Source organism: Tribolium castaneum, chromosome 9, assembly GCF_031307605.1.
Source record: "Tribolium castaneum strain GA2 chromosome 9, icTriCast1.1, whole genome shotgun sequence".
NCBI lineage: Eukaryota > Metazoa > Arthropoda > Insecta > Coleoptera > Tenebrionidae > Tribolium > Tribolium castaneum.
The window spans coordinates 61556-1160098 of record NC_087402.1 but is presented as its reverse complement, the minus strand read 5'-3'; the positions used below and the strand labels follow the sequence as shown (position 1 = coordinate 1160098).

At 35.2% G+C, this 1098543-nt stretch overlaps 158 protein-coding genes, 12 long non-coding RNA genes and 6 other non-coding genes across 327 annotated transcripts in view; 80 read left to right on the top strand and 96 right to left on the bottom strand.

Moving 5' to 3' along the window:
- Positions 1-4195, bottom strand: part of LOC135267138 (uncharacterized) — an 11848-nt gene extending 7653 nt beyond the window's left edge. For all 5 annotated transcript variants that reach the window (XM_064358977.1, XM_064358981.1, XM_064358978.1 and 2 more), the window contains exon 1: positions 4061-4195. The gene's annotated coding sequence lies outside the window, so the exon portion shown is untranslated. The remainder of the gene's footprint in view (positions 1-4060) is intronic.
- A 127-nt stretch (positions 4196-4322) lies between these two features.
- On the top strand, positions 4323-7836 carry Nrt (Neurotactin). Its single transcript, XM_008193488.3, has 5 exons — positions 4323-4471; positions 4615-4857; positions 4906-5441; positions 5495-5988; positions 6320-7836. Exons 2-5 carry the CDS (start codon positions 4618-4620, stop codon positions 7228-7230), a joined length of 2181 nt encoding a protein of 726 aa, XP_008191710.1. The 5' UTR covers positions 4323-4471; positions 4615-4617; the 3' UTR covers positions 7231-7836.
- A 310-nt stretch (positions 7837-8146) lies between these two features.
- On the bottom strand, positions 8147-10978 carry LOC663740 (hyaluronan mediated motility receptor). The gene is made up of 3 exons (XM_008193487.3): positions 10816-10978; positions 10620-10768; positions 8147-10569 (listed from the first exon to the last, which is right to left on the bottom strand). The coding sequence occupies exons 1-3, from the start codon at positions 10859-10861 to the stop codon at positions 8323-8325; spliced, it is 2442 nt and encodes an 813-aa protein (XP_008191709.1). The 5' UTR covers positions 10862-10978; the 3' UTR covers positions 8147-8322.
- A 994-nt stretch (positions 10979-11972) lies between these two features.
- Positions 11973-13715, bottom strand: LOC107397852 (odorant receptor 4). The gene is made up of 7 exons (XM_015979619.2): positions 13430-13715; positions 12897-13381; positions 12747-12848; positions 12597-12699; positions 12393-12551; positions 12164-12348; positions 11973-12112 (listed from the first exon to the last, which is right to left on the bottom strand). Exons 1-6 carry the CDS (start codon positions 13640-13642, stop codon positions 12283-12285), a joined length of 1128 nt encoding a protein of 375 aa, XP_015835105.1. The 5' UTR covers positions 13643-13715; the 3' UTR covers positions 11973-12112; positions 12164-12282.
- An 8073-nt stretch (positions 13716-21788) lies between these two features.
- On the top strand, positions 21789-26106 carry LOC663686 (uncharacterized protein). Of its 2 annotated transcripts, none has more exons than XM_008193484.3 (3): positions 21789-21946; positions 22551-22665; positions 24343-26106. In XM_008193484.3, the coding sequence occupies exons 2-3, from the start codon at positions 22562-22564 to the stop codon at positions 25979-25981; spliced, it is 1743 nt and encodes a 580-aa protein (XP_008191706.1). In that variant the 5' UTR covers positions 21789-21946; positions 22551-22561; the 3' UTR covers positions 25982-26106. The 2 variants fall into 2 exon arrangements, with proteins under 2 accessions (XP_008191706.1, XP_974815.1); XM_969722.4 differs by lacking the exon at positions 21789-21946 and adding an exon at positions 22002-22479.
- Positions 26107-30709: 4603 nt separating this feature from the next.
- LOC663676 (potassium voltage-gated channel subfamily KQT member 1) lies at positions 30710-62011 on the bottom strand. 7 transcript variants are annotated; one of them, XM_015979575.2, is made up of 12 exons: positions 61795-62011; positions 58254-58347; positions 58082-58192; positions 55076-55271; positions 39850-39940; positions 39626-39752; positions 39401-39576; positions 39089-39346; positions 37023-37259; positions 34007-34187; positions 31567-31702; positions 30710-31517 (listed from the first exon to the last, which is right to left on the bottom strand). In XM_015979575.2, exons 1-12 carry the CDS (start codon positions 61798-61800, stop codon positions 31133-31135), a joined length of 1998 nt encoding a protein of 665 aa, XP_015835061.1. In that variant the 5' UTR covers positions 61801-62011; the 3' UTR covers positions 30710-31132. The 7 variants fall into 7 exon arrangements, with proteins under 7 accessions (XP_015835061.1, XP_015835062.1, XP_015835063.1 ...); XM_015979576.2 differs by having other exon boundaries at positions 61799-62011; XM_015979577.2 differs by having other exon boundaries at positions 61849-62011.
- Positions 62012-62296: 285 nt separating this feature from the next.
- On the bottom strand, positions 62297-62689 carry LOC107397841 (uncharacterized). The gene is made up of 2 exons (XR_001574860.2): positions 62555-62689; positions 62297-62508 (listed from the first exon to the last, which is right to left on the bottom strand). It is a non-coding gene; the product is annotated as an uncharacterized LOC107397841 (long non-coding RNA).
- Positions 62690-62877: 188 nt separating this feature from the next.
- On the top strand, positions 62878-66098 carry LOC663632 (uncharacterized protein). The gene is made up of 7 exons (XM_969670.5): positions 62878-63251; positions 63300-63575; positions 63621-63976; positions 64041-64269; positions 65175-65409; positions 65463-65628; positions 65682-66098. Exons 1-7 carry the CDS (start codon positions 62878-62880, stop codon positions 66044-66046), a joined length of 2001 nt encoding a protein of 666 aa, XP_974763.2. The 3' UTR covers positions 66047-66098.
- A 95-nt stretch (positions 66099-66193) lies between these two features.
- On the bottom strand, positions 66194-84388 carry sdt (stardust). 2 transcript variants are annotated; one of them, XM_015979243.2, is made up of 14 exons: positions 84008-84388; positions 83868-83953; positions 83707-83816; positions 82978-83035; positions 80127-80266; positions 76863-77290; positions 72974-73196; positions 72816-72923; positions 72569-72766; positions 69163-69373; positions 68468-69033; positions 67689-68337; positions 67311-67624; positions 66194-67259 (listed from the first exon to the last, which is right to left on the bottom strand). In XM_015979243.2, exons 2-14 carry the CDS (start codon positions 83932-83934, stop codon positions 67077-67079), a joined length of 3255 nt encoding a protein of 1084 aa, XP_015834729.1. In that variant the 5' UTR covers positions 83935-83953; positions 84008-84388; the 3' UTR covers positions 66194-67076. The 2 variants fall into 2 exon arrangements, with proteins under 2 accessions (XP_015834729.1, XP_015834730.1); XM_015979244.2 differs by lacking the exon at positions 72816-72923 and having other exon boundaries at positions 72569-72751.
- A 214-nt stretch (positions 84389-84602) lies between these two features.
- Cep164 (centrosomal protein 164) lies at positions 84603-89647 on the top strand. 3 transcript variants are annotated; one of them, XM_008193478.3, is made up of 7 exons: positions 84618-84804; positions 85352-85463; positions 85511-87187; positions 87244-87594; positions 87658-87870; positions 87928-88205; positions 88266-89647. In XM_008193478.3, the coding sequence occupies exons 1-7, from the start codon at positions 84750-84752 to the stop codon at positions 88538-88540; spliced, it is 2961 nt and encodes a 986-aa protein (XP_008191700.1). In that variant the 5' UTR covers positions 84618-84749; the 3' UTR covers positions 88541-89647. The 3 variants fall into 3 exon arrangements, with proteins under 3 accessions (XP_064214819.1, XP_008191700.1, XP_008191699.1); XM_064358749.1 differs by having other exon boundaries at positions 84603-84804; positions 87244-87870; positions 88314-89647; XM_008193477.3 differs by having other exon boundaries at positions 84621-84804; positions 87244-87870.
- Positions 89258-90148, bottom strand: LOC663562 (small ribosomal subunit protein eS19). Of its 2 annotated transcripts, none has more exons than XM_969601.5 (3): positions 90019-90148; positions 89727-89800; positions 89258-89680 (listed from the first exon to the last, which is right to left on the bottom strand). In XM_969601.5, the coding sequence occupies exons 2-3, from the start codon at positions 89795-89797 to the stop codon at positions 89284-89286; spliced, it is 468 nt and encodes a 155-aa protein (XP_974694.1). In that variant the 5' UTR covers positions 89798-89800; positions 90019-90148; the 3' UTR covers positions 89258-89283. The 2 variants fall into 2 exon arrangements, with proteins under 2 accessions (XP_974694.1, XP_008191702.1); XM_008193480.3 differs by having other exon boundaries at positions 89973-90025.
- On the bottom strand, positions 90100-91775 carry LOC663544 (KICSTOR subunit 2). The gene is made up of 8 exons (XM_008193476.3): positions 91636-91775; positions 91442-91588; positions 91245-91393; positions 90922-91198; positions 90647-90828; positions 90485-90602; positions 90335-90433; positions 90100-90290 (listed from the first exon to the last, which is right to left on the bottom strand). The coding sequence occupies exons 1-8, from the start codon at positions 91714-91716 to the stop codon at positions 90120-90122; spliced, it is 1224 nt and encodes a 407-aa protein (XP_008191698.1). The 5' UTR covers positions 91717-91775; the 3' UTR covers positions 90100-90119.
- ArfGAP3 (ADP-ribosylation factor GTPase activating protein 3) lies at positions 91635-94482 on the bottom strand. Of its 2 annotated transcripts, XM_969566.5 has the most exons (9): positions 94325-94482; positions 94042-94233; positions 93865-93993; positions 93672-93782; positions 93414-93554; positions 92929-93215; positions 92599-92876; positions 92363-92548; positions 91635-92311 (listed from the first exon to the last, which is right to left on the bottom strand). In XM_969566.5, the coding sequence occupies exons 1-9, from the start codon at positions 94394-94396 to the stop codon at positions 92166-92168; spliced, it is 1542 nt and encodes a 513-aa protein (XP_974659.1). In that variant the 5' UTR covers positions 94397-94482; the 3' UTR covers positions 91635-92165. The 2 variants fall into 2 exon arrangements, with proteins under 2 accessions (XP_974659.1, XP_015834728.1); XM_015979242.2 differs by lacking the exon at positions 93672-93782.
- Positions 94483-94761: 279 nt separating this feature from the next.
- LOC663507 (spindle A-like protein) lies at positions 94762-96085 on the bottom strand. Its single transcript, XM_969547.5, has 3 exons — positions 95872-96085; positions 95144-95830; positions 94762-95093 (listed from the first exon to the last, which is right to left on the bottom strand). The coding sequence occupies exons 1-3, from the start codon at positions 95953-95955 to the stop codon at positions 94848-94850; spliced, it is 1017 nt and encodes a 338-aa protein (XP_974640.1). The 5' UTR covers positions 95956-96085; the 3' UTR covers positions 94762-94847.
- A 90-nt stretch (positions 96086-96175) lies between these two features.
- Positions 96176-96390, bottom strand: LOC107397724 (uncharacterized). Its single transcript, XM_015978911.2, has one exon. The coding sequence runs from the start codon at positions 96388-96390 to the stop codon at positions 96202-96204; it is 189 nt and encodes a 62-aa protein (XP_015834397.1). The 3' UTR covers positions 96176-96201.
- On the bottom strand, positions 96176-96963 carry mRpL53 (mitochondrial ribosomal protein L53). The gene is made up of 3 exons (XM_969529.4): positions 96778-96963; positions 96582-96704; positions 96176-96533 (listed from the first exon to the last, which is right to left on the bottom strand). The coding sequence occupies exons 1-3, from the start codon at positions 96921-96923 to the stop codon at positions 96392-96394; spliced, it is 411 nt and encodes a 136-aa protein (XP_974622.1). The 5' UTR covers positions 96924-96963; the 3' UTR covers positions 96176-96391.
- Positions 96964-96983: 20 nt separating this feature from the next.
- On the bottom strand, positions 96984-99942 carry LOC663466 (zinc finger protein 354A-like). The gene is made up of 7 exons (XM_008193475.3): positions 99753-99942; positions 99287-99621; positions 98364-99230; positions 98107-98313; positions 97569-97823; positions 97234-97519; positions 96984-97165 (listed from the first exon to the last, which is right to left on the bottom strand). Exons 2-7 carry the CDS (start codon positions 99615-99617, stop codon positions 97069-97071), a joined length of 2043 nt encoding a protein of 680 aa, XP_008191697.1. The 5' UTR covers positions 99618-99621; positions 99753-99942; the 3' UTR covers positions 96984-97068.
- A 173-nt stretch (positions 99943-100115) lies between these two features.
- Positions 100116-109402, bottom strand: Ac13E (Adenylyl cyclase 13E). 3 transcript variants are annotated; one of them, XM_015978880.2, is made up of 5 exons: positions 109079-109402; positions 108299-108593; positions 105996-107233; positions 103000-103982; positions 100116-102801 (listed from the first exon to the last, which is right to left on the bottom strand). In XM_015978880.2, the coding sequence occupies exons 2-5, from the start codon at positions 108556-108558 to the stop codon at positions 101080-101082; spliced, it is 4203 nt and encodes a 1400-aa protein (XP_015834366.1). In that variant the 5' UTR covers positions 108559-108593; positions 109079-109402; the 3' UTR covers positions 100116-101079. The 3 variants fall into 3 exon arrangements, with proteins under 3 accessions (XP_015834366.1, XP_064214805.1, XP_008191696.1); XM_064358735.1 differs by lacking the exon at positions 109079-109402 and adding an exon at positions 108645-109046; XM_008193474.3 differs by lacking the exon at positions 109079-109402 and having other exon boundaries at positions 108315-108446.
- A 95-nt stretch (positions 109403-109497) lies between these two features.
- On the bottom strand, positions 109498-117316 carry LOC663433 (protein lava lamp). Its single transcript, XM_015978877.2, has 5 exons — positions 117179-117316; positions 115939-117127; positions 115791-115889; positions 110133-115739; positions 109498-109686 (listed from the first exon to the last, which is right to left on the bottom strand). Exons 2-5 carry the CDS (start codon positions 117116-117118, stop codon positions 109607-109609), a joined length of 6966 nt encoding a protein of 2321 aa, XP_015834363.1. The 5' UTR covers positions 117119-117127; positions 117179-117316; the 3' UTR covers positions 109498-109606.
- Positions 117317-117422: 106 nt separating this feature from the next.
- Positions 117423-118695, top strand: LOC663416 (uncharacterized protein). The gene is made up of 3 exons (XM_969462.5): positions 117423-117563; positions 117614-118147; positions 118299-118695. The coding sequence occupies exons 1-3, from the start codon at positions 117497-117499 to the stop codon at positions 118610-118612; spliced, it is 915 nt and encodes a 304-aa protein (XP_974555.1). The 5' UTR covers positions 117423-117496; the 3' UTR covers positions 118613-118695.
- LOC103312555 (uncharacterized) lies at positions 118633-119611 on the bottom strand. The gene is made up of 4 exons (XM_008193470.3): positions 119414-119611; positions 119043-119182; positions 118920-118994; positions 118633-118872 (listed from the first exon to the last, which is right to left on the bottom strand). Exons 1-4 carry the CDS (start codon positions 119414-119416, stop codon positions 118719-118721), a joined length of 372 nt encoding a protein of 123 aa, XP_008191692.1. The 5' UTR covers positions 119417-119611; the 3' UTR covers positions 118633-118718.
- An 89-nt stretch (positions 119612-119700) lies between these two features.
- On the top strand, positions 119701-120360 carry SkpA (SKP1-related A). The gene has a single exon (XM_969431.5). It carries the CDS (start codon positions 119779-119781, stop codon positions 120265-120267), a length of 489 nt encoding a protein of 162 aa, XP_974524.1. The 5' UTR covers positions 119701-119778; the 3' UTR covers positions 120268-120360.
- Positions 120361-121766: 1406 nt separating this feature from the next.
- mRpL23 (mitochondrial ribosomal protein L23) lies at positions 121767-123858 on the top strand. Its single transcript, XM_001815700.4, has 3 exons — positions 121767-121872; positions 121921-122200; positions 123634-123858. Exons 1-3 carry the CDS (start codon positions 121859-121861, stop codon positions 123790-123792), a joined length of 453 nt encoding a protein of 150 aa, XP_001815752.1. The 5' UTR covers positions 121767-121858; the 3' UTR covers positions 123793-123858.
- LOC663348 (1,5-anhydro-D-fructose reductase) lies at positions 122193-123591 on the bottom strand. The gene is made up of 3 exons (XM_969400.5): positions 123178-123591; positions 122968-123135; positions 122193-122916 (listed from the first exon to the last, which is right to left on the bottom strand). Exons 1-3 carry the CDS (start codon positions 123295-123297, stop codon positions 122212-122214), a joined length of 993 nt encoding a protein of 330 aa, XP_974493.2. The 5' UTR covers positions 123298-123591; the 3' UTR covers positions 122193-122211.
- Positions 123859-123882: 24 nt separating the features above from the next.
- TTLL1B (Tubulin tyrosine ligase-like 1B) lies at positions 123883-125311 on the top strand. Its single transcript, XM_969381.4, has 5 exons — positions 123883-124055; positions 124104-124463; positions 124508-124709; positions 124757-124987; positions 125033-125311. The coding sequence occupies exons 1-5, from the start codon at positions 123883-123885 to the stop codon at positions 125270-125272; spliced, it is 1206 nt and encodes a 401-aa protein (XP_974474.1). The 3' UTR covers positions 125273-125311.
- Positions 125280-133615, bottom strand: ATP8A (ATPase 8A). Of its 26 annotated transcripts, none has more exons than XM_015978881.2 (13): positions 133474-133615; positions 133406-133422; positions 132272-132362; positions 131772-131928; positions 131541-131724; positions 131175-131335; positions 129556-131128; positions 127963-128769; positions 127624-127877; positions 127528-127575; positions 127378-127476; positions 126633-126712; positions 125280-126534 (listed from the first exon to the last, which is right to left on the bottom strand). In XM_015978881.2, the coding sequence occupies exons 3-13, from the start codon at positions 132330-132332 to the stop codon at positions 126437-126439; spliced, it is 3522 nt and encodes a 1173-aa protein (XP_015834367.1). In that variant the 5' UTR covers positions 132333-132362; positions 133406-133422; positions 133474-133615; the 3' UTR covers positions 125280-126436. The 26 variants fall into 26 exon arrangements, 24 of the variants coding, with proteins under 24 accessions (XP_015834367.1, XP_015834376.1, XP_015834371.1 ...); XM_015978890.2 differs by having other exon boundaries at positions 131772-131922; XM_015978885.2 differs by having other exon boundaries at positions 133406-133425; positions 133474-133613.
- Positions 133616-133640: 25 nt separating this feature from the next.
- mRpL21 (mitochondrial ribosomal protein L21) lies at positions 133641-134445 on the top strand. Its single transcript, XM_969342.4, has 2 exons — positions 133641-133812; positions 133859-134445. The coding sequence occupies exons 1-2, from the start codon at positions 133641-133643 to the stop codon at positions 134281-134283; spliced, it is 597 nt and encodes a 198-aa protein (XP_974435.1). The 3' UTR covers positions 134284-134445.
- Positions 134276-140048, bottom strand: Btk (Bruton tyrosine kinase). 3 transcript variants are annotated; one of them, XM_008193465.3, is made up of 12 exons: positions 139872-140048; positions 138599-138803; positions 138358-138513; positions 136574-136787; positions 136457-136522; positions 136276-136404; positions 136025-136218; positions 135804-135975; positions 135578-135746; positions 135291-135528; positions 135110-135243; positions 134276-135032 (listed from the first exon to the last, which is right to left on the bottom strand). In XM_008193465.3, exons 1-12 carry the CDS (start codon positions 140046-140048, stop codon positions 134931-134933), a joined length of 1956 nt encoding a protein of 651 aa, XP_008191687.1. In that variant the 3' UTR covers positions 134276-134930. The 3 variants fall into 3 exon arrangements, with proteins under 3 accessions (XP_008191687.1, XP_008191689.1, XP_008191690.1); XM_008193467.3 differs by lacking the exons at positions 138358-138513; positions 138599-138803; positions 139872-140048 and adding an exon at positions 137629-137767; XM_008193468.3 differs by lacking the exons at positions 138358-138513; positions 138599-138803; positions 139872-140048 and adding an exon at positions 136923-137599.
- A 418-nt stretch (positions 140049-140466) lies between these two features.
- Positions 140467-143777, top strand: IntS6 (Integrator 6). The gene is made up of 7 exons (XM_969303.4): positions 140467-140607; positions 140662-140810; positions 140898-141192; positions 141247-142291; positions 142367-142947; positions 142996-143329; positions 143382-143777. The coding sequence occupies exons 1-7, from the start codon at positions 140558-140560 to the stop codon at positions 143634-143636; spliced, it is 2709 nt and encodes a 902-aa protein (XP_974396.1). The 5' UTR covers positions 140467-140557; the 3' UTR covers positions 143637-143777.
- Positions 143766-145484, bottom strand: M6. 2 transcript variants are annotated; one of them, XM_015978910.2, is made up of 7 exons: positions 145338-145473; positions 145107-145279; positions 144907-145063; positions 144701-144860; positions 144502-144652; positions 144309-144457; positions 143766-144237 (listed from the first exon to the last, which is right to left on the bottom strand). In XM_015978910.2, the coding sequence occupies exons 2-7, from the start codon at positions 145210-145212 to the stop codon at positions 144112-144114; spliced, it is 849 nt and encodes a 282-aa protein (XP_015834396.1). In that variant the 5' UTR covers positions 145213-145279; positions 145338-145473; the 3' UTR covers positions 143766-144111. The 2 variants fall into 2 exon arrangements, with proteins under 2 accessions (XP_015834396.1, XP_008191691.1); XM_008193469.3 differs by lacking the exon at positions 145107-145279 and having other exon boundaries at positions 145338-145484.
- A 142-nt stretch (positions 145485-145626) lies between these two features.
- Positions 145627-147860, top strand: LOC663197 (NEDD8 ultimate buster 1). Its single transcript, XM_008193451.3, has 7 exons — positions 145627-145852; positions 145901-146160; positions 146206-146762; positions 146811-147111; positions 147159-147390; positions 147432-147567; positions 147611-147860. The coding sequence occupies exons 1-7, from the start codon at positions 145715-145717 to the stop codon at positions 147778-147780; spliced, it is 1794 nt and encodes a 597-aa protein (XP_008191673.1). The 5' UTR covers positions 145627-145714; the 3' UTR covers positions 147781-147860.
- LOC663146 (uncharacterized protein) lies at positions 147076-160313 on the bottom strand. 2 transcript variants are annotated; one of them, XM_064358734.1, is made up of 15 exons: positions 160183-160313; positions 155425-156305; positions 155219-155381; positions 154166-155170; positions 153823-154119; positions 153507-153777; positions 153233-153458; positions 152413-153180; positions 152327-152347; positions 152074-152260; positions 150651-150839; positions 149737-150601; positions 149519-149687; positions 148437-149471; positions 147076-148393 (listed from the first exon to the last, which is right to left on the bottom strand). In XM_064358734.1, the coding sequence occupies exons 2-15, from the start codon at positions 155592-155594 to the stop codon at positions 147814-147816; spliced, it is 5946 nt and encodes a 1981-aa protein (XP_064214804.1). In that variant the 5' UTR covers positions 155595-156305; positions 160183-160313; the 3' UTR covers positions 147076-147813. The 2 variants fall into 2 exon arrangements, with proteins under 2 accessions (XP_064214804.1, XP_008191675.1); XM_008193453.3 differs by lacking the exon at positions 152327-152347.
- Positions 150880-152022, top strand: LOC103312551 (proteasome inhibitor PI31 subunit). Its single transcript, XM_008193452.3, has one exon. The coding sequence runs from the start codon at positions 151180-151182 to the stop codon at positions 151993-151995; it is 816 nt and encodes a 271-aa protein (XP_008191674.1). The 5' UTR covers positions 150880-151179; the 3' UTR covers positions 151996-152022.
- On the top strand, positions 155254-159891 carry LOC663118 (G-protein coupled receptor moody). Of its 3 annotated transcripts, none has more exons than XM_064358757.1 (3): positions 155254-155388; positions 157122-157262; positions 158950-159891. In XM_064358757.1, the coding sequence occupies exons 2-3, from the start codon at positions 157135-157137 to the stop codon at positions 159779-159781; spliced, it is 960 nt and encodes a 319-aa protein (XP_064214827.1). In that variant the 5' UTR covers positions 155254-155388; positions 157122-157134; the 3' UTR covers positions 159782-159891. The 3 variants fall into 3 exon arrangements, with proteins under 3 accessions (XP_064214827.1, XP_974272.1, XP_015834395.1); XM_969179.4 differs by lacking the exon at positions 155254-155388 and adding an exon at positions 156332-156914; XM_015978909.2 differs by lacking the exon at positions 155254-155388 and adding an exon at positions 156963-157045.
- On the top strand, positions 159942-162425 carry LOC663091 (uncharacterized protein). The gene is made up of 3 exons (XM_969152.5): positions 159942-160126; positions 160807-161167; positions 161217-162425. Exons 1-3 carry the CDS (start codon positions 160106-160108, stop codon positions 162389-162391), a joined length of 1557 nt encoding a protein of 518 aa, XP_974245.1. The 5' UTR covers positions 159942-160105; the 3' UTR covers positions 162392-162425.
- Positions 162426-163096: 671 nt separating this feature from the next.
- On the top strand, positions 163097-164483 carry LOC103312549 (hypothetical protein). Its single transcript, XM_008193450.3, has one exon. The coding sequence runs from the start codon at positions 163313-163315 to the stop codon at positions 164429-164431; it is 1119 nt and encodes a 372-aa protein (XP_008191672.1). The 5' UTR covers positions 163097-163312; the 3' UTR covers positions 164432-164483.
- Positions 164422-172014, bottom strand: LOC100141870 (mucin-2). 4 transcript variants are annotated; one of them, XM_001813840.4, is made up of 5 exons: positions 171506-172014; positions 171155-171453; positions 168438-168558; positions 167788-167885; positions 164422-166025 (listed from the first exon to the last, which is right to left on the bottom strand). In XM_001813840.4, exons 4-5 carry the CDS (start codon positions 167877-167879, stop codon positions 164645-164647), a joined length of 1473 nt encoding a protein of 490 aa, XP_001813892.1. In that variant the 5' UTR covers positions 167880-167885; positions 168438-168558; positions 171155-171453; positions 171506-172014; the 3' UTR covers positions 164422-164644. The 4 variants fall into 4 exon arrangements, with proteins under 4 accessions (XP_001813892.1, XP_015834389.1, XP_015834390.1 ...); XM_015978903.2 differs by lacking the exon at positions 164422-166025 and having other exon boundaries at positions 166101-167885; XM_015978904.2 differs by lacking the exons at positions 164422-166025; positions 171506-172014 and having other exon boundaries at positions 166101-167885; positions 171155-171455.
- On the top strand, positions 169219-170556 carry LOC103312550 (uncharacterized). Its single transcript, XR_511387.3, has 2 exons — positions 169219-169970; positions 170020-170556. It is a non-coding gene; the product is annotated as an uncharacterized LOC103312550 (long non-coding RNA).
- Positions 172015-172123: 109 nt separating the features above from the next.
- Positions 172124-173478, bottom strand: LOC662986 (spindle A-like protein). Its single transcript, XM_969053.4, has 3 exons — positions 173235-173478; positions 172507-173193; positions 172124-172456 (listed from the first exon to the last, which is right to left on the bottom strand). The coding sequence occupies exons 1-3, from the start codon at positions 173316-173318 to the stop codon at positions 172211-172213; spliced, it is 1017 nt and encodes a 338-aa protein (XP_974146.1). The 5' UTR covers positions 173319-173478; the 3' UTR covers positions 172124-172210.
- A 50-nt stretch (positions 173479-173528) lies between these two features.
- On the bottom strand, positions 173529-178034 carry ktub (king tubby). 4 transcript variants are annotated; one of them, XM_969025.4, is made up of 9 exons: positions 177764-178034; positions 177508-177700; positions 176970-177437; positions 175972-176060; positions 175600-175907; positions 175421-175544; positions 175279-175368; positions 174811-175230; positions 173529-174757 (listed from the first exon to the last, which is right to left on the bottom strand). In XM_969025.4, exons 5-9 carry the CDS (start codon positions 175639-175641, stop codon positions 174231-174233), a joined length of 1203 nt encoding a protein of 400 aa, XP_974118.3. In that variant the 5' UTR covers positions 175642-175907; positions 175972-176060; positions 176970-177437; positions 177508-177700; positions 177764-178034; the 3' UTR covers positions 173529-174230. The 4 variants fall into 4 exon arrangements, with proteins under 4 accessions (XP_974118.3, XP_015834394.1, XP_015834393.1 ...); XM_015978908.2 differs by having other exon boundaries at positions 176970-177308; positions 177355-177437; positions 177508-177847; XM_015978907.2 differs by having other exon boundaries at positions 176970-177291; positions 177355-177437; positions 177508-177847.
- A 93-nt stretch (positions 178035-178127) lies between these two features.
- Positions 178128-184690, top strand: LOC135267077 (uncharacterized). Of its 4 annotated transcripts, none has more exons than XM_064358753.1 (4): positions 178128-178247; positions 182379-182434; positions 182658-183782; positions 183840-184690. In XM_064358753.1, the coding sequence occupies exons 2-4, from the start codon at positions 182402-182404 to the stop codon at positions 184596-184598; spliced, it is 1917 nt and encodes a 638-aa protein (XP_064214823.1). In that variant the 5' UTR covers positions 178128-178247; positions 182379-182401; the 3' UTR covers positions 184599-184690. The 4 variants fall into 4 exon arrangements, with proteins under 4 accessions (XP_064214823.1, XP_064214820.1, XP_064214822.1 ...); XM_064358752.1 differs by having other exon boundaries at positions 178133-178247; positions 182658-183562; positions 183611-184690; XM_064358751.1 differs by having other exon boundaries at positions 178133-178247; positions 182658-183562; positions 183608-184690.
- On the bottom strand, positions 184578-185299 carry LOC135267078 (uncharacterized). Its single transcript, XR_010335341.1, has 2 exons — positions 185019-185299; positions 184578-184971 (listed from the first exon to the last, which is right to left on the bottom strand). It is a non-coding gene; the product is annotated as an uncharacterized LOC135267078 (long non-coding RNA).
- Positions 185300-187513: 2214 nt separating this feature from the next.
- RfC4 (Replication factor C subunit 4) lies at positions 187514-188990 on the top strand. Its single transcript, XM_962854.4, has 4 exons — positions 187514-187834; positions 187881-187992; positions 188034-188648; positions 188706-188990. Exons 1-4 carry the CDS (start codon positions 187743-187745, stop codon positions 188928-188930), a joined length of 1044 nt encoding a protein of 347 aa, XP_967947.2. The 5' UTR covers positions 187514-187742; the 3' UTR covers positions 188931-188990.
- Positions 188991-189016: 26 nt separating this feature from the next.
- ric8a lies at positions 189017-191716 on the bottom strand. Its single transcript, XM_962776.4, has 7 exons — positions 191562-191716; positions 191423-191510; positions 191230-191369; positions 190649-191066; positions 189792-190380; positions 189518-189741; positions 189017-189403 (listed from the first exon to the last, which is right to left on the bottom strand). Exons 2-7 carry the CDS (start codon positions 191495-191497, stop codon positions 189227-189229), a joined length of 1623 nt encoding a protein of 540 aa, XP_967869.2. The 5' UTR covers positions 191498-191510; positions 191562-191716; the 3' UTR covers positions 189017-189226.
- A 158-nt stretch (positions 191717-191874) lies between these two features.
- On the bottom strand, positions 191875-196430 carry LOC135267071 (uncharacterized). 2 transcript variants are annotated; one of them, XR_010335328.1, is made up of 4 exons: positions 195388-196430; positions 194293-194410; positions 193091-194239; positions 191875-192071 (listed from the first exon to the last, which is right to left on the bottom strand). It is a non-coding gene; the product is annotated as an uncharacterized LOC135267071 (long non-coding RNA). The 2 variants fall into 2 exon arrangements; XR_010335329.1 differs by lacking the exon at positions 191875-192071 and adding an exon at positions 192967-192986.
- A 7071-nt stretch (positions 196431-203501) lies between these two features.
- On the top strand, positions 203502-222982 carry LOC662899 (fatty acid synthase). Its single transcript, XM_064358682.1, has 6 exons — positions 203502-203635; positions 205233-206346; positions 208232-208853; positions 211507-212405; positions 217214-218965; positions 221314-222982. Coding segments are annotated over exons 1-6 (5979 nt in total). The 5' UTR covers positions 203502-203633; the 3' UTR covers positions 222904-222982.
- Positions 222983-228011: 5029 nt separating this feature from the next.
- Positions 228012-229218, top strand: LOC135267142 (uncharacterized). The gene is made up of 3 exons (XR_010335461.1): positions 228012-228726; positions 228781-228969; positions 229029-229218. It is a non-coding gene; the product is annotated as an uncharacterized LOC135267142 (long non-coding RNA).
- Positions 229219-241075: 11857 nt separating this feature from the next.
- LOC662869 (uncharacterized protein) lies at positions 241076-335500 on the bottom strand. Of its 8 annotated transcripts, XM_015979579.2 has the most exons (8): positions 333678-333816; positions 306423-306500; positions 298778-298912; positions 295806-295869; positions 253634-253759; positions 251160-251381; positions 248829-249273; positions 241076-247511 (listed from the first exon to the last, which is right to left on the bottom strand). In XM_015979579.2, the coding sequence occupies exons 5-8, from the start codon at positions 253757-253759 to the stop codon at positions 247099-247101; spliced, it is 1206 nt and encodes a 401-aa protein (XP_015835065.1). In that variant the 5' UTR covers positions 295806-295869; positions 298778-298912; positions 306423-306500; positions 333678-333816; the 3' UTR covers positions 241076-247098. The 8 variants fall into 8 exon arrangements, 7 of the variants coding, with proteins under 7 accessions (XP_015835065.1, XP_064214997.1, XP_015835066.1 ...); XM_064358927.1 differs by lacking the exons at positions 295806-295869; positions 333678-333816 and adding an exon at positions 335214-335497; XM_015979580.2 differs by lacking the exon at positions 295806-295869.
- Positions 301758-303193, bottom strand: LOC135267156 (uncharacterized). Its single transcript, XM_064359028.1, has 2 exons — positions 302265-303193; positions 301758-302208 (listed from the first exon to the last, which is right to left on the bottom strand). Exons 1-2 carry the CDS (start codon positions 302929-302931, stop codon positions 301784-301786), a joined length of 1092 nt encoding a protein of 363 aa, XP_064215098.1. The 5' UTR covers positions 302932-303193; the 3' UTR covers positions 301758-301783.
- Positions 335501-336232: 732 nt separating the features above from the next.
- LOC662842 (uncharacterized protein) lies at positions 336233-337947 on the bottom strand. The gene is made up of 6 exons (XM_968918.5): positions 337516-337947; positions 337192-337466; positions 337016-337145; positions 336870-336958; positions 336504-336822; positions 336233-336460 (listed from the first exon to the last, which is right to left on the bottom strand). Exons 1-6 carry the CDS (start codon positions 337709-337711, stop codon positions 336285-336287), a joined length of 1185 nt encoding a protein of 394 aa, XP_974011.2. The 5' UTR covers positions 337712-337947; the 3' UTR covers positions 336233-336284.
- Positions 337948-338271: 324 nt separating this feature from the next.
- LOC103312546 (uncharacterized) lies at positions 338272-343598 on the bottom strand. Its single transcript, XM_064358634.1, has 6 exons — positions 343309-343598; positions 342200-342974; positions 339874-340151; positions 339061-339415; positions 338639-338871; positions 338272-338590 (listed from the first exon to the last, which is right to left on the bottom strand). Exons 2-6 carry the CDS (start codon positions 342972-342974, stop codon positions 338471-338473), a joined length of 1761 nt encoding a protein of 586 aa, XP_064214704.1. The 5' UTR covers positions 343309-343598; the 3' UTR covers positions 338272-338470.
- Positions 343599-343867: 269 nt separating this feature from the next.
- On the bottom strand, positions 343868-347136 carry LOC662818 (DNA mismatch repair protein Msh3). Its single transcript, XM_008193447.3, has 4 exons — positions 345611-347136; positions 344562-344768; positions 344216-344509; positions 343868-344162 (listed from the first exon to the last, which is right to left on the bottom strand). The coding sequence occupies exons 1-4, from the start codon at positions 346909-346911 to the stop codon at positions 344054-344056; spliced, it is 1911 nt and encodes a 636-aa protein (XP_008191669.1). The 5' UTR covers positions 346912-347136; the 3' UTR covers positions 343868-344053.
- A 215-nt stretch (positions 347137-347351) lies between these two features.
- On the bottom strand, positions 347352-347804 carry Nop10 (Nop10 ribonucleoprotein). The gene is made up of 3 exons (XM_968869.4): positions 347662-347804; positions 347567-347609; positions 347352-347515 (listed from the first exon to the last, which is right to left on the bottom strand). The coding sequence occupies exons 1-3, from the start codon at positions 347713-347715 to the stop codon at positions 347418-347420; spliced, it is 195 nt and encodes a 64-aa protein (XP_973962.1). The 5' UTR covers positions 347716-347804; the 3' UTR covers positions 347352-347417.
- On the top strand, positions 347644-349013 carry Nup37 (Nucleoporin 37kD). The gene is made up of 5 exons (XM_064358635.1): positions 347644-347779; positions 347852-347922; positions 347999-348057; positions 348105-348287; positions 348384-349013. Exons 1-5 carry the CDS (start codon positions 347721-347723, stop codon positions 348996-348998), a joined length of 987 nt encoding a protein of 328 aa, XP_064214705.1. The 5' UTR covers positions 347644-347720; the 3' UTR covers positions 348999-349013.
- Positions 349014-349787: 774 nt separating this feature from the next.
- On the top strand, positions 349788-360569 carry LOC662763 (high mobility group protein B3). 2 transcript variants are annotated; one of them, XM_064359071.1, is made up of 6 exons: positions 349788-349920; positions 353091-353319; positions 355411-356034; positions 358646-358806; positions 359010-359184; positions 359580-360569. In XM_064359071.1, exons 2-6 carry the CDS (start codon positions 353230-353232, stop codon positions 359715-359717), a joined length of 1188 nt encoding a protein of 395 aa, XP_064215141.1. In that variant the 5' UTR covers positions 349788-349920; positions 353091-353229; the 3' UTR covers positions 359718-360569. The 2 variants fall into 2 exon arrangements, with proteins under 2 accessions (XP_064215141.1, XP_973934.2); XM_968841.5 differs by lacking the exon at positions 349788-349920 and having other exon boundaries at positions 352766-353319.
- Mir3866 (microRNA mir-3866) lies at positions 358811-358899 on the top strand. The gene has a single exon (NR_038720.1). It is a non-coding gene; the product is annotated as a microRNA mir-3866 (primary transcript).
- An 869-nt stretch (positions 360570-361438) lies between the features above and the next one.
- mei-P26 (meiotic P26) lies at positions 361439-369974 on the top strand. Of its 6 annotated transcripts, none has more exons than XM_064359065.1 (9): positions 361439-361578; positions 361997-362197; positions 362246-362390; positions 363876-365169; positions 365317-365666; positions 365720-366077; positions 366127-366359; positions 366460-366573; positions 369276-369974. In XM_064359065.1, exons 2-8 carry the CDS (start codon positions 362037-362039, stop codon positions 366562-366564), a joined length of 2646 nt encoding a protein of 881 aa, XP_064215135.1. In that variant the 5' UTR covers positions 361439-361578; positions 361997-362036; the 3' UTR covers positions 366565-366573; positions 369276-369974. The 6 variants fall into 6 exon arrangements, with proteins under 6 accessions (XP_064215135.1, XP_064215136.1, XP_064215140.1 ...); XM_064359066.1 differs by having other exon boundaries at positions 366460-366603; XM_064359070.1 differs by lacking the exon at positions 369276-369974 and having other exon boundaries at positions 363876-364952; positions 365037-365169; positions 365485-365666; positions 366460-367872.
- Positions 369975-370069: 95 nt separating this feature from the next.
- Positions 370070-374693, top strand: LOC662701 (uncharacterized). Its single transcript, XM_008193438.3, has 14 exons — positions 370070-370991; positions 371043-371336; positions 371384-371557; positions 371610-371789; positions 371836-371975; positions 372020-372401; positions 372445-372607; positions 372657-372834; positions 372879-373167; positions 373216-373375; positions 373424-373620; positions 373671-373811; positions 373859-374012; positions 374556-374693. Exons 1-14 carry the CDS (start codon positions 370143-370145, stop codon positions 374606-374608), a joined length of 3354 nt encoding a protein of 1117 aa, XP_008191660.1. The 5' UTR covers positions 370070-370142; the 3' UTR covers positions 374609-374693.
- Positions 374694-375977: 1284 nt separating this feature from the next.
- On the top strand, positions 375978-386893 carry PCB (Pyruvate carboxylase). Of its 5 annotated transcripts, none has more exons than XM_008193436.3 (10): positions 375978-376153; positions 378540-379041; positions 379092-379186; positions 379705-380232; positions 380285-380777; positions 381776-381808; positions 381919-382316; positions 383126-383385; positions 383432-383817; positions 385817-386893. In XM_008193436.3, exons 2-10 carry the CDS (start codon positions 378558-378560, stop codon positions 386707-386709), a joined length of 3570 nt encoding a protein of 1189 aa, XP_008191658.1. In that variant the 5' UTR covers positions 375978-376153; positions 378540-378557; the 3' UTR covers positions 386710-386893. The 5 variants fall into 5 exon arrangements, with proteins under 5 accessions (XP_008191658.1, XP_015834584.1, XP_064215176.1 ...); XM_015979098.2 differs by lacking the exon at positions 375978-376153 and adding an exon at positions 376208-376357; XM_064359106.1 differs by lacking the exon at positions 375978-376153 and adding an exon at positions 376614-376701.
- A 108-nt stretch (positions 386894-387001) lies between these two features.
- Positions 387002-407135, bottom strand: LOC662668 (uncharacterized protein). Of its 4 annotated transcripts, none has more exons than XM_008193432.3 (9): positions 406837-407135; positions 401787-402149; positions 401148-401734; positions 389734-389950; positions 389472-389683; positions 389078-389423; positions 388127-388737; positions 387803-388074; positions 387002-387643 (listed from the first exon to the last, which is right to left on the bottom strand). In XM_008193432.3, exons 1-9 carry the CDS (start codon positions 407021-407023, stop codon positions 387541-387543), a joined length of 2898 nt encoding a protein of 965 aa, XP_008191654.1. In that variant the 5' UTR covers positions 407024-407135; the 3' UTR covers positions 387002-387540. The 4 variants fall into 4 exon arrangements, with proteins under 4 accessions (XP_008191654.1, XP_008191656.1, XP_008191657.1 ...); XM_008193434.3 differs by having other exon boundaries at positions 387803-388065; XM_008193435.3 differs by lacking the exon at positions 406837-407135 and adding an exon at positions 406500-406730.
- A 16-nt stretch (positions 407136-407151) lies between these two features.
- IFT57 (Intraflagellar transport 57) lies at positions 407152-409931 on the top strand. The gene is made up of 5 exons (XM_008193431.3): positions 407152-407335; positions 407383-407543; positions 408779-408894; positions 408936-409537; positions 409749-409931. Exons 1-5 carry the CDS (start codon positions 407167-407169, stop codon positions 409907-409909), a joined length of 1209 nt encoding a protein of 402 aa, XP_008191653.3. The 5' UTR covers positions 407152-407166; the 3' UTR covers positions 409910-409931.
- Positions 409932-411952: 2021 nt separating this feature from the next.
- Plc21C (Phospholipase C at 21C) lies at positions 411953-425582 on the top strand. The gene is made up of 13 exons (XM_064358687.1): positions 411953-412399; positions 415538-415684; positions 415735-416006; positions 416054-416239; positions 418382-418756; positions 418809-419068; positions 419616-419812; positions 419864-420074; positions 420327-421196; positions 421339-421732; positions 422122-422184; positions 422576-423083; positions 424036-425582. Exons 1-13 carry the CDS (start codon positions 412277-412279, stop codon positions 424108-424110), a joined length of 3681 nt encoding a protein of 1226 aa, XP_064214757.1. The 5' UTR covers positions 411953-412276; the 3' UTR covers positions 424111-425582.
- A 1651-nt stretch (positions 425583-427233) lies between these two features.
- On the bottom strand, positions 427234-429020 carry LOC662571 (uncharacterized protein). The gene is made up of 4 exons (XM_968661.5): positions 428552-429020; positions 428297-428502; positions 428149-428246; positions 427234-428108 (listed from the first exon to the last, which is right to left on the bottom strand). The coding sequence occupies exons 1-4, from the start codon at positions 428844-428846 to the stop codon at positions 427382-427384; spliced, it is 1326 nt and encodes a 441-aa protein (XP_973754.1). The 5' UTR covers positions 428847-429020; the 3' UTR covers positions 427234-427381.
- A 273-nt stretch (positions 429021-429293) lies between these two features.
- Positions 429294-432451, bottom strand: LOC103312544 (myosin-11). Its single transcript, XM_008193429.3, has 6 exons — positions 432134-432451; positions 430888-431098; positions 430692-430835; positions 430454-430645; positions 429707-429849; positions 429294-429650 (listed from the first exon to the last, which is right to left on the bottom strand). The coding sequence occupies exons 1-6, from the start codon at positions 432376-432378 to the stop codon at positions 429377-429379; spliced, it is 1209 nt and encodes a 402-aa protein (XP_008191651.1). The 5' UTR covers positions 432379-432451; the 3' UTR covers positions 429294-429376.
- A 1806-nt stretch (positions 432452-434257) lies between these two features.
- Dl (dorsal) lies at positions 434258-446123 on the top strand (the record flags this gene model as incomplete). The annotated part of the gene is given in 9 exon segments (NM_001039418.1): positions 434258-434412; positions 434495-434567; positions 437024-437080; positions 440425-440910; positions 440965-441200; positions 443017-443257; positions 444329-444412; positions 445307-445366; positions 445412-446123. Coding segments are annotated over 8 exon segments (1671 nt in total). The 3' UTR covers positions 445900-446123.
- A 53-nt stretch (positions 446124-446176) lies between these two features.
- On the top strand, positions 446177-448413 carry CCDC53 (Coiled-coil domain containing 53). The gene is made up of 4 exons (XM_968561.5): positions 446177-446358; positions 446419-446583; positions 446655-446893; positions 446944-448413. Exons 1-4 carry the CDS (start codon positions 446308-446310, stop codon positions 446984-446986), a joined length of 498 nt encoding a protein of 165 aa, XP_973654.2. The 5' UTR covers positions 446177-446307; the 3' UTR covers positions 446987-448413.
- RpL36A (Ribosomal protein L36A) lies at positions 447028-447732 on the bottom strand. Its single transcript, XM_968530.4, has 3 exons — positions 447593-447732; positions 447251-447424; positions 447028-447204 (listed from the first exon to the last, which is right to left on the bottom strand). Exons 1-3 carry the CDS (start codon positions 447593-447595, stop codon positions 447067-447069), a joined length of 315 nt encoding a protein of 104 aa, XP_973623.1. The 5' UTR covers positions 447596-447732; the 3' UTR covers positions 447028-447066.
- On the top strand, positions 448205-451965 carry LOC107397762 (acidic leucine-rich nuclear phosphoprotein 32 family member B). The gene is made up of 3 exons (XM_015979114.2): positions 448205-448412; positions 450613-450772; positions 450825-451965. Exons 1-3 carry the CDS (start codon positions 448308-448310, stop codon positions 450884-450886), a joined length of 327 nt encoding a protein of 108 aa, XP_015834600.1. The 5' UTR covers positions 448205-448307; the 3' UTR covers positions 450887-451965.
- A 36-nt stretch (positions 451966-452001) lies between these two features.
- Positions 452002-454502, bottom strand: LOC662367 (serine/threonine-protein kinase 33). Of its 3 annotated transcripts, none has more exons than XM_008193422.3 (7): positions 454253-454499; positions 454028-454207; positions 453747-453984; positions 453527-453700; positions 453144-453478; positions 452232-452347; positions 452002-452185 (listed from the first exon to the last, which is right to left on the bottom strand). In XM_008193422.3, the coding sequence occupies exons 1-7, from the start codon at positions 454343-454345 to the stop codon at positions 452086-452088; spliced, it is 1236 nt and encodes a 411-aa protein (XP_008191644.2). In that variant the 5' UTR covers positions 454346-454499; the 3' UTR covers positions 452002-452085. The 3 variants fall into 3 exon arrangements, with proteins under 3 accessions (XP_008191644.2, XP_008191646.2, XP_064215004.1); XM_008193424.3 differs by having other exon boundaries at positions 454028-454204; XM_064358934.1 differs by lacking the exon at positions 452002-452185 and having other exon boundaries at positions 452262-452387; positions 454253-454502.
- A 680-nt stretch (positions 454503-455182) lies between these two features.
- Positions 455183-460471, top strand: mlt (mulet). Its single transcript, XM_968430.5, has 7 exons — positions 455183-455335; positions 455388-455458; positions 458560-458818; positions 458871-459539; positions 459596-459780; positions 459826-460057; positions 460102-460471. Exons 3-7 carry the CDS (start codon positions 458567-458569, stop codon positions 460204-460206), a joined length of 1443 nt encoding a protein of 480 aa, XP_973523.2. The 5' UTR covers positions 455183-455335; positions 455388-455458; positions 458560-458566; the 3' UTR covers positions 460207-460471.
- Grp170 (Grp170 co-chaperone) lies at positions 460450-463431 on the bottom strand. Its single transcript, XM_968397.4, has 2 exons — positions 463280-463431; positions 460450-463185 (listed from the first exon to the last, which is right to left on the bottom strand). Exon 2 carries the CDS (start codon positions 463178-463180, stop codon positions 460562-460564), a length of 2619 nt encoding a protein of 872 aa, XP_973490.1. The 5' UTR covers positions 463181-463185; positions 463280-463431; the 3' UTR covers positions 460450-460561.
- A 234-nt stretch (positions 463432-463665) lies between these two features.
- LOC662252 (uncharacterized protein) lies at positions 463666-469402 on the top strand. Its single transcript, XM_968363.4, has 5 exons — positions 463666-463914; positions 463971-464115; positions 464848-465059; positions 465690-465960; positions 469246-469402. Exons 1-5 carry the CDS (start codon positions 463816-463818, stop codon positions 469299-469301), a joined length of 783 nt encoding a protein of 260 aa, XP_973456.3. The 5' UTR covers positions 463666-463815; the 3' UTR covers positions 469302-469402.
- A 3892-nt stretch (positions 469403-473294) lies between these two features.
- LOC135267065 (amyloid-beta-like protein) lies at positions 473295-503391 on the top strand. Its single transcript, XM_064358695.1, has 8 exons — positions 473295-473454; positions 489955-490155; positions 493826-493973; positions 496576-496797; positions 498924-499579; positions 500361-500876; positions 501110-501304; positions 501357-503391. Exons 1-8 carry the CDS (start codon positions 473389-473391, stop codon positions 501615-501617), a joined length of 2265 nt encoding a protein of 754 aa, XP_064214765.1. The 5' UTR covers positions 473295-473388; the 3' UTR covers positions 501618-503391.
- Mir3897 (microRNA mir-3897) lies at positions 501398-501479 on the top strand. The gene has a single exon (NR_038757.1). It is a non-coding gene; the product is annotated as a microRNA mir-3897 (primary transcript).
- A 706-nt stretch (positions 503392-504097) lies between the features above and the next one.
- On the top strand, positions 504098-514621 carry LOC103312514 (uncharacterized). Of its 2 annotated transcripts, none has more exons than XR_010335429.1 (4): positions 504098-504282; positions 514215-514276; positions 514323-514399; positions 514450-514621. It is a non-coding gene; the product is annotated as an uncharacterized LOC103312514 (long non-coding RNA). The 2 variants fall into 2 exon arrangements; XR_010335428.1 differs by having other exon boundaries at positions 504098-504286.
- Positions 514622-559262: 44641 nt separating this feature from the next.
- Positions 559263-567372, bottom strand: LOC103313302 (uncharacterized). 2 transcript variants are annotated; one of them, XR_010335430.1, is made up of 4 exons: positions 566989-567372; positions 559608-559669; positions 559485-559561; positions 559263-559434 (listed from the first exon to the last, which is right to left on the bottom strand). It is a non-coding gene; the product is annotated as an uncharacterized LOC103313302 (long non-coding RNA). The 2 variants fall into 2 exon arrangements; XR_010335431.1 differs by having other exon boundaries at positions 566993-567369.
- Positions 567373-567935: 563 nt separating this feature from the next.
- Akt (Akt kinase) lies at positions 567936-571203 on the bottom strand. 2 transcript variants are annotated; one of them, XM_008193302.3, is made up of 6 exons: positions 571037-571203; positions 570572-570936; positions 569854-570205; positions 569129-569518; positions 568668-568901; positions 567936-568599 (listed from the first exon to the last, which is right to left on the bottom strand). In XM_008193302.3, the coding sequence occupies exons 2-6, from the start codon at positions 570895-570897 to the stop codon at positions 568369-568371; spliced, it is 1533 nt and encodes a 510-aa protein (XP_008191524.1). In that variant the 5' UTR covers positions 570898-570936; positions 571037-571203; the 3' UTR covers positions 567936-568368. The 2 variants fall into 2 exon arrangements, with proteins under 2 accessions (XP_008191524.1, XP_008191525.1); XM_008193303.3 differs by having other exon boundaries at positions 570572-570928.
- A 188-nt stretch (positions 571204-571391) lies between these two features.
- Positions 571392-572801, bottom strand: LOC103312515 (RNA-binding protein 41). Its single transcript, XM_008193304.3, has 3 exons — positions 572483-572801; positions 571564-572441; positions 571392-571519 (listed from the first exon to the last, which is right to left on the bottom strand). The coding sequence occupies exons 1-3, from the start codon at positions 572608-572610 to the stop codon at positions 571422-571424; spliced, it is 1104 nt and encodes a 367-aa protein (XP_008191526.1). The 5' UTR covers positions 572611-572801; the 3' UTR covers positions 571392-571421.
- Positions 572802-572939: 138 nt separating this feature from the next.
- Positions 572940-573666, bottom strand: LOC103312516 (uncharacterized protein). Its single transcript, XM_008193306.3, has one exon. The coding sequence runs from the start codon at positions 573492-573494 to the stop codon at positions 572961-572963; it is 534 nt and encodes a 177-aa protein (XP_008191528.1). The 5' UTR covers positions 573495-573666; the 3' UTR covers positions 572940-572960.
- Positions 573667-573678: 12 nt separating this feature from the next.
- LOC103312517 (26S proteasome non-ATPase regulatory subunit 10) lies at positions 573679-574623 on the top strand. Its single transcript, XM_008193307.3, has 3 exons — positions 573679-573922; positions 573970-574215; positions 574261-574623. The coding sequence occupies exons 1-3, from the start codon at positions 573818-573820 to the stop codon at positions 574591-574593; spliced, it is 684 nt and encodes a 227-aa protein (XP_008191529.1). The 5' UTR covers positions 573679-573817; the 3' UTR covers positions 574594-574623.
- LOC103312518 (uncharacterized protein) lies at positions 574261-581013 on the bottom strand. Of its 4 annotated transcripts, none has more exons than XM_008193310.3 (8): positions 580875-581013; positions 579775-579972; positions 579664-579715; positions 578298-578944; positions 576997-578145; positions 576121-576809; positions 575247-575370; positions 574261-575184 (listed from the first exon to the last, which is right to left on the bottom strand). In XM_008193310.3, exons 2-8 carry the CDS (start codon positions 579880-579882, stop codon positions 575122-575124), a joined length of 2832 nt encoding a protein of 943 aa, XP_008191532.1. In that variant the 5' UTR covers positions 579883-579972; positions 580875-581013; the 3' UTR covers positions 574261-575121. The 4 variants fall into 4 exon arrangements, with proteins under 4 accessions (XP_008191532.1, XP_015834671.1, XP_008191531.1 ...); XM_015979185.2 differs by lacking the exon at positions 580875-581013 and adding an exon at positions 580056-580443 and having other exon boundaries at positions 579787-579972; XM_008193309.3 differs by lacking the exon at positions 580875-581013 and adding an exon at positions 580056-580442.
- Positions 580978-586742, bottom strand: Bap111 (Brahma associated protein 111kD). 8 transcript variants are annotated; one of them, XM_015979187.2, is made up of 11 exons: positions 586567-586742; positions 586174-586218; positions 585746-585786; positions 583923-584012; positions 583326-583532; positions 583201-583276; positions 583046-583141; positions 582478-582959; positions 581669-581692; positions 581123-581600; positions 580978-581069 (listed from the first exon to the last, which is right to left on the bottom strand). In XM_015979187.2, the coding sequence occupies exons 1-11, from the start codon at positions 586625-586627 to the stop codon at positions 581026-581028; spliced, it is 1644 nt and encodes a 547-aa protein (XP_015834673.1). In that variant the 5' UTR covers positions 586628-586742; the 3' UTR covers positions 580978-581025. The 8 variants fall into 8 exon arrangements, with proteins under 8 accessions (XP_015834673.1, XP_015834672.1, XP_015834674.1 ...); XM_015979186.2 differs by having other exon boundaries at positions 583192-583276; positions 586567-586741; XM_015979188.2 differs by having other exon boundaries at positions 583192-583276; positions 583923-584000; positions 586567-586741.
- On the top strand, positions 584041-584486 carry LOC135267133 (uncharacterized). Its single transcript, XR_010335450.1, has 2 exons — positions 584041-584319; positions 584381-584486. It is a non-coding gene; the product is annotated as an uncharacterized LOC135267133 (long non-coding RNA).
- Positions 586743-587314: 572 nt separating the features above from the next.
- LOC656677 (protein stoned-B) lies at positions 587315-601467 on the top strand. The gene is given in 15 exon segments (XM_064358967.1): positions 587315-587483; positions 589316-590060; positions 590113-590347; positions 590452-590681; positions 592132-593035; positions 593037-593374; positions 595252-596281; positions 598119-598396; positions 598599-599189; positions 599354-599579; positions 599759-599873; positions 599924-600090; positions 600141-600292; positions 600381-600591; positions 600640-601467. Coding segments are annotated over 14 exon segments (5331 nt in total). The 5' UTR covers positions 587315-587483; positions 589316-589342; the 3' UTR covers positions 600776-601467.
- A 469-nt stretch (positions 601468-601936) lies between these two features.
- On the bottom strand, positions 601937-604222 carry CCT5 (Chaperonin containing TCP1 subunit 5). The gene is made up of 3 exons (XM_963262.5): positions 604010-604222; positions 603327-603863; positions 601937-602984 (listed from the first exon to the last, which is right to left on the bottom strand). The coding sequence occupies exons 1-3, from the start codon at positions 604115-604117 to the stop codon at positions 601998-602000; spliced, it is 1632 nt and encodes a 543-aa protein (XP_968355.1). The 5' UTR covers positions 604118-604222; the 3' UTR covers positions 601937-601997.
- Positions 604223-604448: 226 nt separating this feature from the next.
- FIG4 (FIG4 phosphoinositide 5-phosphatase) lies at positions 604449-607402 on the top strand. The gene is made up of 4 exons (XM_963345.4): positions 604449-604632; positions 604680-606775; positions 606902-607081; positions 607133-607402. Exons 1-4 carry the CDS (start codon positions 604558-604560, stop codon positions 607374-607376), a joined length of 2595 nt encoding a protein of 864 aa, XP_968438.1. The 5' UTR covers positions 604449-604557; the 3' UTR covers positions 607377-607402.
- Positions 607403-607600: 198 nt separating this feature from the next.
- Positions 607601-608482, top strand: RpL40 (Ribosomal protein L40). The gene is made up of 2 exons (XM_963426.4): positions 607601-607710; positions 608043-608482. The coding sequence occupies exon 2, from the start codon at positions 608051-608053 to the stop codon at positions 608438-608440; it is 390 nt and encodes a 129-aa protein (XP_968519.1). The 5' UTR covers positions 607601-607710; positions 608043-608050; the 3' UTR covers positions 608441-608482.
- A 68-nt stretch (positions 608483-608550) lies between these two features.
- trpl (transient receptor potential-like) lies at positions 608551-619466 on the bottom strand. Of its 3 annotated transcripts, none has more exons than XM_015979513.2 (12): positions 619351-619466; positions 613604-613728; positions 613305-613542; positions 613112-613254; positions 612884-613064; positions 611852-612043; positions 611571-611805; positions 611114-611522; positions 610717-610974; positions 609881-610603; positions 609752-609832; positions 608551-609670 (listed from the first exon to the last, which is right to left on the bottom strand). In XM_015979513.2, exons 2-12 carry the CDS (start codon positions 613687-613689, stop codon positions 608626-608628), a joined length of 3591 nt encoding a protein of 1196 aa, XP_015834999.1. In that variant the 5' UTR covers positions 613690-613728; positions 619351-619466; the 3' UTR covers positions 608551-608625. The 3 variants fall into 3 exon arrangements, with proteins under 3 accessions (XP_015834999.1, XP_064214847.1, XP_968598.1); XM_064358777.1 differs by lacking the exon at positions 619351-619466 and adding an exon at positions 617544-617562; XM_963505.3 differs by lacking the exon at positions 619351-619466 and adding an exon at positions 613773-613931.
- trp (transient receptor potential) lies at positions 614090-620698 on the top strand. Its single transcript, XM_015979514.2, has 14 exons — positions 614090-614252; positions 614556-614706; positions 614762-615000; positions 616479-616680; positions 616728-616942; positions 617129-617319; positions 617369-617521; positions 617792-617937; positions 617984-618090; positions 619370-619503; positions 619551-619671; positions 619717-620071; positions 620202-620424; positions 620471-620698. The coding sequence occupies exons 1-14, from the start codon at positions 614155-614157 to the stop codon at positions 620683-620685; spliced, it is 2550 nt and encodes an 849-aa protein (XP_015835000.1). The 5' UTR covers positions 614090-614154; the 3' UTR covers positions 620686-620698.
- A 271-nt stretch (positions 620699-620969) lies between these two features.
- LOC657178 (odorant binding protein 18) lies at positions 620970-621864 on the top strand. The gene is made up of 4 exons (XM_008193402.3): positions 620970-621270; positions 621317-621611; positions 621661-621731; positions 621777-621864. Exons 1-4 carry the CDS (start codon positions 621223-621225, stop codon positions 621804-621806), a joined length of 444 nt encoding a protein of 147 aa, XP_008191624.1. The 5' UTR covers positions 620970-621222; the 3' UTR covers positions 621807-621864.
- A 1589-nt stretch (positions 621865-623453) lies between these two features.
- On the top strand, positions 623454-624226 carry LOC657254 (odorant binding protein 17). The gene is made up of 5 exons (XM_963722.4): positions 623454-623585; positions 623635-623719; positions 623764-623976; positions 624021-624091; positions 624138-624226. Exons 1-5 carry the CDS (start codon positions 623460-623462, stop codon positions 624165-624167), a joined length of 525 nt encoding a protein of 174 aa, XP_968815.2. The 5' UTR covers positions 623454-623459; the 3' UTR covers positions 624168-624226.
- Positions 624227-625041: 815 nt separating this feature from the next.
- Positions 625042-625850, bottom strand: LOC100141522 (general odorant-binding protein 19d). The gene is made up of 6 exons (XM_008193316.3): positions 625736-625850; positions 625606-625690; positions 625471-625559; positions 625308-625425; positions 625191-625261; positions 625042-625141 (listed from the first exon to the last, which is right to left on the bottom strand). The coding sequence occupies exons 1-6, from the start codon at positions 625781-625783 to the stop codon at positions 625103-625105; spliced, it is 450 nt and encodes a 149-aa protein (XP_008191538.1). The 5' UTR covers positions 625784-625850; the 3' UTR covers positions 625042-625102.
- A 172-nt stretch (positions 625851-626022) lies between these two features.
- LOC100142425 (odorant binding protein 13) lies at positions 626023-626844 on the bottom strand. The gene is made up of 6 exons (XM_001808850.4): positions 626721-626844; positions 626586-626670; positions 626449-626537; positions 626285-626402; positions 626169-626239; positions 626023-626120 (listed from the first exon to the last, which is right to left on the bottom strand). The coding sequence occupies exons 1-6, from the start codon at positions 626769-626771 to the stop codon at positions 626091-626093; spliced, it is 444 nt and encodes a 147-aa protein (XP_001808902.3). The 5' UTR covers positions 626772-626844; the 3' UTR covers positions 626023-626090.
- An 878-nt stretch (positions 626845-627722) lies between these two features.
- Positions 627723-628564, bottom strand: LOC657484 (odorant binding protein 12). Its single transcript, XM_963942.4, has 6 exons — positions 628413-628564; positions 628280-628364; positions 628140-628228; positions 627974-628091; positions 627856-627926; positions 627723-627809 (listed from the first exon to the last, which is right to left on the bottom strand). The coding sequence occupies exons 1-6, from the start codon at positions 628551-628553 to the stop codon at positions 627780-627782; spliced, it is 534 nt and encodes a 177-aa protein (XP_969035.4). The 5' UTR covers positions 628554-628564; the 3' UTR covers positions 627723-627779.
- Positions 628565-629255: 691 nt separating this feature from the next.
- Positions 629256-698330, top strand: spri (sprint). 9 transcript variants are annotated; one of them, XM_008193322.3, is made up of 12 exons: positions 629256-629405; positions 633443-633510; positions 639129-639232; positions 686758-686939; positions 689060-690307; positions 692507-692650; positions 692706-693004; positions 694803-694893; positions 694941-695410; positions 697306-697437; positions 697492-697972; positions 698018-698330. In XM_008193322.3, exons 2-12 carry the CDS (start codon positions 633448-633450, stop codon positions 698140-698142), a joined length of 3339 nt encoding a protein of 1112 aa, XP_008191544.1. In that variant the 5' UTR covers positions 629256-629405; positions 633443-633447; the 3' UTR covers positions 698143-698330. The 9 variants fall into 9 exon arrangements, with proteins under 9 accessions (XP_008191544.1, XP_064214874.1, XP_008191545.1 ...); XM_064358804.1 differs by lacking the exon at positions 629256-629405 and adding an exon at positions 633240-633285; XM_008193323.3 differs by lacking the exons at positions 629256-629405; positions 633443-633510 and adding an exon at positions 634971-635061.
- LOC103312519 (hypothetical protein) lies at positions 631178-632437 on the bottom strand. The gene is made up of 4 exons (XM_008193326.3): positions 631804-632437; positions 631652-631757; positions 631436-631602; positions 631178-631384 (listed from the first exon to the last, which is right to left on the bottom strand). The coding sequence occupies exons 1-4, from the start codon at positions 631897-631899 to the stop codon at positions 631223-631225; spliced, it is 531 nt and encodes a 176-aa protein (XP_008191548.1). The 5' UTR covers positions 631900-632437; the 3' UTR covers positions 631178-631222.
- LOC107397778 (uncharacterized) lies at positions 634422-635024 on the bottom strand. Its single transcript, XR_001574806.2, has 2 exons — positions 634908-635024; positions 634422-634859 (listed from the first exon to the last, which is right to left on the bottom strand). It is a non-coding gene; the product is annotated as an uncharacterized LOC107397778 (long non-coding RNA).
- Positions 634574-634663, top strand: TRNAY-GUA (transfer RNA tyrosine (anticodon GUA)). Its single transcript is given in 2 exon segments — positions 634574-634610; positions 634628-634663. It is a non-coding gene; the product is annotated as a tRNA-Tyr (tRNA).
- Positions 636543-637184, bottom strand: LOC107397777 (uncharacterized). Its single transcript, XM_015979219.2, has 2 exons — positions 636997-637184; positions 636543-636951 (listed from the first exon to the last, which is right to left on the bottom strand). Exons 1-2 carry the CDS (start codon positions 637077-637079, stop codon positions 636588-636590), a joined length of 447 nt encoding a protein of 148 aa, XP_015834705.1. The 5' UTR covers positions 637080-637184; the 3' UTR covers positions 636543-636587.
- LOC100141947 (attacin 2) lies at positions 640496-641114 on the bottom strand. The gene is made up of 2 exons (XM_001809585.4): positions 640976-641114; positions 640496-640927 (listed from the first exon to the last, which is right to left on the bottom strand). The coding sequence occupies exons 1-2, from the start codon at positions 641044-641046 to the stop codon at positions 640561-640563; spliced, it is 438 nt and encodes a 145-aa protein (XP_001809637.1). The 5' UTR covers positions 641047-641114; the 3' UTR covers positions 640496-640560.
- Positions 650469-651097, bottom strand: DptB (Diptericin B). The gene is made up of 2 exons (XM_001809164.4): positions 650945-651097; positions 650469-650892 (listed from the first exon to the last, which is right to left on the bottom strand). The coding sequence occupies exons 1-2, from the start codon at positions 651058-651060 to the stop codon at positions 650511-650513; spliced, it is 498 nt and encodes a 165-aa protein (XP_001809216.1). The 5' UTR covers positions 651061-651097; the 3' UTR covers positions 650469-650510.
- A 100-nt stretch (positions 698331-698430) lies between the features above and the next one.
- On the bottom strand, positions 698431-700259 carry LOC100141872 (tudor domain-containing protein 3). Of its 2 annotated transcripts, XM_001809343.4 has the most exons (7): positions 700086-700259; positions 699951-700035; positions 699836-699901; positions 699473-699788; positions 698748-699427; positions 698570-698699; positions 698431-698524 (listed from the first exon to the last, which is right to left on the bottom strand). In XM_001809343.4, the coding sequence occupies exons 1-7, from the start codon at positions 700112-700114 to the stop codon at positions 698478-698480; spliced, it is 1353 nt and encodes a 450-aa protein (XP_001809395.1). In that variant the 5' UTR covers positions 700115-700259; the 3' UTR covers positions 698431-698477. The 2 variants fall into 2 exon arrangements, with proteins under 2 accessions (XP_001809395.1, XP_064214877.1); XM_064358807.1 differs by lacking the exon at positions 699836-699901.
- A 43-nt stretch (positions 700260-700302) lies between these two features.
- On the bottom strand, positions 700303-703005 carry LOC658115 (nose resistant to fluoxetine protein 6). The gene is made up of 11 exons (XM_008193327.3): positions 702777-703005; positions 702546-702715; positions 702281-702498; positions 701964-702234; positions 701754-701914; positions 701539-701707; positions 701308-701492; positions 701132-701261; positions 700745-701077; positions 700587-700695; positions 700303-700536 (listed from the first exon to the last, which is right to left on the bottom strand). The coding sequence occupies exons 1-11, from the start codon at positions 702970-702972 to the stop codon at positions 700469-700471; spliced, it is 2010 nt and encodes a 669-aa protein (XP_008191549.2). The 5' UTR covers positions 702973-703005; the 3' UTR covers positions 700303-700468.
- A 317-nt stretch (positions 703006-703322) lies between these two features.
- Pld (Phospholipase D) lies at positions 703323-708035 on the top strand. The gene is made up of 13 exons (XM_008193328.3): positions 703323-703475; positions 703524-703690; positions 703736-703892; positions 703948-704154; positions 704200-704320; positions 704369-704520; positions 704666-704946; positions 704994-705480; positions 705531-706239; positions 706650-706861; positions 706913-707038; positions 707088-707667; positions 707711-708035. Exons 1-13 carry the CDS (start codon positions 703453-703455, stop codon positions 707810-707812), a joined length of 3324 nt encoding a protein of 1107 aa, XP_008191550.1. The 5' UTR covers positions 703323-703452; the 3' UTR covers positions 707813-708035.
- Positions 708036-710143: 2108 nt separating this feature from the next.
- Positions 710144-737716, top strand: jing. Of its 2 annotated transcripts, none has more exons than XM_964677.4 (7): positions 710144-710735; positions 732544-733009; positions 733067-733984; positions 735065-735244; positions 735300-735444; positions 735550-735745; positions 735800-737716. In XM_964677.4, the coding sequence occupies exons 1-7, from the start codon at positions 710491-710493 to the stop codon at positions 735957-735959; spliced, it is 2310 nt and encodes a 769-aa protein (XP_969770.1). In that variant the 5' UTR covers positions 710144-710490; the 3' UTR covers positions 735960-737716. The 2 variants fall into 2 exon arrangements, with proteins under 2 accessions (XP_969770.1, XP_008191554.1); XM_008193332.3 differs by lacking the exon at positions 710144-710735 and adding an exon at positions 730482-730980.
- A 143-nt stretch (positions 737717-737859) lies between these two features.
- On the top strand, positions 737860-771726 carry Prosap (prosap). Of its 11 annotated transcripts, XM_008193335.3 has the most exons (15): positions 737860-740215; positions 740267-740313; positions 759003-759093; positions 762670-762840; positions 763020-763037; positions 764733-764858; positions 764917-765097; positions 765161-765742; positions 766976-767188; positions 767345-767536; positions 767680-767905; positions 767969-768978; positions 769032-769464; positions 770080-770342; positions 770401-771726. In XM_008193335.3, the coding sequence occupies exons 4-15, from the start codon at positions 762691-762693 to the stop codon at positions 770664-770666; spliced, it is 3660 nt and encodes a 1219-aa protein (XP_008191557.1). In that variant the 5' UTR covers positions 737860-740215; positions 740267-740313; positions 759003-759093; positions 762670-762690; the 3' UTR covers positions 770667-771726. The 11 variants fall into 11 exon arrangements, with proteins under 11 accessions (XP_008191557.1, XP_064214872.1, XP_015834869.1 ...); XM_064358802.1 differs by lacking the exon at positions 759003-759093; XM_015979383.2 differs by having other exon boundaries at positions 737860-740313; positions 767366-767536.
- Mir989 (microRNA mir-989) lies at positions 743596-743687 on the top strand. The gene has a single exon (NR_038719.1). It is a non-coding gene; the product is annotated as a microRNA mir-989 (primary transcript).
- Positions 771727-773985: 2259 nt separating the features above from the next.
- LOC103312520 (uncharacterized) lies at positions 773986-776437 on the top strand. Its single transcript, XM_008193341.3, has 2 exons — positions 773986-774138; positions 775161-776437. The coding sequence occupies exons 1-2, from the start codon at positions 774127-774129 to the stop codon at positions 776310-776312; spliced, it is 1164 nt and encodes a 387-aa protein (XP_008191563.1). The 5' UTR covers positions 773986-774126; the 3' UTR covers positions 776313-776437.
- A 3923-nt stretch (positions 776438-780360) lies between these two features.
- LOC658418 (zinc finger protein 512B) lies at positions 780361-781155 on the top strand. The gene is made up of 2 exons (XM_971190.5): positions 780361-780513; positions 780570-781155. The coding sequence occupies exons 1-2, from the start codon at positions 780502-780504 to the stop codon at positions 781032-781034; spliced, it is 477 nt and encodes a 158-aa protein (XP_976283.1). The 5' UTR covers positions 780361-780501; the 3' UTR covers positions 781035-781155.
- A 1297-nt stretch (positions 781156-782452) lies between these two features.
- Positions 782453-783165, top strand: LOC103312521 (uncharacterized protein). Its single transcript, XM_008193342.3, has 3 exons — positions 782453-782600; positions 782646-782931; positions 782992-783165. The coding sequence occupies exons 1-3, from the start codon at positions 782589-782591 to the stop codon at positions 783081-783083; spliced, it is 390 nt and encodes a 129-aa protein (XP_008191564.1). The 5' UTR covers positions 782453-782588; the 3' UTR covers positions 783084-783165.
- A 247-nt stretch (positions 783166-783412) lies between these two features.
- smg (smaug) lies at positions 783413-786162 on the bottom strand. Its single transcript, XM_964951.4, has 4 exons — positions 785985-786162; positions 784782-785927; positions 784534-784729; positions 783413-784274 (listed from the first exon to the last, which is right to left on the bottom strand). Exons 2-4 carry the CDS (start codon positions 785917-785919, stop codon positions 783920-783922), a joined length of 1689 nt encoding a protein of 562 aa, XP_970044.2. The 5' UTR covers positions 785920-785927; positions 785985-786162; the 3' UTR covers positions 783413-783919.
- Positions 786163-786359: 197 nt separating this feature from the next.
- LOC658657 (zinc finger matrin-type protein CG9776) lies at positions 786360-790949 on the bottom strand. 5 transcript variants are annotated; one of them, XM_064358786.1, is made up of 8 exons: positions 790844-790949; positions 790486-790612; positions 790326-790433; positions 789979-790105; positions 789497-789681; positions 788422-788928; positions 787509-788371; positions 786360-787161 (listed from the first exon to the last, which is right to left on the bottom strand). In XM_064358786.1, the coding sequence occupies exons 2-8, from the start codon at positions 790498-790500 to the stop codon at positions 786462-786464; spliced, it is 2505 nt and encodes an 834-aa protein (XP_064214856.1). In that variant the 5' UTR covers positions 790501-790612; positions 790844-790949; the 3' UTR covers positions 786360-786461. The 5 variants fall into 5 exon arrangements, with proteins under 5 accessions (XP_064214856.1, XP_008191566.1, XP_064214857.1 ...); XM_008193344.3 differs by having other exon boundaries at positions 790486-790647; positions 790844-790936; XM_064358787.1 differs by having other exon boundaries at positions 789741-790433; positions 790486-790647; positions 790844-790935.
- A 155-nt stretch (positions 790950-791104) lies between these two features.
- asp (abnormal spindle) lies at positions 791105-797467 on the bottom strand. The gene is made up of 5 exons (XM_965083.4): positions 797324-797467; positions 797089-797268; positions 796839-797042; positions 791741-796673; positions 791105-791684 (listed from the first exon to the last, which is right to left on the bottom strand). The coding sequence occupies exons 1-5, from the start codon at positions 797333-797335 to the stop codon at positions 791140-791142; spliced, it is 5874 nt and encodes a 1957-aa protein (XP_970176.1). The 5' UTR covers positions 797336-797467; the 3' UTR covers positions 791105-791139.
- Positions 797468-797522: 55 nt separating this feature from the next.
- Positions 797523-800949, top strand: Tnpo-SR (Transportin-Serine/Arginine rich). The gene is made up of 6 exons (XM_965145.4): positions 797523-797765; positions 797820-798175; positions 798372-799289; positions 799339-799871; positions 799956-800781; positions 800839-800949. Exons 1-6 carry the CDS (start codon positions 797649-797651, stop codon positions 800897-800899), a joined length of 2811 nt encoding a protein of 936 aa, XP_970238.1. The 5' UTR covers positions 797523-797648; the 3' UTR covers positions 800900-800949.
- Positions 800950-800973: 24 nt separating this feature from the next.
- Positions 800974-802144, bottom strand: Dnz1 (DNZDHHC/NEW1 zinc finger protein 11). The gene is given in 4 exon segments (XM_015979115.2): positions 800974-801358; positions 801482-801759; positions 801761-801956; positions 802004-802144. Coding segments are annotated over 4 exon segments (849 nt in total). The 5' UTR covers positions 802117-802144; the 3' UTR covers positions 800974-801096.
- A 48-nt stretch (positions 802145-802192) lies between these two features.
- LOC658931 (ubiquinol-cytochrome c reductase, complex III subunit VII) lies at positions 802193-802786 on the top strand. Its single transcript, XM_965278.4, has 3 exons — positions 802193-802326; positions 802443-802596; positions 802653-802786. Exons 2-3 carry the CDS (start codon positions 802443-802445, stop codon positions 802745-802747), a joined length of 249 nt encoding a protein of 82 aa, XP_970371.1. The 5' UTR covers positions 802193-802326; the 3' UTR covers positions 802748-802786.
- On the bottom strand, positions 802780-804098 carry LOC103312522 (slit homolog 1 protein). Its single transcript, XM_008193347.3, has 2 exons — positions 803942-804098; positions 802780-803805 (listed from the first exon to the last, which is right to left on the bottom strand). The coding sequence occupies exon 2, from the start codon at positions 803795-803797 to the stop codon at positions 802853-802855; it is 945 nt and encodes a 314-aa protein (XP_008191569.1). The 5' UTR covers positions 803798-803805; positions 803942-804098; the 3' UTR covers positions 802780-802852.
- Positions 804099-804593: 495 nt separating this feature from the next.
- On the top strand, positions 804594-806690 carry LOC659084 (uncharacterized protein). Its single transcript, XM_965416.4, has 6 exons — positions 804594-804963; positions 805478-805629; positions 805678-805916; positions 805966-806062; positions 806114-806369; positions 806418-806690. Exons 1-6 carry the CDS (start codon positions 804894-804896, stop codon positions 806663-806665), a joined length of 1062 nt encoding a protein of 353 aa, XP_970509.1. The 5' UTR covers positions 804594-804893; the 3' UTR covers positions 806666-806690.
- An 85-nt stretch (positions 806691-806775) lies between these two features.
- Positions 806776-808070, bottom strand: LOC659164 (thymidylate synthase). Its single transcript, XM_008193348.3, has 3 exons — positions 807916-808070; positions 807094-807868; positions 806776-807044 (listed from the first exon to the last, which is right to left on the bottom strand). Exons 1-3 carry the CDS (start codon positions 807921-807923, stop codon positions 806835-806837), a joined length of 993 nt encoding a protein of 330 aa, XP_008191570.1. The 5' UTR covers positions 807924-808070; the 3' UTR covers positions 806776-806834.
- A 527-nt stretch (positions 808071-808597) lies between these two features.
- On the top strand, positions 808598-810672 carry RASSF8 (Ras association domain family member 8). Its single transcript, XM_008193349.3, has 7 exons — positions 808598-808794; positions 808846-808923; positions 808976-809086; positions 809138-809572; positions 809622-809738; positions 809785-810099; positions 810144-810672. Exons 2-7 carry the CDS (start codon positions 808852-808854, stop codon positions 810369-810371), a joined length of 1278 nt encoding a protein of 425 aa, XP_008191571.1. The 5' UTR covers positions 808598-808794; positions 808846-808851; the 3' UTR covers positions 810372-810672.
- Positions 810673-810805: 133 nt separating this feature from the next.
- LOC659310 (uncharacterized protein) lies at positions 810806-812015 on the bottom strand. The gene is made up of 3 exons (XM_965627.4): positions 811758-812015; positions 811498-811707; positions 810806-811448 (listed from the first exon to the last, which is right to left on the bottom strand). Exons 1-3 carry the CDS (start codon positions 811891-811893, stop codon positions 810898-810900), a joined length of 897 nt encoding a protein of 298 aa, XP_970720.1. The 5' UTR covers positions 811894-812015; the 3' UTR covers positions 810806-810897.
- Positions 812016-816480: 4465 nt separating this feature from the next.
- Positions 816481-817871, bottom strand: LOC100142558 (general odorant-binding protein 19d). Its single transcript, XM_008193354.3, has 6 exons — positions 817678-817871; positions 817548-817632; positions 817408-817499; positions 816754-816874; positions 816632-816702; positions 816481-816581 (listed from the first exon to the last, which is right to left on the bottom strand). The coding sequence occupies exons 1-6, from the start codon at positions 817768-817770 to the stop codon at positions 816546-816548; spliced, it is 498 nt and encodes a 165-aa protein (XP_008191576.1). The 5' UTR covers positions 817771-817871; the 3' UTR covers positions 816481-816545.
- Positions 817868-820253, bottom strand: Hiscl1 (histamine-gated chloride channel). 3 transcript variants are annotated; one of them, XM_008193300.3, is made up of 7 exons: positions 819661-820253; positions 819477-819545; positions 819053-819424; positions 818920-819002; positions 818632-818867; positions 818284-818444; positions 817868-818230 (listed from the first exon to the last, which is right to left on the bottom strand). In XM_008193300.3, the coding sequence occupies exons 1-7, from the start codon at positions 819726-819728 to the stop codon at positions 817942-817944; spliced, it is 1278 nt and encodes a 425-aa protein (XP_008191522.1). In that variant the 5' UTR covers positions 819729-820253; the 3' UTR covers positions 817868-817941. The 3 variants fall into 3 exon arrangements, with proteins under 3 accessions (XP_008191522.1, XP_015834301.1, NP_001103422.1); XM_015978815.2 differs by having other exon boundaries at positions 819477-819531; NM_001109952.1 differs by lacking the exon at positions 819477-819545 and having other exon boundaries at positions 817942-818230; positions 819661-819728.
- A 143-nt stretch (positions 820254-820396) lies between these two features.
- On the bottom strand, positions 820397-822667 carry LOC659639 (heparanase). The gene is made up of 10 exons (XM_008193353.3): positions 822524-822667; positions 822375-822473; positions 822112-822328; positions 821690-822063; positions 821414-821642; positions 821233-821363; positions 821007-821185; positions 820817-820958; positions 820651-820768; positions 820397-820603 (listed from the first exon to the last, which is right to left on the bottom strand). Exons 2-10 carry the CDS (start codon positions 822421-822423, stop codon positions 820441-820443), a joined length of 1602 nt encoding a protein of 533 aa, XP_008191575.1. The 5' UTR covers positions 822424-822473; positions 822524-822667; the 3' UTR covers positions 820397-820440.
- Positions 822668-822847: 180 nt separating this feature from the next.
- LOC659712 (cytochrome P450 334B1) lies at positions 822848-825129 on the top strand. The gene is made up of 5 exons (XM_965990.4): positions 822848-823269; positions 823318-823563; positions 823616-823853; positions 823903-824908; positions 824957-825129. Exons 1-5 carry the CDS (start codon positions 823122-823124, stop codon positions 825065-825067), a joined length of 1749 nt encoding a protein of 582 aa, XP_971083.1. The 5' UTR covers positions 822848-823121; the 3' UTR covers positions 825068-825129.
- Positions 825114-831324, bottom strand: LOC659774 (calpain-D). Of its 2 annotated transcripts, none has more exons than XM_008193355.3 (11): positions 830963-831324; positions 830261-830909; positions 828687-829108; positions 828430-828639; positions 828049-828137; positions 827025-828010; positions 826772-826974; positions 826548-826723; positions 826213-826493; positions 825932-826161; positions 825114-825881 (listed from the first exon to the last, which is right to left on the bottom strand). In XM_008193355.3, the coding sequence occupies exons 1-11, from the start codon at positions 831187-831189 to the stop codon at positions 825407-825409; spliced, it is 3948 nt and encodes a 1315-aa protein (XP_008191577.1). In that variant the 5' UTR covers positions 831190-831324; the 3' UTR covers positions 825114-825406. The 2 variants fall into 2 exon arrangements, with proteins under 2 accessions (XP_008191577.1, XP_008191578.1); XM_008193356.3 differs by having other exon boundaries at positions 827025-827998.
- A 420-nt stretch (positions 831325-831744) lies between these two features.
- mRpL17 (mitochondrial ribosomal protein L17) lies at positions 831745-832494 on the bottom strand. The gene is made up of 2 exons (XM_966116.4): positions 832215-832494; positions 831745-832163 (listed from the first exon to the last, which is right to left on the bottom strand). Exons 1-2 carry the CDS (start codon positions 832410-832412, stop codon positions 831792-831794), a joined length of 570 nt encoding a protein of 189 aa, XP_971209.1. The 5' UTR covers positions 832413-832494; the 3' UTR covers positions 831745-831791.
- Positions 832495-833481: 987 nt separating this feature from the next.
- Positions 833482-835284, bottom strand: LOC103312525 (helix-loop-helix protein 1). Its single transcript, XM_008193357.3, has 3 exons — positions 835180-835284; positions 833864-833989; positions 833482-833801 (listed from the first exon to the last, which is right to left on the bottom strand). The coding sequence occupies exons 2-3, from the start codon at positions 833935-833937 to the stop codon at positions 833555-833557; spliced, it is 321 nt and encodes a 106-aa protein (XP_008191579.1). The 5' UTR covers positions 833938-833989; positions 835180-835284; the 3' UTR covers positions 833482-833554.
- A 197-nt stretch (positions 835285-835481) lies between these two features.
- Positions 835482-841180, top strand: LOC103312526 (uncharacterized). 3 transcript variants are annotated; one of them, XM_008193358.3, is made up of 5 exons: positions 835483-835668; positions 838567-838774; positions 838824-838993; positions 839148-840194; positions 840312-841180. In XM_008193358.3, exons 1-5 carry the CDS (start codon positions 835642-835644, stop codon positions 840423-840425), a joined length of 1566 nt encoding a protein of 521 aa, XP_008191580.2. In that variant the 5' UTR covers positions 835483-835641; the 3' UTR covers positions 840426-841180. The 3 variants fall into 3 exon arrangements, with proteins under 3 accessions (XP_015834747.1, XP_008191580.2, XP_064215197.1); XM_015979261.2 differs by having other exon boundaries at positions 835482-835668; positions 839148-841180; XM_064359127.1 differs by lacking the exons at positions 835483-835668; positions 838567-838774 and having other exon boundaries at positions 838858-838993; positions 839040-841180.
- Positions 836067-836607, bottom strand: LOC659975 (larval cuticle protein A2B). Its single transcript, XM_966239.3, has 2 exons — positions 836486-836607; positions 836067-836437 (listed from the first exon to the last, which is right to left on the bottom strand). Exons 1-2 carry the CDS (start codon positions 836495-836497, stop codon positions 836120-836122), a joined length of 330 nt encoding a protein of 109 aa, XP_971332.1. The 5' UTR covers positions 836498-836607; the 3' UTR covers positions 836067-836119.
- Dbp45A (DEAD box protein 45A) lies at positions 840900-842550 on the bottom strand. The gene is made up of 4 exons (XM_015979263.2): positions 842411-842550; positions 841665-842367; positions 841215-841570; positions 840900-841167 (listed from the first exon to the last, which is right to left on the bottom strand). The coding sequence occupies exons 1-4, from the start codon at positions 842475-842477 to the stop codon at positions 840950-840952; spliced, it is 1344 nt and encodes a 447-aa protein (XP_015834749.1). The 5' UTR covers positions 842478-842550; the 3' UTR covers positions 840900-840949.
- Positions 842551-842760: 210 nt separating this feature from the next.
- Positions 842761-844412, top strand: RIOK1 (RIO kinase 1). Its single transcript, XM_966422.4, has 2 exons — positions 842761-843888; positions 844018-844412. The coding sequence occupies exons 1-2, from the start codon at positions 842761-842763 to the stop codon at positions 844393-844395; spliced, it is 1506 nt and encodes a 501-aa protein (XP_971515.1). The 3' UTR covers positions 844396-844412.
- On the bottom strand, positions 844397-845919 carry LOC660230 (nonsense-mediated mRNA decay factor SMG9). The gene is made up of 3 exons (XM_966480.5): positions 845785-845919; positions 844675-845737; positions 844397-844595 (listed from the first exon to the last, which is right to left on the bottom strand). Exons 1-3 carry the CDS (start codon positions 845842-845844, stop codon positions 844402-844404), a joined length of 1317 nt encoding a protein of 438 aa, XP_971573.2. The 5' UTR covers positions 845845-845919; the 3' UTR covers positions 844397-844401.
- Positions 845920-846126: 207 nt separating this feature from the next.
- LOC660348 (inositol-tetrakisphosphate 1-kinase) lies at positions 846127-847543 on the top strand. Its single transcript, XM_008193360.3, has 3 exons — positions 846127-846261; positions 846312-846410; positions 846563-847543. Exons 1-3 carry the CDS (start codon positions 846160-846162, stop codon positions 847334-847336), a joined length of 975 nt encoding a protein of 324 aa, XP_008191582.1. The 5' UTR covers positions 846127-846159; the 3' UTR covers positions 847337-847543.
- A 161-nt stretch (positions 847544-847704) lies between these two features.
- On the bottom strand, positions 847705-956360 carry rsh (radish). 5 transcript variants are annotated; one of them, XM_064359123.1, is made up of 15 exons: positions 956206-956360; positions 949168-949193; positions 871407-873058; positions 869624-869899; positions 856382-856579; positions 855518-855758; positions 852811-852991; positions 852143-852335; positions 851885-852094; positions 851539-851832; positions 850492-851040; positions 849515-849819; positions 849288-849454; positions 849059-849233; positions 847705-849007 (listed from the first exon to the last, which is right to left on the bottom strand). In XM_064359123.1, the coding sequence occupies exons 3-15, from the start codon at positions 873052-873054 to the stop codon at positions 848834-848836; spliced, it is 4611 nt and encodes a 1536-aa protein (XP_064215193.1). In that variant the 5' UTR covers positions 873055-873058; positions 949168-949193; positions 956206-956360; the 3' UTR covers positions 847705-848833. The 5 variants fall into 5 exon arrangements, with proteins under 5 accessions (XP_064215193.1, XP_015834744.1, XP_015834742.1 ...); XM_015979258.2 differs by lacking the exon at positions 956206-956360 and adding an exon at positions 874877-874998 and having other exon boundaries at positions 949168-949195; XM_015979256.2 differs by lacking the exons at positions 949168-949193; positions 956206-956360 and adding exons at positions 874877-874998; positions 875339-875474.
- On the bottom strand, positions 856667-856774 carry Mir971b (microRNA mir-971b). The gene has a single exon (NR_161862.1). It is a non-coding gene; the product is annotated as a microRNA mir-971b (primary transcript).
- LOC135267183 (uncharacterized) lies at positions 861427-862020 on the top strand. Its single transcript, XR_010335533.1, has 2 exons — positions 861427-861691; positions 861739-862020. It is a non-coding gene; the product is annotated as an uncharacterized LOC135267183 (long non-coding RNA).
- LOC135267180 (uncharacterized) lies at positions 862600-866238 on the top strand. The gene is made up of 2 exons (XM_064359125.1): positions 862600-862708; positions 862760-866238. The coding sequence occupies exons 1-2, from the start codon at positions 862651-862653 to the stop codon at positions 866143-866145; spliced, it is 3444 nt and encodes a 1147-aa protein (XP_064215195.1). The 5' UTR covers positions 862600-862650; the 3' UTR covers positions 866146-866238.
- On the bottom strand, positions 866287-867307 carry LOC107397788 (uncharacterized). Its single transcript, XR_010335532.1, has 2 exons — positions 867062-867307; positions 866287-867016 (listed from the first exon to the last, which is right to left on the bottom strand). It is a non-coding gene; the product is annotated as an uncharacterized LOC107397788 (transcript).
- On the top strand, positions 867438-869605 carry LOC660593 (helicase SRCAP). Its single transcript, XM_971260.5, has 2 exons — positions 867438-867576; positions 867622-869605. Exons 1-2 carry the CDS (start codon positions 867513-867515, stop codon positions 869523-869525), a joined length of 1968 nt encoding a protein of 655 aa, XP_976353.1. The 5' UTR covers positions 867438-867512; the 3' UTR covers positions 869526-869605.
- LOC103312527 (uncharacterized) lies at positions 897968-902219 on the top strand. The gene is made up of 8 exons (XM_064359182.1): positions 897968-900089; positions 900150-900206; positions 900262-900345; positions 900422-900520; positions 900578-900625; positions 900675-900743; positions 900799-900923; positions 900984-902219. The coding sequence occupies exons 1-8, from the start codon at positions 899888-899890 to the stop codon at positions 902217-902219; spliced, it is 1920 nt and encodes a 639-aa protein (XP_064215252.1). The 5' UTR covers positions 897968-899887.
- Positions 903514-909848, top strand: LOC135267127 (uncharacterized). Its single transcript, XR_010335420.1, has 3 exons — positions 903514-907988; positions 908321-908932; positions 909758-909848. It is a non-coding gene; the product is annotated as an uncharacterized LOC135267127 (long non-coding RNA).
- Positions 956361-956516: 156 nt separating the features above from the next.
- On the bottom strand, positions 956517-983732 carry LOC660870 (E3 ubiquitin-protein ligase TRIM33). Its single transcript, XM_064358859.1, has 19 exons — positions 983047-983732; positions 971767-971993; positions 969260-969593; positions 968919-969205; positions 968605-968858; positions 968208-968545; positions 967509-967797; positions 965236-965431; positions 961976-962342; positions 961718-961928; positions 961408-961668; positions 961077-961187; positions 960716-961023; positions 960228-960509; positions 959438-959583; positions 958591-959375; positions 957639-957822; positions 957440-957592; positions 956517-957380 (listed from the first exon to the last, which is right to left on the bottom strand). The coding sequence occupies exons 1-19, from the start codon at positions 983117-983119 to the stop codon at positions 957225-957227; spliced, it is 4962 nt and encodes a 1653-aa protein (XP_064214929.1). The 5' UTR covers positions 983120-983732; the 3' UTR covers positions 956517-957224.
- san (separation anxiety) lies at positions 962854-963688 on the top strand. The gene is made up of 3 exons (XM_064359133.1): positions 962854-963012; positions 963063-963386; positions 963432-963688. Exons 1-3 carry the CDS (start codon positions 963005-963007, stop codon positions 963595-963597), a joined length of 498 nt encoding a protein of 165 aa, XP_064215203.1. The 5' UTR covers positions 962854-963004; the 3' UTR covers positions 963598-963688.
- Positions 963612-964965, bottom strand: LOC103312528 (derriere protein). Its single transcript, XM_015979052.2, has 4 exons — positions 964748-964965; positions 964321-964698; positions 964103-964274; positions 963612-964013 (listed from the first exon to the last, which is right to left on the bottom strand). The coding sequence occupies exons 1-4, from the start codon at positions 964946-964948 to the stop codon at positions 963694-963696; spliced, it is 1071 nt and encodes a 356-aa protein (XP_015834538.1). The 5' UTR covers positions 964949-964965; the 3' UTR covers positions 963612-963693.
- Positions 965080-966596, top strand: Mulk (Multi-substrate lipid kinase). The gene is made up of 4 exons (XM_064359128.1): positions 965080-965216; positions 965262-965608; positions 965653-966049; positions 966198-966596. Exons 1-4 carry the CDS (start codon positions 965107-965109, stop codon positions 966571-966573), a joined length of 1230 nt encoding a protein of 409 aa, XP_064215198.1. The 5' UTR covers positions 965080-965106; the 3' UTR covers positions 966574-966596.
- Positions 976614-980826, top strand: LOC135267182 (uncharacterized). The gene is made up of 2 exons (XM_064359130.1): positions 976614-980056; positions 980111-980826. Exons 1-2 carry the CDS (start codon positions 979655-979657, stop codon positions 980765-980767), a joined length of 1059 nt encoding a protein of 352 aa, XP_064215200.1. The 5' UTR covers positions 976614-979654; the 3' UTR covers positions 980768-980826.
- Positions 983733-984546: 814 nt separating the features above from the next.
- mkg-p (monkey king protein) lies at positions 984547-990477 on the bottom strand. Its single transcript, XM_008193366.3, has 7 exons — positions 990033-990477; positions 989689-989985; positions 987998-989515; positions 986197-987452; positions 986077-986137; positions 985646-985687; positions 984547-985559 (listed from the first exon to the last, which is right to left on the bottom strand). Exons 1-7 carry the CDS (start codon positions 990145-990147, stop codon positions 984658-984660), a joined length of 4191 nt encoding a protein of 1396 aa, XP_008191588.1. The 5' UTR covers positions 990148-990477; the 3' UTR covers positions 984547-984657.
- Positions 990478-990569: 92 nt separating this feature from the next.
- Tpt (tRNA 2'-phosphotransferase) lies at positions 990570-991241 on the bottom strand. Its single transcript, XM_967119.4, has one exon. It carries the CDS (start codon positions 991155-991157, stop codon positions 990594-990596), a length of 564 nt encoding a protein of 187 aa, XP_972212.1. The 5' UTR covers positions 991158-991241; the 3' UTR covers positions 990570-990593.
- A 15-nt stretch (positions 991242-991256) lies between these two features.
- LOC103312541 (uncharacterized) lies at positions 991257-999607 on the bottom strand. The gene is made up of 10 exons (XM_064359122.1): positions 999355-999607; positions 999139-999300; positions 998339-998584; positions 995468-998263; positions 994129-995424; positions 994030-994077; positions 993943-993978; positions 992180-993822; positions 991915-992005; positions 991257-991860 (listed from the first exon to the last, which is right to left on the bottom strand). Exons 2-10 carry the CDS (start codon positions 999251-999253, stop codon positions 991388-991390), a joined length of 6744 nt encoding a protein of 2247 aa, XP_064215192.1. The 5' UTR covers positions 999254-999300; positions 999355-999607; the 3' UTR covers positions 991257-991387.
- Positions 999608-999765: 158 nt separating this feature from the next.
- On the top strand, positions 999766-1003802 carry LOC661146 (acyl-CoA:lysophosphatidylglycerol acyltransferase 1). 2 transcript variants are annotated; one of them, XM_008193369.3, is made up of 7 exons: positions 999766-999900; positions 999954-1000402; positions 1000451-1000994; positions 1001207-1001415; positions 1002420-1002634; positions 1002690-1002951; positions 1003010-1003802. In XM_008193369.3, exons 3-7 carry the CDS (start codon positions 1000981-1000983, stop codon positions 1003384-1003386), a joined length of 1077 nt encoding a protein of 358 aa, XP_008191591.1. In that variant the 5' UTR covers positions 999766-999900; positions 999954-1000402; positions 1000451-1000980; the 3' UTR covers positions 1003387-1003802. The 2 variants fall into 2 exon arrangements, with proteins under 2 accessions (XP_008191591.1, XP_064215199.1); XM_064359129.1 differs by lacking the exons at positions 999766-999900; positions 999954-1000402; positions 1000451-1000994 and adding an exon at positions 1001043-1001159.
- A 605-nt stretch (positions 1003803-1004407) lies between these two features.
- LOC100142421 (uncharacterized) lies at positions 1004408-1004967 on the bottom strand. The gene is made up of 4 exons (XM_001811556.4): positions 1004826-1004967; positions 1004650-1004778; positions 1004539-1004605; positions 1004408-1004491 (listed from the first exon to the last, which is right to left on the bottom strand). The coding sequence occupies exons 1-4, from the start codon at positions 1004934-1004936 to the stop codon at positions 1004472-1004474; spliced, it is 327 nt and encodes a 108-aa protein (XP_001811608.2). The 5' UTR covers positions 1004937-1004967; the 3' UTR covers positions 1004408-1004471.
- Positions 1004968-1005080: 113 nt separating this feature from the next.
- Positions 1005081-1006968, top strand: Tcgr2 (gustatory receptor 2). 2 transcript variants are annotated; one of them, XM_008193301.3, is made up of 7 exons: positions 1005081-1005272; positions 1005398-1005710; positions 1005758-1005996; positions 1006048-1006197; positions 1006245-1006454; positions 1006502-1006591; positions 1006643-1006968. In XM_008193301.3, the coding sequence occupies exons 1-7, from the start codon at positions 1005081-1005083 to the stop codon at positions 1006715-1006717; spliced, it is 1269 nt and encodes a 422-aa protein (XP_008191523.1). In that variant the 3' UTR covers positions 1006718-1006968. The 2 variants fall into 2 exon arrangements, with proteins under 2 accessions (XP_008191523.1, NP_001161916.1); NM_001168444.1 differs by having other exon boundaries at positions 1005398-1005554; positions 1005758-1006197; positions 1006643-1006717.
- LOC103312534 (uncharacterized) lies at positions 1006740-1010372 on the top strand. Of its 4 annotated transcripts, XM_015979338.2 has the most exons (14): positions 1006740-1006869; positions 1006923-1006978; positions 1007028-1007220; positions 1007270-1007473; positions 1007520-1007899; positions 1007951-1008158; positions 1008212-1008326; positions 1008375-1008704; positions 1008752-1008857; positions 1008908-1009160; positions 1009201-1009722; positions 1009767-1009867; positions 1009914-1010026; positions 1010077-1010372. In XM_015979338.2, the coding sequence occupies exons 1-14, from the start codon at positions 1006813-1006815 to the stop codon at positions 1010250-1010252; spliced, it is 2814 nt and encodes a 937-aa protein (XP_015834824.1). In that variant the 5' UTR covers positions 1006740-1006812; the 3' UTR covers positions 1010253-1010372. The 4 variants fall into 4 exon arrangements, with proteins under 4 accessions (XP_015834824.1, XP_015834825.1, XP_015834826.1 ...); XM_015979339.2 differs by lacking the exon at positions 1010077-1010372 and having other exon boundaries at positions 1009934-1010024; XM_015979340.2 differs by lacking the exon at positions 1010077-1010372 and having other exon boundaries at positions 1009921-1010024.
- LOC103312533 (serine/threonine-protein phosphatase PP1-alpha) lies at positions 1010021-1011674 on the bottom strand. Its single transcript, XM_064359132.1, has 7 exons — positions 1011562-1011674; positions 1011151-1011513; positions 1010924-1011100; positions 1010594-1010742; positions 1010413-1010547; positions 1010278-1010333; positions 1010021-1010231 (listed from the first exon to the last, which is right to left on the bottom strand). Exons 1-6 carry the CDS (start codon positions 1011608-1011610, stop codon positions 1010301-1010303), a joined length of 906 nt encoding a protein of 301 aa, XP_064215202.1. The 5' UTR covers positions 1011611-1011674; the 3' UTR covers positions 1010021-1010231; positions 1010278-1010300.
- Positions 1011675-1011677: 3 nt separating this feature from the next.
- LOC661367 (polyamine-transporting ATPase 13A3) lies at positions 1011678-1016097 on the bottom strand. 3 transcript variants are annotated; one of them, XM_015979337.2, is made up of 16 exons: positions 1015876-1016097; positions 1015606-1015830; positions 1015328-1015556; positions 1014849-1015270; positions 1014480-1014793; positions 1014028-1014423; positions 1013877-1013969; positions 1013539-1013820; positions 1013292-1013409; positions 1013060-1013235; positions 1012818-1013012; positions 1012561-1012767; positions 1012432-1012516; positions 1012209-1012381; positions 1011906-1012157; positions 1011678-1011858 (listed from the first exon to the last, which is right to left on the bottom strand). In XM_015979337.2, exons 1-16 carry the CDS (start codon positions 1015892-1015894, stop codon positions 1011724-1011726), a joined length of 3321 nt encoding a protein of 1106 aa, XP_015834823.1. In that variant the 5' UTR covers positions 1015895-1016097; the 3' UTR covers positions 1011678-1011723. The 3 variants fall into 3 exon arrangements, with proteins under 3 accessions (XP_015834823.1, XP_008191593.1, XP_064215196.1); XM_008193371.3 differs by having other exon boundaries at positions 1011906-1012381; positions 1015876-1016096; XM_064359126.1 differs by lacking the exons at positions 1011678-1011858; positions 1011906-1012157 and having other exon boundaries at positions 1012242-1012381; positions 1012432-1012506.
- Positions 1016098-1016246: 149 nt separating this feature from the next.
- Positions 1016247-1018231, bottom strand: Tom70 (Translocase of outer membrane 70). Its single transcript, XM_008193370.3, has 2 exons — positions 1016595-1018231; positions 1016247-1016540 (listed from the first exon to the last, which is right to left on the bottom strand). The coding sequence occupies exons 1-2, from the start codon at positions 1018103-1018105 to the stop codon at positions 1016378-1016380; spliced, it is 1674 nt and encodes a 557-aa protein (XP_008191592.1). The 5' UTR covers positions 1018106-1018231; the 3' UTR covers positions 1016247-1016377.
- Positions 1018232-1018778: 547 nt separating this feature from the next.
- Positions 1018779-1022133, bottom strand: LOC103312535 (nose resistant to fluoxetine protein 6). Its single transcript, XM_008193377.3, has 9 exons — positions 1021809-1022133; positions 1021566-1021753; positions 1021302-1021513; positions 1020243-1020522; positions 1019863-1020189; positions 1019633-1019820; positions 1019277-1019587; positions 1019068-1019213; positions 1018779-1019017 (listed from the first exon to the last, which is right to left on the bottom strand). Exons 1-9 carry the CDS (start codon positions 1022005-1022007, stop codon positions 1018880-1018882), a joined length of 1989 nt encoding a protein of 662 aa, XP_008191599.1. The 5' UTR covers positions 1022008-1022133; the 3' UTR covers positions 1018779-1018879.
- A 63-nt stretch (positions 1022134-1022196) lies between these two features.
- On the top strand, positions 1022197-1024958 carry LOC661415 (nose resistant to fluoxetine protein 6). Its single transcript, XM_008193406.3, has 8 exons — positions 1022197-1022498; positions 1022543-1022990; positions 1023040-1023116; positions 1023160-1023532; positions 1023855-1024023; positions 1024071-1024261; positions 1024309-1024732; positions 1024784-1024958. Exons 1-8 carry the CDS (start codon positions 1022342-1022344, stop codon positions 1024937-1024939), a joined length of 1995 nt encoding a protein of 664 aa, XP_008191628.1. The 5' UTR covers positions 1022197-1022341; the 3' UTR covers positions 1024940-1024958.
- Positions 1024959-1025212: 254 nt separating this feature from the next.
- LOC661499 (nose resistant to fluoxetine protein 6) lies at positions 1025213-1028410 on the top strand. The gene is made up of 9 exons (XM_008193378.3): positions 1025213-1025431; positions 1025478-1025698; positions 1025748-1026007; positions 1026057-1026678; positions 1027281-1027471; positions 1027529-1027628; positions 1027673-1027996; positions 1028053-1028158; positions 1028203-1028410. Exons 1-9 carry the CDS (start codon positions 1025260-1025262, stop codon positions 1028226-1028228), a joined length of 2022 nt encoding a protein of 673 aa, XP_008191600.1. The 5' UTR covers positions 1025213-1025259; the 3' UTR covers positions 1028229-1028410.
- On the bottom strand, positions 1028245-1030227 carry Traf-like (TNF-receptor-associated factor-like). Of its 2 annotated transcripts, none has more exons than XM_967693.4 (3): positions 1030116-1030227; positions 1028902-1029882; positions 1028245-1028627 (listed from the first exon to the last, which is right to left on the bottom strand). In XM_967693.4, exons 1-3 carry the CDS (start codon positions 1030182-1030184, stop codon positions 1028280-1028282), a joined length of 1398 nt encoding a protein of 465 aa, XP_972786.2. In that variant the 5' UTR covers positions 1030185-1030227; the 3' UTR covers positions 1028245-1028279. The 2 variants fall into 2 exon arrangements, with proteins under 2 accessions (XP_972786.2, XP_008191601.1); XM_008193379.3 differs by having other exon boundaries at positions 1028478-1028620.
- Positions 1030228-1030270: 43 nt separating this feature from the next.
- Positions 1030271-1033671, bottom strand: LOC661585 (caprin homolog). Its single transcript, XM_967736.4, has 4 exons — positions 1033390-1033671; positions 1033003-1033337; positions 1031240-1031444; positions 1030271-1031179 (listed from the first exon to the last, which is right to left on the bottom strand). The coding sequence occupies exons 1-4, from the start codon at positions 1033525-1033527 to the stop codon at positions 1030586-1030588; spliced, it is 1272 nt and encodes a 423-aa protein (XP_972829.1). The 5' UTR covers positions 1033528-1033671; the 3' UTR covers positions 1030271-1030585.
- Positions 1033672-1033759: 88 nt separating this feature from the next.
- On the bottom strand, positions 1033760-1039378 carry LOC661629 (uncharacterized protein). Its single transcript, XM_967779.4, has 9 exons — positions 1039117-1039378; positions 1037606-1039068; positions 1036450-1037405; positions 1036198-1036397; positions 1036012-1036149; positions 1035716-1035962; positions 1035388-1035671; positions 1035150-1035332; positions 1033760-1035096 (listed from the first exon to the last, which is right to left on the bottom strand). The coding sequence occupies exons 2-9, from the start codon at positions 1039036-1039038 to the stop codon at positions 1035010-1035012; spliced, it is 3528 nt and encodes a 1175-aa protein (XP_972872.1). The 5' UTR covers positions 1039039-1039068; positions 1039117-1039378; the 3' UTR covers positions 1033760-1035009.
- Positions 1039379-1039445: 67 nt separating this feature from the next.
- pns (pinstripe) lies at positions 1039446-1044936 on the bottom strand. The gene is made up of 8 exons (XM_008193384.3): positions 1044659-1044936; positions 1044503-1044612; positions 1043420-1044457; positions 1041779-1042965; positions 1041045-1041551; positions 1040609-1040991; positions 1040364-1040559; positions 1039446-1040103 (listed from the first exon to the last, which is right to left on the bottom strand). The coding sequence occupies exons 1-8, from the start codon at positions 1044732-1044734 to the stop codon at positions 1039905-1039907; spliced, it is 3696 nt and encodes a 1231-aa protein (XP_008191606.1). The 5' UTR covers positions 1044735-1044936; the 3' UTR covers positions 1039446-1039904.
- A 191-nt stretch (positions 1044937-1045127) lies between these two features.
- Positions 1045128-1053957, top strand: Sbf (SET domain binding factor). 4 transcript variants are annotated; one of them, XM_008193381.3, is made up of 16 exons: positions 1045128-1045434; positions 1045485-1045570; positions 1045617-1046363; positions 1046420-1047108; positions 1047171-1047185; positions 1047985-1048833; positions 1048890-1050029; positions 1050324-1050743; positions 1050795-1051157; positions 1051210-1051882; positions 1051930-1052259; positions 1052635-1052844; positions 1052893-1053046; positions 1053105-1053308; positions 1053355-1053437; positions 1053492-1053957. In XM_008193381.3, exons 1-16 carry the CDS (start codon positions 1045380-1045382, stop codon positions 1053582-1053584), a joined length of 6111 nt encoding a protein of 2036 aa, XP_008191603.1. In that variant the 5' UTR covers positions 1045128-1045379; the 3' UTR covers positions 1053585-1053957. The 4 variants fall into 4 exon arrangements, with proteins under 4 accessions (XP_008191603.1, XP_008191602.1, XP_008191605.1 ...); XM_008193380.3 differs by having other exon boundaries at positions 1048881-1050029; XM_008193383.3 differs by lacking the exon at positions 1047171-1047185.
- Positions 1053936-1056622, bottom strand: Traf6 (TNF-receptor-associated factor 6). Its single transcript, XM_967862.4, has 5 exons — positions 1055204-1056622; positions 1054837-1055149; positions 1054640-1054782; positions 1054208-1054588; positions 1053936-1054153 (listed from the first exon to the last, which is right to left on the bottom strand). The coding sequence occupies exons 1-5, from the start codon at positions 1055371-1055373 to the stop codon at positions 1053964-1053966; spliced, it is 1197 nt and encodes a 398-aa protein (XP_972955.1). The 5' UTR covers positions 1055374-1056622; the 3' UTR covers positions 1053936-1053963.
- Positions 1056623-1056839: 217 nt separating this feature from the next.
- Positions 1056840-1063012, bottom strand: LOC661755 (breast carcinoma-amplified sequence 3 homolog). Of its 3 annotated transcripts, none has more exons than XM_015978966.2 (9): positions 1062867-1063012; positions 1062726-1062786; positions 1062269-1062610; positions 1061503-1061718; positions 1061183-1061440; positions 1060207-1061130; positions 1059285-1059882; positions 1058417-1058851; positions 1056840-1057698 (listed from the first exon to the last, which is right to left on the bottom strand). In XM_015978966.2, the coding sequence occupies exons 3-9, from the start codon at positions 1062557-1062559 to the stop codon at positions 1057076-1057078; spliced, it is 3345 nt and encodes a 1114-aa protein (XP_015834452.1). In that variant the 5' UTR covers positions 1062560-1062610; positions 1062726-1062786; positions 1062867-1063012; the 3' UTR covers positions 1056840-1057075. The 3 variants fall into 3 exon arrangements, with proteins under 3 accessions (XP_015834452.1, XP_008191608.1, XP_008191609.1); XM_008193386.3 differs by having other exon boundaries at positions 1062269-1062569; XM_008193387.3 differs by having other exon boundaries at positions 1058417-1058623; positions 1062269-1062569.
- A 448-nt stretch (positions 1063013-1063460) lies between these two features.
- Positions 1063461-1064055, bottom strand: LOC135267184 (uncharacterized). The gene is made up of 2 exons (XR_010335534.1): positions 1063918-1064055; positions 1063461-1063853 (listed from the first exon to the last, which is right to left on the bottom strand). It is a non-coding gene; the product is annotated as an uncharacterized LOC135267184 (long non-coding RNA).
- On the top strand, positions 1063674-1068702 carry cmb (combover). 6 transcript variants are annotated; one of them, XM_064359124.1, is made up of 16 exons: positions 1063674-1063808; positions 1063894-1064002; positions 1064051-1064235; positions 1064296-1064394; positions 1064579-1064774; positions 1065130-1065828; positions 1065879-1066005; positions 1066053-1066388; positions 1066501-1066974; positions 1067071-1067406; positions 1067455-1067659; positions 1067710-1067808; positions 1067860-1068059; positions 1068109-1068367; positions 1068426-1068555; positions 1068602-1068702. In XM_064359124.1, exons 1-16 carry the CDS (start codon positions 1063683-1063685, stop codon positions 1068643-1068645), a joined length of 3624 nt encoding a protein of 1207 aa, XP_064215194.1. In that variant the 5' UTR covers positions 1063674-1063682; the 3' UTR covers positions 1068646-1068702. The 6 variants fall into 6 exon arrangements, with proteins under 6 accessions (XP_064215194.1, XP_015834451.1, XP_008191614.1 ...); XM_015978965.2 differs by having other exon boundaries at positions 1064296-1064400; XM_008193392.3 differs by having other exon boundaries at positions 1064284-1064394.
- On the bottom strand, positions 1068693-1070287 carry LOC661835 (uncharacterized). Its single transcript, XM_008193390.3, has 2 exons — positions 1069359-1070287; positions 1068693-1069199 (listed from the first exon to the last, which is right to left on the bottom strand). Exons 1-2 carry the CDS (start codon positions 1069606-1069608, stop codon positions 1069084-1069086), a joined length of 366 nt encoding a protein of 121 aa, XP_008191612.1. The 5' UTR covers positions 1069609-1070287; the 3' UTR covers positions 1068693-1069083.
- A 421-nt stretch (positions 1070288-1070708) lies between these two features.
- Positions 1070709-1072072, top strand: LOC661876 (uncharacterized). 2 transcript variants are annotated; one of them, XM_064359131.1, is made up of 4 exons: positions 1070709-1071045; positions 1071091-1071392; positions 1071439-1071794; positions 1071842-1072072. In XM_064359131.1, exons 1-4 carry the CDS (start codon positions 1071039-1071041, stop codon positions 1072020-1072022), a joined length of 846 nt encoding a protein of 281 aa, XP_064215201.1. In that variant the 5' UTR covers positions 1070709-1071038; the 3' UTR covers positions 1072023-1072072. The 2 variants fall into 2 exon arrangements, with proteins under 2 accessions (XP_064215201.1, XP_008191611.3); XM_008193389.3 differs by having other exon boundaries at positions 1070726-1071041.
- Positions 1072066-1075772, top strand: LOC661964 (uncharacterized). The gene is made up of 7 exons (XM_064358858.1): positions 1072066-1072260; positions 1072305-1072959; positions 1073008-1073176; positions 1073217-1073394; positions 1073441-1073742; positions 1073795-1074150; positions 1075541-1075772. The coding sequence occupies exons 1-7, from the start codon at positions 1072179-1072181 to the stop codon at positions 1075722-1075724; spliced, it is 1926 nt and encodes a 641-aa protein (XP_064214928.1). The 5' UTR covers positions 1072066-1072178; the 3' UTR covers positions 1075725-1075772.
- Positions 1075773-1077035: 1263 nt separating this feature from the next.
- Marc (Mitochondrial amidoxime reducing component) lies at positions 1077036-1079047 on the top strand. Of its 2 annotated transcripts, none has more exons than XM_008193399.3 (5): positions 1077036-1077143; positions 1077550-1077815; positions 1077873-1078242; positions 1078300-1078592; positions 1078641-1079047. In XM_008193399.3, exons 2-5 carry the CDS (start codon positions 1077559-1077561, stop codon positions 1078762-1078764), a joined length of 1044 nt encoding a protein of 347 aa, XP_008191621.1. In that variant the 5' UTR covers positions 1077036-1077143; positions 1077550-1077558; the 3' UTR covers positions 1078765-1079047. The 2 variants fall into 2 exon arrangements, with proteins under 2 accessions (XP_008191621.1, XP_973258.1); XM_968165.4 differs by lacking the exon at positions 1077036-1077143 and adding an exon at positions 1077178-1077335.
- senju lies at positions 1078935-1080524 on the bottom strand. Of its 2 annotated transcripts, none has more exons than XM_968199.5 (4): positions 1080391-1080524; positions 1080078-1080331; positions 1079912-1080029; positions 1078935-1079861 (listed from the first exon to the last, which is right to left on the bottom strand). In XM_968199.5, exons 2-4 carry the CDS (start codon positions 1080163-1080165, stop codon positions 1079039-1079041), a joined length of 1029 nt encoding a protein of 342 aa, XP_973292.1. In that variant the 5' UTR covers positions 1080166-1080331; positions 1080391-1080524; the 3' UTR covers positions 1078935-1079038. The 2 variants fall into 2 exon arrangements, with proteins under 2 accessions (XP_973292.1, XP_015834983.1); XM_015979497.2 differs by having other exon boundaries at positions 1080383-1080484.
- A 1453-nt stretch (positions 1080525-1081977) lies between these two features.
- Positions 1081978-1084897, top strand: CCT4 (Chaperonin containing TCP1 subunit 4). The gene is made up of 8 exons (XM_968230.4): positions 1081978-1082216; positions 1082363-1082415; positions 1082468-1082557; positions 1082604-1082771; positions 1082828-1082981; positions 1083035-1083342; positions 1083689-1084393; positions 1084701-1084897. The coding sequence occupies exons 1-8, from the start codon at positions 1082108-1082110 to the stop codon at positions 1084716-1084718; spliced, it is 1605 nt and encodes a 534-aa protein (XP_973323.1). The 5' UTR covers positions 1081978-1082107; the 3' UTR covers positions 1084719-1084897.
- TBC1D23 (TBC1 domain family member 23) lies at positions 1084810-1087232 on the bottom strand. Of its 2 annotated transcripts, none has more exons than XM_968263.5 (3): positions 1087074-1087232; positions 1086855-1086963; positions 1084810-1086797 (listed from the first exon to the last, which is right to left on the bottom strand). In XM_968263.5, exons 1-3 carry the CDS (start codon positions 1087100-1087102, stop codon positions 1084926-1084928), a joined length of 2010 nt encoding a protein of 669 aa, XP_973356.1. In that variant the 5' UTR covers positions 1087103-1087232; the 3' UTR covers positions 1084810-1084925. The 2 variants fall into 2 exon arrangements, with proteins under 2 accessions (XP_973356.1, XP_064214769.1); XM_064358699.1 differs by having other exon boundaries at positions 1086855-1086980; positions 1087074-1087188.
- Between the last annotated feature and the right edge of the window lie 11311 nt (positions 1087233-1098543).

Below are 1098543 nucleotides of genomic sequence, written 5' to 3'. Positions count from 1 at the left end.
ATAATACTGTTACTTGAAAGTTTATGATCAAGACGTATTTTTCATATTAGACAATGATAATCAACCTTTGTTTAAAGGTAAAGATTTAGCAGAAATATTGGGTTATGAAAAATCAACAAATGCTATAAGTAAAGACGTAGGTAGGTGTTGATTTTAAGAGAAAATTGATTTTTTTGGAAATATGTTGTTTTTGCAGAAAAAGAAAAATATTAATCACAAATAATTTGCTTCAATTCATGAGATTTATTGAAGAAATAACGCGATTTTAAGAACTTTTTAAAGGACTAGGAAATCTCATACGAAGAAATAGATTATAAAAATGCTAAAGCAAATTTGTATAAATATATACAAAATGATTAAAAATTTTAAAGAATTAATAATGATGTTGAATAACAATAAGGCAAAAAAAGTTAGGAAATATCATTTTAAATTAGAAGAATTGCTAGATAAATAGGAAACTAACGTTAACGAATATAATCTTTTAAGGCAATACATAATTATAAAATTAATGCTAATCCATTAAACCTGTTGGACTTTATAAATAAAAATAACTACTCCTATAAAATTAATTTGAGTACGTGGTTGACCGATATATGGTTTACGTTATTTAAAAGAAAAATATAATAATAACAAATGATCTTTTATGCTTTATACAATATGGAATTTCAGTGGGGGGTGGCTATCCCCCACTGAATTTACGCGATATTAAGAAAGATTTAAAGAAAATTTTAGAAAACTATAAAATAGAATACCAAATAATAAATTATGATAAGATTAAAAATGAATTATCATATTATAAAAAATTAATAACAAAATATATTATAAATATTTCGCCAAATAGTTAATTTAAATAAAACAATATGGATTTTATTGAGTGTTCGTAATATTAAATCCCTAATAATAACATTAAATACAAAAACGGATCAAGAAATTAAAGAATATTATATTACTTTGGAAGAAATATTTTATTCATATTTGGAATACACTAAAAAGTTTTATTTGAATATAGGAGAATCACTCGAAAAGATAGTCAGATAAAGCAAATTGAAACGATAATTGAAATTAAGAGAGATGATTAAAAATATTATCAAGTTAACCAAAGAGCATATAATAAATAGTATAATAGTTTTATAGCAAAGATTCGGTAATAAACAATATAACAACAATTGTGGTAAAGACATGTTTTCATTATAATTTAATCGATGATGATAATGTAAACAGATAACTCATCTTTGATAACCTAAGCACAACAAATTGTGCTTAAAAAAATCCAACTTTTAGATTACTTCAATATATATATATTTTTTTTTTGGAATGCAACTAACTTTGAGAGAAATTGTGTTGTTGATAGAATGAGTAGGTAAGTTTATTAATGGTCAAGCTTATTTGCCTGTAAAGTAGCTATTATAAAGTAACTGCGAAAGGCAATTAGTTAACTTTAACAAACTAGTTGAGTTTAATGAATAATTGGTATTCTGAATATAGGTATGCCTTTCTTCCGATAAATGAGATTATTCACTTACTTCCAAGTATAAAAAAAAAATACCTATTGTGCGATTTGGACCTAAGAATAGTGTTGTATCCACGATTTCGTGATACTTCAGAAAGGGGAAATATTAATATACTCGGTATAAAATTCAACAGATTTATTCTCTACAAACTTCCAACAACTTACAACGTTACAACAATTTACTTTTATAGTAGTATTCTTTTAATTTTGGTCGAATGTTGTATAAGTGTATCAAATAACACTTTCCCATCTGCTACTAGTTTTGTCTTTGTTGTTACTATGCGAATGAGTGAAACAAAAGTACAAACCGTCAAGCGTAGCGGAAAATGGGAGGGTCTACCAGTCGTTCCCAAACTATGGGATACCACTTTGGTATTTGTTATGTTATAGGAAGACATAAAAAAACAAATTTGTCTTGACCAGGTGCAAAAAGAAATTGGTAAATTTTTACTTTAGCTACTTCTGGATTTTTGAAAATTTTTTTTTTGCATTTTGCTTTAAAAAGCCTCTAGATCAAAGATATGACCATGAAAGTTTGTGCAAATGCCCCGTTTTCGAAAAATTCGACTTTGAATGACCTTGACCTAGACTTTTTAAATTTTATTAACACTCTAATAAATGATATTAACCGTAAATATAACTATAAATGAGGCAAGGCGCCTACAGATGATAGCCCGCAGGCTGGGGCTTCGCCCCAGCGACCTAAAAATAAACATACCCCACGGACGATTAAACTCGAAAATGTTGAACTCGAAACGTGGAATAGTGATTTTTATGGATCTACAGCGCGTACAGGTCGTAGGGTACAGGCTGGGGCTTCGCCCCAGCAAACTAAAAATAAACATACCCCACGAACAATTAAACTCGAAACCGTGGAACTCGAAACGTGGAATAGTGGTTTTTATGGAACTATGTTGCGCGTGGCTGGGGCTTCGCCCCAGTTAACTAAAAGGAAACATACCCCACGACCAATTAAACTCGAAAACGTGGAACTCGACACGTGGAATAGTGTTTTTTATGGAGCTAGGGTGCCGTACAGTTCGTGGCCGGAGGCTGGGGCTGCGCACCAGCTAACTAAAAGGAAATATACACACCACGATTGGTAAATTAACCTCAAGAACGTAGCACTCACAAAAAAATACCTTGTTCACCACTAGTAAGTAAAATGCATGAAGGGAAATGCGGAAATGCATCCCCACTTCCGTCAATCAGCCAATCAGAGCACAGAGACATAAATTCAAATTGCAAAATATGAAAAAATACACCTACTTTTTAATGAAAAAGGTATAATACGTCATTTAAATTCATTCTGGGAATACCCGAAGGTGTTATAATCATAACAAACACGCAGGTGCGATTCTTACCTGTTGAAGCTAAACAATAACAACCAATCAAAAATAAGCACACGCAACGCATGCACACCCTGGTGGCGAACGTTGTATCCCTTAAAATCAACAAAAATGGCGATTCAAGTGAAATGAGTGAAAATAAAAATTATTTTTGTAATGTTATTTTCAATTTGCACAAGAAAATTCATAGTGTACGGTCATCAGGGCACTCAGAGGAATCGTTTGGCGTAAGTTTCAGCTTGAAAATCCAGAAGTAGTTAAAGTAAAAAATTACCAAGAAATTATCATTAACGTGAATTCGGATAATGATAGTGATAGTGATTTCGGAGAATTTGACGATACAGCTAGTGAAAGTGAGAGTGAAATGTTAATTAAATTGTAAATAGATTTGTAAATATTGTATATTTAATATTTTTATACATTTTTTGTAAATAAAATTCACTTTTGTCTGCGCTTGTTGCATTATTTGAACATGTTGAGAATCACTCATATATTTTGGGTCGGTGGCGTAGTTGGGCTTGCGAAAGTTTCCTGTCTCTTTTAAATGACCTAAGTGCGAGAAAGACAATATACCCTTGGCTCGAGCCGAGAGCGGCCCATCGTTTATCTTACTTGCTCCTAGCTACTTTCTCGAAGAGTGAGAAAGACAACAACGTTTTACAACATTCGACCAAAATTAAAAGAATTTTACTATAGCTCTACATCGCGTCTTCTTCCCTCATTTTTGTGACGGTCCTTTTTAAGAAGGAAAAACTACCTGCTCCCAGAAGGGGGGCGTCACGAGCGGTTAAGGATTGAGGGTTGCACATTTAACAGGAAAGTGAAAGTTGTACATTACAACAATAGAAACAACTTACAGTACGAGTCAGCGTTAAGCAGACATTTTCTTTGCGATATTTAAAAACCTTTACAAAAACATAAATTCAGATAAGCAATTTTGCCTACCGTACAACACGTGTTACAACTTCCTAGTGATAACAGTATAATAAATATAATTATTCTAGTTATTATGTAATTACTGCCATGTTTTGGACGCGAAAACAATTACAATATAAAAATCACGTGGTCGTGGGTCGTGGGTCAGGATTCAGTTATTTGATTTACTTTAATTTTAGACACAATCGTTGAAAATAAACATAATGTCAGACGAATTACATTTTACTTATAACATTTAATAAATATCAAGACAATCAAGACTTACCTGTTAATCGATGCACAACACGCTCACGACGCTCACACGCTGCTACAAGGTGTCAACTGTCAACCCTGTAAATAACACCACTGCCAACCCAACAAAGAGAAATCACCGTCTCACTTGTACTTTTTTTGAATTATTCATTTAATAAATTGTTTTTTTCACGATTAAATATTAAATATCACTTTTCTGGGCAATTCGCGCCCAAAATATGTCTTTCTGAGGGTGGCTGCGCTATTATTAGTCAGCCCGCCTCTGGTTTCTTCGGCTCAGGTCAATTGCTTTTGCCCCCAGCTGTGAGGACAAAGAGCCCGTGTTTGGGCCGTATAGCGGGGCAAAGGGGGCAGTTGCACGCTTTTTTGTTGTGTGAAGAGCTAACGGTTCAAGCCAGTGCTGGAGGCACTATCGAAATAAACGGTGAGTCTTTTAATAGTTTGCACCCTCAAAGGGTGACGCCACACGAGGGATGCGTACGGTTTTAGAGCGCAGGGTGTAATAGAAAATCGATAAAATTGCATACAAACCGGCATTTCGGCGAAAAATGCGTTTTTACGTTTTAGATAATGAGTGATAAAATTGAGGGAAACGTTGAGAAAAGTGACGATAAGAAGGACATCGAGATGGAGGAGAGGGAGAAGATGTTGAATGCGGAAAACAAGGCTTTGGAGAAGGTGGAGGAGAGTGCCGACAAACCCAAGACTGAAAACAAAGAAGGTATGGAAGTGAAGCCCAAGAAAATCCCCATCGGCGGGATACAAATGCCGGGGTTTTTCACCAGGAGCAAATCGCGGGAAAAGTGCAAGGTAAGCCCCATTTTCCCGCTTCATGGGCCTAAAACGGTATGTAACTAGGATGAGGAGCAGGAAGTTGAAGGAACGGAGTTAATCGAAACTCGAGCTGCAGGTGAAGCAGCCCCCAGTCAGACCCGGATAAAGCTCCCCAACCCGTTCAGAAAATCCAAAGGGGGCGAAGAAGACGAAAAATCAGCCGAACAAAAGGAAAAGAAGAAGCTTTTGGACACAATCCGACTGCCGCTTGTTTCGGTCTTCCCCCGAAAGAAGAAGGAAGAACAAAAACTAGAGTCACAAACTGCTCAAGCTGGTTTAGCCTCGATGGAAACCCTCGACGATAAATCGACCAACGACGAGTTGAAAAACGTAAATCTGGACGAGAAAAAAGACCTGGAGGCGCAAGAAGTCGCCGAAGAAGCGACCTGGCGACAAAAACTCAAAACATACAGAGTGGCAATTGGGGCCCTGCTTGTTTTTCTACTCCTGACGCTTATCATCGTAATTGTGGCCATTCCTGGAAAGGACGTTCCTCGAGTGGCCCCCATTAAAGATGGGGGTTATGTGGAGGCAGTCACCGGCTGTGGCAAAGTCGAAGGGTAAGACACAAAATGGTCCTCCGAGCCGGATAGTAATTTTTTTTCTCAAATAGATTAGTAGAAGACAGTGCAGTGGCCTTCCGGGGGATCCCCTACGCTCGCCCCCCTGTTGGCAACCTCCGATTCAAGTACGCACAGCCCTTAAATAACATTGACTATTGCTGGAATGGCACTTTCCTCGCCCATAATTCGACGGAAACTTGCCTCCAAATTCACAGCAATGGGAGTATTTCTGGGACTGAGGATTGTCTCACTCTTGATGTGGTGACACCGTATGTCCGGTATCACGATCCGCTTCCTGTTATCGTTCTAATTGGAGCGGAAAGTTTCATCGGGGGTTCCCCCGGAAAAACGCGGCCTTCGGCAAGGTACGCCCGCTCCAAAGATGTTGTTTTCGTGCGACCGAATTTCCGGCTGGGGGCGCTGGGTTTCCTGGCTTTGGATATTTTGTCCAATAATGACTACCCCCCAACTTCCGGGAATTACGGGCTGTCGGATATTATTGAGGCCTTGAAGTGGGTCCAACTGAATATTCGGCATTTCGGAGGTGAGTGAAATTAGTTGAAAATTTCATGTTTTTGAAAATCACAATTAAATGCTAATTTTTATTTTATTTAATCAGTTTATGAAGCATCCAGCTCGACAATAGTGATAGTAATTGTCTAAGAATATTGATAAATCATTCAATAAAAAAAAAACAGTAATAAAGTTTTGTACATTTTTTTCGAAAATGTGAAAACAGTTTTTCGTCGATAAATTAATTCGTAGTAATTTTAATAAACGAAGTCAGGCCCACCTTTGATTTATTTTGAAAAATAAAGTATTACGCGTTGGCGAAAAATTTTTTTTCTTGAACTAATTTAATTTTTCACACCTAGGTGACAACAGCTCGGTCACACTCCTGGGGCACCGAGCTGGTGCAACTCTAGTAACAGCTTTGGCGACCCTCCCCGACGCCAAAAAATACTTCTCCAAAGCTTGGGCCTCCTCTGGGGGCGCCCTTTACCCCAACAAAACCCGGCGCGAGGCCGAAATCGATAACCGAAGTTTCCTACAATACGTCGACTGCCAAAACATCGACTGTCTCCTGAAACTAGACGCTGAGAAAATCGTACGTTCGGTGCAAGACACCTGGAGGAAACCACCTCCAGACTTGCCCACCCCAGAGGAAGACCCCAGCAAACGCCACTACTGGCTCACCCTGGACGGGCACATCCTCAAAGAGCACCCGGCCACCACCTGGACCCAGAACAAACTCAAACTAGTGATCGGGACCACAGCACATGCCGGTGCTTCCGAAACACTCTTATTGAAACATAAGGAATGGTCGGAGTTTTTGGTCAGGAAACACATTCATGAGTCGTTCCTCACCTCGAGGAATTTGTCGGAAAGTGCACTGGAGATGTACCCCAGGAGCTACAAGGGTCTGAGTGCCATGATTTCGGATATACGTACAGTGTGCCCCCTTATGGCCATCACCAGCCAAATGCACGAAGTTCCGTTTTACGTTGTGACACAAACGAGAGGTGAACAAGACGTGGCGGATGTTGATTCAGATATTGATGCGATTTTGGGGCGCTATGAGCCCAAAACACCGGAACAGAAACGGTATTTTTCGGCAATGCAAGGGTTGTTCTACCATTATGTTTGGTCCGATCGGATTGAGCATAAAGACGTGACGAAGAAAATTCTCCTTGTGGGACAAGACGTTCTGCCAAATGCTACATATTCACATTGCGCTTTTTGGATCAATAAAGGCGTGGTTCTCCCGTTCGCCGCGCTTGATTAAGTTATTTTTTCCAGTTATCTTCAACTTCTTTTAAGCTATTTGGAGTTTCTTCAATTATTCGACTACTTTTCTCTAACTCCTACTCAAGTAATGCAACTTCTTCCAGACTTGCCCAAGAATTGCTCAACTCCACCTGATTTTGACGAGATTCAACATAACTCAACTTTTTATTTACCATTATTTATTAATTTTCTTTGTGTTTTTTTCTTCAACTGACCGCAAATTTTCGCGCTTTTTCACTCAAGAAAACCTACTTGTGGGACAAGACGTTTGCTGCTCTTGATTAAGTTATAGTGTGTTGGTAGTGGTGTTATGGGGCACTGCTACCGGACAGGGTATTAGGCCTAAATTTTTGATCTCTTATACATCATTGTTGAAAATTTGCCAAATGTAAGACACTTTTTATACTCATTAGGTTAGGTTTAGTAAATGTGAAGCTTAAGGTGTGCTAAAGACAGTCCAGTAGTTACTTGATATTATATTTTGTATTTTATTTATATGAGCTTTTTGTAATGATATACACCTTGTACTTGATTCTATGAATCGTTTTATTTATGACGAAATGTACCATTTTTCTATTTACTTAATAAACAATATCGAACGACACGCACTTGCTTGATTATTTTCCTAATCCAACGAATTAGACGAATGGGTTTTTTGGGATAATATAAACAAATACAAAATTACATAAACAACTTTTTAAAACACATATTTCTTAATTGTTTCTGTAAACTGTACTTTAATGATTACGACACAAGTTTGTGGCCAATCAGAATGCGTTACGAAAACCACGGGACAACTTGTGACCAATGAGAATATGATTATTAGATTGCCTTGAGCGTTTGACAGTAGTCTGACACTTTGAACTAAGTATTGTTTTTTTTCTCGTTGTTAAAACAGTGGATAAATAAAACGGTTTAATAAAAAGTGCATCAAATATATTTTGTACTTCATTGACATAAAACCTTTGGATTCCACGAATCGCAGCTATGACTAAACGGAGTTACTTGTATAAAACCTACAATTCTTTTAACACTAATCAGCCTTTTTTAGAACACAATCAAATAATAAATTAAAAAAGTGAGCCTTATCCTAATTTTTATCCTTGAGGGGTCCCGGACTTTGCGTCCCTTTCAAACTCTTGGGACTAGCCAAATTCTCCTTATCCTCAACGAGTTTATACTTCTTCCCTGGTTTATTCATATCTTCAATTTGCCTTGACAACTTATCAATCAACTTATTCAGCTTCAAGTTTTTCGCTTCGAGATCCACATTCTTCTTCGTCTTTTCCAAATATTTGGTCTTCAAATCTTCGATATGTTTGATCTTCTGACTGTGGTTCTGGTGTCCTAAAATTTCGGCGTACTTCAAACTCAACTCTTTGGCCTCATTCTCAAAGACGTTTTTCTCGTTTGTAAGCACGACGAGTTCGTTTTGGTACGCTTCCAGTTGCTCCTGATACGGGCCAATCAAATTCTCCAGCTCCTGGATGCGGTCCTTGGCCTTGTCCAGCTCCTGAAGGAGTTGCTCGAATTGGTGGGCCAACTCGTCGTATTTCCCACTCTTCTCGATGTATTTCTTCCTGATTTCGGCGGCTTCTTCCGTTTCTTCATCCAGTTTTAATTTATACGAACGAACTCTATCTTCCAACTCTGATTGTCTGTTTTCCAAATCGTAGATAAGTGAGTGCGATTTTTCGATAGCTTTTTGTGCTTCGTTTAGTAGCTTTTGTTGGTCGTGGTGTTGCGATAAAACCTCGTTTAACAATTGCTTGTCCTTCTTCAGTTGTTTGGCCTCGTTTTGAAGAACTTCAACTTTGGATAATAGGTTTTTTTCGATGGTTTGGACCTGATTTTGCATAAGTTTAGAGGTGGATTCGTACTGCATTTCCAGTTCTTCATTTGCGGTTTGAGTTTCGAGCAATTGACTCGACAGTTCCGCAATTTTTTTCTCATACGTTAGGATTTTTTCTTCACATTTTTCCAGTTCTTCCTTCAATTGTTCAACATCACGGTCCGAATTGAACAAACGTTTCTTCAAAACTTCAATAGTGTCCTTGAATGTGCTGATTGAAAGTTGGTATTTGTGTTTCTCGCTCTTCATAAAGCCAACTTCTTCTTCCAACAGCTCAAATTTCTTCACCAAGGCCTGGTGGGATTGTTCTTTCTCTTCAAGCAATTTCTTCACTTGGTTCTTCTCCACTTCGCTTTGAATGATGGTGTACTCACTAATTGCTTGGCACTCTTTTAGAATTGCTTCATGTTCTCTTTGTTTTTCTTCAAGTTTTTGCTTCCATCCGTCTTCAACTTCTTTAATCTTGTCGCATATTTGAAGATCAGTCAGAAGTTTCACATCTTTGAAGTTCTCTTCAAGAAGGGTGACCTTAGCTTGGCTTTCTTCAAGTTTCTTCAAGAGAACACGTGTCTCCTTGCTATGTTCTTCACTGTTCTTCCGTTCAAGCAGTGCGATTTTAGCTTCACTTTCTTCAAGTTCTTGATTCTTCTCTTGTAACTTCTGTGAAAATTCCTCTTCAAGACGTGCAGCTTTAATCTGGCTTTCTTCAAGTTTCTTCAATAGTGTGTCATGTTGAGCTAGCAACGTTTCGACTTTTTTGCTGTGTTCTTCATTTTTTTCCCGCAACTCATTTTCATTATCTTCGAGTTTCTTCAACAGTGCTTCGACTTCTTCATTCTTCTCTTGTAGCTTCTGTGAAAATTCCCCTTCAAGCCGTGCGGCTTTAATCTGGTTTTCTTCAAATTTCTTCAATAGTGTTTCATGCTGAGCTAGCAACGTTTCGACTTTTTTGCTGTGTTCTTTATTCTTCCCCCTCAATTCATCTTCAAGTAGCACAACTTTGGCTTCGCTATCTTCGAGTTTCTTCACCAGTGCTTCAGTTTCTTCGCGACTTTGCTTCACACTGTCGTCGTACAACTTCTGAAACTTGGCAATATTGCTCAACAACTTGCTCAACTCGACCAAATTTTGCGACTTCAGTTCTTCATATTCTCGGCGAACTTGACGCAGCTGTTTGTTTACATTTTGAAGATTGGTGTTTATCCCCTCGTATTTTTTAGTACGTTTAAGATTATCTTCAAGGTGTTGTTGCCTCAAATCAGATAAGGCTCCCTCACACCCGTTTTTTTCCTCAAGTAAACGTAGATTCTCCCGTTCCAGATTATTAACTTTCCCGGTCATTTCTTCAATTTGTTCGATTAAATCCCTGATGTATTGATCTTTATTACTACATTCGACTATTTTTTCCCTCAGTTCTTCTTGTTGACTGCTGGTTTTCGCGCTTTTGAACGATAAAAACTTCTTTTTCTTCAAGGGCAAAGTAGGCTGGAAGTAACAAAAAACAATAAGACCGCCTACTGTGATTTTTCACTCACTGTTTGAAAACAAGGTGTGCTGTGAACTGAGCCCGTCTCTGACCGCGTGGGGCTCCCAAGTTTTGAGTACGTTCCTGGTTTTGAAATTAGACCGAGTTTGACTTTTTCTTGCAAGGAAACATTGTATGTTGCCGGTGATGGAGTACACTCTAACGTATTTATTAATTAAAAAATTAATTATAAATTATCGGCTCACCTTTAACGTCATTAAATCTTTGGATTTTGGCTTTGGAGAACGACATTTTAACAATAAAAACACTAAGATAACAAATAAACTATAAAAAATAACATTGAAAACGCGAGCACGACCAGCTGAAAAATGATTAAACTATCGTAACGGCTGTGACGGTTGACGTTCGACCAATCAGACGAGCATATTATGAGAGGGACGAGCTTTTATTGGTCCAAAATTTGGCAAGGACTGGCAGATGGTCCATATCAAGGACACAAATTAATAAGGTGGTCCAATTGGCACAACTGCCACACGTTTCATTTTGCTTAAACATTAATTTCACAAATTAATTTGAAGTTATTGTTGTTTAGTTGCGGCCAATTTTGGATTAAAGATACGAAGTCCGTTAAATTATGGTCGTCATGGATCAACCTTAGCCTGTTTGTCCTTGATTTTAATTTGTATTTTGTGTTGCCTATGCATAACAAACTTCAAACACATGTTTGAAAAAGCGCTTCTCTAACAATTCAATTTGAAATCACATATTGTAAGCCCGATCAGGTATATTTGCGCTAAAGAAATTGTTATTCGTTTTTTTTAGATAACAGTTTAGCGCAGCAAATGTAAATTTTATTACCGATTACCTGTTTATTACCTGCTTTTGGGAATTAAGAAAACAAAGGATTTAAGCGAAACTTTTTCAAGGAATTTATTACACTTGGCATTTATACAAACAACTTTCTCTTTCATTTCAAGCTTTGTTATAATATAATAATTTTTAAAAAAAGATGGGTATTAATTATGACCTTACGTTTTATTTTATTTTTAAAATAAATGATGGGGTTGGAAAAATTAATAAAACAAACAGTGAGTGCTGAAAAAATTTATTACATCTAACTTTTACACAAACATTAATTATTACGAACAAAAACAAGACGCCAAAATTTCCGGATAAACTCTTTCAAACTGTTCTTCCGTGTTTTCTCTGATTTTTCACACAACTTCTCCGTTACTTGAGCTGGGAGTTGGGTGCAGAACTCGACCAACTCCTCATGGTCTTGAGGGCTCATTTTCAATCTGGACTCCTGCTGCTTATTGGACAAGGTGATATAGTCCAGGGTCTCCTTAACACACGCTATGCTGATGTCTTGCAAGTTGTTGATTCGTTCCTGGATGCTGGCGTTTGGAGATATTTCGTTTCGACTAGAATTGAAGCTTTTATCAGTGAGCCGATTTCGCATTTCTTCAACTTTCTGGCGTTGGTCGTCAATTTTCTTCTCCATGGTGTCCAAGTATTGGAGCAAATTAACTGGTTCTTCACCTGTTGATAAACCTTTGTAAAAAAAGTAAAAAAAAAATGGGTTTGACTTACATTTAGGTTTGGGGTAATGGACCAGCAAACGTTTAGCTCGTGAAAACATTTTTTGTGCTTGTGAGGGTTAAAGGGTGCAAAGGTGCATTATAAGGGTGAGAGTGGGAGGAGTTTTACCCCTACTCTCGTGACTTATCGTCCAAAATTTGCAAAGAAGTGTAGAAAGACAGCGCCATTCTGAACGCCTGAAAAAAAACTTACAAACAATCAAATAATATTTCATACCAACATTAGTGCATGTTTCTAGATTGATTTTGATCATTTTTCCAGCCGTCAGAAGAGTTTCTTTTTGCATTCGTTGCATCATAATTATCAAACTTTTCCGAACCGATAAAAAATAGCAGTTTTCCCAACCCGAATTATAAACAGTTGTGATCATCAGTTGGGTCTAAAAATTTAACTCGATTTATTTTTCTACAAACTTGACTTTTACCTGAACCATAAGGTATGTAGCAGGGAGACAGAAAAAGAAAAACAATTCGATCACAATTCCCAAGATGTAGACACACGATTTTGCAATTTCGGCAAAGTTTGAACTAGAAACCTAATTTTTTAGGGAAACATTTAACGTAAAAACAATCACCTTTTCGACATGAAAAATAATTCAAAGCAAAGGACAATTGGGGCAATTGTGAAGTACACAAGCAGGGCCGGACTTACAATTGACGAAACTTTAGCCAAGTATCTAAAATAATCTTAAGGGATCTTTTCCAATTTAGTTTTTTAATTATACCTGTCCAAAAAATCATGATAATCTACGATGATTTTGATTTTCTTTTGGCAAAGTTTTTCGTCGTTTTCTGTCACAACTTTGCCCAAGTCTAGTCCCAAAATTGAATAATTCAGAATTTTGAACTGTACTGTAATCAAAACGACCATAACACACACAAACATATCAAACGATCCAACCGCAAACGCGGAAACTGCGAAAACAGCATTATTAAAGACAATAAAAATCGCTCTTGGGATAAACTCCGGTACGTAACAATGAATGGCCAAAGTGTCGTCAAAAATGGGCCTTATGGCAAACGTGACAATTACAATACTGACAAAAAATAGAAAAAGGCGCAAAAGAAGCCCCAAAGTTCGCAAATCTGCATCAACTTCGTGTCGAAACTCCTTCTGGAAGGTTTTCCCCAGCCAGAAAGTGTTGGTAGTTTCGAACAGTTTTTTAATCGTGGGTTTAATTATCACAAGTGTGATGAATTTGGCAAGGACCTGGAAAAGTCAGGTGTGATCGTGTCGTTTGATTTAATATTTACTTACATGGACTATGGTGAAAGTAGATTCGAAGGTGTCGGAAATTAGTCCGAAAGTAATTTTTTCGTAAAAGAATCGTAAACACACCAAGGCGAATAAAATCAAATGGGAGCTAATTAGGCACAGGACAGGAATTTTGCGCAAGGTTTTCAGTGGATGTATGCCCAAAACTTTGAAAAATGTTAGACTGGTTTCGATGATTGCTCTTTGTTGCTCCATGGTTCAAACTGCCTTATACACGACCAAATTAATTAATAAATCAAACTGTGAATTTGTCTAATTAGCAAGTCAGGAAGAAATTTCAAGTTTGCTTCAGAAAATTAAATAAGTGATAACGTAATTAGGGTTTCGTTGTTCACTTAAAGTTATGTATGTGCGAAAGGAGTAATTGATTAATTTAACTTGGGGTAATTGGTGGAATTTTGCATTATTTATTTGTTTTGGGAAGTTGAGAAATTTCCAATTATACCTAGGTGCTGGAATGGTTTAAGCCGATTAGTCGAGTGGTAACCGTAATGGCTCTAATCCTATTTTAGGAAAAGGGATTTCGGGGAAAGTGAAAGTGACTTTGTTCCCTGATTTCACAACCCTTGTTGTCAAGCCATTACATTTAAACATGCTGTTTTGTTGTTTTTCATTATTTCAATATGAAATTATTAATAATTGTATGTTTGTTATAACTGTCTTCCTTTGAATAAATTTCTCTAAATACTCAAACACCTACTTAAATAAAAATTTATCGATGATTAATAACTTAAAAAATAAAATAAAATATTTCAACTTGTTAGACTTTATCTGAAGAAAATGGGAGTAAATCATTGAAATATCGTTCTATAAACCACAATTTGGACTTGATTTGTTTAGATAATAATGAGTTTAATTTTGCCTTCGGCTTATGAACTTGTGCTGCATTTCATGACTTCTATTTCCACCTATTTTTTTTAAGACATTTTGCTGTGTTTCATATGAATATGTAATAATAAAAAAATAGAACCAAAAGCTTAAATTATGCAGAATTTAATAGGTATATTATTATTAGTTTAACGAAATCATAAATTGCATCAAAGCATTACAACCAATAATAAAAAATATAATGCATAAAAAATAAATTTTAGAATATGTGTCTTTTTAACAGTATCTTTATTTATTGGTACAGTAGAAATATCTGATTTAATGAATATTAGGAATTCACTAAAGTTTCAAGGTGTTTTTGAAATTCACATGTGTTCATAAAAATTAGCAAAGTTTAATCGGATATAATTTCTTTTTAGTCATCTAATTGTTCTAACTTAAATAATTTTGAAATTTCACCAACAAAAAAAATTGTGGGGATGTGTTATTATTACCGTACCTACTTACCTATATTTCTAGTATAATTAATCAAAACACAGTCAAAGATTTTAATGATATTTTTACTTTATATTCTTTTAAACAGACATCGTGTAAAGCAAATGAGAAAAGTTTTTTTATTGGTTTTAGTGGTAAATAAAGATTATTTGTTCTGAGAACATTTTTCTTTGATTTTATAGAACAGTCGACCAAATGCCAAATACAATAGCAGGTATTTTGTTTATTACGAACCTAGCTTGTCTTTAAAAGATTATAACATCGCATTTCTTGTTTGTATTTTTAGTTTTTGAACTTTTTGAATCATAGTATGAGTAGTTCACTAGGAAAGCGTTATTTTTAACCTGCTTTACAATTTTTCGTCCCAAACCTGTAAATTTTCGCATTGCTATTAATTTCATGCTTAATTGGTAAAACTTGCCCGACTCGCTAATGATAATGTAAAATTTATTCCTGTTCGAAATTTAGAAAGACCACTTGCTGAGCGTTCGTCCTCTTCAGCAGGCCACCATATTTGGCTTAAATGCCTCGTCATTAGCCTCCTGCTGAGTTTAATGTTAGCTAAGTTTCACGAAATTTATTAACATCTTGTGAAATCGCTTTTCTATTAAACAATTCATTAAGGTCTAGGAACAAATTGCATTTAGGTCCGCTTGAAATATCTGGTAGGCGATACTTTATCATGCTTGAATTTATAACAATGAAAGCGATTAATTCCAATTAGGAGAAAATTGGTACTTGATTGGAAATTTATTCCGGGTTTTTCGTTATGCAAATGAAAAGTTGTTTTAGGCTTGTAACATGTTTTTTATAACATAATTGACTTACTGGGTGTTTGGGTTATTTATTACACATTTCCATTTTTTAATGCAAATTGTCGCCTAATTTCTAATTTTGTAAACCGTTAAATAAATTTTTTCCAACCCTTCCACCACCCCTAACTGTCCCATACCTACCTGCCTATAAATACTCCCCCTTTAGCACCCCTAATCACTTGTTGTTTAAACCCCACAACAATAATGTTCTCGAGAGCTAAACGATTCGATTACTACCCCCGACCTGAAGGTAAGTTTTTCCCATTTCTATAACTTGAAAAAAACTAAGTTTTTTTTTCCTAGTCTCCACTCCCCCGTGTCATCGCTTCGCGAAAAAACACGCAATGTCCACCCCCAAAACCAACCCGAAAAAAACACCCGACATGACCCAGTTACTGGAACAGTTGGAACAGACAGGAAAACGTATCCAGGACCGTTGTGACACCATTGACGAGTTATGTCGGGATTATTTAAGTCTTGATGAGGGATTTTTCTCAACCAGGAGCTCATCTCCAGAAGAATTGGCTTTGACACCGACTTTTGAGGAAGATATGTTAGTTTCCGAAAGTTTGGTGCAATTTTGTGCAGAAACTGTGGCCGATTTAGTGTGCAAAAAACTGGAGCAGCGAAATAGTGAAAAAAGTGTGTGGAAAAAAATGCGCAAAAGTGGAGAGACTGTTTGGAATTTTTTCTGCCCGAAAATCATCGACGGCCAATTGCAAACCACAGTGTGATAAATAATGTAATAAATGGAAACTGTTTGACGGAGAATTGTAATTATTTTTAAATGAAGACTGCATGTAAATAAATGATTTTGACATAATAATTTTTTTTTTGATTACCCAAACAATCAAATTATTCCATTGAATTTTTTTTATTGGGAAACGCAAGAGTCATTAACTCGTATTTAAGAACAGGTAGTTTGTTTATTGTCTGTAAATACTAAGAAAAAATCGTTTAAACCCTTGTTTTCTTGATTCCGAAGGCAGGTAAAAGTGCTGGCACCTGACCTCTGGTCTTGCTCAATAAACAGGCAATCAAATTGCCATTTGAAGAGAGTACAGGTTGGTAAGGCGTCAATTTCGATACCTAATGAAGTCAGCATCCTACGCTTAACGACCCAATCCAATTTCTAAACATTTTTATGTACCACTCGCACATAAAAAAGAGACAATTACGATGTGGGCAGTCGCAAAACCAGTCTGAAAATTGCAATATTTTATGTATTTAAAGATATGCCGTATTAGTGCAAAAGTGTGGGCACCGATGTCCTTTTACAACTCGCTGAACGGCTGTTTGGCTTCGATCGGACCAATTTTATTGATCGCCTTAAAATACGAGGAGAAATTCTTTCCCTAGAGCTGACCAAACTGTCATATTCTAGTACATTTCAATTCGATTTCTCTCCGACGATCCAAATTCAATTATCACGTAGCCTCGTTATGATTTATACGAAATGAAAGTACTTCTGTATCCGCCCACGCAGACCCATTTTCCCAAACTTTTGTCACCTCTTCTCTCCAAAACGGAGAAAATCGTTGGCTATTGAAACATCTCCGTTTTTATTGCGTCACATCATCGTGATGGAGCAATTTTCCCAAAGTTTTGCGCTTTTTACAATCGACTGGCTTACGTCCAAATACGGTTATGGGCATAAATCAGAACAAGTGGAAATATGCACCTGGCTAATACGTTGACCTCGGCGCCCACACAAAAATTAACATTTTTCATCAAAGGTGTGTCGCCAAGCGCTTAATCTACTTACCGATAATTAGGTGGCTGGAAGACACTTAAACAACAAGCGACAAATTGTACGTTTTCACAAAGCACAATTAAGCAAGACATGAATGGCATTCCGAGACCTTGCAATAAAAAATAATTGGACCATTCATGAAAATACGGTTCATTCAACAAGCGCTGACCTCCTGACCTTAAGAGCAACAGGCGAATGGCGACGAAAACAACTTCGTATTTTTCAAAATTTGGTAACAAGAATATACTAAACACTTTTTGAATTGCTAACTGTCTTTATTTTTCATCTACAGTTAACAGTTTTTGATAAATTTTTGACTAAAAGAATTAATTTAATTGAAATAAGTCAGTGCAAACAATTATTACTCCAACCTTTCATATGCAAAATTATTCAAAGATTCGAAATCTGTTTGTATTTTTCGTCTGCGAGTAATATTTTTGAAAAAATATTCTTTTTAAAAAAGTGGAAAATCAAACTAAGTTGGAAGTAAGTTTTTCTTACGTAAAATAGTCTGAGGATTCCGAAACTGTCATTATTTTTTATCTAGAGCTAACAGTTTTTGAGATATTAGTCAAAGTTTGAGGAACTAGTTAAAATTTATCGTTTGACAAAAACCAAACTCTTTTGAATTTTTTTTTGACAAAGTGAAGAATTAAACCGTGTCAAATGTAAGTTTTTCTTATGTAAAATTGTGTGAGGATTCCGAAACTGTTATTATTTTTTATCTAGAGCTAACAGTTTTTAAGATATTAGTCAAAGTTTGAGGAACTTGTTAAAATTTATCGTTTGGCAAAAACCAAACCCTTTTGAATTTTTTTTGACAAAGTATAAAATCAAACCAAGTCAAATGTAGGTTTTTCTTATATAGAATTGTGTGAGAATTCCAAAACTGTCATTATTTTTCATCTAGAGCTAACAGTTTTTAAGATATTAGTCAAAGTTTGAGGAACTAGTTAAAATTTATCGTTTGGCAAAAACCAAACACTTTTGATTTTTTTTTGACAAAGCAAAGAATCAAACCGTGTCAAATGTAGGTGTTTCTTATGTAAAATTGTGTGAGGATTTCGAAACTGTCACTATTTTTTACCTACAGCTAAGAGTTTTTGAGATATCGGTCAAAGTTTGGTTTCTCAAGATAAACATTAGTTGGAGTAAGATATGAGTGTCTTTAATTACAAGACAGTTCAAACAATTGATACTCTAACTTTTTATATGCAAAATTTTTCAAGAATTCAAAGTTTAGAATCAATCTGAGTCAAAAGTAAATTGTTCTTACGTAAAATTGTCTGAGGATTCCAGAACTGTCCTTATTTTTCATTGACAGCTAACAGTTTTTAAGATATCAGTCAAAGTTTAGTCCTGCTGTAATTTTTTTTAATTAGACAGACCAAACAAGTTTTCTTGTAAAAAAACATTTTTTAAACAATTTCATTCAAACAAACAATATAAAAACCGTTTAATTGCGTCGAAAATGTGTTCTTTTGAGTAAAAATTTACATATTATTTTATGCAATTGCGTCAAAAATGACCAAATTAGTTAAAAATTGAAATAAATTTGGCTTATTAGTTAGAGTAATTTAGCATGTTTTCTTGAAATAATAGGCAATTTTTTTACAAAATGGTATTAAAAACACTCCAAAAACCATCTAATTACGTAAAAAATTCATTATTTTTGAGCTAAAAACTAACTTTTCTTTAAATATTTTCAAAAAAATCTTCTAATTTGTTTTAAAATAAGTTAGATTTTAAATTTAGGTATAACAAACCCTCTAATTAGGTCGATAATTACATTATTTTGATGTAGAATTTATATAATAATAATAATAATAATAATAATAATAATAATAATAATAATAATAATTTATAGCCTTAAAACACGACTACTAAAAACTCAGTTATGTTCCAAATTTGAGAAAAACAGAAATACTTTTGAACAATTGGGTGTGATTTAGGTCCTTTTCATGTAAAAAAAATATTTCGTTTAAATTGTATTAAAAAACACAATAAAAACATTTAATTACATCGAAAATGTATTATTTTGAGCTACAATTTTAATAAATTTTAATAAATAATAACAATTTTAATAAAAAAATTACCAAAGTAATTACAATTAGTTTCTATTTATTGAAACTAATTGTAATTCAAGAAACATCACGAGTGTTATAAGTTAAGGAGGCTTGTACATTACTTCTTGACAAATTAATAACAATAAAGATTATCTTTAAATGTTGTGCCATAAAGACGTAATAATTGGACACCAACTCCATTTGAAAGACTTTAATTAATAACAGGTCCACTTAAACGGATTTTCCACATAACTAGAGGCCGTTTACACCAACACAATTACGGTTTTTGTTATAAAAATTTGTCTTAAACTGCAATAACTGAGTAAATATTGTGTTAAAGCGCTAATTTCCTCAATGAGTCAGTAATTAATTACACCTTCGCATTTGCACGATTTTGGTGTAAAACTTTTGAACAAAAGCCACGTTTCCACTAATAAATAGATTTTCTGTGTTGATTAACACGTTATCGGTGGTATTAAGGCGTCAAGACCCCGTTACCGCTCATAAATATTAACAGCAATCCGGCCTGAAATCGTGATTTATCGGCCGAAATGTTGAAATGTAATAAAAATCATCGATAGGTGCGCCTATACCATAATCCTAGCCTACACCATCGTTCCAATAAGGACAATAAGTAGGCCCGCGAGTGTTTGGCAAACAAAAATAAACCAAGCGTATGCTGCTGCCTTGAGGTTTGTTTACTTTCTTGGTGGTGGAATTGGAAATAATTTGGAATTTTTTTGAGTGTACCGCGCCTGGTACATACTTGCGACCTTCTCTTACGGCAGGCAAGCCTTTGTCTTTATACGGTCAGAACGGCCGCCTCCGCGAGCCGCCCCCGGTGCAAAAACATCAAATACCAGAGTTGCACGATTTCCATTTATAAACGCGCAATGCCTTTCCTACGTAACTTCCTTCTGGGGACGATCTGAAACCCATTTGGGACAGTTATGCGCACCGGCGGATCCACGGGGTGGACAATAAAAAATAAACAGCAAACCAAATAAAAAATAAACATTTTTATTGAGTATGAAATAATGAAAAAAACAACCTTATTTATGTCGTCAGGATGTTAAAAACCAATTTAAAACACATTTAAGGTTTGAAAACCTGAATCTCGTAAAATGAGTAAATAAATTTTTTGTTATAGAATTTAACCCAGTTGGCTGTTTTTTAATCATTACCCAAGATATCACCCTGTATGTTAAAAAAATCAGGATATAATTATTAATCTTTAATTAAATGCGACAACTTTTGACGGAATAAACGCTAAAATGGTAAAAATTCTTTGTACACCATAAAATTTTACAACAGATAATGGTGTTTTAAGATAAATAAATCACAATAGGCTTGCCTGAGTGATTAGCTTTAAGAGTCTTTGTGGTTTGGGATAATCATAATAAAAATTTAATGGTATACAAAGAAAATGTTGCTACAATATATATTGTTTTTGATCAAGAATTACGTTTCAAAAATTTGTCTGTTTTAGCCAATTTCAAATTAAGAAAAAAGAAATACAAAAAATTTGTTTTGTCTATTATTTTTGTCATTTTTTTTTACTTTTGTCTCGACTCTAGTTAGAAAAATGGCTTATAAAAAATTCAAAATAATTATTGTAGATTTATTTTTACACTTGTCTAATTAGATTTGTAGTACCTTCTTTAGTTGTATTTTTTTTGCTATCTCATTTTGTATTTTTTACATTTTTTTAAGATTATATTATCTTTGATATTAGTAAAAAAATATTATTTTTATTTATTCTTAATATTATTTATTATTTTTTCTTTACATGTATGTATTCTGTTTTTAGTTATTATTTTTTGACTTATATTTTATAGTTTATTTTTTTATTTTTTTTTGAGAAATTTTTTTAAATAAAAGAATTTGTATTTTTTTTTATTTTTAATAAGACACGCCACTGGTTTTCGCCCAAAGTGGGCCCATTTTCCGGAAACAAGCGCAATCCAACGTAAACACCCGTTGGACGAAAGCCATTGAACAAGTTCACAAGTACGAAGGGCGATATTTTTGCGACATAAGCAATTGGCATTCCTGCGGAAGGTGCGAAGATTCTTTAATGAGCGCTGGAGGGGGGACGTTGGTGGTGGAGAACACTGGTCCACCCACGTGCTCACTTGACAGGTCCACGCAACATCCATGCCACCATTTCCAAAGAGCAGAACACAAACACATTCACAAAACCTCGAAATTTCGGAAAAATTCGACCACGTAACGATGATTCGCCTTAAGGGTGGCGGTCACGTGTGACTTAGGGGCGTTTTAGCGGTCACGTGGGGTGTGAAACTCGCTCCGATTGGTCGCTACGTGTTTATTGTAAAAGTTGGCGGAAATTCATGTGCCGCTCGCTCGCCCTGAATGAAAACCTACACATTCTCAAAGTATTTACGTGATTAATGCAGTAAATTGAGCCTTGCAACAGAACGGAGACGTTTTCGCAGTGCGACTTCAACTTGTCACAATGTGAGGTGTTTTTCGGGTGATTATTTCAATTAGTGCCATGGATTATGTTTACGAATTTAAGGCAAGTGTGTTTATTGACTCACGATTACAATTAACATTTTTTGCGTAACCCAGTGTTACTTGCCTCCCCTCCGGCGGCCATTACGGTCACGTGACGGGGTAGCAACCCGCCTGCTTTGTTTTTTTTTCGAAAATTGATCTCGAGCGCATATTTTCGTCTCGCTTAAAAATACCGCAGCTTCAATTAATTGACAAGAAAGTGCGCTGTGAGAGAAAAAATGAACGCATGCTGTTAATCCCGAAAAGCGACGGAAATGCTCGGAGGAACATAAGAACGGGTTAATAATAAACCGAGTGAGGCCGGAGTACCAAATATGGTTCAATCTCGTATTACACCAACGGCCAAATTCAGAATATACCACCTAAGAGGAGAGAGGGCGTCCCGACGCCGAAAATAGCGCCGTCGCGCGCCTTCTACGGCCAAAGTCGGCTTAGCGCTCACATAATAAATAATAACAGAGTGTGAACACCACGAAAAATTTTGCGTGTGCGGGATTTTTTTTTATTGACAGAATGCAACGGAAATGAACGAGAGTGAGTACCGCGACCCACCGGAAGTTGAATGCTTTTTCCGGGTAGTTTTTCACAGAGCTGTTTCGTTACAGAGGGGGTTAACATGCAATGCGAAGAAGTAGAGGCCCCTGCACCGGAAATGACCTTCAATGACAGCAGAGAATCGCCGGAAACCAAGACGGCTGCTCAAATTTTAGAAGATTCCAAGTGAGTTTTTTTACTTTTTCCAAAAATGGATACGCAATATTAATGTTTTCTTATTTTTTTTACTTTTCGGACGGCTTATGTAATTAGGGAAATATTTAATCAAGGTCAAACCAACATTTTGGTCTAAATTTTTAATAGATTTATCGTTTTCAAGTGAAAGTCCTAAAACCAAACAGGCTTATTATAAAGAATATGATTAAAAAAAGTGATTAGCAAATAGTTAGCATGCGTCAACCGCAGAGGAAATTGGTGTAAGAGTGAGGAAATCTCCAAAAATAATTTGAAAAAGTTAGAGAAAATCTTGGGGAAATTGGAGTTTACTTCTCATCATTTTTCCAAAAAACCCTCAAAATTTCGCTTTTTATTGTTTTCGTTATTATTATTTTTGCAAAAGTTTTCATGTTATTTAAAAGATTTAAATTGGGATTGTTTGAATGTTTATATATTTTCAGGATCTCAAGAAAATTAATAACACTGCCTTTGTTGTAAGAATGTAACATTGTAACTTTTTTGCGTAAATTGAGAATTTGTGTTTGTTAATTATATTGTATTTTTCAGTTGGTTTTTTTATGTTCTTTGAGAATTATTATTCTATAATTCCTTAAAAAAAAATTCAATAACAATTATTTTTTATTTCGTTTTTTTAGACAATCAATAATTCTTATGTCATGCAATTTTCTGGAAAATTAAAATATTATATTGTTTAGCTATGTTTTATGTCTCAAATTTCGTTTTTTTTTGTTACGTTCTTCTTTGGTAATCTAATTTTTCTCGACCTTTTTCTGAAGGAGCTTACGATAAAATATAAAAATAGATAAATATGAAGAAGTAAATTTTTAATAAATAAGTAAAATCTGCTTATTTGAAGGAATACTGGTTTTTAATTTTTCTTAATAAAGTATTTTTTTACTATTTTACCAGTTAAAGACAATTTTCTGATATTAATTAATAAAGTTTTGCGTGAATGATTTTTGTTATTTTTTTTATTAAGATTTATTTAAAATCAAATGATTTCAACAAATGTGGTTTACAAATTTTAGTTTTCGAAGCTAAAATAAAGTGATTATATTTTCTACAGCGAGTTTTTTCTTTTTTGAGCCATAAATCGTCTAAAATAAATTCATTTCTTGAAAACTGGAGAATGAATTAATGAATTTTATTTTTCACATAGTCTTAAGCGATTTTAGCTTTTCGGCAGCGAATTTTGCCGTTTTTTTTTGCAAAAAATCGTCTAAAATCAAGTGCTTTCAATTAAACTGGTACTTTAATTGTGGTTTTTGGCGTCAGAATAAAGTGTCTTTATTTTTTCAATGGCAAATTTTAACATTTTTCTGCAATAAATTATTTCAAATCAAATAATTTCAACGAAATTTATAAATATGTCGCCTTTTTCAGGCAGCGTAAAGCGATTTTATTTATTTATTTAAATAAATTTATTTACCATTCTAGAACGCCAAAGTACTTATTACCGTAACAATAATAATAAACTAAGTAATTGTATTTTAAAATACAATTTTAGTTTTTTAACGTGATATTAATCGTTTTGACCGCCCATGAGAGTAATTAACCAGTTAAAAAAATTCCAAATTTCAAGTTGTTTTTAAAATTTTGCTTATTTCTTACAACATTACTAGAAAAAAAAATCAAAGAAAGGTTTCCATGCTTTATTTTTTTCAGGTTCGACTCTCGCAAATTTGAAGAAATCAACCTTGAAGATGACATCGAGAAAGTCGAGGTATCTTCTGGAGCTTCCTCTGAGACAAACGAAGAGGAGTTTGTTGAGCCAGCTCAACACCTGCTCCCGGAGCAAAACCCCAACGAATCAATCAAAAGTTGGCTACAAAGAATCACCGACCTGCAGAAACAACTATCTTTCGACCCACCTCCTGGACCTTTCCCCCTCAAACCATCACCACAGCCAACCCCAAACCGCGTGGTCAAATTCCAGGACCTCCCCTACATGGGCGAAATGACCCTAGACAATTCCAAACCACGCCGTGGTCGAAAACCGAAAAAAGCGGACATTTGTCACTTAATTTACAAAAATTACGGGACGATTTTTCCCGGCACTCCCAACCCGAAGAGCTACTTGGAAAAAGAGACGAATAAAAAAAGCGAAGAGCCCGCCAATCGAAGTGACGTCCAAAACCGGATCATCAGTAGCCTTCTGGAGAAAAGACTGACTCAGGAAATCAAAAAAACGGACGTTGTTGTTGAAAAAAGTGACCAAAACGAACCGTTAAACTTGTGCATTCGTGACTTAAACCACTTGAAAATCCGTCTTTTGAAGAAGAACGAACTAAAGTCGGAGCCAGGGAGTGACGACGACGTGGAGTTCGTGCACGAAACCCCATCCCCTGGGAAGCCCGAACCCTTGGGGACGCCGCCCGAAGCCCCAGGTGGTTACGTCTACTGGCCCAATGCCGGGGTGTTCATCCACCCGATGGCCCTCCAGCAGCAGCTAATGTACTACCAGAGGATGGCGGCCAACAACAGCTACACCCTCCCCAGCCACAGCCCGCGGCCCCCGCCCCCCGACCCCGAGCCCGAACTCAGGAAAATCACCCCGAAAGCGCGCAAAAAACCCGAAGAGACTGAGCCCCAACCTGAGCAAAAGACCAAACGCAACGCCTCCACCTCCTCGGACAAGACCCCCACCAAGCGGAAACGCTCCGCCATCTTCATTCCTCCCATCCCCCCCGAAAACAACACAAACTCAGCCACCGAAGTCAGTATTTGCAAGTTTAAATTCACCGGAGGTGCGAAACCTAGTCTACAAGAAAAAAAAATGCTGTCGGTCGATTCCGGCGGCAATTTTCGCTACTACAGCGGAACGGGGGACAAGTCAATGCGCGGCTACGAGTTCTTCCCGCGGGAAACCCTCCAGCAGCAGATCAACAACTCGCAAGGCTCCAGCACCGGAGCGTTCCTGCAAGCGAGTGGGGAGAAGATTTATCCGGTGGCTCCGGTCGATTTCACCGGAACTAAGCCGAGTCAGGAGTTTCTGCTGGCTCCGGAAGCGCCCCCAACGCCTGACTTGCACCGGCATAAGAAACGCAAGTCCAGGAAGTCGCTCCAGAGGGAGAAGCTGGAGCAGACGTTCAAGGAGAAGGGGTTTCTGATACAGACGCAGCAGCTGGAATCGGCTGAAGGCGCTACTTATTGCAAGTTTAGACAGTTGAGGAAGTTTACGAGGTATTTGTTCAGGAGTTGGAAGGATTATCTGCCGGGGAATGTGCGCGAGTTGCAAGAGGGGGAAAAACCGGATGAGGAAGATGGTGATAATTTATCCAGACATTCGAGTGAGTTGCAGTGAAACGACCAAAGATTGCGCTGTTTTGGGACGCTGAGTGGTGCTAATTATTGATAATCTAGTCGTAATTCATTAATGTTGTTAATCGTAAGGGAATTGTTAATAAAACTCGCTGTTTCACGTGGAAATTGTTTATTTCATACGACAATAATACCGAGAACTATAACGTAGGAGACGAAACAAAAAATCGCACCCAAAAGGTCTAGTACGGCAAAATAAAAATGAGGGCGCTTTGAACGCTATACCACCAAAATCGTTTTAAATTAATTTAAATTCAACCAATTTTCGAATTATTTGGAAAAAATTCAGAAATGTTGAGCTTCGTATCCTTAACAGATTAAGAAAAACTGACAACAAAAAAATATTTAAAGTTTAAAATTTTGCGCTTCGTTTCGTATTTTTCAAGACGCTGCGAATACGGTTAAAGACACAAGAAAAATGTTAAGAAGAAATTTGTAGAGAATTGAATTTCCTTTAAAAAAGTCCCCGATACCGTATCTCTATCGTCCACGGTTTAGGCCCTAAAGGCCTTCAAAAATGCTGAAACAACGGATCCGTTTTATTTTACCGGTGGTCACGTAACAAAAAATTAATTTATAGCAAAACCGTTGAAGATAGAACTGTAGTGGACTTTTTTATAGGAAATTTAATTTTCTACAACTCTGTTCCTTACAATTTTTTTGTATCTTAAACCGTATTCCCAGCGTTTTGAGAAATATGTAACGGTGCGCAAAAAGTATCAATTTGCGTTCCAATTTATATTTTTGCAAATGCTGCGAATACGGTTGCAGATACAAAAAAACTGTAGGGAACAAAATTGTAGAGAATTAAATTTTCTACAAAAAAGTCCGCGACACCATATTTTTATCTTCAACGGTTTAAGAATAAATTGACTTTTCAGCGGCAAATGAAGTAAATCTAGCGCTTGAGCGTCTTTGAACGACTTTGGGGCCTAAATGGCTGAAGATAGAAATATGGTCTTGCAGACTTTTTTGTAGGAAATTTAATTTTCTACAACTTTTTCCCCAAGATTTTTCTTGTATCTTTTACCGTATTCGCAGCATTTTGAAAAATATAGGGCAGAGAGCACATTGGTAAAAGTTTGGAATTTTTTAAACATAGTTTACAGCAAAATTTTTGTATTATGCTTACATCAGACTATTGAGAATTTAATGCTCTGTATTTTTGTATTTTTTTAATTGCTGTGTTTTAAGCGTTATAAAAATCGTTTTTTCCAACTCATTGCTCTGAAACTTAGGGCGCTCTCTAGCGACATTAACTGAACTATCGAGGACGGGAACGATTTATTTGTACGACGTTTCACATCCTAACCTTTAGAAATCCGTAGATGAGAGCTCATAAGATAAGGAGCAATTCGTTTAGTTTTTTTGTAGGGAATTGTTAATAAAACTGGGTGTTTCACGTGGAAATTGTTTATTTCTTACAATATCATTTTTAATTATAATAGATCAAGTAAAAGCTTTAAATTGCTATCATAATAAATATTGCGTCAAGAGATTTCTAAATTACAATGACATGGAATCTTGTTTAAAACGTTATTACATCCAATAGATGCTTTATTTATTGATCACGAACTTTGTGAGCATACTATAACTATATCAATAAAAATATTTACAATAAAATACAACAGAGTGATTTAAGTCAAAAACGTGCTTAAAATCTATCACAAAATTATTATTACGTTAGTACCGACGAATTACGCCATACTTTGATAGTAGGTAGCTGCTAATTGGTTAAGCAAATCGCACCAAAAACTTAACAAAACAGGAGAGACGATTTCACTGGTATTCACACTCAACTATTAAAATATCAAGGGAGTAATAGAGGCAACTACGGTATGATTGAAATGTAGAGACTTAGGGCACTTTTGTAGATTGGACCGAACGCCCAAACATCACACCATTGATTTTCCCCTGAAGTGACATGTGGAGGGTTCGCCCCAGACACAAGGAAGATTCGAGATACGTTTGAATAAATTTAGAATATCCTTAGAGCTACTGAATAAACGAAGGATCTTTTAACAATAATTCGGGCAGACTGAGTGTGGAAATAGCTCAACCTGTCCGCTTTGATCGATTTCGGCGTGTGTGTGTTTGTATGAGTTGGAAAAGTTTCAGTTGGCAAAAGCGACTCGGCCCATCTCAACAATTCCCGATTTCGATCAGGTCAAGAATCGCTCTCGCTTTGGAATTTCATTGTTTTGGTCCAAACGTTCGATAATTCGGTCGTATCATATAAAACAGTGAATAGTAAGATGTGCAAATCACAGATGCAGAGGCACTCTTTAAATAAGTCATGAAGAATCATCTATGTACAAAAGTCCACCAGCTGTCTGGGAAAAGACATTCGTTGTTTCCGCATCGGCTGTGGCGTTTTTATTAAATCAAATGCATTTTTTTTTCATTTTAAGGCTTACTCTAGAGCGAACTACAAGAGAACATTTCGTTTTTTTGGACCCCCTTTTGATATAAATCGCGAAAAGTCCAATTTGACGAAGCTGTGTGTAGGTTACAAGAAAGTTAAATATTTAAATCTTTCTTATTAGCTAAAGTTCGATCGATATACACAACTCGGTACGAGTCAGAAAATAGATTGTCGACAAGTTTTTTTTACTATACAGGGCAGACCTTGTACTACAATACGGGCGTCTCGAACACAAATGCTTAAAATAGGAGACACACATGAGCACGCATATATCACCCACTTTTGATTTTTTGTTAATAACGTGTCTAAATAATAAACAAATAACCGTTGTTATAATTGTAAAAAAATTAGAATCAATAAATTATTAAATATCTACTCTTTCTCCTACATTTTTATTTGGTTAAATTTAATAAGCATTTTCCTTTAGGCTCTTTCATCATTAATTCAGTTAATTTTGATTTTCAGTAGTCATTATCAAGATTTTCAGTTCTGACTGAACCATGAATGTCCACTTGTTAAATTTTTGATGGTCTATGATTCTTAGTTTTTGAGTTATGAATTTTTTAAAATTTCACCAATTTTTGCATTTATCAGCAATTTGCTCGAAAACTATAAGTCGGAGAACAATAATCTTTTTTGAAAAAAATAGATAATCTAAAGAGCTTTCCAACGATAATACACTTCATGGGGTTATCTCTGATAGTTCCGGAGCTATTGCTCGACAAATGTTCCGGGTACCCAAAATCGACAAAAATTGCGACGAAAATTGAAAAAATCGAATATATGGACTTTTTGTGGACTTTTAACTACTCTAGAAGGATGTAAAGGCATATAAAAGTCCAAAAAAGTATTCTAGAACGAGTTTAAAAAAAAAAAATTTTCACCTTCTTGAAGGTAAGTGTAGTTTTCCTCAGGAAATTTTAAGCAAAAAATTTTAAATTTTTAATTCTTGTGAAAAATTGATATAATATGTAAAATGAGCCGCTAAATTCAATGGAATAAACCGCAGTGCTCTACGACTTTTAGTTTTTTTTTTTATGAATTTTTTTAGTGAAAAACTTTGATCGCCTCTGTAGCCGGAACCGTTGCCCGGAGCGGCTCCGGGTTTAATCGAAAAAATAGAGAAAATTAAGCGCTATCAAATGATTTTTTGTTCGTTGCTCTAAGTCTTACAGTTTCCGAGAAAAACGCAAAAAAAGGTTTCCATTTTCGCTTTTTTTCAATTTTCAACCGCCAATTACGGCCAAACTATTAGAGTTATCGAAAAACGAAAAAATTAAGAACCACCGGAATAAAAAGCTCTACAAAATAGCATAGAACTCAAGGCGATATCTCGCAAAAAATTTTTCAATTTTCAAACGCCGATTACGGCCAAACTAAAAGAGCTAGCAGAAAACGCTTTTTTAGATCGGAAAGAGCACATCAAAATCTATAAGATAGAATCGGTTTTATTTGATTTTGAGACACTTTAAAAAATGACCGGTTTTTAGGGGGGGGGATAACTTTTTTTTAATTTTTTTTATTTTCCCAATTACGGCAAAATTATTCTAAAAAGTGAAACTATTTTGATCCATATCTATGCAAAATGATCCGGGGAATCGATTGGCATCGAGAAAATTACCAAATTCCGAATAGTTTTTTAGTTATGAATTTTTTAAAATTTCACCAATTTTTGCATTTATCAGCAATTTGCTCGAAAACTATAAGTCGGAGAACAATAATCTTTTTTGAAAAAAATAGATAATTCAAAGAGCTTTCCAACGATAATACACTTTATGGGGTTATCTCTGATAGTTCCGGAGCTATTGCTCGACAAATGTTCCGGGTACCCAAAATCGACAAAAATTGCGACAAAAATTGAAAAAATCAAACATCAAAAAATTGAATATATGGACTTTTTGTGGATTTTTAACAACTCTAGAGGGATGTAAAGGCATATAAAAGTCCATAAAAGTATACTAGAACAAGTTAAAAAAAAATTTTTTTTTCAGCTTTTTGAAGGTGTTCCTCAGGAAATTTTAGCAAAAAAATTCAAAATTTTGAATCTCGTGAAAAGTTGGTATAATACAGAAAATAAGCCGCTTAATCCACTGGAACAAACCGTTTTGCTCTACGACTTTTAGTTTTTGAGTTATGAATTTTTTTGTTGAATAAAATTTTTGACTATAAATAATGGCTACTCTAATTTTAAGCCAAAAAATTTAATTTTTTTATTCTTGTGCAAATTGATAAATGAACAAACCGCGTTGCTCTACGACTTTTATGTCTTTTATTATAATTCGTTTATTTTATTTATTTTTTTTGAGAAAAGAGCTCTATCAGAGAGGTTGTTTTATAATAATTTCATGTGAAACCAAACCTACCTTGTCTTGCATCAAATCTTATCCCTAACTTACCTCGTAACGATTGTCTGCAACATGAAATTTTGATTCCGTTATGAAAAACGCCTGCATGTGTTCGAGACCGCTCGTACGCTCCCTATTTTAATTCTCATATAAATCTAGTAAATAGGCACGGTCTAGATATAGATATGGAAATAATCTAAAAGTGGCTAAAAATATAATTATATTACAATTGATCCTTGATCAATTTACACGTGTGCCCCATAATACCATGCTTAGTTTTGAATATTGACTAAATTCCCTTAAACTACTCATATGTACAGTAAGTTAGCCAATCCCACTGGATATGTAGTTGCAAGATTATTGCTCAGACATCATCTTCGATCGACCTAAGTGGCGCAGCTTGATTTTTTTGTGCCAACGAGTTCAGAATGTGAGTTAAGGCGTCCAGCTTCTTGTCCATGGTCCCCAGCTGCTGTTCCACTCGGTACAGTCTCGCACCCACCGTCATGGGTTTGACGTTTCCAACGCGATCGATCCCCGCTAGGTAACTCCCAGGTTTGCCCAGCGTCTGGTCCAGCCGTCGCTGTAACTCCTTGATGCGGACCATCATGTTGAGGTGGCCTTGGCTGTACTGCTCGATGACGTCCCGCACGTCGTAGGGCTTGCGCGCCTGCTGGAACTTGCGTCTGGCGACGAAATATTTGATTTTTCGTATCGCTCGGATGGCGTTCTTGTGGGCTTCTGTGAGTCTGGAAAAATGCAGTTAGATAGGAGTAAAGAGAGAGGTGGGGGCTGTACTGTGTCACCCGGGGGAGCTCGCCGTCGAGGTCGTCGATGTCGTCGCTGGCGGCCTCCGTGACGGTGCTGGTCTGGCTGGTAAAGACGGCTCCACGGGAGCTTTCACGTTCGCCTCGGCGGACGCGGTTTGGGGTGCCTGGAAATTATTAAGGAATAAAAATGTTAATCCTATGTAAAATAATCCGGGGAATCGATTGGTGTCGAGAAAATCGCCAAATTGCTAATAGTTTTTTAGTTATGATTTTTTTTAAATTTTACCTATTTTTGTTTTTATGTGCAAATTCCTCGAAAACTATTAGCCGGAGAATAATGATCTTTTTTGAAAAAGATAGATAATTTAAAGAGTTTTCCAACGATAATACACTTCATGGGGTTATCTCTGATAGTTCCGGAGCTATTGCTCGACAAATGTTTCGGGTACCCAAAATCGACAAAAATTGTGATGAAAATTGAAAAAATTAAATATCAAAAAATCGAATATATGGACTTTTTGTGGACTTTTAACAACTCTAGAGGGATGTAAAGGCATATAAAAGTCCATAAAAGTATACTAGAACGAGTTTTTAAAAAAAATTTTTTTTTCACCTTTTTGAAGGTAAGTAAGTAGTGTTTGTTACTCAGGAAATTTTAAGCAAAAAATTTTAAATTTTTAATTCTTGTGAACCGTTGCCCGGAGCGGCTCCGGGTTTAATCGAAAAAATAGAAAAAATTAAGCGCTATCAAATGATTTTTTGTTTGTTGCTCTAAGTCTTACAGGTTCCGAGAAAAACGCAAAAAAAGGTTTCCATTTTCACTTTTTTTCAATTTTCAACCGCCAATTACGGCCAAACTATTAGAGTTATCGAAAAACGGAAAAATCGAGGACAACCAGAATAAAAAACTCTACAAAACGGCATAGGACTCAAGGCGATATCTCGCAAAAAAATTCAATTTTCAAACGCCGATTACGGACAAACTAAAAGAGCTAGAAGAAAACGCTTTTTTGGATCGGAAAGAGCACATCAAAATCTATAAGATAGAATCGGTTTTATTTGATTTTGAGACACTTTAAAAAAGCACCGATTTTAAGGGGGGATTTTAAGTTAAGGGTGTTAACTTTTTTTTAATTTTTTTTATTTTTTCATTTACAGCTAAACTATTCTAAAAAGTGGAATTATTTTGATCCATACCTATGCAAAATGATCCGGGGAATCGATTGGCATCGAGAAAATTACCAAATTCCGAATAGTTTTTTAGTTATGAATTTTTTAAAATTTTACCAATTTTTGCATTTATCAGCATTTTGTTCGAAAACTATAAGTCGGAAAACAATAATCTTTTTTTAAAAAAATAGATAATCTAAAGAGCTTTCCAACGATAATACACTTCATGGGGTTATTTCTAATAGTTCCGGAGCTATTGCTCGACAAATGTTCCGGGTACCCAAAATCGACAAAAATTGCAATGAAAGTTGAAAAAATCAAACATTAAAAAATCGAATATATGGACTTTTTGTGGACTTTTAACAACTCTAAAAGGATGTAAAGACATAAAAGTCCATAAAAGTATACTAGAACGAGTATAAAAAAATTTTTTTTTTCACCTTCTTGAAGGTAAGTGCCCGGAATCGACCAAAATCGCGGTAAAATTGAAAAAATCAAATTAAAAAAAAGTTCATAAAAATTCATTTGATATTGTTATTACTAAAAACCCATTTTCCTCGTTTTTTTTGGACAACTAGCATTCAAAAGCCCCAAAATCTTCAAGTCAACTTAATCCCCCTCTGCTGGAACGGAAATCTGTGCAAGCGATTGTGTGTAGAAAACGGTATCGATTTTACCATCAGACTAATAAAGGCCTTTTTGTGAAGGCTTTTTACACAAAACGAGAAAAATGATGATACGTTTCATACACGTGCTAAATACATCAGACGGTGATTAATAATCCGCCAAGTCGATAATGTTTGTGCACTCGGGGTTTTAACGTCAGCTTCGTTTTGCTCTTTGTGTTGCGAGATTTTGGTGAGAAATAATGATGGAAGTTTCAAACTTGAGTTCAAATCAATAGTTGCATTATTCATTTGATGGTAAAAACTGTGAATAAAACATTGTTGCCAAAATCAAGTGTATACTGAGTTGATTAATTAAATAGTTAAATAAAAATTAAAAATTCACACTAACGTATTTTTTCCACAAAACCTTCCGACACTTCATTATTGTACAAATATCTAGTTATTTATTAATTAATTTCTATATAAATAAAATCATTACGATTTGCACATTTTAAACAAATTTACTGGATGATTTAATTTAAAGCGCATTAAATATTGGAATGTTATATATTTTACTGACACATTTAATAAGTAGCCTAAATAAATTTTGTTGTTTCATAATAATAATTAATTTTTATTAACAAGTATAGAAATAGAATTTTTTTGTATTTTTTTTTGCAAATTGCTTACCGGCTTTAGGCTCCTCCATGTAGAAAACAACGTCGGAATCGGACTCGCACCTGGAGGGTGCATTGGGGGCGACTGCTTGGACGGGGGTGTCGCCCTGTGGCGTTCCAGGCGCCTCCATGCGATTCCGCGATTTCCGACGTTTCAAAACGGACGCTTTCTTAGCCACCTGCAACATCAGGGACTGACCCAACCCATGGAGACTTAACACCGAGACACCAAACACTGCATCTAGAACTAGCCTAAGAAAACTGTACACTAAGTGCCCCCACTCATTATAAAATAAAACCCCCGATATCCCCTACAATATTCAGTGCGTTCGCCTTTTTATCATTCAAGCCGATGAATTATTGATGGACGCGCTCTTTTTTTCCCGACAAGTTGACGGCTGCTGCTGCTGTGCACCTTCGTCAAATATTCACTTTGTTATTCAGCTCTTTAAACTAGCTTACGTCTAATTCTGTTTCTAACATGCAGAGGGAAACTGGGACGAGGAAATTTAGATAAATTGCTTTATTGGAATTGGATGTGAGCACCATTTTGTATCCAACGATAAAAACAAGAAGTTTGCCACAGCTTGGGGTTCGTGTTGGTGTGCTATTAAGCGAATCGTTTCTGGCATTTCGTGTGCACTGGTGATCCACTTCTTGTTCGGTGAAATTATTGGAGTGGATGCAAAACGGGGCTAATCACTAATCTTTCACGGAAATTGATTCAAAAATTTACTGCTAATGCGGATTAAATCAACTGTGTAATGCAGCGATTTTGGGTGAATTCGCCCCAATTTTTACTTTAGGACGGTATTAATTTTAATTACATTATCATTAAAATTTCATATCCATTAGTTACGCTTTGAAATATTACGTACATGTATTTGGTTATTTTAATGAATCGACCTGGAAAACTTACGTGGTGATTGCATCTTTGTTTACAAAATGAGCTGAATTAAAAATGTTTCTCTACTTGTTTCTGTAATGAGGCTTTTAACAAAAGTTGTTTAGGTCTAAACCTAAACCAAACTGTAAAAATTCCTTTTAGAAACTCACTAAATTGCTTTTGAAGATTCGTTAATTTTTTTGCTTACCATCAAGTGGATTAAAACAAATTTCTACTGTGAAAAATTTCTGGAGATTGTAAATTAAGTTAATTATTAAAAAAAAAACTGACGCTACTGAACAAGTATGCAGTTCTGTAAATTCTACTGACTGCGCCAATTAAGTTTCTAAAAAAATCTATGAACAAATTTTGATTGAATTTTTCTCTTCTATAACACATTTTGCAAAATTCTTTATTATTTTCAATATTTTCCTTCTTTTTTTGGTCAGTGCTAATAGTTAAAGTTCAAATAAAATTAAAATAAAGTAAATTCTTCAGTTTTTTTTAATATTTCAGTGTAAAAAAATCCCTTGTCACAAAGAATATTTGATTAATTATACGAAAAATTCGAAGGGTTCAGGAAATGGGTGTAAAAAGTTGGGGAAATTAGGCGAAATTATAAGGAAATCACTTTTAAAAATTAGGGGAAGTTTTAGGGAAACCTTGAGAAAATCACGATTCAATCAGGTGAAATTTGATGTACTCTGTATTTGGAATTTTTTGCATAAGCACAATTTTTTTCTAAAAATTCCTTTTAGAAACCTTCACCAAATTGCTTTTCAAAATTTGTTAATTTTTTTGCTTACCACCAAGTGGATTAATACAAATTTCTACTGTGAAAAGTTGCTAAAGTCTTCAAAATTTTTGGAGACTGCAAATTAAGTAAAAATTACCTTTTTAAAAAAAATGACGCTATTAAACAAGTATAAAGGTTCTGTAAATTCTACTGAGTGCGCCGTTTAAGTTTCTAAAAAAAATCTACGAACAAATTCTTACTGGATTGAATTTTCTACATTATTTTCTTTATTTGATGTTACTTTATTGCTGGATATCAAGTGTAATAACTTTTCTATAACAGATTTTGCTAAATTCTTTATTATTTTCAAAATGTTCCTTTTTTTTGGCAAACGAGCCGGTCAGTGTTAATAATTAAGTTCAAATAGAATTAAGATAAAGTAAATTCTTTAGCTTCTTTGATATTTTAGTGAAAAAAAATTGCTTCTAACAAAGAATATTTGATAAATTATACGAAAAATTCGAAGGGTGTAGAAAATTAAGGAAATTATGGGAAATTATAAGAAAGTCACTTTTAAAAATTAGAGGAAGTCTTAGGGAAACCTTGAGGAAATCACGCTTAAATCAGGTGAAATATGGTGTATTCTGTATTTGGAATTTTTTGCATAAGCACAAATTTTTTCATAACTTTAATGAAAAAAATTGTGGAATCAATAATATTCCCCATTATTCGTATCGTAGACAGAATTCCACTCTTGCGAGAGAGACCAGTCCTCGAATAATTTGACCAATCAAAATTATCTCCGTCTTGTTTATCTACTGCACAAAAAACTGCAAGGTGTTTGTCATTGGATATTGATCGGCAAATGCACTCCCAACTATAAAATGATCCAATCGGAATCACAAAGCGTTTAAAAGGTCGATAATAATTTAATTTAGTTTTCTGTGATATTTGAAGTTGAAAAATTGCAATAAAATAAAAAATAATGATTTAGGCTCGCAATTAATTCGGTTAAAACTTGGTAGTCGTAGTCAGACTTGGAATTTATTATTTATAATGAAAAACATGTCTTTATTATTTATTATTAATTAATTAATTGCAATTGCAATTGCAATTGCGAAACTTTTTTGAAAAATTATAGTTTTTTATTTTTTTAATGTAAAGTTTGGCCGTGGCTCAAGCTTTAATTGGCCACTAGTTAAAACAGAATAATAAAAGTTTGTTACGGGTATTTAGGTCACATTCCTTTAGTTTTCAAGTTTCCGTCTCTAAAACTAAAGTTTTTAATCGTTTATCTAATCGTGCGGTCCCAATTTTTAAATCAACTTCCGTCCGGTTTATCCCTTTCCCCCTTCTTATTTACCAATTTGATTAAATTAGGTAAGTCATTGAAAAAGTGAGTCTCACCTTGGAAAGAGGTATGTTACAATTGGTGCCGCTCCCACTGGAAGAGTTGTTGGTGGTGAAGCCGTTCGTATCCTTGAGATAAATCTGCCACGTTGCCCTCGAATTGAAACTTTTGTCGGCGGCGTAACACCGCCACAAACACTGGATGAGCATGGCGGCGGCAGGAATCTGCCGATTGAAATGCTTCTGGCGTTGCTTCTGCTGCACCTTGAGGGCGAAGCCCGAGCCGAGGATGCCCTGCACCAAAAAAATTTTTCAAAAAAGAATAAACAACACTATTATCGAACTTTCGACCAAGCTTTCAACTTGACAAAATTTTAATGAAAAACGCGTACAAAACCAATTGCCAACGAATTTGGATTTTTCCGCCTTCTTTTGTACATTTTTTTGATATTTTGTTATATAAGATAGAAAGACTGAAAATCTTAGAAAAGAAAATATTAAATAGCTAATAAGTCAAGAAATTTAATTAAAAAATATGTCTCCATTTATTATGGATATGGTGCAAATAATTGCTCTGTGTGGCTTTTTTTAGCTCACGTTAACGCTTAAATTTTTATTGCTGCGCGTGACCTCTTATTAGGCTTTCAGTTCCTGAAACCAGACACTGAACGTCCTGTGTGTTAGCGTAATTTTCAGCCATATCACTTGAGTAGTAGTTGTCATTCGATATTTTTCATGTTAAAATCACGTCGCTATCGTGTTACACCTAAAAATAATCGAGCATTAATCTTCATTATTATTGACACGTGTTCGCCCTGATTTTAGTGAGATAAATGAAAGTCAATAAGCAAAAGACTGACGAGAAAAAATGATCCAAATTAAAATAAATGGCATGCAAACCCGGTTTGTCGTCCGCTTGAACAGGGATTAAAGTGTTTGCCCCATTATCGATCCCTCTGCCCGAAATTTATGAATTTTTGATCCCTCTTTGTGTACTCGCTTTAAAAACCTCCTCAACTTGATTATTCCCAACCCGTTGTTTACTTGAATTTAGCAGCACCTGAACCCGCGCTTAGCACAACAAAGGCGCCACTACGGAGATCGAAAGGGTAGGAAGCGAGACGATGGACGAAGAAAATGTCCCGGCTTCGATAGTTCCGTTAAAGCCGCTAGAGAGCGCAGACTTATTAATTGAGTTTAATTGATCTGAATTACCACAAAGAGTTTACACGTTACTTTCAAACTTTTTAAACATTGTTTTCTCAAATTTTTTTTAAACTAAAGCCAAAAAAACAAAACTTTTTAAAAATAACTTTATTTATATCTTTTTAGAGCATTTAAGTACGTTTTCTCATCGCAATTATATAAAAAAAAATTATATAAAATATTATAAAAATATATATTATATATTTTTATAATATAAATATATATTAAAAAAATTATATAAAAATATAAAAATATCTTTTTATATTTTATATGTTTTTTATGTTTTTATACATAATATATATATACAGCGTGCTCAAAAACTGGCGCACCAACTCAATGGTGTGTGGTAGAGAAGTGATTACATTTAAAGGTATAAATAGTAAAAAAATTCTTTGTATTAAAGTTATTGAAAAATAACTAATTTTAGGTAAATGATATGTGGCAACGTTGTCTAACAGTCATGATCGCAATAGAATTTGAGCAACAATAAAAATAAATTATTTTTGAAACGGTTTTCTAGGAAATAATTCCCAGTGTTGGCACATCTACACATTGTGATTTTTTGGATGAATTTTAATTTTTTTAAATTAAAAAAACTGCTAAAATCTGATAGTAAATTTTAAAATAATTATTCATCGTTTTGTTACGGAACGATTACCTGGTATGAAACATAAGAACATAAAAAAATAATGAAAACTAAAGAAGTTAACACAATAAGTTTGTAGCTCCAGATTTTTTAAAATATAACTTTAGGAATTTTTTCAACATTTTTCCCGTAATCTGCACTTGCTTCTCAATAACGTACCACTGAGTTGGTGAGCCAGTTTTTGAGCACCCTGTATATCAAAAATAGAATTTTTTAAAAATAAATAGAAATATTAGTTAGTAGTAAGTAATAAAATTTGGTGTTAACTTACGGCTGGAAGAGCGAAGAAAGATATGGCAAAGACGCTAAAACACGACGCTACAATCTTGCCCATCCAAGTCCTGGGCACAGTGTCCCCATATCCAATGGTCGTAACAGTGATAACCCCCCACCAGAGCGCATCCGCATAACTCGAAAAATCCCCCGTATTTTTTCCATCAGCACCCACAGCGTCCTTCTCCGCCAAATAAACGAAATAACTGCTGAAAATTAGGCCCAGAAATCCGATGTAAAGAGTCGTTATTAATTCCTACCCCAAAAAAACACAGTTAAATTAAACCAAAACCAGTAAAAATTGCATTACTTGTCGATGTATGAACACAACTGAACCCAGCAGCCTCCACGTGCCCCCTTGCCTGTCCACGTGGAGCATCCGCAAAATCTGCAGGAAGCGAATTCCGCGGATAGCCGACGTGGCAAACACTTGCCCGTTTGAACCTAACGTTAGAACTACAATCGAAGCTACCACTACAATTAAATCTGCAAAAAAATTGCTGTAAAGTGTACCAGTGTAAAATGGGCAACTAACCGATAATGCAGATGGGTTTGCGTATAAATCGAAGGCGCCCCCAAAAGCCCATGTACTTTGACCTGCAGCCTGCCGACCACAGCCGCACCAAATACTCAACGCCGAAGAAAACCACCAGGCAAATCTCCTGCAACGGAATTATTAAAAGCCCGAGTTTGAGCAACTGCTCTGTGTAAATAGAGATATTGCCGGAGGTGGATGTGCAACTGTAATAACAAACTCACCATCCAGAAAAGGGTCTCGTTGGCAAAGCTTTGGTACGTGTCGATCGTTGACAACACGCTGAATATTAGGCAAACGAGGACTAACATAAACCTGAAAGGAAAAATCGTATTAGTGTCAACAGCATGTCGAAGAAATGCGACAGCTCGTGTAAATAAATCCGGCCGGTTCGGACGAACGTCCGGAGGGAAACATTACGAAAGAAACAAGACGTTAAACGCGAAGTAAATTCTAGAATAAATGGACCAATAATAAATTTCACATTTTTTGGAATTTGTAAAAATGGTGGATGCGCCGGGAAAACAATATTCTTACAAACTGTTTATTTTTTAATACAAATATGAGCACAAAGTTTATGTAATAAAATAATCTTTTCCGATTATTAAGTAGAACGTGTGCTCGCTAACAAGCTAAAGGATACTGATTTTATTATTAAAAGTACGAAAACAAAATCAGCTTGTTACATTGTGTATTCATTAAAACTGTTTTCAGGTAAACAAACCATTGTTCTAGTTGACTTTTTTAACATTTCTATAACAATTTGTACGTTTGCTGGATCAAAAACTAGTGGCAATGTCAAGTTGTCCATTTTTTCCATTAAAGTTAATTTTTTTCAGGTTGGTATTTGATACATGGATCGTGTCAATTAAAATTAGTAAAATCAAGTAAAAAAACTACATATCATTTATAGAAATCACTTCCAATTGAGCGCATTTTAATTTTACTAAAAATTATTTCATTGTCAAAAATGGTGGATGCGCCGGGCTAAAAATAATTTTATGCAATTAATTCAATTTATGGTTTTTTAACAAACAAACCTTAACACAAACATTAATAAACATACCTTTTATTGTATTTGGCGTTTGTTACCAAAGTAAATTGGAAAATATTCAGAGTTCGTGTAATAAAATAACCTTTCCTGATTTATTAAGTAGAGCGTGTGTTCGTTAACAAGCTAAAAGATTTTATTATTAAAAGAACGAAAACAGATTCTGCTCCAACTGCATTCATTAAAACTGCTTTCAGGTATTCTAGCAAAAAAGTTAACATTTTAAAAAAGTTTATTCGCTATTTCAAAACTACAAAAATGCCAACGTTAATCAAATAATTTTTTTAATAAGGCAGTTTTATAGCTAGACTAAAAGCTATTGTTGTTATTGCTGTCAAATTGTTTAATTTTAATAAAATTGGTGAGAAATTCTAGGACTAGAATTATTTTTTTTCGGTTGGTGTTTGATACATGAATTTTTACAGTTAAAACTACTAAAATCGAATAAAAACATTATATCAATTACAGAAATCATCATCAATTGAAGGCATTTTAATTTATCGAACATTGTTAAAAATGGTGGATGCGCCGGGTTAGGCACAATTTTCTGCTATTTAAAAGCACGAACATTTTGGCTTAGTTTTTTAAACAGTAAAAATTTACTAATCCAAACTTTAGTTTATTGTTTATTACCAAAGTAAATTCGAGACAAATTAAAACAGACAGTTTTTTTAATAAAATAATATTTTTTTAAATTAAACTAACCAACATTTTTAAAAGTAAGAAAACAGTTTTTTGTTTGTTACATTTATTAAAATATCATTCGCAAGTATTGAAAATATTCCGTGTTATTCCAGGTTCGTACTCAACTTTTTTTCTCAAACATATTCATACAACTTTTTTCATGATTTTGTTTGCTAATTTATTCAACTTTCGACGCATGTAATAAACACAAGCCTTGAGTTAAATGCTATCACTGTTAAAAAAAATATACCAACAGTTGAACACATTTTAATTTTTAAAAAAATTCACTATGGTGGTAAAAATGGTGGATGCGCCGGGATAATCAATTTACTTTTTTCACAGCAAAAATTACTAATCTAAATTAATTAGACACATTGTTTATGGTATTTGGCGTTTGTTACCAAAGTAAATTAAAACTAAAAAAACATAAATTTTTTACTTTCACCCTTATTTTTGTGCTCTATTAACGACTTTCATCCTAAATTCATTTCCATTTTGCTGATGTTTTTAAAAGCCTAACGTTTCGTAATGTTTTGCCCTCACATTATACGCTTTTTACCAAACCATGGGTGGTGACACAAACAAGTTTTCGTAATTTACTTATATTTGCGGTTAAATTATTTAGTTATTGTAACAATAAATAATGGTAGTGACAAAAAAAATAAGTAATAGTTTTTTAGTGGCGGAATTTTTCGGTTTAGTAACAACGGAATCAATATCATTGTTGTTTACGAACTTGCCTTGAAAATACAAACAGAAAAACTGGGTTATAGAAAATCGAATCATAAACCTTGACTGGTTTTCAGACCTATTAAAATAATGACGGGACATAAATCATCGCAACCCTTCTAATTAGTCTAATCGGGACCTGGTCTAAGATTAATACAAGTCAACAGGTGCCCGAAAATCGGGCTTAAAAATACCTGCACGTATTGATAAGACATAAAAAAGTTGATGATAAAATTTTTACGGGAAATTACGTTGCGCTTTGTTGACAATGTGTTCCGGCAATAAATTGGTAAAATCGCTCAAGGACTTAATTACATAAAAAAATTGCGTGTTATTTATGCATTCACGGAGCGACTTAATTGTAACAAGTGAGATTGTGGGGATTAAAATTTAAATCCGTCCCTATCTCGCATTTAAATCTCAGAATAAGCAGCCCAATTTCAAGCGATTAATTACGTTTAATTAATAGCATACTAATGAAAGGGCTTGAAATTATTACTTTGTGTTTGATTACATTGTGTGATATCTAAGTAAAGCCAATTTACATTTAAGCGATTGTTTGCGCACGTGTTGGTGCTATTAGCGAAATTAATAGGCTATTGAAGGGACGACTTTTGCCTCATATTTATTATTAAAACTGAAATCGAAAAATAAAATCGTTACACGGAAAATAACCAACTTTAATGGTATATCCTGGGCAGAAAATGCAAAATGCTGCCGGCTGGAAGCGTATCAAAATTGTATTATAAGTTAAATTTTCCACAACTGGAATAAAACAAAGACTAAGAAAACGAGCGGAGCATTAAATCCACTTTTTCGCTTAGGTGGACTTTTTTCGCTGAGGAAACAGAAAGCGAAGCTTTACGCCCATTGGTTCAACTCATTAATATAACGACTGAATTATTTTATATCTAAATTTATAATTTTATAACTAGGATTTTCTGAACCCAAAAAAATAGTACGGCGGAGTAAAAATGAGGACGCTTGAAGCGTTATACCGTCTTTGTGCCAAAACCTTTTAATTAATTTAAATCAAACCAATTCACTAATTTTTTGAAAAAAAAACTGGCACAAAAAACTATTTAAAAAATAAAAATCTGTGCTTTGTCTTCTATTTTTCAAAACGCTGCGAATACGGTTGAAGATACAAGAAAAATGTAAGGAAGAAATTTGTAGAGAATTAAATTTTCCATAAAAACGTTTAGGTTGGTGTTTGATTTATGGATTTTTACAGTCAAAATTACTAAAATCGGATAAAAAACATTATATCAATTACTAAAATCATCATCAATTGGAGGCATTTTAATTTATCGAAAATTGTTAAAAATGGTGGATGCGCCGGGTTAAACACAATTTTATTCTGTTTAAAAGCACAAACATTTCGGTTTAGTTTTTGAAACAACAAAAATCATTAAACTAAACTTTACTTCATCGTTTATTACCAAAATAAATTCGAGAAAAATTAAAACACGCAGTTTGTTTAAGAAAATAATATTTTTTTTTGGATTCAACAAGCCAAGATTTATTTTATTGTTAAACGTAAGAAAACAGTTTTTTGCTTGTTACATTCATTAAAATATTATTCTCAGGTATTGAAAATGTTATTCCAGGTTTGTACTAAACTTTTTTTCTCACACATATTTATACAACTTTTTTTATTATTTGTTTGTTAATTTATTCAAATTTCGACGCATGAAATAAACACAAGCCTTGAGTTAAATGCTTCCACAGTTAAAAAATTTACCAACAGTTGTGCACATTTTAATTTAAAAAAATTTACAAAGGCGTCAAAAATGGTCAATTTTTGGAAAAAAAACTGGCACATAAAACTATTTAAAAATAAAAATCTGCGCATTGTCTTCTATTTTTCAAAACGCTGCGAATACGGTTAAAGATACAAGAAAAATGGTGAGAAAAAATTTGTAGAGAATTAAATTTTCTTCAAAAAAGTCCGCAAGACCATATCTCTAGGGTCAACGGTTTAGGCCCTAAAGACGTTCAAAGTCACTGAAGCGTCGGATTTGTTTCATTTTACCGGTGGTCACGTAACAAAAAATTAATTTATACCAAAACCGTTGAAGATAGAACTGTAGTGTCGTGGACTTTTTTGTAGAAAATTTAATTCTCTACAACTTTGTTCCTTACACTTTTTTTGTATCTTGAACCGTATTCCCAGCGTTTTGATAAATATGAAACTGCGCAAAAATTATCGCTTAAATTTTTTCACCGTATATTTTTGCAAACGCTGCGGATACGGTTAAAGATACAAAAAAGTGGAAGAAAAGAAATTTTAGAGAATTAAATTTTCTACAAAAAAGTCCGCGACACCATATTTCTATCTTGAATGGTTTCGGTATAAATTATCGTTCTAATACTTGACCACCGGCAAAATAAAGTTTAGGGCGCTCTCTGGCGACATTAACGGAACTATCAAGGACGGGAACGTTTTATTTGTACGCCGTTCCTAACTCTTAGATATCCGTAGGATAATAACACAGTTACCTGTGCTATGTAATGTTCAGTAAAATAAAACCCCCACTGTATACTTATTTAATTTATTTAATAAATTTATTTTTTGAGTAAAGTGGTAACTAGACATTAATCATTTCTTGTAAGGTTCCGTTATGCTTATTCAAGCTATCCGTCCTCATAATCCCTTGCATTAACCCATCCCGTCACCAAAATCCCTAATCCCTTCGTCACGTTGACGTATTATCTCCAATAACTCGCCTCATCTTGTCCGAGGTGTGTCCCATATATTATTGAATCGAAAATCGACGAAATAGCCAACCTTGACATTTCCCCCAATAATCCGGAGTGTTTAAATCGCCCAGTGATTACCCGAAATGAGTTAATTTACACTTTGTTTCCCATTCCGTTAAACCAACAGCTAGTAGTGTTTGATTAGGAGAAAAAGGGATGTTTACTAAGAACCTCCGCTACTATTCCACCTTTTTCCATGTTTGCTCTAAGCCCGAAATGGGATCGATACGCGTGCTTTGCCTATTCATATTCCTGCCACGTAGATAAAAATGATGCGAATGTTTTCGCCACTTGAATCGATATTTATTTAGTCTAAAATTTGACTATCAAGTGAAGGCCACACCGATTTGCATAATAATCGCGATTTTGGCCATCATGGCATTTTCTCGTTATCCGGAAGTCGCGTGACTCCGCTGATTTATTGCGATTCGCCGATTCTGAGATTTGGAAATTGTCGATGTGATTTCCCAGGGGATTTACCAACAAAAGCTGCGTTATGGTATAAATATATGTATAGGTGGAATAATTGTCCATGTGTTTTATCTATTAATAATAAATCAGATGTTTATCGCATTGAAAAAACATGCTATGACTGGCGATACGACAAAATGGCGACTAGAAACAGGAAATTAATAATTCTTGTTGATGTGTCACGAAACGGGAAAACTAATGATGGAAAATTGGACGACTGTTGGACTCTAACAAGAATGTGGACACGTGCAAGACTGATCGTTTAGATTACAAAATTTACAATTAAAACAGTACGAAATTTTTATTAAAACATATTTGCCACTGCCCACTAGAGCCATTAAACTTTTGTCTTTTCGAGCATCTTAAGACTAAATTGAGTAAAAAATAACGAGAAATAAATCAAAACAATTAATCAATAAATTCTGTCACAAAAGGTGTAATTTTTGCCTTTTTAAGCCAAAATGTACAATTTTATGCTAAAAATTTCGTTATTAGAGAAACTGTACATTGAGTCGGAAATAACATGATTTCGTCGTTTTTGAACGTTTTGGATTTTTTTACAATATTTTGTTCAATAAATATCATGAAATTAAAACTAAAAGTAAAACTTAACCAAAATCAAAAGAAAAACGTAGAGTAAATAATTTTAATTTAGGCACTTTTGAGTTCGATACAAAATTAAATAATAGTTCAGAAATGAAATAAAAAAAGTTTTTTTGGAACCTTTCTGAACTAAATAATATGTACAGCATTAGAAGAATGTGGACACGTGCAAAACTGATCGTTTAGATTATAAAATTTACAATTAAAACAGTACGAAATTTTTATTGAGAAAAATATTTGCCACCTGAGCCATTAAATTTTTGCCTTTTTGAGCATTTAAGTAGGTTTTCGAAATAAATACTCAAGTGTTGCAAAATAAAGACGAAAAATTACTAAATTAGGTCAAAAATAACGTTATTATCGAGAAATAAATAAAAAAAATTACTTTTTTTCAAAATAATCAATAAGTTCTGTCGCAATTGATTTAATTTTTGCTTTTTTAAGCCACACTGTACATTTTTATGTTGTTAGAAAAACTGTACATCGAGTCGGAAATAACATGATTTTGTCGTTTTTGAACGTTTTGGTATTTTTTTTGCAATTTTTTTGTTGAATAGATATCATGAAATTAAAACTAAAAGTAAAACTTAACCAAAATCAAAAGAAAAACGTAGAATAAATAATTTTAATTTAGGCACTTTTGAGTTCGATATAAAATTAAATAATAGTACTAAAATAAAATAAATAAGTTTTTTGGAACCTTTCTGAGCTAAATAATATGTAGAAATAGAAGCTTCCAAGAGAATCTTATTTAGGTAACCTTTTTTTTTGTAAATTATTACTAAACTGGTCTAACAAATAACGATAAAATAATAATAAATAATAATAAAATAATTATAAAGTTTATTGTCATAGTCAAAAATTGTAATCATGAAACTAAAACAAATTTACGTAAAGCAATACAGAATAAAATAATTAAAATAATTAAGTTTTTCAAAGAATTCTTCGTATTTAAATTTAAATATATTTGGTGTCTTTTAAGCGTTCTCGAGCACTTTATTGAATACCTTTTCAGTTAGTGTTATTTTTGTAAATTTTGAGCGGTTAAGTACGTTCTTCAATAAGAATTATTTCACAAAATTTCGTCAAAAATAGCCTGGAAATAATGTAATTTTAAATACTGAAATTGTTTTTTTTTTATTGAATAATTTCTTAATAATATGACACTGGGGTTAATCCAAGGTTAATGCATTCAGGAATGCACTTACTAATGGCATCGAAATTGTGTCTAATTTAGTGCTGGAAGCCCCGCTTAATTTTTTGCTTTCGGTGTGTTATTAGGGCACTTGCGTGACTTGGAAAACGCGAAATAATATTCACATTATCACCCACAAATAATTCGCGTGCTCCTGTCAGAGTCATGCAATCAGGGATGTGTACACCAACACACTAAAAACAATCAATTTGTGAAGAAATAGGTCAATTTATTTGATTTTTTCCAAAGTAGCAATCGATCGGAAATTTCACCTCCATTAAACTGATTGCGATTAATAACAATTTTTCGGGGGAGGTGTCATTTAAATGTAAAAAGCGCCCATCCTCCTTGACCTTTTTGTATCAGCTGCGGTTTGTGGCCGGATCGATATGCACACGACTGGGAATAAATTCATATAAAATTATGGTATTGCACTTGACGATATCGTGTCACTTCATGGCTGGGAAATTGAGACGTTTTCGTAAATTTCTTAGTACGCCAACAGGCGCGCACTCAATTAAAACAGGTGTTCGATAATAATTGTCGAAAAGAAGGATTGATGGCTGAGGTAACGATTGCTTCATTCGGAATTTAATTAAAACGGTTTAGATTCGAATTCGCAGAAAACGGAGCCCCGATGAAAAATGGAGTTTTTAATTGGGGCTGAATTAATTTTTTGAGAATTTGTGCAAAAGTTTACAAAACGAAAAAAAATTCAATTTCTACGAATTAAAAAAAAAGTTTTATTTAAAAATTACACATTAAACTGTCGATTTGTGGTAAAATTTTTAATAACCTGGAAGCCCGTGTTTTAGGGTAATTACCGGCCCCTTGCTAATGAATAGGTAATCATAATGAATCCTCGCGTGAAAAACCGTGGGCATCCCCGGGCGTGTCCGCTTTAATTCGCCCCGGACCCGCCAATGTTCACTCCGCCTAATTGTCCATCAATCCATCCAAGTCCCAACCCTCTCGGCACTTACACAGTAAAGTGATAGATAAAGCACAGCCATCCTCCGGGATGCTCCAGAAAAACGTACGTCCTCTCCTGGCACGTCTTCCCCTTCTTGTGGTGGAAAACATACTTGGCCTTGAACGCCTGATCGATGGGCAAATAAATGGGATAGTAGGGGTCGGGGACGCCCCTGGGCTCGTCCGTCGGCGCCGCCACGTCCTCCTCCTCGTCGACGACGTCCTCGGGCTGCACCACGTCGTTCTTGTGGCTGCGGAAGCGCTGCTTGCGCTTGAGCGGCGTCGGGACGCGCTTGTGGTGCGCTTCGCCGAAGCGCGGCCGGTGGCCCCGCAGGCGCTGCAGGAAGGGCAGGCGCTCGGAGCACTCGTCCTCCTCGCTGGGCACCTGGGGCGCCTCCTCATCGCGCGCCACGTGGTTCACGGGACTCTTCAGCACGCTCAGCACCAGGTCGTCGGAGGGGGCGCCCGCGTGCGGCGAGCTGCCGATCGGCACCAAGCTCAGTTTGCGGGACGTGCGGTACAAGCTTTCCTGTTCAGACCGATTCATCTCGCTTAACATCACTAATGACAGCATTTGCGAACGGGGGCCGGGCCGACACGAACGGAGGCATCACGACGGCATCGTCGGAGGGGGTGCTGCCACCGGGAATGAGACAAGGAGATGAGGCTTAAAGCGTTTTTCTAACTTAAATTGGGGCAGCAGCGAGTGTTTAATACAATTTTTTTGCGTTCGTAGTTTAAAAATCACGAAAAAATACAAGTTATTTATTACCTGTCCTCCACAAAGAAGATTTTCTAAAGACGTCGGTTTAACTTTCTTAAAATTTTAATATTACGTTGGAAAACGTAAATTTTTTTCTAATAAACTCATATATGAACACACTGTATAGTTAATACAAGTTGCAATTAAACAGTGTCTTAGCTGAAACATTGTGTAAATATATTTAAAATAGTGGTCAACAGCTTTTAATTTAATTTTCTATTATTGCCAATTATTGTAAAAATTAACAAAAAAGATTGATACAAAGCTGAATAACGTTGGGAATTCAGTCCATAAATCAAGTTAAAACAAATTTGTAATAACAGGTGTAAACCCCCAAACGCAATTATTCCGTTTGATTAATTTACAACAACATTTGTTATCTTGAAAATTAAAAGGCATTTTCGACATTGTATTTATGTCCGCAAAATAATACCCCGTAATTACAGTCCAACCAATGCAATTATTGGTAAAGTAATTACAATTAATTCAAATTTCATTTAATCTACATTTGCTTATACAATCTCTAAGCTCAAGGTTTCAGAACACACGCAAAAGAAATTACCAGTCACAGAATAATCACTTGTACTTAATTTAATGCAGATGCATTTGAATTACGTCTAATTTTCTTCGTTCGTTCTTACACAAATCGAAGAATTCATTCAGAAACTTTCTGACATTAAAACCAAATATTGACAAAGTAATTACAAGTATTTTTAACTTTGTTTCTATAAATTATCACCAGTGTGTCCCTGACAGCAAGGCTTTAAAAATCCAACTCAATTTTCAGGCATCACTGTGTTAAACAAATTTTCGAATAAATCGTACAGGGTTTTCCAAAAAATTGGAAAAATTTGTTACTGGTCTTTAAATAATTGAAAAATTATTTTTTTTACAAAAGCTCTGAAATAATTGAGATAATTTAATTTTTTGACAAAAACAAAATTTGCCATAAATATTAAAATTTTAGTTATTTAACTGTACTAAATAACAAATAATGCCTTAAAAGTAACATTATAAAGTTGTCATTAGCTGAAAATTTCACTTTTCGACTACTGATAACAATAGTTAATAATTTTTTGATGTTTAAAGTTAAATATTTTATTTAACTGTTTAACAATTTTAAGGTCTTTTAGATGCAATAATAATAATAATAATAATAATAATAATAATAATAATAAAATTTCCAACAGACTTATTAGTCTGAAGTAGACAAGTAACAATACAATATACAAAAAAAAGAACAAAATTGAAACAATTAAATTATACAAAACATTACAAATTACGAAGAAAAATATTCAAGAAGCTTGACATTTACAGTTTTAGTTTGGAAATTATTGAAAATTATTTTTTATTTAAAATAAAAAATAAGGTGTTCCATTTAAAAATTTTAACTTATTTAACTTCAAATAAATATCTTGATTGTTTTATCTTCGTGACAGCAGTGAGCTAAAAAATATATCATTTAAGTTTCTTTTTTAAAGTGATGAAATTTTTAAATAATAATTTTTTCAAAAATGATTGATTTTGTCAAAAAAAAATTTTTGATCAATAATAAACATGAATGTATTAAAAGCTACATCTAAAAATACAAAAAATATAAGGAGTTTTGTTTCAAAAAACATAAGTTTGTAGTGTGGTTTATTTTAAAAAACACTCTGTATACTTGTAACTTGTTTTTCTTGTAAAAAAAACTTAAGGTTGGTTTTATAAACAAATTTAATTCCCCAGTTAAATTTAATGTCGACTTTAACTCAATACTTCATAATCACTTTAATAATTGTACATTTAAAAAAAATTAATGCTTCGTTAAGTTTAAATCCACAATTTTCGCCCATTAACGTTTTTAATTGTTTATTTAAATTATGTAAAAAAATAGAAAAAAAGATAACTAAAAGTTTTCAATTTTAAATTTTAGAAAAAATTGCTTCCAGTTTTTTTTTCAAAGATTTAGGGTCGGCTTATAGAAGCGTCATATTTTAATCCTCAATTAAATGCCTGATTAACTGATCACATGACCAAACTAAACCAATATGATTGGTCCATTCGCGTTGTTAACTTTTACCAACCTGTTAAATTTTAAAGAAGCTTTCTATAAACCGGTCCTTAGAATAAAAAAAAATCCAATGGTTGGAAGATATTTATTAATACAAAGAATAATTTGGAAAAGAAAGATTTTTTTCAGAAATCGCAAATGCAAGTGTTTGAAAAATTTTAATTTTAGAGCACTTTGCTAGATTATAAAAAAATTACTCTTTAACATTTTTTTCCAATTCCAGACGAAGTTTTTCGTGATATTATTATTGATATCCCGCAATTTTTTTTCTCCGCAGTGGTATTGTTTTAACGTATTTTTTTAACAATCTTTCACTATCACAATTAGTTTATGGCAAGATTTTTGCAACTGTTATTTCAACAAAAATGTTACTGTAGAACTGTTACTGTTTCAGCTATAATTTTAGCAGTAATGGAGCATTAACACAGTAACTAAACTTTTATAAATTGTTGAGCCACCTTGATTATAACAATGACTGTTAAATTATAATTGTATCACCACTCTCTGCCCCAAATAAGTAATAACATCCATGAATCGATTATAAGCTATTTTACCGTGATCACCTCAACCAAAAGCCCACAGTTCGAAATTGGGCGGCAAAAGCCCCACATCCGTAACCCGTGTCATACCGCGAGTCGGGCCCCCTTATCCCGGCGCCTCCGCCAAATTAGGGCGGCGCGGGGGGCAGAGCCCCCGATTTATCGACGAAACAACTCGTAATGGTCGCGCTGAATAATGCAACGGTGGCGGCGGCGGCGGCGGCGGTGGCGGTGGCGGCTTCCAACGCGTCCGAAAACCAACTGTTGGTCTCGCGCAGGGACGCTCACACGATGACGACGCCGACGACGCTCACATCGATCTAAGCCACGGCGGAATCAAATCAGGTAGGTCGACTTTAAGCGCCAGGAAGCCAGGGGGTGACAACTTTAGACGCTAATTGCCGGATAAAAATCCTTGGCACAACAATGTGCACTGGATTATTCAACGACAAGGGGATATAGTGGCTCGTTAGCATGTGTGGATAGGGGGTCCTGGGGGGAAAGCGGACGAAAATAGTACGAGCGATTTAAATTTTTATTACGACAAGTTGGAAGGAAATAAGGACGAGATGGAAGTTTGCGGAAAATGGGGCCTGGGGGACGGGAGTGCCAGCTTTTACTAGCTTATTAATGATAAGTTTTGGGGATAAAGCTCCCAGAGATGATTTGGGAAAAATACAGTTTGGTGAATGTGAGGAAAGTGTGCAGGTTTTGCAGCTTTAGGGGGGAAGCACTTGTTGAACCACTTGAATTATCTCGATAGATAATGAAGGTGATGAAGGGGTCAAAGTTTTAGATAAGAGAGTGATTAAAGTGGCTATTAATGACAAAATAATCCATTGTTTTAAGTGTTTTATTTTATTACTTAAATTGTTTGCGATAAGGTGATTGTTAAACTAAACCGTATTATTAAGTAATTAAGCAATTATTTAATTAGTTTCATGTTCCGAGAAATTGTAAAAGTTTTAGCTACGGAGGACTAAATTAATTTAAATGCAACCAAGTTTTGCGCTCGACTAAAATTTTCACAAGAAACATGCAAAAAAAATTATTTAAAATTTAAAATTGGCGCTTTGTCCCGTATTTTTCAAAATGCTAGAAATACGGTTAAAGATTTTTGAAAGATAGAAATACAGTGTCGCGGACTTTTTTACAGGAAATTTAATTGTCTATAATTTTGATCCTTTCATTTATTTTTTTAACTGTATTCCCAGCGTTTTGATAAATATGCCAGGTGAATTATCGCTTAGAATTGACAATTTCCGTTCCACCGTAAATTTTTGCAAACGCTGCGATTACGGTTGAAGATACAAAAAAAATGTAAGGAACAAAGTTGTAGAGAATTAAATTTTCTACAAAAAAGTCCGCGACACCATATTTCTATCTTTAACGGTTTAGGTATAAATTAACTTTCCAATACTTGACCACCAACAAAATGAAGCAAATCGGTCCTTTGAGCGACTTTGGGGCCTAAATGGTTAAAGATAAAGATATGGTGTCGCAGACTGTTTTGTAGAAAATTTAATTCTCTACAACTTTTTTCTTAACATTTTTCTTGTATCTATAACCATATTTGCAGCGTTTTGAAAAATATGAGGCAGAGTTTCAATTGGTAAAAGTTTGAAATTTTTTTAAATATAGTTTAAAACAATTTTTTTGCATTATGTTTATGTCTTGTTATTGAGAATTCAATGCTCTATCTGTCAGTATTTTTTTTGTTTCCTATTTATTAACTGTTATACATATACAACCATTTTTTCAAATGCATTGCTCTGAAAACTTAGACGGTCATGGAACTGCGCTCTCTATCGGCATTAACGAAACTATCAAAAACGGGTACGATTTATTTGTACGTCGTTTCACATCCTAACCTTTAGATATCCGTAGTTTTAATTTTGAATTTTTTTTATTTTATTAGTCGCAGTTTGAAGGTCAAATGATAAATTTGTTAGTTTGTTTGGAAATTTAATTCACAAATAAATTAGACTGAAGTTGAGGCTAAGTACTTTAGCCTGTTCCTCTTGGATTAAAATTTATTTTTGATCAGCAGCTCATTTATTTTACAAGATTTGTTAAAAATAATAACATCCGTAACTTTTCAAGCCTTCTGACTAAAAAACACAAAACTAAATCAAAGTTTAACTAAATGAGCTAATTTTTTGCTCTGTTTTGCTCGATTTTGAACAAATTTTCTTGAAAAATCAGCCGAACAACTATAAAATTTGGTCAAAACATGTTTTATTTTTATATTTATCATGCAAGTAAACATGTATTCCCAGTTTCTTGAAAGATATACAATGAAAAATCATTAAATTTACTTGTCATCACTTGTCAGACAAATATAAATATAAACAAAATAAAAATATTAAAAAAAATAAAAAATAAAAAAAAATAAAAACATGTTTTATTTTTAAAAATTTACTTGTCAGAATTATAAAAATACAAATTTCACGACAGAAAAGTAAACTAACAATTAAAAAAGTTAAGAGATAAGTAACTAAAAAATAAGAGATTTTTTTACAGTAACACAAAAATATTAAGATTAATAAAAAACTCATACTTTAAAATATAAATAAAATTTAGCGCCATGCACAATAAAAAATAATTGTGCAAAATAGGTTTTACACTTTATTACATAAGGTAACGTAAAAATTTCACAGCTAATTAGTATCCACATTGTTTTGTGTTACATTTCTTAATCAAAATAACATTTCCTCCAAATCCCACTTTACTCATTTTCGATCCCAATCCCATCCCAACCTAATAAAGCGTCATCGATTATTTAGAAACGGTGTGTTTTAAACATGTATTGTGTTTATACACGCCAATAGTCCTTAACAAACATTTCACGTCTAGGAATTATCTCGTTATCCTTCCGGTGTAACAATTTCTCGGCTCGTTTTTCAAGAAATGTTTGCGTAAATCATGATTCGATAACAGCTGGCGCTCGCAAACAAAGACAAGCCCCTCCATTAATATTATATTTCTCCATTTAACCGCTAATATATCATGTATCATTCGCGGTAGTGCCATTAAATGCCGTCTGAAATAAAGTTCAAAGGTCAATTCTTTGCCTTTATTATTGCGATAAAACTTGTAGTGGTGATGTTATTTTTACTAGCCCTCTAACAGTGGACCTATAGGGCTATTAACTACGGCCAACTTTATTGTAAATTTGATTTTGATTTACTAGGCGGCATAAATTTTGATCGTTTTCCTTTAGCTTGATAAGAAATGATTGTTAGATAAACACACTCCTTGTATTGAAAAATAACAGAAAATTACCCAGGGGATGATTGGACTTTGTTGATTCAAGTCCGGGTCAGGACGAACTATTTAATCCTTCAAGGATTTTCATTAATTGCGCCGCCATTTGTGAAAACACTTCTTTTCATCCCTTCATCCCTCGGGATCCTGTCACAATTCTGACGATAATTACAACAAATGCACGATTGGCTTACAACCTTGCCCTCTTGATGTCGATAAAATTTACAACATCGGGGGATACCCGAAATGACGTAATACCCACATGCGACTTTCAATATTTGATTAAAGGCAATTCTCGTGAGAGTTATGGATATATTTTTTATTTGTTTTTATTTTTTTTTGGGAAAGAATGTAACTCACACAACAATGTGATAGACGAAACATTTCCAGTTGTCAGGTCGTTCCAGGAAATTGTAGACTTGTCCCTGGAAGGTCGCTCGGCCTGCTATTTTGCGATGTTGTCGGGAGGCATAACGGGCGGCTTCCCCCCATTTTGGGGGACTCTCGATGAGGAGAGAGGCGGCGTTAAGGCCCTGGCAGCAGGTCGTACTAGGAGCTAAAACACAAAGTGGGAAATAAAGCTTGTTAGAAAACTATTAGTCGGAGAACAATGATCTTTTTTGAAAAAGATAGATAATTCAAAGAGCTTTCTAAAGATAATACACTTCATGGGGTTATCTCTGATAGTTCCGGAGCTATAGTTGCTCGACAAATGTTCCGGGTACCCAAAATTGACAAAAATTGCGACGAAAATTGAAAAAATCAAATATCAAAAAATAGAATATATGGACTTTTTGTGGATTTTTAACAAGTCTAGAGAGATGTAAAGGCATATAAAAGTCCATAAAAGTACTCTAGAACGAGTTTAAAAAAAAATTTTTCACCTTCTTGAAGGTAAGTAAGTGTAGTATTGCTCAGGAAATTTTAAGCAAAAAATTTTAAATTTTTAATTCTTGTGAAAAATTGATATAATATGTAAAATGAGCCGTAGAATTCAATGGAACAAACCGCAGTGCTCTACGACTTTTAGTTTTTTTTTTATGAATTTTTTTAATGAAAAATTTTGATCGCCTCTGTAGCCGGAACCGTTGCCCGGAGCGGCTCCGGGTTTAATCGAAAAAATAGAGAAAATTAAGCGCTATCAAATGATTTTTTGGTCGTTGCTCTAAGTCTTACAGTTTCCGAGAAAAACGCAAAAAAAGGTTTCCATTTTCACTTTTTTTCAATATTCAATCGTTAATTACGGCGAAACTGTTAGAGTTATCGAGAAACGGAAAAATGGAGGATAACCGGAATAAAAAACTCTATAAAATGGCATAGAACTCAAGGCTATATCTCGCAAAAAAATTTTCAATTTTCAAACGCCGATTACGGCCAAACTAAAAGAGCTAGTAGAAAACGCCTTTTTAGATCGGAAAGAGCACATCAAAATCTATAAGATAGAATCGGTTTTATTTGATTTTGAGACACTTTAAAAATTAACCGATTTTGAGGGGGGGGGTGTTAACTTTTTTTAATTTTTTTTAATTTTCTCATTTACGGCTAAACTATTCTAAAAAGTGGAACTATTTTGATCCATTCCTATGCAAAATGATCCGGGGAATCGATTGGCATCGAGAAAATTACCAAATTCCGAATAGTTTTTTAGTTATGAATTTTTTTAAATTTCACCAATTTTTGCATTTATCAGCAATTTGCTCGAAAACTATTAGTCAGAGGACAAAGTTCTTTTTTGAAAAAGATAGATAATTAAAAGAGCTTTCTAAAGATAATACACTTCATGGGGTTATCTTTAATAGTTCCGGAGCTATTGCTCGACAAATGTTCCGGGTACCCAAAATCGACAAAAACTGCGACGAAAATTGAAAAAATCAAACATCAAAAAATCGAACATATGGACTTTTTGTGGAGCTTTAACAACTTTTGTGGGTTGTTAAGACATGTAGAAGTCCAAAAAAATTTACTGGAGTGAGTTTAAAAAAAAATTTTTTTTTCACCTCTTTGAGGGTAAGTGGATCACTCAGGAAATTTTAGCAAAAAAATTGGAAATTTTAAATCTCGTGAAAAGTTGGTACAACACAGAAAATGAGCCGCTAAATTCAATGGAACAAACCGCATTGCTCTACAAGTTTTAGTTTTCGAGTTATGAATTTTTTGTTGGGTAAAATTTTCCACTATGACAAATGGCTACCCTAAATTTAGGCAAAAAATTTTAAATTTTTAATTCTTGTGAAAAATTGATATAATATGTAAAATGAGCCGCTGAATTCAATGGAACAAACCGCAGTGCTCTACGACTTTTAGTTTTTTTTTTATGAATTTTTTTAGTGAAAAACTTTGATCGCCTCTGTAGCCGGAACCGTTGCTCGAAGTGGCTCCGGGTTTAATCGAAAAAATAGAGAAAATTAAGCGCTATCAAATGATTTTTTGTTCGTTGCTCTAAGTCTTACAGTTTCCGAGAAAAACGCAAAAAAAGGTTTCCATTTTCAGTTTTTTTCCATATTCAACCGCCAATTACGGCGAAACTATTAGAGTTATCGAGAAACGGAAAAATGGAGGATAACCGAAATAAAAAACTCTACAAAATGGCATAGGACTCAAGGCTATATCTCGCAAAAAAATTTTCAATTTTCAAACGCCGATTACGGCCAAACTAAAAGAGCTAGTAGAAAACGGTTTTTTAGCTCGAAAAGAGCACATCAAAATCTATAAGATAGAATCGGTTTTATTTGATTTTGAGACACTTTAAAAATTGACCGATTTTAAGGGGGGGGTGTTAACTTTTTTTTTTATTCTAAAAAGTGGAACTATTTTGATTCATATCTATGCAAAATGATCCGGGGAATCGATTGGCATCGAGAAAATTACGAAATTCCGAATAGTTTTTTAGTTATGAATTTTTTAAAATTTCACCAATTTTTGCATTTATCAGCAATTTGCTCGAAAACTATTAGTCAGAGGACAAAGTTCTTTTTTGAAAAAGATAGATAATTAAAAGAGCTTTCTAAAGATAATACACTTCATGGGGTTATCTCTAATAGTTCCGGAGCTATTGCTCAACAAATGTTCCGGGTACCCAAAATCGACAAAAATTGCGACGAAAATTGAAAAAATCAAACATAAAAAAATGGACTTTTAACAACTCTAGTGGGTTGTTAAGACATTTAAAAATAAATAAAACTTTGCTAGCGTGAGTTAAAAAATTTTTTTTTTTCATTTTTTGGTGGTATAGGTAGTAAAAAAAATTGCTGTCTGTTTTATAATTTAAATTTGTTAAAAATTGCATCCACAATCAGTTTTGCAAACCGACTAAAAAACTGTATTAGGACTTCCGCCCGTAACCAAAAACAATCAGAATCCACCGACCTGTGTCCAGAGGCGTTTCAAGTAGTTGTTGAGAGCTCCTGTCAGATAAAGGACTAGGCTGTGGCGTTCCGCCCACTTCCACAATGGTAACGGAAAGCTGCGACCGTCCACCTTTAAAACACGATTCAAACAACTCTCATTCATCTCAAGCTCCCGACTTTATAATAATTACCAGCTGTATTCAGAAGTTTTTGTTGTTCATCTAGGGCCATATCCAGAGACTCCGGGAACGCAGCGCCCAGATGAGGCATGTTATTGAGACACACCTGCAACAATTACCCAGCATTTGTAGTCCTACCGACTGCGCCAATTAAATAAAACTCGAATAAAATCTCAAGTTTATTGTTTTTTTCCGCCGTTATTTATTAAAAGGCGGATCAGAATGGAGCGTCAGCCTGTCTTCTTTATTCCCCTTTTCCTCGTTCGTCGTAAATCTATTTCGCCGAGTGTGCAATCGCACCTCGCGTCATCATAAATCAGTGGCAGGCCTGCCTTCAAACTCAAGCAAAATTCGCCAAGCGTTAGTTAAAAACAAAATAGAAAATTAAAAAAAAACGCTGTTGCCTTTCATAGCTATTTCTAATTTCATGAGTTTTTTGAATATATTTTTTTTTTATTTATTTTGAATGCAGCTAGGGTTCTGTCGAGCCGCCACTGCAAAAATTGATCCTTCCCAAGCCCAGAATCGGAGCGAATTCTCGAAAGAGCACGCAGATTTAATGTACTTTTAAAATTCATATCAATGCCGGGAATAAAAAGGGCCCCTTTCACGCGAGATTCTCTCCCCTGGCGCCATCTCCCGGCAATTAGTTCCGGAAATGTAAAATCGACATCGATTTCGCATTAGCCCTCTGCTAATAAACGGTGACAAGGACTGGTATCAGCATTAGACAGTTTGTTGACTCAAAAAATTGCATTTTTGAGTTTGATGACTGCGCCACGTCATCGAAATCGAATCAATAAATCGATTTCCGTGCTGCGAGATAATACAATGGTCAACAAACTTGACCCAAAGATAACAAGTTTTCGAGGAAAACGGCGCACAATGCTGACCGGAATTTTCTTCACCCGAATAATACGGGACACACAAAGGATGATAATTGAGGAACGCGACCTCGAATATAAAATCGAATTTAAACAGCTGCCTCAGACGGTTCATTATTAATGAGGAAATTTCACAATAACATAAATTGAGGTCGGCTTTAAAGCACAAAGATGGGGAAGGTCAAACGAGCTTTAAAAATTTCAGTGAAAGCAAAAGGGGTTGAAGACACACGTTTGACATAAGTGCCTCTTTATCGTTTTTATTTGATGAGGATATGACAAAATTTTCCTTGAACGTTAGATTTATTTCCCGGTTCTGAATGTTAAAGCAGAAAATACAGAAAAACCAATTTTCTACGTTAATTTTTTTAGTGCTGCCTACAAGCTTTAACTAGAGAAAATCACAGAAAATCTTGAATAAAAGTTAAAAAAAATTAGAAGAGATCATGGGAAAGACTTGAAGGAATCAAAAAAATTTAAAAAAAAATTTACACGAATTTATTATTACCAAAAAAATTCACGAGCTTCTAGACTAGTAAGGATAATTGAGAGACACGTCCTTGAATATAAAAATGGAACAGCTGTCTCAATAACATAAGCTGATATGGGTTTGAAAGCATATTGAAAAAAGGAAGAAGGTCAAACGCGCATTAAAAATTTAAAGCCGAAAACGGACAATAAATTTCCGTGAGTTTTTAATGTTTTTTTATTTTATTGAAAAGTTTGAAAAGTTGGGAAAAAATTAACTTGCAGGTTCATTTGAAATTTGGACAATTAGAAACAATAATTAGAAATAAAAATTTTAAAATTAGATAATTGCAAAGCAAAAAAGTTAGACCTGGTCAGGTCAGGTCAGGTCAGGCTTAGGTTAAGATTTATGTGAGTATTGTAAATAAAAAAAAATTAAAATAAAAATTTCGAAAATAAGTGAATGCAAAATAAAAATGTCAAGTCAAGTCAGGTTTAGGTTTAAGTGGTTTGTAATTTAAACTGCTTTAGAATAAAAATTAAATAAATGCAAAATATTTTTTTTTAATTGGTTAGGTAAGGTTTAGGTTTAGCTAAGTCATATAATTAAAACTGTTTTAAAATAAAAATTTCGAAAGTAGTTGAACGCAAAATAATAAGTCAGGTCAGGTCACATTTAGGTTTAAGTGGTTCTTGTAATTAAAACTGATTTAAAATAAAGAGTTTGTCAAAATTTAATAAACATTAAATAAAAAAATCAGGTCAGGTCAGGTTTAGGTTTAGGTGAGTTTTGTAATTAAAACTGCTTAAAAATAAAAATTTTGAGACAAACACAAAATAAAAACGTTAGGTTAGGTTTAGCTTTAGGTGTGTAAATAAAACTTTTAAAATAAAAAATCGAATTAAAAATTTTAAAAACGTTAATTTTTTTCATCAGAACGAGATAAAAGTTAATAATAATGTCTAAAAATAAAACTGCCAAAGATGTAAAAGGTAGGATTTAGTACAGTTCTGCACGAAAATTTTCAAAATTTTAACAAAAAATTTGGAGTCAATACAATTTTATTCTAGATAAATGCAAAATAATAACTAAAAAAGTGACTATTTCATTTAAAAATCGGACTTGTTGTTACCGTTTTTTTATTATTTATTAACCAAGTTGTAAAAATTCTGCAGAAGCAAACAAAAATAAATAAAATTCCTACAAATTTTGAAAAAAAAGCGTATTATTTTAACAATAACTATTAATGCAAATAAAATTTATGTGAGTTAAGCAGTTCAAATTAATTAATGAAACATAGATAATAAACTATTAAAAAAGTGTAATTTAAAAAATTTAAAAAGGCAAGGATTAGAAATTCAACTTACTTACACATACGCTCAAAATGTACAACTTACAAAGCAAATCTCAAAGTGCAATAGTAGGCAAAATTTAAGCGACTTGGTACATTTTTTGAACAAAAGCCGTCCAAATTTAGCACATTTTTACATAAAAAATATCCGTTTTTTAAACTTTCGCAGGTTTTTTTATTCGTTTTATCCTCGATTTCATCATTTCCAGTCCTTGAAAAAAGTAGGATACAGTTATATATCTTTTAATTTTCCTCTAGTAACTTATAAAATATTAATATCCTCTCTGTGTCTATACTTTATGTTAATAATCCATATGTATGTTTAATAAATAAGTTTGCGATAGTTACACAAAACTTATCACCTATCTAACAAATTAATAACGTCCTTATCAAGCCGAATTCTACAAAATCCAATCGATCAGACTAGAAATTAGTGAAGACGACCGCTGAAAAATCGTGCCTTCCTCTCCCCCAGTTGTTCATCCGTTGAAACATTGTAGCGCCGGGGTTGAAAAACGTGTAGTAATCAAGCCTCTGGCCGTTTTATTTTTAATCATGGCCATAACAATGAACTGTTGTAATATTCGGACGAGTCCACGGCTTGTAAATTCATTAATCGGAATAACTAATGAATTATTCCGCAAGGGTGCGGCAAACGCACCAAACTGAATTATTTCATTCGCAAACTATAGATACGACTATTCAGGAGGTGGGGCTCTACTGGGTATAGACATAGTCTTATTTGCAGGTGCTCGCTGTCTCTAGCTACTCCTCCAGTGCAAAGCGGGATAAAAGCAGCAGCAAAAAATACTCGGAAGCGTAAAATAGCAAAAGGCTTTTACCACGTACATACATCAAGGAGGTGCCCCCTTCATGGTGCACACGTCAGCTCTAACACCGCACCTTTATAAATGCGCATCTTTTCCGTGCTAGGTTAACTGTCTTATCTGAGAGAGTGGCGGCTGCTGTGGAGGCCTGCGTCGAAATGCCGCCGCCGCCGCCGCCACCGGACAGCGCGAAATTCAGGATAATCAATAGGAAATTTCAAATTGTGACGCGCTCCAATAAGCCAACATATTGATCGGCTATCGGCTAAGTTAGACAATTTAACTCTAACTAGATCCTCTCGCCAATATATTAGTTTGTAACATTTTAAGCCGTTTTTTAATAATTTTAAATCAAATTTCCAACAAAAAAAGTTCTGGGGTCTCCAGGAATGCAACTCGCATACGCTCGTTGCATAACGAGCTTTGGGCTTCTGTTTTCGCACTCGTATTATTAATAAGTAATAACTGTTACTACACCGAAGGTGTATTTAATGTTTTTTAAAGGGGAAAGGAAATTCGGGGAAGAAAACGCAAACACACAACTATAGTTTAATGAGCAAAAATAATATTAATAGTACAATAGTAAGGTGGCTGTGGCGACTTGGCGCCGAATTGCACAGATCCGTAGTGCAAATTTTACAATTTTGGTGCGTGTCTGTATTAATAATTTTGCAAAATTTTAAATATTTAGCTGTATGGTTTTGGTCGTGCCGGACACAGTCTTTGAGTATTGAATCTGAAAAAATCCTTGATTAAACCACCGAAACGTTTGAACAACTCACTTTCCAGAATAATCTTAATACAACTATCAGAGTCCGGAGGGCAAACCCATTGGGCCGGCTTAGCACAAGAAACGATTTTAACCAATGGATTGTCAATCGCCATATTCACATTACAATAATAGCACCTTATACTCAACGTTAGCCCAAAATTTAGCAACAAAATTATAAATATTCTGACATTTTTCATCATTTGAAGTTTGAATATTCTGGAAACTTTGTAGCGGCTACGTTGGTAGCGCGTGCCGTTCTAACCTCCAATTCAAAAGTGACCTTCACCATGTTATTTTCGCTTTTTTCGTTCCGTTTTATCTAATTTGGTCATCATGAGGGTGGTTGCCCTGATCAGTGGGGGCAAAGACAGCTGCTTCAACATGATGCAGTGCATCGCAGCGGGGCATGAGATCGTAGCCCTGGCCAACATCAGCCCCCATAACAAGTCCGAGTTGGACAGTTACATGTACCAGAGTGTGGGGCACGAAGCTATCGAGTTTATTGCAGCGGCGATGGACTTGCCCCTGTATCGGGAGGCCACCAGGGGGGTGAGCACCCAACAGGGCAAAATCTACGAGCCCAGTCCGGACGACGAAGTGGAGGATTTGTTCCGGGTGCTGGGGCAGGTGAAGGGGGACTTGGAGGTGGAGGGGGTGTCCGTGGGGGCGATCTTGTCGGATTACCAGCGAGTTCGGGTCGAAAATGTGTAAGTTGAGGCTGTTTATTTTTTGTAATTTATTTTTTGTGTCTAAAGATGCGTAAGACTGGGGCTTGTGCCCTTGGCGTATTTATGGCAACGCGACCAAAAGGAACTACTTGACGAAATGATCAAATGCGAGGTGGATGCGGTTATAATCAAAGTTGCAGCTTTGGGGCTCGACCCCGGGAAACACCTGGGGCGCACTTTGAGTTCAATGCAGCCCCATTTACTGGCAATGAGCGAAAAGTACGGGTTGAATGTTTGCGGCGAAGGGGGCGAGTACGAGACACTCACACTTGACTGCCCACTGTTCAGGAGCAGATTAGTCATGTAAATAGCTAAAAAAAAATTTATTATTCTGAAGTAGCCTTCCAGTGATGAATCGGACGTAGTTTTGCATTCTTCTGACCCCATAGCTCCCGTGGGTTACCTCCAGTTAAAAAAAATCAGTCTTGAAACCAAACTGCCACTTCTTGATTTACAAGATCGCCTCAGTGGTTTACCCTTGAAAAATAGTGACGGTTATGTGACCGATTACGGGGTCGAAGCGTCCGATTTTAGCGATGATGAGTCGGTGAATTCGTTAGAAAACGCCACTGTCACACTAGAGACCATTGAACAGGAACCAATGGGTGTGAAAAGTCGTGATGGGTGGCTTTGTATTGCTGGTATTCAAGGCCGATCTTCCGATTTTCGCCAAGCTATGGAGGAAGCAGCCGCCAAATTAAAGTGTAGGTATGCGACAGACCATCATGGGGTCAATTGGAAATGAACTTTTGACCCCCCTTTTAATAGCTATTCTGGGTCAACATGACCAAACCGTCCAAGATGTATGTTCTTTGGTGATGTTTATCTCCGATATGTCACGATATGCGGAACTTAATCAAGTCTACTGTGAGACTTTTAATCATGTAAATCCCCCAAGTCGGGCCTGTGTTGAGGTGCCATCGTGTTTTCCGGTTATTTTAACAGCGTTGTCGTGGAAGGAGCCGCATAATCAAGCTGGGGATTTCCCCCTTGAAAGGTGATTTATCACATTATGTCCATACTTTTAGTATCTTGAACGCTTGGATTTAATAAAGGTCTCTGATTAATTAAATAATCAATATCTTACGTTAGAAACCGAAAAAAAATCACATATTCCATCAGAAATTTTATCATTTTTTTACCGAACATCGACAAAAGCTGACTACGGCTAAAGTATTCGAAAAAGTGGAACTATTTTTATCCTTACCAATGCAAAATGATCCGGGGAATCGATTGGCATCGAGAAAATTGCCAAATTCCCAATAGTTTTTTAGTTATGAATTTTTTAAAATTTTACCAATTTTTGCTTTTATTTGCAATTTGCTCGAAAACTATAAGTCGGAGAACAATAATCTTTTTTGAAAAAAATAGATAATCTAAAGAGCTTTCCAAAGATAATACATTTCATGGGGTTATCTCTGTTAGTTCCGGAGCTATTGCTCGACAAATGTTCCGGGTACCCAAAATCGACAAAAATTGCGACGAAAATTGAAAAAATCAACTATCAAAAAATCGAATATATGGACTTTTTGTGGACTTTTAACAACTCTAAAGTAAAGGCATATAAAAGTCCATAAAAGTATACTAGAACGAGTTTGAAAAAAAAATTTTTTTCACCTTTTTGAAGGTAAGTATTTCAGGAAATTTTAGCAGAAAATTTCAAAATTTTAAATGTCGCGAAAAGTTGGTATAACACAGAAAATGAGCCGCTGAATTCACTGGAATAAACCGTTTTGCTCTACGACTTTTAGTTTTTGAGTCATGAATTTTTTTGTGGATGAAATTTCGAAGCTTCAACATACTTTTCGATGGAATATCTGTTTTTTTTTCGATCCTGTACTAAATGACTAATTTTTATTTCATTATAGTAATTTAAAGTTTGCATATTTAAAAAAATTGTAGACATACAATGCATGTCCAGAGCCGGTCTCACTGGGCCCCTGCCAATATCGGGCCCTACAGTCAGGCTGTAAGAGTAGGTGAATTGATACACCTGGCAGGCCAAATTGGCATGATCCCAGGAAGTTTAGAAATGGTCAAAGGTGGGATTAAAGCCCAGTGCCAACTAGCCTTAAGACATGTGGGAAGGCTCCTTAAAGCAGTCGATTCAAATGTTAATCTTAGAGACGTCGTACAGGTAGATAATCCCACTGTTATTTAGTTTTGAGATTATTTTACTTTTAATTGTAGGGAATTTGTTACGTGACTGATGTTAGTTACGTCGAACACGCTCGTAAATTATGGGAGGAAAAAACAAATAATGCCATAGTGGACTACGTTGTAGTGAGCCAATTGCCAAAAAGTGCTTTAGTAGAGTGGCACGTGTGGGCACACCGTCACAACAACCAATTTGAATGTAAATTAGTAAATTATTGGTTGTAGAAAAAATTACACGTAGCCTTCTTGTAGATGAGGAGACTGGAAAGTGCTTCCAAGGTTATTCCATCTCGATTTATCGACGCTGGAATTACGAAAACGACATAGCGGCAGTCGTTTGTTACGTGCATAACACGGAAGAAACCGAATTAAGTGAAGATATTTTTATAGAAACTGTAGATTACGTTATACAGAAACTAAATCAGGGCCATGAAAACGACGCAACTTCGGTCTACAATCTGAATATTTTTTATCCCCGAATGAAAATTCGGACTCTTAACGTGGACTATTTGCAAAAGCTTGCCGAAAATATTGCGCTGGTTTACACACTGGTACCTGTGACGTACGTCAAGAGTGAACACACCTATCTGTCGATTTGTGGCGTCCGAAACCAGTAATTGTTGTTTTATTTTGACTGTTGTTGTTTTACAAATATACATTTATTTAGTACTTTGTGGTTTTTTCTGAACCCAAACCAATCCATAACAGGCAATTAAATTTTTCGTGAGATATCAGTAGGTAAGGTAATAAAAAAAAAGCGTGTCAATAGTGAGAAATGTTTATTTCTGCAATTCTAAAACAATGATTTATGCATAATAAAATATTTAATAATAAAAGGAACCCCGAAGTCACGTTTCTAACGATAAGTATTTTAATATACACGACATTTCTACAGACACCATAGGGTCTGATTTTATATACAGTTGATATTTCTTATTTACAATTAAACAATAACAAAATAAATAAATGACTTCAGATCTATAATTACATATAATAGGAGAATCCTTAGCTGGGTTTTGGGTCACTTTAAGGAAAACGGGGGCAAAGAAGAAAATTGCACCTACTGACTATCTTTAAAATTTATATAAAATATTAGGTAAATAAAATTAAGTACACATAATCACATCGTTATGATACTAAACCTACAAAGTTAAAGAAAAACATTACCGTAAAATGGAAAAACGCTTTTTCCCTCATGTGTTTTTGAATAGACTCGAAAAATGTTTTATTTTTTTAACTAACACCAATTAAAATCTCTGAGCGATTCAAGTCGAATAATCTAAGACAAATATGTATAACTCTTATTTACAATACACTCGATTTGCTAAGTACATAGCTATAAACAATTAAAACACGATTTTAAACGGTCCTATTTTTTTGTATATTTTCCAGTGTTTTTTATTTATTTATTTACAGTCATTATTGCCGTCTCTGTCGAGAAACACCGTTTAAATTTTGCAGCATTGGATCACAGCACAATCGTGATGTCTAAGTCTTAAAAAGGGGAAAGACGATAATCGGACGCAAACGCGCCCCTTTATAAATTTCAATTTATTAAGGACTAGCACCTTCTTCAATCGTTCACAACCTCGCAATTGATTAATTCAGTCGAATTTAAACAAACCTCAAGCTCTGGCCAATTTTTTCCTAAAGTGCTTTGACCCAAGCTGCTGGCACCCACTGTGGCTCCCTCTCCAGGCTGTTTATCTCGCTCAGCAACTGGTGGTAGGCCCGTTCCGTGTCGTTATTTATTATTATCATGTCGAAAAAGTGGCCGTATTTGTCCTCCATCTCGCGCGCCTTTTCGATTATATCCTTCAGCTCCTCTTCCTGCAACAAACACACCAAAATATTTCACCAACTTCATTACTCAAGTCGTACCTTGTACGCTTCTCCGTTCCGAATTTTCTTCTGTCGCAGCTTTTCCAGGCTGGGAGGGGCCACAAACACCACGTACGGTTTCAAGTCGGACGTTCTAAGTATTTTCAAGCTTTGAGGATGTAGGTTTAAGACACATATTTTCCCAGAGTTGACAACTGATCGAATCGCGTCAAGAGAGGTCCCATAGTAGGCTTTCTCGTACTCTCCATGCTCCACAAACTTTCGTGATAAAATATCGGCTTCGAATTGAGCGCGTGTTATAAAATGGTAGTCTTGGCCGTCGACTTCGTTCTCTTTACGGGCGCGGGAAGTGTCTAAACAATGACAAAGTTACGATTTTTTTTTTTTCAAATTTTTTGTTAAATTGAATGTACTTACGTGGAATGGCAGCTGCAAAGCGCTCCGAGTCCTCCATAAGCCTCTGCCTCAGCTCATGCCTCCCAATGTTCGGTGGCCCAATTAAAACAATCGGTCGCTTGTTATTCGCTCGCGGATAATACAAGGAAACTTCCTCATAAGTGAGAATTTCCTCCGGGTCGTGTTCATCCACAGCATTGGCATAGATCGGATAACCCCCTTCGGCATAAGCCCCTTTTTTCTTCTTCCGTTTCGCCGTTTTGCCGCATAATAACGTGGACGACTTCCTCTGAGGTCTGGCCATTCGTTCTTCAGCCGCCAGTCTCATACTCTCCCTGTAGTGTTGGAACGACTGCGAAGGCACCAACCCGGCCAAAGTCTGGTCCTCCTCGCCCTCTCTATACGCTTGCCACCAGTTGGGGTCATCTTGACTTATAACGTGGAGGACGTCTCCTTTCTGGAAACTGATCCCCAACTCCCGACACGGGATGTACATGTCCTCCTCCGGGTCGTAATCGAAGTGAGCTCGCACGTGGAGGACCGAATCCCTCCCGGAATGCGACCTCGCTTGTGACGCTGGGACTATTAGGAAAGTCAAAGTTCCCTCCATCCCTTGGAGGATATCACAAACGGCGTTCACGCTCTTGCCGCGCATCTCAATACCATTGACCTTGCCAAAAAATTGCGAGCTAAATTAAATTTTCTAGCAAATTTTAATCACAAATTATGAACCAAATTATTGTTACTCAGTGTTATAAAATTAATTAAAATGTAAAATAAAAATATTTTTCCAAGCATACCTCCAAAATCTCGTCGCCTTCATGAAGCAGTCCGCTTTTGTCGGCCGCCCCTCCCCTCACCACCCTCCCGATGACCACAGCATCCCCCTCGTTGCGCACCGTCGCCCCCAGCGGTTCCGTACTCTTCTCAATTTTAATAATTTTGATGTTTTCCTCGTGGAAGCGTTCGGGAAGAGCTGGCGGAGGTTCGACGGGTGGAGCCCCCGGTGAGGTTGAGTCTGGGGGTAAAGTGGACGCCACACCGTCGTGGGCCACCATGAGGGCTTCCAGTTCGTACCCTGTGAGAAGGCTGGCCAATTCCACGGCATAAGCACTTTGCGAGTTCCCTAAGGCATCTAAACAGTCTCTAAGGGCAGTCTGAGCAATGGGAGCCGGTCGTGGAGTGGTTCGTGAACGCACTGTTTGGACTTTATTGTGAACGGCCAAAGCACGACCGAATTGAGGCGACAGGAGGAGGGACTGGACGGCGGCCACGCGGCCCTCCAGGCCCCCCAAACCGCCCCCGGCGCCGGCCTTCTTCAGCTGCAGCTGGAGGCGCTGCACGGACGCCACCAGGTCCCCATAGCCTGTGACAAATAACAAAAAAAAGCATAAAAAAATTCGTCTTGGAATGCTCCGGCAATAAAATTCCAATTCGATAGTGGCAGCGTTTCCGGCGGAAGCGCGCTCGTCCCTGATTGTGTTTTTCAACTCACCGTAAACCGTATGCACCACTTCCTTTTCGAGCGTCGGCGTCGTGGACCTGGAGGAGTCCTGAGCCTCGTCGACGGCGAAGCCGTCGTTGACACTCCCCTGCGGCCGACTCTCCAACGCTTGGAGTTTCCTCGAGCCCCTGAGCGACCTTTTAAGAAAATCATTCTGAGCAGCGATCCGATCTTCCTCCTCTTTCCTTTTGCGGATCTGCTCCTAAACAAAAATACACCATAATCAACAGTGACACCTCCACCACCACCATCACACCTCATTGTTATTATTATTATTGTTCAAATTGAACGGCCTTCCGTTCACACACAACATTTTTTCCACCGGCCACGTTAAAAACAAACTTTAAATACGCACAATACTCACACACCTGTGCTAAGTGATCGATTGAAAAAAGAGGGATAACGGCGGATGTGGGTGTAAGACAGAGAGGGAATAAGTTTGTTAAGTCACTTATTTCGTACAGGTAGAGGGCCCCCCTCTACGTATCACATGCATGGAAGTAAATATAGATAATGACGCATAATAATAAATAATGAGTGGCGTACGATGGTCACGTGAATGGAGGAGATTCACTATAGTGGACACACCCTGTATATTGCTCCAGGGGACGCCAACTGGTTTCGAAAATGTGCCGTGATTCATGACAGGAATGTGGGACCTTTACGGACATTTTTACGACTTTTGACCTCGTTTATGAAATACATATCAGGCAGGAAAGCGAGGATTTTTGCACCGGAAAGAACTATACAAAAATACAGGGTGGTGTAATTAATTCCATTTGAAATAATTTGTTAATGCAAGAAACGTTTTTCGCCCAAGGAAAACACCACGAATAATTGCATATTTATGCTAAAGTTGATTTTTAATTGCAAATTGCTTTTCTATTATTATGTGATTGTGTAATAATTGTTTAATTCAAAAAGAAAACGCACTGCTGTATTTTTTATTTTATTTGCTATTCTTTGATTGTTACAATTTCAAATTTTGTTTTAGACAAATAATCGAATCGTCGTGCTAAGTTCATCGTTTACAACCAATTGACCCCAATTATATTACATAGTTAAAAAAATTTTCAAATAAACATTTTAGCGAGCTGTCGCACCTGGAAGACAATATCTTTAGTTAATTGGTTTTGTATGAAACAATCTGTATATTTTTAATTTAACAACAGTGACTTTCTTATTTATTCATATAATGAAGTTTGAGGTAACAGTTACATTACAATTTAAAGAAATAAAATTGGAGGAAAAGGTTTATACGTACACATGAGTAACAAATAATAATCTTGTTATAAGTAATAAAAAATCCTTTAAACAACACAAATAAATTTGTTTATTTTTAAAGTTGTTTGCATTTTTTAATGACTTGAAATTTCTCGCTAATAACGTCCTTCCTTTCTAACGAAAACACATATAAATCTATATACTTTATTATGCAAAAAATGTCTAGAATTGCAAAGGATTATTGTTGTTTTTGATTCTTTATTTAGTTCACAAGATAATCACCACCTTGCAGTTAAAAAAAAACAATGAAAATTAAGGGAAAAAATTAAAAACACGTAGAAGGCCTTGACCATTAAAATGTGTTAACTTTTTTTTTTTTTTATTATGGCTAAACTATTCGAAAAAATGGAACTATTTTTATCCTTACCTATGCAAAATGATCCGGGGAATCGATTGGCACCAAGAAAATTGCCAAATTCCCAATAGTTTTTTAGTTGTGAATTTTTTAAAATTTTACCAATTTTTACCTTTATCTGCAATTTTCTCGAAAACTATTAGTCGGAGAACAATAATCTTTTTTGAAAAAAATAGATAATTCAAAGAGCTTTCCAACGATAATACACTTCATAGGGTTATCTCTGATAGTTCCGGAGCTATTGCTCGACAAATGTTCCGGGTACCCAAAATCGACAAAAATTGCGACGAAAATTGAAAAAAATCAAACATCAAAAAATCGAATATATGGACTTTTTGTGGACTTTTAACAATTCTAGAGAAATGTAAAGGCATAAAAAATTTTAAATTTTTAATTCTTGTGAAAAATTGATATAATATGTAAAATGAGCCGTAGAATTTAATGGAACAAACTGCAGTGCTCTACGACTTTTAGTTTTTTTTTATGAATTTTTTTAGTGAAAAACTTTGATCGCCTCTGTAGCCGGAACCGTTGCCCGGAGCGGCTCCGGGTTTGGTCCAAAAAATAGATAAAATTAAGCGCTATCAGATGGATTTTTGTCTGTTGCTCTAAGTCTTACAGTTTCCGAGAAAAACGCAAAAAAAGATTTCCATTTTCGCTTTTTCTCAATTTTCAACCGCCAATTACGGCCAAACTATTAGAGTTATCGAAAAACGGAAAAATCGAGGACAACCGGAATAAAAAGCTCTACAAAAAAGCATAGGACTCAAGGCGATATCTCGCAAAAAAATTTTTTATTTTCAAACGTCGATTACGGCCAAACTAAAAGAGCTAGCAGAAGACGCTTTTTTAAATCGGAAAAAGCACATCAAAATCTATCAGATAGAATCGGTTTTATTTGATTTTGAGACACTTTAAAAATTGACCGATTTTAAGGGGGGGTGTTAACTTTTTTTTAATTTTTTTTATTTTCTCATTTACGGCTAAACTATTCTAAAAAGTGGAACTATCTTAATCCATATCTATGCAAAATGATCCGGGGAATCGATTGGCATCGAGAAAATTACTAAATTCCGAATAGTTTTTTAGTTATGAATTTTTTTAAATTTCACCAATTTTTGCATTTATTAGCAAATTGCTCGAAAACTATAAGTCAGAGAACAATAATCTTTTTTAAAAAAAATAGATAACCTAAAGAGCTTTCCAACGATAATACACTTCATGGGGTTATCTCTGATAGTTCCGGAGCTATTGCTCGACAAATGTTCCGGGTACCCAAAATCGACAAAAATTGCGACGAAAATCGAAAAAATCAAACATCAAAAAATCGAATATATGGACTTTTTGTGGACTTTGAACAACTCTCGACGGATATAAAGGCATATAAAAGTCCAAAAAACTATGATAGAACGAGTTTTAAAAAAATTGATTTTTTCACCTTTTTGAAGGTAAATGTATTACTCAGGAAATTCTAGCAAAAAAATTCAAAATTTTAAATCTCGTTAAAAGTTGGTATAATAAAGAAAATGAGCCGCTGAATTCACTGGAACAAACCGTTTTGCTCTTCGACTTTTAGTTTTTGAGTTATGATTTTTTTTTATTGATACGATAGATGCACTTGAGTATTATCTCTAATCTTACACCTAGATAACTGTGTTTATTTTGCATTTTTTTATTATTTGTTTGCTTCGATAATATTGATGCAATTCCATATTTGCATTTCGCCACACAAAATCGCACACATCACACATTCCTTACCTGATATTTCTTAATACTATCCAGCTGCTCCCTCGTAGGCTCAGCCTGAGCCGGTGTTGCCGGAGCCGGAGTAGCAGGAAGCTGCGGTGCCGGCGCCCTATTCACAATCCTCCCGTCCTTCTCCAGCTTGAGATGATCCCTTGGAGGCGGCACCGGCTTGGCAGCCGTCCCGTTGACCCCACTCTGCAACAAAACCCCCTTCAGTCCCAATTTCCACCACACTTTTTCCCACTGCGTCCTTGTTTACCTTCGCCGGAAACTTCGGAGGTGCCTTTTCGCGCTCGATGAAGTTATCGGGAACGTCGATGGCGCGCTCTTGGTTCACGTCAACGGCACGCTCCTCGAAGTGGCCTACCTGTGTGGCACGTGTGCAATTTGGACGTGGAGGTGCAGGAAAGGGCTTACCTGCAGGATGGGCTTCGGAGGAGGGTAACGTGGGGGCGTTTTGTTCCGCGCGATGAACGTGTCGGGCACGTCCACGGCCATCTCGCGATGGGGGCCGGTGTCGCCGGACAGCATCATCACCATGTTGTAGTCCAGGTTGTCGTCGAGCTCGTCCGGGGGCTTTTTCACCGGGTCCAAGTCACCGTCCAGGACAACGATGCTCGAGCCGGAGCGTCGCCGTGGCCTGGAAACGGTTTATTGTCGAGCTTGTCAACGAGCTATTTTAAGGGTGTGGGAGAGAATTACAATTCGCATTTCGAGAAATTCGGAGCGATGTTGGTATTAGAGGGATTTTCAATTATATTTCCAACTAATCTCGCCTTTTTTCCGATTGCGATGGAAAAATAAAACCACAAAAACCAAACTAAAATATTTATTATTTTCTTTCATAAGTTATTGAACGCTTAAAATTTCTTCTATCCAAAAAAGACGTAAAAAATTCTCACAAAATCACAAACTGCTCTTACACTGAAATAAAAAAGCAACTATTGTGAGACGCATTGTAAACTTCACATAATAATAAAATAGCTTCTCCGACCAGTGTCTTTATAAAAATTGTTGCAAATTACTTTTATTTATATTTCCAAAGCCCCGTTGCACGCAGTCATTAACGGCACGTAAAAATAAAAAAGAGAAGCATAATAATGCGGGAAAATTATACTTTAAGTTGGTAAGGTATTGTGTATTTTAATATCAAAAAAACACAGATGAGACAGTCACTCAGACACTTGATGTGTGCTATTCCATCATATTATTGACATTTGCAGGAAAAAACGAAAATATAAAGTTATTAAATTACGTCAGGTGGAAACCAACCAATGGTGTTCCAAGATGTAAATGGTATACAATTAAACTAATTAGTGTAAAATAATTACGGACTAATTCCATACGAAGTGGAATTCTCTTCAAACACGGACTTTTTTAAATTTTGTTTGCGTAGGCGGGGAAAAAACCGTCCCTTATTTGAGTTTTTCCCCCGTATAGAACATGACGCCGAGACTACCTGTTCTTCAGGTAGCCACCTGAGTGTACACAATAGACATTCCAAGAACGTCCATTTCGATATTTTGAAGAAGCCTGATAACATTTCGTGCAATTTCATTCAAGTCATTACACCGACCTTCAGAATTTTTTCTGTTTTGGTCCAGTGCTTCCTGATGCGAATACTAATTGCAAAATCTATCCTTGAAGCCACTAAAACCCCCAACAAACGCATCAAAAATTACAAAAATTCGAAAGTGCCCCTTCTTGCCCACTTTTACTTTTCTCTAGAAACTCGTCTTAAATCTCATTGTTCCGCTGCGCGACTTTCGTCCGGATTCCGCTAATTAGCGCTTCTAATTAAATTGGGGAAAGTGCAATATTCCGGAAAATTTCCGGGCTCACCAGTAAAACTTAAGTATCCTCATCCCGGACTATGATCACATGAACATTATTCCCATCACCAAAGCCACTCACACCGACTTCTTCGCAAGACTGACTGACTGGAAAACAAGTGGGTGTGCTGGGCAGGTACACGGAAAGTAGTTTTGTCCGCAGTGAGGCGCAAAAGTGCTATTCTGGGAGGTGCCTCACTCGATATTTACCACCAATCGACCAAACAAGTAGCAAGGGCATTCCTTCAAGTCGGAGGAAAATTCAACATTTCCCACAATTTGCTCCGGAAGGTGCGCAACGACTTCCGACGACGCTAAGAAGAGGGACCGAGACAGAGCGCTGCGGCAAGGGTCAGGGCCGGACTAGGTTCAATCATTCGGATTCAACGTAGAAAAAACCGTTTGTGATGACAATTATTAAAATAGTGAAAACTTCGAAGGTCCGGCCCTGTGCGCTATTATGAATTCTCCAAGCGTTCGTCATCCGAAAAGACCACAGTGGCTGGCCTTGGGCATTTTTAGCCCCCGATTCGGGAAATTCCTCCGGTGAAGAGAGCGTTGAATCCGTGATTGGTCACGGAGGGAGTAATTAATTAGATCTTCGAACGATGAACTTCCGATTAAAAAATGAGACGAATGGGATTATGCAGAGATGACTGGCTGACGCTCGAAATATGGAACAATGAGTTAAGAATTAAGGGATCCTACGCATGATTTGTCCATGGTGTGGCTTTTTTCGTAGTTAAACTACGATGTTTAATGGCAAATGTTGGTTCCGGAAATACAAGGAAAAAATATTATCTGCGGAAGTTAGTCAAGTACCAAACACAAATAAAAGAGAAAAAATAGATGCTAATCTTCAATAAAAAAATAAATCTGCAAATTAAACGATAATAATAAAAACTTCTATTCGGTTTTAGTCATTTAAACAGATCACTGACACATAGTTATATCATTTATGGAAGTTACACAATCATTAAATCCACCTACTCACATTTGTAGACCAATAATTCCAATGCCACTGTATATTGCAAGACAAATATTTTCTTATCAAACAATAAAAATAGATGGTTAACATTAAAGTTTTCAAAGTTGGTGCCAATTCTTCGTAGTTCCCGAAGGGAAATCTTTAGAAAATTAAGGACAATAAGAGGAAATCGTAATTAAATCAGAAAAAATGTGAAAACCTCTCGTTTCAACATTTCGGAAAAACGTAGTAAAAAAAACTTCAATAAAAAATCCAATTAAAATTCTGTTTTCTGTCTTGCTCTTTCCTTGTATTCTGTTCCACTTTTTCAGTACTTTAGTCTTTTCTGTGTTATTATTATTTTCTGTTCTCTATTTTATATCTTCCTTCTATTTTTTAATAGAAAAGAATTTCTCTCTATATTCCAACTGTTGCGTCTTTCTTTCCCTTGTCCTTGGTTAGCATATCGCTGTTCTCTATTCCATCTTCTTTCCTCTTCAATCACCTTTGTTCAGTCTTCTATTCATTATTCTTTATTTACTGTCCTCTGCGTTTTTCAACGTTATCTCATCGATTTGATCAGTTCAGTCTTCTTTTCTCAGTTAAAGAAAATCAGTATTTCCGAACGTATAGGTCAATAAAAACTTTTTTCTAGTTTTTCAGTTTTTTATTAATGGGATATGACTGCGATATTAGATTTTCACACATAATGTAAGACAAGTTAGCATTATTTCCACTACAACTGTTAGATCTTAAATAAATCTTAATTTTAAAGGCCCGCAAATGCGCTAGTTTTCCTGACGCGGAAAAAAGTAGGAATTTTTTCCCAAAATACATCATACTCTGTGTATATCCTTTGTAAGTTCATTTTGATTTATATGAGGAACAGGTCTAAGCCATAAACCTAACAAACGTCAAGAATGACATTTATCAAACACGCCAAGCCGGAAACTAACACTCTGATCTGCAATTATTTTGAACACACAGTATTATTATTGTTCCGCCTCGCCTATTTGATTTATCATCAAAAAGAAAAGTGCGGCTTCTGGTTAAATACCTTAAGGTAATTTAACTATTTTTTCTATCATACGAACGTAAAATATTACCAGTAGTTCATCATACGATCAGTTAGCTATGAATAGTAAAGTTTTTTGCGTCAGTTATCAAAATAAAAAGTGAATGGGAGATAAAAAATTGTAAAAAGATAGTGCTGATTATTGTTACAGAGATAACATTACGTCGTATTTATTTATTATGGTGAATAATCCAAAACTAATAAGCGACACTTGCAAACTGGCTGAAATTATTTAATTATCTAAATTTTTATTTTGAAAAAAATGCGATTTTTTAAAAAATTGTAAGAAATTTCGTGGCATTCCTCAGCTTCTGTGCGCCACACCTGTCTGGACCCGTCTCAACCCCGCCCCTTGTAACCTATCCGGAAAGCTAATCCGGTGTCACATGTCTCTCATTGTATGCAAATCCCGCCCCCGGCCCCGCCGCCTACCTGCTCTCGGCGTCGACTCCCAACTTGTTGTTATTGCTCTCGACGATGGCCGTGGTCTTGAACTTATTGTCTTCGGCGCCGATCAGCAGCTCCGTGCGTCCATTCTGAAAGGGCGAAGAGGCCCTGCGGTCGCCCAAATGGGGCACTTCCAGGCCCGGACTGGGGGCGTCCTTCACTTCGACCCGCACATCGTTGGCCACGATGTCGTGGCCGTTGGGCAGCGATGACTTGGGGGCCACTTCCTTGGTGGCCACCACCGAGATGGTGTTGGAGAGGACGTTGCCGCCGCCGCCGCCGCCGCTTTGCGAATTGCTGCTTGCGGTGGGGTTGTTGTTTATATTTTCGGTGGCTGTTAAAGACGTTACGTAGATGGGCGTGTTGTTGATGAAGCCGTTCAGTTCTTCGCTCGATGTGGTCTGTTGGTTCAACTGGAATGATGGAAAACAGAACGTGGTATCGTGAAATTGATACAGGCGTGTGACTGTGCGGTGGAAATCGGGGAAATGATACGCGGATTGGGTTCGGGTGATACGCCACTGGAGTTTTTTATCTAGACATAATTGGACTGAAGAACACTCAACGGTCCCTTATCTTTTAGGGACAAGTAACTGTTCCTTTACTTATTTTACCCACATGTGTACATCAACAACTTCTTCACGTGCAAGATAAAAGCCCGCTTTGACATTTAACAGATTATTACTGCTGGCAGAGTCGGATTACACGTCAAAGGCACTCTAGTTATGGACACATTTTTTCTTCCGTAAAACCGACATTGACCAAAAAATCCAAAATATCAAACTCAATTTAATTGCAATTTTTTACTGTATTAAATCATTTCTTACAGGACAGAAAATGCTTTCCACAAAAGATTCTCAACGTGCTAACAAACTATAAAGTGTCATTTTGAACAGAATTTACTAAATTCTTTCCGGTTTAACAAAATCTCGCGGAAAAACTTGAAAAATAACAACATTTTCGATACAATTCGGCGATTTTTTGGATCATTTTTATAAAAATCTTGCCAGATACTTACGTTTTTGGACGAAAAGCCAAACAGAATGGGGAAATTTTTGATCAAGTTTTGTGAAAACTGAGTTTTAGCTCAAAAATATGGTTAAGCGCTTGAAAAAGACTAAAATATTTACACGATTTGGTGTTTACTTGAATAATTTTCGACGAAATTTCTGCCAGGTTTAGCAAAATTTCGCAAACAATAACGTGGCTAAACGCTTAAAAAATGGCCAAATCAATTTTTTAAGGTAATTTTCGGTTAATTTTTGTTGAAAAACAACGTTTCTGACTGAAACTGTGCTAAAAACAGGCAAAATAATGCAGTTTTCGATTCAGTTTAGTAATTTTTCAGTCATTTATTAACGAATTTTCGGTTTATTTTGAAGGAAATTATCAAAAATAATTGCGTTTCAGGTTTAACAACGTGTTTTTCAATTCAATTTAACAGTTCAACTGCCGAAACTGACTTTCCAGCTCAAAAATATGCTTAAGCTCCCAAAAAAGACAGAAATAGCATAATTTCTGACACGGTTCGGTAATTTTTTTGGTAATTCTTGACGAAATTTTACTAAATAATTGCGTTTTTTGAAGAAAATGTGCTCATATAACGCAAAAATAGTAAAATCATATCATTTTCGATTCAATTTACTTTTTCATTTTAAATTTAAACAATGGTTCTGACTGAAAATGTGCTAAATACAGGCAAAATAATGTAGTTTTCGATTCAATTTAGTAATTTTTCAGTCATTTATTAACGAATTTTCGGCTTATTTTGAAAGAAATTATCCAAAATCATTGCGTTTCAGGTTTAACAACGTGTTTTTCAATCCAATTTAACAGTTTTTTAATGGTTTTTAAGGAAATTTTTTAAATTATCGATTGTCTGACTGCAAAATAAGAATTTTTCGATCCAATTCGGCGAATTTTGGTTTAATTTTATCAAATTTTTTTGCCGAAACTGACTTTCCGCTCAAAAATATGCCTAAGCGTCCAAAAAAGACAAAAATAACACAATTTTTGACACGGTTCGGTAATTTTTTTGGTGATTTTTGACAAAATTTTACTAAATAATTGCGTTTTTTTGGAAAAAATGTGCTCATATAACGCAAAAATAGTAAAATCATGTCATTTTCGATTCAATTTACTTTTTCATTTTAAATTTAAACAATGGTTCTGACTGAAAGTGTGGTAAAAACAGGCGAAATAATGTACTTTTCGATTCAGTTTAGTCATTTATTAACGAATTTTCGGCTTATTTTGAAGGATATTATCCAAAATAATTGCGTTTCGGGTTTAACAACGTGTTTTTCAATACAATTTAACAGTTTTTTTAATGGTTTTTAAGGAGATTTTTAAAATAATCGATTGTCTGACTGAAAAATAAGGACGTTTTCAATTCAATTCGGGTGTCTTTTGGTTTGTTTTAGCAAATTTCGCAAAATGTTTGACGTTTTTGAACGAACTTTTGCCAAAACTGAATTTCCAGCTCAAAAATATGTTTAAGTGCCCAAAAAGACAAAAATAACATAATACTTGACACGGTTCGGTAATTTTTTTTGCTGAATAATTGCGTTTTTCGTGCTCATATAACGCAAAAATAGTAAAATCACATTATTTTCGATTCAATTTACATATTTTTCAGCAAAGTTTAGTAAAATTTCGCAAAAATTGCATGTGATTCCCACTTTTGAACTAATTCTGAGCTTACTGATTATTTAGCTGATTTATTTAAGAAAAAAGACAAAACTGTAAATAGCTGACTCTCCGGCTTATTTTGAAGAAAATTGTTAAAAATAATTGCGACTGGTTTAACGATCCAAAAAAAAAAAAAAATATTGAAATGTAGAGAGGTAGAAATGTTGAACCCAGCCAGTAATAGTCACAATACGGAAGACAACTTTTGGTGTTAAATTAAGGTGTTAATTAATTGACAAACAACAGTTTATTCATAACATTTTTAGACAGAATCTCTCCCAAAACTATATGTAAGAAAACCATTCTTAGTTTTTTCAGGAAATTGTATTTTTTGAATTTTAAAAAGTTCTCAGTTTAGCATTTTGACCCGGAAACCCGTGAAGTGGGGTCATCCCAGCCAATTACCGAGAAAAATAGCCATTCAAGAACTCATTTACAAATGCAAAACCACCCCTGCCAGTCAATTTGTCTCAAGTGGCGCCAAACCCCGTCTGCTACTTTCCCCATAACTCAACCACTTCTTCCACATGTGGCCCCATTTTACCAAAACCGACCTACCTGTTGCGACAGTTTGGTCATGTCGACGGGCTTGACGCGCTTGAGCGCTGTGAGCCGCTCCAGGCGTTCTTGGGCCTGCTGCTCCACGGCGATGACGAAGGCATCTTGAACGTTGCCTGCACACAAGTCTAAATCGACCGCTGCAACAAACATTTTCCAACATCAAACTCAAACAAGCGCCGAAACGCCTAACGGCTATGCAACTCCGCGACCGCATCCCCGGGTATTCACAAAAAAAACTTGCTTGTTTTCGTAAACATTGTAAAAATCTGTGACTCATTTAGGTGCCCCCCGTAACCCAGTTCGACCCAAAGGGGGCACCACCACGGGTTCGGTGACCGGCTCTCTAACTGTACCACAGACTCGCCTCTGTTGTGCAAGCACGTCAAAATTCAGCAGCGATTTGCATGGGATAAAAGGGCGCAAATTGGTCCATGTCGCTTTGGCATTCATGCTTCGAACAACAGTTAATTACTCCTTGTGTGAAAACGTTTGGACTTTCATTGTTTGCATTTTTACGCTGAAATTGCTCAATGGATTTTTTCCAAGTAGGTCGATCACATGCCGAATAATGAATGGGAAGGTGCTAACGATGCATTCTAATAAAAAGAGTTTCACTTCCGAGGGTGGCTTCTTGTCCACTTCCTTGGCACAGTTTACGCAATCATTGCCGACACTTTATCGAGCAATTATTGCACTTTATTGCCGCAAAATGGCAAAATTATCAACGGATTATTGAAATACACTGTTTCGAAATTCCAAATATAGCACCCAAACTGTGTAGGTGTTCAAAGTAATGTTCAATGTTTAACCTTGATGGTGACTAATTTCCTATAAAGTTCAACGAATAAACGTGACTTTATAATTTCGTTTACCGATTTATGCGATGTAATGACCAATCTCGGGCCAAAAATACTGTTGTTATCTACAATTTGTCATCTCTACGAAGAATAAGCAAATAAATTTTTCGAAGAAATTATTACGTATGTTAACTAAATCAGTTTGAAAATATTTCCTCCAAAACATCCTCGTCCTTACATAATTTTCAGAATATTTCAGATCTCTGTTATGTTAAGTTCTCATACATTTAAAAAGCATGTCGTTTCAATAAGTGTGGGTAGTTACACAATCTTTTCTATACATTATATGGTTCGGAAAATAAACCAATACATGGTTGAGCCATTAGTTACGATTTGTTCCTACTTTCTATTGACTTGTTAGAAGTCATAAGTCGACTCAAACTCGCATGAACAGTTGTCAAATCTGCTCAAAAGGGTTTTCAGTGAGAAAAGAGAAAAATAAATCAGTATAAATTATCCCTGGGTAAAAGAAATTGAGGTAATCAGAAAAAATCTTAAGAAAATTCGAAAAATCATCAAAGGACATTGGGAGAAATTAGTGTAAAAAAGGATTTTTTTTTGATAATGCGAATCTTCTCGTAAATCTCTAATTGGAAACATGCTCCAACGTGCGGAATTTAATTTGTTTTGCATTACACGTTACGGATAATAAATAATCACTTTTTATTAAACAAATTAGTCAGTCAGTTCCCAAAATGCAATTAATTCCAATATTCCAATTTTTGTCTCATTAAGCAAAAGCGCCAGTTTATTTATTGAGGACTTCAGTATCCCACCCACATTTGCCAAAATTAGAATGCGAAAAACTCGATCAATAAACCGAATTAGTTACAGTCCCATCTCTAAAATTATACCATTGTGGAATGACAGGTGGACAATAGCACCAAACGATTAGCCCAATTAGGGTCATTATTCGTGAATGGTTTTAGAAATCTGTAAATTTTCACTACATGATGGAACCGTAATTAACCCGAACTGTCATTTAAGACAACCAGTAATTAGTTCCGCCTGAAATGACCACACGAGAACACTATCGGAAAATTTTACCGGCCCAAAAATGTTTCATTTGAAAAATAATGAAGAAAAAAAATGATTTTATTCCAACGCAAACGATAAAATGGTACTTGATCTACTGTTTTCTGCATGATAAATTAATATAAAATGATTTTTTTTTGGCGTTTTTTATAATTGTCAATCAAAGTAAGTTAGTAATTCAATCGAAATAATGGAAAATTAAACTTTACTGTCTTGTACAGGGTGTGTCACCTAAGTTCTTCGAGCTTAATAAAGTTTAGGGTCAAATAAAGCTATAGAAAAAAACCAAAGCACAATGAATAAAATAGGAACGAGAGCATTTAGGTTGAATGGTGTCATTTGAGTCACCCTGTGTGCAATGCATGGTTTCGCGCGTGAATGTCGGAGAATGTGCGGAATGTTTGTGTATGTTTTCCATCCCGTGGGTAAATAACTCCGGCTTTAAAAATGGCCGTGCGTCCGAAATCGCCTCTCTAACAGTACCGGAGCGAAAAAGTGTCGATATTCCGGTTAGCCTTGACTCTCGCGCGTCTCGAAAAACGGCAAAGGCAACGATACAACAACAACAACATATCGATTGTTTCCACATTGCATAATCCGCATCAATGATGATGACATTTTAATATCCGGACCATGATACTGTCCCGATTTGGGGCCTATTATTGTGCGCAATGATGAGTCACACTAGTGATCGATTTCAGTAGCGTACCAATAAGAGTCTAATCCGATATAGCTAGTTGGGGGCGATTTCACATATACAATGCACTCGTTTCACTCGAAACACCTCCGGTTCGCCGATCGCGGACACTGATGGAGAACGTGTAGGTAATCCACCTTTACCTGTGGCCGAAAGCCGACGAACACAAACGAGGCATGGAATTAGCGCTTTAGTATGGGTACTGCTATTACGTAATGGACATGGGATGGATGATGGACCTTTGGTTGTTGGTACTCACCCAGACGGGCGCCGCTGCGACGCTTCACACGGAGGCATATTGTGCGCGATCGGATGCACTGCGAACAAATTTTTAACTCTAGATTTTGTCTAACTCTAAGTTCTACCACCAGAATAAACATTATTACACAAAAAACTTACGATAAAAAAATCATAAAAACACCTGCGTTTTTGACTATTATTTTTTAACATTCCTAAAGAACTGAACATAAAATACAACTAAAATATGTCTAAAAGAGCGAAACTACTAACTAAAATAAAAAATCAGTATTTTTTTTGTATTTTCTGATGTAATTTTTAACACTTATGTTTTTAAACTATCGGTCGATTTTGATTTCTTTTGAAATAATTTAATTATTTAATTTAATTTAATATTTAATTAAATTAAAAAATATATAATTTTGGAATTAATCATTAATTAAAAATCCAATTCTGAATGAAAAAATCCTTTGCCCCCTCAGTGATTTCTGAACAGGACCTCCCTGATATATTTTAATAAATGTGGAATAGTTTTGAAATGGCCGGAAAAATAAATTATGAATTCGATCCGAGCCAAAGCCTAATTTTCAGCAGCTGAATTCGAGTTGGAATTTTCGTAACTGCCTGCCCCTACATTATAAAAAAGCTTTCGAAAAGTAGGTCAACATGTCAAAACTTCGCAGCACTTGAACTACGCTCAAAAAATCGGGTCAAGCCAACCACAAAAAAAATCATTTAGTTAAATCCTGACCTGGTGTATGTGACTGATGACTTCAGCGTGGCAAGCGTCTTCTAGCGTTTTTCCGTTCACTTCCAAAATCTCATCTCCCACTTCCAAGTTATCGTTATCTGCAGGTGAACCTGGAAAAGGTCAAGATTGGGGTTTGGTTTAGGTGGCCGCCTTACCACTACCATAGAGTTTAATTTTCTTGTCCTTGGTTTCGGCCAGAATGATCACATAGCCTCCTAAATCCACCATGATTTAGATGGCGAATCGTCTGAAAATTTGTGAAATTCCCAAACAATAAGTTTGGGAAAAAAAAACGACTCACCTACGTCGTAAATATCACAAATGAAACGATACGTCTAACATTGTGCGTTACCGGTCGAAAAACAACCAACCAAAACGTGAAAAAAAACCAAAAACACGCGAAATTAAAACAAAAATTTCGAATCTCAGGTACTGGAAACGTATCGAATTTGTTTTAGGTAGTCCAAGTGCACGTAATATTTCCACCATTTGAATCGTTTTCTCAGTCCCATCGCATTTACCAACGATTTACCGTCACTGGACGTTGCCATTTTATCACTACATGGTATCATAAACGTTATGTGAGGAAAAAAGCCCGGATTTGCGAACGTGCGACCAGAGTCATGACCGGGTTTATGGAACGAACACCACGGGTGTGATCCCTCTGAGGAGAGGAACACTTCGAGATCAATAAGGTCCTTCCAGCTTCCAGCTATGCGCTCCCTCCCCCACCCCCGACGCAACCCGGACTCGAACCGGAAACCAACCCCAACGCAACCAACCCCAGAAAATCACAATTCTGGGCAATTTTCCCAAATTAAAAAAATCTGGTGTTCCAGGGGGGCTAAAACCAGAAGGGCCCGGAGTCCCGGAGTCACGCTCCGGTGATTGCACAACCCTCAGTTCCTGCCAGTGGCGAACAGATGGCGGCGCACAACCACCATTTGTTTATTTTTACCCTCATTACCCACTCCCCGCACCTGTCAATGTCCTAATATCAGCTGTCTGTTCCGACAAGCGATTATTATGCGAAGCCTTCGATAATGTCCATTGTTTGCGAAGAAGTGTTCGATGAGACGAGCCACCCTTCTGCTGAAGGTGAGTACAAATCATCCCATCACTCCTGGACCTCGCTCACAATTTTCAAACACTTCAAGCTCGCAAAACCCAAATTAGAATTTGTTTACAGCAAATTTTTAAGTGAAAAAATACGGTGTTTTTAAGCAGCTTTTATTCCGAGATCTATTTTTTCGAGAAATTCGAGAAAAAAACAAAGTGTGAAAAGTTGTAGTCCATATCAGCACAGACATCACTGTTTAAAAAAAGTTTTTAGAAAAAAATAAAATAAAAATATGAATCAATTGGGATTTATTTAAGTCATAGTAATAAAATAGTAATAATATATAATAATATAATAGTAATAAAATTGATAAATTTTAGTAATAAAAAATATCCACATTTACATTGTCCTTTTTTCAAACACTGAGAATATCCTTTTAAAACCTAATAGAAAAAATACTGAATAAACATTGATAAGTATCAAGAAACTTCAACTTATTCAGTGGAACAAATAATTGCACACACGTTCGGTTAAAATTACGAAAAATCCCGATAATCCCCTTTGGTTTCTTTTAATATTGTGCAGAAATCCGGGACTATGCCACAAAAATCGGGATCGACCCGGACTCCGAGCCCCAGCTGCTCCCGCTTGCAGCCGAGGGCCTCATGAAGGCTTTGCCCCCCGGTTGGAGACCTTGGTAACCCCAAACACCCCCTTACAATTAATCATAACCCGGAATTCCAGCTATGACGACAAATCAAAATCATACTACTACTACAACAACAACACGGGAAAAACACAATGGGAGCACCCTCTCGACGACGTTTACCGCGGTTTGGTGAAAAAAGTCCGTGCCGAAAGCCAATCTCTAAGTCTTGGTGAACCCACCGAAGATGCAACTTATGCCAGAGATGAAATTCCAAGTTTTGAGGAGCCTCCAAAACTCACCAAACTCAAACTTTCGCCACTCAAAACCAGCCCCAAGCACGAAGCCAAACTCCTCAAACAACGCTCGGAGGAGCATTTACTTTCGTCGCGGAAAATTAGTCTCAATATTTTCAATAGTTTCGATGAGAAAAGCAATTTTGAGAAACATCCACGTGTGTTGGATAAACCAGAATTGAAGATAAGTGGTGGAGGATCAATGTTTCTGAAGTGTAACACAAAGAAAGGCGCTGATTTGGCCCCAAGTCCGGCAAAGAGTGATTCCCCGGATGTGCAAAACCAACCAAGGAGTATCCTCAGGGAACGCAATTCCTTGGAAGTCTCCCGGAGTATGGATTTTGATAAGGTTTCTTTAGACAAGTCGGAGAAGGACGATGATGATAAGAAAAGTGTGAGGTTTAACCTCGATACGAACACCGATGTTGGCTTTACATTTTCGGATAAATCAACTTCCAGTGATGATGACATAGGGAATGACATCATCAATGTTAAAGTGACTCCAAATAAGCCAAAATCACGATTTACCGTAAGCCCGGTCCCCGACTTAACGAACGAAAAGAAACTAATTAAGCCAAACCCAACCGACTTTATTAAACCAAAATTAACAATAAGTAAAGGTTCCGACTCCGAAGATGACTCTCTTAAAAGTAACGGTTCGGACGAAAGTCCTCTCCACACCAAAATGTTGATCAAATCGAAGAAACTAGAGGAAAAAGCCGAGAAAAAAATTGCCCAAATGAAACAAAACATCTGGGAGGAGAAAAACGATGAGTTGGTGAAATTCCGTGACGACTTACAAGAGTCACAAAAGGAGGAACTTGAACGCATTTTAATTAATGCTAAAAGTGACCACGAAGATCGGATCAAATCAGAGTTGGAGAATTTGCGAATTGAGATGGAAAATCGCAACAAAGGGGCGCTAAACGAGGAAAGGATCAAGTTTGAGAAGTTATTGGAAGAGACGAGGGGAAAGTTTGAAAAAGATTTTGAACAAGAACAATCGCAAATGAAGGAAAAGTTCGAGGCAAAGAAAGAAGAGTTGGAGAAGTACTACGAGGAGAAATTGGTCGAAATCGAGAAAGACTTGGCCGAAAGAATGGAGAAAAATCGTGACGAGATGATTCTAACGCACAACTCAAACGTCGAACAATTGAAACAGAACCATGCTATAATTATCGAGGAGTTGAAAAAAGGGTTCAAGGCTGAGGAAGATGCCTTGAGACGGGACCACAAGGCTGTGATTGAGGAACTAAAGACTAGTAAAGTAGACGATAGGAAAGACGATAAGTTTGAAAAAATCCGTTGTGAGAAACGACTGCTAGAAGATAAGTACCGATGCTTGAAGGAGAAATATTTGAGACTGAAAACCGACGTGAAAATGTCAATCGAGAAGCGGAACAAAAGGAAGGAACAAAGCGGGGCGACAACAACCACAGGGTCGGAAACGGAACGCAGTCACTCCAACAACAAAGACAGGTCGGTGTTTGTCTCAACCATGACGTAAACATTTATCCCATTAATTATCATTTCAGGACTCCGCTGAATTCCCCCATACGTAAACCCCCCCGTTCTGAGACGAAAAAACCCGAGCACCGAGCAACCCGCCAACTAATCATCCAAGACCTGGACACTTCAATCAGCGATAAAAGCGAAAATAAAAAAGATTGTGATTCGAGTGACTCCACAAATCCAGGTCGCAGCCGAAAAAAAATTTTCTCCCGCTTGAAAAGCTCCTCAACTTCGAGGATCAACACGGGATCGAAATCACGTCGTAACCAACGTTCGTGCTCCCCTGTTGAGAATTTGCGGCGACAGTTGCAGAAATTGGAGGATTTGGAGGACCAGTTCCCTCAAAATCCACAAGCTGATACGTATCATTTGAGGTATCCATTTTCCGATGGTCAAAAATTTGAGGGGAGTTCCGAATTGGAATTTTTTCGGCATAGGATACACTTGGAGCGGGATTCGATTAAAAGGGCCAAAGAGAGTTTGAGGAATCAGAAATCGCTCTTCCAGCAGAGACAGAAAGAATTGAAGTTGAAACACGGGTCTATGGCCAGGCACACGTTGCAACAGTTGTGCCAGGAGGAGAAGGAGTTGACTGATATGGAGGTGTCGCTTCACCGAACGAGGAGTCTTCTGGGGGAGAAGGTTATCAGGTTCTTTAATTATTTTTGTTGGTCGTACAACCCATTATTTTCTTATCTTATTATCAGGTTGAGGCACTTGGAGCAGTCCTTGCAGAGGGCCACCATGACGGCGGAAAACCGCCAAGAAGACGCCACTCTGAGCGACATTTCCTCCCACAGTGCCAGTTCAGGGATAAGCTCGACTGAGTTCGCCACCGCTGACCCCAACCCCGGGAAGAGTTTCATCCACGGGGAGCACCTCCAAGAATCTTCCGAAATAATCCAAAGCTTGGAGAACTTGAATTCGGAAATTCGCGAAATCTGGGATGTTTTACGCAAACAGCAACAACAAGGTGGGATTTCGGGTAAGTCCCCCAGGTCCCTGTCCCCCAATTGGCCACTGATCAAAATTAACCCTTTCGCAGTAATACCACCCCTAGTCTACCCTGACTTAGGTTGGCCGCTGTTAGCAGGGGCTGCCACCGTTCCGGCGCCACCGTCCATCCCCACGTTGGCCGATCGTTTGCACAATTACCGCCAACATGTGGCGCTAGCTAACGCTCAAAGTACGGTAGTGACGCACGCTAATCAAGGGGCTACTACTACGCTTGTCGAAAGAACGAGGAATTTGAGGCATTGGCTGAGGCAAGCGGGGGTTGATGGGAATATGGAGGGTAGTACGCCACAAGCAACGCTTTGAAATGTTGAACAGTACAAATTTTGTTGGGGTTTTTAGATTTTATCGGCCGGGAAGGCCATTTGTTAGGATAGTCAAGGCCAATTCAAATAAAACTTTATTGTTTCAAGTGGGTCCGAAAAGTTAGCGGACTAAAAACAGTACATTTTTTATAGTTTCGTTAATGTTGCCAGAGTCTAGCAAGAGCACTCAAAATTAAAAAAAAAATATAACATTAAGTACAAGACAAACCAATAATACAATCAGATGGAAAATTAATTTAAACCTTAACCGTTGAAGATAGAAATATGGTGTCTGGACTTTTTTTTCTCTGCTTTTTCACAGATAAAAGGGGGAACGCAAATTGATAATTGCTTATAATTTTGATTGTTTTTTGTAAGATTTTGTATGTTGTTTGGGGACTTAAAAAATTGTTAGCCCGCTAACTTTTGGCCCAGTTCCAGGCCTATAATGCATGCCGTTTCTCTTTAGACGCTTCATCTACTAAAAATTTTATACGCCTTGTAACGGACTGACGGGAAATCGCGATGTGATAGCCTCATTTCAATTATCAATCTCCCAAACTCTTGCCTTATTCATTTACAAGTCCATCGTACCTAACTAAGAACACGTGAAAATAGTGCCAATCATATTCAGACTGTTAGGAAAGGTTTAAAGTCTAGTCATTGTATCCAGCACATGTAAATATCAATGTTTAAGGTATAAAAGAATCAAAATAAATCTCTTAAAAAACCTTATTTATTCACTCATAGCGCAATAACAGCAGCGGCAGACTTTAACGCTTTACGCTCTTTAGCCTTCACCTGAGCCGCAATCCGGTCCAAATCACGTCGTCCTTGCTGGGTCAGCTCCCTACCTCCTGTTGGTGTCTTCTCAATAAGCTTGAGCCCTTCCAGACTTTGGAGGACTTTTCGCGCTATGCTCCCGGCAGAGCGGCAAAAGTGTGACGGCTTGGTCCCGTTGCGTTTACGCGTTCCGAAAATTTTAGTCACAGAACCCACACCAATGGGGGACCTCATGTAAATGTGTCTCACAACGGCGGCACACCGGGTGTAGTACCAATCAGGGTCGTAGGGCGCCAACTCCTTGGCTCGCGAAGTCTTAACTAAATCGACCCATTCAGGAACACGCAATTTGCCAGTTCTGAAAATTAAAGTTGGTACGGAAAGTGCGGTTAAGTGCAACTCACTTTTTGAGAAACTGGGCAAAAGCCTTGACGAACTTGTGCTGGTCGACGTCCTTCAGCGTCACAGACGGCATTTTCTGCAAAAAACGTACACTTATTGGGGTAAAACGCACAAAAAGTTATCAAAACGTGCGTAACCATGCCGTTTCACTAACGCAAATAAAAACTCATTTAACTCGATTTAACACCGGAAAATACATAAATAAGGAGCAAAAACGTTAAAAATGTGACCAAACACACTTAAATTACCTTTAATTTCACAAAAATAACCGATTTAAATGAGTAAAATACACACCTGTCTACTTGCGTTTCAAGATGGCTGAAAAGGGATTTTTGTGTTTTGTTGGTACCATGGGAAATAAAACAAGCGGCAAAGTGAATTGATACAAAATTTATTTATTTTGAGGTGTTTTTCAAGGCTGTAAACACCTTAGTGCACCTCAGATTGGTGCAAATCTCAGTCACAAAATTACCAATGAAGGCGTCCTTTTCCGATTTTTTGCTTTCGAACAGTACCACTAAATAAATGTTTGGTTCCACAGTCGTTAAAATGTAGGTGCATTGGCTCTAAAATTTTTTTTGCGAAAAAACTCGTTTATTATTTCAATTACCTGAGAGCTAAATTTGTAAATGATTTTATCGACAATTGCAAGCTCGTCGGTTGTTTCCGATATCATTTTTAGAATTGTGTCTAATTGTGGAGGACTCCTCTGGAAAATTCTCAACGTAAAAAAATATTTAATTAATTTTGGTCGTCTTACGGGAGGATATGAGACTATGATTGGAAAACTGTCGTAATCAGTAGTATCACAACTGACTTGGTTGTCCGAGAGCAAAATTACGCAAGCCGCTTCATATTTTCGGTGGAAACTCACCATTCTACGATTAAAAAATTAGGAAAAATCATAAAAAACACAACTAACTTTTGGTAATGGTCGTGATGTAATTTGGCACACAAGTGCCTCATATCCGTTGGTGTGGTTTGCTGGGCCAAAGTATCGTGAAAATACAAACTAAATTTGCTCAAAACGGACCCTTTTAATTTTTGGAGCCATTGGAATAAGGCTGGGAGCGGGTTATTTTTGAGAAAACTTATTTTCCAATTCTGAAAAAAATACAAGGTGCGTTAAAATGATTGTCATCTAGTCGCCTCGTGAAAATTCTCAAAGCTAACTAGATGAGAATCAAATGAACTAACCTCGCGATTTGGTATTTTGCTCTCCCACAAGGCTAGTCTTGTATGTGCCCCATGAATTAGGGCGAGAGACGGTAAAAACTGTAGTCTTTGTAGCTCAGTCAAGGCTTTAAAAAGTTGCTCCAAAATTTCAATTTCCAAGCCAAAAGTGGCTTTGACCGGGGTTAGACTAATGTCAGTGAAGTCAAGCGAGTGTTTTTCGATAATATTTTGGACGTACTTGAGCATGTCTGCGTACATGAACTGATTGTTGAGCCCCATTGTATAAATTCGCTCGTATCTAAAATCACAATTTTTTGCGGGTTTTACTAGTTAGGGTGACTCACAAATCGATCATATTGATACGCGCATTTAAAAATTGGTAAATGTTTTGGCAATAATGTTGGACCCTTCTGTCGGTTACAGTTGATTTGCAATTGTCTTCCAGTTTACGTAAGTCTGACCTCAAACTCTCATAAATCGAACGTAAGGAATTCTAAAATGTTCAATTAGCAAAAAATCGCTTTAAACGGGAAATTAATACGTCTTTACGCAAAAAACTTTTATTTTTCGTTTGGAGAAAACCTAACTCTATGTAACTCTTCTCGGTTAAAATTAGATGATGTAAGAAGTTTAAAAACGTGCCCCACAACGACAATTGTGCCCCCTTGTAGATTTCTTTCTCTTTTTCCTACAAATTCATGACAGGGATTGAGGTTAAGTCAGGTGTCAACATACGACGTGTTCCTTGGCTTTGTCATAAGATATTTGGGATAAATGCGTAAAATAAGTGTGTAAGAACAAATCTTCCTTATCCATTTTTAAAATAAATAATCCTTTTTGTTAGAATAACAAAAACACCAGCTGTCAAGTTGACATTTTCATAACCTTTATTTTTGGTGGGGAAAATAAAACTGCATTCATGTTTATAGCATATTTATTCAAAAAAATATATAAACTGAAATGTCGAGGTAAACAATTGCATCGTCACAATAAAATAAATTTGATACATAATAGAGAAAAAATAAAACTTTAAACAAGACTTAACAAAGTAGAACAAATGGCACTGTCTAACTCTTAAATCTTGTTTAGGTGATTTTGATAAAAATGTCACAGTGCTATTATCCGTGCCTACATAATTACAACATTAACCCCCTTAATAATAAAATCAAGGCACATTTTCAACTGGATAAAATATATAATCATTTCAACGATTTATTGTAAATGTGCCAAGATAAAGCTTAGTTTTTTTCAATTTTCACTAACTGCTAGTTACCGTAGCGATCTTGCAACGAAGACATGACTTCATTAGCTAAATAACTGAACTTGCCGGCGATTCGCGTCACTCCTTGTCTCACGCTCTCCTTGACGTCGTCCAAATCATACGCTTGCATGTGCGAACTTGGAGTGGCTTCTAACCCAAAACAAAAATTTCACATAAAAAAATATTAAATGGTAAAACTACCTTTGCCATTGCCGAAAAACTCGGCTGATGAAATACTGGAAGAACCCTGAAATCGATTCAGATTCGCCTTCGTCTCGTAATCGGGCTCCCGATCGTTGAAAAACTGATCGGAAGAGATGGCTTTAGCATTGCCGAATTTTTTCTGGGCGGCGTCTGAACTCAAATCGAAACTTTTCGTTACTTTTTCTACGACAAAAAAATAGTAAACCGATCGGTGATTCCCACAAATTTAATACCTGGGGTACGGTAAGTCGGTTTCGGTTTTTCGACCGGATCCTCAACAATGACCCAATTATCCTTTTCCTTGTCACGTTCCCGACTACTTTCCAACCCAAACATGTCCATTTTATTGGCGCGGTTTATATTAAAACCGGAACTAAACGAATACTCATCAAAGAAGCTATCGCTGTCGGAAATTCGTAATTTTCCCAACGAACTCAAAGTACTAGGAGTCGGTTGAACGTTCTCTTGTTCAATCTCTGTCATATCGCTTAAAGCCGAATGGCTGACCCCACTAAAGTCATAATAAAATCGTAGAGAAAAAAACTGAAGTGAGAAACAAATACCTTCTAGCGTTCACTCCCATCCCTAATCTCTCAACCTGTTCGGCTTTTTTCGGGTCTTGCCTTCGTAATTGCTCTTCTTTCTTCATTTGTTCATTGCTGAGATCTTTGTAAGCCAATCGGACGGCAGCTTCACGTTCTTCTTGCTCCTTTAAAGACAAAGCTGCAGCTTTCGCTGATTCTTCTAAAGCCCTGAGACGACTTTCTTCAGCAATTTCGGCCTCACGTTCAATTTCGGCAAAGTTCGTCTTCACTTTCGTCGCTCCCAAGCCGCCTTTCTTCGCCCCCAACTAATACAATAATTTTACATCAAAGTGGCCTATGACTTTAAAATTCAGTTGGCTAAAGTAAAATAAAAACGGTTTTTATTCGTATTTTTCAGTCAAGGTCGCGTTGTTTCTTGCGTAAACAAGTGAATAATAACAGGTCTTATCTCATAATTTTTATAATGGCAATAAATGGATTATTAGTTGAATGGATAAACCTACCCCTGATTTTTTGTTAGGGGGCTTCCTGGTGGCAATGGTTGATTTTCGTGGCTCCGGATTCGCTGCCGGAGCACTAAAATCAACATTGGGGCCCTCGTCTGGATTTTTATTGTCCTTTTGTAGTGACTGTGATTCTTCAATCTAAAAATTGATTCGTGTCATTTCCGCAAAACCTACCTAAACTATTTAAATTACTAAACAAAAACTTGAAAAAGCAAAAAATAGAAAAATGAATGATGCTATTAGTAAGTGACCTACTTTGTGTTGGTGTCCTTGAGGCGCGTCTGGGATGGCAAAATTTTCCTGTTCTGTGAAGAAATCAACTTCTTTCTCTTCACTACGCTCCTCAACATGTGGATGAATATGAAGCTAAGAATGTTAAATAAAAAAATCACAAACCAACGTTATGCGGTGTTAAAACAAGCAACCACTTAGAAACAAGAGCACAAACCTGTGTATTACTTTTAAGCGAGTTTAGAGCCGCTTGGTGCAGTTTATCTTTATACAGCTGAGCAGCTCGAGAGTTATATTTTTTCTGAGCATCTGTTGTCATGCAATTGTGTTGCGAGAAAAATTGGATCTGTAAAAATCGCTTAATTTACGAAATCGCGACACGTCAAGACATTACGGCGTTGGAGTTGCCCCCCAGTTGCATTTGTCTCAGCTGGACCCATGTCCAGTTGGTGTCAAGCTGGGTGGACCTAACAAATGTCAAATGAACACCGAGACTTCTGTGAACTGCGGAGCAGTCAATGCAGATGAAAACGCCGTATGTCACGCTGGCCCAAGTCGGGTTCTTGGCATTGCAGTCGAAACAAACCTGAAATTGGGGCGAGAGACACGTCATGGTAAATAATGATATAACCTAGTTTGTGTACATATGGCGATTTTTTCCGATACTGAGTGCTCACCTTATTGGCAGGATTGGCTCGTAATCGGTGAAAAACAGCCTCGATATCTGATTTACTAGGTTGTGGGTCCATTTCACCTAAATTTTATCTACAATACGATGACAAATTGATACTGTCAGTGGATTTGACACGTTGGGGGAGTTGTGCCATTGACCGAAATCGCATTCGTTACCACTTACGATTTTCATCCGCAAATAAAAATTAAAACGCGCAATGATTTTGGTACTTATTCGCACAATACAAATTATTTTGCTGTTAATAAATGGGGGATTATAACAACATTACAGCTGTTTTAAATTGTACAATCGGTCTTGTATGATTTCGAACGCGTGCAGCAGATGGTCTAGGTGGTCTGGTGGATTCAAATAAGCTCATATTCTCCACAATCAAATTAATAAATAAGTTAAAATTGATTAGTATTTCGAAAGAAAAATACGTTTTGCAAAAGATATACTATCAAATAATTTTATTTTATTCAAAAAATTAAAAATAACGCCTATTTAGTTAGTAAAAAATAAGGTATTCACTCCTGAACATCGCCAATTCCATCTGGACGAATGGCAAAAATTGCCTCGGATTCGGGCAAACACGGCGAATCGTATATTTTACACACTCTTGCTTCGCCTCGGCCTTTCCTCAAGGAAAGTCGTGTTGTGGATGAATGTGCCATAATGTTACCACCGATTGGTTTCTTGGGGTCTGCGTTAAACATCGCAGCGCCGTCAACTTGGGCAACCACTTGGTTCGTCAGCACAACGGCAACTCCAAACTGAAAGCGATTTTTAAACTCCCAAAAATAGTTAATCTGACACAAAATACCTCATCAGCAAGTCGCAGCAACATCCTCAGAAACCTCGCCAGATGATTCTGCCTTGCTGACAATTCCCCCCTTCCCGAATAATCCGTCCGATACAAAGACGTGGCACTATCGACAATCAAAAGACAGTACCTTGACTCCATCATCATTGCCGCGGCATGAACCAAAAGTTCAGTCTGATGATCGGTATTAAAAGCTCTCGCAAACACGACATTATCCAGGACTTGTTGTCCGTCCATGTTGTACCTCTCAGCCACCGGTAGCAAGCGTTCAGGCCTGAACGTGCCCTCAGTGTCAATATAAAGACACTTGCCTTCGCCTCCGCCACTTTCAAGCGCCAATTGGCAAGTCACAGCCAAAGTGTGGCAAATTTGGGTTTTCCCCGTTCGAAATTCGCCGAAAATTTCCGTAATTGAACCAGTTTCAATACCGCCCCCTAACAACTTATCCAATTCTTTCGAACCGGTGGTCAGTTGGATAATATTAGCCCTTCGTCTGTGAATATCAGTGGCTGTGGTGAAACCCATATTGACAAATTTCGCCGCTTCGGCGAGGAGTTTATCGACTTTGGCTTCAGAGATGCCTTTAATAGCCCCAAGAACTTTTTTAGGAGTGTATGCAATTGATTCAATTGAGTGAAAACCGGCATCTTCTAGCTTCTTCAAGTCGCCAGCTGTGATCCCGTTGACCTAAACCGAGGTTAGGGTGGATTTGTCAAGGGGGTTGTTACCTGAAGCTTGGAAAGGGGCTGAGGGCCGCCGTTTTTGGCCTCGTCTTCGACCACGGTGTCGGTTGAGGCTAAACTTGCTTCCATTTTTTGTTAAATTATAATTAAAAAAATAAATTGGTGGCGTCTGATCACTTTCACTGTTAATTGTTGTGATAGTGGGCTGTGCTTTTTGGTTAGAAATTCAAACTTTTAAACAAAAACCAACATCAAGCAAGTAAAAACCCGAACAAAAATTAAATCATGGCGCCAACTTAGCATTATGTTGTGACTCTGGATTGGGAAAAGGGCAATAAAACAGGTCAAATTAATAAAAAAAACATTTATTACGAGTTAGTCTACAGGTTTAAGGGTAACATAGCGTGAAACTATAACTACTACCACTATGGTGCTTATAACAACGGCCACCACAGTCATGTAAAACGTTTCTTCAGTGAAAATATCCGTAAAAGCTGGAATTTGATTATAGACGTGATCTATCAACTTCAGTTGATAATTTTTATGGTTCACTTTCATGCCCATGTTACCGCTTCTTCTTTTTCTCTGATTTGGTGACCTGTGCTGGCTTTGCCTCCTCTTCCACTTTGACTTTGCTACTGATGTGTTTATTAAACTGTTGCAGTATTTCCAGAACTGTTAAATTATTAGCAAGAAACGTGACGCTCCTAAATTATCGTAAATAAGATTTTGTGGGGTATGGATGTAGATGTTACCCTGAATCAAGTAAATCAACTTTGATTTGTGGCTCACTCCTGTCGCAAACAACGTTAGGTCTAATGATACAACTTAAGTTGGTTTCGATCACTTTTGGGTTTGATATATGGAAAAGGAAGTCTCTAGAATATATTGATTAAGAGAACGCTTGCGCTCCTACTAAAAATAGGCTCTGGTGCAGCAAAGTGAGGTTACCTTGCTGTGACGGCATTTGGGTGAAACGGATCAAACTGCACTTGAATTCGTTTCACAGGTTTTAAATTAACACTTTTTAGTAGTTTTGTTATTGCACTTCCCACACCCGAAGACCGCGAAAAACTTCCACTGAAATAAATCGACATTTTCGTACCCTGTTTCAAAAAATGAGGTTAAATAATAGGTGGGGGAGAAAAAGAGGCAAGTTCAAAATTATATAATTTATTTATTAAAATACTTCATATTAACTTAGTTTATATAAAAAAAATAGAAATAAAGACGCTAACGAGATCAAGAACCGGTTTGGATCCACGTGGAGGCCGAATCCACACTCCTAATGGGTACATCCGTGGAATAACTAACTAACAGTAACTGATGTCCTTGATACCTAATAAACCAAAACCAAAAACGAAATAAATTAATGAAACGAAAAAAAATTAACTAATCATAACGTACAAGGTGCCACCGTCTCTAACGGTCTCCAACTGGTCATGATCGTAACTTAAAATCTGCCCCCCAGGAGCATTCTCCGCCTCTTCCACGTTCACATTCAACTCATACACATCCTCAGATAGGTTACTCCCAGTTTCCGATTTTATAACTTTATCGTTATTCTGTGGCGCGTTATATCTCATCGGTTTTCCCAAAATAGAGCGCTTTGAGTGCGTTTTCTGGTGACGTTTCATGTCGGACCGCACCCTAAACGGCTTACCACAAATGCCACACTCGTGTGGCTTCTCCCCTATACAAAAAAACCAATCAAAATGCTCCGGAACCTAACCACAGCCAACCTGTATGAATCCTTCTGTGATTTTGCAAATACGACGATGCCCTAAACGTTTTTCCACAAAACTCACACTTGTAGTTTTTCTCACCGGTGTGAATCCGTCTATGGACGATAAGAGAGTATTTGCGGGCAAAGTCTTTACCGCAGTATTCGCACTGGAACTGCTTCTCGTTGGAGTGGAGTGAGGTCATGTGGTACTTCAAGTCGCCCCATTGGCGGAAATTCTTGCCGCAGTCCTGGCAATGGTACGGTTTATCGCCTACAAGACAATTCAATTTTATTATGTACTACCTTGTAGTAAAAAAAGTTTTTTATTTTATTTATAGATGACAAAGTGCTGAAGAAAAAAAAATGTTTTTTTATGACAATATCATACGTAATGGAAATATTCTGGTGCTTGAATATTTTATATTTTTAAAAAATCATGAAAATCAGCATACCTGGGTACATAAAAATTAAGTAACAATTGAATTTGACAGTTACCATCGCCAACTTGATTGAAAAACCAGAGGCCACTCTGATCAGAAATTAAAGATGTTTACCTGAATGTAGGCGCAAGTGCACTTTGAGCGCACTTGACGCGAAGAAGCTTTTTCCGCATTGGTCACACTGATGTGGACGTATGCCACTATGACTCCTCATATGATAAACCAAAGAATTACGATGGGTAAAAACCCGGTCGCACTCCCGACAATGCATGCTCCCTTTCTTCTTGTTTTTTCGTTTAACGAGAGATGGTGCTGTGGGTTCTACAATCGTAAAGTTAGCCCTAACTGGACCATAAACCATTTTACAAGACCTGTATTTCCCGTATCAGCTCTACAAGTCACTAGATGTTGCAAAAGAATCGCTCTAAGCGGAAACGGTTGTTTACAAATGTGACAAACGTGCTCTTCCGCTTCCAATTCTTTAAGATCTTCCTCGGTCTGGTGCAGCTCATCTTCTCTGTACCAAGCTTTCGTGTCGTTGTCCGAATTGGTTTCGTGGTCCACCACCACATTGATCCCTTCCATCAGATCTTCAGTTTCGCTAAATTCGTTCAAATCGTCTTTATGGTGCACTTCTTTCATGTGGGTTTCAAACGCTTTCTGGCGCCGGAATGTCTTATTGCACTGGATACAAGTCAGGTTTAAAAGAGTCGAAAAAATGTTGTCTTTTTCCGAATCCACCTCGTTTTTTTCAATCGCAGTCGACTGTACTTGATTATTGGGTTCGTAGTGTGATTTCAAATGCTCGAAAAAGCGGAGTTGGTCGTGAAAATTGGCGTTACAAATTTGACAAGAGAAGGCCGTATTGTGGACCGGTGTGATTGTAGTTTGGCATAGAATCTCATGTTGAGCAAAATCATCGTTTGAAGTGAACGTCTGTTCACACAGATTGCACTGGATTTTGGTGGGATTTTGTTTTTTCAATTTGCGCGAAATTCGCTTCTTGTGGGGAAGACTTTTACGGGACGTTCGATGGTCACCGTCTGAGCCGCGTTTCTCATCTTCGGATTTTTCCGAATTATTTGCGGCAAAACTAACGAAGCGACTATTTACGATTTTGGGCACAGCCTGCTTCTCCACGTATATATTATCAGAGCCGACTATTTGCAAATAACCGTTGCTAATCGACGCCTCCTTATCACTCAAAATCAACTGCTGTTCCTCCAAAATCTTATTATCTAAAAACGCATTTGTTTGATTCACACTGTAAATAATGTCCAAAAATTAAACCGACCTAGACCCGCGTTTGGTACAAGTGAGGGAAGCCCCGTTTCGTGAAGCTGCTGCTGTTTCTGGTGCTGACTCAACTGAACGGCCACCAAAGCCGCCGCTAAATTCCTATCCTCCTCTGTTAAATCCTGCGATAAGAGAGCTTCCGAGGGGTAACTAACTGGTATAAAATCGGTTCCGGCAAGATCCACAACGAGACCGTTATGGTGCTGAAGTAGTTCCGTTCCTAATAGTTGCGAATTTTCGGGCATTCTTTGTAAAACGTATTGCGGGGTCGGCACGTCGCTTATGACGACATTCTCCAATAGTTCGGAGCTCGTTTCCGAGTTCTCCATCGTTCTGAAATTTGAATTAATTCAATTGGCGCCATACCGGAAGTCAAGGTTGACACGACGTTTCAAGGTTGGCGATTTCATAGTTGCTTCCACTTGGATAAATCGAATTTATTGTTAAAAAAACTGCTACCATACCTTCAGTTTTTATCGATATTGCACGTGTGGACGTTTTAGTGCCGTAATAACACCATATTTTCCATTATTCGGGGTTTTATTACACTTAAATCACATCGACACAGCGAAAGCTGACAACAGTGGGACATAAAACGGAAGTGCACTTGCGCCATCCACACAAACATGGCGGAGGAGAAATTTTTTGTTTCGTCTTTTGGACCGTAATTATTTTTTGTTCTAATAAATTATTATTATTATTATCTAAAACGGTTACTAATAAATATTTTGGGTGATAATGTTTTTTTAACTGCTCCTTTCGTTTGTATTATGAAAACGGTTTCTGTTTTGATTCGGGGTTATGTTTTGTGGTGGTTGGAAAAAAAATAATTAATTACATGTTTTATTGAGATAATATCAGTATTATACATGATAGGACGGTGCACAAACATATCTAGTAGAATTTGTTACGAATTTGAACGAAATATCGTTAAAATAACTGAAATGATAGAAGGCACTTATGGGGATGCAAGTGAAATAAAACTTTGACTATTTACACAACTCAATAAATAAATACAACATTCAATTAAAACAATTAGGTACGTTAAATATAACGGAATACGTAACCACCGCATGCGGTCCATACGAATATTTAAAAAATTAAATAAAACAAATGTTAGGAACTCCACTAACAAATAAGCTAGTTATTTTAAAGCTACCGCATAATATCATATACAATTTCCACGTTACACGGGTTTGTTTTCGTCGAGTCGACGATTTTATCCACAAACAACAAAACAATAAAATCGCAAACCAGTCGAAAACACTACAAAAACAACTAATCACAATAATTTTTACATGGTCCTTAGTTGGTCAAATTTCTGAGGTAAAGACGAATGCCGACATCAGTCTAACATCAAATTTGCCAAGCGATAATAAAATCCCACTCTTTGGTATTACAATATAAAATTACTGTATAAAATAATGAGTATAAAATACGTCCGCACACCTTACGGAATTTTACAAATCGGTTTGTACTTATTGGCAAGAAATACAACTAGGTGTTTGTCCTCTTGCGTCAAATAAAATAAAAATCAATTAGGGCCTTTAACTACGCTAAAATCACTAAGTGAGAAGTTGATTATCACAGTTACTTCGAAAATCTCTCCAAAAATCGCCTCTTTGGTAACGCAACCATCCAACAAAATTGACATTTTCCTTACACGACTACTCTTTGGTAAGACTAAAAATCGGCCGACAAACACCTATTTCTGGCTTTAAGGCTACACTTGGTCACTCTTAGCTAAAAGCAGCTATGGAATGCAATTTTGCAGGCACACAAATAAAATAATTAAGCTTCAATCTCATCATCGGTCTTCTTCCGCTCCAACAGATACACACTCATGTTATCTTTACCCTTGACATAGACCGAACCCCGCGGCCGAAAAACGTACCGCGTTTCGAGAACTTGCAGACAATTCTCCCCGATTTGAATACAACCATTGACCCCAGTCGAGTCCATTCGTGAGGCAATATTAACCGCATCACCCCATATATCGTAATACAACTTCGTATTACCGATAACCGCAGCTGTCACCTCGCCAAAGTTATAACCGATCCGAAGGATCAGATTAAATTCGAGCAAATCGCGGTTGAAATCGGTTATAACGTTTTGCATTTCTAACGCAAAATCCATAAGCGCGTACAAATGCTCATTAGGGTCTTTCTGGTTACGACGCGTGGTCGAGTTGAGACCACTAGCTGCCATAAAAGTGCTACCGATAGTTTTAATTTTCTCCACACTTGCAAATTCGGGACGATCGAGCAATTCGTCAAAATCGGCAATCAGTTCGTTCAAAACCCTCAAATATTCCTTCCCACCCAAGTAGCTCTCGTCATACATTTCGTTAAAGTTAACAATACTCGCGAAAATAATCCCCACGTCTTTGAAATTCTCCGAATACTTTGCGTTCTTTTTCAACTGTTCGGCCACGTGTTCAGGTACGATGTTATAAATGAGATAATCGGCTTGCGTTTTGAGATTCTGTACGTTGATTTTGTCCCGGTTTGAGACGTAGTTGGCGTGGAAACTCAACCGGTAACCGATCTCAAACTCCCGGTTAAGTAACCAAACCAGCACCAACAGCAGGAACAAGTCCATTAAAATCTCCGATTTGTACAGAAAACTGTAATGTTCGAGACTTAACGACTTAACTTCGGTCCGATTGCGATCGTCTAGAATCGCAACGATCGGATTGAGTTCGGTCCGTTCGGACTTTTCGACGAAAAAGTTCGAACAGGTGCCGTTCAAAAACAACGGAATAAAAATAAGAGTGAACGCCACAGCGAGACAATTCTTCATCCAGCAATTCAGTTGTGTAAAATTACAGAAATGTATGACTCCGACAAAAAGCAGATAAGTGTATAAATAGTTGGACGTTTCCGACGTTGTGAATACTTTCGTACAAAAATTTATCAAAACGGTAACGAGCGGCAAACTTACCAAAACAGCACCGAACATATTCCACCTGTAAAATCGCGAAACGCACCGCAGACACCGATCCGAACATTCGACGACTTTTCGCGAACACAGCGCCCAACCACACGCTTGAATCGCAACGAAAACACCCGACATGACCAACCATAGGGTCGTATGTCCGTACAAAAGCCACAACGAGATCGAAACAATTGCAAAAACGAGACTCGAAACACACACATCAAAGTACGTATTGAATTTCGAATCGGCAAGTGTTAGAATCGAGTCGGCTTTTTCAAACAACGAATGGACATTTGTTCGGTAATCCTGCTCCATTTGTTTGTCCTTGAAGAATAACGTCAGCCGACGCAACGGCGGCTTGATAAAATAGGAACCTCGCGACTTGGAGTTTTCTTGTACGCACTTGATTAATTGACGATCTGATTGTTTACGCAAGTTTTGAATACATGTACCAAACTTGTCCTTGAACACACCAGGCATTCGGACGTTGTATTGGGGCGAAGTCACCGTACTCTGACTCGAGGTATAATAGCCAGAAACACGGTGTTCCGAATTCGGGTGCGTTGCTTGCTCCAACTGAAAAGCGGCGTTTAGTCTGCGGTCCGCCTCGCTATATCAACCAACCAAAAGTCCTATCAAGTAAGCATAGAATTAAAAAAAAAAACAAAAAAGTAAGCGCGTTATTTACACAATACAGTAGAAGTTTTTTTTATTATTTTTATATTTTTTTACGCCTACTTGATTGGATTTTTGGTGGCTGTGCACCCCGCCCACCTGCTGAATGCTACTCCTGCGACTGTTGCTCCTAATTCCCGAATCTTTGCGACTGTAGACCGAGAAATGATCGTCAAGGACGGAGATATTTGTGAGTCTTCCGGGGACTTCAAGCGACATTTTCGGCCGTTCGAGATTACCAACACACACCGTTGTACTTCTCTGTCGTTCCCCGGGAAAAACATCGAAATTCGGGGAACGACCACGTCGAGATCGGTTACTTCCGGCACGCTGTAGGAATGAAAATTCATTCGGAGATCTGCCGTATTGTGAACGGTAACTTCCAGTCCTCATAAATTGATTCAAGTCACCTGGGGAATAATCATATTGGCCGATATCGCTCCGCGATTGGCTGATGTACGATTTGACATCAATTGTATCTTTCGGATCGTCTAGAAAAATACTACTTCTTTTATTATCATCATCGACGTCCGTTACGCTAATAAACGAATCTTTCTTTTTCCCATTCGAAACATTCGAAGTTTCAATGATGGTCGGAACTTGTTGGTAGCCGCCCGATATTCGGTCTTCCGAATTGGCCGGAACTTCAATATCCAATTCGGGTTTTCCGTCGTTTTTTCGAAGGAATTTCGGCATTTTCCAGTTTTTCAGCTTGACACTGTATTTGCCGGAGCTGGCTGTCGAAGTTGGCGTTTTAATATTATCACAGTCGGATGTTTCTTTACAAATATCGCCGCCGTCTTGTTCGTTTTCCGAATCAAGGATACTTGGGAGACTACTCGCTTTGATTTTACAAACATCAGGCGATAACATATTCGGATTGTGCGTTGCTTTTATGTGAGTTGTATCGCAAGAAAGGACTCTAGGTCGGGATTGAGGCGACATGGAAGGCGACGAAGTTGGCGGTGAAACGAATAATTGCAACGAATTTGTGTACTTTTGACGGCCTTCAGCACGAAAACTACCACTGTAGGAAGGCGTTTTGTCTCCGGTCCGACCCAAAATAAAATACGTTTTCATCCCTGCAATATCGTTGTGTCAATAACAGCCACAGCCAGCTATGAATTAACAATTAATTAAGTAAAAAAGAAAATTTTCGACTGTGCAATGTTACAACTGTTTAAATTAATTAATTCTCCATGATTTAATTTATTTATTTTTGCGCCACCCTGTATATGATTAATTTCCACCTGTTCAGTGGCTGTTACGAAATATTTTTTTTGGGTAGATTGTGCCGTTTATCCGATAAGTAAGTAAGTAAGAAGTTCAGCAGCCGCGTGGGCGTTTGACGTTGTAAAATCAATTTGCAATTAATAAAAGTTTCAAAAATGAATCTGTTGTATTAAAAATTTAAAGTTAAAATGTTTAGTCTTCTCGTGTATTCTTCTGATAAGTACCACAAAAAAACGTAAAGTGACGAAGCCGTAACAAAAAATCAATGAATCAGACTTTGTTTCCCACCTTGGAATTGGCTATCTTGCAGATTATATTTTTTGTTGGTGACTTTTTATCCATATTCTTACACAAGTAGTTGGGCCGTTTAAATTAATCAGTTTATTATTGGCTGTTGTCGTGAACGGACGCGTCGTAAATAAAATCACAATTTTGCGGTTTAAAAGTTTCAAGTTTGGTGAATAGTGTGTGTGTGAGTGTGTGCTACTCCAGGGTAAAACGAAGAATAAATCCGGATTAAAGGGTTAGTTTGCAATACTTTCTTTTAGAAATTACATTAAAAGCCGTTTTACTGAACGTTTTAATCGCGTTAACTTTTAAGGGATTAACTTGACGTTTGTAAATGCAATGGTAACTTAGTTTAATTCGGAATTAAATATTAATTTCGACCGTAAATATTATTTTACTTTTTATGATTTAACGGAAATTGAAAATATCGTTCGTTTTGTACCATTGGGTTCTTTTCAAATTTTCTGCGATGAAAAATAAGCGAGATAATCGTGACGTCACAACCGCCTCTCATCATAGAGTCCTCTGATCACTGAACCCTCTCAATCAACAGACATTTGAGCATTTTTCACACAAAATCAAAAATTAACTACTTTTCTCAACTCCTTTCTGCTCTTTTTGTCTTGAACACAGTAATTTTTTCAAATTTTGATAAACTCTGACAGTGTCACTTGTCAAAAACCATTTGATCTTAATATTGGACCAAATGCTCGAGACGATTACGTCATAATTTCAAATTTAAATCGAAATAACTTGAGTTAGAGAGCAGATATAGAGAAACGGTTTTCACTGTTGTAATAAGCGTTTTCAGTACTATGATTTAAAACAAAGTTGTTTCTTAAATTGCCAATGCCTTTAATATTTTCAACTAATTTACTGACAAATTGTACTAATTTCACCTTTTTATTTCAGTTTGTTCGTTTAAGAAGATGATGCGATGGGTGATAAACTGATAAAGGTCAGAGTATTTTTTTCTATTTTTGTGGTGTTGGTGTTTTTTCTTAGTATCGCGAAGTAAAAGAAAATTATTTCTCAAACCAAAGTTTAATTCCTTTATTAATATCTTCGAGATGCTTAATTGAAACTATAATTTCAAAAATCTGATTCAAATCGGTCAATGAGCTGATATAAAGCATATTTAAAAAAAAAGTACATGTCCATTATCAGGGTTTTGTTAATTTTGTAAATTCCAACAAGCAGACAATTAATGTACCTAATTGCTAATTTAATCAGAGGTGATTATTTAAGCACATAAGACAATTTTGAAAAATAGAGATTTATTTCATTTATATTTTCGTCTAGTCGTCTGTGAATTTCTCGTGTAAAATCAGAAATGCTTAGACACCGAATATCACCATTCTCTAATTCGGAAATAAACTTCGACAATTTTTGCACAGTGTAACAATTTAGTCACATTTTAACGAAATTTTTAAAATTAATTAACTGACAATTTGTGAATTTCACAACTGACAGTTATGACATTTACTGACAGAGCGCCCAATTTCAAAGTTAACTAGATGACCACAATAATCAAAATAAACACGAAAGTCTTAATAATAGATAATTATAATCACCTAAAACCGGCTCCCCTTCCTCAAGCAAGTACATATCCTGTAGGAACTCGCATGTTTTCTCCGACACGTGCACCATTCCTGGTTTCCCAGTCGATTCCATCCGATTGGCAAGCGTAACATCATTACTCCAAACATCAAATTTAAACCTTCGTGTCCCCACAATACCACAAAGAACTGTCCCCGTATGCACCCCAACTCTCATATTCACACCTTCGTTTTTCTCTTGATCGAATTGTTTAATAGCTTGTATCATACTAAGCCCCATTTCGACGCAACATTTGGCATGATCATGTCTCGGTTCCGGACAACCAGAAACACAATAGTAACAATCACCCAACGTTGATATTTTCTCGCAATTGTGGAATTTGCACAAATGGTCGAATCTTTGAAATAAATTATTTAGGATTTCCACGAGTTCTTCGGCACTTTTCTTGCTGGCCATTTTAGTAAAACCGACAATATCGGCAAAGAGAATGCTTACGTTTTCCATTCGGTTCATGTTAAACGGGCGAAAAAGTGATCGAATGTCGTTGGTTTCGGGGTCGGAATTGCGCTGATCGCTTCGTGTGAATGTCTCCTCTTCGGAGAGGAGCCATTCGGCGACGCTGGAAGGCATCAAGGAGTGAATCATGTTTTCTTTTAACTTTTTCTCCGACTCCAATTGGCGGCGGACGAGAAGACTTTGCCCCACTTTCATGAAAGTGTTTCGCATACGGACGTTTGTCATAATAAGGATGTGGAGGCCGATTACGTGAATACAAAAGTGTGATAATAACCGGACTGTGATCGTTGAAGCTTCAAGCGATTGGTTTTGAAGTGAAATCGTTAGTGTTTCAAACGCGGCAGAGTATAAAAAACCAATCGTGATGCTCATGTACAGTTTCAAAGGAATTAACGTGTAAATCAACATCAGAATTTCAATGCATATTGAGAAGTGACCGACTGGACTTATATCGGAAGTTATTGGGAAACTAAGCGGGTCTGTCTTCATTGGTACCAATACGACGAACGAAAGACTTATCACACATAAAACAAACGCCACGATTAGTGACATGAGGAGCATGTGGTTGTTGTAAATGTCGGTATAAGTGAGGAAAAGTACTGTCGTCACTGACAGTATCAATGTTCCTAAGACAGTACACAACATGGGCCAATGGTGTGTCTCTGATACCAACCCCGTGACCAGAAAATACACCAACCACGATGACGAAATCAGCAACATGTACCATAGTGCGTACCTGTCGAAACTAGCAGTTTGAATTTGGCACTTGCAAGGGACCAAGCCTGCAGATTATTACCAAAGTAGCGACACAAGTTAACACAAATAAAAAAAATTTATTAAAATAAATTTATTAAATAAATAAAATAAATCCTAAAAAAATCACTGGCATAGAGAAAAATAGAACGAATTTAATAGCAAACGCTGAAATCAGGGCGATTATTAGTTGAGATATATTAATAATATACTTTTAACAAACTAACAGAGTGTTCTAAAATAAAATACCCAACAAATTTGTTTTTTTTTTTTTAATAAAAACACAAAATTTTTGTTACTTAACCAACTTTTTTCCAGTCGATTTATTAATCTTTCCAAATAAAGGCGAACTCGGAGTCGGTATTTCAACGCCTACTACGATTTTCTGAATATAACAAATTACAAATGCCAATAACTCGATTTTTTCAAATGCAACACCGTATAGTTTACTGCATCATTGCATGGGATTTTTTATCCACTTTTAGTTGATAGGGATTTGTGGAATTTACTTTGTAAAATTTGTGTGATTTTTGCAAAATAAATTTATTTTTTAGAAAAAACGAAAATCGAGTAGGCCTAGGTCACCTTGTATTTCTTTAATTTTAATTGAAATATGATATTTTCGAAGCAATTTTTATAACGCGAGTCAAGATAAAAGTGAAAAAGAGATAATAGGTAATATGAGTAATCCACAAAAATAACATTATTTAAAGCTTCTTGGAAACTTGTCTTTGAATTTCTGCGTGATCTCTCAGTATAAACAAAAGCGTAATTTATGAAAGAACTTTTTATAGTTTTTTAAAAACTAAAAAGTCCAGAACCATGATTGGAATTATTCGCAATTTTCTGTTATTTTTGTCCTTTAATTGTTGGATGTAGACAGACTACTTTTACTACACATAAAGTCCAAACTTGTTCCCTGTTTCACTTAAAAAAAATCAGACTTTGATTATTTTTCAATAAAATCGCGTGCTTAAAATCGGTTTAAATTCGTCGCGTCCGTGTGGCTACTTGGCACATCCAGCGGCTTGGTCAGGGGGCCCTTTACCTAAATTTGAACCTACTATGCGGGTTAGAGCTCCTCCTGTACTGCTCCTCTAGAATTTCCGAGTCGAACGTGGGGTCCCACCATGACTTTTGCGCTGCCCGTTCGAAGGGAATGGGAAAAAAGCGTCCCCAGCAGCCGTTCTGCTGCGACAAGTGCGCGAGGTAGAGCTGCGTCTGCGGATCCAGCGAAAGCTGGGCGTTCTCGTCATCGGAGGGCTGCTCCGACTTGTAACTCACCGACGAGGGTCTCTTCTCCGTCATTGCGAAACGTCTAACACATTATCTCGGCAATAATTCTGTAACAAAGCCAAAGATAAGACCGGTCACACTTGTTTACATTTCGTTACCATTGCATATGTTGGAGAACACCCTCGTCATGTTTACACTCAAAATCAAACATTACCGCTGTGTGTCAACACCGATGTTTGGCTTGCGCTTTTCGCGGATTCGCTGCTAATTTTCATAATTAGGAGGATAAACAGGTGCAGAGGAGCAGCACGGGGGCTATCGTAAAAAATTCAAACATGTGTTTAGAAAGTTGACAGGAGGCGGACTGAATTGACAGTTGGAGCGCAGGAGCGGACTTGAAAGAAATGGGGACGGAATTTATACGTCGCCAGCGAGTCAACAAACGGGTCAAAAGCAAATATGTTACGAAATGCGGCTTCTAATGACTTCCGATTGTCATTTGCGCGAAATATCGAGCCCGAAAGTGGGAAAGGCAGGGCCGGTTCGGGGCAGTTTTGACAAAGGGCGCCATTTTTGACTGGGCTCAACTTACCGTCTAGAAGTTTTCAACACAATAAACTGTCGCGTTTCGTTTATGTAACGCTTAGAAGGACACACCGCGTCATGATTATATGAATTAGCCGATTTCAGAGTTCCGGTAGCGATATTTTTGCATCAGCTGTTTACATTTTTACGGCTATTTCATGATGAGATTGATCAATTCACTTACAAAGTAAACACTGACCGTGTAAACATCCACATATAAAATTTTCATCAGTGCTAAAAGGATTAAATAACTCCGAAAAATCCATCGGTTTATTTATGCTAATTTCAATAAGGGTCACGAACATAGCGATAAGATAAAACCAATAAAGGTACTCACTACTGGTACTCAACTCGAGTGTTTAATCACACCAGGCAATAAATCGAAAGCTGCCGGAACTCATTATCCCCCAATCAAAAAACTTAAAATACTATAAACTCTTTATTGCTCAAGCACACTAAATGCGTATGTTACAAATTTTACAAAAACATATACAACCATTTAAACCTTATTTTAAATATTTAGGCACATTGTCGACTATATATTATTAACCCGGGGCGTACTCCTGCCCCATAACCAGTTCAACAATACTTTAGACGGACTTTGGACATCACGAGCTGAAACAAACCAATCAAATTACAACAGGGTCAAGTAATTAATCGCAACTGAAAACTCAAATTGAATTACTTCAATTAAAAACAAGGAAACCAAGCGTCAAATCACAGTTTTTTATTTTTATATTCTTCGAATTAAAATAATAATAAAAAATTAAATGTAAAGGGAACCACTCATAAATTCGATTAGCAATTCATTTCGTTGCAAAAAAAACTGAAGTTTTAGCAATAGTGACATAATTATATAAGGGCTAGGGCTACAGCTACGATAGCAAAATTTTAAAAGCGGCAAAAATATTTTATTTTGAATAAACACAGTCCAACACAGTTAAACGTTATCCAACGTAAAAAAAACAAAGTATTTTTGGTGTTTTCTAGTGTTTTAAAGCAAAATTTAATGCTGTTTTTACGTTGGACAACTTTGCGTGCGTAAATTCTGAATTACTCACATAAGGTATAGCTGGCATCCACCAATCGGGCGGCCGCTTCCGGCGGTAATCTCGAAGCGACATCTCTGTGCTGTTGCATAATAGACAACTGTTGCAATCGGCGCGTTTCTTGCTCATCAACTATAGTTTTATCTTTCTTATACCCAACCGTCTTCAATTCGGACAACTTATCCGTTAAAGAACTCTCAACTTCAACCGGCTTTGGCAAAACTTCCAAACTCCCACCTTCGCCACCCACTTTCCTCCCCAACTCTTCCTTCTCACGTAAAACATTCGACAAACGCAACTGTAACGTATCACGTTCTTCCAATAATTGTGTCAACTCGACTGTCAGTTCCTCACAACGGACGTCTCTTTGGTGTAACATATACAGAGCCAAGTCGAGTTCGGCTCGGCTTACTGGCTCGGTTAAATCTTCAGTTTCTTCAGTTTTGGGTGGTGGTGCCGCCTCTGGTGCTTTGACGTTGGTACGACTGATGTCCATTTCGGCAATCAACGAATCGTAATCGTTGCTCTTCTCGTACAAATCTTTCTTCAGTTCTTCAATTTTTAATACTTGTTCCTCGATAATTGCCCTGAGTTCAGTCAACTGTTTAGTTTCTTCAACTTGTTCCTCGATTTTGCGTTGCAAACTCTCACATTCCTCGATTTTCGTATTTAGTTGAGACGCCAAGCCTTCAATTTCTTTGCTTTTTGAAACCATAACTTGATTCAATTCGTACTGAACACCTTCCAAATCTGATTCTTTAGAATGAAGCAACTCTTCGTAACGATTCTCATTTTCGGACAATCGGCGCTTCAAAACCTCGATTTCGTGAACCTGTTCATTGATCGTCACTCTATACTCTTGAGTTAGATTCTCAACGGCATAGTCACACTCTCGTTGCTTTTCCTCAACCAAATGCCTCAAATTATCAAGTTCGCGGTCTTTAGCCTCAATTTGCGCCACTTGTGCCTGAACTTGCGCACTCAAATTATTATTAATTTGTTGGTAATCGTGCAAGTTCTGTTGTAGATTTTGCACATTTTCATTTTCGTAATCTTTCAAATTTTGCAGTTCGCTGACTTGGCTTGTAAGACCCGCAATTGTTTGTTCCCTTTCCTCCAACATGACCCTCAAACGTTGCACGTCCTCCAAACCTTTGGTTTTCTCCACCTCAATGTCCTCAAACCTGGTTTTAAGACTCTCCAACTCAGTTTTCAACCCAATTATCACATTTTCACGATCTTTCAAAACTTTAATCAAAGAGTGATCACGTGTAACACCACCGTCGTAAAACTCCACCACTAGGTGCAAAACCCCATCAACAATCTCCTTATCAATCTCCAGACTTTGTTTGGTCGTCTCCAACTCCATCTGAATCCCTTCAACTTCACGTTGTTTCTCTTGGAGGGTTTTCGTCAACTCATTAATGTACTGTTGCCGATCATTGATTTGTTGTTGCAAAGCTGCGACACGATCCACTTCATTACGTATCTCAGCATCGACATTTTTCCTCAATTCGTTATTTTCATTAACTAAGGCGTTACATTTCTCCTCCAATTCGTTGATTTCCTTGCGTAAAAGTTGCTCGATTTGGGTAAATTCACTTTCGCGTGACTCTAAATGAAGTTTCCAGCTTTCAGCAACGTCGTTTCCTCGTTGATCGATTCTTAAATCCCACTCTTGAGTCATTTGTTCCATCGTTGCCGATAATCGAACAACTTCACTCTCTTTCTCTTTGAGTGTTTCACTCAAAAGTGTTTTCTCCTCAAGTAAGTTTTGAGCGATTTTGATTTGATTGTCGAGTTCGTCCTTCAATGAACCGATTTGTGAGTCGACACTTTCACGAAGTGTGTTTATTTGAATGTTTTTCTCTTGCAATTCGTTGAAAAGAAGTTGTTTTTCCGATTCGATTGTTTTCAATGTGGCCATTTTTTCTTCTATTTCATTGGCGAGTTTCTCACGATCGTCTTGAGCCTCAAACGAAGTTTTCAATGCTTCAATTTGGGAATTTTTCTCTTGTAGTTCAGTCGTAAGTACGGAAACTTCCTCCTCAATTCCTCTCAAAGTTTCGTTCAATTTTACAATTGTTTCGTCTTTACTTGACACTAGTTCGTCTAGTTCGGCCTTTTGTTGCTCGATTGTTTCAAATTTCTCGCTCAGTTCGTCATTTTTCCTAATTAATTCGTTTATTTGTTCTTGCAACTGTTTTTTCTCCTCACAGTTTGTTGTTAATTGTTGTTGCAAGTGTTTCAAGACTTCGGGATCAACTGTTGTTTTTTCCGACTCGATTCTCAACCGTCTTTGCTCCTCTAAAAGTGCCTGAAGTTCTTCATTATCAAGTGTTAAATCTTTGATTGTCTCGTTTAATTCTTGGATTTTCTTTGCCAAATCTTCATTATTAGTGGAAACAACGGTTGGTTTTTCTTCAGTTGTAAAACTATCATCGCCCCATTCAAATTGTTCCAATTTAGCGCTCAGTTCCCGGTTTTGTTGTTGCCAACCTAACAACTCAATGTCCTGCTTCTCTTTTGCTTCAACCAGACGCTCATTTGTCATTGACAACGACTCGACTTTCTTGGCAATGACAATTTTCTCGTTTTTCTCCTTTTCCAACTCATTCATTGTTTCTTTTAACCTTTTTTCAACTTGTTCAATCTGCAACTTCAATTCTTCCTGAATCGTATCATCCAAATTGAAGAAATCATCCGGTTTCTTCTTGGCCAGCTCTTCATTCTTCACCTTAAACTCCTTCAATTTTTTAATAAGTTTGCCCGACTTGACTTGCAATTGTCGAATCTCTTCCAAGTGATTTTCTCGCTCCAGCTCAAGAACCCGAATTCTCTCATTCAAACTTTCATGTTCTGTTGACTTCTGAACGTTTTCCTCTTCCACACCACAACCCCAACCATCGTCATTCTCACCAAAAATACTAACATTTCGGGAATCGTCATTGTAACACAAGTAGGCCTCTTTAACCTGGATTGGTTCTTCGACTACAGGACCGGCCTCAAGTGATGAAACTAAGGGGGCTTTAGTTGGCTCAAATTCAATCTTTTCCAATTGTTTGCACGTATCAGGCGTGTCTTTAATGTCGCTCTCTTGCAATATTTGTGACTCGATTGGCATTTGTTTCTCGTAAACCAATTGTGTCAATTCGTTTGTTAGTTGGGCACATTGATGCAAGGCATCTTCTTTTTCTTTTTCCGTGTTATATAACATGAATTCTAGGGTTTTTATTTTTTCGAGTAATTCCTGATTGGTGTTTTCGGTTTTGGTGTCTTGTGCGACGAAATCAAACGGATCGTTAGTTTGTCCAGACCAAACAAAAGTCGGAATTGTTTCAACTTGTGCTTCATTCTTCTTCTCCGGTACATTATCGAAGAAAGAAGCCAAAGAATTAGCTTCAGGCTTAGGCTCTTTATCAGACAAAAGTTTCCGTAATTCGTCTTTTTCAACGATTAGTTGTTTAATCTCTGATTGTTTCGTTTCCAATTCGACTTCTTTTTCCTTTAGTAGATTTCTAAGCCGTTCAAATTCCTCCTTCTCGAGCGTCAATTGTCCAATTCTCTCCTCGTATTCCCTGATTTCTGATTCGCTCTTTTCCAACTTTGTCTTGTACTCAATTAATTCGTTATTAAAACCAAACTCTTTCTCAGCTATTGTTTTCAATTCTTCGGCAAATTTCTCACACTGTATCATCAGTTCGGTCCTCTCCTTGAAAACTTCATCAAATTGCAACTGCCAATCAGCATTAACCTTATCAAAGTCATTTTTACTCTCCTCCAACATATCATTCGTTTGTTTTAATTCATTTTCAAAATCGTGCACTTGTTTCCTCAACTTTTCATTCTCACATTCTAACTCTTCAATAGTTTCTTTTTCCCGCTCCAATTGCCTAAACTTCTCCCCTAAATCTTCAATCTTCTTCTTCATTTTCTCCCCTTCTTCCTCCAACTCTCTATTCCGCCCCAACAACTCTTGATTCTCCACAATTGCTTCTTGTAATTTCCGTTCGATGGCTTCATCATGTGCAGCAAGAGCTACCAACCTCTGTTCTAACAAATCCTCACTTCGGGTCATCTCCTCACACGTTATTTCCTTCTCCTCCAATTGTGCCCCCAATTCATTAGCTTTGCGTTCCAAACTCAACCGTCGCTCCTCCACAAAAGAAAGCCCCTCTTCTAGTTTATTAACACGTTCTTTTGACTTCACCAATTCACTTTCTTGCGTCTCTACTATCATTTCGAGTTCTTGGATTTTAGTCCTTAGGGAATTTTCCACGCTTCCGAGATTTTCACGAGTTAAAAGTAACTCCTGTTGAAGACTAACTTCATTCTTGACTTTCATTTCGGTGATTAGATTTTGCAACTCGACGTTTTTCTCTTCCAAAATTTTGATTTGTTCAATTTTTTCGTCCAATTGTTGCAAGGAAGTTTCATGTCGGGCTTGTGTTTCCTTAAATTTGTCTTCAAGGTCTTGGCATGCTTGCGTTTTCTTTTTCAAATTGGCGGCGATTTTTTTCATTTTTTCGAGTTGGTCTTTGTTTTTCGCCGTAAGTTCCTCGATTTTGGCTTCAAGTGGCGCTGTAATCGCCTCAAAGTTACTCGAGTTCTCGTTCAACTGTTTCTGGAGATTTAAGTACTTGGTTTTGAAATCGGAAGTTATGTGCTGGAAGTTTTCTTCTTTCTCTCTAATCGTTTTGTGTAAGTTTTCAATCACGCTTTCTGTGTTTTCCTTCTCTTTGATTAGTTTGACGATTTCGTTGCCTTTGCTTTCGACTAGTTGGCGATTTTCCGATTCTGAATTCTTGACAATTTCGAGTTCTTCAGTCAAGTGGTTATTGCTCTCTTCCAACTGTTCGATTTTCATTTGAAGACTCTTATTATCATTTTCCAAGTCGGCAAGAGTTCGATTCAAGTCGATAATTGCATTATTAAGACGAGAATTTTCCTCCAAATCTCCAAACTTCTCCAATTTGGCATCGAGTTGCTCCTTTTCGCTTTGCAATTGTTCGTAGGTCTCGGCTAAAACATCACGGTTATTCTCAATCTCTTTAATCTTCATATTCAGGTTCAAATTTTCCTGCTTCAATTGTTCCATCTTCTCCATGACTTCTCTTCGTTCAACCGTAAACAACTCGATTTTCTGAAGCAATTCGGACGTTTCTTCAGTCAATTCGTTAACACTTTCGTTCAAATCGACTTGTGGAAGATTCTCTTCGCTTGCTTTCAAATTACCACCAACCAAATCTAAATTCTTGTGATAGGCTTCCAGTTCGAGTTTTTCCTGCTGGGTCAGATTTTCAACAATTTCGATACTTTCAGCCGACGAAACTTTTTCCGCACTCAACTTTTCCAATTTATCGATCAATTCCATATTTTCCTGAATGTAGTGTTCCAATTTTGTTGCCACTTCTTGTTTTTCCTTCTTCAATTGTTCCAACTGTTCACCCAACTGTTCTTTCTCTTTACAAATTCTTTCGTTTTCTTCAACTAACTGTCTCTTCTCACTTTCAACACGTTCGAGTTGCTCCTCAAACTGAATGGAAACCATTTCAGACTTGACTTGACCGTTCAATTTCTCGTTCAGATTGTCGATTTCGGTTTTCGATCGCGAAATTTCTACCAAAAAAAAAACACTTAATTATTGTACAAGACATTAAAACAACTCACCGGATTCTAAAATTGAAATAATCTTGTCCTTTTCCTCCAACATTCTCTCGTGATCTTGGATTTTATTTTCCAACTCATTTTCACGTTCTGTTTCAGAACCTAAAACCGGTAATTCCCCCAAATTGTTTAATTTCGCACAATTTTTTACCTTTGTTGGAATCAGATTCCACCAACTTCAACTGTAGACTTCCCTTCTCCTCCTCCAATTCGGCGATTTTCTGACTCAAACGGCTATTTTCCGCCTCGAGTTTAACAATTTCCGCATTGGCGTCGCTCATTTTTTTGAACGACTCGATTTTCTTGGTCAATTCTTTAACTTTGGATTTGTGCTGTGCCTTGACCTTGATCATGTTTTTATTGGCTTCTTCCAATTGTTTTTTCAGCTTGGCCACCTCTTCGCTTTCTTGACTCTCCTCCAATTTCACCTCCAACTCTCTTATTTTATCCAAGAGACGCGAATTTTCCGTCTTTAAATCCAGTTCTAAATCTTCGGCTTTCTCACTTATTTGTTTTTCTAAATTGGCATTGGTTTCCTGTAGTTCGGCAATTTCGTAATTTTTGAGCCTCAAATCTTCGAGGAGTTTCATTTGGCGAGCTTTCATTTCCGCCTCCAAGGCCACAAAGTTCTCCTGCATTTTCCTCATCTGTTCCTTGGTCTCGTCCAACGTATCCAGAGTGTTTTTCCCTTTCCGACTCAAATTTTCCGTCATCAAGGTGATAGCTTTAGTTCTGGCATCAATGACCGAATCCTTCTCCTTCAAATTTTCTTGCAAGTCAAGGACGTTCGTTTCCAGTTTCTGCACCTTAGCCAAAAGGTCACTAATGCGTTTTTCCTTAGTCAATAAAACAGCATACAACTCCTGGGCATTGGAATTCTCACTATAGTCAATTTTCGGGTCTTGAAGCGATAAATTAAGAGGCGACTGACTGATTAAATGTTGCGAATCGTCTAATTGTGCCTTGAGCTGCGTCACCATTTCCTCAATCCCTTTCTGACTCTTCCCCCTTTCAGCAAGTCTCACCTTATTCTGCTCGACTTGCTGTCTCAGGAGGTTAATTTTTTGGCTTGCGGGAATGTCTAGTGTTTTTTTGGCGCCGTTATCGCTGGACTTCTTCGCCCGACGTTTCGACAAAGTGTTCATATACTCATCGACTTTTTCCTGCGTTACGTTAGTTTGCTCATTTTTCCGGATCATTTCCTTCAGTTGTGCGATCAAGACTTGCTGTTGCTCGAATTGGTCTTTAAGATCCGACAGTTCTTGACTGGAACCGGGGGGCGCCCCCGGATCGGGGCCCCCGCCTGGGTCCTGTCCAGGACTCTGAGACATGCTTGCTACCTTAAAGCACCCCCCAAATTAAGGCGAGACACACCAAAGGGCCCCTAATACCTTATTTTCGCCACAATATGTTAACTGGAAGAAAAGTGGTGTTTATTTGCTGACACTTGACGTTACACGTCACGTCGCTACCAACAAAGCGGCCCGAAAATTACTAATTTGACACGGAAAAGGGGGCTGTTTAGGTTGGGTTCTTTGTGGTTTCGCTTGATTTTGGCCAAATTTGCGTAATTCTGGCCGCGGGGGCGCCAAAATGGGGGAATTGGGTCAGGGTTTGAAGCACACGTGACATAACCTCTCGATCAAAACAATCACGGTTTTATCGGATAAGTTAATTGTTATCAGTACTTCACATGCCATGCTGAAGAAATGTCCGAATCTAAGAGGGACAACCATGCTAAAGACGGAATCATTGATTTCACGGCCGGTTTTTTGGGTAATTATCACGTGTTAGGGGATTTGAACCCGAAAAAAGTGTTTTTCAAGGGGGCATCGCGTTGGTTTACGTCGGCCAGCCCCTGGACACCGTCAAGGTAAAAATGCAGACGTTTCCAAGCTTATACAACAACATGATTGATTGTTTCATGAAAACGTTACGCGCAGATGGAATTTATCGCGGTTTGTATGCCGGTACAGTCCCGGCTTTGGCGGCAAATATTACCGAAAATTCCGTTTTGTTTCTTTGTTACGGCTTTTGCCAGAAATTTATTCAAAAAGTTAGTTATACCGAACACGTGGCTGATCTAAGCATGATGCAAAATGCCACAGCGGGTTTTTTGGCCTCGTTTTTCTCTTCGGTGGCGATTTGCCCCACGGAACTTCTCAAATGTAAGCTCCAAGCGATGTTTGAGACGCAAAAACAGCAAGAAATGCAAGGGTTCAAAGTGGTCAGAGTGGGGCCCATGAAGCTGGCAGCGCAAATATTGAAGACCGAAGGGCCTTTGGGGTTTTTTCACGGGCTTGTGCCCACGTTAGTTAGGGAAATGCCGGGGTATTTTTTCTTTTTTGGGACTTATGAAGGTAAAATCATCGAGTGACCCGTGACTTCGAAATTAAGTTGGCAGTGCTCAGGTACCGTTGAGTGATTTGAAAACAGTTACGTAGTTTTCATGTTGCCAACTTAATTGCGAAGCCATGGGCCCTTCGGCAAGTTGGTAACTGTGTGATTTAGGGACTAGGACTTTGCTAGCGCGTCCGGGGGAGTCCAAGGACGATATAGGCTTGTTTAAGACAATGGTGGCGGGGGCTTTGGGGGGCATGTCTTTCTGGACGTTGACTTATCCAGTCGATGTGGCCAAAAGTCGGATTCAAGTCACTAATAGTAAAATGAATATGGTTGCAATGATTTTGCAAATATCGAGGCGGGAAGGCTTCAGACAGCTTTATAACGGGTTGACTCCAACGTTAGTTCGGACTATTCCATCCACTGCCACTCTTTTTGCAACTTACGAGTATTCCAAAAGATTCCTCCACCAAATTTTCTGATTAGAAATAAAACTCGAACATAGTTTTTATATTTTATTTTTATCCAATAAATAAATAAATAGGAATACTGGGGTAATACTGTCCGGCCTGTCTTTTATTATTCTCCTCACTTCAGATAATTGCTATTTTCGGGATCGAACTCGGGGGACGATTCTATGGCTTTTTTCAGTAGTTCCCCGAAAAGACTCGGACTGTTAAGGATTGTAGGGAAATCGCGGGACCGGTCAATCCCCGAAAAATCGGAATCCAGGGCTGGCACCCTAACAAATGAATCAAACTTTTGCACTTTAATTGTTTTAATGACTACCTGTACTCGTCACTGAGACGGCTTAAAATGTCTCGCTTTTGCTGCCCGCGGCACACGGGAGAAAAAATGTGTGTCCTTAAATAATTAATTAATTAAATAAACCTGATATTATGTAATTAGTACCTGCAATGATTTTTTTTCAGCAAGTTGGGGTTTTTGACCAAAGCCCCGTGGGTAATTTCAATAGATAGGAAAATAATGCTGACGAATAACAACAAAGTGATTCGGTGGTCCGTAATGGACTTTTTCATTGTTGTGGAACCCTAAAAATCAGATAACAATTTGTTTGTGTTTTGCTCCAAAACACTTGAGAAGTCAAGTTAGATAAGAATTGGAAGTTTTCAAGTAATAAAGATTCGGTCAATTGTTGCGTCAGATTGTTACAATTAGTTGTTTTTATGCAATAAAGAGTGTTATCGCAAAAATTTCAAAATAATGTGTAAGAAAGAGGGTGATAAGGAGAAAATCAAAAAAGACGACTCAGACAGACTTACCATTGTTTGGCTTGGAGACAGGCGGTGAAGACGGACAATCTGGCTCCCAAATTCTTGGGCCACCTCTTTTAAATCAAGAGCGGGGTCTTGCGCAAACCAAGTGCAACAATTTTAACGCACAATTAAGCTTTATATTGCGGCTCTTCCCATATTACATTATCCGAGGCAAATAACGCGCTACGTGTTTTGATGAAAATTTTGCCGCGTCATTGCGTATTTGCTGCAATAACTCGTTTTGAATTAATTTGTTTATAACAATTGGTTCGAATCTGGCGCCCGTGTGGGGACGCTTGCGCGTTACACCTGTCATCCACCATTATTGCCGTCTATTGTCATATTCTGTCATCGAAGAAAAACCGTGAAAAATGCCGAATATTAAACTGCGTTCCTCCGACGGTGAAACGTTCGAGGTGGACGTGGAGATCGCGAAATGTTCAGTGACCATCAAGACCATGCTGGAGGACCTGGGGATGGACGAGGAGGAAGAGGAAGTGGTGCCTCTCCCCAATGTCAATTCGGCGATTTTGAAGAAAGTTATCCAGTGGTCCACTTATCACAAAGATGATCCTCCACCGCCCGAAGACGACGAGAACAAGGAGAAACGCACGGATGATATTTCGTCATGGGACGCCGATTTTCTCAAAGTGGACCAAGGCACTTTGTTTGAGCTGATCCTGGCGGCGAATTACCTGGACATCAAGGGGCTGCTCGATGTGACTTGCAAGACAGTCGCCAACATGATCAAGGGCAAGGCCCCCGAGGAGATCCGCAAGACTTTCAACATCAAGAACGACTTCACAGCCTCCGAGGAGGAGCAAGTGCGCAAGGAGAACGAATGGTGTGAGGAGAAGTAAACTCGTATTTTTTTTATTTAAGATTATTTCCAAAATTGCGTTCATTGTTTTATTGTAATATGATTATTTAAATCAAACGCCATTTCGACCCAACTGGTTGTTTATTTGCACCTTAACCAATTATAATAGGTGTCGGATAAAATATAGTATACAAGTGTTAAAATACGCCATAATCATCGCAAGACCCCGCCTCGTTCCCGCAAATGCGGGCCCCCATAAACGCCCCCATTAAAACCGCTACAAATATCATCGTTAAAAACCCTAAAAAGTACAGCCACGTCCTGGAGGAACACAAGGACCACCAACACCTACAACTCGCAATTAATTGGCAGCTTTTTAACCACAACTAACCCTCGGGTAAAACACCCATTTCGCTTGATTTCATCCTCCACGAAATTTTCCGACTTGGATAGTTGTTCATTCATTAATTTAATAATTTTGCATTTGATGTGTTTGAGCTTCTGTTTCGTTTCCAAAACGTCGCAGTCACAATCATCATCACGGCTCATTAAACTGGAATTGTGTTAGGATTAAGGAAATTCAATTTGTAGTGTGCAAATTGAGATTATGACGTTAAGGTGTCATTTTGGGCACGTAACTTCAGTGTCACAAAGGGACCCCGAATTACGAGCTAAACCACTGACCTGGTTTCTTGCCAATTCTGTTTGTTTGTCAGTGTACATCAGCGATTTTTGAATAAACTGTTTTTTATCAAATAACTAGTTTTTTAATTTAATAATCCCGCATTCTTGCATTTGTTCCACAACAATGATTGTATTATTTTAATTCTCCAAGTGCAAGTTTTTGTAGTTTTGAAAAAAGTAGGAATATTTTCGGCGTCAGCAGGGTGGTGAAACCTAAATGCACCAAGCCAAGTATAGGCGCCAAATTCAAAATCGACTGTAGTTCGGCTTGCTATCGCAGATGTCGCACACACGTATAGTCAATTTTAGCGAAGCTACCTATAATATCGGCAGAAATTAACAGTGGACCTGTGACAGTTGCCATTGTGTAAATCGCCATTTTGTGCTTGGTTTGTTTGGTGTTCGCCCTCGGCTTTGTTTTATGTGAAATTAGTACTGTTTTGTGGTTTTTTTCGTGTGTGTGCTTTTTTGAACTTTTTTATTGTGGGAATATAAATAATTTGATGGATCAATCATTAGTTTATAGTTATCGTATCGTGTATATTGACTAGTGATAATAAATTTTTATTACAAGTTTATTGTCTTTATTTATTCTCATATTTTATTTTTCGTATTCTTTGTAAATATTCAGCAACAATAGTTGTCTAACATCAGAAAGTGTTATTAGCAACTATTGTTGTGAATATTTACAAACAATACGAAAAATGCAATCAAACTTTAAAAGAAAAGTAACTACGGGCAATTCAAATCGCCCGCCGATAACGCTTAGTACGCGCTGGCAACAATAGATGTGCTAGTGACACTTTCGCTCTATCCGGACAAGGACAGATGCGTTTCTGTAAAACCTGTTATTCTGTGGGCGTCAGGTTGGTAGCACGCGCCATAGTCAACGTAACCTCAACTTTAGTCTCATTTAATTCAAAAATATCTCAACAAATCGAGCGAGAATGTCCACAAGATGGTAATTTTCGAGCACATTGTTAGCCCTAGTGCGAGTCTTGCCCCTTAGGTACCCCATTTATCAAAGAGGGGGCCCGCAGTTGCGCGTCTTCTTGCCCAACTTTTGGCTCAAATTGGTGCGCCCCACGCACGAACAGCCGCCTAACATCGTCCAGTTCTCATGTTCGATGCAAATGACCAAATACGACATTAGGAATTATTTAGAAAAAATCTACAATATTAAGGTGGTTGATGTGCGGACTCGGATCGCTCTGGGGCCAACGAGACGCGTCCCGGCCAAGGGTTACGTGGTGAAAGACGAGGATATTAAATACGCGTACGTGACTCTGGTAAGTGTTTATTAAAATTCGATTTTGAACGGGAAGTATTTGTGGTCGGCGTGGTTGCTCTGGGGGCTGCATCTTTGATTCTTGTTGCACGCGTCCAAATACGCAATGTCGTCGGTATCTAGCCGAAAGTCGAAAATGTCGATGTTTTCGGCGATGCGTGACGGGGTGACCGATTTCGGAATGACCGAAATCCCCAATGAAACTAGATAGTTTAAGACGATTTGTGCGGGCGTTTTGTTGTATTTTTTCGCCATTTCGATGACTTTGGGGTCGTGGATCGTGGGGGTGGGGAAATTGGGGCGCAGGCCGACGTAATTGCTTCGTCCCAAGGGGCAAAAACCGACAACCACAATGTCGCGGTCTTTGCAAAATTTGATCAGTTTTTTCTGGTTGATGTTGGGGTTGACCTCGACTTGGTTAACCACCGGTTTGATTGTGCAGTTTTGGAGAATTCGGGTGATTTGTTCGCTGTTGAAATTCGATAAACCGATACTTTTGGCTAGGCCTAGTTTAACACATTCTTCCATCCCTTGCCACGTTTCGATGTAATCGACGTCACTGTACCCGGAAGAATCCGGAGGGAGTGTCGGTGCGGTCTCTTTGAACCCCATAGGCCAGTGGATTAGGTACAAATCGACATAGTCTAAATTTAGCTTCTTGAGGGAGTCTCGTAACATGGGGACCACACTGTTTTTCGCATGGAAATTGTTCCATAACTAAAAATTAATTAATTAACTCGATAATTTGGCTTGATCCAAGTGTTTTACTTTGCTCGTTATGAAAATATCCTCGCGTTTGATTGTACCATCGGCGATTTTTGCGTGAATCCCCTGACCTACTTCTGCCTCGTTTTCGTAAAACCAGGCACAGTCGATGTGACGGTAGCCACACGTAATTGCAGCTTTGACAGCCTCCTGGACTTGACCTGGGGGCGACTAAAAATCATTTATTGTGGCTATTACATAATCAAGGTCTACCTTGTACGTTCCTAAGCCCACAATAGGAATTTCGTGCCCGTTGTTCAATTTTAACGTATGACCCATTTTTGGGAAATGACAGTTCGTTATTAGGGTTAGAAGACGAGTGGGGACTGTCATGAAGGTCACCAATTATCGCGATAAAGCATTCAAGGTCGTTGGGTAATTTCCATCATTACGCAATTTTCAAGCAATCGGAAATCAATTCGACAAAATGCAATTGATTTTTTCAGTGACAATATTGTGTAAAAAAATAAATGCTTATAGATTATTACAAATTTTTATATGTAATCCAAGTGCATGATTGTTTGTTTTGTACCTTCTTACGTATGTCTCAAGGACTGGTTTCGAGAAATTGAAAGTATTTTTTTGTTGTTTTCGATTGAAATAATAACAATTAACAAAAAGCTGCAGAATACTGAAATAATTATCTAACGCCTTCGCTTCTCATTTAAGCCGAAGGACGAGAAATTCGTCTTTCCCGACCTTTTCCCAGTCGATAATAAAGCGAAAGAGGAGGAAGAGGCGACTATTAAGCAATCCAAAGAGGGTTTCAAACAATTCCTCGAGAAAAACAAAGAGCGACCCAACATGCCGGGCTGGTTTAGCATTTAGTAGAATTTTTTTGTATAGATTTCCATAGTAATAAGTTTGATCAATAAAGACATCGAAAAACCGTCATCCGTTTATTAAATTCCAGTGACAATGCGGATAACTTTTTGCACCGATCTCGACAAAAGTGTCGTTGTGGCAAACTGTGAAAAACGCGGTTGGATACAAGTGGGGCCCGAAGATGATTGGAATATTTATTGGGCGGGGACTCAGACTTGTAGGAGTTTGTTTAGTGTGGATAGTGGATACCGCATGCACGATAATCAGTAATTTTCGACCTCACTTGAAAAAAAAACACCCATGAATAATTTCAGATTAATCAATCATTTCCCCAATCATTACGAAATCTCCCGTAAAGACTTGCTCGTGAAAAACATCAAGCGCTACCGACGCGATTTGGAAAAAGAAGGCAATGTTTTGGCCGAACGTGGAGATTCAAAATACCTCCACCTTGATTTTATTCCTGTAACTTTCGTGCTCCCAGCTGACTATAACATGTTCGTTGAAGAGTACAGAAAGGCGCCTCAGAGCACTTGGATCATGAAACCGTGTGGCCGATCGCAAGGCTCCGGTATTTTTCTCATCAATAAATTATCAAAGCTCAAACGCTGGTCACGCGAGGCCAAAAGCCCCTTCCAGCAGCAACTCACCAAAGAGAGCTACGTCATTTCCAAGTAAGACTCCTAAGAAGGGAACAGTGTGGCAATTATCCTTGCAGATACATCGATAATCCTCTCCTAATCGGCGGCAAAAAATTCGACTTGCGCCTTTACGTCCTTGTTACGTCTTTCCGTCCCTTGAAAGCGTACCAGTTCCGGTTGGGTTTCTGCCGCTTTTGCACCGTCAAATACGACTCAAGTGTGGCAGAGCTCGACAATATGTACGTCCATTTGACGAATGTGTCCGTACAAAAACATGGGGTAATTAATCCCAAGTGCCCCCAAATCAATTGATTGGTTGTTTCAAGGGTGAGTACAACTCGCTTCATGGTGGCAAGTTAAGTGTGCAAAACTTGCGGCTCCATTTGGAGAGCACACGAGGGAAGCAAGTGACTGAGCGTCTTTTTGACCAAATCAGTTGGTTAATCATTCATTCACTCAAAGCTGTAGCTCCGGTGATTGCCACCGATCGACACTGTTTCGAATGCTACGGCTACGACATCATCATTGACAACAAGCTCAAACCGTGGCTTATTGAAGTAACAAAACCGAAATTGCGTGGCGAAAAAATTGCAATTTTTTAGGTAAATGCCTCACCGTCGCTAACTTCAACCACGGCCAATGATCGTATTTTGAAACACAAACTCATGGATAATATTTTCTCGATTGTTGTGCCCCCATCTGGGCTACCTGATGTTCGTTGGAATAAAATTCCGAGTCAGGAGGCGCTAGGTGACTTTGAGCTGCTGATAGACGAGGATTTGATTCATTTGCACGAAACTGAGAATAATAGTTACTTGTTGAAGAACAATAGGTGGAAGTAAAGGCGTCTTTGTGTTAAATAAATATACATTTATTATAAATTCTGGGATACACTTTATATAACATTAACATGAATAATTTAATAACGTAAAAACGTAACTGTCGTTGCGTCGTGTCCAACAAATTTTACCGACTTTAGACGAAAAAGTGTGTACAAAAAAATGAAAGGTACATTCCCCAGTTTATTTTTTTAGAAAATAAGTTGTGTTATGTTTTCGACTTATGAACAAATTATCGACTCATTACAAAAGATAATATTTAAAAGTCAGTGTAGTCAGTTACTAATTTGTTTTGCTGTAATAACAATGTATTTTTTAAATATAAATCATAGTTCACATTTTTGAAAAGTTTATTTTTCGTCAATGCAGTCCTTATACATTTTTAAAACAGTCATAATTATTTTGATTCTTATTTAAGCTGGTTTTCAAACAAAGCATTTAACAGGTAAGTTACGAATTTTTTGAAATTTCGCTAATACGTTAACTTTTGTTAAATGATAGCGTGATGTAGTTTTGTTAATTATTTTTAAAAAAACGAACTCGAGATAGTGCCACTTATTTTTTTGAGATGCGAAATGCACTTTGAAGTGCCCCCTTTTCGTCTAATGAGGTTTTTGGAACCGACAATTTCAAGTATAATAATTTGCAACGTATATCAACTTTAAGTAATGTTAAAATTGGGATTGGATAACAGACATAGATTCAAAATTACAACAACTATTTTGAAATGTACAGCGAGTCCGTGATAAGATTTTTCGCCCAATTAACCGAGAAATGCTTATTTGGGCCCACTGTAAGTCAGACTGGAGAGATCACTTGGTTGTTTAGGCCGAAAAGAAAATCCAGTCCGTCCACTCTAACAATAAAAACCGATACAAACCTTCGAGACTAGAAGTTAGTAGAAAAAAACCTCGCCGAAAATATTTGATTTCTGTCCTATTTCTAAATAAGTCTCTCCAGTGAAGTGTTATCACTAAATGAATGAAATTCAGAAAGGCACGTGACAGAGTGACTTACTCAACTAAACTCGTCTAGACAGTGATTGTAATAATTTGACACACTTTAATTACCCCAAAAAAATCGGCTCGTTTGGCACGACACTGAAAGCTATCCCCTGTTAAACGAGACAAGACTTACAAGCTAGAAAAGCACACATTTTGGCTCCTACTACATCCCGTCCGGCTTGGGAATGTTGGTGTCGTAGGCTCTGATGACGGCCGTTTGGGACACGGCGCCGCCCTCTTCTTGCGAAAACGCAAACCCATCTGGCAAAAACAAGCATTAAGGACGAGGCGAAGCCGAGTGCGCGCAAAAATTAATGTGAAGTGAGTTAGAAGCCGGCGTGAAATGGGGTGATACTCACGTGACAGCTCGACTTCTAGATCGATCCGGGGCGTCCGTCGCGAAAACACGTTCTTCAGCAAACGGGCAGTCTCGGACAGTCTGCAACCATTGTAACTAACGCTTCTGGCCTACTTACAGCGACTGCATGCTAATGTTAGTCGAAGCGAGTGCGGTTACGTGCTCTAAACGACACACATGCGAGGTACTTACATATTGCGATCTGTTCCAGTGCATGCATTGTTCTTGCAACAGACAACCAGTTAATTACCAATTGGCGCATAGAAACACAACAAATTAATAACACATTTATTCAACTAGTTACAAATGTCGAGTATCAAAAATAAATCCAATTGTGCGTTTTTTGTACGTATCTGTTTTTTTTTTGAACAATTCCAAACTAAAGTTAATTCTTGGATGAGGTTAGATGATCCATGCATGATTTATGCTCGAAGTGCTTCACCCGGAGTCACAGCGTTCGGTTTCCATCTGATACCAGTAACCGTTCTGCCATGAAAAGAAAACTATTTCTAACTAATACGGACGACTAAGTGTTAGGAAGCGACACGACGTACAACCACAGAAAGTCAGCTTGTATCTCGTTTCGCCTCCTAGTAGTTTTCCGTACTAATTACCCAATAATCACACCACAAAACAAGTTGTAATTGTTCAAAAAAAAACCTCAAGTGCCTAGCGTGCACAAGAAACAAAACAGAAAAAACAACCGGCGATAGCAACACGTGCACACCAACCCTCTAGATACTTACGAATTTTTCGATTCGCCGCGGTATACATCGGTCCCGGTTTTGCGAATTTCGCCTTCACGAACTGCGTCGGTTAGGGATTTAAAAACTGTTCCTTGCACACTGGAAAAAACATTATGTAGCTCAGGGGAACAAAAATAGGGATGGGTTTACATGGGACAAGGACACCACTTCTTGGGCTTAAAAACGGAGAAGGGGCAACTACAAAGGGTTAACTAACACCAACAATGTCACATTTTTCGTACTTACACTTTGACGAGAAAATCTGGAATGATGGCAATTATCGGTATAAGGAACATTCCTAACCAGAAGACGGCAGTGCTGAATAACATTAAGTACATCCCGGTCATAACACTCCCAAATGGTACAGTCGGCCAAAACAAACTGTAGATGGTGACGAAGAGAAACCAAAGTACGATCGAACCCCAGATGGCGCAATGCGTCAGCCAAGTCCACGAATTCGTGACCAAACCGGCTTTCAAACACACGGTTATAACCACATACTGCAAAAAAGTGATCATTTATTTATTAAGTATTTGTTACGTACGTAGGCAAAATTTCAGTACGTTCGTACAAATAGCGACTTACTGTATAAACAAAGTTGCCGACCACCAGATAGCCCCCATCTTGCCCCGCCATCCACAAAATATCATGTTCGCAGACCAGTAACGGCAGCCAGAACAAAATCGCCGAATGTATCATCCCATTAACCACCCACAACCAGAAAACCTTAACATTGAACAATTGTCCATTCTGTGACGGTTTGTACAGTTTCGGGTGCGTCATCATAACTTCATCGCTGCACGCTTTATCAAACAGCCCCATTGCCAGCGGTGGCAAAGCCGTAAACAAAACATTATACAACCCGATCGACCACCGTTCGAACAAAATCTGCCCGGACCAGCCGGAATAAATCGCAAACCATAACTCGATCACATAAAGACAGATATTTTTATAAAAACTATACAAAATCAACTTGCACATACGCGAGTAATTCCACGCGCCGTGCACTAGCAACAAACGTAACAAAAACCGGAATTGTGCTATACTGTAGTCGGAGGCGCAAGCGGCTTGAAGCCCCTCTGCACCTGATATGCCCACTCCAACGTGGGCTTTTTGGATCATTGCGACGTCGTTTGCCCCATCTCCGATTGCCAGAGTTACGGTTTTGGTGTATTTGGTGACGTATTCGACGACTTCGGCTTTTTGCATCGGGGAAACACGGCAACAGATGACCACCTTGCACGAGATGCAGAGCTGGAGGAAGTCGTTGCGCAGTTCGCAACTCAGGGCGTATTTCAGGGTTTTGCCGTCGATTATGAGCGCGATTTCGTTCTGGCGCTGCAGGTTCTCGCCCAGTTCGGCGTTGTGGCGCAAAATTGACTCGCGAGTGCTCTGGAAAAAATTAAACATTAATTTTTATTTTTGTTACCCGGCGCCTCCACCATTTTTCACACACAGAGATTAAGAACAAATGGGTGGTTTTTATTAACAAATTATTTATTTACAAGATAACTACTACTTCTACTAGCTGGAAGTTCTGTTTTCTTCTGTAGTTTTAATTCATTTTTTGAGAATAACCAAGATTTCGTAAAAAATTTTTGTTTGTTCTGGGTAACTTTAGCTCTGCTCTTGTTTAGGTTTTTTAACAATCATTTTTAAGTAGTGTGCGTTTCTTTATTATGTTATATGCAAAAACAGGGAAAGTGAAGGACAGTTTTGAAAATATTATCAACTCAAACCATAGCAATTAACCGTTCACGATTGTTTTAAATTCGGACTGTCTATGAAAATCTGACATTTTATTTGACTACTGTGAGTTGTCATAAGAAATTTATTTTGGGTTATAATTGATGACAACCAAGGACTGTTGCCAGTTTGCTTCGTTTTTTAAATAAATAAATGAATACGGTTTTATTGTTATTCTACTCATTATCATTAGTTAAAAAAGTCGGGTCTGTCTTTCTTGCATCCTTCAAAGCATCTTTTGATGCACACTTTCTTATCAACAGAAATTATTTTCGACATGAACTGACAGCACAGCGAATTTTTGACAAGACAACGTCATAAAGACAGTACCTGACAGGACCTGAGGCCAACCTAACAAAAATATATCTACGCCTGCTGAGAATTTAAAAGAATCGTGAACGGATATATTTGTTAAGGCTTTAAGGCACTTACGTCCAAACCTTCCTCGTTCAGAATAATATGCTGCATCCCATGTGACAACAGCCGACACGAATACCCGATATTGATCGCCGTCTCTTGCTTATCCCCTGTCAGGACCCATATATTTATATCCGCCTTCAACAGCGTCGCTATCGCTTCCGGCACCCCATCTTGCAACTTATCCTCAATAGCCGTGGCTCCAATCAACTTCAACTTCCTCTCAATCAAATTCGCCGCTTCTTCAATCTTTTCTTCGCGATGTTGCATCGAAATCGTCGCCTTATGATACAACTGTTTCCAGTCCTCATACTCGGACTTTTTCAATTCTGCTACAGCACAACACAACGTTCGTAACCCTTCTGTGGCAAAACTTTCCAAATGTTGGAGAAGCAACTCGCCATGTTCACGCCCAGAAGCATCAAGACGCTCATAAATCACGGTGTCAGCCCCCTTGCAGAAGAGTTTTATTTTACCGGACGGGTCTTTAACTATGACCGACATGCGTTTCCTGGCCGAGGAGAATTCCAAAACTGATAGAATTTCGTAACGTTCTGTTACCCCCAAAGCGTCGATTTCCACATAATTGGGCGTTCGGCTTTGGAAAACGTAACCGAAACGGCAAGCACCGTAAACAAGAGCCCGTTCGTCGGGCGAAGCTGCATGGTAGACTATACTACCATCGGGCATTTTTTCCGGAATTACCGTATGACAGACTGACAATAACACGAGCAATTCTTTGATTAGTGGGGCATTTTTGTGGTCTTGCCTCAAATGTTGGACTATGAGAGCGTCCTCTGGACTATCAGCACGCGAATCGTACACATCATGCCCTATGGCACACCTCTTAAACTCCATCACGTTCCGAGTCAAAGTACCAGTTTTATCGGAAAAAATATACTTGACCTGTCCGAGCTCTTCGTTCAGGTTTGAAGTGCGTGCCATTGCCGGTGTGTCACTTTCAGCGTGATACATTTTAATGTCCATGTTGATAAAAATGGCTTGGATAAAACGCACAACTTCAAGTGTGACTTGCAACGAAATCGGGATAAGATTATTGAAAAGAATCAGGAAAGTGAGGAGATTGTAGGCGAAATTTTGGGTCGAATTGGCTTCACCACCAATGTAACTATTCGCACTCTTGTTGTTGTTGTTCCAAATCACGTTAAAGATGGCGCTGACTAGACACATGATGAATAAAATGGCGAAAAGTAGCAAAATCTGGATGTTGGTTAGTTTGTCCACACTTGAGCGTTTCAAGGGGGCCGTGGTTGAGTTTCTCATAAGTTTGGTCTCATGTCCGGTGTATATAACAATGCCGAAGATCCACGAAGTGTTACGTAACATAGCGCCACGTAATAAAATCTGGTCGGGTCCTAAAGGCTCCGCAATTTTATTGGTCTCTTTGAGAACGCCGTTAAATTCGTATAAATGTTTATTGGGTGGTTCGCATTCGATCGTCCCCGAGAGACTTTTAAGGTCGTTAATTGCCGTTAGTTTAGCTGTGCTTGGAAGGGCTTGGCGGATTTTTAGGTTGGTTTCGCCGTCCAGATTCGCCGTTTCGATAAAACTCATGCCTTGTGGTTCGCTGCAAAAAATTATTATTGCTTGAGTAAGAGAAAAGTGGGGCTAACCTAGACGATAAAAGGACGAGATCTGCGGGAAAAAATGTATTGTTGAGGACTTTGACGATATCGCCGACTATGACGTCCATCCAGCGGACGGAAATCCAATTTTCGCCTCTTAGAACTTCGATTTTGCGGTGGTTGGTTTCGTCGTCAGCTCGGTGTCGTTTCTGCCAATTGTCAATTGATTATTAAGGGGCGAAGCCGAATAACATACACTATTTTATCCACAAGCTTAATTATTCAGATGAATAATAATTAAATAAATAATAATAACATAGTTGAGATATACTTTTAGTATAAACCTTGCTAATAAAAATGATTCAAATGGCTCATGGCCAAAAAACGGCCTAGAAAGTTAACGAAACGACTTACGATGTCTTCGATTATCTCCTTGATAGCTGACACTGAAAGAATGAAAATAAGAGGCACTAGTGTGGTGTAGCGTCCAGTCGGAGACACGTCCGGTATTTGTTGCAATAGGGCAATCATAAGAAAAAAAATATTCGCCCATCTCCGAAACTGTTCAAAAAGGAACAACGGAATGAAACGTAGAATACTACAAACACACAATCACTATAATTACGTTTCATTTGAGCATCATACCTATATTTAGCAGTCGAAATTCTATTGTTTACAAACTTTGGTACCGGTGGTTGTGCTCGATTGATAAAAATCACACGATCATCGGTGGGTGCATGCACATCCCCAGCTTCGGTTTCGCGATCCAAAGCCGACGACGATGCTGTTCCATCTTCTTCATCTCCAATGAAACAAAACGTATGGTTAAAAACCCGCTCATTCTCACATAGGAAACTTACGATGAAACAACCGGCCGCGTATCAAATTATACAATTCCATTGTTCTCACATTTTCCGAAATTTTAACGAGAAAAGCGACATTTTCGCACGGCCACGCCACCAGCAGATATCGACCGAGGGCGAAGCGCGTGCTCCATTTCCACGGCAACGCGAAAATCGGAAAATTTTCGAATTTTCAAATGGAATTATTACGCCCACCGCTAGTAACCGCCAAATAATATTTACAGCGCTTCGATTTTTAAAGAAATAAAACGTGGATTCGGGGGGAGAATGGGAGATAGGTACCTGGGGCCGCTGCTTCGGGACTTGCTGAAAGACGTCCGAGTTCTATGTTCTGAGCTGGCATCCGTCTCGTGAACTCCCCTCAGAGGCCACCCTGAACAAGCACATATTCAATTTTACGCATCTTTTAACACACTGAACTGACAACTGCAATCCGCATAAAAATCCTAGACCAGGCTCAAGCCTGATTAAAGTATGAATAATTCCCGAAATAATCGATAACGCATGAAAGATTTACAAGTGGGTTTATTAATTAATTTTTATGGGGTTGTTGACGTAAGGGTTGTAAACACCCTGATAACTATCATTTTCCTAATATCACTGCGGAACTACAAAGCCCACCTGCAACGTCCACCGACCAAGGACTAACTAACTGGGTGAGGACACCCCAACCCCTGGAAATTCGACCTTTCAGTGGTGATTTTAACGATCCGTATCCGACATTTCGCAAGAAAAGGTGATGATCGATATTGATAACAATAAAAAACCACTCGCCCCATATTTCATTCGCAACAAATACCGTACCTGCGTTTGAAACCAACTTTGTCAACTCATCTTGGACTTATCTCTCTAATTACGATAAGAATTAGCCGATAAAGCTGTGTGTTACTAACTTTACGAGGAAAATGAAACAATAATACGAGCGATAAAAATTACAATTTTAACTGGGGCACGTAATATTGCGTTCGACCGCGCCTTGATGGGGCCGCTCCCCAAGAAATGTCATCCTTTTTCAAATAAAACTTTTGTTTCATGTTCTAGGCGTCACCCACACGCAATTGATTGCACGTTGTCACACCTTTAATTTCCGGATTTTGAGTAGTGAAAACGCCACTCACCCCCACCACAGGGGCGTGGCTTGATTCAAATTCACCGCCGTGGCGTGATTGGCCCATTTGGGCGCTGGCAAACTTTCGAAAAATTAAAGCCTCACCTTTGACACCAACCAGTTAATTACTGGACGAGTTTTATGTGCTTAGGCGAGTTTTACAAGTGTTTACAAGGACAAGGACGTAAAAACTTTAATGTTGTTTAATTGTTATTAAGGGCCGTGTCACATTGCGCATGCGTGCCGAAATTTTCCAAAAATTGAAAACTGAATTTGCATACAATTCTAAACCGGAACGCGTAACAAACCATAAAAGTCTCGCTGTCTGCTGGAAATAATGCGGCGTTATAATGAGACGTAAAAGTGTGGCACCTACCTAAATAAGCACCGTCCAAGTGAATATAGCCATGACGGAACGTGAAAAACCTCAACATAACTCTCCAAACACTTTAAACACTTCTCATTTCTATTTTTCAACTTCCAAAACACTGAACGCCTGTTGATGTTGTCACCTGTCAATTGTCAAAAACTTAACCTCGGAAAATGGCGGGGGTAGTGCGTCGAATTTTTGCAAATCTCCCCCGAATTAACACGTGTAACTACGTAAAAACCCCCCTTTTGTCTATTCTACCAAGCGTTACTTCGAAATTTTACTCAAACGTGCCCACGCCGTATGAAATAGTGGACGCACAAGAAGACCGCAAAACCTACCAAGGTAAAGTCCCTGACCGCACTTTGCCCCCAATAACACCACATTTCAGGCGTTATTGATAATGTTAACCGACAAGTGGCGGAAAAAAAACAGGGGCGCCTGTTTGCGGTGGTCCACGTGGCCGGGAAACAAGTCAAAATAACAGAAGGGGATGTCTTCATAGTGGAGGGTTATTGGCCCCCAGATGCTGGCGATAAAATTAGCCTTGACAAGGTTTTACTAGTTGGGGCTAGTGATTTTACGCTGATTGGGCGCCCTCTTGTCCAGAGGGGCCTTGTGAGGGTGGAGGCTACTGTCATTGAGAAGAATGTCTCGCACACCAAAACTCACTTCAGGAAGAAGAGGAGGAAACAGTACATGAGGATTAATTTTTATAGGACGCCTAGGACCATGGTTAGAGTCAATAGGATTGAAATAGTGGGTGAGGTGAATCACCCGCCTGCTGTGACGGGCTTAGAGACGCGCATTTTTTAAATTAATATGATTTATTTACTAAAATACACAGCATTACAAACTGAACACAGTTATATCATGGATATAGTCGGTAGTAGGTAAAAAATTGTATAAAAAAATTGATACAAATCCTAGTCGTACAGGCGTTTCGTGTTTTTCTTTTGGAATAAAAAGTAACGGAAATGATTGTTTAATTGTCTAGCCCAATCTATCACAATTACCATAGATTTCTTTAAGTAACTAACAGTCAAATGCCAATTCATTGTGCGTCGAGTAACGCGTTTTACACAATAAAGTCTTATAATAAATGCAACAATACTTTGATTAAATACATAAACTTGGTATTCCTACAGATCACAAACGACTGGCTTATCAAGGTTATATACGCTCTCTATCGTCACTAAACTAAAACGAATATCACAAAACCTAACATAATCCCGCCGACTCTTTAAAGCACGATTAAAAGGACTAAATAAATAACCAGCTTTTCGTCTCAATTTTTTTTTCGATATAAAAAGCTAAGAGAGTCTTTATTGTTTGGCTTTGCGCGCCTCTCGTCTGAGAGTCTCGCAGATTCCGATCCAGGTTTGTTCGTAATTGCAACAAAGATCACATGAAGACGTCGAAGTTGAGCTCTTTGACACCGACTCGCAAACCAATTGCGCCAGTCAATCGACCAGAATACCTTGCGATGCGCTGACCAATTGCTCCTTTAAAACGCGGAAAGACGGCCGGTTTTCCGGTAAATGACTCCAACATTTCCTCATTATCTGCAAATTAGCGCAAAATATTTCATGCAAAACATTATAGAAACAGTGCTAGAAATAATAAAAAAATCAATACTCACATCGTAGACCTCCTTGTAGCACGCTTTCGGCTTTTCCAAAATTAGGCCTTTCTGGACACGCTCCACAACTTCGGAATTTTTTAATCTACCGTAGGGCATTTTCCCGCACGTGAACACCTCCCACATTAACACACCTACAATCCTGTCCTTGATTTTGATTCGTTTAAAATGGGGGATTTACCGTAAGCCCAAACGTCCGATTTGGAGGAAAACCTCGTATAATTTAATACTTCAGGCGGTGCCCACTTGATCGGGAATTTCGACCCTCCTGATGATGTATATTGATCGTCCAAAACGTACCTAGCCAGCCCAAAATCGGCCACTTTTACGATATTTTCAGTACCTACTAGACAATTACGAGCGGCCAAGTCACGATGTATGTAATTGTGTCGCTCCAAGTAGGCCATTCCTTTACAAATCTAAAATTGGACCAATCAGAGGGGCCCTAACATTGTCATAACAACATACTTGAATACACATATCAAGTAACAAGCCTTGATTAATCGATAATGATTGCTCGTGTCGTCGTAAATGATTCAACAATGAACCATACCTCATGTATTCAGTCACGATGAAAATGGGCCGATTCTTGCTACACACCCCGTACAACTGCACCAAATTCGTATGTTGCAGTTTCCTGTAATACCGATATTTGTCAGACACACAGGGGGGAAACCCCGCGAAAATCACTTACGTCATGACTTTTGCTTCCTCAATGAAATCATCCTCAGACATCGTCCCCTCTTTCATCATTTTCACAGCGACATCGATCGAACCCCTCCATTTACCCCTTCTGACTACTCCAAACTGTCCGCTACCCAATTCCTCCAATAGCATCAATTCGTTATGATCAATTTCCCACTTGTCTATAATTTTGCGATTAAAAAATGATAATCTGAGTGTTTTTCAACGAACCGTGGCTAAGTCCAGCCGTTGCGGGCGCTGGCCTATCACAAGGACTAGTTTTTAATCGTGAAGCCAAACCACCACTGTTATGTTTGTGGTAGTTGATAAGGTCAGGGATTGAATTACAACAGTGCTTTTCCGATAAGTAGAATTCGCCACGAGAGTTCTGCTTGATGTGGTAGTGTTTAACATGGGGGTGAGGTCTAAAATTATTGGAAAAATAATTAATCTCAATTCATCTAAAGACTGTTAATACTCACATTTTGGTGTATAGAGACAAAGTGTAGAGACCTTTCGTTGAGGAGTTTCTCACAACAAAACAACCTTCCTTATCTTCTTGTTTCAGCAGAGATTCGGATCTTTGTCGTGACATATCATTAACATACCATCTTAAAACACAAAATTAGTAACATACAAATTACGACAATTACAATAAATTACTCGTATTGTTGTAATCCTAGTAATTCTTTCTCTTTGACGTAATTACTCGGAATGAATCCGATATTTCTGCAAAAAAATAATCACATAAACTGGAGGATGTTGGTAACTAAACTGTACCCTTTCGAATCTTTAACTTTCCACCAATGCTCTTGCGAATCATCGATAACTTCGTATTCCTGATTTTTCTCCAAGGAGAGATCCCCACTTTCGATCGCTTTGTAATTATAAAGTGCCACAACGACTTTAGTCCGTCCCATTGCCTTTTCCTTTTGCTTGGTTGAAGGGGTGCCTGGAGTAGCACCACCTGGCATTATCGGACTGGACTGTGCACCTTGAAAAAAAACCGAAAAAGTCAAAATCGTGACCCGAAGATGCGCAGCAACAAATGGCAAGGATACTCCCGTTCACTTTGCCATATTTACGAAAATTGCCAATTTCCAATCACTCGAAAAACTGGCCAACATACCAGTGGCACTCCGGAACACGTTGACCAACATATCAAACTGCATTTTAACCCCTGGTAACAGGTGGTTGCACCTCACAAAACTCTCTTCAAATAAACATGGCGGAGATAGAAAGAAGACTGCTTTGTGCCAAGGTAACTTGCCTCACCGTTAGATCGTCAGGTTTTCGAATGCGTTCATCGGATGTCGATTGAAATGGATTAATTTAAGCGACAGGAAGGTTTTTTCGTGACGTTATGTACACCAAATGCGACACACATGGTGTGTGTTGCTGACACGTCGTTAAAACTATGACGGGTTGTTTGAAATGTGGGTTAATGACTTTGGCCGATCAAGGGATAGCATTCAATGAACGGACTGCTTCAGCAGCAACAAAATGAAAGTTTGTTAACAAGTAGGAGAAATATGGCGATGGACAGGAATTATGTCACTGAATGCATTCGACAATGGGCGAAAAATCAAAGGCCGATCAAAACTACAAGGAGGAATGTCTTGTGCATTTTTTCAAGGTCGCACCTAATCACAGTTAATTATTGATTAACATCGATGAGGCGGACCGCAGACTAAACCCTTTGTGTCAATTAAAAACGCCGATTTTTTTAATCATCTCGGATAAAAACCATTACGCCATAATTTGAATAAAAATCAATTGAACCAATCATCCGTCCTAGAAATTGCATCTCTTTGTGTGAAGAAAAAAGCATTAACCTGCGGTCGCATTCCAGAAACCCCACCGGCAACCGCCGAAAACTCTCATAGACGTGCCGTTCAGTAGATTCATTGTGACACCACCACCACCAAGTGCAAGAACCCCACACACAGCACTCTAAAACAAAACGATTGCGCCACACACCGGTCAAGCATGACTTGTTGTTGTTGATGATGAGATGGACTCTACTCCTCCTCCTCTTCGACGCATGTGCGACTGTTATGTGGGAGGAAGAACGAACGCACCTGAACGACGAAAAAACGTAAAAATCCTGAAGGATAGGGCGAATAAAAGACGATCGATGCACATTTCTGCCACGAAGCTAAAACTGATTAGGTGTTTTTTTTTGGGGGGCGGTGTGGGAGACAACAAGGTCGACAACCTTTTAATTGAAAATTTGGCACGATTCAATGATTCTAAATAGGGTTTTTTGCTATCGGAATTGTTTCCACACGCCGGTTGGATGCACACATGTGAAAAATTTCGCGTAATACAACCGATTTGCGAAATTACGCCGACCGCAACCTAAACACTTAATTAAGCATGACTCCAGTGGCGGCTCGTGGGCTCTTAACCAGCTGATAAAATATGTTAACTTAATGAGTCGCCATTGCGTGATTTATCGCAAAACCGTTCAAAACTTCCTTTCCCGATGTGAAAAATTCAGGCCGCAAAATATTCATTCCATTGTGTGATATGATAACGCTCCCGTTATAATTATAACTCACTCGAGTTGTCCTCGTCTTTGATTTCGTCCTGTAGCCAACTAGTGCAAGTCTTGCAGCCTTCGTTCCCTTTGAAATTCTTCTGGCAACAGGTCCACTTCTTACCGTTCCAGAATCCGGAATGATGGAAATTTCGAACGTAGAAATTATTCGCACAGGCTGGAAGAAATTAAACCATTTCTTTCCGACAACAACCAACAAATCTATAACGCTCTGTTTAACCGGCGATGAAATTTGTATTTACCTTTTCTTAATGCTTGGATCCAGTCGGAGCGTTCGCAGTCTTTCACAGCAACGAGATAGAGGATGTAGTGGTCATCGGAGACATAGCCAATTTGAAAGGGGTAGAAGTCACCCTGGATGCCCGTCTCTTCAGGGGTTGCTGAAAGCACGGCCGGCTCGATGCAGTAGACCGAGTTCAAATCAATTCGGCCCTTTTCTTTACGTTTCTGGAAAAACAATTATTAATAGGAGAAAAAAATCCTTACTTTACTTCTTAATTGAGAGAGAATTGAAAAAATCCCCGAAAGAAAAATGATATGAAGTCACGCCAGACTCTTGTATTTACGTAATAAATTATGAAACAAAATATGGATTATGCAAATTAAGTGGCAAAAATCCATTAAACAAATTGTTTTGGTTAAAAATTCCGGAAGCGACAAGATATTTTTATCAAACGCGATTTTCCCAAGCAATCTGGTAATAGTTGAGCGGATGTGGAGGGAATCTCCACGGGCCGTTGAATCAGCAACAATGATTTAAATCTTTATAAAAAAACGGCAAAGGAAGAAAGTAAATTAACCGCTCTAACAAAACGCTGCAATGACTAACATTAATTTAGCCAAACAGTATAATTCAATCATGCTCTGTTAAAAGTCGAGAAATATCAATTGCGAATTCCTGTTTTAAAAGGGATAACTAACTAAGAGACCTCGAAATAAAACACAGGTCAACATCTGTGCCAGTCTTTTAATAGAACCGACTTCTAAATAAACAAAGAGGGTGTAAAATTGCGACCCGAATCGATTATCGTACTTTATCATCATCCAGCCTCCGTTATCTCATAAAATCGCCCAAAAAAAAAACGGTTTATTATACTCATGCAAAAATAAAGACGAGTTATTTCAAGCACGCACATAATTAACGGTTACATACCAGTTGTAAAACCCCCAAAATCGCGATTTTAACGCACGAAAAGCAATGGACTCGCGATCTGCTGTCCCACCCTGTGGCGTGCGCAACCTGGGGGTGGGAACCACCCCTATTTAGGGGTGATCATAGAATTGGATTACTGTGCAAAAACTGCCATCCTATTGAGACGAACACTTTATTTTCCAAATGTTAAACGACCTATTAGAGTTTGATACTTTTCTTCGTAAGTACTAACAAGTAGCTTTTGTAATTAAATGAATAAAATAGGATTTACTTTGTGATAACAACTTTTCTGCAAATTACTAAGTGAATTTGTCGGTACACCAGCTTACAATTGGGGGCCAAAAGGGGCCTCTTATACTCACACTCTCATTCTGCATGTCGTAGTAGATGAGACTCCTCCTGGTGAGGACGAACCAGCGCTTCTTGTAGTTGACCAGCGTGTAGACCTTCTTGTTTTGCGAGCGCTTGACCATGTAGCCCTCCTTGAGGAGCTTGTCGGTGAGGAAGGCCATTTCGTTGGCATTTTCCTGGCCGAACATCGACACTTAGGTTAAGTCGAGGCATTCAAACCATTTCCCGGCCACCACTGGGTATTTGAAGGTCGACACTGTTTGATAACAAACCGACTCGACTCGTTCACGAATTTAGAACGCGAGCTACGTGTGGGGCGGACACGTGTCCGGAATAATTCCAGGAAGGGGTGCGCGTTATTAGGGGGCCCCAAATAACAAATTGTCAAAAATGACAACACTAGTTAACCTACTAGTCACTACCCGAGTTGGGGCTCACGTGGGGTTGGTTTTACGACCAGAACGTGAAATAAATCGGGCGCGAGTTAGACACAGTCAAATTTTGCGCAATTTTTTGGAAAAAACGGGTAGTTCAAGTGAGTGGTAGTGCAAACGCGCCAAAGTCGGCCTACTGCGTGATCGCCAAGATGTCCGTTTGTCAAATCAAATCGCACTCGAGAGGAGTGTGCGTCGGTTTTCGAAGAATGCCTCAGCCGATGTAATTTTTCCGGGAGATTTTAACTCGTCGCATTGTTAAAATGACCATAATCGTGTTCCTGATCGACACTTCGGCGTCAATGTTGCAAAGGTAAAGCCAAAAGTTTCGATTAAAAAAAAGGTTAACTGGTTGCCTGCCTTTCAGGACGTACATAGGTGGCCGTACTACACTTCTCGACGTCGCGAAATCGGCCGTCGAAACTTTTGTTAAAATAAGACAGCGGAGTATGGACAGTAGAATTGACCGCTACATGCTGCTAACTTTCGAGGAAACCCCTAACAATATTAAAGCTGGTAATTAATTTTTTTACAACGATCACTTTGATCTACTGTCAAAAGCCGCAAGTGTGGTACGTACTGACACGGCGCCAAATTTAACAGGTTGGAAGGAAAATCTCGCCACTTTTATGAACGAGTTGAAAAACTTGCAATGCTATTCGATGACCACGATGGGAGTCGCAGTCAAACAAGCCTTTGATATTCTTAATATCAACAGGATGACATCCGGGATTGACACTTACGGTCAAGGCCGGTGCCCCTTTTTTCTTGAAACCTCGGTCATAGTCCTCATAACGGACGGAGGCAAGCTCACGACCATCAATGGGGTCCATGAGGAGTTCAACTTGCCCATGCACTCGCCCGTCCCTGGCTCCGAGTTGACCAGGGAACCATTCAGGTAATGCAATCGTAGATAAAGTAGAGTATTCAATTCGTGTATAATTATTTTTAGGTGGGACCAACGCCTGTTTGCGCTGGTTTTGCGCCTTACGGGGACTCCGGCCATCGAACGCGACACTGGCCTTGTCCCCAGTGACTCCAGCCCCATCGATGCCATGTGTGAAGTGACCGGTGGGCGTTCCTACTGTATCACTTCCCACCGAATGCTCAACCAATGCATCGATAGTTTGGTCCAGAAAGTCCAAAACGGTGTTGTAATAAATTTCGAGAAAATAGGACCCGATCCACCGCCCCCTGTCATGGAGAAGGGCGAGGACGGGAAAGAGGAGTCGAAAGATGACGAGTTTGATCGAATGAATCCCCCGATTCTATCAACGAATTGGCACAACTGTCGCAAAATGATTTATGTGCCAAAATCGAGTAAATCGTACTGTGTTGGTTTCTGGCCGATTCCTGAGTCCTTCTGGCCTGAAGTGACCGCCTCAGTGTTACCCGCACGTTCAGCTCACCCTAACATCAAATTCACTTGCACAAATTCCGAACCTTTAGTAATCGAAAATCTTCCGTTTGATAAATACGAACTTGAGCCTTCGCCCCTGACTCAGTACGTCCTATCACGGAAACAACCCAAGACTTGTTGGCAAGTTTTCGTGGCCAATAGTTACAAAAACTCAGAGGTTGGCCACCCTTTCGGGTATCTGAAGGCCAGTACAAATCTCAGTTGTGTTAATCTCTTTGTTATGCCGTATAATTATCCCGTACTGTTGCCACTTTTGGACGAATTGGCGAAAATACATCGGTGGAAACCGACGAATGAATGGAGGACTCAGTTTCAGAATTATTTAAGGACGTTACCGGCGTACTATGCGGGCCCTCTGAGACGTGCTTTAACACGAATGGGGACGCCGCTAGCTTTGGCACAAACTTTAATACCGGAAAATTCCGAAAATTTGAGTTATTCCGTCTCGAATTATCTCAAAAGGCTTAAAAATCAAGCGAAAGTTGAGTACGATAAGCTTTGCAGCGAAATCACGTTGAGACAAAATGCCCAATTAAATATGAAGCAAAACTCGGAGCAGATTAGAGTTATGCCCAAAGTGAGTTATTTCTTTTTTCTATCCAAAAATTTGTTTTCCTCGTCGGAGGCTTATCAAAAAAAAAAAAAATTCCAGGTTACCCTGAAGAAGGAGCTGATCAGTCACCCCCTCCTCATGGACAAGTTCAACGCCCACCGCGACCAGCTCCTCGACCAATCCAATCCCTTCCACGTGACGCTCGATAAAGAGCGTCAGAATGTCAGTTTCAAAAATCCCTTTGATATACCTCGTAACCGTCTCGTTCAACAAGTCGTCCGTATGCGTAACAATTTCCTACAACCTGATTGGATCTCCCTAGACCAAGATAGTGCCCATTCGTTGCCCATCTCCCAGATGGGCAACTACCAGGAATACCTCAAACGTCAAACACCTCAATTGCGTGAAATCGAGTCGGCCCCAGTCCGACAACACATGTTCGGAAATCCGTTTAAAATCGACAAGAGAATGATGGTCGATGAGGCCGATATTGACTTAGTGGCGTCACCTGGTGCCAACAGAAACAACAAAAGGCCGATACCTAATGCCGATATGGGGGGCCGCTTGCCCCTCAAACGCAAACCAGGGCCTTTACCTAAGAATTTCTCGATTCGGAGACCGAGTGGCGGGGCGACGCCCCCCCTGAGCCCCATTCCCATGGCCCCCTCCCCAGTGCCATGGTATGCGGTTTATAAAGTAAAGTAATTTTTTTGCAATGCGAATTTTAGGACGAGCGTGATCGAGAAGGAGTTGCCGTCCTTTGACGAGCGCCCGACCTTGGTCACCGTCAACGGCCTTGACAGCCCCTCTTCCAGCGAAAGGTCGCGTTCGCCGTCCCCCACTATGGACATGCCGTCCTATAGCGTGAACGAAGTGAATTATGCGCGAAATTCGAACCCTTACAGTTACACGAATTCAGGTGCCTTAGATACGGTCACTACGAACTCGTTGAACGATTTTTATCCCAGTATTTGTGACGATAAGCAGAGTATTTCGCAGATTTTGAAAGAGGCGAATAGTGTGAGTGTCGTTGCGAATAGTCAGCCAGAAGTCAAACCCAAAGTACGTATTTTCATTTAATTTGTTTCAAAGTTTTGCAGACTTTGCGTTTTAGATTACGGCCGAAGATCTCCAAGAAATCGAAAATCAGAATAACGAAATACGCAAACACTTGCATAAGTTAGTGCGAAGGCCTGGTAAAAATTTCACGGAACTTTTCGATAACATAAAAACGTTGAAAGGCAATATTGAGATACAAGTGAAAATGGTGGAATTGATTATTAAAGAATCGCTAAGGTTCAAGAGACAGCATTTGGCGCATTTGTTAGAAGAGTACATCCAGAATTTGTTAAGTTGTGAGAATAAGTAAGTTGTTATGTACATATTTCTATTTGAATTGATTGATGTTGAATTATTTATTGAAACGATTCCTTTAGTTCTTAGGGAACGAAAATCCTATTTTCTTGTAAAGTTACGAGATTTTTATAAGAATTAAATGTAATTTTTTATACTGCTTTATTCAGTGCGCCTTAGAAAAAACTACGACATTAAATAACATAAAAATACAATACAAAATTATAACTAACTCAGAATCTTACCCTATTTACAATGATTGGAAGATTTCTTATCAAAATACACCGTTTTGTTTGCTCGAGAAGGCCACAAATCAGCCTTTAATACACATTTGATATGCTACCATGGAATGCCTTAACCTAAATGAACCTTGGACGGTCTTTATAGTACGTAAATACTGACAGTACCCAGGAAATACACCCTTTTTACAAACCCTCACTCAACATATTCCCCCATCTTATCTCCGGCAGATGTATTTCCTGGGCCGTATCCTAGAACCTATCTTTCCCAGCTAGAACATCGTTGTCGCTCAACATCTGCAAGTCTTGTAATTCCTGGAACTTTTCATGGTCCCGAATGTGGGCGTAATTTGCCGCCAGACACATCAAATAATGCACCTACAAGTCAACCTCTTAGAACTAACCTTAGCGCAATAATTTTCGTGAATGGTTAAAAAAAAGAAGCTTACCAAACTCAATATTACTAAAACTGACGCAACCGTTGCTAGAATAACCATGATTTCGATTTTTTCCGTATAATCCTTGCAAAACACTTTCACATTGTGTTCGCCACACACTTTCATGTGTTCTTGCTTCGTCCCTTGTGGAAACATGAAATCTGACCGAATTTTATTACAATTCTCGCCCCAAAAACCAACTTACAAAATTGAGTAAAATCGATGCAATCCTGGAACGTCGCGACTCGTTCATTTGTGCACATTTTCCAAAAAATCGTAAATAGAAACGTTGCAATCACCAGAAAGCAAAAAATGACAATCCACAACAATTGTAAGATGTACGTGATCGCCATAAACTAAAAACACCCACATAACACAAGCCAATTAAAAAAGTTAAGAATTACAATCGCACAGCTGACTCTGCCACCTACTCGTGACCGCCAAGCCCGGTAAACCTTATGTCGGGTGGCCCCCGTCGCGAGACACCCCACCGTAAGGATCATTAACCCCAGGGCCCCCATACACGCCCCTATTATCACAAATGTCATTTTAACAGCATCGACCCTAAAACCCCCAATCAAACAAACGATTCGCTCTATTCGTAACGTACCAGAATAATTGCATCTTGAAAACATCGCTGAACATTAGAACGGCAAGGGTCGCCCCTCGGTACATGGTACCGCAGAAAATAACAACCCCTAAGGCACATTGTATCGTTGCAATGAGTGTAGCGTACGGGATACGAGTCAAGCATGAATCACAGAATCCTACGAGAGAATTAGATCAAGTGGAGGTGTAGGACGGACGCACCTTTGTCAGGATTTGTGACGATGGTGTTGAGACTTAGGCGGGACCGAATCAGGGCATCTTGCTGTTCTAGATCAAAATTGGTCTCTTGAGGCGGAGGCCGAGCCATTTTTGCGCGAATGAAACAATTTAAATGACTAAGACTGATAATGATCGTAGAACAGCAGGTGCCACGCCTTCAGATAAGATAAGGATAATTTACGATTGGCGAGGATAAAAGTGGTAAACACTCACCCATTTTGGCAGTTGTTTGAGCTAAACGTTCGTTTCACCTAATTAAACTTAAATTAAACGGGGCATTCTTGGGGTTAATGACTTTTTCGTTACACAACTGTCTTCTGTCAAATTATTCTAGGGATTTTTTCTTCCCTTTATCATTTCACCGGCGTTTTAAAAATTACATAAAGACCAAATAGGCAAATAATTGTCAAAATATAATGTTACGGTTCATTACGAAATCAAAAATATTTAAATTGACACCCGTTTGTTTCGCTTTATTAACGTAAAAGTGATCGCATCCTGGCTTTAGCACGTGGCCATAGTCACGTGACGTTTGACATGATGTAAACAAACACTCGTGTGTCAAATTTGATGACTTGAAAATTGCAAAAATGAACCCGTGTTCTTCTCATCTGCAAAAAGAAGACATTCTTTTGCAAATCAGGGATAATTTGCGTAAGAACAATGTGAAACTTTGGCTAGATCCGTATTTTAGTGAGACAAGTGGTCCCTCAGTAAACACGTTAAAGGTGAGCCCCTTGACTTGTCACGCCTTAAATAACCGTCTCAGTGTCCAGAATTTGGCCCAAAATTACAGTCAAGACATTAACGCTTCTGTTGATAATTGTTACGAGGCACTTCTCGAACTCCAAAAAAATTCACTGGAGAATTTAAAACAAAACAACCATTACAAAGAATCAGGCGAGGCAACGCTTAAAATCAAGATCTTGCATCCGAATAGCCCCCCACGAATGCTCACGAAAGAATTGTTATTGTCGTTACGGGGCTCCGATGTTAAGGAAATTATTGCGAAGGAAATAAACATGAGTCGTGATAAGTAAGTCATTTTTTGTAATTAGCCCCCGTTTAGGTTTTTTTAAAGATTGAAGTTAATTCACGCCGGGAAAGTATTATCCGATTCTGAGAATTTGAGCAGTCAAGGTGTGAAAAACGGCCAACAAATTATGGCAATCACATTTTCGGAAATGTCTCCCGAGCTTAAAGAAACCGAAAACCAGATCCGTGAACTGGAGGGAGTGAAAACCGACTCGCGCCTTTTAGCCCTCGATAATGAATATCTTCAATTGGAGGATCAGTTTGGCAATATTGTCAAAATTCCTCCTGAGGAAAAACGGGCCTTAGTTGTGGCAATGGCCTTGCATGAGAAAGGGCGAAGCGCTTTAAAACGTGAAGATTACTCGCGTGCTTTGATTTTTTTTCTTGAAGCCGACGAAGAATTCAAACGCTGTACTTCGCAAATTTTAAATAGTGTTGATAATTACGCTCTACTAGACCTCGATATTGCCTGGTGTTATTTGTGTTTGCAAAGTGTTGCGAATTTACCGGAGGCCTTTGAGAGGCTTAAAAGGTGCGAAGAGCGGTTTCATGCCAGTTATGGGCCGAATTTGGAGCGGCTCAAGGCTGTAAAAGGTGTCACAGGTAATTAAAATAAATTTGTGAAGTCGGCCCTTAATTTTGGTTATTTAGGCAATGAGGCGACTTTGTTTATGCGCCTCCACCTGCTCCAGGCCATAGTTTTGTACCACAAAAACAAGCGAAATGAGGCGTTAAAATTACTGAAAAAGGCACAAGAGGAGCTTTCGGCCCTCAAAGTCGAGGATGATAGTGTTACAATGTTGGTAGAACTGGGCTATTCTATGGCCGAGGCTCGGTTGGGGTTGCGAGCCACTGGCGGTGACGTTAATAAAGCGGCCAATTATATCGACGAGAATAGAAATCAAAGGTCGCAAGCTAGACAGAAAGCCTTGGCTGAGGAAATTTTGCAAAGGTGTTGTTAACTGTCCGTTACAAAAATTACTGTTACACGTATTTTAGAAAAAGAATGAAGTTGGGGAAATGTATTGACGGTAAACAATACGTGGACCCCAACTTTGTTAAAATTCTAGTCAATATGGGGTTTAACAAGGAGGCGGCGCGCATTGCCTTGAAACACACCAATAATGTCATTTCGGATAGTATTCAGTATATTCAAGAGCACCCACAGCCTGGTCCCAGTCAGAGCAAGAGTATTGAATTTTTGGCATTGATTAATGATCTAGTGCCGGAGGTAAGTTGTAGTTAGGCGGACCGCAGACTAAACGTAAACAGTTGGAAGCGGCAGGGTTTGATCCGACCATGTCCAAGTTAGCGTTGCACAAACATGGTGGTGATATTATGAAAGCAGCTGAGGATTTATTGGCCAATAACGGGATTATCGATGGGGATTGGTCCATTTTGAAAGCTGGTAAATAATTTTTTTGCACCATATCATGTACTTATTTAATCAGATTCGAGCTCGCAAGTAGTTGATGTGGCAAAAAAAGAAAAAAAGGACGAGGCGTTCAAGCGCATAGCTGGTGATATTTCCATGGTGGATGATGACCATTTAGATCTGACTTTGGTTCAGGAAGAACTGTTCCTCAATCAATACTTGTCGCTCCTCGCCAATGATAAATAAACCCGTTACGCATTGTCTATTTTTATAGAATTTTTATTCGTCTTTAATCAAATACAATAAATCAAGACCCGAATCGAAAACAGTTTGAATTATTTCATCCAAAATTTCCCGTGCTTCCTTGCTCCGTAACAAGCTCATAACATCGGAACGGTTCAACTTGGTTTCTAATTCGCTTGTTACCATTCTTTTAACAATATATTCCAAACTAGACTGCTCTTTGAGAAAATCAATCGGTAATTGCTCGACTAGTTTCGTAATGAGTCGGGCCATAACCGAATGCGGCTCCCCTTTAACTAGTAGAATTTCATCAACGATATCTTCGAGAATTTCCCGACAAGAAAAGAATTTATCTTCAGCTTCAGCATCTGGTTCTTGGACCACGTACAATTGCTCGGCTGTAGTCTCAATAATACCCCTTTGAACATCATCGGGTTCAATCGGCAAGTTCCGGACCAACTCTTCGACAAGTTCCGTCATACTTAAGCCACGCATTACCGACCCCAAAATCTCCTTAACGAAATTCTCATTCGATCGTTTCGTCAGTTTCACGTCTAGCGCTTCAAGCATTTCTTGGATCAGTTCAGTAGCGACCTCTTGCGATTTCTCTTGCAAACTATCAGAAATTATACAATTCATAACAACACTACAAGACTTACGTTGTTGGGATCACAATTTCCGTCGAGAACGGTTTCCTTAAACTTTCCTCCTCCTCTTCCTCAATTTCCTCTCCCCAGTCCTTGATATGCTCCCAAGCCACTGGCTCTTCTTCCGGTTCTTCCTTCTTCACTTCTTTCGGCTTGAGGACCATTCCTTTGGTCCTCAATAATTTAATTTCGTCCTTCAATTCTTGGATTTGTTGGTTTTGTTCCGAAATAATCGCTTGCAATTTTTCGATTTCTTCGCTGTATCTTCGCGTAATGTCACCAACACTGGCAATGTGTAGTTTCTTCTTCTCTTGACTCATCAGACTCTGAGCCAACTCAACTTTCTCATTCACCAAATAAGTCAACAGTTCTTGCTGAGACGTATTGTGGCGTAAAACATAAGTCAGTTCCTTCTGAGTTTGCGAGATTTTTTCCTTCCAAAAATGCAACTGATCAATGTACAAGCCCTTAATATCCATCATGGATAAGCGCAAATCATGGACGATTTTCTTCAAGAGGACTTCTTCCAAATCGTGTAAATCGTCTCGCCCAAAAGTGCGTTTAAGCATAGCTACTTCAATTTCGTTAATATCGATCACTTTACCAAATTTCATTTTCATTTTATCGGTGATTACTTCCTGCAAGTATTTTATTCTTGTTGCCATGTATCGGCAATCGGTTTGCATGCGAGTGTAGTGCTTGACATTGAGTCTGTGTCGGCTCACTTGGTGTTCAGTTTCAATTTGCAACTCTTCAACTCGTTTATAGAGATAGGAGAGACGCTCTTTGGAAAAGATAAGAGTGTCCATAATCCCGCTAGTTTTGTATTCCTCTGCCAAATGTTTCATTTGATCCAAACGCAAGATAACGGTAGTCCGGACTTCGTTCAATTTATCCTGTTTCTGTCTTTGATACTTTTCCAGTTCGTCTTGACACGTTTGCAAGTCTTTTTCAATCACTTTCACTTTCTTGTTGTGTATTTCCAGGTCCTTTTTCAACACTTCAATCATTTTTAATACTTCTTTGATCAAAAGTTCGACTTGATGTCTACATTATCTATGATTAAATTATAATTTTTTTAAATTTTTTGTTACCTCTCCGAACGCGAATTGATCGTATATTCGTAAACGCTAGGGTCACACCCTTTAGGACAAACGTTCAAGTCCTGTTTTATAATCCCGAAATCCCGCGAGTCGATACTTTTGCCATCATCGTCAGATTCCGTCGATGACGTTGACGATGATGATGATTCGGAGCTCGATTCTGTAAAAATACTTACGTTTTAAAACTTGTAGATTTTCATCAATCTCACCATCATCCTTGTGCACTTTTGGCGGTTTGTATTTTTTCCGAAACACTTTCCTCAAAAAATCAAAAAACTTGTTATCTTGAACCGCATTTGTGAAACTGACTGTTATCGATTTAATCTTCTCTTGTGCCTTCTCGATGTCGGAATTATGTTCGACGATTTTCGAGCTGATCTCGTCGATAATGTCTCTCATATCTAAAACTTCGGACATTTTCTGATTAACTTTCGACTGAAGTGTGTACTCCAAAGCTTCAAATTCCTTCAGAATGAGCAGTTCTTGGTGCACTGTCACCATAAAAATATCAATGATTTTTGCGTCCACCTCGGCTTGGAATCTTTCAGTGTTCAACTTTTCGACTTTATCATCAAAATCGGTGATTTTTCGGTTCATTTCATCAATAATCACGTCTTGCTCGAAAAGCTTCCTTTGAAGTCTCCGCGTGCGAATATCGTGTTCCCACAAAGTGTCTTTTTTCTCGTTTTTGGAAAAACTACACAATGATTCGAAATCAAGCAGTGCAACATCGCATTCTTTCGCGTCAAATTTTTTGGTATTTTTCGGCAAAACATGTTTTTCAATTGCATCGAAATCTTTCGATTCGGTCACAATTACCGGTTCTTTCCTACTCCCTTCATCATATTCCTCCTCTTCCATTACCATAGTCACGGTAATTTCAAAATGCCTTTCGGGAAATTCGCAGTCCTCCGGTTCTCGAACAATCGGAGCTTCTTTTCGACAATCATCCGGAATTTCTTTATGTATTTCGTCCAATTTCTCGTTCAACACTTGTAGTTCATCCCTAATCGCGATTTTTTCCTCGCGCAAAGCCCAGACTTTTTCATTAAAATTGTGCCTGGTGTTTGATTGCTTAAAAAAAGAAATTAACCGAAAATTGGCTCAAATTCAATTGAGCCACCTTAACTCGCGACAAAAGCAGCTCTTTGTATTTTTTTACTGTTGTTTCTCGCTGATTTTTGGACGCCTTGTATGTTATATCCGATTTCAGCTTGTAATTGCCGATTGTGACTTTGGCGTCTTTTAACGCAACATCATCGTCGGGGTGATTCACCCCCGGCAGGGGCTTTCTAGCAAGAAATTCTTCCCACTATTAGACAAAAAAAAATCGTGTGCCCTTTTGAAAATTTCAAGCCGGCCCTGTTGCTTGTGCAACAGTTGGACGGTCCAAAATATTAAAAAAAACTAATATAATTAACCAGTTAATTTGAGTATGAATGGTTAATGTTAGAATTCCATGTTTTTCCAATAAAACTGAAGGTAAAAAATCGAAAAAAATGGAAATAATCGCAATGATCATGTCCTCCGGTTAGGTAATGACCTGTCAAAAAACATAAACATAACCTTATTGCAAAACAATTTGTTTGTCATCATTTCTAACAGTTTGAAATCGTCAAGTGCGAGTGTTAAACTCGGTTAAAACGTGCAAAATGTCGAGTCCTCTGTTCGGTTGGGACCTTTTGCTGAAAAGCGTCGAGTCCGAGATAAAAACCAACGAAGACATCCTCCTCTGTTTCACGCACTTGGTGCTCATCTCGAACGACTTTAAATGCATCGGTTTGGGCGAATCTAAAATCCTCGATGGTTCCGAAACAAAAACTGAAGCCCTACCACCAGGTTGGACCGAATCGTATTCAATTCGTTACGTCCACCAGGGCCGGCTTTACCTCCTCAAAGCAACCAAAGTTGACGAAGGCCTAATGCTTAACTTGATCCGTGTCGACGAACGCACCACCTCTCTCATCCAACTCAATACGGCCCTGGTGGCAAGTCGCACAGGAACCCTATCTCAGATCCTCCCCAAACACTCGGACATCCTCCAACAGATTAAAACCGAACTGATTGATAAAATCGTTGTTTCGAAAAACACCAAAGACAATTCGAGCCAAACACCGGCTGTTTCCAACCCGCCTCCGACTTCTCCGCCACAAGTTTCGCCGCTATTTGTGGACCCTATGCCACGTGCGGGGCCTGTGGGAGTGGGCGAATACGATTTGAATCCTTTCGGACGGAATCCTTTGGCTTTTCCGGCACCTATGGGCGGTGGTGGCATGCTTTTTGAGCCGCCCAGAGGTGGGAGATATCCACAAGGACCAGGGCTGGGAATGCCCCCAGGTGCTGTACCCCCAGGGGCAAGATTTGACCCGTTTCGACCACCTGACGTCGATAGGTTTCCCAGACGGCCGAATAATCGGCCCGATAATGACGAGTTCCCACCGCCCGGTTATGACGATATGTTTATGTAAAGAAATAAATTGGTGATTGTAAGTTAAGACGTGTCTTTTCCCTGCCTTGTAAGGCAAGACAAACTCTCAGTTAATTACCTCTTCTTCGCGTCGTTCCCATTTGAGTTTCCTGTCTCTGTACTTGTTTAGAAGACGTGTGAGTTTATTATGTTTTTGACTTTCCAATATTTTTGGATCGAGATTGACGAGGAAATATTCAAGACCTTGTTCTTTGACTTTTTTCGGTTGGATGGTTTTGGGAGCAGGGGGTGCACGTTCGGGGGGTCTAAACAACGTAAAGTTTTGTACAAATTTGTAAAAACACGAATTTCAAACGTGGAAAACTACTCACTTATCTATTTCCCTAACTGTCCTATCTGTGGTGTAAGCAAGTAGGAAAAGAAATGTAACACGTGAGTGTTTTGTGTTGATATTCACCTGCCTTTGACCTCCTCTTCGAGGATTTTTTCATCAACAATTTGTAACATTTGGTCATTGAGTGGCGAAACTTTTCTCTGACGTAACATTCGGACCAGTCTTTCGCTCCGGAGGCCGCTCACAATCAACGGAATAAAACACAAATTATCGATGAAATAATTCCGTAGTTTGTTCATCCGCAGTTCGGATTTTTGTACATCGAACGCCAACTTCCGCTTAACTAAAGCCTGTTCTTCCTCCAATTTGTAATCGAGATAATCGGTTACACGCTTATCAACTTCTAAATCTTCAACTGGAATCATCTGACTTGGGAGAAGCTTTTTGTTGCGTTTCAAAAGTTTGAAAAATCTCTCACGAAGTTTACGCAATTTTTCCCGATAGATTTCCCGGTGTTTGGCCGCAAGTCTATCAATTCGGTCTTGTTCTTTCTTCAAACTGGCCTGTTCCAGGCTTAATTTATCGTAATTTGCTTCGTCTGGTACACTATTCGGAAACGAGGTTCGTTCCTCAACAATCGGATAATCCTCTGGTGGAATATAATCATCATCATCCGGTTGAAAAGTGTAGGAAAAAACATTCCCATCGTGTCCGCACGTGAAAAAAAATTTTTCGTCGTAACTGAAACACATATTCGGGACGAAACCGTTCTGATTATCATGCATGGCCAAGGACCAATAATCGGAAAGGTCATGATAATCCCCATCTTTGATTTTATTCACCCGAATTTCCCCATTTTCCATGGCGAAAATTAAATATTTACGATTGTAACTGCAAATAAACTTCAGTCAAAACAGGAACAAAAAACAAGGCCAATTATCACTTGTAAACAAAACTACTAATCTCAGTATCGTCAGCTTCGTCCACCATTTTAAAAAAATAGGGCACATCTGATTTTTGCTCAATTTTATACTCGTAAATATAACCAGCGTCGTAGCCACCCATCGACAACCAAAGGACATCGTCTTGGGTGCTTTGCATCCAAATAACCCGATTCGGAATCTCGGGAATGTACAAAGGTTCCAGTTCTTCTTCGGTCTCCGAATCGGCTAAAATTCACAATAAATCGTGAATTTTATTCGTGAAAATTCACACACCGAGAAAAACTTCCTCGTCGATGTCTAAACCCGGATTTTCCGCTTTCAATTTCTCCATTTCCACCCTTTTCTTGGCGACTTTCTCCGCCTTACGTTCCTCGATCTCCTTCAGTTTGAGATCTCGCCGAATCTGCGCTTTGTACGTCTTGAATTTGTTCGTTTTCGGCTCCAAATCGAGCAAATACGAGACAGTGGTGTACGGTTGTGGTTCTTTCGGTACCTCAACTTGCACCATTTCGCCTCGGAGACAGCCAACGAGAATTACGTAGGGCTAAAGTTACATAATAAAATCGCCAGATTTGGAAAAATCACTCACATTGACACAATGCCAGGTCAAACATGTCACAGGGTTTGGTACCCGAATGTACCCAATGGGTACCAACTCGACATGAATGGTAAATTTGATCTGGAAGAAAAATATAGTCGAGTCTTCGCCACCGCTCACTAGAACACTATTCGACGGGTTGATGCTAATCTGGGTGATGGGTTTGTCGTGCGGTTTGGTCGTTTGTATGACCCTGACTTCCTTTTTATCTTCATTTATTGTCAAAATTGACAATCTCAAGGTACCATCGTCGAAACCCATCAATAGTTCGTCACCGTAGATGGCAAGCTACGGTAGATTTTGTCACTTCGTGATGGTCCCTAAATGGTACTACCTTTGGTGGAACCCAGATCATGCAAGTACCTTTCGCCGGGTACTGATAGTTAAAAATGAGCCTTTTCTCCAAATAAGCGTAGACATAAATGCGCCCATCTTCGCCCAAACTGGCCAAATAAGGCCCATTGGGACTTGTGGCAATTGCCACGACTTTACCAGCGTGACATTTGTACAACTGGACCGATTCTTTCGGTGTTTCTTCAGTATTCAGGTCTATAATCCATAAACCCCCATTGCCGTCTTGACCAAAATAACTCGTGTCTTTGGGGTCGGGGTACCTTTTTCGCATACACATCAACATAAGCCCCTCGGTGTGAAAATCATAAGTCGGTTCAATTTGAATGACTCTGTCATCGTCTGGAGGGTCGGCTTGGTCGATTTTTTCGTACCACCAGACTTTGACATGCCCATCCATTCCCACAGTCATCAATTCGCCCTCATTGTACGAAATTTGGACGATGGGACCATCGTGACACTTCCTCCTTAAGGTGCGAAACACCTCCAATTTAATTAATCCAGCGTCCCAGACCAAAATATTGCCCCAGGAACAACCAGACACGACTTTTTCGTCCGGCATTGGTAGTACCCCCAAAATGTCCGAAAATTCAGTCTTGCCAAACCGCCCCAATTCACCTTTGAGTTTAAGTCCGGTGAAAGTCCGGGCCATTTTCCAGAATTTAATGTGGGAGATGCCACAACTAGTCAGTTGGCCGGGACAGTAGGGCGAGAATTTCACCCTATGGACGTCGTTGACGTAGGATTTGGTCCTCAGTAGGATCCTACGTTTCGGCCAGTTCCAGATTGTTATCAAATAGTCGGGTTCTCCGCCTTGGGAGACCAGTAATAGTCCGTCGGGACTGAAATCTAAATGGGAGTAAAGCCTTGAGGAGCCCCCTTTTAGCACACAGTTGATCTCCATCGAAGGCCACTCGTAGATGATAATCAAGGGGATTTTGCCGTTCTCTGCTATCGCAACGTGGTTAAATTCCGGGTTGGGATTCGCCTTAAAAGGCCCACTTGAATGAATATTAAAAAGCTAGCCGTACTCTACCTTAATATGTGCGATTCCCCCTCCTAAGGCGCTCCGCCGGAAGGAAATGGTTTTCGTGAGTACGTCGAAAAAATTGATGAAATTTCCCGAGGCGAAAATCAGAGTGTCGGGGTCGGGTGCAGTGAGATTAAAGTATTTGCGACAGTTGTAACCAAACGAAAAACTACAAGGTGAGTTAATTGGGGAAAATAAATAAATAACTTTACTCGAATTTTAAAACACCCTCGTTGATTGTACATTTCTCGCTTTGATACGGTCCGGAAATAAACGTACTAGCATCGTAAATGCTCCAATGGTCCTCCTCTTCCTCCTCTTCTTCCTCGTATTCCTCCTCATCTTCAGGAAGATCTTCGAGACCTTCGTCAGTTTGCGACATCTTTCAAGTTTGATCAATCGTTGCCAAGGTGATTTTAACATACAGGTGAAAGCCCCAAATGATTAATTGTTGTACATGTGTGTGACACATTCTTCATGACTAACAGAGCAATTACAGAAACTGCTTTTTTCTAATTAAAGATTGTCTTTAAACGCGCTGAGGTCAATTACTCTTGGCTCATTTAATTTTTAATTGGGATGTCGTAAATGTTGCTTTATGCACTTGCTGAGAGACAAACGAACTTTATCACTGACGTCGGAACGGAATAAGAACACCGCAAGATTTAGAAGAAACTGATAGAGATGTCGGTGACTAACGTCCTGGGTGTCCGGCTTAAAACCGCAATTTTTATTCAATACGTGCCAGTGGAAGTCGTTAAAAATGGATGGGAATGGAGTGAAATAATAAAATTACCGGAAATTATGCAAAAATTAATTTTATTGCCGTCTTCATCGATTTTTAAAGACAATAAATTTGTTTCCAACAAAAAAAATTGGACTTGTAATCATTTTATCGCAATTTCTCCGGCAGCCAAGGAATGGTGAAATAAGCTATAAAAAAGTCGTTGAATGCTGATAAGCTTCCAATTGTTGAAATGGGAAAAACCGTAATTGTTCACCCATTCATTGTAGCAATGTTGCCTTATCCGTATTTGCCCAAGTCGAGCCCTTATCACAAACCAAACCTCACACCTCGTGTTAGGTGAACGCCCTAAGTTTAAATAAAATATCGTTAAAAAAATCAACAGTCGACGGAAATATAACTCATGTTATTTCTTTAATTTGTTTCAAGTGGGTGTTAGATCACTCTAGTGTAAACACAAAGTCATAAATTCAAACATATTGTTCTAATTATGTCTTTTCTCGCGATGTCTTCACGACCCAATTGCAGCAACTTTCAGTTTTCTTCGCACGCAAAAACAAAAATTCATCGTTACAGTTGCGAGCACAGGTATTGGTGTTAGGCCTTTCAATGTCAAGGTCGATTGAATGAATTTTGCGCGTCTTTTGCTTCGTTTTCTTATCAGTTTGCGTCCAGAGCGCCTGGAGGCAGGATGGAGTGCTGCTTAGTCATAAAATGTGTGAAGGATCCTCGCTCGTTCCGCTTAACACAATGATTAATAAAATGACTAAGTCTGGTAAATGCGGGTTTTGGTCACTTCTTCCATTCGACGACGTCGGCCGACTCGACGCAGTTCACTTTTGATTAGTCCCAATTAAAATTAATTTTTAACCATCCTGTGTTTGTGCACGAGGGAGCGCCCCCTTAATCAGCCATGGACGAAGACACGACGCGGTCGCAATTTTCCGAGCTCGTCCGGTATGTTTTCTATTTTTTTTTTTATATGCCAACCCTGTGTATATTTGTATTTGGACCAAGACATGTGGAGTGCATCTGTGACCGAGTCGTCGGCGGTGTTTTGTGTTGTTGCGGCCGATTCGAAAATTTTTGTGCGTTTATTGCTTTCGATTTTTATTGGTTTCTTGCCCTTTGGCCCCGATAACGTTGCCACTTCCTCATTTCCAGATATTCGAGGGCGATGCTGACCGCAGCCGGGATTGTCACACTCGTCATCATGGTGGTGGGTGTGATTGGGAACTTACTCACGGTTTTCGCGCTCATGAGGAACTCCAAGATTCGGACGGTCGCCGCTGCTTTTATTGCAAGGTGGGATAATAAACAAACAACTTTCCAGTCAAAAACATTTCTTTATTTGTCTTCAACTCAAATTAATCGTATAATTCTAAAAATTATAAGTACCTACTTATCGTATCGTAGTATCAGGAGTACTACTTGTCTTTTGCTTCCTGAATTATATAGGCACGATAACATGTGATATAATTCCGTTATTGTTTTCATAACAGAGAGTTTCAATTAAATTAATCAACAAAAATAGGTCGGGTCGATTTTTTCGAACTTTTTTTCCCTAAATAAATACAACTTTCAACGGCGATGCAGCCATTGATAAATGAAGAACGTGACAAATTTCGTGTAATTTACTTAATTGTCACTAAACACAAATAAAAGAACGTGACTGTTTTCGTGTCGTTTTCAATGAAAATCTGTGTACACGAAAGTGTTACCTGCGAAATAACTTTTGAATTTATTGTCATTCAAACATTTTTTGTCAAAATCTTAGAAAATATTGCAATAACAAAAAAAATTAACTACATTCGAATTTAAGTTTACTAAAAAAGCAATCATAACAAATGCAGTTAATAATAATCTTGGCAAAATGTGAAAAATTTTTTGACATGGATATTTGTAAAAAAAATTATTCAACAAAAAAATTCATATCTCAAAAACTAAAAATCGAAGGGAAAAACAGTTTGTTCCAGTGAATTCAGCGGCTCATTTTCTGTATTGTACCAGCTTTTCGTTGAATTTTTTCGCTTTAAATTTTATTGGTCAAGGCACTTTTTTACCCCGTCTTACCTTTCCAGATGTATTATTTTTTTAAATGGTTATACATCGTCAAAAATCATTTTATTTAAAAACCAAGCAAAACCGGCCAGTAAAGGTTTGGATCAAAATTATCAAGGTCCAAAAATAAAATTTTAGTTGCTTATATTGATGCCTGTTAGTAACTACGGTTTTTGTAAAAAAATCTAACATTTAAAGGTCAATAATGGACTTATTTACGAACTCGCTAGGACCCCTATCTACTCTGATTTGTAGATGTTTAATTAATTGTCTAACACTCACTACTATTCCAGAGGTGAATCAGGAGGACTTTGATTATCATTTGAATAAGGCAAAAATATTTTTGAACTGAATTCATGAATAACTCTTTAAATATGTCATACATTTCTTTGTCTTTCTTAGAATTAATTCACTTGAATTAAAGTATGTGTATCTTTTTCATGGAATATCAATTGTAAAAAATGTAGTAGGAACCTAATTCATAATTCCGATCAAATGAAAAAGACATAAGAACTTTTGTTTGGCAGATTTTTTTATTACAGAAAAAAACTAAGAAATAGCGCAATTTCCAGGCCTATGCAAATCAGTAATTACAACAAAATGACTCATTACGTATTCAAATTTAAAGTCTCATTTCCTTCGCATTTTTAATTATCGCCAACTATGGGCGATTAGTAAGTTATTACTTCAAACGGCCTTGTTACGAAAATATTCATTATCATTAGGGCGAAATTTATCAACGACTTATCAGTGAAATTTCCAAACAAGCTACCATTTTCCAGCTTAAGCGGCTTCCTGCCTGCTGACCCACTTTGTTCATCTCGACCCCTATTGTATGCTTTGGCCATAAAATTTAAAAGCGTTACAATCACTTCTTCGGCCAATTACTGATACATTTATCGCCAGCAATCGAATCGAATGAATTTTCCAGCCTGTGCATCTCCGACCTGATGTTCTGCTTCATCGTCCTCCCGTTCGCCGCGAGTCAATTCTTCCACGGTACGTGGATCCACGGCGACGTCCTGTGCACCATAATCCCCGTTTTGCGCTACGGATGCGTGGGAGTCTCCCTCCTGAGCATCGCAATGATATCAGTAAACCGCTACATCCTCATCGCTTGGCCCCACGTCTACGGCCAGATTTACACCAAGGCGAAGGTCGCCATCTACATCACGGCCATCTGGCTCTTCAGCTACGGCCTCCAGATCCCGACTTTGCTCGGCCAATGGGGGCTGTACGGCTTCGATAAGCGACTGGGCACCTGCTCGATCAACAAAGACGCAAATGGGCGCTCGTCCAAAACGGCGCTTTTTGTGATCGGGTTTGCGCTCCCATGTGCTGTTATCGTGGTTTGCTATGCGAATATTTTCTGGGTGGTGAGGAAGAGTCATAAGAGGCTCAAGCAGCATAATTCAGGGGGCGATTACAAGCGCAGCGAAATGAAAATAACGAAGATGGTGCTGGTGATTTTTGTGTGTTTTGTTGTGTGTTATCTGCCGATTACTATCGTGAAGATTTTTGATCCGGAAGTGAAACAAGCACCGTTGCATGTCCTGGGCTACATCCTAATCTACATTTCCTCTTGTGTGAATCCAGTGGTGTACGTTACAATGAATAAACAGTACAGACAGGCCTATTTGGACACTTTAAGGTGTCGCATGACAAGTGCTGGGGACTCCATGCATACGCCGAGCCCCCACAGTCGGACGCACCTTTCGGTGGGGTACCTCAAAAACGTGGTAAACAACTCGCCGAAAGTGTGATCCTAATATCTATTCCCTTAATATTTATGTAAATACCAAAGTACAAATACCTTACATTAAGGCTTTTTATCGTGTACATAGTTTTTTATTAAATAAAATTTTATCGACGAGTCCCTCATTTTGGTCAACGTCAAGGTCGCACAGATCAATAAGAGCGCATTCTCTGAGATAAACATGTTTTTCACTTGATAAAAATAAAATTATACAATTGTGTAAATCGCGATAACCCGAAGTCGCACGACTTACTTAACATATCGTAGTAATCGTCAAGGGGGGGCCTGATTACACCATTTACATCACAATCGAGTTCAATTAAGTGCGGACATGGCAATGCAACGGACCTCTGTGAGTATTTTTACATAACCTCAATCAGAAACGCATGAGATACTAATTAAGCTCACCTGTGGCTGGCTCACTTTCATAGTTTTTGAAGCCAATTTCGGGAATTTCATGTAAGGGGGCTCCAGACATTTTTCAAGGCCAAACCTGTTGCATTCATTCATTTGGGTTACATTAACTTCTTGAACTCGACCTTATCAATTTTTATCAGTTAGTAACAAGTTTTTGCATAGACAAATACCCACCTGTTGGTAGATTAAATAATAATTTAATAATAACAATAAACAAACAAACACACGAAAAATTCGAAATGGCGGCTCGGTTTTTTTGTTGCCAATCGTGGGTGGAAAAACACCCCAAATTAAATTGCGAATTGGGCGAAAAAAACGCGGAAAAACCACTTAAATCGTTAATCCTAACGCGTTATTATAAATTATTAATAATGCGGAAGTTGGGTTTTTCGATTCCGATGCTCACTTGTTCAATTTCCCCGAACGATTAAATGGCGCGTTTTTTTAAACGTGACTAGCAATTTCCGTAATATTTTCACCGAAAAAACCATATTTAAGTATCTAACAGTAAAGCAACAAGTTTTTTAAATTAATAACAACCGTAATTTGCTTCACCTTGAGGCTGTAAATTAAATCTAGCTATTAATTTTGTGGTTTTTATCTAATCACTTGTAGACCCCTTTTCTCACCCTCCTCAAACGGCACTACTCTAATGTAGCCCCCACAACGAAACTCTTCATCGATGGCAAATTCCTCGATTCGCAAGCCACCGACTGGGTGGAGCTCCACGACCCCGCCACCAACGAACTGGTCACGAAAGTGCCCCAAAGTACCAGAAGTGAGATGGAGGCTGCGGTAGAATCGTCAAAAAAAGCGTACGAAACGTGGAAGAATACTTCAGTATTAACGCGACAGCAAGTCATGCTTAAACTTCAGCACGTTATCAGACGCGATATTAAAAAAATCGCGGCAAATATCACCACAGAACAGGGGAAAACCCTGGCAGACGCCGAAGGCGATGTCATGCGGGGCTTGCGTGAGTTTCGAAACGTTTGTCTTAGAGCGATTCTTATTGAGTTTTTCAGAGGTTGTTGAGCACAGTTGTGCCGCAGGAACCCTCCTCCAAGGAGAGTCGCTACAAAACATAGCAAGGGACATGGACATAGTCTCGTACAAGGTCCCAATCGGGGTCACTGCCGGGATCGCCCCCTTCAACTTCCCTGCCATGATCCCCTTGTGGATGTTCCCTCTAGCCCTAATCGCCGGCAACACCATGATAATCAAACCCTCCGAACGCGATCCTGGAGCGACCATGCTCCTGATGGAGCTCCTCAACGAAGTGGGCTGTCCCCCAGGTGTCGTCAACGTGATCCACGGCACCCATGACGCTGTTAACTTCATTTGCGACAATAAAGACATCAAGGCTATTAGTTTCGTGGGGTCGGACACAGCCGGGAAATATATTTACGGGCGTGGGGGCGCCAACGGCAAACGGGTGCAGTCCAACATGGGGGCTAAAAACCACGCTGTTGTGCTTCCAGACGCTGACAAGAGCGCGACGATTGATCAGCTGATTGGCGCCGCTTATGGGGCCGCCGGCCAGAGGTGCATGGCCCTAAGTGTGGCGATTTTAGTCGGGGAAACCCGCGACTGGATCCCGGAGATTATCGAACGGGCGAAAAAACTCAAAGTGACAGCAGGGCATGAGCCGGGGGCTGATTTAGGCCCGGTGATTTCGCCCAAAGCCAAGGAGAGAATTTTTAGTTTGATTGAGTCTGGGATTAAGCAAGGGGCCAAGTGTCCGCTGGATGGGAGAGGGATTGTTGTGGAGAAGTACCCTAAAGGGAATTTCGTGGGGCCTACACTTTTAACCCATGTCCAGCCATCGTTTGAGTGCTACAAAGAGGAGATTTTCGGGCCGGTTTTAAGTGTCATGTTCGCCGATACTTTAGACGAGGCCATTAAAATGATTAACTCGAATCCTTATGGTAATGGTACTGCAATTTTCACGAGTAATGGCAGTCATGCCAGACAGTTTGTTAATGAGATTGATGTTGGGCAAGTCGGGGTTAATGTTCCAATCCCGGTGCCGTTGCCCATGTTCAGTTTCACCGGGTCCAGGGGTAGTTTTCACGGAGATTTGCATTTCTACGGGAAGCAGGGCTTGAACTTTTACACCGAAACCAAGACCATAACGTCGTTGTGGCGCAAAGGCCAGGCGGCGTCCAACAAGTCTGTCTCAATGCCTGTGCATAATTAATTTTTGATTGTTGTTAATAAAAAATATGAACGAGTTTGTGTCCTTAATTGAGCCCATCCATGAAACTAAGAGTTTTGTCACGGTCCGAAGAGCACAAAAAAACATAAACAAAAATATTTCGTGTGCTAGAAACGGTTGTTCTCCTTTCTTCAGTCACGACAATGCGTTTTCATTTTTCTTCATTTCACTAAATTGCGGTTTGCATTAGCGCGTGACCTTTGGCCCGCTTAACTGGGGCAAAGTCAAAGTTAAAATAAAAATAATTATGAAGGAAATGGTCTAGTTTTTATTGCGTTTTTTACCATTAAAAAATTTTGGCTGAGAAAAATTTAGCGTTTAAATCATAACAAAAGGATTAATAAATACAGCCCACTCAGTCGAATTTAATTTTTGTTAAACTAAAAAATTCCTAACATTTTACGTTACATATTACAGCTCTGTCTGGTTCTCAAAAGTACAAAAAAAGTCAAAATTAAAAAAAAATTCTTTTCCAAATTATTTTAATTTATTTTAATCCGAGTGGGGCGCAACATTTGGGCTGAGCTCGGCCCTGCGTTGGAACTCGGAAGGGGCGCATTCCCGCTGAGGAAGTGCAAGCTAACTGTTCGCCGCCATAAAACAAATCATCCGTAACGGTGCAATTATCTGATATAAGATAACGGTGTTTAAATTTATCACAATAACGCATAATATAAACAAAAGCTAAAAATGCACGAGCGCAGAGAAAGCCTTTCTTTACGGCACACAAATCCACGTTGACTTTCTACTCGACAAAGACAGCATCAAAACGTGTCATTTTTTCCTCAGAGAATCTTTGGTAGGGATTGGTCTGTACCACATTTAAACTTATTGTGGCGGAAAGTTATATTACAAAGACCCGACCGAGAAAACGGCCAGTCAGGGTTGCCTCTCCGTGGTACAATGTTCCCAGTGGTAGTACTATTCGCGATCGCAGTCGCCGGCGCCTCTGAACCCACCACGACCAAAACCTACGACATTGAAGTACCCGGCTCCGAGCCGATCCGCATCGTCGAGGGCGAGCCCTTATGGAAGACGTCGCGGTTCGAGCACCGCTCGTTCAACACCCGGGGAAGTACCACCGAAGACCCGCTCCACCAGTTCCTCACGAACTACGCCGAATCGGTCCGACACAAAAACCAAGAGGCGGAAACGCCCGAAAAACCCAAAAGTTGGGACGTGCTCAAGTACCAAAACCACCACCACCCCTACGACGACAAGAAGGGCTGGGTGAGTATGGAACCGGTGCCGTGGTCAGTCTCGAAAATCTCAAAGTGGCAAAGCCACCACCGGCCCTCCGAGCAAGAGACGCAGGTACGACCATGGGACAGACCCCACCATTACGACATCTACAACCTGGACCCCAAACCCACGGCCGTCTACGGCCAAAAAGTCCAAGTGGATTATGGCAACCGGTACCACCACAAGCACAACGAGAACTGCAAACACAACTACGATGACATCATCACCGACGGACGCCCTGCGGACTTCCCCCAACCCTACGAAGCCAATCGGCGCAAAGGGACGGAAATCAGCCACGATGGTCACCCGTTTTCCGGCGAGGGCGAGTGGGTACTGCTTTCGACAACCAAAGGGTACAAGTACCCCCAGAACAGGCAACGGGCGCTCCAAATCAACCCTGACTCGATCGGAGCGCACCGCAGTGTCCGTCTGACGGTACTTCCCCCTTTGAAAAACTCAAAAGTTAACATGACCACGTCCCATGGAGGCCTTCTCCAGGTGGAGTCAAGCTTCCAAACGGTCGAACAGGCCCACAAACAGTTCAATAAGAAGCAAAAAATGAAGAAAAAGCCGGTTAAGGCGCAGCCGGTACGAGTCGTACCGACTTTGACTACGACTCGCCGGAACAGTGCGCCTGATAGTTCGGCCGTTCTGGCCGCTGTGGGTGCTGGGATGATCCCGGCCACCATGGCTATGTTGGTACCCATGGCGCTAGGGGGGCGCAAAAGACGGGAACTGAGTACGCCGTACCCGCAAGTGACACTCCCGCGTAGTTTGTAATTTATTTATTATACAGTCTTATTTTACATGAATAAATATAAGTTTTGGTTTTTATGGTTTATTCCCGACGCCTGCCCCAGTAAACTAATCTACGTACTCTCAAGAATACTGTTAAGTGTAGACAGGGGAGTACATAAATCCTGATAGTCCAGGAGGTAGTGACTTTGTCTGGTACCAAAAACATTACCTCCTGGACTAGCTTCACATAAATAATCAGTTGGTACTATTGGTAAGGGTGTAGTTGCGGTAATGCTCGTCCAGGCGTTTTTGCACGTGAGAAACGTACTTTGAGACGGCCTGAGTTGCGTTTTGTAGCAACTGGAGTCCAAGGTTTATCTTCAAGTGGAACAACTCCTTGAACATGTCCACCAAAGACTTGACTTTGTCCGGCCTGTGCGTGGTACTGGTTGTGGTGGTGGTAGTACTGGGACCATCATCCGTGGTAATACTACCATCAAGTTCATTCTCTCCATCGTTAACTTGTCTGCGTTTTCTGGGCCCGTGTTCGGGTACCGCAGCCGGAGTTGCCCCCTCTCCACCAACAGTACTTTGCTCAATTACCCTATGGTTGTTAAAACTGTGTCTGGAAGTGGGCGTTTTGAAGTTGCTTCCGTACAAAGAGTTGGACGGCATTCCCGCTATCACTTTCCCGATGGCTTCCTCCTCAGCGATCCCACCCGAGTACTCATCCGAGTAGTAAAAGTGGTTGTCTTTGTCCCGTCTGTCGATGTCGTACGACCTGCGAGCGACTCCAAATGGGTACAAAAAGTACCCAGCAAGTCCAGCAGTGACCATCAAGCCCACGAGACCGACCCCAACCGTGGGCATCACTTCCCGAGACAAGTAATTGTAAAGTTGGGTTCCGATGGGTTTTTCTTTGGACTGGATGGGTTTGTCAATTTTGGTACTACTGTCGGTTTTTTCGCTAGGGCGTCTGCGACGGTTCTTATTCTTCTTCCTTTTGGTGGTGGAAGGTCGGCGCGTTTTCTTCTCACTTAAATCAGTCTCGGAATTTTTTGCTTCAATTGGTAACGTACTGGAGTTAGTTGTGGTGGTGGTACTACTAGTTGTTGGTGTTGTCATGGTTGTTGTGGTGGTGGTACTTGACTTGGCACCCGACAAGACTGAAGCCTTCACCTTGGTCAGTTTGGTGGTAGTTGGGGCCAGTGTTGTGGTACTAGTAGTGGTACCACGTTTTTTGAACAAAGGCTTGATGATTTTGTTAGAATCCACCACAACCGTGACATTTTGGCTCTCATTTGGTTTCACGACCGGTTTTCGGGACGGTTTGGCTGTTGTCTGCCCGCTTAACAGGATCCAAGTCGATAGGCCACTGTTAGTTGTGGGTTTTTCAATCTTGTAGAAGAATTTTTTGGTCGTTTCTTCGAGATTTATCTCGTCTTCGTTGACCGGTATGGCAACCCCTGCATGTGAATTTTCGAGGGTTTCTGGTTTTTGTGGCTTCTTTTTCGCGTGCTGTTTGATTTTGGGCGGTGTTCGTGTATCGAGTGTGACTATATCGGGTGAGGTTGCATTTGCTTCCATTAGCTGACTAGTCACTTGCTTTATTGTTTCTCCAATTTGGCTCGGAGATCTAAAACAATAATTCATTTCGAAAAACAATAACTAAAAAAATCTCACGCAACAGGTGGGGAAAAAAACACGCAAGGTTTCAACAATCATTTTATTTCTTTTTCCGTCTTAGTAATACATATGATACAGTTATGGCGACTTTTGATAAATACAGATAAATAAATAAATAAAATAAATAAATAAATAACTACGTACAAGAGATTCGCGCGCCTACCTCAATCAGCTTTCCGACGAAATCACAGCAAAATTTACAATATTTACACGATTGACTAAAAATCTTGACCACCTTTAACCACTACCTGACCCTTCTCCGCCACTTCCACGACTGACTACTACTCTCATATTTCCGCGAGAAATTTTCTATAGCATCTGTTATTTCTTTATAATTATCTTCACCACTGTCACCATCACCATCCGACCTTCGATGATGATGATGATGATGCACGATTTCGGCCAAATTCTGCCAGGTTTTAGTCTCATGGTTCCAAAACCACCCATCTGGGTGATGCACCGGTTTATGGACATGTTTATAAAACGCGACATTTTTTTTCTGTGCTGTTTTCGCACTGGCGAACAAAAACAACGCCGGGATCCACCAGGGGAACAACAAAATGACCGCCAAGAAACCCAGCAAGAAAAACAGTACCATTGGTACCAGATACAAGTAGGGATTTTTCAAAAAATTGAAGAGGTGGCCCAACTTGTCCCACAACCAGCCCAACAAATCCATCAAACCTTTCAAATCTGGTAATTTGAGACCACCTCCATCATCGCCATCGCCCCCATTACCGCCACTACCGCCGCTCCCTCCGGTACCACCACCGGGGGCCGCGGGAGCGGCGGCTTGTGAGGCGCCGCCGGCGCCGCCCCCAGGATCGGCTTGAGTTTGCGGGGGCGGTGCCGGGTCTTCCTGCTGGGCCTGGTTGGCTGCGTCGTACGTTTCGGGGGTAAGGGGGGACCGGTCTGTTACTGAATTTTGATGGAAATGGGAGTTTATGACGAGGTTTAAGTCGGAACAGTCTTGGCGTTGTTGGGGGGTTAGGACCGAGCTTGAAATGTGGACTGTGGGGCAAGGGGAACCCCCGGCCCCATCTCGGATGTTGGAGGGGTCGGGGGCCATGTCCAGATTAAAGGTACTGATAGCATTGCTTAGGTCAGTCTGGGGGGGTTCTGAGACCTGGCCAGGGTCTGAAGCGACCTCGCTGAGGGAGTAAGGGGGCGAGTGTGAGTTGATTTCGGGGTTGGGGGTGGGGTATGGTACCCCTTGTTCGTACCAATTCTGTTTGACTTCATTGGGCCATTTTGTGACAACGCGTCTAATTGTTGGTTTTATTTTGGGTTTTTTGGTGGTTGGGGTTAGTTTGATTTTGAAAGGGGGTTTGGTTACGCGTACCACCTTTGTCGGTTTTTTGGGGGGTGCAGTAATGTTAATAACTATAGGGTTTGGGGTAAGTTTCGTGGTTTTCCGAGTGGTGGTACCAACACGAACCTTGTTTTTGGTACCAACTTTGATCGTTTTGTTAGGGGTGTTTAGATCTTCCAAATTATTTTTGACAAAGTTTGTGAGTAGTTGTTGGTCTTTTCGTTTAATTTTGCGCATATTTTCGCCGCGAAAAGTGGGCTGGGTCAAAATTTTCAGTACCATGTCTGTGTAAAACGTTTCGTTTTTGGGTCGTTTTGGGTTTCTAGTGACCGAGATCAGTTCTGTCGTGTCGGAAAATTGAGGTAGGTATGTTAAATGAGTGTGTCCTCCTAAAGAGTACCTTGCTGTTGTGGTGGTTCCAGATGGTACCGGAGTTGCGGCTATCACAGCCGATGTCACTAACACTAACACTAAAGGTCTTGGGCACTGCATTTTCACCTGAAACAAAATTTTCAGATGAGTCATCTGGTATGTGGTACCGTTATATTGCATTAAGTGGTACCGAATTTGTTCATCATTTTAATTGGTGGCTAAGCAACGGTTTCTGGCGCGATTAACCGGCAATTAACAGTAAAAAATTGATCAACGAAAACAAATAGTACCACCGACAAGGAGGTACCTATGATAGCGTGCGTGGGTCCGAGGGAGATGGTAATGAAGCGGTACCGCTACGGTCAACGACTTTCCCTGACCATTCGAGATTATTCACGAAATTGGACCAAAATTCAAACATCTGACGGTGGTACCAAGGACAGTACCACCAAAATAATAAAGAAAACATTTATGCCAAATTTTTTTTGTCTTTTTTATTTAAATAAAGAAATTATAAAAGATATTTAATGAGTACCATCAATTTTGGTACCACCGGAGGAAAAAATTGATGAGTTTTTTCAACCACAATTGAATCAAAGCAATTGGGAGTGGACGCCTATTATACGATCGGGTACTACTTTGCCAATTTCAAGCTTCGCTGGCTGAAAAAAGACTTACGTTTTAAAAACGACTGGTCGAGTTTAAGACACTGTGGGCACTGTAACATCTGAAGAACTACTGTTGGCAGGAACCCCTGAGCGGCCGGTGCGCTCGGCATAGCGGTACCCATGGCTGGTACCTGAAACAGACACAAATAAGATGAACCTATTCACACTAATGACCTCATTACTGCAAAATCTTAAAATTAATCTTCCGTGCGTGTATTCTTGGTTGTCTAATCAGCTACACCAAGAAGATTTGCATTTTTGGGGTCACAAAAGTCGAGGAGACCTCCTGGCCACATATCCAGGTTAGTACCGTCACAAAGTCAAGGTCAATCCTTTCAATGACCATTTGCACAATTATTCCGATACAAAGACCGTGAAAAAATTATTCTGCAAGTGTAACTGAGATAATTCGTTTTTGACGAAAAAAGAACAATGTGTGAATTGTCGCGGCAATCAGAGCGTGGATTTGTCTTAATGAGGAATGATTTTTAACAGTTCATTTTACACTTGCTAAATATGAAGCTTTGACCACGTCCGGTGTTGCGATTTCCTCAACGTGTTTGGAAAGTTGGCGGAAAAACTGGATACAAAAAAGGTTGCATCATGAGTTATCACAACAGGTGGCATTAAATTTTTCCTCAAAAATAGTTTAATGGATTTTTAAAATTTTTAATGAGACTGCATGCATATTAATGGGCTAGGAGCGCCCGCTATGACATGTTTTCGAACGAAATTAATGCCAACATCCATGTAGAGAAATGCGTTTTGGAACGTTTCGATAGAATTGGTCAATTAGACCGAATAATTAATATTCTATGTTAAAGAAATGTGTTTATCAATTCCAAACAAACTGATTTACGTTTTAAACTGGTTCCGGTTGGAGGACTGATGGCACTGATACAAAAATAATAAAATTAGGTACTTTTCTGTCCATTATCTTGCGATTTTAACCAACTGTTCAAAATTTAATTCAAATGTTGTTTTGAGGAAAGAAGAAAGAGATAATTCTGTTAACTGTTATTTAGAAATAATCCCCAAAAGATTTTTTGCATAAATTGAGATGAGATAACAATACAATGCTTAATATTGCATCACAGTAATTTTATATTATTCTATTATGTGCATATTACGATGCTAGAAAGATCGCAAAATTAAGTCCAAGCTTTTCCATTATGATAATAAATTAAGTGTATTGTGTTTTATTCGCACTTTATCATAATTAACTGTTCAGTGTAGTTCATTAAACTACGGCCAATTTATTCATTTCTAAAGTCTTATTATTTAATTTTTAACTGAGTTTGAACAAGTGAAGTGAATGAAAAAAATTGAAAAAAACTCGAAAAAAGTTATTGGACCCTTCTTCAGCAACGCCACTGCCGTCTTGCTTTAGGGATTTTTGTAAGGGAAAGTTTTTCTGTCGCGAGATTTTCTCTGTTTATCTCTGATTGTAAACAAACAGCTAAACAATGTAAACAAATTTTGTGGTCTCTTAAACTAGCGTAAACCGCTCAGCGAATAGCTATTTATTGAACTAATTGAGACAGTAAGTAATTTTAAGATTATATTAGTTAGGATCTCTGTTATTATTTTAGGTTAGCTTGGGATTAAAATGACGACCAAAGTTGTAGATATGGAAGCCCTACAAAAACTGTTTCAGTTTCAGTTTTTGTTAAAACACAAAATGGTGGATTTTGTTAATTTTAAAATGGGGGGGTGTATTCACGATTTTTTCTGCTTTTCTGTTTACCATTGAAAATCTGGGTGTTTCTCAAATAAGGCAATTTAGCTGATCATCCTGGTAATAATGACCTACTACTGGAGAAACCAAATAAATGGGCAGCGATGAGTATTTAATAAATCACCTGTGAGGCAAAATATGACAATTTACACAGCAAAGTTGTCGCTTAAAAGTCCGCACTTGTAACTAACTACCTATTTCAGACATCTCTCCGTCATCGAGATGAAGAATTTAAGCTTTCTCTAACGGTTTTTATTTTTTCCTCGAAATTTAACAAAATAAAACGTCTTATATTACAAACCCATCTCATCCAACTTTTACTAAATGGCATAGCGTGATTTGTTCTCAACGGTAGTTTGTTTATTACAGGTCAATAAATGATGCGCTCGTTTCTTTGATTTTTTTTACACGAAAGTTTGCACGTAACTGTTTTCTTATCCTTATTGGGGTGTCAACGCTTAATTAAAAACCGCGCAATTTTCTCTTGTATCCAATTAAAAATCCCAGTCGAATATTCAAGTGAAACTCATCAATTGTGAATGTCGAGTGAGTTACTGAGATATAATTAAGTCATAAATTGTCACGCACGACTCATCTCCATTTAATAAGTGTGCTTAATTAAGAGTAATTATTTAACCTGTGCCTTGCTGACAATAAATACACTTGGAGGAATTTTACTACAGCGTAAACAATACCTTGACCTGACCCTTCGTGTAAATGCTTGCGTAATGCGACGCTTGCTAATAAACTTTCCGTTTCCGTTTCATTATCAAATATTTAATTCAAGTGTGAATTGGTGCCCAAAGCCAATATTTACGGAGCGTCTGACCGAAATTCATTGCAAATATCGGAGAATTAATCCGCATCCATCCTACAAACGGAACTATCTAGTTCACCTACTCTTTCTCTGTTAATCTCATCTAACACACAATCGGAAAAAAACAGTTGTTGCACTAATTAAACGGAATCAAGCAAACACTTGTACTTACTTCATCCCCAAAAAGAGCCCCGATTTAGCCCCAAATGCTCGTCCAAAAATTTCCAAATGCAGTAGACACCTCACTTGAGTCACATCACAAGCCGAGCTCTCGGAGCGTTGCAAGTGTTACAAACTCGGAGAAGTAATAGAGTTTGCAGATGGAAGGCGGCCACTTGCTAGAGATTGTATAGTGGGGGCCACCAAATGAATTGGGATGCACGGGATTTCGTAATTTCGGATTAATTTGAATTTGTTTGTTTTGGGCTTGACCCGGATCAAGCAAAAATTTCGGCTTTTCGGTCATTTATCCTAGAATACAATGAATTTTTCAGTTAGGTACTTGTGAATTTCGTTATATTACAGTGGTTCCCAGACTTGTCCGCTGATTCAAAATTCCAGCACGTGTGCGGCCCGCGTTGCGCAACTCGAAATAACGTCCCAGTTTTCGCTCAGGCCCTTGTCCATAAATAATTCATCGCCTCGTCATTTGATAAAACGTTATTTTTTTCAAACAAAATACTTAAGATGAAAGTCTAGCCACGCGGAATTGGGTTACTATATTACGGTTATTGCCTCGAGAAATGGCGATTGAGGATTGAAATGACTCGATCCTCAGTCGAGATGGAAATTCATCACGTGAAAAAGTGACAAAAACGGCCAATTTGTCGCGCCACGCGGCCAATTTCCACCGAAAATTGTTATATAATCTGGGCAATTCGACTCACACCAGCCGGAAAGAGTAGGTACACTTGCTCAGGGACCTTGAAGGGAGATGGAGGCTATTTGCGATTTTTTCGATTGTGTGATTTATGAAACTAGCAGCGTTTGGGATTCCGTTACATTGTGGAAAACATGGGGGGAATCGGGGACAGGCTAATGTCACGGGTTATTCAATTTGCATAGGTTTTACTTTTAACACCCTGAGAGTCAAATATTCGTAAAATTTGAAGGGAAATTGGCTGGACAAATTTAAGTTACCTATTGTGAAATATATAATATCAATTGGAAAAATACTTATTATCAGCAAAATTAAAAATAACGCACAATCTAGTAAAAAAATAAAATATCATTCCTGGACATCCCCGATTCCGTCCGGACGAATGGCAAAAATTGCCTCGGATTCGGGCAAACACGGCGAATCGTATATTTTGCACACTCTTGCTTCGCCTCGGCCTTTCCTCAAGGAAAGTCGTGTTGTGGATGAATGTGCCATAATGTTACCACCGATTGGTTTCTTAGGGTCTGCGTTAAACATCGCAGCGCCGTCAACTTGGGCAACCACTTGGTTCGTCAGCACAACGGCAACTCCAAACTGAAAGCAATTTTCAAACTCCCAAAAATAGTTAATCTGACACAAAATACCTCATCAGCAAGTCGCAGCAACATCCTCAGAAACCTCGCCAGATGATTCTGCCTTGCTGACAATTCCCCCCTTCCCGAATAATCCGTCCGATACAAAGACGTGGCACTATCGACAATCAAAAGACAGTACCTTGACTCCATCATCATTGCCGCGGCATGAACCAAAAGTTCAGTCTGATGATCGGTATTAAAAGCTCTCGCAAACACGACATTATCCAGGACTTGTTGTCCGTCCATGTTGTACCTCTCAGCCACCGGTAGCAAGCGTTCAGGCCTGAACGTGCCCTCAGTGTCAATATAAAGACACTTGCCTTCGCCTCCGCCACTTTCAACCGACAATTGACAAGTCACAGCCAAAGTGTGGCAAATTTGTGTTTTCCCCGTTCGAAATTCGCCGAAAATTTCCGTAATTGAACCAGTTTCAATACCGCCCCCTAACAACTTATCCAATTCTTTCGAACCGGTGGTCAGTTGGATAATATTAGCCCTTCGTCTGTGAATATCAGTGGCTGTGGTGAAACCCATATTAACAAATTTCGCCGCTTCGGCGAGGAGTTTATTGACTTTGGCTTCAGAGATGCCTTTAATAGCCGCAAGAACTTTTTTAGGAGTGTATGCAATTGATTCAATTGAGTGAAAACCGGCATCTTCGAGCTTCTTCAAGTCGCCAGCTGTGATCCCGTTGACCTAAACCGAGGTTAGGGTTGATTTGTCAAGGGGGTTGTTACCTGAAGCTTGGAAAGGGGCTGGGGGCCGCCGGCTTTGGCTTCCTCGTCAATTACGGTGTCGGTTGATGCCAAACTAGCCTCCATTTAGATGATTTAGTAAAGAAATTTCGTTTTTTAGTTCACTGCTGATTGTTGTGATAGTGGGCTGTTTCTTTGGTTAGGAATTCAAACAAAAAGTCCCGCCAAGGCCAGGCAAATAAAACCAAAAACCATAACAAAATTTAAAAAGTGGCAGCAACTCAACTAAAAAACGTTCCTATCACCCTGTATATTTTAGGTTAAATAAAACTTCAGTTGTGGATCACTCTTTATTAATGCAATAGGCATAAAAACGTGTACAATACTGCTAAAAAACAAGTTGAGAATCTCGTAACAATATCAAAAAATGTTTGATTCAAGAATGATTGGAATGTTCAGCTCGAGACTACTAATAAATAAATAAAAGTCACACAAGCAAACCATTATCTGGTAATTACAAAAATACATCGGATTTAATTATTTTTTTTTAAATAAATCCTGAGCCTCTTAAATACACAAGCGGACCAAGTCCGACTTTTGAACTATCGATAAATACTGATTTTTCGTGAGCTTATATGCACGATTTGAACACAACACAGAGTGTTAACGTTTATTTTTGGATCGTGAATTGACAATTCCAAGACACTGAAAACACGTAATTTGATTGTATTGTGTATCGTTAAACGATCTACCATCTAAACAAGTGAAATTTGCAAACAATCCTAAGAGTACGAATAGTTAAGGCAAAATATAAGGCCGCACTAAAGTATATTCGAATAAAAATAGAGAGAAAGAGAGAGAAAACTATACTTAATAGAAATGATCTATGATTATAAAATCTTAAAAAATAACATTTCGTTTAAAAAACGGACTAGAATTACCTTAACAACGGAACTTTTGTCTCTTTCCAGTGTATATAAAACCTTAAGTACAATTAGCCGTAAGCTCAATAAATTCGTGAGGCACATTGAAATTCGATTATTCGCAGGCGAGTTTGCTATCAAAACTGCTCAACGCGATGGCAAACGCCTGCAATGCACACATGGGGTACCTGTAATCCATGGTAAAGGCATCCTCTGCCACCCTTCCGAACTGCATCACCACATACTCCACATCGCTGTCGTGGACAATTTGGAAATTCTTCACCGATGCTTGCGTCACACGCCCGTGAAAATTCAAAACGTACGATTGCGTATCGTCATTCCATACCGGTGTCTTGTTGTGCAACTCGATCAAATTATCCATATTTTTCGACTTCCAACACTCGATCAAACTCTCGCTTTCGTCCTGTGGATAAATTGCCACTCGTTGCTGATCCAGCGTCATTCCCGGCAGAATCACCGTCATTTTTCGCGGTCCTTTGAAACCCAAAACGTTCGTATCGTACGTCACAGCCGCCAACTCTTGCCGGGGCGTCACACCCTCCTTGAAATTGGCCTTTCGGGGCGAGATGCCATTGTCGTAAACGGTGAACTGGGTGCCAAGGAGGTTGGAACGCAACTTACCTGCAAACGACATTTTTGCCCAAGCTGTATTTATTTTTTTCCAAAAAACTTACCAACGAACGACTCAGCGCTGCGTGAAAGATCCGTTGGGTCTGTCGAAATCAGGTAGTTGCTTGTGGCGCTCTTTTTGCGTTTTCTGGCGGCCAGTAGGAACACTTTTTTGCCGTAATCCCTCTCCAGATGGAGATAATAAGTGGGATACAGCCCCCTGTCCATGCCTTTCCTATCCCTAGTTATCCTACATTTGTACAAGACTTTCTGTTGCGCTGGTTGCAAAACAAACTTCTCCACATTCCCTTCAATATCGCCCTCAATTTCTCCCGTTCCATTATTGATAAAAGCCGGTTGGTCAATAATGGGGTTGACTGGCATGTTGCCATTGTTGGGGGTGGAGGCAACCGGGGACGATTCGTCGTCTTCAACGTCCATGAGGTCATTTGAAGCCGTGTTTGTCAAGTCTTCAACTACGGTGTCTAAAAAGCCAAACTGAAACTCTAACTTGGAAAAATTCAAAGTGTTACCGTCAGCACTGTCAGGACTTGACAATATCGATATAACTTGATCAGGGTTGTTGTCCCTGGCCATGCTGTACTGTAACGGACCGTCATAACCTAGAACCATTCTATTTATAGCAGATTTCGTGCGTTCTGCTGATAAACCCACCATGCAATTCTCTCCTATTGCCGCTGTTTGTCCTCAAAGTGGCCGAATTTTTTCGGACGTCGGAAGCCTGAATCATGCCGGACGTCATTCGTTTCTGCTTCATTTTTTGCTCCATTATTTGCCGCTAAAAATAACGTTTCAATTGATTATTGCTTTGCTGAATAATTAAATGTCCTTACTTGTTGTTCTAATTTTTGATTTCTCACGTCCATTTCTAACATTTCTCATGCCAAATTCTCCAATTGTTGATAGTAACTCGCTTTGTAACTCTTGGAGATGCACCGATCGATCTTATTTCTAGCTAATTCCAATAAAAAACGATTAATTCACGTTTTGTTTACAATCGGACGAACCCCACTGGAATGACAACCACTAACAACTGTCATCATCACGTGAACTAACAGGCCACTTTGATTGGCCAAGGCATTTAGTCCAAAATAAGCGCTGTTTTTAATTAAAAGAAACAACCATAAGCATTAATAACGCGCTAAAAGAAAGGCACACAAAGTTTATAAAACTTTTATTATTATTATTATTATTTTTACTATTACTCAATTTTCTGGCGACTTTTGTCCCCTCCTGGCAATGAAATTTTTGACGCAAGGTAGAGATTTCTGCCCTAAATATCCCATCATAGTCTCTGAAAGGGCAAAAACGGACCCAAAATCCATAAAAGTGAAAATTGTATCATTTATAATTTTTTGTAACGCATGCGATTTCGGTCAATGTCAAATTTGTGTGAAGACAGCTCCCCAAACCAGCTCCTCGAAATTCCGAAGAAACCCGAACATGAAGCCAGTTTCACACTAGCAAAATACGTTTCAATTTGCGTAGATGTATGTTTGGTTGTCAGCTTTGAAACCGTTTAATAAAATAAAAATCCGAAAAAACACTAAACACCCTCTTAAAAATGACATTTTAAGAAAGTCACTTTGCTAATAGCGAAAAACTCAATTATTTACCACAAATTGCTTCTTAATTTTTCCCACTTTTTCACCTAATTTCAATATTTATAGCTCCGCAAATGCACTATTGCAGTTTTCGCCCCATTTCACCCCGAAATCGGTTTTGTCACACAATGCCCTTTTGACCACCAATTCAACAATAAAAAAGACGTTTTTTAAAAATAAAATTATGGCCTTTTAGTTGTCGGAACAATGTTAAAAAAATTTATCTTGTCCAGCTCCGCAAATGCATTATTGCAGTTTTCGCCCCATTTTTTATTTCACAGAATTTTTTGATAGTTGATAGCGATCGTCAGGATGGACCCATATGCAACTATACATTAAAAAATATATCGGAAATTGAATTAAAATCGGAAATAAATCAGGCTGAATTACCGGGCCTGCTAACAGATTATCATTTATACTCAATTTATTAGAGCTTTACATGAACAGTCAGACTACAATCAACTTGGTACTATCACTGTTTTCATTAATTATAATTACACAACAGTGTGATAAGTGAAAAGAATTTTCGGTAGAATCGTTTACTACGAGTTCCATATGTCCCAATTTTAAATAATTTTTCATGAACGAAATGTACGTACCCCTCATTTAGTTTATGATCCCTAGCTCTCCTTTTCTCCACCGACAACAAACGGTTTAAAGCTATTTTGCGCATCAGGCGGCGTTTGCTTAAAAGGACCGTAAACCATAAACCATAAACCGCCCATCTGGGAATCTCCCATGTGTTTTGTTAAAATGTTTTTCACAAGAATTCTGTGAAGGGTGTCCAGTAAATTATCATTTATTGCATCTTTATTTTCTATTTCCCAAAATCGGACAATATTATCACCAAAACAGGCGAGTTATGATAACAGGCGTGCATAAATTGGGCACTATTGAATCCCCAAATACCGGGCACCCTCTCTTTACGTGTTCGAGTCCTAGAAATTCGGCACCGCATCTTATCAGGTCAAAACGGATTATTACCTGATCACCCCTTTTCGGACATCACAGAAAAAATAGGCGAAAAAGACAACTTTACCAAAAAAATTTATTAAAGGTGTGAACATCTAAAAACAAGTTATTTTGTTTTCTTGTAATACAAATTTACGTAGTGTGTGCCATTCTGATACAATATACCTAGATGGCATTGCCACATCAGCGACCCCACTTGGTGCCTATTTCCAAGTCCCTGTACCACTTATCACTGATTTTTTTCCCTAATCGGGACAACAAAGCACATTTGTTGGATATTATCGCAAATTACGTAATCCTACCAGCTGTTCGATAAACTTGCGGAAAGTGCGCCAGGGCACAACCCGGCAACGCCGCCCTACAGTGTGGCCAAGTTGCGTTTTTGAAAATTGGTCCCAAAATCGAATCAAATTATACAAACCAGGCGTTCTTCGCCCGATAACGAGAGGCAACAGCTGGGCGAGCACGTCTTTTTCCAGTCCCCGACCTTAGGGTTAGGGTCGTACTGCAAGCGCCTAACTTCGACTTTGGGTTTTTCAGTTTTAACGTCCGAATCTCGTACTTTGGGGTACCCGAACTTCTTCTCCTCACTTTTGGTTAGAGGATTTTCCATCTTATGATCTTATGAGAAAACGAACCGATCTTTAGCACTTATTTTCTCGCATTGTGACTATGACATTTGTTTTGGAAAAAAAGACAAGTACGAAACGTCACTTGATTTATTGTTGCCAAGTTCCGGTTGTTTTTCCCGGAAATTTTCATTTCCCCGGATTTGGGACCGGGTTAGGGTTTTTGCGTGCGACCGTTGGCAGCGGTTTGAACTAACCCTTACTGTTCTGTGGTTGACAGTTGACACCTTGTAGCAGCGTGTGAGCGTCGTGAGCGTGTTGTGCATCGATTAACAGGTAAGTCTTGATTGTCTTGATATTTATTAAATGTTATAAGTAAAATGTAATTCGTCTGACATTATGTTTATTTTCAACGATTGTGTCTAAAATTAAAGTAAATCAAATAACTGAATCCTGACCCACGACCACTGGTTTTTATATTGTAATTGTTTTCGCGTCCAAAACATGGCAGTAATTACATAATAACTAGAATAATTATATTTATTATACTGTTATCACTAGGAAGTTGTAACACGTGTTGTACGGTAGGCAAAATTGCTTATCTGAATTTGTGTTTTTGTAAAGGTTTTTAAATATCGCAGAGAAAATGTCTGCTTAACGCTGACTCGTACTGTAAGTTGTTTCTATTGTTGTAATGTACAACTTTCACTTTCCTGTTAAATGTGCAACCCTCAATCCTTAATCGCTCGTGACGCCCCCCTTCTGGGAGCAGGTAGTTTTTCCTTCTTAAAAAGGACCGTCACAAAAATGAGGGAAGGAGACGCGATGTAGAGCTAAAAGTAAATTGTTGTAACGTTGTAAGTTGTTGGAAGTTTGTAGAGAATAAATCTGTTGAATTTTATACCGAGTATATTAATATTTCCCCTTTCTGAAGTATCACGAAATCGTGGATACAACACTATTCTTAGGTCCAAATCGCACAATAGGTATTTTTTTTATACTTGGAAGTAAGTGAATAATCTCATTTATCGGAAGAAAGGCATACCTATATTCAGAATACCAATTATTCATTAAACTCAACTAGTTTGTTAAAGTTAACTAATTGCCTTTCGCAGTTACTTTATAATAGCTACTTTACAGGCAAATAAGCTTGACCATTAATAAACTTACCTACTCATTCTATCAACAACACAATTTCTCTCAAAGTTAGTTGCATTCCAAAAAAATATATATATATATATATTGAAGTAATCTAAAAGTTGGATTTTTTTAAGCACAATTTGTTGTGCTTAGGTTATCAAAGATTACCGAATCTTTGCTATAAAACTATTATACTATTTATTATATGCTCTTTGGTTAACTTGATAATATTTTTAATCATCTCTCTTAATTTCAATTATCGTTTCAATTTGCTTTATCTGACTATCTTTTCGAGTGATTCTCCTATATTCAAATAAAACTTTTTAGTGTATTCCAAATATGAATAAAATATTTCTTCCAAAGTAATATAATATTCTTTAATTTCTTGATCCGTTTTTGTATTTAATGTTATTATTAGGGATTTAATATTACGAACACTCAATAAAATCCATATTGTTTTATTTAAATTAACTATTTGGCGAAATATTTATAATATATTTTGTTATTAATTTTTTATAATATGATAATTCATTTTTAATCTTATCATAATTTATTATTTGGTATTCTATTTTATAGTTTTCTAAAATTTTCTTTAAATCTTTCTTAATATCGCGTAAATTCAGTGGGGGATAGCCACCCCCCACTGAAATTCCATATTGTATAAAGCATAAAAGATCATTTGTTATTATTATATTTTTCTTTTAAATAACGTAAACCATATATCGGTCAACCACGTACTCAAATTAATTTTATAGGAGTAGTTATTTTTATTTATAAAGTCCAACAGGTTTAATGGATTAGCATTAATTTTATAATTATGTATTGCCTTAAAAGATTATATTCGTTAACGTTAGTTTCCTATTTATCTAGCAATTCTTCTAATTTAAAATGATATTTCCTAACTTTTTTTGCCTTATTGTTATTCAACATCATTATTAATTCTTTAAAATTTTTAATCATTTTGTATATATTTATACAAATTTGCTTTAGCATTTTTATAATCTATTTCTTCGTATGAGATTTCCTAGTCCTTTAAAAAGTTCTTAAAATGGCGTTATTTCTTCAATAAATCCCATGAATTGAAGCAAATTATTTGTGATTAATATTTTTCTTTTTCTGCAAAAACAACATATTTCTAAAAAAATCAATTTTCTCTTAAAATCAACACCTACCTACGTCTTTACTTATAGCATTTGTTGATTTTTCATAACCCAATATTTCTGCTAAATCTTTACCTTTAAACAAAGGTTGATTATCATTGTCTAATATGAAAAATACGTCTTGATCATAAACTTTCAAGTAACAGTATTATCTATGTCAATAATTTAATTTTTAATTTTTCGCTTCTTCTTTCTTGGAAGATAAAATTCTTTCCATACGTTATTTGTCTTCATCATATAATTACATCTAATAGTTTTATTTATTTTATTTTTTATAATACGTAGGTCCCATATTGCCTCGCATATTGTACTAGATCCCTTTTATTACAAGTATTTATTTTTTTGACAATTAATTAAATAAACATTAAATTGATCACCTCCTCCCTATACCACACATATTTTTTTGAATCTCGAGGCTTATCACAAGTTTACCTCAAAAGGGACAGTGTGTTTTATCATGCACTGTTTATAGATAATTTCTTATGAAAAAAATGTAATAAATTAAATGAATTGCTCACATAACGATGACCAAGAAGCACGACAAATGTTTCAGAAAAGGTTAAACGATATGAGAATTATATATAATGTATGAAAATAACGTATTAACCTTGGCAAAACTAGATTTTCTTAAAATACACTTTCGTAATCTTGAAGTCTTTGATGAATAAATTTTCTAATAAATGACAAGTCTTTGCTCCATTTGTTTGGAATTAAAATGTCCAGATGATTTTTATAACTATAGAAATAAATATGAAAAAACATGTAAACAATGTTTAATTGCAGTTAATTCTACTCGGTTTATTATGTGATTGTGGTAGATATTACACTAGAACTAATTTTAAAAGGCATATAAAAACAGATTTGCATAAAAATGGATTGAATTTATTTATTTACTAAAAATTGTTTGTTAGATTTTTTCCTATAATAAATGGAACGAAGGAACTTAAGTAATCTTCGTTTGTCTGAACTGTTTAATGTTGCAAAATCATTAGACATCAAATATATTAGAAAATATAATAAAGCAGACTTAATAAAAGCTATTAAGAAATAAGTTTTGAAGATTACAAAAATTGCTTGTTTAATCAAAAAGAATACTTTCATAGGCAGAAAGTGATCAGGAGTCATAAACATGATATATTTACTGAAGAAGTAAAGAAAAAGTCTCTAAGTTGGAAAGATGATAAAAGATACCTTTTACCTAATTCTACAGATACATTAGCTTATGGACACGTATTAGTATCATCATTTATAACATAACATAATCGCTATTTTTTATTAGTGTTGAAGTAAGAAATTAAGAAAACAATAATTACAATTACGATAATAAACATAAGAACAAAAATAATAATTTTTAATTTATTAACTTGTTGAATGAGACTTGAAAACTTTTTTCGGAATTTTGGATATTCTTCATTGAATATATTTAAATTCTTGAATACAGTACTTTCCATTTAATTTACAATTTTTGAATCTTTTCATTTATTGCTCTCATATTTTTAGTATGTCTTTCAAATATTTTCAAAGTTCTTTTCTTTACATCATCGATGTTTGATGGTATTACTACTGTTTTGCTTCATACTACTCGGATTATAATAAACAAATATATGGTTTATTGTGTAAATTAATATAAAACCTTATTGTTGCAAGCAATGTAAGAAATAGCAATTAAACAAATCGTAATTCAAAAAGGTATTTAGATGTGAAAAAAAAGTACTTTTTGCACAATTTATAAGTTCATCGAGGTTTAAAAATTAAAATTTACAAGCAAATCTGAAAAAAATTCTTAATTTGATTATTAATTTAATCTTGTTGAATTAAAAAATTAGCAATAATAACACTGGTGATGGAAGTTTTACTTCATAGTTAGTATCAACCAGTTTGTTTCTAGTGGTCTGCGCGATGTCTTTCCATCTGTGCAATTTAATTGGCGAGTAAAAGATTGATACGCAATGACCTTGCTTGTTCCTTTTTGTTTCATTATCTTTTAGGGTGTGGGGAACTTCAGAGGACGAGTAAAAAATTCCACTTTACAATAATACAGTTGTTTATTTCAGAACAAAATACAACACTTTAATAGGCTGCTGTTGAGGTTTTTCTATACTTTTCTTTTGTGTACTGCTCTCATTGACAAAAGACTTAATTATTTATATGCTTATTTGTATTACAGATTGTAGCCGAACCAAAGTAAAAATGAACGAGAGTTCTTCTCTAAATGATTCTAAGGTGAGTCAGTCAGGTTTATTGGTGGAATTCACAATCATTAGTAAAACTCTCCTGTATTAGAAATTAACGGTGGCAATAATTTATTATTAGTAATAATAAGTACATATAATATAATTTTCAGAAACTTTCAATTTAAAAACCACAAAAATAATCCTAATCACTTTATTTATAACAACTATGCTAATGCATTTAGTAACGAGTTGTAATTTTTTTCTGTTTTTAGGATTCAGAAAAGTCGCTGTGCAAACTGGCAAGTCATAAATTCGCCACAATCAAAGAGACAATTACCTTTGTGGACAAGACCTTGTTTATCAAATGTCTCTTAAGTGATACTAGTAAAATAGTACTACTAACGGCGCCTAGAGCTTTTGGAAAAACTACCCTCATGGATATGTTGAAGCAGTTTCTACTGGGACAAAAAAGTTTATTTGAGAACCTAAAGATTTGTACTGAAGAAACACAATTTTTTTCAAAGCACTGCAAACTTCATCCTGTGATACATATTGATCTCGGGAGTGTTCGTGGTAGCAGTTTTACTGATGTTAAGCAAAAATTGGCGTTGGCTATAAATTATACATTCAGAGAACATTCATACCTGGTGAAGAAGACTGATGATGGTACTTTAGCCTGGGCAAGCGACAAGTTGAACATGTCTAGCATTGACGTTGAAGACTTCGAAAATTTCTACGTTAAAAAAAAGTGCGCCTCATCAAGTGAAGCTGATTTGGTAGATAGCTTAAACTTTTTATCAGAAGTATTACATACACATTATGAGGAAGATGTTTTCGTACTCATCGATGAGTACGATGCTCCTGCGGTAGGCCTGGTATTCGAGTCTTGTCCGAATAAAGATGACATTGGATTAATTAATGATTTTCTAAAACGTTTCATGGCTAATACGCTAAAATTCAATGATTTCATAAAACGCTCATTAATTTTTGCTTGTGTTCGGTTGGCCGGAGCCTTCTCAGGGGATGCAGCAAGAGTTATAAAACATTATCCGTTCCTAAGTGATCTTGGATACGCACCGTACTTAGGATTTACGGATGAGGAGGTAAAGCAGCTACTTGAGCTTCCAGAAGTTAAAGCTGCTTGTGGGAAAGTAACATTCAAAATAATTACGAAATGGTATGATGGATATATGGTATCTAATAGCCCATTGAAAATATTCAGTAGCTGGTCAGTCTTGAACCTTTTGGAAAGTGTTTATACAACCGGTACGCTCAAATATTCATCTTTCTGGATTGATACAGGTCATGTAAGAAATCTGGGGAAGCTGTTTGCGGAACCTTCAGTTCGAGAAAAAATTGAGGAACTTATTTCTAATGGTGAAGTTAAGATAAGAACAGTTAAATCGGTGAATGTCGATCATCTAACGAGTCTAAAGGAACTTATTTGTTTGCAGTTTGATGAAATATCGAAGGAAAATGTGGAGTTATTTTTGCAATTCTTGGCTGATTCTGGTTACTTTAATATATTGTCAATTGATAAGAAAACAGATGAAATTGAAACAAACACCGAAGATGAAGATATAGAAGAAGGGGCTGATTTTGAAAATGACTCGACATCTTGTGTTTTAAAAATACCTAATTTTGAAATTAAGCAGCATATCCGCAACGCTTGTTATAGTGAAGTACTGGCAACTGTATCTGAATTCCACTTGAGAGCTACATCTATTAAAAATTATGTAAGTGCTCTGAAATTACTATTACAAAGTACAAGTGAGAGGGCATTTGTTGATTTTGCAAACGCCGTATTGGTATTACTCTCTCAATCACAGAAGATTATGAACGAAACAGAACTTCATCACATCTTGTATACTCTGGTATATAACTCCAGATACTTCGAAACACACAGTGAGGTCCAGATCAAGAAAAAAAGAAAACGACCAGGGATAGCCAATACCCTAGATGTGGTGATAATCAGTAAGAACGTTGGAATCATTTTTGAATACAAAATGTATTCCAAGTCTGCAAATGAAGCTTTACAACAAATTTTTGAGAAGCAATATTACACTAAATTTGATGAACCTGACTATAAACACATTTCAAAAAAGATTTACGCTGGTTTGACATTCGAGCCAGAGGAGAAGAAAGTTTTTATAACATATCAAGTTGGAACTGAAGGAATAAGTAAATCTGTCTGTAGTGATACACTATTATAATTTATTATGTTAAAAAAATTAATACTTATTTTATTATTCTGCTAATGATTTGTTTATAGTGTTAATAATAAAATTCTATTTAAATTTCCAAATGCTTGGTTTGTTCACCAAGTTCAGCTAATTTTACTGTCCTGTTGATTCGCCAAAGGCCAAAGGCTCATGAGTCGAAGACGAATTCAGGATTGATGGTCGTGCCGATGATTCTCCTCGATAGACACATACCTATAAACGGTATAAGCTGTCGTGAAAGAGGAGATGCTGTAAGAATAGATCGGATTGTAGTCGGGGAATGTTTTTCGTACGACTGTCCGATTGTTCCTAGAGTGACAGTGTCGGGGTAGTCTTTAGCCAGTTGGGCCAAATAAGCATTAATCTTTAAAACAATAACTAAAAACGGGAGTTATTTTTTCCAAGTGTTACCTCAGCGTGGCGTAAATATTGGTCAAAAGTAATTGTTCCCAAACCTAAAGCTTGTCTCGATTTGTGGTAGTGTTTTTCAGCCTGAATGGCGGTTCCAACATTTTCGATTTCAATGCTAAACTCAAGATTGTTGAGCCCTCGTATTTGGCACTAGACAAGCCCACGAGGGCTAGTACTATCAGTACTGGCACTTTCATTGCGATATCTACTGAGGTATCGAGAGCAGAATCTCTTTTATAAACGTGGTGGATAAACAACAGTCTAATCTGCTGATTCTTCGATAAAATTGAATTGAATTTGTTCTAATTCTCTTTTAATCCAGTGTTTTAACGGATTACGTCTTCAGACGTTTAGTTTAGTGGTTAAAAATCCAGCTTCAATAGTTTAATCCCGTGATATTTCATCCTTGAGTGATACAAGACTTTTGTCTATTATTATTAGTTGTGACAAAAGAGCTAACAAAAGTGAAAACGAATAAAAAATTAATCCTCGATAAAAATTAGTTTCATCAATAATTTTTTTAGAAATGTGTAAAAAGTGCCATAAATTGCGACTTCATAATTAATTACCCGATTTTAACAAATTACTGAATAAAAAATTTCTCAATTATTTTATATCGTACATATTTTTGAATCAATGGTCCGACTAATGCCATTCAAATACTTTCGTGTTAATTATTATTTATTACTTCTTGTTAGTGTGATTATTTAATATAACGTTTGGGGCCCGTTTATAAAATGGTTTGTTAAAATTTAATTCGTTGTTAAAAGTTAACAACGCAAATCAAATCAAATTTGCTAATTTGTTAGTTGCAAATTAACTTAATGGCCCTTAGATATATATATATATATATATATATATATATATATATATATATATATATATATATATATCTAAGGGCCATTAAGTTAATTTGTTAGTTGCAAATTAACTTAATGGCCCTTAGATATATATATATATACAAAAATAAAAGTGTCTCAGATCAATGCAAAGCGCAAACAACATTCTTTTTATCAAAACTAAATTACTTACATAATGAATTTGTAAATGGTTTCTAATAATCTTAAGCAAAAAAATTTTTCTTAATTTCTGGGTCCATTAGTTATACTATAACTATAAAGTCTACTTTTGTGCCCTATTTCAATAAAAAAAATGCAAATCCGCTGTTGCTATTTTCATTAAAAAGGTAGATCTTTAAATTTAAACAGTCAGTATACAGCGTGCTCAAAAACTGGCGCACCAACTCATTGGTGTGTGGTAGAGAACTGGTTACATATAAAGGTAAAAATAGTAAAAAAATTCTTTGAATTAAAGTTATTGATAAATAACTAATTTTAGATAAATGATATGTGGCAACGTTGTCTAACAGTCATGATCGCAATAGAATTTGATCAACAATAAAAATAAATTATTTTTGAAACGGTTTCCTAGGAAATAATTCCCAGTGTTGGCACATCTACACATTGTGATTTTTTGGATGAATTTTAATTTTTTTTAATTAAAAAAACTGCTAAAATCTGATAGTAAATTTAAAAATAATTATTCATCGTTTTGTTACGGAACGATTACCTGGTATGAAACATAGAAATATAAAAAAATAATGATAACTAAAGAAGTTAACACAATAAGTTTGTAGCTCTTGATTTTTTAAAATATGACTTTAGGAATTTTTTTAACATTTTTCCCGTGATCTACACGTGTTCTCAACAACGTACCACTGCGTTGGTGCGCCAGTTTTTGAGCAGCCTGTAGATAAATCTAGATAATTCTTTTGTTCTACACACATTCACTGAAACTTGGTTAGATAATAACTTGATAATATCGGGTGATTCAAAAATGTGTGGCATAATTTTAACCACGAATACCCCTCTACAATTAAGAATAGATAGGATAGTATTTACTGACCCACCACAAAAAATTGGAAAATTACAATTTTTCAGAAATTGGTATGGAAAAATGGTTTTTTGAAAATATTTTTGTTACCGTTCATGCGATTATTATGAAATTTTGCATGTCAAGAGACACAAAGACGCTCTTTGATATGGTGTAAATGGAAATCTTGTAAAAGCTATACATTTCCGGTGACAAGGGGACCCTTCCAGTTTTTAGGTGATAACTCAATTTTTCGGCCTATAAACACGTATTTTTGATGTCAAAAATCAAAAGCCCAATTATTTTTTAATAAAAAAGGTACTCTTGCTTCATGTCGTCAAACTGTACCGTTCTCGAGTTATTTGGGATTAAACTAAACTCTAAAAAAAACATCTTTTTTATTGTTGAATTGGTGGTCAAAAGGGCATTGTGTGACAAAACCGATTTCGGGGTGAAATGGGGCGAAAACTGCAATAGTGCATTTGCGGAGCTATAAATATTGAAATTAGGTGAAAAAGTGGGAAAAATTATGAAGCAATTTGTGGTAAATAATTGAGTTTTTCGCTATTAGCAAAGTGACTTTCTTAAAATGTCATTTTTAAGAGGGTGTTAGTGTTTTTTCGGATTTTTATTTTATTAAACGGTTTCAAAGCTGACAACCAAACATACATCTACGCAAATTGAAACGTATTTTGCTAGTGTGAAACTGGCTTCATGTTCGGGTTTCTTCGGAATTTCGAGGAGCTGGTTTGGGGAGCTGTCTTCACACAAATCAATGTCAATGACACCCGAACACTAACCTACAAAATTTAACTTTGGAGGGAAACTGTCAATACGTTGTGTTAGTTGATTATGGAGACAATGGAAGTAGAAGAAGCCCCACAGGCGGGCCCTTCGGCCGAACCCGGCCAAGGCCCGTTACAAAAAGCCGATAACCTCCCTTGGTAACTCCCTCACTTCCAACCACAATCTCTAACAGTTCGTTAACAGGATCGAAAAATACCGCCCCCAGACTTTCCAAGAAATCGTAGGCAATGAAGACACCACCAATCGCCTGTCAGTCATCGCCAAACAGGGCAACCTCCCCAATTTAATCATTGCCGTAAGTGTAATTTTCCCCCTATCCACTCCACAATTAACTAGGGGCCTCCTGGCGTGGGCAAAACCACCACAATCCTGTGCCTGGCCCGAATCCTTTTAGGCCCAGCGTTTAAAGACGCTGTTCTCGAACTCAACGCGTCAAACGACAGAGGTATAGACGTTGTCCGTAACAAAATCAAAATGTTTGCGCAACAAAAAGTCACTCTCCCGCCTGGACGCCACAAAATCATTATCTTGGACGAGGTGGACAGTATGACCGAAGGGGCGCAACAAGCCCTAAGACGCACGATGGAAATTTACAGTAATACGACTCGGTTCGCTTTGGCTTGTAACTACAGTGAAAAAGTGATAGAAGCGATTCAGTCACGGTGTGCTATTTTGCGGTACTCCCGCTTAACGGATGCCCAAGTGTTGGCAAGGGTGATACAAGTGTGCCAACAGGAGAGTGTTGAATATACGCAGGATGGGCTTGAGGCGATTGTGTTCACAGCTCAGGGGGATATGAGACAAGCGTTGAATAATTTACAGTCGACTTTTAACGGCTTTGGGGTTGTTAATTCCACTAATGTGCTGAAAGTGTGCGATGAGCCCCATCCTATGTTAATTAAAGATATGCTCAACAGTTGTGTTACTGGTGATGTAAGGAAGGCGTTCAAGGTCGGTAACAATTTGAATACGTGTTTTTTTTTGTTATTTAGTGGAGTTTTGTTGCAGATTGTTGATCATTTGTGGAGTTTGGGGTACGCTGCCGAGGATATTATTAAGAATATTTTCAAGGTTTGCAAAAATATGGACATGGAGGAGAGTTTGAAACTTGCTTTTATTAAACAAATTGGGGTCACACATATGAGGATTGTTGATGGTTTGTGCTCTTTGGTGCAAATGTCGGGACTTATATCGAGATTATGTATGGAAGCTAAAGGAGTGAAGGGTGAATGATTACTTTAAAATTTGCTATTGTATTTAAATAAGTTTTTCAATAAAAAATATACAACTTAATTGGTGTTTATATTGAAACAAACAAATCACATTCAGTGCGACTTTATTCGATCATTAAAACGGAAGTATCACAACATAAATAATATTAAATAAAATACGTACATAAAGAAATAATCTCACTATTTTTCCTAACATCGTTTCGTTAAAAATACAAACAATAGAATAGTAAACGATTTGATTCAATCATTTTAAAATGCAGACTAGGTTTACGACATTTATTATTTATTAAAAATAAATTAATCATCGCTATCGCTGTCATTGTTGACTTGTTGCGCTTTTATACCTTCCTGCAATTGTAACACATGTTTGATGGGATGAGGTTTCCCATCCTCGCCTACTCTACATGGTTGGATGGTCCCAGATCTGGTCAAACTGTCCATTAATTCGACCAACTTCATGGCCTCATACTCTTTCTGCAAACAAAAAAATTACCCTGATTATTTTTTTCCTCAACAAAAAAAAAAAACAATTTTTGTTGTGGGTCGCCAGGAGCCACAATAACCGTTTTTTCAACAAAATCAAATTACCTGTTCCTCTGTCATATTTTCCATTGCGTTGGGATGCGGTTCTTCGTAACACCCAATCACTGGATTAATCCCATGTTTAAATTCGGCATATTCTTCAGTTTCGCTTCCCTCACTACCTGAACTATAATCAGCCTCGCCTCTATCTGAGCGCCCCCCTAAGAGCCCCCTTTTGGCAAAGAGACCCGCAGCATTGCCATAACCCGTATACTTAATCATCCTTTTGACTAAAATTATAATAATTATTTAAAAAATAAATAAAATGAATTGTTTTTACCGCTTTTTTTGCACAAAATGAACAACAAATCGGCCACCAAATCCCTCAACTGTGTTATCGGCGTGGTTAAAAGCCGACACAAGTGATTACGAAGTGTGGAGCCTTGTTCAGGTCGACTGTGCACATCTTTCAAAGGTGGAAGAATTTGGAGACGGAGATATTTTCGAATAGCACGTTCACTGTTTGCACTTTTCAATAAAATTGTTACGACAGGACACAAAATTTCGTATTGTTTTGTGACACCTTCAACGTTGTTAAATTTGCTTTTTAGCACCATCAGGATTTCGTAAAAAGCCGTCATATTCTGGCCTTCGAATTGAAATTTGGGTTTGAGGTTTTGGCCAGGTTGGACAGGTGTTATCAGATTTTTGAAAGTTGAATCAGGCATGTTTGTTAGTAAATTGATTACGTTGTTTTTTAATGCCAGGCCTTTTTCTTTATCTTGTGTTGGTACAAGAAGATACATTCTTAAGAGAGTGACCAAATGGTCACACTGTTCGTTTTCTTCTTTATCGTCATAGATGCCGTAACTTAATGTTACGTTAAATAGGGCTTTCAGAATTTCGCAAGCCAGGTCCACTTTTTGGTCCTAAAACAGAAAAAACAAGCAAGATAATTAATATTACTTTATTAAAACATCTTCCACTATTTCCCTACACATGTGATTTTTTTTTAGATTTTTTCCACACTTCCTTATAATTAAAATTATTTTAATTAATGAATTAATAAAACGATGCCTACAAACTGTTTTTGCACAAAGAAATATTCTTCATTGAATAAACAACAAGTTGTCTTAAAAAATTTATTATACAGGGTGTCTCAAAATAAATTGTTAAAAAAAATATAACTATACTTACATCCAAAATAATTTTTTCGGGTGATGCTTGGGCCGCTTCTTTCAGCATCTCATCTAGCATTTTAAGCAAAGATTCGACCCCTTTTAATTCTTCCTTTACTTTTGAGCGAACTTCAGAACACAGTGCTGTTAGTAGGAAAATGAGCTTAACATCGTAAAATCTGATTTCTTCCGGTATTTTATTCTCTTGGGGATTTTTGATACGTTCAGTTAACTGTTCCAAAACACCATTTTTGCAACACAGTCCTGCAGCAACAGGACTGTTGAAAATCACATTGCATAAACATTTTTCCACTTCAATTGCCAATAATAATTTACTAGCATCAAATTTGTACTGGGGATCGTCCAAACCGGAGTGTTTTTGCATGAGTTTGAACCATTCGTCTGTTATTAACTCGTTCAGACCCATTTTTTCCCGACTAAAATTTTTTGCATGTTATGAATTATCACCGAAATTGTATTGATTTGAATTGGCATAGGTGGCTACGGAAATTTAAATTTCTGTTGGTAACTCAAATCAATCAAATAGTTTAGGATTTAGCTACCATATGCCAATTCATTTCGGAATAATTCCGCAAATACCTTAATATACGAATTGCGATAAAGCAATTCATTAGTGTAATCTCACTATTGGCTGTTTTGGCCAATGTAAATAATGCCTCCCATAATTCTTTCCGTTGGTTATTTTTATTGAGTTCTGGAAACTCGAATACTTGTGAAGCCTTCAATACAAGATTGTTGTTTATTGTAACTGTCATTAAATATTTATACATACCTCTTCAACGAAACATTGTAGCGATTCTGCTGCTTCTTTTCCTCCTTTTATTATAGTTTGGATATGTTTATCCATTATTATTCAACACCTGTTAGTGTCTCTTGTTAGTTACTTCTGTACAACAACCACGTTAACGTACCTGAATATTTCGTTACGGTTTTATTGAATGTTTTCTTGTTGTTTACACACAAATTATGTTTTTCTGCTAAACACCACAGATAAAATTAGAGAAATTGACAGTTTTGACACCTGCGCACTGACAGCGTCAAAACTGGACGCCCCTTTTTTACAGGTATCTGTAACTTAGAAGCGCAACCTGTAATTTTTTTTTTGTTACGAAACGTTCTAGCATTTATTACAATGTTTTTTGATGTTTTTATGTGTAGTTGGAATTTCAAGCAACTCGATTATAGATTTCTTGTGCTAAAAAAATAATTTTATAAACATACAATCACCGTATTAGTGTTGTGAGTGTCGCGCCCTCTGATTGTTAATTGTAAAAGCACTAAATTTCTTTATCGAGTCTACGGAGGACTATAAGTTAGGAGACGAAACGTACCAAAAAAATAGTACGGCCGAGTAAAAATTCAACCAATTCACTAATTACTTGGAAAAAATACAGAAATGTTGTCGTAGCACTTGAGAAAAACTGAAAGAAAGATGAGAAAAAAATTATTTAAAATTTAGAATTTGCGCAAAGTTTTGTATTTCTTACGAAATACAAAAAAATTATAAAAATTATGTTTTTATTTTCAGCGGTTTAAGTATAAATTAAATTTCCAATACAAAATGAAGCAAATCCGCGCTTGAGCGTTTTTGAACGACTTTGGGGACTAAATGGTTGAAGATAGAGAACTAGTCTTGCGGACTTTTTTGTAGGAAATTTACTTCTCTACAACTTTTTTTCTAACATTTTTCTTGTATCTGTAACGGTATTCGCAGCGTTTTGAAAAATATGGGACAGAGAGCAAATTGGTTAAACTTTGAATTTTTTTTAAATAGATTACAGTAAAATTCTTGCTTATGTTTATGTCTTACTATTGAGAATTTAATGCTCTATCTGGCTGTGTTTTTTTTGTTTGCTATGTGTTAACCGTTGTACAAATACAACAATTTTTTTCAAAAATTTAGATAACTGCGCTCTCTGGCGACATTAACGAAACTATTGGGGACGGGAACGTTTTATTTGTACGTCGTTTGTTATCCTAACCTTTAGATATTCGTAGTCAAAATGTTTTAATTAAAAATTAGACCGAAATTGATGTAATTTAAGCCGCTTTTAAGCGATTTAACTGTTTTTTGACTCAAAAAACAGCTTAAAATAAGTGTTATCTTTATATTCTCATGTTTTCACGCACATTAATTACTAAGAGCGTCTCAAAATCAAAGATACCTTATGTAAAATCGTCCCATACAAACTTTTTTCGTGTTAAAATTTTTTGTTTAAAAAAATCGACCCAAAACACTTCTTTATCCGGAATTATTACCCACGGTTTAACACTAGTTTTGAACGTTTTTTTTTACTCATTCTGCGAGACCTACAGATGGCGACCACGACACACGTCTGTAAACAGTGCCGTGAAACAGTAAATATAAACATCGACAAAGTGATCCTTTGTTATGGAAAGTGCAACACATGCATTCACTATGCATGCAGCCCATACAAACCTGGAGAAATCAAGGTACTAGATAACTACAAGGAAAATATCAAATGGGTGTGCGACTCCTGCAGAATCAGACCCTCGCAAGAGGAAGCGATGAGACACCTTATAGATATTGTAAGTAACCTTAAGGGAAAAATTGACGACTGTCTGAAACAAATACAAAATCAAAACGGAACAATACAAAGGTTAGATCAGCTGTTAGCGGAGTCACAAACCAAATCGTCCAAACCAATAACAAGATCCAACAAAGGACACACAGATGTCATCACAAACCAAGAAAGAGAAAACCTGACGAACGTAAAAGCTCAGAAAAAAAGTAACAAGCCATCTGACAGGGTGATAGAAAACAACAAGCAAAAAAAACAAGTTGACAAGGAGGGTAACACAGTCCAGGACAAAAAACCCGAAACAAGCCAATCATTAAACCAACGAAACGACGAAAAAGAAGACCCCAACAAATCGGTAGGTTTTGAAAACCTAACCACAATAATAAACTATAACATACAATCACTATCGAAAAAAATAGACGCACTGACTATACAGTTAACAGAAGACGAAGTAGACATTGTAATTATCACTGAGCACTGGTGCAAGGACAACACCCTGGAAAGCTTAACCATCCCAGGATATAATATTATAAGCCACTTTAGCAGATCACTTAACCAGCATGGCGGATCCTTAATCGCAACAAGGGAGGGTATTTCCGCAAAAAATATTGAAGGCATTAGACCCCTATGTGAAGAATTCACTGCAGAAATCTCAGCTGCTGAGATTCCTTCAAAAAACTTAATAATAATGGCGGTATATCGATCTCCAAATCAGAACTTCAAGCACTTCATAGATAAAATTAATGAAGCACTAGAAAACCTGACACAAAGGAACCACTCTAGACGATACATTGTCGCTGGGGACTTTAACACCAATATTCTCAAGGATGGCGTCGAACAATCTTTATTAATCGAAACTTTCACAACATATGGTATGCAACCACTAATGAGAGAGGCATCTAGAACAACTGAAACTTCTTCTAGCTGCATAGATAATATATTTTCAAATATTAACATAGAAGAAATCTTCTCAAAAGAGACAAAAAGTTGGTGCATGTCTGATCACTACTGTCAAGTCCTGAAGATTAAGAACCCAGTGCAAGAACCTAGAAAACCAGAAAAACATATATACAGAAGAATAAATGAACAGAATACTTACTACTTTAAGGAGTACTTAACCGGAATTGAGTGGGCTCGTGTCTTCAAACACCGTAATGCAAAAGAGGCCTACACTGTCTTCCATACAACTCTGACAGCTGCCTTTGACAAATTCTTCCCTAGAAAAGAAAAAATTAATAAACCAAAATTCAATAAGAGACCTACGTGGATTAGTAAAAAAATCATGAGTATGAAAAATACACTAGAAGCTCTACAAACAATAGCAAGAGTTGAGAAAAGCCAACAATCAGCTGAGGTCTTCAAGTCATATAAACGCAGCTACTTCCAAGAAATTGAAGAAAACCACAGAAACTACAACGCTTATATCCTAAACAATGCTGATAATAAGCAAAAAGCCATTTGGAAAATCATCAATACAAAAACGAAGACAAGCAATACCAAAGAATGCAAATTGAATGCCGACGAACTCAATCTCTACTTTGCCACGATAGGAGAGAAAACGTCAGACAGTATAAAAAAAATCGACAAAGATCCTTGTGATTTCCTCAAGGCGTGTAAAAGCAATGCAAAATCGTTTTGGTTAGCGCCTGTTAGTGAAGAAGAGGTCACAAGACTGATAAGATCCTTAAAATGCAAAAACTCCAAAGATGTGTACGATATGTCTACGTCATTTTTGAAAGAAATACTCCTAGAAATTACAAATCCACTTACTATGCTCATAAACAAAAGTTTTATTGAAGGATACTTTCCTGACGAGTTAAAGGTGGCAAAAATTATTCCGGTTCCAAAAGAAAAAGGCGAAGTAGAAAACATCAACAAATTTAGACCAATCTCTATTCTACCTACAATTTCAAAAGTCTTCGAGGCTGCTCTGAAGAATCGTTTAATGAAGTATCTTGAGCAAAATGACTTATTTAGTGAGTCACAACATGGCTATAGAAGTGGTAGATCAACCATTACTGCAGCATTGGATCTATACAAGAAAATAACAAGAGCCCTAGATAACCGAGAAATGGTAGAAGTAGCGATGTGCGATCTAAGCAAAGCGTTTGACACCCTGCCACACAAGTTGATTCTACAAAAATTACAACACTATGGGATACGAGGGATCACGCAAGAAATTTTTAAGTCCTACCTTGAAAATAGAACCCAGATAGTAAAATGGAATGAAAAATGGTCAAAGCCTCTGCCAACAAGGTGTGGAGTGCCCCAGGGATCAATCCTCGGTCCACTGCTATTTATAATCTATGTAAATGACTTGCCTATCAATATGAGAGTGGATGGACAGTGTCTATATGCGGACGACACTTCCTTCTGCATCAAAGAAGAAACAGAGGATACGCTAAAACCAAAAATGAGAAAAATCCTTGAAGATGCCAATGAATGGTTCACAGCAAATAAACTGAAACTCAATGGAGACAAGACTCAGGAACTATTTATATCTTCAAAACCCACCAACGTCACATCGGTAAAATTCTTGGGATTTTACCTAAATAGCAAAGCATCTTGGAAGGACCACATTCAGGAAACCTGCAAAAACCTAGCATCAGCTTTATTCAGTATCAGAAGAATCAAGAATATCTCAACTCCCCAAGCTGCAAGGGTGACATACTTTGCTAACTTCCACAGCAAAGCCACCTATGGTATACTTCTATGGGGTACTTCATCAGATGCTGACAAGATCTTCGTCCTGCAAAAGAAAGCAATCAGAATCCTGTGCCAAATGAACTATCGGGAAAGCTGCCGCCCAGCCTTCAAACAACAACAAATTCTTACCATCCCTTCCGCGTACATATTGAGCTGTCTGAGGTACGTCCACAACCACCTCCACGAGTTCATCAAGAATGGCTCATATCACGAGCATAACACAAGACACGCTGACGCGCTCTCAACACCGTACCATCGGCTTAAAGTGTCACAGCACAGCATTGACCATTGGGGCCCGAAGCTTTATAACAAGCTTCAGGACCCGATGAAGAGACTAGCTCCGGCTCTGTTTGAGAAGAAGGTAAAGGACGCACTATTAGAAATGAGTTATTATTCTATCCAAGAGTTCCTGGATAACCCTCCAGATTTAAAATAAATGTATGTATTGTCCCATATACACTTACATGTACATAATTATATGACGCGCCATGTATTATTTATTGATGGCAATAAATCTAAATCTATTATTATTTTCGAGAAAAATTTTTTCTTAAAATAAAATGTAGCTGAAAACGCGTTACTTACCTTGAAAAAGCCCCATTTCATTAACGGTCATTTGATAATATAAAAAGGAAAGTTGGTCCAAGTACGATAAAAGATGAGAGTGGAGATTGTAAACAAGAATAGGGAGGCAGAAAAGGAAGAAGGACATTAAGGTTGAGATAGGTTAGAAGGTTTATTGCTCCGATTACGAGCTATTCTACAAGAAAGATTGGAGAAGACGTATTGTTGATGGAATTTTAAAGGACACGCTTTATCGATTATTTTTACTGCATTTTGTGGCCGCAATTAAACAATAATTGTACAGAAAGATACAGCAATTTATCATTTATCTTATTTGAGCGCTGGGGAGATTTATAACTCGGTTTGTAACTCCCAAGTCTGGAGCGGTATTATTGTACTTACTGTGTTTTAAATTGAAAACACTTTTAATGTTTTTATAGCTGGAGGAAGAATTACATCGCCACATAAATTTCGGAAATTTAAAAGCCCGACGATATGAATTTTTGTTTCCAAATACATAATAATAATAAAACGTTACGAGGCAAAGTTGCGCCAAACGAACAAACAAAATGAGCCAACACGTTTGTTTGTAGTTTGTAGAAAGAGATAAAATGTCATACACAACAAGAATAGCAATGCGTTAATTGATCATTAAAAGTTTCCTAATGATCCCGTCAGTTAGTTGCCTTAATAATAATGCCTGCCGTCCGGTTTAATCCCCAGATTAGATATGAACCAGCTGAACATTCGTTTATCAATAATTCGCCCGATTCTTTTTCTTCCCATCGCTTTCAAACAAGTAAATTCATTTGCGCGCTCTCGAGAGCCGTAAAATAGACATCCTTTATTAATATTCAAAGTGTTTGTAACTTTGTAAAGTTATAAATTAGAAATAAGGTTTTAAGCTGTGCGGCCTGAATTAATACTAACATAAAATGAATATGTGGGGTAATTCTCCCGGCGCACAAAAACACCTCCTTCTTCCCTGTTTAAAATTCATTCCATACAAAGTACTTAACAACATAATTGAGAAACTTTAAATACGAAATGACGTTATTACCCATTTAGTTTACTAATTGTGGAAGGATTGCCGCTATCCGCAAAAAGTTTGAGCACGTTTTTAAATTGGAATTTTTCGCGAAAATTGGGAAACGGCCTGTTGGGAGGTAAGACTTTATTAAGACTATAAAGAATGTTGATTACAACAATGCACCAAGTCAGGGGGAATGTAAGTTTCGTAATGTGAAAATGCGGTCGGGGTTTCCAGCAAACAACTTGCAAATTCAACATATATTAAAATTTTCAACAAACAGGTCTGCTGTTAACGTACAAGACTCTCTAATTTTTTGCGGTTTCTACAAATGATTGGCATAATTTCATCCAGTAACTTTCAAAAAACAAACCATGAAAGTATAATTATTGCTAAGGCTTTTTTTGAGGGAATTCTGGTTGGATCTTTAAAATGAAATTAGAAGAAAAATATCTGAGAATTTTTTTTTACAGTATTTTGAAGGTTATTTTTAATAGGTTATTGGTTAAATTATGAAAAAAAGTGTTTTATTTTTTATTTACGTCACATTCTTAAAATAAATAAATAAAATAAAATTTCTGAAATTATTTATAAAAAAAAATCTGCGTTATTATTTCATCCAGTAACTTTCAAAAAGAAAAACCATGAAAGTATAATAAATGTTAAAGCTTCTTTTGAGGAAATTCAGGTAAAATTTTTAAATAAAATGGAATAAATAAATAAATTGGTCTTCAGAAGCGATCTACACAGAAGAAAAATATGTGAGAATTATTTTTATAGTACTTTGAAGGTTAATAACCCTCAAACTATGAAAAAAAATTTTTAATTTTTTTATTTACGTCACATTACTAAAATAAATAAATAAAATATATTTTCAGAAAAGTTTTTTCAAAAAAAATCTGAGTTATAATTTTATCCAATAACTTTCAAAATGTAAAACCTTGACAGTATAATTAATGTTAAAGCTTTTTGAGGAAATTCAGGTTGGATTTTTTAAATAAAATAGAATAAACAAATCAATAAATTGGTCGTCAGAAATGATTTACTGAAGAGAAATATGTGAGGGTTATTTTTATAATATTTTGAAGGTTATTTTAAATTAGGTTATTAATTTAAACTATGAAATAATTGTTTTAATTTTTCCTATGTTGACGTCGCATTCTTAAAATAAATGAATAAAACAAAATTTCAGAAATAATAAAAGAAAAATCTGCATCCAGTAACCTTCAAAAAGACAAACCATGAAAGTATCATTATTAATGTTATATGGCTTTTTTGAGGAAATTCAGGTTGAATTTTTGAAATAAAATAGAGTAAATAAATAAATTGGTCTTCAGAAAAATATGTGAGGATTATTTTTATAGTACTTTGAAGGTTATTAATAATTTTTACCTACTATGAAAAAAAAGATGTTTTAAGGTTATTTTTGTTAATTGTGGTCGAATTCTCAAAATAAATACATTAAATAGATTTTCATTTAAATAAAAAATCTGTGTTTCAACTTTATCTTATAAATGTTTTTGCAATAACTTTCAAAAAAAAAACAAAATACGAATTTTTAGTTTCTTCTTAAGGCTGTAGTGGGTAAAAAAATATAAGAACTCACAAAAATTGTTTGCAATTTTTCCTCACTGTGTTGTTGTATTGCATCACCATGCCATTTTTTTACTTTTGTAATAAATGTATGTAGAAAATACTATTCTGAATAATTACCATTTTGCATAAAATGTGGGGAAATTTTGCATACACTGGTTGACCCACAATTATAAATTATTCATTCAGTTGCTGTTGCTGGAATTTTCAGGCAAACAACTGATTAAGAAAATATCGTCTTTTTGTTTATTAGTTGTGTACGGAAAATCATAAATAGATTTCGCTGGAGCGCTCTGAAGTCGGCTTAGCCGAACTAATGAGTTTAATAAGGAAAAAAACTTTGGACGGAGCGAAGAAAAGACGAGAAATCGAAAAAGTGTAGTCGGGCTCTCAACTCAACTCATTGAAATTATCTGGATTGATTACAATTGATTAGTGGCACTTTTCAATTTTAACTGGAATTATCGAAAACTTTTAATAAATGACGTCGATCAATTAGAGAACTTTTTGCGAATGCAAGTGACAAAGAAAAATGTAATTAAGAAAAATCCTCGGATTAAAATTCCCGCACTGGTCTAATTGATTGATAACTTAAATTTCGCGCTAACATAAAAACAATTTCCAAAGTTCGGCTTCTTCGGCATCGATTAGAGTCCCACTAAGGCAAACAGAAGCTAATCCTTCATTGTTATCCCGGCGGAAGACAACGATTGTCTTGCTTATTCTTGGCTTAAGGCTGCATGAAAATAAATTAATCTTGCCTAGAATAGAACTCTGATCCGAAATTAGAAAAAGCCAGAACTTGGTTCAGACAATAAAATCTTTGCAATACTCGAGGATTACTCATGTTTTATTTCGAGCAAGAGCGAGCTTCAGACTGCAAGTACTTGTAAGATATTGCAACTTGCATTGTATTGGTTTTTAATCCGATCGCATTTATCGTCTCAAGTATTACCAACACTATTTTCAAACACGCTTTTATTGGCAAGTTTTCACTTGATGGCAAATTTACTGTTTTGCTTAAACACAACTTTAAAACTTGTTTTTGTGAGTAAGTGTCTAAAAAACTGAGAACTAAAAAAAAATTAAAAAAAAAGTGTCAAATATAATAAATGTGGTTAAATAATTTGAGCTTTGTAACTCGTTTGTTTGCTGCTTTGGAATAAAACTCTTTTATCAACACCTGCGACAGTATTAATTATTCCAGTTACCCAATATTTGTACAGGTCATGTCATTGTCCGAACAATGCGTCAAGAAATTCAAAATTACATTGTGCTAAACTACCTTTTTGAGTTGTAGCAAGTTTTTAACAGAAGTGGAAGAGACTAGTTAGTGAAATTTTTTCAAGTGTTAGGTGGTGTTAGTTGAAATTTCTGGTGGATTTTTGATCCTGAAATGGTAAAATTTTGTAGTTTTGAGCAAACCAAAAAATTCATTAACAAAACTTTTTGTCGGTTCACTATTTTTTAAGCCTGATATTAGTTTAGTTAAATAAATAGTACAGCGTGTTAGGGAATGGTTTAGCAAGAATTTATAGGCAGATAGAGAATAAAGAGATAGAAAAGTCCCAAATTTTGAGAACCGCTGAACTAGACTTATAAAAAGTAGCGTAAATTTTAATATTATTAACAAAACAGTAGAGATAAATTAATTTCTTGGTCCACTACGTTTGCGTTTTGTTAATAAATTTTACGGAAAAAAAACAAAATTTTTATTCACCAGAACCGGGATGCGAACCTCCCACCCAAATGAACAAGTTAGTCACAATTTTGAAGAATTTTTAAAACGCTTCTGCGCCACCATCTCTATTTTGTTTAATGAAAAAATTAACTGCTAATAAACTACCATAAGCCGCACAGTGGCTCTCAACAGCTGGGTTAATTAAAATTTCCGAAGTACTCACTATTTGGAAAATGATATAAGGGTTTTTCGTTTTTAAAATGTTGTTACTTATTTTATTTTTAAATAAAATCTTATAGAATTTTAGAGAAAAATTCAAGATTAAAAATCAAATTTCCTCAAAAATTATTCTCAAAATTTACAAATGATAATACAAGTTGTTCCAATTAAACAAAACTGAGAGCCGGTTTATAGAAAGTTTCATTAAATTTTAATCCGTTTTTAAAAGTTAACAACGCGAATAGACCAATAAAATTGTTTCGATATGGTCACGTGATCAGTTATTCACGTATTTAATTAATGACGCTTCTATTGACCGGTCTTCAGTGTCTTTATTTTAGTTATTAAAAAAATATTATAGGAAAAAAAATTAACAGAATTTTCAATTTTATTAAATATTTATTTCAAATTTTACAAACGTGACAAGTGACTACTTGATTCTTTGCTTCTAAAATTAAACAAGCGACAAACCTTTGCTTGCTCACGTGTTTCATGCATAATTTTTAGCCGACCACTGGATGAGTAATAAAGAAATAACGCTGGTTATTACATAAGTAAAATCGAAGTGTTGAAAAATTAATTTTTAAAGTATTGTATTCGATGTAAATTCCTATGACTTTATTAGAACAAGCAATGCACATGCTAATCGAGGCCAGATTGTTAACACATTTTATATAATTTTGTGGAGTCTTTCAGCCAACATAAAATATAATCGCCGTTCAAGTTGTTGGGTAATTGCCTCTTAGGAAAGGATTTGTTTCTTTTATTAATAGGTCTCGGAGAAATAAGGCAATCAATTCACGAAGGCTAACAAATGCTGGCAATCTGCAGCAATTATTCAGGCGTTAGATAAACGCCAAGATCAATTTTGTGTCTCTCTACTCGCTGTTTTTATTATTGATAATAATTTCTAACCAGATTTATGCGTGAAATTGCCTCGAGGGCGATAAAAATAAAATCTGAAGCTGTTCACACGAGCAAAAGGAGAAATATAACTGATATATGCAATAAGTTACTAACGTGTGGGCTTTCGAGAGGAACCACTTAGTATTCGAGTGAAGCCTGGAACATCTATCAAAGATCCGGGTCTGTCCCGGAGTCGACTCCGCACGCATCATTTCTTATTTTGTTTCAGCACATATGTGCGGGAATGCACCATTTTTTGAATAATATATTGACCGGAGTTTGGCAAGAAACCAAACTCTTGTAATTATTGTGACTTGAATTAATTCCAGTTTTTGGAGGCGGTTTGAATATTCATTTAAGGCGGATTTGCATACGTGATCTACGCACGTCAATGAATATTTTATCTCTTTACGTGATTGGCTGGACGATACAGAACGAAGCATTATTTTAATAATTTATACACCTTGGTGTTATGCAATAATGGTTCGGTTTAAAAAATATTGACGGTTTTTTTGGAAAGAAATTATTTTGACTTAATATTTCGTTAAAAAATTAATAATTAATAAATAATTTTTATGGCCGTTTGTACATAAAAATGGATAAGTAAACAAATGAATATTTTGCTCGGGAAAAAAAAATAAAACCATTCATTCAATCAGAAATTGCCATGAAATATAAATAAAATAACTGTGTTTAATTTATTTTTAAATCAGCTGGTACCCATTTATATTAATAATTTGGTAAAAAAACGCTGAAAGTCCACAAAAATAAGTCCTAATTTCGCTAAATATTTTGGATTAAACTAGAAAATTATGGTCAAAAGCAGCTTCTGGAGTTAAAATCTTAGTTATTTTTAAACCAAAATCTAAATCAAAAATTATTTTATTTATTTTAGTAAAAACATATTTTTATTTTATTGTTTTTTAAATCTGTTATCATTATCTATTTATATCTAGAACTGTATAAGCGAGGTTCTATTGTAATACAAATCATTAACAAAAATTAATCAAAGAATGCCTTCTCAGAAGTTTGTCTGCTGTTGTTGTTTATTGGTTTATAAACGTTTATTAACCTTTTACATTATAATACAAATTAAAACAACAAACAATAAAGTAAAAATAAATCATGATTTAGTGAGGGAAACAAAAATATGGAAAAATACGTACAATGTAAATTAACCGATTTATTAAGGTTAAAGAAGAGCTAAGTGAAATAGCTAAACTGACATATTCATAAAAATCAAAAATGTTCAGCCAGCTATGCGCCAGAAAATATAAGTAATTGGAAAAAATATATTTGAATATTAAACATTTTCTCCAAGCATTTAGGATACGTTCAATTATTTGGAGAGAAAATTAGTAACATTTATTAAAAGTTGTCAAAAAATTAAGGTCCAATTTTCAAAAAAAAAATTGATATTGAATTCAAAGTGGATTTTGCAATATTTGAAGAAATTGCCTCTCTGCTAATATAAATATTTGCACATAATTCTCGCATCTATTTACAATCACGCATAATGAATAATAAAAAAACAGTCTCCAAGTTAAAAGTGCTAGGATACCGGATGGTCATATTAATCACTAAAACAATAGTAAATTGCAAAAATTAAAACTAAATAGAGAACCTTGTGCTTGCTCTTTAACCTGGAAAAAATTAGCGCTCTATATATTGGCACATTTTGCCCGAGAATAGCACTTTTAGTTTCAGTGTGGTTGAGCAAAGGTGCACTAGAGCAGCAAACATGTAAGTACTCACTTACCCACCAAAGAAATATTTTTTTCAAGATTAAACTATTTAATTGCACATTTAAAATTTAAGGTCTCTTTAAGTTTAAAGCCACAATTTTCGCCCAATCACGTGCTGTTTAAATTACGTAAAAAATTTGCAAATCAATTGGAGTGACTGTGTGGTTGTTGCAAAAACGAAAAAATACATTTAGAGGAAAAACCACTTCCAAATTTACGTTTTTTTTTTCAAAAATTTTGAATGCAGACAATCTATGATTTAAAGGAGATGTTCAGAGAACGAAAATTTTTTGAAAAAAACGCAAATCTCTACTATCAGATTGTCCTAAATATTTATTATTCCCCCCACTTACTTTTCTGTCTTTGTTTTTTTTTGTCATAAATTTTCCTAATTAATTTATATTCAATTTTGTTCTATCGTACCTTTCCAATTATTAATTTTATTTTATTTATTCTAGTTCCTTTAGTTCAAGGATATTTAGAAATTAAAGTTCCTTTATAGCGACTATCATTTCATGAAACAAAAATTTATCAACTCTAGTTAAAGTGGTTTTATGGAAAGTTGGTAGAACTGTTTTATTTTTAGCTACACTTATTTTTTTTTCAATGTATTTTCTAACTTTATCACGTCATTCAAATAAAATGAAGCGTAACAAATTTTTCAAAAAAAAAGAAATTTGTCAAATTCGAGAAAAATTATGGTTTAAATGTGTTTAAAACGAATTTAAAAGTAAAAATTTGTAAAAATTTCGAACGTTAGAATAATAGTTATTTATTTAATGAGTTTGAGTGTAAATCGGACGCTTTATTTCACGAGTGGATTTTTAAACCACGAGTGAAAACGAGTGGTTTATCATCTACGAGGCGAAATAAATGAACCGATTTACACAAAAACGAGTTGAATACAACATTTTATTCTTCGAAATAGATTCAGCAAGGTTTAAAATTGCTCTAAATTTGTTAAAAATAATTTGACGTTTCGTACTGAGAAATGCCAAACAGTTGTCAAAACTTCCTTACACAGGAGAAAAACCGTAAATTTTGTCAGTGTCGAAGAATAAATTAAATTAATTTTTAACAAACATAAAGCTTAAATAGTACAGCGTGTTCAAAAAGTTTTTAGATCAACTATTGCTGTGAAATTTTGAACGTATGTTGATTTTTTACGAAAATACCGGCATTGGAGATAATCGCAGGTAGCGCATTTGACAGTTCAACAGAATAAAACGATAATCTATCAAAGACAATAAAAATCTGTCAATCTAAATTCCACAGCAAGAGTTGATTTAAAGGCTTTTTGAACCGTATATTATTATACGAGTTTTTTTTAAACGTCCTATTGTGGCTCGAATGGTTTTGGAGCACGACGAAGGAGTGCCACAATTAAGTCTTATAAAACTAATTATTTTTGTTGTTTGTTCTTGTTTAGTTTACTTATGAAAATTTGTTCAAACTATTATTTTCTCTTAATTTTCTTAATTATCAATGACACACTAGATTACGCATTTTTTAAATTAAAGTCACTTTTAAAAGTTAATAAAGTTACTTTAAGTTTATTTTCTCCCGTGTTTTTTGACCAAAAAAAATCCTCCCAGGCCGATCAATGCTGAACATATCGGAATCACCGGCGTCGCCGGCCGCTTCCCCAACTGCGCCAACGTGGAGGAGCTCAAAGACGCCCTCCTCGGCGGCGTGGACCTCCTCTCCAACAGCCACGACCGCTGGTCCTGCGAGAGCTTGGAAACCTCCTCCCGTCTCGGCATAATCCACGACTTCGAATACTTCGACGCCGCTTTCTTCGGCATCAACCCCAGGGAGGCCAACACGAGCGACCCCCGTCTCCGCAAAATCCTGGAGGTCACCTACGAGGCGGTGCTGGACGCTGGCATGAACCCCACGGACCTCCGTGGCAAAAACGTGGGCGTTTTCCTCGCAGTCACCCAGAACGACATCTCCGACTTGAACTACCGTGGCGGGATCATCGCCAGGTCGGCTGCCATCATGGCCAACGTCGTTTCGTTCTCCTTTGACTTCAAGGGCCCGAGTCTGGCTGTGAACACGGCGTGTTCGAGCGGGTTTTACGCACTGACCACTGCCGTAGATTGCATTCTGGCCGATAGGTGCGATATGGCCATTGTTGGGGCTGTCCAGCACCAGTTCGACCCGGCTGAGAGCATGGAGCTGATCAAGCTGGGGGTGCTGCACAAGGAGGGAGTTTGCAGGTCGTTTGATGCCAATAGGAAGGGTTATGTCAAGTCGGAGGCGATTGCTGCTCTAGTTTTGCAAAAGATCGATGATAGTAAAAGGATGTATGCGACTCTGGCTGGGTTCGGGTGCAATGTGGAAGGGTTTAAAAGAGACGGGATGGCACACCCTTCACATAAGATGCAAATGGCGATGTTCCAGCAAGTTTTTAAGCATTTTAATCTTGATCCCTTGGATGTGAACTACGTGGAGACGCATTGCACGGGAACTAGGGTTGGGGATGTGGAAGAAGTGGCGGCGATTGATGCGTTTTATACCAAAGGGCGCAAAACGCCAGTGTTGATTGGCTCCATTAAGAGTAATATTGGACATACGGAGACCACGTCAGGGTTGGTGTCCTTGACTAAGGTTGTGATTGCCATCAGGGAAGGGGTGATTCCCGGGAATTTGCACTTTAAAACGCCCGATCCAGAAATGAAGGGCATTTGTGAAGGGAGGTTAAAGGTAAGTGTGAACTTTTGGTTTTGAGTCAAATTTATGTAAATCATTCCCAAAAAATCGTTCTGAAATTTTGAGAACCGCTGAACTAGGATTATAAAAATTAGCGAAAATTTTAATATTATTGACAAAATTGCATTAAGTTCTTGGTCTACTACGTTATTTTTTATTTCAATTTTTGTTGTGTTATTAAATTTTACAAAAAAAAAAAACAAAAATTTTTTTTGCCAGGACCTAGATTTGAACCTTCCACACAAATGAATGAGCTAGTCACAATTTTGAAAAATTTTCAAACCGCCCATGCGCCACCATCTCCGTTTTGTTTGGTGAAAAAATTAACTGTTAATAAATAATAATATGACATTCAGTGGCTCTCAACATGTGGGTTAATAAAAATTTCTGAAGAAAGTACGCAATTTTTGGAAAATGATAGAGGGGTTTTTAACTCGTCTGATCATGACAATTATTATCGTTTTTTTCTTTTTCTAATACATTTACATTCACGAATATTATTAAGAATATACACTTAAATAACTAACTTTGTTTCTTGTTCAATTTTCTTTTTTTTTCTTGAGACACTGGCAATGTTTTTAATTAATAAGTAATTTCCGAATCTATTTTTGTATATATCTTGTATTGTTTATACTTAGTTGTTATTTTTATTCTTATTATTACTATTTTCTACAACAATTTTTTTAAGCTAGCGAAATTTCTGTGTGTTTATTGGGTTTTAAAATACAGTAAAAAATACTTTTAGCGGACACACACTGTAATTAAATATTTCAAAAAGTTTAAAAGGTTTTTTAGTTTAACAGTTAAAAAATGGGTAGTATATTTATTTCATCAAACAGTTTTTGATTTTTGCAAAAAAGAGCTTATTAAAAGAGTAATTTTCTGTAAAAATAAACACTGACGTAGTACTTGAACACGTAACAACTAATAAGTACTAGATTGGGAGTAAAAGTAAAACTTGAATTTATTCAAAAATAGTAAATACTCGTATTTATTGAAATTATTTTTGGAATTCTTGAAATAATGGAAATTCTTTTCGGAATTAATCGATTGAGTTGTTAATTTCATTGTTAGATTTAATGTGGAATTACTCAAATTTCGGTAATTTTTTTTAATATATCTAAAATAACACACATTTTATTCAAGTGAACAAGTAAACTGTCCAGAATACTTGTATCTTCCAAATCCTATAATTACTTTAAAATGCGTATTTATTATTGATAATGAGTTTACAAAAATAAAAAAAAACCTTTAATAATTATTTTTAAAATATTTTTTGACGAACTTTGTATATAGTTTTTCTGTTTTCTATTTTTGGAAGACAAAGATTACATAAGGGTTTTAATCGTTTCGGTGAAAAAATGTTTAAAATATTTAGTGAAATTAATTAAATGTTGTAGACCAGAGAAATTTTCAGAACGTTTGACAGATGTATTAAAGATTTCGCTCCAAAAAAATACCCTTAATGATTTTTTTTGAATATTATAGTCCTGGTTTATTTTTTGTCGAATCATACGTAAAGTTTTTCTGATCCTTTTGGGGAAAACAAGCATAATCAAAAGGACTTTAATCAATTTGGAGAAAGTGTTTTAAAATTTTAGAGAGATTAACGTTTTTTCTAGATATTCTAAATGAGAAAATAAAAATTATGAAAAGGTCTTGCGCTTTTTTCTCGTTTTCTGCGTATATTTTAGCATAGGCTTTTAACATTTTCCCGGTCTATTCACACGTAAAATTTTGCCAATTTTTTGGGTCTTGACAAAAATGCTTCCAACTTAATAATTTTATCGTTTTCGGAAAATATTTTCACAGTAGTATTTACTGACTTAAGAACAAAAGTTACTGTGCAACACTTCAGTTAGAAAGTGCAAATTTGTAGGTAATTGACAAAAACATGCCAATCCCCGAAGGCCTCATCTCCGTCAACGTCTTCGGTTTCGGCGGCGCCAACGCCATGGTGGTCCTGCGCCCCTTCAAAGACCGCAAACAAGTCATAAACAGCCTCAGCCACCGCCTGGTGCACGTCTCAGGCCGCTCAGAAGAAGGCGTCAAAGTGATGCTAGACGCTGCCATTAAACACAAAGCCAATGCACAATTCCTTTCCCTTCTGGACAACATCTTCCACAAACCCATTGACAACCACAACTACCGTGGCTATGCAATTTTATCCAACGATAGTCACATGCAAGTCACCCAAACCTCGACCAGGAAACGTCCAGTCTGGTTCGTCTATTCTGGCTTTGGGGCCCAGTATCCAGGCATGGGCAAGGATATGATGAAAAACGAGGTGTTTAGAAACACCATTAAAGTGTGTGCTAATGCTTTGAAACCACATGGTGTGGACTTGGAGGACGTTATCATGAATGGGACCGATGATACGTTCAATAATTTGATCAATACTTTCACTGCAATCACTGCGATCTCTGTGGCTTTGACTGATGTTTTGGCCAGTTTGAATATCACGCCGGCTGGGATTATCGGACACTCGTTGGGGGAAGTTGGTAAGATTTGTCCGGCAGTTTATTAAAAATATTGCAATTTTATCACTAATCAAAAATTAAATAACGTCAGCACATGGCATTTATTCTGCTTAGAAATAATATCATACAATTGACTCGCTAATCTATGGAATTTTTCCCAGTAATTATTTAACCGTATTTAAAAAAAGTGATATTGGACATTGGAAATTAGAGATGAAGCCGACTGTTATGTGTATTTTCAAAAATCTTAAAAAATAGTGGTAAACAGACACGTATCTTTTTTATAGTTATGATTATAAATGTGCTCAAAATTTACAAATTTTACAAAACTTTGAAGACAAAAATATTACGTTTTTTTTCTTATAAATCATGGAATTCTTTTTGAAAATTTTAGTAACTTCGAACTTTAGATTGTTTCATATCATATCTATATCCAAAAAAAATAATTACCTTGTGGAAAGACTGGAACGAGCTTTAAAAAAATTCTTCAGAGTTATATAACAGAGCCTTTACTTTTTATCATTCCAGCGAACGGCAAAATTATGGAATAATTTTAATAAAATTAAAAAGATTTTGTTGTGGCAAAAAATACATCAATTTTCTTTTTAAAAAGTTAACTATTTCTAATGAAATTTTATACTTTTTTGGAATTTGAGTGAGTAATGACGACATGAACATTTAATTTAATGGAAATTCTTATTTTTATTAATTATATCGGTAATTATTTTAATTGTTGAAAAAGCAATACCAAAAAATTATAACAATATTTTTGATAAAAATCTTCAAAAAATGGAAAATGCAAATTTTAATATCAATAAAAAACAAATAAAGTTCTAATATCTAACAAACTTTTGCCAATGATAACATATGTGGACACAATTTTTTTTACAATCCAAAAGTTGTTCTTAATGTGCCTATATTATGAACAATTTCAGGATCAATATTTTTCTAAATATATTCTAAATTTGGTTGTCTCTTTAAAAGAAAAACGAAAAAATTGTTTTCTTTTCTTTCAAACTGAACAAATATCGAATTGTTTTGCAATAAATAATATTTTTCATAAAAAAGTTAATATGAAAGTTATTTTTTCCGGGAAATAATGACATAATATGTTTGTTTTTTTATTAGTACCTACTGAAATTTTGGTACAATATTACGTAGCAAATTCTTTATTTAAAACATTAAGAACCAGTTTACAACAAGTCATTAATTTAATTCACAATTAAATGCGTGATTAGCTGATCACGTGACCAAATTGGAGCAATTTGGTTGGTCCATTCGCTGTGTTAAGTTTTAACAACGAATTAAATTTTAACAGGGCTTTCTATAAATCGGCCCTAATACAATAAAAAAAATTATCAAAATTTTCAAAAAAAAACTAGAAATTGGTATAAAATACATAGACGACACAAGCTTTATGGTTTGTATTCAAATATTTCTACACAAATTCGTAAATAAAGTTGAAGAATAGTTTTCAAAAAACAAACTCATTCTTAATAAAAATAAGTCAATTAAATACCTTTGACGAATAAATTAAATAAAAAAAAATAAGTATCAGAAGAATTTGTAAAAATAATTCTGCAATAAAAGTAACAATAAATCTTTTAGAAGACTGTTTAAGTAAATGGCACAACATTACCTGCTATATTACTGATTTATCAATTAAAAAAAAAATATATTTGATTCTCATATTAAGCAAAAAAATCTTCAACATAATTTAAAATAATTGCTATAACTACCCAAAATATAATCTTACTTTTAACCAGATAATAACAGTTTTTCGGCCCCAAAGATACTAAATTATTATACCCCACCTAAATTTTTGCAAAAAATGAAAATTTCAAAATATTCAAGAAGCAAATTTTTCATTTGCTTCCATTGAGCCATAAGTTTCTAACTTCGATTTTCATTAAAAATCGCAATCAACAAACACAAGGTTTTTAATGTTATTAATAAAATTACTGGGGTGACAGTTACCCGAAATCCTGAGGTAATAATTTTTTTGTCAAAAAAAAAACACACAGAGTGTTACAATAAAAAGTGCGGTCTCTGATGGTTCATGTGTTCAAGAAATGGGCACCGAAATTATTTATAGAATGTCTAAAAAAAATTAAAAAAAGAAAGTCTAAACAGTTTCAAGTTATTTTGAATTGGTTATAAAACACTACACAATGTCAATAATTTAAAAAAAATCTGTATAAAACTTTAAATATGTCAAAGAAAAAGATTCTAAATCTATCAGCTACCAAACAATGATCCTAAATAACAGAAAAATAGATTAGTTGTGGTTGGATGTCTTCAGAAGACAAAATAAATGGAAATCTTCTTGGTTTTTATGAATAAAACTAAGATTTCACGGTATAGTTTTCATTAAAAATACATTTTGTAACTATTAAAAGTTATAAAACCAAGGTTCCAAGTAAAACATGAGTAAAAAATAATAATTAACATTTAGTGCACACTGTTTATGTTTATCATAAACATTTCAGGTAATTGAGAGAACAAAATATGATATTTACAAATTTTGTTAGCTTCAAACAATTTCTCAGATCATTTTACTAGAAAAAAGTTGGACCACAATTGCCAAAAAATTTGGATTTTTTTGTAAAAAGTTTGCTATTTTTTCCTGTCGAACAGTTCACTCAAAAATACCAATAAATTAATAATTTTTAAGCTTGTGCCTACGCCGATGGTTTGATCACCGCCGAACAAGCCGTCTTGATCGCCCATGCCCGAAGTTACGCCACAACTTCGTCCAACTTAATCCCTGGTGCCATGGCAGCTGTCGGCCTCTCTGCCGAAGAATGCGCCAAACTCCTCCCTGAAGGAGTTTACATCGCTTGTGACAACTCCGACGACAACGTCACAGTCTCTGGGCCTGACTTCGCAGTCAAAGACTTTTTGAACCAGCTCGACGTCCGTGGCGTTTTCAACCGACTGATCAGCAACGCCAACTACCCTCTCCACAGCCCCCACCTCGAGCCAGCCGGCCAAAAAATGTACAGTTCCGTGAAGAAAGTCCTCCCGGAAGTCAAAGCCCGGACTTCACGGTGGCTGCCTTCGGCGGTTCCGGAAAGCGAATGGAACACAGATTTGGGGAAATACAATTCGGCCGAATACCAGTTCCACAATTACACCAACCGGGTTTATTTCAGACAGTTGTTGAAGCATGTGCCTAAGGATGCCATTGTGGTGGAGGTTGCACCTAGAGGTCTCCTTCAGGCGATTTTGCGCCGCGGGCTTGATAAGAACGTGACGCTTGTTCCTTTGCTTAAGCCAGGTGTGGATAATGTTGATTTCTTCTTGTCGAGTGTTGGGAAGTACTATAATGCTGGAGGGCCGCTGGATGTGACACAGTTGTACAAGCCAGCACAGTTCCCTGTCAGTATTGACACGCCGATGATCAATAATTTGGTCAGGTGGGACCATAGGGTGAAGTGGCACAAGTTGAGGTTCAATCCGAGGAGTTACTTCGGGAAGAGGATTGATATTGATATGACGGACCAAAGCAACCATTATCTGGAGGGACATATTGCCGATGGGAGAATGATGTTACCAGCGGCTGGGTATATTGTAAGTATACCTTTTCCAAAGAGAAATAACTTTATTTTTTACCATTACTTGCTCCAAAAATTTTTCGTACTTAAAAACACTAAAACTCGCTGTAAATAATCTAAAACTCTCTTAAATTGACTAAAAGCGATGATTTAATTTATTATTCAATTTATTTTTCAAGTTTCCTTGCTCGAAAATGTTAAAATTCTTTGGAAATCTACTATTTATGGACCAGTTTTGTTAAAATCAGTTGTTTTCGGCGCCTCCTTGGTTAAAAACAGTAAAATATTCTGTAGAAAAAGTAAAATCGTCTTAGACTTTGTGAAAACATTTTTGTTAAAATCACTTGATTTGAGACAAGTCGTTGCTTAAAAGCTGTAAAACTTGCTAAAATCGGCTGAAAACGACGTTTTAATTAACAGTTTTATTGATATTAGTTTATTTTTGACGATCAATGATTTAATCAAGAGTTTTATTGAAATGAATTGATTTTAGACAGTTCCTTATTTAAAAACAATAAAACTCGCTGTAGGAATACTAAAATCGTCTTAGATTGACTGAAAATGGCTATTTAATCAACATTTTCGTTAAAATCAGTAATTTTTTGACGATTTTTTGCTCAAAAATGTTAAAACCTCCAAAAATCTGAGATTTAAGCACGAGTTTTGTTGAAATCTGTTGATTTTAGACGACGAAACTCTCTGTTAAGAAGCTAAAATTAACTTAGACTGCCTGAAAACGACGACTTAATCAACATTTTTGTTAAAATCAATTTATTTTCGAGGCTTTTTTGCTCAAAAGTGTTGATACTCTTTATAAATCCACTGTCTAAGCAACAATTAATAATTAAAATCTGTTGATTTTCGACAACTTGTAAAATTAGCTAGAGAAAAACTAAAATCGTCCTGGACTGCCTGAAAACGACGATTTAATCAATTTTTTTGTTGAAATAAGTTTATTTTTGCCGATTTTTTGCTTAAAAATATCAAAACTTTCTCTAAAAATCTGAGATTTGGGCACGAATTTTGTTGAAATCAGTTGATTTTAAACAATTTCTTTTGCTTAAAAACAGTAAAATATGTTGGTAGGAAACTGAAATTATCGTAGACTGACTGAAAATGAAGCTTTAATCAAAAAGTTTTTTGAAATTAATTTATTTTTGAGACTTCCTTGCTCAAAAATGTTGAAAGTCTTTAGAAATCCACTATTTTAGCACCAGTTTTGTTGAAAAATCAGTGTTGTTTTCGACGATTCGTTGCCTAAAATTAGTAAAACTTGCTGTAGAAAAACTAAAATCGTCTTAACGTCGTGAAAACGACGATTTAATCAACATTTTTGTTAAAATCAGTTGATTTTAGACAATTCCTTGCTTAAAAACCTAAAAACTTGTTGTTGAAAAACCAAAATCAGCTAAAAAGTACGTTTTAAGAAGCATTTTTGTTGAAATTAGTTTATTTTTTAACAACTTTTTGCTAAACAATGTTATAATTTCATCGACAGTCTGTTGAAATCTGTTGGTTTTAAACAATCCTATACTTAAAAACGCAAAATTTGTTGTTGAAAAACTCAAATCGGCTCAAGTTTTAGTCAACATTTTGTTAAAATTTGTTTATTTTTGACGATTCTTTGCTCAAAAATGTTAAAACTCTCTAGAAATCTACGACTTAAGAACCAGTTTGTTGAAGTCAGTTGATTTTGGACAATTTTTTGCTTTATTATACTAATTATAAAATTAGTAATACTTGTTGTTGAAAAGCTAAAATCGGCTGAAAACGACGTTTTAGTCAACAGTTTTGTTGAAATTTTGTTTTTTTTTGACGATTCTTTTCCCAAAAATGTTTATTTTTGACGGTTCTTTGCTTAGAAATGTTCAAAACTGTTGTAGAAATCTACCATTTAAGCACAAGTTCTGTTGAAACCAGTTGATTTTTGACGGTTCCTTGCATAAAAATGTTAAAATCCTCTGCGGAAATCCACAATTTAAACACCACTTTTAACGAAAACACTTGGTTTTATACGATTTTTTTGCTTAAAACAGAAAAATTCGCTGTAGAAAAGCTAAAAGTGCCTGAAATCGACGTTTTAGTCAACAGTTTTGTTGAAATCAGTTTATTTTTGACGATTCTTTCCCCAAAAATGTTAAAAAATCCTGTACAAATCTACGATTTAAGCACAAGTTTTGTTGAATTCTGTTGATTTTGGACGATTCCTAGCTCAAAAATAATAAAACTCTTTTTAAAAGCTATCGAAAAATTATAAAATTTTTGTTTTTGACTTGCTATTAAAGGAGAAATCGAATAATTGCTCTTTACATTGGCGTAAAACGACGATTTAGGTACAAGTTCTGTTGAAACCAGTTAGTTTATGACGATTCCTTGCATAAAAATGGGAAAACCTTCTGCGGAAATCCACAATTTAAACAGTACTTTGTTCAAAAGACATGGTTTTATACTACTTTTTTGTATAAAAACAGAAAAATTCGCTGCAGAAAAGCTAAAAGTGCCTGAAAATGACGTTTTAATCACCAGTTTTATTGAAATTAGTTTATTTTTGACAATTCTTTGCTCAACAATGTTAAAACTTTTTGTAGAGATTTGTAAAAAACAGTAAAATTGTTTATTTAATCGACTGAAAACGATGTTTCAATCAACAGTTTTGTTGAAATCAGTTTATTTTTGACGATTCTTTCCCCAAAAATGTTAAAAAATCCTGTACAAATCTACGATTTAAGCACAAGTTTTGTTGAATTCTGTTGATTTTGGACGATTCCTAGCTCAAAAATAATAAAACTCTTTTTAAAAGCTATCGAAAAATTATAAAATTTTTGTTTTTGACTTGCTATTAAAGGAGAAATCGAATAATTGCTCTTTACATTGGCGTAAAACGACGATTTAGGTACAAGTTCTGTTGAAACCAGTTAGTTTATGACGATTCCTTGCATAAAAATGGGAAAACCTTCTGCGGAAATCCACAATTTAAACAGTACTTTGTTCAAAAGACATGGTTTTATACTACTTTTTTGTATAAAAACAGAAAAATTCGCTGCAGAAAAGCTAAAAGTGCCTGAAAATGACGTTTTAATCACCAGTTTTATTGAAATTAGTTTATTTTTGACAATTCTTTGCTCAACAATGTTAAAACTTTTTGTAGAGATTTGTAAAAAACAGTAAAATTGTTTATTTAATCGACTGAAAACGATGTTTCAATCAACAGTTTTGTTGAAATCAGTTTATTTTTGACGATTCTTTCCCCAAAAATGTTAAAAAATCCTGAACAAATCTACGATTTAAGCACAAGTTTTGTTGAATTCTGTTGATTTTGGACGATTCCTAGCTCAAAAATAATAAAACTATTTTTAAAAGCTATCGAAAAATTATAAAATTTTTGTTTTTGACTTGCTATTAAAGGAGAAATCGAATAATTGCTCTTTATATTGGCGTAAAACGACGATTTAGGTACAAGTTCTATTGAAACCAGTCAGTTTATGACGATTCCTTGCATAAAAATGGAAAAACCTTCTGCGGAAATCCACAGTTTAAACAGTATTTTGTTCAAAAGACTTGGTTTCATAATATTTTTTTGTATAAAAACAGAAAAATTCGCTGCAGAAAAGCTAAAAGTGCCTGAAAATGACGTTTTAATCACCAGTTTTGTTGAAATTAGTTTATTTTTGACGATTCTTTGCTCAACAATGTTAAAACTTTTCGTAGAGATTTGTAAAAAAACAGTAAAATTGTTTATTTAATCGACTGAAAACGATGTTTTAATCAACAATTTTGTTGAAATCAGTTTATTTTTGACGGTTCTTTGCTTAGGAATGTTCAAAAATGTTGTAGAAATCTACGATTTAAGCACAAGTTCCAGTTGATTTTTGACGGTTCCTTGCATAAAAATGTTAAAATCCTCTGCGGAAATCCACAATTTAAACACCACTTTTGTTGAAAACACTTGGTTTTATACGATTTTTTTTGCTTAAAAACAGAAAAACTCGTTGTAGAAAAGCTAAAAGTGCCAACAGTTTTGTTGATAAAATCTAAAATTGCTTTAGACTAATTAAAAACGACGATTCAATCCACAGTTTTGATGAAATCAGTTGATTTTAGACGATTTCTTGCCCAAAAGTAGTAAAATTCTTTTCAAAAGCTATCAAGTAATTCTAAACTTTGACTTGTTATCAAAAAGGAAGTCGAACAACAAGCCAAACAAAAAAAATTGCCGATTAATTGATAGCTCATTACATTAGCTTAAAACGACGACTTAAGCACAAATTTCGTTAAAATCACTTTATTTTGAACAATTTCTTGCTCAAAAACGTTAAAATCCTCAATCGGAATCTAGATTTAAACACCACTTTTGTTGAAAACAACAGGTTTTATATAATTTTTTTGCTTAAAAACCGTAAACTCGCTGGGGAAAAGTAAAAACTGCTTAAAAATCAACAGTTTCGTTAAAATTAGTTGATTTTAGGAGATTTCTTGCGTAAAAACAGTGAAACTTGCAATAGAATAACAAAAATCACTCAAATTGACTGAAATGTACAGTTTTGTATCAAAATCAGTTGATTTTTGACCATTCCTTACTCAAAAATGTCACAACTCATTGTAGAATTGTATGAATTAAGCACCAAATCAATTGATTTTAGCCGATTCCTTGTTTAAAAACCGCAAAAATCGCCTTAGATTGACTGAAAACGCTGATTTATTGATTACAAGGCGATTTCTTTCTAACAAATGACAATTTTTTCCAAACTTTGTATTTGATTTGTCATCATTGGATGATTCCTCACCCAAAAATGTCACAACTCTCCAAAATGTTTGCACTTGTAGGTTCTAGTCTGGCAAACCTACGCCCGCATGTTGGAAATCCCCTTCGACTCCTTGCCTGTGGTCTTCGAAAACGCCAAAACCCTTCGTCCCGTCATCCTCGCCGAGAACGCCATCACAAGCGTCGTCGTCAACCTGTTCCGCTCGACCGGCAAATTCGAAATTTGCCTTGAAAACGACGAAGACCACCCTCTGGCCATCGGCCAGATCCGCGCAGCGGCCGACACCATCGACGAGGAGTTCCTGGACTACTCCTCCCTGCCACGGCCAAGCCAATACAAGCTGAAAATCAGCAGCGAAGACTTCTACAACTGCATGCATTTGCGTGGCTTCGACTACGACGGCCTGTTCCAGGGCGTGCAAAGCTGTGATCTCGACGGCCGTTCAGCCACTTTGAAATGGAACGACAACTGGGTGGCGTTCATTGACAGCATGACCCAGTTTATCCTAAGTATTGAAGCCACAGGGCACAGTCTCCCAACAGTGTACGAAAAAATCGTAATCAACCCACAAGAGCACCTGAAATCGATCAGCGCCAACCAGACTGTGACGCTCAACTACAACAAGCATTTGAAAGCTGCCAAGTGTGGTGGTGTTGAACTGAGGAGTCTAACTGTGACCAATGTGAAGAGACGAGTGGCTGATGTGGAACCGTGCTTGCGGAAATACACTTTTGTGCCGAATAACGACACCAAGAAAGAGGCAGATTCGTTCCACCACGCCCTAGATGTTGCCTCCCAAATTGTAATAGAAAACACCACCGAATATTTGAACATTAACATTGGAGAAATCAAATCAGACGCTGCTATACAAATTCTCCGAACGATGATTGAACCCGTCAACTTGAAAAAAACCACCTTCCACCAACTCAACTCAATTGACGACAACATGGAGGCGAAGTACGACATGCTAATCGCCCAGGAAATCACAAAGGATCAGAGTGACCTCCTCAAGGACTATCTGAGGCGTTCGCGTTTTGTTTTCGCCAAAGTGCAAAACACTGACTTGAAGGACGTCGACTTGATTTACCAACACGTCACAAAAACTGGTATTTATGTTTTACTGAGACGTCCCCAAGACTTGCCTGAAAATTACACGGTTGTGATGGCAAACAACAACAACTACAATTGGGTCAAAGACTTGAAAATGGCAGTGAAAAAATACCGTTCCTCCCAATCCCGCATTTATTTAATCAACGAAGACTTCAATTCGGGAATAGTTGGTTGGTTTAATACAATAAGACACGAACAGTACTGTCCCAACATTCGTTTGTTCCTCATCAGGAGCTACAAAGAGGTGGAACCGTTCGCCCTCACCTCAAAATTCTACTCCCGGCAGTTGAAGAAGGACCTCACGGTGAATGTGTACCAGGACGGGGCTTGGGGGACGTACCGCCGGTTGCCCCTGGAGCCGTTCCAGCCCCGGCTGTACGCCGATGCCTGTCTTATGAAGGATAACAGTGGGGTTAAGTGGGTGGAGAAGTCGCCGTATGTCACCAAGTGCGAGATTATGGTGCATTTTGCGAGTCTGAGTAGTTGGGATTTGGCGAAAATCACAGGGAAGGGCGGGGATGCCGAGTATGAGTTGCTGGGGTTGGAGTATTCGGGGGTTGATAAGAATGGGAATAATATGATGGGGTTGGTGCCTAAAGGGGCGCTTGCCACGTCGGTGCAACCGCACGAGAAGCTGACGTGGACGTTCTCGAATAAGTTGTCGGCGGAGGAGGCGGCCACGATTCCTCTGGCTTATACTTTGGTGAGTGCGAAAAATACATTTAAAAAAATAATGAAAATAATAATATAAACGACTGGAAATTACCGCTAGAATTTTATAATTGATTAGACGAGACGATTTTTTTACACAATTAAATTGGTAGTAGTTGTTGAAATTATTAGTCTTTCTTTCATACAATATATTAAAAAAAATATTAAAAGAATTTCAAACAAACACACATAAGTAAAATACCAGATTGGAAACTAAACTGAATAAGAAATCAAAAGAAAATAAGAAAATAAAAAAAGTTTAAAACAATTCTTAAATACACAAAAATTGTCTTTGTACTTCAGAACATACAAAGAAAACAATTTTTTTTGAAAAATGCGCAGTTCTTAAGTAATAATTTTGTTATTGTGATTAAAATATCTAGAAAATGTCAAATGAAAATTATTTACCTTTAAATTGCCAAAAAAGATGTCATTTCATCATCTTACAAAAACGAAACGAAAAGTAATCCATGAAAATGACAAAAGTACGACTTAGTGAAAAGCTGCTGGAATTGATAAAATTCATAATTTTTGAATAAAAAACTTTGTCAGTTTGTTTAAAAATCAGTAAAATTTTTAACTTATTTGAAACCAAAAAATTCAAATAGTAGCCAATCCATCTAATCCCAACTTTCAAGAATTAATAATATGATGACGTCCGGTATTATCTAAATTTATTTATTGTCATTGCTTTGAAAATAATATAATTAACGAAATTATCTTAGAACAAAAATTTTTTTGTAAAGTATCATTTGGATATAAAAATAAATTCGTCTATTTATGCTGTTTTTATGGTTCGTAAAAAAGGTTATGATCCTGTTCCTCATTATTTAATCTCTTTTCAACATTATACAGCGTGTTAGCAAAAATTTGAAGGTAGATAGAGAACGGAAAACCGAATCATTCAAAATTCGTTTTATTTTTTTGCAAACCGCTGAACTAGAATGTTAAAAATTACTCCGTACTTTTAAATTATTGACAAACAGCAGACGTAAATTAATTTGTTTTTTTATTATTAAATTTGGGAAAATAAATTAAAAAAAAAGTGTTCGAATTGGGATTCGAACCTTCCTCACTGATAAACATATTAGTAACAATTTTTGAAAATTCTCAAAAATGCTGATAAGCTATCATAAGCCACAAAGTGGGTAAATAAATTTTTTGAAGAAAGTAGTTATGCATTTTTAACATCTTGTATAATGAACTATTGTAAAACCACTTTAAATTTAATTCGTAAAAACCAAATATTGAAAACAGTTTTTTTTCCATTTTTCAATGTAATTTACTAGTGCTTTAAGATTTCGTTTAGCTATAAATCTACTTTCTGATTTTTTATTGTAAAAAACTACAAGTAATAAATTTAGAACATACACGTGTGGGTTTGGGATAAAAAAAACAACAGTGGATATTTTGACGTCATTTCGAAATTTTATTATGACCGAAAAATTTATCAAACCTTCATTTTATCAATTAACTAAAAATGGGTGAACTAAACATTTTATTGACAGCAATTCCTGCTTTAATTTATACATTTGGCATTCTTAAATTGTTAAAATATTAAATTATTTATATTTTGTTTATTATTATTTAACTATTTTTTTAGAGCTCGAGGTTTTCTACATATTTGACTAATTACTTTTTTTTTAAAATACTTAAATTATAGTGGTTAAATTGATAGACAGATTAAAATTGTAGTCCATTAAATTGACATGATTCCAACAGTTTTGACTTTAAAATTTTAAAAGAAATGCCTTCACATGAAAAAGATATTTCAAAAAGTTAGAAAATAATTGGATATATAAAAAAGATTCACACTTTTAGTTAACAAAAACTAGGATTTTTTCAAAGACAGAAGGTTTTATTTTAAGAATTCAAGACCAATTAATTAATACAAAAAACTATAAATCATTTATAAATAATCACAAATAAAAATGCGGAACAGATTATAAAGTAAGACATGATAACATGGCTAAAATTACCAAATTAAAACATAATCCTGATTCAATTCTAGAAAAATTTTTATTAGTACATCTACTTCAAAAAGAAAATAAGCGAAATAATCAAACAATTTTCGCAAAAAAGTTATAATTTTTTTTAAGTAAACAGACAAACAGCATATAAAATATTAATAAAAAATTTATTATTTTTTTACTAATATTTACTTTCCTCCTTTTATTCCCATTTTCTTTTCTTGTTTCGTTCTCCGCATTTTTTTTTCAATTTATGCATGGTTGTAATTATTTTATTCTCCTTGTATTTTTTTGAATTGTTTGTAAGCTGGAGTATTTATTGTTATTTTTTTGCTATTTTTTATAATTTTCTGTTTATTATTATTTTCAGAGTTACTACGCCCTGTTTGTGCAAACCCACCTCTCCCCCAAGGACTCAATCCTCATCCACAACTCCGGCACTGACGTCAGCATGGCCGCTATCGCCCTCGCCACCAACAAAAACTGCACCGTTTACATCGTCATCAACTCCTCCAACCGGGACGTGTTACGCAAATTCCCCAAAATCCAGGAAAACAACATCATCTACGACAGCGAAGGCAGTCCCTTCTACGAAACCCTCATGACCAAAACGAACGGCAAAGGCGTCAACACAATCTTCAACTGCAACTCAATCGAACTCCTCAAACTCTCCAAAAAATGCATCGCCAAAAACGGCCGCTTCATCGAGTTCGGCAACAGCTTAGGCACGTTCTTGGAAACTGAAAGTTTGATGGAAAACAACTGTTCCCTGTACAACATCAATGTGAACGACGTCTTCGACGAAACCCCCGAGATCCTCGACATCATAGCCAAGGATATTGATAGATATGTCAAAGAGGGCGTGGTTGTGCCGCTCAAATACTCGGTGTATGGCAAGGATGACATCGAGATCGCGTTGAAGAACCTGGAGGATAAGGACTACGTGAAGAAGTGTTTGATCAAGATTAAGGACAACGGTGGGTTCTTCTCCAAGCCGGAGAACCGCATCCTGGCGTTCCCGCGCACTTACATGGACCCCAGCAAGTGCTACATCGTGATCGGGGGCTTGGGTGGGTTCGGTTTCGAGTTGACCAAGTGGCTGATTGAACGTGGTGCCAGCAAGATCGTGATCAACTCGCGCCGGGAGGTGCGCTCCGGTTACCACGCCAGTTGCCTGCAGAAGTGGAACAACCAGAAGATCACAGTCTTGACCAACACCTCCGACACTGCGACGCTCGAAGGCGCCGAATCCTTAATCAACTTCGCCACGAACTTGGCACCTGTCGGTGGCATCTTCAACGCCGCGCTGCACGTGAAGGACGGCTTCATGACCGACTTGGGGCCCGAGGATTTCGCAGCGGTGGCCGGATCCAAGATTTTCAGTGCCCAGAACATGGATATCCTGTCACGGAAACTGTGCAAGAAACTCGACTATTTCCTCATGTTCTCTTCCATTGCGTCGAGTATTGGAAACGCGGTACAATCCAATTACGCGTTCGTCAACTCGGCGGTTGAGCGTCTCTGTGAGACGCGCAAGGCTGAGGGGCTGCCGGCGCTGGCGTTGGAATGGGGGCCGTTGGCCGATGTTGGTATTTTGGTGCGCTTGAAAATGACGAACCCGATTCTGGAGACTGTGAGGCAGAAGTTGAGTTCGTGTCTGAGGGTTGTTGACCAGTATATGCAGCAAAGTGAGCCGGTTGTCACCAGTTGTGCGTATCCAGATCAGTCGGGGGAAGTTAGCGAGAAGAAGACGCTGGCGGAGTTGGTTGCTGGCTTGTTTGGGATCAAGAATTTGGAGGAGATTGAAGATAATACGACTTTGTTGGAGTTGGGAATGGATTCGTTGCTTGGGTTTGAAGTCAAGCATATTATTACCAAAGAGTCGGGCTTGGATGTTAGTGTGAACGATATACGAAATATGACCTTCGAGAAGATTAAGGAAATGTCGGCACCTGCTTAAGTGGGGTGGGGATGGGGTTGGTTATTGGTTGTATGTTATATACAATTACTGATTATTAAACAATCTCATGCACAAACAAGTGGTTTTATTCCTACTTACAATACCCTACTTTCATCGTCAAAACATAGAATATTCTTTCCAAGTTGTTAAGTTTCAACTTAAAAAGCGACAAAACAATAATAATTGTCCTAATTATGGGCGAGGTTTAGCCGAAGCTACTCCAATTTAACCCAATACAAAAGAATAAATGTGATAAACAAAACAAGAAAAAAATTGTAAAAACGAAAAATAATAATAATTATAAAATAATTTGTGCGTTTACTTAAAAAAATAAAAAGTTATTGTTGTGTGTCTTATACAGTGCGTTCAAAAAGTCTTTAGATCAACTCTTGCTGTGAAATTTTGAACGTATGTTGATTTCTTACAATTACTACATATGACGTAAATTCCACAGCAAGAGTTGATCTAAAGACTTTTTTAACAAGGTGTGTAAAAATGATTTTTATCTAGTAAATTGTGAATTTGTCATGTAAAATCAGAAATACCGCTTTATAGAACTACTAACAGTAAGTATTTTCTTACATTTTTAATTTAGTTGTTGTTTATTTTTCAACAAAACTTTTTAATGCAATTACAATTAACTGACAATTTTTAAATTTCACAACTGACAATTTTGATATTTATTGACAGAGAATTCATTTGTGTAGAGCGGCGCAATTTTTTTACGTGTGTTCAAGTTCTAATTTAAAAGCATCATTTGGAAGAGAATTCGAAAAATCAACGACAGTCGTCTAAGTAAGACGAAAAACTGATTATCAAATGATGTTATCAATGCCCTTTTGTTTTTGAAAGCTTATTTTTATTAAAAATAGATACTATTGCTTAGTGGTAAAAAGAGTTTTCCCTTAGATTTCGAAATATTTTTCACAGATAGTTTTCAAAGTCGAGTCTTTAGTTTCTAAAGTTAATTCTTTTTCTAAATAATTGTAAAACTTTCTTTTGGCTTCGATTCTATTTTCTGTTTGTTTCTCTTATTTTCTTATTTTTTTCTCTTTTCTTCTTGTCCTTACCTTGTATTAATAGCCGCATTTTTTTCCCCCATTTCATTTAACATTTCACTCTCTCAGTGCAATTTATAAAATCCAGAACTAAAAATGTGATCTTAAAATTCGATCAAATGCTTGCAAAATCGTTGTGACAACTTGAAATAACTCAAGAACTCAGAAATAAAAACAATGTTTACGATACTATTATTTAAGATAAAGTTGTTTTAACAATTTTATAATTATTTTTTGTTAGAAATTTTTCAAATTTTAAAAATTAATTTGTCAAAAAGTTCCTGAAATCGAAAACCTTACTGATCCTGACCAAGTTTAGCTCCAGAATCAGCAGTTAATTTTTTAAAAGGGTTCCTTTTCTAAATAATTCTCAAACTTTTTTATCTTCGTTTTTCTTCTACTCATCTTTTTGTTTCTATTTTTTTTTGTTTTTTCTTTCTTTTTTCTTCTAATGCTTTTTATTTTTCTTCTTTTTTGGCATCTTTTCCGTTACCCTCGTCTTTCTTCATCTATTTTTTTATTGTTTGCCTTTTTCTTCTTGTTTTTTGCTTCAGTTTTTACAGGGTTTCCATTACTTTTCAACTTTGGCTTTCTTTTTCTTTCTCTTCATTTTTTTCTTTTTTTTTGTCTTTTTCCCTTCGTTTCTTTTATTGAAAAGATCTTTCTTTATCTTCTTCATTTCCTAACTGTTTCTTAAATTTTTTGGGGCTCAAAAAAGGTTTTTTGTTCGATTTTACTAAATTTACCACCATTTTATTATTCACTTATGTGATTACAAAACTCGCGTTTGGTTTAATTTTTGTGTAACTATCTTAATTAATTTGGAAAACGCTAGAAGTTTAATTGAAATCGGTTATTTTTTACCAATTAGTCAAATTAATGACTCTGAACCCATTGTGAGTTAAAAATAGTACATCTCGTGCATAACATTTCCGTCTTATTGAGTAAAGCCATGTTCAGCGCTAAACACCTTTCTCTGGAAGTTTTGGTAATTTGTTAGGATTACCTACCGCAAATAATCCAAGATTTCCGTCTCCGATCCCTGGTATGATCATCAGTTGTTCATTAAGGCTGGCTTGTCTGCTTTTAGCTCACGTTCTCGCCGACCCATCCTTCAGTGCATGTCACTGCACGTAAGTTGAGGCCAGGATACGAGGGTTTGTTGCAAATCTCTCGACTAACAGTTTGAAAAAAATACTTGTTCTAATTGCCAAAGTTACATGAAATGATTAAAGTCGTTTCCTTTGTGAGTCGGCAATAAAATTACGGAAACATTTCATCGCGTTGAATAATTTGGGGAAGATATTGAAAAGATTTCCAACAATTCAGCACAAAAGCATGAGCTGTCGATATCCCACAAAGGCTTTCAAGAGCAGAAACTGTTTCACGCTCAGAACTCCGCTTTGTAACCATAATCTGATTAAACCAACAAAGTTTTTTATAGCCGCGCGTATCGGTTATGTTGGCGGCGAACAGCTACATGAAATGATTCTTTTAAAGTTAGGACGTGACAGAGACTTGATTTTGCGACAACACTCTAATAGTAACAAGCTTCAATGTTTTTCCTTGGCTGTGGAACGGAGTCGGAACGAATATCTCCTTATCGGCATTAATGGAAGCAGAATGTTCTCTCACAGGGAGTTAGTTTTAGGGACAATGCTTAATCGAGAGACGTCAAGAGGAGAAGATGAAGCAGCAAAGTTAACAAACTCATCGCTAAGGAGGTTGCTCTCGTATTTGTTACTAGGGGAGTGTGCCTTGTACCATTATAAAACGACGTACTACAAAGATATTGATTTGGAGAAAAGCAAATATTTTTCACTCGTTATGTTCCTTAACTATCGATTGGGTTAAATTTCTAATTTCATTTTGTTTCGTTTTCGTCCTTGACCGCTTAAAACAAATTACACAAATAAATATGCAATGAGAGAATAAAACAAGCTTTGGGCTGTGACCACTACAAAAGAAATTTTGTCAACACAAGTCTCACGCCTTTGGTACGTTATTGAATTAGTGAAACGGTCTAACGAAAATTAAACATTAGATAATTCATGACGAAAATTTCCTAACACGCAATTTTAAGGGCTTTTCTTAAAACTCGAAATATTTTTTTGTTAAAAATTAAAATATTTGACACCCATTTAATCTTAAACCCTACCTTCAAATACAATTTTTTTTTCATAGTTAATTTATTTTACATGTATAAGTGTTCCGGCATTTCAGCTTTTTAATTTCTTAATTTTTTACAGTTTTTCAGTTTTTTATGGTTTTACTATATTATCTTAATAATGTTCTTATTTTACAGTTCCATAGTTTTTCAATTATCACTCTGTCAGTCACTTAGATCTATAGAATTTTAATCTTACTATTATTTTATTTTAGCTTTTTAATCTCTTTTAGTGTAATGGTTTTTTACTCAGAATCTAATGTTTCAATTTATTAGTGTTTCTCTTTCCTAGTGCAGCAGTTTTTTTAGTTTTTTGTGTTTTTAGTTTCTCACCAGTAAAGTTCTTTTGCCAATGTTTAAATTTCAGTTCTGATTTTGACATAAAAAAAATATTTACGTAGAAGCGTATAAATTTTAATTAATTATGTGAAAGTCTTACTTTACTAGAATTCTTAGTTTCCGTGTAAATAAATTAAAAAAAGTACGTTTTTGTCAAAAAAATCAAAATTATTTCAAAAATTAAGCAGAATCGACCATTCTGAGGCGAAATCCCGTTCTGTGAAAAAGACCAGCCTGAAAACCAGTTCACTGGTGTCTCATTTGTCCCAGGAATGAGTCAAAGAGCAATAAAAATATAGGTTTATTCTCAGTATTTCAGATTTTTAGTTTCTTAATTTTTTACGGTATTTCACATTATTCTTTTCTCAAGTATTTCAGTTTTTTATGCTTTTATTATCTTATCTTAATTATGTTCTTATTTTGCAGTTCCATAGTTTTTCAATTATCACTCTTTCAGTCACTTAGATCTATAGAATTTTAATCTTACTATTATTTTATTTTAGCTTTTTAATCTCTTTTAGTGTAATGGTTTTTACTCAGAATCTAATGTTTCAATTTATTAGTGTTTCTCTTTCCAAGTGCTGCAGTTTTTTTAGTTTTTTGTGTTTTTAGTTTCTCACCATTAAAGTTCTTTTGCCAATGTTTAAATTTCAGTTCTGATTTTGACATAAAAAAAAATATTTACGTGGAAGCGTATAAATTTTAATTTATTAGTCTAGTTATTAATTTTAGTGTAATGGTTTTTTACTGAGAATCTAATGTTTCAATTTATTAGTATTTCTCTTTTCTAGTGCTGTAGTTTTTTTTGGTTTTTTGTGATCTTAGTTTCTCAACATTAAAGTTTTTTTGTCAGTGTTTGAACAATTTCAGTTCTGATTTTGAAATAAAAAAAATATTTACGTAGAAGCGTGTAAATTTTAATTAGTTGTGTGAAAGTCTTACTTTACTAGAATTCTTAGTTTGCGTGTAAATAAATTAAAAAATGTACGTTTTTGTCAAAAAAATTAAAATCATTTCAAAAATTAAGCAGAATCGACCATTCTAAGGCGAAATCCCGTTCTGTGAGAAAGACTAGCCTGAAAACCAGTTCAGTGGTGTCTCATTTGTCTAAGAAATGAGTTATTGACTAATAAAAATATAAGTTTATTCTCAGTATTTCATCTTTTTAGTTTCTTTTCATATATTTCCTAATTTTTTCAGTTTTTCGTTGTTTCACTGTCTTATAATTTTAGTTTTCTAATTTCTTAATATTTTTATATTGTAGTTCTGTAGTTTATCGCTCTTTCAGCCTCAAGGAATTTTTTATATGTTTGTTGCAGAATTTATTGCAATAAAAATTATGTTTTTATTTTTATTTTTCGTGGCACCTATTTATCTTGAAATAAGCTAATAATAAAAACTTATCCTTCCAGTTTGAAAAGCTAATTTTTAACATAACTCAAAAAAAAACAGTAGCTATTTTCATAAACTGTAGATAAATAGAGAAACTTTGCGACCGAAGCTGAAGAGATTAACTCAAATAATAATAAACTTCGAGCTGCGGGATCTAGCAAGCTAAAAAGTTTTGCAATATCTTTGACGTGTGCCACTAAATCAATCATTAAGAGACAAGTTATCAAAAACCAGTGCTACAGTTGTACAAATTTTTCCAAAGAAAGGACAAATCAAAAAATAAAATAAAATCAGCGACAAAATGCAGTGTTTATTCCTCCAAGTTTACGAGTTTCTTCTGTTCGCAGATAAGAAGACTGCAGTCCCCGAGGAGACGTATTCAGAGAGGGTGTAGCTTATTTGTTGTAATATCTGCCGCAATTCCGGCCTTCACAACTTCTTACGTTAATTAAATCTTAACCTCACAAGTTGCAGAGTTGTGTAGTTGTGGTGACAGTCGTCAAACGTTTGCTAAATTGTAACGAGTTTAAACTCGTCTGTTTCATACACATAAATGCGTAAGGACGTCTATTTCGCATATCATTCGTGACAGACGTTCGCTCGCATCCTTATTACAATGGAATATATGGTGTGTCAAGTTGAGACGCTTTTGTGGCCTCCCTCACACGCTTGCTTCCAACTGATGTGTCTAATTCAGGCTCGGCTTTTTACCGAATTCATTCACTCAGACGGCTCTTTAATTACGATTTGCCATTGTTTTTCTAAACAAGACTGCGTCTGCCACGAATTTCATTTAAATATTTCATTTTTAGTTAAGTGCAATTATGGTGGAGGCGCCGGGCGAAAAATTGTACTTGTAAAAATTGGGTCTGTTGGTGAAGCTAATTCGTTTTCGATCGCAATATTAATTAGAGTAATTAGGAAGGGCTTCCAGCGCGAGTGTTGGCATCCTGTCCGTGTATCCTTTAATGATCTGTAGTAATCAGGCTGAGGGCGTATAAGCTGGACCTTTTCAGGGGCCATCGGTGGTGCATATTGATGTTGATTAGCGTTGAAGGGTTAGTGAGGAAGGCGTGTGGCATTTCGCAGCTACAGAGGCTTTTGTGCGAGGTATTGGTGGCTCAGGGGGCGGGTTATTGCTTATTCCGGTCTCAACGCAGCTCTTCCAGGAGACCTAATGAACTGCAGGCCACCCGGCTGGGAGGACTAATGTATGCATCATGCACTGGGTTTAGCTCAACCGAACGATTGCCTTATTGAAAAAGTTTGCAATAATCTAGCAAAAAAATTTCCTCTATCCTCAACACCACTGCTAATTATTCATTAATAAAAATTGTGAAAAACAGAAATTAGGTATTAAAGTCTGGTAATTAAAGATAATTTTTTAGGAATTTCTACTGCAGGAAAAATCAAAACATGGAGTATTATCCGTTCACGATTGTTTTAAATTCTCAGCAGGCGTAGATATGTTTTTTTAGGTTGGCCTCAGGTCTTGTCAGATACTGTCTTTATGACGTTGTCTTGTCAAAAATTCGCTGTTTTGTCAGTTTTACTGCTTATTAATTTAAAATGTCGAAAATAATTTCTGTTGATAAAAAAGTGTGTATTAAAAGATGCTTTGAAGGATGCAAAAAAGACAGACCCGACTTTTTTACCTAATAATAATGAGTAGAATAACAATAAAAACGTATTTCATTATTTATTTAAAAAACGAAGCAAACTGACAACAGTCCTTGGTTGTCATCAATTATAACCCAAAATAAATTTCTTATGACAACTCACAGTACTGCCAAATAAAATGTCAGATTTTCATAGATAGTCCGAATTTAAAACAATCGTGAACGGTGTATATTTTCACATGGATAACAACCAGCTGTTAAGTTGTTAGGTTGATACGCCGTGCCTAGTTTTTTTAGTGTACCGATTGGCAGTACTAATTCACTGTCAAATTTTGACATTTGACACAAGTAAGGAAAATCGTAATTTCAAACAGAAATTTCAACAAAAATGTTGATGGAAAACAGGCAATTATAAAATGCCACGCAAAAATTGAGCAATTGAGGCGCTTCGAAGAGTACATTGGAGACAACAGTAAAAAATGTTTTCTCGGTAATTTTTTATTTTTTTTTGTACCTACCATATCTGTCCTTTATCTAACTCCTGCTAAACGTTTTTTACCTACCAGTGCTCAAAATTTTAAGTTCGAAAAATTTTAACGCAATTCCATGAACGGGGAAACTTCTCTCTCTCCACGCGCAATAGAAATTTTTATTAAAACAAAGTATTAGTCTTAATACCCTGTTTTTATAGTTTCATAACTTCACAGATTTAATTTAAGTGAATTATTAACAGATTTTAAAAACTTTCAGAGCTTCTAACCTATATTTGTAGACACTGTCAATTCTGACAAATTTCTCACTAGAAATTACTAGAAACAAATAGCGCTCGTTTAAAGACCGAATTACACAGACCAAATATAAAGAACTTACATAAGCAACAATAATCTAGTAAATTTTACTACTTCAAGTGTGAAAAAAAATTACACATTTGTGGAAAAAGCGACTAAAAACTGCTAAGTACGAGTAGTTACGCTTTCACAAACAAGAGCTCGTCCTTGGCGTGATTTTTACAATTAGGAAAGTTTGAACGGGCCGCCTAACCTTTACTTTAATCATAAATTTGAAACTTTTCGGTTACCTTGCGACGAGTCGAGAAGGCGGTAAGACACTTTTAATGCATACCAAACAGTCTCCGGCTGCAAATATCCTGCTGATTTTCATGTTAACATAAGGAAAGGCTCTTTATCCTCTTGCCCGTCTCACACACATATGTGGGAATCAAAAACGTCTGAATATGATTACAGCCGCGCTTTTCGCACTATCCGCAAACACAGATACAAATTGAATTTGCGTGCGGTTCTTTGGGATTTTACATTTTCAAAGTGTAATTTCAATCCGATCTATTGAAACGAAGATTAAGGATAAGCCGTTACAAAAACACACAATGATGTATCAAAGAGAGGCAAGTTTACATATGGCATTTGACAGTTGGACGGCCTGAAGCTAATCCCTTTATTGAGGACGACAGTTTTAAAAGCTGCCATCACGGAATTGGCGGCTTCATCTTTTATTTATGTTTTTAAAGGCGATCTGGATCCAACTTTTCGCTGTTTTTAATTTCAAATGTACGCATTATTTTAAGCCCGCATTTTAAAGGCAAATTTACGACCCCGATAATGGGCAAAAATATTTCTGCGTTTGTTGCCGGTTTAATTAACCAAACTGTACGTGTGTGAACGTCTTAACTCAATTGAATTTGGTTAAAGTCTCACGTTTCTAAAATAAACATGCATGTCTGCGAATAGTTAATGTGATTGAACCGAATTCTTCGTCTTTTTACCTTTGATATATCGAACATCAAAGCAGGTTTACAAACTCAATCAAAAAATGTAACAGGAGCGCATTCTTTATCTATTTTTTTTTAACACAAAATTGTTCTATTTTTCTTTTCTTCTCAGTGGGTTTGTTATTTTGCAAATTAGCAAAAAACTACGGATGAAGTAAAAACAGCGCTAAAACCAATCTGACCTATTTTAAGCCGTAAGTGCAGCTCTTGTTCATAAAGTATAATTTGTAATTCAACAAAGAGAATAATAAATAGGGTTTTATTAAAGCAACGAAACTTGACATGACTGAAAAATGTTAAAAGGCAACGTGTGAAAAAAATAATGATGGGTAATAAAACCTATTAAATATTTTTAAAGAGAGCAAGGCAGAAGTGTTGTTAGTTGAAGCTCGTTTTGTTTGGTTTTGCTCTAAATAAGATTCTTTCAGTAATAGCAAGAATCGGCGTTTGAAAATTGAAATTTTTTTTGCGAGATATAGCCTTAAGTCCTACGCCATTTTGTAGAGCTTTTTATTCCGGTTGTCCTCGATTTTTCCGTTTTTCGATAACTCTAATAGTTTGGCCGTAATTGGCGGTTGAAAATTGGAAAAAAGCCAAAATGGAAACCTTTTTTTGCGTTTTTCTCGGAAACTGTAAGACTTAGAGCAACGAACAAAAAACCATCTGATAGCGCTTAATTTTCTCTATTTTTTCGATTAAACCCGGAGCCGCTCCGGGCAACGGTTCCGGCTACAGAGGCGATCAAAGTTTTTCACTAAAAAAATTCATAAAAAAAAAACTAAAAGTTGTAGGGCACTGCGGTTTGTTACATTGAATTCTACGGCTCATTTTACATATTATATCAATTTTTCACAAGAATTAAAAATTTAAAATTTTTTGCTTAAAATTTCCTGAGGAACTAGACTTACTTACCTTCAAGAAGGTGAAAAATTTTTTTTTTTTAAACTCGTTCTAGAGTACTTTTATGGACTTTTATATGCCTTTACATCCCTCTAGAGTTGTTAAAAGTCCACAAAAAGTCCATATATTCGATTTTTTGATATTTGATTTTTTCAATTTTCGTCGCAATTTTTGTCGATTTTAGGTACCCGGAACATTTGTCGAGCAATAGCTCCGGAACTATCAGAGATAACCCCATGAAGTGTATTATCGTTGGAAAGCCCTTTCGATTATCAATTTTTTTCAAAAAAAAATATTGTTCTCCGACTTATAGTTTTCAAGCAAATTGCTGATAAATGCAAAAATTGGTAAAATTTTAAAAAATTCATAACTAAAAAACTATTCGGAATTTGGTAATTTTCTCGATGCCAATCGATTCCCCGGATCATTTTGCATAGATATGGATCAAAATAGTTCCACTTTTTAGAATAGTTAGCCGTAAATGAGAAAATAAAACCACCAAACAAAAAATAAGCGAAGGTAACAGGTATTTTCTTTAATAGAAAAGTTTCTTACATCTCAGCATCCCACTCCTAGTTCTATTCGTAAATTAATTTTTTTCTTAAAAAGAACATTACTTATTTTAATTTGTTTTCATAGAAAAAATACGTTATATTACTCATATTAATTAAAATAATTTTTTTTATACGCTTAATTGGCGCAGTCGGTAGGAGTAATAAAAAAATCGTACAAAATGTGAAAAAAAATTCAATGGTTAGACATGATGTTCTTTAAACGAAACATAATACGTAAAACAAGAATGTGTCCTTTTTGTGAAGATGCAGCTCGTCGATGGCTAATTGATATTCGCGAGACGGGCAGTGGAATTATCGTTAAAAGCTGCTCGCATAGCATGTTCGTAACTCCAGCACTATAATTTAAGCTTAGCTTAGTTAAGCCCGAATGACCAGAGTCGGCGGCTTCTTTATTGTTGAATTTGACCTCCGACCGCAACTGCTGAGCTCGCCGGCGAGACCCACAGTTCTGCCTAAATCTCTTGCAAAACACGGGATTAAGCCTGTTTCACTTCACCGTTCATCTGAAATATGGCTCCGGTTAATGCTCCATGTTCGAGCTGGCTCTTTGCTAATTAAAATCGGCCATGAGCGCTACAATTATATTGCAAAAAAATAGCGCAACTTGGCGAAACAATTCTTATGCTTTTTTTAAATTAGTGATTAATGGGATTATTAATGGGCTTCAAGTGGAGATTTGGGAAAAAATGGATTACATAGTTAAATATTTCAGAAACCAATCGGTTCTCGCGAATAAACCAATTCGTATTTTTAATGGAGCACGGGAAAGTCTTTAATCTTATTACAATTACAGCGTTTTATTTCCTGTGAGAGATGAAGCGATGATAGTTTGATTTTCCTCGGAGTCGGCAGATAATGGCACGAGTAATTTACACTGAATTCGGAATTTTCCATAAATTTTTATAGGACTTAAGAATACGAAATATTCTCTTATCATAATGGTAGTGATTCAAAATCGGCCATTTTGCCCATACAACATTGTTAGAGTAAGTTTCAATTTTTTTTACTTTTGTGATAAGGTAAGACAAAATTAAAATTTTTTGCAAAAAAATTCAAAATATTAAATCTCGTGAAAAGTTGGTATTTTACAGAAAATGAGCCGCTGAATTCACTGGAACAAACCGTTTAGCTCTACGGCTTTTAGTTTTTGAATTATGAATTTTTTTGTTGGATAAAATTTTCCACTATGACAAATGGCTACCCTAAATTTAGGCAAAAAATTTTAAATTTTTAATTCTTTTGAAAAGTTGATATAATATGTAAAATGAGCCGTAGAATTCAACCGAACAAACCGCATTGCTCTACGACTTTTAGTTTTTTTTTTTATGATTTTTTTTAGTGAAAAACTTTGATCGCCTCTGTAGCCGGAACCGTTGCCCGGAGCGGCTCCGGGTTTAATCGAAAAAATAGAGAAAGTTAAGCGCTATCAGATGGTTTTTTGTTCGTTGCTCTAAGTCTTACAGTTTCCGAGAAAAACGCAAAAAAAGGTTTCCATTTTCACTTTTTTTTCAATTTTCAATCGCTAATTACGGCGAAACTATTAGAGTTATCGAGAAACGGAAAAATGGAAGACAACCGGAATAAAAAACTCTACAAAATGGCATAGGACTCAAGGCGATATCTCGCAAAAAATTTTTCAATTTTCAAACGCCGATTACGGCCAAACTAAAAGAGCTAGGAGAAAACGCTTTTTTAGATCGGAAAGAGCACATCAAAATCTATAAGATAGAATCGGTTCTATTTGATTTTGAGGCACTTTAAAAAATGACCGATTTTAAGGGGGGGGGGTGTTAACTTTTTTTATTTTTTTTTATTTTTTCATTTACGGCTAAGCTATTCTAAAAAGTGGAACTATTTTGATCCATATCTATGAAAAATGATCCGGGGAATCGATTGGCGTCGAGAAAATTACTAAATTCCGAATAGTTTTTTAGTTATGAATTTTTTAAAATTTCACCAATTTTTGCATTTATCAGCAATTTGCTCGAAAACTATAAGTCGGAGAACAATAATCGTTTTTGAAAAAAATAGATAATCTAAAGAGCTTTCCAACAATAATACACTTCATGGGGTTATCTCTGATAGCTCCAGAGCTATTGCTCAACAAATGTTCCGGGTACTCAAAATCGACAAAAATTGCGACGAAAATTGAAAAAATCAATTATCAAAAAATCGAATATATGAACTTTTTGTGAACTTTTAACAACTCTAGAAGGATGTAAAGGCATATAAAAGTCCATAAAAGTATACTAGAACGAGTTTAAAAAAAATTGTAAAGTGTATTACTCAGGAAATTTTAAGTAAAAAAAATCAAAATTTTAAATCTCGTGAAAAGTTGGTATTATACAGAAAATGAGCCGCTGAATTCACTGGAACAAACCGTTTTGCTCTACGGCTTTTAGTTTTTGAATTATGAATTTTTTTTGTTGAATAAAATTTTCCACTATAGATATTGCCTAACTTAATTTTTAGCAAAAAACTTTAAAAGTTTAGGTCTCGTTAAAAGTTGGTTTAGTACAGAAAATGAGTCGCTGAATTCAATGGAACAAACCGCATTGCTCTACGACTTTTAGTTTTTGAGTTATAAATTTTTTTGTTGGATAAAATTTTCCACTATGACAAATGGCTACCTAATTTTATGCAAAAAATTTTAAATTTCTCGTGAAAAATTGATATAATATGTAAAATGAGCCGTAGAATTCAATGGAACAAACCGCAATGCTCTACGACTTTTAATTTTTGAGTTATGAATTTTTTTGTTGAATAAAATTTTATACCATAATAATAAAGCTTAACTTTTTTTTAATTTTTATTATTTTCTCAATTACCGCTAAACTATCTGAATAAGTTGAAATATTTTTATCTTTCCCTATGTAAAATGATCCAGGGAATCGATTGGCGTCGAGAAAATTGCCAAATTCCCAACAGTTTTTTAATTATGAATTTTTTAAAATTTTACCAATTTTTACTTTTATTTGCAATTTTCTCGAAAACTATTAGTCGGAGAACATTGATCTTTTTTGAAAAAAATAGATAATGAAAAGAGCTTTCCAACGATAATACTTCATAGAGTCATCTCTAATATTTCCGGAGTTATTTCTAAATTTTTCACCAGGAAGGTTGACTGTCGTGCTGAATTTACAACGTTCAAATACCAGCAAATAGCACAATATTACACGAAATGAAATGCGAAATCATATGAAACAGAAAGTGGAATATGGTTGCAGGTTGTAAAGTTTATAAAGGCAATAAGAAAACAACAAATCCTGAAATACCGTCTGAACGAAAATAGAACTTTATGAAAAAGTGTGAGCATAAAGCTAGAAATTCCCGAACCAAAGCGAGGAATATATCGCTTATTTTTAACGCAACGAAATTATCGAAGAGAGAACCGTGTGTATTGATTTGTATCGGCATTGTCTCTGATATGAATAAAAGGGGCTAAGAGCAAAAAATCCTTCGACATCTATAAATTCTTTATCGGAAATGCTAACTCACCCGCGCTGTAAAAATCCCGGCCTGAAAATGTGTCACGTAAATAATAGCGGTTTCAGACGCCGCTGCAGATTATTTACAGCCAGCGATTCCAAATACATAAGAGAATCTCCACAGACCATAAGCAAACAATCGAATTTATATTATTGTCAAAAACAGAAAACCACCACTTATCCTAGCCGCTTTTTTCCCTTTTCTTTCTTCTGTCATATGCAATAACAACGTTCATCTTTATTAATGGCTGGCTGGACTTAATTAGGATACACTTGGTGCCCTCTCTCTCCTAAATTGTTTATTTACACTTCTTTCAGCTGAAGCGAAATATACAATGACGAGGAGCAGATGCTGCTGCTTTGTTTGACTGTTTAATTAAGTGGCAAGTTTAACTCGGGTCTGCAGGTTTTTAGAGCGACGTTTTAATCGGACCGATGCATATGTGTCTGCTTTTTCCGCTCGGCTGTCACACTTACTTACGGGCTAATTTTCTCAGTGTTTAACTAATTAAAGGAGGCGCACATTTTGGCGATAATTTGTATGTTGTTTGCAGGTGACATTAATCTAAATATGTTGGATAAAAAGCTGATTTTGTGCTGACGGGTTCATGGTTTTATTACTTTTAAATTATGGGTCACGCATGCACGGTGACATTGCCGGAAACACACACTTTATTGATTTGTTTGATGCAACAAAATGATACAAATGTCTTCATTTTTAAGAAACGATTTAGGCAAATAAATTAAGCAATTGAAAAAAAAAATTATGTGTTCATCAGTGAAATAATGACCAACATTTTTTGAGTATTTTCATAACTTATTAATTATTGGAGACCGAATTATTATGAAACAATGATTTTATTTAAAAAACATTTCTTTATACAGCGTGCTCAAAAACTGGCGCACCAACTCAATGGTGTGTGGTAGAGAACTGGTTACATATAAAGGTAAAAATAGTAAAAAAATTCTTTGTATTAAAGTTATTGATAAATAACGGATTTTAGATAAATGATATGTGGCAACGTTGTCTAACAGTCATGATCGCAATAGAATTTGATCAACAATAAAAATAAATTATTTTTGAAACGGTTTCCTAGGAAATAATTCCCAGTGTTGGCACATCTACACATTGTGATTTTTTGATGAATTTTAATGTTTTAAATTAAAGAAACTGCTAAAGTCTGATCGAAAATTTAAGAATAATTATTCATCGTTTTGTTAGGGAACGATTACCTTGTGTGAAGCATAAAAACATTAAAAAATAATGAAAACTAAAAAAGTTAACACAATAAGTTTGTAGCTTTAGATTTTTTAAAATATGACTTTAGGAATTTTTTCAACATTTTTTCCGTAATCTACACTTGCTTCTCAATAACGTACCACTGAGTTGGTGCGCCAGCTTTTGAGCACCCTGTATAAAATTTTGAGAATTCAAAAACGGTGCGACCTTGAAAATTATTTACTATTCCACTAGAGTACCTTTAAAAATTAACGATTTAAAAACTGAAAAAGTAACTGAAAAGCTAAAAAATTACGAGAAACTGAAAAAAGTACAGAACAGAAATGAGACACCAGTGAACTGGTTTAAGGACCGGTCTTTCTCACAGAACGGTATTTCGCCTTAGATGCGAATAAAATGTTCGATTCTGCATAGTTTTTAAAATAATTTGACGTTTTTTGTCAAACACATTTTTTGTTAAAAGTTTATTACACTAGGATACAAAAACCAAAAAACGACAAAAATTTAAAACCTCTTATATAACGGGCATAAAATAAAAAGCAAATGAAAATGTATGAATGCCATTTGTGCTTTAAACCAGAAACAAGACTAAAACCGTCTCGAAACGTATCTCCGTTCCTTGAGGGAAATTTGAAATAAAAATGCCAGTCAGCGAGTTAAAATTAAATGAATTTGTGGCTGCGTGACAATGAAACCGGAGTGGCTGTTGTAAAATAAATACATTGCATTAAGTCGGGTATGCAGCCATATTACAGGCATCTGGATGCAGGCCCTCGTTTTCCCACGCTTTGCTCGTTCTTTCCGGGCCGTCGTTATTCATTGTTATACTCCGGCGATGATAGGAGCCCGGAGTTTGGTCCACTTAAGTGCGATAACTCCAGCGCCACCATCAAAAGAAATTAAGGAATTGGAAGAACTTAGTCCTAGAAAAGCAAATTTTCAGCGAGATATGTAATTGTGGTCATAACTCTAATTAATGTGTTTTAATAATGATAAAAATTTTCATTTGCACGTTGGATGGTATTTTATTGTGATAATAATTTTCTCTCGTGTATCCTTTTCCTGTGTCATTTGTTTTATTTATTGTCCTTCGCCGAAACCGGCAGACAGTGTGCTTTCTTTTATTTATTATTTGATATTATGTGGATAGCATGAATTGGCGACTTTTGTGACATAAACTTGGAAAGTTTTTCTTCATTGAGACAATTCCCATCTAGAGCACGACGTAACAAATGATATACACGCGCGGGAAACTTAAATGAAATTAGAAGAAATAACTTTTATGTGTTCGATAAGCCCGTAAAGTACGCATACAACTACAAACTTAGAAAACAGCAAAAAGTGTTAAAAATTAAATAAATCAAAATGTAATAACAAAAAAAAATTATGAGAAATTAAAAAACTATTAAAATTAATTTTTATTTAAAGAAGAATTTTGTGCCAGATCATTATAATAAATTGGGCTTTTTCTGTAGAATTAGTCCCAGGTATAACATAATAGAAAAATTTGCCAGAAAAATAATTCATTTAAAAAATTTCACAAAGTAATTATACACCGTTCACGATTGTTTTAAATTCGGACTATTTATGAAAATCTGACATTTTATTTGGCAGTACTGTGAGCTGTCATAAGAAATTTATTTTGGGTTATAATTGATGACAACCAAGGACTGTTGTCAGTTTGCTTCGTTTTTTAAATAAATAATTAAATACGCTTTTATTGTTATTCTACTCATTATTATTAGGTAAAAAAGTCGGGTCTGTCTTTTCTGCATCCTTCAAAGCATCTTTTGATACACACTTTCTTATCAACAGAAATTCTTTTCGACATTTTAAGTTAATAAGCAGTAGAACTGACAACACAGCGAATTTTTGACAAGACAACGTCATAAAGACAGTACTTGACAGGACCTAAGGCCAACCTAACAAAAATATATCTACGCCTGCTGAGAATTTAAAACAATCGTGAACGGATAATACAATTAAATTCATTTATTACAAGAGATTTTTTCCAAACAAGCCGAAAGTTTAGCGTAATTCTAAGTAGCTTAGCTCATTCTTGAAGTAAAATATCTCCATAAATTTCCGTGAAAAAAAGTTAAATAAATTACGTTCTTTCATTAAGTGTTTGAACCAGAGCCTTCTTGAAACAAGATAAAAAAATCACCAAACTAGAAGTAAATTATTTCACACATAAAGTGCACATATAACATGAGAAATAAGTTAAACAGTTCAAAATGATGTGTCACAATATTCTATAAAAAAAATTCTATAAGAATTTTTTTTGAATAAATAATAATAGAAAAAAAAATTAAATTCGTTCACAGCACACCATTTTGAACCCCCAATAATTTTTAAATTAAAAAAACTGCTGAGATCTGATATTAAATTTAAGAATAATTATTCATCGTTTTATTAGGGACAATTACTTAGTGCGAAACATAAAAACATTAGAAAATAATAAAAATTGAGGAAGTTAGCAAAATAAGTTTGTTGTTCCAGATTTTTTAAAATATAACATTAGGAATTTTTTCAAGGTTTTTCCCGTAAACGAACAGATAATTAAAATTTTAAAAGAACTTAAACTAACTGACAATTATTGAGCTGTTTATTATTTTTCTGTTGCAAAAAACGTAACAAATTCGCTTGCATTTTGCGTCAACTGTTTGTCAATTATTTGGCAATTGAACTATTTACTTAACGCCAATGTGCATGGTTTCGCGTAAACATACGCCCTTCGGCAACAATCCAAAACAATATTATTTCGACCCAGTTCAGTTTGCATTTAAACAAACGCCATAGCAGCAGTGGTGAGAAAGACAGTTGCTCTTGGCCGCCGTAAGCTAAGTTTTGCCTAAGACTAACAGTTTGAATTGGTATCCCAGGTGAGTCGTATAGTCTGGCTTGGTTTTAACAGAGCAGAATTCAACGACCACAGAAATGTCGTGGTCTCGATTTATTGCATAATTAAATTGGCGCACACTTCATTAATATCCATTATGAGGCTATAACTCTGTTTACGACGATTGTTAAAATTAGGGCCGGACGAGATTGCTCCCTGATTCAACAAATCTTACGCAAGCAGTGAAATTCTAACACAAAAAAATGCTAATTGTATTTCTTTCCTAGTCTATTTTTTTAACAAACTGTTAAAAAGTTCAAACAGTTTCAATTTCAGTGTCTTAATAATAACAGTTTCGGGATAACGTTACGTGTATTAAGTTAAACGTCACTACAAAGTTTAATATGCACGTGCAGAGCTGGGATATGCAGTTGGAATTTATTCCTTGTTAAATTAATACTGTTGTTAGGAACTCAGGTTATGAGCAGTCAGCTTCTACCGAATTACGTTAGTTTGTCTAAACTCACACTGATTCAAAATTTTCATCTTAAATTAGCGGGCGTTTAAATTTTTCTAACGTTGACGAATTCTCGCCCAGAAGCCCTTTTCTTTTGTGGCGTTAAATGTGAAGGGCCTGAGTGTGAAACAAATTAGAGGTACTGCTGCAGTGCGACGAGGTAATTATGTGGCACTAAAACTGTTTATGAGAAGGTCAGCAACGAAGGGATTCCAGGGTTTTGTGTAATAAAACGAAATGGGAGAAAGATTCCTTGAAAATCTTTTTAATAAACAATATATTACAACGAAACACATCGATATTTTTATACACAAGTATTTACAGTAATTAGTTGACATTTTTATTGACTACGCTATCAAACAGTGAGAGGCACTGACCTTATAATTTTTATTTATTTCGTCGGATTTTTTACTAAATTCGTCGCTTAGGTCGTATACAATTTGCTACAATATGTGACAAGTCAGTGGCGTAGACTTACGCAAGTACACAGCACATTTACGTACAACGAAAAAATCTTACAAACAACTGAAATTTTGCACACTGCAAAAACAAGAAAAAATTACACAAAAAAGATAAGTATTTATATACATGTTTATTATTTCTGGCTACAATTGCATCAAAAATTTATTGTAAAATTTCTACATTCATTGTTTTTTTAAATAGTTTTTTTAATGGTAAAAAGTAAATTTTATATTCCCGAAAAAAAATTTTTAGCGTTGTGTTTCTGTAACAAATCTACAAAAGTTGTTTAATTTGCCTTCCAATTTATTCCTTGACAAATTATTAACGAAATTAAGTCAAATTTGAACAATCAGTTAACAAAAAATTAGATTTCCAGATTTTTCGTTGACTGTATACAATTTTTACTGTAACTTATTTCTCTTAAAGCAAAAAAATATGTCAAATTTCTATCTACAAAAATTTTCAAATTTTCTTCTTTTATTTTCTTCGTTTTTTAATTTTGCATTACTGAAACAAATCTACAAAAAATGTTTAATTGTCCTCCCAATTTATTTCTAGACAAATTATTAACAAAATTAAGTCAAATTTGAACAATCAGTTAACAAAAAAATTAGATTTCCAGATTTTTCTTTGACTGTACATAATTTTTACTGTAACTTATTTCTTTTAACGCAAAAAAATATGTTAAATTTCTATCTACAAAAATTTTCAAATTTTCGTCTTTTATTTTTTTCGTTTTTTATTTTTGCATTATTGGAACAAATCTACAAAAAATGTTTAATTTTCCTCCCAATTTATTTCTTGACAAATTATTAACAAAATTAAGTCAAATTTGAACAATCAGTTAACAAAAAAATTAGATTTCCAGATTTTTCTTTGACTGTACATAATTTTTACTGTAACTTATTTCTTTTAACGCAAAAAAATATGTTAAATTTCTATCTACAAAAATTTTCAAATTTTCGTCTTTTATTTTTTTCGTTTTTTATTTTTGCATTATTGGAACAAATCTACAAAAAATGTTTAATTTTCCTCCCAATTTATTTCTTGACAAATTATTAACAAAATTAAGTCAAATTTGAACAATCAGTTAACAAAAAAATTAGATTTCCAGATTTTTCTTTGACTGTACATAATTTTTACTGTAACTTATTTCTTTTAACGCAAAAAAATATGTTAAATTTCTATCTACAAAAATTTTCAAATTTTCGTCTTTTATTTTTTTCGTTTTTTATTTTTGCATTATTGGAACAAATCTACAAAAAATGTTTAATTTTCCTCCCAATTTATTTCTTGACAAATTATTAACAAAATTAAGTCAAATTTGAACAATCAGTTAACAAAAAAATTAGATTTCCAGATTTTTCTTTGGCTGTACACAAGTTTTACGACAACTTATTTCTCTTAAAGCAAAAAAATATGTTAAATTTCTATTTACAATAATTTTCAAATTTTCTTCTCTTATTTTCTTCGTTTTTTATTTTTAACATTACTGAAACAAATCTACAAAAAATGTTTAATTTTCCTCCCAATTTATTTCTTGACAAATTATTAACAAAATTAAGTCAAATTTGAACAATCAGTTAACAAAAAAATTAGATTTCCAGATTTTTCTTTGACTGTACACAAGTTTTACGACAACTTATTTCTCTTAAAGCAAAAAAAATGTTAAATTTCTATTTACAATAATTTTCAAATTTTCTTCTCTTATTTTCTTCGTTTTTTATTTTTAACATTACTGAAACAAATCTACAAAAAATGTTTAATTTTCCTCCCAATTTATTTCTTGACAAATTATTAACAAAATTAAGTCAAATTTGAACAATCAATTAACAAAAAAATTAGATTTCCAGATTTTTCTTTGACTGTATACAATTTTTACTGTAACTTATTTCTCTTAAAGCAAAAAAAAAATATGTTAAATTTCTATCTACAAAAATTTTCAAATTTTCTTCTTTTATTTTCTTCGTTTTTTAATTTTGCATTACTGAAACAAATCTACAAAAAATGTTTAATTGTCCTCCCAATTTATTTCTTGACAAATTATTAACAAAATTAATTCAAATGGAAATAACCAATTTACAAAAAAAAATAGATTAAAATTTTTTTTTATTATCTACAATTTTTACTGTAACGTATTCCTTCTAATGTAAAAAATAAAAAACATTAAAAACAGTACTTTAAACAAAAAAATTAAAATATTCTAATACACATCCCTTTCTTATAAGAAAAAAAAAATTAAAAATTATTTTGTAAAAAAAATTTTCATTTAAACACAAAAGGCTGTTTATCTAAATATTTGTGCCTTATTTTATAAAAGACAATTGCTGTTTATGTTTTTTAATAATTAGCAAAAAACACAACAAAAAAAATCACCTCAAAAAATAAAGCAATTTGTATAAAATTTTCAAAAACTTTTTCTTTAATTTTTTGGTTTATTTTTCCAATTTACCACACATATACCATTAAAAAAAATGACGTCATAAATGTCACTATAATGCCAAGATTTAAAAAAACAGAAAATCGACCTGTACGAGATTTTTTTTAATGACTCGTAACAAAAATATGAATTATTTATTTATTCAATATTATTTAATGAAACAGTAACATTTAATTTATTTAATGAAATTTAACGCATTTATTACATAATTTGTGTGTATTTTTAAGTTGAAAAGTTCTGTTGAGTGTGCAAAATTTTCGTGATTCGTTCAAAAAACAGCAAATAAACCCCCGAACACGTAATCCTTATCTAAATTCAGCAGCTTTGGACACTTAAACTAGTTGTAAAGTATAACGAAACAAGCGACACTAAACGCTGTGACTTATGCGCATAATCCATACTGAATATTTCATGGCAACTCTGTATAGTATGTAAAAGGGCGCTTCGTTATGTACAGCTGATATGGACTCGAGTGGACACGTTTATTACTCTACATTGCCGAAAAAACGTAATTATTGGCAGTGTGTTATTAAAACCGAAAATTCGCCGAGCGATCAATAATTTATTCAATTCGTTATTATGACACGCCATAATTCCGTTGCTTAAACAAAACGGTCCCCTTGTGGATATTTTTGGTTACATGTTGTACCCGAAATGTGGCTATCCTGTGTCGATAATAAACTGCTGTTCGTTTCACCTCGGAATGGATATTAAATTGTCCCTCTGAGTGTGTAGTGGATGAGGTGGCAAGTTTTCCAAACAGTAACAGAAAATTGCGACAAATACTAACTGTATAGTTTGTAACTATAACTCATTGCGGGTGGACTTAATCTAGTTCGCGGTTTCGATAGTCCTGGTTTAATTATATTGGGATTTAATTGGTTGCAATGGTAATTAACTAGATTCAATGCAGGCGTTTTTATATTAACAATCGGATATTGAGCTTTGTTTTGCTGGGGAAAGCTTTGTTTTCTTAATTAGGACAACAGCGATAGTTTAATGAGGACCACAATTCATTATGACTACACATTGTTTGGTTTTGAGGAGCAGAAAAACTTGCACCGTTTTGCTAACAAGACTACAAATTAAATTTTTTATGTAAATTACTGTGAAGTACGTATTAATTAAGAAGATTTTTTTTTGAAATTATTAAAATTAACCGAGTTAGGGTTCAAAAATCATAGAATAAAGTCACAACTGTCTTCTGGATAAAATTTGGAACTTTATTTTTTGCAATTTTTTGACCAAAAAAATTGAGAAAATTGCAGTTTTCCTGTCATGTTTATATCTTGTGATAGGATGGAATAAAGCTTTTAAATAAGTTTTTAGTACAAAAAATTTCTCAAAAAATCTGAAACTGTAATTTTTTTTTCTTAATTAATTGGAGTATTTTTTTTACTAATTTATTACAGTTTCGTGTCAAAAGTAAACTGAAAAGCAAATTAATTAATTAATAAATTAATTCAGACACAATACAAAAAAAAAAGGAAATGATTCTTAAAATACCATTTAGAAATCATCTAGAAAAGATATGAAAACTTTACTTCCTGACTTAATTTTTTGGATAATGTATTAGAAAGTGAAGGGGTCTTAATTATTTTTTTTTAATTTTCTCAATTACGGCAAAACTATTCGAAAAAATGGAACGTTTTTTATTCTTACCAATGCAAAATGATCCGGGGAATCGATTGGCATCGAGAAAATTACCAAATTCCAAATAGTTTTTTAGTTATGAATTTTTTAAAATTTCACCAATTTTTGCACTTATCAGCAATTTGCTCGAAAACTATAAGAGCTAGCAGAAAACGCTTTTTTAGATCAGAAAGAGCACATCAAAATCTATAAGATAGAATCGGTTTTTTTTGATTTTGAGACACTTTAAAAAATGACCAATTTTAAGGGGGGGGGGTGTTAACTTTTTTAAAAAAATTTTTATTTTCTCATTTACGGCTAAACTATTCTAAAAAGTGAACTATTTTGATCCATACCTATGCAAAATGATCCGGGGAATCGATTGGCATCGAGAAAGTTACCAAATTCCGAATAGCTTTTTAGTTATGAATTTTTTAAAATTTCACCAATTTTTGCATTTATCAGCAATTTGCTCGAAAACTGTAAGTCGGAGAACAATAATCTTTTTTGAAAAAAATAGATAATTTAAAGAGCTTTCCAACGATAATACACTTCATGGGGTTATCTCTGATAGTTCCGGAGCTATTGCTCGACAAATGTTCCGGGTACCCAAAATCGACAAAAATTGTGACGAAAATTGAAAAAATCAAATATCAAAAAATCGAATATATGGACTTTTTGTGGACTTTTAACAACTCTAGAGGAATGTAAAGGCATATAAAAGTCCATAAAAATATACTAGAACGAGTTTAAAAAAAAATTTTTTTTCACCTTCTTGAAGGTAAGTGTTATTACTCAGGAAATTTTAAGCAAAAAAATTCAAAATTTTAAATCTTGTGAAAAGCTGGTATAATACAGCCGCTGAATTCAATGGAACAAACCGCATTGCTCTACGACTTTTAGTTTTTGAGTTATGAATTTTTTTATTGAATAAAATTTTTCCCTATAGATATTGCCTATCTTAATTTTTAGCAAAAAACTTTAAAAGTTTAGATCTCATTAAAAATTGGTTTAATACAGAAAATGAGCCGCTGAATTCACTGAAACAAACTGTTTTGCTCTACGGCTTTTAGTTTTTGAGTTATGAATTTTTTTGTTCAATAAAATTGTCCACCATAAATAATGGCTAACCTAATATTAAGCAAAAAAATTTAAAAATTTTTATTCTTGTGAAAAATTGATAGGATATGTTAAATGAGCCGTAGAATTCAATGGAACAAACTGTTTTGCTCTGCGACTTTTGTATCTTTTGTAAATTTTTTTTTCATATTGTACCTCTCTGTGTTTATTAATAATTTTTTATTGTCTTTAAGATGCTTAGAGAAAAAATTAAGTCTCAGTTTCGATTTGCAGAAAAAAATATGCTTTTATCAGACTAACCCTGTATATGTTAAAATCTCTATTCATTGCAAAAAAATTAAATTTTGAATTCAAAAAACAAAGATAATAAGTAAAATCGTGTTTGAAGTGTTTGACAATTTTTATAAAAAAATATTTTTTCTTAAAAAAACACTTTATATTTTTGGATTCAACGACGCTTCTTAATAATTCACAGTAATTTACAGCAAAAGTTCCGAAAAAAGTGTTCTAATTTAAAACACTGCTTTCGCAGAAAAACAATTGAATAAATTATTGATAGCTCTCTATTCGTTGTCGCGCGGATGAATCTATTAGCACGTAATGATTTACCCTTGACCTGAAACCTAGTAAAAACTCTCTAAAATATCAGTTAACAATTTCAGCTAAAATTGCCGAAAACGGCAAATAACCACCATAAAAGAATCGATATTTGCGGCTTCATTTTCCAGCACATACTTGTTGAGTCTTTGGAAGCTTCTAAATTACCTCTGGTGACTTCCTCCTGACACCGTCCTATCGAATCAATATCAATATCACTCATAGGCCTGCCATTAACTTCCAACGGCGATATGCAATAATTCTTTGATATAAAGTCGAGTAAACTACCGTTTGCTAAAGGTCCCTCTAACAGGGCGTGGATGTGACAATCACAAGGAAAATGATTTGCTATCACAGTCAACTTATCGACACCGATATTGAGAGTTTCGGCGCGAGGGATTTCCAAAATGTGGTTGCCTTGGAGCTTCAAGTAGCCGATCCGCTGCTCTTGAGTTAAATTCAGTTCTTGAATGCCTAATTTTAAGGGGTGATCAGTGACTGAGCGGACACGCTGTATGTGCACTTTTTGCGGACAGAAAATAACCCAATAATTTTTAAATTAATTATTTTGAGTCTAGTATAAATCAAGCATTTATTAAAAAACTGGGTACTTTATGAATGATAGAATAATGTGCTTTTTTCAAAAAAAATGTAATTAAAAAATAATCAAAGAAAGTTTGTTGGCAAAAATAAAATTTGTAAAAAAAGTAAAAAAATGTCCAAACTATGTCTAATTTATGTTAATTCAACGATTATTTCAAATGATTTCAATTGTTTTTGAGGCAGAAATTTCACTTATTTTGGGAGATTTTCTCAAAAAGTCATGAAACAAGATGTGAATTACGTTATTTTAGCCAACTCTGATTGATTTTAGCAATTTTTTACGCTAGGAACTTTGAGACAAACCAAATATTCGTAGAATCTAGAAAGAAAAGAAAAAAAAGGTAACCTATAGAATAATATAAATAACATGCAAATAAAAAAGCAAAAAAAAAATACACCGTTCTCGATTGTTTTAAATTCGGACTATCTATGAAAATCTGACATTTATTTGACAGTACTGTGAGTTGTCATAAGAAATTTATTTTGGGTTATAATTGATGACAACCATGGACTGTTGTCAGTTTGCTTCGTTTTTTAAATAAATAATTAAATACGTTTTTATTGTTATTCTACTCATTATTATTAGGTAAAAAAGTCGGGTCTGTCTTTCTTGCATCCTTCAAAGCATCTTTTGATACACACTTTCTTATCAACAGAAATTATTTTCGACATTTTAAATTAATAAGCAGTAGAACTGACAACACAGTGAATTTTTGACAAAACAATGTCATAAAGACAGTACCTGACAGGACCTGAAGCCAACCTAACAAAAATATATCTACGCCTGCTGAGAATTTAAAACACTCGTGAACGGATAATACAATTAAACTCATTTATTACAAGAGATTTTTTCCAAACAAGCCGAAAGTTTAGCGTAATTCTGAGTAGCTTAGCTCATTCTTGAAGTAAAATATCTCCATAAATTTCCGTGAAAAAAGTTAAAAACCAGAGCCTTCTTGAAACAAGATAAAAAAATCACCAAACTAGAAGTAAATTATTTCACACATAAAGTGCACATATAACATGAGAAATAAGTTAAACAGTTCAAAATGATGTGTCACAATATTCTATAAAAAAAATTCTATAAGAATTTTTTTTGAATAAATAATAATAGAAAAAAAAATGAAATTCGTTCACAGCACACCATTTTGAACCCCCAATAATTTTTTTCTTGTAATATGTACTAACCGTCAATTTTATTGTTTAAAATATAGAAATTCTTAATGAACGTCAGGCCATCGAAGGCGTCCCTTTCAATAATTCCTAAGTCTGATTCTTGTATCGATAGAACACCGACGTTCGTAAGGCCTCTAAAAGTGCCTTCTTTGAGCGCCGGCAGGTCCATAAAGGCCAATTTTAAAAAGCCGACAGTGTCTAAACCGTTAAAAGCGTCCGGTTCTAAAATGCGCACTCCCGACGGAAAATTCAGCCTTTCAACATTGGTTAAACCGCAAAACGCGTTACTTTCAATCTTGATTATGGGGTTATTAGTCAGCACCAACAGCTTCAAGTTCGAAGTGCCGGCGAACGAATAGCCCTCCACTTTCTTGATTTTGTTGTGGCTCAAGTAGATCGAAGTGATGTTTTGCAAGCCGGCGAACGCGAACTGCGCCACTGTGGCGAGAGGAGTTTGCTAGAACAAAAAAATAATAATTTTTAGGAAACGATTAACTGTTTAAAGCTAAAAATAAAAGAGATTATTCATCGCCCACTTACAAATATTTTAAGATTGACCGCAAACTTTTATGTACTGCTAATGAAATTGAAATAATCTGACATTTTCATTAATAATTATTAATAATCTGTCAAATTTATTGATAATTTGTCATAATAATATTAATAATTTGTCAAATTTGCCCATAATCTGTAATATTTATCAATAAACTGTCAAATTTAGCGATGATCTGTCATTTTCTTTAATAATCTGTCACATTTACTATTTTAATTTTAACCCAAATTTTCAAAATAAAAAATTAATTAAATTGGCAACTTTGAGTGCTAACATTACATTTTACCAAATTGTTTTTTAAATAACGTTGATCAAAGTGTAAAATAGTCATTATAATCGGTCACACCTGTTAAAAATCTGCTATAATAATCAATTAATCAGTCATAATTACTATAATCTGTCAAACTTACTAATAATTTGTCAGATTTGTCAATATTGAGTCGGATTTACTGATAAAAATCTGTTACTATAATCTGCCATATTTATTACTAATCCGACAAATTTACTGGAAACCTGTCATACTTACTAATAATCTCTGTCATTTTAGTAAATTCAGTCAGATTTATAAATAATAGTCTGACATATTTATTAATAATCTGATAATCTGTCAGACAAAATGTCTTATTTATAGTAATCTGTCATATTTAACTAACGATCTCTCATTATGAACTGACATATTTATTAATAATCTCATATTTTCATTAATAATCTGTCAAATTAACTGTTAAACTATGACAGCTATTCACGATTTCTCATTAAAATCTGCCATATTTATTAATAATCTGTTCAATTTACTAAAAATCTGCCATGTTTACCAATAGTCTGTCATACCATCAGTCAATATTCTATCAGATTTACTAATAATCTGTTGCACCTGTTAATAATCTGTCAAATTTTCTGAAATTCTGTCGTATTTACCAATGATCTGTCATACCAGTCAATATTCTGTCATATTTACTAATAATTTGTCACACTTGACAACTAATAAGTCTGTGATATTTTCATTAATGGTCTGTCAAATTTACTGAAAATCTGTCATATTTACCAATGATCTGTCATACTAATCAATATTCTGTCAGATTTACTAATAATTTTTTGCACCTGTCAATAATCTGTCATATTTATTAAAAATTTGTCGTATGAACTAATAATCTGTCATACTTGTCAATGGTCTGTCATTACTTGTAAAATGTGCTTAGGATCGGTTTACAGAAAAACACTTAAAATTTAATTCCGAATGAAATAATTTGATATTAATGTACCATTTAAAATGCCTTGACGAATGTCAAGTTAATCGGGATTTAAAATTGTAGCAATTAATTTTTTTTTGTAAAGGTGCCCGTGACCTTTAAAGTCTTAAAAAGATAAAGATAACACCACTTTTGACTAGATTTTGTGGTTTTTGGCTTGACTTTGACAATTTTTGCTCAAAAATCGAATAAAAAATGCAACTTTTAGTAAAATATTTCGAAAAAAAAGCCTTCAAATGGGTTCTCTCAGAGGTAGAAATAAATATTTTTGATCAAACCCGATAAGATTTTGCTTCTTTTTGACAAAATTTTGTAAAATAATTGCATTTTTGGCTATCCAAAAAAAGGTTCTAACGTCTTTGTTTAGCAAAATTTTGGAAAATTTTAAAGGTTCGAAGACAAAAAAATACACCATTTTTCGACAAAATTTTATTGTTGAAATATGCTGTACTACATTGTATGTACCACAAGTGGAAAAAAAACACTATTTCGACTCTTGTTAATTTACTTTGATTTTTTCGAAAATAAGTGAACCCCCACCTGTATCGACAATTCTCTAAGTCGCGGAAGACCCCTGAAGGCGAACGGTTTGATGATTGATATGTTGTTGCCGTCTAAAGACAGCTTCCGCAGAAATCTCAATCCTGCAAAGGCATCGCTTTTAATGACAGGAAAGTGGTTCCTCGTTAGTGAAAGGTGCTCCACTGTGGAGGGTAGCAGTTTAACTGGAATCTCTCGTAATCCGCCCGAATTACACAGAACCTGAAACAAAAAATCAAATTAAGAGGGTCCGGGTCAGAAGTCAATTGGGGTTTCTCTCTCCTATCAGAGGCGTTGTTTTTCGGATGCTGCTAACGATGTGTGGAAAAATATTTTTAGGTTTATTCGCGTCGACATTATTCCATTAAATATTTATGACGGGTTGCGTGTCAAATATAATGAGAATGGATGCTTTGCCATGTATTTTGCGGATTAAACCCCGTCTATGCAAGTTTAACAGCCGCCCCGCCGCCACTGAACACACGTTCATCAATAAGTCAACAAAGCGGAGGCGATTGAAAATTTACGGTTTTACATCAGCACAAAAATACATATGCAAAACTGAAATCAGACTCAAGCGATGTGCTAAACTTTTAAACGCGCACCAGAAACATGCATTTTTACTCCGAAATACAGAAAATTCCAACTCACATCCAACAAACAAATACGAACAAAAAATAAAAAATTTGACTTTATAATTACGAACTTATAGATATTTAATAATGAAAGCGGTAAATAATCGCAATTGTTCTTTTATTCTGGTGATAAAATATGAAATTAACAATAAACTAAAATTATATCCACAAACGGGCCGCCAGGAGCCACAATAATTAACCAACTGTTTCGAGTTATTCTTTATACATGAGAAACATGTTATTCGAGCATTGAAATATATACAATCAAAATCGACCATTTTGTGTTGAATTAAGTTGATTTCAAAATGGCTGAACTTCCGAAACTCAGAGAAATTGGCACCAAATTCTCAAAATTTTTAATAGTAAGTACTTTTAATTAAATTTTTGAATTTTTTTGTTCATCGAAAAACATGTCTAAAAAAATCTCCAAACTAAGCTGAAATTACTAATCATTCCCATTCAATACAAATGCTAACATTTTACAAATTGTTTTTAAATAACGTTGATAAAAATGTAAAATAGTCATTATAATCTGTCACATCTGTCAAAAATCAGTTATAATAATCAATTAATCAGTCATAATTACTTATAATCTGTCATACTTACTAATAATTTGTCAGATTTGTCATTATAAAATCTGTCATTATAATCTGCCATATTTATTACTAATCTGATAATCCGTCAGATAAACTATCATGTTTATTAGTAATCTGTCATATTTAACTAACGATCTCTCATTATGAACTGGCATATTTATTAATAATCTGATATTTTCATTAATAATCTATCAAATTAACTGTTAAACTATCAAAGGTATTAACGATTTCTCATTAAAATCTGCCATATTTATTAATAATCTGTCCAATTTACTAAAAATCTGCCATATTTACCAATAATCTGTCATACCATCAGTCAATATTCTATCAAATTTACTAACAATCTGTTGCACCTGTTAATAATCTGTCAAATTTACTGAAATTCTGTCGTATTTACCAATGATCTGTCATACCAGTCAATATTCTGTCATATATACTAATAATTTGTCACACTGGGCAACTAATAAGTCTCTGATATTTTCATTAATAGTCTGTCAAATTTACTGAAAATCTGCCATATTTACCAATAATCTGTCATACCATCAGTCAATATTCTATCAGATTTACTAATAATCTGTTGCACCTGTTAGTAATCTGTCAAATTTACTGAAATTCTGTCGTATTTACCAATGATCTATCATATTTACTAATAATTTGTCACACTTGACAACTAATAAGTCTGTAATATTTTCATTAATGGTCTGTCAAATTTACATGAGAAACATGTAATTTGAGCTTTGAAATTTTATATACAATCAAAATCAACCATTTTGTGTTCAATTAAGTTGTTTTCAAAATGGCTGAACTTCCGAAATTCAGAGAAATTGGCACCAAATTCTCAAAATTCTCAAAATTTTAATAGTAAGTACTTTTAATTGAATTTTTGAATTCGTCTTTTGAAACTGAGTAAAATGTATTTATTTACTTGTTAAATAAATGTAATAATACGTAAAAAAATTAAAATTGTGTTTTTTCACCTTATTAGAAAACTACGATAAGCTATAAATGAGAAACAAATTTTCGAAGTTTGTGTTTATATCGCAATGGCACACATTCGGCCAAAATTGTTTCGCGATTCACTGAGAAATGAAGTTTGCTAAACAAGTTTAAAATGAAGTTCTGGAACATATTTTCCCAATAGCTCTCTTTGTGTTGATATTACGAAACAAACACTGAATTTCCACACAGTTTTCCAATGCATAGCAGCGATTTTTTTGACAACTAATTGATCAAAAATGCTTACCTGTGTCTGAGAAAGACAGATACATTCAGGAGGACAAGATGGCGGCAGTATCATGTTAAGTGCAGCAAAATGGATGAACGCAAGGGCCAAAACAAAACTAGTCACCGAGTTTCGGGCCACTAGCATCTGAAACAAACGATAATTTCTTAAAGCCAAAAAAATTTAATAACTTAAGAAAATAAATAACTTAGTTTTAAATATTAGTTGAGTGATTAAACAACAAATTGGGTCGCTTGCAAGCTGCAATTAAAAATTAAAGTACAAGCCTTGTAAGTTAATCAAATTAGCTCGAATTAAATAAAGTGGTTTTTCGGTAATCTTAATGGTTGGCGTGAATGTGTTTTAACAGTGTTCCTCGCCTCCCTTGAACCATAGTCGTAATTATCACCCGGAATAAATCACGGTAGAAGTCAAGTATGAGAAACTTACAACTAAACTATCCTGAAACCACACACACACAATTAACTCGAGTCAGTTAAGCGAATTTTTCCTAATCGATTGTAATTTACAAGTGAAACAAATTTTCAGCAGTAATAAAAAACGAGCGAGCGCAAAAAGTGGCTGCCCTCGAGCCCTTAGTTCGTTCTTTTCGGCACTTTCTCAACCATTGTTTCCGGTACATTTGACGTGTTTCCGAGCCATATTCTTGTCCCAAGCCCCTTATCACTTCCTCTTCGATTATCACGATGCTTCTATTTTATCTCATCTTGACGTCGAACGCACTCAACATCGCGACTGAAGGATGACTTTATATTTGCGAAAAAAGTGACTCAAGGATTCAATATTTACGGTGGAGATTATGTCCAAAAAAATAAACTTTTAAAACTTTTCTGAAAAATTACGTTGGGTACCAACCAATAATTTTGTTGTTTTGGGCCCTTAAATGTAACTTGAAAAATCTTGAGTGTTTAAAAATATTTTCGAAATAAAACTGACCGGTTAAAAAATATTAAAAAAAATCATAGACAGATGTTTTCATTAGAAAAAAAAACATTAAACAATTGTGTGTATTATCCGTGTTTTAAATTCTCAGCAGGCGTAGATATATTTTTGTTAGGTTGGCCTCAGGTCCTGTCAGGTACTGTCTTTATGACATTGTCTTGTCAAAAATTCGCTGTGTTGTCAGTTTTACTGCTTATTAATTTAAAATGTCGAAAATAATTTCTGTTGATAAGAAAGTGTGCATCAAAAGATGCTTTGAAGGATGCAAGAAAGACAGACCCGACGTTTTTAACTAATGATAATGAGTAGAATAACAATAAAAACGTATTCAATTATTTATTTAAAAAACGAAGCAAACTGACAACAGTCCTTGGTTGTCATCAATTATAACCCAAAAATAAATTTCTTATGACAACTCACAGTACTGTCAAATAAAATGTCAGATTTTCATAGATAGTCCGAATTTAAAACAATCGAGAACGGTGTATTTTCTTTTTTTTTGCTTTTTTATTTGCATGTTATTTATATTATTCTTTAGGTTACCTTTTTTTTCTTTTCTTTCTAGATTCTACGAATATTTGGTTTGTCTCAAAGTTCCTAGCGTAAAAAATTGCTCAAATCAATCAGAATTGGCTGAAATAACGTAATTCACATCTTGTTTCATGACTTTTTGAGAAAACTTTCCAAAATAAGTGAAATTTCTGCCTCAAAAACAATTGAAATCACTTGAAATAATGGTTGAATTAACATAAATTAGACATAGTTTGGAAATTTCTTTACTTTTTTTTCACAAGTTATGGCAAAAAAATGTCAGATTTTCATAGATAGTCCAAATTTAAAACAATCGTGTACGGTGTATACGTTTAAACAATAATTCCATGTCTATTTTGAAGATGAATAAAATAAGAACAACTCCCAAACATAAAACCAACTTTTTATAAACACAAACACGTAGTTTGCGTAATTGTTTTGTCTTGCAGACGCCATCTGGTCATTAAAGTTAACTAAGAAAATGTTAGTTAAAGTGAGACTGCAAATATTGCTCTACTTTTTGGTCAAATCAGTGATAAACTAATCAAAAAAATTGTGTCGAAAGTGTGATTTCCTCCTCGTTGATGTTTAGTTAATTGCAAACGTCGTGTCGGGCTTGAGACTATCCTCGAAGGAATCCCGATCCCTTATATTAGTTAACTTTAGTCCATGTGCACTAATGTATGTTCCAAATTTATTCTAATTATTAAACTTGAAGCGCTTTGCTCTCTCCCTTCGCGTATAACTTTTGATGGCCCAATTAAACGTCACAACTTCCAATATTTACAAAAATATCGATTTTCAAACGGCATTTCGACATAAAACGCGTTAGCTTGGCAGCTTGCTAGACCGATCTGGGTTTACAAACTAATTACATTTCCATAATTCGGTTAATATGCAAATGTTGCCATGCTTTTGCCTTTTAAATATGTTTATAGTCTCTGCCGTGAATTCGAAAACACCACCAAAAAATATTTTTTTAACTGGATCTCTGAATCAGAAAAAGTGTGACAGAAAACGTAAAATTTTCTTTGCGTCTGCGAATTTGTGCAAGACGTTTCGCGTCCCCCACGCAATTTCCCGTAAAATCCAAACCGAGATTTAATGAAACGAGAAAACTTGAAGCTTACGGTAACCAATTTTAACTAGTTTAATTACAGAGTCCGGTTTCAGCAAACTAAGCGTTTAATTAAAAATGTCTGTTACACACTGACATGTCTTGTTTGCAATGTTTCCCTTTTGTTTTACTGTCACACAAAGATTATCTCGTTGTATAATCGCGATGGTTTGGGTTTTTTATAGGGATCTTAAGTTGTGCCAATTTATTCCTAAGAGGAGGACGTGCTTATGGTCAAATGGGTTCCAAGTTTTATTTTTGTTTTATGTCAGGAGTTTGTTTCCTGACTCCCAATGGACACGACGAGGAAAAAGCTTTCGATACCGAGGCGAAAAATCCATTAAACAATTTTTTAACAAGCACTCTCACTTTGCTCGCTCGTGCTCCCAACAATAATATTCCTTAAAACAGATAAAAAAAAATTTCACCTTTTTGAAGGTCTCAGGAAATTTTAAGGAAAAAATTTTAAATTTTTAATTCTTGTGAAAAATTGATATAATATGTAAAATGAGCCGCTGAATTCAATGGAACAAACCGCATTGCTCTACGACTTTTAGTTTTTTTTTATGAATTTTTTTAGTGAAAAACTTTGATCGCCTCTGTAGCCGGAACCGTTGCCCGGAGCGGCTCCGGGTTTAATCGAAAAAATAGAGAAAATTAAGCGCTATTAGATGGTTTTTTGTTCGTTGCTCTAAATCTTACAGTTTCCGAGAAAAACGCAAAAAAAGGTTTCCATTTTCGCTTTTTTTCAATTTTCAACCGCCAATTACGGCCAAACTATTAGAGTTATCGAAAAACGGAAAAATCGAGGACAACCGGAATAAAAAACTCTACAAAATGGCATAGGACTCAAGGCAATATCTCGCAAAAAAATTTTCAATTTTCAAACGCCGATTACGGCCAAACTAAAAGAGCTAGGAGAAAACGCTTTTTTAGATCGGAAAGAGCACATCAAAATCTATAAGATAGAATCGGTTTTATTTGATTTTGAGACACTTTAAAAATTGACCGATTTTAAGGGGGGGGGGTGTTAACTTTTTTTTAATTTTTTTTATTTTCTCATTTACGGCTAAACTATTCTAAAAAGTGGAACTATTTTGATCCATACCTATGCAAAATGATCCGGGGAATCGATTGGCATCGAGAAAATTACCAAATTCCGAATAGTTTTTTAGTTATGAATTTTTAAAAATTTCACCAATTTTTGCATTTATCAGCAATTTGCTCGAAAACTATAAGTCGGAGAACAATAATCTTTTTTGAAAAAAATAGATAATCTAAAGAGCTTTCCAACGATAATACACTTCATGGGGTTATCTCTGATAGTTCCGGAGCTATTGCTCGACAAATGTTCCGGGTACCCAAAATCGACAAAAACTGCGACGAAAATTGAAAAAATCAAATATCAAAAAATCGAATATATGGACTTTTTGTGGACTTTTAACAACTCTAGAGGGATGTAAAGGCATATAAAAGTCCATAAAAGTACTCTAGAACGAGTTTAAGAAAAAATAAATTTTTCACCTTCTTGAAGGTAAGTAAGTGTTAGTATTGCTCAGGAAATTTTAAGCAAAAAATTTTAAATTTTTTATTCTTGTGAAAAATTGACATAATATGTAAAATGAGCCGCTGAATTCAATGGAACAAACCGCAGTGCTCTATGACTTTTAGTTTTTTTTTTATGAATTTTTTTAGTGAAAAACTTTGATCGCCTCTGTAGCCGGAACCGTTGCCCGGAGCGGCTCCGGGTTTAATCGAAAAAATAGAGAAAATTAAGCGCTATCAAATGATTTTTTGTTCGTTGCTCTAAGTCTTACAGTTTCCGAGAAAAACGCAAAAAAAGGTTTCCATTTTCGCTTTTTTTCAATTTTCAACCGCCAATTACGGCCAAACTATTAGAGTTATCGAAAAACGGAAAAATCGAGGACAACCGGAATAAAAAACTCTACAAAATGGCATAGGACTCAAGGCGATATCTCGCAAAAAATTTTTCAATTTTCAAACGCCGATTACGGCCAAACTAAAAGAGCTAGAAGAAAACTCTTTTTTAGATCGGAAAGAGCACATCAAAATCTATAAGATAGAATCGGTTTTATTTAATTTTGAGACACTTTAAAAAATGACCAATTTTAAGGGGGGGGTGTTAACTTTTTTTTAATTTTTTTTATTTTTTCATTTACGGCTAAACTATTCTAAAAAGTGAAACTATTTTGATCCATACCTATGCAAAATGATCCGGGGAATCGATTGGCATCGAGAAAATTACGAAATTCCGAATAGTTTTTTAGTTATGAATTTTTTAAAATTTCACCAATTTTTGCATTTATCAGCAATTTGCTCGAGAACTATAAGTCGGAGAACAATAATCTTTTTTGAAAAAAATAGATAATTTAAAGAGCTTTCCAACGATAATACACTTCATGGGGTTATCTCTGATAGTTCCGGAGCTATTGCTCGACAAATGTTCCGGGTACCCAAAATTGACAAAAATCGCGACGAAAATTGAAAAAATCAAATATCAAAAAATCGAATATATGGACTTTTTGTGGACTTTTAACAGCTCTAGAGGGATGTAAAGGCATATAAAAGTCCATAAAAGTATTCTAGATCGAGTTTAAAAAAAAAAAAATTTTTCACCTTCTTGAAGGTAAGTAAGTGTAGTATTGCTCAGGAAATTTTAAGCAAAAAATTTTAAATTGTGAAAAATTGATATAACATGTAAAATGAGCCGTAGAATTCAATGGAATAAACCGCAATGCTCTACGACTTTTAGTTTTCTTTATGAATTTTTTAGTGAAAAACAATTTTAAACAATTTTTTAACAAATTAAAGCACTCTCACTTCGCTCGCTCGTGCTCCCAACAATAATATTCCTTAAAACAGAGCAACGTGTGCCCAAATTTGTTCTCGTTTCGGATTAATGTAATTATCCGTTGTGTTTGGAGCTCGCTTTAGGCAACCGAAATAAATAATTTTCCTCATTAAAAATTTACATTGGGGTGTTTTTCTCGTAAATATTTCATGGTTAATTGCTAAACAACATCAAGAGTAACCGAAAAAATAGGGTTTCTTTTACAATATAAAGAAAGCGAATTTCCCAAAGCTGCTTCCTGTTTTTCTCTCTTGAGGTATTGTTCCGAAAGGAATTAAAGACGAGGGTTAATTTTATGTAAATTATCTCAGTTTTGATCTTAATTATGACGGCAAAATAAAAATTTGCTCACTCTCTTATTAAAACGGACTAATCCTTCGGGGCTTACTCTCACGCTATAAACGATTTTAATTAAAATACATACGAAAAGAACAGCGAATTAAATAATCAACTGCAATAACGGAAAATTGTAGATAAATAATAAAGCCTTAGAAATAATATTTTATTTGATTTATCAAAAGCCAGTATATTTTAGAATCTACTGAATGAAACTAAAAAGTTTTGAATGATGGAAGTGTTGAAATTAACTTGTCGTTCTTAAGGAACAGTAAAGCGCGTGAAAACTAGGGGGAAAACAGACAGTAACTGAATAAGGACGTTGAGAGAAACACAACTAGTCTGGGGATCATGTGGTCCAACAATTTCCGCCTGCTTAAAAGGAAACAACGGTAAGAGATTAGAGGTAGGATAGTTTTATTTTCCCAGGAAAAGACAGCCTAATAAATGAGGTAAAGAACATTTGCAACAGTTTCTGTTCACCAAATGAAAACGCACTTTGAATAAAATAATCAATAATAACCAAAATTTGTTAATTAAAAATTTAACACCATTACTTGTTTTGTGTTTTTGTTCTAAGACGAAAAATTGCGTAAAACACACGTTTCCGACTTATTATCTCTCGTGCAATAAAGATACCGTGAGCATTGTTCTGGTACACAGAAAGTCAAATATTTCAAATGAGGAAATTCCAAATGTTTATACACTACCACAACAGAGCAACATTCATGAGATTACAGTACATTCAAATACAAGTGCAATACAGCGGTTTCATCAAAAATGACCAGCTTTCGAGACTTAATCGAACTGAAGAAAGAAACACTTTGTATTTTTTTTGTAGGAGAAGTTATGAGCATTTGCACTAATCCTCATTAAGTCTGAACGCCCTAATGAGAATTGTGCTGAAAGCCTCGTCATCGATTTAACCCCGAACCTTTGTGCAGCCAAATACAGAATATTACATCAAATATTTACGGAGGAAGGAGTTGTGTGTAGGACGACATGACTCTATAATAATAATAATAATAATAAGACAGTCTGCCATGTGTGTGTGTGTTTGCATTCAGAAAGGGTGATTGCGGTCGGACGCTTGAGGGTGAGGTTTTAGACATAATGATGTACGCATACCCAACGGTAACCGACCACTGGACAGGATAAACGATTGCCTTGGATGGGGGGCTATCAGTTTGCCAACCTCTGCTGTTATCCCGCCACTTAGGCTGGGGCCCAAATGCTCAACATAAACACGTTTCTTGATTAATTAATGTCAGATGGAACGCTACACGGAAAAATTTACAAACCGGCACGTAATTAGAGGGAGCTGATCGACGAAAAGCTCAATTCCAGGCCGATGTATTTGCTGGCAAATTAAAACTAAATAAATTTTATTTATTATTAGAGCAAAACTATTCAAAAAAGTGAAACTATTTTGATCCATACCTATGCAAAATGATCCGGGGAATCGATTGGCATCGAGAAAATTACGAAATTCCGAATAGTTTTTTAGTTATGAATTTTTTAAAATTTCACCAATTTTTGCATTTATCAGCAATTTGCTCGAGAACTATAAGTCGGAGAACAATAATCTTTTTTGAAAAAAATAGATAATTTAAAGAGCTTTCCAACGATAATACACTTCATGGGGTTATCTCTGATAGTTCCGGAGCTATTGCTCGACAAATGTTCCGGGTACCCAAAATTGACAAAAATCGCGACGAAAATTGAAAAAATCAAATATCAAAAAATCGAATATATGGACTTTTTGTGGACTTTTAACAGCTCTAGAGGGATGTAAAGGCATATAAAAGTCCATAAAAGTATTCTAGATCGAGTTTAAAAAAAAAATTTTTTTTCACCTTCTTGAAGGTAAGTAAGTGTAGTATTGCTCAGGAAATTTTAAGCAAAAAATTTTAAATTTTTTATTCTTGTGAAAAATTGATATAATATGTAAAATGAGCCGCTGAATTCAATGGAACAAACCGCAGTGCTCTACGACTTTTAGTTTTTTTTTTATGAATTTTTTTAGTGAAAAACTTTGATCGCCTCTGTAGCCGGAACCGTTGCCCGGAGCGGCTCCGGGTTTAATCGAAAAAATAGAGAAAATTAAGCGCTATCAAATAATTTTTTGTTCGTTGCTCTAAGTCTTACAGTTTCCGAGAAAAACGCAAAAAAAGGTTTCCATTTTCGCTTTTTTTCAATTTTCAACCGCCAATTACGGCCAAACTATTAGAGTTATCGAAAAACGGAAAAATCGAGGACAACCGGAATAAAAAACTCTACAAAATGGCATAGGACTCAAGGCGATATCTCGCAAAAAATTTTTCAATTTTCAAACGCCGATTACGGCCAAACTAAAAGAGCTAGAAGAAAACTCTTTTTTAGATCGGAAAGAGCACATCAAAATCTATAAGATAGAATTGGTTTTATTTAATTTTGAGACACTTTAAAAAATGACCAATTTTAAAGGGGGGGTGTTAACTTTTTTTTAATTTTTTTTATTTTCTCATTTACGGCTAAACTATTCTAAAAAGTGAAACTATTTTGTTCCATACCTATGCAAAATGATCCGGGGAATCGATTGGCATCGAGAAAATTACGAAATTCCGAATAGTTTTTTAGTTATGAATTTTTTAAAATTTCACCAATTTTTGCATTTATCAGCAATTTGCTCGAGAACTATAAGTCGGAGAACAATAATCTTTTTTGAAAAAAATAGATAATTTAAAGAGCTTTCCAACGATAATACACTTCATGGGGTTATCTCTGATAGTTCCGGAGCTATTGCTCGACAAATGTTCCGGGTACCCAAAATTGACAAAAATCGCGACGAAAATTGAAAAAATCAAATATCAAAAAATCGAATATATGGACTTTTTGTGGACTTTTAACAGCTCTAGAGGGATGTAAAGGCATATAAAAGTCCATAAAAGTATTCTAGATCGAGTTTAAAAAAAAAAAAATTTTTCACCTTCTTGAAGGTAAGTAAGTGTAGTTTTGCTTAGGAAATTTTAAGCAAAAAATTTTAAATTTTTTATTCTTGTGAAAAATTGATATAATATGTAAAATGAGCCGCTGAATTCAATGGAACAAACCGCAGTGCTCTACGACTTTTAGTTTTTTTTTTATGAATTTTTTTAGTGAAAAACTTTGATCGCCTCTGTAGCCGGAACCGTTGCCCGGAGCGGCTCCGGGTTTAATCGAAAAAATAGAGAAAATTAAGCGCTATCAAATGATTTTTTGGCCTCCAGTACTGTAAAACGTGAATGACAGTTGCCCATTCATGAAAGGTAACTTGACCTTTAAACACGATGCTGTAAACTGGTAGCAAACAATTAGGTAAAGTAACCACAAAACACTGGACGATTAGACATGTTTAAGATACAAACCGTGCTTACCATAATTAAGTTCGTATAACGAAATACTTGTTACCTATAATTATTTAATTCAATCGACCATGGTGTATATTTAATTAGTGAAAATATAAATCCCCCCGGAACAGCGCCACCTATACATACGTTTGGGAACCACAAATGTCATTGATTCTATGCATTGATTGTTTAATATTTTAATATTAAAAGCTTGTCGGCCAAAAAGTTTTATACAAATCTCATGCGTTAAGTCATTTTACAGCGCTTCAACTAATAAGGCACTCGCCTTTCAGGCTCGTGCCTCAAACAAAGTTGTCGCGCTGTAAAATGTGACTTACCGCATTCGAGTGTAAATAGCTATTTTGTTCGTTGCTCTAAGTCTTACAGTTTCCGAGAAAAACGCAAAAAAAGGTTTCCATTTTCGCTTTTTTTCAATTTTCAACCGCCAATTACGGCCAAACTATTAGAGTTATCGAAAAACGGAAAAATCGAGGACAACCGGAATAAAAAACTCTACAAAATGGCATAGGACTCAAGGCGATATCTCGCAAAAAATTTTTCAATTTTCAAACGCCGATTACGGCCAAACTAAAAGAGCTAGAAGAAAACTCTTTTTTAGATCGGAAAGAGCACATCAAAATCTATAAGATAGAATCGGTTTTATTTAATTTTGAGACACTTTAAAAAATGACCAATTTTAAGGGGGGGTGTTAACTTTTTTTTAATTTTTTTTATTTTCTCATTTACGGCTAAACTATTCTAAAAAGTGAAACTATTTTGATCCATACCTATGCAAAATGATCCGGGGAATCGATTGGCATCGAGAAAATTACGAAATTCCGAATAGTTTTTTAGTTATGAATTTTTTAAAATTTCACCAATTTTTGCATTTATCAGCAATTTGCTCGAGAACTATAAGTCGGAGAACAATAATCTTTTTTGAAAAAAATAGATAATTTAAAGAGCTTTCCAACGATAATACACTTCATGGGGTTATCTCTGATAGTTCCGGAGCTATTGCTCGACAAATGTTCCGGGTACCCAAAATTGACAAAAATCGCGACGAAAATTGAAAAAATCAAATATCAAAAAATCGAATATATGGACTTTTTGTGGACTTTTAACAGCTGTAGAGGGATGTAAAGGCATATAAAAGTCCATAAAAGTATTCTAGATCGAGTTTAAAAAAAAAAAAAATTTTCACCTTCTTGAAGGTAAGTAAGTGTAGTATTGCTCAGGAAATTTTAAGCAAAAAATTTTAAATTTTTTATTCTTGTGAAAAATTGATATAATATGTAAAATGAGCCGCTGAATTCAATGGAACAAACCGCAGTGCTCTACGACTTTTAGTTTTTTTTTTATGAATTTTTTTAGTGAAAAACTTTGATCGCCTCTGTAGCCGGAACCGTTGCCCGGAGCGGCTCCGGGTTTAATCGAAAAAATAGAGAAAATTAAGCGCTATCAAATGATTTTTTGTTCGTTGCTCTAAGTCTTACAGTTTCCGAGAAAAACGCAAAAAAAGGTTTCCATTTTCGCTTTTTTTCAATTTTCAACCGCCAATTACGGCCAAACTATTAGAGTTATCGAAAAACGGAAAAATCGAGGACAACCGGAATAAAAAACTCTACAAAATGGCATAGGACTCAAGGCGATATCTCGCAAAAAATTTTTCAATTTTCAAACGCCGATTACGGCCAAACTAAAAGAGCTAGAAGAAAACTCTTTTTTAGATCGGAAAGAGCACATCAAAATCTATAAGATAGAATCGGTTTTATTTAATTTTGAGACACTTTAAAAAATGACCAATTTTAAGGGGGGGTGTTAACTTTTTTTTAATTTTTTTTATTTTCTCATTTACGGCTAAACTATTCTAAAAAGTGAAACTATTTTGATCCATACCTATGCAAAATGATCCGGGGAATCGATTGGCATCGAGAAAATTACGAAATTCCGAATAGTTTTTTAGTTATGAATTTTTTAAAATTTCACCAATTTTTGCATTTATCAGCAATTTGCTCGAGAACTATAAGTCGGAGAACAATAATCTTTTTTGAAAAAAATAGATAATTTAAAGAGCTTTCCAACGATAATACACTTCATGGGGTTATCTCTGATAGTTCCGGAGCTATTGCTCGACAAATGTTCCGGGTACCCAAAATTGACAAAAATCGCGACGAAAATTGAAAAAATCAAATATCAAAAAATCGAATATATGGACTTTTTGTGGACTTTTAACAGCTCTAGAGGGATGTAAAGGCATATAAAAGTCCATAAAAGTATTCTAGATCGAGTTTAAAAAAAAAAAAATTTTCACCTTCTTGAAGGTAAGTAAGTGTAGTATTGCTCAGGAAATTTTAAGCAAAAAATTTTAAATTTTTTATTCTTGTGAAAAATTGATATAATATGTAAAATGAGCCGCTGAATTCAATGGAACAAACCGCAGTGCTCTACGACTTTTAGTTTTTTTTTTATGAATTTTTTTAGTGAAAAACTTTGATCGCCTCTGTAGCCGGAACCGTTGCCCGGAGCGGCTCCGGGTTTAATCGAAAAAATAGAGAAAATTAAGCGCTATCAAATGATTTTTTGTTCGTTGCTCTAAGTCTTACAGTTTCCGAGAAAAACGCAAAAAAAGGTTTCCATTTTCGCTTTTTTTCAATTTTCAACCGCCAATTACGGCCAAACTATTAGAGTTATCGAAAAACGGAAAAATCGAGGACAACCGGAATAAAAAACTCTACAAAATGGCATAGGACTCAAGGCGATATCTCGCAAAAAATTTTTCAATTTTCAAACGCCGATTACGGCCAAACTAAAAGAGCTAGAAGAAAACTCTTTTTTAGATCGGAAAGAGCACATCAAAATCTATAAGATAGAATCGGTTTTATTTAATTTTGAGACACTTTAAAAAATGACCAATTTTAAGGGGGGGGTGTTAACTTTTTTTTAATTTTTTTTATTTTCTCATTTACGGCTAAACTATTCTAAAAAGTGAAACTATTTTGATCCATACCTATGCAAAATGATCCGGGGAATCGATTGGCATCGAGAAAATTACGAAATTCCGAATAGTTTTTTAGTTATGAATTTTTTAAAATTTCACCAATTTTTGCATTTATCAGCAATTTGCTCGAGAACTATAAGTCGGAGAACAATAATCTTTTTTGAAAAAAATAGATAATTTAAAGAGCTTTCCAACGATAATACACTTCATGGGGTTATCTCTGATAGTTCCGGAGCTATTGCTCGACAAATGTTCCGGGTACCCAAAATTGACAAAAATCGCGACGAAAATTGAAAAAATCAAATATCAAAAAATCGAATATATGGACTTTTTGTGGACTTTTAACAGCTCTAGAGGGATGTAAAGGCATATAAAAGTCCATAAAAGTATTCTAGATCGAGTTTAAAAAAAAAAAATTTTTTCACCTTCTTGAAGGTAAGTAAGTGTAGTATTGCTCAGGAAATTTTAAGCAAAAAATTTTAAATTTTTTATTCTTGTGAAAAATTGATATAATATGTAAAATGAGCCGCTGAATTCAATGGAACAAACCGCAGTGCTCTACGACTTTTAGTTTTTTTTTTATGAATTTTTTTAGTAAAAAACTTTGATCGCCTCTGTAGCCGGAACCGTTGCCCGGAGCGGCTCCGGGTTTAATCGAAAAAATAGAGAAAATTAAGCGCTATCAAATGATTTTTTGTTCGTTGCTCTAAGTCTTACAGTTTCCGAGAAAAACGCAAAAAAAGGTTTCCATTTTCGCTTTTTTTCAATTTTCAACCGCCAATTACGGCCAAACTATTAGAGTTATCGAAAAACGGAAAAATCGAGGACAACCGGAATAAAAAACTCTACAAAATGGCATAGGACTCAAGGCGATATCTCGCAAAAAATTTTTCAATTTTCAAACGCCGATTACGGCCAAACTAAAAGAGCTAGAAGAAAACTCTTTTTTAGATCGGAAAGAGCACATCAAAATCTATAAGATAGAATCGGTTTTATTTAATTTTGAGACACTTTAAAAAATGACCAATTTTAAGGGGGGGGTGTTAACTTTTTTTTAATTTTTTTTATTTTCTCATTTACGGCTAAACTATTCTAAAAAGTGAAACTATTTTGATCCATACCTATGCAAAATGATCCGGGGAATCGATTGGCATCGAGAAAATTACGAAATTCCGAATAGTTTTTTAGTTATGAATTTTTTAAAATTTCACCAATTTTTGCATTTATCAGCAATTTGCTCGAGAACTATAAGTCGGAGAACAATAATCTTTTTTGAAAAAAATAGATAATTTAAAGAGCTTTCCAACGATAATACACTTCATGGGGTTATCTCTGATAGTTCCGGAGCTATTGCTCGACAAATGTTCCGGGTACCCAAAATTGACAAAAATCGCGACGAAAATTGAAAAAATCAAATATCAAAAAATCGAATATATGGACTTTTTGTGGACTTTTAACAGCTCTAGAGGGATGTAAAGGCATATAAAAGTCCATAAAAGTATTCTAGATCGAGTTTAAAAAAAAAAAAAAATTTCACCTTCTTGAAGGTAAGTAAGTGTAGTATTGCTCAGGAAATTTTAAGCAAAAAATTTTAAATTTTTTATTCTTGTGAAAAATTGATATAATATGTAAAATGAGCCGCTGAATTCAATGGAACAAACCGCAGTGCTCTACGACTTTTAGTTTTTTTTTTATGAATTTTTTTAGTGAAAAACTTTGATCGCCTCTGTAGCCGGAACCGTTGCCCGGAGCGGCTCCGGGTTTAATCGAAAAAATAGAGAAAATTAAGCGCTATCAAATGATTTTTTGTTCGTTGCTCTAAGTCTTACAGTTTCCGAGAAAAACGCAAAAAAAGGTTTCCATTTTCGCTTTTTTTCAATTTTCAACCGCCAATTACGGCCAAACTATTAGAGTTATCGAAAAACGGAAAAATCGAGGACAACCGGAATAAAAAACTCTACAAAATGGCATAGGACTCAAGGCGATATCTCGCAAAAAATTTTTCAATTTTCAAACGCCGATTACGGCCAAACTAAAAGAGCTAGAAGAAAACTCTTTTTTAGATCGGAAAGAGCACATCAAAATCTATAAGATAGAATCGGTTTTATTTAATTTTGAGACACTTTAAAAAATGACCAATTTTAAGGGGGGGGTGTCAACTTTTTTTTAATTTTTTTTATTTTCTCACTTACGGCTAAACTATTCTAAAAAGTGAAACTATTTTGATCCATACCTATGCAAAATGATCCGGGGAATCGATTGGCATCGAGAAAATTACGAAATTCCGAATAGTTTTTTAGTTATGAATTTTTTAAAATTTCACCAATTTTTGCATTTATCAGCAATTTGCTCGAGAACTATAAGTCGGAGAACAATAATCTTTTTTGAAAAAAATAGATAATTTAAAGAGCTTTCCAACGATAATACACTTCATGGGGTTATCTCTGATAGTTCCGGAGCTATTGCTCGACAAATGTTCCGGGTACCCAAAATTGACAAAAATCGCGACGAAAATTGAAAAAATCAAATATCAAAAAATCGAATATATGGACTTTTTGTGGACTTTTAACAGCTCTAGAGGGATGTAAAGGCATATAAAAGTCCATAAAAGTATTCTAGATCGAGTTTAAAAAAAAAAAAAAATTTCACCTTCTTGAAGGTAAGTAAGTGTAGTATTGCTCAGGAAATTTTAAGCAAAAAATTTTAAATTTTTTATTCTTGTGAAAAATTGATATAATATGTAAAATGAGCCGCTGAATTCAATGGAACAAACCGCAGTGCTCTACGACTTTTAGTTTTTTTTTTATGAATTTTTTTAGTGAAAAACTTTGATCGCCTCTGTAGCCGGAACCGTTGCCCGGAGCGGCTCCGGGTTTAATCGAAAAAATAGAGAAAATTAAGCGCTATCAAATGATTTTTTGTTCGTTGCTCTAAGTCTTACAGTTTCCGAGAAAAACGCAAAAAAAGGTTTCCATTTTCGCTTTTTTTCAATTTTCAACCGCCAATTACGGCCAAACTATTAGAGTTATCGAAAAACGGAAAAATCGAGGACAACCGGAATAAAAAACTCTACAAAATGGCATAGGACTCAAGGCGATATCTCGCAAAAAATTTTTCAATTTTCAAACGCCGATTACGGCCAAACTAAAAGAGCTAGAAGAAAACTCTTTTTTAGATCGGAAAGAGCACATCAAAATCTATAAGATAGAATCGGTTTTATTTAATTTTGAGACACTTTAAAAAATGACCAATTTTAAGGGGGGGGTGTTAACTTTTTTTTAATTTTTTTTATTTTCTCACTTACGGCTAAACTATTCTAAAAAGTGAAACTATTTTGATCCATACCTATGCAAAATGATCCGGGGAATCGATTGGCATCGAGAAAATTACGAAATTCCGAATAGTTTTTTAGTTATGAATTTTTTAAAATTTCACCAATTTTTGCATTTATCAGCAATTTGCTCGAGAACTATAAGTCGGAGAACAATAATCTTTTTTGAAAAAAATAGATAATTTAAAGAGCTTTCCAACGATAATACACTTCATGGGGTTATCTCTGATAGTTCCGGAGCTATTGCTCGACAAATGTTCCGGGTACCCAAAATTGACAAAAATCGCGACGAAAATTGAAAAAATCAAATATCAAAAAATCGAATATATGGACTTTTTGTGGACTTTTAACAGCTCTAGAGGGATGTAAAGGCATATAAAAGTCCATAAAAGTATTCTAGATCGAGTTTAAAAAAAAAAAATTTTTCACCTTGAAGGTAAGTAAGTGTAGTATTGCTCAGGAAATTTTAAGCAAAAAATTTTAAATTTTTTATTCTTGTGAAAAATTGATATAATATGTAAAATGAGCCGCTGAATTCAATGGAACAAACCGCAGTGCTCTACGACTTTTAGTTTTTTTTTTATGAATTTTTTTAGTGAAAAACTTTGATCGCCTCTGTAGCCGGAACCGTTGCCCGGAGCGGCTCCGGGTTTAATCGAAAAAATAGAGAAAATTAAGCGCTATCAAATGATTTTTTGTTCGTTGCTCTAAGTCTTACAGTTTCCGAGAAAAACGCAAAAAAAGGTTTCCATTTTCGCTTTTTTTCAATTTTCAACCGCCAATTACGGCCAAACTATTAGAGTTATCGAAAAACGGAAAAATCGAGGACAACCGGAATAAAAAACTCTACAAAATGGCATAGGACTCAAGGCGATATCTCGCAAAAAATTTTTCAATTTTCAAACGCCGATTACGGCCAAACTAAAAGAGCTAGAAGAAAACTCTTTTTTAGATCGGAAAGAGCACATCAAAATCTATAAGATAGAATCGGTTTTATTTAATTTTGAGACACTTTAAAAAATGACCAATTTTAAGGGGGGGGTGTTAACTTTTTTTTAATTTTTTTTATTTTCTCATTTACGGCTAAACTATTCTAAAAAGTGAAACTATTTTGATCCATACCTATGCAAAATGATCCGGGGAATCGATTGGCATCGAGAAAATTACGAAATTCCGAATAGTTTTTTAGTTATGAATTTTTTAAAATTTCACCAATTTTTGCATTTATCAGCAATTTGCTCGAGAACTATAAGTCGGAGAACAATAATCTTTTTTGAAAAAAATAGATAATTTAAAGAGCTTTCCAACGATAATACACTTCATGGGGTTATCTCTGATAGTTCCGGAGCTATTGCTCGACAAATGTTCCGGGTACCCAAAATTGACAAAAATCGCGACGAAAATTGAAAAAATCAAATATCAAAAAATCGAATATATGGACTTTTTGTGGACTTTTAACAGCTCTAGAGGGATGTAAAGGCATATAAAAGTCCATAAAAGTATTCTAGATCGAGTTTAAAAAAAAAAAAAAATTTCACCTTCTTGAAGGTAAGTAAGTGTAGTATTGCTCAGGAAATTTTAAGCAAAAAATTTTAAATTTTTTATTCTTGTGAAAAATTGATATAATATGTAAAATGAGCCGCTGAATTCAATGGAACAAACCGCAGTGCTCTACGACTTTTAGTTTTTTTTTTATGAATTTTTTTAGTGAAAAACTTTGATCGCCTCTGTAGCCGGAACCGTTGCCCGGAGCGGCTCCGGGTTTAATCGAAAAAATAGAGAAAATTAAGCGCTATCAAATGATTTTTTGTTCGTTGCTCTAAGTCTTACAGTTTCCGAGAAAAACGCAAAAAAAGGTTTCCATTTTCGCTTTTTTTCAATTTTCAACCGCCAATTACGGCCAAACTATTAGAGTTATCGAAAAACGGAAAAATCGAGGACAACCGGAATAAAAAACTCTACAAAATGGCATAGGACTCAAGGCGATATCTCGCAAAAAATTTTTCAATTTTCAAACGCCGATTACGGCCAAACTAAAAGAGCTAGAAGAAAACTCTTTTTTAGATCGGAAAGAGCACATCAAAATCTATAAGATAGAATCGGTTTTATTTAATTTTGAGACACTTTAAAAAATGACCAATTTTAAGGGGGGGGTGTTAACTTTTTTTTAATTTTTTTTATTTTCTCACTTACGGCTAAACTATTCTAAAAAGTGAAACTATTTTGATCCATACCTATGCAAAATGATCCGGGGAATCGATTGGCATCGAGAAAATTACGAAATTCCGAATAGTTTTTTAGTTATGAATTTTTTAAAATTTCACCAATTTTTGCATTTATCAGCAATTTGCTCGAGAACTATAAGTCGGAGAACAATAATCTTTTTTGAAAAAAATAGATAATTTAAAGAGCTTTCCAACGATAATACACTTCATGGGGTTATCTCTGATAGTTCCGGAGCTATTGCTCGACAAATGTTCCGGGTACCCAAAATTGACAAAAATCGCGACGAAAATTGAAAAAATCAAATATCAAAAAATCGAATATATGGACTTTTTGTGGACTTTTAACAGCTCTAGAGGGATGTAAAGGCATATAAAAGTCCATAAAAGTATTCTAGATCGAGTTTAAAAAAAAAAAATTTTTTCACCTTCTTGAAGGTAAGTAAGTGTAGTATTGCTCAGGAAATTTTAAGCAAAAAATTTTAAATTTTTTATTCTTGTGAAAAATTGATATAATATGTAAAATGAGCCGCTGAATTCAATGGAACAAACCGCAGTGCTCTACGACTTTTAGTTTTTTTTTTATGAATTTTTTTAGTGAAAAACTTTGATCGCCTCTGTAGCCGGAACCGTTGCCCGGAGCGGCTCCGGGTTTAATCGAAAAAATAGAGAAAATTAAGCGCTATCAAATGATTTTTTGTTCGTTGCTCTAAGTCTTACAGTTTCCGAGAAAAACGCAAAAAAAGGTTTCCATTTTCGCTTTTTTTCAATTTTCAACCGCCAATTACGGCCAAACTATTAGAGTTATCGAAAAACGGAAAAATCGAGGACAACCGGAATAAAAAACTCTACAAAATGGCATAGGACTCAAGGCGATATCTCGCAAAAAATTTTTCAATTTTCAAACGCCGATTACGGCCAAACTAAAAGAGCTAGAAGAAAACTCTTTTTTAGATCGGAAAGAGCACATCAAAATCTATAAGATAGAATCGGTTTTATTTAATTTTGAGACACTTTAAAAAATGACCAATTTTAAGGGGGGGGTGTTAACTTTTTTTTAATTTTTTTTATTTTCTCACTTACGGCTAAACTATTCTAAAAAGTGAAACTATTTTGATCCATACCTATGCAAAATGATCCGGGGAATCGATTGGCATCGAGAAAATTACGAAATTCCGAATAGTTTTTTAGTTATGAATTTTTTAAAATTTCACCAATTTTTGCATTTATCAGCAATTTGCTCGAGAACTATAAGTCGGAGAACAATAATCTTTTTTGAAAAAAATAGATAATTTAAAGAGCTTTCCAACGATAATACACTTCATGGGGTTATCTCTGATAGTTCCGGAGCTATTGCTCGACAAATGTTCCGGGTACCCAAAATTGACAAAAATCGCGACGAAAATTGAAAAAATCAAATATCAAAAAATCGAATATATGGACTTTTTGTGGACTTTTAACAGCTCTAGAGGGATGTAAAGGCATATAAAAGTCCATAAAAGTATTCTAGATCGAGTTTAAAAAAAAAAATTTTTTTCACCTTCTTGAAGGTAAGTAAGTGTAGTATTGCTCAGGAAATTTTAAGCAAAAAATTTTAAATTTTTTATTCTTGTGAAAAATTGATATAATATGTAAAATGAGCCGCTGAATTCAATGGAACAAACCGCAGTGCTCTACGACTTTTAGTTTTTTTTTTATGAATTTTTTTAGTGAAAAACTTTGATCGCCTCTGTAGCCGGAACCGTTGCCCGGAGCGGCTCCGGGTTTAATCGAAAAAATAGAGAAAATTAAGCGCTATCAAATGATTTTTTGTTCGTTGCTCTAAGTCTTACAGTTTCCGAGAAAAACGCAAAAAAAGGTTTCCATTTTCGCTTTTTTTCAATTTTCAACCGCCAATTACGGCCAAACTATTAGAGTTATCGAAAAACGGAAAAATCGAGGACAACCGGAATAAAAAACTCTACAAAATGGCATAGGACTCAAGGCGATATCTCGCAAAAAATTTTTCAATTTTCAAACGCCGATTACGGCCAAACTAAAAGAGCTAGAAGAAAACTCTTTTTTAGATCGGAAAGAGCACATCAAAATCTATAAGATAGAATCGGTTTTATTTAATTTTGAGACACTTTAAAAAATGACCAATTTTAAGGGGGGGGTGTTAACTTTTTTTTAATTTTTTTTATTTTCTCATTTACGGCTAAACTATTCTAAAAAGTGAAACTATTTTGATCCATACCTATGCAAAATGATCCGGGGAATCGATTGGCATCGAGAAAATTACGAAATTCCGAATAGTTTTTTAGTTATGAATTTTTTAAAATTTCACCAATTTTTGCATTTATCAGCAATTTGCTCGAGAACTATAAGTCGGAGAACAATAATCTTTTTTGAAAAAAATAGATAATTTAAAGAGCTTTCCAACGATAATACACTTCATGGGGTTATCTCTGATAGTTCCGGAGCTATTGCTCGACAAATGTTCCGGGTACCCAAAATTGACAAAAATCGCGACGAAAATTGAAAAAATCAAATATCAAAAAATCGAATATATGGACTTTTTGTGGACTTTTAACAGCTCTAGAGGGATGTAAAGGCATATAAAAGTCCATAAAAGTATTCTAGATCGAGTTTAAAAAAAAAAATTTTTTTCACCTTCTTGAAGGTAAGTAAGTGTAGTATTGCTCAGGAAATTTTAAGCAAAAAATTTTAAATTTTTTATTCTTGTGAAAAATTGATATAATATGTAAAATGAGCCGCTGAATTCAATGGAACAAACCGCAGTGCTCTACGACTTTTAGTTTTTTTTTTATGAATTTTTTTAGTGAAAAAATTTGATCGCCTCTGTAGCCGGAACCGTTGCCCGGAGCGGCTCCGGGTTTAATCGAAAAAATAGAGAAAATTAAGCGCTATCAAATGATTTTTTGTTCGTTGCTCTAAGTCTTACAGTTTCCGAGAAAAACGCAAAAAAAGGTTTCCATTTTCGCTTTTTTTCAATTTTCAACCGCCAATTACGGCCAAACTATTAGAGTTATCGAAAAACGGAAAAATCGAGGACAACCGGAATAAAAAACTCTACAAAATGGCATAGGACTCAAGGCGATATCTCGCAAAAAATTTTTCAATTTTCAAACGCCGATTACGGCCAAACTAAAAGAGCTAGAAGAAAACTCTTTTTTAGATCGGAAAGAGCACATCAAAATCTATAAGATAGAATCGGTTTTATTTAATTTTGAGACACTTTAAAAAATGACCAATTTTAAGGGGGGGGTGTTAACTTTTTTTTAATTTTTTTTATTTTCTCACTTACGGCTAAACTATTCTAAAAAGTGAAACTATTTTGATCCATACCTATGCAAAATGATCCGGGGAATCGATTGGCATCGAGAAAATTACGAAATTCCGAATAGTTTTTTAGTTATGAATTTTTTAAAATTTCACCAATTTTTGCATTTATCAGCAATTTGCTCGAGAACTATAAGTCGGAGAACAATAATCTTTTTTGAAGAAAATAGATAATTTAAAGAGCTTTCCAACGATAATACACTTCATGGGGTTATCTCTGATAGTTCCGGAGCTATTGCTCGACAAATGTTCCGGGTACCCAAAATTGACAAAAATCGCGACGAAAATTGAAAAAATCAAATATCAAAAAATCGAATATATGGACTTTTTGTGGACTTTTAACAGCTCTAGAGGGATGTAAAGGCATATAAAAGTCCATAAAAGTATTCTAGATCGAGTTTAAAAAAAAAAAAATTTTCACCTTGAAGGTAAGTAAGTGTAGTATTGCTCAGGAAATTTTAAGCAAAAAATTTTAAATTTTTTATTCTTGTGAAAAATTGATATAATATGTAAAATGAGCCGCTGAATTCAATGGAACAAACCGCAGTGCTCTACGACTTTTAGTTTTTTTTTTATGAATTTTTTTAGTGAAAAACTTTGATCGCCTCTGTAGCCGGAACCGTTGCCCGGAGCGGCTCCGGGTTTAATCGAAAAAATAGAGAAAATTAAGCGCTATCAAATGATTTTTTGTTCGTTGCTCTAAGTCTTACAGTTTCCGAGAAAAACGCAAAAAAAGGTTTCCATTTTCGCTTTTTTTCAATTTTCAACCGCCAATTACGGCCAAACTATTAGAGTTATCGAAAAACGGAAAAATCGAGGACAACCGGAATAAAAAACTCTACAAAATGGCATAGGACTCAAGGCGATATCTCGCAAAAAATTTTTCAATTTTCAAACGCCGATTACGGCCAAACTAAAAGAGCTAGAAGAAAACTCTTTTTTAGATCGGAAAGAGCACATCAAAATCTATAAGATAGAATCGGTTTTATTTAATTTTGAGACACTTTAAAAAATGACCAATTTTAAGGGGGGGGTGTTAACTTTTTTTTAATTTTTTTTATTTTCTCATTTACGGCTAAACTATTCTAAAAAGTGAAACTATTTTGATCCATACCTATGCAAAATGATCCGGGGAATCGATTGGCATCGAGAAAATTACGAAATTCCGAATAGTTTTTTAGTTATGAATTTTTTAAAATTTCACCAATTTTTGCATTTATCAGCAATTTGCTCGAGAACTATAAGTCGGAGAACAATAATCTTTTTTGAAAAAAATAGATAATTTAAAGAGCTTTCCAACGATAATACACTTCATGGGGTTATCTCTGATAGTTCCGGAGCTATTGCTCGACAAATGTTCCGGGTACCCAAAATTGACAAAAATCGCGACGAAAATTGAAAAAATCAAATATCAAAAAATCGAATATATGGACTTTTTGTGGACTTTTAACAGCTCTAGAGGGATGTAAAGGCATATAAAAGTCCATAAAAGTATTCTAGATCGAGTTTAAAAAAAAAATTTTTTTTCACCTTCTTGAAGGTAAGTAAGTGTAGTATTGCTCAGGAAATTTTAAGCAAAAAATTTTAAATTTTTTATTCTTGTGAAAAATTGATATAATATGTAAAATGAGCCGCTGAATTCAATGGAACAAACCGCAGTGCTCTACGACTTTTAGTTTTTTTTTTATGAATTTTTTTAGTGAAAAACTTTGATCGCCTCTGTAGCCGGAACCGTTGCCCGGAGCGGCTCCGGGTTTAATCGAAAAAATAGAGAAAATTAAGCGCTATCAAATGATTTTTTGTTCGTTGCTCTAAGTCTTACAGTTTCCGAGAAAAACGCAAAAAAAGGTTTCCATTTTCGCTTTTTTTCAATTTTCAACCGCCAATTACGGCCAAACTATTAGAGTTATCGAAAAACGGAAAAATCGAGGACAACCGGAATAAAAAACTCTACAAAATGGCATAGGACTCAAGGCGATATCTCGCAAAAAATTTTTCAATTTTCAAACGCCGATTACGGCCAAACTAAAAGAGCTAGAAGAAAACTCTTTTTTAGATCGGAAAGAGCACATCAAAATCTATAAGATAGAATCGGTTTTATTTAATTTTGAGACACTTTAAAAAATGACCAATTTTGAGGGGGGGGTGTTAACTTTTTTTTAATTTTTTTTATTTTCTCACTTACGGCTAAACTATTCTAAAAAGTGAAACTATTTTGATCCATACCTATGCAAAATGATCCGGGGAATCGATTGGCATCGAGAAAATTACGAAATTCCGAATAGTTTTTTAGTTATGAATTTTTTAAAATTTCACCAATTTTTGCATTTATCAGCAATTTGCTCGAGAACTATAAGTCGGAGAACAATAATCTTTTTTGAAAAAAATAGATAATTTAAAGAGCTTTCCAACGATAATACACTTCATGGGGTTATCTCTGATAGTTCCGGAGCTATTGCTCGACAAATGTTCCGGGTACCCAAAATTGACAAAAATCGCGACGAAAATTGAAAAAATCAAATATCAAAAAATCGAATATATGGACTTTTTGTGGACTTTTAACAGCTCTAGAGGGATGTAAAGGCATATAAAAGTCCATAAAAGTATTCTAGATCGAGTTTAAAAAAAAAAAATTTTTTCACCTTCTTGAAGGTAAGTAAGTGTAGTATTGCTCAGGAAATTTTAAGCAAAAAATTTTAAATTTTTTATTCTTGTGAAAAATTGATATAATATGTAAAATGAGCCGCTGAATTCAATGGAACAAACCGCAGTGCTCTACGACTTTTAGTTTTTTTTTTATGAATTTTTTTAGTAAAAAACTTTGATCGCCTCTGTAGCCGGAACCGTTGCCCGGAGCGGCTCCGGGTTTAATCGAAAAAATAGAGAAAATTAAGCGCTATCAAATGATTTTTTGTTCGTTGCTCTAAGTCTTACAGTTTCCGAGAAAAACGCAAAAAAAGGTTTCCATTTTCGCTTTTTTTCAATTTTCAACCGCCAATTACGGCCAAACTATTAGAGTTATCGAAAAACGGAAAAATCGAGGACAACCGGAATAAAAAACTCTACAAAATGGCATAGGACTCAAGGCGATATCTCGCAAAAAATTTTTCAATTTTCAAACGCCGATTACGGCCAAACTAAAAGAGCTAGAAGAAAACTCTTTTTTAGATCGGAAAGAGCACATCAAAATCTATAAGATAGAATCGGTTTTATTTAATTTTGAGACACTTTAAAAAATGACCAATTTTAAGGGGGGGGGTGTTAACTTTTTTTTAATTTTTTTTATTTTCTCATTTACGGCTAAACTATTCTAAAAAGTGAAACTATTTTGATCCATACCTATGCAAAATGATCCGGGGAATCGATTGGCATCGAGAAAATTACGAAATTCCGAATAGTTTTTTAGTTATGAATTTTTTAAAATTTCACCAATTTTTGCATTTATCAGCAATTTGCTCGAGAACTATAAGTCGGAGAACAATAATCTTTTTTGAAAAAAATAGATAATTTAAAGAGCTTTCCAACGATAATACACTTCATGGGGTTATCTCTGATAGTTCCGGAGCTATTGCTCGACAAATGTTCCGGGTACCCAAAATTGACAAAAATCGCGACGAAAATTGAAAAAATCAAATATCAAAAAATCGAATATATGGACTTTTTGTGGACTTTTAACAGCTCTAGAGGGATGTAAAGGCATATAAAAGTCCATAAAAGTATTCTAGATCGAGTTTAAAAAAAAAAAAAAATTTCACCTTCTTGAAGGTAAGTAAGTGTAGTATTGCTCAGGAAATTTTAAGCAAAAAATTTTAAATTTTTTATTCTTGTGAAAAATTGATATAATATGTAAAATGAGCCGCTGAATTCAATGGAACAAACCGCAGTGCTCTACGACTTTTAGTTTTTTTTTTATGAATTTTTTTAGTGAAAAACTTTGATCGCCTCTGTAGCCGGAACCGTTGCCCGGAGCGGCTCCGGGTTTAATCGAAAAAATAGAGAAAATTAAGCGCTATCAAATGATTTTTTGTTCGTTGCTCTAAGTCTTACAGTTTCCGAGAAAAACGCAAAAAAAGGTTTCCATTTTCGCTTTTTTTCAATTTTCAACCGCCAATTACGGCCAAACTATTAGAGTTATCGAAAAACGGAAAAATCGAGGACAACCGGAATAAAAAACTCTACAAAATGGCATAGGACTCAAGGCGATATCTCGCAAAAAATTTTTCAATTTTCAAACGCCGATTACGGCCAAACTAAAAGAGCTAGAAGAAAACTCTTTTTTAGATCGGAAAGAGCACATCAAAATCTATAAGATAGAATCGGTTTTATTTAATTTTGAGACACTTTAAAAAATGACCAATTTTAAGGGGGGGGTGTTAACTTTTTTTTAATTTTTTTTATTTTCTCATTTACGGCTAAACTATTCTAAAAAGTGAAACTATTTTGATCCATACCTATGCAAAATGATCCGGGGAATCGATTGGCATCGAGAAAATTACGAAATTCCGAATAGTTTTTTAGTTATGAATTTTTTAAAATTTCACCAATTTTTGCATTTATCAGCAATTTGCTCGAGAACTATAAGTCGGAGAACAATAATCTTTTTTGAAAAAAATAGATAATTTAAAGAGCTTTCCAACGATAATACACTTCATGGGGTTATCTCTGATAGTTCCGGAGCTATTGCTCGACAAATGTTCCGGGTACCCAAAATTGACAAAAATCGCGACGAAAATTGAAAAAATCAAATATCAAAAAATCGAATATATGGACTTTTTGTGGACTTTTAACAGCTCTAGAGGGATGTAAAGGCATATAAAAGTCCATAAAAGTATTCTAGATCGAGTTTAAAAAAAAAAAATTTTTTCACCTTCTTGAAGGTAAGTAAGTGTAGTATTGCTCAGGAAATTTTAAGCAAAAAATTTTAAATTTTTTATTCTTGTGAAAAATTGATATAATATGTAAAATGAGCCGCTGAATTCAATGGAACAAACCGCAGTGCTCTACGACTTTTAGTTTTTTTTTTATGAATTTTTTTAATGAAAAACTTTGATCGCCTCTGTAGCCGGAACCGTTGCCCGGAGCGGCTCCGGGTTTAATCGAAAAAATAGAGAAAATTAAGCGCTATCAAATGATTTTTTGTTCGTTGCTCTAAGTCTTACAGTTTCCGAGAAAAACGCAAAAAAAGGTTTCCATTTTCGCTTTTTTTCAATTTTCAACCGCCAATTACGGCCAAACTATTAGAGTTATCGAAAAACGGAAAAATCGAGGACAACCGGAATAAAAAACTCTACAAAATGGCATAGGACTCAAGGCGATATCTCGCAAAAAATTTTTCAATTTTCAAACGCCGATTACGGCCAAACTAAAAGAGCTAGAAGAAAACTCTTTTTTAGATCGGAAAGAGCACATCAAAATCTATAAGATAGAATCGGTTTTATTTAATTTTGAGACACTTTAAAAAATGACCAATTTTAAGGGGGGGGTGTTAACTTTTTTTTAATTTTTTTTATTTTCTCATTTACGGCTAAACTATTCTAAAAAGTGAAACTATTTTGATCCATACCTATGCAAAATGATCCGGGGAATCGATTGGCATCGAGAAAATTACGAAATTCCGAATAGTTTTTTAGTTATGAATTTTTTAAAATTTCACCAATTTTTGCATTTATCAGCAATTTGCTCGAGAACTATAAGTCGGAGAACAATAATCTTTTTTGAAAAAAATAGATAATTTAAAGAGCTTTCCAACGATAATACACTTCATGGGGTTATCTCTGATAGTTCCGGAGCTATTGCTCGACAAATGTTCCGGGTACCCAAAATTGACAAAAATCGCGACGAAAATTGAAAAAATCAAATATCAAAAAATCGAATATATGGACTTTTTGTGGACTTTTAACAGCTCTAGAGGGATGTAAAGGCATATAAAAGTCCATAAAAGTATTCTAGATCGAGTTTAAAAAAAAAAAATTTTTTCACCTTCTTGAAGGTAAGTAAGTGTAGTATTGCTCAGGAAATTTTAAGCAAAAAATTTTAAATTTTTTATTCTTGTGAAAAATTGATATAATATGTAAAATGAGCCGCTGAATTCAATGGAACAAACCGCAGTGCTCTACGACTTTTAGTTTTTTTTTTATGAATTTTTTTAGTGAAAAACTTTGATCGCCTCTGTAGCCGGAACCGTTGCCCGGAGCGGCTCCGGGTTTAATCGAAAAAATAGAGAAAATTAAGCGCTATCAAATGCTTTTTTGTTCGTTGCTCTAAGTCTTACAGTTTCCGAGAAAAACGCAAAAAAAGGTTTCCATTTTCGCTTTTTTTCAATTTTCAACCGCCAATTACGGCCAAACTATTAGAGTTATCGAAAAACGGAAAAATCGAGGACAACCGGAATAAAAAACTCTACAAAATGGCATAGGACTCAAGGCGATATCTCGCAAAAAATTTTTCAATTTTCAAACGCCGATTACGGCCAAACTAAAAGAGCTAGAAGAAAACTCTTTTTTAGATCGGAAAGAGCACATCAAAATCTATAAGATAGAATCGGTTTTATTTAATTTTGAGACACTTTAAAAAATGACCAATTTTAAGGGGGGGGTGTTAACTTTTTTTTAATTTTTTTTATTTTCTCACTTACGGCTAAACTATTCTAAAAAGTGAAACTATTTTAATCCATACCTATGCAAAATGATCCGGGGAATCGATTGGCATCGAGAAAATTACGAAATTCCGAATAGTTTTTTAGTTATGAATTTTTTAAAATTTCACCAATTTTTGCATTTATCAGCAATTTGCTCGAGAACTATAAGTCGGAGAACAATAATCTTTTTTGAAAAAAATAGATAATTTAAAGAGCTTTCCAACGATAATACACTTCATGGGGTTATCTCTGATAGTTCCGGAGCTATTGCTCGACAAATGTTCCGGGTACCCAAAATTGACAAAAATCGCGACGAAAATTGAAAAAATCAAATATCAAAAAATCGAATATATGGACTTTTTGTGGACTTTTAACAGCTCTAGAGGGATGTAAAGGCATATAAAAGTCCATAAAAGTATTCTAGATCGAGTTTAAAAAAAAAAAAATTTTTCACCTTCTTGAAGGTAAGTAAGTGTAGTATTGCTCAGGAAATTTTAAGCAAAAAATTTTAAATTTTTTATTCTTGTGAAAAATTGATATAATATGTAAAATGAGCCGCTGAATTCAATGGAACAAACCGCAGTGCTCTACGACTTTTAGTTTTTTTTTTATGAATTTTTTTAGTGAAAAACTTTGATCGCCTCTGTAGCCGGAACCGTTGCCCGGAGCGGCTCCGGGTTTAATCGAAAAAATAGAGAAAATTAAGCGCTATCAAATGCTTTTTTGTTCGTTGCTCTAAGTCTTACAGTTTCCGAGAAAAATGCAAAAAAAGGTTTCCATTTTCGCTTTTTTTCAATTTTCAACCGCCAATTACGGCCAAACTATTAGAGTTATCGAAAAACGGAAAAATCGAGGACAACCGGAATAAAAAACTCTACAAAATGGCATAGGACTCAAGGCGATATCTCGCAAAAAATTTTTCAATTTTCAAACGCCGATTACGGCCAAACTAAAAGAGCTAGAAGAAAACTCTTTTTTAGATCGGAAAGAGCACATCAAAATCTATAAGATAGAATCGGTTTTATTTAATTTTGAGACACTTTAAAAAATGACCAATTTTAAGGGGGGGGTGTTAACTTTTTTTTAATTTTTTTTATTTTCTCATTTACGGCTAAACTATTCTAAAAAGTGAAACTATTTTGATCCATACCTATGCAAAATGATCCGGGGAATCGATTGGCATCGAGAAAATTACGAAATTCCGAATAGTTTTTTAGTTATGAATTTTTTAAAATTTCACCAATTTTTGCATTTATCAGCAATTTGCTCGAGAACTATAAGTCGGAGAACAATAATCTTTTTTGAAAAAAATAGATAATTTAAAGAGCTTTCCAACGATAATACACTTCATGGGGTTATCTCTGATAGTTCCGGAGCTATTGCTCGACAAATGTTCCGGGTACCCAAAATTGACAAAAATCGCGACGAAAATTGAAAAAATCAAATATCAAAAAATCGAATATATGGACTTTTTGTGGACTTTTAACAGCTCTAGAGGGATGTAAAGGCATATAAAAGTCCATAAAAGTATTCTAGATCGAGTTTAAAAAAAAAAAATTTTTTCACCTTCTTGAAGGTAAGTAAGTGTAGTATTGCTCAGGAAATTTTAAGCAAAAAATTTTAAATTTTTTATTCTTGTGAAAAATTGATATAATATGTAAAATGAGCCGCTGAATTCAATGGAACAAACCGCAGTGCTCTACGACTTTTAGTTTTTTTTTTATGAATTTTTTTAGTAAAAAACTTTGATCGCCTCTGTAGCCGGAACCGTTGCCCGGAGCGGCTCCGGGTTTAATCGAAAAAATAGAGAAAATTAAGCGCTATCAAATGATTTTTTGTTCGTTGCTCTAAGTCTTACAGTTTCCGAGAAAAACGCAAAAAAAGGTTTCCATTTTCGCTTTTTTTCAATTTTCAACCGCCAATTACGGCCAAACTATTAGAGTTATCGAAAAACGGAAAAATCGAGGACAACCGGAATAAAAAACTCTACAAAATGGCATAGGACTCAAGGCGATATCTCGCAAAAAATTTTTCAATTTTCAAACGCCGATTACGGCCAAACTAAAAGAGCTAGAAGAAAACTCTTTTTTAGATCGGAAAGAGCACATCAAAATCTATAAGATAGAATCGGTTTTATTTAATTTTGAGACACTTTAAAAAATGACCAATTTTAAGGGGGGGGTGTTAACTTTTTTTTAATTTTTTTTATTTTCTCATTTACGGCTAAACTATTCTAAAAAGTGAAACTATTTTGATCCATACCTATGCAAAATGATCCGGGGAATCGATTGGCATCGAGAAAATTACGAAATTCCGAATAGTTTTTTAGTTATGAATTTTTTAAAATTTCACCAATTTTTGCATTTATCAGCAATTTGCTCGAGAACTATAAGTCGGAGAACAATAATCTTTTTTGAAAAAAATAGATAATTTAAAGAGCTTTCCAACGATAATACACTTCATGGGGTTATCTCTGATAGTTCCGGAGCTATTGCTCGACAAATGTTCCGGGTACCCAAAATTGACAAAAATCGCGACGAAAATTGAAAAAATCAAATATCAAAAAATCGAATATATGGACTTTTTGTGGACTTTTAACAGCTCTAGAGGGATGTAAAGGCATATAAAAGTCCATAAAAGTATTCTAGATCGAGTTTAAAAAAAAAAAAAAATTTCACCTTCTTGAAGGTAAGTAAGTGTAGTATTGCTCAGGAAATTTTAAGCAAAAAATTTTAAATTTTTTATTCTTGTGAAAAATTGATATAATATGTAAAATGAGCCGCTGAATTCAATGGAACAAACCGCAGTGCTCTACGACTTTTAGTTTTTTTTTTATGAATTTTTTTAGTGAAAAACTTTGATCGCCTCTGTAGCCGGAACCGTTGCCCGGAGCGGCTCCGGGTTTAATCGAAAAAATAGAGAAAATTAAGCGCTATCAAATGATTTTTTGTTCGTTGCTCTAAGTCTTACAGTTTCCGAGAAAAACGCAAAAAAAGGTTTCCATTTTCGCTTTTTTTCAATTTTCAACCGCCAATTACGGCCAAACTATTAGAGTTATCGAAAAACGGAAAAATCGAGGACAACCGGAATAAAAAACTCTACAAAATGGCATAGGACTCAAGGCGATATCTCGCAAAAAATTTTTCAATTTTCAAACGCCGATTACGGCCAAACTAAAAGAGCTAGAAGAAAACTCTTTTTTAGATCGGAAAGAGCACATCAAAATCTATAAGATAGAATCGGTTTTATTTAATTTTGAGACACTTTAAAAAATGACCAATTTTAAGGGGGGGGTGTCAACTTTTTTTTAATTTTTTTTATTTTCTCACTTACGGCTAAACTATTCTAAAAAGTGAAACTATTTTGATCCATACCTATGCAAAATGATCCGGGGAATCGATTGGCATCGAGAAAATTACGAAATTCCGAATAGTTTTTTAGTTATGAATTTTTTAAAATTTCACCAATTTTTGCATTTATCAGCAATTTGCTCGAGAACTATAAGTCGGAGAACAATAATCTTTTTTGAAAAAAATAGATAATTTAAAGAGCTTTCCAACGATAATACACTTCATGGGGTTATCTCTGATAGTTCCGGAGCTATTGCTCGACAAATGTTCCGGGTACCCAAAATTGACAAAAATCGCGACGAAAATTGAAAAAATCAAATATCAAAAAATCGAATATATGGACTTTTTGTGGACTTTTAACAGCTCTAGAGGGATGTAAAGGCATATAAAAGTCCATAAAAGTATTCTAGATCGAGTTTAAAAAAAAAAAATTTTTTCACCTTCTTGAAGGTAAGTAAGTGTAGTATTGCTCAGGAAATTTTAAGCAAAAAATTTTAAATTTTTTATTCTTGTGAAAAATTGATATAATATGTAAAATGAGCCGCTGAATTCAATGGAACAAACCGCAGTGCTCTACGACTTTTAGTTTTTTTTTTATGAATTTTTTTAGTAAAAAACTTTGATCGCCTCTGTAGCCGGAACCGTTGCCCGGAGCGGCTCCGGGTTTAATCGAAAAAATAGAGAAAATTAAGCGCTATCAAATGATTTTTTGTTCGTTGCTCTAAGTCTTACAGTTTCCGAGAAAAACGCAAAAAAAGGTTTCCATTTTCGCTTTTTTTCAATTTTCAACCGCCAATTACGGCCAAACTATTAGAGTTATCGAAAAACGGAAAAATCGAGGACAACCGGAATAAAAAACTCTACAAAATGGCATAGGACTCAAGGCGATATCTCGCAAAAAATTTTTCAATTTTCAAACGCCGATTACGGCCAAACTAAAAGAGCTAGAAGAAAACTCTTTTTTAGATCGGAAAGAGCACATCAAAATCTATAAGATAGAATCGGTTTTATTTAATTTTGAGACACTTTAAAAAATGACCAATTTTAAGGGGGGGGTGTTAACTTTTTTTTAATTTTTTTTATTTTCTCATTTACGGCTAAACTATTCTAAAAAGTGAAACTATTTTGATCCATACCTATGCAAAATGATCCGGGGAATCGATTGGCATCGAGAAAATTACGAAATTCCGAATAGTTTTTTAGTTATGAATTTTTTAAAATTTCACCAATTTTTGCATTTATCAGCAATTTGCTCGAGAACTATAAGTCGGAGAACAATAATCTTTTTTGAAAAAAATAGATAATTTAAAGAGCTTTCCAACGATAATACACTTCATGGGGTTATCTCTGATAGTTCCGGAGCTATTGCTCGACAAATGTTCCGGGTACCCAAAATTGACAAAAATCGCGACGAAAATTGAAAAAATCAAATATCAAAAAATCGAATATATGGACTTTTTGTGGACTTTTAACAGCTCTAGAGGGATGTAAAGGCATATAAAAGTCCATAAAAGTATTCTAGATCGAGTTTAAAAAAAAAAAAAAATTTCACCTTCTTGAAGGTAAGTAAGTGTAGTATTGCTCAGGAAATTTTAAGCAAAAAATTTTAAATTTTTTATTCTTGTGAAAAATTGATATAATATGTAAAATGAGCCGCTGAATTCAATGGAACAAACCGCAGTGCTCTACGACTTTTAGTTTTTTTTTTATGAATTTTTTTAGTGAAAAACTTTGATCGCCTCTGTAGCCGGAACCGTTGCCCGGAGCGGCTCCGGGTTTAATCGAAAAAATAGAGAAAATTAAGCGCTATCAAATGATTTTTTGTTCGTTGCTCTAAGTCTTACAGTTTCCGAGAAAAACGCAAAAAAAGGTTTCCATTTTCGCTTTTTTTCAATTTTCAACCGCCAATTACGGCCAAACTATTAGAGTTATCGAAAAACGGAAAAATCGAGGACAACCGGAATAAAAAACTCTACAAAATGGCATAGGACTCAAGGCGATATCTCGCAAAAAATTTTTCAATTTTCAAACGCCGATTACGGCCAAACTAAAAGAGCTAGAAGAAAACTCTTTTTTAGATCGGAAAGAGCACATCAAAATCTATAAGATAGAATCGGTTTTATTTAATTTTGAGACACTTTAAAAAATGACCAATTTTAAGGGGGGGGTGTCAACTTTTTTTTAATTTTTTTTATTTTCTCACTTACGGCTAAACTATTCTAAAAAGTGAAACTATTTTGATCCATACCTATGCAAAATGATCCGGGGAATCGATTGGCATCGAGAAAATTACGAAATTCCGAATAGTTTTTTAGTTATGAATTTTTTAAAATTTCACCAATTTTTGCATTTATCAGCAATTTGCTCGAGAACTATAAGTCGGAGAACAATAATCTTTTTTGAAAAAAATAGATAATTTAAAGAGCTTTCCAACGATAATACACTTCATGGGGTTATCTCTGATAGTTCCGGAGCTATTGCTCGACAAATGTTCCGGGTACCCAAAATTGACAAAAATCGCGACGAAAATTGAAAAAATCAAATATCAAAAAATCGAATATATGGACTTTTTGTGGACTTTTAACAGCTCTAGAGGGATGTAAAGGCATATAAAAGTCCATAAAAGTATTCTAGATCGAGTTTAAAAAAAAAAAAAAATTTCACCTTCTTGAAGGTAAGTAAGTGTAGTATTGCTCAGGAAATTTTAAGCAAAAAATTTTAAATTTTTTATTCTTGTGAAAAATTGATATAATATGTAAAATGAGCCGCTGAATTCAATGGAACAAACCGCAGTGCTCTACGACTTTTAGTTTTTTTTTTATGAATTTTTTTAGTGAAAAACTTTGATCGCCTCTGTAGCCGGAACCGTTGCCCGGAGCGGCTCCGGGTTTAATCGAAAAAATAGAGAAAATTAAGCGCTATCAAATGATTTTTTGTTCGTTGCTCTAAGTCTTACAGTTTCCGAGAAAAACGCAAAAAAAGGTTTCCATTTTCGCTTTTTTTCAATTTTCAACCGCCAATTACGGCCAAACTATTAGAGTTATCGAAAAACGGAAAAATCGAGGACAACCGGAATAAAAAACTCTACAAAATGGCATAGGACTCAAGGCGATATCTCGCAAAAAATTTTTCAATTTTCAAACGCCGATTACGGCCAAACTAAAAGAGCTAGAAGAAAACTCTTTTTTAGATCGGAAAGAGCACATCAAAATCCATAAGATAGAATCGGTTTTATTTAATTTTGAGACACTTTAAAAAATGACCAATTTTAAGGGGGGGGTGTTAACTTTTTTTTAATTTTTTTTATTTTCTCACTTACGGCTAAACTATTCTAAAAAGTGAAACTATTTTGATCCATACCTATGCAAAATGATCCGGGGAATCGATTGGCATCGAGAAAATTACGAAATTCCGAATAGTTTTTTAGTTATGAATTTTTTAAAATTTCACCAATTTTTGCATTTATCAGCAATTTGCTCGAGAACTATAAGTCGGAGAACAATAATCTTTTTTGAAAAAAATAGATAATTTAAAGAGCTTTCCAACGATAATACACTTCATGGGGTTATCTCTGATAGTTCCGGAGCTATTGCTCGACAAATGTTCCGGGTACCCAAAATTGACAAAAATCGCGACGAAAATTGAAAAAATCAAATATCAAAAAATCGAATATATGGACTTTTTGTGGACTTTTAACAGCTCTAGAGGGATGTAAAGGCATATAAAAGTCCATAAAAGTATTCTAGATCGAGTTTAAAAAAAAAAAATTTTTCACCTTGAAGGTAAGTAAGTGTAGTATTGCTCAGGAAATTTTAAGCAAAAAATTTTAAATTTTTTATTCTTGTGAAAAATTGATATAATATGTAAAATGAGCCGCTGAATTCAATGGAACAAACCGCAGTGCTCTACGACTTTTAGTTTTTTTTTTATGAATTTTTTTAGTGAAAAACTTTGATCGCCTCTGTAGCCGGAACCGTTGCCCGGAGCGGCTCCGGGTTTAATCGAAAAAATAGAGAAAATTAAGCGCTATCAAATGATTTTTTGTTCGTTGCTCTAAGTCTTACAGTTTCCGAGAAAAACGCAAAAAAAGGTTTCCATTTTCGCTTTTTTTCAATTTTCAACCGCCAATTACGGCCAAACTATTAGAGTTATCGAAAAACGGAAAAATCGAGGACAACCCGAATAAAAAACTCTTCAAAAATGGCATAGGACTCAAGGCGATATCTCGCAAAAAATTTTTCAATTTTCAAACGCCGATTACGGCCAAACTAAAAGAGCTAGAAGAAAACTCTTTTTTAGATCGGAAAGAGCACATCAAAATCTATAAGATAGAATCGGTTTTATTTAATTTTGAGACACTTTAAAAAATGACCAATTTTAAGGGGGGGGTGTTAACTTTTTTTTAATTTTTTTTATTTTCTCATTTACGGCTAAACTATTCTAAAAAGTGAAACTATTTTGATCCATACCTATGCAAAATGATCCGGGGAATCGATTGGCATCGAGAAAATTACGAAATTCCGAATAGTTTTTTAGTTATGAATTTTTTAAAATTTCACCAATTTTTGCATTTATCAGCAATTTGCTCGAGAACTATAAGTCGGAGAACAATAATCTTTTTTGAAAAAAATAGATAATTTAAAGAGCTTTCCAACGATAATACACTTCATGGGGTTATCTCTGATAGTTCCGGAGCTATTGCTCGACAAATGTTCCGGGTACCCAAAATTGACAAAAATCGCGACGAAAATTGAAAAAATCAAATATCAAAAAATCGAATATATGGACTTTTTGTGGACTTTTAACAGCTCTAGAGGGATGTAAAGGCATATAAAAGTCCATAAAAGTATTCTAGATCGAGTTTAAAAAAAAAAAAAATTTTCACCTTGAAGGTAAGTAAGTGTAGTATTGCTCAGGAAATTTTAAGCAAAAAATTTTAAATTTTTTATTCTTGTGAAAAATTGATATAATATGTAAAATGAGCCGCTGAATTCAATGGAACAAACCGCAGTGCTCTACGACTTTTAGTTTTTTTTTTATGAATTTTTTTAGTGAAAAACTTTGATCGCCTCTGTAGCCGGAACCGTTGCCCGGAGCGGCTCCGGGTTTAATCGAAAAAATAGAGAAAATTAAGCGCTATCAAATGATTTTTTGTTCGTTGCTCTAAGTCTTACAGTTTCCGAGAAAAACGCAAAAAAAGGTTTCCATTTTCGCTTTTTTTCAATTTTCAACCGCCAATTACGGCCAAACTATTAGAGTTATCGAAAAACGGAAAAATCGAGGACAACCGGAATAAAAAACTCTACAAAATGGCATAGGACTCAAGGCGATATCTCGCAAAAAATTTTTCAATTTTCAAACGCCGATTACGGCCAAACTAAAAGAGCTAGAAGAAAACTCTTTTTTAGATCGGAAAGAGCACATCAAAATCTATAAGATAGAATCGGTTTTATTTAATTTTGAGACACTTTAAAAAATGACCAATTTTAAGGGGGGGGTGTTAACTTTTTTTTAATTTTTTTTATTTTCTCACTTACGGCTAAACTATTCTAAAAAGTGAAACTATTTTGATCCATACCTATGCAAAATGATCCGGGGAATCGATTGGCATCGAGAAAATTACGAAATTCCGAATAGTTTTTTAGTTATGAATTTTTTAAAATTTCACCAATTTTTGCATTTATCAGCAATTTGCTCGAGAACTATAAGTCGGAGAACAATAATCTTTTTTGAAAAAAATAGATAATTTAAAGAGCTTTCCAACGATAATACACTTCATGGGGTTATCTCTGATAGTTCCGGAGCTATTGCTCGACAAATGTTCCGGGTACCCAAAATTGACAAAAATCGCGACGAAAATTGAAAAAATCAAATATCAAAAAATCGAATATATGGACTTTTTGTGGACTTTTAACAGCTCTAGAGGGATGTAAAGGCATATAAAAGTCCATAAAAGTATTCTAGATCGAGTTTAAAAAAAAAAAATTTTTTCACCTTCTTGAAGGTAAGTAAGTGTAGTATTGCTCAGGAAATTTTAAGCAAAAAATTTTAAATTTTTTATTCTTGTGAAAAATTGATATAATATGTAAAATGAGCCGCTGAATTCAATGGAACAAACCGCAGTGCTCTACGACTTTTAGTTTTTTTTTTATGAATTTTTTTAGTGAAAAACTTTGATCGCCTCTGTAGCCGGAACCGTTGCCCGGAGCGGCTCCGGGTTTAATCGAAAAAATAGAGAAAATTAAGCGCTATCAAATGATTTTTTGTTCGTTGCTCTAAGTCTTACAGTTTCCGAGAAAAACGCAAAAAAAGGTTTCCATTTTCGCTTTTTTTCAATTTTCAACCGCCAATTACGGCCAAACTATTAGAGTTATCGAAAAACGGAAAAATCGAGGACAACCGGAATAAAAAACTCTACAAAATGGCATAGGACTCAAGGCGATATCTCGCAAAAAATTTTTCAATTTTCAAACGCCGATTACGGCCAAACTAAAAGAGCTAGAAGAAAACTCTTTTTTAGATCGGAAAGAGCACATCAAAATCTATAAGATAGAATCGGTTTTATTTAATTTTGAGACACTTTAAAAAATGACCAATTTTAAGGGGGGGGTGTTAACTTTTTTTTAATTTTTTTTATTTTCTCACTTACGGCTAAACTATTCTAAAAAGTGAAACTATTTTGATCCATACCTATGCAAAATGATCCGGGGAATCGATTGGCATCGAGAAAATTACGAAATTCCGAATAGTTTTTTAGTTATGAATTTTTTAAAATTTCACCAATTTTTGCATTTATCAGCAATTTGCTCGAGAACTATAAGTCGGAGAACAATAATCTTTTTTGAAAAAAATAGATAATTTAAAGAGCTTTCCAACGATAATACACTTCATGGGGTTATCTCTGATAGTTCCGGAGCTATTGCTCGACAAATGTTCCGGGTACCCAAAATTGACAAAAATCGCGACGAAAATTGAAAAAATCAAATATCAAAAAATCGAATATATGGACTTTTTGTGGACTTTTAACAGCTCTAGAGGGATGTAAAGGCATATAAAAGTCCATAAAAGTATTCTAGATCGAGTTTAAAAAAAAAAAAAATTTTCACCTTGAAGGTAAGTAAGTGTAGTATTGCTCAGGAAATTTTAAGCAAAAAATTTTAAATTTTTTATTCTTGTGAAAAATTGATATAATATGTAAAATGAGCCGCTGAATTCAATGGAACAAACCGCAGTGCTCTACGACTTTTAGTTTTTTTTTTATGAATTTTTTTAGTGAAAAACTTTGATCGCCTCTGTAGCCGGAACCGTTGCCCGGAGCGGCTCCGGGTTTAATCGAAAAAATAGAGAAAATTAAGCGCTATCAAATGATTTTTTGTTCGTTGCTCTAAGTCTTACAGTTTCCGAGAAAAACGCAAAAAAAGGTTTCCATTTTCGCTTTTTTTCAATTTTCAACCGCCAATTACGGCCAAACTATTAGAGTTATCGAAAAACGGAAAAATCGAGGACAACCGGAATAAAAAACTCTACAAAATGGCATAGGACTCAAGGCGATATCTCGCAAAAAATTTTTCAATTTTCAAACGCCGATTACGGCCAAACTAAAAGAGCTAGAAGAAAACTCTTTTTTAGATCGGAAAGAGCACATCAAAATCTATAAGATAGAATCGGTTTTATTTAATTTTGAGACACTTTAAAAAATGACCAATTTTAAGGGGGGGGTGTTAACTTTTTTTTAATTTTTTTTATTTTCTCATTTACGGCTAAACTATTCTAAAAAGTGAAACTATTTTGATCCATACCTATGCAAAATGATCCGGGGAATCGATTGGCATCGAGAAAATTACGAAATTCCGAATAGTTTTTTAGTTATGAATTTTTTAAAATTTCACCAATTTTTGCATTTATCAGCAATTTGCTCGAGAACTATAAGTCGGAGAACAATAATCTTTTTTGAAAAAAATAGATAATTTAAAGAGCTTTCCAACGATAATACACTTCATGGGGTTATCTCTGATAGTTCCGGAGCTATTGCTCGACAAATGTTCCGGGTACCCAAAATTGACAAAAATCGCGACGAAAATTGAAAAAATCAAATATCAAAAAATCGAATATATGGACTTTTTGTGGACTTTTAACAGCTCTAGAGGGATGTAAAGGCATATAAAAGTCCATAAAAGTATTCTAGATCGAGTTTAAAAAAAAAAAATTTTTTCACCTTCTTGAAGGTAAGTAAGTGTAGTATTGCTCAGGAAATTTTAAGCAAAAAATTTTAAATTTTTTATTCTTGTGAAAAATTGATATAATATGTAAAATGAGCCGCTGAATTCAATGGAACAAACCGCAGTGCTCTACGACTTTTAGTTTTTTTTTTATGAATTTTTTTAGTGAAAAACTTTGATCGCCTCTGTAGCCGGAACCGTTGCCCGGAGCGGCTCCGGGTTTAATCGAAAAAATAGAGAAAATTAAGCGCTATCAAATGATTTTTTGTTCGTTGCTCTAAGTCTTACAGTTTCCGAGAAAAACGCAAAAAAAGGTTTCCATTTTCGCTTTTTTTCAATTTTCAACCGCCAATTACGGCCAAACTATTAGAGTTATCGAAAAACGGAAAAATCGAGGACAACCGGAATAAAAAACTCTACAAAATGGCATAGGACTCAAGGCGATATCTCGCAAAAAATTTTTCAATTTTCAAACGCCGATTACGGCCAAACTAAAAGAGCTAGAAGAAAACTCTTTTTTAGATCGGAAAGAGCACATCAAAATCTATAAGATAGAATCGGTTTTATTTAATTTTGAGACACTTTAAAAAATGACCAATTTTAAGGGGGGGGTGTTAACTTTTTTTTAATTTTTTTTATTTTCTCACTTACGGCTAAACTATTCTAAAAAGTGAAACTATTTTGATCCATACCTATGCAAAATGATCCGGGGAATCGATTGGCATCGAGAAAATTACGAAATTCCGAATAGTTTTTTAGTTATGAATTTTTTAAAATTTCACCAATTTTTGCATTTATCAGCAATTTGCTCGAGAACTATAAGTCGGAGAACAATAATCTTTTTTGAAAAAAATAGATAATTTAAAGAGCTTTCCAACGATAATACACTTCATGGGGTTATCTCTGATAGTTCCGGAGCTATTGCTCGACAAATGTTCCGGGTACCCAAAATTGACAAAAATCGCGACGAAAATTGAAAAAATCAAATATCAAAAAATCGAATATATGGACTTTTTGTGGACTTTTAACAGCTCTAGAGGGATGTAAAGGCATATAAAAGTCCATAAAAGTATTCTAGATCGAGTTTAAAAAAAAAAAATTTTTTCACCTTCTTGAAGGTAAGTAAGTGTAGTATTGCTCAGGAAATTTTAAGCAAAAAATTTTAAATTTTTTATTCTTGTGAAAAATTGATATAATATGTAAAATGAGCCGCTGAATTCAATGGAACAAACCGCAGTGCTCTACGACTTTTAGTTTTTTTTTTATGAATTTTTTTAGTGAAAAACTTTGATCGCCTCTGTAGCCGGAACCGTTGCCCGGAGCGGCTCCGGGTTTAATCGAAAAAATAGAGAAAATTAAGCGCTATCAAATGATTTTTTGTTCGTTGCTCTAAGTCTTACAGTTTCCGAGAAAAACGCAAAAAAAGGTTTCCATTTTCGCTTTTTTTCAATTTTCAACCGCCAATTACGGCCAAACTATTAGAGTTATCGAAAAACGGAAAAATCGAGGACAACCGGAATAAAAAACTCTACAAAATGGCATAGGACTCAAGGCGATATCTCGCAAAAAATTTTTCAATTTTCAAACGCCGATTACGGCCAAACTAAAAGAGCTAGAAGAAAACTCTTTTTTAGATCGGAAAGAGCACATCAAAATCTATAAGATAGAATCGGTTTTATTTAATTTTGAGACACTTTAAAAAATGACCAATTTTAAGGGGGGGGTGTTAACTTTTTTTTAATTTTTTTTATTTTCTCATTTACGGCTAAACTATTCTAAAAAGTGAAACTATTTTGATCCATACCTATGCAAAATGATCCGGGGAATCGATTGGCATCGAGAAAATTACGAAATTCCGAATAGTTTTTTAGTTATGAATTTTTTAAAATTTCACCAATTTTTGCATTTATCAGCAATTTGCTCGAGAACTATAAGTCGGAGAACAATAATCTTTTTTGAAAAAAATAGATAATTTAAAGAGCTTTCCAACGATAATACACTTCATGGGGTTATCTCTGATAGTTCCGGAGCTATTGCTCGACAAATGTTCCGGGTACCCAAAATTGACAAAAATCGCGACGAAAATTGAAAAAATCAAATATCAAAAAATCGAATATATGGACTTTTTGTGGACTTTTAACAGCTCTAGAGGGATGTAAAGGCATATAAAAGTCCATAAAAGTATTCTAGATCGAGTTTAAAAAAAAAAAAAAAATTTCACCTTCTTGAAGGTAAGTAAGTGTAGTATTGCTCAGGAAATTTTAAGCAAAAAATTTTAAATTTTTTATTCTTGTGAAAAATTGATATAATATGTAAAATGAGCCGCTGAATTCAATGGAACAAACCGCAGTGCTCTACGACTTTTAGTTTTTTTTTTATGAATTTTTTTAGTGAAAAACTTTGATCGCCTCTGTAGCCGGAACCGTTGCCCGGAGCGGCTCCGGGTTTAATCGAAAAAATAGAGAAAATTAAGCGCTATCAAATGATTTTTTGTTCGTTGCTCTAAGTCTTACAGTTTCCGAGAAAAACGCAAAAAAAGGTTTCCATTTTCGCTTTTTTTTAATTTTCAACCGCCAATTACGGCCAAACTATTAGAGTTATCGAAAAACGGAAAAATCGAGGACAACCGGAATAAAAAACTCTACAAAATGGCATAGGACTCAAGGCGATATCTCGCAAAAAATTTTTCAATTTTCAAACGCCGATTACGGCCAAACTAAAAGAGCTAGAAGAAAACTCTTTTTTAGATCGGAAAGAGCACATCATTTCGAGTCATGAGTACTTGGAATAGACACCTCTGCTTCATCTTCTTCTTTTTTTTTTTTTTTTTTTTTTAAGTCCCACTTTTTACGATTACGCAATGAGACTCTAACAGTTATAATACAAACTCAAAAATATACTTACCCTTAGTTTTTGGTGGGGCGGAAAGTCCGTTTATTTTACGTTTCTAACGACTTTCAACATGGTCCTAAAGTTACGGCAGCAACGGACAAAATAAAACAAAATGAGAAGGTTTGAATCACACTTAGCCACTTTTATAAAAAACAACCCTTCAATAAATAAATCCCATATCTCTGTTCCTACTGGACCGACAATTTTAAAATTAATACCAACTTATTCTCCACTTCAAATAGTCTCCCAAACAAACAAAAATAATTGCAAAACTTTGAAAAAAAATTAAGGGTGGGTTTTTCAAACTAATGCAAACCCCATCGAGTGACCCCTCAAACTTCACCGCTTGAACTGGACATTACAAAAACACAAAAATAGGTAGGTCTTTTATGGCTCCTAAAAGAGATGGCAAAATGACTATTGAAAATCACAATTTCAACTAAACCGTCGTTTAGACTACATCAAGACGCATCTTTTCTCTCATAGGACAAAATTGCGTCCAACGCTTAGTTCCCGAGATATTTAAAGAATTGTCTTGAAATTCAAACTTTCGCGCCTGCATTTATTTTCATCTTTTGTGAGCACAAAAAATCCAGTCAAGCGACGCAACGGAAAAACATCAAAAATTCAGTGATAATTATCATTGCCTTGATATTAAATTAAACTTTGAGGTGGATATTCGTGTTACGTTAGCGCGCAGATATCTCCGAAGTAAAGCATCAAATTACAATAGATTTCCACAGGGATGAAGGCAGACAATTAGAAGGGTTTAATATGCTTTACTGTTGGTGCTGTTATTACAATACTACATAATACCGCACAGCAGACAAAAATGTTGGACAAGCGCGCTTCGTTTCCATTTCCACACTCAGCAAATTTTCACGCGGCATAAAAACCGATGCGATGGTCAGAGGGATTTTTTTTCTTTTACTGCAAAACTTATTTACTTTACACACAGAGCAAACACACGCTTTACGACCGCTTACTTCCATGCTGGCCTCTGCAAATATTTCATAATGAAACAAAATATTCCAGCGAAAATCGCCCACAAAAATTCAAACACAACCAAAACTAACAATACACTTTAAAAACTATCTAGAATGATACGGAACGATTTTTGTTTTTTTTCTTAAAAAAAAAAATAAATAAAATAAATAAAAAATCGATTGGCTTCGAGAAAATCGCAAAATTCCCATTCTTATTTTACCTATTTTTGCTAATATTTTTACATTGTAACTTTTCTAGAGCTAATTAACGTTTAGCTGTTATGGGCAACGTTTCCATCCCAACAAAGTTTTTACGAGCGTACATTAAATCACATCGAAGTTACAGCACGACAGCTTGCATTTTATAATTTAGGGGAAAAACCAAACACTATTTCACCATTTTTCCACTATCAATTTTCAACGACGTGTTAATAAAACTTTAAATTCAATAAAATGTTGTTGAAATATTTATGCGGCAATTTGTGTTGTGTGTGTGTGTTGTTCCAATTAGATTATTCTTGCTGTTTTCGCAAAGTTTTCATAAAATATGCAAATATTCGTCGACGCTTGAAACGAATTGATTCGCTACAAACTAGCAGAGCTTCCTCTAATAATTCTCAACGTTTTGTCATAAATATGCATGTCAAAAAATTGCATAAAATATTAACGCTTGCAAATATGTTACTGACAAAGAGCATTAATCATCGACCGCGTTGAAAATTAATCACAATTAAAAAAATATTCAACTCGGGTTTTTTTCCCCAACTAGTTTACATTGCATAATTAGACCGGATTTTGTGTCCACTACACAAAGTACAAAGATTAATTTTTTACAAGCTGCGAAAAAGTTGTAATTTGCATGCACGAAATGAAAGAGATAAGAGTGGAGACCTTTATCAGCACAATGTGTTACAGCGAAACTTCTAAAACGAGTGCAAGCTTTCATTTGCACAGTCATTTTATTTAAATTAGACCATTGCGAGTTCGAACTGCCTCTTTACTCTAGCTTTATTTTATCTTTATTTCAACGTTGCAAAAAACGCACTTTCACACGGAATAAATTCGGTTTTAACAGAATTTTAATTTCATTTTTGGACGAAAGGTTAGGTGGGCTTAATGAGATTTCCGTTTACGCAAACATTAATAGCCTTCCCAATTATTTACGACTTTCAGAAGCCGTAAATGTCACACACTTGTAACTCTAAGAAATCTCTATCCTTCGTTTCAATTATTTGTTCAACGTTTTGTTCGGTAAAATCGTTATTACGTTATGAATTGAGGATTTTTCTTGTATCAAAACACCTACACATGTCCCGTAATAATCCTCAAAATCTACACAAAAAAAACGAGGACATTAATTAATCAAACGGATAATGTAATGTAGGTGGGTATAGATTTTATTCGGGAAATAAACGACAACTTACAATGACAGAAATAAAAATAAATTAATTAATTATAAAGTGTAATATTTGTACAGTTGTTGTTTTTTTGTAATTTTTTTCAGTTTTTAAAACTGTAAGATTTCATTATTCAATCGTACTTTTAATTGTTTTGTTACTAGTCGTCTTGATTAATTATTTTGATAATAAAAAAAATAGAAACAATAATGAGAAAATATAAATGGTATTAAAATAGCAAATAATGCGACTTCTGGGTTATATTTTGTCATAACTTGGAATTAAAAATGAGCACGCAAGCCTCTCCCAAAAAAGAAAACTCGTCGAAAAGTTACATTGTTTTATTAAAACTTCCAATTGTGTTTTGTCTCTCTAATCAATTTACGCTTCCTCGGCTGCCGTCTGATTTAATCTAAACTAGTAATTCCTCGCAATAAGGTTAAAGTTGTTACATTTTCGTAATCTAAAAGAAAAACCAAATTAATATTTGTGGTCAAACTTTTTATGTGAAATAAATTGATTATTATGGGAACAAATGTTTCCCTTGCATGTTTACTAATATCACTTTAACTATAACTGTATAAAATAAAAAAAAACTTACCTTAAATTAAACTTTGATTGCCTGGCCAGTTTTGCGTCCAAACTGAAGTCATAACTGACATCATCAGTTCAATCGCTAACAATTAAAAGTTTTCCAACAACGAAACATTATTTACTCTGCCAAGTTCGACTCCACCTGAAAAATAGAATCCAATTAGATCACAACTCCGAACAGCATCCAAACTTTGAATATAATTCCACAGCCATCACAAACTCATCGATAAGTGCTTTACTGGGTTAAATTGACTGATTACAAATAAGGATATGAGATCAAGTTAAGCAAATAAAATAAATGAGAAAATTATTAACAGTTTACTGTTTTTTGCAATCAAAAACCCATTCAATAAGCTATGGATTCTAGAAAACTTTCCTAACAAAATATTTTTCCGAAATTCCTAAAATTTCCAGTATCCCTAATGTAAATAATTTAAAATAAGACACGTTTTTCAATTTTCTTATCATTTTTTTTACTTTCTAGCTTTTCGCTTTTTTAGCTCTTTTATTCTCTGTATCATATTATTACTTTTACTCTTCTTAGCTTTTTTTTAGCTCTTTTTTTCTCTAACACTTCAACTTTTTTTCTTCTTCAACTTTTATTTTCTTTTCTAGCTTTTATCTTCTCTAGTTCTTCCCTTCTACAGCTCTTTTTACTGACTCTAATTTTTTTTTGGCATTTTTTTCCCTCTAGCTTTTCTCTTCTTTAGCTCTTTTCATTTCCGGATCATATTGTTATCTTTTACTCTTTTTATTTATTTTTTTAGATCTTCTCTTCTTTAACACGTAAACTTTTTTTCTTCTTCAGCTTTTATTTGGTTGTCTAGCTATTATCTTCTCTAGTTCTTCCCTTATATAGCTCTTTTTGTTTTTTTTTAGTTTTCGTAATTCTTTTCTCTTCTCTTCTCTAACACTTTTCAACATTCTTTTCTTCTTCAGCTTTTATTTTCTTATCTAGTTTTTATCTTCTCTGTCCCTTTTTATAACTTTTTTTTCTAGCTCTTATTCTTTTTTTTGTCACTTTTTTTTGCTTTCTAGCCTTTCTCTTCTTTAGCTCTTTTCTTTTCTGGAACATATTGTTATCTATCTACTTTTTATCTTTTCTGTTCCTTTTTATAACTGTTTTTCTAACTCTTATTCTTTTTTTACAACTTTTTTTGCTTTCTAGCTTTTCTTTTCTTTCTTTTCTTTTCTGGATCATATAGTTATCTTTTACTTTTTTTATTTTTTTTAAATCTTCTCTTCTCTAACACTTAAACTTTTTTTTCTTCTTCAGCTTTTATTTGCTTATCTAGCTTTTATTTTTTCTAGCTCTTCCCTTTTATAGCTCTTTTTTCACTCTTATTCTTTTTTGGCACTTTTTTTTCTCTAGCTTCTTTAGGTCTTTTTTTCTCTAGATCATATTGTTTTCTTTTAGTCTTTTTAGCTTTTTTCTCTTCTCTTCTCTAACACTTTTCAACGTTTTTTCTTCTTCAGCTTTTATTTTCCTATCTAGTTTTTATCTTTTCTGTTCCTTTTTATAACTTTTTTTCTAGCTCTTATTCTTTTTTTACCACTTTTTTTGCTTTCTAACTTTTCTCTTCTTTAGCTTTTTTCTTTTCTGGATCATATTGTTATCTTTTACTCGTTTTATTTTTTTTTAAATCTTCTCTTCTCTAACACTTAAACTTTTTTTTCTTCTTCAACTTTTATTTGCTTATCTAGCTTTTATTTTTTCTAGCTCTTCCCTTTTATAGCTCTTTTTTCACTCTGATTCTTTTTTGGCACTTTTTTTCTCTAGCATTTGTCTTCTTTAGGTCTTTTTTTCTCTAGATCATATTGTTTTCTTTTAGTCTTTTTAGCTTTTTTCTCTTCTTTTCTCTAACACTTTTCAACTTTTTTTTCAGATTTTATTTTCCTATCTAGCTCTTATTCTTTCTTTATCACTTTTATTGCTTTCTAGTTTTTATCTTCTCTAGTTTTTCTCTTTTATAGTTTTATTCTTTTTTTAAATGGGGAAAAAATTAAAAAAAAATTAAATAGGTCGAATAGTTTTTTATTTAAAAATAGAAAGTTGAAATGACACAATAACTCATTAATTCCCGCTTGAGTAACTTAATTAATTACTTAACAACCCTAGCAATTCGATCAATATTTTCCCAGTTTGAATGTTGTTTGTTTTCAAAACGTAAAGCACACATTTGTCAAAGAAATCAAATCAAATATTCCCTCGGTCAATTTTCGCGCCATGTGAATGATTTTTTGCTTCACAGAGTGTGTGTGTGTGTGCATCAGCAAGTTGATTTATTTGCAGTTTGTGCTGCTCTCACAACTTCCTCTCTCCTCTCTAATGATGGAAGCAGCACATCAAAAATGTATTTTCCGCTATGGATGATGCGAACGGAATTATCCGAAGGCATTATTAATTTGTGATGGCGTGAAAAACAACGAAACGTGATTCTCTGGTTGAGCTGCCTTTGGGGTCTTGAACGGAACGATATATATATATATGAAACGGAAAGCAAAATGGCGGACTGACACAAAACACTACATAAAACAACACATCATGAAAAGAACAAGTCAACTGTGATGAGCTTTATCGCCAATTCATTGTCATACAGAGGGTTTTTCAAACGCTGGCGTCGACCGAAAAACACAATAATCAGCAGTAGAGACCGGATTTTGGTGTACAGTCACCATCAAAAAGAATGACACGCCTGAAAGCGCAACCACAATTTTTTTCAATATGATATTATTAATGCGTACGTTTGACTAGTTGCTAAATATTATGTAATTGGTAGGAGTGTCATTCTTTTTGATCGTGACTGTACAAAAACATAGCTTCGCCTCAATATTAAAATTATATCAAGCGTTCATTTAAAAAAAAACTCTAGAGTGCTTTGAAATTAAAAAACAATTGTTTTGTATGTCTATGATTAATTCGTGCACTTACTTGTCAAATTGAAAGATTTCATAACCTTACTTTTTGACAATTACAAAATAACACATTTTCGTAAAAATATTTATTTATTAACTATAAAAACTGTTGGAAATGTCTTCCTTGTTGCTCAACACACATAACACAACGCCTTCGAACACTGTTTAACACATTAGTCAGTTCAAGTGGATTTTCGTTAATTTCATTAATTTTCTGTTGAATGCGTCGTCTTAATTCATCAATAGTTGGAATTGGTGTAACAAAAATTGAATTTTTAATGCGTGGCCAAAGATAAAAGTCGCAAGGCGTTAAATCACATGATCTTGGGGGATAATCATTTGCTGTATTCCTGCTAATTATTCTGTCATCAAAAAACGTTCTCAGAAAGTCTAAAGTTTCTGCTGTGCAATGCGCTGTTGCACCATCTTGTTGAAACAAACCTTCTCGTAATTCATCATCGTGAAGTTCTTCGATAAAAGGCGTAAGAATTTCTTCGCGATAACGAACTGCAGTTAATGTTCCTAAAAAGCACATCAAACTGTAGTTTTAACACTAGCATTACGAAAAAACACTCAACCTTGAAAAAAAATTGGACCGACAATTCTTCTTTTGCTGATAGCTGCCCAAACACCTATTTTTTCTGGATGAAGAGGTTCTTCCACAATTTCATGAGGATGTTCTGTTGCCCAAATTCTCATGTTTTGTGAATTCGTGTAGCCAGACAGGTGAAACCATGCTTCGTCCGTAAAGAAAGTTTTTTCCAAAAGTTCATTGTTATTTGCAATGTTATCCAAAAACCACTGACAATACTGTAATCTCCTAGGAAAATCCACAGGTTGTAACTCTTGCACAGATTGGACACGATATGGGTACACATGTAAATCTTTTCGTAAAAGTTTATGGCAAGTACCAACAGAAAGTTCAACTTGTTGAGACAGATGTCTAATCGAAGTTTTTGGGTCTTGCTCCAAAATTTCCTGTGTAGCATGAATAACTTCTTCTGTTCGCTCAGTTGGTCTTCCACTACCTTCTTTACGCGAGGTGGACGCAGTTCCACGAAACAAGTTCACATTTCGGTGAAGGGTGTTTTTAAATTCTTCATAGACGATAACAACCTCAGGAAAAGCTTCTCGAAACTCCTCCAGGCACGGTTGAATTGAATATTTCCAAACACCGTTCACTTTCTGTCCATTTCGGAAATAACTTTCCAACAAAAAGGCTTTTTGTTCACTGGTATACACCATGATTACAAATCAAGAAAACACGAAATTTAGTATTGAAAAATACTGTTTTTTTATGTTCGGTAAACAGAAGCAACAATCAGTCAATCACACAAAAACCAAGCTTGTTTTGGTGGAAACCGGCGGAAACGAAAAAAATGTCAGGTTATGAATTCTGGTTTAATAGGCAACCAACAATACAATGCCAAAATTGTGTACTAGCCATGGGCACTAGCTAAGAAATACGTAAAAAATTCAACGCATGCTGCGAGTTTTTTTATTAATGAACGCCTGATAGTTTTAAGTAAAATCAGACAACAGATAGTAATTTGAAATAATTATCTGTAAATTGTGTCCAAGAGCGGGTCGCCAGGAGCCACAACAATTGTGCCTCAACAATTTTTTTATAAAATAGCTAGATTTGCGGTGTCTCAAGCCTCCATATTTTCAATTTGTTATCATTCCAACGCACGAAATCCAATTCCGGACGTACAAAGCAAGACGTTCGCCTTTAAAAATGATCGAAACTTGCATGGAAAAAGGTTCATAGTTAGCATCAGCCACATATACATAACACACTGATAAAAGTTTTTTCATTTCGTTTAATGCCATCCGCTGCGTTATCTATTCCTCTTTATGGCTACAGAGCAGCATTTTAAATAAATATAGGTAGATGCAAAGAAATAGAAAAGCTTAAATGAAATACTACACGTCCGTGCTTTTGACGGTTTTGCAGTGGAATTCAAAACTGTTTTCAAACGTAATTTATGAGAATTTAAAAAATGTTGTTATTGCATACGGAGCTAGACTAGTAAATCAAACGTTCGGGGACGGGATTAGTTCTTTGTATTGTCCTTGTGTTTTCAATGGCTGGATATCGAACCAACAAGATGCCTGAATGTGACACGGACTTTTCAGAGCTTAATTAATAAATTCAATTAAGAGGCTATCAGATGAATAATTGATACAAATATTGGGTCCTGACTCTGATTAATACACAGCTGAGGAAATTAAAAGGGATTAGGGCTTGTGATTAATATTTTAAATGTGTTTTCAGTTGATTTGATAAAATTTGTGTTTTGAGAAAATGTTATCGTCTTGTTGGAAGGGAAATCAGGTTAGATGTTATTTACGTTTTAAAATTCACTGGAAGTACATTTTTCAAGTATGTTTATACACTTGTAAAATGTAAATTCGGTTTTATCTCGTCGTTGCCAGCGCGCGATGTGTTTGTCACGAAGGATCGACTTTAAAACACCTTGTTTCCAAACATTTAGTAACTTTTTTATGTTAAAGTTACTTCACAACTGAATTTATAATTTGCTGTTTTTTTTTTTGACAATAACACAGTTTTTTATGCTTTTACTCAAACCAAATCGAAAAATCAACAAAATTAGGTCGAAATTTATTGTAATTTTTGTTTTTCTTTCCAGTGATTAACATATTTTTTTCTCGAAAATTTCGATAAACAAGCAAAATAATCTGAAAATTTCAGAATTGCTAGGGTTGTTAAGTAATTAATTAAGTTACTCAAGTGGGAATTAACGAGTTATTGTGTCATTTCAACTTTCTATTTTTAAATAAAAAACTATTCGACCTTTTTTTTCTTTTTTTCCCATTTAAAAAAAGAATAAGAGTCAGAAAAAACTATAAAAGAGAAAAACTAGAGAAGATAAATAAAGATAATAAGATAATAAAGATAAAGATAAAAATTAGAAAGCAAAAAACTGATAAGAAAGAATAAGAGCTAGATAGGAAAATAAAAGCTGAAGAAGAAAAAAAGTTGAAAAGTGTTAGAGAAAAGAAGAGAGAAAAGCTAAAAAGACTAAAAGAACACAATATGATCTAGAGAAAAAAAGACCTAAAGAAGAAATAAGCTAGAGAAAAAAAAGTGCCAAAAAAGAATAAGAGTGAAAAAAGAGCTATAAAAGGGGAGAGCTAGAAAAAATAAAAGCTAGATAAGCAAATAAAAGCTGAAGAAGAAAAAAAAGTTTAAGTGTTAGATTTAAAAAAAGATTTAAAAAAAAATAAAAAGTGTAAAAGATAATAATATGATTCAGAAAAGAAAAGAGTTAAGACCTAAAGAAAACAAAAGCTAGAGAAAAAAAAGTGTCAAAAAAGAAGAAAAGTCAGAAAAAAGAGCTATAAAACGAAAGAGCTAGAAAAAATAAAAGCTAGATAAGCAAATAAAAGCTGAAGAAGAAAAAAAAATTAAGTGTTAGAGAAGAGAAGATTTAAAAAAAAATAAAAAGAGTAAAAGATAACAATATGATCCAGAAAAGAAAAGAGCTAGAGAAGAGAAAAGCTAGAAAGCAAAAAAAGTGATGAAAAAAAAATAAGAGTTAGAAAAAAAGTTATAAAAAGGAAAAGAAAAGATAAAAAGTAGATAGGAAAATAAATCTGAAGAAGGAAAAAAGTTGGAAAGTGTTAGAGAAGAGAAGAGAAAAAAATTACGAAAACTAAAAAAAAACAATATGATCTAGAGAAGAAAAGAGCCAAAGAAGACAAAAGCTAGAGGGAAAAAAGTGATTAACATATTTTTTTCTCGAAAATTTCGATAAACAGGCAAAATAATCTGAAATTTTCAGTATTTTTTTTAATTTCCTAAAATCACTAAATTCTGTCCAGAAATCTTTTTCATGTGAAAAACTTTTTTTCGTCTTTTTACTACATATTTCTCTAGCGCGATGGATTTTCTTGGATATTTTCTTGAACTAAATTGAGTCAAAAGCCTGCCATTAACTAATTTAAATGTTCAAACAAATACAATTAGCGCAACATGTTGGAGCAGAAACAGTTCCAACTTGCCCAACTTGAATCGATAACTTTGGTTAAACTCCATTAAATGGAAATTAGGAGGTTAGTCGTGTATTTAAGAGTTAAACACAACTGATTTGTTTGTCAATGATTTCGGCAAAAAATTTAACTAAAGTGACGAAAAGTAACAATACAGACTACCGTTGCAGAGCATTTGCATACATTTTAGCATAACTTATTCATAAAACTGTACAAAATAGAACTACAAACGGCAAGACTTTGCATACTGTTTTCATTTGGCTGCATCTATTTTTATATGTTGCCCTCTAAAAACAAATTGAATCGCAGCTGCTATTTCTTTCACGAATATATTAAACATAAGTGGGTTTCACAATGTAGTAGATAAAAAAGGGCACAGTTCGATTCGTCTTAATTTACAGCATTATTGGTTTTAGAATTATTTAAATTGGATGCAATTACCTATTATTGCCAGCAGACGGGAAGAAAGAACGAAGGATAAAAAAGAAAAGATAATTTACACGATACCGCACTAAATTAAATTTGTTTTGACGCCCCCTTAAAGGAGTGAATTATTTTTATTATGTGATCGATATAAGTGGATTTTATTAGAAAATGCTCCTCCATTCCTCTGGAGAGTTGAGCAGACCGAAAGCAATACTTAAATTTATTAAACGAAAATAAGAAAACAAGTATAAATGGAACGCTGTTAAAATTATTACAAAATAACAAATACACACCTTCAGAGGTCATAATTGTCATGCAGATATGTGTTGATTCAATGGAGGGAATTTGGACCCAGATTTTAAGATCGGTACCTGCAACAAAAATGGTTTGATTGTTTGACACATTTTAGAAAATCTGGTGTTGTTCCCTTCAAATTTATTGTAATAAACTTGTTCTAATAGAAACTAAATGCTCCCTATGTAAGCATGTTTCCAATTAAAAGTTTAAAATATAATAAATAGTTATTTATGGAACAAGTTAATTAACGAAGACCATTAATAATCGAAATGTTTTGTTGTCGTAATTAGCTAGCGATTATTAAACGATATTTTTTTGAATATTTAATGCATTTTGTTAAAAAAAAGTATAAACTACAGTTAGAAACAGGTAGTCATTTAAAAAAGTTGCGAAAAAAAAACAAAAAGCAGAAAAACTGGAGTTAGAAAAGAGAATAAGAGCTAGTGAAAAGAAAAGCTAAAAAAAAGAGGAAAGTTACAGAAAAAAATAAAATCTATAGTAAAGCTAGAAATATTATAGCAGAACAAAAGAATAAAAGCTATAAAAGAAGTAAAGAATAGAATAAAAACTGGCGAAAAAATGACCTAGAGAAGATAAAAGTTAAATAAATAAATAAATAAATAAATAAAATCTGTAGTAGTAAAGAGGTAAAAGAAAAGAGCTAGAAAAAACTAGAAAAAAAAATAAAAACCAAAGTGCTTGAAAAGAAAAAATCCAAAGAAAAAAATAAGAACTAAAAAAAAATAATTACCCGAGAGAAGAGAAAAGAACAGCAAATAAAGAAAATAAAAGCTACAGAAAAACAGAAAAGAATGGTAAACAGAAAAAGATAGAGAAAAGAAGAATTAAGTAGAGAAGAAAATAACTAAACTAAAAAAAGAACCCAAAAAAGCTAAAGATAAGATAAATAAAGAGAAAATAGAAGAGAAGAATTTGAAGTAAGACTGTAAATACTAAACGGGAGAAGTATTAATAAAGAAGCTAGAGAAACCAATAAAAAAATAAAAACCAGAAAAAACGCAACAAAAAAGTAGAGTCCCGAAAAAGCATAAAAACTGAAAAAAACAAGAGCTAGAGAAAGTAAAGGCTTGATAAAAAAAAACAAGACTTGTAAAAATAAGAGATAGAAAAGTGTTAGAGAAGAGAAGAGTTAGAAAAAAGCTAAAGTGCAAAAATGGAAAAAACTAGAGAACTAATACGAAAAAAGTAGAGAACGAAAGTGCTATAGAAAGGACTAAAAACTACAAAAAAAACTAAGAAATTAAAGTTAAAAAAAATAACAAAAAGTAGACAAAAAAGTTTGAAAAGAGAAGTAGTTAAGCAAAGAAAAATGACTTTAAAAAAAGCCTGAGAAGACAATAAGTGCTAAAGAAGAGAAAACTAGAGAAGAGAAGAGCAAAAAGAAAAAAGAACACGTTTCTTCAATAAAAATTTCAATTATTATTTAAAAAATTAAAATAAACGTCATAATTTGAAATTAATTATATGTGTTCAAAGATTTTTTTAATAACATTTAGGTAACAAAAAGATGATTTTTATGCATAACGGTCAATAATAACAAGTTTGTTAATGAAAACAGTAGCAATTACTATTTGAAAAGTTGCAGAACTCAAAAAATGGGTTATTTACGCAAAACTTTTCAATCTTTGTGAAAAAAACCTACAAAAACCACTTTTCCTTGAATTTCAATTCCACTCTGCATTCAATGTGCACCAACAATCCGTAACATTCCTTGAAATATCAACGTGACGGTAATCTATCTTAGCCCCGAAATTCATAAAATCTTCAGCAAACAACAATCACATGTGGAAGCAGTTTTCCAAGCGCAGAAACGTGGTGACAAGGTGCAGACATTTGCACATGCGATACGAATCTAAAACTCAATTTAACGGTTAGATCTCCAATAACACTGGTTTCTTGCATGTCACGTTTTCTTCCAAACGCTATTCTCTTGCTTTTTTATCACAAAATTAACATTCAAAGGCTTTGCCATGCCATCAAAGTGCAACAAGTAAATATTTGGAAGACCAGTCGATTAATCTGCATGTTACAGGAAGTTTTTTCGTTATGTTAAAAAGGCCTTAAATTAGGCAAATTCATGCCATTGTACGAACGTTGTTTAGCAATTGTAATCGAGCAGCGATATAAAACGGCCAGATATACAAATTAATTCAGATAACGCCCAAACCAATAAATCACGTAACATTTTCCCGAACATAGATGTAGATGTGTCATATAATATTGACTAATTCATATTGCACCGAGATAACAATAATAGAATTACCGGGGGTGTGCAATTTGTTCGTAAATTAATTCCGTATATAAACGAAGCGAGAGCTTTTTCATTTCCGTCCCACAAATTTCCCTAAACGACGTTTAAAAGCAATAAATCGATGATTCTTTACGGCCGGAAAGCAAGTGTTTATTCTGGATTGTATTCCGATACAAATGAAATAAAACGAAATGGTTCAATTAGGGTTTAAAAGCTGATATTTGTACACAAGTCTATAAACATTCTGTTTATTTTCTGAAACTACAGGTTAGCGAACGCAATCGATCGAAAATACGAAATACGAGCTCTTGAGAACAAGTAAAATTAAAATAAAGTGCTTTTATTGCACTTGGATTGAATTTAAACTTCGATATTGAATTTTTTCTTTGGTCAACTTCATTACTTTCGGCGAAAACAAACCAGCAGCTGGTCTTAAAAAGTTAGAGCAAATACGGTTATTTTCGATTTGGTTGTGTATATTTTATACAAAATCAAATTTAATGAATCATTATGTCCCGGAGCATTCATCAATTTTATTTATTATTCTAAATATTTCACATTAAAAAAAAACGTTCCGTTTACAAAGTAAAGCAAATTAGTTTTAGTTTCGGATTTGTTTGCGTAAATGTTACACAAAATCAAATCAAAATTCCGAAATTGTTTTATAAATGACAGAAAATTAAATTTATTGATTTTGAATACGTATACACCGTGCACCATCTTTTAATTATAAGAAAATAATGAACACTTTTTTACAGAATTTTTTTAACTATGTAAATGTTTTCTAAATGTTTTCTATAAATATTTTTTTCAGTAATAATTAATTAATAATTATTCTATTCTTCACTACTTTTTATAAGTTTCCCCTTTTAGGAGTTTCTGTTTCCTTTTAGGAAATATTTTTACTATATGGTTTTTATTTTCTTTCTTAAATCTTTTCTTTTCTAACAGTTTCTAACTCCTTTATTCTTCTATATATTTATTAACTTTTTTTTCCTCTTGCTTTCCCCTTTCCTAACTATATTATAAAAAGATAAGTTATCCTGTATATCACTTATTCCCTTCTCTATGTGATTTCTTTTACAGTTCTTATTCTTTTCGTAATCTCTCTTTTCTAGCATTTTTTTTCTTGTTCTAATTATTTCCAACTTTTTTCTAGATTTGATTTTCTTCTATAATTTTTCTTTCTCTTCTCTAGCTCATTTCTTTTAAATGCGACTAAATATAACTTTGATTTTTATATATTTAATTTATTAAATGAATTGCATCCACCAATTTTTTTTTAAATTTTACATTAAAAAAAATAAAGCAAATTAATTGTTATAGTTTTAAATTTTTTGCATACATAATACACAAAAAATCTAACTAAAATTGTATAAATAATAATTTAACCCGGCGCATCCACCAAAAATTACACATAGTATATATATATTAATACTGTTATTTCTGTAAAATTTATTAAAATTTCAGTTTGAAAAGTATGAATTGAAACTCCACAAAAGTGTAATTAGTCTTAATTCTAAATAGTAAACAAGAAATGAACATTTTAAGCTCAGACACGTATACACCGTACACCATCTTTTAATTATAAGAAAATATTGAACACTTTTTTACAGAATTTTTTTAACTACGTAAATGTTCTCTAAATGTTTTTTATAAATATTTTTTTCAGTAATAATTAATTAATAATTATTCTCTTCTTCACTACTATTTATAAGTTTCTCCTTTTAGGAGTTTCTGTTCTCTTTTAGGAAATATTTTTACTCTATGGTTTTTATTTTCTTTCTTAAATCTTTTCTTTTCTAACACTTTCTAACTCCTTTATTCTTCTATATATTTATTAACTTTTTTCTCTTGCTTTTCCCTTTCCTAACTATATTAAAAGAAAATAAATTCTCCTCTACATCACTTTTTCCCTTCTCAAGCTCTTTTCTTCTCCAGTTCTTATTTTTTTCCTTATCTCTTTTCTAGCATTTATTTTTTTCTGCTGCTCTAATTATTTCCGGTTTTCATCTAGATTTGATTTTCTTCTGTAACTTTTCTTTCTCTTCTCTAGCTATTTTCTTTTAATTGCGACTAAATAAAACTTTGATTTTTATATATTTAATTTATTAAATTATTGTTCCCGGCGCATCCACCAATTTTATAATTTTATTTTTTATTATTTCACATTTAAAAAAATAAAGCAAATTAATTGTTATAGTTTTAAATTTTTTGCATACATAATACACAAAAAATCTAACTAAAATTGTATAAATAATAAAAATAAAACTTTAACCCGGCGCATCCACCAAAAATTACACATAGTATATATTAATAACGCTGTTATTTCTGTCAATTTTATTAAAATTTCGGTTTGAAAAGTATGAATTGAAACTCCACAAAAGTGTAATTACTCTTAATTCTAAATAGTAAACAAGAAATGAACATTTTGAGCTCAGACTTCAAAGGGTTTTCACTGACTTTTCGTTAAATTAAACCGTTAGAATAAAACTTGCAATTTAATTATGAAAGTTGATCAAAAAAATCTTTAATTAAACTTAGAAACTACACCAAAAAACTAAAAAAATGTTACTAAATTCTTCATTATTTTTAGTCATTAAACATTTATCATACAGTTTTGGATGCAATTTTTAATACAGATTTATTAATGTTAAACATTTATAATTTATTATTGACGCTTATGTGATATTTGATAATTTATTTGTGACACATCCAAAATCAAAAATTAATCGTTGCAATTCAATATATTTATGATGTGTGTTTCCATCGCCATAAAAACGAGTCAAGGTGATAAAAGACAATGGCTCAAGTGTTCAAGCAACAAAAAACGAAATTTGTTAAAACGAGTTAATTCGTTTAGGTTTCATGGGATTTTTCCAATAATAATTCAAATCGAAACTAGCTGAGCTCGTAGGAATTGATATATTGACCGGTAAGAGTCGAATGCAGACCTTCTGGGGCAACCAAATTAAACCTATAACCTCACTCGGCAGATCGTAAACTTTAGTGCACTCTTATTGGGACCGTTTTCTCTCCAATACGATATTATAAAAGTCAACCCAAATAATATATCATTCGCAAATGTATTCCCTTGCTAATATTTGAAATAATATCCCAACAGGAAGATGTAAATTTTACAACACCGAGCATCGATATTAAGAGCAACATTTCGCACTAGCCAAATCATTAAACCTATTTTATTAGCCTTTCGGTAAACATAAAACACTAAACGTAAATCATAATCAAGCGCGTGTAAAACGAGAAAATTCTACAAAAGCTGCTTTCGCCGCCCGATACATTACACGAATTTCTATTCCAACACTTGGCTGTTCGTCCAAATTGATTCCTGCACACAACCCAATTTTCAGCAAACTTATAACTCTAAAAATAACCCTTCAGGTTATTATGCATATTTCATCGATTTTTTACAGAACAAGTCCACGCTAGAATAGAAGGATAAGGAAAATATAAACAAATCATGACTTAAATAAGTTGCGCTCAAGTTCGACGAAAACGGCGAATTCGTGTAAAGAAGCTGATCAAACAAAGACAATTAAAAATCGCGCTCCTCTCGATAACTTCCTGATTAAGTGCAAACTGATTTTAATATTTAACCCGAAAAGTAAACTCGACAACCCCCATCGTTCGGGAAATAATTCTAACACGTTAATTATTAATTTTTCTCATTCGTTATAAAATCGTAGGAGGGTTAATTGGGGCACGCATGAGATATATTGTAGAGATAAGTGCAAATCCACCCAATTTCATTTGAACGCGATAAGAGCCGAAACAAGGAGATTCCCAGGAAGAGAATTAGGTAAGGAAATGGAAAGTTGATTCGGAAAATAAACAACGTCGATGAAACTAATCCCGCTTTTTTGCCTTCGTATCGATTTCGGAAAACATTCAAAAATTCGAAATAAAACAGTGGTAACATGCAAGAAAGCTGTGTTTCGACTGCTGTTCTCGAGAAACCCTGTTAACTAACACATTTCCTAATAATTACAGCTTTGTTCAGAACCTTTCATTAAACACTATACAAAACATTCACGAAATAGCTATGCAAAATGATCCGGGGAATCGATTGGCATCGAGAAAATTACCAAATTCCGAATAGTTTTTTAGTTATGAATTTTTTAAAATTTCACCAATTTTTGCATTTATCAGCAATTTGCTCGAAAACTATAAGTCGGAGAACAATAATCTTTTTTGAGAAAAATAGATAATTTAAAGAGCTTTCCAACAATAATACACTTCATGGGGTTATCTCTGATAGTTCCGGAGCTATTGCTCGACAAATGTTCCGGGTACCCAAAATTGACAAAAATTGCGACGAAAATTGAAAAAATCAAATATCAAAAAATCAAATATATGGACTTTTTGTGAACTTTTAACAACTCTAGAGGGATGTAAAAGCATATAAAAGTCCATAAAAGTATACTAGAACGAGTTTTAAAAAAAAAAATCCCGCTTGTTTGCCTCCGTATCGATTTCGGAAAACATTCAAAAATTCGAAATAAAACAGTGGTAACATGCAAGAAAGCTGTGTTTCGACGGCTTTTCTCGAGAAACCCTGTTAACTAACAACACATTTCCTAATAATTACAGCTTTGTTCAGAACCTTTCATTAAACACTATACAAGACTTTCACGAAACACGCAAACACATTTATTGATCTGTGTACTGTCAAGACTCAATTTTTTAGACTTTTTTCAAAGAAGAAATAAACTGGGTAAGAACCGATCAGTTGGTTAAATTCGTGGTTTGTGAAATGATTATAATAAATAGGCAAGCACACAGCGTTCCTATTTATTGAATGATGGAACAAGGGAGCTTTAGTCGGGTGGAAAATGATAGTCAGACAGTTCGCTCGCTTCTCTGATGATTACCCAAACTGAATATGCTCGTCGAAATAAGCGCGTTTAGCTATTCCACATCCCGGTAGTTCGCTCTATTAGTTAATAGTGATAACTCCGAACTCAACTCTAATCATAATAAATTATTAAAGAGTTGGAGTGAGAAATTCGCCACAAAATTCTGAGAGAGAGACTTAAGCGGATTAAGTGTGTTGCTAATGAAGTTCGTATTGGTTTTTGATTTATATACAACACTCTCAAAGTTCACCAAAAAGGTAAAACAACCGACAAAGTTCAAACGTTTGCTCTAGTGACATAAACTCAAAAAAAAACAGTAATAAAGTTGCACCTTTTTCTAATACATTTAAGCAAATGTGCCAAGAAAAAATAGGGTCTTAAAAAGTTATTTGTTGGTATTTCTATTACGTAATAATGCCCAACAAACCAGTAATAATTCATCTTGTGAATCTTAATAGCTCGTAATTGTCGGTCGTAGTTATTAATTCCCGCTTGAAATTTGATAAATTACTCGACTGCAAAGGTGCTTTTCGAAACAAAGTCGTTTCCACTCTATAAAATGAAGCAGCATTCGTATCTAGTGAAATGATTTTATTAATACTGGGAGTGAAGTGTTCGTGTTTGGCCAACGACTCGCCGCAATCTTCAAGCACTAATCTCAATTTAATTTGTGTAAAGCTTTCAGTCACTCATTCAATTACGAGAATAATCCGAAACACGAGCCTCGCTTTTTTGTCTCATACTTTAATTCCAGAGGGTAACAAGTAGAAAATTTCAAATAACCAATTTAGAAAGAAAATAAATTGAAAAACTATTACAATAAACTGATTGGTTATCGGCCAGTCAACTATCTGAACAAAAATAGTAAAAATCAGACAACTATAGGCCTTTTAAAAAAATTTTTTTTTTATTTTTAATTATGTTTATTTACATTATTTTATTTTTAAATGATTCTCATCTAGTTAACTTTGAAATTGGTTATCATGTAAAAAAATTTGTGCCGCTCTACTCAATTTAATCCTCTGTCAATAAATGTCAAATCTGTCAGTTGTAATATTCAATTAATTTCTTTAAAAAATCATTAAAATGCAACTAAATTGTTACACTGTGCAAGAAAATTATCGTAGCTTATTTCCAAATTCGAGACTTAATAAATAAATATTCGATATCTAAATACCTATCATTAGTTCAATAAAGCGGCATTTTTTTATTTTACATGAGAAATTCACAGACGACTGGATGAAAATCATTTAAAAATACATTGTATATAAATATTTCCTTTGCATTTGATAATTGAAAGTTTGAAAAGCCTTCTAGAATTTTCAAAATTATCAATTGTCAAAATCCAAGGCGACTATGATTTTTTGAAAATGATCATCTGAGAATAATTATAACACAATTTTTTCAATGACAATCTCTAAAAATTTTTAAAATAATCCCAAAAAACGGAGTTTTAGCTCATTATTTTCATTTTTAATCGAGAAAACTTTCGAAAAATACAATAAAGTTGTGTTATTAATTTAAAAAAATGTTCAATTTGTCCGCCATTTCATTCAAGAAGTTCAAAACAAGATGGCAGACTGACTGTTACTTTCCATAATTCACTAACTTATAATAAACCATAATTAAATTTAAATCAGTTAAAAAGTAAATAAAAAGTTGAAGTGTGACATTTGTTGACCTCCTTGTTTAACGATGAAAATTACAAAGTAAAAATTTTAAAACCTTACAAGTTAAAAAGTTTCAAATGTAGGCCTTAAAAGAATCAAAAAAGCTTATTTTCAATCAATTTTTTCTCAGTTTTTATTTCAAAATTACAATAAAAAATTCACATATATTTTTGTTAAAATTACTCAAAATATTATTTACTTTAATAAGTTTGCCAATAATTTGTTTGGCTTAAAAGTGAGTTAAATGCGCTTAATTTGCTGCAATTTTGGTGGAACTTTGATAATAATTCGCAGTCCGAAAACCGGTTTCTGTTTCGATGTCAAAGTTTAAAAACGAGTTCATTGTGTTTGCAGCCATCAAAAGCCTCTGGCATCGTTTTTTGCGGTAATTGCGTTCATTCGCACAAAAACACGTCGCGATAGCTATTTTTGAAGACGACTTCATCCCTCAAACATTGTAAAGGGATTGTTTAATTACCGAGGCATTTTTCAATCAATTGTCCCAAATACATCGAATTTCCATCTGAAATATACACCAATATCCATCGGTGTTCTGGCTCGCATACACGGAAATTAATTATAACGCCATTGAGCTTAGTGGTATTCATGATGGGAGGGAGAGTGGTCTAATTAAGCAGGAAACGGAACGGAGCTAGAGCATGCAACGAACACAAATAAACCGTCAATGGTGTCGATTATGATACGTTTTGTTCACGTTTTTGATGTCTTCCTCTGACGACGACGACGACTAATTGGACCAATTTATCTCGAACCGAGGTCAAGCTGATGAAATGCGTCTTGTTAGACTCAGATCCGGGGAAGCTTTCTTATTACAAGACTTTCAATATAAGACTAATTCCAAGTTTTACGAAAAATTGGGTTGAAGCTCACAAAACGGTCCAATCAAAGGCCAATAGCGTCACTTGAATGTGGAATGGCGCCGTTTTGAAATCATTTATTACGAATTTTACGTGAAATAATTATTAATTAATGCTGCGAATGTAAAATGCCATCAAAACGTGCATTGCAGCTAATGCAACTAATTTGAGAAGCGGATCAGGAAGCAAATTATGGAAAACAAAGTTTAATTTTTTCCTTTAATCGCGTTTTCAAGTCACATATTAAGAACACTTTATTTATTTTCAACTTTTTAGAGCTTCGGGAATCCAAATTTTTGTAGGAAATCGAGGAAAAGCGGAATAAACAACTCTACAAAGTGACATAGGACTCAAGGCGATATCTCGCAAAAATTTTTCAATTTTCAAACGCCGATTGCGGCCAAACTAAAAGAGCTAGAAGAAAACGGTTTGTTCCATCGTAAAGAGCACATCAAAATCTATAAGATAGAATAGGTTTCATTTGATTTTGAGACACTTTTAAAAATTGACCGATTTTAAGGGAGGGGTGTTAACTTTATTTAATTTTTTTTTATTTTCTCATTTACGGCTAAACTATTCTAAAAAGTGGAACTATTTTGATCCATAGCTATGCAAAATGATCCGGGGAATCGATTGGCATCGAGAAAATTACCAAATTCCGAATAGTTTTTTAGTTATGAATTTTTTAAAATTTCACCAATTTTTGCATTTATCAGCAATTTGCTCGAAAACTATAAGTCGGAGAACAATAATCTTTTTTGAAAAAAATAGATAATTCAATGAGCTTTCCAACGATAAAACACTTCATGGGGTTATCTCTGATAGTTCCGGAGCTATTGCTCGACAAATGTTCCGGGTACCCAAAATTGTCAAAAATTGCGACGAAAATTGAAAAAATCAAATATAAAAAAATCGAATATATGGACTTTTTGTGGACTTTTAACAACTCTAGAGGGATGTAAAGGCATATAAAAGTCCATAAAAGTACTCTAGAACGAGTTTAAAAAAAAAAAATTTTCACCTTCTTGAAGGCAAGTAAGTGTAGTTAGTATTCCTCAGGAAATTTTAAGCAAAAAATTTTAAATTTTTAATTCTTGTGAAAAATTGATATAATATGTAAAATGAGCCGCTGAATTCAATGGAACAAACCGCAGTTCTCTACAACTTTTAGTTTTTTTTTTATGAATTTTTTTAGTGAAAAACTTTGATCGCCTCTGTAGCCGGAACCGTTGCCCGGAGCGGCTCCGGGTTTAATCGAAAAAACAGAGAAAATTAAGCGCTATCAAATGATTTTTTGTTCGTTGCTCTAAGTCTTACAGTTTCCGAGAAAAACGCAAAAAAAGGTTTCCATTTTCGCTTTTTTTCAATTTTTAACCGCCAATTACGGCCAAACTATTAGAGTTATCGAAAAACGGAAAAATCGAAGATAACCGGAATAAAAAGCTCTACAAAATAGCATAGGACTCAAGGCGATATCTCGCAAAAAAAATTTCAATTTTCAAACGCCGATTACGGCCAAACTAAAAGAGCTAGGAGAAAACGCTTTTTTAGATCGGAAAGAGCACATCAAAATCTATAAGATAGAATCGGTTTTATTTGATTTTGAGACACTTTAAAAAATGACCGATTTTAAAGGGGTGTTTTTTTTTAATTTTTTTTATTTTCTCATTTACGGCTAAACTATTCTAAAAAGTGAAATTATTTTGATCCATAGCTATGCAAAATGATCCGGGGAATCGATTGGTATCGAGAAAATTACCAAATTCCGAATAGTTTTTTAGTTATGAATTTTTTTAAATTTCACCAATTTTTGCATTTATCAGCAATTTACTCGAAAACTATAAGTCGGAGAACAATAACCTTTTTTGAAAAAATAGATAATTTAAAGAGCTTTCCAACGATAATACACTTCATGGGGTTATCTCTGATAGTTCCGGAGCTATTGCTCGACAAATGTTCCGGGTACCCAAAATCGACAAAAATTGCGACGAAAATTGAAAAAATCAAATATCAAAAAATCGAATATATGGACTTTTTGTGGACTTTCTACAACTATAGAGGGATGTAAAGGCATATAAAAGTCCATAAAAGTATACTAGAACGAGTTTAAAAAAAAGTCTTGTATTTCAGGAAATTTTAAGCAAAAAAATACAAAATTTTAAATCTCGTGAAAAGTTGCTATAATACAGAAAATGAGCCGTAGAATTCAACAGAATAAACCGCATTGCTCTACGACTTTTAGTTTTCGAGTTATGAATTTTTTTTTGTAAACGCAAATAAACTAAGAAATGTACGTTTTTGACCTTCTTCTCGTGTGGTATCCACTTTTTCATTATCACTCTTGCAAGTTGAAGCAGTAAAGCTTGTAAAGTTTCCGTCGTAATATTTGCGTAGGAGTGCAGGTTCATAGATCAAATTACGGCTCGACAAACTTACAACAATAATAATCTTGAGCGGATGTTTTTGTCAGTGTGCTTCCAACTCTGAACATTTGTTTATGACGTGTCGTACACGACGAGCGTAAAAAGCCATCAGGAAACAACACAACCAAGTATCATATCTTTGCGCAACAAACTAATTGTCTTTGGGAATGAATGCGTGTGTGAAAGATTCGCCGCATCTCTCGAAACAAGTATCTTGCATTGTTAAGCACCGCACGATAATTAATTCGAATGAATAAGATTAATAGATCTAAACAAAGATATCCAAGGCTCTGGCTTAATTAAAGGACTAGACGTGTTCGCTACAACTTGACTCCGGTTTGAATTATATTTACGCTTCCTTGCCGAATACGTGACATTCACATGTGTTGCTGGCGTTATCCTTATAGAGCACGTGTATTTATATTGATAAGACAAGTTTCGAGGGTCGATGTAAATGTCACATGAAGTCGCTCCTGATTTATTATTGCAGCGTTAACTGCTTGCGAAATATTCATAATGCTCAAAGTTTAATTTTATTACAACTTCTGATGGATGTGTGTTCTAAAGAAAAACATTATGGAATTCGCGAAATTTCATTCAAAATGTTCACGCTGAAATTACTTCCATAAAATTGAAACAAGCTGTGATTTATAATAATGATTTAGGAATTTGGTACATAATTTATACAGAATTACATGTTCCGAAAAAGTTTGTCTGATTTTCCTATTTTATCTCCGCATTGGTCAGATCGCCTATGTGTGGCAATTGTCACAAAAAACGTACGTCCGGTTAACATTACAGATGACAGCTGTCAGTGTCAAATTTCAAAAAATCCTAACTCCCAAAATAATTGACAGCAAACCATATGAACTTATCACGCATCCTACGTTCAAGCTAGAACCACAGCACACCACGACCAGAACAATTATTGAACACTTGTTATTTATTTGCATCACCGAGAATATCCTAGTTTTTGGCACAAAGTTTTAGGTTTTTTTTGTTATAAACGATCGAATGTGAATGTTCTGAAATCTTATTTGCCGCAATAGCGCGAATTTCACGCACCATCACTTCCCATTCTTTGGAAATAAAATATCGACGATTGATTAGCAGAGATGGCAACAGTATGCCGTTGTATAATTTTACGATCCCATAAAAATATCAATAGCTAGTCGACTATAGAATCCGATGCTTTTATATTTTAATTTATTGGAAATAGAATGATCTCCCAGTTTTACGGTGTCTCGTAAATTTATTTACAGTGTGCGCATAAAACCTAACATTCGTTGTTCGGGTGCGTTATTTACAGCTTTCAATAAGTTTTACTTTTTCGTGCGAGTCTAATAAATCGCCAAATAGATGCGGGAGACAAAGCTATTTAACAAAAACAATTTTTTGCTGACCTAAATTGGAGTCAACCTCACCAGATCCCTATATCCTTAATAATGCTGTAAATACTTTATATACCTAGAGAAGCATTCAGGCGACATATTTCGCTGAAGTCTATGGTCGTAAGTTTACTGAAGGAATTCGAGGCACGATTCTATCGAGCGCAATCAGAGAGCTGAGCTCTTGCAACATCCCCATACTACTTATATACAATATCAAACTCTTTTCATTTTTTGAAATTCCGCCACTTGTCATAATTTTAAATCAAATTCCTAGTTCTCTAAGGCGTTAAATTGCACGCCCTTCTGCCAGCTTATTTCAAAGCAGACTGCGAAATTTCTCTCGCTCCAAATAGGAATTGATTGATGACGCGGGCAGATAAAAACACAAATCGGCAGCAAATTCAAAACCGGAAGCTTGATTTATTTTACCACTAAATTCGTCTGCAACTTAATCTGTGTAATTAATGGTCTGAGGTAACAATAGGACGTAGACAACAAAGGTGAACCTATTTTTATTCTTTTCTGTGGCAAAAATATTTCGCCTGGGAAAATTTTTCCTGGAAAAAATCACCTGATTGGTTAAAAATAACAATATTTCAGTTTCTTTTTGAACGATTACTCTGTAAGTCGATAAATACGTTTTTTTTATAGTTTATAAAAATAAGAACGAAGATTTGAATCCAAACTACAATTTTGCAAATAATGCGGTTGCTTGGGTCATTTTTTCCGCCGCTTCCGGATGTTTTCAGGCTTTTGTAATCTTTGCAAGTGGGCGGGAATTCGGTTCAAAGAATGTTGAAATCAATATAAAATCCACGTTGATTATACGGGTAGTGCAACACGCAACACCGATTTCATATTATTATCGAAAAAAGTTTTATAGTATGATTCAATAACGAGGTTTATTGCAGCACATTACAAGTTCTAAAAGGGTTAGTGATTGTTTTTCGCGTGATTTTATCGATCTGTTGTTCAAATCTTGGCCCTCGCTACTGCCAAGACTTATTAATTTCTCATGCAAATTTTCGTCATAAAACATCAAGACAATGAGGACTAAAAAGTTGGCCGAACGTTTAAAATATTTCAGTCGTTAATAAATGAGGAACTTCCTAAATGGCTTTAAGTAACTCATAAGTAACAAAATTTCATTTCCATTCTGTTATCTTCATCGGAAACTAAGTAGTTAATTAGTAGAATGAGAAAGCAAGCAGATTAATACGGATGATTCTCAAATATCGCTAAATTTCATCTTAATTCCTTTAAAGCTCTCCACTGTGCGCTGCTTCCGGATTAATGGCGGGAAAAAGTCGGCAACAAACCGAAATGAACGATTCATTCTATACATTTTATTGCCAAAAAAACACACTTTAATTAGCATATGTTTCTACATAAATCATTGTTGACTTTGGAGGCTGGAACGATTGTGAGGCACTTTGAAGCCTTAACAAGACAAATGCTTTGTACAATTTGACTCGTTTCCTTTGCAACTCTTCAATAATTACGTTTCTGAAGCGCACGTTTCATCTGATTTTTCCTTTTCTTTATAAAGTTGTTAAAAATATTTTCGTTCAGCGTTTGTTAATGTCAGTTATTTTTTCGAAAAAACTGCATTTATAACACGGTATAGTGATCGTTAATCCGCAATTTTCAATTGGAATTCGAAAAAAATGTTTTTAAATTACCAGATTTTATTAATCTTAGTCTGTGGTAATAAATAATTTGTGTAATCAATGAATTAGTAACAGATATTTTATTATCTTAGCTCATTTATTTGCAATTAATCAATTAAGTGGAGCCTCATTCTGTTCTTTGACTTTTAAGTTTTCAACCGTTCTTTATTTCAGGAGACAATCTTATATTCCAATTAATTGTTCTTTGATGTTTTAGAAGCACTTAATAGTTTGATAATTTTGTTAATGAATGAATATTTATTAAATTTTTTTTCGTTGAACGCAAACAGTTTAATTATCCTGACAAAGTTTACAATTAATACCGAAAATTTACCAAAATGGCTTCATTTTTGCAAAAGGGTCGCCAGGAGCCACAGTAATTGTGCCTCAAAGGTAAAAAATCAATTTGTACGTAAATGTACATTCTGCTAAACATAAACTAATTCACAATGTGTGCCTGCTCACAACAATAATATGTGGGTAATGTGATGCTAATTGAAATAATAATAATAATAATAATAATAATAATTCGATCGTGGTGTTTGTTTATGTAAAACATGCACTTTGTAACTAAATTTTTCGCCACCTCGATCAATACACATTTATTTTTTTACCAATGGGTTAATGCCACTTGTTTGCGTGATATGAAAATTATACATTCGTTCGTTTGGGATTTGAGCCACTCTAACAAATGTCGGTAACTCGTGGGTGATATTTGTTGATTTGATTTGAAATTGTGTTTGCAATCTTGTTTTATTATTGCATATGCAATGATTTATCCGTCAAACGAGTAATTATTTGTTTATAAAAGAACATTTCCATTTTGCCAACTGATGTAACGAATAAAAAAGTTAAAAGGAAGCAAATAATTAAACACAAGTGTCTGTTCTAGTTGTAGTTGAAGCTCTAGACTGATGGATCGATTAGACGTAACATATTTAGAGGGGTTATGATCCGTAATTGAATAAAGCAATGAAATGCATAAACGGAGTGCATTAATAAACGTCGATCAAATGATAGGATGCGTTAGCGATAGCTTCGAATTACTGTCAGTTGGAATGTAAAGCAATTAGGAAACCTGATACCATATCAAGAAAAGTTTCGAAGCAATTTTGGCAAAAACACAAAGTGATTTTTATTGCTATTTGAATTGAATTTTGGCTCTCTAGAGTGGTTTCGTTCTCTAGGCAATTGATTAACATAATGGCCGTTTTATTTGCTCCTTGATGCAGCAGGTGCATGCGACTACGGTTTTCCGAACTAATATTAAAGCATTCTTGGCGTTTAATCGATTTAGGAGACGATTATGTGATAAAGTTTCTAAAAAAAACACTTTAAAAGCAGCATTATTTAAATTAAAATGGGTCGCCAGGAGCCATAGCAATTGTACCTCAAATAATAAAATAATAAATATGGAAAGGTTCTAAAAGTAAGAATTTTATGAGACATCTTAGTGATGGCTACTATTTTCTCACTCAACTCTCCTGGTGGATAGTTTGTCGTTTATAATAAATGTTTGAGGTAGTTAAAGGTATCCCCGGGAGTATTTCTACATTATCGATTTTATTTATGGAGGACTTGCTGAATTAGTATGAAGTTCTTAAAAGTTAGTCTTACTGGAAGCTAAAAAACGAAACAACGTTAAGAAGTTCTGCAGTGGAATTTGTACTACTATTTACAATAAGTGCATTGGTCAAAAAGTTTACGTTGAGAGAGTTTCAGCTATTTGAAATTATTTGAACATTGGGCACGTTAACATCCACCAGAGAATTAATTTTTAATCAAATAATTTTAATTAACAAACTAATGATCACGATTTAGCTGTTCAGAATTAGGTTGGTTACATAATTTACAATAAAACAATTCATTTAGAATTTCCAGATTATTACCTGTTGGGTGATAAATAAATCATTAACGGTAAACAATTTCTACCATTTGGTCATGAAGCAAAATAAAACTAAACTTAAAATTTTAACCCAAAAACAAAATTTTCTCCAATTTTTGCATTTATCAGCAATTTGTTCGAAAACTATAAGTCGGAGAACAATAATCTTTTTTTGAAAAAAATAGATAATCTAAAGAGCTTTCGAACGATAGTACACTTTAAGGGGTTATCTCTGATAGTTCCGGAGCTATTGCTCGACAAATGTTCCGGGTACCCAAAATTGACAAAAATTGCGACGAAAATTGAAAAAATCAAATATAAAAAAATCGAATATATGGACTTTTTGTGGACTTTTAACAACTGTAAAGGCATATAAAAGTCCATAAAAGTATACTAGAACGAGTTTAAAAAAAAATTTTTTTTCACATTTTTGAAGTGTAGTGCTCAGGAAATTTTAAGCAAAAAATTTTAAATTTTTATTTCTTGTGAAAAATTGATATAATATGTAAAATGAGCCGCTGAATTCAATGGAACAAACCGCAGTGCTCTACGACTTTTAGTTTTTTTTTTATAAATTTTTTTAGTGAAAAACTTTGATCGCCTCTGTAGCCGGAACCGTTGCCCGGAGCGGCTCCGGGTTTAATCGAAAAAATAGAGAAAATTAAGCGCTATCAAATGATTTTTTGTTCGTTGCTCTAGGTCTTACAGTTTCCGAGAAAAACGCAAAAAAAGGTTTCTATTTTTTCTTTTTTTGAATTTTCAACCGCCAATTACGGCCAAACTATTAGAGTTATCGAAAAACGGAAAAATCGAGAACAATCGGAATAAAAAACTCTACAAAATCGCATAGGACTCAAGGCGATATCTCGCAAAAAATTTTTAATTTTCAAACGCCGATTACTGCTAAACTAAAAGAGCTAGGATAATTTTAATTAACAAACTAATGATCACGATTTAGCTATTATTCAGAATTAGGTTGATTACATAATTTACAATAAAACAATTCATTTAAAATTTCCAGATTATTACCTGTTGGGTGATAAATAAATCATTAACGTTAAACAATTTCTACCATTTGGTCATGAAGCAAAATAAAACTAAACTTAAAATTTTAACCTAAAAACAAAATTTTCTTCTTTTGTGATTTTGTGCGTTTTGACAAGTTTTTACAAAACAAATAAATTTCAACCTTACACAGATAAAACAATTTCGATCGAATTTGGTAAATTTTCATCAAATTTTAAGAAATTTTTTTAGTTGCTGCTCAAAAAAGCTAGAATATAGAGTTATTTTATTATAATTGGGTGACTTTGGGTGTTACTTTGCTTGTTTCACTCGTTTTTACCGAAAAAAAATTGCTGGGTTTTTTAATCCCCATTTCAATACGAACAAATTTAAACATAAATTTAATTGTGTAATAAAGCAGTGCGCTTGTTTATAACAATAATACGTGGCTAATGTGATGCTAATAGAAATAGCAGTAATAATAATTCGCTCGTAGTTTGTGTTTACACTTTAATTATAACAAAATTTTTGACACCTGATCAATACATTTAAAAGTGGTTATGTAAAAATTATACATCCGCTCGTTTTCAAACTTAATGAAAAATTGTGTTAACTCTTCCACAAATAAAACACAGCCATTAAGGAAGTCCTTTTCTTGTTTGGTTTCAGTTAACAAACGCTGACTGGCACTTTATCCAAACCCAATATCAATAGAAATATCGACGTAATACGAAACGTGTCCAAGTTTCCATTCAAGTGCAGCGATAATTTTTTTATTTTTGCATTGGTCTAAAAAATCTTTCGTCCGGCACTTTCCGTAATGCAGGCCATAAAACCCCCGTCTCTGACACTGCATCATGCTGAAAGCTTGACGAAATTAGGGAAATTGAGATTGGTGGACTATGCCCAAGAGAGTAGAGATACTTCCATCGGCGTTACATCCAACTCCTTGAATGAAACGGCCGAGAATGGATCTTCTTTGTGCATGGGGAACTATCTCTATACTTTTTCCCTTCAATAGCGAATGCAAACGGAAAGAAACTTGGCGAGGAGATAAATCAATGGCACACATTGCTTGTATACGTAATTTTTTATTTATTACTCATCCAACATTTGGTTAATTCATTTAATCAATAATCTGTTTAAAGCACAAACGAGCGACAGCTGGTGAGTGCCTCTAATAGTAGAGATTAGATTGTATCAAAAGAATTCGCGTTTATTTGTATTAAAAATAATAAAATCGATTTTCAGTTTCACAAAACGGTTCAAATGCCAACAAATAAATCTTTCACGTCCGACATTAATTTTAAGATTATGGCTCCCAATGAGCCTCCAAGGAACGCAAACTGTAACAGTGTTATCGATATATAACCAGTATATGAAAACAGATAGTGTCCATAAAACGGTCAGCATTATTTACGAAAAAGACCGCTTTTTTTCTACACGTACAATAATATCAAAGTAATGTTTAAATTAATAGTTAATGGATTAATTAATTAATCATCGGAGTAAAAACACCCACTCATACAAATAATACACGAGCTTTACAAACCTGTCATAATTTAAGTATTTAATAAATTACAAATTATTACAAAGTAATCAATTAATCGTTGAAATAAATGTAGCACTCATTGTTTAATTAATTAGCCATCCTTTCGCTTATTAATGCTGACACGACTTTACTTAATTTATAGCCCATCTGCGAGAAGACGATAGATCTATCACTTTCAATTTATAAGTGGGATTACTTGGCTTTAATAATGAGTAATAAATTGGAATTTGTTATAATTATAACGCTCGAAATGTAATAATTAAATATTGTTTTGAGGTACAATTATTGTGGCTCCTGGCGACCCGTTTTTCAAAAAATAGTGTGTCTGACACCGAAATTTCGTAATGATTTCGTAACGTTATGTTTCATTCAAAATACACGATTCGCTTCATATTTTTGCTGTCCCGTCCGTTATTACAAACATAAAATGTTGTTCGTATTTCTGAACCAAGAATTTTTAAATCACACTGTCTAATTTTATTATTGTTAAAGTCTTTAATAACTAAAACAATATCTAAATAAATTTTCTAGAGCTATTTTAAATATTTTATTTAGAGTCAATTTTAAAAGGGTCTCAAAATCAAATAAAACCGATTCTATCTTATAGATTTTGATGTGCTCTTTCCGATCTAAAAAAGAGTTTTCTTCTAGCTCTTTTAGTTTGGCCGTAATCGGCGTTTGAAAATTGAAAATTTTTTTGCGAGATATCGTCTTGAGTCCTATGCCATTTTGTAGAGTTTTTTATTCCGGTTGTCCTCGATTTTTCCGTTTTTCGATAACTCTAATAGTTTGGCTGTAATTGGCGGTTGAAAATTCAAAAAAAAAAAGAAATCTTTTTTTGCGTTTTTCTCGGAAACTGTAAGACTTAGAGCAACGAACAAAAAACCATCTGATAGCGCTTAATTTTCTCTATTTTTTCGATTAAACCCGGAGCCGCTCCAGGCAACGGTTCCGGCTACTAAAAAAATTCATAAAAAAAAAACTAAAAGTCATAGAGCACTGCGGTTTGTTCCATTGGCTCATTTTACATATTATATCAATTTTTCACAAGAATTAAAAATTTAAAATTTTTTGCTTAAAATTTCCTGAGCAATACTACACTTACTTACCTTCAAGAAGGTGAAAAAAAATTTTTTTTAAACTCGTTCTAGAGTACTTTTATGGACTTTTATATGCCTTTACATCCCTCTAGAATTGTTAAAAGTCCACAAAAAGTTCATATATTCGATTTTTTGATATTTGATTTTTTCAATTTTCGTCGCAGTTTTTGTCGATTTTTGGTACCCGGAACATTTGTCGAGCAATAGCTCCGGAACTATCAGAGATAACCCCATGAAGTGTATTATCGTTGGAAAGCTCTTTGAATTATCTATTTTTTTTCAGAAAAGATTATTGTTCTCCGACTTATAGTTTTCGAGCAAATTGCTGATAAATGCAAAAATTGGTGAAATTTTAAAAAATTCATAACTAAAAAACTATTGGGAATTTGGCAATTTTCTTGATGCCAATCGATTCCCCGGATTATTTTGCATAGGTAAGGATCAAAACAGTTTCACTTTTTCGAATAGTTTAGTCGTAAATGAGAAATGAAAAAAAATTAAAAAAAATTAACACCCCCCCTTAAAATCGGTCAATTTTTAAAGTGTCTCAAAATCAAATAAAACCGATTCTATCTAATAGATTTTGATGTGCTCTTTCCGATCTAAAAAAGCGTTTTCTCCTAGCTCTTTTAGTTTGGCCGTAATCGGCGTTTGAAAATTTTAAAAGTGTCTCAAAATCAAATGAATCCTATTCTATCTTATACACATGATTTTTGTCCCGTCCGTCATCAATTTATATTTCTTATTAAGTTTCTATAAAGAAAAATTGACTTTTACTGAAATTGTTCCTAGAAAGTGAAAATAAACTAAAAAAATGTCCCGTCCGTAAAAATGAAATGACTGATATTTCACACACAGGTCAAGGAAAAATGTTGTAATCAACTCGTAACTTTTCTATTTTCCTTCTGAAGAGACAAGAGCACTTACTATTCGATGCCTCATCTTCTAATGTCAGCCAAAGCCACGATCGATGTTTTATCCAACGCTTTTATAATTTTAACAACCTCACTTTGAAAGTTTGCTGCCAGTAGCACGCGACATCAATCATCGACACATTCTGTCAACACATTGTACTTGCACAAAAACAGATTAAAATGCAATTTCAGACAATTTTTTTTAATATGAAATAATCACAGAAAGTTTCAATTTATGCGCGCGATTTTTCGCCGCTGTTCCAAAACTCATAATAGTTTGTTATGCAACTTTGCGCAAATTTATTTACATTTTAATTTTCATATCACGAAAATGGCTAAAGTTAAAACAGCTATAAATAATATTTAAAACAATTATGGCGTGCAACTGTGTCGCCGAGATGCATAGTCTATGTGTTTAAAGTTTGGTTGGCTTGTTTTATTTGCTCACACTGAATTTTAACAACACTTAAATTAAAAGGATAGTTGTCTTTACGTGTTTCTGCAACATAATGCTATTCAGATCATGTATTCAATCTACCTAACCGTTTTACATATAAATTCTTGCCGAGACGATGATTTTGCGGTTTTTACTGAAAAATCGTTCCGAAAACAAATCAAATAATGTGAACTCTGGCGAAAGCCCCGATAATTATTGACGATTCGGTCGGAAATAATTATCGCGAAATTAGTGGAGTATTAATAAAAGACTAAATTGTTTTTTGCTAAAACCTTTGAAAATTGGATTCGATTTAATGGCACCAACAAAATTAAAATCCTGTTAAGGTCGCAATAAAACCAAGCTTTTACGGGCTATTAAATGCCTCTTTTTATTAGTAACGTAAGTAATTGATTGAGTCGTGCAACACTGACTTTATTTACAAATAAATACGCCTACATTTTTCACATTGTTGGTACAATATTTCGTTACGAAACTGAGTAAAAACCGAAAGTGGGAAATGATTGGGGAGATTGTTGTTTTGCATGTTGTGTAAGTCGATATTTAACTCTATCCGAACCCTTATCAGATGACATTATTCAAACCGATAAAAAAGTTGTTTTGGTTTACTGTTTTCATGTCTTTTGCCTGACTCTTATCGAAAATAGATGATTAAATGATTCAAGGACAAAATTGTAAATTTTTGATCTCTTATACACAGTTTTAATTAGCTACGTATTTACATAAGTTGGTGTGTGAAAATGGTGGATGCGCCGGGATCATAATTCAAGCCAAACAAATTTCTAGCGCTGAAAAAACACTAATGTTGTTTGAAGTTAAAAAACGATCAAAATGGAATTTTAAGTAAAATTTATGTCTTGAAACAAAAAGAAAATTACATACGCTCCTCTCGTAATGTTCCAAGAAAGGACCTAATTACGTTTATTTCAAGTTTATTACAATTTAATGTGTACCTATTTTCCTTATTCCCTGTTTTAATTTTCATTTAATTTAAATTAGATCGTGAAAACAACCATTTAGTGTACAGTTAACAGTTGAATTATTTGCAGACAAAGTGTATGAATCTCTCTATCTTGAAAATAAGTAGTCCAATTTTTACAAAAAAAAAAGTAATACCTGCTAAAATGAGACAAATGAACCCTTTGTAGAATAATACTCGTATATCGGACAAACTCACATATTTATTATCTGTTTATTTATTCATTGTCTAGCCAGTTTGGGATTCAACTATTATTCAAGCATAACACAACCAGAATTTTATGTTATTTAACATAAATTCTCTTTAATAAATATATCGGGAACAAATTGTTCGTCTCGAAGGAAACGGCAATATCGACCCAATAGAAAATACAAAAATACAACAGTCAGCTACATCAAGTTAAATTGGATCTGACTTTGACATTTGTATAGAAGATGTAATATGTAGCGAATTAAAAATGACCACGTTTTTTCAAAACTATTAAATGTAGAACAAAAATAAAAACAGATTTGGAATCCGCAAACAATTCTACGACAGATAGGCATATCTGTAATGTAAATTTTCGGTTATTCCGACTTTTGACCAATTGGATTTATTCAAATTATTGCAACATTTTTTAATAAATTGTCACACAATTCTGCTCAGAAACACATAATTAACTGCTAAAGAAAGTACAAGTCCTTTTAAATCAATTTCTAAATTGTTTTTACTTATATTTTTATTTAATTTTTTGGTTGATTCGAAAAATTAAAAACGACCTATTTAATCCCATATCTCCGAAACTAAGCACAGTAGAACTAAAATGAAGACAGATTTTAAATCCTCAGACTATTTTACATTAGAAAAACGTTCTTTAAAAATAAATTTTCAACAGCTGTGACTTTGATGATTTTTTATTGGTAGGTGGTAGGTTGACCAAATTGTTTTATTCACATTATTTAAAAATTCTTATTTTTTATTTAATTTTATTTTAGTCCAATATTTTCAAAACTAAGAAGCGTAGAACAAAAATTAAGACGGATTTGAAACCCTCAAACAATTTTACGACAGATAGGCATACCTGTAGTGTAAATTTTCGGTTATTCTGACTTTGATAATTTTAAATAAGTAGGTAAGTAAGAATTTAGAGCAATTGGATTTATTCAAATTATTGCACCAATTTTGAAAGTCCTTTTAAATCAACTTCTATAATTTTTTTTACTTTTTTTTTATTTAATTTTTTGGTTGATTCGAAAAATTAAAAACGACCTATTTAATACCATATCTCCGAAACTAAGCACAGTAGAACTAAAATGAAGACAGATTTGAAATCCTCAGACTATTTTACATTAGAAAAACGTTATTTAAAAATAAATTTTCAACAGCTGTGACTTTGATGATTTTTTTATTGGTAGGTAGTTAAGTTAAGATTTTGACCAAATTGTTTTATTCACATTATTTAAAAACTTTGAACTCGATTGCCATAAAATTTCGCTCAGAAGTAAACAATTATGTGTTAAAAATGGTTACAGGTCCTTTTAAATCAATTTCAATATTATTCTTAATTTTTATTTAATTTTATTTTAGTCCAATATTTTGAAAACTAACAAAAATAAAGACAGATTAGAACCCTCAGAAAATTTTACGTCGACTAGAAAAATTTTATTTTCATAATAAAACGTATGATAAAACCACTCGAGTTCATAAAGTTGAAAGTGTTGACTAGTTTTAAAATAAATTCGTCCATTACACAAAATGCAGAAAACAACACACATGTGTCGAAAGAAATTACAGTTAAAGATCTTGTGGGAAAAAGTTCTCTCCTATATCTCGTTAAGTAGTTAATTGAATTCAGTGTGGAAATTTCGGAAAAGCCGTTCCCAATTTGTACAAGACACGTACAATTCAGGTAACCTAATTTAATGCCTTGTCCGCAATTCCAGTCATTGGGCGTTAAAAGCAACGGCTAAGGCAGCTTATCCGTTTCCGGACCGGATATAGCTACCACAACCGGAAACGGAAGCTGCATAAAGCCCCAACTACCTAGATTTCATTCTGCGACTTACTAACTTCTGACGATGATCATATTCAAGTTGCTTGAATATAAAAACACCGAATTTTGTGCAAGATAATGTCCCGGTAATAAATTTGCAAAACATGTAACAGCCTCACTAAAACATGCAAGTCAACATTACGTTGGATAAATTGTAATACAAGGTTGAAATACGTGACACATTTCGAACAGACGCATATTAGAGAATATGCGGCTCCACTTTTTACAAAGCAAACATTGTCCAAGCACGAAAAATCGCTTCAATTACAATTCCACTTATTGGTGCACCTTCGAGCACGAAAGATAAACACGCGAATTTTTTTATTATTTCAACCAACACGCTATCCATTACGTAATTTTCCGTGCTCGTATGTGAACTTTGAAGTATTTCAGTGAATTGAAGCCATCCAGAGCTGATTAATTACTACTCATGCTTTCACCAGTTGCAAAAAGTCGCTGTGTAATTAGAAAATGTTTTGTTTATTGTACAGGCATTGAAAGCTCCTGGCTCAATTCTTTCATGATTTGATTTCATTTCAACCCAACTCACGTATCCTTCGCTATACACCTCCCTAATTCGTTTTCCTATGAACTTTCTCTTAATTTATATTAACACGAAAAATATCAATCGAAGAAAAAATTAAAGCAAGAGTGAAACACATTCTGGAGAATATTTCATCGCAAAGTGTGTCACGTATTTCGACTTTGCCCTACAATTTATCCAATGCTGCGCTGAGTTCTTGTTTCATTTTTTGATCCCGCGTGCTTTCCAAATTTATTACAACCATTACGTGCATCCATATGCAAAAATTGTCATAATATACAAAAATAACCATAAAAGAGACACCAACACGTTTTTTTTTTAATTAAAACTCTTGCTTTGATTTAAATTCGAATATTTGAGCTGATCCTATTTTCCTCCCCTCAGGCCAGTTTAAATCAAATTTTTATGATTTTTTATGAGTTTTTTAGGTTTTGCTCAAAAACGAACAAAAATTCTCAACAATCACATTTTAAATTAATTATTTTAAAAACAAAATAACTTAATCAAAGAATGCTTGGTATTCACTTATTTCTCCTTTAGCCGAGCCGAGCTTTTATCCAACTTCAGATTTTTTTTAATTAATAAACGACCCATTTTTGCCTTGTTTTACTTTAATAAAATTTACTCAAACTATTTATTTGTAGCTGTATTTTCATTAATTAAACAATTTCCTCATCTCCTGTTGTTACGATTTTTTGAGTTTTTTTTTCTCATTTTAACAGTAAATAATTCGTAAATTTGAGTTTCCATTGTTCACCTAAAATCCGATAATCCAGTTTTTCCAACGTATTTGCAAAACATTGACAATTTAATACACGTAATTAATTTCTGCCAACAATACATTTGGATCAAAAACCGCCTCATTACAAAAAGCGCAAATTATTATTCATTAGTATTTTGCTACAACTAACAACGTGCTCTATGTATTCTTGTAATGCATGTTTTTGCTCTTATTTGCAATTAAGCTAAAAGCACAAACTCAACAAGAACTGTTTACGGACGAGTCGCCGAAAAGCCCATTTCAATGATTTTTCAATGAAAAAATTGTACACCAAAATTGTTCGTTTTTAAATTTAAAAAGTGCGATTCTTTTCATTTGTAAAAAAAATAAGTGGAAAACTCGATGACGAATGCAAACCCAATTAATTTTGAAAAAATAGCGCCGTATTAAAAAGAGCCCCTCTTGAGATAAGTGTTATCCCGAAGAGAAAATGCGGCTCATTTCCGCCAACATAAAATAAATCGACCCCGCTTCCATAAATTCAAATAAATTAAAAATTTATTAACGACGTACGTCCTTACAACGAAATTTCCTCCAAGCTCACCCTTAATTTCTCCTCCAATTACGTGAACAGCTCATTATAATGACCCACACAAAAATTATATTTATACCTTTTGCCATTTCGCTTCGTTTAATTTGTTTTCTTTTCATTTGGTGTGTTATTTATTTGGTCGAGTTGACAGGTGGTAACGAAAGAAATTACCTCGCAACTACTGAACTGAAATTGGATTAGTTTTTACGAAACGCCAAATTAGAAATAAAACTCAAGGGAGAAAGGAGAAATAATCCAACTGATCAAACTTGAAATTATTAGTACATACATTTTTTTGAATCCGGGCGCCACTTTTTAACCTCAATAACTCACACCACAGACACACAAACCCGGAATTCCGGAACACGCACTCGTCGCGCAAAATCCGGGTAAGCACTGAAACACCGCCACGACTCCGGTTATGACCACACGAAATCATCGCACAAGCGCAATGAGACTTTTTGCAAACTAACACGAAAATCATACGTACTAGAGGCCTGTTAAATGCACTTTACGCCACTTTAAGGCGGAAAACTTCCGCACGGCTTTGTTCTCTTTACTTATTAATGGAACGAAGAGTGGCAAAGAGGGCAACGCTCAAGTGGCAAACAAGCGAATTTTCGATTTTTTTTTTTCTAAATTTTGCATTCTAATTTAAGCAACGAAAATTTATCACAATAGATTGTAGAAAATTCTGAAAAAAATTAGTAGAAAAAAAGTGCAGGTGTAACAATTTCTCTTGGGAAGCTGAGCAAATTTACATTTCTCCATATTTCCAAGTATTCAATCACAAAAGCAATAGTTTTATTTATAGACATAACTATGTGCACAACTTGTTACAACTTTTCCAATACCGATAAATTGAATTAAAAAGACCAAAAACGCACCTGAACTCGCACAAATTGAAACATCAACCAAAAATACAGGTTTTAACGCTTCAGATTAAAAAAAATTATTTTAAGTTTTAAGTTCCGAAAAAACAGTGCTAAAACAGTTTATTTTGCTAAAAAACTAAAATAATAATTTTGGGTTGAATACATGAATGTATCCCGATTGATTATTTTATCACACAAAAGAGTGAATCCCAGAAAAAAATAAAACAAACGCGGCTAAGCAATTACGTGGCGTCATTTCAACGGGTTATTCTATTACATTTTCAAATTTAATAAACGCGTCGTCGCTTCAAAGTTTTTCAATTCAGCGATATTATTATCCTTGGCCATCATTTCATTGCTTTGCCAAGACACAGCCAATAGTATTATACAATACAGCAGATCAAAAAAAAAGGAGGCGATGAAGAGAAGACGAACACTAACTCGATTGTACTTCATCTCATCTGAAATTCAAATTATCTCATTCGATATGTTTCCTTTTGTGTAATGCTCATCTCAAATCGGATTATTTTTGACGAAAAACTTGTGTTATTACAATTATTTGGTTTTATTCCGTTTGTGTTTCCCATTTCGGGGAGGAATTAGAGGAAAGGAGAATTGACAGAATCGCTTTGTGCCACAGTGAGGGTTAATCCCACCTAAAATGATCTTAGCACAATTCCCCATTGTGCAAATATTAATTTAAATGGGCTAAGTTACCTACGTGGAATTAACCTTGTACCAAATTAAAAACTAAAGTGATTGTAAATTCTCACCTTACATAAAACTTTTTAAACCTAAATTCTAGGTTTCTAGAGTACATAGTTTAAAAAAAAATCTACAAAATTGCAGCTTTAGAAAAAAAAATTTTTTTTAAATTAATGACGTCATAATCAGGTGCAAATAAAATTAACGTTAGAATGTATTTTGGACCAGGAAAATGCAGCACCTACCTTTCTCAAATCGAAAAATGTGTGTAAAACGGTCTTTTGGGCCGTTTTTCCGTGAGTATTTTCAATAAATACAATCAAGGAGCCGGTCGTTGTGCGCGCCAATTCACACGCGCGCGCGCCTGGACTTTCAAATTCACAGTAATTTCACAAAACAGGTGCCCCATTTTGCACTTTTGAACCACTCAGCACGACTTATCACTGGTTTCGTCTGATTTTCTGAGAGATAACAATACAAGTGACAATCTCGAGTGACAAGACAGCTGTCAAAAGTAGCGTCCAAATTGGTCAAAGCACTCTTGGCAATTTTTTCAAAAGTGTGATTTCAGGCATTTATCAAACTTTTTGACCAAAATAGCCTTTCTATTTAGTAAAGAGTTGATTTAAATGTCTTTGTATCGTGTCCATAGCTTTTTTTTTCTATGAAATCACGCAAAATTCTTCTCAAAAACCAATGTGGTTGTGTCGTTAAGGGTAACAGTGACAAAGAGAGACCTATTGACGATTTTGTATGTGTAAGACAGAGCGCAACCCATCATATACAGAGTGTATCAGAAATACGTGATAATTTTACCACGTAATAAAAGTTATCAAATAATGAAAATATGTCGCTAAAAGTTGAAAAATATATTTTTTTTTATTTATTAAATATTTATTTATATGAAATTTTTGTTTCATCCAAATTGTGAATAAGAATGATAATAAAATCAAAATAAAATCTGCAAAGACCTGACTTAATTAGTTTTTTGTTATCTTCTTTTTTGGATTTCGGAACGCTTACAAAGGGAGCAATGGTCCACAGATTGCCCATAATTACTTACTAAAAGTGTAATTTAGTTCTGATAAAGTTTATGTTTATTACTATTATCTGAGCTATTATCATTATTTAAAAAAATGCCTCAATAGGCGATAATAGATAATAGTATGACGTTATAACGTAAAGGTGGCTGCGTGAAAGGAATTAAATCACGTGACAATTGTCATAATTTGAAGGAAAAATTGGGGTATAATAAAAAACGGTCAACAGTTCAATAAAACTTTATTAAATTATAAAACAGTTAAGACACTTTTATTTCACTTGGCATAAACCTTCTCCCCCGCAATCCAAGTCGAGTGCAGCTCAAGCCCCTCATCCAACATAATAAAATCAGCATCGGCCCCAAAATTTAGAGTCCCTTTCACACTTTCAATCCCTAAGGCTTTAGCTGGGTGCAAACTGGCCGCTTCTAACGCATACTCAACTGAACAACCTAACAAAATAATAATATAAAATAATAAAAAAAAAACACTGACCTGTTGACGCCAAAAACGACCTCACACACTCAATCATCGAGGCTATGCTGCCACACAACGTCTCAGTTTTGGCAATGTAGGCCCTTCCGCCCCTAACTTCAATCTCAAACTGCCCCAGATTGTATTTCCCTTCGGCAAGCCCCAAGGCTGCGATTGCGTCCGTCACGAGGACCAGCCCTTCGGGGTGCACCCTGTATGCGATTCTAAGGGCCGCAGGGTGCGTATGCACCCCATCTGCGATTATTCCGAAAAAAATCCTCCCGTTTGGGATTTTATTTGAGGTTAGGAGACCAACCAGCCCCGGGTCTCTATGATGGAACTGAAAGTGTCAAATTAATTCAAAGACGGAACGAAGTAATTGATTACTGGAAGCATTGCGTTGAAGAGGTGGGTTATTAAAGTGGCCCCACAATTAACCGCTTTCTCCCCTTGTGATAAATTAGCCATGGAATGTCCTTATAATTCATTAAAAAAAAATTTTTTTTGGTTATTTTTTTTGTGTTAATTGTTACCAACTGATACAATGATCCCTCTCTCAGACAACTTCCGGATTACTTCCTCGGCGTTTGGTAATTCGGGGGCCAATGTTATTATTTTGATGTTGTCCAAGCTGCCGTACATTTCTTCGACACTTTGCAAGCCCTTAAATAAAAAATTCGCCCCAGTTTTTTACACAACTTTACCCTACTTTTTCGAATCCTTTGATACAGTTTGGGGGGTGGGCCCCCTTTTTCTCCACGTTGATGAAGGGCCCCTCGGTGTGTATTCCTAAAATCGTGGCCCCGTGGGCCCCACCTTGCCTTTTTTTCATTTTGGGGACGACTTTATGGTAGATTTCTTTGGGTGAGGTTACTAGAGTGGGACAGTAGGCTGTAACCCCATGTGCGAGAAGGTTTTTCGATACGAGGTTTAAACCGTTTTCTAGATTCTCAATATTGAAGGAAAAGTCGTGTCCAAACCCACCTTGGCCCCAAAAATGCCAATAAAAGTGTGTGAGGCGGTGGCAACTCACCATTTATTTGCAATTCGATAAAGCCTGGTGCTATGGTGAGGCCGAGACAGTCGATTTTCCTGGCGGCGTGGATTTTTTCATCAAAGAAGATTTTTTCGGGATTGATGATTTTGCCGTTTCGCACCCATAAATCCTCAGTGATGATTTTATGGTTACGGAGGATTTTACAATTAATGAATTGGGTCAAGTCGTTCATTGTGTGGCACTGTCTCACCGACTATCATAATCCCATACTGAATATGGCAATAAATGTAGGTTAGGTTATCAGTCCTTGAACTGATTAGAACCACAGAAATTAAATAAACAATTCGCGCCACAAAACCAAAACTACCACAACAAGTTGTTTATTAATAATATTACATTTTCATTAATAATTTTGATAAAAACGGATGTTTTGACACATGACGTTTCGCAAACATAACCTTATATTGCCAAATCATGGGCGTAACGTCAAACGGGGCACAAAAAGTTTTGTCCATTTTTTTGTCGATAAATATACGATTACCTCATTACTAATGAGTGACTAACGTAATAAAGTTATTTATACACTTTGTTACGGGACTTTATGGTCCGTAAAGGTAAAAAAACCGTGGCTCCTGGCGGCCCGTTCTTGCGATGAAATTAATTTTGATTTGTCAATTTCAAATTCAGTGAGTTGGAAATATACTTAAACAATTAATAAAAATATTGGCACAGGCTGAAAAAAAATTTTATGCCAAGTCTGGAACTGTTGATAATTAGATAAAAACACAGTCATAAATGCAAAGAACAATTTATTTGAACGAAACACAACGAAACCTAAAGCTAAATGAACGAGAAATACGAAACACAAGTAAACAATATCGAAAAACTTATCCTAAACCTAAATTTTGACGAGAAAAACGTCGTTAAATCTGAACAAAACGATTAAAAAATATATGAATAAAAGAACAAAAGTTAAACATAAAAAAACAGCTCACGAAAATGCTTCTGGAGGCCCAAACAAACTTTCAAACACAATAACATGATGATAATTTTTATCAACTGTTACCAAACGCCCTTCTGAGGTCATTTTTAAACCGCAACAGCGTGAAACCTAAAAATAATCAATCATAAAACAAAAAATAAACAATAAAAAACTGACTTTAACGACAGGACAGCGATATTGAGCAAGAAAATTCCCTTGTTTCGAATAAACAGCAACATGAAAATAATTGCCGTGGGAATCCCCTACTATGACATCACCAGTACTCGAAATATCAATCCCATTCGGGAACATGGTGGTTTCAGTACCGCCAAACTTGCGCAAAAAATTACCATCGTCGTCCATCACAACAATTGCGTGACCTTTAAAGTCGCAGATGTAAAACTCCTTCCCTGAAAAGTGTTATTTTTGGTCACTTATACAGGGTGTCAGGTTTTAGTGCCACTTAAAAAATAAATACTTTGACTGGCACTAAAACCTGAAACTCCCTGTACGTGTTATTCTTTTTTTTGTAAAATTTTTTAATTTGTGAAAAAACGCCAACTTTGATTTATAAATTAATTTATAAAAAAATTACATACCGACAACGGCAATGTCGGAAGGCTCCTGAATAAAGGGCGAGCAATCAAGTGTCCTCAAGAAATCATTTTCGTCAGCAATGAAAAGTGTGGGTGTGACACTGTCCACAACAACAATTTCCCCATTGGAAGTGACAGCAATGCCTGCCACGATATCAATAAAATGAACGTTGATTTTTTTGTAAAACTTTCCCTCTTTGGTGAAAACTTGCATACGTGATCGCTCGTAACCACGATCACAAACGACGTAACAGCATTTTTTTTGTAACCAGACCACTTTACGAGGATGCCACAAGTAGCCATCATGACGGCCGGTTATACCAAATTGGGACTTGTAACGGCCATACTTATCAAAAATCTACAAAATATTCGAGGAGAATAGTTTAGAAACGAACTTAAATGCGTTGAACTGGACGGAAATCTAACAGAGGGGACGGAAGAATTGTTATTCGTTTGGACTAGTTCACACAATTAACTCAAAAACACCCTTTTTGAGATTTTACCAAAGCTGCGATTTTAAAATCACCAAAAAAATCTAAACTTTCTCCTTAATTAAAAAAATCACAACTCTTGAACTCTGACATAAGTGAACAATTTTCAATTGTCAAAATTCAAGGCTACTATGATTTTTTTGATCATCATTTTCAAAAAATCATAGTAGCTTTGCGATATGACAGTTGACAATCCTGAAGATTTAAAAAAAAAATAAGGCTCTAATTAAAAACTGTGTAATGTATATTTAAAAAAACCAATCAAAATTGGTGAAAAAAAGTTAGTCATTTGAAGCTAGTCCACATTTCGCGTCCGCGATTTTACCTGAACTCGGTGATTGCTACTATCAGCAACGACAATATCCTCGTTAAACCCGATACAAAATCCGTGCGGTGAATTAAACTGACCCGAACCGTTTCCTTTTTGCCCGAATGTTTTACAAAGTTGCATCGAATTAACAACATTATTATCATGAGAGGGAAGAAGAATATTATCATCAGGATTTGAACTGGACAATGAAAGGTCAGGATTAACGTGACACTTCGATTTTGGAGGTTCGAGGGCTAGTACAGGTAAGTTAGGAAATTCGCTAGGAATTACATCTACAACCAAAGGAGCTAAGTATACAACTAATAATAATTAAAAGAGGGCGCAAAACATTGCAGTTGGAATTTTAATAAAATCTTTGCTTTGCTAAATGTGTTAACTTTTTTTTAAATGTTTTTATTTTCTCATTTACGGCTAAACTATTCTAAAAAGTGGAACTATTTTGATCCATATCTATGCAAAATGATCCGGGGAATCGATTGGCATCGAGAAAATTACCAAATTCCGGATAGTTTTTTAGTTATGAATTTTTTAAAATTTCACCAATTTTTGCATTTATCAGCAATTTGCTCGAAAACTATAAGTCGGAGAACAATAATCTTTTTTGAAAAAAATAGATAATCCAAAGAGCTTTCCAACGATAATACACTTCATGGGGTTATCTCTAATAGTTCCGGAGCTATTGCTCGACAAATGTTCCGGATACACAAAATAGACAAAATTGCCACGAAAATTGAAAAAATCAAACATCAAAAAATCGAATATATGGACTTTTTGTGGACTTTTAACAACTCTAGAGGGATGTAAAGGCACATAAAAGTCCATAAAAGTATACTAGAACGAGTTTTAAAAAAAAAATTTCACATTTTTGAAGGCAAGTAAGTGTAGTCTAATTGCTCAGGAAATTTTAAGCAAAAAATTTAAAATTTTTAATTCTTGTGAAAAATTGATATAATATGTAAAATGAGCCGTAGAATTCAATGGAACAAACCGCAGTGCTCTACGACTTCAAGTTTTTTTTTTATGAATTTTTTTAGTGAAAAACTTTGATCGCCTCTGTAGCCGGAACCGTTGCCCGGAGCGGCTCCGGGTTTAATCGAAAAAATAGAGAAAATTAAGCGCTATCAAATGATTTTTTGTTCGTTGCTCTAAGTCTTACAGTTTCCGAGAAAAACGCAAAAAAAGGTTTCCATTTTCGCTTTTTTTCAATTTTTAACCGCCAATTACGGCCAAACTATTAGAGTTATCGAAAAACGGAAAAATCGAGGACAACCGGAATAAAAAGCTCTACAAAATAGCATAGGACTCAAGGCGATATCTCGCAAAAAATTTTTCAATTTTCAAACGCCGATTACGGCCAAACTAAAAGAGCTAGGAGAAAACGCTTTTTTAGATCGGAAAGAGCACATCAAAATCTATAAGATAGAATCGGTTTTATTTGATTTTGAGACACTTTAAAAATTGACCGATTTTAAGGGGGGGGTGTTAACTTTTTTTAATTTTTTTTTATTTTCTCATTTACGGCTAAACTATTCTAAAAAGTAGTACTATTTTGATCCATATCTATGCAAAATGATCCGGGGAATCGATTGGCATCGAGAAAATTACCAAATTCCGAATAGTTTTTTAGTTATAAATTTTTTAAAATTTCACCAATTTTTGCATTTATCAGCAATTTGCTCGAAAACTATAAGTCGGAGAAAATAATCTTTTTTGAAAAAAATAGATAATCTAAAGAGCTTTCCAACGATAATACACTTCATGAGGTTATCTCTGATAGTTCCGGAGCTATTGCTCGACAAATGTTCCGGGTACCCAAAATCGACAAAAACTGCGACGAAAATTGAAAAAATCAAATATATAAAAATCGAATATATGGACTTTTTGTGGACTTTTAACAACTCTAGAGGGATGTAAAGGCATATAAAAGTCCATAAAAGTAAACTAGAACGAGTTAAAAAAAAATTTTTTTTCATCTTCTTGAAAGTGTATTTACTCAGGAAATTTTAAGGAAAAAAATTCAAAATTTTAAATCTCGTGAAAAGTTGGTATTATACAGAAAATGAGCCGCTGAATTCACTGGAACAAACCGTTTTGCTCTACGGCTTTTAGTTTTTGAGTTATGATTTTTTTTTAGTGTCTCTACATAAAAACTGGAAAAATCGAACCTATTAACTTTTTTTGGACTTTTAAGAACCCGGGGTTCTAAAGGCATAGAATATTTATTTTTTAAATAGCAAAGATTTTACTAATTCAACTTGTCAACGATTTGCAAAACCAAAAACTAGCCAAAATTTAATCACCAATCCTAAAAAAAACTTACGCCTATCGGTGGCATCCGACGAATCGGTGCCATTCGAGTGGAAATCATCCGGCAAATACGAAGCAAAGTCGTTGAAAAACACATTATTATCCATACAATCACCATTCAGCAAAAGCCCATGTCTAGCCGCCATCTCCATATCAATCCCACTCGCAGTTTCGCCATTATTTTCCGTCATCAGCTGCATTTTATTCAACTTGACCACCAAATCCCTAACAGTCTGATCAACAGTTTGCGCCTTCGTAAGAATGGACATCTTGACCCCGTCGTATTCATTTTGCAAAGAGGTAACAATCTGGTCTTTCTGACTCCGCAAATAAGTTTCAAACTGTCTATGCGACGAACAAATCAAGCGCATACTTTCACAGCGATGATTTTCCAAAACGTGCAATTGCTTGCGCAAAAAATCGGACATTGCCAGCATGCGTTCAAGCGCTTGTTTGTTCTCAGTGATCTGTTTTTTCAGCATGTTCTTGTAGATCCAGTCAGAGTTGAAAATGGTCAAGTTCAAGACCACGTCCGGATCGGACATCAGATGGATCAGTTCGTCCAAATTGGCAATTTCGCAAATAAAAACCACACGGTGGAGGTTTAAATAGTCGTTAATGTCGTGGTACAAGTAGCATTGTTTGCACAGATAATTCTGGCATACGAGACAGTAGAGCTCTGCCTCCGTGTCTGAGACACATGGGGTGCAAGCAGGAACGCAGAACTGGGGCGTTAGGCTTAAGTGGGAGTCGGAACAGTCAGGGGATGATCCTGTTGTGAATGACATCTAAGGGAAAAAATCCAATAAAAATTACTTTTTACGGAACAGGAGTTGCTGACAGTTTCTGATTGGTTCAAATTAACGAGTAAAAAATTCAAACTAACGGAAAATTCAAACTAGCCAATCACAGCGCGAGTGACGTCACACCGCCCGGTTTTCATTGGTCAAACGCCTTAACCTAGCAAATTTCGTGAAAAAAAAACCAAATTTTTTACTAATTCGACAAACAATGACTTTGTTTACAACTCACACACTTGATTAATACCCCGCAAGTACGTAATTACAACGGAAAATTGCAATAATCGTAAAACATCAAGCCTCCATTTTCTTCCATACTTACTTTTGCGTTTCGTCGACTTGATCGCTTGGTTTTTGCAATTAGATGATAATTGCAGGTGCAAGAGTGCAATTAACGATAAAAATAAGATGTTGTAAGGATAAAACACCACACAAAAACGTTAAAAACTAGTTAAACCAGTAAATGTATCGACCATCAAAGCTTCTAAGAATCAAGTGGTGGGAGGTGGAGGGAGTTGGGTGAGGTTGAAACGCGCCAACAGGTGGCGCTAGCAAGTCTCAACTTACTTTCATCGAAAAAAAAAATCTCAGTTGAAACTTGTCGTATTTTTACATTTTGTCAAGTTAAGTTTGACGTTAATGCCGACTTATCAGTTAATAAATAATAAGCGTCAAAATTAACATTTACTACTATTGCGCCCTCTTACCGCCAATTCTGAAATCTTTTTTTAGCGAAATAGCGGGAAATTTAAACGTTAGTCCGGAAAAGTTTTTTGCGATAGTTGGTCGACACTTTTGAACCACCCTGTATACTCACCTTGTCCAAATAATTTTCTCGTAGATATTAAATTTGGGTTAAGTTGGGGAAATTAAACCAGGCATTATGTAACAACATTTATTATAAAATCGCTAGAATAGAAATAATCCATAAAAAAATACTTTGGATGTAAAAATTTTGTTCCAGTTTCAAGTATTCAACTTATGGCACGTTTGTTCTTAGAACACTACACGCGTATCTACAGTGATCACAAGTATAATATCTGTAATGAAGGTACAAACAACCCGCCTTAAATATCGTGATTTTTGAGATAATGTTTGTAAGTACAATCGACATCCCTACACGAACCGTTCACTTCATACGGACACATAATTCCAAGTGGATCCACATGACTATACCTGATACAACAACATTAATAACAAGCCAAAAAAACAATCGAGATATACATCACCTTTCGTAATTGTTAAAACAAAGAGGCGAGACGTATTCCGGAACACTCGATTTTATTGGCGTTTGCCTTTTAAAAATCTGGTCTATATCATTCGGATCGACAATATCAATCTGATCCGCTTCGTCACTATTGCACACATCCATATCCTCGCACTCATTATTCGTGGAACTACTAACAAAAGTGGAAATTGTCGCCTCATCGCCGACATCTGCTGCTTTAATTGGAGTCGAAGTGACAGGAAGTGCATTTTTATTGCTGTCAAGACTACCATTCTCTTTTTTTCTATTATCATAACTGGAAAAAAATATAGCCCCGACACATTTTCGCCTCCATTTGTTTTACAAACCTCTTATCGAGTTGCGCTTTTTTATCAATCAATTCTTTAACGAGTGAGGAAAATTTTTCATGCGATTTCGAAAGATTGGTTTTGGCTTCGTTTAAATCGCGCATTAGTGTCTTGATACGTTGCTCTTGTTTCTTGCGCTCGTTGCTGGTCACTGTGATTTTTCTTATAATCGGAGTCAGTGTTTGATACTTGCTTTTTATCTGCAAACTTTTAAGCGGCGCTGCTACTTCATGAACACAACGAAAAGTACAAGCAGAAATTGCTCTTTATCAGTATTTAATCGAATACATAAGTACTATTACAACTTACAAATTTAATTAATTATAAGAGTAAAAAAATATTTAATAATGTCGAGCTTGGTTCTAAAATTCAGTTGGTGACAATGAATTGTGGACAGGACATGGAAAACATTCACAAATTGCCAACCTAATTTTAGAATCGCAGCGCATTTTACTTCAATATTTTCTAACAAAAAAAAAAAACAAATGAAAAGATAAGATGGGTCAACTATTATAGAGATATCTAAAAACTGATTACGGAAAAAAGTTGTTATCGGCTTTATAACATCCAAGTATTCGTTACAAATGAGTATAATAGCAAAAATTATTTAGATAAGAAGGAAGCAATGAAAATAAGACGACAAAGTTCTTGATAACAATACTCTTGTTATACCGAACTAACTAATAATAAATTCTAATTTAATATTTCAGCCTTTTTTATTGGACAATAAAATTGCTTATACGAATACGAGAAAAAAATGGCAAGATATTGTTCAAAAGTTTTATTGTGTGGAGATGAGATTTTTTTTGTTATAATTTTTTTTCCAAAAGTAATAAAAAAACTGTAAAGATTTAATGTTATTTATTGAAAAGAATTAGTAAAAAAACAGTGTTTTAATTTTTTCGAATATGTTTGAACGAACTTATTTCGCATGAACTCGCTAAAAATTAAGTAACAAACACAACTTTGTCCAGTAAAAATTTCGAACAACATCAAAACATCAAATAAATAACAATAGACATGCAAAAAAAACACAACAAAAGCAATACCTTCCATTCCTCTGCATCTTGATCTCCTTGAGCGTCTTCTGCAACGTTGTAAGTTCATTGATGATCCGTTTCCTCTTCTCACTGTCACTTCTTTCCCCATTTGTCTGTGGTTTTACCTCAACTTGCACCTTTTCCGGCGTCACAGTAACTTCAACTGACGCCTTTGGCACACATTCACTTGCAACTTTCGCCGGTTCAGTCTTTTGCACGTTAATTTTCCGTGCCTTTTTCGTCTTTTCCGCATTTCTGAGCCGCTTAAGCAACTGCTGATATTCAAGCTGTTGCGACTTTGGTAGCAATTTAACGGCGGACTTTTCCAAGATACTCTTATCGTTATTGACGATTTTAAACCGTTTTTTATTCTCCGATTCAAATTTGGCTCTTTGCTCTTTGAGAAATTTCTCAACATTGCTCGAAATCACATTCAAGTCGGTTTTTTTTGGCGCTTGTGGAGCACTTGGTTTCGGTTCAATTTCCTCGTCACTGTCCGAATCACTCACTTTGATTATCAACGGTTTAACTAATGGTTTAGTCACTGTGATTTTTTTCGTGGTTTTAAAGTTATTTATTGGCCGTTTTGGAAGCGCAGTTACTACTGGTTTCGGAAGTGGTGGAGGAAGTGGTTTAGTGGTTACACTTTTCTCAGTGATATTTTTCGCAAGGCCCGCCAACAGGGAGGCCCTTAACACGTCCTCATCCTCCTCTAGGTCAATAACCGGGTTTTTTTCCTCCGTTTTTTTCTCATCTTTCGGCGTATCATTCTCTTTATTTTCGAGCGTTTCTTCCTTTTTCCGCTTCCGGCGTTGGAATTTGTTCAAAATCGCGGTCTTTAGCGCTTCCAAACGCAAATTCTCCAGTTCAGTATCGTCCATTTTATCTGAGGTGTCTTCGTTTTTTTGGGGGGGCTCGGGGGCGCTCGCGGCCAGGCCCCCCATGGCTTTGAGTCGTGTCTCGAGGGGTTTTTTGAGCCCCTCATCACTACCACTGATGTGGATCGCCTCTTTTAACTTGCCCTTGAGATCTTGAGGAGGTGACACATCACTGTCACTGTCGTCAGACGACGGTATTCGGCGCTTTTTGCGCCGTTTTTGGTGCTTTGATTTACGGTGCAGTAGCTTTTTAGTTTTGATCTTGTCTGATTCACTATCGCTACTTAAAGGGGGTGCACGTAAATGTTGGTTAGTTGAAGCAAACTTACCAAAAGTTGAATCGATGATGGAATTATCGGAAATGGCTTCGAAATCATCATCGTCAACTATTTCACCGTCTTCTAACTGATCACTTGGGCTCGGATCGCCCATTTTTACGTATTTTATTGATTTTTTTGAGAAAGAACAAAGGTTTCTCACAAATGGCGTGTCAAATGACAATGACAGGCAAGGGCGGCGCTGATAACGCTACCAAATGTCCCTAAAATGCGAAGCTAATGTGTGTGTATTCTATGGCTAATTTACACAAAATGACCAACAAACGGCCTGGAATTTACGCCCTTTATTCAGACAAGCGTTTACTACCACAAAACAGTCAAGAAATGACTTATTCTTCACACAAGGCACTGAAAATCAAGCGCCGTTAGTGGTGCCAACCTAGTGAATTTTCCCAATTTTGGGGAATTCTTTTAAAGTTTTTTTTTAAATAATTTTGAAAAATTCTAAGTAAAACTATAACTTTTTGAAAAAGACATCTAAAAGATAACTTGAAGAATGTAGAAGAAGCAGCAACATGACAAAAAAAAAACACATTATTTTACGATTTTTTATTCATATCAAAAAAATATTCTCATCACAATAATAAAATAAACTATTTCTCAATAAATTGGTTCCGGCTGTTGCGTCATTAATAACCCGAAACGTTTTTTGATTGTGATTCGCTCACGTGAGTATTTGTCCTCGGGTGAAAAACGTGCTAAAACAATAATGAGTTCACGTAAACCCCCCAAAATTCACGAATTGTTACCTGGATGTGCCGAAAGTGTGGGTTTTCCTGAAGGGTCAAATTTCTACAAAAAAACTCATTTATCACAATATTTAAGACAGTAAAGTAACACTCACATTTAAGGTGTAAACCCGGTTACCGTCTTTATCCAAATAATACATTAAGTACATCTTGAATGAAGAAAATTCCCACAAAAAAACGATTTTTTTCGCTTCACAACAAATGTGGTTTAAGGTTAGTTTTGGTTACCAATATGACGCCGCATGGTGACATAACACAAAAGTTACTAAAGTTAGGTTATTGTAGGTTAGATTTCTGGCGCACTTTTCTAATCAAACATAATTATGGAAATTGCATCGCATTTGAACGATTCCAAGGTAGTATTTAAGAAGGATTTTTCGGAATATGGACAAATACTAAACATTGAATTCTCCCCTTTTATTCTTTCCCAAGATTTGATTTTAATTGGGTTCGAAAGTAAAGTAGTCCTGGGGCATTTAAAGATAGATGAGGTATGTTTTGTAACAATAGAATGATGTTTGATTTATTAAAATTGTAGGAACAATCGCTGGAACTCGATATTTTGGCAGAATTCACTCTTAAATCACGCTGCTGTTCCTTAACATTTTCCCCAGAAACATCAACCAGCATTTTACCAAATAATATAATTTTCGCAGCGGCCTGCAAAGACTACAAGGTGCGAGTGTTTCGGAGTGATTTAAGGGGCTCTGATGTGTGTAAGGTTCGTAAATAAATAAATAAATTGATTTGAATTGGCATAAGAGTAGGCTGTGATTAGTAAATAAAAACCTTTTTTTTTAATTATTTTTTTGACTAGGTCTTAAGTGAGCACAACAGTTACATAAACGACGTTAAATTCGACCCTGACAATAATTTTCTGGTGTCAGTGAGTGACGACAACACTGCCAAACTATGGGACACCACCGATTTTCAATGTGTGGTGACACTGCAACTGACGTCACCTGGAATGTCAGTATGTTGGCACAAAGACGACGGTTCAAAATTACTCATTGCTGAAAAAATCGGTTTAATTCGTTTCTACAACGTTGAGACGCAAAATCCAATTCTATCGCTTGATTATGGGAAGCCCCTAGCTTGTGCCCATTGGGCGCCGTCCGATTCGCAATTAGTGGCATCATTGCAGTTAGGGGAATTACTCATTTGGGATTTGTCAAAGCCGTGCGTTCCGGCGAGTAATACTCTTGTTTTTACCGAAGCTGGAGGTTTTGTTAGGTTTAATTCATTTGGGAATTTGGTGGCGGCGATTAATAGTCTAGATAGTACGTTGAAAATTGTTGATTGTCAGATTAATCAAATGAAGTTGTCAGTTCCTGTCACACTTCCGAGTAATGTTAGTTGGCATTGCCGATATCCAATTGTTTGCGTTGGCGATTATATGACGTTGACTTTTTGGAAAGTTGTCTCAAAATAAACATATTTCACATAATTCTGTGTTTTATTTAATTTTTTTCTCCGGAACTTCTTACCTGAGTTCTTACACACTTTTCATGAGTATTTTGATTTCAGAAAAAATACAAAAAATTTTATTACATATACACTCAATCATGGAGGGTTGTATATGTATGTTGGTAATCTTTTTTAAATAGTACTAGAATCAAAAAAATCGATGTTCTTTTAACTGTCATTGAAATAAATGTGTTATAATCATTATTTGATCAATATTTTCAAAAAATCTTAGTAGCCTTGCAATTTAACAATTGACAATGCTGAAAATTTTAGTACTTCAAACATTTGTTTATTAAATTAAAAAAAATCACTTACTACAAAAGGTTCAAGAGATGATATTTTGAATGAAAATTTGCATAAAAATTAACATACACATTTTTTTTAAATAAAAAAACGCAATTTTGAGTTTTTTTTAATATTTACTTAATACAATTTGTTTCCTCTGTGTAACTGTGCTGTGCTACAAATAATAGGAAATACGATAACACAGTTATCGCACAAACATTGTTAATGATACGAAAATGGAGCATCCGTGATTTTTTTCCCCAAACAAGTGACATAACCTATCACTACCAGCCTCATACTTATTCCAAAACCCTTCCAACGTTTTTTCCCAACAATTATCGGTCCCCACATCTGAATTAATAATAATTTTCCCGCCTCACGTATCCATAAACACTCCAAGTCATTTATTGTGTAACTAAGTATATTATTGGTTCATAAAAGAAATGTAACAAAATGGTTTAGACTCCTCGTGATTGGTCGCGCCAACGCGCCAACTTCAAACCCGACCAATCCCCGACGCCCATTCTCTCCTATAGACCGCATAAGTGGCGTGGGGTCCAAATACGAACGAAGCCGTGTGTTCAGTTTGTTGGTAGAATCAGGTAAGAAATTTTTATATTTTTGCATGTACATATTGTCATTGGATCATATTTATTGTACGGGTAGTTTCATCCATTTCGCCCCCGTTTTATGCACGGCAGCCGCCCTTGAGCCTTTGCAACCAAACAAACTCAAAGCGACCGAAACCTCGCTACTGTGCATATAACGGACAGCAAATGGCTGCCATAAGGATAGCATTGGGTCGCCTATCCGCACGGTTTTTATTTTTTTTCTCCTCAGAGGGCTGTCGCACCCCCGTGCCGATTTTTTTACACAATCGGCGATTTTTTACCGATTTTTGCCCAAAATCGCAGCCTCCTTCGACCAGCCCTTGGCGCAAAAACCCGATTTGTTTTGACACGGCTTTGTTCATATGGCAAGCTGTATAAGCGTATACGACTCCATTTGTACAATGTATTTAAGCGAAGCGCTCACAACACGTAACGACTTTTTGACGAAAAACCAACACTTTGGGCCCAATTTGACCCAATTTTCGCCAAAATCGGCCAATTTGACCCGTTTTAAGCCCAGTTTTAGTGATAATGACGTTGCTTTTCGCCCCTTTTACCGAATTCGTTCGAAAATCGACTTTTTGCCGCCTTTTAACAACGCAAAAACCTTGTAAAAAATTACAATTAAGAAAGGGAAAAAATCGTTGGCATGGCAACCGCCACTGTTGATTTGGCGGGAATTTGATTTTGCGGTGGCCGGCCATTTTGGCACGTCACGTGACGCCGTGTGTTAATTAGGATGACGTCATGAGTGTTAATCAAATGGTTAAAAATGGTAAACGCCCATGAGTGGGGGTGGGATTATTAAATATGTGAGGAATTAAGGAGTTAATTGTTGGAGGCGGCAAAAGCCCGGGAGCGGTTTCGGTCGTCGTCTTATTGACCGGTGGCGGGTGAAGTGGGGGCGGCTGCGAGCGTTATAAATGTTTATTCACGATTTTTGAATGCGCATGCTTGGGGGTTTTAATTAATTGGAATTTTGTGCCGAGTTGCATTTTCGATTTTTTCAGCGACTAATTAGGATAATTGGGACTGAATTTTTTTTTGTTAATTAATTATTAATTAATTGAGGATGCATGTGTGCGTAATATGAGTATTGTACGCCGCAGATTGTGTACCTATTTATCACTTATTATCACTGTAACTCGTTACTTTATTACAATTTATTTAAAAAACTTAAACTTATGATAAGGTCAGTGAGTTGGAAGATTGGTTTGTGCGTGTTTTAGTTCAAAAATTTTGTAGATGTGAGCTTAAAACCTTGCGCCCTGTTTCAATGGCGCCGAAATAGCATTGATTGCTGATTAAAATTCAACAGAGGGTTCTCGTTAGGAAAATTATCTAAGGGACACTGAATTTATGGATGCTTTTTGTCGAAGAATTTCTAGGTAGGGTTTGAATTATCTGCGTCAGATTTCGTGTTTTCTTATTATTTTTGGGAGATTTATTGCAATTAAAAAAAGTAGTTACATTTCTAACTACTAAACAAAATTAATTTTGATGACCTGGTAGTTATTTCGCGAAATTTTTTTTTTTAACCTTGCAATATTTTTTTCTCAATTTAGAGAAAAAAATCAAAATTAGCGATAACTCGAAGTTTGTTACTTTTCAGGAAACGGGGAAACCTCTTGCTTTTTTTAAAGTTTAACTACTTTTTGAGTTACTCAAAAGATATTTTTTAAAGTGAAAAGTACAAAAATGTGTTTCGAAAGAATTGTTGTCCAGCGAAGCAAAATTTTTTTTCAAAAAATTTCTCAATATGAAAGCTTAGTTCTAGTTTTAAAGTGTACAGTCAAATTTTCAAGTGTTATTAAGTTTTTAGGAAGCGAGAAAAATTTTTCGTTTTTTAAAAATTTTCTAAATTCTCAAAATGAGGAAGCGTTTTTTTTTGAAAAATTAGTTTGACATTTCTTTATTTGAAATTAAAAATGGAAAATTAAATAAACTGCAAGTGTAAAACTTTAAACTTTGTTGTTCATGTCTTATTTGTTGTAACAGATCCAAATGTATCCCTATGTTGTCCAAATGTACCCCACCTTACCCTAGTTCGCATTCGATGTTAAATAACAAATAAGTAACAGAAAAGCAACATTTTTTTAATAAATAAAAAGTACGATTTTTGATAATTGAGCCCTTAATACAAATAACATTTAAAAAAAAGTAATTGAGAAATACAGGGTGCCCAAAAACCGCCGCACTCATTGGCATTTGGTAGAGAAAAAAATCGACGTATGAAAGTTATTAATAAATTAAAATAGAATCTAAATAATAAAAATGATAATTTTCGAAAAAAACTACAAAATCTTCATTTCATTATTAATTTTCTCGTTTTTTTGGAACAATTTTTTTCTGTAGGATCTAGTATGACAAGGTCGGATTTTTAGGGATTGAAAAAAAAAAGAAATTGGATAATAAGATCTAGTAATGTAAAAAATGAAACATTTTCGTAGTAATAAATTCTGCTAGAAAAACTAGGGGAATTCATAAAAAATTGAAGAAAAGCTAATTAATTTTTGGCAAATTGTTTTTCTCAGTCTAGAATCTCAACCCAGAATAATGCAAAACTCTTATCTGTCTTATTTTACCCCCCCCCCCCAAAAAAAAAGTTTGAACAGTATTTTTGCGACTTTTCGTGTAAATGGCGCCAAAACGTGGAAATTCGTTCCCCAAATCTTGCCCGGAGTAGCGACCGGTCTCGGTTCCGGCTGGTCGCCTTCGGGGGGTCCGGGGGAGAGGGCGAATACCGTGGTTATTTCTCGACGGCTCCGCTGCGTGTGAGGGCGCTGCCTCCGTCGCCGGTATTGGCGTCCCTCGCTGTTCTTTTCCCTGTTGCCAGATTTCATCGAGGCGCGCATCTCGAAAGTTGTTCGTTCGTTGATCGTGTGCATGTGTGTGTGCGTTTTTCGAATTGATTTTGATCAATCGTGAGCGTCGCAACGCTTTAGTGAATGGTGATTGTGTAAGCGCGTCATGTCGGACCAGCACCGCGGCGCTTGGGGCGACGCCATGTGGTGGCCTGGCGTCGTCGCCGCCGCCCCCGACCAGCAGCTGCAGCACCACCACCTGGTGCAGCAGCAGCAGCATATGCAGCACCACGACCCCACCAGCACGGGCCCCCAGACCACGCACCACCAGCTTTTCTCCTATAAGATGGCCGGCAGTTTTCAGAGTCCCGCCACCACTGCCGCCTCCACGACGGTGCGCGCCTCGAATTACGATTATCGGCTGGCGGGCGGAAACCCGCCCCCGGGGGCGCCGCAGACGCCGCAAACGCAGCAGTGGTGGTATCCTCCCGTTACGATGGACAATGCTATGCATGCCATGCAACAACAAACGCAACAAAATTTGCAACAACAGACTATGCCACCTGTACAGACTCCCCCTCCCCCGGTATGTAATGGGGCCGAACCCTAAGCCTAATCCGCCTACCTGTCTCTCTGACCCTCGGACCAAGACGCTTACTTGAGCCTTTACCTACCAACGAATTTTATTCTTTGTCCTCTGCAAATTGCTGGATGAGGATTCTTCCAATTCACAACTTTACTTTCCTTTTTCACTAAATAAAAACATACTCGTACTACAAAACTTTGATATCCGGGGAATAACAGCACTTGTAAGACAATTTCTCGTCACAATTTTTTTTTGAGCTCTGCCATTTGTACGATTTTTTTTCAATTATCTAATCGAAAACCACATAATTTAACATAAATCAAGCCAAAATAGTTTCTACTAACATCGATAGTATGAGCTTTAGTACTTATTCAAAATCCTGGATATGTACAGACTAAACCAAAAGTAACGCACAAAATTCATTTTTTTATTAGTGGGCATTTTGACATATAATAACAATTGACATGTTTGTTAATGTTTTAAAAATTACACATATTTATTTTATCTTTTTTTTTTGCTTTTTTGTACTTACCAGAATAATAAAAATGTGTACTATTTAAGGTACTAATAAAAAATGGCAATATATTGTCAAAATGTACCATTAAAAAAAAATAAAAACGACTTGCTCCAGGATTTTTTTGAAATAATAAAGAAATAATATTAATATTTCCAATAAATGGAATATAAAGTGATTAAAAAGTCAGACCTGGGCATTTTTTAAACTCGTTGTTTTCTGAAAATAGTACAGTCGAACTTCGATAACTCGAAAAAATTGCTAATAACAAAAAAAAATGGTTGTTTATCAGGTAATTTGTAGTAGTAATTTTTGAGTACCTGCGTCCAAATCTTTTAATCAACAACGAATCAAAGTTTTTTCGTGTTTTTTTTTTTTTGAGTCGCGAAGTCTTTTTTTACCTTTATTTTGACTTTGACATTACATTCAAATTTCATAGGTGACCTGGTGAAGAATTATCGAAGATTTAACTTATCAAAGTTCGACTGTAATTGATAAAGAATAAATTGTGTGTTTATAAATAATGTAATGACATTTTGCAAATGAAAGTGAGTATTTTATTTGTTTATTTATTAAATGACAACTTTTATGATTAATTAATTTAGATATAATCTTTACCATAGACTTTATGAAAAAAGATACGGTTTGTTGCTTTGAAAAAAGTCAAAAATTAAATAAATCCGAGAATTTATTTTTTGTGAAACGCTTCCATTTTTGTAGTTTTTATTATTTTTCCTCAAAAAGTTTTTAAATATTGAAAAGTTTTTTCTATATACTGTTTTATTTCTCGAATTTACTAAACATGTTCATACTTTGCATAATTATCTGATGATTTTTAAATTGAATTTACGAGTATGTCTATTTTTACATAGTCAAATATCAAGAAATTGTCCACATCCAATAATTTGGAATATTTTTTTATTGTTAGTGTAACAATATAATTGTCCAAACAATTTTTTTTATTATAATTGTTTTTAGAAAAAACTTACTTTTCGTAATTATTTTAATTTTTTGGCGTAATACTTGTGTGTAACTGACCTATTTAATTTAGCTCTAAACAAAGTTGTATTTTTTTAATAAAATCATTCGTTATCTTCTTTTTATACAGGGGATTGTTTAATGATTGATCGCTTCAATTTCTTAAAAGGTGTGCGTGTTCAGACCTCTGACATTTCGCGGACTTGAACCCAATGTTGGCCTTGCAAACACTGTCCTAAAATTATAGCAGAAATCGTGATGTTATAAATTACCATTTAATGAAGTATACCATAAAGCTTCGTTGGTAAGAAAAATGAACCGATCGGAATTTTTAATTTATGTGGTTCAATTAAACCAAACCGGTTTCCTCGCAAATTAAAACATATTTTATTGTACTATCATGATTCCGATTTAACACAATATTGTAAGTTTGTTAGTCAAGTACTGTACAATAAGGCCCCTTCAGTTCGGGTCATTACAAGCCTCACTGACCGCACATTGGAGGTCAAGACAGGTGGTCTTGGGCGCGTCTGAGAACGAAATAATTGAGGGCTTCAAACCTGTCGAAGGATTTTAATTAACGTTTTTTCAAATTTCAGCAAACAGAAAATCAGGCTAGACAAGAAGACGCCCAGAGGCAACAACAACAACAACAGCAGCAGCAGCAGCAGCAACAACAGCAAGAAGCCCAGCAAAGGCATCAAGAAGCCCAGCAAAGGCACCAGGAAGCCCAACAGCGGCACCAGGAGGCCCAGCAGCGGCACCAGGAAGCTCAACAGCGACATCAACAGGAGGTGCATAGACAGCAGGCTGAAGCACAACAGGCTGCTATCCAACACCACCATCAAGCAATAGCTGAAGCTCAGGCTCGGCAACAACAACAGTTGCAACAGCAACATCAACAACAACAGCAACAGTTACATCAACAGCAGTTGCAGCAACAGCACCAACAACAACAGTTGCAGCAACAACAACTGCAACAGCAACAACAGTTGCAGCAAAACAACCACCATCAACAACAGCATCAGCAGGTGACGAACGTTCTAGGACAAAACCAGATCAAAGGCAGAATGCCGCGCGCTAAAGCCGATTCAAGGCCTAGAGGCCGTATGACAGCCTATGCTTTCTTCGTTCAGACATGTCGGGAGGAGCATAAGAAGAAACATCCAGAGGAAAATGTGGTCTTTGCCGAGTTCTCCAAAAAATGCGCCGAGAGGTGGAAGGTAAGAGGCAAATTTTTGTGAAAAAGTCAGTATTTTTTTGGATTTGACAAGATGTTATTTATGGAAAAATAAAATCAAAATGAAAGTAAAAAAATCTGTACAACTAAAAACACAAATGTGAGAAAACCGTTCACAAAATCACGAAACTCGGGAAAAAGTTTCAGACATCTAACAAAGTTAAAAGTTTCCTTAACAAAAAAATTTAGCTTTTTTATCATTCTTGATTTAAGACTATTACTGGAAAAAAGTAAATAAATAAAACTGGTCACTTGTACTAATCAACTTGTATTTTTTTTTTATATATAAAACAGGCCGCTGTAAGAAAAAAGCTTATTTTGTTACAAGATGATTTGTTATCTCATAATCTGATAAGTTAAATAGTAGGTAATTTATTTTTAGATTTGTACAACTAATTACACCTCTAATCTATTATCTAATTATTACTCCACACAAAAGTGAATTTCATTAAAAACTTGACCAATCTTTTGAATGTACAGTCCAAATCTGTATCTTTAAAAAGCTTATAAAAATACTATCATTACGTGAAATATTTGTTGTTCTATTGAAGTATAATTTTAGATACTTTATATTTTTCTCTGTGTGTGAATTTTTTATCAAATTAATTAATTATTGAGTTAACTTGCTACAAAAAATCTATCTTAAGTCATTCTAGAACAAATTATGTAAAAAATTTAAACAAAAAAGAAATCAAAATTCTGCCGAACGTAATAATTAATTAATTATTGCTGTTTTTCCGAACATTTCCTTTATGCAATTTCCATTTTTTGAATTTCTTTTTCTGAAAAAAGTCATGCATAGAGAATAACAGTTTTTGAGATACAGTAAAAAAGACATTCAGCAGACTCATTATTTCATGGTTAAAAATGAGCCTCTTGTTACAAATCTTTGAATGAAGAATTATGTTTATACAAATAAGGTATAACAAAAAATTATTGGCGGAGGATTACAATGCTTAAACTTTTCTTAAAGTTGGTGCAACAAAACACCCTTATTTAATTTCTGATCCACTTTCCTTCGGTGACCAAAACTATCAAATTTCCCTCTCCAGCTCTTCGGTTCTTTACCCATTCATAAAAATCTGTCGGAAAATCTCACCCAAGCCACTAATTCCAGCAAGCTAGCCTGAGGGTCCAATTTTTTGCAGCAACGATTTAATGACCATGAGACCTGTATGCCATTAACCTTTCCTTAAAAAAATCGTTTCTGCTTTGTCAAAATTTGCGATTCATTGTTTTAACTTGCACAAATCGTTTATTTTAATTTGGAGCCTCTTTTACGATCGATCCTTTTCCTATTGAATTCGATTGTAAAAAGCGATTTTACGGCCCTCACCCCGGTTTCTGGGCCCAGCAGCCTCCGGAGGAGAGTTATATTACCATCTCGTTTCTTGGCGAAGGTAAACAGGTTTCGGGTCCGCATCTGCACCAAAGACGCGTTGTTGCCGGCTTGCTTGCCCCTTCGATTTCAAATTTATTCAAATGCGATGGACGAATTCGCCAAACTGAATCAGTAATTTGAAAAAAAAAGGGTTTTTTGCGGATGTTTTGGTTTTTGGCTGAGAGTTAATTAAATCGTGATCTGAAGTAATCATTTATATCCGAAATTAGGAAGGCGTATGAAATTTTACGCAAGCGCCGCTTTATATTGCAAGGACTGAAAATCAATGGTGATGTGGAATGAGAAAGGGTGAATTCGAGGAGGGTACGTGAACCCTTTTCCCTTCACGTACTTCCATTAGTTTTAAACGTCCAATTTTCAATGCGAAATGCGATAATTCCCATGTCTGGCTATTGATTTGTTGAGGACGCTTTTTCATATCTTAATTAATTATGAGTTAATTGGTCGATAATGTAATAGTACGTTCGGACAAGTGGAAAAACTACTCGTAAATTTTATACCACGTTGTAATTAATTTTTTAGTCCGTTTATTACTTTGCATATTCAAATTAATCGCCGCCAGTCGTAAAATTAAACAAAAATTTTGTAGGTGCTAATCGTTTTTTTCTGACCAATTTATCATTTTATCAATGAATTATAATTATTGTTTAAAACATTACGAAACGTACAAGTATTGACCCTTAAACGTTAAATCACTCAATTGAAACTTCAATTTTCGTTTACTTTTTGAAATAATTTAATTTTTTTGATAAAACGTTATATTGGAGCACGACGAAGGAGTGCCCTAAAAATGAGTGCCACAATTAAAAAAAGGAGTACGAGTCTTTAGTGCTTTTTTCGCATTAATTTAACCATTAATAATTATTTTTTTTAAACTTTAAGTTGTATTATTATTTCTTTTTAATTAAAGTGTTACGTTACTGAATTTTTTCCCACTTTTTTATCATTTTTTTTTAGTTTCAGTCTCGGTTCGTTGTGATTATAAAATGTATTAATATCATAATTATGGCCGTATCCATTATAATTTACAACTCATAAAATTCGTGGCGGCTTTAATGGTTTTTGAAGGTTGCAATACCTCTACACATTGTTGCGTTTTGCAGTTATTTAATTTTTCTCGAGAATAATTAGTTTTAAATACCAAATAAAATCGTGGAATTTCGCAAAAATTTATAATTGATTTTGTTTGTAGACCATGTTGGACAAAGAAAAGAAGCGTTTCCACGAGATGGCGGAAAACGACAAGAAGCGTTACGACGACGAAATGAAAAACTACACTCCTCCCAAAGGAGAAAAACAAAGGGGCAAGAAACGAAAGCAAGTCAAAGATCCTAACGCTCCTAAACGTTCCTTGTAAGTAATTTTTTTTTCGCACAGTTTGATCAATCGGTAACCTTGATGGCTACTCGGTTATAATCCTGTGCTAAATAATGGAAGAAAATGAGCGAAACGATTTATATTTCCGATGAGAAAATAAATCGATAAACTTTTTCTTACTTTTTTTTTTTGGTTTGTTTTTGTGCAATTGTCTGATTTTTTCGTTTTTTGTGTTAAAGGTCGGCATTTTTCTGGTTCAGCAATGATGAACGCGCCAAAGTTAAAAGTCAAAATCCTGAATTTGGCGTCGGCGATATTGCGAAAGAATTGGGCAGAAGGTGGGCTGATGCCGAGCCCGAAATGAAGAGCAAATATGAGGCTTTGGCTGACAAGGACAAGGCCCGCTACGAGAAGGTAACCTTACTTAAAAAACTATATTTTTTTAATTTGCCCCATTTTTAATTTTTCTAGAAATTAAAAATTAAAAATATTTCTTAAACAAAGCTAGAAATACTTTTCTAAAAACTTGCAAAATAATATCATAATAATATCAATTTGGTAATTTTTTCGTTCTAGTTTAATAAAAACAGGAAGCAAGACTTGATTTTCCAAATTTTTCAATTTGCCTTGATGCTAAATAAAAAAATAGTGTTCAGTTTTGTTAAATTACAACTTCACTCTGTAAAACAATTTCCCACATACATGCAGCACTCCGTGCGCTCGGGCTGTAAACAAATTATTGGAAAATTTCCAAACTATTATCGGTGTTGTGGTGTTCTGTAAAAGCAGTAAAATTGTGCGTTTGCCAGGAAATGACTGCATACAAGAAGAAGAACATGCAGCAGCAGCAGCCAGCGCAACAACCTGCTCCACAGGCCCTCCCAGTACCTGATAACGAGGAAGAGAACGATGACGATGAAGAGGTGGAAGAGGATGAAGACGAGTAAACGAATCGCAGCGGCGATTCGACATTTTTTCATTACCTCGTCATTAAAAAAAGTAATCGCCTTCATTCCTTATAAATGTACATAATGCATATTAGCAGTGTCCTCGTGTTCTCATTTATGATTATAATGATTATTTTTTTAAATTACCTGCGTCTGAGAGAGTACTTACTGTATGAGTGAACAAATCGCGAAGTGCTCCAGTTTTTTTCTCATCGTCGCCGTGTAAAGTGTTTTATTGTAATTTTCTTCGTTTTTATTATAGATTTCTGTAATGCGTTGATTCATTATTATTACCTCAAGCAAATTCAATCAGCAGCGATAAACTAACAACAAACTTTTTTTGAGTAATTGGTGGCCCCAGTTGAGTCTTATTGAAATTTTAAACGTTTGTTGGCTGCCCTGTTAATTTATTTATGCTGTAGTTTTTAAGTTGTAAGTATCTCTAGTATGAAATGAAACCATTACACCCCGAATAATTAAGGCAGAGCAGAATATTTTTATTATCATTTGACTTGTTAAAGTAGTTGTGTTTGTAACCAAAGTGCAGTGTTGACACTGTTTCGACTGCCCCAAATGGACAATATTAAATTTGGGTCCGTTCAGTTTGTTTCTCAATTCCCACTGTACCGTAACAAATATGAGGGAATGTAAAATGTGACGTGAAATGTTCAATATTGTGTACCGTTTCAGTTGATGAAAATTAATGTCGGGTCCATTTAATGGACGCATTTCACTTCTCATTATTTTATTGATTGCTCTGTGTTATTTTAGGGAGAGAAATAGCAAAGTGTTTGTTTTTTATATCTAATAGGAATAACTAAAAAAATAATAAAATTTTGATTAAAAATGTAACTGATTTATTTTTTTTGGTCGAATACAATTGTGATACTGTGACAAGCTTTCACTTGACCGTCTTTCCTTCATCCTCCTAAATTAATTCAAACAAACGTAATGCAAAAAAATTAAAAACCAATGTTTTTTGACGAAATTATTTCTCTCGAAAACAGAAATTAAAACATAAAAAAAACACCAAATTTTACGTTGTATGAAGTTATTTTGATAAACGGATCAATTTTTGGCATTATTTAAAAAAAAAGACGTCATACGCTTGAAAAATAGTTTTATTTACACATTTTTTTATCACTTTTGTCAAAAAATTAAAGGCAAAAAGGTAAGTTTGACTAATTTTTTTTTTTTTGAATTATTTTTCGAAATTCGCTCAACAACCAATCAAATCAAGTAAAACAGGCAAATCAATTTCGATTTTTGATAATTTTCGTAAAAAGTCAGATTTTCTCAGAGCCTGTAAAGAATTTAAAGCTGCATTTTTATAAACAAGTAGTAAATTAATTAAAATTAACAAATTTATTAAACTAAATTAAATCGCTCACAGCGCCCTCAGTGTTACTCCCCCGTACTACAATTTTTTTTTTTGGTCAATTTTCAAAACTTTCGTCCTGTAGAATTTAATTGTGCGTAATGTACGACACAAACCGTATCAATTAAACAACAAATCATAATAATTAGAATTGATTTACGAAAAAATACAGCAAGAAATGGCCAAAATCCAATCTCAAATTCAAATTTCCCGCCTTTGTGCCGGAAGTGCACCAAAAAACATCCAACGTTGCGCATCACCCTCATTTTTTTATTACAATTAATTTGATTGCAACAATATTACAATAATAATTAATTTAATTTAAATTTTCACGTGAAAAAACCGTCAAACTTTAAAAAATCAAGCCACTTGTGTCAGTTTTGCACAAACAAATGACTGCGTTTTTCTTTTCGGTTTTTCGAGCGACGCCAAGCTTTTGAGGCATCTTTTCTTATAAGTTTACACTTTTGGAGCCCAAAATAGGTGAGTGTGAGCAATTTAAACCAAATCGTGTGATTCGACTTTCGATTTCGAATTGTGTGGTGACATATTGTTGCTGGTTGTATTTCCCAACCTAACAAACTCGCTCCTAAGCCCCCTCACATAGGGACCATAATCCCATGCGAGTGTTTCCCGGGTCTGCGGATATTTGACACATCCCCACTCAATAACCCATTGCCCTTGCGCTAAAGACGCAAGACGCGCCATTTGCTAAATAAACACTTGCTCGTTATGGCATTGGTAAGTTTGGCGTAACTTTGGGGCTTTTTGCGCAAAAATCGCTGGGAGAAGTTGCTAGTGGGGGGTTTGGGGCTGTTGTGGGTGTCTGGTGGGTCAAGGGGGCGCAAAGCGTCGCCGCCATCTTTGTTTGCAGCAGCCCCTTGATTTGGTGTTGTTGCAGTTACACTACCCAAGGGATTAAGTTTTCGTTAAGGCCTAAAATGAACGCTTCGGAGGAATTTCCTGAGTCGGGTAAGGAACCAGCCGAGAAAGTGGAGGAGTTTGGGGAGCTGGTGATGTTTGAAGGGAATGGCAAATTGTGCCCTTCGGAGGCCTTGGAGGACGGCTTATTGGCCGATCCGGACAAGTGTGGCATGTGTGGGTATGTTTTTTGGTTGTGGTTTTAACATGGGCTTGATTGGGCTCGTAGGGGATCACTTGTGGTGTCTCGAATGCTGCACTGTTTGCATTCGTTTTGCGAAGATTGTCTCGATAAGAAAATGGTTGGGGAAGGAGGTGACGCTGGGACGGCTGAGGCTACTATTGAGTGTCCCACTTGTGGACATCACACCAAGGTAATGGTTTATTATCTTGTAATTATTCAGGTGTCAGGTAAAGAAGCGCAATTTTTCCACAATAGCCGGTTTTTCAGTTTCTTATACTCGTAATTTTTGTCAAATTGAAATGTTTGATTTGATTCTTTATTGATACTTTAACGACTTTTTAATGACACTTGGCGTATGACCTTGAGATTAAAACCAAATCCCAATTTTCGAGTAAAACAAACAAAACAATATTAGATTTGATTGATTTTTTTTTAATTTACAAGATAAATAGAAAAATATTTGGCACTATCTTGCCATTTTCAGCTGTTTCTGGTTGAAAAACACTTAAAAATGACAAAAAAATGGTCTTATTAACTTAAATAAATACGAAATTTGTGTTTATGTGCAAGGTTTTGTTAAGACAAACTGAACAATTATTAAACTTGGGCCATAATTACACAATTTTTTGTCTTTTTCGAGAATCTTTTGCTAAAATTTTCCTAAAAACGAGCAAAAATTACAAGATTAAGCTGAATATTGTCATTATTTTTCCTGATTGATTATTTAAGATTTTTATTTGAACATTTTTGGTAAAACTAAGAAATTGGATCGAATAATCTGCTATCATTCTATTTATTTCACTCCATTTTAATTAGTTTTTGATAGAAACTTTGTCAAGTCAAACTAATTATATTAAATTTGATTTTTTATGACGTTTAAGCGCATTTTTGAAGCAAAAACTAAGTTTTTTTGGAAAATGGCGCAAATGGAGTTTTAAACTAGTCTTAGTTTTTATTTTAGACTGAATAATCATTAATTTAAGACATTATTTACATAATTTTTATCTGTTTAGAGCCTTTTTTTGTGCGTTTTACGACCAGAAATGCAATTATTTTGCTAAATTTTGTTAGAAACACGTAAAAATAATAAGATTAATCTAAGTATGTTATGACTTTTGTGGTTTTTGATTATTAAAGCTATTTTCTTCCACTAGAATTGTCCGAAAAATCATAAAAATAAATTGAAAAATCATTAAATTTGTTTTTTTTTTTTTTTGAAGTCTAAGCACATGCTAATACAATTTAAAATCTTACTTTTATTTTTTTCTGAAATTTTTCTAGATCATACTAAATGGAAATCCGAAAATGACAAGATTTAAGTCGATTTTCTTTATATCTTTGTCTTTTTTTCCGACACAACGCGAACCAATAATAATGCAATGAAATAAAAAAAATCATTCACAATCTTTTCGGTGAAGGAATGACTACAACTAATATAATAATATTTTTTACTAAACTTTTAATTCATTTATTTGTAACAATTATCGATAACAAAATTACAACATAAATTCACTCAATCGCAATGATGTAAGAAGAATATTAGCATTTTCATGAATAATAATTACAACCAAGGCGCGTGAAACTGTAAATTTTGGTGGCCTGTTGGACTGAATTCAACCATAAGTTGATTAAAATTATTTACTAAAAGTGACCGCAAATTTTCTTTTTAATCAAGGTCGGGGTGAAAAAAATGGCTGCTCTTCCTCTTGATGTGACCAAAACCAACATCTCTGACGTGTCAAATGCGTCCAGTTTGCATTGCACCTCTTGTACCGCCAAAGAATTGGCCAAATCACGTTGCAACACCTGCCATAATCTCTTGTGTAACCATTGTGATTCGGCGCATCATTACATGCGTTGTTTCGAGTCGCATCAAGTCGTAGCCTTGGAAGATATGCGTAAAGACGGAGTCAAAATAACCATTCATAAGCCGCTCGAATGCGACCTTCACCAAGGCGAAAATTTGATCTACTATTGCAACACTTGTAATACGACGGCTTGTAGCGAATGCGTTAAAAACGAACACAAAGGTGCCGAGCATCATGTCGAAGGCATAGCCGATTCGGAAATGAGAGTTAGACAAGAGATGAAGGCACTATTGTCCGAAAGTAAGAACAAAGTCGATGAGTTGATGAAACTCTCGACTGGATTGAATAACAGTTTGGAAGAGTTGGCACATCAACGGTCTACAGCACGTGACCTCATCAACGAATCGTATCAGAGTTACAAAGCGGTTTTGGAAAAATGTCGAGACGAAGCTTTGGCCAAACTGAACGAACTTTATCACGAGCGGGAGTTGATAATAATGAAGGAAAATGACGAAGTTGGAAAAACTATCGGTAATTTCGAGGATGCAAGATCTTACACTTCGCGTCTTTTGGAAATATCTACCGTTCCTGAAATAATGTACCTGAGAAAAACAGTTGCTGATCGTTTATTGGAACTCAACAACAACACACCGAAATGCGACGAGACATTTCACATTGAATTTCGCACAGACTTTGGGGCTTTCGAATCGATGGTCAAGGAACATTTTGGTGATTTTCGTACGGAAAAATCGCGTGTTTCAAGTCCGATAAATTCGGCTCTAACACCGCTGACTATTACACAACCGCTCACCAATGGTTGTAATGCGTCGATTACGAATAGTAGTCCGATTTCGTTGCCGACTTCGATGCAGTCGTCGTTTGATGGAGACGTCAGTGGAAATATGCAGAATTTCGCTTTGGCGCAGAGTCCACCTTTGCCTCAGGTGAATAAAGCTGCCGCTGTTGCTGCTGCTGCCGCTTCAGGCATGGCAGGATTTTCTAGTATTGCTGAATATAATATTGCTCAGTTGGCGACTTTGGCTGAGACTTCAAATAGTGCAGCGACTTCACCGACACCACCTTTTAATTTGGCCGATTTACTCACCAGCGACACTGCCTATAAGAATCTTGCTTCGCTTGCCAAGCTCGGACTGAATGCGGGTAAGTATTTTCCCTTTGTTAAATATTTACACACAAATTACACAATTATATTGGCATTGGCAACTTGAATTTAAAAAATAAAGTAAACTAAGTTGTCAAAACCTTGTATTGTTTAAATGCGAGCCTTGAACATGTGTTTCCGATTAGATAATCCGATAACCAACGGTACAATGATAGTCCGTTCAACGTCGCCCGCATCTCTCAACTTGACCAACAGCTTAATCAACGGTTTCAGTGGAGTTTCCTCCTCCACATCTCCTTTACTCTCCACTCCTGACGACATAATGTCTGATCCCATGTCAAATATTCTTCCAGCACCTACTCCTAATCCAAATGGTACCCACACCACTCGTTCAAACAAAGTCAGTCCTATGCAAATTCGTAGCAAGTTTGGCCAACTCGGTCCTAACAAAGGCCAGTTTAATTCACCCCACGGATTCTGCCTCGGTCTAGAAGAGGACATTATTGTTGCTGATACGAATAACCATCGCATTCAAGTAAAAATAATTAGATTTTTAGTTTGTTTGTTACTAAATTTAATGGTTTTAAGGTATTTGATAAGTCGGGGGTTTTCAAATTCCAATTTGGAACCTCAGGTAAGGACGAAGGGCAGTTGTGGTATCCACGTAAAGTGGCAGTGATGCGCACCACCGGCAAGTACGTCGTATGCGATCGCGGAAATGAACGCTCACGCATGCAAATCTTCACGAAAAACGGTCATTTCTTGAAGAAGATTGCCATCAGATACATCGATATCGTAGCCGGACTTGCAGTCACTGGACATGGAGAGATTGTGGCTGTTGATAGTGTCAGTCCGACTGTATTTATTATCAGCGAAAGTGGGGAGTTGATTCGTTGGTTCGATTGCAGCGACTTTATGAGAGAACCTTCCGATATTGCCATTCACGGTAATTTACTATTGGCTCGTGATTTTTTTTCTGACTTTATTTTTTATAGGGAAAGAATTCTACGTTTGTGACTTTAAGGGTCACAACGTAGTTGTTTTCAGCGATGAAGGGCATTTTTTGAGACGAATTGGTTACGAAAGCATTACTAATTTTCCAAACGGGATTGATATCTCCGACGCTGGAGATATCCTGATTGGGGATTCGCACGGAAATCGTTTTCATGTTGCTGTGTTTTCGCGTGATGGGTGTCTCATTTCGGAATTTGAATGCCCCTATGTTAAGGTAAGGACTTTATTTCAGATTAGTTATTGCTTAATTGTTACTGTTTTAAGTCTTTTTGTGACTTTCGCTTCGATTTTCTACGACAACTTTGAACTTTCAGGTGTCTCGTTGCTGCGGTTTGAAGATCACCTCCGAGGGTTATGTCGTGACTTTGGCGAAAAATAACCATCATGTCCTCGTGTTGAACACGCTGTACATCCTATAGAGCCCCAAAGCAAGTAGTTTTGATCTCGCACTGTACACAGTACTGAACTGATTTTTAAGTTTTATTTTGTAGTCTTTCTTTTTTCTTTTCTTTTTTTAACTACATATTACTTCAGAGAGAGGATAAAATGAAATTATTTTGGAACTATTAGTGAACACAAGTGTTAGATTTTATGAATTATCCAAAGGATTATTTGAAAAATACGTAAAGATTTTAATTTAGTTTTAATCGTTTTGAATTTTTTAGCAGCAGGCATAATATGGTTCCTATTATTATTACAAGAGAAAAAAAGAAAGAAAAAAGTGTTTATTTTACGGTGTCAATTAGTATAAAAGATTTATTGATCGCTTAAAACTTAGTTTATTTTAATTGTTTGGAAGCTGAACGTGCCAACTTTTAAAGCGTTTTATTTTCTTTTCAGTCGTAGCACAAGGAAAAATGCTTCGTTGTTTCGTTGTTTTTATTAATGTTATTATTTTATATTTTTATTTTTTTCGTATGGATGAAGCTTTTATGAATGCGGTGTTTATTTCTCTGTCTCTCAATACTTACATACTCAGGTTGGTTAGCGTTTTCAGTGCCATGTAGGTTAAGTCCTAAGGAAGGAAAAAAAAACGGAAAAAAGCCTAACAGGAGCGAATAACTGTTTGTTTTTTTTCTATATAATACTTGCCGATTCCATTTTTTGAGAGAGAGCGTGCGTGAGTTTCGAATCATTATTATATATTATGAGTTAGTTTTTTAGTTTTATTGATTTTTTTATTTTTTTCCTGAAACTCCGTCGTGTTTTAATCGACGGTTAAACCATGCCTGTGATAATAGTATCTTCAGGATAAGTTGTGACCTTAGTCTCTCGTTGTTATTTTGTGTGCTGCGCTGCCGCTCGCTTGTTTTTCAGCGCGCGGTCTCGCGTCTGCTCACAAGTCGTTTTTAAAATTATATGTATACAGAAAAATATTGAAGAAAAAAAACGCAAAAAAAATATAAAAACGAAAAACTCCACTATAAAACAACTCGAATTTTAAGATTGTTTATGTATTAAAGTAATTGTATCTTATATACACTGTTTAACGTCCATTGCAGGGGCACTGTCTGTGATTTTTAATTTTATTTTTTTTTTGTTTTATTTTAATTCACGATATTTGTTGAGTTTTTGTTTTTATTGAACGGAGATGAATTTTTAAATTAGCAATTAGACGACAGACAGTTTCTCTGCGCGGACTTGTTCTTCAAACTTGAATGTGATGTCAATAATCTCACAAATAATACCAGTGGTTATTATTGAATACAATTTTACTTTTCCGTCTATTGGAGTAGTTTTGTGTTTTTTATTTATTTTTTACCAAATATTTACACTGTCATATGCAAGTAATCACGTGTTGATTTATTTTTTGAATTAGTTAGTACTGCTGTAGTGATACTTTGTATGGCATTTGCTCACGTCATTGGTCCGTTTCGCCTTCGAAGCGGTTCGAGGGAGAGACGGATGTAGAATTAAAATATACATTATATATCAAAAAAGAGGGAATGTGAAGAAGTTTCGGTTTTAAATTAAACATTTAATATATTATCAATGTGATAGATTTTTTGATGATTTTTACAATCACAGTCTTAGTGTATGTACCAAGTGTTTTTTAGATACTCGTATACCAGTAATTTTGCCATATAATATATTATACATGACTTAAGGATGAAGAAGAAACAAGCTGATTCTATTTTGTTTCTCGGTTGAGTATCGTATACATATATTATATATTTACATACAAAAATATGAATATTTATATTATCTATGAAACATATGTACGAGGTCACGGGACGTGTCTTGCGTCCGTGTTATTATCTCAAAGAATATTCACTAGCAATAAGTATTTTTCAGTCAGTATTGGAGTGAGGAAATAATCATTCCATCGGCAGACATGAATTAGGTGCTGCAAACAGTGTTTTATTTTATCGTATTATTTTTCTCATCGTAGTCATAGGTTAGGTTAATGAGTTTTACTGGAAGAAAGGAAGAAGCGCTCCTTTATTGCTGTTTTTACTTCGCTTGTCCGACCGTTACTTAATATAAATCGATGTAGAGGCGTTTGTCAGCTCTTGAACAATCACACTATTCAGACCATAATAATTACATGTAACGTGGTTGTGAGCTTTTTCTATTCTATTCTTTATCAATGTTTTTTTGAGCAGTGTGGAAGATTTTCTATTAATAGTCATTTTAAAGTACAAATGTTTAGTATGGATGGATGACATATCACGATTTTAATAATCACACTCGCCGCCGGCTCGTTGTTGACACCAATTTTTGTGTTGGCCGCTAGATGGAGTGAAATCGTAACGACGGTGAACATTTCTCGTATGTTCATCGTCGTTTTAACAATTGAACGAATAAATTCACCGTGTCTTAGTCCTGTCATATTAAACGAATTAAGCTGAAAAAAAATGGAGAAAAATGTATACATTTTGCAAATAATATAAATTGTTATCTCTTTCCAAAGATTTTTTTAGTGATGTAAGGTAATAACAATGAATTTAATCGCTAAGCTCTGCATTCTGCTAGACTATAATAGAGATAAATCAGATGTTTACAGTGTTTGTTCCCTAGGTGAGAGGTGGTCGTTTATTTAGATATTCGGCGTTTTACAGTTAAGACAGGAGGGAGAGCCTATGCTTAATTATTATAAAAACTAATAATAATTCGATTTTCATTGTAGATGTCGTCGAGATCTTCGTGATGTTTGGTTGGTTTGATAAAATTTTGAGCAAAATTGATAAAGCAGCAGTTCTCTATTACCTGCCTCGTTTTTAATAAATTAAACAAATCAGTTGAGCTGTGGCATTTAAGAAGTTTTTGATAGAACTATTTTTGATGTGAACGGATCGCACAGCGTGTGTGACACGCTTGTGCGGTTCGTATATTCTGTAACAATCAACTGTCGAAAAAATACAAAAAAATACGGCCGATTTCAAGCGGTCTATGTGTACCTATTACCTATATTGTAATTAATAGCACTCTTGTTTCTCTGCTTAACCTTCCACTATGATAATAAAACAAAGTTAAATACTGTCGTAAATTCAGAGTAGCACATCGTAAAATATTAAAGAGTAATAATATTGCTTTGTCTCGTTTACAATCGATACTTATACCGCGTATACACTTTATCTTATTATTGTAATGTTATATGATGTGTGTTATATTCCAAGTCGTTTATGGACATTCGATATAGAATCTTTTCCATTATTCTAAAATTCATGCCTCTGAACAGTCTGTACTAAAATTTATATTATTATATTTGTTGCACTCTATGGTTATTCAGGGTTACAAGAGCTATGTGAGCTCGTATTTTTGGAACTGTTTTTTATTTAAATTGTACTGAGGTTGTTTTTAATTTGTAAGTTATATTATTGGTTTTTGAATAAATATAATCCAAAAAATAGCCGCTTTTTACTAAAACACCCACTTTCCTGGTCTTTGTATTTTCAAAAATGGCGCGGTTGGTAACGTGGGTAACCGATTACAGATTCTTAAGTTACCGGCATGTGTCAAAAGTTTTAGGTTATATTTACAAACATTACAAAAAATGGATTTTTTAAGTTTTATCCGCAACCAAAGTGAAAAACTAAACGGTCGTGACTACATTAACCACCTATGGGACGAAATAGAAGGCACCACTTCCGACCTTGACATAAACCCGTCGTCAATCCAAGACTTCAACAACCACTTACCAGTCCTCCTGGAAGAATTTTGGGAAGATGCCTTAAAAAAACTATCAGGGGAAACAACCCTGGACGAATACGACGACGAGTTGAAAACCTATCTCCTAGTCCTCATCTACCAGTGCATAACCCAATCCCACGAACTCATTTCCTACACCTGTGTCTTACACGCACTTGAAGTGTACTTAACTCTGCTCACAACCCCCCAAAGTGACGACTTCTACAAAAGCAAACTCTATTGTGCGACTTTAAGCACGCTTTTGTCCGCTTTTGACGCTACAGTTAGCGAAAACGTAAACAATAGGCTCATGTTTAAACTGCGCTGTTTTGTAACCAAAGCCAAATTCAATGCGAACGATTTGGAGATAACGCTCGCGAGTTTGACCCAAATCGTCTTCGTCAAGACACAAGACACGTTTCAGAATTTTGAGCCAAATTCGGGCGCTTCACCAGCGTTTGAAGCGCTCCTAAGTTTGAAAATTTTGTACGAAGTGGAGAAAATCCCCGCGCGGAAAACACAAATCGCGTGTTATTTTTTCAACGGGCTGAGGAAACCCAACATTCATCTGCCGCCACGGCTTTTCAGCATCGTTCAGACCAATTTCCGGAATTTGCTCAAAAGCTTGCACAAGAAATTTAAGGAGGATCATTACAAGACGTTCCTTAATGCCTTTATCCACGTCTGGAAGCATCCAGAATTCACGTTTTTCGGCGTAATTTCACATTTAATAAAATAATCAGTTTACAAAAAAATGCAATTTCAGGAAGCTGTTTGCATTATGAACGGTTTGAAGGAGAAACACTACCGTACTTTAATCGACGTTTTGAACAAAATGATGTCTTCGAAGTCGGTCCATAACAATTTGTTTAAACTGTCTTTGGCGATTATTTGTTTCCCGCCTAAGCACACTTCCATTGATAAAATTAAAGTGACGAATGAAATTTTACTAAGGAACATTTTGCTCAATTGTATTTCGCACAATGGAGCGCTTGAATCACTTGCCGAAATTTTGGTGTCGCCTGATTTGGATAAAAATTACGTCAAGGAACCAGTCAAAGTATTTTTTTGCAATTTTTTTGTGTTATTTTTAATTTCGTGTTTAAGGCTGTTTTCAATGTTGGCAGTGACCAAATAATGAATCCCGTTACTATAATTCGAGGACTGCAAAGTTTGATGAATAAGAAGTGGAGCAGTCGCTCGAAAAATAAGCATTTGTTTGTTGTTTTTGTTTCTGTGATGTTGTTTAGCGAAGAGGATCATCCACAACTTTATAGAGAGGTCAGTTCAAGGAAAAAAATTGGAAAATCTAAAAAATTATTACGTTTTGCAGGTTTTAGAATACTTGACAGAAGGGTGCTCTCCCTTTGACCTAAAACCCTTTTTGCCGCTTTTATCCGAGACTTATTTAAAACTGAACGAAAAAAACTACAAATATAGCGCACTTCAAATTTTGAAAGTACTTTTTAAAATGGCACTGCATCCAATGGCATCTTCGACTGAATTTGTTAAGGTAATTTTAATCAGTTATTTAAATATAAAAAAATTCTGTTCCCTAGTATTTATACATGGCTATGATTTACCCAAACATTTGTAAAGGAATCTCGCAAAAACCTGATTATTTCATCGAACCGATCATTTCGGACGACTTTAATTTCCCCGATTTTTTCCAAAAATGCCACACTTTAGGCCTGATTAAGTAAGTGTTAAAACTGTTGTACTTTTCCTGACTGTTTTTTCTAGAAATGAGCACATAAGTCGAACGATTGGAAGTCTCTCAAACATCACAAAATCTAACTTAAAATTACTTTGCGCGATCGTTCACCTGACTGAATTTAAAGAACTGTCGCAAATTGCCGACCACATAAACGACAATTTTATGATGATTTGTAACAGTTCCGACTTGAATTATTTATTTTACATTTACAATAAAATATTCAAGAACAACACCGGTTTAATGCGATTGAACCAAAACTTGAGGTGTAACGAAATTATGGTTTGTTTTCTCAAACATCACCTCCTCAGACAGACTTTGAGGTGGAATTGCGTAGCTAATGCTTTTGCCTTGTTGAAAACTCTTGAAAAGTTCACAAACCTAGACGAGGATTTTTCCAGATTAAAAGAGGTATTTTTCAGGGTTTTATGGCAATTTTGACGATTTTTTGCAGCAATATGATCAAAAGTTAGCTCTGACTTTGCAACACAAGGGCAGTTTTCTCCCGCTATTGTATTTCTCGCAGTTAGTGATTTTCAGTAAACTCACACCGAATGATGAAAATCTTAAAAATGTCACCGATTTTTTGCAATTATGCAGCGATGGATTGCATCAAAGTGAGTATTTTTTCATTGTTTCTGACACTTTTAATTTGTTTTTTTTTAGGATCGCCTGAATTTAACCCAAAACTCTGGATCGGCTGTTTACTCCTTTACACCAACATTTCCATCATAAAAACCAGTCTGGTTGAACCATGCTTGGAACACCTCCAGAGTGGTTTAAACTCACCGGTAATGGTGGTTAAATTAACCTCCCTGAACCTGACATTTGACCTATGCAACCTGTAGGTAAACCACACAATTTATCACTAACTAAAAAAATATACAGGGTGACCCACAATTTTGAGGACTTGACACGTTACATGTTCAACCAGCTCGTACACGGCGACATTGTCTTCAAAAAAACATGTTTGAAGAAAATCGATCGTTTGATTCGCGACGATTATTTGAAACTAGATTTGGAACAGTTTTTGGTTTTTATTGCGATTTTAGGCGACAGAAATGTGGATTTAAGCGATTATTTGAGACAGCTTTTGAATGAGAATTTTTTCGTGTCTAATGCTTCCGTCACTGCGAGATTTTTTGTGCCTTTGATTGTACATATTAACGGATACAGGGTGAGTTATTTAAGTGTGGTGGAGTCTTATGATGTATTTTTTACCTAGAAACATACCGGGTATAAGTTGGGTAAAAGTGGGGACGAATTGATTGAACTCGTGGCCAGAAATGTGACAAATAGGCGAAAGATTTATTCGTTGTTGTTTGCAAGTCTTCCGGTTAAAACACGGTTTAATATTATTCAAATAATTGGGACGCAAATTTTGGGTAAGTTAGGTTTTGAGTTGTGATTATTTTATTTGTATTTTTTTTAAGATAAAATGATGAAAGGGGTGCTTAAGCTTGACGAGGGTTTTTGGAAAATGATTAAAGATTCGATCTTTATTTTTAAATTGTTGGCTTTGAATTCAAACGAGGAGGAAGTTGGTGCAAATTTTTACAAAAAAGTTTCAGGACATATCTCTAAATATTTGTTACAGAAGGGTGAATATTCGGAGAAAAGTTCCTACGTTGTGAGTGCTTGGTTCAATTTTTTTTTAATTCTTTTTTTTTCTTTACGTAGGAATACCACAAAGAAATTACACAAGGAACGGAACTTTTACTAAAGTTGTTGTTTTTCAATGATTTTGATAATATTCAGCAACACATTAGTATTTCTCTGTTTGATGCAATCATGCATTGGACCAATTTTCTGATGGCTGATGTATGTTTTTAAAATTATTTTTTGTGTATTTTTATGTTGTCTTTTAGTTGGTGCATATTGTTCACGTTGAACGCAATAAAACAATACAAAATTTTTTCTCCAAGTTTGAGAAATATTACAAGCAAAATTGTGACAACTTGAGGTATACGGAAGAGTCATTTGAGAGCGGGAACAGTCTTCAGAATGATGTTTTACCTCCAAGTAAGTTAAAGTTTTTTATTATTATATAACGAAAAGCGAGATTATTCCGCCAATTGTCGTTAAAAACAAACAAAAACGTTTGAAATATTCCATTATTTAAGCAGGTTTTGATTAAAGTAAGTAAAAACTGTTAAGTTAAAAAATAACTTTTCTTAGATACATTTTGCTAAAACAGGCAGAATTTTGCAAACGCAATTAAGTTATTGTAAAATTTCTGTTTTTTATCGTTAAAGTTTGTTGTTTTTTGAAAAACTTCGCAAAAGCTGGCTTAAAAAACAAGAAATTATTGTTTATTTAGTATTTTTTGATTATTTTGAGCCAAATATCTTTAAAAAAAAGTCCACAAAAATTAGGATAAATCTTCAGTTTTTAGCAAAATCGATTGCTTTTAAATAATCTTACAATCTAATATTTCCTAATTTTTCTTACAAAGTTGAAATCAACAAAGAACCTCTGTAATTAATAATTATGTATTATATTTTATTCCTCGATTATCTCACAGAATAAAGACATCTCATACGAGTTATTTGTACGTTTTTTTAGGTTTTTTTTTCAATGTGGCCGAAGATTATGTCCCACCATTTGAAGACTCTTAGAATTTAGAATGAAATGGGATTTGTTATTTTTTTTTTACAAAGTTATGCGTTCTTATTTGAACATAATAAATGACTTAAAAGTAAACACTGAGTTATTTAATTAACCAGTCTTAAAGATAAAAATCCTATCTCTAAAAAACAAAAATAGTTGTAATTACGTCAAAAATTACATCATTTTGAGCTACAATCCCACTTGTACGTTTAGTTGCATAATTATGACCATTTTAAACCTAAACGTAGGGAATTTTATTCAGTTTCAGGAAAAAAGATATTTTTTCGTAGAAAATTATTGTGTAAACAAAAACCGTCTATTATTTTCTGAGTTTACTTCACTGAATTCAGTGTTTGTCGTTAAATACTTTGGAATTTTTTCAGAATTTTTCCTTCTAATTCAATTAGTGGCTGCAAAAAATTGCTTAAGTTTTTGGGGAATTTTTTGTCTAGGGACATCTGGCAACGCTGTCCACGTCAATTTAAAATACAAAATAATGGTAACCTTGGTTACCGTCTTGTCATGAAACACCTGTCATTATTTTTTTTGACCTTTGAACTCACATTGGAATTTTTTGTCAAAATGAAATGACGTATGCCACCTATAATTTGGCACGTGTACAAACGCTCGCTTTTGTGCCAAATTATTAATAAACCTTTTCATTGATTTATTGGATTTTTTTTCTAATTTCATAATAGTTTGTTTATAAAATCTATTACATTTTTTACGATTATTAATTAAATGACATAAATAAATTGGGGGTTATCACGTTAATTTCGACAGGCCCACTTCGTTTGACCTGAGAAAGACACGGAGACCTTCTGATGTCATGATTTTGTCACAATAATTTTCAACATCACGTGCGTTTTGATCCACTTTCTAGTCCAGTTTCCAAGTACAGATCAATAAAAATGTACTTTGCGTAGAAGGTAACTAAATTTTTTTCAAAACTTTGGACTCGTCGAAATAGAACAAAATATTTGCCTCAATGTTATTATTTATGCACACGATATTTGCATTTAGAAAAACCTGAAAACATTTAGCAACACGCTTATCGCGTAACCTCTTGCCAGGCGGGTAATTATTTGTCCCGAACTTGAAACTATTAATAGTAGAGTTTATCAAATCCTCGTTTTTTAACAAGAACTAGTAAATGTTTACAAGAGCCGATCGTGCTTGTAAACAATTCCCGAGTTAGGCAACCAGTAATGCAACTCCGGGGCCTCCGGAATTTGCACGGAACAATGCAAACGATGACTTGGCCAAACCTTTCGCGCGCCAAAGCCGCCTCGGAAGTTGTCTATTTTTATCAAAGTGAAAAATGGGTGATCTTTCAGCGGAATCATCCGTTGATTTACGTTCTTATCATGTACCCGGAGTAAAGTTCGCATGCGCCTCGGGTTCATTTGATGGTGACTTTGCTTTCTATCTTCATTTAAAAATATTGGTCAGGTCGCTTACACCGGTCTTTCTCACCAGCAGCAGCGGCGTGGAGTGCGACATTTTGCGGCCTGAATTTTAGTGAGAACGACTGTGATTTCTTCAATTAAAGTGTAAGTCTTCGTTTTCATTGATCGGTTATTACGTAAAGCCATTCATTTAACCACAGGTGCGAGATTTGGGGATTTCGATTGCCACCAAACATAATTCCAAAGTTCAGTCGCCTTAATTATACTTTAAAATATCTCGGCACTAAATAATTAATTTCACACATGTCTGCGGAAAAATTCGGTTTGCTCTACTAATCACATTAACAGGTAAAAATAAACCAAGTTGAAATGATTGTCACTGTCTCAGACTCGTGTCGATCCGGGCTAAAAATAATTAAAGACGCGCACAATCCTCCAAATATGAAATATTATTGTTTTTCTCGGCCGATATTATTATTACGCAATGAGATATGGGACGAATCTGATTTGTACAAAGTCCAAAGGAGCGATTTTCAATCAATTTTAAAGTTCAATATTTTTACTTTTCGTGCTGATGCTCGAATTAATGTAAATAAAACAGCAGCTATTTATAGCCCATTAACTTTTTATAATGAGTGTAATGTAACGTACTTAAAACGTCTAAATATTTAGGGAAACATAAATTTGCTCAGGTGTTTTATTTTTATTGATTGATACTTGACCTAGAAAAGTGATAAAAAAAGTGTGTAGACACCTAATCTTCGGTATTAATAATATCTAAGACCGGATCTTAGGAAATATCCCTAAGCCGAATTTTTAGGGCTTTTTTGGGTTCAACTTTCCTAATTTAAAATGGGATATTTTTTATTTATTTATTACTAATTAGTTTAAAAAATTCAATTTACTCTTTTTTTTAACCTCCTATCAACAAATCAAATTTCTGTCAAAAATGAATGAACCAGTTTCGACCTTGCACTAACAAAAATTGGCGAAAACAATGAATGGATTTTTGTGAATGGTGAGTTTTTCGTATTAATCTTGAACTTGAATTTAATTCATAATATCATATACGGTGCGTTCAAAAAGTCTTTAGATCAACTCTTGCTGTGGAATTTAGACTGACAGATTTTTAATGTCTTACGACATACGTTTAAAATTTCACAGCAAGAGTTGATCTAAACTTTTTGAGTGCGTTCAAAAAGTATGATCAAAATTACCATGCCGTCTTGAAAAATGAAGTAAAGTTCACAAGTCAGAGATAAATTGAGCTCTTTTTTATTTTAATCAACTAAAAACCTAATTATAGTTATTAAATAAATAAAGTCAATTCCGCTCATTAGTGTTTTTATGGCTAGCGTGTCGCAAAAATGTGTGGCCTTGAGAAGCAATTTTGAATCACATGTTTCGTGTTTTAAGGTTAATTAAATTCAGTATTTTTCGCAGAAAAAATAGGATTTTTCTGTTTACATACTAGAAAAGTATGCAAACTTGTTTATCAATTTAATCTCGATTTGCTGGCGTATTTACATTTCACATGTATCTACGTACCTATTTGTTACTGAAAATAGTTCAAAAATTATTATTATTTCGATTAGATAAAAGATCAGTCCATGTTTGCGATTAAATTTTCTGAACTATTATCAATACAATTAATGATTGGTCGTAGTTGTAGTCATTGTGCACTTTGAACAATAGTATAAATAAAAGCAGCTAATGAGGCATGATTCGATCTTGAGGTATTTTTAACAATTAAATAAACCAGAAAAAAATTATCGTACGAGAATTTTTTACAAAAACCAATTTTGGGAGTTCTTGAACATTTAAGCACGTTTTCGAACTAAAATCGCCTTTTTTCCGACAAATTTTGCTAGGAAATCACCAATTTAAATCCAAAATTATTTTATTTTTGCGTTTTTTGATCACGTTTTTCCTTCAGAAACGTATTTTTTTATTGTTTTTGGGCAAAGTTTTGTTAAAAATAAGCTGAAAAATGACGAAATTTGGTCGAAAAGTGAGTTTTTTGAGTTTCCTAATCAAGTAAGCCGAGCTGAAAAATCACCAAATTTTTGGTCAGCAAAATGTTAAAAACAGATCGAAAAGTCATCAGTTATACTAAAATGATTGTTTTTTTTATCGAAAAATTGGACGAAAAGTCACCAAATGAAACCAAAAATTATTTTTTTTTGAATTTGTAGCAAATTTTTCAGCCACAAACGGAATATTTGCTTAATTTTATAAATAAATAAAACGAAGAATCGACTAAGTCAACGAAATAAACTGTAATTTTTGCTTTTTTTCTTTGAAAAATTACCAAATTTGATCAAAATTGACATTTTGAAACTGAAACTCATTTATTTTGTAAGATATTGTGAAAAAAAAATCACAAAAATAAAATAAAAATGATGTTACTTTGCCTTTTTTCATTCGATTTCGTTCATTTTTGAGGAAAATTTCGTAAAATTGGTCATTTTTTTATAAAAATCGTCGAAAATTTTTGGTATTTTGCTAACAAGTATTTAATTTTTTCCAGACCCAACGGCCTCCCGCAATGCTCGTCCGCCTCATCAGCTCGAAAACCCTCCTCCGCTCGACCCAGCACATCTCCTTCCTCCCTGCAACATGCAACTTCTCCACAAAAATCGAATACAAACCAATCAGAAGCGTCCTCGTGGCAAATCGTGGCGAAATCGCCGTTCGTGTTTTCCGCGCTTGTAACGAACTTGGAATCAAATCGGTGGCAATCTACTCCAAAGAGGACAGAGCCCACATTCACAGACTCAAAGCCGATGAAAGTTACCTAGTGGGTGAAGGCCTACCACCTGTACAAGCCTACCTTAACATACCCGAAATTATCAAAATTTGTAAAGACAACGGCATTGACGCTGTACATCCAGGCTATGGATTTCTGTCAGAAAGGGCCGACTTTGCACAAGCTGTTATCGATGCCGGAATTAGATTCATCGGACCGTCGCCAAAGGTCGTGCACCAGATGGGGGACAAAGTGGCCGCCAGAGAGGCGGCTATTGCTGCAGGTGCACCCAAAACCCAATAAACAATTTTTATTGTACTATTTTTTTGGTAGGTGTTCCTATTGTTCCGGGGACAGATGGACCTGTCACCACAAAGGAGGAAGCCAAGGAGTTTTGCGTCAAACACGGATTACCTGTCATTTTTAAGGTACAGGTTTATTTAACTTGCCATTTGCATAAATACATTGTTCCGGATGACCTTTCCTAAGTGCAAACTCATTACGCGACGTAAATAATAATTTGGTGGTCTTTACGCTAGAAAAAAATAAAACATTTTAAATTCGGACTATCTATGAAAATCTGACATTTTATTTGGCAGTACTGTGAGTTGTCATAAGAAATTTATTTTGGGTTATAATTGATGACAACCAAGGACTGTTGTCAGTTTGCTTCGTTTTTTAAATAAATAATTGAATACGTTTTTATTGTTATTCTACTCATTATCATTAGTTAAAAAAGTCGGGTCTGTCTTTCTTGCATCCTTCAAAGCATCTTTTGATGCACACTTTCTTATCAACAGAAATTATTTTCGACATGAACTGACAACACAGCGAATTTTTGACAAGACAACGTCAAACCTAAGGCCAACCTAAGAAAAATATATCTACGCCTGCTGAGAATTTGAAATGTTTGTTTGTAAAAACTGCAAGAAATATAATTTTTTAGGCGGCTTATGGGGGCGGCGGCCGTGGCATGCGCGTCGTCCGCAAGATGGAAGAAGTGGAGGAGAACTTCCAGAGAGCATCGTCCGAAGCCCTAAGTGCCTTCGGTAACGGTGCCATGTTTATTGAAAAATTCATCGAACGTCCAAGACACATCGAAGTGCAACTAATGGGTGATAAGGCCGGTAATGTGGTGCACCTCTACGAGCGCGATTGTTCCGTCCAACGGAGGCACCAGAAGGTGGTGGAAATGGCCCCAGCCCCCCATTTGGACATCAACGTCCGTAATAAAATGACCGATTTGGCCGTAAAACTTGCCAAACATGTGGGCTATGAAAATGCCGGCACTGTTGAATTTTTATGCGATGAAAAAGGCAATTTCTACTTTATCGAAGTGAACGCTCGACTCCAAGTCGAACACACGGTCACGGAGGAAATCACCGGAATTGATTTGGTGCAAACGCAAATCCGGGTCGCTGAAGGAATGACGCTTCCGGAGATGGGAATCGAGCAAGAAAATATCAAACCAAACGCAAGTACTTTGCTAAAGACAGAAATAAATAAATTAATGTTTTAATGATCAGGGTTTTGCGATTCAATGCCGGGTGACCACCGAAGACCCAGCCAAAAACTTCCAACCGGATACGGGAAGGATCGAAGTGTTCCGGTCCGGTGAAGGGATGGGGATACGTCTAGATGGCGCGTCGGCGTTTGCAGGAGCAATTATTTCGCCCTATTATGATTCGCTCCTAGTCAAGGTCATTGCACATTCGAGGGACTTGCAAGCGTCGTGCGCTAAAATGAACCGAGCATTGAGGGAATTTCGCGTTCGAGGTGTTAAAACTAACGTCCCTTTTCTTCTAAACGTGTTGGAAAATCAAAAGTTTTTGAATGGAGCTGTCGATACTTATTTCATTGACGAAAATCCGCAACTTTTTAATTTCCCACAGACGCAAAATCGGGCACAAAAATTGCTCAATTATTTAGGGCAGGTGCTTGTTAATGGACCACAAACTCCCCTAGCTACGTCAAGTAAACCGTCGGATATTAAACCGCATTTGCCAGAGGTGTCGCAAGGTAAGGGGATTGGAAAATTGTGGTTTTAAGTGTTTTGAAATTTGTGGTGGATTTAGGCCAAAAAATCAAATACCACCGCCAAAGTCTACATTCGCCACTCTTTTACTTTACAACCTGCAGAAAAGTTCCTAACACCAGCTACTACATACATTTCACAAAATTAATTTAATTTTTCTTTTATTATTTTCTTTAATCTGAGACAAATTATTGTGACCTGGTATTTCCATTGCAAGTCAAATCTTGCAATAATTTGATAAATAAATAAATAAATAAAAAAATAAGAGCTCGTTTTTGAGCGAATTTTTTTCAAAAATAAACCGAAAAACTATAAACTTTGATCGAAAAAGGTTTATTTTTATTATTTTTAAGCACGTACGAACACATTTTTTTATATAAAACGTTCCTTTACGGAAACAAACCGAAATTACGACCAAACATTGGTGAATTCTGCGTTTTTTTTAAATTTCTAGATAAAAACTAGAGTTTTTTAGGGTGATTTTGATAAAAGTAGATGAAAACTTGATTATTTCAATCAGAAATTCATTTAAAAACATTGTTTCTGCCTTTATTGGGCATTTAAACACGTTTTAGCGCTAAAATCTCATTTATTTTCCCGACATTTCGCTATAAAATACTGAAAAATCACTAATTTAATTTCCAAAGTTGTTTCCAGTGTTTTACAAATTTATTATCGTCTTTCAAAGAAAGTTGACTAATTCGTTGGTAAAAAGTCAATTTTGTAACTTGCAATGGAAATAGTTAGTTAGTTAGTTAACTAAACAATTTTTCTGCGTGTTGTGTTGAAAAACGATACTCTAGTAAAGGGGAGTATGAGGAAAAATTCCAAAGTCCAACCAAAAAATACCACAGACATTCGGCCCATTTTGCACAACCCATCATACTCACTTTACGCCTTGTTTTTATGATTTTTCTTAATCCATTTGTGTTTGTTTAGTTCCATTATTAATTAGCATGCCTCTTCTGTTTTTGTTTGACAGAGTACCTGGCGTACACCCCCGACCAAAAGCCAAGTAAAGTATTTTTTTCACATTATTAATTAATTCAGTTAATTAATTCCATTTTTTATGTCTATAATTTTCGAAAAAATCGCTCGGTAGTAATAGAATTTTTTGAACAACAGACGCCCAACCACCGAAAGGCTTCCGTGACATTTACAAACAGCAAGGTCCCGAAGCTTTTGCTAAAGCCGTTCGCAATCACAAAGGCCTTCTTTTGATGGACACAACATATCGTGATGCCCACCAATCACTGCTCGCTACCAGAGTCAGGTCGCACGACCTATTGCGAATTTCACCTTTCGTTACACACAACTTTAACCAGTTGTATTCGCTGGAAAATTGGGGCGGGGCTACGTTTGATGTCGCTTTGAGATTCTTGCACGAATGTCCGTGGGAACGCTTGGAGGAGATGCGAAAATTGATCCCGAACATTCCGTTCCAGATGTTGCTCAGAGGAGCAAACGCTGTCGGCTACACGAATTATCCCGATAACGTTGTCTTCAAATTCTGCGAGTTGGCGGTAAGTACCAACTTTAAATAGCTACAATTCGGAAGTAAAATTACCGTTGGGGGCGCCACTGAGCTAGGTCGAAAACAGTAACCATAAATGGCGGGAAAATGTTTATTCGGATATTTTGAGCGTTGTACGAATTTTGGGGCTTCACAATTATTACATTGCCTATGCGGAATGATTATTTCATCTTTGATGCAAGAAACTTATGTTGACAAATGAGAGATGACGAGGAAAACACGAATAACGAATGACTTTTTGGTTCACTTTCTTTATTGGAAAATTACTACAAAGACATTGAAAAGCCTACCTTTTGGCATAATTTACGTTTAAATGTATCAGCAGTTGTTAATCTTTATTGTAGTTTTCTAGATTTACCGCAGCATTTCATGATTTTTTCAGTGGAAAATTCTAACCTAAAATACACACACTTCACTAATTTATTGGTTTCTTGAGCCAAACTATGTGTTCACTGTGATCCATTACTTATAATCTTTAATTAGACAACTGTTTGATAACACTTTGTAATCAAAATTTAAATATTTTTCACTTTTTATCCACTTTCAAGTTCCAACAATAAACACTTTATACCACGAAAAACTACAAAACCAAAGTCAACGCTAGTTTTTGCCACCACGTACTTTTAAAGTGATTCTTTCTATTGTAAGTAATTAACACTATACACGCAAAATTGTTGAACAATTCATTAAATGTCAGTTAAATGTGGAATTTTTACTGTTTTCGACATAGTTCAAAAGTCATCACCAGAGGGCGTCTAGTTAATTTCATTTCTGAATTGCTGAATTATTCATTTTAAGGTCCAAACTGGAATGGACGTTTTCCGCGTCTTTGACTCTCTGAACTACCTTCCAAACCTGATTGTGGGTATGGAAGCCGCAGGCAAAGCTGGCGGAATCGTCGAAGCCGCTATTTCCTATTCCGGTGACGTGAGCAATCCGAACAAAACGAAATACGACCTAAAATATTACTTAAACATTGCTGAGGAACTAGTCAAGGCTGGAACGCATGTTTTGGCCATTAAGGACATGGCCGGGTTACTTAAACCGGCAGCTGGGAGGTTTGTTAACTAAAATAAAAGAACACACTTTTTATCCCATATTTAGGATGCTTGTGAGCGCTTTACGTGACAAATACCCCGATCTTCCAATCCATATTCACACCCATGACACAAGTGGTGCTGGAGTTGCCGCAATGTTGGCCTGTGCTGAAGCTGGAGCTGATGTTGTTGATGTTGCTGTTGATTCCATGTCTGGGTTAACAAGTCAGCCAAGTATGGGCGCAGTTGTTGCAAGTCTTCAAGGCACTCAACTCGACACAAAACTTGATTTATCGAAAGTGTCCGAATATTCCGCCTATTGGGAACAAACCAGGACTTTGTATGCGCCGTTCGAGTGCACGACGACGATGAAGTCAGGAAACGCCGATGTTTATATTAATGAAATTCCCGGAGGGCAGTACACGAACTTACAGTTCCAAGCGTATTCTCTCGGTGAGACTTTTTTCATTTCTGTCTGAATGATAATCAGTGTGAGGAAATCTTATGGGCAGTTAGATAAACCTTTAAATCGAAATGTTGTGGAACAAAGTTAGGAAAAAGTATTAAAAAATGTTTAGACAAAGAATTTTTTGTTTCAACCCTCGCGAAGGGGCTGAAAAGACGTTTTAGCTAAAAATTTGCAAACACCTAAAATTTTGCGTTTACATGCTCATATCTTCCTTCTGGATAAAGCTAGAAAATCCGTTTTTTTTTGCAAACAAATTTTCAATAAATGCAGATTTATGCGTAGTTTAACAAGGTTGAGTTTTGATAAAGGGAAACCAAAAAAATTACATTTTCTTGTAACGTTGCATAATTGTGTAGTGAAATTTTCGAGATGCTGGAAAGTTTTTTAATTTAAAAGATAGACTCCCACATAATCGAGACGAAATAAAGCTAATACTTGAAATAAATTTTTGGTGCAAGAATCATTTCGTTATCTGTAAGACTCACCAACTTATTGCAATTTAAACTTACTGCAAAATGCGCTTGAGGTGAAACCGAACCGTATTTCCCTCTGAAGTGTGTTCATCACCTTTGATAACATTTCGAGAGCTAAAAATCGTAATTCGTAAATAATTAAAAAATAATTAATGTCACTTATCTATTCATATTATACCTTTACTTTTAACCACCCTAACTCTCTGTTAATTTTAATAATGTCTAAAAAGTCAAAAGAACATTTTTATCTCATGTACTTATTTAAAAAGCATAAAAGTGACCCAGTAGAACTAAATTACAAAATTGTAATTCATTTCAAAGTAATCTTTGGTGTGACATTAATATTTTTTTAATTATTTACCATTTTTAGCCCTTGAAATGTTTTCAACCACACCACGTTTCAAAGGGAAATTTCACCTTAAGCAGATTTTGTAGATAACTAAATAATCCTTCTTTAAAGTCCTTTTTAAAAAAATATACAAATCGTAACGTTTCTGACGAATCAACAATTGTAGTTACACGCTGGGGTACTTGGTTAGAAGCAAATTTCTAAAAAATTAATCAATTAAAATCATTTGTTTATTGCTTTAAACGACGATGCACAAAGCATTAAACAATGTAAAACTTTAGTTTTAACCACAAATTTAGTTTCTCAACTTAATTTTATTGAAAACAATTTTTCAAATATTCCAACTACGATCAAATTTCTAGAAACGTAAAATTAAAATTATCCATTACAGTTGAGAAATTTGAGTCTACGTTGATAGAGTTAAAATCTGTAGAATAGTCATTACAAGGTAAATTTAATGCAAAAATTGACGCAGTTACTGGAAATCCCGATTTTCTAGTTTTAAAACAAATAGCGAATAATGTACCACCTTCGACATATTTTGCGTTAGCACCAAACTTTTTATTTACTCCTGTAATCAGCTGTGATGTAGAAAGATTTTTTTCGAAATTCAAAGATATTTTAACCGCAGAACGGAATCAGTTTTCGAGAATTTAGAAAGAATCACAGTTATTCAAGCGTATTTCTCAGAGAAAATGATTAAAATATTTTTATTTAGTTTTTAATTTTAATTTCCACTGAATTAAAACGCAACATTTTCAAAATGTAATAGTGACTTGCGCTCCCCTGTATTAAACATCTCCATTGGTTTCCATGTAAGATTGAGGAAATGATGAAGTTATTTTTTAACGATTATGTCAAATTAGGTGCCTTGTCAGGGTTTGAACTAGCCAAGCAGAAGCTGATATTAGCGACTATTTTAAAATTGATTCAGAAAATAATCTCAACAAATATACCGCAGTCTTAATAAATTGGCGACAATTTTATTGCCACAATTTTTCTTGGGTACTCCGTAATTATAATAAAACAATAATATTTATGTTTTAATTAGATTTTTGTAAGCGACCAATAACATTAATTGTATAAACCCCAAGTAAACTACGCCAATGCACGGACCATTAAATTAAAATTTCCTCACACTGATGATAATGTTTTGTTTAGGTCTTGGCGACTTTTTCGAAGACGTTAAGAAGGCGTACGCTGAGGCTAACATTCTCCTGGGTGACATAATAAAAGTGACACCTTCGTCAAAAGTCGTGGGTGACCTTGCCCAGTTCATGGTCCAAAACAAACTGAGTCCTGAGGACGTCCTAAACAAGGCTGAAGAATTATCTTTCCCTAAATCAGTAGTGGAGTATTTGCAAGGTCACATCGGGCAACCCTACGGCGGTTTCCCTGAACCGTTACGCTCGAAAGTACTTAGAGACATGCCACGTATTGAAGGGCGTCCTGGGGCGTCCCTTCCTCCCTTAGAATTCGACAAACTCAAGACTGATCTTAAGGAAACTTTCCCGCATGCAACCGATCGTGACGTCATGTCGGCAGCTTTGTACCCCCAAGTCACCAACGAATACTTAGCGTTTAAAGAGCAATACGGCCCTGTTGATAAACTCGACACGAGGATTTTCCTCGTTGGGCCAAAAGTGGGCGAAGAGTTTGAAGTGACAATCGAAAAGGGCAAAACTTTGGGCATTAAAACACTAGCAATGGCCGAGGATTTGACGGAGAATGGGGAACGTGAAGTGTTCTTTGAACTGAACGGGACGCTACGTTCGGTTCTTATCAGAGATAAGGATGCAGGGAAAGAAATCCACGTGCATCCCAAAGCTGATAAAGCCAATAAGAAGCAAGTGGGGGCTCCAATGCCGGGAACTGTTATTGATATTAGGGTTAAAGTTGGGGAGAAAGTTGAGAAAGGAACTCCGTTGGTTATTTTGTCGGCTATGAAGATGGAAACTGTGGTTCAGAGTCCGATTGCTGGTGTTATCAAAACTTTGGATGTCAATATGGGGATGAAACTGGAAGCTGAGGATTTGATGATGACTGTTGAGTAATTGGGCACTTTACCGTGTGTTAGGCTGTGTTATGTCATGTACAAAAAACAAACATATTTTTATTACATTGGTTGAGCCTTAACTGTTTCCTATAATGAATTATTTATTGTTATACAATTCGATTTTGTTGATCTTGTTATTTTGTTATCTCCACTTTATTGAAATAAAGACTATTTTTTACGGAGTTTTTTTGATTGTGTGAATTGCAAAGAAATTTATTGAATTGAATAAAGAATAATTTTAGGAAAGATCCTGAGAAGGGTTTAAAAAAATTGGGGGTAAAAACTGAAGGTTTCGGGTAACGCATTTTTCAAATTTATTATATTTTGCTCGATTTCTTCAATACATCGTATACGATTCTAGTCAAATTTAATTCTAACAGCACATAACTATGTCTAAAAGGCGTTTTAAATGCTATTGTCGTCTCATTAAAGATTTCTAATTTTGTGTAAGCTTTAGTTTGAAACTCACTGGTCCCAAGAAAAAACACAAGTATTATAACAATCGCTCGCTAAAATTTTTAATGTTAAAAAATTAATTACATAAATGCAAATTAAGTACACAGAGATCTGAAACAAACTCAAACATTTGTCCGTTATTTAGCACAACTCGTTCTCATTAAAAGCTCTATCAGCTAGAATAAGCAATACGGCTGCTTAAATAAACCTATCCTAAGTTATTAATAATTTAATGAACACTGTTTTACATTACTTTATCACAATCTGTACACTATATGCTCGTTCAAACTTTGATTAAGAAGAATTTTTGTACCGTGAATAAATATCACAAATAATATTATACTTAACTGTGCAGGAAAACAATACTGTGTGTTTAAACCATGCCGAAGCCTTCCGTCCCTTCGCTTATCGCCAGAAGAAGCGATTTTTCAAAATGCTCATAACAGTCGTAATCCGGCAAACAAAGCTGATTAAAACTGCAAAAACAACCAATTAAATAAATAGCTATGAAAAGACAAAACGAGCGAGCGTGATTTCCTCTCAATTCCCGTGATTTCCCTAAAGTCCCCCCGTGATTTCCCTAAATTCCCGTGATTTCCTCTAGTTTCCCGTGATTTCCCCCGACTTGAACTTACCAAGTATGCGCTGTTGGAAGATTCCCAAAAGTTGGGGCTGCAGTAATTTGAAATTTCGGAGTCAATTCTTTAAAACCACCTGGCGGCAACTGCGAACACCCTGTAGTGAACTGCAGTAGCCTTGCCATTTCCTCTTGTGTAAAATTCCCAACAGCAGCCCAAAACCAGCCTACAATTCGTCGAAATTCGGCCGAATTTCCATTAATAACATGATGTTGTTTAAAATCGGCAATACTATACTGACCCGTCCCGCAGAGCAGTAACTGGAAGGCCCATTCAAACAAATATTATTAACATTAAAGTAGAAACGCGTCAAGTGCTTACTTCCAGTTCGTTTTCGTCGAAAATGCTCAAAAGATTGTCAGGAATAAGCTCGTTTAAACCTTTGAGAAACGCCTCCATCTCGTCTTTGATACTCGTGGCCAGACGATACTGAGCCAAAGCGTCCAAATACTGCAATTTCGTGGCGTTTCTCACGCGAATTTTCGAACCGTTCGGTATCAGTTCAACAGTTTTAAGCAACTGGCCTGAGGTATCGTACTGTTCCTCAACGAAATACAGTTCGGTGTCGATCTGATCGATGTCGTTTTCGAGCAAATACTTGATTTTGGACAAGTATAGGTCGGGATCGTCTTGCTCGAAATATTTGTAGTGAACTCGAAGGCCGATTACTTGCGCCAGAAAGGAACGGGTGAATCTGGCACGAACTAATTGGCGGTAGGAGCCGCCTAAAGCACTCTCGTACAAACATTTGCCGACCACTTTTCCGGCGAATTCGTAGTGGCGCAGTTTTAGGTGCGAAGGGCGGCTTGGATTCGGGTGTACGAGCGATTGTTGGCCCTCGTGGAAACTGGTAAATAGAGCGTTTTTGGCGTCGAAAAGTTGCGAGCAAATCAGCTCGAACCATTCGCGGCGCAAGCCGCCCCAGTCGATGCCTATAATGACCAAAAAAATTTTTTTAACTCGATTTTCGATAACACTGATCTGCTTCCAAAGATTTTTGAAAAAAAATATATTTCAGAAAATTTTTCAAAATTCAATATACAGGGTGAGGCAGCTCAACTTGTCTCTTCTGTAGCTCCGTTATTATTAAATCTGGACTTTTGATATTTCGTAGATGTATTTAATACTCTAGAACGCATTTCGGGAAAATATTTTTGAATATACAGAGTGTCCCAAAAAAGTGTGACGTAATTTTTTGCTATTTAAATATATTTTTTGTTATTAAATTTCGGTTCAAAAGCATTCATGCATAGCAATAAGGAAAAAAAGTACCTTGTTCTCCTTGAAATGTGATTTCGAAGTTACGGCACCACTCGCTCACTGAAAAATTCTTCGTTGCTTTCATGCTCGATTCTAGCAATTTCTCTCGATTGACTTTCATCGAGAGCTTCTCATGGTAGTGTTTCTGATGGTACTTGCGTACCTCATGGTAGAAGAAGTCCTGTTTATCTTTAAAAGTTTCGGAACCGCCCATGTTTTTGAGAAGGAATTGGGCAAAAGTAGCCGCTATGACGTTACGTTCTTTTGAAATTAATTCGATTTTAGGTTGGCAACCATCGTCCACTGTGAAATAACCAGTGGGGTGGTCCATCGTTTTGGCTTCAGTTTGAAAACTGAACTAGAAATTTTTCGTAATTTTTTAGGGATTTTTTTGGCACAATCTTACTTTGGTTGAAGGACACAACCGGAACGTGTACAAGCGTTTGGGGATAAATTTCAGGATGAGTTCCTTGATGATGAGCTGTTTGGGCGAAACGTAACACAGGACTTTTTTCGCTTTTTGCAGTCGCTCATTATTGACACCAATTAATTTAGCTTCGTAGCAAATATTGTGGTTTTTCGAAGCCACATTTTTGTGGACAAGAGTTGAATCGATGCCTAAATATTTTATCAAACATTTTTTCAAAAATTTTTTTTCCTAAACTCACTGTTTAAAACAATAATGTCAAAATCGCCATTATGTAACTCGATTCCTTTATATTTAATTGTGGTGTGATAACAACCTTCGTAGAGAAATTTCAATTGAAGACTCACTCGTTGACTTTGCCAGTCGTAATCTAAAGCCGTGGTAAAATTATTGTCGTCATTGTCCAAGTTTGATTCTTTAGAATAGGTTCCTAACTGTGTAATATGGACTGTGTAATCCTAAAAACGCACATAATTGTGTTTTTCCAAGTTTTTTGAACAGATTATTTTAGATTAGGATACGAAACGACGTACAAATAAAAAAAGCTGTAAAAAATATCTAACATTCTTACTCACTTCGTTCGTGCCATGAAATTATTTTTGCAGGTTTTGAAGATCTAAACACGATTTTAGACCAAAAATCAAGTTTTCTTCCTGTTTTTATTAAATTAGAACAAAAAAAAACACCAAATTTGGTAGAAAATGACCAAAAATGTACCTTTTTTAAGCATTTATTCAGCAAAAACTCAATTATTGCGCAAAATTTCTTAAAAACTAGCCAATAAATCACAGAGTTATGTCAAAAATGACATAATTTCTGCAAGTTCTGAAGATTTAAGCACGATTTTAGCCCAAAAATCAGAGTTTTCTTTGTGTTTTTATTAAACTAGAACGAAAAAATCACCAAATTTGGTCGAAAATGACCAAAAATGTACTTTTTTTAAGCATTTATTCAGCAAAAAACTCAATTATTGTGCAAATTTTCTTAAAAACCAAGCCAATAAATCACAGAATTATGCCAAAAAAGGCATTATTTCTCCAAGTTCTGAAGATTTAAGCACGATTTTAGCCCAAAAATCAAAGTTTTCTTTGTGTTTTTATTAAACTAGAACGAAAAAATCACCAAATTTGGTCAAAAATGACCAGAAATGTACTTTTTTAAGCAATTATTTAGCAAAAACTCAATTATTGCGCAAATTTTCTGAAAAACCAAGCCAATAAATAAAGAATTATGTCAAAAATGATATTATTTCTGCAAGTTCTGAAGATTTAAGCACGATTTTAGCCCAAAAATCAGGGTTTTCTTTGTGTTTTTATTAAACCAGAACGAAAAAATCACCAAATTTGGTCGAAAATGACCAAAAATGTACTTTTTTTAAGCATTTATTCCATAAAAACTCACTTATTGTGCAAATTTTCTTAAAAACCAAGCCAATAAATCACAGAATTATGCCAAAAAAGGCATTATTTCTCCAAGTTCTGAAGACTTAAGTACGATTTTAACCCAAAAATCAGAGTTTTCTTTGTGTTTTTATTAAACTAGAACGAAAAAATCACCAAATTTGGTCGAAAATGACCAAAAATGTACTTTTTTTTTAAGCATTTATTCAGCAAAAACTCAATTATTGTGCAAAATTTCTTAAAAACTAGCCAATAAATCACAGAGTTATGTCAAAAATGACATAATTTCTGCAAGTTCTGAAAATTTAAGCACGATTTTAGCCCAAAAATCAGGGTTTTCTTTGTGTTTTTATTAAACCAGAACGAAAAAATCACCAAATTTGGTCGAAAATGACCAAAAATGTACTTTTTTTTAAGCATTTATTCAGCAAAAACTCAATTATTGTGCAAAATTTCTTAAAAACTAGCCAATAAATCACAGAGTTATGTCAAAAATGACATAATTTCTGCAAGTTCTGAAAATTTAAGCACGATTTTAGCCCAAAAATCAGAGTTTTCTTTGTGTTTTTATTAAACTAGAACGAAAAAATTACCAAATTTGGTCGAAAATGACCAAAAATGTACTTTTTTTAAGCATTTATTCAACAAAAACTCAATTATTGTGCAAATTTTCTTAAAAACCAAGCCAATAAATCACAGAATTATGCCAAAAAAGGCATTATTTCTCCAAGTTCTGAAGATTTAAGCACGATTTTAGCCCAAAAATCAGGGTTTTCTTTGTGTTTTTATTAAACTAGAACGAAAAAATCACCAAATTTGGTCGAAAATGACCAAAAATGTATTTTTTTAAGCATTTATTCAGCAAAAACTCAATTATTGTGCAAATTTTCTTAAAAACCAAGCCAATAAATCACAGAATTATGCCAAAAAAGGCATTATTTCTGGAAGTTCTGAAAATTTAAACACGATTTTAGCCCAAAAATCAGAGTTTTCTTTGTGTTTTTATTAAACTAGAACGAAAAAATCACCAAATTTGGTCGAAAATGACCAAAAATGTACTTTTTTTTAAGCATTTATTCAGCAAAAACTCAATTATTGTGCAAAATTTCTTAAAAACTAGCCAATAAATCACAGAATTATGCCAAAAAAGGCATTATTTCTGGAAGTTCTGAAAATTTAAACACGATTTTAGCCCAAAAATCAGAGTTTTCTTTGTGTTTTTATTAAACTAGAACGAAAAAATCACCAAATTTGGTCGAAAATGACCAAAAATGTACTTTTTTTTAAGCATTTATTCAGCAAAAACTCAATTATTGTGCAAAATTTCTTAAAAACTAGCCAATAAATCACAGAGTTATGTCAAAAATGACATAATTTCTGCAAGTTCTGAAAATTTAAGCACGATTTTAGCCCAAAAATCAGAGTTTTCTTTGTGTTTTTATTAAACTAGAACGAAAAAATTACCAAATTTGGTCGAAAATGACCAAAAATGTACTTTTTTTAAGCATTTATTCAACAAAAACTCAATTATTGTGCAAATTTTCTTAAAAACCAAGCCAATAAATCACAGAATTATGCCAAAAAAGGCATTATTTCTGGAAGTTCTGAAAATTTAAACACGATTTTAGCCCAAAAATCAGAGTTTTCTTTGTGTTTTTATTAAACTAGAACGAAAAAATCACCAAATTTGGTCGAAAATGACCAAAAATGTACTTTTTTTTAAGCATTTATTCAGCAAAAACTCAATTATTGTGCAAAATTTCTTAAAAACTAGCCAATAAATCACAGAATTATGCCAAAAAAGGCATTATTTCTGGAAGTTCTGAAAATTTAAACACGATTTTAGCCCAAAAATCAGAGTTTTCTTTGTGTTTTTATTAAACTAGAACGAAAAAATCACCAAATTTGGTCGAAAATGACCAAAAATGTACTTTTTTTTAAGCATTTATTCAGCAAAAACTCAATTATTGTGCAAAATTTCTTAAAAACTAGCCAATAAATCACAGAGTTATGTCAAAAATGACATAATTTCTGCAAGTTCTGAAAATTTAAACACGATTTTAGCCCAAAAATCAGAGTTTTCTTTGTGTTTTTATTAAACTAGAACGAAAAAATCACCAAATTTGGTCGAAAATGACCAAAAATGTACTTTTTTTTAAGCATTTATTCAGCAAAAACTCAATTATTGTGCAAAATTTCTTAAAAACTAGCCAATAAATCACAGAGTTATGTCAAAAATGACATAATTTCTGCAAGTTCTGAAAATTTAAACACGATTTTAGCCCAAAAATCAGAGTTTTCTTTGTGTTTTTATTAAACTAGAACGAAAAAATTACCAAATTTGGTCGAAAATGACCAAAAATGTACTTTTTTTAAGCATTTATTCAACAAAAACTCAATTATTGTGCAAATTTTCTTAAAAACCAAGCCAATAAATCACAGAATTATGCCAAAAAAGGCATTATTTCTGGAAGTTCTGAAAATTTAAACACGATTTTAGCCCAAAAATCAGAGTTTTCTTTGTGTTTTTATTAAACTAGAACGAAAAAATCACCAAATTTGGTCGAAAATGACCAAAAATGTACTTTTTTTTAAGCATTTATTCAGCAAAAACTCAATTATTGTGCAAAATTTCTTAAAAACTAGCCAATAAATCACAGAATTATGCCAAAAAAGGCATTATTTCTGGAAGTTCTGAAAATTTAAACACGATTTTAGCCCAAAAATCAGAGTTTTCTTTGTGTTTTTATTAAACTAGAACGAAAAAATCACCAAATTTGGTCGAAAATGACCAAAAATGTACTTTTTTTTAAGCATTTATTCAGCAAAAACTCAATTATTGTGCAAAATTTCTTAAAAACTAGCCAATAAATCACAGAATTATGCCAAAAAAGGCATTATTTCTGGAAGTTCTGAAAATTTAAACACGATTTTAGCCCAAAAATCAGAGTTTTCTTTGTGTTTTTATTAAACTAGAACGAAAAAATCACCAAATTTGGTCGAAAATGACCAAAAATGTACTTTTTTTTAAGCATTTATTCAGCAAAAACTCAATTATTGTGCAAAATTTCTTAAAAACTAGCCAATAAATCACAGAGTTATGTCAAAAATGACATAATTTCTGCAAGTTCTGAAAATTTAAACACGATTTTAGCCCAAAAATCAGAGTTTTCTTTGTGTTTTTATTAAACTAGAACGAAAAAATCACCAAATTTGGTCGAAAATGACCAAAAATGTACTTTTTTTAAGCATTTATTCAACAAAAACTCAATTATTGTGCAAATTTTCTTAAAAACCAAGCCAATAAATCACAGAATTATGCCAAAAAAGGCATTATTTCTGGAAGTTCTGAAAATTTAAACACGATTTTAGCCCAAAAATCAGAGTTTTCTTTGTGTTTTTATTAAACTAGAACGAAAAAATCACCAAATTTGGTCGAAAATGACCAAAAATGTACTTTTTTTTAAGCATTTATTCAGCAAAAACTCAATTATTGTGCAAAATTTCTTAAAAACTAGCCAATAAATCACAGAATTATGCCAAAAAAGGCATTATTTCTGGAAGTTCTGAAAATTTAAACACGATTTTAGCCCAAAAATCAGAGTTTTCTTTGTGTTTTTATTAAACTAGAACGAAAAAATCACCAAATTTGGTCGAAAATGACCAAAAATGTACTTTTTTTTAAGCATTTATTCAGCAAAAACTCAATTATTGTGCAAAATTTCTTAAAAACTAGCCAATAAATCACAGAGTTATGTCAAAAATGACATAATTTCTGCAAGTTCTGAAAATTTAAGCACGATTTTAGCCCAAAAATCAGAGTTTTCTTTGTGTTTTTATTAAACTAGAACGAAAAAATTACCAAATTTGGTCGAAAATGACCAAAAATGTACTTTTTTTAAGCATTTATTCAACAAAAACTCAATTATTGTGCAAATTTTCTTAAAAACCAAGCCAATAAATCACAGAATTATGCCAAAAAAGGCATTATTTCTGGAAGTTCTGAAAATTTAAACACGATTTTAGCCCAAAAATCAGAGTTTTCTTTGTGTTTTTATTAAACTAGAACGAAAAAATCACCAAATTTGGTCGAAAATGACCAAAAATGTACTTTTTTTTAAGCATTTATTCAGCAAAAACTCAATTATTGTGCAAAATTTCTTAAAAACTAGCCAATAAATCACAGAATTATGCCAAAAAAGGCATTATTTCTGGAAGTTCTGAAAATTTAAACACGATTTTAGCCCAAAAATCAGAGTTTTCTTTGTGTTTTTATTAAACTAGAACGAAAAAATCACCAAATTTGGTCGAAAATGACCAAAAATGTACTTTTTTTTAAGCATTTATTCAGCAAAAACTCAATTATTGTGCAAAATTTCTTAAAAACTAGCCAATAAATCACAGAGTTATGTCAAAAATGACATAATTTCTGCAAGTTCTGAAAATTTAAGCACGATTTTAGCCCAAAAATCAGAGTTTTCTTTGTGTTTTTATTAAACTAGAACGAAAAAATTACCAAATTTGGTCGAAAATGACCAAAAATGTACTTTTTTTAAGCATTTATTCAACAAAAACTCAATTATTGTGCAAATTTTCTTAAAAACCAAGCCAATAAATCACAGAATTATGCCAAAAAAGGCATTATTTCTGGAAGTTCTGAAAATTTAAACACGATTTTAGCCCAAAAATCAGAGTTTTCTTTGTGTTTTTATTAAACTAGAACGAAAAAATCACCAAATTTGGTCGAAAATGACCAAAAATGTACTTTTTTTTAAGCATTTATTCAGCAAAAACTCAATTATTGTGCAAAATTTCTTAAAAACTAGCCAATAAATCACAGAATTATGCCAAAAAAGGCATTATTTCTGGAAGTTCTGAAAATTTAAACACGATTTTAGCCCAAAAATCAGAGTTTTCTTTGTGTTTTTATTAAACTAGAACGAAAAAATCACCAAATTTGGTCGAAAATGACCAAAAATGTACTTTTTTTTTAAGCATTTATTCAGCAAAAACTCAATTATTGTGCAAAATTTCTTAAAAACTAGCCAATAAATCACAGAATTATGCCAAAAAAGGCATTATTTCTGGAAGTTCTGAAAATTTAAACACGATTTTAGCCCAAAAATCAGAGTTTTCTTTGTGTTTTTATTAAACTAGAACGAAAAAATCACCAAATTTGGTCGAAAATGACCAAAAATGTACTTTTTTTTAAGCATTTATTCAGCAAAAACTCAATTATTGTGCAAAATTTCTTAAAAACTAGCCAATAAATCACAGAATTATGCCAAAAAAGGCATTATTTCTGGAAGTTCTGAAAATTTAAACACGATTTTAGCCCAAAAATCAGAGTTTTCTTTGTGTTTTTATTAAACTAGAACGAAAAAATCACCAAATTTGGTCGAAAATGACCAAAAATGTACTTTTTTTAAGCATTTATTCAGCAAAAACTCAATTATTGTGCAAATTTTCTTAAAAACCAAGCCAATAAATCACAGAATTATGCCAAAAAAGGCATTATTTCTGGAAGTTCTGAAAATTTAAACACGATTTTAGCCCAAAAATCAGAGTTTTCTTTGTGTTTTTATTAAACTAGAACGAAAAAATCACCAAATTTGGTCGAAAATGACCAAAAATGTACTTTTTTTTAAGCATTTATTCAGCAAAAACTCAATTATTGTGCAAAATTTCTTAAAAACTAGCCAATAAATCACAGAATTATGCCAAAAAAGGCATTATTTCTGGAAGTTCTGAAAATTTAAACACGATTTTAGCCCAAAAATCAGAGTTTTCTTTGTGTTTTTATTAAACTAGAACGAAAAAATCACCAAATTTGGTCGAAAATGACCAAAAATGTACTTTTTTTTAAGCATTTATTCAGCAAAAACTCAATTATTGTGCAAAATTTCTTAAAAACTAGCCAATAAATCACAGAGTTATGTCAAAAATGACATAATTTCTGCAAGTTCTGAAAATTTAAGCACGATTTTAGCCCAAAAATCAGAGTTTTCTTTGTGTTTTTATTAAACTAGAACGAAAAAATTACCAAATTTGGTCGAAAATGACCAAAAATGTACTTTTTTTAAGCATTTATTCAACAAAAACTCAATTATTGTGCAAATTTTCTTAAAAACCAAGCCAATAAATCACAGAATTATGCCAAAAAAGGCATTATTTCTGGAAGTTCTGAAAATTTAAACACGATTTTAGCCCAAAAATCAGAGTTTTCTTTGTGTTTTTATTAAACTAGAACGAAAAAATCACCAAATTTGGTCGAAAATGACCAAAAATGTACTTTTTTTTAAGCATTTATTCAGCAAAAACTCAATTATTGTGCAAAATTTCTTAAAAACTAGCCAATAAATCACAGAATTATGCCAAAAAAGGCATTATTTCTGGAAGTTCTGAAAATTTAAACACGATTTTAGCCCAAAAATCAGAGTTTTCTTTGTGTTTTTATTAAACTAGAACGAAAAAATCACCAAATTTGGTCGAAAATGACCAAAAATGTACTTTTTTTTAAGCATTTATTCAGCAAAAACTCAATTATTGTGCAAAATTTCTTAAAAACTAGCCAATAAATCACAGAGTTATGTCAAAAATGACATAATTTCTGCAAGTTCTGAAAATTTAAGCACGATTTTAGCCCAAAAATCAGAGTTTTCTTTGTGTTTTTATTAAACTAGAACGAAAAAATTACCAAATTTGGTCGAAAATGACCAAAAATGTACTTTTTTTAAGCATTTATTCAACAAAAACTCAATTATTGTGCAAATTTTCTTAAAAACCAAGCCAATAAATCACAGAATTATGCCAAAAAAGGCATTATTTCTGGAAGTTCTGAAAATTTAAACACGATTTTAGCCCAAAAATCAGAGTTTTCTTTGTGTTTTTATTAAACTAGAACGAAAAAATCACCAAATTTGGTCGAAAATGACCAAAAATGTACTTTTTTTTAAGCATTTATTCAGCAAAAACTCAATTATTGTGCAAAATTTCTTAAAAACTAGCCAATAAATCACAGAATTATGCCAAAAAAGGCATTATTTCTGGAAGTTCTGAAAATTTAAACACGATTTTAGCCCAAAAATCAGAGTTTTCTTTGTGTTTTTATTAAACTAGAACGAAAAAATCACCAAATTTGGTCGAAAATGACCAAAAATGTACTTTTTTTTAAGCATTTATTCAGCAAAAACTCAATTATTGTGCAAAATTTCTTAAAAACTAGCCAATAAATCACAGAGTTATGTCAAAAATGACATAATTTCTGCAAGTTCTGAAAATTTAAGCACGATTTTAGCCCAAAAATCAGAGTTTTCTTTGTGTTTTTATTAAACTAGAACGAAAAAATTACCAAATTTGGTCGAAAATGACCAAAAATGTACTTTTTTTAAGCATTTATTCAACAAAAACTCAATTATTGTGCAAATTTTCTTAAAAACCAAGCCAATAAATCACAGAATTATGCCAAAAAAGGCATTATTTCTGGAAGTTCTGAAAATTTAAACACGATTTTAGCCCAAAAATCAGAGTTTTCTTTGTGTTTTTATTAAACTAGAACGAAAAAATCACCAAATTTGGTCGAAAATGACCAAAAATGTACTTTTTTTTAAGCATTTATTCAGCAAAAACTCAATTATTGTGCAAAATTTCTTAAAAACTAGCCAATAAATCACAGAATTATGCCAAAAAAGGCATTATTTCTGGAAGTTCTGAAAATTTAAACACGATTTTAGCCCAAAAATCAGAGTTTTCTTTGTGTTTTTATTAAACTAGAACGAAAAAATCACCAAATTTGGTCGAAAATGACCAAAAATGTACTTTTTTTTAAGCATTTATTCAGCAAAAACTCAATTATTGTGCAAAATTTCTTAAAAACTAGCCAATAAATCACAGAATTATGCCAAAAAAGGCATTATTTCTGGAAGTTCTGAAAATTTAAACACGATTTTAGCCCAAAAATCAGAGTTTTCTTTGTGTTTTTATTAAACTAGAACGAAAAAATCACCAAATTTGGTCGAAAATGACCAAAAATGTACTTTTTTTTAAGCATTTATTCAGCAAAAACTCAATTATTGTGCAAAATTTCTTAAAAACTAGCCAATAAATCACAGAATTATGCCAAAAAAGGCATTATTTCTGGAAGTTCTGAAAATTTAAACACGATTTTAGCCCAAAAATCAGAGTTTTCTTTGTGTTTTTATTAAACTAGAACGAAAAAATCACCAAATTTGGTCGAAAATGACCAAAAATGTACTTTTTTTAAGCATTTATTCAGCAAAAACTCAATTATTGTGCAAATTTTCTTAAAAACCAAGCCAATAAATCACAGAATTATGCCAAAAAAGGCATTATTTCTGGAAGTTCTGAAAATTTAAACACGATTTTAGCCCAAAAATCAGAGTTTTCTTTGTGTTTTTATTAAACTAGAACGAAAAAATCACCAAATTTGGTCGAAAATGACCAAAAATGTACTTTTTTTTAAGCATTTATTCAGCAAAAACTCAATTATTGTGCAAAATTTCTTAAAAACTAGCCAATAAATCACAGAATTATGCCAAAAAAGGCATTATTTCTGGAAGTTCTGAAAATTTAAACACGATTTTAGCCCAAAAATCAGAGTTTTCTTTGTGTTTTTATTAAACTAGAACGAAAAAATCACCAAATTTGGTCGAAAATGACCAAAAATGTACTTTTTTTTAAGCATTTATTCAGCAAAAACTCAATTATTGTGCAAAATTTCTTAAAAACTAGCCAATAAATCACAGAGTTATGTCAAAAATGACATAATTTCTGCAAGTTCTGAAAATTTAAGCACGATTTTAGCCCAAAAATCAGAGTTTTCTTTGTGTTTTTATTAAACTAGAACGAAAAAATTACCAAATTTGGTCGAAAATGACCAAAAATGTACTTTTTTTAAGCATTTATTCAACAAAAACTCAATTATTGTGCAAATTTTCTTAAAAACCAAGCCAATAAATCACAGAATTATGCCAAAAAAGGCATTATTTCTGGAAGTTCTGAAAATTTAAACACGATTTTAGCCCAAAAATCAGAGTTTTCTTTGTGTTTTTATTAAACTAGAACGAAAAAATCACCAAATTTGGTCGAAAATGACCAAAAATGTACTTTTTTTTAAGCATTTATTCAGCAAAAACTCAATTATTGTGCAAAATTTCTTAAAAACTAGCCAATAAATCACAGAATTATGCCAAAAAAGGCATTATTTCTGGAAGTTCTGAAAATTTAAACACGATTTTAGCCCAAAAATCAGAGTTTTCTTTGTGTTTTTATTAAACTAGAACGAAAAAATCACCAAATTTGGTCGAAAATGACCAAAAATGTACTTTTTTTAAGCATTTATTCAGCAAAAACTCAATTATTGTGCAAAATTTCTTAAAAACTAGCCAATAAATCACAGAGTTATGTCAAAAATGACATAATTTCTGCAAGTTCTGAAAATTTAAGCACGATTTTAGCCCAAAAATCAGAGTTTTCTTTGTGTTTTTATTAAACTAGAACGAAAAAATTACCAAATTTGGTCGAAAATGACCAAAAATGTACTTTTTTTAAGCATTTATTCAACAAAAACTCAATTATTGTGCAAATTTTCTTAAAAACCAAGCCAATAAATCACAGAATTATGCCAAAAAAGGCATTATTTCTGGAAGTTCTGAAAATTTAAACACGGTTTTATCCCAAAAATCAGAGTTTTCTTTGTGTTTTTATTAAACTAGAACGAAAAAATCACCAAATTTGGTCGAAAATGACCAGAAATGTACTTTTTTAAGCAATTATTTAGCAAAAACTCAATTATTGCGCAAAATTTCTTAAAAACCAAACCAGTAAATCACAGAATTATGGCAAAAATGATATTATTTTTTAAAATTCTCAAGATTTAAACACGTTTAACTTTTGCTGTCCCGTCCGTTATCGCAAACATAAAATATTGTTCTTATCTTATTTTAATTTCCACGGTCTAATTTTAATATTATTAAAGTCTTTACTAATTAAAATCTGTCTGAATAAATTTTTTAGAGATATTTTCACACACAAGATTTTTTGTGTCCCGTCCGTCATGTGTAAACTAAAACTAAATTAATCTTTGACATGACCTTATTCTCCGGTATTGTGTTTTACTTTTCTTCAATATTATTAAGTATAATACATTCTTTTTTTTTTTCTTATGACTTTGTGTTTATTTCTATGATTTTGTATCTCGTTTCGCCTCCTAATCAAAATTTTTTTTCCAACAAACCTGTGTCGGATCATCGTCTGAAGGATAGCTACAAACATTTCCATACTCATCCCGTGGTTCAATGTACAACAAATGTGCAACATTTGCCGTACACACAACCGTACTACAATGCCTCACAACAACCGTCCTTTGGGCATAAGCCGGCCCAGCGATGAAAGTCCTCATAAAAGGACTTCCTGCCACATGCTGATTGCTTACCATAATTGTGATTCGATACTGGCCTGCATGTCGTACCATAAACTTAACTTTGGCAATGTTAGCACTGTTTGGATCGGTCGGTGATCCAAGTTCGGTTATAACCACCATTTTACGTGAACCTTCGCAAACATCAACAACAAAATTGTCTGTATCACAGATCGGATAAGGCTGGCCATTGCGCTGATAAAACTGGACAGTGAAACAAACCGTATGACCTACAGGGTGAGGGTCCGACCAATGGAAAATCACTTTACAGTTTGATGGTAGTAGATATTTTCCGGTTACATACTGGAGAAGGGAATGTTTAGCTTCGGGGGCCAATGACGGCTGGGTCATTGCAGCTAACGTTACCAAACCGGCAACTGACACAGAAACGACCAACATACCGCCTGGAATTTTTTCAAAAATTATTTTTTTGCTGGTTACGGAAAATCAATAGACCCCATGTCCAGGCGTCTTGGTGGCTGCTTGACTTGACAACTTCGGACCAAAGATCGGCTTTGAGTGTTTCCAAGTGCGGCTTACGTGTCGGCAAGGATTGTCTTGCAGTTGACCACTTGGGGAAGTCTTTCTGCAAGATGGATTTAGCTTTGGTGTCTTCTAACCAATAGACGTCCTCCAAGCTTGTCACTTCGAGGTTAAGGAGTCGAGGATAGTAGTGCTGGAGGTTGTATTTTGTTAGCCATTGGCGGAGGACGAGACGTTGCTGTAACAAGGCGGCTGCCTTTTGGAGACGTTGCTCGTCGGAGGCGGGAAGTTCTGGCAAATCGCCCAATTGGCCGCATTGGGCCAGCTGGGATATGCCTACAAATTCAGTGTTTTCTAAACATCAAAAATTTGGTGGCTTATATTTATCGATGAAATGGTCCGTTACAGCGCGTGCATTGGCGTAGTTTACTTGGGGTTTATACAATTAATGTTACCGCTCGCTTACAAAAATTTAATTAAAACATAAATATTATTGTTTTATTATAATTACGGAGTACCCAAGAAAAATTGTGGCAATAAAATAGTCGCTAATTTATTAAGACTGCGGTATATTTGTTGAGATTATTTTCTGAACCAATTTTAAAATAGTCGCTAATATCAGCTTGCGATTGGCTAGTTCAAACCCTGACAAGGCACCTAATTTGACATAATCGTTAAAAAATAACTTCATTTCCTTAATCTTACATGGACACCAATGAAGATGTTTAATACAGGGGAGCGTAAGTCACTATTACATTTTGAAAATGTTGCGTTTTAATTCAGTGGAAATTAAAATTAAAAACTAAATAAAAATATTTTAATCATATTCTCTGAGAAATACGCTTGAATAACTGTGATTCTTTCTAAATTCTCGAAAACTGATTCCGTTTTGCGGTTAAAATATCTTTGAATTTCGAAAAAAATCTTTCTACATCACAGCTGGTTACAGGAGTAAATAAAAAGTTTGGTGCTAATGCAAAATATGTGGAAGGTGGTACATTATTCGCTATTTGTTTTGAAACTACAAAATCGGGATTTCTAGTAACTGCGTCAATTTTTGCATTAAATTTATCTTGTAATGACCATTCTACAGATTTTAACTCTATCAAGGTAGGCTCAAATTTCTCAACTGTAATGGATAATTTTAAATTTTACGTTTCTAGAAATTTGATCGTAGTTGGAATATTTGAAAAATTGTTTTCAATAAAATTAAGTTGAGAAACTAAATTTGTGGTTAAAACTAAAGTTTTACATTGTTTAATGCTTTGTGCATCGTCGTTTAAAGCAATAAACAAATGATTTTAATTGATTAAAATTTTTAGAAATTCGTTTCTAACCAAGTACCCCAGCGTGTAACTACAATTGTTGATTCGTCAGAAACGTTACGATTTTTATATTTTTTTAAAAAGGACTTTAAAGAAGGATTATTTAGTTATCTACAAAATCTGCTTGAGGTGAAATTTCCCTTTGAAACGTGGTGTGGTTGAAAACATTTCAAGGGCTAAAAATGGTAAATAATTAAAAAAATATTAATGTCACACCAAAGAATACTTTGAAATGAATTACAATTTCGTAATTTAGTTCTACTGGGTCACTTTTATGCTTTTTAAATAAGTACATGAGATAAAAATGTTCTTTTGACTTTTTAGATATTATTAAAATTAACAGAGAGTTAAGGCGGTTAAAAGTAAAGGTATAATATTAATAGATAAGTGACATTAATTATTTTTTAATTATTTACGAATTACGATTTTTAGCTCTCGAAATGTTATCAAAGGTGATGAACACACTTCAGAGGGAAATACGGTTCGGTTTCACCTCAAGCGCATTTTGCAGTAAGTTTAAATTGCAATAAGTTGGTGAGTCTTACAGATAACGAAATGATTCTTGCACCAAAAATTTATTTCAAGTATTAGCTTTATTTCGTCTCGATTATGTGGGAGTCTATCTTTTAAATTAAAAAACTTTCCAGCATCTCGAAAATTTCACTACACAATTATGCAACGTTACAAGAAAATGTAATTTTTTTGGTTTCCCTTTATCAAGACTCAACCTTGTTAAACTACGTATAAATCTGCGTTTATTGAAAATTTGTTTGCAAAAAAAACGGAGTTTCTAGCTTTATCCAGAAGGAAGATATGAGCATGTAAACGCAAAATGTGTCCAATTTTAGGTGTTTGCAAATTTTTTAGCTAAAACGTCTTTTCAGCCCCTTCGCGAGGGTTGAAACAAAAAATTTTTGACTAAACATTTTTTAATACTCTTTACTAACTTATATCAAGAATGCAAGCTGTTCCACAACATTTCGATTTAAAGGTTTATCTGACTGCAAGCGCGCGCCCATACATTAACCTTCGCCCATAAGATTTCCTTACACTGTTTATTAAGCAACATGTGTTTTTTACGAAGGGTTTTAGTTTGTAGTTTTCCACTAAAAAAATTCAAAACTTGTGACGTGTGAGATTGCCACTAATGGAAAACATCTGTTTTAACACTTGGCTTGCTCTGTGAAAGCAAATAAACAAAGAACTGATAGAAACTTGTTTTGGTGTTTTTCGCTCAAAAGAAATAATGATTGAATTTCTTTGCGTCCATAAATTAATTTAAAAAATGTGAATATTCAGACATTTTACTTAATTCAACGTTATAAATTACATGTTGGCGAGTAAAAAACTTTAGTCGGAATTAATTAGACAAAGTTTATTGATTGCCTGAGCTGTTTTCAGGTGTTACGTTCAATTATTGTTTAAAAATTTTAATCTAATTACCTACCTAGACCGTACTTACAACCAATTTTTTTAATACTGTACTGAATCAAACAATTTCACTTTTGGCAAATGTTCAAGGACATCATCAAGGCGAATAAATCAATAAATCACCACAAAAATACACCAATTTTCTTTCCTTATCACTTTATTTTACCAAGTGCAGTTCAACCCGAGTTGTATAGTCATTAAAATTCCAAATAATCAAATCATGCACGGTGTGCATGTGTTTTTGCACTTAATATTCCTGCATGCATAAAAATAACTGAATTTTTTATTATTATTACTTAAACATTTGTGCGCGAAAGTTTTAAATTCTATAAAAATTAGAAAAAAGTCGTTACAATTAAACACATAAATCCGGTCTTAATTGTTTTTTATTCCAGATTTGATTTTTCTTAAATAAAATTTGCATTCAAGCTCAAATGAATTTTTTTTAGACATGCTTCATTGAATGATAATTACTTGCACGGAATTATGAATGGAAGTTGCTAACTTTTTTGGGGTAAAGTGTAGTCGCGGTTTTTCTACCAAAAAACATTTCAAGTTCAACATCAAAATAAATCATTTTATTTACAAAAACCTCTCCATTCAAACAAGTCCATTCAATGTTATTTTTCATAGGAACAACTTTTTATTTTGTTATTTTACATTTTTGTCATTGAAAATTTATTATGAAATGTATTCTTAAAACGTTAAAAAATCATTTTTTATGAGATTCATTCAGAAAAACTAACAAAATTCGTCTCATTGTTGCTTAAAGAGAAGTTAATTCTAATATTTTTACTATATATTTTTATATTATATATTTTTACTACAGGGTGAAAACATTATTTAAGGCATCACTGTTTTAGAATAACACTGTAGAAATAATAAAATTTCGATCAAATAAAATTTTATATTTTTAATTTTATTGGTTTATTTTGACACCCTAATGACATCTCTGACGTCATTTTTAATTTTTTTTCAAATAACAACTGACGTTTTCAATTAGCTTTTTAGCTAACACACATTTTTATTTTTCTAGTAAGTAAAAGAAATAAAAAAATAAAGCAAAAAAAAGGAGGGAAATAAAATAAAAAAGTTATTGACAATATTATACGTGTAACTAAGGAAAAAAATTGTGCGTTAATTTTTGGTTCAGTTTGTATAAGCAAAAAATAAAAAAATCTGAAAAAATCCACATGGATAATAAAAATGTGGAGTAGTAAATAGTCTTTTAGCAGACTCACCCCGTATATTCAACTTTCAAGTCAAATAATTTAATTTACTAAAAGTTTCAGAATTTTTTTTCGTAATTTGAAAATTTCCAGAAAAAAATCAATTGTGAAGATCCACTGATCAAATTAAAATTAGTTCCATTAAAAAAAATCTTATATTTGAAACGATTTGGACTACGAAGCATTTAGTTTAATATGAAAATAAATAATTGCGAAAAATTCTGAGAAAAAAAATCACGTATAGAGAAAAACGTAAAGTCTTTAACAATTATACAATCTTTTTTTAGTCAAATAATCCCCAACTATAAAAATAAAAAATCACCAAAAATCATTCCAACACAAAATGCGTCCAAGTTGGCAGCATTTGAACACGCCAACCTACCTCGAACATATCCTTTGATAAACGATAACACGCGACCCTAATGAGTTACTTTAACGACTACAGTTTATGGTAGAATTTTAACCGCAACCATTTTAATTTTACTATTTGTTTGCCCAACAAATTCCACATTTACTCCCTGCTGTGAGATGACCAACTTTTATTATTGGTACACATTCAAAATAAAAAAATTTACAAAATCATGAAAAAAATCAAGTTGCGTGTTTTAGAACCGGCGCATCCACCATTTCGCCTTCAGTGGTATAATTACCATCGCCATTACACCCCAAAAAATGGCCTGGTGTTTTGAATTAATTCTTACCAGAGGAGGCACTAGCGGACGGCTGCATGGTCATGCCAATTGAGCAAATTTCAGTATCGTCATCCCACAACATTTTAACACAACACACTCACAACCAACAAAACAAACCCAGATATGTTACATTGATACGGAGCGAGTTTTCAAGGGGTTTCATGGTATTTCTGTGGTAGCAGGTGCTGGGTCGATGGGTGCTCGCCAGCGACTGCAGTGCCTGGCTTTGTTTGTAACCCTGGGCGACTGTATTCCGATACTGCGCCCTCGCACCCTTACATTTGCACCCTTAATCAGGCGCGTTTCGCTGCTTTTTCCAACGTCATCAGTCATTAATTTCACTCACCTTTGTCAACAAAACAGTCCTTGAACGGTGACAAATTGTTCCGTTCTAGCCATTCATCGACTTTACCATCCGGTTTATTGTCCGATTCAAATAATCCAGACCAAAAGCAAAAACACAGTCTTATCACACTAGCAACACTAACAAAAACCAAAAATACAACAGCGAATAGTTTGGCACAACGCTTCATAATACAATTTTACGAAATTTTCGTTACATTTTGGCTTTTTTTCGAGTTTGGTTGAGACGGCTGTGCCCACTTTTAGCAACCGGCCGCCATTACTGTTTTTGTCAAATGTGGCGCCCTCTAAGTGGGCGGAGCCGCACGTTACCATGACAATACGAATACAAATTGACGAAATTTTACGCCAAAAAATGTCAGAAGAGAGTGAACAAACGTTTTCGGCTTTTAGCCAAATGGAAGGGCTTCTAGATAAGTTGAAATTGTTGAATTACGAAGCTGAATTTTTCAAGGAAACTAAGCTCAAGCCCATCCATAGGAAAGTCCCCAGTTTAATAATTCAAATAGTAATGGAATTAATTACAGGTATTATTTTGTTGTTACCAAAAACCCGGGCGAACAATTTTATTTGTTTGCCTTATTGGCGGCCTATTTAATACAGAAGATTGGAATTAGTTTCCAAACGCCACAAGAGGATGATGACCCGAATGTGACCGTGGAAAAAATACTAGATGTGGTGCGAAAAAATGTAATTCATTATTGAAATTTGCACTATGGTTGGAAACAGAATATAAGTTGGTATTTTTACAAAACACAGTATGATACGTCATTTTTGTCACGAGTTTATAAAGCGAGTTGCATACTATATTTTTTCTACGACAGTAGAAGTAACATTTGCACATTTTTTTCGAAAAAAACATAAAAGTTTCAACGATTTCTCTCTTAAAAACCACCAAAATAGCATAAGAATAATTAAAATTAGATATTTTGTGGCCAATTTTATATAAAATGTTTGAACTAGAATTTTTTCTTGAAAACTTTAGACTATATATTAATTCCCAAATCGTTAAATTAAATCACCAAACCCCAAAAAAACAGCAAATTAGATCGAAAAAACGTTTTATTCTAACGTTATAGCATTTTTTTTAAATTTTTAACTCTAATTTTTCACCAAATTTTGTCAAAAAGCAGCAAATTACGGTAAAGAAGACAATATTCTGGAATTTTCCAAGTTCAAAAATTCCTTATTTTGAGAAACTCTGAAATAAATGAGTCCAAAAACTCGAAATTTTTGCTGAATTCCGTCATAAATTTCTTAAAAAATCACGAAATTAATGTGTTTTTCGTCAAAATTAATATAAAATATCTAAACTATCGTCAAATTTGTGCATCTTGGCACAAAATTGAGACAAAAAACACAAAAAAACAGCAAATTAGGTCAGGTCAGGTCAGGTCAAAAAAGTTTAATTCAAACATTTAAGCATTTTTTTTAATTTGAAACTTTAATTTTCCACCAAATTTCGTCGAAAAGCAACAAATTATGGTAAAATTAGCGTTGTTTTGGAATTTTTCAAGCGTGTAAGTTGATTTTTCAGGTAAAAATTCTCATATTTCGAGAAATTCTTAATAAAAAATTAAACCTCAATTTTAAAATAACACAGTTTTACATAGTTTTTTATGATTTTCTGCACGTTTTCGTCTTAGGAACACGAAATTTTTGGCAAATTTCACAATAAATCTCCCACAAAATCCCCAAATTTGTGAATTTTTTTAAATATTTCAGTTAAAAATAATAAAAAAATATCCAAACTATCGCTAAATTTGCGCCTTTTTCAAGCACTTTTAATTTTTCAGCTAGGAACTCATTTTTTTCGCTAAATTTTGCCAAAAAAAAACAAATATCAAAAAATAAACAGACGTAAAATCAAAAATTCTGTTTCCATCCACTAATTTATTGGCCAAGTATTAAAATCCGAATTCTAGGAAATTGCTGTTAATTTCCACGCCAATAAGCTGATGCAAGGTGTGGGCGAACAAGTGGTTTACATTTTGGACAGTCTGGCCAGCAAGGCTTTGGAGAAAAATTTCATGTTCCAAAAGTGAGTAAATCCCCCTTTGTTTGCTTTAAAAATTGTGTTAGGCCTTTGCTTCCCGAGGAAAAAGCGGAAGAAAGCGAGCTGATAAACGACGAATCCGAGATAAACCTTGACCGTGTGGAGGAGGAAATGTTGGCAGCTTACACGGACGATTCCGACGAGGAAAACCTTTTCCTCCTTGATAACGTGAAAGTGGCCCGGAAAGAGCCCCAAATGGCCGAAATCAAAATGAACGTAAATGAAGAAGCGTGGAAATTGGAACTGGAGCGAGTTCTCCCGCATTTAAAAATCACAGTTAAGAATGAAAACCGTGATTGGCGTTCGCATTTAGAGCAAATGAAGCAATACAAAGTCAGTGTTGACTCGTCACTTGGTGTGGTTAAAACACAGTTGGAGAAGTTGCATAAGGAGATAAGTCAAACGCTTGATAAAATCGCAAGTCGAGAGAAGTTTCTCAATCGGGAGCTGGAGAATAATTTGGATGAATATAGAATGCTGCAAGATCAGCTCTCGAAAATCAGAGATGCTTATAAGGGGATCAGCGAGGGGGTTGCTGAGAGGAATCGCGAGCTGTTCAGGCTAACGGATCGATTGGAGACAGTCAAACAGCAAATGGAGGAGAGAGGGAGTTCGATGACGGATGGAAGTATGTTTTATCCACTGGTTGGGTACTTTATGGTAAAACGGAATTTTATCGGCTGGGAAAATAAAGTTCGCAACCGTGTCTGTTTTTCTGTTTTTGACATTTTTTCAGTCAATATAATGGAAGGATAAAATTCACAATTATCTATCTTATCAAGCGTTTGAAATTATATTTTATCGTCTTGTAGATATTACAATAAATAATTTTTTTTCAGCCCCTTTGGTTAATATTAAGAAACAGTTGGGTAAGGTCAAGTCTGAGATTGTGGAAATGGATGTAAGGATTGGAATTTTGGAGTGTATTTTGCTCCAGTCGAAAATTCGAGACGAGAAAAATTTGGAAACTGAGTTTGGACAAGCGATTTCGGTTTTCTAGAACAATAAAAGTTTGTGATGTATTATGTTGTTTTATTGGTGGGAGTAATTTGATGTAAACTTGTGTAAAATGAGCCGGGGAATCGATTGGCGTTGAGAAAATCGACAAATTTCCAATAGTTTTTTAATTACGAATTTTTTAAAATTTCACCAATTTTTGCATTTATCAGCAATTTGCTCGAAAACTATAAGTCGGAGAACAATAATCTTTTTTGAAAAAAATAGATAATTCAAAGAGCTTTCCAACGATAATAAACTTCATGGGGTTATCTCTGATAGTTCCGGAGCTATTGCTCGACAAATGTTCCGGGTACCCAAAATTGACAAAAATTGCGACGAAAATTGAAAAAATCAAACATAAAAAAATCGAACATATGGACTTTTTTTGGACTTTTAACAACTCTAGAGAGTTGTAAAGGCATAAATAAATACGAAAAAGTATGATAGAACGAATTTAAAAAAAAATAACTTTTTCATTTTCTTGAAGGTTACTCAGGAAATTTTAGCAAAAAAAATAAAATTTTTAAATCTCATGAAAAGTTCGTATAATATAGAAAATGAGCCGCTGAATTCAATGGAACAAACCGCATTGCTCTACGACTTTTAGTTTTTGCGTTATGAATTTTTTTGTTGGATAAAATTTTCCACTATAACAAATGGCTACCCTAAATTTAGGCAAAAAAATTTAAATTTTTAATTCTTGTGAAAAATTGCTATAATATGTAAAATGAGCCGTAAAATTCAATGGAACAAACCGCAGTGCTCTACGACTTTTAGTTTTTTTTTTATGAATTTTTTTAGTGAAAAACTTTGATCGCCTCTGTAGCCGGAACCGTTGCCCGGAGCGGCTCCGGGTTTAATCGAAAAAATAGAGAAAATTAAGCGCTATCAGATGGTTTTTTGCTCGTTGCTTTAAGTCTTACAGTTTCCGAGAAAAACGCAAAAAAAGGTTTCCATTTTCACTTTTTTTCAATTTTCAACCGCCAATTACGGCCAAACTATTAGAGTTATCGAAAAACGGAAAAATCGAGGACAACCGGAATAAAAAGCTCTACGAAATGGCATAAGACTTAAGGCGATATCTCGCAAAAAATTTTTCAATTTTCAAACGCCGATTACGGCCAAACTAAAAGAGCTAGGAGAAAACTCTTTTTTCCATCGTAAAGAGCACATCAAAATCTATGAGATAGGATAAGTTTTATTCGATTCTGAGACACTTTTAAAATTGACCATTTTGTGGGGGGGGGGAGTGTTAACTTTTTTTAATTTTTTTATTTTCCCAATTACGACTAAACTATTCGAAAAAGTGGAACTGTTTTGATCCTCACCTATGCAAAATGATCCGGGGAATCGATTGGCACCGAAAAAATTGCAAAATTCCCAATAGTTTTTTAGTTATGAATTTTTTAAAATTTTACCAATTTTTGCATTTATCTGCAATTTGTTCAAAAACTATTAGTCAGAGAACAATAATTTTTTTTGAAAAAAATAGATAATTCAAAGAGCTTTCCAACGATAATACACTCCATGGGGTTATCTCCAATAGTTCCGAAGCTATTGCTCGAGAAATGTTCCGGGTACCCAAAATCGACAAAATTTGCGACGAAAATTGAAAAAATTAAACATCCAAAAATCGAACATATGGACTTTTTGTGGACTTTTAACAACTTTAGTGGATTGTTAAGACATATAGAAGTCTATAAAAATTTGCTGGAGTGAGTTTAAAAAAAAATTTTTTTTCGTCTCTTTGAAGGTAAGTGTATTTATTTACTCAGGAAATTTGAGCAAAAAAATTCAAAATTTTAAATCTCGTGAAAAGTTGGTATAATACAGAAAACGAGCCGCTGAATTCATTAGAACAAACCGTTTTGCTCTACGCCTTTTAGTTTTTGAGTTATGAATTTTTTAATGATTGGTTATTTTTCCAACTGTTGCGCTCTCTGGAGGTCGGTAGACAAGTCTTGTTGGTTTTATTGACCAGTCGTAGTCCTCTTGGAGTTGGTTCAGCTCTCGAATGTTGTATTTTAGTCATGCGCTGCTGCCGCAGGACCTGGTAACAGGCAAACAGCAGCAGTAGCAACAGCAGAAGAGCTGTAGATTGTGCAAGTCGATGTAAATTGTCATCAAGCAAGCAAAAAAAATCCAGTCGAAAAAATGGTGAGCCAGCGAACGTATCGTTGGCTCCCTTCGTGGAGTTAACCGGAGTCAGCTGGCGTGTGGTTTTACGGTCGTGGTGCTTGAGAAAAACTAGCAACTTTTCACAAAGAAGAGCTGAAATGAACGAACAAGAACGGGTCTGAAAGCGCGTTTGTTTGTGTGTTGGTTGTTGGCTGGTGGTGAGATGGTGTGCTGAAGGAGCTCTCCAGCGATGTCGGCGACTCCGGGAGGCAGGACCGGAGCGGCGGCCACCCCTTCCAACGCTGTCTCCCTCAAATCTATCGAGGTGCCCCAGGCCCTGCAGAACGGTGAAAAATTCATCAAATGGGATGAGGTGAGAGACAAGAAACTCGGTGCAGGGGTGATAACACCACACCCTTGATGCTGAAGACGACGACACCGAATCCACGCTTTGTTTACGACGATTCGCGCTAATCAAAACAAATAGCACGCAATCATATCGAAAAAATCGCTTCATAGAAGAGCTATTTATGGATCAATGACGGATTTTCCTGCATTTCCGGCTGCTTTTGGCCAGGACGTGATTTCATTTTCCAGCGAAAATAAACTAAAAGCTTTTTTTTGGCTTCCAGAAGAACCGCACTCAAAACATACGAGAAACAAAATAATAATTGGTTAAAAATCAAGTTCCATAAATGAATATTGTTCTAATTACATGCAATTTTTCTCAAAACTCGAAATAACTTAAATTTACAAAATTGTAATCTTGCTGTTTTTTTTATTTTTATTTTTTTGTATTCCAGTTTTTAATTTTTTCAATATTTCAGTCGCTTAGTACTTCAGAATTTCAGTTTTTTTTTGTTTTAGTTTCTCAGTTTTTGAACTTTCTATGTTAAATTATTTATTAATCTTAAACAATTTTTGTATCTTCTTTGATTTTGGAATAAAAATAAGAAATTATTAATTATTAACTTTTCCAAAACGACACTGTAGATTTTAATTGGTTGTGTGAAAGTCCTACTTTCCTAGAATTCTAAGTTTTTGTGAAATAAATTTAAAAAGTGTTTTCGTCAAAAAAATCAAATTATTTTAAAAATTAAGCAGAATCGACCATTTTAAAATCCCGTTCTGTGAGAAAGACCAGCCCTATAACAGGTTTGGCTGTTGTCTCATTTGTCCTACGAATGACTAATTGACCAATAAAAATATAAAAATCACCTTCCACTTGTTTATCTGGTGCACAAAAAATTGCAAGACGATTGAAGCGTTTGTCATTGGCTATGAGGTGGGAGATTACACTCCCAGCCATAAAATAAACCAATCATAATTGAGCAAAAAACTGTTTGATTATTTTGTAAATGTCGGCCAAATCACATGAAATTTCGCTGTTTTCTAAGAAAATTTCAAGTTTTCTATTACAATTGGGTTAAAAAATCATAAATAAATTGTGGATCGATTGGTTTTGATAAAAATCATTTCTCGTAATTATTTCGATTTCAAAGTCAAACATTTCGCACATTTTTCAGCAAAAACTCAAGATTCTTTCACATAACTCAAAAATGTGCCAAATTCGGTCAAAAATCTTTATATTTTTAGTTATTAAGATGGGCATAACTAATATTTTTTTCATAAAAATTCAGTTCTAATTCGTTTCTAAAGCTGTAGATTTGAAATCTGAGTTCTTTAAGTTATGTTATAAAGCCTCTTTAAATTCGTTCTCTAGAATATGTTGTAGATTGTATTTAATTTTTTACTCCATTCTCCAAATTCTCTTTTAGATTCTGCTTCTCTTCATTTGCAACTTTCTTTCTAGTTTTCTTTAAAATTCTTAACAGATATTATTTTATAAACGCTTGAAATTTTTTTCTTAATTTTTATTGAAAATCGCGAAATAAGTGAGTTATTGGCTGAAAGATGCACTTCAACATTCGAAAAAAACAAATAATTCATTAATTTCACAATTAGTTTGAGAAAAATTGAGTGAGTTTTTGCTTAAAATAGAGTAATTTCCGACACGGCCTATTTTCACTTTGATGCCCGTGTTTGTGCGTTTCAGTCCGAAAACATATTTTTAATACCAACAAAAAACTTTCTTTTAACCCAGTTTTGGGTTAAAATGTTTGAAAAAATAAATAAAAATTCACCTGGTTGTAGTAAAAGTCGGCCAGTTATTTACGTTTATGACACTATAAGTTCAGAATACAATATATTTCAACCCCCAGAGCAAAACAAACCGGCCGTTTTATGACACTCTCTGATAGGAACTTAATAAACTTCTTTGGGGCCATTTCCTCCCCTTATATTGGAAAGAAACTCATTGTGATGATAATAAAGCCAAAAATTGTTCCATTAAAAATAACAGTAAGAAAACAAAGCTGAAGGCAACAGTTGATGTCGTGTTTACAGAAATGGCATTGAAAAAAATTCAATTTCTGTTTTAAAAATTTTAGTAGATGACAACAATGCGGTTGTCAGTTAACAAGTCGATTAATTGCGGTTTCCGTTAAATAGTTCTGTAACCGAAAGAGGTCAACGATTGTGATAAGAGATAAAGCGAGATAAACTTCTGTTGACTAGCATTTTTAATAAAACTTTTGTTTGTTGTTTTATAAATTAAACAATTAACTAGTTTTCCATGTGCATGTAATTGTAGGTACACAATTTACGTCCAGTTTTTTGCTTGAGTAAACAACAAAACCAAGTTTAAGTTGACATTAGTTATCGAATCACACACCATTCAGTAACATACTTGGTATGACACAGTTTTGAAGGACTGGACGGTTTAACAATAGAATTAGAATAAGTTCACAATGTGCATTTATTTTTAAAATAAATTTGCTCGGCACCAGACCTGGATGACTTTTGCCATATGCTAATTTATTGTACAAGATGATAATAGATTAGGTAATTCGGTGTTGGAGATAACCTTCGGATAATATTTATTTTTAATTCTTCAACGGAATTACACTAAACGCTACAATTTCCCGAATAATTCAATCACATATTTCGGGACACAAAAATTAGCCAACGAATCGATTACACACTATATATTGTAAGAAGGCTATTTTTAACTTTTTCGAATAAAAAAACGCCCACTTGTTCTATTTAACCCGTCGAATAATAAATGGCACCTACCAAAATTCGGTAGGTGTAACACAACGCATTACATCAATCAGTTTTGACGTCACCCAAACATTCAATATTTATACATTTACGAACAGGACGGAGGAATCCCAATTCATTAATTTCCAGCACAGTTTATGCCGTAAATTTGTAAAAAATATTACTTCTTTATTCTTTGACGAAATGAAAATTTGTATCAATATGTTACCAAATTTTGAAATTTCCAATAATTTTAAGCTTCCGAGTTGTCCGAACGAATTGAAATTTTGCATACTTACGTAATCTGCGGTAATTACCCCCTAAAAGGGTGTAAAACATTATTTTTTATATTCGTATTTTAGGACTTTATCTCAAAAAATCGAAATATTCTTGTTAATATTTTTTGTAGGACTCTGGGGTGGGAACCCCCGTCACCCTGCGCGTGGACAAATACGGTTTCTACCTCCACTGGGTGGACCAAAACCACGAAATGGACCTTCTGGACATAGCCACCATCAGAGATACGCGGACAGGTCGCTATGCAAAAATCCCAAAGGTTTAAAAAAAAACTTTTCGGGGGCTTAATTATTCAAGTGTTGCTTTCAGGACCCCAAATTAAGACAGATCGTGACAATGGGCTCTCAAGACACGCTCGAAGAGAAGACAGTGACTGTTTGTTGTGCCAATGACTTTGTGAATATGAATTTTATAAATTTCTGTTGTACGAGGAAAGAAATTGCAAGATTATGGACGGACGCATTGATGAGTCTTGCGTACAATCTTAACCAAATCAATGGCACGGCTAATTTGTACCTTTTGAAGGCTTACACGAAATTGATTTTGGTCACCGACAAGACGGGGAAAATCCCTATTAAAAAGTAGCGACTAATTGTGCTAAAAACTCGAGTTATTTGATTTGTTCCAGCATAATAAAAATGTTTGCTCAAAGCAGAGACGACAAGAGACGGATTGAGACCGTTTTGCAATCAACGGGGCTCCCCTATGGCAAGAATGACACGCTAAGTCCCGAAAAATTCCAATTTGAAGACTTTTTTAATTTTTACAAAAACTTGACCCAACGCAGCGAGATAGAGAAGGTTTTTAACGACATGTAAGCACACTTCCGTGTTTAATTACCAGTGTGAGGAAATTTTATGGGGTGGCCATGAGGCCACAACCGATCAGTTGACTCGTCGTAGCGCTCTCGCGATGTTCAGATTTATCCATGAAATGGTCCGTGCATTGGCGTAGTTTACTTGGGGTTTATACAATTAATGTTACCAGTCGCTTACAAAAATCTCATTAAAACATAAATATTATTGTTTTATTATAATTACGGAGTACCCAAGAAAAATTGTGGCAATAAAATAGTCGCTAAGTTATTAAGACTGCGGTATATTTGTTGAGATTATTTTCGGAACCAATTTTAAAATAGTCGCTAATATCAGCTTCTGATTGGCTAGTTCAAACCCTGACAAGGCACCAAATTTGACATAATCGTTAAAAAATAACTTTATTATTTCCTCAATCTTACATGGACACCAATGAAGATGTTTAATACAGGGGAGCGCAAGTCACTATTACATTTTGAAAATGTTGCGTTTTAATTCAGTGGAAATTAAAATTAAAAACTAAATAAAAATATTTTAATCATTTTCTCTGAGAAATACGCTTGAATAACTGTGATTCTTTCTAAATTCTCGAAAACTGATTCCGTTTTGCGGTTAAAATATCTTCGAATTTCGAAAAATTTCTTTCTACATCACAGCTGGTTACAGGAGTAAATAAAAAGTTTGGTGCTAACGCAAAATATATCGAAGGTGGTACATTATTCGCTATTTGTTTTAAAACTAGAAAATCGGGATTTCTAGTAACTGCGTCAATTTTTGCATTAAATTTATCTCGTAATGACCATTCTACAGATTTTAACTCTATCAACGTAAACTCAAATTTCTCAACTGTAATGGATAATTTAAAATTTTACGTTTCTAGAAATTTGATCGTAGTTGGAATATTTGAAAAATTGTTTTCAATTAAATTAAGTTGAGAAACTCACTTTGTGGTTAAAACTAAAGTTTTACATTGTTTAATGCTTTGTGCATCGTCGTTTAAAGCAATAAACAAATGATTTTAATTGATTAAAATTTTTAGACATTTGCTTCTAACCAAGTACCCCAGCATGTAACTACAATTGTTGATTCGTCAGAAACGTTACGATTTGTATATTTTTTTAAAAAGGACTTTAAATAAAGCTACAAAATGTGCTCGAGGTGAAATCACAGCGTATTTCCCTTTGAAACGTGGTGTGGTTGAAAACATTTCAAGGGCTAAAAATGGTAAATAATTAAAAAAATATTAATGTCACACCAAAGAATACTTCGAAATGAATTACAATTTCGTAATTTAGTTCTACTGGGTCACTTTTATGCTTTTTAAATAAGTACATGAGATAAAAATGTTCTTTTGACTTTTTAGATATTATTAAAATTAACAGAGAGTTAGGGCGGTTAAAAGTAAAGGTATAATATTAATAGATAAGTGACATTAATTATTTTTTAATTATTTACGAATTACGATTTTTAGCTCTCGAAATGTTATCAAAGGCGATGAACACGCTTCAGAGGGAAATACGGTTCGGTTTCACCTCAGGCGCATTTTGCAGTAAGTTTAAATTGCAATAAGTTGGTGAGTCTTACAGATAACGAAATGATTCTTGCACCAAAAATTTATTTCAAGTATTAGCTTTATTTCGTCTCGATTATGTGGGAGTCTATCTTTTAAATTAAAAAACTTTCCAGCATCTCGAAAATTTCACTACACAATTATGCAACGTTACAAGAAAATGTAATTTTTTTGGTTTCCCTTTATCAAAACTCAACCTTGTTAAACTACGCATAAATCTGCATTTATTGAAAATTTGTTTGCAAAAAAAACGGATTTTCTAGCTTTATCCAGAAAGAAGATATGAGTATGTAAACGCAAAATGTGTCCAATTTTAGGTGTTTGCAAATTTTTAGCTAAAACGTCTTTTCAGCCCCTTCGCGAGGGTTGAAACAAAAAATTCTTTGTCTAAACATTTTTTAATACTCTTTCCTAACTTATATCAACAATGTAAGCTGTTCCACAACATTTCGATTTAAAGGTTTATCTGACTGCAAGCGCGCGCCCATGCACTAACCTTCGCCCATAAAATTTCCTCACACTGTAAATTACTAAACGTGATTGCAAGCTTTTCCCCAACATTTCGTTTCAGTGTTGGTTCAAAAAAGCACATGACGGCCGCACAATTCGTCGATTTTTTGAACAAAACGCAACGAGATCCGCGCCTGAACGAAATTCTACATCCTTACGCAAACACAGCACGCGCCAAAGACATCATCGCACAATACGAGCCCAACAAATACAATGCACAAAAAGGCCAGTTATCCTTCGACGGTTTTCTCCGCTACCTCATGTCGGAAGATAACAATATAATAGCACCGAGTAAATACGAACTTTGCGACGAAATGGATCATCCCCTCGCCCACTATTTCATTAATTCGTCGCACAATACTTATTTAACTGGACACCAACTAACGGGCAAATCCAGCACAGAGATGTACAGACAGTGTTTATTGGCTGGATGTCGGTCTGTTGCACGATTTCTACGCCTGTTGTCAGATTTAACGACTAGTTTTTAGTTGCGTCGAGTTGGATTTTTGGAATGGGAGAGAGGAACCGATCATTGTGCACGGTTATACGTTTGTTCCTGAAATTTCAGCAAGGGAAGTGCTTGAAGCGATTGCTGAAAGTGCATTCAAAACGTCCGATTTTCCGGTGGTTTTGTCGTTTGAAAATCACTGTAATCCGAGACAACAGGCGAAAATCGCCAATTATTGTCGCGAGATTTTCGGAGAAATGCTGCTAGAGGCACCTCTAGAGGCGTACAAGTTGGAGCCAGGTATTTAACAATTATCACAATTTTTTTTTCATTTTTTACAATTTAGCATTTTTTATTTTCCTTGTTACGATCAGTAAAGAAATCATAATTTTACTGTTTAATTAATTAAATAATTTTTTTAACTATTTTTTCATACTTTGTCAATTGTGCGGAGAACTAAATACTAGGATGCGACACGACTCACAATAAAATAAAATGTCCCCGTTCTCGTAAGTTCCATTAGTGTCGCTAGATGGCGCAGTTGTTTCTCATTATTTTAAAAGCATCGAAATAAAAGTTTTATTTTTAAATAATGCCGAACTCACCACATACAAAAAAATTTGCGGCAGATAGAGCATTTAATTCGCAGTAGAAAGAGATGAAGAAAAATTCAAAGTTTTACTTATTTTAAACAAAAAGTCCGCGAAATAATGTCTATTTGTTAAAAGTAATTTTTAATCATTTTTTTTAATAATGTCATCTTTCCGTTCTATTTGAAAACAATTTTGATGATAATGTTTTAAGTTTTGCGTTTTTTCTGCAAATGAGTGTTAAATTCTGTTTGAAGGCCAGCCTTTGCCTCCACCATCAGTCCTGAAGCGCAAGATAATAATAAAGAATAAAAAAAAACATCACCACCACCACCACCATCATCACCACCATAAAAAAAGCACATCGGCCCAACCGGAAGCACCACCATCGGAACCCACCGGAAACGGTGACGTTCCACACCACGCCCCTCCATTGCAGGCCAATTGCAGACAAGTAAATAAAAAATAAACTAATTTTTTCCCTAGCATTCGTTTTTTTTTCAAGGGTTCTAAAGACTCAACTGGGACAGAAGATGAAGAATCGTCAAGTGACGAAGACGGCGAAACACTCGAAACGGACAATTCGACGGAACCGACGAATGAAGGAAGCGATCACAAAGCGGCAACAGCTGGAGAGACCGAGGCAGGAGCCGAGATATCGGCTCTAGTGAATTACGTACAACCGGTGCATTTCACCAGCTTCGAAAATGCGAAAAGTTAGTTTATTGTTGTTTATTGTGAGTTTAGTTAGAGTCGCTAGATGGCGCAGTTTAAAAAAATATTAGTTAGCTATGAAAACAATTTTATTTGCATGTAATTAATCAATTGATTGAGTTTAAACGCTCGGGGCGCCCTCAGTGCTACTTTGCCGTACTGTATCTTTAGGTACGATTTTTTAACCCGTTGCGACTCCTAATCTATAGTCCTCCCTAGTCGGGTCAAGCAATAATTTGGTGCAATTTTTGCAGAAAAAAACCGCAGTTATGAAATGTCGTCATTTGATGAAAAGCAGGCAACTTCACTTTTGAAAGAATATCCCGTTCAGTTCGTCAACTACAACAAACATCAACTGAGCCGCGTTTACCCGGCTGGCACTCGTTTCGACTCATCAAACTTCATGCCTCAGGTTTTTTGGAATGCCGGCTGTCAGCTCGTTGCTTTAAATTTCCAAACACTTGATTTAGCCATGCAATTAAATTTGGGCATTTTTGAGTATAATTTTCGTTGTGGTTATTTGCTCAAGCCTGAATTTATGCGACGAACTGATCGGCGGTTTTATCCTTTCGCTGAATCAACAGTCGATGGTATAATCGCAGGAACGGTCAAAATAACTGTGATATCTGGACAATTTTTGACTGATAAGAGAGTAGGGACTTATGTCGAAGTGGAAATGTATGGCCTACCAGCCGACACAGTACGGAAACGCTTCCGGACGAAAACTGTGCCCAATAATGGAATTAATCCAGTCTATGATGAGGAACCTTTCGTTTTTAAAAAAGTCGTTCTGCCTGATTTGGCTTCGATTCGAATCGCGGCGTATGAAGAATCTGGGCGTTTTATTGGACATCGAGTTCTTCCAGTTGTTGGACTGTGTCCTGGTTATCGACACGTAAATTTACGAACTGAAATCGGACAACCGTTACCTCTGGCCACGTTATTTCTTCATATTGTGGTCAAGGATTATGTACCGGACGGCCTTTCTGACTTTGCAGAGGCTTTAGCCAACCCGATCAAGTATCAAAGTGATTTGGAAAAACGCGCACAACAGTTAGCTGTTCTCACTGATGACATGGAACCGGCCGAAGGGACCGAAGACCAGAAAAAAAATAGCTTGAGTGGTAAGATTTAAAAAACTATTACCGGATGAGAACTATTTTTATTATTAATGTACTAATATTAAAAAAAAACTAGAAATTTAAAAATTTAAAAATTGTCGCTAGCCCCAAAAAAGTAAGATCAATTTTTTCATGACCACTCTAGCCAAAGAACAAGCCACCAACGGAAGTCCAATCCAACGGCCCTTGATAGCAACAGGGGCGGCTTCAGTGGACGCCACCTCCGATAACGAAGGCCCCGTAATAGCGACCAGTGTTGACACAAAAAATCCACAACACGATTCCAACTCCTTACCGAAAAATATTGAAGTCAAAGAAGAAAAGTTTGAAGAACTGATAGCCGAACCATTGGACAAGATTCTTGACAATAAATTAGTTAAGGAGAAAAAATTGGAATTGGACAAGAAATTGGAGAATTTAAGGAAAAAACACGAGAAGAAGAAAATGACGTTGCAGTCGCAGAAATCGGGCGATTTTTCCGAGAAGAGGTCACGTTTGATTAACATGAAGCTGGTCAAGCGATTATCCAGTAAAAATATGTAAGTTTTTGTGTGTCGCAAGCAGGGCCGGACTGGCCCTGTCCGTTTATGTTTTTGCCCAAACTATTCGCAAATTTAATTATTTTTTACTGTCTGTTGTCTTTCGACTAATGCACTTATTAAAAAAAATTGTAAAAGTCGGTGATTTTTATCTGGCGCCAAAAAATAAATAGGTTTTTTTGCGTAAGAATCTTTATTACTTTGTCATACATCTATACAATTGCTTAATCGTATGAAAACGAATTAAAATAAAAGAAAATTGGTTGGTTGGTTGAAGCAATTTTAATTAAAAAAAACAATAAGTGATAAAACAGACCAGTCCGGCCTTGTCCACAGGGGAATCACTAGTTAATTGCTTGTTGAAACAATAATAATTACTATGTCACAAGGACGGACAACCAGACCAGTTGTTCTGAACAACCAACTGGTATATGGAGCCTGTGCACAGTTTGGTGAGTTTTTATGTCATGTGTGGTGACACCTTTCTTCAATTTATTCTGCACGAACATCTTGCACATGACTCGAGACTGAAAATCTTCGTAGATATCGGAGAGAAACGAATGCTTACATGCATGTTCAGTGTTCATAGATTAGTGGTTTTCACGGAGAACTTCAAACATAGTAATTATTATTATTTCAGCAACAGTGAAAATGACTGAATTTGTAACTAGAGCATGTTTGACTTATTTATGTAATTCTGAAAAAATAGCCATTTACATGAAGTAAAAACTTTACGAACTCCAATAAACTGAGGATAATAAATGACTTGTTGATTTTTGGCGCATTTATGACTCGTTTTATGACTTTTGGAACACATTGAACCAACACAATTTAATTTTTAAGCGTGAGCGGCGTGTTCTCGACGGAGTCGCCGAGCGTGGAGCCCCTCACGTGCGTGGCGGACGGCCCGGAGACCAGCAGCGGCGACCCCGACAAGCCGTCGCTGCCCCGCAGCCACTCGGAGCGTCTCCTGTCCGTTAACCGCGACTTTGTGTGTCAGGAAAAGGAGCTGCGCGAAAAATACCACGAAGTGATTTACAACACGGCCGAAAAAGTGATGAAAATCTCACAAAACAACCAACTGAAGACACTCAAAGACCAGTTCGAGCGCGAAACCACCGACTTGATGCGAAAGTTACAAGCCGACCATCGAGAAGAAGTCAAAGCTTTGGCGAAAAAGCACCGAAATCGTGAACAGTTCACGAGGGTTAAAAGGGAAGCGGAGTCTGCTGTTGTGGGCCGGGGGGTCTCAGAGAGGGAAAAGCTGGGGCAGATTTTTGAGAGTCGGAGAGAGGAGTTGCAAAGGCAGCATGAGGCGGTTAAGGACGCTTTGGCCGAGTGCCGGAATAAGGTGAGTTTTTGAACAAGTCTAGTGATAAATTGACAAGACTCCGCCACGAAAAGTAACACCAGACAAAATCTTACTTTTTCCGCTACAATACTCTATCTGACGTCTTTAGGGGTCAAATTGTTTAAGATTAAGCCACTGTTTACCAATCTATTACGAATATTTGCACTTACATGAAGAAAATTGTAAAAATTCCTTAAACTGTTCAAGTTCTAATGACTTCAAATAACCACTAACACCAATGAATGTTTATTAAAACAGTTATTAGCACTTTAAAACCAGCGTTAAAGAAAAATAATCCCGTTTTTTTAATACAACACGTTTTGAATTTTTTGTGACAACACCACTAAACTTGACAGTTCCAAAAACGGCGTAGGATTACAAGCGCGGGAATTCTACCAACCTAAAAGTACTCACTAAACATACCACTCATACGTACTTTTAGTGATTTTTTTGTTTCCAGGATATTTAAAAAAAATTTCTCGCTGGAAATACACAAGGTTTTATTAAAATTTGTTGGGTAAAAAAATCGTACATTGACAATATCTGATTTCAATTTGCACAGTAAAACTCAAATAAACGTTCATTTACGATTCTGTTTTAAACAGCTCATTTTTTGAATCAAATAATAAACACTTATGTTTTATTGGATTTAATGTTTTTAAAACTACTTTTTTATTTTTATACAAGTGTACAATTGTTTAGAATTTATTTTATTCAGTTAAATTTACAAATTCCAAAATATTAATTTGAAGTAATAATTTTTTTTTTCTTTAATTTATAGTCTTGCAAAAAATGTTGTATTATACCCGACGATAAAGATTGTCTATCTACTCATGAAATAAATAAACAATGTCTTTATCGTCTTGTATAACTATAACTGTGCTTTTATTATTTTTACTGGCCAAAAATATTTGACCTTTAAATTTAAATTTAATTTGAAATGTTTGTTTAGGCGAAGGTGGCGCTCCTGAAGGAGTTCGAGACGCGGATGGCTCGCGTGGAGTCCGAAAGCGGTGGAGTTCTGTGACTGTTTTCCTAAAAAACAATCTTTTTTCCAAGTCTAACTGTGAGTTACCTGATGCGAACCTTCTCTAGTTGTAAAGTGCAATATTTGCGGATATTGTCGTAATTTATTTAACGAATACTGTCTTTGATACTCTCGACAATCAAAAAAAAAAAATGTTACAAGGTGGCCCAGATGTTTTTAAGTGCTACAGTCCTTTGGTCTTGTTACTATAATATTGATGTTTATCGTTTATTGTGATAGTAGGTTAGCGAAAATATAATAGAGCGCGTTTTCAAGTGATACATTATTGTTAATTTGCAACGTAACGCCAGTGTATGATCGGTTTATTTATCCAAGGCTGTGGTACACAAACACGGTTATGAGCCAGTTGGGGGGAAAATATTTCGTTTATTAAGTGGCTGTGAGGAGACATGACAAAATTATTCACGAGTTGACAATAACGCACACAAAGGAACTAATTATTATTTGGTGTATTTGTGTACCTCAGCTTTTTATGAAAGCATTTTTCGTTGGTGACGGATGTGCTAGTTTTAGGAAGTAAGTAGAAAAGTGCCACCAACTGTGAAATGTTATTTCGTAATAGATTACCTGTTATCAAGTGTATTTATTTATTTTTCCATTATTTGTGCTATGCGGTGGGTCCAAAGCATCCGATTTTTTACACAACAATTAATTTTTTTTTGGGGATGCTTTTGGCCCATTTGGGATCTTCCGAGCGGGTTTAGTAGATCTAGTCATTTTGATTTCGTCGCAATACACTCAGCATTATCGATTAAATCATTCTCAGACCTCGTTTAGTGATTTTAGGGAGCGCTTTTTCCGGAAACGGCCTGAATTTCGTTTTGTTAAACATCAACAGCTTAATATTGAATCTTCGATGTTGCTGACTAGTGTTTGTTGCTACTAATTGTTAATATAACTGGTTGTTGAATATGTAGTATAGAAAAAATTGTTAGGTGAGACGGCCACTCGTCCTTATTCCGCTCTAAGCTAGTTGTCTATAAATAAAAACTGGAATAAGGGCGACCAACAACTGGCGGTTCAAGTTATGCGATAGGTGTAGTATAAATAAATTATTTCCCTCATTAGGTATTGTACTCCATATGACATACTCGAAACGGCCTATTTAGTCTAAATGTTTTCGTTGATTTTTTAACCATTTGATTCGTTCGAATTCTATTATCGCGTTTTGTACGTATATAGGTACTTATTTTTTTGAGTGCTCAAGAGTATTTTGACGATCGATGAGATTTTGTTGATTTTTGTTTCTAGTTGTTTTTTGATTACATTCCATTTAAGTTTGTTAGTGAGTGATTATTGTTGAATACATTTACGAATTTCTGCATTTTGTATTTTTCCAAGTCGTGCCTTTTAACCATGAATAATTTTACTTGTACACTATTCTTACTCATCTGTGTATTATTACATGTGTTTACTATGAAGTTTGTGTCAGAATAGATTTATGTGCTCTACCACGGCTCTCATTCAAACAATAAAAACCGATAAAACACCCGAATCCCTCCCACAATATTTACGTCTTTTGCGTTAAAAATCACATTTGAAATAACTTATTTACATAATTATAGTAATCACAATAAAAGTTTAAAGTAACATGAAAAGGAAAGTAAAAAACAACAATTGCTGAAGTAATAGATATTTTAACTTTATCTGTTTTTTAAATAAGTTTACTGGCTTTGGTTTCAAATGGTTTAAGATTTTATTATAAGACTTAATGATTGAGGTAAAAAACTTATTAGTAACATTTAATATTGGCCTCCCTGACGGCCAAGTCAGCGATCGTAGGTCGGAAGTGAATGACAATTGAGTATAAAATTTTGACAAATAAATTTGATAGTCAAGGTTGCCAAATTAAGTTTCCGAATTTGTTACCAACGTGACTACAAAATCACAAGCCCGGTAGTTGAAATAAAAAATATGGGTCTCTTTGTTTTTAATGCTTAATCTATGACCTGATCTATGGTAAAAATATAAACGCGAGACACCCCGTATACAATGATTTTGGTACTTATTGATGGAAAACAATTGAATAATTTCACTCACCAATAGCATCTTTTGTGGTCTTCTTCTTCTTTAAACGGACTTACTGTAATAGAAACAAGTGCGTTCATTTTACATTCAACGCTAACCTAGTCTGTGAGACCGAAAATTTAAAGAAAATAATAAATAAAATACTAACCCTTTAATCCTGACCCTGTTCTAGCGCTTTTATCTTCTTTCCATTTGCACAAAACACCACACTTTCTTCAAAACACAATGTTTATTAGTTTAAGTCCACAATTTAATGAAAATCAAAATGGAGGTGTCAACGCACACTACAATGTGGCACTTGGCGCGTTTTGAGTCAGCACTGCACTGATGATTTAACGAAAAATTTAAAACTTGGCACTAATCTCACACGACGATTTAGTTATTAATCACTCGTTTAATTTCACTTATTATTGCAATTAATTAATGAACACACACGACCGCCACGGCCACAGCCGACTGACTGAGCGACTAGACAAAGCGCACCACGATGTCTGTGACGATGTCTACGATGAGATGACATCACGGGGTCGTTAACCTTTTCGGACAAATTACTCCGAACAATAATTTACAAAACGATTTTAACAAACGTAGCTATTATTATTTTGTTAATCCACACGAAAAATGAAAATAATTTGCACTCTATTTTTCGTGCACTTTTGACAATTTTTAGTTAGATTTTTCAAAATGCCACTTAATTTAGGGCACTAATCTCACACAATGATTTAGTTATTAATCACTCGTTTAATTTCATTTATTATTGTAATTAATTACGGAACACACACGACCGCCACGGCCACAGCCAACTGACGAGCGACTTTACAAAGCGCACCACGATGTGGTGAGTGATGACGTCATGGGGTCGTTGACCTTTTTTTACAAAATATTCCGAACAATAAATTGCAAAACGATATTAATAAACGATAGCTATTATTATTTTATTTATCCACATGACAAATGAAAATAATCTCTATTTTTCGTGATACTTGTGACAATTTTTAGTTAATTGTGAAGATTTTTGTAAAAATTAATCTGATTTAGAAAACCCGCAAATTGGTAAAAATAAAAAACGTGGCATGGATTTGTAATTTTTATTTCTGATAAACGAAACAAATCACAATTGTTTATTTACAGCACACGACGTAATAAACTACGATAACTAAAATTGCGCTATTTATTTGGTTTCACGATATCGCATAAAATAATACACGTTTGGTAATCATATCTAAACATTTTTCAAATCATTGTTCGTCCAATCCAGTTGAGAAAACTGATACGGTCCATGTTTATCTTTCACAATCCACAACGAATCAATCACAGCTCCTTGCTTATCATCTGAGACTTGTTCCAAATACAAATGCGTCGCATTGTAGGCTTTAAGTCTCGTGTATCCGTAATCACGACTAATAAAGGCTGACCACGGTGGCCTTGTGGCGTTAAAATCCTCCCTACCTTCCTTACACCCTGCAGAGCCTGTGACGATATGTATGGGGGCTCCTGGATTGACGTAAGGTTGCTCATAAGACCCGTTAAACACCTGATAATTGTAAATCGGCCAAAGTCTCTCATACGAATGCTCATGGGCCCAAATTTCCAAATCAACTCCATAGTCATACAACAGTTGTTCAAGCCCGAAATAATGCAAAAAGGGTAAACCGACCCGAGTCAAAGTTTCATGATGGGTGCAGTCGTCAGTGTTGGAGTTGCTACAGTACATGGGCCTGTGCCCCATCACCACAATCCAGGGCTGTTTCCCCCGATTCTGATTGGCTTTAATCAAATCGGCCTCAAGCCATTCGTATTGAAACACGAGCTGTTTAATGCCGTAGTTAAGAAAGTAATAAACTTCGGTCGAGATTGAAATAATGTGCATTGGGCCGACGTTTATGCTGAACATGAGTGAGTCGGAACCGCCTGGCATGCTGAAACGTTGCCGGTAGTTGCTGAAATTACTGAAAAAGAAATAAGCGAATAGTTGATTTTTTTACGTACTATTTCTCTTCGTGGTTTCCGGGACATGTCATGTAAGGCAAATAGGCAGCCACTGCCTGGATTTGGCGCATGAAAGCGTCACCAACTTCTGCGTTTTGCTGGACAAAAAAAGTTAGGTCAGCTTTTTGTAAGAAATCAGTTAACTTACCGAGTCCATATCGTAGGCAAAATCCCCCACATGTAGAATAGCGTCATACAGCCCCCTTTGGGCCTCCTCCTGCAGCCGTGCTAAAGACTGCGCATTTTCATTACCCATGTCCCCGAAGATGGCCAAATGGGGCTGCCAGTTGTGTTCAGGTGGTGTTTGGAACCAGAAAGCCTCCGACCAGCCCAGACTACTACCACAGTGGTACTCTATACACAATTATTTTTGCAACTAATACAAAATCAAATTATCACCTACCATAACGTGAGTTGTAAGTGAGGTTTGCCAGCCTAACAGTGTGGATGTATTGGGCCCGTTTCTGGTCGCCCCCATCAACAAACAACTTGGAGGCCCCCTTAGATGTGAGGATGAAGCCCCCTATCCCATATTCCACGATAGATTCAGTCGTGTCGTTAAATGTGGACCATGTCACCACAATTTCATCAACGGAGTCGCCGTAAGCCAGGTGCACTTGCTCCGGTTGGTACCAAACGATTTGGTTTTGAACCAGAGACAATTTTGTGAAGAGAAACACAAAGGAAAGGAGCCACATTGTACCAACTGAATCACTGGGATTTTATGCCCTAAAGTGGTATCAGAGCTAGATCCATTACTGCGCGTTTTAAACAATTGATTTGTTTGATAATTGTGGCGATATTTAAATAATGAAATGACGCACGAGCCAGCTGACATCTGATAGGTTAGACACATGTATATTTGGTTGCATAACCGGCCTCATTTTTTTTCGATAAAGTTTTTTTCAGAATTTTATTTGCCTTCTTGTTGAATTTTTGTTTTTCAGTAATTTTTTTAATGTGATTTTTTGTTTTCCTTGTGTTCACAGTTTTTCAAAAATCCAGTAAAACAAACAACTTACTTCCAATTTGTTTATAAATATAAATACAATTACAATAGCTAATAATAATAAAACTTGCAATAGAGAATGTGATTTTGTTTCTCTTGTGTTCACTGTTTTTAAAAACCCAGTGAAACAAACAACTTACTTCCGATTAGTTTATAAATATAAATACAATTACAATAGCTAATAATAATAAAACTTGAAAAAATATTAAATAAAACCAGCTACATCGCTGGCAACATTATATAGGCAGCATGTTGCAAAAGTGCCCAAGAAACCTCCAGAAAATCCTTGGCATTCCTCCACCAAACCTTCCTCCTGTCCCTTTCCGCCCTCAAACCCCGATTTTCATCCAAAATCGCCTCATACTGTGCACTAATTCTCGCTAAATTGTCTTCCAAATCCCCGATTTTAATTTTCATTCGATCTCGAGCCGCGTAAACTCTACTCAATTCCTGTTTAAGACAGTCGCTTTTTTTAACAACAAACTGGTACCGCCTGAGGAATGAAAAGTATTCAAATGAGTTATTAATTATTCGACGCAATTAACTCACTCTGAAAGTCTCTCAAATTCTAAACTTTGCACTCGTTTTTCTTCCCGACATTCATTTAAATGCTGCTCCAAATCCTTCAAAGTTTGATTCAATCGATCAGTTACCTGCTCCTGAGCTTCAATCTCCGCATCTTGCGCTTTTACCTGTTTTATCAACAAGTATTAGTCATTTGGCAAGGGGTGAGTGTGACTCATGCCACCCTCTCTGTGGTGGTGGTTACGCAGAATTTTCTGACTCACTTTGAAAAAGGTCGATAACGGGAGAATACGACTTAGGAGACGAAACAATATATTTTTGCTATACAGTGCGTCCAAAAAGTCTTAAATCAACTCGTGCTGTGAGAATTTAGATTGACGGATTTTTCTTGTCTTTGACAAATTATCGTTTTATCGTAATTTTCTCCAACGTATGTAGTAATCGTAGTAAACAAAATTTCACAGCAAGAGTTGATCTTTGTGTTTTTCTCTATGCCTGTCATTTTTTTTCTACAATTTCTTAAAAATTCGGTCTCTACTGATACCTTGCGACTCCTTACCCACATTTCTATTTCTGCCAGTCACTTAGTCATTTTATGAATAAACCAAGTTGTCGAACTTGGGGAATTCCTACTCACAGTGTGATGTGTTTAGACTATTATTTTTACATGACCCGACCTTGACGTAACCAACATCTTAACTAGATTACCGAGAATGATAATTGTTTTCGCGTAAAATATATCAAAAAAAATTTTTTTATAACATTAGTTACCTTACTAACAAGTGCAGCATTTTGGTCCCTTAAACCCATCATCAATATTCTTTCTTTTTGCAGTTCCTGTTCCACTCGTTTCAGGTGAACATTTTTCGTATTGAATTCATTCCTCAAATTTTCTTTCTCCAAACTCAAACTTTGAAGTTTAGCTTGCAATTCACTCAATTCTTTCCCTAACTCAATTTTTTCCTAAAATAACGTAAGAAGCTGAATTTAATCCCTAAAGTTATTTTACCGCAACTAAAGAATTATTTTCCAATTGGACCGATTTTAAGAGATTTTCCAATCGTTGACAATCACCCATTGCTTCGCCACGTTTGTGGCATTCCGATTGTGTTAAATCTTTCAAACAGTTGATTTGTTTTTCCAAATTGGAAATCTAAATAATATGTGTTATGTAATATGGTGATGATTTCATGGGGGTGACAAACCTGCTCCTGTCGGCGCCTTAATGACTCAGATACCATCGTTAGGCGCATTTTGCTGCGGCGCCAAACGAAAAGAAGAAAACCATGGTAAACCAATAGCTGGAGACGACGCTCTCTATCGACGCGTCGCGACGGCGACCTTTTCACGTCATCTAGTGGAGGTCTAGGCGTCGCATGCAACACTTGCTGCTGGCCGTCGGGACGCCTCACACGACTAGAATTTTTTTATTTATTTTTGTTTTTATTAATAGAGGCGCCTATTTAAAAACTAAGCCTAGAAATTTTTTAAACCATGAATGAATTTATTTTGTTTTCACACACAATTTTGAACAGAGTTTGTCGTTTGTTTAATTAGAAATGTTTTCATGGCAAACTATGCAAAAATAGCTGTTTAGTAAAATTTTCCTACAATGTCAAAAAAACCAACATAACTTGAAAATTATCACAGATGGGTATAGGGAATGCTGATACAGATCGATGCAGAAAAAAATTCTCCTCCATCTAGTAAAATAAAAATTGGGACATCCCATTTGAAAAATTCAAGTTATGGGTACTTGAAGTTGTCCAAACTTAACCTTAAAATTTTTGGGTTTATTAACTTTTTTTCCAATTTTGAACACACTGTAGAACAGATTTAGGCTTTCTCTTTCAATTCTCCAAAAATGATTTTGAAATCTCTAAAATTAAGAAAGTTAACGATTTTTTAAGTGACAGGTGCAAATCCAAAAATTTTCAAAAAATCTTAAATATCTCGAAAATATCACTTCAAATCCGAAAACGGCCTTTAGGTTCGAATTCTGCAGAAAATTTTGCATGAGAATCATATTTATGATGACTTTTTAAACTCTATGTTAATTTGAATAATATCAAAAAAGTCAAGAAAAAATTTTTTTTTTATTTTTATTTTTTTTAAATAATGAATGTGGAGAGTACCCAATGATTAAGCACATTGGTGTAAGACAGGTCGGGAAACGCTGGCTGGGTTTTCCCACCAGAATTTCAACAACTCTTTGTTTTGCATAATTATTATAAATCTTCTTCCGTATTTGAATGCGATACTATTTATAGCATGACTCATGTGTGTACAAGTGTTCCCCGTTTTTTTATCTGAAATTAATTCAAAACACACACAAAGGATGCTAATTGGTCCGATCATTATCCTACTTTCTAAAAATAGATTTCCACTAACTCAAAAAAAAAAAATACTTTACTGAAAATTTCCGTTTAATTCCGCCGTGAAGATACATACTTTTTACGCGTACTTTTGGTGGGCGTTATCTCAGCTACGGTTTTGGCCTTTTTGAGTCCTTGTTTGGCCTCGATTTCGTCAATGACTTTTTTCAATTTCAATTGGACGCTTTCATCTCGCACCATTGTTGCGGTGAATTTTCGGGACGAAGGGACAGGAACGCGGTCGGAAGGTTTCGAGCTTTTGACGCCATCTCCAGCACCGCGCAGCTTTGAGGCCGTATTTTCACGGGTGAACTTTGACATCGTGGCGACTTTTTTTGACACTTTTGCTTTGTTCCGATCAGAGGGCACCAGATTTTTACCATTTTTGGTAACACCACCTTTTTTGATATTAAAAGTTGCCACAAATAAGCAAATATTTATTGAAAGAGATAAAGTGTATGTGATTCAAGTAGGCGTGTCTCCACAAATAGCGAAAATTTCAAATGACATTTTTTTTACAATTGCGGCAAAACTTTTCGAAAAAATTCAACTATTTTGATGTGGGCTCTTGTAAAATGGAATCGATTGAGAAAATTCCCAAATTCACAATAGTTTTTTTAGTTTTGATTTTTTATTTTACCTATTTTTTTTAATCTTGTTTGCAACTTTTACGAAAACTATAAAACATTTATTAAATTTAATTAAAAAATTGGCAGAGTTATCGATATTTGAACTGGAAGGTACAAATCCAAAAAAGGGAATTATAAAAAACCCTAAATATTTCGTAAACGGCTATATTTAGGTATAGGATAAGCTTATAAAAACTACCTTAAAATATTTGTAGTAGTCCAAAAACGTATTAGAAATGTAGCTTTTTATTTAAATAAAGAAGTTGATAGCGACTTCCGGTATAACCGGAAGTGCCACCATCTTGAAAATATTTTTATTGAGCAGAACCTAAGAGATTATGGTCGTATACAAATTTTCGGATGTCTGTCATTATTAAAACTACCAATACTTCTAATGTGGGATTTAGACGGACACCCTGTATGAAAATATGGTTATCGTAATTTTAAAAATAAAAAACTTTTCTCATGTTTTGCATTCATTTAATAAGTAATAACACAATTTTAGCGTTATTTTTATTTTCTGGCCTTCTCACAACTCCATTACCAGGAAAATTCGATTATCTAATAATAATCCTCACGCCTATACCACTTTTTCTCAGAAGATCAAGTTCAGGTACACAAACTAGTTAGTAGGTCTAGTAAGTGATCACTTCTTTTGTTTGGAGATTTACGACTCAGCGAATTACCATTTAAAAATAAACAACGATTTGCAAACATCTTTTATTATAAACTCCAGTCAGGTAAAAGTTACATAGTGAGAGAATTTTTTTTCTTATTCTTATTATTCTTATTATTATTACGCATTTTTTTCAAAAAATTATTTATAATAAAATCGCATAATCGCTCTGTCTGTGACGGCTGCCATTTTTTATTTAATGTCACTTCCAGTTTCCTATTTTTTATAAAACTGTCCTGCGGTTCCAAGGAGTGGAAAAAGAATAGTATTATATCAGCGATTGGATAGTTTCTCTACTCGCGTCAAATTAATGAATAAAATATTAAAACTATCGACGTCATCACAGTAGGCTTGTCTGAATGACGTCAGTCGGCCTGGTAAAACCCCGTGATTGCGCGACTCAAAGAAAGTTTCTTCTTCTGAGTGACGGTATGTTCCCTGTGATCAGTATTGCCAAAAGCCGAAAAAAATGAAAATCACCAACAGTTACACAAGGTAAGGAAAAAAGCAAAAAAAAACACTAACTCTGTCAAGTTACTTCAAATATTTTTTTCCACTCATCTGGAAAGATCACCAGAAAATATTCTCTTTTTTTTATTTAAAAAACCATCGTGGTGCCCTTGCACGAGTTGTCATGGTGACAGGTAAATGAAAAAATCGCCACAGACTTTTAATAAAATTAGTTACTGGATAATTAAATTAGCAAAATCCCCAGATCTGGTGAGAAATCAGCACTTGCGGCAACGCTGCCTGCGATGCTATTAATTTGAAGTTGCGCGCTGTGTGACGTCTAGTTCACGGTCACGTGTGTGTGAACGACCAATCAGCACCAGTGTCTGTTCTGCGAATTGGCTGTGTGTTCATCGCTTCTTAAAATAAGTCCTTTCGGACTTCATTTTGATCTCAATAGTTGCGAGGTGTGTTTGCGCCCCCTTTTCGCCACAAATCGTTACATCGTCTGTGTAAAAAACGCACATGTAGTGGTGTTTATAGTGATGACCTTGAAAGTTTTCAACAATCATTTTCTGTGAGCGAGCGATTATGCGTGAGGTGAGTTTGTTGGTGTTTTGTGGTTCAGTTGATCATTCGCCTCATTATGTCGAATAAAATGATCGAATCTTTTTTTGTCAAGGATCTGTAACGAGAGAACCGTCAGCGTGTGTGTTACAAATATAAATTTGTCGTGATGGACGAGAACCATTTAGGTGTGTAATTGAATTTTTTCGAATTTGTTTTGTTGGTATTATTGTTTGCGACGCATGCTAGACTTGTTGCTAAAAGCGCTTCAATGCTATCTGTCTTGTCGACACACGGTGAGAGAAAGTCCAGATTTATGCTCTAACGACTTGGTCTCTATCAATCTTTGTCATAAACACACAATTATTAACTTAATTTACCAAATTATTGTCATTTGGAATCGCACGATTGAGACGGCTTTGGAAAATACTTCTTGACAGGAAGGTTACACAGCTAACGCGATTTGGACGCGACCGTTAGTTTCATAATTAGAATTTTTCTCATATTATTGAAATAAACAAATAAAAATTTAATTAGCCAAGTACTGAAACACGTCGTGAATCACAAGCAGGTACAATGTGGTACTAATGCCATTTACAAAATATGTTTCATACTCAAAATAACATTATTGCCAACTACTAGAAAAGGTGAGTTGCTTGATCATAAATAAGACTAATTTAAGGAAAAACATAACAGACAAAAGTTCATCAAGTAATCAATAAACAAAACAGTCTGTGTACAGTTAAATATTATAAAAACTATTCATCAAAACTTGTTGAAATTTGATATATGCTTAAGGAAATATAAATAAATTCTATAGCTTCAGATGTTTATCAAATTTCTATCTTCATTTATTCTTAGGGTACAAGGCTGACTTGATTTTTTTGAATTTTTTATACAGGGTTATTCATTTAACAGTGTAATTATTTCTCGAAAAATGAGATACTTTGGGGCCGGTTTACAGAACATTTTAATCACAATTAAAATTTAATTCGAGATTAACCTCATCCAATTTTAAGGTTCAAATTTTGTCAATTTAATAGTTATCTAAGATAATAGATAAAGATTAGTCAACTATTTAAATATAAAGTAATTTAAAAGAAATTTTTGGGTAAAATCAACTTTTTTGGGTCTCTTGGTATTTAAATGGCTCCTGTCACGACAATAATATCAGTATTGCCAACAAGTGAAATAGGAGTCAAGATTACGGATTTCCGGGTAAGCTAGCTTATCTTGCAAATTGTGTGATATCAACTTTTTATGTTTATTTTCATTACAAAATTCTGGTCGTCGATTCATTTTTTATGTAGTTTTCTTTGATTCTCCGGGCCATTATTGCAAAAACTTTCAACCCAATAATTTTTAATTAAATTTTTGGGAAATTTTATACTGGGTTAGTCTGCTAAAAGTATTTTTACCATGGCAGAATTTCTTTATAATTAAAACGAATTAATCAAAAAAATTTTACACAAGATTTGTTTTAAAATAATGAAAAAAAAAATTGCACTGTGTGATTAGTTTTTGGGGTACAGTGAGAAATACTTTTAGGAGACTCACTCCGTGTTGTGTTACATTTTTCCAAATCGCGGTCCAATGTTGTGTGTCATTTGTCGTTAATAAGTGAATTCCTTAGCACGTAGGAGGGAAAAAGTTGGCAAAAATATTTGGGCGCCGAATTATAGTAAAAATCGCAATAATTGTGTACAGGAAGCAGTTTGTTAAAGATTAAATTTAGTTGCGTTGTTTTGACTGGCTCATGAGCAAAGTTGATTTTTCATTCACAACGTGTTCGATTCAACTGGAAATGTAGAAAAAAGTATTTGTGACGTCAATAGCAATTACGAGAATTTGGGCAATTCGCTTTAGAAAGCTTGCATTTGTAATGTAATGACTGACGCATTTTGAGAAAATGTGTCACAAAAATTAATATAATGTTGTTTTGTTACGCAACTTATCTTAAAACTAACTGTGACAAAGTTCACGTTTTTTCGATCGGAAGATTTAGGAAATGGCACACATTTTTAAGTTTGTTTTTAAATACGTTATCAGCACTCAAATTTTGTTTAGGGAAAAACTGAACTGGATCTGTTATTGGATTAACCCATCTTCCTTATATTCGAGGTAGTTCTACCTCACATCTGCGTTTAAGTTTAATTTTAAATGCTCCTGCAGCCTTTATCTGTCACAAAATCAAACCAAAACAAGCTCAGCTTTATTTCTGTCAAATTCGTAATACAGTCAGTCACTGAGAAGGTGTTGCGTTCACAAATTTTCGATTCAAAACAGAAAAACAATGTTTATTTGTGCACGGAAACCAATTAAACAAACTTCTGCAACATACTTACCTGTAATCAAATTTAATAATAAACTCGTTTGTTGGACATCAATATTTTTTTCCTATCCTGTAATTAGAAAAACAAGCAACAAATAAATTACTCTTCCTTTCCCAAACTTTTCTCAAAGGAGTTTTCGCATGATTTAATCGGTTGGTGTTCCTACTAATTAATTGGACACTTTGCCAATAACATTCGCTTGCACCCGTAGTTGTAGTTGGTGTATTTGTTCTCTCCATCATAAGATAAAACATTACAATCCGAATCATTCGAAATGTTTCGGTATTTTTTAATTGATTTGTTGTCTTTAGAGCAAACCCTCGAAAATGCCGGGATGCCCGATGAGAGCATCAACATAAGTGATGTCAGTAAGTAACACTTTTCAAAGGGGTGGTCATGACGGCAGTCATTTGTTATTTTACCTCACAAGTTTGGAAAAAAATGAGCTAAACAGCTCAAAATGCGTAAATTTTTTATTGAATTCGGTCATTTTTTGACGAAATTTTCCTAATTTTTTTGTGGTTTTGTTTAAAAATAACACAATAAAGGAAAGAAATAAGGCAAAACTAACGTGATTTTCGGTGCATTTAAGCAAGATTATAACTTTTTGCGGAAAATTTCGCCGAAAGAGTTTTTTGCTCATTAAGCAATTTATAATAGTCGTCAGAAGGACAATAAATTTCATGTTATTTTTGTCAAAAACACGATAACTCTCATCGAAAAAAATATTGCTATTTTTTGGTTAAAATTCTACTTAAAAGTGTTTGAAAAAGGCAAGAATAATTAAAAATTTTTAAAATAATCACATTTTTTTTACTGATTATTTAAATATTGCACGATACTAATCGGAAAAAAATACTTTTTGGTTCACTTTCATAAAAACAATTGTGGTGCATATGACTAAGCTGTTACCATGACAACTCATATAAAAGTTAATGCCAAGAGTACGCTATTTGCACCATATTGGTTTTTATGAAAGTGAATCGACTGTAAATAAAATAAACATGCTCTTGATTTCAGAGTATATTGTGCGTTTTTTAAAAAAAATTATTTTTTTGTACTTTTTTCTAGTTTTTTCTTAAAATTCATCTCTAATTCTTTTCTATAACCGTTTGTCGATCTGAAATCTGCAATTTTCTTTAAAATTTTCTAATATAAATAAAAAATCTTTTATCAGCAGATTTTCAAACTTGCTTCATTAAACATTTTTCACAGATTTTTTTACCACTGTTCTACTTTTTTCTTATATTTATCTTAAGATTGATTTTTTTGACGAAAACACGCAATTTTTAAAAATTCATTACACAAAAACTAAAAATCCTAGAAAAGTACGACTTCACCACTTTCAAGTTCAAACTTTAGGAATAAAATATAATTTTTTTTAGCTCACTGCAATCAAGACTTGTTCCACTTTTCTAGTGTTTTTAGTTTTTGAGTATTTTTTTCGAAGTATATTTTTGTCAAAAAATAATTATTATTCCAAAAGCTACGCAAGATCGACTATCTACATCCAAAAATACAAAAAAATATAGTGTTCCTTTTAAGAAAACAAGTTTTGATAGTAGCTAGTTTTGGAAACACCTTGTATATTTAAAAATAATTTGCGGTGAGCTATGTTTTTACTGCAGTTTTGCAGTTTTCTCAGCTTTACCTCTAAATTTCTCATTTTCAAAAAATTTGGAGTTTTTTTTTTGAAAATTTTTGGATTTGCATCTTTGACTTCGGAAAAATCGGTAACTCTGCCGTTTTTCAAATTTTGAAATTTTTTGCTTTATCTGAAAGAGAAGGTTTAGATATTTTTTTTTTGCATTTTCAATTTTTTAAAAAAAATATATTTAGGATTGTGTTTTAAGCTGATGATAACTCGAATTATCAAAAAATGCAGTAAAAAACAAAATAAAATCATAAAATCAATTTAATTTATTCCAAAAATTCAAAATATTTGACTGGATGAAAATCGGTAACTCTGCCCTTTTTCAAATTTTGAAATTTTTTTGCTTTATCAGAAAGAGAAGATTTAGATATTTTCTTTGCATTTTCAAATTTCTAAAAAAAATTACAAAAAAATAAACAAATTTTTAAGATTAAGTTTGTAGAACTTAAAAATTAGAAAAAAGCTAAATAAATGATAATCCCTTTGAAATAACTCGATAAAATAAAATAAAAATGCAGTAAAAAACAAAATAAAATCATAAAATCAATTTAATTTATTCCAAAAATTCAAAATATTTGACTTCGGAAAAATCGGTAACTCTGCTGTTTTTCAAATTTTGAAATTCTTTTGCTTTATCAGAAAGAGAAGATTTAGATATTTTCTTTGCATTTTCAAATTTCTAAAGAAATTACAAAAAAATAAACAAATTTTTAAGATTAAGTTTGTAGAACTTAAAAATTAGAAAAAAGCTAAATAAATGATAATCCCTTTGAAATAACTCGATAAAATAAAATAAAAATGCAGTAAAAAAAAAATAAATTCATAAAATCAATTTAATTTATTCCAAAAATTCAAAATATTTGACTGGATGAAAATCGGTAACTCTGCCGTTTTTAAAATTTTGAAATTTTTTTGCTTTATCAGAAAGAGAAGATTTAGATATTTTCTTTGCATTTTCAAATTTCTAAAGAAATTACAAAAAAATAAACAAATTTTTAAGATTAAGTTTGTAGAACTTAAAAATTAGAAAAAAGCTAAATAAATGATAATCCCTTTGAAATAACTCGATAAAATAAAATAAAAATGCAGTAAAAAACAAAATAAATTCATAAAATCAATTTAATTTATTCCAAAAATTCAAAATATTTGACTGGATGAAAATCGGTAACTCTGCCGTTTTTAAAATTTTGAAATTTTTTTGCTTTATCAGAAAGAGAAGATTTAGATATTTTCTTTGCATTTTCAAATTTCTAAAGAAATTACAAAAAAATAAACAAATTTTTAAGATTAAGTTTGTAGAACTTAAAAATTAGAAAAAAGCTAAATAAATGATAATCCCTTTGAAATAACTCGATAAAATAAAATAAAAATGCAGTAAAAAACAAAATAAATTCATAAAATCAATTTAATTTATTCCAAAAATTCAAAATATTTGACTGGATGAAAATCGGTAACTCTGCTGTTTTTCAAATTTTGAAATTTTTTGCTTTATCAGAAATTGAAGATTTAGATATTTTCTTTGCTTTTTCAAATTTCTAAAAAAAATTACAAAAAAAACAAATTTTTAAGATTAAGTTTGTAGAACTTAAAAATTAGAAAAAAGCTAAATAAATGATAATCCCTTTGAAATAACTCGATAAAATAAAATAAAAATGCAGTAAAAAACAAAATAAATTCATAAAATCAATTTAATTTATTCCAAAAATTCAAAATATTTGACTGGATGAAAATCGGTAACTCTGCTGTTTTTCAAATTTTGAAATTTTTTGCTTTATCAGAAATTGAAGATTTAGATATTTTCTTTGCTTTTTCAAATTTCTAAAAAAAATTACAAAAAAAACAAATTTTTAAGATTAAGTTTGTAGAACTTAAAAATTAGAAAAAAGCTAAATAAATGATAATCCCTTTGAAATAACTCGATAAAATAAAATAAAAATGCAGTAAAAAACAAAATAAAATCATAAAATCAATTTAATTTATTCCAAAAATTCAAAATATTTGACTGGAAGTCATGACTGCTCCCTTTAAACCAGTCGATTTTTTCTAACCCTCTCCCAGTTGAGGTTATCGAAACGGACCCGGACTTTCACGAGTCCACGATGTTTAACGGCGGCGGTGAAATCCCCCAGAACATAATCCAACAACAACCCCAACAAGCCCGTCGACGAGCCTTCGTCAAAATCATCGAACAGCCAGCTTCCAAAGCGCTAAGATTTCGCTATGAATGCGAGGGACGTTCGGCTGGTTCAATTCCTGGGGCTTCCAGCACCCCTGAAAACAAAACCTTCCCCTCGATTCAAGTCATGGGCTACCAAGGACGGGCCGTGGTTGTGGTTTCGTGCGTCACGAAGGACGAGCCCTTCAGACCGCATCCCCACAATCTAGTAGGGCGTGAAGGGTGCAAAAAAGGGGTCTGTACCATGGAGATTAATTCGGACACCATGTGTGTCACCTTCTCGAATTTGGGCATACAGTGTGTGAAAAAGAAGGATATTGAGAGTGCGTTGAGGCTCAGAGAGGAAATTAAAGTCGATCCGTTTATGAGTAATGAATGAGAAGGGCGATTGTAGGTGTGAATTATTCATTTTGTGATTTTAGCGGGTTTTAGTCACCGAAATCAACCGACTTCGATCGATTTGAATGCGGTTAGACTTTGCTTTCAAGTTTTTCTAGAGGGCGAAAGACGGGGGAAATTCACAGTGCCACTAACACCGGTTGTTAGTGAGCCCATTTATGATAAGAAAGCCATGTCTGATCTTATGATTGTTAAGTTGTCGCATTGCAATAGCTACGTGGATGGAGGCAGGAACGAAATTATTCTACTGTGTGAAAAGGTACATCTTTTTCAGCAAATTTCAGTTGGCAACATTGAATGCGCGAGAGATCACAGCCAACTTGGCTTGTTGCAAAAAAAAAAACAGCCAATTTTGTGATTTCAGTTAGTTTAGGGTTTAAAAAGGTAAAAAAAAAACAATTTTTATCAAGTTTTTTTGACCAAATTAACATTCAATTGTTTGGAGATCGCAGCCAACTTCGTTTGTTGCAAATCAGGGAAATGAAAGAATGATGTAATTATGGACTTAATTTTGTGAATTTGTGACGAAATCAAAATAACGCTAAGATAACGTCACACAGACTTAAAAAAATATTGTAGTTTGATGTGTTATAATACGTAACATTAAGAAAACTTAAATTCCAATTCACTTTGGACTAATTTTGTAAATTTTTGACTTGATTTTGGGCTTGATTAAACGATTTTTCGGCTTGAATTAGCAAAATCTGGCGAAAAAATTTTAAATTTCACTTACAAATGTACTTGAAGGCTCGAAAAAAGTAAGAAAGACACTATTTTCGATCAAATTTTGAGTATTTTTGGCTTACTTTTAGGAAATTTTGTTCAAAAATCAATATTTTCGACCACATTTTGAGTTTTTTTGGCTTACTTTTAGGAAATTTTCTTCAAAAATCTACCACATTTGTTGTTTTAGCTAATTATTTGACGAAAAGGTCGTAGTTTTTACTCCAAAAATGTATTGAACCATCGAAATAAAACACCGATTTTGTTAATTTTAGGCTTGATTTTGATGAAATTTTGTTCAAATCGAGTGAAATTGGCCAAAAATAACATTAATTTCGATATAATTTAGGTTTTTCAGACAGTTTTGGCGATTTTTTTGAAGAAAAAATCACAGTTTTTACCCCGAAAATGTATTTAACGATTGAAATAATAGCCATTTTGACGCCATTTTTTTCTAATTTTATTGATTTCCGTTTGTTTTTAACGAAATCTTGCAAAAAATTCTGAGATTTAACTTACAAACTAGTTTAAAGGCTTGAAAAGTTAAAAACACCATTTTTGCTCAAATTTTGGGTTTTTATTTTTTACGAAATTTTGGTCAAAAACGAACCAACAACTTCAATTTCGATAAAATTTGTTGGTTTTTGAGACAGTTTTAGCAAATTTTTTAAAACAAAAGACCGACAAGAGATTATTTATTGCCTGACTTTGTAAATTTTAAACGAAATTTCCCGAAAGAATTTTGACCAGAAATATATATAAATACATTAATGATTTATTTTACGCTAATCTATAGTCATTTTCGACTAAATTTTCTGTTCTTTTCTGATTTGACTCAAATAGCAAAATTTTTAAAGGAATGATCGAAAAAGGACAATTTCAACTCTATTTTCTCCAAATTTTGTCACTTTTTACCTGTTTATAACGAAAACTTGCAAAATAATTAACAACAAAACGCGGAAAAAATACAATAATTTAGTGATTTTCGACCAAATTATGTTTTTTTTTTCGCTGATTTTTGTTGAATTTTTGGTTTATTTTTAACAAAAACGAACTAAACCGAGAAAAATAGGCTAACATAACATCAGTTTTGTCAAATTTTCATTTTTGGCGAATTTTTAAGGAACAAATTCAACACCATTTTTCTTTTAATTTATTGCATTCTTAGCTAAAAAAAATTAAAACGTTCAAACATTTTTTTTTCTAAACTTTTTTTTGCTTAATTTCGTTAATTATCTTATCAGCTGTATGTAACGAAATTTTGCAAAATAAACAATCTTGTTCGCTATGTTGATAGTTATGTAGATTTGTGAAGTCACAGCACACTGTGACCAAAATTAATTCACTTTTAGGTCGCTAAAGAAGACATCCAGGTCCGTTTTTTCGAAGAAAAAAATGGAAAAGTGGTCTGGGAAGGTTTTGGCGACTTTCAACCGTCACAAGTCCACAAACAAACGGCAATTTGTTTCAAAGCCCCACGTTACCACACTCTAGACATCACCGAACCCGTCAAAGTTTTCATCCAATTGAGACGACCATCAGATGGCGCCACCAGCGAAGCCCTTCCATTTGAACTATTACCCTTAGATTCAGGTAGGCCTTTGTATTGGTCACTTAGGAAAAATTACGCGAAAAAAGGAAACTACAACCTATTTAGTACGCTTCTTGCAAGCGATGTTTCCAAACCCGAAAAAATTATCAAAAAAATAGACGAGGAAAAAAACGAAGTGATGGAAACCAACAACAACGACTACTCGAAAATCGAGAAACCCAAAAGTACGGAAGAAAAATCGTTCAATGAGTTGATAAATCAAGTAGCCGAGCTTGACGAGATTTATTCCGAAACACAAGCTCGGCTCCTAAACGACGCTTTAAGCGATGTGGAAAAGCCCCAACTGGAGGACTTCCCCCAGAATGAGTCTTTTGATGACGGCAAGACCTACTCAAGTCTGCAACTAGCGTTCAAAAACCCGGTCGAAATCACCGAAACCGAACCAGAAATGGAGATAATTGACACAACAACGCGCAACAAGCGCGAAATCGAGGCCGAAAAGCCGCCACTTCCGCCAAAACGTTCGAAAAAGATCGAAACTTTCATCGGCAACTCGATGCAAAGCATTAACGAAATATCGAAACCAGTCGGAGTCACTCGTTCGCATTCGTTCAACTTGAATCGGCCCAAGTCACAAGAGGTGGCGCTGCCGGCGAAACTGCCCCCCACCCCCAGCTCCACGTTACCCAACCCCAAGAAAAAGGGGATTTTTTCGAAACTCTTCGGCCGGAAGAGTAAAACTCCGGGGACTTCCCGCGAGACTAGTTTAAGTCCCTCGGGGCTGTTGGGGCAAAGCGCCGGCAATATCTCCACGAGTTCGGCCACAAGTGTGCGAATTCCGCTGAAAGACAGCCCCCCAACTAGCGACTTGAATCTGAATTTAGACTTGACAGAGGCCGAACATTACGCTCTGTACACGGCAATGGCCCCACATGCCACCCAGAGCGAGTTTGACGAAATGTCCTGTTATTATGCACCGGTTGAAGGCGGGAAAATTTTAACGAATAGTGAAATGTTGGCGCGATTAACGTCAAAAACGTGATTTGTTTCTTGTTTTTTTTTTGTTTGATTGATTTATTTTGTGTTTTTTTATTTATCTGATGTGTTTTTAGAGCCGGGTATGCTTAAGCGAAAGAGGCAAAAGTATCATGACCCAAGCCAATTGTTAAGACATGTTGAGGAAAGTGACAAACAAAGTAAGTTTTTTTCCATTTTTTGGTGGTGGGTCATTTTGCTCAAAACTGATTGGCCGAATTCAGCCAATGAGATTGTTTTACTTTATTACGACGAAACTTGTTTATTGAAATGTTTTATTACTAGTCATAGTTATTTAGTCACTGTTATTTTATTGTTTATTACAATCACAACTCTCTGATGGACAGGGAACTATTTATACGTCAGTTTGGCAATTCAAATTTGACGTGCTAATGTCACAATGTTTATTATTTATGTTTCTGTTTTTTTTTTTGCTTTTTTTGTAAGTTAATTCTTCGAAAATCATTTGAAAAAGTTATTTTATCTAGAGCGGTCTTGCTTTTATGTCATAATCTGACATTAAAACTGTCACTGATGTGTCAAATTTCGCGTTACAGCCTACTCTAGGTATATTTTTAGCTCGTTAAAAGTGACACTGACAGTGCTCATGTCTTATATTTGAATTTTTTAACCTTTTTTTAAATTAAAAAGCCGCGATATGTCGCCTATTACGCCCAAAATCGAAATCCCCCATCCATCAATGGGGCTGTGATCGGAATTATTACACAAAGTTATACAATTTTAAGTGTGTTGATGTTCAATTGTTTGGAAAGTTTAAAGGTAGATTGTTAGTGTTTTCTAAAGGCTTTATATCTTTATATCAGCTGAAGTATTAAAGTTTTTTACAAGTAAACAGTCTTTCATTGCGTCATAAGCTGCAGCCAACTGTCACCGGAATTAAGGTACATGAATGTTTTGCATGATTTTTTCTTATAACTTGTTTTGTTTTATTAATTGGTTGAGCTTATGTTGGCTAACAATTGGTTTGTTTAGTAGTTTTGCGTGATTTTAAGTTAATTTGTGATTTGGCCAATTTATTAATGATTTTTTGTTAGGGACGCACCAACCCTTCCTACTCAACATTCCATCCGAAGGCATTAAAGTCGAGCCCAGAGGTAATTTAATTTTATATTTTTCCCCGCTTTAGTGTTTTTTTCTAGATAAGGCGCCTTCGCCGTACGGCGGGCAGATGTTCGAGGCGCCCATCCCGAACGTGTCGCCCCATTACGTGGCCCCCACGCCCCCGGAAGCCCCTCTGTTCCAGAACGTGCTTCCGCCAATCGGAGGCATGATGAACTGGAATATGCCTTCGACTTCAGTAGTCGGCGATATGTTAAACATGAATTGGAATCCTTCCGCCCAAAATGATCTCAGTGGTGTTAATTTAAGTGAAACGCCAAGTGGTATAAGCAGTTTATTAAATCTGGACAATCAACAATTGGAGTTGAAACCGATTGACTTAAACTCGGGTGATTTAAGCATGCTTGAGACAAATAACTTGTCAGAGACTTTCACCCAAAATCTATCGCTTATGGACGAGAGTGAGGGGCGCCAGGAGCCGAATATGACTGATAGTTTAACGCGATTGGCCAATAGCGCGCTAGATAATATTTGCCAAGCTAGTGATATGTACAAGGGTGCTCCATGAAACCACCATTACTTAAGTCTAAGTAATGCAAAAGCGAGTTCAATATTTGACATTAAATATAACAGTACTGTGTACCGCCCTAAATTCAATGATAGTTTTCTTATAAAATTGTTAAGGTTTGTAGTTTAGTCTATATCAAGTTTATTTATACTGTGATTGTTTTTATATTTTACAAGATGCAATGTTATTTTATAAATCTGGCATAATAAATCTGTTTTATTGAGCGTGTTTGCGTTTGTTAATTGCATAAAAAGCGATCCTTTCGCCACAATCTAACCTCAAACGTCACTTTTGACAGCTGTCACTCAGGTTCTTTGTGTCCCTTTGGAGCCAATTAATTCAATAAACTTGTGCCGATGCCTTGATTCCCCCTAATTTTGAGTGTTTTTCACTCAGATAATGTAAATAATGCAAGTGAACGACCTTTCCTCAATTGATCCAAATGTGGATTACACGCAGGTAAGTCTTTGAAAAAAGCGACCCATTCGAGCAACAATCACGTCCAACTTCTCCACTTAGATTTTACCCATTCAACAAAAGCGCACGATTGCTTTTATCAATCATTTCGTAATGAATACGGTGTCGTTTTTAAACCATTTTGCACAGTCGTGTGAATCGCGTTTGATGGAATTCGAGTACAAACTGCAAGAAGTTGAGGCTTCTTTACTTATACTTGAGTCGCAAGTAAGTATTGAACAATGCTAGAATGCCTTAAGTTCCGATTATTTGGCGCAAAAGTGAGTCGGTTGTGTTAGTTAGGTTCAATTGCGCATTTAGAAGAAAACACTGCAAAGGACTCGCCTAAACAAAACGATTTAGATCTGCCTCCTGTTAAAGACGAGGAGACGCAAATTGAAAAAAATGTAGAGGTAGAGCCTGATGTTGCGTCAGACCCGCGATATCAACGCTTTTTCAAAATGTTGCAATTTGGGGTTCCCCCAGCTGCTGTCAAGCTGAAAATGCAAACAGAGGGACTTGACCCTTGCATATTGGAGTAAGTACTACTATCACTGGCGAATCAGCAACACGTCCGTTATTTTTTAGTTCCAAATCAACTGATACGCAAGACAGTTCCTCGGTTAATTAATTGTGTTAAAAAAACATTGTTAAAAGTATAAATAAAACACGTTATGAATTTTTACAAAATGTGTTTATTTAGTCAAACAATTAGAACTGAATCATTTGTCCCTTGCGCTTCTTGTCGCCACCCAATTCAAAGTGCTTGCAGCGTTTCAAGGGAATCTGTTTCCTATATTTACATTCAGTGCATTCCATCCTGAGCACGATTTTCTTGGTGGTTTTAGCCTAAAAACACACAATAGCCCCACACTCAAAGTAGGTAAAAAAATACCTTCTTCCTGAAGATGGGCTTGGTTTGTCCACCGAAACCTTGCTGCTTCCTGTCGTAACGTCTCCTACCTTGCGAAGCGTGACGTTCCTTGGACTTTTTGTATTGGGTGACTTTGTGCAACTTGTGCACCTTGCATTTCTTGCAGAAGGTGCGCCTCTGCTTCGGGACGTTAACCTAAAAACAATGACATAACCCCACAATTCATCAAACGTCCTCAAAACGCGAAAATAAACAGGAATGTGCCCTTCCAAGGACGCCAAATGCACGAATTCGCTAAATTTTCGGTAATTCAAAGGCCGATTATTGCGATTTTTTGAGATATTTGATTGAAAACCTGCTTACCATCTTGGGATTTTCTTTATTGCAAAAAAAAGAGAGAGATGCAACGTGTCACACTATGCGCATGCGTCGTTTACATTGGCGCGAATTTTGAATTGCTATATTGGATGAAAGATAGAAAAGTGTTTCGTTATAAGTTTATAGAGTTTTAATTCGTTTCACGTGGTCGCAAGGAAAAATAGAAGAAAAAGTTTTTAAGACGCATTTTTGCGGCCACAAGGGAAAGGCGTTTTAATTAGTGGGTAACAAGTCGTGCCGAATAGTTCCCTTTTAAATTGAGTCAATAATCGGCTGTTTTTCTGCATAATAATAAAATGAATGTGATTGTGGAGGGAAATTTTTTGAAGAGCGCCCCTGGCGGTGGCATACTCAAACCACGTTTTTAATCTCGGTCCGGTTCGTAAAACTCAATCCGTGCTCTCGGAACCCTCATGAGCAAACACCTTGCAATTAATTTCATAAAATCTGGCGCACGTTTTTTGGGTCCGAGACACCGAAAAAGCTTGGAATTTGTTGTCTTTTGGTTTTTGGCGGTTGGTGTGAATAAATAGTTTAGGGAGTCGAAAGCCGGTCACTCGTCCAAGTCCGGGGCCGATCGGTTTGAGCGGCGCCATCTTAATTTTTGAACAAAGCTAACGAGTAGCCGGTCAGTAGTGTTCAACGTTGGTGAACGTCACTTTTCGATAAAGCGTGAAACCCACACAGGAATATAAACAAAATGAGTTCGAAAGAAAATAACGAAGTTGCTGTCGAAAAAATCGACAACGACAAAAGTGCGCCCGACGCCAAATGCGAGTTAAAAGGCACGAAGCGAGCGGCGGAGGTGAGTTCGACTGTTTCTTTCGCATTTACGCTGCTTTGCGATAAGGTCACATGGCCGTTGGATGTTGTGGTCGGGATTTTCGCGTGGAAAACGCGCGGAAACGCCGTTTTCACGCGTTTTCCGCGGGATGGTTGCCATGTGAACGGGGCTTTTTCCCGGCGCGGAGGCGGCTTTGCGACAATACGATGCTAAATTTGTTGTTGCCATGGTGTTTTCGACTGTTTTTCATTATGGCATGCGGTGTAAACACGCTTGGAAAGCATCCCGCCATATACAATGGACCCCGGGTTGAGGCTAGCATCGCTTGCTCGATTCAATATGGCGAAATCAATAGCAACTTGGAGGCGTCCTCGTGCGAGGCTAGATGCCACACTAATATTTTAATAACATCGGATTCTAGAAAGATTTCCGCGTGCGAGTTGACGATTTCGTTGCAAATTTCACGATAACCCGGAGATTGACCACTTTGGTCCGGTTTTTCAATGCAAAGCGTCTCATAAAGCTCGCTGGAATCAACAGAGTTGGACATTTTTGATGCTACGCTAACGAGTGGCAAAGATTAAGATCCATCATGGATCAGAATTGTGAATGAAAAGAGCGTTTTTAGTTAGTTTGCTTGTTTATTTCCATTTTCTCGAGCAAGTCGTGGTAGCCATGCTTTCCGCGGCCCACTTGGCGATTTTCTGATCTGACGTATTTTATTTCTCGGAGAAATTTTCCCGCCATTGTCCTTGACGCATTTGAATTTATTTTTGTATTGTATTAAACTTTATTAATTGTTTTTCTTATCAAACGAGATTATCGAACGGTTTTGCAAAAATTCACCCGACATCAAATTGTTTACAAAAATTGCAAACTTTATTTTATTATAATTATCAAGAATTGTCATCTTTATTATATTTAACCTTGTGCCACAGTAGAAATATACTTTCGAGTTAGAAATTAATGTTTACCACTTTTCTAATTTCAATTTGAAAAAAATTATACAGTGAAACTTCAGTGACTCGGCTGTCGGCAAGAAAATTGAAAAAAAAAGTTTTAATAAGCAGTATATTTTTCAACAAAAAATTAATTTGACGGTAAATAAACAACTGTAAAATTTGAGGAGAAGTAACTTTTTATGAAAAAATTGTATAACTTCCTTATAAGATATCTCTCACATTCTTTTATAATTACTTAGGTCTTTTTCTATTTAGTTCGTGATTTCGAGAATAATTTATTTAGTTCTATTTTTACAACACTGTTTCATGCGAATTTTTGTTTATCACAGTTGCTCCAATGATTTCTTAACAATGTTGTAATCTATTTCTGTTGACTGTCCAAAATTTTTGTGTAAGTGTTATTCTTAAGTAAAAATATTTTTTTCTTTATTTATAAATACAAATATGTATTATTTCTTATGTCGTTTTAAGACAAACAACGAGTAAATGTTAAGGAAAAGTTTGTCTGTTCGAGTTATAAAATAAAAAATATTAGGATTTTGTTGCTTTCATACTACGGAAGTCAGTTATTTGAGTTATCGAAGAACGACTTATCAAAGTTCGACTGTATTACTTAAAGAAAAAAACTAATGACTGCTTTTTGTTTGCTGTTAAGAGACAACAGCGATAAAGCCTGAGTCTTCACAAAGAATATTAAAGTAAAATTACATACAAAACATCACACTTTAGTCATAAATGCACCTCCCAGCATTGTTATTTTTCAATACACGAGCACTTGTTGCATATTTTAACTCGTCTTTAGTTCGCATTTTCAAATGCAAGTGTGTCAAATTAAAAAAAAATACGATACGTGTTCTTACATTTATAAGTAAAGAAACGAGTATAATGTTGTTACCATAATTTATTTACTAAACTAACCTTATCTGAGACAGCGCGCTTGTTTACAGTGATGCTAGGTTGAAGAACCGAACAGAAAATTCATAAAACTACATTTTTAATTGTTGTCCATTACCGCTCGAATATGTTAGAGTAACAGTAAATTAAGTTTTAATTGGGTCGTTAATTCTGTGCGCAACACGATCTGATTCAAGATAACTGAAAATTTCAGTTTCATAATGTAATATCTAATTTAATTCAGACGTTGGCACAATATTAGTAATTTTTTTACGGCGAAAACAAATGATAACTCCACTAAAAAATGATTTCGCCACTCGCTGTGTTATCAGAAGCTTGTGTCGTAAGACAATGTTTGATTGTAGGAAAAAACGGAGGAGGTAAAAAAGGCGCGAAAAGAGGAGAACGGTGCGGGTTCCGAGGGCGAAGAGCTGGATGAAGAGGAGGAGGAGGGTGTTGAAGGAGAGGAAGACGACGATGAAGAAGAGCTCCCTGAAGGCGACGACGAGGAGCTGGAAGGCGATGGTATTTTCGGTGATAAAATTTTATAGTAGTTGTTAATGCGTGTTTTGTTTAGACGATGACGAGGAGGATGTAGAGGGTGAAGAAGGGGTAGACGAAGAGGAAGACGACGCATAATGGAGCAGGTGGTCGCGTAACCACTGTGCAACATGTGACGGACTTTTTCTCAGCGCAAAGTCTCGAGCTACTTTGTGGCCAAACTAATTTTTAATTAAGTTTTACAAAAAAAATCAGTAATTCAGTTTTAAATCAAGTGCGTTTCATGCTAGCCATACCTCGAACCGTTGTTATATGTCACTGTTAGTAGCGCCACCTAGAAGCAGGATCTTCTACATTCGGCCACAGGCTACCTCGCGACCTTTGCTTGAGCAAGAACTGTTCAGTGACCGTGTGTGAACTGCGTGTAATCCGCGGTACCTGACTCTTCTAACTTATTACTACGTATCCCTTCAATTTGTAAAAAAATTGTCCAATTTATGTAAAAATAGGTATAAATTTTAGATTAAGTTTGTCTCTGAATACAGTGTCTTTTTTTTATTGATTAATTAAATACTTGTACAAAAAATGTTTTTTGAAGATGTCGCTGAACCCGCCGCGGCTTTCGGTGCGAAAGCCTTCAAAAAATGTACTTCTATTTGGGAACGACCGTTATTGTGTAATGGTTGTACCAGTCTGTCGAGCGCAGAAGGGCAATAAGGTGTTAGGCTAACATAGAACTTAGCGAAATATGTTTTTAGATCCGTGTGTTTGACTATACATGTATGATTTTTTTATGAGAGTATTTAAAAATACGGTTTTAATAACGCGGTGCTAGTCGTCGCCTCTTGTACACTGCCAAATTCTCACTGTAAATTGCATGGATAACTCTGCCACTTTTGTCAAGTTACGAAGCCAATCCGTCACAATTCTCGCTAGCGTCGCATTTTCATTTTTCTATTTTTTTAAATTTCGTCGTAACGTGACAAAAGTCTTAAGGCTGGGTTCTCCGAGCGATTAACCTGAACTATTTGGCTGAACTCATTCCAACCGATTTGTTTGTGACAGCCGGGTGATCGCACTTCACTTCATATTATATTTTTACTACAGAAAAGAAATGTTTGTCTACCTAATAAAAATACGATCTGTAGAAATTGATTTGTAACAGTGTTGTATGATTTTTGAGTGACCTATAAACGATGGATACAACTTGTTTCATACCACTTTGTTTTATTCAAGCCAATCAAACCAGAGTCTCATTGTAATGTCAACTTTATAGGGTACACAATATGTAAAGTAAACATTATTACACAATAACTAGTCGTTACTTTGCGGCTATTTTAATTCACCCGCTTTTTGCCAGACTGTCCTTTCGGTTTCGCTCTTGTTACTTGTTCCTTTAGACTAGGTTTCTTCGGGTTACTCATCCTCCTACTAGCCCTGAAAAAATCAAGGTAACTACGAAAAACAACCAACTGACACCAACCTGTCAAAATTAATATTAGTTTTTGGTAGATTCATCGCTTGCTTTGTTTGTGACCGGTTGATTTCAATTACGTCGTCTGGAGCCATTACCCAATCAGACACCGCACCTGTTTCCACCTGTTCAAAATATCCCCTGGTAAGACTTCCTTTTCTTACCCTATTAACCAAGTGCCCTCTGGTGAACGATTTTTTTTTTCAATTTTAAACAAAATAATACACTTCGACTTACAAATTGACCACCAGAGGACGCAACTTTTCATCCTTTCTACTACCCTTGTTTTGTTTTTTTATCATATTCACAAGAAAAAGACAAAAGCCGATTACGCTGATGTTATTATCACAATCGAAAGAAAAACTACCTCGAAAAACATTATGTTACAATGCTCGAAAATTTATTTTGCGGCAAATATGAGTATTTGAATTAAAAAAATGTTTCTCACTTATAAAATGATCTAAGTTTAGACTTTTATGAAAAACAGGCATCCTTATTAACGTCAGATTATGTAAATCTGTCCCCAGTTTTGTTCTACAGTTCGTAATTTTAAAAATGAACTAAATACACTCCTCTTTTTTAGTTAATTAATATCTATTTCAGAGCAGAAAAAAGCAAAGATTTGATTTTCTTTAAAAAAAAATATATTTTGGAACGATACTAACAGATTTTCATAAAAAAAATGAGATAAAAATTTATGTGACTGTTGACAATTACCGTAGAATGTCTGACTAATAAAAATCAATCGATTTTTTTTTAATTTATAAACTTACTCAGATTGATTTTGGGGTTTATTTACCTAAAGCTGACCAAATGAACACCTCTTAAAATTCAGAAAAAAATTTTTGTATATTCTACAACATTACGACACTCGGCTCCGCCTCGTGCGCTAAACTCGCTTAATAGATCAATCAAAATTACCGTCATTTCCGACTTCCACTCCTTCATCTTATCCATAATATTGTAATGCATCGTCCTGGACATTTTCTTGGACAAAATCCAGGGATGTTGCAAAACCTCCGTCGCCCGTATGCGTTTGACTGGATCTTTGACCAACAACAACAAAATCAAATCTTCGACTTCTTGCGACAATTTCGCATCAAATTTAGGCGATTGTGTGCAAATTTTCACTTGGATTTCTTTTTCGGTTTTGCCATAAAATGGAAATTTCCCAATCACTAGCATGTAGAGAATCACACCAATTGACCACATGTCACACATTTGACTGTACGACCTGAAGGTAATCATTTCAGGCGCTTTAAATAATTCGTTAGAACAAAAATAAAAGACAAGGGTTCAAGTACCCATGTAATAAATCGTTCCGCAAAATTCGTGCAACATGCTTTCGATGCCTTTGCCCGACTTGACGATGCTGCTCAAGCCAAAGTCGGTTAGTTTGATGTAGTATTCGTCGGTTGGGTCGAGCGGGTTTTCCCCGAGTAGAATATTTTCCAACTTCAAGTCTCTATGAACGATTTCTATAACGCTTGATTGTGATTACAATTGGCGGGGTTACCGAGTTACCGTATTTGTGCAAATACGCCACAGCATCGACCAGTTCCGAAATTATCTTCTTGGCGATTTTTTCAGCAAAGGGCTTGCGCTCGTTGTAGATTTTTGCGAAATCGGCGTGACAACGCTCAAACACCAGGTACATTTTTTTCGGAGATTCGAAAATCTTGTCAAGGTAGATTATATGAGGGTGGTGGATTAATTTCAAGATTTGTATTTCCTGCTCCACCATTTTTATCCGATCACCGGCCTTAAAGACAATTACTTAACGATAACAGCTTGTAATAACTTACTGTTGATTTGGAGATGAGTTTCATCGCCCATTGTTTATTGTTGCTTTTTTCGCGCACTGCCATTACGATGCCAAATCCGCCTTCGCCGATTTTTTCCCCAAAATCGTACCAAACTTTCAGTTCGTTCATTTCGGAGATTTTTGTGTGTGGGATATTGCGTACTTTTAGGCCATAGTGCTGCTAAATAATGTTCAATTTTTACGTGAAAACTTACAATTTTGGTACCGTTTTTGTGAATTCGTCTTGTAACAACATTTGGAGAGGGTCCGTATTGACTGCAACGTGAACCATTTCAGGACATTCACGGTCAAATGACATGCTTGAAGTTGGTTTAGTTTGAGTTTGAGAGAAATTCGGTGGTGGAATGAACTTTAACTGCTTCCATTGGAGTTTTTGAGAGAGATTAGACAAACAATGAATTTTTGACGTTTGGGCGAAACTGACGGAATGCCACGTCAAATTGCAAACAGCGAGGTTTTCGCAAAAAACAGGGACTATTATTTCATTTTTTTAATTCTTCGGCAATTTGGAAAATGTTATTTTTGAAATTTGACCAAATTAGGTGATTTTTTTGCTCAGTTATTTAGCTAAGAAACTCAAAGGTTTGAAGAAAGTAGGAATAACTTTTTTCCACCAAATTTTCTCATTTTTTAGCTTGTTTTAGACAAAATTTTGCTCAGAAACTATCGAATTCGAACGAAACAAGGGAAATTTTTCGAGAGAAAAACCTATTTTGGGTAAATTTTCCGAAAAAAACTTAGTTTTTACATCAGCAAGGCTAAGTAGGCTATTATTTTAGCATAATTTGTCGATTTTTAACGAAATTTTGCTAAATAATTGCGTTTCTGTCCGAAGAACGTGTTCAAAAAGGCGGAAAGATAATTTTGCATTTAATTTGGTGATTTTTGGAAATCACAAAGAACGTGTGAATTTTTTTGCGTTTAAATTAAGTCGATAAGTATGCGCTCTGCACTGTCATCGTCTCCATATTCAAATGCACGTTCCGCTGTATCACTGGTTGCCTACATAGCGGTAACAATTGCCGCAAATAAATGAATAAATTGTATGGTTATTTTCCTCACAATAAATGCTTCCAATTCAATCGATTATTGGCTATATTTCAATCGAAAAATTTTTTTTTTATTTTTTAAATAAGGCGGCGCCTCTCAATTTTTTGAAAATCTGTCTGTGACCCGTCATGATTTTCGTCTAAACTAAATTACAGTGAAAAGTAAAAATAATGCCGGAACTGGATCAACTCGTTTAATTAATTAAAAGAAAGCTGTTTGAGTCATTGTTATTATGCAGGTAATTGCCGTTAAATTACGCCATTACGCAACTTTTCCTTTTTTTCTTATAGATAAATTTCCGGATGAAAAGTCCCGAAAATGACTCGGAAAATTTAAATAAACATTGTCCGGCCGTATAAAGGTTAGTGGTGTTTTCCTAATTATTATTAGGGTCGAACTCGACATTCCCATTAGGAAAAGCGTGTTTATACTGTTTCCACTTTCTGACCTAAAAGTGGTGACATTTGCCTATTTTATTATTAAAATGTCAGGCAATAACGTTTGTTACGCTTTGTGAATTTGAAAGCGATCCTCATGCAAACGCAAAAGCGATTGGATTAATTGTAAATAAATTCATAATTTCGGTTGTTTTAGTTATCTTATCAGGGTTTTTAATCTTTGTTCTAATGCCAGTCATTTTCGATAGTGGTAAGACAATAGGCGAAATTAAGGTGAGTTCGCATAAAAAAATTAAAATTCTGGGCACTATTTTGTCGATTTTCAAAAGTAACGTTTTTGGCCAAGTCAGGGTCTAAGAATGCAGAATTTCGTCCCACGCTGTTCTTTGGCCGATTGACGAACGAAAACTCGTACTTTGTGTGTGTTTTTTGTTTAAAAATTTATAAAACTGCATGTTATATCAAACGTTTCAAACCTCGACAAAGGGAAAAAGTTCACGCGGTCAACATCCAAACTTGGAAAGACAGGTTCAACAAGGCCACAAAACTATTTGATTTTTTACAGACAAGCTCGTATGAAATATTTCCATCAACCAACTAAAAAAAACCCGGACATAAAACATAGGGAAAGCTGTGTTATTTCTATTTTTATTGTCAATGGCATTATTTGTCTCAATTCCTCATAATTGTATTACCTCCACCCACTGGAAAGAGGCAATGAACTTTTCCACATCTAAGGTCGTCTCGCACCGAAATCAATATTTGAATCTTGATTTGCTTTAATAATGACAATTGCGCCGATTCTTTTATTTGCAAACAAATGTAAAAAAATCAAGTGGGTGTGTTTTAAGGTGAATCCCCTTTTGTAATAAGCGACGAAGCGAAACTGCGCATCAGACAAAGACTTTAATTAATTCTCTATAAACATAATTAAAAGACGCACTTCTATGGCATCATGTGTTTATTCCATTTTTTTATCTCTATGTGTGTCATTTAAACATTGTTAAAATAATTGACTGTGGCCAAGGTTAACATGATTTTGGATGGACGAAAGTATTATTATCTATAAATTTATATTTTATCGTAAAATGTATTAAAACATACTTGAACTAGATGTTTAATCAGTGCCATCAAAAATGTTGTATATTTCCTATTGTTTTATGTCGAAATAAAATTTATTACGTTTTTGTTTATTTCCTCCTCCTCCTCCACGTGGCTAACCTTGATGGAAACATTCCTTCAAGTCTGGATTGCAGAAATCGTGAAGGAACTAGGATTTTGCTCATTTTTATCAATTAATAATTAGTTCGGAATTTCCAAATGCTTTTTTTTTAAGAAAAAAATTTTGTTCAAATAAAATATAAGTGAACATGCAGGGTGTTTCATCTAAGATTGTTATTTGTTTCGTTTGTTGTTTAAATTTTCCGTAAAATTTTCTTTAATAAAGCGAAAACAATCCAGTGAGTGAGTTACACAAGAAAATCGAATTATTTTTTAAACATATTACAGAAAATTTGTGAAATATATATTATTTTTAATATTTTCTTGTTTTTTTTCTTTTGTGGAAAAAACTGACCAACCCTCTGTACGTATATGTACAAAATAATTGCTTTTTTTCTTATCTTGTCTTGAGAAAATGAGTGACTGTAGACTTGAATCATCCTGTATATGGGTCCACAGCCCACTTTGATGTCCATCAAAGTGTGGAAAACCCATGATAATCGAGACGCAATTGTACCATGACAGTACCATATATCCTCCATGGGTGGTGGGATCAGCTGGACGCAATCACAAAGCCAGCTGATCACAAAAACAAAACACAGTCAGCGCGGAGCAGTGACGTGATGTGGTCGCAATCGCGCTGCTGAAAAGCATTTTCAATTTTTTTCTTTTGCGAGTTTTACGTAAAAAGGACTGAAAATTAAGTGCCAATCAAGGATAATTCGTTGCTAAAAAGTGATGTCAATTTTCCAAAACGGATATATCCAGCAATAAAAATAAGGTAGAATAGATATTGACGTCTGGAGTCCTTTGTTTGGCAGGTGGCTCGGTTACAAACGCTGTACTTCGTAACCGATCGGTTTGTTATGTAAACATAATAATATGAACGGATAGCCTTGAGGTGTGCGCGATTTTTTTTCTAAATTGTTTTTTTATTAATTGTTATTTTGGCAAAATTAGTGAAAATATTGCAAAGTTATTCACGCCTCATTTCGATTTTAATAATTCGAAGCAGTTTCTATTTCGTGGTGTGTTGCAAAACCAGGAAGTCGATGGCTCAATAATTACCAGTTACTACCAGTCTACCCATAAAAATTTATTCGAATTTATTAAACGAAATTTCATTAAATACATTTTTCTTGATTATTGCGTGTTTGATAATTTCGGCGCGACCTTCACACATATTTGATAATTTCAAACGTAACAACTTAGTGGGGGCCATCTGTGGCCCATTTACAAATAATCCAAACGTTTATTTTTGGCTTGCTGTTGTGCTGGTTAAGAAATTGCGAACGCGGCGCTGTTGCTGTGCCAAATTAATCAAGAAATACTATCTGATCGCCCACTTGGCCTTTCCAAAAACAACAGTTATTTCTAATAACAGTACCGAATAAAAAAATTTATTTAAATCAAGTAAAACGCGCCCACTTGTGTCTACTTATTAAATTTTTGACCTGAAACTTTCACAAAAACTCTTGATTGTTGTGTCACAAAAGTTTTGGTTTGTTTTCGGACTCGGTGGCCTAAATGTTTGACATTCATTGTCTCGTCGTTGCTATAAATATCGTCTAGTTATGAAATTTTTGTTGCGAAACGCAAGGTTGGCAACATTGACGCCGTCTATACAGGGTGTTTCGTCTAAAACTTCTCAAATTTAGCCGTTTTTTGAACATTTTTGGATTGGCATTTATTGCCAACTCTGGTATTTGTAAAGATTTTTGAAATAATTTTTGCCTTTTTCGAGTTTTTTTGCCAAAATTTTAATCGAACAGAGTGGGAAATTGCTTGCAAATTTAATTCTTTTTTTTTTCAAAAAACTTCAGTGTTGCCAATTCAATTTCAGCACAAAAATGCCTTCGCTCCTCGAAGCCCTCGAACAGAAATACGGCGAAAGTTCAACCGAGTCGGAAGGTTCAGATGACGAAGGCATTTCAGTGGCCATTTTCGTGCCTTGTAAATCCCCTCGAAGTATCGTTCCTTCACTTCTTGTTTTAAACGACTGCGATATTGCAACAGCTGGTGAAAAAGAAGCTCTGGAAGCGAAATGTGCATGTGTTGAAGAATTAGACCTTGCCAAAAACAAGCTCAAAGACTGGCCAGAGGTACAATTAATTTCACAAAAAAAGAGAATTAAAAATTAAAAAAAAATTGTAGGTTTTTGGAATTTTGCAACAAATGCCACGTTTGAAATTCGTAAATTTGAGCTTCAATGAGTTGAACACGCCCTTGAAGAACGTGGAAGTCGACAGGAATTTGCGATGGCAGCAGTTGAGGAATTTAGTCCTGAATTCGACTTACATCGACTGGGAAAGTGTCGATCAAATCCTTGATCATTTGCCCCGTTTGGAAGAATTGCACTTGAGTATGAACGATTATAACGTTGTGAATTTATGCAAGAAAAATTGTGATTGTGGCCGAATTGATAATAAAACGGACAATGAAACTAAATGTTTTTGTCCCACAATTGATTACCGAAAGAAACACAAACATGGAGGTATCCGAAAACTGCACTTTAACGGAAATCCGATTGATAAATGGAGAGAAGTGTGTAAATTGGGTTACGCATTTCCTAATTTAGAATCACTTGTACTTGCCGATTGTCCGATTGAGTCGCTTGATGTTAATGTAGAAAGCGATGATGAGAAATGTAATAGGAATTATGAGCGATCGGAAAGTGAATGTGAGTCGGGGAATAACAAAGAATCGCCACATGATAGTTTCAGAGTTTTGAAATTTTTAAATTTAAATTCGACAAGACTTGCCACTTGGGATGATATCGAACGATTGTCCAAGTTTCCAGCTCTTCACTGCGTCAGAATACAGGTAATACGTGTTATTATTTTTTTGTTTTGTTTAATTGCATCAAGAGTTTTTTAAAGGGTTGTCCGTTGTGGGAGAGCAACGAGTACACCGAACACGAACGCCGCCAACTCCTCATTGCCCGCCTCCCAAATGTGGAGATTTTAAACGGGGGCGGCGTTATCGGAAGTGACGAAAGGGAAGATGCAGAAAGAGCTTTCATTCGCTATTACATGGAAAAACCGGAAAGTGACCGACCGGAAAGGTACAATTAAATGATAATAACAATAAATAATTAACTTACTTGCAGATATTTCGAATTAGTTTCGATTCATGGCAAATTAGATCCGTTAGTAAACGTTGATTTAAGACCGGAAAAACGAGTCAAAGTCACATTTACTTGTGGTTCAAATAGCGAAGTTCGATCGGTGGATGTTTATCGGTCAGTGAGCGATTTGAAAACGAAATTAGAGGCGTTTGCTGGGTTTTCAGCCGCCAAAATGAGGTTGTTTTACGTCGATCAAGACTTGAGGGATATTCAAGTGAGTTTGTTGTTTTTTAATTACTCCTGATAACATGTTATTAGGGCCCGGAGGAAATGAAGTATCCGCATAAGCAGCTCTACAGTTACAACATACAGTCAGGCGATGAGATTATAATTGATTGCAAGAAGAAAATTAACGAAAAGTAAAGTAGTGGCCATAAGATGGATGCGTATATTGTTTTAGAAACTAATTAAGTTTTCAATTAAATATTTTTCTACGTAACAACGTCTTCATTGTCTAGCAGCTGTAGTCTAGTTAAGATTTGTGATATTTGCTGTTTGTTCAGCAAAACTATTGTGAAAATGAAACTGCCATGTAGTTTTTATTTTTCCCATTAATTCGTACTAAAACTGGTGTGTGGTAAATATTGTGAATTAACAAAACTCGAGTAAATAAATTAATATATTTGAATTTTCTACAATAAATTAAACCACCCTCTGGAATGAATCTCGTAACAAAATACAAAAAAGTGTCTGTATCACACAAATTATACAAATTGTTCTAAAGTTCAGTATGTGTATCTTTCTCACTCTCTGTTGGTTTGATATCTTCTGGTGCACTTTCCGTTGTGGTATTCCCCGGAGCCTCAACTGTCTCCTCTTGCTTACTCTCCTCCTTCTTCTCGACTTTCTTCGGCCTCCAGAGCCTATGTTTATTAACTAAATATTTCACTTCGCGATCAATCGCCCCCATCTTTTCCGTAATTGACTTAACCGTCAATTTCACACTTTCATACTTTTTCAATTTATTCTGTTCTTCAATCATTTTACTTTTCCACTCTTCCGTCTCCTTAATTATCTTCTCCAAAGCTTCAACTTCACCATCGGTAAAAACATCACGTTCTGGATTCGTACTCTTAGTCAGATTTTTCGCAACGGTGAGAAACTGACTCGATTGATTCAACATTGTATTTAACGCATTTAAAGCTTCGGGACGTTCGTTATGTTCCCAAACGCGTTTAAACAAATCACTAGTTAGGGTTTTCAAACCGTCCAGTTTTTTCTCATATGTATCTGCATCCGCATCCGAACCATCTTCATACAACCAATCGGAAACCTCCGAACACGATTTTCGAATCGTCTCGACTTCGTCTTGACTAGCCGAAGCTACAAAATCGTCCTCGTCGAGTTTATTTTGCACTTCAATTACAAAACTCTCCAAGTTGTTTAACGCCGTCGCTCGCCGATTCAACTCCTTCTCGACCTTATCCAACTTTGAGAGTTTCTCAAGCGAATCATCGAATTGTTTTTTAGAGAGTGGAGTAATAGTTAGGGGTTTTTGCTTGGTTGTGATTGGCTCCTTGACTGTGATTACTTTCGGTTTGATTTCTGGTTTTGGCACCGTGGTGTTTTTCTGCGGTTCTGTGTCATTTTTAACCGGTTCTTCCCCCGTTTCAGTTTTTTCCTCACCTCCAAACAACTTACTGATAGTGTTACCTAGCTTCGAAAACGTCCCTTCTTCATCCGTCTCACTCACGGTTTTTTCAACAACCAACTCCACATTCACCAAATTTAGAATCCCCGACTCGTCCATCGAGAAATGTGCCTTAATCCCTTTCGTTTCAACATTTTCCCCGCTATTTTTCTTCAACGCTTCGGCCACTCCGACCAGACTAACTTCAGTCAAGTTGACTTGACCAACATTTGCAATTTCATTGGGCGGCAAATAATCCAAATCGGCGTAATTCACTTCGAAGTTAAAATCATCATTGTATTTATTAAACGTGATGATTTTCTTCTGTGGATAGGGGTTCATTAAACTGAACAACGTCCGTTTGACCTGTTTGACACCTTCGGGGGTTTCCCGCTCGAAAACCACCTGAATCGGGTAAAGTACCGCATCGCGGGTCAAAAATTTCTTGACTTGAAAGCCGGTACTTAAATCTGCCGCTTTGTAAACCGCCCCCATGGTGGCGGCTTCATCAGTATTCAAATTTTTGGCCAAGTCCTGGCCTACTACCCCTTGCAGTTTTTCCTGTACTTTAGGTACCCGTGTTCCGGCGCCTACTAGCACAACTTGCCCGATTATATCTTTAGTCAAGTGTGCACTTTGCAAGGCCAACTCGACCGGTCTTCCAACCCGCTCAAATAAATCCCCAGCCAACTGTTCAAGCTCGTCACGCGTCACCAAAACTTTAAAATCCTCCTCATCCAACAAACCCTCGATTTGCGCGTAATGTTCGGCGTTAGCCGACAGGATGTTTTTCACCCGACCGGCTTCCTTAAATAACTTAGCCATGGATCTCGCGTTTGCAAAAACATCATTTTTGGTTTTTTTCATTTCGTTAAATTTGCGTGCCAAATGGTCGCGTAACCGTAACTGTATTTCAAGACCGCCAAGTGTTCGGTCAAACCCCACCCCAATCACCGATAATTGTGGGTGCGTTTCAACGAAACCCTTGTCTTTGGTTTTGACCGTTTGGTAGCTGACTAGCGTGGCAGTGGTTGAAGTGGCCCCCATGTCGTAAAACATGACGTATTGCGCCGTCTCATTGAAGTCTTTACTGCGGAAAATGCCGTAGTTGAGTGCCACAGCTGTGTAGTCGTTGATCAGTTGGAGGACTTTAAGACCGGCCAAGTTGGCGGCTTGGAGCAGGGATTTTCGCTCGATTTGGTTGAAATAGCCCGGGACTGTGAGCACGCACTCTTTGATCGGCTGGCGGGCCCCTTGTTCGGCAAACTCCTTGGCTTTGCCCAACAATTGTGCGATCAACTCCTCCGGACTGTAAAAGACGTTATCGTCGTGTTTGAACAGAATCGTGTTACGTTCCGGGTCTTCGACAATTTCGTAATACGGGAAGCGCTCCTTGTACAGCTTAACCAGCGGGTGATTGATGCTTTTCCCCAGCAAGTCGAGCAAATACATGTAGGCGTTTTTGGGGAAGCGCGTGCCTATAGTCTGGGCTTCCTCGCCGAAAGAGCGCACGTTGTCCCGAAAACTGATCACGGCTGGACTTTTGCGCTTCGATTCCTTGTTCAGGGCTATTTCCATCGGGACTCCGGGCGAAACTATCCCGATTTTCATCCATTCGGAGCCCAAATCGACCGACATGACGGCCAGGCTTTCGCACACCGTGGCTAGAGCCAGCAGCGTTGATAAAATTGCAAAAATGAGCCTCATTTTTTCTGGAAACGTGTTAGAATTAGTCGGTGCCGGAAGTTTGAGGTTAGGTCACTTTCGTGACTGGAATGGGGCAAAACTTGGGGTTAATTGGCTCACCTGTGTTGGTTTAAACTTAATCACGATACATTTAAGTTGGGTAGTTGGGAATTGATGAGTTTTTGCGACTTGTTTTGTGGTTAAAATCCACGTCAGTTCTTACATGTGCCAGCTCTTGCGCAGTTGCGTCACAAACAGCTGGTTTAAATCAAGCGATTTGATTACAGTGTGGCGGCTTGGGATTGGTCGGTTCAAGGACTTCATTGTTACTGTTTTAAATAAATAAAACAAAAAGTCCAAATTTTTTGCCCTTCATCTGCCGATATTTTGCAACAATAATTGATTGGGTCCTTGGGTTGGGAGCACCCATTGTTAGGAAAATGCCCACACGATTTATTTCCAGTTTTTATTTGCAGGCAACCAGTAATACAGCGGAGCTTGCAGTTAGTTAGTTAAAGTAAATTTTGCAAAAATATTAAACAAACAATCTTAATTCCGACTAATCGTTCGATAAATACCCAGTTAAGATTGCAGTATGTTATGTGTTGTCATAAACTCAATCAATCACGCTCGGTAAATACCGTAAAACGAACGCAATGTTGCTTAAATCATTAATAACCCCATTAATCAATGGGCGAAAAATGAGTACAGTGACACGTTTCAAGCCGTTCTCCCCGAACTTTATCTTCAGACAGGTAGGAAAATTGTGGATTTTGTGTTAATTCCTTGTTTTGGCTTTTTATTTATTTAGTTATTCGACCCGAAAAGCTCCACATACACGTATTTATTGGGAGATGCTGATAGTGCAGAGTGCATACTTATCGACCCGGTTGTTGAACACGCTAAGCGCGACTTTCAACTCACCAAGGATTTGAATTTGAGATTAGTTTACGCTGGTAAATATTTAAAAGATGAATATTTTCACACAGTTTTGCTATTTTTAATAATGGATGCGCCCGGCAGCCGGGGGAGAAATGTTAAAAAACATTATTCCAACTTTTCCGATTTTTGTTTTCTAACGATTTTAGTTTTTTCTCAGATCTTCTGTTTCCAGTAGTTAGAAAAAAAAGGAATTTGTCTTTTTTAACGCCTGTCTTCTATCTTCTGTTTTCTTTCTCTCTACCTTCCTATGGTCTATTTTTTACTATCTCTTTGTTTTTTGTTTTTTCTTTTTATTTTATCTTTTATTCTGCTCTCTTATTTATATTATCTTTATTTTCTATCTTCATTTCCAAAATCCTTTATCATTAGTATTTTTTTAAGTTTTTCTTTTATGTTTTGTTTTCTTTTTTATTGCTTTATTTTCTGTTCTCTGTTTTTTTTTGAGTTTAGTTTTTATCTTTTTCTCTTCGATAAAATAAAAATTTAATTGCGTTTACACCCTGGAAACTACTTCTACCGCTTTATAATTTGCTTCATTGCCGATTCAAATTTTTCATTTTCAAGCCGAGCGAATCGAATCGATAAAAACGCTTCATATCGGGCTTTGGTAGTCAATTTGTGGTAAATTAAGCTTCTTTGTTTGCTCTTCCCTTATTAAGGGATTAGCATTTCCTCCCTCATCATCTTTCCAAAACGTATAATGAATCAGAGCTCTTTTTATTAAAAAGCTCGCTTTCTTATTCCAGTGAATACCCATATGCATGCTGATCACATCACTGGAACGGGCTACTTAAAGCAACTTTCCGGTTGTAAGAGCGTCATATCTCGGCAAAGTGGAGCACAAGCTGATGTTCTTATCGACGAAAATGATTTTCTAACATTCGGCAATCAACGATTGAAGGTGTTATCAACGCCCGGTCACACCAACGGCTGTTGTTCGTTTTACAGCAACGAACAGGTAGGTATTTATTTAATTAGATTTTTATTTTAATGAAAAACTCCGCCGCGGCATAATTAAATTTTTGCCGGAATTCCGATTAAGCCGGCCTTTGAATTCGCCCCTTTGTTCACATTTTAGACATATTTAGAACAAGTTTGGGACCTTATTTCAGCGGCGGAACGGCCTAATTGAGACGCACAAAACCTTTCATGGTTTTATTTTTATCATTTATTCTTTGTGCAATTTTGGGACAAATAACGTGCTTGCACGGAGAATTAATTACCTGAGTTAAGTATCCAACTGCATTATTAATCAAGTTTTGGACTTAACATGAACCCTTTAGTCTATAAATAGAGTGCACTAAGGGAGCATAAAATCGAGCAATTTTCTCGGATAATTACGTTCCGTGGAATTAAAAATAATAAATATCGATTCTTGCCTGGAAATATAATTTATTAAATGATTACTGTATAATTTCAACTGGTCAAAAATACTTTTTTTTGTATAAATCAGTGGAAATTTCTGAACCGATCGGCAAGCAACGAAATTACATCCTTAATCGCCTCTTCATCTCCAATCTATGAATGTCACAAAATTGATTGAATTTTTATGGCGCTATAAATGTTTATCATTTTTGTGTATACCAAGGGCATAGCTTTCACCGGCGACGCTGTTCTTATCAGGGGCTGCGGAAGGACAGATTTTCAAGAAGGTGATTCGGCCACTTTGTACAAAAGTGTCCACGAAAAAATCTTCACTTTGCCCGAAGAAACACGACTTTTCCCAGCACATGACTACAAAGGCGTGATGGAGACAAGTGTAGGTGAAGAGAAACGTCTCAATCCGAGACTGACCAAGAGTTTGGAGGAATTTGTTAAGATTATGGAAAATCTTAACTTACCTTACCCCAAACAGATAGGTGAGCTTGGTAGACAAGTTTTCATAATTAATTAAGTACATACGAGTAGATTATTAAAAGGTTTCGTGAAACTTTTGCCTAACAACATTAACGTAATCTGGGGCGAAACATGATGATAAAGCGGTTGTGATTTATTTCGTTTACTTACAGGGTGATTCAAATGGTTAACATACCATACGTACAGAGTGATTCCAATATTTAATAATATTTATGTAAAGTAACTCAGTCGGGCCGCCATTTTGTTTTGAACTTCTGGAATGAAAATGGTGGACAAGTCGGCCATTTTTTTTTAATTCATGGCACACCTTTATCGTATTTTTCGAAAGTTTACTCGATTAAAAATAAAAATAATGGGCGAAAATTCGTTTGTTGCGATTATTTCAATATTTGTTGATGTTTTATTGATAATTGTTAATTTAAATGTTGGGTTTTGGTTTGAGGTAAGTTCAAGTGGCCCAAAGCCATAAATTACTCCATTAAGCTTGAAAGTATCGATTTTGACAAACTTCCAAATATGGTGGATGCGCCGGGTTTGTCCATGTTTTAAAGTGTGATGTATGAATCGCCACATGTCAATAACAAACTCCGTCAAAATGTGCAAGGGTTTTACGAACGTTAACCGATAGTCTAGGCTATGAAGCTGGATAAACTTCCGCTCGGATATTGTCTATCTAGCCAGGCGTGTAATAAGCGGGTGGGGATCGGATTCGGGGGATCACAGACCTGACCTTTTGTAGCTTTTACGAAAATTAGAATAGTGAGCTGTGCCACACCACTGACTTACTGACGGAGATTTGGGCAAAAATTTTGTTTTTTTCTCAATTGGGGCAAAACTGGTGGAAAATGTTGAACTATTTTGATGTAAACCTATGTGAAATGATCCGGGGAATCGATTGGCGTCGAGAAAATTACGAAATTCCGAATAGTTTTTTAGTTATGAATTTTTTAAAATTTTACCTATTTTTGCTTTTATGAGCAATTTTCTCGAAAACTATTAGTCAGAAAACAAAGGTCTTTTTTGAAAAAGATAGATAATTAAAAGAGCTTTCCATCGATAATACACTTCATAGGGTTATCTCTAATAGTTCCGGAGTTATTGCTCGATAAAAGTTCCGGGTACACAAAATTGACCAAAATCTCGACAAAAATTGAAAAATTCAAAAATCAAAAACTCGAACATATGGACTTTTTGTGGACTTTTAACAACTCTAGAGGGATGTAAAGGCATATAAAAGTCCATAAAAGTATACTAGAACGAGTTTAAAAAAAAATTTTTTTTCACCTTTTTGAAGGTACCTTAGTGCTCAGGAAATTTTAAGCAAAAAATTTTAAATTTTTAATTCTTGTGAAAAATTGATATAATATGTAAAATGAGCCGTAGAATTCAACGGAACAAACCGCAGTGCTCTACGACTTTTAGTTTTTTTTTATGAATTTTTTTAGTGAAAAACTTTGATCGCCTCTGTAACCGGAACCGTTGCCCGGAGCGGCTCCGGGTTTAATCGAAAAAATAGAGAAAATTAAGCGCTATCAGATGATTTTTTGTTCGTTGCTCTAAGTTTTACAGTTTCCGGGAAAAACGCAAAAAAAGTTTCCATTTTCGCTTTTTTTCAATTTTCAACCGCCAATTACGGCCAAACTATTAGAGTTATCGAAAAACGGAAAAATCGAGGACAACCGGAATAAAAAGCTCTACAAAATGGCATAGGACTTAAGGCGATATCTCGCAAAAAAAAATTCAATATTCAAACGCCGATTACGGCCAAACTAAAAGAGCTGGGAGAAAACGTTTTTTTAGATCGGAAAGAGCACATCAAAATCTATAAGATAAAATAGGTTTCATTTGATTTTGAGACACTTTAAAAATTGACCGATTTCTAGGGGGGGGGTGTCAACTTTTTTTTTATTTTTTTTATTTTCTCATTTACGGCTAAACTATTCTAAAAAGTGGAACTATTTTGATTCAAAACTATGCAAAATGATCCGGGGAATCGATTGGCATCGAGAAAATTACCAAATTCCGAATAGTTTTTTAGTTATGAATTTTTTAAAATTTCACCAATTTTTGCATTTATCAGCAATTTGCTCGAAAACTATAAGTCGGAGAACAATAATCTTTTTTGAAAAAAATAGATAATCTAAAGAGCTTTCCAACGATAATACACTTCATGGGGTTATCTCTGATAGTTCCGGAGCTATTGCTCGACAAATGTTCCGGGTACCTAAAATCGACAAAAATTGTGACGAAAATTGAAAAAATCAAACATCAAAAAATCGAATATATGAACTTTTTGTGGACTTTTAACAACTCTAGAGGGATGTAAAGGCATATAAAAGTCCACAAAAGTATACTAGAACGAGTTTAAAAAATTTTTTTTTCACCTCCTTGAAGGTAAGTAAATGTATTTCAGGAAATTTTAAGCAAAAAAAATTCAAATTTTTAAATCTCGTGAAAAGTTGGTATAATACAGAAAATGAGCCGCTGAATTCAATGGAACAAACCGCGTTGTTCTACGACTTTTAGTTTTTGTGTTATGAATTTTTTTGTTGAATAAAATTTTATACCATAGTAATGGCTTAACTTTTTTTATTTTTTTATTTTCTCAATTACGGCTAAACTATTCGAAAAAGTGGAACTATTTTTATCCTTACCTATGCAAAATGATCCGGGGAATCGATTGGCACGAAGAAAATTGCCAAATTCCCAATAGTTTTTTACTTATGAATTTTTTAAAATTTTATCAATTTTTGCATTTATCTGCAATTTGCTCGAAAACTGTAAGTCGGAGAACAATAATCTTTTTTGAAAAATATAGATAATCTAAAGAGCTTTTCAACGATAATACACTTCATGGGGTTATCTCTGACAGTTCCGGAGCTATTGCTCGATAAATGATACGGGTACTCGAAATCGATAAAAATTTCGACAAAAAATGAAAAAATCAAACATCAAAAAATCGAACGTATGGACTTTTTCTAGACTTTTAACAACTCCAGAGGGTTATAAAAGCATATAAAAGTCCATAAAACTTTGCTAGAGTGAGTTTTAAAAAATTTAAAAAAATGCTTTGAACGTTAAATGAGATGAGCGCAACAGATTTGAGTCCATGGCATCGATTACTCACAGTGGAATATTTCCACATCCTGTAATTAAAAAGAAAAAAATCCAAGTGCGAGCCGTTTGTCGAATTACAAGCGTTGACACGTTTGCACGTTCCGTCATTAAATTTCACTTTGAAATATGCATATTTTGTTATTACATCGTTTATGTTCTCTCTGTTTCAGATAAAGCTCTCCCTGCAAATAAAGTTTGCGGTCTTTATGACATTCCACCGGAATAGTTAGTGCAAATTAATTGACAAAGTTTGTATAATTAATGTTGCTGGTAAAGGTATTACATTTCCGATGATATTTAAATAATAAAATAAAACTTCGATGCTCATTGTCTTGCATTTATTTAACCCACCCCTAATTCCTATTCAAATTATTCCTAACGGAAGAAATGGAAGATTCAGTGGTAATTTCACTCTGATACCCAATTACACAAGATTTGAGCCCGGATCTCATTCAAAGTTTTAACCTGGACAGAAATATTATGCACAGTTTTTTGCAAATTTACATAATAGTGATTGTCGTTAAGATACACTTTTACTCGTTTTTTTGCGCGAAAATCGTGATTTATCCTAATTAGAGTGTAATGTAGAAGGGTTGTGCCTGTAATTAAGGCACTTAAGGTATCAGATTGTAATTACAGGACTCTGTAACCAGCTAAACCCAATTATCGGTTTTTTCACTCGGATTAGTTCAATTTGGTGTTTTACCTGCATCCAGAAATAACTCGGACCGGACCGTTGTGTCTACGGATATCTACGGATATCTAAAGGTTAGGATGCGTAATGACACGGTCCCGGTCTCGATAGTTCCGTTAATGTCGCCAGAGAGCGTCCTAACTTTTACCAAATTGCACTCTGTCCCATATTTTTCAAAACGCTGCGAATACGGTTACAGATGCAAGAAAAATGTTGGGGAGAAAGTTGTAGAGAATTAAATTTCCTACAAAAAAGTCCCCGAGACCATATTTCTATCGTCAGCTGTTTGGGCCCCAAAGTCGTTCAAAGACGCCCAAGCGACGGATTTGCTTCATTTGCCGGTGGTCAAGTATTGGAAATTAATTTTTACCTAAACCGTTGAAGATAGAAATGTGGTGTTGCGGACTTTTTTGTAGAAAACTTAATTCTCTACAATTTTGTTCCTTACACTTTTTTTGTATCTTTAACCGTATTCGCTGCATTTGCAAAAATATAAAGTAGAACGCAATTTGTTATTTCTTTGCGCACCGTCGCATATCTATCAAAACGCTGGGAATACCGTTGAAGATACAAAAAAATTGTAAGGAACAAACTTGTAGAGAATTAAATTTTCTACAAAAAAGTCCGCGACACCATATTTCTATCTTCAACGGTTTAGGTATAAATTAACTTTGTGTTATTTTCAATTTAATTTGAAAATCACTGCTTGAAAAATGGATATTTTTATTAGGTAATTTTAAAGTCAGTAAAATAATTGGACAAAAATTGGACAAAGGCGGAAAATTACCAAAATCGTGCTTTCTATTCCATTTTATTGCTTTATTTTGCTTTGTGACACATATCAGAACCCGAATCTTTTTGATTCTCTTAGAAAAACCAAAGGCCAATCCCGTGTGTCTGATTTAACGAAGGTCGAGATTGCCGAATTTGTTTTTATGTGTGTGAAGCCCAAGCTTATCGTAAATCGTATCCGATTGACGAACAAAAAAATAATTCATTGCTTGGTGGTGTTAACACATTCGAATTACTCATAATTTTTCCCAATTGCCTCCAAATGGGGAATGAAATTTTACAATACAGTGAAATGAAATCGTCAATTATTGTATTGATTTTTTTCACTCACTCACACACACAGCAATTACGCAAGCAAATTCCCAATTTGGAGTGGAATGTGCCGAGATATGAATTATGCCAAACCTAGAGACCTATCCATCAGGACTCACATTAATGAGATTTCTATTCCCGAACTTTGAGTAGCAAATCTACTCCGGAATGTCTGGCTAAGAATATTGGACGTAATGATGAATTCACGCCAATTCCACGATTATTATCACTGCGAATTCAGACGGAAATGCATTTACTCACGTATTTAACGCTTGGTAAAATATAAACACGAATAAAACATTGCAAGGTGTTTAAGCAACTTTTTCAAAAAAAAAAATTTTTGATTTTTGTAACTTCAAAATTTTTTATTTGATCCAAATCGGCCATTTTGAGTTTAATTTAAAATTGGCGCCAATTTCTTGTACTTCCGGAAGCTCAGCCATTTTGAAAATAATTTAGTTGAACCCAGAATTGTACACAAAATTTTAGAGCTCTGGCTTAAAGATAAGAAGGTTTTAATGGAGGTCGTAAAAGAATCACCCTGTATGTGCCGTGTATTTGACCTTGAATCTTGTCGGCAATTCGGGACGCATTTTAAGCAAATTTTGGCAAATTGTGAATTGTAAAATTACAATGACGTCACATTGAATCGTCCAAAATGGCGTTTTGGAAGCGACGCAATGTCGTCATATTCGACGGATCGATGTCGCGTCGCATGGCAACGTCGTTCGTACTATCACGAAGTGAAACGGGCGTCGCGACGTCCATGGCCTAGCGCGATTCCTCTACCAGATGCCATTCTCACCAGACGAAGGCACGAATCGCAGTTTTTTTACTATAGCAGACGTTAAACTACTCTTTTGTCTACTTTTTTGAGTAGATAAAATAACACTTTAACCACAAGTGTTGATAGAATAATGTCGCACATTTATTTTATTCAATTAAATTTACAATTTCTAGGGTAAATACTGAGTTTTTTTCGATAAGACAAACAAAAAACAATCAAACAATTTATTATTAAAAATAACGTACTTTCCGCTTGATATTTAAATATCAAAGTGTCTATTTCCAGGCGATTGATTCGTTGGTAACAGGTCAACTAGAAAATCAAAAAATCATTAAATAAGTGCTGCTTGTAATGAAGCAAACTTTACATAACGACATAAAGAGAACAAAAAATGTAAAGAAGCACTTTAAAGTTATTTGATAGTGAGATGCCATTAGGCTAATTAGATTGCGAAATAAAACTCGATCGCGAATTATACAGGGTGTCCCACAAAGTTGGAAAAGTTCACAAATAATCACTAAATGTTGGAGAATAAATAAATAAAATATTAATAATTGTTTAACTGATGTTTTTCTTATCTGTATACACATCTTTAACTTTTAATATAGCTAAAGCTAGAGCGACATATGAATAATTTTTTTTGCATTCAATAACCGAAGGTTCGAAGAGCCTTCTAGAATTTTCAAAATTGTCTACTGTCAAAATTCAAGGCTAGTATGATTTTTTCAAAATGGTTTTTAAAAAACGGCTATAACTTAGGTTTTTCAAATGGAACGACTCTATTTTCTTAACGGCAACGAAAATGACATCGATATTTTTGGTGACTTTTATCACCACGTCCTTACCTATCTCATAGTTTTCCAAATAAATACAAAAATTGAAGAATTTACTTTGTAATTTTATCGTTAATCAAGTAGGCTTTGCAAAATGCTCAACAATTGTCAAACTTCAATAGGTTATTTAGTTTTTAGCCGATTTATTATCAAATAAACAATAATATTTAATTATGGTAACTCAGTCAGACTGCCATCTTGTTGTTCTTGGTGGACAAATCGAACATTTTTTTTAATTATTAGCACAACCTTATCGTATTTTCGAAAGTTTACTCGATTAAAAATAAAAATAATGAGCTAAAATTTCGTTTTGATAATAATTTTCAAAAAATCGTAGTAGCCTTGCAATTTGACAGGTGACAATTCTGAATATTTCATAAGATGAATTCAAAAAACAAAAAAAAGCAATAAAATAAAATAAAAATAAGTTATTATAGATTAAAATTAAAGACTAAAATTTTAAAGAAGTTTCTAATGTTGGTCCATTTAGTTATTTTTGTCCACTATGGACAAAAAAGTCAGTTGGTAATAAATTATTGTTAAAGTATTTATTTGGTTCAGTAATGGACTTTTTTAACTGGAACCCGGCACGGGGTGAATAATAAATTGTTTAAAAAACCCAACCATTCCCTTTCAAGCCCTATAACCAAGCAAATGGTCCAAGACCTTGTATTTTCTTGGTCCCTTTGGTCTAGTCTAGACACCCACCTCTAGCCTTCTATCTCCCTCCCTCTCACACCTGTGCATTTAAGACGAGATAAGAGATCTCCCAATGGATGACTAAGCCAGCGCATGCGCACCCACTTCCTGGTAGGTGGAGCTGTCGTCAGTCGTGAAACCACCCATCGGAGTTGCGTTTCAGTGTTGTGTGCTTTCTGTGAGAAATCCACCAAAAATGTTGCCATTAGCGACTTTTTTTTGTGTGTTATTTCTATCAAATGGACTTTTTAGCGATGTCTCGGTAAGTGGCGGCCATTTCGCACACTTTCACACCTTATACCTACTCAAAACTCGACATGAGGTACATAACATCGATTTTTAGTTCATTTCTCCCGCTGTTTGTGTACTTGATTATTATCATCACAAGGAATTAACCGAGGGTTTGCTAATTTGTACTGTATGAACACCCGGTATGGTCATCTTGTGCCAATTTTTTTGTTTAATTATGGACCTAGTTGGCTAGTTAAAAAATGCAATTTTAATCGTTTAGTGCGGTTAATTAAAACGAACTACTTAAAAATGCATCGAGCAATCAGTGAATTCTGCGTGTGCAAAACGGTCTCGGGTGATTTACAAAATGCTGTCAAAATGGACTGAATTAACGGCTTTTTAGCTTATTTAAACGCTCGCCATAAATTGCATTCGTGTTTCCGGCATTTAGGCATACAATGCAGTTCATTGTTTTCCAAGTGCCTTTTCGAAAACGAATCTTTTTTTTTGACGTCAATGCGGTATTGCCAACTTAGTTTTATTTTTCATAATACACTGCGTGAAAATCCGGGGAAAAATTAACCGTCTTGAACGAGGGTCTGGAGATTTATTTGAGGGTTCCCACAGTGGAAAATTTGTGATTTGGCTCAAATTAATTAAAAGGACTTTCGAGGTTTCCACAGAGTAATAGAAAGAGAAAATGTGCTATTTTTGGGAAAAATAAATTTATTATAATAATAATTATACATTGTACCTAAAAAATAGAAATTTTCTTATCTAAACAAATAATATGTTATTAAATGGGTGCTTCAGTTCTCGCTCGTGTTCTAACAATATTTATTTATTTTAAATAAATTAAATAAAATAAAAAATAGTGTTTATTTCTGAAACCTGTGACTACTTTTTGTGAGCACTTGACTTGAAATAATACAGTTTTTTGATGCCCGGAACGTCCCGGAATCGACGACTTCTTATGTAAAATCGTCCGGAGAATCTGACTACGTAAAGTGTTTTGACCTCGAAGCTTCAGTTTTTGAGCTATGATTTTTTTTTATATTTTCTAAAAAAATTTGAAGAGTGACAAACTAAATTTCGACCAATGTCTTAAACTTTGGCTTATATCTTTAAAACTATGACTCATAGACAAAAAATAAGAACAGATTCAGAATCTTTGACTAATTCTGCATGGGAAAAGATAAATTTCAATTGTCTGGACCGTCTAACTTTAGTGAAAAAACTAAAAACTTTTCTTTTTTACTAGCAACTAACCTCTGTTTTGAGGCACCAAATTTTCGCTGATGTCTTAAAAACTATCACTCGTAGGTGAGAAACAAAGACAGATTTGAAATCCTCAGATAATTTTACGTTAGAAAAGTAAAAAATCTAGTTGTTTGGACTTCTGCCTTTTGCAAAAAAAATTAATACAATTGTTTAGCTTTTGACAAATTACCTTTCAACCAGTGTCTCAAATTTTGACTCATATCTTAAAAACTATAGCTCGTAGAGAAAAAATACAAACAGACTCAAAATCCTTGAACAATTCTGCATAAGAAAAGCTAAATTTCAATTGGCGACACTGCCAAACAGTGACAAAAGTATCAAAAACATTCTTCGTCTCTCTTAACTAATCTGTGCTTTGAAGCACCAAATTTTCACCGATATCTCAAGAAGTATCTGTCGTAGGTAAAAAACAAAGACAGATTTGGAATCCTCAGATAATTTTGCATAAGACAAGTTAAAAATCGAATTGTTTGGACTTCTCTCTTTTTCAAAAAGAAAAATTAAGTGTTTGAATTTTATCAAACTAAATTTTAACCAATGTCTCAAAGTTTGACTGATAACTTAAAAACTATGGCTCGTAGATGAAAAATAAAAATAGGCTCGGAATCCTTGAATATTTTTGCATAGGAAAAGCTAAATTTTAATTGTCTTCACTGTCTAACTTTAGCAAAAAAAAATAATAAAAGTCCTTCTCTTTTACTCGAATTAATTTCTTTCTTGAAGTACAAGATTTCAACGGTATCTCAAAAACTATCGGTCGTAGATAAAAACCAAAGGCAGATTTGGAATCCTCAGATAATTTTGCGTAAGAAAAGTTTAAAATCGAGTTGCTTGGACTTCTATCTTTTCCAAAAAGAAAAATTAAGTGTTTGAATTTTGTCAAACTAAATTTTAACCAATGTCTCAAAGTTTGACTGATACTTGAAAACCATGGCTCGTAGATGAAAAATAAAAATAGATTCGGAATCCTTGAATATTTTTGCATAGGAAAAGCTAAGATTTAATTGTCTTCACTGTCTAACTTTAGCAAAAAAAAAAAATAATAAAAGTCCTTCTCTTTTACTCGAATTAATTTCTTTCTTGAAGTACAAGATTTTCAACGGTATCTTAAAAACTATCTGTCGTAGGTAAAAACCAAAGGCAGATTTGGAATCCTCAGATAATTTTACGTAAGAAAAGTTAAAAATTTAGTTGTTGGGACTTCTCCATTTTCCAAAAAAAATAATACAACTGTTTAACTTTTGACAAATTAAATTTCAACCAGTGTTTAAAATTTTGACTCATATCTTAAAAACTATAGCTTGTAGAGAAAAAATACAAACAGACTCAAAATCCTTTGATAATTCTGCATAAGAAATTGCAGTCAATTGGCGACACTGCCAAACAGTGACAAAAATATCAAAAACATTCTTCGTCTCTCTTAACTAATCTGTGTCTTGAAGCACCAAATTTTCACCGATATCTCAAGAACTATCTGTCGTAGGTAAAAAACAAAGACAGATTTGGAATCCTCAGATGATTTTGCATAAGAAAAGTTAAAAATCGAATTGTTTGGACTTCTCTCTTTTTCAAAAAGAAAAATTAAGTGTTTGAATTTTGTCAAACTAAATTTTAACCAATGTCTCAAAGTTTGACTGATAACTTAAAAACTATGGCTCGTAGATGAAAAATAAAAATAGATTCGGAATCCTTGAATAATTTTACATAGGAAAAGCTAAATTTTAATTGTCTACACTGCCTAACTTTACCAAAAAATAATAAAAAAGTCCTTTTTACTCGAATTAATTTCTTTCTTGACGTACAAGATTTTCAACGGTATCTTAAAAACTATCGGTCGTAGATAAAAACCAAAGGCAGATTTGGAATCCTCAGAGAATTTTACGTAAGAAAAGTTAAAAATCTAGTTGTCTGGACTTCCCTTTAAGAAAAAATTAATAAAATTCTTTGGATTTTGGAAAATTGAATTTCAATCAATGTCTCAAAGTTTGACTGATACCTTAAAAACTATGACTTGTAGATGAAAAATAAGAATAGATTCAGAATCCTTAATTAATTTTGCATAGCAAGAGCTAAATTTCAATTGCTTAGAGACTGCATTTTTACTAATATCTCAAAAAATATTGGTCATTAAAAAAAATAAACAGTTTTAGAATCCCCAGTAAATTTTGCGTAAGAAAAGTAAAAAAATGAGTTGTTAGGCCTTTATCTTTTTTCAAAAAAAGTATTTATATTTTGGCAAATTCACCCAATTTCCACCAAAATTGACGAAATTCCAAAGAAAACTGAAGGGGGTTTTAATTAAAATAGTAAAAAAATGTTTGGGAAACTATTCCTTCACGAAATAGTTTCGAAAGGATTTTTATGAAACATCCAAAAAATGTTATTGTTGTCACCTCATTCTGTTCCTTTGTTCACCTATCACATTTTTCACTCCAAATTGTGCAACCGAACAAATATTTGTGTGGAATTGAGAGCAAGCTTAAATCTCTCAATAAAGTCAATAGAACGCATCTGGTGCCTCGCCACTTACAATTAAAATTCTCCTTTTTCCTCCGAAATAATTGTTTTATTTGCCTATAATTTATAAACGTATGTGTGTGTGTGTATGTAATGATTGCTTGGTATAGAATGGAAGAATAAAAGAGAGGGTTGTGATTTATGTTAGGGCCGATAACACGTTCAATGCCCGTTGCTGGGGCTACATTTATCAGTGTTATTCGCCTGCTAAACTAAAGGCAACATGTTCTTTATATTCTCTCCAAGACCCGAAACATTGTTGCACCGACAATTGGAAAACGTTTCTGCTCGAATTATTCGTTTGAAAAATAATTAAGACTGCTTAAAACTTTCGCATTATATTGTGTATTAAATTATTTGCAACACAATTGCCTTCCGAAATTGCCAGATAGCAAAGTTAACAGAATGGAAACGCTGACTGCTTTGCATTACGGAAATACACCGTATTGTTCCGATACGAATTGTGAATTATTATTCACTTATCAATTACGCACACTAACCGGAATTGGAGCCAGTTTAACGAACTGAAGGTGGCTTCAAACAGCTCGAAACGTCTAACTTGAAGAAAATGTGTGAATTTCTTGGGGATAAACCAATGTTTGGGTATTTATACAAAGGGAGTCAATATTGATTGTTGGTACATACTATTGTATCCAAGGAAATATCAATGTAAACACGTGTTCATTTCTATCGCTTTGTTGGAATATTGATGATTTATTTTGAATATGAATTAATTAAATTCGCGACGAAATTCGAGTTACAAGGTGGGCGTGTTTATAAATAAACGTTTCTTTAAATACAGGTGAGAATGCAAGAAGTTCTGACACATCTCTCGAATAGACTTAAAGACACACCCAAAAGTTAAATAATACGGTGACTGTCATCATGATCTCATTTCTACAATTACGACGACATTTAGAGTCGCGGCAAAAGACAAAGTCTTGTATGAACATAATTTCGAAGCCAGTTTAGAAATGTTGCGAGATTTTGCATTTTCTACCAAAAACAACTAATACGTAGTTTGGCCAAAATCGATCGTTGGAAATTGTTTTTCGTCATATTACCAACACAAAAGTGTGAAAAAACTGTGTTGTAAGCAGTTAAGAGGTTTTTAGCTAGAGTCAAAGCGGAGTGCTTTTAATTTTTTCTGTCAAAGTTAGACAGTCTAGACAATTTAAATTCATTTCTTCTTGTGCAAAATTATTCAAGGATTCTGAATATATTTTTATTTTTTTTCTAGGAGTAACAGTTTTAAAGATATGAGTCAAAGTTTAAGACATTGGTTTGTCAAAATCCAAACAATTGAAATTTTTTTTAAGTAAAAAGTTTGAAGAAGTCAATAATTTTTAACCATTCTTATCCAAAATTATGTGAGGATTCTAGTTCTGTCTTTGTTTCCTTTATACGACCGATAGTTTTTGAGATACCGGTGAAAATTTGGTGCCTGGAGACACAGATTGGAATAAAATAGAAATGTTTTTTTTTGACAAAGTTAGACAGTTTAGACAATTTAATTTTAGCTTTTATTATGCAAAATTATTCAAGGATTCTGAATCTCTTTTTATTTTTTTTCTAGGAGTAATAGTTTTAAAGATATGAGTCAAAGTTTAAGACATTGGTTTGTCAAAATCCAAACAATTGAAATTTTTTTTTATGTAAAAAGTTTGAAGAAGTCAATAATTTTTAACCATTCTTATCCAAAATTATGTGAGGATTCTAGATCTGTCTTTGTTGCCTTTATACGGCCGATAGTTTTTGAGATATCGGTGAAAATTTGGTGCCTAAAGACACAGATTGGAATAAATTAGAAATGTTTTTTTTTGACAAAGTTAGACAGTTTAGACAATTTAATTTTAGCTTTTATTATGCAAAATTATTCAAGGATTCTGAATCTAATTTTATTTTTTTTCTAGGAGTAATAGTTTTTAAGATATGAGTAAATGTTTAAGACATTGGTTTGTCAAAATTCAAACAGTATTTTTTTTTTTTTGAAAAGTGAAAAGTTTAAAGAACTCAATAATTTTTACCCATTCTTATGCAAAATTATGTGAGGATTCTAGATCTGTCTTTGTTTCCTTTATACGACCGATAGTTTTTGAGATACCGGTGAAAATTTGGTGCCTAGAGACACAGATTGGAATAAAATAGAAATGTTTTTTTTTGACAAAGTTTGACAGTTTAGACAATTTAATTTTAGTTTTTATTATGCAAAATTGTTTAAGGATTCTGAATCTGTTCTTATTTTTTTTCTACGAGCCATAGTTTTTAAATTATCAGTCAAACTTTGCAACATTGGTTAAAATTTCATTTGTCAAAAGCTAAACATTTATTTTTTTTTTAGAAAATGGAGAAGTCCAAACAACAAGATTTTTAACTTTTCTTACGTAAAATTGTTCGAGGATTCCAAATCTGTTTTTGTTTCTTATATACGACCGATAGTTTTTGAGATATCGGTGAAAATTTGGTGCCTCCGGCTGATTAGCTAGAGTAGATGAAGAGGTATTTTAATTTTTTTTTGTTATTGTTTGTCAGTCTAGATGACTGAAATTAGCTTTTTATACGTAAAATTTTTTGAGGATTTTGGAAATGTTTTTGTTTTCAACCTACAACCGATAGTTTTTGAAATAACAGTGAAAATTTGACGTCTCAAGACACAGATCAATTCGAGTAAAAGAGTGCTTCTAATTTTTTTTGTTAATTTTGGGCACTCTATACAATTAAAATTCAGTTTTTCTTATGCAAAATTATTCAGGGATTCTGAATATGTTTTTATTTTTCCTCTACGAGCTATAGTTTTTAAGATACGAGCCAAAATTTACGACACTGATTGAAATTTAATTTGTCAAAAGCCATACAGTTGTATTAATTTTTTTCGGAAAAGGGAGAAATCTAAACAACATTGTTCTTGACTTTCCTTACGTAAAATTATCTGAGGATTCTAAATCTGTCTTTGTTTCTTATCTACGACCGATAGTTTTTGAGATATCAGTGAAAATTTGGTGCCTCAAGACTGATTAGCTAGATTAAATGAAGAGGTATTTTAATTTTTTTTTGTTATTGTTACGCAGTCTAGATGACTGAAATTAGCTTTTTATACGCAAAATTTTCTGAGTATTTTGGAAATGTTTTTGTTTTCAACCTACAACCGATAGTTTTTGAAATAACAGTGAAAATTTGACGTCTCAAGACACAGATCAATTCGAGTAAAAGAGTGCTTCTAATTTTTTTTGTTAAACTTGGGCACACTATACAATTAAAATTCAGCTTTTCTTATGCAAAATTATTCAGGGATTCCGTTTTTATTTTTCCTCTACGAGTTATAGTTTTTAAGATACGAGCCAAAATTTGCGACACTGATTGAAATTTAATTTGTCAAAAGTCATACAGTTGTATTAATTTTTTTCGGAAAAGGGAGACATCTAAACAACATTGTTCTTGACTTTCCTTACGTAAAATTATCTGAGGATTCTAAATCTGTCTTTGTTTCTTACCTACGACCGATAGTTTTTGAGATATCGGTGAAAATTTGGTGCCTCAGGCCGATTAGTTAGAGTAAATGAAGAGGTATTTTAATTTTTTTTGTTATTGTTAGGCAGTCTAGATGACTGAAATTAGCTTTTTGTACGCAAAATTTTCTGAGGATTTTGGAAATGTTTTTGTTTTCAACCTACAACCGGTATTTTTTTAAATTACTGTGAAAATTTGACGTCTCAAGACACAGATTAATTCGAGTAAAAGAGTTCTTCTAATTTTTTTTGTTAAACTTGGGCACACTATACAATTAAAATTCAGCTTTTCTTATGCAAAATTATTCAGGGATTCTGAATATGTTTTTATTTTTCCTCTACGAGTTATAGTTTTTAAGATACGAGCCAAAATTTGAGACACTGATTGAAATTTAATTTGTCAAAAGCCATACAGTTGTATCAATTTTTTTCGGAAAAGGGAGAAATCTAAACAACATTGTTCTTGACTCTCCATACGTAAAATTATCTGAGGATTCTAAATCTGTCTTTGTTTCTTATCTACGAACGATAGTTTTTGAGATATCGGTGAAAATTTGGTGCCTCACGCCGATTAGTTAGAGTAAATGAAGAGGTATTTTAATTTTTTTTGTTATTGTTTGGCAGTCTAGATGACTGAAATTAGCTTTTTGTACGCAAAATTTTCTGAGGATTTTGGAAATGTTTTTGTTTTCAACCTACAACCGGTATTTTTTTAAATAACTGTGAAAATTTGACGTCTCAAGACACAGATTAATTCGAGTAAAAGAGTGCTTTTAATTTTTTTTGTTAAACTTGGGCACATTATACAATTAAAATTCAGCTTTTCTTATGCAAAATTATTCAAGGATTCTGAATATGTTTTTATTTTTCCTCTACGAGCTATAGTTTTTAAGATACGAGCCAAAATTTGAGACACTGATTGAAATTTAATTTGTCAAAAGCCATACAGTTGTATTAATTTTTTTCGGAAAAGGGAGAAATCTAAACAACATTGTTCTTGACTTTCTTTACGTAAAATTATCTGAGGATTCTAAATCTGTCTTTGTTTCTTATCTACGACCGATAGTTTTTGAGATATCGGTGAAAATTTGGTGCCTCAGGCCGATTAGTTAGAGTAAATGAAGAGGTATTTTAATTTTTTTTGTTATTGTTAGGCAGTCTAGATGGCTGAAATTAGCTTTTAATAGGCAAAATTTTCTGAGGATTTTGGAAATGTTTTTGTTTTCAACGTACAACCGGTATTTTTTTAAATTACTGTGAAAATTTGACGTCTCAAGACACAGATTAATTCGAGTAAAAGAGTTCTTCTAATTTTTTTTGTTAAACTTGGGCACACTATACAATTAAAATTCAGCTTTTCTTATGCAAAATTATTCAGGGATTCTGAATATGTTTTTATTTTTCCTCTACGAGTTATAGTTTTTAAGATACGAGCCAAAATTTGAGACACTGATTGAAATTTAATTTGTCAAAAGCCATACAGTTGTATCAATTTTTTTCGGAAAAGGGAGAAATCTAAACAACATTGTTCTTGACTCTCCATACGTAAAATTATCTGAGGATTCTAAATCTGTCTTTGTTTCTTATCTACGAACGATAGTTTTTGAGATATCGGTGAAAATTTGGTGCCTCACGCCGATTAGTTAGAGTAAATGAAGAGGTATTTTAATTTTTTTTGTTATTGTTTGGCAGTCTAGATGACTGAAATTAGCTTTTTGTACGCAAAATTTTCTGAGGATTTTGGAAATGTTTTTGTTTTCAACCTACAACCGGTATTTTTTTAAATAACTGTGAAAATTTGACGTCTCAAGACACAGATTAATTCGAGTAAAAGAGTGCTTTTAATTTTTTTTGTTAAACTTGGGCACATTATACAATTAAAATTCAGCTTTTCTTATGCAAAATTATTCAAGGATTCTGAATATGTTTTTATTTTTCCTCTACGAGCTATAGTTTTTAAGATACGAGCCAAAATTTGAGACACTGATTGAAATTTAATTTGTCAAAAGCCATACAGTTGTATTAATTTTTTTCGGAAAAGGGAGAAATCTAAACAACATTGTTCTTGACTTTCTTTACGTAAAATTATCTGAGGATTCTAAATCTGTCTTTGTTTCTTATCTACGACCGATAGTTTTTGAGATATCGGTGAAAATTTGGTGCCTCAGGCCGATTAGTTAGAGTAAATGAAGAGGTATTTTAATTTTTTTTGTTATTGTTAGGCAGTCTAGATGGCTGAAATTAGCTTTTAATAGGCAAAATTTTCTGAGGATTTTGGAAATGTTTTTGTTTTCAACGTACAACCGGTATTTTTTTAAATTACAGTGAAAATTTGACGTCTCAAGACACAGATTAATTCGAGTAAAAGAGTGCTTCTAATTTTTTTTTGTTAAACTTGGGCACACTATACAATTAAAATTCAGCTTTTCTTATGCAAAATTATTCAGGGATTCTGAATATGTTTTTATTTTTCCTCTACGAGTTATAGTTTTTAAGATACGAGCCAAAATTTGAGACACTGATTGAAATTTAATTTGTCAAAAGCCATACAGTTGTATTAATTTTTTTCGGAAAAGGGAGAAATCTAAACAACATTGTTCTTGACTCTCCTTACGTAAAATTATCTGAGGATTCTAAATCTGTCTTTGTTTCTTATCTACGAACGATAGTTTTTGAGATATCGGTAAAAATTTGGTGCCTCAGGCCGATTAGTTAGAGTAAATGAAGAGGTATTTTAATTTTTTTTTGTTATTGTTTGGCAGTCTAGATGACTGAAATTAGCTTTTTGTACGCAAAATTTTCTGAGGATTTTGGAAATGTTTTTGTTTTCAACCTACAACCGGTATTTTTTTAAATAACTGAAAATTTGACGTCTCAAGACACAGATTAATTCGAGTAAAAGAGTGCTTCTAATTTTTTTTGTTAAACTTGGGCACACTATACAATTAAAATTCAGCTTTTCTTATGCAAAATTATTCAGGAATTCTGAATATGTTTTTATTTTTTCTCTACAAGCTATGGTTTTTAAAATATGAACCAAAATTTAAAAAATCTAAAAGCACAAATCACTACTTATTCTAATTAATGTGTTTCAAAAACTGTCAACTTCAGAAAAAAAATAAAGACTTAGAATGAAAATTTGATCCTTTTGAGGCTTCATTCTGTTGAAAAAATATGTAATAAATAATTGGTAAAAGAAAGAGATTATAAAGCCACCGCACGATGTTTCCCTTATTAGTCACCGAAATCGATATGAAAACAGGGGTGAAAAAGTAGGTATATCCCCGGATAAGATTTTCTTTGGACAGTGCCAAGCTCAAGTAGGTTTCATTGTAATGCGACACGCAATGCCCTAGAGCCAGATTATTGAACCATTTCTTCGTGCAATTACATTTCAGTTATTGCTTCATTTGGAAGTAAGAAAAACGCGTGGGTTATTGACAACGAGACAGATGGTTAATGGAGCAGGTCTTGTCCTTTGTGTCACAACGTGGGTGCACCACCTACTCATTATTCTACCTTAATAAAGCCAACTTTATGACCCACTAAGCTTGAAATTTTTTTAAAGTAATTCAAGGGTTTAATGTTAAAGTCATAAAGAAGTGATTTGGTTGGAGTTTGCCCTAACAACTCCCATGTGTGACCCGAAAATGTGTCTATGTGGAGTAATTTTTTCCATTGTTTGGGATTATCTCTGATTAGGTCACAATTTCAAGCCGGTTAGAAGCCGGAAGCTTATTATGCTAGAATCAGGTCGTTTACCTGGCGAGGGTCAGTTTGCATGTCTGTGAGACATCGTAGGTGGACTGCAGTTGTTCATAACGAAGGTGTCGAGAAATATTTCTCCCAACATTTTTGTTTGAACAAACTGAAAATCTCACACGGAGAGATCGAGGCAATGTTTTCTTTGTGATAACGGTTCTAGGAGTGTGATATTACACTTGTTTTTTTCATCAGCTCTCGTAAAAATTAACAATCCTGCGAGTGAATTGCAAATGTTGCTATTATTTCCGATGGAATTACTTTGCAAATTGCAGAGGGAATTTTTCAGTGGAAAATGTTTGAGTCGATTGGTGTCAGCAGGAACATGTTAGTTGCATCAGCCGCTTCCATCTTGCCAAAGTTTGAATTTATATTTTTCACGACGTGATAGATGCGAGAAATTCGCCGCTGAAATGTAAACAAGCAAAGAAATGAAAAATACGTCCCTGTAGGACCACACACGTTTGCTGGCTTTTCTTTATCTAATAAAATAACGACGCGATTTTTCACAACTCAAACGCTCACAATTAAGCTACAAACTTTTCGGCAAGCATTTTTATGCGAAAATTCATTTTTCCACCAACATAGAAGGGATTACAAGACTGTGTATAAAGTTGTTAAAAATTTGACTGATATCTGAAAACACGTTCAGATTCCTGTCTTCTAATTTTTTTGTTATGGTTTCTAGACAATTGAAATTTAGTTTTTCGTGTGGAAAAGTATTCAAGGTTTCTGAATCTATTTTTATTTTTTTTCTAGAAGTAATAGTTTTTAAGATATGAGTCAATGTTTAAGACATTGGTTTGTCAAAATCCAAACAATACATTTTTTTTGAAAATTGAAAAGTTTAAAGAACTCAATAATTTTTAACCACTCTTATGCAAAATTATGCGAGGATTTCAGATCTGTCTTTGTTTCGTTGATACGACCGATAGTTTTTGAGATATCGGTGAAAATTTGGTGCCTAAAGACACAGATTGGAATAAAATAGAAATGTTTTTTTTGACACAGTTTGACAGTTTAGACAATTTAATTTGAGCTTTCATTATGCAAAATTGTTCAAGGATTCTGAATCTGTTTTTATTTTTCTTCTACGAGCCATAGTTTTTAAGTTATCAATCAAATTTTGCAACATTGGTTAAAATTTCATTTGTCAAAAACCAAACATTTCTTTTTTTTAGCAAATGGAGAAGTCCAAACAACTAGATTTTTAACTTTTCTTACGCAAAATTATCCGAGGATTCCAAAGCTGTCTTTGTTTCTTATCTACAACTGATAGTTTCTGAGACATCGGTGAAAATTTGGTGCCGCAGGCCGATTAGTTACCGATTAGTACCGAAGAGGTACTTTTATTTTTTTTGTTATTGTTAGGCAGTCTAGATGGTGACTGAAATTAGCTTTTAACATGCAAAATTTTGTGGGGATTTTGGAAATGTTTTTGTTCTCAACCTACAACCGATAGTTTTTGAGATAACAGTGAAACTCAAACGCTCACAATTAAGCTACAAACTTTTCGGCAAGCATTTTTATGCGAAAATTCATTTTTCCACCAACATAGAAGGGATTACAAGATTGTGTATAAAGTTGACACAATTTGACTGATATCTGAAAATACGTTCAGATTCCTTGCTTCTAATTTTTTGTTATAGTTTCTAGACAATTGAAATTTAGTTTTTCGTGTGGAAAAGTATTCAAGGTTTTTGAACGTGTTTTTATTTTTTGTCTACGAGCTTTAGCTTTCAAGATATGAGTTAAAGTTTGAGGCATTGACAAGAATTTTGTTTTTCAAATACTTGTATTTTTTGGAGAGGGAGAAGTTTAAACAGCTCTATTTTTAGCTTTACCTATGCAGAATTATTCAGGGATTCTGAATCTCTTTATATTTTTTCTCTACGACTGATAGTTCTTAAAATATCAATCAAAGTTTGTGACATTATTTGAAAATTTGGTCACAATGTTTTATCGAGTATGAAATTAGAAAAACTGGGTCAATGATAATTGATTATTTTGCCACAAATATTATAAACAAACCTACAAGATTTATTAAGAAAAATTGACACAATTCAAGATAATTACGCTAAGTATTAGAGCTGTGATAGTATTTTCAGGAACAATAATTCGCTTAATCCAATTTTTGTTGAAAATGCTTTTAAGTTGGATAAACGTTACCAGCTTAATTTAAAAGTCAGTTAATTCGTTTATAAGAAAATTTGTGTATTATCAGTGGATAATTTATTCGGGGTTTTTGTGAATTTTATTCTTCAAAACAAAGCGCGGATAAAGGGTGGATAAAGGTTAATAATTTATGCTCTGCAGCGTTCGATTTATAGGCCACAATAACGCTCGGAATAAAAATTTCGCTCGAATCAATGCAAGAGCCCAGCTCTAATATTCACAATGTGGTTGATTTTTTTGTGCATTGTAACATAACTACGGTCACATTTACACCGAAATATCTTCAAGGGTCGACTGAATTGTAAATACAGACGGAAATTGAGTCTGGATAGCCCTCTGAAGTCGGAATTTTAAGTCGGCAAACACAGGGAAAGGCGCTATTTAATTAAGACCAGGAATAGGACGATACAGAAAGTTAAATCGTATCGAAAGGTTCTAGTTTTGTAAATTTAATTCGGAAAGAATTGAACAAGACTTGACTCCAATTTGTCGCTTGTGACTTGAGTTGGGTCTTGAGTCCAATCAGTGTCACGACAAAAATTCCAAAAATTAATTTAAACCGAAATAATTGATTTGAATTCGGTTCGCTCGTTTTTTTTTCTTTTGGAATTTGTGCCGACATTTCTCTTTACAAATGAACATCATCTTCATAAAGCTCGTGAAATATTCCGGTTCGAAGGAAGAAGCGAACGCTCTGACAAGCCGGATTCTTATATTTAATCCTGTCATTTGCCTCGTTCTAACTACCATCGCTGTCATTGTTTTCGAGCAATTTGTAGTCTTTACACCCTCTATCACTCCACACTCCATCAACTGGCTCACTTGCCCCAGCTTAAATTTAATAAAGAAAAAATATCGGTGAAAATTTGGTGCCTCAGACACCATTAATTCGAGTGTTTCTATTTTTTTTTCTGGAAGTGAGGAAGTCTAGACAATTGAAATTCAGCTTTTCTTATGCAAAATTGTTCGAGGATTCCGAATCTGTTTTGGTTTTTCTTGTACGAGGGATAGTTTTTAAGATATGAGCCAAAGTTTGGCTATGATTGAAATTTAATTTGTCAAAAGCCATACAGTTGTATTAATTTTTTTCGGAAAAGGGAGAAGTCTAAACAACATTGTTCTCGACTTTCCTTACGTAAAATTATCTGAGGATTCCAAATCTGTCTTTGTTTTTTACCTACGACTGATAGTTTTATTTAAAAATTAAATCGCGTAAAAAACAGTGCTTTTAATTTTTCTGTTAAAGTTGGTCTAGACAGTTGAAATTTAGCTTTGAAAGCTCCCAGTTCATGCCCCAGTTGAAATTTAATAAAAAACCAACTCGCAATGATTGATAACAATTTGGGCTAGTTGATGCTAAAAAGCGCCAACAGATTCCTATGCTAATATCGGGGATAAATAGCGGCGCTTGTTCTGCTTTTGACATGAAATATATATGGAAATCCAAGGGCCCTTCAGCTATTTATGCCCCGAGTTGCAATTTAAGCTTGATCGCTAAATATCGGTGAACTAAATCGGCTCGCAAAATCGTAATTATTGTGAAAGAACGCGTCTTTATTTTGGGCAAAAGCTGCGATAAAAAAGGGATATTTCGTGAAGGAACAGTGTTTAGAGAGGGTTTGGCATCAGCCAGAACGTCAGGCATGAGTCATACCGGCTTTGATATTGATTTCTGGCGGCACTTTCGGAGAGGGGGCCTTTTCTCTTTAGTCTCAAGAAAACTTTACTAAGTATCTTACAAATTAGCACCCTTCGTGCCACTGTAATTGCAGGCGATTTCTTTTATTTCGGGCGAAAATCTACTCGAAAATTGCACCGAAACACAAACAACATTTATAACAAAAAACAAGAATTCGTCAAAAAAATTAAAAGTATAAATATTCTAAAATAGCTAAAATTCACAGAAAAGTGAGATAAGATTCAAAGTTAAGTACTTTTTTACAATAAACCGTCCGATCTGCTTTAGTTTCTTATAAATCCTTGATTATACTGGCAATATTTAAATATTATTTTTATATCAGTGAAGTTATGTTAGATTTCTAGAAATTTCTTTCTTAGAATTTAGTTAAATAATCAAAAAAAAACTACAAACCCAGGAATAAACAACACCAAAATTCTTCTAAATTGTTCGAAAAATCAATAAGTTGCGTTGTATTTACGAAAAACATTACGATTGTTTTAAATTCTCAGCAGGCGTAGATATATTTTTGTTAGGTTGGCCTCAGGTCCTGTCAGGTACTGTCTTTATGACATTGTCTTGTCAAAAATTCGCTGTGTTGTCAGTTCTACTGCTTATTTATTTAAAATGTCGAAAATAATTTCTGTTGATAAGAAAGTGTGCATCAAAAGATGCTTTGAAGGATGCAAAAATGACAGACCCGACTTTTTTACCTAATGATAATGAGTAGAATAACAAATAAAACGTATTTAATTATTTATTTAAAAAACGAAGCAAACTGACAACAGTCCTTGGTTGTCATCAATTATAACCCAAAATAAATTTCTTATGACAACTCACAGTACTGTCAAATAAAATGTCAGATTTTCATAGACAGTCCGAATTTAAAACAATCGTGAACGGTGTATAGAATCAAAGTATTCAAACTTGGGTATTTTACTAAAAATTGTTTCGATTTCCTCTGGATTTATTCGTTTTTCTGCAAGAAATTTCCGAGTCAAGTCTCGAAACCGCAGCACCGTACTTAATATGCACATTGGTTTCTAATCTATTTCCGACACTCGCGTGCTAACACAACTTATTACGAGAGATTGTCTCCCAAATACCTACAACCCAACTAACTTGTTGTTAATGTTAATTCCAACAATTTACTCATCACAACACTTTTTTCAAACTAAACCGACTCGTTAGTTTTGGCGGATGCGCCGGGATATCACCTCGAGGGACGATTATTCATGATGTATCGTTTGTGTAAAAGCAACATTAAAAGGAAATCGAGCCGATCATTAGCAAACCGGTATCGATTTAATGCCATTAGCACACAACACGATTTATTCTCCAACTAGTAGCCAAAAAGCCACATTTTTTTACACGCAATTTCGAAATAAATTTGTTCGATTTTTACAAATATTGTACCTAGCTTAAAAAACTCCTTTATAAAAAATGAAAGCAGATCAGAATCCTTGAAAAATTATTTGCTTTCATTTTACAAAATCCGGTCTCTGTTGATGAGTTTTGGGTAAAAGTTGTGAACGGAGCCTTTAATTAACCGTAGTGTAATTTAGCTTGGGCGTGAGCAGCTTTTGTGAACTTTTGTGTTTGTTTTTTGCAGGGCCTTCAAGACAGTAGCTTAAACAGCGGGGCTGTGTCCCACTTCGAACCTCAGGTAGCAATGCTTTGTGATGCGGGCCCCCATGGCCAAGAGGCATATCATCCAAAGTATATGACAGAGCAAGGGGAATGGCTCTCAGATCTCTACTCCAAAGCCACGTGTTTTAAGGACAAAATGGATATTTTGAACTATTGCAAAAAGGTACGGGAACACGCTTTTTTCTTTCCTTTTTTTACTATGAATTATTCGGCCAAATCGAATGCGCACAAGTGGCCATTAAATAAGCGACATATTGGACGAATATCTCCATTCGTTTTATTGCCGAATTCGTCTTAAATTATTGCAGTTTTTCCCATTTTTTTCTGACACACAAGAAACGTGATATAATTCAAAGTGGTTAAGGGGATTTTAAGATTGGTATCGTTGCTTAAATAATCGTAAAATTTAACAAGGTAAATTACAAGTTTAGTCTTTGTTTTAATTTCTCTATTACGATAAAACTGTGACCTTTAACTTTTTTATTTGCTCAATTACGGCTAAACTATTCTAAAAAGTGAAACTATTTTGATCCATATCTATGCAAAATGATCCGGGGAATCGATTGGCATCGAGAAAATTACCAAATTCCGAATAGTTTTTTAGTTATGAATTTTTTAAAATTTCACCAATTTTTGCATTTATCAGCAATTTGCTAGAAAACTATAAGTTGGAGAATAATGGTCTTTTTTGAAAAAGATAGATAATTTAAAGAGCTTTCCAACGATAATAAACTTTATAAGGTTATCTCTAGTAGTTCTGGATTTATTGCTTGATAAATGATCCTTGTACACAAAATCGACCAAAATCTCGACAAAAATTGAAAAAATCAAATATCAAACAATCGAACATATGGACTTTTTGTGGACTTTTCACAACTCTAGAGGGATGTAAAGGCATTTAAAAGTCCATAAAAGCATGCTAAAACGAATTAAAAAAAATTTTTTTTCACCGTCTTGAAGGTAAGTGTATTTATTACTCTGGAAATTTTAAGCAAAAAAATTCAAAATTTTAAATCTCGTGAAAAGTTGGTATTATACGCAAAATGAGCCGCTGAATTCAATGGAACAAACCCCATTGTCCTACCACTTTTAGTTTTTGAGTTATGAATTTTTTTTGTTGGATAAAATTTTCCACTATAACAAATGGCTACCTAATTTTAGGCAAAAAATTTTTAATTTTTAATTCTTGTGAAAATTTGATATAATATGTAAAACGAGCCGTAGAATTCAATGGAACAAACCGCAGTGCTCTACGACTTTTAGTTTTTTTTTTATAAATTTTTTTAGTGAAAAACTTTGATCGCCTCTGTAGCCGGAACCGTTGCCCGGAGCGGCTCCGGGTTTAATCAAAAAATAGAGAAAATTAAGCGCTATCAAATGATTTTTTGTTCGTTGCTCTAAGTCTTACAGTTTCCGAGAAAAACGCAAAAAAAGGTTTCCATTTTCACTTTTTTTCAATTTTCAACCGCCAATTACGGCCAAACTATTAGAGTTATCGAAAAACGGAAAAATCGAGGACAACCGGAATAAAAAGCTCTACGAAATGGCATAAGACTTAAGGCGATATCTCACAAAAAAATTTTCAATTTTCAAACGCCGATTACGGCCAAACTAAAAGAGCTAGGAGAAAACGCTTTTTTAGATCGGAAAGAGCACATCAAAATCTATAAGATAGAATCGGTTTTATTTGATTTTGAGGCACTTTAAAAAATGACCGATTTTAAGGGGGGGGTGTTAATTTTTTTTTAATTTTTTTTATTATCTCATTTACGGCTAAACTATTCTAAAAAGTAAAACTATTTTGATCCGTATCTATGCAAAATGATCCGGGGAATCGATTGGCATCGAGAAAATTACCAAATTCTGAATAGTTTTTTAGTTATGAATTTTTTAAAATTTCACCAATTTTTGTATTTATCAGCAATTTACTCGAAAACTATAAGTCGGAGAACAATAATCTTTTTTGAAAAAAATAGATAATTTAAAGAGCTTTCCAACGATAATACACTTCATGGGGTTATCTCTGATAGTTCCGGAGCTATTGCTCGACAAATGTTCCGGGTACCTAAAATCGACAAAAATTGCGACGAAAATTGAAAAAATCAAATATCAAAAAATCGAATATATGGACTTTTTGTGGACTTTTAACAACTCTAGAGGGATGTAAAAGCATATAAAAGTCCATAAAAGTACTCTAGAACGAGTTTAAAAAAATTTTTTTTTTCACCTTCTTGAAGGTAAGTGTATTTCCTCAGGAAATTTTAAGCAAAAAAATTTAAAATTTTAAATCTCGTGAAAAGTTGGTATTATACGCAAAATGAGCCGCTGAATTCATTGGAACAAACCGTTTTGCTCTACGGCTTTTAGTTTTTGAGTTATGAATTTTTTTTTGTTGAATAAAATTTTCCACTATAGATATTGCCTATCTTAATTTTTAGCAAAAAACTTTAAAAGTTTAGATCTCGTTAAAAGTTGGTTTAATACAGAAAATGAGCCGTAGAATTCAATGGAACAAACCGCATTGCTCTACGACTTTTAGTTTTCGAGTGATGATTTTTTTTGTTGAAAAACTTTGATCGCCTCTGTAGCCGGAACCGTTGCCCGAGCGGCTTCGGGTTTTGACGAAAAAATAGATAATTTTAAGCGTTTGGTATCAATGGTAGCAATTTTTACATTTTTTAAATTTTCAAACACCGATTATTCCAAAAACCAAATGTTTTAGAAAGCTTGTAAGTAGCTATAAATACTGGGTGTTAGTGACGTGAAACATCACCCTCTGACACACCAATGAGTAAAATGTGGCTGTGTAATTACATTTTGGAGAACTATCTCGCATACATAATCCAGCACTTGTCGAAACATAACTCAAATGAAATTCGCTCGTTATTTATGTTCCGAAAATTCAATTCGTATTAAAAAAAGAGAATCCGTTTCAAGTTGCTTGCTAAAAAATTATTGCAATTTTTATCGATTGAAGGATGAAATGACAGTTTTGCGAATACCGAACGTGCGTTGAAGACAAATGGGAAATTATGGTATGTGGTAGAGTTGGTAAACTAGGCGCTGTTGAAAATTAAATTAAACGCTCCAGAACAGCTCTTGGAACCGTCAAAGACCTAACTTTGCTCTGCCTATTTCGTGTATCCTTAATTGGTTACTCAAATATATGTCGATCGCTATTACTTTAACCGAATTAAGAACACTTATAAATACGTCCCTTTATTTTCACGCGCTCATGAACTGCGAACACAAACAACTCACCCGAAAAAAGGGGAATATTTTTAGAATCCTTTTCATCCTCCTTTAAATAACATTTGTATGGATTTTATTAAACCGAAAAGTCGGATAACTCATCTGAAAAAAAAAATTGTTACTAAAAATTAGTGCTATAGAAAAAATTAAGTATGTCTTTCTTTCTCGTAATCGGTGTAAGTTATTGGTTTAAACTTTGGCCCTAGTTGTGAAAATTTGGTGTAATAACAGAGATAATTGGATGGGGAATTCGGTGAATTGAATGCAGTCGTATTCAAATTCCATCGAACACCTTTGTGTCGCAAAGTTGTGGCGATTAGCACAAGCCCTCATACAATTTAATTACAAGATAGAGAATAATGCAAACATTTTCATTTGGACGGAAATTGCTTGCTTGCTTGCTTGTGCCTGTCCAATAATTTTCTTATTTATCTCGGAGCCATCTGTTATCATTCTCTGGCCAATAATAATGGATAATCAATCAGTCCGCCTCACTCAAATATCATCGGATTTGATTTCTTCGACGAAGAATTTCATTAAGATTTGTGGGCAATCGATCGATCATTATTAATCTTTTTCAGGTGTACCCCAAGCGAGATATCACAAACATCGTCGAAAGCAGTCATTATTTGAAGATTGCCTCCTGGTGCAAAGCCGGCTCCACACCTGGGGCACAGGCTAGGGGCAAGTGCAAGACTGCCAGATGGGTCAAACCGTTCCGGTGTCTAGGTGAGTGTTTTGTTTTTTTATTTTTTTTAAATTACTGCCTAAAAAAATACTCACTTTTTCATATTTCTGTGATTTTTGTTGTTGTGTATTCTTTTGTTTTTGAATTCGAAGCTTTTTTGCGTTATTTTGACGGATCTGTCACTTTGACGGCATTCACAATTTAAATTTCAAAGGTGACTTGATGAACAACCATTTTTGAATACATTGTATATTCTTATAACTTTGAACTTTCCTAATATATTTTTTAATGCATATTTTTGTTAAAAAAAAAAACTAATATAAAATTTATAGGGTGTTCGGTTTAAAAGTCCTAATTTATGTAATTCCGACAGTGTAGATTTTAATTAGTTGTGTAAGTCCTAGTACATACAGCGAGTTCATTTTCTAGGTTGAGATGAATTCTTGCAGAAAAACGAACAAATTTTGTAACAACAATATTTAGGTTCAGCGCTTAATTAACTTCTTTATAGCTTAATTTGTGTAAAAGTTTCGTTTTGTTTATTTTTGTAGTGGAATTTATTATTTTTATTATTATTTTTGCTGCAGTAGCAATTAATAACGAGTAAAGTTAGAAACTGGCTAAAAATCCAGTCTCTCGTGATAAATTATAAACAATTATGCACAGTGTCATCTTGTGGTGTAACCAAGACACGGATTTATTACCCGAACCACAAGCCGCATTCTGTATTAAATTATTTCAGTAAATCTTCAGTCGAGACATCACACTAAGAAAACGAATTCAATTTTTGCCAACATAATGGTTCTGTTATTGACAATCTAGAGAGTTTATGAACGGAGAGTTTTTTCATCAACTTTTAGGTATATAGCTTTGCCACGGAAAATGTAAATTGCCAATGTAATGACTTTATTCGGAGGAAAATGGTGCACAATTTCGCGCGAGCAAATTTTCTACACAAAATTCTAATTAACTCGTCATTTTAATTCGGGGAAACTTCTTTCAATTTGTGTGGGGCTATGGATGTAATTTGTAAGACAAAAACTGTTAATACATACGTTGTACGAAGTTAATAAAAACTCTATTTTTTTAATTATTCGAAACTATTTTGGCTTGGCCTATGTAAAATGATCCGGGGAATCGATTGGCATCGAGAAAATTACCAAATTCCGAATAGTTTTTTAGTTATGAATTTTTTAAAATTTTACCAATTTTTGCATTTATCAGCAATTTGCTCGAAAACTATAAGTCGGAGAACAATAATCTTTTTTGAAAAAAATAGATAATTCAAAGAGCTTTCCAACGATAATACACTTCATGGCGTTATCTCTGATAGTTCCGGAGCTATTGCTCGACAAATGTTCCGGGTACCCAAAATCGACAAAAATTGCGACGAAAATTGAAAAAATCAAATATCAAAAAATCGAATATATGGACTTTTTGTGGACTTTTAACAACTCTAGAGGGATGTAAAGTCATATAAAAGTCCATAAAAGGATACTAGAACGAGTTTTAAAAAAAAAGGTTTTTTTCACCTTTTTGAAGGTAAGTGACTCAGGAAATTTTAAGCAAAAAATTTTAAATTTTTAATTCTTGTGAAAAATTGATATAATATGTAAAATGAGCCGCTGAATTCAATGGAACAAACTGCAGTGCTCTACGACTTTTAGTTTTTTTTTTATGAATTTTTTTAGTGAAAAACTTTGATCGCCTCTGTAGCCGGAACCGTTGCCCGGAGCGGCTCCGGGTTTAATCGAAAAAATAGAGAAAATTAAGCGCTATCAAATGATTTTTTGTTCGTTGCTCTAAGTCTTACAGTTTCCGAGAAAAACGCAAAAAAAGGTTTCCATTTTCGCTTTTTTTCAATTTTCAACCGCCAATTACGGCCAAACTATTAGAGTTATCGAAAAACGGAAAAATCGAGGACAACCGGAATAAAAAGCTCTACAAAATAGCATAGGACTCAAAGCGATATCTCGCAAAAAAATTTTTCAATTTTCAAACGCCGATTACGGCCAAACTAAAAGAGCTGGGAGAAAACGCTTTTTTAGATCGGAAAGAGCACATCAAAATCTATAAGATAGAATCGGTTTTATTTGATTTTGAGACACTTTAAAAAATGACAGATTTTAAGGGGGGGGGGGGTGTTAACTTTTTTTTAATTTTTTTTATTTTCTCATTTACGGCTAAACTATTCTAAAAAGTGAAACTATTTTGATCCATACCTATGCAAAATGATCCGGGGAATCGATTGGCATCAAGAAAATTGTCAAATTCCCAATAGTTTTTTAGTTATGAATTTTTTAAAATTTCACCAATTTTTGCATTTATCAGCAATTTGCTCGAAAACTATAAGTCGGAGAACAATAATCTTTTTTGAAAAAAATAGATAATTCAAAGAGCTTTCCAACGATAATACACTTCATGGGGTTATCTCTGATAGTTCCGGAGCTATTGCTCGACAAATGTTCCGGGTACCCAAAATCGACCAAAATTGCGACGAAAATTGAAAAAATCAAACATCAAAAAATCGAATATATGGACTTTTTGTGGACTTTTAACAACTCTAGTGGGTTGTAAAGACACATAAAAGTCCATAAAACTTTGCTAGAGTGAGTTAAAAAAAAATTGTTTTGCTTGTTCCAGAGGGTCCGTTCCAGTCGGACGCTCTCCTAGTGCCCGAAAACTGCTTATTCGACCACATCCACAACCAGAGCAACTGCTGGACATTCGGTCGCTGGAATGCCACTGCAGGCAACGCTTGCCAAGAACGAGGACTCCAACTTCGATCGTTTGCTATGCTTCTTCCCTGTGGCATTTCTTTGTTTAGTGGTGTGGAATTTGTATGCTGTCCCAAACACTTCAAAGGCAAGTTCTTCTACCTAACTACACCCCATATTATATCGCTTTGTTTCCTTCCTTCCTTCCGTGCGAATAACTTTCTATCGTTCAAGCACAACTTTCACACCTTATATACGTTATATAAAATTTTTTCCTTTTTTATTTTTGCGCAATAAAGAATTAGCTCTCGAAACTTGGACGAAGCTTTTTATTTTCTCTCATTAGTCTCAACACTTGATAACATCGCGATACTCTAGTTCAACAGTTTAGGGGATTAGGAAGTTTTCGAGCGAGTTTATCAATAATTTGGCGTTGAGGACTCGCACCATATGCCCGGATTTTTCACTTGTTGCAACTTTCACAATATTTATTAATTAAAGACACAAAATTTTATTCAGTAGAAGTGAATTTTTTTACAGATTATTAATTGTTAGCAACCTACAATTAGAGCCACATTTTTAAAATTTGAAAAGCGAGCAGGAATAAGAAATCTACAAACTGATGACGGACGGGACACAAAAAAACTCACATTTTTATCGTTGAACAATCGTTATAATTGCAAAATTAGTCCGGAAATTTATTATTTTCGTATAGATCTAGTCTGTATTTTTATTAAAACAGGTTTGAAAAATTATTTTTGCGAATTTCGGTGCTGCTTTTGTGAATTTGAGGAGCACTGCAAATAACTGGTATCGAACAGCTCGCTCAGGTTGCAATCCCGTGTAACGGTTCGAAATTCAATCTATTGGAAACATAAAAAGTGTTAGTTCAGTCAATATGCGGTTCCATTAGTGGTTCAAGTCGATAAATCTGCCCGAGACATGCCCTCTAAAATGAATTTATAATTCTTTCGTTTTTTCCCCCACTTGTTATAGTTCAAATTCGCATTAGTTCTAAATCAAATGAGCTTCATTTATCACCGTCAGAGCTTTGGTGATAGGAAGCAAACCCCTTGTGGAACAAATACGACGTTAAACTAATCAACTGTTATGTATGCTTTGAATGTAGATAATCGGCCATTCAAAGATTCGACGTATGTTTATGACACAAATGCGTTCGTTCGTTCGTAAATTAAACCCAATTTACAGCTGAATGAGAATCAGAAATATAGGCGGCGGTCAGCGAGAAAAACTTTATTTATTTTAGCACACAAGTAATGAGTTTTTCGAGAATAATAACCGATGTAATTTCAAAGTTTAAGGCCTCTAATGCATTAAATGTGACATGCTGCAATTTACTTCACAAGCACAATGGAGTTATGATGGAAAAGCTTTGACCGGAATTATATTTACTTTTGTGACGCGGTTTCAAGCCGGTCTTTCGCTTGTTAAATTATTATTTCTTTACAAAACAACTCTACCTTCAAACAATTAAAGACATTTTTTAAACAGTTTTTGCGATTTTTTTTACCTTTATCGGGCAATAACTCCGAAACTATCAGAGATAGCCCTACGAAATTTACCATCGTTGGAAAGCTCTTTTAATTATCTATCTTTTACAAAAAAAATCATTCTTCTCCGATTAATAGTTTTTGAAAAATTGGTAAAATAAAAAAAAAGCGTCATAACTAAAAAACTATTGGGAATTTGGGGATTTTCTCGACGCCAGTCGATTCCCCGGATCATTTTACATAAGTTTACGTCAAAATACTTCCACTTTTTCGAATAGTTTTTCCGTAATTAGTAAAATAAAAAAGGGGGTAAAATTATTATAAGTCATAAATTCGGGCATTTGGAAAAATTTCCTCTTCCTTTGATACTCAGATATTTAAATTCAGCCACTGATCCAATCCATCTCCCCCAAATTGCTTTAACGAATTGACTTCCAAATTGGGTAAACCCCCAAAACCTAGCTAAATTAAAATCCAATTCAATCGGAGACAAAACCCAACTACTCATATTTCACAACTTGTTTCCCTCTCGAGACACTTAACATTTATCCACATAACTAAAACTTTGCTTCCCTCGCGTCTAATAAATCGCAATTTTCAAACAACATTAAACTGAAAAAAAAACTAAACGATTTGTTCAGCCGAATTTTTAAATTATGCTCCAGAAGATAAAAAAAAGTGTTATTATCTACGTTTTGAACGAAAAATCGCGATCCTGCGCCTAACAGTTTTGAAAAAAATGCCAATTAAGTAAAAATTCCAGACAACATGAAGCCGAAAAAGCCACTGGACTTAACAATCCTGAAAAAGGACCAGGACAACATCTTCGACACCATCGACGACGATGACTCCACTTCGGACGAAGACGACGACAAGGACGACCTGGACGACCTCGCCGACGACACCGAGCTCGCCGACGACCCCAACATCGACGACGAGGACGACGATGACGACGAATACGACGACTCGGATTGGGACACCACCCCGTCGAGCACGACGTCCAAACAATCCACCACCACGACCACCACCACCACCACGGCGAAGACGACGTCAGTGCCGACCCCAGACCCCTATTTCACGCATTTCGATCCGAGAAACGAGCACCAGAGTTACAAGGAGGCGCAGGAACGTTTGGAGGAGACACACAGGGAGAAAGTTACAAGGGTTATGAAGGATTGGTCGGACCTGGAGGAGAGGTATCAGGACATGAGACAGACGGATCCACGTGGAGCTGATGAGTTCAAGCAGAGGATGACGCAGAGGTTTCAACAGACGGTGCAAGCGCTTGAAGAAGAGGGCGATGCTGAGAAACATCAGTTGGCAGCAATGCATCAGCAAAGAGTCCTAGCACATATTAATCAAAGGAAGAAGGAGGCCATGACTTGTTATACACAAGCGTTGAATGATGCGCCTCTCAATGTGAGTAATTTTGTAGTTATTTTCATGTTAGATAATTTAAAAAAATGACAGAATTGTGTTTTTTTAAGTTTCTAAAAACACCAAAAATATTCTCAAATTTTTGACAGTTTTAAATTGGAATTTGACATGACAGGTGCAAAACCAGCAGCACCAACCAACATTATTTTAGTGATTTTTTTTTGTTTATAGCACAGGAAAATCCTTACAATAAATGTTTTTGTACGCGTTTAAATGCAACAGAAACACTACACATGGAGGTAGTTAGAACTAAAATTTTCATTTACAACTCTCGTTAGAACTATTAACTCTAATTGCACATTTTCATCAACTTCATCAAATGGATTTTGAAGTCATAAAAGGAATGTTTAATGCATGTTTATGGCTACATTCGAATCAATTCGTTTCGCAATTTTTTTTTAAATACAGTAAAACCTCGGTTGTGCGATACAATACAGTAAAACCTCGACTCGACAATTATAATAATAATAAACACATTTTTTTTGCAGAATTTGTAGTAAAAATATATGTATATACCGGGTGTTTCAGTTATATATATTTTTATTTGTAAAAAAAATATATAACAAACCTTATATCTTCTTAAATGAATTGACGAAATCTATTGAAAAAAATTATCGCTTTACCCTTACGATGACATATGTCAAAATTGTGACTGTCAATTTTTTTTTATTCAGAAATATCTACGGTTTGAATTACTTTTAAAAAAAATAATAAAGTTATTCAGTTTTGTATTTAATTAATTCAATTAATTATTTGATTGCAGACCCATCGTGTGCAGAAATGCCTGGAAAAACTGCTCCGTTCTCTTCACAAAGACCGAGCTCATGCTATTAACCACTACCGCCATCTGTTGGCAAGTAGTTTGGAGGCGGCAGCTCGTGAACAACCGCGCATTCTCGAACGTTTAACAGACATTGATCGTACGGTTAATCAAAGCATGCAAATGTTAAAAAGATATCCAGAATTGGCGACGAAAATCGGTCAATTAATGGATGATTACATCCAAGCTTTGAGATCAAAAGATGAAACACCTGGATCACTTCTAGCGATGACAACTGAAGCTGAAGCTGCGATTTTGGATAAATATAAATCAGAAGTTACAAATAAACAAGCAGAGAGAGAACGACAAAGGTTGCAAGAGAAGGAGAGGAAGGAACAGAGGAAGAAAGAACGGTCGGAATTAAGGGAGGAGAAGAAGAGAGTTGAGGCTGTTTTAGGGAAGAAGATTAGCAATTTTGATGATGAAGACATGGAAGATGAGTCGTTGCCAGAAGAAAGGGTGGGTTTTTTTGAAAAAAAAAGCATATTTTTCCGACATAGTTTCAATAAAACTTGAAAAAAGGTAATTTTGGACCGAAATTTTACTAAAAAACTAGCTAAACAACGTCAATTTGATGAATTTCTAGGTAATTTTGAGTAATTTTTGCGAAAAAATAAGTTTTAAAGCGAACTTGTCCGCCATTTAAAAATGGCCGACAACTTCAAACTTGATTTTTTGATTGTCCATTTTAGACAACAATAATTTCGACCACCGGGAGCTCAACTTTCGACCTTGTGAGCAACTCCATCCCTACCACAAGCCACCGCGACGCCGTGGACGACGCCGCCGTCCAGCAAGCCGTCGAAGACGTCGCCGCCGTGGTCCACAAACAAGACGTGATCCGAGTCGCCCATGCAATGGCGCATGACATCAGCCACGGCGAACCTGTAAGTGGACGACACTCGGCTTCGCCTCGTCATGTATCACATTTTTTTCCAGACTTATTCAGTCCGACGTGAGGTGTACGGCAGCAAAGACGGCAAAAGTGTTTACTTCACTCTCGCCTTCGCCGGCATGGCGCTGATGGCCGCCGTGGTGGTGGGGGTGGGGGTGGCACGGCGCAGGTCCGCACGCTCCCCCCAAAGCCAAGGCTTCGTGGAGGTGGACCAGGCCGCCACCCCCGAGGAGCGGCACGTGGCCAATATGCAAATCAATGGCTACGAAAATCCCACCTACAAATATTTCGAAGTCAAGGAGTAATAAACGATTTGGTTGCGTTTGGTTGGTTAGGTTGGTATTTTTTACGTCATTCCATTCGTTTTATTACAGTGTACTTAACTAAGCAACTGATAATAATAATTCGGACATATGCAAAAACGTATTTTCCAAGTCTAAAAATTATGAAATAAGTAATAATTTTTGCATATGACAGCCAGTCCATGTTTTACACTTATTGTATAATCTTAAGGCGAGCTGTGGAGTTACATTGCCTTGGTGTAATTTTACAGTGGAAGAGTGTAGCTAGATGTATGGTACCCTCCATAATATGTGACAGCGTTTCTCTCTTAAGGCCTACGTTTCAAACTTTCAATAATGCAGCTAGAGATTGAACTCAAAATGACTGAGCTACTAGAAATTGGCGCCAATTTTAAATTATTTATGACGTATGGCAATTTTCTGGCAAAATTTTCGTTTTCCTAACTTGAAAAATTGTCAAAAAGCCGTCAGGTTGGCATTACCATAAGTAATTTTTTGTTGTTAAAGTTGGTACTTTTTTTTACTGTACTACAGTGACCTGATTTTTTTGTACAAAATACAAAATACGAAAATAACTTTAAAAATTACAGACATGTTTTTCGTATAGTCTGTCATACTTTTGACAATTGTCAAAACATGACTGATCAGTTTCTTTTTGATAATTAAATGTTTGAAGAGCCTTCTAGAATTTACAAAACTGTCAACTGTCAAAATTCAAGGCTAGTATGTTTTTTTAAAATGGGACGGCCATATTTTTTAACGGCAATAGAACTAAAGTTGACATTTATGGTAATTTTTATCATCACGTTCTATACCTATCTCAGTTTTTGAAAAAAATCACGAGAAACGGATTTTTTATATCATTACTATAATCATTTTTTGATTATCTTTTTAAAATAATAAAAAAAATCATAGTAGCTTTGCAATTTGACAGTTGACAAGTTTAAAAATTTTGGAAGATTGTTTAATCGTTTGGTAACAAATCCAAGAAGAATTGTGATGTTCTGAATGAGAAAAAAATTGATATATGTCAAAACTCTGACAGATATGTGCAAAGTTGGCGCCATTTTGGATCAAATTTATTGGTTGGATCAGTGTGTGTGCAAAATAATAAGTTTAAAGTTTGTGATGTAGGCCCTAGAAGAGTCGCCCTGTACTTAATTAGAATATAACAAGTGCATGTTCAACCAACAAGCTTTTTGTACAAAGTCTTTTTACTTTTTACCAGCTTGCAATCACCCGAATTTGGCACAATCCGAACACTTGTATGTTTTTTGTTTGAGACAAAACGAAAGAAATGCAAGTGTTCATCACAACGAGACGTATTTTCACGTTGTCGAAAGCTTGATGAACAATTGTAGATAACACAAATCATAGAATTTGTACAAAAGTTGTTGCGTACATTCTTTTTTTTAAACATTGCGCGACAATGAGGCTTCTGACAGCTTAATGTGTACAGTCTAGAATACAAAAAAAAAAACAACCAACAACTTTGTCTTACTTTCTCCCGTCTTGTAGGTTTTCAAAAACTAGATATGCGAATGTAAAATTGATAAAAGCGTGTTTGATGTGCATATAGTTTAATACTCGATTAGAATTATTTTTCAAAACCTGTTTCATATAAGAATTATTGTATTATATTTCTTTTCTACGCGTTTTATTAGTACGTTTCTCCTCATCCTGAAGTAACTAGACTAGTTTAGCATACTTGATAGTTAATTATATGTTTTGTGGCCATGTAATTTTAAATTTAATGTAATAAAGAACTAAATTATTATTTTACCGAATTTTTACGACCACCACAACCCCTACAAGAATAATAAAATCATTCGTAATTAATTTTCCACAACATTTTTAAGTTTTATTTAAATAATGTAACAAACGACCCTCGTATACGAATTTCAAACCACCCTCGTATAATGTGATTTCGTGTTGGCGCGCTTGATTTCCACTAAATACGTCACGAATGTTACCGTAAAATACGAGGGCAGTTTTAAATATGATTGAAACCCAGACTTTGAGGTGAATAAGTGGCTTGCCGGACAATTTTTCAATTCTCAACTACACCGAGAGTGTCCACGTGTTAGACGGCGATAGAAATATAATTTTTTAATTTTAATTTCGATTAAATTTAATGGCGGGAACGATAATTTTCGGGCCGCCCTCGTATCATGTATGTTGGCAGACTTGGTTTCCACTAAACTGTCACTTGTCACCCGATTATTGATTTTCTAATACCGGGGCAGACCTAAAAGTCATTGAAATTCAGGTTTTGGGGTGAAAAGGCGGTTTGCGGGACATTTTTTATATTGTCAACCCCTTTGTTACACGCAGTGTAATCACGTGTGAGTGGGCTGTGTGAAAAAATATAATTTTTAATTTTTAAAATGGTTAAAATTGGGTGGCGGGCGGGAGACTTTTTGGGGCGCCCTCGTATACGGTGCAAATTTATCGGGCCTACGTCAGCAGGGTACGTCAGCGGTTGCGTGACAGCGGCAGTTTTCGGGCGGCGGTCGAAGCGATCGGACGTGTGTGTGTCGTGCGTGCATTTTGTTCGTTAAATTGTTAAATAAATTGTTAAACGCGAATTAATCGAAGTGATGCTGTGCTGTGCTGTGCTGTGAAGTGAAATTTTGGAGAAAATCGCACAACACGGGACCGTTTAACCGCAAGTACACTTTTATTAAATTGGGGCGCGAATTAAACTTTAATTTCGAAACGAGACAAATTAACCTCAAACTTGAATACAGTCAATTTAGCGGCCGGTTTGATTTATTTGTTAATTTTCAATTTAAGTCAAATTTATGCACGTACTCGAAATAATTTAATTGCAATCACGGGCCGGTTTACAGTAAACGATTTAAATTTTAATTCCGACTCAAAGAATAATTTCTTTTCGTTTTTAATTTAATTCGAAGCGCGAGTCCGTGAATTTTTAAATTTAAATAAATTAAAATGAAAACGAACTTTAATTTTGAAACGAAACAAATTAACCCCGAACTTGAATGCATCCAATTTAGCGGCCGGTTTAATTTATTTATTAAATTTTTATTTTCAATTTGAAACAAATTTATTCGAAATAATTTAATAACAATCAAGGGCCGGTTTACAACAAACGAATTTAAGTTTTAATTCCGAAATAAAGAGTAATTTGTGCGTGTGCGTTTGTTTGTTAAATTATTAAATAAATTTTTAAACCGCGACCGCGACACGAATTAATTAAAGTGTTTCTGTGCCGTCCCGTACACTTTTATTAAATTGAGACTCGAATTAAACTTTAATTTCGAAACGAAACAAATTAACCTCGAACTTGAATGCACCTCACGGCCGGTTTAATTTATTTATTAAATTTTTATTTTCAATTTGAAACAAATTTATTCGAAATAATTTAATAGCAATCAAGGGCCGGTTTACAGTAAACGAATTTAAGTTTTAATTCCGAAATAAAGAGTAATTTGTGCGTGTGCGTCTGTTTGTTAAATTATTAAATAAATTATTAAACTGCGACCGCGACCGCGACACGAATTAATTAAAGTGATAATCACTTTTATTAAATTGGGGCGCGAATTAAACTTTAATTCCGAAACTAAACAAATTAACATCGAACTTGAATGCATTCAATTTAGCGGCCGGTTTGATTTATTTATTAAATTTTAATTTTGAATTTAAATCAAATTTATGCACGTACTCGAAATAATTTAATAGCAATCACGGGTGGGTTTACAGTAAACGATTTAAATTTTAATTCCGAATTAAAGAATAATTTCTTTTCGTTTTCAATTCAATTCGCGAGTCCGTGTATTTTTAAATTTAAACAATTTCAAATGAAAACGAACTTTTAATTTTGAAACGAAACAAATTAACCTCGAACTTGAATGCACCTCACGGCCGGTTTAATTTATTTATTAAATTTTTATTTTCAATTTGAAACAAATTTATTCGAAATAATTTGATTGCAATCAAGGGCCGGTTTACAACAAACGAATTTAAATTTTAATTCCGAAATAAAGAGTAATTTGTGCGTGTGCGTTTGTTTGTTAAATTATTAAATAAATTTTTAAACCGCGACCGCGACACGAATTAATTAAAGTGTTTCTGTGCCGTGCCGTACACTTTTATTCAATTGAGACTCGAATTAAACTTTAATTTCGAAACTAAACAAATTAACATCGAACTTGAATGCATTCAATTTAGCGGCCGGTTTGATTTATTTATTAAATTTTTATTAAATCAAATTTATGCACGTACTCGAAATAATTTAATTGCAATCAAGGCCCGGTTTACAGTAAACGATTTAAATTTTTTAAATTCCGAATTAAAGAATAATTTGTTTTTGTTTTCAATTCAATTCGAAGCGCGAATCCGTGTATTTTTAAATTTAAACAAATTAAAATGAAAACGAACTTTAATTTTGCAACGAAACAAATTAACCTCGAACTTGAATGCACCTCACGGCCGGTTTAATTTATTTATTAAATTTTTATTTTCAATTTGAAACAAATTTATTCGAAATAATTTAATAGCAATCAAGGGCCGGTTTACAGGAAATGATTTAAATTGTTTTAATTCCGAAATAAAGAGTAATTTGTGCGTGTGCGTCTGTTTGTTAAATTATTAAATAAATTATTAAACCGCGACCGCGACACGAATTAATTAAAGTGATTCTGTGCCGTGCCGTATACTTTTATTAAATTGGGGCGCGAATTAAACTTTAATTCCGAAACTAAACAAATTAACATCGAACTTGAATGCATTCAATTTAGCGGCCGGTTTGATTTATTTATTAAATTTTAATTTTGAATTTAAATCAAATTTATGCACGTACTCGAAATAATTTAATAGCAATCACGGGCCGGTTTACAACAAACGAATTTAAATTTTAATTCCGAAATAAAGAGTAATTTGTGCGTGTGCGTCTGTTTGTTAAATTATTAAATAAATTATTAAACTGCGACCGCGACACGAATTAATTAAAGTGATAATCACTTTTATTAAATTGGGGCGCGAATTAAACTTTAATTCCGAAACTAAACAAATTAACATCGAACTTGAATGCATTCAATTTAGCGGCCGGTTTGATTTATTTATTAAATTTTAATTTTGAATTTAAATCAAATTTATGCACGTACTCGAAATAATTTAATAGCAATCACGGGCCGGTTTACAACAAACGAATTTAAATTTTAATTCCGAAATAAAGAGTAATTTGTGCGTGTGCGTCTGTTTGTTAAATTATTAAATAAATTATTAAACTGCGACCGCGACACGAATTAATTAAAGTGATAATCACTTTTATTAAATTGGGGCGCGAATTAAACTTTAATTCCGAAACTAAACAAATTAACATCGAACTTGAATGCATTCAATTTAGCGGCCGGTTTTATTTATTTATTAAATTTTTATTAAATCAAATTTATGCACGTACTCGAAATAATTTAATTGCAATCAAGGCCCGGTTTACAGTAAACGATTTAAATTTTTTAAATTCCGAATTAAAGAATAATTTGTTTTTGTTTTCAATTCAATTCGAAGCGCGAATCCGTGTATTTTTAAATTTAAATAAATTAAAATGAAAACGAACTTTAATTTTGCAACGAAACAAATTAACCCCGAACTTGAATGCACCTCACGGCCGGTTTAATTTATTTATTAAATTTTTATTTTCAATTTGAAACAAATTTATTCGAAATAATTTAATAACAATCAAGGGCCGGTTTACAACAAACGAATTTAAGTTTTAATTCCGAAATAAAGAGTAATTTGTGCGTGTGCGTTTGTTTGTTAAATTATTAAATAAATTTTTAAACCGCGACCGCGACACGAATTAATTAAAGTGATAATCACTTTTATTAAATTGGGGCGCGAATTAAACTTTAATTCCGAAACTAAACAAATTAACATCGAACTTGAATGCATTCAATTTAGCGGCCGGTTTGATTTATTTATTAAATTTTAATTTTGAATTTAAATCAAATTTATGCACGTACTCGAAATAATTTAATAGCAATCACGGGTGGGTTTACAGTAAACGATTTAAATTTTAATTCCGAATTAAAGAATAATTTCTTTTCGTTTTCAATTCAATTCGCGAGTCCGTGTATTTTTAAATTTAAACAATTTCAAATGAAAACGAACTTTTAATTTTGAAACGAAACAAATTAACCTCGAACTTGAATGCACCTCACGGCCGGTTTAATTTATTTATTAAATTTTTATTTTCAATTTGAAACAAATTTATTCGAAATAATTTGATTGCAATCAAGGGCCGGTTTACAACAAACGAATTTAAATTTTAATTCCGAAATAAAGAGTAATTTGTGCGTGTGCGTTTGTTTGTTAAATTATTAAATAAATTTTTAAACCGCGACCGCGACACGAATTAATTAAAGTGTTTCTGTGCCGTGCCGTACACTTTTATTAAATTGGGGCGCGAATTAAACTTTAATTTCGAAACTAAACAAATTAACCTCGAACTTGAATGCATTCAATTTAGTGGCCGGTTTTATTTATTTATTAAATTTTTATTAAATCAAATTTATGCACGTACTCGAAATAATTTAATTGCAATCACGGGTCGGTTTACAGTAAACGATTTAAATTTTAATTCCGACTCAAAGAATAATTTCTTTTCGTTTTCAATTTAATTCGAAGCGCGAGTCCGTGTATTTTTAAATTTAAATAAATTAAAATGAAAACGAACTTTTAATTTTGAAACGAAACAAATTAACCTCGAACTTGAATGCACCTCACGGCCGGTTTAATTTATTTATTAAATTTTTATTTTCAATTTGAAACAAATTTATTCGAAATAATTTGATTGCAATCAAGGGCCGGTTTACAACAAACGAATTTAAATTTTAATTCCGAAATAAAGAGTAATTTGTGCGTGTGCGTCTGTTTGTTAAATTATTAAATAAATTATTAAACTGCGACCGCGACACGAATTAATTAAAGTGATTCTGTGCCGTGCCGTATACTTTTATTAAATTGGGGCGCGAATTAAACTTTAATTCCGAAACTAAACAAATTAACATCGAACTTGAATGCATTCAATTTAGCGGCCGGTTTGATTTATTTATTAAATTTTAATTTTGAATTTAAATCAAATTTATGCACGTACTCGAAATAATTTAATAGCAATCACGGGTGGGTTTACAGTAAACGATTTAAATTTTAATTCCGAATTAAAGAATAATTTCTTTTCGTTTTCAATTCAATTCGCGAGTCCGTGTATTTTTAAATTTAAACAATTTCAAATGAAAACGAACTTTTAATTTTGAAACGAAACAAATTAACCTCGAACTTGAATGCACCTCACGGCCGGTTTAATTTATTTATTAAATTTTTATTTTCAATTTGAAACAAATTTATTCGAAATAATTTGATTGCAATCAAGGGCCGGTTTACAACAAACGAATTTAAGTTTTAATTCCGAAATAAAGAGTAATTTGTGCGTGTGCGTCTGTTTGTTAAATTATTAAATAAATTATTAAACTGCGACCGCGACCGCGACACGAATTAATTAAAGTGATAATCACTTTTATTAAATTGGGGCGCGAATTAAACTTTAATTCCGAAACTAAACAAATTAACATCGAACTTGAATGCATTCAATTTAGCGGCCGGTTTTATTTATTTATTAAATTTTTATTAAATCAAATTTATGCACGTACTCGAAATAATTTAATTGCAATCAAGGCCCGGTTTACAGTAAACGATTTAAATTTTTTAAATTCCGAATTAAAGAATAATTTGTTTTTGTTTTCAATTCAATTCGAAGCGCGAATCCGTGTATTTTTAAATTTAAACAAATTAAAATGAAAACGAACTTTAATTTTGCAACGAAACAAATTAACCTCGAACTTGAATGCACCTCACGGCCGGTTTAATTTATTTATTAAATTTTTATTTTCAATTTGAAACAAATTTATTCGAAATAATTTAATAGCAATCAAGGGCCGGTTTACAGGAAATGATTTAAATTGTTTTAATTCCGAAATAAAGAGTAATTTGTGCGTGTGCGTCTGTTTGTTAAATTATTAAATAAATTATTAAACCGCGACCGCGACACGAATTAATTAAAGTGATTCTGTGCCGTGCCGTATACTTTTATTAAATTGGGGCGCGAATTAAACTTTAATTCCGAAACTAAACAAATTAACATCGAACTTGAATGCATTCAATTTAGCGGCCGGTTTGATTTATTTATTAAATTTTAATTTTGAATTTAAATCAAATTTATGCACGTACTCGAAATAATTTAATAGCAATCACGGGCCGGTTTACAACAAACGAATTTAAATTTTAATTCCGAAATAAAGAGTAATTTGTGCGTGTGCGTCTGTTTGTTAAATTATTAAATAAATTATTAAACTGCGACCGCGACACGAATTAATTAAAGTGATAATCACTTTTATTAAATTGGGGCGCGAATTAAACTTTAATTCCGAAACTAAACAAATTAACATCGAACTTGAATGCATTCAATTTAGCGGCCGGTTTTATTTATTTATTAAATTTTTATTAAATCAAATTTATGCACGTACTCGAAATAATTTAATTGCAATCAAGGCCCGGTTTACAGTAAACGATTTAAATTTTTTAAATTCCGAATTAAAGAATAATTTGTTTTTGTTTTCAATTCAATTCGAAGCGCGAATCCGTGTATTTTTAAATTTAAATAAATTAAAATGAAAACGAACTTTAATTTTGCAACGAAACAAATTAACCTCGAACTTGAATGCACCTCACGGCCGGTTTAATTTATTTATTAAATTTTAATTTTCAATTTGAAACAAATTTATGCACGTACTCGAAATAATTTAATAGCAATCACGGGCCGGTTTACAGTAAACGATTTAAATTTTAATTCCGAATTAAAGAATAATTTCTTTTCGTTTTCAATTCAATTCGCGAGTCCGTGTATTTTTAAATTTAAACAATTTCAAATGAAAACGAACTTTTAATTTTGAAACGGAACAAATTAACCTCGAACTTGAATGCACCTCACGGCCGGTTTAATTTATTTATTAAATTTTTATTTTCAATTTGAAACAAATTTATTCGAAATAATTTAATAGCAATCAAGGGCCGGTTTACAACAAACGAATTTAAATTTTAATTCCGAAATAAAGAGTAATTTGTGCGTGTGCGTCTGTTTGTTAAATTATTAAATAAATTTTTAAACCGCGACCGCGACACGAATTAATTAAAATGTTTCTGTGCCGTGCCGTACACTTTTATTAAATTGAGACTCGAATTAAACTTTAATTTCGAAACTAAACAAATTAACATCGAACTTGAATGCATTCAATTTAGCGGCCGGTTTTATTTATTTATTAAATTTTAATTTTGAATTTAAATCAAATTTATGCACGTACTCGAAATAATTTAATAGCAATCACGGGCCGGTTTACAGTAAACGATTTAAATTTTAATTCCGAATTAAAGAATAATTTCTTTTCGTTTTCAATTCAATTCGAAGCGCGAATCCGTGTATTTTTAAATTTAAACAATTTCAAATGAAAACGAACTTTAATTTTGAAACGAAACAAATTAACCTTGAACTTGAATGCACCTCTCGGCCGGTTTAATTTATTTATTAAATTTTTATTTTGAATTTAAATCAAATTTATGCACGTACTCGAAATAATTTGATTGCAATTAAGAGCCGGTTTACAGTAAACGATTTAAATTTTAATTCCGAATTAAAGAATAATTTCTTTATCCGTGTATTTTTAAATTTAAACAATTTCAAATGAAAACGAACTTTAATTTAGAAACGAAACAAATTAACCTCGAACTTGAATGCATTCAATTTAGCGGCCGGTTTTATTTATTTATTAAATTTTAATTCAGAATTTAAATCAAATTTATGCACGTACTCGAAATAATTTAATTGCAATCAAGGGCCGGTTGACAGAATCTAATTCAAAATTATTTTAATTTGTCTCGTTTTACGTTTACGATTCAGTTGATCAAACGATTTAAATTTTAATTCCGACTTAAAGAATAATTTGTTTTCGTTTTCAATTCGATTCGAAGCGCGAATCAGTTTAATTTAAAATTTAAACAAATTAAAATGAAAACGAATTAATTTAACTCGAGAATTAGAATTTGAATTTTCGGTTCACTTTGATAAAAACCGTTGTGATGTAAATGACTAATCGGTTACTATGACAACTCACATATAAAAGCCAATGCCAATGTTGTTTTTATGAAAGTGAACCGAAAGTAGAATCTTTTGGGTGTTTCTGTAGCATCATTGGCTTGACATAAATTTTATAAATTTCCACTCTCATTTTGAGACGTTCTGTACCAATAAATAATTTTGAAATGAGTCTTTGATGCTACATAAACGTATTAGTACGGTTTTATTAATAAAGGTGTGCTTAACGATTTCAATTTATTTATTGCAATTATTATTTTTTCTTTTTAATTAATTTTTTAAATTTAAATCGTTTTGCGATTTGCTACAAGTACGTATTGATAAGCACACCTTTAATAAAAAAGGGAAGTATGTGTACTGCGTTTTCAAGTTCACGTGTTTTGATAAAAAAAAAATAAATTACCACTACCGAAAGTAGCCAACAAAATTCCTAATTTTTACCGCGCCTTCTCTTGCTTTTTTTTTCTTTTCCTTCTCCGTCATATCGCTTCAAATGGTAATAGATGTAACCGCTGATGCTGACTGACTGCAGTCAGTCAATTAAATTTGTTTCCAATACATTGAAGAAAAAGCTATGAATGCAATTTTACTTATGAGATATTTTCCTCACTCCAAGTAATTTATTGCTTGCGTCATCATCGCCTACTGGGCCAACCGGGGATTTTGAATTAATTCACATTGTCGCATCGAAAACAAATGGTCTCGTAGCATGGTGCTGAACCATTGGGAAAAGGAAACTATCTGATGATTATAATAGAAGACATAAGTGAATGTCGCTCCAACTCATGGCATGTTAGGGAAAAAGTGGAGGAAATAATAAAAAAAATTGGATTCGATGGAATTGACTGATCTAATTATGATTTCTTAAAAGTGGGTTAGTATGATTCTCTTGAATAAGTGGGCACTGATTATTTTCCTATGACTAAATTTTATTAAAATTGATCAAAAAAAAAAAAATAGCAAACCCCTAGATTTGTTAATGTATCAATGGTGTACTAAGCTCGTAGTAAAATCGAATAAAGACTCGATCTCATTAATTTGAGTGTGTTAGTCGTGCTGATGCTCCTCGATAGACACATACCTATAAACGGTATTAGTTGTCGTGCAAATACATATCCTAGATATGTAGAGGAGATGCTACGAGCATAAAATAGTACACTAAATACAGGCATTTTCTAGGATGGCTTTGCATTCATTTAAAATAAATTCACAAAAAATACAAAAATAAATACAAAAAAATAAAAAAAAATAAAAAAAATAAAAAAAAATAAAAAAATAAAAAAAAAATTAAAAAATATAAAAAAAAATAAAAATGGTCGCAAAAGGAAATTAATCATTGCCTGTTTATTTAAGAGAATTGCTTAGGTAGCCCAAGAATCATAATTAGATCAGTGAATTTCATCGCGTCCGCCTCTGCTTTTTTCCTGTTTGCCATGAGTTTGAGTGGCATTCCCGTCTTTTATTATAATCATCACACTGTTTCCTTTTCCTGGTGGTGTCTGCACTGTGCCACGAGACCATTGCTTTCGATGCTTCATTGTGGGTCAATTTAAAATCACCAACTGGCCCATTTAGCCGATTATGGCACCAGCAAGAATTATTTGGACTGAGAATAAAATATTTTATGGGTAATGCGCGTTTATAGTTTTTTCTCTTTGTTTTTTTAACGGTGTCACATAATCACAGTCAGCAATTGCTTTCTCATTTATTTCCACTTTAAGCGATTTTTTGTCAATATTTTTTTGTTAATTTAATGAATTTGGTGGCTGATTTCAGTAGCGGATTTTTTTTTAATGTAAAGCTCGAGTCTCTTATTTATGCTGTTATAAGTACATACTTTCCTTTACATTTACATTTAAGTGGGGAGTTTTGAAACGTTACAATTCCGAAGCAAACTAAAAATTTAATTTAAATTAACTCTAACTTTTTTTATAATATAATAAAGGTCGATTTACATTATTAACCTAATTGCAGTCAAACTTTAGATTGATCACATGATCAAATTGATTGGTACCCTAATTTTAGTCTTATATAAACCGGCCTTTAGTATATTATTTTTTTTATTAACCGAGGTTTTGGGTTTGTAATTTTGGGTACAGAAAATATTTTTGTTTTATTTGTTTTTATTTAACATTAATCTTAGATTCGGTTTATTTGTTTTTTCAATATATAATATAATTTTAACCATCATAGGGGGATTTTTTGACACTTTATCAATTTTTTTTTAATTGATAAATAGTCTCAATCCCTTCAAGAGCAGCTTTTACAATTCTCGTATAAATTTCGGTTAAGTCTGTTAATCGTGGTATCGTGCAATATCAATAATTGTTACAATTTTTTTTTCATAAATAAATAAATTTATCCGACGATTGTAAATGCAGCTCTTATTATTTTTATTTTTATTAATCATAAATAATTTCTTTGTTTGTTAGAAATTTTTATCACATGTTTTGAAGCAAGGGTCGTACTGTTGCTCACCCAACACGAATAAACAGTGAGTAAATTTAAAGTTGTTAAAGTAAAATTAACAATCGTCTTAGGTCGTCAAATGTGCTAACCATTGCAATTTCCGCTTGGAGTTACGAATTTTGAAAGCTCAAAAGCTGGTGTCTGTGTTGTAAGTTTTTAACTTACTTTTTATGCATTTATTATATGTTTATTTATTAGGGATTGCTTTATGGACTGGTTGCGGCCGGCCTGCGGGATCCGGAGGACTTCAAAGACGTTCTTCGTCTGGATCTTCAAAAATTATTTTTTTTTAACTGGCAATAATTATTATTGAACATTGTTATATATTTGTGTGATTGTTTATGTTTTATGAATAAACGCTAGAGAAATGTGTCTTTTATTAGGGGGGCAAATAAAAGTTCAATAAATTATAGGCATATAGAAGAAAAAGGTAAGTGGAAAAATGATGTACAATTTAAGTGTTTTAAAAAATCGCACGAAATCGGTAATTAAATTTAAAAAATGGCGCGGACACGTGTTTAAAGCGTGACTAAATTTAAAAACTCGCGCGAACACGCGTTTAAAACACGTTGCCAACCTAAAAAATCGCACGAAATCGGTAATTAAATTTAAAAAATGGCGCGGGCACGTGTTTAAAACACGTTGCCAACCTAAAAAATCGCACGAAATCGGTAATTAAATTTAAAAAATGGCGCGGACACGTGTTTAAAGCGTGACTAAATTTAAAAAATGGCGCGGGCACGTGTTTAAAACACGTTGCCAACCTAAAAAATCGCGCGAAATCGGTAATTAAATTTAAAAAATGGCGCGGACACGTGTTTAAAGCGTGACTAAATTTAAAAAATGGCGCGGGCACGTGTTTAAAACACGTTGCCAACCTAAAAAATCGCACGAAATCGGTAATTAAATTTAAAAAATGGCGCGGACACGTGTTTAAAGCGTGACTAAATTTAAAAAATGGCGCGGGCACGTGTTTAAAACACGTTGCCAACCTAAAAAATCGCGCGAAATCGGTAATTAAATTTAAAAAATGGCGCGGACACGTGTTTAAAGCGTGACTAAATTTAAAAAATGGCGCGGACACGTGTTTAAAGCGTGACTAAATTTAAAAAATGGCGCGGGCACGTGTTTAAAGCGTGACTAAATTTAAAAAATGGCGCGGGCACGTGTTTAAAACACGTTGCCAACCTAAAAAATCGCGCGAAATCGGTAATTAAATTTAAAAAATGGCGCGGACACGTGTTTAAAGCGTGACTAAATTTAAAAAATGGCGCGGACACGTGTTTAAAGCGTGACTAAATTTAAAAAATGGCGCGGACACGTGTTTAAAGCGTGACTAAATTTAAAAAATGGCGCGGGCACGTGTTTAAAACACGTTGCCAACCTAAAAAATCGCGCGAAATCGGTAATTAAATTTAAAAAATGGCGCGGACACGTGTTTAAAGCGTGACTAAATTTAAAAAATGGCGCGGGCACGTGTTTAAAACACGTTGCCAACCTAAAAAATCGCACGAAATCGGTAATTAAATTTAAAAAATGGCGCGGACACGTGTTTAAAGCGTGACTAAATTTAAAAAATGGCGCGGGCACGTGTTTAAAACACGTTGCCAACCTAAAAAATCGCGCGAAATCGGTAATTAAATTTAAAAAATGGCGCGGACACGTGTTTAAAGCGTGACTAAATTTAAAAAATGGCGCGGACACGTGTTTAAAGCGTGACTAAATTTAAAAAATGGCGCGGACACGTGTTTAAAGCGTGACTAAATTTAAAAACTCGCGCGAACACGCGTTTAAAACACGTTGCCAACCTAAAAAATCGCACGAAATCGGTAATTAAATTTAAAAAATGGCGCGGACACGTGTTTAAAGCGTGACTAAATTTAAAAAATGGCGCGGGCACGTGTTTAAAACACGTTGCCAACCTAAAAAATCGCGCGAAATCGGTAATTAAATTTAAAAAATGGCGCGGACACGTGTTTAAAGCGTGACTAAATTTAAAAACTCGCGCGAACACGCGTTTAAAACACGTTGCCAACCTAAAAAATCGCGCGAAATCGGTAATTAAATTTAAAAAATGGCGCGGACACGTGTTTAAAGCGTGACTAAATTTAAAAACTCGCGCGAACACGCGTTTAAAACACGTTGCCAACCTAAAAAATCGCACGAAATCGGTAATTAAATTTAAAAAATGGCGCGGGCACGTGTTTAAAACACGTTGCCAACCTAAAAAATCGCACGAAATCGGTAATTAAATTTAAAAAATGGCGCGGACACGTGTTTAAAGCGTGACTAAATTTAAAAACTCGCGCGAACACGCGTTTAAAACACGTTGCCAACCTAAAAAATCGCGCGAAATCGGTAATTAAATTTAAAAAATGGCGCGGACACGTGTTTAAAGCGTGACTAAATTTAAAAACTCGCGCGAACACGCGTTTAAAACACGTTGCCAACCTAAAAAATCGCGCGAAATCGGTAATTAAATTTAAAAAATGGCGCGGACACGTGTTTAAAGCGTGACTAAATTTAAAAACTCGCGCGAACACGCGTTTAAAACACGTTGCCAACCTAAAAAATCGCGCGAAATCGGTAATTAAATTTAAAAAATGGCGCGGACACGTGTTTAAAGCGTGACTAAATTTAAAAAATGGCGCGGGCACGTGTTTAAAACACGTTGCCAACCTAAAAAATCGCGCGAAATCGGTAATTAAATTTAAAAAATGGCGCGGACACGTGTTTAAAGCGTGACTAAATTTAAAAACTCGCGCGAACACGCGTTTAAAACACGTTGCCAACCTAAAAAATCGCGCGAAATCGGTAATTAAATTTAAAAAATGGCGCGGACACGTGTTTAAAGCGTGACTAAATTTAAAAAATGGCGCGGGCACGTGTTTAAAACACGTTGCCAACCTAAAAAATCGCGCGAAATCGGTAATTAAATTTAAAAAATGGCGCGGACACGTGTTTAAAGCGTGACTAAATTTAAAAACTCGCGCGAACACGCGTTTAAAACACGTTGCCAACCTAAAAAATCGCGCGAAATCGGTAATTAAATTTAAAAAATGGCGCGGACACGTGTTTAAAGCGTGACTAAATTTAAAAAATGGCGCGGGCACGTGTTTAAAACACGTTGCCAACCTAAAAAATCGCGCGAAATCGGTAATTAAATTTAAAAAATGGCGCGGACACGTGTTTAAAGCGTGACTAAATTTAAAAACTCGCGCGAACACGCGTTTAAAACACGTTGCCAACCTAAAAAATCGCGCGAAATCGGTAATTAAATTTAAAAAATGGCGCGGACACGTGTTTAAAGCGTGACTAAATTTAAAAAATGGCGCGGGCACGCGTTTAAAACACGTTGCCAACCTAAAAAATCGCACGAAATCGGTAATTAAATTTAAAAAATGGCGCGGGCACGTGTTTAAAGCGTGACTAAATTTAAAAAATGGCGCGGGCACGTGTTTAAAACACGTTGCCAACCTAAAAAATCGCACGAAATCGGTAATTAAATTTAAAAAATGGCGCGGGCACGTGTTTAAAGCGTGACTAAATTTAAAAAATCGCGCGAACACGCGTTTAAAACACGTTGCCAACCTAAAAAATCGCACGAAATCGGTAATTAAATTTAAAAAATGGCGCGGACACGTGTTTAAAGCGTGACTAAATTTAAAAAATCGCGCGAACACGCGTTTAAAACACGTTGCCAACCTAAAAAATCGCACGAAATCGGTAATTAAATTTAAAAAATGGCGCGGACACGTGTTTAAAGCGTGACTAAATTTAAAAAATGGCGCGGGCACGTGTTTAAAACACGTTGCCAACCTAAAAAATCGCGCGAAATCGGTAATTAAATTTAAAAAATGGCGCGGACACGTGTTTAAAGCGTGACTAAATTTAAAAACTCGCGCGAACACGCGTTTAAAACACGTTGCCAACCTAAAAAATCGCACGAAATCGGTAATTAAATTTAAAAAATGGCGCGGGCACGTGTTTAAAACACGTTGCCAACCTAAAAAATCGCACGAAATCGGTAATTAAATTTAAAAAATGGCGCGGACACGTATTTAAAGCGTGACTAAATTTAAAAAATGGCGCGGGCACGTGTTTAAAACACGTTGCCAACCTAAAAAATTGCGCGAAATCGGTAATTAAATTTAAAAAATGGCGCGGACACGTGTTTAAAGCGTGACTAAATTTAAAAAATGGCGCGGGCACGTGTTTAAAACACGTTGCCAACCTAAAAAATCGCGCGAAATCGGTAATTAAATTTAAAAAATAGCGCGGACACGTGTTTAAAGCGTGACTAAATTTAAAAAATGGCGCGGGCACGTGTTTAAAACACGTTGCCAACCTAAAAAATCGCGCGAAATCGGTAATTAAATTTAAAAAATGGCGCGGACACGTGTTTAAAGCGTGACTAAATTTAAAAACTCGCGCGAACACGCGTTTAAAACACGTTGCCAACCTAAAAAATCGCACGAAATCGGTAATTAAATTTAAAAAATGGCGCGGACACGTGTTTAAAGCGTGACTAAATTTAAAAAATGGCGCGGGCACGTGTTTAAAACACGTTGCCAACCTTAAAAATCGCGCGAAATCGGTAATTAAATTTAAAAAATGGCGCGGACACGTGTTTAAAGCGTGACTAAATTTAAAAAATGGCGCGGACACGTGTTTAAAGCGTGACTAAATTTAAAAAATGGCGCGGGCACGTGTTTAAAACACGTTGCCAACCTTAAAAATAGCGCGAAATCGGTAATTAAATTTAAAAAATGGCGCGGACACGTGTTTAAAGCGTGACTAAATTTAAAAAATCGCGCGAACACGCGTTTAAAACACGTTGCCAACCTAAAAAATCGCACGAAATCGGTAATTAAATTTAAAAAATGGCGCGGACACGTGTTTAAAGCGTGACTAAATTTAAAAAATGGCGCGGACACGTGTTTAAAGCGTGACTAAATTTAAAAAATGGCGCGGGCACGTGTTTAAAACACGTTGCCAACCTAAAAAATTGCGCGAAATCGGTAATTAAATTTAAAAAATGGCGCGGACACGTGTTTAAAGCGTGACTAAATTTAAAAAATGGCGCGGGCACGTGTTTAAAACACGTTGCCAACCTAAAAAATCGCACGAAATCGGTAATTAAATTTAAAAAATGGCGCGGACACGTGTTTAAAGCGTGACTAAATTTAAAAAATGGCGCGGACACGTGTTTAAAGCGTGACTAAATTTAAAAAATGGCGCGGACACGTGTTTAAAGCGTGACTAAATTTAAAAAATGGCGCGGGCACGTGTTTAAAACACGTTGCCAACCTTAAAAATAGCGCGAAATCGGTAATTAAATTTAAAAAATGGCGCGGACACGTGTTTAAAGCGTGACTAAATTTAAAAAATCGCGCGAACACGCGTTTAAAACACGTTGCCAACCTAAAAAATCGCACGAAATCGGTAATTAAATTTAAAAAATGGCGCGGACACGTGTTTAAAGCGTGACTAAATTTAAAAAATGGCGCGGACACGTGTTTAAAGCGTGACTAAATTTAAAAAATGGCGCGGGCACGTGTTTAAAACACGTTGCCAACCTAAAAAATTGCGCGAAATCGGTAATTAAATTTAAAAAATGGCGCGGACACGTGTTTAAAGCGTGACTAAATTTAAAAAATGGCGCGGGCACGTGTTTAAAACACGTTGCCAACCTAAAAAATCGCGCGAAATCGGTAATTAAATTTAAAAAATGGCGCGGACACGTGTTTAAAGCGTGACTAAATTTAAAAAATGGCGCGGACACGTGTTTAAAGCGTGACTAAATTTAAAAAATGGCGCGGGCACGTGTTTAAAACACGTTGCCAACCTAAAAAATTGCGCGAAATCGGTAATTAAATTTAAAAAATGGCGCGGACACGTGTTTAAAGCGTGACTAAATTTAAAAAATGGCGCGGGCACGTGTTTAAAACACGTTGCCAACCTAAAAAATCGCGCGAAATCGGTAATTAAATTTAAAAAATGGCGCGGACACGTGTTTAAAGCGTGACTAAATTTAAAAACTCGCGCGAACACGCGTTTAAAACACGTTGCCAACCTAAAAAATCGCGCGAAATCGGTAATTAAATTTAAAAAATGGCGCGGACACGTGTTTAAAGCGTGACTAAATTTAAAAAATGGCGCGGGCACGTGTTTAAAACACGTTGCCAACCTAAAAAATCGCGCGAAATCGGTAATTAAATTTAAAAAATGGCGCGGACACGTGTTTAAAGCGTGACTAAATTTAAAAACTCGCGCGAACACGCGTTTAAAACACGTTGCCAACCTAAAAAATCGCACGAAATCGGTAATTAAATTTAAAAAATGGCGCGGACACGTGTTTAAAGCGTGACTAAATTTAAAAAATGGCGCGGACACGTGTTTAAAGCGTGACTAAATTTAAAAAATGGCGCGGGCACGTGTTTAAAACACGTTGCCAACCTTAAAAATAGCGCGAAATCGGTAATTAAATTTAAAAAATGGCGCGGACACGTGTTTAAAGCGTGACTAAATTTAAAAAATCGCGCGAACACGCGTTTAAAACACGTTGCCAACCTAAAAAATCGCACGAAATCGGTAATTAAATTTAAAAAATGGCGCGGACACGTGTTTAAAGCGTGACTAAATTTAAAAAATGGCGCGGACACGTGTTTAAAGCGTGACTAAATTTAAAAAATGGCGCGGGCACGTGTTTAAAACACGTTGCCAACCTAAAAAATTGCGCGAAATCGGTAATTAAATTTAAAAAATGGCGCGGACACGTGTTTAAAGCGTGACTAAATTTAAAAAATGGCGCGGGCACGTGTTTAAAACACGTTGCCAACCTAAAAAATCGCGCGAAATCGGTAATTAAATTTAAAAAATGGCGCGGACACGTGTTTAAAGCGTGACTAAATTTAAAAAATGGCGCGGACACGTGTTTAAAGCGTGACTAAATTTAAAAAATGGCGCGGGCACGTGTTTAAAACACGTTGCCAACCTAAAAAATTGCGCGAAATCGGTAATTAAATTTAAAAAATGGCGCGGACACGTGTTTAAAGCGTGACTAAATTTAAAAAATGGCGCGGGCACGTGTTTAAAACACGTTGCCAACCTAAAAAATCGCGCGAAATCGGTAATTAAATTTAAAAAATGGCGCGGACACGTGTTTAAAGCGTGACTAAATTTAAAAACTCGCGCGAACACGCGTTTAAAACACGTTGCCAACCTAAAAAATCGCGCGAAATCGGTAATTAAATTTAAAAAATGGCGCGGACACGTGTTTAAAGCGTGACTAAATTTAAAAAATGGCGCGGGCACGTGTTTAAAACACGTTGCCAACCTAAAAAATCGCGCGAAATCGGTAATTAAATTTAAAAAATGGCGCGGACACGTGTTTAAAGCGTGACTAAATTTAAAAACTCGCGCGAACACGCGTTTAAAACACGTTGCCAACCTAAAAAATCGCACGAAATCGGTAATTAAATTTAAAAAATGGCGCGGGCACGTGTTTAAAACACGTTGCCAACCTAAAAAATCGCACGAAATCGGTAATTAAATTTAAAAAATGGCGCGGACACGTGTTTAAAGCGTGACTAAATTTAAAAAATGGCGCGGGCACGTGTTTAAAACACGTTGCCAACCTAAAAAATCGCGCGAAATCGGTAATTAAATTTAAAAAATGGCGCGGACACGTGTTTAAAGCGTGACTAAATTTAAAAACTCGCGCGAACACGCGTTTAAAACACGTTGCCAACCTAAAAAATCGCACGAAATCGGTAATTAAATTTAAAAAATGGCGCGGGCACGTGTTTAAAACACGTTGCCAACCTAAAAAATCGCACGAAATCGGTAATTAAATTTAAAAAATGGCGCGGACACGTGTTTAAAGCGTGACTAAATTTAAAAAATGGCGCGGGCACGTGTTTAAAACACGTTGCCAACCTAAAAAATCGCGCGAAATCGGTAATTAAATTTAAAAAATGGCGCGGACACGTGTTTAAAGCGTGACTAAATTTAAAAACTCGCGCGAACACGCGTTTAAAACACGTTGCCAACCTAAAAAATCGCACGAAATCGGTAATTAAATTTAAAAAATGGCGCGGACACGTGTTTAAAGCGTGACTAAATTTAAAAAATGGCGCGGGCACGTAATCGCGCGAAATCGGTAATTAAATTTAAAAAATGGCGCGGACACGTGTTTAAAGCGTGACTAAATTTAAAAACTCGCGCGAACACGCGTTTAAAACACGTTGCCAACCTAAAAAATCGCACGAAATCGGTAATTAAATTTAAAAAATGGCGCGGACACGTGTTTAAAGCGTGACTAAATTTAAAAACTCGCGCGAACACGCGTTTAAAACACGTTGCCAACCTAAAAAATCGCACGAAATCGGTAATTAAATTTAAAAAATGGCGCGGACACGTGTTTAAAGCGTGACTAAATTTAAAAAATGGCGCGGGCACATGTTTAAAACACGTTGCCAACCTAAAAAATCGCACGAAATCGGTAATTAAATTTAAAAAATGGCGCGGACACGTGTTTAAAGCGTGACTAAATTTAAAAAATGGCGCGGGCACGTGTTTAAAACACGTTGCCAACCTTAAAAATCGCGCGAAATCGGTAATTAAATTTAAAAAATGGCGCGGACACGTGTTTAAAGCGTGACTAAATTTAAAAAATCGCGCGAACACGCGTTTAAAACACGTTGCCAACCTAAAAAATCGCACGAAATCGGTAATTAAATTTAAAAAATGGCGCGGACACGTGTTTAAAGCGTGACTAAATTTAAAAAATGGCGCGGGCACGTGTTTAAAACACGTTGCCAACCTTAAAAATCGCGCGAAATCGGTAATTAAATTTAAAAAATGGCGCGGACACGTGTTTAAAGCGTGACTAAATTTAAAAAATCGCGCGAACACGCGTTTAAAACACGTTGCCAACCTAAAAAATCGCACGAAATCGGTAATTAAATTTAAAAAATGGCGCGGACACGTGTTTAAAGCGTGACTAAATTTAAAAAATGGCGCGGACACGTGTTTAAAGCGTGACTAAATTTAAAAAATGGCGCGGGCACGTAATCGCGCGAAATCGGTAATTAAATTTAAAAAATGGCGCGGACACGTGTTTAAAGCGTGACTAAATTTAAAAAATCGCGCGAACACGCGTTTAAAACACGTTGCCAACCTAAAAAATCGCACGAAATCGGTAATTAAATTTAAAAAATGGCGCGGACACGTGTTTAAAGCGTGACTAAATTTAAAAAATGGCGCGGACACGTGTTTAAAGCGTGACTAAATTTAAAAAATGGCGCGGGCACGTGTTTAAAACACGTTGCCAACCTTAAAAATCGCGCGAAATCGGTAATTAAATTTAAAAAATGGCGCGGACACGTGTTTAAAGCGTGACTAAATTTAAAAAATCGCGCGAACACGCGTTTAAAACACGTTGCCAACCTAAAAAATCGCACGAAATCGGTAATTAAATTTAAAAAATGGCGCGGACACGTGTTTAAAGCGTGACTAAATTTAAAAAATGGCGCGGACACGTGTTTAAAGCGTGACTAAATTTAAAAAATGGCGCGGACACGTGTTTAAAGCGTGACTAAATTTAAAAAATGGCGCGGGCACGTGTTTAAAACACGTTGCCAACCTTAAAAATAGCGCGAAATCGGTAATTAAATTTAAAAAATGGCGCGGACACGTGTTTAAAGCGTGACTAAATTTAAAAAATCGCGCGAACACGCGTTTAAAACACGTTGCCAACCTAAAAAATCGCACGAAATCGGTAATTAAATTTAAAAAATGGCGCGGACACGTGTTTAAAGCGTGACTAAATTTAAAAAATGGCGCGGACACGTGTTTAAAGCGTGACTAAATTTAAAAAATGGCGCGGGCACGTGTTTAAAACACGTTGCCAACCTAAAAAATTGCGCGAAATCGGTAATTAAATTTAAAAAATGGCGCGGACACGTGTTTAAAGCGTGACTAAATTTAAAAAATGGCGCGGGCACGTGTTTAAAACACGTTGCCAACCTAAAAAATCGCGCGAAATCGGTAATTAAATTTAAAAAATGGCGCGGACACGTGTTTAAAGCGTGACTAAATTTAAAAAATGGCGCGGGCACGTGTTTAAAACACGTTGCCAACCTAAAAAATCGCGCGAAATCGGTAATTAAATTTAAAAAATGGCGCGGACACGTGTTTAAAGCGTGACTAAATTTAAAAAATCGCGCGAACACGCGTTTAAAACACGTTGCCAACCTAAAAAATCGCACGAAATCGGTAATTAAATTTAAAAAATGGCGCGGACACGTGTTTAAAGCGTGACTAAATTTAAAAAATGGCGCGGACACGTGTTTAAAGCGTGACTAAATTTAAAAAATGGCGCGGGCACGTGTTTAAAACACGTTGCCAACCTAAAAAATTGCGCGAAATCGGTAATTAAATTTAAAAAATGGCGCGGACACGTGTTTAAAGCGTGACTAAATTTAAAAAATGGCGCGGGCACGTGTTTAAAACACGTTGCCAACCTAAAAAATCGCGCGAAATCGGTAATTAAATTTAAAAAATGGCGCGGACACGTGTTTAAAGCGTGACTAAATTTAAAAAATGGCGCGGGCACGTGTTTAAAACACGTTGCCAACCTAAAAAATCGCGCGAAATCGGTAATTAAATTTAAAAAATGGCGCGGACACGTGTTTAAAGCGTGACTAAATTTAAAAACTCGCGCGAACACGCGTTTAAAACACGTTGCCAACCTAAAAAATCGCACGAAATCGGTAATTAAATTTAAAAAATGGCGCGGGCACGTGTTTAAAACACGTTGCCAACCTAAAAAATCGCACGAAATCGGTAATTAAATTTAAAAAATGGCGCGGACACGTGTTTAAAGCGTGACTAAATTTAAAAAATGGCGCGGGCACGTGTTTAAAACACGTTGCCAACCTAAAAAATCGCGCGAAATCGGTAATTAAATTTAAAAAATGGCGCGGACACGTGTTTAAAGCGTGACTAAATTTAAAAACTCGCGCGAACACGCGTTTAAAACACGTTGCCAACCTAAAAAATCGCACGAAATCGGTAATTAAATTTAAAAAATGGCGCGGACACGTGTTTAAAGCGTGACTAAATTTAAAAAATGGCGCGGGCACGTAATCGCGCGAAATCGGTAATTAAATTTAAAAAATGGCGCGGACACGTGTTTAAAGCGTGACTAAATTTAAAAAATCGCGCGAACACGCGTTTAAAACACGTTGCCAACCTAAAAAATCGCACGAAATCGGTAATTAAATTTAAAAAATGGCGCGGACACGTGTTTAAAGCGTGACTAAATTTAAAAAATGGCGCGGGCACGTAATCGCGCGAAATCGGTAATTAAATTTAAAAAATGGCGCGGACACGTGTTTAAAGCGTGACTAAATTTAAAAACTCGCGCGAACACGCGTTTAAAACACGTTGCCAACCTAAAAAATCGCACGAAATCGGTAATTAAATTTAAAAAATGGCGCGGACACGTGTTTAAAGCGTGACTAAATTTAAAAAATGGCGCGGGCACGTAATCGCGCGAAATCGGTAATTAAATTTAAAAAATGGCGCGGACACGTGTTTAAAGCGTGACTAAATTTAAAAACTCGCGCGAACACGCGTTTAAAACACGTTGCCAACCTAAAAAATCGCACGAAATCGGTAATTAAATTTAAAAAATGGCGCGGACACGTGTTTAAAGCGTGACTAAATTTAAAAAATGGCGCGGACACGTGTTTAAAACACGTTGCCAACCTTAAAAATCGCACGAAATCGGTAATTAAATTTAAAAAATGGCGCGGACACGTGTTTAAAGCGTGACTAAATTTAAAAAATGGCGCGGGCACGTGTTTAAAACACGTTGCCAACCTAAAAAATCGCGCGAAATCGGTAATTAAATTTAAAAAATGGCGCGGACACGTGTTTAAAGCGTGACTAAATTTAAAAACTCGCGCGAACACGCGTTTAAAACACGTTGCCAACCTAAAAAATCGCACGAAATCGGTAATTAAATTTAAAAAATGGCGCGGACACGTGTTTAAAGCGTGACTAAATTTAAAAAATGGCGCGGGCACGTAATCGCGCGAAATCGGTAATTAAATTTAAAAAATGGCGCGGACACGTGTTTAAAGCGTGACTAAATTTAAAAAATCGCGCGAACACGCGTTTAAAACACGTTGCCAACCTAAAAAATCGCACGAAATCGGTAATTAAATTTAAAAAATGGCGCGGACACGTGTTTAAAGCGTGACTAAATTTAAAAAATGGCGCGGGCACGTAATCGCGCGAAATCGGTAATTAAATTTAAAAAATGGCGCGGACACGTGTTTAAAGCGTGACTAAATTTAAAAACTCGCGCGAACACGCGTTTAAAACACGTTGCCAACCTAAAAAATCGCACGAAATCGGTAATTAAATTTAAAAAATGGCGCGGACACGTGTTTAAAGCGTGACTAAATTTAAAAAATGGCGCGGGCACGTAATCGCGCGAAATCGGTAATTAAATTTAAAAAATGGCGCGGACACGTGTTTAAAGCGTGACTAAATTTAAAAACTCGCGCGAACACGCGTTTAAAACACGTTGCCAACCTAAAAAATCGCACGAAATCGGTAATTAAATTTAAAAAATGGCGCGGACACGTGTTTAAAGCGTGACTAAATTTAAAAAATGGCGCGGACACGTGTTTAAAACACGTTGCCAACCTTAAAAATCGCACGAAATCGGTAATTAAATTTAAAAAATGGCGCGGACACGTGTTTAAAGCGTGACTAAATTTAAAAAATGGCGCGGGCACGTGTTTAAAACACGTTGCCAACCTAAAAAATCGCGCGAAATCGGTAATTAAATTTAAAAAATGGCGCGGACACGTGTTTAAAGCGTGACTAAATTTAAAAACTCGCGCGAACACGCGTTTAAAACACGTTGCCAACCTAAAAAATCGCACGAAATCGGTAATTAAATTTAAAAAATGGCGCGGACACGTGTTTAAAGCGTGACTAAATTTAAAAAATGGCGCGGGCACGTAATCGCGCGAAATCGGTAATTAAATTTAAAAAATGGCGCGGACACGTGTTTAAAGCGTGACTAAATTTAAAAAATCGCGCGAACACGCGTTTAAAACACGTTGCCAACCTAAAAAATCGCACGAAATCGGTAATTAAATTTAAAAAATGGCGCGGACACGTGTTTAAAGCGTGACTAAATTTAAAAAATGGCGCGGGCACGTAATCGCGCGAAATCGGTAATTAAATTTAAAAAATGGCGCGGACACGTGTTTAAAGCGTGACTAAATTTAAAAACTCGCGCGAACACGCGTTTAAAACACGTTGCCAACCTAAAAAATCGCACGAAATCGGTAATTAAATTTAAAAAATGGCGCGGACACGTGTTTAAAGCGTGACTAAATTTAAAAAATGGCGCGGACACGTGTTTAAAACACGTTGCCAACCTTAAAAATCGCGCGAAATCGGTAATTAAATTTAAAAAATGGCGCGGACACGTGTTTAAAGCGTGACTAAATTTAAAAAATCGCGCGAACACGCGTTTAAAACACGTTGCCAACCTAAAAAATCGCACGAAATCGGTAATTAAATTTAAAAAATGGCGCGGACACGTGTTTAAAGCGTGACTAAATTTAAAAAATCGCGCGAACACGCGTTTAAAACACGTTGCCAACCTAAAAAATCGCACGAAATCGGTAATTAAATTTAAAAAATGGCGCGGACACGTGTTTAAAGCGTGACTAAATTTAAAAAATGGCGCGGGCACGTGTTTAAAACACGTTGCCAACCTAAAAAATCGCGCGAAATCGGTAATTAAATTTAAAAAATGGCGCGGACACGTGTTTAAAGCGTGACTAAATTTAAAAACTCGCGCGAACACGCGTTTAAAACACGTTGCCAACCTAAAAAATCGCACGAAATCGGTAATTAAATTTAAAAAATGGCGCGGACACGTGTTTAAAGCGTGACTAAATTTAAAAACTCGCGCGAACACGCGTTTAAAACACGTTGCCAACCTAAAAAATCGCACGAAATCGGTAATTAAATTTAAAAAATGGCGCGGACACGTGTTTAAAGCGTGACTAAATTTAAAAAATGGCGCGGGCACGTGTTTAAAACACGTTGCCAACCTTAAAAATCGCGCGAAATCGGTAATTAAATTTAAAAAATGGCGCGGACACGTGTTTAAAGCGTGACTAAATTTAAAAAATCGCGCGAACACGCGTTTAAAACACGTTGCCAACCTAAAAAATCGCACGAAATCGGTAATTAAATTTAAAAAATGGCGCGGACACGTGTTTAAAGCGTGACTAAATTTAAAAAATGGCGCGGGCACGTGTTTAAAACACGTTGCCAACCTTAAAAATCGCGCGAAATCGGTAATTAAATTTAAAAAATGGCGCGGACACGTGTTTAAAGCGTGACTAAATTTAAAAAATCGCGCGAACACGCGTTTAAAACACGTTGCCAACCTAAAAAATCGCACGAAATCGGTAATTAAATTTAAAAAATGGCGCGGACACGTGTTTAAAGCGTGACTAAATTTAAAAAATGGCGCGGACACGTGTTTAAAGCGTGACTAAATTTAAAAAATGGCGCGGGCACGTAATCGCGCGAAATCGGTAATTAAATTTAATAAATGGCGCGGACACGTGTTTAAAGCGTGACTAAATTTAAAAAATCGCGCGAACACGCGTTTAAAACACGTTGCCAACCTAAAAAATCGCACGAAATCGGTAATTAAATTTAAAAAATGGCGCGGACACGTGTTTAAAGCGTGACTAAATTTAAAAAATCGCGCGAACACGCGTTTAAAACACGTTGCCAACCTAAAAAATCGCACGAAATCGGTAATTAAATTTAAAAAATGGCGCGGACACGTGTTTAAAGCGTGACTAAATTTAAAAAATGGCGCGGACACGTGTTTAAAGCGTGACTAAATTTAAAAAATGGCGCGGGCACGTAATCGCGCGAAATCGGTAATTAAATTTAAAAAATGGCGCGGACACGTGTTTAAAGCGTGACTAAATTTAAAAAATCGCGCGAACACGCGTTTAAAACACGTTGCCAACCTAAAAAATCGCACGAAATCGGTAATTAAATTTAAAAAATGGCGCGGACACGTGTTTAAAGCGTGACTAAATTTAAAAAATGGCGCGGACACGTGTTTAAAGCGTGACTAAATTTAAAAAATGGCGCGGGCACGTGTTTAAAACACGTGGCCAACCTTAAAAATCGCGCGAAATCGGTAATTAAATTTAAAAAATGGCGCGGACACGTGTTTAAAGCGTGACTAAATTTAAAAAATCGCGCGAACACGCGTTTAAAACACGTTGCCAACCTAAAAAATCGCACGAAATCGGTAATTAAATTTAAAAAATGGCGCGGACACGTGTTTAAAGCGTGACTAAATTTAAAAAATGGCGCGGACACGTGTTTAAAACACGTTGCCAACCTTAAAAATCGCGCGAAATCGGTAATTAAATTTAAAAAATGGCGCGGACACGTGTTTAAAGCGTGACTAAATTTAAAAAATGGCGCGGACACGTGTTTAAAGCGTGACTAAATTTAAAAAATCGCGCGAACACGCGTTTAAAACACGTTGCCAACCTAAAAAATCGCACGAAATCGGTAATTAAATTTAAAAAATGGCGCGGACACGTGTTTAAAGCGTGACTAAATTTAAAAAATCGCGCGAACACGCGTTTAAAACACGTTGCCAACCTAAAAAATCGCACGAAATCGGTAATTAAATTTAAAAAATGGCGCGGACACGTGTTTAAAGCGTGACTAAATTTAAAAAATGGCGCGGGCACGTGTTTAAAACACGTTGCCAACCTAAAAAATCGCGCGAAATCGGTAATTAAATTTAAAAAATGGCGCGGACACGTGTTTAAAGCGTGACTAAATTTAAAAACTCGCGCGAACACGCGTTTAAAACACGTTGCCAACCTAAAAAATCGCACGAAATCGGTAATTAAATTTAAAAAATGGCGCGGGCACGTGTTTAAAACACGTTGCCAACCTAAAAAATCGCACGAAATCGGTAATTAAATTTAAAAAATGGCGCGGACACGTGTTTAAAGCGTGACTAAATTTAAAAAATGGCGCGGGCACGTGTTTAAAACACGTTGCCAACCTAAAAAATCGCACGAAATCGGTAATTAAATTTAAAAAATGGCGCGGACACGTGTTTAAAGCGTGACTAAATTTAAAAAATGGCGCGGGCACGTGTTTAAAACACGTTGCCAACCTAAAAAATCGCACGAAATCGGTAATTAAATTTAAAAAATGGCGCGGACACGTGTTTAAAGCGTGACTAAATTTAAAAAATGGCGCGGGCACGTGTTTAAAGCGTGACTAAATTTAAAAACTCGCGCGAACACGCGTTTAAAACACGTTGCCAACCTAAAAAATCGCGCGAAATCGGTAATTAAATTTAAAAAATGGCGCGGACACGTGTTTAAAGCGTGACTAAATTTAAAAACTCGCGCGAACACGCGTTTAAAACACGTTGCCAACCTAAAAAATCGCACGAAATCGGTAATTAAATTTAAAAAATGGCGCGGACACGTGTTTAAAGCGTGACTAAATTTAAAAAATGGCGCGGGCACGTAATCGCGCGAAATCGGTAATTAAATTTAAAAAATGGCGCGGACACGTGTTTAAAGCGTGACTAAATTTAAAAACTCGCGCGAACACGCGTTTAAAACACGTTGCCAACCTAAAAAATCGCACGAAATCGGTAATTAAATTTAAAAAATGGCGCGGACACGTGTTTAAAGCGTGACTAAATTTAAAAACTCGCGCGAACACGCGTTTAAAACACGTTGCCAACCTAAAAAATCGCACGAAATCGGTAATTAAATTTAAAAAATGGCGCGGACACGTGTTTAAAGCGTGACTAAATTTAAAAAATGGCGCGGGCACGTGTTTAAAACACGTTGCCAACCTAAAAAATCGCACGAAATCGGTAATTAAATTTAAAAAATGGCGCGGACACGTGTTTAAAGCGTGACTAAATTTAAAAAATGGCGCGGGCACGTGTTTAAAACACGTTGCCAACCTTAAAAATCGCGCGAAATCGGTAATTAAATTTAAAAAATGGCGCGGACACGTGTTTAAAGCGTGACTAAATTTAAAAAATCGCGCGAACACGCGTTTAAAACACGTTGCCAACCTAAAAAATCGCACGAAATCGGTAATTAAATTTAAAAAATGGCGCGGACACGTGTTTAAAGCGTGACTAAATTTAAAAAATGGCGCGGACACGTGTTTAAAGCGTGACTAAATTTAAAAAATGGCGCGGGCACGTGTTTAAAACACGTTGCCAACCTTAAAAATCGCGCGAAATCGGTAATTAAATTTAAAAAATGGCGCGGACACGTGTTTAAAGCGTGACTAAATTTAAAAAATCGCGCGAACACGCGTTTAAAACACGTTGCCAACCTAAAAAATCGCACGAAATCGGTAATTAAATTTAAAAAATGGCGCGGGCACGTGTTTAAAGCGTGACTAAATTTAAAAAATGGCGCGGACACGTGTTTAAAGCGTGACTAAATTTAAAAAATGGCGCGGACACGTGTTTAAAGCGTGACTAAATTTAAAAAATGGCGCGGGCACGTAATCGCGCGAAATCGGTAATTAAATTTAAAAAATGGCGCGGACACGTGTTTAAAGCGTGACTAAATTTAAAAACTCGCGCAAACACGCGTTTAAAACACGTTGCCAACCTAAAAAATCGCACGAAATCGGTAATTAAATTTAAAAAATGGCGCGGACACGTGTTTAAAGCGTGACTAAATTTAAAAAATCGCGCGAACACGCGTTTAAAACACGTTGCCAACCTAAAAAATCGCACGAAATCGGTAATTAAATTTAAAAAATGGCGCGGACACGTGTTTAAAGCGTGACTAAATTTAAAAAATGGCGCGGACACGTGTTTAAAGCGTGACTAAATTTAAAAAATGGCGCGGGCACGTGTTTAAAACACGTTGCCAACCTTAAAAATCGCGCGAAATCGGTAATTAAATTTAAAAAATGGCGCGGACACGTGTTTAAAGCGTGACTAAATTTAAAAAATCGCGCGAACACGCGTTTAAAACACGTTGCCAACCTAAAAAATCGCACGAAATCGGTAATTAAATTTAAAAAATGGCGCGGACACGTGTTTAAAGCGTGACTAAATTTAAAAAATGGCGCGGACACGTGTTTAAAGCGTGACTAAATTTAAAAAATGGCGCGGGCACGTGTTTAAAACACGTTGCCAACCTTAAAAATCGCGCGAAATCGGTAATTAAATTTAAAAAATGGCGCGGACACGTGTTTAAAGCGTGACTAAATTTAAAAAATCGCGCGAACACGCGTTTAAAACACGTTGCCAACCTAAAAAATCGCACGAAATCGGTAATTAAATTTAAAAAATGGCGCGGGCACGTGTTTAAAGCGTGACTAAATTTAAAAAATGGCGCGGACACGTGTTTAAAGCGTGACTAAATTTAAAAAATGGCGCGGACACGTGTTTAAAGCGTGACTAAATTTAAAAAATGGCGCGGGCACGTAATCGCGCGAAATCGGTAATTAAATTTAAAAAATGGCGCGGACACGTGTTTAAAGCGTGACTAAATTTAAAAACTCGCGCAAACACGCGTTTAAAACACGTTGCCAACCTAAAAAATCGCACGAAATCGGTAATTAAATTTAAAAAATGGCGCGGACACGTGTTTAAAGCGTGACTAAATTTAAAAAATCGCGCGAACACGCGTTTAAAACACGTTGCCAACCTAAAAAATCGCACGAAATCGGTAATTAAATTTAAAAAATGGCGCGGACACGTGTTTAAAGCGTGACTAAATTTAAAAAATGGCGCGGACACGTGTTTAAAGCGTGACTAAATTTAAAAAATGGCGCGGGCACGTGTTTAAAACACGTTGCCAACCTTAAAAATCGCGCGAAATCGGTAATTAAATTTAAAAAATGGCGCGGACACGTGTTTAAAGCGTGACTAAATTTAAAAAATCGCGCGAACACGCGTTTAAAACACGTTGCCAACCTAAAAAATCGCACGAAATCGGTAATTAAATTTAAAAAATGGCGCGGACACGTGTTTAAAGCGTGACTAAATTTAAAAAATGGCGCGGACACGTGTTTAAAGCGTGACTAAATTTAAAAAATGGCGCGGGCACGTGTTTAAAACACGTTGCCAACCTTAAAAATCGCGCGAAATCGGTAATTAAATTTAAAAAATGGCGCGGACACGTGTTTAAAGCGTGACTAAATTTAAAAAATCGCGCGAACACGCGTTTAAAACACGTTGCCAACCTAAAAAATCGCACGAAATCGGTAATTAAATTTAAAAAATGGCGCGGACACGTGTTTAAAGCGTGACTAAATTTAAAAAATGGCGCGGACACGTGTTTAAAGCGTGACTAAATTTAAAAAATGGCGCGGGCACGTGTTTAAAACACGTTGCCAACCTTAAAAATCGCGCGAAATCGGTAATTAAATTTAAAAAATGGCGCGGACACGTGTTTAAAACACGTTGCCAACCTAAAAAATCGCACGAAATCGGTAATTAAATTTAAAAAATGGCGCGGACACGTGTTTAAAGCGTGACTAAATTTAAAAAATGGCGCGGACACGTGTTTAAAGCGTGACTAAATTTAAAAAATGGCGCGGGCACGTGTTTAAAACACGTTGCCAACCTAAAAAATCGCACGAAATCGGTAATTAAATTTAAAAAATGGCGCGGACACGTGTTTAAAGCGTGACTAAATTTAAAAAATGGCGCGGACACGTGTTTAAAGCGTGACTAAATTTAAAAAATCGCGCGAACACAGGTTTAAAACACGTTGCCAACCTAAAAAATCGCACGAAATCGGTAATTAAATTTAAAAAATGGCGCGGACACGTGTTTAAAGCGTGACTAAATTTAAAAAATGGCGCGGACACGTGTTTAAAGCGTGACTAAATTTAAAAAATGGCGCGGGCACGTGTTTAAAACACGTTGCCAACCTTAAAAATCGCGCGAAATCGGTAATTAAATTTAAAAAATGGCGCGGACACGTGTTTAAAGCGTGACTAAATTTAAAAAATCGCGCGAACACGCGTTTAAAACACGTTGCCAACCTAAAAAATCGCACGAAATCGGTAATTAAATTTAAAAAATGGCGCGGACACGTGTTTAAAGCGTGACTAAATTTAAAAACTCGCGCGAACACGCGTTTAAAACACGTTGCCAACCTAAAAAATCGCACGAAATCGGTAATTAAATTTAAAAAATGGCGCGGGCACGTGTTTAAAACACGTTGCCAACCTAAAAAATCGCACGAAATCGGTAATTAAATTTAAAAAATGGCGCGGGCACGTGTTTAAAACACGTTGCCAACCTAAAAAATCGCACGAAATCGGTAATTAAATTTAAAAAATGGCGCGGGCACGTGTTTAAAACACGTTGCCAACCTAAAAAATCGCACGAAATCGGTAATTAAATTTAAAAAATGGCGCGGACACGTGTTTAAAGCGTGACTAAATTTAAAAAATGGCGCGGGCACGTGTTTAAAACACGTTGCCAACCTAAAAAATCGCGCGAAATCGGTAATTAAATTTAAAAAATGGCGCGGACACGTGTTTAAAGCGTGACTAAATTTAAAAACTCGCGCGAACACGCGTTTAAAACACGTTGCCAACCTAAAAAATCGCACGAAATCGGTAATTAAATTTAAAAAATGGCGCGGGCACGTGTTTAAAACACGTTGCCAACCTAAAAAATCGCACGAAATCGGTAATTAAATTTAAAAAATGGCGCGGACACGTGTTTAAAGCGTGACTAAATTTAAAAAATGGCGCGGGCACGTGTTTAAAACACGTTGCCAACCTAAAAAATCGCGCGAAATCGGTAATTAAATTTAAAAAATGGCGCGGACACGTGTTTAAAGCGTGACTAAATTTAAAAAATGGCGCGGGCACGTGTTTAAAACACGTTGCCAACCTAAAAAATCGCGCGAAATCGGTAATTAAATTTAAAAAATGGCGCGGACACGTGTTTAAAGCGTGACTAAATTTAAAAAATGGCGCGGGCACGTGTTTAAAACACGTTGCCAACCTAAAAAATCGCGCGAAATCGGTAATTAAATTTAAAAAATGGCGCGGACACGTGTTTAAAGCGTGACTAAATTTAAAAACTCGCGCGAACACGCGTTTAAAACACGTTGCCAACCTAAAAAATCGCACGAAATCGGTAATTAAATTTAAAAAATGGCGCGGACACGTGTTTAAAGCGTGACTAAATTTAAAAAATGGCGCGGGCACGTAATCGCGCGAAATCGGTAATTAAATTTAAAAAATGGCGCGGACACGTGTTTAAAGCGTGACTAAATTTAAAAAATGGCGCGGGCACGTGTTTAAAACACGTTGCCAACCTAAAAAATCGCGCGAAATCGGTAATTAAATTTAAAAAATGGCGCGGACACGTGTTTAAAGCGTGACTAAATTTAAAAACTCGCGCGAACACGCGTTTAAAACACGTTGCCAACCTAAAAAATCGCACGAAATCGGTAATTAAATTTAAAAAATGGCGCGGACACGTGTTTAAAGCGTGACTAAATTTAAAAAATGGCGCGGGCACGTAATCGCGCGAAATCGGTAATTAAATTTAAAAAATGGCGCGGACACGTGTTTAAAGCGTGACTAAATTTCAAAACTCGCGCGAACACGCGTTTAAAACACGTTGCCAACCTAAAAAATCGCACGAAATCGGTAATTAAATTTAAAAAATGGCGCGGACACGTGTTTAAAGCGTGACTAAATTTAAAAACTCGCGCGAACACGCGCCCATTTTTTAAATTTAATTACCGATTTCATGCGATTTTTTAGGTTGGCAACGTGTTTTAAACACGTGCCCGCGCGATTTTTTAAATTTAGTCACGCTTTAAACACGTGTCCGCGCCATTTTTTAAATTTAATTACCGATTTCGCGCGATTTTTTAGGTTGGCAACGTGTTTTAAACACGTGCCCGCGCGATTTTTTAAATTTAGTCACGCTTTAAACACGTGTCCGCGCCATTTTTTAAATTTAATTACCGATTTCGCGCGATTTTTTAGGTTGGCAACGTGTTTTAAACGCGTGTTCGCGCGAGTTTTTAAATTTAGTCACGCTTTAAACACGTGTCCGCGCCATTTTTTAAATTTAATTACCGATTTCATGCGATTTTTTAGGTTGGCAACGTGTTTTTAAACGCGTGTTCGCGCGAGTTTTTAAATTAGACACGTTTTAAACACGTATCCGCGCCATTTTTTAAATTTAATTACCGATTTCGTGCGATTTTTTAGGTTGGCAACGTGTTTTAAACGCGTGTTCGCGCCATTTTTTAAATTTAATTACCGATTTCATGCGATTTTTTAGGTTGGCAACGTGTTTTAAACGCGTGTTTGCGCGAGTTTTTAAATTTAGTCACGCTTTAAACACGTGTCCGCGCCATTTTTTAAATTTAATTACCGATTTCGCGCGATTTTTTAGGTTGGCAACGTGTTTTAAACACGTGCCCGCGCCATTTTTTAAATTTAGTCACGCTTTAAACACGTGTCCGCGCCATTTTTTAAATTTAATTACCGATTTCGCGCGATTTTTTAGGTTGGCAACGTGTTTTAAACACGTGCCCGCGCCATTTTTTAAATTTAGTCACGCTTTAAACACGTGTCCGCGCCATTTTTTAAATTTAATTACCGATTTCGCGCGATTTTTTAGGTTGGCAACGTGTTTTAAACACGTGCCCGCGCCATTTTTTAAATTTAGTCACGCTTTAAACACGTGTCCGCGCCATTTTTTAAATTTAATTACCGATTTCGCGCGATTTTTTAGGTTGGCAACGTGTTTTAAACGCGTGTTCGCGCGAGTTTTTAAATTTAGTCACGCTTTAAACACGTGTCCGCGCCATTTTTTAAATTTAATTACCGATTTCGTGCGATTTTTTAGGTTGGCAACGTGTTTTAAACGCGTGTTCGCGCGAGTTTTTAAATTTAGTCACGCTTTAAACACGTGTCCGCGCCATTTTTTAAATTTAATTACCGATTTCGCGCGATTTTTTAGGTTGGCAACGTGTTTTAAACACGTGCCCGCGCCATTTTTTAAATTTAGTCACGCTTTAAACACGTGTCCGCGCCATTTTTTAAATTTAATTACCGATTTCGTGCGATTTTTTAGGTTGGCAACGTGTTTTAAACGCGTGTTCGCGCGAGTTTTTAAATTAGACACGTTTTAAACACGTATCCGCGCCATTTTTTAAATTTAATTACCGATTTCATGCGATTTTTTAGGTTGGCAACGTGTTTTAAACACGTGCCCGCGCCATTTTTTAAATTTAGTCACGCTTTAAACACGTGTCCGCGCCATTTTTTAAATTTAATTACCGATTTCGTGCGATTTTTTAGGTTGGCAACGTGTTTTAAACGCGTGTTCGCGCGAGTTTTTAAATTTAATTACCGATTTCGCGCGATTTTTTTGGTTGGCAACGTGTTTTAAACACGTGCCCGCGCCATTTTTTAAATTTAGTCACGCTTTAAACACGTGTCCGCGCCATTTTTTAAATTTAATTACCGATTTCATGCGATTTTTTAGGTTGGCAACGTGTTTTAAACACGTGCCCGCGCCATTTTTTAAATTTAGTCACGCTTTAAACACGTGTCCGCGCCATTTTTTAAATTTAATTACCGATTTCGCGCGATTTTTTTGGTTGGCAACGTGTTTTAAACACGTGCCCGCGCCATTTTTTAAATTTAGTCACGCTTTAAACACGTATCCGCGCCATTTTTTAAATTTAATTACCGATTTCATGCGATTTTTTAGGTTGGCAACGTGTTTTAAACACGTGCCCGCGCCATTTTTTAAATTTAGTCACGCTTTAAACACGTGTCCGCGCCATTTTTTAAATTTAATTACCGATTTCGCGCGATTTTTTTGGTTGGCAACGTGTTTTAAACACGTGCCCGCGCCATTTTTTAAATTTAGTCACGCTTTAAACACGTGTCCGCGCCATTTTTTAAATTTAATTACCGATTTCGTGCGATTTTTTAGGTTGGCAACGTGTTTTAAACACGTGTCCGCGCCATTTTTTAAATTTAATTACCGATTTCGTGCGATTTTTTAGGTTGGCAACGTGTTTTAAACACGTGCCCGCGCCATTTTTTAAATTTAGTCACGCTTTAAACACGTGTCCGCGCCATTTTTTAAATTTAATTACCGATTTCGCGCGATTTTTTAGGTTGGCAACGTGTTTTAAACGCGTGTTCGCGCCATTTTTTAAATTTAATTACCGATTTCGCGCGATTTTTTAGGTTGGCAACGTGTTTTAAACGCGTGTTCGCGCGAGTTTTTAAATTAGACACGTTTTAAACACGTATCCGCGCCATTTTTTAAATTTAATTACCGATTTCATGCGATTTTTTAGGTTGGCAACGTGTTTTAAACGCGTGTTCGCGCGAGTTTTTAAATTTAGTCACGCTTTAAACACGTGTCCGCGCCATTTTTTAAATTTAATTACCGATTTCGCGCGATTTTTTAGGTTAGCAACGTGTTTTAAACACGTGCCCGCGCCATTTTTTAAATTTAGTCACGCTTTAAACACGTGTCCGCGCCATTTTTTAAATTTAATTACCGATTTCGTGCGATTTTTTAGGTTGGCAACGTGCTTTAAACGCGTGTTCGCGCGAGTTTTTAAATTTAGTCACGCTTTAAACACGTGTCCGCGCCATTTTTTAAATTTAATTACCGATTTCGCGCGATTTTTTAGGTTGGCAACGTATTTTAAACACGTGCCCGCGCCATTTTTTAAATTTAGTCACGCTTTAAACACGTGTCCGCGCCATTTTTTAAATTTAATTACCGATTTCGCGCGATTTTTTAGGTTGGCAACGTGTTTTAAACACGTGCCCGCGCCATTTTTTAAATTTAGTCACGCTTTAAACACGTGTCCGCGCCATTTTTTAAATTTAATTACCGATTTCGTGCGATTTTTTAGGTTGGCAACGTGTTTTAAACACGTGCCCGCGCCATTTTTTAAATTTAGTCACGCTTTAAACACGTGTCCGCGCCATTTTTTAAATTTAATTACCGATTTCGCGCGATTTTTTAGGTTGGCAACGTGTTTTAAACACGTGCCCGCGCCATTTTTTAAATTTAGTCACGCTTTAAACACGTGTCCGCGCCATTTTTTAAATTTAATTACCGATTTCGCGCAATTTTTTAGGTTGGCAACGTGTTTTAAACACGTGCCCGCGCCATTTTTTAAATTTAGTCACGCTTTAAACGCGTGTTCGCGCCATTTTTTAAATTTAATTACCGATTTCGCGCGATTTTTTAGGTTGGCAACGTGTTTTAAACGCGTGTTCGCGCGAGTTTTTAAATTAGACACGTTTTAAACACGTATCCGCGCCATTTTTTAAATTTAATTACCGATTTCATGCGATTTTTTAGGTTGGCAACGTGTTTTAAACGCGTGTTCGCGCGAGTTTTTAAATTTAGTCACGCTTTAAACACGTGTCCGCGCCATTTTTTAAATTTAATTACCGATTTCGCGCGATTTTTTAGGTTGGCAACGTGTTTTAAACACGTGCCCGCGCCATTTTTTAAATTTAATTACCGATTTCGCGCGATTTTTTAGGTTGGCAACGTGTTTTAAACACGTGCCCGCGCCATTTTTTAAATTTAGTCACGCTTTAAACACGTGTCCGCGCCATTTTTTAAATTTAATTACCGATTTCGCGCGATTTTTTAGGTTGGCAACGTGTTTTAAACACGTGCCCGCGCCATTTTTTAAATTTAGTCACGCTTTAAACACGTGTCCGCGCCATTTTTTAAATTTAATTACCGATTTCGTGCGATTTTTTAGGTTGGCAACGTGTTTTAAACGCGTGTTCGCGCGAGTTTTTAAATTTAGTCACGCTTTAAACACGTGTCCGCGCCATTTTTTAAATTTAATTACCGATTTCGTGCGATTTTTTAGGTTGGCAACGTGTTTTAAACACGTGCCCGCGCCATTTTTTAAATTTAGTCACGCTTTAAACACGTGTCCGCGCCATTTTTTAAATTTAATTACCGATTTCGCGCGATTTTTTAGGTTGGCAACGTGTTTTAAACACGTGCCCGCGCCATTTTTTAAATTTAGTCACGCTTTAAACACGTGTCCGCGCCATTTTTTAAATTTAATTACCGATTTCGCGCGATTTTTTAGGTTGGCAACGTGTTTTAAACACGTGCCCGCGCCATTTTTTAAATTTTGTCACGCTTTAAACACGTGTCCGCGCCATTTTTTAAATTTAATTACCGATTTCGCGCGATTTTTTAGGTTGGCAACGTGTTTTAAACACGTGCCCGCGCCATTTTTTAAATTTAGTCACGCTTTAAACACGTGTCCGCGCCATTTTTTAAATTTAATTACCGATTTCGTGCGATTTTTTAGGTTGGCAACGTGTTTTAAACGCGTGTTCGCGCGAGTTTTTAAATTTAGTCACGCTTTAAACACGTGTCCGCGCCATTTTTTAAATTTAATTACCGATTTCGCGCGATTTTTTAGGTTGGCAACGTGTTTTAAACACGTGCCCGCGCCATTTTTTAAATTTAGTCACGCTTTAAACACGTGTCCGCGCCATTTTTTAAATTTAATTACCGATTTCGCGCGATTTTTTAGGTTGGCAACGTGTTTTAAACACGTGCCCGCGCCATTTTTTAAATTTAGTCACGCTTTAAACACGTGTCCGCGCCATTTTTTAAATTTAATTACCGATTTCGCGCGATTTTTTAGGTTGGCAACGTGTTTTAAACACGTGCCCGCGCCATTTTTTAAATTTAGTCACGCTTTAAACACGTGTCCGCGCCATTTTTTAAATTTAATTACCGATTTCGTGCGATTTTTTAGGTTGGCAACGTGTTTTAAACACGTGCCCGCGCCATTTTTTAAATTTAATTACCGATTTCGTGCGATTTTTTAGGTTGGCAACGTGCTTTAAACGCGTGTTCGCGCGAGTTTTTAAATTTAGTCACGCTTTAAACACGTGTCCGCGCCATTTTTTAAATTTAATTACCGATTTCGCGCGATTTTTTAGGTTGGCAACGTGTTTTAAACACGTGCCCGCGCCATTTTTTAAATTTAGTCACGCTTTAAACACGTGTCCGCGCCATTTTTTAAATTTAATTACCGATTTCGCGCAATTTTTTAGGTTGGCAACGTGTTTTAAACACGTGCCCGCGCCATTTTTTAAATTTAGTCACGCTTTAAACACGTGTCCGCGCCATTTTTTAAATTTAATTACCGATTTCGTGCGATTTTTTAGGTTGGCAACGTGTTTTAAACACGTGCCCGCGCCATTTTTTAAATTTAATTACCGATTTCGTGCGATTTTTTAGGTTGGCAACGTGCTTTAAACGCGTGTTCGCGCGAGTTTTTAAATTTAGTCACGCTTTAAACACGTGTCCGCGCCATTTTTTAAATTTAATTACCGATTTCGCGCAATTTTTTAGGTTGGCAACGTGTTTTAAACACGTGCCCGCGCCATTTTTTAAATTTAGTCACGCTTTAAACACGTGTCCGCGCCATTTTTTAAATTTAATTACCGATTTCGCGCAATTTTTTAGGTTGGCAACGTGTTTTAAACACGTGCCCGCGCCATTTTTTAAATTTAGTCACGCTTTAAACACGTGTCCGCGCCATTTTTTAAATTTAATTACCGATTTCGTGCGATTTTTTAGGTTGGCAACGTGTTTTAAACACGTGCCCGCGCCATTTTTTAAATTTAATTACCGATTTCGTGCGATTTTTTAGGTTGGCAACGTGTTTTAAACGCGTGTTCGCGCGAGTTTTTAAATTTAGTCACGCTTTAAACACGTGTCCGCGCCATTTTTTAAATTTAATTACCGATTTCGCGCGATTTTTTAGGTTGGCAACGTGTTTTAAACGCGTGTTCGCGCGAGTTTTTAAATTAGACACGTTTTAAACACGTATCCGCGCCATTTTTTAAATTTAATTACCGATTTCATGCGATTTTTTAGGTTGGCAACGTGTTTTAAACGCGTGTTCGCGCGAGTTTTTAAATTTAGTCACGCTTTAAACACGTGTCCGCGCCATTTTTTAAATTTAATTACCGATTTCGCGCGATTTTTTAGGTTGGCAACGTGTTTTAAACGCGTGTTCGCGCGAGTTTTTAAATTAGACACGTTTTAAACACGTATCCGCGCCATTTTTTAAATTTAATTACCGATTTCATGCGATTTTTTAGGTTGGCAACGTGTTTTAAACGCGTGTTCGCGCGAGTTTTTAAATTTAGTCACGCTTTAAACACGTGTCCGCGCCATTTTTTAAATTTAATTACCGATTTCGCGCGATTTTTTAGGTTGGCAACGTGTTTTAAACACGTGCCCGCGCCATTTTTTAAATTTAATTACCGATTTCGCGCGATTTTTTAGGTTGGCAACGTGTTTTAAACACGTGCCCGCGCCATTTTTTAAATTTAGTCACGCTTTAAACACGTGTCCGCGCCATTTTTTAAATTTAATTACCGATTTCGCGCGATTTTTTAGGTTGGCAACGTGTTTTAAACACGTGCCCGCGCCATTTTTTAAATTTAGTCACGCTTTAAACACGTGTCCGCGCCATTTTTTAAATTTAATTACCGATTTCGTGCGATTTTTTAGGTTGGCAACGTGTTTTAAACGCGTGTTCGCGCGAGTTTTTAAATTTAGTCACGCTTTAAACACGTGTCCGCGCCATTTTTTAAATTTAATTACCGATTTCGTGCGATTTTTTAGGTTGGCAACGTGTTTTAAACACGTGCCCGCGCCATTTTTTAAATTTAGTCACGCTTTAAACACGTGTCCGCGCCATTTTTTAAATTTAATTACCGATTTCGCGCGATTTTTTAGGTTGGCAACGTGTTTTAAACACGTGCCCGCGCCATTTTTTAAATTTAGTCACGCTTTAAACACGTGTCCGCGCCATTTTTTAAATTTAATTACCGATTTCGCGCGATTTTTTAGGTTGGCAACGTGTTTTAAACACGTGCCCGCGCCATTTTTTAAATTTAGTCACGCTTTAAACACGTGTCCGCGCCATTTTTTAAATTTAATTACCGATTTCGCGCGATTTTTTAGGTTGGCAACGTGTTTTAAACACGTGCCCGCGCCATTTTTTAAATTTAGTCACGCTTTAAACACGTGTCCGCGCCATTTTTTAAATTTAATTACCGATTTCGTGCGATTTTTTAGGTTGGCAACGTGTTTTAAACGCGTGTTCGCGCGAGTTTTTAAATTTAGTCACGCTTTAAACACGTGTCCGCGCCATTTTTTAAATTTAATTACCGATTTCGCGCGATTTTTTAGGTTGGCAACGTGTTTTAAACACGTGCCCGCGCCATTTTTTAAATTTAGTCACGCTTTAAACACGTGTCCGCGCCATTTTTTAAATTTAATTACCGATTTCGCGCGATTTTTTAGGTTGGCAACGTGTTTTAAACACGTGCCCGCGCCATTTTTTAAATTTAGTCACGCTTTAAACACGTGTCCGCGCCATTTTTTAAATTTAATTACCGATTTCGCGCGATTTTTTAGGTTGGCAACGTGTTTTAAACACGTGCCCGCGCCATTTTTTAAATTTAGTCACGCTTTAAACACGTGTCCGCGCCATTTTTTAAATTTAATTACCGATTTCGCGCGAGTTTTTAAATTTAGTCACGCTTTAAACACGTGTCCGCGCCATTTTTTAAATTTAATTACCGATTTCGTGCGATTTTTTAGGTTGGCAACGTGCTTTAAACGCGTGTTCGCGCGAGTTTTTAAATTTAGTCACGCTTTAAACACGTGTCCGCGCCATTTTTTAAATTTAATTACCGATTTCGCGCGATTTTTTAGGTTGGCAACGTGTTTTAAACACGTGCCCGCGCCATTTTTTAAATTTAGTCACGCTTTAAACACGTGTCCGCGCCATTTTTTAAATTTAATTACCGATTTCGCGCGATTTTTTAGGTTGGCAACGTGTTTTAAACACGTGCCCGCGCCATTTTTTAAATTTAGTCACGCTTTAAACACGTGTCCGCGCCATTTTTTAAATTTAATTACCGATTTCGCGCGATTTTTTAGGTTGGCAACGTGTTTTAAACACGTGCCCGCGCCATTTTTTAAATTTAGTCACGCTTTAAACACGTGTCCGCGCCATTTTTTAAATTTAATTACCGATTTCGCGCGAGTTTTTAAATTTAGTCACGCTTTAAACACGTGTCCGCGCCATTTTTTAAATTTAATTACCGATTTCATGCGATTTTTTAGGTTGGCAACGTGTTTTTAAACGCGTGTTCGCGCGAGTTTTTAAATTAGACACGTTTTAAACACGTATCCGCGCCATTTTTTAAATTTAATTACCGATTTCGTGCGATTTTTTAGGTTGGCAACGTGTTTTAAACGCGTGTTCGCGCCATTTTTTAAATTTAATTACCGATTTCATGCGATTTTTTAGGTTGGCAACGTGTTTTAAACGCGTGTTTGCGCGAGTTTTTAAATTTAGTCACGCTTTAAACACGTGTCCGCGCCATTTTTTAAATTTAATTACCGATTTCGCGCGATTTTTTAGGTTGGCAACGTGTTTTAAACACGTGCCCGCGCCATTTTTTAAATTTAGTCACGCTTTAAACACGTGTCCGCGCCATTTTTTAAATTTAATTACCGATTTCGTGCGATTTTTTAGGTTGGCAACGTGCTTTAAACGCGTGTTCGCGCGAGTTTTTAAATTTAGTCACGCTTTAAACACGTGTCCGCGCCATTTTTTAAATTTAATTACCGATTTCGCGCGATTTTTTAGGTTGGCAACGTGTTTTAAACACGTGCCCGCGCCATTTTTTAAATTTAGTCACGCTTTAAACACGTGTCCGCGCCATTTTTTAAATTTAATTACCGATTTCGCGCGATTTTTTAGGTTGGCAACGTGTTTTAAACACGTGCCCGCGCCATTTTTTAAATTTAGTCACGCTTTAAACACGTGTCCGCGCCATTTTTTAAATTTAATTACCGATTTCGCGCGATTTTTTAGGTTGGCAACGTGTTTTAAACACGTGCCCGCGCCATTTTTTAAATTTAGTCACGCTTTAAACACGTGTCCGCGCCATTTTTTAAATTTAATTACCGATTTCGCGCGATTTTTTAGGTTGGCAACGTGTTTTAAACACGTGCCCGCGCCATTTTTTAAATTTAGTCACGCTTTAAACACGTGTCCGCGCCATTTTTTAAATTTAATTACCGATTTCGCGCGATATTTTAGGTTGGCAACGTGTTTTAAACGCGTGTTCGCGCGAGTTTTTAAATTTAGTCACGCTTTAAACACGTGTCCGCGCCATTTTTTAAATTTAATTACCGATTTCGTGCGATTTTTTAGGTTGGCAACGTGTTTTAAACGCGTGTTCGCGCGAGTTTTTAAATTTAGTCACGCTTTAAACACGTGTCCGCGCCATTTTTTAAATTTAATTACCGATTTCGCGCGATTTTTTAGGTTGGCAACGTGTTTTAAACACGTGCCCGCGCCATTTTTTAAATTTAGTCACGCTTTAAACACGTGTCCGCGCCATTTTTTAAATTTAATTACCGATTTCGCGCGATATTTTAGGTTGGCAACGTGTTTTAAACGCGTGTTCGCGCGAGTTTTTAAATTTAGTCACGCTTTAAACACGTGTCCGCGCCATTTTTTAAATTTAATTACCGATTTCGTGCGATTTTTTAGGTTGGCAACGTGTTTTAAACGCGTGTTCGCGCGAGTTTTTAAATTTAGTCACGCTTTAAACACGTGTCCGCGCCATTTTTTAAATTTAATTACCGATTTCGCGCGATTTTTTAGGTTGGCAACGTGTTTTAAACACGTGCCCGCGCCATTTTTTAAATTTAGTCACGCTTTAAACACGTGTCCGCGCCATTTTTTAAATTTAATTACCGATTTCGCGCGATATTTTAGGTTGGCAACGTGTTTTAAACGCGTGTTCGCGCGAGTTTTTAAATTTAGTCACGCTTTAAACACGTGTCCGCGCCATTTTTTAAATTTAATTACCGATTTCGCGCGATATTTTAGGTTGGCAACGTGTTTTAAACACGTGCCCGCGCCATTTTTTAAATTTAGTCACGCTTTAAACACGTGTCCGCGCCATTTTTTAAATTTAATTACCGATTTCGCGCGATATTTTAGGTTGGCAACGTGTTTTAAACACGTGCCCGCGCCATTTTTTAAATTTAGTCACGCTTTAAACACGTGTCCGCGCCATTTTTTAAATTTAATTACCGATTTCGCGCGATATTTTAGGTTGGCAACGTGTTTTAAACGCGTGTTCGCGCGAGTTTTTAAATTTAGTCACGCTTTAAACACGTGTCCGCGCCATTTTTTAAATTTAATTACCGATTTCGTGCGATTTTTTAGGTTGGCAACGTGTTTTAAACGCGTGTTCGCGCGAGTTTTTAAATTTAGTCACGCTTTAAACACGTGTCCGCGCCATTTTTTAAATTTAATTACCGATTTCGCGCGATTTTTTAGGTTGGCAACGTGTTTTAAACACGTGCCCGCGCCATTTTTTAAATTTAGTCACGCTTTAAACACGTGTCCGCGCCATTTTTTAAATTTAATTACCGATTTCGCGCGATATTTTAGGTTGGCAACGTGTTTTAAACGCGTGTTCGCGCGAGTTTTTAAATTTAGTCACGCTTTAAACACGTGTCCGCGCCATTTTTTAAATTTAATTACCGATTTCGCGCGATTTTTTAGGTTGGCAACGTGTTTTAAACGCGTGTTCGCGCGAGTTTTTAAATTTAGTCACGCTTTAAACACGTGTCCGCGCCATTTTTTAAATTTAATTACCGATTTCGCGCGATTTTTTAGGTTGGCAACGTGTTTTAAACACGTGCCCGCGCCATTTTTTAAATTTAGTCACGCTTTAAACACGTGTCCGCGCCATTTTTTAAATTTAATTACCGATTTCGTGCGATTTTTTAGGTTGGCAACGTGTTTTAAACGCGTGTTCGCGCGAGTTTTTAAATTTAGTCACGCTTTAAACACGTGTCCGCGCCATTTTTTAAATTTAATTACCGATTTCGCGCGATTTTTTAGGTTGGCAACGTGTTTTAAACACGTGCCCGCGCCATTTTTTAAATTTAGTCACGCTTTAAACACGTGTCCGCGCCATTTTTTAAATTTAATTACCGATTTCGTGCGATTTTTTAGGTTGGCAACGTGTTTTAAACGCGTGTTCGCGCGAGTTTTTAAATTAGACACGTTTTAAACACGTATCCGCGCCATTTTTTAAATTTAATTACCGATTTCATGCGATTTTTTAGGTTGGCAACGTGTTTTAAACACGTGCCCGCGCCATTTTTTAAATTTAGTCACGCTTTAAACACGTGTCCGCGCCATTTTTTAAATTTAATTACCGATTTCGTGCGATTTTTTAGGTTGGCAACGTGTTTTAAACGCGTGTTCGCGCGAGTTTTTAAATTTAATTACCGATTTCGCGCGATTTTTTTGGTTGGCAACGTGTTTTAAACACGTGCCCGCGCCATTTTTTAAATTTAGTCACGCTTTAAACACGTGTCCGCGCCATTTTTTAAATTTAATTACCGATTTCATGCGATTTTTTAGGTTGGCAACGTGTTTTAAACACGTGCCCGCGCCATTTTTTAAATTTAGTCACGCTTTAAACACGTGTCCGCGCCATTTTTTAAATTTAATTACCGATTTCGCGCGATTTTTTTGGTTGGCAACGTGTTTTAAACACGTGCCCGCGCCATTTTTTAAATTTAGTCACGCTTTAAACACGTATCCGCGCCATTTTTTAAATTTAATTACCGATTTCATGCGATTTTTTAGGTTGGCAACGTGTTTTAAACACGTGCCCGCGCCATTTTTTAAATTTAGTCACGCTTTAAACACGTGTCCGCGCCATTTTTTAAATTTAATTACCGATTTCGCGCAATTTTTTTGGTTGGCAACGTGTTTTAAACACGTGCCCGCGCCATTTTTTAAATTTAGTCACGCTTTAAACACGTGTCCGCGCCATTTTTTAAATTTAATTACCGATTTCGTGCGATTTTTTAGGTTGGCAACGTGTTTTAAACACGTGTCCGCGCCATTTTTTAAATTTAATTACCGATTTCGTGCGATTTTTTAGGTTGGCAACGTGTTTTAAACACGTGCCCGCGCCATTTTTTAAATTTAGTCACGCTTTAAACACGTGTCCGCGCCATTTTTTAAATTTAATTACCGATTTCGCGCGATTTTTTAGGTTGGCAACGTGTTTTAAACACGTGCCCGCGCCATTTTTTAAATTTAGTCACGCTTTAAACACGTGTCCGCGCCATTTTTTAAATTTAATTACCGATTTCGCGCAATTTTTTAGGTTGGCAACGTGTTTTAAACACGTGCCCGCGCCATTTTTTAAATTTAGTCACGCTTTAAACACGTGTCCGCGCCATTTTTTAAATTTAATTACCGATTTCATGCGATTTTTTAGGTTGGCAACGTGTTTTAAACACGTGCCCGCGCCATTTTTTAAATTTAGTCACGCTTTAAACACGTGTCCGCGCCATTTTTTAAATTTAATTACCGATTTCGCGCGATTTTTTTGGTTGGCAACGTGTTTTAAACACGTGCCCGCGCCATTTTTTAAATTTAGTCACGCTTTAAACACGTATCCGCGCCATTTTTTAAATTTAATTACCGATTTCATGCGATTTTTTAGGTTGGCAACGTGTTTTAAACACGTGCCCGCGCCATTTTTTAAATTTAGTCACGCTTTAAAAACGTGTCCGCGCCATTTTTTAAATTTAATTACCGATTTCGCGCGATTTTTTTGGTTGGCAACGTGTTTTAAACACGTGCCCGCGCCATTTTTTAAATTTAGTCACGCTTTAAACACGTGTCCGCGCCATTTTTTAAATTTAATTACCGATTTCGTGCGATTTTTTAGGTTGGCAACGTGTTTTAAACACGTGTCCGCGCCATTTTTTAAATTTAATTACCGATTTCGTGCGATTTTTTAGGTTGGCAACGTGTTTTAAACACGTGCCCGCGCCATTTTTTAAATTTAGTCACGCTTTAAACACGTGTCCGCGCCATTTTTTAAATTTAATTACCGATTTCGCGCGATTTTTTAGGTTGGCAACGTGTTTTAAACACGTGCCCGCGCCATTTTTTAAATTTAGTCACGCTTTAAACACGTGTCCGCGCCATTTTTTAAATTTAATTACCGATTTCGCGCGATTTTTTAGGTTAGCAACGTGTTTTAAACACGTGCCCGCGCCATTTTTTAAATTTAGTCACGCTTTAAACACGTGTCCGCGCCATTTTTTAAATTTAATTACCGATTTCGTGCGATTTTTTAGGTTGGCAACGTGCTTTAAACGCGTGTTCGCGCGAGTTTTTAAATTTAGTCACGCTTTAAACACGTGTCCGCGCCATTTTTTAAATTTAATTACCGATTTCGCGCGATTTTTTAGGTTGGCAACGTATTTTAAACACGTGCCCGCGCCATTTTTTAAATTTAGTCACGCTTTAAACACGTGTCCGCGCCATTTTTTAAATTTAATTACCGATTTCGCGCGATTTTTTAGGTTGGCAACGTGTTTTAAACACGTGCCCGCGCCATTTTTTAAATTTAGTCACGCTTTAAACACGTGTCCGCGCCATTTTTTAAATTTAATTACCGATTTCGTGCGATTTTTTAGGTTGGCAACGTGTTTTAAACACGTGCCCGCGCCATTTTTTAAATTTAGTCACGCTTTAAACACGTGTCCGCGCCATTTTTTAAATTTAATTACCGATTTCGCGCGATTTTTTAGGTTGGCAACGTGTTTTAAACACGTGCCCGCGCCATTTTTTAAATTTAGTCACGCTTTAAACACGTGTCCGCGCCATTTTTTAAATTTAATTACCGATTTCGCGCGATTTTTTAGGTTAGCAACGTGTTTTAAACACGTGCCCGCGCCATTTTTTAAATTTAGTCACGCTTTAAACACGTGTCCGCGCCATTTTTTAAATTTAATTACCGATTTCGTGCGATTTTTTAGGTTGGCAACGTGTTTTAAACACGTGCCCGCGCCATTTTTTAAATTTAGTCACGCTTTAAACACGTGTCCGCGCCATTTTTTAAATTTAATTACCGATTTCGCGCGATTTTTTAGGTTGGCAACGTGTTTTAAACACGTGCCCGCGCCATTTTTTAAATTTAGTCACGCTTTAAACACGTGTCCGCGCCATTTTTTAAATTTAATTACCGATTTCGCGCGATTTTTTAGGTTAGCAACGTGTTTTAAACACGTGCCCGCGCCATTTTTTAAATTTAGTCACGCTTTAAACACGTGTCCGCGCCATTTTTTAAATTTAATTACCGATTTCGTGCGATTTTTTAGATTGGCAACGTGCTTTAAACGCGTGTTCGCGCGAGTTTTTAAATTTAGTCACGCTTTAAACGCGTGTTCGCGCCATTTTTTAAATTTAATTACCGATTTCGCGCGATTTTTTAGGTTGGCAACGTGTTTTAAACGCGTGTTCGCGCGAGTTTTTAAATTAGACACGTTTTAAACACGTATCCGCGCCATTTTTTAAATTTAATTACCGATTTCATGCGATTTTTTAGGTTGGCAACGTGTTTTAAACGCGTGTTCGCGCGAGTTTTTAAATTTAGTCACGCTTTAAACACGTGTCCGCGCCATTTTTTAAATTTAATTACCGATTTCGCGCGATTTTTTAGGTTGGCAACGTGTTTTAAACACGTGCCCGCGCCATTTTTTAAATTTAATTACCGATTTCGCGCGATTTTTTAGGTTGGCAACGTGTTTTAAACACGTGCCCGCGCCATTTTTTAAATTTAGTCACGCTTTAAACACGTGTCCGCGCCATTTTTTAAATTTAATTACCGATTTCGCGCGATTTTTTAGGTTGGCAACGTGTTTTAAACACGTGCCCGCGCCATTTTTTAAATTTAGTCACGCTTTAAACACGTGTCCGCGCCATTTTTTAAATTTAATTACCGATTTCGTGCGATTTTTTAGGTTGGCAACGTGTTTTAAACGCGTGTTCGCGCGAGTTTTTAAATTTAGTCACGCTTTAAACACGTGTCCGCGCCATTTTTTAAATTTAATTACCGATTTCGTGCGATTTTTTAGGTTGGCAACGTGTTTTAAACACGTGCCCGCGCCATTTTTTAAATTTAGTCACGCTTTAAACACGTGTCCGCGCCATTTTTTAAATTTAATTACCGATTTCGCGCGATTTTTTAGGTTGGCAACGTGTTTTAAACACGTGCCCGCGCCATTTTTTAAATTTAGTCACGCTTTAAACACGTGTCCGCGCCATTTTTTAAATTTAATTACCGATTTCGCGCGATTTTTTAGGTTGGCAACGTGTTTTAAACACGTGCCCGCGCCATTTTTTAAATTTAGTCACGCTTTAAACACGTGTCCGCGCCATTTTTTAAATTTAATTACCGATTTCGCGCGATTTTTTAGGTTGGCAACGTGTTTTAAACACGTGCCCGCGCCATTTTTTAAATTTAGTCACGCTTTAAACACGTGTCCGCGCCATTTTTTAAATTTAATTACCGATTTCGTGCGATTTTTTAGGTTGGCAACGTGTTTTAAACGCGTGTTCGCGCGAGTTTTTAAATTTAGTCACGCTTTAAACACGTGTCCGCGCCATTTTTTAAATTTAATTACCGATTTCGCGCGATTTTTTAGGTTGGCAACGTGTTTTAAACACGTGCCCGCGCCATTTTTTAAATTTAGTCACGCTTTAAACACGTGTCCGCGCCATTTTTTAAATTTAATTACCGATTTCGCGCGATTTTTTAGGTTGGCAACGTGTTTTAAACACGTGCCCGCGCCATTTTTTAAATTTAGTCACGCTTTAAACACGTGTCCGCGCCATTTTTTAAATTTAATTACCGATTTCGCGCGATTTTTTAGGTTGGCAACGTGTTTTAAACACGTGCCCGCGCCATTTTTTAAATTTAGTCACGCTTTAAACACGTGTCCGCGCCATTTTTTAAATTTAATTACCGATTTCGCGCAATTTTTTAGGTTGGCAACGTGTTTTAAACACGTGCCCGCGCCATTTTTTAAATTTAGTCACGCTTTAAACACGTGTCCGCGCCATTTTTTAAATTTAATTACCGATTTCGTGCGATTTTTTAGGTTGGCAACGTGTTTTAAACACGTGCCCGCGCCATTTTTTAAATTTAATTACCGATTTCGTGCGATTTTTTAGGTTGGCAACGTGTTTTAAACGCGTGTTCGCGCGAGTTTTTAAATTTAGTCACGCTTTAAACACGTGTCCGCGCCATTTTTTAAATTTAATTACCGATTTCGCGCGATTTTTTAGGTTGGCAACGTGTTTTAAACGCGTGTTCGCGCGAGTTTTTAAATTAGACACGTTTTAAACACGTATCCGCGCCATTTTTTAAATTTAATTACCGATTTCATGCGATTTTTTAGGTTGGCAACGTGTTTTAAACGCGTGTTCGCGCGAGTTTTTAAATTTAGTCACGCTTTAAACACGTGTCCGCGCCATTTTTTAAATTTAATTACCGATTTCGCGCGATTTTTTAGGTTGGCAACGTGTTTTAAACGCGTGTTCGCGCGAGTTTTTAAATTAGACACGTTTTAAACACGTATCCGCGCCATTTTTTAAATTTAATTACCGATTTCATGCGATTTTTTAGGTTGGCAACGTGTTTTAAACGCGTGTTCGCGCGAGTTTTTAAATTTAGTCACGCTTTAAACACGTGTCCGCGCCATTTTTTAAATTTAATTACCGATTTCGCGCGATTTTTTAGGTTGGCAACGTGTTTTAAACACGTGCCCGCGCCATTTTTTAAATTTAATTACCGATTTCGCGCGATTTTTTAGGTTGGCAACGTGTTTTAAACACGTGCCCGCGCCATTTTTTAAATTTAGTCACGCTTTAAACACGTGTCCGCGCCATTTTTTAAATTTAATTACCGATTTCGCGCGATTTTTTAGGTTGGCAACGTGTTTTAAACACGTGCCCGCGCCATTTTTTAAATTTAGTCACGCTTTAAACACGTGTCCGCGCCATTTTTTAAATTTAATTACCGATTTCGTGCGATTTTTTAGGTTGGCAACGTGTTTTAAACGCGTGTTCGCGCGAGTTTTTAAATTTAGTCACGCTTTAAACACGTGTCCGCGCCATTTTTTAAATTTAATTACCGATTTCGTGCGATTTTTTAGGTTGGCAACGTGTTTTAAACACGTGCCCGCGCCATTTTTTAAATTTAGTCACGCTTTAAACACGTGTCCGCGCCATTTTTTAAATTTAATTACCGATTTCGCGCGATTTTTTAGGTTGGCAACGTGTTTTAAACACGTGCCCGCGCCATTTTTTAAATTTAGTCACGCTTTAAACACGTGTCCGCGCCATTTTTTAAATTTAATTACCGATTTCGCGCGATTTTTTAGGTTGGCAACGTGTTTTAAACACGTGCCCGCGCCATTTTTTAAATTTAGTCACGCTTTAAACACGTGTCCGCGCCATTTTTTAAATTTAATTACCGATTTCGCGCGATTTTTTAGGTTGGCAACGTGTTTTAAACACGTGCCCGCGCCATTTTTTAAATTTAGTCACGCTTTAAACACGTGTCCGCGCCATTTTTTAAATTTAATTACCGATTTCGTGCGATTTTTTAGGTTGGCAACGTGTTTTAAACGCGTGTTCGCGCGAGTTTTTAAATTTAGTCACGCTTTAAACACGTGTCCGCGCCATTTTTTAAATTTAATTACCGATTTCGCGCGATTTTTTAGGTTGGCAACGTGTTTTAAACACGTGCCCGCGCCATTTTTTAAATTTAGTCACGCTTTAAACACGTGTCCGCGCCATTTTTTAAATTTAATTACCGATTTCGCGCGATTTTTTAGGTTGGCAACGTGTTTTAAACACGTGCCCGCGCCATTTTTTAAATTTAGTCACGCTTTAAACACGTGTCCGCGCCATTTTTTAAATTTAATTACCGATTTCATGCGATTTTTTAGGTTGGCAACGTGTTTTAAACACGTGCCCGCGCCATTTTTTAAATTTAGTCACGCTTTAAACACGTGTCCGCGCCATTTTTTAAATTTAATTACCGATTTCGCGCGATTTTTTAGGTTGGCAACGTGTTTTAAACACGTGCCCGCGCCATTTTTTAAATTTAGTCACGCTTTAAACACGTGTCCGCGCCATTTTTTAAATTTAATTACCGATTTCGCGCGATTTTTTAGGTTGGCAACGTGTTTTAAACACGTGCCCGCGCCATTTTTTAAATTTAGTCACGCTTTAAACACGTGTCCGCGCCATTTTTTAAATTTAATTACCGATTTCGCGCAATTTTTTAGGTTGGCAACGTGTGTTAAACACGTGCCCGCGCCATTTTTTAAATTTAGTCACGCTTTAAACACGTGTCCGCGCCATTTTTTAAATTTAATTACCGATTTCGTGCGATTTTTTAGGTTGGCAACGTGTTTTAAACACGTGCCCGCGCCATTTTTTAAATTTAATTACCGATTTCGTGCGATTTTTTAGGTTGGCAACGTGTTTTAAACGCGTGTTCGCGCGAGTTTTTAAATTTAGTCACGCTTTAAACACGTGTCCGCGCCATTTTTTAAATTTAATTACCGATTTCGCGCGATTTTTTAGGTTGGCAACGTGTTTTAAACACGTGCCCGCGCCATTTTTTAAATTTAGTCACGCTTTAAACACGTGTCCGCGCCATTTTTTAAATTTAATTACCGATTTCGTGCGATTTTTTAGGTTGGCAACGTGTTTTAAACACGTGCCCGCGCCATTTTTTAAATTTAATTACCGATTTCGTGCGATTTTTTAGGTTGGCAACGTGTTTTAAACGCGTGTTCGCGCGAGTTTTTAAATTTAGTCACGCTTTAAACACGTGTCCGCGCCATTTTTTAAATTTAATTACCGATTTCGCGCGATTTTTTAGGTTGGCAACGTGTTTTAAACACGTGCCCGCGCCATTTTTTAAATTTAGTCACGCTTTAAACACGTGTCCGCGCCATTTTTTAAATTTAATTACCGATTTCGCGCGATTTTTTAGGTTGGCAACGTGTTTTAAACACGTGCCCGCGCCATTTTTTAAATTTAGTCACGCTTTAAACACGTGTCCGCGCCATTTTTTAAATTTAATTACCGATTTCGCGCAATTTTTTAGGTTGGCAACGTGTTTTAAACACGTGCCCGCGCCATTTTTTAAATTTAATTACCGATTTCGTGCGATTTTTTAGGTTGGCAACGTGTTTTAAACGCGTGTTCGCGCGAGTTTTTAAATTTAGTCACGCTTTAAACACGTGTCCGCGCCATTTTTTAAATTTAATTACCGATTTCGCGCGATTTTTTAGGTTGGCAACGTGTTTTAAACACGTGCCCGCGCCATTTTTTAAATTTAGTCACGCTTTAAACACGTGTCCGCGCCATTTTTTAAATTTAATTACCGATTTCGCGCGATTTTTTAGGTTGGCAACGTGTTTTAAACACGTGCCCGCGCCATTTTTTAAATTTAGTCACGCTTTAAACACGTGTCCGCGCCATTTTTTAAATTTAATTACCGATTTCGCGCGATTTTTTAGGTTGGCAACGTGTTTTAAACACGTGCCCGCGCCATTTTTTAAATTTAGTCACGCTTTAAACACGTGTCCGCGCCATTTTTTAAATTTAATTACCGATTTCGCGCAATTTTTTAGGTTGGCAACGTGTTTTAAACACGTGCCCGCGCCATTTTTTAAATTTAGTCACGCTTTAAACACGTGCCCGCGCCATTTTTTAAATTTAATTACCGATTTCGTGCGATTTTTTAGGTTGGCAACGTGTTTTAAACGCGTGTTCGCGCGAGTTTTTAAATTTAGTCACGCTTTAAACACGTGTCCGCGCCATTTTTTAAATTTAATTACCGATTTCGCGCGATTTTTTAGGTTGGCAACGTGTTTTAAACACGTGCCCGCGCCATTTTTTAAATTTAGTCACGCTTTAAACACGTGTCCGCGCCATTTTTTAAATTTAATTACCGATTTCGCGCGATTTTTTAGGTTGGCAACGTGTTTTAAACACGTGCCCGCGCCATTTTTTAAATTTAGTCACGCTTTAAACACGTGTCCGCGCCATTTTTTAAATTTAATTACCGATTTCGCGCGATTTTTTAGGTTGGCAACGTGTTTTAAACACGTGCCCGCGCCATTTTTTAAATTTAGTCACGCTTTAAACACGTGCCCGCGCCATTTTTTAAATTTAATTACCGATTTCGTGCGATTTTTTAGGTTGGCAACGTGTTTTAAACGCGTGTTCGCGCGAGTTTTTAAATTTAGTCACGCTTTAAACACGTGTCCGCGCCATTTTTTAAATTTAATTACCGATTTCGCGCGATTTTTTAGGTTGGCAACGTGTTTTAAACACGTGCCCGCGCCATTTTTTAAATTTAGTCACGCTTTAAACACGTGCCCGCGCCATTTTTTAAATTTAATTACCGATTTCGCGCGATTTTTTAGGTTGGCAACGTGTTTTAAACACGTGCCCGCGCCATTTTTTAAATTTAGTCACGCTTTAAACACGTGTCCGCGCCATTTTTTAAATTTAATTACCGATTTCGCGCGATTTTTTAGGTTGGCAACGTGTTTTAAACACGTGCCCGCGCCATTTTTTAAATTTAGTCACGCTTTAAACACGTGTCCGCGCCATTTTTTAAATTTAATTACCGATTTCGCGCGATTTTTTAGGTTGGCAACGTGTTTTAAACACGTGCCCGCGCCATTTTTTAAATTTAGTCACGCTTTAAACACGTGTCCGCGCCATTTTTTAAATTTAATTACCGATTTCGCGCGATTTTTTAGGTTGGCAACGTGTTTTAAACACGTGCCCGCGCCATTTTTTAAATTTAGTCACGCTTTAAACACGTGTCCGCGCCATTTTTTAAATTTAATTACCGATTTCGCGCGATTTTTTAGGTTGGCAACGTGTTTTAAACACGTGCCCGCGCCATTTTTTAAATTTAGTCACGCTTTAAACACGTGCCCGCGCCATTTTTTAAATTTAATTACCGATTTCGCGCGATTTTTTAGGTTGGCAACGTGTTTTAAACACGTGCCCGCGCCATTTTTTAAATTTAGTCACGCTTTAAACACGTGTCCGCGCCATTTTTTAAATTTAATTACCGATTTCGCGCGATTTTTTAGGTTGGCAACGTGTTTTAAACACGTGCCCGCGCCATTTTTTAAATTTAGTCACGCTTTAAACACGTGTCCGCGCCATTTTTTAAATTTAATTACCGATTTCGCGCAATTTTTTAGGTTGGCAACGTGTTTTAAACACGTGCCCGCGCCATTTTTTAAATTTAATTACCGATTTCGTGCGATTTTTTAGGTTGGCAACGTGTTTTAAACGCGTGTTCGCGCGAGTTTTTAAATTTAGTCACGCTTTAAACACGTGTCCGCGCCATTTTTTAAATTTAATTACCGATTTCGCGCGATTTTTTAGGTTGGCAACGTGTTTTAAACGCGTGTTCGCGCGAGTTTTTAAATTTAGTCACGCTTTAAACACGTGTCCGCGCCATTTTTTAAATTTAATTACCGATTTCGCGCGATTTTTTAGGTTGGCAACGTGTTTTAAACACGTGCCCGCGCCATTTTTTAAATTTAGTCACGCTTTAAACACGTGTCCGCGCCATTTTTTAAATTTAATTACCGATTTCGTGCGATTTTTTAGGTTGGCAACGTGTTTTAAACGCGTGTTCGCGCGAGTTTTTAAATTTAGTCACGCTTTAAACACGTGTCCGCGCCATTTTTTAAATTTAATTACCGATTTCGCGCGATTTTTTAGGTTGGCAACGTGTTTTAAACACGTGCCCGCGCCATTTTTTAAATTTAGTCACGCTTTAAACACGTGTCCGCGCCATTTTTTAAATTTAATTACCGATTTCGTGCGATTTTTTAGGTTGGCAACGTGTTTTAAACACGTGCCCGCGCCATTTTTTAAATTTAATTACCGATTTCGTGCGATTTTTTAGGTTGGCAACGTGTTTTAAACGCGTGCCCGCGCCATTTTTTAAATTTAGTCACGCTTTAAACACGTGTCCGCGCCATTTTTTAAATTTAATTACCGATTTCGCGCGATTTTTTAGGTTGGCAACGTGTTTTAAACGCGTGTTCGCGCGAGTTTTTAAATTTAGTCACGCTTTAAACACGTGTCCGCGCCATTTTTTAAATTTAATTACCGATTTCGCGCGATTTTTTAGGTTGGCAACGTGTTTTAAACACGTGCCCGCGCCATTTTTTAAATTTAGTCACGCTTTAAACACGTGTCCGCGCCATTTTTTAAATTTAATTACCGATTTCGTGCGATTTTTTAGGTTGGCAACGTGTTTTAAACGCGTGTTCGCGCGAGTTTTTAAATTTAGTCACGCTTTAAACACGTGTCCGCGCCATTTTTTAAATTTAATTACCGATTTCGCGCGATTTTTTAGGTTGGCAACGTGTTTTAAACACGTGCCCGCGCCATTTTTTAAATTTAGTCACGCTTTAAACACGTGTCCGCGCCATTTTTTAAATTTAATTACCGATTTCGTGCGATTTTTTAGGTTGGCAACGTGTTTTAAACACGTGCCCGCGCCATTTTTTAAATTTAATTACCGATTTCGTGCGATTTTTTAGGTTGGCAACGTGTTTTAAACGCGTGTTCGCGCGAGTTTTTAAATTTAGTCACGCTTTAAACACGTGTCCGCGCCATTTTTTAAATTTAATTACCGATTTCGTGCGATTTTTTAGGTTGGCAACGTGTTTTAAACACGTGCCCGCGCCATTTTTTAAATTTAATTACCGATTTCGTGCGATTTTTTAAAACACTTAAATTGTACATCATTTTTCCACTTACCTTTTTCTTCTATATGCCTATAATTTATTGAACTTTTATTTGCCCCCCTAATAAAAGACACATTTCTCTAGCGTTTATTCATAAAACATAAACAATCACACAAATATATAACAATGTTCAATAATAATTATTGCCAGTTAAAAAAAAATAATTTTTGAAGATCCAGACGAAGAACGTCTTTGAAGTCCTCCGGATCCCGCAGGCCGGCCGCAACCAGTCCATAAAGCAATCCCTAATAAATAAACATATAATAAATGCATAAAAAGTAAGTTAAAAACTTACAACACAGACACCAGCTTTTGAGCTTTCAAAATTCGTAACTCCAAGCGGAAATTGCAATGGTTAGCACATTTGACGACCTAAGACGATTGTTAATTTTACTTTAACAACTTTAAATTTACTCACTGTTTATTCGTGTTGGGTGAGCAACAGTACGACCCTTGCTTCAAAACATGTGATAAAAATTTCTAACAAACAAAGAAATTATTTATGATTAATAAAAATAAAAATAATAAGAGCTGCATTTACAATCGTCGGATAAATTTATTTATTTATGAAAAAAAAATTGTAACAATTATTGATATTGCACGATACCACGATTAACAGACTTAACCGAAATTTATACGAGAATTGTAAAAGCTGCTCTTGAAGGGATTGAGACTATTTATCAATTAAAAAAAAATTGATAAAGTGTCAAAAAATCCCCCTATGATGGTTAAAATTATATTATATATTGAAAAAACAAATAAACCGAATCTAAGATTAATGTTAAATAAAAACAAATAAAACAAAAATATTTTCTGTACCCAAAATTACAAACCCAAAACCTCGGTTAATAAAAAAAATAATATACTAAAGGCCGGTTTATATAAGACTAAAATTAGGGTACCAATCAATTTGATCATGTGATCAATCTAAAGTTTGACTGCAATTAGGTTAATAATGTAAATCGACCTTTATTATATTATAAAAAAAGTTAGAGTTAATTTAAATTAAATTTTTAGTTTGCTTCGGAATTGTAACGTTTCAAAACTCCCCACTTAAATGTAAATGTAAAGGAAAGTATGTACTTATAACAGCATAAATAAGAGACTCGAGCTTTACATTAAAAAAAAATCCGCTACTGAAATCAGCCACCAAATTCATTAAATTAACAAAAAAATATTGACAAAAAATCGCTTAAAGTGGAAATAAATGAGAAAGCAATTGCTGACTGTGATTATGTGACACCGTTAAAAAAACAAAGAGAAAAAACTATAAACGCGCATTACCCATAAAATATTTTATTCTCAGTCCAAATAATTCTTGCTGGTGCCATAATCGGCTAAATGGGCCAGTTGGTGATTTTAAATTGACCCACAATGAAGCATCGAAAGCAATGGTCTCGTGGCACAGTGCAGACACCACCAGGAAAAGGAAACAGTGTGATGATTATAATAAAAGACGGGAATGCCACTCAAACTCATGGCAAACAGGAAAAAAGCAGAGGCGGACGCGATGAAATTCACTGATCTAATTATGATTCTTGGGCTACCTAAGCAATTCTCTTAAATAAACAGGCAATGATTAATTTCCTTTTGCGACCATTTTTATTTTTTTTTATATTTTTTAATTTTTTTTTTATTTTTTTATTTTTTTTTATTTTTTTTATTTTTTTTTATTTTTTTGTATTTATTTTTGTATTTTTTGTGAATTTATTTTAAATGAATGCAAAGCCATCCTAGAAAATGCCTGTATTTAGTGTACTATTTTATGCTCGTAGCATCTCCTCTACATATCTAGGATATGTATTTGCACGACAACTAATACCGTTTATAGGTATGTGTCTATCGAGGAGCATCAGCACGACTAACACACTCAAATTAATGAGATCGAGTCTTTATTCGATTTTACTACGAGCTTAGTACACCATTGATACATTAACAAATCTAGGGGTTTGCTATTTTTTTTTTTTTGATCAATTTTAATAAAATTTAGTCATAGGAAAATAATCAGTGCCCACTTATTCAAGAGAATCATACTAACCCACTTTTAAGAAATCATAATTAGATCAGTCAATTCCATCGAATCCAATTTTTTTTATTATTTCCTCCACTTTTTCCCTAACATGCCATGAGTTGGAGCGACATTCACTTATGTCTTCTATTATAATCATCAGATAGTTTCCTTTTCCCAATGGTTCAGCACCATGCTACGAGACCATTTGTTTTCGATGCGACAATGTGAATTAATTCAAAATCCCCGGTTGGCCCAGTAGGCGATGATGACGCAAGCAATAAATTACTTGGAGTGAGGAAAATATCTCATAAGTAAAATTGCATTCATAGCTTTTTCTTCAATGTATTGGAAACAAATTTAATTGACTGACTGCAGTCAGTCAGCATCAGCGGTTACATCTATTACCATTTGAAGCGATATGACGGAGAAGGAAAAGAAAAAAAAAGCAAGAGAAGGCGCGGTAAAAATTAGGAATTTTGTTGGCTACTTTCGGTAGTGGTAATTTATTTTTTTTTTATCAAAACACGTGAACTTGAAAACGCAGTACACATACTTCCCTTTTTTATTAAAGGTGTGCTTATCAATACGTACTTGTAGCAAATCGCAAAACGATTTAAATTTAAAAAATTAATTAAAAAGAAAAAATAATAATTGCAATAAATAAATTGAAATCGTTAAGCACACCTTTATTAATAAAACCGTACTAATACGTTTATGTAGCATCAAAGACTCATTTCAAAATTATTTATTGGTACAGAACGTCTCAAAATGAGAGTGGAAATTTATAAAATTTATGTCAAGCCAATGATGCTACAGAAACACCCAAAAGATTCTACTTTCGGTTCACTTTCATAAAAACAACATTGGCATTGGCTTTTATATGTGAGTTGTCATAGTAACCGATTAGTCATTTACATCACAACGGTTTTTATCAAAGTGAACCGAAAATTCAAATTCTAATTCTCGAGTTAAATTAATTCGTTTTCATTTTAATTTGTTTAAATTTTAAATTAAACTGATTCGCGCTTCGAATCGAATTGAAAACGAAAACAAATTATTCTTTAAGTCGGAATTAAAATTTAAATCGTTTGATCAACTGAATCGTAAACGTAAAACGAGACAAATTAAAATAATTTTGAATTAGATTCTGTCAACCGGCCCTTGATTGCAATTAAATTATTTCGAGTACGTGCATAAATTTGATTTAAATTCTGAATTAAAATTTAATAAATAAATAAAACCGGCCGCTAAATTGAATGCATTCAAGTTCGAGGTTAATTTGTTTCGTTTCTAAATTAAAGTTCGTTTTCATTTGAAATTGTTTAAATTTAAAAATACACGGATAAAGAAATTATTCTTTAATTCGGAATTAAAATTTAAATCGTTTACTGTAAACCGGCTCTTAATTGCAATCAAATTATTTCGAGTACGTGCATAAATTTGATTTAAATTCAAAATAAAAATTTAATAAATAAATTAAACCGGCCGAGAGGTGCATTCAAGTTCAAGGTTAATTTGTTTCGTTTCAAAATTAAAGTTCGTTTTCATTTGAAATTGTTTAAATTTAAAAATACACGGATTCGCGCTTCGAATTGAATTGAAAACGAAAAGAAATTATTCTTTAATTCGGAATTAAAATTTAAATCGTTTACTGTAAACCGGCCCGTGATTGCTATTAAATTATTTCGAGTACGTGCATAAATTTGATTTAAATTCAAAATTAAAATTTAATAAATAAATAAAACCGGCCGCTAAATTGAATGCATTCAAGTTCGATGTTAATTTGTTTAGTTTCGAAATTAAAGTTTAATTCGAGTCTCAATTTAATAAAAGTGTACGGCACGGCACAGAAACATTTTAATTAATTCGTGTCGCGGTCGCGGTTTAAAAATTTATTTAATAATTTAACAAACAGACGCACACGCACAAATTACTCTTTATTTCGGAATTAAAATTTAAATTCGTTTGTTGTAAACCGGCCCTTGATTGCTATTAAATTATTTCGAATAAATTTGTTTCAAATTGAAAATAAAAATTTAATAAATAAATTAAACCGGCCGTGAGGTGCATTCAAGTTCGAGGTTAATTTGTTCCGTTTCAAAATTAAAAGTTCGTTTTCATTTGAAATTGTTTAAATTTAAAAATACACGGACTCGCGAATTGAATTGAAAACGAAAAGAAATTATTCTTTAATTCGGAATTAAAATTTAAATCGTTTACTGTAAACCGGCCCGTGATTGCTATTAAATTATTTCGAGTACGTGCATAAATTTGTTTCAAATTGAAAATTAAAATTTAATAAATAAATTAAACCGGCCGTGAGGTGCATTCAAGTTCGAGGTTAATTTGTTTCGTTGCAAAATTAAAGTTCGTTTTCATTTTAATTTATTTAAATTTAAAAATACACGGATTCGCGCTTCGAATTGAATTGAAAACAAAAACAAATTATTCTTTAATTCGGAATTTAAAAAATTTAAATCGTTTACTGTAAACCGGGCCTTGATTGCAATTAAATTATTTCGAGTACGTGCATAAATTTGATTTAATAAAAATTTAATAAATAAATAAAACCGGCCGCTAAATTGAATGCATTCAAGTTCGATGTTAATTTGTTTAGTTTCGGAATTAAAGTTTAATTCGCGCCCCAATTTAATAAAAGTGATTATCACTTTAATTAATTCGTGTCGCGGTCGCAGTTTAATAATTTATTTAATAATTTAACAAACAGACGCACACGCACAAATTACTCTTTATTTCGGAATTAAAATTTAAATTCGTTTGTTGTAAACCGGCCCGTGATTGCTATTAAATTATTTCGAGTACGTGCATAAATTTGATTTAAATTCAAAATTAAAATTTAATAAATAAATCAAACCGGCCGCTAAATTGAATGCATTCAAGTTCGATGTTAATTTGTTTAGTTTCGGAATTAAAGTTTAATTCGCGCCCCAATTTAATAAAAGTATACGGCACGGCACAGAATCACTTTAATTAATTCGTGTCGCGGTCGCGGTTTAATAATTTATTTAATAATTTAACAAACAGACGCACACGCACAAATTACTCTTTATTTCGGAATTAAAACAATTTAAATCATTTCCTGTAAACCGGCCCTTGATTGCTATTAAATTATTTCGAATAAATTTGTTTCAAATTGAAAATAAAAATTTAATAAATAAATTAAACCGGCCGTGAGGTGCATTCAAGTTCGAGGTTAATTTGTTTCGTTGCAAAATTAAAGTTCGTTTTCATTTTAATTTGTTTAAATTTAAAAATACACGGATTCGCGCTTCGAATTGAATTGAAAACAAAAACAAATTATTCTTTAATTCGGAATTTAAAAAATTTAAATCGTTTACTGTAAACCGGGCCTTGATTCCAATTAAATTATTTCGAGTACGTGCATAAATTTGATTTAATAAAAATTTAATAAATAAATAAAACCGGCCGCTAAATTGAATGCATTCAAGTTCGATGTTAATTTGTTTAGTTTCGAAATTAAAGTTTAATTCGCGCCCCAATTTAATAAAAGTGTACGGCACGGCACAGAAACACTTTAATTAATTCGTGTCGCGGTCGCGGTTTAAAAATTTATTTAATAATTTAACAAACAAACGCACACGCACAAATTACTCTTTATTTCGGAATTAAAATTTAAATTCGTTTGTTGTAAACCGGCCCTTGATTGCAATCAAATTATTTCGAATAAATTTGTTTCAAATTGAAAATAAAAATTTAATAAATAAATTAAACCGGCCGTGAGGTGCATTCAAGTTCGAGGTTAATTTGTTTCGTTTCAAAATTAAAAGTTCGTTTTCATTTGAAATTGTTTAAATTTAAAAATACACGGACTCGCGAATTGAATTGAAAACGAAAAGAAATTATTCTTTAATTCGGAATTAAAATTTAAATCGTTTACTGTAAACCCACCCGTGATTGCTATTAAATTATTTCGAGTACGTGCATAAATTTGATTTAAATTCAAAATTAAAATTTAATAAATAAATCAAACCGGCCGCTAAATTGAATGCATTCAAGTTCGATGTTAATTTGTTTAGTTTCGGAATTAAAGTTTAATTCGCGCCCCAATTTAATAAAAGTGATTATCACTTTAATTAATTCGTGTCGCGGTCGCGGTTTAAAAATTTATTTAATAATTTAACAAACAAACGCACACGCACAAATTACTCTTTATTTCGGAATTAAAACTTAAATTCGTTTGTTGTAAACCGGCCCTTGATTGTTATTAAATTATTTCGAATAAATTTGTTTCAAATTGAAAATAAAAATTTAATAAATAAATTAAACCGGCCGTGAGGTGCATTCAAGTTCGGGGTTAATTTGTTTCGTTGCAAAATTAAAGTTCGTTTTCATTTTAATTTATTTAAATTTAAAAATACACGGATTCGCGCTTCGAATTGAATTGAAAACGAAAAGAAATTATTCTTTGAGTCGGAATTAAAATTTAAATCGTTTACTGTAAACCGACCCGTGATTGCAATTAAATTATTTCGAGTACGTGCATAAATTTGATTTAATAAAAATTTAATAAATAAATAAAACCGGCCACTAAATTGAATGCATTCAAGTTCGAGGTTAATTTGTTTAGTTTCGAAATTAAAGTTTAATTCGCGCCCCAATTTAATAAAAGTGTACGGCACGGCACAGAAACACTTTAATTAATTCGTGTCGCGGTCGCGGTTTAAAAATTTATTTAATAATTTAACAAACAAACGCACACGCACAAATTACTCTTTATTTCGGAATTAAAATTTAAATTCGTTTGTTGTAAACCGGCCCTTGATTGCAATCAAATTATTTCGAATAAATTTGTTTCAAATTGAAAATAAAAATTTAATAAATAAATTAAACCGGCCGTGAGGTGCATTCAAGTTCGAGGTTAATTTGTTTCGTTTCAAAATTAAAGTTCGTTTTCATTTTAATTTATTTAAATTTAAAAATACACGGATTCGCGCTTCGAATTGAATTGAAAACGAAAAGAAATTATTCTTTAATTCGGAATTTAAAAAATTTAAATCGTTTACTGTAAACCGGGCCTTGATTCCAATTAAATTATTTCGAGTACGTGCATAAATTTGATTTAATAAAAATTTAATAAATAAATAAAACCGGCCGCTAAATTGAATGCATTCAAGTTCGATGTTAATTTGTTTAGTTTCGAAATTAAAGTTTAATTCGCGCCCCAATTTAATAAAAGTGTACGGCACGGCACAGAAACACTTTAATTAATTCGTGTCGCGGTCGCGGTTTAAAAATTTATTTAATAATTTAACAAACAAACGCACACGCACAAATTACTCTTTATTTCGGAATTAAAACTTAAATTCGTTTGTTGTAAACCGGCCCTTGATTGTTATTAAATTATTTCGAATAAATTTGTTTCAAATTGAAAATAAAAATTTAATAAATAAATTAAACCGGCCGTGAGGTGCATTCAAGTTCGAGGTTAATTTGTTCCGTTTCAAAATTAAAGTTCGTTTCCATTTTAATTTATTTAAATTTAAAAATTCACGGACTCGCGCTTCGAATTAAATTAAAAACGAAAAGAAATTATTCTTTGAGTCGGAATTAAAATTTAAATCGTTTACTGTAAACCGGCCCGTGATTGCAATTAAATTATTTCGAGTACGTGCATAAATTTGACTTAAATTGAAAATTAACAAATAAATCAAACCGGCCGCTAAATTGACTGTATTCAAGTTTGAGGTTAATTTGTCTCGTTTCGAAATTAAAGTTTAATTCGCGCCCCAATTTAATAAAAGTGTACTTGCGGTTAAACGGTCCCGTGTTGTGCGATTTTCTCCAAAATTTCACTTCACAGCACAGCACAGCACAGCATCACTTCGATTAATTCGCGTTTAACAATTTATTTAACAATTTAACGAACAAAATGCACGCACGACACACACACGTCCGACCGCTTCGACCGCCGCCCGAAAACTGCCGCTGTCACGCAACCGCTGACGTACCCTGCTGACGTAGGCCCGATAAATTTGCACCGTATACGAGGGCGCCCCAAAAAGTCTCCCGCCCGCCACCCAATTTTAACCATTTTAAAAATTAAAAATTATATTTTTTCACACAGCCCACTCACACGTGATTACACTGCGTGTAACAAAGGGGTTGACAATATAAAAAATGTCCCGCAAACCGCCTTTTCACCCCAAAACCTGAATTTCAATGACTTTTAGGTCTGCCCCGGTATTAGAAAATCAATAATCGGGTGACAAGTGACAGTTTAGTGGAAACCAAGTCTGCCAACATACATGATACGAGGGCGGCCCGAAAATTATCGTTCCTGCCATTAAATTTAATCGAAATTAAAATTAAAAAATTATATTTCTATCGCTGTCTAACACGTGGACACTCTCGGTGTACTTGAGAATTGAAAAATTGTCCGGCAAGCCTCTTATTCACCTCAAAGTATGGGTTTCAATCATATTTAAAACTGCCCTCGTATTTTACGGCAACATTCGTGACGTATTTAGTGGAAATCAAGCGCGCCAACACGAAATCACATTATACGAGGGTGGTTTGAAATTCGTATACGAGGGTCGTTTGTGACATTATTTAAATAAAACTTAAAAATATTGTGGAAAATTAATTCGTCGATTTATACAGTCAAATTTGTCACCTTTTAAGCTATTTTGGACAAGTTTTTGAGGGAAAAACAAAGGAATGGATTTGTGTACTTGTAAATACCAAGCGATCGTGTAACAAAACAAATAGTTTATTTTTTTCCTACACTTTTGGGAAATATAAATAAATACTCCGCGGAAATTTCATGATTAAAAACCACCATATTTACAGAGTAGCCCAAAGATAGCAACAATTGTATATACAAACTAAATATTAGCCACACAAAAATATTTTCCGCCCACAATAATATTAGAATAAATCTCAAATGAATTTGTTTAACATTCGTATACGAGTTAAATGCACGAAATTATAGAAAATCACACTAATTTAAACATTACAGTACGTAAAATATATACACTAGAATAATAGTAAAAAAAAAGGAAAAAAGTCACTAACAATCAACAGAATCGTAAATTATTTACACTTCGCAACGATAAGTACAGTGGCTTTTAAAACAGCGAATTAACTATGATATATACAGAGTGTCTATAGTTTTGATCCGACTGAGTCACTGCATGGTGGCCATGTTGTTCATACTGCCACTTATATGTGCTGAGCTACCTAACGTGGAAGACATATCTTGATAGCTAAATTGAGGAAAATAAGGCTCTTCTTGTATGGCACCTAGCGGACCGGAATTATCAGGCGGTGTCAATTCGACACTTTCACCCGTAAATTCCGAATCGAAATATCTAGTATCCGTATCGCTAGTAACCTGGGGTTTAAACGGCGGCATAATCTGACAAAAATTACCATTTTTACTCACACTCATTTTGACAAACATTATGTTTGTTAAACAAAACTTACTTTTTTCTGCTCAAGATCCCTCCAATTGATACAACTAAAAAACGGATGTGCCATTATCTCTTTTGCATCATCTGGACCACCTCCTAGTCTTTTAGCTGGATCTTTGACCAAAAGTCCACCTAATAAATCTCTCGCATCTGAGCTTAAATTTCTCGGAAATTTAACATCATCCATTAGAATCAATTGAAACAACACGTCGTGGTCCCGGTTGTAGAATGGTAGGCGCCCAACCATCTATAACAACCATCAAAGCGCTCACTCGTTTTGGCAAATATTGAGCTCGTTAAACAAAATATTATTGGCAGTTACTTCAATTTTTCTGCCTAGTCATTCATATTTTTATGTTTAATGAATGAAATACTCTTTATTTTTGAATATAGCTATATTTTTAAGTTAAATTGTTATTATTTTTCAATTATTTATGGGTTGAGGGTTGGCGCCCAACGTGGGGCCGCACTTACCATTTCGTACATCACAACACCGATTCCCCACCAATCAACAGCTCGTCCATAATCGATATCTTCCAAAACTTCCGGTGCTAAATATTCCGGTGTACCACAGAACGTTTTAGTTGTTCTTCCATAGGTTATATCTTCTTTACATAGACCAAAATCGGCGATTTTTATATGTCCATCTTTGTCCAATAACAAATTTTCTAATTTCAAATCCCTGTAAATAATGTTCTGCGAATGCAGATATGCCAAAGCTGAGATTATTTCAGCACCGTAAAAACGTGTTCGGTCTTCGGAAAAAACACGTTCGCGTGATAAATGAAAGAAGAGTTCGCCACCATTTACATATTCCATGACAAAACAGAGGCGATCGTTGGTTTGGAACGAGTATTTTAACGACTGGAAGACATTTAAATCAATTTAACCGATTGGTTAAATACAACACTCGGCTCCGCCTCGGCCGCCAATTATTTATAAATAAATAATTTATATAAATGAATTAAAAATTAACAATTCATAAATTTTGGACGAATTTTTATTCGTACTTATTTACACGTTTTATGTCAAATAATTTTTCCATGGCCAACATGACTGCTTTATCCGAATCGAAGGACCAACTATTAGTAAGTTCATATTGATCGAATAAATGGAAAAAAATCGTAATTATTTTTGTAACCGTTCTGAATAAAGAAAAATTCGAGCCGAGGCTAAGCCGAGTATTGTTAACAACTTACGGTTAAAAATGGATGATTCGTTTTACGTAAGACCCGATTTTCGGTTTGTGTGTGAGCGACTTCGTCCTTTTGTATAATCACTTCTTTTTTGAGAATTTTAATGGCATATAGTCGACCTGTGGCTTTCTCTCGACACAAAATCACTTTACCAAACGTTCCTTTTCCTAACACTTTAATAAATTCGAAACTTTCTAAAGTAACTTTTCTTTTGCCAGTTGACGAAATTGAAGTGCCTTGCAGGGAGAATTTCTCACATAAATCGTCCATATTCCCCTCTATATTCATCTCAATATCGTCACAATATTCGTTAAGGCTGTCTATCACGCCCTTAATGGCCACCACCCACTCTTCTCTAAAAAATGACCAAAAATAACTACTTTTCACCACCAACTGTCAAATTATTGTTGACAGAACAACAAAAAAATAATGAAATTCGCGGGGTCATCCACTACTCAATACTTAATTAATTAATATTACTACAAAATACTTTTTGTTCTCAGCTTTTAGACAGTTATTTCCCGGTTATCTCTAGGGCTTGGGGCATTTTGTAGGTTGGTATCGCTACCGTTGATATGGAAACGATCATTTTTTTACGATACGTGACAGTTCATGTCAATTTTTTTATTGTTTTTACGTGTTACCAACCCATTAGCAAAAAAAAATTATAAAAAATATTTTTTGTACCCATAGTGTTTAGATAGTTTAGTAAAAAAATTACCTTTCCCGTTCTGTATCCACATGAAACATCCTTTCTATGACCGTGGTCCACTGCAGCCCCCTCATTGTAAACGTATAAAGCCTTGGTTTATCGGCCAACATGATCTGCGACCCCTTCACAGTAAAATTATTCAAGGGGTCATGCATTGAAGTCTCATCTGGCTTATTCTTATACCCTAATAAAGACCCATCATCCAAAAGTATAAAGTACCTCCTACGCCAATTCCTAATATGTTCCCCACGTTTATAAAGCCACCCTTCCTTCACAATTTTGCACTTGGTGAAGTCGGGCTTGGGCATCAAAGTGGCCGGACCTGCTTCGTTCATTTTTCACACACGAGGGGCATACAAATTTTTACTAAAAAACTGGAGATAATTATTGCATTGCATCACTGATAAGATGCGACGAACTAGGTTAGATCAAAACACAACAATTAAAACGCAAAAAATTCGTTAGTGCACTCACTTTAGTCGGTTGGTTCGTTCACAGGTGACGCGGTTTTGCAAACATTGGGCATTTTTTACGCAAGAATTGGGCTTTTTGGCCAAATTTGGGGAAAATGCAATTTGGAATACACAAGGACGTGTTTTGACGCAGATATTTTTGTCAAATCCTGGTTCATTAAACTGCCACAGGCGGCTGGGGATTCGACGGGCGCCATTTCCGCACCGGCGCCAAATTCAAATCAAAACAGCCATATTTGGAATTAGAAGTCAATTACTCTTCAAACAGTGCAAAAAAATATACAGAGGGGCATTAAAATAAAAATTGAGTCACAATTCCTGTTTTCATTAATAAAAAAAGTGACAAACACCCGGTGTAAGACAAAAAAAACATTTATTTTATTATTTTACACAGTCTTTTTTCGTCCAAATTGGATAATAATCGGTTTATTCTTTACAATGAGCCCATTAAATTGATCCAACATTTCAGCGGCCGTTTTTTCATCTGAAATAAAAAATTACCACTGTTTATTCAAATACTTTAATCACCTATCGCTTCGATAAAGGCTTGGCCTTGCATAAGTCCTGTCATTACTCGAATCGATAAAATTTCCTTTGCGAATTTCTGGAAAATTGTTTCGAGGTCACTCTGATCCAAACCATTTGCTAAATTTTTCAAAAATAAGACATTAGATGGAGTTCCCTTGTCGTAGTTTTGGAATTTGGGTAAATTTCGGATTTCTTCAAGCGATAATTTCGTAACAGTTTGATTTATTTGAATGATTTGGCCGTCTTTGATTGTGTAATAATTAGGCGGCTTGTCACAAGTGTATGTTTTTGTTATTGGAATTTGAGGAGAATCCTTTAAATCCCATTTTGTATTGCCACTAGTTTGGAATTGAATCTCCGGTTCGTTAAGTGGGGGATTTCCCGAATTAATCTGTTTACCCAAACGCCTGGCCTTCTTTCTGATTTTTTTAACATTGACAGGCGCCAAGTCTGTCATTAATTGTTGTTCGACGCTTTTAAGTTGGTCCAAAGGACCGGGAACACTGTTTTTTTGCTCATTTTCAAGCGCAAATTTTAGTAATTTTGTCTCAACACTCGTCGGTTTTGTTGCTAAAAGTAGCTCGCTTTCGAGGCGACTTATTGCATTTTTTGGCTCCTCGGGGATTTCACCCAACTTATTGTAAATCACCCCAAGTTGTGTTTTCAAAACATCGTGATTGATTTTTTTGTGTCTGTTGTGGTAGCGCTGTATTAATTCAATTTCGTCATCAGTCAGCCCACGTGATTTTAATTCCTCCAAATTTTTTACATCACCAACTAGGGAACTAAATTCTTGCAATGATTTCGAACCGGAGGCAAAGTTGGTCAAAGACACTAATTCTGTTGACTTGCAGAAGGAGTTTTTCAGCGAAAGCTGCCTGAAATTCATTTAATCCAAAATTAAAGGAAAAAAACTTACTCCTCCAAATTAATTGTAGTGTTGCGCTGCTTCTCGGCCAATTTCTTTATGTAAAGGTCGGCCTCCGACACCAGTTTTTTCTCAGGGGGCGCATCCTCACACTCATGAGTGCGTTTTTTGTTGTACATTTTTTGTGAGGTTATATGAACCAAACTTGACGCAAAAACCAAATAAACGGCAAATATACAGCAAAATAATCAACTAGTCAATAAAAATAATGAACATTATAGCCGATTAATGGCTAAAAACCAGTTTTTGGTCACATTTTCACAAAAACAATCAAGCAAGTGGCTAAGGTTACACCCAAAAATCTTCTCTAAATAATTTATTTAAAAAATACGTTACGGTAAAATAGCAAAATAATCATAAAATAATAGTCGTGTTCACCAATTATTATGTAAAAATCAGCTTTCCAGGAAAAAAATCAAGGAAGTGGTTAAGGTCACAAAAACCACAATTCCAATTATTATTAAAAAATTTATTCTTGAAGATTCTGGATAATGTCCCGTGCCCGTTCCAGCTTACACGTCCCCTGATTTTCGTCATTTTCCCCCTCGATAATTGCCACCGCTTCTTTTAACAAAACCTCACGTGATTTGCCTTTCGAATTTGAAAAATACTCAACCAGTGTTTGCCAAAACTCTGGTGGCACTTTAACTTCGTCATACATGTTGTGTTGTAACCAAATTTGCCTCAACTTTTCGAATTTCCATTCGTCTCGACTGTGCTTCCACTTTGATAAATAATTCAAGGCTTTTTCCTGCAACGCCAATTCGGTCTTGTTCTTCTTATCCTCAAGTAGTTTAGCGTATTTTTTACGCTTTAACGCCCGAATTGACTCCGTTTTTTTGCCTTCATCTGGGTTAGTTGGTTCGGTAATTTTCTTCCGCTTTTTTGCCTTTTTCTCGACTGGATTTTCAACTTCGCTTGATAGCAGCTCATCGGCGACTTGCTTCGGCACAACTTCTTCGTCAAAACTGACCATGTTCGCTTTTTTCGCCTTTTTCTTCATCTTCCTAACCACTTTTTTCGTACCAAGTTTTTGGGGTTATGTAGATCAAACGCCCAGACGTAATGACATTTGAACTAAATTGATCAACTCTAATCGACAAATTAAGCGTTTTCTACCCCAATTTATCAATTAGCAATGCAATTATCACACAGACAAGCTTAAAACAACGATAATTGTACCAAATATGCAAAAATTTTGTCAAAAACACGATAAGTCTATTGACTAGACCCGTAGTACGAACGTCCCAATCACTTTAGACCTACTTCATATTTTGATATTCCTTGTTGATCTCTCGTTATTTTGCGACAAACCGTGTTAATGGTATGGCAAGAGCTAACACAATCTTCGACTCGGCCCACAAAGGTGACTTCGAGCTTGTAAAAAGCAAATTGGACGAAGACCCCTCTCTTCTAACCAAACTAGATGAGGTAAGAAATTTCACTTATTGAAGGAGCCCCCTTTCAAAATCTTCCAGAATGACAGAAATTTGCTACACTGGGTTTGCGTTGGGGGCAATTTTAAACTCGCCACACACTTAATTGACCTGGGGGCCCCCATTGACGCCCGTGACGACACCGACACAACCCCCTTAATTCTGGCAAGTTCGGCCGGTCATTGCGAAATCGTGAGTCTCTTGCTTGAGAAGGGGGCCAATGTGAATCAGCAGTCAAGCGAGGGGCACTCTGCCCTTCAATATGCCGCTTCTAAAGGCTGGTTTTCTGTAAGTTTGTATTTTTTGTGTTTTTTTTTCTAATTGATTTGGCAGATTTGTGCCAAATTGGTCGAACACAAGGCCAATGTTAACATAAGTGATAAACGGGGGGCCACTCCGTTACACAGGGCTGCCTCCAAGGGGAACCTAGAGATTGTGAGACTGTTGATTGAAAGTCCGCAACACTTGAATATAAACGCGCGAGATGTTTATGGGTTTACGCCGCTCCATTTGGCCTGTGAGGAGGATAGACAAGATGTCGCCAAGTTGTTGGTGCAAAATGGGGGCGACTTGGATACGAAAAATCGCGACGGGCAGACGCCCCTTGATTTGTGTACAATGCATTTGAGAAAAGCGCTCGAAATTATCAAATCGAAGATACAATAATTTTGGTTTTAATAAAGTAGTGAAAGCGAATTTTGGCGTTTTTTTTGCCCTCATGATTCAGCAGATTGTGTTATTTGCTCGGCAAAGGTTCCTGAACTGATAAATATTTCGCCGAATTTTGATTAGCAGAGAGAGAGGAAAAAATTGCAAGTCATGGGTGGGACGATGCGATTTTTTCAACACGTATATTTTATTACTGAATATTACTGTACAATAGTATTCGTGAGTTAACCAACGTCCTTATAAACAAGCAAAGTCTTGTTACCGTATAGTTCAACATGATATAATTTAATCAGAAAGAAACGGTCAACACTTGATAAGTAACAATAAATTTTTGTGTCCAAGAGGTAACAAGAAAAGTACAATAACAGTTTTTGGACAAGAGATAGGCCTACGTACACACAATCATATACAAGGCTTTTATTGTGAGGGGTCGGGCGCGATGATTGATTTTATTCTAGAACATCCAAATTTTAATAAAAGGTCACACTTGTCGGTTTTTTAATTAATTAAATCAAATTGGTTTTATTACCCTAATAAAGGTTTAGGAAAGGCATTTGGCGATCCGGAATCTGGTGATTCAGGTTCATCCTGTCCACAGAAAACACGCAACTTTATAGTGAAAAAAAAATTAAAAAAATTATTGCTTTTACCTGGGATACAATACTGGATCTGTTACTCGACACTCCTAAATCACTAGTAAATGGAGTTCGTAATTTGACACTGCCGTTCGCTTCCGGAGGTTCTACAGCTGCACTTAAATCTACCGAAGAGTCACTGAAAATTTCATTAACAAATCGAAAATTAACCGCCAGTTTAGTGAAAAATAAGTTCAAAAACGTGCTTAAACTCTCGACAAAAAAATACCAACACATTATACCTTATTTGGTTAGTTTTTAGCTGTGTTTTTGTGTTAAAACCGTAGAAAAAGGCAATATAATGTATTTCTGTAACATACCATAATAAAAATTTTAAGCAAAATCACTCAAAAAACGAAATCTTTAGCGCAATAAAGGTTTTAAAACGTTGAAAAACGACAAAAATAAGACCACTGTGGACCCTATTCGGCAATTTTTCATTTATTTTAGGCAAAATTCTTAAGAATAATGTAATTTTTGACTACAAATCGCAAAATATAATGGTTTTTCGTACCGATTTTAGCAAAAACTTAAAGGTATTTTTATAAACGTTTAAGGCAATAAATAGACCCAATTTGAATATTTATTCGACAAAATTTGCTAAAAAATATGCCAGAAAGAAACAGCAAAAAATGTCCAGTTCTGCCATGATTTTGTAATTTTTTACTCGGTTTAGCGAAATATCACGAAAAATATAAGTATTTGAACCAAAAAGGCGCTAGAAAAAGAAGACGGTAAAGTAAAGCGGAAATAGTGTATTTTTTTAACAAAAAATAAATTCTTTAGCAAATGAGTCTTTGAAATTGAATAAATAAAAGGTTTAAGGCTCAAATGAATTAATTTTGATAAGGAATTGTCTAAAAATTCACAAACATAGAAAACATCTCACCTTACTATACTTCTCCGATCAGCAACCGCAACATCCAACTTAAGCCTCTCCCCCTCCTTTTCCTCCTGTTCATCATCCAATAAGGGCAGCTCATCCTCCTGCACCCCTCCACAGCCCTTTTTCCTCTCCCTCATTTCATGACACTCGCACTTGCACTCCTCGGGATTCACATAATTATACACAACATTATCCTGTAAAACACTCTCAGAAACTTCAATATGGCCACGTGACGGTAACGTTTGAATCCGTTTCGGTGGTTTTCTCCGTTCGGGGATTTCCTCAAAATTAATCCACTCCTTTTGGACCCCTTTCGGGGGCAGTGGAGGCGGCGTCTCGTCCTGAGTCAACGAGGAACGCCTTCCTGTGTTAATCCCTTTCTCGGCAAATTCAAACCAATTGGTTGTGTTGCTGATTGGTTTTCGCGGTGATTTGACAGTTTTTTCAACTGATTCGTTTCGTGGCAGAGATATTTTGAGTTTTTCGATGGTGTTGATGGTTGTCATGACGTCTTCACAGTACTCTTCGAGGCAGCTGGGGTTGATGGGGGTGGTGGAACGGGGGCGTTCGATGGGGTGGGTCTTCATTTCGAAGGTTGAACGCTGCTTGATGGGGATGATGGGGAGGGCGGCCGAACGCTCCTGAGGGAGGGTTGTGGGCACGTAGGGGAGCTCGTCGTCATAGGAGTCTTGCTGGAGAAAACATTTTAATTCAACACAAAAACAAATAATCAAACAAAATAATTTTTTCTTAAAAAACTGTGTTAATTTACTTGTTATACACGAAATGATTAATTAAATTGAACATTTTTGCAAGTTCGCGTACATTACGTACGTATGCAAAATTTCAGCACCCTCTAACAATTTTTTTCCAACTTACCAAGACCAGTTCTTTCCGTTCCGGCTCCACATAATCCAGTTCCAGCTTCAAATCCTTTTTTTTCGGCAGTTCAGCTTCCGAGTCTCGTTCCGATTCGGACGAAACGTCCTCAGGTGCCGAGCTAATCTCCGGTTCTTTCGCCTTATCTTTGGGCAACTTGGTCGAGAAAATCTCATTATTACTTCCAAGTTTCGTTGAAAACACCACATTCTCACTACTTGTACTACTCTGTCTTTGTGGCTCGCTTTTGGCACCACCACCACCATTCACCGTAATATTGCTTTCGACTTGTACTTCCATTTCCGTTCGATTGACTTCAATCACAGTTTCCTGACTGTCTTGACTCGAAGTTACAATGGTTCGATCTTCGTAAAACGTGGGCGAATGCAAGGGAATTCGAACCGAATCGCTTTCTAATTCGTGTCTATTATCATTAAATTTAAATTCTACTTTGGCAATTGCGTCGAAATTCGGCAAAACTTCACTTGAACTCGTCGTTTCGTCCTTTTTTTTGCGAAAACGCGAAAAGACCGACTTTTGCTTGCCGATGCTTTCGTTGGATAAATCACGTTCGCGGCTTTTCGAACGACTTCGTTCTTTCAAACTCTCGCTTAAAATACCGCCGAGTGATTTTCGTTTGCAACCGGTTGGCGATTCCGGACTTATAATCGTTTCTTTGCTCCGGAAAAGTGAAGCGAACGAGCTTTTCCGGGAGAGTGAAGGTGATGGTGTTGCTGTTGATGGTTTTGGACTTTCGATTGGTTTTGGTTCAGGTTGTAAGTCCAAAGTTTCAGGTTTGGACTCCTCCTCTTGGCTGTTGCTGTACATGTGGTCAGGTTTTAGTTTGATTCGGATGTATTTTGGTTCGTCTTCGCGTTTCGGTGAAGGCGAGGCTGATTTCGGTTTAGGTTTGGTTGGTGTTTTGGTTTTAGGTTGGATTGTGGCTGATTTAACTTCGCGGAGTTTTGGTTTGGTGTTGGTGGTGGTTGTTTCAGGTTGGGATGGGAGAGGGCCTTTGAGTGGGATATAAATGTATTCCACTCCACTTTTTGCAATAAATTTTCGCGGAATGTTATTATTGCTTGGTTCGTCCACTTTAATTGTAATATCACTTTTTTGTAGCACACGTTTGGGTTTAGGAGGTGGTACCTGTGTACAAAAAGCAATAGATAAAATAAACATATTTTTATAATCTCTAGTTTTTTTTTATTTTCTGGTTTATTAGAGTGCAATAATTTTTGTAAATTTCATTTTGTTTTCCTAATTTTTTTCCCAATTCGAACAATTATTACGTTTCTTACCGCAATCCCTTCGGCGAGAACGGCCTGAGTCGGGTCATGTTTGCGTGCAAGAAGCACTTTTTCGAGCACTTCCGTCTCGATTTTGGTCCCGGTTTGGCTCTTGTTATTCGGTGCGTTTTCCGGTGGTTTCGTGCCACAAAACGACGTCTCGAGTAACATTTTATGAGGCGATGGTGATCGTGACAGTCCTGATTGGTTGGAAATAACGGAAAGATGACTCGCATTTGATAAGCGACTATGTCCAGAACCTTGACTTCCGATACTTGAAAGTCGTGACGTACGTCCAGAAATACACAATAAACCAATTTCGGAACTTTGTGAATCTTTTCTTTGATGATGGCTTATTTCTTCGGGTGATTGTGGTTTGGTGGGTTTTTTCTTCACTTCTTGTGGGTCTTGGAAGTCCAATTCTTCAGTTGATGATCGTAAATCAAGGGCGCCTTCTTCCCGAAAGCCTAGACCTAATTTTGGGGCTTCATGATCGAAAAGTTCACGTTCTGGAGTGCTGTCTCGACTGTCATGATGTGATGAACTACTGGCTCGGGAAATGTCGATTCTTGGTGTTAGTTTCTGGGGGCTGGAGAGTGGCATTGCACCTAAGAGACTTATGCCAGGGTGGTCGATTGGTGTCGCGTCTTCTCGGATACCTACAGCATTTTTTGGGTTGAAAATAAGCCAAAAAATTGCGAATTTAGGTCAAAAATGACGTAATGTTTGTCTTTTTCTAGCATTTTTGAGCTAAAAACTTTTTTCAAGAACTTTATTACAACAAAAAAAATCACCAACTGCATCGAACATGATAGTATTATTATCTTTTTTCAGAGTTTAAACATATTTTTCGGTTATAAACCTTATTATTTTACATAATTTCGTCAAAAATGGACCAAAATACACTAAATTAGGCGTCTATTTGTACTTTTTTATGCTAGAAACGCAATTATTTTACGATTTTTCTTCCAAAACAAGCCAAAAAATTGCTAATTTAGATAGAAAATAACGTAATTATTGTCTTTTTCTAATGTTCTCAAGCTAAAAACTCAAATCTTTTCACGCAAAACCACCAAATGCATCGTAAATGACTAAATTTTCAAATATTTAAACACATTTTTCAGTCAAATATGCTAATATTTTATAAGATTCTGTTGAAATTAACCAAAAAAATCACTCAATTAAGCAAAAAAAAAAGGTTTTCGTTCCTTTGTTGCCAAAAGTGGGTTACAGATGCCACTAAATTAAACCATTAATTTAGTTTTTAGATGCGATTTTTGTCTTCTTTAAGCTAAAAACTTATTTTCCGACAGTTTGCTAAAGTGGGTCAATGGATCAAAAAAAAAAACACGAAAATATGCCAACTTAAGGAATTTACCTGGAAGTCTGACCACGGATCCGGCCGGGTTTTTGTCTTCGGGACTCTCCAGCTGCAATAAAGTGCGATTAAAGGGGGCTATAATGTGTAAAAGAAGGGCAGCATGCTTACACGGGATCTCACCTCGTCTGAGAGGTCTTCAAAAGAGGCGAAAGGGGCAGGACCCATGCGCTTCTGACGTCGTGAATTAACACCAGAGGTACTTCCAGGTACCGACATGTTATTATTTGGTGGTGATTTACTGGGTTAAGGGTAAGCAACAAATGGTAACAAGTAGCGACGAATCTTCGGGATTAACGCCCAAACATACTAGAAAGTTGGGAAAAGAAATAGGTTTTTTTTTGAAGAAAACTAATCAATAATCGAATTTCAGGACAATTATTATTGCCTACCTGAAATGATGAAGAGTTACATTTTTATCGATTCAACCACCCAACGCATTAAGTACACTGATTTATTTTTTCCAATGTACCTACACCACTACCATTTTAATAAATAAAAACCAAAAATGTGGAAACGATGAAATAAAATTGTCTATTTAACATGATAATGAATACTACACAGGTAGTACTACAACGTCGATTTTCAGGCGCCGCGACGGAGTTTATGGAGGGGGAATGCCAGTTTTAGACGTCACCGATAGGGAGCGCCCGATTTTATAACACACAGATCAATATTTCCAATTGGTCATTGACTTAGCAAAACTTGTCAAAATATCTACAAAACAAGCGCATTTTAACCGCAATTATTGTTTCATTGCTTGAACACAACAGCGCACTGATCGTGATATAAATACACGGACTGTAGTTATTTTTACCACAGCTTAAAACAATAAATAAATTAAGCTCACGTTTTTCTATAAACAAATAAGTTTGCCCAAAAAATAATTAAATTTTTTTATTAATAATTAATTCGTATGTTTGAATTCTTATTTTTTTATGTAATGTGTTGTAAATAATTGTTTACAAATAATTAACATTATCAATTTAAAAAAAACAGTCGTACCTTATAAAATAAAACAGTAACGAAAATGTAAAAAAATGCGTGAAATAGCAAGTTTTTTATTTTTTTTAGAGACAAAGGAAAGTATAAATAACCAAAACCGACTTATTAGAGGATTAGTTGTTTAGGTTTTATATTCGTAATAATAATAATGTCATCAATTTTTTATTCATTTTCTTATATATTGCAAAAAATACTCCGGTACTTACCTACTTGCTTGTTTCTGTTAGGAATTTTTTCATAGTTTTTCAACAGGAAAATCATCGGGAAAGGATGGGGTTCTTCAAAGGTTTCTTAAATAACACAGCACACTAGCATCCACTCAATTTATTGCAAAAGTAACCAAAAAATCCCCAACACCTATTCCCCTTCTTTCTTGTCCTTTTCACCTTCAGCGCTGCCCTCTGTAACAAAAAACCTAACTAGGGGAACCCCGAATTATCTCGGAAAAAAATACCGTGTTTAGTCTGCTCCTCTTCACTCGGTTGCACCCTTTCAGCCTCTGCTGGTGCAGGGCCTCCATAAATGGGGGCTGGGTGCCCCTCCGGATTGGGGGGCATGGCTTGCCCATCTGGTACCGGCCCATGGGGTGGGTACAAATGGGGTCTATGGTACTGTGGTGGGTACGGTTGATGGTAGTACGTATGTGGGGGGTACTGAGGGGGGTAATACCCCTGTTGTTGGGGGTAGGCGTAGGCCGGATGTGGGGGCCTTGGGGGCAGAGGAACAGTCTGTGGACTGTTTTGGGGGTACTGCTGATAAGGGGGCATCATGTTGGGCGCTGGAGGCACGTGGTGGTGCATGGGAGGTGGCATGTGCGGGGGTGGATGCTCGAGTGGAGGCTGTTCCGGGGGCGGTTTATGCTCGGGGGTTTCTTTGTTTTCGTTCGATGGGGGCGGCGGTGAAGGGGCTGGTTTATCGTCTTGTTCCATTGGCTGTTACCACGAAATTGATTGTTTTTTTTCGAAAAAAATTACTATTCAATTTGATGATTTTTTTTTACCTGAATGCAGTGAAGCACTAACGGCTGACAGTGCAAGAAAAATTTTTGCTACATGAGATAGTGTCACATTTGGGGTAAATAGGATGGTCATTCAATCACCAACACCAAGTTAGTAGCTAAAATACTGGTCTTTGGTTTATTAAAAAAAATATAAATAAAAGAAAAAGAGCAAAGGGTTGAGAACAAACAACTTTATTTCAAAACTACTTGGGTCAAGGAAATAATACAAAGAAGAAACTAACTAAAATTAAGTTGATGAAAAACGAATGAAGAACAATTAATGAAATGAAATTGGCTAGATTTTTCAAAGAGAAATAAGGAGAAAATTTCATGCTGAATCACTTATTCCGCTTGGAAATACACTAAAGGTAAACAAAAAATTCTACAAGACATAAACAGACTAATCTATCTTATTTTTTACGTACATAAAGAAAATTAATCTGTTTATGTAAGATGACCATCCCATTTCGAACAGCTTTTATTTTCAACCTTGTTCAAATCAATATACCAGGTGTCAAAACTGTTGAGCTTATTCAGATTTTTTTATATTTTTGATAAAATTTTTCACAATAACTTGCATTTCTCTGTGTAAATTGAACAATTTAGTATGCAATTCGGCGATTTTTGGGTTATTTATGACGAATTTTTTAGGGGCCCTATAATTTTTTTAAATTAATTTGTAAAAAAAATCGGTTTTGATTAAAAGTTTTGGAGCAAATTTAGTTTTTTTATTCACACCTGGTACTATCAAGGCCCCACGAAAAAATGTCTACTCCTCTGCCAAACAACACCTGTAAAAATCAAGATACCTCAGATTGGGGCTGTCCCTCTTGAGCTGGGGGCGGTTGTTCCGGTTGTGCCCCCGAATTAGCAATTTCAGTGGGCGTAGCAGCCCCATTTTCTTCCGGTTTCGGTTTCTGTTCTTCCAAACTCTTCATTCTCTCCTTCTTCAATAAATCGTATTGTCGTTCGACCATTTTCTGAAAGGTTTCTTCATCAACAGCCGGCTTGCAATGTTTCTTCAATTCCTCTTGAAACTGTTCACTACTTTCGATAAATTTGCGTTTTTTTGCTTCAAATCGTTCTTCGATTTGTTGCAATTCGGCTTCGAGTTTTTTCTGATGCATTGTCAATGATTGGACTTGACGTTTGAGAACTTGCATACGACCTGTTGTAACAACTGAACGGACATCCGGTACAACAGTATCGGAAAAAATTTCGTTAATGAGACGATGATTGCGCAGAAAGCGGGCGTAGGAAACGTGTTTCACCGAATAGCCATCGTCCTGATCTGCACATAACACAAACAAAAAAAAATTTACAGCTCGAAATGAAGCTGAGAGCTTTAATAAAAAAAATTGACAAAAAATAAATTACCATCTTCGTCCTCCGCTGCTTGAATTTCAATCCTTCGATCGACGGCTTGTTGTTTCGATGACGAACTGCTGCGATCATGCGAATCACTATCATTGCCTGAAATTATCATTACAAGAAAATTTTCATTCCTTTCAAACTTAACTTACCACTTTTACCTCGATTTTTAGCAGCGATAAATGCCTGATAAGCCGGTGAATTGTGATAAGTTTTCAGCGTTTTTTCATATTCCAACTAGAAGCAGAAAAAGTTGTTATAACTATTTCAGTAGTTAGAAACCAACCTTTTCAGCTTCGTATTCCTCAACAAATTCGTTTTTTTCTTCCTCGGGGAGATCCCTCCACATTTGCCCGATAATTCGTCCAATTTCCCATAATTTCAAATCGGGATTTTGTGCTTTAACCGTATCCCAAACCTTTCGACTGTATCTCATGTAGGGCATGAGAGGCTTTTCGGGCGCTTTGGGGGGCTTAGGAGTACGCGAATCATTCTACAAAGAAAAAATAATGTTGTTTTCTCCATGAAACTTTTATTCACTTTTATTCATAAGAAATGCCAAAAGAAATAATTAAATATTTTTGTATTAATCTTGTAGTTCTCAAAATGGAAGCCTCTAACTGATTTGTTTCGAGGTTAAAAAGCTAAAACTTACCTGGACGTAGTAGTAATTATAACTACTTTTGTACTGATTGTAATTGCTATTATTGTAATAATAATAAAAAGGATTGTAATCGTAATAGAAATTGTTAGCGTAGTGCTGCATCACGCTTAAATTGTAGGGAAAAGAACAATTTTTAGATACGTAAATATTATTTGTTCTAGATAAAGTGAGAATTATCAGTAGATAAGTTGGGTTTGTGAGAAAGATAGAAATACTTACCGACGAACTCTTTCCCACTTTTTGTGGTAAAAACCCAGGATGGCCATTCGGCGTTGTTACAAACGGACTTGTTTCTTTCTGTAAAAATAACTGCAGGATTTATTGACCTGTATTTTACGTAACTTGAAGTAGAGTTCCTATATTGGGAGAGTTGGGACACTGAATGTCGATTTTCGAAATTTTGTTTCATATACGTCGGTTGGAATGTATAAAAAAACAAATTGGGATAGAAATCAGTGGTGTTACACTTGAAATTTGGCGAAAAGTCAAATAAATTTGTCAAAAAATGTCTCCATTTTTCGTCGACTAACTGCGTTTAGAAATGGTTTAGACTGGCAGTCGTCGTCAATTCACTGTTTTTTTTATATAAACTCCAAATTTTAAAAGAGATTTCTTTGTAAGTACAAGAATTTTACGTCTAAATTCTTCATCATAAACATTTTTTCCTTAATTTTAAGAAATGGTAATCATCGATGAAAGAGAGAGAAACTGAACCTTTCCTGCCAAGTTTTACGTTTATTATTAACAAGCATTTGGAAAAGTGGATTGTCGAAATAATGTTATGTACAAAATTTATGAGATTTTGGGAATTTGTCTATGCATTTACAAAAGACGTAGGTACTTGAACCCAAAATTGGTTCTAATTTTTAGGAAAGTTGAACCTGTTACTGCTTGGCCGCCATCTACGTGAACTTTAGCTACTGTTTCAAATTATAAAGTTATTGGGAATTCACGATGTTGTTACGTTTTTCATACGAGAACATCTTCAATATCATTTTTTAGAAAATTTAAAAAGACGTCAGGAAATATGAAGGGTTCTTGATGACCAATTTTTGGGACGAGATGTTTAACTAAAAATTGTGATTGAAAGAAAAGCATTTTTAGCATTGAAGTATGTTTTAAGTTATGTATTTAATATTAAAATAAATATTGAAAAATTTCAGAAATGTGAACATTAATATTGATAGGTATTCAATTATTTTCTTTTTTTAAATAGTAATCCCAAAATTTCTACGTTTTCTACGTCCCTGATTTAATTTGACGTAAAATTATGTCATTTTATGCATTTGACAAAAATTATAACCTTGAAATTATTTTCAACATAAACCTCTGACATAAGTTACTAACAAAAATTTTAATAAAAAAGGATAGAAATATATACCTTATCCACATAATACAAAATTGGCTCGGTTTGACGTTCAGTGTCCCAACTCTCCCAATATAGGAACTCTAACTTGAAGAACAAATAGCCATAGAAACCCGATTTTGGGAAACTTTACTAACCAGGAAAACTCGAAAGAAATTTCTTTTGTTAAAAAAGTAAATATTTATTATTTAAGCAAGACTTTTACAGTCAGGAAATCAGATCGAAATTGATATTTTATTTATTTCACTCAATTTTACAGGTTTTTCTGTCAAAAATAAAGCAAAAAAATATAAATTGATTGAACACAGTAGTTTTATATAAATTCTCGATTATCTGTTTCAGATTTTATTAAAAATGATCGAAAAAATCACGAAATCGGATCAGAATAACATTACGATTTTGTCTTTTTTTTAATCATATACAATTTTTTCTCAAATTTTTGTAAAAAATGTGCTCAAAATCAAAAAACAGTTTGAAAAATTACTACATTAAGACAATATTTACATAATTTTTTTTAATGTTTTTATGTGTTTCACTAAGTCACTGAGATCTCAGAATTATTGCTTTTAATTTTCCTGCAGTAGGAATTAATAAAAAATGTACAAAATAATTTCTTTATCTTCCCAAGAATCCTTCTCTACAGATAAGAAACAACCCAAAAAAAATTAAAACTTACATTTGATCCAGATCCGGACCCTCCAGACGCTCTCAAACGCTCTAGAATAAAAATTATTTTTCATTTCGATTTTACCTCAAACGAAACGTGCAACAATGACTCAAAACACCACTACTTACCTTAACTATTAAAAATGAGAGCAAATGAATGAAAAACCTTGTTAAAGTGCAACTACTATAAGTAATAAGCCTAGAGCAAAATTTAGCTAATTTAAATTCTACTGACATTCTCCGCCCTGACTACGAAATCGAGTTGGCAACATTTTTTGTTGCCACCAATTGGTCAAAAAAAAAGTAGAAAACTGTAATTACAGTTTTCTTCTTTTCCATTGAATTGATTGATGATGATGGAAAGAAGCAAAGCTTAATTATTTTAGAAGAATGTTTGAAACTTCTGTAAAATGTTAATAAAACGAAGATTGCAGTTACCTTTCAATATGTTGAAAGTCATGGGCACGCCTGCCGACAGCAAATCTGAACAACAAACACAAACAAAGCAATCATCAGCACTATTCTACAAAAAAAGAGTCTACTATGGTTTATAAATGCGGGTGTTAGTGGAAAAAATAATTTATAAACCATAGCATTTAGCTTAGAATAACCTAGTTCATGCTATTATGACTTGTCATCAATAATTCAAAAATAATAAATAGCGTCTTACAAAAATACTCATGCGAACGGCAAGCTCCTTTACTGGATTTTACTCGAACATTTTCAAAAACTAACTGGAAAATCTACAGCAATTCGCGTCAAATTATAGTAATAACGTCAGAATAATAGATATTATTTGGAAAAATGCATTTTCTTGCAACTTTGTCTTACGGTTTGTTTGAGGGCTAGGCATTTGCATCGCTACTTGCTTGTAATTGGCTGGAAGAGCCATTTTTTCACACACACACTAATTAAATTAGATCTAAAATTGAGATTCTTTTAAAATACACAACACTTTTTACACAAATGACGCCATGTTGACAACTGACAACGAATTGGAGAAAGATGCAAGTCGTTCTCTCTCTATTTTCCAGCAAAGCGCCACCTACGATACAAAAAGCGGAAAATTCAAACAATATTTTGTTTCCATTACAAAAAACCCATCAAAAAGCATTTACAAGAGTACAAAAAACACACCAAAGATTTGCCAGCTCAAAATCAAGCGATTTACTAAGCTGGGCCAAAGTTCAAAAATTATTTCCTATTTTTTTATTGCGATCAAAATCACACGTTTTAGTGCAATTTTTTTGTTTTTGATAATATAATTGGCGCCATATTTCAAAAAAAAAAAAATTCAAAATAATGTTAGAACTATTTTTTCTTTAATTCATAATTTCATCACCACCCGTGAGACATACAATATTTTATTTGATTTTGTTGACGCCAACGTGACGCTACGCAACTCCCTAAAAAATTCGAAAATTCCAATTCCATTAATGTTATTTGCTGAAAGAAATTACATGTCACACAAATGTACAATTTTGTAAATGTAATGCCACAATTGAGTTTGTCATTTTTTTGCCACTCTAATCAAATTTTCGAATTTTGTGATACACTGCCATCATTTCTGCGCATAATCAATACCGGTTGCCTGGATCCATCCAGTGAACGCCATAGCCCTTTGGAAAGCCGTCTTCAAGTAAAAAATTTCTCAAATAAATCAATTCGTGTTTTAATAGACAATGTAACTGTTTTATTTTTCGGTGCGATTTCAGTCTGAATGCTTGATGTGATATGAGGCCTAAAAAGTGAGTAATACTACCCTTTTCAAATCCCCAAGAAACTTAAACAACGACTGCAATTTTTCAATAAAGCAACGCGACAATTGAGATATTTTTAGAAACATAATCGGGCGATTTTTTAAAAGTATTTTTCATTCATTGTTGTACCGCGTGGTACATTTTTCGAACATAAATCGGGTACATTATCGTAGGTGGATGACGTATTCTAGTTCCAAATCAATAGCGTCGCGACGCTCACTGTGTGACTCAGTTTCGACTGAATTGTGATCCGGTTCATTTGGGTGCGAACGGACGGACTTTTCCTAATGTAATTTAGGTAAAAAAACACTCAATCACATATTTTTCTCGCGAAATACTACAATTTTCCAAAATTATGTTCCTTTGTAATTTGTAATAAAAAATCAAAAGACAAGTTAATGCAGAAATTTTAGGATCACTTGATAGCTCTTCAAGAAAGAATCAATCATAAATAAATAAAGTCCGAATTAATTATTAAAAAAATAAAAACAAGGAACTCCTACAATTCGGGAAAAATTTTAATAACAGTGGTAAAATTATTTTAAATCAATTTCAGTGCGTTTTTAATCTAATGTAAAAGGTGATGTTTTAAAATCGTCAGGCTCTATAGAATTTTTAGTTACGGCCCGATTTTAAAAATTAAAAAAGGTATTTAAACCGCTTTTAATGTAGTATAAGCTGGTGCTTTTAAAAATTTTCTAAATATCATAGTATATTTTGGGCTGTATTCCACTAGTTTCTTTTAAATTGTAATCTATATTTTTCTTTTTATAATTTGGTAGATATTATTTTTTATACTAAAAAATACTATTTAAAAAATTCACAAAATTAAAAAAAATAATAGTTAATCAAATCTAGTTGTATGATGTCAAGTAACAGCCGAGTGACAATTGTCAAATAAACGTCGTTAATAGCCAGAGCTTTAAAACTTTGTATACGATCTAAATTGACCATTTCTTCAAAATGGTTAAGCTTCCGAAACTACAAAAAATTTACGACAACTTTGAAATTTTAAATAATAACCATACATTTTTACTGCATTTTTGAATTCACCTTTTTAAACTGAGTAAAATTTATTTAAGTTGTTGGCACCTATCTGTCATAGTTTTAGACATATGTCAATTTTCTTGTTAAAATTTTCATTTACAGGAGTTTATTTAAAATATCACAGTTCTTAAACTCTTTATATTAAGTGAATAATTTTTTTGCATTCGATAACCAAAGGTTCGAAAACCTTTCTAGAATTTTCAAAATTGTCAACTGTCAAAATTCAAAGCTAGTATGATTTTTTCAAAATGGTTATCAAAAAACGGCTAAAACTCAATTTTTCAAATAGAACGACCCGATTTTCTTAACGGAAATCAAAAGATCATCGACTTTTATTAACAAGTCCTATACCTGTTTCTTACAGTTTTTGAAAAAAATCACAAAAAACAATTTTTTTTGTAATTTTCGTCGTGAGTTAAGTAGGCCATGCAAAATGGTCAACAATTGTCAAACTTCAACATTATATGTAATTTTTAGCTGATTTATTATCGATTAAACAGTAAAACAATAAGATTTAATAATAACTTAGTGAATTATGTAAAGTAACTCAGTCAGTCTGCCATCTTGTTTTCAACTTCTTGAATGAAAATGGTGGACAAATCGGACATTTCTTTTACTTAATAGCATTTTTTTGAAAGTTTACTGGATTAAAAATGAAAATAATGAGCCAAAATTCCGTTTTTTGCAATTATTACAAGAACTGTAAGAGATAAATATAGAAAAAAAATTCTTTTGATAATTTTCCTGACTGATTTATTTGAGGTAATTTTCAGAAGCCTCGATGAGACTTAGAGTAGATAATGCACAAGATAACAAAAGGCCTGAAAAAGAAGAAAAAGGGCAAAAAATCTAAGCACAAAGAAGAGGAGCTTTTCAAGCCGGAAGAACTCGAAGCATACCGTCGCGAACACCAAGAATCCGGCGCTTCTTCAGGTCAAAACGAAGAGTGGAAGAAATTCATCCAACTCACATCAGGCGTTGACGATATCTTAAAAAAAACCCAAGGCGACTTAGACCGCATCAAAAGCACTTCATTTTTTCAACGCGTTCCGCCACCCAGTCAAGTCAAAGAAGCAGCAGAGGCAGAAGAAGAAAAAGCAAAAGAAGCGGAACAACAAGTTGTTGAAGAAAACAAACAAACAGCCGAAACCAATCTTGGCATTGTTCAAGTCTCCGAATCCGAATCGGAAGAAGAGGAAGATGATGATATTTTCGACACTGCGTACATTGATGAAGTAAAACTAGCTTACATCCCGGAATCACCAAGTGAGGAAACCACCGGTGATGACCCTTTTGACACCTCCATAGCTGAGAGGGCGATCTTGGGACCTGCAGTCGAACGCAAGGGCAAAAAACTAGTTCCGATTGGAGCAGCTGTTGAGGTTTTAACAGGAAGGGTTCAAATACCAACGTGTGCAACACCAAGACCGAGCTCAAATCGAAGACAAGTCCTTAAGGAGAAAAACCTACTGTTGGGGAGTTTTGACGATAACGCCAATTCGATTCAGACAAATCAAGGTTATTTTACCAAAAATAAAAAATTTAATTATCAAAAAAATTTTTTTCATAGAGACTGGTAGTGAAGAGGTTCCTAAAACTTTACTCGATGAAGATCCGCCGACTCCACTAAGTGAACCAATTGATTTGGGCAAGACTTTACACCAAATTGTTATTCCAGATGAAGATGATGAAGAATTTGCGAAACTAGCGGCTGAGAGTTTGGCCAAAAGCCCAGTCAGTGTTGTTGCGGTACCAAGTGACCAAGTGGTCGTTCCTGAGGAAAACTGGGCCGCTTTCAGTGAAGAGTAAGTACGATTTTTGAACTCAAGTGGAACAGAAAACTTGAAATTTTCTAAGAAAGTTGCAAAGTTTATTTTGTTTAAAAATTAATTAAAACATAATTTCATAGAAAAGCCGAAAGTCCAAAAGACCCATTCGACACAAGCTTCGCCGAAAACATCCTTCCAGGCAAAGCTGAGCTAAAAATCATCGAAAATGAGATTTTGAACGAAAGCAACGATCTCGACTTCGACCCAAGAGCCGAAGACAAGCTTTCGCAAATTATCAACAAAGTCAGTATTAAAGTAACTGATCCTGCGGGACAACGGGAATCAATCTCGTCACTTGACCGCGTTTCAGGTAATTCTATTGTTATTAATTTATTACCCAATCCTATTTTTTTTTAAGTCAAGTCAAGCGTTGATTTTTTTTTGGCCAACATTACAAACTTTTTCGAGCCTTCGAATTTTATGTACGATTTGAATCCACCATTTTGAGTTCAACTAAATAGCTGAGAAGTTGACGCCAACTTAAAAATTTTAAATAAAAATCATGCATTTTTATTACATTTTTGAATCCACTTCTCTCAAATTTTATTTAAAAAAATCACAGCTCTTGAACCCTTTTCGATAATTAATTAATTTTTTTTGCATCCGATAACCCAAGATTTGAACAGCCTTCTAGATTTTTCAAAATTATCAACTGACAAAATTCAAGGCTACTATGATTTTTTCAAAATAGTTATCAAAAAACTCAGTTTTTTCAAATGAAACGACCTTATTTTCTTTTAATGGCATTCGGAAGAACGTCAATATTTATAGTGACTTTCATCAACACCTCCTATATTTATCTCATCGTTATCGAAATAATAGCAATAAACCGATTTTACTTTGAAATTTTCATCGTTAATCAAGTAGGCCTTGCAAAATGGTCGACCATTGTCAAACTTCAACATTTTATTCAGTTTTTAACTAATTTATTATCGATTAAGCAGTAAAACAACAATATTTAATAATAACTTAGTGAATTATGTAAAGTAACTCAGTCAGTCTGCCATCTTGTTTTCAACTTTTTGAATGAAAATGGCGGACAAATCGAACATTTTCTTTAATTAATAGCACAAATTTATCGTATTTTTCGGAAGTTTACTCAATTAAAAATAAAAATAATGAGTTAAAAGGCCGTTTTTTACGATTATCTCAAAAACTTAGGAGATAATTAAAAAAGGTGGCTAAAATATCTCTAAAATATCAATATTTTAATTATTTTGATGCATTTTTTGAAATCAATTGATCACATTTTTAGTTTTCGTTGAAAACGAATAATAGTTTGTTTAATAGTATAATACTTAATACAGAAAAATGTCTTTGAAAAAAGTCAAAAAAAAAATGACCACGTAAATAAATTCAGTATAATTTTTTAATAGATGTGTCTTAGAAAATAAAGGAGACATTTAAAAATCTAGTGCACTTTTAGTCTCTTAGCAAAGAAGTTTTTCAGAATTATCTTGCGGTTATCTGAAAAACAGTATGAGAAAATGTTAATAAAAGTCTTCGTAAAATAAATAAAAAATTTTGAAAAGTGATATTTATTACAATAAAATGCTACAAATTCCAAGTATAACACAAAATGTCCTTCTAGCATTAAAATTGTAGTTTGAATATTTTTCCTTATTTTATGAATTAACCAAAAAATGTTTGATTTCCTCTTGATTAAGCGGCAAAAATACGCAAAAAAATAAATACGCCGCTGCTTTATGCTTATTTTTATTAATAGAAATTCAAAAAAATGCAAATGCAAAATATTCCAGAAACCGATCTAAACCTAATCACTCCAACCCACCGCGATTTGCTCGGAGGAAGCAACACTGACTTATCAAACCTCAACGAGCAGCCGTTACGACCTTGTGAACAAACTCCAAGTGCTGATTACATAGAATATTGCGACCCGTTCGATACTTCAATCGTCGAAACAGTCCAACTTCCTGGACAAACCGAACTCAAATTTCTCGAAAAGGAACTACTCGGTGACCTTGAGGACGAATTCGATCCCAGAGCTGGTGAACCAAAAGAACGGACAATTTCCCGCCCTGATGTGCTAAACATCGGCTCGAAAACCGTCTCCTTTGATTTGCCGTCACCTCAGAACGAACTACTCGAAGTGCGTGAAAAAATCGCAAAGCCTTTAACTCCCTTCTACGTGCGCAAAAACTCAGTCCCCGAGGAGTTCTTCCCAGAGGATGATCCGTTCGATACGTCGTTCGTGAGCGAGATCAAGCCGGGAAAAGCCGAATTAAAATTAATTGAAAGTGAATTGGAACAGTTGGAGGAAAATTTTGATTTTGATCCGAGGAAAGAGGAGCAAAAAATTGTTCAAGTGGTCAAAGAACCGGTGGATTTGTTGGCGGTTGAGCACCAAGTTCCCGCCAAAGTTCTGACACCTTTGGAGGAAAAAACCGAGATTTCGTACACAGATCCGTTCGATACGAGCATAGTTAATATTTGTCCCGGAAAAACCGAACTGAAACTACTCGAAAGCGAGTTGATAGAATCAGGGCAAACTCCGGTTGATCTACTGGACAATTTCCCGGATGTTGCAAGTCACACTTGCCTGAAGCCGGAGAATTTCGACAGCGATCCCTTCGATACAAGCATTGCCAATAACATAGCACCCGGAAAAACTGAGCTGAAACTGCTAGAATCCGAGCTGATTTGAAATGGAGGTGAAAACGGGAAATCCCTTTCTCTTCACTGAAGATGAATACAGTTCGCCACATTCGGCAGTTTCCAACCCTTTTCTTATGGGAGGGGATGAGGATTTTCCACCTGGGGATAATCCCTTTCTGGGCGAAGCTGCAGCCAATAACACCAACCCGTTTGCGTTTGATCCAATGGAGTTGGAACCACAAGTTGAAACTTTTGTGCAAGTTGATGATTTGGTTAATCAGCAACCACCACAAAAACCCACTGATTTGGATTTGAAATTCACAGCGGCGCCGTCGAGACCGCCGCCTCCAAGGCCACCAAAGGAGACACAAGACTTGCTAATGTCAGGTAGGTTTAATTTGTACGTTATATTACTAAGGAATTTTATTAAATCTCTCTTAAATAATCACAAAATTTATGTATTTTTTGTGAAAAATAATAAAAAAAATATCCAAAATATCGTGAAATTTGAGCCGTTTTTGACCCAAAAACTCGAAAATTCTTGCTGTATGTTATTAAAAAATTGTACGTTTTGTCAAAAATAATAAAAGAATATCCAAACTATCATGAAATTTGAGCCGTTTTTCCTAAATTAAGCACGTTTTTGACTTAAAAACCCGGAATTTTTGCTGAATTTTATTAAAACTCTTTTAAAATATTACCAAATTTGTGTATTTTTTGTGAAAAATAATAAAAAAATATCCAAAGTATCGTGAAATTTGAGCCGTTTTTCCGGAATTCAGCACGTTTTTGACTCAAAAATTTGAAATTCAAAATTTTTGTAAAATTTTATTGAATCTCTCTTAAAAATTACCAAATTTGTGTATTTTTTGTGATAAATAATAAAAAATATCCAAACTATCGTGAAATTTGCACCGTTTTTCTAAAATTAAGGACGTCTTTGACTTAAAAACTCGAAATTTTTGCTGAATTTTATTAAATCTCTCTTAAAAAATCACCAAATTTGTGTATGTTTTGTCAAAAATAATAAAAAAATATCCAAACTATCAGTAATTTGTTTTTCCAAAATTAATCACGTTTTTGACTAAAAACTCAAAATTTTGGCTGGATTTTATTAAATCTCTCTCAAAAAATTATCAAATTTGTGTATTTTTTGTGAAAAATAATAAAAAAAATATCCAAACTATCGTGAAATTTGTGCCGTTTTTCCAAAATTAATCACGTTTTTGACTAAAAACTCAAAATTTTGGCTGAATTTTATTAAATTTCTCTCAGAAAATTATCAAATTTGTGTATTTTTTGTGAAAAATAATAAAAAAATATCCAAACTATCGTAAAATTTACGTCATTTTTCTAAAATTAAGGACGTCTTTGACTTAAAAACTCGAAATTTTTGCTGAATTTTATTAAATCTCTCTTAAAAAATCACCAAATTTGTGTATGTTTTGTCAAAAATAATAAAAAAATATCCAAACTATCGTGAAATTTGAGCCATTTTTCCTAAATTAAGCATGTTTTTGGCTAAAATTTATTAAATCTCTCTCAAAAAATTACCAAATTTGTGTATTTTTTGTGAAAAATAATAAACAAATATCCAAACTATCGTAAAATTTACGTCATTTTTCTAAAATTAAGGACGTCTTTCACTTAAAAACTCAAAATTTTGGCTAAATTTTATTAAATCTCTCTTAAAAAATTTTTGTCAAAGTTTGTGAAATTTGAGCCATTTTTCCTAAATTAAGCATGTTTTTGAGTAAAAACTCGAATTTTTTGCAGAATTTTATTAAATTTCTTTTAAAAAATTACCAAATTTATGTATTTTACGTTCAAAATAATAAAGAAATATTTAAATTATCGTGAAATTTGTGCCGTTTTTCAAGCAATATTTAGTACAAAAACTACAAAATTTCGTTCACCACTGTACTAGTTTTTAAATTTTTCAAAGTCCCATTGCACTTTTTGGTTAAAAAGTTTCTATAATTTCCAAAATTCAAAATCTAAAAATAAAAAATTCATTCGAAAAAGACAAATTTTTCCTTTTTTAAAACTGTTTCAGCATTTTTTCAGCCTCATTTATTTCGTAAAATTTTGTCAAAACACTCCTGATTCTGAAGTAACAAATTTTTTATTGCTTTAACTTTGCGAAGACAAAAATTTAAAACGTTAACATTCTTCTCATATAAAAACTGGTAAAAGTAAAAATGCTTAGCCACAAAAGTAGTCGCTTTTGGCCGTCCATTGTTTAATAAAAACCAATTATTTAGTGATGGGTGCTATGGATGCTACAAGTTCGCACTTACTGGACCGCATCCCGCCAACCCGGACCCCAAGTCCGGTAAACATGCGCGATTTGCACTCCCCGAGCCCGACTCCGGAACCGCCAACCTTCGGCGATTTACTCGATGTTGGAAACACCAACCCCACAAAACCAACCGAAGACTTACTAACTTTGAACCAAGACAATGACATCAATCAAAATCCGCCGAACGATAAACCGGCCCGACCTAAACCACCACGTCCAAAACCGCCCCCAGTTTTGGCAAAACCGCCCCCACCCAAGGACGAAATGATGGACATGTTCGGCGTCGAAACCGTACCGAAAGTTGCGACAAAAGCCGATATTTTGAACTTGTACAATGCGCCCAAGCAGGAGAAAACAACCGATTTGTTGTTCGATTCGGTTGAACCGGAGGAGGTTAAACCGGAACCGGTTCCGGACAATTTTATTTCACCGGAACCGTCGCAAAACGACCTACAAATGGACACTAGTGACAGTCAAAGCAAGGGTTCAGTGTCCAGTGTCACGTTCAACCCTTTTGCAGCCCAGGAACCCGTTCTGGACAACAATGTGTTCCTGCAAAATGCTGAGAACCAATCTCCGAAATCAAACATTGATAACCAGTCTCCTGCGACCGTTGATAACCAATTTCCTGCGACCGATATTTTCGATAAATCAACCGTTGATAACCAAACTGTTGTGACTGATATTTTCACTAAACCAGCTGTTGATAATCGAGAGATTTTCGCACCAACTGTGGAGAAAACCGAAGACGAGTTCGATGCATTTGCACAAAAATTTGAGTCGGTTAAAGATGAGAATAAGAACGGAGTTGATGCTTGGGGTAATGATTTTGGGGCGAATCAAGACAGTTCGACTGGTTTTGGGGCTGAGGAGTCGTTTGATGCGTTTTTGGCGCTTCAGGAACCGACGGTACCTCAAAGTACACCGAATCGGGTCAGCAAGGCGGCTTCGCAGGAGTCAGACGAGGATAAGGATTTCTCAGTTTTCATCAAGTAAGTTTTTCCTTAATTACGGCTAAACTGTTCGAAAAAGTGGAACTATTTTCATACCTACCCTAAAATTATCCGGGGAATCGATTGGCATCGACAAAATTGCCAAATTCCGAATAGTTTTTTAGTTATGAATTTTTTAAAATTTCACCAATTTTTGCATTTATCAGCAATTTGCTCGGAAACTATAAGTCGGAGAACAATATTTTTTTTTGAAAAAAAATAGATAATTTAAAGAGCTTTCCAACAATAATACATTTCATGGGGTTATCTCTAATAGTTCCGGAGCTATTGCTCGAGAAATGTTCCGGGTACCCAAAATCGACAAAATTTGCGACGAAAATTGAAAAAATCAAATATCAAAAAATCGAATATATGGACTTTTTGTTGACTTTTTACAGCTCTAGAGGGATGTAAAGGCATATAAAAGTCCATAAAAGTATTCTAGATCGAGTTTAAAAAAAAATAATTTTTTTTCACCTTCTTGAAGGTAAGTAAGTGTAGTATTCCTCAGGAAATTTTAAGCAAAAAATTTTAAATTTTTAATTCTTGTGAAAAATTGATATAATATGTAAAATGAGCCGTAGAATTCAATAGAACAAACCGCAGTGCTTTACGACTTTTAGTTTTTTTTTTATGAATTTTTTTAGTGAAAAACTTTGATCGCCTCTGTAGCCGGAACCGTTGCCCGGAGCGGCTCCGGGTTTAATCGAAAAAATAGAGAAAATTAAGCGCTATCAGATGGTTTTTTGTTCGTTGCTCTAAGTCTTACAGTTTCCGAGAAAAACGCAATAAAAGGTTTCCATTTTCACTTTTTTCAATTTTCAACCGCCAATTACGACCAAACTATTAGAGTTATCGAAAAACGAAAAAATCGAGGACAACTGGAATAAAAAGCTCTACAAAATGGCATAGGACTCAAGGCGATATCTCGCAAAAAAAATTTCAATTTTCAAACGCCGATTACGGCCAAACTAAAAGAGGTAGGAGAAAACGCTTTTTTCCATCGGAAAGAGCACATCAAAATCTATGAGATAGAATAGGTTTCATTTGATTTTAAAACACTTTTAAAATTGAGCGATTTCAAGGGGGGTGGTGTTAAATTTTTTTTAATTTTTTTTTATTTCCTCATTTACGGCTAAACTATTTTAAAAAGTGGAACTATTTTGATCCATATCTATGCAAAATGATCCGGGGAATCGATTGGCATCGAGAAAATTCCGAAATTCCGAATAGTTTTTTAGTTATGAATTTTTTAAAACTTCACCAATTTTTGCATTTATCAGCAATTTGCTCGAAAACTATAAGTCGTAGAACAATAATCTTTTTTGAAAAAAATAGATAATCTAAAGAGCTTTCCAACGATAATACACTTCATGGGGTTATCTCTGATAGTTCCGGAGCTATTGCTCGACAAATGTTCCGGGTACCCAAAATCGACAAAAATTGCGACGAAAATTGAAAAAATCAAACATAAAAAAATCCAATATATGGACTTTTTGTGGACTTTTAACAACTCTAGAGAGATGTAAAGGCATATAAAAGTCCATAAAAGTATACTAGATCGAGTTTAAAAAAAAATTTTTTTTTCACCTTCTTGAAGGTAGGTAAGTGAAGTGTATTACTCAGGAAATTTTAAGCAAAAAAATTCAAAATTTTAAATCTCATGAAAAGTTGGTATAAAACAGAAAATGAGCCCCTGAATTCACTGGAACAAACCGCGTTGCTCTACGACTTTTAGTTTTTAGGTTAAATAATTTATTAATTAAGTAGATATTTCATTGAAGATTTACTCAAAACTCAAAAATTAAATTAAACAACAAAAAATTAAAATTTCTAGGCCCAAATCGAACGAGGACTACAGCGGAGGTGCACTGCCCACGATCGCGCCGCCCCCTGCCCCCACCCAAGCCGCCTTCAACGACACCTCCCCCCGTTTCAACCCCTTCGACCACCATCAAACCACCGAAGCCACAATAACCCAACAAGAACCAGCTGAGGCATTACCATTTGAAATAAAACGCACCGACTCACAAGAAACACCCCCAACGCCACTTTTCGACGAAGACGTTTCGCAACCTTTGGAACCCTTCCCCAGGACCATCTACACGGAAGCAGGTACAACTAGCACTTTAAATAACAAAACCAAAAAGTTTCATATCAAAAAAATCAAAAAAAAACATATCATACATAGTTGCGATATTTTTTTAATTTCGCCGATTTTTGCTTTTATGAACAATTTTCTCGAAAACTATTATTAGTCAAAGAACAATGTTCTTTTTTTAAGAGTCTGGTCCCTAATCATTATTATTATTATCAGGTTGGGAGATGCAGTTGCGTCAACCCAACAAGAAAAAAATCACCGGTCAGCGCTTCTGGAAAAAAATCTTCGTCAAAATCGTCCATCAAGCTGACTGCGTTCTGCTACAACTTTACAACCAACAATCAGACAAGGATCCTTTCCAGGAATTGCCCTTGCAACCGTGTTATTCCGTTTCGGAAATCGGGGCACAACAGTACGACCAATTCGGCAAAATTTTCACGTTAAAGTTGCAGTATATTTTTTATAAAGAAAGGCCAGGTGTGAGACCTGGACAGGTGAAAAAAGCGGAACGTATTACAAATAAATTGAGCCAGTTTGCGGCTTATGCCATTCAAGGGGATTACCAAGGGGTGAAGGAGTTTGGCAGCGATTTGAAAAAGTTGGGGCTTCCGGTGGAACACGCCCCACAAGTGTCGCAATTAATGAAGTTGGGGTCTTTGAACTATGAAGATTTGAAGCAGTTTTCAATGTGTATTGAAGAAGCGCTCTTCAAATTACAAGCACATAGGGACAGGGCGTTGCATTATAAAATGGAAGAGGTGCAAATTACTCTGGTTGATGAGCTATACGTTGAGCAAGATTCCGAAGGTACTTTTCTTTCAAAAATTTATATCTTCCAAACCGGATTTATTTCAACAATGAAATTTTGTACAGTTACAGCCCACAATAATGTCTATTAATTACCAAAAAGACATTAAAAATTATTAGCTACAACGTCGGAAAAAAATAGTACAAAAATTTAAAAATTTCAGGTCATGTCGAGAAACAAATCGCACGAGTGCGGTTATTCTTCCTGGGTTTCTTGACAGGAATGCCCGATATTGAATTGGGAGTAAATGACATGCGAAGGCAAGGAAAGGAAGTAGTTGGCCGCCATGACATAATCCCTGTAGTAACCGAAGAATGGATTCGATTGGAAGACGTAGAATTTCACTCCTGTGTGCAACAGGACGAATATCACAAAACTCACATTATCAAGTAAGAAAAAAATCAAAAATACACCCGCCACTGGTTTCACTCCCCGTTTCCATGACAAATCGCTTGATTACCATAGTTACGTGACATGTGTCCATAGCAACGCGATTAAACTGCACACATGTGCGACTCGTTTAGGACGAAATTAATTAATTTAAACTCGGATTAATTTTTTTTTCTAGATTTAAGCCGCCTGACGCTTGCTACATCGAACTGATGCGCTTTCGAGTGCGGCCCCCCAAAAATCGCGAATTGCCTTTACAACTCAAAGCAACAATTTGTATTACCGGAAACAGGGTAATTAATTACTGTTCAAAAATTAATAGATTAATAAAATTAATAAATAGGTCGAACTACGTGCCGATGTCTTAGTACCTGGATTCGCTTCGCGCAAATTGGGTCAAATCCCCTGTGAAGATGTGATGATTCGGTTCCCGATTCCCGAATGTTGGATCTATTTGTTCCGAGTCGAGAAACATTTCCGATACGGTTCTGTCAAATCAGCACACCGCAGGTTATTTGTTTTTATTGTTACAATATTTTTTTGCAAGTTTAAATTTGCAGAACCGGGAAAATTAAGGGAATTGAGCGAATTTTAGGAACTGTAGATACATTGCAGGAAAGTTTGATCGAGGTGACGTCAGGACAGGCGAAATACGAGCACCAACACAGGGCGATTGTTTGGAGGTGTCCGCGTTTACCAAAAGAGGGACAAGGTAAAGAAATAATAATGAAATAATGTGTTAAATTCTTGTAAAAAAAATCATAGTTTTTTTAAAAAATATTATTAAATTAAAATTCTAGGTGCTTACACCACTCATAACATGGTGTGTAAGCTCGCTTTGACCAGCTACGACCAAATGCCCGATAAATTAGCCGAATTTTGTTACGTTGAATTTACAATGCCGGCCACTCAAGTCAGTCATACCACCTGTCGCAGTGTCAGTTTGCAAAATTCAGACAGTGATGAGCCGCCTGAAAAATACGTCCGATACCTCGCAAGACACGAATACAGGTAAGTGAAAAAAAAGTTGATTGGCAGCACTTTAGGGTAAAAATTTAGGGTTGGGATTGAACACACTGAAGGGGAATCCCCGAATGCGTACGCCGCTGCGACATTTGTCAAAACAGCTGCACCAAAAGAGGAGGAAAAACCGGCGCCAGTTCCGGAAGAAGACTCGAGTTCGGACAGCGATTAATTTCTCTTCCAAGTCGTCTGCATTATTGTTTGTGCCTAAATTTAGCGTTCGATCTAGTTAGCTTGACTAGGTGCAAACAAGAGCTTCAACTGTTGTTATACTATATTTTAAGCCGATCTCAGTTAAAATAGATAGAGAAAAATATTTATTGACGTATTCACTTTGAGGGACAATATTGAAAAATTAGGCTAGAATTATACAATTTTTTCGGTTACTATTATTACTAGACGTGTAAATGTACTTCAATGTCATGTTTGGTGATTTCAGTTTTAACATATCATTGGTGTTGTTATTACGTATGATTTTTTACATGTGTTTCTACAAAAGCACATACAGCTAGATTCCACCAAAGAAAAGAACAATCTAATCGTAAGTTGCGTGTGTTAGAAGTTGTGTTGAAAGTTGTTATTATTATTATTATTGTTGAAATTATTTATTAAACACGTAGTGTTGACTAGTTTTAAGTTTTTTTGTTCAATGTTTTGTGCTCATTTCCAAGCGTTTTCAACCGATGATGAGAGAAATCTCGTCGTCAAAGAGTCAAAATCTAGTCACTAGTACTTAAGGAATGTAACATAATTTACTGTGGCCCATACAAATTGTACATTAGCATAGTTTTATCCATAACTATATTATATCCAACCTATATGTATAAAAAACAAAATAAATCGTAATGCTTATAATAGTTAAAATTGTCCGATTTTTCGATCCCACTCACTTGATTTAAGACAATAATACAACCGCATTTGAAAAATATTGGCGCCAATCAACTTTCCGGAACATTTTACGTACGTTTGGTTATTAATATTTTTATTCGGTCGAATTTATTCACAATAAATAAATAAATTCATAACTCGAAAACTAAAAGCCGTAGAGTAAAACGGTTTGCTCTATTAAATTCTACAGCTCATTTTACTTGCCATCCCACCATTTTTATAAAACTAACTTACTTGAGAACATATCTAAAAGCTTAGGCTCTCTTGAAAAATGGTGGAGGCGCCGGGTTATTTATTAAAAACAAAAATTAAAGAAAAATTCACGCCAAATGATTCTGTTCGTTAAAACTGAAAATAAAATCTAAAAATTTGAACAAAGTGTTCCGTCCGTTAAAATGGAATGGCTGGGAAAGGAGGGAAAGAAAAAGTAAATTTTTTCGCAAACCAGTGTTAATACGTTTATTACGAGTTAAATAAGCGATACAATACAAAACTGATTAATTAAATTAAAGTCCTTGTCCATCATTTGGCGACCTGACATCATCAATTTTCAGTATCATCTTGACCAACTGGGTAGCCAGAAGCAACTGTTGCCTTTTCGATTTCAGAGATTCAATCACATGTTGTTCCCTCATATTCATATTCCCAGTACTCATACAATCAATTCCAAGAGCCGAATCTCCAGTCGCAGCTTGCTTTGCTTTAACTTCTCCCAAGGCATGAATCGCCGACAATCCGCTATTTTCAGCCAACGCCAACGGAATACTTTCCAAAGCTTCAGCAAAACTCCTGAAAGCATATTGTTCCAACGAAGCCAATTGATCAGCTTGTGCTGCCACTGCCAAACTACACGCAATTTCCGCTGCACCTCCTCCATACACAACCCTCGGCTCTTGCACCAAACTCCTAACAACACACAAGGCATCATGCAGACTCCTCTTAGCCTCCGCCACCAACATCTGGTTCCCCCCACGCACCAGAATCGTAACAGCTCGTGAATTGGAACACTCCTCAATGACCAACATGTGATCCTTTGTTGTCCCAAACGATAATTCACGCACCAAACCGGCACTTCCCAACTTATCAGGACTCAATTCCTCAAAACGGGGCACAATACGGCCCCCGGTTGCTATAGCGATGAGTTCGATTTCGGGGCCGCCAACCCAACGAACAGCTGGAAGTTGCTGTTGGAGGAGGAGGTGGTTTGCCTCATCGTCGAAACCCCATTGGCAGATGGCCAACGTTGCCCCCGCCTTTTTTACAAGCCCCACCATTTCTTTGAATTTGTCTTGTTCGTATTGGCGCAATTCTTTGAACTCCTCAACGTTGGTAACGTCCAACTTATGTTTGGTTTTTGGTTTTGGCGGCTCAAATGGACATGTAAGGATCGCCAATTTGACGTTTTTTAATTCTTTGGGCATTTGAGGATGCGACATGGTTTTGTCAATGACCACACCTTTGACCAGTGTGGTGTCCTCCAAACGGCCCCCAACCTGATTCAAATAATCATAGTTAACTTTGTAATTAAATTATGAAATTTTTCTCTATAATGAGCCTCTAAATTCAATGGAACAAATCGCGTTTCAATACGACTTTTAGTTTTTGAGTTATGAGTTTAAAACTTTAACCGCTTCTGTAGCCGGAACTGTTGTCCGGAGCGACTCCGGGTTTAGACGAAAAAATAGATAAATTCAAGCGCTATCAGATAATTCTTTGTTTGTCGCTCTAAGTCTTATATTTTCCGAGAAAAACACAAAAAAGTGGATTTGGTGCAAATTTCTCATCGTACTCGAAATGGCCCATTTAGATCGTATGCAAAATTAATTAATTCCTACCTTTCCTTCGACCTTGATCAATTCGAAATTGACGTCTTTTTGCTCCAAATCGGCGACAGCCAGGACCGCATTGACGGCAATTTCGGCCATTTGTCGATGACACTTATTGATGATTTTCGATCCCAACGTGGTCATCGCCACTTTGATAAGAGGCTCCGTATTCTCCGCCGAAACGGGAAACAATTCGGCAATTTTATCCAAATGTTTAACCGCAGTTTGACACGCCAATTCAAACCCATCGGCGATTCTGATTGGGTGAATCCCCCGGTCGAGTAACGCCCCAGCTTGCTCCAACAACGCCCCCGCAAGAACAACAACTCCCGTTGTCCCATCGCCAATTTCATCGTCCTGCGATTGCGATAATTGCACCAGCAATTTCCCGATCTCATGATCGACTTCCATCATTTTCAAAATCGTGGCCCCATCGTTGGTTACTGTCACTTCACCATCGGGCGACACCATCATCTTGTCCAGGCCTTTGGGGCCCAGCGATGTGCGGATGGTGTTGGCGATTTGCTGGGCGGCCAAAATGTGAGACTGACCAACAAAAACAACACCATTAGGTTTTTTATCAGTGATATGGGTGGGTTTTGGATGATTTTCAGTGGGAAAACAAGGGGAAAAGGGTGTTTTTTGTGAAAATGTAAACACATGATAAATGTCAATAGGTGACTTAACCTCACCTTCAAGGCGTCGATTCCGGTTAATCGCTTCTGGTTTTCTTGGTCGCGTAAAATAATGAACGGGCGACCGAATTCGTCAAAGGCTATACTTCCGGGGAAGGCCGCCATGGCTGATGGGCTTATTTCGCTGAGATAATTGAGGTTTTTTGTTGGGAATTGTTAGTCACCGGCAAAAACTTTCTATAGGAGGTTGTTTGGGATTGGTGGGTGGCTAGTAACGCCCAGCCAATAGGCGCAAAACGCGCGAATTGTGTTATTTTTAAATCGTCTTTTCGCTTTTGATATTACTTATTAGGGCTCATTAATTAATTACACCGTCACTAATATTGAAATGAGTCAAAGGGTACTCCACATGGGAGGATTCTAAAATTATTTTGCTCTATTCAAGGTGTTTTATTTTTACTGTGCTGCCTGTAATGATTTCCCTTCGACCATGATTTCCTTTTACATAACCTCATTTGATTCCAACCTGTCAAATGACTTTTTTCACCAATTGATTCAAAAAAATGTGACCTTGTGTAAGCTTAAAGTGCCCAAAAATCAACAATATGGAGAAAAACGGGGCTATTTTCCACCCAATCATCAGTTCGATCCAAAAAATAGCTTTATACGAAACGAAATCGGTGCGTAAGCACTCAAATAGCCCCAAAAAACTAAGCCCAATTTCCAGAAATATTATCTGGTCGGCTCCAACAACACCCAGACCCGCTTTCGCGTCCTAAAAATCGACCGCCAGGAAGCCAAAGACTTGAAAATCTACGATGACAAAGTGGAATACACTGAGAAGGAAATCCACGATCTTGTCAACATGATTGACTCCGGCAATCGTCAAAGATCCGCAAACAGCGGTTTTTCTAAAGTGATTTCCTCCTTCGGTATCGTCGGTTTCATCCGTTTCCTTGAAGGTTTCTACATAATTTTGATCACAAAACGGCGCAAAGTCGCAGTTATTGGCTACCACACAATTTACAAAATCGAGGACACTTCCATGATCTACATCCCCCATGAATCCATCCGTCTTGTCCACCCTGATGAGCCCCGCTATGTCAAAATGTTCCAAAACATCGACCTCGCCAGCAACTTCTACTTCAGTTACAGCTACGACCTCACCCACACCCTCCAACACAACCTCACGAACCCCAAACAGTTCGTCCCCACGCGGCAACAACCCCACCCCTTAACCACCCTCAGCCAATGCGACTACGGCATCCGCTCCAAGCCCCGCCTTAAATTCGTCTGGAACACCCACTTGCTCACGCCCATCGAGCCCGACCTCCACCCTGATTGGCTCTTATATGTGACGCACGGTTTCATCGGCCAATCAAACATTAACGTGTTTGGGCGTTCCGTTTACGTCACACTGATCGCGCGACGTTCGGTCAAATACGCCGGGACTCGCTTTTTGAAACGTGGCGCCAATTTCGAAGGTGATGTTGCGAATGAGGTGGAAACCGAGCAAATGGTGCACGATTCGGGGGTTTCCTCGTTTAGTCAAAGTCGGTTTACTTCGTTTGTTCAAATGCGGGGGTCCATACCGGGGCATTGGCGCCAAGATATGGGCAAAATGGTGGCCAAACCCGCCATTACAATGGACTTGTATGACCCGTATGCCGAAACGGCAGGGGCACACTTTAACGAGCTTTTGACGCGGTATGGGGCCCCCATTGTCATACTTAACCTAGTCAAACAACGCGAGAAAAAGAAACAAGAACGGTTGCTAAGCGACGAACTTAGTACAGCTGTCAAGTACTTGAATCAATTCCTACCGCCTGATTACCAAATTATTTATAAGACATTTGACATGGCGCGGAAAAACAAAGGCAATAACGCCAACGTGATGGGGCATTTAGCCGAAATCGCGAAAAATGCCGTCATGAAAACCGGTTTTTTCCACAACCAGGCAAAATACTACGCGCAGAAAAGTAGCACACTTGTGGGGCATTATACCGAACGCGGGAGTGTCCAAACGGGCATTATACGCACGAACTGTGTCGATTGTCTCGATCGGACGAATACGGCACAATTCGCAATCGGGAAATGTGTGCTCGGGTACCAGTTATGCGCATTGGGCATTTTGGACTCGCCTAATCTAGAATTCGACACGGATTGCGTCCGAATGTTGGAATGCCTTTACGAGGATCACGGCGATACGCTTGCCTTGCAATATGGGGGCTCACAGTTAGTGCACCGCATTAAAACCTACCGGAAGACAGCCCCCTGGACGTCGCAAGGCAACGATATTATGCAGACGTTAAGCCGCTATTATAGTAACACGTTTTCGGACGCGGAAAAGCAAAATACCATTAACCTATTTTTGGGCATTTTCATCCCGGATGAGAACAAACCGCAGATTTGGGACTACACGTCCGATTATTATTTCCATCACAAACCGATTGTTTACACCAATAAGTCGTTGACGCAATGGTGGGACGCGCAAGTGTTGGAATGCCTCCCGTATGCCTATAATGACATGACGAAGGCATGTTCTGAACTTATTCAAGTCCATTCAAAGGACGCCGAAATGATAGATGCCTATGCTGATTATCACAAACCGTACGAATTGAGTGTTTTGAATGATGTTTATGCCTTTAAAATTAGTAACTCGGTTCGGGATTTTATGCCCAATTGTACTACCGATTATAGTCCGTTTATAATACGGATAAGGCCAGTCAGGCGAAGGGAGGAGAATTCAAATAAAGGTTTTGCAATGAAAAATCCTTCAGTTACGGGGCAAAGTTCCACCAGTTCAGCTGCGTCCAGTTCAAGGTAAATACCAATTGTTTTCCTCTATCGTATTATTTTTTTGGGTTCAGAAAAAGTATCTCGTTTCGTCTCCTAACTTATAGTCCTCCGAAGTTTGGATTTTTTGGATTCGTCTAATTGTTGTTTTAGTTCCGATGTCGATTCGTGCGATGATGAGGACAGTACGTACACGAATGAGTCCCAAGGGACTACTTCAAAGGAGAGTACTCCAGAACCCATCACTTTTAAGGCGCTTTTCCCGTCAATGAAGGAAATTTACGGGACGCAGCTTCAAACACCCAAAAAAACCGACGTAGGGATGTACAAAAAGTAATAAGTTTATGATTTATTGTTTGTACAACAATTGTTTGAGTTTTTTAGGTATGTTTTAATCGGGAAGAAGGCAAACGGAACGGCGAAAAACACAAATACTCTTCCTTCTTTGGCACTTTTTAAGCCACAAAGTAACTTTTCAGAGGACTCTTCCGTTCAAGTTAAGCCGCCAAAGGTCGATAAGAGGTCGATTCAAGTCTATCAGAATTATATTAATGTGGGAATCAACGGCGGCTCGGAACCCAAAGCCTCCGATTTAGCCCTATATCAGAAATATGCTAGTTTTAAGTGATTTTAAATATATTCGATTTGAATTTACCGTTTTTTAATGATATACATGGAAAGCTCTAATAAATACCTATCTTTTTCAAAAAAAAATCATTGTTCTCCGACTTGAGTTTTTGAGAAAATTACAAATAAAAGCAAACAGGTAAAATAAAATTTATAAATAAAAAACTATTGGATCATTTTACACGGCTTAGAATTAAAAGAGTTGAATTTTTGAATGGTTTTTCTGAAATTACGAATAATTATTGAATTTGCCGCTTGTTTTGCCTGTCGATAAAACAGTTGCCTAGATATCGTCTTTTTCGGTGAATAATTGTGGCGACCACGTTGTAGCAACTGTAAGTACAAATTTCTGCTTTAAAACCTCACAAAATACCGAAAATTGATCCAAAATTTGCGTTTACGTGTCCTTACACACTTTGCATGTGATATTTCGTATCGGAAGCCAATTTTTTGCGGTAAAAAAATAACTGAGGTTATGTCACCCACCCCCTTGGAATTTTTTGCGTCCGAATTTCGTGCCAGTTTTGTGTGTGTGTGTGTGTGTCCTAAGCCGTTTTTTCCCGTCTGGTTGAGGTTGTGTGTTGAGTAGTCCATCCCAAAGGCCAATTTTCCCCGAATTAAGTGTGGTTAAGTCCCCGAATTTTCCAAACAAGCGATTGTTTTCCAGCCGCCACGATGCAAATTTTCGTGAAAACTCTGACCGGCAAGACCATCACTCTTGAGGTCGAGCCTTCAGACACCATCGAAAATGTCAAAGCGAAAATTCAGGACAAGGAAGGCATTCCCCCCGATCAACAGCGTTTGATTTTTGCGGGTAAACAGCTGGAGGATGGACGCACTTTGTCCGATTACAACATCCAGAAGGAATCCACCCTTCATTTAGTTTTGCGTCTGCGAGGTGGGATCATCGAGCCGTCTTTGCGGCTCTTGGCCCAGAAATACAACTGCGATAAAATGATTTGTCGCAAATGCTATGCCAGGTTGCATCCACGTGCCACCAACTGTCGCAAGACAAAGTGTGGACACACCAATAATCTCCGACCCAAGAAGAAGCTCAAGGGTTAAGTTGTTGTCATTACGAGCGACAAAATAAACATTTTGCATTGATTTGGGTTTGAATGAGTGACCTTTCCCTCGATCATCCCGTCAAATAATAAAAAACTAAGGCGTTCAAAATTTTATTATTCCTTCAACATTTTACATAATAAATGTTTGATAAACTTGAAAATGGGTACAAATGATTAATATAATTAAAGCCAGCCAGTTTTTGGCTGTCTTCGACCGCGGTCTCCTATTCTTTGGATGTTTCTGACGGCCAGTGGAGACTTCTCTTTTTCTATTTTTTCTTCAACTTCTTCTTTTTTTTCTGGCGCTTCAAGTTCATCTACCGATTTGGCGCAAACTTTTTCTACTTCAACTTGAATTTCTTTTTCTTCTACCGTCAGTTCTTCACTTTTGACCTGACTTTCTTCTTCTTTCTCGTCCAATTGAGGTTCACTTTCTTCTAAGTCGGCTTGAGGTTCTTCTATTTCGTTATTTTCTGTCTCTTCAACTTCATCTTCGCTTTTTGCCTGAACAGTTTCTTCAGGTAGATCGTGTACTTCTTCACTTTCTTCCTTAGTTTCTTCAAGTGATGGTTCCGGTTCATCACTTTTGTCCAGATTTTCTTCAGTTTCTTCCTCTGATTTCTTCAATATTTCGGCTGAACTCTCCCCTTTACTACTCTCATCGATAAAATCAAAACTAAAAGTGACATTTTTCGGCTCAGTTTCTTCTTCTTTCTTCTCATTTTCTTCGGGAGTGAAACTTCCCGATGAGAAAAGTGCTTTTTTGCTCAAACTATCCAAACTTTTATCGTCACTCGAAGTTGGTGAAGTTGGCAAACTTCTAACTTTATCATCATCTAGAGAATTGGAGTCGTTGATAATTTTATCAACCGATTCCAACGACACATCATCAGAGGGCATAGCCTTGACTGGGAGAACGGGCGAGGTCTTGGCACTCTCTAAGTTGATCAAATCCGGTTCTTTTTCCGGCGTTTTCGGTGGAGAAATGGAAATCAAAGGACTCTTGTCTCTGGGAGTTAGGCAATATTTCGTATCGACGGTTTCGGGGGTGATTCCCCGGATTATTTTAATGATGTTGGATCCGGTGGTGTCCGGAAGTTGGATCGGAGTCGTGGCGCGACTCTGATCCGGACTTTTCACTTTCAATTTCCGCGCTTCTTCCATCGCTCTTTGAAGATTTTGCTGCTTTTTGAACGAGTCGCGACTGTGGCAGTGGCCAATCTGCGACCTGTTTGGCAAAAATCAAATTTATTTACAGAGACTTGAAGAAATATTTTTTGCAAAAAAATTTTTTCGTGATATTACTTACGCAATGCAGGCACCTTTGACCACCTGCCTCCATTTACTCAAATTTGAGTTAACAACAGCTAATCTCGCGATTCGCCGAAACCTAAAATTAAACATTTACAAATTTTAAACTTGATCAAGTGTTAAATACTTGGCTAGGGAGTTTTCGCCTTCTGGAGGGGGTTGGTAGATGAATTCTTCCTCTTCTTCCGTAACAACCGGCGCAACTTTAAAGTCCTTCATCAGTCTTCGTTCCCAAACTTTCATTTTTCGGCCCAAAACGGCCTTTTCCTTCATTTCAGCCGAAGAAATATCCATGCCATTTTTCTGCAACACCTCCAATAATTCATAACGAAACGACGAAATGTCGCTCTTTAGTTCATTAACATCGTCTTCAGTCACAGCGTTTTCTTCCAGCTTTCGGTGCATTGCTGAGACATAACGCCAAACTAAAGCCCGCATAACGGCAGTATATTTGTAATCGCGTTCTTTTTCCTCGCGATTTCTTCGCTTCGTTGACATTTTTCGTATTTTGTCTTTCTTGCGCAAGCCCAAAAGTTTGAACAAGTGTTTGGGTTTGGGGAAGATGTTGAAGGGTGACGGTAAAGTAGCGCTTTCTTCGAAATAGCTCATCCATAGTTTGGTTCGTGCAAATTTCCATTCGGTGTCTGAATGTTCGTCGATCATTGCATACGAGTTTGACATCATGGCTATTAGAAGGTTCAATAAAACGATGACATTGATCACCGAGTAAGAACCGAACATTAAAAGGCCCCAAAATCTCGTGTAAGTTTTGATTCCGGTTAACTCAAAACTGGCGAGGTCCACCATACCGAAGCTGGCCCAGAAAAGCGACTGGGACGACTCAAAAACGCTAAAATAGCAATTAATTTCTTTAATTTTATTTATTAGAAACAAGGGCAGGAACTATCAAATTACGTCGACTTTTGCGATTTTTTTAAAGGAAAAAATAAATAAAAAAATTACTTAGCGAAACGGCGCCACTTCATGCACGAATCGGCCGCATTATCAAAATCGGCTTCACCACTTGGTAAATGGTAACATTTCTTCTTTTCCAAATCCGAAAAGTACCACAAGAGTTGGTTCAAACCGCAGGCAAAAGCAAACAGCACCAGAGTGTAAATAAAGAAGAATTTTACAATGTCTATGACCATTCTTCCAAGCGATATTTGCAACGGCCCCAAATGTGGGTTGATGGAGAACAAATGGACCAGTTTTAAGGCACTGAAAAAAAATTAAAAAAACATTTTTTTACCTCTTCTTATTATAATAAAGAATTATTTTCAACACATATAAAAAGAAACCTAGAAGCTTCATTTTTTGCAAAAAAATTCTCAACGCAGTAGTTTTTTTTCACAATTACCTGAAAATATTTGCGGCTGCGAAAAGCCCCTCAGCAATCAATTGCGGATCGAAAGCTTGCCACTCCTCTCGCCTGATATATGCCGTAAAAGGGTCATTTTCAATTTCGGAAGTTTGCTGGATATAGGCAGCCACACGTAACAAAAAAACGGCCGTATAAAGAAAATTTCGCGTAAAATCAATAAAATTCCACAAGTTACGCAAATACGATTTCATTCCTTCCACATAAATCTCGTGAGTTTCCTCGAAAATGAACCCAATAACATAAATCAAGACAACATATTCTAGGATAGTTGGGGGGTTTCCCCTTTGTTTTCGGTACTTTTCCTGTAGGTTTTGTTTCATGCTTTCGGTTCCGAACAATTCGATGATTTGGTCTTCGGCTCGTTGAGACACCAGGATTAACAAAACTGAAACAAAGTTTAAATTTTTGGCCAATGATGAACGTAAAAACTGACACAAAAAGAACAAATAGGACGAGGCATGAATTAAGAATTTCATGAAGGGTTTTCTCATTAGTTTCCCGGTTTTCGTTCCGGGTGTTATCATGTATAGCATGCAATAGAAGGGGAATAAAACGGCCACTTTGACAATGATCATGATTTTTTGGGTTGAGGATTTGCGCCGAAATCCGGGAACGCCTTCGTACCAGATGGCGGCTAAGAGTTGTTGGATGTTTGGATGGGCTACGAACTTTTTTTTTGTTAGAATTTTTGAGTGATGTTTAATTGAGGAATACTTTTTTTTGTTTGTATTGAATGGCGAGTTCGAGGCGTGCAAGTTTCATGTGTTCGCCTTCTTCGTAAGGTGGGGCGGCTGGGTCGTGGTTGAGGATGAACGCTAGTTCTTGGGAGCTGCGAGTTTGGTGGAGGAGGTCGACAGCGAATTGTTGGCATTGGCGGCGCAGGTCCATGTATTCGGATTTACATTCCTGGAATTAAGCATTTGATAAAGTGGAACTGTGTAAAATGATCCGGGGAATCGATTGGCATCGAGAAAATTACCAAATTCCGAATAGTTTCTTAGTTATGAATTTTTTAAAATTTTACCAATTTTTGCATTTATCAGCAATTTGCTCGAAAACTATAAGTCGGAGAACAATAATCTTTTTTGAAAAAAATAGATAATCTAAAGAGCTTTCCAACGATAATACACTTCATGGGGTTATCTCTGATAGTTCCGGAGCTATTGCTCGACAAATGTTCCGGGTACCCAAAATCGACAAAAATTGCGACGAAAATTGAAAAAATCAAACATCAAAAAATCGAACATATGGACTTTTTGTGGACTTTTAACAACTCTAGAGGGATGTACAGGCTCATAAAAGTCCATAAAAGAATGATAGAACGAGTTAAAAAATTTTTTTTCACCATGAAGGTAAGTGTATAACTCAGGAAATTTTAAGCAAAAAAATTCAAAATTTTAAATCTCGTGAAAAGTTGGTATAATACAGAAAATGAGCCGCTGAATTCATTGGAACAAACCGCATAGCTCTACGACTTTTAGTTTTTGAGTTATGAATTTTTTTATTGAATAAAATTTTTCATTATAGAAATTGCCTATTTTAATTTTTTGCAAAAAATTTTAAAATGTCAGATCTCGTTGAAAGTTGGTTTTATACAGAAAATGAGCCGCTGAATTCAATGGAACAAACCGCATTGCTCTTTTAGTTTTTGAGTTATGAATTTTTTTATTCTAAAACTTTTAGTCTAAGTTTTATAGTTCCGGAGTTATTGCATGATGAATGAATAAAAATTGTCTATCTACTTACCGGTTCAGCAAACGCCAGATTCCTCAATTCCCACGACAATTGAAACGCTGTTAAAATCGGATCACTTGACGAAAGTGCAATCAAAGACGGACTTGCCAGAGCTTTGTACTCGTTTAGTCTCGCTAACGAGTGTCGTAAATAATCCTCTTCAGATTCTTTGATACATTCATCACATCCACATCTACGATTTTTAGTTATTTTTATTTATTTTTTTATTTATGGTCGTACTTGATATCATGTGGCATCGGAATAGTCGCTCCTCTGTCTAACAAAATTTTCAAAATTTCGTAATTATTTCGATGGGCGGCCAAAGTCAAGGGAGTGATATCAGGTGTGAACATGGCAGTGTTGATGTCAACTTTTTGCCAACTCTGCAAAATATTTGCTCAAATGAAGCAAAATAAAGTTAACAAAAACTTACATAAGGCTCCCCATCTTTGTGGATCAACTCCTCGTGTTCCAACAAAAGCTCAACAGCTTCCACAAACTCTACGTGAATAGCATGCAGAAGAGCATCTCTAGTTTCCACTCCCATGATCACCAGGAGTTCCACCATTTCGAGATGCTCTTGGTCGATGGCAATCGATAAAGCACCACGTCCTAGACTATCCACACAATTAATATCAAACGATTTTTTCCGGTGGGCTTTTTGCAACATTCTGGAAGAAATAATCGTGTTACTTATTAAATTGTGTTGGTGGTTATTATTTATTCCATTACCGGCGAACATTTGCCATGTCTCCACGTTCAATGGCCAATAAATATTTTTTTTCTTCAATTGAAAGTGACTTGGGCAAGTTGGGCATGATTAGGGTCTTGCGTGTGACTTTAGCCTCAACATCAACCTATCACAAGACAATTAATTAGGGGAAAATTTAATGAAACTTACCGAATCCCCCATTTTGCACAAATTTAGGCGATCACATTACTCTCTAGAAAAATAGGGCGAGTAATAAGTTAGTAATAATCTTGTAAGCGCTTATAACTATGGTCTAATCACATTATTGTCTTTATTAAATTAGATTACACCAAACGAGTGCATTACACTAACCGACTTTTTGGTAAAATTACTATTGGTTTAAATGCAATAAAGCAACTAAGAAAATTGATTGCGCCAATAAGGAATTTTTGGTGATTTTTTCCAACTCAAAACTCCTATTATATAACGCTCCTGGGAGTAATCCTCTTGGCTTTGTCCCGCATTTTAATTCAATTAATAGTGAGGGTCAATACAAACTTGAAAGTATTCTCGATGCGACAAGTGATTGAAAATGTTTGGATCTGATTGTAATAATGAAAGGGCGTTAAGTCAGGTGGAAAAATCGTTTTTGCTTCATGCCGAAAGGGGTGATTGTGCTACAGTTCGCAGGTAATTTTTTATAGCATATTTCATTGTCAGTTGTTTTGAGTGGGTAAAATTGCACTTTAACAAGGGTAGATAAAATATTATTTTAACACTAATTTTTTTCTATTAAATTACTTATTGAAAAAATGTAGTATACATGACAATAAAGATGGTTGATGGTCTTTTAATTAATTATAATTTCAGTTTTCCATTTTTTTTGTTTTTTCTTTGCTGTTTTAGAGTTTTTTAATTTTGTTTTTGTATTCCATTTTCTAAGTTTTTTGCTTTTAAAAATAAACAAGAAATTAATTGCGAAAAAAATAATAGGATAATTGAGGAATATGGTGGTGGTGAGGGCGATCAAGAGTTTGATATAAACTGCATCGATGCTCTAAATCGCTCAGCGTTCGTTATAGCAATTGAGAATGGAAATATCGAGCTGGTGAAGCTTCTCCTTGAGTCGCAGATTGACGTTAAAGTAATCGCAAGTAATAATAAGTTTTATTTTTAGTGCTGCGAAATTTTAATTGCAGGATGGATTGCTTCATGCAATAAATGAGGAATTTGTGGAAGCGGTTGAAATGCTTTTAGATTGGGAGGAGAGGACGCATCAAGTTGGCGATTTGTACAGTTGGGAAAAAGTCGAACGGTGTTCGGCCACTTTTACACCTGATATTACACCTCTGGTCTTAGCCGGGCATAAAAATAATTACGAGATTATTAAGCTGTTGCTGGATAGAGGAGCCACTCTTCCATTGCCTCACGATGTCAAGTAATTAAATTGAAAAATGAAAAATTACACTATTTAGGTCGAAATTTCTGATTTTTTGACTAGAAAAATGTGCTTAATTTCGACTTAATTTGGTGTTTTTTTTGGTAATTCTCTTAGTCTGTTTTGCGCAAAATGAGAGATTGTACAAGAACAAGTTTAAACCGAGGAGCCGTTTTCAAGTGCATAAAACTTTGCTTTAGTGATTTAAAAAAACTGCAACCGCAATGCTCTACGACTTTTAGTTTTTTTTTTATGAATTTTTTTAGTGAAAAACTTTGATCGCTTCTGTAGCCAGAACCGTTGCCCGGAGGGGCTCCGGGTTTGGTCGAAAAAATAAATAAAATTAAGCGCTATCAGATGGTTTTTTGCTCGTTGCTCTAAGTCTTACAGTTTCCGAGAAAAACGCAAAAAATGTTTCTATTTTCACTTTTTTTCAATTTTCAACCGCCAATTACGGCCAAACTATTAGAGTTATCGAAAAACGGAAAAATCGTGGACAACCGGAATAAAAAACTCTACAAAATGGCATAGGACTCAAGGCGATATCTCGCAAAAAAATTCAATTTTCATACGCCGATTACGGCCAAACTAAAAGAACTAGGAGAAAACGCTTTTTTCCATCAGAAAGAGCACATCAAAATCTATAAGATAGAATAGGTTTTATTTGACTTTGAGACATTTTTAAAATTGACCGATTTTAAGGGGGGGGTGTTAACTTTTTTTTAATTTTTTTATTTTCTCATTTACGGTTAAACTATTTTAAAATGTGGAACTATTTTGATCCATATCTATGCAAAATGATCCGGGGAATCGATTGGCATCGAGAAAATTACCAAATTCCGAATAGTTTTTTAGTTATGAATTTTTTAAAATTTCACCAATTTTTGCATTTGTCAGCAATTTGCTCGAAAACTATAAGTCAGAGAACATTAATCTTTTTTGAAAAAAATAGATAATCTAAAGAGCTTTCCAACGATAATACACTTCATGGGATTATCTCTGATAGTTCCGGAGCTATTGCTCGACACATGTTCCGGGTACCCAAAATCGACAAAAATTACGACGAAAATTGAAAAAATCAAACATAAAAAAATCGAATATTTCACTTTTTGTGGACTTTTAACAACTCTAGAGGGATGTAAAAGCATATAAAAGTCCAAAAAACTATAATAGGACAAGTTTAAAAAAAAATAATTTTTCCACCTTTTTGAAGGTAAGTAAGTGTATTAAGCAAATTTTAAGCAAAATAATTCAAAATTTTAAATCTCGTGAAAAGTTAGTATAATACAGAAAATGAGCCGCTGAATTCACTGGAACAAACCGTTTTGCTCTACGGCTTTTAGTTTTTGATTTATGAATTTTTTTGTTGAATTGTTTTTGTTTTCTTCTCAACTTTTTAAAATTTGTACAATTAATTCGGCCTCTCGGTTCAAACGTTCGAAAATTTTTTTTAATTTTTTTCCTGATTAATTTTTAAGATGTGGTTGTGACGAATGCGTTTGCTCAAACCAAAGTGACTCTTTACGACATTCTCAAGCTCGGATCAACTCCTACAAAGCTCTAACATCCCCTTCACTCATTTCCCTCTCATCCACTGACCCTCTATTTACTGCTTTCGAACTTTCGGGCGACTTGAGACGTCTCAGTCGACTAGAAACCGAATTTCGAGCCGAATATAACGTAAGTTATTTTTTTTCTAAACCCAACTTCACCTCACTCACTTGTAGAACATGCGAACTGTTGTGGAAAATTTCGCAGCTTTGCTCCTAGACCATGTAAAAACCTCAGAAGAATTAATGATTCTGTTGAACTACGACGAAAAAAATCCTTCATGGGTTTTGGGCGAACAACAAACTTTGGGACGCTTAAAACTCGCCATAAAATTTAAACAGAAAAAATTCGTGGCACATCCCAATGTCCAACAAATCTTAGGCACAATCTGGTACCAAACAGTAGATATTTGAAAATTTGAAACGTTTTTACTACAGGGTGATTCAGAAAATACAGGTGTTCCAGATCAGTATAACCAAAAATATTTTCTTAAAATACGTGCTGGGCCACCCTGTATTTAAATTAATAAAAAATTACGTTTTTTGTCACCATTTTGAATCACCCTGTTTAATAACAGGTACGAGGGACTCCCCGGATTTCGCCGAAAAAACCTCTTCGGACAAACCTTACAACTAATGAGACTTAGTGCAATGTTTACTGTTTATTGCCTGGTTTATATGCTACTACCAACGTCCAAAATGGGTCTCTTCATTAAAAAACCCTTCGTTAAGTTTATCTGCCACTCAAGCAGCTATATTCTTTTTTTGGGTAATTTAATAAAAATGTTTTTCTGTGACTTTTGAAACGAATTATTTAGTTTTGTTGGGCGTGACATCGCAACGTTTCGAAATCACAATTTTGGAATGGGTTGATACAGGGTGGTCCAGAGATTTCGTCGATGAATGGAAGAGGAAAGAACGTGGGGCTCTTTTAGGATTTGCCGAATGTGCAGTTGTTCTCTACGTTTCAAGTAATTATGAGGGAAAACTTACCTTTGGATGAAATGCTGTCACATGTGACGAATAATGAAACAGGAGTGAACCACACCTGTAATAATGTTTGAGTTGACAGAAGAGCCCACCTTGGCTCAATTTAATTAAAAGTATAGGGAAATCAATAGGCTAATGCTAATTTATGTAGATGTAAAGTGATCAAAAATCTATATTTTTCCACTATTTGGAACGATTTGAAAATAAATGAAAAATAATCTGAGATTAGCTACTCAAGCTTGTTTTTTTAGGTAAAATGTGCAAAGAGATCAAGCACTTGTGGGCCTCGAATTTGCTTGAATACGTTTCGGATTTGTGGAATATTGTTGATTTTGTGACGAATCTTTTTTACGTAGCTTGGCTTTCTTTACGACTTTGTTCCATCTATTTAACACGGGCAAGTGTTTGTTGGAAATTTGCAAATAAATACTAGTATTTTTTAGAGAGCTGAGTCTCTGGGTGAAGATCCTTGGTTTCCACGGGAGGAATGGAACTCATTTGAGCCAATGTTGATAGCCGAAGGGGCTTTTGCAGCTGCGATGATTTTCAGGTTGATAAATAATAATTAAAAAAAAATGGCATCTTTTTGTAAATCGGTCAATTTTTCCGAAACCATGAACATTTTTGGATTTTTCTCAACGCCAGTCGACTCCCCGGAACATTTTACATACGCGGAGTATAACAGTTTATAATTTTGACTTATACTTTTACTGAAATTAATTTTTTTCTTGGGATGGGTAAAAAAAGTAAAAAATTGGCTTTGTCAGAAATTTAAGTGCTTTTTTCTCCACAACGATGATACCCACTACAAAACTAAACTAACGTCAAAATCTACGTTTAATTACCTTTTGATCAGTACAAACTAGGAATAGATCGGAGTCATAGTTTTAGCTCAAGACACATTTAAAGTTTCATGTTTTTAAAAAATTGCTACACGAAAACTATCGACTTAATCGGTCAATATCTCCGAAACCATGAACAATTTTGCATTTTTCTCGATGCCAGTCGACTCCCCGGAACATTTTACATACGCAGAGTTTAACAGTTTATAATTTTGACTTATAATTTTACTGAAATTAATTTTTTTCTTTGGATGGGTAAAAAAGTAAAAAATTGGTTTTGTCAAAACTTTAAATGCTTTTTTCTCCACAACGATGGTTCCCACAACAAAAACTAAAATAGCGACAAAATCTACGTTTAATTGCCTTTTAATCAGTACAAACTAGGAATAGATCGGAGTCATAGTTTTGGCTCAAGACACATTTAAAGTTTCATGTTTTTAAAAAATTGCTACACGAAAACTATCGACTTAATCGGTCAATATCTCCGGAACCATGAACAATTTTGCATTTTTCTCGATGCCAGTCGACTCCCTGGAACATTTTACATACGCGGAGTTTAACAGTTTATAATTTTGACTTATACTTTTACTGAAATTAATTTTTTTCTTGAGATGGTGACAAAAAGTAAAAAATTGGCTTTGTCAAAACTTTAATTGCTTTTTCTCCACAACGATGCTTCCCACAACATAAACTAAAAAATCATCAAAATCTACGTTTAATTGCCTTTTAATCAGTACAAACTAGGAATAGATCGGAGTTATAGTTTTGGCTCAAGACACATTTAAAGTTTCATGTTTTTAAAAAACTCATGAAACCATGAAAATTTTTGCATTTTTCTCAACGCCAGTCCACTCCCCAGCACATTTTACATGGGGACAGTAAAATTTTGTTCAAAAAAAATTACAAAAATAGTTTTTTATTTCTAAAATTAAAAATTATCGGTCGAATCAAAGCTACAAATCACTTACAGTATTAAAAAAATTGTAGTTTCCTGAAGCTGGTTCACATATTCAGCGTAAATCCGCACTTGGGCCCACTTCAAATCTCACTAAGCCGCATGATTATTGACATCGTCAAGTTCTTCTTTATTTATACTTTGGTTTTATTTGCGTTCGGTTGTGGTACGTCTTAGAACGATCTTTTATAAATAACTCAATCAAAACCACAGGTTTGAACCAACTGTTGTGGTATTATGCCGAACTTGAGAAGAACAAGTGTTACCACAGGGGCGGAATGCCCGATTTTGAGGCCCATGACAAGGCTTGCACGATCTGGAGGAGATATGCCAAGTAATTTATTTCAATTAATTGTTTCTAACTGTAATATTTTTTTAGTTTATTTGAAACGTCCCAGTCACTTTTTTGGGCCAGCTTTGGTTTGGTTGACTTGCTCTCATTTGAACTAACAGGGATCAAAAGTTTCACCCGGTTTTGGGCCTTGCTAATGTTTGGCTCGTACTCAGTCATTAATATCATCGTTTTGTTGAATATGTTGATCGCAATGATGTCTAACTCGTTTCAAATCATCTCAGAACGTGCTGACGTTGAATGGAAATTCGCCAGAAGCAAGCTGTGGATGACGTACTTCGAAGATGACGATGTGTTACCTCCACCTTTCAATATTTTGCCAAACACTGAACTGTTTTGTCGGGTTTTCAAACTGAGGCGCAAGAAGAATAAAATTTGCAATGTCAGTCCCTAACAACATTGGTCTGCAAAAAAATCTGTTTTTAGTGATTTTTCTAATTTCTCAAAATTCGATAATCCAATTTTTTGCAGACCAGTATATTTTTTGCAGAATTAAAAGTCTCGATTTGTAGAAAGAATCACAGCTTCGTATCAAAGCAAAGCACGATTCGGTCGTTCGTTTGCTACTAAAACGCTACAATACATCAGAACAGCGCAAACGACACGAATTTGGAGTTACTGAAGACGATGTTATTGAAATCAGACAAGATATTTCGACTTTGCGGTACGAAATCATCGATATTTTGAAAAATAACGGCATGCGAACGCCGAACATGTCGTTTGAGGATAAACAAGGTGCCTAGTTATTTTTTTCCGATTTATTGAACGAAAAAAATTTTAGTGGTTGGGAAAAAAGGGAAAATGATTGAGCGACGAATTTTGCGTGATTTCCACATCGGAGTGGTGGACGAAGTTGGCAAAAGCGAAGTCAGTTATTCCCCGAATAAGAGGAAACGGCGCACTTTCAGAAAGGAAAAAAAGGATTGGAATTCACTAGTGAGGAAGAACACCAAAAGTTACGACCCGATTGGTTCTTCTAAAAATCATTTTGAATAAAGAAAAAAAGTTGTTTTGGTGTTTATTTTTTTCGCTCGATTTTTTATGGCCCTGGTCGTTAAAACAAGACGTAGAATTTAATACTTATTTATGGAACAGAGTTAAAATTAACTGATTCAGAATTATGGAATGCCGGAATTAATTCGTTTATTTACTTATGTGCACACGTTACAGATTGGGAAATTAAATTTGAGATTGATTTCAAACCTCGAACTGCAAAAAAATATATTTTTTTTTAATTTAAAATTATTGTTTAATTTGCGTAAGTTAGTCCATTTTAGGGGTTCAAAAAATGCTCAAATGATTGTGTGAAACAACCTTGCACACGAATGTATTAATCAAAGAGACATTAATTTAATGACTTTCGGATAAACTCATTGTTGCACAAAGTCTGCTTGCGTACAATTAAAACCTTATTATTGCATCCGTCTAATTAAAAACAAATTTTTTTTGTTTGCCTAAATAGGGCACTGAGCCTTGACATTTTTCGTTTTTTGGTATAAAGCTTTGTTGGTCTAAGTTTATCGACCATTCAACATGAAGCTCTTCATCCTTGCAGGAATTCTTTTTACCGGCGTTTGCGCTGTAAAAATCAACCACAAACTCACCTAGTGCTCATTTAAATTTGTAGGTGGATCAGGAATTTGTTGAAAAATTTTTGCAAAAAATGGAAAAAATCGGAGAAGAATGTGCTGAAGAAACGCACGCTACGAGTGACGACATAGCTGATTTAATTGAGCAAAGAGACCCAAAAACGCACGAAGGAAAGTGTTTGATTTTCTGCTACCATAAAAAATTTAACACGATGAAGGAAGATGGTTCACTTGATAAAGTCGGGTCGGTTTTGGCCTTGGAAGAAGTGAGGGATGCAGATTTTGAATTGTATAAAAACATTCTGACGATTTTTGTAACTTGCGGGGATAAAGGTAACAAGAAAGTTGCATTTAAATTTGGATAAAGTTTGTTTTAATTTAGCTAAAATTTACGATGATCCTTGTGAAACGGCAACTGCACTTACAATGTGTGGGCGAGACGAAGCCAAAGCTGTAAGTTGGGCTTATTTTGCGTAATGTTGTTTTATTTTTGTTTAGTTGGGCTTACAGGACGCTATTTTTGGATAAATTCGATGTTTGGACGGCAATTATACATTTTTTTCTCTGAATAAAAAATTACGAGCAATACTGTGTGTTTTATTTTTTGTTAACTAATATTTGAAATAAAAATTGTTTTTTTAATAAACTGTAAACATATTTCTGACAATGAGTACATCAATTTTTTTAGTTTTTTTACTTTTTTGTTGATTATTAAATTATTTTATAAAACTTTAGCTTTGGTTTTAGGATAAAAAAATAATTTACCTAAAAGTGTCAAAACTGCAGTGATCGCCAATTATTAATTTTGATTTTAAAAATTTATTTAAATAAATAAACGACAGTGTAGATTTTAATTAGTTGTGTGAAAGTTTTACTTTTCTAGAATTTTTAGTTTTTGGGTAATAATTTAAAAAAAAATGTGTTTCTGTTGAAAAAATCAAATTATTTTAAAAACTACGCAGATTCGACCATTTTGAGAAAGACCAGCCCTATAACAGGTTTACTGTTGTCTCATTTGTCCTACGAATGAGTAATTGGCCAATAAAACTATTAAATTCACCTCCTACGTGTTTATCTGGGGCACAAAAAATTGCAAGACGATTGAAGCGTTTGTCATTGGCTATGAGGTGGGAGATTGCACTCCCTACTGTAAGACGGGCCAATCATAAGGCGATTAAAACTGAGCAAAAAACTGTTGCTTGATTATTTTGTAAATGTCGGCCAAAGCAACTAGAATTTCGCTGTTTTTTAAGAAAATTCCAAGTTTTTTGTTACACTTAGGTTCAAAAATTGTGGATAAACTGTGATCGATTTGTTTTTGATAAAAATTGACTCTCGCAATTAATTCGTGTTCAAACTTAAACACTTCGCACGTTTTTTAGCACAAACTCAATGGTTTCAAAAAATTCTCTCACAAGACTGAAAAATGTACGAAATTAGGTCAACATTTTTTATATCTTTTTAATTTTTAACTTGGGCATTTGAAATTTGTGTATAAATGACTTAATAATCTTTGAGAAGCAAAAACAAAAAATAGGGTGTTCCATTTAACTTTTTCAAGTTATTCAACTTTTAACAACCTTTTTATTTTTTTACGTCTTTCTCTGGCTTCTAGTCTTTCACACTCATAGTTTTAAAATTTATTCTTTAGTATTTCAGCTTTTTAGTTTACAAATTTTCTCATATTTTTCAGTTTTTCGATGTTTCTCTATCATTTTATTTCAGTTTTCCAATTTCTTAATGTTCTTACTTTGCAGTTCGATTTTTTCAGTCGCTTATTAGTTCACTTATTTTAGTCTCACAATTTTTTAGATTTTTGTGTTTCAACTTTTTAGTTTCTCAGTGTGAAAGTTACTTTATCTGTTTTTAAACTTTTGATTTTTGAAAATATTTTAGTTTTCTAGGTTGAAATGAATTGTATGTTACACATTAACGGACTAATTTTACAAATTATGTTATTATTTTTTTAAAATGTATTCTAAATTTCCAGATTTTGACTATAATTTTATTTTAAGCAACTTTTTGAAATCATCATTCGTTATTTCTTCCTCTTTTGCGATTTTCGTCATTGTCTCCAACCCGGAAACAGTCATAATTCGCCAAGCATTAATGTATCAAAATTATCTTCAAGTGCATTATTAAAAACAAATAAATTTAAAGCAACATCTAATTTAATTAATCATGGCCTCGAACCAAAAGATTTTTAATATAAAACTGTCACGAATCTTTCAAATTAATAGTCCAAACGAAACAAAGATGAAGAGCACTTGGTTTTTCCTACTTTTGGCTTGTTCCCTAACTTGTGCTGTAAGTGTCTCCAAAAACCATCAAATAAACCAACAACCAATAATTTCAGTTGGATCAGGAGTTTGTTGACGAGTTTTTGGAAAAAATGCAAGAGTTTGGTGCCCAATGTGCTGAAGAAACCGACGCTACTTCAGGTACTTTTTCCTTGAGTCATTCAATTTTAATTGGCAGTTTTTAGACGATATTGCTGAACTGATTGCTCGCAAACTCCCGCCCAGCACACACGAGGGCAAATGCATGATTTTCTGCATGCAGAAAAAATTCAATATGATGAAAGAAAACGGTGGTATTGATCGAGCTGGGGCGATAGCTGCCTTAAAACCGCTCCAGAAAGCCGATCCAGAGTTGCATCAGAAAGTTTTGAAAATTTTTGTAACGTGTGGAATGAGAGGTAAAGTTTTATTTTTTTAAGGCACTTGATAACTATTATTTTAGTCAAACCATCACCCGATCCTTGCGATACTGCAACTGAACTGGCTTTGTGCGGGAAAAAGGAAGCCGAAGCTGTAAGTAGTTGCATAGATATTTTTTCTTCTACCAGGTTTTTTGCAGATTGGGCTGGAAGACGCTCTCCTGACTTAAATCCAATGTTATGTATTTATGTCCAACCGTGTTGTAGAAATAAAGCATAAGAAAACTAACTTTGTGTTTTAATTTTTTCTTAAATTTTTAATAAAATACTCGTATATATTTCTCATTCTTATTTTAATATAAAAGTATGTTTTTTAGATAACTCGAGTTATTTCAGTTTCCCCGATACCTGAATTTAGCTGTTTTCGAAGTATTTAAAACTTGTCTGAATAAATTTTTTTAAAGCTATTTTCTCTCACAATATTTTTTGTCCCGTCCGTCATGTATAAACAAAATGTAAATTAATCAGAAGTCGTTCGGTTGACCCGACCTGACCTGACCTGAATTTAGCTGTTTTCGAAATATTTAGGATTTTTGAATTTTTTTTACTTCAAAAATCGATAATTTTACAATTTTTACGAGTTTTTTTTTAATTTTCAGATTATTCGCTTCTGAAAGTTTTTAAAGCTTTTTAAAATAAAAAGCTTCGTAGAAAACACGATATTATTTTTTTAATGTTTTTCACTCAGTTTTGTTAATTTATTGTCTCATAATTTCAGTTTTCTAATTTCTTAATGATCTTACTTTGCAGTTGTATAGTTTTTCTAATTTATTATTTTTTCAGTTCCCTACTTAGATTTACAAATTTATACTGTTTTTTAGTTTTTTTTTTGTATTGTAATAATTGTTTTAGCTTTTCAGTCTCTTAGTGTATTGATTTTTTTTCAGTTCAATAGTTTTTTTAGTTTTTCTGTGTTTCAGCTTTTGTTTCTCAGAGTCAAAGTTATTTATTTTGGACTGTCTTTAGTCAGGTTTTAAAGAAAACACGATATAATTTTTCTTTATTTTTTTATTCAGTTGTGTTGTACATTTTTTAATAAAACACTTTGTAATTATGCAATGCTTTATTAACCTAACACCTAACCGATCACATTTTCACAATAAATTTATTCAATTTCGAGGACGATCAAATTGTCGAGTCCCATCTGTAAGCAGTTAAATTAATTTAAAATTTGTATTTTTCCAAAAACTTACAGCTCTTCCTTCTTTGACAGCGCATTCGGCCAAACTAGCGGCATAAAGACAGGAATCCCCGTCAACAGGAGCTGCAAAAAATGTTTAATTAAACGCCTAACTTATAAAAATAATTACTAGATTCGCATTTTTTGAAAATCGAGATCACTTTTTCGTATAATTCTGCATCGTCGGCTTTTAACGGCTCCAGAGCTTTAATGGCACCTTCTCTATTGATCGAACCATCGTCGTTTTGCTGAAAATGGGAATTATTTTCAGGCGTTTTTCGTACAAAACTTACAATTTGGAATTGTTTGTGGAAGCAAAAAATCAAGCATTTGCCTTCATGACTGTCTGGCATTTTGTGGGCCAACAAACTGCTGATATCATCTAGATAAAAAAATTGTAGCAATAATTTCGTAAAATTATTTTTTACCTTTACTGGCGTTGGTTTCGGGAACACAGGTTTCACCAATCGATTTTACTTTAGCTACAAACTTGTCGATGAAATCCTGGCTCAACTGAAATTTTTACGTAGAAAAAAATCCAGTAACTAAGTGACTTACAGCATTGGTGGCTAGGAACAAAGAGGCGAAAACCACAAAGTATTTCATTTTTCTGAACTGTTGGAGTGTTTAACTGCAACTGATGGCAATTCGATGACAATTGGCTTTTTTATAGTTAAATCTTTTGATTAGTCGAGGTCACTTGTATGTACCTTTTCAGTAGTAATTCATTATGAAACGCGCCGCAAATAATAGCATTTGTTTCCTGAGCCACAATGATAATTGGTTTAATAACATATTTGTTTTAATTAACGAAAAAATTGGGAGGTTTTGCAATAAAAACTGTCTTCAATGCATCAATTTATTTCTAAACTTTAATTACAACAATGTTTGGGTCCGTATCAGGTGTTGTGACTTATTTAATGATGAGTTCATGAATTCCGGCCTGAAATAATTCAATGTGAAAGCCATTATTGCAGTTTTACTTTCTTACAGCTTTGGCTTCTTTCATGAAACACTGAAATAAGTTTACGGAGTAGACACAAGGGTCTGGGTCCACGGGAGCTACGAAATATTTAAATATTTACCTAAACACAAAATGCAATTTACTTGAAAGACAGTGGTTGTAAACAGTGATGACTTTATCGTGAAATTCCGCATCAACGTCTTTTACGACTTCGAAAGTGTCCAAAGCCCCCTCTTTGTTAATTGAACCGTCAGGGTGTTGCTAAAAATTCAAGCGTTTGTTAAGTGTTTTAATATTTGCGTAATACCATGTTGAATTTTTTATGTGAACAGAAAAACACACACTTTCCTTCGTGACTTGTGGGGATTTTTAACGCCATTATGTCGTCAAAATCGCCTAAAATTGATTGAGAAAAATTGGTTTAGTGACATGGCTATAAATTACTATCAGTTGCTTTTTCTTCGGTGACACATTCTTTCACAATGGCTTTGACTCTGTCTCGGGTTTGTTGGAGGAAAGATTCATCCATCTAATAAAACACTTATGGAGTGAAGGGATTTTTATTAGTTTAGGACTTACGGCAAAAGTGCAAAGGATTGCAACACTTAGGAAAACTAACAAGAACTTCATGTTTGGAGACTTGAATGAACGGTTGAGGTTTTTCTGGTTTATATACGAGATTTTCTATAGAAAAGGGCAATTAAAAATCTAATCAATGATTTCGCATCCGTGTTTAGCTGTGTTTAAGTAATAATAACATAGTTTAAGATGTGGGTAATTCAAGGCTTGACTGAGGATGCCTAAGCAAACTATAAGGAAAGTAAAATTAATCAGATATTGCACTGAATCTGAAGCTAAATTTTTATTCATATTTTTTGCCTTGTTACATTTTGCTGTCTAATTTAAAGGTGCTAAGGTGTGACTTTACTTCCTTAGGAAACTTTTAATAATCTTAATTGTCCAATAATCCTCTAAAAAATAGGTCATACAGAGTATGAATTTTTATTATATTTCAAATAATCGCAAAAAAATTTTTATTATATAGAGAAATGTAAAAAAATTCGGAATAAATTCACATGCTTAGAGAAAAACATAGAGAATTTAAGAGTAAATGCTAAATTCGGTAGCTTTAAGCAAAAATAAGTAAAAAAAAAATATATTGGGAATTTGCCAATTTTCTCGACACTAATCGATTCCTCGGATTATTTTACTTAAAAGCAGTGCAAAAAAATAGATTTGAGAAAATAGCAAAAATAGGCAAAACAAAAAAATTATAATTAAAAAAATTATTAAGAATTTTGCAATTTGCTTAATGCCAGTCGATTTTCCAGAGCATTTTACATAGTCTTACATCAACATGGTTAAACATTTCGAATAGTTGACCGATTTTAAACCGATTGAAAATTTTAGTGTATTGTGTGTTGCCTATGTTAAACTATACTTGTCTTAGGAAAAGTTCATTCTGGATTCGACATTTCATAATTAATAATTTTTTAAATTAGTTGATTCAGTTTCTAACAGACAGTAAAAAATACTTGTTTGTTTCAGTCAGGGGTTAATGGAATTAATTAAATGAGTCAATTTCTTTTTGTAATGCTTTATTCTAGAAATAATATTTTTTACAAACAATACTGTAGTTTATTCCACTAGGACTTCGTCCAGGCCCACCTAGAAACGAAAACTAGAAAAAAAAACCTGAAAAATTGTTACTTACCGCCCTTCCTTCCTTAACAATGCAGGTAACTAAATTAGCAGCATAGAGGCAAGGGTCACTGTCGAAAGGTGCTACAAAATTGTAAAATTAAACAAGAAAAAATTAAAAAATGCAATACCTGATTCACAATTTTTGAAAGACGTTGAAACTTTAGTATAGACATCAGGATCCATATCTTTGATGAGTTCCAAGTTGGCTAAAGCGCCAGCCATGTTGAGACTGCCATCTTCGTTTTGCTGGAAGTCAAGTAAGAAAAATAGTCCGGGACGAAAGTGGTCACTTACCGCATTGTATAGTTTATGCATGCAGAAGAAAATGCATTTTCCTTCATGGGTGGCGGGGAGTTTGTGTGCAAAAATCGCCGAAACGTCATCTAATTTATTAGAAAATAATTTGTAAATGGAACTAGTGAATTAAATAATACCTGGCCCAGCGTTCACTTCCTTAGCACACGCTTCCACATGCGATCTCAATTTTTGTCTCAACTCTTGAACAAATTCTTTATCGATCTGGAAATTTGAATAATTAAACAAATTTCACAAAAATGCAATACTTACCGCATAAGTGGCGACGACTAAAGTAGCTAAAGTGATAAGAAGCTTCATTTTTCTTTGGTGCTTATTGTTCTTCTGACAATTGATGGAACTTGGCGATTTTATATGAATGCCGAGGCTATTATGTCGGTTTTTTTTGTGCATTTAATCGTCATTAAGGACATAATCACTAGGTATGCTAATAATATAGGGGGTTTGGTAATTTGCCATAAACGCTAATAAGCGATACTGTGTGTTCATCAAAAATTTTGTAAGAAATAATTCGTAAAAAAATGTGGAAGTCGATTTTTTGAGGCCACTAGGACTTGGTTTAGAAGACACCGCAGTGGCGCCTCGCCACAATCAAACTCTTTTAATTTTGTTCCTAAGACTATTTGCAATTTTCACGTGAGTTTTTTTATTCAAAAATAGGAAAAACTCAAGGAAAAAGGCGAAAAATAATGGCCTTTTGCAAATTTTTGTCTATTGTATCGAATTTTTGGTTGAAAAAACGAGCCGCCACTGTTTGTAGTATTGTAATTAGTAGTTATAAAGAAAGGATTTGAGGCTCCAATCTATCATTACCTGGAACTATCGTATGCTTATTGAGCACCGATATGTAATTATTTTGTATTATTTGCAAGAATTTCGTGATTAGTTGTGGGTCGGTAGCTTGAACATTGGACTTGTTGCAAGTTCCATTTTGTATATAAGAGAAAATTAGTCATTTTGTGTAAAGACGAGCTCTTTAGGAATGTAAACAGACAAACGAGGGCACGTTTCGTAAACAAAACCCAGGTGAAAAAGCCCAAGTCCGGTGCTGGAGTTCTTGGAGGTCATCGCATCCGCCCAGAGGTGTCTTAGCATCCAGTCTGTTATGTAGGCAGGCAACTATCGGACGTTGTTAGCTTTTCTGTGATAATAACTCATGGTTACAAACCGGTAACTATGACCCAAAAATTGCCGTTCCGGGAGCCGGAGTTTGTGATAGTGTGATTTGAAAGTTTGTGATAACAGGTCGGTAGATGATTGTGGGCTGAGTCAAGGGTGCTTTCGTAATTTTTCTTTGTTTTGTGAAATGGTACGTGTGGGTTCACTCGATGGGAGTATTATCGGACGTTGCTCTCACTTGTGTTATCTTTTTTTTTGAAATGCTGAAATGGGCCTCCGAATCAATGCTTGAAGACCAGATGGTAACCGGCGAGATTATTGTGCTTAAAAATAGCCTTTTATACACTAGGCGGATTTCGTTACAAAGCCTTTCAAAATGATCAAGTATCAACGCAGGTGATGTTTAAACACATTACAAAAATAGAGTTTTCGCAAGAAATTGAAGTTAATTAATGGAAATGGTGCAGCAAACACGGCCAATTATAAAATTAAGGCCATCAACGAACAAATTTAACGACAGTTTTATTTTATTTTTGGAACATAGAAAAATTATCAAATTTTGACTAAACAAGCCGGAAAATTTGAATTATTTCGAAGGATTTTTTTCCATTTTTTCTATTTTTTGCGTTCAAAATGGTTGTTTATCACGTCACTATGAACGTAGTGTGCCGCTTAATTCAAATTGTGAAGCTGTCAAAGTGACAGAGTTGTCAAAACAATACAAAAGGCTTTGAATCTAAAAATGAAAGAGCACAGAACAACAAAAATCACGGAAATATAAAACACAAATTAATACAAAACCTCCAGTTGAAATAACTTTGCCGAAAAATGCAAAAAAGTGAAAAAAAGCTAATTCAAAGATTTGACAGAGAAACTAGGACAGTTATTTGGACGAGGCGGCACATTGAATTTCATTGCCGACTCGATGAACAACAATTCTTGAACACATTGTAGTTTTGTTTATTAGCTAACTTTAGAAATCGCCAACTTTGATGGAAAATTTTGTTATTGGACCAGAAATTGTATTTTCGCGAGATTTCGCTCAAAAAATTGTAAAACCATTAAATTAGTTCGGAAATACTAAGTAGATACGTAAAATACGGTGAGGAATTTTCCAACTTTTCAAGATCTGCCTACTTAAGTGAAGGAAATTGCAGTTTTTCAATTTCAAATTACTTTACTTTTCTCGAGTTTTCATGCGTTTTTGAGCTGAGATTTTTGGATTTAAATTAAAAGTCAAATTTTCTGAAAAGTTCTGGAAAGTTAGTAAACAAAGGAAACTTAAAGAAAGCAACTGAATCAATTTTTTTTCACTATAAATTGAGAGAAAAATTATGTTATTTCTGGTTTTTTGCGACAAAATCAGCAGAATTTTTGACATTTCTAAGAATTTATCTCGTTTTTGTCCAAGAAACTTTTCTATTTTATTTTGTAATATAATGCAATCTTTCTTTGTAATTTTGACGTTAAATGGGCTTGTTTTTGTTGTGTTATTTAATTTTTTCTAATGTTTTATTGCGATTTTCGAGTTTTTAAGCCAGGATTTGAGTACAAAATCACCACATTTTTGGCTTGTTTCCGTTTGATTTTCCATAGGATTTGCTGAAACTGCAAAAAAAGATTTTTTCCTTTTGCCAGGAAACACTTTCCAGTGTCCTTCCCGCGCCAATAACTCTATAAAAAAGCCGACTTCCTTAATAACCCCGAAGTTGAAAACAGAGCAATTACGTTACAGTTAAAACGTCTGAGAACTGATGTTCTTTATTAGACAGATGGCAGTCTTAACTGTCCCAATTAAACAAATTCTGAATAAACGAGAGCCATTCTCTCCTTGGCCTTGCCTCAAACTCAATGATCCGTCACGAAATACGACAGGTGTTTGAAATCAAAGCAAAAAATCTATTCACTGCTTTACTAACTTAACTAACTTGAAAACGCGACATTTAGCGAGTTTTAATCTCCGGATAAGTGAAAGATCTTCGGCGTCGTCTCCGTCCATTAACCACACCTAATTGGAGGAGGACTGGATTGGTGGACAGAGCTGCAGCGGCTCCCAGTAGAGCAATTCCAGCCAAAGGTATCAATAAACCTTTTAAGGCCAAAGCCTGCAATCACTTAATCACTTGAAGTTTTAAAATTTGCTTGGTTTGACTAACGTTATTGCCATGTCCATGGTCATGGGCCGGTGGTCCGTAGCCAAACCCATGGCCACTTCCACTAGGCGCATACAGGCCATAGCCTCCTGAAGGATAACTGGGATAATGGTGGGTCAAAACAGGATAGGCGTATCCAGTGTTTGGAATGGTTTCGGCTTCATGATACCCTATTTTTTTAAAATAAACTCGCGATAAGTTAATTTATTTCATTGTAACCTGACGGTTGCTGGTGTTTGGTGTAGGTGTCGTAGATAAGGCCCCGTTTTCGGTCGTTTTTTTCGCCCGTTTCGGCCGCCCTTCGGTCCTCATCAGTGATCAAATTCTAGCGATCGTAACAATAGACACAGTCTAACAAAATGAACACTCACCTCGTCTTGATTGTAGTTGGCGATACAACTAATCTCATTTAGTAGCAACAAGAGTAAAACAACGAAGAGAAGTAAACAGACTTTCTTTAACTTCATTGTACGGGTCACAAAGGCATTGTTAAACTTAATGTTAGTTTAGTCGCAGTAAAACTGACTGAATCACTCGGAAAAAATCTATTTATGTGTCCTGGATGTGCAGGATTGAGAATTTCCAAGTTTGGACACACTTCTAGTTTTCTCTTATCACTTGGATGGACAGAAACAATAGCACAAGACATGAAACCGTCATTTTCATAATCATATTGGGCCTTCCGTAACTAAAGACGGATTTTTATGAGCAAAGCGGGAGAAAAGTCTGAATAAATTTACTTTTTGTGGAAATGTGGAGTAAGTTAGGACAATGTGCGAATTTCTCAATTGTAATTACGGTTATTGTTGGAAATATGGCGTGAGAATTGCTAGTGGCTTGTTTTCTTCAAAATTAAAGTGCACACGAAATTGGAGTGCTTTCTTTCGAAGTGCTGCAAAGATGCCAATTACACAGCATTTAGCAGCAAGACAATTAATACAATTATGTTTCAAGGATCAGTTTTGAAGGTTTAAATATGTTTTTAGACCAAAAATTTTGTTTTTCCTTATGTTTTTATTAATTTAGAACGAAAAAATCACCAACTTTGGTCGAAAATGGCCAAAAATCACCTTTTCGAAGCGTTTATTTAGCAAAAACTCAATTATTGGGCAAAATTACTTAAAAAGTTTGCCAGTAAATCACAGAATTATGTCGAAAATGACATTATTTTTGCAACATCTGAGGATTTAAACGCATAATTTAATACATAATTTTTTGGTTTTTTGACTAAAAAATGTGTCCAAAAACTCAAAACAGCAGATATTACGTAAATTTCGACATTCATTCAAATTCATTTCAAGCAGAATTAAAAAACCTAAAAGATTTTAAATGTTTTTTTTATTTAATTTTTGTTTGTTTTATTTGGTGTGTTGTTATTAGTTCTAAAATCGAGTCAAGAAATTGCGGAAACTGAACGTTTGCCTCCGATTTCCGCTTTCCTCATAACCGTTTTATTGCCAGCTTGTAAAACTCCCAAAGTTGTGAATACAGTTAATAAGTTGCATATGCGCCTTTGCAGCTTCCCATAAAAAGCGAGAAAATATTTGTGTGAATGTAGTTTGCGGAAATGTGATCATTTTTATCGCAGTTGTTCTATTTTAGGAGCCAACTACTCCAATATTGGGAGAGTCGCAGTGGCGTGCATTTTTGCCACTAAATTATCATAAAACTAAACCGTGTCCAAGTCCCCTCTGCCACTTTCTTTTTATGTCTTATGATGGGATCAAATAACTCGCGTTTTCGCAGTCGTATTATTTGCATAAAATAATTCATGCGGTAGTGTCGGGCGATAGTTTATTTCCCCGTTTAATGGAGCGGTTTAATGGGTCAGCTAATTTGGGCCTCCGTCCATGGTAATGTCGTTTGCGCTCCTGTTTACTGCGACAGCTGAATGCCGGTAATTCCGGGATTCCCCCGGGATAGCGGCCCGCCTAGACCTCGATGTCGTTTAGTTTTTTCATAAATTTCGTACAAGGAATTTAATTTTAGCAATTTTGTTTTATTTTTCAGGAATTATGGCGAATTTCATCCAATTCCGGCGGTCCCGGAGGTCGTCAACTTCCAGTGTTTACATGCAGGTAAATCACCCTCGCTTGGGGCAATAAATCAACTTAAAGACTCTGCATATTCAGCTCGAAAAATGGTTAAAACTTTGATAAAACAAGTATGAACTTAAAAGGTGAAAGCAGCTTCAAAATTAATGTTATTTAATGTGCCACGTGTTGTTTAGTAGTCAATTCGTCTAAAAGTTAGGTAAAAAATAATAATTCCTGGCCGAGGAAATACTCGCTCATAAATCAAGCGTAACATGTTGTATTTCGCTCGCATTTCCGAGATTCTTTCACGACGTCAAAGAATTGCGTGCGACAAATCAATTTTTTGGCCAAAGTTATGTGACAGTTTGCTCGTTCTAATTGCATTTCCGTTAATATACAGCTCGTTGGTTGGAGAGGGTTGGAAGGACATGCAACCCCTTGTAATTATGGCGCAATTGGGAACGTTGCTGACCGCGGGCACTTATGGTCATGTGCGTTTAATGCGCATTCCCTGGATTTTATTATCGCATCAATGTCCGCAAAAACCATTTCGATGAGTTATGGACGCAAATTGGTCCAAAATGAGACAACTTTCACGATTAATCAAGGAACAACCAAATGAACAATGTTTTATTGGTTGCATACACAATTTTTAGAATTTCAGGCTTTGTTGCCCGGCTTTGGGCAATTTCTAGAAATCGATAAAGAAACTCACTTTTTTGAAATTTTCTAGTGAGTGGGTGACGTACGTCTTGAATAGATTGTCACTTTCAATTTTGAGTTTTTTTACAGTCGAGGTAAAACATTGTAAAAATAGTAAAAAACGCCGGGTTTTGCTTTATTTTACTTAAAATGGTTTTAATTCGTAATTAACGCAAAATAAATTAATAAAAATTGGACAAGTAATTGACAGGTGCTAAGACATACGTTGCGAAGCCAGCTTTTTCGAATAATTGTCATCCACGTTACCATTTTAATAAATCACAATAAAAATATCAAAATAATACATAATTAAGATTCATGATAATTGTTAATTAAATTAAAAATCAAAAATTAAATTGTCGTGGCGGTTTTTATCCAGCTTGTGGGCTAAACCGAGCAACAACCTTCGATAGCTCAGTTGGTAGAGCGGTGGACTGTAGTGGCATCAAACGTGGCTATCCATAGGTCGCTGGTTCAAATCCGGCTCGAAGGAAACTTTTTTTTTCATATTTTGTTGTTGTTTTGCCCATTTCTTTTCCACCAAGTTAATAAATTCCAATAAACCGTGTCACTAACCGTCGTTTCGCCAACCCAACACCTGTCCATCTTAACCAGCATGACCATAAGGTCGAAAATGGTAAACACCATGGAAATTATAGCTCGCGTGGCACGCGAAGCACCATGTGCGTCTGAAAAACTCAACTTCAGTTGGCGCTCACCGGCCACTAACACTCGACCGTTTTAAATCTAATTAAACCGAGAAAATGGCGTTTTCATTAATAAAACCACCCTTTGTGCTGTTATTGTGTTGGTTTGTGGAATTAAAAAAAGTGCATTTTGTGCTGTGAGTGATTACCACAAAGTCAAAAATAGATGGCCGACTATTACGGGGTAATTTCGATGATTTTGCGTTAAAATAATTAATTACTAGGCTAGAACCAAGGCCAGCGTGCTACTAGTCAACAAAACGATTAAACATTTCTTGCGCAACCTTGGTAATTGCGGGAAATTGGCGAGACAAAGAAACGAGGACAATAGTTTTTGATTTTTCCGAAGCATTGATAAGGAAGTATGTAACTAGGGCTGATAAGAGCAAGTGTTTCATAATAATGAGAGCTATTTATACAACGTTTGGGTGTGTTCCAATATTCTTGGTGTTTATAATTGTCGGAACAAAATAAATAAACCCAAAGCTTTGTGTTTGATGATTTCCGGGTTTGGAACCGTAATTTAGGTACAAATTGTTGTAGCGACTGCACTTTTATTGATACATGTGTGTGCGAGGAGTGTGTAAAAGGGGATTCCGACTGATGGGGGCGTCTATTCACGCTCCACTGCTTACCGGTGACTCATCGTGCCCTTTCCTGCCTCCACTGCACAAAACCACATTGTCTCGTGTCATGTTAATGGATTTTTAAGAATGGGATTGTTCGCATTGTTGCCCAAATGACGATTTTTTATTTCACATTTTTATTGAAATAAAATAAAATTCAAATCCTACTGTAATAACAGTTTCCGAAATAAAAGCAAAAAAACAAAAAAAGGCTGCTTTAACCCCCTCCCCCTCCTCGAGCTCGCCTCCCAACCTCGGGGACTACGCAAGTGTAAAGGAAGCTTTAAAAAAAACTCCAACTCTCTAGGGATTTTTTTTCACCGATTTGTTTAATTTGACTGGGCTATATTATAAAAAAAAATATTGCGCCTGTAATATGCCACCAACAATACACATTCCGATACAAACTCGATTACAAATTTTGAAAAATTGAATAGGATACCTTGTTTCTAAACATTTAGAAGGTTTTTGTTAATTAGTGAATAAGATAAATATATTATACATTTTCCAGCCATAGATTTGACTGTTTAAAATAACCTGGAATCACTGAGATCTACGTCTGAGCGGGGTGTTTAGTGCGTAGTTTTCTTAGATTGGTAGGATTGGCACTATTCCCGCGCTTGTAATCCTCCGCCAATTTTCACCTGTCATATTTTGTGGTCTTATTTCGTTTGTAGAGTGTTAATAATCGTTTTTAGTTCGTGTTCTACCAATTATTTATCGTTGATAGTGGATTTGTTTTTGGTCACTTGAAGATTTTACAATGTTTGTCAGGTAAATGCAAATATTCCTAGTTGATTATTATTAGGAGCCTAATCCTAAACACTGTGATTCACCAAACGGAAAAATAAACCATTTTAAAGCAAAAACTAAAATTTGGTCGTACTACTTGAATCGCGGAGTGCTAAATATTGACTTGTTATTGGCTGAAAGTACTAAATAAAGAATTATTTTGTCCAATACGAACGCTTGTGCTCGTTAGAATATGGTTGTAAACCTCATTGCGTTAATATTTTCTTGGCGCCACTGCAAATAAAACTCTCATCGTTTGTGTATTTATTTGAGAAACGATTTGTTGCCACAATTAGAGCGTTGTTTTGACCACTGCACCCAGCACAGGTCTGCTGCTCCCTTCAGGCCCACCGAAATGTTGCCCATAGACAACACCCACATTGACTGCGTTTTTTTTCCCTAGATAGATATTTCTAGCCGATTTCGCCCCAACTTGAACACCCTTATACCCTTCGTTAAAAATCTGGGCTTCAAATGTGTTTTTTTTCACTTTATTGCGATACATAATCGCTCCCCCGATTGCCATTGGGTCATTATTGAGCAAATTCTTGTCCACAATTACGGAACCTTCAAGTTGGTATTTGGGGTTTTCGATGAGATTGCTCCGGTAGGCCATTTCGAGGACGCCAGAGTTGGGAAATGACCACGATATTCCGCTAGTCACATGTTTAGGGAAAAAATCGCAAAATTTTAATTTTTACCTGTCTTTCTTCAGCGCTTTCAAGCCGGGATGTTGGTCAGGTTTGGCCAAGTTTAAAGCCAGTAAAATGAGGAAAAGCTTCATTTTGTGAAAGTGTTTTGATTTGAAATGAGTTTTTGTCAAGTCGAGAGCTATTAAAATAGAGATGGGCACTTTCACACCTATTTGCCAACTTTGTAGCACAATTATAAAGTCAGTGTTTATAGCTTATTGTTTAGAACGTTTTGATTAAGTTGGATGGTTTTCTAAATTAAAATGATAAGACCGATATTCTCTTTGCAATTCCGCTTCACCTAACTACAGTATAAACTATTTATTTGTAGCTTCTGTTGGTTTAAATTGAATCTTTTTAATGGGCTCTGTTAATAATGCAATTATTTTTTTTTAAGTTCAAAACACGAGATAAATGATTATAGAGACCGTTTCTTTTTTAAGGACTTTCCTTGAAACTCGAAATAAATTTGTAAAAATGTAAATATCTGACACCTTTTTTATTTTTCCTAAATTCCTAAATTGACTTGAATCCTAAAAGTGTTTTAAACATCCTACAGTTGTACTATGTATTTAACCTTCTTAATTTAAAATAGGGTTTTTTCAGTTTTTTTATTATCTATTTAATAATAATAATAATAATAATAATTTATTTGTGGCAGTAAAACAGTTACAATAGAATTAGTTACCACAAGGAAAAAAATCCGATAACAAAATTAAATTTTTCTACAAGTTGTTTCTACCACAAATTGAACCAAAAGGCAGCAAAGCTGATCAAGGTTTTGGTCCAGACAATAAATGAGAACTAACAAAAAATTAAAATAAACATAGAAAAATTTCGAATTTTTCAGTTTAATACTAGTTATTTTATTTTACATCTAGAAATTTTGTATTTTTTTGTTTTTCAATCTCATAATTTCTTAGTGTTTCAAAAACGGTTTTTAGTTAGTCAGTTTGTTAGCATTAAAATTACTTTGTCAGTTTTAGAACTTTTAATTTTTGTATGGGAAATAGTTTCTTTTCTTTTCTTTTCCATCAATTCGATAGTTTTCTGATTTTCTCAGTTTTGCAGTCACTTTTTTCTTCAGAATTTCAGACTCACTGTTTTTTTTTGTGTTTTTCTTTTCTTTACAATCCTTACAAAAAACCGAACTTATTTTACAACAGCAAACTTAGGACCACGATTTTTTTGTATTTCGTTTTACTTGTTTTACTAATGGAATTTATTCCAATAAAAATTATGTTTTTATTTTTCTTGCAGTAGAAATTAATGAAAAATTCTAAAAAGTTTTTCTCATTTTTTATATTTTTTAGCGTTGTATTTTTGTTTTAGTTGTTGTCCAGCTTGGCCACAGACCTGGACAACATGCTCAGCGAGCTGTGTACAACCCCTCCGCCTCCATACGACCGCCTTTCAGACAAATTTTAAGGGGGGGGTGTTAACTTTTTTTTAATGTTTTTTATTTTCTCATTTACGGCTAAACTATTCTAAAAAGTGGAACTATTTTGATTCATATCTATGCAAAATGATCCGGGGAATCGATTGGCATCGAGAAAATTACGAAATTCCGAATAGTTTTTTAGTTATGAATTTTTTAAAATTTCACCAATTTTTGCATTTATCAGCAATTTGCTCGAAAACTATAAGTCGGAGAACAATAATCTTTTTTGAAAAAAATAGATAATTTAAAGAGCTTTCCAACGATAATACACTTCAAGGGGTTATCTCTGATAGTTCCGGAGCTATTGCTCGACAAATGTTCCGGGTACCCAAAATCGACAAAAATTGCGACGAAAATTGAAAAAATCAAATATCAAAAAATCGAATATATGGACTTTTTGTGGACTTTTAACAACTCTAGAGGGACGTAAAGTCATATAAAAGTCCATAAAAGTATACTAGAACAGTCTCACTATTTTTGTGTTTTTCTTTTCTTTACAATCCTTACAAAAAACCGAACTTATTTTACAACAGCAAATTTAGGACCAATATTTTTTTGTATTTCGTTTTACTTGTTTTAGTAATGGAATTTATTACAATAAAAATTATGTTTTCATTTTTCTTGCAGTAGAAATTAATGAAAAATTCTAAAAAGTTTTTCTCATTTTTTATATTTGTTTAGCGTTGTATTTTTGTTTTAGTTGTTGTCCAGCTTGGCCACAGACCTGGACAACATGCTCAGCGAGCTGTGTACAACTCCTCCGCCTCCTTACGACCGCCTCTCAGACAGCGAGCTCCACACAAGGTGAGTCCGTCTTGTCTTTTTCCCCCGAATTAGGAAAAGTGTCAGTCAGTGCTATTACGTGGAAACGACACATCGTTTATTTCAATTTTCTTGTCGTTTTGTTTATTACTCCAGATAATGATTAATCGTATTAAGCGTGTGATGTATGGAAGCGAGCAAAGAAAAAATACACTCTTGGAATATTGCCCCAAGGGTCGGAATTCTATTCGTACATATCGGAAAATAAAATGCGCTAAGGGACATAATCCCATCCCTCTTCTATCAAGGGGATGCGGAAATGATCAAGAAGTCACCTCGATTTTTCACGAGATGGAAAATTTTATTTAGAGTCGCACAATGTACATATTCAGGCAATTTTTCGCGTAATAAATCACATTTAGAGAATTTTATATACGAAAAAACGTCATTAACCACAACAAATTGAATTCGAACACAGTTGGAGCTTTTTCTATGTTCAGGAGCGAATCGTATCATGTTTGAATTATCGAATTAGTGGTTGGGCACGTATTGCTTGTTTAATTTCCCTGTTATTTTATAATGCTTATTAAGTCCCGTTTGCAAAACACAAATCTGATTATTGGACGAATCCGGGGGCGGTATTAATGGAAATGTTTACTTTATGTTTCGGTAAACAGAGGGCACAATTTTAAGAGGGGCTCAAGGTGAGCTCTGTTGATTAAATGAGACTGTTTTAAATATTCCCAGCAACAAGTTGGGAAAAACTGGACTTGGACGAAATCTTACTAGTTTATCCCGAAATAGGATTAAACATATACACGTCGTTGTTTATTGACTGTGCTATTTTTAGCACCAGTTATTTTATTACACAAACCTTGAACTCGAACAAACTGTGATTGTCTTCCGAAACAATTCAATTAAAATTGTGCGGAAGGGGAATTATTTATTGGCTAGTATTTGCAAATTCCGGAATTGATTACGGCTGGACTCCGGATTTAGCAGCTAAATTATAAAATATTTTGATAGTCCTACCCGCCAATAATTTCAATGAACCGGAAGTCGAATAAAATAATCGAACCGATTTCCCAGTGGGAACCTGGATGTAATCAGGCGTCTAGACTAGCTTTCACGAAATTTTTACCTGATCGATTATGACTTGGTTAAAAGTTCGGCGAGTCTGCGACTCAATTCACCCGAGGATAGTAAAATATTTTACTACTGTTTAATATTGGATGAAGTTTTTTTTTCCGCTACTTTGTTACAAGAAAGGAAAGGTGGGAATGAATGTTTGTTTCGTAAAAATGCTTTTTTGTGATATCACATTTTATTGTTATTTAGAAACAATATTTAAGGAAAAATAAATAGTTTTTTTAAAACCTTCCTCGGACGAAGCCTCCAAACACTGGCTCGCTCCGGCCCCCAAGTCCCCCGAACCTCTGACCATAGCTGACCCCAGCATCCCAGGCACTGTTTTTATCTTTGAAAAAATTTCTGGATGCTTCAACGCCGACTTGAGTGCCAAAACGGCCCGCATTAACTGCTTCCACTCCCAAGCCAGTATTGCTTGGTTTATTTTGATAATCAACTCTTCCTCCAAGCAAAGTTGGGGCATCTTTATTGACGAAATTCTTCTGAACTTGTCCAGTTGCATCGACGCGGTGGTTTGCATTTTCGAAGACTTTTTCACGGTGTTGTAGTTTGAGGATTCCGGGGTCTTGTACCTTCCATTTAGTTTCCCTAAACGAGGAAAATTCAAATTATTTTTTAGAGAGTTGTAAGTTTTACCTTTGGTCGTTTGGCGGAGCGGCTGAGGCAAGGGCCAGGAAGGCGAGTGCAAAAATTACGATTTTTTGCATTTTGTGTTAGTTGTTGGGTTGTCTTGGTTGAATGACTGAGGAGAAGTTGGTTTGGTGGGTTTTTATAGTGTCAGAAGTGTGATTCCCTGAGCGAAAAACCGAGATCACGAACTTGAAATAATAACATGAGATAAGTGATTAAGCGCGCTCGGAAATTGTATTTTACATTTCGTTCTATCTTAAATGCAGATTAATTTTTTCTATTTCTTGTGCTCTTTAATTGAATAAATTACCGTTCAGGGGAATGTTCCTTTGTTACAGAATTCCGACTTCTGGTCTTGTAATGTAATAATGTGAGTCATCAGATGACTGTTTCAATTTTTCCAATTGCGAGTGTTATTGTATTGTTCGTGTGTATATAAGGGAATCATTTTCATAATTTATTATTATCTTTGTGATTTACAACACGTTGCACGCATATAGCATTCATAATAAGTTTCAGTTACTTAATTACACTCCGCAAAATAGTCAAATTTTGGGTTAATTCAAAGGGAAAAATTAAACACTAGGTGAAAATAATAATTTCTAAGTAAAAGTAGTAAACGCTAGGTAATTAACCGTAGAATTTACTGGAACAAACCGTTTTCTTTTACGGCTTTCAGTTTTTCAGTTATGAATTTTTTTATATTTAGTGTTTACACATTTTTCAATTTTATTATTTTCTCACTTTACGGCAAAACTATTCAAAAATGTGGAACTATTTTTATCCATACCTACGCAAAATGATCCGGGGAATCGACTGGCATCAAAAGAATTGCCAAATTCCCAATAGTTTTTTAGTTATGAATTTTTTAAAATTTCACCAATTTTTGCATTTATCAGCAATTTGCTCGAAAAGTATAAGTCGGAGAACAATAATCTTTTTTGAAAAAAATAGATAATTTAAAGAGCTTTCCAACGATAATACACTTCATGGGGTTATCTCTGATAGTTCCGGAGCTATTGCTCGACAAATGTTCCGGGTACCCAAAATTGACAAAAATCGCGACGAAAATTGAAAAAATCAAATATCAAAAAATCGAATATATGGACTTTTTGTGGACTTTTAACAACTCTAGAGGGATGTAAAGTCATATAAAAGTCCATAAAAGGATACTAGAACGAGTTTTAAAAAAAAATTTTTTTTCACCTTTTTGAAGGTAAGTGACTCAGGAAATTTTAAGCAAAAAATTTTAAATTTTTAATTCTTGTGAAAAATTGATATAATATGTAAAATGAGCCGTAGAATTCAGTGGAACAAACCGCAGTGCTCTACGACTTTTAGTTTTTTTTTTATGAATTTTTTTAGTGAAAAACTTTGATCGCCTCTGTAGCCGGAACCGTTGCCCGGAGCGGCTCCGGGTTTAATCGAAAAAATAGAGAAAATTAGGCGCTATCAGATGGTTTTTTGTTCGTTGCTCTAAGTTTTACAGTTTCCGAGAAAAACGCAAAAAAAGGTTTCCATTTTCGCTTTTTTTCAATTTTCAACCGCCAATTACGGCCAAACTATTCGAGTTATCGAAAAACGGAAAAATCGAGGACAACCGGAATAAAAAGCTCTACAAAATGGCATAGGACTCAAGGCGATATCGCAAAAAATTTTTCAATTTTTAAACGCCGATTACGGCCAAACTAAAAGAGCTAGGAGAAAAGGCTTTTTTAGATCGGAAAGAGCACATCAAAATCTATAAGATAGAATCGGTTTTATTTGATTTTGAGACACTTTAAAAAATGACCGATTTTAAGGGGGGGGTGTTAACTTTTTTTTAATTTTTTTTATTTTCTCTTTTACGGCTAAACTATTCTAAAAAGTGGAACTATTTTGATCCATATCTATGCAAAATGATCCGGGGAATCGATTGGCATCGAGAAAATTACGAAATTCCGAATAGTTTTTTAGTTATGAATTTTTTAAAATTTCACCAATTTTTGCATTTATCAGCAATTTGCTCGAAAACTATAAGTCGGAGAACAATAATCTTTTTTGAAAAAAATAGATAATTTAAAGAGCTTTCCAACGATAATACACTTCATGGGGTTATCTCTGATAGTTCCGGAGCTATTGCTCGACAAATGTTCCGGGTACCCAAAATCGACAAAAATTGCGACGAAAATTGAAAAAATCAAATATCAAAAAATCGAATATATGGACTTTTTGTGGACTTTTAACAACTCTAGAGGAATGTAAAGTCATATAAAAGTCCATAAAAGGATACTAGAACGAGTTTTAAAAAAAAATTTTTTTTCACCTTTTTGAAGGTAAGTGTATTATTACTCAGGAAATTTTAGCAAAAAAATTGAAAATTTTAAATCTCGTGAAAAGTTGGTATAATACAGAAAATGAGCCGCTGAATTCAATGGAACAAACCGCATTGCTCTACGACTTTTAGTTTTCGAGTTATGAATTTTTTTAATGAATAAAATTTTTCACTATGACAAATGGCTACCCTAAATTTAGGCAAAAATTTTTAAATTTTTAATTGTTGTGAAAAATTGATATATTATGTAAAATGAGCCGTAGAATTCAACCGAACAAACCGCATTGCTCTACGACTTTTAGTTTTTTTTTTATGAATTTTTTTAGTGAAAAACTTTAATCGCCTCTGTAGCCGGAACCGTTGCCCGGAGCGGCTCCGGGTTTGGTCGAAAAAATAGATAAAATTAAGCGCTATCAGATGTTTTTTTGTTCGTTGCTCTAAGTCTTACAGTTTCCGAGAAAAACGCAAAAAAAGGTTTCCATTTTCACTTTTTTTCAATTTTCAACCGCCAATTACGGCGAAACTATTAGAGTTATCGAGAAACGGAAAAATGGAGGACAACCGGAATAAAAAACTCTACAAAATGGCATAGGACTCAAGGCGATATCTCGCAAAAAATTTTTCAATTTTCAAACGCCGATTACGGCCAAACTAAAAGAGCTAGGAGAAAATGCTTTTTTAGATTGGAAAGAGCACATCAAAATCTATAAGATAGAATCGGTTTTATTTGATTTAGAGACACTTTAAAAATTGACCGATTTTAAGGGGGGGGTGTTAACTTTTTTTTAATTTTTTTTATTTTCTCATTTTTGGCTAAACTATTCGAAAAAGTGGAACTATTTTGATCCATTCCTATGCAAAATGATCCGGGGAATCGATTGGCATCGAGAAAATTGCCAAATTCCCAATAGTTTTTTAGTTATGAATTTTTTAAAATTTTACCAATTTTTGCATTTGTCTCCAATTTGCTCGAAAACTATTAGTCGGAGAACAATCATTTTTTTTGAAAAAGATAGATAATTTAAAGAGCTTTCCAACGATAATACACTTCATGGGGTTATCTCTGATAGTTCCGGAGCTATTGCTTGACAAAAGTTCCGGGTACCCAAAATCGACAAAAACTGCGACGAAAATTGAAAAATCAAACTTCTAAAAATCGAACATATGGACTTTTTGTGGACTAAAAACAACTTTTGTGGGTTGTTAAGACATGTAGAAGTCCATAAAAATTTACTGGAGTGAGTTTAAAAAAAAAATTTTTTTTCACCTCTTTGAAGTTAAGTGTATTATTACTCAGGAAATTTTAGCAAAAAAATTGAAAATTTTAAATCTCGTGAAAAGTTGGTATAATACAGAAAATGAGCCGCTGAATTCAATGGAACAAACCGCATTGCTCTACGACTTTTAGTTTTCGAGTTATGAATTTTTTTAATGAATAAAATTTTTCACTATGACAAATGGCTACCCTAAATTTAGGCAAAAATTTTTAAATTTTTAATTGTTGTGAAAAATTGATATATTATGTAAAATGAGCCGTAGAATTCAACCGAATAAACCGCATTGCTCTACGACTTTTAGTTTTTTTTTTATGAATTTTTTTAGTGAAAAACTTTAATCGCCTCTGTAGCCGGAACCGTTGCCCGGAGCGGCTCCGGGTTTGGTCGAAAAAATAGATAAAATTAAGCGCTATCAGATGTTTTTTTGTTCGTTGCTCTAAGTCTTACAGTTTCCGAGAAAAACGCAAAAAAAGGTTTCCATTTTCACTTTTTTTCAATTTTCAACCGCCAATTACGGCGAAACTATTAGAGTTATCGAGAAACGGAAAAATGGAGGACAACCGGAATAAAAAACTCTACAAAATGGCATAGGACTCAAGGCGATATCTCGCAAAAAATTTTTCAATTTTCAAACGCCGATTACGGCCAAACTAAAAGAGCTAGGAGAAAATGCTTTTTTAGATTGGAAAGAGCACATCAAAATCTATAAGATAGAATCGGTTTTATTTGATTTAGAGACACTTTAAAAATTGACCGATTTTAAGGGGGGGGTGTTAACTTTTTTTTAATTTTTTTTATTTTCTCATTTTTGGCTAAACTATTCGAAAAAGTGGAACTATTTTGATCCATTCCTATGCAAAATGATCCGGGGAATCGATTGGCATCGAGAAAATTGCCAAATTCCCAATAGTTTTTTAGTTATGAATTTTTTAAAATTTTACCAATTTTTGCATTTGTCTCCAATTTGCTCGAAAACTATTAGTCGGAGAACAATAATTTTTTTTGAAAAAGATAGATAATTTAAAGAGCTTTCCAACGATAATACACTTCATGGGGTTATCTCTGATAGTTCCGGAGCTATTGCTTGACAAAAGTTCCGGGTACCCAAAATCGACAAAAACTGCGACGAAAATTGAAAAATCAAACTTCTAAAAATCGAACATATGGACTTTTTGTGGACTAAAAACAACTTTTGTGGGTTGTTAAGACATGTAGAAGTCCATAAAAATTTACTGGAGTGAGTTTAAAAAAAAATTTTTTTTCACCTCTTTGAAGTTAAGTGTATTATTACTCAGGAAATTTTAGCAAAAAAATTGAAAATTTTAAATCTCGTGAAAAGTTGGTATAATACAGAAAAAGAGCCGCTGAATTCAATGGAACAAACCGCATTGCTCTACGACTTTTAGTTTTCGAGTTATGAATTTTTTTAATGAATAAAATTTTTCACTATGACAAATGGCTACCCTAAATTTAGGCAAAAATTTTTAAATTTTTAATTGTTGTGAAAAATTGATATATTATGTAAAATGAGCCGTAGAATTCAACCGAACAAACCGCATTGCTCTACGACTTTTAGTTTTTTTTTTATGAATTTTTTTAGTGAAAAACTTTAATCGCCTCTGTAGCCGGAACCGTTGCCCGGAGCGGCTCCGGGTTTGGTCGAAAAAATAGATAAAATTAAGCGCTATCAGATGTTTTTTTGTTCGTTGCTCTAAGTCTTACAGTTTCCGAGAAAAACGCAAAAAAAGGTTTCCATTTTCACTTTTTTTCAATTTTCAACCGCCAATTACGGCGAAACTATTAGAGTTATCGAGAAACGGAAAAATGGAGGACAACCGGAATAAAAAACTCTACAAAATGGCATAGGACTCAAGGCGATATCTCGCAAAAAATTTTTCAATTTTCAAACGCCGATTACGGCCAAACTAAAAGAGCTAGGAGAAAATGCTTTTTTAGATTGGAAAGAGCACATCAAAATCTATAAGATAGAATCGGTTTTATTTGATTTAGAGACACTTTAAAAATTGACCGATTTTAAGGGGGGGGTGTTAACTTTTTTTTAATTTTTTTTATTTTCTCATTTTTGGCTAAACTATTCGAAAAAGTGGAACTATTTTGATCCATTCCTATGCAAAATGATCCGGGGAATCGATTGGCATCGAGAAAATTGCCAAATTCCCAATAGTTTTTTAGTTATGAATTTTTTAAAATTTTACCAATTTTTGCATTTGTCTCCAATTTGCTCGAAAACTATTAGTCGGAGAACAATAATTTTTTTTGAAAAAGATAGATAATTTAAAGAGCTTTCCAACGATAATACACTTCATGGGGTTATCTCTGATAGTTCCGGAGCTATTGCTTGACAAAAGTTCCGGGTACCCAAAATCGACAAAAACTGCGACGAAAATTGAAAAATCAAACTTCTAAAAATCGAACATATGGACTTTTTGTGGACTAAAAACAACTTTTGTGGGTTGTTAAGACATGTAGAAGTCTATAAAAATTTACTGGAGTGAGTTTAAAAAAAAAATTTTTTTCACCTCTTTGAAGTTAAGTGTATTATTTACTCAGGAAATTTTAGCAAAAAAATTGAAAATTTTAAATCTCATGAAAAGTTGGTATAATACAGAAAAAGAGCCGCTGAATTCAATAGAACAAACCGCATTGCTCTACGACTTTTAGTTTTCGAGTTATGAATTTTTTTAATGAATAAAATTTTTCACTATGACAAATGGCTACCCTAAATTTAGGCAAAAATTTTTAAATTTTTAATTGTTGTGAAAAATTGATATATTATGTAAAATGAGCCGTAGAATTCAACCGAACAAACCGCATTGCTCTACGACTTTTAGTTTTTTTTTTATGAATTTTTTTAGTGAAAAACTTTAATCGCCTCTGTAGCCGGAACCGTTGCCCGGAGCGGCTCCGGGTTTGGTCGAAAAAATAGATAAAATTAAGCGCTATCAGATGTTTTTTTGTTCGTTGCTCTAAGTCTTACAGTTTCCGAGAAAAACGCAAAAAAAGGTTTCCATTTTCACTTTTTTTCAATTTTCAACCGCCAATTACGGCGAAACTATTAGAGTTATCGAGAAACGGAAAAATGGAGGACAACCGGAATAAAAAACTCTACAAAATGGCATAGGACTCAAGGCGATATCTCGCAAAAAATTTTTCAATTTTCAAACGCCGATTACGGCCAAACTAAAAGAGCTAGGAGAAAATGCTTTTTTAGATTGGAAAGAGCACATCAAAATCTATAAGATAGAATCGGTTTTATTTGATTTAGAGACACTTTAAAAATTGACCGATTTTAAGGGGGGGGTGTTAACTTTTTTTTAATTTTTTTTATTTTCTCATTTTTGGCTAAACTATTCGAAAAAGTGGAACTATTTTGATCCATTCCTATGCAAAATGATCCGGGGAATCGATTGGCATCGAGAAAATTGCCAAATTCCCAATAGTTTTTTAGTTATGAATTTTTTAAAATTTTACCAATTTTTGCATTTGTCTCCAATTTGCTCGAAAACTATTAGTCGGAGAACAATAATTTTTTTTGAAAAAGATAGATAATTTAAAGAGCTTTCCAACGATAATACACTTCATGGGGTTATCTCTGATAGTTCCGGAGCTATTGCTTGACAAAAGTTCCGGGTACCCAAAATCGACAAAAACTGCGACGAAAATTGAAAAATCAAACTTCTAAAAATCGAACATATGGACTTTTTGTGGACTAAAAACAACTTTTGTGGGTTGTTAAGACATGTAGAAGTCCATAAAAATTTACTGGAGTGAGTTTAAAAAAAAATTTTTTTTCACCTCTTTGAAGTTAAGTGTATTACTCAGGAAATTTTAGCAAAAAAATTGAAAATTTTAAATCTCGTGAAAAGTTGGTATAATACAGAAAAAGAGCCGCTGAATTCAATAGAACAAACCGCATTGCTCTACGACTTTTAGTTTTCGAGTTATGAATTTTTTTAATGAATAAAATTTTTCACTATGACAAATGGCTACCCTAAATTTAGGCAAAAATTTTTAAATTTTTAATTGTTGTGAAAAATTGATATATTATGTAAAATGAGCCGTAGAATTCAACCGAACAAACCGCAGTGCTCTACGACTTTTAGTTTTTTTTTTATGAATTTTTTTAGTGAAAAACTTTGATCGCCTCTGTAGCCGGAACCGTTGCCCGGAGCGGCTCCGGGTTTAATCGAAAAAATAGAGAAAATTAGGCGCTATCAGATGGTTTTTTGTTCGTTGCTCTAAGTCTTACAGTTTCCGAGAAAAACGCAAAAAAAGGTTTCCATTTTCGCTTTTTTTCAATTTTCAACCGCCAATTACGGCCAAACTATTAGAGTTATCGAAAAACGGAAAAATCGAGGACAACCGGAATAAAAAGCTCTACAAAATGGCATAGGACTCAAGGCGATATCTCGCAAAAAATTTTTCAATTTTCAAACGCCGATTACGGCCAAACTAAAAGAGCTAGGAGAAAACGCTTTTTTAGATCGGAAAGAGCACATCAAAATCTATAAGATAGAATCGGTTTTATTTGATTTTGAGACACTTTAAAAAATGACCGATTTTAAGGGGGGGGTGTTAACTTTTTTTTAATTTTTTTTATTTTCTCATTTACGGCTAAACTATTCTAAAAAGTGAAACTATTTTGATCCATATCTATGCAAAATGATCCGGGGAATCGATTGGCATCGAGAAAATTACGAAATTCCGAATAGTTTTTTAGTTATGAATTTTTTAAAATTTCACCAATTTTTGCATTTATCAGCAATTTGCTCGAAAACTATAAGTCGGAGAACAATAATCTTTTTTGAAAAAAATAGATAATTTAAAGAGCTTTCCAACGATAATACACTTCATGGGGTTATCTCTGATAGTTCCGGAGCTATTGCTCGACAAATGTTCCGGGTACCCAAAATTGACAAAAATCGCGACGAAAATTGAAAAAATCAAATATCAAAAAATCGAATATATGGACTTTTTGTGGACTTTTAACAACTTTTGTGGGTTGTTAAGACATAAAGAAGTCCATAAAAATATGCTGAAGTGAGTTTTAAAAAAAATTTTTTTCGTCTCTTTGAAGGTAAGTGTTATTAGAAATTTATGCAAAAAAATTAAAAATTTTAAATATCGTGTAAAGTTGGTATAATACAGAATATGAGCCGTTGAATTCACTGGAACAAACCGTTTTGCTCTAGGACATTTAGTTTTTGCGTTATGAATTTTTTTAATGAAAAATCGTTGTGGCATATTTTATTATATTTTTTCTGTATTGTTTTTATCTATATTGTCCACTTAGGTAATTTTGTTCATTGTAATGTACAACTATAGTCAAAAAAAGTCTGTTGGAAATAAACTGCATACATTTCATAATTTTTTTTGCATTTTTCTACAGCAAACATCGAAAAACCAATTACATTTTTGTCCCAGATATAATAATGTAACGGTTCGACGTCTAATATAATTGTTGCTATTAAGCAAATGCTTCTATTAATCTTGGCTTTATTGGGTCAAATGACAAGTCGTAATAAATCACTGTCGACCACTTCGTAATAGAACACATCAACATTGAACAAGAATTTCCTCTTTCCACCATTTAGTAGAAATGGAGATTTGAAATAGGGATTGTGACATTTCCCTATCTAGCCTTTGGCACTTTTGCGTCTTCACACATTTCATTTCACATCGCATTCAATGAAATTACGGTTCAAATTGAGGTAAATCTCTCTCAACCACTATAATATGAATGGATTAAATGCCATAAAACGACAATAACACGAATGTCTTTATTCGAAAATAAATAATTATTTGTAGTGTTATGTCTTTTACGACACTTTATTTTTATGACCTCGTAAAAAAATTATGTCTTTTGGTGTAAATAAAAGTACGAAAATACCGTGAACATTTTTATTAAATAAAAGAAATAAATAAGTCTTTAGAAGCGGTGGCTAAACTGGACGCCTCCGTAATAATTGGGCCTCCCGGTGCCCCCAGGGCCCCCATAATGCCGTCCATAGTTGCCCACAGCGTCCAGACGCGAATTACCATTCCTCCATAAATTCCCAACTCCTTGAACATTCAGATCTGTTCCGTGTTTCTGGGTGTGTGAAGCACCGACGTTTAGGTTCGATCCTGAGGGAGTATGGGAGTATCCCAGTTGGCCCCCGATGGTCGCAGGCCCATTTGGGTGGAATTGTTTGGAGGCAAAAGCCCCCCCATCAAGTCGGTGCCCATTTTTATTGAGGATATTTCCCTGGTGGCTGGCTGTGACCCTTGTTCCACTTTTACCACCTCCAGAAACGCCGATATTTGTTTGTCTTGAAAAAAATTGTTTTGCGTTATTTTTGAATGAGATTGATTAGTTGTTACCTTTTTTGGCGGCCGAGTGGCATGAGGAAATATTCTTGACCTTGCTGGTCTTGGACGATTTCGTAAGCTGCAGCTGCAGCAAAACAGACAAGTGTAAAGGTGATGATTTTGTTCATTGTTGGAGAATGTGTAAGGGAGTTTCTCTGGCATGATTTATATAGCCAACGAATTCGCTAATCTCGAAGGGACTTTACAGTTGCGGGAAGTCCGCTTATCTCGGGGAAAAGAAATCACAACAGAATGAAATTTGAATTAGTAAACACAGGCAATAAAATGGAATAATTAATCAAGTGATTCACGCGAGAATGTTGTTGACCTTTTTGCACCGAATGACCGAATTTTGTCACTGTCTTTACGCTCGATTACACATCTTCCTCTAATACAATTAAATTGAAAAAGAGGGTTAATAAATCGTTTCCATTCGTTTTATTGTTTTCGGGAGAAATAAATGTCCAATCGGGAAAATTGCATACACTGCATGCGTTATTAATATCGCATTATTTTCGGTGTAATGAACGGTAAAGCCTGAGGGAAGTGCTGATGAGCGTTTGCAAACACATGGGCCATTATTAGCGAACATTAATGGAGGTTGTCTGTTTGATTTCCAGAGTAATTTATCTAATTTTCTTTCGGTTTTTCATGCTAAAAGTAGTCAAACTCTGATAATTCTATTATTATAACAGTCACGCATTGTCCCCAGTTGATTTAATTGGATTTGTTGTTATGCAACCAAGATTACAGATTGACTTTTATTAGACGCTTATTGATTTTTTCTAGTTTTTTCGGTATTAAGTGACATATGCCATTTTGTAGAGTTTTTTATTCCGGTTGTCCTCGATTTTTCCGTTTTTCGATAACTCTAATAGTTTGGCGTAATTGGCGGTTAAAAATTGAAAAAAAGCGAAAATGGAAACCTTTTTTTGCGTTTTTCTCGGAAACTGTAAGACTTAGAGCAACGAACAAAAAACCATCTGATAGCGCTTAATTTTCTCTATTTTTTCGATTAAACCCGGAGCCGCTCCGGGCAACGGTTCCGGCTACAGAGGCGATCAAAGTTTTTCACTAAAAAAATTCATAAAAAAAAAACTAAAAGTCGTAGAGCACTGCGGTTTGTTCCATTGAATTCTACGGCTCATTTTACATATTATATCAATTTTTCACAAGAATTAAAAATTTAAAATTTTTTGCTTAAAATTTCCTGAGCAAAACTACACTTACTTTTCCGAGTCATACCTTCAAAAATGTGAAATACTTTTATGGACTTTTATATGCCTTTACATCTCTCTAGAATTGTTAAAGTCCACAAAAAGTCCATATATTCGATTTTTTGATATTTGATTTTTTCAATTTTCGTCGCAATTTTTGTCGATTTTGGGTACTCGGAACATTTGTCGAGCAATAGCTCCGGAACTATCAGAGATAACCCCTTGAAGTGTATTATCGTTGAAAAGCTCTTTCGATTATCTATTTTTTTCAAAAAAGATTATTGTTCTCCGACTAATAGTTTTCGAGCAAATTGCTGATAAATGAAAAAATTGGTAAAATTTTAAAAAATTCATAACTAAAAAACTATTGGGAATTTGGCAATTTTGTCGATGCCAATCGATTCCCCGGATCATTTTGCATAGGTAAGGATTAAAATCTTTACACTTTTTCGAATAGTTTAGGCGTAATTGAGATAATAAAAACAATTAGCATAGTGTCTCGAGATTTTTTGGTAGTAGGTAATAAAAATAAGCAAATATCGTTTGAAATCTGCTTTGATTAAATGGAAAACATATTTTGTGTGTTCATTTCTCGCCGCCAGAGCTCACGTATTTGTTCCATTTCTATAATATTGAAATTTTTCGATCACGAAATGGAGATGTTTTTGCCGAGATCGGCACATCTGTTGCGAAAATCGCATTAAAGGTCAGTTCCTAATCTACTCGTAACCATCTGGACCCACCCTTGAGTAAATCAGAGCCGCCAATGTCGAAATAATACGGAAAAACCCAGTGTGTATTTTTTCAATTAAGCAAATAAAAATCTGCGCTGATGTGGAAATCGAGGGTGCTTTTTGTGAATTAAAATTTCCACGGACAATCCTCGTAAAAATTCCTTTGTGATGGTCGGTAATTTTTTTCAAATGCGGTCAAGGGAGATATTGAAAAATCCCGTACGAGGTGAAGGAGATTCACCGCATTGACGGGACCCAGCATAAGGGGAGAAAAATCTCAGACATAAATCTTTCGCTTCGAAAGACACCGCCACCAGGATTCGGTCGTTTGCGACTCAGGGGTGGCTCGTCCACACTCAATTTATGGCCCAAATGAACGAAAAACACTGCTCGCGTTGGAGTTCCAAAGACACGAAATGAATTAATGCAGATTTTTGAAAAATATTTTTGTTCGAGTCTCTGAAAAATTTCGCACGCCTTTTTGAATGAAAATTGAATTAAAAGTTCCAAGTGCGCCTTTCGTAGGCTAATGCTGCCGTGAATTCAATTAGGGGCGATTTTCAGGTGGCTCTTTGATTGGGTCTTGTTTCTTTATTTGCGTGACCACGGCCCGAATGTTTGTTTAAGGCTTGCAACCACCCTGAGCACGTCTCAGGAATCAATTTGTCCTCGAGAGGCTGTAACATGTCAGGTCCTGGTGCGGTTTTTCCCTCCAGACACTTCCTTATGTATCTCACGGCATCTCAAGGGTATCGAAACCGCACTCTTTATGGAGATAAAGATAATCCACCCCCGACTAGCTCACAATTTTTTGTATTCAAGAAGTGTTTAGTTTTGGCAAGGGACCAATTTGTTTGAATTAGTTTTCCCGTATTTGTAATTAAACCCGTTCCTGTCTCCCTTTAAAGAGTTGAACTCTATTTCCGCCACATATCCGGTCACGAACGTCACTGAACCGTTTCGAGTTTTGTATGAAATGCACGTCCCAATCCACCACCCTCTAGTCTAGTGTTTGTGGCAGCCGATGTTTCTGAATATGAAAAATACATGCGCTAAAGAACATCTACTTACACAGGAACCTCAGTTCCTTGATTATGCATGCGAAATAAAACTGTTTTATACGGTTCTCGGGAACAACAACGAGATATGCTGAAAAACACCCTCACGTGCATACTGAAAAGCTCCAGATTTTGCATTGGCCGATTTATGGCCCACTTCGACAGCTCTGCCCATAATCGCAATTTATTGGAATTTTTATCCGACTTCATCTGCATACTATAAACAAGCACAACAGAAACTGCAAAAAATAATTATTTTGTATCTAAAAATTAGCCAAAAAATCGCAGTTGTTTGTGAAATTTGGTTACAAATTAATGAATAAATTTTAAATTTCAAAAATGGAGCATTTATTTATTTTTTTCGTTGTTTAATAAATCGACTTTTGATAAAAACATAGTTTCTGCAAGAACTGCACACGTGTAAAGATAATTGCTTTTGCTGCAGACGCGAGAATTCGTTGTTAAATTGCTTTTTATTTTCTAGCTACATGGAATGAAATTGCACTCGAGATGCGCGCTATTACAACATTCGTCCTTTATTTGTTATTGTAGCAGCAAAATTGAGACAAACTTAACTATTTTGATTAAATTAAGGCGTCAAACCCAAATAATACATCGTAATTGTCAACATCCTGCAAGAATGTGATTCGAAAACGGAAGCTGAATCATTCCGCTGGTTTATATTTATTCTTACGTAAAAATAAATAATTATACAGATTAGGTGGCCACTCGTGCATGGAAATTAAGTGGCATTTTTTGATAAGAGGGTGAAAATGAAGCGCTTCATTGAAGCGTATTTCTTTCCTTGTGGTAATTGATTAGTTGGTTGTTCGCCATGACCTAAAACCGAGTCAAATTCCTGGTCATTAATGCGATTGTGCGCTCTCTTATCTATTTATCTCTGGTGTACTTTCATGATAATTTAATTCGTTATTAATGCAAGATTGAACAACACCGTTACTGCTTATTTAAAGTAAATATGTCAAAGAGGAAGTGGCAATGTCCGATTGATTTGTAGCTCGATCGAGTCAGTGTTTCCGCAGTGACCATTCAAAGAACTAGCGCTCCAAGTGCAGTTTGCTTATTATTTAGAATTTGGACAAATCTTATCACCAGTAGTGATAGTGCAAACGCCGTTCATAGTGAATCACAAGCTGCGATAAAATGAATCAGAGCAATGGAAGACGTGGAAGTGAAAAGCCCGAGTGTTAAAAGTGCCGTGAACTTCTTCAACAGTTTGAGCAAAAGCTCAAGTATCCAAGTGGTGTGTCACCAACAAATCAGAGTGTCGCCCTTGATTCCGCGACCTAAACTTATTATTAAACGCAATGGTGATCTTACGCCGGATGTGGAGGCCAAGAACATTATCGAAGAGTTTAATAAGAAAATCTCGCCTTATAACACGTTTAAATTACCAGTGGATGCACTCCACAGTGATTTTTTCAAACAGAATTTTGAACCGTTGCTGCCAGACGTCGTTGCGCCTGAGAAGAAGAGACGGAGAAATCGGATCTATCGGAAGCCGGCCAAGAGGTGTGTAATTAACGCAAACGGAACGAAAAATCGTGCTGGTTGGAAATACTAGTTTAAATATTTAACGCTGACAAATATTTATAATTGCAATAGTTCACCTAAAACGCAAATACTTTCAGTTCAAAAGTCGGCGAATTAGCTCGAGATTTTACTAAACAAACTCAGTTAACTAAAAATTTTTAGACATAAATTAAATATTTTCGTTTATTTTTTTTATAATTTATGAAGTAAGTCATCTAAGGATTCAACGCTAAAGATTGTAGTTATGTTTTACCTTTACGTTCATCTCTTTTTCTCTCAAAACAAAAGATATTTTTTCTTTATTAAGATGTGCTCTTACGTTTACAATTTGGCGCCTTTACGTACTTTTATTTGCCGCATTATTTTCTTATTTCTGTCAGTTTTATTTTCCGCTTTACGTTTATACTTCTATCTGTTCTCTCAATCTCTTATTTTTGCTTATGTGTTGTTCACTTACCTTTTGTACACTTTTTTTCATAGAAAAATTGTTGCCGTGATCCGGGTGCGAACACCCGACCTTCCCCGCCGTAAGTGGCGCTTATACCACTGGGCCACCAGGGCCCCAAGTACTGACTGTGTTTTGCAGATATTTTAACACAAACTTTTTAAATAAATCAACTTTACAAACTATATAATTGCAATAATTCACCTAAAACGCAAATACTTTCAGTTCAAAAGTCGGCGAATTAGCTCGAGAAAACATTTTCTTCCACTTTTTTTCAATTTAATTCTCTAATTTTTTACCAAGATTTGATTCTACAATTTTAAAATTGTTTTTAGCTTTTTTGTGACTTTCAGCACGTTTTTGACCGAAAATGGACATAATTTCTCCAAAAATCACCAAATTTGTGTATTTTATAGTCAAAAATAGTAGACGTGCACAAATCCTATTGGATTCACAGTGGCCATGATTTTTATTGACAATGTTTTTCGGGACTTTACTAAACAAACTCAGTTAACTAAAAATGTTTAGACGTAAATTAAATATTTTCGTTTAATTTTTTTTATAATTTAAGAATTAAGTCATATGAAAATTCGACTAAAGTCTGTAGTTATGTTTCACCTTTACGTTCATCTCTTTTTCTCACAAAACAAAAGGTATTTTCCCTTTATTAGGATGTGCTCTTACGTTTACACTTTGGCGTCTTTACGTACTTTTACCTTTTGTCGCATTATTTTCTTTATTTCTGTCAGTTTTATGCTCCGATTTCCGTTTATACGTCTATGTGTTCTCTCAATCTCTTATTTTTGTTAACGTGTTGTTTCACTTACCTTTTCTACACTTTTTTTCATAGAAAAATTGTTGCCGTGATCCGGGTTCGAACCCCGACCTCCCCCGTCGTAAAGTGGCGCTTATACCACAGGGCCACCAAGGCCCCAGGTACTGACCGTCTTTTGCAGATATTTTAACACAAACTTTTTAAATAAATCAACATGGAAAAGAAAAACATAAATAAATTGAAATATTTAATTCTGAACAAAAAAACAATGCACTGAAAGTCTGAAAAGTTGAAATATAAAAAAATAGTGAGATTAAAATTTGAGGGTAAAAATGTAATAAACTAGTGAGCTTGATCGGTGAACATCTGTGATTGATTAGTAAACTATCTCAGTTGTGAATCATTGAAAAAGTTTGCCTTGACTTCGCCTATAAATTTTAAAGTCTCCACTTTTAAAGCCTGCCGTTTTATGGTGAAGTTTTCGCTATTAAAGCGATTGAAAAATCAAGCGAAGCTTGTCTTTGTCTCAGGTAAGGCAGCTTTTCACGCCACTCTTGCCTTGATCCTATAAAACCATAAAGGAAGACAAAATGCGGCCGTTATACTTATGCAAAATTAAAACCCATCCTCTGGCACACGTTGTGAGGGCGTAAAGGTGGATGTTATAAACTGCAATGCGCCATTTTAGGGCCAATTTATAGGACGGGAAGCAGCTGTGGCATAAAACCGCGATCCCAGATAAATTCTTAATCCCTCACTTTGTTTATTACATTTTAATTTTTCTGCTTCTATAATACGTGATTTATTTGATGTAAGTAGGTACGGAATTGATGCAAAGTGACCTCACGTTCTCACTAAATTGATTACAAGTTTGAGTTATAGTAGTTGTTTAGTGTCGGCAAGTACATAATGTGGTGTCGTTAGAGATACTCAGTTCTGGACCACATCTGCGGCTTCGTCCTCCTCTGAATGCTAAGTGCGAGGGTTGTGGAGGAGGCAAGCTTTTTTTCCTAAATGAATAAAGACCACTTCATAAATCTAGCGAAAAGTAGTCATTCGAGGCCGGTGAAAAATTACTGCTCGAATGTCGCTATAATAAACTTTAATCAAAGTGAGTGTCGCCAGTTTATAAAGTGACGTTCATTACTCAAATACAAGACGCTGCTGAAGTTTAATCGATATACAGCGAAAGTGTTTCACGACGATTTTGGCAATACGCTCGGTTCTGTGTTGCAAACTTAACAACTTTCGCGAAACTATTAGTAAAAGAAGGAGAGAGGGAGCAATCGATGATAATGGAGACTCATTCGGTTTTATGTGGGATGGGGTGAGATGATTTCGGAGCGATTGCCACATGATTGCTCACACCAATTCATAAACTTTATGGGACTGTCTTTGATGCAGATTTGCGCGATTTTGTTTGAGTTAGATTAGCTTGAAGTGTTTATTTTCTGTTTGGGGAGAAACGTGCAAGTGTAGAACTGTTTGATTTTTTTCCACTTATCTGAAAATCCCTGACATAAGTGTCAACAAACTCAAATATCTGGCTTTTTTGGGAAAAAAAATCCTTAAACGCGATTCTTAAGTAAACTAGATCAAAGTTTGTTTTATATTTTGCCAAGATATTTGTAAAATATGCCAAACAATCAGAAAAATTGATATTTTTTTGACTGTTTCGCGTGATTTTGCTCGCTTTTAAGCGAATTTTCGTCAAAGATATGTCGAAAAACTTTGCTCCAAACGATGTTCTTTTTACTTTTTTTGATTTGGCCAATTTTTTTTAAGTTTAAAAAAATTTAAATTCTCAGTTTTTTATCCAAAAATAACAAAATAAATCAAGAATCACTTTACTTGAATCTTTTAGAGTTTTAAGACGTTTTTCACCAAGAAACGCAATTATTTCGCAAAATTTTGTCCAAAACAAGGTCAAAATAGTGCCAAGTTTGTCTTTTTAGAAGGTTTAAGTTTGAAGTTATGTTTCACCTTTACGTTCATCTCTTTTTCTCACAAAACAAAAAGTACGTTTACAATTTGGCGCCTTTACGTACTTTTACCTTTTGCCGCATTATTTTCTTATTTCTGTCAGTTTTATGCTCCGCTTTACGTTTATACGTCTATGTGTTCTTTCAATCTCTTATTTTTGCTTATGTGTTGTTTACTTACCTTTTGTACACTTTTTTTCATAGAAAAATTGTTTGCTCTGATCCGGGTTCGAACCCCGACCTCCCCCGTCGTAAGTGGCGCTTATACCACTGAGCCACCAGGGCTCCAAGTACTGACCGGCTTTTGCAGATATTTTAACACAAACTTTTTTAATAAATAAACATTAAAAACTATATAATTGCAATAATTCACTTAAAAAGCAAATACATTCAGTTCAAAAGTCGGCGAATTAGCTCGAGAAAACATTTTCTTCCACTTTTTTTCAATTTAATTCTCTAATTTTTACCAAAAATACCGGGCGTATAAGCGGATTCTACAATTTTAAAATTGTTTTTTCTTTTTTGTGACTTTCAGCACGTTTTTGGCCGAAAATGGACGTATTTTCTCCAAAAATCACCAAATTTGTGTATTTTCAAGTCAAAAATAGTGGACGTGCGCAAATTCTACCGGATTCGCAGTGGCCATGATTTTTATTAACAATGTTTTTCGGGACTTTACTAAACAAACTCAGTTAACTAAAAATGTTTAGACGTAAATTAAATATTTTTGTTTAATTTTTTTATAATTTAAGAAGTAAGAAGTCACCTTTACGTTCATTTAAACTCAGTGTTTTTATCCAAAAATAACAATATTAAATAAAAAATCACTTTACTTTTATCTTACACAGTTTTATACGCAATTATTTAGCAAAATTTTGTCCAAAACAAGGCCAAAATAGTGGTAAATTTGTCTTTTTAGAAGGTTTAGCAACGATTTTTTAGATAAAATTTAAGTTTTCTTAAATGAATTCGCATTCGTCGTCAAATATTGGACACAAAGAAAGTTGTTATTGCCAATACACCAGTCGTAATTTATTGCGGCCGTTAATAAGCAGTTTCTGAAAGTTTTCCTGAGAAAAAATTACAAAAATCCATTATGGGGTGAGTTTTGATAAACTCATAGGCAGTGTTGGAGTGACCTGTTATCAAAACACCATTACAGGCCGAATAACGATAAAAGTAATCGCGTGCTCGTAAAAGGGAAAATTGTATGTTCCTGACAAAATCGTCTGAAAGCACGCAATTCTTTCGATTCGAGTCATCGGAAAAATCTCTCCATCTTGTCGAAATGAAAATTTAACAATTTCCCCGTGTTATCTCGGAGCGTTTGCACTTTCAATATTCATAAATCAGCGCTTTTATCGTTCGGACCATCGCTGTATGTATTGTAGCGATGATTAATACCTGAACTAATTGTCTAGTTCGCCCTCTTCGTCTTCCACGCTCCGGATATTAATTCCATAAATCGCCATGGAATCGTTTAAAGGACTCTGGATTGTTCCACAAGAAGTTGGTCCCCCGTCTTTGGGGCGACATTGTGTCTTTACTATTCAAAACTCGCATGCAACGTGATTAATGTCCCTTTGGAATAGTTGCTCTCGCAAATATTTTAATTACTCGAGTAATTACAGCCGAACAAGAATCGCATCCCAATCGAAAAGTCGTTTAGTATTCAAAACTCACTGCTATTTTATCGGCGGCGGCTGCAATGCAGTCTCTGACCAGAAGCCAGACACTAAATTCACGCGGATTTAACAATTTTTTTTATACTCGAAGCGAGAATTTATACCCCAACAATTATCACGATTTATTTGTCTGGCTGTATTGCGCGAAAAAATAAAGTCGGTGGGAGATTTTTTGCGCAAGCACGAGCGATATGAGCCAACGATGAGGGTGAAGAAGTGCTATTAGTGCAAGAAAGGAGCAGGTGGTGTTACGAGACTAAGTACCAAGAGGATAGTTAACCGCAGTTGTGCACTTTTTTGGCCCTTATTTATTTACACATCGCATTAGGGGAACGAATTTAGCAGAAACATACAGAGTGTACGTTTTAAAAATAAATAATTTTCTGTTGAAAATCTTAAATTTTTAATTAAATTTCTGTTAGAAAATGTTTCTTTTTTCTTTTCACAAAATGATTTTTGCCCTTTTCACCCAGTTTTGAATTTTTTGAGAACTCTACACGTCTCTCAGCCAACTCGATTAGTTCGCAAACTTTCCTCACAAAAATGTTCTACTTTATCAAAAACTATCACTTTCATCATTATTTAGGTAATGGATTTCCTGCTTGGTCTCATAAAAATTGGTCTCAAAAATACATTTTGACCAAAAATCAAATGACACAGTCAAAATATTATTTAAATTTTTTTTCTAAACTTTTTTTCCAATAGAAAAATAAGCTAATTTTATGTAAAAAACGTGCTTAAAGACTAAAAAGACAAACATAACACGTTTATTGGCTTATTTTGCACAAAACTTGCAAAATGATTGCGTTTTTGGATGAAAATCGCCTGAAGACTCTAAAAAAGTTAAAAGCAACATGACTTTGAATTTTAATTTGTCTGTATAAAAAAATAGAATTTAAATATTGAAAAACTTAACAGTATCAAAAAACTCGTTAAAAAATTAGCTAAAACTAGTAAATCAGGCTAAATGCAATCAGTTGCGATTTATTTTGTGTCCTTGTAAAATAAATGAGTTTTTAAATTGTTTTTAGCTTGATTTGGACGAAATAATTTATTCTCTAAATGAAGAGCTCTCGAAAATAATAAGTAATTTTCGACTGCAATTTGTGACTTTGGGATCTGTTTTAGTGGAATCTCGCAAAAACTTGTATAAAAATACGAAAAAGAAAAAATGGAATTAATTTTGAAGAAAATTTACTCACAAATGAGCTAAGTTGAGTGAAACAAATCGACTATTTTTTCAAATTTTTGGGCATACTATTATTTTAGAAATATCTTGCAAATTAAATATAGATTCATTTTGAGATTTTTCTAAAATTGAGCGAAATTTTTCAATAGAAAACTTAAATTTTATCTAAAAAACATTGTTAAACCCTCTAAAAAGACAAATATTTGGCTTATTTTGGACAAAAGTTTGCGAAATAGTTGCATTTCTGGATGAAAAACCTCTTTAAACTCACAAAAAGGTAAAAATAATGTGATTTTTGATTTAATTTTGTAATTTTTGACAGAAATACTGAAAATTTAACTTAAAAATACAAAAAATTGCTCGAAACTGGGCTAAATCAAGTAAAACAGCCAAAATGCGATCAAGTGCGATTTACTTTGTGAAAGAAATAGTTTTTAAATCGTTTTTAGCTTGATTTGGACGAAATAATTTAGTTTCTAAATGAAGAGCTCTCGAAAATAATAAATAATTTTCGACTCCAATTTGTGCTCTGAAATCTGTTTCAGTGGAATCTCGCAAAAACTTGTATAAAAATACGAAGGAAAAGCAACATTTTGACCAGTTTTTCGAATTATTTCTGAAGAAAATTTACTCTCAAATGAGCTAAATTGAGTGAAACAGTTCGACTGTTTCTTCAAATTTTTAGGCATACTATATTTTTAGAAATATCTTACAAATGAAATATAGATTCACTCTGAGATTTTCATAAACTGAGCGAAATTTTTCAAGAGAAAACTTAAATTTTATCTAAAAAATATTGTTAAACCCTCTAATAGTTGCATTTCTGGATGAAAAACCTCTTGAAACTCACAAAAAGGTAAAAACAATGTGATTTTTTAATTAAATTTAGTAATTTTTGAATAAAATACTGAAAATTTAACTTAAAAATAAAAAAAATTGCTCAAAATTGGACTAAATCAAGTAAAACATCCAAAATGCGATCAAGTGCCATTTACTTTGTGATAGAAATCAGTTTTTAAATGGTTTTTAGCTTGATTTTGTAGATTTTTAGCTTGTTTGACGAAATAATTGAGTTTCTGAACAATACAAGGTCCTTGGGACAAACAAATAGCTCTAATTTTTATCTGAAATTTGTGATTTTTTTTAATTTATTGTGTCTCACATTAGAGAGCCAAAGGTCTTTTAGATGGGAAATTAAAAATAGGGTGCTTTATTAAAAAAAATAAGTTTAAAAATTTTATGTTAAATCATCGTCGTGATTACAATGAGCTAAAAAATAGAGACTTTAAGTTTGAAGTGGTGAAAATCCTACTTTTCTGACGTAATAGTTGGGCCACCTTGTATTATTTCCTTCTGAATTAAGAATTGACCCAATCGCTTTCGTATTTATCACTTCCTCCGATGTTAAGGAGGGAGTAAACAAACCGCGAGGGTGCACCTAATCCATCTAACGCTGAAAACGCGAGCTTTCGCAGATTAATTCCGAAGCACCGAGGGATTTGTTAACACCATGGCCATGCACTTTCCCTTCTTTAGCCATAAATATGGAATTTCACCGTATGAAATATCACACCTTGTCCGAATTAGAAATATAACGCCCTCGGCGAGAAATATTACCAGGGATTATGATATAATGCTAAAAGGGAAATTCGCCTCTTAATTTCCAAGGAATTAACATCTCGCGTATCTTTCCCTTTTTTTCCATGCGTTACCTGTCGTATTTTATAAGTTTTCTCATAAGCTTTGGACTGGTGCTGCGTTGTTGCTCCTAAATCAGACGCTTCCTTCGCTCGCTATTAATACGTAATGCCTCCTCACACGCCGAAGAGACTGCAATATTTCAGGCCCTAGCTTGTAATTCATTAATAATGGCGCGGTTTTTCCTCTTCGAGTTGCTGCTTTTAATTAAATTCATTAAATTTCATCCAAATTGCGCGAATACCCAGCATGTATGATACGATGCGTCCAAAAATTACGCTATTTTACTTAAAGAGTCCCCGGGGGCTGATTTGCGTCCCTAACTTTTAACTACTTTAACTGGAAGAAACCGTGGGTGTGGCTTGGTACTGTTTTGCATGGGTCAAGAAACCGATGCTCACAAGGCGGATGTTGTAATTGTTCCGTGAGATATTGGGTGGGTTGTTGGGTGCGAACACAAATGATTATTTCAAAATTTTACTAATAACGTCTCTGTAAATGGGTTCTTGAGGGTGGCAATTAAACAGACATTAAACTAAATTTGGTGTCAATTAACCATGAGCATCAAAATTTCTCTTATTCCAATAGAAATGTGTTGATGTACGGCGTGCTCAAAAACTGGCGCACCAACTCAGTGGTACATTATTGAGAAGCAAGTGCAGATTACGGGAAAATGTTGAAAAAATTCCTAGTCATATTTTAAAAAATCTGGAGCTACAAACTCATTGTGTTAACTTCTTTAGTTTTCAATATTTTTTAATGTTTTTAGGTAATCGTTTCCTAAAACAACGATGTATAATTTTTTTTAAATTTTTTATCAGACTTTAGCAGTTTTTTAAATTTAAAAAATTAAAAATTCATCAAAAAATCTCAATGTGTAGCTGTGCCAACACTGGGAATTATTTCCTAGGAAAATATTTCAAAATTAATTTATTTTTATTGTTGATCAAATGCTATTGCGATCACGACTGTTAGACAACGTTGTCACATATCATTTATCTAAAATCTGTCATTTATCTATAATTTTAATACAAAGATTTTTTTAAATATTTTTACCTTTATACCGGGTGCTCAAAAATCGGCGCACCAACTCAACGGAGTGTGGTAGAGAACTGCTTACACATAAAGGTGAAAATAGTAAAAAAATTCTTTGTATTAAAGTTATTGATAAATAACGAATTTTAAATAAATGATATGTGGCAACGTTGCCTAACAGTCGTGATCGCAATAGAATTGGAGCAGCAATTCGGAAGTAAAATTACCGTTGGGGGCGCCACTGAGCTAGGTCGAAAACAGTAACCATAAATGGTGGGAAAATGTTTATTCGGATATTTTGAGCGTTGTACGAATTTTGGGGCTTCACAATTATTCCATTGCCTATGCGGAATGATTATTGCATCTTTGATGCTAGAAACTTATGTTGACAAATGAGAGATGACGAGGAAAACACGAATAACGAATGACTGTTTGGTTCACTTTCTTTATTGGAAAATTCTTACAAAGACATTGAAAAGCCTACCTTTTGGCATAATTTACGTTTAAATGTATCAGCAGTTGTTAATCTTTATTGTAGTTTTGTAGATTTACCGCAGCATTTCATGATTTTTTCAGTGGAAAATTCTAACCTAAAATTCATAACACTTCACTAATTTATTGGTTTCTTGAGCCAAACTTTGTGTTCGCTGTGATCCATTACTTATAATCTTTAATTAGACAACTGTTTGATAACACTTTGTAATCAAAATTTAAATATTTTTCACTTTTTATCCACTTTCAAGTTCCAACAATAAACACTTTATACCACGAAAAACTACAGACCCAAAGTCAACGCTAGAATTTACCACCACGTACTTTTAAAGTAATTCTTTCTGTTGTAAGTAATTAACACTATACACGCAAAATTGTTGAACAATTCATTAATGTCAGTTAAATGTGGCATTACGAAAATTTCTTTACTGTTTTCGACATAGTTCAAAAGTCATCACCAGAGGGCGTCTAGTTAATTTTATTTCCGAATAAAAATAAATTATTTTTGAAACGGTTTCCTAGGAAATAATTCCCAGTGTTGCCACATCTACAAACTGTGATTTTTTGATGAATTTAATTTTTTTTAAACTAAAAAAACTGCTAAGATCTGATAGTAAATTTAAAAATAATTATTCATCGTTGTGTTAGGGAACAATTACTTAGTGCGAAACATAAAAACATTAAAAAATAATAAAAATTGAGGAAGTTAGCAGAATAAGTTTGTTATTCCAGATTTTTTAAAATATGACATTAGGAATTTTTTCATGATTTTTCCCGTGATCTACACTTGCTTCTCAACAATGTACCACTGAGTTGGTGCGCCAGTTTTTGAGCACCCTGTATATTTGGGGACCAAAAAAAAGTAAAAAGAACATGATCTTGACCAAACTGTAGTTTTTCGATTTATTTTAGCCTTAGAAATGCTCAAATAATCAACGCAGATTGTAATGATTCACTCTTTGCTTTGTTATCATTTAATTTTTCCTGCTTTTGTGCAAGTCCGCTGTCGTTAATTGCGCTCATCCTTAATTGAACTCCGGAAGTAGTTTAGTCATTCAAGTGAAGAGTCATAAAGAAGTTTGAAAAAACGTGGCAATATCGCTGTGAAATATCTCTCCAGAAGCTGTCCCTGAAACAATGAAATACGTGGCGACATTTACTCGCATTCTCCTCCACTGCTTGACATGTCTTATGATTTCGGAGGACATTTTCGCGTTGTTTGGGGAATTGCTTTATTGCAGTTTGTAGCTAGCTGCCGTCGACTCTGTATTTCAATTTCTATGATTTATTATAAATTCCGCTTTCCTCTATTGCTCAATTAGAAAAGCCATGTTTACGGCCCCTTATTTACGAGAGCGGCAGCCCTTGCATTAAAAATTGATTTTTACAAGCGAAAGACCCCTCTAATCTTACGCTTTTCTTCAAATTCTTACAGTTTTTTATTAGAATCGTAATTTCTGTTTGTAACTTTTTCAAATCCCAAGCAAAAGGAGAGAAAACCCCGGTTATATTTAGCCCATGTAAATAGTGTAAGGTGGGTAAACTCGGCTAGCACTCACTCAAGGACACTCCCGACGTGCATTCAGTTTCTACAGTTTGCAGTGTGAGCTTTGTTAAGTGCGACAAAATGAAAATCACCAAATATACCTCCTTGTTGTTGCAAACAGTGGCCTACAGGAACTCCTTCTCGCCCTGCGAGTAAGTCAAACCGCCTCTAAATTAAATTAAATAATTAACATTCAACTGGGCACTGTAAATTTATTAAAAGTGCCTTGGGGGCTGTTTGCGCGATGATATCTCCAAAGTTGGGGTTTGCACCACCTTCTCGCAAACTCGCTCAGGAGTGGAGTATTTAATAGCGCTCGGAAATATCGCGCCTAATCTGAGGATGTGGTTATTTTCAGTTTGTAAGTCAGTGGACTGTGTTCAAGATAAGGAAATTGTTGGAGCGGCGTTTTATTTATGATATTATAAAGCTCGGATTAGGTTTCATTTGCAGAGGGCTGGTGCGGTAAGAGCTTAATTAACACATTCCAATTTTTTTACCCTTATTTGGAAATTCTCAAAAATGATTCAGTGGCGTAGGTGGCGGCATAAACAAACAAAATTGGCTGTGTTTGACGGACGACCTTGCGATTATGGTTCTACACCCACTGGGCTGTTAGACAAATTCGATGCGATTATTTTTATCTGTACTTCACAGGAATAAATAAAAGTTGTTCGCAATAACTAACTGTTGTACAGCATTCGTAAAATCACTTCCTTCTTCCGTCCTCTTTTTTCCGGGGCGATGCCTTCTAGTTTTTTCAAATACTGAATTACTACACATTTTTACTTATTTGTTACTTTGTCCGAATACTTTTGAGAAATCAAATTTTTTCCAAAAAATAAATACAGGGTGTCCCACCGAAAAGGGCACCCCCCTCGTAACTTTTTTATTTATTAATCAATTCATAGCGGGGCATAGCGGTGACAAACTATCAAATATTTTTTGAGGTTACGAAGTGTTTAAATTATGAGTTGTTACAAAAAATAAAGATTCACAAAACAAGAACTAATAAACGCAGAATCAAAAACCTAACGAAACGCAAATCACAAAACACAATAAACGAACAGAAAATACTTGCGATTAACACCGATAACACTTTCGACAACCATGCGACGACGTCTATAATTTACTGTCAATGTCGGTTTGACAAATTCGTGACACTTGACGGTGTTGTCGAAGTGCACATGTAAATTAATGTTCAAGGATACCACCCTTAGATAGCCCTTAGCTGTTTAAATTTGCATTGTTTTTGATAATTTTTTATAGCTTTGTGTTGGTAATGAAAAAATGAAATTGATGACGCACACCAAAGGTCCATATTTTGGTGCTACAAATTTTTTTAAGCTTATCGTTTCTGAAATAAGCAATTAAAAATTAAGAAAAAAGATGTAAAATCGTTAAAATGCATATTATTAGAAGAAGGAAGGTTACATTCATGTATTAGCAAACATCGTTTTAACAAAAGTAATGTACATTCCTTAAAATCTAAAATAAAAAATTAAATTTTAAATAAATAAATTTAATTTATTTATTTATTTTTATTTTAAAAAATAAATTATTTTATATTGAAAATATTTCCTTTAAATTAGCCCTGTATATTTTGGACTTGGCTGTTTTCGCTCTCGTACAGTTTTGAAAAATATTTTCGCGTAAGAATTTTTCACGTTACAATTTTTTGATTGAGAAAAGTTAATTAAACTCTTGAACGTCTCGGCAAAAATGAGTTCGTCTCGAATTAGCTGCCATCAAAGTGCCACACTTTGCCTTTTTATTTGATCTAAATTCAAGTTTATGGCTGCTTTTACCGCCGCATTTATGTGCAATTAACCAAATAATTAAGGAAGTGATTTTAATCACCTTGCAAGAAAATTTAGCAAAGTAACTCGTCTCCTTTGATCGTTCCCCCAAAAGGTTAATCCTTGTTATAATCCAAATGAAACAAGAGTCTGAGAGAAATCTTGAACCTATTCATAGGATCGACTTTAAAAGCTTAGATGCAATAACAATAAATCTGAGTGCGGTAAAAGGATTACAAACAACCCTTAGAAAGCCTCAGCTATTTAGCATACCTTTTCCCTCGGAACCTTTCATAATTCCGCCCTTTCGAACGAAACGAAGCGTCTAAAAACTAATTAAAAATCACAGTTAGTTAGCTTTCTTTTATCGCATTTCGCTGACGCTGTACTTGAGTAGTTTATCTCTTTGGACCGTCCACCCATGTAAGGCTAATTGGCCCTGGTGCAGCCTTTAATGAAGTGGACGTGTCCAGCCAACCCCCAAATCTTTTGTTTCTGATTAATAAGACGCTAGGGTACGGGAAAAAACGCCAGACGTATTATTGATAAAAGTTTGTTAAATTGAGTTGGCAGCATTATTGTGCCTCGTTAAAGCTCCAACTTTTCCTAGCAGACGTACAAGATTCCCATCCGCTGATCTGGAAGATCATATTTTTCCTTTTAACCAACGATTTTTTAAAACACATTTTTTCGCTACGTTATTGAGTGCAGTTTTTCCAACAGACGAGGAATGCATTTGACGGACCCCGAGCTCTAATTGGATTCTTGGCCAGGAGTTCAAATTAAATTCTGCTTTTATAGACGATTTGTTCTTTGTCATTTATTGGACGGAATGGGAATTCTATAAGGGCAGATCGAATTTATTGCGTCTGATACAAAACCATGACCATTACTTTTCCAAACTCAAGTTGAAACTTTGTGTAAAACAATTATTTGGTTTGAAGCGTGCGCCCAAAAATTCCCGAGTTTATTTAATATTTCAGATTCAATTCGTTGAACTTTTAACTCCACCTCGTCCAATTTTCATAACAGGTGTGTGGCAGGAGCACATAACTCCCAATAAAAATAAATCACTCGCAGTTCTTAAAACACAAGTTTCCATCTGTCTCGGAGTTTGCTCATAATTTAGCTTGTAGGTGAGTCCCTTAGGGCTTAGGACGAGATAAGGACGCAAACATGATAAACTACAAGCATTTCTCAAATGCACGACATGTTGATGTTTATTTGGGCTTTGATAACGAACGAATCCATCTTGTTCGATAAAAAAGAGGGAAAAACTCGCTTTAATTAAATCGTCCAACTCAATCGAAATTCCAGAACACGTAAAATATAAGTGCATAAATGCGCTTGTTCTCGCTCCAGTTTTGATCAAGTTATGAAACTTATCCAAACAGCAAAGCCATTTTTTACGAGACTGCGTGCTTTAAACTCTTGACAATTCCGAATGAGGGAAAGGGGGTGAAAAATATGTTTAATATCGTAAGGGATGCGAAATGAAATTACGAATAGCCCCTGTTATGGGTATCTTTATTGTTCCGCCTAATTGTTTCAATTATTACAACGAGAGCACAATTGTGCAAATAACAGCACACGTTTCATTTGTGTGGCCAAAAAAATTAGGTGAAATATCGAGGGTTATTTAAACAAAAGCGCGTTGTTTTACTGCAAAATAAAATCATAGCAACCCAGGCGCTGGTCACTTAAATGAGGGTGAAAATATTCGCTTCACGTAGCAACCATCTGTTTCAAAAAGTGGCTAATTACGAGCAAGCCCGACATTTTGAATTGTACAAAGAGACGTTATGACATAATAAAACGCTCTGGACAATAATAAAAAAACTAAACATTTTGCAACAGAGTCGCTAGTATTGGTTTTGTGTTTCCATCATCACAAAGAGCATTGTTGGATTACGCTTGGGGCGTTTAACCGCCACCCCTTTCGCGGTGCGACCGCAGAATCCAAGGCCCTAAGCAATCTGACTCCTTGGCTGAGACAGAATTTTCATCGTCAGACGACGACCAGTGATGCAGTCTGGTGTGTGTCAGGTCGCATAAGCAACGGAAATGAATGCGGGGGCTTCAGGAAATGGCATCTGCGAGAGAGAACGGCTGCTGATTTGAATGCGTTCTGCCACAATGGCTGCGCTACAATGGCCCCTTAATTCCGGCGATTGCCGATTTTCAACTGTTGAAACACAATTAGGGGGCATTGTCACCAAGTGGGCTCTGAAATTGCCAGATATTGCAGCCTTAAGAATCGATACATTTCAACTCTGCAAATTGGTGCAAAATACATTTAATACATTAAATTTTTTGTCTTGTACTTGACAATTTTTGTGAAATAATTACGTTTCTGCGTTGGTCAAAATTTGGAAAATATTATTTTAGAGTATGAATAATTTTCTTTCGACCAAATTTTGTCATTTTTCAGCATATTTTTAACGAAATTGCTTTTTTCTTCCAAAATAAATGAGTTTCAGGTCCAAAAACGAACTAAATTAATAAAATAAGACTTCATTACATTTTTCAAATAAATAAAATAATGTCGATTTCGATATAATTTCGTGGTTTCTGGCTAATTTAAAAAAAACGAAAACTTTTTTTAAGTCACCAAATAACCAAAAGTAATAACATATTCGGCTTATTAATTTTGGAATTTTTGCTTGGTTTTAACAAAATCTTCCGCAATAATTGTGTTTCCATCTGTAAAGGACACAAATACCCTCAAAAAACATACAACATTGTGTAATTATTGCGTTAATTCAAGATTTTTCTACGAAATTTTGGCTCATTTTTTAAAAAATCTTGAGAGAAAATTGTTCAAATGATCAAACACTTGTCCACAACAGGCAAAATCAAAGCCATTCTTGATATAATTTGGTGATTTTTCTGTTATTTTGTAAGAATAACACAATTTTTTAACGAATTGTGTAAGATAATTGCGTTTATAACTGTTTATAACATACAGAAAGTTACAAAAATTAAATAATTTTCGACTTATTTGGTGATTTTTCGGTTTGTTTTAGCGACATTTCTAAACGTAAAATTTAAAATTTAAACTCAAAAAAACTACTTTCGACCAACTGTTGTTTTCTCGATTTATTTTGACGATTTTTTTTTAGATTTTTGATCGAAAAAATGAGATAACATCGCAATTTCGATCTAATTCGGTGATTTTTCATCTAATTTACGAAAATTTTTCGAAAAGACTTTTTTTTCCAGTCTTTTTTAACAATATTTTAGGAAAAAAAGGAGGTTTTAGCCTTAAAATGTGCTTAAAAACAGCAGACATAACATTATTTTTATTTAAAGGAATCTCTAGCTGAAATAATCTTATTTTCACTAAAAAAACTATTGTTTTTATCTTAAAATTATGTTTAAAATTTTGAAAAAAGCAGAATTCACACAATTTTTGGCCTAATTTGGTCAAAAGTTTGAAAGATCATTTTATTTGTTTACACTTTATTGGTGATTTTTCTATTTGTTTTAACTCAAAAACGGAATGTTACTTTCGACCAATTGTTGTTTTCTCGACTTATTTTGACGGTTTTTTTTAGCCTTTCGATCTAAAAAAATGAGATAACATCGCAATTTTGATCTAATTCGGTGATTTTTCATCTAATTTACGAAAATTGTTTTTACATCAACTTAAAAAAGACCTATTTTAGTTCAATTTGGTGACATTTTGGTCGTTTTTGACGAAAGAATAAAGGAAAAAATAAGATAATTTTGGATTTAAGTTAGTGATCATTTGGTTTCTCGTAAAAAATAGATTTTAGTCCTAAAACGTTTTTAAATGCCCAAGAAAGGTAAAAATTACATTATTTTTAACTAGAATTGATTGTTCTAAAATGTTTTTGATTTTCCAGTCTTTTTTAACAATATTTCAGGAAAAAGGGAGGTGTTAGCCTTAAAATACATAACATTTTTTTTTTTTTGATAAAAATTTACTTTGTAATAAATACAATAAAGAAATCTCTAGCTGAAACAATCTTATTTTCACTAAAAAAAACTATTGTTTTATCTTAAAAATGTGTTTAAAATCTTGAAGAAGGCAGAACAATTTTCGGCCTAATTTGGTGAAAATTTTGAAAGATCATTTTATTTTTTTACACTTTATTGCAAAAGTGCTACAATTTTCGGCGTATTTTACGGATTAATTCTTCAGTAAAGTGCCCCAGCGCTGAAACTTCAATCAGCTTTAATGAAAAAATACATCGTCATCAAAGACAGTTTTGCGCCTCGTTCGAGGAAAAAGCATTTGGGTCCATGCCGATGATGAGAGCCCTATTAGGTTATCCCGAACAAGGGTTTTTAGCTTGGTCCCTTCTGACTACATTACAGAGGGCGCTGTAAATTAATTAAAGGAGTAATTGATTAATTAAGCAGCTCCAGTAAACATCCTTTATTAATATGAGCATGAGATATACACCCTCTGTTCGGTTGCTGTTCACTTTAAATAAAAATCGAACGCAGTAAAAGCCCACACATGAATTTTATTAATCCGTGTCCAGACAGTACATCACACGTTATAAATTATTTTTAAATCCTCTCGCTTCGACGACAACTTGAATAAATACGGGAAATGGGATTCAAGATATTTGAATAGGCTTGGACGAAAAATCAATGAGTTATTCTGTCGCCCCTTTCGCACACTATTATCTGATAGGGTGCAGGTCAAAGCGCCGCGGCTTTATCATAAGTGTCGCCGTAAAAAATGATTTTTTTTGCGTTCTAAATATATTATTATGCAAAGGAGTGAAGAATAAAAGAAAATGGGCGAGCAAATGACTAGGGCGGGCCCCTTCAAGGGCGTAATTGCGAAAAAAGCGCCTTCTACCTGTCTTTTCGCCATTCTGAATCGACAATGAACCGCACATTTATAATAAATCAGATTAACGCGTTTTTGATGATTTCCCTGAAACCGTAGCTTTGTCTCTTGATTAAATTATGTTTTCTTTGTTCCAGGTAAGTTAATCGCATTTTCTCCCACCCGCCGTAAGTAAATTATTTATTTAAGAAAGTAAATACAAGCAAGTGCCTTCGTGTCGTGCATTTACTGCAACCAATTTAAAATTTGTGCTGCCAAGACTCTGTTTACAGTTGCCAAATAGTCGTCGTAAATTTTAATACACATGCTCGACATGAGATGATAAGGCTACTTTTAAATTCACTCAAAGTTAAAATCGATACGGCAACAGTCGTGAATCTAATTGGGCAAAAATGTAAATAAGAAACTCAATGAAAGGGCTGTTTATTAATAATTTATAAACTTGGATAATTAATTCCAAGTGCGCCGCCGAATTAATTTCATTACGAGATTTTGGTAAAAATTCAATACTGGCGTTTGAAGCGAGTTTGTTCTGCAAGTGACCCGAGCCCAATCTAAAAACTCTCAATTTCAGGATAATTAATTCCCGGTAGCGTCCGCCTGTCATGGCTGAAATTAATTCCCTCTTCGAATCAATGAAATATCTTTACCCTGTCGGTAACAATAACAGGGCGGAAGGGTCATGCGGGCACAGATAAAAGGGCCTAAGGGGATGATGTAGAATCAATCAGAGTGTCAATTAGTACAACTACTCGCTTCAGTTTCTAAGGAGAAAAATTTAATCGAATTTGTTTTACATTTAATTAAAAGAGGTGTCTGGTGTTATGTTTTATTCCACCCTTGTGTGATGAGCGTTCGGTTGGTTGGCAGCAAGTCCTACGTCTGGTTTTGGCCACCGTTTCATGTTTATTTATGCGAATTTGCATGAATACCAAGTTTGCTTTGCCTCTCTTTCATTTACTGGGCGCGAGACGTATTTGCATTGTGCTGTGTAACTTCATCAAATATCATTTTTAATAGAATATTAATAATGCATTTAAACGCAAAGTGGCGTAAAATCCAAGGAAAAATCTTAAATGACTGACTTAACATTTTTTTGAATTATTTTTTTATTCCTTCATGAAATGAAATTCCAATAATTAATCAAACTTTTTTATTATAGTTTTCTTAACCACAATGCTTCAGCTTTTGTTGAAAACAAATTAAGTCACGAAAGAAATTAGGTGGAAAAAAATTGGTTCAAGCGTTTTAGCACTTTTTTTCAATTTTATTATAATTTTTCACCAAAGTTAAACAAAAAGCACCAAATTCAGGAATTTTCCACGCATTTGGGGTGATTTTTAAGTTCGTAATTTCTTGAGAAATTCTGAAAAAAAGTCAAAAAATCTCATTTTTGCCGAATTTCATCTGAAATTTCCTAAAAAATCATCAAATTTGTGTATTTTTTGTCAAAACTAGTAAAAAACATCGTGAAATTTGCGCCGTTTTTCAAGCATTTTTGCACAAAAAATCTACTAAATTAGTGTTAGCACTGTATTATTTTTTAATTATTTCGGAATTCCATTGCATTTTTCGGCGAGAAATTCACCTATTTCGCGAAATTCAAAATCAAAAAAAATCATTCAAAATCAAATAGGGTGGAAAAACACAATTTGCTACCTTTTTCAAACAGTTTCAGCACTTTTTCAGCCTGAAACACAAATGTTTGGCAAAATTTCAGCCAAAATTTAGAGAATTGTTGTTCATTTTTAAACTAGAAACTCATTTATTTCCCTAAATTTTGTCAAAAAACATCCAAAAACCACAAATTTATTGCAGACTTTGCAGTCCTAAAACAATGTATATTTAATTATTTAGGCTGAAAGCGTTAAGTTAATCTGCAATTAAATGCGTGATTAACTGATCACGTGACCAAATTGAACAAATTTGATTGGTCCGTTCGCGTTGTTAACTTTTAACAACGAATTAAATTTTAACAAACCGGCCGTAAATTATTTAAATATATAATTAATTATTTAACCATGTAAGGACAAATTTGGTATCTGGTGACCAATTTTTGAGTTTGAATTTTTTCTTAAAAGTTTTATACCAATTTTTGTAATTAACTCAACATTACAAACTGCTATAGTTGCTTTAATTTGATTAATACGCAAATGTTTTGCACAAATTAGGTCGCAAAAAACATTTTCTGAATTTTTTTTCAATTTGAAACTCTATTTTTTTATTTTAATTTACAACCAATTGCTTTTCTGGAAATTATTAATTTCCATACATTTTTCATCTTCAAAAAATTATCATTCTTCATAGTTTCAATCCATTTTTCTTTTTCTATACTTTTCGAACTACTTTGTGATATTTTTTTATTTTCAATTTATTAGTTTGTTTTCTTTCTTGATTTTCTTCCTCTACATTTTTCTCGATTTTCTAAAGAAATTATTTCTACTTCCACTCCTGCATTAATTTCTTCAATTCGTGAATTAGACGAAACTTTTACTTTTTTTATTCCATCTTCTTCACTTTCAGGAACTTTTTTTTGACCATTTATTCGTATTTCACCACTTGTAAAAGTATCATATTTATTCAATCAAACAACTGGTGAGAGGTTCGTTGTTACTTTCATCGAAATATTTTCACTCGATGGCCTTTAACACCAAGCTAGGAATTCCAGCCAAGTCGTGATAATTCGTATCAGTTTCCCACAATCATCAGTGTGTATGATTCCTGCAGCAAATCCGGATTGAAGAGTCATCAATTACCCAAACATTATCATTCGTCCACCAAAGCGGTGTTGGGCACGCGCTTGTCTGTTTTAACCGGACTAACTCCTGCTGCGTGTGCTCGCTCTCTCCTGCTATGCCGGTTTCGGTTTCTGCAGTTCGGTTCGCGACTTGGCGGCTGCAGGATTGTGCTGTTGTTGTGAACGAACGCCTGTGACACGTTGGATGTGTTTTTACTACAAAATCGGTCATTGTCCCGGTAAATCATTTCATGTTGGTCGATATTCCACACATAAACAAACCATTAAGGTTCGTTCACCCGATTTTCAAAATTCAGCGATACACCAAAACCTTCACTCACTTTCCAATAAATGTGTCCAAGCCAACAATTCGTAGCCGGAAATTGGCCAGCAAGTCGCATTTCCGGTAGTAATATTTTGAGTTACATTTTGTAATTTGAGCCCATCTTGAGTAAAACAGTGAGCGGTTTAGTTTTGCGTTTCAAGGCTAGCAAGTTGTAAAATGTAGATTCCAGACTAGCGAACATATTGATTAATTTGGGACAAGTGCAGATTTTTCGCTCCCAAAATAATTTTCTTGTTAAAAAGTTTGCTACCAAAGCAAAGAAGTTGTTGATTAAAATTTTCTCGAGCCTTTTAACGCTTGAAATCTTGTAAGTACAATCAAAGTTGGAGCTTTTGGACGTAAATTGATTGAAAAAGCTCAAGTTTCCGTCAAGCCGTCTTTCATTGCCTGCTTAATTTAACATTAAAAACGTCGGTTTAATCAGCACACCTGCCCGAAAATTTATTCTCGTAGCTAAAAGTTTTCACATCCCACGCAATTTCATAAATCTCCAATTAGTCAAAAACGCCTACTAACACAAAATTTCGAGTCGTGACACTCTTCCAATGAAGGTCAAGTCGTCAAGTTTCACTTATCTCGGAAACAACAATTTTGAATTTCACTGAAAATTTTCTTATGCATCTGTAGAAGATTTTTCGAAATAAAAACGTAACGTAAATTATTATAAAACTGCAGAGATTAAAAAATTGGAAAATTGAAATTAAAAAAAACGAAAAACTGAAAAATTTAGAAAATGAACGCGAAATATGGGGAATAAGAAAATACGATTAAAACACTAAAAATTACGTAAATGAGTTTCATAAAGTGATCTAAGATCGCGTCCTTATTTGGCGGTTTCACTTGAAATTATAATCGTTTAGAGTACAAGTGGGTTAATTAGAATTCGCCACTTTTACCGGCAACCAAACAATGGTGAACAATCCCAAGTGTGAGTTTTTCTTTGATTAGCAACGTTGTTGTCGTCCTTGGATCGAATTTAAATATCACGTCGGCATTCACGATTTTAATGCGGGTAAAAGTCTGTGTGAGAGAAAAAAAACTTCAATTGTGACGCTATGCGGAAGATAACTATTTAGTTGTGAGCCGTTCGACAAATTCAATATATCGCTGAACGTTTCCTTTGATATGGAGCTTTGAGACTGCTGCTGGAAGCTCTCCACCCATCATGTATATTTTATGCCCGTGGAGGTTGTTTGATTTATTCGGTACTTCAAAAGATCCAATCATCTTTCATGCTTCGGTGGCTTTGTTAACAGTGCGCTATTTCAATTAAACGACACCAAATCTTGTAATCATAGATAAGGGCATGCGTACAACCGGGAAAATTCGCGTTACTTCCTGCCACAGTCTCGGAATATCCGGTGTTTTTTTCTTAAATACAATAATAGAAACGGTTAGGTCTAATTAAGATTGTTTCTCCAATGACATCTCTTAATTAACGAGCGTTGAACTTAGTAGAGCTTATCGCTTATGTGCTACTTGTCCACGAAAAATCGGTCACTATCTGATTACTTGTTCGCTTTGTTGTTGTTACAAAATTCAAGGGGAATGTTATAACAACAAGACGAAATGTTTGTGTTCATACGGAGGCAAACATCGATTTTTCGATAAAGTGGAATAACAGTGATAAGAGTTATATTATCCGTTCACGATTGTTTTAAATTCTCAGCAGGCGTAGATATATTTTTCTTAGGTTGGCCTCAGGTACTGTCTTTATGACGTTGTCTTGTCAAAAATTCGCTATGTTGTCAGTTCTACTGCTTATTATTTTAAAATGTCGAAAATAATTTCTGTTGATAAGAAAGTGTGCATGAAAAGATGCTTTGAAGGATGCAAGAAAGACAGACCCGACTTTTTTAACTAATGATAATGAGTAGAATAACAATAAAAACGTATTCAATTATTTATTTAAAAAACGAAGCAAACTGACAACAGTCCTTGGTTGTCATCAATTATAACCCAAAATAAATTTCTTATGACAACTCACAGTACTGCCAAATAAAATGTCAGATTTTCATAGACAGTCCGAATTTAAAACAATCGTGAACAGTGTATACGTTCAACAAAGAAAGAAATTGTTGAGAGGTTTTACTGTAATTAAAAAACTGTAGAACTACAGAGTAAGAAAAAATAAGAAACTTAAAAACTGTCTAAACAACTGACTGGAGGTAGATAAAGAAAAAATCTGTAGAAGTAAAATAAAATTACAACGAAATAAATAATAAAAAAAATATATTTTCAAATCGGGTCAGTATTGATGATTCAAAATTGCGAAAATAGAACCTCTCGCATATTTTGGCACCGTTTGATAATTTTGTGAGTGTTATCGTCCATCATATTTCACATTATCGTGAAACATGGGCTCATTATCCGCATTTTTTATGTATTTGAGTCGTTGTTTTCAATTCCCATTAATCGTTAACCCTTCTTCGTTAGCTAGTCGCCTGTTGCGTGTTTCGTCTCCTAATTGAGTTTTCTCGAATTCCCTTCCGTTAATTCGTCACCCAGCTCACGTAACCCATAAACAACCGTCAAAATAATTAATCTGCCTCGATACATTATATTTGCTTTTGCAACACAAAGTGAAGCGTTCTCACACAATTAATTTTAATTTAGTTCCATCAACGGCATTCCATTGCTGCGTGTCACGAAAAAATAAATACATCAGCATGTGAAACTATGATTTTTTGCAGTGATGTAATACAAAGTGTAAACATTTGCAAGATGGCGGTGACACACCACGTTACCGTTTCATTTTTGCCATAGATCGACGACCTGCTGCTGCAGACGACTTTCACTATTATTCACACTCGTTAAAGTAAAATTCCGCAAATTATGCGCTTTGATTGGTTTATTTTTTTGCTTTGCTTTGGCTTGTCCATTAATTTCGCTTCTTCTGGGTTCTTGGACAAGAAATAGCTGATAAAGGAGAGGATCTGCAGCAGGCAGTTGACGCCCACCTTGAGTTATTGAAAGTTGGGAGCTGCTAGCACGCATCGCAGATTTTGAGAGAGGAAACGGTTTTTGCACACAGTAGTGTGTGTGTTACCTAATTGAAGTGTTTGGGAAACTTGACAAAGATTTAATTAGGAACACTGACATTTGTATGCAGAAAAAAGCCATTCATTATTCAAAACACACCGGTTTCCATCTTTGGTGCCTCTAAGGAATACGTAACGATAAGAATTATAAAATTAGTTTCTCTCTCTCAAGAGAACAAATCAAAATTATATTAATTTTTAACTACTCGTAATGTGGTCATTTTTGCTTTAAATTTATAGAATGAGTGAGTTTTTAGCTCAAAATAATAAATTTTCGATTAATTAGAAGTTCTCTGAGCGGGTTTCAAAGAAATTGTGCAAAAAAGCTTCTTACTTTTGGTTCACTTTGATACAAACCATTGTGGTGCAAATGACTAACCTGTTACCATGACAACTTCTGCCAAGAGTACGCTATTTGCAACACAATGGTTTTTATGAAAGTGAACTGAATATAGGCTTAATCACTCTGTGCTAACGCCTAAGTTATCAAAATTTATATTTAATTTGATCTTTGCTTAGCAAATTTCTAAAGAAAAGAAGAAATAAGTCTCTCTGTCTCAAGAAAACAAACTAGTTTATTTAGCCAAAATGTCCGTAATTTTTAATTAATTTGGTGATTTTTGACAAATTTTATGAAAATGTCAGTTTTTAGCTCAAAACATAGAATTTTCGACAAATTACAAAATGTTTTCTTATAGCGTATTTAATTTTCTTTTGAAGAAAACGAAATAAATCATTCTAAACCGGTCAAAAGTATCTCAATTTTTATCTAATTTCGTGATTTTTTACGAAAATTCTGAAAACATGTGCCTTTTTAGTGCAAAATAACATAATTTTTAATGTAATTAAATGATTATTTTGAAGTGTTTTAATGAAATTTTGGAAAAAAGGTTAAGACAACAAACCAAATGACTGTGAGTAAGTCAAAGTTCGTCTGTTTTTTAAATAATTTAGCTATTTTTGATGCTAGAGAAGTGTTTTTAGCTCAAAATGACGAATTTTTGACGTTTTTTTGAAACGTTTTAATGACATTTTGCAACACAAAAGTGGTTCTCTAGCCAATTTAGGTGAAGAAAGGTCGAAAGTACTTTAAGTTTTATCTAATATCATCATATTTGAGGAGATTTTACAAAATTATGAGGTTTTAGGTGAAAATAACGTAATTAGATGGCTTTTTGGCCTTAATCACTTTCCACACGCCAAAGTTATTGAAATTTCTATCTAATTTGGTGTTTTCTAATAAAATTTCACAGAAAAGTCAATTTTTAGACGTTTTTGGGCGTGTTTAAGCGAAATTTCCAAAAAATTTAGTTTCTCTTTCAAGAAATCAAACTATGACAACATTCTAAACAGGTCAAAAATACCAAATTTTTTTTATCTAATTTCGTGATTTTTTTACGAAAATTTTGAAAATAAGTAATTCTTTAGGGGAAAATAACGTAATTTTAAATGTAATTAAATGATTATGTTGAAGTGTTTTAATGGGATTTTGAAAATAAAAGTCAAGACAACAAACTAAATGACTGAGTCAGTCAAAAGTCGTCTGTTTTTTAAATAATTTAGCTATTTTTGACACTAAAAAAGTGAAATTTTAGTTCACAATGACGAATTTTCGACGTTTTCTTGGATCTACGAAAATTCTTAAAACAAGGAATTTTTTAGTGCAAAGTAACGTAATTTTTAATGTAATTAAATGATTATTTTGGAGTGTTTTAACGAAATTTTGAATAAACAGTGAAGACAATAAACTAAATGACTGTGAGTAAGTCAAAATTAGTTTATATTTAAATAATTTAGCTATTTTTGATGCTACAGAAGTGAGTTTTTAGCTCAAAATGACGAGTTTTCGACGTTTTTTTGTAACTTTTTAATGACATTTTGCAACACAAATGTGTTTTTCTAGCCAATTTAGGTCAAAAATGTATCTAATTTGGTCATATTTGAGAAGATTTCACAAAATCTCAAGAGAAAATAACGTAATTGGGTGGCTTTTTGGATTGTCTTAACGAAATTTTGCCAAAAAAAAAATTCTCATTTTACTTTTCACTCGAAGTTTGACTATTTTATGCTAGTTTTTATGTGTTTCAACTTTCGATAAAAATACTTATCTTTGAACTCACGAGTTGCCACTGCTTCATATCCATTCTTTAAATAAAATATTCATATCTTGGGTGACGAATCGAAAGAATTCGTTATTTATTGGTTTTATTTGTACCAAAGCATTGGAATGTCGTGAGTAGGCATTCAGGAATCCTCTAACGTTTAATTTGAATGAACTGTTGTCTGACCACATTAACAATTAAGAAATTCAAGTGTTTTTATTCACATATTGAATGAATTTTTGGTAGCAACAACCTTGCAGTGAGTTTTTCCCACATTAAAGTTTTTATTGCCTACTAGGAATGCAAATGAAAACTATTCAGTTAACTGTTGATTATTACAATAACACAGCGCACAAATGTGTAATTGAAAACACTCACACCAACTGCACTCTGTACTATCTAAATTAATTATCTGATTAATTCAGACAGTGCATGCAGAAATGTGATTAGAATAGGGGAAAGCATGTCGCCTAGAATAAGTTTGTCAAAATACGCAATTATAGAAATTTTCAAGTGATAATAAAGTCGTTTTAATTATTCCACTTTGCCTCTCTCGAGATAAAATTCCCGATCGTTAATTGGACAATTTCACTGCAATTCAAGCCGTAACTTTTTATTTGATTGTTATGTTCTTTCCGATCTTGTAAATAACGATTTGTTGGCGCACCGTAACAAGCGTTTCTACCGTTGTAGTAATTAATTTTACGTGCACATTCTCAGTTAATTTCAAAGTTTGAACTGTTGCATTAATGGCAAAGTTTATTAATCTGTTTGGTGGAGTCGTGTAATTACGGCACCGGCGTCTCAACTTAATAAAACAGGAGAATGTTAGTTAGGTCGTGCCGGAACCATCTGACAATATTACACTCTCCCAACTCAAATTACTAATAATATCCATTTGTTATAAATTATTCAATAGAAAAATAAATAAAATTAAAATCGTTTAGTTGTGGGTCAGTAAAAGTGGCTTATCGCTGTTTCTCCATCCATCCATCACAGCCCTCTCGCATCTTATCTGGCCATCAGCAGCTTGCACACTCACAACAAATGATAGGAAAGCTTTTATCAAACGTCAATAATCCGCCCCTTTTCCCACCCTTTAATCTCCCGTTTTGGCGTCTGGTGTATCGCTCGAATGCAACACATTGTCATCCCGCAGGAGTCAGTGAGTGATGTGGTGAAGTCGTGGATTTAATGTCGAGCGTGCTCCTAACATGTAGTCCCATCATGTTGCCCGAAAGTCTGGATAACGGTCTCCGGAGTCCCAATAATAACACGGGACTTCCGAGGACCAGAGGCAGTCTGTGTCTGAGTCCAGTGACAGCAGTTGTGGATAATAATAAGCGTAAAAGTTGGTGTGGTGGAACCCCAACAAGTCAGTTCGCCGCCTCCAGCAGGAGATACGGGGAATTGGGACACTTCAAGCCACGGTAAGATGGATTGATTTGAGGAAAGTTGCCACGTGTAATTAAGCCGGGTTTGTGGACGGGTAATTGGGGGAAACTGCACTGATGTTGCGCCCAATTTGGGCCCAAACGAATTGGAAGGGAAAGCTTTGATCGGACCAAAGCTTATCAATACTTAATATAGCAGCCACAAAAAAAAAATAAGAAAAAAAATATTTTTCTAGTTTGTATTTGCAAAATAAGTTATTACGTTTCTGCTAATTAAATGCAAAAACTGCGTTTGTGTTTGCGTTTGAAACTCAAAAAGTGTTCAAATTCGTAAAAGTAACTCTTTTTTCGACTATTTTGATTTTGAGAGGCACGTTTTGATCTTACAGAATAGTTTCAGGTTCAAAAACAAAGTAATTTGACTGATATGAGATAAAATTATTATCAATTTCGTAATTTTTCAGTCACTTTTAACGAAATTTTTTGATAATGTTGACTACGCAAAAAAAATTAATTATAGTTAATTTCAGTCGAATTTTACTGATTCTTCGGTTTGGTTCGAATAAAATTTACGAGTATTTCCGTTTCTGGCTGAAAACATGCTAAACATCCAAAAAAGGCAAATATTATGTAATTTTCGGCATAATTTTTGTTTTATTTAAATAATTTACACAATTTTGACTCTTCTGCCACAAGATCTTTCTCAAAAGTAAGATAATTAACTAGTAAAAAAGACCACAGGTCGCTTTTAATTGTTTTTTATTTATTTTATTTTTTATTTATTTTTAAGACTGATACTCGCCTTATATATTAATTTAGTAATTTTTCGGTTTCGAATCTTAAAATTTTGATTCAGAACATTTTTTAGGTGTGTTTTTACAAGTTCTTGCAAAGTAAATTAGTCTCAATCTTAAAAATATAAAATATAACATCTAATTCTGTGCTTTTTCATTTCATTTCACGTAAATTATTCAACAAAAAACTTTGTTTTTATTTTAATAAAACTCGAAGAACGCTAAAATAACACCCATTGGGTGCCTTTTGAATCGTTTTTACTGAAGTTTTTCGAAATAATTGCGTTTCTTTCGCTGAAAAATGTGTTTCAAAAAGGCCAAAGTAAGACAAATTGAGTCTTTTTTTTGTAAAATCTCCGAAAAAACTAAGATTTTAGCTCTAAAATGTGTATAAATGCCCAAGAAAGGTAGAAATAACATTAACTTGTCCAGAATTGGTTGGAAATCTTGCGAAATATAATTAGGTTTCTGGTCAGATAATGTATTTAAAAAGGTAATTTAAAATAATTTTGAATTTAAATCAATGACTTTTAACAAATAACTACGATAATTTTAAATTTAATTTGGTAATTGAGATTTCAGTTCTATAAGACTGAAAGCTGGTTGAAATAATCTAATTTCCACTTACCTTTAGCGACATTTTTCTAAAAAACTTTTACCTGATAAACGTTTTAAAAATTTAAAAAACGCAGAATTGACACAATTTTCGGTCTAATTTCAGTGAAATTTCAGTTTGTTTTTGAGATGAAATTCCTTTACTGTTTTATTAAACTATCCAGGAAAGGAAAAAGAAGGTTTTATTCGATTAAATTTGTAATCTTTTCACTCTATTTCTCACATGAAACTGCAAACGTGAATTTATTTGCTTGAAAAATATAAAAATAACGCATTGTTCGATAAAGCTTTGGCAAATAAAGTTCAAATGCACTAAAACGCCGAAATTAGCTAAAATAATATTAATTTAGATCAAATCTCGTGATTTTCAAGCCAGTGTTGGCGAAGTTACTCGAAAAAGTTTTGTTTTGACCTCAAAAATGTGCTTTAACTCTAGTAAAAGACAAAAAATGGTGATTTTACGGCTTATTCTTAACTAATTTTATGATTTTTTAGTTAAGAGGTTTGGAAAATTAAGAGTAACACCATTTGTAAGAATAGAATAAAAATGTAAATAAAGGATTAAAAAAAATGTTTTTTTATTTTTATTTATCCGATTCAAAAATGTATTAAATCGAGTGGTAAAACTGAAAGCTTTTCTAAAAAGTAATGTTTTATTTCTTCGAGTCAAGTAATCCCCTTCTGACCAAATAATAACTTTTATTTCGTTTTTGAACGAAACAACACAAGTGAATCTGCTTAACTTTGTAACAAGAATTTCGCATCTCATAAAATGAACTTCAAAAAAAGTGACATGACATGTGAAAGTCAATAAGAAACCCACCGTCGAATACAAATTTCTAGCCACACACAAAATAAATATTGATTTTCTTATCGCATTCAGAACGACCATAATAGACTAATAAAAGGTCTCGATATCCCACCCTCCATTCTCTTATCTTAATAACACAATTACGCTTGGCGGGATTAGATTATATTCAAAATTACATCATTAGCCGTGGAATTATTATCGGATCGTCAATTTTTTTTACCTTGTCTCTTCTTATTCCATGGCAATAATTTATTGATGCGTGTTTGTGTCCGACTGGACGCAATTTAATTTGGGGTGAATTTTGTATTGGTGCAAGTTTTTGAATATTTAACAATGTGGGGGCGATTTATCGATCACATGCGCGATTAAATCGCTTGGATTTGGACACCTGTTTGGAGGTAACTCGAGAAAGGCTCCAGATGACGCTTCTTCTTCTTCTGTCCCCCTTTTCTTGTGCTTGCCTCTGGCAGAGTCTAGTCACTCTCTTCTGCCATAATTCCGGATGATGGAGGGACAATGAAGCCGCCATGGCAACCCCCGATAAATCCACCGACCAGACTGAAAGAGACAGATTTATGTGTGGATGTCTTGCTTGCTCGTAACGAGCTCCGATTCATCCTCAACACCACTGCTAATTATTCATTAATAAAAATTGTGAAAAAGGTATTAAAGTCTGGTAATTAAATTTTTTAGTAATTTCTACTGCAGGAAAAATCAAAACATGGAGTATTATCCGTTCACGATTGTTTTAAATTCTCAGCAGGCGTAGATATATTTTTCTTAGGTTGGCCTCAGGTCCTGTCAGGTACTGTCTTTATGACGTTGTCTTGTCAAAAATTCGCCTGTGTTGTCAGTTCTACTGCTTATTAATTTAAAATGTCGAAAATAATTTCTGTTGAGAAGAAAGTGTGCATGAAAAGATGCTTTGAAGGATGCAAGAAAGACAGACCCGACTTTTTTAACTAATGATAATGAGTAGAATAACAAATAAAACGTATTTAATTATTTATTTAAAAAACGAAGCAAACTGACAACAGTCCTTGGTTGTCATCAATTATAACCCAAAATAAATTACTTATGACAATTCACAGTACTGCCAAATAAAATGTCAGATTTTCATAGAGAGTCCGAATTTAAAAAAAGCGTAAACGGTGTATACCCTAGTTTTTATTTTTTATTCTCAAAAATTATTACATTGTAAAATGAAGAAACGGCACTTTTTTTTTCTTTAAAAGTGTTCGAGAAAAGTCCTTAAAAGGCTGTCATTGTTGAAATGAGTAGTGAAAATTTGTGTTTTGGTTTTTCCGACCTGGAGTTCATTTCCCGTCTCTGGGAGATGCAAATTTACTAAATTTAGTCAATGTCCGAATTCCCAGCCGTTAGCAACGTCTTCCTTATCCCGAAATACAAATGTCGGGTAATTTAAATGACACATGCCGCCGACTGTACAATAAAAGCAAACGGGGACATAAATAGACGGAGAATTTCCAACAAGACGAAGAGTAAAAAACATTCCGACGAAGAATAATAATTAAAATGTCGTTCGGTTAAAAGCATTGCATAAGTGTTATTTCTAGTGGGCGTCGAATTCTTGGCGACGATTGGAAAACACCAAACTTTTCCCCTTGGATTTTTTTACCAACACACAAAACTAATAAATTCATTAGGAACCCTCACAGAAAATAAAAATAAATTTCGCCGATATTGTGGAACAGCCAATTTCCATAATATACCTTGTTTTCGAAGAGAGCTTTCAATGTAAATAAATCAGCTCGCTTCCGCCAGTTTAGCCCTCGAGGATTATTGGACTTGCCCTAATAATATGTTTTATGAGTGGTTAAAAGCATTGTTATGTTCGAAGGGTTGCCCCATATTTGTTACACCGACCTGTTTTGCTAAAATGCGTGGGAAAACAACACGAATTTTTATTTGCTTTTTTTTCTAGAAGCGATGCCTTCCTGGAGCCTTACCTTTTGGGGGATCGCCAGAGCCCCGGCATGGGGGCCCCGACCCCTTCGCCCCCTATTCCAGACACCCCACCCTCGCCCCCAACTCGTTCAGCTTCGGGTGAATCCCTTCTATCATCAAACGGAGGTTCCGAAGGAGGAAGTGAGGACAGCGGATCAGGTAACTAAATTAAATGAACCCTTTCAATGAGGGCTTTCGCTAGGTTTTAAAACAGCTTAGGCATTGAGAAAAGTTTTGGAAAATAATTGAAAAAAACACGCAAACAAATATCGAAAAAATTCAATTTTTGACAAAACTCCGATCAAGAACTAAATAAAATCGGGTGAAATAAATAAAATAATAGCAATTTCGATTTAATTTCGTGGTTTTTCGGCCAATTTTAGCAACATTTTCTAGAAAAAAATTTTTTTTGGTTCAAAATTTCGAAAGAAATTTGCCTGTGATAAAATCAAAATCCAAAATCAATGTTATATTGACCTGATTTCGTGATTTTTCAGTCTATTTTAGCAAAGTCGTTTATTTTTGACGAAATTTTGATAAAAAACTAATTAAAATCGAGTGAAATATAATAAATAATACTAATTTTGACCTAATTTCCTGTTTTTTCGGTTAATTTTAACATCATTTTACAAAAAAATATACAGACAAAAATAATATTTTCGGCTTAGAATCTTTGCTTAATGTTTGCTTCTTTTTATCAAAATTTTGCGATATAATTGGGTGTCTATCTGTAAAATACATAAAAACATTAGAAATAAGAAACAAGTGTGTAATTATTGCCTTAATTTAGTGTTTTTTCAATCTGTTTAAGTGATTTTTAGGCTTATTTTTGAGCTCATTTTGTGATTTTTTTTCTGTATTTTAGCATAATTCATTAAACCACTCTATTCAACCAAGTTTTTTGTTTTTTCTGTTCCTTTCTGACGAAATTACGATCAAAAACCAATTAATATGAGTGAAACAAATAAAATAATATCAAATTCGATCTAATTTCGTATTTTTTCGGCCAATTTTAGCAACATTTTCCAAACAGGAAAATGTTTATTAAATAATAAGATAGGCAAAAATAGTCTTTTCAGTTTAAAGTCTTAGTTTTTGCTTATTTTTTACAAAATTTTGCGACAAAATTGTATGATTGTTAATTAGCTTAGTGATTTTTAAATCTGTTCATTGATTTTTAGGCTCATATTTCACAAAATTTCGAGAGAAATTTGCTTGTGATAAAATCGAAACCAAAATTCCAAAAAAAAATATTTATTAAATAATTATTCAGATAAAAATAATATTTCCGGCTTAAAATCGTCTAATGTTTGCTTCTTTTTATCAAAATTTTGCGAAATAATTGGGTGCCTATCTGTAAAACACACAAAAACATTAGAAAAAAGAAGCAAGTGTGGAATTATTGCCTTAATTTAGTGTTTTTTCAATCTGTTTAAGTGATTTTTAGGCTTAATTTTGCTAAAGTGTCGAGAGAAATTTGAGTATAATAAAAAAATTACGTGTTATTTTGACCTCATTTTGTGATTTTTTGATCTGTATTTTACCAGAATTTATTAAACCACTCTATTCAACCAAGTTTTTTATTTTTTCTGTTCCTTTCTGACGAAATTACGATCAAAAACCCAATAATATCGTGTGAAATAAATAAAATAATACCAATTTCGATCTAATTTCTATAAAATCTTGCCTTAAATAATCAGACAAAAGTAATTTTTGGCTTAATCTTTTGCTTCTTTAATTGAATTTCTTACTAAAAAACGCACAAAACCACCAAAAAAATCAAAACCAATGTCATTCTTGATGGGACTTCGTGGCTTTTCAGTCAGATCTAGCAAAATTTCATAAAAAAACTGAAAATTGTGTTTCAAATTTTGTGTTTTTCAGTTGATTTTTTGACACAATTTCGTAGAAAATCCAATTAAAATCGAATAAAATAAAATAAAATCGTGGTTTCAGCTTTAGCAAAATTCTTTCCTGCTGTTAAACGCACGCAAACATTCGAAGAAGCAAAGATTATGTAATGTTTGTCTTATTTTAGTGATTTTTTAACAAAATGCTAAACAATATTTTGAGCATTTAGTGGAAAATCTTTTTTGCGTTTTTTGGTTTATTTATTTAATTTATTAAAATCGGATGACATAAATAAATTAACAACAATTTCAATCAAATTACTGATTTTTGCAAAAACTTTTCGAAAAAAATCAAATAATCGGCTTAATCTTGTAATTTTTGCTCGAAAAATCGTGCTTTTTACTCATTAATTTTTGTTTTTCTGGCAGGTTACGGCGCAACTTGTGACATCGGTTTAACCGAACGCTTGATTCGCTCGCACCCGATTTGGTTCCTTCCCGGAATTCAGCGAGCCGGTGCCTTCCACCTTTTGCAAGGCAAGGAAGAAGGTTGTTTCGTAGTCCGCCAATCCTCCCAGAGTGACACCATGGCGTTATCAGTCCGCTTACCGCCTGATAAAGGCCCCTACATCGAACACTACCTAATCCAGTCAAGTGAGGGCCACCTCGGCCTAGAAACGAGCGAAAATCGCTTCGGAAGCATGCCCGAACTGATCGCCCACTATGCGAATTGTTGCGACGAACTCCCGGTGCAATTAACCCTCCCGAAGGCAATCAGGGAGGCAAAATCCAGACAACAGTTATCCTCCCTGGCCCTCCTGGGCCAGGAATTCTGGAGGTACAGTCCCCCACCTTCAGTGGCTTCTAGTCCAGACATAGATTTAAATCTAATGAGCACGTTCAAGTCAGCCGAAACGAAACCCACAAGACCCAACACTTTGAACTTGATGAGTTTCATCGAGCCTTTGAAAGCGAAAAACGAGACCAAAACGCCACCACCACCCCCACCCAGATGGTCCAAACCTTCAACCCCCCAAAATAATTTCACAGTTACCACAACAGTCACATTCAGTGTCAACTCAAGTCCGAGTGAACCAATCGAAGTGGCGCGAATGTCGCCGGAAGGGCAGTGCAATTCGACGCTTTCCTCCAAGGGTAGTTTAATTCTTTCACCCAACTCTGACACCATCCTATCGCCAGACACACTATCACCCTTATCAGCCTCCAAAACCACGCGCAGTTCCAAACGCTCCAAACACAAACTCTCCAAACACTACCAGGAAAGCGATATTGTCGACTCGCCCACGTTTTACTACAGGAGTGGCTTAGGGGACAAGATCAGTGACTATGAGGACGTCTGGACGAATAATGATGGTTCCAAAGGGAAGGGTTTAGCTTCGCCTGATATTCTTCAACACACGAATACGAATAATAATGTTCTGAGTCCGGTGGAATGTACAACGGCCAAAAATCCGGTTATTGAGGATTTGGCGCAAACGCCCAAACAAGGCAGTCCGTTTTATGCAGAACCAGCTGATTCGATTGCTAATCCGGTGCCGAGGAGGTGTTTGGCCAAGACGATGGTTCCCATGAATCAGAGACACTCGAATCCGCCAGGTTTGCTGGCGCATTCGCCGCTTAGTCCGGGTCTGGAGCGGATTGACTCGGATTTTAACGGTGGGTAAAAAAGAAAAGAACAAACTTTTCGGTCCTTTTTTAATTTTTTGGCTCATTTTTCATAAAGTTTCGAGAGAAATCAAAAAGGTAAAACCATTCCAGCAAAATCACTAACAATTTTTTTTGACGGAATTTTGATGAAAATAATTTCGAAGTTTTTTGGGTAAAGGGAATAACATTTTTTATCTCGTAATTTTTGCCTGGTTTTAACAAAATCTTTCGAAATAGTTGCGTAAAATGCGCAAATATACACTTCAAAGAGACAAAAATTGTGTAATTAATAATTATTGCCTTCAGTTTGTGATTTTTCAGTCTGTTATTACTGATTTTTTGGCTCATTTTTTTTAAATTTTAAGGAAAAATTGCTCACGACCAAATAAAAAGCCATGTTATTCGTGATTTTAGCAAAACCGTTTATTTTTGAAGAAATTTTGCTCAAAAACCAATTGAAACCGAGTGAAATAAATAAAATAATTGTATCGATTTTGACCTAATTTCGTGTTTTTTGCATAATTTTAGGAAAAAGCCCCTAAATAATTAAACCGACAAAAATAATATTTGGTTTAATTTTGTACTTTTTCGCTTATTTTTACGAAAATTTTACGAAATAATTGCGTTTATAACCATAAAACACTTAAAAAAACAAAAATGGTGTAATTATTGCCTTAATTTAGTGATTGTTCAGTCTTTTTATTGATTATTTTGTCTTATTTTTCATAAAATTTTGAGAGAAAATTGAAAAGGCATATTGTTATCTGACCTGATTTTGTGATTTTTTGATCTGCATTAGCAAAATCTCAAACAAAAATTGAGAATTTTGTTGAAAACACCATATTATTCAACCAAATATTAATTTTTTATCGGTTTATTTATTTTTGACAAAATTTCAATGAAAAATCAATTAAAATTTTGCGAAATAATTAACATAATACAATTTCGATTTACATTTCGTATTTTTTATTAATCTTGTTATTTCTGTTTCTAACAAATTTAAAACTTAAAAAAGACAAAAAATGTCCTAGTTTTGTGATTTTTTGCTCTGTTTATTGATTTTTTGTCTCAAACAAAAATGAAAAAGACCAAATAAATGAAAATAATTTCGTGTTATTTTGGCCAATTTTATTAAAACACAAAAATGTAATAACACACTAATTTTGGTCTCATTTTTAACAAAATTTTGCAAAACAATTATTGCATTTTTAGCTGAAAAGCGTTCAAAAAAGACAACAAATTAGCAATTATTGTCCTAATCTAGACATTTTTTGGTCAATTTATTGATATTTTCATTGTTTTTTATTAAATTTTTGAGAGAAAAATGTATGTAAATTTTGATTGAAAGAATTAGAATCGAGTGAAATAATAAATAAAATAATTAAATCCATTTCGATTTAATTTCGCGGCTTTTCAGCCAATTTTAGCAAGATTTTACGAAAAAAATCGTAAACAGGTAAAAATAATGTTCGGTTTAATATTGTAATTTTCAAAAAAATTGCATTAAAAAACCACTCCAAAAAGATTAAAATTTGTGTAATTATTGTCTTTTTTGGGTCATTTTCCACGAAATTAAAATCAATGTTATTCTTAATCTGATGACTAGTGATTTTCTACCAAGTTTTGCGAAATAATTGCATTTCTGTTAGCAAATCCAAAAAAAAAACTCGAAAAAAGACAAAAAATTCGTAATTATTGTCTTAATTTACTGATTTTTTTGTATATTGTTTATTGGTTCTTAAGTTCAGAGAAAAAATAAAAAAAGGCAATTATTTTATTTTTATCTGACTTCGGCCAGTTTTAGCAAAAGAAAAATTGATTGCACAAATGATTGTTTTTTTCAGTTTTTTTGTTTATTTTGCTTATTTCTCGAATTCAAACCCGAACTAATCAGATAATTTTTTTCTTTCAAATTTATTTACCGTTCCTGCATTTTGAAATTTTTTAAAAATAAAGGAACAGCATTTTTCCTTAGATAATGGGGTTTTTAATGAGCTTTAAATGCAAAACACAATGTACCGTTCGTTTGGCAAACAAAGGTGGGTTGAATGATTTTATTTTAAATTTTTCACCGGTTTTTCACCTTATCGTTGAAATAAACAACTTGCTTTAAAGTCTAGTGATTAAAAACACACCGTATTTTATAAAAAAAAAAGTAGCGATAAAACCGTTATCACTTGTCTTTATACATTTTATTTTGTCTGATAGTGATGTCGTCTTCTGCGGACAACCTGAGCCCCAAACAGCGGTTTCCTGGCTTACGCAAACCGGAAGTGAAACCAGTGCAGCCCCCGTTGATAAAAACCCGAGTGAATGATAGCTGGCAGATCGACAATGGTTGGACATTTCGAAGTAATTTAAATCATACCATAACCGTACACGATTTTAAATAATTGAATGAACCCAGGTAGTGAATGTGAGACAACAATGGAATCAAGCGATTACGATTCCGATTGGCCCGTCATCAATACACTAATTTCATCAATCCACCCGTACACTCCCGATCCGGACGACGGGACAACCGTCCAGGATATGATCTCGAAACGGTTCCCCGATATTCCAACTTCGACCGAGGAATTGTGCCGGATGTCGGCCTATGACAACGTCGAAGACCGACGAGTCCCGAGGGCTCCGCCCTCCGAAATCAGCGAACTGACCGAATTTTCGGATCCTTGGACCGAACTCAGCCAAGTCGCAAACACAGAGGTTGCACTGCAAGCTTTTAATTTTTTTTAATAATAATAATAAGTTTATTTTTCCAACAGGTACATAACCCAATTACAGGGAAAAAAACTAAAATACAATTAACACTAGTTACAAATGCAAAAACAACCTAACATACACATTTTATAGGTAATCTTTATATGCCAAGCAGACAGTATTAATAATAACAGCTAAATTATCACTATGTATATCACAACGATTACAAATTTTATTAAAGTAAGGAGACATAACAGTAATAGGAGCTTTCAGAGCTATATTAACGCGACTTATACCTATATAAAAAGTGGGAGTTGAGCGCGAATTAAGCCGTGGAACAGTGAAAGAAAGTTGATTTAGTAATTCACTACAATCAATCTTATTATGGAGTAGATTACATAAAAATTTTATGGCAATACAAATGCGACGAAGCTGTAGGGATTGAAGTTGAAACCTATCTAATAGTAATTGCTCGTCAACACCTTGTATTGGATAAACACCATCAGAGAGAAACGCCAGATATTTTAAGAAACGTCTTTGCACGTTTTCTAGTTGTACAACGTAAGTGACCATTTCTGTATATAAACCCATAACTCTTAAGAGCTTTGTCGACAATTTCCCTTACATGGAAATTAAATGAAAATTCGGCGTCGAAAGTAATACCCAGGTCCTTTACAGTGATAACTCGATTCAGTACAGAGTTTGAAATTTCGTATGGATAGTTGATGATATTTTGTTTCTTCGTAAAAGATACCACGCAACATTTGGATAAATTCAGTTGTAGACGGTTCTTGTCGCACCAGATGTTTAAGGTTTTCAGACATTCTTGCAATATTTCTGAGTTAATTTCCATGTATAGTTTCAAATCATCCGCAAACAATAGTATGAAACACTGATTTAATAAATCAGCCAGGTCGTTAATGTATAGGAGAAAGATCAAGGGCCCCAGATTGGAACCCTGAGGTACACCGGACGTAGTAATGAACTCATTGGACAAAAAGTTATTGTATCTAACTCGCTGCCGTCGATCAAAAAGATAAGATTTGATGAGAGAAACTAGAGAGTCAGAGAAGCCAAAGGTGTTGAGTTTGCTTAACAATATATAATGGTCGATCTGATCAAAAGCCTTCTGAAAATCTGTATAAATAACATCTACTTGGCTTCTTCTGTTTAGCGCCTCCGAGATAAATTGTGTTAGAGTGGCTAAATTGGTTATCGTAGATCTATTCTCCATGAAGCCATGTTGGTGGGGCGAAATGAGATTTTTCACTGACTTATAAATATAAGAGTAGAGAAATGACTCGAAGATTTTAGAGAAATTGCAGAGAATAGAAATTGGCCGGTAGTTCTCAATTTTATTAGGGTCACCTTTTTTTAAAACTGGGCAGATATGCGTTACTTTCCCAACAGAAGGAAAAGTGGAAGACTCGAGAATCAAATTGAATATATGAAAAAGCGGAGCAGAAAATACATAGGCACAATCCCTTAAAAGAAAACTTGGTATGCCATCGCATCCCGAGGTCATTGAATTTTTAGCTCTCCTTCCGAGATTTTGGGCAGCAGGATGTTATTATTCGTTGTCATATTAGCAGAATAATTATTGTCGAGTGAAACAGTGTATACAGTTTTGAAGTAGTCGGCGAAATTATTGACGATAATACAAGGATCCGAAATAGCTTCCCCGTTGACAAACATAGTAGCAGGAATGCGGGATTTGCCTCGTTTTGTTTGAATAAATGTCCATCATGAGATATAGTATCCTCCATAGATTTAACATATTCCGAATAATTATTATTTGTTACAGACTGATGATTCAATCAACAATCGCCGCAGTACAAAAGTAGCGTCAATCAATCGCTCCAAGAGCTTCAAGGACCGCTTGGACCCCTTGCTCTGTGAGTTTTAGGATTTTTTATGAACAGACAGTGAATGAATTTTTCAGCGGCCCCTCGCTTGCAAGCGCTGCGGAACCGAGAGCAAAGCGGCCCTAAAGCCGTGGGGGCAGCGATCCGAACCTACGCCTTAGAATTAGCTCAAGACAAAAACACCACATTTGCTCAAAACATAGACAACTTCATCGCATGCACGTGCGAGTCGAAGGAAACCAACCCGCAGATAATCATGCGAAATATGCGACAGTTTATGTCAGGGATGAAGAATTATCTAGTGAAGCACGGGGAGAAGGGATTTTACAAGGAGATCGAACGGGAGAGGAGCAAATTGAAATCGACGGAGTTTCTGAATCTCGATGCGATTTTGGAAGGGGTTATGCACAAGTTGGTGGTGAAGCCGCTGAAAGGACACTTGCAAAAGTTGTTTCTTGATCATTATACCAAAACGGGAGCGATAAGACTTTTAGCTGATAATATACAGTTTGCGGCGACGAGACCCATCGCGGAATTGGCAATCAAAGTAAGGGGGTTTCTTATCAGTTTTTCACACATTTTATTAATCCACGAAATTTGACTGCGTAAACAGTTTCCATTTAAAAGAAAATTTTGTTTTTATTTTATTTGTCTTATTGTTTCCGAATCAAAAACTTTGAATTTTTCGACGAAATTATCAGTTTTAATCAACTGGTTTTGAACTATGGATGTGTAAAGTGTTCTGGGAAGTCAAATGGCTTCGAAAAAGAATTCCTTGTAGTTTACACATTATTGACGGTTTAAAGTGTGTAATATGAAAAAAAGTAACAAAATACAGAATAAAAAACAAAAATAAGAAAAGAATTATGTTTCTATCTACCAATAATGTGATTTTTTTCATATTTTTTTTCTACACTTCCATATAATCATATTTAAAAAATAAAAATTTGAAAACAGAAAAAAAGACATTATTGGGAGGCTCTTCTGTTTGTCTACTGATTTTTTGGGAATTTTTTTCAGAAATTTCGAAAAAAATCGCGTAAAATGACACACAGTAAAATCAGATCAATGGCATTCTTTATCTGATTTGTTGATTTTTTCCGTCTGTTAGTGTATCAAGATTTCACAAAAAAAAACCTAAAAATTTGCTTTTAGAACATGTTTAGACATTAAAAAAATTAAAATAACACATTTTTATACCGAAATATTTGCCTTTCCTGCTGTAAAAACTCTCAAAAACACTCTAAAAAGACAAAATAAATTTGTAATTATTGCCTTATTTCAGTGATTTTTCGGTCTGTTTTTGCAATTATCAAGCAAAAATTATGTTTTATTTTATTTTTTGATGAAATTTGAATCAAAAACTGATAAAATCGAGTGAAACAAACCAAATAATATCGATTTTGGTGATTTTTTTGGCAATTTTAACAAAATAAAAAAAATGTAATTGTAAATTATAGCAAAGCATAGAAAACATGCAAAGAGAATATAAATAAAAAGTAATATATTTTTAAAGTAATATGAAAAGTAAATATGTTAAAGAAAAGTTAAAAAAATACAGAATGAAAAACAAAATAGCAAAATAATTATGTATCTCAAAAACTAAGTCAACTAGAAGTTAAATACTTTATTTCTTTCTTCATCAATGTGAATTTTTTCAGAATTTTTCCATTATTCCTTATAATTAAAATTAATCAATTAAAAATATTAACAAAATTAAAATAAAAAAATACAATCTAAATTAGTGTGAACGTCACATTTAAAAATTTTACTTTTCAGCCATAGAGTAAAAGTGCTACTTTTTCTTTTACATTTCGTCAATTTTTATCAATGTTTCCCACACTAAAATGAATAAAAAGCGATCGTTTTTATAGAAAAAAAAAGTATTTTTATTAGACCTGTAAAGGTTTTGAAGAACGAAAAGATCTTGTAAAATATCAAAATGATTAAAATTTTGCACCAACAGTAGCAACGTATTTAAAAAAATCTGTCTTGTGCTTTACCGATGTATCCGAATATGTCATTAAATTTGCGGATAAAATAGTAAATTTTATTCGAAGTAAAAGTGAGTTACATAGCTCACTACGTTCGCTTAAAAAATGTACACCTTACATAATCTATTATTATTATTTTTGTGATTTTTTTCACACAACATTTAAATCTCGCTTAAAATGTAGGTAAATTTGAAAAAAATTACAAGTATAGAGAAAAATGTAAAGTATTTGACAATAAAAGCTGAATTTCGTGTGATTATTAATTTTTGGAATTTAGTTGAAAGATGCTTTCAGTGTATTAGTAAATTTTTTTTTCTAAATAAACTATTCCTCACAGGACAAAAGATTAAAAGTGCTTTCCAACAAAACACTTTAAAAAAAAATTTTTAAACAACACTCACAACAAAAGTTTTTATTTTACTGTTACTAAAGTTTTTAATTTTTTTAGCCGAAAATTACTCTGCCGTCCGAAAGCTCTCTCGCCACGATCTCCCAGTACTTACAACGCCTCCAAAGTGCCGACTCTCCTTTGGAAAAGCTGGAGTACCTCCTAGCCGCAATTGCCACAATTTTCAATTCGGTAATAAAAAAAATCAAAGTGAAAATTTCCCAAAAATTCAAAATTGTGATTTAGGTGAAAACTGGCCAATTGACCGGTTCGGGAAAATCCGTTCAGTTGGGCGCCGACGATTTCCTCCCCCTTTTCGTGTGGGTTTTAGTCAAAACGAATTTCGTCGCAGCTGAAATCGAAGCCGAATACATGTGGGGGTTGCTCCACCCTTCCCTTCTCTCGGGAGAAGGCGGCTATTATTTGACCACGTTATCGTCTGCCGTTCACGTACTTAAAAACTTCAAAGAGAGTTGTGTGGAGAACGTCAAGAGTAATGTAAAGAATGATGTAAGACTGATCGAAAATATTGGGAACGAATTAATGTTTGATTTTCAGTCGGTGTTGAAAGTTGTGGTTCCTGATGAGTTGCACGGCTCGATTTTGACCAAAACGTTGCCGGCGAAGCCACATATGACCACGAAGGATGTGTGCAATATCATCGCCCACAAGGCCAGGATTACAAATCCCCAGGACTATGCCCTTTATAGGGTCACAGACGGAGAAGGTTTGTCTCAGAATTCAAAAGTTCCGAACTTATTTTCTGTTTCAGAAACAATGTTGCTGGATAATGAGTGTCCCCAGGATTTTATCAGCGGGAGCAAACACACGATGTTGGCCTACAAACGAACTGACGCGAAAATTGCTTGGCCTAACCAAGACAAACTGAGTCTCTAGTCATGTACATAAATTTGTGTTTATATCAAAGTGTAACTTGTCAATTTATAACTTTTAATACACGTGTTAATCTTTTTATACATGTAGCGCAGCTGCATCCTTGTTTTATTGTGTCAATAACAAATTTTGTACTTTCTAATTTATTATCTCCTTCTGTACTAAATCATTTCAATAAAAAATATATTCTTGCTTTGCTTTTCATTTATTTTTTCATCAGAAAATAATTTTGGCAACAGAACCACAGAACTTAAAAAAAAAAGAAAATGAATGTTTACGGAAAATAATCACTATTTTTTACGTATTATTTATTAGTAGAAAAACAGTGTGATAATTGACTATTGCCTCCTGTACGTCCTGGTATTCCTCCGAAATTCCATTGGTCCTGAAACAATAAATTGACCCCAAATCGCTGAAACTTCCCACAAACCTGAGTAAGATTTTTTGCTAGTTTCTACTGGAAGACAATCACTTTTCAACACCTCTTCCATATTTCCATACCCTTTAAACTTCACAACACAAGTGTTATCAGTTACGGCAGTTATATTAGCATTATAGTACTAAAAAAATAAAAAATGTACAAGTGTGATTAAAACCAAACAAATTACTTTGCCATCCTCCCAATATTTCGCAACACAATCGTCCCCCACTTTCCACTTTACGTCAGTACTTTCATGCGAATTTTTTTTCTGCGGCCCCAAATTCAAATGCTGTTTGAGACTTCGACTGGCAAATTGCGTATTAATTGCCATTTTCTCGAAATTGTTAGTCAAACCGTTCATTTCATTTTTATGAGCTTGTGGCTCGTTTCTAGGTTTGAAGAAATTATCTTGCTTTGAACCGCCTTTGTATTTATTTTGATTGTGATAAAAAGTGTTGTAATTTTTTTGATTTTGTTGGTTTTTGGGAGGTTCACTGACTTCGTTCGGGGGCAATTTATCCTCGAGAAAATCAAACAGGGACACTCTTTCTAGCGGTTTTTGCGGTTTTTCGTCCATTTCCACTGTTACAGTATTTTTAGTTTTCGGATTTTTTTTGGGGAAATCAGTTTTTTTCGTATTTTTAGGAAATTGTGGCTGGACTTGTGCTGGTTTAGTGCCACCTCCGAATACTTTTTTCACCGCACCTGAAGTAGCCTCAGCTATGGCGTCCTGTCTTTGCAAGTCAAATTTAGTGTTTTCTTTCACTTCTTGGTTTTTATTGTCCAGTGATTTGAATGGTTTGTCTTGAATGTCTGACTGGATTTTGCAACCAAAGTTGACCCAAGCTGGTGGCCCATCACTTGAAGCTTTACGATTTTTAAGTTAAATAAAAAATGTTATTAATTGATTACCATTTTGCCTGTTGTGATTGTGAACACTTTTAGCAATTTCCCACTTTTCGTAAAGCGCCGGGACTTTGCCCCCAAGCAAGGAACAATTATTTGAGTCAAGTAATAAATAACCAGAGGAAATTTTCGCCGAACTTATCAATATTTTAGTGCCTGGAGGGGTTTTGTCACTTATTGAAGGGGTTGGAGAAGTTTCAATTGCCTGAATGTACGTCTCACCATCGGTTAAGACTAGCTTTAACATACGGGGGGCTGCTTGAGACTTCTCGTTTGCCTTAGGGGCTGATATATTACGAATTTTTTGGATTTGAAGTACAACCTAAAGTTAGTCATAAAACACCAAAGCTGGGCTTAAAACAGTCTCACCTGAGAAACATTACTCTTATTAAGTATTTTAGCTAAAACTGGACTACCGATTTCTTTTAAATCAGACTAGAAATAACAAATTAAACAACCGAAAATTTTCGAGTGCAAAACTCACATTGAGCGCATTTTTTAATACTTGAGACTTGTTAGTAACTGTATTACTTTCGGTGATTATCTCCAAGCCTTTTTCGGAGATATTCCTGTAAAAACATGAGTAAGAAACCAAAATAACCTTAGCTAACCTACAAACCAGCCTGGCCCTAGCAAATCACAAGCCATCAGAAATTATGAATTTTCGCAATTTTCACACAACTATACTTAAATGCATAATTCAAAACAGACGAAATCAAACTAATTAACTTATTATTAAAAGAAAACGAACCACTTTTACAAACTGACAGTTGCATCTATCATCAGGTAGGTAACCCGTTAAACAGTTGGACCTCACTTTTGGTAAAAAAAACACAGATTTGTAAATAAATTTAATTTAAACCAATTACAATAATTTTTGTGGTCGACGCACGTTTTTGCACATTCCTCGAAATTTTTTTTCCCAAACATGACGTAGCATATGCAACTTATCAAATTGTATTGTTGGTTACATAATCTTAGTAATAATTTTTTGTACTTGAACTAATTATTTTTTTGTTGCCCATTCTCAATATCTATTGCTTGTTCCTTGACTGGTGTGGGCGTTTTTTCTGAAACACATCACTCAGTAACAATTTACTCGCCCAGTGATAATACTAACTTGGGGCGAAAATAATTTTCTCAATCATCAGAATTGGGGATTCAAATACCAAAGTCCACAAAATCGCTGTAGCTACACTAAACATGTAATCCCCCCAAAATTGGTGAAACTAAAATTATGACAATACTTTTACCAGTTAAGTTTTGGTAAGTTCTTACGCAAAACAAGTCGGAGAAATAACCAGGAGTTCGTTTCTGAGCGGTCATTATTGTTAGTAGAGCCATATGTAGAAGATAAATATTGTAATTTAAACGAATCAAAACCGTGAAAATTTTATGCGAAAGGAAGGAATTAATTAAGCCGCCGTATCCGTTTATACAAAGGATGATTAAAACGCATAAGGCGAGCGACCAAACAACACGGTGTAAAGAATTGAAGAAAGAAGTTTGGAAAAGATCGGTGTGTTTATTGCCTTGAGTCATCGGATAATGAATTATGACTATTGCCACAAGTGTGCCTAAAGCCAATGACCACAAAAACAAAATTTTTGTCTAAAAATTAACACAATACGTTGCGCTATATTTATCATTATTTACGATACTTACCTTCGACAATTTCAAATTTTTGCAAGTCTTGTATTGAAAAACCAAATAGCCACAAGCCATGCCGATTAAATACGGCACACCCCTTACATGTGTGGGGCTATAAAGCAATTCATAGTGTTGATCTTCTTGACTAAAATTGTTAAATTAATTGTGAATTCACTAAAATAAAAACCGACTCGAAAAGTGTCGTCCCGAGCTGTTTTTTCCACGTAATTTCAAAGACATAACTGCAGTTTAAAACGACGAAAACGCCAATCGCAGTTAGGGTTTTTTTGGGCCACCGAACTAAAGGAAATAAAATTAGGGGCGAAAGAAAATACATTTGGGTGTCCACAGCTAGGTACCAAGACTGTCCAACACACTACAATTTTTGTTGGTTCAATATTGTTGTAAATTTTCGTTATCACCTGGTTATGAGGGTAGGCGTAATTTTGGATGTAGAGCAAAGTGGCCCACCAATAATTTTGGCAATCTTTCTGGAACATTTGGTGAACTATTGGCCAAAACGGCCCTTTGCCCATGTAATTGATCAAAGTTGCGGTAAATAACACTGCCATGGCCAGAGATGGTGTTAATCTAGCGCTTTGTGTTTGATTTTTTATTTCATGGGTGAAATAGTTACCGTAAGATTCGGTGCAAGTAAAACATGGGTATTGAGAATTTGGCCCCTTTTGCCTCACTTTTCAGAAAAAGATAAACGAGCAACAAGCCACTGATGACAAAAAACGTGTCCACTGCGACCGAACATGCGATAATCAAACAATTAGCTTTGAAATTTTTCCACTAAAAAATTTTTTTTCAAGTAAATTTTTTTAACCGTTCAAAAAAAAACCTCTTCCATGTCCAGTGAGTTGATTACAGGGACGTAAAACGAGTATTGGAACCCATGTCCCAACACAATCCACATCAAACTAATGACGCGCAAACCGTTCAAACAATTCAAGTTGCCTTCGGCCGTTTTGGTCGACAATAATTTTTTACCATTCGTTAGCATTGAAAACGCAACGTGAATGTTTGGCTTCTTGTCCGTAACATACTGATAGACGAAAAAATCGTACAAAGTACTCGCCACAACAATCACACCGAAGAGTGAAAAAATCACACTGAAATAGCAAACACTGAAAAAAAATCCCACAAAGGAAACACTACATTGCCACAACTGCTCCCGCTGTGATTGGTTTAGCCTCCCCATCGTCACAATAATCCTCAACAAATGTAAAATGCAGCGGAAATTTTAGCCGATTTTCAAAAACGTTGCTCAAATTTTGCAAATCGTTCACACGGCAAACTCTAGGAACGCACAAACCTAGCGAAAACCGGCCTTGGATGTACAACTCTTCTTCTTGATCTTCCCTTGCCGTTTCGGCCTGAAATAAACGTGCAAACCCGGGCCAAAATATCGTAATTGTCTCACTTTGAATTTTGAAAAATAGTCTTTTAAGTATTTTGGCGCGAATTCGGGATGGGCTTGGAACAAAGCCGAGCAGTATTTCCCCGGAATTCGCAAACACTCGTCGTAATTGCCCACGTGCATTATATTGCCCATGAAAATGCCAGCTTGGGGCTTTGCGCTCGCATCAAGCACTTTTTGTGAAAAAATTAAACGATAAGAGATTTTTTTGTAGAAGAAATTATTGCTACTTACTGTCGCGGGCCCACGTTTCGTTCTGAAGGCTGGAAAAGAGGCGCAAAAGCTGCGTATTGCACTCATTGGGCTCAAGTTTTGATAAAAATTCTAACACGTCCTCATAATATTGAGCGAAATTTAAAAAATCTGGGATAGATTGGGCATTAATTGTGTTCAGAGACACCAAAAAAAGTGTGAAAAACTGTTTCAACATCGTGATAAAACTGTGCTTAATTTTACAAAGAAATTAATTATCTTAACAATCAGTGTAATTCCTTCACAAATAGTGTGCAATAAAAGTTGGAATAAATAAATAAAAGGGGCCATAAATTTAAATACTTAAATTGTATAGTGTGTTGCCTGGATTTAGGCGCCAATTAAGCGATCTCTTCAGATCCCATTTCCCCGATTACTCAATATAATTTCTTAGGATGAATTACATCAGACCCATACTATTTAATTAAACCCAGCCCCATGTCCCTGCTTTTGTAACCGTTTCAGTTACGCCACTTCCCTCCACCCAACAACTCCACAAAGTAAGTCAGGAAAACTTGTTTACAATATTTAATTTTTGGCCACAAGTGTGTAAATAGAGGTTATGATGATAATTTGTTTCGTTTAAATACTTAAAAATTGCGATTTCATTATTTGTGTGCGATAAGATAAGAACATAACTTTGTCTATTATTTGTAAAATGTCAACAGAGAATATCATTAGGTGGTTACCACATGGTTATTTCATTTTTGCATAGTTTATTTTTTTTAGAATGGAGGAAGAGGAATCAGGTGAATGCAACAATGAGCTGTCTTTGACTAGACCGAGTCTGGGAGGCTCCGAGTATGACGATGAGCTGGGAATCCCCGAATCCCTCATTATCGTGGATGTGGGGGATGGCCCTGTTGTCATAGAGCACTCAGATGAGGAAATTGAAGGTGGGTAAGTCAGTTTCCTGCCCATTTTAATTCATTGATTTGAAGATGACGTCTTCGACGGTTTGCCCTTTTCTTCAATTCACAAACCGCCAATCAAATTCAAGTCTTTCCGACGAAATGTCTTCATCCCGTCCCTTGATATTTCAGTAACCATCAAAGACTACGAACGCAACTTAACAACGCACATGCTTAATCCTAACTTGTAAGTCAGGTGGGCAATAACAACAATCAAAAGTTTAATTGTCGCCAACGCACAGATATACCATTTCCCTAGTCCATGGCACTTTCAACTGGCAAATCAAAAAACGCTACAAACAAATCCAGCACTTGCACCAACAGTTAATTCTATTCAGGGCTGGTTTAAACATCCCATTTCCCAGCAAAACGCACAAAAGGAAACGCAAAAGTTTCAAAATGAACGTCCCGGAAGCTGGACGCGGCAAACGAAAAGCGGCGCTTCCAAGGCAATTATTTTCCCCCATTTCGATTTGGTTTTAACCGTTTTGTAGGTTTCCCAAAAAACCGGAGATTCTGGTACCGTATGAAAAACTATGCGATCGGATCAAGCAGCTTGAAAATTACCTCAATAACTTGCTCTCTATTAATATTTATCGCAACCATCCTGCCACTGTAATTAACTTCTCTAGTGGTTTAAAATAGAACTGATTTTATTTTTAGATCGAATTTTTGGAAGTTTCGCATCTATCGTTCGTCCAAGGTTTGGGTATTAAAGGTAAGGAAGGAGTGGTCAAAAAACGGACAGGAAGCACGCAGCCGGGACAAGCGGGGTGCAATTGTTGCGGGCTCATCAGGTGCATGTTCTGCATAAGGTGATTAATTGTGCTCTCTGGTCAATGATTTCATTATTGCATTAAAATACAAATAGTAAAAAAATACTCTAAAGATAGACAAAAATCTAGAAGAGAGAGAAAAGAAACAAAAAACTGATTTTTTTAAGTTAAAGTTGTATTTTAGATGTCAGCACTTGTGCAAGGACATTTTGTGCGCGCGCTGGAACGAGCGCTGGTTTTTCATCAAAGACACCTGTTTCGGCTACATTAACCCTGATGATGGCATGATCAAATGCGTCATTTTATTCGACCAAGGTTTCGAGGTGGCGTCCGGTTTGTACTCCATCGGTTTACAGACCGGTTTCCAAATCCAAACATTGAGTCGCCAAATCGCGTTTAAATGTTGGACGAGGAGGAAAAGTCGGGAGTGGGTGGAGGCACTCAAAGAGGTGGCCTCGGGGACTGGTTAGTGTTTTGTTTTGCGAAAAAATCGGTTATAACCGCATTTCCAGCCCGGGAATTCACACAAGCCAACCAACACCGCTCTTTTGCACCTTTAAGGACCACAATTGCGGCGTGTTGGTTCGTAGATGGCGCTAGTTACATGTCGGCGGTTGCTGACGCTATTGAAAATGCAAAGGAGGAGGTTTTTATCACTGATTGGTGGTTGAGTCCGGAGATTTATATGAAACGGCCAGCGATTAGTGGCGATTATTGGAGGTTGGATAAGTTGTTGCAAAGGAAGGCTGCGAGTGGTGTTCGGATTTTTGTGCTACTTTACAAGGAAGTGGAGTTGGCGTTGGGATTAAACAGTTACTATAGTAAGCAAACTCTCGCGGAATTATCGGAAAATATCAAAGTTTTGCGACACCCGGACCATGCCCGTGTTGGGGTTTTTCTGTGGGCACATCATGAAAAAATGGTCGTTGTGGACCAAAGTTACGCGTTTGTTGGCGGCATTGATTTGTGCTATGGACGCTGGGATGACGCCAAACACAGGTAAATTACTAACAGTGTTGCCAAAGACATTCTTTTAATTTCCTTGAAAGATTGACAGATCTTGGAAGCATAACACCATCAATTGACGTTTCAACGTTGAAAAAGAAAACATCAAGTGTGCCAGGAGGCGACGCGATTTACCCAATCCCTATCCCGATTTACAAACAAACGCCAATCCCGGTTGTAACCGAACCGGAAGCACCCGAACCTTGCCCCCTCCCTCAACTAGAACCTGGCGACACTCTTTTAATACCAACTGTTAAACTCAAATGTAACACTCCTGACATGGAGCGCAAAAACGTAATAGACACAATCAAAAACACGGTTAAAACAAAAGGAAAAGATCTCATCTCATTGGTTTACACTCCTCATGAAGATAGCGTCGAGAAAACAGAGGAAGAGAAAAAACCACAAACACAGGACGAGTTTTTGGAAACTTTGAACGGATCATCGAAATTGTGGGTTGGGAAGGATTATGTCAATTTTATTGTTAAGGATTTTAATAATTTGGATTCGCCGTTTGATGATTTTATCGATCGGGTGACCACACCTCGGATGCCGTGGCATGATGTGGGGGTTTGTGTTCAGGGGGCTGCCGCTAGAGACGTCTCGAGACATTTTATCCAACGGTGGAATGCCACCAAGTTGGAGAAAGCCAAGTCGAATAAATGCTATCCTTATTTATTGCCGAAAAGTTACGACGATTTTAAAACTTTGCCGATTGTGTTCCCGAACGAAGTTAGCAACGTTTCATGCCAGGTAAAGACATACAGTGTTGCCAACGACAATTCTCGCTTGGATTCCACTTTGCCGTTTCTCAAAATTCTTAATTTGTTTAGAATTCTGCCAGATTATTTTTTAGCATTATTTCTACTCTTCTCTAATCATTTGATAAATCCATCTTCAGATCATTAGATTCTTTTGTAAATTATATTCTCTAGTTTCATCTAGAATTCTTCTAGATTATTATTTGGAATTGCCTTAGAGATGGAATATAGCAGCAGAAACTATAAAAATTATATCACTTGTGTTTTCCTAAATTAATTAATAAAAACATAATTCTAATTCCAAAATGTAAAAAGTTTGCAACACTGATAAAGTGATCCAGTGAGCATTTCAGTTGATCACTTTGTATTTCGACGCCCCCTAGTTGTGTTTGTCTTACGCAGGTCCTCCGAAGTGTTAGTACATGGTCTTGTGGTTTTTTAGAACCAGATACAGTCGAGCAAAGCATTCACGAGGCCTATATTGACACTATTAACAAAGCCCAGCATTATATTTACATAGAAAATCAGTTTTTCATCTCACTGCCGTACACCAATCCAAACACAAGGAACCAAATAGCCGAAGCGCTTTACAAACGAATTGTCCGAGCTTTCAAGTTTGTTATTCTTAAATACAGTTGTGCAATTAAACCACTCAATTATTCCAGAGCCAAAGAAGTGTTCCGTGTCTTTGTTGTTATGCCGCTGTTGCCTGGCTTTGAGGGTGAAGTTGGGGGGCCCACAGGCACCTCCCTGCATGCCATAACACACTGGAATTATTGCTCAATCTCGCAGTGCGTTTTTTCCAAGTTAATTGTGTCAAAGTCACGCGGTTTTTTGTAGAGGTAAAGATGCGATTTTGAGTCGGTTACAAGAGGCAGGGATTGAGGATCCGAGCGATTTTATTTCGTTCTACGGTTTGAGAAATCATGCGACTTTAAACTGTGAGCCAATCACTGAATTGATTTACGTCCACTCCAAGTTAATGATAGTCGATGATAAAACTGTGATTTGTGGCTCGGCTAATATTAACGATCGCTCTCTAATCGGTAAAAGAGATTCGGAAATTGCCGTTTTGATCGAAGATGAGGCCTTCGATGATGGCGTGATGAACGGAAAGAAGTTCCCATGCGGAAAATTCGCAGGGGGTTTACGTAAATATTTATTCAAGGAACATTTAGGTTTGTTGGGGAAGGAGCACGAAATGATCGATTTTGACATAACCGATCCAATCTCGGATTATTTCTATAAAGAAGTTTGGTACAAAACGGCCAGTTTGAATACAGAGTTTTACGAAAAAGTCTTCCACTGTATTCCAACAGACAGGGTGAAAAATTTCGCCGATTTGAAGAAAAATCAAGAGGAGAAGCCCCTGTATAGCAACGAGATTTCGCGGGCTGAAAAAATGTTGGAGAGTATTCAGGTGAGTTTTTTAAACGAATAAATAGGTTTTGACTGGTGTTTAGGGTCACCTTGTACTCTTGCCTTTACATTTCCTGAGTCAGGAAAGCCTGACTCCTGCCGCTAGTTCAGTAGAAGGGATGATGCCAACGTCCTTGTGGACTTAAAACTGATATTACGACCGTCCATAAACAGGTGCTACAATTTTTAGCCAACAGCATTTCCACAAAGTGACTTAAATGTGTGCGCAAATAACAAAGCTTCCAAAGATATTATTTATTGTGTCAGTCGTTGTTTTAATTTGTTACAACTTTTACAGTATTATACATTTTTAGAAACCATGTTCGCATTTACTCTGTTTATGTCAGCTAATTACAGTTATTTATCTAAGTTGGCTCGTTTAAATCATTTACCTTCACTGTTTACAAATTACCGATCAGGTAGGTAAAGCAATGTTTTCTCCAAATAAATAGGATATTTTATAACTTGTCTAGTAGATTTGAATGCTGAGACTGAATCGTTCAGAGCGTAACCGATACGATTCAGTGCGCATCCCACTTAATTGTTATCCACAAAAAGAAAACAATTTCATATCAGGAAATTAGCCACATTTAATTTGAAGCACTGACTGGGTTTTTAAACCAATCAGATTTGCAACATTGATTTACTGCGATCGTTTAATTGAAATTATTATCAATTACAATTTATGCAATTAATTAGCGATTAATAATTTATTTGTTATTTGTCAACTCTCACTAATATCGCAACTGTAAAGCGGGAGCGCGGCCTTGACCTTCTTATCACTTGTTACCTGATTTCATTTTTTTATTTCTAAAATATTAAAAGATAAAGATTCATATTTGCTAATTTTTGTTCAGTTTCAAGGTCTCACGTTTAATTAAAATTTTGTTTAACATTTTATACTTGTGAATATTTTCCATACGAAAACATACGTAAGTCATTTCCGGTCTGGTCTGTGAATCTTTATAAATTTTATCTCGTCTGAACGTTATTAAAGTTAAGGTCATTTCCGGTGGAACGTAACAGGGAACGAACTTTTTCCAACACATTTTATAAAAAACGTCTCTAAACTCTACCGTTTGTTACTATTTTCTTCCAAGATTATTGCAAACAACTACAGGTTTTGCCGTAATCGGTATTTCAAAAGTGAAAATTTCTACGTTTTTCTCAGAACCGCCGTAAATTACCTATCGAATGTGGTTTCAGATTTTTATATCTCGAAAATTAAAAGTCCTAGGGCAAAACTCACATTACATTTAGGTTTTTCAAAAAATTTAAAATTTTGTTTTTTTTTCCTAAAATTTTAGTAGTCAACTAACATTTACCTTGAAAAAATCAAAATAATAATTTTTAACCGCGCTCTAACGGACTCTTTTATGCCTTTACAACCCTCTAGAGTTCGTAAAAGTTCGGTTTTTTCAATTTTTGACGCGATTTTGGTCGATTCCGGTACCCGTAACATTTATCGAGCAATAACTCCGGAACTATTAGAGATAACCCTATTAAATTTAATATCGTTGGAAAGCTCTTTTAATTATCTATCTTTTTTAAAAAAGACTATTGTTCTCCGACTAATAGTTTTCGAGCAAATTGCGGATAAAAGTAAAACTAGGTAAAATTTAAAAAAATTCATAACTGAAAAACTATTGGGAATTTGGCAATTTTCTCGATGCCAATCGATTCCCCGGATCATTTTGCATAGGTAAGTATAAAAATAGTTCCACTTTTTCGAATAGTTTAGCCGTAATTGAGTAAATAAAAAAATTAAAAAATAGTTAACACCCCCCCCCTGCAAAGTGGACAATTTAAAAAAATTCATAACTAAAAAACTGTTGGGAATTTGACAATTTTCTTGATACTAATCAATTCTCCGGATCATTTTGCATAGGTAAGGATAAAAATAGTTACACTTTTTCGAATAGTTTAGCCGTAATTGAGAAAATAAAAAAATTAAAAAATAGTTAACACCCCTCCCTGCAAAGTGGCCAATTTAAAAAAATTCATAACTGAAAAACTATTGGGAATTTGGCAATTTTCTTGATGCCAATCGATTCCCCGGATCATTCTACATAGCTTTACATCAAAATAGTTCCATTTTTTCGAATAGTTTTGTCGCAGTTTCAAAAAATTTCCAAACCCATACAGAATGGCCAATTGTGAAAGTGTCAAAAAATCAGATAGTTCTTTTGGTATCGCCGTAATCGGCATTTAAAAATTGGAAAAAAGAGAAATTTTGAATATAATAAAGTTGTAGTGGTCACTATACCTTCAAAAAATTTAAAAAAAAAACAATAATTTCTTTGGTAAAAAAATGTTATTATTGTCAGGGGCGGCAACTGCCCAAAAGACAATGTCAATGTTACCAACTTAATTCCCGAATCAACGAACGAAAAACCACTACCGCATGTAGTACTTGAAGTCAAGTTCAAGTTCGCCAAAGTGTTGCTTAATTCCTGACCGGTCTATACCTCCAAGTAAGTATTGGAGGGGCGTGAGAACATTTAAATCCCGTTTTGTAAGGCGGCGTTGACGCGACCGATGCTGCCATCTGGCTTAAAATTTGGGCGCCCTTTTCTTAGTAACATAACAAAGCCACATGTTGGTATGCCCTTTTCCGCCGCCAATCGCCAAACGAAAAAAGCAATAAAAATAGTAAAGCAATAAGTTCATCGTACTCGTGTAGTAAATGATGTAATTGTCGTTCGGCCAATGACGCAGGAAGGGCTCTGTGACGTCACAGAGGGCCCCCTTGTCCCCCCTCTAGTTCCGGCGCGCGCCGTCCGAGCGACCTAACAGCGAGTGCCTGCGCCAGTGTGTTCTCAAAATGGCAGACGGGTTGTGTTCGGGAGAACAAGTCGACGATGTAATCGAGGTATCATCACTGGTGGAGGGCTCGATGGCGTTGAGCAGTGGGTGTGCGAAGGTGAATCCGTTCGTCTATTTGGCCAGTGCTAGTGATAAGTTGTTTGGTAATCATGCGTGCGATGGAGGAGACTTGCAGCAGCAGCAAGAGGATTGCAGGAAGAAGAGATGCGTCGATCGCTACGACAGCTCCGAGTCTTCAGACAGGTTCGTTCAACGACGACGACGTCGACGACGACGCCGGTCATTGTCGTGGCCTTTACCTTAACCGATTAACTAACTCTGCTGCGGAGCGAAACTGAGAGTGATGCACTCGTTTTTTAAGCGCACTTTCGCGATTACTAGCTGGTGTCAACGACACCAACGAACCAACATTTAATTGTTACAGCTTATGCCAAGCACGGATGCATCATCCGCTATTCTGACTGCGTGCCTGCCTCTATGCACACACAAACTCTAGCTTTGATAATATTAGTGAGAGCTGTTGTTGGCTTGAAAGTGACAACAAACTCTGTGTTTACGATTATTATTGCTATTACAAAATCGAGATCGATTCAGTCGAGGCGTATTCAGGATCAAATTGTTAATTGCACTAGGGGCCTGAATACGCCATTTACGATGCCAACTGACAATTTGAGATATGGACGTCATATCTATGAGTGATACCGCAAACCAGACGGAATATTTGATAAGCTATTGATCGTACAAACTTGGAATGACTAAATTTGAGGAGACTTTACAATGTTCATATCTCATTATTACGAAAGCGAGTTATGTAACCTATTGTCTTTACACGAATTTGTAGAATTATCAATGATGTAGTGTGGCGGATTTACCGTGTCACAGAAACACAAAATCTTCTTACTCAACAAGAACAAAACGACTGAAGATAACGGTCTTGATGTTTTTTAGAACAACACACCAGTTAATGCTAATTCTTTACAAATTATAATGCTTTAAAATTTGTTTCTAAAAAGGGTGGCGGGACAGATATACTTTTTGTGGAATGTTTAATAAAGCGAATACAGGCCAATAATTAAAGAAAAACACTCCGCGCTAAAAGTAGCACCTGACCAAATTTTTCCTTTTCCCTTAAAATATGTTATTTTACGTTCAGTGTCTTCAAATAACCAAAGACGACCACTTCCATTACAACAATAAATATTTACTTAATACTACCAACAGTTAGCACAAATACCCCGCTAATAGAAATATACTATTATTAATTTTCAATAATGTTTAATAGTAGCAAAATTTTAGTATTTAAAAGAAAAAGTAATGCCATTTACCTAATCGGAATGAATTACGTAAGTATATGTATAACAAGAAAACAATAATTTAGAACAACTTTTTTACTTTTAAACTTACACATACAGGAATGATTTAGCAAAAATTTGAAGGTAGATAAAGAGCATCAAAGCGAATCGATCGAGTAAAATGCATGGTTTTCCTAAAATATCGCTTTAAACTTATGATCAGAAATTTTGAGAACCTCTTAACTAGAATAATAAAAATTATTGGCTAAACGGCTGACGTAAATTCTTCTTGATCCACTCAGGGATTCTTCTATTTTAAATTGTAGTTTATTACTAAATTTTACAAAAAAAACTATTCATTGGCAGGATTCGAACCTCTTTCACAAATGAACATTCTGCAGCAAGATTCGAAAAATCCAGAAAATAAACAAAATACATACACCCTATATGTTTTCAAACTTTCTATCCCATCTCTTTTGGCCGGTTCAAAATAGCTCCTTTTACCTCCTTCTTCAAGGTTTGATTTCTTTCGAGCATGATTTTATTAAGAGGAATTTTTCAAATAAAATCTAATAAATTATTTGGTATAAACAAACAAAATAGGCCATTCTATTTGAAAGAAAAATATTATGGCTAATTGGAGTGTTTCAAACGTAATATTAAAATTTTGAGGTTTGCTAACTTTTTTTCGAAATTTTGAAAACACCAAATAAAAGATCTAAGCCGAAATTTTATTCAAAAATATTTGAAAATAGTAAAATTATCGAATTTTTAGTCTTTAGATAAGTATAACCGGGTTCCACTGTATGCACTTCACGTAAAATCTCTCATTTTTAACCACCCAAAGGTGTTAAAACTTTGATATATTTTTTTTTCTCCCCTCGAACATCAGTTTTCCCCATTTACGTATTTATTGAAAATTCGAGAACTTTGATAACTTGATAACACTTCGTAGAATCTGATAATGTTTTAATATTTCACCGTGAAAGGACAGAAATTTAATTTCGATTTAAATTCCAAAAATTAAGAACGTTATTATGTAAAACTCTCGTAGTTTGATTAAAATAACCATGTAATATAAAAGTTTAAACTCAAGTTCGCTTTTGGACAAAAGCTCAAATATTTACGTGTTTTCGTGGAGGTGTGACAAAACCAGAGCACAATTGTTCTCCTAGTACAGTCCCAAATCCAACAATTGTACATTTTTTTGTCAAATTTTATGTTGCCTAGCGATTGTAAATTTTAAATGACTCACCAAATTGTTCATCTAGACGTTGACACCGCACACACAAAACTCAAATTACAACCAATTTTTTTAAATTATTTGAAAAATTATTAACACCGTAAACGCTCGTGCGAAAGCCACAGTTGCACTGACTCATTATCGCATCAGTGCCTTGACAACCAGCACAATCAATCCACAAAAAATATTTCGCAGCATTTCAGTTTTTTGCTCCTGCGTTCACAACGAAAACTGATATTATTCAAGTATCGATTAATCAACGGTTTTAAGACAATAATTAATCAAAAGTCCGCTCAAATTCGGACGTTATTACAATTTTGAGATTTTTCCCGACTGAATAAATATTGTTTGATAACAATGATAACACTGCGTACTATCAAGAAATAAACTTTACTTCCGCAGTGTTATCGATCTGAGGATCGAAATCTTTCAAGTTAATTTCTGTGAACAGTAGTGTAAATCCGCCATGCACTAATATTGATGTTTTATTGTGCCATCCATTTGTCTCCGTCAAGTTTTTCGATCTTTAGTTATCTGTAAAACTGCAGTAGACTCCGGTTATAAAGAACCGCAAGTCACCGGAAAGTATTCAAAGCGATGCTATTTCCGAATACATTACGCACTTATGCATACATACACCAAGTTATTTTTATACCAAGTGCCGAAAGAGATGTGTTACGTTTAATGACACGTAGAAAAAGTATCGAACATTCTCTTAATTAAAATTCAAACTTTTTATGTCGTCGTACTTATTATTAGTTGGAGTGCATCGAACGAAGCGAAGGTTGCGACTGATAAACTGCACGAATGCACGAAATCTTTTTCGGTACTGGTGGAACTTTTCCTACGTTTTATTTTTTTTCAATGATTATTTTAATTCACACGCTCTATGACTGGTTTTGCGTTAATTTTATGGACACTCCTTTTAAGTTTAAGCGAGTTCGTTATAACGAGAGTCGACTGTCGTTACTCTCGATAAGACAATAGATTCCATGGATTTTAACTAACTAACGATTGAAAAACTGGCCTTTAAGGCTGTGTTCTGTCACTGCAAGTTAATAACCATGGTTTTGTTGCAGTTTTTAACTGTATTTTAGCTGAATTGAGGGAGTCGTCCATGAAACGCTACGGCTTCAGTAATTTTATTCAAACGTAACGTACGTATTTTTAACGAAAAGAATTAACATCGGAAAAAGTAAGTAACTTTTATGTCACGTTTATATTTTTAACTTCACAATTGAAGAAGTGGGTTTTTTCTCTTCAATTGTGGTGCCGTTAGAGTTAGTTTTTTCGAGGCAACATAAATTTTTGTTGCCTGCCTGATTCAGTGATGTCATGAACACTGCAGTAGTAAATGTCAGAATGGAAATTTATGTTGCAAGCAAAGATGGAAAAGTTACCTACTGGGATGCAGAATTTTCGTAATAGCGTCAGTTGATGCAATGCATAATGGAGACGTAACATTGCAATTTACTTTGATAAATAAAGCGTTTCGATTTTAGGGGGAAAAAGCAATAACCTTGAATGTTGGTATTGTGACTAGTTATCGTTGAAACAACAAAAGAAAGCAATCGAATCGCCATAACAATAATAATAAATTTCTTTTGTCTGGTCTATGTAATAAAGTTTCGGGTAGGTCAGCAACAAATTGCTAATTAGTTACATGTTGCAAACAAAACTATCTATTGTATTTGGGTCAAACACTTTCTTTGTTTTGTTTCATTTAAAGCCAACAAACTCGACATTTATTTTTAACCGCGACGTGCACTTTGAGCAGTGTTGCCAAAACTCATAAAATTATCGGCTGCAGGGGAAACTCTACGTCGTTTTTTTGCATACGCTTCTAATTTTTCAGTCTGTGTCAACAATTTTAAATTTTTATTGGCCACCCGATATAAAATTAGCCTTTGCAAGGGTAACTCAATCAAGAGTTACTTCAGAACTTTTTGGATTTTTTTGACAAAATTTAAAATCAAAATTGATATATTGGACGAAATAAAGTGCTGAAACGCTTTGAAAATGAGAAAAAATTGTCTTTTGCGCTCCAATTTGGTATTTTTTGATTTTGAGTTTTACAAAAGAAGTGAATTTGTGATCGGAAAATGCACTGAAACCTTAAAAAAATGAAAAATATCGCAATTGTGAACTTAATTTAGTAGTTTTTGGCCAAAAATGCTTGAAAAACGGCGCAAATTTGACAATAGTTTGTATATTTTTTATTATTTTTGACTATAAAATATTATAAAATACACAAATTTGGTGATTTTTTGGAAGATCTTTGATGAAATTCGGCAAAAATTTCCATTTTTTGAATTTTTGAATTCAAAAATCAACTTACCCGCTTGGAAAATTCCAAAACATTGTCTTCCGTACCTTAATTTTTTGATGAAAAATTAAAGTTTCAAATTAAAAAAAGTAATAAAAAATTTTTTTCGACCTAATTTGCCGACTTTTGAACTGATTTGTGCAAAATATTTGCAATTTAGTTTGTAATGTTTATTTAATAAAAAGACAGTTACTAGCTAGGGCCTGGTGGCCCAAGGGTAAAAGTACCATTTTTAAAGCGGGAAGTTGGGGGTTCGAACCCGGATCAGGTCTGACAATTAAAAAAAAAAAAGTAGAAATATGTAAAATATGACGTAAACACGCAAACGTAAACGTAAATCCGGCAGAAATAAGGAAATAATGCAGCAAAAAGTAAGCACATAACGGCGCTCACGTAAACGTAAGACCACAACTTAACAAAAGTACAAATACCGTTCAATCAACGTAATTACCAACTAATTATAAGAAAACGGACGCAAACGTAAGGGCGTAACGAAAACATAAACGTCAACCGTAAGATAACTTCTCGAATTAAAAAAATATATGGAGCCAAATGACAGCTTTCGGTTTTTTTACAATATTTTTCCAAAATCTTGTAACTTAAACACGTATTTTATGATTCAAATGTTTTTTTTTTGTGGCAACACTGTAGTTCCCACCGCGTGGAAAAATTCGGACTTGTTCTTGTCCGCGTTCGTTAGAAATGTGTACATAATTAATTTAAGGAGTTTATTGTTTGCACACGTGCAAAAGTTCAGTTTTTGTTTCCGTTGCTTAAAACTTCCTGTATTCTATCGATTTGTCTTTTTAATTAATTTAAGTCTCAGCAAGGGTCTGTGCTCTCGTCCATGTGTTACTTGATCCGTTTATCAGTAGATGATTCATTTGTTATTGTCTGCACCCTCTGTGAGATTTGATGGAGCGTGTGCACCCCATCCATGTATGTAAGGGTTGTGTCATTTAGCCACCTTGAATGGCGGAGGCGAGCCGTTGACCATCATCACCAGACGACGACGACGACGATTCTTTCTTTCTTCCTTCCCTCTTGTTGAAACCGGTCGGAATTTCGTTGGTGTTGATTTTTTCGTACAGGTTCGTCTAGAAAACGGCTCGTTTTGGCGCGGAACGATTGATATGCAGACGGGGGATTTTTTTCCGACTCTTGTTCACATAGCAAATATTTGGGAATTATGTAAATTATAACGCGGTTATTTCCTTGACCCCGTCATGCAGGAAGTTGTAATTATTATCAGGCGGTAATTGTGACAAGCACATTTGGGCTTCGTTGCACCACTCAACACACAAACCCATTTCAGTAGAATTTTCAATAATCTAACATTTAACGATCTCAATGGATTTTTTTACAAGGAGATAATAAAATAATGGGGGTACCAGAATTAACTCATTGATAATTTATTTAGAAAATTGTTTCACAAAAACCTGACTTGATCAATTATTGTCGGAACAATAAGCTGATCTCATGCCTAAAATTTTTGTTGAGTCAGAAATGTCAACTCAGTGTAAGAATGCCTTAACAATTTTTTTAATCAAAACGTTCGAAGCGCCCACATTTTTACTCTGCCGTACTATTTTTTTGGGTACAGAAATCCTGCTTTATCTCGTTTCGTCTCCTAAGTTATAGTCCTCTGTAGTTCCTGTTCCTGACAAGATCGACCAAAATCTCCGATTTCAATAAATTAATTGTTTTTGTTTAAATTATTTTTGAAAAACTTTCGAGTTTCAGTACAGGTTTTTAAATAGTAAACACTCAAGTTCATTATTTTGTTGCGGTGCCATGGTCAAGGTTTAGTCGATCACAAATCATTTTTTTTTTTTTTGGTTAATTTCAATTAAAAATTAAGAACGGTGTCAATAGTTTCCAGCTCTATTGAATGAAAGTAAAATCAATTATTGTGCGCCACGTTATAAAATTATTACCTTGTTGACGTTTGGCGTGAATTTTTCCCCGTATTTTACCCAAACAGGTGATAATTATCGATAAAAAGATGACATAATTGCCTATTAATGTAAATTCAATGTAAATGTGGTAATTAGATATAGATGACTACGGATAACTATTTCTCGGTAATTTAATCTAGTATTAATTAAAAAAAATCCAGCGTGTGTTTGAAACAGGAATTGGCTCCGTTCCCGCTGCATCCTCGCCCACGTTTTGTTTTGGTCATGTCTGATTTACAAATAGATTTGAATTTTTTTGTGCATTTCAAGCGAAAGTTTGATGCGAACATCTGCGGATCGGCACGTTCCCGTCTTGTGCCGACAAAGCAACTTTTTTAAAGAGTGTGCGCTTCAGCGTCTTGTGTTTTCTCGGGAACAATGGCAAGTAATTTAAGTCGAGATGGGGTGGCAAACTGAGGAAGAGAACTGGATTGCTTGCATGGACGATCCAATTAAAATTAATTGCACATGTTTTGCATAAATTGCGCACGAAAATTACTAAAAAAGTGGCAAAAAAAATTTTTCGAATCGAAGTAAAGTCGCAAGGTCTTTAACGTGACGTAATGGAGCGGAATTATCTCGTATTGTTTGCAATCGAGCAATGATCATTTTCGCGCGGTGAAATTGTTGGAATTTGTTTACTTGTGACGAAAGGGTGAGGTTTAGCGTCGTAGGCAAAGCTCCGTTCGCTTGCTTGTAGATTGGGCAACGATTCGTTCGAGTATAAATCCATAAAAGTGGCAAGAATGCGGCCACGTTATTTACTAGGTTTTGTAATAACAAATCCGTGTGAATTCCCGACTTTATTATTTTGATGTGATACACTTGAACGCTTTTATCTCCGATAAGATAAATTCGCTCCCACCTGTCGATTTTCCCTCGTCGATCGATCGATATTTTCAAAGTGGGTTAGGGGGTGTATTCTCTCGTAGGGGAGGCCAACAATGGCCGATCACAACCCTCGTTTCATCATTGCGGTGGTAACACGAGAAAATTACGTCGAGATGTTGTGTGTTAAAAAAATTTCACTTGCGTGAGAAGTAATAAAATCGAAATGGTTTCTCGAGCGGTGTTTTATTAGGAGAATGAGATGTTTTGATGGCTTACAACACTGGAAATCACTATTTGTACGCTTTGTTGCGTGTAAATCGACTCGAGATAACTGGAATATGCTCGAATTACAATAAATATTTACTTGTTGATGGGCTTAATTAAATTTTATGGTGGAACAAAGAAAAATTATTACGACTATAATAAATAGAAATAAATAAAGCGTTTGGTGAACTAAACATATTGGTCACTTTTTTCGCATTTTGAGATAAACTGTGATGGATGTCACAAAGTTCTACTAAATTGTTTTTTAGAAAGATAAAAATGCTTACTGATTGAGATTATTTTTTTCCATAAAAATTATTACGAGTTTAATAAATAAAGTGAAGATAAGAAACTTCGTGTAAAGAAATTAGAATTATTATTTAAACTGTAACATATTTTGTTATTTATTTAACATTTAGAAGAAATTTCAATGTGAATAAATGCTCAGAAAAGGTAGTTTTTTGGTAATTTGCGACCAAATTTGGTGATTTTTTTTTCGTTCCAGTTTAATAAAAACAGAGGAAAAAACTTGATTTTTGCTCTAAAAACGTGTTAAGTCGTCAGAAGTTGCAAAAAATAATGTTCCTGAGAAGGTTATTTCAAAAATTTAATTTAATGTTGATATTGGTGTTCTATGAGCTTTTGGAGAATTTCTAGATTCAGTAAATATTTATTTGTTAAAGGCACTGATAAAGTTTGATGTGTATAGTTGGTGTTCTTCGAGCGTTAAGAACCGAGCGTAATTTTTTAAGTACAAATTCCAGGGCAATTACGAGTCATTAGTAAAATAAGAGTTCTTATACATGGATTTTATTGCCGCAATTAGTATTACGATGGTGCTAATTTAATTTGGTGTCAAGTTGAAAAGAAGTAATGAAGCAACTTTCTTCAAGTAAAGTTTTTTCCACCTGCTGTAGCAGGGTTGTTTAAATAAAATGTAGTCCCCTTGTTGCAAAAGGGGCCCCCTCATTGCATTATGCGGTCAGTGCATCCATCCGTCGGCTTATGCACGAACCGGACTCGTTTCTTGTGGTTGTTTTTCTTTGGATGTCGAAGAACGAACGCCAAACAGCTGATGTGTTCGTCGCTCTCGTTTCCGTTGATGCAACAAGGACAACCTCTGATGATGTCCGATACGAAACAGGTTGGGCGGACGTTGCCGAACGGCCTTTGTCTAGCTCTCCGAGTTCGTTGTCCATTTAAAACTCCGCCGAAACAAATTTCCAACTATTTTCCACTTTGAAATTAAAGACACTCCGAGATTTATGACCGGCCTTGAATAACGGAGATTTAACTCGATTATTAACATATTTTTTCCGAGCTATGCAAATATTGGAGTTTTTTATTCAAGCGCATTAAGAGAGATTAGTAGAATCGTTATTAAGCTGCTTTTCGAATAAAAAATTGGGAAACTTGATTCAAGAGATTTTTCGATTTTGGTCGAAATTTTTGATCAGATCTCCGTCCAGGCAATAATTAATCTTCGGCGTTAATCACCTGTCACTTCTTGTTTCTCCTTTTCTTCATTCTTGCACTGTTATTAAACTGTCAATTAGCAATGGACAATGTCTGGCATATTTCTTCAAACTTTCAGTATTTTCCTGAACCGTTACTAGTATAATAAAATGTCAAAGCATGTAAAGAATCGAGAATTCTTGTACTAGTAGCCATTAGAAAAGCAAAATTTATGGAAGCCTTTCCGTTAGTGTAAAAGCCGGAAAAGGCGGAAGTTGGGTAAAAATACAGTGGATTGACTCATCGGGAAGTGGGTCACACCTGTGACTATTATTCTTAGTTTGAAGATTACAATTAGTTGCAAATAAAATTCAGTATTTTTGTAAATGAAAAGGGCTGTTTGGAAGCGAACCATGACGGGAGTCCAGGGCGTGTATCGTCGGTCATTCGCACCAAGAGAGAGCTTTTTTTAATTGAATAATTTGCAGCTAGCGGAGCGAGTTCGAAGATTGCCGTTTCGATTCGACGCCGTTTTACAATTACTCAGAATCGGCTAAAACAAGCGCTTTGTTAGGGGTTTGCATGCAATTCAAAAATCTAAAAGTGTATTTTTTTTTATTCTAAAATGGTTTTGGGCTCAGATTTCTAAAAAAGATAGCAAATCTTAAATTTTTAAGACTAACTTTGCAAAACTTTAAATACCCATAACTCAGTTTTTTCAAATGAAATGCTCCAGTTTTTATGTCACTGAATGGTAGAGAATTGCACATAGAATTGCATTGTTATGTAGATTACGTAAGTGTGCAAAATTTCAGTTCATTCGGAGAACCCTCTCAAATTTGGCTCGGAAAGCACGAAACAGACAGCAAATTAAATAAAAAAGCTTTTAAAAATGTGAGAAATCAAAGTTTTACAAATCTCTAAAAATGAGAGAATTACCGATTTTTGGGGTGAAAGGTGCAAATCCAAAAATTTTCAAAAAACTTTAAATATCTCGAAAACGGCTAAACTTAGGTACAAAGTTCTAGAGTATATCAAAAAATAACTTCGAGTAGTGTTTATTTAGTTAATTTTCCCGACGATAATTTACTGTGTGAAAAAATGCCTTTGGTTTTGTTTTATCGGTCGGATGGTTATTTTCGGATCATTATTGAAATGTGGATCAAGGACCAGAAGCAATCATCATAATTTCTCAGTCATTGCTCGTGGATTTGTTTATTTGGTTAAACTGTATTGTGTTAACGTTTTGCATCACATGTTTCTAAATATAAAAGGTGCAGGTACGAAAATAAACACTTGAAAGATAAATTTTGATTTTTGTAATAAAATTTTGCAATTTATTGTCTGCCTAAACCGAATTTTATACGAGAAAAATTTATCATATCATGGTTATTATTATTATTATTTATTATGTATTTAAAATAAGATAATAAAACCTTATATTCACGTCAGGAGCGTAATCATGAAAAGTTACAAAGGTTATCAAAGCCCGTTTTTTGATGCTTTGAGTAGACGTGATAACACCTACACTAAACTTTTGTAAAAAATCGATCATTCAGAAAAAACCCAAGATAAATTCTTGTTTGTTTGTTAATCGAGTCTTACACCTTAAAATAGGTGTTGCCGTATTTTTGTAGCTGGAAACGTGAAAACCTATTCGCGTCAAGATCGTCGTATTTTACATCACGATATTTTCCAGCAAACTGGTAATTTAGCTGGCGGCAGTTTCTCGACATCGTGTTGCATTAGTTCTGTTGTATTGATAGCGAATTGCATTCATTGCAAAACAGCTTGTGCTTTTACATCTGACCTTCACCTATTATTGTAGCGCACCGCTCGTACTTTCCGTTGCATTGTTTCGTACGGCGTTTCGTAATCATTCCGTACATCTTCAAGCAGATTTTCATTATTTCGGAAAAATAATTCGACCACAGGTATCATAACAAAGCAACAGCTGACGTGTGTGCGGCTTTCAAAAATCTTGGAGGGTTCGATTAAAAAAAGTATAAGCCGGCTGTCTCGAGCAGCTGTTCGGAACCGCTTTTGCGTCTTTGACTCCAAGGAGGCCACGTGAAAAAAATGTTTCGTTAGTAATTGTTACAATTACTACCTTATGGCATTCACGGGAAAAATGTTGCGACCCAAATGCTGAATGCGAGGGTTAATTAAAGAAAATATTTTATCGCTGGAATTTGATCGGGAAAAATGGCCTTAACTCACTCCTTTTGAATGGTCTAGTCTTTTGTTTGACAAACTTTGCCAGAATTAATCATCTTAATGAACGCGAGTCAATGCTAATTTGCATTTTTCTTTAGCTGCAATAATTAATCGTAAAATCCCATTTGTGGTATGGTAATTTACGTTTACTGCACTACGTGTAGTTGTTTCCAGAATTGTGCAAACCGAAATTTTCTTGTGGGTAAGCGCGCTCGCGTCTGTCTCCAGCCTAGATTAGCTCGTAATTATAACATTAAAACATCCTCTTCCTCTGTGTGTAATTTTTTGTGTTAACCGCAGTTTCCTCTGCTCAGTCACTGACCACCTGGGATTTTTACGGGAAAATTAATCTCTGTGTGTAATTCTGTGATTCGCTCATCGTATGACTAACAAAGTATGGTACATGGTCTTTGATGGTCAATCGGTCTCTAATTCTTGCCCCAGCAAGTTCGTGAGAGTGTGTTTCTGGCGTCACGAAGCGCAATTTGCATTTTGTCCGGAAGCTGGGACTAATTACCTTCTAATTAGAACGGTAATGTTATGTTATTGGCGTCTGTGCGTTTTTCCTCGGGTGATAACGCGAGATTACTATAATAAAAATGCATAATATTACATTATGATGGTACCTTCACTTTTGCAAATTGAAAATGTGTGTAATTACTTATCGTTTGCTTAAATTTATAGACAGGTGTCGGTCGTTTAATTAAATCTAATAATGTTTTTCCTTGCAGGTAAGGGAGAGTGGAGTAAAAATTCGGCAAGGGTTTAACGGCTTCAGGTAAAATTTGTTTGTGATCAAGGCAGGTGCGAACATTTGCGCGAATATCGATTAAGTAAGTTATTAACATTCTTTGCGTCTATGAAAAATTAGCAATCTTTAGAGGAAGTTGTTAAGTAAAGAATGCACTTGCAAATTATACCCAGGAAACATTATTATCAAAATGAGTCAGATATGCTGTTTTTAATGAATCACCATTAATTAGCTTAATTTATAGGGGCACTAGTCGGATAGTAAAATCATTTCTAGGTTCGGAGAATTTGTGAGTCAAAAATTCACCTCAGATTCTTCAAAGAATTCGGATAAATGTTAATAAGTCTTAATTATTCGCACGTTTTAGTCGTTTCATGATCCAATTGTATGCAGATTTTTAGCACTGACCTACCTTCTTTCACACGTTACAGAATAAATTCATTTTCGTTTTTGTTCAAAGCTATTCATGCACGTGCATTCACTGGAATGCAATGTAACCATATTAGCGATATTTTAAGTCCTATTTAGAACAGCTGTTTTTATTTCTTTGTTACTTTGTCATCTCATTTCTGACGCAACTGAAGGCTTGAAAGCTTCTGATTTCAGTGAGTTTTTATTTAAAAAAAATGTGCTTTAAATTCTTCTTTCTCTCTGTGAAATTGAGACAAAAGTTCTACGTTTAAAAATAAAAATTTCCATAGATTTCAATCTCAGATACTGGTCCGAAAAAAATAACTTTTTGTCTTCTTCTTATTATTATTCGTAATTTTTTATTTTATGTTATAGTTCGTTCCAAAAAAATCTAACTAGTTGCAAATTATGTTTCTTTATTGCCTGCTTTATAAGAAAGAAAAATCTCGAATGATTTCCTGGTAGTTTTTTGTTTTGAGCTGAATTTTGTTACTCTTGAGATTAATTTTAATTTTTTAAATTAAATCTATTTGTGTTTTATTGTGGCGTAAGAAAAATCGCTTCACCTATTTTAGTTTTCCTTCCCACAAATGAAAGTTGCCGACATTGACATTGAAAAAAATTATTTTTCTAACATAGAAATTCACAAGGTTGTGGCACAGTGTTTACACATTAGATTTTCTTATTTTCTTTCCATCCTACAATAAATTACACAACGATCGGACGTGATAAAATATTAGCGTTCGACTTTTTTATATTCAACAGGTGGTGGATCTTATATAATGTTAATGTTCCCGCATCAATTTATTTATTAATCGAACGGGAAGATGTGGGCGATTTTTGTGTAGTTTAATAAAATGGGCAGATGTCTTCCAAAACCTTGAACACACTAACTTTCTAACAGAAAATTTATTTCCACAAAGAAGGAAGATTTGACATTTCTCGTACATTAGTTCCAGTGGCCTTCTAGTTGCATTTCCGCGCGCTCGATAAACACAATAAAATATCCTTGCTTGCAATGCCACACGTTCGTTTGACTATAACATAATAAAAAAAATTATTCTGTTTGGAAATGATTACAAGCACAGCTGTTGGTGAAACGCCTCGAGTAACTTATTTTTAATGTCATTAGGCCCTTTGTGCACGCATCTGGCGTGTTCTAAACCCCATTTTTTGCGAATTTTGCCCACAACTACCAAATCTTTAAACCAAATGAAACACTGAGTGTTTGTTTAGTCTTCTTGATACGTGATTGATTAAAAAGGCACACCTGCAACTGAATCTCTGCATGGAAATGCATTTTTTCCGCTCCCTGATTAAGAATAATGCATGAACCCTCTTATCTGCTTCTTGTTTCTCATTTTATAAAAGATGGCAAATAGAATATAATGATCTCGTTGCATGTGAGAATCTTATCGGCCAAAGGCAATTGAACCACAACAAGAAAATACCAAAGGCCATTACACTTGGGAAAAAAAAGGGGAAAAATGAGACGTACGCTATTTACTTTACCTTAAGTTTTCGGACGTTTTTTAACAAAATTTAACGAAATAAACGAGTTTTTCTGACGTGCAGCAAAAAGGCGCTAAATCGTAAACGTAAGACCACAACTTAATAAAGGTGTAACTATCGTTCAAACGACGTGATTATCGAGTAAGTACAAAAAAAGGACGTAAACGTAAGATAACTTCTTGAATTAAAAATATTTGAAGCCAAATAATTTCATTTCAAGAAAGAACTAGTAATGCTACCAGTTTATTTGTGAACTTAGTGGATTTTTTTAGACTGTCAAATAAAAAATTGAAACCTCGATATCTCGAATTTACTACATTTTGTTGAGGTTTCACTGTAGCATTTAGAATATTTTGGCAGTTTATAAAAAAAATTGTGGGGCGGCTGATTTGGCGCCGCCACCATCTGTCACTCCCTCGTGGCTTCGTCCATCGATCCGCCGCCGCTGCCGCCGCCGCCACCGGGGGGCGGCGAGGCGTGAAGTGCGTGCATAAAACGAGAAGTAGAGATCGCTCTGCCACGTGTCCTTTCGGATGGTTTCGGTTCTTTCTGTTTACCGTTGCAGGATTAGAAGGCCAAGAATGCCAACCAACCAACCAACCCCTCTTTTGGTCGATATCGACTGTAGAGGGACGTTCACACACTGACAAAAACGTAACAGAAATAGGTCGGATTTGTTTTGGAACGCGGCCAATCTGTCCGTTTACATATTACGCAAACGTAAACGTAGTGAGGTCAAGCACACATGCTTCGAGGGCTTAAAATCACCATTTATATTTATTTTTATCAAAGTGAATGATGTAATAATTGCTTGCGGTTTTTATTTTATTATAACGATGCAACAGTTGCGGAAGTGAATTACAACAAGATTTATCGTTTACTACAATTCATATTTTATTATAATGATAACTGATAGCATCAGTTCATGTTGAATTGGTACTTAATTACGAGGAATTACAGCCAATGTTTCAAGTGCTTCTTGAGAGGATGCGATTGTTTGATCGAGTAATGTTTTGTCTTTGAACTAATTCCAGTTGTTTTAAATCGTTTGCTAAGTTTTTTTATTACACCTAACTTTATTTACCAAATACAGTACATTTGATTTATTTAATGAAATACAATTTTTTCCAAAATAATTACAATCAATTAATTCATTTTTTTAAATCTTGTTGCTACTTTCATTTGATATAAATGGTTAAAATTTTTATACTTTTGCGTTTTACTGCATAATAAACAATAAATTTTATAATTTTCATTTCTGGTTACTGAATAAATGGTTGCCAATTAAATTATTTGAACACAGAGAGTATTTTTGAAAAAAATTTTTTTTAGTTTTTTCAGTCATAAATACCTGCATAAATGTTTTAATCGGAAAGAAATATATCTATCGGAGCAATCTAAGCCTTATCACAGATCTTATTCAGCTGTCACGCAAGAAATTGTGCTTTTAAGGTGTTAAGTGGTTAATTGATTTAGATTTTTAATTGTAAAATATTTTTCGACTTATAAAATTAATTGCGTGGCATTTTTGTCATCATTAATGGAATATCTGTCTAGCAATCGATAAAAATCGCAAGAAGAAAAAATGAAATTAATCTTAAAATAAGTGCAACATGTCAAGGTTGCATTCTATCGTTTATGGACGTATTTATTTGCTCGTAAAGCTACAAACTAAAGTAACATTTTACAAGCTAATTACGGTACACTTTTTCATTGCGTGTGTTATATTTCCCTTGACGAGCTTGTGATACAATCTTTGACAAATGATCGTATATATACGTAAAGTTAATCTGCTTGAAGACTTGTTGCTTGCATTTTACCAAAAACCGGAACAAATAAAATAATATTGACTTGTCATCGTTCAACGGGGTCAAGGTGTCCCAAAGCTCCACGTAAACTTGTTAGAGATGCCCAGAATTTGTAATAATGGGGAGTGTACAACGCGTCGCTTTCTATAGAGTGTACTACACCTTCGATCAATACCACCCTTCAATGATGGTACCCTTTTTTCCGCTTCCCTTGAAAAGTTTTAATCGAATTCCAAGTGCAAGAACAACGACCGCGTGGTGTAATTGAAGGAACGGAATACAAGACAAGACATGCGAGGAACGATTACGATATTTATTTTAACTTGCACTCTTGCATCCATCACGGAACCACGCAGCGTTGCTTCTCGTGTAAATGCACCAAAAAAGCGCACAAGGCGATCGATCCTTGTGTATAGAAGAAGAACACAAAGAAGCCACAAAATGTTAAATTAAATCACAAACGCGGCGCAAAACATAATTAGCTTTTCTTCTTGTTTTATTGCACTTGTACAACTAGTACGACAGGTAGAAAACTTATCTATAATCTTTGCGCTTAATTATACATTATTATATTAAGTGGATGGAGTTTTTGTTGCGATCGCCGGAAGAGTTCGCCTGAATTATTCAAACGATCTCGGAATTGAATGAGGAAAGAACCACAGGTATAACTTGGCCATTTTGAGGGTCAGGTAACGTCGTTTGCTAATTGATTGCAGTCGAGATAAGGAAGGGCCGGAAATGATCGTTAAAACCATCCTAATGGTAATTGATGAGAGCTATAGCTGTGCACAATTTGCCACATAAACACGATTTTTTGGCTTAAAAAATACCATTTTACGGTTTTCTCTTACACTCAAAAATTTGTTATTTTTCGTTTAAGAAAAGGCAAAGGTGACACCGTTTTTAAAAATAACCAAAGTTTTTTTATTTATTTCTGATACAGTTTCACACAGTTCGACTTATTGTTAAACGTTTTTTGACCAAATCTTGATTAAAAAAAAAACTAAAAAAGCTTTATGTAAATTGTTGAGTTAATGAAAATAGATAAGAAAACAGGCTCAAGTTCTATGGTATCTCTTCCTTAATTTATTAATTATTGATAAATGGCAACATTACAGGTGTTTTCGGTTAGATTACATAAAACTTCGCCTTAATTATCGCTTGTAAGTGATAGCGATCTGGACGTGTGCCAACATTATTGCCATAATTTTTTGCCAAGTTAGTTGGTCCAAGCGACGTTTTAGCATAGCAAGGGATAAAGTCTCACATGGCGTGGTTTATTTATAATTAACCCGCAGATGCACACATGTTACGCAAGAGTTAATTGCTTCAAGTTGAAGTAACTTCTCTAATTTTCAATAAATTTCTGTCATAAAAGGGGTCCACAAGACGATAATCGCGTGAGATTGCAAAGGTGTTAAACGAACACTTCCGGGTGGCGGTCACCCCAAGTGTAATTTTTAATTAGTCAAGTTTTCAAGCACAGAATCTCAACTCTTGTGTTGTTTAGGTGTTCACAAGCCAAAAATAGAACGACAGCGTCAATAAAAAAAGCCCTCATATGTGCTAGAGTTGTGTACTTTTTGTGTTAAGGTTTCTTTTATGTTTTCCAGCGGTGGGGTGCTTTTATAAATATGATGAGCAATTTTGATCGTTGAAATTTTACTTGAGTTCAGTGTGATGAGAGGAAATGTAGGTGCGCTTTGAGTGGACAAGTGCAATGGCGAAACGAAAACTGTGAGTAGTTGAGGGTTGGCACTGTTTTTCAACGGTTTTTGTTTCTACTACAGCGAGTTTAAATAAGTGAAAAATTAATATTTTTATACAAAAGACGTATATACTAACCCTTAGCATCATCTTAAGTAAAAACTAATTACAAATGTGATAGTCTACGTAAGAAATTGAACAATTATTAAGATTATCCAGAAAAAAAGTAATCACTTCATTCAGTCCAGATCTCGAAAACTGTTTGTTCTAGATAAAAAATAATTACAGAATTGAAATCCTCGTATGATTTTACGTACAAAAGGTAATTTCAAGATAATTCAAAGATTGAATCAGTGCAGAAAAAAATTAAAAGTACGACATTGTGAAAAATGAGGCTTAACGCAGTTGTTTATAAATCGATTCACAGATCGCGAAATGTTTGTCGTAAGTGAAGACTAAGTACAAATTTGAAATGCTTGAATAATTTTACGCAAGAAAATGTAAACTTTAGACCGATTGACCAAAAAAAATATCAAATTCAATTTTTGTAAGCTCGGCATGAATGAAATCGTAAATTTTCACTGATATTTCCCCATCTGCTATTGCCACATTCCCCACCTCATCTTCGTCTCCACCCAAACCCACGTGATTGTCGATTATTCCTGTCCAAAATAGTTAAAGAAGCGGCAAAGAAAAAAGTGTCGCGTAGGCAGCGGAAACGAATGTCCCATTATAACACCAGCACGTGCCCCACCGAAACCACAACTTCTCGCGCTATAATAAAAACTCTACAATTAAACGACCGACCATCTGTTCGATTTGCATAAAATTTTTCGTCAAGAAAAGTTCGTCGCTTGCTCGCACGTTGGAATCTCTCTCTCACCGGAGTTGTTGGTTTTTTACGTGGGTCCGGGTCGCAGGTAGTGCGACCTTGGCCCGGAGCGTTCACCTCCAAGACGCGCCCGATGCACTTTGTGGGTTAGTGGATCCATTTGGAGATGATGCACCAGGTCGTTAATTGATTAATTAATACAAAAATTTCTCGATTTTTTTTTAATCGTGCGACGCTTCTGTACTTTACGTACGATATCCAACATTAATAAATTTATGTTTGTGTGTGGAGTTGACCACGCCCTCGTTACGGTAATACTACTTCCGCCCACGCACTTCCGGTTGGATGTTGCTGTCACGTGATATTACACTTGTTAGGTGCAATTTAATTGATAATAATCGCGATGCACACAAGTCGGTATTTCCCCCAAGGCGGCAACAATTATTCATTCAAAAATGATAGAAATCATTTTACGGATGAGTTGTTGCTGTTTCGATCGATTGATGGATTGATTATTTATTATTCTCGTGTATCTTGAACTTTATTTAAATTTAGTTGTTTGCAAAAAACGGAATAAAACGTTTGCAGCTTATGGAAGTTGGCATTTTATTTATTTGCACCTGATTATACCGATATTGAAATTACGTGTTAGCACCGTATAATCAGATTTTTAATGATAAGTTTAATAATCCACGTAATTATACAAAACCGGTGCGGAACTTTTGAAGTTTTATGTTTTTATAACGATTCGGAAATTAAGTCTCTCGACTTGTAAAACATTAACTTTAAAATTGTTATGATTATATGCATTAAATGAAGATTGATCTTTCTATTTTTGGGTGGAGAAATAGACAATGATACTGCAGTTAATTAATTGACATAATTAACGCTTGGCGAGCAATTAATTTAATAAATTTAGCTTCTCTTGGTCGGTTTTACGATTTTCATCACACAATTCAACCGACAACAGTTTATTCGAAATTTTTGGATTTGTACTCTTTACTTCAAAAATCGGTAACAACAGACTATTTAGACGAATTAAAGCAATTATACAGTTTCTAATGAGGATTTGATTAAAAAAATTGTCTTAAAATATCTGCGAAAGACGGTCACAAGCTAGGACCCAGATAAGGTTTCACAATTTTTCAAAAAAAAAAAAGAAGTACGTAAAATATCACGTACAAGGGGATTGTAAGAACACTTACAAGTAAACTTAAAAGTAAAGATTTTTTCTTTTCCCTTTATTTATTTGTTTATTTATTTTTATGCGGTAAACGTGAAGCAATTATAAAAATACCATCTTTGAAGAGTAAAAAACATACAATGGAAGAGTATGTCAAAAAAACAATAATTAGGTTTTAGGACCGATTCCTATCTTAGTTGTTATTTTCAGTCCTTGGTAAAAAATCCCTTGTAGGTAAAATCTGTCGAATATTGACAATACCGCCATCGAAATCTCGCCCATCCCTGCGCAGCTGATGAAGCCAGGACATTAGATACGAAGGGAAAAAGACAGACAGTAGGGGTGCAAGACCGGTTCAAACAGGGCAACGGCCACGTTTCCATCAGTGGCGTATCAATTTGATATTTCTAACTCGAATCATTATCGTGATCCAACAACACATTCCCGTCATTTTATGTCTCGATCCAATTAAGCGTGCAATTATGACTTAAGTCAGGTCGCTGAAACGAGCCGGTTATGCCCAGAGTGTCTGAGAGCCAGACCGTAATTTTATTGTGTGTTGTAAATGGGTCTATGCGAGGAGTAGAGAATTCGACGTGGTGGTGTGTTGTGTTGTTGTTCAGTCGTTGGCTGTGATGGCGATTGTGGTGGTTTTTTCGGTGAAAACTATCTGAAATGTGTCTGCATTCGATTAACAGGTGATTGGTTATTGGAGGGTTGGAGGAAGCGGACGTGCGCCATTTTTCCATCAGTTGACAAATTAAATGTTTAGTCTAGACTGGGTTAAGTGCCGAAATAAGGGCCTCAACTTTCACGTTTTATGGCTTAGTGGAGAGAATTTCTCTTTGTTACTTATTCAAACCTCTGGAAATATCCCTAATAATCCCACAATTTTGCTTTATGAGGGTTTGTCCTCTTCTCTACCTGCATGTCTATTTATTTATTTAACAAAATCCGGAGAAACTCAGGTACGATAACTAACGAAAAAGTTTGGAAGAAAACGTAATTTAGTTATAAATATGTAAGCGTTTCGCCGGTGATTATAATCGTTTTTATCAGAAATGATCGGTATATTCGATGGGAAATTTGCATAATTGCATACTTAGCGGTTTGCCATTCAATCATTTTCTTGCATGCCTCATAAATTCGCCTTTCTGTGTTGTCCAAACCAAAAAAAAGCCGCATATTTTTTGAGAAGTAGGTTATTTTTGTATTAATCAAAGCTCGGATGTTATCTCACCAGGATGGAGACTTGGATATTACCGTCTGTCGCCGCATAATTACACACAATTCGGGCCATAATTTTACTACTAATCAAAATTAAAACAAACACCTCTTGTGGTATGAGAATTCCCTATACGGAGATTTTAACATTTCCCATAAATATTAAAATTAAAGGTTTTATTAACTGAAAATCTAATTTTTAACTCCAGAAACAATAGTTGATAATTTTTTATATTTAAGTTAAATATTTTTTAAGTAATCGGAACTGGCACTTAACTGTTAAAGTTTCTAGAGTCAATTTGCAGAAACTTTGTATTGTAGCTAATTTCGGAAACACCTGGCATTCTTATAAAGAAAAAAATAATTTTTCAACATTTGAAGGTCAATAATGTAGCTGGAACACCCTTTATTCATCCAAATGACCCGAATAAAATTAATGATGGTTCACTTTACGCATTATTACAAACAGATCGAACGTGGTAATTGACTGAGCATCGTGGTTTAATAGATAAAACAATAATCTCTTTACGGACGTGATTATTGACATTGCGAATCGTTTGTTCCTCATTTCTCGCAAAAAGAACCGTCAGTTTGTTCCTCCAAATTCCAATGGAACAACAATCTTGTAGTAATAGCAACGTTTCATGATAGTAACAGTAAGGCAATTATTTTAATGAATAGTGGTTTAGTAGAGAATTTAATAGCTGAATTTATTGGCAAGCCGTCATACAGGTGGCAGCACTGCTCGAAAGGCCACCGTCCTCATCGACCAAACAGCCAAGTTTAGCGTGCAACAACATTTACGATGGTATTTTTTCCTTTCGCTCAACGGAAACTGCATAAATCATGCCATTTTTGAACGAGACTTTTTTTTCTACAGTAGATGTTAAACTATTTCTTTATCAACCCCTTAGAATAGATAATTAGCACTTTAAATGCAAGGGTACATAACTATTTTCGTAAACTTGATGCCCTGCTATAGCAAAAAAATGTGTTATAGACGACGATAAAGATTTGTAATTTTCATGTTTTTTTAGCGGTGTGGCGGTTTTGAGCTGCACGGACTGCAGCGGGAGCAGCACAGCATCGAGTGACATAACCGACCCCGGGTCCCCCTTCAGCACAGCGTCGTCGCATTCGGAGGACTCGGCATCGCAGTCATCGACGACGAAGATGCCGCCCACGCAGACTGCACACCATCCTCCTTGGCCTTGGACGACGTCACCAACGGAAGACTGCACGTCCATCAACAAGAGGTCCATGCAACTTGAAAAGACTGCCTTCCCGAAACGACTCAAGTCCAATGAGGACAACACAACTAGCAAACAATCACCGCCATGCCTAAGTAATACGTCGAACAAAATGTCAGGCAAAGGATTAATCCTAGCCAAGGCTGACAACCCTAGTCCAAACGATAACAATAAATCCGGTAATGTTAAGAAAACGTCGAAGAAACCCGAACTGGCCAAGCAGGGAAAGATCACAGAGTACTTCAAATCGCAGGTAAAAATCATACATAAAAAAAAATGTGCGTATCACCGAGTGTTTGCACTTTTCTAGGTGAAGGTGCACGTGATCAAGAAGGATTCCGCATCGAAGCCCTCAGTGACCAGCAAGTTCGTCTCCCTAGTCGACCAACAGACCCAATTCAACGGCATCAGGCCGCCAAATTCCCGCTCCACTACAAAAAAATCGGAGCCAACCTCCAAATCATCATCATCATCCCGCAAGCTCTCACACCACGTAACAGTTCCTAGGAAAATCCTTCCGGCTCCGAGCAAACTTCCGGACACCATGACCATCAACCACCACCCTCCGGTGAATTTCGGCCCGACGGTGACGCTCACCGCCGTCAGCTTCCCCCCAAACTTGACGTATCTTCACACCAAGACACCAAAACCACCCGACAACAGCAGCAACAGCATTTTCGTGCCGCAATTCGCCACAATCAACCCACTTGTAAACCGAACTCCGTGCTTAAATGTGATACAACCCGTGCAGAAGATCATAAATAACTTTAACTGTGTCAAATTAAACGCAACGGTAGTGCCTATCGTCAAGTTGAACACGTTGCCTTCGAGAGTGAGCGGCTTTAGCGTCGAGACGGTGCTTTCGCGGCCGCCTCCGGCTCAGCAGCCGCTGCAGACGACGACGACGACCGCCATCACCACCGACGAGGAGGAGGAGAAGTCGTCGTCGTTGTCGCCGTCGCCGTCGCCGGCGGAGTCGTCCGATAGTGGCATCTCCATCAAGGATAATTTGTTAGAAGTTGAGGTGGTGGAGGAGGCGACTGTGCCGCCGCAAAAGTCGCCGATTTTGTCGCAGCCGAAGACAATCAGGTTTCCGCCGGCAAAGCAGGAGGTTAAGGAGGAGGGAAAGGATAACAAAACGACGCATTCGCAAGAGTCGGGACTGTGTAGATGGGCTGAATGCAGCGCACAATTCGATACCAGTGGGGCCTTATTAGAACATCTACAGGTGGGTTGTTTTGACTCAAAAATTTTCTGATGGCAATGCATTTTATATTTAAAGAATTAAAGGTAAGGTCAAAATACATAATTTTAATTAAAAAATCCAAGAAGACGAAAGAGAAATCAAATTTAAATTTTAACTAGTATTTTTTTTTATTTATAAATTTCTGAAATACAATTAAAAAGCAACATGATATTTTAAAAACTGAACAAAAAATGTGTAATTATCGCCTTTTTAATCGTTTAAAACGGTTTTCATCGGAAATACGTTGCAAAATTAACTTCGAAAGGATTATTTCTGGTCATTTAAATGGACTTTAAGTGATTTTTTACTGATTTTAAGCGGTTTCTTCAATAAATTTACATCAATAATTGTTGTTTTTTGCCACTTAGTATGTTGTGCGGACATTTAAGTTAATAAGTTGCGATAGAGTAAACTGAAAATACTCAAAGTTTTTTTAACAAAACCTAAGAAATTCGCCTTACTAACAAAATGATAATAAAGAGTTGAAGAAATTGGAAAAAATAGACTTATAATACAGAAATCCTAAATAAAGTTATTTACATTATTCTGTGTTGTTACATACCTACATATTTTTTTTATCTAAGTTTATCGCATCAGCCATAGAGCTATTAATAAAGTAATAAAATATGCATCTATTAAAAAATCATTACTCGCAATGTTATTATTTTTAGAGTCATTGTAAAAGAAAAAATATTTCTTAAATTGTATTTATATTAATCGGCTTATTTACTACTTTTTTCGAAGAAACTTTGAGTCTAGAATAAGTTAAATCACCCAGAATAAATAAGAAATAAACTTATGTAAGAGTATAAAATTATTGTTTTATTTTCATATCTTTACGTTTCGTGATTCATATAATGTTATGCTACATTTACTTAAAACAATGCTCGTCCTGTGTCGAAGAAACCTCAATAAATGTTTACTGAAAACTATATAAATTTATTCCAAATAGGGTAAAATACCTGGTTTGGTGATTTTTTTTCGCTTGTTTTAAATTATGCAATTTCAAGAACAGAATGATCTAGTTACCCGTTGTATTATTATGGAATTATTAAATTCCAGATAAAACATGTGATATCGCAAGCAACTCAAGAACAGTACGTCTGCCTGTGGTTGGGTTGCAAAGTGCACGGACGCACTTCCTGCTCAAGATCGTGGTTGGAACGGCACGTTTTGGCCCATGCTGGAACGAAGCCCTTCCGATGCATCGTCGATGGATGTGGCCAAAGGTTTAACTCACAGGTAAATCCCCGAAAAATTACGAAAAACACCCCAATTCAAAAACGGTCAATTTTAGTTGACATTGGAACGGCACGTAAACGGCCACTTTACCAGCGACGGCAATCAAAACAGCAGCGCGAAAAAATCAACCGAAAACTCATCCGTCAAGTTATTTAAGAGGAACGGGAAAAAAATAAGGTTCAGACGGCAGCCTTGGTCAGGTAAACATTTAGATTTTTTTTATATTGTATTATTGCGTAAGTATAAGAATAATATACATTTGGAATAGCTGGGATGACACGTGGAGTAATGTTGCTGTTTTTTAGCACGAATGTTTGATTTTATTGATGCTGGCATTATGGAAGGACTGCAACATAAATTGTTGACGATGACGCAAGACAGAACGATGGGCCAGATCCACAATGCCGGCAATACAGTGAACGTTTTGAGCCAAGTGATGGCGCGGAGGGTCGAAGCTGACGGAAAAGTCAAGTTTTTGGTCAAGTGGGATCCAGTCGGAATGTAAGATTTTTTCCTATTCATTCAAGCGCAACTATAAGGGTTATTTGATTTCAGCATTCCCGACGAATGGGTGACGGAGAAAGAGTACGTACCGATGAAGTCGGTAGCCATCTCTTCGCTGCATCCCGCAGCCAAAGACGTCCTCATCTCCTACTTGTTCCCTTCAGCGAAACAAGAGCGGCGTCGCAAACCCATCTCAAAGCAGCAAACGTGATATAAATTTTTTGTTAATAATTGTAAAAAGTCATGAGTGAGCCTTTGTAATAATAAACCCATGCTTGTGTTCAGACCTTTGGTCATAATTTCAATTTTCGTTCGGACTTGTTGTTGGATCTCGCTTTGATGAATTATTGTATGGGAGCACGATTGTATTTATGTGAATTGTACAGAATTGTATAGTGTAGAGAGACAGACGGAGAACGGAAAGCTTTTAACCGTTTTTACAACCAGCCTAGTATCACTGCCATTGAACTGGTTTTTAGAGTTGTTAGAAACTTTCTGATGATAGACTAGACCAATTTATAATCTTATTTAATTTAGTTAATTTGTGTGTGTTCGCAATATTTACAAAATAGTTTAGTTGATTTGATTGGCGTGAGGCGACACCTTCCTGGAAATTGTGGTTCGAATCTGTGATAAATTCATCCAAATTGGGGCGAGTTGGTGTCGCGTCTCGTTAGTTGTTTTTTTAACATTCCTTTCATCGTTTCTTTCTATTTATTTTAGCGTAATATTTATGAAATCAATTGATCACTGCCAGTTTCACTGCCCAAAACAATAAGTGAAATTTTATTAAATTATTAGTAATCGCCATGACTTTTTTATACGGATTTTTCGTGCCATTTTATTTTTTTTGAAATTATTCTCGCCTTTGTGTTCTTAACCTTGATCTCAAAAAAATCATACGAGTTTTTTGTGTAAAATACCGTCAAACGAACCAAAGAATAACGACGACTAGAAGGTTACCCAATTGGCGGTATTTTATTTGTGAAAACTCCAATCAAAATCTATCGGTACTTAAATTTCATTTGTTTGCTCATAATAGACTGAAATTCATCAAATTATTTATTAATCGACTGATTTAGTTAATTGTGTGGCCACGCGATTGGTTGTTACTCTCTCTTACTTAAAGTTTCCCTTTGTGTAAATAGGACACAACTTACTGGTACTTGTAGCAACCAGTCATGGTTAATACACTGTAAATAATGCTAGGTTCTCTTAGTTTTAACATAGTTTGTATCTACCATATTTCTATCAGCAGAAGAATAACTTTTATAAACTATTCTTTTACAATGCATTTAGAGACAAAATCTAAAAGTAAGACTGTTCAAAATTATATCATACGATAGGTAATTTTATACTAGACGTTTTAGTTGTTCCGACCTATTGGAGATTGTTTGATGGCTTGATTAAGGGAGAATATATGAATGTATTGTTAAGTAGAGGAATATTTTAACTGAGCTGTTCGGATTCTAATTATAAGTGTTAGTGGACGAGTAGAATATTTTATTATAAAAGAAAGACGAAGCTTAATGAATGTGACAAATAAGAAATTTCATCTTAACCTAATTGGTGTTTCAATAGAGAGACAATGGTAGATATGAGACATGATCGGGAAACAATTTCCAATCCGTGTTTTGCATTGTAAATATAGTTAATAAACCTAATTTAACGTCATTGTGAAATTCCGTTTTTATTATTATTATTATTATTGGTAACATGAACAAATTCTACCTCACTGATTTTTATTTTAGTTTTATAACCCTTAGTTAAGTTACGTTTATCATTATGTTTAGTGCCTGTTCGAATCTTAAGACTGTACGCAGGAGGATTTCGTTGATGATACTTTTTTATTCAACTCGACATTTCGCTGCATTTTTTATTATTTATCTAATAAACTTTTTGTGATTCGACAGAATTTTAAATTTATCAATGTATCTATTCTAATGAGAATAAATCTGTAAATAACAACGAGTTAATTTCTTTCTTTACGAATTTGCGCTTTTACTCGACTCGCAACTGCAGATATGATATTTTTGTATAATTATTTGTAAATCGTTTTGTTGTTGCACAAAGGGTTGGGTCAAACCGCAAGTTCCGGCATTCCCTCAAAATCTGCAAAGTGAGCCACTTTCAAGATAAAATTTTACGCAAAAATCCACTTAAAAATATAAATTTCGGGCTCGAATTACGACCTTTTATGCAATTTTTTTTTCAATTTTTAGATTGATGCGGACCTGCCTCTAATGACGCCATCCACCACAAAAAAACACAAGACAATAACATTTTTTTCTAGTTATATTTATTTATTTTAAATAAAATTTTGTGTTTACATTTGTCGCCTAAATCGCGGATGTTTTATGGTGTTTCTTTAATAAATTATTTGCTTAATTATCTTGTCTAATTAAACCCCGATTGGTCCAAAAAATGATGGGAAAACAGTTTTTTAAATAATTTATTGAACTATGTTTAATGTTTTATTATTATTATATTACACTAAAAATTGTTTAACGAGTATACCATAATTTTTAATGAAAAATTCACTATATGTTATTCCACAATAATTTAACACAAATTGTAGCACTACTTTTTTCGAAAATAAAAAATTCCAAAAATTAAGCTTTGTTTAGTGTGACATTTTAGTAACTAGATTTTGCGCAAGTCAACTGACATGTTTAGTACCACTGTATTGACTTTTCTTGACAGTATACTCGCCTAAAGGTGGCGTTTTGTTGCAAACACGTGACTCTTGACCAATTATGTCTCTTGTCAGAGGTAACAAAAATTTCGCTAAAATAAATAAATTCTACTAAAATAGTTGTTTGTTAAGTGTTTCATGTTTGTGGCTTTCAGTTAAAGAATTATTTGAGAGGAATATCAAAAGATAATTTGGAGATTTTCTCCAATATTTGTCTGGTGGACTGTGTAATCGGGTTGCATAAGCAAGATGTTTCAGGTTGACAAATTTTTGTGCCTGTTTTCTAAAAACCACATTTTAAAAATGATTTTCAAATTATTCTTCTTTTAAAAAAATAAAAGAACATAAATAAAAAAATTGTTGTACAACGTGCTTTAAAAAAAATAAAAAAATTTGTGTTTTTTCGAATTATTTCGGCTAAAAAACAAGCTAAATCGAAGGGAAACAGTAAAGTTTTTAGCAAAACTTTGGGGAAGAAGATCTTTAAACATTCTAACAAGGCAAAAATTGTCAAATTTTTTTACCTAATTTGGTAAATTCTCAGCTTGTTTTCAATTTGAGAAATAATTGCATTTCTTGATGAAAAAAGTGCTAAAATTACAAGTCGAAAAAAGCCAAAAATAATGTAATTATAGATTCAGTTTGGTGATTTTCCAAAAAAGCTCGCAAAAACTTAGATCTTCAAAGGTCAAAAAGCATGATTTTCAACCAAATTTCGTGTTTTTTCGAATAATTTCGCTCAAGAACGAAACAAGCACATTGTTTATTTTGTTAATAAAAAGCTAAACTAGAAATTTTTTGGTGCTTATAAAGCTGGAAACACCCTATATTGTACCGAACAATGTATCTAATGAATGGAAGTAATTCGAGTTAAAAATGTTCATTAATTGGTTTATTTCATGCTTTCAAGTGGCTTTTAAAATTGGTTAGGAAACTTTCTCGAATATAGCCAGAAAACATTTTATTTAACAAAAATTCAGAAAAAAATTCGTAAATATTTTTTTTCCAAAAATTCAGTTTGAAAGAGAAACCCAACACCTAATAACAATGCTAACACACCTGTTGGTTAGCACTCGAGGTGATTAGTCCAGTGTCAATGCTAAAAATCAATATTTACCCTTAAAGTACACAAATTTGGAACGTTGCTCACTTTGCTGATTATATCATTCATTCAAACACAAAAGAAAGTCATGATCATATCTCGCGAAAAATCGGCATTTAAAAAAAATATTGGGTTTCAGTGGATCAAAGGTTAACGTCGCGGTTCAATATGCAAATAACCGGTGATGTAACAACTTTTTGGAAGTTGTATATAATTTTGGAAAAAGTTCGAGTCAAGCACCGAGTTTCGTCTTCGTCATCGCGTTTCATGTTGAAATTGATTACATCGATAAAGCAAGCAAGCAAGCAGCAAAAGTAGCAAAATCATCAACAGGAAACGAGTTTAATTTCAACGACCGTCGTCTCTTTGACCATTAACCCCTATCACATTGCGAAACGCTCGCTTTTCGAGGGTTTGCACTAACAACGAACGCATAATCTAATCCCCGGTGTAAAAATCGTCAAACTCGGCACTTTGGTTGTTTTGCAATTGCAACAACTAGCGCTCGACTGAACCAAAAGGTGGAACAACTCATTGGTTCTTCGAGAGCTCCACCAGAAGGATCAGTTGAACTTGGGCGCTCAAAGTGAACGGTAACTGTGATGGTGTTATTGTAGCGGTACTCTGGCAAGTTTTTTAAAAGTTATATCTGTTACGCAAATATCGACCGGTGTGTTGTGATAGACTTGCATTTTTGGATTTTAACTCTTGTCTCTTCAAGGATTGCAAGGACACCGAGCGGCCTCCAAGACGCCCGCCTGTCTTAAGGTAAAGCACACACTTTTTTTCGTTCGCCAAAAGCTTTTACTTTTCGGTTACATCATGACACACTTGCAAATTTCTCTTTTTTGGTGCGTCCAAGCTCCCAAACTTGCCCCGATTAGGATTTAAAGCGATATCCTGGACGTAATTGCCATCTTTCACTCGGTTATTGCTTTTTCTTACTTAATTCCAGCTCGGAATAAGCGAGGCAAAAACGAGAGGATTAAAGGAATGTGTTTATTTTGTTCCACTTGAGATTTTGCAACAATTAAATCGCAAATATTCAAGCGAAAACCGCAATATGCAGAACGAATTGTTTGAATTGATTTTTTACAAAATTCAGTCAAGGCGAAAACAAGCAAACATTACTGAATGCCATTGTCTTTTCTTATTTTTTGGAGTGGAAATTTTGAACATTTTTGTGCTTGAGTTCTTCTCAAAAATGTATCAAAAAATTGGAAAATGGAAACCTAGAAGAAACTTCAGGTAAATTTCTTCACTTAATTTTTTCAACTAGTTTTTCAAAATGTTTATAAAAGGATTTTTATCCAATTTTGCTACGATTTTTAATTATTTTTCGAATGAAAGTTTTTTGTAAAATGTTTGTTAAATCTATTAGAATACAAATTTAAATGAAAACCGTTTGATATTTGACAAAAATTTCATCTGTCTGTGATGACTAATGAATAGTGACTCACAGTTCTTCATTATTTGATACTTAATAAGTTAAAAAAACCTGTTTTACTTTTATTAATTTTTACTTTAAATACATCGTTTCTGTTGGTTTTTAAGACAAGCTAAGTAAAGCAAAACAGACTAAATAATTTTTCAATCGGTTTTAACAAAAATTTTCAGTCACTAGAAAAATACAAAAAAATCAATGTTTAGTCTAATTTGGCAAATTTGCTAAATTTTCAGTTTGTTTTTAACGAATAAAATCCTGAGATTTTTTAAAAAAACACTTGTCCAATTTAATTTGTGTTTTATTGCTAGAATTTTTTGTATGTGATTTACGTCAGTAATAAAAATGTGCAAACACAACCAAGAAAAAGCCTGAAATAAGGGTGAAAATATATTGAAGTGTGTTATTGCCAATAGCTACCAAAATTATGGATTAATTTTATGATCGTTAGGGGAGTCCCCTTTGTTTTTTCAGGCTTCGTAACGTGCGAGCGTTGGTCTGAAATCAGCGCTAATTAATATTAGTGGTAAATGATCTGCGTTCGGTCAATCTATCCTTTATCGCATCGTACATTAAAAGTTGGTTGTTGGAAACAGGTAGCCGTGTTCGCTCGCTTTTATAATGCATTACATTAATTAGCAACTAGAACTAGATAACCGTGTTTCAGTTCGTATAATAAGGAAATGGAAAATAAATCCAGCACTCGCTTGATAAATCCTTGATGAATCCTTTAATTGATATTTCGCTGCTTCCGTACACCCACCCACTCGTCGATTGCTGGATGGGAAATTTGTACGGAAATGGCGAAAAAAAAACGCCCAAATTTTATCAAAGCGGAATTTTAATGAACGCATGAGGCGGCCAATCGGTTTCCAATTAATTTAAATGATTTTTTTCTTGTTACGGTCGCCCGAGGCCGGACCTTTTGACTTTCTTACTCAGCACATTTTCGGGCAAGCAAAATCTGCTAATCAGGATTGATTATTATGCTTTTGATTAGAACTCGTTGGCGAAAAGTGACTTTCACACTCGTCATTTCTACAATTCGATTAATTTTTTATTCACAACAGGTGGTGGCTCACTCATAATAAAGGAAATATTTTAAACAAAACCACTCAATAAATCGATAAGAGTATGAAACATAAATGAAAAATGACGTGGACGTATAATGGGCATTTAATTCAAAATTAAATATTCATCTTGTGATAAACTAGTTTAATGAATGAATTAAGCAAAAAACGATTTGTTTGAAACACTTTCGGAATCCATTTTTTTGCGTTATCTCGTTGCCATCTCATTTCTAAATAAATTAACCCAACTTAAAGCATGTTAAATGGTCAAAAATTTGTAATAACATAAATCTCGTTTTTATCTTGATTTATGGCGCGGTTAATCAAAGTGAAATTTGACTTTAAAAGCCGTTTAAAAATGCGATTGCAATCAATTATTTATCGGCTGTGTACTTTTTGCTTAAATTTTTCTTAAAATAAAAAAATCAATCATGTGATGTTTCGGCTCGGTTTATTATTTAGGTAATGAAACTTAAAAACGTGTTAAAACTCTTTTTTGGGCCAAATTTTGTCATTTTTCTCAAAATTTCACACAAAATTAGTCTTGATCCAAGAAAGATATAATTGGGTGACTTTTTGGATCGTGTTTAACGAAATTTTACGAAATAATCGAGTTTCTTTTACTGAAAAACGTGCTCAAAAAAGGCAAAAATAAGAAAATTTTCGATGTAAATTTATAATTTTGCGGTCTCATGTCGGAAAAAATATTCAGAAAAGGAAAAAGAATGTTCTATTCGAATAAATCAATAAATAAAAATATAAAAAAATAACACATTTTTCGACCAAACTCGATGGTTTTTCGGCTTATTTTTGAAATTTCGCTCAAAAACCACCTAAGTCGAGTGAAATAGATAAAATAATATCAGTTTCGATCAAATTTCGTGATTTTCGAGCTAGTGTAAGCGAAGTTAATTGAAAAAGTTTTGTTTTGACCTCAAAAAACTCTAGGAAAAAGACAAAAAATTTTCGGTCTGTTTTGGTGCTTTTATGCATTACTCTTAATAATAAATAATAAGTTGGTTTCTAACTGGAAAATGGGTTCAAATACTCAAAAAAAATTGAGTTCAACACCGCATCATTTTCGTTTTCGGTGACTGTACCACTCCTGATTGAAATAATAAATGTGTTATGACAGTGCTTCAAGTGCAACAAGTTCGATTTCTTAGCCACGTTAATGATGTCCAGCTCGTGTTGTTTTTGCGCTTGTGTTCGCATGTTTGAAATTATTGAAATGATCGCATCTCGGATTGCGTTAATTGAATAATTGGTATTGATTGCATGTGTGAAGGCAGTGGCGGCTCGCCAACTCGCCCAAAATTTTTGTAACATCAACCCACAGAGAGCATGATTCACTTTGCTGCTGCTTGTGTTTGTTATTTGCTTGCACATTACTTATGGAAATTTATTCGAGTTGTACTCTTCAGCAAATACGTTTTGCAATTGATATCCATTTGGAGTAGGTACTTAGCTAGATCACAAAGATGCGCCCGATGTAGAAGGTCTTGCATGGTGGTGGTGGTGGTGGTGGTGCTCGTATTTTTGCTCCCAAGGTCCCGCCACTAGGTCGCATAACACGCATTGTCAACACCGTGTGATGTGACGTAGTGGTATGTCTAGGGGAGTTGCCTTTGCATCCTAGTGCTTCTTCTTACACAGCCCCTTCACACACAACAAAACACAAAACCCAGCATGGATTGTCAAGATGTTTTTTTTGTGTTTTTGGTGTTTGTATGTCGTTCGTTTTAATGAATGTGGTAAGGGTAGGTATCAATTAATCATTAACCCAATTAAGTTATGTGCAAGTCAATCTAACTGTTGTTATTTCCAAATTACAGCAATTTTTGTTAACGCACCATATGTTCGTTTTTTGTCAATTAGCAATTGTCGAGACTCCGTTAGTCAAAACGGGAAATTTGGCAAAAAACTGATCATTTTTGGACGTGGCACAAAGAAGTATTCATTGCTACAATAAAACAAACAAAGGTGAAAGAATAACTTCACTGTTTTAGCAGAAATAAACGCATAAAATGTTGTTTTGAAGCGTTTGACCTCGATGTTTGTTTTGGTCATTTATCTAGTTATGTTATTCTAGTTTATACAAAATGAATTTATTCAACGGAATTACGTTAATTTTTAAACAAAAATTAAACGCCTTTTAGCCTTTCTTCTAATTTTGTACGCTTTTGTATAAACATGAAGTTTTTAAGTTTTATACACACGAAGTTATATCGAAAATAATTTTATTTCAACCATTTAAGTTTACCGATTTTTTGAGCTGAAAACTTAGACAGTTTTCTTTCAGAAAAATTGTTTTTTAACGTATTTTTCAATTAAATGTAATTAATTTCGTCAAAATTAGGCTAATTTAAGCTCAAAAATGTTCTTATCTATACTTATTTAATATGCTTATACAGATTTTTCATTATAAAAAGTTTTTTTTTTGTAAAAAACACCAAATTTTCAGGTGTTTGAGCATGTTTTTTCAGTCAGAAACTCATTTAAAAGTATTTTTTTGAAATTAGCCGAAAAATCACCAAAATTGGTCGAAAATGATACAATTTTATCCTTTCTTAAGCATTTCAGCCGGTTTTTGAGTTAAAAAAATTTAAGTTTTTTGCCAAATTTAAGTAAATTCACTAGAAATGTTTGTCAAATTTGTCAAAAAAATTTCGAAAAATATATAATTCAACCTTTTCAAACGCTAATTTGCATGAAAATACGAAAATCTAAAATACAATTTCGTAAAACAAGTCAGTAAATCTTTAATAATTAAAATGCGAAAAAATTTTAGTCTGAATTGAACCAAATCGCCTACAAAAAATATGATTACCTCGAACATTTGCTCGTTATTGCTTATTTTCTCGATATTATTAGCAGCCATCCAGGTCACACAATATAAGTGATGTTTTTATAGAAAAGAAATCGTTAATTCTCTGATTTACGCAACCATTTATTCCCAACAACATTATCGATTACGCGAGCTGTGTGATCTTTATCTCAAATAATGATCGTAACTGTGGTTATTGACACATTTTGCCAACTATTAAAAAATCAAAAATTGTTAACGAAATCCCGATTGAAATCGCTTTGTTCTCCAACAATCCGAAGGAAGATAAATGAATATCTGTCGTCTCTTTGTAATTACAGCGAATCCAATAATTGCTTATTGTTCTCCACGAGTAAATTAACATGATCGTAGGCAGCGATTTATTCATTCCTTTCGGTTTTTCTTCTTATATAATATCGAATGAAATTGTAAGTATAAAAGCCAATAAAAGTAAGAGTTTGGGGGCCGCGTTTGTTGTCACTGGCTTTTCTCGCCTCTTGCCATATCAAGTAACTTGTATTTTAACAATGCTCGAAACTGGTTATCCTATATAATATCAGATTAATTTTGAGATTGTGTCCGACGACTGATCGGCATTTTAATTGATTGTGGGGTTATCACTATTCACTTTGGCACGAATTATGCTCTAGGAAAAGTGTTGTGCTATCGACACGATAACTAAATCTCAGAAACCGTTACAACATTCCACTAGATAGATATTCCTTTTCTACGTATTCGCCTACACGGATTACGGTAATGCCGGAATAAATTCGACCATATGAGGGGAATTAGTTCGTTTTACTTCCTGCGAGCATGCAATCAAGGTCGAAAATTATTACTCAAAATTGCAAGGACACACTGGATTATTTCCCATGGTTCTCTTGCGTTTAATTAATCTCTGATTGTCAACTGTGAGAGATATTCGAAATTACGACAAATTGAGCGCAATTTATTACTAGCTTTTCCGTTCATGTATTATTTAAATTACAAATGAAAGTATTTCCTTTCTACAGGATTCGCTATCACCAAATTGCACCTCCATCGGTATTGGATCACGAATTATTACCGCTAATAACTATCATTAACTGCTCACCTTGTAACATAACCGGATTTTTTTACTCATTTTCTAACTCAAAATCTAAATAATTTGGTGATAGAAACTTTTAAACTTCTAAACTAACTTGGTAGTTAACTAACTAAAAAAAGTGTAATAAAAAACTAATAAAATTAAGAAAAAAAAACAATAACAGACTGTGAAAAAATAATGAAAATCTGCCAATTGATTGAGCTTGTAATAACTTTTGATAAAAGTTGTAATTTACACTTATGGTGGTTTTGACATTTCGCACGAATCATACCGAACTCTACAGGTAGCAGTAGTAAAACCTAACGTAATAAATAAATGGCAAGATAAAATAAATTAAAACGTGGGTAAAGTTCATTAAACGGCGTCAAGTAGTTACATTCTTGAAAATTTTAAATTCACCGTTAAAATCGAGTGATTTACGGTATAGAAACCATTCGGCTTAGTTTTTGTGGCTTTTAATGAGAGACATCATCAAAATTATGAATGATGTGTGTAGTCTTGCTCGTAAGCTTGCTTATTTTCCGCTTGTCATTTCGACTTGATTGAACTACTTACGTAAAAATTATTCGATGTGATGGCTCATCTAAACAAATAGGTGTTATTAATTCGTACGTCATCTAGTAAATAAATGAACTTCCTGTTGTATAAATATCACGCAATTAATTGAAATTAACTTAAAAAAGCGACAAATCCTAAACTCAAACACTCCCAGGTCAAGAATGGCAAAATAATAGTTCCAGATCGCCCACTGACCATAAATATGGTAAAAAGTTTAATACCATGTGGGCTTGGTGGGTTTCTCTCTCAGTCGGCTTCGAGAAACATGAATGACAATGTTGATGAACTTTGGATTAAAGAGACCGAAAAATACTCGACTAATTATACCAACACGTGCACTAAGCGATTTTCGGTTCGGTTTTTATCTCGATTTCGGTGTTTGGCCGACTTTTATTATTTCGATCATTTTTACTCATACATTATTCATTTCTGCTCTCCACTTGCGGAAAAACACAGAAATTAGAGAAAATGCAACGGACGTGAAATCGCAAAACGATGAAAATCAATGCTAAATTAAATGTTCACATAATCAAGACTAGAAATGAGGTGTTTCCAATTAACAAGTACAAATAAACTAAACTGTTAATTGAATAATAATTATCAAGCTCTCTATGTTGGATTTCGATTTTTTTTCATCGAAAAAAGAAAAAAAAATCGTGAAATTGTATCGAAAAATAAATTATTTCGTACAGAAACGTACTTGTTTAGCAGAATATTCTAAAAAAAATAAAGAGTTTTTAAATAAAATTACTTAAGAATGAAGCAATTTTTGCTTGTTTCGGTCGTTAATTTATTGAGATAAAATTGCAATTTTTGTAAAAGTGGGGTAAAATAATTTTTGAGTTGTCTTAGCACGCTCTTCATCCAAAAACGCAAATATTTAGGAGATTGTGTTATTTTTGCCTTTGTGAAAATCATAAAACTGGATCGAAAAACAATTATTTTGCAAAATTTTCTTAAAAATAGACCGAAGAATTGCCGCATTGGATCGACTGTTGTTTTTTTTTTTTTTGTTTAGTCAAATAATAATTTTACAAAATTTCCCCAAAGAATATGAAAAATCAAAAAGTTGAGTCAAAAAGATGACTTAATACCGAAATTTTTAACAAGTGAGATGATTACACAATTTTTTATTGCTGAATTATTGAATTATCTATTTTTTGACTATGTAACTCTGATTGCATTTTCGTCATTTTGACGTCTAATAAAATTGTAAGTTATCCAACCAGAAACTTTTAGAACCCTTAGAAATTGAGGAAAAAAAGAATAAAAAAATTCGGAGGCATTTTTAGTGAAGTTTTGGTCATTTTTGCGAGCCAACTCTTTGGTTGGTTGTGTTTCGGTGTGCAGATGGTACACCCTGTATTAAATGTCTTGTTCAACCTTTTGCCTTTTTGTGGTAACGTGACCTCGTCAGTGCAATTCCATTGTGCGCATGTCATGTCGAAGGCAGCGGGGCATTGATAAAAAGGATAGCTCAAGTTACTTTACAAATAGACTTGTCTGTTGTTATTGCATTGCCGTGTTATATAAATGCAAACAACAATCCTGGGATGTTATTTATGCGGTGCACCACCGTATATAAAAAAATTCAAATTCAAATCGAGCAAGCAAGCCAATTTCATCTCATTACCTGTTGTTGTTGGGTCTAGGAAATTTGACGTTGGAAGCAGAGGCGAGGACATTGAGGGCCTTGGCCGTGCTCAAGTCGTGACTTGAGATGATATACCCACAACAACAGTACTTTGTAATACTGATGAATTTTCATTGTTTGAGCGCGGATAATGACGCTTGCTTAGGTCAAATCCATGAGAAAAGACTCACTTAATTGCGCTTTTCTATTAAACACTTTCCGAAAAAAGTGCCCTAACGGTACCACCGTTAGGGCACCAGCCTGCAGCAGGAAACGTTACTTCGCCTAATCTACTGCAGATCTTTCACTGCTCGCATTTCCTGAAACCGGAGGCCAAACAAACACTTGACAAATTCCAATTCACTTTTTTTTTTCAATTTCTGTTTTCATCTCCGATTCGGAATCAATCAGTTCTGACAGAGGCCTGTGGCGTTAAGAAGCGCACGCGCTTCATGTTGCTTTTCCCAATGATCGTCATAAATAAAATTCTTACACCAAGAGTTGCTCGAGATCTCAACGCTAGAGCGGAAGATTAAAAGCGCACGAATCTAGGGGCGGATTTTCTGCTTTCAGAGCCATTCAGCCGAGATTTATTTATTCGCAATCAAAACACGCTCAAATTACAAAATACTGGTATTTTTCGAACGCTTAAAAACGGCAAAATTTTTGGCGAAATTTCGTACAACGCAACGAGAAACGCCGAAAAAAGTTTTATATCATTTTCTGAAAAAATTACTAAATTGCGTCCTTTTATTTCGCCAAAAACCTCACGATCATTTTCATTTTGTGCGACTGTAGGTACATGAGTCCGGAGGTTATAACAATTTTAATAAAATTTGCATCAATAAGTTAATAAACTTATGGGGGAAGAAAAATTTGTGAATTTGAAATAACCGTTGCCAGTTTCACAATTTCTGTTATTGGCTTGAGAGCTCGTGCACTGCCTCAGGTTTTAAGATCAGATTCAATGAGAGAATAAGAAAAAATGTCCCGCTAGACGTATGTACTATAAGTCTGTGGTGCATTGTACCGTTTCACAGTTGGCTGATGAAAAATGTAGAACACTGTAAAGCTAGTCGATGATGATGAGTTATTCCTGCGATATTTCTCACCATCAAAACCAACAAACAAACACCGAGCGATTGCATAATTCCCGACAAAACACATGAAATGTTGTTAGTTACACAAGCTTTCTTTCACTCGCATACCACGCCACGATTTTTTTTTTCAAATTTTTGTTGAATTAAAAAATGTTTTTCGTTCCAAAGAGTGTCTAAATGGCTCTATCACGTTTCTGAGGCGTCATTATTGTCGCTATCGCCGCTTAATTTGAATAAGTGGCGTTGTATAATTTAAATATCATCAGTGCTGACAAGCAGCTTAGTCTAGACATGAATTGGTCGCGAAATCCATACCGACTGAGCTTATCATCGATGATTTATGATATATGACTACAAAAAACCTCCAACAATGTGGTTCTAATTATCATTGTTTCGAATGGATCAATTCCAGAGCGATTTCTTCAAACATCACGTACTACACGAATCGCATGTATGCGGCAAATCTTATTTACTTTCATTTTGTAACTCCCTCGCACAAATTTTTACTATTCTATCCTTTCCGTACAATTCCCACACACGTCTCAAACTACAAACGCAATTTCTTCGCAAACTTGCAAGAGATTGCAATGCAAAAACATTTCATTTTTACAAGATTACAGACGAAAAAAGACGAAATTGATCCATAAAATAGAAAAATAAATTTTAATCCAATTCATTTCTGGCTTGACAGTGAATTTTTATTTCAAATATGTGCCATTTCCAGCCGAATTCAACGGTTTTTTTTTTGTTATTTTTGAAAAAATGTGAATTAATATCGATTATCTAACAAAAAATCTAACAATTTCGACCCAATTTTGGAAATTTTCCGTTAATTTTTATCGAAATTTTGCAAAATAATTGCATTTTTGATATAATATTAGGTAATATAATAATTATATAAGAGATAATATTATTACAATATTTAGAATTTTTCTCCCCCACGAGATTATTAATTTATTGATGCAAATTTTATTAAAATTGTTACAACCTCCGGCCTCTCATGTGCATAATCTGTGTTATATTTTCACTTTGCTTTAAGCACTAGTCGTAAAAGGATAACACTACAGGCAAGTGAATTTTAATTCGCAGCCTTTGTATCTTCTAATCACAAGCTCAAATTGAAACTGAAATTGAAATTCTCACGTAAACACTTGTGAAAGGAGTTCTTTGAAACTAAAATAAATCGGTTTGTGACCTACCTGCTATATCCAATGTCACACAACGCTATTGTGATGCCAGATAATAGCAACTTTTGGTAAAAATTTAAACAATGAACGGGAAATGTCAGTCAAGTGATACCTACTACCAGAAGGGTGGTTTAAGATTTTATTATAAAAAAAAATCGTCACTGAATGAATTGATGCAAGGTGAACTATTGTAACAGATCTGATATAGGCTAATGTTCTATTTAAAAATCTCACGTTGGTGTCCTTACCGGTCAAGCAGGAAATAGTTGTGTGGCTTTAAGTGGAACAAACGCGAATTTATTTATTGTGTTGTGCAAATAATTTTATGAAATTGTGTGTGGACTTTGAGGCTCTTAAATTTCGGCCTTGATCTTGCAATTAGCAGTCGTTTGATGTTAGGTAGGTGGATCACTGTCAATCTGTTTGAGCTAATCAAGCGAGTTTTTTCAATCAATTAATTACAATTTTATTATACTTGGCATTTTTGCCGTCAAAGCTAAATATTTGTTGAGGTAATCGGCCATAAAGTTTTAACTAGTATTCTTTGGGCCTCTTTAATTTATATATGTGTACCTTCGGCTTTGTATGTGCATACGAGATAATATAATACATAAATTTATAGCTTTAAGACTGCAATGGCGGCGCGGATTATGTGTGTTGAAGTGCCTTTGCCATGCGTTGGTTTTTATGGACCGCTTTGTTGCTGCTTTCACATGCCCAACAGACGCGGACGGATAATTGCCTATTGCGTAATTACAATTCACGTTTTGTTTCGGACGAAAAAATTAATTATGACTTGGACCAAATCTCGAATTAACAACAAATTTATTGCTGCTTTGACCCTTGATACCGAGAAAAAAGCTCTCCACATCACTAAATAATAAATTTTGTAAAACCTTGCCATTGCGCAGACACTGATTGAAATCTATGCAAATCCTCAACGTGCAAAGATTGATGGGCGAAATTTACACAGAATTAGATTCGCTTATAAGATTGTGTAAAACGTAAAATGTGACATTGTAAAACCTACCGGTTACTGGAATTTGAATAAATCCCGTAGGCCTTAAAATTAATCACTTCAACCACAGGCGAGTGTAAACTCCAGGTTCCAATAAATAAATAATATTTCGGAAACTTGGCGCTCGAGCAAACTTTTATGAACTTTTCCTATCCCTACATCCCTTAAAAAAAAAGTCAAATGGTTCGATTTTTTTATGTTTGATTTTTTCAATTTTTGTTGCGATTTTGGTCGATTTCGGGTACCCGGAGAATTTATCTAGCAATAACTCCGCAAGTATTGGAGATAACCCCATGCAGTTTACTATCGTTGAAAAGCTCTTTAAATTATCTATCTTTTTCAAAAAAGATCATTGTCCTCCGACTAATAGTTTTCGAGAAAATTACAAATAAAAGCAAAAATTCATAACTAAAAAACTATTGAGAATTTGGCAATTTTCTCGGTGCCAATCGATTCCTCGCATCGTTTTACACATGTTCAGACCGAAATAATTCAAAATTTTCGAATAGTTTTGCCGTAAATTGAAAAAATAAAAAAAATTAAAAATGTGTAAACATTTATCGAGCAATAACTCCGAAACTATTGGAGATAACCCTATGCAGTTTACTATCGTTGGAAAGCTCTTTTAATTATCTATACTTTAAAAAAATGATCATTATTCTACAACGAACAGTTTTCGTGAAAATTGCTAAAATATTCAAAAATAGATATTTGGTGTCAATTTCGCCACCCTTTTAATTATCTTTCGACGATTAAATTAGCTGTTAATCCCATCTGCACAAGTCTCTCAAGCACCCCTCGCAAGTCGATAGACACTCACCTATCTCGTTAACCGTGGCATTTCCATGGTAACAAAGTGCTCGGTGACAACCACCACAGCAAAATAAAACTTCTTCCATAAAACGTTTAGAGTTTTATTTGTAATATTAATAATAATAATAATTTTAATAGTGCGCACACAAGGCCCATCATCTATCAACATTTCTTTAAAACTATCATTCAAAACACCCATGTACAGTCACAATCAAAAAGAATGACACATTTAAAAACTAATATAGCTATATTAAACTAGCTTGATATTTTCTAAACTAATAGGATATAAATCTAAAAGATTTTAGTCAGGCCTATGTTCGATTGATAGGGGTGCCATTTTTTTGATGGTGACTGTACTCTTGGTTTCATCCACTATATTTTCTAAACTTTTGGAACTCGACAAAATCTTATCTTCTGTATATATAGGACGTAAAAAACGGAAATTTCCGGGTTGTGTCGCGTGACGGTCGGTAGTAAATTGTTTTGAGGACCTAAGGAAGCATTCGATATCTTGTCTCACACATGCTTTATTAACTTGTTGAGTTGGGTGTGGTCTGCATATTGCATAGTGACCGGTGTTATCGCCGCTTTTGCTGCCTGCGACCAAGAAATCGGAATGTGCTTGTCTTGCGCTACCGACGTCTTCGTAGAATATTATACGAGACGATAAGCGACGCCAACACTGCACCACCTATATCGAGTTGCAAACTTGCTTGCTTGCGACACTACTTTTTTATTGCTGGAATTAACCCAAGCAGTAATTGAACCCTCAAGTGTATTATAATCTTCTTAAATCATCCACCGTTACCGAATCAAAAAACCATTCATAACTGTAATCGGACGAGGAGCCGATTTTATCAAAAATTCCTGACCGATTTTCACAAATTTCAAAAAAAAAGTTCGTAAACGTAGTATAAAAAATTTCACTGAGAGAGTTACAAAAATGGAATAAGATAACAAATAGCAAATTTTGGTCGTTGCTTTCAACCAAAGTCACACGTAAATATTATTTTATGTAAGAAGTAGAAAACATCTCAAACTTCAGCCGAAGGAAAAATAGCGACGTTCTCTTTGAAACATCAAAATAATGAAATAGGGAATACAACTTTATAAAAGTAGTTTAAAATGACTTCCTGCATGCACATATCAGAGATGCAATTGGAGACTTGTTACATTTTCCTTTTTTACGTACGAGCAACTTCTTGGATTTCAAAGCTGACATTAAAAATTCTCTTTGAGCTGGCTACAGTTTTGTCAAACAACTGTTTTTCGCGCCCACATATCGTCATATTAAATTTCAGTGAACGCGTTTTTTTTTGTCTTGTAATACAAAATTAAATGATTATTTTTGTTGGCCTTTGCCTTGTGGTTAGATTATGAAACAACCACAACAATAACAATCAGCTTGTTGTAAAAATAATTCACTCGGTAATTGGTTTTTGGTAAATTTTGATTGATTGAGCAAAAATCACGAAGAGTTGATGAAACCGTTCATGTCTTATCATGGGATTATAGCTCACACATAAATCACCGTTAAGTTAGTTGCCTCTCTCTATCATCACGTCTTTATTAATGATACATTTAAATCGTCGTGGACGTGCGCCATGTATTTTCTCAAATTGCGTTTTAATTGAATTAATTGTGCTTTACATTCGGCCTTGACGAATTTTTCTGCACTCTCCCACTTGTCCACTTTAATGATCCCATCAATTGCTTTCGGTGTCTTTACATTGAAAACTGCCAATTGCTTTTATTTACGACTTATTCGCACCATAACTTTTATCTCGTCCGTTCGATGTTTATTGTCGCGGGTTTATCGATTCCTGTTATTAATTTATGGCTCGAGGACTAGACGAAAAACACCAACTTTCAAATATGGAACACTAGGAGCAATTATTAAAACGTCCGGTCGTTCATTATTCTATCACCTAAAAACTCATTATTATTAATTACATTTCTCGCTTTTCGGCTCTTTCTCTCAATGTTTATATAAGTGGCTTAAGTAACCTTATTACGCTCAATTTGAATTAATTTATTACAAAGGCAATTCCGGACTTACATTAATCAGCTTTGCGATTGATTTTCCGGTGTGTTTTGTTCAAAATTCGAGCCAAGAATGCACGTAGGTGGCGAAAATATTCCAAATTGTGGAAACTAGTTGACCATGGGAAAGAATTTGGCAATTGAGGTAGGATTGACATTTTAAGAAGCTAAACTGTGCATTTGCTGAGTTCAAAATTGTAATTTTTTATTTTTTCATTCATGTAAAATATTGTGAATTATTCAAAGGACCTTCGACTGTAAAAAATGTAATTTGACAGTCACTCCTAAGTTTTCTGACCTAAAATCCGGTACTTTATTTGATTTTTAGTCCAATTGTCTTACAATTTTTACGAAAAGACAATACGTTACACATTTACAATTAAAATGAAGTAGCGAATGACTTTAAGAAATTTTTGAAAATGCAACTTCACAGAGCGCTCCCACATAAATTAACTTTTTAGCATAATTAAACCGTACGTTTGAAATTAATCAGTGATTTATCTAATTATTATCGATAGGAATTTCCATCTCTTCATTCCCAGACGGTATCCAGTTCTTGTGATAAGAGCGTATATCCGTTAAGCTAACTTTCACACATTAAACTTTACTTTTCGGAATGATTATGGGAAAATGAGTGATTATTTACATGTTTGTTGTTAATGCATGAGAACATGATTCCTTCATGTAACACCGCCTGAGGCATCGTGTGATGCAGAAAATTTTGCGACTGAATTTCCGGTCGCAAACAAAACAAAATACGTTTTTTGAACCCAAGTGTATTAGAAAACGGCGAAATTCCAATTGATTTGGCCGACATTTACAAAATAATCATACGCCGATTTTTTGCCCAGTTGTAATCGCTTTGTGATTGGTCCGCTTTACAGTTGGGAGTGCAATACCCCACCCATAGCCAATAACGAACGCTTCAATCGTCTTGCAATTTTTTGTGCACCAGTTAAACAAGTAGGAGGCGATTTTGATATTTTTATTGGTCAATTACTCATTCAAATGAAACAGTAAACAGGTTTAAGGGCTTCGCCTTAGATGTGAATAAAATGGTCGATTCTGCTTAGTTTTTAAATAATTTGATTTTTTTACGGAAATACTCTATTTAAAAAAATATTACGCAAAAACTAAGAAAATAAATTTTTAAAACCAAAATTATTGGCGACACTGCAATTTTGGCAATTCTATGTAAATTATTTTTTTGTTTTAGAAAATTAAGAAATAATGTACTATACTACAACTAACAAAGAAAATAAAAAATTCAAGAAAAAAATTGCGAATTAGGGATATTTCCAAATATCCGGTCTCCAGTTGTTATTTATTACAGAAACAGTTCTTAACAGTCAAATTAAAAAAACACCTGTTACAAGTGTTGCGTTCGTCGTTGCCACATTTCCCCAAAATCGTGTAAAAGCCGTCTGTTTCGCCCACGATTGCGCCTTTAGATGGCAACATCGATTTTCACCCCTAAGACCTCGCAGCAAGCCCCAGTCGTTGTCATTGAGTGTGGGTGTGCGCGTTGTTTGCTTTTCCAACAGTCTGTCTAATGGCTGACAATTCGCGATTGTGATTCGATTCAAGGATTATACAAGGATGTGGTGTGGTCCACAACAGGGGATTTACCGACTCTCAATGACGGTATGTCCCAGCAACCACCGAAAAATTACTTGTGGTTTTGTCGTGTGAACGACCCCTAATAGGTCAGGGTTGATTGCCAGTCTTTTATCGATCTAAAACCACCAGCTTGTGTGGCGGAATTAAGTGTAGCTTTTACAAGTTTTATTTATCACTCGATAAATTCAAGGAGAGATGGGTTGGTACCACCTGCAAGCGAGACGTTGTGATATATTTAATAATAGCATTGGGTTGTGTTTCAAAGGCTTCAACTAGTTCAGCGATTAGGGACAAGCTTTTTTAATGAACAAAATTGAGGATCAATTATTAAACGATTTTTTGGCTCATTATTGACAGTTTCGGCATCAAAAACATATTTTTGATTTTTGACTCAATTAGGCGATTTTTCTGATCGGTTTATTTAAGAGCTTGAAACAAGTAGAATAACTTCTCTTTTGACCAAATTATCAGCTCATTCTTTACAAAATTTCGCACAAAAATTAACGAAATCGAGTAGAAATAGTCTAATTTTTTGTGATTTTGAGACTTGTTTTGACAAGTTTTGTTTTGTTTTCCCAGTTTTTGGGAAATTTCGTGAGAAAAACCATTCGAAAAAAGCACAAATTACATTTATTTCGACCTTTTCTTCGGTTTGGTTTGGATAATAATACCATTTTCGGTCTATTTTGCTGATTTTATGGATTACTTTTAACGAAATTTTGCAAAAACTTGTTAGGATATTAAAACCAAAATGGGGAAATGTGTCTCTCTGAATTGATCTGAATGAATTAGCAAAGCCTACTCAGGCAAATTAATTCAATACGACCATGGTATTTCATATTGTTGGCATAAATTCTCCCGTAATTTCCGTAGGTTTTTAAGTAGTTTGCACAAACTGTTGAGAGGTGATCTCAAATTAATTGCCGTCCTGATTAACACATTAATATGTTTTTTATTGTCGTCACATATTTGTGGTAATATCTCGCTCCATCCACTGTGGAACTAATTGCTGTGCTGCAACATGCACCGGTTATGTGTTTATCGCAATCACATCTTTCATACAAATAGCTGTTAAACAATAAAGTGACAGTACTCATATTTATCTAGTAAATAGCAGCACCGCATGTGTTAATTTGAAACCACATATTAAGATAACGGTGCAAACTGTTTGTCTTGTAGCTGTTTTAGTAATAGAATTATTTTCGATTTCTAAAATCTGTGTCTTGAACCATTTAATAATAATGTCATCAAATCCGGGATGATGAAGACAACCTGGTTTTCATTCTCGACAGGAAGTTGTTGGATTTCAATGGGTGTTAAAACACGCTTTTAGAACACAATAGTGCAGTGAAAACTATGAATTAGCACACTTTCTTTGTCTTTTTATTAGCAACGCGATGTGGGAACACTTTATTAGAATTTTGTTGATAAAATGAATCGTATTCGTATTTCGCAAAATGTATCGAATGCATCAATCACCGTTAAAGAAACAGGCCAATGACTTTGCAGAAAACCCAACTTCTGTTGAATTTTTTACATGGAGCTAATTGATTTGCTTACAATATTGTCGTAACTTGCATAATCATTTACCTACGCTCTTTCTTCATAAGGCGGTTGCAAAAAAAGAAACAGCCATTGTATCGAACATCCTACAATTCAAACTTTCCAAATTAAAATCAGGCTTTTCTTTTCACAAATTAATTCTGAAATTTTTACGTAATAAGTCGCCTCCAACTGTAACCATATATAAAAATGCAAACAGTTTCCATCCCCAAACGAAAACATGAACACGATACATATTTAGAGGGGTGATCAAACGCGGTCCGGAAAGGTGTTCATTTCGTCCAATGAACCTTAAATGCATTACGCCCCAACGAAAGGATAAATTATTTCCAAAGGGTTGGAAACGAAAATTACACAGGGGTTGCGATTCAGCTGTAATTAGAATTCTTCAACAAATCCCAACACTCAAACGGGAATTGTGCCATTTATTTCTTTTCCTCTAACATTCCTCCTACCTTTGTTATTACGTAATTAAATAAATTTGCTCCGCGTTTTTATTTATTTCACTGATTTAAATTGGTTCTGAGTCTGATATTTGTATGGTTTCAGCCAACGCTGCGTGAATTTTATTCCATTTCAGAAAACTTTGCTTAGAAATTACGAAATTTTAACCACTTTTAGGCGATTTAGATGGTTTTCGAATTATTTTGCAAGATATTTTCGAAAAGTCAACAAACTAGGTCTGAATTTTCAGTCAGGTCAGGTCAAAAAAAAGTAAAAAATTAGGCCGAAATTTCATGTTTTAAACGTGCTTTCTTATTATCTATCCTTTGTTTGAAAAAAATGCCCCGAAAACTAAGAGAAATTAGACTCTAGGTTTAATTTTGTTTTTTTTTGTAATTTAAAAAATCTATTATGTAATCGACTTTTTTGACTAATTTCGCAGGTTAACGGTTATTAGTTTTGTAGTGATTTCGTAGTTGGCAAGAAAATAAAAGAAGACATGTCAAATTTCAGTATTGCAAACTTATAGTTTCAAGTTTTATTTATTTGTTATAGTAAAATGTTCAGCTACGAGCGATTAGTCGCGGCCTAAAGAAGCCGTGTAACGAATCGCTGGTAAATAACCAACGAGGTGTTTGAACTTTGTTGCGAAAAAGATGTAGTATATGTGACTTGTCCTGGCGCATCCACCAAAAGTAGTAATAATTCAATGAAATTTCGTATTTTGTTGGCAACGCTTCAGGTCTCCTGTTATTGATCAGACGGCGTCTGACTCGTTGCCTGGCAACATCCTCCTCATCTCTAGATTTTTTCTTTGCTCTTTGTCTATCCTAGTCTCTCACTTGCACCCGCCAAGAGGAAATTGTAACAATTTGAGCTTGTTTGTTTACAATTGCACACCAGTCATTAATTGAGATCGTTACGACTGGTTGGTTAAAATTAGAAATTTTCGGAATTTGGGCGAGATTCAAACGAAAAGGGGGGCGGTTTGGACGCGTGCCACGAGTTCAATGACCTATTTTTTTCTCAAGTGATAATTTTTTATTTCAGGTAGAGGCTCGTAACGAGAAATCGCTCTAATGGACACAAACTACAAGCCGTTCAAACGATTCGAAACCGAAATTATTTGACTTTTTCAGACGTAAGTATGACGAAAAACCGGCGATGCCTTGAGGCGACGACTTCCAAAACCTAATTCCGATGCAAATTTTTAATTTGTTTTGCGTCTGCCTGTCTGGTGGTCGGAAAAAGATTAAAAAGTGATTGAAATGGGTTAGGGTATTAATCTAATCGCCACGTCTGGCTGGAAATAACAGCAAAATTTTAATTCCACGAAAAAAAGCAGAAGCTATTTTGTATATAAAAGATAGAAGTGGTCCCAAAATTGAGCCTTGTGGAACCCTTTTCTATGAAATTTTGCACTTTAGAGTGAATGAAAAATCCAAGAGTCGTGTCCGTTGATGGTCTTGGTATCATAACCCATGGTGGGTTCATGGTACAGCAGCGAAATTCGCCTGGAGCGGGGTCGTCGTCTGTCTGGTCATGAGAAACGATGAGCACGACAACGGCATTGTTTCGATCCCAACCCGACTTATAACCTCTTCACTTTCGGTACAACCACCGGCTATAACCATAACTTTCGGTTTCGCATCACTTTTGAATAAAGCAAAAATTAATCGCTGTTACGGTTAATATACGGGATCGGTCGTGGCCAGCCAGATAAATCAATTTTCTAGTAGAAAACCGGAGTCTTGTAACGGTTCTTGGATCGTTCACACTCTTTGCAAGCGCCGGACACAAAAACGCAACAATTGATTAATTGTACGTCTTTTGGGAGATTTTAAAACGTCTCCGTTAGATTTGGAACGAGTTCGAGATAACAGCGAAAACAATAAGCGTGTTACGGTTTTCTTTATCATTGTTTAATCATCAATTATAGTCTAATGGTACGGACATGATTGTGACCTTTTCGATTCTCAAACAATTTCAAGTTTTTCTCTCCGATGAAAGTAATTCTAGTTAATTCCATTAGTTACGCTTACGCAACTTTTTAACGAATCAGTGTTATTAAATGACCAAATTAGACATAATAGGCTTGAGTAACACTTTGCACCTTGCCAAAGAATTTATGAAACTTTGTGGGGAAATACTCGTGTGGAGATAAACCGTATTCAAAGCAATTCATCTCCCCTATGATCCCTAGAGGATAGTGAAATACGACGACATGTAATAAGAAAAGTGCAGAACCACCGTGAAACGAGTTAAATTTCTAAGCAAAACATTCAAAAAAAGATAAACATTTGTAATAATCTTCCTATCTCAAATATTTGGTACTTGAGGTGATATTTTTGTACAAGTACCAGCTGTTTACGTTTCCTCTTATTACATATCTCGAATTCATAATGCGATTAATAACCGATTAATTCTGAGCACGTTTCTGGTAAAAAAACGTGTTCAGCTTGTTAAAGCATAATGTTAATTAAAAATTCATAGGGTGAGAGAATTCGTCGACTCAACAAAATAAAATCTATTAACTATAAACATCAATCTTTGTTTTATTACTTACAAAATAAACACACAGTCCATTAATATTTTATTATGACCATGAATTATCCCTGTCGTAAATTATTTCCAACAATTACTTTTAGAAAAATCTTCACCCGGAGTAAATTTGTGCAAGCTTTATGAAACGAATCAGAATAATAAAGCGTAAATAACATTATTTTAATCCCCCCAGCTTTTAAACATTCTTTAAAAAATACGAATCCTACTGACTGCGCCAATTAAGTACGTGCGTAAAAACGCACTGAAATGATTCGAATTCGTGAATTGGAGTCGTAACAACTGAATGCGATTGCATGAGCCAGTTGGATGAGAATTAATTAAGGATCACAGATTAAGCGGGTGAGTGTTAAGTGGTATGTCCGGTTCCGGGCTTCCGGTCGTTCCCCGCAAATTTAATGATAGCCCCCAATGAATTTAACCGTAAACGAGGCTCCAAGGACTTTGCGTCCAAAATGAGGCCACAAATAGGTTTTTTTTTTCGAAATTTTCTTCACCAATCAATTGGTAGCGCACAATACTTCACTTTCCCTGGCTGTACCTTGGCCAATAATATCTCCAGTTGAGATCTTAATCTTTGTGATAAGTTATCACAGTTTGTAAAAAGTAGTACCACCTGTATTGTCAAGGCGATCGCTTGTGAATGTGTTTTATTGTAATAAAAGTGTGAATAAAATAATAAAAGGAAAAAGACACTTCTCGTGCTAGGTCAAGTGTGAGGTGACCTCAACCTTGTTATAACCACCTGATGAACGTAAATTCCGCAATCTTTATTGTTCTTTACATTGGATTACGAGTCGTTCGATAAGTCAGATGGGTATGTAAAATAGTAAAAAGGATAACACCGATTTTAATGAGTTCTCTTGTTACTTGGCTTGCTGAAAAATAAAGTAACAGATATCGTGTGAAATTACTATGCTTTTCTTAGGTTCAATGGAACTTTATACGGTATAAAATCGGCTTTTTATAGATTTATCTGCACTCGCGAGACCGTAAACAAAAAGACTAACTGGTAATTGGGTTTTATTGGACGGGATTAATTAGTGTGGGGATAAATGCCAACTTTCCTTTTCTCTGTTATTTAAAATAAGCGCTCGGGATCCAAAAAGCGCGCTGGATATTAGAAGGTGTGATTCGATCAATCTTTCTGCCATTACCTAACATCACGTAACTTTCCAAACACAAAAAGCTTTTCTCCAAAAGATTGATTCGCGCTTGTAACATATCAGACAAACCAAATAAAAATTTTGCAAGATGTGGAAATACCTCTACGTCTAGTCGTGCGATAAATAAATTCAACAGCAAACCAACCACATTTTGCTTGAATTTCCCATTCAGATTATATTTATCGCTGCATTTTATTTAAATCAAAAGCGCGCTTTGTTCCTTCGTCAATAAGTTTTTTGCCACATCATTAAATTGTGCCTCTGTTTGGTTAAAATTTATAAGTAGTTAATTCCTTCGCACAAGCAGGATTTATCTATTTGAAACTAAAACAATAAACAGAATATTAGAGCAATAAATTTCTCCGTGTACGTGTTAGTACATCTTTGTTAATCTTATCATTTGATGGTTGAAAATGTTGACACTATTGTTTACGCAATTTACTTTTCAGAACTAATTAAGCTAAATTTGTCTCGATTAAAATACTAGGAATAGTTACGTACACCTATTACGCTAATAAGGTTTCAGTTATTCGATTAGTTCTGCATATTTTACGTGAAAACTAGTCCAGCAAGCTGTTTTGTTTAGCAGGTTTTATTGTGCGAAAATTTTTATCAATGATTCAGTTACAACGCCATGGTCTATTACGTCCATTTCCCACTTTCTAAACCATATACATCCCACGTAGATAACCTTCGTTACGTTCTAATCTCGAATATGGAACAATTCGAGTCGGCTTACGACTCTGGATTGAATTACGAAAAAAATTTTTCATTTCGTTTAGAATTAATGAACGTAAATGGAGATGAATTCATCAGCGATAATTTCGTAAAAACGTGTAAAAACAGGTGATTTTTGGTATAGATTTTAAAAAAATTAGCTTGGAAACTGACCTGACCTGACCTGACCACATGTAAAATAAATGCGTTCCAATCTAGTTTAGTGAATTAAATCTACGTAGATTTTTGGCTTAGGAACGTATTTTTCGCAGATGTGAGCAGCTAGGGCGCCTATGGAGGAGGAGGGCGAGCGCGGCCCCGAGGAGGGCTACCTCCTGGTCAGGATCCACGTCCCGGAGCTCAACGTGCAGAAGTGCCTCCAGTTTCCTCGGGACCAACTCGTTTGGGACGTCAAACAGCAATGTCTAGCCGCATTACCCAAGGTAATAATTTTCGAAAAACAACAACGTACACACAGAGAGAGACACACACACACGAAAAACACAGGCACTGCTTGACAAGTAAACTGTAACTTTGTGTAGGTTTTGACACTTTTAGTTGTTAGAAAAAACTACAAGTTCTGTTTTTTTAACTTTTCTTTTTCCGGTGGCGCTGCTCCCAGGTGGCCACTTGGTATCGGGTAGGTAATTTTTGAATGGACTAGCTGTTTTGCTAATAATTATTATTACTAACGCATGACTGCATGATCAAACTGCAAGGCTTTATGTTTGCACACTGATTAACAAGCCGACTTGTCCTTACATGGTAACGATTTTTTCCATAATTGCTTGTAGATAGGGCAGAAACAGCGATGGAGAATTTCTAACGGAATTATTTACAGCTACGAAGATATATTTAGCCATTTTCTTAGTACATTTTTCAGTCTCCTAGAGTTTTATTGATGGACATTACATTAAATAGCGAACTAAGGCACACGTTCAAGAATTTTAATGCCGGCTGTTTACCTAACAACACATTTTTTAATTTCAATCAATTGATGTTAAAAGTCATTGCCGGTATAATACCTCGACTGAATGAGATGACACCATCATATTACATCATCGATATGTTTTTTGACAAAATTCCATTGACAATAAATATTTTCGATAAACCGTCTGAGATAAGGAAACAATGGGATTATCCAACATGCAGCTATTTTCGTTTTATGCCTTTTACTAATTGTTATCCCTTATTTTTCCCAAACTGTGTGAAAATCGCCACGTGCATGATTTTCTTAGCATCATTTATAATCGATTTTATGTTGTTGTGTCTTGTAAAAGACGGTGGTGGCCACATTAGCAATAATTTCATGATGTTTATTGCATGATTTTGATGCGAAACAACTTTATTTTCTGCATAATAAATTCTATGTAGAACTACTAAAATAAGAGGAAAATAATGTATAAAGCCGGTCAAGGTCATCAAGTGGAATGATGGTACCCATTTTTCGTAATTAAATTACATGCTGGCCTACAACTTGTACTATTGCCTCTTTGATTTGAAATTTACTTGAGCTCAACTAATCTAGATTAAGTCATTATCTCAAAAAAACAATTATCACATACCTGGCGCCTGCAAAAAATCTGATAACAATTTGAATTTGTTTCAACAATAGTCACGAAAATGCTGGTGGCAATAAAATAAAACTAGGACAAAGAATTTTTTGATAGGTATCTGGGAAACCCCTCAATATTCCAAGAAATATCGTTGAATCCCTCCTCGAGTTAATTGCACAGACCGCAATAATTAATATTCTTCGTCCCGCCAGATCGTGTAGGCGTTGAGTAAAAAAGCACGGACGTGCGTTCGTGCAATAACCAATTATTGAAGGTTGAATTTAATGGCAATAATTATAAATGACACAGTCCACCGCCCCGTTGTGTTGTTTAAAACCTTGTTCCGATGAATTTTCAACTAGTACCCTCCTCACAAAAAATAAAGCAATAATTAGCAGTTTTCAGAGGACAGTCGCACAAAAATTGACTAAAATTTGAACGGATGATTATGTACAGACAAATACGTAAAAGAAAAAAAAATCGTAACTGCAAAACTATTGGAAATTCGGCAATTTTCTCAACGTCAATCGATTCCCCGGTTCATTTGACGTAGGATTATATCAAAATAGTTCAATTTTTTCGAATAATATTGCCGTAACTGAGAAAATAAAAAATCGAAAAATTTGTGAAGAATTTCCGACTTGTCCCAAAAAAATTAGTTACGATCATTTTGGGTGCCCGTCCCCGAATAATTTCGCTGTTTAATGCATCTTAACCTTTTGCATTTGCATGTCTTTGCCTCTCTGAGCGCGGTTTTAACTCGCTCGGTGTGGTTGCAGGAACTGAAAGAAAGCTTCAATTATGGACTGTTTTGCCCTCCGGAGAACGGCAAGGCGGGAAAATTCCTGGACGAAGAACGGAGATTGGGCGATTATCCATTCAGCGGACCTGTGGGCTATCTCGAGGTATTTGTGCTGCGCCAAGCAATCATTGGTAATTTTATCCTGATTTTTTCGCCTCTAGTTAAAGTACAAACGGCGCGTCTACAAGATGATGGCCCTCGACGAGAAACAGCTAAAAAGTCTGCACACGCGCGCCAACCTTCGACGGTTCCTCGACTACGTCCACAACGGACAAGTGGAGAAAATCACGAAAATGTGCTCAAAAGGACTCGATCCCAATTTTCACTGCCAAGACTCAGGTGGTGAGTGTCTGCATTTTTTCCGAAAGACAATATCTTTTCAACTTTTCGATCTTCCACCACCAGAAACACCCCTGACGCTCGCAACTGGCATCAAAAAACCATCAAAAGTCCTAATTGCTTTGGTAAACGGTGGCGCCCTTCTGGACTACCGCACCAAAGACGGCTCAACTGCTATGCACCGCTCCGTCGAACACAACAGTCTCGAAGCTATGAAGACGCTCCTAGAACTAGGCGCATCCCCAAACTACAAAGACGCCAAAGGCCTCACTCCCCTCTATCTCACCATCACGCACAATGTCGATCCCCAATTCACTGAAACCCTTCTCCACGATCACGCAACGACAGGAGCGCAGGATTTGCAAGGATGGCAAGAGGTGCACCAGGCGTGCAAGACGGGGATGATGCATCACCTGGAGCACTTGCTGTTCTATGGAGCGGACATGAATGCGAGAAACGCATCTGGCAATACACCATTGCATGTTTGCGCTGTTAATAACCAGGAGTCTTGTGCCAGACAGTTGTTGTTTAGGGGAGCTGATCGACAAGCTTTGAATTATGCTAATCAGACGCCGTGTCAAGTCGCTGTTATTGCTGGCAATATGGAATTGGCGGAAATCATCCAGAATTACAGACAGGAGGATGTTGGTAAGTTTGGTTCCGAGGCATGGTTGCATCTTTATTGCACGAAAAGAAATTTTTGAATCGTGTTTTTTTCCCTATTTTTTTCTTCAGCATGTTGCTGTTTTTTTGACAAGACTCTTTCCCGTTCGTGTATCATTTGTTATGCAGGAACTAGTGAGTAAAATACTGCGGATGTTGGTTTCTTAAAATTTCTGGTATTAACATTTCATACGATATTTAGATTCAGCTGGTTACGCTCCAAGTCTTCCGCAAAAAAAAAACAAATACAATTATACCGCCAGATTAAACTGTGTTTTTATGCAAATGACATAAATTTGTCTACCCTTTCGAAACGAAAAATACTGAATTACGGGCAATTCTGCTTCCAAGGAATGAATTGCCTTTAGCTTATTACTTTAAACTTATCACAAAAAAATATACACACTACTACTCGAAACTAAGAAAGATCTGATGTCATTAAAAACATGTTAAATCTTTCGCTGAATATTTTTTAAAATTAACCATATTTTCGATTCAATTCAGCGATTTTTGGGTTTTCTTTACCCGAAATTTCGCAAGATAATTGCGTTTTTGACTGAAAAACGTGCAAATACAGTGAATGGTAAGTAAAATGAAAATCAAGTTCTGACGTATTTAGGCAAAAATTACTCAATTCTTGACCAATTTCAACGATTTTTTCGGTAATCTCAAAGAAATTTTTCATAAAATAGTCAACTGATTGACCGAAAAATGGAATTTCTCGGTTTATTTTACTCGAAATTTTTATATTTTTGATCCACTTTTTGTAATTATTCAAATTTTAAGATTAAAAAGACTAAAATGTCGACTCAATTCGTTGATTTTTTAAGTAGTGAATATTAGGTTTTTGGATTAAATGTGTGCTAATAATAAAGCAAATAATATTTTATTGTTTTTTTAACGGCTATTTCAAAGTAATTAATTAAACTGTTGTTATCCTTTTTCGTCCCGTATTCCCCGAACTTAGTTTTTGCTTGTCGAGTAGTTTTCCAATGGAAGGTATTGGTAAAATCCCCAGTGGTTTGCGTAGAATTATTTTTTTTATTCCACTTAAATAAAAGCCAAGAAGCGTGTGATTACCGGCCCAAAAAAATCAAGTGCGAGGTAATTTTTCCCAATTTGTGTGTGTGTGTAGATAGAAGTGCAACCATGTGTTCGATGTGTTAGCGATTTAATAGCCTTTGAGCACTTTCTAGCAATTTAGCGTTAAAATTTCAGTCCCGTACCGCGGCCCACCCAGCTATAATCCGAAGCGTAGGTCAGCTCTGGGATGGCTGAACAGAGCCCCATCCATGACCACCTTAGCCCTACCTCCAAGTCCCTGTCCCAGCGACCGCTCCTCGGCCCCTTTCAGTTCTGCAAGTTCCAGTCTAAGCGATAGCAGCAGTGCGCCCCCAGGCCACGAAACAGACACTGCCAGCATCGTCACAGGTATTTATAGTCGTCTGCTGTGTTTCAAAAACTACTGAACCGGAGTTTGGTCCGCCAAACTCCGGACGCTTATTTATCTCTTATTGCATGCTTCCGTGTGCATTGCACAACCATCTGCATTACTGCACGTTTTGTAAATGATTTGATGCAACTCAGTGCTTGCACTGGGTGTTGCAGATAAGAGTCTCGGAGACACGAGTGATATCATCAGCGATAGCTCCGGAGTTGGGACAGCTAACTCGGACACCACCTATTTGGCGACTCCCGGAACTATGGTCGTCTGTATCGAGGCGTACAGCACACAAGAGGATGGACATATCAACATCAGAGAGGGAGACATCATCGAAGGTTGGTCCAATGATCAAATCATTTATCTCAATTCGATTTTAATCATCTTGGTGACCTTGCCGCTGGGACGAACTCAAAAAACAATTACGTTTCATTGTTCAGGGTGTGTCCAAATTAGTAATTTTTTCCAAAAAATTTATTAGTGACCGGGACTACGGACGATGGTTTACTTGAAGGAACCACGCGAAGTGGTGGCAATAAAAGCGGTTTGTTTCCATCGCATTGTGTGCAAGAGGTTCGTCTCAGACATCACAACATTCAAGCACCCATGATGGTAGCAAGAGACGCGAAAACCACCAATGGGCGCGTTTTAGGCCGGCGTGAAAACACCACCAAACATTTCGCCACGGCACCACGACTGAAAAAAAGGTACAACTCCCACGAAAGTGAAAAAAGTGAAAAAAAAATCGTTAAAAAAACAATTTTTTTTAGTTATGGAGAGTCTGAGCCCCGCACTGTCGTCCTGCACCGCGGCCGCAAAGGCTTCGGCTTCATCCTCCGCGGAGCAAAAGCCACCTCGCCTCTGATGGAACTAACCCCAAGTGATAAATGCCCCGCTTTGCAGTATTTAGACGACGTGGATCCTGGCGGAGTCGCCGATCGAGCCGGCTTGAAAAAAGGCGATTTTCTCCTCGAAATCAACAACGAGGACGTTTCATCGGCCTCACACGAACACGTTGTAGATTTGATCCGGAAATCCGGTGATTTAGTCCAAATGACAGTGATGAGTTTAGCCCCCATTACCACACTCCCAATGAGCAAATCAACAATTTTGCCCGGCCCTAGCGAGGTGCCCCTCAGCCGGCAATACGCCACCCTACCCCGCAAAATGGGCCAAGCGCCACTACCCCCGCGTCGCGACCCCAAAACCACCCTCAGCGTGGGCAGAGCGCGCGCCAAAAGCATGGTCGCAGGCCTCGAAATAGGAGAAAAAGAAGAGACTGAAGATATCGCAAAATCAAGCTCAGCTGAGTCAATTTCAACACCGGTTCAACTCAGGACGGCTTCGATCCGACAACGACCAACCTCAAATCGGATCACTTCGGCCGAACTTGAGGAGCTGTTCCAAAGGCAAAAAACCGACGATAAATCCAAACATTTAATGAGCAGTTCGCGGTTTCAAGACACTCCGTCTTCACCGGCTAAAACTCGGGTCTATGCCAGCGTTGCCGAAATGAAACGAAGTAAAAACAAGTCAAAAGTGCGCTTCTCTACACTTTATAGTAGTGGTGAATTACATCGCGATTTTCACTCGACTCCGGATTTAGCGCAAGAAGTTGCGGCGTCTCATTTGAGTAAAAACCACCGAAGTCAGGAGGATTTAGCGAGGGCGTTGCCGCCCCCAACACATCCACCGCCACCGCCGCCACCAATCGTGCAAGTCGTGAAGGTGGAAGTGTCGCGGGGGCAGTCCGACTACGACTCTCTCAGCAAAGAAATTGGTAATGACGATAATAATCAATAAACACTTAATCACTTAATTCCCATCTTGCAGAACTGGAAGAAAACGTGGTTTCGTCGTTCAAACCCACAGCAAACGCCAAACTTTACGCCTCGCCTGAAGACATGAAGACAGTTGGGTACAGATCGAAAAGTCTACCATCGCATTCTTCGCGTCCCCACGTCCGAAAATCGCACAGTATGCGAACGAATTATTCCACTTTTAAACCAACAGTTGTGTCTTCACCGTCAAATCCTTACGCTCAACCGATGAGAGCGTCAAGATCGCATAGTTCAGCAGGAACGAGAGAACGCAGACGAAAACTTAGTTCAAGTAAATCAATGGTGATGGTGCAAGGAAACGCTGCACCGCCAATCCCAGAACCCGATTACAGTTGTAGCGAATCAGAACGCGAAAGCGAAGAAGAGTTAAAAGAACACATTGTGGGACCTAGACCAGTCGAAAACAGCGGGAATAGTAACACCAGGTATTATTTATTGTTATTTTTATTTTTATCATCCAGATTCTGGAATTGTTTCTGCCAGAACTTTACAAACTCGCGTTTTCTTTGCTCCCTCCGTGCGAAATATTCGGGATATTGCGCCTTTTCCAACGGGTGCCAGTAGTCAAGAATCCAATCAGGCGGTGTCACTTCTCTCAAATAGGCCGTACCTCCGGGAGAATTAACAAATTTCCGAACATGCCAATGTTGGCGTTTGAATAATTCTTCTTCGCCGTTTTCTAGCAGTGTTTTGGCAATTGTTGCGTCTTTAACATTAATGTTTTGGTCGAAACGAGCTCGCATTAAAACGGCGTGATAACGATACACTTCTCGTCGGTCGTACCATGATTCTAAGTTACGTAAAGCTTTTTTGTAAAGGCTTTTAACGCGTGTGGCGTGTGAAATGAGCCCTGTGGGCAGTGACATTGTCACAAACTGTAGAAAATATTGTAAATGTCAAAAAAATTAAAATTAAAGCCATGGATACGGTGCAAGTGGTGGCAAATTTAAATTCCCGGAAATGATCCAATTTGCACTCACAAATACAACATCCTCTGTTTTTAATGTTAATTATTATACAAAAAAATATTTTTTAACCAGTGGCAGCAGTTCGGGCAGCAGTTCAATGCCGCACAGTTTCAGCGTTGAAGAAATCCAAAAAGGCAAATCGCTCCTGAAATCTTCAAAGTCTTACCCTGAAGACTTTTTGAAGAAGCAGAACGAAGTGGCCACAATGGAAGACGGCGATAACAGTTCATCGGGTGTGAGCTCGGACCAGGAAGTACCAACAGGTGGTGAAACAATCGTGCAAGAACACAACAGTATGACATTGCCTTCACCGAAAACCCCCAGACAACACACAGGTAATAAATAAAAACCGGATTATTGGAAAGAATTGAATTAAAAAAAACATTTATCTAGGTTTGTTATCGCGACACGCCGTCTCCTTGGCCCAGCTGCCGCCCCCGCTGGAAGGCGACAGCGACGAAAAAGACGAGTTTTGCCTGCCGCCCCCGCCCGAGTTCGGTGGTGGTGGCGGCGGCGGCGGCGGTGGCAACAACTGTGCGGAGGCGGTTTTAGCGCCGCCGCCCCAATTCAGTGATAACCGACAAGTGACTAGGGTACGAATTGTTGGCACTGTGCCCAAAGGGGCGCCCAAAAAGCAGGGCCGGCTTCACAGTCAGTGATGATTTTGATATAATTTTCTAACTCGTAGGGTAATAGCTAGAGCGAAATAATTCCGTCATTTTCCATAAATTTCAACTCATCCTGCCAAAATGTTCATAAAGTCGATGATATTTTTGAAAATCGCTAATGTTGTTTGTACTGTGGTATTTTTTTCCAAATTTTTATCATGTTGTCTGTCTGTATTTAGTGGCCTAAGTCTTGTGTATTATTTCGTGTAAATTCTGCTCAATTAATCAATTGCCTAATGTAAATAGTTTGCGGTTTTCAAGGGGGAACAGTTTTTGTATGATCTTGGTTTTGTACATTAACTGTCTTTTTTATTTCAACTATCTTTTGGTAGTTTTAATAAAAATTTGCACAAACGTGTGCCATAGCTAATAATCACATCATTTCAAAGTATACGTAAACACTCGATTATTACTATTCATCCAAGTGCTGTATTTACTATTTATTTCCCTTGAGTAGTAATAATCTCAAACAATAGTTGTGTTATGTATTGTTTACGTCCCGAATCTCATTACTAAATAACTATTTTATCCCAACAAAAATGTAAAAGAATATTATTACTATTAGTAATAATGAGCATATTATAAACAGTAGTGTAATAAATAGGAGTTATTATAGTAATAACACCTTTTACATTTTGTGATTTTAATCTCCTTACGATATTATGTTTTGTTAAAAAATACTAAAAACATGTAGTCATCACAACTCAATGTATCCACCACCATGTTAAGCAATCTTTTTTTGTGTGATATTTAAATAAACATTTTCACACTGATGGACCTATTACTACACATCACCACAAATCAATTTTTCAAAGGCTCATCGTGTGATGAAAATTATTATTAATTGTTTCATTTCCTTTCATGTACTGTTGCTAATATGAAATAAATCCTTTTTTTTTTCGTTACGAAAATGCTTATTAGGCAATCCTACCACTGCATGTAGAGATGTAAAAATGATTGTTTTTGCACTTTCAATACGCAACCATCAAATGTGTTATGAAAATATAACTTTTTTGTACATATTTAATAATAAATTTATGATAAGATTAAAGCGAGTTTCTCTGCCTTTTCCTTAATTCCGAAGCAAATTTCTTCCCAAAGCCTAGCTGAAATACAGCTTTCAATTATTATCTCACATTCCTTCAAATCGTATTCTAGTAAAGATTTCGCTATCTAAAGTCACGACTTGGTCGTTTATTTCATAATCATAATTGCCAGCGACCCTATTTTGGCCCAATTTTTTACGCAATTCAGTGCGAAATTTTCCATTCAACACTTTCTTCTGATCGGAAAATTTCGAGCAAGGAAATAACTCAATTTACAGTCCACCCAATGAATAAAACTGAAGACTTTAAATTCTTCAACGATTTTTTGGCCTATTTTTGCCAATTTCTATAAAATACCTAACTTTAAAAACTTAAACTTAACATAAATATTAAACATTAACATAAACATAAAAGAAAACATAAAAATTAAAAAAGTTTTTGACACAATTAAGTGATTTTTCAGCTCAAAAACGGGTTTGAAAGCTTGAAAAATGTAGAAATAACTCAATTTTAAAGTTTTTTCAGAAAAACTGAGTTTTGCAACATTTTTGGTCAAAATTTATTTATATTATGAATTTCTTTTACAAAATGAGCTATTTTAAAATGCTGGATAAAATTCGCATAAAAATAAAATAAATGACTATGTGATTCAAAAATGAAACATTTCATTAGTTTTGAATGAAACGTCTCAAAGAAAAATACGTGAAATATAAATTTACTGTCGTTGGCTCAAAATAATTTTTCGATGTATTTGTTGTATAAATTAGAAATGGGTTTTGTAGTGCGTGTAAATGAATTTTTGAAAAACTGCTTGTGTGAGAGAGAATAGGAGGCAACGAGATACAAAAATGCGGTCTATTGCGGTTTAATAACGCACGCAAGAAAAAATAGATTTTTTTATCACGTTAATAGATTGCAATAATAATAATAAGAAAGGGGTTTCACGCACTTTCTCTGAACTTGTTATTGGCACTAATATGCTTCGTTAATTCCAAGCCGTAATATACTTGATTGGATTTGTGTTTTTTTATGAAAATCCTCCAAACCTAAATAAATTTAAATTTTGCTTAAATTTTCCGGCACAAGAATGTAAAATACTGTATTTAGCGGAGAAACCTATGTTTTATTAATAGCATACTCTCGTGTATACAACGCGAAACCACAATGCATGACATCTCTATTAATGGAATTTTTGTTGTGATCGCTTGTAATTGCCCCAAAAATGCTGTAACACAGTTGGAGATTATCAAAAGAATCATCTCACAATTACCTCACAAATCGTTTCACTTTCTTCATATTTACAAAAGTGCTTTTATTTGGCTTGAATCCTTCCGGATGTTAAACCACAAAAAAAGAAAAAGTGGCTGTAATAAATTCGCCGGCTTAGAAAACTCAACACTTGACAATGTAGCACATTTCAGGCTGCAAAAAGAAGCCAAATTAGGGTCAAAGGTCAAAGTTTATAATAAATTATGAAATTCTCAGAGCGCGATACCTATGTTCTAAATAATTTCCAAAGAAAATCTAATGAGAGTGAAAGCACCACACATTTTAATAATTATTAGCAACATGTGGCCAATGGTTTCTACATGCGCTTCTCTCTCCGAAAGCACAAAAATTATTAATTACGTAAACTTAATTATTGATAAAAACTAGATCGCAAATGAGAAACAAAACGGTCTCGTTGGCCGGACAAGAAGGTCAAGTGGATTTTATCACGAAAGAAATGACTTTTCTACTTAATTAATCTCGTGCCTTGACACCCAAAATCTTAATAAAGTCAACGCACCAGCGAAATTTCTATTGTAATGACAAAAACAAAACCAAAACACGAAAGTGAAACCGGTACAGTTATGGTCATTGTAGAAAATAAACAGGAAAAGCATGTGGAACTTCCACATTTGATTTCACGGGAAACGTGCGACACTTTGTGGTCGATCAATTACATAAAAATTATTTGTACCTTTCTCAAGTTCATACCAATGCTACAGTATTAATGAACTTCACTTTCTACAAGATCTCGAGTATTAAATAACTTTTACTCAATGTTCAATATGGAATTAATTGGGTTTAATAAACCCGGTGTAGAAATGCGAGATCATCGTGTTTTGTGCACAAACACTCTAATCAACCCAGTTTATCACCCCGCATCATGTGAAATAAAATTACAAATTTTCCTCCGAGTTTTTTTTGCGTGCCGGTGCCATCTGAGAAAGTTATTCAGAAAGCCGCGTTTTACGTTATGGTAATAATTGTGCGCTTCTTGTACTGGTACGAAATGGGGGGGAATCTTATAAACACAATATATCTGTTCAAATCCCTCATTTCTGTGGTGCTTTCAACAACGGCAAGTTTTACCTCAAAAACTGAACTGAACAAATGGTGGCAGTGTCGAAGCTGACAAAATGAAATCACTCGTAAGTTTTTTTCTATTTTGTTTAATCGATAATAGTACGATCTGAAATCACGAATTCGTGCCAATTCTCTCCAAACAATAACCAAATAAATTAGTAAATTATTATAATAAGCCCGAACTGCGATCGTTATCAAGGTTATTGGGACGTAAGGAAATTCCTTATTCATTTTCAAACGATGCACTCGACATTTGCATACTGGAACAGGCATTTTCATGCTTCGGAGGCCGGATTTTTGCTGCTTTTATTTTGAATTTTGTAACTTTGTATTTATTTTTGTATGGCAATAGAGCGACCCAAAATATCTTTCAACACAAAACTGATTTTTGTAATTAATTCAAACGAATAATGAAACTAAAGAAATAATAAATGTAGTGGTATTTTGATTTTTTTTTTACTTTTTGAAAAAAAAACAGCTAAATGAAATGACAAGAAACATGTGATTTCAAAATAATTAACGATTTTTGGTTCAAATTTGGCAAAATGTATCAATCAAAATTAAGAAAAAAAGTACAATCCGTAATATTTATGGAAATAACAAAGCGACAATTCATATAATTCATACAAATTCCGTGATATAATTTTTTTTCAAAATAATTAACAATATCTGACTCGATTTTGACGATTATTTTCATTCCAAACTCTTGTTTTTAATAAAATATATCCATTTTCGAAGATTTTTAAAAAGAATTATTCAAAAAAAAAATAAAATGTTTAGTAAAATACACAGAAAATTCATTCGAATTGTGTGAAGTAAATTATTAGATTATTACAGTTAAATGTGTTTTTTTAATAATTAACAATATGTAGCTCGATTTTTGACAATTTCAATCCCAATTTTTTTGTTAATATTTTGAAAAACTTCTGTAAGGTATTCCAATCAAAACAAAACTAAAGAATAGAATTAAACTCGTGCATGAAACCGATTTTCCAGTTTTTTCTTCGTGCGTACGAGCCGATTTAATTAACACGAATGTTCCGCTCGTTGCCTTCACACTTAATAGAGCAAATTATAATTTTTCTAGGTATTCCTCCTCCCTTTGGTCCTCTCAACAGCCTCAAACCCTCTCCGCCAACCCAAAGAAATCGCCCAAAGACGTCAGCTCCTCGGTTACGTCAACAACATCGTCCACGAAAACCCCAATTATCCCGATCAAGCAGCACAAAGTTCAGTCAAAGTCAACTTCAACACTGACCAACGACAAATCTACAATTATCAACAACAACAACAACAACAACCCGAACAATCCCAACTATTCAATGTTGGATACAGCGTCCGTTTTACCAACAACAACAACAACCGCCCCACGATTAAACAAACCAGAAGCAACAACTTGGAAAATGCTGAAATTATAACAGGAACTAGGAAACAAAACGAAGAAGTTCAAAGTCCTCAGGATTTCATCAGCAGCAAAAAACACAAAATCTCAGGAATTAAACCCAAGCCACAAGTCGTTTCCAGCTTCCCTAACCCGAAAATCCTCCTAACTCAAGCGAACTTATCACCAGCCACCCAAAAATACTACAAGGCTTTAGAACAAGCCAAACCACAAATCGCAAACGTGCAAGATTTACAACAAAAGTACTCCTGGAGGAACCTAAGCCCGGGCGTCGAAATCATAAAAAGCACCGAAGTCCCAACTGTTAAATACACAAGAACTGAGACAGGTTTTGACCACGTTAAGGCCCTTGGCAGGAGCCAAGACTTTGACCAATCAAACGCCGTCGAAAACCAACAAAATGTATTATATTTCGCACGTCCCCAACAACAACAGCAAGTCCCACTTGTGGCCAAATACCAAATAGACACGTCCTTATTGCGAGAGCAAGTCCCAATTCAGGTCGATGCGCGTTTTGTCAACGAAGAAATGCGAAAATTGGGACTTTATGCAAATCCTAATGTTAATCAGCCGGTTCAAGAGGTTAATTATCTCCAACAAGCTTATAGAACAATTCCGGACAGTTCACAATTGAGACCAGTCCAAATCGTCTACCAACAACAAGAACCGGAGCAAAACCGTTTTCAGTATAAAATTTACGGAAAACCTCAACCGATTAATCGACAAGCCGAAGAGCCAGTTTTACGTCAACCGAGATTTTTGAAAGATTTGTACACAAATATGAGACCGCCACCTTTTGATAGCACCTATCAACGAATTGTACGCGTGTACAAATAAAAAATACTTGTTATTGGTACGATTATATTATAGAGCTTATTTCTTGTACTGGTTAGTTGTTTAAGTTTTTATTTATTACTTTGTTATACAGAATTTTTCAATAAAGTCGAGTGTTTCAGTCGTAATTTTTGACGCTAATTGTAATTGTATGTTTAAATAATGGAAGCAGGTTGTACTTGAGTGACACGCACTAGTTAGTTACTTCCTGCATAAAATGTGCGTTTCAGGAGAAACGATTTTTTTTTCATTTTAATTAATTCATGTTGTTTGCAAAGTTTATTAACGAATCTTTAATTTTTGAATTTGGAAAATATAGTCGAGTACGCACAATCCAATAATAAAATAGAAGAAAAAAATGTAAATAATAATGTGAACATTTTAATTTGTTTATAAAAAATGGAACTTTCGCTAACCTAAATACCCTAAAACTTCGGTTGACGGTGTCTTACAAAAAAATTGGTTCAAATTTTTATTTTTTTAAATGTTCATTTTACAAAAACTACGATGGTTACACATTTTTTGCATTTTATTATTTCACTCGAAAACCCTACATTTTGCAACAAATACCAAAAGAAATAAATTTAGTAAATAAAGCCTAATATATTCAGCAAAAACTCAATTATTGCGCAAAATTTCATAAAAAGTAAGCCAATAAATCACAGAATTCACAGTCAAAATAACATTATTCTGAAAGAATTAGCACAAAAAGCCTTTGATTAATAGGAATCTGTTTCAAATTTAAAGTTTGTATTATTTTTTAGTTATTAGAATGTGAAGTTAAGTCTTTATATACAATATGAATTAATTGAAAGGACTGTGAAATTAGGTAATTTATTTTGAATAAAGTATTATTTGTTTGATGCAGACTTGGCAAACTAATTGATTTTCATTATTTTTGGCATAAAAATCTGGCTCACTTTTTTAAAAAAGTCATAAAAAGTAGGGTAGTTTCCATAAAAAATTCATGTTCAATAGATAAAATGAGCCTAAAAGCAAGTCATTTTCTCAATTTTTTGTGTTTTTGAACCGACTTCAATGGGCCATTTTTCCAAACTCAACAAAACTTGAAAATCGACTTATGGGTCTTTCGCCACTTTACTTTCATTGAGACATTCTGTATATATTTATCTAAAATTTAAAACTTTCTGTTCAGCGTATAGGCAACCAACAATACAGATATTTATTAATTTGTGTAGTAGATATTATTTAATTTTCTCGAAAACCATTCGTTGCAGGACAATGATCTTTCTTTTAGAAGAGAAGTGCAAATTAGAAAAATGCAAACAGAAGGGAAATTATTAAATAATTTGCGAACGAAACTCAGTTTCAAACAGATACTTGTTTTTGTTGGGAAAAATAATAATCGCTATATAAAAATTAAACGTAAACGTTATGCAAAAACAGTAAGCACTAATAATTATCTTTAGAAAAAAAAATTTATCAATGCAATGGAAAAACCTTTTCTGCTTCCCTTTTACGCAAATTTATGTGAAAAGTCGTTATTAGTCCAATATTTAGCTAGCTAATACATTTTTTCCCAGCAAATTTTATTTAAATAGTACATTACTTAACAGTAGATTATTTTGACTCACCTTACGGCATCTGCTTCTGCTCCTAAAAGTTAGTCAGACTAACCGAACCCTTGTAGAAATCCATTTCACTGGCACACACAAACCACTCGAAATAAAAAAATCGCGCACTACTAAATGTCTATAGGCACTCAAAAATCCACAACACGACCTGATTCTTGAGAGGGTCCTGTCCTAGATAATTTATAGTTAAGAAATCAAAATTATTAAATGATGATACATTTTTGTGCATTTTGCGTAAAATTTGATAATATTGTGATTAAAAGAGACAAAGTTTCCATTTCTCGGTCGATTAGTACGCCATTAAAAAAGAAATTTTTGCAGACATTGTTTACAATGTTTTTCGCAACAATTACTCAGCTCCAACATTTTAAAACTGAAAGTGCTGTATTATTTCATGATGGTCTCTTCAAGTTTTCTTTTTAATAAAAACATAAGTACCGTTCTATTGACACTTGATAGTGAAAGAACCTAGTCATTCTAATTTATTCACCGGCTGTGTGCTATCTAAGTATTATAAACATTGAAACGATTTTAATTCCAGATTTTAATCTATTTAGTTTTTGATTAATTAATTTCCGGAATCTTCAATTTCGAGTGAAAGAAATGGACAAATAGCCGTACTTTCTTAACGTTTTAGCATCCCAGCGCAAATTCGCACATCTTGTGAACTTGAGACAGTTAGTAATGGACAACAAAACCCATGTCAATGCGAACTATAGCAGTGAAAGTAAAATATTATTCAATGCGCAGAGTAAAAGTGGTGAATGTTGGGCAGGGCTTCATCAGATGAACGTAATTATTATACGTTTTGTATAAAAGACCACCGAACCTTTCGAATAGTAAAATGACCGCAACCGACCTTCAGCGCCTTTCAATCTCTGCTACTGCTGTTTGAAAAAATGAAACAAGAACGGTCGTTGATTCGCAAAATCAAAAATTCTAATTTGTCGTTACGGTCAAAAATCTTCTAATTATCGTCATTGTTAACAGAAGCGTGCATCTTGGTTTTAATTTTAAATCTTCAAACTTTCTAATATGTTTGACCGGAGATTTTGTCACGATTTATTCAGAGACAAACTTTCAGAATTATCGAAAATTGAAAAAAGCGATTAGGACTTTCCAAATTAATGATGATACGAAAAAACCAATAAATTAGGTCACAATAGATTGGGCGTTCGTTCGGGAATTCCCGGCAAAAAATTCTAATTATAATAAATTGATAATGAACTGTTTGTACGTCCCTGACCTACCACAAAAATCACCAAAAAGGTGAACAAGTTCTCGCTTGAATCATCTTCAGTGTTAATTGGTTCAAAAATAGAGAAACTTAAAATTACATTTTCAAGTCATTTTTTTTAATTTCTAATTTCCTGCATAATTATGAGCAATACTGGCCGAATTGCAATTATTGAGCATAAGTAAAGTGAAAATTAGAGAAATGAAATACATTTTCTAATTCTCTCAAGTTAAAATCTGAGAATAGTCATCCGTACTATTTCGAAAATTTGTAATTAAATACGGGATGGTCCAATCCCTATTATTCGCTTATTAAAAAATTTGTTATGCTTTCTAAATCGCCATGAGACTGCAAAAATATCCAATGTCGTGGACAAAAACATGTGTAAAACTAATTCCGATTTAAAATATCCAATTCCAAAATAATTCCTACAATTTCAAATTACTTCTGACAGTTGTAAGAAATTCAACGTAATTCCTGCAATTAAAAACATATTTTTTCTCCCGAAATCTTGTTCAAGCACACCGAAAGATTGCCAATGAAGATCGAAAATTACGATACTTTTGCGATCTTCTTTATATTTATTTTGTGAAATTTCCCCAAACAACAACCAAATTATTCCCGTTTAAAGTGATTTAGTTCCATTTTTGAGTGAAAAATGCACTTTTTTCCGTTGAAACACGCCGGAGAACCATATTATGCCGTACATTAAAAAAAAACTGCAAATTTGTCGGGAATAAGTAAAAAAGGCAATAAAAAGTGCCTTAAATTATTGGAGAATTATTTAACTTTGATAGTACAAACAATCAAGCAAAACAAAAATTAGGCACCTCAAAATTTCTATCAAACTAAAATTATTCAAAAGGATTTTCCAAATTAATTTTATCTTCCTATCTTTGACAATTGCTTACATATTTCTTAAAAATCAATAAATCTCTTATCTTTATTAGGAACAGTTTTTACGTTCCTACGTAATTTCTTTACGTAATTTTAAAATTTTTATTAATTTTTTGGACATTACGTGTTCACAGCGTCCGTCTACTACGTAAAAAGTTAAAAAGTATTAATGATTTCAATAAAAACGGTCAAATTGCTGGTCACAGACCCAATTAATTGTATGCAGTAATAGCAAAAAAATTACTAGACCAATAAATAATTTTTGCCCGTTATGAGGCGTCCTTGCTCAGGACCGGAACCAAAAATTTGCGTCTTCGGAAGCAACATCGGGAGGGGACCCAGTGAAAGTACCTTGACATTGCCGAGTATATAAACTCTCAACTCCCCAATTCATTCATCAGTCAGTCGAACTGCATTAATCTTCCTTCATTTCATTTACACACAAAACCCAAGCCAGTGTACAATGAAGTCTTTTGTAAGTCAATCGAGTGTTATTATAATAACAAGTGCTTATTAATAATTTAATTCCAGGTATGCGTAGCACTCCTTTGCGCTTTTGCATCCGTAAATGCCGGCTTTTCGAGCAGTTACGGCGGCGGCGGCGGCCATGAGGAAGGCGGCTACGGAGGCGGTCACCACGACATTTCACACACTGTAGAAATCCACAAACCTGTCCCAGTTCCCGTCTACCAGCACGTCAGCGTGCCCATTCCGCACGCTGTCCCTGTGCCCGTCCCCAAGCCGGTGGCGGTGCCCGTGCCCCAGCCCTACCCCGTCCACGTGCACGTGCCCCAGCCGGTGGCGGTGCCCGTCATCAAAACCATCACCGTTCCCGTTGAGAAACCTGTACCTTTTAAGGTCGAAAAAGAGGTGCATTACCACGTGGAGAAACCGGTGCCTGTTCCAGTCGAAAAACACGTACAAATACCCATACCTAAGCCCGTCCCTGTTAAAGTGCCCGTCTACAAGACCATCTATCATCATAGCAAGCACTGATCCAAAAATGCAAGGCTGTTACTACCATCATCCTTCATCGTCATAGTCATTTCTCATTTGTTGTTGTTTGTTGTTTTGTTAATTTTTTTTTACTTAATTAAATAAGTTTTCTATAATACAAGTGTTTGATTTTTGCCACTCTCACCGTTTAGGTAAATTAGATCGGCGTGTGAGAGGAATTGATTCGGTTTTTAGTCCTTTTGTGACAAAAACTACTTTCTCCTGTAATTGCAAACAAGAGGAACAAATATGAACTTGTTGAATATTACGATTTATAGAGCATGACACACACTATTTTAAGATTAACTGGTTTCTAATACATTTTGTTCTAATTGGTCTTATCTCAAATTTTAAAACCGCTCTAAATAAATAATTAATTTGATTTTTAGCACATTATATGAGTGTTCAAAAAAATTTACTTCATTAATAATGGATTCTTATAGACTGTTTTGCCCTTTTAGAATCCTCTTGAGTTAAAAAAAGTACAAGAAAATGCAATATTCGATTTTGAAAAGTTTGATTTTCCCGATTTTCGGTAACCGAAGCATTTATCGAGCAATAATTCCGGAACTATTAGAAATAATCCTATGAAGTTTATTATCGTTGGAAAGCTTTTTTAATTAGCTATCTTTCTAAAAAAAGATCATTGTTCTCCGACTAATAGTTTTCGAGAAAATTGCAAGTAAAAGAAAAAAGTGGTCAAATCTTAAAAAATTCATAACTAAAAATCTATTGGGAATTTGGCAAATTTCTCGATGCCAATCGATTCCCCGAATCATTCTAGATAGTTTTACATCAAAATAGTTCTATATTTTCGACTAGGTTTGCCGTAATTGAAAAAAAAAAAATCGAAAACTACAGTAATTTAAATTTTGACTTTTTTCGGAATACATTAAAAAAATGCAAGTTGTAAAACAAAGCCAGCATCGGTTGTATTATTATTATAGTATAGACGACAAAAATAATGACCTGCAGTTAAAATTGCATAAGAGAATACACAACGTTTCGTACAATTTCCACTCAAGCCTCCCATATTTTATGAAATGGTAAAGCATTAGGTAATGCTTACTTCTGGTTCACTTCTTTATTAAAAAAAAAAATACTATTATTACACGGTTCTAACTCTTCAAATTTTCTCATTAAAAGAAAGTTAAAATTAGTAAAATGCATAATTTTTATTGCTCTCACTTTCACACATATTGTCACAAGATGTAAACTCACCTTATGTCACTCCTTATCTCATAAATCTTATCAATCAATGAATCGTAAATACGGAAACAATTCGTAATTAGAGGAAATGTAATTACTCAACTAACAATAAATTAATAACTTTCTACAACGAAAATATGCAAATAAATAATTGCCCGAAAACTCCCAACTCCAACACGAACCGATAAAAACCAAGTTTACACACTTTTCCTGTAGAAATTATGCAGCTGGCATAAAATGCGTACTCACATTACATCCACTTCCACCAAGTGAAACAAAAAAGTATAAATACGCCACTATCAACAATAAAAATTTAGTATCACTGCTGATTTCTCCAAAACAAACATGAAATTCCTCGTAAGTATTTCAACTAATTAATCGCAATTTTTCACCCAGATTTAGATTGTTTTAACTGTGATTTACACCACCGCCCATGGTGGCATCATCACCCATGACCATGAAAGGGCCCATTCCTACCAAAACATCCACATGGAGCACTTCCACGCTGTCCCAACTTACATAAAGAAAGAGCACAGTCATTTGCTACAACACCCAATTTCCATCGGTACCAGCTCATCAAAGGTGGAAGTCCACCATGGAGATAAACACGACCATGGCTATGCTTTCGCAAACGCCGAAAATAATATTCATGGGCACGCGGCATTTCAAGATTTCGGTTTAACAGATGGTAAAATTTCTAATCAATAAAACGCGCTTGCTTTCTTCTCATTTATATTTGGTCTTATAGGACATGATGCTGTCGGTACTTACCAAGTCCACGACCTCGAACACTTTTCCGGGCTTGGCGATTCCGGACACGTCCCGGAGTCGGACCGTTGAGCTCACTTTCATTCTAATTTATTAACTTATTTGCGTTACGAGTGAAACTGTTGTTGGTTTTTAATAAATATTCTTTGATTTACCCAACTTTTTATTTTTTATTTTATCTACGGGATGAGTCCGTTTAAAGAATTTTTATTAAATCTCAAAAAATTTTAAAATTAAAATTAACTGATTAACTTGATTACGTATTAGTTTTTGATGTATGGTAAAAATATACTTTTAATGGACTCAGACTGTAGAAGAAATGAATGGAAATGTGTGCAAAAGGACAGGAGTTGGTTGCGTTGGAAGCGGATTTTGTTGCAGGTTTCATTTGAAATCCAATATAGTTTCGTCAATTTTTTATTTAGAAATCAGTCTTTTGCTTCAGTTTTTGCCATTTTGGCAAACTTGTATCACACATAGACAATCACAACATGCACAATTCCACGATTTGACAAAATTTTTCCAAAAATTTTGCATGTAAAGTAGTTTTAGTTTATCAAACTAACTTGTCAAAACAACCACAAACACAAATTTTGACTATATTTTGTTTTAGAATGTAAAGTAGTATTTGACGACTTAAAAGCGAAATCATTAAAAGTATAATTATGCAGTCTTAAAGTAGGAAAAACCCTTAAAATATCAAATAATTTCATTTCAACAAAAAAATCACAATAAAACATTTCGCTATATAACGAGAATAAAACACTAATAAAATCATGATAAATAGTATAAATCTGCCAGCAGTTAATACGACTCTAACACTCAAAGCTAAAAAAGTATAAATTAGTCAAATGTAGGCCGACAGTACGAATAAAAAATAATAATAATCACAACTAAATCTTGCAATATTAAGGCCCAAGTGCATGTTCCATCATTTGCAAACATAGAGATTCTAAACTATTTTCGATATCGGTATTTTTTAACTTTTTATTTCGATCGCTTTCGCTATCTTCGAAACGTACGTGAAACTGACTATTATTATTATTGCTGTTGCTGCTCTTCTCCGATGAAGAATGATGATTTTTAAACATTTCCACACTTTTTGCGACAGGATATAAATCTTTACGAAACGTTACACTACCAACTGAATGTCTGTGTGGATTTATCGTGGTGCTGTTTTTTACATTCGGATACGATGAACTTTTTTGCGTATGGACCTCCTGAGTGAAAGCTGCCAGGGGCATTTTGCACTGCCACCCGGACCTGCACAACACACAAAAATTAACACCAACTATTACACCACCACCGCAAAAATTAAAACAATAAATATTATTTCTGGTTTTTGATCGCAATTTCGACGAAAAATAAACGTTGAGATCAAAATAATACATTATAAAATTGCCACACCCGCCACTGGTTTGAATGAATTCTGTTCGTTACCAAACCAACTATTACTTTTTGTCATAGTTACGACACGTTGCTACGCCAACAAGCACATGTGCGACTGGTCAAGTGTACTTACCTCGAATTATTACTTTGCATTTTTTGTGTGTAGACTGGCACATGATTGCCTTTGGTCAATTGTCCTTTCCACATATTCAGCCTTCGTTTTTGCTCGTCACTGAAGGCTTCTAAGGCATCCGAACGTTCACAAAGATTCACAAAAAGCATCAAACATTCATCCGATGGTTGTCTCAGCATTAAGAGTTGAGTGCACACTATTGGGAAAAAATTAATTGTGATATTTTAATACATTCAATTGTTACCCACCTTTTCCCATGACTTTGACAAATTGTGAGGGTAAATCCTCCCCACATGTGACTTGCAACGGTGTTTGTAAAACCCCTTTGAGTTTCTTTAAAGCCGAATTAAGATCACCTCCGTTCATAACTTCAGTCTCAAGTTCAGTCAACATTGTACTACGTTCCTTAAGTTTAGCAATACTTAGTAATAATTTGTGTCTGGCCCCTTTGGTAATACCGATCGTTTGTAGCGACTCGTCGGACAAGTCCAGCATTTGCTGGTAGGTGAGATTGTGGAAAACCCAACTGTATTTATGCAGTCTTAACGATTTCAGCCACGATAAAATGCTCTTCATTACGGGTAAATTACTCAAAATTTGCAAGTCCTGAAGACGTGTCTCCGAACTGCTCGATTGGAGCGTTGCAAGGTTCAAAAGCAACGTTTTGTCGTTCGACAGTGAATAACTTCGCGGTTTTGGCGGTGGTTGCGAGAGATTTTCCTGAGACGACCAAACCTCTCTCAAACTTTCATGCGAGCTGGTTTGGGTCGTTGCAGGAGTTAGACTATTCGAGCGTCGGTTCCCGCGCCCCAAGTCTGTGTTTTCGGGACTTGAGGACTCATCACTGGACTCATTCACCGGCGAGTGTATAAAATTCTCCGGGCTCACCCGATTCAAGACCTGCTTGAGCAAGTGCTTGAAACTCTTCTTGTCCTCCTTATCGAACGCCGGGTGTATGAAGACGTACGACATGATCTCCACACACTCGTTGTAGATCTTGCACGGTGGGGCGATGAATTCGGACAGAACGCGTCTTATTGTCACCAAGTACGAGTTGGCAGCCTCCTTGTTCCCCGGTTTGAGCAACGGTAGGTGTGTTAGGAGCAGGCTGAGGGCGTTTTGCGGGTGTTCCATTAAAAGTCGTGCCACGAAAACGGAATTGTTGGCGTTACGTTCGAGGACTTGTGCTTCGGGGCTGTTGGCAGCGGCAATGCACTGCTCTAAGGCATGTTGCAGGAAACGGGCGTTCGCGAAAGGAAGTCCGGTCATTAGATAGTAGAGAGCGACGGTGCGTTCGCAACTGTCCCATTTGTGGAATTTTAAACGGATTTCGTGTAATTGCTCGCAGAATTCGGAAAAATCGCGCATTTGTGGTGAGGACTCCATTGTAAAAACTGGAGACAAAAAACACAATCGGGACGATTTTTTTTAGAGGGGAAATTGTTACTTACAAGACTTGGTGCTACTTTATCATCACTTTGGGCACTTAATTTAGCTGGGAGTGATTCATTTACATTAAAAATACCGATTGTGGGGTCAGTCTTTACGTTCGTACACACCCAACAAGAATGAAGATAGCAGCTGTCAGAAAAACAGGGCGCGAAAAAGTCACTAAAAAAGGCGGCAAAAAAATTCAAACGATTTGATTAAATTGCTTCAACCTTCTCACTCGGCTAAATTGTACTGGAAAAACATGATCAAGACACAAAATCAATTTTCTATAAACGCTAACGCCAAAATTCATACGTGGTAATTTACCAATTTATGTTGGCAACTCCGCTTTTACCTTCAAATGTTATCAAACGCCAGGACAATAAAACACAAAATACAAAAGAAACGCATTTATTAAGGCAAATAACATATTACGGTCTTAAAAATAGCGACCAATCGGCCAAACTACAGCAAAATAATTGTCTAATATCAAAAACTTAGAAACTTTGAGCAGCCATATCGTCTGCACTAATTCCCAACATCGCCAAATCCTCACTGGGGTCATTTGGCGGCAACGGGGGCGGTTGCAAGGGCATGGTATGCGCCAATGGAATATCATCAGGGGGCGGCGGTTGTGGCGGCTCCTCCTGACACTGTGAATAGTCATACATTTGCGAATACATCGCACTATAATCGGAATAATATTGATTCATCATCATCTGACTCGGATCCTCATACATCTCCTCTTCTTTCTCCGGACTCTTTTTATCGTCAATTTCACTCGATCCAATTTTCGGAGCTGGTGGTGCTTTCGGTGGTTTATCTTCGCTAATTTTCGGAGGTGCTGGAGGATCAGGCTGTGAGACACTCGGTGGAGGTGGTGCCGAAATCGGGGGATAACTCGAAAGTTTGGGAAAACACACAACATCGGGTTGTGGAAGGAATGCACGTGCTAGGTTTCCAGGCTGGAAACGGGTAACTCTCGGAAGATCGTAATCCTCCTTCTTGATTTCTTTCTCCACTTTTTCCTCCACTTTCTTGTTTTTGAAAAGTGGCATTCGGCCAATGAACGGTAAACGTTTCGTGGGCGGACCTGAGGGCTTCTTTGACTCATTCTGGCGACGCTCTTCGCTTCGACTGCGACTTCTGGGGCGCTCTTGACTCTCTCGTCCGTTCTCACGACTGTTCTTCCTTTCCCTAAATTACCAGTTTTATCCAATTGTTAACTGCCTCAAAAACGTTTGCTTAAACTGTCGAAACGGGCTAAACCGCACAAAACTGTTCAAATAACGAACATTTTGGAAAGTTTATTTAAACTTTCGAAATGGGCATAATTAACAATTTTGTTAAAAAAAAATCCGAGCTAAAACGCACAAAACAATACGAAATAACCAACATTTTGGTCAAATTTGGAGGTAAAAATAGGTCACAAATTGCTTTTAATTCGTTCGAACAAAAGTTTCGCAGAAAAATATACAAAAAAATTTCGATCAAATGGCATAAAAACGCGTTTAGAAGCAAAAATCACAGTATTTTATCATTACCTGGTCTCCTCCTTGCTTGGTGTCTCTCTCCTCTCCTTCGATTGTCTTTGTTGTGGTGGTTGTGGGGGTTTTTCTGGGGGCCTTTCAGGGCTAGGAGACGGCGTCTTCCTCTTCCTGTAATTCTCCCGATCTTTCGGTTTGAACCTCACTTGATTGCGATCTTTGTCCCTTATTCTCTCATACTCCTCTCGATCTCTTTCACGCCGTTCCCTTTCGTAGCGTTCTTTAGCTTCTTGTTCTTCCCTTGATTTTCTCTCTTTTAATTCGCGTTCTTCTCGTTCCTTCTCACGTTGTTTCTTTTCCATTTCGGCATATTTTGCTCTTTCCAATTCTTGCTTTTGCTTCATTCTATCTTTTAAATTATCAAGTAAGACTTTTTCTTTTTCTTGAGGTTCGCTCACTGTCATCCATTGATTTATCAAATTATCTTCCGGTTGTTCTCTCTTTTGTGCTTCTTTACTTTTTTGCATTTCTTCCTTTTTTTTATGTTGATCGACTAAACGCTCCAACATTTCCCATTTACCGCTTAAATCCTCATTCATTATTGATTGGACTTTCATGTTACGCATCACAACTCGAATACTTTTCGATTTATCGTTATTTTCTTCTTCTTCCGATGAGGAATCGGATGAACTTGAACTACTACTCGTATCACTGGAATGCTTCCTACGTTTCTTTGAACGTTTCTTCTTTTTCTTGTCTTTACTACTCGATTCCATTGATGATCTTTTATTTCGATGTTTCTTCTTCTTTTTATCGGAATCTGAATCGGAAGAACGACCACGTCTCTCGTTACGAGCCATTGCTTTTTCGCGATCTTTTAACCACTCAATTTCCCAATGTGGATTTTGTTCGACGAAATTCTAAATTAAATATTAGTAAACTTACAAAACACGCACACACGAAAACTCACCGCATAATTTTGAAAATGGGCTTGTGATTTTAAATGATGTGAAGCACAATGTAAATCACCAATCCATGTATCGCAAAGTTTGCAATACCAAGCTGGAGCCGAAATAAAAAATTGCAATCCTCGAATTGGAATTCTTTTCTTGGGAGCTCCTTCATAGCAAGGAAGTTCCGGTTCTGGTGGTAATTTATGCCATGGTGTATTATCACCAACGTCGTTCTCTTGTATGTTATTACGATGTTTATCGCTTTGTAAATGTAAGAGAAAATCTTTGGCCGTTTTAGGAAATTCATCACACATTCGACACCAATGCAATTCCGGATCGTAATGCATGTAATTATATTTGATTGCAGGATCAACCGAATCGGATTTCACATGATTTTTATGATGGGTTTTCGGTGATTCATCTAGTTGAGCTTCAAGATCCGAAATTTTCGAACCGTCTTTGATAATACTCGACAACATCTCAATGACATTATGTATTGCTTTCATTTTTGTTTGAATTTCGTCCTGAAACGAAAAACTCAAATTGGAAAATTGTATTAAAGTGGACGCAATCTCAAACAGAATACATACTGCTGGTGTACATCCTGCGAATGAATTCGGTTGATTTTTTTTAACTAATTTAGCTATGAAACAAAATAGTACGTCCAATGCTTACCTAGAAGCAATTCCATGCCAAATGAATGTAAATTATACGCTCATAAAATGAACTCAACAAAATATAACAACTTTTCCCCTTGTTCAAATAAAAAAGCACATTTCTGGCTGCAAAAACATTATTAAACATTTGATAAATGTGAAAACAACAATTTTCGTCACAATTATGGCAATTTTCAGGCTTGTTATAGCGAAAGCTTGACTAAAACCGGGTTAAATCAAATATAACAAGAGAAAATAAGGCTTGTTTTGCCAAAATTCCGTAAATAAAACACACTAATTTAGGTAGAAAATTATGTTATCTGGCATTTTTTTGAGGTAAAAACTTACATATTTCAAGAAAATTTCTGCAAATAACAGAACAAAGTTTTGGCATGAAATAACCCCTCGGATGTTTGAAACAGTTGATTGTATTTACCTGTAATTTAACATTTTCCTTCAAAATCAACTCCATGTCACGCTGTGAGGAATTTTCCGACATAATTTCATGTTTTTGGTTGCGAAGAAGTTCAAGTTCTCTTCGTAAAACGCGCGCTTTTCGCACATATTCTTCACGTTGTTTAATCAATTGGGCGTTCTGTGCTTTTCTTTCTTGTGCCACACCTATAAAAAAACCCAAGTCAAAAATTGTTACACAACGAAAATACAAATCATTTTGTAACCATTGGTTGATAAATATCGTTGATCCTGTCTTTACTCTGTTATAATCCGGCCTACGAAAATACATTATTAAAGACGTAACATTATACAAAAAAATACAAACCATGATTCACATAATAACATAGTAAAGCTTGTGCAAGTTGCTTTAATTAAAACTGTGATTAAAGCATCTTGCCTAACAAAAAATTGTACAATTTTTAATGGTAAAGTGAGGTATAAATTCATTGTCGTTGCACTAACCTTCGTCTTCGTTTTTGCCGTCAAAGGTAGTGCTTGAAGCTTGGGCTGGAACGTTGTTATGGTAGCCCCCAACCGGTGCCCAATTGTTTTGCGGGTATTCCTCACCTGGAGGCACTGGCTGAACATTCTAAAGTAAAACAATAATGAAATTTGTGACGTTAGTGACACCCTTACACACACTTACTGTCACCTTAATACTTCCATTTTGTGCAAACTAATTTACTTTAATTTTTACTTAAATAACCTCAGATGATTTTTGTTGATTTTCTGTAAAATTGGTGTCTTGTGAAATGTGCTCGACACAAACTTAACAGTAACTAAACGAAACGCGCCTTGTGACCACTTACCGTGTTCATGTACTGGCTTTGAGGGTACCCCTCATATCCGTAATTTGAATTGTAGCTCTGCTGGTACTGGGGGTAGGTACTTTGGTACCCTTGCCCCGAGTACTGATTCTATAATTATTCACAAATTAGTCGGCGAAAAGCCAGAAAACACCGCACTCACGTTATTATTGTACATGGCGTAACGTGGCTCCGACAACAAACTCGTAAAAAATTTCTTGTTGATAATGATTTTCGGTGTAACCCTTACTTTGCCATTTCTCGCTGGTCGCAAGTGTTCGTCATTTACTCTGCAACCATCAACCATAATTGTAATAAATCACATCTGAAATTTGGCACATTCAAAAAAACCGCCTTTTACAGGAGCGAAAGACGCCATGACGCCTCGACGTTTTTGCACGCAAAAATCGCCTTCTGATCACCGTGCAAGCGGAAAAAACTCGTTCCAATCTGTTACTGAACCAATTCCAGATTTGCGTCACCACTTTATCCGCATTTAGAAGGTTTTTGTTAAAACTTACCGAATAAAACACTAAACACAACTCACTCCACCTTGCGTGGTTGTGACTGAGATTACGCAGCCTGTAGGTGGCAGCACGGGGCGGACGTGGCTACAGTTACAGTTAAATAGTCTATTTTAACTTTGTAACTCTGATTATTATGCCTATGCATTTTTTTTTTCAAAATACACATATTAGACTACTCAGTTACGCCAAAAAAAAAAACTTAGTTTTGCTCGAAAAGCAATGATTTTCCGCACTAGGTCAATAAAAACACGAAACTGGTAAAAGTAGTACTGTATTTCATTTAACAAAAATTACAAAACGTTAAGTCTATTCCTTAAACACTGCAGGGCATGAATAGAGTTGGTAAAAGTCTTGGGTTTGTGTTTGAGTTCAAACCCCCAGTCTGGCGTCATTGAAGGCAAGGGCAGGTCTTTGTACGGCACAAAAAACGACTGAAATTTGATAATAACTTTGCTGTTCATTTTCGCTTTGCGCTCGCAAAGTTCACAAATCCGCCTCATTTTGTGCTTAAAATTGCCACTTGAAACGATGAAATTTTTGTATTCTTCGTTGTGTGCAAACATCCAAAATAAAGTACAAAGTGTGGGAAACAAGGCCGTTTCCTTATCACACGAATGCAACATCACAGATAATAATTTCTCGATTAATTGCGGAATCCAGGTTGCACTTCGAGTCGGTTCAAATCGATAGAAATTGATCAGAATCGAACAAGCCAGTGTTGAAACCTCCATTTCGGCTGGCGACCGATTCGTTACGATTATAGTCTCATAAAGGGGGCGCGCTAACACCTCTCCCAACTTCCGACAGAACTTCTTACACCGACTTGTCCCGAATTCTAAAAAATTTCAGGAAAAATTAAAGGAAAAAAATTGGTTGCACAAAAACCCTTACCCAAATCCTTCAAAACTCGAAGCAGTTCCCCAACTGTTAATTTCCCGCTACTCAACTCTTGAACGGCTTTCTGGCATCGTGACCCGACTGTATTTTGAGGCTCAGCCGAGGCATTAGCTTTCTTCAACCTCTCATAAATCCTCAACACTTCAGGCCCTTGAGCTAACTGCGTTTTGTACCTCCTCCAAAAAGCCTGAATTTTAGTCGCAGCTGCGTTTTCCCGCCGTTGGGCGATTGCTTCCGGTGTTAAAAATTTGGCAAACTTTCGACGCACTAAAAGCCCTCTCACGTACTTCTGTATAATGACACTTGCTGCGTCTTTCTTTTTATTTTCCAACACTAGTCGCTTTCGGCACTGTCTTTGAATTGCAATCACGCTTTGTTTCAAACGGTGATACTTGTTTCTTTCACGCCGCATTTCGAGTTCGGCTCTCCATTTTGTTTGAATAACAACGGTGGCTTTTTTCAAGCTGATAAAATTGTTGCGATCGCTTTCGCGAGCAAGGTTTGCTCGAAAACGTCTCTGAATAACAATAATTGCACTTTTCAAAGCCTGGAAATTTGCAACTTGGCGCCTCGTTTCCAACTTCTCCCTCCATCTTCTCTGAACAAAAACTGTGACTCGTTTCAACTCTTCGAAATTATTTCTTGTAATTTTCGCCAATTGATTCGCTCTAAAACGCCTTTGAATCAGTAAAACGGCTTTCTTCAATGCTTCAAATTGCAAAACTGCGTTTCTCGCTGCCAATTTAGCCCTCCACTTGAATTGAACAAAAGCAACAGTCCGTCTCAAATTACGATATTCAATCATTGTTTTTCTCAATCTCCACTTGCGTTGAATCAGAATTGCGGATTTCTTGAGCAAATTAAAACGATCCCTTTGCAATTTTCCAGCCTTATTCGCCCTAAAACGCCTCTGGATCACAATAACACTTTTCTTCAAATTGGTAAAATTGTTTCGATCGCTTTCGCGAGCAAGATTTGCTCTAAAACGCCTCTGAATGCAAATTGTAGCCAATTTCAGATTTTGGTATTTTTCCAATTCAATCCTCATCAATAAAGTTGCTCGCCAACGTTGTTGAATTAAAACCGTAGCTTTCCGCAAAATCTGATATTTTCTCGCCTCCAATTTGGCTCTGAAACGTCGTTGAATCACAACAGTTGCACTTTTTAAAGCCTGGAAATTGGCAATTTGGCGCCGCGTTTCCAACTTTTCTCTCCATCTTCTCTGAACCAAAACTGTTACACGTTTCAACTCTTCGAAATTGTTCCTTGCAATTTTCGCCAACTGATTCGCTCTAAAACGCCTTTGAATCACTAAAACGGCTTTCTTCAATTCTTCAAATTGCAAAACTGCGTTTCTCGCAGCTAATTTAGCCTTCCATTTGATTTGAACAAAAACAACAGTCCGTCTCAAATTACGATATTCAATCATTGTTTTTCTCAATCTCCACTTGCGCTGAATCAAAATTGTGGCTTCCTTGAGTGTATTAAAACGATCCCTTTGCAATTTTCCAGCTTTATTCGCTCTAAAACGTCTCTGGATCACAATAACACTTTTCTTCAAGTTGATAAAATTGTTGCGATCGCTTTCGCGAGCAAGATTTGCTCTAAAACGCCTCTGAATGCAAACAGTCACAGCTTTCAGATTTTGATATTTTTCCAATTGGATCCTCATTAATAAAATGGCCCTCCAACGTTTCTGAATCGAAATGGTCGCATTTTTCAAAGTCTGATATTTTCTCGCCTCCAATTTCGCTCTGAAACGTCTTTGAATGACAACAGTTGCATTTTTCAAAGCCTGGAAATTGGCAATTTGGCGCCGCATTTCCAACTTTTCTCTCCATTTTCTCTGAACAAAAACAGTTACACGTTTCAACTCTTCGAAATTGTTCCTTGCAATTTTCGCCAACTGATTCGCTCTAAAACGCCTTTGAATCACTAAAACGGCTTTCTTCAATTCTTCAAATTGCAAAACTGCGTTTCTCGTAGCTAATTTAGCCCTCCATTTCATTTGAAGAAAAACAACAGTCCGTCTCAAATTACGATATTCAATCATTTTTTTTCTCAATCTCCACTGGCGTTGAATCAAAATTGCGGCTTTTCTGAGCGAATTAAAGCGTTCCTTTTGTAATTTTGCGACTTTGTTGGCCCGAAAACGTCTCTGAATTACAATAGTATTTGTTTTCAACATTTCAAACTCTTTCTTCGAACGAATCATTGCAATTTTAGCCCTCCACTGTCTTTGGACGAAAATCGTAGCCTTTTTAAGCGCTTGGTACCGCCATTTCACCTGAACAAAAATCACAGCTCGTTTCAATCTATTAAACTGGTCCCTTGCTAGTTTCATGCGAACGTAACTTTGTACAAAAATCGTTGCATTCCGCAACATTAAAAACATCCTTCTGGCTTGTCTCCTTCTAAATTCTCTCTGAGCCACAATTGTGGCCCATCGTAAGTTCTTAAACCTTTCGTAAAGTAATTTCGTTCTAAAACGCCTCTGGATAACAATAGCTGCGTTTTTCATTTCCATGAAAAGTTTCCGTTCACATTTCGCTCTCCAACACCTTTGCACAAAAATCGCAGCTTGTTTCAACCGCTTGAAAGCTCTAAACTGTAACTTTGCCCTAACGCGACTTTGGACCCATTTAACTGTCTCCTTCAAAATTTGATAATTGTACAATTGTTGCCTCATTGCCAATTTCGCTCGCCACAGTCTTTGTACAAAAACAACACTTTTGTGTAATAATTTGGCCCGAAATCGTCTCTGAATCAAAATCGTAGCCTCACGTAAAACTTGGTATTGTGTTCTTTGGTTTCGCATAGCTAAAGTTGCCCGCCAACGTCTCTGAATGATTAAAACAGCTCTCTCCTGTTTTTCAGCTTTGAAAAACTTTAGCATATTTTGTAATTTTTCGTAGCGACGTTTGGCCAAAAACATACGAACGTAACGTTGGATTGTGATAGCTGCTGCATTTTTTGTTTCACGAATTAATTTCAATTCGTTTCGTTTTTTCACAATTGTGTCGCTTCGCCACCAGTTTGTTATCAATGTCACACTTTTAGCCATTAGGGGCGTTTGCAATTTGTGAATAATTTGCCACAAAAACGATAGAGTTTTCTCTTTGTGACCGTTGACTATGTCACTTGGTGTAATGTCGTAGAGAATTTCGAAACCCGAACGTTGCAAAGCCTCAAACACGATTTTCATGTTGTGGATTTTTTGCAATCGTGAGACTGTTGGAACACGCAGTTTTTCACTCAAATTATTTTGCAATAGAATAATTTCCATGACTCGTGTTAGTCTAACACCGTCACGTAAATCAACCCCGAGACACTTAACAGCGTAATCAAACTCATTCAAATAGCTCTGCTTATGTACCAAAGTGTATTGAAAGTGTTTCAAATATTTGGTAATATCGCCCATTGACGAAACCGTATCACGGGCAAAAGTCGTAAGAGCCGTTTGGCTCTCTTTAATTGGTGCGTTTTTACAAAACAAACACGGATCATGTGCTATCAATTTCTTGCTTTTGGCCCGGTCTAGGAAAAAAACCAACGCCAGGAATTTCTTCAAAATGAATTGTTTGATCTCCGATTTGTATTTCTCAGAATGGACGGAACGGTGTTTCTTTAATAAAACCGGGTCCCGCATAAAACGCTCCCAAAGGAAGCGAGTCAAGCCCCTAACATCCGAATTCGAATTTAGGGGAATCACCCGTCCGTAAATCGTCTCCAAACCAATGCGCAACCACAGAGGATTATAACTCAAAATCACTTGCATAACATCGGCCTGCAAACGCAAATCTAGATGTACATCACGGTCTTTCCGCAACGCAAGTTTGCCACAATCAATAATCGCGCCAACTTTAATCAAAACGTTTTGAATTTCGTTTGTTTGGTACAACGCCTTAGCGGCTCTCCTTAACGCGTTTAGTTTAGCATTGTTGTGAAACCGTTGCGAGACAATTTCCCTGGTCGGTGCCACTTCGATTTCTTTCTCCATACAACTTCGCCACAATTTGGCTACGTCTAAGGGATGACTTTGCGCATTTGAATCAAGATCCAAAGGTGGTGTTAAAACAGCATTGAGCCACTTTTTGAAATTCTCCTCTTGACCCTCTAACCACGTTACAACTTCCGGTTCGAAAACAACAATATTGCGTTGTTTGGCCCATTCTTGGGGGAATCCCAGATTTGGGCGTTTCGGTGATGTCACTTGAAACGTAACGTCGCTTTTACGCTTCAAGGGTGTGGCTTTCGGTTCGGTTTCTTCCCGAATTGTGACTAGATTTGTGTGATGGCATGACCACAAATCTGCCTCAATGGTCATTTTCACTCCGTTGCCGACAAGACTATCAAGGCGGCATTTTTTCGAAAAACTTGACGGTGAATTATCGGAAATGTCCGATTTGGTGTACGTTTCCGAGCTTAGGTTTTTAACATACGTTTCGCTACTCAGGTTTTTTACAATTTCGAAAGTTGTGTCGTTGAATAAAGTTTTAGGTTTGCATGTTAGAAGAAAATTATCAGTGTTATCGATCGATTTTTCGTCGGTTGAGCAACGTTCTGGATTGAAATCGATTTGATTCGATGGTGTTAATAAAAACGACGTTGATTGTAATCGACGTTCAAATGAAACGCTTGGTGATTTTACCACCGTTATGTTTTCTAAACTGTCGTCAAAAATCTCGGGGATGTTTTGATTTACGGTATAAGTATCTCGTCGTGTTTCAATTTTCGGAGATAAATTGAAATTTTCTTTACCGTTGAATTCACTTTCTGGAGGATTTACGGTAAATGTTGGCATGTTTGTAATGTTTGGGAGGATTGCTCGCTTTTGTGGCGATTTTCGCTTAAAGTTTTGGACCGGTGAAGTGTTTTTCTTGGCCACAAAGCGAGGGAAACGTTTCTGGGTCCCTTTCTTGCTTTTCTAAACCACAAAAAATATTGATAGTTTAGAAAATTAATTTCTTTAATGTGCTATACAAATAATAAAACATGGAGGTGTTATGACAATCAGCACTGCCATTCAACAAAAACAATCAAAGCCTACTCTAATCATAAAAACAAATGATCACACTGTATCTTTACTTACGGTCAAAGTGGCTGCTTTAAGAACGATGGGAACGTTTCGGCACGTCCCTACATCATCAGTAACACACAAATTGAACCTCCAAGCCCCTTCACAGGTGGGGGTCCAAACAAGTTCAAGTGTTTCCTCACTCTGGGCATCTATCCTACAGCCACCCCAACTCAAACTAAAATGAAGTTCTTCCGGAATTGTAATTCTCGCAATCAGCTGAAAAAATGGCTCAAATCCTGCCCTTAGAAACGAACAAACCTACTTCTTTTGCATGTCCTGTCGGATTTTTAATGACCAGATTTTGAGTGGCCGTTTGACCAATTTTAACATTTTCGAAACAAATTTTCGGATTTGGGGTGAAAGGGGCCAGTGATAAAACGGCATTATCTGGCTCGAGTTCCGGCTTTGGTTTTTTGGATTGTTGTCTAACAGGGGGCGAAAACTAAAGTTTGGTTAAGTAACTGACGTCCACTCAGAAATGATAAAACACAACTTACTTGCAAAAACATAGTCACAGGTTAAAATTATCAACATTAAAATAACACACAACAATGTTGGAGGCGATAAAACAGTTTCTTAAAAACTCTGTACTTGAGATGAGTTTTTTGATTCAAATGATAAACCGTCAACTTTCGCTCGACCAATAGAAATGGACGTGTTCTGTTGGTTGCCGGGATTGGAAGTTGGCAATCATGGTTATTTAGTAACATCCATTTTCTGGCTGTTGTTTTTGACGTTTGTGGACAGTTTACGAATGTATTTAATGTATTTTTACAATTTTGCTCATTTATGATGTGATATTGGGGCAATTTGCGTTTAGAAATGGATTCTAAGCCGAGTTTGAACTTGGTGTACGCGGCCGTGTCCGCTCTGTACAACAATCCGAACACAACCGAGAAAGAAAGAGCCTCGCAATGGCTCGGAGAGCTCCAAAAATCCGTAGGTTTTTCCGTAAATTTTTTATTTTGTCTAAATTGTAAGCTGTTTTTTTAGGTCCATGCGTGGACAATCGCCGACGAACTGCTCCACCACAAACGTGATCTGGAATCATGTTATTTTGGGGCACAAACAATGAGGACGAAGATTCATCACTCGTTTCACGAATTGCCAACAGAAGCTCATGAATCTTTGCGAAATTCGCTTTTGGAGCACATTAGTCAAATTAATGAGGACACTAATACTGTTATTGTGACTCAGTTGTGTCTAGCTTTGGCCGATTTGATTCTACAGATGCCCACATGGCAGCAGGCGGCTCTAGATTTGATTAATAGGTTTACAACCACTAATATGTGGCCCTTGCTGGAGATTTTGACCGTTCTGCCGGAAGAACTCGAAAGCCGGTCTGTTAGGTAAGTTTTATTTAAAAAAAGTTGGTTAACAACTCATTGGTATTCCATAATAAAATAATTATTATTTTCCTATGTTGTAAATTACATATTATGTCACTCATTATATGAAATAGTTTATTGACTTGATGTTTGGTCAAAAACCGAATTTTCTCAGCACTTTTTCGTGAATGGATTTTCCTCTATTTATTTAACTTAGGTTGGGCGAAAACCGTCGTATTGTGATGCTGGAGGACCTGAAATCGTGCGCTGGCACCGTCAACGACTTCCTCACTCATTGTTCCAACACTTACGGCAATAATTGGCAAGAAAACGTCCAAATCAACGTAAAAATTCTACGTTGTTTCACATCTTGGGTGTCAGTTGGAGCAATCACTCTAAATGATATTGCCAATAATGTGGTGATATCGCGTGCTTTCTCAATTCTAAACTATAAACCAGAAGGCGACAAACCTCAAAGTGTGGCCGGTTCGTTACACGATGCCGCCTCTGATTGCATTTGCACGTTATTACAATGCCTCGAAGACAACAACAATCAACAAATCCTCGAAACATATTTGTTCAATAACGTGATTAATTTGGAAATTGTTTATCACCTGTCGGTGGCAAACGAAGACCAAGAGAAGTCGATTAATTACTGTCGGATTTTTACCGAACTAGCCGAATCGTTTCTCGAGAAGATTATCAATAGTTGTAGCACGAAATCGTTTCATTATGCGATTAAAGTGCTTGATTTAGTTTTGATTTGTGTGGGACATCACGAATACGAAGTTGCCGAAATCACCTTTAATTTATGGTACGTCCTGAGTGAGGAATTGTATCAGAAGAATAGTAAAGAATTGACCGAATTGTTTCGACCGTACGTTGAAAGATTAATCACAGCGTTATGTAGACACTGTCAAATGGAACCGGATCATGAAGGCTTGCTCGAAGATGGTGACGATTTTAAAGACTTTCGATTAAAAGTCTCCGATTTGGTCAAAGACGTTGTTTTTATCGTTGGAAGTAGCAGTTGTTTTAGACAAATGTTTGTCAATTTGCAAGCACCAGGTGTTACGTGGGATTCCAGCGAAGCCGCCTTGTTCATCATGCAAGCGGTGGCCAAAAATGTCTTGCCGTAAGTATTTAAAACTTTTTGTTCGGATTTTGACTCGATTTTTTTGCAGGAGTGAAAACGAAGTCGTCCCGAAAGTAGTCGAAGCCATACTTTCCCTCCCCGAAACCACACATATCGCCGTAAAATACACCTCAGTCATGTTATTGGGGGAATTATGCGAATGGATCGAAAAACATCCAAATACACTTGATCCAATTTTGAATTTTTTGGTCTGTTGTTTGCCACAGGCCGGTGTTGGTGCAGCTGCTGCAATTTCCTTACAAAGTATCTGTGCAACTTGCAACGATCACATGCCACGACATGTCCCAGTTTTGTTACAATTGTTGCAACAAGTTGATACGTTTGCAATTACGAATAATGCAGTCATTGGATTAGTTAAAGGTGTTGCTGCAATTGTTGGTTGTATGCCACATTGTGATTTAACCGATGCGATGCGAAAATTGTGTTCAATGCAATTGAATCCGTTGTGTCAGCTTATAGAACAGGATGTGGTGCCAGTTAGGGGCACTAAAAGTGATCCGGTTTTGTGGTTGGATAGATTGTCGTCGGTTTTGCGGAATGTCAACGTTAGGCTTTATGAAGGTAAATTTTTAGAGCTAGGAATAATTTTTTTTCCATTTTTTTGTTATTCGGCGAAATAGAAATATTTTTGGTTGCAATTTTCAGGCCAGGTGCACCCTTGCAAGCCTGTGATTTTGGAGGTATGGCCTGTCCTTTCGCGCACGTTCGACAAGTACCAAAACGACCTGAGAATAATGGAGCGGTGTTGCCGTTCCGTTCGTTTTATGTTGCGTTGTGTGAGTCAACAAGTCTGTGAGCTTTTGCAAAGTTTAGTCAGTCAAATAGTTCGAATTTACGCAACCTATAAACATTCGTGTTTTCTCTACGTTGGAAGTATACTCGTTGATGAATACGCAACAGATCCAAATTGCGTCCAAGGCCTGTTGGATATGTTGCAAGCTTTCATCGAACCCACATTTCAACTACTTCAGGAAGAAAACGGATTGAGGAATCATCCCGATACCGTGGATGATTTCTTTCGATTATGTTCGAGATTAATGCAGAGAGCGCCAGTACCGATTTTACAATGCGGTGCACTTGTACATATACTACAGTGTAGTTTGATGGCGTGTACTTTGGATCATAAAGAAGCGAATACGTCGGTAATGAAGTTTTTTTATGATCTGATTAATACCGGAAAGTGTGGTAAAAATCAAATTGATTTCGAACAAAGGAAAGTGCTCGTTACGAGTATTTTAAATGAATATGGACAACAGTTAGTGACGAATTTGCTTCATGCTTGTGTTTTTTATTTACATTCGTATATGTTGAGTGAGGTTGCGGATGTTTTTGTCGAATTGTTAGAATTTGACAGAGAAGCGACAAGTAAATGGTTAGCCAATGGTTTAGACACGTTACCGAAGGAAAGTAACGGGGGGATCATGTCAGCCACTCCTCAACAATTGAACGATATACATGCTTCAATGACTAGGTGACTGGAAAATAGCAATATCAAGGGGGAAATATTAATTTTTCTTTATTTTTTCAGGTCAGACACGTCAAAGTCAGTCACACACGCTCTGAAAGATTTGACTAGGTTTTACCGTTAAAACTGTATGATTATAGTGCTATTTTGAGATAATATACGTATGTACTTTCAGGGTTTGTAAATCATAGTCCTTGCTCCTGTTTTCCATATTTTAATAAAAATAAAAAGCAAAATAATACGTCATGTAAAAGATTGTTCCTTATAACTTCACCCTAAATTAAGACTAGAAAAGTTCAATTCAATATAAAATCGAGGCAATTAAACATGATGATTAATTAAAGGAGTATCGAGTTTTCGCTTGGTGGAAGAACAAGGCAAAAGCCACAAAAGAGGGTGCTCGCGTCCAAAAACATCGCTCAGAAGTGTCATTTTTGGTTTATGGGGGCGATAAGGACCTTGGTTTTGTACGTGTTCTACAGCCGTCTCGTCTGTTACAATGGCTTGGATTTGGTCCACAAGAATCGCAGAAACGAACATGCCAAACAGGGCGCTTATCAGTAGCAGAACTACTGAATGCATTCTACAAAAAAATTGATTGGTTAATGAAGCCGAATACTGTTTGGACATTTTTTTGTTGACCACTCTATTTTAAATGATTAATAAAAAGCGATCAACGAAAAAATTATCTAAGGTTGATTCGTACATTCTGGCCTGCTTGATTGGAATTTCCTGACTGCAGTCTTTACACTCCGTTATCCACGAAACACTGACCAATACTATTGCATAAACAGATAATACTCCGACATAAATAAGAAACTGAAGGAAATACTTTTGGTTGCGTTCGCCCACACAATTATTAATCCAAGGACAATGATGGTCCATTCTTCGAATACACCGCCTGCAAATGCGGCAATGATGCGCCCTTGGGGGCCTGTAAATTTCGCAACGTGTGCAAACCGTCCAATCAACATAATCACAGCCTAGAATTATTTTTGTTAAAAGGAGGCCTAAATCTTTGCCATGTAATACCAGACTCAGAGGAATGCATATCGGAAAAGTCCAATTTACTGGGAAACAAAGGCAAAGTTCCAGGGTCTGTGAAAACAGCCCGAAAGTGGGCCATACACAGGAATAAAATTACAGTATTGAACATGACCACATTGAAGGAACCCCATAAACTGAAACAAATCACTGGACCATTGCAACTTAACTTTACCCAATTTACCTATTAACCATCGATTGCAACACCACCCATTTAACTATAACATAATCGGCGTAAAAAACCGAAACATAAGTTATTAAAATGCAACAAACACCGCAAGGGTCTTTCAGAAACATGGTTTCGCTTTTATATTTAGTTTACATTTTTTTAAACCGTCTTTAACCACATATTTATCGACTCGAAGAAATTCCAGATTTTCTGATTTGTTGTTTTCACACACGGGTGACAATTCACAATTGACAGTTTTGCTGTCAGTTGTCAAAGTGACAGTTCGAGGTTAAATCAAGCAGTAATTAAGCCAACTTGATCCAACTCAAATTAATAAAGTAAGAATATATTTTCACATAATTTATCAATTTTTCCTCCCTTTTTTACCATTTTAACGATCGATTAATTAACTGTGTCTTAGACAGGTGATTATGTAATGTAACCTCATTTGCAGATGGGGCACGGTTTTGGTCAATTATATAAACTGCGCGGAATCATCACGTACCGACTATCACCATTTGAACTTAAGGCCTTCTCTGGCATTCTCTCACACGGAGTTCCAAACAGTTTGAGACGCATCAAGGACGAGATCTTATACGTTGTACCTCGTAAGTGAATTTGAATTAAAAAATGTGTAAGTTAATTGAGTAATTGTTATTTCCAGCCCTTCTTATGGGTTACGTGATCTACGACCAAGTTGAAAAAGAACACCACCGACTGATGCGAAAAAACCCAGCTGATTACGAAAATGATCAATAATTTGTAAAAATTTAGTCAATAAATAGCAACTATTAGAAACCCATCATTTATTTACATAACTTAAAACAGTTAGAAAAATAAAAAAAATATTTATACAAAAGTGACTTAAACCCTCAAGTCGTAAAGCAGCGCATTTTTACTCTCGCTCATCTTCACACTCCTAGTCAGGAATTTGTACGTGATACAAGTGCCGCAAGTCGCCCCCAAAACCAGACTCGTAATAATCGCAACAAAAAGCATCAAAGCGTAGTAAAAATCATTGTCAAATTCGGTCGTCACTATAATTTCGTTACTCGGCTTTGTAACGTTGAAATCGGCGCATTTTCCGCCCAATTCCACGAAAATTTTCTTCTCGTTTTGGCACCGCACCGGTTCCGTAACATCAACAAACCGTTTACTTATCAGAAACTCGAATAATTCAACCGTCTTGCAATCACACAGCCACGGATTGTGGGCCAGCCCCACAAAAAACAAATTATTCATCCCCGAGAAAATCACCGGATTAACACTCTTCAAGTTATTCTGTTGCAAAAGCAAGATGCGCAAATTTGGTAACGCGTCCAAAGCGTCATCACCAATCCGTTCAATTCGCGAATTAGCAATCGCCAAAACCTCCAAACTCTTGGACTGAATTTTGGGCATTTCGGCAAAATAATTACTCGACAAGTCCAATAGCACCATGTTCTCGTTACTCCGAATGATTTCTTCGGGGAAATAGTGCAATAAATTATCGCTGAGGTAGAGTTCTTGCAAGTTTTCAAGCTCGTCAAAGGCGTGATCGTCAATAATGCTTAAGGAGGTACTGTTTAGATAAATCTCTTTGACTTGGTCGCTTTTATCAAAGCTGAAATCGTCGATGTCGATTAATGTTATGGGGTTCCCCGAAAGGTCGATTATGACGGGGTTGTTATCCAGACTTTCGAAATAAGGCACGTACTCTAGACTTGACTGGACACAAGTTATTGAGTTTTGGGTGCAAGTACAACGGATGGGGCACCCGCCTTGGACTATGGTCACTACTTCCAAAATTAGAATTAAAAGCACAATCATTTTATCACCTGGAAAAAATTCACGATAAGGTTTTTTCACACAGCCACACGTGATAATTATTTTTTTAATCAATTCACAATCGTTTTCTTTGAAATTCAAGACAGTATTTCATTATTATAATTGAATAAATGGCTTTGTACTTACTTCAATTTTTGTGGCTTTTTCGGTGCGTTGGGAACCTAACTCGTTCCTTGAATTACGTACGATTTATCTTATCGATTCAAGTTATTGAAACTTGGATGGTGTTTACAGACTTTTAGATACCTGCGATGTTTCTAATCTTAAATGTTTACAAATCGATTTGATATATAGGTAGAAAAACGGTAAGATTTTTCTTAAAGTGGTGAGATAATATCTTTTCAGACGATAAGATATAATTTTTTCTTCTAATTGTGTTCATTATAATTAAAAGAGACGTAATTAATTAATTTAATAAGGATCACTGATTTTTTTTAATCAAACATGTTAAAAAAATCAAAATACAAAAGTAATAGCTAATAGTTAGATATTTAACAAACTAACTTGTTTAAACTTAAAGCAATAAACACTGAATTCTGTGATTACCTATCAGTTTTTGAGATTTGTTAAAAATATACTTTCATATACTGTAATAGCTTTAATGTGAAAAAAAAATTAACAAAAAAAGAAACAATTCGTCATTTAAATACAATTTTAATTGTACAATTTAATTTTTAATGAATTTTTCTTGTATTAACAGAAAATATTTCGAACAAAACGTGAGTTTAATTTTTTAACAAAACGTTTTCTGTGCATATTTATTTTTGCATATCTTGAATTTTGTCGGTGATAAAATGGCTTTCTTGTAAGGTCATTTCGCATAAATGTTGTGGTGCAGTCATTGACAAAGTTGCTCAATATTTAATGTAACTTTAAGAAAGTTGGCGTGCGACCCCCTCTTGTCTTTCAGTTGGTGGAATGTATACCTCAGTCCATTCATTGGCATGGTATTAGTAAAATTGCGTCAATAACACAGACATGCGACTTTAAATTTATACAAACTGTTGAATAAACCAACTAAAATGACAAAGAAAGTGAAATAATTATCGATAAGTGAGTGATAAGCAACGAAAAAAAAATGGATTTTTTCAACAAAAATTTAACGTGTGCCTCTTTGGATATACCATCAATCCCGGAATACCTATCAGGTAAAAATTCCAACAAACCATCCGGTCCACTTTTCCCCAAGACATTTCAAATAATAACAGGAACACACCATATTAATTACTGTACTGACCGTCATGATCCACATTTCGATTACGCAACACCCAAGAAACTGAAATTAAAACTTTTCTTTGACTTTTTTTGACTTTCACCTTGTTTTCTCTCCGGTCGTGCTACATATATCCGTTTTTTTCCTCCACATCTTCCACGTTACATAAATATTATTATGTAAAACGGGGAAAACACAAGATATCGCGAATCCGAAAAATGCAAACGTGTTGTGCAACTCTTAACCGGTCGTTTCTTTTAATAGATTTCCCCAAAATTGAGCAATCAAATATTGCACACACGCTATTCATTTACCCTTCTCCCATCCTTGACGAGTCGACCGACACGCTAAATTCAAAAATAACAATCGAGTTACTATGGAAACTGTCACTGGCAGTGCGACCAGTGGCGGGTTAATTTTTTTTTAATTAATTAAAATTTTTATTTCAGCCACAAATGTCTACGGGGTGACTCTAGTAACCCTGGGAACGTTGGCAGTTGTGTTAGTTTTAGTAATGTTCATCGATACTCTCCAATACATAATAAAAAATTCCTCGTCTCGAGTAAAAACATATTCAGCCTTCGTCATCGGTGTTTATCCGGTATATTTATACAAATGGTTTTTTTCAGACGAATAATTTTGGTTGTAGGTTGTAGCTCTAGTGACTTATTTTGCAATTTTGGTCCCTCGGGCCCACCTTTTAAGCGAAGCCATAACCCAGGGTGCTTTTATGGCAGGAATGTATCAATTATTTTGTCTTTTTGTGGCGTATTGTGGAGGCGAAGCCGAGCTAATTCGCAAAGTCAAACCCGGAAGTTTAAATTTGAGAGTAATGCCGTGTTGTTGTTGGCCTTGTTGCTTCTTTTTACCGCCGATTGAAGTCACAAAGTAAAGTTGTAATTCGATTAAAGCCAATCTTTACGATTTTTTTTTACAGGAATACAATTCAGCGGTTACGATTACTCGTTTTGCAATTACCAGTCGTTCAAGGATTGGTTTATTTGGTCCTTTTAGTGATGTGGGCCGAACGTGAGGTATTTAATCAAGAAACGCACAAACTGTTCGAACTATATTAAAAATTCCAGAGTTTGTATCAAGTCAATTACATGTACTTGCAGCCAGTGATAATAATTTCGATATTATTCGGGGTTTGGGGCATGGCGATGACAATCAACCTCCTTAAAGGCTTCCTAGGGGACGAATATTTAATGCCTTCGAAATTTATCGTCCTTCAGTTAGTCCTAGTTTTAGCAAAAATGCAAGGAGCTGCCACTAGAGGACTAGTTATGATTGATATTTTGCCGTGTCGACCACCAATAACACCGACAGTTTATGGAAATTGTAATTATTTTTTTATTGCCTCGTAATTATTACAATTTTTTCTTTTAGTAATTCATAATACACTAATGTTGGCTGAAATGGTTTTGTTGCAATTTGCGGCTAGAAAATTATACAAGAGAATTTTACCAGATTATGCAAGTGAAGGTGTTGGCACCATTAGTACCATAGGCGGTATAATGGCCTCTGACCTTATGAAAGATAATAATAACAGTAATTGTGAGAATTTGAATGTGAAGCTAGGTGTGAACAAGTGCAAAATGGGGCACTTTAACGTGGCGCTAGACATGCGAGAATAGTTTAAATAAAATGTTTTTGTTAAAATGATGTGTGTTATTAAAAAAAATAACGAAACAAAGTTTGTGACGACCTCTAGGACAGGATTTATGCGGAATAATATTTTCACAAAAATAAAAAAATGACGTATATTTGATAAACAGATAAGTACATTAAACACATATTTTTACTTCAAACAGCCATCGGCATACTCAATTTGGGATGGGGCTCGTACCCACTCAACTCAAAATCATCAAAAACAAAATCCTCAATACTGGAAACTTGTCTTTTGATTTTTAATGTTGGAAACGGCCTTGGTGTCCTCTTTAATTGTTCTTGCAACGGTTCGACATGATTCAAGTAGACATGACTGTCCCCTAACGTATGAATAAATTCCCCGGGCTAAAATAACTAACTAAAAAATTTGACGCAACTTTGAGCCAATAAAAACCTTCAATCCTGTAACATGTGCAATCATATACGTCAACAAGGAATAACTTGCAATATTGAACGGCACCCCCAGCCCCATATCAGCCGACCTTTGGTACAACAAACACGACAATTCCCCATTTGCCACAAAAAACTGCACGAGGCAGTGACAAGGCGGGAGGGCCATTTCGGGAATATCCACTGGATTCCACGCACACATTATGATTCTCCTATCGTTGGGTTTATTACGAATTGTTTCGATAACATGAGCCAATTGGTCAATCCCTTGATTGGCGTAATCCCAGTGCATCCCCTTGTACTCGGCCCCAAAGTGGCGCCACTGGAAACCATAAACCGGTCCCAGATCGCCCTCCTCGCGCTCATTGAGCCCCACAGAATCGAGAAACTCTCGTGTGCTGTTCGCATCCCAAATATGCACATTTTTCTCTTTTAATTCGTTTGCGTTCGTTGAGCCTTTGATGAACCAAAGCAACTCCTCAACGACTCCGCGCCAGAACACACGTTTCGTGGTCAACAGAGGGAAGACATTGTCGCGGAGGGAGTAGCGCATTTGGGCTCCAAAAATCGAAAAAGTGCCAACACCGGTGCGGTCACTTTTTTTTACACCCTTATCGATGATTAGTTTAATGTGGCTCAGGTATTGGTACTCTTCGTGTTCTTGCTCAAGGGGCAAACTACTGGTTTTGGTGTCGCGACACGTGTCTCCGATATTTAAGGGGTTATCAGAGATGTTTTCCTTGTTTGAGTCGTCGGTTTGGTTAGGTTTGATTGGAGAGCTAATGTGCGAATTTTGGTGGATTGTATGCGAAAATTCAATACTTACGATAACATTTTCACGGTTTAACAACACTAAACACACGGAAATTTAGAAAAAACACACACTAAACTTAGGATTTGATGCGGAACTTTCCCGCCAATTTGGACTAGTTGGCGTCGGTGCAGTAAAAAAGAATTTTTTTGGTTAGGTTTCCGCTTTAATTTTTTTTATTTTCACAAGTAATAGACAAAAAGAAAACTTACGCAAACATTTTCTCCAATTTTCCGTCACTAAACACTTGTAAACACTTGGAAAAGTTTAGGAATCAACACCAAAGCCCACGATTATTACGAGACTTTTCTTTCAATTTAAAACAAGTTGGCGGGTTTGATCAAATTAGGGATTTTTGGTCTTAGTGGTATGAAAAAATAATCAATAATCATAAATTTTCAGTCAAAGGTGAGAAATTCCACCTTTTTGACTGAAAAATCGGTGAAAAACCCGCAACTTAATAGTCTGTTAGGATTTTTCGTATTTGAGTTATCTTTTGGTTACGTTTCGATGACAATATTTCAAGAAGTTTACCGCTCAATAGACAAAAATGTGAGAAAATTGCAACTTACGCACATACTTTCCCCACTTTATCGGCACTAAACACTTGGAAAAGTCTAAAAATTGGCACAAAAAGACACAACTATTACGCGACTTTTCTTTCACTTTGAATCAAGTTGGCGGGTTTGGTGCTTTTGACCCGTTGGGTTGGTGGCAAGTGACAAGAGTAAAAAATATTTGACGTTTATAAATAAAAATAAATTGCACATTTTTGCCCCAAAACATGTAAAAAAATGCAAATTTTGAATAAACGTCGCTTTAATTTAGTTACGTAAACTCGGGGTTTGTTACCACCGTGCTTCGATTGATCAAAATGCCAAAACCTGGAATTAGGTGAGTGCGATAATTGTGTGAGGATAATTGTGAATAAAATAGTTTTTGTAGTGCAATATGGAGTTAAAAGTTTGGGTCGAGGGAATCCAACGGATAGTGTGTGGGGTGACTGAGACGACAACGTGTCAGGTACCCCCTGACGCCCCCCATTTGATAATTTCTCACACTTGTCAAATTGCAGGATGTAGTGTTTGCTTTAGCTCACGCCACGGGTAAGTCAGGCCGATTCACACTTATCGAACGGTGGAGGAACAACGAACGACAGTTGGCCCCCAATGAAAACCCCCTCAAGGTTTGTAAACCCACCCCCCAAAAAAAATTAAAAAAAATAATAAACACGCAGATTTTGATGAAATGGGGTGAGTACTCAAACGACGTCCAATTCATCCTCCAATGGAGCGAAAGCAAACCCATGACACCAACAACCAAACCAAAAACATCATCATCATCAGCTAATATCATAGTGGAATCACCACAAAAACACACCGAGAAGTCACAAGTAGGCGTTGTGAAAGGTGTACCGCATGTAAAAACACTACAAGTGCGCGAATCTCAAAATTCACCCAAAAAATCCGAATCTCCTAGTCATAGAATCCACCCACCGGCACCGCCCCCTTACCGCGATCCGCCGCCCCCCAAAAAAAATATCCTACAAGAGTCAAACAAAACACACAAATTACAGGAGTCTGTACTCTACAATGCCCAGTATAGGGAATTAATCGCGCTTATTAATTACCAGAGGGAGAAATTGTCCAATCAGCAAGCAGACCTAACAAAGGTGCCACAATTAATTTAATTAATTCTTATTAGAAATTATTTTTTTGTAGTTTGATGCCGAAATTGTGTTTTGGGAGAGTAAAGAACGGGAAAAACAAATGCAATTAGAATACATTTCGCAGGAAATTCTCGCAATGACTAATGCTACGAAATTAAATCAAGACCAGGTTTGTTTCAAATAATAAATTTTCAATAATAAAAAATTGTCCCTAGATTCAGGCATTGCATTACATTGAGGAAGAATGCGAAATAGTGAAACAGCAAGAGAAAACGCTCAAATCCGAAATAACTCTCTTGAGATCAAAGCTTGCAAATTGCGAAACTGAACTTTTGCAGTGCAAAAATAAAATTCGTTTAGTAATGGACGAGTTACAAATCGAACAAAGAGCTTTATCGCGTCGTTCTGAATCACGCAAACAAATGGAAAAAAGTCTCCTAGTCGAAATGGAGCGGTTACAGAGAGATATCGAGTTGGCAAAACAGAGCACTGAATTGCATCACCTGACTGCCGAAACGCTCAAAAAAGAAGTGAGTGGTTTTATCCCTCTGTTTGATAATTTATTGTTTTTTAGGTTGCCGCACTTGAGACGGCAATAATCGAAAAGAAAAAACAAGTGGAATTGCTTGTGACTGAAATGAAAGAGGCGAATTTACAAAGTTTGACTATAGCGCCACCTGAGGATTTACGAGCGATTTTGGAAGGTCCTAATAAGGGAAGTACCCGAAAAATGATTGGTTCGCCTCGACAATTGGAAAATGCTGTACCAACCAATAAAAACCCGCATGGAGTTTGGGTCTAATAAAATTGTAGTCATTTTGTTTAGCTTACCTCAGTCTAGGCGTGTTTGATTTTCAAGTCTGATAGTTTGTATTGACGCCATTTTAAATTATAAAAAGTGTTATTTATTGTTAGGTGATTGGATGATTTTTTACTTACACATTTTTGTTACTTTATTTTATTTTACACTGCCATATTGTGTGTAGTTGCATCACACAGGATTATGATAAAGAAATGATGTTAGATATATTTATTATTTTAAAATATTAAAATTATATTTAATTGCTATGTCGGAAATGTAAAATACACACAAAAATATTAAATTGCGTTTTTCTTCTTCTTTTTTCCCTTTAATTTAGAAATTGCAAGTTGGCGGGTTTGGAGGATTTAGGAATTTTTGGTTTTCTTTTATCAGGATTTTTCGAGGTTCCTGGTTAGGTTAACATTACCAGACACTGAGATGTTAGACATATTTATTATTTTAAAACATTCTATGAAATTATATTTAATTGCTATGTAAGAACTGTAAAATGCACACACCAATAAACTTATGTTTTCTCCTCTTTATCCTTATTATACTTTTCGAGTTCTCTTAAAAATTGCGCCTTGGGTTTCATAACATTGGGTCTATCACCTCTACACTTTGGACAATACCATTTACCTTTCGGTTTGGTGGTTAAAGTAACGCAAGAAAAGTGGAACCACTCGATTGGACACAAATCATTGTCGCACATAATCATTTCACCGTAAGAAATTTGATCACAGAGACAATAAGTGGGCTCATCGGGATCAATAATCGGCTCTTCCTCCCTTGGCGGAGATTCCTCTCTCTGTGCTTGCACTTGCTTCGATTTGCGCTTCTTCTTCTTCCCAGTCCCACTCTTCTTCGTCGAGTTGGCCGTGGACGGCACCTGGCTCCTCAAAACGTGCTCCACTGGGGCTGAATCATTATGATTCGACTCCAAGCCTGAGAAAGTGTCATGACGGGTGCGCCGCGCCCTCTTTGGAGGCCTCTCGACCAAACCCGCACTACTGCTGTTGTTATTAGGGGGCTGTTGCTCCTTGTTTTCGAGTTGAGTCGTCTCGTCTTTACCAAAATCTAGCAATCGCGTTTGACATGGTGTAAATTAAAAAAATACGAAAAGTACCTAAATTTTTGAAGTCCTGGTCCAACAAGCGCGTCTTGATCTCAATCTTGTCCAGAATTGACTGCAAGAGGTTCATTTTCTCGTCGCCCAGTTCCTGGGCTGCGATCAGGGCTTGCTGCATGCGGGCGAAGCCCCGGGCCTTTTTGGCGGGGTTATCGTTACCGATTTTTTTCCAGTTCTCGGTCTGGTATGCGGCTTCACGCACGCGGGCTGAAAGGGCGGCTTGAGGCCGGTTTTTGGATGAAAATAGCAAAGTTTACCCAAGTAACAGACGTCGAGTTCTCGCATCCTGGAGATTAGGCGTTGGAGTTCATCGGGGAGGTTCTCAACGCAATCCAAATAGTTCTCTACGTACGTGGCGGAATAAACGGCCTCGACGGACACTTGGTTCAACATGATTTTCAACGGGGAAAGTTACAAAAAGGTTAAAGGTTTACTTCAGCTTCACATATTTCAAACATAAGCCACCATTTTTGACATCAATCGCTGTTTACCGATTTTCACGGAGAAAAAAACCCCAGGACGGATACGCGCCAAACTCAATTTTTTACACGACCATTTTGTCTAAGGCCTAACTGCACCGGTTCTGCTTAATAAATAATCAAAAAAACTAAATTCTTGCCAAATTTCGTCTTTGATCTCCTAAAAAAATCACTAAATTTGTGTAATAATAAAAAAATTATCACAAATTTAACTTTTTTTTTGCACAAAAACTACTAAATTCAGCTCACCACTGCATTATTTTCAAGGTTTCAGTGCATTTTTCAGTCTGAAACTCACTTATTTTGCAAAATTCAAAATAAAAAATTATCGAATTGGGCCGCAAAAGACAATTTTTTCCATTTTCAAAGAGTTTCAGCACTTTTTCGTTAAGGAGCAAGAAAAAATTATGTTACTCTGTTATTAATTATTACCATCAACCACTTGCGGGAATCAAATGTACCACAAAAATTAATTTATATTAACTAAAGTTTAATGTTCTCTTGCATAAAATATTGATGCACAAATGCTCATACAAAGTATGAGTTTTAATAATAGGAGTTTTATTGGAACTAAAATGATTTTTATCTCCCAAGTTTTAACATGCATGTGAATAAAAAGTTAAACATGCAAAAAAGTGAGCATTCCATGTTTTAAATTTAAAAATAATGTTCCTAAACTTTAGGTCCGTTCAGTAAATATAAATTAAAAAAATGTAATTTTGGGGCTACACTCAACACCCCAGTTGTTGGCAAATAAATAGAAGAAAATAAATTTAAAAAAACAAGCATGGTCAATGTCTGCGAGATATTAGAGCTAAACCCGGCGCCTCCGCCATAAAGACACGACGAATAATTTCCAATTTCCGTCGAAATTTTCGCAACTTGTCAGTATTCCGGACAGAAGAATGTCTCTAGTAACCTTAAAAATGTCGACACAAGGCGGACGTTTCAAATAAATCAGGCTCAAGTCATAAAGAAAAATCCTTTTGTAGGAAACGTCCGATTTAATCTTTTGTGGCTTTATTGAACTTAATGAAAAGTTGCAATTAATTTCTTAAGTTTGAAACGTGACGCTTGAGCTAATTCCAGTCGGTCAGCGAAATCTGAAGTCGTAATAGCTGGTTTGCGCTAAATAAATCAAAATATTGTAACAATATAATTATGGAGGAAACGTGGGAGCAGCCAATGGTGGTGGCCCAACCCCCTCCAACACATGTAGGCGCCTTGGAAGGATAAAGAGTTTCAGCAACATCCTGAAACGCCTGTTGATCTGCAACCAGTTGTGTTAGAGGCCCAAGGAATTTTAGCAACTTGTAAGTTTCATGTTTTCGATGTTTGACCAAAAATCAATTGCCATTCGTGAAGTGAAGAATAATTAGGCGAAAAACGTGGGGAAAATAACTTGAAGAAAACGCGACAGCGTCATAAATCTTAAGTCTTTAGCAGCTTGTTTTACTTTAATTTAGTTCCCATAGAAAAATGATCGATTAAAATTAATTGAAATCCTTTGAGTGACTGTTGAATGAATTTTCTAAACAGCGTTTATTGTTACACTGTTTGAAGTTTACTCAAAATTGACCGAAAAAACCCGGAATTTAATTACTCTTTTGTTAAACTTGAATTTAAAAATAACAAAAACATAAATATGTAATGTTTAAAGACTCGTTTGCATTTTTATTAAAAAACTTCAGTAAAATATGCTGAAAATATTTTTTGTTTTCATTAAAACCATTTTTCGTGACTAATTGTGTTGACACGATTTTTATATGCAATACAAACATTACGTTTTCAAATAAAAAAACTATTTCCGAAAACAGATCATTATTTATTTGTAACAGAATGCTCCCCAGTGCAGTCTCTCATTATGCAACAAAACACAAAGGTGATCAAATAAATAGCGCAATTTTCTCCGTAAAATAATTGCCGATTAATAAAAATAACTATTTTTTGCTCGAAATTTTATTCAGTATTTGCGAAGCCTCAAGTGTTATTTGTTCACCAAAAGAGAATAATTTCTTGGTTAAAATAAATACACACTCATGTGCTTTGTTGACTTTCAAACGTGAAATTGAATTCATTAATAAAACCAACGGTTTGAATCATTGAAACGCACAAAAAACACATTCCTCATAATTTGCCTTTGGGGCAAACCCAACTGTTCATTCGTTCAAATTAGATTAAAACCTAATCTTGGAATTATGAGGGAAGTTGGAGGAGCAATAAAACACACCATTGCACTGTTATATTATTTTAACAAAAAAGACTTTCGGGCAAATAATCCAAAATGCTGCGAATGATTTTAATAAAAAGGAAGGCCAGATTTACAACTGCCACAACAAAACGGGTGATTACAACAATCACACTTTCCCTGATTGCGAAAATGAAGCGAACAGCGGTCTCGATGAAGTCACGAACCCAATTTTCAATATGTATAACAGTTCCCAGTGCATCAACTTCGAGCAAATAAACGATTTTTTCGTTCAAACTGTAGTAAAAATGATCTAAATAATCGATAAACTGGCAGAGGAGAGGCTTGGTGGCCCTCTCAACCCTTGTGTTTGTCTCTTGAAAGAAAATTAAACACGAATTTGAAACTATTCAAGACTTACCATCACCATGACAAGTTACAAGGAGGGCCAATGCTAGGAAAATGGCAATTTTCATCATTTTATCAGTTCAGTGTTTTAGTATTTGGACCGTATTTATATGCAAATGTTATCAGTGTACTTACGGGCACTAAAATTTAATATAAGGACGGAACAATTATGATAAAAGTTTTACGTTTCTTTGGCTTTAACTGACCGTCAGTGTCACTCATAATTACAACAGGTGTTAGGCGAAATTTAATTAAACTGACAAGATTATAAATTATTAAATACTTGCGTCATTTTCATGTAAATCAGTGTTTCCCGAAAATAATCAAAATTTTTAATTAAGTACTTGGTTTTGAGTGCTTTTCAGCAAGTTTGAATGGTGTTTCTAAATACTAATTGAAACGCATAATGTTTGAAAATTTTTATTTCTACGACATTAAATTGGCAGCAAAAAACTTGAGATAATTACGTGTAAATTTTACTTGAGACAATTACAATTATTTTGTAAAAAAAGCCTAAAAAACCGAATAAAAAAATTATTAAATTATTTCGAAAATCGAAAAGTTTTTGAATGAATTACAAAATTTATAGTTTTAATCTTGTGTGTCGCAAAAGGTAATAATTTTATGTAAAAAAAGCATTTTTATTTATTTAGATCGTGGTTGTTAAACCAGCGAGTTTCGCTCAAGTGTTCATCTTACGTTACATGTCGCCTCAATATTTCAGGCATGAATTCATGAAACTTTCAGCACATGCAACTCAACACTATTTACACGGCCGTAATTGATATATTATGACAAGCTCGTCTCCCCCAAAAGCGAAAAGATTCTCTCTGCGTCCAAGTTAATAACTCCTCTTGTATGTATCTCACGCTTAACCTTTAGCGGCCACAAGATCCTGATAAATTGATGCTGCAAGAGATATAATTGACCTCCATCTAACTGATTCTGCTCATTTTCAAACCGTAACCCAATTCCGAAATGGACGATTAAACCCAACACCTAATTACTCCAACTTTTGCAGAACTCAAGATGGTGCCTTTCGCCATCTTAATCCTCACACTAATCATCCAACTAGCTTCGGGCTACAACAACGAAGACTTTTATTCAGACAATTTCGACGGTTTCGAGGAGCCATCAGAGGAAGTTTCCGACATGGAAGTGCGGCGAAGAAACAGCAATTTTCTCCGATTTGGACGCAGTGGCCCAAATTACGAATACGAAGATTATGGCGAAGATTTCGCTCGTCCGACTAGATCAGGGAAAATCGAGAAAAACGATCATTTTATTCGGTTTGGGCGCAGTAAGCAGGATTTTCTCCGCTTTGGGAGGAACCAACCTAAGGCTACGACGAATTATCTACGATTTGGGCGCCGGAATAAGCGAGATACGAGCAACTTTTTGAGGTTTGGAAGGAATAGCAATTTTTTGAGGTTTGGGAGGAACAACGAGTCGAGTTACGAGTCGCCCCTGGTTCAGCTGTTGAGCAGTCTTCTCAAAAAGGAGGAAAATAAGCAGAGAATCGTGTAATGTCTTAGTCTTGTAATAGAAATAAATGTGGCTGGATTCTGATTATTGTGAATTATGTGTATAAAGAGCATTCAAATAAAAAACAACTTTTTTAAAAACTATGCGACAAGGAACCAATAAAATTATTTTAAAGGCTGAAATTCGCACAAATGAACAAATTAATTCCAACTCGGTTATTTTTAACTTTGTTCTTTAATTTTCGAGGAATTAACAAAATCGCTAAATATTTATAAACGACGACAAAATCATTAAAAAATAATCAATATTTTGCATAAATAGTTGAAAAAGGCAAAAGATAACATCACTTTTAAAATTTAATAAAATAGTGTTTTCGGGAAAAAAATATTTTAGTAAAGGTTTAAAACAATAAAACTTGAATTGGTTTTTAGAATGCTTTATTTTTACAGCCCTAGTTAAATAACAATGTTAATTCGAGATTGATTTTAAGACGCCATGAATGCCTCTTTGGTCAAACCGTTCTGAAACAAAGTTGTTATTCAAATAAAACTTTTTTAACAAAATTTCATACAGCTATAGCTTCTGTTTTAACACATCCAGCCATTGAAGCAGCACTTACGCAATGATCATCTGACATTTGCTCTAAAAAAAAACAACAAAATATATAAAGAAAAAAAAACGAAAAAAATATACTTTTCGCATCACAAGCATCGATAACTTTCAAGATTTTGGCATGAATTTCAGCGTCTTGTGCTTTGATTTCGTCGAAAGCTTTCACAGCTGCGTCTTTATCAAACGTCCCGTCTTCTTTCATCTGTAATAATAATTTAATACTTTGGTTAAATCAATTAACCTTATAGTGGCGGTCAGCTCGGTTTGCGTGTGCGTCATCAATTTCATTTTTTCATTACCAACACAAAGCTGTAAAAAAATTATCAAAAACAATGCAAATTTAAACAATTAAGGGGTATCTAAGGGTGGTATCCTTGAACATTAATTTACATATGCACTTCGACAACACCATCAAGTGTCACGAATTTGTCAAACTGACATTGACAGTAAATTATAGACGTCATCGCATGGTTGTCGAAAGTGTTGTCGGTGTTAATCGCAAGTATTTTCTGTTCGTTTATTGTGTTTTGTGATTTGCGTTTCGTTAGGTTTTTGATTCTGCGTTTATTAGTTCTTGTTTTGTGAATCTGTATTTTTTGTAACAACTCATAATTTAAACACTTCGTAACCTCAAAAAATATTTGATAGTTTGTCACCGCTATGCCCCTGCTATGTAAACGTAGTGACAGAAATGTCAGATGACGCACACGCAAACGGAGCTGAGCGCTACCATACCATTTTGTAGTGTTTGTAAAAACAAGCAACAACACATTTCGCCTCATGACTGGTTGGGGGAAATTTCTCTTCCATAATTTCAATCATATCGTCTAAAAATCAATCAAGAATTTTTTTTTAAAACAGGGAAAAATTATTACCAGCCGTTGCATGTTCCTTTTCCCCACATGAAGTACCAACAGCTTGTACTTCTTGAGTCAATTTTTCCAAAAATTTAGGGTCAAGCTAAAACTTTTAATTACGAAAAAAAAAACAGACAATTATACTAACCCCAGCGTTGGCGCCCAAAACACAAACAGCCAAAACTACTACCAAAAGTTGCATGTTGTACGATTTTGTGCCAGCACTAAGAATTCCACTCATTTTATATAAAAATTTGAGCGAGTCATGATTTTAATTCCTTGTAATCAAAATGTATTTAACCCCTAACTAGACAAAGTTTGGACATAAAAACCGCAAATTTGTTGACTCAGCATGTATTTAACGTAATCAGTGTCTACATAATGTAATATTCATTAACTCTCAACTAATAATCTAAATATACTCAGCGAACATTATCCAATACGTCCCGTTCAGGACAGTGAAGAGCAAAGGGAAAAAAATCCGACTGAACCTATCAATATTAATCGCCCTATTCCGAGCCCTTTGTGCCGGTGTAACCACCGGGATTTTTGGAGCCCCGGTTAACAAAAACGAATTCTCTTTTGCTGCCATGTCGAAAATTGAGTCTGGTTTTTTGGCCGGTTGCGGTGGTTTGGGTAAATCTGAGTCACCCAGGACTATATTCACCAAACAGTATTCCATAAGGGCCATAAACACAAATCTGAAATTATTTTTTAAGCCAAAAAAGTTTCACTTTTACGAATAATTATGTACATTGTGCAGACTGACATAAATGCGTCCACAGCTTTCAGGTAAGAAACAGGAGGAAGTGATGCTTGACTTTTGGCATGTTGAGTGGAAAGTGTTAGCAAAGAGGTGACTCCTAGGGTGACTCGAGCTGGGGCTGCCTCAGGTTTAATCCAGAAAGAAACCCACTGGAAATTTATTTATTTCTAACAAAATCACAATTTTGTTAAAAACGTGTAAATTTCACTGAAAAAACGATAAAATCGCCAATATTTTTTAGAAAAAAAAAATTCCCGTGAAATTTTGCTTATTGGCACCAAAAAGTCTTTAATTTAGGGTTTTTTCGAGCAATTTTTACTCGAATCAAGGACTTACAGACATGATTACAATGAGACAAGTCGGAATATACGTATGGAAGAGATAGTAGCCTAGACGGCGCTTTAACTCAAAAACAACTTCAAGACAGGTGAAATTTCCAGTTGAATAGACTTGAGTACAATCAGCTGTGTGATTATGAACTAAAGCAAGTTGTGGTAATTCGATGTTTTCATCCACAACCAATGGGACATCAGGGTCCCATTGAAAAATCATATCGTCGGTAGTGTGTGACACTGTGATTGGAAATTAATCAGATTTAAAAATTCCACATTGAAAAACACTCACAACTTTCCATCTGTAGTTTACACTCTTGCGTATCATGCGGATAAATCATGAAATTCATGGCGCAAGAAAGTCGTAACGTAAGTCTAAAAAACAGCTACTAAACTCTGATTTTTGCGTTCGTGTTGAAACCTACTTAACCATATAGAGAATAGTTTTGTCTTTATACAGCCACATGTAGTGGTTTGGTATGGTCATAGTTTGAAAAGTCACACTTTTCGCATTTTTGAAAAACGAATCAGGCCTCCACATATTTTTCAACCAATCAACCTCCAATAATCTATACTCCGAGGTCATATTTTCCGGTAACCGCAACCGGTGGTCTTTCCAAGTCTGGGCGAAAAAAATATCAGCCGCATAAGTCATGGACCCCTCGTCTATACTATCAAGCCCCATGACAGTGACATGGAAGTAGACTTTGGTGGGTTGTCCGTCTTTTTTCGGCGGGCGCATTTTATCGTACTTTTTGGGGTCTTCGGGGAGAATGTCGTGAATGGTCAATCCGGTGCTAGAACCAACAATGTGATCACTAACCGAACGGTTTCGAAGAGGAAACCTACGTCGGTTCTTCACGTTCGGGTTCCACTCTTTCCGCAAATTGCTCGTGGTAAAAATCTAGAGGACAGAGGCTGGAAATGTACAAAATGTCAGGTCGATCGATTGGAGGAAGGAAGGTGTGAGCTAGTGGAAGTAAAGAGATAATGGCGAGGGATTTATTGTGGGAAAAAAATCAAAATTACTTACGCAATATCGGCACTAATACGGTCATACAGAAGAAGAAAAATAAAGAGAAACATTTTACCGCAATCCATAATCACCACAATGTTATCAATATTTGAATTTTTTGTTATAAGAATGGCATGTTAGTGGCGGCTGGGAATTGCCGACTGAAATCTGAAGAGGCTGCAAAGCCTTCTTATGCACTTGGTACTCACCACCCCTTCTACCCCGAGAAATTAAGGGCTGAAGCATCATTATTGCCGATCGACTCCCACACTTTTTCGCTGCTACTTCTAATTTTCACATTTAAGCTTTGTCTTGTAAATAATTCATTGTACTCAAGTCTTTTCAAATGAAAAAAAGAATCGAAGAAAAACAAAATCTTTCAGATTATTAAATATTTAAATAGCGAGCCTGTAGACTTTTTTTTCAGTGATATTCTAAAAAATTGGTCACGACTCACAATTTACGATTAATTTTTTTTTAATTTAAACTTGTTTGAGCAACATTTCACGAATCGATCTAATGGATAAGGACGGAAAAAAGAGGAGGTAAATAAAACAAGTACATTTTGCGCTACAATTTTATTCTCATAATAAATAATGCATAAGAAAGTAGGTTCGAAGAATCATCGCCAATTTGGAGTTTAATAAAATCCACTCAAGCACGAATCCTGAGCCAGTGATTTTAAAGTGGCAAAGATCGCAATTTTTAAGAGCCTTTGAAGTTAAATTCGACTCAACTTTATTACATCAAACAATTATTAGTAAAAATTTATTATAAAAAAGGCAATAAATATACAAATTAACAATAAGGAAGCACATTACTGGTAATCGGAACCACCCAAAAACCTAACGAAAACGGAGGCATTTCCACATAGGGATCAGCTGGAATTGTGACTGGAAGTAGATTTGGCACATCATGAGTTTCATTTAGTTGCAACAAACGGTTATTTAGAAAAATAAATCTGTGAAAATAAAACCATAATCAAAATTAATACCACACTCAAATTACCTTGAATCAATCCGTTCAACAGTCGTCAAAACATAAGCATTGACTTTCAAATCCTTTGCCGGTGTAATTCCCTCGAATCGAATTTTGGCTTTACGATTGTGCAAATTCAAGCCAAAAACTGTAAAAAATCGCAACAAAATCGGGCTTTTTTTCAAATTATTATTACCAGTGACTGATGGTTTATTATCAAAATAACTTTTAACCGGTGTACATTGACAATACAATCGCACTCTCTCCGACTGTCCCAAACGACACTCAACCACTTTGGGGGCCACTAATTTTTTATACAAAATACTAACCCACCAATCCTACAATTGACCCGTAAAAACGACAAAAAAACAGAAATTGATAAATACAGGAGAAGGGTTGTAATAACAATTAATCAAAGCATAATTTCCCGCATAAATCGACTGTCTTATAACCACATCTAAGCCATTTTTTGCAGCCAAACCCAACTTGTCCAACCAGAGAAAAGTTGCAATGTAGCGATTAGATAAGTGAGGAGCACCACCACCGTAAGCTGACGAAGTCTCGCCTTAAAATAAACTCTAATTTGTGCCAAACTAAAATCAATAATTATACCTAGCCAAATTTTTTTTACACCTTCTTTGTGCACAATATCCTTGATAGTATCTATTTGCCATTGGAGCACGTCAAAATTTCTAACATCAAGAAAATCACCAACTTTTGCAGTTGCACCATTAAAATAATATCTATAATTTTATTTTAGAAAGTAACAATGTTCAATTATTTTTGAACTTACTGATGCCAAGTCACCGCATCAATCACATCAATGCCATGTTTTAAAAACTCAGACAAGTAAATACGACTTTGATTGTTAGTGTTTTGGGGTCGCGTAACATCAGGACCCACAACAAGTGATTTTTGGTAAAGTGGATATTTTTGTAAAATGTTACGAAGGGTTTGAAAATCATGAGCCAACTGAGCTGGTTGCACCTCGTAGTCGAATTGGTGGCGATAAGCATTGGGTTCTAAGAATTAACAGAAAAAATGATGGTAAATAAATTATGTAAAATACCATTGCCCAACTCCCAGTTTACGTTCAGATTGTGTTGACTCGAAAACCGAATCAGCGTCTCAGCATTTGTGTAATCCCAAGCCCCGTCATCGAACCGCCTCAACGAATTCAAATCAAAAATAATTTCAAGATTGGTTTTCTGGGCCAATTCATTCAATTGCAACCATTCGTGTGAATTCATCGTAAAGTTAGGCCGATTTAAAGCATCACAGTATCTTTCCTCATAGGAACATTCACCACCGTCAACTTTGGGGCCCAAGTGTTTGAAATGCAGTGACTCGGTTGTAGAAAAAATCAATCGATCGGCCATTGTGCCCCCAATTCGTAAATACGCAGGCGAGAGGGCTTTCATCAATTTGATCACTTTCTCGCTTCTACAAGGTTCAAACTAATCAAACTGGCGCGAAATTTGGTTCAAATACTTCAAGTCGAAATGTTTGAACCCATTGGCGATTACGGACGCGTCCAGGGCCACACTTAGGAATTTCTCATTGGTGATATGCTTTGGGGCCGCTCCGCCAATATAAACAATGTGGACTTTTTGGGTCAAATCGACCGCAAATATCGCCAGGAGTGTTAAAACTGTTATAAAACATAAGGTTACGGAAAGGATTGTGCAAACGTTTCCGCAAGACTTCACTGGAAAAGTACATCAAATAGGGCAAAATGAGCAAATACGAGTTACGTCTCGGTGTGTATTGCTGGAAAAAGTTGTCTTCAAACATCACAAACATGTTGGTTTTTGTAATCACAACCTCACTTTTTGAAAGCCGGTAATTTGGCACTGATTTGTAAAAACTGATAACAAATGTATAATAAAACATGTATAAAAACCTGGACATGATGTTTCCGAATTCCTCTTCTATTGATTTTCCCGAAAAAACACAGTAAAAACTCAAACACAAGCACCAACACGTGACAAAACAAAATTGAGACGCTGCGCTGCGATTGGCTAGTTCAAATAACCACATTTTTTAAATTAATTTTAATTCTAATTAAAAAATGTAAAACTAACAAACCACGGCTTGGAAACAGGACAATGGGGGTGGATTTAAACTTTCCAATTACGCATATTTTCTTAATTTGCTTGAAATTAAAATCATTTCTTTCCTGTACCAACCGCTAATTCTGAAAATTACTGTAAAATTTTGCAAAATCTAGAGCGCCAAGCCGGCTGTTTGAAAAAAAAAAATTCGAGACACGCGTCCAGTTGGGGTTAAAGTGTTAAAAACCGGCATTTGGAGGTAAAATCTGTGCAATTTTTTCAATTAGAACAATAAGATTCAACAATTTTGTCGTTTTGTCGCAATAATAACGTCTTAAAAGACCAAATTTGGCGTTAATTCAATCCCACCATAGTAGCCTATGCTACGCCATTAATTTTTTCAGCACTACAACCGACGCTGTTTGAAAAATCAAAAATTTGGGCAAAATGTCCATTTTACGCGGAAAAAACTCGCCTTTTTGCATTTTGCGACGCTTCAATAACTTGAAGAACTTCGCCCATGACTCGACTAAAACATCGGCGACTTCTGCATCAGCGACCCAAGCCCCCAGTCCTGGGACGTTTACAATTTCTGGTAATTCACCCAAATTTCCCAAAATAGGCCCTAATTTACATTCTAAAGGTAAACCGAGCATTTCTGTGCCGCAAGACACCGTTAAAGTCACGCTCCAGAAGCCTGATATGGACGTCCTTGTCGATACCACAACAATCAGCCGCCAAATGGTTGCCGAACAAATATCGAAATCAATCGCTTTTGATAATATTCCGGGACCAATCAGTTTGAGAATAATTCATAGGATTTGGGGGATGGTCCCGATTCTGAGCACGCAAATCACTGGAGGGGCTATCCAGTATTTCTTGGCCGTTGGTACGGAACCAAACGTAAAACTTTACTCGATTAACACTGGGGTTATTTATAGGTAGTTTACTGAGCTGGAGCGGGAACATGGCCCTTTTCAAACGTTTTTTTGACCATTATGGCCCTGTTGTGCGCCTCCATGGCCCTCTAGGGGGCGATATTGTCATGGTGAGCCGGCCCGAACACATTGCTGCTGTCTTCAAAAACGAGGGGCCTTACCCAATCCGTTCCAGTCTCGATTCGGTTGAAAAATATCGCTTGCAACACCGAAAATTGCGACATACTGGACCGATTCTCATGTACTACTATTTATTTATTTTTTTCTTAAATTAAACATATAATTGCTAGGTTTGGGCCCGAATGGGAAAACTTCCGCAAGTCGATTGAACAGCCCCTTCCGCAATTAATCGCCCGTCAATATGACAAAATTGACGACGCTTGCAATAAATTCATCGCGCGTATTGCCAACATACGGAACCGCCAAGAGGAGGTTCCTGGCACGTTCCAGAAAGAAATTTACAAGTGGTGTCTGGAATGCATGTGTTTGGTCACGCTTGATAAAAAATTGGGTTTTTTGGATCCTTGCGGTTTGAGTTCAACGTCGGATCCTGGTGTGTTACTCGACGGTTTGATGAAGGCGACTAAAGCGATACAGCGGTGCGAATACGGCCTACATTTGTGGCAATTTTTGCCAACACCGGCATGGAAATCGCTTGTGGAGAATTGCGATGCGATTGATAATGTTTTGAGCAAGTACGTGCACCGTATCCAGGTTTTGATTAAAGAGAAGAAGGAAGCCAGTGATGGTGTTAGTAAGGAAGTGAATTGTTTGATGGAGAATGTGCTTTTAAAGCCGGGAATTATGGTCGAAGATGCCATGACTATTTTGCTTGATATGATGCTGATTGGCATTAATGCAACAGCACACACGATTGCGTTCATGTTGTATCACTTGGCAAAAAATCCGAGGTGTCAGGTGAAACTCTACAATGAGATTGCGCGTCAGCCTAAGAAATTATCCAAAGATGCTTTGGCGGCAATGCCATATCTCCAGGCGTGTATTAAGGAAACTTTGAGACTTAAACCACCGATTCCCTTGTTAGGGCGTATTCTCAATGATGATTTGTCGATTTACAATTATCATATTCCACGCGGGACGTATTTATTGATGGTAACAAGTCTTTCAAGTTGGCGAGAAGAGTATTTCGAGGATGCTCATAAATTTATGCCTGAACGTTGGCTGACGCCCATTGATGATATGCAACTATTTGCGTCTATACCTTTCGGTTATGGAGCTAAAGCTTGCTTGGGTAAGGAACTAGCTGAGATGCAAATTGGAGCTTTGATAACTAAGGTAAGTCCATAAGCTAGGTTTTCGTAATGTTACTGATTTTTCTTAAAGATTTTAAGGAACTTTAAGATTGAGTATCTTTATGGCGATATCAACAGTACTAACAAACTGTGGGCTGCGCCAAATAAGAAACTAAGATTTAGATTTGCTGAACGAGTTTAATTTTTTGTGTCTGTGTTTAGTTGTTGTTGGAGTTAATTAAAATAAATTTACTTGAAAGCTTACTTTAATTCTTAACAATGTACGATTTCACACAAACTTTGCAAGACAATCTAAAAAGCATGTTACTGAAACTGTACTATTAAACACCAAACAGCTAACGTAACTAAGTCACTTAACGAGAGAACAAACGTAGTTACGTTAACAATCACGTTTATACGTCATAAAAACTGAACACTGCATTATTCGTATAATACGTTTTCAATAAACAATTTTCGAGGAATAAGAATCGAGATGATTAAACAATAAATGACACATTTAGGCCATAATATATAACAAAATTCAAAACAATCGTGGCATATGCAAACCGCTGGTCTGATAATCTAGCTCTGGATCGTGACAAGTGCCAGAAGGCCCCCAATCATATAAACCCTGTGAATTAGCAAGTCTATGTGTAAGTCTATGAGCTATAGAAAAACCGCCACTACCCTCAAGTTGCGTTAAAACAATAATAACTTGTCGCGTCAAAGGAGGCACAGAATCGACCGTTTTCAACGTACCACGTGTTGACACCACATTATAACTTTCTTGACAATCACATTTCACATGAATCCATTTATTTTCATGGCGATTTTCAACCATGACGACCAAACCCGCCCATCCTTTGGTCAAATAATAAGCGGTCATACCTTCACGACCTTCATGTCTTTGGCCACGTGCCAAAGTCAAGGAAATTATCGAATCGGCCAAAATACAATCAGGAGGAGTTAATTGTTCTGCCAGTAATTTCTTTGAACTGTGAATGGCTAAAACATATCTGAAACACACCTTCGGTAAAAAATAATTCGAAGTGTTGTTTATTTGTACCTTGGGAATGCAGTGAGATCTTCCAAACCAGTATGCCAGTGATTGAAGGCTAACGGAACAACAACATATTCCCCAGCTTCTAACATTTTATTGCAACCGACGAAACCTCGAACCTGTCTTTTGCTATGTTCCACTAAACTACCAATGGTTGAACCGTTTCGTGCTTTGAAAAGAACAACACATAAATCGAGCTGAGATCGTTGAGATTTTTCCGACTTGCGTTGGCCCTCCTAAGCACCACAAAATTAACAATGTATGAATCAAAAACTTACAAACTGTACTTGAAAAAGCGTAAAATCGACTTCAGTGGGTTCCAAAACCGTGAGCAAAATACAAGACAAGTGTTTCTGTGACGAAAGTGGCGGTAAAACACCCGAAAGTCTAACTTCGTTCCAACCATTCCGTGCTTTACAAATATCGATGCAGTCGAAATATTTCAAAACATCACCGAACGAAATCCAAAAAGTACCATCTTGTGGCCCTTCTGGCATTAATTCCATGCGGAGCGCCCGCGTCCACTTGTCGGAAGTGTCCGACCAATCGCCCTTCCATACGAAATGTCCTAATCATTACAATTAATTAATTTAAAAATCAGTGGGACAATAAAATGACAAACCCCAAGGATTTCGTAATTTAAGAAGCCTATAACCATCCACATCTCTAACATCTAACAAAGAATAGGCGTGACGTGGTCTAAGTCCCTTATTTTGGTACTCGACTTCGTCCACTTTCATATTGCCGCCACCACATGACGCCCCCATTAAAAAAAGTGCCTGACGTGAAGACAAAAGTCTGGAAGGAAAATATTGTATTGAGTGAAGGTGCACAATTGTTACGTACTGTGCCCAAATGAGATCAGTGTCAAGTTCCTCCTCAGCAGGAGCAGGAATTGAAGAAGCTTGAAGAGGAATAGATTCACAAGGTGCCCCAGTTAGTGTTGCTAAACCTTCAATTGCACGCCCCGAAACTAGAGCTTCGTAACAACCGTGAATTTTAGCGACGGCTTTTTCGATTAGAGGAACCCAAAGTTGTTTCCGCTTCGCCTAGAATCGTTATTGTGTAATGTGATAAAAAGAGTGTGATTGAAAAATACTTGGGAATAAAACAAGTGTCCCTTTTTATCACATGGAAAGTAATCGTCAACGAGAACAGTGGTCCAATTGCCATCTTTACAGAGTCTGACTTGGTAAACTCCCTGATGGCAAAAATCTCTCGTTATCAAGACAGCTCGAATGAGATCTTCGCGTTCTGCCAGCACGGCTAAGGCACTCAACAGCCAACAATTGCCCAAAACTCCTTGCGAAATGTCGGAAGGGTGTGGTTTTCGAAACACGGCCCAAATTAGATCGGAGTCTGGACCGTCATCGACTGTTATATCACGGAGTCGTTTCCATTTAACCGTGTGAGCGTCTTTGACTTCCGAAGGATTATAATAAAGACTACTCGGTGACGGCGGAAAAGATTCATCAACGTAACTCTGCTTCTTCAACTTACAATATCTCACTATATAATTCCAATGCTTATTAGCTAATTCCTCTTGACTCAACCTTGACGGTTCTTCAGGAGGCGTGGTCCTAATATCTTCACGTATTTTCTGGCACATATCACAGATAATTTGAGACTTGGTATTTTCAAAAGTGCAAATCATACACTGCCACGCTTTAATCGCATTACTCTGACTATGATCTAAATCCGACATCAAATTAATTCGAGTTTTGCTTCGATTCACAATAACTTTCTGATTATGATTTACTTTGGCGTACGAACTTTTATTGTACTTTTTGGATGAACCGTGACGTGGTGATGGATTTCGATTCGACAATGCCACCACATCTAAACTATTTTTCTCAGTCTTACAGGCTTTACAAATCGGCGCCGTTAACGGATTTTTCAAAGTACATTTAACACACGACCAAAATTCGCCTTTTCGAAGCGTCATATCGCCAGTCATTGAAAGCGAACGCAATTTTGAACCGCAACAAGCCTCACAAATTAACGAACGACCGCTATTTACAAGCGTACATTTTTTACAAGTCCATTTCTGGTCGTCTACTGGACTATCATCGCCTAGAAAAAGTCCTAGAGAATTGTTATGGTATGAAGTGAGTTGAGGGTACCTGGCAAGAGCTGGAAGTCGTCGTCCAGGTCTTGGTCCAGCGTCGCCAGGGGCACCTGCAGCTCCATGGAGTCGCTCCAATTCAAAGACCTAATAAAAACCCACAGTTTGTTTTATAAAACAATGTTACGTAGGTGTTAAATCCAACAAGAGATAAAATTTGGCTTATCGGTAACATTTTTCTAATTGAAAATTTATTAAGTCACTAATCGAAAATCAATAAGTCCACAGAATTGTTTCATTAATCCAATTTTAAATAAAACATATTCAATTTTTTTTTGCTAACAGTATTACCTGTAGAACATTGTGAGGCTACTCTGATCGAATAATACACCGAACTGATAAGATCAAAAAACAACAGTTATCTATTTTTTTTACTTACAATGGAGTGGCTCCACTATTCCTATCCTCTGTGACAGTGACAGTGCAAGGTTCATTCAATGAGGGTCTGGTTCTCGGACCTTTACAAATATCGCACTTGAAATTATTAAAATCATTGTATGCAAAAGAACACTGCCGACAAGTCCATTTTCTTTTATCAAACGGCCAGTTTATGTTAACTGAATTGCTTCCCGATTTCAGCGCTTGCAATCTAAAGTTTGTTGATTTAATTTCACTTGATTTAGTTATAAGACTTACATTTTGTCGTGTTGTTCACTATCAAAATCGCCTTTTTTGCTGTTGTGAGCGTTGACGATTCCTTGATTTTCGTAAATATGTGTTTTGTCTTTATCCGGTTCCGAAATGCCAATGTAGGTGTATAAAGTGGTGGCAGTGGCACCTTCATTGCACGTAATATCACTTGTACTTCTATTTAAATTAAGATTACTATATCTAGTCGTAATGCCATCGAAGGAATGTTGAGAGGATTGTATATCGGTCATTGAAGTGCTCGATTTTGGAAAAACTGACTCCAACACTTCGTTACCGAGACTTCTACGATTAATATTCGGGACGTGGAGATTCTGGGATGTGGGGAGTTCGGAAAAAGAGCGGCGATATGAGGGCCGTTGATTGTGACTTGGGTTTCTCAACGCTTCATTATCGGCCCAATTATCAACCTGTAAAAGAAGTTAGACGATGAAAATTTTATATAAACGATCGATACATACGGTAGTTTAATAATTCACACGCATTGAGTTGGGTTTTTTTCGAATTTTAATGCGATTAACACACGTGATAACGACAGAAATACATTTCGCGTTTATTATTTAGCAAGCCAAGAATAGGGAAGCTAATTAGCGTACGGCAAAACTAACATTTCTATCGTATTGTGTGTTATTTTTTTAAACACGGTCGATGAACTACTCAATATTATTAAAATAACCAAAAATAGATTGGGGTGAAACTTATAATCAATTGGAATGGATAAAAAACCGTCAACATAACAATTGTTACACTTTTTTTTTACTTTGTTTGACCGCGAGTTTTTGTTAGTAAAAAGTTACTAATCCATGAGTTAAAAATTTTAACAGTTATTTAACCAGAAACGTTTTATTTTGAGGAATTTTGTCTAAATAGACCGAAAAGTCAATAGCTATTTGTGCAACTAAATAGGAACAATAATTTTCCACTTTAAACGTCGTGATAAATATAGAAAATTTCCAAAAAATACTGTAGTAATCAACAAATAAATTATCTATTTATTATAAATTTAATATTAATCTATTTACTGTCATGTACAAAGCTCTTTGTGTAATACTCCTAATAACTTTTATAACTTTTCAAATCACAAATGTCAATTGTAATTAAAAAAAATTAAAAATGACGTCAATACTCAAATACAAATGACGTAAAAAATGTCATTATGGTGTCAAAAATGACCCAATAATAAGAATTTTATCGGCGATGGATTTATAGATAACGTAAACCGAATTAAAAAAAAACAACAGATTTTAGAGATTAAGTAATATTATTGAGGACATGTTACAAAAAAAATACACATAATTTACCTAATTTCTCAAAAAACGGTTCTTACCTCAAACACGTGTTTAAAATTTTGTAAATAATTTATTATCTGATCGAAACATTTGCATTATCGCTCCTAAACGTCAAACTAACAACATATTTTCGAACAATACGGATTTTTGCTGAATCGGAGTTTTTAACTTTAAAAAATTTGAATTAAACTAAAAGTAAGACTAATGATAAAAAATTACTCTTTGTCCTTTATTGATTGAACTACTTACGGTGGTAATTTAAAAGTTTCTTACCTTGATGATAACGCTCGGATTAAAATTGCTGTTTAGATCTGAGGTGTGCGGCGTTTCGCACGCTTCACAAACATCTCTATTAGGTCCGTTTAGTAAAGTGCATCGTTTACAAGTCCAGGAATTCCCACCAATCGCCCCCTTATTCCACGTATAATTAGGGCTATGCCCTTTATTAATTCCGCTCGCAGTGGTTCGAATGTTGCTTGGTATTAAAGGATCACAGTGTAATTGTTGTGCAACCGAACAACTGAAACTTTCAATGCTCGAAAGTGAAATGAAACTGTTGTTCTTTGCTCTTTGACACACGCACGTTAACGGTCTATCACAATTAAGTATGTCATAATTCCTGAAATTTGGTTGTTCGATTGGAGTGAGTGAAGCACAATTTTTGCAAGGTGATTGAGCTACGTTCATCATTCCTACGCCCCCTTCACACAAAAGACACCGTCTTGCAACCGAAACAAAAACAACCGAGCAGTTTTCACAAACGTTGTGTCTGGTCAAGTCTTGGAAACTTTTAGATTTGTGGATGTTATTGCCAAGCGGTTTCTTTTCGGTTATTTTAACTGAGGCGCTTCTTTGGAGCAAGAGAACGGTGTTTATGACGGTGTTACGCACCAACGACGAACAATTCCGCTTTAGAGAGCCGCTGAAACCGCCAAAGTCAATTTATTGATTTTGTCGCTGGGATTTGTTAAATACCTGTCGTGTAATGAGGATTTAGCTGTGGATTTTAAGCGTCTTATTACTGTACAATTTGCACTGCTGCTACCACCAGCAAATGGGTCGCTTCCAGCAATGTCATGGCCTTTGTTTGTGTGCTGGATCTGTCTGCTGGTACCACATCTGATGCATTTCAGCTGCTCGGTTGGGTTTATTAAGCTGCACGAGCCGCAATGCCATTGAAGCACCGAGGCGATGGCACCCATGGCAATTGGCACATGGCTAAGACACCCATCAAAACACCGAAACTGTGTCAACGGAACGAAGCGAACAGCTGATGCCTCAAGAGGGCTATTTTCAAATTCTTCGCCATATTGATGCGCCCTTGGCGCCTGCGAACACCACCAACCGGCAGGCAACCAGTTAAACAACAAAAAACCGCAATTTTTAAAACTTGAAGAGAAACCTAATGTTCAAGTGCTTTACCTCGAGAGTATGTTTTACTTGTATATTTTTTGTTAATTTGGTTGTTTTATCATGTAATTTCAATGTTTAAAAAAGGGCTGAAGATGAACCAATTGCCAATAGTTTTTTGGTTATGAATTTTTTAAAATTTTACCAATTTTTGCATTTATCTGCAATTTTCTCGAAAACTATTAGTCAGAGAACAATGATCTTTTTTGAAAAAGATAGATAATTTAATGAGCTTTCCAACGATAATACACTTCATAGGGTTATCTCTAATAGTTCCGGAGTTATCGCTCGATAAATTAAACATCAAAAAATCGAACATATGGACTTTTTGAAATTAAAATCCGGTCTTATTATAATTATTTATTACTTAATTTATTACAACTACACGTAAAAATTACTTCCTAGTCTCTTCAACGTTTTTTTCGGCCGCGTCGATTTTGGACGCAATTTCTGCGTATTTTTGCGTCCTGTAGGCCTTTTTAGCCTCATCCAACAACACATTATGGATTAAATTCCTGTTGGTGTAATTCTCAGGTAGTAAGGATGGGTAAGGATTGCCTTTTAACTCCAATACAGCTTTCTCCCGTGTTTCCGGATACAAAGTCGGTGCTTTATACATTCTTGTGTAACACGTGTTGTAATTTACAAATCTGGGAACTAAGACTTTGAACAATTTGTGGACTAGTTGTTTTTCAACCAGCCAATAATCGGCCATTTCCATTGTTTCTTTATGACAATCTCCATACCGTATAGCATCTGAAATTAACTAAAATTGGGCGTAGTTATGGAATTTGTTTAGTTTTGTAAGATTATTTACCCTCTCTGCGTACATTCGAGACTCATCAGCTCGAGGAAAATTCAATTCAATTCGTTCATGTTTAACTAAAGCAGTAACTGTTTTTCGGAGCTTGTCTAAACGTGCTTCGGGGCCTCCCGGCGAACGGAATTTTCGCAAACGGGGATTTACTTTGATTCGAAGTTGGGACACTAGTTTAGAAATATCGGCTTGATTCATTTTTTAATTAATAAAAAAGTTGTGGCAAATTGAGGTTATTTTGGAAGTGGACCAAATGTCAAAGTTACACTGGCAGTGGATAAGGTGGCGACACGAGGCGGGCATTTAAACAAATGCACATTTTTTTAATTTTTCTGAATAAAATTGTGTTACATACGTTTTTTTGTTATTATGTAATTATTTCGTAACATTTAATGACCGACGCGCTTGAAATAAATATTATTATAATAATTGTTTGCTGTAATAAATTGTTAATTATTGCCTATTAATTAATTGAAACTCATATTGAACTGTATGAGATTTTCTTGAAACGCTTCATTCAAATTGTGGATTCGTTTCAACATTTTGGCCCATTTTTTACGACAAATTTAGCAAATTGAGTATTGTTTCAACAGTTAATTTCCTTAATTTAGGGAAATGGAGTCAATAAATACCTAATTAGTTTAAAAAATAATAGTGTTAACACGTGTTTGAATCGATTTTCGGAAGTTATTCCGTCTTTCAGACACGCCGAATCCCGAGGGAAAACGGGCGCAGATGGTCGGGAAAGCTATTTATTTAATTTGACCGTTAAATGCTGCAGCAGCAGAAGCGAACAATACGCTTATAATCCGTTGGTATAAATAAAGACAGGATTTTTGGGAGGTGAAAGACTTTATTCAGTTGCCAAAAATGGAAAAAACATAATTTTTATTGCATAAATTCAGTTACAAAAACGAAACAAACAAAAAACTAGTCAGTTGCACAATTCTCAATAAAATTTAAAAGGCAAATTTTTAGTGTAATGTGGTAAATTTTTGGCCTGTTTTTTTTAAATTTTACAAAATAATTACGTTTATAACTAAACTTGAAAACTAAAAAAACTATAAAACGAAAAACCGAAGTACCGACTGAAATATACTAATAAAAAACTAAGAGATTGAAAGACTGGAAGCCTATGAGAAAAAACAATCTCTAAATGGTAAATAAAAAAGTATTAAATTGAAAAAAAAATCCATTTTGAAATAGGAAGATTAAACTGAATAGGATACAAGTCAACTTGGAAATTTAGGAAAAATAAAACCATATATTTACATTTTTAACAAAACAGATTTATTTCCAGTTTCGGATAAGGGTAGTTTTTGGTAACAAAAATTGTTTAATCACGCATCTAAGACGTGGTTCAAATAAGCAATGTAGCAAATCGCCAAGCGCAAAATCTCGATCTTTGATAATTTTTTATCGGGTGGTAAAGTCGGTAGTAATTTTCGCAATTCGGCGAAAGCCACATTGAAAGCCTCCACTCGAATTCGTTCCCTGGTTGCGTGTGCTGTTCTATATTTTTGGGTGGCTCTGCGTCTTCGTCTTCGCTCCTCGCGACTTAGTGCCCCCATATCGCTGCTCTTCTCCCTGCACCAATACATTTAGCAAATGAAAAGTCGTAAACAATTTTGTTTATGTGACATTTCTACCTTTTGCGAGGAGCGACGTTATTGCAAGATGTGATAATTTGAAGAACCTCCCGGCTCTCGCCGTTGCTCGTCATGGCATCTTCACTGGAAGAGGTGCAACACCAGACCTGGATATCCTTAATTTTTCTAACAAAAAAAAAACTGGTGATTTAGCATACATTTTTTATTAATTTCTATACAGCGGGAAAAACTGCGAGATAGGGATATTTGCTAAATCATGAATATTGGAGGAAATTGAGGCAATATTTTCATAAAACTTGTCAAGGGTTGGATAAATAGGGGAATTTCGAATTCTGGAGATTTGGGAGTGGTGGTCTCAAGAGGGCAATTGTATACTCGGAGGACTGCCACCAGACACGTGGCTTTACTTATCACCCCCGAATTATGCGATTATCAATCATGTAAACAACGATTTAATTGCATTACAATCACACGCTTGCTGGGAACAATGTTGCGAGAAATTGTTACAGGTTTGTTGACAGTGATGGAGGAGGGACAGCCCTCTAGTGCCTCCAGGGGTCGTAATAATAAAGTTACTTACATTATTATAATTTTTTATTTTTATTTCAATTTATTATAATCATCGTTAAGACTTTCAACGACTCTTTAATTCAAAATATGCGAATAATCGGCCTAACATTTTGCAATTTTCATTTTGTTAGCAAAGAAAGAAAATTTATTTGCTCAATAATTCCAAAAGGAAAAGCTATTTTAACGAAAATTTTTAATTCCGAATAATGTAATTAAAAATTAAGTATTTAGTTTTTTTGAGCTAAAAAGAAAAACAGGAAAAAAAACTTTATTTTTGGTTTAAAAACTTGTTTTAATCTTCAGAACTTGCAAAAATTATGTCATTTTTGACCTAATTCTGTCATTTATTGGCTTACTTTTTAAGAAATTTTGCGCAATAATTGAGTTTTTGCTGAATAAACGCTTAGAAAGGGTAAATTTTTGGTCATTTTCGACCAAATTTGGTAATTTTTTCGTTATAATTTAATAGAAACAAAGAAAAAAACTTGATTTTTGGTGTAAAACGTGTTTAAATGTTCATTATTTATTTTTGCTAATTTTTTTTAATAATATAGGTAGACAAAAGATTAAAAAATTATCTATAAAAAAATCTCAGGTTGTTTTGTTAGTTTTAAAAAAAAGTTTTAATTTAAAAAAAAAGTTCTCCTTGTATTTTCAAAACAAATGACGATAGAAAATTGAAAAAGTTCTCAGATGAAATTTCAATTAATCGAGAATAGACTATTTGAATTAATTCCAAAAATTTTTAACCGATTTTGATTATTCTGAGTGATAAAAAATCTTACCTTGCTAAAAACCACCACCCAATGGACAAAGCGGCCAAACCGCGCGATCCTTATCAACTGAGCGATAATATCAGGGATGAATCCGAGCATCCCCCAGCTTCCAGACCCACCCCTGGACCAATCATCATCCAGCATCCCTTTAGAACCGCCTCGAATCAATATTTCCATTGTTAAAATCGCGTTAATATCTCCAGCAGGGTGGAGTTTTCTTCCCTGTCACACCTTAAGAAAATTCTCTCGGAAAAATTATTGTGATTTATGATGAGGTAATCCAAAGAAGGCATGTCGGTTGTCTTGGAAATAATCGTACGTTTCCAAGGCAAATAGTGCGTTGTTGATATCAATTTTTGGCAATCGATTGACAACATCATCATGCCAAAGAATTTGGACGAGGTTTTTGTAATTTTTAAATAATCGGTGTATTGATTGTGATCGCGTGACGTGATTACGAACATATTTAGGATGGCTCTACATTTCAGTGGCAATCAGGTGAGATCGACACAATTTTTTAATCAATAGGCAACCCGATTTTTAATATTTCGTGTCTTCACTTCACAGATTTTACTTTCAGGGCCTTAGCTAACACTAACCATACGGTTTTTTGTGATTATTAAAGCAAGAAATTGTACTTCCTTAAACTCTGTAGCTACAAAAATAAACTCTAAAAACTATTAATTCTTTAAACAATTTTTATTAAGCTAGAACGAAAAAATCACCAAATTTGGTGATAATTATTGCGCAAAATTTCTTAAAAAGCAAGCCAATAAATCACAGAATTACGTAAAAATGACATTATTTTTGCAAGTTCTGAGGATTTAAACACGCTTTCTCGCAAGGAAAATACGTTGTTTGCTAAATAATTTGTTTAAAAAAATAATAAACCGGTGTTGTCTTATTTAAAAAAATACTTTATTGGTGTGTTTTTAACAATAACAATAAATTAATGGTAAGTTGGGGCGGCGTAAGCAGCGGGGGCGGCGACTTTAGCCACCGTTTTCACAGCTATGGGTTCCCTATGTACCACCGCATTGAACCCATGGACTGGATCAGCAATGTATTTCACGGTACGTTTTGTACCATCAGGATCAATAACAGAGTAACTTCCTTGGACAACATCTCCAATTCGGTGTTCACTTTGACTTTTCGAATCACCTGTAAGTCCGTCTTGGACGTCGTATCCAAAGGCGTATTGTGGATTAGGGTCGTAGTCTTCAACAACACCAGCTCCAACCACAGCTATTACCATCACTAAAACGAGCTAAAATTCACTTAAAAAATATGTAAGGGTTGTTTGTTGGGTCGTTACCTTAAAAGCCATGGTGGGTTTGATGCGATAAGCGCGTGGTGTTGGTTTTTATACTGTGCAGAAGTGGATCATCAGATCATCCAAATGTTATATAATTTTTATGCAACGTGAAATGTCAAGTTTGCAACATGAAACCAGTTCAATGCAATCCTTGCACGCAAAAAAATAATAATATGCAAGTCGTCCTTTTTGATTTATGAACGAATTGTGTCAGGAACAGGAAGTCGAACTTTATAACAATCGATTTAAAACTAAGCTCGTCAGTCCGATGGTGGCTTTCTTGAAGAGTTGATGGTGAAGACAATAGTTTTTTTGAAACCACAACACGTCATCGCGAACGTGTAATCAATCAACTTTTTGACTGTTAACAGACATTACAAAGGGCACGATTGTGTGTTTGTGCGTGTGCTGCGACCAACAGCCTCAAGGGTTAGTATAGGGATTGAAAGGGTGGAGAAATAAACATTCACTGTTGGTTAATAACAGAGTTACTTTTGTGTGTCTGGAATTAAAATAGCAAAATTGGTTCAAAATCTCGTGAAAACAACCATATTCCTGTTAATGAAATCAATGACTATTTTTTATTTTTTTTAATTCATGCTCTCCTCATGAGAAAACATTTATTATTGTTATATTTTCGTAAATTTTTATATTCTTCCTTCTTCACAATATTACGGATTTATCATCAGGAATGCTGATAGTAGCTTAAAAACTGCATTGATATTACTGGACTTTTCGAAGGATTTTGATAAAATAAATCATTCATTACCTTGTGCTAAACTTATTTTTTTGGTTTTGAGGAAAACTGTCTAAAATTCTTTTTCTATTATCTAAATGAGCGTAGCCAATAACCAGTATATAATAAAAACACACGTTTTCTCCCAAAGTTGTTTATTTTTTATTTTTGGAAAACTAGTTTCGGGTAATTAGAACCCTTTTTCAGTTTCTACGTCAAACGTTTTTAAACAATACGTGCATTTTATACTTTTTACTTTAGAATTATTACAATTATTGACAACAGACAGACAACAGACATCAGATGTACCCCAAGGCTCCGTCTTAAGGCCCTTATTATACCTTTTTTTTATCTACTTTCGACATTTTGCTATTTTTGTTTTTCATTCTGTATTATTATTTTTTTACTTTCCTTCAACATTACTATACGAATACATACTTTTTTTCATATTACTTAAAAAAGCAAATTATTTTCTGTTTATTCTTGTTATTTATATTTTTTGCATTTATTCTATAGTAGTATAGTATAGAGTCCGGTTATCAGTTTTTGCGGAATTTTTTGATTATTTTTACCCTTGTTTGGACCAAACTAATTGAGAAATATTAAGGAATAACGGCCAATCAAATAGTTACTAAAATTATGCTCATTATGTCGCAATAAAAATTCAATTTACATAGTTAATTAATAATCTTTAGTTGGGCAAGTTTTAGTTTCGCATGTAAATTAGTTATTTCGAACGCATTGTTCCATTTCCAGGCCTAAATAACCTGTAGAATTAGTAGCTATTAAAAAGGCAAGTTGTCGTGCACTCTCCGATATGAATTCAATCTTGTCCTTTATTAATGGCGCATAGCACGAAGCAGTACAAGTTATATCGTCCAAGAAATCAATTTATTATCAACATCAAAATAATTAGCGTCCTCAACAGGTGAACGAATCCGAATTTGTTTCGCTCAATTTTCAGCTGGCTTGTCTCATCCCCTCATTGTTAAAATCTCCAGTCGTTTAAGGGATTATCTCGCCATCCCCTGAGCCCAAAACAGGTGCTCCATTCATTTCGTCTCGTTCACTTTTCCACTTCACTTCGGGGAAAAATTCGATTACAATCGTGTAATGACACCCTTACACAATTGAATTTCGCACGTGTTATTGCCAACCCCTCAAAAAACTACTAGTAATCCAACCATCAGGGGCGAGTGTTTGCGTTTCGTAATCTGCGACATTTATCATTAGGAATTAAACTAAAAAAAAATGATTTATGAACCAACATGTGTAACAATAACAATGTTTGATCAATAGAGATGCGTGCACAAAAATTTTAAAGTAATAATTGGACTTGTTTTAGTTCGAACAAGCTTACAAGCCCAAAGTTTTACGCAATTGGGAAGTCCCGAAAATTTATAATGATAAACCGAGAAAACGTTCGGGCCGGACTCAGATAATTGCAAATGATCGGGGGCACCTTTTGCCCGGTGTCCCGAAATCAAAAGGGAGCCCATGGGGCAATTTCTTAGGCACCTGGCATTTGCCCAAGAAAATCGACCGCAAAAAAGGTAATTTTACTTTTTTGGGACTTGTAAGTAATTGTTACTGGTGGACCAGCTGACGAACTTAATGGAACTTTCAACAAACGACTAACGTGTGACGAGAAAAAACGACACGAAACCGAAGAAGAGCCGAAGAAAATTGAAGAAGAAAAAGAAGAAGAAATAAAAGAAGAAGAAATAAGAGAAATTAGACCAACTGAAGTGCCACACGAAATCAAAGAAGAGGTATTCACTAGATTGTTACGTCCTGATTTTATTTCGTTTTTTCTAGGCACGATTTTGTCCAATTCACGGCTTTTCCAATTGATTTGCTTTGTAATTTTTCTTAAATAAATCCTCCCTGATTTCCGCAAACTTAATAAAATCTTCTTTCATGCAGAATAAGGAAAACACTTGTCCTTACGTCCCTGGTGACCTCACAGACGACCAACACAAACTACATTATGAAATTGTGCCTCAAAACCCCCCTAAAGGATATCCACGTTATCGGGACGATTTTTCCCAACCATTACACTTAGAAAAAACGCTCACAAGAGATGACATTGAGACCGAATACCAAAAACACAAAACAATGTCTGAACAGTTTTTTTCGCCCAAAAATGGCACAAAAAACCGCTCAAAACCCCCATCGCCTATAATCGCAGCGATAAAAAACTTCCAATTGGCCAAAAAACTCCACCGCGAGAATTTAGAACACGACCCTTTACCAGACACCATAACAAACCGAAAATACCGCCAATTGCAAATGCAACGCTCACAAGAGCCAGGTCTTGCTTTAAAAAACGAAAATTTTGCGACAGGTGTTGGCTGGAAGGGTTACCCGGGTTATGGGCCCACAAGATGTACAAAACTTAAAGTTTATCGGCCGAAAACTTGCGGTCACGTTGATAAAACGGAAAAAAATGACGGAAGACCGAGCAGTGTCACAAGTTTTGATCTAAAGTGGCGTTTTATTCGCCGTAGGAAAGTATCACCGATTGAATTGGCGATTTGTTGGGACTTGAGTCCGGAAAACCCGCAAGATGAGCCAAAGCGGACCCCACATATCGATGGGTCTAATGGTTCTTTGGCTCCAGCTGTGTTTTCACTAGTGCATACATCGAAGGAAGAGTTGCGGAAAAGTTCGGTGGACTCTGGGCCTTTATTTGAAAAAGCGCCAAGTCCGCACGGGAAAGATTTTATCCTTGATAGAGCCAAACCATCGGGGGAATCCCTGGCAGCAAAACGCGCCAAAAGTGCGACCAATTTGAATTGTTCGCATGATGAAGGGGGGAATTTAAATCAGAGCACTCCGAATTTGAGCGAGTGTGGTGATATTAAAGTTAAAAAGTGTATGGCTTGTGAGATGAGGAATGTTTCGCTTAAAGACAAAAGGATTAAAGATGAATACAAAATGGCTTTTAAAGCTGGTGTTCCGCACAAATGTGTAAGTAATACTAGCTATAGAAATGCTAGATTCAACTTTCAAGTACCTAAACAAAAAGATCCTTATAGTCCCAAAAACTATGCTATACGTAGTTTAGCTCCACCTTTTTCTTTGCAGAAGGATAAAAGACAGGACTATCCCGAACATTGGAGGCTTGCTACGGTTTATCAACACTCGTACAAACCGATTCATGCGAGAAAACGTCCCTTGTTGGACACGGTTTTTAAATAATTTTTTTCAGGGGTAGGCTGAAAGAGAATAGTTTTGAACTGACAATAATATTTCGTGTCGTCCCAAAATAAAATATGTTATAATAAGGAGCATAAATTGTGTTCATTGTTACGACACGAATTTACATTGTCTTATTTTATTGTTGTGTAACTACTGTTACGAATTCCACATTCAGTATGATATCATGCTTCAATTTATTGTTTTTGTTAATGGCTATTTATCGATATTATTGCACAATTTATTCAGTTGTGAACGAACATGTGATAAAATTGTTAAATTAAACACTGTTTTATTTATTGGAAGCCGCAACAGTAAGGAGTTAATTCTGTATAGTTGTTCTACAATACAAAGTTAACAAGAATCACTAAGTTGGGAACACTAAATTGTACGCAGTGTCAAAAACAACCAAAAATTAAGTGCTGCCAAAGTCATTCTTGATCACATTGTATTAAATTGTGTAAATAAAACAACAGAAACGATTTAGAAAATTTATTTGTGCTCAATTTACAAAAATATTTAAAATTTCAATTGTCATTCTTTTGTTTCTTCTTTTTCGCCTTCTTGCTTTTTTTGATTGTCTTTAAAAATTTTTCTTCTTCCTCGTCTGGATCAAGCCCTTCCATCATCCACTTTTTCCTCTTATTTATCATTTTCTTTTCGTAAAAATCTTGTTCGTCGAGTTTAATATAAGCCTCGCTTTTGGTTACCGAAATTTGCGTGAAAATTTTACCAACTTCGCTATCTATAATTCAAAATAAACTAAAAAACCTCACTAAAATAAACAATTACCGTCCAATTTAAATTCAGTTAATTTCGTATTAATGTGTTGTTCGATCGCTTGTAACAATTTGATGTCGTAAGGGGTGACCAAACTTATCGCTTTGCCGTTTCTCCCAGCCCTGGCAGTTCTACCAACCCTATGTATGTATTCCTTCGGTATTTTAGGAATATTGTGATTAATTACTAATTGAACGGTGGGAATATCAAGACCTCTACTTGCAACATCAGTGGCTAGAAGAATTTTAATTGTGTTTGATTTAAATTTAGCCAAAGCTGCTAATCTCTGTTGTTGTTTCATCATGGCATGAAGGGCCACATTTTCAAAACCGACCTCATTTAAAGTCATTGACAACACTTGACAATTCCTACAATAAATCCTACTTAGTCTACGACTACGAAATCAAGTTGGCAAAAATAGTATTGCCAACTTAATTTCAAACTCTAGACCAATTATTTTACTTGCAAGTGTTAGTGAAAATAAGGATATTTCCGTCATTTGTAGCACGATACGTCCTAATTGTCTCAACCAAATAAGCGTCTTTCACATCTTTGGGGCACAATACATAGTTTTGTTCCAATTGTTCAACAGTTGCTACTTCAGCCGGGGCTTCATAGAAAAAAACATCTTTCCCTGTCACATCTTTCAGTTTTTCTAAAGTATCGGTGATCGTGGCTGAGAAAAATAAATTTTGGCGCTCCTTAGGCAATGCTTGAAAAATCGTTTTGATTTGTTCGTCAAAGTGCCCCCCTAACAAACGATCGGCCTCATCAAGCACCAAAAACCTCAATTTATTAAAATTAAACGTGTTGCAACTTTCTAAATGGTCAGCTAAGCGGCCAGGCGTTGCCACCACAATGTGGGGTTTTCGGGCTAAGTCTTTGCCCTGAACCACCATATCCATACCCCCCACAATGACACAATGGCGCAAATTCATCACTTTGCCAATGACTGCAAACTGATCAGCGATTTGAAACGCCAGTTCTCGTGTGGGGGTTAAAATAAGAGCGAAAATACCGTAAGGATCCTCGCATAATTTCTGGAGAATGGGCAAGGCAAATGCTAGGGTTTTGCCACTGCCGGTTTTAGCAGCCCCGATACAGTCCCTACCGGCGAGAATTGGGGGAATACAGTTGGTCTGGATGGGTGTAGGGCTGCGCACACCTGTACCCCAAAATTAATTTACGAAGCAAAAGGGGGCTCATACCTATAGTGGCGCACTGGCGAATGATCCAAGGGTTCAACTGGAGCTTGTCGAACGATTTCTCGGTCATTATTACGCGAAAAACACAAACTTAATATTCAGAGGGGTTAGGTTCCCCGACATTGCGACCGATTGTGTACACGACCGAATCGTTTTTTACGATTTTTGGGCAAAGTGTTAGGTTTTTACTAGAGTTTTGGATATTTTTTTGCAAATTTTTGACCAACTGCTGGGATAAATTGGGTCAAGTTGTGCAATAACACGGAAATTAGTTCGGGCTGAAGGCCACTCGAGTTCACACGTGTGACAATTCAATATAACCTCAGAGTTTTTGCACGTTTATTTGTGTAATTATGACCACACCGGACGATTTTTTGAGTGAAGACGAGCTTTTTCGGGACGCTGAAGACGATATTCTGGCCCCCGTAACCGAGAATTTGACCCTTGATGAAGATAGTTACGAAAGTGAAGATGACGATTTTTACTCAATTTCGGGCAAAAACCAGAGGAACCCCCAAGTGTCGTCAAAAAAAGTCAGTTCGTACCAACCCCCCGACAGTTTATTCAAAAAATACACCAACAAAATCAACGTTGAGGCGTATGACCGGGCTTTGCCCCCTCATGCCACAAATTTGCTCATAGCCAATGAAAAACGGCAAGAAAATGAGAAAATACGGCACAAGGACAAACACGACCGTGCCACCGCTGAACAAGTCATGGATCCACGAACCCGAATGATTTTATTTAAATTATTAAACCGGAACGTAATTTCCGAAATAAACGGTTGTATTTCAACGGGAAAAGAGGCAAATGTTTATCACGCAACGAGTGATAAGGGCCAGGTTGCGATTAAAATTTACAAGACCTCGATTCTCGTTTTCAAAGATCGCGATAAATACGTTAGTGGCGAGTTTAGATTCAGACACGGTTATTGTCGACATAATCCGCGAAAAATGGTACGAACGTGGGCCGAAAAAGAAATGAGGAATTTAATTCGCATGCATTCGAACGGTTTGAATGTCCCTGAACCCATTTTGCTGCGTTCGCATGTCTTACTAATGGGGTTTATTGGTCGAGAGGGTTGGCCTGCTCCGAAATTAAAAGACGTGGATTTAAGTCAGTCAAAAGCGCGTGAAATCTACAGAGACGTGGTTATAATCATGTGGAAAATGTACAATAAGTGTAAATTAGTACATGCCGACTTGTCCGAGTTCAACATGCTTTATTTGAATGGCGAAATTTTCGTTATCGATGTGTCACAATCTGTAGAACATGACCATCCTCACGCGTTGGAGTTTTTGCGGAAGGATTGTACAAATATCACAGATTTTTTCAAAAAGAAGGAAGTTGCGACTATGGGTATCAAGGATTTGTTTCATTTTATCACTGATCCGACGATAAATGAGGGGAATATGGAGGAGTGTCTTGAGGCGTTGGCTGAGAAAGCGGCTCAACACACCGAAGTCACGTCAGAGGAACAGGTAAAATTATTTTCTCAATTACAAGTACAAAAAATTCCATAAAACTTTGCCAGAGTGAGTTTAGAAAAAAAAAATGCTGTCGTATTTTTTTGTTAGTAGTAACGAAATTTTTTTGGTGTTCCATTACAGGTGGAGGAAGAGGTGTTTAAGCAGGCTTACATCCCTAAACGCCTGACTGAAGTGATTGATTTCGAGCGAGACATAACTCGAGTTAAATCGGGTTTAGCTGACGATTTAGTTTACAAAACTTTGGTCGGTTTAAAGGCCGATTTGAGTGGAACTGTGCAACATCCCGAGATTTTGGATGAAAAAGAATCATCTGAAGAAAATTCAGAAAGTGAAGAAGACACTGGTAGTAATTTTGTTGACTCTTCAAGACCCAAACATGAAACACTCGATGAGAAAAAAGCGCGGAAAAAAGCAGTCAAAGAGGCACAAGCTGCCAAAAGGACAACAAAAATCAAAAAACATGTCAAAAAACGGAAAGAGAAGGTTTCAAAGAAATAAATTATTTCATGGCATTAGTTTAGTGTATTCGATAAAAAACGAACTCTTTTTTACATTTTCCCATACTTTTGAACAGTACACAAGCCACGTTTTTTCAGTCAGTTGAACGTGAGTTAAGGGCGTTTTAATCGCGCCTAAAATATTGGCCCTTAATTTTTTTACAAGGTCTTCCAAAGGCGGGTGTCCATTGTAGATGTTATCTGCAATAAATCGAGTATTTAAGATGCGCTCACTCGATTTGGCAAACATTTTGCTCGTTAAACAAAAAAAAATAATTACCATATTTGGGATTGTATTCCGGGATGAGAAACACGTTGAAAAGTTCGCCGGAATTATCGTCAGCCAGCCCCAAATTTGAGTCCTTCTGAAGCTTGGTTTTTTCAAACAATAAATTGTAAATTTCTTGAATGGTTTTGAATTTCCTGGGCGAGAAATCGTCCATTTGTGCTTTGTTGTGTATCATTAGCAAGTGCGGGAAATGGTCATTTAGCTCATCCTCAGGGTTTGAATGTGTAGGTTTTAACATTTCGGCAGTTTGTAAAAACCGGACAACATTACTATCGAAAAAATAATCCTGTACTACTATTAAAACGTGACAAATGCTCATCAAAAACGCGGTTAGTTGTAACCCCTGAATTTCTCCACTGTTTTCCAAAGGAATAAACTCACTAACGATATTCGAACGCTTATTTTCACTCTGAACCAATTCGTCTAACACAGCAACAGACATAAAGGGTTGACAGTCTAATAAAATCACACGATTCGAAGTGATAAACGCGTCAATGCCTCTCGTGGCATTACTGTTGCTTTCCACATCTTCCCCCGTCTGTATTTTAAAAATTTCCCTCTTAACTTTCTCTTCATCAAGCTTAATTTCGGTGAAATTTTCACTCAAAAAATCCTCGTTCCGTGCTTCGCAATTGCGAAAAATCGCCTCTTTCAAGTCTTCGCTCACTGTATTGTGGGCAATAAGATTCAAAACCGTTGATTTTCCCACCCCTTGGGCCCCCACAACCCCCACGACCAGAAAATCGCTATTTTCCTGCACAAACTCTTGAAGGTGTTCTAATAAGACTGAATCTTCCAAAAACTTGACACTCTTGCTCATCGACTTAACCGTGGGGGCTGATTGTGTCTCTGAGCCAGTCGAGGAAATCGTGATTGGAAGTTCGTCCACTTTTGGGGCTCGTTTGGACGCCGACTCCTCAGAGTGTTCCCGAGCTTTGAGCAAAATCGTGGGCTGTTTGACTTTATCGGGCTTCGATTCTTTGTCGAATTTGAAGGCTTGGGCCCCGCTGGGGCTGCGCCTGCCGTAGTAGCTGCGACCATAACTCGACGAGTCCTAAAGTAACGTAACTAACAATTCTGTTTTTTTGCTCGGTTACTTGCTTTATTCTCGCCGGAAAACTTCTTTTTTCCGTAGTATTTTCCCCGGTCGTAATCTGACATTTTGAGATTGGTTTGGTGCCAACACAACTCGTTTAAAACCCCACATTTGACATTTGATTGAACCAGGTAATAAATTTTCGCATTTTCCGTGAAAAATAACACGTGTCTTGTCGTCGTAAATCAATGATTTATTACGACTTGTTCAGGGAACGTGTGTTTGCTGGTTTAATTGCGTTTTGATTACGTCCTACGTTTAGATGACGTTAGGGGGGCAGGTGACAGAATTTATGGGTGGCCCCATTACCAATTCATTCCACATGACGCCGTACAACAAACAGTTTAAATAACAGTCGTGTTTATTTGTTACGCAAAAAAATGTCGAACATTGCGTGTTGGATGTCTGAGAAAAAAATCCAAAAAATCAATTGGGTTGAGTTTGAAAAAACGTGCAAACAGTACGGTTTTGGCTTATTCAAGGTATAATTCGCCCGGTTTGACCTGTTTATTTACCAAAAATTTTGTTACAGTTGGATTTAAACACTAGTCTAGAGTCGCAAGGTACGTTCTGTGTTTTTTTACATAAATTAACTGATATTATTGCTTCGGCTGATCAGGGGGACCCTAAGGTAAGTAATAAATCGCAACTAAAAAAATACCGAGAGACTATACAAAAACGTGGTCAAGAGTGCTTTTGTCAAAATGACATTTCAAAACTCAATTTGCCACTTTTGGCTCCGTTTTTTCTTGGACCCACTGTATACAGAATGAATAATTACAGTGTGCCAGTTTGATTCACCGAGTTGAAGAGTACATAAAAGCCCACCCATCGTTGGTCGTACTTGACCCAATCTCCAATGTGCGTCAGCTGCTCAACCGATACATATCATACCGGAAAATCAACTCAACAAATTTGCACAAATTCGGTATTTTTATACCGAATTTCTGCGAACTGAATTCAAACAACTTGCAAGAGCTTTCAAACCAGTTGAAAAATTCCAAAGTCACTTATCCGTTCATTTGTAAGCCTAGTCTGGGCCACGGGTCAAAAGAGGCCCATTCGATGTCTCTAATTTTCAACGAGAAAGGCTTACACGATTGCAAAACCCCCTGTGTTGCTCAAAGTTTCATCAATCATAATGCAGTCTTGTATAAGATTTTTATAGTCGGTGATAAGCACCATTTTGTGGAGCGGCCTTCTCTTAAAAATTTCCATGCTTGTGATGACGAAACGATTCATTTTGATAGTAGTGATGTCTCAAAAGCGGGCTCTCGGAACAGTTTGACGCTTCTAGAACCGTATGAAATTGTAGACAAGGTGGAGCCTGATCCAGAGGTTCTGAAACGGATTGCTGTGACTTTGAGGGATGAGTTTGGGATGGATTTATTAGGGGTTGATGTTGTGATTGAGAACAATACAGGGAGGTATGCAATCATTGACATTAACAGCTATCCAGGCTATGATGGGTTTCCGGATTTCTATGACGCTCTTGTGAATTGTATTAATAAGAAAGTTAACTCCAAATGTAAGATTGATAAGTTTGGTGATAATTAAGTAAAAAATACTGCCAAAAGTAACATTCCATATTTTTGATGAAACGCCAAATTGAGAAAAAGACATGATTTTTGACTGATTGTGGAGCCAAAGATCGCTTGTCAAGTATTGTAAAATGAACAATTTTTGTACTTATATTGTATATAATTTACTATTGTACACTGGTAATTTGTAGCTAGTGGCCTCAATATACACGATAACATTTGTCGTAGTTGTTTTATTCCAAACCAAACCCATTCAAACGTAAGTTTTTCTTACTGATTTCGAAACCGCCTGTATTTTTTTTTCTACACAATTCAAGGATTCTGACTGTGTTTTTATTTTTTCTCTACGAGCTATAGTTTTGTGGGGGTAAATAAGGTCGGCACAACGCTTCAAAAAAATGTATTTTGAGAAAATAAGATTTCCAATATCTTAGAATATGTGAAATATTCTATTCACTTGTACATTGATAAAGCAACAATCTTTACAACAAAATTATCATTCACAAATATTGGTGTTTCTATTTAGATCATTATTGGTTATTACACTTCTTTGGTTTTCAACGCAAGTACAAGCAAACAGAACGAATCATCACTCCGTTGAATGAACATAACGAGGAAATACGACTTGTCTGTGATTAGTTTGAGCATTTTCGCTGTAATAATAGTTGTTGGCTTGAATGTTTTGAACAGTGTCAGTGAATGATGGCGGCTACAAGTCGTATTTCGCGATAGGTAACAATAAGTAAAATCAAGTTTTGTTAAAACAGACAACATTTGACAACGATGTTAAATATACTTAGTACTTAGTTTCATTTGCTCTGCTATTTTGTAATAAGACACTTATTAGTTATTTGTCAAATAAAATATTGAACAGATTTGCGTAAAGAAACATTTATGATTTTTTTTCTTCTTTAGTTATTTAGTATCAAAATATTCAACATTTTTTTGCTATCTAAGAGTAATTAAAATATATTTAGTCTTACAAACACCTGGTTTGTGTGTGTTTTTCAAATATGAAACATCGAACACGAATACAAACAGCAACAAGTCTCTATACAGACAGGGTCCACGTAACCTGCCGAGTATTCTTCACAACACAGGTACGAAAAAAACAGATCTTGTATTAGATACACGTTTCCTATAAATACAGTTAACAGTTTGTTGAAAATAATGTTCATCATATAATCATCGTTATAAAGGCGCATAATTGGAGACTCACATTAATTTAAACAAGGAAATTCCGATTCACGAAACCAACAGTAAACATTGACCGAGACTGCTTGTAAGAATAAAAAATCGTACACGCAAGGCAGACACTTAATTCATAATAGATTGTCTTGCAATCACACCCATATTATAAAACATGAATCACTTGTTCCCGGTTGGCATGGCTTTACATTTTTGTGTGTGTGTGTGGTGGTATTTATTATTGTTACATAATATCAACGCCGCGCGAATGATGGATGCAGAAATTGATTGTCTTCTAATCTAAGGGTTTCGTCACAAAAAAGTCTTAAGTACTGTAATCAAACGACTCCCATTCCGAAAATCGGGAGTCTTGTTTCTGCAGTCTTTGGGTGCACTCTTTCAAATACGAGTCCTGGATGCGGTACATCCCCGAATTCGCCTGGAACATCAGCGTCTCCAAGATGCGCTCGTTCTTGATCGCCTTCGACGGCAGCACCACCTGCAAAAACAAAATTTTTATCACCTAATTAACAAGTCCAATAATTCAAACCTTGATGAGTTCCTGCGGCGAGATCCGGTACAGTTTCAAGTCGCGGGCCAATCTTTCCATAATGCACTTAAATTCTAACTTGGCATCGAGTTTACTTGAAGTTTTAGTTCGGATCTTGTGTCTCGCCCAAGCTAACATAGCTTCAAACTTCCGAACTTCGGGAACTTCCAAATTCCTGTTGAACAAAACACGTCCCAATTTTAATAAATATATTGGGTTTTTTAAATACCTGCACATGATCATCTGAACCATTGACTCGCTCAGCGTTAGAAACTCCGGAGTGGTGAAAAGGGCATAAGTTCGCGTTTCGACAAATGCCAGGATCATGTTGACCAACTCGGACGCTGAAGTGTACCTCCAGTAGTAGTTTTCCAATGAGCATAACATACAACACACCTGTGTTGAAAACAAGGAATTGTTGGAATGGATTAAGTAATTAAGTCTGTACTAACTTACGACTTCGATTCGGAGAAATTGTTTGGCGTGATGGAAGCAAGCTTGGAGGAGTTCAGGAAGGTCGTAGTGTTCAGCTGCGCAAATTAAGCCCGGAATTGTCGAACATGTGAGGGGACAAGAGCCAGTATGTAAATAATCTAACAATATCCGGAATGTGTCTGGATCGAATTCGATTATAGAAAATTCAGTCTGTGCCAGTTTGGCTCGATCGACTTTTTGAGCATCAGCGCAAACGCTCAAGCGAGGGACGGGCAGTTGGGCTGCTGATGGCTTGTCCTTACCCTCCTTGTCCTTACCGTCTTTATCTGGAAATTACATTATTCTTTGCAACTCGGAAATCCGGAGATTCAAACTTTCACATGTTAGTGGCAACTTCTAAATTACAGGCTGTTCATTATTAATCTTTTTGTCTACAGAAGCAAAAATATGTACCAAATGTTCTAAATTTTTCCAACTCTTTTCAATGAGAATTGTTCTTACTTAATAAAAAAACACAATAAACTGGCTTTTTTCTGTAGAATTAGTGCCATATATCGAAAAAAAATCATTTTTTTTTATCGGTATTGAAAATTATAAAGTTGTAACTTTATATTTATCGTAAAAATATACTTTATTTTTCGTTAATTGGAGTCTAGAAAATCAAGCTGGAAACACGTCAATTTTAAATTACCCGCCCCTGATTAATTTTAAATCGCGCGCTTCGATTCAACCAATGAAATGAAAGTGGCTTGACATCACGCACTGTGCGTGTTTGAGCGTCCTTTAGTTTTTTGTGATTATGGGTTGTAAAAAACGTTGTAAAAAGGTGCTTGGTGCTAAAATGACTAAAATCTAGACTTTAGTGAAAGTGTGAGGAGACGTTGTGACGAATTTTTCGAAATGGACGCCAAGGTTAGTGATTTTTTACCATTTTTTATCGCACATAAAGCTTTGGTTAAGCACCTACATACTGAGTTCGGCAAAAAAAGCTTATTTACTTGAGCAGTCCTGACTGCTGGCCCACTTCTTCTTATCCTCAGCGGAAAGTTGTTGGGCGTTGTGTTTCCTAATGGACCTGCCCCAGCCCGCTGTGATGGTGCCCAGCCTGGAGAAGGCCCTTTTGACCATTGGCGAGCTGGGGACACTTTTGGGTCGTGGCGATTCAATGTCTGGCACTTGTAGAAAGTTGCTACTTTTCGGTCTACTTTGTTGGGGGCTTAATAGAGTGGGAACTGGCCTGGCTAATAGTTCAGCTACGGGCACTTGCGGCGAACCGAAACCAGTCTGAATGCCGTACAACATCTCCTGGAAGACTCGACTACGAACACCCAAAATTGCACGCACACCAACTAATTTCGCTTTTTGTTTCGATTGGCCGACAAGAAAGGTCACATCGAATAATTGGGCGTTTGCTAAACAGTTTGATTCCGTGTTGAGGAACATGCGGGTGAAGTCTTTGGCGATTTGGTCGTAGTCTTCGAACTGGTCGCGGACGCTGTCCAGCAAGGGGGACGAGGGGCGCATGTGGCCAATGGGGCGCCACGAACCTGAAACAAACGGTTTTCACGAAAATTACAAAAAATACAAAAAAGTACAAGAATATTTTTTTTATGCATTATGCTTTAAAAATTACTTTTAATACATTATTAAAGTTGCGTTCCAAGCTCATTTCGACGGTTATACATTTATACTTAGAACTGAAATGATTAAGAACTGGATAAATTTATGGAAAGTTTGTAAGGCTTCGCATTGAAGCGGTCCATTCTTTGATGTTATGCAGTTTCGACTTTCAAAGGAAGTTGAATTATTAATTACTAAAGTGGGGAAAGCTGTTACCTACCTACATGTTGTCGATTAAGACGGTTTGTTTAATTAGAACTAAATTATGACGTTTCTGGAACAAGGTTTGGGAATGAATGGAAAATGTCTCCTTGAATTTGAGCAAACATTGGAAATCTGGCTAGATGGCTAACTTTTTTGTATTATCTAGAGGTGTTCCGTTTAAACCCCACATTTTTTATTATTATTATTTTTATGAGACTTACCTCTTCTGTAAGGCTTGGGTATTTGTCCGGTCTCTGCGTGGTTTTGCAGATTGGCCACAATATCCTCAAGCATTTGCGACCTTGTCCTCTCTTGCATCCTTGCAAATTTCGGTGCAGAATAACTTGCCCTTTCCCCGTTGACAATTTTCGTGAGAAGCCACTCCCTGAACATCGGTCCCTTGTCGAAAACACTTTGCTCCCATAGATAAGGCTTGTAGGCACCCACTTCATCTCTTGTAACGACTGACACTTCATATCGAGTGGGCTTCCTCTTAATTCTCGGGGAAGTACGCACTGAAAGTTTGATTCGTTCACAATTTTGGGGTATTCCCACACTTGGACTCACCTAAAATAAAGGTGTGCAAAAAGTGGCTTTTGATACAAGCCGGTGAGAACGACGTGTTATCGGCTTCCAGAAACACAACACAGACGATATCGTTGCCAATGTGTCTCTTCCTCTGCAGCTTTTGTGGGTCGTGCTTTTCGTAGGGGAGTAAAGTGCTGACGTGAAACATGATTTCAATGTTTCGCCAGTTTGTGTAAACCGAATATAATCCTAAAATAAGCAAGGTTTAAGGAGGGAAACTGGCAAAATAACAAGCACCTGTTAAATCGTGCACTGTATCCAAACCGCCCTTGTATTTATCGAAGCCCTTTAGACGCACCTTCTCACCGAAAAGCTGCAGAAACTCTTCAAACAGGACTGAATTGTCGTTATTGTCTAGAATCTCCTCTTCGGTGTATTGACCCTCTTTTACGTAGATAACACCCACTTTAAGCTCCGATTTTATGAAAACCTTCAACAAGATTCTTATTATGACCGGTTAAAAATCCTATTTTAGGTCTTAAAGTCATTAATTTCTACAGCAGGAGAAATTAAAACCAATTTTTGATTGCAATTTTGTAAAAAACTTAGAAACTGAAAAGCTGAAATACAAGAGAAATTAAAAAAGAACTACAACTGGTGTATTGTTTTTGAACTAAATGATAATAAAAAAAATGTGGCAAATATTGCCTAAGAGCAATAATTAATCCAAACAGTTTCGAAAAAAGATTGACTTGTGTTAAAAAAAAATGTCGCGGTCGCCTCGCTTCGGATTTAACTTGAATAAGTGTTTAGCCTGCGGCTCCCAAAAATTGTTTTTCCCCAATCGATTCTGTTTTGTGAAACAATATTGTGAAAGGAAACGCTCGTTCGTTCGTTTCTCTCGTATATTTTAAATCGGAAAAACATGTTTGTGTTATGCTTACGTAAAAAACGCAATTACTTACTTGATCTAATTTTAAGAGTTCTTCGGGCGTATCTGGGAGTTGTCCAAGGGTTAGGGGCGGATTTATGTTAACTTCTTTACCCAACGATCTCACAACTTCTTCACGATTGTAACGATCGGCAAAGACACAACTGGCTGGGATCAGACCGTGGACCGTGTAACTGATTGCTCTTACTAATATCCTGCCAACATGAAAATGTTTTTATGTATTTATGTTGAAGAGAGGCATTTAATCCGCTTTGTGTTTACACACAACTGTTGCATCCGACCGGAGATAAACTAGCCGCTTTTTCGCCACCGCCCCCGGAAACATCATTAAAACTCGGCATCTAGCTCTAGATAATCCACTGTCAAAACTGAATCACACAGAAGAAGGCAATTAACAAACAAATAATATTCACTAATGAAAATCGACAATTTTTGATGTGTGAAAGAGAGATAAAATTCGAGTGCTTGAAAATAATCCCGGCTTTATTAAGAAAGAAGAACCGCATCTAATACCGAACGTGCCAGGCTTTTATGACAATGGTATTATTGAATACAAAATTTTTAATTAGATGAAACTTGGGAGTGCTCCACTTAATAGAGCGTTAGAAACGTGGAAAAGGTAAAATAAATAGTTACGAGACGTGAGTGGAAAGTGCAAATACTATTTAATTCACTCGTTTCCGGTCTAAAGAATGTGTTTTTTAATGTACACGTATGCAATATGAGCCAGACTGAAATATGGTGGAGGCGCCGGGTCAGCTGGACGTGCTAATGATTCAATAATTAAATTTTTAGAATTATATATTCGATTTTTTTTTATTGTTTTTAATGTGGAAAAATATTACGAAGTATACAAGCTGATCCCTGTATTAGAAACCTTTTAAGAAAATCTTGATTTTTGGTGTGTAAAAAATAATGTCATTTTTTACATAATTCTGTTTATTGGCTTACTGTAAAAAAATGCGCAATAATTGAGTTTTTGAAGAATAATAAGCCAAAAAAGGTAAATGTCTGGTCATTTACGCCCAACTTTGGTGATTTTTTGGGTCTAAAAACGTGTTTAAATCCCCAAAACTTACAAAATTAATGTCATATAATTCTGTACTTTTTTGGCTTTAGCTATATTAAAAGTTAAAAAGTTCCTGATGTAGTGAAGTGAGAAGTTTTCCAATTTAACTAAAATAAATAATAAAAAAGTTAATTACAGCAACTGTCTTTTCAAAGCACATCGCAAATATTGAGTTTGTTCTTGAGATTTTTTCTATTATTTCGCATCCGCTTCTATCAATAAAACTGATTTGATAAATATTGGCTCGCGTATCATAAACTTATTTATATTGATAACAATACAGATTGCTTGCAGAGGGTGTTTTTATAGCATCGGCAAGTTACGAAAAAATTCGCTACTTTTTTAACAAAGTTCAGATTATGTTAATTACTGGTTACATTAGTCCGTGAAAGTTAAGTTATCGAATAAACCTAATTATTTACAAGTACAAGCAACAGGTTAATTGTGTACAATTTGTTACTATAGCGATGGCGCGCCCGTTTGTCAACCATTTATCATTTTATTTGTAAAGTAATTATTTCAAGTGTGTCTAACAGAAAAAATTGATAGAGTTTCTAGTCACGTTGTATAAAAATTACCACACAATTCTATTTACGTTTATTTTTGAATTTTGTTTGTTGAAACCGCGTTGTAAACACTTGCTTTTCCTTGAACACGGTAACAAACAACCGTATTTACAAAAATTGTCGAATGGATGTGGAAGCGAAGCGATAATTACTTTGTGAAATTTTCAACACCGTCAAAAGTTTGCTTCATACCGAAACTTTATTCATTTTGTTATCCGGGTTGATTGTTACTTAATTAATTGTCATGATATGAAACATTTCTGGAAGGTATTAGTCTCAAATTTCTTTATATCCAACAATCACTTGTCATCATTTATAAAAAAGAGAGAATTCGAGTGAAAAGCTTTTAACTGGCTTATAGGTGCGTCTGAGGAAGTGGCAAATCTCTCTCTAAATTTTAAATCGAACGTTTAGTTTGTGTTTGGTGGAAAATCGCTGCAATAATGCTGTTGATGGATTGGCGTGCTCCATTGTCCTCAATCAATAAATCTAGACCAAGATGTATTATTAAGAGTGTGTCCTTAATTCCTGTGGAGCTTATAACTCAATTATGGCTCTAATAGTCATCAAATATTGCTCCTGGAATTGATTTTCTTTTAATAAACATCTCGCTCGGTTTCAGTTTCTGTGGCAACGCGATTTTTTCTCAAACTTGATCCAACAATTAGTCAGCAGTTGGTCGTAAGTTTGCGGTAAATTTTTGATAACGATCGATCTGCAATTTACCGTTGAGGAGCATGTGAAATATCTCCAAGGTCTAGCAACAAGCTAATCGGATCAATATGATCCTAAAACAACAAAGGGTTTGAAAATGTATCAAATTCGTCGAAGAAATCCCCGAACCGTCTCTCTTAATCACGATTCTGGCGAAAAAAAAATTATGCAGAGGAATTCCTGTCGGTATTGTGCACTTTCCGGGCTAACAATTTATAAGTGATTCGAATGATAAATGGCGCGTCAATCCGGCAGCGGAAACACTTTTCAGAGTAGTAGGAAATCACACACACACACACACACAAAAGGGGCTTTTTCTTTGCCGTAAATAAACTACTCTATTTCGTATCTAGAGCAGGAAAAAACTTTACCTAAATTGATCCCGGGAATTTAGCGTTTCTTGCTTAATCGATAGAATAACAGGGCCTAGGTCTTCATCGTTGGTGAAATAGTTCCAGTGTTCTGTACCATAGAAATATTTCTCGTAGGTTTCCTGCTCCACGCTGGTAAGCTCGAAACCTTGGTTTTTCTCCCATTGTTCCTCTATTGTGGTTTTTTTGCGCGGGGATGACGAGTCGTCCTCTTCGTCGTCTTCGTACAAATCGTTACAACCTAATTTTTTCCAAATATGTCATGAAAGGGATTAGCGAAAGTCCGTGATTTATTCAACCATAAATATTCCAATTATTTTGCTCCCATGGGTGAAATTTATAATATGTAGTTACATTCAAATTAAAATAATTTACAAGAGGGGCCGAAGCGATTTTTAATTAACCTGAATATTCATTACAATTTCCATTTGAAGTTTAGAACAAAAAATCTTTTATTAACAAATTCGTTGGAAAGTTATTTAAAGTGTAAGACTTCGGGGGATTTTTAAGAGCTTCCACTGAGGGGCATTCCACAGACTTGAAATTACATGATTAAATAAAGAAAATCTCTCAGTATTCCGCATACACCGGCGTGCGTAAATTGGACATTAAAATTTATGACACAAACATAAAGAAATCCGATTTTTGATGAGAACAATGTTAAAGAAAACACATCAAGCAGTTTGAATGGAAATTGTTTTGGAATTGATGTGGTCAATATCAACGGTTGTTTTCACCACAAGCGCTGTTCACAACTGAATTGGCGCAATATGAGCAGTGCCCTATCATTTACAACCAAAATTACACTGTATAATTATATTTTTTAATTATACATTTGTTGTAAATTATTACAAAAAAACTCACTGCGATCGCGTCGCTTGGACGCGTGTCCATTTTCCTGGTCGGTCCCATCAGTATGGTCCTCCTCGTCACCCTCCTGTATTTCATGGTCGGATTCGCTTTCGTCCCATATGGTGTCAGAGGTGATTTTTTGTCTGGAGCATTCGATCCAATAGCCGGGCGTTGGTATGAAGTTGTGTGGGAATTCTTCGCAGAATTCATCTGTAAGGATGATGACATGAAAGCGGGTGTAATTAATGAGTGTAATAATTAGTAAACAATCTGGTGTGGAGTGCTTGCTTCTTGCGAAGTGATGATTTGGTGTACAGTCCGCTCACTGTAAGGTAGAACACCAAACGAGCTAAATGTAGCTTGGTGTTCAAACTTAGAGTGACCCGACTATACACACTCAAAGCTCGGTGGTTCCCTCGATGGTCCAGCACTATTACAGGTGAAAATTAAACAGTTTCTTGCGATCTCAAAATAGTAACAGTAGCAATTATCATGCGAAGAAAGAATTTTCGAGTTGTACCAAGACCTTGGTTCATAGAAAATATCTCTAAATAAATATAAATAAATATAAATAAATATTTGATACAATAGGAGTTAAGATATTTTTTTTTATTTTTTTCAATCTCACTGTTTTTCAGCTTCTTTTGTATTTCAGTTTTCAACTTTATTAACTTTTCAGTTTCTTCGTGTATTAGATTTTTTATTATAATGTAATGTTTCAATTTATTAGTGCTTCTCTTTTCCAGTTCTATAGTTTATGAGTTTTTCAGTCACTTATTTCTTCTTTTAATCATTCTATTTTTAAGGTTTGTTGTGTTATTGTGTTCCAATCTTATTGTTTTCAAGTATTTTCGTATTTTAGCTTTTCAGACTTTTAATTTTTCAGTGTCTTCGTGTATTAATTAGTTCTTTTCTTTTTCAATTTTTTCAGTTTCTCAATTTTTAAGTCACTCGGACTTTTTTGTGTTCCAATTTTTAGTTTCTCAGCGTTAATAGTTATTTCTCTCTTCAGCAAGGATAAAATCGTATTTTATCCATTGTTTACTTCATGGTAAAACGGAATTTTATCGTCGAAAAAAATAAACCTTTGTTGTTTTTCCGTTTTTTTTTCATTGAAACCGCCTTCAAAAATAAAATAAAATTTTATCGTCTTGTATAAAAACTAACTATTTCGCCCTCATTTCCTCCTCAATACACCAGATTTTTCATTTATATAGTTATTTTATGTTACAAATTAAGATTTTTTGTTTTTCATAGGCTTCTAGTCTTTCAATCTAATAGTTTCTTTGTGTTTCAAGTTTTTAAGTCTCTCGGTATTTCAGCTTTTCAGTTTCCAGATTTTTTAGATTTTCAGTTAGCATTTTTAGAAAAATATTTTGGTTCAACAATTATTTTTTTATAGCAAATTTCGTGCAATAGAGTTATGTTTTCTTATATTTATATTTTTCCTGCTGTAGAAATTAATAAAAACAGATTTTATACCAAACTCCTGTCTTTTACAACCTTTTTTGATGGATTGATTTTGGGAGAAATGGGACACTCAAACACACCGCATAAAACTCCGAGAGGATGCTTTTACTTTTATACAGCCCAAAGCCCTAGAGGCTGTGGCTATCTGCCGATAAAAGGGCACAAACTTGGTGCCCTTCGCTTGTTGTTTTAATAAATCGTCAAGCTGAAACAGCGCACCACCAAATTTGGCTCTTCCATCAATATTGGCCAATAATAATTCCGTGCCGTATTTAATGATGTGCAGCCATAATTATCCCATATCCGCTATTCACATTAATGACTACATTGGTTGTGCTAACACGACTACTGGCCTGAAAATATTACGTTATTGATTACTGATGAAAGCTGCAACGAAGTAATGGAAAAGCGATTGAAAAGTTTGGCAGGATTAGGTGCGAAAAAAAAACAATTTCGATTGCGTTATATCACAATTTTCACCACCTAACAGGTGGCATTTGACATTTAGTTTGTTGCCTCAATAACAAACAATTTATTCGATCAGTAATTTCGATTTTATTGCACCTATAAATAGATCAATTCAACGCGGACGCAAAAATGCAAAAATCCGACTGGACATTATAACTCACTCTAACCCAAATTTCGGGCAAATGTATTGAGTTAGTTAGAGAAAAATATCATAATAGTATGTTACAAAGTTTGCTGCAAGTCGGACTGAGGTAATAAAAATTTGATAAATGTGCCCAATAATAACAATGTTACAATTTTCTTCACTTTACTCGAATTTACGGCCCCAGAAAAGAATTATTATTTAGGTAAATGAGTTTGTTTAATGTGGATGTTTAAAGCTTATACAGTATTAGTCATAAAATAGAGATAATTTTAACTGGCAACTTAAATTAGACGAGCGCTGTCTCAATTAGGACCTGAAGCCAGGTCTAATGACACTAAGCTAGAAAATTTAACCGTACAATGATTTTGTTTAATAATTGTTTACGCGCGTGTCCGTCAATAGGAAAGAGCATATCTTGAAGGGTTCGCAGTTTTTAATTAAATTTAATTACATTTTGGTTTTCTCACGTTATCCACCGGTGTAGCGTATATTACGTACCCTAATGAAAAAAGTTGGAAATTAATCAAGTGATGTGTGCTTTATTCCCTATATATTTTTTAAAACGCTCGCTTGGAAGCACTTAAATTTAACGAAAGGTAATAAAGTGCAACAAAATTGAGGGATTTATGCGACACATTGTTCATTTTAATAGTTTACATTTGCATCTTAATAATAAAAATGAACGGTGGAAATTTCCGGATTTCTCTTAATGTCCGCAGATTGGCCAACATGTTCACCTGAGACCTGGTCAATTTCCGCGCTTTGTATTTTTAATGCGAGCTTTTAAGTGCGGATGAATGATCACGATGCAGTTTTCGTCAAGTTGCTGCGTTCCGGCCTTAAAAAGCCCTCAGGGAAATTTCCTACATATAATAATACCAGTCTAAGTCGTAACGTAAATACTGCATCCATTTTAATTATAGCGCATTTAAATTACTCATTACGAAGAACAAACATGAATATGATGAAAGTCAATAACGTATCATAAAGTTTTAACCGGTTTAATATTTCGCTGTTTGTTTTGTTGGACGAAAAAAGCGCGTCTAGACGCTGTAGCGTTTCCAATAATGAAAACTGAGACTTGTTTCGTGTTTTAAAATTTTTCGTTCAAATCATATTCGGAATTGAATTCCAGGGCGTAATTTGGTTTAATTGGTGCCGAATTATCTCGTTGGCTCCGAATTTGTAATTAAATAAAGAGTTCTTTGATAAATGGTTTTCAGTCTTAATCAAAAATTAATTATTGCTGCTTGGCTTAGTGCAAAATATGCAACATTTGCACATTGCTGATAATCGGTATTCAATGCCTTGTGTTTCTGGCGGCAATTAGTGATAGATTAATCATATAATGAAACAAAACAAGTTGATTCGAAATCGATGGTCGAGTTTTAAGCTTAATAAAAGAGCAGCTAGCTATTGGGGACAAGCTGCAAAATGCTTGAAATTCCTCAAGCATATTGTTATCGAGACCTTGCCCTAAATTTCCGCAAACCCATCGACTTTCACTGCGCTGAAAAATCGTCGCCTGGTTTTTCAGCAAGTCTCCGTTACATGATCAGGTGGGATTACACTCCAAACCTAATCCTTGAAAGTTAGTTGGTATATTATTAGGCAGAGGAGAAGCAACAGTTCACACTTCCTTTCTCTACGTCTGTTTGCGACGCTCCATTAAACTCTGCCCCTAATCTACTTTGTAGCACACCAACTTTACCAACACATAACCTGTGAAGTTTAACTTGTGTTCAAACCAGCAAAAAACACATGAATATTTCAATTTTTGAGCGTCGAACGAACCTTAATGGAATACTGATGTGGGGATTAACTAAATCGTAATTCGATTTAGAATACCCCCAGGTATCGTCATTTTTAATCTCGGCACAGATACGTGCCTTTATCTGATCAAAATTTATTATTTTTCGGTGGAAGTTGCAATAAAAGCATAAATCACACGGTTTTATTAATTCCACCCTTGTAATAAAACTCGATCCATTTTTATTAGCGTCACGATGGAAATTTTCAAATCGTCTTAGAGATCAAAGCTGGTTTAACTAAGTTTAAGCGAAAACCACTGTTGGACCACTTTTAAGAAGATAAAGGCGGTGAAAATAAGCCTGAGTTTATGCTTCGCTTTGAGCTCTCTTTTACACTGGTTTAACCGTATGATTTATTTATTTATTAAAGCCAGTGTACTAAAGATTAAAGAGTGAGGTTTACTCAACAAATTAGCAAGATTTTAACGTCACTTGGGGTAAGCAGAGTCAATTCATGTTTGAAAAGGTGTGGCACCGACTGGTTAATTAGCCGCAGTGTAATCAATTGTTACAATTATAAAATTTAATTACGTTTGTTTGTGGAATTCATTTGAAACGTAATTTATTTATTTAAATATTTAGTTGCAAATAAATTGAGCCTTGCGGCAATTTATACATGCTGTATTGGTGGTTCTAATAATGATTATCAACTACCTTGTTTTAAATGGAAAGCTATATTTTTTATTGCGTTTTTGGATTACTAGAGTTAATTTAAATTTTCCCTATGTCTAAATTTGGCCGTTTACGAAATATTTGGGCTTTTTAATTTTGAACAAAGTTTATTGTTTGAGAAATGTTTTTATGGCAAACTGTTCAAAAATAGCTGTGGTTAGTAAAAAAAAAACACCAACATAATTTTCAAATAAATATCTTTATTAGAACTTTCGATAGTATTTGACGTTGCATCAGTCGGAGAAAAAAATAGTTGATGTTACGGAATCACGTTTTAAATTTCCATCAGTTATTAATAGCCAAAGATGATGTAATTTCATATCAAATTAGCCTAAAGCTTTTATTTTTATTAAGTTTTCTAAAACAAGCCAACAGTCCCTTGTCAAGAACACGACAAGAATTGTCTGAGGCTGTTGGAAAATTATTAATTAAAGAAGAGCCTTGGGTTCGTCCAAACTAGAAATGAATTTTTATAAAAGAATCGACGATAATTGAGTTGTTACACTTTTAAAAGAGCCTGTCGTAACGAATAACTTGCTAGAACGGACACTAATTTCATATTTTGATAGAAAATCGCGAATTTGCCTAATCTCACACGTCAAACGTGTCGTACGCTAAATTCGCCACAATATTCACGCTCACGTTTAATGCTCATATAAATATAATTTCAAAGTTGGAGATTGGGCGAATTTCTCGCAATGCCCAAGCTGCAGCTGATTTTTCTAATAGTGTTGGTGTGTGTTTCGAGTTCCACCGGTGATTATTCGTAATTTAAGTGGTAGTTTTTGACGGGGTTGTTTCAGCCAAGGATGAGAAAAGTAAAGATACGCCTGCAGGTCCAGCGTCAGCTCTCTTACAGCCAATCAAACTACAACTCGCACAACTACCTTCGTGCTATAGAGGAATTTTACTGTTTTTAGTCACATATTCCACTCTTAAAACGTTCAAACCGTTCCTTACGCCACTTTTGCCGATCATTATCCCAGCCATTGGTGCAGCTATTATGTCGAAAATGCCCAAACCTGGCAAGAGATAACGTGTTCCTATGTAATGTCATGAATTAAATTAATAAACGTTTCTTTAAAGTTGTGTAAATTTTAATTAAAAATTTGGGGAGACACGAAATTAACTGGAGCTGCTTGACAAGCATTATTCTCAACTGTGTCAGCTTCTTGACAAAGGATATTCAAACTTTCTAACATTACAAAATATATTACTTATGTTCTAATTGGGTTATCTGCAGATTGAGATTCTCCACCGGGAGTTAATTTCAGGATTAATTATTATTACCTTCTGAAGTATCTTTACACTTTAAGAACCATTCAGCAAATAAATTAACAATCTAATTTTGTGATACGGTAAACACAGTTCGAATTCCTAACGATTTTTCACATTAACATAATCCATAAATCAAATATTTTAAAAATAGCGCAACACTGTTCTTATTCAAGCAAATTTTAACACAAAAAATGATCTCGTAATTTTTGTAAAAATGTTACATTTATTTGGCAAGCTCAAGTCACTGTTTTATCGATAACCAGCTAAAATGTAATTTATTTGAGCAAAATAAGTGACAATAAACTGAACACCGTGCTAATTGTTCCCTATTCAAACACGTTGAATGATATCCCCTTGTATATAATTCAAGCCACTGTTACGTTTCCTCCAATTCAAGTGGTGCTATTTTAAAAATGTAAAGTAAAAATTATTGAAAAATGATTGTTACGAAACTTTTGCTAGTGCTTAGTGTTTGTAATATCTTCCTGGCATCAGGTAAAATAATCAAAAGTTGGGAAAATAAACAAGTTGGAAATAATTTTACAGGTCAAACGACCGGTTTGGTGGAGAAAGCTGTCTTGGCTTTTCCAACCAAACTAGCACCACTGTTGATTCCCTTTCTTTTGATTGGATTATCAGCTATTGGACCTCTTGGTTTACTGTTTCTAGTGATTGCACCAACTCTTGCGCCTGTGACTTTAATTTTGAAAGAAGTTCTTAAAGGAGTTGTGCAAAGTATTGACCCGATTGTGGGCCAGTTTATCAACTTTGGGTTACTGCCATTTGAGGCAATCCCAAAACTATTAGGACTTTTACCTAAAATTTTGCCACTACTTGTGGTATTGCCAGCCATTGGCCCAATTGGTTTTTTGTTAGTCGCTCGTTTGTTACTAAGGCATGAAATTACAGAACACTTGTTGGGTAACAATTTATCACTCCCGACTTTAATAATTTCAGTGATAATTTTAACACTGTTCAGACACTTGCTACCATCAGCTGTCCCAACAGTGTTTCACTTTATCCGAATTGTGCTAGGGTTAGTGGCCTTGTTACCAGCATGGATGCCCATCGGACCCATCACTTTAGCAATAATCCCAACAGTAGCACTAATTTTAACCCCAATTGTTACAACAATCCGACGAGTTCTAGCACCCAAACACCTCCTACCTTTGGTACTGTTATTACCCAGAATTTTACCAGCACTTGTACCAATTTTGGGGCCACTTGGACCTTTGATGATCCTACCCATTGCTTTACTCCTAGGACCTGTAATTCCAGCCTTGGGCCCACTTTTACTCCCCGTTATTTTACCCCATCTCCCTAAACCAGTCCAAGGGTTACTAGCACCATTGATACCTTTAATAACCCCATTATTGGGACCCCTTGCACCTTTGCAACCACTGATCGCACCCTTGACCCCGTTGTTACCACTTTTGGGACAACTTTTCGTCCCTTTGTTACTAGCCCCAGTTTTAGGGTTTCTGTTACCGCACTTGAACCCGATTACGATTTTATTGTTACTACCGGCACTTTTGCCCCACTTGCCCCCTCCCTTGAAGCCAATCGTGGAAAAATTCATGCCTAAAATCGCCCCATTTTTGGGTAAACTAACCCCGTTTAAACCCCTACTGGCACCTTTAACCCCGTTATTGCCCTTGTTGGGTCATCTAGCCCCGATTTTGTTGCTTCTGCCTGTGATTATGGCTCTAGGGCCGCTCCTTCCGATTGTTGTAATTATTTTATTGCCACATTTGATGCCACATTTCCCGCCGATTTTACACCCGTTTTTGGCACCTCTTGTTGGGGTTTTAGGCCCGATTTTACCACTGATTAAACCATTGAAACCCATAATTGATAAGTTGGGCCCCCTGTTACCACTTTTGGCACCATTCGTACTTCCCATAATTATCCCAATGATTTTGCAAGTCGTGGGTATGTTTTTACCAATTTTGGCACCGGTTTTACTACCAGAGCTGGTACCACATCTACCACCACACATCAAACCACTTTTAACGCCTCTCTTACCAATGTTGGCACCCTTGTTAAAATTATTAGAGCCGTTAAGGCCTGCCCTTAATCCCTTTGTGCCTTTGTTTCCTCTCCTAGCCCATGGTTTGGTGCCTATTTTATTATTCCCAGTCGTTACATTTTTGGGGCCTGTGTTACCACTGCTACTACCTATTTTACTACCTTTGCTCATACCACATTTGCCAACACCAATAAAACCATTGCTAGCGCCTCTAGTTGGTTTATTGGCCCCAGTTGCCAAAATTCTTGCACCCATTGAACCATTTTTGAAACATTTGAACCCTTTATTGCCACTTTTGAGCCAACTGTTGGTTCCTGCATTACTAGCCCCACTTGTTGAGTTTTTGGGTCCATTGTTACCAATTTTGCTGCCTCTACTTCTACCGGCCTTGGTGCCAATGTTACCTAAACCTATTCAAGCTCTCTTGGGGCCTTTATTACCAGTATTACAGCCTCTAGTTGCACCTTTTGTGCCTTTGTTAGAGGCCTTAAAACCGGTCTTAATGCCCTTGCTTCCGCTCTTAGCTCCTTTGGTACCTATTCTAATTTTAGGTCCCGTTTTTTTGCCAATACTAGCGTCTCCAATTGCGGGTCCTTTAGGACCATTTCTTTTAACTCTCTTAATTCCGGTGGTATTGCCAGTTTTGGGTAAAATTCTAGGGCCTGTTGCCCCGTTAATTGGGCCTTTGCTAGGGCCTATTGCTCCAATTTTGCCGATTATTTTGATGATTTTGGCAATTTTGGGGCCTGTTTTAGGGCCGTTGCTCCCAGTTATTATCACACCGTTGTTGCTTGGACCTTTGTTGCCAATTCTGGGGACTTTATTGGCACCTCTTATTCCAATTCTCCCGATTTTGTTGCCGATTTTATTACTGGCATCGGTGTTAATTCCAGGTGTTGGCCCAGTTCTCCTTCCCTTATTTGTGGCTTTAGGGCCGTTGTTAATTTCAAACTTTTCGCCGATTTTAGGGCCACATTTGCCCATTGCCCCGCTACTTATGCTACTAGGGCCTTTGTTATTGCCAATTTTAGGGCCACGTTTACTGCCGATTTTAGCACCGCTTCTTTTACCCATTTTACCAATACTTATGGTCTTGGGACCTGCGTTAATCCCAATTTTGGGAACAGCTTTAGGCCCAGTTTTGGGGCCTATGCTTGGGCCTGTCTTAGGGCCCATTTTGCGACATCTCAAACCTATTTTTGGGCCCTTATTACCAATTTTAGGCAACTTGCTTCCAATGGTGGGGCCTTTAATTTTACCAATGTTGCTACCGCATTTGTTGCCCTTTTTGCCTATTTTGTTTATGGTCCTAATTGGAACCAAAATAGTGCCTAAAATTGGCCCTATGTTGGCCCCAATTTTGGTACTGATTGGGCCAAAAATTGGCCCTATTTTAGGTCCAGAAATTTTGGGTCATTTGGGGCCAAAACTTGGACCACTACTCCCTATTTTGCTCCTTCTACCGATTATAGGACCGCTACTCCTAATGTTATCCCTGCTTGTAGGTCCTGTCCTACTTCCAGCTATTTTAGGTTTAATCGTTCCTCGAATAACAAAGATAATAGGTCCAATTGTAGGTCTAGTTGCGCCAAAATTGGCTCCTGTACTCCCAATTTTAGGCCCTTTGTTTGCCCTAGCTCCACTTTTAGGACCTCTGTTTCCAATTTTACTACTTATTATCGCACCTGTTTTATTCCCATCACTTATGCCAGTTTTAGGTCCACTTTTGGCGCAATTTGCACCGATTTTAGTGCATTTGCCGGGAAAAATTCTACCAATGGTAACAGAATTGGGGCCAAAATTGCTACCAATTTTACTACTAATGTTATTATTGCCTCTATTACTTCCCTTAATGATAACGATTGGTCCGACGATACTTCCCTTATTGAAACTAGGCCACTGACCCTATTTAGCTGATCGATTATTTATATGTACAAAAAGTATTGTATTTTTTTAATGGACGCAATGTAACAAATAAAGTTACGCTAAAAATGTGTTTTTCATTTATAATATTTATTATTTGCTAGTAAATAAGACAACAAAATCAATCTATCAGTTTATTATTGAGCTATAACAAAAAATAATTGAGCCCATAAAAAACATCTGAATTATTTGTTTATTATTTTATTATCAAAAGTAGGGGTCCTACCAAGGTCAATAGGCCTTGGATTAGAGGTGCCAAGGCCGGCATCAAAGGTGTAATAATAGCAGTTAAAAGCACAGACAATGGTTTTAATATCGGCCTAAGCAAACCGCCCAGTATCCAAATCACTGGGCTCAAAAGTCCCAAAACTGGCTTCAAAATCCCTATCAGCACTGGAACAATCGGTGCCAGAAACCCAGCCAGAGCATTAAGGATTGGTACCAAAGGCAATACAAATTTCCCCAAAACTGAGACAATTTGTGGAACGGCAGGAGCCAGCAAAGAGGCCACTATGAGAAACAGTGGAAGTAGTAATGGAGCAAGTGGTGATATAATTGGAGCCAAAGGTGTGAGAACTGCTCCCACAAGCGGGATCAAAACTAGAAGAATTGGAGTTATCGTCAGTAAAATGGGAGCTAGGGGCGTTAGTACAGGCCCCAGAGACGCCAAAATTGGGCCAAGGACAGGCCCAGCAAATGCGATAAAGATCGGAACTAAGGGTAAAATAAGGAGGGGGCCTAAGAGTGAAAGGAGTGGGCCTAAAGTCTGGAGAAAAGGGCCCAAAACTGGGGCCAAAACCGGGCCCAAAAAGGGTAAATGTGGAAGAAGGTGCGACATTGTATAAATTGATCTAAAAAGTGTAAATTATTTTCAAAATGAGAAATACGTTTCTTACCTGATGAATTCGTGGAATTGCAAAGTTTGGGCTCGATTTAAATTGTTGCGAATTTATAACGCACTTTTTTATCATTATTGGGCACAACGAATTTATTGAACCAACTTGATACACGCCGAAAATGAGAGCAAGTCGTCCAATTATTAAATTATGAAGACGAAAACGTGAATAAAAAAAATTAGGCCAAGCTGGAGGTGCAATTTAATGATTTTGTGATGATTTCGTTTTGGGTTTGATTAGGGAGTCCTATTTTTGGGGATGAACAATCAGGCATTATCTTTGTTACATAATATTTTGGAACAAATTTCGTAACGAATGTTGTGCTTAAAGCAAGTTTTGCCAATTTGCTGTGGCTGATAAAGACGTATATAACCCAACGTTTGCTCAGTGTTTTCATCAAACGTATTTTTGGCACCGCCAAAAACTTAAATTTGTAAAAAATAATGTAAAAATGGGTTTACGTAAACTTATTTTGGTTTCTTCAATCATTTTGTTGCTTAACGTTCCTCATATAGGTGAGTCTCTATTTTTTTAAACAATAATTTACAAATTTCTCTTAGCTTCGGACCCAATACGAGACTTGGCTCTTCTTAAACATGTGACCGAAACCCCGATAAATGTGCTAGTCCGTGTTTTTGCCCCTTTGTTAATCCCATTTTTGCTACTGGGTTTGACCGCAATTGGGCCCCTTGGCGTGATAGTTCTAACAGTTGTGAATTTCTTTGCTCCGTTTTTGACACCATACGTGCCCGTAATAAGAGACGTTTTGAAAAAAATAGTGCAGAGTATTGACCCGGTCCTTGCTCAATTGGTAAATATCGGGAATCTTCCGTTTGAAGCTGGCCCGAAAATCGTCAAACTTTTACCGTTTGTGCTACCACTTACCATTCTTTTGCCGGCGTTTGGACCAATAGGCTTTGGAATTTTATGGCAGTTGTTGGTGAAAAATGGAATTATACAACACTTGTTAGGTAACAATTTGTCATTACCCACTTTGGCGCTCAGTTTGATCATTTTAACGTTCTTGAAACATTTACTACCGAACTTTTTGCCCAATGTTGGGCAGTTTATTAGGACTGTGTTAGGGATTTACGCTTTGTTACCCGACTTTGTAACTCCTGATCCCATCACGACCACTGCGATTTTCGGAATTTCGCTAGTCCTAACACCTGTTATTACCCTGCTTAGGAGTGCGTTAGCACCTGGTGGAGGGTTCTTGAATCTTTTATTCCACCTTACACCTATTCCGTTCCTACTTCTACCACAGTTCCTTCCCCAATTGATTACAGCACTAGGTCCCCTAGTACCTATAGCACTCACACCGATCCTTATAATAGTTTTTGGACCTCTCCTTTTACTAATGGGACCAATTTTACTTCCTGCCCTTTTACCATTCTTACCAGGGGCTTTAAAACCACTATTGCTACCCTTATTGCCCTTATTACAACCGATTTTAGCCCCACTTTTGCCCTTAATAGCCCCACTTTTGACACTTTTAAACCCAATTTTACCAATCCTGGCACCACTTTTACTAATCGGCCCTCTTTTATTACCACTTTTCGGCCTTTTGGGGCCTTTGTTACCCCTATTTTTGGCACCACTTTTGCTAATTATCGGCCCAATTTTGGGACCATTGCTTGGACCACTCTTTGCTCCTTTGTTAGCTCCTTTGGCCCCACTTTTGGGACTACTGAAACCCCACTTCGCTCCTTTAATGGCAGCTTTAGGTCCCATTGCGCCTTTGGTACACAAACTTGGGCCCTTTTTGCCCATTTTGGGCATTTTGGGCCCATTACTAGGGCTATTAGGACCCGTGGCACCGCTTTTACTTACCTTCCTTGGGCCAATTCTAGCACCAGTACTAGGGCCAATTGCACCAATTTTGGGCCTGGCAGGCCCACTTTTGGCGGTTGTGGGGCCTCTCCTTTCGACAGTATTAGGTGGTTTAGGGCCTATTTTGCCCATGATTTTGTCCCTTCTTGGTCCACTTTTAGGGCCATTGTTGGGTCCCCTAGCCCCAATTTTTGGACTTTTGGGGCCATTTTTCCTACTTTTGGGCCCACTTCTTGGCCCGATAGCTCCACTAATTGCCCCTGTTTTGATGTTAATTGGGCCGGTACTAGGGCCATTAGCACCAGTTTTGGGTCCAATTTTGGGACTTTTGGGACCTGTTCTAGGTCCACTTCTGGCTATTTTAGGACCAATTGTACCACTTTTACTCCCACTTCTTGGAACGTTACTAGGGCCTATATTGGGCGGAGTTGGGCCCATTTTGGGACCGATTTTCCTAATATTAGGGCCAATTCTTTTGGGGTTGTTAGGACCAATTTTGGGTTTGTTGGGACCAATGTTGGGAGGTCTTTTGGGACCTATTTTGGGGCTGCTAGCCCCAGTATTGGGGCCAGTTTTGAGCTTATTGGGCCCAATATTAGGCCCGGTTCTTGGCATTTTGAAACCGTTTTAAGTGGGTAATTTAAAATTGTTACTTTTAGTTAGAGATAGTCTTGTATTGTAATTACGTGAGCAATAAAAATGTTGAAGAAACTTGTTGTTTTGACTTACCTGAACAGGCTTGTGGTGGTAGAGGGAAAATGAGGGTAGTTGAAGACTTCCTTCTGGCCACTGCACATCCCAGTGATTGTGGCTTGAAAGCCCTAAGTTGCTGCATGAAGTCGGAGCACTCCATGAGAGCAACGTCAGCGAAGTGTAAGTCGCAGAGTATTTGGTTTTTGAAGCGTCTTGCTCGCTTCTGGTTCGGACCCGTCAAATTGAGTCCGCACGAATTGCATCGCAAACATTCCTCGTGGTAGTGATTATTGTCGTACAGCGGCGAAGGTTCTGGAATATTCAAAAATAATCAAACAATTTTATTCGATCAAATCTCGAAGGGATCGTTTCTACTGCTGTATCTGAAAGGTTTTTTGTTGCATCGATCCGTCTGGATATTAAACAAGGGAAAGTTAAATAAAACGTTACAAATTAATTCCGACATTCGGGCAGGTGTAAATAATTTGACTTGGCCAAACTTTCGCTTGTGACAATTACAGGGTGGCCCAGCTCAGCCCCCGTCTTCCATAGCTCAGTAAAGTTAAACATTTCATACTTTGTAGACGTTATTTAAATTGTAGGACGTATTTCAGAAAAATATTTTTGATTAGACAGAACACAATTTTTAGTGGCATGCTATTATTTTTTTGTGCTCATTGGAATGCCTTTCTAGGAAGGCAGCCTAAAGGGCACTAAAAAATAATAGAATACCATTAAAAAAATATTATTATGATGTCATACTTTTTGTGGGACACTATGAATAATTAAAAATATTTTCCCGAAATGTGTCCTAGAGTAATAATATCTACAAAAAGACGGGATCTGGTCTGGACCATCCTGTAGAATAAAATAACGATTGCTGCAAATCGGAAAATTTCGTTTGTTTGCACAGTGCGAAATTATTTTTAGGATGAAAACTAACGATCAAAATGCTTTGCTTTTTATTTTAAAATTAGATCCTCGTTGTTCTTCATCTTTTAACCGCAGTTGATAAATCGTTGAATCATTCGTTTGCTTATCGTTTCCTGTCAAATCACTTTGTTAAAAATAAAACTCAATAATACTAATTAGAGTTTCTCTGGGGTGATATCACGTCTTCTCTAATTTAATTTTGGCTTAGTTATGGGTGACATTAACCGCGCTGCCTTTCTGCTAGGGTTAATTCACAAGCCGTTGTTGGTTTCTTTGTGCGAAGAAAAATGCAGCTAAAATGCCTAAATATTGTGGACCTTCTTTTGTGAATTTATTAAAACCGGGGCGTTACATTTTAACGCCATTCAAAAAGCGGCTTTTGTTGCGATATCTTTTATGTAACACGGGGGTCGTGTTTTTATTTTTCGCACTGCCGACGATAGATTTGCATTTTCTGCGCCGTGAATAGAAGAAGCGAGTAATATTTTTCGTTTGATGACAGCTTGTCAATATTTTAATATGAATTCTTATCAGATTTTGAGAGGCGCAAGCAACAGTTTATTATTATCAAGTACCTGGTGTTTCAGCAGTTGAAAGCTCATAGTCCAGAAGGACGCACCCTTCAATAGAGGGCGTCAGCGGCCACTCCCGGCATTTTAAAAGCCACCGACTTGTGAGACTAGTTTTGAGTTTGGTTCGAGTGCATGGAGGAAACGGCCACGACGTCGACGTCCACGTGCTGCGGATGCCACGGCACCACTGAGCAGCGTCGCGACGCCTGGCCCCACCTCCCGATCGATTACCAACTGTGTTATCACAAATATTACTGAGACGACGGCGCGCACATTCAAGCTAAAAACCTTTCAGACGGTGAAGCTCTCCTTACCTGTTTGCGTACTGGAATCGAAAAACGTGCTGGAGGTTTCAACAGTCATGGAAGCAATAGTACCGTCTAGAATTTGTGCGCTTGAATCCCTCCTACCCCTATACCTTTGGCAATCGTCACTTTGGGAGCTCTGTCTCCGGAAGTTCCGACATCTGATCATCTCCTCCGTGGTCGACTGTCGTCGGAACCCTCGAGCGATCAAAATCTCCTCGGTGGTTGACTGCCGTCGAATCGTCGGTCGGTAATTTTCACTTGGGGGAGGAACAGGTCGGTTGGAAGGACTTGGATCTCGACTTGAACAACTTGAACTGTCTGGTGAACGTGGTCCCCCACCTCTGGCCACGCTTGTCGACTGGCGCCGTAAACGCCCTCTTCGTGTGGTTCGTCTAACTGGGCTAATATCCCTTTCACCCGAACGATCTGGACTTAGATGCGACCTGGAGTCTCTTCGACTCCTGGAGGCGGAATCTGGACTTAGTGAGTCACGACGTGCTTTACGTCCGGTGTCGTCCACATCGGGACTTAAAGCCGTGGGTTGCGAACCTCGCCGAGACCAACCCCCAGGTGGTAAACAACTCTCGTCGTAAGCGGTGTTTTGACGCTGCAAACGAGATAGTTTACTGCTACGTTCGGGACTAGCATGACTCCGGGAGTCTCTACGTCCTAGACGACCACACTGTGTGGTGGAGTCACGTCTGGTCGCCAATAACGGATGTGTGGGAGTTGTGGCTTGAACTGTTGGCGAAGTCGCCGGTGGAGTAACACTTGAAGTTATAATAGTTGGAGGTGACATGACCTGGGTTGTTGTTTCCTGGGTCGTCACCAAGGGAGTTGAATCGGACGCAGTGGACGAAGTCGACGGTCTTTGTTCCTGTCTATAATACGGAGTGTCGTTAATCGTACGTGAATCTCGGCGTTTTTTTTGCGCTGCTACGATTTTCGGAGGTGGGGGTGTGATAATAGTGGTGGAGTCTCTCCGACCACTACGTCCACTCTCCCCCGAGCCCCTTCTTGACGTTCCATGTGAGTGTGAGACGGAATCTCTTCGTCCACTTTTGCTCGATTCGCCGCTTCCACGTCTCGGCGACGTGCTGGTGGTGACCATCGTCGTGGTGGACTCCCTCCGCGTCCATAATTTGGCAACTTCCGACCGGAAATCTGAAATGGCAGTGTGGTGCGAGTCTCTCCTGGACTTGGAGCCCATGCTTCTGATGCCGGAGTCAGCGCTAGATTCCCTTCGTTTGCGGGCGGTGGTGATGCTGGGGGTGGGGCCGGCTTCGGTGGTGGATTGCCGCCCCCAGGGGAGTGAACGTGCCAAGTCCGCTAGAGTTTCCCTCCGACACAGTTGTTTTTGGCGGGTTTTCGTCGAACCGCCCCATTCGCGGAGGATGTCTGTGAGTTGGGCGAGGGAACTCCGACGGCGGCGGGTCGTGCCCGAGGTGGGTGGGGAGGTTTCTTGGGTTTCCGTCGGCGGAGAGATGCTGCAGATTTGAGTGGCGGAGTCTCTTCGACCGCCCAGACGTTGACGGATGGTGGACTCTTCGACTTGTTCCCGCACCAGGTCGTCCCAGCCGTTGCCCCCTTGCCATACTAGACCGACTTGGTGGGAGAGGATCGGAAGGTTGCACACGAAGCAGATGGCCGTCATTGTTCTGCAAAAGATGCACTTTTAATTAACAAGCGATGATCGGAGACGATGCGAATCGTCCTTCGCACATCTGCTTAGCGGGTCAAGGTTATTTTTTATCAAATACAGGAAAATTCGTGGATTTGTACCTTTCACTTCAAAAATCGATAACTAAGCTATTTTCTTAAATTTTGAAATCATTTTTGGTTTATAATTTAAATTATTATTAATGCGGATATTTTTGCGTTGGTTGACTCCGTATCTTGGCATAATTTGTCGTGATAATTGGTTTTTTGGATGAAACTTTTCGGAGTTTTGTGATATTTTATTTCATTGCCTGATATTATGTTATGATTTAACATCGCTGCGCTTAGAATTTATTGTAGTATCGTCTGCAAATAATATTATATTAGAACGTTTCGTTTTTTTATATAAATAAAAAGAGTAAAGGTCCTAATACGGATCTTTGAGAAACACCAAATCTAAGCAATTCCTCCGTACTTAGTTTTTCCATAAATTTTGATTTGAATTATTTTTATAAAAAAATATTTTTATAAAAAAAATATTTTTATAAAGAAAGCCTGACAGACTCTTTTTCAAAGCTTGCTCTAGTTCAGAATATTCTCGATTTCATGTTATCAATATTAATAAAAAAATCAATCTATGCTTGTTTGAGCTTTTATTTGTTCAAAGAAAAAAAAACTTTCAAGTTAGAAGTTATTTTTCCAAGTAGTGACAAAAATCTTAAGCCTATAAATATGAAATACAATCCAAAAATTGTCACTATTTTTTCCCTTTTTTCATTTTTGTCATACATTTTTGCTGCATTATCTGTTTTTATGAAAAAATCTGTAGTGTGATTTTACATTCAATGGCTTTTCACAAAATTTTTTTTTTTAAAAATTTCCAAAATATAACTGAGAACCCTACTGACGGCGTTCCGAGCTCATTTTTAAACTTTTTCGAAATTGTCCGAATTTATTCGTCAATTTTTTTTTCGCCATGAAACTTTATTAATTCAAAAAATAAAAAAATATAATTTTAAACATAAAAAAAATTATCAAAATTAACATAAAAAATAGCACAACAAAAGTTTTTCAGCATAAAACGCCAAATTAGCAAATAATCATTCAAAAACTGGTTTATTCGAACAGAAAAATTAAAAAAAATGTAGCGTGCGATCTCGAAAATAACAAGAAATAAGAAAATAAGGGGAATACTATTAGAAGAAAAACCAAAGTATTTCATTTTAGTTAAATCACAGCAAGCAGCAAAAGCTGATTTTTATCAGGAGTAACAGGAGTTGGAGTTGCGTTTTACTTATTTTTTTTTAAGAAATAGTAATCAAAAAAGTGAAACAATTAAAATTTAACAAAAAAATACACTTAGCACTTTAGAAAATATTGTGAGAGGTGTTTTTTGTTACACTACCAACTTTCAAAATTGGTAAAAAAATACTTAAACAATAAAACAGTAAAATTTTGTTGCACAGTGTTATTCAGTACCGGGTTAAAATATGATTTCGAAATAATGAATAAAAACCAAGTTAGTGCATTTTTCCTTCAACTCACGAGTGGAACACTTTATTTTCGACGATCATTAAAACTTTGACAAGAATAAATTAAGCTCCAATCTGTTGATTCAATAATATTTGATAAAAAGTACGTTAGCAGCAGATGTGTGAGGGAAGGAATCGTCAGTTAGCCTGTGATGAAAAATGTGTGCTGAGTGCGAGTCGGCTGCAGCGGTGCATTAGTAACATGCTAAAGAAGAATGTAAGCTTGGCCCTAGATGACCCGAGGCTTCGCTAGCCCCGGGACCCTAAATTTGTGCGAGTGCGGACCTGTAGTGGCGCAAGCGCGGCGAAGGCAGCTGCGCCATGGCTCATTCTGGCTGACCCCTGGACCAGGCAAGAGGACGACGCTCCACGCTGACTCCGTCGAAGACGACTCCGTCCAGACCTGCCTGCTAACACCAAACACTTACTACAATAGTCGCTCCAAACCTACACAAACATTTTCACTCGAGACTGACTAATCACACAAATTTAGACATTCACCAAAGGAACAAAATGAAAAAAATAAAACCAACAACTCCCATCGATTTTAACTAGTACATTCAATTAAAGACGATTAATTAATTCGATTTAAACTCGTTTGAACGAATCAATTGCGTTCCCACTTTTCGAAATTTCTCTCAAGCGCGCATTGAAGTAGTAACAGGTGGTTTGGACGAGTAGTTTGAAAGTTTGGCGGTAAAGTGACATCAAGTGAATGCACGTGTCATGGAATCATGCAAGACTCACTTATCTAGCACCAACTATATCATAGTAGCAAAAGCTCGATTATTTAAGCTACACCAGGAAAATTGTGCAAGACTATAGCGCACTGTAACACCGGCATTCGGTTACGCGGTCGACGTTATACTGGGCACCGACAGAAAGCGTCGACGGCGTCGGCGCCCACTTTCCGACGCCGATGACGTCACGATTGATTTGCTGTGTGGGTACCGGCGACATCTGGGGACCTACCAACAACTGTGTTTGTAGGTGCAAGTATCAATCACACACAAACACACTTTCAGCAGTCTATTCTGCTTCGATAAATATAAGCTTTCATCGCATTATCTCCCATTAGCTTGATTTCATTAACTTTAATTTTCATTAATTTTCTGCCACGATAATTACACATCACGAGCCTTCGCAATTATTTACAGCGCTTAAACCAAAGCTCACAAGCACGTGCTAATTCAAACTTTTAGCATTTGTTCCTCCGTTTAGCAATTAAATTGTTAAGCCTGTAATTGAAGGCAAATCGCCCTTGTCTTGTGTGTGTGTGTTATCAATAACACATCGAATTCCATAAATTTCAAATTGAGGCCGTTTGCCAACACAGCTCACGTATTCATTGTTTCTAAAACAATTTGAAGAGATTTGAAAGTAACTGAACGCCCTGAAAGTACATGAGTATCGATTTATAAAAAGCCTTGTCAGGAAAATGCAAAAAGCGTAACATAATGCCTGATCTGTTTGTAACACGAGGAAAATGAACTTTTGCTCACTCGACACACACATATTTATTTTTATGGATTTTATTTTCAACTCACGGAAAATTGTCCCCCGGCGCATCCACCATTTTTAACAACGAACGAAACTACAGTAAGCGGTAAATTAAAAACAATACTTGTGCAAATATTGTAAAGTAGAGCTCAAAACAAGTGAAATAACTCAACTTGCATTATCCGAATATCTATAATTTCTGAGATATACATTTTAAAAACTTGTAAAAATAGTAAAAATTTTGATAAAGCCAGTTGATTTATTTTGACATATTCCTCAAAATTCGGTGAAAAGTTCGTTATAACTGGACTCGACTGTAACAAATGACAAAATAATTCCGTTTTATTTTTCATCAAATTTAATTCGCGAATTTAATTTAATTTCAATAATTTTATATACCTGTCTGCCTGCAGCTCCACTCTCGGCAATTCAACAATTTCGAATTAAAATCACCAACTATTTATTAATTTGTTTGGAATGAAGCCCGAACAAGAAAAATCAGTGCGCTTTTTGTTGTCAAATAAATGAAAAATATTCTATTGTATTATACAAGTGTAGTAGACGCTCATAACTGTTTTAATAAACAGTGGAATGCCAAATATTTGATCGTAATAAAGCAGACAATGGTTGTGTTTAAATCAATAGGTTTATTTAAGTATTTCAGCGAAATATCTACATACGATCGTGCACAACATAAAGAGATAATCTAGAAAGGTGGGTGGCTGGGATTCGGAGCCAAACAAAGCGACTAATCCCTATTTCCTAGCATCCGGAAAATTTCCTGCTGAAGATCTCTTGGATTCTTAAAGTGGAGAGACCGTTATTTTTCAAAGTTTCAAGCCAAACAATGACTGAATTGTGCGTAGAGTTTAGGCGGAATTGGAATTAACTGGCCGAAATTTCGCGTGACAAGTATTAAAAAAATATAATAAAAAGGCAAAAATTTAATATTAAATGTTCGCAATAATGAATCCTTTTGTGCAGGCTTCAGAGGAACCGGTGAATGCAAATATTAAGTTGTCATTGTAAGAAGATACTAATATAATCCGGGGGGATTTTGGGAATATTGCCGTGTACTATTTTTAAAGTCGAATCAATTATTTTGTAAGAAATTTCAACTTTCGGCATTCTGTTTGGTCAACCGCACTGAGAATTTGCCTCGTATCAGATTATTATGTATCGGAAATTCGTGGAATTTGCCACTGCGATCGTTGAAAAATCCAAACAATTTTACAGCTTCCGATTACAGATGTCTGGAATTAAAGCGAATGCCAGTGTGTTTAATTAAAGGCGAAAATTTGCCTACTTTGTGTCATCGTACACCGAAAAAACATTTACTCAAAACACCGAAATCAGATTGAAGCTGGTAGGAAAACCGTATAGTGCACTATAAATTATTCATAAGGATAGCAAAGACATTATCCAAGTCGGAGCCATAGGGCCTTTTAAAATATCGGGACACCTAATCGCTCAGGTGATCAATATTGCACAACCTTAATGAAAAGAAAACATTTTCAGATAAGCCCTTTGTTTATGTTGGCACAGTAAACCTGAATACTTTAAAGTGCTTCAAAATGGAACTTTTAACTCTCTTTGTTTACTTAAATTTTGAAACATTGCCGACATGTTTTCATAATTACACAAACAATCAGTACTTTGCTATTGAATTTTACGACGCTTGTTTTCTCTCTAAATCAAAAATTCACTTCTTTCTGGATGTATTGCTGATTTTTTCATTGACTTTCTACAAGAATTTAACCTCGCCATAAAACGTGACATTTACGTGCCACTTAAACTTTATGACGCTTATCTGAGGATAAAATAATATTAATACGTGTTTGTATCAAAACGTTGTATTTTTTTTAATTACTATTAAATTTTATTTTGTTGTGAAACGAACAACAAAATTAATTATTGATTCGGCATTTGCGCAAGCAATTTTCTATCATAGTTTGGCTTTTATTGTTAAACTCAATATTTTCAATTTGGTAGCAAAATATTTAAGCACTCCTGTGAGAGACATCAGGTAAAATGCTTGGTTGGAACATACAGGGTGTCTGTTTTTCGAGCTCCTTCATGGGGATCTCAGTTATTATAAGAAATACGAGGTCGTTGCATTATTGAAAAAAAAAATGTTATTTGTAATGACACTATTTTAAGTTCTGAGAATTTAAACTCGTTTTTAAGCCAAAAATCAATTTTTTTCTTCTGTTTTTATTAGAAAAAATCACTAAATGTGGTCAAAAATGACCAAGAATTTAATATAGGAACTTGGGAGAATTAAAAATTGTGTCAAATTTTTAACAAAACGGTTTTATTTCAATAGAAATTGACGACTAAATTGGACCTTTTTTATCGATTATATATATAGAACATAGTGAATGATAAATTTGTTAATGAATCCGGTGGAGATGTTTCTGTTCCAAAATTTAAATTATAAACACGTTGTTGACTGCACTTGTAATCTTAATGAAATTCAAATCAATTTCAGGAAAATCGTCCTTGTAAACTGTAACGTGTGCCACGATTCATTTTAGAAAATTTATGAGTGCAACTTTTAAATATTTATAAGAAATAATTTGCATACAGTGCCTCGGGTCAGGAATTCTATTACAGGACTGCCAACCCAAACTTGCCTTTATTTAATAAGCAAGATCTCACCTACTTTAAAATCCAGACAGTTTTGAATTTCAAATGCAACTAAACATTTTTCGTAAAACTGAACAGCGATTTTCAAATAAAGAAACTTTAACACGCCATAAATTAAGTTTGTACCAGTTTGAAATTATAGTTGTTATAATGGCAAAGTGGTTGAAAAAGTTTGTTTTGAAAACAAATTAGTGTTTTGAAACGATAGGACTCATTTGGCGCAGCTTTGAAGCAACTTATTAGCAGGAAGAAGTTTGCTATTTAAATTAAGCGGCCTCTTCAAAGGAATCCGAATACTTATTTAGAGCATCTCTGATCGAAAAAGTTTGCTTTGTTTTGTCATTGAAGCTGTAATTAATTATCGAATGAAATAAAACATGTGTCTAAGCTTAATTGAATTTGTACTAAGGCCATATCACATCCAGCTGAGTTATCAGATTGTTTACTTTGGTTACCTTCCTCACCTGCTCTTTGTGATGTGAATAAGATATAATCTTGTTATGAGGGAGGCAGTTCAGTTGCCTCTGGGCTATATTAACTCACAAGTATAAGCCCACAAGAAAACAATTTCTTTTGATCAACAAAATTCGACATTTTTCAACAATCTGGTTAATAAAGCGTAGCTAACGTTACCTGAAACTGGCGCACTTTAAACAAAGCAACATAACATAATAGATCGCTCATATTCATGTATGTTATTACGGTTCCATTGTTCTCAAAGCCTTTGAGAATAATCCTTGCGAATATTCAACTCCTCTCTAATTTTACGTACATTGAACGGAATTTGTACATTTTATAGCACGTCAACATAAAATCCCTCTGTCATTTTAAAAAAGAAGATACATTATTGTCCTCGTTAAGGCATGAGAGAAAATTGCAGAGCGTCTCTTAATTAAAAGCCATCTGAAAAAATTATGCACCAAATGTTAACCTAATGTGCTTTGAATTTGGTAAAATCGCTTCAGGTTAGGCACTGGACAGTTGCTCATCCCTTTATAGTTCTGTTAGCAAACGTATAACGTTGTAGAACATTAATGAACATGTTAGGGCACAGAGGCATCATTACGAACACCGCTAAATAGATTTTTTACAAAACTGCGTTTCACTCATTTTTGCAAAGAGACTATTTCCATTTCCATACAGGGTGTCCATCAAGGGGATCCCAGTTATTATAAAATCTACGAATTTTTTTTTGAAAAATTAAACACAAAATGGATGAATACAAGTCCAGAACAGTCTGCTTCCTTCTGTTTACTTTCTTTAAGAGCCAGAAACTTTTTTTATTAAAAATATATATATATATATATATATATATATATATATATATATATATATATATATATATATATATATATATATATATTTTGCATGTTCTATTCGATTTCGTCAAAAATAAGCAAAATATACACGTTTGATTTTTTTTGTAATGGAATTTATTGCAATTAAAATTAAGTTTTTATTTTTTTTTGCTAAATAAATAAAAAAAATTAATCTTAAATACCAAATTTTTGTTTTTTCCTGGCACCTAAATAGAATTTTAGACCTCCTGAAAATCCTGTCTCTATTTATAAAATCCATAAAACGGGTCCAATTTGCTCGTTGTTTTCACCTACGTCAATTTTCTTCCCCTCAAAGCTTTAGAATGTCAAAAAGCTTAAACTTTAAACGGAACGGTTTTCCATAAAAATAAGTAAATAAGATATTAATATTTCATTGTGTTCGATTGCAAAAAGTGGACGTGCTTTAGACATAGCATGAATTATGTAACAGTTAGTTATAAAATGTAAAAATAATAAACAGGTCAAGCCGGGTTAGGTCAATAATTATAATAGCTGTGGTTAAATCAAATTTATCCCCAAGTTTGAATAATTCAAAACTTCCCTAATTGCTATGAGAACTTTGCTTAGCAATTTTGATGTAATGATCTGCCTTTGGACAAAATAATTTCGTTTGAGGCGAATACCTATACCACCTGAAATATTCCTAGAATTTTGCAATAAATTACACACAATTTTGGGATAATTTTGTTGTTGGTGCGTTTGTGGGACGGATGGCAAAGGGATCAGAGGTCGCTTATTGACTCCCAAGAGATTGGAGGCCCAGAAACAAACGCGCTGACACGGATAAAACTGCAAGAATCAATAAAAGCAATTTATATCATTCTATTTGCCATAGCATGCACCCCTTACCACTTATTGTTGACAGCTGAGGCCCGTTCTTTCATTTCGCCATTTCAATTCCATAAAGAGGCACTTTGGCACTTTTTTTTTAAATTTGCCAACGCCAAACGTATCAGTTTTTTCCAGATTGGACGGAAATTAAATTTGGGAAAAATCTGCGTCTGATGTGTGAAATCGATCAGATTTGGATTCGTCTTTATCTCATTGTTGTGGTGGGGTCACGAATTTTATTTTAAGGACGGGGATGGAAAGTGGAGAGAAAACATCCATTTTCATCAATATTGGGCTTAGTGTTATGCTAAGTATGTGAAGTGTGTTTGTTTTGTCACTTTTCTAGAGCTGTCTAAATGATAGAGTGCTGGTTGAAGCGTGGGAAACTGGGAAGTATTTTTTGTAATATTTTTTTATAGTCGTTCTAGCAAAGTTTTACGGACTTTTCTGTCTTTGCAACCCTCTCGGGTTATTAAAAAAGTCAACAGGTTCGATTTTTTGATTTTTGATTTTTACAATTGTCGCGATTTTGGTGCAATAACTACGAAACAATTAGAGATAACCGTTTGAAATTTATTATCGTTGGAAAGCTCTTTTAATTATCTATCTTTTAAAAAAAAGATCGTTGTTCTCCGGCTAATAGTTTTCTCGTATATTGCTCATAAAGCAAAACGGACAGCCTGTATGTAAGAATTTTGCTGTTCTAGATGATTTGAAAGGAAGCAATTGAGCGTTTGCAAAGGTCGTCAATAATTAGTGCAAATCGTTCAGCAGTATTTATTCAATGAACTAAAGTCAACTCGGCTTCCCCACGTGTGTAAACAAAATGTTCATATTCCAGTTTTCAGCTTCTATTGTAATTCAAACTGTCAAACTCAAGCAAGCATAAAACGATTTAACCAACACATTCAAACTCAATGTGATAAATAAATTAAAATTTCGAGTGGATGCGCGTGTGTTCATTATTTTAATAAATCCTAGTTGGGTTTATAAATTCAGAATCTTATGAATGCAGAGGAAAATTTTGATTAAATACCTGAGCAAATCAGACGAACGTTGCGTTGCTGTATCGAGTGCTAAAGGCAAATTTAATCACGGACCCTACATTATAAATTTTCCTTCATTTTGAAATTTATTTTCTGTTAATACATAGTTGACAGGCGCTCACGAGTCGGCGGTTTGCCCAACTTGAATGCAAATGAACAGCTTTGTGAGTGAAAACTCGACCTGTTTGGTCAAAACTTGCGTTGGTCTTTACCAATAAGTTTCAGTTAAAGCAGCCAAGGAAAGACGTTTCGAATTACCTTAAATAACACAATTTTAAAGAACGAAATGCAATAATCGAACGCCGCTGCTTCAGATGAATGCTCCTGAATTATAAATAACGAGAAACAGGACTCGGAGTTAAATCAATGTTTTCGGTTTGAAGCTGCGAGTTCGATGATAAAAATATCGGAAAACGAGTTTTTCTCACATTTTTTGCTTAAATATTAAAGATTTAATTGGGAGCTTTGAAGTAAGGCTTCGTTTCGATTGGGGAAATATAAACGGCTTTAAACAGATCTAGTATTATTTATTCGACTAACCGGAGCTCATAAAAGATCACATCCTTTAAAAAGTCCTTGTTATAGGGAATGCGCAGGATAATAAAAGTGTTCAGTGGTCGTTAAATTCTGTCTTCGGATAAAAGTGATCACAATTTTTGCTCAAAAATCTGGACGTTAATTTAAGGCGATTAACTAGAGCATAAATACTTTAATTCGATTGGATTTTCCTTCCCACATGCTCGTAAAAATAGACCGAAATTTCGCTCTAAATCTTACGATTAATTATTATTGAAATCATCCAAAATTGAAGCCTGACGTGTTCGCAAACCCCTATTTATAATAACGTATTGTTACCTCAATATTAATTACCCACATGTTCGTGAGATTATCTCCTGTAGCCTTGACCCAATTAATTTCCTTCGAATTGTCTTATTAATTACACAATTCGTACATATGATAAAACCTACAACGGTTTCAAATTTCCCCAAAGGCAATTTTTGTGCTAATCTCTTAAAACATTCTCTTTGTATTCCGACTCTTAAAATAATACATGTTTAATTTCTTCGTGGAAGCTTCTGTTACCTTTCTTTACGTTTGAAACAGTCACTTTTGATGATCGCGTTTTTAATTTTCAAGAGAAGCGCACTTGTGAAGCAGGTGAAGTTATTAAGTTTTGTTAAGAAGGTAATTCAGCTTTGGTAAAAAATAAAAGCTGCTAGAAATGTTACGGAAAATAGTCTTTGAGTTTATAAATAAATTAATTAATTTAAAAACCTGCAAGTTTACTACAACTACGTATTTTTTAATGTGATTTTTTTCATTTGAAAGCGTACAAATTCATAACCCCAAAAGGTAGATTCTGACGCTATTTCCATTTGAACGTAAAGCTCATAGTTTTCGCGAAAAACCCGTTCAAATCCCTCTTGAGAACGTGGCGTTTTGCGTGAAAATACCTTAATGTCGGAGTAGCACGAACAAAACATTGTGAAATATTAAAAGGAAGGTAAGTTAAGGAAGGAACAGAAAAAAATAATAAACACGCGGTTTTGTCATTTATTTTTAAACAATAAATTTTTATTCTGACCCGGCGCATCCACCAAAATTTGTATCAACTGGTGGCGCTTAAAAAATTATTTCTAGTTTAAAACAGCCCTTAAAAATTGCAGGTTGTGGTTAAAATTGATTGATAATAAGGGAGTTGTCGATGGTTTCACCTTAAAGAAGAATAAAGACAATTAGTTGGTCTTTATTAAATCGATGGGGTGTAAAGTTTAATTATCAATTAAGCATCCCTTGGAAGCCTCGCGAACCCTCTTTTGGGGCAAAAGCGGTGCATTATTAACCATCGTCTGTATTGTTGTATTTGATCGATGTTATTCAGACACGAACTTGTAATTTTTGCATTTCGCAGAGTCCGTTAATTTCCCGTTTTTCGTTTTATCTTTCTAATCGAATGGTTGGCAATGTAATTTTATTTCCGCACTTTAAAAGAAAGCGTAATCCGTGTGGAATATAATGTCGAACAGGAAAAGTGCTCGTTGACGACCAACTCAGCTACATAACACACTCCACAGGTAGTTCGGCAGACCTTCACCCTCTCTCTGGTCTAGTTCGCTATTTTTAACCCAGTTCGCCTCGCTTGCTCACAAGCATCGTCAAGCGGCACAAACACGACCAACTCGCAAATATTTTGATTGATTGGATATTTATAGACACGCAAAGCTAAAATTTACAAACCACAACTTTTTCCAACACAAGTTTATTGTTACGGCTATAAATAACTGATAACTGGCGGCTGAATACCACTACTTTGTGCAAAACTGTCAAACTTGCTAACTTTTCAAGCCAGCTCTCTTTGTAACCTGGATAGAACTTTAAACCCTTTAAATGGCTTTATGAGACGCTGCGGTTTAGGGGAAGTTATTTAATAAAATAATTAACAACAAAGAAATTACAGTGGAAACTTTATAAGCCGGTTTTTTCGGTACGCATACAACTTTAAATTTTTATTGTATTGTACGTGTATTTGAACTGGAAAAAGAAAACTATTATTTTTAAAGAGCAGCAATACAAGTTATTGGCTGTCTTTTTACAATATTTTACAAAATTTTGAAGAAATGACATGAAACATACTACAAATTTATATTTATTTATGTATTTTGTGATTATCGAATAAAACTTTTTTGTGGTAGCAGTTAACTTAAAAATTATGAGAAACCTGCCCACATGTTTGTTATTTTTGTGTCATATCTGCAATCCTCTTAGTTCCAGGTCTTATAAATTCTTACTTTTGTCGTGGAATTACATTTTCGATCGAACAAACGTTACAAGTTCTATTTTAAACCTCTTTAAATTGAACAAAATTCAAGTTATGATTAACTGTGTTCCTCTCCCGTATATTGCAGTTTCCCCACTCGACCTATTTTTATCCAAGACACTCTCGACACAATAAAATTTAAAATCTAATAAATCCCTGTTTCGAATTTGAAATATTAATAGCCTGCCTGCCGTCTTATAAACCGATGAAATTTTCCAAAGGTTTCGCTTCATTTCATGTAGTAGTTGTCGTGTCGTCTTGTGAAAGATTTTTTATCCTGGAAATCCAGGAATGTCTCACTCTCTAGTTGAGCGACATCAAGTATACGTGACCCAGGTTTAATCTGTTCATGGTTCGGAATCCCAAAGCGAGGAATGATCGACGTTGACAGGACCGTATCATGCATAGTTGATCGGTAAAGGTAGCAAATATTCATACAATTAGGAGGAAAATCGCAGTGACACTTTTAAAAGCCTTGATTACTAATAAAGTATAGTATCGCGTTTCCTCCAAAACAGCCAATAATGAAATAAGCGTTTTCAAGTGAGACTAATGACTATTATGGCCATTATTCGTGTCACATTTCAAGAAACACAAAAGAATTACCATAAATGCAATTACTTTTATCGCGTGCTGGCTGCACGTTTATTTTTTATTACGTGACATCAAACTTGAGATAAAGTCAACACAAATTGTCTCAATACTTTATTGCGTTTTAAAATATTTAAACATTGTAAATTGTAGATAAAATGGCACAAAGTGATTTTTTGTATTTTTATAAAATATTCACAAAAGCTGCTTCGCATTATTTTATGGCGGAGCATAAAAATAAGCTCTCGTTGCTTTATTCACATTAAACTTAATACATTTAGTGCTCCAGCATTAGGGCCATATAATCGTAATATTCATCTGGCATATGCAAAGTTTACGTCCAAAACTGTTATTTGTTAATGGCTCAAAAGCAAACTCTCAATAGTTTTACGTTACGATTTTTTTCGTTTTTATTGGTTTAATTTTCTCTAAAAGGTGTAAAGGCAAAAAAGAATCTGACCACTGACTAATAAAGGAAATTTGGTTGTGTCACATCAAAATGAGTTATTATAGTCTATAAACAATTTGCCAAATTTATGCCGCATACATTTTCAGCATAAATCATGTTTGTATTTTGCATCTTGAATGTTAAAATTCGTACGTGAAACTGGCGACAGCAATTCGATTCGTTTATCCGATTATCCTAATGGTCGGTTTTGTTAAACTGTAGGTTACAGTAAACAGCCGATCGAGTTAAACAACTGATTGACTAACACGGTTAGGATAATCTCATAAACCCGACAAATTTGTCTCATCATTGGAAAAAATTTAATTGTGTTAATATATGCAAGTTGAAATAAACACCAAACTGCACTTATGTCAATTAGCAGGGAATTACAAGCTTGCACCTCACATAAATTTACTTTGCTATTCACGCCAACTAATACACGGAATATAATTAAATTAGGTTGGTTATTAGCAGTATTGATTCCTTCTTCTTAAATTTATTAGCATTTCAATAGTGCACCGACGTTTCCCGAATTTGCAATGAATCTGTGGAAAAATTGTTTTCGAAATAATTCAAACTCCGATTGTCCCTTGGAATTATTGGGCAAAGTCTGTGATTTAGCGCGACATTTTACCATCGTACATCATAATTTAGTGTTAAAGTGTAATGCGAGAGCAACCCTTAGCGTATATCGAACACCTGGCTCGAGAGCAACAGTTTGCCGATAGAATTTAATTCTGGCTCGCAATTTTTTTCAATTTGAAGCTCAACAGTTTTGAGGGAGCTGCTATTAAACTCGCATTTAGTCGTTATAAGAAAAATTCAAACGTGGCCTGCTGGAAAGTCATTATGCTTGTACAAGGTAATTAAGCTGAAACATTCAAAGGGGCCCTGGACTCTGGCTCCCGCTTCCAGGTAGGTATATTGATTCGCAACCTCTTGTGACTCCCCTCTTTTAATGCAGCTAAACGGTACTCACTGGAGAAAAAACCAGAGTGAAAATCTGGCTTGCAGGTGATATCATTTCGAATAAGATACCATGCATTAACGTGGAGCTTTAACTTTATGAAAATTTTAAAACTCAAGATGCATTAGAGTTCAAGTTGCGTATTTAAATATTTATACCTATACTTCTATTCCAGAAAGTATTAAAAAATGAATGATGATCGTTTTTGTTCTCTGCGAGATGAAATAACTTAGTGCAGAAGTATTGCTAGGATTGATTTGACAGTAATTTGAAAGCCCGAGCTAGCTTTTAACATATGAGCTTTTATTCTAATGCAATGGAAATATTTTTCTGTTACCATTCAACCGCGCTTTCAATAAGATCGTTTCCATACCTAATACGTATGCGAATTGCAAAATATTGCTGCCACAAAGGCTTAATTTAAACTTTTTGCTTTTATTGCTAGACTTGTTGAGGAATAGTAAATGGAATAGAATCTCCGGTGACACACGACCTTTCTGAGCTTCAACAAATTGTACATAAAATGCACCGTCAAATTCGCAGCATTTTGCGTTTTCAAGTGGATTTTTTAGTTAAGAAAAAATAAAAATGCTTGTGTAGCCGAAAACGTTACCCGGACCTTTTTTTCTCAATTATGGCTAATCTATTCGAAAAAGTGAAAGTATTTCTATACCTTCCTATGCAAAATGAGCCGAGGAATCGATTGGCATCGAGAAAATTGGCAAATTTCCAATACTTTTTTAGTTATGAATTTTTTAAAATTATGCTTATTTTTACTTTTATCTGCAATTTTCTCGAAAACTATTAGTCGGAGAACAATGATTTTTTCTGAAAAAGATAGATAATTTAAAGGGCTTTCCAACGATAATACATTTCATAGGGTTATCTCTAATAGTTCCGGAGTTATTGTTCGATAAATGTTCCGGGTACCGGAAATCACCCAAAATCGCCAGAAAAATTGGAAAAATCAAACATAAAAATATCGAACATATGGACTTTTTGTGGACTCTTAACAACTCTAGAGGGTTGTAAAGGCACATAGAAGTCCATAAAACTATGCTAGAATGAGTTAAAAAAAATAATTTTTTCACGTTTTTGAAGGTAAGTGGAAATTTTAGCAAAATTTTCAAATTTTAACTTGACTTATCGATCATAAAAATTCCAAACTTTTAAAATGTGAAATATTAATTTCTTTAATCACATGAATTCGACTCTGTCATAAACTATATTTCCCCTTGCAGCTGTAAAACAGCATGGATATCGCTTTGTGATTTTCCAGCAGTGAATGTGGATTTAGTTGTTTTTGTTATTTGCGTTATTAAATACCCTATGCTCGATTGCATGCTTGTTTTTGCATAAATATGTTGAATTATCACTTCAAATTTTCTCCAATCAGCAGCACATAATAATGATGAGTGACGTGAATTTAACGAATCTGACGCAGCAAAATGAACTAACAACGCTTAAGAATTACGCGATTTTAATCCGCCAAAAGTCACAAACGACCATATCAACAATGTGCAACCTATCTGGCAAATTGCAGGATTCGAAACTCGGTTAGTTAAGCTCACCCCAAAGTGGAGTTTGATGACAAAATGACAGGGTTTAAGTGCGTGCAATGCTAATCGAGCCATCCAACTGAATTAAATACAAATTTATTAAGCGCAGGCTTAAAATTCATGCAAAAAATTATTTAAAACGAAGCTTAATTCTTCGGACTAATCATCAATTACATAAACTGATAAAATATGCAAAGCAATCAATCAGTGTCGCAAGTCGGCCTAATCGATACTCTAATCCTTTTAAATTACATTTTTCTGGGGATTTGCTAGCTCAAACCTACCCCAATTTTATAATTGCTGGATTTTTGCAATCAAATCGCAATTATTTTCATTCGGGTTTTGTTCAACGAACAAAGCAACACTTTGCTTCCGGATACAGCTAATGTACTTTAATCTACGACCATCAAGAGCACTGTCTGGAAATTTACAGATTCTGCCTGCGATTACATTCATCCAACCATCAAAACTCACGTTTTAAGTTGAAAAAAAAAACAGAAATTAATTATTAAAATTTGCTAATGTAATTTTATTGTAAATTTTTATTATTACAAAAACAAAAAAATAATTGAGGAACGAAAAAATTGCGCGGGTTAGACGTGACTAAGCGTTTTGCATTTTGATTAATAAAAGTTTTAAACCTGGACATATGAAAAACATAATTAAATCCAAACTTTCCGAATAAATTGTTTAGTCCGAGTGATTTTATTTTAAAATGGTCCTGTGTTGTTGACTAACTATTGTGTTAATTAATTGGTCTAAAAATACGCCTTATTAGGAGTTGTCCGTTGTTGTGATTAATCAAATTAGGCGCTTTACAATTTACAACTATAGTAAAATAGTATTAGTGCAGCTTTTATAGGTTTCAGTGATGCGACATTACGTAATAATTTTCCTATAACTAACAGGATGTTTTAGTGAAACACAACTTCCCGTCGCCCAACATAACTCATTAAATCGTGACCTGTTACCTTCCGAAAGCTCTTCCCAATTCTAAATCTAATAACAGGCTTGTTTACGGTCATTCCGTATAATGGAGGGCGAAAATTGTTAACAGTTCTTCAAATCAAGTCAAACTCTAATTATAAAACTGGCCACCAAATCAAAAATTTGTTGCTATAAAGTTTAAGGTTTTTTTACATTTTTTTTTGACAAAAATAAACAATTCACTAAATTTAGGACAAAATTTTGCAAAACTTTCGTGTTTTATTTTTTGATTTCGAATTTCGCAAAATGGGGGAGTTTCTGACTGGAAATTTACTGAAACCTTGAGAAAAATGAAAAATAAATCAATCGTGAGCTTAATTAAAGAATTGCGAATTTTATGCGTAACTTTAGTTCGTTCGTATGTTTCAAAACCTCGATTCCACTGTATTTGGAAAAGTTTTGCGCACAAATCTCGAGTCTGTGCGTTTTTTCCGGCGGGAGTTGATGTAATGTAGTCGTAAATTTAATGGAATCGGATTAATGTGTATAAATAGGTGAAATTACGAAGATGAGTTATTTTATTTAATTTCTTGCGCTTAGACGCAGAAACATCCTCGAGAAATTGCTAATGTAGGCCATAAATAATCGTAAAAAAGGAGAAATTCAAATGAAATACTGTCGACAATCAAGCGAAGTGGCGAGGCTTTTAAGGTAATGTCCACGACACTGAATTTTTAATCGATGGAAAGCAGTGATCAATTAACTGTGTAAACCGATAAAAGTGCGAGTAACAGGTGCGTCGTTTTAACACATCAAAGCAGCACCACCTCCTCCTCACACGTGGGTAATAACGGAAGGAATAATGATGTGCTAAATGGAAACTGCCTAGCCCTGCTGATAAACAGTTTGCTTATTCCCTGAGAGAGACGTACGGTCCCTGGGGCGTTTTTAGTTCGTTCGTTTGTTAGCGACCTCTAATTGTATTTGTTTAGCTGCAAGTTAAGTACACTGCCTTAACTTTACAGAAAACGAGAGCGATTTCTTTCGTACAATTAAAACGAACGTTTGTATTACCTGAGGCTAGTTTGCGTTATTACCTAGATCGCGAACAGACAAGCGTCCGAAACGACGAAAAATTACATTAAATATGAAATCGTTCTTTCACCAAATTTGCTCCAACTAGGACGCCAACAAAACATAACAGTTAAGGTCAGGTTCGTAAATTTAGTTTGTTGCTTTAATTTGCGAGAGAGTTCATCCACGTTCCAGTTAAAAACTCTAATTACCTACGGGAACAAGCATACGGAATTGTCATCTTGGTTTTTTTAACTTCACTCCAAAACATTAACCATAAACTATAATAATTAAAACAAATATCGCAAAAAAGTGTTTACTTTCGGAAAACAGTTGTTAAATTGACTTGTATCCTAAATATCATTTAAAGTTTTGTTTGGCTCTCCTATTTAAAATAGAATATTTTTTCAATTTTTTATTAGTAGTTCCTGCTGTGGGAACATTTGTGACACTTGGATAAAGTTTTTAACTTCTCAAAATATGTACGTTCAAAATTTTCGGTTCAATGTAGCTCAATACGTCATGTATTATTACATTCTCGGGTATGTAAGATTACATTCCTGAGGCAATACCAGCCACTACATGCGATCTAAATTAAACTTACGTTTACTTCCAGCTTGCAAAGTTAAGTTTGAAAGCTGACAAAAGGAACTCTGTCTATTAATAGTCCGATTTTGATTTGAGGATTTATTTTTATTCCTGCAACGCGATATTTGGTTAACGAGCGTTATTTAATGCGGCAAAATATGTTTGCTTACATAAACCCATCATTTGATACATTTCCGGATCTAGAGTTCTTGAACATAATTAAATTTAGGGTTTTGCATTTACACTGAATGAGAAAATGCCAACCAAAGTCTCTATAACTACCTGGCACTCATTTATTCAGGATTAAAAGAGCAGAGTCTTGTAAAGTAATATTATACATAATCATTTTAAATCAAATGATTTTGAACGGATTTTCGGTTTATTAATGGACTGCTTTTACAAGTGAATAATTTTATGGGCACTTGACTTGACCTTTACCAATTCTTCTCAACGTTCGATCCAGTGGAAAAACTGCTCTCCCATTAATCGAAAAGTAATAAAACTCTTTAATCGACTGTTAAGGGTGCACGAGATTATCGCAACTGATATTTTACGATCCATAATATGGCAATATTAACATTATAAAACTAGTGTGAATCGATTTTAATTAGAAAAGTGTTTTTTGGTCTAAAATTTTGTAAAATGGGTCACGACATCAATCTTATTTTTGTGCGTCCTCAACAGTTCTATTAATATGCAAAGCACTGGAGAAAAATCATTAGTGCCACAACCACAATGAATTACTTACCGGTACGAGGGCGGAATGAAAGAGGGGGTTTCAACACACCACCACCAACTTTCAGTTTGCGGATATCTAAGGGCAAGAAATGGGAATTCGCCACTGACGTTGATTGATTATACGTGCTCGCAGATTTTTATTTTGTACCACACAGATTTCTTCTATTTTCCTTTACAATACACCGGGTCTTCATAATTTTGTAATAAGTGTCATTGCGCTTAATTTATTGATACGGAAGAAAAAGTGAACAATACAAGAGGCTGAATTATGTTTGCTGTGCTAACACGAAACTATGTGAAAGAAATGTTCAAGTTTCGGGGAAGAGTTACAGGTGACCATTATTTAAGATTAATTCCGGTGCTGCGATCCGGAGCTTTTTACACTTTGACACATGAGACTTTGACGGTAAACTGTTATAAATGGTTAACTTGGAGCAGGATTAGTGGATGCAATTTGCACAAAGTCCAAATCATTTATTTTACATCAAGGCGGAAATAATACAGGGTGTCTGTTTTACGAGCTCCACCATGTATACAATTTACAAATTACAAATTTCCGGTTTTTTTCCAGTAATAATTGTCCAGCATAAAAATGCATTAATTTGACCGATCTCAGAGCGCCTGGTGCAGCTTTAAAACGCACGTACTGTTATATCAGAGTTCGTGTAGGCAGAATAGTAGCAACCTACTCAAAATTTAACCCTGCATGTTGTATGAAGTAATTAATTAACTCGTAATGCAGTCTGCAAATATTTAAATACAACAAACTCTCTAATTGAAACAATATTTTAATAATGCATAATTTTATGTAACTGGATATTTGATTGGCGTGGGCGTTTTTATTTAAATAGGCGAACCCCGGATTGGAGTTGAACTGAAGCTCGGCTTTTTGTGTCCCAATACCTCATCAATCATAAAACATTGACAAAAAGCTCTCCTCGCACAAAACAATAAATAGCCAAATTAGCTCAAACCGAATAAATTTAAATTAATGAAGTTGAAGTGATGTTCACCTGGAGGATTCACCGAAAAATAAAAAAATTGCAAGCCTCGAAACGCACACACAATGAAAACAAAAGACTACATTTTTCATTGTGAGTACATCATATATAACGTAAAGTATACAATTTAATTCTGGATTGACTGGCGTTCTTGTTGTACAATATTCAGATGATAAACGCGCTGCATAAGTGTAACATCCCGGAGTTGGTTCCATTTTCGCTCAACAAACCCGTGTCAAAACTACAAAGCTCTATCACCCCCTTTCAGTTGGGGCGGAACAGCAAGGGAGGTGATAAATACAGCCGCAAACTGTCATCTACTATCTTGCTGTTTTTATTGTTACGAGGCGGAAAAATTAACCGTGTCACCAACACAAATTCCAGACAAATCTTTATGTTTTACAAAAGCTAAGTTGCTGGTGGCCTTAAAAAATAAAAAAAAAACACGTTAGGTTATGACAAGCTGCCAAGAGGCAGTCATTTTAAATTTCTAACATATTGCATAATAAACCATTTTGTGTGTGAATGGTGTTTTCTCGCATGAAATATTCCCAGGACCGAAATGTTGTGTTAAAAATATTGTTTTAAAATTGGTGGATGCGCCGGGTTACTTGCTATCGGATTTTTAAAACACTCCGTGAAAAGATTTAGCAGTTTTGTGAAACTTCCAATGTTTCGGAAATGAGCTTATTTTGCCCCAAGTTATAAAAACTTTTCCTGATCTGTGAAAATTTTTTATTGGGGACAAAAATATAATATTAAAAAAAACTTGTTGAAGATTCACATTGTAATAAAAAATTCATAAACGGACTCAAGATGAAATAAAATTCAGCTACCCATTTGGTATTTATAACAATAAATTATTAATGTCTCTTGAGAAACGAATTTCGGTCAAACTTGGGTGAAATGTGACGCAGGAAAAACGATCGAACAAAAACAGAACTTGAAAAATAACAAAGCCCGAGTTTGTAATTTTTTTCAGTTGCATGAATTTCTAGACAATTTGTATTAATTTAGAATTGAAAGGATAACCGGAAATGACGTCAGTGACGTTCACCTCCGGCCACTCCTTACATTATTATTTATTAAACGCTGGAACGCCAGGAAGCTGCCATGTTTTCATTGCATCGCTTAATGGCATTAAAAAAATTAGTCTTTCAAACGAAAGTTCGTAAAATTGCCTCTAGCACTGACTTAAATATTTTTGTCTCTCATTTCGCGCAAAAAATTACGGCATCTGCTTAATTAATACCCGCAACGTTCATCCCAGATAGGGCACGAAGCCGAAATTGAGAAAGTAAACTGAAAAAAGTAAATACAACCGGTCAGGGTTGTAATTGGTTACCGCTTATCCTAAGGCTTTTTGTTTGTTTAGTGGCTGTGCTAACCTGAAACCCTATTGAAATAGGAAATCCATAATTAGGGAAAGGTTCATATTTATCGAAATAATCCACTCGATTCCGTAAACTAAATCCTAGATAAGGAGCGGAAAATTCGCTCGGATTAAGAAGCTGCAATTCGAGATGTTATCTGCATCACGAAATTTCATTAACACACTGTCTTTCGATAAAAACCAATCACACATTAACACGAAATAATGGAAAAAGTTGGGGGAATTTAACTTGGCTTATTTTTCACAAAACAAACAAAAGTTATATTAAAGGAAAATAAAACGCAAGTGAAGCATTTACAAGTTCGTGTTTTTGTTGCGAAATAAACTTCAATAATTCCGCATGCGATAATGTATTCTATTTAGCGCACTTATTATTTTTATCAATCGCTGTCTCATAGAGCGTTGAGCAATACAATAGGTTGTAACGAGATTGAGAATTTTCGGGGTGTTTCAACCGGAAATGGATTTCGTCGGACTATTAAACTTTCGATTGGTTTAAACTGGATTGCAAAGAACACCGAAACAAATTTTAACCCAAGACAAGTTGGAAAGTACGAACTGACATGATCTGTTGGCTGGATAAAAACACAGTAGCTCAACACCCGAAATAGTGAGCAGTTTAAGTAAATTTCCAGGTATAATTTTAATTAATTTAAAACAACCATGTAGGTAGTTCCTAACTCGCTGCAGAAGCGCAGAATTAAATTTTAACGATCGTTTACGAAATCAGGAAATCTGTTTCACGCTCAAAGAGCAGAACATTTCCACATTATCCTTGCTGCATCAACTTTGCTTTTGAGTGTGTGAAGATAAATCCTAATACGCCCCCATAAAGTAAATTCTACAACGGAAAAATAAACACATTTCCATTTATTTCACTTTTTGATTAAATTAAACGAAATTATTATCAAAATCAATAGTTTGTTTTTGCGCGCCTCCGGCAGGCTGGAATTAAATTTGCAGCTGCATGCAATTTCGGTCCAAGATTTTGTACCAAAAAATTAAATAAAAATCTAGTGATGAGTTGCATTTATTCGATGAAAAAGCATTTCATTACAACAAGCGTCCGGGATTTATGTGGATGTAAATTCAAAGCAATGAAAAACGCAAAAAACTTGTGCATGAAATATTATTGTAGTTTGAAAACAATTTCGAGCTCAGGTGGCTTTCGGATCACCTAGTGTTTGGTCGGAATTACGGAAGAAAGCTCCAGAGTGCGTTAAATACGAATCAATTGTTACATAAAATCATGGAATTTTATATAAATGTCATAATGATTTTGCTAAAGTTCAATCAAGGTAATAGCCTGAGGCCTGGAGCCTGTGCTTTATACACCCAACCAACCACCTGTTTACAACGACCTAATGTAATACCCCTCAAGAGATAGTATCGATCTGGAGCGTCCTTCACACTATCAACACATAATGTACCGTCAAACTGCGCCATCATTTTTCCTAATGGACGCATTATTTCAATTAATTTTTTTTCCAGTTTTTCAGCGGTCAAGCAACGTGACAACGCCCGAATTTATTTTATTATTAGAAATTCCCAAGAAAGCGCCCTCAATTCCTCATTGTTTGAATAAATTTGCTGAATTTAACAGGTGCTTGAAGCTCGCTGTTTTTTCACTCTTTACATAATGTAACTTTGTTGGTTTTTCATCTTCTTTGCGATCCGGGGAATCATAATTGTGCATTTTATTAAGTGATAATTACAGACCCGATCTTGGGAAATATCGCTAATTCGTAGCTTTTAAGGGCTTTTCTTGAAATACGTAATTTGTTTTGTTAAAAATGTATATGTTTGACACAATTTTTATTCCTAAACGTGTCTTAATGTGTGTTTAACCTTCTTAATTTAAAACAATTGGATTTTTTTATTAGCATTTAGTTTAAAAAAATTAAATAGTTTACTAATTTTTAAATTTTTTATTTATAGAGATTTGTTGTTTTTTAGGCTCCCACTTTTTTTCTCAGTCTTTTCAGCTTTTAGTTTCTTAATGTCCCTATATTTCATACTCATTTCCTGATTTCTTTTTCGTGGTTTCACTTTGTTGTAATTCCAGTTTTCCAATTTTTTTGTTTTTTATTTTGCAGTGCTATATAATTTTTAATTTATTAGTCTTTTAATCATTTTTATTAATATTGTAGCTTTTCAGTTTCTCTCTGTATTAGTTCTTTATTTAGAATGAAATGTTTGAATTTATTGATTTAAAAATTAGGTTTTTATTTTTCCTACTGTAGAGATTAATACAAATGATTTTAATCCTAGTTTCTGTTTTTTGCCAGCTTTTTAGAGTTAAAAATCCGTACTCTAGTAATAATTTAGTCCAAAATTCGAGATTGTCAGAATGCAGTCCACGTAGCGATTGTAGCAAACAATAAAGTTGTGTGTGTGTGTGTTTATCTTTGTGAAAGTTTGACCTAACAATGCATTTCATTTGCTGAAGAAGAACACCTAATTTTAATTCGGCGTTTTAGTCGTGGTCATAGAATTTCCTAGTTTGGAGTTGTTTCGTGACAAAAGTTTTGATTGGAACGTCAAGTGTTCAAAGAACGTGCCTCTGAAACTCTCCTCTTCGTCGTAACAATAATATCCCTTGCTTCATTATCATTTTGCAACAAAATAAAAACTCTTATTTTATTTTCGCTGGTGATGCGAGCCCTGGGCTAGGTTTCTGTTGCCAAGCGACATGCTTATCGAGATGTATTTTCAATTTGGAAATATCCTGTACTGTAAACCCGGGATTTATGCTCTCGAAACATTCGAGTGGTAGGTATTTTAAATAAATGGGTGAATTTCGCTGGGTCTTTACTTGTCGATGGCGCAAACTTTTATATTCCGGTCTCAATTAGGCCTGAGCTCAAGGGACATAAACCATTGGAATAATATGCAAATAGCCATGAGCTTTGCAGGCTTAGTTAGTTGTTGCCGCATTAAAAAATCTTGACTAGAATCATATTGATTGGTTCGAAACTGAATTGCCTGAAATTAATCAAATCTCACATTTTTGTTTAAAGTTGAAAAATGCGCCCAAAGGGACGCGAATCTTTTTATTGATGAAACTCACTCGTCTCCAACAACAAGACACAATCATACATCAATCTGTCAAATTAAAGTCTAGCGTAATTGATGCAATTATAATTAATAAATTACATTCAAGTTGCGATCAAGCGCCGCAACTTATTATCCTAATTGACGTTTCCTCGCCAAACTAAAACACATTAAACTTAATAATTATGAACAAATTGTGGTTTTTATTTCAATTAAAACGCTAGTTGACTCTATTTAAAGGCGAAGCCTGACCTATATTACTGGTTAAACCCTCGTGTTATTTATAGCATCCCAATATTGATAAATGTGTTCATCCCTTCTCCAATTATAAAGCAAGCTTTGAATATCTAAATACTGTTTTGCCAACAGAAAAATAGAGCTTCCATCTTGCAGACAAATATTTCCAAATTGTAATTAAATTTCAAGTGCACAATGTGTGTTCACAACATGTGTAACCTAGTAATTTAGTAAACCACTTGTATTTAGAGAAAGCTTTAGCGACGTGATACCATCCAAGCGAGACGATGTCAACAATGTAATACTTGGAAACAACAAAGACACCTACTACAAGGATTTTAACTCCCCTCTAAGCATACTCGAATTTAATTGCACCGGCTGCTAGATACATTACTATGCCAATTTTCGGGGATTTACCCAAAAACGTCACTTTTATTCAATGAATGATGGCTCAGACGCGCTTTCATACATCACTGACAACCGCTGAAAGTTGGGATAGAAAGTGCAATTTCGTGTCCAGCAACAATAATCTTTTATTAATCATATCATTATCCGGAATCCAAATGAAAATGAGAAAATCTATTTGAAAATTTTCAACTTCTAATACAGATATTAGTAGTATAAGCGAGCAATTAGTGCTAATGAGGTCATTATCTAATGACCGCTGCAACTTTCTCTTAATGACCGCTACACTTTCTGTCAGATTAATTATTGTTATTAATTAATGAATTAATTAAAAGTTGTAATAAATTAAACAAAATTTATTAAAATAAGCATTTATTCAAAATTATAGTATATACATATGAAATTATGCATCTTCCACGCCGCTTTCGTCGCTTGATATCCGATCGTCATCAGATTCTTGGAATATGGCGATTCTTCTCGTTGAGTAATAGGGTTTTTTTTTTTTGACGCCCCAGATTATGCCTCACAGGGCAGTTTACGTTGGCCCTGTGTAGCATCTCCGTGGAACACCGTGTGCATCGCAGAATCATGCTGTTATGCACATGAGCGCATCATACTTTCCGCTCTCTTCTCGCACACCATTTACATCAGATCTTCTGGTCCTCTAGAACTTGATTTCTTATCCTCCTCCTCCTTATTCGCAGCCGTTGCTCCCTATTTGCGTATAACACAATCCATTGTTCCTCTTAAATGTAAAATAATTATTATTATTATTATGAGAAACATGTTATAAAATTTGTAACTTACCAGCCATTTACGATTGTTGTTAGTCGAGAGTCGCAACTGAAATGAGTAAAGGGTGGTTGTGGAACGAAAAGGTAATTAAATACCTATTTAAGCCTTTTGGTCTTGAAGCGCAACTATGTCGTCACTCATCACCGGTTTGACTCCAAATTTACGTTATCAAATGCGCGTTTCATAATTCAGCATTTTTAATTGTATCAATCTATATGTAACAACTTTGTTTTCATATTATTAAGTAAATCATAGAACAAGGAATCATTATAACATGTACATTGAGAAAATTTGTTCTCTGTAATACAACTCTTTTGTGTGTGTGTTTCAAGATATTTAAATTCTGATTTTACTTACATTGAAATAAAAATCAAAAAATTACTGTCTGCGTTATAAAAGATGATGATAAGACAAAAATTAATTTTCTCAAGACTTTTGGCGCTAGAAATGTGTTGTTATGTACTTTCTAAATGCAATGGTATGTAAGTAATTTCCTAATGTAATGTAATAAAAGACCGATTTACCTGCCGCTTTACTGATTTCAATCAGTCAAAGAAAATATTATTAATTTAATATTTAATTGTATAAAATCAAACAATGTTATTTGGTTTGTAACGGAAAATAAGAAATATTTGATGACATAATGTATAGAATTGAAATACAACTTTATTTGAGAATTTCCATTCATTAATGACGGCTGCCACTTGAACCGCTGTAACTTTCAAATTTGTTAATGTATAATAAAAGACCGATTTACCGGACGCTTTGCTGTCTCGTCTAAATGTCTGAGGAGATTTCAAATCAGTGTAAAACTTTATTAATTCAACTTTTGATTGCCGTGATACAAATTTCAAATTTTTGAAAAAAAAATTGATTCGTGTATAGAGAAGACGTATTTGAATATAATTGGTACTGTTGATTAAAACAATTAAATAAAAATTATACTTAAATACTATAAGAAAAATTACCTGCCAGAATTTCATCGTCATTTAATTTTAGACCTGAATAAGAATGATATAATTTTTCTTTTAAAGTAATGTTTTTAAATAAATAAATAAATAAATAAATAAATAAATAAAATAATTTAAACTTAAAATTGGTGAAATTTTCGTTATTACGTATCCAAGTCGAACAAATTTGGGCCCAACTACTAATTACATTGTCAGAGGTTTAAGGGCTAATTTACTTTGACTTTGCATTTGAAGAGAGTGGGGTAAGTCATTGTATAAAATCTCTTCAAATGTTGTAAAAGGCCTCTTTTCGTCGTGGTTTTTGGCACTTCTAAAGTCTTGTGCAACCTGTGTGTGTGTGTGACCTGTTTTGCAGTTCAGCAAAATGCATCAGTTTACATCTTTTCTAAACGAACAAAGTGTAAAAAATGTGTTATACTTATACCATGCTGGGTTTTTTAAAACACCAGAAATGTTACGCGACGCTTTTAATTATATCAATATCAAGATTGTCTTTAATAATTATTCATTAGAAGCTTGGGAGCAAGTTTCTTATGACCAAATGTCGAATCAAGTTAATAATATGGGTAAGTAATAATACAAATAATATTGTGAGCATAATTATTAATTTACATGTTGATTATTAGGACAAATGTGCAATAATTTTTCCGATGAAATCGCTCATGGAATAAGGAACTTAACTGGTAAGTCGTCTATTAATACATTGTTAGGAATTAAACAAAAAATAATTGTTTATAGATGATAATGTGAATAACAAGTGCGATGACGAGTCCTGGTACATGGAAAATTTTAACTTTCCTAACGATGTGCAATCGACTATGTGTAAGTAATCAACAATAATAATAATAATAATAATAATAATAATAATAATAAAAAATAATGTAATATTTATATCTAGCCAAAACCACGATGAAAAGAGCCCTAAATCAACCATCAACCTCTCGTTTTGATGAATTTACCAACCTGCAACCCTCAACATCTAAGGCAACAGAATCAGGTAAATACTTTATAATTTATATAATAATAGATTAATCATTAATTATAATATTTACAGTGAATGCTTTAAAAAGACGCCTCCCTAACTTCGAAGATGGTCCTTTAGGTAATTAATTACATACTCATTTCTATATTATAAATGTACGTGTTTGTAGATACACTTGTAAATCAAATCGGTGCTGGTCAAATTGACGATAATGAAGTCTTTGAAAATTTTGCTGATGGTAAGTAATAGCAACAACTTATTGAATATGTGAATACTTCAATATTTTCTTACAGAATTTAACTTTATTAATAAAAATGGAGAAAATGAATCATTCATAAAAAAGTTTAATACATTAGCGAGACGTATGAGGTTTTCCTTTAAAGATAATGCGCCGGAGAATCCAATTGAATGGATGCAAGTAAGTGTCACGTTATGTTTGTAAATTAGTTAATTAATTAATGATATTTTCGTTTAATAGAATGCAATTGAAGAACTGTTGGCGCACATTTTTAGAGGATTTTCAAGTGATGACTATGTCGGCTTAGTTCTCGAAAATGAAGAATTCCCCGAGCGACCTGTTTACATTTCCTTCCGCAAATTATCCCAATATAATGTCGCAATGGTGATGGAAACTGTAGGAAATGTTCTTCAGAGCAATCGTGCGTTCTTTGTTAATGATCGTTTATCGATACGGGTGGACAGGGTGGCTTTACCTGTGGGAAAAGGATTTCGTACCGCCACCGATGGATTAGCCGTAAGTTATAATGAACATTGTCTTAGTAAAAATAGCATATATGTTATTGAAAATGATAACAATAATTGTTTAGCATTAGCATTATTAGTCGCAAGAGAGTATTGCAATAATAATTTTAAAAGATCCACTTTAGAAAAATTTAAAGGAATAAACGGGAAAAAACTTTTAGAACAATTAGGTGCTGAATTATGTAGAGAGGCTGATGTCGATTTAGCAAATGGAGGTAATTACACACATGTTGAGAAATTTCAGAAATATTTGGCAAATTATACAATTATTGTATACGATGATAGAATGGGTCGATCAGTGTACTATGTCGGTCCACGGGCTCAAGGAAGGCCAAGTTTAAATTTGATATTTGAGGAGAATCATTTCAATGTAATTCTAAGTACAACCGGTGCATTCGCGACAGCGTATTTCTGTGATCTTTGCCGAGTACGATATTCACGTCGTGATCGTCACAAATCTTGCCCCTACACGTGTCCCTGTTGTTTAGAAAAGCCACCTTGTAATTTAGTTCATAGCGATATAAAATGTCAAAATTGTCAAAGAAATTTTCGGGGTGCCCAATGTTTTGAAAATCATATTACAAAAAATATATGCGCGAAAATAAAAAAATGCCCAACATGTTTAACTTTCGTAAAACTTGATTCTAAAAGTTCAAAACATATTTGCGGTATGAAGTTTTGCCGAACCTGCGGTGTAAACAGACCAATAAGGCATTTTTGTTTCATGAAACAAAACAAAATTAATCAAAACAAGCAATTAGACAATCAACACAAATACTTATTTGTTTATTACGATTTTGAAACAAGACAAGAAAAAACTATCAATAATGCGTACCTACACGAAGTAAATTTGTGTGTGGCACAACAAGTTTGTGCACATTGTATTAATGAAGATGACATTTCAGTAAACTGTAATTTTTGTGGAGTAAGACATCTTTTAATAAATAAATAAATCTAATAAATATGATTTCTGTGATTTTATTTTGATTTAACCCAGAATGTGTGTGTGTGTGTCGCGCCCGTCCCCGCGCCGCCGCCACCCCGTCCCGCGCCCGTTCCCGCGCCGCCGCCACCCCGTCCCGCGCCCGTTTCCGCGCCGCCGCCCCGTCGTCCGCGCCGCGCCCCGTCCGCGTCATGCTGGTGAGTAACGAGATATAAGGAAAGAAAGAAAAAACATGGATCTTGCAAAGTCTTTATTTATTCATGAAATATTTGTTAAACATTTTGTTGCATAGTTTGTCATTATTGTGAAAATCTTTGTTAAATAACTTTAGAAAATCATCAACAGAATTGCCTAATGCGTAGTTTAAAAGAAATAAAGTACAGTATTTGCCACAGACGGTTGAAGAAAAATCTTGAATTTGAGAAATATTGTAAGACCACATCATAGCATTTTTTCTAAGAAATTTTAAAATATTCGGAGGCGGCTGATTTCCAAAACTATCAAAGAAGTATGCGAAACCAAATTTATCAATGTAAACAGCCATCCAATGACTACCCGGGAGGTAATCAGGGTCTCTGTTGATAATAACCATAGAGGGTCTGGTGATTAGGACAGGTAGAGTGTTATACGCAGAAACAAGAACGTGGTGTCTTTTCTTCCGAGAGATCATCTCCAGACACGTTTTGAGTTGTAAAGTATTCATTGTACCAACTAGCCAAGTTTTGTACGTTTTGAACAGCGCACACCGAATCGCTGATTATATGATTCACACAACAATTCGTATCAAAATGTTCTCTCAAGTAACGAAGCGATGGACACTCTAAATCTTCAATGTTTACAATTTGACTTTTTGGTAAACGTTTCAAAAGTAGACGCTTCTTATCTATTCCTTTCACGTATATACACTTTGAATTTTTCGTAGTTTCATTCAATATTTCAGACAACTTTTCGTAGTCGTAATTACCGCAGTTCCAAGAAAGCCCGTGAAAGTTATTCGTCAACCAATCGGCTTGCTTCTGATAACGATGCGGTAAGGTTGAAAGATCATCGGGTGGTTTAAACAAAAAGATGTCTGGTGCGCTTTTGTTCGTATTAAATACAGCTAATTCTTTTATGGTTAAAGTTTCGGTACAATTACCGTAATTGAACCCTTGAAAATCCACAAACACAACCATTTCGGATGACGGGTAAAATGAAAGTAGCAAATTTTTCATTTGTAATAGCAATTTATTTATCACTTATATAAATTTATCAACTACTATAATCTACAATTACATTACGTTTTTTATCAATTTATATTACACTATCAAATTCACCATACACTAAACAATTGACAGTTTCTGTAAGAGCAGTGTTAAAACCAACTTCTATTCGTAAACTTCCGTTCTTTATCAAATTCCATGAAAGAGCATTATGCGATGATAAGTCAGGTGTCAAATCAAAAACAGCTATTGAATATCCATCAGCATAATTATCACGTGAAATCCCATTTCCAGTGTTTAGAAAATGTATACCAGTACCAGAAAATAATGTGTGGTACATTGAAACAAATTTCTTATTTGGACCGATAAATGTAGGTTGTAAGGGTTTACTAGGAATTTGGTTACCATCCACGTACAAGGATAGATAGTTTAAACCAAAGTTTTCGAAATTAAATGGATTTAAGGAATAATCACCGTTAAATGCTTTATTTGTCACAAAGCACAATGCACATCTTTTTGGAAGTTGGCCCAAATAAACATTATCCAATGATTTTCCTTGTACTCCTTGCGGTATAGTCAAAACCTTTAATTCTGTTCGCGTAATTGGATATTTTGCAGTTGAAAGCTCTAAAGCCTTTGCATGCGCAAGTAATACGCTTGGATTTATCCGATTTCTTCTAATCATTAGAGTTGCATCAGTAATTTGAATTTTTCCATTAAGATTATTTGATGACATCAATGCAAAACTATCACGAGAACGTACAAATTTTAATCTCATTTCTACACCGTTGATTAAAAATTTTTCTTGATTAAATATATCACAATTTAAGTGACCAATAAGATCGACTTCTTTACTCGTCGACGTTAGTTTGAGTCTATTGGCGAATCCACTGTTCTCATTGGTTACTACATTCATTTTGCCTGCCGTATCGGCGTACCATAATCCACAAGTTAAATGGGAATTCTTCGCCCCTGAGTCATAATTTAAAAGTGTCTCCAAATAACATTTATAAGCGTATGTATTATTTGGTGGTGAAATCAGTTTTTGATTTAGGTATACATCAACTTGACTAAACATTGAGTGGAGAATATTATTAACTGGACCAATTGTATCTTCAGCGGTATAATTACTACCGTCATCTTTGCATATTTTAATACAAAGTGAAAGTAAAGTTTGCGATAAATCTATATAGTCTTCACCACCTGGTATTACAAATTCTAAAGGACTATTTTCAGATATACTAGATACAGTTTTGTAATGAACCCATTGACCGCTTTCGATGCTTGTTTGAGTTGGCGGTAAAGCAAAAAGATCCAATTCACTTTTCGCGCACTCACAACTATGAGGATGTAAAAACGACATTCTAGCTAAAGATATCTTGATGTTTAATAACTGAACTCGTTTTACACTTCTTTGCAGAACGACGTGAAGAACTATTCTGACTTTTATTTTGTACTAGCCTTCTTTTTATAGATCCAGATCCTACCAAGTTGTCTAATTTATCTTGAGCTTTTCGTTTCAAATTTTCAACTGACTCATTTACACGTGTCTTGAATGCATCCTTTACAGGCACCTCATTAACAATGTCGCCAAGAAAATTTGAACCAGTGCGTAGTGTTTCCTTACCAATTGTTTTAACACCACTCTTTATTAACGGCATTACCGTACGAAAAAGTCCCCGTAAAAAACTACCAATACCATAACCCTTTTGGTAACTAATTCCTTTGTAAATAGCACCTACACCTGAACCAGCTTGATTGATGTAGTAATCGTGATAATGACATGAAGGCATTACGAAATTTTTTTAAAATGAAGTTTAACGCACACTGTTCCAAACTGAAATGGCACTTTCTCACCAGTTGCACTTCTTATATCAATTTCAATGTTTTCAAATTCCCTTTTCAACAGAGGCACGTAATGCGGATGCGAAAATAATTGCGTATGATGTGTACCGTAAATGTAGTGTTTATTATCGATAACAACGATTCGAATTACTTTTGCCATTATATCGCCCACCAATTGTGGTTCAATTATATCACTGTATACGAAAAGTTGTGAAGGCAAACCCAACATAATGTTTGCTGGATGTGTTGAAGTTTTACTCAGTACATTTGTATCCGGTTGAAAACCTAATTGTAGACTTAATGTCGGTGAAAATGATAGACTTGTCAGATATTTGCTACTGCTTGTTACAGTTACTCTTTTTGAACCATCATTTAATCTGAACTCAACATTATCTTTTACTAAAACTCTTACCGAGTTTAGAGCATCCACAATAGATTCGATCGTTTCGTAGTTACCAGCTTCAAGCTTAGTCTTATATTTCGTCATAATTACATCGTGTTCAAATGTGATCGTTTTCATTTTAAGATCGCGCATGAATTCTTTCGAAGACTTGTATTTCCTTCTTCGAACCTGATCATCGATCCATGTCGCAAAACGGGGATCTTTAAACAATATGTCAATGGCTTTTTCACCTTTTTGCATAATCGCCGATAAACTAAATTCAAAAGAGCAGTAAATAATATTTTCACCACTGTTGATGGTTAAGAAGGAACACGGATACTGTATTTCCGAAAGTCCCACACACCATTCACCATCCAAATGAACAGTTTTTGGAAGTTGTGTGCAAAAGTGCGTTGTTGTATTTTCGGGAAAGTAATTGGTTGAGCTGTTTGATACCAAAGTTAAATAAAATTCGTTATTCATATCGATGTAAGGGAACTGCACGGAATCCACGAGTTAAACTTTGAAGGATAATTTTTCCACTGCACAAAAATTTCACATTTACCTCTTTTATATCGCTTCTTCAATACTTTTTCAATGTGAAATGTACTCTGGGGGTCGTACGTTACGCGCTGTAATTCGGGGTGATAGAAGACGCCCTCTATTGGTTCATCCATTAAATCGGAAATTTTGTACACAACGGGTTGTCTCATTATAACATCAGTTATTTTGAATATTTCACCGCTCCAATTACTCATGTAGCCTTTTTCAAATACGTGCTTGTACTTGGTGATTCTGACGTAATCTCCAACTTTGTACACATTTTCGAGTTTGATCGTTTTAATATTCTTCTTTCTCGTACTCATAATGTTATCGTATACTTGCGCAACGTTGTCAGGATTTACCTCGTTAGGAGCCATTTTAATAGTACGATGATAAGAATTATTGTAAGAGTGCATGAATTCGGGTAATACATCAATGTATTGCATATTATTTGCAAACGTAAAATATTTATGCATTTTTGTTTTTAAAGTTTTATTGAACCTTTCTACCACAGCAGCTTTTACATCAGGATTATTTGTTACATAATAATTTATATCATATTGTTTAAACAATTTTTGGACATTTTTCGCTAGAAATTCTTTTCCCTTGTCAGTCTGAAGATTAACCGGAACACGCTCATCAAATATTTCTTTAAAAGCTGCAGCCACTTCATTTCCCGTCTTTGTGTATAAAGGTTTAACCCATGCAAACTTGGAAAATACATCGATGACAGTTAATAGGTAATTTACACCTCGATTATGTTTTGCGATGTTTCTCATATCTATTAAATCAGCTTGAAATAAATCGTCTATGTTGGTTACATGATAACTATTTCTAGGAAATCGACGACGAACTTGCTTATGTAATGTATAAGATTCCACACCTTCTAGCCATTTATTAATTTTTTTCTTATGTATATTTGTAAACTTAGCTAAGTTGTTAGGACTCGAAAAACCAAGAGGGTCACGAGGTATAAAATATCTTTCCTTTATTTCATCCATTTTTGTCTACTTGCTTTCATACGGCGACCAAGGAACTCTCAAGCGTTTTTGTTTTCTTGATGACGATCGCATTGATTTCTTCGTTATTTGACTATCCTCTTCTTCTTCTTCTTCTTCTGTGTCAAACTTTGACGACGATATTGGTTTTACTTTCACTTCGTTTTTTACTTCTTGCTTTTCAGCACCTTGTTCATTTATATATTTCAAACGTTTTGGATTAATTATAAGAGTACGTGGAACGTTTATTTTATACAAAATTTCCGCAAAATTTTTCCATCCGACAGGCTCGGCATTTAACTTATTACTACTCTTCATAACATCAGTGATTAGATCAAATATATTGGAACCAGGAATTGTGTTTCCATCGTAGATAACGTTTCCGGTTTCATTCCATGCAACTCCATTGTGTGTTAAATTGTTTAACAAAGCATTCGCTTTAACTTGTAAGGGTCTTGGTAGGGAACTCAAAATGTTTCGAGTAATTCGTTCAGATTGTTCTAATTGATTTTCTTTAGAATAAATCACAGGTATGGTAACAGGTTCACGAGAACGACTTATCATTTTTAGATATCTTTGAAGCACTTGATTATACAAAATCCATTTTTCATTATCATCAATGTTTTTCGTATCTATGATTCTTTTCATTTCATGATCTAAATCATTTAGGGTGTTTGGCTGAGTGCTTTTGTTATTATGCAAACGTTCAAGTTCGGATGAATCAATGAGTACCATTTTTTTCGTATGTTCCATTATTTATTAAATAAATGACCCAACACACCCGAAATTATTGGAGCCAACAACAATGGTAAGAAAGCACCTCCTTTTTGCACAATTAGTTTCTTTTTTCTCTGGAGAGATAATTTACGATTTACTAAATTTCTCAGTAATTTTTTATGTTTCTTTAATTTGCTCTTTTGAGAACCATTTAAAGGAACTTTCCCTAATAACGTATTGTGAGCGCACTCGCATATACAATGCACCAAGTTTTTATCGGCAGAATTAAGAATTGATTTACGATAAACAGGTGTTGTTCTATGCAAAAATTTTAATAACTCGGCGTTTCTTTCTAACGCTCGCGACATCTCAACGACGACTGACGCATAAACTACTTACTTTTATATTTATAATCTCTCTTAGGTATGTATGCATAAGAAGGTTCTTCATCAGGTAGAATATTTGTTCGAATACGAAATTCATCTGGAGTATCTTGTTTTAAATCAATCAACAAATAACCATGCGGTCTCATTGTGGCATCCTTATAAGCTTCTTGGATAAATTTTATATTTTCAGGAAAAATCTGTCTAGCTAAGAAATTAATTTGAGCTTTATCACGAGGATTTTTAAAATAAACGATATAGTTCGCATTCAAAGAAATATCTCTCTGTCCTTTTCCTTGATGAAACAAATTTTGCGTAATGTAGAAGACACTAAGGTTTCGATGATGACTTCCCTTAGTGAAAATATCCACCACACTGCCATTAGTCTCTCTCATCAGATCATCCAAAATTATCAATGTCGCTTCTGTACCATCAAAATCATTCATATCAGGAACGCCTTGACGAAATTCAAGATTACTATTATTGATTACATTAGTTTGATACAACGGTTGCCACTCGTCATAAAACCAAAGCACTCGTTCAAATTTTTTATCACAGACCGAATTTATGTGGTTCAAAAATCGTATAATAAAGTGCGTTTTTCCGCAAGCAGTTGGACCAGCTATAATTGCTGTAAACGGAGATTTGAATCGTAAGTCCATTCTATTTCAAATAACTTTCATTATTCAACACCAAACCAATAATGATAACTTTTGCTACGCGACGGAATATTTAAAGAAAACAGAGTATACATTTTATTTAATTATTTATTATCACAGACAGTTATAATCATTATTTTCCCTATAATATTGTATTCTACCTTCGACAGCTGTTTTTACATTCATAGGCAGTTTCAAAACTATCTCATACAAGGTTGCATTTTGTTCATACCGATTCTTAATAATATCATACAATTTTTGAGATAAATTTTTACATCCATTCTCCATAACATCAAGCGCAACATTATTTATAAAACTATCGTAACATGGATAGAATTTATATTGAATTCTTCTTGCATGAAGCAGATTCAATAAATGCTCGCCCATATTTACGACAGTTTTAATTGTGTTCAATGATAAATAAATGCCCTTGTACACGCTGGGTTGACTAGGTATAAATTGAAGAGTATTATATCTACAAACCACCACGACGTAGCCACTTAGCATACACAACATCTGACCTTCTGGAACACTAATTTCTTCTACTTCTTCGTCCTCCTCCTCTCTTGATTCAAAGATCTTGCTCATTTCTTTTAAAAACTCTTCAAAGGTTTCAATAGAAAAACTTATCGCCGATGTTAATTCTGGATTATGTATCTTCAACAACGGCCCAAAATCATGGAGTGGCTTTACTCCAATCGATAAAAGTTTGCTACCAGACTTAGTTATAGGATACACCACTTCATGAATTAAACGAAACTTCTCATTGATCACCATCCGAGCCGTTCTCTCAGCTTCATCTTTCTCACTTCTCTCAGCTTCATTTTTCTCGATGTTGTCGGCCATTTCCATCAACGATCGCTCCAACACAGGATCCGACCATTCAGCTGGTGTTATGATGTCTTCTTCAGCGTGGATAGGCTGAGGCGACTTGGGGGATGCAGCTTGGCTAAGACCCATTTCAGATACTCTCGCTAATTCTATGGATTGCGATGGTGGTGGTGGTGGTGGTGAAGCAGCTGGAAATGCTGACAAAGACGACTTCGGAACCGATGGAACTTGCGAAGCACTAATTTCCTCTTCTTCTACACATCCACCATCACCTGAAGCTTTAAAACGCTTCGGAGATGATTTTTTCAATGGCGTAGAAGATACACGTTTTCCAGGCATCTAACACAAATTCACAACAGTTAATAAATATTTAAAATAATTTCTTAAAAAGCTTACCTTAATTTCACAATACACCAAGACGTCTTCTTCAAGAACAAACACGAGAACAACACTGAATATTTTCCTAAATTTTCTTTGGTCTTATATATTGTATGACATATAGCAAAATTGTAGCGGTCAAAGTGTAGCGGTCATTAAGAGAAAGTTGCAGCGGTCATTAGATAATGACCTCATTAGCACTAATTGCTCGCTTATACTACTGATATTAGCCGTTTCAAAAATCTGAAAACGCCAACGTCGCATTTTACCGAATTGTTTTTTTAAATAAGATTGATAAAATTCTAAAATAATTATCATTGAAAGTATAAATTACTTCAATTATTATTTTTTTAAAGTGCATGAATAATTTAGAACAGTTAATTTTGATAGAAAATGCTTAGAAAAGGTCAATTTTTGGTCATTTTCGACCAAATTTGGTGTTTGTTTTCGTTTTAGTTTAATAGATCCCGTGGCGTTTTTATAGTTTTGAAACAACTAATAGCTGTACTATGAGTTAAAATGTTTCTAATATAATTTCATTTTTAATTAACTTGAGTATTTGCCTCATTTTACAATCAACTTTATTGCGATAATTTAATTTATAGGGTCTAAAATAAACGTTACAACTCTTTACAAGCATGTGTGTTTTGATTACAACACCTGTCAGTTGATCAACGTAATAAAACCGCCAAAAATCAATAAAAAGCCTTTGGTAATTTACACAAAACATATAAAAATGTGCAATAATTTTTTTTATGCATTTTGTCTGAAAACTAGAATTAATTTTAATAAAAGTGTGAACAAACTGCACACAAAAGCGCAACTTTTCCGGTGCATTGCAATAAAATTTCTTAATTTGAGCAAAAATTACAATTTATAAAAATGTGTCCTCAGAGTGGCAAAGCGCACAAAAGTTGCATTTGTTCGTTTATCACCACTCCTTGCTAGAGTCAGAACAAGTTCTTTCGGAGTAAATGAGGTGAATTAAAATGTTATCCGAAAGTTTAGTTAGCATCAGGTGTAGAACCCCAAAGTTAGATTAAACAAAAATAAAGAAAATAGTAGTAATTTGAGAGTAACAGATCTCTCATCCCATGAGATGGAGTAAGTACTTCATGAATAATTGATGGATTGTTTAATTGACAAATTATAGTGAGTCTACCGCCTCCTGTAATTTAATTGAACTATAGTATCAGCTAAGTGAGGCGAAACTTTAGACAAATCCAATTATTTCATAAAATTATTATCAAAAACTTGTCAGTGTATGGCTTAGAACCACTTGTTGAAGTGCGAAATGTATTCACGTAAGCTGTCAGGAAAATATTCCAAGTTTTAGGTAATTTGTCAACGTGCCAAAATGTTGGAATAAGTATTAAGACAGACTTTGTGGTTGCCAACTTTATATAAAGTTGGGTAGTTAGCATTTTACATACAGGAATTCTTTGTGTTTGTAAAAAGTATAATTAATTTTTGCACAAGTCTTTGTCTCGACTTAATTAAAAATGAATTGCTTGTGTTTGTATTGATTTTTCGTTTTAATGAAATTACCATGTAAGAGGCTTATACGCCGTGACACGGAAACTCACTTTTTGACTTAATAAATCAAAGCCTGATCTTTTTGCGAGACTGGAATTATGAACATTGTTAAGAAGTTGAAATTCTTTTTTCTGCCACTTTAATTGGAATTGCAGTAATCTGGTCGTTTCGGGAGTAATCCTAACAACGAGACAGAAACGAGCACTGCTTATTTTTTATTCGGAGACATTTTCACGTATGGTACAGCAAATTGAAACGTCCCGTTCCATCAAAGCCAAGGAAGAGTTTGCAAGCGAGACGACTGGAACATTCCACCAATTAAAATCTGAACCAAGATATGCCTCATCGGATTACTCACTGATTTGTATCTCGTAAACTTGGGATTTGTTTCAATAGCGATTCACTTTTTGTCCTACGTCTGGATGGATACCAGCTTTGTAATTAAGGGCAAAAGTCTAAACTTAATCCAAAACCAATCGCGTTTAGTTGACTTGGGAAAAACTTTTGCAGTTGCAAAACAATGGGAATTTAAATCACGTTACAGTAAAGCCATCAAAAGTACAATGGAAGTTCCTATAGAATATTGTTTTCATACTCATATATTGTTTTATTCGACAAATATAGAATTAACAATCTAAAGAAAATCAATTAAATTCCCATAAATTGTGATTTTTGCGTAATCTGGCAGTCTGTGATATTTGCGTTAAAAATAATCCGCGAAAGGGTTTAACTTGTAGATAAACGTGGAAATTAAATTGAGTAATCTGTCCGCCTTTATGGCTCAGTGTCCATTTTGTTGTTTCAGTCGTCATAAAGCTGGCTGAAAGATCACAAAGCGCCCCAAACGAGTCGTCTGCGACCTGAAACCCAGCGAGTTATTTATTTCTTTACTTAGCTCGAGAATAGGGAAGTCGGTAGTTACCTACCTTACGACAAATGTTCCATTATATTATCCATCATTCGTATGATGACGAACGAGTTTGTAGAAACTGAGTGACAGTTTATTTAAAAGGAGAGAAAAATTTCATATTTAATTTTGTGCAAGTCGTTTGTAAAGCGTTTTTATGAAATAATAAGGCTTTGTTCGAGCTTCAAAGGCCAAAGTGAGTTAAAATATAATTAAGGCAATTTAGATGCAGATATCAAGTTGTGCCGTATTTACAAATAAATAATTAAACAGGTTGTTGTATTCAGACGTTCGTGCCTGCGGTTGTGTTAAACTCAAGTTCTAGTTAACAAGTTTAAGTAAATAGAACCTACTTATAAATTTAATTGCCTATCAAAATTATAGATTGATTTTTTTCTCGTCTCTCTAATAATATCAAAAGCGAGTTATGTGAGAAAGTGGGGGCTCGTTTTAATTAGAGGAAACTGGATCGGTTTGGATCAGTTATAAATTGAAAGCTACGGTCAATTAGTGTTTAATGATCGATGGAAGAACGTTTAATTGCTTGCAATCTCTAATTGTACAACGTAATTGGATTCAAACCTAGCCTCAAAAAAAGACATGTGCAAGATAATATCCAGGAATAAAAGGTTTTTCTTCTCCAAATTGCCAATTAGGCTTGATTGCTTTCCTATGTTTTGTAATCTGTGGACTTATTGTTCTAGTGATTCACTTTCACTTCACTTTGACTTACATCAGATCAATTTTAACCTTACAGAAAGAAAACAATTAAATCAAAGTTATTAATGTATGTGACAATGTTGTGGGAGACACTGTCGGAGAACAATGATTATTTTGAAAAAAATAAATAGTTTAAAGAGCTTTCCAACAACAATACACTTCATAAGGTCATCTCTAATAATCTAATCTAATCTAATAGTTCCGGAGTTATTGCTCCATAAATGATCCGGGTACACAAAATCGACAAAATTTGCGACGAAAATTGAAAAAAATCAAGAGCACATCAAAATCTATAAGATAGAATCGGTTTTATTTGATTTTGAGACACTTTAAAAATTGACTGATTTTAAGGGGTGGGTGTTAACTTTTTTTAATTTTTTTTATTTTCTCATTTACGGCTAAACTATTCTAAAAAGTGGAACTATTTTGATCCATATCTTTGCAAAATGATCCGGGGAATCGATTGGCATCGAGAAAATTACCAAATTCCGAATAGTTTTTTAGTTATGAATTTTTTAAAATTTTACCAATTTTTGCATTTGTCTCCAATTTGCTCGAAAACTATTAGTCGGAGAACAATAATTTTTTTTGAAAACGATAGATAAATTAAAGAGCTTTCCAACGATAATACACTTCATGGGGTTATCTCTGATAGTTCCGGAGCTATTGCTTGACAAAATTTCCGGGTACCCAAAATCGACAAAAACTGCTACGAAAATTGAAAAATCAAACTTCTAAAAATCGAACATATGGACTTTTTGTGGACTAAAAACAACTTTTGTGGGTTGTTAAGACATGTAGAAGTCCATAAAAATTCGCTGGAGTGAGTTTTAAAAAAAAATTTTTTTTCACCTCTTTGAAGGTATTACTCAGGAAATTTTAGCAAAAAAAATTGAAAATTTTAAATCTCGTGAAAAGTTGGTATAATACAGAAAATGAGCCGCTGAATTCAATGGAACAAACCGCATTGCTCTACGACTTTTAGTTTTCGAGTTATGAATTTTTTTAATGAATAAAATTTTTCACTATGACAAATGGCTACCCTAAATTTAGGCAAAAATTTTTAAATTTTTAATTCTTGTGAAAAATTGTTATATTATGTAAAATGAGCCGTAGAATTCAACCGAACAAACCGCATTGCTCTACGACTTTTAGTTTTTTTTTTTATGAATTTTTTTAGTGAAAAACTTTGATCGCCTCTGTAGCCGGAACCGTTGCCCGGAGCGGCTCCGGGTTTGGTCGAAAAAATAGATAAAATTAAGCGCTATTAGATGTTTTTGAACCGTTGCCCGGAGCGGCTCCGGGTTTGGTCGAAAAAATAGATAAAATTAAGCGCTATTAGATGTTTTTTTGTTCGCTGCTCTAAGTCTTACAGTTTCCGAGAAAAACGCAAAAAAAGGTTTCCATTTTCACTTTTTTTCAATTTTCAACCGCCAATTACGGCGAAACAATTAGAGTTATCGAAAAACGGAAAAATGGAGGACAACCGGAATAAAAAACTCTACAAAATGGCATAGGACTCAAGGCGATATCTCGCAAAAAATTTTTCAATTTTCAAACGCCGATTACGGCTAAACTAAAAGAGTTAGGAGAAAATGCTTTTTTAGATCGGAAAGAGCACATCAAAATCTATAAGATAGATTCGGTTTTATTTGATTTAGAGACACTTTAAAAATTGACCGATTTTAAGGGGGGGGTGTTAACTTTTTTTTAATTTTTTTTATTTTCTCATTTCTGGATACACTATTCGAAAAAGTGGAACTATTTTGATCCATCCCTATGCAAAATGATCCGGGGAATCGATTGGCATCGAGAAAATTTCCAAATTCCCAATAGTTTTTTAGTTATGAATTTTTTAAAATTTTACCAATTTTTGCATTTGTCTCCAATTTGCTCGAAAACTATTAGTCGGAGAACAATAATTTTTTTTGAAAACGATAGATAATTTAAAGAGATTTCCAACAATAATACACTTCATGGGGTTATCTCTGATAGTTCCGGAGCTATTGCTTGACAAAAGTTCCGGGTACCCAAAATCGACAAAAACTGCGACGAAAATTGAAAAATCAAACTTCTAAAAATCGAACATATGGACTTTTTGTGGACTAAAAACAACTTTTGTGGGTTGTTAAGACATGTAGAAGTCCATAAAAATTCACTGGAGTGAGTTTAAAAAAAAATTTTTTTTTCACCTCTTTGAAGGTAAGTATTACTCAGGAAATTTTAGCAAAAAAATTGAAAATTTTAAATCTCGTGAAAAGTTGGTATAATACAGAAAATGAGCCGCTGAATTCAATGGAACAAACCGCATTGCTCTACGACTTTTAGTTTTCGAGTTATGAATTTTTTTAATGAATAAAATTTTACACTATGACAAATGGCTACCCTAAATTTAGGCAAAAATTTTTAAATTTTTTATTCTTGTGAAAAATTGATATATTATGTAAAATGAGCCGTAGAATTCAACCGAACAAACCGCATTGCTCTACGACTTTTAGTTTTTTTTTATGAATTTTTTTAGTGAAAAACTTTGATCGCCTCTGTAGCCGGAACCGTTGCCCGGAGCGGCTCCGGGTTTGGTCGAAAAAATAGATAAAATTAAGCGCTATCAGATGTTTTTTTGTTCGCTGCTCTAAGTCTTACAGTTTCCGAGAAAAACGCAAAAAAATGTTTCCATTTTCACTTTTTTTCAATTATCAACCGCCAATTACGGCGAAACAATTAGAGTTATCGAAAAACGGAAAAATGGAAGACAACCGGAATAAAAAACTCTACAAAATGGCATAGGACTCAAGGCGATATCTCGCAAAAAATTTTTCAATTTTCAAACGCCGATTACGGCTAAACTAAAAGAGTTAGGAGAAAATGCTTTTTTAGATCGGAAAGAGCACATCAAAATCTATAAGATAGAATCGGTTTTATTAAATTTAGAGACACTTTAAAAATTGACCGATTTTAAGGGGGGGGTGTTAACTTTTTTTTAATTTTTTTTATTTCCTCATTTCTGGATACACTATTCGAAAAAGTGGAACTATTTTGATCCATCCCTATGCAAAATGATCCGGGGAATCGATTGGCATCGAGAAAATTGCCAAATTCCCAATAGTTTTTTGGTTATGAATTTTTTAAAATTTTACCAATTTTTGCATTTGTCTCCAATTTGCTCGAAAACTATTAGTCGGAGAACAATAATTTTTTTTGAAAACGATAGATAATTTAAAGAGCTTTCCAACGATAATACACTTCATGGGGTTATCTCTGATAGTTCCGGAGCTATTGCTTGACAAAAGTTCCGGGTACCCAAAATCGACAAAAACTGCTACGAAAATTGAAAAATCAAACTTCTAAAAATCGAACATATGGACTTTTTGTGGACTAAAAACAACTTTTGTGGGTTGTTAAGACATGTAGAAGTCCATAAAAATTCACTGGAGTGAGTTTAAAAAAAAATTTTTTTTTCACCTCTTTGAAGGTAAGTAAGTATTACTGAGGAAATTTTAGCAAAAAAATTGAAAATTTTAAATCTCGTGAAAAGTTGGTATAATACAGAAAATGAGCCGCTGAATTCAATGGAACAAACCGCATTGCTCTACGACTTTTAGTTTTCGAGTTATGAATTTTTTTAATGAATAAAATTTTACACTATGACAAATGGGCTACCCTAAATTTAGGCAAAAATTTTTAAATTTTTTATTCTTGTGAAAAATTGATATATTATGTAAAATGAGCCGTAGAATTCAACCGAACAAACCGCGTTGCTCTACGACTTTTAGTTTTCGAGTTATGAATTTTTTTATTGAATAAAATTTTCCACTATGACAAATGACTACCCTAAATTTAGGCAAAAAATTTTAAATTTTTAATTCCCGTGAAAAATTGATATAATATGTAAAATGAGCCGTAGAATTCAATGGAACAAACCGCAGTGCTCTACGACTTTTAGTTTTTTTTTTATGAATTTTTTTAGTGAAAAACTTTGATCGCCTCTGTAGCCGGAACCGTTGCCCGGAGCGGCTCCGGGTTTAGTCGAAAAAATAGATAAAATTAAGCGCTATCAGATGGTTTTTTGTTCGTTGCTCGAAGTCTTACAGTTTCCGAGAAAAACGCAAAAAAAGGTTTCCATTTTCACTTTTTTTCAATTTTCAACCGCCAATTACGGCGAAACTATTAGAGTTATCGAAAAACGGAAAAATGGAGGATAACCGGAATAAAAAACTCTACAAAATGGCATAGGACTCAAGGCGATATCTCGCAAAAAAATTTTCAATTTTCAAACGCCGATTACGGCCAAACTAAAAGAGCTAGACGAAAACGGTTTGTTCGATCGTAAAGAGCACATCAAAATCTATAAGATAGAATAGGTTTCATTTGATTTAGAGACACTTTAAAAATTGACCGATTTTAAGGGGGGGGTGTTAACTTTTTTTTTATTTTTTTTATTTTCCCAATTACGACTAAACTATTCGAAAAAGTGGAACTGTTTTGATCCTTACCTATGCAAAACGATCCGGGGAATCGATTGGCATCGAGAAAATTGCCAAATTCCGAATAGTTTTTTAGTTATGAATTTTTTAAAATTTTACCAATTTTTGCATTTTTCTCAAATTTGCTCGAAAACTATTAGTCGCAGAACACTAATTTTTTTTGAAAAAGATAGATAATTTAAAGAGCTTTCCAACGATAATACACTTCATGGGGTTATCTCTGATAGTTCCGGAGCTATTGCTCGACAAAAGTTCCGGGTACCCAAAATCGACCAAAACTGCGACGAAAATTGAAAAAATCAAACATCTAAAAATCGAACATATGGACTTTTTGTGGACTAAAAACAACTTTTGTGGGTTGTTAAGACATAAAGAAGTCCATAAAAATTTGGTGGAGTGAATTTAAAAAAAAATTTTTTTTCATCACTTTGAAGGTAAGGTGTAGGCACAAATTTATTACTCAGGAAATTTGAGCAAAAAATTTGAAAATTTTAAATCTCGTGAAAAGTTGGTATAATACAGAAAAAAAGCCGCTGAATCCAATGGAACAAACCGCGTTGCTCTACGACTTTTAGTTTTCGAGTTATGAATTTTTTTATTGAATAAAATTTTCCACTATGACAAATGACTACCCTAAATTTAGGCAAAAAATTTTAAATTTTTAATTCCCGTGAAAAATTGATATAATATGTAAAATGAGCCGTAGAATTCAATGGAACAAACCGCAGTGCTCTACGACTTTTAGTTTTTTTTTTATGAATTTTTTTAGTGAAAAACTTTGATCGCCTCTGTAGCCGGAACCGTTGCCCGGAGCGGCTCCGGGTTTAGTCGAGAAAATAGATAAAATTAAGCGCTATCAGATGGTTTTTTGTTCGTTGCTCTAAGTCTTACAGTTTCCGAGAAAAACGCAAAAAAAGGTTTCCATTTTCACTTTTTTTCAATTTTCAACCGCCAATTACGGCGAAACTATTAGAGTTATCGAAAAACGGAAAAATGGAGGATAACCGGAATAAAAAACTCTGCAAAATGGCATAGGACTCAAGGCGATATCTCGCAAAAAATTTTTCAATTTTCAAACGCCGATTACGGCCAAACTAAAAGAGCTAGACGAAAACGGTTTGTTCGATCGTAAAGAGCACTTCAAAATCTATAAGATAGAATAGGTTTCATTTGATTTAGAGACACTTTAAAAATTGACCGATTTTAAGGGGGGGGTGTTAACTTTTTTTTTATTTTTTTTATTTTCCCAATTACGACTAAACTATTCGAAAAAGTGGAACTGTTTTGATCCTTACCTATGCAAAACGATCCGGGGAATCGATTGGCATCGAGAAAATTGCCAAATTCCGAATAGTTTTTTAGTTATGAATTTTTTAAAATTTTACCAATTTTTGCATTTTTCTCAAATTTGCTCGAAAACTATTAGTCGCAGAACAGTAATTTTTTTTGAAAAAGATAGATAATTTAAAGAGCTTTCCAACGATAATACACTTCATGGGGTTATCTCTGATAGTTCCGGAGCTATTGCTCGACAAAAGTTCCGGGTACCCAAAATCGACCAAAACTGCGACGAAAATTGAAAAAATCAAACATCTAAAAATCGAACATATGGACTTTTTGTGGACTAAAAACAACTTTTGTGGGTTGTTAAGACATAAAGAAGTCCATAAAAATTTGGTGGAGTGAATTTAAAAAAAAATTTTTTTTCATCACTTTGAAGGTAAGGTGTAGGCACAAATTTATTACTCAGGAAATTTGAGCAAAAAATTTGAAAATTTTAAATCTCGTGAAAAGTTGGTATAATACAGAAAAAAAGCCGCTGAATCCAATGGAACAAACCGCGTTGCTCTACGACTTTTAGTTTTCGAGTTATGAATTTTTTTATTGAATAAAATTTTCCACTATGACAAATGACTACCCTAAATTTAGGCAAAAAATTTTAAATTTTTAATTCCTGTGAAAAATTGATATAATATGTAAAATGAGCCGTAGAATTCAATGGAACAAACCGCAGTGCTCTACGACTTTTAGTTTTTTTTTTATGAATTTTTTTAGTGAAAAACTTTGATCGCCTCTGTAGCCGGAACCGTTGCCCGGAGCGGCTCCGGGTTTAGTCGAAAAAATAGATAAAATTAAGCGCTATCAGATGGTTTTTTGTTCGTTGCTCTAAGTCTTACAGTTTCCGAGAAAAACGCAAAAAAAGGTTTCCATTTTCACTTTTTTTCAATTTTCAACCGCCAATTACGGCGAAACTATTAGAGTTATCGAAAAACGGAAAAATGGAGGATAACCGGAATAAAAAACTCTACAAAATGGCATAGGACTCAAGGCGATATCTCGCAAAAAAATTTTCAATTTTCAAACGCCGATTACGGCCAAACTAAAAGAGCTAGACGAAAACGGTTTGTTCGATCGTAAAGAGCACATCAAAATCTATAAGATAGAATAGGTTTCATTTGATTTAGAGACACTTTAAAAATTGACCGATTTTAAGGGGGGGGTGTTAACTTTTTTTTTATTTTTTTTATTTTCCCAATTACGACTAAACTATTCGAAAAAGTGGAACTGTTTTGATCCTTACCAATGCAAAATGATCCGGGGAATCGATTGGCATCGAGAAAATTGCCAAATTCCGAATAGTTTTTTAGTTATGAATTTTTTAAAATTTTACCAATTTTTGCATTTTTCTCAAAGTTGCTCGAAAACTATTAGTCGCAGAACACTAATTTTTTTTGAAAAAGATAGATAATTTAAAGAGCTTTCCAACGATAATACACTTCATGGGGTTATCTCTGATAGTTCCGGAGCTATTGCTCGACAAATGTTCCGGGTACCCAAAATCGACCAAAACTGCGACGAAAATTGAAAAAATCAAACATCTAAAAATCGAACATATGGACTTTTTGTGGACTAAAAACAACTTTTGTGGGTTGTTAAGACATAAAGAAGTCCATAAAAATTTGGTGGAGTGAATTTAAAAAAAAATTTTTTTTCATCACTTTGAAGGTAAGGTGTAGGCACAAATTTATTACTCAGGAAATTTGAGCAAAAAATTTGAAAATTTTAAATCTCGTGAAAAGTTGGTATAATACAGAAAAAAAGCCGCTGAATCCAATGGAACAAACCGCGTTGCTCTACGACTTTTAGTTTTCGAGTTATGAATTTTTTTATTGAATAAAATTTTCCACTATGACAAATGACTACCCTAAATTTAGGCAAAAAATTTTAAATTTTTAATTCCCGTGAAAAATTGATATAATATGTAAAATGAGCCGTAGAATTCAATGGAACAAACCGCAGTGCTCTACGACTTTTAGTTTTTTTTTTATGAATTTTTTTAGTGAAAAACTTTGATCGCCTCTGTAGCCGGAACCGTTGCCCGGAGCGGCTCCGGGTTTAGTCGAGAAAATAGATAAAATTAAGCGCTATCAGATGGTTTTTTGTTCGTTGCTCTAAGTCTTACAGTTTCCGAGAAAAACGCAAAAAAAGGTTTCCATTTTCACTTTTTTTCAATTTTCAACCGCCAATTACGGCGAAACTATTAGAGTTATCGAAAAACGGAAAAATGGAGGATAACCGGAATAAAAAACTCTGCAAAATGGCATAGGACTCAAGGCGATATCTCGCAAAAAATTTTTCAATTTTCAAACGCCGATTACGGCCAAACTAAAAGAGCTAGACGAAAACGGTTTGTTCGATCGTAAAGAGCACTTCAAAACCTATAAGATAGAATAGGTTTCATTTGATTTAGAGACACTTTAAAAATTGACCGATTTTAAGGGGGGGGTGTTAACTTTTTTTTTATTTTTTTTATTTTCCCAATTACGACTAAACTATTCGAAAAAGTGGAACTGTTTTGATCCTTACCTATGCAAAACGATCCGGGGAATCGATTGGCATCGAGAAAATTGCCAAATTCCGAATAGTTTTTTAGTTATGAATTTTTTAAAATTTTACCAATTTTTGCATTTTTCTCAAATTTGCTCGAAAACTATTAGTCGCAGAACACTAATTTTTTTTGAAAAAGATAGATAATTTAAAGAGCTTTCCAACGATAATACACTTCATGGGGTTATCTCTGATAGTTCCGGAGCTATTGCTCGACAAAAGTTCCGGGTACCCAAAATCGACCAAAACTGCGACGAAAATTGAAAAAATCAAACATCTAAAAATCGAACATATGGACTTTTTGTGGACTAAAAACAACTTTTGTGGGTTGTTAAGACATAAAGAAGTCCATAAAAATTTGGTGGAGTGAATTTAAAAAAAAATTTTTTTTCATCACTTTGAAGGTAAGGTGTAGGCACAAATTTATTACTCAGGAAATTTGAGCAAAAAATTTGAAAATTTTAAATCTCGTGAAAAGTTGGTATAATACAGAAAAAAAGCCGCTGAATCCAATGGAACAAACCGCGTTGCTCTACGACTTTTAGTTTTCGAGTTATGAATTTTTTTATTGAATAAAATTTTCCACTATGACAAATGACTACCCTAAATTTAGGCAAAAAAATTTAAATTTTTAATTCCTGTGAAAAATTGATATAATATGTAAAATGAGCCGTAGAATTCAATGGAACAAACCGCAGTGCTCTACGACTTTTAGTTTTTTTTTTATGAATTTTTTTAGTGAAAAACTTTGATCGCCTCTGTAGCCGGAACCGTTGCCCGGAGCGGCTCCGGGTTTAGTCGAAAAAATAGATAAAATTAAGCGCTATCAGATGGTTTTTTGTTCGTTGCTCTAAGTCTTACAGTTTCCGAGAAAAACGCAAAAAAAGGTTTCCATTTTCACTTTTTTTCAATTTTCAACCGCCAATTACGGCGAAACTATTAGAGTTATCGAAAAACGGAAAAATGGAGGATAACCGGAATAAAAAACTCTACAAAATGGCATAGGACTCAAGGCGATATCTCGCAAAAAAATTTTCAATTTTCAAACGCCGATTACGGCCAAACTAAAAGAGCTAGACGAAAACGGTTTGTTCGATCGTAAAGAGCACATCAAAATCTATAAGATAGAATAGGTTTCATTTGATTTAGAGACACTTTAAAAATTGACCGATTTTAAGGGGGGGGTGTTAACTTTTTTTTTATTTTTTTTATTTTCCCAATTACGACTAAACTATTCGAAAAAGTGGAACTGTTTTGATCCTTACCAATGCAAAATGATCCGGGGAATCGATTGGCATCGAGAAAATTGCCAAATTCCGAATAGTTTTTTAGTTATGAATTTTTTAAAATTTTACCAATTTTTGCATTTTTCTCAAAGTTGCTCGAAAACTATTAGTCGCAGAACACTAATTTTTTTTGAAAAAGATAGATAATTTAAAGAGCTTTCCAACGATAATACACTTCATGGGGTTATCTCTGATAGTTCCGGAGCTATTGCTCGACAAAAGTTCCGGGTACCCAAAATCGACCAAAACTGCGACGAAAATTGAAAAAATCAAACATCTAAAAATCGAACATATGGACTTTTTGTGGACTAAAAACAACTTTTGTGGGTTGTTAAGACATAAAGAAGTCCATAAAAATTTGGTGGAGTGAATTTAAAAAAAAATTTTTTTTCATCACTTTGAAGGTAAGGTGTAGGCACAAATTTATTACTCAGGAAATTTGAGCAAAAAATTTGAAAATTTTAAATCTCGTGAAAAGTTGGTATAATAAAGAAAAAAAGCCGCTGAATCCAATGGAACAAACCGCGTTGCTCTACGACTTTTAGTTTTCGAGTTATGAATTTTTTTATTGAATAAAATTTTCCACTATGACAAATGACTACCCTAAATTTAGGCAAAAAATTTTAAATTTTTAATTCCTGTGAAAAATTGATATAATATGTAAAATGAGCCGTAGAATTCAATGGAACAAACCGCAGTGCTCTACGACTTTTAGTTTTTTTTTTATGAATTTTTTTAGTGAAAAACTTTGATCGCCTCTGTAGCCGGAACCGTTGCCCGGAGCGGCTCCGGGTTTAGTCGAAAAAATAGATAAAATTAAGCGCTATCAGATGGTTTTTTGTTCGTTGCTCTAAGTCTTACAGTTTCCGAGAAAAACGCAAAAAAAGGTTTCCATTTTCACTTTTTTTCAATTTTCAACCGCCAATTACGGCGAAACTATTAGAGTTATCGAAAAACGGAAAAATGGAGGATAACCGGAATAAAAAACTCTACAAAATGGCATAGGACTCAAGGCGATATCTCGCAAAAAATTTTTCAATTTTCAAACGCCGATTACGGCCAAACTAAAAGAGCTAGACGAAAACGGTTTGTTCGATCGTAAAGAGCACATCAAAATCTATAAGATAGAATAGGTTTCATTTGATTTAGAGACACTTTAAAAATTGACCGATTTTAAGGGGGGGGTGTTAACTTTTTTTTAATTTTTTTTATTTTCCCAATTATGACTAAACTATTCGAAAAAGTGGAACTGTTTTGATCCTTACCCATGCAAAATGATCCGGGGAATCGATTGGCATCGAGGAAATAGTCAAATTCCGAATAGTTTTTTAGTTATGAATTTTTTAAAATTTTACCAATTTTTGCATTTTTCTCAAATTTGCTCGAAAACTATTAGTCGCAGAACACTAATTTTTTTTGAAAAAGATAGATAATTTAAAGAGCTTTCCAACGATAATACACTTCATGGGGTTATCTCTGATAGTTCCGGAGCTATTGCTCGACAAATGTTCCGGGTACCCAAAATCGACCAAAACTGCGACGAAAATTGAAAAAATCAAACATCTAAAAATCGAACATATGGACTTTTTGTGGACTAAAAACAACTTTTGTGGGTTGTTAAGACATAAAGAAGTCCATAAAAATTTGGTGGAGTGAATTTAAAAAAAAAATTTTTTTCATCACTTTGAAGGTAAGGTGTAGGCACAAATTTATTACTCAGGAAATTTGAGCAAAAAATTTGAAAATTTTAAATCTCGTGAAAAGTTGGTATAATACAGAAAAAAAGCCGCTGAATCCAATGGAACAAACCGCGTTGCTCTACGAGTTTTAGTTTTCGAGTTATGAATTTTTTTATTGAATAAAATTTTCCACTATGACAAATGACTACCCTAAATTTAGGCAAAAAATTTTAAATTTTTAATTCCTGTGAAAAATTGATATAATATGTAAAATGAGCCGTAGAATTCAATGGAACAAACCGCAGTGCTCTACGACTTTTAGTTTTTTTTTTATGAATTTTTTTAGTGAAAAACTTTGATCGCCTCTGTAGCCGGAACCGTTGCCCGGAGCGGCTCCGGGTTTAGTCGAAAAAATAGATAAAATTAAGCGCTATCAGATGGTTTTTTGTTCGTTGCTCTAAGTCTTACAGTTTCCGAGAAAAACGCAAAAAAAGGTTTCCATTTTCACTTTTTTTCAATTTTCAACCGCCAATTACGGCGAAACTATTAGAGTTATCGAAAAACGGAAAAATGGAGGATAACCGGAATAAAAAACTCTACAAAATGGCATAGGACTCAAGGCAATATCTCGCAAAAAATTTTTCAATTTTCAAACGCCGATTACGGCCAAACTAAAAGAGCTAGACGAAAACGGTTTGTTCGATCGTGAAGAGCACATCAAAATCTATAAGATAGAATAGGTTTCATTTGATTTAGAGACACTTTAAAAATTGACCGATTTTAAGGGGGGGGTGTTAACTTTTTTTTTATTTTTTTTATTTTCCCAATTACGACTAAACTATTCGAAAAAGTGGAACTGTTTTGATCCTTACCTATGCAAAACGATCCGGGGAATCGATTGGCATCGAGAAAATTGCCAAATTCCGAATAGTTTTTTAGTTATGAATTTTTTAAAATTTTACCAATTTTTGCATTTTTCTCAAATTTGCTCGAAAACTATTAGTCGCAGAACAGTAATTTTTTTTGAAAAAGATAGATAATTTAAAGAGCTTTCCAACGATAATACACTTCATGGGGTTATCTCTGATAGTTCCGGAGCTATTGCTCGACAAAAGTTCCGGGTACCCAAAATCGACCAAAACTGCGACGAAAATTGAAAAAATCAAACATCTAAAAATCGAACATATGGACTTTTTGTGGACTAAAAACAACTTTTGTGGGTTGTTAAGACATAAAGAAGTCCATAAAAATTTGGTGGAGTGAATTTAAAAAAAAATTTTTTTTCATCACTTTGAAGGTAAGGTGTAGGCACAAATTTATTACTCAGGAAATTTGAGCAAAAAATTTGAAAATTTTAAATCTCGTGAAAAGTTGGTATAATACAGAAAAAAGGCCGCTGAATCCAATGGAACAAACCGCGTTGCTCTACGACTTTTAGTTTTCGAGTTATGAATTTTTTTATTGAATAAAATTTTCCACTATGACAAATGACTACCCTAAATTTAGGCAAAAAATTTTAAATTTTTAATTCCTGTGAAAAATTGATATAATATGTAAAATGAGCCGTAGAATTCAATGGAACAAACCGCAGTGCTCTACGACTTTTAGTTTTTTTTTTATGAATTTTTTTAGTGAAAAACTTTGATCGCCTTTGTAGCCGGAACCGTTGCCCGGAGCGGCTCCGGGTTTAGTCGAGAAAATAGATAAAATTAAGCGCTATCAGATGGTTTTTTGTTCGTTGCTCGAAGTCTTACAGTTTCCGAGAAAAACGCAAAAAAAGGTTTCCATTTTCACTTTTTTTCAATTTTCAACCGCCAATTACGGCGAAACTATTAGAGTTATCGAAAAACGGAAAAATGGAGGATAACCGGAATAAAAAACTCTACAAAATGGCATAGGACTCAAGGCGATATCTCGCAAAAAAATTTTCAATTTTCAAACGCCGATTACGGCCAAACTAAAAGAGCTAGACGAAAACGGTTTGTTCGATCGTAAAGAGCACATCAAAATCTATAAGATAGAATAGGTTTCATTTGATTTAGAGACACTTTAAAAATTGACCGATTTTAAGGGGGGGGTGTTAACTTTTTTTTTATTTTTTTTATTTTCCCAATTACGACTAAACTATTCGAAAAAGTGGAACTGTTTTGATCCTTACCTATGCAAAACGATCCGGGGAATCGATTGGCATCGAGAAAATTGCCAAATTCCGAATAGTTTTTTAGTTATGAATTTTTTAAAATTTTACCAATTTTTGCATTTTTCTCAAATTTGCTCGAAAACTATTAGTCGCAGAACACTAATTTTTTTTGAAAAAGATAGATAATTTAAAGAGCTTTCCAACGATAATACACTTCATGGGGTTATCTCTGATAGTTCCGGAGCTATTGCTCGACAAAAGTTCCGGGTACCCAAAATCGACCAAAACTGCGACGAAAATTGAAAAAATCAAACATCTAAAAATCGAACATATGGACTTTTTGTGGACTAAAAACAACTTTTGTGGGTTGTTAAGACATAAAGAAGTCCATAAAAATTTGGTGGAGTGAATTTAAAAAAAAATTTTTTTTCATCACTTTGAAGGTAAGGTGTAGGCACAAATTTATTACTCAGGAAATTTGAGCAAAAAATTTGAAAATTTTAAATCTCGTGAAAAGTTGGTATAATACAGAAAAAAGGCCGCTGAATCCAATGGAACAAACCGCGTTGCTCTACGACTTTTAGTTTTCGAGTTATGAATTTTTTTATTGAATAAAATTTTCCACTATGACAAATGACTACCCTAAATTTAGGCAAAAAATTTTAAATTTTTAATTCCTGTGAAAAATTGATATAATATGTAAAATGAGCCGTAGAATTCAATGGAACAAACCGCAGTGCTCTACGACTTTTAGTTTTTTTTTTATGAATTTTTTTAGTGAAAAATTTTGATCGCCTCTGTAGCCGGAACCGTTGCCCGGAGCGGCTCCGGGTTTAGTCGAGAAAATAGATAAAATTAAGCGCTATCAGATGGTTTTTTGTTCGTTGCTCTAAGTCTTACAGTTTCCGAGAAAAACGCAAAAAAAGGTTTCCATTTTCACTTTTTTTCAATTTTCAACCGCCAATTACGGCGAAACTATTAGAGTTATCGAAAAACGGAAAAATGGAGGATAACCGGAATAAAAAACTCTACAAAATGGCATAGGACTCAAGGCGATATCTCGCAAAAAAATTTTCAATTTTCAAACACCGATTACGGCCAAACTAAAAGAGCTAGACGAAAACGGTTTGTTCGATCGTAAAGAGCACATCAAAATCTATAAGATAGAATAGGTTTCATTTGATTTAGAGACACTTTAAAAATTGACCGATTTTAAGGGGGGGGTGTTAACTTTTTTTTTATTTTTTTTATTTTCCCAATTACGACTAAACTATTCGAAAAAGTGGAACTGTTTTGATCCTTACCTATGCAAAATGATCCGGGGAATCGATTGGCATCGAGAAAATTGCCAAATTCCGAATAGTTTTTTAGTTATGAATTTTTTAAAATTTTACCAATTTTTGCATTTTTCTCAAATTTGCTCGAAAACTATTAGTCGCAGAACACTAATTTTTCTTGAAAAAGATAGATAATTTAAAGAGCTTTCCAACGATAATACACTTCATGGGGTTATCTCTGATAGTTCCGGAGCTATTGCTCGACAAAAGTTCCGGGTACCCAAAATCGACCAAAACTGCGACGAAAATTGAAAAAATCAAACATCTAAAAATCGAACATATGGACTTTTTGTGGACTAAAAACAACTTTTGTGGGTTGTTAAGACATAAAGAAGTCCATAAAAATTTGGTGGAGTGAATTTAAAAAAAAATTTTTTTTCATCACTTTGATGGTAAGGTGTAGGCACAAATTTATTACTCAGGAAATTTGAGCAAAAAATTTGAAAATTTTAAATCTCGTGAAAAGTTGGTATAATACAGAAAAAAAGCCGCTGAATCCAATGGAACAAACCGCGTTGCTCTACGACTTTTAGTTTTCGAGTTATGAATTTTTTTATTGAATAAAATTTTCCACTATGACAAATGACTACCCTAAATTTAGGCAAAAAATTTTAAATTTTTAATTCCTGTGAAAAATTGATATAATATGTAAAATGAGCCGTAGAATTCAATGGAACAAACCGCAGTGCTCTACGACTTTTAGTTTTTTTTTTATGAATTTTTTTAGTGAAAAATTTTGATCGCCTCTGTAGCCGGAACCGTTGCCCGGAGCGGCTCCGGGTTTAGTCGAGAAAATAGATAAAATTAAGCGCTATCAGATGGTTTTTTGTTCGTTGCTCTAAGTCTTACAGTTTCCGAGAAAAACGCAAAAAAAGGTTTCCATTTTCACTTTTTTTCAATTTTCAACCGCCAATTACGGCGAAACTATTAGAGTTATCGAAAAACGGAAAAATGGAGGATAACCGGAATAAAAAACTCTACAAAATGGCATAGGACTCAAGGCGATATCTCGCAAAAAATTTTTCAATTTTCAAACGCCGATTACGGCCAAACTAAAAGAGCTAGACGAAAACGGTTTATTCGATCGTAAAGAGCACATCAAAATCTATAAGATAGAATAGGTTTCATTTGATTTAGAGACACTTTAAAAATTGACCGATTTTAAGGGGGGGGTGTTAACTTTTTTTTTATTTTTTTTATTTTCCCAATTACGACTAAACTATTCGAAAAAGTGGAACTGTTTTGATCCTTACCTATGCAAAATGATCCGGGGAATCGATTGGCATCGAGAAAATTGCCAAATTCCGAATAGTTTTTTAGTTATGAATTTTTTAAAATTTTACCAATTTTTGCATTTTTCTCAAATTTGCTCGAAAACTATTAGTCGCAGAACACTAATTTTTTTTGAAAAAGATAGATAATTTAAAGAGCTTTCCAACGATAATACACTTCATGGGGTTATCTCTGATAGTTCCGGAGCTATTGCTCGACAAAAGTTCCGGGTACCCAAAATCGACCAAAACTGCGACGAAAATTGAAAAAATCAAACATCTAAAAATCGAACATATGGACTTTTTGTGGACTAAAAACAACTTTTGTGGGTTGTTAAGACATAAAGAAGTCCATAAAAATTTGGTGGAGTGAATTTAAAAAAAAATTTTTTTTCATCACTTTGAAGGTAAGGTGTAGGCACAAATTTATTACTCAGGAAATTTGAGCAAAAAATTTGAAAATTTTAAATCTCGTGAAAAGTTGGTATAATACAGAAAAAAAGCCGCTGAATCCAATGGAACAAACCGCGTTGCTCTACGACTTTTAGTTTTCGAGTTATGAATTTTTTTATTGAATAAAATTTTCCACTATGACAAATGACTACCCTAAATTTAGGCAAAAAATTTTAAATTTTTAATTCCTGTGAAAAATTGATATAATATGTAAAATGAGCCGTAGAATTCAATGGAACAAACCGCAGTGCTCTACGACTTTTAGTTTTTTTTTTATGAATTTTTTTAGTGAAAAACTTTGATCGCCTCTGTAGCCGGAACCGTTGCCCGGAGCGGCTCCGGGTTTAGTCGAGAAAATAGATAAAATTAAGCGCTATCAGATGGTTTTTTGTTCGTTGCTCTAAGTCTTACAGTTTCCGAGAAAAACGCAAAAAAAGGTTTCCATTTTCACTTTTTTTCAATTTTCAACCGCCAATTACGGCGAAACTATTAGAGTTATCGAAAAACGGAAAAATGGAGGATAACCGGAATAAAAAACTCTACAAAATGGCATAGGACTCAAGGCAATATCTCGCAAAAAATTTTTCAATTTTCAAACGCCGATTACGGCCAAACTAAAAGAGCTAGACGAAAACGGTTTGTTCGATCGTAAAGAGCACATCAAAATCTATAAGATAGAATAGGTTTCATTTGATTTAGAGACACTTTAAAAATTGACCGATTTTAAGGGGGGGGTGTTAACTTTTTTTTTATTTTTTTTATTTTCCCAATTACGACTAAACTATTCGAAAAAGTGGAACTGTTTTGATCCTTACCTATGCAAAACGATCCGGGGAATCGATTGGCATCGAGAAAATTGCCAAATTCCGAATAGTTTTTTAGTTATGAATTTTTTAAAATTTTACCAATTTTTGCATTTTTCTCAAAGTTGCTCGAAAACTATTAGTCGCAGAACACTAATTTTTTTTGAAAAAGATAGATAATTTAAAGAGCTTTCCAACGATAATACACTTCATGGGGTTATCTCTGATAGTTCCGGAGCTATTGCTCGACAAAAGTTCCGGGTACCCAAAATCGACCAAAACTGCGACGAAAATTGAAAAAATCAAACATCTAAAAATCGAACATATGGACTTTTTGTGGACTAAAAACAACTTTTGTGGGTTGTTAAGACATAAAGAAGTCCATAAAAATTTGGTGGAGTGAATTTAAAAAAAAATTTTTTTTCATCACTTTGAAGGTAAGGTGTAGGCACAAATTTATTACTCAGGAAATTTGAGCAAAAAATTTGAAAATTTTAAATCTCGTGAAAAGTTGGTATAATACAGAAAAAAGGCCGCTGAATCCAATGGAACAAACCGCGTTGCTCTACGACTTTTAGTTTTCGAGTTATGAATTTTTTTATTGAATAAAATTTTCCACTATGACAAATGACTACCCTAAATTTAGGCAAAAAATTTTAAATTTTTAATTCCTGTGAAAAATTGATATAATATGTAAAATGAGCCGTAGAATTCAATGGAACAAACCGCAGTGCTCTACGACTTTTAGTTTTTTTTTTATGAATTTTTTTAGTGAAAAACTTTGATCGCCTTTGTAGCCGGAACCGTTGCCCGGAGCGGCTCCGGGTTTAGTCGAGAAAATAGATAAAATTAAGCGCTATCAGATGGTTTTTTGTTCGTTGCTCTAAGTCTTACAGTTTCCGAGAAAAACGCAAAAAAAGGTTTCCATTTTCACTTTTTTTCAATTTTCAACCGCCAATTACGGCGAAACTATTAGAGTTATCGAAAAACGGAAAAATGGAGGATAACCGGAATAAAAAACTCTACAAAATGGCATAGGACTCAAGGCGATATCTCGCAAAAAAATTTTCAATTTTCAAACACCGATTACGGCCAAACTAAAAGGGCTAGACGAAAACGGTTTGTTCGATCGTAAAGAGCACATCAAAATCTATAAGATAGAATAGGTTTCATTTGATTTAGAGACACTTTAAAAATTGACCGATTTTAAGGGGGGGGTGTTAACTTTTTTTTATTTTTTTTATTTTCCCAATTACGACTAAACTATTCGAAAAAGTGGAACTGTTTTGATCCTTACCTATGCAAAACGATCCGGGGAATCGATTGGCATCGAGAAAATTGCCAAATTCCGAATAGTTTTTTAGTTATGAATTTTTTAAAATTTTACCAATTTTTGCATTTTTCTCAAATTTGCTCGAAAACTATTAGTCGCAGAACACTAATTTTTCTTGAAAAAGATAGATAATTTAAAGAGCTTTCCAACGATAATACACTTCATGGGGTTATCTCTGATAGTTCCGGAGCTATTGCTCGACAAAAGTTCCGGGTACCCAAAATCGACCAAAACTGCGACGAAAATTGAAAAAATCAAACATCTAAAAATCGAACATATGGACTTTTTGTGGACTAAAAACAACTTTTGTGGGTTGTTAAGACATAAAGAAGTCCATAAAAATTTGGTGGAGTGAATTTAAAAAAAAATTTTTTTTCATCACTTTGAAGGTAAGGTGTAGGCACAAATTTATTACTCAGGAAATTTGAGCAAAAAATTTGAAAATTTTAAATCTCGTGAAAAGTTGGTATAATACAGAAAAAAGGCCGCTGAATCCAATGGAACAAACCGCGTTGCTCTACGACTTTTAGTTTTCGAGTTATGAATTTTTTTATTGAATAAAATTTTCCACTATGACAAATGACTACCCTAAATTTAGGCAAAAAATTTTAAATTTTTAATTCCTGTGAAAAATTGATATAATATGTAAAATGAGCCTTAGAATTCAATGGAACAAACCGCGTTGCTCTACGACTTTTAGTTTTCGAGTTATGAATTTTTTTATTGAATAAAATTTTCCACTATGACAAATGACTACCCTAAATTTAGGCAAAAAATTTTAAATTTTTAATTCCTGTGAAAAATTGATATAATATGTAAAATGAGCCTTAGAATTCAATGGAACAAACCGCAGTGCTCTACGACTTTTAGTTTTTTTTTTATGAATTTTTTTAGTGAAAAACTTTGATCGCCTCTGTAGCCGGAACCGTTGCCCGGAGCGGCTCCGGGTTTAGTCGAAAAAATAGATAAAATTAAGCGCTATCAGATGGTTTTTTGTTCGTTGCTCTAAGTCTTACAGTTTCCGAGAAAAACGCAAAAAAAGGTTTCCATTTTCACTTTTTTTCAATTTTCAACCGCCAATTACGGCGAAACTATTAGAGTTATCGAAAAACGGAAAAATGGAGGATAACCGGAATAAAAAACTCTACAAAATGGCATAGGACTCAAGGCGATATCTCGCAAAAAAATTTTCAATTTTCAAACACCGATTACGGCCAAACTAAAAGGGCTAGACGAAAACGGTTTGTTCGATCGTAAAGAGCACATCAAAATCTATAAGATAGAATAGGTTTCATTTGATTTAGAGACACTTTAAAAATTGACCGATTTTAAGGGGGGGGTGTTAACTTTTTTTTTATTTTTTTTATTTTCCCAATTACGACTAAACTATTCGAAAAAGTGGAACTGTTTTGATCCTTACCAATGCAAAACGATCCGGGGAATCGATTGGCATCGAGAAAATTGCCAAATTCCGAATAGTTTTTTAGTTATGAATTTTTTAAAATTTTACCAATTTTTGCATTTTTCTCAAAGTTGCTCGAAAACTATTAGTCGCAGAACACTAATTTTTTTTGAAAAAGATAGATAATTTAAAGAGCTTTCCAACGATAATACACTTCATGGGGTTATCTCTGATAGTTCCGGAGCTATTGCTCGACAAAAGTTCCGGGTACCCAAAATCGACCAAAACTGCGACGAAAATTGAAAAAATCAAACATCTAAAAATCGAACATATGGACTTTTTGTGGACTAAAAACAACTTTTGTGGGTTGTTAAGACATAAAGAAGTCCATAAAAATTTGGTGGAGTGAATTTAAAAAAAAATTTTTTTTCATCACTTTGAAGGTAAGGTGTAGGCACAAATTTATTACTCAGGAAATTTGAGCAAAAAATTTGAAAATTTTAAATCTCGTGAAAAGTTGGTATAATACAGAAAAAAGGCCGCTGAATCCAATGGAACAAACCGCGTTGCTCTACGACTTTTAGTTTTCGAGTTATGAATTTTTTTATTGAATAAAATTTTCCACTATGACAAATGACTACCCTAAATTTAGGCAAAAAATTTTAAATTTTTAATTCCTGTGAAAAATTGATATAATATGTAAAATGAGCCGTAGAATTCAATGGAACAAACCGCAGTGCTCTACGACTTTTAGTTTTTTTTTTATGAATTTTTTTAGTGAAAAACTTTGATCGCCTTTGTAGCCGGAACCGTTGCCCGGAGCGGCTCCGGGTTTAGTCGAGAAAATAGATAAAATTAAGCGCTATCAGATGGTTTTTTGTTCGTTGCTCTAAGTCTTACAGTTTCCGAGAAAAACGCAAAAAAAGGTTTCCATTTTCACTTTTTTTCAATTTTCAACCGCCAATTACGGCGAAACTATTAGAGTTATCGAAAAACGGAAAAATGGAGGATAACCGGAATAAAAAACTCTACAAAATGGCATAGGACTCAAGGCGATATCTCGCAAAAAAATTTTCAATTTTCAAACACCGATTACGGCCAAACTAAAAGGGCTAGACGAAAACGGTTTGTTCGATCGTAAAGAGCACATCAAAATCTATAAGATAGAATAGGTTTCATTTGATTTAGAGACACTTTAAAAATTGACCGATTTTAAGGGGGGGGGTGTTAACTTTTTTTTATTTTTTTTATTTTCCCAATTACGACTAAACTATTCGAAAAAGTGGAACTGTTTTGATCCTTACCTATGCAAAACGATCCGGGGAATCGATTGGCATCGAGAAAATTGCCAAATTCCGAATAGTTTTTTAGTTATGAATTTTTTAAAATTTTACCAATTTTTGCATTTTTCTCAAATTTGCTCGAAAACTATTAGTCGCAGAACACTAATTTTTCTTGAAAAAGATAGATAATTTAAAGAGCTTTCCAACGATAATACACTTCATGGGGTTATCTCTGATAGTTCCGGAGCTATTGCTCGACAAAAGTTCCGGGTACCCAAAATCGACCAAAACTGCGACGAAAATTGAAAAAATCAAACATCTAAAAATCGAACATATGGACTTTTTGTGGACTAAAAACAACTTTTGTGGGTTGTTAAGACATAAAGAAGTCCATAAAAATTTGGTGGAGTGAATTTAAAAAAAAATTTTTTTTCATCACTTTGAAGGTAAGGTGTAGGCACAAATTTATTACTCAGGAAATTTGAGCAAAAAATTTGAAAATTTTAAATCTCGTGAAAAGTTGGTATAATACAGAAAAAAAGCCGCTGAATCCAATGGAACAAACCGCGTTGCTCTACGACTTTTAGTTTTCGAGTTATGAATTTTTTTATTGAATAAAATTTTCCACTATGACAAATGACTACCCTAAATTTAGGCAAAAAATTTTAAATTTTTAATTCCTGTGAAAAATTGATATAATATGTAAAATGAGCCGTAGAATTCAATGGAACAAACCGCAGTGCTCTACGACTTTTAGTTTTTTTTTTATGAATTTTTTTAGTGAAAAACTTTGATCGCCTCTGTAGCCGGAACCGTTGCCCGGAGCGGCTCCGGGTTTAGTCGAAAAAATAGATAAAATTAAGCGCTATCAGATGGTTTTTTGTTCGTTGCTCTAAGTCTTACAGTTTCCGAGAAAAACGCAAAAAAAGGTTTCCATTTTCACTTTTTTTCAATTTTCAACCGCCAATTACGGCGAAACTATTAGAGTTATCGAAAAACGGAAAAATGGAGGATAACCGGAATAAAAAACTCTACAAAATGGCATAGGACTCAAGGCAATATCTCGCAAAAAATTTTTCAATTTTCAAACGCCGATTACGGCCAAACTAAAAGAGCTAGACGAAAACGGTTTGTTCGATCGTAAAGAGCACATCAAAATCTATAAGATAGAATAGGTTTCATTTGATTTAGAGACACTTTAAAAATTGACCGATTTTAAGGGGGGGGTGTTAACTTTTTTTTTATTTTTTTTATTTTCCCAATTACGACTAAACTATTCGAAAAAGTGGAACTGTTTTGATCCTTACCTATGCAAAACGATCCGGGGAATCGATTGGCATCGAGAAAATTGCCAAATTCCGAATAGTTTTTTAGTTATGAATTTTTTAAAATTTTACCAATTTTTGCATTTTTCTCAAAGTTGCTCGAAAACTATTAGTCGCAGAACACTAATTTTTTTTGAAAAAGATAGATAATTTAAAGAGCTTTCCAACGATAATACACTTCATGGGGTTATCTCTGATAGTTCCGGAGCTATTGCTCGACAAAAGTTCCGGGTACCCAAAATCGACCAAAACTGCGACGAAAATTGAAAAAATCAAACATCTAAAAATCGAACATATGGACTTTTTGTGGACTAAAAACAACTTTTGTGGGTTGTTAAGACATAAAGAAGTCCATAAAAATTTGGTGGAGTGAATTTAAAAAAAAATTTTTTTTCATCACTTTGAAGGTAAGGTGTAGGCACAAATTTATTACTCAGGAAATTTGAGCAAAAAATTTGAAAATTTTAAATCTCGTGAAAAGTTGGTATAATACAGAAAAAAGGCCGCTGAATCCAATGGAACAAACCGCGTTGCTCTACGACTTTTAGTTTTCGAGTTATGAATTTTTTTATTGAATAAAATTTTCCACTATGACAAATGACTACCCTAAATTTAGGCAAAAAATTTTAAATTTTTAATTCCTGTGAAAAATTGATATAATATGTAAAATGAGCCTTAGAATTCAATGGAACAAACCGCGTTGCTCTACGACTTTTAGTTTTCGAGTTATGAATTTTTTTATTGAATAAAATTTTCCACTATGACAAATGACTACCCTAAATTTAGGCAAAAAATTTTAAATTTTTAATTCCTGTGAAAAATTGATATAATATGTAAAATGAGCCTTAGAATTCAATGGAACAAACCGCAGTGCTCTACGACTTTTAGTTTTTTTTTTATGAATTTTTTTAGTGAAAAACTTTGATCGCCTCTGTAGCCGGAACCGTTGCCCGGAGCGGCTCCGGGTTTAGTCGAAAAAATAGATAAAATTAAGCGCTATCAGATGGTTTTTTGTTCGTTGCTCTAAGTCTTACAGTTTCCGAGAAAAACGCAAAAAAAGGTTTCCATTTTCACTTTTTTTCAATTTTCAACCGCCAATTACGGCGAAACTATTAGAGTTATCGAAAAACGGAAAAATGGAGGATAACCGGAATAAAAAACTCTACAAAATGGCATAGGACTCAAGGCAATATCTCGCAAAAAATTTTTCAATTTTCAAACGCCGATTACGGCCAAACTAAAAGAGCTAGACGAAAACGGTTTGTTCGATCGTAAAGAGCACATCAAAATCTATAAGATAGAATAGGTTTCATTTGATTTAGAGACACTTTAAAAATTGACCGATTTTAAGGGGGGGGTGTTAACTTTTTTTTTATTTTTTTTATTTTCCCAATTACGACTAAACTATTCGAAAAAGTGGAACTGTTTTGATCCTTACCTATGCAAAACGATCCGGGGAATCGATTGGCATCGAGAAAATTGCCAAATTCCGAATAGTTTTTTAGTTATGAATTTTTTAAAATTTTACCAATTTTTGCATTTTTCTCAAATTTGCTCGAAAACTATTAGTCGCAGAACACTAATTTTTTTTGAAAAAGATAGATAATTTAAAGAGCTTTCCAACGATAATACACTTCATGGGGTTATCTCTGATAGTTCCGGAGCTATTGCTCGACAAAAGTTCCGGGTACCCAAAATCGACCAAAACTGCGACGAAAATTGAAAAAATCAAACATCTAAAAATCGAACATATGGACTTTTTGTGGACTAAAAACAACTTTTGTGGGTTGTTAAGACATAAAGAAGTCCATAAAAATTTGGTGGAGTGAATTTAAAAAAAAATTTTTTTTCATCACTTTGAAGGTAAGGTGTAGGCACAAATTTATTACTCAGGAAATTTGAGCAAAAAATTTGAAAATTTTAAATCTCGTGAAAAGTTGGTATAATACAGAAAAAAAGCCGCTGAATCCAATGGAACAAACCGCGTTGCTCTACGACTTTTAGTTTTCGAGTTATGAATTTTTTTATTGAATAAAATTTTCCACTATGACAAATGACTACCCTAAATTTAGGCAAAAAATTTTAAATTTTTAATTCCTGTGAAAAATTGATATAATATGTAAAATGAGCCGTAGAATTCAATGGAACAAACCGCAGTGCTCAACGACTTTTAGTTTTTTTTTTATGAATTTTTTTAGTGAAAAACTTTGATCGCCTCTGTAGCCGGAACCGTTGCCCGGAGCGGCTCCGGGTTTAGTCGAAAAAATAGATAAAATTAAGCGCTATCAGATGGTTTTTTGTTCGTTGCTCTAAGTCTTACAGTTTCCGAGAAAAACGCAAAAAAAGGTTTCCATTTTCACTTTTTTTCAATTTTCAACCGCCAATTACGGCGAAACTATTAGAGTTATCGAAAAACGGAAAAATGGAGGATAACCGGAATAAAAAACTCTACAAAATGGCATAGGACTCAAGGCGATATCTCGCAAAAAAATTTTCAATTTTCAAACGCCGATTACGGCCAAACTAAAAGAGCTAGACGAAAACGGTTTGTTCGATCGTAAAGAGCACATCAAAATCTATAAGATAGAATAGGTTTCATTTGATTTAGAGACACTTTAAAAATTGACCGATTTTAAGGGGGGGGTGTTAACTTTTTTTTTATTTTTTTTATTTTCCCAATTATGACTAAACTATTCGAAAAAGTGGAACTGTTTTGATCCTTACCTATGCAAAATGATCCGGGGAATCGATTGGCATCGAGAAAATTGCCAAATTCCGAATAGTTTTTTAGTTATGAATTTTTTAAAATTTTACCAATTTTTGCATTTTTCTCAAATTTGCTCGAAAACTATTAGTCGCAGAACACTAATTTTTTTTGAAAAAGATAGATAATTTAAAGAGCTTTCCAACGATAATACACTTCATGGGGTTATCTCTGATAGTTCCGGAGCTATTGCTCGACAAAAGTTCCGGGTACCCAAAATCGACCAAAACTGCGACGAAAATTGAAAAAATCAAACATCTAAAAATCGAACATATGGACTTTTTGTGGACTAAAAACAACTTTTGTGGGTTGTTAAGACATAAAGAAGTCCATAAAAATTTGGTGGAGTGAATTTAAAAAAAAAATTTTTTTCATCACTTTGAAGGTAAGGTGTAGGCACAAATTTGTTACTCAGGAAATTTGAGCAAAAAATTTGAAAATTTTAAATCTCGTGAAAAGTTGGTATAATACAGAAAAAAAGCCGCTGAATCCAATGGAACAAACCGCGTTGCTCTACGACTTTTAGTTTTCGAGTTATGAATTTTTTTATTGAATAAAATTTTCCACTATGACAAATGACTACCCTAAATTTAGGCAAAAAATTTTAAATTTTTAATTCCTGTGAAAAATTGATATAATATGTAAAATGAGCCGTAGAATTCAATGGAACAAACCGCAGTGCTCTACGACTTTTAGTTTTTTTTTTATGAATTTTTTTAGTGAAAAACTTTGATCGCCTCTGTAGCCGGAACCGTTGCCCGGAGCGGCTCCGGGTTTAGTCGAAAAAATAGATAAAATTAAGCGCTATCAGATGGTTTTTTGTTCGTTGCTCTAAGTCTTACAGTTTCCGAGAAAAACGCAAAAAAAGGTTTCCATTTTCACTTTTTTTCAATTTTCAACCGCCAATTACGGCGAAACTATTAGAGTTATCGAAAAACGGAAAAATGGAGGATAACCGGAATAAAAAACTCTACAAAATGGCATAGGACTCAAGGCGATATCTCGCAAAAAATTTTTCAATTTTCAAACACCGATTACGGCCAAACTAAAAGAGCTAGACGAAAACGGTTTGTTCGATCGTAAAGAGCACATCAAAATCTATAAGATAGAATAGGTTTCATTTGATTTAGAGACACTTTAAAAATTGACCGATTTTAAGGGGGGGGTGTTAACTTTTTTTTTATTTTTTTTATTTTCCCAATTATGACTAAACTATTTGAAAAAGTGGAACTGTTTTGATCCTTACCTATGCAAAATGATCCGGGGAATCGATTGGCATCGGGAAAATTGCCAAATTCCGAATAGTTTTTTAGTTATGAATTTTTTAAAATTTTACCAATTTTTGCATTTTTCTCAAATTTGCTCGAAAACTATTAGTCGCAGAACACTAATTTTTTTTGAAAAAGATAGATAATTTAAAGAGCTTTCCAACGATAATACACTTCATGGGGTTATCTCTGATAGTTCCGGAGCTATTGCTCGACAAAAGTTCCGGGTACCCAAAATCGACCAAAACTGCGACGAAAATTGAAAAAATCAAACATCTAAAAATCGAACATATGGACTTTTTGTGGACTAAAAACAACTTTTGTGGGTTGTTAAGACATAAAGAAGTCCATAAAAATTTGGTGGAGTGAATTTAAAAAAAATTTTTTTTTCATCACTTTGAAGGTAAGGTGTAGGCACAAATTTATTACTCAGGAAATTTGAGCAAAAAATTTGAAAATTTTAAATCTCGTGAAAAGTTGGTATAATACAGAAAAAAAGCCGCTGAATCCAATGGAACAAACCGCGTTGCTCTACGACTTTTAGTTTTCGAGTTATGAATTTTTTTATTGAATAAAATTTTCCACTATGACAAATGGCTACCCTAAATTTAGGCAAAAAATTTTAAATTTTTAATTCCTGTGAAAAATTGATATAATATGTAAAATGAGCCGTAGAATTCAATGGAACAAACCGCAGTGCTCTACGACTTTTAGTTTTTTTTTTATGAATTTTTTTAGTGAAAAACTTTGATCGCCTCTGTAGCCGGAACCGTTGCCCGGAGCGGCTCCGGGTTTAGTCGAAAAAATAGATAAAATTAAGCGCTATCAGACGGTTTTTTGTTCGTTGCTCTAAGTCTTACAGTTTCCGAGAAAAACGCAAAAAAAGTTTCCATTTTCACTTTTTTTCAATTTTCAACCGCCAATTACGGCGAAACTATTAGAGTTATCGAAAAACGGAAAATGGAGGATAACCGGAATAAAAAACTCTACAAAATGGCATAGGACTCAAGGCGATATCTCGCAAAAAAATTTTCAATTTTCAAACGCCGATTACGGCCAAACTAAAAGAGCTAGACGAAAACGGTTTGTTCGATCGTAAAGAGCACATCAAAATCTATAAGATAGAATAGGTTTCATTTGATTTAGAGACACTTTAAAAATTGACCGATTTTAAGGGGGGGGTGTTAACTTTTTTTTTATTTTTTTTATTTTCCCAATTACGACTAAACTATTCGAAAAAGTGGAACTGTTTTGATCCTTACCTATGCAAAATGATCCGGGGAATCGATTGGCATCGAGAAAATTGCCAAATTCCGAATAGTTTTTTAGTTATGATTTTTTTAAAATTTTACCAATTTTTGCATTTTTCTCAAATTTGCTCGAAAACTATTAGTCGCAGAACACTAATTTTTTTTGAAAAAGATAGATAATTTAAAGAGCTTTCCAACGATAATACACTTCATGGGGTTATCTCTGATAGTTCCGGAGCTATTGCTCGACAAAAGTTCCGGGTACCCAAAATCGACCAAAACTGCGACGAAAATTGAAAAAATCAAACATCTAAAAATCGAACATATGGACATTTTGTGGACTAAAAACAACTTTTGTGGGTTGTTAAGACATAAAGAAGTCCATAAAAATTTGGTGGAGTGAATTTAAAAAAAAATTTTTTTTCATCACTTTGAAGGTAAGGTGTAGGCACAAATTTATTACTCAGGAAATTTGAGCAAAAAATTTGAAAATTTTAAATCTCGTGAAAAGTTGGTATAATACAGAAAAAAAGCCGCTGAATCCAATGGAACAAACCGCGTTGCTCTACGACTTTTAGTTTTCGAGTTATGAATTTTTTTATTGAATAAAATTTTCCACTATGACAAATGACTACCCTAAATTTAGGCAAAAAATTTTAAATTTTTAATTCCTGTGAAAAATTGATATAATATGTAAAATGAGCCTTAGAATTCAATGGAACAAACCGCAGTGCTCTACGACTTTTAGTTTTTTTTTTATGAATTTTTTTAGTGAAAAACTTTGATCGCCTCTGTAGCCGGAACCGTTGCCCGGAGCGGCTCCGGGTTTAGTCGAAAAAATAGATAAAATTAAGCGCTATCAGATGGTTTTTTGTTCGTTGCTCTAAGTCTTACAGTTTCCGAGAAAAACGCAAAAAAAGGTTTCCATTTTCACTTTTTTTCAATTTTCAACCGCCAATTACGGCGAAACTATTAGAGTTATCGAAAAACGGAAAAATGGAGGATAACCGGAATAAAAAACTCTACAAAATGGCATAGGACTCAAGGCGATATCTCGCAAAAAATTTTTCAATTTTCAAACGCCGATTACGGCCAAACTAAAAGAGCTAGACGAAAACGGTTTGTTCGATCGTAAAGAGCACATCAAAATCTATAAGATAGAATAGGTTTCATTTGATTTAGAGACACTTTAAAAATTGACCGATTTTAAGGGGGGGGTGTTAACTTTTTTTTTATTTTTTTTATTTTCCCAATTACGACTAAACTATTCGAAAAAGTGGAACTGTTTTGATCCTTACCTATGCAAAATGATCCGGGGAATCGATTGGCATCGAGAAAATTGCCAAATTCCCAATAGTTTTTTAGTTATGAATTTTTTAAAATTTTACCAATTTTTGCATTTGTCTCCAATTTGCTCGAAAACTATTAGTCGGAGAACAATAATTTTTTTTGAAAACGATAGATAATTTAAAGAGCTTTCCAACGATAATACACTTCATGGGGTTATCTCTGATAGTTCCGAAGCTATTGCTTGACAAAAGTTCCGGGTACCCAAAATCGACAAAAACTGCTACGAAAATTGAAAAATCAAACTTCTAAAAATCGAACATATGGACTTTTTGTGGACTAAAAACAACTTTTGTGGGTTGTTAAGACATGTAGAAGTCCATAAAAATTCACTGGAGTGAGTTTAAAAAAAAATTTTTTTTTCACCTCTTTGAAGGTAAGTAAGTATTACTCAGGAAATTTTAGCAAAAAAATTGAAAATTTTAAATCTCGTGAAAAGTTGGTATAATACAGAAAATGAGCCGCTGAATTCAATGGAACAAACCGCATTGCTCTACGACTTTTAGTTTTCGAGTTATGAATTTTTTTCATGAATAAAATTTTTCACTATGACAAATGGCTACCCTAAAATTTAGGCAAAAATTTTTAAATTTTTAATTCTTGTGAAAAATTGATATATTATGTAAAATGAGCCGTAGAATTCAACCGAACAAACCGCATTGCTCTACGACTTTTAGTTTTTTTTTATGAATTTTTTTAGTGAAAAACTTTGATCGCCTCTGTAGCCGGAACCGTTGCCCGGAGCGGCTCCGTGTTTGGTCGAAAAAATAGATAAAATTAAGCGCTATCAGATGTTTTTTTGTTCGCTGCTCTAAGTCTTACAGTTTCCGAGAAAAACGCAAAAAAAGGTTTCCATTTTCACTTTTTTTCAATTTTCAACCGACAATTACGGCGAAACAATTAGAGTTATCGAAAAACGGAAAAATGGAGGACAACCGGAATAAAAAACTCTACAAAATGGCATAGGACTCAAGGCGATATCTCGCAAAAAATTTTTCAATTTTCAAACGCCGATTACGGCTAAACTAAAAGAGTTAGGAGAAAATGCTTTTTTAGATCGGAAAGAGCACATCAAAATCTATAAGATAGAATCGGTTTTATTTGATTTAGAGACACTTTAAAAATTGACCGATTTCAAGGGGGGGGGTGTTAACTTTTTTTTAATTTTTTTTATTTTCTCATTTCTGGCTAAACTATTCGAAAAAGTTTAACTATTTTGATCCATCCCTATGCAAAATGATCCGGGGAATCGATTGGCATCGAGAAAATTGCCAAATTCCCAATAGTTTTTTAGTTATGAATTTTTTAAAATTTTACCAATTTTTGCATTTGTCTCCAATTTGCTCGAAAACTATTAGTCGGAGAACAATAATTTTTTTTGAAAACGATAGATAATTTAAAGAGCTTTCCAACGATAATACACTTCATGGGGTTATCTCTGATAGTTCCGGAGCTATTGCTTGACAAAAGTTCCGGGTACCCAAAATCGACAAAAACTGCGACGAAAATTAAAAAATCAAACTTCTAAAAATCGAACATATGGACTTTTTGTGGACTAAAAACAACTTTTGTGGGTTGTTAAGACATGTAGAAGTCCATAAAAATTCACTGGAGTGAGTTTAAAAAAAAAATTTTTTTTCACCTCTTTGAAGGTAAGTAAGTATTACTCAGGAAATTTGAGCAAAAAATTTGAAAATTTTAAATCTCGTGAAAAGTTGGTATAATACAGAAAATGAGCCGCTGAATTCAATGGAACAAACCGCATTGCTCTACGACTTTTAGTTTTCGAGTTATGAATTTTTTTAATGAATAAAATTTTTCACTATGATTTAATTAAAACACTTAAAATAATCGAATTATTGATCTAGTTTTGAAAAACTTGTCAAAACTGACCTTAAAATTTCGCCAAAATAAGCAGAAAAAGTATAACATATAGACGAAAATTAGGTTTTGTTTTAGAGTTAGAATTTTAAGTTAAGGGAAACCACTAAATTAAAGCAAAAATTTCGTCCCGGGTACCGAAAATCGAAAAAAAAATTGCAAAAATTAAAAAAATCAAACTTTATTAAATCGAACCTATTGACTTTTTTCTACTTTTAACAACTCGATAGAGTTGCAAAGGCATAGAAAAGTCCAAAAAACTTTGCTAGAACGAATTTGAAAAACTATTTTTTTTTGGTCTAGGACTTTTCGTAGAATTTTTGAGTTGTGATTTTTTTTAAGTATTCCTCAATGAAATGGCTACCCTAATTGATATAATACGTATAACGAGCCGTAGAATTCACTCTAATACTTTTAATTTCAGAAAGAAGCTCCACTATTTTATTGTGCCTTTTATTTGACGTAAGCTTTTGCTAAATAATAAATATTCTTACAAATTGGTGAGATTAGCTCAACTTGTGCAAGCCATAAAAACATACATTGTTTACCGGATAACAATGCATTCGGATTTTGAGCTCGAAATGATGCACATTTGTCATGACATGAGCGTTATGTCCGTTCTTTGTCTCGTTTGGTTTTTTGATTAAAATTTGTCGTGAAAGGAGGCGTGTGCCGTCTTATAACATGGACAGCAATGCATTACTTAACACAAGACATAATACATCATTTTGTGGTATGATAGTTCCGACAAATAGTGACGTTGATAGATGGCATCGTGTACAAGTTGAAGACGATGTGTTATAGAAACAGCTTCGCTCGATCTGTTTCGGTTGTCGTTCGTTCTATCTTGCGATTTGTCACTACTGGGATTTGAACAATTTGTAATGGACTGACTAACAAACACGCTGTTCCATTTCAATCAGGGCAGCAGTGTCCGATTTTTGCCTGGATTTCCCTTACATTATTTATTGAGAGAGTGTCAGCTGTTTGACTTGAAACTTGAATTTTTTAAAAATATTCGGAAAAAGATAATTGCGAAAACGTACCACATTTCAGCTTTATATTTTACACAATAAACAACCGGGAGCTGGAATTTGTTAACTTTGTTTCATGTCAGAACTGAAATTATATCCCTTTCAGAACTAACACAACTACCTATGCCAAAATAGCTAGTGCTAGTCGTTGCAAATGAAACGCTCTGAGCAAGTTTTATTTAAAACAAATTTTGAAATGGTAGATGCGCCGGGAAAACCTTACATTGATTGATTGATACAGGACAGACATTTCGACACGTTCATAAATAATCCAAAGAAAAAATTGTTATATTTTTAATGGTCAAGTGTTAATAATAAATGGCGTTATCCCTTTTACGCTCTAAAACATCAAGCTGACAGGTAGTTGATTAAATATTTATATGAAAACATTTAGTTCTGCGCGTGTTTAATATTTTATTCAAGTGTTACAAAAAAAGCTTAACTCTAGTTGTTGGCTCAATTAAATTAATTAAACTGAAAGAATTTTGTGTTTAATTAAGAGTTTGTGCAAACAGTTCCCGTTTATTTACTTTTAACATAATGTTTATTGTCGATAACTAGCATTTATTTGTTTTGTGCTGTGGGCAAAACCGTCGGATTGACTTCATTTGCAATTTAAATACGTAACTAATAATTAATTGATGAAGAAATTAAAAGGCAAGTGTTTCGTACAAAAGGAGAAACACGACGACAATTCAGATCAGCTTTTAAGCTTTTTATAAATCTCTCGTCAGTCTCCGGTTAATTTGTAGCAAAATGAAAAATTTCCTTGAAAGCCGCTCAAGTGTGCTCGCCTTTCGGGATTCTCTCCTAATGAAGACTGAATAAAATAGTCTTCAGCGTGCAATATTAATAATAACGTCACATAAAGTCGTCTGCTGCTGATCGAGTTGTAACTTTTCGTTGAAAGCCATCAGAGCTTTGATTAAGCTCTTAGAGTTAAGCTGCCAATGCAAACATGCAAAAAGTGACCGTAAGTAATGCCCCATTAGAAACTTTTAATAATAGAAATTAATTACTGCTTTTAGGATTAAAAGTTATTGGCTCGGACATTTTGCCCCTCATCTGGGAAAAGAGAGAGCGTTTGGAGTGCGTGAGATAGGCGAATTTATCTGTAAAACGGCGCAGAATCAATATACCTGTAACATGCGCACAGAAAATTAGTGAATAAGCTCGTTTACAAGGAGAATGTGTATTTGTATTGTTGACTGTATGGAAAGACTGTGAAACGCGACCTTGTTTGCAACACGTAAACCTTCACAGTCTAGTGGCTAACTGTTGCTTTTCATCGTTTGAATAGGTCGAGTTTGTTCAGAAGGTTCTTATAATCCTATTTAATGAATTGTATTTACTTTTTGTATCGATCATTTTATTAAAAAAATTGTCAAGAACACTGTTTTCTTTTGAAAAACTGAGGCAAAGTTCAAAGGAGCACACACTTTTCTATTTTTCATCGAGGAAAACCGTATACTCAGAGATAATCTCATTTACATTAAAGATAATCCCTCTGGCAAAGGCTCTATTGACATTTTCTGATGTTACTACACCTCTATAAAGCGACCAGATTGACGTTATGCTAATTAATACGTCTCTGTGCCACTAATGGACATTTAATTAATTATTACTACAAAACACAACATTGCAAATTTTTATGTCCTACTTGACGAATTTTTTATTGCTTTTCCAATAACTGATGGTAATTAATTTCTTCTCAACTTTATAACAACACAAAAGCCGGCGAAAGAAAATAAAAATTTAATGAATACAAGGGAAAAATTATTAAAAAACAATGGTCTCGTTCCTTACAAGTTGTAAAACACACAAACGAGATGTGGTTTCACCTAAAATGAGGAAAAAATGTATATTTGTCAGTGCCGTTTAGAAAATCGCTTCAGATTAGATCGGTTCAATTATCTATGTTTGCTGAAATCTGTCCCCTTCAGGCAAATTCATTATAATCGGGATTAATTGTGGAAAATTTCACTGCTCTTGCATTGTCCATTTTAATGTTAAATCTGCTAAATAGCATTGTGGTGATTTAAAGTTTAATCAAAGCGGTTGTAATCCAAATATGGATTTTTACGTTAACAATTCACGATTTTAAAGTGAATTTTGTGTCCAGATAATGAATGAATGACACACCCTCGACTTTCCTGACATGTTAAAATAATTCTCGTCTCATAATATAGGCTCTTGTTACTTTTTTTAAGCTATTAGCTATTTCAAAACTATAGAAATGCCAACGCCGCACTGTGTCGAATTATTTTTTTTATAATTTTATCTTTTATTGAGCCTATAAGTTATATTAGTAATAATTTTTTTTGAAGTGCTTAAACAATTTTATAACAACTAATTTTGAGACAAAATGCAACATTCACATTTCTATAGTTTTGAAACAGTTAATAGAGCTTCAAAATTAATTTTTAAATTGACATATCAAAAACTATGACAGATAACAACTTGGGTAAATTTTACCCAGTTTGAAAAGGTGAATTAAAAAATGTGTGGTTACTATATAAAATTTCAAAGTTGGGGCCAAAGCTCAGCCATGCTGTTGCAAATATCTTTGTTGAACCTGAAATGGTCGATTTAGATCAACATTTTAAAGCTGTAGTTTTATTATAAGTTAACAAGTTTCTAAAGTATTTTTAAATTTAAGGTATAACAAATAAGTAAATAGTCGCAATAAATTTCGGTTTTTACTGACTCCACTACTAAAAGCTTTCTAAAGGATTTATTCACCGCTCAAAGGAAGAGAGAGTACAGCTAGTGTGTATTTACAGATTTTTCCAACGGAGATTTCTGTGCTATTTGGATGAATACATCGAATTTATCATTTATCGCTTTATTTTACGTTCGTTTGAGTAATAAATTTGTATTGTCGCTTAATTTATAATAAATTTGGAGGCAAACTGTGCGCGTATCAATTTAGCGGCTTTAAAAAACGTATAATCCCCGTCTTTAATATCATTTATCTTGGTAAACTAGCGTTGTAGCTTAATTTAAAAAGTGATTAATTGTAAAAAAGCGTCCGCAAAATAAAGCACCAAAACTTGCATCCCTTGTTCACAAAGGGCACTTCTCCATAAAACACATAGCGAAAGTCAATAGTCGATTTTAAATGAAATTATAAGCCGGGACAAAGCAGGTTTGCCATTCTGCATCTTGGATGTTTTATTCATCTCTTTAATTTCCTGTTAAACAACCTCACATAAGCAATGGGAAATGGGTCTCGACGTACGAAATTTAATAAAATGGCAGTGTTTCACTTAAAATCGATCTGAAACCAAGTTGCGCTACAGGTAGGTAGTTTAATTTGCTAAGGAATTATATTTGAATGACCGCTCGTCCCTTCATAACTATTTTGAGGTAAATTCGGAGCTCTTGCACGAGTTTCAGTCCGAAACAGCCGAACTAAAGCAAACTTAACGGTCTGCCATTTCCTGTTGAAAATTTCCTTGGAGTTTGCAGGAAATTTAATACCCGTTAAGTATCAAGCTTTTACTTTAATCACATCATTTTTTACCACTGATGAATATTTATCACACACACTAGTCGTGTACCTTAATATTAATTAATTAATTTTCAAGACAAGACAAGGATTACAAACCGTGAAAAATCTACTCACCTTATTAATGTTGGCTTCCTGGCTTGCTATGAAAGTAATTAAAAGAGGACATTAGTAACAACTTTAATTAACAAATTGAAAACAATTGCTGATAGAAAATGCGATTCTGATAAACTTTTAACAAGGGTTCAACTTTGGATTGACTTTTGCTTCTTCAAACGAAACAACTTCCTACAGCTAATTTGTTTAACTTTACTTTGTTAAAATAGCAACCGAACTACTCCAAAAAAAGACTGAATTATTGGTGTGGAAATTCATTACAAATTTTTATTCTCGCAAATCTTAAGCTTGTCAATATCTGCACATAATTTTACTAAATAACTACAGTCTGATTCGCGTGAATTATGCCGGATTTGTTTCAAATAACATTGGGTTTAAAACATATTGACACATGTTAACAGCAAATGCCATGAATCCATGAATCTGCAATTCTGTGGCTTGTTGTTATTTGCAAAATATAACTAATTATATCCGAATTGTTATGTATACAGGCTGTTCCGTCCAAACCCCACATTACAAGTATTGAAGGCTGAACGAAAATTAGATTTTTGTCTCCTTCTAAAAACAAAAAAATTATAGATAATATTTTTTAATGTTATTTTTTGGGAATTAATAGATATCATCGTTGATAATGTTGAAATAAATCGTATTTGGAAGAAAATAATTCAATGTTTGCTTTCTTACAATTTCGATTTTTCCCCAGTAATTCAAAAGTGAAGTTTTTCGTGTGAGAAATTCTAGTAGAATCCACTTGTGTGTGTTTTTTTATCTAAGAGTAATTCGGATCGGTTGTTTATTAAACTTGTAGAGATCAGCAAGTCTTGTTAAAATCAATAAACCAACGCAGCGTATTAACAGCAGATTATTGCTACCGGATTTAATAATTAATTTTCAGGTTGGTGATGAACACCCACAAGTCCGTACGTCACAAAGGCCTTTATTGTAATACATCGAGACAATAGGTCCGTGTATTCAATCAGTTAATGACGGATTTGAACATCCTGCGAAATCTTATGCAGTTTAATTGACTTAATCTTGGAGCAATGTTTGCCTTTTACCTGTCTGATGCTCGCTTCCATTAAACTGATCAAGCAGTGCTTGAGCAATGTTTATTTTTCATTTCTATAGAACTAATATTGTTCGAATAGGGTGAGTGTTGATACAGGCGAGTGTGTCAGTTTCGTTTGTCGGATTGTAACGAATGCTCCATCCAACAAGGGCCTTAGCTGCGCTTTTCACGCTAATTACTCCGTAAATGGTTAAATTAATTAATGGAAGTGTGAGCCTTAATCACTTAATGTGCTTCTATAGACCAAGAAGAAAAATGATCAATTTTCGTGTGCCATTTTGTTTAATAGCCGGCATTTTGCATAACGATCCATAAAGATGTAGCAAAACGCAAGAAATGCGCTCGAATATTAAAATTTCACGAGCCATTAGTGGCCATGTGTGTGCAAAATATTATACCATAACACTAAACACCCCAATCTATAAATAAATATTATTCACTCGTTATGAAGGTTTACGGTCAACATCGATTTTTTTTTCATACTACGATATAATTTAACTTGTACAATTAACTAAATGGATTAGTTCATATCTTCAGAAACATAATAATCATCTTAGTCGAATTAATAAAGTTGTTTTCAATTGGAATGTTGCCGCTAATTTAACAAAGCCTCAGCGATTCGCGTCGTTAGACAAAAACATATTTCCTTCTGAAAATTGGGAAAAAAGTTTAAAAACTCCAAAATCTTTATGTTATTTTTGGACAACATCTACAGTCAATTTTTTCAAATGGAATGCCCCAATTTTTTCACTAGATAATAGACAACAGTCTGAATTTTCTAATTTTCATTCAACTTCAATTAACTTCATATTTTCCGAACTCCACTTTTTTTTTCAAATGAGATTTTGGACAATTACAGAACTAGGCAATGTTTATTAGCCCCCAAAATTTAGTTAGAAAATTATGATTGGAACCGTATTTATTTTGTAATAAAAATCATAAAATAAAGCTCCAATTTTTTCGCCTTGTTCCATTTTTGTAAATTTTGGTCCGAAGCATTGTTTCAGTGCTGACATTGTCCTAACAAAGCCTGTTCTTGTAAAGAGTCTTACGGTAGAAAAGTTGAACAAAGCTACGCTTTCATGTTTTCTTTATCAGGAAAGTTAAAGCAAGAAAAGTTGTTTTCACCTCGAGCCGGGCCATTGCCTTCAAGTCCATAAAATCAAATTAATTGATAATTTTTAAATTCAACTTAAATGAATTTGTTCGTAATAATCTATTCTTTGCTGCTTTTCACCTCACGCTACACTGGCTTTTGATGCAATCAAACAAATGACATTTTAGCGAATTCATGGACCATTGCTCACGACAGTTTTCTCTTTAAATCAATTTACTGCTTGTTTAGATAAACTGAATACGTTCCAACACATAACTTTCTTATTAGAAATTAATTATTTTCAGCGAAAAGTGCATTATTTAACTCATGGTCCGGAACCATCTTACACACCCATTACATGCAAGGCTAAACCCACAAACTGAATATTTTAACAACACTCCACTCTCTCACAGATGATTCAAATCCGCAAAGTCTCCCTTTGAGCATTTTTAATTATTTAATACCATGATTGTAAAAAAACCGCATTAAAAATACATGCCAGTGAAAGCTTGTCCTTTTCGGCCCTTGACATGTACTTGATTACTTTTAAGACAATTAAGTGGGAGAACGGACCAAGTTTTGAATTTACGATTTCAATTACGGGAAATTATTACAAAAGCTGCATAAAATAAGCACATCAATCATTTTTTCGTTTTATTACACTCATCGGAAAGTTATATCAGTTTTATCACAGTTCGATTAAAACTTGCACCAAAATAAACAAACTCATGGTAAAATATTTTACAAAAAAAACTTGAACGGAAAGAAAAATCGTTTCTACTCAATGCAACATTTGTTTCAGGGATTTATACGTTCCCGGAATTAAACATTTAATAGTTTGAAAGTTTGTAAAATCGATCCCTTGTATATTCAATTATAACAAAGTTAAAACTCGATGGAATTTTTAAGTAGTTGAAATTGCAAAACAGTGATTCGGCGACGTAATGAAGTCATTACTCAGTATTTTTCGGTTTGTCGCAGAAAAATTCCGCATTGAGGCAAAGATGAAAGATTTAAATTGACTCGGAATAACATCATTAATAACTGTCATTGCGAAAAGAAATGCGTCTGAAAGAGTAATCAAAAAGTGTCTCTCTGTATTAGTAATTGCCCAAGTTTGCAATTTGCATTTATTGTGACGTGATGTAAGTTTGAGCGTTTGTCAATTCTCCCCTCTATAGAAAATCAATGTCCGTAGAACGGCTTTAATACTCCTTGACAGTTTCCGGTTATCTTGTTATCATATCCGTGTAAAACAGGCGAAATACACACAGCCACATAAATTTTCAGGATGAAATGGAGCTTTGCAAATGCAATAATTTATAGCTTTGACTTGAGAGATGTGAACACAAATATAAATGGATTAAATTATAAAGCGGCACCTATAAATAGATTTTAAAAACGGCATGCAATTAAAACCGAAAACTTGGCCCTTTTCAAATGCCTAGATTTATTGTTAGATGTTGGCCCTTTGAGACAAGGGTCGCCAACGATGAATTTTTCATAGGGGTCCAAAGACAAATTAAGATATATCAGACTATTGGATAAATTTATCGTTTCCATGCTGCAAATATTACGAACGGAAATGCTAATTTTTGCATGATCAAAGAAAGTGTCTGCATGTGACGGAAAATTTCAAAACAGATACCACGTTAAAAGCTTCGCTTGTGCACAACTTTACACCGATCGATATTAATTTAAAAAGATAGATAATTAAAATGAACCGTACAATTCGCTTTATGACTTCACTAGTTTCCGAGTGACTTTTTTTAGTGAAAAACTAAAAATACCTCTGTAGCCGGAACCGTTATGCCAGAAGTGGCTCAACTCAACCCTTATAAGCAACTTTCTCAAAAACAAAACAAAAAAAAAGTCAGAGAACAATGATCTTTTTTGAAAAAAATACCCGAAATCGGTCAAGTAATTGGTCTTGTATTTCAAATATTGTAAAAAAACATTATAATACGTTAATTGAACCGTACAATTTACTAAAACAAACCGTTCTTCTCTTGACCTTTCAATTTTCGAGTTCTTTACTGAAAAACTAAACTTTTTGAGTAACATTTTTCTCAATTTACTGCAATGCTTGTCAATATTTAGCTCGATATTTAGTTTGATTTCACTAACGCTCTTCGATGACAAAGGCTCCGAGCAAATAAATTCAAAAAGAACGGTAATTTGATACAAAGATAAAAGAGCCAGCAACGGATGATGAAAGAGAAATGAAATTAGATAAAAACATAACAACAAACAGACGGTAATCAAACCGGAAAAAGTCACAAATCATGCCTTGTAAAAATTTTAAAATCTCCAGTTCTTGACGTAATAAGTAATGTTAAAACAATTTATCAGAGAATAACACAAGCAGGTTTCCTCTAATTTAATAATTTTAGTAAAAAGAGTTGTGAGCAGCACAGACTACATTATTGAAATTTCAAAGAAAAAAATTAATTATCCCTCGAAGAGAGAAGCTTTTTAAAATCAGCGATGTTATTAAAACCGGAAAAAAGCTAGACAGCAGCGCAGCAATCGATGAGTTTGTGAACTATGTTAAATACAAGCCAAAATTAACTATCTGCCACAGCTACAAAATTATTTCAGGATATTGATTGATTCACTCGAACTGGGAAACGTTGAGTTGTTATTATTATAAAATATGAAACGTAAAATCATATATTTGCATAGAAGCGTAAACAATTTTATCGACAAATTGATACTTTATTAAATTCTAATTAAATTTCCAACTCTTTTTCAACTCAATCGTGATTTATTTAAGTTGTTCGAAAGGAAAATTAATTCACGACGCCGACGACGACAAGTTCCGTCACAAAATTAAAGCTCACTTCTTTATGCAAATTTCGGACAAATATTTGATTACAAAACTAAACGTTTCAATTATCGGAAAAAGAACAGTAACGTGTGTATAATTACAATAATAAAAGAACGATGGCATTTGTGGCAAAAAAGCGTTTGAAATCTGAATAAATAATCAACGTAGGAGACATGTTAATTATCAGCTTTGGCAATACATCAAAATCCTACCATTAATGTAATAAGTAAGTATAGTGGCGGTCAGCTCGATTTGCGTGTGCGTCATCAATTTCATTTTTTCATTACCAACACAAAGCTGTAAAAAATTATCAAAAACAATGCAAATTTAAACAGCTAAGGGGTATCTAAGGGTGGTATCCTTGAACATTAATTTACATGTGCACTTCGACAACACCATCAAGTGTCAAGAATTTGTCAAACTGACATTGACAGTAAATTATAGACGTCATCGCATGGTTGTCGAAAGTGTTATCGGTGTTAATCGCAAGTATTTTCTGTTCGTTTATTGTGTTTTGTGATTTGCGTTTCGTTAGGTTTTTGATTCTGCGTTTATTAGTTCTTGTTTTGTGAATCTGTATTTTTTGTAACAACTCATAATTTAAACACTTCGTAACCTCAAAAAATATTTGATAGTTTGTCACCGCTATGCCCCTGCTATGTAAACGTAGTGACAGAAATGTCAGATGACGCACACGCAAACGGAGCTGAGCGCTACCATAATAACATACGAGCGATGTCACGTCTGTGCCCAAAACTAAATTTAATTGGAAAGCTGCTTTACGTCTCCAATCTTGAGGTAATTCTAAATGTTTCCTTCAACGAAACACTGGCCGCGAAAAGGGATATTAAAACAAATATTTGGAGGACAAACAAAGCAGTTCTACAATTTTACTTATTTTTTGTTTCAGATAACTTTGTATTCGGGTTGTGGTCCTTCGCTCAGAAAGTTTAACGTTCATCTAGACTCCTTCACTAGAATACGAAATAATTCTGATTACATGGTGAGATTTGGACGCAACAGTGGAAAGATAGGAGACTTTAATTTACTGTGTGACTTATTTTGGACGGTTTAATGCATCATCAGTTGCGTGAAATACAAAAAAAAGTTCTTATTTTATAATAATAAATTTCTCCTTTAGTAGAAATTAGTAAAAAATAGACAATAATAATAAATCACTGGTGTAATTTGGCCCATAGTTAATAAACAATTTTGAAGATCAATTAAATTTTTCCTTAATTTTTGCGAAATAATTATAGAATAACTTTTTTTTGAACAAGTATTGTCGTTTTTTCAGTTTATTTTTGACAAAATAATATTTATGACAGCGATTATGGTTGTGTGCGTCATTCTCATTTTGGGTGATTGTAAGTCGTTCTTACACCAGGAGGTTATCTTAAGGGAAGTGACTATAGTACCCAGTTAAGTTTTGGCTGTTTAAATCTGACGTGTATAAAAAATCTCAATTTTATAAATGTTATACAACTTGTAAGAACTGATTTCATAAATAATTTAAAATTACTTTTCTGTATTTTGATTGACTGTTGAATAAAAAACTCGACTAAATATTGAAGAAGGAGATTACGAAATGGCACGAACCAAGTGAGTGTCATGAGAGTATTAAAAATTGCGAATGTCATGTGGCAATTTCCCAATTTAGATAAAACCACCAACTTAATAATTTTTTTTCCAAAAAATATCGCAAGTACCGAAAGACATTGTTAAAAAAAACAAAAAGTTGGCAAAAGTTTGCGCTATAAATACAGTAAAATTCGGTGCATCATCCAATTTTTCGTTGAATTAAATTATGAAAAACTCGATTTCGAAAAATTGGAAAAAGCTTTGAACATATTGCCTTTGATGTGAGCGTTCTAGGCCAAGCAAATACGAATTTAGAAATTTAGCAGACATAAAAATTCTTTAACATTAAAAAACCAACCCTCGAAATTTGGCAATTTCCCCCATTTTTGACGCAAAAAAAGCGGCGTCGCCTTCGACCCACCCTTTTGCCCCAAATAGCGTTCAAAAATAGAAATTACGTACCTTGTGGCGTGGGCGTCGAGACCGCGTGTCTCTCCCGGAATCGCAGCAAATGCACACTACCCTTGTTGGAGACGCGCTGTCTGGGGCGGCTGGGCCGACGACAACCGACGATCGCCCGCCACAGCCACCTGTAGAAATCTCGTGCCGACTATAAAAAAAACTCTATCGGCTACGCGATCTCGTTACCCCTGAGACAATTTTTTTAAACGTGGTCAAGAGAGTGCCTGAAAAGATATCTGTCAAATTTGACATTACGTTGCCGCAGCACTCTCAATATGACTTTAAGGGAACTGGAAACGAAAAAGCCCAAATGGCATTAACGTGTTTATTTTAATTTTATACAGCTTGCTTACAAATTGATTATCAGAAAATCAATACAATAACAAAATAGATAAATATTTATCTTGTGTTTGTTGTTTTCTCAATATACATATACTAGGTACATTTTTTTGATATATTCGATATTTCGAAGCAATCAAACGTCAAAGATAGACATGGTCATATTTAGCTTTATTTAATAACATATGACAGTGACCTCTAATAACATCAATAACGTGAAAATACACTAAAAATGACAGTTCTTTGTAATAACAAAAACCCAATTAAATAAAACGTACACTAACAATAAAATCGCTAAAACGGTATAAAGATCTAACATCTTGCCAACATTTAAACAGTTTACTCGATTTGCACCCTGGTATTTACTTTACAGGGTGATTCTTCTACTATAACATAACATAGCTTCAAAATCGACCATTTTAAGAACTACTAAGTTATTTTCAAAATGGCTGAACTTCCGGAACGATGAGAAACTAGCGCCAAATGGCAACCACCTATTTTTATTGTATAAAACTCAGCCATTTTGAAAATAATTTAGTTGAACTCAGAATCTCTGTATTAGAAGTTAAAACGTTTGTAATCACCCTGTATAAATATCTTACTCCTCCTTAATTAAAAATAGTTTTCATTCTGCATTAGAGAGAGAAATATACTGTATTATTCGCTCCTTGAACAATTTGTCAGTCACTTATTATGCGCCGATACTTTTTATTTGGGGGCTGAATATCATCATCATCATCGAAATGTTCATAAGCGTATTCTGGCAGAAATTTTTCCAACTGTTCGTCAAAGAATTTCTCTAAGACTTTAGCATCGGCGTATACTTGAGAATCCTCCTTAAAAAAAAAGACAAATTCAACACGAAAAATAATCAAAGTATTGTTGTTTTACTTACAGGATTATATGTGTATGCATTTTTAAACATTAAACGCACGTCTTTGATTAACTGCTCCATAGTTGTGTAATGTTCCGGCGAATTCCAGTTTAATTTCTGACGAATTGAATCAAGAGCAATCGGGGTTTTGATAATTGCATGATACTCCTCATTCTACAATAAAATGTATATATATTTTTTTACTTTATTTAGTAGATACCTCAGGCCCGATAACTTCCCGGAACGGTAAACTAGGATCATACTGACAATATAATTCCAAAACTATACGTTCAGCAATTTTCTTGTCTTTATAACAAAGTTCTCCTTCTTTTTTCTCATTTAAAATATCATCGGATAAGTCGGCAAAGTTTGTGCACAACAAACACTGCCATGTATCATTTTCCCTTAAAATAAATCAGAACAAATATTAACCTCCGGTATATTAAGTCCGAGAGAATGTTTGTTGCTGACTTGTGAGAATTTTCAAACTAATAGCAAAGTGCGAATTGTGTAATTTCACAACTGGTCGCAACTTCAAACGTAATTATTTTGATCATTGAAATAATATGTCCATAACGAACATTTTTGCAATCAAGATCAAGTTAAATGGATGATTAATTCGTACAAAAAATTCGAGTTTTTAGCTATAAAATGATAAAAAAAAGGTGGTGTAAGTGTACTAAAACAATGGGTATTATGTGTGAAATGTAACAAAAGTTTTTACTATAGTTATATCTTTTTCATTCTAATAAAAATATAAATTACATTTATTTTTTACTATTACAAATGGAAACATTTACTTCGCTTTATTTACACAGTCCAATGTCCTCCATATAATTTTGCAATTTTCGATTTAATTTAGCAAAATTTTATAAAGCATTTTATTAAATTTAGCGAGATTTTAAAAACGTATGTGTGTTTGTGAATAAAATAAAACTGAAAAATAAAGCAAAAAAGTGGATTTTTGAGTAATTTTGGGATTTTTTTTGTTAATAAACACTCGAAAATTTAATTTCGAATGAGTTTATCAACGTGCTAAAAATAATGTCATCCTCCAAATAATAGGTATTTTCATACCAAGGGAAGAAAGATATAAATTAAAGTAATCATCCTTCAGGCTCATAAATTATTTTTTCAATGAAAAAAAATATTTTTAAATATAAAATACCTACTCGACACTCAAATTCGGAATGTGACAGTACTGATGAAAAACCTTCGGACATTTATCACAACAGACCAATTCTCCTCCATCCATACACACAGCACACCAATCCTCATTCGGGTCATCTTTGCCTGTTTCCATTGGATCACTTTTAATCTTGCCTGAAGGTCCTGCATCACCTGTTGAACTATCAACATGTGGTGAACCTCCAGTTTTCTGTCTTCCTTCAGCTACAACTTGCACACCATTCGAATCCAATTTTGCAATAGTCGCCATTAAATCCTTAACCGAATCTTCACAAAATTTATCAAGACTTCTCTCAGTATCACTTCGACCTTGAATATGATTAGGACTTGGTGTTTTAGGAATGGTTGAGGTAACAGTCGCTGGTAGATTTCTATTCTCTGATTGGTTGTGTTGTTTTAGGGTAATTTTAAAATTATCATTAATTGTCGGTAAGATCATATTACGATTTCCTCCTTGCATGTTATTATTATTGGCTATTTGTTGTTGTGGAATGTGCCATCTGGCGGAACCACCTTGCATTTGAAACTGTCTTTGTGGACGATTTTGGTTCATCATCATTGGATTCATTGGCGGTTGTTGACGAAACGATTGTTGTGATTGGTTAGGAAAACGAGTTTGGTATTGTTGGGCCATATGTGGTTGGACTGCTTGATATTGAGCAGGTCCTGTTTGAATATAAACAGGTGAATTACTTGCTGGTTGTAATAAACATCGCAAATTGCTGCGATCAGATAACATATTTTGTGGGTGAGTTGATGACGAGACCTGCTAGTAAAAAAAATTGTTTCACTCTTCTAAACCTTCAAAACGATTAATTTGATTAAATTTACCTGCTGTTGGTTTAAACCGCCAGAATTTGGTGGCATTCGAGGTAGTAAAGGTCTCGCCATTTGCCGTGGCATTTGCATACGATTGGCTGATAATTGTTGGGCTAATGAAATCTGTTGTGCCATTGGTGGACCCATTACTCTTGCTCCTATTTAATAAAAATTATATTTCCAACATAACGAACGCGACCTCAGAACCATAAAGATCTAACTGCATTTTTTATTAAAATTATGTGGAAATTAATCCTTGTTGGAGCACTAGTTAATCAATTTTTAGTCAAAGAATAAAAATATACAGCGTGTTACAATGAAATATTCACACAAGCAAAAAGTGGGCGTTTCTTCCTCCTTCATTTATAGATTGTCTAAAAAAAGTTGAAGGAAGAAAGTCTAATGAAATGTAGTCAAATGATTTTAGATTGAAACTACCAAAGAAAAGCAAACTGTTTTTTCACAATTAGAATAATTTTTGGTTAGTTATAAAATAACGACGATTAAAATAACTTTATGAAAATCTGTATAAAACCATTTCTTATTAAAAATAAACTTTGTAACTTTAAAACTGTGTAACATTTATTGACAGAAAAGTATTTTTAAAACCATAACCATGTGTAGATAGCTTCCTATTATTTCCCTTAATGGTTGAACCGTTTACTTAAAAAAATATTAGTATCTAGTGTAGTTATTTGTTTATCATTATGCTTGTTATATTTTATGATAAATATTTTAGGTGATCGAAAAATTGTAAAAAATTCAGTTAGAACCTTTGCGATAAAAATTAACGCAGACTTACCCATATTGGATTGTGGGCTAATATTTTGATTTTGTGGATACTGCGGCCCATTGTTAAACTGTCCATATGCTGGGGGTAATCTGGGTGATTGTTGGAACCCTGATGGTTGTTGTTGGTAAGGAGGTGATTGTTGGAGCAATTGATTGATGGGTGATTGTTGTTGGGGTGGTCTGGAATGACCAGGACTGGGAGAACCATGTGGAGGTAATTGAGATGAGGGTGAGACGGACTGTGAAGGGTAAATTCTACCATCAACCACAATTTGACCGATTGTTGACATGACTGAAAAGTACCATGATTTCAAATAATTAAAGTCGTCTGTGACTGAAATTTGATCTAAATGACATTAATGACTTCCACAACCTACTTTAATATAAAAAATAAATAAATAAACCAAAACAAATTACCTGTTGATAAACCTACCAATGAAAGCACAAAAAATTAAGCAAAAATTTAGTCCAAGCATTTGAGTCAAGACAAACACTTACCTTTAACAAGATCTGGAAATTTATCCAAAGCCAGATGAATTCGTACCGGTATTTCTGGATTTGGAATATCGGCTCGTTTACATTTGATTCGACGTAAGTGATCGGTGACTTGTTTTTTACTGTATAATAGAGCCATATCACTGCCGTTATCTAAAGCATGTTGTGTGAACTCTATACAGTGATCTGTCATACGTGAAAGTTGCTCTAAAGCTTGTTTTTTCTCTTGTAACGTCTTTTGTTTACTATCACACACTTCGGTTAATTTCGAAACTAATTGTTTGCCTCTAACATTAATCGTATTTGTCAACCTTCCAAAAAAATTAATTATACATTTAATCTATAAATTGTAATAATCAATTACTTGACCACTAATTGTGTGATTTCCTTAACAAGTGCTTGTTTTTTGTCAACAATCAAATTTTGACGATCGTCTATTACCTTCATCGCACTACATAATAGTGCCCTCTTGTAACTGAAAAATATATTGCGAAAATTAATTAATACCCATTCTCTCATATTTTTTTCTTTGACGATTTGAAAAAAAATGGGTTTACTCAAATGTTAACAAAATTAACTCAAATAACTCGCAATTTTCTCACTCTGAGAAATTTCACATAATAATAATAATTGTGACATTATTTATTTATCGTGATTTTTTGCCCAAAAAAATTACCTAATTTTTTTATACGTACCCAACATCCTTCAACATATCAGCAATAAATTTTCTTGTCTCTGACGCAATTTCATTGGTAAATTTATACTTGTGTTCCCTATGTTCAATAAGTTGGCAATCGCGACAAGTTAATTTATCGCACGTTTCGCAAAATAGTGACAATTTCTCCTGTGGATGAATCTGACAAAATAGATTAGGTGCAGAATTATTTGTAGATGATTGGCTGTCAGTAAGTCCCTCTTCTTTCGGTTTAATGGTATGGTCTTTAGTTATTTTTAGTCTAGAGTAATTAAAAATTAAAAATCAATTGATTTGAATGAATAAAATACCTTTGATGTGCTTGTACACAACTATCACAAATGTACTCTGAACAATCAACACACCAACTTGTAGCAATTGCATCATCACTACAACTGCTACATTTCAACTCTGCTAATTTGGTCGAGTTGTCTTCGTTACTTGCTAGCTCTAGCAAAAACTGATTTTCGATTATTTTACTTGGCTCACATACTATATTGCACTGTGGACATTCAACAGTAGCTGAAATAAAATATTGACTTATTGATTATTACGATTTATTGGCGTACTTTTCTCCAACTCTTCGTAAAGCTTGTTACCAATGCAGTTACCACAAGCATTATGCAAACACTCCAATAATTTGGGTTCGTCACTACCACTCAATACCTGCTCACAAAAGACACACTTGAAGGTGTAAGAAGTTTCCCCAGTTGTTGGACTCTCTACATGTTCTTCAGTGCCTTCAGCAACTTCTTTAACTTCATCCTTCGATTCTTCCACTGTTTCTGTTACAGAATCATCACAAATCATTTCACTCTGCTCATTCAGATTCTGAACTGAATCAATCACATCCTTGGTGGTAGCGTCTTGCTGATTCATATAATTGCCCTCGTTGTAATAAATATTTGATTCAGCCATCGTGGACAATATTAGAACCAATTAAAAATGAAAAATTGATGATGTTGGGGGAGCGCCTTTGAAATTTTAATCACCACCTTGATTAGGGCCGTTTGGCTACCATTTACTAACATCGTCTTCACCCGTTTTTTGCATTATTTACACTTTTATTTACTTTTTTTTTCCAATATTTTGGGGACGCTTTTCCAGAAAACACATCAACCTCTCAAACTTCACTACGACTATCACCAACCTTACAAAAACCACGACCCTAACTTCAACACGAAATTTCACGACAAAACTTACATTATCTTAATAAAAACACAGAAATATTTAGATTTGGGGCAAATCTCCACAAAATTTGGCCCAGATTTGCCAAAATTTGCATCAATTCGGGTAATTTTTCTCGTCAAGGTTGGCGGTCTTTTTTGGCGCTTTGTAACTTCAAAGGCACGGCACCGTCATTATCGTATTTAAATTTAATTTCACTTTGTTTGCCCGTTTTAAAATACGGGTCGGGGTTTAATTTTTTATGAAATTAAGTATTTATTTAAAAATTGGGGGGGGTGCGCGTTGCGTCGGTATGTTAGACACTTCCACCACCATCGCCACTTCCATCGACCATCATTTTTGACGTTTCTTTCAAAAAGCGCAATTTTGTGGTTAAATTCGTGGTTATTTTGTGAGAATTTGGCGATAAAATGACAAGGTGAGTGATGTAATTAGTATTAACTTAGCAGCTACACGTGTGTGTTTCAGAGCTAATATCGAATTAGGTAACGTAACCCCACATAATATTAAACAACTAAAGCGCTTAAACAGCGTGGTTTTTCCCGTCTCTTATAACGATAAATTCTACAAAGATGTGTTAGAGGCGGGTGAATTGGCTAAATTAGCCTATTACAATGATATAGTGGTTGGTGCTGTGTGTTGTCGAATTGATACGTCGGAAAAATCTCGTCGTTTGTACATCATGACTTTAGGCTGTTTGTACCCTTACCGTAGACTTGGAATAGGTACATTAATGGTCCAACATGTCTTATATTACGTGGAACAGGATGGCAATTTTGATAGCATATTCCTGTAAGAGTTTTTTTTTATATTAAACCCAATAACACGTTCTTTTAGCCACGTGCAAGTAAACAACGAAGGAGCGATTGATTTCTACAAAAAATTCGGTTTCGAAATCGTCGAAACTAAAGAACATTACTACAAAAGAATAGAACCGGCAGACGCTCACGTTTTACAAAAAACTCTGAGGAAAAAAGGACAAAGCAACGGAAACGCTGAGTAAAACACATTGCATGATTGATTTTTTTGTTACAGTATTTTTTAATTTCAAACACATTGTATAATTGTTTAATAAAGTCATCGTTTGCGTTAAATCTGTTTATCTGCAACCACATGCCGAAATTACCATTTCGTCGTAAAACTTGATCATAACATTGCCAAATCTATCGTAAAACATTATAGGGAGAGGAGCGTATTTTGTGGGGCCACAACAGGGACTTTTACGCCCCAGTTCAGGAAAGAAATTTGTGGTTTTGTGATGGTTTGGTAAGTGGTGGGTTTGATAACACGTGCCGTGGCAATTGTAGGCGTTATAACCAGCTGGTGATATAATAAATTTCATCCAGTTGAGTTTTTGGAAGTCGACGTATAAATCATGTCTTCTGCAAGCGTTACTTTCGGTAATTTCATCATTTGTTCCTACAATACAATAAACATACAGGGTTGGGCGAAAATATGGAGCCAAGTGTTTTGTGCCTAAATTATGTAACTTAGAAAAAATAACTTACCATCACTTCTCGGCGATTCTGATTTTAATATAAGAAAAGTCCTAAACGCGTTTCTATTACTGTCGTTAAAAAGATTAAATTGTTCGTCGTTTGGTTTCGAAATTGTGATAAATATCGACAAATCCGTTGTTTTTTTTATCCAATTATGCAACGATTTGGTTAATTTAAACACCTGGCGATGATTTAAGTGTTGAATGAAAATTCAATATAATTGTTACCTGCCAGCCACTTTCAGCTTGATAAATGTAAATCACATTGAGCAGTTTGTGTGAATCTGGATTTATCAAAGCCGTTTCATTGATATCATTTTCGACTTGATAAAGGCGCAAAATTAGCGATTTTTGTGTCAAATTGGCCTCAACTTTGTGGTAGAAATGTAACTCAACCTCCGCAACGTCCAATTTACTCGAATTAAATTTGATTATGGTTGAATTTAGCGGATTTGCGTTGAAGAGAATGTGAACAGGAGCTGCCACATTTTGCGAATATGCTTCGTAATATTTGTAAATGTATGATGGTAGTTTATTTCGGGTGATGTTGGTCCAATTGTAGTTCCATTCGGAGTCTAAAAGTGGGTGAATGTAGGGTTTAGTGCCCTAAAACAATTTTTTTTCTAATTTACTAGTACTACAACATTATTATTACATTCGTATTTGTGGCAGTTTTACGTGTGACGTTCCTATTATTCCTGAGTTCACTTATTTGAATTGCGGGATAATTCGTTTGATTAAAATTGACACGATTCCGAACCATGAACTCATTTGTAGTTTTATTCAAATTAAAATAATACGTTTTGGCTTCGATTTGGGCTAAAACAAGGAACAAGACCACAGTTATCAACCGCATTTTTCACACAAACTAAATAATTTACCAATTACGACGCCTAACAATCCAGGAAATTGCAAATTCTCTAATTTACGGCAATTTTCAAATTACGCGCCGTCTTGTCCTTGAACCATTCCATTAGTCAAATTTGAGGTTATGCTAATAAATTTAAACAAAACATGACTTTTGTACTAAAAACGGCAAAAACTTTACGCAATCATTGGAAGAAGTCAACGTTTGCAGCCGTGGCCCTACTGTACGGCTTTGAATACGCCAAGGAACGTTTCGAGTGAGTGACATAACCTCACATTAGCCCCCTCAAATTTTATGTTAGGACCCAAGAATTGATGCGTGTTTATTGCGAAAAGGCGGCAAGATTTGGTCTTGAACCAATTCGTGTGGAGGCTGACCCCCGTAACGTTACGGTAATTCTCAACCCCAATGCCAATAAGCGTAAAGCTGGTGATGAATTTGAGAAATATTGCGCCCCCCTGTTGCATTTGGCTGGAATTTGTGTCAATGTTGTTAGGACAGAGTCAGAGGGGCACGCCAGGACTCTTATCAATGATTTAAACGGGACTGATGCTGTGGTTGTGGCTGGGGGCGATGGGACTGTCTCTGAGGTGATAACGGGGCTTTTGAGGCGTACGCAGGAAAACACCAACGGTTTGATTCCAATAGGTTTGTGTTAGTGGGTTTTTGGTGAAAATAATAAAGGTTTGAAGGTGTCTTGCCTTTGGGTAAAACAAATTCTGTTGCTAAAATTTTGTTTCCTTGTGGGAGTCATTTGGAGAAGGTTCGCTCGTTGGCTGATGCCACAATGGCAGTTGTTGAAGAGGTTGTGAAACCTATTAATGTGTTAAAAGTTGAGGTGTTGGAAAATGAAAACAAACCGATTTATGCAGTTTCTGGGATCAAATGGGGGGCTTACAGAGACGCGGAAACTAAAAGAGACAGTTACTGGCTTTATGGCAAATTTCGTAATTATGTGACTTACTTATTTAACGGATTAAGAAATAACTTGTCTTGGAATTGTTCAGCTGAACTTAATTACACACCACCTTGTTCAGGTTGTTCAAATTGTGCGAAACAGTCACAACAACAAAAAAAGTGGTTCCAGAGGTAAGTGGCATTTGTAACTTATTACAAATAATAAAAAAAGTAATTGAATACAAAGTAATCAGATTATATTGTTATTACTTTAATTACATTATAATCTGATTAGACCCCACTTTGGTAAGTGGTACTTACTTTTTGTACAATTATTTAGATTTGCCAAAGACCAAAAGCCGGGTTTTTCGAATATTATTAATCCGGAATGTCAGATGATTTATCAAAAGTATATTTCAACGGTTGATTTTAATCTAGAAGTTGAAAGTGAACAAGTCCCGAAATTGGTGGTCAATGTTGGTCCGAAAAGTGTCAATTATTTCGATTTTGTTAAAGAAGGATGGAAGTCGGAAAAAGGAGAAAAAAGAAAAGTGAGGGAAATAATTGAGGCGAGATCTGTGGAAATTCAACCGAAAATCAATCAAAATGAGGAGAAATGGTTTTCCATTGATAATGAAAATTATGAGCTGAAACCGGTCAGAGTTACGCTATTACCGAAATTAATTAATGTGTTTTGTAAAAAAGAAAATTTGTAAATAAAATAATTAAACTGCCCAAATTGGTTTTCTTTTAACATTTACAAATCGTTAAAAATAAGGTTGAAAGCCGCCGTTTTGATGTAAATTTATTTAAATAACAAAGAAATTAGGAATTCATAGATCGCATAATTTTACACTATCATCATATTTTCTACATTGCTGAGAATCATTGCATTTTTTCCGTCAACTAAATCGTGAATGATTAATTGTAACTGCACATGACGTAAATAAATAAGTGTATCGATAAATACAGTTCTAGTGATTATTCATTAAGTTAAGTATTTACAAAACAACTCTCGAGTTGTTTTTCAGTGCGTTATCTTTAGTCAACCGTTTGCCAAATTATATAAAATCGTACTGAACAAACAACTCTCAAGCTTCATGTACAAACTGGTATTATATTTTGAACACATTTACCACTGTACTTGCGGTAGTGGATTGGTATGGCCCTGGCTTGGAAATTACTTTTTTTTTCTTTCTTCTTGAGGTATGTTTACAACCAAACGGAATCACTTGGTTCAATACTGCTGTACTAAATCTAGTTACACTTGATTGACAAAAAAATAAACTAAAAAACAAAACAAATGATCTGGTGTTAAACAACCAGAGCCAACTTGCATACAGTTAACGGTAAATCATAGGAAACATGTATACATATGTGGTTACTCGCTAGAATTAATCATTAATATTTAAATACTAGGCATAAATTACTTTATCCTCATTTTTAACTTAATTCCTAGTAAAAATTTCAAGTTTCTTTCTTCAAGTCAAAACACAACAGAGCTTCAATGCGCCCCAAGTCTGTTGTTTGTCCACGTGTGTTGTAAAAAAATCACATCACTATAATCCTCCACAACTAAACAACTTTCTTAAAATAAACAAAAACAAAAAAAAATTATATAAAGAAGAAACACAATGCACAAAATTATCCTCAATGTATTGCGACCGAATTGTGCTGAACGCAAACCCCAACCATCGGACTGTCGTCTCTTTCATTTGTTGATGTTGATTTAGGTGGCTGTGGCCCATTGCTGGTTGTTTTGTTGGGGGCACTGCCGTCGGTCATGGGAACCCCTGGATATGGGGCGTACTGTAATGACGTCACTCCGTAGGGCTGGTGGTAACGCTGCTGCTGACGGTGAGGATGTCGTGAAGGAGATGGATCGCATTCCATTGTCGTGTAATTTGACAGCTCTCGAGACCGTCCCACCAAATTTAACCCTGGAATTTGTGCATACAGTACTCTACCAACCTTCGTCATTACAACAAACGAACAAAAAAAAGTACACTACTGACAGTTGTCAACAAAAAAAAACGACTACAAGTTTTTTTTCTCATCAATACCTGTGTTAGTAAGAGCAGTTACGGTTCGGCACCGTATCACTATGTTAGTCATCGTTGATTTCCCGTAACGTCTGCACACACATATACAAAAATTAAAAAAAATTACACCACTTGACGCAAATTCCAGGCACAATAACAACATTTTTGATCAAATTTTACTTCAGCAACTAAAATATATTTCACCTAGTCTACAAATTTGCACTCTTCCCTTTCTTGAATTATTATGTAAAAGTCACTAAAGTAAAAAATGACCAAAAATTTCAATTAAATAGAAACAGCCCACTTACCGTGTTGACTACTCGAACTATTCGTCAGAGAAGACATATCCATTGAGGCAACGGCCGGACTGGAACTGTTACTATTAGGCGTCGAAGTACATTCGTCCGTCGTGCGTTTGAAAAAATTATGTTGGAGAGCGTAATACGATGTTATCCTAGATTTAGGATCGTAATCGAGCATGCGTAAAATCAGATCCTTGAACTTGAGATATTCGCCAGTGGAATGACCTGGTTCGCCGGCCCTTCGCCCTCCAGGACCACCACTATCGACACCGAGAATGTCGTGCAGTCGACGCGTTCCAGGCAATTTGTACTTTTTGCCGTCTTTCGCCTTTTTCAACACGTATCTGAACAAAAATCAATTAAAAATTGATTGTACTGTAATTTTTTAAGTTTTATTACTGACCTCCCCTCTGGCAGTTTTTCGAAAAACTTTCGCGTCTTGTTGGCCTGATCGAGTAGACTTTTCGGCGGCATTCCCAACACTTCAACGATTTTATTCATCTGATCGATTTCGTTGGCACCACTGAAAAGTGGTTCCCCTGTATGCATTTCGACTAGGATACAACCCAACGACCACATATCTATCGCTAGATCGTACGGTATACCTAGTAGGACTTCGGGTGATCTATAAAACCTTGATTGTATGTATTGGTATATCTGTTGAAAAAAAATAAATAGGTAAATTTTGCTAGGTTTTATTGTTTCAAGTGATTTTACCCTCTGTCCAAGCTGGCAAGAACTTCCAAAATCGACAATTTTAATAGCCGATCGTTTCGGATTGCACAAAAGTATATTTTCCGGTTTCAGATCGCAATGGATGATGTTGAGTTCGGGCGTTGAGAGGAACAATAGAGCCGTGCACAGTTGCTGGGCAAACTTTCTCGTGAGATTCAATGAGACACCGCGGAAGTTTGTATTTCGCAACAGATCATATAGATTATACGAAAGCAGTTCGAACACTAAGCACAGGTGGTTTCGCCACATAAAATGACGTTTTAATTTAACTGAAAAAACAAACAATAATAATAACAACAAATAAAAGTGTTTTAACAACCCACCTATATAATACTTATTTTCGGCATCCGCTCTGTTCATCATCTCCAACAATTTCACCTCGATCTGTGCCTGATTGAGAAACGGTTTTTTGTTCTTGATAATTTTGATAGCCACGTGACATTGTTCCACGTGATCGTAGGCCTTAACGACCTGTCCGAATGATCCTTTTCCTATAAGTGAGTCGATTTCGTATCGGTCGAGGAACTTTTCACCATTCTTCACGATATAATCGTGATTATCGTCGTCGTAACCGTCATTGTATAGTTTTCTCTCTTTTTTATGAGAGGTGTCTTCTTGGGGTTGCGCCGCTCGTCGTTTCTTCTTCGCATAATACACCTAGACAAAAACAAAATCATTTCTAACATGATTTGTTTCTCTACTTTTACACAACGCAACTTTTTTTTTTAATTTAATTTCCCTCAGGATGACGTGATTAAAATTTAGTTCGTATAATTAAAGTTATTTGCATTCCGGAATTAACTTCATTTAGACGACGCTTCTTCCCCTCGACGCGAATTAATAATAAAAATCGGACAAAATGACCTGTCGCAAAATTCACTGATCAGTGACTTACTTCATTTTATGTTTTTTAAAGCCTTCAATGTAAAAATGCTAAATTTTATTCCAGAATTATTAGAGTTTTTCTAAAATAAAATGCCAAAATTTTTCTTTTCAATCGAAAATTTGGCGGAAAATCGTTGTAATCCCGTAACGACCACTCAGAGACCTGTTACTCTGTTATGGTTAAGGTTAATGCCTCTGTTATGGTCTCTAGTTTGTGAACAATTATAATGGCAATTACGACACGCGTCAGCGACGGTTCACCCTAATTAATTAGAACATCATCATGTTGGAATTAAATGCCAATTAAATCGGTACAAAATTTCAGAGAAAAAAAAATAATATGGAAATTTGGGACCGATGGATCGATCACGCGTCGACAATGTGTTGAGTGTCGTCTTCGCCATAAGTTTTAGTGGGGTGCGTGCCCTGCATCCTCAAACAGATAATAACTTGGCAAACGTAGACCCATATATTACTAATAACGGTGATATATCTTACGAAAAGAGTCCACCCACCAGGAATCGAACAAGAAAAGAAATTCCCGGAAAGTTAATTAATAATTTTATTCATTTCATAAAATACTACAATATGAAAACTTAAAACTTTCATTAACCTTTAACCTTTTTTTCTTTCAACAAAAAGCTAAACAAAACCCCACTTACAAATAATTAATTTCTATAATATACCACGACGGAAAAATCTTCACACAGCTAGCACGTAATCGAGACAATCATCCATCAAGAAGAAACGCGGTAGGCGGTAAGGGCTTTTTTCCCCATTTTTTTTTCATCAGGGATTTCCCTTTTTCACGTATTATCTTATTATGTTTTTTCCGTCTACGTTTCGCGAATGCAGCAAGGTCACGACTCAGATATTGCATGGCAACAGCCGCCGACACGACCTCACATTGTTGTTCCGAGTTCGCCGGTAGGAGATTAGCGCGCGTCTGGAGGGATACACATACAGGGACGTACCCCCCCCCCAAAAAAAAAAACATATACCTTTAATACAAGTTTTCACAATCTATTTAAGTGTGTTCACTTTCAGCCGATTATTGTGCTTTGGTATTAAAAAAAAAACAGAAAAAAAATTACCTATGTGGGAGTCACCTAGTTTTATAATAATGAACAAAAACCTATTATGAAAGCACATTTTTAATAATTTGTTTAAAATTGACAATATGAAGATAATAATAAATTCTTTGGGCTAAGTACTCATTATAAGACACGTTTGTTATGAAAATAATTTATTTTAATAGAACATGCATTTTAGATAAAATGTAGGTAAATTCCAACCAAATTTATCTAGGTCGCGTCCTCGACACTATTAAAATAATAATGTAGGTATACAAAACCCAAGCAAATACTCAATAAATTAAACAATGGTTACCTAACCTGACCACTTAATTTTAAACAAAAAATTTAAAAGACAAACAAGGTGTTCTGTGTAAACCCCACATTAGTTAGTATTGGTAGTTATAAAAATGATGGTCATCTGAAAATTTTTATACAACCATAATCTCTTAGGTCCTGCGCAAGGAAAATATTTTTTCGACATGGTGGCACTTCCGGTTACACCACAAATCGCTATCAACTTCCTTATTTTAAATACGTAGAAAACTATATATTTTTTAAGCGTTTTTTTGGATTACTAGAGTTAATTTAAGTTACTTTTTTTTCAGCTGTGTCTATAACTAAATTTAGCAGTTTACGAAATATTTAGGGTTTTTAATTTTTTTTGAATTTGCACCTTCCAGTCCAAAAATAAGTAACTCTGCCATTTTTTTAAATTAGAAAATATATATTTTTTAGGTCATTTTAAAGAGGAAGCCTAGATCTTTCCTTTGGTATTTTCAAATTTCTTAAAAAGAATAACGAATCCCAAATGTTTAAATTAATCAATTTTATTTAATTTTTTGAGGGCTTGATGCTTTTGATTGTTTTACCTCGTTGATGTGCTTGTAGGTCTTGATGAGGTCCACGCTGAGTTTGCGTAAGGGTGCCGCCGACGAATCCCTAAAAGTGTGTGGTATTCGTGCTTGCATTGCTTGAATATCAGCTGGTGGATTGGACATATGACCCATACCCAGCTGATCTTCGGGTACCAAACGTCCATATAAGGGCACATGACGCTGTCGAAGGGTGTCCCCACTACCACTCGATGATACCGGCACTGAAATCACAAACAATAATAGTATTGGAAATGGGGCTATTTACATTTCGGATCATTAATACATGAATTATGTATGATGATGTTATTGACGTCAGCTACGAGAGGAATACCGCCAGTACGAAATAAAATATAATTAAACAAAAAAAAAACGATTTCCAATTCTAGAATGAGCTTTAACAAGGAAAAAAGGCTTGATACGAATTATATTTTATTAAAAAAAAATCAAAGTCACAGGACGTGGAATTTTCTCGTCCACTCGAACAGGTTTCCCTCAGGAATTGCATCGGAAAATGGATGAGAGAAAAGAGAAATTCCGTTGACGCATGGAAAATGCCTTGACGGTTCCGTGACCACACACTTTCTTGTCCTTATTTTTGTGTTTGTTCGTCTGCTTTTACATCCAATGTGTTGGCCACTTTTTATTTAAACACTGGAAACTTATCGTTCAGGACTATTTTTCCGGCGTCTCGTCGTCTGGAGAACGCCTCCCCGAAATAATAAATTTACAATTATCGAAAAATATACAATCCTCAAGAACGTATTTATGCGTCTGGATGTCGGTTGATATTTGCCTCTCTAATAATAGTGATACTTATTTTAATGTTACTTCGACTCTCAATGAACATTAAATCAAATCCGGGAGACCACCACCATAAATTTAAGGGTCGTGTTCACTTCAGCAACAGTTCGCCTGCTTGAAATTAAAGCAAGAAGCGCGCAACACTTGGAAACTTTGATTTACACACGCAAAAACTAGGAGAAGTTGCGCCAGGATTATGCATCCAGGATTATTTATATGAACAAACTTACTGAAATATCAATTATTTAGTTAAAATTTAAAAGTGCCCACTAACTTTAATTACGAATTGTCGCACACAAAAGTTATCAACTTTTTTTTTGTAACCCTTTCAAGAGTTATGTAGGCAGTATAAATTAGCAAAAACCACCCACGAATAAAAATATATATATATATATATATTAAAACTACCACGCGCGCTGGCATCAGGTGAAGCTGCTGTTTTCTGATATAATTGAATTTTTAATAGACCGGATCGGATTCTCTCGTGGGAGAAAGATCCGTCAAAGTCGGATGCACTTTTCGAGACGGCTCTTATCTCTGCCGTTAGTTCAATTAAGATGTATTTTTTTAAATGACCAACACTAGAAAATCTTAAAAATTATTTCGCTTTTCTTTGTTAAAATTGTGAAAAAAATTCAAACCAGGGGCTGGGACGATATAAATCTTAGGAAAACCATTTCCAAATTATAAATCTAATCGTGTGTAGCATCACAATATTGCAGATCCCCTATTACGTCATTAATCCCCAACAAAACAGTGCTGCTTGACCAAAAAATTAAATTCCAAGAAAAAATAAAGACAAGAGCTTCATGTTAACTTGAAGCAGCCCACTTTGATGTTAATTTAAATAGCTGCGAGAGCTGTTGACTCTTATTGTTTACTTGCAAAACTATCGCACATCAAACGCGAACTACCGCTTCAAAAGAATTTTTTTTCCGAATCTAGATTATAGAAATAAGTGTTTGTAGACATTAAAAATATTACCATGTACTTGTATTTCACACTTTCGGTGGTAAAAATAAAGTATAAAGTAACACGACATAAAACAATTTAATATTTGTGCGCGCTATAAATCACGAAACAACCAATCAATAAAATTCACTGAAAAAAAAATTTGCAAATAAACAATTCGCCCATCATTATCTGAAATAGTTTTTGACCTACCCAAACAAACCGCCGGCTGCAACAACACGACGCCGCTATCGATCCAAACGCCGCCGCCGCCGCCGCTTCCGCCGCCGCCACCGCCGCACAGCCTCTCGCAGATTTCCCACCAACTTCGTGACACATAAATCACGTCGCCTTGTTCGAAAATCAATTCGGCGGCAAACGAAACGAACCCATATTCGTAATTTTTATTTTTAACTCTCGTGTAATTAGCGAAAACATTGACCTACTTTCATAAATATAGTAGCGAGAAATTACCACCTACATATTAAAAGGGCACTAAAACGATCAAGAACCACAACACGTGGCTCAGTTGCAAGTCATGGTGCTGCCGAGATGTTGTTATGAATCATTCGTACGCCGTAATGTCAATGACAATAATTAAAAAAAACTACTAATTTTATGATAATTTTGAATTGGAAAATATGTTGAATTGAATGAAGAACGACTTTGGTGTGTTTTATGGTGTTTTTGTGCGTAAAACTCTTGGACTTTGTTCGGCTCGTGTGCCTCTAACCTACGTCTTATTATTATTAAAATTGTTCGACGAAATAAGTGATCGAGTGAGTCGCGCGCGCGACTTGACTTGCTTGCCTGGAACGGTACTGTGAATTTTAAAACAGGTGCATTATAATCGTCATCATACCTACGCAAGGTTGTTGATGTGTCTGTTGCTAAGCCGAACCGAGCTTTTAAAACGATTGTTTACTTGCCAATTATCGAGTTAAATAACCTCCGAATGAACAACAATTTTATCGTACCTGCTGCTGATGCGGGAATCTCTCGGAAGTGCTGCTGCTGCTGCTGGTGGTGGTGTATTATGAATAGCAACAAGTACACACACACGAGCAGTAGCAGACGAGTCGGTCAGACCCAGACCGACGATCATCTTCCGGAGAGGTGAAGAACCGCCACGGAACGACGAGAATGCAACCGACGGTCATTTACGGACAATGCGACCGCTTTTCTCACATTATTGTTGGTTGTTGTTACCAGAAAAAGAAAAATCTACCCCAATAATTTCAAAATGCGGAAATGGATCGCCAAGAGAAAAATGAAAAGACAACTTGCAACCGCCTCCATTCGATCTCGACTAGTGTAGGTTGCATGAATGCCAAATGTCCTTTTTAAGGAACGGCCTATTCACCCAATATTACACACCTACAAACTGTTTCACAATTTCACACCACACTAGTCAGTTCATTCGTGATTTTAAATAATTTAATAATTGATTTTTCAATACACAATTAAAAAGTGTAACTTCCTGTCGCAACTTTCATTCATAACTCGTTCAGAATTTAACACCACATTCACGTAACGAATTTATTACTTCCCCTTACTACACACAATGATACTTCCGATAATGTTTTGTATATTATTACATTATTTAAAACGAGTCGCTAGACTCGATAAAAAATTATACAGGCTGATTCTGTGAGGGCTTACCGTTTTAACTTTTAATATAGCTAGAACATTAAGATATTGTATACAGTCTAAATCGACCATTTAACTAATTAAAAAAAAAACTATTTTTCAACATTTTGATTCAAGAAGTTCAAAATTTGGGAGACTGACTGAGTTACTTTACATAATTCACTAACATTTATAATAAGCCATTTTGCAAGGTATACTTGATTAACTATGAAAACTTTGAAGTAAAATCCATTTTTTGTGATTTTTTTCAAAAACTGTAAGAGTATAGGACGTATTAATACAAGTCACCATAAATATTGATATTCTTTCGATTGCCATTAAGAAATAGGGTCGTTACATTTGAAAAATTTGAGTTATAGCGGTTTTTTGAGACGCATTTTGAAAAAATCATACTAGCCATGAATTTATACATATATAATATTGTATATTATATATATATATCACTTATCGCAAAGGATTCAAGGGCTGTGATATCTTAGATAAACCCTTGCAAATGAAAATTTTAACAACAAAAAAAATGACTCATGTCAAAAACTATAACAGATGAGTATCAAATACTTGGGTGAATTTTACTCAACTTGAGAAGGTGATATTTAAAATTTCTAAATTGACGCCAATTTTTTATAGTTCCGGAAGCTCAGCCATTTTGAAAATAATTTAGTTGAACTCAGATTGTTCGATTTAAAATTTTAAAGCTCTGGTTATATTAGAAGTTAAAAATTTCTAATGTAGGCCTTAAAACAATCACCCTGTATTTCGCTTGGAAGAACAACAATTCAAGGTCTAGTCTCGCAAATATCGGTCCACAACACTACAGATGGAAGAGATATAAAAAAATTGCGTCGAAAATGAACGTTTGTGTGTGTTTACAAACATTGCGAATACAATGACCTTGATAGATAACATGGAGTCTTCACGTGTGCCGTAAAAGGACTTCTTCCGCAATCAACGCAAATTCCGAAAGGTCGCAGACATAAACAAACAACTCGAAAAGGAAGAGAAAGACTTTTATTGTGAGACAAATCTGTGGATAATCTCATGCGGAAAATGCAACCCAATACGCATTCACTGTTACATGAGAAGCATAAAACAGATTTTCAAAGTTTTTACGAATTAATAATTTTTTCAAGACGTCTAATCTTAAATTAGTAACAATAGGGAAATTCAAACTGTAGAGCATAAACATTTTTTGCAGCGATCTCTCGACGATCTTCGTGAATAATTAATAAATTAGCGTCGCGAAGAGACCATCGAGATACGATTTCTATTTTTTCTAAACACAACACGAGGGCAACAAAAAACACCCTCGTGTGATTTTAAGTTTATTAAAAAAATATTCAAGAATTAAAAATATCATACTGATAAAAGTATTTAATGATCGCCGTAGCCTACTCCACTTTCTTTGAAACACGTGTAAACCTCACAAAAAATTAAAAAAAAATATTTTGATAATTTAATAACAAAAATTGTCAACACTGCAAAAAACTTTCATTCCTTATTATTTTTATTAAGTTAATTTTCTGCAAAACTAGATATTTCAAGTTGAACATCGCATTTGCGAGAGGTGGCATTTTGGAGTGCGCTGCGCAGATCAATATGCCTCCACACTTCTCCCCTTGACCACGATCAGGGAGGGAGGGAGGAAGGAAGGAGGAGGGAGAGTCCGGCTGGAACGAAAAGGGGATCGAAAACGAAGGCACCTTGTGCAGGTGGGGCTGAACTATTCCGCGCGACTCATTACCGACGTGTTTCGGACATGGTATGATCGACATCATCAACCACCTGACCCCGATTTAGGAAAAAAAAAATGTCTATTTTCAGTTACTGTTGTAGATATTGCATCAGAAACGCATTTGGCCACGTCGATGATGGCGTAACATGTGACATAACTAAATGACTCAGCACCCACTTTTTTATAAGTCACACTTTTACTTTACCGACAAAAGGGACAATCTTTATTTATTTGCAACCTGTCGATATCAAAAGTAAAATTATAAAGCAGGTGACGCCGAAAGATGATTTACAAATTAATATTACACCGAATGAAAATTATTTGTCGTAATTCGCTCAGTCACAAACTAATTATGCAAAGTTAAGTATTAACAGACAACTAATATCTATTCGAAAATGCTTATCTCATAATAGATAATAATAAAAAACTAAAATAATTTACCGAAAAATTACACCCGCCACTGAGTTAAATTTTCTATCTTTTATTTTTGAAATATCTTGGCACTGTAGTTATAAGAACAGGGAACGTGTTTCAGGACCAAGAAGCACTTAATTTGTCAAAAAATGTATAGATGACAAGAAATTCATGGTACAAAGTGTGCTACAATGATTTTCATCTAGTGGTCTGTGAATTTCTAATGTAAAATCAAAATACCGCTGATGATAGATAGGTATTCAGACATCGAATATTGTCATTCTCCAACTCAGAAATAAACTCCGACAATAACAGTATTTTCTTGCACAGTGTAATATGCTTGTTAATTGCTTTTTAACGAAATGTTTGAATGTAGTTAACTGACAATTTGTGAATTTACACATTTTTTTTACATTATAAACCAATTTTAAAGTTAACTACATGAAAATCATTTTAAAACAACCTGTCAATAAAAACATTGTCATATTTTGTCAAATTTAGGCACTGTGTACACCAACCACAAAAATAATTACCAAAAAAATCGTGGTGAAAAACGTCATTCTTGCATCAAAATCGAGAAGAAAATATTTTTCTTAATTTTCAAACTTACATCAACTGTCAATCAAATTGTCAATTAAACGGCCAACTAACTTTAATTAACAAATAACATAAATGAAAGTTGAAACCGAGAAAAATAGAATAAAATATTCGTTGCAGAAGGTCATTTAGGTACTTGTCCGTTCAAATGTTTACCAGAATAGATTACCTTCTCAGACTTTTTTAGTCGGTAAAAATTATATAATAAAACATTTTTGTAATTTTGACATTGTTGAACCCAAGTAGCAGTCGGTACCTTCAGAAAGGTATTTCCTCTATGACTATTAATAAAAATTAAAAATAAACCACATGCACAGTTCATGCCAGAGCGCAACAGAAATAGAAAAAGGACTATTTTCTACCACTTCCTTTTCGTCAGTTACGAAACAATCATTAAATTTATTCGCTCCTATTAAAAACAATTTCCCCTTTTAAATTTTTTTGTGGTTATTGGCGAATCACAACAAAAAATTTAGTAAAAACGTACAAGAAACCCCTCGAATGCTAATCAAGGTAACACAATGCTGTATTACAACATCCTGGCTTGCAACACGAGTACAGTGTGACAGTCTATAAAATTCACAATAAAAAAGACAAAATTTCCGGTTATCTACCAAACGAGAAAAAATTATTAACACGAGATTAATTAAATTAGAATAAAAACCGATGATACGATAATAGCCTGTGAGCGAGCTTTGGTTAGATGACTTCCTAGCAATGCGGCCGCTACTCTGTCTATTTCCAGTTCGTCTGCCGGCCAGACAAAGCGCCAGGTATTTATAGAAAGCGTGCTTTGTTTGTTACTAGGTGTTCACAAAAAGTTTTACATTCAAAAATTATCAAAAAAAAAATAATAATAATAATAGTTACACCACAACCTAGACTGTGATAAACTGACGTCGTGTGTTGTAATGTTTAACAACCTTACAAACTTTGATCGACGAATTGCACCTACAATTTCTCAAATAAGACGAAATGTAAACGCGAATTTTTCAAGCTTCGCTTTTATCACAGCGGTTTCCGTCAAAACAACGTTATTTTTGCTAATTCGGCGGCGATTAATTACATTTCCAACACATATCCGCCAATTTGATTTATCGATAAGTTTTAAAGTTTTGCGTTTTATTTCCAAATTGTTTCGTATTATTATTACCCTTAAATTAACGAGGAGGAAGTACACGAATGTAACACTCAACAATAATAATAGTTTGAAGTTTACGACTTACACCCAAGATGATGAAATGTATCGCATCGACATACGAGTGAATTTAATAATAATATTTTTCTATAGTTTTATCTCCAATACAGAAATTTTGTACCAACCTTGCTTAAAACCATTTTCAAGTGTCATGATTTTTGGCACCTAGGCAACAAGGATAATATTATCAATTCGATAATAAATATCATTATTTGATAATTTTCCACGGAAAAAAAATAGTAATTTTTGTATTAAGTGCGCGAAATGAGTGTTTTTTTAATGGCGCCTGAGAATGTTATTTTAGTCGAGACCGCCAGGTCGAGACCTAAAAGACATTCGAAGGCGCCATTAAAACATGAATTTCGCCACGAAATACAAACAACGTTTTTTCTACAGCCTCCAGATGAAGAAAAAAGTAACAGAAATTAGTTGGAACAAAATGGTCTGATAAATCGAGTTGCTTGCATGGTTACGATGATAAATAAAAGTGATAGTTGCGAAAAATTTGTCACAATAGGTATTTTTGTTGAAGAAGTGTGATGGATTTTAGCAGCGAAAACGAAATAGATGCAATTGCAAGCGCGGCAGTGTCGAATCTTTTGCCTGCTAAATCAAGACCGCAGTACGAAAAAACGTATCTTCAGTTTCGGCAGTGGTGTTCTATGAAAAAGATTGATCAAGTAACGGAAAATGTTTTGTTGGCGTATTTGGAAGAAAAGTCTACCACCTTAAAGCCACCAACACTCTGGGCCCTTTATGCGATGTTGAAAGCCACCTTAAACGTTAAAGAGAATATCGATACACGTAAGTTTCCGAAGTTAGTGCCCTACCTGAAAAGCAAAAGCGTAGGTTACAGAAGCAAGAAGTCGCAAATTTTAGACAAAGAAGACATTAGCAAGTTTATTAATGAAGCAGATGACAAGATATATTTACTGATGAAGGTAAACTTATCATATTAGTGTAATACAAATCAAAACAACTCGTTTTATTTATAGACTGTGCTAATTTTGGGTATATCGGGAGCCCTTCGACGTGAAGAATTAGTTAAAATGAAGCTAACTGACATAGAAGATAAACAGTCTGTCTTAATTGTGAAGGTGCCTGATACAAAAACCCACTGCGAACGAATATTTACTGTTTCAAATTTAGAAAATATAGAAATTGTCAGAAAATATAGAGCTTTGCGGCCTCCACGGGCGACTAGTGACCGTTTATTTTTAAAGTATACCAACGGAAAATGTGTGAATCAAAATGTTGGAATTAACAAAATCGGAGAGATACCAAGTTTGATTGCAAAGTGGCTTAACAAAGACGAACCTAAAAAATATACTGGTCACTGCTTCAGAAGAAGCTCTGCCACTCTTTTGGCGAATGCTGGAGGTGATCTAATTTCAATTAAACGTCATGGGGGCTGGAGAAGCAGCACAGTGGCAGAAAGTTACATCGAGGACTCTTTGAATAATAAAATTGAAATTGCCAATAAAATTCAACCTTCTTCCTCCACAGAAGAAAACAAAATCACTCAACCTTCTACATCGGCTTCTTTTAATGGCGAAAATAACTTTCATTTACAAGCGTCTTCACTCAGGCCTCTGGGGATAAACGGGGGCACGTTTTCGTCATGCACATTTAATTTTCATATGTCAAAGTAAATATCTATTATTATTGTTTTGTAATATTGTTCTGTATAATTATAAAACCTTTAAAACTACCTCTCATTATCGATCCGTCTCTTCATTTCGGTTGCTGTTGATGTCTTTTCGTGTTACTAAAATTGTAACAGAAATAAGTTGGAACAAAATGATCTGAAAAATCGAGTTGCCTGCACAGTTAAAAAATATTATTTTTTCACTGTGAAACCGTGAAAAAATAATATTTTTTCACAGTGAAAAAACGTCAAACTTCGCGCATAGGTAACCATGCATAAATGTCACGATTTTTTGACGGCTGTAGAAAAAAGAAATTTTAATACAGCCGGTACTAATATCGATAACGATAATCATTATAAGAAATTTCTATGAAATGCGAGGGTCTGAATTTAATTTTACTGTGCTTCTGTTTAATTTGTCAATTGAGTTTAACTACAAATATTGCAGATAATAATGTTTGGTTTAGTGGCAAAAACAAACAATTTTTTTATTATAAACAGGACCAAATTTTATTTATTTATTACAAATATTAAGTTACTGTATCCACCCGAAACATGAATACAAAACAAATTGATTCATTAGCAAATCAAACACTGATTTTGTGATTATGTATACAAATAGATTTCTGTTAAAAAATGTCGTAGGCATTGAATTACGATTTTATACAGAAAAAACACGTTTTTTCATCTGTGTTTATACTCCATCACAGAATGAAAATTAAAGAAAAAGATACAACAAATTTTGATGACCTAGAAATAGATCGAATTGTAACAATTCTGATACTGTTATCACTTTAAAGTCAATCGATTTTGAATTAGTGACAAGTTTTATTTTTTATATCACTTTTTCGTTACCTTACTCATTTCATTTTGTTTCTATAGCAACTATGCGTATTTACTCACATTATGTGAGGCCCGTACAAAAGATAAAAAAGGTTGATTTTTTTTCTTAACAAACTTTGTAGTCTTTTTTAAAGGGAGTAATAACGCCTTAACAAATAAATTGTATTTACTTGAATTTTTTAAATAAAGTATCACAAATGATATTGGATCAAAGAAATTGTTTTTTCAACCCCTGAGAAGGGCTTAAAAAATAAAATAAAATGTTCTTTCAAAACTATTCAAAATAGATAAGAGATAGGAAAACAGTATAGCATACAGTTTTACAAAAAAATATTGTTTCGACATTTTTTATACTATTAAAATTGATACGTCAACAGTCCTGTAATGTAATGTAATTAAAGATTTTTCCTTAAAAAATAATCGACTTTCCATCAAAATAAAGTTAATTACTCAAATACTGAACACAAAATTGCACGTGTAGCTCCACTATCAATTAAATAAATCCGAAACTACAAGAAATAATTTTATTTGGTGTATTTATCCTTTTCCAAAAATCTGAAATCGCTGATATGTAGTGGCGTGAAAACAAGAAAAAAAATCTTGTCAATTAAAAAAAAGTCTAGCAAACTATATTTCTAACTACGAAATTCCAATCCCTCTGATTTTTCAAATTTAGGTATGTATTACACAATTACTGTTAATACATTTTCCAATTGATTCTTTCAACAAAATCCTCACAAAGCACCTAAAATTGTAACAAAAAATAAACTTAATTAGAGCAGGCCATGCTCGCGGAATTTTAGCCACATGCCAAAAATTGACACATCGGGATTATTTAAAAATAATTTTCCAAAAATTGATTCTTTACTTGGGTGTTAAGCACCCTACAAAAGCTATTTTCGAAAAAAATGTAAGTGTAAATATGTATTCAATTGATAAATTCTTAGCAGAATTTTATAAAAAATATCTAAATTTAGTGTTGAATTAGCACACGTTTTATCGTATATTACAAAATTTGGTAAAAATAATTATTAAAGAAAACGAAACTTCCAAAAGAACTCAAGAGAAAATATGATGTGGCTAAAGTTACACTTCACTTTCAAGGCATTTTCGATCTCATGTTATTTTTTAAATACACTTGTTATTTATTTTCGACTATCGCAAAATCACTGATAAATTGTTAATGGCATTGTAGATTACCCGCTTATTAAAAAAACTACTGCTGCGTAATTTTACATTCACCGTTACTTGATTGTCTTTTTTTGTATTCTGTAGTCATGGAAATTTTCTTTGTTTGTTGTTAAAGTGACAGTATACATGTCAACATAACCTCACCAAAAAAAGATGAAATAAATAATGTAAAACTCCGGTCGCCGCCACTGTCCCAACGCACGCCGATGACGTCATAAAATGTCGAATTTCATGTCGTTTTCTACTCACTTTTGGGTTTGTTTTTGTCCATGAGCATGAGATGGTCGTGCTTGCGCCACGCCATGGGCTCCCTCGATCCCATCAACGTAGCTCTGAGCCTTGTTGTACGCCCTCTGTGTCAGCAGTTGTTGGGGCTCAGCATAATGGCACCACTCGCGACACCTCTAGCACATGGTAAACAATCCCGCGTGGCTCGGGGCCAGTAACCTCGCTCCAAGGCCAGGCCGGCCTCGGGCGCCTCAGCGGCGGGCCCCCATCATATAACAACAAATGTGCGTGCAAAGCACGCTGCCTGCCACAACCACCACCACCACCACCAAACAACACCACTTGGAATTGTGCTCTGTTGGTTTGTTTCACCACACACCCGCACCTCCAACACTACCACCGCCAACAAGGGGGCACACACTAATGCACATACACCGGGTGGGCACGCGAGACAACGCACTTTTGCTGCAAGGAGAGACTTGGCCGATTTTTATCACAAGCACACCCTACACAACAAGCAACATGGCAACTGTTTTTGGGCGCAGGCACTGACAGCTACAAGCCGAACGCTACAACGAATACACACGAACGATTCGGCGGGGTTTTAAGTTTGGGAAATTGACACGGCAGCGCCACTTGTCACCACTTTTTTGGAATTAACCAGTTTTGCAATTTTTTTTGCCAAAATTACAGTGGTATCAGATCCGTAGACAATAACTTTTCTTAGAGTAAAGATTTTTTACGGGATTTTCAATAAAAAACTTCTTGTAAAAAAATCTTTATTGAAATAAAAATTAAATGTTTATCTTTTCACATTTTTTAATACCCTAATTAATATTTTCGCAATACTTGTAGCTGAAATATTAAATTTGTTGCTTACCTTTTTATTCTTCTTTGAATCATGGACTTGCCAATTTCCTGCTGCTTCAGACAAATGACATGCATTAAATTAAATTTCTAATCAAATGGGCTATGACACCAACAGTCTCTAGTGTTGCGAATTAAAATTCAAAATCTCAAGCCCCTTAGGAATTTAATTGAACGCACATTGTATGAAAACAGTAGTAAGTAAAGCGCTAATTACATTTTTTACTTCATCGTCTGATATTTTCAATATACAAGGTATCTCAAAATTACCAAATCGCTTGTAATTTTTAAGTACCGTTATTGAATTAGCTTTTTACGCATTTTTCAAGTGTAAAGTTGATTCGTCTTTCCGTGATATTTGTTGTGAGAGTGAAGAGTCACCGAATTTGTTTACAAAATTTTAAGGCATCGTGATTTTTCAGGCAGATATTCAAATATTTCGTGAAATTTCATCAAATATTCTTTTGTTCTCAGATTCAAAGCCTTTTTGCATTATTTTGACGGATCGGTCAAAATGCACATCACCTCTAATAATTTTCGTAAGTGTCTAGGTGTACTACATAGTTTTTCACGAAATTTAAAACTAGATCAATATTTAATTTAGAGTGCGTTCTGACACTGTTCCATCGCCAATTGGAGAAATAAACAAACGAAACACATACACAAGTTTATTTCTTGAGTAACATTTCAAAAACATAAGAAACTAAAATCTAGCTTATATTAAAATACAAGTTTAGATTCTCTTAACAACAGAAAAAACAAAATTCAGAATCGAGGTCCAAACCTCTGCCTTCCTTGAAACGGCTGATGATTAAAATCGGTATAGTCGCCATAGAATTCATCACCTTCTTCTTCTTCTTCATACTGTTCCGCTTCTTCTTCATAGTGTTGTTGGGGAAAACGTGACGGTCCCCCATATCTTCGATGACCGAAACTAGGATTTTCGTAATAATCAAATTTTTCTTCGTAGAATGGGCGCTCATTATTACGAGCTGGTGGTCCTCCCTTTCTAAATCCTCCTCTGCCTCTTGGTGACGGTTGTGGTTTTTTCTTAACTTCTGGTGTTTTCTTCTCCACTTTTTGTGGTGATGTTGGACTTTCTTTATTCTTATCACTTTCCTTATTTTTTCCCAAGAGTTGTGCCGGTGTCAAAAACGCAATCGACTCATTCTTTACAACTTTCGTCGGTGTTAATTCTTCTTCATTTACTTGGATTCCCACAGCACAAGTCTCTTTATTATCCGCACACTGCGATCCCACTTCCACAAATGTCTTTTGTTTGCGTTTTTTGCACTCATCACAGCTCACTTCTTTTTTTGCACCCAACATTGTAGCTTTTAATGTTAAAGCGGCTGTGTCTTCATCAGCAAATGAACTGTTTTGTGATTTCTGACCAGTTTCAATCACTTCGTTACTTATTGATTCTTTCACAATACCAACACTTTTCAAAATCTTATCAACAGCAACCGAAAAACCGTCCATTCCTTCAATGGTTTTTGATGGTGTTGTAAATTGGAAACGAACCACCGGAATTCTTCGTAATGGCGATTGATATTTTACATCATTTTTATTAATTTGTTCCATTGGCGATGACTTAACTAACAATCTTCCAGTAAATTTACGTTCGTCGCTCATCACCTTGATTGCGTCCTGACAGCGCGATATTACTGCAAGCACCACACATTGTAGGGTTTTTTTGCAACTTCACTTGCCAGCAATCAAAACAACAAAAGAAACAATCATTTTAACTTACCCTTGATTTTTTTCTGAAGATGATCAGGATTTGACGATTGGACTAACAATAGAATAAATTCATTAATTTAATTAATCGAACACACCTATCATCTGTTCACAGCTAGTAAAAAGAGATCATTGATTTTTGCAATTTTCTCGCTAATTATTAGAACTAAAATAAAAAATGTATGGTTTAGATTGTTACGAAATGTGTTTTTTTTCCTTCGTAGGTTGTGCGTTTTTGTAGTGTCTTGGAGACCACCGATTAAGGTAAACAATTTAATATATCTCATTTCAGTTCATAGTATAATTGCAACAGCGCATATGAATTTTTTGGAATGGAAAATAAAACACAAATTGAGAGTTTCTGTAAAAGCAAAGAATTCTGTGCCTCCTCTATGCCATGAACAGAGACAGTTACAAAAACAAGCAAATTATCAATAATCGCACCTTCACATTTCGCTGTAATAGTCAAAAAATCCGAAAGGGAAATCTTCTTATCGGCAAAAAGCTAGAAAAAATCGTAATTTCACATAACAATGGCGCAAAATCAATAAAAAACAAAATTACTTTATCAATATCATCAGTTGTCTTTTTATCAATCTCTTGCACGTTTGTGTTGTTATCAACAATCGCAGGTGGCGGTGGTGGCGTAGGTGTGGCAATAATTCCTGGTTGGATTGGTGCAACCTGCCCTATTTGTCTTTGTGGAATTGGCATTACATTACCTTGATTTGGCATCATATTAAAATTTTGTGGTGGTCGATTCATTTGAAACGAATCGCCAATAAAAAAATTCTGATCGTATTGTGTTTGGGGGAAGTACTGAGTTGGAGCTGGAACTGGAACCGGAACTGGAGCAGGAACCGGAACTGCATTCCCATATCCCATAGTATACTGAACTGGCGGAACAGAAACCACAGTCCGAGTGCTTGTTTCATTCAACTTATCCCGGATTTCTTCCAAAAATGATTTCTTCTTTGTTTCTTCGCGTTTCTTTCGCGGGGAATCCCTGGAACGTGATCGCGTCCTTTTACGCGAAGATCGAATCCAAAGTTCGCGCTCCGAAACACCGGACTCGATACTAGAAGTGCGTTTACGCGAACGAATCCGAGAAGGCCTATAAACTGGACTTCGTGAATAACGTTTCCGTGTTTCGCGACTTGAACTACGTCTAGAAACATATCGCGTTTTACTTCCGGTGTTTGAACGCCGTTTTTCCGGAAGAACTGTACCAACGTCAAAGTCCATTTCTGTTCCAGGTGGTACCAACCCTGTTTCGACAATTTTCAATTTATCACTAACTATTTTTAATTCTCTGTCTCTGGCACACTTGATTTTGTCCCGATTGATGTCACGTTTGGTTTTTTCGGGATCACGACGTTCCCGGATCCTGTCACGTGATCTGGAGCGCTTCCACGACGTGTGGTAACGTCGAGTTGGCGTTCGTGATCTAGAACGTGCTAGTTTTTTACGTTTTTCCGATGATTTACGTTCTGTTGGACTGAAACGAATTGGGGAATGTTTTCGTTCAAGTTTTTCCACTTTTATATCAATTGGTGGGTCGGTTGTTACAGGTTTTGAAGCTTCATCCCATGCATCAACAATATCTAAACCATCCATAAAATCCTGATTAGAAAAATCGTCGAAAAAATCAGCCGGAACGTCTTCTTCTTCCTCCTCTTCCACTTCTTTGACAGGTTTTGTTGATGTTTCATTATTGTCAACACCTTCTTGATTTTCGACCGCTTCAACCTGTTTGTCAGGGTAATTCTCAATACTACATGTGCTAATCGATGGCTGGGTTGTTTGCACCATCACAGACTCTACAAAAAATTTTACAAATTTACATAACCCACACAATAATTAGTAAAGAAAGGACGTGATCTGTCAAGATCACCGTCTGGCAACCCCTAACGAAGGTTGCCTGGTAACGCTTTGCCAATAGCCGCACAGCGCGCGGAACTACGCCATCCAGTGCGCTTGTTTAAACCGTCAAGTAAATTGTTTTCTATTAGCTGTTTCAAAACTATAAAAATGTCAACGTCGCATTTTACCGAATAATTTTTTTAAATAAGATTGAAAAAATGTAAAATAGTTATTAATGATTAGATTTCTCCTTGAAACTATAGATTACATCGGCTATCAATTTTTTGAAATGCATAAATAATTTATAACAACTCATTTTGAGAGAAAATGCGACGTTGGCGTTTTTATAGTTTTGAAACAGCTAATTAATAGTCATAGTGATCTCGGCATACTGGGTGACGTTATGCTGACAGTGTTACCAGACAACCTAAATCCACCAGTTTCCACAAAATTAGAGGAAATTTAGTAAATTCGTAAACTTGTGTTGGTAGAACCCACTCACCAGGACCGGCTTCAGGATGTTGTGCCGCCAAATTGATAAATTTCACCAGTTTGACTTTAATGTAGTGATAAATGTGGAAAAATTGCTTACACTTGCCCATCTGTTTGACTGAAACTTCGACTCTTGTCGGATTTTCCTTGAACTTCAATTGCAGAATTAGGGACGTGTTTAAGTTTTGTGGAAAATATTTTAAAATACATTCAGTAACGGCAATTTCTTTATCAATTTCGGACGTATTTGACGGCAATTGTGTCAAATTCTTGTAAATATTAATTCTGTTATCCCAAATATTTTGTTGGCCTGAGGCATTATAAGTGACATCAGGTGATGCATTCATCAGTGTTTCGCTCACTTTCAAGTTTAAAACACGACTTAGAAATTTCATTGTTATCTCTCGGACCAAATTAATCCATTCTTGGTCACTTTTTTCGGAAACTTTGTTAATTTCAAAGCTAAAAACCGGTTCAGTCCTAGTTGTCAATAATTTATACAAAAGTTCAGTTTCGCCGTTTTGAGTCAATTTTTCAGCCATGCGACACATATTCGTAAATCTTCCAATACATTGAAGAGGCACTGAGGCCGAAACGTTCCTCGAATGCTCAAACGGGTCCTGAATACAAACTCCCGAATTAACAGCAAGTGCCACACTTTGACTCATATAAGTGTGATAACATCTTGGCAAATCATGCGGCTTCAAAAACGAAGCTTTGTCAATAATAGCGCCATAAAATGGTGCAATGACATTTGAAACGTAGTCAAAATGACCGTAAAAACGAAAAAACCCGACCAATAGATCAAGAATTGTCGTTTTTTCCAGGGCCGGACTTGTGAAATCAATTTCGTCAAAACCACAATTCCAAATATCTACTATTTCAGGAGGAGCGTTACGTTGCAGCGTAAGCACAGTTGGTACACTGTAAGGTGGTTGTTGCAAGTAATAAATTACCATCATGTAGAGGGCATAGCTTGAGAAAAAATTAACTTTTTTCAAACCGTATAAATCGGCCCAAAACTTGACAAAAATCATCAAGGGTTTGATTTTCGCGTCCAAGGTCAAGTAGTACTTGATCAATTCGCTGTTTCGTACCGAAAGTCGATTTTTAACGTTAATATCGCAACAAATCTGCGTTTTCGTATGTATGCACTTAATAATCGGTGTTTTGGCACCTGAAATGAGTAAAACATCGCAAAATTTGCGACTTTTAAAAATCAAAAATCGGATAGTTTTCAACACAGCCACTTCAGGCTTTGTCACAGGTCGCACATTATCAATATAAACGTCCAAATCACTGCCTTGAACGTCCAAACCGGTGATACTAGACCCAAAAAAACAAATGTCATACGAATTGTAAGTCTGCGAGAGTGCTAGATTCAAGTCATCGTAAATAATGTTGCGGTTTTGTTCGATTTCTGCTTTACCGACTTGGAGTTGCTTTTGGAGGAGTTGTATCTGTTCGGCGAACGTTGGGGGCTCTTTTATACTTGCAAGTAGGGCCTTTTTAACGGCTTCGGGGTCCGCTGTAACCACAAACATGACACGTGTTCAAGATAAAACGATAGGATTTATCTTTTTATATAATCAACTGTCAAAAAACCGTCAGGGTGACAGTACCATAAATGGTATTTTTTTTAATTATTTAAGGGTGGTACTAATTTGACACTGATAGTTGATTATAAAAAAAAACACTTACCAGTTATTTTGGAAGAGGAAGGGGCGGTTTCTGTGGAACCGCCAAGCGGGATTTTTGTAAGAACTCGTCCAGGTGCGGAATTATTCGATTTAAATTTTTTTGTGGCCCAACTCACTTCCAATTCCTGGTCGAAAATGCTATGATCGCAGTGAATGATCACAGAGTGTGATACTGTATTCTTAAAAACGTATTCAACGGCCGTTCGATCATCCTCGGTTGTTATTTTATAACTTTCGATTATACCAAAGCGGGACAAGTAATCGTTTAATTCCTTCACATTGTCGCTAGTGAAACTGCCTAAAAATCAAACACAAGTAGAGGAAAATACACAAAATTTACACAACCTTTAATCATAATGGCTCCGGGTGTCTTAGATAAGTGTTTTGGATTGTGGACGTGTGACATCCACGTACCCAACGAAACGTTAATGTTGCATATTTTGCAAGGTCTGTTTGCCATCTTCAGTTCATTAAGTCACCTTTTAGTTGGACTTAGGGCATGTTTGTACAATTTCAACACGCCATTATTTCTTGCACTTTCTCAAGGTCGCGACAACTCACAAATGCAAGAATTCCACAAGTACTGAAGCACTTATTTTAACTCAAGTTATATATTAAAAAGAATTGCAACAAAAAGGTTAAAAACTGGTCCTGAAAAATGATCAGAAACTGAGATCATGTCTTGTTATTAGCCAAATTTACACAAAAAACAATAATCCGTCCACATGGTCACAGGAAAAAATGCAGATGAATTATAATTAATCTGAAGCACAGTCTGGAGTAGTGAAGTGTCTTAAAAAATATTTTTTTGTGGAAAACGTCAACCGAATGAGCGGGATTTTAATCACTTCCAAGTGCGGGCAATTTGAATAAAAGGCAGTAAACTTTAATTAAAATTTATTGCAGTTATCTTTTCACAATTTTCCAGAAGTATTTGGGTTCCAAAATACCCTTTTCGTTGCCGGGACTTAAAATAACACCATTTGACGACATGTAAAACTTGATACCGTCACTCAACGCCTTTGCAACATCAATGTAAATTAAAACTTGGACGTTTTTTCGAATCAGAGCCAAGTCCCGAGTGAAATGAATGTGATTTCTGGACATGCGACTCAAACCTATTCTCTTTATAGCATCCAAATTTCGAAAAAACGTTCCATGAACAACATCCACATTTGGATCATTCAAATAAGACGCCAACTCTAACTCAGTCACTTGCATCGAGTGGCCTTGATTGGCTCTTATTTCCAAAATAGCACCGTTTTGTCGTAGGAAAAATCGTTGTTTGTTGTTGCTTTCAACAATGCGTTGGATGTCCTCCACTGTGAATTTACCACGCAGTTGGCGATGGTTTAGGACTTCCGAAACGGGGGCGAAGCCCTCAGGGGTTAGACTTAGGCCTTCGGTGGCTGCAGAGTGTCTCAGAAGCCATGATAATGTCTTACTCAAAAACACGTCGTTTGTAGACATTTACACAAAAAAAACTTACAGGATCGCGTCCTATTATTTGGGAAATTTCAAAAAAACTAAATACCCAAATTTAAGTCGTTACGCAATAAAACAAAAGCATCGAGAAAAACGTTTAATAACGTTTCAAATAAGTAACAAAAATAAACTTTTTCTTAAAACTAATGTAATACTCTTAAGAAACTATTTTAACTTCTTATTAAAAAAAAAAATCAAATGAAATTCTCTTCTCCTCATACAAAGAAAGTCCCTGAATCCTCATCAAATCCATTTCTTTCACATTCAAACCGACACTGCGTTGCTACATCCACATGTTGTATCATTAATTTCGAATCACAATTTACACAATTCAAATTCAAAAGTGAAGCTTTCAAAATCGAAGCCACAGTTTCTTTATCCACAATCGGACTATTAATCAAAGCTGTAGTTATTGAATCGATCAAGTTCTCCAAATTATTATCTTCTTTCAACAAACCCAGGCGTTGCAAAACATGATCTAAACTCTGTGAAAACGTATCGAGTTTTTTTGGACCTTGATAAGTCGTAAAATTAAATTTAACCAAATTTCGAAGTAACGGCGATCGATATTTAATTCTTAACTTATTAGAATCGACAACTTTATTCGATGGTGTAACTGTAAACTTGCTTGGAAAAATCAACAAATCTTCACTTAGGATTTTAATAGCCTCTTGACATCGCGAAATCACTAGGAAAAAAAATGGCAATCATACAAAAAAAAACAGAAATGTCACCTTCGTACATTTCATTTTTTCTTCACTATTGGTTTTTACTTCACGTCGTAAGGTCAGTGTTAAGAAATCCGTCAATGAAATCTTCCTCTCGACAAAAAGCTACAAAATCATTGAATTAATAAACAATTAAAACAACTATTGTTATTAGCAATTTCATCTTCTTTGCGTCCATTGTGGTGCAAATGACTAACCTGTTACCATAAGAACTCATACAAAAGTTAGTGACAACCATTTGCACCACAACAAATTTTTAAGAAAAAAAAAACAGTATACTTGATCTATGTTGTCGACAGGTTGAGGGGCCTCAGTAGGCTGTGCATTAACATCATGATGAGGTGAAATTGACTTTTTTTTTCTTGGTGGTGTCGAACTTTCAGAACTAGAACTAGAACAGCGAATTCTACGCTTTGGGCGTTTTTCATCACAAAACTCTAAGTCAAGACCGTTAAGAAATTCTTCTTTTGAGAAATCGTCGAAAAAGTCAGATGGAATGTCTTCATCATCATCTTCAAATGAGTCGTTTTGTTCATCATCATTTGTTTGAAAATTTGAAGAAAGGACAGATGGTTTCGTGCCACAGGACACTTGATCTGGTTTCTCTGTCAGATATTTCAAAAGTTTGATATAAATAAAGTGTGTCATGAAATAGATCAAATCGTTTTCTTCCCCCAACAAGGCAATCTTACAAACATTTTTCGTAGCATCGATTGTGAGTGAAAATTGGATCAAGCCTTCGGAAAACGTCGTAACAATAATGTCTCGAATAATATCATTGGTAGCATGAATGGGTGAAGAAATATTCTTCACATTATCAAAGACACTCTTCTTGACCTCACACTCGTACCGAAAGTACGATTTTTCGATCACTTTTGCGTTCAAAATGTTCAAAACTCTCAAAATTAGTCTCTTGACCAAAATTCCAAACGCTTCAACGTCGTATTTATGTAAATTTCCAATTTCAAAAATACAATCAGCCTTCGCTTCCAATAAATGAGTCAATTTCAAATCTTTGGTTAATGCTTCAACTGAGTTCCGACACAGGGCTGCAAACCTTCCAACACATCCTAGTGGCACATCCGATGAGACATTCTTCGAAAGTTCGAAAATATTCTGAATGGCAACACCACAATTAACTACGAAATGTTGATTAACAAAACGAATTTTTTCAATCACGGTTCCAAAATACGGCGAAATGACAAACGAAACGTAATCAAAGTTGGCATAATAGTGGAAAAACCCAATGACTAGATGGGCAATTGAGGCGTTTTGTAGTGGCAAACTGTCACATTTCAAACAATTGAACGCACAGTTCCAGCCATCTACAATCTGAGGTGTTACATCTTTTTGCAAGTCTTTGACACGTGGTAACTTGTACGGTTCTTGTTCAAGGTAGAAAAGTATGAGTAGGTTTAATGAATAAGTGGTGAAAAAACCATTTTTTAAGCCGTAATAATCGGCCCAAAAATTAATCACAGAAAAAACATCACATAACTTGTTATCCAAACTTAAGTAATAGTTGATCAAATTGCTGGTGCTGACCCACATTTTGTTTTTTACATACAGACAACAGTTGGCGTCGGTTTCGTCATGTTTGAACTTGATTTGTTTGTCGCCCATTGTGACATTTGAAAAGTTAGAACATGCCATAACTCGGGTTTTCACTAGTTCGAGGGTTGGTATGTCGCTAGTGATATTATCGATGTTTATGTCAAAATCACTGTTTTTAAAACCGATATTTGAACCGAAAAATTCGATCTTATGAGACGGAAAAGTCGGACTTAACGCTGAATACAAATCGATTTGGATCAAATCTCGAATCTCTTCGATTTCAATTTTCGAATAGTGAAGAATTTTCGAAAAAATCGCCATTTGCTCGTCGATAGTTGATGCTTCCTGCAGACTTGCTACCAATTTTTCTAAAATATGAAAAGAAATGACACCATTTTTAACATTATTATTAACATTGAAAACAAAAGTCAGCACCTCCTGGTAGTCATTTCCAAGAATTGTGAATTTTTTTTGTCGAGATAACTTACCGAACATTTCATCCGATTCCTTACTGCAGGCGTCATCTATAAAAAAATTCCGTAAAGTGTTTCACAGTTTTTGGGCAAAAAACTCACCCAACAATTCTTGGTTCAAATCTACTTCATCTGTGGGAGAAGCGTCATCTGTAAAAAATCCCCTAATAAAAGGCACCAAAATCCCTAGACCTTACTTACCCTCTATATTGTTGTCGAGAATTAGTTTCAATCTTGTGTAGACAAAATGAGTCAAATGAAAAATATCTCCAGTTCCTCTAATTTCAATTTGAACAGAAATCGGATCTTTGTCAAACGACATATTAACAACGAATTTGGACAAAGAAGTGGCTCCATATTTTTCCTTAATAAACATCGTAGCTGAAGTTTCTTTACTCAAAGTATCGGAACCGTTTAATTGTTTCAAAGCGGACATTCTTTCACTCCAAATATCATGATTCAAAACGCAGTTGTAAACAACACAAAAAGTGTTATAATTTCCAACGGAAGATACTTTACATCCTAACATATCAACCAAAATTTTAGTAACACTGATCCTAAGTAATTGTATCCATTCTTTTTCGTTTTTATGGCCAGTTTCCTCGATTTTAAACGCCGCAAAATTACAAATGGGGGGATTCACCAAAGGTACTAAATCCTGATTATCTGTCATACAAGTATACGCTCTCCGACACATTTCTGCGAATTTCCCTGATGAGTTTAACGTAACCTCAGCCGAAACGTTACACGAGTGATCGATCAGATCCTGAATACATAATCCTGAATTCACAGGAAATTTCTTATCTTGCAACATTGATTTTTCAACCGCAACACCGCAAAACGGCGCAACGACAAACGAAATATAATCAAAATCGCCGTAAAACTTAAAAAACGCCACTAGCAACTCGTGTAAACTCTTTTTCAGAAGAATTTCACCCCAGTTTACAGATTTCTGTAAGTCGGCAACTGCTGGATAATGCAATTCGTGTTGCAAGAAAAAAATTATCATCAAATTGAATATATAACTCGTAAAACCGCACTCATCCATGAATTTGCAACGTCCAGCCCACAATTTTATTATATTGAAAAATAACAGGACTTGTTTTTCGTGTAAGTAGGCTTGGATCATGTGACTAGTCGCATGCGCCACCTTGTGGCGGTTATCCAAGTGACAAACAATTCCGGTTTTACGATGCGTGCAAGTTACCACAAGGTTTTGACACTTTTGGATAAGTGTCACATCACGAAATTCACTACTTTTACTAAGCAGGATTACCATATCACTTTCCTTATCACAGTCAACAAAAAAATCCAAAATATCACCAGGGAGAAACACACCAATGGTGGTTGGATTTGTAAAAACCGAACCTATGTCACGTGTAATTATATCGACGTTTTTGGTCACTTCGGTTTGAAACTTCTGAAATGTTGCTATTTGTTCAGAAAAATCTCCTTCAATACGTTCGGTTATCGGTCGATATAATTCGGCGTAGTTACCTACGGAACAATGAATGATCGGTAATAGAGATCGGCAACTTACCGGTCCACTCAGCCACTGTGTTATCATTGCCAAGCAATGGTATTTGTATGTTTCTACTGATCTCCGGTTTTTCCCCCAGTAATTTGAGCAGTCTGGTGAAGAAAAAATAACAGGTGTGTGTCTGATTGTAATTTCCTATGACTGTAATTTGTACTTTTGTTGGATTTTGGTGAAATTTTAATTCAAGTGATGACTTCCAGTCCGCATCACTTGGTGATACTTTGGTGATATGTGCAGTAATTGTAATATCTCGCTCAATATCACTACAACCGTTCAATTGTTGTTGCAAACTTTTCATAAAATCGGCTCTCTTGTCCCAAAAATGTTTCATTTCGACGAACATATACTTGATATATGTGGAGGAGACAATGATTATGTTTATATTTTTGCAACCCAACACTTTGGATATAATTTTTAAAGTGTGCTCTTTGACCGATTGTTGCCAGGCCAATTCATTGCGTCCTTGCTCCATTTCAATAAAAAAACTACAATCGGTGCCAACACGTGACAACACCGTGTGTAATTGGGGAGTTGATAATGATAACACCCTGTGAGTTTTTTGGCACAAATTTGCAAAAATCCCAGCGATATTTAGAGGAATCGAAGCTGTGACGTTTGATGATAGAACGAAAAAATCCTGCACACATAGGCCGGAGTGTATTTTAAATGTTTCATTTGAGTCAAGTTTGTGCAAAGGGGCGCCAAAATATGGCGAAACCACGTACGAAATGTAGTCAAAGTTGCTATAAAATTGGAAAAAACCGGCTAGAAGTTCGGATAATTTCACACATTTATTGCTAAGAAATTCGATTTGTTTGAAATTGCAATTCCATTTATTGATCCGATAAGGAGGAACATCCTTTTGCAGTGTTGCAACAGAGGGAAACTTGTGGTTTTGTTGGAGGAAAAAAACCACCAACAAGTAGAGAACATACGAGGTAAAATGGTTATCAAGGTCATTACAAATCGTCCAAAACTTAACAACCATATACATCTGACGTACAACCACTCCCGAACTGAAGTACCACCTCACCAACCGTTCATTAGCCAACCACAAATGGTTTACAAACCATAAGTGGCAAATGGTCTGAGTGGCTTTATGTGTGCATTGAAGCGTTGCTCCGTTGTTAACAATTGAAACGTCAGTAAAAATGTTAAATTTCGACAACAGTTCGCCTAGCAAAGTCATGTCACTTGATGCAATTTTACTTAAACTAAAGTCCAAGTGACTGAAACAAGTGCCCAGTTTCATTACTCTCGAACCAAAAATTTTAATTTTAATTTTAGGATATTGCGATGTTAACATTAATTTCACATCCTGAAGAATCTTTATGCTGTGGTCATTTTTCCCCGGAAGATTTTTCAATAAAATTAGCAACTGGTGAAGGAGGTTCGTGCCTGATCTCAGGTGGCTTATCAGCACTTGTTTGACATTTGGTTTATTAGTGACATTTTTCAAGTTTTCAATCTTTTCTTTTAGAAAACTCGTCAGTTTGATGAAAATCAAGTGTGCTAGGTGAAAATTGGGATTATTTGTCTTAAGGATGACTGAAGCCTTATTGCGAGGTCCATAATTAAACGCTAGCTTGACTGTAACCTTTCCAACAAAACTTTCCGTATTTGATTTGGTGTTTGTGCATGAATACACATAACAGTCGGGTAAATGTGTACAATTCGGGCCTGGTTTAACATCCAAAAACAAAACTTGCGTCAAGATTTGATAAAGAACGTCTTTGACTGTTTGAGTCCATAATTTCTCGTCCATTTCGCAGTCTTGCTCAATTGTTATTTGCTCAAAGAGATTATGCATATTGTTCATCCATAAATTGTAAAGTCTTGTTTCTCCCGATTTGATCAAGTTTGAAGTGACTCTGCACAAAGTCATCAGTTTTCCGCACATTTCATCAGTCATTGCCTTTGAAATGTTGCTCGAATGATTGAAAGGATCTTGAATACACAATCCTGAATTGACTTGTAGTTTTTCTGACGATTTTGTGTAAAGATCAAACGATTCAGGCAATTCGCAAGAGTCCAAAAAAACTGTTTTTTTCAACGGTGATCCCAAATATGGACATATCACATAAGTGAAGTAATCAAAGTGTGAATAAAATTCGAAAAAACCCTCAAGCAATTTGAGAAGAGTGGCGTTTTCAAGAGCTGGACTTGTCACAACTTTTGGAAAAAAATAACAATTCCAACCGTCTACAAAATTAGTAAATGAATCCTCTTGTAGTGACAACACGGCAGGTAACTTGAACGGCTCTTGTTGCAAATAGAAAATAACCATAAGATACAGCATATAGCTGGACGTGTAATCTTCTTCAGGCACATTACACAAAGCCCACATTTTTATCACAGCCACAAGAGGAACCAACTTTTCGTCCAACGTTAAGTAATACTTAACCAAATCGCAAGTTTTGACAAACAAAAGCTTGTGCAAATTCACGCAACAAGCCACTCGAATCTCACTATCTTCGTAAATACATTTCGCACCTTCACTTGTCAACATGCTGTTGCTGAACCGATTCGAACCAATCAAAATCGGCAAAATTGGCTTACCAGTCTCGAGGTAAAGATTGCAATTTCTCGTAAACACATCCACATCCAGGATACTCGATCCATAGAAAACTACTTTGTTGAAATGCGACAGCAACAAACCACGAATCACTTGACTTTTTCTCCCGAAATCATCGTTATAAGACTTGACAGTGTCCAGAAAAATTTCTAGTTCCTGCTCAAACGATTGTGCGTCTTTCAGCAATTTTGCCAGCTCGACTATGCGTCTTGTGGCGCCATCTGCAAACAATCAAGTCAAGTTGCTGTGCAATTTTTGTGCCGTTGCTGTAACAATGAGCAACCATGGTTACTTACTGGTAATCGCCTCCTGTTTGGTGAAGCTGACAACAACTTTGAATGATTTGACTGTTTTGTACCAGAAAATTTTTAAAATTTCGCCTTCAACTGCATGTTCACGGTGCACGACGTCAGAATAGATGTTTGGGTCCTCGTATGATATTTCAAGGGTTGTGCCGAAATCTAGCGATTCTCGTTTGGTTAATTTCCCGAATTTTGCAAAATGTTCGCAGACAGCGTTCAATTTGGTGTTCAGTGGAGTCCCTGAGAAGCAAATCAAATAAACGATAATTGTATATCCCATATCAGTTCATAATAGAGTTGCAACAGCGCACTTGAATTTTTCGGAGTGAAAAATAAAGCACAAATTGAGAGTTTCTGTAAAAGAAAAGAATTCTGTGTTAACTAAATCCCAGCGACACGTTTTGAGCTAAGAAAACCCATCAGAAACTCTCAATTTGTGCTCCATTACATTCAAAAAAATTCAAATGCGCTGTTGCAAAATTCTACTATGAACTGAAATGGGATATATATACTTTCGGTTCACTTTCATAAAAACCATTGTGGTGGAATTGAGTAACCTGTTACCATGATAACTCATATAAAAGTAAAAGTCAAGAGTACCCAATTTCTAACACAATGATTTTTATGAAACTGAACCGAATGTAGCAGTTTTTCCATTTAAAAATCCATTGTGGTGTAAATAACTAATCTGATGTTATCATCTATGCCATGACAATCAGTATAAACGTTAATGCAAAAAGCACACCATTTGCACCATAATGGACTTTTAAACAAACAAAAAAAAACAGGTATACCTTTAATAAAAATTGATGATGGTAAACTTCGAACGTGTGATTCATTCGAAATGTGTTTTTTCCACTGGGAAAATTCGATTTTCCGGTCACAAATTTTGCACAAAAGTAAAACCATTTTCAGGGTTAGAAAGTCAAAAATCGTTTCATTTTAATATGCAAAACCTGGAAAATCACATTTTGCTTCAAGTTTAGCAATAATACTTACAAATCACTTACTATTCGCTTCTTATTCCTTTTTTTCTCACATTTTAATCACCTCATACCAAAATTGTTTATATTCTGTTCAAGTGTCAGCCGTTTTTTGGCGTTACAACCAAACGTCACATTTTATCGACAAATAAATAACTCGGAAAAAATAAATACTAAACCATCATAATTACACTAGATTTGTACGATGACGCAACGTGTTTTGTACAAAAGATATGACACAAGAGTTTGGAAAAAAAATTAATTGATTTGATAATTTGACCAGATCGAACGCGCAAATGTGCCGGCAAAGTGTGTCTAAAGGCACACCCAATTTATTTTAATCCGAATTTTGGTATTACCGACACTCTGACGTCATTTTTTGCTGGTTTTGAGTCACTTAAATGCACTATTGATGATTTATAAATTCCTAGCATTAAAATCGGCCCATTTAAACCAAAATTCTTTGTTCAAATGATGTAACCACAACCACTCATGTTCCCTCCAAATTAAATTGAGGTTATATTCGATTATTTATTTACTTTTTTTATAAATGGATGATAATCCGAAAGCAAGGCAAGTTATTTAATATTCTGACAACTTTACTTTATTAATTTCTCGATTAACAGGGGACGGAAACACCGTTCAAACAAAAACAAGTACAAACCGGGAGGGGCTCATGCGCCCCCTCACAAAACAAGGCCCCCATCTTTAGAATCCAATTGGGAACGCTATGAGCAAGAAAAGGGTTTGAAAAGTAGTCCTGGAAGTGACTTTTCCGTTCTAGCTAACGCCCCAATTTCCCATGGGAGTCATTTTCAATTTAAAAGCGATAAAGACATTGCGTTAGAAATTAAAGAGGCGTCTGAATTGTTTAATTTAGACTTGGCTTTGTTAGATAAGAGTCTAGGGACTATTTCGTTTCAGCTCAGGTCAGGCATTGAAAACGACTATTTCACAATATTTTGCCAAAATCAAAAAAATAATATTGATGATTACTCAGTTTATGTCAAGGGTTATCGTCCAAGACTTGTTTTTGGGTCAGACGATGAGCGGAACTCACCCACGCCTGAATCAAGTAATTTAATAATTAATGCAAGGATTACTGTAGATATGTGACTTGTAGGTGTGTCACCACTGCACCTTGAGCCTCCGAAGTCCGATGAAGACAACTTGGAAGCCTGGCTTGACAATATTTTGGACAATTAATTATTATTTATTATCAATATAAATAAAATTTAAATTTGGCGCCTTGTATCCAGATGGAGTCCCAATCGTTTGTCACTTTGACATTTACGAGCACGTCAAATTTGTCATTGTTATCGGATCATTTTTCTATTTTCATTATTAGTGAAATCGTTATGTGAGACCGGTGCCCAAAATTTCACCCGCAAGCTCGAAATTAGCGCAAATTATGTTGATTTTTTCGCGTTCGGCTGTCATAACCACAAAAATTCGAATTTCGAAACGAATAATGGATAGAATTATCACTCGGAGTGTTTAAATAAAGTCAATTCGTAGTGCAATTGCATTTTTGTTTATTTATTCAAGCCATTAGCGTGCATGAACCATCGATTATTTTATTTTTATACCTATAATACGCGCACAAAAGTGGTAGCTTTTTCGTAGAATGAAACAAAAAAATAGTGAATAAAAATGGATAATATACGGTGAGTATTTTGTTGTTACATAATGAGAGGGGGCTTGTTTCATTAGAGGCGATTCAGGTCATTTCTATTTATTTCGCATCAAAACATAACCTAACTTCATTGAGCAACAAAAGCCTAATTGAAAGCGAATTAAAAATCGTCGTTTGTTAAACCGGCCTTTCTTTTGTACGATTTTTTCGCGAAATTTTGATTAATCGAATGTCCTTTTTCAGGAATTGGTACAAGATACCGAGAGCGTTGTTCAGGCTGTGTTTTATTCTAGTTAACAATGTCTATTGTATTCCCACGTACGTTGTATGGATGGTATTGTTGTCACCCCTTCGTAAAGTCAATCCTGACGTTTATTGGAGGATAGAAGGGTATTTTTTCCATTGGTTACTGGCGATGGTATCAATGTGGAGTTGGTCAGCAGGATATGATGGTAATAGACAAGGTCAAATATTACGTAAATTACGGGAAATGTTATCAAAAAAACTACTCTACTATACGATGCTTGTGATAACACCAACGGAAAAATTTAATCCACGATAAGTTTTATTTCACTATCTGGGTCAGATTTTAATTTAAAAGATGGTAAAAGAATCATCATCATTCATGATGGACAAGGTACAAGGTTATCCGCTTTGAAATGATGTGAAATTTCAGCTGAATATCAATGAAGGTGTCGTCGAAATTTTTTAAAAAATTTCCTAACCATTTTATTGTTTGCTAATCAACCGACTCTTATTTAATTAATTAAAGATAAGAAGTGATTTGCCTTTATTTATGTATGTACAGACAACTCATTGTTTGCTAAACTTAGCAAAGGATTTCGTTTTATCAAGACGGCATGTAACAATTTACCTTGGAAACATTTAAAAAAACATAAAGGTGACATAGAAACAATAAAGTTTGATGGACCAGTGGCGTGTAAACGTAATTCATTTATTGGACTTGAAGAAATAATTACGTTTGCCCATTCGTGTGGTAATAGCGCGAGTAATTACAATAATTTATTCACTCATGACTTGGCATAATTGAGAAAACAATATTTATTTTCCTTTTAGTCGTAAATTACGTTTAGATACTTACTTCCCCCAAATTGAAGTTCAATGTTGTTTACCAATGTTAATGATTATAACATAAAACTTTATCTGTACATCATCGATAAATTTTATTACGGCCTTGTTTGTGCGCTAATTACCCATTTTTTGTTTAATGAACACAAAAATATAACATTAATTTTACAGGGTGATTCTTTTAGGGCCTACATTAAAAAGTTTTTAACTTTTAAATTTTGTGTACGATCCAAATTGACCATTGTAAGTTCAACTAAATTATTTTCAGAAAGGTTGAGACATTTTTATTGCAATAACTCGTATGAAAAATACGCATTTCAATACTTGTATAACAAATAAATAATTCGTTACACGCGATTTTTTTCAGTCGTCGAAATGGGCGACGATATTGCAAAATGTATAGACGATCGAACGTTAGTGATAGCCAATCATCAATCAACCGGTGATGTTCCCCTTTTAATGGCAACATTCAATCCCCGAAAACAGATCCTTCCGAATATAATGTGGATCATGGATAGTTTATTCAAATACACAAATTTCGGTATAGTCAGTGTCCTCCATCAAGATTTTTTCATAATGTCGGTCAGTACTAACACATTTTTGTTAACAAAACTTACAATAACTATTATTTGAAAAGGGTAAAAGTAAGCGTGACAAGTCGTTACAAGCCCTTGTCAAGCATTTGCAAGACTCTTATTTGCCTTGTAATCGCAAATGGATGGTGTTATTCCCCGAAGGTGGTTTTTTGCGTAAACGAAAAGCCGTTTCACAGAAATATGCACTGAAAAATGGACTACCAATGTTAAATAATGTGTCATTGCCACGAGTTGGAGCAATGCATTCGATAATGGAGACAGTGGGGCCTAAAGCTAATAATAACGCATCATCAGGGACGGAAAGTATGATATTTGGTTGGGTTGGCATCTTGATATATAATTTTTTTTGTAAATTTTGTAGTTTCGACACTGCGTTGGATTCTGGATATAACGATAGCGTATCCAAAGGGTGAACCGATCGATTTGGCCGCGATAGTGTTCGGGCACCGGCCCCCATGCAAGACATTTCTTTTCTACCGTTTGTATCAGTGTAAAGACTTGCCAGAAGACAGCGAAAGTTTGACAAGTTGGTTGTTTGAGCGTTGGCAAGAGAAAGAACGAATGTTGGAGAGTTTTTATCAAACTGGTGAATTTCCGGGTTATTCCGGAAGCGGGCATCTAGTCGAACAAGACTATTTACGTTACGTCATTTTGCACTTGTTTTTCATAATTTCGACGTACATTCATGTGCAGATTTTCCAAGCAGCTTATCATTATTGCACTTGTTTGATTTACTAGCGTTCCGTTCTCGCATATCTAATCTGTTTGGTGCGTTTGTATCTGTGACAGATTGGATTGATGCGAGTTGGATATTGTACTTAATTTTTTTTACCGGAAAATTGGGTAAATAATAATAAAACACGGAACAATCTTGCCTTGTGTTTATGACGACGTAATCATACAATAATAAGCGTAGATTTTGTACAGTAGTTTAGGACCAATTGTGCATTTTGTGTTTAGGTTGATTTTTTTCTCTCACGGCGAAATTTGAGGCTCAATCGTTGACGACGTCCATTTTTTATGAAGATATTTTAGCACCGCACTCATCTCGATTTTTTAATTCGCTTGTGTTTTAAATTTTTCAAGGTTAACTTATTATGTATACATATTTTTGTAAATTTCAAAGTTTCTTTGTAATAAAAAATTCATGAGAATGCTTTTAGTGTTTTGTTTCTGTTAATGCCACTCTGACCGATATTTTCAAAGTGGAAAATTTCAAAGGTTTGTCCTATTTGGCGCCAATTGTAACCACACATTTTCATTGTATTTTTGAATTCATCTTCTCAAACTGAGTAAAATTCACTTAATTTGTTTAAAGTCATCTGTCATAGTTTTTGTCATGTCAATTTTTTTGTTAAAATTTTTATTAGCTACGATTTATTAAAAAAAAAACAGACCTTGAATTCTTTATGATAAGTGAATAATTTTTGCATTTCATAACCGAAACTACGAAAGGCATTCTAGAATTTTGAAAATTGTCAACTGTCAGAATTCAAGGCTAGTATTTTTTCAAAATGCTTATTAAAAGACGGCTATAATTTTATTTTCTTAACGGGAATTGAAATATGATAGACATCAGCTCAGAGATATTATCGTTGAATAACGTTCTGTTATTTTTTTATTTTTATTTAAATTGTGAATGCCGTTAAAGTAATAGTCTCATCAAAATAAGCGTTCGACAACCATTTTTGTACACATTGTAACTATTTGTAACCAAATTTGGACTTTTACTTGTTGGTTAATAAAATAATAAATTGACTTGATTAAAAAGTATGGTTTATTGTCTACCGTGTACGTTACGTATTACAGTATTTTTTTGTGCTTCAGCTGCTTCCTCTAGGGTCTAAAATTCGGATAAAAAAAATTGACAAAATTATTAGACATTCTCACCTCTTACTGATTCTCCACGTTTCAGTGCCCTAGCACTTGCACCTCTTAGTCTCTGCGAACGATCGCTCTAACAAAAAAATAAATAAATAGCTTTGCAATTAAATTAATTACCATTCTTAATTCTCCGATTTTCCGTTCTTGCAAATCGCGTCTTGCTGCATTACTATGATTGGCATTATCAAAGGCAATTGTCGCATCTTTTCCCGCCCATTCCATGATCAATTCAAAGCCTCCAGGGTGCTAAAACCAAATGTGTATTTAAAATATAAGTGACATTTAAATCTTACGTCGTAACCAGTCGCGTCATAGACAGCATCCTTGTAAATAATCCAAACTTTGCGTCCGTCTTTACCATCATGTTGTGCCACTTCGTCCTTTGAATAAACATTAGCCGCCATTTGCTCTCATCGCGCGTCCATTTCGACAAGAATTTTGACCGCAATTTATGACTTTTACATTAATCATTGCGTTTTAATTGTCCGGTCAATAGAACAATTGATTACTACACAACCACCACAGTCTGTCTTTAATTTGACCCCAAGATGGAAATAAGCGACTTGGCCCAACTTTACGGAAACGAATTACACATTAAACAAATTTCAAAATGGCTGAGAGGCAGTGCAAGGGCACAAGAAATACAAAAACGGTCTGAATTGGACTCGAAAGATGGCCATGTGATTGATGAACATGACCAGTTTTTTCGCGACCATAAATTACTCCTTGTCTTGTTCCGGGTGAGTACTTGACACGCCACTGGTTTTAGTTATTACTATGACGATTATTTTTTGTACTATTGTTACCATGGCCACCCATGGCAATCACACATGACATGGGCGACTCGTCAAGATAACAATTCCAGGTTTTGGGGGTAATGCCTATTCAGAGGGGCGAAATTGGTAGAATTACGTTCGGTTGGACAAGCATTCCCATGCTCTACGCCTATGTATTTTACGTGGTGACCACCGTTCTTGTGGTTTTAGTTGGCTATGAAAGATTTGACATACTACTCAACAAGAGTAAAAAGTTCGACGAGTATATTTATTCGATTATTTTTATTATTTATTTAATCCCGCATTTTTTTATCCCTTTTGTTGGTTGGGGTGTGGCATATGAAGTTTGTGATTATAAGAACAGTTGGGGGGGTTTCCAACTCCATTACTATAAAATTACCGGTAAAAAAATTATCTATAATCCCATGAGAATTAATTCGATTTTCTAGGCAAAAATCTGCAATTCCCTCTTTTGAGCACTTTGATTATTATTATAAGTCTCGGATGTCTAATTCTAGCTGTGGTGTTTTTACTGACTTTGAGCGCCCTTTTAGAAGGTTTCACCCTGTATCATACCACAGCGTACTTGCACATTATCACAATGATTAACATGAATTGTGCCCTTTGGTACATCAACTGTAGGGCGGTTGGAAACGCCAGTACTGCCCTGGCTGAAAGTTTTCAAAATGTACTAGTACCAACAGCATCAAATTCAAAAAGCACTAAAGTTTTATTCAAGGATGTTGATCGCAACTGTTCTGCTTATATCATCGCACATTATAGAGTGCTGTGGTTATCACTTAGTGACCTTTTGCAAAAAATGGGCAATGCTTACGCTAGAACGTATTCCACTTATTCGCTTTTTATGATGGCCAATATCACAGTTGCGGTAGGTTTGGTTAAAAACAGTGTTGCCAACTAAATTTTGAATTGCAGGTGTACGGCTTCACTTCCGAGATTGTGGATCACGGTATTCGTTTCAGTTTTAAAGAAATCGGTCTTTTGGTGGATTCCACTTATTGTCTTTTCCTTCTGTTCGTTTTTTGTGATTGTTCTCATCAAGCTTCGCTCAATATCGCTCGGCGAGTTCAAGTGACTTTACTTCAAGTCAATTTGAGTCAAGTCGATCCAGCCACACGCAAAGAAGTATACATTGGGTTTTTTTTTGCAATAGGAAAAATAATTTTTTGCAGATTGATATTTTCTTGGTTGCGATTCAAATGAATCCACCTAAAGTCTCTTTGAAAGGTTATACTGTTGTTAATAGGGAGTTGGTAACAGCGGTATGGGGTAAAATTGTGTATGTTATCCATGTGTGACGTTTTTATTTATAGAGCGTCGCGACGATTGCTATTTACTTGATTGTTTTATTACAATTCAAAATAAGTTTACTCAATATGCGGGGATAAATGAAAAGTTGTTATAGTAACGTCTAGTTAACACAAACACAATTAGGTCAATATCATTCGATTTATCGAGGGTTAGTAGGATAAGCACACACGCAATGAAAGCACACATATTTTTATTTATTATTGTTATATTTACTGTACACTGTGAAGAGGTAAAAATTATTTGACAAAAAATTTTCCCCCTATTTTTTTATCATGTGTGTAGGAAATTGGTTTGCCCGAATACAATTGCGATAAAAATGGCGACATGACCACCATTAGGTAACTTACTTATTTTTTTTGCGAGGGGAAGTACCGATAAATTTTGTAGATTGTGGACCAAAAACACCCAAACTTTTGATTACAAATTCGACGTTAATTTCCAAACAATTAGCCAAAAATGCCAAAATCAACAAAGATGCACTCTTATAAATTGGAAATCAGTGAGAGATTTAAACAATTACCTCCGAAAATACCCCTTGGGGAAATTACAAACCGGTCTAGTCCTAATTAATAATACAATGGTAAAGTTTGGTCTTTTTTGTGAGTGGTATTTTTACAATTAAATTCCAGTTAATCCCCGGCATTAAATACATCCTAAATGTCAAAATCCTCAATGCCGGTAACCCAATCGATGAAAAAACCCTAATACTTTTCAAACAAAACGACACAAAACCGGAAGAATTTTTATTATTGGCCCCAGACACGTATTATGCACACTCAATTTTGGTGATAAACGCCCGTGTTAACATTTGTACCAACCTGACAGCTTATTACGTACGACTGGACCAGACTTGACCATTTAGTAACATTCCATTTTCAGTTTATTTGGGAATTGACAAGTCGTGTTGGCAATAGTGTATTTCCCTCACACAGTTCTGAATTAATTGTACCACCTAACACATTTCAAGCGTTGGAAAATTATACGATTTGGTGTCGTTTGGTTAGTCAGGATGGCATCTCTGTTTCGAAAGTTTCCAAAAGAATTAATGTTTTGAGCAAGGGTTTGGTGGTGAGGCTTCCTGTCAATTATTTGACCGCTAAAAGTGGTCAAACTGTACGAATTAGAGCAATTTTGCATGATTTTGACAACACAGTCGGTGAATTAAAAATAGTTTGGGACTGTTTAGAGACCAACACTGGTGATAAATGTGATGTCACGAGTGATAATAATGAATTAGAAATGGAATTTACCCCGGGATTGTATTTAACTAGTGATTTTTTTTTAATTTTTAGTGATTTTGTCAATTACAGGTACGAAATTTCGGTTCAAGTCACTAAAAATAATTTCAGTGAAACGGATTCATGCACAGTTGAGGTTAAGAGTGATGTTCCCGTTGTCGAATTTGAAGAAATTGAATTTCCCGTAAATATGAAGGTGGAAATTTACGCCACAATTTACGAATTAAAGTCTTTTTGTACTTTACAATGGACATCACCAGATCTAGATCTCAGTATTGTGGTAATAAGTTGGTAGTACTGTAGTAGACTTACCATCAGTTGTAAAATTTCCAGCCTGGTAATGTTATAAATGTCACAATCAAAGAAGATTTGTTTTTGAATGAATTGGAAGAATACAGTAACGAGACTTTTGACCGGAAATTCAATTTAATTATACCACCAACTTCCGGTTTGTATTTTTTCATTAAAGTAACTAAGTCATTATTGTTATTAATAGATTATTGGGAGGGTTTGAAGGGCGATGCTAAATATTTGTTTCGTTTAGTTATCAAGTGTCCTACTTATGACGAAACCAACGAAACCGAATCTGTTTTAACAACAAATGACGTTATTATTGAAACAAATGCGCCCCCTACAATACAACAATTAAACGTAAATCCCCTCGAAGGTGACGCTTTTTTAACAACTTATACTTTCACAACACTCAAAGCACAAGATAAAGATGGCCCTATTTTGTACAAATTCGGTTATAACTTGGAAAATCGTGACGTAATTTTATGCAATATGGTCGATGTTACCAACTGTGACGCTAGTTTACCTTACTCCGGTATACAATATTTTTTTCTAGTGGAAAACACTGAAAAACATTTTTAGACAAGGGAATACAAACTTTTTTAGAATGTTGTGATAGTTTTAATTCATGTGGTCGTGTTTTGGGACCACTTGTACAAACAAAACGTCTCGAAAACGGCAATTTTGCGTAAAAATTAGTCAAGAATAAACCATTTTTTACGGATTCTAATTTTACAGGGTAATTTTGCAAAGATTCGCTAATAAAATGTTTTGGGTGGACTATGACAAAGCATTTGTTGAAGCTTTTGCCATTTTGTACAGCGGTGACAACAGTTCACGTGAGATAGTAACGCAAAAAATTGACGAGACAATTGACAAGTATTTAATTGGGGATTTTACCAACTCTACAATCAAATACAGTGTTGCAAACCTATTGAAAAATATCAACGACTTTAATCCACAATTGCAACTCTCTGAATCAATCCTAAACGTAATAACTTGACCCAAGAATATATAATTCCTGTTTTTAGAAAGTTTTAGAGCTGAGGAACAAATTTTCGGACGAATCCTCGTACACCCAACGTAAACTTTTGTCAATTCGGCCGAAAAGAGCCTCCATGACCCTCTACGACGTGCGTAATTATCTCGAAATTTCCGAATTAATTATTACAACATCAAGCGACCCTAACAAAATCAAATTCGAGAAGGAAAAACTACGAAAATTATTACGCAATTACATGGAAAAACTTTGCACAAATTTGAAAAAAACCCTAACTCTAGAATTAAAAACCCTAGTTTTTGCCGTTGAAAAATTAACGAAAAATAATTTAATTTCGGTGATTCCGTTTGAAGGGAATTCGTGGCAAGTTAACGCTAGGATTAAACTGGGATTTGTTAAAGAGACGAAGGGTAAATGTGTGGGAAAAGCAATTTTCAGGGATTATTTGGATAAAAGTGGGATTATTTATTTTGCAACAATTTTAAACACAAATCAGAGTAGCGATGTTTTGGTTTTTTTGCCGAAAAATAATTCAGCTGAAGGAGTACCAACTGTAGGTAAATTATTGTATGTTTCACGGGTGACTTTTGGTTTTAGTGTGTGGTTTATGGTAACGATGGGTGGAAAAATGACTGTGAAGTTGTTCAAAATATTGCAAATTTTGTCAAATGTTCATGCAAATATTTGGGTTATTTTTAGTAAGTATCGGTTCATTTTTTTGACAATTGTTCCCAGTTAATCTAGTTTGGAGTATAAACAACCAGTGAGGTTTTCGACCACAGGGCTACCAACCGACCAACATTCGAATGAAACTCTAGGGAAATTTCTGGACGGAAATAATAACAATAAAACAAACTGTACGTATCTTATTAAACATTATTTCTGAATTATTGATTTGATTAAATAGACGATACGATTTCTTATGTCGTAATCGTAATTTCCATTATTGGAATAATAATACTTGTGATAACGATAAGAAAAGTGTTTCATGATGATGATGACAACGAAGAGGACGAAACGTTTGATTTTCCGAAATATGCACAATTACATAATGAGGAATACCTAAATGATATGCATATTTAATTGCACTTGTGTCCTACCAACTTACAAGCACTAAAATTAATAACTGTATCACGTCGTGACATTCTTTGTCGGTTTTAAAATCTAAAAAAAAAAATAATAAAATTTTATCGCAGTTATGAATCAGCTAATTTTTTATCAATTAATCCCATAATTATCTCACCTGAAACGAACAAAGTAGATCCGTACTAACAGACATCAAAGCTCCAGCATTATCAAACGATCCGCAATAATTCGGAGCGGAAAAAACAGTAATTAATTTTCTTTGTGCAAAAAATTCGTAACCGTCTTCAACAACCTGAAATTTTCGTTATTTGAAAAAATAAAAAAATGTGTTGTTAGACCTGATGTCCCCGACAAATCAAATCGAAATCATGTTTATCCAGAAATTTGGCAACAACGTCTGGACCAAAAGAAAACGATACGCCTCGATCGTTTTCGTGCCAACCCATTAATGGGATTGGGTCAGCCCATAACAAGTCACACAAGAGACCTTCAATTTCTTTTTATTTATTGCCCATTTATTTTTTAAAACAATTGTCAAAGTCAATATTGAACACGAAAGTGCCAATCTAATATGATCTGATCATAATATAACTATTAAATGAGTAGCAGCACGTTGACAATTGTTTTAAACAACAAACAGACAATAATTAATCAAAAATTGATTTTACCAGAACTGGGGACGTCACAAGGTCGTTGAATGTTCCTAATTTGTCCAATGTGTAACAAATCCGGGCTAATACCGCCATGACAACAAAAAATTTTATCATCGATTACGGCCGCCACTGGTAAAGTATTAAAAACATCAGTGAAAGTCTTGAACAACTTAACATTGTAACGCCTTTTGCCTAAAAAATCGATTAAATGCCTTCGATACAGTACAGTCAGTGTTACCAACATTCGTCGAAAAAGCCGTAAATTTTGCATACGGATGAAACTTCGTGATTTCCCCGTAACAGGAAAAAATTCTCGGGATACTTGATTTTGTAAGCAAAGAGTAAACAAATGCATTCGAGAGATTGCCGTCCTCGATCTACGTAATCCCCCAAAAAGAGGTAATTGGCATCGGGTGGGAATCCCCCAAAACCGAACAGTTTCAACAAATCACTGTACTGTCCATGAATATCGCCGCAAATCTTTATGGGGGCTTCCAATTCCAGAAGCATGGGTTGCTCAAGAAAAATTTGGCTTACTTTGTGACATAGTGCAGTAATGTCGCTTTCTTTCAAATTGACTTTTTTGGTTTTGTTGTTTTGTTTGGCTGAAAGTTATTTGCTTGGGTATTTTACCGGAGTTTTAGGGGTTTTACCAGCAAGAAGGGTTTTGATTATTTCGTCCACATCGAACGTAGAAGCCATTTTTTTACTGTTGTTTCACCGGTTTTAAATTGGGAACTGATAAGAATAAGGTGATAAGAAAAAGTGATTATGATTAGATTTTTATTTGCAATCAAAATACAAACATAATACTATCAATTATTAAAATTTAATAAATTGAGGTGAATGTCGTTATTTTGTAACAGCAGTTTGTACTTGTTTTTTGGGACTTTTTTACGTGTGACGCAATGCAAAAGTTTTTTTAACCAAGTTCGGTCGGCTATGGCCACCTACAATTCAATAATTGTGACACCATTATTTTTTTTTGTATAATTACCTCAATAAACACAGCGGCTAGTAAATGTCCAAGTGGAATTAACAACAATTTGTATCTAAAAATAATTTGTTCTTTGGCTTTGTGCGGCAAAAACATGATTTCGAAAAATTCGGCGACTTTTCGAGTTGGCGATACCAACAACCAAATTTGAAAGAGAGTGAGAAAAACTGCACAAAGTAAAAACCAAAAGTTCCTAATCAGTCTTTGACGAAAAGGCTTTCCTTTTGAATAGACAAACGCTAAAATAAGATACTGGAAAGACGAGACTGAAAAAAGGACGGTATTTTCCCAACACTCGATTACTTCATGGTCGGTATGACTGGGTACAGGTTTGAACCATTCTTGTTGAAACAAATACAACATTGAACCAACTTGGACAACTACACAAAGAACAACTTGCAACAAAATAGGAATAAGGATTGGGGCAGCAACCAGAGACCCTGGCGGTCTTTTCACACCTAATTTACCCGAAGGACCTACATTCCGCATTTGGAAACTTCAAATTACAGGTAACTGTAATACCAACCTTGCCTACCAATGGTCACAGCCAAACTTGTCGTGATTATTAGGTCGATGAAAAGGAATTGGACGTCTCCCAAGACTGAATTTTGCTAAATTCATGTTTAATATGCATTTTTGACTTGACCTGACTTACCCTATACAAAATTAAAACCGTGGTGAATTGGATCAAGCTATACAGCGCCATGTACTTGAAAACGGCAAAACTGGTAACTAACGCACACCTCCCTTCCAACATCAAGTGAACAATACATGAAATATCTTGAATAGCAGAGGTAAAAGGTGCCGCCACACTTGCCTCAGCTTGAGACAATGAAACACCAACGTGTGCAGCTTTTAAGGCCTGAATTTAACCAATCAAAACTAAGTCGACTCTCTTTCGTCTGTTTTTACCCCACAGTCATTAGCGCCGTCTCCCACCATCGAAACGACATAATCCAAACTTTGTAAATGTGTAATAACTTGTGTTTTTTGATCGGGTTGAAAACGCGCAAAAATTGTGGTCCGAATTAAAAGACTTGGAACAAGATCAGGATAAAACGAGCGAATTTTCGTCCAAGTTTTACCATCAATAGCTAAATGGCAGTGCTAAGAAAAATATCACATAAAATTTCACTTTTTGTTTTAAAACGTACCGAAAAATCGAAATCGATTGAAATACTATGCGTGCTGGCCGAATCAATATTTTGTAAAACTAACTCAGGGGAATCACCCGATTCACTACTTTTCGTCTCAACTATGAAAATTTGGTCGTGACTTTTCACCATTTCGCAATCACGAGCTACGGAAATCGCCGTTAAAATATTATCTCCTAAAACAACCATTATCATCTATTCGAAAAGAAAAATTAATAAAAATCTGAATCACCTGTTATCATAACTGTGCGAATTTTAGCATCATGCAAAAGTCTAATAATCGGAGTCGTTTCCGGTTTAAGCGTATTTTGCATTACAAGGAGCCCGAGAAATGTTAAATCGCACTCGACCTAAAAATTGGATTTTTTATTGTTACCATGACAATAATTATGACAACAATGTGTTGCCATAGCAACGGAATGAATCGACGTACATGTGCGACTCGTGAAGGATGCAAAAAAAAAGGGGAAAATACTTACGATATCTCTCTTAACTCTTTGTGCCTCTTTCCATTTGAACTTGACCGGCATTTGTTTCCATGCCAGGGCTATAACTCTATAGCCTTGCGTTGCCAACTGGGATAATTGCGTATGAAAATCTTCGGGAAGACTTTGTGGTTGACACATCGCGGAAATTTTCTCGGGCGCACCTTTAGTAAATGCAATCATATTTCGTGCACTCAACTCTTTACAAATCACAGACATGCATTGTAAAGTTGAGGAAAACGGAAATTGGCGAATTATACCCAACTGATATGGAAACTAAAACAATTAATTATTAATTAAATAATTGGGGGGAAAACCCAAAAATTAAATACCTCCGAGGTATCACAACTGTCAACCGGCTTTACTATAGTCGGTGCCAACATATCAAACCGAGCGGTTTCATCATCACCTGGCTCTTCCAATATCTACAAATTTCAATAAAATACAAAAAAAATAATAATAATAATAAACATATAAACGCACCCATTTCGTAAAATGAAACATACTCAAATCGAGAGGATCACCAGTCAATTCGCCAGCGATTTGTGTGAGTGAATGACAAGTGGCCATGGCTTGTACAAGTCTGTCGTCATGACAATCAAAGCACTCTGTGATTGGCTGACCGAATGTCCCATTGACACAGGGAACAATTGAATGCATATCAAGGCCATCTTGAGTCAAAGTACCCGTTTTATCAAAACACGCCAACTTTAATTTACCGCAAACGTTAATTTTAGGCGGACTTATACAAAAGATTTTCAGTTTTTTTAAGCGACTCTGACTGTAGACTATACCGACTGTCATAGCAGCCGGTAATGCAGGTGGTACCACAATTGTTATCACATCGAGACTTCTGATGACAATTTCGCGAATTTCGGCCTAAAATAATCACACATATTTAACGAAGAAAAAAAGAGACACTAATTGGTTTTAACCTTACGATGGGTGTACAAATAGAGACAGTAGGCGGTTCCAGCGCCCGCTATGATGAAGAGAGCTAAAACAAATTTAAGACTGTCTTTGTAGAATTGTAAGCCAACGGGGGTTGGAAAAAGGATGCTCTTGACCAGGGCCCCCTTTGTCGTATTAAAACCAGTCGTTACAACTCGTGCTAAAACATCCTCGCCCCCATAATACCGACTTTGGATCATAAAAGTCCCTGAAAAAAGTGTATGTCGCTTGTGCGTATTAGGATTGTAGATTTCGTTGCTTGAATGCAGGGCTGTTTTAGTCACTGGAACGCTTTCACCTAATTCAAACAATTAATTAATATCAGGGGAAGCCTCCAAAAACCGAGTAATTACCAGTTAGCACACTTTCGTTAACAATACATTGTCCAGTTAGTAAAACTACATCACAGGGTAATACGAAATTAGCTTTCGGAAGAACGATTAAATCTCCAGGTACTAGTTCTGAAGGGTCGGCCTCTTGAAGGACATTCTCTGAGAGAAGATTTCGTCGTAACACTCTTACGTTATGGCACTTGGACGATTCGACTAAGTCATGCAAAGCCTCGCTTTGTTTTCGTGTTTGTCGTAAGGCAGTGATCACCGAAAATAAAGTGAGGATAAAAACGCAACATGCGTAGATGTAATAATGATCAAAACACCACAAAGTCATGGAAAATGCTTGGAAGACATAGAATGGGTTAAAAACCTCGTCTACGAACAATCTCCAATAGGACTTAACTTCAATTTCGATTTTATTTGACCCGTATAACTTTAACCTTAAAATAATGTGATTTTTTTAAACAATCAATGAAAAGTTAGTTTAAATTACTTACAAATCGACATAATCGTTATAAAATAACCCGTCCGTATTATTAACATAACTATCAACCGTTTGTGGAGGTATTAAAAGGTCTAGAGTTCCAAAAATTTCGCTATGGGGGATCCACACGTATTTCGCATGTTGATACGTGAAAAATCTTAAATATACGTGCCCGTAATTAGGCAATTTGGCATTTTCAGTCTTAATTTCGACAAAATCGCTATTCCCATGCACATCTTTAACTAAAAATTACAATTCAGTGGGGTTCACCCACTGCTGACATAACCTCACTCAAGACAATGTTTGCGTGTTTTAAGCTACATTTTCTATATCTCCACGATTTCAAGCGCGAAAACCAACTGGAAAGTAAGTAGGGAATGCCTAAAAATACGATTCCTAAAAAATGGTAGAAAAAAGTGCGTGTAGAGCTCCTGGTGAAACCGTAAAGGTCACACTGGAAGTCTTCAAGGTTCAAGTCGAGGGTTTGGTGGGAGGATTCACCAATTGGTTCATATTCTAAAATTGTAAATTACCTTCAGTCAAACAATTGCAGAAAATTACCAGAATTATTGCGTGGCATTGTCACATTGTTTTTAACACACAAGGGATACAAAAACTATTAGGTAAGCTGATTTTATCTCATTATACACATGTCAGCAACAAAAACAGGGAAGTGATTCATTCCTGCGTTGCCTACACAAAGAATAAGTAAGTGGGGGGAGGGAAACCATGCGTGAGGCGCGCTTTATCAAAAATTTTGATAAACTGATAATTTTCTAATCAGATCAAGTGAAACATGACTTTTATCACATGACCACGATTTAGTAAATCATTGGTCCAGTGACCCATGTGGTTGTGATCACATGACACTAATCCCTGCCTCTTATTCGTTGAGCATAGTCAAGTTGAGTCAATTGGCCAATGAAACAGCGTTTTGGATAGAAATGGTTTATTAAGCACCTGTTTGAAATTAATACACTAAAATTTTTGCGATATTGTCTGGAATGCCATATTTACACTAAAAAATTTAAGGAGGGGTACAATTTAATACAACAACTAACAATTATTTGTTAACCATATGCTGCGAATCAATCCCTAGTCGTGTAGTGACTTTTAATTGCGACGTTGCTGCATCTCTGAGCGAAAACAAATGAGTGAGTTCCATTTCAGATCGTGCCAACGCTATAGCTTTGTTGAATAAATCGATCGCAACGACTAAATTTCCTCTGAAACAAATGAATTAAGGGCAAAATTTATAACACAACACAAATTCAAAATACCTTTGAACCTCAACTGTCCCTAAAGTTTCATAGGCAAATTCGCATTTATCATCAATTTTGATTCCTTCTTTCATCAATTCGACCGCTTGTTCAATCTCACCTTTCCATTGCAACATCAAAAGACCTCGATGTACGTAAATCGAGGCATTTTCCGAGTCAATCTCTAGCGCTTTTCCATACAACTTATCTGCCTCTTCATAATCCTGTTTCTCGGTCAAAACTTGCGCGTACAAAACGTAAGTCTCGACACAAGTTGGGAATTTTTCAATGCCTTTCTTGAAATTGGCCAAACTTTGCATCAAAAGTTGCACGTCCTGCACTTGCATTGCGTGCCGATAATCCGAATAGCATTTTTGTACAAAAGCCACCGAAAAATTCGGATTTAAATCAACAGCTTTCTGAAAATCGAGTATCGCCTCATTTGTTTTTTCCATCAAAAGCTTGACTTGACCTCGATGATGGAAAACATCGGAAATTTCCGGGCCGACTTCAGCCGCTTTATCGAAATCCTCAAGGCACTCTGTGAGCTTCTCATTTTGCATGTAAATCGACGCACGCTTGATTAGTGAATTAACTTTAATTTTAACATCGCAGTCGGTGTTTATGATCGTGGTCAAGTCTTCAAGTGCTTTGTCTAGATTTCCAGTGAGAAAATAAAACGAAGCTCGGAGTGATAAAGCTTCGATTTTAAACGGCGATTCGGATTCACTTGAATTGATTTCTTCGGTACAAGATGGGATTATTTCTTCGTATTTTTCCGTAGCGAAAGCGAGTTTGGCTTTGAGGAAACCCGAAAGCTCTCCTTGGCCGAGTGGATCCCCCACTTCAGTCAATTTCTGATAAACCACATCCTCAGAAAACGACGAAAAATAAGTCTTGATAAAAGTCTTTGACGGAATTATAGGTTTTCGGTTAAGCATGGCCTCCTGTGCGTGTTTTTTACCTAACTCTTTCAAAACGCGATCAGCCATCAAGAGTGCCGTTTGATTCTGGAATTGTTGCAAAAGACACACACACGTGACGTCATCCAAACAATTCTCCCAGTCTTTGACAATTTCCTCAGCCTTGGCTCTCCTCATTAACGCCTTTTCGTATCTCGAATTCAATTCAATCGCTTTGGTACAATCAGCAATTACACTGCTCCATTTTTTAAGGTTTTCGTAAGCCGCTGCTCGATTTTGATAATACGTCGCTAATTCCGTTTTGAATTCTTCCGGACATGCCTCGATGGCTTTGTTGTACAAGTGGATGGCTTCGTCAAATTTGCCTTTTTTGAACATTTCGTTTCCGGAAGTTTTATACTGTTGGGCTTGCTCCAAAGGGGTGGGGTCCTTAGGGGGATCTTTGACGGACTCATCGATTGATATTGTATCGCTGGTGTCTTTCAATTGGGGCTTTCGGCCGGTTTTTAAGTACCAGTAACTGAGACCTAGAGCGCTTACAGCTCCGATTCCGAGAGCGATTTGCCATTTTTGGAGCGATGAAGTTGTGCTAGAGGTGGATGAGGCCATCGATTTTACACTACCACGGATAGTTGGACACACACACACGGGGTTCTTATCTTGAATTGGTTATTTATCGAAAATGAGGTTATGTAACAGATTTGACAGCCAACAAATTGACAGCTGCTGGATTTTTTTTTACTTGATTTTGTGATTTACTGGTTGCATATGCTAATAGATAGGTTCATCGTCTGCCTTGATTTTTGACGATATTTTCCGAATGGTTAGCTGTAGCGACTTGATTCTTGTAAATATGGATTCCGTCGGTCATTCTACATTAGAATCACTCTGTATAATACAGAAAATGAGTCGCTGAATTCACTGGAACAAACCGTTTTGCTCTACGGCTTTTAGTTTTTGAGTTACGATTTTTTTTCTTTAATAAAATTATCCACCATAAATAATAGCTACCCTAATATTAAGCAAAAAGTTTTTTAATTTTTTATTCTTGTGAAAAATTGATATCTCACGTAAAATGAGCCGTAGAATTCAATGGAAATTGCTCTACAACTTATAGTTTTTTTTTCCAACGCAAAGAGCACATCAAAATCTCTAAGATAACTTAGGAAAAAATGCAACCCGACTATTTAGATACTAGCTATCTTTTTATTAATTGAAATAGAATATATTTTAGCCCATATGTAAATATGCCAATGGGTAAAAGCCATTTAAGTACACAAACTTGTTTGTATAATTTTTTTTATTATATTGTAATTTATTACAAACAAAAATTATTAAGGAGTTAACCTCGCTGATAAGGGCAAGGTCGGTATATTCAAAAAGTTAATAATTTAATTTTTTTCTTGAATACTCACTTCTTTCAACAATTTGCAATAAATTAATAACAGGTGTTTCAAACACGAGACATAATATTACCGCACAAGCTCCAGTTATGACCATTGTACCCCAAAACTCAACAAACTACAATATTAAATTACTTTATCAAGCATAACATAAATATGAAAGTTTACCAAAATCGTATTGCTGATGGTGCTAGTCTCGTCCTTAATCCCCAAAAAAATTACATAAATCACCGGTACATGTAACAAATACATGCTGTATGTAAGTTTTCCCACAATAATAAATACCGGATGAGACAAAAAAGTGTTGATAAATCCTGAAATCAATTGAATGATAATTCATAATTCATTATTCATTACTTTTGAAAACGAAATAATACCTCCGTGTCCGGTGTAACAAATAAAAATCACGACACAAAGGGCAAGTGCCCATAAAGGTCTAACAAAACAGTTGAAAAGGGCGCTGTAGAAGGGATCACGTTCGTGTCTCATTAAGACAGTGCAAAGTAAATGAAGGGCGACCATAGTTGTAAGAGCAATGGCCATCAAGAAGCGATTTTGTCGTTTCGAAATTATGATTTTTTGATAATTTTGTCGGTAAAGCAGGTAACCTAGTAGTATTCCAAACGACCAAGGTGCTAAATGAGCAATGGGTGTAAGGTAGTAGTACTTCATGTAGCTCATGTCGGAACTGAATAAAATTTATAGAAAAAATCACGTATGTAACACTGCTTACTCAAAAAATAGAATTGCTCCGAAATTATTTTTCATCGTTACAATAAAAGTGTAAATAATGCAAACGAAACACGCGATTGCCATTCCCGTAACAACTCGTATTGTGTGTTTTTTCAAATTAATTATAACGAATGGCGCAATTAAGTATAGTTGCGTATCCACAGCTAGATACCACGAATGAGCTGCACACTAAAACAAAATCAGTCGAGTGCAAAGAAAAATATTTTTTACCTGTGCCACAGGTTCCAAATAATTAGACAAGAAAAGTAAAGTCACCCACCAAGTTTTGCGGCAATTGTCCACAAAATAATTCAACAGTAAGGGCCAAAACGGGCCTTCACACAGATATTTTAAAACACCGAGGTAGAACAAAATTACAGCAAAAAGGGCCGGCAAAAGCCGCAAAATTCGATGAAAATAAAATAAGAAAATGTTGATTTGGTATTTTTCCGAATATTTTAATTGGAGGTAACTCACAAGAACGCCCCCAATACAGAAAAAAGTCTCGACACCAAAAAACGTGCCAAGAAAAAGGCTGTTGTGCCAATATGTGCGCCACTAAAAGTAAAATCTGTTTCGAATTGTAATTGTAATAATAATAATTGTACTACCTCTGAAAAAAATAAAGTTGGGTTTTTTGAACCCATTGCTGTCCTAACTACAGCCATATGACCCCCGACAATGATTCCCATACTTAGCACTTTAATGCCATACAAACAAGTCAGTTTTTCGTTCTCGCAATGTGTGGAAAGGATTTTTTTCATGTTGGAGTAGAGTGAGAAAATTTGTAGAATTTGTCGCGAGTGACTTTGTTTTGTTGGTGTGCAGATTAAGTAAATATCATAGATGGTACTTGAAAGTACCACAAGTGTGACAATTCCGAAGAAAAAACTAAAAATTGCGGTTCAATACAGTTGTTATAATGGTAGGTTTGCTGGTATCGGTAACACAGAGCGTTGCTAGTATTTAAGAGCAACTTAAATTTTAGGTTTAAAAACAATAAAATGATAAAATGTGCACGAATAATAACTAATAATTGGACAGAAATCAGAGTTTGTTGGTAAATAGTACTTTATACATATTTCTTTCAATGTATGCAGATTTTTTCAATTTTTTACATGTTCTAAATATAATTAGAAATTTATTAGTTATTTAAGTAATAACATAATAGGTAGTAATTAAGGGTCACTTTCACCTATGATAAATAAATCGTCAGTCAGTTATTTGACCAAAAAATTTCATTTATTAGTTAAATCAAAAATTGTTTCATCTAACTTCTGTTCTTTACCATCTACAGACTAAACCAAAAGTAACGCACGAAGTTCATATCTTTGTTAAGAGTTATTTTTTGTAAAAGTCCTCGTACAGATCGTTTTTATTTTTTGACATTTTGACATTATAGTGTCATTTATTATGTTATTCGTTCTTGAGTTGTAAAATCCTTCTTAATTTTTTTAATGACAACTGACATTATTAATTCGTGTATTAGTGCACATTTTTTAACTTTCTGGTAAGTATAGAAAGTTCAAAAAAAATAATAAAGATGAAAGTAAAATAAAAACTTTATAATTATAATAGTTATTAAATTAATTGTGCGCTAAGCGTCACCAACCAACTTACCATTCTAAAGTATTGGGTTTAAAAAATAAAATTTTTTGAATTGTACGTACAATACAAAAATGTCGGTACTATCCGGTTTCAATTCTTCGTTTTTATAGTGGCAGTGTTCATCACGAATGGAAGCTTTAAAAGGTAGTGAAAAACCCCCTGTTAATTCGTTCCAAAAACCAATCAAATCCTGGCCTTTGCACGATTTTGGAACGCAAACATCGAACACACCTCGTATAAATTGGGTAAAATTTGTATTCAAATGCTTCATACTCTGGAATTAAAGTGGGAGTCTTATAAAATAGGGATTAATCCCAAATGTTTACTGCTCCCACTGAGCTGAACTCCCACCACCGAAAATCCTTGTTAGGTTTGAAAACCACATTACAGTACTTTCCCACAATTTCGTGCCCTTTTACACTTTCTTTAATCCCAAGACACTGCTCATAATCCCCAACTAGGAACACATTGCCTTTGAAAATTCCCGGTCCTGGTTTGGCACTTGCATCAAACACTATTTTCCAACGCAAAAAATTAAAATATTCTAGAACTAGAACTAAAAGCCTTACTTTTCAATGCCCATAATTCCCTTTTACGTAGCGCTGAAATAAAAAGTTTCAAATCTTGCCCGCATTGATTATCGAGCGTTTCGTCTATAATTCCGTAGATTCGTCCTTTGATTAATGTTAACATCAATTCAGGAGCCAAGAATTGGCAGCAACTTGTCGAAAAAAACACAAAAAGGAGCAGAAACTTATTGCCAACCATTTTCACTGAAATAATTGTAAGTTTGTGACAGCCAAGCTTATGAATGATAAACGAGCATAAAACTGGCGATAAGCCAGTCTAGTAGCGTGTTTTATTATTTTGGCTTTATTAAAATAGTGTAGTGAAATTTGTGCCTTATACCTCATGTTTTAATTTTTAAATATTGAAAAAAAAATCGATTGCAGTGACAATAATTATAAAAGAATTTCAAGTGGTGATAAGAAACGAAACACACATGAACCTGATTCCATTATTAACGTTTATCAGATTTTGAGATTTAGCTTGTATTTACCGAACGTGTTATTGATTTATTAGTGTTTCACACATTACGACAATGAACCAAATTTGTGTTGTTCTAATAGTTGTATTTATTGCTCAATGTAGTTGCAATATTTGTGACAACTTAAATAATTTATCAAAAGACAATATCACCCAAGGATGTTTAAACCAACTGGACTTGATTTGTAATAACGGTTCAGTTCTATGGCAAAGTAAGTTTTCAAATTTTAGTACCAAAAATAAATTACAATCACAGTGTTTGACGCTTCTTCGAAATATCCAATCTCGGGCATTTCCTACTCCAATAACAAGGATTTAGGAAATTTCGACGAATGCATGAGTATTAGCTACAAATCGTTCGATGGAGCAGTTAAAGGAAAATTTTGTGCTTTGAGCATTGCTATTGTTAATCCTTTTCTCAAACCAATCCCCGATCCTTTCAACATCATAACAAATAAGCAGACAACTCTCGCTGAAGTTGTAACACCTAAACAAATTGATCGAAATGTGAGAGACATTGCCGAGAAAATTACGATAACTGTGCTTTCCTTGTGTATTCCGGATCAATGTACACCGAGAGAAATCGGATTGTACTTCCTTTGGGGGCAGTTTGAAAGCACCAAACTTGTGAATTTTGTCGATAAAGTGCCTTGTATGACCAAAGACTCGAATATTGATTTCAAATGGGGCGACATTGTTTTCACGTAAGTTTTTTGTCCATTAGCACGTTCAATTACCTTTGTGTTTTTTAAGGACGTTACTAGCATTCGTCCTTCTTCTGATTGTCCTCTGCACTAGCTACGATCTCATGATCATGAAGATGAAGCGAGGTTGGTATTCTGGTTTTGTACTTCCAATCTGACACAATTTTAGAGCCTAAACACCCAGTTTACGTCTCATTTTCCCTTATAACCAACGGAAGAAAACTCCTCAACGTCAATTACAACCCAAGTCCTGACCAAATCCAATGTCTGAACGGAATGAGATTTATTAGTATGATGTGGGTCATAGCTGGGCATAATTTCGTGGCAGTTGAACAAGTACCAATTATTAATTATGCGGAAATGAAAGAGTATGCGGATAATGTTAAAGTGCAATACGTTGCTTCTGCACCCATAGCTGTCGACACTTTTTTCTTTTTGTCGGGATTTTTACTGACTTTTGGGTATTTAAAGAGTGCGGTTAAGATGGGGGTTGGGGAGCAAATATCCAAAGTACCAATGATGATAATCCATCGATATTTAAGGTATGTACTTAATTTTTAAGGGCTTTTCTTAAAACTTAAAATAAATCTGTTTTATTAAAAATGTACTTAAGTATGTTTTTTCACAACATTTTTATTTCTCCTAAGTTGACTTGTGTTTTAAACATCCTAAAGTTGTGTTTAATTTTAGAGTTGTAAATTTTGTGAAAAGCTGGGATACATTTTTTTTAGTAAATTTTTCAATTTTAAATATTTCTTTATTTTGGGCAAATAATCAAATCAGATTTTAATACCAACCTGAAATAAAATTTTTATTAGCTTCCAAAAATTCGGCCTCTACTACCAAAAAAAAAAACCTTTGTAGGTTGACTCCAGCAGTGATTATGTTGTACCTGACCACCATAACAATATACAGGATGCTTGGAACAGGGCCTCTTTGGGACACTGTCACTCAGACCATAAGCAAGCCTTGTGAGCAGTACTGGTGGCCGTTCCTTCTCTATATCCAAAATTATTACAATTACAACGATTTGGTAACAAATCTTTTTTTATTGTTTAGTTGTGATTAATTAATTTTTAGTGCTTAACTCATACATGGTACCTCTCAGCCGATATGCAAATGTTTATTTTGGCACCTTTGGTCCTAATTCCCTTAACAATACTCATAAAATCAAATAAGAGTTTTTGGGCGATTGGTTTCGTTAATGTCTTGATTATAATCGCAGTCATTGTACCTATTGTCGTAAGACTTGAAGATGATACAATCGACAAGTAAAAAAAACTAATTAAATACAATAAGTCTAACAAGAAATTTTCAGTGTTTATGACACACATTCGCGATTCAATTGCTACCTGATTGGAGTGCTTTTAGGTGTAATAATGCGAGAGCCGAAATTTCAAAAATTTGCATTTTCTAAATTAGCAAATTTGACAATTTGGTGTGTAGTGCTAACAATTTGTATCACGTTCAATCTGTACTATCACAACGTTTATCGCATTTATGAACATACTAAAGACACTCTTTTCTATGGGCTTTATCGCCCAGTTTGGTGTTTGAGTCTGGCATGGATGGTTTATTCGTGTCACCATGGACATGGGGGCCCTATTAACTGGATTCTGTCACTTCCAGCGTTCCAAATTGGGGCCCGTTTGTCTTATTGCATGTATTTGTTGCATGCTGTTGTTATCATGTATTGGGTGGGGATTGTGAGAACGCCCTATTATTGGGGAGATTATGTGGTGGTAATTTAGTCATTTCACGTATATTTTTTTCTTTTAATTTTTACCCCATAGTTTTACCTCTGGTGTGGTCATTTCATCACAACAATGGTGTTTTCCTACATTTGGAGTTTGGCGTTTGAGTCTCCAATGATTGTTTTGGAAAAGTGTTTCTGGATAGGAGTTGACAAAGTTGTTAAAATGATAAAAAAATTACCATTTTTTAAATAAAACATTTTAGTTTTGATAACTGGTTTTAATGACGACCTTTCCCATTAATTACGCGCGAAACTTATCTATTTATTAAAACACCTGCTACTTAAGCGTATTTTTCGACCGGATGAACAATAGATAGTTAACTAGATATTAGGGAAAAATGCAATTAGAAGTAATCACACCTGAACTAAACTGATAAAGATCTTAACTAAAACCTTTGACTTGTATCAGCGTGATCTACAATTGATAACACAAATTTATGATAAAACACAAAAATTATCATTTAACAAGTGTACAACGTACACCACTTTATTTACAAGCATTCCAATGTGGAAATGGCGAGCGTGCAAACATTTTTTCTCGCACTATTTTCTGTTGCAAATTTTGTTGGATTTAATAATGCTGATGGTCTTTGTGACTTTTACGAATCTTTGGCCTACAATATTAGTGCCCCATGTTTGAAACAACTCAAAGTCGTGTGCAACAATTCAGAGTTGGCTTGGAAAAGTATGTATCTTTTTGTGTTGCTAGATTTACTAAAAAATTATTCTAGTGTTTGATGCATCGTCAAAATTCCTGATTCCTGGCATGACTTACAGTAACGTAATGGACTATGGAAACTTTCCTGAATGTCTTTCAATTAATTATAACAATGGTGAAATTCTCGGAAAATATTGTGGTTATTCTGTGATCATTGTTAACGTGTTTCTGACACCACAAGTCACTGAAATTTTTAAACGTTTCAATATCAGCCCAGATAAAGCCTCACAAGAGGTTATTAATATCAAAGTGAGGTCTTCAGGTAGTAGTAATTTTTTTACAGATTCCTTTTGACCTCCTCCCGAAATTGCAAAACAAACTGCGCGATGTTCTAGTCCCAGATATTCCATTTGTTCTTTCAAAATATTCGAGTTGTGTTCCTGACGCTTGCACCCCTCGAGAAGTGGGCTATTTTTACTTATACGGGCATTTTAACGACGTTATAGGGCAGTTATTTAACGCTTCGTTGATAATGTATACCAATGTGCCTTGCGAAACGATCAATTCGAACACTGATTACGAAGCTGGAGATATTGTCGCAATGTAATAACCACATTGTTTGCTGAGAAAAAAAAACAATGTTTATTTTTAGTGTTTTCTTCGTAGTGATTGGTCTTTTGTTGATTGCTAGCACAGTCTATGAAGCTTTGTGTAAAAATTTCAACAGTGAGCCTCTCCATCCGATTCTTTTCTCATTTTCTATTTTAACAAATGGGAAAAAATTGCTAGCTATTAGCGATAATACCAGTGAACAAATCCAGTGTTTTAACGGAATGAGGTTTATTAGTATGATGTGGGTATTAGCAGTGCATGCTAAAAGTCCATATGAAGTCGGAATAATACCACTTGAGAATTATCCAGATGTGAAAAAGTGGACTCAAAATTGGACTTCACAATACGTTGTAGCGGGACAACTTGCCGTTGATACTTTTTTCTTCATGTCTGGTTTTTTGCTAGCTTTTACTTATTTGAAGAAATCAAGCGATGAAAAATTCATTAATCAAGTACGAAGAGTACCGAAAATGTATCTTCATCGCTATTTGAGACTTACACCAAGTGTGGCAGCTTTGTACCTTGCTGTAATTACGATTTTTCGATTTTTTGGTACCGGACCCACGTGGAGTTTCATTACTAATATCATGAAGCGAGTGTGTAAAGACAAGTGGTGGAAATTCTTTCTGTATGTACAAAATTACACGGATCCCGATGAAATGGTAATTTTACAGTGTGAAGTTGTAATATTGAAGCCCGAAACAAAGTTGAGGGCTTTAATAAAACTCAATTTTTCAACTTCTAAAACGGTTACAACTTTAAAATTTTGTATACGATCCAAATCAAACATTATGAGTTCATTTAAGTTATTTTCAAAATGGCTGAGCGTCCGGAAGTATGAGAAATTGATTCCAACTTTAAAATTTTAAGTAGTAACACACATTTTTCTATTCACTTTCTCAAATTCATTGAAAAAATACTCAAGCTGTTGTTACTAATCTGCCATAGTTTTTGAACTTGTTACTTTTTTCTTAAAAATTTAATATGCAGTTTTTTTATCACAGCTCTTGAACACTTTGCGATAAGTAAAAAAATTTTTGTATTCAATCCACAATCGAAGGTTCAAAGTGGCGTCTAGAATTTTCAAAATTGTCAACTGTAAAAATTCAAGGCTAGTACGTTCTTTTTCAAAATTTTATGAAAAACCGCTACAACTCAGTAATTTTGACTTTTCAACACATGACGGCATTAACATTGATCGAAAAAATTACAATTGTCGAGAACAACTTTTTTTTTAATAAAATTAAGTTGGTGATATTATTAGTGCCTATCGCCGACGTGGTACCTCTCCGCCGACATGCAGATGTTTATTTTGGCCCCTTTTGTCCTGATACCAACTGCCCTTTTCATCAAAAAACGCTTCAAATTCGTAATACAGGGCCTAGTCGCTGTTACAATCATATCAATTGTGGTCCCCATACTTTTGCAGAACTTTGTTGACGAAGGACCCGGAAAGTGAGTAAAAAAAAAGTTGGCCATACCAGGGACCGAACCTCAACTTTTTCGTTTCAGCTTGTACGCTACTCATACTAGATTTAATAATTATTTGATTGGAATGATTTTTGGTACCACCATGCGTATGAAAAAACAAAAGCCGTACATTTTCAAGCCTGTAAGTCAATAAAAAACAATGGCAAATATTATATGAAATTTCAGTGGACCAATGTCGCGCTCTGGATTTTGGTCATTGGGGTTTCTTTGGCGTTCATTATTTATTGGTTTGAAGTTGATAGGAATTATGAACTTGTGAAAAATTCGCTTTTTTACGGTTTTTATCGACCGGTTTGGTGTTTATGTTTGGTTTTTATGGTCTATTCGTGTTACCATAACCAAGGTGGATTTATACAGTGGTTTTTACAAAGACCGGCCTTTCAGATTTTGGGACGATTATCCTATTGTATGTACGTTTTGCATGTGATGGTGGAATTTTATGCGCTAGGTGTTTTGAATATGCCATCTTATTTCAGCAATTATATGTTGGTAAGTCGATTTTGCGGCCCAACGAAGGAAAATGACACATTTTAACAATTTTTTAGTTTTATAATTGGTGTGGCCACATCATAGTGACCATGATATTTGCAGTTGTTTGGGTTTTGGCTTTCGAATTTCCAATGCTGACTATTGATAAATATATTCTCGGAGGTGAGTATCACAAACAATTATTAGGTAATTTACTATTTTTTTAGATGAGAGGCCCAGAAAAAAAGAATAAATAAATCTACACATCATCATTTTTATTTCTTTATTAATACAAAAAATATTATTACAACGTAGTTTCCGTTAGTAAATTCCTATTTTGTTCGATTTTAACTTCGAGAAAAATTTCATCATTTTTCAAGTGATGCGATTTGGTTAGGGTCGCATGTGGTATAAAAATATAGGAAAAGGATGATTCTTGCGGCTCCTCATTTTCCTCATCTCCTGATTGTCTTTTGGCTACGATATGTTTGGTGAAATTTTTCGCGCTATTTTCCTGATCCCTCAAAGTTACAGTCCCTTCGATGTGACACGGCCATTTCAAAAGAGCGTCAAAATCGCCCTTGAGAACATGAATTGAAATGAGAGCGTATCGGTCTTTCCATTTTTTCAAGCCGTTTAAATAAACTAAAACCTAACGTAATTCTTATTTGTTGAAAAATTTAGAAATAATAAAGTTATATTCATGAAAATTGGTATTTGGGTTTTCGGTTAAAGATGAAAAACGAATATTTTAGGATTTTTTGAAATCACACCTCCAGGGGTGTTAACAGAACATACCTATAATCCTCCTAAAGGTGGAAGATTTAAAAATTCTAAACATAATTTTTTTGAATTTTTATACTTTTTCCTTAAGGGTGCGATTTTAAAAGCAAAAAACTCGTGTTTTTTAATTTCTTAACACTCACCCTAATTTTGTACCCGTAATTGTGAGTGTAGAAAATGGGACTCTTGAGAACAGTGTTACAGTCCTTCGCTTTGGACATTTTATCCTCAAAATCGGCAATTTTCCAGAGGAGATGTCCCGGACTTGTTCTTCCATCACAAGAAGCCAAATTTTCCAAAATCTCCAAATCCAGCTTCATTTGTTCGAATTGTTGTCTGAATTTTGTAAATTCGCGCTCTTGAAGTTCAAATTTTTCGGCCGTTTCTGACGCGATTTGACTGATAGTTTTGATATCGAAAACCACACTCACCTGTTTGGCTTTCATTTCTTCGAAATTGTGTTTAAGAGAATTAATGTCGGCTTGTATGTCTGAAATGGAGCGTTTTTGATCGGCCCACAAGTGACTAAAAGTGACATTTTCCTGTTCGAATAAATCTTTAAACTCGTCAAGATTTTTCGCAAATTCGAGATTAGCTTGTCGGTTGTAATTCTGCTCTTTGAGGAACGACTCAGTGGCTAGGTTTATGTCCATTTGGAGTTTATCGAAATTCATTAGTTTTTGCTGGAGACCCATCCAGTGATATTCGCTTTCGTTTCGACTTTTTTCTAGCGAATTTAACGATTGTGTTAACGTGTCTAGTTTAAAATCAGCCGCTTTTTTCCACTCGAAAAGTAACTGAGTTTGGTACTGTAATTTGTTCAATTCTTGTTTTGACTTTGGGGAACCAGAGGCCACTTCATAATTGGCTAATCTGGTCGAAAGTTTGTGAAAATCGTGCTGTAAACGCTCGATTAGTTCTCGAATCGAACCATTGTTTGTTCGAGATGTTATTCCATCTTCGTACGTTTCCAAACAGTCTGTTGTTGTGGTTAGTCGCGTCATTGATCGGCTCGGACGATTCAAACACTCTTTCTTGTGTAAGGGCATTTCCATCCTAGGGACATAAGAGCCACATTTGTTGGGACAAGGTATTAAGACGTTGCCACAAACTGATGTATGTCCCTTAAAACATATTTACAGCGTGAAGTTTTAATATCGAATAAAACTGAGCTTAACGCAGAAATAAAATAACACACAAGGCTTTTTGGCCGAAGACCGTAAATAAATTGTGTTTTTTTTTAATACTAAATAAAGTAAAAATTTCCTTAAAAACTAAATCGAAATCGCTCGGAAATCGAAGAAAGCAATAAATTAAGACAATAATAATTACATAATATTTATGTAACTAAACTCACCATTTCTGTTTCGTTTTCGATTTTTTCGTGACAAAAATAACACGTAAAGGGGTTCCTGTGCCGGTCCATTATTTTTCCAGGTCAACACCTCAACTTGAAACATTTCACAACTGATAAGATAACGCTGTATTGAGTCATGTGAAAATAAAACAAGGTTATTTTTACCAGCTTTTATTAATCCAATTAATTAATTTCGATAAAATTCAATACTAAAAATTTCTAAACATACTGAAAAGGTAGAGTAGAAAAAGAAGTAAAAACTGAAAATGCCACTCGACAAGTTTAATTAACACAATTGTGCCGTTTTTTATTTTATAACATATTTATTAAAGCATGATGAAATATTCGATGGCCAACCAAAAAAAAACCCGATTTGAGTTGAACCAATTGACTTTAGTGACTTATGTTTTTTTAATCATAATAATTAAGTTAAATAAGAGACTAATATCGAATTTCGCTTGCGTCATGATTTAATGCCTATTTGCAGGTCTAGGTCCGTTCCGGTTTTGTTTAGGCCTGTTACTGTATCCGTTATTATTCTGATAATACGATTGATTATTGGGTCTCGGTGGGCGATTCCCTCCTTGTTTATGCACCTCTTCTTTATGGACCTCTTCGACATTATTCACCGTGATTGGTTGTTGCGGTGGTGGGGGTGGTGGTAAATTCGTTGGAATATTCTGGAATAAAGGAGGCAAAGGAATAGGTGGTGGGGGCGCTGCTGTCACAAAACTCTGATTCGTAAACGTTTGGCTCGGAATCTGTTCAGGTGGAGTGTCAATTTCAGACTCTTGCAAAAAGAAGAAACTTCCACTCCCTAGCATTTCCGTTATGGGTCTAGGAGGCTGTTGTTGTTGTTGCTGCTGCTGCTGTTGTTGTTGTTGATAAAACATTTGCTGTTCGGGAGTAAGAGGCTGTTCCATTGGCGGTTGCTCCGGTTGTTGTATCATTGTTGGTGGTAGACTCTCAATGGAAAGCATCTCCATAGGTGGAAGTTGCTGGGAAGTTTCAGCTTCGACAGTTGGAGCTTCCGGTTGTTCGCTTTCCGCCAAATTCTCGAAAACCTTCAAACATTTCAATTTTAATTCAACTCTCCTTAGTCTTACATTTAAAGAGAGACTTACAGGAACTTGATCAAAATAACCACTTTCGTGAATTTTGCCAAGAATTTCTTTAACTTGACTGTAAGTTCCTCCAAACACTTCCTTGGGTTTGCCGTCGACGACGGCAAGGAGGTGTTCGGCGGCGGCTTGAACCTCATTCGTGAATGCAGTTGGGTTTCCCGCTTCGTGTTTTGGGGTCACAGCAGGATACAAGTCGTCCAACAGTCTGCACATTTTTTTTTAACATTACAAACCGTAACTTAAATCACTGAAGCATACAGTAAATTGCGCCAAAAATTGCATTTTTCTGTAAAATTTCACAATATTAACTAATCATCGTTTGAAGCTTCATCGTGAAGTATTAAAAGTTTTTGCAAAGTTGTTTAAAGACTTCGACAATAAACTGTTTAAAATAGCGACTTTTATCAATTATGATAAAAAGCTTAGGCAAAACTGGATAACTAAAAGAGCTTTCCAACGATAATAAACTTACTGGAGTTACGTCTAATAATTCCCATCTTATTGCCAAATAAAGGTCCTGGGTACCGAAAATCGAGCAAAATTTCGACAAAAATAAAAAATCAAACACCAATAATTGACGTTTTTTGCATATGATGCAGAGGGTTCTTAAATCTGTAATATTTTCAACAAATTTAATAGCACATTGTTCTAATTTCAGTTCAGTTTATATTCTCACCTGAGGATGACCACATTGTGGTTGAAACGCGTTGTGTTTCAAATAAACGTTTGGTATATCGGTTTTTTACCTTTCTTTTAGTTAATTTCCACGCCAAGAAAATCCAACAAGAAATAGTCTAATTTCATTGTTTTTTATTTCAATAGGTCCGTATAAGAAGATATAAGACGTGCATTTGGTTTTTTTTTTCTATCAAATCGACATCACATCAAAATCTATCAGATGTAGGATAGGACTAGTGAATGTGCGCAAATCCTATCGGATTCGCGGAGGGCATGGGAGGTATTTAAATTGAAAAAGTACCTAACGGTTCGTGCCATTTCGTGGTGTCGCTGCGCGACATATTCAGATTTTTGCAGTTATTCATGTTTGATTTTGGTTCGAAATGACCGTTGCTAAGTAATGAATAAAACCTAGCGTTGTTTCTGATTGCCTATAGAGGCGCTGTCTCTCTGCTTTTTTTTTGGGGTACAAAAATTGGAAAAAAACAATCACCCCTTTTGCACAGATTTCTCTTCATCTACCCTCCTCCAAAACCAGTAGCGGTAACCACCAGTAACACACAAAGAATTTGACGATTTTGTGTGTGTAAGACAGAGCGCAACCCATCATATATTTATTATTAGTATAGTATAGCTGTTTCAAAACTATGTAAACGCCAACGTCGCATTTTCTCTCAAAATTAGTTGTTAGTGGTTATTATAAATTATTTATGCACTTAAAAAAATTAATAGTCAATGTAATTTAAATTTTTATGAGAGATCTAATCACTAATAACTATTTTACATTTTTATCAACCTTATTTAAAAAAATAATTTGGTAAAATGCGACGTTGGCGTTTACATAGTATTGAAACAAACAGCTAATACAGTTTAATTGATTTTGAGAACTTTATTATTAGTTTATTGATAAAACAGGTTTTCTTTTTTTGCCAATTAAATTATTATTTGAAACGGTTACACGGCTGTTCACTGAACTTATTTATTTTTTGAATTTCATGAACGCCATTTTGGGAAATAATCACGTGAATCACCCTAACATGTGTCAATTTATCATTTTGTTTCCTCCTCAACAAAAAAAAACTTACTTGAGGTCGGCCTCGGTGAGCTGCGCGGCGCCGTTCCTCCCATGGAGAAAGTCCTCCCTAACCGCTTCATTTCCCATTTGATTAAGTGCATCTTGCACCAAAAGAATCTCCCGTAGTCTCGCCAATTCAGCTTGACTTTTGGAGGCCGCTTCTTTCTTCGCCTGTTTCTTGGCCTCCTTTTCCGAGACGACTGCGATTCCTAGGAACTGTTTGTAGATATCTCTGGCAAAGTCCAACGTCTGGGTCACCTCATTGTACTTGGCTACGGCAGTCTTCTGGTCGGAGTTAAGTTCTTTACCGGCGTTTTGTAGATCTCTATATGATTCTAATTTTGACTGGAAGCGAAAATTACGTCCGTTTTTCACATCAACTAACAAGCTGACTCACCTTGCGCTTTTCGAGGTTCCTAATTTTGTGTTCTACGAGGGTTATGACTTGTCTCAAGGGCGTCGAATTCGATGAGTCCGGAAGAGTTGCTTCTGGAGACACTTGCTTATCAATTTTCACATTCGAGGCCGAGGGCATTTTTGAGCGAGTTAAACTAAACACTCCAAGAGTTCCTTACTTATTCAAGTAGGATTTAATGTTTTTATGAAGTTTTTAAAACGAAATAACGCAAGAAACGTTCAAGATTGACAACATAAAGTGATCACTCCATCGAAAAGCCGACACTGCCGGAAATCGCCATTACTTTAACGCGATTGGTCAATTACGCCGGATTTGAAGAAACGAAGCGGGAAATTTAAACACCAGAAAATAATGTCAAAAATGATTTATTACGAATGGTGCGATGGTTGCACAACCACTAGTATCGTAATAATGTAATAAACAATATCACTTTCTCTTTACAAGTTGTTAAGAAAATCAATGGCAAATAACCACCACTAATAAAAAAATATGTACCTAATCTTGGCTAAATTTTACAGGATGTTTCTTTAACGGCGAACATTTGAAACTTTTTAACATTTAATGTAGCTAGAACTTTAAAATATTGTTTAAATTTTGATTCTGAGTTTAAATAAATTGTTTTCAATTTATTTTGCTAAAATTGAACTCTTCACAATAAGTGAATTTAATTTCTTTTGCATTTGATAACAAACTAGGGGTTCAAGGAGCCTTCTAAAATCTTTACGAGTGTCAATTTTCAAGTTGCAAAGCTACTATGATTTTTTGGAAATTATAAAAATGATTATAACAGTTTGTTCAATGACAATCAAACACTGATTTTTATGGTGATTTTTATTAATAGCTTTTATATCAGATATCTTACACTTTTTAAAATAATCGCAAAAGCGGAATATTAGCTCATTATTTTAACGATAAAAATTACAAAGTAAAATCATTTTTTGTGATTATTTCAATTTCAAAAACTATAAGAGATGGGTGAAGGACGTGGTAACATATATATTGTATAGAAAATAAGGTCATTTCTTTTGAGAAAACTCAGTTATAGGATTTTCTTATGACCTTTTTTTGATAACCATATTGAAAAAATCATACTAGCCTTGAAAACTGATTTGACAATTTTAAAAATTATAGAAGGTGCATCAATCCTTCGGTTATCGAATACAAAAGAATTATTGACTTATCGCAAAAGGTTCAAGAGCTGTGATATTTTAAATAAACCCCTGCAAATAAAAATTTTAACAAAAAAAATTGGCATGTGGCAAAAACTATGACAGATAAGTACCAACAACGTGGGTTAATTTTACTCAATTTGAGAAGGTGAATTAAAAAATGCGAATTTCAAAATTGGCGCCAAGTTTAGCCATTTTGAAAATAATAATTGAATGGTCGATTCAGATCGTATACAAAATTTTGGAGCGCTAGCTGTATTACATTAGAAGTTAAAGAGTTTCTAATATAGAACTTAAAAAAATACCCTGTATTCATTACATAATTAAACAATACATTTTTTAGTTTTATATAAACTCTCATCAAATATAATGTACACAATTTTGATATTAAAGTCCTTCAAATTTTATTCAAGTCTTTCGAGAACAAAATTCACTGCGTGTACACTGAATTTTTCAATTTTAAACTGTACTCTATACAGTCAATCTCCGCCCACGAAGTACGCACCTCCAAAAACAACTAAAACAAACAAATCATATTTTCAAACCCAAAAGTCGCCCTAAAAGAATTACCTGATTTAACCAATTCTCATCGGCTAACAACTCATTTAATATACAAGTCGTATCCTTATTTGGATCACTAGTCCGTTTTTCACTGACACGTTTCGCACATTCAATATACATCAAATACTTTTGATGAGTCACTTTATTTGAAAGTTCGACACGCGTTGCACATATCCTACACATTAAAAAATTCTGAAACAAAAAAGACAAATGTTTAATCTCCCGTCCGTCCGTTACTTGCGCTTACTTTTTCATTCATTGCTTTTGGATCCGGTTGACAACCTTCCAAAGTTGTTGAATTATACGGTTGGCCGTACATTAACACTCGAACAGCGACTTCCAATCGACCACAAGCTGCACAACTTTTCGTATGAATATCAGACGGATTTACTTCGCGAATCACATTAAAACATGGCCACGTACACACTGCTGCTTGGACCGCTGGCGGCCATCGCAGCAGCGACAACAATTTCCTCTTTTTGCTATCAGTTATGTCGTCTATAGTTTTCACATTAGACAGGAAATACTCATCTGGGAAAAAACATTCAACCAACGACAAATAACCAAAATTTTACCTTTCTCTTGGAAGATTTCCGTCAGGAAATTACTATCCAATGCTTGTGAAATTAATGTCTGTATGTACACTTCGAAATTGTCCTGATAACCCTCACAATCTCTCATACATTTCTGTTGGTAGTCCTGATCGATAAGCGTCATTTCGTTACGTAAAAATTCAACGATCGTTTCCACATGATTTTGGACTTTGTAAGCCACTGGTATCGAGATGTATTGCTTTTTACTTTCAGGAGTCCATGACGTATACTACAATTCAACTAAAACAATGTCACTAAAAAAATTAATACCAACCAACCGTTGAAATATTCCTGTATAACGTGACACCGTTTTGTTCAAACGGTTCATATTTCTGAAGTAATGTTTTTCCATCAACACGCCAAATCGCAGGCCAGTCTTGACTCAGTTCAGATCGAATCACAACAAATTCACCAGGCTAGAAAAAACCTTAGAAAAAAAATGACTAACACACCAATTGTCTCACCTTGAACGGATTGTCATCATTCGTAACAACATTATTAGATAAAGAAGCCGCAATATTATCTTCGAGCGTAGGTGGCGCATTTTGTTTATTTTTACTTCCTTTATTTTTCTTGGAATTGTCGCTGACGTAACCGTCGATTTCATGTATGCCGGCACCTTGTGCAGCTGCTGTGATAAGATTCCTTCGTTTTTTGGCGCTAGCTGGAAAAAACACACGAGTTGTATGCATTTTTTTTGCAACAAATTTAATTACATTTCCGTGATTTTTTCGAAATCGGTATAATTTCCTCGCCATCTTCTTTCGCTTGTGGCGTCCACGCCGGATCCGAATCCGAATCTTGAAACTCTGGAGGTTCTTCAAGATCATCGTCGACTTTGATAAGATGTTGCAAATTTATTTTTTCTTTCGCTGCTCGTTTTGTTGATTCTCTTCGCGGTATAACTTCTTCTTCCTTTTTGGGTTTCTTTACTTTCTTCCGTTCTGTGTTACTTTTTGTTTTTTTCCGCGGCTTGTCTTTTCGATCGTAATTACTAAACTTCTTGTTATTTCCAAAGAAATCATCGTCTGAACTAATTCCATCGCTGTCACTTTCAAAACTATTTCTTTTGCGTTCTTTAGGTAAGGGAAAATACCTGGGATCGTCTTGAGGGTCCCCTTGCGATAACCTTGTAACCACCGGTGGCTGTGAGGGCTGTATAACTGTTGGAGTTGTTCCATTACTTTCGGGTTTTGTCTCGTTGTTTATTTGGGGTTTTGAACGTGTCCATGAAGACTGTTTTCTATTACCCCGTGTAGCTGGGGGCGGAGAACTATCACGTTCTCCTTGAAGGAACTTAAGATAACTACTCATAAAACCCGAACCGGGTTTCTCGCTCGGTTTCATCGGTTTTTTTGTCGTACTACCACCTTGTGCAAGAAAATTTAATTCTTCTTCAATGTTGGGTACAACAACTTTCGGTTGATCTTCTTGTTGTTGTTGTGGAAAATGTGACGATGGTTGTGTATTTTGTTCCGAATAATTGTTAATTGGGGTTAGTTCGACGGTTGATGGAAATTCTGATGGGTGAGGGGGTAAGTGGAAAGGTGCAAAATATGGCAATGGAGGTGGTGGATGGTGACCATGTGGATGTGGTACCATCAAACCTTGGTGCTGTTGATGGATTGTTTGGCTGGTAAAGATTTTTGAAGAAGGAGGAGGCAGATTCCACCTAAAAACGAATTTTTTTAAACAGATTTTTTTTTGGTTCGCAACAACCTTTAAAAATCAAACTTAAGTTTCTAATTGTGTTTGATTAATGAGTTTTAATTCATATTATAGAAAATTCACAACGAGTAATGATGAAAAAATTATTTGTTATTATTTTTCATTGGTGATAAGTAATAATGTTAAAGTAACTGACTTAGCTACCTGTCAAAGTCGAAATAGGCGCCGTTTTGTGGCTGTCCTTGCGCCCCAGAACTGTGTGCTGGCGGTGGTATCCTTGGCACTTCACTTGGCGCTTTCTCATTACTTTTCCTCCTCTTAACCGGCGGTTTAACCTCCTGTTTAACCTCGACTTGAGCCACTTGACAACTTTGTTGCTGTTGTTGCAAATTTTTGACAATACTCATTGGATCGCCACGACAACTTGACAAATCCTGTAGCGCCATCTGATGGCCGCTATTCGCCTCAAAATACCCTTGTTGTCCTACTCTTTGTTCTGGTAACGTGTTGTAATTATTGGCTTGATTTCCTGTCGGAAATTTCCGTCGTTCTTCCCAACAATTTTGATTATTTTGCGGGAAGGTTTTTTCGGTACGTGTTATGACAGAAGGATAGGCAACGACGTTGGTTGGTTGAGAGGTGGGCCTTGGAACAGAGACGTCCAGTGGTGACGGTGGTGTAACTTGATTGGAAGTTTGTTGAGGGGAAGAGATTGAGTTCATTGGACTGTTGTACATTGGATAGGCGGGACTTGGGGCGTGGCCAATTGGTGAGGGTTGGGAGTGGGCTTGAAGAGGGCTGGGTCTACGGGGGACTACGACGTTGTTGCAATCGGGGCCGTTTGTATTGTTGGAGGTGGTATTTTGTGGAAAGTAATTCGAATTTTGAAATTGTGGTGTACGTTTTCCAGAGTAGTTTAGCGAGAAACTGATTGGGGATGATTGACTTTGGGGCTCTTCGTTGTTTCGCTGTCTTTCATTTTGTTGGTTTAGTTCTGGGTAGATTTTCGTTTGAGCTTTCGTTTGGATTTGGGGTTGTTTAAGGGTAGGTCTTTGGGGGTTGGGTGAAGTGAGATAAGTTCTGGGTGTTTGAGGTACTCTATACTCTTTCGAAACGGTTGAATTAGACGGTGTTGATACTATACATGAGTTTGAAGTGGTGGCGGTTTGGAAGAACGCTGGAGGCGGTTTTGTGGTGGCAGGGCTTTGAGCTCGAGATTTCGCTGCCGCTAATTGCGAATTTAAATGATTGAGGCTTTGAGCGGCTGCGAAATGAGCGTTAAAGTTTTCATACGTCGACGCTTTCGTGGTTGGAACCACACTTTCATGCGGCAAAATTCCAAAAGGGCTATTTTGTTGCCATCCAGCCCCTTGTTCAAAAAAAGGCTGTTGGTGGTAGTCACTGTCGGACTGTTTGGTACGGTGCTGAGCGACATAGTGGGCTGTGGGTTTAGTTCCAGCGTGATGAAAAAGGGGACTGAAAACGGTCTCGTAACCCACAGGAGTTGGGGAGAGAAAGCTTCCAGGTAACAATTGAGCAGTGGTAGTGGGCGGAGCGCCCGTTGGGTGGTGGTCCCCCTGAACACCCGCAAGACGATTATAAGAGGCGTAAGCCGACCATGGGCCCACCGGATCCATGACTAAGTTTCAGTGGTTTAGCCATCCCATCTGTAAATAGGTAACCTTGACAAGGGCCCCACGGACTGAAACACTTACTTCTCATTGAGAAAAAGACGATTCACCAATTATATCTCTTGTCCGGTTTTCGTAAATATGGCTTCATGTCTTTGAAGTCCCACTGAGCACGAATTATCAAAATAAACAACACAAAATTATAACAACGGCACTGTTACAACTCTAGGGTTCAGTACACGTGACTGATGAGTTGAAAAAGTAAAAACATTCATAATTAAGTCAGGCATTTGCGTATTTACAACATCGTTTAGCTACCAAACTTATTTCGCCATTTTAGTGTGTTTTCCTAACAATAGATGAGCGCCATCTTTGATGACCTTCGATAATACCCGCCAAAATCAAACACATGAAAGTTTACATGGAATTTATTATTACAACTTTTCAATTAATTACAATCTCATCTAACGGATCTTTTTACGAGTCTATAAGTTGCAAAACTACTTTGGCTTCCAAATCCTACACACAAAGAATTGTGTCAACATCAAAATAATTTCACAATTTTCTTACAATATCACATAACAATGAACTCACAAAATTTAATTTCTCAAACACTGAGACCAACAAAAAAAGAAAAGGAAGACAGCTGCCCCAGTCACGTAAAATTACTGATATGCAAATTATGTAAAATAAAAATAAATTCTGCTTACTAGATTTAACTTTGGCAAGGTTATAGGAATTAAACTTGTTCTTTGTAAATGATTTAGGCCACTTTAAACAATATATACAAACTTAGAAAAATATATACAATATCACTCTGGAAAATTAACATAATATCAACGGTGGTAAAAAAAAGGACTAGACAAAAAAAATTAGACATGAGATGAAGGTGATGAAATTCCATGAGTTACTGAATTTTCAAGAACAACATCAAGTTCGTCCAATGGCAATAAAATTTGTCTGAGAAACGTTAATAAACCACGATTTCTCAAAAACGAACTTTCTTCATACATTTCTTGTGTCACTTTACATAACGCCATTGGTCCCAACATCCGATGCAGCAAGTGCTCCCTAAAAACATTAATAAAACAAATGCATATTGTACGTGTTAAAAATTATTGTTCATCAAGTCGACTATGGAATTCAAAGTCAATGTGCCGCTTCGACTAAATGATTACTGTCATCTCTGTCATATCATTGAATTTGTTTTTTAATATTTTTTTTGCAGTTTTTTTTAGTGTAGATTTTCATTTCTGTTGTTGTGATTCAAAGATTTCATAAGAGAAAGAAATTTCATAAGTGACTTGATGTAAAACCAAAAGACTAATCACCTGACACTCAGACAAATAAACAACTGAAATTTTCCGTCTTTCCCCAACGCTTTACTCGTACACATAATTTCGTCAATTAAATGACAATAGCATCTCCAAACAGCGACGGTCTCTTGATGATTACGTTCTAAACTCGCCGTTCGATTACCTGAACTTTCCTCTAGTAAATCTGACTCAAATTGTTCCTTTACACGTACTAAAATATTCATTTTTTTCATAATAATGAAAACAATTATTTACCATACCGAAATAATCCCAGAGATGATTTTTCCCAACGAATAATCTCGCCGACTTGAACCCCATGAAAAAAACATTTTCCAAACAATGGACCAAACCATTTTCGCCACATAATAGAGCCGTCAATGTTGTATTTCGCTCAGAGTTTCTCCTATAGTGCCATTTGACGATATTATTAACACAGTCACCTAACATGTGCTGAATTTGTGATTGTTTTAATTCGGTTCGGGGAAGTCCCGCTGGGGACGGACACCTTGGAGGTGTTCGTCCCATACTTCCACTCTGGTTCGTTTCTTCGCCTTCGACTTTCAACGCCATTAAATTACCCACCAAAAGTCGTTCAGTTGATCCATCATCAACTCCTCGACCTAACCATCTTCCACAAGGAAATCTACAGCAGTTGTTATAGTAATTTTTTATAAATGAATTAAATGCAAAAATTACTTGTAAGTGTGACCCGTGATTTCGTTTCGTACTAAAACATAGTCAATCATCCATTTTGCGTACAACCCCGAATTGTCATGTCCTATCCTCAGTGTTGTCAATACGCCCAAATTGTGATGTTTGTATTCAAAATTGTTTGATTTAGGTACAGGAATGCGCCGAGTTTCCGAAAGAGTACCCGAGAGTACAACCCAGGCATTTGCCGAGGTGGTTGAACCCTTTTTGTTTGGAATTATCACAATGCGGTAGGGTATCACAGTGGTGGCATATGTACTGGTAAAACAGAAATAATCGACGGCGTTTAGTGATAAGAGATGGTAGAGGAATTGTTCTTTTTCTTCTTCACAACGGAGAAAAGCCGAACGTTTGTAAAGACTGCGCAAGATGGTTTGGTCCGAAAGGAGGGTGCGGAGGTGTTTTGATAGTTGTTTTTTCTCGAGGGCTAAACGCACCCAGGCTTTGGCCATTCCGATACCGGTTTTCACGTCGGTCATCGCTTGCACGTTCCTAATAATAATTATTTTTTTTTTATTTTGCTGGTTTTATTCGGATTATTTAAACACTTTTGACTCAACTGCTACAAAATTGTGGTCAACAATAGATATCTAACTAGTATAAAAGAACTAAAAAGCGCTTTAGATCAATTTATATCTTTTTTTATTTATTAATTATTGTTGGTAGATTGGAAAAATTAACAACAATTAATTAACAATTTTTGATTGATGTGTACTTACGCGATATCAAATAAAAGCGAATCGGGAAGTGTTGGTAAATCCCCCTTAATGTTTCTACTCTCACTCAGATATTTATTCCTGTTTTGGTGTTGTGTCTCCTGATATATGGTCAAGTGTGACCACAAAGCCGATTTGCCCTTTTTCCGCTGAAGTCCATGCGACCAAACTCGTTCCAAAAACTCACACAATGAAGCCACCAAAGTATTTTCTTCAACTGCTCCGAAATTATCAGCAGCATTGTTACTTGAAAGTGTTACACCTTCGGCTCCCAACTTTGCCAATAGCATTCTTTTAGTTTTGGCTTTACAATCTTTGAGTAATTTTTCGACAAATGTCCAATTTGCTTGTGCTATTAAAGCCGGCGACATGTCTTGATGATTTTTCGTTTTCTCAGCAGGTAAATTACGCGTAAATGACAAACCTTTACGCAGTGCACTCGCTCTAGGTATACTTCCTTTATTAACGACAGGTGTCTTGTTTAAAACTTCCTTATCCAAAAGGGGAAAATACCGACTTGGATTTGACTTGACGTTCATTATTTCTCTTGGTGGTGGAGCTTCAAAATCTGGATTCGTCAATCTTCGTTCTAGAAGTTTCTGTGTATCGTGTGCACTCGTACACGGTTCGTAACACAAAGACCTGATTAAATTCTCACCACCGTAGCGTTGTTTCAATAATTTAATTCGATTATCGAAAATTATTAAATTATTATCAAGCTCGCCCCATGTGGATAAAATTTTATTATCGATAAGTGTGGCAAACATTTGCGATTCGAGAAACCTCCACAGAAAGTGGCGATGTTGTTCCGGTTGATCGGACAAAAAAGACGCCTTATCGAAATTTTGCATTGAATCACGATTATTGAACCAATCGTCCTTATCCTGATTGGGAAATATAACGAAATTTTCGTACGATTGGAAAATGTGAACGAAACGATTGAGGAAAATCTCTCGAATTGAATTATTAAAACGTAAATCCTCAATGTAGGAATCTGTAGGTTGAGTGGCTTCGTTCTGGTCCAAGGCCACGCCTGTTCTTCTAACTATATCAGCGATTCGTTGTAAAGCCTCAGATCGAGCTGAACCTGGGGGAGATGGGGGTCTGTCCCCATCGAGAGTGTCATGAATTGAGAGTTTGCGCCGATTTTGGGGGCGCCCCGGCAGGGTACAACTCCGCGACATGATTTCCTACAAGTGGCATAAAATACAGACTGTTTCGTTTAAATTCCACAAGAGAAGTATTGGCAGTGTTAATAAATCAGCTAGTCAAAAATATCACAAACAAACAATTAACAGATAAATACAGGGTAGTCCAGCTCAGCTCCCGTCTTCGGTAGCTCAGTTATTAGTAAAGTTGAACTTTTGATATTTTGTAGATGTTATTAATTTATACTCTAGCACACATTTCAGGAAAATATTTTTGATTATACAGAAAATCTCAAAAAAGTATAGCATAAGTTTTTTGTGTTCATTAGTATAACTTTTTAGTTTCTTACATGTCCGTTAATTTTTTTTCAAATCGGTTCAGGGATTACGGTTAAAAAAATAGATAAAAACCAAAAATTAACTTTGACACTCTATTTTGGGAAATCCCTGCTTATCTTATAACAGTACACTCTGTCGAAAGTGACACTGACATTACCTGACTACGACTATTCTCAGAATTAGGAACATGGACTCCATATTTGTCCAAAGCTGCCCATATTTCGTCGGTGAAAGCTTCCAAATGGGGAAATGTTGCACTTTCCTCCGGTCTTTGTACTTTACACTTATCAATATCAACGTAACACAGAGTTGCTTCCGACGCCACCTTGATGTTTTCAGAAGAGGCGTAAAGCCCCATTACAAATGGAACAGGAGCATCCAAAAAATGGTGCAAGGAGGCAGGTAGTATAGGAACGTAAACATGTGGCCATGTGAAAGGAAATAACAACGAAGTGATACCTTCAGCCACTACCATTAAACGTTGGCAATCGGTGCTACGTAACAAGACTTGATTTTCCAATAGGAGACAAGTGAAGATTTGTATAACGATATCAACTCCAAGCCAAATAAACAACAATCTTAGAGAATAATCGAGATGGGGCAGTTCAAGTGGAGGAGCTGGACTTTGTAAAACTGCGTTAACTGGAGGTAAATGTGGGTCACTTGGAGGCAATGAGATTAAAAGACTTTTTCCGGGTGCCGGCAATTGTACTTCATAAATTAAATTAAATACGTAACTTTCAAGGCTTAAACCTGCCGAAGATACCGCACGTTTCGGCACACAACGGAATAAATTCTCGAGAAAAATTTTAGCAGCTTGTACGTAAGCTGTCTGGCATATCAGACTGATACTTTTTGATACAAAAAGCTTGTCTTTAGAAATATCGTAATAGGTGAGAGCTGCACCACTGGGATTATGTGTACTGAGTTTGAAATGACGTGGTAGAGATCGGGATTGAGGTGTGTTTTGGATCGCTTTGACTTTTAATCCACTTGATAATTCCGTGATGTACATAGCTTGAAGCGTTTGCATGGCGTTGCAAATGTCTCTATTACGGACTTCTTCGTAGAAAATCAAGCTAAAGCCGTAGCACCGCTTGCCGTCTTCTCGAGTTATAAGAAATGAGTGGAAAACTGGGGCTTGAGTGACAGAGTGTTTTTGAGTCCGGAATTTTAATCCTTGGGGCAAACAGAACTGAAATTATTTGTTATTGGTTGCTTTTCGAGTAGGCAAACTCACCATGCAAACTGCAGAAGCGTCAAAGGAATTATGAGACACGTTTTCGGGATAGTGTGCCAAAACTTTGCCTTTGTATGAACGTTCCAACGGAGAGACATGCAAGTTGTCTTCTACAAAAAAAATTGTAAATGTGTATGATTTGGACCAATTATTTACCTGATATATTGTCTGGTTCGAGACCTGAACTCAAGTCTAAGCCACAAATTACGAAATAATCAGCAAATTTTGCCATTTTCACTTAACCTAAGCTTAAGACGATTTGTCTCGCAGAGAGCTGATTCTAGATGGTTTTATCACAATGCATTGTTGCTTAATATTATCGGTTTGTACTTTATGCGTCTTTAATAAAAAATATGTTACAAATTTACGCTCTATTTTCTTTTCGTTTTTCAGCCATCTTGAACATTACACCGACTGGAACTTTGGATCTACACCAACAAAACCAATTATACAAATTTTGATCCAAGCCCATATTTATCAAAGCTAGAATCAAACAATACATGATTTTGCAACACAAGTATTGTTGTTTTATTCAAAAAAACATTTTTCTTTAAGGGTAGTTCACATAAGCCGTTAGTAGTGGCATAGTGGAGGTTCATCTGCTGATTGTCAAACTCAGGAAGTTCAAAGTTATTAAAATGGCGTAAAGATTTGTTTAGATGAATATTACTTGGGTGTGGCTGTTAACATAATAAGCTCTAGAAATGTATTAGTTTTGTAAACACTTAAACCAGTTTTTATCCGAATTAAAGTTTCTCAAGGAGGATTTGTGACAGACTATCCCGAGGCCCCCAGGTTATACGACTTGCTCATCATTATTTTGAAATTGTGACTAACGAAAATGTTAATTTTACTCAAAAACGACATGAATTGAAAAATGTCACGTTTAGCAGACTATTTCGTTGTTGTGGGTTATGATCACGAGAAAGAACGTAAGTGTGTTGTACACGTCTCTTAACGAGAAATTAAATGGTTGTTTTAGGGAGCGGTATTAGTAGCGGTATAATTTTACAAAGATTTCCGGAAAAAGACTGGCCAGATACCCCGTTTATTGACGGAATCGAATGGGTATGTTTCCCCATTTTATGGGTTAATCTACAACGATTTTTTGCAGTTTTGCCAACCCCAAGGATGGGCTTTATCCACCGAGCGGCAAGAACCGAAATTTTTTGTCTCGGTACTTACAGATATCGACGCAAATCGCTACTATTGCGCTTGTCTTTGTTTCAATGAAACTGTCTCAATTACCCCCAGTAAGCCTGTAGATGAGGAGGAAGACACTGTTGAAAGCGAGGCCCCCCTGGTACGCCCCATCCCCGCCATATCCCATCACAGCATTATGTACGCCCCTAAATGTCTAGTATTGGTCTCGAGATTGGATTATATTGAAACGTTTAGAAATTGCTTAGGAATTATTTATTCAGTTTATGTGGAAAGCATGCCGGTACCGTTGGAGAATTTAGTTGGAAATATCCTCGGTTGTATTCAAGTGCCTCCGCCAGGGGGCCCCCAAGTGAGGTTCAGTATAGGGGCTGGGGACAGACAAGCGCTACAGCCCCCATTGAGCCCCTCACTGCCAGTGACGCACACTTCCGTTAACTTACTGTTCCATCAGTTGGGAATTCGCAATGTTTTAGTTTTATTTTGTGCCATAATGACCGAACATAAGATTTTGTTTCACTCAAAGAGCTATAACCGGTTAACTGAAGCATGTCGCGCGTTAACTGCTCTCATGTACCCTTTTCGGTACTCACACGTCTACATACCTCTATTACCAGCTGCTTTGGTCGAGTTTTTATCAACTCCAACGCCTTTTATCATGGGGGTGCATTCGTCCTTGAAATATGAAGTCGCCGAATTGGTAGCTAATAATGAACTACTCTAGTGCTTCTTGATTGTTTTCTTTTTTTTTTTTAGATGGATGTGATTATTGCCGATCTAGATGGCGGTTCAATTACAATTCCTGATGGAATTTCCCTTCCGCTACTTCCAGAGCCGCTCCTGAGTCACACGCAGGAAAATCTGAGTCTGATTCTTCAACCTGAACTCAGTTGTGCTGATCATGCGTTCCCTCCGTTAGCAGTGCGGGCTCCACAGCCCGCTATGTTAGATAAGGAAATCAGAGCTGTTTTTATGCGAACTTTTGCCCAACTTCTCCAAGGCTATCGAAGTTGTCTCACTTTGATTAGAATTCATCCAAAACCAGTTATAACATTTCACAAAGCAGCTTTTCTCGGTGAACGCAATTTGAAAGAATGCGAATTTACAACGCGTGTTTTGGATTGTATGTTTTTCACAAGTTTTGTGGCAGAAAGAGGGCCACCATGGCGGCCGTGTGACGTCTGGGATGAACTCTATAGTAGTTTGGGTGAACTCATGAAGGCTGAAGGACAGGATTCTAGATTAATTTTGGTTCATATACAAGAATTGGCGCAACAGTTGTACACTAACGAGAATCCAAATCCACAATCGTACTCGCAAAAGATTTTAGTGCCTCCGGAAGGAGCATTTGCAAGAATACATCAACCGGTTTTACCTGTAATCAACGGAGAACAAGTACAAACGATTATTGATGAAGGATTGTCCAAAAATAATCTTAAATCGAGGTAAGTAGGCTGGATTGTCCAGAAACGTAATAATTTTGTTTATCTTTCTTTTGATGCATTAGTGGGGATTATGCTTGGTAAGTTTGGTGTGCTTTTTGTTCGTATTGCTAAAAGTTGTATTTACTTCAAAATTTTGTTGAAAAATATACCCGCCACTTGTTAGCGTTCCTATTTTATTGAGGCATTCAATTATAATTATAATATAATATGCAAATGTAAGATCCAAATCTTACATTTGCATTCTATATAATTATAAACTTTAGTATGTTTTTATACAAGGTCTGTTATAATGTGAATTTCTTATGTACAGTCAGCAATGCCGCTTTATGTTAACATCACCATATTAACTAATGACAAGGATTCAATTATTGAATATTGCCATTCTGCATTTATTAAGGCGAGAATTCGGAAATAAACTTCGATAATAAATAAAAGTATTTTCTTACACAGTATAACATTTTATATCGCATGTCAGTTCATAGTAGAATTTTGCAACAGCGCTTTTAAATTTTTTGGAGTGAAATGGAGTACAAATTGAGGGTTTCTGGTAGATTTTCTTAGCTGAAAACGTGTCGCTGAGATTTTGTTTAACATAGAATTCTTTTCTTTCTAACTTGATGAAAATTATTTAAACACACCTTGTAGCAAGCAGGCGAAGCTATTTAAATGTGCGCCTCGTTTAAATTGGTTAAAAGGGTGTTTCATAAGCCTGTCGGTAAAAAACCCAATTGGAAAACTATAGTAATCTGTAGTAATCCATTGGTTTGTTACAAGCTTCCTGTATGTGTAAACTAAACTAAAAGCCTACGCATAATGCCTTCTAATAAGTTGGTGTTTTTTTGTCCTCAAAGAAATGACTTGTTTAAATTTTTGAAGGTTGGCATCACTGCGCCCCATCCAGCCGCGAATTGTACCTTCTGGTCCGCATATTTCCAACCTCAACGAGAACAAAAACATTGTCAGTAATTCAGCACGTCGTCTTGAAGTACTTCGCAATTGTATCAATTGCATTTTTGAGAATAAAATTTCGGATGCACGTAAAACTTTCCCAGCAGTGCTACGAGCCCTCCAATCGAAACAAGCCCGTTTAGCCTTATGTAATGAACTTGCACAACACGTTAGCGGTACGAAAGCAATGCTCGAACATCAACAATTCGATCTTGTTGTGCGTTTAATGAATTGTGGTCTTCAAGATGATTCGTCAATGGACGAGCATGGCGTTGCTGCTGCTCTTTTACCACTTTCGACAATTTTTTGTCGGAAACTTTGTACGGGGATTATACAGTTTGCATATACTTGTATTCAGGAGCATGCAGTTTGGCAAAATCAACAATTTTGGGAAGCTGCTTTCTATCAAGATGTACAGAAAGATATTAAGGCTTTGTATACGGCGAGGTGTGAAAGTGTGAGAGGGGAGTTGTTATCGAGTCCAACTTCGCCGAGAGAGAGTAAGGATTACAATTGGACGAATCGAAGGAGTATTTTGAATCGAGTCCACGAACCAACTGCGTTAGAAATAGCAGCTGAGCAAATGAGAATCTGGAGTTCCATAGATGGGGAAAAACAGAAAGAGTTAATTACGTGCGAGGAGAATACGATGTACAGTCAAGCAATTCATTATGCGAATCGTATGGTTTATTTACTAATTCCTTTGGATATTGGAAATAAGACAAGTAAACAAGAGTTGTTTGATGATGAGAGGGCGAGTAATAGTATGGCGAATAGGTGAGTGGTTTTGTTTCCCGAGAAAATGAAAATATTTAATTTGTAAGTCGTTTCAGTGTCGCTGAAAGTGACAGTGTAGACGCTGAGTCAGGTTTCGAAGATCAAGATCCAGGTGAGACTGGAATGACTGTAATTCGTCTCGTTTCTCGTTTCATCGATAAAGTGTGCAATGAAGGTGGTGTGACACGGGAACACATCCGAAATCTTCATCAAATGATTCCTGGAGTCGTCCATATGCACATTGAGACTCTTGAAGCGGTCTATCGTGAATCGAAACGACTTCCACCGATTCAAAAACCGAAAATTCTAACACCAAATATGCTCGCCGGTGAAGAACTGATAATGGAAGGTTTGCGCGTTTATCTTCTTCCTGATGGTAGAGAAGAAAGTAGTCCGGGATTACTCGGTGGTCCACCGCTTCTTCCAGCAGAGGGCGCCATCTTTCTCACAAACTATCGTATTATTTTCAAGGGAATTCCCTGTGATTCGTTTGCTTGCGAGCAAATCGTTGTGAGATCATTTCCAGTGACGTCGTTGACTAAAGAAAAAAAAGTTGCAGTGCAATATTTAGCACACTTGGATCAATGGTTGCAAGAGGGACTACAGGTGCGTTCGTGTACATTTCAATTGATGAAATTGGCGTTTGACGAAGAAGTTACCGCTGAAAATGTCGAAACATTGCGAAAGTTTATTCATAAAATTCGGCATCCGCCCGATGTTTTTCACCATTTTGCGTTTACGGGCCAAGTTGTTGTAAGTCAGACACCATTGCATAAAGGCAAGGAGAAAAATGCAACTTTGAGAGGATTTGCAAAGAAAACTTTATTAAAAACGGCTCGCAAAGCAGGATTTAAGCAGAAATCGTCATCAAAACGTCAAAAATATGTTTTACCAAATTCGACTCTTTATAATAGTAATAAATATATGACGAGTCCAGGTCGGATGAGTTTGCCAAATACCGATGAGTATAGTCATGATGATGATTTGTCAATTGATGATTTTGAAACGGGACCATCATCAGTGCCTTCAGCACCCACTGATGCAAAGACTTTGGAACGAATGGTTGAACGTAGTTATGTGAGAGATTGGCAACGATTGGGTTTATGTAACGATAATTCCTCACCGACAAATGCTAAACCAGCTCCAGATCAGTTCCGATTAACTACAGTTAACTCCATGTACATGATGTGTCGCAGGTAAGTACTCCACAAACATTATTAATTTAAAGAGAAGAATGTATCCATTCCTCATGAATTTGTTTTTAAAATTGACAACATTTTAGGAAAAAAATTTCAAAATTTTTAATTTTGTAAACACCTACGTATTTTTATATACCATGAGCGGTTTTACTGTAGGACTTTTAGTTTTCAAGAGTTATGAATTTTCTTAGTATTTTTCTATGAAATGGTTAAAATAATTTCGACTAGTATTGACGTGGGGTTATTTTTTTCTATTTTTATTGCTAACTTAACTTGAGTGATTTTTTCCAGTTATCCGGCACTGTTGGTGGTACCTGCAAATGTAACCGATGAGAGTATTCGTCGCTTTTGTCGTTGTTACCGCCAGGGTAGAATTCCTAGCACCACTTGGAGACACCCTCGAACAAAAGCTCTCTTATTACGAGGCGCTGGTCACCATGGTAAAAGTGTAATGGGAATGTTGAAAAGTCATCCCACACCAAATGCCTCCACTGAAACCACATCATCCTTCGAACAAGAAAGATATCTTTCGGCTCTCGTTTCAGCCACTCCAATATTCTCTCTACGTCATGGCTCAGCTTGGGGCATGTCTGATAGTTCTCTAAGTGTAAATTCGTTGTTTCTAGCAGCTGATGATCCCTTAGGTGGCGCAACGCTAACACCTGAAGTAGCCCGACGTTCAAAACCTCTCAAAGGAATGGGAACTTTGGCGTAATTTATTTATTTAAAAGTGAAAATTAAAAAGTGACAATTATTTTGTAGAATGTTTCCTCGGTCGTCCGGTGGTAAAGGACCAAAAAATTTCGGTCGTTGGGGTTCTTTGAAAGACAGAAGACAGAGTTCACAAGCATCTCTTGCCAACGTTCAGCAAAATCGCGGCAATATCAGGCATTCAACAGATGCCGAAAGTGCAATTTATGGTGTTCATACGCTGCAAAGAGCTGCATTGTATATTTTGGGAGAGAAGGCACAAATGAAAGGTGTGAAAGTGGAATCCGCTCCAAAGACTGATTTTATTCCAGTGGAGTATTACGATGTGAGACATACAAAAACAGCATTTAAAAAATTGATGAGGGCGTGCATTCCGAGTTCGGCAACGGATGCACCCGAACAAAGCTTTCACAGGTAAAAGGAAGGTTACAAGGTGTAAATTTCAATCACAAAAAATTATTCTTAGACTAATTGAAAATTCCGAATGGCTGCAACAAATTCAGAATATAATGCAGCTGGCTGGTGCCGTTGTCGATCTTCTTGACCTTCAGGGCTCCTCTGTAGCCATTTGTCTGGAAGACGGTTGGGATACAACAGCTCAAGTCTCTTCCGTTGCTCAACTCTGTCTCGATCCTTACTATCGCACACTTGAAGGTTTTCGTGTTCTAGTCGAAAAAGAATGGATCGGTTTTGGACACCGTTTCAGCCATCGTAGTAATCTCAACGCGAATTCACAAGCGTCAGGTTTCGCACCTACTTTTCTTCAATTTTTGGATGTCGTCCATCAAATTCAAAAACAATTTCCCATGGCTTTCGAATTCAGCGATTTTTATCTACGTTTTTTGGCTTATCATTCGGTTTCGTGTCGTTTTCGTACGTTTTTATTCGATTGCGAATTAGAGAGAGTCGAAAGTGGGGTTGCTGCAGTTGAGGATAAGAGAGGTTCATTAACTTCGCATCATAAAAGTGTGGACACCATCTCCGATGATGAGAATATTTATCCGGGTGGAAGGGTCGCAGGGACGACGAGTTGTGGTGGCACAAATTTGGGACAAAGTGTGTTTGATTATGTGGAGAAGCAACATGCTAGGACCCCGTTGTTTTTCAATTTTATGTACACACCGGATTTTGAACACCCTGTAAATATTTTATTTGAAGTTTTTGTCAGTTATTAATTTTACAAAAGGTTTTGAGGCCACAGTCACATTTACCATGTCTCGAAATATGGCAATACTATTTGGATGAGAATCTCCATCATGGACCTGAATATGATCTTGAAATTATACAGCTTGATACACAACAAGAAGAAGAGGCGGAAGCCGCTGATGGCATTTCGAGTAAAAGTAATCGAAAAATAATAACACTAGGTTATGATTGTGTTAGTAAATGTGTGCCAGACGCATTCAGTCATTTATTGGAGGAAATACATCGACTCGAAACAGAACTCGGACATTTACCACAAAAATGGAAAGTCCTTTGGGATAAACTCGAATTGCCAACTACCGATTCTCTTACTGTAAGTTCCAACTGCGGAGGAGTATCAAAAATACGTGTGTTAATTTTACCACGTAAGAAAATTAATCAAGTACACATTTTGTAAACACAAACGCAAATACAATTAGATTGTATTAGAACAAGCTGTTCTTGCGAAACAAAATGTGTCGTGCTAAACATTTGGGATTATTTTTTAACCCAGTTTTTAAACGTTTTTTGTTTGCGTAAATATTTATTATTGGTAGTGGATTTATTTTTGGTTATATAATTATTTATTAATAGGGTTAAAATAAAAACATTTTAAAGGTAAAGTTTGGTCCGGTACTACTTTTATCACGTTTTAGTAATTACTAACAATTATTACAATCAATGATTATCAAGTGTATTTTTTTATTAGAGACATGCCTCGTTTAGTACAGCCCTAGTTCGTTCTCATGGTCGTTTGGTACACAAACGTTCAACCCTTGAAATTTTGATGAGGGGTAAAATGGTGGGTGCTGCCGAAACGTCATTGGTGTATTCACATCCTCATCGTTTCGAAAAATATAATTACACCACGCCCACATATTGTGATTATTGTACAAATTTGTTATGGGGACCAGTGAAGGTGAGTTGGAGACGTACCGACTCGTTTTATATTAATTTGTTATTTTAGACCGGTATGAGGTGTATGGATTGTGGGTACAGTTGCCACGAGAAATGTATAGAAGGCGTGCCGAAAAATTGCACGAAATATAAAGCAGTCACTGACAATAACGCATCACAGACAATTTCGGGTACAGGAGGTGATAACGGGTCGGTTAGTTCCGGTAAGTGGGCGGAGTTTAGTTTGGGGGGGTGTGGTTATGGGCCTGATATTTATTGTAGGTAGCGCACGCCAAACCTCTAGTCAGCAATATTACGATCAGTTTTCATCGAATGTTGCCGAAAATCGGACACACGAAGGGTATTTGTATAAAAGAGGGGCGTTGTTAAAAGGCTGGAAGCAGCGCTGGTTTGTTTTGGATTCAATTAAACATCAGCTAAGGTATTACGATGCGATGGAAGACTCACACTTTAAGGGATATATAGGTGGGTTTTGTTTCGTATTTGTTTAGTTTAATTCGTTTTTATTTAGACTTAGCTGAAGTTATGTCGGTGACGTCAGCTAGTCCAGCTCCTGGACCTCCAAAAAAGACTGACGACAAATCATTTTTTGATGTGAGTATCACGTGATTGACGTTTTGTGTGGTTATTATTGAGTGTTGGTTGCAGTTGCGCACTAGTCGACGCACTTATAATTTTTGTGCAGCAGATGCTGCGACAGCACAAGAATGGATCGAGAAGCTGCAAGCTTGTCTACAATAATACTCTTATCCAAAGTTACTTTTTTAGTCTCATAGGTGACAATAAATGTTGAATTATTTTTAGTGATTATTTATATTTTTTTTATAAAGCGCACATTATTTAAGTGGCTCAAAAATTAGGTCAAGTCTCTCTATATCACGCAAGCATATCAATGTCTTATTTGTTATTATTGTTATTCAGTGTGTATATTACATTCCGTGTTAATAACCGCTCGGCATTCGCTTCGGATGTCGCCAATAGCCTAGAGTCGCTGTTATATTTGTGATATATTGTTAATTGTTTACTTACGTTAACACGTCTCAAAGTATATTTCCTTAGCTTAATCTTTGCAATGTGAAATAACTGCCAAAGTTAATAAACCATTTTAAAAAGATTTTATTTACACAGGTTGAGCTTGGACTTTTATCAACAAATGATTGTTTTCGACGTAGCCTTGAGAGAAGAGTTCTTCAATTAAGGCGAATTCGGTATAACCAAAACCTTTGGGATTCATATCTTGCACTGGTTTCTTAAACGCATCCAATTCGGGACGAGTCATCATCGTTTCTTTTATGTTGTGAAAAGGCTGCCTGCAGTTAAACATAAATCAATAGATTTATAATGCGCACAACAATGACACTCACAAAGGATGGACTAAAGTTATAGTTAATCTACCACTGAAAGGCCAGTCTAAGGCATTGTCGTGCTCTGTTTTCATCACGTGGATTAAGATAGCTATGTAATTTGGGTCTTTGGGTGATAAATTCAAGCGAATGCACAATCTATATCCATTAGCTGCGGTGTAAAAACCGGGACTGTAGTGCATAATTCTCGAATCATTTCGCATCGCATTTATCTTGTTTTTGAAATCATTAAAATACCACAAATAACAACCGTTACAGTAACGCAAGTGCATTTTTGACATTGATAGATTCAAAGACGAAATTTGTTCAGACATATTGGCTATGATTATATCTTGTTCGCGTGTCTTTTGTTCCAATAAAACGGCTTTCTCATACAAGGCCCTGTAACAATTCAACCCCTTTATTTTCGTATATTAACGTTGAATTACTCACTTTAATAACCCATTTACATTATCGTGATTACTTGAGACTGAAGTATCATTTTTAGACGGGGGATCCCAAAAATTCGCTTGTTGTGCAATTGCTGATGTTGAGGGACTGTTTATTGTGAACTTACTATATGCTTGTGACAACAGCTGAAAAACATTTACACATTTAAAGACCAATGGAATTTTTCAAAATATTATTACGTTCAAATGTTTGTGTATGTATTGTTCCAAGTGTCTTTGCAATTCCGGTTCGTCTTCAAACTTATCTTCGCAGCCGAATTCGACAAAAGCGCATCGCAATTTCTCATTTTCGGGCAGTTCCGGTGGCTTATACTGACACGTCAGTAAATGTGTTTCAACATCAAGAGGCGACAACTCCTCTAAACAGCCCCTTACGAGATTCGGACATTTGGTTTTTTGTTGTGAAATCTCTCTTCGAGTAAAATTATCGGGGAAAATGTCAACTCCCTTTTCCAGTTTCGTATTATCGATAGGACACGAGGGATTTTCGCGTCTGAAATAACATTTTAGGTTGATTTTTTTTAAGAAGGGCGAATTAAAATCTTACTCGAGCCATGAGTCCATGCAACTACGACAAAATCTGTGCCCACAAGAAGTCAAGACGGGATCACGCAGCCATGCGAGACAAATGGGGCACTCAAAACGCGATTCGGGGCCAGAAAAATTATCGTTAATTGAACTTTCTTGGGCCAGGGTGTTACTGTGGGCTGAAGACATTTTTGGCACGTGTGAATCAACACAACATTGTTTTCTGCTGAGTTAATTTTCAGGTTGACAGGTGGTTCTAAGTCACGTGACCACACCTGAGAATAAATTATAAATGGAATAAGAGAATAAAAGAATATTGTGGGAACTATTTTTTTATTTACAAATTTATTCATTATTCAATTATTATGGTAGTAATGAGGAGTATAGTGTCATAAGTAAGATGTAAAAATCCCAATTAAAGAATTAATTTAAAATTAAGCTTCTAACTTTAAAAAAGCGGATAATATTTATATTCCTAATTTTTTATTGATTAATTTATAACCATAATACCAGTCTTCTATTTGGTCACTTCTGAAGGGAGTAAATTCTTCTTTTTCAAGCGGACTATTCACTTCCGTCTCTATAAATCCAAAATATGAAGAAATTATAGGTTTTCTTAGAAACCCATAATAATAAATGTTATCGTGTCCCCAGATAAAACTTTTTGCAATTATTAACCCTTTAACAAATGACCTGCTTCAGATAAATCATTTTGGGGTGTTTAAAAACAAGACATTTTTTGGCTGTTTAATTTTGGGGAAACAGCTAATTTGTAGGATTCTACTATGTTTTTTTGTGTGACCAATTTTTGGGTTGTCTACAAATATATGGGTAGTTTTGAGATGCATAAAAATGAATGTTTTTCAAAGGCCTTTCTCGGTTGTTTACTTTTAGAAAAACAGCTAAATTTATAGGATTCTAATGTGTCTTTTAAGACGCCAAATGCCCTGGTCCAGAAGTAACATTTTATTACGTCCTACTAGTATAAATATAAGAACGAATCGTACAAAATAAGTCTGAGAAACTAACTCTTTCTAATCGTATTTATAAAAATATGTAGCAAAGTGTCTGGCGACAAAATAATTTCCTAAACATCATATCATTGATTATAACATCACATTTCGTCTAACTATAGTCTATCACTTGTCCCTTGAGTTATCTAGAATTAAATCAAACGACTAGCTACATGTCCTTACGCTATGCAAATGTTTTGATTCTATTCTAGCGGGGCACCAAAATGGAAGAATTGACAAAACCGAACGCAAAATTGTTATGATGGAGTTTACGAAATGCAATTAAACAAAAACTATACTTTCTCCATTATCACAATCTTTAACAATGAAAAATATTGCTCTCGCCTCTCTTTTAAACTAAAAAAAAAAAAAGAAAAATAACTACAATCACTGGAAAGTTATTAGTGGCACTTCCTCACTTCACATGCTACTGCTGGAATCACCTGGAAAATGTAACAGATTATCACTGCAGGAGGGCGTTGGTGATGCCCGACTTGCTGAACTGAAACTACTCGCAGAACTCATATCTTCAATGTCTTTGTTGTTCAACTCTGCCGATTGTTCACCACCTGAAACCACCCACACATTTTAAAATCAACGAAACAAAAAATTAAGTAATATTATAATACAAAAAACAAAAACTCCACATGAGATCTTTATTTTTCTTTCCAATTTTTTGTTTAGTGTAATGAAATACAGATTCACAATATCTTAAATTATTATTATTATTATTATTATTATGTACAATTTTACACCACTTTTGTCGAAAATTTAAGGTGAACACATTTAATACTTAGAAAAACGTATCCTGACCCAACACATCTAAAAAATTAACAATTACGAGAGCATTTTAGAGACTTTCGGAATTTCCAATCCAATTATTTACGTTTTTTCTTTGACTTTTTCCGAGAACTTTTCGACGTTTGCGAGTTTTGCGCCGGCGCAAGATTTTCATCCTCGACAATCGGTGGTACTTTACTTGAATCGTCACTTTCGGTCGTATCTGGTGATGATCCGATCTCATCCGAAGATTTATTATCAATCTTCAACAACTCATCATTTTTCACCTCCACGTCAATATCAATCAAATTCTCTTTTTTCGCAAGTTTATTTACTGCAAAACTTTCCACACTTTCAATTTCGGGAAGATCCAAATCGATGATTTTTTCTTTGGGTGGTTTTGAGGCCGCCACAATATTCCAAGACCTTTTTATTGGTGGAACATCGATTTCCACTAAACTGGCATTCTCTTTTTCTTTTGTTATTTTCACTCCAAGCTTAGTTTTAGGTTTGCGTGCTTTACGTGTAGACAGTTTCTCTTCTTCGGAAGAACAAGTTATTTCCGGATCGGTTGTTTTATTCAAAGCGTTTGTCATTTTTTCGCTGCAATCTTCAGCATCTTCAAATTTTAAAATGCTTTCGAATAGAGATGAGTCGGGGCTTTTCTTCATCGGCACATCCTCAAACTGGGGCAAATCAACGCACACACAATCCAAAACATCTAAAATAGAATTATTTTTATACTTTTGATTTATTTTCGCAACTTTTTAACTTCTTATAATTATATAGTTAGAGCTTTAAAATTTCGTATACAATTCTGAGTTTAACTAAATTATTTACAAAATGGCCACGAAAAATTGGCCCTCAATTAAAAATGAAAATAATAGCTAAAATTTTAAAAGAAGTAAGAAATAGATATAGAAGATGTTGATAAAAGTCTCCATCGCGGTCTCCATAAAAATCGATGTTCATTTAATCGCCATTAAAAAAACAGGGTCATTTTGAAAAATCATAGTAGCCTTGCAATTTGACAGTTAACAGTTCCGAAGATTTTTTTTTAATAATAAATAAATAGCCATTTATTTCCAACAGGCACCTGCCCAACTACAGGAAATGTAAAGAAAAACGAAACTTAACATTTTAGAAAAGACCCTTCAAACCTTTGGTTACCAAAAGCTGTGTTATTTTAAATGAACCTCTGCAAACAAAAATTTGCAAAAAATTACCTTCGTCAATTAGGATACATTTTAATTAGATTCAAAAGGCGAATTCAAAAATTTAACAAAATTAATTATTACTGACTATTTAAAATTTCATCGCTCCCGAAGTTCAGTCATTTTGAAATTAATTTAGTTAAACTCAGAATGGTTGATGTAAAAGCTATGCTAGAAGTTAAAAAGTTTCAAGGCTCTAAAAAAAATCAGCCTGTATAATCTTACCTTGCACTTTGTCTTCCTTCTTGATTTTGGTCTTATTCTCCTCAATTTTGCCGCAACTTTTTTTGATTGTTTTAGTTTTAGGTGAGCTTTCTCTCGACTTGATATGTTTGGAAGATAGTCTATTATTTTTTTCATTGTTGCTTTTATGATTGATGATTTTGACGGCGACTTCAGTGTTGGCTTCGAGACTTTTGGTCAGTATGTGATCTGGAGGACAAGGTTTCGGTTTGGTTTCTGAATAAAAAACGGCTTTTGGTGCCACCACCGGTCTAAATAATGCTTCATCGCAGTTTTCATGTATAACAGCATCTTCAATAACTTGCTGTTCTAGCGTTGTTTCATCATCAGATTGGACTGTTACAACGGTGCCTAACGGATTCACGACTTTGGCAACTGTCGATGATGGTTTCATTGAAACGATCACGCAATGCCCACCTGAACAGAAAAAGCCAATGGCAGGTATTACTGATTGATTGTGATATAAAGCATGCACACATGCACCTCAACCAAAAAATTAAAAAGAAAAAGTACTATAAATAATAGGAAATGAATGCATATAGAAGGAGGGTTATTATACTGTGCGATTTGATTGTTAATTCAAGTGGTCAGTTTTCCTGCCTTTGGCTAGTTCTGCAGCTGATGATTTAATGTCGTGTGTCATCATCGCGACGAAATACCGCATTAAATGAGCGCGCTTTTTTTATAATTATGTAATTTGTGTCACTCATCACAAGGAAAATTCAACCACTTTTCAAGCCAAAGCAAAAAGTATTTCAAGTGCAATATGGGATACAAATAAAAATAAAACACAAATTACATGACTAGCAATTAATTTTAGTCATTGCTTCTATTTCAATTAATTAATTACCTGTATCTCCTCCTCGAATTCCTGGCGATTCTAACATGGCATCTGCCAAATCCTCTTTAAGTCTTGTCTCCCCAGCACTTCCCACCTCCTCACACGCCTTATGATATGTGTCCAAAAACAATTGCTCGCAACTGCTTGCAGACCCCGATTCAATTAAAATCGCATTAGCTTTGCTCACCGGCATATTAACCGGTTTTGAACGTCTCACATCAACTGATTTCGTTTCTAAAACAGTACCATTTGTGATGGTATAGGTTTTGAACGTAAATTGGGGTCCCATCCAAAGCCTCCTATGGGGTCCTAGATGTGTCACAATTTCAACTTGAGACAACCAATGATCGTCGTTATGATCGGGTTTAGTCTTTTTGTAAAGAGGCACGCTTTGAGCTATAAAATTTAAGTTGTCTTCGGATAATGGTAAGGGAACGTCAGCGGTATGAAGGCGACGATGAAGAGACCATTGGGCTTTTGCACATACTTTCAATTCAATTGGGGTATCGTTACATACGCGTTCTTTTGGGAGCGAAGAAGATGGATGTGGTTCCAAATCGTACTGGATTAACGTTCCGTAGCACGAGATTACGAACAAGGACTCCACCTGAAAGAAGAATATAGAATAGAATTTCACTTTATTCATGATAAAAACAACCATATTATGGCGTTGAACGACATGTCAAAACATATAAAACATAAAACGTAGTTACACTAAAATAAATTTAAACAATATATCACAAAACATCGATTGATTTTTTGGTAAAACTTGTTCATTTATTAGAGTATAAAAGCATTTGCTTAACAAATATAACTTTAAACTTTGTTTAAATTTTTTCATGCAGTACAAATGACTTGTCTGTGTAAGTTATAATAAATTAATGTTTATAATTCGAAATGTCTTTAGAACAAAACGGTTTGTTTGACTCACCGGTTTGATTTGGGGCTTGTGCGAAGTCTCTCTTGGTCCCCCTTTTGAGACATCCATCCATGCTCTAGGTGAGGCAAAACACGCTACAACCCTCAAAGTAATATTCTCTTCTGACGACGAAGACAATCGTTGTCTTCCAGGATGGGTTCTTTGAGACAATGCTCCCGTTGTATTTTGTACATAAACCGGTTGTCTGATTTGAGCAAGTGGATTGACAATAGTCGGCTGTGGATAAGGTGGAAATCTTGGATTGCGATAGGGAAACAACGAATTGACTGGTGTTTCAGTCAATGATACTGGACTACTTGATCTACCTTCCAAAGTCAATCCAGCTGATCGTTGATACCTTGACATCTTATTAACAACATGTGCTGTAGCATGTGTTCGTACACTAATCGGACCACCGTAAGGTGTCACCGGAAATACATGAGTAGTTCCCCGAAGTGTAGATACAGTCACCCAACGCGAATCCGGTGAAAAACACATATCTTGAACTTTGGCCGATGTATCACCACGATGTAACACATACAAGTGATGGACTGCAGCCAAAGCAGGGCCCCCAGGATGGGGTTGTATCCGAAACACGTGAAAATCATGACCACGTTTATCGGCTGTTAAAAGTAACATTCCGCTCGGATCAAACGATAAACAAACAATAGCTTCAGTGTGGGCTACAAAATGGGCTATCACAGCATCTTGCGGAATAACATTCTCTTGTGGACTCATTGTCTTGTTTTCAATGTCGAGAATTGTAACGATGCCTTTTTGGGGCACATCGGCTACTCCTCCGGCTTGGGGGCTACTCGTTGATGAACCAGGTTTAAAATTGGGATTCCCCGTTAAACTTCCAGCCACTGATTCGGTGAATTCCCGAATGCCACGACCCAAAGACTTTGCTGCATGTAATACAGTAGCGGTATAACTCTACAAAAAATTTATAATTTTATACATTTATTTCATCCTATATTTTAATTACTTGTACTCCTTCCCCTTCATTGCCACCTCCACTCCGATTATTCGCTATTAGCCTTTTTTCAGCGTACGCCAACCATCTTGCACCTAAAGCTAAAGGATTCTGTTGGATACCAGGGCTCAAATAACAAGTAGTCACACTGATACGATTCTCCAAAGTAAATGCATCGAAGACGGCGATTTTTTCAGCAAAACTCACCACAATCGAATGACGATTTGCTAAAACGTTCAAGATTGACGTTTTAAACTGTATCTGTTTTACCTAAAATAAAATTTTCGAAAATAAAATCACTACAACATTATTATTATTATTAGTGCATATACCGGATCTACAACTCCTCCTTTAAGTGACCGAAAAGTCAGAGTGCTGTAATTTGAAATAGAGTCACAAAGAGCGATTAGAGGACGCGATGATGCAAACAAATCAACATTGTCTCCGCCAGTTTTGAACGGAGTCGGAATCAATCGGAGAACACGAAGAATGCTATGACGAAATGATAAGATTTCAGTGGCTTCGCCCGTTGCTGGAATCACCCAAATCTGCAAAAAGTCCAAAATTAAAAATATACACAAAGATAGATTTAATTGATTCCAGTGTACTTTGTAAAAAAAATGACTCAAGGGGAAGAATTATATACTCTGTTTCCAACATCACTGACAACAAAAATCATTTGCCGTCAAGTAACTTTTGTCAATGCATTGTTAATTTTAAGTCACTGAACTCTTAACATAGAGTTCCGTAGTGAACTCCTTAAAAACGATTCTTAGCAAGTTTTGCTATATTTTTTAGAACGAACTTATAAAATCGTTAATTATCTAATTGGCTTCTGAACCCTCCAATACTTAATTTTCTAATTTTTCTAATAATTCTACTTGTTCAAAAATAATATTATACAATTTAATTTCGATGATTATTGGTTCCTTATCAACTTAATTTTTGTAAATTAAGAGTAGTAACATTTAGTAACTTAAATTCGTGTTTTTTACAATCTTTGTAATTTAATTCGTTACGTAACTTGATTCGTTTAAAAAATTCATAAAGTTTTTTGCGTTATGTGGTTTAGGTATTACAATATTTGAGTAAACATGCCTGTATGCCTGTAGTGTATCCCAAGACGAGTATCAGGGGCGGTGGAACGGCATTATCAGCATCGTAAATGGACCCCCATGTGGCTTCGTCCTGGTCTAGTTGTTCAAAATGTGCCCATTGTATCTTATCGTCAACTTCGTTAGGTACATTATACGCTGTCGGTACGACCTCGTTGATAAATCCAGCGACGCTGTCCAAAATCGTGGGGTCCGTGACTTGTTGAGGTGCGACAGTGACGCTACTCCCCCCTCTCGTCTGGGATCTGGACCGTCGAGGTGATTCAGCAGACATAATTTGGTCGCTGTAATAGTATTGAGGGTGTGGGTAAACATCTGATCACATCTGATGAAGGACAAAGGGTTACGACACAAAACGCCCATTGACAACCTCACGACACGATTATTTATAAAATCGTCTATCAGTAAACGAAATTTTCAAACTAAATTGGGGTCTTTACCTTGTTTTCGATGCAAATCAACATTTCATTTCCCAAACTGCGTCATTTCGCTGCCGAAGATCTAAACAGATATGACGTCAGAAATAGGGGATTAACACCGAAAGATGAACACATGGAAAGGGTACAAGTACTGAAACTCACCATCAAAGTCGCAAACAAGGGCTTCAGACGGTTTCAAATCACTATAAATCAATATGCATCAGCAGAGTACAAAGAACTTCACAACTGTCACTGTCACAACAACAGAAATCAGCTGATTGGACAACATTGGTCGAGTGGTAGCGGGCGATTTAATTTTAGCAAATGGTGGGACAGTTAGTGAGTAATTTAATAATAATAATTTTAATAAATGATTATTTTGGCTTTAATCAAGCTTTTGATGCATCATTTTATGGCTTTAAATAAGGAGAGAAAAAAGTTATAAGTATACCGGAGATGGAATCATCAATAAATCAATATAAAGTAAATAGTATAAAAAAGAGCCGTTTCCTTTTGTTATTCCAGACTGTGACAGACCCTTGACTTGAAGATATTGATATAATGGGATATTCAATAAGGATATCGATACACAGAATGGATTAAATTTAATCATACATTTATGCCTGACTGGTCAAAAGTTTACGGTAAGAAAATATGAATCTTGTTACAAAGCCTGAATTGAGTTACGTAATTGATTTCATGCACAAACAGTTGATTTTAGGGAGGACAAGATTTGCTCAAATAAAAAGACTGAAAAAAAATTTACTCGTTTTAATATTTAAATTCAAAAATGGTTCAAGTTATGCAACCCACATGCAACATCTGTTAAACGTCACTTCTGTCCATTGTCAAAAAGTAGACATAAAATGATTGTCGGATTTTAAATAAAAATAGCTGCAATATTTTCCTATTGTTTGAGTTGTAATTGCTTCTAATATGTTAGTAAAAGTGTGTCTTGAATAAGCCGGTTCGCATAATATGTCTGAAGACCGCAGGAAGATGAACCGTTCGAGTACTGGAACGGTGCCTAAAATCAAATGCAGGAATAACACTACTTCGTGCCCCAACGAACGTGATAGTCCTCGCAGTTGGACCAACAACTTGGTAAGTGCGTCAAAATTCCCACACTTCCCCTCTTTCCGCCACCATCTAAAAATAAACTTTAAAAATAGTTGTCTTCTATTTCTAGACGGGCGATTTCCACCGCCTCAACCTCTCTGACTACTTGAGGAATTCCAGACGAAATCATTGCGCCATGAACGTCGGTACCGTCGAAGAGCAGCGCTTGAATCCTGCGTGTAACTCACTTGCATCTCGCTTAATTAAACATTGACAGTATTTTACAGTAAACGGTTCCATCACTCCAAGTTCATCCAGCTCACGCCGTAACTCTTCGGGAACGGTGCCCAAGTGCGACAACATCACCAAGTATCCAGACAAGAGACAAATTGAAGACAAGTTGAGTCAAATCCAAGAGTATCTCCAAATCACCACTTCACTCATGTCCAGTATGAAGAATACAGATGATCAGGTGAGTCGTCTCACGGATTTTATTGAAAATACTTGATGAAAAAAAAAGTCGTATATTCAGTTGGGAGACGCCAATAATTTGATGCAAATGATTAACGATTTGAGAGACAGTGAGGCGAAATTGGTCAACATTTTAGGAAATATTGAGGCGGAGGAACAGGTGAAGGTGTGCTCTGCTTCTGTGTTGTGTTATCACCCTCTAACAATGCTTTTCATGTTTTAAAAACTAAATAGGTTGACCACGGTTCTCTCAAAACAGTTTTTTTTTGCTTTAATTAAGTACTGTCTTTAGCCTAATCAACTGTTAGTTGATTCCTAGTTGGAAGTGATCCAAATTTTTGCAGGCTGACCGCAATGACAATTACTCAGAGAGTGCAACATCACATCACAATGACCTTGACGAAAAAATCGACCATACAAATCGCGAAATGGAAATGTTGAGAGACCAACAAATGTCACTGTTGTGTTTACAACAAAAAGCCGAGAACAAATTGAAAGATGCTCGTCAGATCCAAGAAAAATTACTGACGGCTTCTCAATGTGAGTACTATTCCTACCTCTTCTAAGTTATCGAAACGTACAAGGTGTATTAGAATAATTTTTCATGTTAAATCAAAATTGCCGCTTTATAGAATTAATGACAGGCATTCATTTTCCATTTATTAATAGGTAAGTTTCAAATTTGTAAATAAGTTTCGCTAAGTGTTTTCTTGTAGTGTAACATTTTAGTGAAGTTTTTAAAATTAATTAATTGCCAATTTGTGAATTTCACAACTGACAGTCTTGATATTTGTTGATTTAATTAAGCAGAGCGGCACACTTTTTTTTACATGTAAACCAATTTAAAAGTTAACTAGATAAGAATCATTTAAATATATCTTGTATTTTCTTATAGATGATGTTAACAGTAGTATCAACCAACGCAATAAGAATTTGAGCAGTGTGCAGGACTTTGATATCGCCATTCGAGAATTGGAAGAGAGAAGTAAAAGACTGAATGAACCTCGAGGTTCAAATTCGAATCTCCAAGACAAGCTTTTGGCCGAAATGGACAGTCTGCAAAGTCAGATCGTCACAATGCACAACATCAACGACGATCGAAATCAATTAATTCAAGTTTTGGATAATCGAGACACCGAATTGCGAGCCCAACATTTAGAATTGCAAAATAAATTGAGCGAACTTCAGAATAAAAAATCACAAGTTGATCAATTAGTGGCGCAATTGCAAGTTTTGGAAGAAACTGATGAAGACGATGTTGGTGCACAAGTCAGGAGAATCGTAACAATGAAAGAACAATTATCGAAATTAAAAGATATGTTGGAAATTGTCAAAACTACGGAGCTGAATTCGAACGCATCACAAGAAGAACAAGATCTAGCATGTGGAATATGTACGAAAGCGGAGAATTTTTTACAGAAAGATGGGGAGAAAAGAAGAACTCCGTTGAATAAACAAGTGAATAAGAATGCATGTGATCGGGGTTTTGGAGGTGCTAAGCCTAAAAGTCGAACGAATAGTAATAAAGTGGCGCTTCAAGTGGAACTAGAAGCAAAAAAGAGGGAATTGGAAGAGATCATGGGCAAACATAAAGGTTGGGAGTCGTATCAATTTATTAACAAACAATTTACAATAATATTCCAGCTGGTACGTCAAACTTAAATCACGATGTTGGCACTGACAATAAATCGGAATTCAGTTGTTCAAGTAATGCGTATTTTGATTGGGCGCCAATCATGTCCGACCATAATAGATTTGACTCAAGTGACAGGTTTAATATAACAATTTTTTTTTCATCTTCTTTCATTTTAATTATAGTGACGAATATTCTGACCCGAACCAACAATTCGTTCTTCCAACTTTAAACTATCCTAAATCAGACCATGACTATGTTGCCCATCACTTACAAGACACTACTACTGATCGTCTATCAAGTATACCTCGAACACCTGAACGTCGCACACCGCGTGCCGCTAGCGAACAGGGAAAAAATCAAGTACAAAAACAATTAGAATTGATACGAAGTGTTTGCGATTCTATGTTGGACCAGCAAGGGGGAACGAACGTCAGAAATAATCTAACTCCAAGTTCATTATATTTTGAACCCAGGCCTATGAACACCACTGCGATTGTGGATCCCAACTATCAAAGCTGGTGAGTACATACAGGAATGATTCAAAAGTTCCAGACCATCATCTCTTGAGTAATGATAAAGGATATGAGATTCAATCAAATCGCCAAACATTTTATTTACATTTTCTACTAGGTTGGCAACAAATACTCTTCAAACACAAGCTTTCATGCTGAATACGCTCAACCAATGTTGTCAGATGTTGTGGTTGCAACAGCGCGAATTGATTTCGTTGAGACAAACTGTAAATCAATTGCAAGATTATGGCGGCAATTTGGCTTCACCTTTACAAAGTGAATGTCGCTCAAGATCGAATCAAAAAGGGGGGAATCAAGTGGCTGCGGCATGTTCAATGCCAAATTTAAATCAATATAATATCCCACCTTCCGTCAATCTTGATCCTTCTTCTTCTTATCAGAATAACATGCAAAATGCTCGATTGTTAGATCATTGTTTGAATAATGTGAGTGATCATAATAACAGTGTGTTGCATGCTGTTAATGCTAACACTAACCAAATACCGCCAACTCATATGTGGAATGGACAAGCTCTAAATAACCAAGTCGCGCCTGGAAATAGAGCTAACAATTATTGGGACAATTTTAGAAGGTAACTGAATTGTTATAAAACCAAATACTAGTTTTTAGTTGTTATTTTTTTTTGTTGTTTTTATTTTATTTCCCAAACTAACACAATTTTTGTCAGTTATTCCCGCCAAAACCTTCTTTCAACGAAAAGTAATGAAGGTTTCCAAAATATCTCCAATAATCCTTTTACATTGGTAACAACACCAAAATGTAATTCCGATCAAATGTCATCTCAAGAGAATACACCACGTAGAAGAACACAGTTTCGAAATAATAATTCAGTTGTACCACCTGACGTCCTCAATGTTAATAAAGTCGATCAGAGAAACATAAACGAGTGCGATTACAACAATGAAAGCAATTCGACCATTTCAGAAGAACATACGATTTTTAAAGAATCAGCAAGTCGACGAAACGAATGGCACGAAGAGCAAGTTGATGATCATCATACCAAGTAATATGACATTTACAAGTCTTGTCGTTTTATGTTAAACTTTTCCAGGTCGAAATTGTTTGAAGAATTGCGCGAAAACGTCTACAAAGAAGTGGTGACTCTTATTTCGGCCAATGAGACACGTCCACATTTCCTCATTCAATTGTTTCGTGATTTACAAATGATCAGTTCGGATCCGTTACGACTTAAAATTCTACAGGCAATTCAAACAATAATTACGCATAATTTAACAACGAATCACACAAATAGACAAGTACTTGAATGGTTTTTATGAGTAAGATTCGGTTAAATATTGATTTTTAGGTTTTTGAGCCACAACAAAGCGAACCGATTGACTTGCAATCAACCGTTTGGTCAAAAAAAATAATAAAAAATCAAACAGCCACGTCACGTAACACTTTGGTTTGTGATTGCAGTGATACTAACTTAAAAGTCTAGTCGAATTTTTTTCAGGATGATAATCGAGTGATAAAAGAAATAATTCCGTTTCTCAACGATCACGAGGACGATAGTATAACTCATCCATTTTTGGTGAGTCTAAAGCAAGTTCTACTCGAATCTGAGTCGTTTCAAGAAACAGTGCGAGACTCGGTTTTCAAGAAACATTTTTCCAATGTTTTGGATGAGGTTTTAGCACAGTATCAGGGCAAAAAGTAAGTTTTTGACGTGACTAGATTTGGTTCGTAGTAATTTTTTGTTTAGAGTTCATGACGTGAAGATGCATTTTATTCAAACCGTCAGTGATTTATTGAGAGGCGAATTGTCTTTCATTCAGTTGATACAGGATACGTGTCCTGATGGTGGCGAACTCGAAACGTTTGAAACTAATGTTAATCAAGAAGTAACCATACAAAATGGTGATTTAGCTGAAGCCGATCAAGGGAGGGTGGAAGAGGATGATGGGGAAGTGGAGGAGGAAGGAGCGGTTGGGGGATTTTGGGAATTACCGTTGGAGGTTTCTGTATGTTTTTTTTTTTTTGATATATATATATCATAAAATATATATATTTGTTTTGTAGGAAGATGTAGAGGTGCCATCCACCGAGTTTCAGAACAATGCAGAAGCACAGACTCAATTTATTAAGCAAGGTTTGGATCAAGTACCGACTCGTTTGCCGACTAAATCCCCTTCAAATACTCCGAGTAAAGGTATATGATTTTTATAAGTGAGTCTGAGTTAGGAGTTGGTTTTCAGATCGGTCAACTTCATCACGTTCCGATCATCACGATCTGTTTTAATTTATTCGTTAGTTTATATCGAGATTATTTTGAATAAAATTAAAATAAATCTTTCAACTTTTATTTCACTCAAATGAATACAAACCAATACAAAAATATCAACTAGTATACACAGAAGCTGCGACATTTCCTGAATCAGAGAAAAGAAACTTATTCTTGTATTTACAATTGTCCCTCCCCTATCCTGAAAATGTGTACAAAAAATAAACCACTAGCGTTAGGCAACGATGGTTTTCCTCACAAAAAATTGTTATGTAATTTATAAATCATCACTTTTCCAATAATTGTAGAGGTTAGAACCGTGCGTTTCTCTAAGTAATTCTTCAAACAAGTCCTCGGAATCGCTTTTTTTTCGGGAAATTATTTTTTCTGAGGAAAGAGAAAAACCGATATTGAAAGTAAAATATTATATTTCTATTCTACTAAATAATAAAAAATTTAAATAAAATGACCCATGATGCATCGCGGCATGTCGGGGATATTATGGGTTGGTTTTCGTAAGTTTGCATCGGTTCGATTCGTGGATTGCTGCTGATAGACGAAAGGACTACATTCTGGAAGACAGTTACAGAAATTAAAACCTATGCAACCGCTAAAGCACCAACTTTGTTTATCCAGACCATAGGAAAGCGATAAGTTTGATTAATAAGCCAAGGATAAATTAAAAAGGAGTGTTTGTTTACAATTGAAAGAGGATGGTCATTTCGACTTACCGTTTTGGCGCCGTTTTTTGAACTCTAGTAAGTCCGTGGTGGTGCCAAAATCCCAAGCGCGTTTCCGGTTTTTGCTCGAGGGGTTTTCGAACTGTTGTACTTCCATGAAGCAAGGCTTTTCTTCCTTCATCTTCTCCAATAAAGGAGGCTGGTAGCCGTAGTAGCCATTGGATGATAGGTTAGTAAGACTTCTCGGTATGTAGTTCATGTTGTCTTGGACAATTGGTAACATGTTGAAGTTGTCTCGCATTTCTAACCGATGTGTGTCTGTTTGTGTGTGTGTGTGTGTTCACTAGCGTCAGCTGCTTCCTAGTGAGATTGCGTAGCGTGTTCGAAATAAATTCCGGCTACCGGTCTAACCCCCAACTTTCACTTTCGATAGTTCAATGTTTTGTACACGAAGTAAAACGATTTTATTATGAGAAATACACTGTTGGATTAAAATTCAGTTTTTAAACGTCGGACACGATCGGAACGGATCGATAAGCAACGAGTGTTTTTCCACACAGATTAGCGTTATTTGCTTTGACAGGTTTCAAATTGACCGCTTCAAACGTACCAACCGAAATCACATTAATCAAATGTTCATAATCACTCAATGAATTCAAAATTAAAACTTTATTAAATCGTCGTCACGCAAACAAACAAATACCCACATTTATCACAAACTTGGGCAAATTTAAAGCAAATTGTTTTTATTTAAATTAAATCAGCACGCGAGAAAACTAAATTCCCCAAGTCAGTCACTTGACACTCTATGCCTAACCTCTCAGATTAATCAAATTTCCAGATTCTAAAAATGATTCAAACGACACCCTACAATATTTTTAAGACAGTTTTTGTCTACTCTGCTCTTATTATATTTGCCCCTATTACGACATTCTTCGGTATGAAATTTTTCGTTTTTGAAGGTACTATCTACTATGCACCCCAATAATTACAATTTCTTATGTATTGGCGTTTTTTTAGGTCTTATCGGTACCGGAAATTTAGCAAGTAATGTGTGGTCAGCAATATTAGCCGTTGTTGTGTTACATATAGCTTTAGGTTTGTTTGTATATAAGGCATACTTTGAAAGTGGCACTGCTAAACTTGATGAAAAAGTCGATTAAAAGTCGTTTTGTTATGTAAAATAAATATTGTTTTTGTATGACTTTTGAGTATTATTAAATTTTTAATTAATGATGATTTTTTTTTATTTTAATCTTCATGTGACTGAGTGCTATTTAGCTACTCACCTCCTCAATGACATAATAATTTGGCGCCATAAATACAATTTTTTGTACTGCAAAATTAACAAAACTACTACTTTGTAATTGTAATTAATTATTTTGTACAAAATAATTTAAATTCAACTATGAACGCTTTTAAAGCAACAAAGGTCAAATCACACGCCATTGTAGTTAACGGTATTTTGTACAAAACCCCGTTGATTATTGTTAAACAAGAGTTTAGATATAAGTGAATTCATATGTAAAGATTAGTTCAAGGTTAAACCGCAGATACGATTTTTTTCCTTTGTGGATTGTTGAAGAGACCGATAAGAATCGTTTTAGTTAAAAACTTGTGTATGTTTATTTTTGTGTCAATTTTACTTCAACATGAAAGACTTAAAGTCGCTGAGTAAGACAGAGTTTGAAGGATTTTTGAATTCTTTTGATCGGATTTTATCCGATATTGATGGTGGGTAAGTCGATTGAATTAATAATGACCTTCTTAAAATCAATTCAAGGTGTATTATGGCTTTCCCTTGAAAGCATCCCTGGAACAGAATTGGCAATAAAGTCATTGAAAACCAAGTTCCACAAAGAGATTATTTTTGTCTCAAATAACTGTACAAAAAGTCACGATTGTTACTTTAAGCAGCTCAGGAGCGCTGGTTTTGATATTGAAAAGGACAATTTAGTCACTCCAGCACTAGCTATGATTTCCTATTTGACAAAAAAGAATTTCGATAAAGAAATCTACGTTATTGGAATGACTTGCTTGAAGCAAGATTTCGAAAATTCGGGTTTGAAAGTCGCAGAAGATGCAGTAAAAATTTAAAAACCAATAAACCCTTAATTACGAAAATTTTTAGCCGGATCGCATCAAAGAAACCATTCAAGACCTTGCCCTTCACGCAATCGTAGATAATGAAAAAGTTGGTGCCGTAATAGCGGACGCTGATATTAATTTAAATTACGTGAAACTACAAAAAGCTGCCACTTTTTTAAAACGTCCAGATATGATTTTTATCACAGGGGCCACCGATACAAAGGTTCCAGTTGGGTTAAATAATGTGCTCATAGGGCCTGGATATTTCCATAAGATTTTGGAGGATTTGACTGGAAGAAAGCCACTTCCAATGGCCAAACCTAGCTTGCATTTGAATGAATTTATAATTGAAAAATTTGGGTCGAAAGACACATCCAGAGTTTTATTTATTGGGGATTCGTGAGTCTATGATTTAGAATAAGTTTAGGTGAGAACTGGAATTTTAGTGTTATGGAGGATATGGGTTTTGCGACGAAATGTGGGTACAAAAAATTGCTAGTTTTGAGTGGTTTAACTAAAAAAGAAGCATTGGAAGAGTGGAAGTATCCTCTGGAGTATAAACCGGATTTTTATGTGGATAGTTTAAAGAGTGTTGAAGTTTTAATTGAGCGCCATTTTGGTATATAATAAACTCTAAAATAAGTGCTGTGCAAATTTAAATAAATGTTTTGCACGTATTAAGTGTTGTCTACTTTATTTAATCGTCGGTATTTACGCGAGCGTTATTTATGCACCTGCTGTTATTGAGATAACAAGTCACGTAAGTGATTTAACTGACGCAATATGAAAGACTTGACACAAGTTACCAAACAAGAACAAAGCGATTTTTTCAATTCCTTCGATCACATTTTATGCGATGTTGACGGTAAGTTGCAAGCAAAACCACTCCTTTTTATTAATCCACTTTAGGAGTAATCTGGCTTTTCCATAACAACATTCGTGGTTCAATTGAGGCGATACAAGCCCTCAAGAAGCTTAAAAAGAAAATAATTTTCGTTTCAAACAACGCGACAAAGACACATGATGATTATTTTCAACAATTAAAATCGGCGAAAATTGCGTCGCAAAAATCCGATTTGGTTCAACCAACTCTCGCAATAATCGACTATCTCAAAAAAATCAACTTTTCGAAAGAAATTTATCTGATCGGAATGACGGCCCTGCAAAGAGATCTCGAAAAAGCCGGCTTTAAAATCTCCGAATACGCACCTGATCAAGTTGAAGAAAACGTTCCGAAATTTGTTCACATGTGCGTCACTAAAAGTGATAGAATTGGGGCCGTAATTGCAGATTTGGACGTCAATTTAAATTTTATCAAGTTGCAAAAAGCAGGGACGTACTTGCGAGACCCCTCGGTGATTTTTTTGACTGGTGGTTCTGATAAATTGTTACATTATGCTCCTGGTGAGACGATAATCGGGCCTGGAAATTTTCACCGAATTTTGGAGAATATGACTGATCGAAAGGCACTTTCGATGGCGAAGCCAGGGCCGTATTTGAGCGATTTTATCAAAAATAAATATGAAATTTGTGATTCGAGTCGCGTTTTGTTTATCGGAGACACGTAAGTGGATAATTATCGAAAATGCGACATTTTTTAGAGGTATTGTAGAGTTATGGAAGATATGGGATTTGGCAGTATTTTTGGGTGCAAAAAACTATTAGTTTTTAGTGGCTTAACCCGGAAAGAGGTTTTGATTGATTGGCCGTTTCCGGAGGAGTTTAAACCGGATTATTACGTCGATAGCTTGAATGATATTTATGAGATTTTGAATAAATTATAAATTTTTATGTGTTGCACTAATTTATATTCATTGATTTTATGCGTACTGTATGAAAACTTTCAAATTATCCAAGGTTACAACAAAGATAAGTATTTTTTTTATCTTGACTTTACTTGCGTTTAGTCTAACAATGATGAGAGACTTGACAACACTTAGTGATAAAGAATTGGAAGCGTTTTTCGCTTCTTTTGACCAAGTTTTAACCGACGTTGATGGTAATCATCACTTAAATCCAAACCAATTTTTCATTTCGAATCCTAGGAGTGTTGTGGAATGTCCTTGAAACAATCCCAGGCACCGATTTGGGAATTAAATCCCTGAAAAAAATCGGCAAGAAAGTCACAGCGGTGTCAAACAACACAACAAAATCACTCAAAGTGTTTCAGCAACAGTTTAAATCCGCAGGAATTGACTTGGGAATGGATGAAATCGTGACTCCAGCTCTTGTCATGGTTTCCTACCTCAAATCTCAAAATTTCGACAAGGAAATTTTTCTTTTGGGAATGCCTTGTTTGAGAGAAATTTTTGAAAACGCAGGCTTTAAAGTGGCGAAAAATGATGAGGTAGGTAAGTTTTGTCCAAAATTTTTTTCCCCGAGATGTATTCAAATTTAAGTCGGTGTTGCCGATTAAAACCCTTCACGAATTCGCCTCAGCTACAAGCGATGATAATGATAATATTGGGGCTGTTGTAACTGACGTTGATCTTAATTTAAATTATCCAAACTTGCAAAAAGCTGCCACGTTGTTGAAACGACCGCAAGTTATTTTTCTTATGGGTGCGATGGATGTTGAGGTGCCCATTGGGCTGGACAGGACCATAATAGGGCCAGGATGTTTTCACAAAATTTTGGAACAAATTTCAGGCAGGAGAGGTTTAGAAATGGCTAAACCTAGTCTGTGCTTGAATGATTTTATTGTCAAGAAGTGTGGACTTACCGATCCGAGAAAAGTTTTGTTTATTGGAGATTCGTAAGTGAAGGAGAGATGATTTTTTTTTATTTTGTGCTAGTGTTCCAATAGATATGGGGTTCGCAACCAAATGTAACTATAGGAAATTGTTGGTTTTGAGTGGGTTGACAAAGAAAGAACAGGTGGAAGATTGGGCGTTTAATGACGAACTGAAACCGGATTTTTATGTTGATAGCTTGAAGATTCTGCATGATTTAATTGTCAAGATTTATGGAAAAAACTAAAATTATACTTTTATAATAAAGATTATTATTTTTTCTATTTTGTTTTTTTTTGTATATTCTTTAAATTCGATTTGTTATCTAAACTTTTTTGTCGTTAAATTACCTATATCAAAACTTTTCGAATGCAGTTTTCATCTAAACATAATATAATTCTTTCGGGAATTAACAAATTTGAATTCTATTTTAACAAGGCAAACCGTAATCCATATGCTTACGCACGCACTACATTTGCGAGTCATAGTAGCTTCGTAAATTAAACAAATTTAAAAAAAAATGCGATAAGACAATTATTAAATTATAAAAACTATCATTTTGCTTTATAATCATCTTTTAACCATGAAAGACTTAAGCACACTGAGCGACACTGAATTGTTAGAGTTTTTCAATTCTTTTGATACAGTTCTTTCTGATGTGAACGGTAAAAATTTAATTTCTAAAATAACAATTCTAATAAAATTGTAGGTGTTTTGTGGAATATTTTGGAGAGTATTCCTGGCGCTTCCGATGGCATAAAATCGTTGAAAAAAATCGGAAAACAACTCGCTGTTGTATCAAACAATACAACCGAATCTCTCGATTCGTTCCACAAGCAACTGAATTCTTCAGGTTTTGATTTGAGAAAAGAGGAAATTATTTTACCAACTCAAGCCATGATTGCGTACTTAAAATCTAAAAATTTCACCAACAGTATTTTCATCCTAGGCATGCCAGCGATGAAAGAGGCGTTCAAAGAGGCAGGTTTTAAAGTCGCAAACAACGAAAATTGGACAAAAGTCAATTCTCTTCAAGAATTTGGACTTGTCACTAACATTGCCAGTGAAATCGGTGCAATTATTGCCGATATTGACCTTAATCTTGATTTCGTCAATCTCCAAAAATCGGTCAATTTATTAAAACGCCCTGAAGTCATTTTCCTAGTAGGTGCCACAAATGTGGCTGTTCCTTTAGGTTTAGATCGGGTTATGTTAGGCCCAGGATGTTATTTAAGGATTCTTGAGGAGGCTTCGGGACGCAAAGGACTTCAAATGGCCAAACCCAACCTCAGTTTAAATAATTACATTATTCAAAAGTATGGAATCAAAGATGCGTCCAAAGTCTTGTTTATCGGAGATTCGTAAGTTGTATGTGAGGGGGCTAGAATTATTACTGATAAAGGGCGGCTGTAGAGTGTTGGCAGATATGGGCTTTGCGACGAAATGTGGTTATAAAAAATTACTTGTCTTGAGTGGTTTAACCAAAAAAGAGGACTTGGACGAGTGGAAGTATGAAGAGGAGTATAAACCGGAGTTTTACGTCAACAGTTTGAAAGTTGTTCACGAATTAATTGAGAAAATAAAGCAATCAGTTTAAAAAAAACATGTTATATACTTGTACCTTTCAATTAAATTATTCACAACACTTTGTTGTTTCGTAATTCAAATGATGACATAATAATTTCTATATCGGGGAATGTCTTCCCCAAGATACGATTTTTAAAAATAAGTGATTTTTTTTAATCGTAGCCTGTCTTCTGTACTAGTCGCAGAAATTGGACTTTTTCTGAAGAGCTACCTCTATAATACATATAAGTATCATCTAGTATCATCCAGCATATTTGAAAAAATCAAAGATAAATCATTTCTCAATATCTAAACGCGGATGACCTTCTATAAAGTAAATACCTTTTACTTTTCATTTGTTTACTATTAAATTACAGTGCACCGAAGGATTAAATAAAACAATGCAAATAAATTTTCCTTTGTTTTGTTTCTAGAAATAATAAACGACTCACGTGTATAAAAAAATAGGAATAGAGATAGTGAAACTGCCATGCTTCAAGCCATTTCATTATTATTACCTGCTATTACACTTGTCTCCAAAAATAATTTTTTTTTTCTCTTTATTATTATGCGTGATTATAACAAGTATTATAAATTTAATGCTTCTGAATTGAAATAAGGTATCACATAAACTTTTATTGTAATAGATTTTTATATAAATTGTAGATTATATTTAGTGAATTTAATGATTGCGATATTAATTTACTTTCAACAAATGTTATAATTCGTTCCAAAACACTAAAAATCATTAAAAAATCTAACTATTTGCATGTTAATAGCATATTTTTTTGTAATAGTTTCTTTCTTTTCATATTTTCCACTGTAGTCAGGCAACAAAAATCTGCTATCATCATTGCTTCTGCCTACTTTTTCCGTTGTGTCGTCTCTCATGTATGTTTAATATTTCTTGATGAAACCTTTTTTCTTGTTTATTGAAGTTGTGCTTAGATTTTCGGTAATAAAATCAAAGTGAGAGTTAAACGAATTAATGACATGTCACATATTTCAGACCTTTTTAAGAAGAAAAAACTTCATGAATGATTTCCTGGTAGTTCTTAGCTTTTTTTATTATCATCCTATCAATTGAAGTCGTTTTTATAATATAATACCTACCTACAGATAAAATAGCATAAATGTAATAACGACAAAACATAAGAAATCTATACGTGAAAAAACTGAAAGCGCATTATTCGTACTAATTAATTTTGTCGCTGGAAAATATTTTTTATATCATAAAATGTTGCAAAGTATGAATTAAATTTTTGTCTAAAATATTTTATTTGAGTTGACTAAATATTCTAAATTCTAAATAATTTTTCCGAAAAATATTAGAATATTTTAATAGTATAAGGTCATATGTATTATTTGTTGCCTAGCTCGCAACCGCAAAGTGTTTTTTCTAAACATTATCACATGTTTAAGTTTTCTCGCGTTGAAACGACTTGAAACGGTAAGAATTAAGAAAATATTTATTTATACACAGAAAGTTCACAATTGGTCACCATTTTATCTCGTAGCTTATCATATAATTCAAGATAATTTTTGTATTTGTACAAGTTTTTATGATTAATTTGACCCCCGTCGAAGTCGCACGACATTGTGTGCTCTAGTAATTCCCTAATTGTTATTTGATGACACTTTTGTAAGTAAATAATAATGGTAATTACACGAATATAATTGGGGTGTGCGTTTTTTCCGCAATTTATCAAAAAATTTCATTCAACAAACGAAATGACGCAACTTTAATATCTAAATAAATCACGGAACGTTTGTTGACTATAACCGTCTGACTATATTAATTTACAACCAATTATGATAAGAAAATTAAAGCTTAATTCCACACAATAAATTTTTAGTGTCTGAAAATGGGTCTCAACAGTGTGACACAAACCGTCCTTTTTACAAGTCTTGTGACTGCTGTTACTGTCGTTGGTTCCTACTTGTATCAAAAATGGAAACAGGTCAAAATACCTTCGAATTGGGAACGCATAGGAAGCGTGAAAAAACTTCACTTGTATCCACTTAAAAGTGGACACAGAGTCGAATTACAAAGGGCTGAAGTAACAGAAGTTGGACTTAGACAAACTAAAGAGGACGAAAAGATCTTTCAGTTAAGAGACAGGTATAACAAATCCAACATGGTAGCGAAAAATTCCATCATTATATAATGTTTTTTTAGGGTTTTGGTAGTTTATGGAGCTAAGGACCATGAATTTCGCACTGCTCGGACCTACCCAAAAATGGTCCTCATTGATGTTTCGGTCCACGATGAGGATCACCTTGCCATAGATGCTCCCACTATGAGGACACTCTACGTTAAAATACCCAACCGAAAAGACAACGCCGTTGCTAAAGTCAAGTGTTGGAACAACGAACATATTGAAGCAATTGATTGTGGAGATGAGGCAGCTGGCTGGTTTTCCCGATACATAATTGAGCGAGATTTTGGTCTAAGACTAGGTTACAACGATGCCAGTCATCGACGCGATATTACAAAAACCCACCACAAACTCCTCAACTACTACAAGAACTTAAGCAACCATTCAACTGTTTGTGCAAATCAAATTAAAATATTGTATTTATTATTAATTCGTACATTATTTCAGGGCCTGTTTGCAGACTTGTCGAGTGTTACTCTCATCAATCAACATTCAGTTCACGATTTGAATAAACGAGTTGGTAACAATTCCAATGTTACTGTTGAAAATTTCAGACACAACATTATTGTTGATGGACCTGATTTGCAACCTTATGATGAAGACAATTGGGATTGGATCAAAGTCGGCGATAATGTTATTTTGAGAAATGTTAAAGACTGTACTAGGTGTGTCTTTACAACCATTTCGTCTGAAAACGGAATCAGGGATATAAATAGGCAACCGTTGAAAACTTTGGAAACGTTAGTAGAAAAATAATCAAGCAACCAACAAAATTGTTTGTTTTACAGATATCGCAAACATTCAGGACCTGATCATGGACCAAGATTCGGAACGAATTTAGAAGTTGCAAAAACTGGATTTATTAATGTTGGCGACCCTGTATTTATTGCCAGGAAGGAAGAAACGCAATAAAGAACGTTTTAGGTCTATGTGTAGAGGGGGGACATTACATAGTTTTCATTCATTGAGATTGTTACTTATACTATTATTGTTATTACTTAGGCCATCCTCTGTATATAATACGAATTAAAATTGACTGTTCAAAATAATTTTTTTGTGCGTCAGGGATGATAAAAACGTCGTTCGGCTTTAACAATTTATTAAACTTGATTACATTAAAAATGAAATAAATCACACACCAATTTTCAGCAGTCAATTGTGTAGAAATAAAAAAAATAAAATCACATTAAACTTGTTCACTTTTAATAAGAGCGATTTGATCGCTTTGTCGACTACTGGCCTTTGATGAGACTGGATTCTGGGAATATAAATAGACGGCATACATGACAGCACCAATAGCAAGAACCGTGTTTAAATGAATGGCAATCCTAAAAAATAAATAACTCAAGATAGCCGTCAGAACCAGCTCTAAGGCACTGGCGAAAGTTTTTAAAATGGAATTTAAAGTTTTGAGGAAAAAACTAGTGACAATACCAATTGCGGCATTATTAAACATTACTAGTAATACTTTGTAATGGAATACTTTGCTAATGTTTTCGTAAGTGAACGCGGATGATAAAGAGACTCGTACGCTTAATAAAACCACGTTACAAACAATCGAATCCAAGTACATGAAAACATTTTGAATGAAAATATTCACATCAGCTCCTTGTTTTTTTAAAAGATATTCGTTATAGACTCCCGCAAGACATGAACAAAAAATTTGCAAAAGAATGAAAATGCCATTTAAACCAACGATATCGAACGAAATAAATGATTTTTTCTCTTGATTGGTGAAATTAATCTGTTTTAACATGCATCCAAATGTTAAAATTAACAATGAAAGCCATTGCTTCTTGCTTAAAGTTTTACTAAAAATGACTTGAAATAGTATTCCAGTGACTACAACTCTCAATTGCAATAGTAAGTAATAAGTTGTGGGGTCAAATACTGATAAGTTAACGAAAGCAAGGTTATTGTAGAAACAATACAAGAGTGCAGGTACAAAATAAAGCCCTAATACTTTCCTATTTTCTACTATATTGTTGACTAGCGACTTTGGAGAATTGCTACAACTCGAAATTGTTAAAATTATTTTACTTGAAAGTGAAAAACTTACTCTTTACAGTACAACAATGTTGACACAATCAATTTAAGAACTTCAGTTAGTAGAACTACCGTAATTATGTTATAATCATACTGATTGTCTGCTTTTTGAGAGGCTGTTACTAATATTCCTATAAAGAAAAAAAGCGTTAAACCGGAAATATAACATTGATAGTTACCTTGCCCTACAAACAACAATATATAAGCTAAGAAAATTACAAAACTCAGTTTTGTAGGGAACAATTCGATCCACGAAAACGTCGACATATTCACAGAATTTACGACTTATTACAATTGTATTAGTTGTTGAGCCAATTGTTGAGTAAATACCATTTTACGAGCCATTTTATTTTTTATCTCTTGATAACTCATTCTTGGAAAATGTTTAGGTTATGTCACACATTCAAAATGTGTGATTGATTATTGATTAAACCTACGATAATAATAATAATGCACATACTTTGATACATACAAATATGTCTACATCTTTACCACCATTTGAATTTTTTTTTTAATTATTATTATTCAAATTTCCAAAAAATTTCTTCTCGTAACTTTAAACACCAACTCACCAGTCAACTGTCCAAAGGTCCAAAGTTACATGTCGGTGAAGACAGCACCAAAAAATGGTGCTGGCACCATGAACATTACAGTCGACCAGACAATCGCTGCGCGCATGGTGCTAGCAACATTGCCCCAACATTCTCGTTTTCTACAGCCAAGTTCACACCAGGCAAATTATCAAAATAATCGTAAATCATTTTAAAAACATTAATAAGCTGTTACGCTGGCTTGCATATCACATTTGTAGAACATCTCCTGACCATTTATTTTTGTGTTGTTGTTTTTTTATTTCACAAACCAATAATTCCGTAAAATTTAATTGCAATTAAAATGTGTACACCGGCTCTAAATGCGGTGTTGAAAAGTTATAGTTTGAGTGACACGTTTTAAATACAGTAACTATAAATAAAATAAAACACTCAAATAATTTATTGTCGCGTACTGATTTTGACATTAATTTTAATCGATGAAAGTCGCTTTCTCAAAATTTATTTATGTTACTTTCATGCAAATAAAGATTTTTTAATGGTGTTATTTTTAATTTCTTTTTATTGTTTTGCTACAAACAGTAGCCAACGCAGAAGCCATAAAGGTAAGTGCATTTTATCTTTGTGTTGTATTTTTTTATTTCACGAACCAATAATTCCTTTATTCCCTTTATTTTCCAATAATCATTGTTTACCTCATCCTTATTCCCTTTTCTCCTGGCAAGAATGCTCTAAACCTCTACGTGGTTCTTGCTGGACAAATTAATTATTAATTTGACTAATAAGAGCAATTCTTAAATACAAATTTTTTTAACGCAGTTTGCAAAATCGATTTTTTTACAGTCGAAGGCCTTATTAGATGGCTTTCAGGATTTCAGGATATAAAGTTGATTAAAAAAAATATAGTTTGCAAAATCGGAAAATTTTAAAGAATCTTTATAAATTCATTAAGGCCTCAAGGGCTGTTTGTCTAAACATGGTTGTTTTACAGTCAAAGGCCCTATCGAAGGGCTTAATCTCTTGCAAAAATAAAGATAATTGCAAGGTATAAAGTGGGTGAAAAAAAAATTTGCAAAATAGAGTAACTTTATAAAAATTAAAAAAATTCGTTAAGGTCTCAAGGGGTGTTTGCCCAAACATGATTTTTTTACAGTTAAAGGCCCTATCAGTGGGCTTAAATTCCTGCAAAAATAAAGAAAATTGCGGGATATAAAGAGTGTGAAAAAAAATCAGTTTGCATTTCATGAATATGAGAATAAAAAATGCAGAAATTAAATGCAGTTAAGTTTTAATTTGTAATAGATACACATTAGAATGGTCAGGAAATGTTCTAGAAATGTGATATGCAAGTCAGTGTAACAGCTTATTGATGTTTTTATAATGATTTACGATTATTCTGATAATTTTCTTGGTGTGAACTTGGCTGTAGAAAACGAGAATGGTGGGAAATAGTGTTAGCTCTATGCACACAGCGATTGTCTGGTCCACTGTAATGTTCATGGTGCCAGCACCATTTTTGGTGCTATCTTCTCATCGATGTCAAAGTTAATGGAACTGTCATTTTTGTGTGTTGAAAAATAAGTTTGTGTCGACAAATATCTACAATCATCCGTTAAGTTACAATTAATAGTAACGTGTTTTCATATAATTCGTGAAAAATGACGATTCAAGCATCAATGGGTGATGGAAATAAAGCGCGAGGTGTGGTTTACAAAGACAAAAGTAAGCCGAGCGATGTCCGTCTCAGCAATATCAATGCCGCAAAAGGTAAACATAGTTTTTTTAAAAAAATACTTCTAAATTTTCCTTCGTGTAATCGTTTTTATAATTATTACATGAACTTACAATGTTTCAAGCCGGTTTTATCGACTCATTTCGCTACGTTTATATAATATCGTACATTTTTTTGACAGCTGTATGCGATGCCATTCGTACGAGTTTGGGGCCAAGAGGCATGGATAAAATGGTATATAGGTACTCAATGATTAATAATTTTTCTAATGATTGTTTTAATTTAGATTCAGGCGAGCAATGGTGAAGTCACCATCACCAACGATGGGGCTACGATTTTGAAACAAATGAATGTCATACATCCAGCTGCAAAAATGGTAAAAACGTAAAATCATTATTTGAAAAAATTTATTATTATTTTAGTTAGTTGAGCTGTCACGTGCTCAGGATGTTGAAGCTGGCGATGGTACCACTACTGTTGTTGTAGTAGCGGGGGCTTTACTCGATGCTGCTGAAAAATTATTAACACGGGGGATTCACCCAACTGCAATTTCTGAATCATTTCAACGAGCCGCCAAACACGCCGTCGATGTAAGTTTTATTTATATTTCATACCACGCTATAATTATTTTATATGCAATTTTCAGGTTTTAACAAGCATTTCTAAGCCGATTCAATTAGATAATCGCGAACAAATGGTTAAAAGTGCGTCAACATCATTGAATTCAAAGGTTGTTTCACAACAATCAAGTCTGTTGGCTCCTTTGGCTGTTGATGCGGTTTTAAAGGTCGTAGAACCAGGTTTGTTTGGAGAAAAATTAGTTATGTGTAAAATAATTATTATTTAATTTCAGGGCGTGAACAAGTCGTTTCTTTGTCAGATATTAAAGTCATTAAGCAAATTGGGGGCACTGTTGAAGATACCGAATTAATAGATGGTGTTGTTTTTCCTCAAAAAGTTGCAAATGTCAATGGCCCGAAACGTATAGAGAAAGCCAAAATTGGATTTATTCAGTTTTGTATTTCTGCACCTAAAACCGATATGGATCATAATGTTGTTGTTTCTGATTATGCTGCTATGGATAGAGTTCTTAAGGAAGAGAGGACTTATATTTTGAATATTGTCAAGCAGATCAAGAAGGCTGGATGTAATGTCCTTTTGGTAATTAAAATTTTTTTTCTACTCTCATACTTTAATTTATTTATTGCTTAAATGTTTGTTACCAACGAGAATATAGTGTAACGATCACGAGGACAACTTGTGACCGTAAATGGTAGCAATTAGATATTTGACTGCCTTTGTGCGTTTGACATTTAAAAAATAATTCGACATTAAAAAATTTTTTTTTGTACTTTAACCCATCGAATCATAAAAAAAGTAGTGTATGCAACTTTAATGGCTATTAATATACCTGTAGGCTATACGACTCTCGCCTACGGCTTGTAATTTTCGTACTTGTGTCTTAATAGGCGTCATTATAGATAGTTACCTGTTGTTTTGTTTTTAGATCCAGAAATCAATTCTTCGCGATGCCGTCTCTGATCTCGCTCTTCATTTTCTCGATAAAATCAAATGTATGGTCGTCAAAGACATTGAACGTGAAGACGTTGAATTTGTGTGTAAATCACTCGGTTGTCGTCCTATCGCATCTCTCGATCACTTTACCGCCGAAAATCTCGTTTCAGCCGATTTGGTTGAAGAGATCGGTGTTGGCGGCAATCGTATGGTGAAGATTACCGGTGCTCAAAATGCCGGTAAAACAGTGACACTTTTGGTTCGAGGCTCGAATAAATTAGTCCTTGAAGAGGCGGAAAGATCTTTACATGATGCATTGTGTGTGATTCGTTGTTTGGTACGAAAAGGAGCAATTGTAGCAGGTGGTGGTGCACCTGAGATTGAATTGGCCTTGAAACTGGCTGCTTTGGCTGATACAAAAGAGGGTATTGATGCGATCTGTTTGAGAGCTTTTGCAAATGCTTTGGAGATTATTCCGTTTACGTTGGCCGAAAATGCTGGTTTGAATCCAATTCAAACGGTGACAGAATTGAGGAATAGACATGCGAAAGGAGAAATTTCAGCAGGGATTAATGTGAGAAAGGGCTCGATTTCGGATATTTTAGAGGAGAATGTGGTACAACCGTTGTTGGTCAGCGTCAGTGCGATAACGTTTGCTACCGAAACGGTCCGATCAATTTTGAAAATTGATGATATTGTAAGTTGTTTTTTTTAAGGTTGAACTATACTGACGCAAAATTTGAAATAAGATTTTAAAGAAAAGTAATAATAATTGTATAATAATTTTATAGCGTGAAGTTTTAATATTGAAGACCGAAACGAAGTTGAGGGCTTTAATAAATAAAAAAATATAAAACTTGTTACTTGACCACCGGTAAAATGAAACGAATCTGTTAATTGTAAAAAAGGCTATTTTGTTTATTTTTTTTTAACTGGATAATGTGCCCAGTATAGTCCTACCTACCATAAGTACAAAATTTTAAACAATGTTTTGTCTTTTCCAGGTGAACACGATGACATAGATCTTTTCTAAATTGCTTCATTTAATTTTTTTGTTAAGTACGATCATTTGTAACAAAATTAGTATTATTACAAAAATAACAATATTGTGGATTCGTTTAAGCATTGTTTTATTTAGATAAGAATAAACAAATGGTTAAAGTTTTTTTTCCTATAATAAAATATCTACAGTAACAATAAATATGTGTAACTCTATTTAAATTTCCAAATTACTCCTTATTCTTCAACTGCTTTAAAATCTGTTCAGATACAACTTTTGTAGCTTTATCGGCATTGGGTATAAGAAATCGATCCATGTCAGATATAATTAAATTCTCACCATCTGGCACGCCATACTTGAAAGTGATAAGTTCAGGATGACGTTTCCTCGCTGTTATTTTAACAATCGCCGACAGGGGGCGTTTTACAATAACTTCAGCAATGCCACCTTTCCTATCGGGCATTTCTCTAAGTACTATAAGCTCACTGTTAGTCACAATCAAGTGACTTTTGTACATAAAACCATTGATTTTCACCTCCTGACACGGAAAATGTTCAATAACTTCGGGATGTTTCAACCATGATTGTATTTGTACCAATTCGCGACATTCTTCATTAGTTGCATCTTCCATGTTATTGGTGGTAGCATTTTCATGATCATCATCTATACTAAAAACAGGTGCCACATTTCGGTACCTTTTCCCGATTTTGTCGCTACTGCTAACATGTCTCTCTTGCACGGGACTATTGTTGGGATTAACGATATAATCGATAAGTTTTTCTTTAACTTCGGCCGATTTCGATTTCATTGCTGCTGAAATTTTCCCAAACAAATCGGTCGATTGTCCCTTGACTTGACCTTGCTGTTGTTGTTGTTGTTGTTGCATTGGGCCACACACAATGCAAAGTTTGGGATTATGATCTTGTAAAAACTCTAAATCATCCGAAAAGTAATGATGAAGAGCACAATAACCTCCTGTTAGAAGTGAAACGTATTGAGTGTGCTTCTGTAGGAAAGAAGCCACAACCATATGAGTGTATTGATCTTCTTCGTTACGACCTGATCCCAAAAAACACAAATGTTCACCACCTGCTGTAGAATTATGTGCCAGAGCTTGTTTTTGCGCCGAAAGTAAGCCTTGAACAGCAGTATTAAAAGCACTTGGTTCTTGAAGCATTAAGTTACAGTCCAAGTGAAAAGCTGTAGGTAAATGACCGGCATTGTACTGTTCCACAGGTCGACAATCAACTAGGAAAAATCTTACAGCGTCTATATTTCCACTCTCATTGGACGTATTTTCAACTAGTTCGCTTACGGAAACTGGGAGACATAACGCTTGAGAGACTACAGCATCATTTGTGCCATTATACAAGTTTTGCATTAAATCGGTCCGAAAACTAACGGGTGTTTTAAGGGCATAATATTGGGCCAAGGAACAAAAATCACCAACGTCTTCAGCCTCAAGAGCACACGGCATGTTCGTCAAATTCGAAATAATTACATCTCGAGATTCGCTTTTCATTGAAATGATTTGCTCGCGTGCGTTTATTACCATGATTAACGAGAGGAAAAAAATGAAAAACGGGTCAGACTGTTGAAAATAATAGTCCCACATGTTTATGACGACTTGTAAATTACAAGTGGCTGCGAAAAGTGACTGGAACCATGTCAGACAATATTTATCAGGTGTGATACGTTTAGTGTCAAGAAATGAACACAATTCTGGATCGTGATAGAGCAATAAAAGACGCAAAATATGGAAAGCGTTGCCGTCATTTGTGTGACAATTTTGAGGCACGTAAGTGTCTCTAATTGCCTCAAACAGGTTGTAAGTGGTTGAACGATTCACTTTCAGTGTTAGCAAAGGGAGCAGAAGCTCAATCCAGCCGTTGTTTTTAATATAAGTCAAGTTGCGACTTTTGCAATAAAATGTTAAAATCGATTCTAAATCGGATACAACGGATAATTTATCCTCTTCGTCATTGCCGAGTTTTGAAACGAAATTTCGACAGTCTTCTCGTAGCACAGATTGATTAGGCAAATCATAGATTTCGTTAAAGTGATCGAGTTGGTTCCCCTTGTCTCTTACGTCGAGACATATCTAAAAAAAATACGACACATTATTTATGACGAGCAAAATGATTGGTATGTTGCTAACCTGCCAGACTTCAGCTCGTAAATTGTCAGGTAAAGGTTTGCCTTTGCAAATACAGTAAATATCAGCAACTGAACATTCTTCCAGTAAAGCGCTTTCTAAATCAGCCACCCTATAATAAAATAATAACTAAAGTAAATAAATGACACTGCACAGGCGAGACTTGGTTTCGTTTTACAACAACAAAAAATTGAGGCAACTTTATTATGCTTGAAAACTTACCATCCGTTGTCGTCATCAACACTTGCCATTTTCACATATTAAAGAAAAAATAAGCGACGAAAAAGAGGAAAATACCACATCAACGTGTCAAAAAGTGACATTCAAAACAGCAGATGATAAGAGGGATTGGCAGCCATGGGTACCAGAAAGTTTTAAGTATGGCGGATATTTTAAAATTTATATCCCATTTCAGCAGTTCTTAGAATTTTGCAAAAGCGCATTTGATTTTTTTTGTAGTGACATGGAGCAAAAATTGAAAGTTTTGGTGGGGTTTTTTAGCCCTTTATTTAGTTTAACACATAATTCCTTTCTTTCTTTACAGTGTTACAAAAATTTTGGATTCAATATTTGTTTGGTATTAGAAATATGGGTAGCATATTTTCCAAACAATATGTTAATTAAAAGGATTTCTTGAATAAACGTTATGTTGTATTTGTGTTTTATTTAAAAGGACCGCCAAAAATAAAACAATGAGAAGATGAACGGAGATAAATCAATAAAAATATAAACAAAGTGTTTTGGGGCTATGGAAATGGTGACTTCAGGATTACAAGCCGCCACTCCGACAGATTTATCTGAGTCTCCTTCCGGACCTCTTCGAAAGAAGACAAGGATATTCAGCGATTTTAGAACCCTGATGGACTGTAAGTGGGAAGATTCTCACTACGAGAAAGTAAAGGTAATGGCAATTAGCCCCTTTGCACAAGTAGAGGAAGTTGCTCCGGTGATTATTAGATCGAGGGAGCAAAAAGAGGAGGGGGCACTGCTGCGATTACTTAGTCAGCGGTGCCCACGGTACAGACAAAATGTGCTAAAAGGAGAGAACCCTATAAATGCCATGGTAGTAACCATTAAGCCAACAGTTGCGCTGGGACTCAACGCAGTGAGCGAAACTCCAGAAGATAGCTAGCTATATGTTTGTAATAGCTGCTGAAGAGATGGAGAAGGCAACTGGTTCATTTCCGAGAACATACGATGCTCTCCTGAAGCTGAAGGATAGAGTAAAAGAATTTGGAATTCCAAAAATTGCAGTGGCATGTGACTCGACATGCAGAGTAGAGCACCAAAGACAGATGTTAGAATATGTTTTCAAGGTGGAAGATGTGGAGGTTGTCTCCACATCATGTCATACTCAAATTCTTGAGTCTAATTTTGCTTTTATCTGCAATTTTCTTTTTTTTTTAAAACAAAGTTGGAGAACGTAAAATCCTATGCAAAATGATCCGGGGAATCGATTGGCATCGAGAAAATTGCCAAATTCCCAATGGTTTTTTAGTTATGAATTTTTAAAAATTTTCCCAATTTTTGCATTTGTCTCCAATTTGCTCGAAAACTATTAGTCGGAGAACAATATTTTTTTTTGAAAAAGATAGATAATTTAAAGAGCTTTCCAACGATAATACACTTCATGGGGTTATCTCTGATAGTTCCGGAGCTATTGCTTGACAAAAGTTCCGGGTACCCAAAATCGACAAAAACTGCGACGAAAATTGAAAAATCAAACTTCTAAAAATCGAACATATGGACTTTTTGTGGACTAAAAACAACTTTTTTGGGTTGTTAAGACATGTAGAAGTCCATAAAAATTTACTGGAGTGAGTTTAAAAAAAATTTTTTTTTCACCTCTTTGAAGGTAAGTATTACCCAGGAAATTTTAGCAAAAAAATTGAAAATTTTAAATCTCGTGAAAAGTTGGTATAATACAGAAAATGAGCCGCTGAATTCAATGGAACAAACCGCATTGCTCTACGACTTTTAGTTTTCGAGTTATGAATTTTGTTAATGAATAAAATTTTTCACTATGACAAATGGCTACCCTAAATTTAGGCAAAAATTTTTAAATTTTTAATTCTTGTGAAAAATTGATATATTATGTAAAATGAGCCGCAGAATTCAACCGAACAAACCGCATTGCTCTACGAATTTTAGTTTTATTTTTATGAATTTTTTTAGTGAAAAACTTTGATCGCCTCTGTAGCCGGAACCGTTGCCCGGAGCGGCTCCGGGTTTGGTCGAAAAAATAGATAAAATTAAGCGCTATCAGATGTTTTTTTGTTCGTTGCTCTAAGTCTTACAGTTTCCGAGAAAAACGCAAAAAAAGGTTTCCATTTTCACTTTTTTTCAATTTTCAACCGCCAATTACGGCGAAACTATTAGAGTTATCGAGAAACGGAAAAATAGAGGACAACCGGAATAAAAAACTCTACAAAATGGCATAGGACTCAAGGCGATATCTCGCAAAAAATTTTTCAATATTCAAACGCCGATTACGGCCAAACTAAAAGAGCTAGGAGAAAATGCTTTTTTAGATTGGAAAGAGCACATCAAAATCTATAAGATAGAATCGGTTTTATTTGATTTAGAGACACTTTAAAAATTGACCGATTTTAAGGGGGGGGGTGTTAACTTTTTTTTAATTTTTTTTATTTTCTCATTTTTGGCTAAACTATTCGAAAAAGTGGAACTATTTTGATCCATTCCTATGCAAAATGATCCGGGGAATCGATTGGCATCGAGAAAATTGCCAAATTCCCAATAGTTTTTTAGTTATGAATTTTTTAAAATTTTACCAATTTTTGCATTTGTCTCCAATTTGCTCGAAAACTATTAGTCGGAGAACAATAATTTTTTTTGAAAAAGATAGATAATTTAAAGAGCTTTCCAACGATAATACACTTTATAGGGTTATCTCTGATAGTTCCGGAGCTATTGCTTGACAAAAATTCCGGGTACCCAAAATCGACAAAAACTGCGACGAAAATTGAAAAATCAAACTTCTAAAAATCGAACATATGGACTTTTTGTGGACTTTTAACAACTTTTGTGGGTTGTTAAGACATGTAGAAGTCCATAAAAATTTACTGGAGTGAGTTTAAAAAAAAAACTTTTTTTCACCTCTTTGAAGTTAAGTGTATTATTACTCAGGAAATTTTAGCAAAAAAATTGAAAATTTTAAATCTCGTGAAAAGTTGGTATAATACAGAAAATGAGCCGCTGAATTCAATGGAACAAACCGCATTGCTCTTCGACTTTTAGTTTTCGAGTTATGAATTTTTTTAATGAATAAAATTTTTCACTATGACAAATGGCTACCCTAAATTTAGGCAAAAATTTTTAAATTTTTAATTGTTGTGAAAAATTGATATATTATGTAAAATGAGCCGTAGAATTCAACCGAACAAACCGCATTGCTCTACGACTTTTAGTTTTTTTTTTATGAATTTTTTTAGTGAAAAACTTTGATCGCCTCTGTAGCCGGAATCGTTGCCCGGAGCGGCTCCGGGTTTGGTCGAAAAAATAGATAAAATTAAGCGCTATCAGATGTTTTTTTGTTCGTTGCTCTAAGTCTTACAATTTCCGAGAAAAACGCAAAAAAAGGTTTCCATTTTCACTTTTTTTCAATTTTCAACCGCCAATTACGGCGAAACTATTAGAGTTATCGAGAAACGGAAAAATGGAGGACAACCGGAATAAAAAACTCTACAAAATGGCATAGGACTCAAGGCGATATCTCGCAAAAAATTTTTCAATTTTCAAACGCCGATTACGGCCAAACTAAAAGAGCTAGGAGAAAATGCTTTTTTAGATTGGAAAGAGCACATCAAAATCTATAAGATAGAATCGGTTTTATTTGATTTAGAGACACTTTAAAAATTGACCGATTTTAAGGGGGGGGTGTTAACTTTTTTTTAATTTTTTTATTTTCTTATTTTTGGCTAAACTATTCGAAAAAGTGGAACTATTTTGATCCATTCCTATGCAAAATGATCCGGGGAATCGATTGGCATCGAGAAAATTGCCAAATTCCCAATAGTTTTTTAGTTATGAATTTTTTAAAATTTTACCAATTTTTGCATTTGTCTCCAATTTGCTCGAAAACTATTAGTCGGAGAACAATAATTTTTTTTGAAAAAGATAGATAATTTAAAGAGCTTTCCAACGATAATACACTTCATAGGGTTATCTCTGATAGTTCCGGAGCTATTGCTTGACAAAAGTTCCGGGTACCCAAAATCGACAAAAACTGCGACGAAAATTGAAAAATCAAACTTCTAAAAATCGAACATATGGACTTTTTGTGGACTTTTAACAACTTTTGTGGGTTGTTAAGACATGTAGAAGTCCATAAAAATTTACTGGAGTGAGTTTAAAAAAAAAATTTTTTTTCACCTCTTTGAAGTTAAGTGTATTATTACTCAGGAAATTTTAGCAAAAAAATTGAAAATTTTAAATCTCGTGAAAAGTTGGTATAATACAGAAAATGAGCCGCTGAATTCAATGGAACAAACCGCATTGCTCTACGACTTTTAGTTTTCGAGTTATGAATTTTTTTAATGAATAAAATTTTTCACTATGACAAATGGCTACCCTAAATTTAGGCAAAAATTTTTAAATTTTTAATTGTTGTGAAAAATTGATATATTATGTAAAATGAGCCGTAGAATTCAACCGAACAAACCGCATTGCTCTACGACTTTTAGTTTTTTTTTTATGAATTGTTTTAGTGAAAAACTTTGATCGCCTCTGTAGCCGGAACCGTTGCCCGGAGCGGCTCCGGGTTTGGTCGAAAAAATAGATAAAATTAAGCGCTATCAGATGTTTTTTTGTTCGTTGCTCTAAGTCTTACAGTTTCCGAGAAAAACGCAAAAAAAGGTTTCCATTTTCACTTTTTTTCAATTTTCAACCGCCAATTACGGCGAAACTATTAGAGTTATCGAGAAACGGAAAAATGGAGGACAACCGGAATAAAAAACTCTACAAAATGGCATAGGACTCAAGGCGATATCTCGCAAAAAATTTTTCAATTTTCAAACGCCGATTACGGCCAAACTAAAAGAGCTAGGAGAAAATGCTTTTTTAGATTGGAAAGAGCACATCAAAATCTATAAGATAGAATCAGTTTTATTTGATTTAGAGACACTTTAAAAATTGACCGATTTTAAGGGGGGGGTGTTAACTTTTTTTTAATTTTTTTTATTTTCTCAGTTTTGGCTAAACTATTCGAAAAAGTGGAACTATTTTGATCCATTCCTATGCAAAATGATCCGGGAAATCGATTGGCATCGAGAAAATTGCCAAATTCCCAATAGTTTTTTAGTTATGAATTTTTTAAAATTTTACCAATTTTTGCATTTGTCTCCAATTTGCTCGAAAACTATTAGTCGGAGAACAATAATTTTTTTTGAAAAAGATAGATAATTTAAAGAGCTTTCCAACGATAATACACTTCATAGGGTTATCTCTGATAGTTCCGGAGCTATTGCTTGACAAAAGTTCCGGGTACCCAAAATCGACAAAAACTGCGACGAAAATTGAAAAATCAAACTTCTAAAAATCGAACATATGGACTTTTTGTGGACTTTTAACAACTTTTGTGGGTTGTTAAGACATGTAGAAGTCTATAAAAATTTACTGGAGTGAGTTTAAAAAAAAAATTTTTTTCACCTCTTTGAAGTTAAGTGTATTATTACTCAGGAAATTTTAGCAAAAAAATTGAAAATTTTAAATCTCGTGAAAAGTTGGTATAATACAGAAAATGAGCCGCTGAATTCAATGGAACATACCGCATTGCTCTACGACTTTTAGTTTTCGAGTTATGAATTTTTTTAATGAATAAAATTTTTCACTATGACAAATGGCTACCCTAAATTTAGGCAAAAATTTTTAAATTTTTAATTGTTGTGAAAAATTGATATATTATGTAAAATGAGCCGTAAAATTCAACCGAACAAACCGCATTGCTCTACGACTTTTAGTTTTTTTTTTATGAATTTTTTTAGTGAAAAATTTTGATCGCCTCTGTAGCCGGAACCGTTGCCCGGAGCGGCTCCGGGTTTGGTCGAAAAAATAGATAAAATTAAGCGCTATCAGATGTTTTTTTGTTCGTTGCTCTAAGTCTTACAGTTTCCGAGAAAAACGCAAAAAAAGGTTTCCATTTTCACTTTTTTTCAATTTTCAACCGCCAATTACGGCGAAACTATTAGAGTTATCGAGAAACGGAAAAATGGAGGACAACCGGAATAAAAAACTCTACAAAATGGCATAGGACTCAAGGCGATATCTCGCAAAAAATTTTTCAATTTTCAAACGCCGATTACGGCCAAACTAAAAGAGCTAGGAGAAAATGCTTTTTTAGATTGGAAAGAGCACATCAAAATCTATAAGATAGAATCAGTTTTATTTGATTTAGAGACACTTTAAAAATTGACCGATTTTAAGGGGGGGGTGTTAACTTTTTTTTAATTTTTTTTATTTTCTCAGTTTTGGCTAAACTATTCGAAAAAGTGGAACTATTTTGATCCATTCCTATGCAAAATGATCCGGGAAATCGATTGGCATCGAGAAAATTGCCAAATTCCCAATAGTTTTTTAGTTATGAATTTTTTAAAATTTTACCAATTTTTGCATTTGTCTCCAATTTGCTCGAAAACTATTAGTCGGAGAACAATAATTTTTTTTGAAAAAGATAGATAATTTAAAGAGCTTTCCAACGATAATACACTTCATAGGGTTATCTCTGATAGTTCCGGAGCTATTGCTTGACAAAAGTTCCGGGTACCCAAAATCGACAAAAACTGCGACGAAAATTGAAAAATCAAACTTCTAAAAATCGAACATATGGACTTTTTGTGGACTTTTAACAACTTTTGTGGGTTGTTAAGACATGTAGAAGTCTATAAAAATTTACTGGAGTGAGTTTAAAAAAAAAATTTTTTTTCACCTCTTTGAAGTTAAGTGTATTATTACTCAGGAAATTTTAGCAAAAAAATTGAAAATTTTAAATCTCGTGAAAAGTTGGTATAATACAGAAAATGAGCCGCTGAATTCAATGGAACATACCGCATTGCTCTACGACTTTTAGTTTTCGAGTTATGAATTTTTTTAATGAATAAAATTTTTCACTATGACAAATGGCTACCCTAAATTTAGGCAAAAATTTTTAAATTTTTAATTGTTGTGAAAAATTGATATATTATGTAAAATGAGCCGTAGAATTCAACCGAACAAACCGCATTGCTCTACGACTTTTAGTTTTTTTTTATGAATTTTTTTAGTGAAAAACTTTGATCGCCTCTGTAGCCGGAACCGTTGCCCGGAGCGGCTCCGGGTTTGGTCGAAAAAATAGATAAAATTAAGCGCTATCAGATGTTTTTTTGTTCGTTGCTCTAAGTCTTACAGTTTCCGAGAAAAACGCAAAAAAAGATTTCCATTTTCACTTTTTTTCAATTTTCAACCGCCAATTGCGGCGAAACTATTAGAGTTATCGAGAAACGAAAAAATGGAGGACAACCGGAATAAAAAACTCTACAAAATGGCATAGGACTCAAGGCGATATCTCGCAAAAAATTTTGCAATTTTTAAACGCCGATTACGGCCAAACTAAAAGAGCTAGGAGAAAATGCTTTTTTAGATTGGAAAGAGCACATCAAAATCAATAAGATAGAATCGGTTTTATTTGATTTAGAGACACTTTAAAAATTGACCGATTTTAAGGGGGGGGGTGTTAACTTTTTTTTAATTTTTTTTATTTTCTTATTTTTGGCTAAACTATTCGAAAAAGTGGAACTATTTTGATCCATTCCTATGCAAAATGATCCGGGGAATCGATTGGCATTGAGAAAATTGCCAAATTCCCAATAGTTTTTTAGTTACGAATTTTTTAAAATTTTACCAATTTTTGCATTTGTCTCCAATTTGCTCGAAAACTATTAGTCGGAGAACAATAATTTTTTTTGAAAACGATAGATAATTTAAAGAGCTTTCCAACGATAATACACTTCATAGGGTTATCTCTGATAGTTCCGGAGCTATTGCTTGACAAAAGTTCCGGGTACCCAAAATCGACAAAAACTGCGACGAAAATTGAAAAATCAAACTTCTAAAAATCGAACATATGGACTTTTTGTGGACTTTTAACAACTTTTGTGGGTTGTTAAGACATGTAGAAGTCCATAAAAATTTACTGGAGTGAGTTTAAAAAAAAATTTTTTTTCACCTCTTTGAAGTTAAGTGTATTATTACTCAGGAAATTTTAGCAAAAAAATTGAAAATTTTAAATCTCGTGAAAAGTTGGTATAATACAGAAAATGAGCCGCTGAATTCAATGGAACAAACCGCATTGCTCTACGACTTTTAGTTTTCGAGTTATGAATTTTTTTAATGAATAAAATTTTTCACTATGACAAATGGCTACCCTAAATTTAGGCAAAAATTTTTAAATTTTTAATTGTTGTGAAAAATTGATATATTATGTAAAATGAGCCGTAAAATTCAACCGAACAAACCGCATTGCTCTACGACTTTTAGTTTTTTTTTTATGAATTTTTTTAGTGAAAAATTTTGATCGCCTCTGTAGCCGGAACCGTTGCCCGGAGCGGCTCCGGGTTTGGTCGAAAAAATAGATAAAATTAAGCGCTATCAGATGTTTTTTTGTTCGTTGCTCTAAGTCTTACAGTTTCCGAGAAAAACGCAAAAAAAGGTTTCCATTTTCACTTTTTTTCAATTTTCAACCGCCAATTACGGCGAAACTATTAGAGTTATCGAGAAACGGAAAAATGGAGGACAACCGGAATAAAAAACTCTACAAAATGGCATAGGACTCAAGGCGATATCTCGCAAAAAATTTTTCAATTTTCAAACGCCGATTACGGCCAAACTAAAAGAGCTAGGAGAAAATGCTTTTTTAGATTGGAAAGAGCACATCAAAATCTATAAGATAGAATCAGTTTTATTTGATTTAGAGACACTTTAAAAATTGACCGATTTTAAGGGGGGGGGTGTTAACTTTTTTTTAATTTTTTTTATTTTCTCAGTTTTGGCTAAACTATTCGAAAAAGTGGAACTATTTTGATCCATTCCTATGCAAAATGATCCGGGAAATCGATTGGCATCGAGAAAATTGCCAAATTCCCAATAGTTTTTTAGTTATGAATTTTTTAAAATTTTACCAATTTTTGCATTTGTCTCCAATTTGCTCGAAAACTATTAGTCGGAGAACAATAATTTTTTTTGAAAAAGATAGATAATTTAAAGAGCTTTCCAACGATAATACACTTCATAGGGTTATCTCTGATAGTTCCGGAGCTATTGCTTGACAAAAGTTCCGGGTACCCAAAATCGACAAAAACTGCGACGAAAATTGAAAAATCAAACTTCTAAAAATCGAACATATGGACTTTTTGTGGACTTTTAACAACTTTTGTGGGTTGTTAAGACATGTAGAAGTCTATAAAAATTTACTGGAGTGAGTTTAAAAAAAAAAATTTTTTTCACCTCTTTGAAGTTAAGTGTATTATTACTCAGGAAATTTTAGCAAAAAAATTGAAAATTTTAAATCTCGTGAAAAGTTGGTATAATACAGAAAATGAGCCGCTGAATTCAATGGAACAAACCGCATTGCTCTACGACTTTTAGTTTTCGAGTTATGAATTTTTTTAATGAATAAAATTTTTCACTATGACAAATGGCTACCCTAAATTTAGGCAAAAATTTTTAAATTTTTAATTGTTGTGAAAAATTGATATATTATGTAAAATGAGCCGTAGAATTCAACCGAACAAACCGCATTGCTCTACGACTTTTAGTTTTTTTTTTATGAATTTTTTTAGTGAAAAACTTTGATCGCCTCTGTAGCCGGAACCGTTGCCCGGAGCGGCTCCGGGTTTGGTCGAAAAAATAGATAAAATTAAGCGCTATCAGATGTTTTTTTGTTCGTTGCTCTAAGTCTTACAGTTTCCGAGAAAAACGCAAAAAAAGGTTTCCATTTTCACTTTTTTTCAATTTTCAACCGCCAATTACGGCGAAACTATTAGAGTTATCGAGAAACGGAAAAATGGAGGACAACCGGAATAAAAAACTCTACAAAATGGCATAGGACTCAAGGCGATATCTCGCAAAAAATTTTTCAATTTTCAAACGCCGATTACGGCCAAACTAAAAGAGCTAGGAGAAAATGCTTTTTTAGATTGGAAAGAGCACATCAAAATCTATAAGATAGAATCAGTTTTATTTGATTTAGAGACACTTTAAAAATTGACCGATTTTAAGGGGGGGGTGTTAACTTTTTTTTAATTTTTTTTATTTTCTCAGTTTTGGCTAAACTATTCGAAAAAGTGGAACTATTTTGATCCATTCCTATGCAAAATGATCCGGGAAATCGATTGGCATCGAGAAAATTGCCAAATTCCCAATAGTTTTTTAGTTATGAATTTTTTAAAATTTTACCAATTTTTGCATTTGTCTCCAATTTGCTCGAAAACTATTAGTCGGAGAACAATAATTTTTTTTGAAAAAGATAGATAATTTAAAGAGCTTTCCAACGATAATACACTTCATAGGGTTATCTCTGATAGTTCCGGAGCTATTGCTTGACAAAAGTTCCGGGTACCCAAAATCGACAAAAACTGCGACGAAAATTGAAAAATCAAACTTCTAAAAATCGAACATATGGACTTTTTGTGGACTTTTAACAACTTTTGTGGGTTGTTAAGACATGTAGAAGTCTATAAAAATTTACTGGAGTGAGTTTAAAAAAAAAATTTTTTTTCACCTCTTTGAAGTTAAGTGTATTATTACTCAGGAAATTTTAGCAAAAAAATTGAAAATTTTAAATCTCGTGAAAAGTTGGTATAATACAGAAAATGAGCCGCTGAATTCAATGGAACAAACCGCATTGCTCTACGACTTTTAGTTTTCGAGTTATGAATTTTTTTAATGAATAAAATTTTTCACTATGACAAATGGCTACCCTAAATTTAGGCAAAAATTTTTAAATTTTTAATTGTTGTGAAAAATTGATATATTATGTAAAATGAGCCGTAGAATTCAACCGAACAAACCGCATTGCTCTACGACTTTTAGTTTTTTTTTTATGAATTTTTTTAGTGAAAAACTTTGATCGCCTCTGTAGCCGGAACCGTTGCCCGGAGCGGCTCCGGGTTTGGTCGAAAAAATAGATAAAATTAAGCGCTATCAGATGTTTTTTTGTTCGTTGCTCTAAGTCTTACAGTTTCCGAGAAAAACGCAAAAAAAGGTTTCCATTTTCACTTTTTTTCAATTTTCAACCGCCAATTACGGCGAAACTATTAGAGTTATCGAGAAACGGAAAAATGGAGGACAACCGGAATAAAAAACTCTACAAAATGGCATAGGACTCAAGGCGATATCTCGCAAAAAATTTTTCAATTTTCAAACGCCGATTACGGCCAAACTAAAAGAGTTAAGAGAAAATGCTTTTTTAGATCGGAAAGAGCACATCAAAATCTATAAGATAGAATCGGTTTTAGTTGATTTAGAGACACTTTAAAAATTGACCGATTTTAAGGGGGGGGTGTTAACTTTTTTTTAATTTTTTTTATTTTCTCATTTTTGGCTAAACTATTCGAAAAAGTGGAACTATTTTGATCCGTTCCTATGCAAAATGATTCGGGGAATCGATTGGCATCGAGAAAATTGCCAAATTCCCAATAGT

Bases quoted from the DNA above. Each gene is read 5' to 3' on its own strand.
- Nrt (XM_008193488.3), top strand. From the start codon at position 4,618: ATGAGTGATAAAATTGAGGGAAACGTTGAGAAAAGTGACGATAAGAAG. The intron at 5,442-5,494 runs GTAAGACACAAA...TTTCTCAAATAG, and splicing joins GGCTGTGGCAAAGTCGAAGG to ATTAGTAGAAGACAGTGCAG. The intron at 5,989-6,319 runs GTGAGTGAAATT...TTTCACACCTAG, and splicing joins GAATATTCGGCATTTCGGAG to GTGACAACAGCTCGGTCACA.
- LOC663740 (XM_008193487.3), bottom strand. From the start codon at position 10,861: ATGTCGTTCTCCAAAGCCAAAATCCAAAGATTTAATGACGTTAAAG. The intron at 10,769-10,815 runs GTGAGCCGATAA...TAAATACGTTAG, and splicing joins AAGATTTAATGACGTTAAAG to AGTGTACTCCATCACCGGCA. The intron at 10,570-10,619 runs GTGAGTGAAAAA...TGTTACTTCCAG, and splicing joins GCACACCTTGTTTTCAAACA to CCTACTTTGCCCTTGAAGAA.
- LOC107397852 (XM_015979619.2), bottom strand. From the start codon at position 13,642: ATGGAGCAACAAAGAGCAATCATCGAAACCAGTCTAACATTTTTCAAA. The intron at 13,382-13,429 runs GTAAGTAAATAT...TGACTTTTCCAG, and splicing joins CTACTTTCACCATAGTCCAT to GTCCTTGCCAAATTCATCAC. The intron at 12,849-12,896 runs GTATAATTAAAA...AGATTATTTTAG, and splicing joins TATCATGATTTTTTGGACAG to ATACTTGGCTAAAGTTTCGT.
- LOC663686 (XM_969722.4), top strand. The intron at 22,666-24,342 runs GTGAGTTTTTTT...TATTTTTTTCAG, and splicing joins CAAATTTTAGAAGATTCCAA to GTTCGACTCTCGCAAATTTG.
- LOC663676 (XM_064358685.1), bottom strand. From the start codon at position 48,667: ATGCTGTCATTAGTGATGTTAAGCGAGATGAATCGGTCTGAACAGGAA. The intron at 37,260-39,088 runs GTAAGTTAACAC...TTTTTGGTGCAG, and splicing joins CTTTCTTCGCTCTTCCAGCC to GGCATCCTCGGCTCGGGCTT. The intron at 31,518-31,566 runs GTACAGCCCCCA...GCATTTTTCCAG, and splicing joins GAGCTCCCCCGGGTGACACA to ACTCACAGAAGCCCACAAGA.
- LOC663632 (XM_969670.5), top strand. From the start codon at position 62,878: ATGAGGGTGGTTGCCCTGATCAGTGGGGGCAAAGACAGCTGCTTCAAC. The intron at 63,252-63,299 runs GTAAGTTGAGGC...TTGTGTCTAAAG, and splicing joins CGAGTTCGGGTCGAAAATGT to ATGCGTAAGACTGGGGCTTG. The intron at 63,977-64,040 runs GTAGGTATGCGA...CCCTTTTAATAG, and splicing joins AGCAGCCGCCAAATTAAAGT to CTATTCTGGGTCAACATGAC.
- sdt (XM_015979243.2), bottom strand. From the start codon at position 83,934: ATGGTGGATTTAGGAGGCTATGTGATCATTCTGGCCGAAACCAAGGAC. The intron at 77,291-80,126 runs GTAGGTCGGTTT...CCATCATTCCAG, and splicing joins TGACCAAACTGTCGCAACAG to TTGAACCAACAGACCACATC. The intron at 67,625-67,688 runs GTAAGTACATTC...GTCATTGTTTAG, and splicing joins CTTTGCAGCTGCCATTCCAC to ACACTTCCCGCGCCCGTAAA.
- Cep164 (XM_008193477.3), top strand. From the start codon at position 84,750: ATGTCCATTGTTTGCGAAGAAGTGTTCGATGAGACGAGCCACCCTTCT. The intron at 87,188-87,243 runs GTCGGTGTTTGT...TTATCATTTCAG, and splicing joins CACTCCAACAACAAAGACAG to GACTCCGCTGAATTCCCCCA. The intron at 88,206-88,265 runs GTAAGTCCCCCA...ACCCTTTCGCAG, and splicing joins ACAACAAGGTGGGATTTCGG to TAATACCACCCCTAGTCTAC.
- LOC663562 (XM_969601.5), bottom strand. From the start codon at position 89,797: ATGCCGTCTGTGACGCTGAAGGACGTCGACCAGCACAAGTTCGTCAAG. The intron at 89,681-89,726 runs GTGAGTTGCACT...TTTAATTTTCAG, and splicing joins TTTGCCCAGTTTCTCAAAAA to AACTGGCAAATTGCGTGTTC.
- LOC663544 (XM_008193476.3), bottom strand. From the start codon at position 91,716: ATGGATAAGGAAGATTTGTTCTTACACACTTATTTTACGCATTTATCC. The intron at 91,199-91,244 runs GTGAGTCACCCT...TTGTGATTTTAG, and splicing joins CGTATCAATATGATCGATTT to ATACGAGCGAATTTATACAA. The intron at 90,829-90,921 runs GTTAGTTCATTT...TATTTTTTTCAG, and splicing joins GCAAAATACCAAATCGCGAG to AATTGGAAAATAAGTTTTCT.
- ArfGAP3 (XM_969566.5), bottom strand. From the start codon at position 94,396: ATGGACCCACAACCTAGTAAATCAGATATCGAGGCTGTTTTTCACCGA. The intron at 94,234-94,324 runs GTGAGCACTCAG...CCCCAATTTCAG, and splicing joins GAGCCAATCCTGCCAATAAG to GTTTGTTTCGACTGCAATGC. The intron at 93,994-94,041 runs GTAATGTCTTGA...CGATTTTTACAG, and splicing joins TGGGGGGCAACTCCAACGCC to ATCCAATTTTTCTCGCAACA.
- LOC663507 (XM_969547.5), bottom strand. From the start codon at position 95,955: ATGGAAGCAAGTTTAGCCTCAACCGACACCGTGGTCGAAGACGAGGCC. The intron at 95,831-95,871 runs GTAACAACCCCC...ACCTCGGTTTAG, and splicing joins AGCCCCTTTCCAAGCTTCAG to GTCAACGGGATCACAGCTGG. The intron at 95,094-95,143 runs GTATTTTGTGTC...AATCGCTTTCAG, and splicing joins TGCTGCGACTTGCTGATGAG to TTTGGAGTTGCCGTTGTGCT.
- LOC107397724 (XM_015978911.2), bottom strand. From the start codon at position 96,390: ATGGGCATGAAAGTGAACCATAAAAATTATCAACTGAAGTTGATAGAT.
- mRpL53 (XM_969529.4), bottom strand. From the start codon at position 96,923: ATGTCGATTTATTTCAGTGGAAGTTTTTCGCGGTCTTCGGGTGTGGGA. The intron at 96,705-96,777 runs GTAACCTCACTT...AATATATTCTAG, and splicing joins CCAAATGCCGTCACAGCAAG to AGACTTCCTTTTCCATATAT. The intron at 96,534-96,581 runs GTAACATCTACA...ACGATAATTTAG, and splicing joins GTTGATTTACTTGATTCAGG to GAGCGTCACGTTTCTTGCTA.
- LOC663466 (XM_008193475.3), bottom strand. From the start codon at position 99,617: ATGGAGAACTCGGAAACGAGCTCCGAACTATTGGAGAATGTCGTCATA. The intron at 97,520-97,568 runs GTTGGCTGTGGT...TTTTTTGTATAG, and splicing joins TCACAGAAGGATTCATACAG to GGGAGAAGCCACACGAGTGT. The intron at 97,166-97,233 runs GTACGTTATGAT...TTGGTTTATTAG, and splicing joins GTTAGAGACGGTGGCACCTT to GTATCAAGGACATCAGTTAC.
- Ac13E (XM_015978880.2), bottom strand. From the start codon at position 108,558: ATGACGGAGAAGAGACCCTCGTCGGTGAGTTACAAGTCGGAGCAGCCC. The intron at 107,234-108,298 runs GTAAAGGGCCCC...TAGTTTCGACAG, and splicing joins CATAGTAGGTTCAAATTTAG to GTACGCACTATGGTACATGT. The intron at 103,983-105,995 runs GTGATTATAATT...ACGATATTGCAG, and splicing joins GGAAGGGGAGCCGGTTTTAG to GGATGAAAACGTATTTTATT.
- LOC663433 (XM_015978877.2), bottom strand. From the start codon at position 117,118: ATGTCTCAGAGTCCTGGACAGGACCCAGGCGGGGGCCCCGATCCGGGG. The intron at 115,740-115,790 runs GTGAGTTGTTTT...TTTTTTTGGTAG, and splicing joins TATTTCAATTTTAGAATCCG to AAATTTCGCGATCGAAAACC. The intron at 109,687-110,132 runs GTGAGTAATTCA...GGTTTGTTTCAG, and splicing joins GGATGCCAGCTATACCTTAT to CTCGTGATGTCCAAAGTCCG.
- LOC663416 (XM_969462.5), top strand. From the start codon at position 117,497: ATGTCCGAATCTAAGAGGGACAACCATGCTAAAGACGGAATCATTGAT. The intron at 117,564-117,613 runs GTAATTATCACG...GTGTTTTTCAAG, and splicing joins TTTCACGGCCGGTTTTTTGG to GGGGCATCGCGTTGGTTTAC. The intron at 118,148-118,298 runs GTAAAATCATCG...TGTGTGATTTAG, and splicing joins CTTTTTTGGGACTTATGAAG to GGACTAGGACTTTGCTAGCG.
- LOC103312555 (XM_008193470.3), bottom strand. The intron at 118,995-119,042 runs GTACTAATTACA...TAATTATTTAAG, and splicing joins CTGAAAAAAAATCATTGCAG to GACACACATTTTTTCTCCCG. The intron at 118,873-118,919 runs GTAGTCATTAAA...TTCATTTGTTAG, and splicing joins CGTCTCAGTGACGAGTACAG to GGTGCCAGCCCTGGATTCCG.
- SkpA (XM_969431.5), top strand. From the start codon at position 119,779: ATGCCGAATATTAAACTGCGTTCCTCCGACGGTGAAACGTTCGAGGTG.
- mRpL23 (XM_001815700.4), top strand. The intron at 122,201-123,633 runs GTAAGTGTTTAT...TTCTCATTTAAG, and splicing joins AATACGCGTACGTGACTCTG to CCGAAGGACGAGAAATTCGT.
- LOC663348 (XM_969400.5), bottom strand. From the start codon at position 123,297: ATGACAGTCCCCACTCGTCTTCTAACCCTAATAACGAACTGTCATTTC. The intron at 123,136-123,177 runs GTAGACCTTGAT...AATGATTTTTAG, and splicing joins TGGGCTTAGGAACGTACAAG to TCGCCCCCAGGTCAAGTCCA. The intron at 122,917-122,967 runs GTAAAACACTTG...ATTAATTTTTAG, and splicing joins ATATTTTCATAACGAGCAAA to TTATGGAACAATTTCCATGC.
- TTLL1B (XM_969381.4), top strand. From the start codon at position 123,883: ATGCGGATAACTTTTTGCACCGATCTCGACAAAAGTGTCGTTGTGGCA. The intron at 124,464-124,507 runs GTAAGACTCCTA...TTATCCTTGCAG, and splicing joins GAGAGCTACGTCATTTCCAA to ATACATCGATAATCCTCTCC. The intron at 124,710-124,756 runs GTAATTAATCCC...GGTTGTTTCAAG, and splicing joins TGTCCGTACAAAAACATGGG to GGTGAGTACAACTCGCTTCA.
- ATP8A (XM_015978881.2), bottom strand. From the start codon at position 132,332: ATGCCAGCTCAGAACATAGAACTCGGACGTCTTTCAGCAAGTCCCGAA. The intron at 131,725-131,771 runs GTATGATGCTCA...GTGTGTTTGTAG, and splicing joins ATTTCGACTGCTAAATATAG to TATTCTACGTTTCATTCCGT. The intron at 131,336-131,540 runs GTAAGTCGTTTC...GACAATTGGCAG, and splicing joins AGGAGATAATCGAAGACATC to AAACGACACCGAGCTGACGA.
- mRpL21 (XM_969342.4), top strand. From the start codon at position 133,641: ATGGCGGGGGTAGTGCGTCGAATTTTTGCAAATCTCCCCCGAATTAAC. The intron at 133,813-133,858 runs GTAAAGTCCCTG...ACCACATTTCAG, and splicing joins AGACCGCAAAACCTACCAAG to GCGTTATTGATAATGTTAAC.
- Btk (XM_008193465.3), bottom strand. From the start codon at position 140,048: ATGTTCGGCCAGGAAAATGCCAACGAAATGGCCTTCCTCACCGACAAG. The intron at 138,514-138,598 runs GTAAATACAAAT...AATTTCTTCCAG, and splicing joins GATCCAAGCATTAAGAAAAG to CCTGTGCGAATAATTTCTAC. The intron at 135,747-135,803 runs GTAAGTGATTTT...TCGGTATTACAG, and splicing joins GAGGAAGCAAAAGTCATGAC to GAAACTGCAACATACGAATT.
- IntS6 (XM_969303.4), top strand. From the start codon at position 140,558: ATGACCATAATCGTGTTCCTGATCGACACTTCGGCGTCAATGTTGCAA. The intron at 140,608-140,661 runs GTAAAGCCAAAA...CCTGCCTTTCAG, and splicing joins TCGGCGTCAATGTTGCAAAG to GACGTACATAGGTGGCCGTA. The intron at 142,948-142,995 runs GTATGCGGTTTA...TGCGAATTTTAG, and splicing joins GCCCCCTCCCCAGTGCCATG to GACGAGCGTGATCGAGAAGG.
- M6 (XM_015978910.2), bottom strand. From the start codon at position 145,212: ATGGCTCGGCCTCCGCCTCAAGAGACCAATTTTGATCTAGAACAGCAA. The intron at 144,458-144,501 runs GTAAGTTGGTTT...AAATTCGGTCAG, and splicing joins CATCGATTTTACTCAATTTT to ATTTCATGTTTCCACAAGGG. The intron at 144,238-144,308 runs GTAAGCTTCTTT...GTTGACTTGTAG, and splicing joins TTTTAGTAATATTGAGTTTG to GTGCATTATTTGATGTGTCT.
- LOC663197 (XM_008193451.3), top strand. From the start codon at position 145,715: ATGAACCCGTGTTCTTCTCATCTGCAAAAAGAAGACATTCTTTTGCAA. The intron at 146,161-146,205 runs GTAAGTCATTTT...GTTTTTTTAAAG, and splicing joins ATAAACATGAGTCGTGATAA to ATTGAAGTTAATTCACGCCG. The intron at 146,763-146,810 runs GTAATTAAAATA...TTGGTTATTTAG, and splicing joins GGCTGTAAAAGGTGTCACAG to GCAATGAGGCGACTTTGTTT.
- LOC103312551 (XM_008193452.3), top strand. From the start codon at position 151,180: ATGTCGAGTCCTCTGTTCGGTTGGGACCTTTTGCTGAAAAGCGTCGAG.
- LOC663146 (XM_064358734.1), bottom strand. From the start codon at position 155,594: ATGTCGCAAACTGACGAAGGTCTCGAAGATCTTCCTGAAGATGAGGAG. The intron at 153,459-153,506 runs GTGTGTGAATTT...TGTGAATTTTAG, and splicing joins CGACGAGGAAGTTTTTCTCG to CCGATTCGGAGACCGAAGAA. The intron at 152,348-152,412 runs GTGAATATCAAC...CACCACAGATAG, and splicing joins GAAGAGGAGGTCAAAGGCAG to GACAGTTAGGGAAATAGATA.
- LOC663118 (XM_969179.4), top strand. From the start codon at position 156,871: ATGGACGAAGACACGACGCGGTCGCAATTTTCCGAGCTCGTCCG. The intron at 156,915-157,121 runs GTATGTTTTCTA...CCTCATTTCCAG, and splicing joins CAATTTTCCGAGCTCGTCCG to ATATTCGAGGGCGATGCTGA. The intron at 157,263-158,949 runs GTGGGATAATAA...TGAATTTTCCAG, and splicing joins GCCGCTGCTTTTATTGCAAG to CCTGTGCATCTCCGACCTGA.
- LOC663091 (XM_969152.5), top strand. From the start codon at position 160,106: ATGGCAATGCAACGGACCTCT. The intron at 160,127-160,806 runs GTGAGTATTTTT...AATCACTTGTAG, and splicing joins TGGCAATGCAACGGACCTCT to ACCCCTTTTCTCACCCTCCT. The intron at 161,168-161,216 runs GTGAGTTTCGAA...TGAGTTTTTCAG, and splicing joins CGATGTCATGCGGGGCTTGC to AGGTTGTTGAGCACAGTTGT.
- LOC103312549 (XM_008193450.3), top strand. From the start codon at position 163,313: ATGTTCCCAGTGGTAGTACTATTCGCGATCGCAGTCGCCGGCGCCTCT.
- LOC100141870 (XM_015978903.2), bottom strand. From the start codon at position 167,879: ATGCAGTGCCCAAGACCTTTAGTGTTAGTGTTAGTGACATCGGCTGTG.
- LOC662986 (XM_969053.4), bottom strand. From the start codon at position 173,318: ATGGAGGCTAGTTTGGCATCAACCGACACCGTAATTGACGAGGAAGCC. The intron at 173,194-173,234 runs GTAACAACCCCC...ACCTCGGTTTAG, and splicing joins AGCCCCTTTCCAAGCTTCAG to GTCAACGGGATCACAGCTGG. The intron at 172,457-172,506 runs GTATTTTGTGTC...AATTGCTTTCAG, and splicing joins TGCTGCGACTTGCTGATGAG to TTTGGAGTTGCCGTTGTGCT.
- ktub (XM_969025.4), bottom strand. From the start codon at position 175,641: ATGTTAGAAATGGACGTGAGAAATCAAAAATTAGAACAACAA. The intron at 175,545-175,599 runs GTAAGGACATTT...CGTTATTTTTAG, and splicing joins ATCAAAAATTAGAACAACAA to CGGCAAATAATGGAGCAAAA. The intron at 175,369-175,420 runs GTGGGTTTATCA...GAATGGTTCTAG, and splicing joins CAATAGGAGAGAATTGCATG to GTTATGACGGTCCGTTACAG.
- LOC135267077 (XM_064358750.1), top strand. From the start codon at position 182,402: ATGAACGAGAGTTCTTCTCTAAATGATTCTAAG. The intron at 182,435-182,657 runs GTGAGTCAGTCA...TTCTGTTTTTAG, and splicing joins CTTCTCTAAATGATTCTAAG to GATTCAGAAAAGTCGCTGTG.
- RfC4 (XM_962854.4), top strand. From the start codon at position 187,743: ATGGAGACAATGGAAGTAGAAGAAGCCCCACAGGCGGGCCCTTCGGCC. The intron at 187,835-187,880 runs GTAACTCCCTCA...GTTCGTTAACAG, and splicing joins AAAGCCGATAACCTCCCTTG to GATCGAAAAATACCGCCCCC. The intron at 188,649-188,705 runs GTCGGTAACAAT...GTTTTGTTGCAG, and splicing joins ATGTAAGGAAGGCGTTCAAG to ATTGTTGATCATTTGTGGAG.
- ric8a (XM_962776.4), bottom strand. From the start codon at position 191,497: ATGGATAAACATATCCAAACTATAATAAAAGGAGGAAAAGAAGCAGCA. The intron at 189,742-189,791 runs GTAAAAACAATT...TTATAATTTTAG, and splicing joins CATTTTGTGCAAAAAAAGCG to TCAAAAGGATGATTAAGTAT. The intron at 189,404-189,517 runs GTAATTTGATTT...TTTTGTTTGCAG, and splicing joins AAAATATGACAGAGGAACAG to AAAGAGTATGAGGCCATGAA.
- LOC662899 (XM_064358682.1), top strand. The intron at 208,854-211,506 runs GTAAGATTTGTC...ATAATTTTTAAG, and splicing joins ACACTCGTTGGGGGAAGTTG to CTTGTGCCTACGCCGATGGT. The intron at 212,406-217,213 runs GTAAGTATACCT...TTGCACTTGTAG, and splicing joins TACCAGCGGCTGGGTATATT to GTTCTAGTCTGGCAAACCTA.
- LOC662869 (XM_015979583.2), bottom strand. From the start codon at position 253,759: ATGCTAGTGGCCCGAAACTCGGTGACTAGTTTTGTTTTGGCCCTTGCG. The intron at 249,274-251,159 runs GTGGGGGTTCAC...TTTTTGTTCTAG, and splicing joins TTAGAGAATTGTCGATACAG to CAAACTCCTCTCGCCACAGT. The intron at 247,512-248,828 runs GTTAGTACATAT...CCTTAAAATTAG, and splicing joins TTTAAACAATAAAATTGACG to GCATTCAAGAACTGAATTTA.
- LOC135267156 (XM_064359028.1), bottom strand. From the start codon at position 302,931: ATGGTGTATACCAGTGAACAAAAAGCCTTTTTGTTGGAAAGTTATTTC. The intron at 302,209-302,264 runs GTTGAGTGTTTT...TGTGCTTTTTAG, and splicing joins CGGTCCAATTTTTTTTCAAG to GAACATTAACTGCAGTTCGT.
- LOC662842 (XM_968918.5), bottom strand. From the start codon at position 337,711: ATGAACGACTTGACCCAATTCATTAATTGTAAAATCCTCCGTAACCAT. The intron at 337,146-337,191 runs GTAGGGTAAAGT...TTTTTATTTAAG, and splicing joins GTATCAAAGGATTCGAAAAA to GGCTTGCAAAGTGTCGAAGA. The intron at 336,823-336,869 runs GTAATCAATTAC...TGACACTTTCAG, and splicing joins TCTTCAACGCAATGCTTCCA to TTCCATCATAGAGACCCGGG.
- LOC103312546 (XM_064358634.1), bottom strand. From the start codon at position 342,974: ATGTCATTCACAACAGGATCATCCCCTGACTGTTCCGACTCCCACTTA. The intron at 339,416-339,873 runs GTAAAATCGCGG...AATATTTTGTAG, and splicing joins GTAGCAATCACCGAGTTCAG to ATTTTTGATAAGTATGGCCG. The intron at 338,872-339,060 runs GTATGTAATTTT...AACACTTTTCAG, and splicing joins TTCCGACATTGCCGTTGTCG to GGAAGGAGTTTTACATCTGC.
- LOC662818 (XM_008193447.3), bottom strand. From the start codon at position 346,911: ATGGGCGATCCGAGCCCAAGTGATCAGTTAGAAGACGGTGAAATAGTT. The intron at 344,510-344,561 runs GTTTGTAAAACA...ATTTTTTTCCAG, and splicing joins AAAGCGCAACTCGATAAGAG to TTATGATAATAGAAAAAAAG. The intron at 344,163-344,215 runs GTGATGTATATC...TTGTTGTATCAG, and splicing joins TGTTTTAACAATTACGAAAG to GTATAGTCATGTGGATCCAC.
- Nop10 (XM_968869.4), bottom strand. From the start codon at position 347,715: ATGTACTTAATGTATTATTTGGATAAAGACGGTAACCGGGTTTACACC. The intron at 347,610-347,661 runs GTGAGTGTTACT...GTTTTTTTGTAG, and splicing joins ACCGGGTTTACACCTTAAAT to AAATTTGACCCTTCAGGAAA. The intron at 347,516-347,566 runs GTAACAATTCGT...TTATTGTTTTAG, and splicing joins CACACTTTCGGCACATCCAG to CACGTTTTTCACCCGAGGAC.
- Nup37 (XM_064358635.1), top strand. From the start codon at position 347,721: ATGAAGAAAATTCCCACAAAAAAACGATTTTTTTCGCTTCACAACAAA. The intron at 347,923-347,998 runs GTAGTATTTAAG...TTCTTTCCCAAG, and splicing joins CGCATTTGAACGATTCCAAG to ATTTGATTTTAATTGGGTTC. The intron at 348,288-348,383 runs GTTCGTAAATAA...TTTTTTGACTAG, and splicing joins GGGGCTCTGATGTGTGTAAG to GTCTTAAGTGAGCACAACAG.
- LOC662763 (XM_968841.5), top strand. From the start codon at position 352,900: ATGTCGGACCAGCACCGCGGCGCTTGGGGCGACGCCATGTGGTGGCCT. The intron at 353,320-355,410 runs GTATGTAATGGG...TTCAAATTTCAG, and splicing joins TACAGACTCCCCCTCCCCCG to CAAACAGAAAATCAGGCTAG. The intron at 358,807-359,009 runs GTAAGTAATTTT...TTTGTGTTAAAG, and splicing joins AACGCTCCTAAACGTTCCTT to GTCGGCATTTTTCTGGTTCA.
- mei-P26 (XM_064359065.1), top strand. From the start codon at position 362,037: ATGAACGCTTCGGAGGAATTTCCTGAGTCGGGTAAGGAACCAGCCGAG. The intron at 362,391-363,875 runs GTAATGGTTTAT...TTTTTAATCAAG, and splicing joins CTTGTGGACATCACACCAAG to GTCGGGGTGAAAAAAATGGC. The intron at 366,078-366,126 runs GTAATTTACTAT...TATTTTTTATAG, and splicing joins TTCCGATATTGCCATTCACG to GGAAAGAATTCTACGTTTGT.
- LOC662701 (XM_008193438.3), top strand. From the start codon at position 370,143: ATGGATTTTTTAAGTTTTATCCGCAACCAAAGTGAAAAACTAAACGGT. The intron at 373,621-373,670 runs GTGAGTGCTTGG...TTCTTTACGTAG, and splicing joins CGGAGAAAAGTTCCTACGTT to GAATACCACAAAGAAATTAC. The intron at 374,013-374,555 runs GTAAGTTAAAGT...ACGTTTTTTTAG, and splicing joins GAATGATGTTTTACCTCCAA to GTTTTTTTTTCAATGTGGCC.
- PCB (XM_064359104.1), top strand. From the start codon at position 377,357: ATGGCTAGCGTGTCGCAAAAATGTGTGGCCTTGAGAAGCAATTTTGAA. The intron at 377,426-378,539 runs GTTAATTAAATT...AATTTTTTCCAG, and splicing joins CACATGTTTCGTGTTTTAAG to ACCCAACGGCCTCCCGCAAT. The intron at 379,187-379,704 runs GTACAGGTTTAT...ATAATTTTTTAG, and splicing joins GATTACCTGTCATTTTTAAG to GCGGCTTATGGGGGCGGCGG.
- LOC662668 (XM_008193432.3), bottom strand. From the start codon at position 407,023: ATGAAGCGTTGTGCCAAACTATTCGCTGTTGTATTTTTGGTTTTTGTT. The intron at 402,150-406,836 runs GTGAGTGAAATT...CTGAATTTGTAG, and splicing joins GGACTGTTTTGTTGACAAAG to GCATATCCCAGCTGGCCCAA. The intron at 389,424-389,471 runs GTAAGATTGTGC...AAAAATTTCTAG, and splicing joins GGTTGTGTCCTTCAACCAAA to TTCAGTTTTCAAACTGAAGC.
- IFT57 (XM_008193431.3), top strand. From the start codon at position 407,167: ATGACAATACGAATACAAATTGACGAAATTTTACGCCAAAAAATGTCA. The intron at 407,544-408,778 runs GTAATTCATTAT...TCCGAATTCTAG, and splicing joins TAGATGTGGTGCGAAAAAAT to GAAATTGCTGTTAATTTCCA. The intron at 409,538-409,748 runs GTATGTTTTATC...ATTTTTTTTCAG, and splicing joins GAGTTCGATGACGGATGGAA to CCCCTTTGGTTAATATTAAG.
- Plc21C (XM_064358687.1), top strand. From the start codon at position 412,277: ATGTCGGCGACTCCGGGAGGCAGGACCGGAGCGGCGGCCACCCCTTCC. The intron at 416,007-416,053 runs GTAGCGACTAAT...GATTTGTTCCAG, and splicing joins GGGAAAATCCCTATTAAAAA to CATAATAAAAATGTTTGCTC. The intron at 422,185-422,575 runs GTGAGTTTTTAT...TTAATTTTTAAG, and splicing joins TGGAGCCTGTGCACAGTTTG to CGTGAGCGGCGTGTTCTCGA.
- LOC662571 (XM_968661.5), bottom strand. From the start codon at position 428,846: ATGTGGCTCCTTTCCTTTGTGTTTCTCTTCACAAAATTGTCTCTGGTT. The intron at 428,503-428,551 runs GTAGGTGATAAT...AATTGTGTATAG, and splicing joins CACTTACAACTCACGTTATG to AGTACCACTGTGGTAGTAGT. The intron at 428,109-428,148 runs GTACGTAAAAAA...TTTCTTTTTCAG, and splicing joins GGAAACCACGAAGAGAAATA to TAATTTCAGCAACTACCGGC.
- LOC103312544 (XM_008193429.3), bottom strand. From the start codon at position 432,378: ATGTCAAAGTTCACCCGTGAAAATACGGCCTCAAAGCTGCGCGGTGCT. The intron at 430,836-430,887 runs GTTTGTCACCCC...CATATTATTTAG, and splicing joins TAAGGCGCCGACAGGAGCAG to ATTTCCAATTTGGAAAAACA. The intron at 429,651-429,706 runs GTGAGTTAATTG...TTCATTCCTCAG, and splicing joins GAATTTGAGAGACTTTCAGA to GCGGTACCAGTTTGTTGTTA.
- CCDC53 (XM_968561.5), top strand. From the start codon at position 446,308: ATGCAAGTGAACGACCTTTCCTCAATTGATCCAAATGTGGATTACACG. The intron at 446,359-446,418 runs GTAAGTCTTTGA...TTCTCCACTTAG, and splicing joins CAAATGTGGATTACACGCAG to ATTTTACCCATTCAACAAAA. The intron at 446,894-446,943 runs GTAAGTACTACT...GTTATTTTTTAG, and splicing joins CTTGACCCTTGCATATTGGA to TTCCAAATCAACTGATACGC.
- RpL36A (XM_968530.4), bottom strand. The intron at 447,205-447,250 runs GTATTTTTTTAC...GTGTGTTTTTAG, and splicing joins AGCCCATCTTCAGGAAGAAG to GCTAAAACCACCAAGAAAAT.
- LOC107397762 (XM_015979114.2), top strand. From the start codon at position 448,308: ATGAGTTCGAAAGAAAATAACGAAGTTGCTGTCGAAAAAATCGACAAC. The intron at 448,413-450,612 runs GTGAGTTCGACT...GTTTGATTGTAG, and splicing joins GCACGAAGCGAGCGGCGGAG to GAAAAAACGGAGGAGGTAAA. The intron at 450,773-450,824 runs GTATTTTCGGTG...TGTTTTGTTTAG, and splicing joins CGAGGAGCTGGAAGGCGATG to ACGATGACGAGGAGGATGTA.
- LOC662367 (XM_008193422.3), bottom strand. From the start codon at position 454,345: ATGTCATTTGACCGTGAATGTCCTGAAATGGTTCACGTTGCAGTCAAT. The intron at 453,701-453,746 runs GTAACTCGGTAA...CAAGCGTTATAG, and splicing joins GGCGTATTTGCACAAATACG to AAATCGTTCATAGAGACTTG. The intron at 452,348-453,143 runs GTAATTTTGATT...TATTTTGAACAG, and splicing joins AGTGGAAGTCGGAAATGACG to GTGGAAACAGGTGCGGTGTC.
- mlt (XM_968430.5), top strand. From the start codon at position 458,567: ATGCCTTCGCTCCTCGAAGCCCTCGAACAGAAATACGGCGAAAGTTCA. The intron at 458,819-458,870 runs GTACAATTAATT...AAAAAATTGTAG, and splicing joins AGCTCAAAGACTGGCCAGAG to GTTTTTGGAATTTTGCAACA. The intron at 460,058-460,101 runs GTGAGTTTGTTG...ACATGTTATTAG, and splicing joins AAGACTTGAGGGATATTCAA to GGCCCGGAGGAAATGAAGTA.
- Grp170 (XM_968397.4), bottom strand. From the start codon at position 463,180: ATGAGGCTCATTTTTGCAATTTTATCAACGCTGCTGGCTCTAGCCACG.
- LOC662252 (XM_968363.4), top strand. From the start codon at position 463,816: ATGTTGCTTAAATCATTAATAACCCCATTAATCAATGGGCGAAAAATG. The intron at 463,915-463,970 runs GTAGGAAAATTG...TTATTTATTTAG, and splicing joins CGAACTTTATCTTCAGACAG to TTATTCGACCCGAAAAGCTC. The intron at 465,961-469,245 runs GTGAGCTTGGTA...TCTCTGTTTCAG, and splicing joins ACCTTACCCCAAACAGATAG to ATAAAGCTCTCCCTGCAAAT.
- LOC135267065 (XM_064358695.1), top strand. From the start codon at position 473,389: ATGTTGCCATTAGCGACTTTTTTTTGTGTGTTATTTCTATCAAATGGA. The intron at 473,455-489,954 runs GTAAGTGGCGGC...TGTTTTTTGCAG, and splicing joins GACTTTTTAGCGATGTCTCG to GGCCTTCAAGACAGTAGCTT. The intron at 499,580-500,360 runs GTGAGTAATTTT...ATTTGATTGCAG, and splicing joins TGAATGATGCGCCTCTCAAT to ACCCATCGTGTGCAGAAATG.
- Akt (XM_008193302.3), bottom strand. From the start codon at position 570,897: ATGAACGAAGCAGGTCCGGCCACTTTGATGCCCAAGCCCGACTTCACC. The intron at 568,902-569,128 runs GTAAGTGCGGCC...TGGTTGTTATAG, and splicing joins GTGTTGTGATGTACGAAATG to ATGGTTGGGCGCCTACCATT. The intron at 568,600-568,667 runs GTAAGTTTTGTT...AATTTTTGTCAG, and splicing joins GGGATCTTGAGCAGAAAAAA to ATTATGCCGCCGTTTAAACC.
- LOC103312515 (XM_008193304.3), bottom strand. From the start codon at position 572,610: ATGTACAACAAAAAACGCACTCATGAGTGTGAGGATGCGCCCCCTGAG. The intron at 572,442-572,482 runs GTAAGTTTTTTT...AATGAATTTCAG, and splicing joins ACTACAATTAATTTGGAGGA to GCAGCTTTCGCTGAAAAACT. The intron at 571,520-571,563 runs GTGATTAAAGTA...TTTTTATTTCAG, and splicing joins AGCCTTTATCGAAGCGATAG to ATGAAAAAACGGCCGCTGAA.
- LOC103312516 (XM_008193306.3), bottom strand. From the start codon at position 573,494: ATGAAGAAAAAGGCGAAAAAAGCGAACATGGTCAGTTTTGACGAAGAA.
- LOC103312517 (XM_008193307.3), top strand. From the start codon at position 573,818: ATGGCAAGAGCTAACACAATCTTCGACTCGGCCCACAAAGGTGACTTC. The intron at 573,923-573,969 runs GTAAGAAATTTC...AAAATCTTCCAG, and splicing joins TTCTAACCAAACTAGATGAG to AATGACAGAAATTTGCTACA. The intron at 574,216-574,260 runs GTAAGTTTGTAT...TTGATTTGGCAG, and splicing joins CTTCTAAAGGCTGGTTTTCT to ATTTGTGCCAAATTGGTCGA.
- LOC103312518 (XM_008193310.3), bottom strand. From the start codon at position 579,882: ATGTCGGTACCTGGAAGTACCTCTGGTGTTAATTCACGACGTCAGAAG. The intron at 578,146-578,297 runs GTAAGAAACGTA...TTTTGTACACAG, and splicing joins TTCTCGCCGAAGGGATTGCG to GTACCACCTCCTAAACCCAA. The intron at 576,810-576,996 runs GTAAGTTGGAAA...TGTTTTCTCCAG, and splicing joins AACGGAAAGAACTGGTCTTG to CAAGACTCCTATGACGACGA.
- Bap111 (XM_015979186.2), bottom strand. From the start codon at position 586,627: ATGGCTCTTCCAGCCAATTACAAGCAAGTAGCGATGCAAATGCCTAGC. The intron at 582,960-583,045 runs GTAATTTATTTT...TGTTATGTGCAG, and splicing joins AGCAGCGGAGGACGAAGATG to ATCAGGACGATGGCTATTCG. The intron at 581,693-582,477 runs GTATCTTGATTT...TTGCACTGTCAG, and splicing joins AGGGACAGCCCCAATCTGAG to CCGTTAGTGCTTCACTGCAT.
- CCT5 (XM_963262.5), bottom strand. From the start codon at position 604,117: ATGGCGGCCTTCCCCGGAAGTATAGCCTTTGACGAATTCGGTCGCCCG. The intron at 603,864-604,009 runs GTGAGGTTAAGT...TTTGTTGGTCAG, and splicing joins CCGGAATCGACGCCTTGAAG to TCTCACATTTTGGCCGCCCA. The intron at 602,985-603,326 runs GTAGGAATTAAT...TATTTGAATCAG, and splicing joins TGATCAAGGTCGAAGGAAAG to GTTGGGGGCCGTTTGGAGGA.
- FIG4 (XM_963345.4), top strand. From the start codon at position 604,558: ATGGAGAAAAACGGGGCTATTTTCCACCCAATCATCAGTTCGATCCAA. The intron at 606,776-606,901 runs GTAAATACCAAT...TTGTTGTTTTAG, and splicing joins TCAGCTGCGTCCAGTTCAAG to TTCCGATGTCGATTCGTGCG. The intron at 607,082-607,132 runs GTAATAAGTTTA...TGAGTTTTTTAG, and splicing joins GACGTAGGGATGTACAAAAA to GTATGTTTTAATCGGGAAGA.
- RpL40 (XM_963426.4), top strand. From the start codon at position 608,051: ATGCAAATTTTCGTGAAAACTCTGACCGGCAAGACCATCACTCTTGAG.
- trpl (XM_963505.3), bottom strand. The intron at 613,255-613,304 runs GTAAGTTTTTGT...AATATTTTGCAG, and splicing joins ACAAAGATGGGGAGCCTTAT to AGTTGGCAAAAAGTTGACAT. The intron at 612,044-612,883 runs GTAAGTAGATAG...GCTTAATTCCAG, and splicing joins ATCTGGCGTTTGCTGAACCG to GAATGTAAATCCGAATACAT.
- trp (XM_015979514.2), top strand. From the start codon at position 614,155: ATGTTTGGATCTGATTGTAATAATGAAAGGGCGTTAAGTCAGGTGGAA. The intron at 617,320-617,368 runs GTAATTTAATAA...CGAATTATTTAG, and splicing joins CAGCTATATTCTTTTTTTGG to TTTTGTTGGGCGTGACATCG. The intron at 618,091-619,369 runs GTTGATAAATAA...AAAAAATTGTAG, and splicing joins GCAGCTGCGATGATTTTCAG to TTTCCTGAAGCTGGTTCACA.
- LOC657178 (XM_008193402.3), top strand. From the start codon at position 621,223: ATGAAGCTCTTCATCCTTGCAGGAATTCTTTTTACCGGCGTTTGCGCT. The intron at 621,271-621,316 runs GTAAAAATCAAC...TTAAATTTGTAG, and splicing joins TTTTTACCGGCGTTTGCGCT to GTGGATCAGGAATTTGTTGA. The intron at 621,612-621,660 runs GTAACAAGAAAG...GTTTTAATTTAG, and splicing joins TGTAACTTGCGGGGATAAAG to CTAAAATTTACGATGATCCT.
- LOC657254 (XM_963722.4), top strand. From the start codon at position 623,460: ATGGCCTCGAACCAAAAGATTTTTAATATAAAACTGTCACGAATCTTT. The intron at 623,586-623,634 runs GTAAGTGTCTCC...CAATAATTTCAG, and splicing joins CTTGTTCCCTAACTTGTGCT to TTGGATCAGGAGTTTGTTGA. The intron at 623,977-624,020 runs GTAAAGTTTTAT...CTATTATTTTAG, and splicing joins TGTAACGTGTGGAATGAGAG to TCAAACCATCACCCGATCCT.
- LOC100141522 (XM_008193316.3), bottom strand. From the start codon at position 625,783: ATGAAATACTTTGTGGTTTTCGCCTCTTTGTTCCTAGCCACCAATGCT. The intron at 625,691-625,735 runs GTAAGTCACTTA...TAAAAATTTCAG, and splicing joins TGTTCCTAGCCACCAATGCT to TTGAGCCAGGATTTCATCGA. The intron at 625,560-625,605 runs GTAAAAAATAAT...TTTTTTATCTAG, and splicing joins CGAAACCAACGCCAGTAAAG to ATGATATCAGCAGTTTGTTG.
- LOC100142425 (XM_001808850.4), bottom strand. From the start codon at position 626,771: ATGAAGTTCTTGTTAGTTTTCCTAAGTGTTGCAATCCTTTGCACTTTT. The intron at 626,538-626,585 runs GTAATTTATAGC...AATCAATTTTAG, and splicing joins CGAAGAAAAAGCAACTGATA to GCGATTTTGACGACATAATG. The intron at 626,403-626,448 runs GTATTACGCAAA...TTGAATTTTTAG, and splicing joins CACATAAAAAATTCAACATG to CAACACCCTGACGGTTCAAT.
- LOC657484 (XM_963942.4), bottom strand. From the start codon at position 628,553: ATGCACAAAAAAAACCGACATAATAGCCTCGGCATTCATATAAAATCG. The intron at 628,365-628,412 runs GTAAGTATTGCA...TCAAATTTCCAG, and splicing joins TAGTCGTCGCCACTTATGCG to ATCGATAAAGAATTTGTTCA. The intron at 628,092-628,139 runs GTAAGTGACCAC...CTTGACTTCCAG, and splicing joins TGCATAAACTATACAATGCG to CAAAACGAAGATGGCAGTCT.
- LOC103312519 (XM_008193326.3), bottom strand. From the start codon at position 631,899: ATGAAGTTAAAGAAAGTCTGTTTACTTCTCTTCGTTGTTTTACTCTTG. The intron at 631,758-631,803 runs GTGAGTGTTCAT...TACGATCGCTAG, and splicing joins CCAACTACAATCAAGACGAG to AATTTGATCACTGATGAGGA. The intron at 631,385-631,435 runs GTTAGTCAAACC...AAGTGATTGCAG, and splicing joins ACCATGGACATGGCAATAAC to GCTTTGGCCTTAAAAGGTTT.
- LOC107397777 (XM_015979219.2), bottom strand. From the start codon at position 637,079: ATGAAGCTTTTCCTCATTTTACTGGCTTTAAACTTGGCCAAACCTGAC. The intron at 636,952-636,996 runs GTAAAAATTAAA...ACATGTGACTAG, and splicing joins AAAGCGCTGAAGAAAGACAG to CGGAATATCGTGGTCATTTC.
- LOC100141947 (XM_001809585.4), bottom strand. From the start codon at position 641,046: ATGCAAAAAATCGTAATTTTTGCACTCGCCTTCCTGGCCCTTGCCTCA. The intron at 640,928-640,975 runs GTAAAACTTACA...TTCCTCGTTTAG, and splicing joins GCTCCGCCAAACGACCAAAG to GGAAACTAAATGGAAGGTAC.
- DptB (XM_001809164.4), bottom strand. From the start codon at position 651,060: ATGAACAAAATCATCACCTTTACACTTGTCTGTTTTGCTGCAGCTGCA. The intron at 650,893-650,944 runs GTAACAACTAAT...ATTTTTTTCAAG, and splicing joins CCACTCGGCCGCCAAAAAAG to ACAAACAAATATCGGCGTTT.
- spri (XM_008193317.3), top strand. From the start codon at position 655,119: ATGGAAGACGTGGAAGTGAAAAGCCCGAGTGTTAAAAGTGCCGTGAAC. The intron at 655,475-686,757 runs GTGTGTAATTAA...TTTTTTTTCTAG, and splicing joins TATCGGAAGCCGGCCAAGAG to AAGCGATGCCTTCCTGGAGC. The intron at 686,940-689,059 runs GTAACTAAATTA...TTTTTCTGGCAG, and splicing joins AAGTGAGGACAGCGGATCAG to GTTACGGCGCAACTTGTGAC.
- LOC100141872 (XM_001809343.4), bottom strand. From the start codon at position 700,114: ATGGCTTGTGATTTGCTAGGGCCAGGCTG. The intron at 699,789-699,835 runs GTGAGACTGTTT...GACTAACTTTAG, and splicing joins ATAAGAGTAATGTTTCTCAG to GTTGTACTTCAAATCCAAAA. The intron at 698,525-698,569 runs GTTTGTGGGAAG...TTATTGTTTCAG, and splicing joins TAGCAAAAAATCTTACTCAG to GACCAATGGAATTTCGGAGG.
- LOC658115 (XM_008193327.3), bottom strand. From the start codon at position 702,972: ATGTTGAAACAGTTTTTCACACTTTTTTTGGTGTCTCTGAACACAATT. The intron at 701,915-701,963 runs GTTTTTTTTTGA...AAAATTTTTTAG, and splicing joins ACTCACTGGACATGGAAGAG to TGGAAAAATTTCAAAGCTAA. The intron at 700,696-700,744 runs GTAAGAACTTAC...TCATAATTTTAG, and splicing joins ATTTCTCCGACTTGTTTTGC to TTTCACCAATTTTGGGGGGA.
- Pld (XM_008193328.3), top strand. From the start codon at position 703,453: ATGTCAACAGAGAATATCATTAG. The intron at 703,893-703,947 runs GTAAGTCAGGTG...GCCAACGCACAG, and splicing joins CACATGCTTAATCCTAACTT to ATATACCATTTCCCTAGTCC. The intron at 706,862-706,912 runs GTTTGTTATTCT...CAATTATTCCAG, and splicing joins CGAATTGTCCGAGCTTTCAA to AGCCAAAGAAGTGTTCCGTG.
- jing (XM_964677.4), top strand. From the start codon at position 710,491: ATGGCAGACGGGTTGTGTTCGGGAGAACAAGTCGACGATGTAATCGAG. The intron at 710,736-732,543 runs GTTCGTTCAACG...ATGTTTTTTTAG, and splicing joins AGCTCCGAGTCTTCAGACAG to CGGTGTGGCGGTTTTGAGCT. The intron at 735,445-735,549 runs GTAAACATTTAG...GCTGTTTTTTAG, and splicing joins CAGACGGCAGCCTTGGTCAG to CACGAATGTTTGATTTTATT.
- Prosap (XM_064358802.1), top strand. From the start codon at position 762,691: ATGGAGGAGGAGGGCGAGCGCGGCCCCGAGGAGGGCTACCTCCTGGTC. The intron at 765,098-765,160 runs GTGAGTGTCTGC...TTCCACCACCAG, and splicing joins TCACTGCCAAGACTCAGGTG to AAACACCCCTGACGCTCGCA. The intron at 767,906-767,968 runs GTACAACTCCCA...AATTTTTTTTAG, and splicing joins GCACCACGACTGAAAAAAAG to TTATGGAGAGTCTGAGCCCC.
- LOC103312521 (XM_008193342.3), top strand. The intron at 782,932-782,991 runs GTAAAATTTCTA...TTGGTCTTATAG, and splicing joins AGATTTCGGTTTAACAGATG to GACATGATGCTGTCGGTACT.
- smg (XM_964951.4), bottom strand. From the start codon at position 785,919: ATGGAGTCCTCACCACAAATGCGCGATTTTTCCGAATTCTGCGAGCAA. The intron at 784,730-784,781 runs GTGGGTAACAAT...TTTTCCCAATAG, and splicing joins TGTCAAAGTCATGGGAAAAG to TGTGCACTCAACTCTTAATG. The intron at 784,275-784,533 runs GTAAGTACACTT...TGTGTTGTGCAG, and splicing joins ATGCAAAGTAATAATTCGAG to GTCCGGGTGGCAGTGCAAAA.
- LOC658657 (XM_008193344.3), bottom strand. From the start codon at position 790,629: ATGGTTGATGGTTGCAGAGTAAATGACGAACACTTGCGACCAGCGAGA. The intron at 788,929-789,496 runs GTAAATACAATC...TTTTCGTTTCAG, and splicing joins AGGAAAATGTTAAATTACAG to GACGAAATTCAAACAAAAAT. The intron at 788,372-788,421 runs GTGAGTTTTCGT...TATTTAATTTAG, and splicing joins CCCATTTTCAAAATTATGCG to AATTTCGTCGAACAAAATCC.
- asp (XM_965083.4), bottom strand. The intron at 796,674-796,838 runs GTAAGTAAAGAT...TTTGTGGTTTAG, and splicing joins TTAAAGCAGCCACTTTGACC to AAAAGCAAGAAAGGGACCCA. The intron at 791,685-791,740 runs GTAAGGGTTTTT...GAAATTTTTTAG, and splicing joins TCGAGTTTTGAAGGATTTGG to AATTCGGGACAAGTCGGTGT.
- Tnpo-SR (XM_965145.4), top strand. From the start codon at position 797,649: ATGGATTCTAAGCCGAGTTTGAACTTGGTGTACGCGGCCGTGTCCGCT. The intron at 799,290-799,338 runs GTAAGTATTTAA...ATTTTTTTGCAG, and splicing joins GTGGCCAAAAATGTCTTGCC to GAGTGAAAACGAAGTCGTCC. The intron at 800,782-800,838 runs GTGACTGGAAAA...TTATTTTTTCAG, and splicing joins ATACATGCTTCAATGACTAG to GTCAGACACGTCAAAGTCAG.
- LOC658931 (XM_965278.4), top strand. From the start codon at position 802,443: ATGGGGCACGGTTTTGGTCAATTATATAAACTGCGCGGAATCATCACG. The intron at 802,597-802,652 runs GTAAGTGAATTT...TGTTATTTCCAG, and splicing joins GATCTTATACGTTGTACCTC to CCCTTCTTATGGGTTACGTG.
- LOC103312522 (XM_008193347.3), bottom strand. From the start codon at position 803,797: ATGATTGTGCTTTTAATTCTAATTTTGGAAGTAGTGACCATAGTCCAA.
- LOC659084 (XM_965416.4), top strand. From the start codon at position 804,894: ATGGATTTTTTCAACAAAAATTTAACGTGTGCCTCTTTGGATATACCA. The intron at 805,630-805,677 runs GTATATTTATAC...TTTTGGTTGTAG, and splicing joins TCGTCATCGGTGTTTATCCG to GTTGTAGCTCTAGTGACTTA. The intron at 805,917-805,965 runs GTAAAGTTGTAA...TTTTTTTTACAG, and splicing joins CCGCCGATTGAAGTCACAAA to GAATACAATTCAGCGGTTAC.
- LOC659164 (XM_008193348.3), bottom strand. The intron at 807,045-807,093 runs GTTTTTATTGGC...TAGTTATTTTAG, and splicing joins CACATGTTACAGGATTGAAG to CCCGGGGAATTTATTCATAC.
- RASSF8 (XM_008193349.3), top strand. From the start codon at position 808,852: ATGGAGTTAAAAGTTTGGGTCGAGGGAATCCAACGGATAGTGTGTGGG. The intron at 808,924-808,975 runs GTACCCCCTGAC...GTCAAATTGCAG, and splicing joins CTGAGACGACAACGTGTCAG to GATGTAGTGTTTGCTTTAGC. The intron at 809,087-809,137 runs GTTTGTAAACCC...ATAAACACGCAG, and splicing joins CCAATGAAAACCCCCTCAAG to ATTTTGATGAAATGGGGTGA.
- LOC659310 (XM_965627.4), bottom strand. From the start codon at position 811,893: ATGTTGAACCAAGTGTCCGTCGAGGCCGTTTATTCCGCCACGTACGTA. The intron at 811,708-811,757 runs GTAAACTTTGCT...CCGCCCTTTCAG, and splicing joins ACTCGACGTCTGTTACTTGG to CCCGCGTGCGTGAAGCCGCA. The intron at 811,449-811,497 runs GTACTTTTCGTA...CGCGATTGCTAG, and splicing joins CCAGGACTTCAAAAATTTAG to ATTTTGGTAAAGACGAGACG.
- LOC100142558 (XM_008193354.3), bottom strand. From the start codon at position 817,770: ATGAGTGGAATTCTTAGTGCTGGCACAAAATCGTACAACATGCAACTT. The intron at 816,875-817,407 runs GTATGGTAGCGC...TTATTATTACAG, and splicing joins TTTACAAACACTACAAAATG to ATGAAAGAAGACGGGACGTT. The intron at 816,703-816,753 runs GTATATTTTTTT...GTTTTTTTTTAG, and splicing joins CGATGCTTGTGATGCGAAAA to AGCAAATGTCAGATGATCAT.
- Hiscl1 (XM_008193300.3), bottom strand. From the start codon at position 819,728: ATGGATTGCGGTAAAATGTTTCTCTTTATTTTTCTTCTTCTGTATGAC. The intron at 819,425-819,476 runs GTAGGTTTCCTC...TGTTGGTTCTAG, and splicing joins CCCGAACGTGAAGAACCGAC to CACCGGATTGACCATTCACG. The intron at 819,003-819,052 runs GTAGGTTTCAAC...GCTGTTTTTTAG, and splicing joins ACTATTCTCTATATGGTTAA to ACTTACGTTACGACTTTCTT.
- LOC659639 (XM_008193353.3), bottom strand. From the start codon at position 822,423: ATGTTTGTGATGTTTGAAGACAACTTTTTCCAGCAATACACACCGAGA. The intron at 822,329-822,374 runs GTAACTCGTATT...GTACTTTTCCAG, and splicing joins CCAGCAATACACACCGAGAC to TGAAGTCTTGCGGAAACGTT. The intron at 821,364-821,413 runs GTAAGTTCAAAA...ATAAAATTATAG, and splicing joins GATGCGGTGACTTGGCATCA to ATATTATTTTAATGGTGCAA.
- LOC659712 (XM_965990.4), top strand. From the start codon at position 823,122: ATGTCCATTTTACGCGGAAAAAACTCGCCTTTTTGCATTTTGCGACGC. The intron at 823,564-823,615 runs GTACGGAACCAA...GGTTATTTATAG, and splicing joins CCAGTATTTCTTGGCCGTTG to GTAGTTTACTGAGCTGGAGC. The intron at 824,909-824,956 runs GTAAGTCCATAA...TTTTTCTTAAAG, and splicing joins TTGGAGCTTTGATAACTAAG to ATTTTAAGGAACTTTAAGAT.
- LOC659774 (XM_008193355.3), bottom strand. From the start codon at position 831,189: ATGGGTGCCATCGCCTCGGTGCTTCAATGGCATTGCGGCTCGTGCAGC. The intron at 830,910-830,962 runs GTATTTAACAAA...TGGCGGTTTCAG, and splicing joins AAATCCTCATTACACGACAG to CGGCTCTCTAAAGCGGAATT. The intron at 829,109-830,260 runs GTAAGAAACTTT...CTTCTTTTACAG, and splicing joins ATCCGAGCGTTATCATCAAG to GTTGATAATTGGGCCGATAA.
- mRpL17 (XM_966116.4), bottom strand. From the start codon at position 832,412: ATGAATCAAGCCGATATTTCTAAACTAGTGTCCCAACTTCGAATCAAA. The intron at 832,164-832,214 runs GTAAATAATCTT...GCCCAATTTTAG, and splicing joins CTCGAATGTACGCAGAGAGG to TTAATTTCAGATGCTATACG.
- LOC103312525 (XM_008193357.3), bottom strand. From the start codon at position 833,937: ATGACGAGCAACGGCGAGAGCCGGGAGGTTCTTCAAATTATCACATCT. The intron at 833,802-833,863 runs GTAGAAATGTCA...GTATTGGTGCAG, and splicing joins AACGTCGCTCCTCGCAAAAG to GGAGAAGAGCAGCGATATGG.
- LOC103312526 (XM_015979261.2), top strand. From the start codon at position 835,642: ATGGCTCTACATTTCAGTGGCAATCAG. The intron at 835,669-838,566 runs GTGAGATCGACA...GACTTGTTTTAG, and splicing joins TACATTTCAGTGGCAATCAG to TTCGAACAAGCTTACAAGCC. The intron at 838,775-838,823 runs GTAATTTTACTT...CTGGTGGACCAG, and splicing joins GAAAATCGACCGCAAAAAAG to CTGACGAACTTAATGGAACT.
- Dbp45A (XM_015979263.2), bottom strand. From the start codon at position 842,477: ATGACCGAGAAATCGTTCGACAAGCTCCAGTTGAACCCTTGGATCATT. The intron at 842,368-842,410 runs GTATGAGCCCCC...TTTGGGGTACAG, and splicing joins TCGCCAGTGCGCCACTATAG to GTGTGCGCAGCCCTACACCC. The intron at 841,571-841,664 runs GTAAAATAATTG...GATTTATTGTAG, and splicing joins ATTTTCACTAACACTTGCAA to GAATTGTCAAGTGTTGTCAA.
- RIOK1 (XM_966422.4), top strand. From the start codon at position 842,761: ATGACCACACCGGACGATTTTTTGAGTGAAGACGAGCTTTTTCGGGAC. The intron at 843,889-844,017 runs GTAAAATTATTT...GTTCCATTACAG, and splicing joins AAGTCACGTCAGAGGAACAG to GTGGAGGAAGAGGTGTTTAA.
- LOC660230 (XM_966480.5), bottom strand. From the start codon at position 845,844: ATGTCAGATTACGACCGGGGAAAATACTACGGAAAAAAGAAGTTTTCC. The intron at 845,738-845,784 runs GCAAGTAACCGA...ACGTTACTTTAG, and splicing joins AGTTTTCCGGCGAGAATAAA to GACTCGTCGAGTTATGGTCG. The intron at 844,596-844,674 runs GTAATTATTTTT...GATTTATTGCAG, and splicing joins GGAATACAATCCCAAATATG to ATAACATCTACAATGGACAC.
- LOC660348 (XM_008193360.3), top strand. From the start codon at position 846,160: ATGTCGAACATTGCGTGTTGGATGTCTGAGAAAAAAATCCAAAAAATC. The intron at 846,262-846,311 runs GTATAATTCGCC...ATTTTGTTACAG, and splicing joins ACGGTTTTGGCTTATTCAAG to TTGGATTTAAACACTAGTCT. The intron at 846,411-846,562 runs GTAAGTAATAAA...GAATAATTACAG, and splicing joins CTGATCAGGGGGACCCTAAG to TGTGCCAGTTTGATTCACCG.
- LOC135267180 (XM_064359125.1), top strand. From the start codon at position 862,651: ATGATTGTTACGAAACTTTTGCTAGTGCTTAGTGTTTGTAATATCTTC. The intron at 862,709-862,759 runs GTAAAATAATCA...ATAATTTTACAG, and splicing joins TAATATCTTCCTGGCATCAG to GTCAAACGACCGGTTTGGTG.
- LOC660593 (XM_971260.5), top strand. From the start codon at position 867,513: ATGGGTTTACGTAAACTTATTTTGGTTTCTTCAATCATTTTGTTGCTT. The intron at 867,577-867,621 runs GTGAGTCTCTAT...AATTTCTCTTAG, and splicing joins GCTTAACGTTCCTCATATAG to CTTCGGACCCAATACGAGAC.
- rsh (XM_015979258.2), bottom strand. From the start codon at position 874,914: ATGGCGCAGCTGCCTTCGCCGCGCTTGCGCCACTACAG. The intron at 849,234-849,287 runs GTATTTAAAAAA...TTTGTTCAACAG, and splicing joins GTTCAGATGATCATGTGCAG to GAATTTGGAAGTTCCCGAAG. The intron at 849,008-849,058 runs GTTTGAATTATT...TTGTTTTTGCAG, and splicing joins CGCCGCAGGAACTCATCAAG to GTGGTGCTGCCGTCGAAGGC.
- LOC103312527 (XM_064359182.1), top strand. From the start codon at position 899,888: ATGCATCAGTTTACATCTTTTCTAAACGAACAAAGTGTAAAAAATGTG. The intron at 900,346-900,421 runs GTAAGTAATCAA...ATTTATATCTAG, and splicing joins CGATGTGCAATCGACTATGT to CCAAAACCACGATGAAAAGA. The intron at 900,626-900,674 runs GTAATTAATTAC...ACGTGTTTGTAG, and splicing joins CTTCGAAGATGGTCCTTTAG to ATACACTTGTAAATCAAATC.
- san (XM_064359133.1), top strand. The intron at 963,387-963,431 runs GTAAGAGTTTTT...ACGTTCTTTTAG, and splicing joins AATTTTGATAGCATATTCCT to CCACGTGCAAGTAAACAACG.
- LOC103312528 (XM_015979052.2), bottom strand. From the start codon at position 964,948: ATGCGGTTGATAACTGTGGTCTTGTTCCTTGTTTTAGCCCAAATCGAA. The intron at 964,275-964,320 runs GTAACAATTATA...AATCATCGCCAG, and splicing joins AAGCTGAAAGTGGCTGGCAG to GTGTTTAAATTAACCAAATC. The intron at 964,014-964,102 runs GTAAGTTATTTT...ATTGTATTGTAG, and splicing joins AGAATCGCCGAGAAGTGATG to GAACAAATGATGAAATTACC.
- Mulk (XM_064359128.1), top strand. From the start codon at position 965,107: ATGACTTTTGTACTAAAAACGGCAAAAACTTTACGCAATCATTGGAAG. The intron at 965,609-965,652 runs GTTTGTGTTAGT...AAAGGTTTGAAG, and splicing joins CAACGGTTTGATTCCAATAG to GTGTCTTGCCTTTGGGTAAA. The intron at 966,050-966,197 runs GTAAGTGGCATT...ACAATTATTTAG, and splicing joins CAAAAAAAGTGGTTCCAGAG to ATTTGCCAAAGACCAAAAGC.
- LOC135267182 (XM_064359130.1), top strand. From the start codon at position 979,655: ATGGATTTTAGCAGCGAAAACGAAATAGATGCAATTGCAAGCGCGGCA. The intron at 980,057-980,110 runs GTAAACTTATCA...TTTTATTTATAG, and splicing joins AGATATATTTACTGATGAAG to ACTGTGCTAATTTTGGGTAT.
- LOC660870 (XM_064358859.1), bottom strand. From the start codon at position 983,119: ATGGGATCGAGGGAGCCCATGGCGTGGCGCAAGCACGACCATCTCATG. The intron at 967,798-968,207 runs GTAAGTGGGCTG...CACAAATTCCAG, and splicing joins TAGTTCGAGTAGTCAACACG to GGTTAAATTTGGTGGGACGG. The intron at 959,584-960,227 runs GTAAGTCTGCGT...TTTATTAAATAG, and splicing joins TAGCCCACAATCCAATATGG to GAGCAAGAGTAATGGGTCCA.
- mkg-p (XM_008193366.3), bottom strand. From the start codon at position 990,147: ATGGCAAACAGACCTTGCAAAATATGCAACATTAACGTTTCGTTGGGT. The intron at 989,986-990,032 runs GTTGTGTAAATT...TTTGATTTTTAG, and splicing joins CGGAGCCATTATGATTAAAG to GCAGTTTCACTAGCGACAAT. The intron at 985,688-986,076 runs GTGCGATTATTG...TTCTATTGTTAG, and splicing joins TATTACAGCGAAATGTGAAG to TCCAATCGTCAAATCCTGAT.
- Tpt (XM_967119.4), bottom strand. From the start codon at position 991,157: ATGTCTACAAACGACGTGTTTTTGAGTAAGACATTATCATGGCTTCTG.
- LOC103312541 (XM_064359122.1), bottom strand. From the start codon at position 999,253: ATGGTTTTACTTTTGTGCAAAATTTGTGACCGGAAAATCGAATTTTCC. The intron at 998,585-999,138 runs GTATACCTGTTT...TTTGCTTCTCAG, and splicing joins ATCATCAATTTTTATTAAAG to GGACTCCACTGAACACCAAA. The intron at 995,425-995,467 runs GTAAGTTGCCGA...ATTGTTCCGTAG, and splicing joins CACAGTGGCTGAGTGGACCG to GTAACTACGCCGAATTATAT.
- LOC661146 (XM_008193369.3), top strand. The intron at 1,002,635-1,002,689 runs GTCAGTACTAAC...TTATTTGAAAAG, and splicing joins AAGATTTTTTCATAATGTCG to GGTAAAAGTAAGCGTGACAA. The intron at 1,002,952-1,003,009 runs GTATGATATTTG...TAAATTTTGTAG, and splicing joins CGCATCATCAGGGACGGAAA to TTTCGACACTGCGTTGGATT.
- LOC100142421 (XM_001811556.4), bottom strand. From the start codon at position 1,004,936: ATGGCGGCTAATGTTTATTCAAAGGACGAAGTGGCACAACATGATGGT. The intron at 1,004,779-1,004,825 runs GTAAGATTTAAA...ATTTGGTTTTAG, and splicing joins ATGACGCGACTGGTTACGAC to CACCCTGGAGGCTTTGAATT. The intron at 1,004,492-1,004,538 runs GTGAGAATGTCT...TCCGAATTTTAG, and splicing joins ACGTGGAGAATCAGTAAGAG to ACCCTAGAGGAAGCAGCTGA.
- Tcgr2 (XM_008193301.3), top strand. From the start codon at position 1,005,081: ATGGAAATAAGCGACTTGGCCCAACTTTACGGAAACGAATTACACATT. The intron at 1,005,711-1,005,757 runs GTAAAAAAATTA...TCGATTTTCTAG, and splicing joins CCATTACTATAAAATTACCG to GCAAAAATCTGCAATTCCCT. The intron at 1,006,455-1,006,501 runs GTATACATTGGG...AATTTTTTGCAG, and splicing joins ATCCAGCCACACGCAAAGAA to ATTGATATTTTCTTGGTTGC.
- LOC103312534 (XM_015979338.2), top strand. From the start codon at position 1,006,813: ATGAAAGCACACATATTTTTATTTATTATTGTTATATTTACTGTACAC. The intron at 1,007,221-1,007,269 runs GTAAAGTTTGGT...ATTAAATTCCAG, and splicing joins TCCTAATTAATAATACAATG to TTAATCCCCGGCATTAAATA. The intron at 1,007,474-1,007,519 runs GTACGACTGGAC...TTCCATTTTCAG, and splicing joins CCAACCTGACAGCTTATTAC to TTTATTTGGGAATTGACAAG.
- LOC103312533 (XM_064359132.1), bottom strand. From the start codon at position 1,011,610: ATGGCTTCTACGTTCGATGTGGACGAAATAATCAAAACCCTTCTTGCT. The intron at 1,010,548-1,010,593 runs GTCTAACAACAC...CGAAAATTTCAG, and splicing joins TGATTTGTCGGGGACATCAG to GTTGTTGAAGACGGTTACGA. The intron at 1,010,334-1,010,412 runs GTGAGATAATTA...TTTTTTTTTTAG, and splicing joins ATCTACTTTGTTCGTTTCAG to ATTTTAAAACCGACAAAGAA.
- LOC661367 (XM_008193371.3), bottom strand. The intron at 1,012,382-1,012,431 runs GTTGGTATTACA...TGCGGAATGTAG, and splicing joins TGTGACCATTGGTAGGCAAG to GTCCTTCGGGTAAATTAGGT. The intron at 1,011,859-1,011,905 runs GTAATTATACAA...ATTGAATTGTAG, and splicing joins TAGCCGCTGTGTTTATTGAG to GTGGCCATAGCCGACCGAAC.
- Tom70 (XM_008193370.3), bottom strand. From the start codon at position 1,018,105: ATGGCCTCATCCACCTCTAGCACAACTTCATCGCTCCAAAAATGGCAA. The intron at 1,016,541-1,016,594 runs GTATTTTGAATT...CATTTGTTTCAG, and splicing joins GGGACAGTTGAGGTTCAAAG to AGGAAATTTAGTCGTTGCGA.
- LOC103312535 (XM_008193377.3), bottom strand. From the start codon at position 1,022,007: ATGGTTGGCAATAAGTTTCTGCTCCTTTTTGTGTTTTTTTCGACAAGT. The intron at 1,020,523-1,021,301 runs GTACGTACAATT...CGCAATTTTTAG, and splicing joins AGTACCGACATTTTTGTATT to TTTTTTCTTCGGAATTGTCA. The intron at 1,020,190-1,020,242 runs GTAGTACAATTA...TTTTACTTTTAG, and splicing joins CAACTTTATTTTTTTCAGAG to TGGCGCACATATTGGCACAA.
- LOC661415 (XM_008193406.3), top strand. From the start codon at position 1,022,342: ATGAACCAAATTTGTGTTGTTCTAATAGTTGTATTTATTGCTCAATGT. The intron at 1,023,117-1,023,159 runs GTTGGTATTCTG...ACACAATTTTAG, and splicing joins GATCATGAAGATGAAGCGAG to AGCCTAAACACCCAGTTTAC. The intron at 1,023,533-1,023,854 runs GTATGTACTTAA...AAACCTTTGTAG, and splicing joins ATAATCCATCGATATTTAAG to GTTGACTCCAGCAGTGATTA.
- LOC661499 (XM_008193378.3), top strand. From the start codon at position 1,025,260: ATGGCGAGCGTGCAAACATTTTTTCTCGCACTATTTTCTGTTGCAAAT. The intron at 1,026,008-1,026,056 runs GTAATAACCACA...GTTTATTTTTAG, and splicing joins GCTGGAGATATTGTCGCAAT to TGTTTTCTTCGTAGTGATTG. The intron at 1,026,679-1,027,280 runs GTAATTTTACAG...TGATATTATTAG, and splicing joins ACACGGATCCCGATGAAATG to TGCCTATCGCCGACGTGGTA.
- Traf-like (XM_967693.4), bottom strand. From the start codon at position 1,030,184: ATGGACCGGCACAGGAACCCCTTTACGTGTTATTTTTGTCACGAAAAA. The intron at 1,029,883-1,030,115 runs GTGAGTTTAGTT...ATATGTTTTAAG, and splicing joins TCGAAAACGAAACAGAAATG to GGACATACATCAGTTTGTGG. The intron at 1,028,628-1,028,901 runs GTGAGTGTTAAG...GAATTACGTTAG, and splicing joins ATTACGGGTACAAAATTAGG to GTTTTAGTTTATTTAAACGG.
- LOC661585 (XM_967736.4), bottom strand. From the start codon at position 1,033,527: ATGCCCTCGGCCTCGAATGTGAAAATTGATAAGCAAGTGTCTCCAGAA. The intron at 1,033,338-1,033,389 runs GTGAGTCAGCTT...TTTCGCTTCCAG, and splicing joins GGAACCTCGAAAAGCGCAAG to TCAAAATTAGAATCATATAG. The intron at 1,031,445-1,033,002 runs GTAAGTTTTTTT...AAAAATGTGCAG, and splicing joins CTCACCGAGGCCGACCTCAA to ACTGTTGGACGACTTGTATC.
- LOC661629 (XM_967779.4), bottom strand. From the start codon at position 1,039,038: ATGGATCCGGTGGGCCCATGGTCGGCTTACGCCTCTTATAATCGTCTT. The intron at 1,036,398-1,036,449 runs GTAATTAAATTT...TGTTTTTTCCAG, and splicing joins TTCGAAAAAATCACGGAAAT to CTAGCGCCAAAAAACGAAGG. The intron at 1,035,672-1,035,715 runs GTAAAATTTTGG...GTTTTTTCCCAG, and splicing joins GGAAATCTTCCAAGAGAAAG to ATGAGTATTTCCTGTCTAAT.
- pns (XM_008193384.3), bottom strand. From the start codon at position 1,044,734: ATGGCAAAATTTGCTGATTATTTCGTAATTTGTGGCTTAGACTTGAGT. The intron at 1,042,966-1,043,419 runs GTAATGTCAGTG...TGCCACTTGTAG, and splicing joins CTGAGAATAGTCGTAGTCAG to GAAATCATGTCGCGGAGTTG. The intron at 1,041,552-1,041,778 runs GTAAGTACACAT...AATTATTATTAG, and splicing joins TCGCTTTTATTTGATATCGC to GAACGTGCAAGCGATGACCG.
- Sbf (XM_008193380.3), top strand. From the start codon at position 1,045,380: ATGTCACGTTTAGCAGACTATTTCGTTGTTGTGGGTTATGATCACGAG. The intron at 1,051,883-1,051,929 runs GTAAATATTTTA...ATTTTACAAAAG, and splicing joins CACCGGATTTTGAACACCCT to GTTTTGAGGCCACAGTCACA. The intron at 1,053,309-1,053,354 runs GTGGGTTTTGTT...GTTTTTATTTAG, and splicing joins ACACTTTAAGGGATATATAG to ACTTAGCTGAAGTTATGTCG.
- Traf6 (XM_967862.4), bottom strand. From the start codon at position 1,055,373: ATGTCTTCAGCCCACAGTAACACCCTGGCCCAAGAAAGTTCAATTAAC. The intron at 1,055,150-1,055,203 runs GTAAGATTTTAA...ATGTTATTTCAG, and splicing joins TGCATGGACTCATGGCTCGA to ACGCGAAAATCCCTCGTGTC. The intron at 1,054,154-1,054,207 runs GTGAGTGTCATT...GTTTAACTGCAG, and splicing joins ATAACTTTAGTCCATCCTTT to GCAGCCTTTTCACAACATAA.
- LOC661755 (XM_015978966.2), bottom strand. From the start codon at position 1,062,559: ATGTCTGCTGAATCACCTCGACGGTCCAGATCCCAGACGAGAGGGGGG. The intron at 1,061,441-1,061,502 runs GTATATGCACTA...ATTTTATTTTAG, and splicing joins AAGGAGGAGTTGTAGATCCG to GTAAAACAGATACAGTTTAA. The intron at 1,058,852-1,059,284 runs GTAATTAATTAA...TTTTCTGTTCAG, and splicing joins AATTCGAGGAGGAGATACAG to GTGGGCATTGCGTGATCGTT.
- cmb (XM_008193391.3), top strand. From the start codon at position 1,063,683: ATGTCTGAAGACCGCAGGAAGATGAACCGTTCGAGTACTGGAACGGTG. The intron at 1,063,809-1,063,893 runs GTAAGTGCGTCA...TTCTATTTCTAG, and splicing joins GCAGTTGGACCAACAACTTG to ACGGGCGATTTCCACCGCCT. The intron at 1,064,401-1,064,578 runs GTGTGCTCTGCT...AAATTTTTGCAG, and splicing joins AGGCGGAGGAACAGGTGAAG to GCTGACCGCAATGACAATTA.
- LOC661835 (XM_008193390.3), bottom strand. From the start codon at position 1,069,608: ATGCGAGACAACTTCAACATGTTACCAATTGTCCAAGACAACATGAAC. The intron at 1,069,200-1,069,358 runs GTAAGTCGAAAT...ACTGTCTTCCAG, and splicing joins CAAAAAACGGCGCCAAAACG to AATGTAGTCCTTTCGTCTAT.
- LOC661876 (XM_008193389.3), top strand. From the start codon at position 1,070,960: ATGAAAGACTTAAAGTCGCTGAGTAAGACAGAGTTTGAAGGATTTTTG. The intron at 1,071,042-1,071,090 runs GTGGGTAAGTCG...AATCAATTCAAG, and splicing joins GATTTTATCCGATATTGATG to GTGTATTATGGCTTTCCCTT. The intron at 1,071,795-1,071,841 runs GTGAGTCTATGA...CTGGAATTTTAG, and splicing joins GTTTTATTTATTGGGGATTC to TGTTATGGAGGATATGGGTT.
- LOC661964 (XM_064358858.1), top strand. From the start codon at position 1,072,179: ATGAAAGACTTGACACAAGTTACCAAACAAGAACAAAGCGATTTTTTC. The intron at 1,072,261-1,072,304 runs GTAAGTTGCAAG...AATCCACTTTAG, and splicing joins CATTTTATGCGATGTTGACG to GAGTAATCTGGCTTTTCCAT. The intron at 1,073,743-1,073,794 runs GTAGGTAAGTTT...TTCAAATTTAAG, and splicing joins AAGTGGCGAAAAATGATGAG to TCGGTGTTGCCGATTAAAAC.
- Marc (XM_008193399.3), top strand. From the start codon at position 1,077,559: ATGGGTCTCAACAGTGTGACACAAACCGTCCTTTTTACAAGTCTTGTG. The intron at 1,078,243-1,078,299 runs GTTTGTGCAAAT...ACATTATTTCAG, and splicing joins ACTTAAGCAACCATTCAACT to GGCCTGTTTGCAGACTTGTC. The intron at 1,078,593-1,078,640 runs GTTAGTAGAAAA...TTTGTTTTACAG, and splicing joins CCGTTGAAAACTTTGGAAAC to ATATCGCAAACATTCAGGAC.
- senju (XM_968199.5), bottom strand. From the start codon at position 1,080,165: ATGTCGACGTTTTCGTGGATCGAATTGTTCCCTACAAAACTGAGTTTT. The intron at 1,080,030-1,080,077 runs GTAACTATCAAT...TTTTCTTTATAG, and splicing joins ATTGTTGTTTGTAGGGCAAG to GAATATTAGTAACAGCCTCT. The intron at 1,079,862-1,079,911 runs GTAAGTTTTTCA...TTCGAGTTGTAG, and splicing joins ACATTGTTGTACTGTAAAGA to CAATTCTCCAAAGTCGCTAG.
- CCT4 (XM_968230.4), top strand. From the start codon at position 1,082,108: ATGACGATTCAAGCATCAATGGGTGATGGAAATAAAGCGCGAGGTGTG. The intron at 1,082,217-1,082,362 runs GTAAACATAGTT...TTTTTTTGACAG, and splicing joins CAATATCAATGCCGCAAAAG to CTGTATGCGATGCCATTCGT. The intron at 1,082,416-1,082,467 runs GTATATAGGTAC...GTTTTAATTTAG, and splicing joins CAAGAGGCATGGATAAAATG to ATTCAGGCGAGCAATGGTGA.
- TBC1D23 (XM_968263.5), bottom strand. From the start codon at position 1,087,102: ATGGCAAGTGTTGATGACGACAACGGATG. The intron at 1,086,964-1,087,073 runs GTAAGTTTTCAA...ATTTTATTATAG, and splicing joins GTTGATGACGACAACGGATG to GGTGGCTGATTTAGAAAGCG. The intron at 1,086,798-1,086,854 runs GTTAGCAACATA...TATTTTTTTTAG, and splicing joins TACGAGCTGAAGTCTGGCAG to ATATGTCTCGACGTAAGAGA.